At 41.4% G+C, this 1110791-nt stretch overlaps 2 protein-coding genes and 2 long non-coding RNA genes across 4 annotated transcripts in view; 1 reads left to right on the top strand and 3 right to left on the bottom strand.

Moving 5' to 3' along the window:
* Window positions 1-144612: 144612 nt before the first annotated feature.
* Window positions 144613-952012, bottom strand: CACNA2D3 (calcium voltage-gated channel auxiliary subunit alpha2delta 3). Its single transcript, XM_054694676.1, is given in 38 exon segments — window positions 144613-145000; window positions 147380-147462; window positions 147674-147786; window positions 189415-189526; window positions 198172-198227; window positions 199673-199725; window positions 202334-202409; window positions 215391-215461; window positions 218525-218587; window positions 228187-228231; window positions 229330-229391; window positions 295484-295564; window positions 304086-304207; window positions 309234-309329; window positions 312543-312636; window positions 314692-314789; window positions 314941-314986; window positions 319004-319071; window positions 320446-320507; window positions 320763-320834; window positions 328614-328697; window positions 353322-353396; window positions 362476-362556; window positions 363955-364026; window positions 439265-439398; window positions 450442-450520; window positions 540351-540464; window positions 550212-550301; window positions 590580-590654; window positions 601707-601857; window positions 601952-602012; window positions 611121-611252; window positions 656252-656414; window positions 723408-723467; window positions 788629-788745; window positions 951131-951212; window positions 951892-951973; window positions 951976-952012. Coding segments are annotated over 38 exon segments (3255 nt in total). The 3' UTR covers window positions 144613-144907.
* On the top strand, window positions 269349-276378 carry LRTM1 (leucine rich repeats and transmembrane domains 1). The gene is made up of 2 exons (XM_037501532.1): window positions 269349-270075; window positions 275919-276378. Exons 1-2 carry the CDS (start codon window positions 269349-269351, stop codon window positions 276329-276331), a joined length of 1140 nt encoding a protein of 379 aa, XP_037357429.1. The 3' UTR covers window positions 276332-276378.
* A 59513-nt stretch (window positions 952013-1011525) lies between the features above and the next one.
* LOC119261453 (uncharacterized) lies at window positions 1011526-1039402 on the bottom strand. Its single transcript, XR_005129009.2, has 5 exons — window positions 1039362-1039402; window positions 1034607-1034673; window positions 1013905-1014119; window positions 1012342-1012426; window positions 1011526-1011691 (listed from the first exon to the last, which is right to left on the bottom strand). It is a non-coding gene; the product is annotated as an uncharacterized LOC119261453 (long non-coding RNA).
* A 66116-nt stretch (window positions 1039403-1105518) lies between these two features.
* The window catches only part of LOC129145698 (uncharacterized), an 8444-nt gene continuing 3171 nt past the window's right edge, over window positions 1105519-1110791 (bottom strand). The window contains exons 2-3 of the long non-coding RNA XR_008551618.1: window positions 1106825-1107059; window positions 1105519-1106426 (exon numbers count right to left, since the gene is read on the bottom strand). This is a non-coding gene — a long non-coding RNA (uncharacterized LOC129145698). The remainder of the gene's footprint in view (window positions 1106427-1106824; window positions 1107060-1110791) is intronic.

Here is a 1110791-nt window from a genome sequence, read left to right as displayed (position 1 = left end):
GTGTTTGCTGATTTAATGAATGAAAATGAAGAAGCTGCTGTTTTGGAGGTCAACGTTGCTCCCAGGTAGACACTGGCTCTGTTGGATTCAAAAAGCTTGGATAGTTTATTTAGTGATCTGGAACTAGTCTTAGGGGAAATTGTAAGCAATTTAAAGTCTTTTGTAAGATTGGCAATCATAAGGGTGCCTTCCAATGTATTTTGGGTGAAGCTTCAGGGCTTTTACCTGAGAGCCTTCTCAGGTTTAAAAAAAAAAAAAAACCAATGGTTCTCAACAGGGGGTGATTTTGCTCCCTAGGGGACATTAAACCTTGTTTTGCTGGAGGCAGTTTTGATTGTTACACCGCTGATGGAAGGAAGGCTATTATTGGGGTTTGGTAGGTGGGGCTAGGAAAGCTGCCAGGCATCCTACAATGCACAGGACAGCCCCCACCACAAAGCATTATCTAGCCCAAATATCTGTAGTGTAGTTTGAGAAAACCCGCTCTGTACAGATTTCCAAATTTAAAGGGCCACTCAAAGGAAATTATTCCTGAGTCTTTCCTTTGAAAAAGAATTTGAGGATTATCAGCTCAGAGACCCTTTGGACCCAATTCTCTATGCGGCTAGATCACCCCTGAACATTTGAAATACATCTTTGTTGCTGTTTCTGCAGATTTACAAGTCCTGGACTATAAACCCCTCCGTCTACAAAACAGGCACACGGCAAATTATTTCCCAGCCCCAGTGCTGCGAACTGTTTAGATATTGCCAAGTCTTAGGCATTATCACAGTTTAAAACTCTGGAGACTTGTGTGGCCCTCTGCCTGTCCACCTTGCTGCCTTTGACATACGAGGCTGTTGTCCTAGAGCTCGAGGGCATTGAGGCCTCATTCTTGCTAACTTGCAGAGCCTTCCAGGCCCAGCAGGTTAGTTGGATAAGTGCTATTGGAGCTAGAAGGTGACTGCTAACGGGACCTGGTGCTCTCTACAACCATCTCTGGGATGTGTGCTTCAATTTTGCTCTGTCTAAACCACTTCACGACAGAGCAAAACAAGCCTTTCACATTCACTTATTGCTTTTCTGAACAATGACATAGGTCTATGTGACTAAGATGAATTTCTCTGAGTGTGCTTGTGTGTCCATCGCACAGACCTTCCCTGATGCGAACTCATCCTCTGGAGGTACACAAATTTCTGATTACGCCCTGGAGCTGTGTGAGGTGCAGGGTCTTTGAGCAGCTCAGTTGGACACAATGGGCTTTCACAAGGGGACAGGAATCCGCAGATCCAGCCTATGAGCAGCACAAAGCCAGGCAGCCTGTAGGCAGGAACTTGGCTCAGCTAGGGCAGCCCCTTGCCTGCTGGGATGAGCAGAGGGGCAGCCTCTAGTGGTCATTAAGCTCTAGAGCCTTCCAGATGAGGGCATTTTGCCATTGACAATGAAGAGCTTCAAGCCCTCATTAACTCTGTTCTTTCCTTTAGCTTCTTAAATTAATGTCCTTTTCTCCCCTCCCCCCTCCTCTCCCTTTCACTCTGGCTTCTCAACTCCTTTTTCTTGCACTTGCAGTTTTCAGAGATGTCTGCCCTAAGGGGGCCCATGCCTGATCCATTCTAATTCCCAGGAATGAAAGTGCTGTGGATTTAAATCCTAAGTAGTTAGCCTTACAGTAACTTTAAAATAAAAACGCATCCTAGTGAAATAACTGTCAACTAAATAATTTAGTTGTCCCATTGGGGACTTTATTATTAGAGAAAGACACATATATTAATACTATTATCAATAGTTGTAGTAACACAAAGTAACTATCACGAATCAGACCCTAAAGGGGACATTTTATAGAATTATCGTTTTTTTTTTTTTTAAGATTTATTTATTTATACAAGAACTGGGGTATAGTCAGTGGGGTATAGTCAGAGGCGCAGGAGGGTGAGAGAATTCACCAGAGACAGAGTGGGGAGCAGAATAGGCAGACAGACCGAAGACACTGCTGAGGGGAGCAGTGGGCGCGGCAGGAGAGGTCTGCCATCCCATGTGAATTTCTCCCTAGCTGGCCTGGAATTGAACCAGCGCTGTGAAGGCTACAGACAGCTTCACAGCACGGCACTCAACCTGCTGTGCCACCGGGGAAGCCCTAAAAAATGATCTTTAATTGTTATACTACTTTTCAAAGAAGGCCTGGTTATTTCTATTTTAACAGTGAGTCAACTAAGGCCAACACATTGTAATAAGGAAGATCTAAATGTGCATTGCCCTGAAATATCTGGAATGGAACATTTGAATGGTAATAGAAATCTTTATTTAAGAAAAAAAAAGTATTTATTTGAAGCTTTGACAGTGATTGTCATAAAGAAAGATAATTTTTATAATAAAGATTGTAATAGCATAAGCCACATATTTGCATGTCAAAGCTTGCCATATCTCATCTATCTGGATGCTTAGAAAACTACATTTTAGTCCATGTGGGGGAAGGAGAAAAGGAGACATGAGATAAGAAAGAATCATAAAACAAAAGATCTGAAGATTGCAGTAATTGTGATGATGGATGAATTTCTTCCTGTGGAATTTTCCAATATAACCAAGTGATCTTGGGTCCCAGACTCAGGGTTTGCACTTGAAATTGAAGTTGGAGTAGTTGGAAACTTACATGGTCTCTACCAGTTGTTCCTATTGTTATTAATTACCCTTGTTATTCATTATTATTGATTTGCAAATGGGGAGGGTGTTATTTTACTTATTGAACCTCTTCCCTTGTTTAAAAGAAACATAGATTAAAGTTATAACTACCTTTGTAGATTTATTGTAAAGACTAGACATAAAAATTCTTAACATATGCCTGGCATGGAGTAATGTGATGAACACAGCATCCCTTCAGTTTGATTCAGCTGTCTCTTCTGCCTAAGTTAGGATGGGACTGTAAGAGAAATAAAAGAATGGGTGTGTAGGGATGAACAAACTCACAAAAGGGATGCATTCTGGTCCCAGAAATTGGGGAGGACCTCAATAAATAACAGCAATTATTACCAAAGTTTGCCTAACTTACTGAAGAAAAATGTATCTTCTCTTGTCTATATTTCCACGCAGTGGGTTCTTCCTTTTCTTTTGGAAAATGTAAAAGTCATGAAATTCCAACTTAATGCATAGCCATATATTTGAAATCGCCCCTCCAAGCAAATGCAAATCAATTTCAAATATTTGCAAATGCAATTATTCCAGTCATCTGTACACTGTGTGCCTTTCCACACCCATCCTCCTTGCACTCACCTGTCATGCCTCTTTCCATTCCCCAGTCTTGCTGTGGAGGTTTCTGAATATTCAGGTATAAAAGTGCTTTATTGTTGTTTGTTTGGGTGGTGTTTTTCAAATAAAGATGTATGCAGAGGGCAAATATATTTTGGCTCAATTTGTTCAAAATAGAGCAATTACAGATCTGTTCTCTTTGAGATGGAGAGAGTGTCTGCTCCACACCCTCCCCATTTTGATATATTTATGACCGTGTTCTGGAAATCCTGAGATGTTTCCAAGATCCTTAGAATTTTAATGCATATAGTTAAGAACAACTCATCCTTATGGATGAGACAACAGTATTAGTTCTGACCCTTCCAAGAGGACTGTAGAAACAGCCCCGGCCTCGTTGGGGTGGTAGGGGACTGGAGAAGGGTGGATGTCCCTGGCGTGGATCTGGCTGTGTCGGACTCTATGCTTCGATGTGGAGCCAGAGTACGTAAATTGTCACCCACATGTCTCCAAATATTTTGATACTTTGATATATTAACAAATATTTTGATATTGCCCAAATGGTTTAGCTATACAATCAGCCTTACCAAATGCAGAGCACATTTTCCATCACCATGCCTTTGTACTGAGGTTTTCCTCCTCCTGGATTAATGCCCATCCTTCCATTTCTGCCTGGTTCTCTGACTCACCCATCCTACAAAGCCTTCTCCATGAGCTCCTCCCCAATTTCCAGAGCCAGAATTCATCTTGTGTGGTTATTCATTTTTCCTCCCCAACATTCTTCTATCTCTTTCACATTACCATCTTGCCTTGGGCAATATCTTGGACAGAAGAGGTGGGAGAAGTGAACTGAATCAAACTGAATTAGTTTGTGTCCCTCCCCGCAAACATCCCCATGTGTTTTCCGCTTGGCGTTGTTTTATTAGGCAGCAGCACTTCCTGCAAAGTCAAACCAGGGAAGGTTCACTTCCAAAGAAAAGCCAAACCTTTTAGTTTCCAATTTTCTTCCCTTTGGGTGTCAAATGGAAACCAGACACGGTGTAATTATTCAGTTCACTTCTTCAGCAGCCTTAATTTTCATCTTGATTTTGAACTTCAGCTAGAGTCTGTAAAATTTCTTCTTTGAGCAAGACCATTTTCATCTTGGTTCTCAGTGATTAAATGAACTATTGACCATCTGTTCGTTCCTTGAAAGTTAAACTGTCTGGTTTGGGTGACTCTTATTTATTTATGATCCGGCAAATTTTTTAAACCTGATATTTCCTGTGCAAATCTTTATTTTGGATATTTCAATGCTTTTTAACTGAGTGATTGCAGAACTGTTGTTTTAATCTAGGGTAATGCTCATAGAAACTATTTGATAGGACAAATTTTATCTACCAACATTTTTCAGAAATATATTGTGTACAATGCTGAGTATTGAGACAAATACAAAGATAAGTACCATGTTCTAATGAGGGAGACAGAACCCCTGTCCTCAAGTATCTAATCTAGTTCATGGCAAGAAATGCTGGCACATGACTAACTAGAAACATTCTTTTGTTGTTTATATCCAGCTTTGTGTTAGGAATTTATGGCATCTTACAAAGAAACATACAATGCTAGGGGAAAAAAATGACTTGAAAGTGAGTAAGAAAGATCAGGGAATATAGAAAACAAGTCAACAAGAGCCAAGATTAAGACCAATTCACAAAATATACTCATTGGGAACTCTAGGAATATAGGAGACTTCTCTGTTGTGTGCCTGCCACATATAGTAGCTACTCAATAAACAGGATGCAATGGGCATATCTCCCATTTACATAAGTTTTAGTAATATCTCTACTAACTATATCAAAACCACATTTGGAGAATTCAAAATTTTAGGCCACTTTCTCTGGATCAGGCTACACTGAAAAGTTGGAAGCTGAAGATTCTGCTACCCTCTCTGTCAATCTAGAACAAGACAAAGTGTTTTGTTTGAAGACAAGGGATGAGGGAACATGCTTCATAATTTTGTTACACTGGTCTGGTGACTTTGATCTTCCTTGCATTTCTCTTGAATAGTATCAGTACTACATCTTATTTTGACAGGTAAGGTTTTTATCCTGCCTATCATAATTCCAACTGCATGTAGACAGCAAGAAACATATATTCATATGTAAACATTTCTGTTTCTTAAGCACATTCCCTTCCATATAGTGGGCACTTAATAATGACTTTCACATTTTATGTCTTATTGGACATCAACAAGTATTAACTCATTTTGAAAGGGGGCTCTGTTGAACAAATGCTAATGACGGGTTACAAAGTCTCATTTACATAGTGAGAGCTGGTAGGATTCAGAAAGGCAGTGTGAAGAAAAGACATGTCAGTCTGCACACGTGTCTGTATTATACCATCAACCAGAGCTTGTTCTTTCTTACGTGGTTCTAGACTTTAGGTTTACAAATATTGAGTATGAGTAGAGGAAATTGAGGGAGAAGGGTTTCAAGGAAAGGGGATGAGAAGTAAAAGGGAAAGACTAAGTGCCTGGGATATCAGATGCAGTTGTTTTGATAGAGAATATGGCTGGGAGAGAAAAGCTTTCAGTTAATTATGCCTTAAAAAGAATAGGAGAAGCAGGGTAATTTTTAAAATTAATAGTATGGATTAAAAATAGAATCTTTTAAACATATTCTTTGAGACAAGTTAGATATGTTTTCAAAGTCGTTATTAATTCTGGCTTCTATAGCATGTTTGTTTGAGCAACAAGTCATATTAACACTGGATCACATGTGACTAGGGAACTATTCAGTTTACAAAATGTGATATATTTTTACTTCAAGATACACAGTCTTGTTAACACTAGTCACAATTACTTAGTTAACAAGGAAACCATGTAGCCATTAAGAAGTATAACAAAGCATGTTTTTATAACCAATTTTATTTTATATAGTAACCCTAAAACCTTATTTTAATTTTTAAAAGTAACTCTGAAAATTAATGAATTTTATTTGCCAGTTCAAAGAGATATGAGATAGCATTTTCATTTAGCAAATATGCACATATTTTGGAAAGTATCAACATGAAAGAAGTGAATTCTGTAATAAGTTTTTAATAATTGCCATAAAATTATTTTAAATCTATACATTACTAGTGGGCTTATATGTCGAATCAAAGTTTCTGGAAAATAATATGGAAACTTATATCAAGAGCTTAAAAACTATTTGTATGCTTTGGTGGAATAATTATCCTAAAACAATAATTAAAAAATGGAGACAGATTATGGAATATTATATACCCACTAAAATCATGTTTTAATGAGTTATAAAGAATGCAAATATCTCTCTATATAATATGAGTTTACTTTTGTAAAAAGATGCATATTCATACACCCACAAAGAGAAAGTTCTGGAAGGAAATGGTCCAAATGTCGCATTTTATAGAACAGTTAGTATTATAGGTGAGGTATGTTTTCCTGCTTTTAAAAATAAAATTTGTATGGGTGGGTATGGCTTTAATAATGTGACAAAAATAAACATTTGAGGGAAAAATCTAGTTTATAGTTTAAACCATTCTGATTCACTTTGCCTAACAAAGGATTCTGTTAAATTTTCTACCAAAAGAACTTGACATGCAGACCTATCAAATAGATTTGTCACTGTCTCTTCAAAGGAGGAAATTCTGTTTCAAATTCATCCTTACCCCAAAGCAGCTAATTTGATTTTATCAATCATCAGCAAAGCCCTTACATTAAATAATTTATGCATTTTTTAGCTCCATCCCTACAGGGCAAGATTCAGTACTTAATGGAAACCATCACACCATTAGACTGCTAGAGCTCATCTAACATGTTGGCTTTGAGAAGCCTCGAGCCTGAAGTATTGAGCGATCATCTACAGCATATTCATTTGATCTGACAGCATCAGAGAGAAATGCAGAGGTGGAAACCAGACAAGGAAATCAGGATGAGCATGTGTGAACTTTGGATTAGGAGACCCCAATGAAAGATCAAGGGCAGGTGTGCCAAAAGCAGGTGCAAGGATGATTCTTCAATGGGTGTGTGCATGAATGGGATTTTTTTTCATAAAAATTAGCCATCACCCTCCAAGTATCTCTGTTTGCCTATAAGATATTCCTAGATCAGCCATTCTCCTGGGCATCTGCTGTCTGGTAAAGGTCTGGAGTGTCTGTTTCTTATTAGCAATCTAATCATCTTCCGTCTTATCTCAAATCATACCTGTGTTCGCTCCTCTGTGCTGCTTCATTTGCCTTTTATCCTGTGGCTTGGTGTTAGAACTGAATTTAATTTGTTCATCATTCAAGGCCTTTTCATCACCAGATTTCTAGGAAGTTCTGACACTCAGTGTTTATTACCTTGACAAGTAGGTTTGAGGATGAATCGGACGTGGCTGATCAGGTGCCTTGAAAACAAATCTGGCAGTGAGGAAATGTTCCTAGCTTTGCTTCTAGGAAATGTTCCTAGCTTTGCTTCTAGTGACTCGACCAACCAAGTAGCCATTTTACTTTTAGAAATATCACCTCAGTTTTACATCTGCTTGTGAGAATAGTAACAGCAAACACACAGCAGGGACACCTTTAGAAGTACAAAGGCTACGGGGATTCGGGCAATGGCCTGGATTAAGAGAGATTTGTGTGATGCTGGGATAAAATACAGATGTTAGAATAAACTTTTCTACAGAAATGGTAGGGAGGAAAAGTTCCATTCTTAGGTTGCTTACCAAGTCATCTCTTGATTCTTTTACAGTCTGCTTCTCACTCATTCACTTGGAAGAATAAAAGTAAAGGAGGTGAGGATGCAAACTTTCGTTAGAAGATGAATCAGTTCCTGGAGAATGATACATAGCATTGTGATGATTGTTAATGATACATTATACACTTGAAAGTTAAGAGAGTAGATCTGAAATGTTCTCACCACAAAAAAGAAATGGTAATTATGTGATGGGATGGAGGTATCAGTTAACATTACAGTGGTAATCATTTTGCATTTGTAACTCTATCAAATCAACATGATCTATACCTTACACGATGTTATATGTTAATTATAGATCAGTAAAGCAGGAAAATTCTTTAAATGAAGAGGTTCCTGGCCTTTATCTACATAGGAGAGCAGAGTGGGCGGGTCATCATCTCACGAGCTGACAGACCCTTCTCTGATACCCTGTACCAAGTCATGTGTATACAGAATAATCTAAATTTAAAAAAGACACTGACAAGTAGAGGTATAAAAGTGCAGATCATTTTTATTAAAGAAATCCACAAATTTCAGCCTTCTTTAAAGTGTTCTCAAATTGACAGTCCATCCAATGTCGCTTTGGTGTGGCCACTGGGCACAGGACAAGGGCTGGCATCCATTTCGTGGGGCAGTTGCAGATGTTCAGCAACGTTGGTATCCTGTTGCCTTCTCTCCTCCCAGTGTCCAGGGACACCAGCTCAGAGCATGTTTCAGCTTATATCACATCTCATTCATTCATTCATTTGCTTATTTGTTCAGGGTGGGGATGAAGATGAATTCCTGATCTTTCTAAAAAAAATGTTATCTGTGTCTTGAAGTTGGGTCAGGTAAATAAGTGATTGACCCTGTGAGCTAAGCATCCTCTCAGTATTACTCAAACAGATCCAGTCTCTATGGTTATTACCTTGAGTAGCTTTCCCTACTCACTTACCAGTACAGAATCTTTCTCTAGCTTTAGTGAACAACTGAGTTGATGGCAGTTTGTTAAAAATGGTTTGAAGTGGGGGCCAGGGTCCTGAGCCGATAAGATTCCCAGGTGCAGTCTCTTCAATTCACTCCGATCTGTTTTCTTCTGAGATTCTCGTATTCCTTTCTTCAGTGCCTTAATTTTGCTTGTCCCTCAGTGGCATTTTGCTGCCCACACCATGCTCCTAAAACCCCAGGAATAACCCATTGTCTTTCCTCCCATCTGTACAAGACATTTCTTAACACAGACTGGGCCCTGGATTTCCTTTTTATTATCACCCTAGCACTTGAAATGTCTTATGTTAACTATGAAAAAACTAGGATCAGAGAGTTCTGAGTTCAAAATCCAGATCCTCAGTTTTCTAACCATGAGGCATGGGCAAATTATATCACCACTTTCAGCCTCGTCTACAAAGTGGAGGTTAACATTACTACATAGGGTTATGGTGAAATATGAAGGAGTGAGTGTGTGTGAACATGGAAGTATTGGTTGAATGCATAAGTTTAGCACAGTGGAGATTCAATATGTTAAATAGTTATTTTCAGTATTCTCATTGCTTATTCAATAAGCATGTATTCAACTTTACGGTGCTTATTTTTGCTTTCAAGTTGCCTTGAGGGGAATTTTTCACTTTTTTTCCCAGACAGAAGTATCTTTAGCTTACATTAGCATTTCTTTTTACCTAAATGTCTCTCTTTGGAATCGCTGTAAGTTGTTTCCTTCTTTTCTTATAGCTTTTCCTTTAAACAATTTTGCTAATATTTTTACTTTTTTTTCCTTCCAATTCAGCATCTCCCACTTCTTGCACACAGGTGCCGAGAGAGAATAGCAATGTTTAGAAAGCAAGCAGCTCTGATGTATACAAGGTCCACACTTTCCTTTCAGTTAAAGGGGGCTCCTTCTAGGGAGGTGAGTCAGGCACAATTCTGGGAGAGAGACAATTAGTTTCACTTACATTTTAGTTGAATTTTTACTCCCCCAATTCCTATATATTGCCGGCCACATATCTTGTGCTTATGTAATACCCCCTCCCTTTTTTCACCTTTATGTTCTCTATTGATTTAAATTAAGCTTGGTTGGTATTTCTTTCAAAAGAAAACACAAGTTTGCTGGGTTGGGAGGTTTTCCCAAGGCCTCTCTGCTCTAGTAAAACCCTATATATGTAGGTCCTGCAAACCAACATTATTTTTTGCTGTGCAAACACCACGTGCATGTTCTAAGACCTGGGCCCTCTGTGTAAGATCCTTTCACACATGCAAAAACAGCTGACACGTCAGCACTTCCATGGAGTGAAAACAAAAGGATCCTGGTTCAGGAAGGTCAAGGCTATTCTGGGGTGGGGTGGGGAGTATGTGGCTTATCTTTACCTTCATGCTCAGCATGAGCTATACAATGGTGGATATTCCAATTTTATACTGTCTTAGTTAGCTCCTAAAGATGTGCCTCAAATTTTGAATTTCCCCAATGGCACAATATATTACTTTTTTTATTGTTTCATAACAATATTACCACAAATTTAATGATTTAAAACCACACACATTTATGATCTCACAGTTTCTGTGTGTCAGAAGTTCAGGCGTGGCTTAGTTGGATCTGCTGTTTAGAGTTTCACAAGACTTCAAAGTTTTTCCTGGGGCTGTGGTCTTAGCTGGGGCTTGACTGGGTAAGGATCCACTTCTAAGCTCATTTAGGTTGTTGGCAGAATTTAAATGCTTGCTGTTGTAGAACTGAGGGCTTCTTGCTGGCTCTCAGCCAAGGTTATTATCAGTCCCTGGAGGCTGCACACAGTTCCTTGCCATGTGGAATTCTCTAACATGGCCTCTTAACTCTTCAAAGTGAGAGAAGAGAGAGGAAAGAAGAAAAAAAGAGAAGAGAGGGAAGAGAGAAAGAGAGAGATGAAGTGTTTGGTAAGAGAAATGGGAGGCATCTTAGGGAACAAAGGTAGGGCAATTTTCTCTGATACCAGACTCTGAGTTAGGATAAACTTTGAGGATTTAACTGATACTGTCCAACGTGTATATCTGCTTTACAGATTAGCAGATAATACTGTCTGGTTTATAGGACTTTTGTGATAACTAAATCAATAAGGCAGCTCAACGTGCTTTGTAAACCATGTAAATCACCTTATAGATATAAGTTATCGCCATACTTAGAGACCCAAGGGAATAAACTTTATCTTATTTTTTAAAAGATTTTTATATGGGGAAAGGAACATTTAAAATTTTATAAGAATATAACAATTCATCTCATTTTCTTCATAAAGCATTCAAATATTCTAGAGAAAGTTACAGCAACTTAATTATCGCTAATCCCAACTGTTCTCTGCAGAGATGAACATTGTGGTGAGTTGTGTGTATGTGCATGTGTGCATGTTTTAGCTTTCAAAATTGTGTACGTTTGCTTACAGGTTACTATAGACATGCATAAGAAATATTTTTATAGTTAAAATGAAAAACTAAATTAGATAAGTCTCTGCATATTTTCCATGCTTTCTGTATTGAAGTTTTGATAATTAAATTAACATTTAGATTAAATTTTGGTTTCTTTATGGTGACAGGATATTTTGCCCATTAATTTAAAAATTCTTGTGAATATCTGGGGGCGTGTCTATCCTACACATGTCTATCCTAAGGAAATAATCTTTAAAGCAGCAACAATTTATGAATAAAATTATCTACTATAGAAATATGATGATGAAAGATTGGAGCAAGCACATCTATCAAAGAAATACTGCATACCCATGCTTGTTGCAGCATTTTTTTTTTTTTTTTTTGGTGGGACCCTCGCCGGTGGCCGGGATCGAACTGGCGCTTCAGAGGCCGCGGGCAGCCTCACAACCCAGTGCTCAACCACTGTGCCACCAGGGGAGGCCCTGTTGCAGCATTTTTTTAATTAAGATTTATTTATTTATGCATACAAGAACTGGGGTATAGGCCAGAGGTGTGGGGGGTGAGAGGATTCACCAAAGACAGAGTGGGGAGCAGAACAGGTGGATCTACTGAAATACACTGCTGAGGGGAGCAGCGGAAGAGTCAGGAGATGTGTTGCAGCATTATTTTTAATAGTCATGGATAATCTCAATGTCCTTTGATAAATGAATGGACAAAGAAAATGTCTAGATATAAATATACATGTATAAATAGGTGGATGTATAAATATATACATATATACACACATACTACACATAATGAAATATTATTTAACCATAAAAAGAAGGAAATCCTGTTATTTGCATCATGGGTAAATCTGGAGGGCATTATGTTAAGAGAAATAAGTCAGAAATAGAAAATTAAATGCTGTGTGGTAATATTTACATGTGGAATCTTTTCTAAAAATTGTCAATTCCATAGAAATAGAGGATAGAATGATAGCATGGTGCTTGCCAATTACTGGACAGGAGGAGGATATGGAGTGATATAGGTAAAAGAGCACAAATTTTCAGTTGTAATAAGAATTAAGTTCCGAGGATCTAATGCATAGCATAGTGACTATAGTTAATAACAAGTTATTATATACTTAAAAGTTTCTGAGAGTAGGTCTTAAGCAAAACCTTACAAAGTTCCCTATATTAACTTTGTTTGGTGGTGAAGTTAATTATCTTGATCTTGGTAGTCATTCTACATGTAGAAGCTTGGTAATAGAGTCTATAATATGTATGCATATCAAATTATCAATTGTCTACTTTAAATTTATAAGTATATTCACCAATTGTTCCTCAATAATATTTTTTAAAACTCATGTAACAACAGAACTGGAAAATTATAAAATTATCAGATCTGGGCCTCCCTGGTGGTGCAGGCATTTGAGAGCAGCAATGTGAAGCGATCTGCAGCCTCTGAAGCGTGGGTTCAATCCCAGCTGGCTGGGGAGAAACCCACATGGCACGGCAGACCTCTCCTGTCTCGCCTGCTGCTCCCTTTAGCAGTGTATTTCAGTCAGTCTGCCTGTTCTGTTCCCCAATCTGACTCTGGTGAATCCTCTCACCCTCCCACACATCTGGCCTGTGCCCTGGTTCTTGTATAAATAAATAAATCTTTAAAAAAAAAAAAAAAGACTATAGAAAAAAAAAATCAGATCTTTGTAAAGGTCAGTTCCTCTTATTCCCCCACCCCATCCTTTGCTTCCTTCAATTTCTGATATTGGATGATGAGCAGCCCTTACTTTACCTCCAATTCTCTGTCCCACATCACAAGCAGGGGAGAAAATGAAGAAAATAACATGTCATCTTCCCTCCGTTCCCACTTCTAGAGATCTCTCCCTTGTCCTCATCCCTGCAGAATGTTTGCATAGGGTCTGGCATATAAGCCCAGTCTCCCAGTCCCATGTTACAACTTCCTAGTACTAATTCTCTCATGCTGAGGGGGTCCTCTCTGACACAGACACCCCAACCAGAGCAGTTTATCAGAGTACTATGCAAGGTCACAGGTCAGGGTACATGGTGAAGAGAGGTGTATGGTAATGATGTAGAACTGACTTTTATTCCGGAAAATCTGTCTGTTTGTGTTTCTTGGCCTGAGAAGCCCAGTGGGATAATCTTAGTATTTCTACTGGATGTTTCAGAAAGCAGTTGAAAAAACACCTTGATCAGTAAAACTCATCTCCCAAAAGACCTGGACTGCATGAATCACTGCCTGGGTCTTATTGAGCACCTACTATGTGTAAGGCCTTGCCTATAGAATGAGACTCTTGTTCATGGTACACATCCTTCTTGACTTTATTTTCACATCCCAACACATGCCTATTTCTACCACAGTGATAAATATTCAAGTTCTATTTTATAAGATAATAAAAGTTCTCATTTATTGAGCATTTATGTATTCCAACACGGCCAAGTATTTTACCTGTTTAACATACATTATCTCATTTAATCCTGCTTTAAGTCCCTTAAGATATTTGCTTTCATAATCTCCATTTTAGCAGATGCAGAAAATGAGGTGTAGAAAGGTGAAGTAATTTGCCCAGAGGCACACAGGCAGGAAGCGATGATGCTGAGGCCAGATCCAGGATTCTGCCTCCAGTGTATGCCTATAACCACCAGCTGACTCTCCTGCCTCTTAAGTACCTAGCGTAACACTGAAATTATAAGGATCCTACTTAATCTTAGGGATTCTCATCATTTTCCAGATTCTGCTTGACAGACACATTTCTGTTAGAATCCCTATTTACCTTTTTCATGTGGCAACTTGCTCTGCCCAGGTTGCCTCTTCTAGTCCACCTTTCCCCACATGTGGACTCTGCCCCATCTCTCATATCCCTGAAGTGCAGCTAAGAAAGATCATCGATTTAACAAGAGATGACTATAGGCTTTGGAAAACAGAAGGGGATTAAAGTGCACACAGCAGAGCCTCTCCACAGACTTCAAGGGGTACCCCCCTTGCTGACCTCCTTTAAGCTCATTTTGAAGGGTCAGTACATCTCAATTATTGGGAAACCCTTAGCAGGCACCCCTGTTCTAAGCTCCCATTCTGCTAAAACCTATATCAAACAAACCAACTACAAAATCTTCTCCTAAAAGAAAATATAATGTGCATCTATATGTCTATCTCCTTCCCCCACCAAAAAAAGATTTTGCATTATTAAGCAAAACAAACATCCCACATCAGAAAAGAGCTATTTCTTTTTTCAAAACCAAAAATGCACCTTCAACAATCATCCATGCCTCAGCTTTTGCAGTGCCCTGCAAACAAAGAGGAATTTAAGCCTGCTCTCTTTAGACTTATAGGGATCCAGCTTTAAGAAAAGCCACTTTCCCCATTTCCAGCCATAAGCTTTGAAAAAAATTTCAGGGCTCAGTTTCATTCATGTCTGGATGGAACGTTACATTCATGACACTTTTCTCATTTGTAAAAACTGTTCACCACTTGTTCTCTCCTTGTCCCAAGAACTCAGTAGCTATGCTTAGAGAGACCATTCTGAATCTTCCTATGTCCCTCTCCATACTGATAATGAGTTCAGAGTAAGGTCTGGGTTTGTCTTTGCCTGTATTCTTAGTTTTTTTTCCTGAAATTTTCCCCCATCCTTGAGTTATTTCTCCTCCAAATCTTCTCTTCACCAAGGCAGGATGTTCAACTGGGTTTTGGTAACTCAAGAGAAATCTTATTCTTAACAAAAACCATGATGGTTCTTTATATAGGATTTCCAGGAATTGACCAACATTCTTTTGCTAATAAACTTCTTGACCACAACTGGTTCTGTGCAGGTGTGCATTTTTAAACAATGAACTGGCAGTTTCAAAATGGGCTTAAACCAAATCCCACACAAGCAAGCATAGTTTTACACACTGAGATCATTCTGTTGTTTGTCTTCTCTGTTTTGTGTAGCGCAAAAAGGCATTCAGAACCCCAGCCTGGGGTGATTCCATAAATCACCCTCACACAAAAGGACTGCACTTAAAATCACTCTGGTTCCTCTTCATCCTCCACCTTGCTTTCAAGGTAACCAGGGGTGAAAAGGAGGAGAACACAAATCATTATTGATTCATGGATCTGTTTCAAGCCACGTAGGTGGAAAGGCCAGGCTCCTGTCATGGCTACGCATGAAGTCTAATCTTGACTCAGATAGACCGGACCAGGCTATCTGTCCTCAAGGAAAGACACGGTCCATTGAGATGTGCCCCCTGGAAGGTCCATGAATCATCTCAGGCCAAAAGTAATAGAAGTATGCTAAACAGATCTCTTTTTTTCCCCCCTCTTGCCCTCAAATCTAGCCCAATTACTAATTGTTTTTTTTTTTTTAAGATTTATTTATTTATGCATGCAAGAGCCGGGGTTCAGGCCAGAGATACAGGGGGTGAGAGGGTTCACCGGAGACAGCATGGGGAACAGAATAGGCAGACTGACTGAAATACACTGCTGAGGGGAGTTCTCACTGCAGTGGCTGCAGCTGGCTTCACAGTGCTGCAACTTATCCCCTTGTGCCATCAGGGAGGCCCCAGTTACTAATTGTTACACACACACACAAAGGTACAAAAAATCTAGCAATACTTCGCTTGATAGTTCCAACTCCAGTTATCTCTGGGATAAGTTGAAGACCAAGGTAAGTTTAGTCTTGTTATTCATATACAGGTTACTGTATTTATTATCTCCATTATGAATCCAATTTTAATGCCCTTGTCAAACTCCATGGAACCTGTCCCTTTGTCTAATAGCCTGTGAGAGCCCCCATCACAGGGCACCTCATTCCCAATCTTTGCATTATCCTCCCTTGGTGTAGGAGGGACAGAAGTCTTTGGGAATTAGCAGCCTAATAAAAAGAACCTTCAGAGAGAGAGAGAGAGAGAGAGAGAATGAAAAAGATTCTCTCCATCCAATAGCATAACATCTTGGTTTAATGTTACCCATGTAGAGAAACAGGAAAGAAATTAATGGATGAATTTATTATCACAGTTATTATCAAGTAACCACAAGCCCAGGTCTGGTTTCATGACCAGCGCTAAGCTTACACTTGGCAGGCTTTCATCACCAATGGGAAATCTGACAAGCAGGCAGAGAAACCAATAAGATTTTAAAATGTTTTTTGAATTACCCTTTCAATATTCAAAAACCAATTTATCTTAAACATAGCAAATCTTATCTTCTGTGCAATCTTGTATTCATGACTTATTTCCCATACACGTGGTAAATTAGCAAAGCATGCTCTAAATTTGCTGACCTTTAATAAAGATAAATTCTCCAAGGGGATAAGAATGAGCTCTCCTTTTAAAATCCATTCCTGGGTTTCTTCTGGCCTGGAATACAAACTGGGTGCCTCTCACATTTACATGCAGTTGTATGTGAGGGCCCCCTAATCAAGAAAATGAATCAAAGAAGGAAGTCTTATATCTACATAGAGAGATCCTTGAATTAGCATAATGCTATACTGGTTAGAAAAGGAAAACACATTTTCCCTCATTTTCTTCTTTCATTATATACTTTTTTCCCGAGTGAAGTCTGGCTGAAAGATCTCCTTACACATTAAGTGAATCCAGTGGGGAATTAGTCTGGCTGGAATGCTTGCTGGAGTTTTGATAATGAAACCACTGCTGTGACTGCATTCTGTGAATTTTATGTTGAGTCTTCAAACTTACAACAAACTAAGTCACCTAAAGAAATAACTTTAGCGCTAGTAAGTCTCAATAAGCTAAGGGCCCCCGAAAGGACTCAGAGCTTGAAATTTGTAGGATATATTTGCATTAGTTGTTTATTTGGCTTTCGAGTCAATTCTCTGATGTAGATGCCACAGGGATTGTTCTCCATGTTTTACAAGGAAGGAAACTGACTGAAAAAGGGCAAATGGCTCGCTCCAGGCCAACGAGGCCGGTGGTGACAGAATCACAGTTAGAACTTCGGTCTCTCATCACAGATGTTTCAAACACACGGAGGAGGCGTAAGGAATCCAGCAAGCAGGAAAAACCATCTGTCTAACTCATTTTGGCATCCCCAGCTTTTAGTCTGGACTGGGTGCTCAGAAAACAATTGCTAAGTAAATGATTGCAAATTGCAATCATTTGCAAAATGGAGAATAAACCAGTTATGGCAGGGAGGTGCAAGGAGATGCAGCACACGCCTGGTCTCCCCTCAGCCTCTGGTGGTCTAACCCACAGTCTTCCACCTGGCTGGTTTAAGGAAGGTCCAATCACCCTGGTATGAGGAGGACTTTGCATAAGTCACAGGTCTGCGTTTCTAAACTTGCTTCCAGTCAGTCCAGGTCTCACTTCAGGCTTCTGCTCACGTTTGTGTACTGTATGTGAACCCACAGAAACATGGACCAAACTGGAAGCTGTAATTCTCATCAGCAGTTACTTCCATAGCATTTGCATTCAGCCACACAGAAGTGCTAAAACACATTTGCACCTAAGTGACTATAGGTCCATCAGTTAAATGTCAACAGGAAGTATCAGATGGGGATTAAAGCATTACAAACTCTAAGCAAAATATCACTCAGATGTTGTTAGACTCAAGATGGGAGACATTTGCTCTGCCTCATTCTTATTTATTGCTCTATAATATTTAATAGGTGATGCCACACGAAAGCTAAACTCGGAGCAGTAGAATCTGCATTTGACTGGAATTTTCATTATTAATATATTTCATGTGACAGAATGGAAGTTTGAAGTTCTTTACCTGTCGCTGGTTCCATTTTCATTAGTATATTGCTAACCCCATTACCTAAGGGTAATGCTATTAGGTAATGAACCATAAGGTAAAGGTGGGTTGTGTAAATAAAGAAAGGCATGCTGGGATGAACTATTCCTACATTAAAATACAAACTGAAACAATCCATTCCTTTTTTTAACCTCTAGACCATAGTCAAGTGTGTGTGTGTGTGTGTGTGTGTGTGTGTGTGTTTTAAAGCAACTTGTAACAAAGATTATTTTAAATAGGCATGTCCTTGCTCACTAGTCTAAAGCTTTGGCTGTACCACCCATGCATGATCATACTCCAAATTCCAGGCATGAGCTAAGAATATTATAACTCACATACATACCTCTCCCTTGCCCACCATTAGAATTTTAAGTCCTGGGCTAAGACTAGGTTTCTAGTTGAGTACAAATTTCAGAGGGATTTGGAAAAATCCTTTAAATAGATTTTTATTGGTTTTTAAGAACAGGGTTATTTTGTGTTAATAATGGGCATACATTAGGCTTTAGATAATTGCTTTATGTAACTTAGAGTTTTGGCTTTCAGCTAAATAAACACTCTATGTGTTCACAGGTGTATTGTCCTCAAGGGCACTCCGCTTTTAAGGGTGGCAGCTGTTGCCAAGGTGTTGCTGATACAGTTCTGCGTATAATTTATTGGAAACAGGTGCTGGCTCATGATGAAGATAGACAGGAAACTAAAGCAGACAACATGTTTAACCACCATTAAAAAAGTTCAGGTTCATAGAGACAATGTGTCTGAGATGTTTGGGGGATGTTGCCAGCATCCCAGCGCAAGTTTAAAAGCTCCTGCAGATCAGCATAAGGAAGAAATTGTACATGAATTTCAAGCAGCCCAGCCTAATGAGTGCCTGATGCTATACTGCCAGATTTAATTGATTACATGAAAATTTTTAGTTTGTGTAAGGCTAGCAAAAAATTATAAAATACTTTCCTAAGCTAATTGTTAAAAATTACTTTCAAATGAGGTAATAACTGTTAGTTTTCAATTATCTGGACAGAGAATTAGGCTATAATGTGTTTTCTTTATGCTCAGTGTATTTGCTTTGGAGTCTGTCTGTGGATCCTTCCGTGTGAGGAAGAGCCCAGATTGCTATAGAGAGTGTCTATGCACGTTGGGACAGTGCAGCAGGAGAGGGGACCCAGAATCACCAGGCCTGGATGCGTGTTCCCCGCCTTTGCCTCCCGCCCTGCCTGGGAGCTGGCCAGCAGACTCGGGGGTGGTTGCATGTTCCGTGTCTTCTAGCCCCATGGAGTGGAAATGGTCGGGATTCTCCTTGCTCGCTGAACCCGCAGGACCAGACTTTGCCTCTGCCTTACCCCTTGCTTCCCAGTAAAGAGAGAAGACATATCAACTCATGTCCTGCTAGACATTCCCCCGTGAAGAGGCAGTTGTATATTTTCCCAACTAATCTCTAGTCTAATCGGCGTGCCACATGATACACATGTGCAATAAATATGCATACTAAATACAGCTGAAAAAGAAGTTGTTAAGAGTGCGTGCACAGTTTTTCAACCTCAAAAACCTAAATATCTTGGCCATTTACATGTTTAAAAAATACCCACAGGCATTAGACCACATTTCGGACTAATGGCCTGCCAAATTTCATTTTTGGGAAAAGAATCTACATTTGAGTTACAACACACGAGTGTAAAAAGCAACTGAAACAACAAAATTTGGTTAAAAACATTTTTTGACCCCCAGGCTCAGACCCCGTGTGCCAAAAATGTTGACAAAACTTTATACCAACACCAGCGGGCATACACAGTTTAATATCTGCTTTATGTGAAAAATCATTGACAATTTAATGCTTGCATTAATTTGAAAGAATTTTATGCAGTAGGTAGAAACTTTTACATTACCATTCCTAATCTCTACCAGCCGTCTTGTTCCCTTCTCAAAGGGAAAGTGACTGACAGGGCTGAAAAAACCAGATCTGCTGAAGGGCCCGTGCAGCTGCTTTTATCGCCCTTCCAACAGCCCCATCCCAGCCTGCAATGCAGGAATTTGGTTTGCATGCTGCTCGAGCCTTCAGCGGAGGTTTAGCATAGGAAAGCAAATAGCTGATGTAAAAATAAACCTTTTATTTAAAAAAAAAAACTTTATAAGGCCCCTTTATTTAGAGGGAGAGTCACTCAAATAAATACACCGTTAACAAACTTCTATAATGAATAATAATATATACTGTAGCAAGTGATGAAATGGAATCCCACAAAACAAGTGCTGAAATCCGATGATTGATTATCAAACCTATAGGATAAATAAACCTTCTCCAATTAATAGCTGGTCTTGGGGATGAGTTTCTATAGAAATGCCTCACCAGGAAAGCACCAGTCACAGAGGTCCAGGGAGAGTGAAATTCTGAATTGAACAGGCTTGACCTGGAACCCAGGGGTCTTTTCAGTGGACTTATGGGCTTGGAGGTCATGGAGAGATGGGCCCAACTCACTGATGGGGAACGTGCTTTCTTCATCTGAGCTAATGAATTATCTCTGCCATCAGGGACCACGTGTCTAAGTATCACAAGAAGCTATTTTTAATTTATTAAAAAGGGAATTGAGAACCAACCTGGTTTCCTTGCGTGTGTTTCTTGCCAGCAAACCAATGAAAGCACCCATTCAGAGATTTTTATTTTCTAGCTTTGGTTGTCGAGCTTTGCATCCTTATTCTTCTGTCTGAACTGGTGTGGATGGTCTGGTCAAAAGCTTCATATTGATTTTGGAAGGGAACTGACTTTGTGTTTGTAACCAGCCGTGCTCTGATGTCTCGGCAGTAGAGTTATGAGGAATAACGACTGATGTGAAGTCCCAGATGGCTGGCTGCAGGCCTGCAGCTCTCCCTCCACATCATTTAGCAGGGTCTTCATATTGACACAATGGGAGGAGTATCTGTCCAGGGATCCATGAATGCTATTTTGTGACTATGCATTATTTTGATCTTGAAATATGGAAGTTTCCACTGAAACACCAGTATATGCTCGGCTTATATTATGGCCATCAAGGAAAATAAACCTTATGCATCTCTTCTCCATCTGTATGTACATACGTACATACATACATTCTAATGTCCTGTATGCTCAGCTTCTTCTTATAAGGAAAACCCCAACTTAATTCTTTTCTGGGGGTAGGGGGGCAGGGCAAGCTTTTTATCTTTCATTTTGATGCTTTAACATCTTGAAGCCTTGTTGACACTGAAAGGGACTGCCCCTCAGGGTTAGTTAACTTCCAGAGAGAGCACACAACATACTGTGGGACATGCCAACCCACCTGAAACCTGTGCTTCCATTGCCTCTCACATTGGGGCCATTATCTTCCTGCCTAATCACTCTGGAGCCAGGCACCTTCACCCAGGGAAAGCTGCTGCACCCAGAGCCCACCAAAGTTATTGAAACCAGTCAATCCTATACACTTAGCCTGCTTACCCTGCCTTTCCCATTATTTCCCATAAAAACACCAATAAAGATTCTTGCTCATACCCCCGCCCCCTTATTCCATCTGCCTCCTGGCCCACTCCTGTGCTCCCCTATATGGCCTAGTGTGGGGTAGCATGCTCCCTTCTCTGGGGAACTGTGAGTGACCAACTGTTTTTTTCAATAGTTGTTTTCTCCTCTTGGCTTCGTACCAAATAACAACGCAATTTAGGTGGAATAAATAAATATACCTTCCTGTCGCACCTCAAAGCAGTTTTGGCAGAATGGAAGTAGCTCTGAGACGGGAGGTGGAGAAACCTAGCCCTGGCTCAGATGCACACAGATGAGTGGTCTTGGGGCCACCTGGCCTTGCTGAGGTGCACAGCCCACTTGCCTCGGCATGGGCCGCTCCCCTGAGCTGTGTCTTTGTAACGTCACACAGCTTTACATACACGAAAGACCCAAGCATGTGATAGGAACAGATTTGAATCTGGCTTTCCTTTCTCCTCCAAGTTCTATAAACCTTACCCTAAGACCCCCGCCCTCCTTGTGATTGCCACTGAGTGGCGGGGACCACAGCGATGCCAATTTTCAAGCTCTGTGTGAATAATAGAGGGAAGTGATGAAGAGCACAGAAAATGGAGTCAGATTTATTGGGGTGACTGCACCTCTCACTGACTCAGTGGTCATAGAAAAGTCACTATTTTTCTCTGGGCCTCAGTTTTCTGATTTGTTAAAATGTGGATCATCTCCTACGTCATCGGATGGTGTAGAAGATAGAGTGCCACATTTATTTATTTATTTATTTATTTATTTTTATTAAAGATTTATTTATCTATGCATACAAGAGCTGGGGTACAGGCCAGAGATGTGGGGGTAGGGGGTGGTGAGAGGATTCACCAGAGACAGAGTGGGGATCAGAACAGGCAGACTGACTGAAATACACTGCTGAGGGGAGCAGTGGGCGAGACAGGAGAGGTCTGCTGCCCCATGTGTATTGCTCCCTGGCCAGTGGGGGATTGAACTGGTGCTGCAGAGGCTGTAGATTTCTTCATAGATTGTGTCTTAACCCCTTGCACCACTAGGGAGGCCTTAGAGTGATGCATTTAGAAAATAGGGTGTGTTTTGTGAATGTGAAGTGAATAGAAGCAAAGATGGGCTAAATTGGCACTGCAGGTATAAGTCTGGCCAAATTCTGCTGACTGTAAATCTTGAGCCACCCTCTACGGCTCTCGTGCTATGACCAAGGTGCCATCACTCTCGTCAAGTGTCTTCCAGAGAATGGCGCAGCTAGTTTAATCAGGTTGCCTTTGACCTGGACATGATACCTCTCTTAGCTAAATATCAAATAAAAACTCAACTATTACATGTTCATAGACTATTAAACCTAAACAATATTACTGTTATGGGTGAGTTTTTTTTTCCACTGGTACCAAGTCCTGCCAGTTTATGAAATAACCACATAAGAACATCTGAATAGGTTGTAAACAGCTAGTAATTATTTGAACTGATTTCAACTGAGGCTACTCCGAGCCACCAGACTGAAGTGACCTGCCATCAGATTTGAGGCATGTAATTACGAGAAGTGGCTTCTCTGTTACCCACTGCTTAATTTTTTTTTCCCTCAAGAAATTTTCTCCTGGTGGGTATTTTCAAAGTAAGCTGGAAATTAATGAGAAATAGCTTTCTCCAATACTGGAATAATAATTGATAGGTAAATGATTAAGATGTGTAAGTGTTGCTGTGGCAGAAGACATGGACTTCAGGGCCGATCTGACCTGCCTTTGAATTTCAATTCTAGCACTTAAGCACAACATTTGCCTCCTCTGAGCCTTGTGTGCTCATCAACAGAAGGAGTGTGACAAAGTGAGCTTGCAGGGTTGTAAACCCTGGCTGCATTATAGTAACCCTGACTATTAATACTTAGGGAGCGCTTCCCACCAGCCGGGCATATTGTTGGTTCATTTTAACTCAAGCAATAACTCTACGAGGTGATGATGATGATGACGATTTACTATTATTATCACGGTTTATAGATAAAGGCTCTGGGGCACAAAGAGGTAAGGTGATAGTGGAGTCGGGATTTGAACCCAGAAGGCCTGGTCTGGAGCCTGTGTTCTTAATCACACAATTATGTGGACTCCCAGGAATCTCTCTCAGAGGGGTCAATGCACATTTTTTCTTGATTTTAGATTGTTTTGGAGCCTCTGGGCAGAGAAATGACAGGACCCTTGCCATCTCATCCCATTCTTTTTCTCTCAAGACTCAACTGCCCACCCACCCTTAATGCCAGGCCTTTCCATCACCAGTTCCTTTCTCTGAAAATACAACACTCCCTTTGCTTCCAAACTCAGGCTTCTCGAGCGGTGGGTATGGGGGAGTCTGAAAGGCTGAGGAGGGGGCCAGGCTTCCCAGAGAAGGGGCCCAGGGAAACTTGGAAGCAAGGCCAGAATGAGTCAATCAGTCAGCTAGTATTTATTTAGTGCTAGGCAGCTTGGGGGATATAGAGAAATTATAAGACGCCATCCGGTCCCTGGCTGGATTTCTGGCCAGGTTCCTCATGTAAGAACCAGGCCCAGAGCTGCGGCCTGCCCAGCCGTGGAAGTCTGCCACGACTTGGAGATGGGCTGCCCTGCAGAGCAACAGAGAGTGGTGGATAAGAGCAGGGGCTGGGAGCCAAAGGTCCTGGTCCCTCCCCTGCTCCAGTGAAGTCAAGCACCAAGAGCCATCTTGTCACTACGTGAGACCTCAGTTGCCACAAGTGTACAATAACAGTAACAGCAGTACTTGCTGAGTGCAGAGAGGAATTGGTAAGCTGTTGGATGGAGCATGGTTAGCCTAGGGCTGGGACGTAGTCTGCTCAACAAATGTGGGCTCTTAATAGGAGACGTTGGTTGCATTGGCCAGTGAAAGGAGATATGTTCTGGAGTTCCAGGTGTCCTGCCTCAATCCTCGTGACCCCCTTTGACTTCAGCCATCACAGTGGCTGCCCCTCTGTACCAGCATGCCTGAGCTTTCTCTCACAGCCTGCCTTGGGGCTTCTCGGACACAGACGGGTGATGGAGAGGCTCCGGCATGAACGCTCACAGCCCTGGGGGTGGGGGGACTCCTATGGGGACCCTTGACCACAGGGAAGAGAGCTGGTGGATACATATTACCCACCTCCATCCTTCAGGGGACAATAGTGAGGTTGTCTTCTATGTGACTCCTCTGAGGGTTTGGCTAAGTAGGATCAATTCCCACCATGGAGGCCTGCTGGAACATACCTCCGTATTTGCTTCCTCTCTGAATCTACTGTGCTCTCCCTGATTCTCCTCCCCATTTCCTGGGAGCACTCTCCAGAAAGATCCACTGGCCCTGCTTTGGGTGGGAAGGTGGAGGAACCTGGGTGTAAAGACATGGTAGAGTGGAATGGCCAAGATTTGGGTCAGATTTTGATTGGAACCATGGCTCTCCCAGCACTGGCCACATGATAAACATTCCAGTGTCTCTCAGTCTGCGTTTTACCATCAGTAAAATGGGGTTATGTATGGTGCTGGCTTGCATGGTTATTGTGAAGCTTGGCAGAAACAAAACATACAAAATGCTGAACCTGAGCTGGTGCAGAGACCAATAATTCACTTGTGAGTTATTGGGAAGCAATTGGTAGAAAAGTCAGGGGGGAGTGGACAGAAAAGGAAGTAAAGCGAGGATAGTGAGCAAAGTTACAATAATTTTGGCTGAACCCCAGGGGAGTTCTGCGGGCCATGCACACACACTTCTTAGGTTGGGAACACAGGCTGCAGGAATACAAGGAGAGCTGCCCAGAGATGCCAGTGAGGGCCACTGGGAGTAAATGCACCTGTGCAAGAAAATGAAAAAAGGGGAAGAAGTGCAAATGGGATTCAATGAAATATAGTGAGTACTTACCAGGTCAGCCGTAGTATACCTCCCAGGGGTGCTGCCATGATGCTTATATTTTTGTTTTCGAAACAAGTCCTCTGGGGACCTCCCTGGTGGCACAAGGGGTTGAGACGCAGCCTATGAAGTGATGTGCAGCCACTGCAGCATGGGTTCGATTCCTGGCCAGGGAGCAACCCACATGGTGCAGCAGACTCTCCTGTCTTGCCCGCTGCTCCCCTCAGCAGTGTCTTTCAGTCAATCTGCTTATTCTGTTCCCCACTCTGTCTCTGGTGGATCCTCTCACCCCCCACAACTCTGGCCCGTACCCCAGTTCTTGTATGCATAAATAGATAAATCTTTAAAAAAGAAAAAGAAACAAGTCCTCTGGAATAATAGAAATGCCAGGCATTAGAGAATGCAAACCACTGGTTTCCACAGCACCCTCAGGCCTTTCTTCCTGGACCTCATGTTAGCTATAGTTCTCCAGTGATGGCCTCTCCTCTGAAGTGCCTGCCTCCCACCCTTTGCAATTTCACACTCTCAAGATTCTCTCCCAGTATCGGTGGGGACTGGCCTCACGGGGTGCTGCTGAGGAAGAGGGGAAGGCAAGAGGTGCCACAGGTAGGGTGGAGTTAGAGATGCTTGGAGTCTTCCAGGCAGTCGGTTGATGTGAGGAGGTGGTGCTGACAGGTGGCCCTGAGGAAGTCTCGGCCATAGTCTCCACTTGGACAGCTGGGAAGATGGCAGTGACATTCACTGGGGCATGCATGCAGGGGAGAAGCAGGCTTTCAAGTGTCCTTGAAAGACAAGGACACTTTGGGGCCTTTTCTACTTGAAATGCATGAGGGCAGGCAAAGGAAACTCCTTATGCAGATGGCTCTGTGGATCTGCAACTTAGGAAAGGCAGGTGTTTGTAGCAGATGGGAGTTTTAGATATACTTTCGATATGATGGTCGAAGCCGACCCACTGCTCAGCTGTCAGAGCGTGAGGAAACTTTAATTACAAAAATCATGGACATCACAGAAGATGTTTCTAAGCTTGCAAACTGTAGGTCCCATCTGGAAAATCTCAGAAAGGTTGACCATGTGGTGTATTTCACATTATATAACCCTTGCGCAACATCCCTACTCCTGCTCCCAGAAGCTCTACAGAAAAATGTTCAGGACATTTTTACCCCCAAATATCTGGACTCCTTATGGAAAATTTTCTTAAAATGTTCATGTTTATGCCCAATTCAACATGTGAACCTTCTCTTTTGCTTTCCTTTTCAAACATTGTATGGGAATTGGATCTTAGGCTCTGAAGATTTCTTTAGTCCTAGGCCTGCCCTCTGTCAGGTGGTAATCACCCCTTTAAAACTCTGAGATTAGCGCAGTAAAAAAGATTTATGAATATTAATTCTTTTTATAGCAGGTCATAATGTGAGCAGAACAAACAGAGTATGGTTTCATTCCAATGCTTAACTGCAAACAAGGATGAGGTTGCCCGTTGTGGAAAATGTTAGTTGGATATGCTGGTTTGAAAACTAATTTGTTTAGAAGGTTTTGGCTATAACTCACCAGACACCCCAAATTTGTAGAGAGTCTGTTCTGAAGAGCAAGGGTCATGAATTTTATAGATGTTATGTTTTTCATACTCTGCAGCATTATCCAAAGAATTTTTCAAATATATTCTTAAAATGCAAAGCACAGAACACTAAAGTGGTTGCTACTGAGAAGAAAGATGAGTCCTTGACTTACTGGAGCTGTAGATGAAAGCAGTGCTTCCTTGCTGGCTGGTGACTGCTCTACAAGCTGGCAGGTCCACACCTTCACCCCTTCCCTGAAGCAATGCTTTTTTTTTTTTTTTAAAGATTTATTTATTTTTATAGAACAGCTGGGGTATAGGCCAGAGGCATGGGAGGATGAGAGGATTCACCAGAGACAAAGTGGGGCACAGAACAGACAGATGACAGAAATACACTGCTGAGGGGAGCAGCGGGCAAGACAGGAGAGTTCTGTGGTACCATGTGGGATTCTCGCGGTCTGGCTGGGATCGAACCCACACTGTTGAGGCTGTGGACAGCTTCACAGCACAGCACTCAACCCGCTGCACCATCGGCGAGGCCCAGCAATGCTTTTCAAAATCACTCAAGTGTCAAGTTCTGTGGACACTCCTGACCGTCCTCGAGGTATTGACATCCTGGATCCTTTGTTCCTTGACTCTGACATCAGCAAGAAAGTCTTGAGGCAGCATAACCATAATTAAGGGACAGACTCTGCATTCGGCCAAGTTATCAGGTTTCAAGTACTAGCTCTACCCTTCATGCTGTGTGGCTTTAGACAAATTCAATAACCTGTGTCCTCATCTGTAAAGTGTGGACAATAGTACTCAGAAAGAGTGAACAATTCAATATCTATAAACTACAGTTGACCCTCGAACAACATGACAGCAGAAATGAAACCCCCTACTCCACCCATTCCCACATAGTCCAAAATCTGTGTATAGCTTTTAATACCCCCAAAACTTAACTCTGTCATCCCTTGGTATCTGTGGGGGAATTGGCTTCAGGCTCCTCCTCATACCAAAATTTTCAGATGCTCAAGTCCCTTATATTTGGTTCTCTGTATTTGGTGGATTCTTCATCTCGGGATTCAATCAACCAACATACCCCATTGGTTGCTTAGTTGTTAGAGCATGTGACTTAGTCCCAAGATTGTGGTTTTGAGTGCATATTTTATTACCATGTGAGGACCATGAAGAAAGAGGGATGAGGAAGAAGGAGAAGTGATAGGAATTGGGGTGGGGAAGAATTATCTCTATTGCCAGAGCATATGTGAACACAGGCTTAGACACACACACACACGTACACGTACACGTACACACACAAAGGTGATGTGAAGACAAAGGAAGAGATGAAAGTGATGTGGGCACAAACCACAGACCTTTAGCAGTAGCCAGAATGTGGAAGAGGCAAGGTAAAGGTTTTTCCCTTCAGGCTCTGGAGGGAGTATAATCCTGCTGACACCTTCATTTGAGCCCAGTAAGATGGATTTTGGCTTTTTGACATTCAGAACTGTGAGTGGATATATTTCTGTAGTTTTTAGTCACCAAGACTATGGTAGTTTGTTACAGCAGCCATAGGAAATTAGAATCGTAGGTATTCAATAAATATCCATGAAGTGAATAGGGGAATTCAAAGCAGATATTATGTCTACTTAACTGATACATAGACTGAGGTCTTGATGTATCTGGTTGAAATGTGCTGGAAATGTTTACTGAAGGGGAGGCCCAGGACTGTCACTGACCTCTGATTTCTTTCCAGGAATCGAGTGGTTTTCAACCTAAATGAATAGAACAATTAAACTGAGGGGCTGTGTGCTGCCATTTTTAAAAAGTTCCTCAAGTGAATCTATAACATACTGCTAGGATTGAAAACTGCCTAGACCAGGTTCTTTCTAGACATTGGCCAATCCTCATAGGCTTAAATCTGTGGGTGACTTCAAATATTTACAAAGGAGAGGGATCCTGACTCCCCTCAGGCCCACTGGGTAAATGCCAAAATCCCCAGATGTTCCAACGCCTTACTCAGTTCTCTGTCTACTCTGGCTCTGCTCAGCTGAACCTGGGAACATAGAACCTGGGAGGGTTAACTGCACTTATTGAAAAAAGTCCATGTATTAAGTGGACTGGTGCAGTTCAAACCCATGTTGTTCAAGGGTCAACCTTGGGCAAGATATTTATGTAACTTGGACCTGTGCCTGGTACACAGTAACTGCTCAGTTAACAGTCTTAGTGTTTAATAACATTGCAGGGTAAGTCTGACCCTTGCCTGTTAACTTCATCTATGGTGTGCTTTTGAGGGAAAATATTTCATTTTAATACTTGAGTCATTGATTTATCTCTTTAAGGTTGATATTTTGGAGTCTAAATTAAGAAACGCCCTCATCTCCCAAGGTCATAAATATCATCTACATTTTCTTTATTAATTGTATACATATATATATATATATATATATTAGGGTTTGTATTGGAATAACAGTGATAGGTTTCATATTATGTAGGTTCTATGAGTATGTCCTTATAAATCAACTTCTGTATATATCACATGGGTGAAATTATATGATATTTGTTTTTCTCCACCTGACTTATTTCATTTAGCATAATGCTCTCTAGGTACTTGCAAATAGCAGGATTTTGACTTTTTTTTGGTAAATGGTACTATATATAATAAATAGTGTCTATATAATAAATGTAACATATATGTGTATATGTATATGTTTACATACACACATATGTATAATTTATACTACACCCAAAATATCATATCTTCTTATCCAATCATTTACCAATGAACACTTGGATTTTTTCAGACTCTGGCTATTGTGAATAATGTTCTGATTATTGTAGGGGGTGCATATATAGCTTCATAATTCTATACTTCTAACATTCACCTTTAGTTCTTGTTACCTATAGGGTTTATTTTTATATGCTGTGAAATAGCAATTTAATTTTAATTTTCCATGCAGTAAGGCTATATTATCCATACTATTTACCAAATAGTCAGTCCTTTCTCCCACTGCTTTGTGGTGAAATCCCTGTAACAGATCAAGTACCCAGAGGCATCAGGAGTCTGGTGAGAAATGGCTTCCTTGCTCTACTGTCTGCTCTTATTCATGCTGTCTTAATCAGTATTGCTTTTTAATCTATCTAAATAACTGGCAGGAAGAATCTCCATGCCCTTTTCTTTCAAAATATTTTTTACCATCCATGATCCTTTCTTCACCGTATATGTTTTAAAATATATTTCCACAATATTTATGCTTGAAGTTTTACTGGACTGCATTAATTTTTCACTTAATTCAGAGTATATTGATTGATATCATTTCAATGTTCACATAATCCAACCTTGAGCAAGATATTTATGCAGGTCTTTTTTTCATGTCCTAGAATAAAATTTAAAATTTTCCATAAAGATCCTGTACAGCCTTTATTAAATTAGTTAACAGATAAATCATAGTTTTAGTTGCCACTGTAAATTTTCTTAATTTCTTATAGGAATTTGCTTCAGTAGGAGCACACTATGGGTTTTCATAGCTTAATCTCGTTTCTGTTAAACCTACTGAACCCTCTCGCAAAATCATGATTTTCAAGAATTTCTATGTTATGAACATTTTCTCTTGTTCTTTTTAATTCAATATTGTTTATTTTTAATATCTTAATCTTTTAAAATATTTTCAATAGCAGTTGTTATAGTGCTAAGATTTATCCAGTTACCTCACCTAATAGGAAATGTTTATAAAAATTCTTCATAAAAATCATGCTTTTAATGGATTTGGGAAGATAAACTTCACCAGATTAAGGAAATTCGTCTATATTACCAGTTTTATAGGAGGTTTTTCCCCCCTAGAAATAGATGTTGAACTTATCATCCGCTTTCTCATCTTTCTATTGTGACCCTACAATCTCTTAGTCAATTTTGTCCAAGTGAATTATAGTGTGTGTGTTGAACCATCCTTGAATCATCTTGATATGCTTTTGGAATTAAATAAGTAATATTTAAGATTTTCAAACTAAATTCAGAAGTTAATTATACTCACTTTTTGTCTTGAACTCTTCTGGTTTGGCATTAAAATTATATGTACCTTATGAAATGGGGTTCCCCTTATCATCCAGCTTTCCCCCATTGTCAATGTTCAGACCAATACGTACAAGGTAGGAATTGCATATTTCTTTTCCTTATCTGTAAAATCTTGTCATGTTATTGACAACTTTCCTGTTTCTGTGGACTCGCTTTTTTTGTCCTGTTTCTATCACCTTTAAATGGTCACTTAGCTGAGTTATTTCTCAATATTCTTTATTTCGGAATGTGAGCATAGTTATAAACTGCTCCCTGGAGACTGTGTAAGCTACAGCAATAAATGTTGCTATGTACTGCTCTCATTTTTTTTAAGCCATGAGTATTTTGTAATTTCCCTTATTCTCTATTTTACCCAAGGTTTACCTGATAGTAGATTATTTTATTTTATTTTGACTTTTCTTAGTTTACAGACACATGGATTTTTACTTCCAGCTGTCACAAATTTTTTAATTTTAAATTATATTACACTGAAGTCAGAGAACATTGTCTGATAGTGAGCCTTGGGAATATATTGATACTTTCTTTTTCTCTCTAATATATCATGAGTTTTAATGACTGATCAATTTAGCTTAGCCAAAAAAAAAAAAAAAAAAAAAAAGTGTGTGCACTCTATGTTTGGGTACATAGTTTTATAAATTTGGGTTTATAAATTTTTAATTATTTTATTAATATCTACATTCTAGTTTGTTTTTATTGAATTTAGTATAAATGTTCTCAGGGCAATGATTTAAAATCTCCAACATATTTTTACTTCTCTTTCTCATTTCTATCATATGTTACTTTATATATTTACTCTCATGGTCAAGATTACTTCTGGATCCTTTATGTACTTTTTTAATGCAAATGGAAAACTTCTTTATAGCCTATGTTGTTTTTTAATCTTAAATTTCCTTTTGTTTCTTATTTACATGACACATTTTCCTCTGTGCTTATTTTTTTTATTTGCTGTCCTTTTATCTGACATTAGACATTGAAACATTAGATAGCTGGGTTTTCTTTTCTTTTTTTTTTTTTGCTCTAATTCAATTTAAGAGTCTTTGTCTTTTGATCAGTTCATTTAATTTCTTCCATTCATATTTATTATAATGTTGAATATATTAAGAGACATTTTTGCCTTTAAGATTACAGATATTTAACATTCTTTGTTTTTACTTTTAAGATCTTTCCTATTTTTTGTCATATATTTGACGTTACTATTTACTATTTCTATTTTTATTTTTCCACTGATTAGCTCCAAACTTTTTAGGACTCCCACTTTTATTTATTATTTTGATCAATCTTGAAGTTTATAAGTACTTGTATCTCCTTTGCAAGAGGCTAATCCCTCTTCAACTTCTGTAGTCTTCCTCAATTCACACTTTAATATCACCTCTATAGGGAACTGCAACTGAAGAATTTTATTAATTTTAAATTTATAGGGAACAATGTTTCCCATCAGACTCATCTAAGTCCATAGGAATACATATCTTCTTTTCACTTGTCCTTTACAGTTTAATCACATGCTACATCTGGTTAATAAAATTTGTTATGAGAATAACATAAGGAAATTAATAAATTGTTTATAACAGCTTCTAGATTCCAATAAGTATTCTCACAACTGTTTGTTAGTATCAAGGAAGAGCTTACAAGTGCACACAGCTGCCTCAGTTCTCAGATGCTTATTCTTAGTCATTTATCGCTGCGGGCATTCTGGGTGAGACCACCTCTCCACAGTGACTCTTACCCACTTACATTAGGGAATTAAGCAAGCAGATGAAATCCAATTTTGTCAATTGGAAATAGGGAAGCACTCTTATCTTCCTCCACAGAGATGGAGTTCAAGATATAAAGAAGAAATACTTGTTTAATCAACCAAGGAATCAAAAGACTAGTGAAATTAAAAGAAAATGCAACAACAATAATAAAGTGTGGCTTGGTGAAATATTGCTACATATTGTTAGCAATTCATCATTAGAGTGGAGAATCTTCAGATATGCTACATGTGGCTAGAAGAAGTGGGCACACAAACGTGATGGGTCCCCTTCGGGGCCTCACCTGCCCACCACCTGAAGTCATCCTTGCCACAGAGCCCCGTGCCTCATGCTACTTCTTGATTTTTTCACACTCATTTTGTTACCAGTGTGAGACTCATGCCATGCAGGGTTTTTATTGAAATCTTGCTCCTACGCAGCTGGCCCTTTATGAGTCAAAATTCCTGAATTTCCTGCCTCCCCATCAATGATCACACAACACTTCTGGCCTGAAGACAATTGTCTATGAGATCTGGAGGCAGATTTCTCAACAGCACCATGGCGTTGTGGGTCCGTGCTACTGAAAATTAGCTCTGAAGGGCTAGGAGAATCACTGCATATGCATATGTTATTATTCATTATAGCATTTGTTTATAAAAATAGTTCCCCAAAGTGCCCACCTTTGTCACCACTCCATTAATAGAGACTTCCTGATTTAAATGTCTGAAGTGTGATAGTTGATTCCAAAAAAGTATTTTTAACTTAAAATTTATATAATATCACATAATAATTCAATGTACATAAATTATTTATTGACCCAGTATCTGTACGTTCTTATGGAGTCAAACTGAGATATAACTGAAAATTAATTGTGCTGTATCTTGACCTTGTTATCATCAGCATTTGTCTTTATTATTAGAAAACCCTATATATCACATGGCATCTGTAAGAACTAGATGGGAGAAAGGTTGATTTATATGCTCTCCAACAAATCATATTCACATCCTTTCTTGGAGACCCCTGACCTCTGCAAACCCATATGTTATCTGGCCCCTGTCCTCCAAGCATGTAGTCGCTGAGGTGGGGTCCTCACTGGGGTTCATTTTGATTAATGAAGAACTGGCTCAGATTCCACGTGTGACCTGCCTGAGACCGAGCTTCAGGTCATTGAAAATGTTGAGACACAGTGGGGGTGCCGGTGGGGGGTGGAGAGAGGGGATCATTAGTTCCAAAAAGTTTTCCATCTCTAGGGCCAGAACTGTGAATTCAAAATTGGCAGTTTGTGATTTCTTGTGGGTGTGGATTAATGGCGATTGGATTACTCATGAATGCCATTGATTCCTTGTAGTTTGCTGAATTGTTTGAGGGAATAAGGAGTGATTGGAAGCCCAGGTACCTGGGGAGAGTGCTTTGCCATCATTGCCTCCAGAACCCAGAATTTCAGAACCACTGGGCCACCCTAGGGAATGATGGGAGAGGAACTTCAGGGATCTTTGGTCCAGACTCTGGTGACCTGATCAGGGGCATATTTGATAATGTAATAAAGGAGAGGAAAATATAGTGGACACTATATGATCTCACTGCATTTTGGAAGACATGCCAGGCAGCAATTGGGGAAACTTAGAAAAAATAGGGTATGTTAGAGGGACAGAACTGGTTCCTAGAGGTCACACTATTTAGAGTTAGGGTCACAGTTGTTTGAAAGTTAAATATAAACATCACCTCATTTTATTATTCCTGGCTAATGAGGATAGGTATTTTGGTATATGACTATGATTATGATTAATTTTTTAGTACCTACAATATAACTAGAACTTTGTAGGCAATTATTTATAACATTACAAAAGCCTTGTTAACAGGATATTGCTCCCACTTTACTTGTAGGATTGTGGTGGCTCAAATAATTTGAGTAGTTTGCACAACATCATTCACTAGCTGAATGGTAGGTGTGTCTCTGTGTCTCTGCAGGCTGGGCTCATTTTCTCGCTAGCACTGCACTGGATTTCCAACTCCAAAGAGCAGGGAAATCCTGTGAATTAATAGACATGCAACGACTGAATCCCACTGAGATCCAGTGCACTGAGGAATGCTCTTGCGTCAGCTGGCCAGTCCTCCTACCTCATCCTGCAGGGGTCAGAGGAAGAGCACAAGCCAGGACGGCAACTGCGATGTTCTGATGGACAAGTCCACACCAGACCACAGTATCTTCCTTTCTGAAGAGGTGCAGATCAAATCAGTGAGGAAGGCTGCATTGTGTCCACCAGAAGCCTCTGAAAGCCTGCCTTGCGAATAATTCATTGCAGGTATCTCCAGAGCGTGAACTCCTGAGATCGAGGTCATGGTCTCCTTGACAGCAACAGATAACAAACTTGTTTCTCTCTAGTCCTGAGACACTTGAGACCAATGTCCAACTGACCACCCTTCTTCCCGTGACCTGGAAAACAGTCCTCATTGATGGGTAATGGGAATGCCAATTCCAAGGACACTGATTCTAATCTGCTTTGTCAAGTCGACCCAGACACATTTCGAAGAGAGCTGCTTAGAAAATTGATTTCTTCAAACGATTACATAGCAGGCATTTGCCATTCCCTTCAAAGAATGGTGCAATACCAGAGAAGACATTAAAGAATGGGAATCTCCATGTTTATTCTCCTGTTGCAAGCAGTAAAAAATAGAGATTAGGCTGGGGTGACATGCAGTGTGTATCTCCTACATAGAAGTGGCAAAATCCATTTAGCTTGAAATAAACGGTTACCATTTATAATTAAACTTTCAAAGGGTTGTCCACTGATTGAAAAACATTATCCCCTGCTCTTGTTTCCAGCAGTATTTGGAGCTGATTGGCTAATTTATGGGCAATGTGCCTTTGATATTTGAGTCCTTCACTCACTTTAACTTTAAACAGACATGCTGGGAAGAGGAAGTTGAGCTGGTGATGTGCTAATTCTTGTTTGTGATTTACCCCCTGAGGAACTATAAGAAACCTGCAACTTATTGTACTTTAAGAACTGAAACTGGAGAAGGCCACATCTGGTTTTTTGGATGGCCCTCCTCCCCTTTTGAAAAATAAAAGAACAACCAAAAATGCTTAAGCTAGATAGGTTGATTGTAATGGTTAATTTATCAGGCATAAAGATTGGAGACTAAAGTGTTCAGAGAGAATTTAAGGAGTTTTGGATCAATAAGTACATGGAGGAAAATTAAGTGTATTGTGGAATTTCTCAGAAACATTGCGTAAAACTCTTAAAGTGCATTTATGTTTTGCAGTTGAAGCATCACGAGGCTCTGAATTACTCTTGGGCATGCTGTTTGGTACAGTTTTGGTCTCTCATGGGGCCCCAAGGCCCTGAGGGAGAAGCTGGAGTGGGTTGGATTTAAGTTGGAAGTAGTCTGTCTAATAAGGGCTGCATTATATAATTCATGGACCCCCTTCTCCATTAAAATATATTAAAAATTATATTTTTACTACATTGGTATAAAGGCATATTAATATTATATATAAAACCTTTAATAGACTCACTAATCAAAATAAATGTTTTAACAGTTTTTTTTTAAAGAACCAAGATTACTGCAAAAACATTCCTGATGAACAGAAAACGAACATTTTAATAAGGACAGTTTTCTGAAGTCCCCAGCTACAACCTTTGAATCTGAGGGAACATAGATGAGGTCTGGAAGAGAGTTAGGTAGTACAGAGGGGAAAATCTGATTGGGGACCCAGAGCTCTATATCCTAGTCCTGCTCTCTCTAACTCACTCAAAATTGTTGGACTTAATCTAGCCTTTTTCCTACCTCATTGACAAGGAGCATTTCTGAGCAGTGATAAAGGAAAATATACCATTAGCAGAGCAAAAATGTTGATTGTATAGGACAAAAATAGATACATTGATCAAAGAAATAGAAGAGAAATAAGCACAAAATGAACAATGATGTAAAATATATAAATAAATAAATTTAAAAAGAACTTTGAAATACAATAAAATTATATATACTATATATATATATATATATATATATATATATATATATATATATAAAATATGTACATGTCAGTACCTAATCTACTACAAAGCAATATGACTATACAATGCAGAAAGGACAATATCTTCAATAAATTGTACTGGGAAAATTGGAAAGTCACACATAAAGGAATGAAGTTGAATCATTCACTAACTTGAAACACAAAAATAAACTCCAAATGGATAGAGATTTAGCTATAAGACCTACAACAATAAAACATATAAAGAAAATATTGGTGCTGTCTTCCATGACATCAACTAAAAAGATGCTTTTTGTGACTTGACCTCCTACATCAAAGAAATTAAATTAAAATAAACAATAAGGATTACCTCAAATTAAAAAGCTTTTACACAGCTAAAGAACATATAAAAAGATTAAAAAAGCACCATACTGAATGGGAGAAAATATTCACACAATATATAACTAAGATATGAAATAACTGATAATCCAAGATTTATTAAAAAAACACACAATTCAACAACAGAAGAATAACACAATAGGCAGCAAATATGAACAGACAATTCATCAAAGAAGATATCCAGAAGATTAACAGACACATGAACAAATGTTGATCATTTCCAATAAAAGAAATGTGAGTTAAAACCACAATGAGACACCATCTCACTTGTGTGTGTGAGAATGGCACATATTTAAAAGACATCCAACAAGTGCGGGAGGGGGCTGTGGAGAAAAAGGAACCCTATTATACTGTTGATGGGAACTTAAACTGGTTCAGTCATCATGGAAAGCAATCTAGGTTTACTTTAAAAACTGAAAATAGAAGTGCATGACCCAAGAACATGAAGCCATCAACACGAAAAATATGTCCTGCCATGTTCATAGCAGCATTATCTATCATACATAGGACATGGGGGCATGTGTCCAGTGACAGAGGATTAGATCAAGAAGATGATAGGGAGAAATAGCAATAAAGTTATTTTTAATCTCTTTCTCTACCTCTAAAATTGAAATGTGTAAATGGTAAGGTAAGGCAGTGGTGGAGATTGCAAAGAACAAGGGTTTGGAATCAGGTGTGTTTGGGTCTTGGCTCTGCCACTATCCAGTTCTGTGAGACAGAAACTTGTTTGATTCACTTGGAAATTAACGAGCATCTCAGTGCCTCAAAGAGAGTATGAATATTGATTCTCTTTGTCTGGTTGGATTTGGCAAATCCACATGTCCCTATTTTCCCTGCCTATCCCATCCCCATATCCTTTCAACCCTCTCTACTCTCTCTCTCCCCTCCTATCTTTCTTTTCCTTGATTTTTGGTTTGTCTTTCCATAACATTCTATATCAATTCTTGTACTGGCCACCTCAATGTCTTGCCTGCTCTGTTTTTTTTTCTTTTTTTCACTTGCCTTTGAGATATTCCTTTCACTTTAATTAAACTCAAGAGCCTGGAAAATGTATTTAGTCTTGTATTTAAAAAAAAAAAAAAAGTAGACAAATATAATTTCCAGGTTATTTTTTTCTTTTTCAGCCCTGCACTCTTTTTAAGCCCTCAATGATTGTAACCTCTTATTTCACACACTTTTTCCCCTCCGTCGTCAGCCAACTTGGCCTCAAGTCAATTAAACGTTGATTTTTTTTTTTTTTTGATGCCGTGGATAAAGAGCTTGAGCAGAATGAAAAGAATCCAGTGGCAATCAGAATGAATGGCCCCACATTTTAGTCCTCTGAAAATGATTTTTCATGTAAGAGATGCTTTTGACTGTAGTCCAGACCAAAACAAAGCAAGGTCAGAATTTCCTGAGAATCACAAGGTAGTGAAGTCTGGGATTTATCGGGAAAATCCTTCATGATGAGATTTCCAGTTCATATTTCCAGGTGTGGAAAGTGCTTTTCCAGAAATTTAATGAGAGAGCCAACAGGGTAGATGTTTTCCTGATTCGAAAATGTAAATAGATTTGTGGTCTCCCGTCACACGTGGATTTTATTGATTCTACTGTGGCTAGTGACATGGGATTAAGAAGATGTTGAAATGAACTCACCATGCACGAGTCCTAAAGAAAAAAACCATGACTCTTCAGTATGAGTCTTAGTGTGCTTGGCTACAGGATTGTGTCTCTCCTGGGAACTTGAGGGCTTGGCAAAGAAGCTGTTCCAGAAGAAAAGGGGGCAAACCACTTATGAAAATTCCAGCCCTGATCTAGCGCATATGGGAAGATGGCGAGGATATAACAAGAAAGCACATGGAATTGCAAAGGAAATCAGTGGACAGTCTCTGAGCTGCCCCTGCATGCTGGGGATAGCACTCACAGCATCTCATGTCATTGTCTCAAGAAGTCCTGCGGGGAGGTATTCCTTTTTATATACAGTTGGTAGATGGCGATAACAGGACTTGATAGTGACTGCAGGGTTTGAAGTTTTATACATGTATGTGCCTCTTCACCAATTAACACTTTACACATTGAAGGGAAAAAATACTGGAAGTTTTTTTAAGAACATAAAAAAAGCAAGAAAAAATAGAAACTTATAATTCTATATTTTGACTATAATTTGAGTGCAAGTGTCTCCTAAGGGTCAAGAGAAGAATGCTACAGAGCAACACAGATCTCAGTTCAATTTCTGGCTGTGTACTTAGGAGCTCTGTGCACTTGGGTAAGACCGACCACCCTCAAGAAGCTCAGTTTTCTCACTTTGAAAGGAGGCACAGTGACCTCCTTGGTGGCGCAAGGGGTTAAGCACAGAACTATGAAGCTATCGTAGACTCTGCACCAGAAGTTCAATCCCCGGCTGGCCAGGGAGCTACCCACATGGCGCAGCAGACCTCTCCTGTCTCTCCCGCTGCTCCCCTCAGCAGTGTATTTCAGTCAGTCTGCCTGTTGTGTCCCCCACTCTGTCTCCAGTGAATCCTCTCACTCTCTGCACCTCTGGCCTCTACCCGAGTTCTTATATGTATAAATAAAAAAGAAAGAAAGGAGGCACAGATGATACCAGCTCATAGGCATATATCACTATACCTCATGGGGGTCAAGGACACAGAATTCTGGAATGAGACAGTGGCAGGTCTGAATTCCAGATAGCTCACTATTTATGTTCCTGGGCAGTTCATTTAAATTATCAGAAGCAAAAGTTTCTGTTAAATAAAATGCAGGTACCATACAATTGACTGATGGAAAGACCAAATGAAATATGTTAAGTGAGCCCAATTCCGAGCATACAGTAAATGATTAGTAAATGGACACTCACATCATTCTGACTTTAAATATTGTTTGCAAAATATAATAAACCAGAATCCTATCACATAGCTATCATATATACTGGTGTTTAACTGCATTTTTCTATGATTCTGGGCAGAGGTGGGGAGGGGGGTGAAGTGGCAAAAAAAAAAAAAAAAGAGTGGGAAATCACATTTTCTGGACAGATTTGTGATTCTTTTGACCTCAAACAAGATAATCTTCCAAGTCCTCTACTTAGGAACTTAGGACTAAAAACCATTTGTATTAGTTCTCCAGAAAACAAAACCAATGCCAGTATTTAAAAGAAAAATAGTAGCATTTGCTGGAAGCTTCAAGGCTCCTGTGGGATGACGGGAAGGGGAAGGGGACGATCTCTGCCCTGTGCACACCATCCCTCCCTCGTTCTGAGTTCAAAATTTCAGCTGTCACAGGTGAAATTCTTGAAAGTGTCTTAAGAGCATGAAGACAGCATCCCCTCCTGTCACTCTTTACATGGATTATTAAATATAGCACTAATACATATGTTGTGTCTAATTTAAAATTCATCATAGGCTAAAATCAACGTATACAAAAATACTGTCTGGGTGCCAGATTCTTTCAGTGACATTCCCTACCTGCAGGACAAACACAATAAGCATATTTTCTATTTGAATGCCAAACTTGGAGGGGTCACCTTATTAAAAACCCTGCTTTCCCTGTTTATATAAATGTCAGGTGTTTATGAAATATCATAGTTCATAAATATTGTTTCCCCTCAGATGGCCTCTTACTTGGTCAATATCTTCACCACGGGAGCAAGAAAAGCGTCAGAACTTGCCAAAGTACTTTGAGTATGAGAGTAGGGTGTTTGCTTTTGTTGTATTCTAATCAATGTACAAACTGCTGAGAACAATGGAGAGAAGTCAAAGTCATGGACTGACATTTTTGGGAGTTCAGTGTAGAGAAAACTCCTATAGAGGGGCTCTCAACTGGGTGAAAAATGGTTGAAAATGGAACCAAAATTTAACTATTTCTCCAGGAGCCATAACAGGTCTGGAGACGGGTGTCTATACTGAAGAATTCTCAGAATGGGCTGGTTTGATCCTCTCCCCTCCTAGAATGTGTTTCCACTCCCCCATCTCCCCCACCCTCACCCCAATGCATCCCTATAGTAGAGAAGGAATCTTCCATCCTTTCCCAAATTTTGGCCTCAAGAAAGAAATTACATAGGGATTAAGTCATCTAGGCCTGTCTCATTAATAAGCGGTAAATTCATCTGGACCATGTCTAGCAGAGTGGACAGAGATTTGGGGGTACTTTGAATGCCATCCTGGCTCAGTGGTTCTCAGAGTGTGGCCCCTGGACCAGCAGCATCAACGTCATTTGGGAACTCATTAGAAATGCCAATTCTCTGGCCCCAACTCAGACCTGCTAATCAAACACTCTTGCTCGGGCCCCTGTAATCTGTATTCTAATAAGCCCTCCAGTTGATGCTAACATCTGAGAACCACTGGCTTGGTTCAGCAGGTAGTGGTACCCCCAGTGCTTTTCCCAACTTATTCTGTATTCCACTTTATTGAAGTCTTCCTACTTTTTTTGGTCTAGTATTTCATTTAATCTTTCCTGCAATTTTGGTGATTGGCACTAATATCTCTCCTAATTTATAATTAAGGGAACAGACATTCACAGCGGTTAGAGATTACACAGGGCCACTCAGCTAGTAAGTAGGTGAGTCAATGTTTAAACCCACATCTACCACATAACACTCTTCATGTGTATTATAATCTTCAACATGGGACCTCCTAACAGAAATATTTGCCTTTTAAAAAGAAACTTCAAGAATAAAGTAAGACCTAACCCAGGAGGTCAAAATGTAGACATAGAAGAGACTTTAGATTCACCTTCAAACTTCTGTCTACATACTCTATCACAGCGCTCCCCAAAGTGTGCCATGGACCACTAGTTTCACAGATTCTTAACACGCGATTACACAGAAATAGAGTTTCATGGCCAGATGAATTTGGAAAATGCTGGCTTAACATTTTGTTAAGTCTGTTTCTTAGCAACAGGATGTCCCAATGCTGTTAATAAACATGATCAAGTACACAGTGACTCTCCAAGGGTATAGTGTGCTTAGTGCATCTCAATTAATTATAGAAGTATTTTCTCACAGAGTATCTCTTGGACCTAACAGGCCATGGAACAAGATTTTGGAAACCCTGCTCTACAATGTACTTTGGAAGGCAGCATCCAAGCTACTGCCTGCTTGGAAGTTCTTTCTGTTGAGTGGAAACCTCAATAGCTATCTGTCATCACTGGTTATTTTATGGCAAGAACAAAGCAAGTCTAGTCCCCTTTTACTTCCAGGCTTTTTAGAGAGAGAAAGATATGTGCTTTTTTTCCTTCTTAGACATTTCTCCAGGGTTCAGACCTCAGGTCTCTCAGGCATTGCTCAAAAAATCTATTGCCATGCTCTCTAGCCTGGGTGGTTGCAGTCCTCTTGTCTTGTCCCTTTCCTGTTCTGATCTTGTGCCTCCTCTAATCTCCACAACAGGCAAAGCAGCAAATACAAAAGAATCCTCTCTTGTCCCTGTGTAAGATCCTTCAGTAACTCTTCATTGAATTGGAATGAAATCCAACTCCTTAAAATGTTCTCAGTGCCTTGAGGCATCGTCCTTCTCCTTAACTGAAAATGCAAAAATCCCTTTCTTTCATGAAGCTCCAATGATATTTGCCTCTCAGTTCCTCAAATGGTTCTTTCCCACCTCCAAGATTTTGTTATTGCTATCCCTTCTGCCTGGAATATTCTTCCATCACTTGTTGAGAGGCTGTCTCCACTTCTTCTTACATCTCAGTTTAAATGCCACCTCTCACAGGCTTTCCCAGAGAATCAATCTAACTTAAGGGTCCTCTTTTACTCTAGCTCATCACTTTATCCTTTCCCCTCATGGCACACCCACGTGTTCCCTAATTCTATGTTTGTCATTGGTTTAATGCCTATATCCCCTGCTCAAAAGTAAAATTAATTATATATGCAATAAAGGCCACTATGTCTTGCATATGGTAGGTGCACAAACCTTTTTGGGAGCATGTATAGTCATTTATCTTCAAATCCTCTACATCCTCTACCTTGAGCTTCTCAGATGCTGGTTTGCTCTGGCTGGGGTATAAGTTAAATGAAACTATCACCTCCCATTCCCTGGATGTCATACCTCAATTCATCTAACCAAAGACCAAATTAGGTTTTTCAGTGGTTTCCCCTTACCTTGGGCTTACATTAGACTCAGATGAAGTCTCAAACACACCCAGCTTTTCCACAGGTTCTCTCCTACAGCATGACTTACTCAGGTTAAACATGCTACAAAACCCTAGGTGTTAGCTTTGATTCTCCATCTTCATATCTTCACATTTCCATTTATATTTTGAGCACAAAGGCATATTTCAGGTCTATCAGAGTCACTAATAACTTGCACAGAGTGATGTTGAGGAGTGAGGACTAGCTCCTATGACTCTGATACTCAGAGTCCCTCCCCCCACTTGCTTGGCATCATTCTTTATGTGTAGTTCCTCCTTTGGTTGAGGGCTAATGGTGGCATCAGGTACAGCACCACCTGATGAAAAGAGAGCTATTTGGGTTAGCCAATAATGGAATTTGAGCAAAAGAACAAGAGTCCTCCACTTTGGCATTTTATTCCACCCACTTGGAGTCCCCTATTTCCTTACCTTGAGCCTGTCTTGGGCATATATCCTTGTTTCCATGTCTGGACCTCTCTGAGGCAAGTAGATTTCCTCCTTCAGTTTAAAATGTTTTCTACTTTCATCTTCAGTGTTTACTGTAGGGATTGAATTGAGCTGAAGAGGAGGAATATAGTATAATGTTTCATGATTAATGATTAAAATCATGGTCTTTAGATCCAGACAGAATGAGGTTAGAATTCTGCCTTCATCAATCAGGAGATGTAACCTGGAGAAAACTTTTACCTGGGGGATTTTACTTCCTCACTAGCCTCAGGATACTCTCATAAAATGTAGGGTTCAAATGCCCCCATCTGAATTGGGGTGAATATCTGAAGGGCACTGTACTCAGCAAGATGAAAGGAAGCTGGAGCTGTCATTGTTTCTTCTTCTTATTGTTCAGCCTCGTCATGTCTTCTATAGTTGGTTGCTCTCAGAGAGGAATCAGCAAACTTGTTCTATGGAGGTCTAAATAGTAAATATTTTAGGTTTATGGCTATATGGTCTCTGTTGAAATGCAATTCAGTTGAAACAACATCTCTGTTGTAGTGCAAAAGCATCTGAAGACAGCATATAAACAAATGGGCATGACCGTGTTTCTTTTTCTAGAAAGAGAGAGCAGCATGTGTGAAAGCCTGGCTTCATACATCCCTGTGCAGCAACTTCTTCTAATTGTAGAGAGAGCAGCAAAACTTTTCCAAGGGTCCTAAAGGATGAGTAGGGGGCCATTGGCTGATTATCATGTCATGACTCTCAAAGATGAGCTCCTCGTGAAATGCTTATGTTTGTTAAATGGAGATAACAGTGGACTGTTGAGAAGCTTTTAGATTGCAGTTTATTTTGTATTCATTTGCTATTCCTACCCTGGAGTCAGTGTTCACATTCTCACACTGCACCATTCTGATAACTTTATGAAGTCAGAATTATGCTCCCCACGTCATGTGTGAGCAATCTACAGTTCAAGCCACTTAACCCACTGGCTAAGTATACCTGAGCGAAAGCAAGTGAATCCAAGCTAATGCTGACAGCCACAAACAGGACATCTTTTCGGGCAAGACAACGACCTCCTTTGTCATCATCTTCTTACCATCTTTATGTCAGAGAGGAGGGCAAGAGTCCTCAGCTGCGTAGTCCACTCGGGTGGCAAACTAGTCACATCTGACTGCTGAGCCCTTGAATGTGGCCATTAGACTGATGCAACTGATGAATGGAATTGTGGATTTTATTTAATTTTAGTTCATATTAGCTTAAAAACTGATACTCAATTCAGATATTAGAAAGCTTCTAAATATATTTGGGGTAACTTGGGAGTGGGACTCTGCTTTTTCAGACATAAATATTATAAAATCTAAATATGACTGATGAAAATTTAGTGTCTGAACTGGGATATGCTATCTGATTTCAAAGATAAAGTGCAAAAGAAGCCATGTACACTATATTATCAAAAAATTTTAAGTTGCTTCCATGTGGATATTTTTGAACCTACTGGGTTAAATGGAGTTATATTATTCAATTTCATCTTTCTATTAACTAAGATTGCACTTGATTTCAAGTAATTTTTACTTCTTAAAACATGACTACTAGAAAACTTAAAATTATTTCTGTGACTCACAATATAGTTCTCTGTAGCAGAACTGTTGTAGAAAACACGTATCCCTTTTGGGGTGAGGAAAGCTGGCTTTTCTCTACTTCTAGGGGAAGTTAGCTGGTCTGGGACAGATCCTGTTCATGCCTTTGTCTCAAATGACCACCTTGCACAAATCACCATGCTCCCTGGATCCATTTCTAAACAACTGGGTAGAATTCTTTCATAGCCTAGTTTCCAAGAGCCTATCAAAATCTTCAAAATGTTAAAGATATTAATCATTAGAGGTCCTAAGTTTTAGATGTACTGTAGCAAACTGTCTGGAAATGCTACTTTACCAATTTTTAAAGACTTGCTTCAAAAGATAACTAAATTAATAATTATCCTGATTGGATAAAATGTATATGCCTTTATGTGTGTGCGTGTGTGTGTGTGTGTGTGTGTGTATTTATGTATATATATATGCATACATATAGATAAGGTATTATAGGATAGGAAAACTGACTTAAAACTTGTCCCCGTTCACAAAGATCATGAGGATTAAAGCTTAGACTCAGGCCATGGTCTGTCTGGTCCAACTTCCCTGTGACATCAGTGCCTGAAGATTCCCCCCCACCAAGTCCCTTCACAATTCCCTTTCCTTCTTTTAGCCAACTGTGCACCCATGGGCCACAGCTGGATCCATGCTAAAATGGAAGGAATTCCGAGTCTGAATGCCCTGAGATCTGCACAACAAAGTTCAGGGAGCTTCGAGGTGGGAGGTTATGAATTAGCCTCCCAGACCAAAGGGAGTGCCGCCCATTTGTTAATTTGATTTTGTTTAGGTTACTGAGCCATGATTCATCCTTAATTGCATTGTTTCGAATGACTAAATAGTCTAAGTATTAACTGACTGCTAAGTGGTTGCCCAGCCTCAGTCTAAGTAGGACATCGTTAGCTTAGGAGTCATTAAAATCAAAAAGCTGTTGCGCCTCCTCTGGGTATTGGATGATCTGCCCACTGGGTGATGTTCCTGGTGTCAGGACAGCAGAGCTCCAGCACAGGAGACCGCATACTTTCTGGAGCAGAGAAAGAATCCCCTCCTTTGGGATTGAAAATTACCATAGATCGAAGGTTAGAGGACAGTCTCATCTGTTTCAACAGACAGGCCTTCCTGAACGTGGACCTTTGTAATGTGCTGCAGCAGAAATGTTTTGAAATATGATAAGGCAAAGGTAGACTTGCAGGTTAAAAGTACTGTTCTCAGAAAATTTTCTGCTGAGTCTCACATTCCTTATCTATCAAATCGGAATAATAATGTCAGCTCTACCTTTTACCTCACTGTGGATTTGAACAGAGAAAATGAGAGGATCTATAGTCATGGACTTTGGAAATGTTTTTCAAGTAGCTTATCAAAATATAAATGGTTGTTGGTTGAATCAGTCTTTTCCAACACATTTGTGGGTGGCATTAGTCTTTGAACACAGAGCATATCTATGTTTAACTCTGTATCTCATTTTCAGCCCTATATTTATTTTTTCCAGCCCTATATTTAAAGGTAATAATTTCAAAGTATTCTAGCAGCTTGTGCTTGTGAAAGACTTTTAGGAGCTGGGAAAGGACATGAACTTGGGCTCCATTCATGATTAAGTTTCTAGAACGTAAGTGTTGAAAGTGAAAGAAGCTCTCATGAGCTTGACAGTACCAGGTCAATGGGCAAGCTTGTTTTTAACTATCGTTTGAGGCCATGGCACACCCCGTATCCTAGACTGATGCTTCTCACTCTCCAGCATGCAGAAAAACCTGGAGAACTTGTTAAAACACACACACCTGGGCCCAGTGCCCGGAGACTAATTCAGTGGGTCTGGGAAGGGACCAGAAAGTCCATTTCTAACCCAGTCTTAGTGGGTGCTGTTGCTTTTGCTCCACAGATTGTACTGTGGATAGGGCTGGCCTGGATAAATCTTGTATATGGTCACAGCTACTAGGTCCATTCTAACCAGTCTCAGACCCTTTATCTTCTTGGACAGCTGACTAGTGCCCCAAGGAACTTCCGCATCATGGAAATAGCCAAATCCAAATCCTCCCTTTCCATTCATCCTGAGTGAGTGCAATGGCTCCTTGAGTAATCTCTCTGTCTCAGAATGCTCTTACGACCACACATAAATTTACTTAAAAATAAGCACAGGCGCAAACATGCAAGAATCCACTTAACATGAAGACTGACAGATTTCAGAATAATGTTCTTGTACTACAAATACTCCCACCCCAGCATGGATTGTGGAGGGCTTAGAAAGGAAAGCCTGGTGGATATCCACATCTGTGAGCAAGAAAAGGAGAAAGGCTCAGTCACTCTATACCTCCACAAGCCTTCGCCTGCTTATTGTGAAGGGGTGGTGAACAGGGGATCTGTGAAGGGAGCCCTTTGACTCCTCTCATACACTGAGCCCCTGAATCAGGCTGGTGTGCTGCAGACACAGGAACATTCTTTAAAGCAGAACATCTGGATGGGACAAGAAAGGGATCGACCACATGTACTGGTGGCCAGCTCCAGCTGTCTGCTAGGAATGGAGACTTCCCTTTGTGGAGCATTCGAGTCATCTGAGCATGCTGTAAACATGTCTAATTTTGAATTTGAATGCAGGTAAAATGTTCTTAAGTCAACAACACGAAGACCTGCCACTGAGGGAATTTGACAGTAAAAACTGACAGGAAAGAGACATTTTGCAGTAAATTACAGCAGCCTTGGGTACACTGGGCTTGTGGTTGGTGGGGCACTTGGCTGTGGGTTATTTTAATCCAACTAAGTACTAATGTGCATATCTAAGTGCATTCACTCTCTGAATTAGCACAATATCCGAATAGCCTAATATAGTATTAGTCTAATTTAATATGGAAGTATTAACTCACAGAATTCCTTTCAAGACAAGGTATTATTTCTGTAGCAACTTAGTATTTTATTGGTGTGTGATAATGCAAGACCAGTTTGCTTCCCTCCCTAAAGACATGCAAATAAATCTGGGTTTCTTTGCTCCACCTGTGGTTCCAGAGCAGCATTGGTTGAAAATATGCAGAGCATATTATCTTGGGCTCCTGAAGAGCAGACACTGGTGGCTGTGTCAGCATCACCATTAGAGGCTCCTGGTCTGTTTGCATGCCTTTCTCTCTTGCCCAAGGAAAGTCAGATGAGGCAGGTAAGGTCTGTCTCAATTCCCAAATTCTGGGATTGAAAACAGCCATCATATGCCTGCTGTATCCCAAGACCAGAGATGACTTCACCCTTCCAGGCTCCCTGGAATCCCCAATGGAACTGGGTTTACGTCTCATTAAAGTGGAAAAGTACAACCATGACTGAAGAGAAAAATGCCCGTGGCTGGGATAACACCAATGTCAAGGCCCAAGAAAAAGGGTAGAGGTCAGCACAATTTTCCCAGAGCAGCAACTTGCCAACCCACTCCCCCAGAGCAAGGCCTGCTGCCCCCACCTAAATAGAATGTGGGCCTGAGACCCAGAAGGAAGCAGTGCTGGCCTTGAACGTGAGAGCTGGTTCCTACTGCATGCATATCTCCTCCTTCGAGCTGCTGCTGCTGACCTTGGTCAGACCCTTATTAACTCTTACCAGACTTTTGAAGCAGTCTTTCAGCTCCAGTATTTTTCCTCCCAGTCCAGCTTCTGCCCTGCTGCACAACAATCATTCAGTAATACCATTCTAAATATGACATGTCTTTGCTCCAGCGTTTTCTATGGTTCCCCATTGCCTGCAGAACAAACCCAAATCCTTATGATTTTAAAGGCCCGGGTGTGTTTCTAGCCACCCGTTCTACATCTGCGCTTCCTTGAGTCTCATACTATCTTCTGCTGCTTCTGTAAACCGAGAGAGCTCCTATGTACAATGATGTTCCGCATCTCTGGGCTGCTTTTTTTTTTTTTTTTTTCCTACTCATTTTAGTTCATGCCACTGAGAATGCTATGCCTTGTGCTTTTTGGACCACTCTTCAATCTTCAAAGTCAAGTTCAATTTCCCTCTTCCAGAGCATTTTTCCTCTGCCACCCATTTAGAATGAGTTGCTTTAGGGCATTTACATTTGGTGTTCTCTTAAGTTATTTATGTGCCTGCCTGGTCTCCCAATAGATTCTGCAGTCTTCAGGGAAGGGCCCTACCTGGATCATTTCTCAGGGACTAGAACACATAAATACTCAGAGTAAATCTATGGAGGCACAAAATCCTGTACTATTCCCAGAAATTATCCATATAAACCTGTCTATTCTCAGCTTGCACAGATTTTAGTTACTCTCCTGTTCTTCTGGGCATCATCCATTTGAAATATTAAAATTATTAGCACAGTCCCTGGTGGCTGTTTCTAGGTGTTTAGCCATCATCGGGTAGTCAGAATCTCAGAATATGAAAGGAAACGCTTGTTGTGTAGAAGGTAGCTCTGGCTAACTGCTCTCTAGCATCAGAAAGATTTTGTGACATTCTTGTGTTATTATTTACTATCAATATGGTGACCTCTGGCTCTCCCTAAGATATGAGTGCAGTGTGCATTATGGTTAATCCTGAAAACCTGGCTATTACTCAATGAACACTCAGAGAAGCTGCCTCAGTTCAGATCACAACTCTGACAATTCTTTCTAGCTGTGCGAGCTTGTATAATTTATATTCTATGAACATCTCATTTTTTGAATGGGAATGTAACAGTGCCTCATTGAAAGGTTTTTCTGTATGAAACACAGAAGAGGACTTGGTACTTAACTGATGGTTTAAAAAAAGATTAGCTAGGTTGCTTCTGTTATAATTTGCTATGGTTATCACCCTTACTAATATTGCTCCTCACTCTAAACTGCAGTCCATATAATATATGTCTTAACATGAATGACTTATTTTAGCATGGATAGTGATACTCAATTATATCAGAGAAATGATCCCTAAGTCATCTATGCTGGTTTGATAAATAGCATACCATTTTATTTATAGCCTCATACCACTTAGTTATCTATGGTCTGTAGCCTCTTAAATCTTTACATCTTTGAAAAATACATAAATTGTTTCTAAATAAAATATTTGCCCACACAGACTCATAGAAAGTTTGAATTAGAGGGATGGGAGCAACTCACAGTGAGGGTAAGTAATTGCACCTGGACCTGCACACCCTTCTCTGTACCCACGACACACATTGGTAATCAATCTTGGTGCCCTTTCCAATGACCCCAGATGCAACTTTCCAGCCCTTCCAAACTTGTGTTCCACGCAGCAGCGACTAATCAATTACAGTTGACATCCATTTGCTATCCCCTATCTAGCCCTCGGCCTTCATTTTCTAGTTCCTCCCCCCTCTTCTTTATGCCTGGCATTGTACAGAAATTGTACTGGAAGCCCTTGGAGAAAGTCTCATGTTATAAAAGCTGAAGTTTTTGCTGTTCACTAAGAAATCTTTAGTAAGTAGATAGGCTGAAGCTTGTGGACAGAAGGCTTTGAAATTCTCCCATTGAGATCATCTACCTGGCTCTCTTTTAATGCCAAAAAAAAAAAAAAAGAAAACTTAGCTCAAAGCCAGTTAAGCAAATTTTCTGCATTAATTAAAACTAAATAGACAGGTTCAGGGCTCATTTTTAACTTTATGAGATTGACTTGACCCAGAAATGCTGCTTGAGCTATTGAAATGTCCAAGAGTCAGCAGCAGGGAAGTTTTCTTGCTTGATATGGAACTACAATTTTCTAACAGAGAAATGAACCACAGTTAGAAGAATCTTACAAAAATATTTTTATCTTCCCCCCAAAAATTCTGTCTCCATGTTTAGAAAGAGCCCAATGCTACAAAGGAGCCGTAGATGTCTCCCAGGTGTGTTCACCCTTCAAGTCAGGGTCATAGGGAGGGCTCAGCACAATCCAGGCCTCTGGCAGTCTCCATGAAGTCAAGCCCTTCAGGTAACGTGACATGATCAAGGCCAAAAGGGATATTTCCCAAACAGATTTTAAATCACTTCCCAGGATACCAGGAACAGCAGATTCTAGAAAATTGTTTCCCTTTGCTTTGGCGAAGTTAACAATAATGAATCATATTCAGACTGCATTGTGAGGCTAAACGCTGACATTCACATTCATTGGTGCATTCAGAGTCTAAGGAGATTGGATGGGCTGGAGCTGAGACAGTGATTTAGCCCAGAGAAATCCCTGTCCACAGAGAACCTACATCCACTCCATGAATATGTGTGCAAGTGACATGCACGGTCAGGAGTTTTAGAAAAAGACAAAGAAGTATGACTTGTAACATCCTGCAATATTGCTTCCCACAGGGGTTAACACTGGAACTTGTACAGTCTGCCTGGCTCCTTGTTAGCCTCTGCTCATTTCTAAGAGTCACTGCACTTCTGCCCATCTCCAAAGTCACCTCCAATGTTACTTCCTGCCTCCTTAACCCTGCAAGTGAGCTATTTTCATCTCTAGACTCCCCCCATGCTTGCAACCCCCCTGCAATATTCTGATCTCCTTAAAACAGTGACTGTCCTATTGACTGCTGTCACTCCATTGTCAGTATGTTACTGGGATATCCTACTTGCTCGGCAGTAAATAAATACTTGGGTGAATGATTTTAATGAAGCTATTTAGAGAAAACTCTACTTTGGGAAGAAAACAATTGGTGGAATTGAAGACCAAACCATCACTCAATTCCATTTCCCTGTGAAAGAAAAACAAAGAGCATGAGAAAAAGCACAACAACCGACAGAAATACTTTTTTTTATGTAGTTCCTTTGGAACTTTCCAGTATGGATTTTATTCTGCTGCTCTTGGTCAGAATCACCCTTTAATCTTACACATTTTGTCTATTCTTTTGTATCAGGTTGTATATTTTTCAAAGTCAACAACTAGGTATATCACTTCACTCCCAGTATCCTCTGAAATAGAATTACTACATATCTTTTTGCTATAGAGTTCTTGCCCCTCTGCCTCCCTCTCTGAGCAAGGATGTCACTTAAAAAGCAAATAAAAAAACATGAACATTCAATCCTTGGGCCTGATCCCTTAACAACAAGGTGCCAGACAATGGCTTGGTGGTTTTTTAGTTTAGTTTTTTTTTTTTTTTTTTTTTTTTGTTCTCAGCATTAGCATCATGTGAAGACAGAGTGTAGCCTAAAGGTGTACTTAAAATGTCGTCCTGTTCCTGAGCTTCCTCAGACAGGCAATAGAAAATGGCACCCTTGATAATTAATGCCCTTCGAGAAATTCAGCACAGTCTGGCAACTGTAAACAGTCAGTTATTAGTCAGGGAACATGCTTGCAACATGAGCAGGGAAATTCCCATGCATCTTCAGAGGGCAGAAAAGGAAGGTGCAAGATTCTCTGGATGATTTCATTATCATCTCTGCTTGATCGTTCCATGCATAAGCAGGGTTTTCGTCTCCATTATCCCAGCCTTTTCTGCTAGCTTGAATTCCGTTTAATTCATTTGTAAGACAAACTTGGAGTACTGACTGCAACCTATAAAATAAGTTCTTATCTTTGTTTAATTACAAATTCTGCGGAAACAATTTTAACTTTATTGAAGTTGTATAAAGAAAGAATGTAAAGATTATTTACTGTTAAAATACCAATTAAAAATAAGCATCTCTTTAAGAATGTGCCTTTATAGCACAGGAAAAGGTTGGCTTAAAAACGCCCACACTCACAAAACCTTTTAGGAATGATGCTGGAGCACTGAAGAAAGAAAAAGATGAAACTGGTTGAACATAAGATGTGAGTGGTTGAAATATGGTTTAATTTTTTTCCCTTCTAACTTTTTTCCCCTTTGGAAACTGATAAAAAGATTTTATATTTTTTTAAGAAATTGACCTCATTTTTAGTTTATTTTCTAAAAGTAGAGATGTCTTTACATATGTTTGAAAGTATGTCTGTCAAACCTTTGGAGGACTTTTCAGAATGAAAAAACCTACAGTGCATATCTTACCAAATTGTTTGGGGATTTTCCACTTTTATGTGTTTGGGCATTTTTCCCTCTTAAACATCAAAACCTAATAATCGTGGCGGAAGGTTAAATATTTTCCATACTTTGTTTCTGATTTTTTTTTTTCCTTACAAAGAGCATATGGAGGAAAGAAATTTACACACCCAATCTATTACTGATGGTTACCTCTGGGGTTAGAGAGTAGGATCAGGATTGGAGACAGCAAAGGGGGGGTGCTCACTTCTTTTTCCATTTTATTTACAATGGAAATGTACTCATTTGCCACTTGTATAATTTTTATAGCTACTTAGTAAAAAAGAAAACATGATGTTTTGAGAAAAATACTATTTTGGATAATTTAATAGGTTATAATGTTATCCCTGGTTTGAAGTTTGCATATAGGATCCCCACACAAAAAGGGTAAGGAGAAATTACTATTTGCTCTGCTGGTGGCATCCATCCTCTAACGCATTTCTATACAGAAGATAAAATAAAAGAATGAGGGCAGGGGCAGGCAGAATGAAGAATCTGAAGTCCAGAATGGAAAGTTCGTAGAGAAAGTTTTAAGAATTAACACTTTGATTAGTTATATTAAGATCACATTGAATTCATTTATCTTAATGCCAGTATATTTTAACTTAATATCCTGTTTTAAAAAAGAAATGGATATGCCTTTGTGACATCATATCATCAGTCCACTTCTTAGGACTTTCAAATAAAAACTCAACATTTACATGTAACAGTTAAATTTAAAAAAAAAAAAAAAAACCTTGTTTGAATTTCAAATCTCTTAGAAGCTAGGATGAAATGTAATGTGAATTCAATTTGATAATTTGTTGTCTTTCTACCAAAAGACATAAACATTGCTGTGAAAACTTCATCTCTCCTTCCTTTTATTTTTCATCTGATTGTGATGATATTAAATGTTCATTTGAAAAGCAAAGTCCAGTTGCATCCCAGACCCTGGTCTCCAATCACTTAATTCCTGGGATGTGTCATGTCCATAGTGTTTCTCAAGCATGGAATGTGGGGATTGAATGGCATGGATCTTTGTGTTCTTCCAGGATTTAAAACTATGTAGACATAGGGCCTCCCTAGTGGCTCAAGGGGTTAAGCACCGCACTATGAAGCAATCTGCAGCCTCTGCAGCATGAGTTCGATCTCTGGCAGGCCAGAGAGAAACCCACATGGTGCAGCAGACCTCTCCTGTCTTGCCCGCTGCACCCCTCAGCAGTGTATTTCAGTCAGTCTGCCTGTTTTGTTCCCCACTCTGTCTCTGGTGGATCATCTCACCCCCATACCTCTGGCCTGTATGCATAAATAAATAAATCTTAAAAAAACAAAACTGTGTATACATAAAGCAAGCAGCTGGCATGAGTTCTTTGTGTGTATGTGTCAGAGAGAGAGAGTGAGCATATTCATGTGTGTGTGAGTGTGTACATCTGTGTGTGAGTGAGTGAGTGTGTGTTATGAAGAAAGTTGAATTGAATGAGTAGTTTCTGTTCAGAGCAGGACAGTTTCCTTCCCATGAAAGAGCATGCAACTGAGCCCACTTCTGTCAGCACAAGAGAATGGTCAGTTACACTTCCCTGAGGCCCACCTTGGGGGATGACGCAGCCCAGGAAGGTGAGCCCTCAGCAGGTCTGCAATGGGCCCTGGCTACCTGGGGAAGCACGTGCTGACACAGCACCCGGCCTCCCGTGGTCCCCCTGAGTCTGTCAACTTCTGAGTTCTGTCCTTTTTCCATTCTTGGGAGGACACATGATGTCCCTCCAGGTCCTGCAGTCTGGGTTTGATTAAATAATTATGAACAGCCAGCAGCAGATCTATCATTTATGTTCCGAAACATGCCAGCATGTCTTTTGTGGCCGTGCCAACCAATCACACAGCCACTCTCATTATTGTCACCGGGAGCGCAGTGGTTCCACGGCTGTGCTGGTTCCTGGATGCTGGCGATAGACGCTGCCCAGCAGCACGGCCGATGCCAGCATCGCTGCAGAACTCCATAATAAATCCTTTCTATATTTATTCAGTCCACCACTCTGAAACTGAAATTGCCTTTTATGAGCTTATGATCGAGGTTCCCATTTTCCATTTCTAACTCTGGGTGATTATATATTCTAAGGGAAAAGACAGACGTCAAGGCGCGGTGTCTGCACACGCAGCAGGGCACGGGCGGCGGCTGGTGGGGGAAGGTCGGAGGTTCGACGTTTATCCCACACAAAGGAAGCATCTCTTTATCTCTATGGGTAACATGTTTAAAATTTTCCACTTCCTCCACAGCTAACGCTCAAAATAAAGTTGTCAAAATAAAGCAGTAATATTTCATCGTAATAAGTTATCTCCCATAAAAGCACAAAGGGAGGTGGGGGGCACCCCTTAATTGAGTTCAAAGAATATTTAAAGAATATTTTTGTCTCTTGCCTCGATTGAGCCACAGATGATCTTCAAATTGTCTGCATTTGAAGTGTGTTGTGTCAGCCATAACTTGGAAAATAACTGAAATAGCTGAAGGGAAAATCTCCCCTCTTTTATGGTAGGAATGATTTTAGTAATAATAGCTTACATGTTCAAGATTAACTTCCTATTCCACCTTTCCACTAATAATAATACAAGAAGAAGTTCTAGCCATTAAGATATATATATATATATATATATATATATATATATTTAGCAATAAAACACATGATGTTTTGGAAAGAGAAACTGTCTTGCCTACTTCTGTATAAAAATTTTCAGAAAAATATGCATACACATGCTTATGTGTGTTCTCATTTTTTAAAAATGATCAAAGTCACTCAACTATGAAATGAGATAATAAAGATTAGTAAAAAGAAACTATATATATTGATGGAAGAGTACTAGAATCACAAAACTCAATTCATCAGTCACTTATTTTTCATCACTGTCTTTCATTTATTCCTACATTTTCTGAAATGCTGTGGAGTTGGATTAGCATGTAGATGAATTGTGAAGCTTGAAAGAAGACTTAACTTTACACAAAGGTGGAGTGGACTGAGAGTTGTGCGTTTTGTTTTTACTGCTTCCTTTAAAAGGATGATTAAAACATTTCCATTCAATGCACAAAACACACTATTCTATCATCACAGGAAAGACTTCAGAAATTACATTTTATTTGTAACAGGATGGGATTCCAAAGGATAAGTGTCAGCGAAAGATATTTAAAATATTTTTTAAGAATATGTATGCATTTGCCATCACTCTTCAAAATGAAGATGTCCTATTTTCAAAAATATATACATTGAATTATTGTGCTTTTGTTTTTAATATTTGAGATACTTCACTCAGGATTCTAATTCCTAGTGATTTAACATTCACCCCCCTACTACTCAAGAAATGTTTTAATATTTTTGAAAAATAAGTCAGTTATTTATATTTAAAAACAAATCATTTCCAATACATCCAGTTAAAATTATGCTACTATTCTACTGAGGCAAACTCAAGTTGGAGAAAAATTGATAGACATTCCAGTGTGAAATGTGTACTGATATATAAAAGTTTGTTTTTCCCTCCTTGGGAGAAAAAATAGTTAGGAAAAAGGAAAACCTTCGAATAGAGTAGTAGTCAAAAGAGAGAGTAATATGATTCTGTTCTGCCTTTGCTTTAAATGGAAGTATTTGCATTTGTAAGCATAGAAAAAGATGAATTATTAAAAGTATTAAATTACTTAACATAATATGATTACAATATAATAAAAAGTAACAAACATGTTATTGTTAAAATTATTTAAAAATAATAAATATTTCAAAAATATAACTTTTATCTATTGTGAGAAGAACTAGATTCTAAAAGTGCTTCTGAGTAGCGGTGCTTAAAGAGAAATGCAGCAGAGCCAGAAGTGATTTTAGTTAAGAAATTTGGCGTGTGCCCTTGAAGGAGAGAAGTTAACTGGTGACTGGCCACTAGGGGGCCTCCTATTGGTCTAAGGACAAGCAATGAATACTGAACAGCAAAGATGTGCCCCAATATTTTCTAAAATACATATAAAAATAGCTGATAGGGAAGTGACAAAAATCTAATCATCTTTTTTCCCCAGAAACTATGATTAATTTTTGAGACTATGATTAATCTATTGATTAATTTTTCCCCTTCACTAAGCAGGAATATTTTTAATCAACTGCTTTATTTTTGTATGTGTATTTTTTTTAGTTCAAGTAATGTTTCTGTCTGATTTTTATGTAATATTCTTTTGTTTAATAATTTTCCCCAGAACTCAAGTTTAAGACTTTAATAGAGTCCAATCAGTGCTTTGATTTAATTTGGAGGGAGAATCTGAGATGATTAATCTGGGTTACCCTAACTAGATAGGCTTGTTGCTCCTAACACATTTTGGTCTTTTCCCACAATTCCCCACACTGTGTTTGTTCAGGGTCCGCTGGTCATGGTGTAATGTGCATTCCTCAAGCTTTGTTGAGCACTTACTATGTATGTGCTGTGCTTGATGTTGGCTATGGCTAGAAACCCATGTGGTCGGTTGTCCTCACAGAGACAGCAGTAAACATGCAAGTCTTTAAAAAGAGGAAATACAGAGGGTGAAAACAGTGCCTTGAGGAACGATAAAATGGGCTAGGAGGTGAGAGAGACTGGAGGTGCTGGGGGCTGGACATTTCCAAGAGTTTTCATTAGGGGAGTATGATGACTGGCACAGGGGAGGAAGTCAGGCCACTGGAGTCCAGCTGGTAAGGGACATATAATTAGGAGACCAGGTTCTGGTTCTGGTGCTGCCTCCATTGCTTACCAGTTGGGGACACAATCGGACTTTGCTGTTTATCTACAAAGCATGAATGTTAAGTGTGGGCTCCTCCTCGTTCACCAGATTTTAGAAGATCAAATGAAGTGATTTATTTGAGGATGCTTTATGGAAGGACATTCAGAAGTTGTTATATTATAGCTTAAAACAACTAGTGTTTTTTTTTTTAAGATTTATTTATTTATTTATACATGCACTGGGTACAGTCAGAAGCGCGGGAGGGTGAGAGAATTCACCAGAGCCAGAGTAGGGAACAGAACAGGCAGACTGATGAAATACACTGCTGAGGGGAGCAGTGGGCGTGGCAGGAGAGGTCTGCGTGCCATGTGGGACCCTCGCTGGCTGGGATCGAACTGACTCTGCAGAGGCTGCGGGCAGCTTCGCAGCCCAGCACTTAACCGCTGCGCCACCAGGGGAGGCCCCAACTAGTGGTTTTTATTGAGTGAATTCTCAACTGGAGTACTTTGCTGGACAGGAGGCATTCCCATGGGGTGTTGCGTCTCTGTTCCTTACATCCCCACGCAGAAGCCAGGAACAATGAGACCTGCCTCGTGACACTGTAGTGAATATTAAATGAGTTAATTTCATTAAAAACTAGGAGCAGTATTGGATAGGGACTAGATAAATACTGAAGTGCAACCCTTATTATTGTGTTAGAATACATACTCTCCAATGCTATAGACTGGAACAGGCACTAGCTAACATATGTACATTACTTACTTGTTTATAACTACCCAATAATGAGTCCTTCTGGGAGATTTTGTGCCAAGTGGGACACGTATTTAGGTGCTAGAGAAACACAGAGCACAGGGCATGGGGTCACCTGCCAGGGGACTCACAGCCTGGTGGCGGGCATCGAGGAAAAGTTTTGTTTTCCTTCCCTCCAGAGTTTTTGAACATTCTGGCTGTCAGCAGCTGACTATAAATAATTTCTCACTTGCCTGTATAATAACTCACGTGATAAACAGGCTGCAGCACATTCATGGACCCATCTTCTTCCCAGGGACGAGCATCCTATAGTGGACCCTTGATTTCTCTTCTCAAGGAACCTCTATCAGAGGACAGGGTGTGACGTGGGTGGTAGGAGAGGCTGAGTCAGTCTTCATAACAAAACACTGTGTGTGGAAAAGGAGGAAGGGGCCCTACTACTCCAAACCTGGCAGGGGTGTGTGCTAGTGTGCATCCTGGATGAGTCTGCACAACTCTGTGTGTGTGTGTGTGTGTGTGTGTGTGTGTGTGTGTATGTATTGGGGGTGAGGTATGTTCCAGTGTGGTTGCCGGATCTGGAGAAAACAGACGACAAGAAATGGAATTGAAACAACTGTTTCTATTACCACCATCTTCTTTTTCTGTTTTCAAACTACAAGAGTAAAGGAGCTCTATTCTGCTTTAGTACTTTAAACTCATTGTGTCTGTGCAAAACCCTGCTCCTTGAGGACCAAAAACTATGTGATTCGGGCCTCCCCGGTGGCGCAGCGGTTGAGTGCTGGGTTGCTAAGTTGCCCACGGCCTCTGCGGCACTGGTTCGATCCCCGGCTGCTCCCCGGCCACCGGAGGAGGGTCCCACATGGCACGCAGACCTCTCCTGCCGCCCGCTGCTCCCCTCAGCAGTGTACCTCGGTCTTTCTGCCTGCTCTGCTCCCCGCTCTGGCTCTGGTGAATTCTCTCACCCTCCCGCGCTTCTGACTGTACCCAGTGCTTGTATAAATAAATAAATAAATCTTTAAAAAAACAAACAAACAAACAAAAAAAAAAAAACAAACTATGGGGTCTGAGCACTAATTATTTGCCAGAAACCGTATTAGGCCCATTTGTTCTATAGGAGCTGTCAATTCCTGACTTGCCTTGGTCATAGCCCTAGAGCAAATTCTATTTCCTGTCTGGCCTGTTCCCAGGGGGCTCATAGCAGCCAGCAGGGCTGACCAGAGAAGTAGGGACCAAGCCAGGTAGAAGAGAACACAGAAGCCAAAGAGTTTTCCTAGAGGGTCAGGATTCCCTGTTCCATACTGCCCTTCCAGAACACATGGATCCCCTCCCTTCTCAGGGCTCTTCTGTGTGTGTGTGCAAGGAGAGGAGCTGCTTCTGGCAACACTGAGCAGATCGCCTTTGCACTGGAGGTGTCTCTTGGAATTGAAGTGAGCTGGCTCCGTGTGAGCAGATGGGATGTGAAGGATGTCCCTTCGTGGGGAGAGGTTCAGGATTGACAAGGAAGGACAAAAGACAAAGCAAAGCCAACCTGGCTGAACTGTCTGGTCCAGAAAAAAATGGGGGGAGGAAGAGCGAGGGACTCTGGCTGACCTCCAAAGCATGAAGGCATAAGCTCATTTCTCTGGGAGGACTAATCTCCCTGCATGGTGTGTTGTTTTGTTTTGCTTGTCTGTCTGTTTGTTTGTTTGTTTGTTTTTCAAATTTCTCAAAAAGACTTAGAAGACCAGCCCTTCAAGGGCTCTGTAGGTGCATGTGGGTGGCCAGTTGGGAGGGTTAGAGCAAGTTCTTGACCCAAACCATTTGGGAAGTGCCTCCATCAATCCTCTGCTCTGGGGACACTGAGCCTTGATGAGGTAAACAGAAGCAAGATTTGGGGTGGGGGTGGGCAGAGTGGGGTGTCTCAGGTGCACATCATTTTCCAGTCCTGGCCCTCAGAAGCCTCTTTCACATATGGTAAGAACTATACACATGATTATCGCTTCTCGGCCTTTTGGCTAAGATCAAGTGTAGAACTATGCACATGATCCAGCCAAACCTCACAAACACTAATATCAGAGGTTTCCAAAATTCCCTGATGAGAGGAGTCATATGAGGGCTTAGTGAAAGCACTGGTTCCTGGTCCCACCTAGACTTATTAAAGCAAGAATACCAGGGGAGAGTTCTGGAAATATGGATTTTTAACAAGCACCAAAGGTAGTTTTTATCATTGAAGACTGTTTCAGAGACAATCGTGTGGATGTATGTTTCCAGCATTCCAGTCACCCCCTCCTCCTTGTAGGGGAAGAAACCACTGTCTTTCCTGACCAGTGCACTAGCCAGGCCACAAGTGGCTAATATATTTGGGAATAAGAGGTCAGAACTCCTACTCTGAAGTAGGCACATGCAATCTATACTATCGCCCCTACAACAATCAGTGTACCACCAGTCAGTGTCTGTAGCACCAACAATCAGTGTCTATGAGGCTGCAGTTAGTTCAGGCAGAGGAAAACGAACCTGCAGACAAGGCTCTTCCAGAACAGAAGTTTCCAGCCTGACACATTCCTCACCATCTTTCCCACAGTTCTTCCCCGGCCACCTACTTACCACCTTTGGGGTCACTGCCATTTTGAACCCCTGGGGTTAGCATCTTAAATATGAAATCTCAAAGCCTTCAGGTGAGCTCACCACTAGATCTTTTTAGAGTAAGTTTTTGAACAGAACACACCGGCAGTCTGGCAGGGGCTGGGGGTCAAAGAGAAATCTCCTCCACTGTGTCAATGTGGGCTTCCTGCCTAAAGCTCCCTTCAATTGTCAAATGTGGCTACTGGACCATTCTTTGACCATCTAGAAAAGTGTGGTCTTGATTTGGAGATTATCTTACAAGTTTGTTCTGAGACCCTATGAATCTGCTTTTGTATTTTTAATTGAAAAATGTTGTACAGTTTTATTAGTTTTCCATTGTCACATAACCACAAACTTAGCAGTTCAAAACAGCATACTTAACTATCTCACAATTTTGGTGTGTCAGAATTCCAGACATGGCTAGCTGGGTTTTCTACTTCATAGAAGGTTGAGATCAAGGTGTTGGCTGGGGCTATGGGCTCACCCAAGGCTTGACTGGGAAAGAATCTGAATCCTTGCTCAGTTGGGTTGTTGACAGAATGTTGTTTCTTGGGGCAATAGCCCCGGGGACTTGAGTTGCTTGATATTAGTCTGTACTGTTTCCTTTCAAATAAAGGGGACAACTAGTTGTTAGGTGACCTTTTTTCAAACAAGTACAGGTGGGGCAGGGAGAATGAAGTCAGAGAGGGAAGAATGAAGTTGATCTACAGGAAAAAATGGATATTAGAGATACAGAAAAAAATTGCCTGGGTTTCCAATTGCTATCCAGTTTTTAGTTCTCGTTTCTCATTCCTGATGGTTTTTGATTTCCAGAGCTTTTACAATATCTACTCTCCTGAGAGTAAATTCTTTATTTTGCTTAAGCTTGTTCAAGTTGGCTCTTGTTACTTGTCAAGTTGAGGAACCATGACTAAGTTGAAATGTCCAAGTGGGCCTTATTTAGTTTCCACCTATAACTTCTCCATCAACCACTTATCTGCCATCCACTAAGAAGATTTTCTCTCCTCTCTCTCATGGCCCAGCACTGTGCTGGTTGCTGGGGTATAAGAACAAGCATGACTCAAAGCCCCACCCTAACAACTCACAGTGCATGGAAGCACCAGATGCATGTTAGCAGAGCCACAGGTGGACGTGCTGGGGAGCACCCAAAACTGAGCCCAGAAAGAGACTTCCCAGAAATGCTTCCTGGAGGAGGTTGCTATGACCAAGGGTGAAAAGGAATAAGCCCAATGAAGGGAACAGGTGAAAAGATTGGGTCAAATTGTGGGCACAGGATATGTGCAGGGGCAAGAGCATGGCGAAACAGAGAGTCAAGTGTGTGTGAAGAGAGCTTCCATAAAAGTGGCGAAGAAGGTACCATGCCTGTCTGTCCTACAAAACTATTACCTCCTTGAAGTTAGGGACTGTGGGGTTTTTAAAATTATTATTATCGTGAACATGTAGCTTCACATTCAGGAATTTATTAATTAAATTTGTATATCTGGACACTGTGTTTACTTTTTACTTACATAAGTTAAAATTTACCCTTTTTGTGTGTAGGACGTAGGCTCAACAAATGCACATGTGGTGGGTTATGTGCCCACCACACTGTCAAGAAACAGTACAGTTTCACATCTCCAAACAATCCCTTTATGCTGCCATTTTGTAGTCAACCCCTGTCCCCACTCTTTGTCCTTCCTGGTATTTTAGATATTTATATTTTGTTTATACCCACCTATATGCTATAGATAGTATTATCTGTGTTTGGTAGATGAGGCAACAGGCTCAGTGGATTTTTCTCCCTCTTTCCATGGCTTCTTCATTCTGGAGATTCAGGGGTGTGTGTGTGTGTGTGTGTGTGTGTGTGTGTGTGTGTGTGTGTGTGTGTGTGTACTTACCTTCTCTCAGAATCACCCAGTAAAACACTCAGATTTCAGATTTCTCTGGTCCCATGCAGGAAAGGATCAAGTCAATTCAGAAAATCACACTTTACTTCCCAAGACTTGGGTTCTGTGCTGAAAGGCTATGAGAACAGAAAAGCAGCATTATCTCTGGCTCTGCCTTCCCTGGCCTTTTGCTTTGGGGCTAACGGCACACATTTCATGGAGCCAATAAAATGCACCTTCTTCTCAAGAAATGTTACGACAGCTGGCTTCCAGATCCTCCAACTGTTATGTCTTTTTCGGGAAATATCCATTAATTATTTTTAATCATCTCTTGATTTTACCAAGAAGGCTTTTATTTCTACAGGCGGTTCACTGATAAATTGGGGAATGTTTTCGTGTTGTTTCTTTCCTGCGGTGTGGTGTAACTTTCTTTGTCATCGATGCATACGTCAAAGCAGGCTAACCAGAGTATTTCCCCAGCCACAGCATATGGTTGGGTCATGCAAAGGGCCATCGTAAATCCTCCTTGACAATGGCCCAAAATGATATCGTGACCTGGTCCCCTTGGAATCCAGATTTATGAAGATCTGAATGTGAGAACTGAGTGTTAGGAGCTTGGGTTTTTTTAAAAGGTGCCACGTGAATACATCTGTCTCTTTATATGGCTACTTTCCTCCATATGGGGCAAGTGAATGAAAAATATGTACAGAGGTATTTGAAAAATTTTTGAGGTGCCTCATAAGCTTGCCTAGAGCTGGTGGGGGGGGAGGAGAGCAGAGTAAGCACCCAATAAATATTTGTTGAGTGACTGCATGAATGGATGGAAGAATGAAGTGGAAACTGAGTGAGTTATAAAGTCATCTCATTTTTCCAGAAAGCAGCTCCTAGTAGGAAGGCATACTTGGTTGCCTTTCTAACACCATCCTCCCTTGTCTACTTGGGAATGCACACCCAATTATAATTAGGCAGTCTCTCTGTCCTCAACTTCAGGGGTAAATTTTACTTCAAGCCAATCAGGGCTTGGTATTTTTCATGGAGATTTTGATTGATCTGGGAATAGGCATGAGAACTGTTTTGGCCATATCAGATTGGAGGGCATGAGTTTAAGTTCATGGCATGGGGGGAAACTTTTCAGTTTCTTCTGATGGGGAGAGGCAAGGAAGCATGACACGACGTTTGCTACCCTAGAGGCTTTCCTTCCATGCCAATAAGATCATGCCTAGGGTGCTTACTTACCTTATGACATCAAGAGGAACCAGCTTTGGACTGAGGATGGTGCTGTGCAAAACAGTGGGAAGAGTATTTTATCCTTGGTCACATAATTGAGCTCCTGAAACTTTCTGAGGAACAGTCAGGTTTTTGGACCACCTTTTCTTTCCTTCTGACTTAAGTTTGCCTGAGTTGGGATTTCTGTTGTTTTCCCCTTAAAGCAAACCAACCAACAAAAAAGAACTAAATTAAAAGCTCGCAGTTGGGCCTCCCCGGTGGCGCAGCGGTTGAGCGCTGGGTTGCGAAGCTGTCCGCGGCCTCTGAGGCGCGGGTTCTATCCCCGGCTGCTCCCCGGCCACCGGAGGAGGGTCCCACATGGCGCGCAGACCTCTCCTGCCGCCCGCTGCTCCCCTCAGCAGTGTACTTCGGTCCTTCTGCCTGTTGTGCTCCCCGCTCTGGCTCTGGTGAATTCTCTCACCCTCCCGCGCTTCTGACTGTACCCAGTGCATGTATAAACAAAACAAACAAACAAATAAATAAATAAATAAAACATGCCTCTATAAAAAAAAAAAAAATAAAAAAAAAAAAAAAAAAGCTCGCAGTTAAGGATGAGAAAAAAGACTGGACTTGGTTGTTTTGAGAAGTTGTAACATTGCCCCCTGCATGAAAAGCCAACGTGTAAACCCACTTTTGTCTTTATTTTGCAAGTACCCATGACTGGGAAGGGTTAATGTGGTGATGCTGGTTTCTCACCTCCTGTAGGTGAAAGTTACTCATGTGGAAAAGAAGTCCTGGTCATTGTCTAGTTGGGGTCATTAAGCATGTTTCTTTATTTATTTTTAAAGATTTATTTATTTATGCATACAAGAACTGGGGTACAGGCCAGAGATGTAGGGGGAGAGAGGATTCACCAGAGACAGAGTGGGGAACAGAACAGGCAGACTGACGAAATACACTGCTGAGGGGAGCAGCGGGTGAGACAGGAGAGGTCTGCTCCCCATGTGGGTTGCTCCGAGGCCGGTGGGGATCGAACCCGCGCTGCAGAGGCTGTGGACAGCTTCACAGTGCAGCACTCAACCACCTGTGCCACCAGGGAGGCCCTAAGCATGTTTCTTTCCTTCACTGTTTTTTTCCTATGGTTCCTGTGGCGACAGAGAGAAAAAGCTTCCTGACATCATACTCCATTACCCTCTCCTGTTTCTGGCCATTTATACTAGTACATGGGATGCAGAAAAACCTTAGCAAATATCCCCTTTGCAGTTATTATAAGCAAACATGTACACAACGTATACAAGTAAGTAAATGTTAAAAAAAAACAATACTTGCCTAAAAAGACCTTATCCTCCTCCTGGCTGACAGGCCATGGCACTTCAAACAGTGATAGAAAGTCTGAATAAACAGAAATGCAAAACTGTTAGCCATCAAAAAATAGGATATCATTAATGCTTGGGTGAGAGGAAACTGATAGTAACTCTCGACCTCAAACAATGTTTTGGTCCACCACCACCATCTTTAGCCTGGAGGAGGGCATTCGTTTCTGTATCCATCTGCTTCCACCCTGCTTTCCCTCTAATCAGTTCTCCACACTGAAGTCAGAGAGAGCTCATGGAGAAGCAGAACACAATATGTCATTCATCTCCTCTTCCTTCCTTGCCTAGCAGACACTGTTCAGGCTCCTCCTCTCCGCGGCCAGGTCTCCTACCATGCCCCCTCCTATTCTTCTGTTTCTTTCCTTCAGGGGGCTTTCAGACCCCACCCAGCAAAGGCCTTTGCATATTTGCCCCCCCCCCCTCACCCCCACCTGGAACACCCTTTCTCTCCTCTTCAACTCATCAACTCCTAGTCATCCTCATTCTGATCTCAGCTCCACATCCTGTCCTTAGCAAAGTCTTTTGTGACTTCTCTGAATAGGCCAAAACCCATGACAGGGTTCCATAACAGACAACTTTCCTTTGAACTTGTCCTGGCCATAGTTCTACAAGTGTTTGTGCACCATTTGAAACATTAACTCTATCCCCCACTGCCTCTAGGTAGGCAGAGATTTTTATCTGGATTTACTAACCATTGGATTTCCAGAGTAGAGCAAAGGGTCTGGCATGGGATAGGTGCTCAATAAATATTTATTGAAAGAAAGAACAAATCTATAAACATGCAAGCTACATTCACTCTGAGCAGATACAAATCTAACTGGTCAGACTCATTAACTTTACTCCTTTACTCTGAGAGCTGCTATTGTTGTTGTCCCATGGTGTAAGTGAACACACTGCGACTTAGAAAAAATAATGTTCCCAAGGTCACATGCCAAGAAGGTGACAGAGGTAGCCCATGACTTAAGATACTGAACTCTGAACCACCAGCCTCCACCATGCCTCACAGATGAAAGAAAATTCTGAGAATCCAGAGGAGAAAGTTTAATGAGTGAACAAGAATTCAAGTTTGTTTTAAAAGACAAGTTGACTTTTACCAGAGGGGCACTTAGTAGGAGCGTTGGTGCACAGGGGTATTGCTGTCATAAAGGCATCTTTGAGAGGTGAGTAGGTGAGGTAGAAAAAAACAGCCCCTCCTCCCCGCAGATGTAGCTCCTCGCTAGGACACATACCCTGACCACATGAGCACAGGCTCAATGCAGGCCATACTTTTTCCCTTAGCTGGGCCCTTTTTGGCAGTACAGAAACCACACAGCTGTCTGCAGCACCCTCTAGGAGTGAAGGTTGAGAGGCAAAAAGTAAAAGATGTGAAAAAATCCATTTGGTTAGGGTATACACCTTCTGAGGGAAGTGCAAAGGTGTAAGACCTGCACTCACTAATACAGGGTCACTAACCAAACACATGACCCACTTTCTGAGCTCCGGGCCATGTGTTCATGTGCCTGGATCACTCCTATTCATGGGCAGGAGCTACCACACTGAACAGCAATGACTTAGAACATTTCCCGTTGTTTAGAAAGTCCTTTTCCACAGCACAGGTCTAGAAAGCAAATGGAGTCATTGTAAAAATGAGCTAAATTGTTATGCTGCAGGCCATGGGGAGTGATGAAAGGGTTGCCAGGGGGAGAAGTGATGATTTCAGGAGCACTAACAATTGCCGTTCCTCATGGGATTCTAATGTGCTGAGGAATTAAGTACCTCACAACATGACCTCATTTAATCTTCATAAGAGCTCTACAAGGCATATATTATTACTAGCCCCATTCCAGAGGTGAGAAAATGGAGTCCTGTGAGACTAAATAATCCTGAGAATTCTGTGTCTGATTCCAAAAGGCTCTATCTATATCATGCTCTTACTCTGTACCCACATTAACCTGATGATGGAAGTGAATTATTCAACAAAGCAGAGATTGAGGTCACAGCCTTGGAAGTGTTCTAGGCATGAGATGATAACAGCTTCAACTCGGGGGCCATGAGCTTCCTTTGTAAAAACCGTCAGATGGTCCTCATTCTTTGTTCCCAGCCTATAGTTTGCTAGTTTCCCTCCCTTCCTCCCGAACCATTAATCGCAGTGGGCTACATTTTCTTTGGAATCATCTTTGCTTATTCTTTTGCTCCTTCTGTTGGTGTTTCCGGAGAAAATCGTGTTTGCATTAGGTTTTAACCTAATAAATTTTTATCCCTGGGAGGATGTCTCCTGCCTCATCCTGCTGTTAGACCTCCCCCCTAGAGATCCCAGGACACAGCTGGAGAGCTTGTGTGGGCCCCACCATGAGCCAAGCCCAGAAATCCCATCTGGAAATGTACGTGGCAGAAACCTTCTCCTCCCTCAGTTCCCCCTATAAATGGAAATGCACCAATGGATCCTACTTCCTGCTGGGATGTGGGGTCTTTTCGCTGCTTTGGTCTCCTGGTGTTGAAGGTAAATGCTCACGTGGCATGGCTCTATCTTTCTTGCATATTCCAGCAGACCTGTGTTTGTAAATGTCCGGCAATGGAGAGGGATAGGCCTTCCTTTGGCCTTATAAAGAGAACTGGTTTCTAGTATTTGGTTTCCTGGAGTATGGGAAAGCAGATCTCCATTAATACCTCTGAAAGAAGTTTGTGAGAATAATCATTGAGTACTGATCTAACTATGACAGCTGGGGAAACTGAGGCATAGAAAGAAGAAGAGAATTCCACAGTTGTCAGGACTAAAGAACTAGAAAGCAAACCATGACATCCAGGTTGCCTGGTCATGCTTTAACCACAACCCACACTCGCCTATTTAGTTACAACAAACACAAAAGAGATAAACATAGATGTAAGTTAGTCTAAACACTATATTTTAGAAGTTTTTCCTCTGATGTCTAGTCAGTCATCGTGACCTTTATTGGAGAATAAACCAACTTCAACAGCTGTGGACAATTATTTACTGTATGTCAGAGACCAAAGAGCTTGGGTAATGAAGTGCATTCAGCATTAGAGGGAGAGTGACGTGCTTGGTTCTAGAAAACTAGCTTTTAAGTCAGTTCTGAATTCCAAAGATCAGGTATCAAGTTCATGAGAGAAGAGGTGTTAGAAGAGCCGAGGATGTGCTGAGCTGTGGGCTTTGCTTACATAGAAGGAGGGTTACAAAAACGTATTGTCACACCTGGAGCTTCATCAGCCTGCAGTCATCCAGGAAGATACTCCATGCAGATGCTACTGAGGTGATATGTCCCTCACCATCCATAAAAGTGATCTACAGCTGGCTGTGGATTTACCCAACCAGCCTGACTACTCAATAAGAAACATATTTGGATTCCCTCACTCAGGCTGTCGGATTTTACAGCCACCTGATGGTCTCCGGCAGCAGGGCAGCAGTGTGGCCTCTCAGCAAGAAGCTGGTGAAGGAGTCTGGTGGGGGGGGGGGGGCAGGGAGTGGTGGTGGTGGGGTGGTTCAGAAACATTTGGCAGTCAAGAGAGGGACAAAAGCTTTGCATAATTCAGGGGTGAGTTCAAAGCCAATCACATTTACACTCCATGCCAAGAAAGCATTTTAGAACCAGTGAGGTGCCTTTAAGCCAATAAGGTATTATTACCTTTAAGCACATACCTTTTGCCTTTGATAATAAGTGCTGTCTGAAAGCATTTGAAAATACCATCCACGATTTAAAACAGGATGTGTCACCTCTGCACTTTGAACTTCCAAGAGAAAAAGAAGGCTTACTTGATGTTGATGCATTTCATTACAAGCAGACATCCCCCACCCCACTCCTACATCCTCACCTGTGCTGCAGAATAATGGAATCTGGCCACACTGCCTGTGGTAAGAAGAGCAATGAGGCTAATGAATTTCCTCTCCAAGGGCCTCCTACCTAGAGGCCAGCCCACAGTAGAAGGAAAATTGCTGTAAACACTCCCACCCTTTGATTGGGGCCCCACTCCACAATGCCTTACAAAACAAACCCTCAGCCTAAAGGAAGAGAAGTTGAGGACTCTGTGTTCCAGAATTTTAATTAAACAGACCACAAAACCCTCTTGCTCCCAGAAAGAATTCTAAGTCTGATTTTGAGAACAGCATTCCTTAAATTACAAATGACAACAAGCCAGGAAATGTCATCATTATACTGGGTAAAACAGTGGAGGGCAATAGCATAAAAATGATAAAAATGAAAATAGAAATAAACTAAGAACAGAGCTAGATGGCTTAGGTTCAAATACTAGCTCTACTATTTACTAACTGCATGACCTTCACTCCATTATTTAATGTAGGCTGTTGGTGAATCCTTGCAACTTGGAATCATGACTTTGAACCGGAAGTGACCTTGGAGACCATCTTGTTTGATTACTATTCTCTTAGCCTTACCCATGCTGGTACAACAAGAAAATTCTAGAATTCTCTATTCTCACTCCTCTATTTTTGTCAGAGAAAACCATGAAAATTTCCACATGGCAGACAGAGAGAAAAGGCAAGAGGGCTACTGAATTTTTGCCAAACACATTGGCCTAAATTGGAAACTATCTGAGAGTTGCTGATATTTTTGTGGCTGGACTTTAAGACTTAGGAGCACACAAGTTTAACTGATAGCGCAGAAAATGCTTCTTACCTCTTTTCCTCCTTGTGGGATCCAGTCCCCTTGTTTGTGAAATAAGTACTAACATGGTTCATTTCAAAAATTACTAGATGATTTTTTTAAAGATTTATTTATGAATACAAGAACTGGGGTACAGGTCAGAGGTGCAGGGGATGAGAGGATTCACCAGAGACAGAGTGGAGAACGGAACAGGCAGATTGAATGGAATACTCTGCTGAGGGGAGCGGTGGGTGAGACAGGCAAGGTCTGCTTCGTCATGTGGATATCTCCCTGGCAGGCTGGGGATCGAACTTGTGCTGTAGAGGCTGCGGACAGCCTCATAGGTTGCGTCTTAACCCCTTGTGCCACAGGGAGGCCCTTACTAGATGATGTTTACCATGGAATACAAGGTCCTTTTCCAGCTGTCCTCTTTTCTATCCAGTCTCAGCTCTCTGGCCACACTGACCATCTGTTACCTCATGTGCCACACACGCTCATGAGTGGAAGTTTATTCACTATAACCTTCACTTGTTACGTTCTTTCCCCTTTTCTACCTGGTAAATCTCTAGTCATTCTTCAATATCAAGGCCAACATTAACTTGCTGAAAGGATTTCCCAGAGATCTTCATTCATTCTAATAAAAGAAAAGTTGAGTACCTACCAAGTGTTGAGCCCTGGGTTGAGGGCTTTTCATGATTATGGTATATTATTCATGAAACCTCACTGTGATACTGTGACTCCCTCAGATGAGGAAAGCAAGTCTTATCAGAGTTAAACAATGTTCCCAAGGTTCCCAAGCTGTTGATAGAGTCACTTTCAAGTTCAGATCTGTCTCATTCTAGAAGCAAGTTCTTCCTTATCTGTCCATACTGACCCTCCTAATGAACTTTCCTCATGCTTTGGTTACATAGCATTCCCAGTTTCACATTATCTTTTTTTCTCCTCTACTAAATTAAAAGTTAGGTTGTGTAGTAATCTGTTTTATGTCTCTGATATTTAACTCACTGTGGTCCACAACAGATGCTTACCGTGCATTGGTATAAATTCTTGAATGGATAAATGGATACATGGGTCAATGGACAGAGAGAAGGACAGATTCAAAGAAATTTCTTCAAATGGGGTGCCTAGATAGTCAATGCATTTTTTGCATTGATCCTGGGTCTTAGTAATGGCAGGAAACTCAAAGGAAAGCAACGCTGTACTGTGTACATCTATAACCACAGAAGAGAAGCCTAAAAATATTAGACAAAACAGAAAACATCTCAGCCACCACATGGTAGCCCTAAAGAATGAGGGTACATGCTCTCTGTGCTTATTCTTTGTACCTTAAAAAGTAAAACCCTTATGTGAACTTCTCATGACTTGAGTGGCTTGTCTCGCCATATGCCTTCCAAAGAAGTCTCATCTGCAGACTTCAAATAGGTAAATTCACGGTTCCGACAAATTTCAAATGTTTAGACTACATCAGGTTACTTTTTCTAGGGATGCATAAAAAGATATAGAGAAAATGAGAACAGATCTTAGCTTAGGGCAAAAATAGTAAGCCAGTGAACAGACACATAAAGGCAAGTTCAGAGTTGGTGCCTGTGTCTCACTGTTCAAATTGGCTTGCCTGGAGGGTCAGCCTCCTCTCAGTGAGTACGAGCCAGTGTGGTTAGCAGACAGTGCTTTCTGACAATGTAGGCTGAAGCAGGAGAGGCAAACATTGTGTCCCTGTGTAGGAATAGAAGAGAATTGAACATGTTAAATATAATCTCATGGTCTGCCAGCCCTACGAGCTTTGAAGCAGCATCACACTTGGAACCTCTGTGGTGTGGCTGCAGCCAGCGATGAAATAATTGCAGGTTGCTCTGTGATGGGAGAACATCCTAGCATCCTGCCTTGGGAGGCTCTCAATGTAAAAAGGCTGGTCACTCACCTTAGATCAGATGCAGATGGGTGGTTTGGAAGCCTCATTAAACTGAAGCTTTTATCTTTGACCCCAATGAGATAAGTTCAGCCCTAGAGCTACAAAAACTATCACTTAAGCTTAGAAACCACTCTCTCAACAGATTTTGCCTTAGTTCTAAGCATACACTCTTGCTTGGGGTAAATGCCTGAAAGTGTTTTCTACCTTAATTTTATCCAGTTTCATTTTGGAAGAAGCGACTTTTATAAATTAGGTGAACACTCTCTGCATGCTTCCACATCCTGAACATGAGAAATAATAAATACTTGCAGCCATGGGGTGTTAATTAAGCTTGAAATACTCTGCCAAGTTCTTGATATGACCTTGTCTCATTTAACTCTTAAATCAACCCGACAGAGAGGTCTATGTTCAATTGTCTTATGGATGAGGAATACGAGACTCGTCTAGTTGTTCCATAGAAAAGACAAGCCTCATGCAGGCTTCCTTTAACATTCAACTCCACTCTCCAACCACCATGCAGTACACCCAGCTTCTCACATATTTAGTAAATCTCAAGTTTCATGACAACCAGGGCAGTTTTACCTAAGCGTGAACATCATTCAATGTACCCAGAGAAAAATAAATTAATAAAACTTTTTTTCTTGTGAAAAAGACAGATACTGAATTATTTTGGAAGGTGAATGTGACCTTTGCACTGAGTACAGCAGGAATGAATGGAGAGAAGAGTTATGTCCACATGAGAGTGAAAGACTCCTGGGTGGTAGGGGGAACCATCTTATATCAAGGGATGGTGAACCTAGGAGCTGAAGAGTTTTTGTTGCTAGAGGATAAATGTTCTGCTCACTCAGGAACCAAAACCACTTCAGAGACCATTTATTTACTTATTGACAAGCTGTTGCCGAGGTGAAGAGTCCCTGTGTCCCGACTGCCCATGAAGATGTCTTCAGATGGCAGGAAGAGGCTGTTCAAAATGGCTGTCGTAGCCAGAGCAGGGAATGGAGGTTCCGGAAGTGGATGCGTCTCCCTCTGCAGCGCTAATTGAGCCAGGAAGGATACCACTTGCTGACTGGCCAAGACAAACAAAGTCCAGCGCTGATGGGGAGGTGGCCATTGGGGAACAACTGAACCACACAGTGGTTCCTCTTAGAAGATTGTTGCCACAAGAGCAAAACCAGGGCCTGTGGTTTCCTGCTGTCCTCTCTGATATACAACTCCAATGACTCATGACCAATGGCATACCAAGATTTCACATCCCATCTCCGAAGGAACCCAACCTGCACAGAACCATGGCCATTCCCACCGCTTCCTCCTCCCAAGATGACCAGGATGTGAGTGGACATCTTCCACAAGCAGCCCAGCTGGAGTAGGACTGGCCACGCACAGGCACAGAAGGACGGTGTGTGGGGGAGTGTCAGTAATTGTCAGCTCAGCTGAGCCAAGGCCGCTGTGTCTTAACTGACTAGTTGTGTGGGGAGGAAGAAAAGAAATAACATTTATTGATGTCAGACTTATAGAAGGATAGTGCAGTTCGGTGGTTACAAATGGAAGCTGTGAGTGTCAGATTGCATCTGGATTTACCACTTATTAGCTGAGTGATCCTGGGAAGATAGATAGCCCTCGGGACAGCAATAGTCTCATCCAGGAAAAATAGTAGTATCTATTCCATCAGAATATTTTGAAAATGGAGATTATAATGGTAAAGTTTGGTAAATGTTAGTTTTTATCATTGTTATTACTACCACAGAGGATCAAGTCTGGTTGGTGGCAGAACTGAAGAAAAGAAGGAATTATTTCAGAGGGAATTAGTACCTGCTATTGAGAGGGATGCTTTATGAAAGTAGAACACTGGACTCCAGTTACATAAGTTAGAAGAAAGGCTCGACCCCAGTGCAGAGAACATTCTGTGGGCAATTAAGCCTAAAAACACTGTGATTTCCTTTGCATCCCAAGAGTGGTCTGAATGAAGCAAACATCTTACTCACTACCTGGCACTGCAATTATTAATCCAAACCCTAATCTCTCCAAAGACTTCCAGTCACTTCTACCAATATATTGCCAGCTTGACATATGCCAGTTTCTGTGCTAGGCACTGGTGGAGGGTAATAAGTAGACTGGAGGAAAGTGAAATGTGGCTTCTCTTTTTGAGACACCAGTGGGAGGGATGGACTCACCTACACTAGATAGGCCAGTCATTGCTCCAGTGCTGAGACATACCATGTGCAGAGCACATGGGAAGAGGCTGATCCTGAGTGGGGAAGCCGTGCAGCCTTCCTCAAGCTGTGTGCTTTGAGACGAGACTCAAAGGTTGCTGTGTGAGGGAAGAAAACAGTATAAAGGGATCATCTGATACAGAAGCAGTAGACTGGAGGGCTAAGGAGGGATAAACTGGATGATAAACGTTGGAAATGTGGAAAAGACCACGTTTTGTAGAGTTTTGAACTTCAGGTTGAATGACTAGTGTTTCTTATTTATGTTGGGAAGCAGCATCCACTGGGAATATAAAGTGAGACATTGCCACAGAAGTGAGTTTGAGTCTCAGATATCTCTTGTGCATACTATGAACTTGGAAAAGTACTTTGCCTTTGGGTCTACTTTGCCCCACTGTAAATGGGAATCGCAATAGTGGCTGAGCCACACAAGACTGTGATGTGTGCGGGCTGCTCAGCACAGCACCTCAATGCAGTGGATGCTTATAAAAATTAGCTATTGCTGTCATTGTCAGCAATCAAGAAGCAATTATAATAGCTTATAATTGCTTATAATAGCTTATAATTATAATAGCTTATAATAGCTTAGGGAGAAATGATGAAATCTGCGCTAGTGCAGTGGAAGGCAAAAGGAAGGGATATATATATATATATATATATATATATATATATATATATATATGTATACTTTCCACTGTGCTAGCACAGATTTCATCATTTCTCCCTAAGCTATTATAATATATGATATATATGAGATATATGATATACAATATATATGATATAGCTGATATATATTATATATATATATAGTTGTCAGAAAAGTCATGACATATTTTTTTCTGTTTTTCAAGCAAAAATGCATCATGGGGCCTCCCCTGATGGCGCAGCGGTTGAGCAATGGGCTGTGAATCTGCCCGCAGCCTCTGCAGCACTGGTTCGATCCCTGGCCCCTGGTGAGGGTCCCACATGGCGAGACAGACCTCCCCTGCCACATCCACTGCACAGGAGGTCCACAGACCTCCCCTGCCACATCCACATCACTCAGCAGTGTATTTCGTCTGTCTGCCTGTTCTGCTCCCTGCTCTGTCTCTGGTGAATCCTCTCACCCTCTCGCGCCTCTGGCCTGTACCTGAGTTCTTGTATAAAAATAAATAAATCTTAAAAAAAGAGAGAGAGAAAATAAAGGAGGCATAGAATCAGCTATCTTTGTAATGAACGTCAGAAGTTAAAGGAATGTGAAAAGAGTAGAAAGGAGGTTAAAATCTGGCACAAAACACAAGTGGTTTTGGTTGGAAACTATTTGAACAGGTTTTTCAAGTAGAGGAAATACTCACAGGAGAAGAATTGAAGATGCACAAGGAGAAAGGATATTGATGACCTAAGCATAGAAGAGAGAATGTGTGAATTATGGACTCAATATGTGAATTATGGATTTTGGGGAACAAAGCTGGACTATATCTTATGTTGCTTCCACAGCAAGGAAGAAAGGCAGTAAGGGAAAGAAAATGTTTAGATAGTGGATAGAGTTTTGTCTTTACTAGAAAAGAAAGTTTTAATAAACTTCCATTTTAAAAAAGCCACAAAAACATGGAGTAGGATTTTGTTCTCTTAATTCTCTTGAGAGGTAAGGTAGGAGAACAGGAAATTACCACAACAGTTGATTTGAAGTTGGGACCCAGGCTAGTCATAACATCATTAAATCATACAATCTGACTTACAAAATGAGAATGCCCACCATGAGGATAGACTGGGATTTGAATGAGATAATATATGTCTCTGGCCCTATAAAATTGATCTGTAAATAACTGGAGTTATTGTTTTTCATTTACTTTGTTGGTGGAACTGTTTTGAAACTTTGTGCATGAAAAGAAGAGAGCCTGATGTCAGGTGCATGAGCAAAACGGAAAGATTTATGCTCTGCTTTATTTGTGTCTTAGATAGACAGTAGCAGAGGAAAGCAAGGCTTATCTGGAAGTCAGTCCCTGTCCAGTAGTGTGAGAACGTACAACTGTAACACCGGGTCACTTCATGGGCTTTCCATTGAGGAAGGCCCCTTCTGACACAATGTTTTTCCAGTGATGTCTGCAACATGGTTTTGAATGAGTCAAGCTTTGGGGTTCCTACCACTTCCTTTGTTATGTACGTTTGCCATTTCCCAGATTTCATTATTAGGACATTTCCTGAAATTCAACTCAGTGTGTTCCTTTTTTTTTTATTTCAGAAAAAATTTCAGTATCAACTGTCAAATGGGGACCCCAACTGTGAACAGTAGTAAGTTTGAGCGTGCCATCAGAGTTTCTAAATGGGACTCCAAGTCTCCCCGCTGAGACCCAACTCCTCTATTGATTGAGGACTTACAAATCATGCACGGTCTTCCAGACATCACCAAGCTGCCATAGTTGGAAGCAATAGCAACAAGGCCCTAAATTTCTTTTGAGGTTGGCAGCCTGCTAGGATTGTCTATCAAAAACCTCTTGAAACTCCATCACCTTCCAAGACCTCGTTTTTAAGCAGATCAAAGTGCTTTCTTCATGCTGGTGAAAGCCAGAGGTCCAGGTCAAGGTGAATGAGTGTAGGATTCCAAAGGAAGCTGGCAGAACATCAATGGAATGGGTGGGAACTAAATCCTTTCTTTGAAAACTTTTTTCCATTGTTTCCCAGACTTTTGCAGTCTGAAACATCACTGAATGTGCCTCTGCTCCTGCCCTTGGTCTCTACAACCCTTATTCAACTACACATTAGTTCAACCATCTAATGCCTAAAGTCCTCAGGTATTCACACATTCTAAAAGCTAATGGACATACATGTGTACTGAGCTATACATATGATTAAATGCCCATGGTCACCCCCAAATTACCAACCATCTTATCTTATGCCATGAACTCACAATTAAGGTGGTTTTTTTGTAAATTCTTATAGTACTTTGTTGTATCCCCCATGACATTTAATATGTAGTTTTGTCTTTTCCCCCAGACTAAACACTCACTATCAACAGCTCACTATCAAACACTCACTATCTTCCTATTCATCTCTGTGTCCTTTCTCAAGCCTAGCAATTTAAATATTAGATAAATGGGTAGTGATCGCCAGAGGTAGTCTTAATCTTTCATAATATTTTTTTGTTCATATTACCTTATTGTGTGTGTGTGTTTTATAAATTTTATTTTTATATTCCCCATACAATTGCAACCCTTATTTTGACCCCAATCCCTCCCCTCCCCACCCCCCGCCCCCCGTAGAGTGTCTCTGGTTCATAGTTGTTTGTTGATTTTGATTTTCACTTTCTTATAGTTATTCATTTTCCTGGTCCCTTATTTAAGTTTTCTAGATTCCTGCTATGAGTGATACCATCCAGTATTTTTCTTTTTCTTTCTGGCTTATTTCGCTGAGCATGATCCCTTCCAGTGCCATCCATGTTGCTGCAAATTGCATGTGTTTATCTTTTTTGAATGCTGAGTAATTTTCCATGGTGTATTTGTACCACATCTTCTTGATCCAGTCATCTATTTTTGGGCATTTGGGTTGTTTCCAAAGCTTAGCTATTGTAAACAGTGCTGCTATAAACATAGGGGTGCAGGTGCTCTTTGGAATTGATGTTTCTGTGTCCTTTGGGTAAATACCTAGGAGTGGAATTGCTGGATCATTGGAAGCTCTATGTTCAGTAGGTCCAGAAATCTCCACACAGCTCTCCATAGTGGTTGGACCAGTTTGCACTCCCACCAACAGTGCAGGAGTGTTCCTTTTTCTCCACAACCTCACCAACATTTGTTGTTGCTAGTTTTTTTAATATGTGCCATTCTCACTGGTGTAAGATGGTATCTCATGGTAGTTTTGATTTGCATTTCCCTGATTACAAGTGATGTTGAACATTTTTTCATATGCCTGTTGGCCATTTGCATTTCCTCTTCAGAGAAGTTTCTTTTTAGCTCTTCTGCCCATTTTTTGACTGGATTATTTTCTTTGTTGTTGTTGAGTCTCATCAGCTCTTTGCAGATATTTGTGATCAGTCCTTTATCATTAGTGTTATGTGCAAAAATGTTCTCCCAGTCAGTGGGGTTTCTCTTTGTTTTTGTTATTGTCTCTTTTGCTGTGCAGAAGCTCTTTAATTTGATATAGTCCCAGCTGTTTATCTTTGCCTTCACTATCACTGCTTTGGGTGATGTGTCTGTAAAGATGTCTTTGATGTGCATATCTCGTAGTGTTTTGCCTATATTTCCTTCTATGTATTTTATGGTTTCAGGTCTTATGTCTAGTTCTTTAATCCATTTTGAGTTGGTTTTTGTGTGTGGTGTGAGGTAGTAGTCAAGCTTCATTCTTTTGCATGTAGCGACCCAGTTTTCCCAGCACCATTTATTGAACAAACTTTCTTTGCTCCAATGCATATTCTTTGCTCCTTTGTCAAAGATTAGTTGACCATAAATCTGTGGGTTTATTTCTGGATTTTCTATTCAATTCTATTGGTCTATGTGTCTGTTCTTGTTCCAATACCATGCAGTTTTGAAGATTATGGCTTTGTAGCATAGTTTGAAGTCTGGGAGTGTGATGCCTTCATTCCCTTCTTTTTTTTTTCAGGAGAGCTTTGGCTATTCTGTTTTTTGGGTGATTCCATATGAATTTCATCAATAATTGTTCTAATCTTTCATAATTTTAACAAATATCTATCACTATAAGTATTAAGTATTCTATGGGAAATGAATTGTCACTCTTTTTTTTTTTGTTATACAAGAACTGGGGTACAGGCCAGATGTGTGGGAGGGTGAGCGTATTCACCCAGAGATAGAGCGGGGAACAGAACAGGCAGACTGATGAAATACACTGCTGAGGGGAATAGCAGGCAAGACAGGAGAGGTCTGCTCACCATGTGGGTTGCTCCGAGGCCAGTGGAGATCGAACCGGCGCTACAGAGGCTGCAGACAGCTTCACAGCGCTGCGGCTCAACTGCCTGTACCACCAGAGAGGCCCTGAATTGTCACTCTTGATGGACAAATATACATATGTATTTGAGGTCGCTGCCTCCTAATGTAAATCAATACAAAAACCAATTAAACACTGTGAATAAAATAAATATATAATCAATATTATAATCATCAAAAATAACATTTATTAGATACTTTGTCACACATGTACCTGTGCTCAGCCCTTGGTCTTTACCTCTCTGTCTATATTCTCCTTGGTGATCCTACATATGCCACAATCCTCCAACCTCTCCAAAACCAGAGTCCTCCCCAAATTCTAAACTCATATACACTGCCTCTATTTGGATGGCTAATGGAGATCATAAATTCAATGTGTTTAAAACTCATTTCTGATCTCCTGCAAAGTCATTCCACTTTCTGACTTCCCCAACTCAGTGGATGGCTACCTTCCAGTTGCTCGGACCAAAATCCTTGGAGTCATCTAAATTCTGTTCCTTCTCTCACATCCTACATCCAGTGCATAGGAAAGGAAATCCTGCTGATTCTATCTTTGAGATATATAGAGGATTTAGCCATTTCTCATCACTTCCCCAGGCCATTACTACCTTTTCCTTAGGTTAGAGCTTTAGCTTCCTAATTGGGATCCATGCTTCCCCGCTTTGTGCCCTACAGCATAGTCCAATATAACAACCCAAAGCATACATTTTGTCAGATTTTGACCCATTTGGCATCTCTCAATTTCATTCAGAGTGAGTCAGAGTTATCTCGAGGTCTAGCCTGACTAATACTTCCCCATTGCTTTACTGACTCCTGCCACATTATCTCCCTTTCTCATCTGTGAACATATTTGGCAGCCCCTGCCTTGGACACTTTGGTCCTGCAATTACCTCTGCCAGTGGTGCACTCCCTACAGATACTGCGTGGCTAACTCTTCAACCCTTTCAAATTTCAGTGAGATTTTCCCAAACCACCATCTTAATGTCACCACCACTCACCCCCAACACTCCTGCTTGCCCTCACTCTGCTCTAATTCTTGTTATTTTCACAGGGTTTCTCACCTTCTAACATACTATATAAAGTTGCTTATGTTATTTGGTTACCTTCCTTTCCTTTGTATAACATAAGCTACATGAGGGTTCTAGCCTCTTTTATTTGGAAGTGTATAACTCACAGAGTAGACACTTGGTGTTGAATCAGAAGCTGAGAAATAATGGATGGTCTTGGAATCATACACAGGTTCCCTGTGTGAGAGCTCTAAGTAACCTTAACACCCTAAGTGTGGCATATTTTTATAACACTCATGCTCCATGCTCATGGATTGGAAGAATTAACATATGTAAAATATACATCTTACCCAAAGTGATATATGGATTTAATAAAATCCCTATTAAATTTTCAAAGAAATGTTTCAAAGAATAGAGAAAACATTACTGAAATTTGTATAGAACCACAAAAGACTCTGAGTAGCCAAAGTAGTTTTAACAAAAAAGAATGTAGGTATCACATTTTCAGACTTCAAACTATATCACAGGGCTATAGTAATCAAAACAGTATGGTGTTAGAACAAAAACAGACACACAGACCAAGGAAGAGAATTGAGAGTTCAGAAATAATACCAAAGTCGTGTGGACAGTTAATGTATGGTAAAGGAATGAAGAGTATAAAAGTGAGCAAGGAAACTATCTTCAACAAATGGTGCTGGGGAAACTGGACAGCCATATGCAAAAAAATGAAACTGGGCCACTCTCTTCACCATGCTCAAAAATTAACTCAAAATGGATTAAAGATTTGAATGTAAGACTAGAAACCATAAAAATACATAAAAGAAAACACAGGCTAAACACTCCATGACATTGGTTTAAGTGTTGTCTTTGGGAACTTGACTACAACAGCAGAGAAAACAAAACCAAAAATACGCATATGGGATTCTATCACACTAAAAAGCTTCCGTGCAGCAAAAGAAACTATCATTAAAACATAAACCCCTTACTGAATGGGAGAAAGTATTTGCACATCATACATCTGACAAGGGACTATTACCTAAATCTATAAAGAGCTCATTCAGCTCACCAAAAAGGAGACAAAGAACCCAATTGAAAAATGGGCAGAAGAGCTAAATAGACACTTCTCCAAATAAGATATACAGATATACAACAAGCACCTGAAAAAAATGTTCATCAGGGAAGTACAAATCTCACAGTAAGATACTATCTCACTCCTATGACAACAGCCCATATAGAAAACATGCAGAAATAACAATGGTTGGTGAAGGTGTAGAGAAAAAGGAATCTGCAAACACTATCTGGCATTTCCTCAAAATATTAAAAGTAGATATATGATCAAACAGTTCCATACCTAGGTCTCTACCTGAAGAATAAAAAAACACTTATTTGAAGGGGTATGTATGTGTTCATTGCAACACTATTTACAACAGCCAAGTATGGAGACAACCTAAATACTGATGACAGATGAATGGACTGAGTATGTGTGGTACATGTACATGAAGGAATACTATTCAGTTATAAAAAAGATGAATGCTTGCCATTTGGAACAACATGGTTGGACCTAAGAGGGATTATGCTGAGTGAAATAAATCAAAAGGAGAAAGACAAATACTGCATGATTTCACTCATATGTGGAATATAGAGAAACAAAATGAAGGAGCTGTCAAAACAAAACCAAAATAAACCCTAGAGATATGACTGCATAATTGCGGCTACTAAAGGGGGAGTGAGGATGGGACTGTGAACATAGTGGGACAGGGGCCCAGTGGACTCTGGTAGAGGAGTATGGGTGCCTTGATGATAAGTGTGATGTGATAACATACATCTGCAAAGGTGTGATCTTATATGTCTGAATCATACACTGTGTTATAAACAAATGTTACCTCAATAAAAACTAGTAATAAAAATAAAATAGAAAATAATTAAAATTGAAAAAAGTTTCAAATTTACTTGTTTGATTCCCTTTGCTTATTCTTGGGATGGTCAGTCTGTATATATGGAAACAGATTGGTAATTGTTAGGTAATTGTAATTGTCAGTTAGGGAGAAGAACAAGGGAGGAAGATGACTGGCTATAAAAGGGTGGCTCTAGTGATGGAACTGCTTTATCTTGATTGTTGTGGTGGCCATTCAATCACACCTGTGACAAAATTTCAAAGAACTAAATGCCAGCATAGTCAAATGCGTGCATGTCAAACTGGTGAAATTGGGGTCAAATCAGGGTATTTTGTCGATGTCTATTTCCTGTTTGTCGCATTATTTTGTAGTTATGTAAGATGTTATCATTCAGGAAAATTGGATAGAAAGTCCATGAGCTCTCTTTATGAGTATCTCTATGAAAGTATCTCACAATAAAAAGTTAAACAATGACAACAAAGTGCTATTTTTCCATTTGACCAAATGTCCAACTTGGCATGGTGGGGGCTCTAGTCACGTGGGTGGCATGGGCTATCAGAGCCCCTACCATCTGGAAAATCACCAATCACCTTGTCAAGGGAAGGGAATACATCATGTTACTCTCTAGCCCCTAAATTCTTCTACCTAGAAATGACACATCCCTTCCACTTCTGTTTATTTATTTTAAGATTTATTTTTATTTATTTATGCATACAGGAACTGAGGTGTAGGACAGAGGTGGAGGGGGTGAGAGGATTCGCCAGAGACAGAGAAAGTAGCAGAACAGGCAGATCTACTGAAATACACTACTGAGGGAAGCAGCAGGCGTGACAGGAGAGGTCTGTTGCACCATGTGGGTTAGCTTCCAACTCAGTCTGTCATGGTGGTAGTGCTGAGACTTAACCCCTAGGCCACCAGAGAGGTCCTCCACTTCTATTTCATTGGCCAGAGCAAGTCCTTTGATTCTCTAACTCCCAGGAAGTAGGGAAATTCAGTTGCCATTTGTCTGGAAATGTTAGTGATAGTACTATAGTCATAGCCATTCAGATTCTATAGATGGCTAAAATATTAATAAAGCACTTTGCTTTTGCTTCATCATCATGTGACGGATGAAGTAAGTGATTTCTACTTTCAATCAAATGTGGGGAAAACACAAATACGAACATTACTGATCACTGGATTTAACTTGGTATGGTGCCTGAGTTTCACTCTTAAGAAAGTGAAAGCCTTCAGAAAAGGATAATGAAAATGTTAAAATGTAATTTCAGAACATAGAACAATCTCTTCTTGGTCTTTGATCTTCCAAATGTTTGTGAAAAATAACTGCCCATTAAATTTTCTGCAAGTACCTATTGCAAATGAACTTTAGTTGTTCAATCTAAAGGCCTACATCGCCCAATTAAAATGTGCCTCAGGGGCCTTCCTGGTGACCTAGGAGTTAAATCTCAAGCTATCATCTTGATGGCCTGAGTTTGATCCCCGGCCAGGGAACTAACACACATGGCACGACAGACCTTTTCTGTCTCACCTGCTGCTCCCCTCAGCAGTGTATTTCACTGCCTGCTCTGCTCCCCACTCTGCCTCTGGTGAATCCTCTTACCGCCTCCCTTCCCCACACCTCTGGCCTACACCCCAGCTTGTCTATGCAAAAAATAAATAAACAAAATCTTTTAAAAATAAAAAAATAAATATACCTCAGGTGTGTGTAAAAATGTCTACATGTTAAGGGAGGCTGTGTGATGGGTGGGTGTGGGTGCTTCAGAGTAATAAATTTCAAAGGACATTAGTGTGGGACAAATACCAGAGAGGGTAGGAATTTGCTAAGAAAAGAAACATGATGACATTGATCAACAAATAACCAGATTATTCAGAAATGATCAATGGAATGTTGTGGTTGCTAAAAAGTAAATCAGATTTTTTTTTTGGAAATGTATCTAAAATATGGTCTTGAACTTGGACTTAGTCAGAAGACAATTGTATTGATGAGAGTTGCTTAGGAATGGGACAAAAGGAAACCTATCCTTACTGAGCCTCTGTCATGTGTCGTCACCATCTCCGTCAGTCTCGATAACCTGCACTGTGGTCCTGCACCGTTATTAGTGTCTCATTGTGCAAATGCACGAAGAGGTAGAAAAGGGAAGTCGTGTGTCCAGACCTGCCATTTGCACCCAGCTCTGCCTGACTGCAGCGTTCAGTTACCCCCTACTAGACTGTGCTATACCCTTTGTTCATCTGAAGTTCCTTTGGGGCAGGACTATGAGCAAAGTTCCCACGAATGGGTTCCGGCTTCTTTCTCAGCCTGTGTTCAACTGCTTCCTGCTATGGCCCCTGAGCTCCAAAGGTCTCTTGCATGGCTCTGTCTAATCTCTGTGCCTTTGTGAATGCTATTCTAGCTCTTTCTTCTGTATTTCTTTATCCCAAATCTTAGCTGTTCTGCAGTTCCTAGTTTATGTGCTGCCTCTTTCAAGTTTTTCTACATCCTTACTTTAAAATCTTTCAGATGAAAAGCAAGAAAGAAATGGAATGAAGGAATGAAGGAATGGATACATGGACAAATGGTACCTTCCCCTAAAAGTAGTTCTCCATCCCTTCTCTTTCCATAGCATGTACTCTTGTCATAGCCTATTGAGAATTAGTAGTTATTCAGCTTAATTTGGAGAACATAATTGAGTCCTTACTATTGCAGCCACTCTGTGCTGATAGGATGTGGAAAAAAAGCAAAGGGTAAGACCTAGCCCTTTCCTGCCTTCTTTACAACTACGCAGATAACAGAAACTTCCTGTGAAATGAACTCTGATGCACTTGAGTGTGGCTGCCAGACTCTCAGTTCCTTAAAGGAGGAGCAGCATTTGCAAAGTGGGGAACTTGACTTCATATCTTTCCCAGAAGAAGTCTGACTCACATCAATATCCTTCATTAAGAGCAAAGCCCCGTGCGGAAAGACCCCATCCATTCCTGGCCAAGCAAGACCCCCCAGGTTCTCGGAGGGGCACTTCGTGGCTCAGAATTGCAAATAGCCTATTGTGGCTTCAGCTGGCCTGAAACGATAAGGTTAGAAAACCAAACAACATTGTCCTGAGTGTTCATAAAAATGAGCAGAAATTAGAGAAGCTTTAGCATTCTTAAGATTTATCTTTTATTATTATAACCTTGCCCATTTTAAGAGTGGTCCCAGAACATTTAAAAAATTATAATAAAATAAGATGGCAACATAATACTACCATTTAAAATAAAATCATAGATTAATACCAGAAAACTCCAGACTATTCCAGTTAACTTCACATAGGGGAGTCTTTGAAATTAGGTTAAGTGACTCCAGGCTTTTTATTTATAGAAACAGCTTGGATGTTGGTCTGAGAAGTGAAATATCCAGGTTTTCAAATAAACTTGAGTCACAGAGAATTGTAAATAATGAAGAGCCATGTGGATGAAAAACAAATATTTTAAATGTTCTGTCTAATTGATAAGGAAAACATTTCATTAGGTAAAAACCAATAAAAAGATCTAAAGACATATGTAAAAATTATGTATATACAAAATCACAAAACATCTTTCACCATTTTGTAATCTAAGGTGGAAGCAAATGTGAAAGAAAGTTGCCCACAAAGGGGAGTCCCCTGTCCCCAAGAAGAGCCATGGAAATGAATCACAGGGTGCAATCTGGCAGAGCACCCAGCTTGCCTGTAGTTTCCTTTGCTAGAATTAGCAAAAGGTGCCCCCTCTGGGTGGATACAACACATTGAACACACGACTTGGCATCTGAAGAGACTTTCTGCTAAAAAAAACAGTGATGTAAAAAATATATAAACTAAATTAAAAAAACGAAACAGTCAGTGCTTCAACTTCCCAGGGAACACAATCTCACCCAACTACTGAACTTCAGTCCTCCTGCCAGCTTGTCGCAGTAAATTTCACAGCTCACCCTACCTGCTTAGCAGCGTTCTACTTAAATGTCTGAGGAAAAAGCATTCTGTTGCAGTCCCCGTTCTAGTTTTTTAACTAATTGTCACCCCTGAGCTGTTTCTTCTTCTGCAAAGTATGACAGAGATGCCTACTCAGATCTAATCCCATGTGGGCAATAAATGGGCTTACTCCTGGGGGAAGGCTGGCTTAGCTGCCAGTCCTCATGCAGGAACAAAGCTCTCCTTATATGAGTAAGCAATGTGCCACATACAGTCCATGGAATAAAGGGCTTTCTTTTTGCCTCCTAACGTATTTGTATTTGACATTAAAAAAAAAAAAATCTACTTATTGTTTTGAGGTAGCACTGTTCTACAGTCCTTGCCAGCTTTGACAGTACAGGATTCCCCCCTCAGGTGTAGTTACTATAGCTCTCCCACCACTGATGCACCCATATTTATTTATTTTTTTAAAGATTTATTTATTTATGCATACAAGAGCTGGGGTACAGGCCAGAGATGTGGGGGGTGAGAGGATTCACCAGAGACAGAGCGGGGAACAAAACAGGCAGGCTGACTGAAATACACCATAAGGGGGGAAGCGGACGAGTCAGGAGAGGTCTGCTGCACCATGTGGGTTGCTCCCTGGCAGGCTGGGGATCGAACTGCTGCAGAGGCTATGGATAGTTTCATAGTGCTGTGCTTAACCCCTTGTGCCACCAGGGAGGCCCACACCTGTATTTATTTTTATATGTGTCTTCGTTTAGGTTTGTTTCTTCAAGTAAAATATAAAATAAGCCAAAGCACAATCATGATTTCCATGTACTGACTACTTTCCCGCATGCCCAGCCTTGTGTCAATCATTTCTTTTTTTTTAAGATTTATTTTTTTTATTTTATTTTAAGATTTATTTATTTATACAAGCACTGGGTACAGTCAGAAGCATGGGAGGGTGAGAGAATTCACCAGAGCTAGAGTGGGGAGCAGAACAGGCAGACGGACGAAATACACTGCTGAGGGGAGCAGCAGGCGGGGCAGGAGAGGTCTGCGCGCCATGTGGGACCCTAGCCCGTGGCCAGGGATAGAACTGCAGCTCCAGAGGCTGCGGGCAGCTTCACAGCCCAGCGCTCAACCACAGCACCGCTGGGGAGGCCCAAGATTTATTTATTTTTATACAAGAACCCGGGTACAGGCTACAAGTGCGGGACGATGAGAGGATTCACCAGAGACAGAGTAGGGAATAGAACAGGCAGACTGACGAAATACACTGCTGAGTGGAGCAGTGGGCAAGACAGGAGAGGTCTGCCGCGTCATGTGGGATTCTTGCCGGCCAACTGGGATCGAACCCGCACTGCAGAGGCTGCAGACAGCTTCACAGTGCAGCACTCAACCACCTGCGCCACCAGGGAGGCCCAATCTTTATGGCCTCATGTAATCTTCTCAAGGTGGGAATGTGGTTTCCTCCATAGTACAGATGCAAAAACCGAGAGTTAATATTAAATAACAAACAATAACACAGCCAGGGTTTAAGTTCACATCTTTGTACCCTGGAGCTTCTGCTTTCAACAACTATGCTCTTGGTCTGTTCGTTGTGGAAAACTGGAAAAGAGAGAAAGAAGAAAGTACACTTTCTATATTCTGTCCTCTCGCTATAACATGTCTTGCTCATCCTCATGATATTGCTCTAACATTGTAGGATGATTCCTTTCAGTTACAGAGTCAATAGAATACAGAGTAAATTTTTTAAACAGTTGAGGAGGTAGCTATTAATAACTAGCCTCCACTACCAGGGTAGGCAGAAGGCAGAAAGACTAATATTGTCTGCATTGTAATTACTTTCTCTTATCCTCTGCAAGTGCCATTATTATAATTGCTAATACCATGCCTAGAATCATTTATTCTTGTTAATAATTGTAACAATAACCATTTCGCATCTCTACTACTTTGACAAAGGCATGGAGGGAAATATACATTGTTTTTAATTAACTCTCTATTGAGAGCAAGTGAAAGGTACTTAATCATGTTCATGAGTCTGTAAGTACTCTTTCTTATCAGAGACTCCACTTGGGAGGCTCTATAGCTTCTTACAACTGACAGGCTACAAATCATGCCCTGGACTGCATTGCCATTGCCTTTGAGAAATATCACTGGAAACTCATACACATGGTACCTCTAAACACTGGGCTGGTTTTATGGAACCTGCCAAGCATATTTCCTCCTAATTTCAGAAAACCTTCCAAGTATTAGAACATGGACATTCTTCTTGGGTTCAAAATATCTGTTTCCCTAGGTAAAACGCATGTTCTCATAGATACAGAGAACAGATTGGTGGTGACCAGAGGTAGGGCATTGGGGTGAATGAAATGGGTGTAAACTTTCAGTTATAAGATAAATATAACCTGGGGCCTCCCTGTGACATAGGGGTTAAAGTATTAGTGCTATCAAGCTATTACCAGCCACTGGGGCCTGAGATTGATCCTGGCCAGGTTGCTGACCCACATGGCACAGCAGACCTCTCCTGTTTTGCCCGCTGATCCCCTCAGCAGTGTATTTCGGTAGATTCGCCTGTTCTGTTCCCCACTTTTTTTCTGGTGAATCCTCTCACACACACCCTGAACCTCTGGCCTGCGCCCTAGTTCTTCTATGCATAAATAAATAAAATAAATCTTAAAAAATAGATAAATAATATCTGTGCATGTAATGTATGGTGAATTTGGTGACCATAGTTAGCAGTATTATTTTGCATATTTGAGAGTTACTAAGAGATTAAATCTTAAAAGTTGTCTTCATGAGAAAAAGTAAATTTGTTAACTATATGTTAACTAAGCTTAATATGGTAATCATTTTGTAATACATAGATATATCAAATAATGATGCTGTACATTTCAAAACTAATACAAGATTATATGTCAATTATATCTCAATTTAAAACAATAAGCACTATTTCCACCAGAACCAGGATTAGGTTATCGGTGGAGTCCATTATCTTGATATTTTATCATTCCAGCTCTGAGCCGTAATCCATTCCTCTGTACCATGCTTTGGATATATTTCAGGAATAAGAGAGGATTCACATAACAATTGCAATAAACCCAACTTGGTTTATTGAACAAGTAAAGGTTCTGGTTTATTTGCTTCCCTTCTCTACAGTTGAGTGCTCCCTAGGAACACCACCAGGGGTTAGGTATGACTCCATCAGGGAAACATGGCCAGACACATTAAGGTAAGCTCCTATTGTCATCCTTACTTTTTCATCCTTACTTTCAAGGGAAACAGAGTCTCTAATACCGGGCCAACTAGAGTTTTCCAAAGTTTTTTTAAAGAAGGGGAAAGAGGAATGTGTAGAAAGACATGGCTGCCTATGGACCTTACTGAGTAAATTTTGGCCAAGTAGCATAGACATAAATACTATATATTTTTTTTCTGGTTCAAGGGAGAAGGAAACAGTTCTACTTCTCTATTAGAGATGTGCTCGGCCTGACAGCCGAAAAGGAAACATACTTTTGCAGTTTTGCTCAAAAGTGTTTTCATAAGTCCAAATTTCTAGGTGATTACAAGTAATTGGCTTCAATTTATTTCATTCAAATTTATGGAAAAAAATGTCTGTCAAAGGCAATGGAAAATAATTAAGACGTTAGCTCAGTGTTAGATGTTCAGACAGCAAAGACCCGTTAGCTTCCCCGTTGATGTTGAATTACAGCATTGTGACGTTTATAAGAGTGACAGTGAATACAAGGACTGAACAGGCCCTGCCGTATTCCGCACTTCAGACTTCTTGCCGTTCCGCTCTGGCCTTCATCTTCTTCAGTGCTCTGCTGCTATCTCTTGAAAGAACTGATTTTGCTAACTTTGAGGATCCTCCTTAGTAATATATTCAATATGTGCATTTTCTTTGGAAGAAATACAGTAGTCTTGTGAGCGTTTCCTATCTGCTCTTAATTTCCTATACTGTGAATTATGTCATCTAGTTTTTGTGCTGTTGCCAGTGGGGAAAAAGCTGTCTAGATCAGTTTGGGCAGGCAGCTTCTTACCCCTAGGCAACCCAATTAGATCACCCCAAAGTTAACTCACACCCAGGAAGACCAGATGCGTTTCCCTACTCTTCCTTGTTGTTTAAGCATTTAGCCTTAGAAAGACTCTGAATTAAGTCCCTTAACACAAATGCTTCTTTCAAGATCTAATACAAAGGTGGGTTAGTTTTGTACATGTATTACAAAAGCAATATGCTAAGGTACTAAATCTAGGATGAGATAGTTTCAGGTTCCGAGGGTGGATTTTGATCCTAGAAGTAAGATCTTTTGATCCTCAACCTCCTGAATTCGTCAGAGCAGTTTCAGATGAAATGGAAAACTTGAGATTTACAGACTGAAGCCATTAGGTTGGAAGGTAAAGGGCAATTAATGCAATGCCCACACCTACACAGCAAATAAAGAATAAAAAGACCTTCATATCAAATTACTTAAATAACTGTTTCCATTATTTAGTTTGATATCCATGAATGAAATCCCCTTCAAACTCTATCAAATTTCCCATATGTATAAATATAGATTCTTCTCCCTTCTAATGAAGCAATTGCTAGCAACAATTAGAAATTATCCTTGCAGAATTTTTTCACCTAAACTAAATGCTTATGTCTGTATGTTCTATATAATTTTAGTTTACTTATATCAGGTTAGCTTTTTACAAATATTGATAATTTTTGGAGACTTTTTCACTTTAGCTCATTTATATTTTACCTCTTTCACTTTAATCAATGATCAACCTCCCTCTTTCCTAATGCCAGGAGACTCAAACTGACAAATATCCAGTGAAATTCAGATTTTGCTCCTTAGGAGATATACTGAAATCTCTAAACATTTTTGTTTTTAATGAAAGCAGTAACAAAAGAGCTATATATGCACATAATGTCGTTATACTAAAACAATATCATGTCCTGTTCAGTAAAGAATGTTATACCATTTCCAGGCATAATTACTTTTGTGATCCATATAATATGATATGATATGATATGATATGATATGATATAATATGGTATAATATAATATAATATAATATAATTTTTGGAGACTAAGAATCAGAAAAGAGCAAAAGGGAAAAAAAAACAAAAAACAATCACATAGGTCAAACCATCATAAATTAATTATTAACAAAAGACTGTCAGATGAGTAAGTCAAACCCAAGAAACTCTTTCTTAGACAAAAAAAATCAAATACACTGAAGGCAAATTTCCAGAATATCTGATATTCAGAAGAGAAAGAAACAGTTGAGACATGTTGGTAATCTTTTTTTTTCTGCTGTTAAAGAAAATAATAGACCTGAAGACATTTTATCCTAAAACAGTTATGAATGAATCCAAAAATAGCATGAATCCCAAGGAAGGATATTTTATTCTATTCAACCACACATTAGTGTCATTCTTAAAAAAGTTAATGCTTGCTAATTTCTTTTTAAGCCCAATGCTATCACATGTCCCCAAATTTTTTATAATTGCTTTGGCCTGTTTAAGATTTAATCAAAGTGATATATTCAATTAGGTTATTATTCTCTTGAGTTTCTTTTAACCAGAACAGGCCTTCATTGTCACTATTACTTTATTTTCCAAGTCAATTAAATTCGTTAGAGATCAGGCCAATTGTCCTGTATGGATTATAGCATCCATAACTTAGTCACGCCATCCAGAGTAAATTCTAATACACAGGTAAGTAATGTAAATGGTCATGCCTATCCCATTTTCTGAAATTGTTTAGTTGCTTCCTTTCGGTGTTGATGAACTTGTTCCTATAGCTCCTCTGCCTGGCCTCCTGGAGTAGTCTCAGGATCCCTTTAGAGTTGTGTCAGCAACACCGCACTGATAAACAGGCTTGTAAGATGAAGGATGTTGGGCTTCCCTGGTGGCACAAAGGGCTGCACACAGTGGTGTGAAGCTAAAAGCAGTCTCTGCAGCACCAGTTCGATCCCAGGCCAGCAAGGGAGCTACGCACATGGTGCATCAGACCTCTCCCTGACTCACACGCTGCTCCCCTCAGTGGTATACTTCGGCCTATCTGCCTGCTATGTTCCCCTGTCTATGTTCCCTCTGTCTCTGGTGCATCCTCTCACCCCCCACATCTCTGGCCTGTACCCCAGCTCCTGTAATCATAAATAAATAAATCTTAAATTAAAAAAAAAAAAGATGAAGGACGTTGCTCAAGAGCAGGATCCTGGCCTTTTTAGAGACAGAAAAAAGCATGGGTCAAACTGAATACTGGAGTTAGGGCTTTAGGGAGGGCGAGGCTGCTGACATACTCCCAACCCCTACCACCGCTCCAATCTTATTAACAAGGCATTCCACTGATCAGTCCCTGGGATGCAAAGTAGATCAGTTAACGGCCCCCCCAGGCATTCCCGGTCATACCTCATGATGTACAACTCTTGCGTACAAGGATCAAATGTCCTGCTCTTGTCTAACTTGAAAGGAGCCTTGTACACCCACACTTTAGTGCTTTGGTATGCACTACTCATGCGGGATGCTAGGTACTGGCCACTGCCTCCCACCATGGGCACAGCATGTCCGGTGCTCCATTTGCAGATCAGTTCATACCTAAGGTGATGACAGAATAGGTATTCCACCTACAAGCTGTGAGTGTCTATGTATATCTTGCTTGGCATCAGCGTGTTTATAGTTTTCCACCAATGGTTTCCCTAAATATTTTTGTATCCATCCTTAAATGTTCTTTGAATAGGGTTGTCTCACACAGGTTGCAAAATCCTCATACGCTTTTTCATCCAGAGATGGACTAAACCATGAGAGGGATCAAATTCTTTGGAAAACGAACTAATGTGGAAAACCTATAATGACCCCCATTTTCCTTCCACATAGTACTATTCCTCTGAGTATAGTCTGGAGGGGGCATGTTCAAGGTTGTCAGGCCTCACACCTACCCCCACCCCCAGTCTCATGCTTGCGCACACACACACATGCTTAGCCAACAACTGAGTTTATCTTTCAATTATTGACAGAATTACAGCCAGACAGCCAACTTGTAAGAGCGAAAGGTGTCAGAGGCTGCAGGAAGCATGGGGCCCCACCAGCCTCCTCTCGCAGGCATGGTCCGTCACGAGGGCAGTCAATTGCCCATCTCCTGTTGGTTTTATGGGGATCACCCAGCCGAAGAGGAAGGGTAGTAGGAAATTCATTCAGTCCTAAGGTTACAGCAAGGAAGAAGGTCCTAATTTGGGACTCCAGATTGTTCTTATGACAACTAGAAATATTTCTAGTGAAAGGCAAAGAAAACTGGATGGACAGAGACTCTCCTCTCCTTAAGAGACTCCTTGCCCAGCCAATGCCCTTGCCTTCTCCTCCATGACACAGGCCCTTGGCAGAGCTGCTCTGTGCTTTTCCTGTGAATGGAAACTCTGTTAATTAAACACCACTGTGCTTCCGGGAGACATTTTCTAGGCAATTATTGATTCCAATTCAACCTGGTGGAAACGTTCTCCACATTCTTGGGAGAACTCCCTGAGACAGTAACCTTTCCCCCAACGCTCTTTTTTTTTCTTTTTCTTTTACTATTTCTTTAACCTTCCTGGTACAATCCTTTAATATAACCAAAATGAAAATAATTGGATTCTTCAGTGGATTCCAGCATTTTTTCATTTCCAAAGTGGAGACATTTTATCATTTGGGGGACTTTTATCCCCTCTGTAAATTTAGATTGTATACCTATTGGCTGTTATTTTCTCCATTCCCCCGACCCTAAACAGTTACAAATATAGGGATGCAACTCAGTGGGCTTTCATGTGGCTCTTTTCTCTGGAAAACCACTGACTTGGCATCCATTGGCTCAGCATGTTGGGCTAATATTCTGTCTGCTAAGGTAGCATTGTGGTTTAGCAAGGGAAAGGAAAAAAAATACCGGGGAAGTGGAATGCCACGCTATGGTGTAAAAGATTTGTTTTGAAAATCATTAAAGATACATCAAGGTTCAGGAGGTCTTTGATTTCAGACCATGATGGGGGGGGGCAGCTAGCTTGCAAACCCCTTCACATCATAAGTACCATTTGTGGGTCTTTGTACTTAAGCACTCTCTTAGTGCCATGATTTTCAACAGATCCTCAAAAGGGTTCATGATCCAACAAACTAATGTGAATTTGCAGTGCTTGTGAAGACACGTTTAATGGAGAGGAGTTGAAGAACAAAAGAAACCCTACTATATGTCCTACCAGATCACAACCCTTGCTTAGCCCGCTGTCCTGTGTAATGAATTATACCTCCTTTCACGCTCGAGAGTGGACGGGTCCTTTTTTATAACCTCAGCCCCCATGCTAATAGGATTCTTATTTACAAATCAGCAACCCTATCCTTTTCCAGTATTTCTGGTTAAGAGGTCTTTCTAGTACACACAGATCATGTTTTGGAAGTCAGGCTCAAAACCTAGGGCACAGATAGGAATAGGTGAAGAATGTTCTATGGTATTGACCTTCCCAGACACTCCTGTGGGTGGGGGGAAAGTCAGACCTTTCATGGGCCATTAAAGGACAGAGGGAGAACACAGGGAAATGAGGACTTAGGTCAGGCCCCCAATTCCCTAAGAGTAGTGCATTTAATCCTTTGCCACCATATCCAATGCAACCTTGGGGGCGGGAGGGGATTGCAAGAGATTATATAAAAGGTTAGGTATTGTGATACATGTTCTCTGAAAAAGCAAAAAAATTCCAGGTCACTCTCAACCTTTCAATGGTACTAAACCCAAGACATTTGTTCACTCAATTATTCAATGAATATTTCAATGAAACAACTATGATATCTCATTCAATGAAACAACTATGATATGTCTGACACTAAGGATACATTGTGAGCAAGATGTGAGTCCCTGTCCTCCTAGTACTCATGTCTTGGTTCTCTGTGGGGTGTAAAGAGGTATTTTAGAGGTGCTGCCAGATGCCAAGTCCTTAGCACATGGTTGGCATTCAACAAATGGTCATTATGAATGTCATCTGATCTTGATTTAGCAAAGACTGACTCTTTGATCAAACAGGTTAATATTGTTTCTTTTACTTTTACGAGTAGTAAATCATTGATTTTTAATTGCTGATATCATAATTATAAAATGAAAATCATCAGAGAGAGAACTGTAAGGAATTGTTTTTGCAGTTGTTGCAATGTTGCATTTAACAGGTGGGTTTCCACCCTATGAATATTCAGGCACATGAAGTAGGGGATTTCTTTTAAATATTATATATAATATAGCTGATATACATGCATATAATATACATTTATACCCCAAAAGTCAACAATGCACACACACAATAATACAAAAGAAGGAATTATAGATACCCACACATTTTCCAAAGAAATATTAAGAGGCTATATTTTTAGAGAATGTTATAATCACTCCAAAAACTTCACAATTACTATCATCAAATATATTTGGAATTTTATTTTAATTTTGTTCATAGTAACCGGGCTGCTTAATTAACCCTTGCCTTTAAAACCAGAAGTGTCATTTTGAAAAATGAATGGGAAAGACTTTTGAAAGTGTTATTCTCTGTAATTTATCTTTCTCTTTGGAAATAGTCACTTCAATAACAAACCTGATCTGAAATGGGTTGTCTGCACTTGGTGAAAGCAGTTTGGGGGGTCACAGATTTCATAACTCTCTAATCTCTGCAAACTGCACGACCTTTCCCAGTCCAATGTGATAAATCAAATTAATGTCTCCAATTACAGCTCAGGAAAACGAGAGACAATTGGTTCAGAATGAGCTGGCCCCCTTGCAAATCACGACCTTTTTATTTATTGTATATATCATGCTTGCCTTTTAGGCATTTTTATTTGAGGTGTCTGTAATTAATGATATGGTTCATTAGTTGGAAAACAGCTCATGCAGCTCAGAACACAGTAGTTCACAGTACTGTGGGACTTAACTGATTCCACATGGCCCCAAATATTTCCCTAATAAGGCCTTAGTGGGAATATTTTGATGTGTACATAACAAATGACAGATTTCCAACCAAGAGTACACAGTGGAGGTGTGGTATGCTGAACGGTGTTATTTGGGGCTAATACATAATTAATATCATAAGTGGCTTCTATTATGGAGGCTCCATTCCCACCCCCTTAATTCTATCACACTCAGGTAATGGTATGTTAGGATATTGATTCCAATATTTTTGTGCTTGTGTTACTGAGAGTAAGTGAACACCTGCATGGCTGTGTTCAAGTTCATCATATCCTTTGTATTAAATCTATTAAATGCAGCACAACTAGAGAGAAAAAAGCCTAACCAGGTTCCAGGCTGTGAGAGGTTTGCTTTTCTCGGTGGGTCCCAGCTCTGTCTACACAGGAGAAGCATCTGCAGATGGCTGAAGCCCCCTGAGATCATAGCCTATCACAGAGATCCTGATTTAATCTGTCTAAGATGGGGCTGGGTTAAGAGCCTTGGATGTATCTTTTTTTTTAAAAAAAGATTGATTTATTTATACAAGAGCTGGGGTACAGGCCAGAGGCACAGTGGGGGGGGGGGTGAGAGGATTCACCAGAGTCAGAGCGGGTAGCAGAACAGGCAGATGGATAGAGAGCACTGCTGAGGGGAGCAGCAGAAAGGACAGGAGAGGTCTGCCGCCCCATGTGGGTAGCTCCCTGACCAGATGGGAATCTAACTCACACTGCAGAGGCTGCGGACAGCTTCACAGCACTGCGCTCAACCCACTGCACCATAAGGAGGCCCGTCTAGGATGTATCTTGACCCACAAGCCATCTCTTTTAAAGCAGTTGAGTTAAGTCTTGGTGACTTTCCATTGTAAGCCTTTCCTGAATGGCCTAGCCCCCGATATCTCCTGCCTTTACCCCCAACTGCCCTGTCTGTATCCTTCCTGCTGTGCTTCAGTTCGCACAGCTCACATTAGGTCAGGTCTCCACTTATGCTCTTCCTCCTCCTTGTGTGCATTGCGCTCTTCCACCCTCTCTTTGTGAGACTCGCAAAGACTCTGTGAAACTGTTCATTGTGCTGGCCCAGGCCTAAATAACACTTAACAAGGACACGCCTTTGCCAATTTATGCTATGTCATTGAGAGTCTCCTTGCCACCTGTGAATCTCCTCCTCGACACTTGGAGCTCCAGAATTTGCATGAATCTTTGCATAGCGCTATCTCCCTCCCCATATGGTAGACAATTCAGGGTCAGGAACTGGACCTGCCTGGCTCACCGCTCTATTTTCACTGGTCAGTAATTCTTGTGACAACAAGGGGGCATCGCTAGGCATTGATACACTAGTGGAATGAATGGGCGTCTAGATGAATAGCTGTGACATAGGATTCAGGGCAACTTCACACAGGCTGTGGTAAACAGAACAAACTTAGTAATGAATAGAGATAAAACGGCTTAAATGGTGACTCATTTATAAAAATCCTGCTTTTTAAAATAAGATTTACTCCCAGAAAGATGCAACAAAATTCTAAGTTTACAAAATTTATCCAATTTTAACAGTTTTAAGTTTTAAGAAATATTACTATAGTTATTAGAATATCCATATGGACAAAGGTTTAATGAGAATATGTTTTCACGTATTTATCTTTCAAAAACTTCTCCCAAAGCAAGGAATATTAATTTAAAACTACTATTTGAGTAGTTAGTGGTCCCTCTCAGTGATATTTCTGAGCATTTAAACTTTATCCTTAACTTTCTTCCATCCTCCAATGGGAATATAATAATGAAGCCCCAGGGCCTCCCTGGTGGCTGGATTATTTTATTTTATTTTATTTTTTAAGATTTATTTGTTTATTTATTTATACAAGCACTGGGTACAGTCAGAAGTGCAGGAGGGTGAGAGAATTCACCAGAGCGGGGAGCAGAGCAGGCAGAAAGACCGAGGTACACTGCTGAGGGGAGCAGCAGGAGGCAGGAGAGGTCTGCGCACCATGTGGGACCCTCCTCCGGTAGCCAGGGAGCATCCGGGGATTGAACTGGTGCTGCAGAGGCTAAGGGCAGCTTCGCAACCCGGCGCTCAACCGCTGCGCCACCGGGGAGGCCCACCTTCTTCATTTTAGAAAAATAAAATGATTGGTGTTAGCTACTCTGGTGATTTCAAATTTGATCTTTGATTATTACAGCTATTAGGTAATTTCCTTGACCTTCGCAAAGAAGTGTAAAAAGTAACAGATGTAATTACTCTTCTCATTTATATTTAGGGAAACAGATCTTAACAGCCACCCCTTTAGGAAGACCAGCTGCTCTACAGTACCCTTCCTCCATGCTCACCTATGATTTCTGTTCAGATTCCTGGTTTTCCTTACTGGCATAAATCTCTATGTGTACTAAATTTATCAATTTCCTTACTTCTTCATCTATATCCACACTAGACCTGCATTGTCCAATATGGTGGCCATCAGTCCCATATGACTAACAAGCACTTAAAATGTGCCTGGTCCACGTTTTGGATATGCAATTAATGTAAAATGTACACTGAAGTTTGGAGAGCTAGTAACCAAATATACCTAATCAAATGTTCCTTAAATTGATCACGTATTAAAGTGATATTTTGGATATATTGGGTAAATAAAAGTTATGACTAAAGTTAATTTCACTTACGTCTTCCTAGATTTTTAACGTGTCTACTAGAAATTTAAAATTGTGTATGTAGCCAGTATGTATGGCTTAATGAGTATGCTGGTCTAGAAGGCATTCTCTTTGGGCTCAAAGACTAAGTGTGCGTTGTTATACCAGACCTTACACATCAGTCTTGCACACTTGCATACTGGTCTTAAGCATAGGGTAATAGACATTTGATGCCATCCACCTCCAAAACAAAAACCCTGTTGATGAAAGGAGTGAAGCAACAGCTATGTCAAAAGCTTTGTATAAATTCCCATATAAATCTAAATATAAAAGATGCAGATTGTTAATTGAAAACAGTTCATTAAAAAGGTATAAACTATTTATTTTTAAAGTCCCTGTGAGGCTGCATGTATCAGACGATTACCTGTGTGAGGCTGCTTCCTCAGCATCTGCAGTCTCCATGGAACATGCAGAGAAATCAGTTGGAAAACAAATGGTTTTCTGGCTCCTTGGGTACCGAGAGGGCATATTACTGAGAGTAACCAGAGGAAACCGAGAGAGTTGAGACTTTTTCTCTATGCTGCCTACAGTCTTAGAATCTTCATATATTATGCCTGGGTCAGTGTCCTAAACCACCAGCTGGGAACTTAATTCTTTTCCTTATTCTCTGATTTGAGACCTTGGGAAGCCACGGCCCCTGGGTGCCATGTGTTCCTCTTCCATGAAGGACTCTTAACAATATTTGAGCTGGATCCTTGATTGAGTTGCTGTGAAGCGCTAAGGAAATGATAACCTGCACGAGGATGTTCGGAAATAAACAACATTTATAGTCCAACCATAAAAAAGCAGAGAGAATAAAAGCCCCTCCTTTTCTTAATGGTAATTTGAAATCTTATTGCGTATACAGAGGATAGTCAGACATGTTCTTTAAGGGACTCACCCTTGTAATTTATTTTCCTGCATTTCCAAGAAAATGTCTTTGAAGTTAATAAAGAAAATGTACTCACCACAACTGTGATGGCCACACACACACACACACAGACAGATGTGTGTGTGTGTATAGATAGATAGATAGATAGATAGATAGATAGATAGATAGACAGATAGATATAGTCTAGTAAATTTGTAGCTCATTAATATGTATGCACACATGTAAATCATGTATACATATGTATGCAAATGTAAACCCGTACATGAATACATGTGGGTGAATATAAATGTGTTACCCTCCTTTAGCGTAGGTACCTACACCCCAGTAGAACACTGACTATACACTGGCTAGTCACTGTTTTCTAGTCATTTCTTGAACAAATGACAAGTACACTTGGTTCTTCTCAAACTGAGGAGAAATGAGCACCTCTAAACTAGTCATTTCTTCCAGATAGCTGTCTTACCCATTAGGTGTCTCATGTAATATTCACTTTATAGATTTGAAATCTAGATTGCCTCTGACTCTCATTCTTAGCACAGTACATAAGATTATTTCCTCATTTCCCCCCCAGTTTTCCGAAGGACCCGAGACTTGGAGCTGCACAGTGCTCTCCATTCAGTCTTACCCACAGCTTGTGTCCTGGAAATTCCAGGCTGCCTCTTGAGGCATTGTTAGTGTCCATTAACTGCCATGGACCCTGTGTCATTTTTGACCCACTGGCCTAGCTGAGTCACTCATTAATTCTGGGCCTTCTCTTTTAAGAGAACAGTGTTGCCTCCATTGTCCCGTTGGGCTTGGCTTTATAAATTTGTGAGAACGCGAGTTACTCTTAACCTTCAATTGGAGGCTTTCTCTTCGGATGACAGTAATCCTATGATGAATATCTTCCCTTTGCTGAGGGAAGCTGGCTTCTGGCATGCAGCATTTGTCTCTGTTTCAAGGTTTCACACCCCTTTGCAGTAGCCTTTTCCAACTGAATTGGCAATATTCTTATCGTCAATGAAGACAATAGAGATTAATCTTTGGCCCCTTCATGGTCTTTGGTAGATCATTAATCAACTAAGCTTCTGCATTGTGCAGCATCACTGGACCTGACCTACCTATTTCCATGGGGCAGATAAATAATTACTGCCCAGTGGGAGCGGACTCACCCTTCCCCAACTACATGACTCCACATAGCAATAAGCTCTGGGCCTGACTTTAATCCGGGCACTTTCATTCATATGAAATTGTACTTGCTAGCTGATGTAGAACATGCATGCATTGGGGATAAATTAATGAGACACCTTAAGGAGTGTCTGGTCCATGATCTAATCTAGATCTGAATGAGTGTGTGTCTCATCTATGCTCAGGCTTTAAGAACAATTAAATTTAAACCAGTTCTATAATTTCCAATAATAAGAGCAAAAAGAGCTTCTGTTAATGGAAGACTTGTGATTTAGCACAGTAAATAAGTTTTTTTGAGGTTAATAAAGAAATCCTTTTTCCATGGATGGAATACTCATTCTTTTTTTTTTTAAAAAAAAAAAGGTTTTATTTATTTATTTTTGTGTAGAACTACTGGGGTGCAGGTCAGAATTGTGGGGTTGGGACGGGGTGTGAGAGGATTCACTAGAGACAGAGTGGGGAGCAGAGCAGGTAGATTTACTGAAATACACTATGAAGGGGAGCAGTGTGCGAAACAGGAGAAGTTTGCTGCACCGTATGAGGGTTAGCTCCCTGGCCGGGGATCAAACTCAAGCCATTGCATGGGCCGTGGCAGTGATAGAGCTGAGACTAAAACCCTAGGCCATCAGGGAGACCTGAATGCTCATCCCTTAATTTGTGCTTTACAACAGGCTTATCCAGGGCAGGTCCTTCTGTTGAGCCCATTGTACAGATGAGGAAGTGAGAGTCACAAGGAAACAAAGCAATTAGTTCAAGATCACAAAATCAGTAGTGGTCTATTTCACAAGGCATTTACAAGGGAACCTGACCTTCTGTAAATTAGCCTATCTGATTAAGGTAGCCATATTGCTCTTGTACATTCCTGCCCTCCATTCTTTCTGGAACTCCTGCAAATGACTCTTTCTTCTACCTTTAGTCTTTTTTTTTTTTTTAAAGATTTTATTTATTTATTTATTTATTTATTTATACAAGAACCAGGGTACAGGCCAGATGCATGAGAGGGTGAGAGGATTCACGAGACAGAGCGGGGAACAGAACAGGCAGACTGACGAAATACACTGCTGAGGGGAGCAGCAGGCGAGACAGGAGAGGTCTGCCGCACCATGTGGGACCCTTGCCGGCTGGCCGGGATCAAACCAGTGCTGCAGAGGCTGCGGACAGCTTCACAGTGCAGTGCTCAACTGCCTGTGCCACCAGGGGAGGCCCAGCCTCCCTTTAGTCTTGATGACTATAACCTTTCTGAGTCAGAAATACAAAGTCAGCTGACACTCAGCCAATTCTTCACAAAACTTTATCCATTGCATTGGCTGGTGAAGTTATACACCACTTTCTCAGGACTCTGAATTTCATAGAATGTAATGAGCTTTAATCCCCATTTCGAACAGCTTTGATCCAACTGTTCAAATAGAATTAATGTTTAAAAGGGTCTCCAGCTCACAAGTGGGAAAAGTCAAGAAGATGTTTGGGTAGGTTTCTTCAACCCTTTTCCACTAATGAAAGTTTTCACCTGTGATCAGTTTAATATTGTGATTTCTTCTTCTTTTTTCAAAGCAAAACTGATAATAAAATGTTGAAATATCATCCAGACAATAAACTCTGGCTAGTCTTCAAAATCACTCAATAAGTGAAGGAAACAGTTAATGTATTAAACAGAGAGTAGGAAGTGGACATAAATTAACTAAGCCTCTGTATTTTGTTTTAACTTTAAACAATATTATGAAGGTTGTAAGCACCCAGGAAAGAAAACAGCGTGGTGAAGTCCATTCCCCTTCAGCAGCTTTCAGACACCCCGCATGCCGGGCGAACTTAATTAAAGTCCCTCATGTACTTTCACATATGCTGCTTCCACCCTGATTCTGTTGCAAGTTCTGCCCGAGCGGTGGGGCAAGGCATGAGGAAGCATAAATTAAATGGTGAGCCAGCAGCTCTCCACCAGAATGGGGGACCTTGGCCCAGCCACCCCTTTCACCCCTGAGAATCCTGGGGGACACCTTAAGACTCTCCTGCTGCCTGTCTGGGAATTGAAGGTGTAGCTATCCAAAGACAAGAACAGCATGAGGAGTGACGTGCAAACTTGGGAGCCTGGGATCTGGGGGACCGCTTTCAGTAGGTGTCTCGGGGTAAGTGTAGGAACAGAGACATTCATGTCGATGGTTTCTTCTGAAAGTCGGAGATATCATCCTGTAGAAAGACAGTCCTCCCTTGCACAGTGGTCTCAGACAGCCTAAAGCTCGTTTGGAAAACTACTTAGGAACTACTGCTCACTCTTGTTTGGTCATCTGCCATTTACTTTATTATTCTACAAATCATACATGTTCATTGCCAAAACATTAGAAAACTCAAATGAGGAAAAATTATGAATATTACCTGAAATGCTGTCCCCGTTTCAGAGGTCTCAGGGGCTTCAAAATGGGTTCCTCACATCGTTGAGGTAAGAGGTACATGAGTGCTTTCTGAGGGGTATGTGTGCCCAGGTAATTTTAAAAGAATGACTTGTTTCCACAGCTTCACCTATGCTCTTTGCTAAAACTGATCTACTTGAGAATGTCTCTGCCATTGAGACAGGTGTTAGTTTGAGTCCTCCCAGCAGCAGTCATAGAAACAGGGATTCTGCTGCCAGTAGCTAATCTGAAAGATGAACCCAGGAAAGACCTGTAGAGGAGTAAGATGCCTGAAATGGGGAAGGAAAGGCAAACTGTGAGGGCATATTATCAAGCCTTACTCCTGCTGGGGTGTCCTGGGACCCAGTGTCGCGCACACCCTGGGAAAGAGATGGAGCTGAGGGCTGTGTGGATGGCTGAACAGGCTCCAAGCTCCAGAAGAAGTGTTGCGAAGACATGGAGGGCACAGATAGGAGCTGAGCATCAGCAGCTCTCAGAGAAGGCACATTACCCGTTCACCTTTTCCATCTGCCTTTTTTTTTTTTTAAGATTTTATTTATTTATTGTTGTATTTATTGTTGTTGAAGAACTGAGGTGGGGCCTCCCTGGTGGCGTGAGGGGTTAAGCAAAGCACTCTGAAGCAATATGCAGCCTCTGCAGCACGAGTTCAATCCTGGCAGGGAGTTACCCACATGGCGCAGCAGACCTCTCCTGTCTCGCCCACTGCTCCCCTTAGCAGTGTATTTCAGTCAATCTGCCTGTTCTGTTCCCCACTCTGTCTCTGGTGGATCCTCTCACCCCCCCTCCCCCACAACCCTGGCCTGTGCCCCAGCTCTTGTATGCATAAATAAATAAATAAATCTTTTTTTTAAAGAACTGGGGTACAGGCCAGAGATGCGGGATGTTAGAGGATTCACCAGAGACAGAGTGGGGAGCAGAACAGTCAAACTGATTGAAATACACTGCTGAGGGGAGCAGCAAGAGAGGCAGGAGAAGTCTGCTGTGTCATGTAGCTGGGGATCAGACTCCCTGGCTGGGGATCAAACTCAGGCTGCTGCGGAGGGCCAGGGGAGTGAGTGCTGATACGTAATCCCTAGGCCACCAAGGAGGTCCCCACCTGCCCTTTAATGATCACTCTTCTGTTCCATTACAGAAGAAGCGCCTGTCTCTCACCCATCCTGTTTTTACCATGATGCACTGCCAAGTTGTACAGCCTATCAGGTGCTAAACAAAGGGGCAATTTAATGTGATTTAACTTCTTGCCATGAAGCCTTCTTTAATGAATCTACAAGCCTCCCCCATCTATTTCATTAAAGGATGCCAGTAAAATTTGTTTGATGTCTTAAAATATTTTACGAAAATGAACCCTTGATTTATATTTTGATCAATTATGTAAGACATAGTGATAATTCAGTCCAGAGGGTTGTTTATTTATGACTTTAAGGCTGTTACCTTAATTCTAAATTCTAATTTATGTTCATATTTGTGTCACAGAGAATTATGGTAGGTGATCAGTAAGAGAGTTTGAAATAATATTGCACTGTAATTGTATAAAATTCCATAGAAAAGTGAATGGAATGCAATTTCAAGGGAAAATACAGAATTTCTGATTCAAAGGGTTTGTCCATTTATGTTTAAATTGTGGGTTTCAAATCACCCATGTATTTATATTCCATTTCTATTTTAGAATGATAAAGCATTTTTATTATAAAATTATAGTAGTGCTAATGTACTGCAACTAGTTAGAAATCTCCTAACTAAGAATATTTTTCACCATCTGTGTTTCAATTTAGGCTGGTGATTTTGACCCATCCTGTATTTGTGGCATATTTGTAACCTTTGCAAGGTGAATGTCACGCACACGGAACAGCATATACATTGGGAAAGCACAGACAGGTGGCATTACTAAGTGAATCCTCAGGTAACTACTGTTGTGAAACAGGACACTCCAGCCCCCCAGGCCTACCTCATGCCTGGTCCCTTCTCCCGTGGCAGTGGAGACTCAATCTTGATATTTATGGACGTTATTTCTTTGCCCTCTTTTGTGGAGGAGGGCATGCAGATAAGCATGCATTCCTAGGCATTGTAGTTTTGCCTGCCCCCTGTACCACCCATGCTTTATATAAGCAGACCCAGAGAATATATAGATATATATTTTTTAAGATGCTTTTATTTATTTTTATACAAGAGCTGGGGTACAGGCCAGAGGCCTGGGAGACAGAGTAGGGAGCAGAACAGGCAGAAGAACGAAATACACTGCTGAGGGAAGCAGCAGGCACGACAGGAGAGGTCTGCTGCGCCATGGGGGAATCTCCCTGGCCGGCTGGGAATCAAACTCATGCTGCAGAGGCTGCGGACAGCTTCACAGCGCTGTGCTCAACCCTCTGCCCCACCAGGGAGGCCCGAGAGTATATATTCTTTTGGGTCCAGCTTCTTTTACTCAACAGGTTGGTAAAATCATCCATGTTGATTCATCTTCATTGTTATAGCTGATGCATTGTTGTTCTAAGCCAGATATTCCATTTTATAAATAGACCACCTCTTATTCATCTAACCTCAGGACTAGACTTGTGTTCTACCTCGGACCTGAATGAACATTCCAGTGCCTCTCTGTTGTGTAGTTGCTCACAATTCTGTCGAGCATAAGCCCAGAGGAGGGATTATTGGGTCATATTGTAAGTGTATGTTCAGGTTTAGTAATAGAGGGTTCCCATTCTTTCTAACACTTGCTATTATACAACTTAATTTTCACCATTCCAATGCATGTGTCATGATACCTTATCGTGGTTTTAATTTATATTTCCCTATTTATGAGCTGAATACTCTTTCATGTTTATTGACTACTTGGATAGAGTTTTTGATAAAGTAGAGACTCTTACCCACTTTTCTGTTGGGTGATCTTACTTTAAGATGTTTAGATATATTTACAACTTAAACTTTGTCAAGTTTGTTGTTAATATCTTCACCCACTCTCTATGCTATATGGTCATTTTTGCAAAGGAGACTTCTGATGGAGTGTGGAAAGCTGTGGGGTTTTTTATGTCCTGTTTAAGTAACCTTTCCTACCCTAAGGTCTTAAAGATATTCCCCTATATTGTATTCTGGGAGCTTTATTGTTTAACTTATCTCCCCTACTTCTGTAATCCACCAAAAATTGATTTTTGTGCATGGAGTGCTATAGGGGTGATTAATGTGCTGGTTTGTCATGACCAAGTGTAAAGGTCTGTTTCTGAGCTCTCTTTTTCTGCTTCATTATCCTATTTCACTACTTTGGTGCCATTCCCACTCTGTCTTATGAGACACACATTTATTGTTTATAGGGCAAATCTTTCCATTTTGTTCTTCTTCAGCAAGATTATCTTAGCTTAATTTTACCTTTTGTATTTCAACATAAATTTCAAAATCAACTGATTAATTTACACACAAGTGGTTGGTGTCTTGGTCAGGGTTATATTGGCTATACAGATCCTTAGCATTAACCTCTGTAAATATTGAAACTTCTGATCTATAAAACATGCACATCCTCAAGTTATTTAACTTAAAAAATATTTTATGATTTTCCATGTGGATGTCTTGCACATTTAAATTCTTTCCCCCTGGGTAGTTTAAGTTCCTTAATACTATTATAAATGGTGGCATTTTAAGTTATTTTTAAACTGTTAGTGGCTGATAGAAAAACTATGGATTTTTTTTTCATATTATATCTAGAATCTTGACAAATTCATTCTAAGTTTGTTTGTAGATTCCTTTGGTTTCTGCGCATGTACATTTATTTTATCTGGAAGTAATAATGACATTTTTCCTTTCACTGACTATACATTTTAATTATGTATCGTGACACATTGTACTGACCTGGACATGCAAGACATTAAGACCAGAATGATTCTAATGGACACCTTTGTCTCTCTTCCCATCACAGAAGAAAAACTTAACATTTTTCCATGATGACAATATATCTTGGCTGTTTTTGGTAAATATTTTTATTAGACGACAATATCCCATAGTATTTCTAACTTGCTAGCAGTTTTTATTAAACATTTTTTTCTATAATATTGAGATATTCGTACCCCCCCCCCATTTTTTAGATTAATACAATGACTTACATTGATTGGCTTTCAAATGTTAAAATGAACTAGAAGTCCTGGAACACACCCTCATTGGCTATGATGTGTTACCCTTTCCTTAAATCAGGAGCTCTGGTTTGCTTGTGTTTTCTTAGAACTTTTGCATCTGTGTGAATGAGAAAAAATGCCTGTGATTTTCCTTTCTGTAATGTCCCTGTTAGGTGTTGCTACTCAGCTCATTCCGGCCCCATAAAATGAGTTAGAAAGCATTTCCTCTTTCCATCTCTGGAAAAATTTGCATTCCATTTCTCTGTCTCTCTGGACATCAGTCTGGTTATCACATTTGGCTTATATTCTACTTCACTTTTCTACTGTATCAAATATGCTGTTAAACTTTTCGCTTCACTCCCATTTGATTTCATGTCATAGTTTCCGGCAGCCTGCTAAAATTTTCAGTGTTTTTCTTAACAAAACCTCATATTGGAGAATCCCATTACTTGATACTTTCTGGATTTATTTCTATTGTCTGTTATTTCTCTTGGTATCTTTATTCCCTCATCCCCTCGCTATGTCTGATACAAAAAAATCATAACAAGTCACAAGAAAAGCCCGGATTCATGATGTGAAAAAGACTCTACTGATTGATGGAACTGTTGTCACTTTATAAAGGGTAAGGAGACAGGACAGTCATAGGCACTTCTGGATGGATTATTTGCTAATTCCTGAAATGAGTAAGGATTCATTTTAACTGGTTAATTCCCACTCATTTTATTACTAGGTCACATTTCATTATAATACACTTTCAACACCACGTATCCCTCCTTTGTAGCACTTATCACTGATATAAATCTTAGATTTCAATTGGAAACTTCATCAATAATATGCACCTTCAGCACCACCTTTATGCATCAACAGCATTTTATATAAGACACAAAATATAAAAGGGCAGCCACTGGACTGTGTTACCTACTCTGTATCTCTTTTATTTAAATTAGCACATGGCATGTGCTAGACACATAATGAACATCAATAGAGTGAAAAATTTAAAGTGCACATACAGTGGAGCATGTGAGAAAGGTGCCACTTCATATTCCTACTTTTCAGATGACAAAGCTGAGGCCCAGGGATATTCCAGAGCTTGTCAGTATTAGCTCTATAATCTGTCTGATTGTCAAATTGTGCTCTTGGCCACTGTGCTCTGACGCCATGTCAGCACCACATGGGCCATGCATTTGGTAAGAAGAAACTCCTGCCACCCAGATCAGTAATTTTCATATTAAGCTTGTTTGTAGGCTGGAACTGAATCTTGATGGGAGATAAGAGATTTGCGGTGCTTCTGGCCTAAAGACCATTACACAAACCATTCAAAAGCTTCATTTTGCTTCAGTACTTTATTACCTACAAATGCTTTAGTAGGTAATATCAACTGAGAGATAACCCAGATTTATTACCTTTGTGGCACAGGGGAAAGAAAATGGCCAATTTGTCATCTCTTTCTTCTTTCTGACTTACAAATGATTGTGTGTGGCAGAGGGGGATTTATTTTCAGAAATTTCCCTTTCACACCCGTCAGGTCAGCTGTTCAGGGTCATTAATCCAGGCCACCCTATGGCAGGCACAGAGATGGCTGGCTCATTCAGTCTGCTCATAGGCTCAATCAGTGGAGCACAAGGTGAAGATGGCCATGGTGTGGTCTGGTTGGCCAGTCAAGAGTCAACAAGGCAGCTGCCCAGCCATGCTTGACCCTCAGGAGACAAGTTATGAAAAGCAACCTTGACTGAAACAGTCCACTGGTGAGGTTTGGCTTGGGAGTTAAAAGACCAATGTGAGTTGTGGCCATGCCTTTTACCAGTTGGGAGTCCTTGGGGAAAATTACTTAATCCCTCTGAACCTCTATTTTGTCATCTGTAATATGGGAATGGATGATACCTCATCCATCAACTTCTGAGGGCTACTTTTCAGAATCATAAAATATTAAGGTTCGCTGTCTAAAGGAGTGTTGTTTTAGCCTGACCAGCATCAATTCCCTATTCTCCCGGGAACAGTGCCCCATATTTCCTTTGGAGAAATGCTATTCCCTGACACTCAGGCTATGAGTTTCAGGTTGGCTTCCATCCAAGGCTCCAGGGATAACTCATATGATTCTCGCCTGGCCATTGAGGAATTCCCATCACCCTGACCACACTCCAGGGTGATTACTTCATAGACAGTTATGTGATCTAATCATATCAAAGTGAATCCAGGACTTGAACCCAAAAGATGTAGCAGGGCAACTGCCGCCTGCCATCTTGCATCATAGGGAGCCTGGGTATGAAACCATCAGAGGTGACAGGGAAGCTAAAGAGGGACAGCACCATGGACATCATTCAAATTCCTGAGTTAAGCAGCACCTTAAGCTGTCAATTTATTGAAGCCAACAAATGTCCTTTTTCAATTAAGTAATACTGGTTAATCTTCTTTTAAGACAACTCATCATTTCATTCCCTCATTTTACAGATGAGGAAACTGAGGTTCAGAGATGGAAACAGGAACATGGGTCTAAGCTTTTGATGAGATGTCAGCTGCTTCTATCATAATGGGCGTTGTCACTGCCAGACTCTCTCCTCTTCTCTGTACCTTCACCTGTTCCACAGGGAATGGATTAGATGACTTCCTTCTCCCTTTGTTCCACCTAATTAAATCCTCCCAAGTGCCCAAGGCAGCCCCAGTCCCAGTGCTTCCGGCTGTCTTCACTGATTTTGCCTCACACCATGCAGTATTTCCTATGGAGAGTCCTTTTCACACATGCCCAGATCTGGTTACTCTACTCCTTTCTTGGCTTCTTGGTGTCCCAGATTGCCTCAGTTTCCCTGAGGGGTTAAAGGGACCTGAATACTGTTATTCTCAGTTCTTCATGCCCATAATGAGTGCATTTTCTTGATGTGAGATCAAAACATAGTGACCAGTGTTACAGTGATTTTTAGCAAGAAGAGTTGGTTAAAAGTTAATTTGTGAAGAGTGCAAATTCATAGATCTCTTAGGAAGGCATATTCATCCTGGTCTCCTTCCTATTATCACTGACTGACAAAAAAGTTTGCATTGTTTTGGTAAGTAGGGGAAAAGGAAGCCATACAATCTACAGGATCTCAATTTTTTTTTAGAAGTGCTTTATTAAACACTTGGAGAATTAAAGAAGCAGATAAGGATATATGACAAAAAGATAATTGTGTTGACTTCTTGTTTGCAAGATGAGGGGTGATATTTCCTGTTTTTGCATTTCTACATTTTTGAAATTTCTGTAATGAACATAGTACTTTTAAAAATCGGAAATGTAGACATCAAACTGCACATAAAAATTTAAGTAAAGGTTTAATAGCAGGTAAATATGTGTGAATGTAAGTATTTGCATATATATATCCATATGTGCATGTGTATAAATATACATACTATATGGATGTAATACACATGCACATGAACATATACAATTTAAAATTCATTCAAAATATCCTAGCAGTAAAAATTTTACCCTAATTATTTTTGTATGATTTCTTTTATTGATTTAAAAAAAACTGTGCAAATACATAAATAAATATTTTGAAAATATAAGTAGCATACCTTTGTGCTTATTTGAACCAGCACATCTTATGCCTGTATCTGGTAGCTTGCTTCCAATCAGATTTTATACACCATTGGGCTTGCATCAAATTCTGGCATATGGACCACCTGGGTTTCTCCTTCTTACCAGGACTGGTAATTTCTGGCATAAAGAGATATTTGCCTGCTATCTGCTTCATCCTTTCACCAACTGGGTATGGGGCACCATAAACAATGCCATTTGCCAAATGGAAGAAGGTATGGCTTTGGAAAACAGAACCTTTAATCAGACAAAACATCTCTCTTTGCCGGAGTCATTAAACTTACTTCAGAGACAAAGGCCCAAGGCCTTCCATCTGTTCAGTTTGTATAAAGACAGTCAACCGATGCTGAACACTGGGGATACTGAGTGTTTATATTAGAAGTAATGAATTGAAAGCAGGGCATCTAATCCATTCCCTAGCCAGGAGGTACTTGCAACATTTTAAAAGTCTTTTTTAAAGAGTAATAGAACTTTATAAGCATATTATTCCTTTCATCTCTCAGAAAGTATATTCAAGGCATAATTCAGACCTTTGCATTAGGTCATATTAAGTCTAATTTGGTTCTTCAGTTCGACATTGAGCCTGGGGGTCTTCAGGAAGTTGTAAGAGTGAGAGAAGTTAAAGAACCTGACTTTTTAAACAAATGTGCATTTTCGCCATATGATAATGAATGTGTTGAGTGCACTGCCTGGGGGGTCTTGACAAAAACGTGGAAGGGTGAGTCACTTTAGTTACAAAGGGATGCAGGAGAAGAGCACTCCCAGCTGGCACTTCACACGGAATTTCTAGTTTTTAGAAGAGGTCATCTTCCTCCTTTTAAGTTTCCAGATAGTGGTCATGCTGCAAAAGCTGGTTTCTGTGAGTCAGGAGTATATGGCAAGTGACCAATGGTCCCCAAATCCCCAAGTGGCTTGTCCAATTTGGCTCTCAAACAGGGTGACTTTGTGATATTTTTAGTCACATCTGACATCTCAGATGACAATTATGATTCAAGTTTTAATTTTTTTTTCTTTAAAAGAAAGACTTGATGGCACAGAACTCATCAACAAGAATGTCACTTGTGGTACAGAAGGCAGCATGGGTTCTGGCTCTAGACCTGGATTCAAATCCCAGGGCTCCCATTATTTAGCTGTTTGTTCTGGGACAAGTCACTTAGCTTCCTTGAGCTTCAGTTTCTTAGTTTCTAAGGGGAGGGCAATGATAATACGTGCCCAACCTACCTCCCAGAGTGGGAACAAATGAAACCATGAATGTGAAGATTCCTTGAGAACTGTGAAGAATTAAATATTATGAGTAGCAATAATACCAAGTTTTGCCGATTTGCCAGCTTTTTGTGCAGTTAAGTATCAAGTGTCAGAGAATGGAAGAGTAGCTGTCAATGAGTTGCAGAAATGCTCAGCTCTGAGACTGCAACCCAGTGATTGTCTCTGAGTAAACTGTAAGCCCGCGTTCCTCTTATTTGCAGTCATCAGTCTCTTTCCAAAGCAGCAAACTCCTCTGTGTCTTGTTTGATAACCTAGAGTTTTGTAACAATGACTATCGCTCAAGTTCACAAGAACTGGCTGCTCCTCTGGGACAGGGAAATCTTTACGAGAGAGAGTCCACCGGCTGATGGGATCTTCTGAAGGGGACTTGGCCCCCAGCCACCCTCATCGGCCTCTCCTCCCCAGCCTAACTCTGCATCTATTAGCATGAAAAATGGGGAACCGATTGGGCTTATATCATCTGTAAGTTAGCTTAGCTGACTCAAAATCATTTGTCTAGTGCACATATTCCCAAATCCAAGAGAGGGTCGCCACTCCCTTTCCCAGTGAGGTCATCTTCTCTGTCTGCAGCTCTGACATCTAGCTAACCAGGCCTCTCACCACAGATAAAATGGTCTTTCATCCAGGAGTAACAAGCCAACTTTGGGGTTTCCTTCCTTTCTCTCTGTTCTTTTTACTTGCACTTAGGCTGGGTTGATAAGACCCTTAAGCCTCCAGCAGAGGCAGCTCTCTTGGCCCTGAAATGTTCTTCCCCGTGCCGGCCAGGGAACACATTTTCCTTTATAACTCATTTTGAAGCTTTATTTTTCATGTGGCATGGCTCACAGAAAGCTTTTCTTTCATTGATGGGGCTGTTACTCACTCCCAAGGAAAAGCAGAGCATTTGATCAAAAGGAATGGTCAGCTGTACTGAGAAACCCCAATGTGCCTGTGCTACACAGTAAAGCTTACGACAGCGGGACACTGAACTGCTATGCCTATCTCACTGCACCAGGTCCCCCGCTAGAGGGACATTTCTTCATCTTCCAACCATGTGCCAATGTGGGTGAACCCTATGTGGATGTGGGTGTATCATCTCCACAACAACCCTACTCATTGGGCATTAGTCCCACTTTGAAGGTGAAAAATCTGAAGTCCAGAAAAGTGGAGGCACTAGCCTGATGACACACAGGCAAGAATCAAAGCCCGGGAGGCAGTGCCTCCAGCCCACACTTTTTGTACTTTTCTCATGTTGTTAGGTGGTTGTTTCTTTACCCAGGCCACCCCCACTGAGCACTAAATTGGGGTCATACCCTGTAGCCTAATGGTTTAGTGCTGTAAGAAAGAGACCAGGTTCCTGCTGATGTGAGCAAGCAAATCACATGCAGAGCTTCAGGTGTAGGTAAGGACTTCAAAGCCCCTGCAACAAGGTGATTTGCTAGAGAGTAAGAAGGAGCGAGGCAGCTCCTTGGCAACTGTGAGTGGCCAAAGCTGCCTCATGGATCTCACATTAGAAGGTGAGAAGTCAGTGTGCCACCTTCTGGAGAAAAACCCCAGCAAGTGCGGAGGCTCTGTGAGTGGGTCAGGAACAGAAAGAGGGTCTGTGCCGTTCGGGGAGCAGGGTCAAGGGGAAGAGACATTATTTGCAAAGGCCAGCAGCCTGATCATGGTCTTACAGGCCACAATTGGGTGTTTGCTTTTTATTCCAAGAAGGAGGGGACACCATTTCAGGATTTTTGGTTGTAATGAGATCACCCTACTCTTCCTAGAGATAATGGCTCTAGACTGACAACAGTGGACTAGGAAACCAGTAAGGGGTCTGGCATATATCAGTAAGTGACAGTTTAATTAATTAATTAATTTTACCTCTGTGAAATGGTTTTGCTCCAAACATGTAGACGTATATTCTCTATTCTTAGTGTGTGAAACCTCTATCAACTACTCCACTAAACACACAAGTGTATAGTCTCTTGGTGATCATTCTCCTGACACTGAGAGGCAGCAGGGTGGGGATTGTGGCCATGCTGGGGCTGCCCACAGAGAAGGACCAGCATACCAGCCTGTGAGGAGTACTTCCACACGGAGAGGGGCTATGGTGTGGGATGGCAGAGCCTGGGCTGGGGAAGAGAGTGTCCTCAGTCCACATGGAAGGGAAGCCCTACTCGGGGGCTAAAGTCTGAGCAGAATGAGGGGCATTATTGCGCGTTAGCTTGAGGCAGTGTGCCATACCCCAGATGGGGTGAGGCAAGCTTGGACATCAGTACTGCTGCTGACTGACTAGTTACAAAAAGGAAATAGATAAAATCAGTGAATATATTAAGGCTATCTGTTAAAGTGAATTACAAATATAGGAGGAAAAACTATTGATAGTTTTCTTGAAACCATAGACCCTGAGGTAGCGGATTCAAATTGGAAATTTTGAAGGTGTGAACTCACAGGTTTCAATATACAAAGGTGGAATTAAATATAGATGTGTATATGCTTGTGTATACATGTGTGCATTCATACATGTGCCTATATTATATGTGTGTATGTTATGTGTGTTCATTCACTGAGGTGTATGTATGATGTGTATATATGTGTGTATGTTTGTGGATATGGATATATAATCCATGTCTGTGCATATATTTATGTATACAAATGTGTGTTCATAAATATGTGCACATACATTTATATGTACTCATATATTCCCTAGCTCTTAGTCCCTAATTCTGTCCATTGATAACACTTGGTAATAGCAAAATTCCAATGAACCTGACTAGCACTTGGCTTCTTTTCACCATTCCTTCTAAAGGAAAAGGGCTTCTTAGAGATATGACTAACTCCTGTAATGGAGCCAAAAGGACAAGATGAATCTAGAACATCTTACTATGCCACAAAGTGAAAAATTATTCAAAGAATAATGGGGAAGACTAAATAGACACCAAAGATAGCTTGTACAGCCTAGTTGAGGGCAAATCAATTATCTAGATAATGCTTATTTTTATAACCCCTTGAATTTAATAGAAAACAATCTATACTTATAAAAATAAATAAGTAGATCAAAAGGTTGATTAGAAATAAACTGTTTACATAATTTAATGCATCTTCTTGAAAAATATTTATTAATTAGAAATGGGAAAACCATTAAGGCAGATAATATAATCAAGTAATCAACGTGAACATTACTGATAATGAGACAAATTGAAATTGCATGCCACCTGATGGGATGCAGTGAGAATGCAGCATCACTTCCCTGCTGCTCCTGCCCTGACTGCTTCACTGCAACCTGATCCCCAGGAAATACCAGCCAGCTCAAAGGAGGGCACTCTACAATGTTATTGGCCTGTAACCTGCAAAAGTATATGGTCGTGAAAGTCAAGACAAGATTGCGCGCATTTTCCAAACTAAGAAACAACTGAGTTTTTTTTTTTTTAAGAAAATGTACTTTTTTTTTTTAATACAAGAACCGGGGTACAGGACAGATGTGCAGGAGAATGAGAGGATTCACCAGAGACAGAGCGGGGTTGCAGAACAGGCAGAATGACTGAAATACACTGCTGAGGTGAGCAGTGGGCGAGACAGGAGAGGTCTGCCGTGCCATGTGGGTGGCTCTGCAGCCTGCGGGGATCCAACCAGCACTGCAGAGGCTGCGGACAGCTTCACAGCGTTGCGCTCAACAGACTATGCCACTGAGGAGGCCCAAAACAACTGAATCTTATGTGTGATTCTAAAATGGATCTCTTTTTAGTAGACTGAGGAACCTCAAGACAGCTTTCCGTAGTGGTTGGACCAGTATGCATTCTTAGCAGCAATGTAGGAGAGTTCCTTTTTCACCACATCCTCGCCAACATTTGTTGTTGCTTGTTTGTTTTTTTTTTTTTTTTGATATGTGCCATTCTTACTGGTGTAAGGTGGTATCTCAATGTGATTTTAATTTGCATTTTCCAGCAATGTGGTGGATGGAGCTAGAAGGAATTATGCTCAGTGAAATAAACCAGAAGGGAAAAGAAAAATATCGGATAGTTTCACTTACAGCAGGTATATAGGGGAACCAAATAAGACATCAGTGTAAAAAAATAACAACAGTACAAAACACAACAAAAAAAAATGGACAATTATAAACCAGAGACATACTGCAGGGGAGGTGGAGGGAGAGGGATCAGAGGGAGGGAGGGAGGAACACAGGGGACTGAGGTGATGGTGCACGGGTGCATTGGTGAAGGAAACTCTATGGGGACTACACCTGAGGGGGTGGGGGTAAACAAATATTGTTTAAAAATGAACAAATGATGTAAAAAATATATATAAAAAATTTAAAGAAATATAAAATGGATCTCTTTGCCATAAATAACATCACTGGGGTTTGAATGTAAGTTCCTTGGCATAACTTGAATGGGATCTGAGGTTAGATGATAGTGATGTGTCCTTGTAAGTTTTCCTTATCAGTAGGAAAGAGATACCAGAGTGCTAGGGTATCAGTTTGGCTACTGAATCTCAAATGGTTCAGGGAAATGTTCTTGCACCCAAGTTAAAAACTTTTCTGTAGCTTGTGATTGTTTCAAAAATAGTTTTAAAGTGAAGAAAAACATACATATTAAAAATGTGGTTTTATTTTTACAGACCCAGAATTAAGCTGAATCTTAAAAACTCTGATAGATCATAGAGTTTTAACTGTCTTTTCCCTTATTTGTAGATGGTTGTAATTTATTTTTTTGTGGAAGTACTTCAATAGTAACTCCTTACTTTTGATTTTTGCCTTACTCCTTACATGGGATTTACTTTACCTCCAAAGTAAGGTAAAACTTAAAAAGAAATTCCATATGAATTCAGGGTGAGTATTACATGCTACGGATAAAAGCAAAGAAACATATTATCAAATCTTAACATCCAGACTATTATCTCAAGAAAACAGAAAAGAGATTTAAATTTTTCTACACCAATTATTACTAACTCCAGTATTGTGAAATAAAGCCCCTGGAGAAACAGATTCTGATTTGCTAGCTAAGCCAAGTGTTTGCTCTATGAAGGAAGCTAGTCCAGCAAAAGTTGTTCAGAAGAGCCTTTTTTTCTGACATTTTTATCTCAGTATTTTGATAACTATTGTGAAATATACACATTTTATAAATACTTTAAAAATTAAATTGAATTATGTTACATGATTTACAGTCATTGAATGCATACTTTTCATAAAATAGAAGACATATTGAATGCATATCATTAAATGTTTCCTTAAAATAGGGTGGGTCTCCCCTAGGGTAGCCTAAGTCTCAGCCCTTAGCACCATGATGGCCTGAGTTTGATCCCCAGACAGGGAAGTAACCCACATGGCCTAGCCACCTCTCCTGTCCCACCCATTGCTCCCCTCAGCAGTATATTTCAGTAGATCTGCATGTTTTGTTCCCCACTCTGTCTCTGGTGAACCCTCTCATCCCTCACAATTCTGGCCTAAACCCGGTTCTTCTATGCAAAGTAATAACAACAACAATAATAATAATAATAATAATAATAATAATAAAAGAAAATAAATGTTTCCTTAAAATATTATTCAGTGCAGTGATCTCCAGACTGGAGATTTCATGGGTGAGAAGCAATTCAATGATTTAACTTGGAGAGAACTGAAGAAATTTATAATTTTTAATTTTGCCAATGAAGGGCAAAAAATGTAAACACTATCTCTACTCTTGTATAACCTCACAGCAAAGCATTGTCCCTTACATATAAATGTATTTTGTACCTATAATAGTCTCCTTATTTTTCTTCCAAAACTGAGGACTAGTAGACATGTTTTTATTGACCAACCTTGCCTGTCTAAGGAGAGTTTGGAAAGTCCTAGTGTGCTCCAGTTACTTCATTCTGCAGACCCTGGTTCAGGATGGGGCTGGGATTTGCCTCAGGTGAGGTTGCCATTTAAAGAGATACTAGAATTTTGCGCTACGGTCTCCTGAGTCCTCCTCCAGTGAGCTTGTCACTACATTCAGCAATTGGCTTTACACAGGTCTATCAGATTTCCTTAGGTTATAATCAATGGAAAACTAACTTAAATTGGATTACACAATGAAGGAAATTTATTAGCTCGAGTCATGGAAAAATCCAGAGGATAGCTTAAGGCAGGGCTTAATTCAGGCTCTCACTTGTATGATATTGTCATTTGCCACATAGTGACCATTCTGTCCCTTCCAGGCAGGTCACCTATGGTTTTAGAAGTTCCTGTCTTTATACCACCGAGTTCAGAGGAATAGAAACTCTCTCTTAATGGCTTATAACTCTCTCTTATAGGACTTATAAGACTTATTCCTATAAGTCACTTCCTTAGATGGTACCACATACTTCTCTGTAGGTTAGTCATGGGGTTTTGGATGGGAGAGAGTGATGGTTGAAGCTAATCAAGGCTTGCTTCTGGAACTTAGAGTTGACTCAACTCCCCATAAACTACCCAACAGACAGTAGTAAAGAATTGAATTTCCAAGAAAAAAATTAAGGTATTGCTTTCATAGAAAAGGTGAATAAATACTAGGCAAAAGTGCACATTAGTGCAACATAAGAGTACATCACATTAGGTCAGAGAGAGACACTACTCTCAAGGAATTTGTTACATTAAAAAATAAGCATAGACTGTGTCTTCTTGGTTCATGTTTGTGTCTGCAACACCTAGAGCGATATTAGTACATAGAATAACTGATGAAAATGATGGAAAAAATTAGCAAACTAGGAAAATGTAAAATATTTAGTCTAAAAAATGTATTAATAATCTTACAGTCCAAAGATAATCACTCAAAATGTTGATATAATTCCTTCCTTTTTTCTAAGTAAACTTATTCATAGTTAGTAATGTAATATTTACTTAGGTTTTATCTTGCTTTTATTTTTCCACTTAATACCATATCCACGTTCAAGTCATGAAAAATCACTTGAAACTCCACTTTTAACATTCATTTATATGAAGTTAGTGTAACTTATTCAAACAATCCTTGATTAAGAGACATTTAATTTATTTCTAATTTTTCACTATTATAGATGACACAGCAAAGAACATATATGTTAAATATTTGTGTCTCAAAGAAATTGTGAGAAAGGGGGGCGGAGCAACATGGCGGCGAGGAGACGCTGCGAGTAAGATCTCCCATTAAAAAAAGTGAATAGGGAGGAAAAGCGGCAGGTCCCAGTGAGAACTGGGACACGGAAGATAAACGGGTGACGCCAGTGAACTGCCCGAAGAAGAAACTGGCCATAAAAGAGGACTAGAAGGGAGGGAAGCGCAGAACCCTGCTCCCCTCCCCCGCCCACAGAGGCGGCACTCTCCGACCAGCAGAGAGGAGGAAACAACAAACCAAAACGGCCCACAAGAACAAACGACACAGCAAGCGGGACTGTGAGTGGAAAGGAACTATTGCAGCCACCACACCCCGTGAACGGGAGCTGAGGCGAACCCTGCAGGATCCGCCGCGGCGGTGAGCGAACCGCTCCGGGCGCCATTAGAGAAGAACAAAGACCCCGGGAGACACACACACAGCCCGGGCTGCCGGTAAGCCTGCGCGGAAACGCGGCGCGCTCGGTGCGCTTGAAAAGCAAGTGCAGACCTGGATCTCGGCTGCCCAGGTCCCTGCGCCTGCGACCTAGGCTTGCGGGGAGACGACCTAGGCTTGCGGGGAGACGCGCGGAGGTCCTCACTGAGGTGAAGGTCCCTCCCTGAGTGAGCAGGAACCAGGCGCCCAGGCACGGGAGCGGTGCAAAAGGCGCCATTCCCGCGCCACTGAACTGGGCTACAGCCCGCATCCTGGAACTGAGGGCTTTGAACTGAGACCCGGGGCACGAAAATTCGGGGCGTGGTTTCTCCACGACGGTGGGGCACAAGGCAGACACAGTACCCCAAAGCTGTTGAGGTGTACCCTACCATTCCCGCTCTGTTCTCTGTCCCACGGGGTGGGGGGAGGCGAAAAACAGCCCCCCAAGGACAATAGGAGAGATCTCTGGCGCCACCTAGCGACCAGGAAAAAAAAAAGTCACTAACACCCTATAAAACAGGACATTTCTTAAGACTGCTTGAAAGGGCAGAAGTTTCTGGAGGACCCAGTGGCCAGGGAGTTATTCCACGCCAGGCCCCTTCCGACCAGCAGTCTGAGCCCAAGGGAGCAGGCACCCACGTCTGGGGCAGACTGGTGCGCAGAAGAGTGTGCCTGAAACCGGAGGCGCAGGGACTGCATCCCGCTTCGCCATTTGAGAACAGGGACATTTCTTCAGTAAAAACTGCCTAAAACCAGCAGAAAGCTCCCCCAGAAGACAGAGATGGCTCCTGGAAGAGCCAGAGGGGAGCGGAGAAGTTCACCCAAGATGTCAGTCAGTCCGAGCAACACAGTGTCCCAACGCATACGACAAATTAGAAAACAGACAGTAGGGAGTAGAAGAACCACACAACCTAAAATCTCCTCAGGAAGAAGCACACCACAAAAGAAAACCACTCCCCAGATTGCAACGACAGCAACTTGGAAGAACTTCTGAGCCTTCCAGAAAGAGAATTTAAAATTGCCATGATTAAAAAAGTGATAGATCAGAAGAAGGAAATTGAGTCCCTAAAGAGGGAAGTAAGAGAAATGCAGGAGATCAAAGAATTAATGGAGGAACTAAAGAACTCTGGGAAAAGCAATGAAAGCAGAATAGATGAAATGGAAGAACGAATAAGTAATCTTGAAGACACAGAAATAAAAAGAACCAAAACAGAAAAGGAAAGAGAAGTACGAAGGAAAAAGAATGAAGAAAGACTTCGGGAACTATCTGACTCCATGAGAAAGGAAATATAAAGTTATAGGAATTCCAGAAGGAGGAGAGAGATGTAGGAACAGAGAAAATATTCATGGATATAATTGAAGAGAACTTCCCAAATGAGAAGAAGGAGCTGAAAATTGATATACAAGAAGCAAGAAGAACACCAAACTTCCACGACGAAAGGAAAAACACAGCAAGACACATAATAGTAAAGCTCCCAAGAATCCAGGACAAGGAAAAAATAATGAAGCTGACAAGAGGGAAGAAACAGATAACATTCAAAGGAAAACAATCAGGCTGACATAGACTTCTCTGAAGAAACACTACGGGCAAGGAGAGAGATGGAGGGACATAGTCAACAGACTCCAAGAAAACAGATGCCAACCAAGAATACTCTATCCCGCAAAGCTCTCTTTCCTCCATGAAGAAAGAATATGGACCTTCCCAGACAAGAGAAACTCCGGAATTTCATTGCGACTAAACCCCACTCCAAAAAATACTACAAGGAATCCTAAAGCCAGAACCTCAGAGGGACGAATAACAACGAAAGAAGACCAAAAAAAAAAAAAAAAAAGTTATTAAAAGAATAAATAAATAAAATCAAAGGAAAGACAAACATAATGGCAAATACAGATGCTAACATATCAATATTAACTCTAAATGTAAATGGACTAAACTCTTCAATAAAAAGACACAGAGTTGCAGCCTGGATTAAGAAACAAAACCCAACCTTTTGCTGTCTCCAGGAAACACATTTAGCTACAAAAGATAAAAATAGGCTCAAAGTCAAAGGATGGAAAACAATCCTACAAGCAAATGGGCCAAAAAAGAAAGCAGGAACAGCTATACTTATATCAGATAAGACTTCAAACTCAAAAAAATAAAAAGAGACACCAATGGTCACTACATTATGATTAAGGGGACAATACTTCAAGAAGAAATAACACTCATTAACATATACTCACCAAACGAAAGAGCACCAAAATATATCAGACAACTGTTGTCCTCTCTGAAAACAGACATCAGAGAAAACACATATGTAGTGGGAGACTTCAACACACCACTATCAACAATGGATAGATCAACAAGACAAAAAATAAGTAAAGAAACTAAAGCTCTAAATAAGGACCTAGAGCATTTGGCTTAACAGACATCTATAGAACACTAACCCAAAAAAAACGGAGTACACATTTTTCTCAAGCACACACGGATCATTCTCCAGGATCGATCACATACTGGGCACAAGAAAACATCAACAGATACACCAAGATTGAAATCATACCAACCATCTTTTCTGACCACGAAGGCATCAAACTAGAAATAAATCATAAAAAGAAGGCAAGGTACTATCCTACCTCATGGAGATTAAAAGCCACACTATTGGAAGACCACTGGACTAACGAGGAGATCAAAGAAGAATTAAAAAATTCTTTGAATTGAATGACAAGGAGGACACCATATAAAATGTATGGATGCAGCAAAAGCAGTAATAAGAGGAAAATATATAGCAATAGAAGCTCACATCAAAAAACAAGAAAGAACTCAAAGAAACAACCTAATCTCGAAGCTCAAAGATCTAGAAAAAGAACAACAAAAAAACCCCAGAACCAGTAGAAGAAAAGAAATAATAAAAACCAAAGCAGAAATAAATGAATTGAAACTAAAAAAACAATCCAAAAGATCAATGAAACAAGAGCTGGTTCTTTGAAAAAAATAAATAAAATAGACAAACCCCTAGCCAGGCTCACAAAGGAAAAAAGGGAGAAAGCACAAATACACGGATCATAAATGAAAGAGGAGAAATCACAACGGACACAGCAGAAATCAAAAGAATAATCAGTAACTACTATGAACAGTTATATGGAAACAAGTTCAACAATCTAGAGGAGATGGACAAATTCCTACAACTCTACAATCACCCAAAGCTAGATAAAGAAGAAATAGAACACCTAAACAGACCAATTACAAGCAGCGAAATTGAAATGGTAATCAAAAACTCCCCCAAAACAAAAGCCCAGGACCTGATGGATTTACAAATGATTCTACCAAACATTCAGAGACGATTAGTGCCTATCCTTCACAAACTCTTCCAAAAAATGAGAAGGAAGGGACAATACCAAACACGTTCTATGAAGCCAATATTACACTAATACCAAACGAATAAGGACACACAAAAAAGGAAAACTATAGGCCAATCTCCCTAATGAACACTGATGCAAAAATCCTCAATAAAATTTTAGCTATCAGAATCCAACAATGTATCCATAAGATAATTCACCACGACCAAGTTGGAATCATTCCAGGGGCACAAGGATGGTTTAACATCCGAAATCAATCAACGTTATACCAACACATCAACAAAAAAATATAAAAACCATATGATAATATCAATAGATGCTGAGAAAGCTTTCGACAAAGTGCAACACCATTCATGATAAAAGCCCTTGAAATTCTTGGGATACAAGGAACATACCTCAACATCATAAAGGCCATCTATGACAAGCCAACAGCCAGTATCATTCTCAATGGTGAAAAGCTGAAAGCAATTCCATTAAGATCTGGAACAAGACAAGGATGTCCACTCTCACCACTGCTTTTCAATATAATACTGGAAGTCCTAGCCAGAGCAATAAGACAAGAGAAAGACATCCAAGGAATCCAAATTGGAAAAGAAGAAGTCAAACTATCACTATTTGCAGATGATATGATATATACGTAAGAACCCCAAAACTCCACAGAAAAACTAATTCAACTCATCAATCAGTTCAGTAAAGTGGCAGGATACAAAATCAACACGCAAAAGTCAGTAGCCTTCCTATACACAAACAAAATCTGAAGAAGAAGAAAATCAAAAAAACCACCCCTTTATTATCGAAACAAAAAAAATCAAATATTTGGGAATAAATCTAACAAAAGAGGTAAAGGACCTATACAAAGAAAACTATAAAACACTGTTAAAGAAATAGAAGAAGACACAAAGAAATGGAAAGACATCCCCTGCTCATGGATTGGAAGAATAAACATTATTAAAATGGCCATCCTACCAAAAGCAATATACAGATTCAATGCTATTCAATCAAAATCTCAATGGCATTCTTCAAAGAAATAGAACAATTATTGATGAAATTCATAGGATCACCAAAAACCCGAATAGCCAAAGCTCTACTGAAAAAAAAGAAGGAAATGGAGGCATCACACTCCCAGACTTCAAACTATACTACAAAGCCATAATCATCAAACTGCATGGTATTGGAACAAGAACAGACATACAGACCAATGGAATCGAATAGAAAATCCAGAAATAAACCCACAGATTTATGGTCAACTAATCTTTGACAAAGGAGCAAAGACTATGCATTGGAGCAAAGAAAGTTTGTTCAATAAATGGTGCTGGGAAACTGGGTCGCTACATGCAAAAGAATGAAGCTTGACCACTATCACACATACACAAAAATCAACTCAAAATGGATTAAAGAACTAGACATAAGACCTGAAACCATAAAATACATAGAAGGAAATATAGGCGAAACCTACGGGATTTGCACATCAAAGACATCTTTACAGACACATCACCCAAAGCAGTGATAGTGAAGAGAAAGATAAACAGCTGGGACTACATCAAATTAAAGAGCTTCTGCACAGCAAAGAGACAATAACAAAAACAAAGAGAAACCCCACCAACTGGGAGAACATTTTTGCACCAACACTAATGATAAAGGACTGATCACAAAATCTGCAAAGAGCTGATGAGACTCAGCAACAACAAAGAAAATAATCCAGTCAAAAAATGGGCAGAAGAGCTAAAAAGAAACTTCTCTGAAGAGGAAATGCAAATGGCCAACAGACATATGAAAAAATGTTCAACATCACTTGTAATCAGGGAAATGCAAATCAAATACCATGAGATACCATCTCACACCAGTGAGAATGGCACATATTAAAAACTAGCAAACAAATGTTGGCGAGGATTGGAGAAAAAGGAACTCTTGTGCACTGTTGGTGGGAGTGCAAACTGGTCCAACCATTATGGAGCTGTGTGGAGATTTCTGGACCTACTAAACATAGAGCTTCCATATGATCCAGCAATTCCACTCCTAGGTATTTACCCAAAGGACACAGAAACATCAATTCCAAAGAGCACCTGCACTCCTATGTTTATAGCAGCACTGTTTACAATAGCTAAGCTTTGGAACCAACCCAAATGCCCAAAAATAGATGACTGGATCAAGAAGATGTGGTACATATATACCATGGAATATTACTCAGCATTCAAAAAAGATAAACACATGCAATTTGCAGCAACATGGATGGCACTGGAAGGGATCATGCTCAGCGAAATAAGCCAAAAAGAAAAAGAAAAATACCGGATGGTCTCACTCATAGCAGGAATCTAGAAAACTTAATTAAGGGACCAGGAAAATGAATATAAGAAAGTGAAAATCAAAATCACAAAAAACTATGACCAGAGACACTTTTTGGGGGTGGGGCGGGAGGGGAAGGATTGGGGTCAGAATGGGGCGTTTGCAATTGTATGGGGGAATATAATAAAATTAATATTAAAAAAAATAAATAAATAAAATAAAATGGTAAAAAAAAAAAAAAAAAAAAAAAAGAAATTGTGAGAAATATATAGACATTATTTTTTATTATTTATTTATTTATTTATTTTTTAAAGCCAGGTTCATTCATTCTTTTTTTTTTTTTAAAGATTTATTTATTTATTTATACAAGCATTGGGTACAGTCAGAAGTGCGGGAGGGTGAGAGAATTCACCAGAGCCAGAGTGGGGAGCAGAGCAGGCAGAAGGACCGAAGTACACTGCTGAGGGCAGCAGCAGGCGGCAGGAGAGGTCTGTGCGCCACGTGGGACCCTGCTCCGGTGGCCGGGGAGCAGCCGGGGATTGAACTGGCGCTGCGGAGGCTGCGGGCAGCTTTGCAACCTAGCGCTCAACCACTGCGCCACTAGAGAGGCCCTATTTTTTATTTTTGAAGATTCACTTATTCATGCATCAAGTACTGGAGTACAGGCCAGAGGTGTGGTGGGGGGGTGAGAGGATTAACCAGAGACAGAGTGGGAACAGAACAGGCAGAGTGACTGAAATACTGCTGAGGGGAGTAGCGGGCAAGGCAGGAGAGGTCTGCTGTGCCATGTGGGTCACCTCCCTGGCAGGGGATTGAACTTGTGCTGCAGAGGCTGAGGATAGCTTCACAGTGCTGTGCTTAGTCCCTTTGCCACCAGGGAGGCCCCAATATATAGACATTATTGAGAACATTCACAGCCTTTTCCTTCATCCTGCATTCTAAGGCTTTGCTGCCTAGCTAATTGTGCTGAAGAAGATAATAGAGAAAAGAATTGAAAGAAGAGAATGAACCAAATTAATTTTTAATTGAACTTTTGTAAGGATTAACTTTTTCAAAGAAGACAAGTAACTACTCAAGAAAACAGGGAAAGGGTGAAGGATTTATACGATCTGAAGAGATACCAGAGATGTAAAATACATATATATAAATAAATTTAAAAGAAAGGGAAAGTTTTGAGGAGCTGGCTGGGGAAGAAACTTGGTATTTGAGGGATAGATTTGGGTGAGAACTCCAAAGGTGATACATGAGATTTAGAAGGTGGATGCCCAAGAGGAGCTATATTTTATTGCCCACAGCATGGTTCATATCCCTTGTCATCTCACTGAGAAACTTCAAAAAGCAACACGTTAGCACTCAGTCTTTGGAGTTGAACTTCTTTTTCTTTGGGGGATTCTGAATTTGATAGGAACAAGAAAAGCACTACAGCCTCACCTTGTTCACTTAGTTCAGTTAGATATCCTCAGGAAAAGATTTGGAAGTAAAATTAATGATTTAAAAAGTATGTGCTTCTAAAAAATAACCATGATGTCCAGGACTATGGAAATGTGAACTTCCACTAGCAGAAAATCAAAGTGTGTTGTGTGCTCTTTTGATAGACACTCTGAACATTTAAGAAAGCATATGTCCATGGGAATTTCATTCCAGGCATTTTGGTGTGGAGGGTAGATTTTAGTGGCACATGGCAAATTCCAAAGTGGGGCATTGCATGTTTCTTGTAGGTCTCGCCTATCCTGGTTTGGGTCAAGATCAAGTAGAAATTTTGAGACATACACATGGCTTCCATTTGAGCTGAATTTGGACTGCACCGCCTTATACACTTGGATCAACTATTTTTATTTCCTGGGGATATTTTGCATGGTTTTCCTGAGAAGAACCACATAAAAGCAGGATTGGGGAGGTTTGTCCAAGAATGCAGTATGGATATGTTCTACCAACATATCCATACGTATCTACCAGGATTGTTCTTACAGTCCTCCACAGTAAGGATGGAGGAAGAGGTGATGGTGAAAAGTGTTCACCTGCTCTTCCCCAAAGCTCAGAGGCCCTTCCCATGAGCCTGCTGGTGCTGAGGAATACACCATCCTCTGAAACAAAGTCAACCACAGAGACTTACTGGGAGAGTAATTTCACCTTGACCTGTTTTTCTGTCATCTCCATTACCTGACTTTAGGAAACCCTAACATATCCCACCAGACCAATAAGCCCCAAATATCCTCTTGTTTTTTGGAAAAGGCCAAGCAAAACAATGTGTTCCATTTTGCTGCCTAGGACATCTGAGTCATTAAACCTTTTTCTAAAGAAAAACCCCAGCTAGGAATGTATGCCCATTCTAATCGGAAACAGCTTCGCCTCAAGGCTTCCATCTTGAGACAAAATGCTGTGGTGCCCCAGGAGCTTGCAGCCAGGGCTGTCCTTCCTGAGACTGCTTCCGAGCCTTGCTTGCCACTAAGTGCTTCTTGTAAAATATGGTAAATGCGGGGTCTTAGAAATGCTTTCTTTGGGGGAGGGAAGAAGAAAGCATTGTGCAAGATAGATGGCTGAGCACAGATAATGATTGCCATATGTCAAAGGATTTCAAGCCTTTAAAATGGACTTGGGCAGTACTTTGCTAAGTGTTCCCATAAAATGAACGCTTTTATGGGTTTCTGAGGTCTTAGAAATGGAAAACATGGATTCTTGATCTTTCTGTATCTTGTTTAGTTTTACCACTTCTTTGCTCCAAGGACTTGGGGACTATCTTCCTTTGGCACTGAACAGATTCTAATCTGGATCATCCAGTTATGGCCCATGAGTTACAATGAAGCATTTTTCTCATGATATTCCCAATTTGTTTAGCTTTTAAAAAGTAGAGAAAATACCCCTTTAAGTAAACATTACAGCCTTTAGAGCAGCAGATAAAAATTATGAACAATGAGCTTTCCATCTACTTCCCATGTCCCTCTTCCCCTTCCATGGATAAAGGAGGTGATAATTTGATAGTGAGACAGAAATCTTAGGTACCAAGAATATACATAAGGTAATAGCTTCCTTTGTGTCTAATCCAGAATCTGGAAAATTTCCCTGTGACGCCCTTCCCAAATGAATTTCTCAACTGGCTTCTGTATCATAGAAAGAAGAACAGATTCTTTCAAAGGCCCCAACAAAGCAGTTTGATTAAATTTTTCAAATCAGGTAAATTGAGTACTCTGCCTCCAAGCTCTCCCCTATACTCTTTACAGGTTGTGAATTTCAGCTTTCTTCCTAACAAAGACTCAGACTGGCTTTGTATGTATAAAAGAGAGTTCAAACAAATCCTTTTTCTCCTGAAATTTATGTCTTGGTCTCAGAAACAACAATAAAAGAGCACACAAATAATACCTCTTGTAACTTTATTAAGTGTTACGAGGAGGTAAATAGAAGGTTGTGCAAAGGTGTGATGAAAAGGAATGCGTCTTTTGCAGTAGAGTGATCAGAGCTCTCTTCAAAAAGTTGATATTGCCCCAAAATCTGAAAAATGAGTTAGCCATGGGAAAGACATTCTATAAAGAATTGGGCCTCCCCAGTGGCACAGCAGTTGAGCACTGGGCTGCGAAGTTACCCACAGCCTCTGCAGCACTGGTTCGATCCCTGGCCACCAGCGAGGGTCCCACATGGTGCGCAGACCTCTCCTGCCGCCCGCTGCTCCCCTCAGCAGTGTACTTTGGTCCTTCTGCCCGTTCTGCTCCCCGCTCTGGCTCTGGTGAATTCTCTCACCCTCCTGCGCTTCTGACTGTACCCGGTGCTTGTATAAATAAATAAATAAATCTTTAAAAAAAGAATAAAAAGGACAATTCCAGAGGCCAAAAGGGCTTAGCAAGGAATAGAGATGCCAATGTGACTAGAGCAGAGTGGGCACGGGGAAGCAAGAGATGAGGATGGTGCAGAAGGGTGCTGGCAAGACCAGGCTGGGCCTGTTGGCCATGGAAATAAGTGTGGATTTCAACAAACTGGTATTAAAACATTCAAAGTAACCTGAGTCCAGAATGGATCTTTGTGCTTAGGTTTTGGAAAGCCCTATGCCAATAAAAGTAATTTGTATTATGAAAGGTGCCAAAATTATGAGCTTGCCTAAGGATGCAATGGCATAGCACAAAAATGCCATTTCAAACTTAAAACGAGTGTCTCCCCTCACATATCCCTCTATTTGTAACATCAGCTCCTGTGCCAATCCATCCAGTCAACATCTTAGTTGGTCTGTCTCACATTGTCTGTGCAATATAACTATTAGATGACACAAGGCAAATGCAACGCAAATAGGCTGCAAAATGAAATTGCAAACTTTGCAAAGGATGCAAAATTTCTTGGCATTCCTGAAAGTTGAAAAATCAAGTTAGGCATTCCCAAAGCCATGGAACAAGGGGACTGGGCAGAGTCAAACCCAAGAGAAAATCAAGCACATTGAGGATGTAATTAGAGTTTTGAAAGAAAATGCTTTGAATATCAAAGACTCAGGAGAAACTCAGGAAAATTGTGAAAACTTTGAATGCTTTTGAGAGACAGACTTTGTAAAAACATTGCAAACATTCAAGGTAAGTTGAATTTTGCTATTATACAATTTTGTCAGAACTGAAAATAAAATTATATATTTTGTAATATATAAATATTTTCCAAGAGGGCTGTGTTTTAATGTAGTGCTGTGTTTTGATCTACTTTGTTAAATATTAAATAAAATAAGCTTGTTTTCATAATTGTCAGCTTTGTTTTTCAAGTCAAAGCCCTAAGTAACTGTTTTTTTACTGTTTATTTTGAAAATTTAGTCCCTATTTTTGATGGATTCATGTTAAATAGCATTTTTCCAGCACCAATTATCTTCGGATAATGAAGACCTCCTGTGCACACAGCTAGGAATGTGCTGCCTCTGTGTATTAAGATGGCAGCCCTGAGTCACTCACCAATACTCAACTACCTTAGGTTACTTCTTGAAGAGAGAGAGGACAGTCCTGACTCCTTCATCCTGTCCCCTGGACCTTCACCATATGTGAGTGGCTATTTGGGAAAAAGGAAGAAAGTTGAGTCCAAGACCTATTGGCTTCATCCACATGAGTTAATTGGCCAAACTCCAGCCAACAAAGGAAAGAACTTACCCTCAAGGAGAAATATTTCTGCTGAGGAACAGCTTTCAGAAACTACATTTGAAATTTCCCTGTCCCAGAAATTTTCAGATGTCTGGTGAGCAGTGTAAAGACTTCCCAGAAAGAAGACGTACTTTGTTCAGGAATCATAGATGTGATAGAAGTGCTTGAAATTCCTTTCCATGCTGCCTTTGAGGATGTCTGTCTGTGGACACCTCTTCAAGAACTTAGTATGTGGTATTCAAGAGACTTGGGACCCTATCCAGGTTTCTTTGCTTCCTGATCTGTGATCATGGACAATGGACTTATCCACTCACTTATCTCAATTTGGGCATAGCACAAACCCCCAACAGGGAAGTTGTGAGAATTAGGAGGAGAGTGATACAAGTAAGCCCACAATATGCATCAACACAGGTTCTTTAGTGGCAATGCTGCAACAATACCTAGAAAGTTCTACCTGACAATACTACACTCAGATTATGAAAAGTGGAGATATAAAACTACTGCAGTGATTCTTTGGTCACATGAACTTCTCAGCTCACATTACAGATCAAAGAGTGTCTTGTGTATATGAGACAAGGCATTTCAACTTTATTCCATTGGTTTTAAAAGCCTTGGAAAAGTTTTAATTAATGATAAAAATAATTATTATAATAATATTAGCTAACATTTACTGAATGTTTATTAAGACACTGAGTAAAGCACTGTTCATATAATAGTGCACTTAATCTTCACAAAACCCTATGAGTTAGGGACTATTATCTTCCCCATTTATAGATGAGAAATTGAAGACAGAGTTTAAATGGAAGATCCAGAACTTGAACTAATAAGGAGAATGGCTTCAAAACCAGTCTTTATAACCATTAATCTGTAGCGTCTCACAGGAGTATCACCATCGTGTTTGCATATGAAGGACTTTACTGGAGGCAATGATGTGGCTCAGACTGTTAAAAATCCAGAAGAAGCATGTTGAAAACACAATCTTGGTTTTGGTAGTGCATATATAAGGATTTCAAAGGCCCAAATGCAGACAGAAATGAAATATTATTTGGTGTTTTACACAATCTGAGATGAGTGATGAGAAGAAAGAAGATTGAAGAAGAGTTAGTTAATGCCTTGGTTGATCAGTTGGCTAAATAACAAAGATTTACAAAAAATCAGATCTGGGATACAGGAAAAGAGGATACAGTTTCGTTATGGACTCAAGAGGATGAAGTTCTTGGAAACTTCCCCAGAGAAATGTTAAAGTATTTTGTAAGTCAGCTAGATGCCAGGAATTCTAGGGAGGAAGCAACATAGTTTACCATTAGGAAAACAGCAACAATCAAGACAACCCACATAATGTGAGGAAATATTTACAAATTATGTATCCAAGGAGGGACTTGTATCAAGGATATATAAAGTACTGCTACCACTCAACAGTAAAAAGACACATAGCCCTAATTTTTAAAAATGAGCAGAGACTTAAAGTTGACATTCTCCAGAGAAAATACACAAACAATAAGCCCACAAAAGACACGCACATCATTAGCCATTAAGACAATGCAAATCAAAACCACAATAAGCTACAGCTTCACACTCATTTGGATGGTTGTAGTCAAAAGGACAGATAATAACAAGTATTGACAAGTCTATGGAGAAATTGGAATACTCATTGTGCTGGGAGGAATCTGAACTAATACAGCTGCTTTTGTAACAGTATGGCAGTAACTATAATTATTAAATAGTGTCACCATATGATGCAGCAGTCCCGCTCCTAAGTCTCTACCCAATGGAAACGAGAACATATGTCCCCACAAAAACGTCCACACAATGTTCATAGTCAATTTGCTCATAGTAGACAAAATTCAGGGAAAAAGGCCTGAAATGCACATGAATTGATGAATGGATAAATGTGGTCAAGTTATTCAATGGACTAATATTCACAAATAAAAAGGAAAGAACCTTGAAAACCTTATGCTCAATAAAATAATCCAGACACAAAAAAATATATATCACATGATTCCATTTGTATGAAATGTTTAGAATAGGTTGATCCATAGAGACAAAAAGTAGATCAGTAGATGCCTAGGGTTGAGGGCAGAAAGAAGGGAGAGATGGGAAATGACTGCTAGTAGATTTCTTTTGGGGGTGATATATGATTATATATGATTAAAGTAAAAGCTCCAGTTCTCCTAAGTTGCTGGTAACCAGCAAGCAAATGAGTCAAATTAATTTTAAACTGACAATTTCAAATAGTTATAGTCTGTCCTTTAATTCCCATCATGTTGGAGAGCTGTGTTCTTTGAAGGAGTCATGAGTAATGATTGCATAATAGATCCAAGTGTTAAGTTACTGGTAACTGGAAAGGACTCAGCTCAAATTAATTCTAAACCCATAATCTTATGAGTTTACAAACAAAGGTTACACTTTAATTCTGGTGGGTTTAGGAGTTTTCTTCCTCAGGCTTTGTCCTTTCAAGAATAACACCACCTTTCACCTTCCCCACACCAGCTGATTTTCTATCATCAGATCTTAGAATGATTTCATCCTTTCTAAAACCAAAAAGCAGTCCTTGTTCCAAAGTGCAATTCATTAGGAGAGGTTCCATGGCATTTGTCAGGCCTTGTGCCACATGCTTTCACCAAAATGGGTTTCATACACTTCTATGAGCCATGGTCTGTGTTCACTTAAGATGCCTACCATGTGGTTGGGAATTTTTATTTGAGATTTGGAAAGGGAACACTGATTCAGGCAAGGACATCTCTGCTCACGCTCGTGACTGTGGGCAGCATGGATGGGCAGCAAGAGAGCTGGTTCTGGTGTGACTCCTGGGAGGGTCAGGGCTGTCAGAGCATGACCACAGGCTGAGAGCTTTGAGTTTCAGCTGGTGAACACGAGAAAGCCCCTTGAGGTTTTTAAGTTGAAAAGAGGAATAACTCAAGATGGTTGTTAGTAAAGATTATTTTGAGGTTATAAGATCGACAGCATGACTTTGAGTAATGGATGATATTAGTAAGGGCATCTGTCTTTTTACTTGATCTACATGAAAGCTACCCTCCCCGTAATTGTCCTATAAGGAAGTCTTCTATTACCCTTGTTATTCCAGCTTAGTGTGAGAAGACCACATTTCAGATAGTTAAGAAATTGACCCCAGGTGACTCACTTACTCACTCAATTGCAGAACCAGGACTCATTTTTTTTTTAAGATTTATTTATTTATTTATGCATACAAGAGCTGGGGTAGAGGCCAGAAGTGGGAGGGGTGGTGAGAGGATTCACCAGAGACAGAGTCGGGAGCAGAACAGGCAGATCTACTGAAATACACTGCTGAGGGGAGGAGCAGATGAGACAGGAGAGGTCTGCTCCCTGGCCGAGTGTAGGGTAAGGAAAAAATGTCAGGCTTTTCTGCCCTCCCGCCAGAACACTGGAGAGCCCAGATAGAGTGAAGACTTGCTGCGGCTGGAAGGTCTGCCTACCTCCCAGCCCCCCAGTACCCCTGCCTGCTGTGTACCTGGTAAACCCCAATAAAAGCCTGCAAAAAAGCCATTGAGGACCCTGACTTCTCCTTTACCCGGTCTGCATGGGATCCTAGAAAACCTGCACTGTGTCCTTCCTGACCCTACAATTGGCAGAAGTCGGCAGGATGATCCATGCAGATGGTTTGGAGCCCTCCTAAGACCTGGAGGGACTAAGGAGTTGGAACAGACTGTGTGTGCCTGTGACGACGCTGGAGGCGCAATGGCGGCACAGAAGGTGGACACGGTCCAGGAGCTACGGGACGAGACCTCAGCTGGAGGAGGAGACGCCCAAGAGGACCAGCCAACGACCCCTGAGGCAGCAAGAATTGTCGGGAAAAGAGGGCCACGATTCTGAGCTCACCGGTGCTGATGGCAGGGAGAGGCCTAATGGACTTGGACTTATGGACTTGGACTGACAATCCCGCCAGAAGGTGGAGGACCTTGGTAGGTTATGTCTTTTGGGAATCTGGGGGTGGCCAGTGGGATGGCCAAAAGCAGCCTGTGTATGCCCAGCAGCTAGGCGGAGGAGAAAAGCCAACTGAGAAGGCAAAAACTGGTACTGATGTTGAGTTCGGGAAGCCCTGAGCGGCTGTTAAGCAGCCTGCGTATGCTGAAGACCTGTGAGTCTCGTAAAATCACCTGTGGGTGATGCCCTGCTCGTTGTCGAGTGAGGGTGAGGAGCTGAGGAACCCGTCCTTGGGGAACGGTTGGGGATCATGGCTTGGGGTGGAGCCCAAGCTGCATGTAGAGTTTGTATCCAAGGATCCCCGACCCATGTGCTTGTGCAGTGGGTTGGCCTGAGTGCAGGGGTCTGCGAGTCGCATGGGTGGCTATGAAGGCCGAGTGTTGGAGCTACTGCAGACAGAAACCCTGAGGGTTGGCGATTACCCCCAACAGAATAGAATCGCCAATCCCAGAGCTAGTGCATCCTGGGGGTGGATGCGGTGTGTGGCTTGTAGCCGAGACTACAGCCAGAGAAGGCCAGGAAGCCTGACAGCTCCTGGTGTGTTACAGTAGATGCCGTGAGTGGTTCCCCTCCCTCGTATGAGCAGTGCCTTCGGCAGCAGATTTGGTGGCTCATCTGCTGGTACCATTAATTGTCTTTTGCCGCTAGGTTGGGGCCCTGCCTGGACTTATTTGTGTTCTGTTGTATTTTGTTGTTATATTATGATGTATTTGCTTTTGTGGGCCATGGCTGCATTGTTTATGTTTGCTAGGAAAATTGTATATATGAAGACTATATGGCAGAAAACCCTGAGGGGGTGGACTGTAGGGTAAGGAAAAAATGTCAGGCTTTTCTGCTCTCCTGCCATCAGGATGAATGATGGATCTTTGCAGTCCTGAATGCATGCCTGATAGTGGGCATCTGGAGTAGGGTGTGGGCATAGGTAGATGGGATTCACCTGGGCTAAGACTGGGCTTTTAAGGGCGGTGTCGAAGGGACGCCAGCAGAAGCCAAAAGAGAAGCTGAGAAAGCAGCAGCAGAAGCCAAGAGAGAGAGAGAGAAAGCCAGAGAGCCCAGATTGAGTGAAGACTTGCTGGGAGCTGGGAGGCCTGCTAGCCTGCTGTGTACCTGGTAAACCCCAATAAAAGCCTGCAAAAAGCCACTGAGGACTCTGACTTCTCCTTTACCCGGTCTGCATGGGATCCTAGAAAACCTGCACTGTGTCCATTCCTGACCTTACACCGAGGATCGAACTCATGTTGCAGTGCCTGCTGATAGCTTCATAGTGCTGAGAGTTAAACACTTAACACCACCAGGGAGGCCTCTATCTGTCTCTCTTGACTGGTTTATCATAAACCACTTGGAGGCAGGATCCTTACAACCTGGTGTTATTTGGCATAGGATTCTGTGGTGGGATTTTGCCTAACTAGATTCTTGGCAGCCTAACATGGTGGGCTGTGGCAGTAATATGACATGCAAGATGATGCTTGGGGTACACAGCATGACATAGGCTGAGGCAGCAACTGCTATAAGACAGCCACTGCTGGCAGCAGCAATGCGATGCTATACTTTGTTTTATTACATATAATTGTGGGCACAGAAATGATAATAGACTGTACTGAAGTGCATTATGTCAGCGTATACCCATCCACTTACTATTCAAGTAGCAATAATACTAACTAGCTGCACTGAGTTATGTTCTTTATATTTGCAGTTACCTGACTAGAAAGATGTTACGTTATATGAGGGTACTTAGAACGTTTGAAATAGTGCTCATTTGTGTGATTCCAGAGAAAAAAGCATGAGGTCCTCCTTGTCTGCCCAGCTCTGATCCTGACAGCTATTAGTGCTCTTCTAGCAGGCATGTGTATAGGTGGCCACAACAGTCCCAGCTCATCAAATTATGAGGCTTCAAAAACTGACAGCAGTGTATTCTACTCTGACAAATGATGGTGCTGTAGTTTGCAGCGTGGTGTTTGCATTTTTAAATGTTTGAGAAAACACTAAAAAGAAAATACTATTTTGTGAAGATATCTGAAATTCAAATGCCAGTGTCTTTAAAGGCACTGAACTATATGGGGACTATCACCAAGATGAAAATGCATACATTGTGCAAAAATGCAAAATGGGGCCTCCCCGGTGGTGCAGTGGTTGAGCGCTGGGTTGCGAAGATGCCCGCAGCCTCTGCAGCACCGGTTTGATCCCCAGACGCCGGGCGAGGGTCCCACATGGCATGCAGACCTCTCTTGCCACCAGCTGCTCCCCTCAGCAGTGTACTTCGTCAGTCTGCCTGCTCTGCTCTCCCCACTGGCTCTGGTGAATTCTCTCACCCTCCCACGTTTCTGACTATACCCGGTGCTTATATAAATAAATATTTTTTAAAAAATGAAAAATGATGTAAAAATATATAAAATTAAAAAATAATAAAAAATAAAAACTGAAAATATAAAACTATGAGTGATTAAGGATCAGAAGCAGAATTAAGGACGCACAAAGTAAATAATGGTGAAACTGTAAGATAAAAGAAGAATGGGAAATATAATTTTGAAACAATGAAAATGACTGAGAATTAGAAAAATTGTAAGACAAAAATACAATTAAAATACGTGAAACACTACTAATATACAAAAAAAAAGTTTTATTGGAACACAGGTGCTTCTACACTACAACGTCAGGATGAAGGCCTTGCCGCGGACCATGTGACCCACAGGATCTAAAATGTGTCCTCTGGCCCTTTATAGAAGAAACTTGCTGACCCCTGGTTGAAACCATTCTGTATCGCCAGTAATGTGTCTATGAAGAGGAAAAACTGTTTTGAATGTGGTAAAAATGTAGCCATCGATCCTATAACAATATGCTGTTTCCAATTATTGTCAACAAAAACATCACCATAATCCGGGATTGATGATTGTATATTGTCTTTAATGTGTTCAAATGCTGCTGAATGACACTATCCTAAACTGGGAAATATTGTCATCTTGACTTAATACTACCCAAGGCACCTGGGGTCTGCAGTGCAGTGCGGAGGCTGCAGCATCTTAAAGGTCATGGGTTAAGGGTGTGGGGGGCAGGGCCCTCCCTCTCATGGGCTCTAGCGCTGTGAATGATCCGGTTCTGGTGAGAGAATTTCTGGGTGTTCAGGGAAGCCTGTGGAGGTCTGTGTCACAAGAAGGAGCCTGCACTCTGAACCCTTTAAGATGAAACAGCTGGGTTGCTGCTGAAACCAATCTGCAGTTTAGTGCCTTGTGCTATGTAAGGCACTCCTAGTATCAGTGGGGTGAGCGGCCACGGTGCAGGAGCCAGGCTGGGATTCAGCAGCCCCATGGCACCTGTTAATCTGTAAAGACTAAAGCCGTAATGATCATGAAGGATTAGAAGAGGATGTCTCAACTTTAGCAGCATTGAAATATTTGCCTGAAAATTCTTAGTTTGGGGGAAGGGGCTTATTGTGGTCTTTGTAGAATGTTTGACAGCATCCCTGGCCTCTGCTCACTAGATGCCAATAGCACCTCCCTTGCCTCAAATTGTGACAACCCAAAAAATGCCTCCAGGCATTGTTGAATCACCCCTAAGGGAAAAGTCCTCCATGGTTGATAATCACTGCATGAGGAGAAATGATGTCTGCAAGCCCCCGCGTTGGGGGTTGCTACAAGCTGGACGTAATGACAAAGCCACCTTAGAGGAGATGCCCCAGTGGGGGCGGACTCTCCAGCACAGTCCTGATTAGAACACCTTCAAGAAGCTTCAAATTGCAGCCACTGCCAACAGCCCTCACAGGTCTGCTCAAGTATTATGATAGTATTAAATCAATATTATTTAATACTGATAGTGATACTGACATTTTATAATAAAGCTGGGCTCTTCTGTCTCTGATTTTAATATCTTAACTATGCAGTCCTTTTAAGAAAAATAATATTATCCTTTGTAGATCTGGACTGTTCCTAATTTAAACGATAATGCTATATGTGTAGTTTCTTATGCTAAACTGCTTCACACTTTTAATGGTCATTTAATACCAACACCATCACTCCCTTATTTCAGTGACTATGCTGCTTTTTACTGTTCTACCCTCAATCAATATTGCAATTATTTTACTCTAGCTTCATGAATGTTGTACAGAACATACCTATAAAATATTTTATATAATTACATACATAAGATACATATGGATATATGAATGTTTTCTACATTTTAGGAAGAACATTGCTGCCAATGTTGCACTGACCAGCTATAGGTGCCTCCTACATCTCTTACCAATTATATTGAATATCAAGTTCTTTAATTTTAGGAAGTAGCTGTGCTATATAGTGCTATATTATATGGTACCACATTACAACATAGTTTCTTAGTAACAAGTGGCAAAGCACACATTTTAATAAAGCTCTTTGAGAGAAGAACACCTGTGGCTGTGTCAGTGACTATGCATTAACATGACATATGGTGATCTCCCTCACATCTCAGCAAGGGCCAGATGATACAGAATCTCCTATTTCTCCTGGCTCTCTGCTACGATGAAGAGACTCCCACCTAGCACTACACCACAGCAGTATGCATGCCCACCCCTAGGTTGTCAGCACTGCTCTTACTACTGTTACCACTTGCCTACTTGCCTCGATGTTTATAGAGGTCTGCTCTCAGCCAGACATACCTCTCAGAGATATGTATGTAGCATTGAAAAAAAACCAGACAATATCCTTGCCTTCTCCCTGCCTTTATATTCTCCTGCAAAGAGAAAGAAAATAGATCCAATGGCAATAACTACCATGGAGAAATATCAGGCAGGGAAGGAGGTAGGGTGGAAGACATAATAATTATAAACAGAGGATAGGGAAAAACATGCAGCTATTTGGGGAAAGGAATACCCCTGGAAAGGGAATGTCATGTGTAAAGGCCCTGAGGCAGGTACCTGCCTAGCATCTTTGAGGAACAGGAAGTCAGATGGGTTAAGTAGAGGGGAGGGATCATACAAGGAGGTCAGAGAAATGATGGGAAGAGAGGGAGGCTTCTAAGGGACACTGCAGTCCACAGTATAAAGAAAATTCATTTACTGTCTTTTCCAAAAGCATTTAAAAATAACAATGTTTTCATGTTTTTGCTCTGCTGCCTAGCACCTTATTCAAATATGGTCTTTCTAGCACTCCACAGTGTGCTATTTACAATGGTGGTAGTAAGGTTATAATGGCAGCTAGTGGAAAAAAACATGCAGGCGTCCCTCCTACTTAAACAGCAGCTTTGCTATTGCTGGTGTCAGATCATTTTATGCTGTAGCATATCTTACTATTTTCATTTTTCTAAATTGGCCAGGACTAGCTAACATTTTACCAAGAATAACTCTGCTATTTCTTCTCTCTATATATTTATACCATGACCTCCCACATCCAGATAACTTTTATCACTGAAATATGTATCAGGAGGGAGCCAGGGCGGCCCAAGTTTTAAGGAGAATGAAGAAAATTTGAAATATTTCGGGGGAATAGTAGGATAGAAGCTGACTCAGGAAAGAGTATGTTTCTGGCCTGGCTTGATGGCCCAGCTGTGATCAAATACTAAGATTTTTATGGACTGCCTACTTGATGCTCAGCAGCCCAGGTAACCATAGAGGGAATTGTGGCCTACAGATTTGAAACTCGATGAGAGAACTGAAGCCAGGCCAGAGATATGGTGTAGGGTAAGGTAAAAAATCAGGCTTTTCTGCCCTCCTGCCATCAGGATAGATGATGGATCCTTGCGGTCCTGAATGCATGCCTGATGGCGCGCACCTGGAATAGGGTGTGGGCATAGGTAGATGGGATTCACCTGGGCTGAGACTCGGTTTTTAAGGGCGGCGTCATGGGGACGCCAGCAGAAGCAGAAGCTGAGCAGAAACCAAGAACAAAAAAGCCGAGAGAGAAGCAGAGAAGGCCGGAGAGCCCAGATAGAGTGAAGACGTGCTGGGGGCTGGGAGGACTGCCAGCCTCCCAGCCCCCAGCACCCCTGCCTGCTACATACCGGGTAAATCCCAATAAAAGCCTGCAAAAAGCCACTGAGAACTCTGACTCCTCCTTTACCCGTCTGCTGGATCAGGAAACCTGCTCAGTGGTCTTCCTGTCCCTACAATTGGCGTAAGTCGGAAAGATGATCCATGCAGACGGGTATGAAGCCCTCCGAAGACCTGGAGGGACTAAGGAGTAACAGAATGTTTGCCTGTGACGACGCTGGAGGCGTCATGGTGGCACAGGAGATGGACAAGGTCCGGGAGCTGCGGGACAAGACCTCAGCTGGAGGAGACGCCCGAGAGGACCAGCCAGCGACCCCTGAGGCAGCAGAATCATCGGGGAAGAGAGGACCACGATTCGGAGCTCGGCAGTGCTGATGCAGGGAGAGGCCTGATGGACTTGGACTGACAATCCTGCTAGAAGCCGGAGGAGCTTTGGCAAGTTATTGTTGTTTTGGGACCCTGGGGGAGGATTGTTTGTACACCCCAGGTAATGGGAATCTGGGGGTGGCCAGTGGGCCTTGATGGCCAAAAGCAGCCTGTGCATGCCCAGCAGCTAGGTGGAGGAGAAAAGCCAACTGAGAAGGCAAAAAGCTGGTACTGATGCTGAGTTTGGGAAGCCCTGAGCAGGTGTTAAGCACTAACTAGGCTGAGGAAGGCCAGTGAGTCTCCTAGAATCACCTGTGGGTGATGCCCTGCTCATTCTCCAGTGAGGGTGAGGAGCTGAGGAACCCGTCCTTGGGGGACGGGTGGGGAATGTGGCTTGGGGTGGAGCCCAAGACAAAGAGGGGACCCGAGAGAGGCCGCATGTAGAGTTTGGATCCCCGACCCATGTGCTTGTGCAGTGGGTTGGCCTGAGTGCAGGGGTCTGCGAGTCACATGGGTGGCCATGAAGGCCGAGTGTTGGAGCGACTGCAGACAGAAACCCTGAGGGTTGGCGATTACCCCCAACAGAATAGAATCGCCAATCCCAGAGCGAGTGCATCCTGGGGGTGGATGCGGTGTGTGGCTTGTAGCCGAGAAGGCCAGGAAGCCTGACAGCTCCTGGTGTGTTACAGTAGATGCCGTGAGTGGTTCCCCTCCCTCGTATGAGCAGTGCTTTCGGCAGCAGATTTGGTGGCTCATCTGCTGGTACCAATTGTCTTTTGCTGCTAGGTTGGTGTCCTGCCTGGACTTACTTGTTTTCTGTTGTATTTTGTTACGTATTTCATTTGCTTTTGTGGGCCATGGCTGCAGTGTCCTATTGCCAAGAGACATGCATTTATGACTTGTATATAGAGACTGATAAAGACTATATGGCAGAAAACCCTGAGCGGGTAGACTGTAGGGTAAGGTAAAAAATCAGGCTTTTCTGCCCTCCCGCCATCAGGATAGATGATGGATCCTTGCGGTCCTGAATGCATGCCTGAGGGCGGGCACCTGGAGCAGGGTGTGGGCATAGGTAGATGGGATTCACCTGGGCTGAGACTGGGCTTTTAAGGGCGGCGTCACGGGGACGCCAGTAGAAGCAGAAGCCAAGAACGAAGAAGCCGAGAGAGAAGCAGAGAAGAACGGAGAGCCCAGATAGAGTGAAGACGGGCTGGGAGGCCTGCCAGCCTCCCGGCCCCCAGCACCCCTGCTTGCTGTGTACCAGGTAAACCCCCCAAAAAGCCTGCAAAAAGCCACTGAGGACTCTGACTCCTCCTTTACCGGGTCTGCTGGATCAGAAAACCTGCTCAGTGGTCTTCCTGCCACTACCTATGGGCAGAAGGAAATAGCCTGGAGGGAGGAGGACAGGAATAGTAGCAGCAGTTAGGGAGTGGGCTGGCAGGCTTGTACTGGGGAGCAAGGAGTAAAGGCTGGACAGTTTGGGGAGGTGACAATAATGCCAACGGGTGGAACATAATACGATATAGAAGTGCAAGATATTCATTCATTCATTCATTTTTTAAAAAAATGAGCATTTGATTGGTTTGGGACCCAGACCTTGGAGTCAAATAATGTGAGTTCAAATTTCAGCTCTGCCACTTTCCAGCCGTGTGAACTTGGGAAAGTTACATTCCCTCCTCCTTTTGCCTTTGTTTCTTCATCTGTAAAGTGGAGACAAATTGCAGGAGCTACCTAGGTTTGTTGTGAGGATCACAAGGGTAGTAAACAAGTAAGGAATGTCAAATAGTACCAGGTGGGGAGTCAGAGCTCAGAGAACATATGCTGCTAGGTTTTTGATTGCTGCTGGTGGTTTCATTCTATTCCAGACACTGTTCTGGGAGCTGGAGACAAAGCCACAGACAACATTTGGGGAACCCTTGTCCTTGCCCTGGTGGGGCTAAACTACAGTAGGAGAAACTGGAAATAATATCCACATCTGGATGCAAAGCAAAAATGAAAGCAGGGTAGAGAGACTGCTGTTAAAAGGGCTGCTTTGCCAGGGTGTCTCTGAGGAAGCCACATTTGAGCTGAGCCTGAAGGGTAAGAAGGAGCAGTCCTGTGGCGACCACAGCCAGGAATCTGGAACCTGGAAGCAGGCAGGGAGCAGAGAAGAGCGAAAGCCTGGGTTTTGAGACAGAAGGCAGGAGGCCAGAGGAGCCATGAGTGTGGGATGGCATGGTGTAAAAGGCAGGGTGAGACAGAGACACAGAGCCCAGGGATTAGATCCTGTGGGGGCCTATGGGCTAGTGGTTCTCAAACCTGACTTCACATTAGCATTATTTTGGGTCCCGCCCTACATAGTCAAGACTTTTGAAGGCTCCCAGGGGACCCCGACACAGAGGAGGGTTTGGGAACCACCACCATGGACTGTGATGAGTGTCTGTTTAGGGTTCTGATCACAGTGGGCGAGAGTATGAGTGGATTACCTGTTTTAGAGAAGATTGCTCTGGCTCCTGGGTAGAGCAGAGGCTTTCTGGGAGAGGAAGAAAGGAAACCATTGAGGGTGTGAGGACCTAGACCCAAGAAGAGGTGTTGGTGGCTTGAAAGAAGATGCCAGCAGCGAGAAAACGGCATGAAGAGGAGGGCAGGGCTCACCAGACTCGCTGCGCCCAGGGTTGGAGGGGCAAAGTGGAAACAAGGGTGGCTCCAAGCTTTCAGGTTAGAGTCAGTCAGAAGGGAAGCGTACAAGATGTCCATTTTGGACACATTAAGCTGAGAAAGTGATTGGATGTCCTAGCAGATAATTAGTGGCCCCTTGGCTGGAGTCACTGAGGGATTAAGAAGGTTGCATGGACGGGCAGACCCGGCGATGCCCAATGAAGCCAGGAGTCAATGAGCGACTCAACTACACTCTCTTTAGGCCATAATGTACTACACCCAGGCCCTCCACTGCTTAAATAGGGAGGGGATTTATAAATTGTGAGCAGTGAAGAGTGGTGAAGATTATAAATCTTCATGTTACACATTTCTTACCTCATCAGTATAAAATGATATATGACAAGATACCCTAATTTTGCCATTCTTATGAATTATAATGGAGAATGGTAGGTTAGGTAATATTTTTGTGAAAAATTATATTGTACTATAATTGCTTGGAGTAAATATAATGTGTGTTGATGTATGAGGAACTAATGTATTCATTTATTTACTTGGTATAGGGAAGTGAACTTATCAGTGACCAAGATGGTCAAAATACTATTACCCCAATATTACTAAAGTTTCGACAGCTTAGCCTATTACAGAATTGGTATGTCATTGATAAAAGTTTTGACAGCTTATTTGATTGCACATTGATAGCACTGGAGATGTAGTAATTTAAAGGAGTATGGCATTGCAGTATTGTTATTCCTATAAATACTGGCATCATTTTAGTAGAAGGTAGTGTGATAACATCAGTTTTTCTAAACTATCAATAGGATAATGTGGCTTTTAAAAAATGACTTTTGTGTGTCTGTCCTATAGTAATGCCTATAATAATGCCTATAGTAAGGCATTCTTGGTCCTACCTAGGCATCCACATTATTCCACTTTATTTGGTAACCACGAACCAGAGGAATCTGTTTTCTTTGATTCAGGATCCAGCATTTTGAGAATGCTTATAGGTCTGCGTATTTTTTCCAATACTTGAGACCTAATTTCATCTCTTATTTGTGAGGGAGCCAGAGGTCAATGATCAAGCAATGAACTTGAGTTATTTGCAGTCATTGTTCTTCTCTTTCCTTCCAGTCTTCTTGGAATGAATTACTGGGATTTATGACTTTTCAAATTTCTATTCTTAAGTATTTCAACACTTGAATATTATGGAAGTTTGTGTTCTCATTCAAATTGCGATTTCTATTGAAGTTTAGTTCTACAAAACTCAAGGTTCTGTGTAATAAAGTTATAGATGAAATTTTAATTTAGTTCTGTAAATATTGTGATAATGGAGAGTAGAGCATCTAAATAACTTAAATATTTATCTAGAATCTGCTTTGGAGTCAAGTCTCTGCCAATGACCATTCTTTCCTGCTGTCTGCAATGGGTGACTTATTCCTGCACTTTCCAGTCTGTATTAGCAGTAAAGTAATAACAAATCCCAAACAAGGAGATTATGATTTTAATATACTTTATTTAAAAAGTACACAGTTTTAAATTGGTTTCAAGCAGAAGGGACCCTGCCCACTTGCAGCCCCATTTCTGATGACGGATGATTATCATGTAGCAAACTCACATATTTGCATGACTGGCAAAGTAAAAAGATAACTTTTTGTCAACATATTTTTAAGAGTTTATATCACGCACAGTTTAAAATCATGAGATGCTGATGGTTGGACTATATTTCATGTCTCCTATGTCGCACCATATTTTGGTTCACAGTTTATCCATAATTTAGCATGCCAAGAGAACATCTCAGTGTCACCTTGAAAAGAGCATCAACAGAAGAGGGAACAGGATAAGGACCATGGTGGCCTGGAGGCTCGCTGCACCTCCACACTCCCTTGCGTTCTCCTACGGGGAAAGGCAGAGCTGGTTAGAGCACGTGTGAATTGCACATTGGCCTTAAACTTTGATCTTTATTGAGATCCCAGGCCTCCCCCCTCCTCCAATGTATGTAAACAAACCTTTTATAACCTAGATAATATAGAGAAATGGACTTATCTAAACCTCACTGAATTTATCATGAGAACCTCTGGTTTTAGGTGTCAAAGCATAAAATAGCCAAATTTATTCTTTGTACACTATTACACAGAATGTTCAACAGGCAAAGGGCCATTGCTAGAGATGTCTATTGTGATCAGACTATAAAAGCAACATATTGGACTTCTAATTCCCCCTACCCTCCAGAAGGTAAGTAAAAGATCAAATCTAAGGGGCTTAATCATTTCAGAATCTGGACTGTGGAAGATTTTGTGTACGTGTTCCTTTGTATTTGAGGGGAGGTCTTTTTTATAAAAATAAAATCATATTATGTAGTCTTCTCTGCTGCTTGCTTTTTTTCTTTTTTTCTTATATAAGCACTGGGTACAGTCAGAACCCTTCCTATAGAAAGATGTCCAGGAGTGAGGGTATGGCTGGAGGATAATTTGGCCTCTGATGACAAGTTATTTCACTATACATGTATTCTCTGATCCCTTGTGACATGTTCCTTTCATATCACTGTTGTATTTTCACATGTAGCTGTTCAGCTTATCAATTTAAAAGTGATCTTTGAGTTATAAATATGTTCTAAGTTCCATAATTGGTTACTGGGTTTCTTTTTTTTTTAAAAAAAAGATTTATTTATTTATACAAGAACCGGGGTACAGGCCAGAGGCACAGAGGGTGAGAAAATTCACCATAGACAGAGCGGGGAGTAGAACAGTCAGACTGACCGAAAACACTGCTGAGGGGAGCAGCGGGCGTGACAGGAGAGGTCTGCTGTGCCATGTGGGTTGCTCCCTGGCCAGCTGGGAATTGAACCCACGCTGCAGAGCATGCAGACAGCTTCACAGCACTGGGCTCAACCCGCTAAGCCACCGGGGAGGCCCTGTTTCTTAGTTTTTTCCATGGAAAAGTTGTATTTTTTATAGTTATCTAAATCTGACTCATAGTTTTCTGGTCCTTGGGTAGGAAATTCTCTCCAATCCCAAGGATTTCTTGTAAGACTATAATTTTATCATTTGACTAATCTATATTATCCCCTTTGAATTTGAACTTCTGCCATATATAAGACTTTCTGTTCCACTGACCTCAGCTTAGTATGTCTAGAAACTTAATGGAAAAAAAAAAATACTGCTATTTTGAATGTTTGTCACATATCTATTTACCAAAGCAAATTATCTTATTGACACTTGAGGATTTTTACTCTAGTGACTTTAGTTGTCTCAGTATGCAATTTTGGATTTAATTGGTTTTAGCTTTTTGAACTATTATTGATATTTGCATTTTACATAGAGCTTTTATTAGGGATAATTATTGAATTTTATTAAAAACCTTTTCAGCATGTATTTAGATATTGTTGCCACTGCATTAGTGTCTGACTACAGGAGCCAACATTCTTAATAACTTACAAGTTCTTTTTGGTTCTATACTGATTTCAACATCTTTTCTAGGACTTGGATATTTAAATAACTTTCAAATTATTTGCTATTTTCAAGGTGAGATTAACCCTCAGTGGCATTTCCAAGTGTAGATTATCTTTCCAGTCTCCCTGTAACAACCTACACAAGATTTCCATTTTTCAGAATGGAGATGAAGTTAATTTTTAAATCTGTATTAGTTTTCCTAGATTTAGAAATACTTGCTTAGAGCACTGCAGGAGGTATTCTCTTATAATTCACCTATATGTTTTGTAAATTCAGCTTTCTCAATTCTAAGCTTAAATTTTCCTCTGATCATCACTTTTGCTGCCTTTATAGTTGTGACTTTATGTGGGTATGAGGTCATATTTTACCTTCATGAATGTGGCTGTTGGTCTGATATTAATATTGCTGCTTTTGCTTTATGTGAATTTTTTGTACATAAAAGGCTGTTTAAAAGTAAGCAGGGAAAAATAATTTTAACTACAATTTGGAATAAGTAAACCAAGATGGTCAGAGTCACTTCTTGTATAATAATGGAAAGTGATAAAATTACAGCACATCCATATTAGGGAAGCTAGTAAAGAAGCTTTTAAGTATCGTTGGCTATAATGAGAGAAGACTATTAAAGCACAGACTAAATAAGAAGGCACCGAGCGGCGAAAAGTACAGTACCATTAGCCTTTTTGTAGATTCTTCTTTGGTTTGCCCGAAAGGGATTATTTCTCACAAGCAAGCTTTTTAGCTATAGTTACTTGTCTATTGTGAGATTCTGATGAATCTGGTGAATCTGATGGGACAAGAGAACAGGGCGGATTCTCAGACTCACCTCGGGATGAAAGCCGTGACAGGATTCCGGACGCCTTCTGATCTTCTGAGCCTTTAAACGTTCACACTTAAGAGATTCATTATGTTGACTGTAGTTAAGGCACATTTCCAAATGTTACTTTTCCTTACTCTGCATTTCAGAGGTGAAAATTTGGCACTAAACCCCCTTACCAGCTTCTTTCTCTCTCCAACAGCAGAAGGGATATTCTTTTCTCTGCTAACATTCCTCCCCCAGTTTTCCTTACTGTTGACCCCCTTCCTGGGTTTGTGGCTGAACCTGCACACGAAAGGATATACCTGATTTCAATGGGCGCCATGGTGATGGGCGCCACTGACTCACAGAGGCAGCTGCTGTCCACCACCACCATGAACAGGTTGCTGCTTGGGATTTGCTGGATGACAAAGGACCTGTTGGAACAAGAGGCACAGAGAGAGCAAATGGGTCATGCACCATTTCTCTACTAAAAAGCCAAGAGGAAACCCTTTCCCCTGGGGGTAACTATTCTAATAATTGGAAATAAAATTTCAGAGATTGCTGTATTACTAAAATCACCTCCTTCCATTAGGTTTTTCACTTCAAATACTAGGCTTCACTAAGATGATCACCTATAATCTACAGCTCTGGCCACATGCAGCTCAAAAAACTCATCTTGGTAGGATGAGTTATATATGTCAAAAATCACCTCAGTGTCCAAGAAGAGACTAGAATGTCCCCAATCTAATTTCCTTATTCCAGAGCCTAAATATCATCAAAATTTGCATGTGATGTTCATTTATATAGATTTTCTTTCCTCCTTCCCTCAAAGATAAGACTGGAGCTATGTCCTATTGATGGCAAAAGATGAAGCCTACTTTCTAGTCCCTTCTTTGTACCAATCTGCACAGTATCTGCCACAAATAGAAATACAATACCTTGAAAAAAATTAATTCTAGTCATTTCAGAGCACCCCCTCTCCACACACACAAGCTGGTTCTCAGAGTGCAAGTTCTGCTGATACTAAAGCTATGTAGCAGTTCTCACAATCAGGCTCCATCAGTACAATGAATCCAATTGAAGAATGCTTAATGACACCTCCTTCTCACATTACCTGACAGAGGGAAATGATAATGGGATGACACCATGAAAACACTCCTTGAAAAAACAAATACTACTCACTCTTTGGGTGAACATAGTAGAGCCCAACACCCCATATTCTTTCAGAGTCTGGCTAGAGTAGATAAATACTTATCCGCAGTCCTAGAACCTCATTACATAATTTTCATGACATTTAACTAAATTCTATCTAATGAGATGAAATATACTATAACCTAACAAAAACAGTCAATTTCTCCATAAATTTTTGTCTTTATTCATCTCTTTCTCATTCACTGTGTTCTATTCTCTAGAGTGTATCACCACATTTTATGAAAATCACAATGGAGAAGCATCCTTCTGCTTCATGGGAAATGAAAGGAGGAAAGGATGCCCATTTTTCACCCTTTTACCACCACATGGGTTGAATGATGCAATAATGCCCCCACATTACAACACAATTGATTTCCTTTCTTCAAGCTCTCAATTCCCAGTCAACTAACATCCTACAATCATGTTCATTCTTTTCATCCATAGCGGGAAACAATGTGCACATCTGCTCCAAGATGTTTCCCTAATGCCTAAACTACTCTCCACATCTGAGATGCCTGCCCTCTGTCCTTCCCAACTTCTCTACCACTAGCTTGAACAAAAGCTCTGCTTTTTTAAATATCTCACTAAAACTTTTAAAATACTTGCTTTGTAGATAAAAAACTATCTCCCCTTTGTAGCTCTAGGTTCCTTCTCGCCAATGCAAGGACATTGCTTTGGCATTTGACCTCTTTGCAATGGATTATACCTATTAGCATAAAAATATTCTGCCTGCAATGGTTCTCATTAGACAACCAATAATTTCCAGAAAGTCTCAAAGAAAAATGTAAAAACAAGATGACACAACTCTTTGAAGAACAAATAGAAGATTATGGCAAGGGAATTAACCAGATGAATAATAAGGAAGAGACTGGAATGTGAAATAGAAGCTTCAGATGGAGAGAATATCTTCAGATTGAAAAATCCTAATTTTTTTCATTAAAAGGGGCCAATCAAGCATGTGTGAAATTTCAGATTATCAAAGATAAACACTAAAAGCTCCTCTAGAAACAAATTAAAGAGCATGTTAATGATATGGATTTTTCAATTAAGATATGGAAAACAGAAGAATATATTTAAAAAGTTGATGAAATGGAAAAATAAAACATTTCAAAGTAGATAAATGCCTATCCCCAGATGCAGAATGCCATCACATAACTTTTCATGATATTTAACTAAATTCTATTTAATCAGATGAAATACATTATAGCATAACAAAATGGTCCATTTCTCCATTTAAAATAAGTTTTATTGGCCTCCCCAGTGGTGCAGCAGGTTGAACGCAGCACTGTAAGGCTGTCCACAGCCTCTGTAATGTGGGTTTCATTCCCAGCCGGCCAGGGAGATATCCATATGGCATGACAGACCTCTCCTGTCTCACCCACTGCTCCCCTCAGCAGTGTATTTCAGTCAATCTGCCTGTCCTGCTCCCCTCTCTGTCTCTGATGAATCGTCTCACCCTCCCGTGCCTCTGGCCTGTACCCCAGCTCTGGTATAAATAAATAAATCTAAAAAATAAAAAATAAGTTTTATTTTTCTTTATCTCTCATCCACTGAAAATTTTGTTTTAAAATTTAAAGCTAATTGGGCCTCCCTGGTGGCGCAAGTGGTTGAATGCAGCACCGTGAATTGTCTGCAGCCATTGCAGCACGAGTTCGATCCCCTGGCTGGCCAGAGGGCAACGCACCTAACACAGCAGACCTCTCCTGCCTTGCCTACTGCTCCTCTCAGCAGTGTCTTTCAGTCAATCTGCCTGTTCTGTTCCTCACTCTGTCTCTGGTGAATCCTGTCACCCTCCTTAGCACCACCGGCCTGTACCCCAGTTCTTGTATACATAAGTAAATAAATCTTTAAAAAAAAAAACAAAATAAAATTTAAAGATAATTGCTACAAAAAAATCCCCTGTAAAAATGAAAAACCTGATCTAAGATAGCACAATAAGTAAAACACACACACGTACAAAGACTGCTCATATAAAGTCTAAAATGATTGCCAAACACAACAAATGTAAGATGCCTAGAGTCACATACTAAAAGGCACAGACTCTGAGTTTACAAGGACACTAGTATTGTGTTTTCAACAGATAGTCCTAAAACAGAACGACATGGGAAGAAGAAAAGATGTACCAGAAAGATGCTAACAACAAAAGAGAGGAACAGGTTTAGAAATACTATTATACAAGTATTTGAGTGAAAAAAATTAAAATGTAGCAAACATAGAATTCATACTGATAATCTGAATAACTTTTTAATACCGAAAAATAGTAGGATAGTCTAACAAAATATGACATGAACTTTTATGATCATAGCGTACAAATTGATAGAATAGCAAAAGTGACTGATGAATGCACTCTCTGTTAAAATATAGTGAATTCTTCATATCTAACCAAAATAAATTATTAGAGAATTTCAAACACAGCAATCTGCAACACATTCCAAAGAGCAGAAATCATCAATTACGTGTTCTCCTTTTATGGTAGGGCACATTTAGAAATTAATAGCAAAAAAGATATAAACAGAGGAAATTAAAGGTTAAAAAAATTCCATTAATCCTTGAGACCAGCCCAGACTCAAATCTGTGCAGTATGACCTTAAATACTTTTACTGGGGAGAAAAAAAGTTTGCAAATAAATGAACTAAGTTTTCAAGTTGAAAAGCTGGAAAAATAAGAACCTAAACCTTCAGTCGTAGCTCTATATTTGGTCTTCCCTCTGGAACACTGGACAGGGTAGGGATGCGTCTCTCTGAAGCCTCACCCTTAGGCTTCTGCAAGGATGTGACTGATGGAAAAGCAGAGAGGTGACCATTCCCCAAAAAGTTCCCTGTTAGTATATTGGCCATCCCCTGCAGTTTATAAACATGCTGTCACATTTTCTATCTCAGGAAAAACCAAACTTTCCAATGAACTTACCTCCATACTGCTGTGTTTCTTTGTCCTCCTTTATAGCACAACTCTGATAAAGATTTATCCACAATCTCTCTCTAATCCCCTGCCCCCATCTCTCTGTCTCTCTCTGTCTCTCACTTCCCCCAACCCCTGCCCCACTTCTTCACATCTCTCCATCTTTCACAAATCTACTCCAAGAAGGTAGTAGTCCTTAACCCTCCAGAGAATCAGTTCTTGTCAACGGCACAAGGATCTCATCACTTTCTTCTCAAGCTCATTTACCTCCACTTGTTCCTCACTCCCTCACTTGCCTACTTTCTACCCTTCACAATGGACTGTGGTTCCCATGGGGCAGGCCTCTGTCTCTCTGCCCACTGTTATCTGTTACCCCAACACCTAGAGTAGTTCCTGGGATGGAGTGGTTTTCAATAAATTTGTTGAATCGATGACAGAAGAATAAAATGCAAATTAAAGTGTGAAGACCATTGAAAGAACTAAACTCTGGTTCAAGAGAACATTGACAGAAATCAAACCTTAGCAATCCTGATCAGGAAAGAAGGCACAAAGTCACTTTAAACCCAAAGATACAGAGACATTTCAAACATGTAAGTGACTAATAATATATCATTGCAAACAATTTGAAAATTAAAGCAAACCCACCTTTGGGGAAAAAGTATAAAGTATTAATATTTAGTCAAGTTATTAAAAAAACACAAGCAAACCAATTGCCATAAAAATAACGTAAATGCTCATTGAAAATCTACCCCCAACTGAATGCTACCAAATCACCCAAAGAACAGGTATCACTGTGTTCATAGAAAACCCACGGGACCCACTGACCAACTATCTGAACTAATAAAAGAACTCAGCAAACTGACCAGTTACATAAGCAGCATATGAAACCACAGACTTTCCCTGACACCAGCAATAGTGATGAAAAAATATTTATGAAATAAAGAACCATTGATAGTATCAGTAATCACTATGAAATGCCCAAGCATAAATGTTGTAAAAAGACATCTCTTTATGAAGAAATGAACAAACTTTACTGACCATAAAAAGACAAACTAAAAATTAGAGGGAAACACAATGGTTGTGGAAAGGAGCACTTACATTTCAAAGACGTCATTTCTCCTGCAGCTAGCTTTTTCATTCAAAGCAATCACAATCAAAATCCTTATAGGATTTTTGAGGTATCTGAGATGATGATCTAAAGATTCATTGGGAAGGCTAAATATAAAGGATCATCTGGACAATTTTATAAAATTGGATTTTATAAAAAGGGACATGGAGAGGAGGTGCTTGTCCTAAACCATATCAAAACCCATGGATGACTGCAGAAAAAGAAAGACAGATGAGCAACTGATATATTAAAAAGGGTTTGATCTCACTAAAAAGAGAGAAGTACTTGGTATAGTTATTGTGGAAAACAGTACTGGGGTTCTTCAAAAAATGACAAACAGAATTGCCAAGTGATCCAGCCAGCGCCACTTCTGCACATATAATGGAAGGAAATGAAATTGCATTTTGAAGAGATCTGCACCCAGTGTTTATTGCGTGGCCTTATCTACAAATGTGGGGGGAGGGGAGGCCGAGGGAGGGCAACGGAGGGCAGAGAAGACTGACCGGGAATCTTCACCAAGGGAGCCTTGAACTTTATGACTGAATTCTTTTGTCAGGAGAATGTGTTTGTGTGTTCTTAATGGAATGTTATGCTAGGCTCTAAAACTATTGAGAGTCTCATCATACAAAAGAGGAAAAAATAGGAGTCAGAGAGACAAACTTTTACAGCAGCTGTAATTATGCCCATTTTAAAGACTGGGAAACAAGAGCCTAAGTAATTTCCTAGAGTATCAAGGTAGAGCTGAGCTTTAGAGCTAAGCCTCCATGCATGCGAGGCCCCTATACCACCGACACTGACTTCTGCCTTCTGTGGAAAGACTAGCGCTGAAGCTCCTTGAGGGCAGGCCTGATTACTCCATACAGACACTTCATGATAGCAAGTGCAAGATATTGTACCTTTTAACACATGTGCCCTCTTAGTTAAAGCCTACCCAAGTGTTCTCAATGAAACCTCACAGCAAATGCATTTTCCCCCTCCAGCCCACCATTCCTAGCAGATGAAAAGCTCTACATACAGGGATACTGAAGTGGAGGAAAACATCCCCCTACAAAGGATTTGCCAGCGGAAAGATTAACTGCTTTTCCATATTTTAAAGACTTACTGTCTGCTTATTAACATGGTGCTTCGGAGGGGTCTGGGCAATGTTAGCTGTACATTTATGTGTACAACGTGTATTTATGGCCCAGGGTGCAGGGTTGAACTTCATAAAATACACCTCCATCCAGCTGGGCCCAGCAGCCAGACTGACATCATTGTACAGAGGAGCCCTGCCTGGTGGGTTTGCCTGAGGGCCAAAAAAGGCAGGAGGGAAAAGCCTCAACAGAGAACACAGAAGTCATTTCTAAGCAGGGATAGGTCAAAACGCGTGAAATAAATTAGGTCCTCGAGGGAAGAAGGTAGGGAAGAGGGGAGCCATTTTGATGTGTCCACTGCTGGAACTGAAATAATCCAGTCCTCCCTCTTCCATTCACTGCAGGCTGACAAAGTAGAGGAAGAAAAGATGATGTGATTTCAAGACAGCCTCCCGGACAGGGGAGGCAATTTGCCGTGGACCATCACTGAGGGGGCTTTGCTGATCAGATGAGGAAAGCTCTCTGGCTACTCCCTAATGCTGGTCCTGAACAGGGAGGCAGAATGGAGGTGCTCATGGGTGAGGTTTTCAGGGGATCCCAGAATGCACATTTGGAGACCCTGATTGGCTTGCCTTTCATTAATTGCCTACAAAACTGTGGCTTGAAAATTGAGTAGGTAGAATAGAATCCTAAAACATTTTGAAGTCTTTCACTATTTATAGATTTTCACCATTTATACATTTTCCAGATTTTATCCAAAGGTAAAATGAAAGACAATGAGTAAGTCACAGGAAATGTAAATGAACTTGTCATTGCTCCTGTTCTATGTTGTGGTCTTCTCCAGACGGGTTCCTTATAAAACTGTGGATCTCCAACAGGAACCTGCTCTCTTTGAAGGTAGGGGGGATGGTGGCCCTCCCCCAACATGCTCCAAAATGTCTTACACTGACCCAGGCCCATAAATTCTGGAGAGCAAACACTTGGTAAATTCAAACTAGAAATTAAGGATATGTTCTAGCAGAATTCTGCAGTATGGGGGCAATGAAAAGGGAGCCTACTCACACTCAGCCCAAACAAGATAAAAGAGTGAATAGCAGTGACTCACCTGCCCGCACCCAAAATGTCAGGCCCAAGAAATATCACAGGTGAATCACATTAGCATGTCAAGGCACATGTAGCTTTAAATACTTCAAGTGGTTCAGAGCACAGGGAAAGAAGGAAATATTTCAAATTCCTTTTTGAAGGCCCCTGATAGAAACCCTGACCAAGATTATACAAAAACTAAAATTAAGAAAAAAAAAAAAAAAGAAAGCTATGGAATAATCTCTTTATGAATATTCATGCAAAGATCTTAAATGACGTGTAGTAAATAGACTTCACTAGGACACAGAAATAGTCCTACAGCATGTCTCTATGAGGATTAGCCCAGGAATGCAAATGAACAAGCTTCCTGTGTTGTCTTGGCTAGTAGAAACAGAAAAAATGAAACAACTTTTTTTTAAGTACCTGTTTTCAGCCCTATGATATCAGATCCCTGCTTTCTTATCTCTAAATGAATCTGGTGTAGATTCCATAACTTTTGGACTACTTTAGGTTAATAAGATTAGCCTAGTTTGGTTTAATATTCTAATTTCATATCTAGTTCAAAGCTCTACCCTGTCCTTCCTTCAAGCATGCAGGTCCTAGCTTCTTCAGTAGTGTGGGGTGGGGAAAAAGCAGCAAACTTTCTCTACTTAGCCAGGCCAAGGTGCGATTCTCTCGCTACAATTTGTTTCCTTACAACCTAACCTGGCCCCTGGTGCCCTCCGTGTGGTCCAGCATCCAATGTTGGCTTTTGCGAGGTTACCCTGGAATTCTCAGAAAACCTTGAGCTCAGTCAGTGTGGCCCCAATGTGACCACCCACACAGCGCCTGTAGCATCAGCAGTTACCCCACAGCCGCTCGCACCTGGGGTGGACCTCACCTGGCGAGCAGCCCTCTTGCTGGGTTTTAGCAAGATGACAGCTGCCTCCCATATTATCCGCCTGATCCCATATTATCCTTGAGAAACAGGCACATTGACTGGCTCAGTCATAGGCCACTTCTGTGCTACCTTTTGTGTAGCCTCGTCCTCTCCCCCCGCATCTCTTTTTCCTTCCCAGACCCCCTCGGTAACACATTCATATCTCGGCTGCCTAAGAGATACTCAACCACTGCTGGCCTTCCCTTTTGTCAGGCACTCTCCAAACATAGAACAGTCTCCTAGACTATTCCCCCACCACCCAGCTGGCTTCCAGTAGGGAAAAGTACCTTCTTTCCTGAATCTGATCTCTTCCATGTTAGGTTGTAGGGGCAGGACAGGACACGGGGCAGGTTTCCTGATCCAGCAAACTGGGTAGAGGAGGAGTCAGAGTCCTCAGTGGCTTCTGCAGATCTTTTATTGGGATTTACCCAGTACACAGCAGGCAGGGGTGCTGGGGGGCCAGGAGGCTGGCAGTCCTCCCAGCCCCCAGCAAATCCTCACTCTATCTGGGCTCTCTGGCCTCTTGGCTCTCGGCTTCTCTGCTTCTTTCTTGGCTTCTTTCTCGGCTTCTATTCGTTCTCGGCTTCTTGGCTTCTGCTGGCATCCCTTTGATGCTGACCTTAAAAACCCAGTCTTAGCCCAGGTGAATCCCATCTACCTCTGCCCACACCCTACTCCAGGTGCGCGCCATCAGGCATGCATTCAGGACCGCAAGGATCCATCATCTATCCTGATGGCGGGAGGGCAGAAAAGCCTGACGTTTTTCCTTACCCTACATAGGTCCTTTGAGAGTCTTGGCAAGGTAGACTAGAGGTGGAGCAGTTGTTACCCTCAAAGAATCGTGGGAGGTGTGGGAGGAGGGTCTCCGGAGAACTGTCAATTAGTGCAGCTAAAAGGCTGTTCTCTTTAGAGCCTTTGTCCTCACCTCAATCTGGGGCCGCATGGAAACCTCCACTTTGACAACCTGTTCACATCCTCCCAGCAAATGGATTCATGTAAGACACCCAAAGCAGAGGTGAGAGAGAACCGGGACCATGGGACCTGTTCAATTGGTGCCCAAGAGACACTGGACAAAAAGCCTGCCCCTGAAGACAATCCTTAACAGAAATAGGGGCTTGATGGTGAACTAAGTTGAGCATCAAACTGCAGGATAAAACACGTAGAGCTGTCTAATTAGAGTCATAAGACACAAAGGCTCTGGTCAGGGAGACCCTCTGGTATCTGGCGTTGTTCTGAAAATGCTGACCTGGGCAATCACTGGGGAAAGGAACATAATCAAACCTTCACAGATACCTAAAATGTGCCCTGTCCAATCCCAAAAGCTAGTTCCTGTTTCCCCGTATCTCTCCAAGGTGCCACCATCTATTGGGTCACAAAGCCAGAGATTTTGAATCCATTCTCAACACTTTCCTCTTTGAACTTATGCTGACTTGACTGTCTCTTTAATGCCTCTCAAATCCATCCCTCCAGCGTCCGTCCCTCAGGCCAGCTTTGTGGGCAAATGACCTGCACAATCACCCCAGGCCTTACACTCAGAAGGGCTTATCGCCTTGGGGTTTACAGCTCCTCAGGCAAGGTGTCTTGAAATTTCTAATTTTATCTTTTCATTTGTGTTTTATAAGTGAATTCCAAGAGACAACAGCATACAGTGTGGGAAGAGCTGGGAGGTTCTTAGTTGTATGATTTCTACCACCACGCAGCAACCTCATCACTTTCCCGCCCTGGTAGAGGCCTGGATACCACATGGACAGGCTCCCGGCAGGGCAGGGGCTGACAGTGCCACTGCATATTCAGCTGGTGACTTAGCCGGGCTGAATCTCTGACCCAGGTTTCAATATGTCGATACTGAGATGGAAGCTCCTTGGGGTTGGCCAAGACCATAAGTTGGGGATGTGGAACTGAGAAGAGAGGAGATTAAGTCCCTTTCTTCAAACAGGACATGGTCTAATGAAAGGAAAGGCCTGTTGTCATTTAGCCATACATGCTACTGAGTACTGGGGACAGAAACTGGGGTGAGGGGAGTCTATAAAGTTTTGCACTAATCCAGTAAGCATCCCTGTGTCAGAGGGAGCGTGGCAACAAACAGCAAATATAAAATGTCATGACAGGTCAAGAGAGACCGCAGAAGGAAGGAAAGAAGGAAAATATCTTACTTTTGAGTACTGTTAGTATTTTTCCCCCTTTTCTGAACAAGCAGTTCATATTTCTACTTTCACTGACCCTGAAAATCATATAGCTGAGCTTGCCAACCTGTATCACGCTTGGCACACCTTCCAACCAGCTTCCCTGTCATCGCCCACTCTCCAGTGCTGAGGTGTGTAGTCCTTCCAAGTGCACGGTTTATCACTCCATCCTCCTGTTTATCCCCCAGCACCTTCCCAATAATCTGTACCTGAATGATGCAAACAAGACTGCAGGATCCACTTGACTCTCTCTCCAGCCCAGTGCTGGGTTGGCTCTCTCCACAGCACCAAACCCTGCACCACCATCCTTCCCAAGGATCAGATATGCTGACCTACCACCAATCAGTCCTTGAATGTGCCAATCTGCTTCTCCCTTGGTGCTGAGACCCAGAGGAGTCTACTTCTAAGCCTAGGCTGCTTATTGGAATCACCTGCACAGCTTTTTCTTCTGTTGTTGAGCCACTGCCCCACCTGAAACAAATTATTTTCAAATCCCAGAAAGTGGAACCAAGGCTTCCATATATCTGAAGTGCCCTGGATGACTCCAATGTGTTGCCAGTGCTGGGACCTCCTGGTCTAAGGGAGCAGATTCCTCAAACTTAAAATGCTTACAACTGATTCGAGGATCTTGTTGAAATGCAGATTCCATTCAGTGGGCCTAAGGTGGGGCCACTTTCTCACTTGTTCCCAAGCAATGCTGATATAACTCATTCAGGGACCAGCCAGGCTCTAAGTGTTGTGGCCACCTCTTCCTATACCTCTGGGGAACTCCAATTCGTTTAAAAGAATATTGAATGTTGTCTTCTCCATGAAATACTCCCTCATATAGCAGGACATGTCCTCCTTCATTCCCTCAGAACATGTTGCAGGTGCCTGTATCACCCATATTAACTATATACACTTATATATGCATGTGGAATTAAATGCTCACAGTTCTTTAACCACTTTTGGACCACCTTGCCAGAAGTCTGGAAGGCTACACATCCACACTTTCATTACATTTGGAATTGTGTAAAAACTAAAAGCTATGGAGCCTGTAGACAATTCTCTTTCAGTAACCCAGGGAAACATATGAAAGAGCTATCCTCCGGAGTAGCTAAAAATGAGGTTGAATAAACAGAACTTCTGGGTGTCCGAAAGGAGACACGGGTCACAACATAAAACAGCCGTGAACAAAATAAAGTGGAAAACAAGTAATGGTTTCTGAAAATGAGCGCAAATCAAATCCCGAGGGCAGTGCTTCAAAATTCAGTAGAGGGTGGTCAGTGGTCAGAGGCTGCTGCCTCCCAGGTGCCCCTGACAGAACCAGAACCAGCCCGAAGCTCAGTGGTGGCAGGGACAGGTTTCCTCAAGAATCAGTCCAGGGAGCAGCCAGCTACTGCTTTTGTTCCCTCTTTTCCCTGCTTCCTTTTTGCTTCCTCCTTACTTTCTCCCTTTTCCCTCCTTCCCTCTCTAGGTAAGCAGACAAAAAGTCACTTCATTTTTTAACTCAGGTAATTCTGTCTCCTATTAGACTAGTAAGAACAAGGCATGGACTTTTATATTTGTTTTTTACACACCGGCACAAGTCATGAAGCTTATTGAGTAACGATGGGGAAAAAAAGTATAAGATAAAAATATAAAGTAGCACAAGCTCCCTGGCAAATGCGTTGTAAAGAATATGGTACAAGTTTTAAGCAGCCCAGAACTGTTTTTATTATAACAACCCTTCAAGAGCCAAACCCCTTTGTTTCTGGTTGGTCTCAGAGAAAGGGAGGCCCTGCCCTCTGGAGCACTTTGCTATCCAACCTCCCTTCTCTTGGTATCAATATTCAACTCTTTGTTCAAGAACCCACCCTTCCTCCAGGCAGCCCAGGTGCTTCTGAAGAGCTAGCCCTGCCCAGGCATGTTCCCTGGTCCCAAATGGATTGGTTCAATTCTTTACTCCAAAGAAAGCAACTGGTTCTGAGACAGGCGATGGACCTGAATGATTCCAATCAGACCAAACCCAGAGCTCTTATCTCTACTCCCACCACACGAGACCAAGGACACTTTCAGCCTTAGGAGCCTCTGATTGTCATCCTTTGTTCATGAAAGAAATGCTCCTGGAAAATGCAAAAAGAAAACCTACTCTCAGCTCTACCTTTGGGAACGAACTTGAGCCCTACCTGCAGCCTCCTCTCAATGTTTCACTTGATTTAAGCTTGCTTGAGTTGAGAAATCTTTCCTGGTAAGGAAAGGATGCTAGGTGATAGGCATCTAAATTTGTTGTGATGACTGTCAGTTGGCCTGATCAAACTAACGCAGGAGAACTGAGTCCCAGAAACCATCAGTGTGGCTCCCGCGGTGAGACCTCGGAGGGTCTGCCAGAAACCAGACTTGAGCAGGCCTCTCCGGCTCCATTTTGCTAGCGTGGGAACAGCGCCGTGTTTTCACAGTTAAGAGCTGAGATTAAATGGGACAAGCATATTGTCTTTGTTATACTTATTTATTCAAAAATGTATACAATGGACACATTATGGCATTCCATTTGTGACTTGCTGAGGGGAGAGCACACAAAAAGCCCAAATGATGCTTTGTCTGCAAGGCACAGTGTCCCGCGGTGGTATTTATTATATTGCAGACAGAATGAGTCAAAAAGAGCCATAATAATGACTTCCACTCATCCTCAGCCCCACCAAGGATTTGTTGAGATTTATGGAGCCAACCTACAGCTTGAAAACCACTTGGGCAGGAAGTTCTTTGGCATTATCAGCCCAAGGCAGGTGGCAAAGAAAAAGTGTTTTGTGTTTGAACTATGGGAGAGAGTGCCCCAAAGAATAAAAAAGCAAGAGGGACCTAGTTTCTTTTCTCATCCCAGAAGAGAATTTCAAAAGAGATGATTACAAAAGATATTTTTAAAACTTGGCTATTATTTTAGCTTTTCCAGGGTTTCTTTTTTTTGATACTGGGTCTCTAGTAAATCCTCTTAATTATGACATGAACCATTTTCTTCTAATCCCTTAAGAAGAGTAAGGAATTTGTTAAATATTTTCACTGGAACTATTAGTGTCTTTTCTTATAAATAATGAGAATAAGAGCTAACATTTATGGCGTGTTTATCGAGTGCCAAGCACTTTCTTAAGAAGTTCCCCTTTAATCTTCACACCAACTCAGAGAATTATCATCTTTATTTTACAGATGAAAACATTCAAGATTTGGGAGGCTAAACAATTTCTAAAACCTAAAACCCAAAAGTATCAAAACTCTACAAAACCCAGTCTAGGGCCTCCCTGGTGGTGCAGCGGTTGAGCTCTGGGTTGGGAAACTGCCCACAGACTCTGCAGCACCTGTTCGATCCCCAGCCACCAGGCGAGGGTTCCACATGGCGCAGCAGACCTCTCCTGTCTTGCCTGCTGCTTCCCTCAGCGGTGTACTTCGTCACTCTGCCTTTTCTACTCTCCGCTCTGGCTCTGGTGAATTCTCTCACCCTCCCATGCCTCTGACTGCACCCAGTGCTTATATAAATAAATAAATAAATAAACCTTTAAAAAAAAAAAAAAAGAATTTGAATATTAAAAAAAAAAAAACAATCTATTTGACTCCCAACTTTAGCAGTGGCACCAGTTCATCATTGACACCATCACCAACCATCACACTCATCACAACCTACTGTTTAATCAGCACGTACCATAATAGTCAGTGTGTGAAGGTTTTTTTACCTAAAACTGACTCAGTTCACATCAACTCATGAAGCCTTTATGATTATTCCCAAATTAAAAAAGAAGCACCTGAGGCATAGAGGGATTAATTAATTTGGGCCCATCTTGGATTAAGATAGCACAGGTAATAGGTAATAAGTATCAGAGTCATGCTCTGGGTCTAAGTTGTCAAATTTTACAGCCTGCTATCTTATCCATTAAACAACCAAATTGTATGTGGAAAAGTATTTGAACAGTAGAAATGCAACAACTCAGTGATAAGTTGAGAACAGAGATTGAAGGTGACAAAATGACCTTATCTTGAACTCATAATTAAATCTTACAATTTCTACATTTTATATTATCTTCCATAATCTCCATATTGTTAATAGTGCTGCTATAGACATAGGAATGCAGGTTTCCTTTTGATTAGTTTTTTTTTTAATTTTTTTCCTTTTGAATTAGTTTTTTTTTTTTTTCTTCCACATAGTCTTTTCTCACAGGTGTGAGGTGGTATCATATTGTGGTTTTGATTTGCATTTCCCTGATGATAAGGTATGATGAACTTTTTTTATATGCCTGTTGCATGTGTATATCATCTTTGGAGACGTGCCTATTTAGTTCTTCTGCCCATTTTTTGATTGGGCTCTTTGTTTTTGTTGAATTGTATGAGTTCTTTGTAGATCATTGATATCAGTTCCTTGTCAGATATTTGGTATGCAAATATTTTCTCCCATTCAGTAGGATGTCTCTTTGTTTTGGTTACTGCCTCTTTCACTGTACAGAAGATTTTTAGTTTGATGTAATCCCAGTTGTTTATTTTCCTTGCTGTCAGAGATGAGTCCATGAACATGTTTCTGAAGTTTATGTCATGGAGTGTATTGCCTGTATTTTCTTCTATGTATTTTATAGTTTCAGATGTTACATTGAAGTCTTTTATCAATTTTGAATTGATTTTCCTGTAAGGAGTGAGAGAGATAGTGGTCTAGTAATTCTCTGGCATGTGACTGTCCAGTTTTTCCAACACCACTTATTGAAGAGGCTCACCTTGTTACAATATATCTATTTTTCTCCTTTATCATAGATGAGTTGTCCATAAATATGTGGTGTTATTTCTGGACTCTAAGTTCTATTCCATTGGTTTATGTGACTATTTTTGTTCCAGTACAATGCTGTTTTAAATATTATAACTTTATGGTATAGTTTGAACCTCCATTTTCCCCCATTTTAGTCAAGAGAACTTTGGCTACTCAGGTCTTTTTTTGTGGTTCCATATACATTTCAGTAATCTTTGTTTTATTTCTTTGAAGAATGCCATTGGGATTTTTATTGGGATTGCATTGAATCTGTAAATTTTACTGGGATTGCATTGAATCTGCTTGAGGTAGTATGGCCATTTTGATAATGTTGATTCTTTTTTTTTTTTTTAAGATTTATTTATTTATGCATATAAGAGCTGGGATGCAGGACAGAGATGCGGGGTGGGAGGGGTGAGAGGATTCACCAGAGACAGAGTGGGGAACAGAACAGGCAGGCTGACTGAAACACACTGCTGAGGGGAGCAGTGGGCAAGACAGGAGAGGTCTGCTTCGCCATGTGGATTAGCTCCCTGGCCGGGGATCGAACTTGTACTGCACAGGCTGTGGATTGTTTGATAGTGTGGTGTTTAACCCCTTGCACCACCAGGGAGGCCCTATAATGTTGATTCTTTCTATCCATGAACAGGGGATATTTTTCCATTTTTTGTGTAATTTTAAATTTCTTTTAATGTTTTATAGTTTTCCTCGTACAATTCCTTCATTTCCTTTGTTAGTTTTACTTCCAGATATTTAATTTTTGTTGTTATTGTTGCTGAGATTATAATGGGATGACTTTCTTATTTTCTTATTTTTCTAGCTCATTATTTGTATATAGGAAGGTAAATGATTTCTGTGTGCTGATTTTGGATCCTGCTATTTTGTTAAACTGTCTTATTGTCTTAATTAGTATTTCAGGTTCTCTATGTATATTATCATATCACTGGCAAATAATGATAGCTTTACTTCTTCTTTCCCAATGTGGATTCCTTTTGTTGCTCTCTTTTGCCTAATTGTTCTAGCTAGGGCACTTAATACAATGTTGAGTAGTAGTAGTGAGAGTGGATATTCTTATCTTGTACCAGGTCTTAGTGGAAAGGCCTTCAGTTTTTCACTATTGAGAATATTAACTGTGGGTTTGTCATATATAGCTTTTTTTTAAAAATATTTATTTGTTTGTTTGTTTGTTTATACAAGCACTGGGTACAGTCAGAAGTGCTGGAGGGTGAGAGAATTCACCAGAGCCAGAGCGGGTTGCAGAGCAGGCAGAAGGACCGAAGTACACTGCTGAGGGGAGCAGCGGGCGGCAGGAGAGGTCTGCGCGCCATGTGGGACCCTCCTCCAGTAGCTGGGGAGCAGCCGGGGATCGAACCGGTGCTGCAGAGGTTGCGGGCTGCTTTGCAACCCAGCGCTCAAACGCTGCGCCACTGGGGAGGTCCATATATGGCTTTTTATGTTAAGGTATGTTTCACTTATTTTTCCAATTTTTTAAGGGTTTTCATCATGCATGGATGCTGAATCTTAACAAAAACTTTCACATCATCTATTGATATGATTGTATGTTTTTGTCTTTCCTATTTTGTTGATACGGTGAATTGTGTTGATTGATTTTCAGATGTTGAATCATTTTAGATTTTAAATGTTGGTGTTCATACAGATTTTTGTGATGATTGGTAATATACACTAATACAGAAATAAAACCAAAAAATCAGAACTATTTTCCCCAACCACCCAGAGAGAATTAATATGGGATAGAGGGGAGGAATAAAATGAAGAAAGTGGGAAATAAGTTCCCAGTGTGGAATTAATACACTCTACCTTGTCTTGTTACTTCTCTCATTCTTTTCCTTATATCAAAAGTGATTACTAAGGTCTCTTTCTAATCAAACATTCTTAAACACTTGGCTTTCACGTCATTATTTTCTCCTTGTATAAAAAACTCTTAAATTTCTCCAGGCTGACAAAACAGACTTGGATTAGTTGTTAGTATCATTTTCTTGTTCCTTTAATTTCCTCCATTCCCAATTATATTTCTAAAGAGAAACATAATTTTTATGAAAAGGAAAATACTTGTATGGATTATAACAGCTAGAATTAAGAAATATCTGAGTGAGAAATTAACCCAAGGTGACAGAACAGCACTTTTAACTAGCGGAGAATTTTTTTTTCCCTCACCGGCAGCCGGGGAGCGAACCGGCGCTGCAGAGGCTACGGGCAGCGTCGCAGCCCAGCGCTCAACCACTGCGCCACCAGGGGAGGCCCCAGAGATTTTTTCTTTTACACGATCAAGGTAAAAAGCTTCAAGGAATAAATACTATGTCATAAGGCTAGGGGCAAAAATGAAACAGACACACCTGCTAAAACCCAAAACTAAACCAATGAAAGAGCAAGGTAATTTAAATGTATGGTACAATAAAATTTAACAGTCTCCAGAGGATCGTAACAAAATCCAAGGCACCTACAATTCACAATCTATAATATGCTGCACACAAAATTATGACATGTATGAAGAAACAGTGAAATGTGACAAAACCATCAAAAGAAAAATCAGTCACTAAAACCAGACAGATATGTTAGAATTAGTAAATAAGATGATATACATTTACATATTAATAAACCTAAACCCACATAAATTGGGCAAAAAGATTGGGGAATTTCGGTAGACATGTATAAGTTTTATGGAAGAAAGATGCAAATCCTGAAACAGAAAGAATAAAATATCAGAATCTAAAATTCATTGAAAGGTATTAAAATCAGATTGGACCCAATAGAAGAAAATATCAGTGAAGTTGAAGTCAACAGCAAACATCCAAATTGCAGAACAGATACAAAGAAAAAAAAGATTGAAACAACATGATCAGACATTCAGTGAGTAGTGACACAATATCAAATAGTCCCCACAGACATGTGCTTAGAATCCCAGAGCTGAATAAAGAGAAAAAAGGCCAGAAATATGTAGAATATCGACTGACTTAAAATGGGAGACTATTGACTGACTTAAAATGGGAGAGAGGAATTAGTGTATATTACCATAAGACTTACATACTTCACATGAAACAAGTTAATGTTATTTGAAGATAAGCCATGATAAATTAAATATGTATGTTTTAAACCTAGTGCAATCATTAAAAATCTAAAAAAATATTATAAATAAGAAGACAATAATGGAATAGATGGAATCATAAAACATTTAATATAAAGGAAAGTGGAATCAAAAGAGGATAAAAGAAGAGGAACAAACAAAAGAACTAGAAAGATGACAGATTTTAAGACAAACATATCAGTAACCACATTAAAAATAAATGGCCAAAATACTCCAATTTAATGATATATATTGACATACTGGATAAAAATGTGGGATCCAACAAGTTCATGTCTGTAAGAAACCCACTTTAATTATTAACATAGATAAGCTCAAAATAAAAAGATACACGATGAAAATACTGGTCAAAAAAGCTGGAATACCTAAATTAATATTAGACAATATGTATAACAGAGCAAAGAATATTACAAGTATAAATGGAGACATCACAAAATGACAAAGGATCAATTCACCAATAAACCATACAATACAAACTATTTATTTACCTGACAACCGAATGTCAAAATAAATGAAGCAAAATCTAATACACACTAAAAAGAAAAAATACCAAATCAACAATTATAGTTAAAGACTGCAACATTCCTTTCTTGGTAATCAATGGAATAAATAGAATAAGTAGACAGAAACTCAGTAAAAATGTAAAAACCATCTTTACCTAATTGAAATACATAGAACACTCCAATCAACCACAGCACAATATGCATTTTTTTCCCTAAGTGTATATGGAACATTCACCAAATTAGATCATAATGTTATAGGTCAAAAAGCAAATCTTTGCAAATTTAAAGGAATTGACATTATACAAAGAATGTTCCAAACCATAATGAAATTAAACCCCAAAGCAATGACAGAAAGATTTCTGGAAAATCCCCAAATATTTGGAAATTAAATAACATAGCTCTAAAGAACCCTAAGGTCAAGGAGCAAGCTACAGGGGAAATGAGAAAATATTTTGAATTTAATGAAAAATAAAGTACACAACATAAATATTTTTTCACAAACAAATATTTGTGGAGTGCCATTAAAGTAGTACTTCAAGGACAATTTCTAATATTAAATGCTTATATTATAAAAGAAGAACATTTTAAAATCAATATTCTAAGTTTTCATTAAAAGACATTAGGAAAGGAAGAGAAGTCCAAAGGAAGGAGGATAAAGAGAAATACAATTAAGAGAAGAACAATGAAACTAAGAATGAAGAAACAGAGAAATTAATGAACCTAAAATCTTGGTTCTTTAAAATGATCAACAAAACTAACAAACCTCTAGCTTGTTTTTCTATTTCAAGGAAAAAAGAACAAAGGCACAAACTAAAAATGGTAGTAATGAAAGAGAAAACATTAGTTCAGACCCTACAGGTATTAAATGATAGGAGAATTTAAAAATCTACTATGTCCTTACATTTGATAACTTAGATGAGCTAAACAAATTCCTTAAAAGATGCAAACTACCAAATTTACTCAAGAAGAAATAGATAACTTCAATAGTCCTATATTAATTAAGGAAATGGAGTTTGTAGCTAAAAATTTTCCCACAAGTAAATCTCCAAGCCCAGAGGCTTCATTGGAGGGTTCCACTAAACTTTTAAGGAATAAATAATATAGATTATCCACAAAACATACTCAATAAAAAGAAAACAAAGAACTTAATTTATAAAAAATGGGCAAAACATTTGAGCAAACATTTCATTGAATGAGATACATGAATGGCAAGTAGGCACATGAAAAAGAAACCTGAAATCATTCATCAGGGAAATGCTAAACTACAACACAGTATCAATATGCAACTCTTCAAATTGCAAACATTAAGTAAGTATAAATGACAATAACAAGAGGTGTCGAGGAGGAGGAGCAATTGGAATTCCCATACCCTGCTGGCAAGAAGGCAAAATGGTACAGCTGCTTTGTAACATAGTAGCAATTTCTCATACAGTTAAATATACTCTTATCATAGTCCAGCAATAGATTCCAAGGCATTCATTTCAGTGAAATGAATGAATTTACCTACATGTAAATGTTTTTAATGGTTATATTCATAATTACTAAAACTTAAAACTTTCCAGATGACCCTCAACTGGAGAATAAATAAACTTTGATTCATCCATTCAATAGGATAGTATTCAATAATAAAAAGAAACTAACTGCTGATACATGCAATTATATGAAATAATCTCAACTGCATTATGATAAGTAAAAGAAGCCTGTCTCCTAGGCAGTCTTCTGTAGAGGACTACAGTCTGTATGACTCCACTTAAATGACATTCTGGAAAAAATCAAATTATAGGGAACAAAAAAAACCAGATTACCATTAGAAGCTGAGTTTGGAGTAATGGTTTCATTTCCAAAGGGTCACCTCTGGAGAATTTTCTGAAATGATGTAACTACTGTATCTTGATTTTGATGGTAGAGATACATATATAAGTATTAGCCAAAACTAATAGAACTCTTCAAGAAGAATGTAAATTTTATAATATTTAAATTAAAAATGTGAATAAAAAGACAATAAAATATACTATAACCACCACTGCCAAAAACTAATAGCAAAACCATAATGTATGCTATTTCCAAGATGTGCACTTAAATATAAAGTTACAGACAAGTTGAAAGTAAAAACATCTTTTTGAAGATGTTTTGAATGAAGATATAACATTCAAAATACTAAGCAGTAGAAAGCTGGTTTGACTCTATTAATATCAGGCAAAGACAAAAATATCACCAGATTAAGATGGTAATTTCTTGATAGTTTCTTGAAGTTTCTCAAGATAGTTACTCAAGAAGATATAAAAATCCTAACTATATGCACCCAATAACATAATCTTAAAATAATGAAATAAAACTTTACACAATAAAGGGAGAAATACAAATGTTCACAATCACAGTTAGAGATTTTAGCAACTTTCTCTCCATTTAATAAACAATTAGACCATAAATCAGGCTGTAGAGGATTTCAACAATGCTATCAACATCTTGAGCTCATTGACATTTATGAAATACCCCAACCAACAACTGTGAAATACACATTCTTTTTAAGTGCACATGTAATATTCACCAAGATGGCAATATACTCGGTCATAAAATAAGTCAATAAATCTAAAAGAATTTTCACTTGTGCAAAAGTGTTCATTTTTTAGCAATTCCTCTTCTGTGAATCTATCCCTAAGTATTCTGCCAAAAATGTTATTATATATGTGATAAGGTATTCATTGTAAGATCATACGTAATTAAAAAAGGCAAGAAACAACCCAGATGGCAATCAAAAGGATACTGAAGAAACTATTATGTCCACACAATGAAGTATTATGCAAATGTGAAAAAGAATGGTTCCAATATGGCTCCCCAAACTGATTAATAAAGATCTGCAGCATATTTATAATATAAAAAGTAAAGTAGCATACAAAACAGCATGTATGACATACTTCCTTTTATAAAAGAAAGGAAAAAACAGGAATGTTTCTTTCACTCCATATATATAAGTCCAGCAGAAAGCAAAAGAAGAACTAATAAATGATCACCAATTCAGAAAAGGATAAGACAGGGTGGAGAATATCAGTACAGAAGTAAAACTTTCTATTATATTTCATGGTTGAGACCTTGATATCAAGAACACATTCTGTATAAACAAAAGTAATCCTTCTCAAATTAAAAACAAAACCCCTTTTGCATCTCATGTTGTTTTACCCATGCAAAGAAAAGAAGCATCTTTCGGGGCTTTAAAACACAGTATTTTCACACTATTTCATCTTGGGATCTAGCCTAAAATAAAAAAACAAAAAGACCACAAAGAATTCTTAAACAATAATCAGTCATGCCATTGTTAGTAATAATATTGGTATTGCTATTGGAAATTATTTTATGCATATTGTAGCTTAAACAAATGATTAATATGTTAAGTGAAAACTGATATTTTCAGCATAAAAGAAAATAGCTAAAGTGTAAATCAAAACTAATTAAAAGTCATGCACTTTTGAACTAGAATTGAAACTATTAGTTTTAAGCTATGGATTTATTTTCTTTTTCTAAACAAAAATATATTTCTTAGATTTTGCTCCTGAAGAGTCTTAGAGCATTTTGGCAAAGCTGTGGGAATGAATACTTGGGCACAGATTGTGGTCTGTAAGTAAATTCATCCAATAAACAGAACCAAGGCTCTTTGGAAAATGACTGATTCCAGGTACAAGGCAGAAAATGTACAAAATAAGCCTGAAATACCATGTTGTGCAGGATTAAGAGGAAACTATCAAAGACTAATGAGACCTTGTCAAAAGGACACACAGATCAAGTTGAAGGGGTTCCCATGGGCTGAAGGTGAGAAAGTTATATATCAAAAGAATTACATCTGCAAAGGCTTACCACAATTAAGTACATATAAATCCTTGAGTTCATAATAAGTCACTTTAAAAGACATTATTGTTCATTATTAGATGCTGCGAGGGAATCAAGTCATTATTCTGAAAATCGTTAAAATAAAGAGACGGGATAAAGCACTTATCCTGCCTTTTGTGTCTAAATTTCATTGGAGGGGCAAACAAACCATTAATAATTTAGAAAAGACCCTAGAATTACCATTTACCAATTATTTTACAATTTCCTAGAGGAATAATGGGTTTGGGAATTGATCATCTGTGGATCTAAAAGCATCTGGGAGAGACTGATGGGGATTTGATAGAGTCAAGATGACACATGTGACACTGAAGTTCAGTCCCCACAGCACTGAGCGTGATGCCTCCTATATACGGCTTATTAAGAAGTACAAAGTACTGCCTAGAGTCTCATCCAAAACAACTACAATAAAATAAACAAACAAACAATAACAACAGCAAAACTACCAGAATGTAATTAGTTTCTAGTTCTACCTGCAAAACTACCAGAGAATCAGAACTTGGCCAACATGCCAGGAAGTAACTGGTCAATGCAAAATACAGGAGTTCTGTAGGACAAAACTCACAACCAAAGGCACTGTGTGTGGTATATTTGGTCTTACTTCACCCACAAACCAAAAATAAAAACACATTGAAATGACTGGGAAATTTTGAATATAAATAGGGCATTAGATATTATTTAGGAATTTATTAATTTTGTAGGGCATGATAATGGCACTGTGATATAAAAATTTTTAAACACTTTCTATAGGAAATATACTTCAAAATATTTACAGATGAAAAAAATACAATGTCAGGGATTTGCTTTAAAATACTGTAGCGGGCGTGCAGACCTCTCCTGCCGCCCGCTGCTCCCCTCAGCAGTGTACTTCGGTCCTTCTGCCTGTTCTGCTCCCTGCTCTGGCTCTGATGAATTCTCTCATTCTCCCACGCTTCTGACTATACCCAGTGCTTGTAGAAATAAATAAATAAATCTTTAAAAATAAAATAAAATAAAATACTGTAGCGGTCCTCCCTTGGTGGCGCAACGGTTGAGCCCTGGGCTGCGAGGCTGCCCACAGCCTCTGCAGCACCAGTTTGTTCCCCGACTGCTGGTGAGGGTCCCACAAAAATAAATAAATAAAATAAAATAAAATACTGTAGCAAAATTACAATATTACTGCTAATGATGTGATAATAAAAAGAATGTAGATGGGATTAAGTGAGACAATACTGGTGAAATGTTCATCATGTCGAAGAAGTATGTCATTTTATACCTGTGAATGTATGTTAAGATAGGCATATTAACAGATGTGTTTACTATATTTTATATCTGAATATTGTTATGAATATATAGCATTTATTTCATGAATAGATACATATTCATTTATCCATATACAGTATCTTATTGAATGCTAGCAGATGAACATTCAAACATGGAAACACAGCATTTTATGCCATGCCTGTGAATACGTGTTCTTATGTGGATATATACAATAATTCTCAAACCCACTGGACAAATGTGGTCTAAATAAACCCATGCTAAGTCTCTGAAATGGAAACTGGAGTATAAAAATTGGTATGTCCACTTTAATAATTTAAGGAGGTAGATTTAAAAGTTTAAAAGAAAATGAATACATTAAAGGACCTTAGTATGAATTTTACTGATTTTTCTAGGTACTTTTGACCAGATTTTCTAACCTTAACAGAATTTGTTTTTTTGAGGTTTTCATATCTATATGGATAAAAAATAGCTCAACTTTTAGAAGCAACTAGTTTTATCACAATGTTAGTGAGAGGGGAGAGGAGTCCTAGATTTTAGGTAAAATAAATAGTTAGGGGGATATAAATTTTCTCAGAAAGACATACAACTTGATTACAAACTCAAGATCAGTAACCCAACTTAGCAAGGACTTACTACTTTTTCTGTCACCATATATGTATATAGGGAACAAATAATTTCATAAATGAATATATTTGGTAAAATATATTTAATTATATCTAAAAATGGCAGGGTTTTACCTTAAAGTTTTTATTTATTTTTTATTTTTTTTAAGATTTATTTTATTTATTCAAGTGCTGGGGTATAGGCCAGATACATGGGAGGGTGAGAGGATTCACCAGAGCCAGAGCGGGGAGCAGAACAGGCAGATTGACAAAACATACTGCTCAGGAGAGCAGAGGGCGAGACAGGAGAGGTCTGCCATGCCATGTGGGATTCTCGCCAGCTGGCCCGGATCGAACCTGTGTTGCAGAGGCTGCGAACAGCTTCACAGTGAGGCACTCCACTACCTGTGCCACCAGGAAGGCCCATTACCTTACAGTTTTTAATTTAAAAATATGTTAAATCTAGGGGGAAAAGATTGCTTCAGAGGGGGGAAAAGCAACATCGCAGAAGATATTTATAAGAAGAAATTAAACATACACTAAAATGAAAGAGAAAATGTTGTCACAATACACTAAATAGTTCATTTGTCTCATCCTTCAAAAAACACTGTGGTGGTAATCTGGAGAAATCCATTCCTGTTTACTTTCTCCCCTTTCTAAATTGATGGTGATGATTGACTTCCTGCATCCTGGCTTTGGTTTAGAGTCAGGCACACCTTTTCGCAGGGAGGTTTTACCTGCTTTCTCCAAGACCCTAGGACACAAGTTCTGAAATTCCTCCTCCTATAGTTCCAGCGATGTGTGGGTAGATTCTGTGCAGGTTTTTTTGGGGCCCAGGTTCACAAGTCATTCCTTATTTTAACTGTTACTCACTTTCCATAGAGTCATCTTAAACCCCAGGTTAGTCAATTTTCTCTGAGCCCAGTTGTGTTATAACAACTCTGTACACACAATGGAGGTACAAATGCTACAGACAATTTCTGAATCTTGGAGAGAGAGAGGTGCAAATGAAACTTTTGACATGACTTTCTTCTTTATTTTTTCTTAACTTTCTGGATTCTTGCAAACTTACGCCAATTAAGAAAGAGAGAGAATTTAGCTTTTGGCAATGAAGTCCAGGAAAGTACTGTCATGTCCTATTGTAGTATAGCCTAGGAGATCCTCCAGCCACACTGTACGTCAGAATCATTTGGGGAATTGCCAAGAAACAGATTCTCAGACCCACCACCTGGATCTGGGGAATCAGAAGGTCCAGGGTGAGGCCTAGGAACATATATTCACACAAGCATCCCCAGTGATTTTGATGTGCCTTACCATGTGTTTGAGATCTACAACTAAGTATTCTTAAAGACAATAAAAGTACAAAATGACAGTCTAAAAAGTAAAAATAAAAATTCCTTTGTTCATGGTGACTATCATAAAAATAAACATAAGAGATGTTCTAAGATATAGGATGGGAGTGAGAGGTCCTCACAATATGGCCAGCTGGTTAAATATATGGTTAATAGCTAAAGCCAAATGGTTTAATGAAACTGCCCACAGGGCCTCCCTGGTGGCACAGGGGTTAAAGCAGCAGTATCAAGCTATCCCCAGGCACAGAAGCATGAATTCGATCCCAGGCCAGCCAGGGAGCAACCCACATGGCACAGCAGACCTCTCCTGCCTCACCTGCTGCTCCCCTCAGCAGTGTATTTCAGTCAGTCTGCCTGTTCTGTTCCCCACTCTCTTTGGTAAATCTTCTCATCCCCAGCCCCTTACCTCTGGCTTACACCCTAGTTCTCGTATGCATAAATAAATAAATCTTAAAAAAAAAAAAAAAAAGGAAACTGCCCACTGGTACAGGTGACCTCAATTCAGTCTTCACCTTCACCCTATCTAATTTTACTTTTTAAAATTTCAGGAAACAATTGCTGGATTAATGCTGTATCTATACAACAAAGTTAGGTAGAGAATTCAAGCTAGTGGGCATGCAAGGCCTTTCTCCATCATTGGTGCCAACATATCTCACCTCAGCTCATAAAATACTATTTAAATGACTTGCCCTCTTCATATAGTATATGAAGACGTAGCTTGAAAAAATTTTTAGAATTATCACAAATATTCTAATTATGAAACTCTTCTTTTTCTAGTCTGCACAGGTTGTATATTGCCTGTTTATTTTCTATCTTAAAAACCAATTCAGGGCCCGATCAAAGACAGCATCAGAGGAGGTGCCTGACTTCCCTCCACAGAGGACCATTTGAGCAAACCAGGGGAGTACTGCATCCATGGAATCCTATGACTTGGGGTGAAACTGGAACCCTCTTGAGCACCAGCAACAAGGCAGAAAGTGCCAGAGGGACTTTCAGGTGACCCTAATTCACTCGACAAGAACTGGGTGAAGAGAGAAGCCTGGAGGTTGTGGTTGGGGGCAGGAGGCAGCCATATAACTGCTGTGGTGCTACCGCCATGGCCAGTGGCCCCAGGGAGGAGAGAGCTGAGCCATGGGAGGCACAACCCCTTGGCTGAGAAGAAATATGTGCATCAGAGCTGGGGCTTCCCCAGCAGGCCAGGTCCCCAAGGAAGAGAACAAGGCCAGTGTGCTGGCTGTGCTCCCCTCCCTTGCCTCTCAGGGCTGGCGCTCATCTTATGAGCTTCACTGAAAATGTGCCACCATGGAAGTGTCTCAGACTGGAACCTGGGAGAAAAGGGCTGTTGGCTGTGCCACCAACTTCAGCCTGTCTCTCCCAGAGCATTAACACCAGTGCTTGCCAATCTCAAGTCCTTCCCCATCCTGAAAACATATGGCGTTTTCTCAAAAGATTAACAATATAGCTACCATAATATCCAGCAATTCCACTCCTGAGAGAAAGCAAAAGCACTAGTCCAAAGAGATATATTCACTCCTGTGTACAATGCAGTCATTAAAGCCCAGTTATGGAAACCACCTAAGAAACCAAGGACAGACAGGGATATTAGGAACATGCGGGCTCTACATACACACTGGAATACTACTGAGCTATCGAAAACAAAAACAAAAACAAACTCTTACATTTGTGACAATAGGGAGAGAATTCAAGGGGATTCTGCTAAACAAAGTAAGTCAGAAGGAGAAAGAGAGATACTGGATGTTTCTACTTACAGAGAAAAAAAACAAAGGGCCAGACAGAATCAAATCAGTAATAAACCATAGAACTCAGATGGTAGAATTGAGACTACCAAAAGGGGAGGTTGGGGTGGAGGACAGGGTTTGAAGGGGGCCCAGTGGACTCTGGTGGAGGATTTTGGGTGCTCTGGTAGTGGGTGTGGTAATATATACCCGAAGAGGTGTGATACTATGCCTTTGAATCATATACTGTCTGTAAACCAATGTTACATCAAAAAAGAAAAAAAAAAACACATAAAAGAACATACAGCCTTAAAACCTAAAGACATCATGATTCTTCAAAGGCAAAGAAAAATTAATTGAATACTAAATGATGCCATTTTCAATATTATCATGTCACATAATAAATTGTAGCAAAATTTTAATTAATTTCCTTTGTGGCTATCATTGGTAATATTATCAACTATGATCCACTAAGAAACATTATTTGATGAATGTCCTCATGTCTTAGAAACAAAATAAATATTCTCAGAGGAAAAAAAAAAAAGCCTTCAGTTTGAGTTTGAAAGGCATGCATTTGAAGATGAATCCCTAATAAAGAGAAGTGACATAAGAACAGGTAAATAGACCATTCAAAAAATAGTTGGAATCAACAGTATTATCATAATTCATTAAAAAATGACTATAGATAAGCATTCTGGGCGCAACAAACACAGTTCAACTCAAAGAACTGTGTGACCGTATAAACACCGACACTTTATCCTATTGTAATCAGGTTCATGAATCCTAACAATTTTTCATATTGCTCTAATTTCCCTGAATAGTTTTGCTTATAGTCAATCTCACACATCCAAAAAGTGTTTCTGAAGCATATTCTTCTGTGATTTCTCAACAAGCCTGGGTAATATCATTTCAATATTGCTTATTATTAAACTGAAATAATTAACTTGGCGCCCTTCTAGAACCAATCACTTTGCTAAAACTGGATTAAAAAAATGTAAGAAGGATTATAAATAATGGACAGCAAAAGCATCAAATGTATAAACTTGTCTATCACTACTGTGTTATCTTCTTTTCTTATGTTTCAGGCTAAATTACAAATAGGTTTCTCTGATTACCTTAATTTGAAAAAGGAAAGTTTACACCACTAGGTTCCACTCTTACAGTTGGCACCGTATCTTCCTGGAGAAGGAGTGTTTGCAAAATAACATCTACCTGTGCTTTATAAAAGTTATATTTTATCCCCAAATATGGGCATCGGAAAGAGGAATTTCAAAAGTATGAGATTTATATCCATACTTTGTAAATAACTGTTGTAAGATTTATCTTGACAATTAGTGGTTCCCAACTATTTTACTTCTAAGAAATGATATTACAAGAAATAATTATATAGATACAGTTTTCTAAGTAAAGATTATGAATAGCCTAAATGGTGTTCCTTAAAGAAACTTGTAAATTTATATATTATGTGATTTCTTTAATTATGCTGCAGAAATATTTAAGAGGAAGAAAATGTATTTAGAATATTTCCAGTAAAAAAAGGCATGGTATAACATAAAACATTCATACAAGGAAATACACCAAAATTTATCAGTAGTTTTATTTTTGTATAATGAAACTATAGATAATAATCTATCATTATCAAAACAATCATGCATTATCTCTGTAATGAGAAAATATGATGAATTCTTTTAATGTAATACATAGTGGTTGATTTTCCTGCTGTATAAGTTCAATATGAAAGTCTAATACTTTAAAAGTAGAAACTAATAAGTCTAGCAATTTAAGAGGGAAAAAAAGGAGGCAAGACCACAATTAGGGAGTCCACTAAAAATAAATATAAATGGCTTTAAAATATATGAAGTATATTTACCTTTGGTCATAAAAAGCAAAGTTAAGGTAACATTGATTTTTCATCTATCAGTCTGACAAAGGGCAAAACATTTTGATAACAAACTATTGGTAAGATATATAACAATATATATTCTCAGAAGAGGGTAGAAATGCAAATTGGTTTTTAATGTCTCCAGTATGCATTTTTGCAAGAGCTATCTAAATTACAAATACATGTAACTTTTGATCCACCAACTCTTCTAGCAATGTATCATATAGATAAATAAATTACAAAGTATGTGAGGATATTCCTTTCTACTATGTTTCAAACAGCCAACATTTTGGAACAATCCAAAAGTCCAATATGAGTAAAATATAAATAGTCCCCAAAATTTAAAAAGACCAAAGGACAAACCTATATAATGATGTGAAAATCATTTCAGTTACAAATTAAGTAGGGAAAAAAAGGTAAAGTAAAAAAAGTATAGTATGCTATCAATCCTGTAAAAAAAATGAGTATTGAAACATTTACTATACCGGTGTGCTTTTATCTGCATAAACTATGCTAGGGAGCCACACGAGGTGCTGGAAAAAATGACTGTTCTAGAGAAGTTGCAGCGGGTCATGGACCAGTGGAGACAAATCTCATTGCATAAACTGATGCCCTATTTTAATTATTTGCCATGTTTGTGTCTCATACTCGATATAAATATTGATTTATGTGTCTAATCACTTAGAGTTGTTTACCAGGTATGAGTAGAAGCAATGAGATGGGTAGAGAAAGATTCCTGAAAGGGTGGCTGACGACTGGGCTTTGAGTTTCGAATGAGCTGTTCCTTCCCAGTGGGAACTCAGGCAAAATCCTCCCTTTTCTGGACCACCTTCTCTTTTCCTAAGAAAAATCACAATGTTCTCTTTGGCTTTAGGGATTCTGAGCTTCTAGCTGTTTTAAAAAAAAAATTACTTGTTTTCTAATATCACAAAATAATAGGGGTCTCAGCTATTAGAATCACGCACACCCCTTCCCCTATTGCTCACACCTTGCAAGGTCATTTTTTTGGAAACCTTTGTCTTAGCCAACAATTTTCTGACCACTGTTTTATACATAAGACCCTATGTTAAGTGCTAGGAATATAGGCATTAGCATGACATATCCTCATCTACAGTGAATTCAATATAAGTCTTTCCAGCTAATAAACACCAACTAAATACCAGGTGCTGGAGGAAGCTTTTTTATAATTATACCTTATAAGGTTCACATCAACCCAACCCCCTGTAGGCACTATTAGCATCTTCATTTTAAAGAGGAGCAGGTGGTAACTAAGAGTGGTAATTCACTTGCTGGCAAAGGTTTAGGATTAGGAAGTGTGGATAGTGGCAGTGAGAACGCAAACCCAGGTTTCTACAACACCAAAAACCTGAACTACTTTTTAATGATTACTTCGGTTTATTTCACCTGGTTCAGTGGAGCAGGAAAACAAATGAACAGATGCTTGAACAGTAATGCAGTAAGTGCTATGAGAGAACCCCCAGTATGTTGGATGGAGATTTGCAGAGCCTGGCATTCATGAAAGCGTATGGCTCTTGTCAAATTGGATATTTGTAGATTTCTTTCCGTAAGTCAAGTGAATGGTGGAATTGTCAGTTTCCAAAGCAAACTGATGGTGAGATGAACTGAGTCTGACATGTGGCTACATAGGTGACTTGGTGCCATGACAGAGAGGTATTCAACTGGATGCCACAGGAATTCCCTGTCAGGCTTCACAGTCAGGCAGACCTTGACCCAATTCAAATCTAGCACTCAGTAGCCCTGTAACACTGGTCTGGTGACTTAACTCCTCTGAGTCTCAGCTTCCTCCTTGGTGAAATGCAGATGAAATGAAAAAATGGGGAGAAAAATAAATGTGGAAATGGACATGGAGTTATTGAAAAAGGTAAGCATTCAATAAATAGCAATCATGTATGAATTCTCACATAGGCATGGACTTAAACCAAAATAATATCAGACTGCAGGGGCAATTTACTTCAATAGAAATGGAATCATACATGAAATATATAATTTGTTTTCTGAAAGTTAATAGAGCAGTGTTTTGTTTGAGAACCATCTGATATAATGATTCTAGCCTGAGAATTTCTCCCACATCCTTCTGGCTTTGATCATCTATCTGCACCTCTAATTATATGGATCACGGGGTGATTCTGATCCTCATCTTGTACCTTCTCCACCCATTTTTCTTCCAAATGCGCAAAGAAGCTTGGTCATTAGCCAGGGGCTGATGTGTTTGCTAAGGTCCTTGGGTTGCTCTTTCTAGACATGAGAACCATATTGAGATAAATGTCTGCCTCCACCCTACGTTGCCAAGGGATCTTCTTGTCAAAATCATGAGAGATCCTACGAAAGGTGAGAACGGAGGTCACCAGAAGAAAAGGAAGAGAAAGTCCATGTCCCAAGGAAAAGTTCATCATTAAAAAAAATGAACTTCCTACTTGAGTGTATAAAATGTCCCTTGAAAAAGTGGTTTGTATCTAGAAATTTTATGTCTATATTCAATATGCTGCATTTCAAGCAGCATTTCTACTTTGATCCTTTGAGCTCCTTTAATACATCAGATGGGTTTTTAATACCCATAGGAATATATAAACTCTTTCCAAGCTAAATAAATGGAGGGCAAGCTGGAGAGTTAATAAACACACATCTATAGGGTTTTGGCAACTTGCTAAGCCACTTCAGGTGCAGCATTGGGCAGCCCAAGGGAGGAACACAGACTCCTCTTTGAGGTCGAGATGGTGGGCGTCACAGCACAAACAGCCATCAGGATGGAGACAATGCACCGCAGAAATGCAGCCTGCAAACGTCAATAGTGTGGATACAGCTCTGCACTCCTCCATTCCACATGCAAATAAACATTCTAAAAATATTCCTTGGCTCTGCTGGTCTCCTACCCTCCGGCATGGAAGAGGAAAGCCTCACTGTGTTGTGAGCCCAGCCAAACTTACATGTGCTCCCACCCCGGTTTCCCACACAGTAAGAAATGTACAAATGGGAAATTGTTTGTGAGACTAATTCATGTCAGGTAGAGACCTGCCTAGTCATTATAGACATGCGCCCCTCTTATTTTGTATCAGGGACTCAGGAGGGAAAACAGTAATTTACAACATTTCCTGTACTAAAACCTCTGCAAACACTGCTTATCAAGGGCAAGTAAAGATAGCAACACCTACACAACAATGGCCATTCTATCTGCAACCTCAACAGTTGTAATCACCACTGGATCTGGATATAGAGCATTTATTCCCTTTTGGCATCTGAGAAAGAATCAATGAAGCCCTGCCTACAGTAAAGTGCTTCATTGAATTGAGATTCGAAAGAATCGGTAGAAGAATCCCCCAGATATTTTAATCCTGATTATTCTAATGCCTCTGGACCACAAATTTCATCTTCTGGCACTATTTCAACAATTCAAAATAAACTCCCAAGATAAGCATTTATGCCCTCCTCCATCTGCCCCTTTTGAAAAGTTTAAAGCCAACGTGTTTTTTAGCAACCACAAACATCCAGCTATAGGCTGTGCATTGTAAAAGCTACATGGGTTCATTTTATATCCATAATATAAAAAGAGAATAGGCTGAATGAGCGGCATATCTCAATGCTGTAAGACAAATGATTGAAAAACATGTATTCAATGGAGTCATACTTTAAATCTTCTGTCATGGAAAGAAATCATTTTTGGGATCCCAAAGTTGTTCCCACCGCCTTCTGTGATGCAGAATAGGAAGCAAGAACAGACAGGGAGGAGGAAGCTGTTTGCTCTACTGCTACATGGGGGTGACATCAACATTCAAACAGGCAGGAACTATCAATATTTGTCTTGGGTGATCCACAGCTCTGGACATGGACAGCCAAAACAGCACTGATGTAAGTGGGTAAATTACACCAAGGTAAACTTGAAGGGAAAGGAAACTACATGACCCTTAATCTTCAAAGTGAAGAATCTGATCCTAGGTGTTAATCTCACCATAGAGCAGAAAGTTGACTTGCTTGGAAGTGAACTAAACCCACTTGGCCAATGAGTATTTCATGGGAAATTAAATCCCATTTATTACATGTTTTAAACAAGATAGAATACGGTAGTTTGGCAAGATTCTATAGAGCAGGACATACAAAGATATTCCAACAAATTAGTGTATTCTCTCAAATTCAGTGGTTAAAATCTACTACATTTTAACACCTATCAATTATTTTATTCATGACAGTACTGTACTCCCACTGGCAAAGTCTGCATCTAATTTGTGTGACTAAGTATCTGATCACTACTGAGTATGTGTGATCTGAGAATTCAGAATTCCAATTTTTTTTATGAAACATAAGCTCAAGAAGATCCAGGAAGGGGCAAAACTCCAAGATCTACTTTATCTAGGACAATCCCGCTGGAGCAAAAAACCTCACCAACTACTTTTCCTGACTTGAAACTATTTGTTTTACCTCCTGAGCTAAGAAATCCAGAAGAGGGACCGACTGGAGTTCTACCTCCCTGTCAGCATAGGTGGGTTTGGGGATTGTGCTTCATGAAAACATCTCCCATTTCTGAAGCATTTCCTCTGTGCTGGTAACTGTGCTGGGTATGGGAGCTAGAGTTTTTTTTAAACCCATATACAGATGCCATGAGACAGATATGATGTCCCTTGTGGGAAACCCAGAACATTTATACAACTGAGTTAAAATCTTTGTACTAGTAAGTGTAGAAGTCCAGGTAGCAATCCAAGTCTAGCCTTTACTCCAGGATGTCTCCTTGTCCCTTCTGTACAATGGGTCCATTTTACAGGGCATTTCCAGAAAGCCCTCTTGGTGAGGACACCTGCAGGGCTTTCTCTGAGACAGTCTGAAGACTTGCGGTACTATCCCACCCAGAGTGAGACCTCAACAGGAAATTGGAGTAGTTTGTAGGAAAATGGAATCCCTGAACTCTGGTTCTCTGAACTGTAGCCCACGAAACATTTCAACACAGCTTCGAGACCAATTACTTTCTTGCAGTTTAGTGGACAAATGAAAGGCTCATGGGAAGAAGTGATGAGAGAAGAAAAGTGTAGCCATAGCTTTGGGGGCTTCCAGGAAGAAGAGCAAAGCTTGTGTTCATATCCCAAAGTAAAAGTGATGGCAGTATAATTTTTATGAAAAGTGATGAGTGATAATACCAAACAAAAAAAAACAAAAAAAGGACATAAGAAAACAACAACAAAAAAATATCTACATTGCCTTAGAAATTAATATCTTGCCAGCATTGAAATGGGACAAGGTTTTTAGAGCTCTGGCATCATGAATGTGACACATGTTTAATTTATTTTTGTTTCATTATTTCTCCTGACTATAAGTATTTAACTTCACAATTGACTTTTATTTCCATGGAAGCCTTTGTGGATCCCTTTCTCGGCAAACACTGAAGGGCTATCAAGAAGGGAAGAACGTATTGGAAAATAGTAAAATATTATATTCTCTTTAGAATCCAATTTTGTTAAACTTGTTGACAGTCACAAAAGCCCAGAAAATATGGGCACAGTTGTTTTCGATTGCTGTCTAAATAACAGATTAATTTAATAATCAGTGGGATATTGAATGACGAAAATTATTGGTTAAAGCAGCCAAACCACCAACCCTAATGACATTCTTATGTAAATTCGTATTTTCTTTTAGGCTCCTGAATTCTTAATAAACCCTATATTTTTGAAAATCCTTTTTTAAACATTTTATACTGTCCTTCTGCTATACTATATCTGTCTATGATATGGACAGATAAATGTCCACTTTGAGAGTTGCCAATATGAAGGTTTCTATTTAGAGCAATTGAGTCACCTCTTGATGTATTTTCCATATAAAACCATCAAGTGATTCTGGAACTAGGACACAGAAATGGAGTGTTGGGAGCAGCTAGTCTTCAAAGATCGTAGTGACCAAAATGACTTTCACTCTATAGCTAGAACCACCTGACGTAGTTTCCTGATCACTAGCAAAAAAATGTTGAGGCACCAAGGTTATCAGGTTTCTTCTGAGAAAGGAGACTATCAATGAGGATCCAGCAACCTACTGCAGCACAAGGCACATTCCCGTGGGAAGCACATAGTTCTTTGGGCTTGTTGCTCTATGGTTTGTCATTGCTTGTGGAAGAAACTAATCGCTGCCTTGAGAATGGTTTGTAATGGACACAGTTGTGTATGTTCCATTGTGGGAGGCGAGATGTTTTTCTTTGAAAAAGATCTTAGTGCATAATTTCAGAAATACTATAATTTTCACCAAACTCAGTTTCCTACTCACTCATGGCCAAATGCTGTAGAAATGTGTTATTTTTGAATGTCACTGCCCCTGACCTAAAGTTACCTACAAAGCTGGTCAAAAATTAGTAACTGTCTTTGAGAACTAGTCCCATGGAATGCCATTCTTTCTAGAAAAATTTTGACAAATTTAGAAACAACTTAGAGGTAAAGCAGATGTGCAGATTCAATTTTCTGGTTGCCACAAAATGTATTGACCATCATATCGAAAAATCTACTGACCATCAAAAAGGAGATGTGATAAAAGTCAAATAACATTAGTTTCTTCCTTAATGCATTCAAAGAACACAAAACTCATACAAAATGCAAAAAGTTAAATTCACAAATACTTTGATAAATACTCAGATATATGTTCTAATAAATTTTATTTCATAAAATGGAATAGGGCAGAGAAAATTAAATACGTAAAAGATAAGCATAAAAGGGCTCCTTCAAAAACATCCAACGAGATTATTTTGATGTGTCTTTTTTATTGTAATATGAGATCACATCATAATTTTATAACAAAGTCTCACAAAGATTTGGACTAGAAAATAACAGTCATGAATTGATTTTTTGTTCAACTACCTGCCGTAGTCGATTCTCCTGTGGTCAAACTGGTTTCATTATATGCCACTTTGCTTAAAGTCAGTTTCAGCAACCTCTTGATGACATTACCTGAGGACTTAATGTTACTGTCTTCTACAGGATCAAAGAGATAACACAATTTGGACCTTACTCAAGCTTTTTCTCCTCTCCTACCTCTCCTCACTCCCAATTCTGATTTCCAGCTTCCCTGAACATCTAACAATTTGTTGAACAAACCATTTTTACTTGCCTCCATAACGCTCTTCCCTCTGCTGGGTACTTTCTTACCTGCTGAGTCCTGTGTATCCTGGTAGTCTCACAGTAGGTATTATTTCTTCCAGGAGTCTTATCTTCACCATCCTAAGCCTCCCTTCTGTGCTCCTGTGTAACATTTACTCTAATCCTGTCATTAACTATGGCATGTTGACATTGTCTAGTTACTATATTTCAATACTCTCTTGTGCTAGCTCTAGAAAGTTATAGTTAACTATAACATGGGCAATTGAGAAAACACGGAAATCATTCTTTTCTAAACACCTAGAGATGCTGGATAAAAAAGTAGATATATATATATATAATTAAATATAAGTGTCTTATAAGGAAAGATACTGAAAGTCAACTTGTACATCTAAAGCTAATTGGAAAAAACTGATAATCTGGTGCCATCTGAGGTCCTGAACAGGAAAAACAATATTTGAATAAGAAATAAAACCTTAAGTATAAACTTCATATTGCTAGGACAAATGTTCACTATAATTATTTAATGCAAAAACTCCTAAATACAAAAAAAAACCCTCATATGGGCATTCAGCACCAATAGAATGCATGATAAAAGCCCAAGCATCAATGTGTTGTGAAGAGAACCTCAAGCTGTATTCTGCTCCTACAAAAATAATAATTAATAGAAAGATCAGTCCACAGTCAGAAGTGACAAAACACATGAACAAATAATTTACCATGAAAGAAACTAGACACACAATTAACAGAGAATTAAAATTCAAACTACTACACCAATCTTTAAAGGCCCAGATAATTAATATATAAGATCTAAGAATAAGATGCTACATAAAAGACTAAGAATTTTCTCAAAAAGAAAATAAAATAAGAAGAAAGAGAATCATATTAAAAATCCCATTAATTCTTTAAGCAGCACATTAGACACAATCCAAAGGAAATTAGCAAACTCTCAAATAAGTATAAGGAGGTTAGCCAGAGTTAAGTACATAAATACATAGAAATAATTTCAATCTAGACATAGAGAAACTGCAGAGCATTAAAGATGGAAAGTAAATACTTCAAAAATCATCTGAGGGGGGAATAATCTGACTACAAACATGCAAAGCTAAAAGTCAGACAGAATAATATTTTAAAAATACTTCATTTCTGGCACTATGGAATTAAATTAGCATTGCAGAGTCCACATTTAATATGGTGTTTGGACAGGAATGACAGGATCTACGAATTCCAGATGATTTTTGAAGAATATTTTGAAGTACTTTTTAAAAAAGGCATTTTTTTAAATAAGCAATGGTGACTCAACAAATTGGTAAACATGGCATTTCCTATAGGCAGCAATGGACAATAATAAAATATTTGGTGGGTTAAAAACACAGTACAAGTAAGAGGTTAGAAAATATACCGTGAACAAATGGGAAGTGAGCCACATTAAAGAGTTCTGAGCTTTTTTGTTTTGGAAGAGGGAAGAGATCCTGGCCAATTAAAACATGATAGAAGGGCTAGAAGGAATATAGAAACTCAATAAATGCAATAGATGGCAAAAAAGAGCAAGGAAAAAGTATGGGGATTAAAAAGCATGAAAGTGATGGCAGAAATATATCTAAACTTATTGTAAGCACAATAAAATTTGAAAAGAAATTTCAAGTCCGGATATATTCCAAGACAAAATCGTAATGCAAAATGACATAAAAGAAAAAAGCAGAAAGTAGAGACAATGGGTAAAATATCTCTAGGAAACATTACCAAAGAACTACTGACTATACTATTAGTAAATAAGATACACATAAAATTTCCTTGTAAAGAAAGTTGTTACATAGTCATTAAGGAATGACTTATCAGGAAGCTATACCAGTCTTGAACAGGGATGTCCATGGTAATATTCCTTGAAATGATAGAAAGCAAAATGAATTGAAATACATGAGGTAGTTGAAAACCCAAGCCCATTAAAATGTTAATTGACATCTAACATAGACTCCCCAATAAGGAAAGTTTGAAACATAATTAACACTCTTGATGCAATGGATATATATTAATCCTTATAATCAGCTATTAAAGAATGAAACTTGCTTTCAGAAACATGGATAAGTACTAGAATAAAAAGCAAGTCTCCACACATACTAAAAAACATGTGTTATAGATACCACAAGTTCATTTAATTAGACATTAATAATAAAAACGTAGCAAATACATATATTAGGAAATCTTAAAATGCTATTTAAAAATTCAAAGATAAAAAATGGTGAAACATAGACAATTGTAATTTGTATAACAGTGTAATTTCCATGTAATAAATTTATGGAGATAAACTGGAATGTACAGAGAAATTTTACACAGATAAATGAAGAGTTAAGAACCAAACACAAAATAGAAGAAAGCTAACAATGCAGGTAATAGGCCAAAACAGGGCCTCCCTGGTGGCGCAAGGGGTTAAGTCGCAGCACTATGAAGCTGTCCACAGGCAGCCACTGCAGCACGAGTTGGATCCCCGGCCAGGGAGCTACCCACATGGCGCAGCAGACCTTTCCTGCTCCCCTCAGCAGTATATTTCAGTCAGTCTGCCTGTTCTGTTCCCCACTCTGTCTCTGGTGAATCCTCTCACCCCCTGCACCTCTGGCCTGTACCCCGATTCTTGTATGTATAAATAAGTAAATCCTTAAAAAAACAAACCAAAACAAAAGTGAAATAGGAAAAACAAAAAAAACAAATGAGAATCAGACAAGCTAAATCATTGTCCTTTGGAAAGAAAATTATCTCAGCTGGTAAGGAAGGAAGAGAGGGCGGGAAGGGTAAGAGGAGAGAGGGGAGTTAAGAGGAGAGAAGAGGGGAGAAGAGGAGGAAGGAAGAAGAGAAGGGAGGGAGCAATAGAGAGATTGATATAAAGGAAGAAGAGAAGGGAGGGAGCAATAGAGAGATTGATATAAAGCAAAATCACAAGAATGGTAGCATTTTTAATCAAAGGAGCATACTATTAACAAATGCATGCAATAAACATGAGAAGGGAGCTGAAATGTTCTAAAAATATATAATCATCAAGATCATTTCCCAAAAAAGAACAAATTCCAAAGAGATACCTAGCCACTAAAGAAACTAATTCAGTAGTTGGAGAATTACTCACACAAAAAGCAATAAATAAATAAATGAAATCAACAAGCAACATCCCATCAGTCACTAAGAGTTGTATGGGTATATTTTAACAAACCTATAAGAAACAGATCGTTCAATATCATACAAAATACTAAAGATAGTAGACAAAGAGGGAAAACTATCCAAGTAAATTTGTGACTATACAATGACCTCAAGAGCAAAGCCAAATGACAGTATGAGAAAAGGGAAGTTCAGCCCACTCTGCTTGTTGAGTACAGACGCAGATGCCTGACACAATATGAGTGAAGAATCTAGCACTATGGCTTTTGTTTTTTGCTTTTTGTCATCATAACAATGAAGGTTTGTCCTGGGAAAGCAAGTGTATTTTCACATTAGACTATCCAACTAGTATGAGATATTTTTAGTATATATATTTCATGATTTATGATTGTTTTTATATCAACATTCTCAACATATCAATACATTTAAATCATGTTGATAATGGACGGAGAAAAGAATTTTTGATACTATTCAAAATCCATGCAAGTTTCAAACAATACCAACACACACTCTTGAAAAGGTTTTCCTCAACCTAATAAATGTTAACTACCAAAACCTACAGTAATTCTGGGAAATGAATAATAGTTGTTTGCATAGTATTGTTAATATACCTGCCTTTGAATTGCGCACTTACAATAAAAACAGTTACAAAGGTAAATTGGATGTTATTTATACTTTACTATAATTTAAAAACTCTATAGCAAACATCACATTTAATATGGGGTTATCAGAAGAAATTTGCTAACATTCAGAAGAAGACATAGTTATCTATTCTCACAGCTTCTATTCAGCTTCAGCTTCTAGTACAATTAAATAATAGCTAAGTACAGAGATCAGAAAGTAAAATTTTCATAAATGATATTATGTATAAAAGAAGTACAGAAAAATGCCCACACATTATTGGATCTGCTGGAGCATTTAGTATTGTATAGAAGACATTCCATATACAGAAATAGGGATGTACAAGCAATTACCAATTAGAAAATACAGTTTAAAATATATGCCATTTCTGATAATAAGAAAAACTTTACGCTTTCTGGGTATAAATGTAATGTAAAATTGTACAACTGTATTGACAATCATATAAATAAAGGGATACACTTCATTAATAAATGAGATGTTCCCATATCATAAAAGATGCAATGTTAGCGAAAACCCTAGCACAAATCATGGAATTTAATACACTGATTCCAAGATTAATATGAGAGAGTAAAGAGGCAAGCATAGCCAAGATGACTTAGAAGAGTGAAAGAAAGGATATTTATTTTCTTAAATATCAAGTCATATCACAAAGCTATAACAATTAAAGAGACATGGTGTTGACCTAGGTATTGAAAAATCATAATACCTGGAAACATCTGCATACAGATGGGATCTCAGCCCACAAGTGTCAAAATAAATCTAAATTCTATAAACTCAAATAAATCTAATCCAAAAAAAGTGCTGGTTAACAGGCCAACTATGTGTAAAAGGACCAAGTTAGATCTACCTTATGCCACTCACACAAATGGTTTCCAGAGGACTAAAGTCCTAAATCTCAAAGGCCACACTTTAAAGGGCTTGCAGTAAAAGGACCTGAGTATATCATTGTAACATTATGCAGAGGCAAATTTCTTAAACAAGCACAAAATGCACAAATCATCCAAAAAAAAAAAAAAAAAGAGGAAGAAGGAATTAGGCCATATTTAACCTAAAACGAAGAAAATGTCTATGCATCTAGCAACATCAACAAAAAGTGAAGAGATAGAGCAAGAACAGGATGACGCATAAACGAAGCATATAACGACAAAGAAATCATACTGGAAAAAATACCCAAATCAGCGAGGAGAGATCCACCTCCCAGGATAGAGTAGCCCAGCTGGAATAAAGAGGCCAGGAGCCCCAAATAATGAAAAAAAAAAATTGTTACAAGAGCCCCAACCTCATTAGTAATCAGGGAAATGCATACTGAACCACTGAAATTCACTTCCTTCCATTACACCCGATTTCGGGAAACCTAAAGATTTGGTGCCTTCAGTCAAGTCACATAATGACTTTCCTTGGACAGATAACTGAACTTGCCAACTGCCAGTTGGGAAAACATCAATCAGGATTTTCCAAACATCAACAAACTGGACTAAAAATCTCCTATATTTTAGGCTTCATTCTCATGCATTCTGAATACTTCCCAGATTCTAAATGATCTCTCTAGCAAAACCAAGTGATTTTCCTTCCAAGCTGATGGACGTACTCCCCACACCAGAGGACAGCCATGTTTGCACTCTGGTGTAAGTGTGTGCCTACAGTGGCGCGGACATGGGGCGTCCTGCACTGAGCAGAGGGCCAGGGGGCTTACTTGGAGCAGTCTTCACAAGCAATGTTCCCTGAGGTTTCCTTGATGGTGCGCTCAGAGACAAATGCTGGATACTCAGTATCACAAGGCTCCAGGGTCTGTTTCAATTTCTGGGCTGTTGGAATAAGGAAAAAAAAGAGAGAGAGAAAGAGAGAGATAAAGAACACAAGACAGGCTTTATTGTGACTGGCAGTCCACAGTAATGCCGAACGCAGTTCCGCTCCTGCTGCTCTGTGATTTTTCTAGGCACAGCATAAAGCATTATTTTCTAATTAGTCAAGTGATTTCATCTGCCAAGCAACTCTATAAGCTATAATTCCTCACGCAGTTGTGTTGGCTTGATCCGCTATCATTTATGCATCGCAAGAACTCACTTTCTGGGACTACATCAGTCACTGGGTCTCTGACCTCAGACTTACTTGAATTTAGCAACAACACATAAGTATAGCTGAATAAATGTATAAAATGTAAGTTACACCATATTATTTAGGGTGAGACAAAGGTCACGATACAATTGCATGGTTTTATTACAGAAAGAAAATTGAAATATGGAACAGTAAAATATGTAATATCTTTGAGCCACAGCCATGAACCTAATCCTACTATGGAATTCCTTGTCCAGCAACAGAGCACAGAAGAGCTCTGGCATGTACTTGCACACATAGTGGGCATCTGGGAAAGGCTTAGTGGTTGATGAAATAACAGAAGCAAGCTACGACCAATGGGCAAATTTCAAAACCTTCTAAATCTCAATTTTTTCAGTGTGTAAATTGGGGGAAAAACCATTCTTCCGTGAGAGGATGATGTAAGAGAAGAAAACGAAATGGTACATGTTTCATATTTAGTACAGAACCTAGAACATAAAGAGTGATAAGTAAATACCAGCTAATAGTAACAACACAAATGTAAGCATTCTGAAGAAGCCATCATGTTGTTAAAATGATGACAGGAAATTTGGGAGTACAAATCCATGCTCCATTGCTTTTAGCCAGCCCTCAGTATTCTCATCTGTAAAATGGAGATCCTAGTACAAGTGTTCTTGGCAGGAAGTCCATTCGTTAATATTTTCCCAATAAAATGCTTATTAGCTTACAATATCCCAATTTTGTACAAAGTTTTTGGCTGTTTATATAGAAATACAAACATATACATGTATATATGCATGTATTTATATATATTTACACACATCATATATATGTACTATGCAGTGTATAAGTTACTATAGAGCTCATATTTACAACTCCAAAACTCAATAGGAATTTAAGGAAAGATGTGTGCACAATGCTTCAAGTTCCATTCCAAGTAAAATCGGTTGGATGTCAGCCACAGGGGCAACTGTGAGGAATGTCCATGTGGGAGCTTGTGGCCATTAAGTGAACCATTACCTGGTTACTGAATGCAAAAACCACTGTTTGGTAACCACCAGATAATGTTGGTGGTTATATAAGCGTTTATAGCCTACCATGATTGCCATCTCTACCTATAGCTTTTCATTATACATTAATGATTTTGAAGAAATTGATTGGGAATTCATAGCACATTGTAGTTTTTCTTAAAAGAAGTAGACTCTGAATCAGCTTTTTTATGCAGAAAATGTGATTTCTGGAACTGGCCACTGATGTTAAGGGGAGATACCTATACTAACTCACAGGGTTGTGTTGAGGATGGACTAACGCAAGCAGAGATCTTAACAGAGTGTTGCAAACGCACACAGACATTCACACGCTTGCATGTGCACACACAGAGGGCCTTTGTGCAGTGCTGGCTGCTAGTCACTGTTACCACAGTCTTGCCAGCAGTTGGGCTAATTGCAAAGTAAGTAAAGGCACAAACTCTGGGGGGTGTGAATCCTGCCACTGCTATGTGACATCTTGTATGGTGTTAATCCCTCAGCTCCCGGTGGCAGTATCCTCCTCTGCAAAATGGGAATAACAATATTAACTTTATAGGGTTGTTTGAGGGACGGATGAATGAGTGCGTGGATGCTGCTGGCACGTTGCGAGTGCCATTTCTGTTTGTGCTTTCGACACTACAGCTTCTATTGCTTCTGCTATTTCTCTGCATCTTCAGACTCTCTCTGCCTTTTTGATTAGAAACAAACAGATTGTTGCCCCCCCTGACTGCTGACTCCAGTGATAGCTTAGAGCTGGGAGTTTCTACCCTCCCAAAGGACTAGGTCCTGAACACTGCCTGTCCCCCTGTGCTCTCTGGTACCTCACAGAAAGTGGCGATATGCTCGCTGAATAGATGAATGCTCCTCCTGGATGGTTTTTTTTCAGGCAAATAAAACCAACACAGGCAAGCAAGAGTCTTGGTCCCTAACAACAAATTACCTGCCTTTAGGTGGCAGGAAAGGTGGATTAGGTGGCCCGGACTGCACAGTAACAGCACAGAGAAGCACTTGGTAGGGACAATTCTCTTCCCAATTATTTTTCAATGCCTGTGATCTCATCAGGATCATCAGGAACAAACTTTTTTTTTTTTTTTTTTGGATGGTAGGGAATTTTTGACATCTTTCTTTTATTTTCATTTATTCTTCTCTTTTTCACAATAGGAAGCCAAGCATAAAGTTCACAGTATCTGGTTACAATTTGGTGACACTTTATTTTTATGGTTCTTATTTTTACAATTGATTTCTCTATGTGGCAAATGATACTTTCAATTTAGGAGGCTTCTTTTTATATTTAAATGATTTAAATTTCAGAAAGTGAGTCATAAAATGAAAGGTTAAGTAAACAAGACCATAGACTATAAGTGGATATGGCAAAAAAACATGCAGAGGTCATATACTAACCTAACGATGGTGACAGCTGAATTTTTAAAGAAATGACTATGTGCCAGATGCTGTTCTGCTTTACATGTATTAATTTATTTAACAGTAAAAAATGACAAAATAAAAAAAATAAGCTATGAGGTAGGGACAATAGTTATCTTTATTGCAGTTGAATGAATGGAGGAGATGACTGAATAAATTGCCCAAATTCATCCAGGGACTATGTGGCAGAGCCAAAACTTGAACTTGGGCCATCTGGCTCCAGCACATATATATTTAACTGCTCTGTGAAGCGTGGCCAATGAAAGAGAGGAAGAAAGGTCTTTGAGGCAGGCTGAGATAGGTAGCACACGTGATTTAAATAAGCCTGATAATTGCTCCATCTCTAATTGTAATTGTCTGGGCCCAGTTGAAGGAATAAATCCAACACTCTCCATGGCAAGACTTATTCGGCTCTGATAATTTCTGCAGATGAAATTCTTCTCCTTTTGACGATTTTAGGGCACCCCCACTGCTGTGGTGATAAACCATTGAGTGTATTTGCAGCACAACTCCAGATTGGCTGGAATTTGCTTGATGTGCTTTTGGGAAACACATGAATTATCTTATAAAGTCATGGCCACATTTAATCTAAATAAGGTGGTTTAATCATGAAGAGCTTTCTTTTTCTGGAGTTCTACAGAAAACAGTACATGAAAATTCCCATGAGGAACTAGACTGTCAGTGGCCTACTGGTATTGTTCTATCTCATTCATAACTCCATGTCTTTTTTTTTAAAGATTTATTTATTTATGCATATAATAACCGGGGTGTACGCCAGAGTTGGGGGGGTGGGTGAGAGGATTCACCAGAGACAGAGTGAGGAGCAGAACAAGCAGATGTACTGAAATACACTGCTGAGGGGAGCAGTGGATGAGATAGGAGAGGTCTGCTGCGTCATGCCGGTAGCTCACTGACTGGCCAGGGATCAAACTCATGCTGCAGTGGCTGTGGATAGCTTGATAGTGCTGTGCTTAAGCCCTTGTGCCAGCAGGGAGGCCCCTCAAAACTCCATTTCTTACACAGGTGTAGATACACAAGAATCTGGACATTCAACTAGGCTGATTCCTCTTTTTCCAGAAGGGAAAACTGGGGTTCAGAAAGCAGACACAGCCTGTCTGTAGTCCGACAGAGACTCAGCACAAAGATCATTACTTAACGGGCAAAACCACCATCAGCACCTGCCTACTAATCCGATCTAGGTGCTAACTGCATACCAAACAGCATGCCAGTCTCCTTGGGGAGATGAAAATCCTTACCACCAGGCAGCAAGCAGGGCCTGCTTCTCTCCTGTTTTACAAATGAAGACACAAAAGCTCAGAGAAATAAAAATGCTTGCCAAAGTCACACTGCTTCACCTGCCTGGGTGGTCACATCCAGGAGCCCCCATTCTTTGCCATCGCACTGCTCTGTCCCCACCTCCGTGATGCTGTGTATCTCCAGCAGAAGTCACCCTGACCTATCATTCACTCACAACGAAGCACCCAAAGAAGCATCCACACAATTGGATTTCTTTAATTTTTACTTAGCAACCAATGTCCCTGATGAGAATAACGGACTTGGGTTCACAGTAATTATGTGCAGACAATTGAGAATGAATAGAGTTGTCATTTGAAAAGCTTTCTTCTTCTTTTGTCCTTGTGAATGCACCCCCATTCATAACTGGGTGCCAACAAGCTCCATTCTCTTTGTGCAACTTCGCCCAAATGATACCTTTGTGATAATCAAGCAGAAATGGGCTTCCACAGTCCCCTTCATTAAGGAAATGAAGCAGATAAACAGTGTAATTATGGATTCCATTTTTAGCTAAGCAAAGATGTATGTCTCCGTGCAGCATCTTTATCGAGTGGGGGAATGGTAAATTTAGAACAGAGAAAGCTTGCAAGTCAATATTGTCATGGTACTTGAAATTCTTCTCTCCCTTACGGGGTTTAAAATTTACATATACATTTAACCACAAATTCCAGATGATAGCAGCTCTGGTGGGGGAGCTCATTCACCCCATTTGATTCAGTTTCTTCATCTATAAAATAGAAGAAGCCACAGCCCTGCCTAGCAGAAGGAGGTAGGCCTGACACAGACAAGACGTGTACAGCAGCTGGCCAGAGCAGAGGGAAGCTTAGAAGGTGAGGGCATCTCGCCATTATCAGCTCAGGCGGCGGGTTTGGTTTAGGTCTGAGTCCATTTTCTATTGGCTCTCTGAGGTGGCTCAGAGAGGTTTAGTTCCACATTCCAGGAGTCTCCAGCACTCAGCTAAGTTTTAGGGATAATAAGATAATCCACTGCCAATCTAGTGATGCTGGAAATATAAAAGCACCATATAATTGCATATCACATGTCCAGGATGCAATTACTTGACAAGCCTTCCTGTAGGTGGTGCGGAGCCCTCAGTGTGGCAATGGAGAGACATGGTTTGTATCTATTAAGGATCATTTTTGCGAAGTTACCTAAGACAGAACACAGAACTGAAGCATTACATTCTTCTCTTAGCGCAAATGTTGCCCACTATTGGTGCTGGTAGAGTGGACAGCAGGATAAAGAGGATATGAAAATCTAGAATGGGGAACTTCCCAACTTCCTGTAACTGTTACGAGTACAAAGATTGTGTCCTTCTTTAGTCATCATCCCCAGCCCTACAGCCTTCCAGCCACACCAGTTTGCCCATAGTGGCAATTTGACATATGGAGTCAGAGAAGTCTGTGTTGTGAGCAGCTGGGAGCTGCAGGATGTCCAGCAGATTCCCTGCCCTCCACCCAATAGATGTCATAGTGATATAATCCCTGGTTGTGACCACCAAATATGGCTCCAGACACTGCCTTCACCCTAGCTGGTAACTACAATGACCCTGAGCTTGGCAACCACTGGTTTAAGCAAAAATCAAAATGACTGGTACTCAATAGAAACTCCAAAACCGGTTGTCAAATCTGAAAGGGCCTGTCTATGGTGGCAGGTCCTAGGGAAGAAAAGACAGCCAAGGTGAGTATGGGACCCTGGAGATGGAGGGTGGCACACAGAAGGGGGTGGGCATCCCCATATTCACCATCCAAGCCCCTCAATCAGGGGTGAGCAGACACACAGGAGTCAAGAGGAATGCCCGGAAGTAGAGACAATCAGCCTGCTGCCTTCAGCTCTGAGCCCCAGAGCCAGGTGTCTTAGCCAAAAAACCAAAATCAAACCCACCACCACCCAAAAGGTGAGCACCACCCATGCTGTGTGGAGCACTCACTCTGTGGCAGACCTGCACAGGGGCTTCGCACACACGGTTCCATCCGCTCTCACAGCCACCGTAGCCTGTTGTCATCTCTGCTGACAATGGAGGAAACCAAACAAAGCCCAGAGAGGCTAGAAAGTAGTGAGGAATAGCTGCATGACTCCAAGCCTGGGCACGTAATCTCTAGGTGAAACGGCCACCAGCCTGATCAGCTTTGGGGTATAAATAGTTTTGTCCCTGGAAGCAGGTGCTGTAGGGAGAGCAGCCACTCAAGTGGCAGGTCATTCTCTTGGCCTCTATCTGATCTTCCAGCTTCCTTCTCTCTCTTCCTATCAGTAACCTTTTTCACTCCAGACATCAAGATTGTGGAAAAGTCAGTCAAACAAGAAAAGTGAATTGAAAATAAGCAGTGATCGAGTAGTTTCCTTCTTGGCTCTCTTTTTCAAATCATGTGTAGCTTTAAGCAAAAACAGGTTCATGTCATAGGTGATATTGTCTTTGGAGTACATGATAATCTTCTCTGCTTGAAGTGTATTTTGGTCTCTGCTTATTCAATCTCTGATCCTATTTAACTCTACACCCTCCCGCACAATTAGATGCTTTTTAGGGGTATAAAGAGTTTTGTATATTATTATTTTTTGTTTTTTACCTAATTTCATGAACATTTTTATATTGATTTGCAATTCTTCAAAACAGAATCTTGTTGAAAACTTTTCTAGGAATGGGCTGAAATTCATTTTCCACCCTCACTATTATTCATCCTTTATTTTTTTAATTTTTTAAGACTTATTTATTTATGCATACAAGAGCTGGGGTACAGGCCAGAGGTCTGGGAGGTGAGAGGATTCACCAGAGACAGAGTGGGGAACAGAACAGGCAGACTGACCGAAATACACTGCTGAGGGGAGCAGTGGACGAGATACAAGTCTGCTGCGTCATACCGGTAGCTCACTGACTGGCCAGGGATCAAACTCATGCTGCAGTGGCTGTGGATAGCTTGATAGTGCTGTGCTTAACACCCTGTGCCAGCAGGGAGGCCCTTATTCATCCTTTAAAGAGTTAGCAGTATTTCAATCATAAATTCGTTGGTGATGATCGTTCTGTCATAGAAACCTTTGTTTCTATTTCAGCATTTTTTCCTTAAGTCCTGTATTTCTAGGGATTATGGGCACTCACTTTTTCATTCAAAGCTGGTACCCCACCCTGAGGGTCACGAGGATAGTAAGTGCATGGGTGAGAGCATAGCACTTGGGGCCCGGCCCATGGGGATCTCAGCTTCCCCAGATAAGCCAACTCTGAGCACATGCAGGCTCACTGTTACCAGAGCTGGCAGCCAGGCAGACGTTTACCTGTGCAGGAATCTGCTTCCTTGTTATTTCTCAGACTCTAGCAAAAAACTCCCGATTTCCTGAATGCAGGCAAAATGGGCCTGCTTGTACATCACAAAGCTATGACAAGACTGTAATTGTCACAACTGGCAAATGAAAGATTGTTAGGGTAATTTAGTAACAAAGATTGAACACCTACTATGTGCTGAGCACCAGTGAGGTTCTAAGGATTAACAATAATTAAGACAGCTAGCATCAAGAAATTCTAGCTTAGTGTGAAACCAACTGTGTTAATAACAGTTCTGGGACAATGTGTGAGCTGAATGGGACAGAAGCGAGAAGATGTTAATTCTTCCTGGGAAAATGGAAGGATCCTCACTGACTGGGATCTTAGAGAAAGGGAGGGTGGACATCAGTCTGAAATATAGCCAGCAGTGGGGAACTGCTGATATTACTAATGTACCTCTTTTTTAAAAACAGATGATTTTAAAAATGGGAGCAGTCTCCTAGTCCTTGGTATCCCGGGTAAGAAAACAAACACGAATGAATGCACAAAGGAAAGAAAGAGCTGAGTGTATCTGAGAAACAGCAAGTGACTAAGCAGATGGGGGCATCTCCTGCGAGACGGGTCTCATTTAGCAGCACTGGCTTTTTAGAGCATGGGGATGTCACTATTCACCATTGTCATGGTCAACATTGCTGCCACCACTATCGTGAATTAATTACAGCTACCATTTTTTGAGGACAACTATGTCCTAGTCACTTAGTTTAGCATATCACATCATTTATCTTGTCATTAAATAGACACACAAATGATGGGAGATAAATGTTACTTATTTTTCCCTATTTTTGCTTATTATAGCGAAATTGAGCCTTGAAGGGATCAACTAACTTGCCAAAAGCTAACATCAGAGGAAAGACTCAAACCTAAATTGATCTAACTTCACAACTCATGCCTCTAAGAGATTCTACTAATTACTGCTGAAGTTCTGGAAGGCTTTTGAGTGGGAAAGTTATATGATCAGATTTATGTTTCCTGAAGGTGACTGCAAGCTATCAGAATGGTTATACTTTCATTCACTTGGAGAAAGCCAATGTGTCTCCCTCCCTTAGATTCTGCACTTCCCACAAACTTGTGGAAGAACCCACCTGTGTGATGTATGACCTTGAAGCCTTTGCTAAGGAATCAGGCCACAGTGCACATTCAACGTGGGCTGACTGAAGTCTGTGAAATTTCTGTCAGCCTGAACAGCGCTGCACATAATAAAAAGAATGCCTTTTGCTGACCGAGCTGAAAATCATCATTTTGTCCCAGGTAGTTTTACGTGAGCACATCCCTGATGAAAAGCAGCCAGTGAACCCAGGGTTTATCACTCTGAGCTAAGAACTAGAATCCAGTTGTTGCTTACCTTTAGCTGTCATATCTGAGTGCCACCAACTGCACAGGTTAAATTCCACCAGGAACCTAAACAGGTGATGGGAAAGCCCAGTTACTTGGTCATTCACACTCTGCACAGAATAGCAACAATTTGTTTTTAGCATCATTCACCTCATTTGAAAGAATAATAGCACTACATGGAGATATCGGCATGGCTGGTTCAGTTACCATTTAATTTTCACTGAGTTTTATCTTACTGTGAAAGACTAATTTATCATCAGTGCCAGCCAAGCCTTGAAATCAGGTTTACCTAGACAAAAGTTATAGTTTGAGTCCATAGTAAACAGTCAACCTCTATTTGATTCTAACTGCTTTGTTTCAGAAATATGAATAGAATGTTCTCTTCCTAGGCTATGGTCCTCAGTAACTTCAAAATTTATACTATAGCACAAACTCATTCAATCATGTGTATATGTGTGCACACGAGTGTCTACATATAGGTAGCAACAGATGGGATAAAACTTTATGAAATGATGCAACTTCAAAAAACCAAATTTTTCAACTGCCAGTAAAAAACACAAAAGTAATATAAATTCTCTCCAAATGAACAGAGACAGATTGGTCATTTCTTCTGTAGACCCATGGCTACCATCTCCAGTAGCTCACTCTCAGTAAAAATCTCCCTATTAGTTGGTATTGCATTTCCTGTCTCTTATGCATGTGTAGAAATTATTTCCCACTCACTTGGATTTGTAATTTTGTTAAATCAATAGGCTCCATGAAAACAATAAAGAAGACAATGCCTATTCATCAAATTGGCAAGAAATTTGCCTTAAACCCACAGCATTGGAGGCTGAATGAGGAAAATAAGAATGAAACAGTTCAGTGAAGTTTAGACAATCTGGTTTACATGCTCATCCAGGGAATCCCCCCTCCCTTTTGTGTAACATAGTGTTTCTGTAAAGTGTCCAGTATCTCATCTGGAAGGCAAGTCTTTCATCTTTGTGTCATTTCAAGTCTGATGCATCCAGAACCTTCTGAACAGGACCGTAATTTGACAGGATAAACAATTAAATCACACCTAAGAAAAGCCCCGGCCCCTGGCCCATGCCTGCACAGACCCCCAGCCCTGCACATGCCAAGACATCCTAAGTAGCATAGTGGACAGCCCTGGCAATTTGTTCTTTTGACCACAGCCCACCCAGGCTGCATTAAAAACAGCCAGACATCTATGTTAAATTTAACAGTAACCACAATAAATAAATTTGGTTTGTGTATTGCAAGCTGTTAGTCTGCTAAACAATGACATAAGGGAATAAGCAGGAACCAGGAATAACTTAATAAAAGATCACTTTGGGGTCAATGTCCAATGTTCTGAAATGTCCAATGAGGTTATCACATTGGATCTAGCAGTTATCATTATGAATCTAATGGTTACTAAATACATGAAGCACAGTCCCCCAATTTACTCTATAGTGCAAAAAGAAAAGCAATGATCTTTTTTTTTTTTTAATGTAGCAAATTGTACTTACAATACAAGTTCTGTCATTATCCATTTTACTGCAGCAAGGAAAGCATTATAAGGCTGAAAAGAAGAATTCAGTTCATTAAAAACTATGATCACACACAAAATTTGTAGTTTAACTTAAGGCTTTACATAAAGACAATGTTATTCTTCTGGGGAGATTAATATCAGGTTAAAAACCAGTGAGGCTCTAACTAAAATAAGAAAATGGTTGGATACTGTATCCCAAAACTAACATTTTAAAACTTTGAACTCCCCTGTAGTGAGATGTGATTTACAAGTAAAATAAACATGATCTAATACAGGGGTTATCTCTGGGAGGAAAAAGGAAGTTCAGCAAACGATGCTTAAACCTTTACCCTCTAGGGGCTAATATTTTGCAGCCTAATGCTGAGGGCCTGGGATCGCATAACTAATTTCCAATGGTAATTCAGAGGCTGCCTCTCAGAAAGGTGATTCCCTGTTCTCCATCACTGTATGTCATTCATTGAAACAAGCAAAAATTGCATACACTTGATTTTAATGCCGCCCATGAATTATGTTAAATTTAAGCTGCCTTTTCTCACACTTACATATTTGGACTTGAAAAAAATGATAACCATATAAACATGTGATTTTATCCTTGCAGAAAATCCCCTTCACTCTATAAAAGAAGGCATTGACAGCCTAATCTTTATTTCAGAATATTTTAATTAAAAAAAGCAGTTGGATTGTTTACTCTGTGATATTTCCTATGTGGATAATTCAATTTCCTGAATTCTGGAAAATACCACGTCTCCCCCTCAGTCGGTTCTTTGTACCTAGGTATGCCAGATATGCAAGTGCTGGGAGGACTTGGGAGACAGGCAATGACACTGGCAAAGCTGTAGCCCCAGATGGCAGGGCCAGAGAAATCTCTGAACCCCGTGGTTGTGTTTAGGTATCAGTAGAACTGAAATGCCATAGTGGTATGATCCAAACTTTGAACATTTTGATAAAGGCTAGAACTAGGAACAGGGAGGGGAGTTAGCCAATTTTAAATAAAACAAGAACCAATTTATATACTCCTAACCATTGTTGAAACATCACTTTTTCAAGTCAGTAAGGAAATGAAGAGACAACTGCAACCAAAAATACCTACTGGGTTACTCTCAGCCCACCCAGATTGTCGCAGCCTGGACAATCTGATTTGACTGAGTGTATCAACATCATCCCCTGAATCACAGGAACCTCAGGACTAGGGTGAGATAAGTCTGTGATCTATTAACTATTTCCTAAAACTAAATGCAGCCTCTTAGGCCTGTGGTTGTGCCACTGTATTTCTTAGGGCTTGAAAAATAATCATCTTTCTTTCAAAAAGACCCAGGCAGCCCCACGAGGAGACATTCTGCTGTGTCTTCTGGCCTGCTGGGATCAGACATTCTGATGACATTTCAGGCACCTTTGGCAGAGTGGACAGAAGGGAGTAGAGAATGAACAAAGGGATGGGGAGGTTTTGGAGGTAGAGGGAGGGAGGCCCAGGGCAGCTCAGCTGAGATGGGGGAAGGGCACTCAAGCACTATAGGCCAGATATGGGCTGAATTTACGGGTAGACAAAGGGATTTTGTAAATAAAGGATTAAAAATATTAAATGCACAATATCAGTCAGGAGGGTAAAGCTATTGAGCTTTCAGGCCTAATGGTGAAAAAGTAACTTGGGAACATTTTAAGTCTGGAAATATTCATGCTACAGTTAGGGAAGTTTTGTTTGGAAAGACATGTTGATTCACACTATTAAGTTATACTTTTTAATATGTCCAACTCTTAGTTCTTAGCTGCCTATCAAAAATTTCCCAGCTCCAAATCATTTCTTGCCCCTTCAGGTAGGAGAACCATGCTAAATGTTTGATTTTTAAATAATCCTCTTGCAAGATCTTACATCTGCAAATGAAAAAGAGTGTAGTCTTTAAAATCAAATGGCTCTTAAATCTTGTGTTTCAGATTACTTTTAAGTTAATTTTTGGTATTTACAAAATGATAACATGTCAGGGTTTTATATATCTAGGTGTGTATATGTACTTGACACAGTTTGGCATCATATATATATCTCAAAACTATGTCTGCTTTTCCTGTGGTTTTAGGTTATTGGTAACCAAGCTTCTATATCTTGCACACTGCAAATTGTATCATTTTATTGGGAGTACATTATAACAGTTCTGGCAGTCTGAGCCAGTTTCTAATGATACAGTAGTTATATTGATTGATCTTCAATTGTAAAATCATCAATTAAAACAGCTTCAGCTGAAGTGAAGCTGAACCTCAGCAGCAGCATGATTAGGGCAGGGTGTCTATGATCAAAGCGTGGACCTGTTCATAAGCTAACAGCTCTGCTATAAATCCTCAGGATGAGCTGTTGAACAAAACCAAATTCTTGTTTCTATGAGAATGAGAAAATTAGGACAACTTCTCTTTTTTATTTATCAGTAGGGGCCTGCTACACAGATCCATCAAAGATTTTAGACCTGTTTGTCATTCATATAACCACTGCATTTGGGATTAAATGGAAGTGGTTTTTCTTAACCAGTAAAGTCAGGAAATACCTTTAAATGTTCATTGTTTTACAAAGATAAACTTGGTTATTCCAAAGAAATAGCTGCTCACACACAGACAAAAACATCAGGGGTTTTAGGGGTGACTGCTCTGCACTTACGTCCAGGAGGCCACGGGCACCGTCACTGCTCTCCTTGTTGGCTCTGCACATGGCTTGATAGTCATAAAGTGTGATTCTATAGGAAAGAGTGGAAAGGAGCTTCACTAACTGGAAGAACACAGGAACCAAAAGATGCTGTGGGACAGCAAGGTGAATTATCAAACACCATCATCTGGTGCAGCAGTGACCAACACAAGCAAATATAAGCTACCAGGGATGACAAACAAGGAGCATGATGAAAGAGTCATTTTGGTTTGGACGAGGATCATCCGCATGGACCAGGGCCCTCCAAAGGGGGTGGTGTGCTGTTCTGAACTGGACCTTGGAGGGAATTCACTTGGGCCATGACTCCAAGATCTTGGAGCATTGGGAAGAGCCAGTTTGGGTTCAGAAATAGCAGGATCCTCTGTTTCTCTCAAGCTCTGGGAAGCAGGCCCTGACCAAGGCAAGACAGGTACTTTTCCACCCTGGTGGAAACCAGCTGACTCATTGGTTGTAATCCCACCCGTCACCACCATAGTAGTGATTGTGTTGTTGATTTTTTAAAATTTTATTTTATATATTTTTACATGATTTTTCATTTTTACACAATGTATGCATTTTCATCTTGATTATATTCCCAATACAATTCCCACCCCCCTTATTTTGACACTAATCCCTCCTCCCCACCCCTCTCATAGTGTGTCTGGTTTAGAGTTGCTTGTTGATTTTTATTTTTTTTAAAGATTTTATTTATCTATCTATCTATTTATTTATTTATTTATTTATTTATTTATTTATTTATTTATTTATTTATTTATACAAGCACTGGGTACAGTCAGGAGCGCAGGAGGGTGAGAGAATTCACCAGAGCCAGAGCGGGGAACAGAACAGGCAGATGATGAAGTACACTGCTGAGGAGAGCAGTGGGCATGGCAGGAGAGGTCTGCGCGCCATGTGGGCCCCTTGCCAGAGGCTAGGGATCAAACCAATGCTGCAGATGCTGCAGGCAGCTTCGCAGCCCAGTGCTCAACCGCTGCGCCATCAGGTGAGGCCCTAATTTTGATTTTTACTTTATACGATTGTGTTCTTTTAAAAACAGAAGTTTATGACACAAGAAATGCTTTCTCCATTGCTAGTACAAGTATAGCTCTCATCGTAATGGTGACCTTGACTCAGCTGCAAAGATGTTTTATATTATAATTTTCCAGATATTTTAAATCCCCCGTTAACAAATTACAAAGTAAAGGAGAATGACAGTTTCTGGTAGCATCTGAACAGCTTTTAGATGGAGTGAACCAGTTATCACAAAGAAGGCAGACATCCCATCCTTCCCCTAAGCTCCCCTTCCTATTATACCTAACACCGCAGGGAGAGTGACTTGAAGTCCAGGCTGAGTTATACAGCAGCTTCCAGATGACCTGTAAACACTGCAATACCAGAACTTCCACATAACTGAAAGGAACTCTCCCCTCAAGAACTCTTTTACAGTTGCTTGTTGATTTTGGTTTTTACTTTTTTATAATTTGTCTTTTTCCTGGTCCCTTATTGAGGTTTTCTAAATCCCTGCTATGAGTGAGACCATCCGGTATTTTTCTTTTTCTTTCTGGCTTATTTCGCTGAGCATGATCCCTTCCAGCTCCATCCATGTTGCTGCAAGGATCAAAACAAGGGGGGCGGGGGTGGATTGTATGGGGAATATAACCAAGATGAAAAGTACATACATTGTGAAAAAATGAAAAATGATGTAAAAACATATAAAATTAAAAAAATAATAATAGTTAAAATTAAAAAAGAATTCTTTTACAGGAAAACACACTGCTAAATGTGAAGCATTTGTAATGCTGTGCTGGAAATAAATACTAGAATGAGAGTTCCCTGTGGCAGGACTGGTGTGGGGTCTGACTCACGGCTGCCCATAGCACCTGCACTGCACTCAGCACAGAGGAGCATTGGATTTAAAGTGTCAAGTGCATGAATGATCGCCTGGTTGCATGAATCTTAAATAGATGATGACATAGCAGAAATGGAAGAGGTCAAGGGCAAGTGTGATGTGAAGGCTCTTCCTCTGGGCAAGTTAGGAACATCACACTCACAGATTAACAAAGAGCTACCCACAGGCAAGTAGAAACTGGCCACAGGTGACCATCTCAAGATGGAGACCAGCTCCTGACTGCGCCACACGGGCATCCCTGGCACAAGGTCACAGAAGAAACTGCTGGTCACACAACCTCCCAGCAAATGCCTGAAGCTCTTCCTCATCAGAAAGTTTCTTCTCTCCTGTTCACTGGGCTCACAGTTGATGCAAGCCGGAGCTGTATCACCTGAGGCAGAAATGAAGCCTGTGAACCAGCCAAGTGGCTGAGTTGGGAAGCTAAGGGACACACTCTCACAGGAGCGCTTACCACTGACACTAACTCAGCTACTAATCAATTGCCGACCACAGCAGGCCTCTCCAGTCTCTCCCTGACCCACCCTGCCTCAGTCTCCATCCTCATCTGAGGGACCTACAGGCACCTCTGAAAGGACTTTCTAGTATTTGGCAGGAATTACATGAGCCTCCATTCTTGTCCTACTGCTGAACTCTGTCTCCAGATTTGGAACTCAGTCTAGGGCCTGGGTGAGCAGCAGTGTGGCTGAGGGACACACCTGCTCTCTTGCAGATGTGGGTGCAGAGTGGCGTGGCTTTAAAGGCTGACCCTGCCATTTATCCAAGATGGAATCATAAGCAGATTTCTGAGGCTTCATTTCTCATGATAAAATGACTCACAGAGAGGTTCTGAGATTTAGATAACCAGGCATGGGGAAGTTTACTGAAATATACTACATGTCATATCAGCCTTGTTACAATCCTCACGGCAGAAGGAGATCTAAGTTCACAGCCTGTTAGAGTTTGGACTTTTACAAACACACTATACACAAAGGCACACATGACAGAAATGTGATTTAATGGTTAAAATGCTAGCTTTGACACAGTGACACCTGAGCCTCCTATTGCAATGTTACAATGCTTTATCTATCTATCTATTTATTTATTTTCACCCTCTTGCTACCTCTGTTCCCTCATTTATGAAATATAAAATGGTGAGAATAATGGCTACCTTATAGCGTGGTCATGAGGATTACATGAAATTATGTATATGTTGTCTTTAGCACAGTTCCTGGCACAGAGGAAGCATTTAAGAAAAGACATGGCTGCAGCTTCTGTTATAATTGATCAGTATGGTTTTCACTGCCATTATTAATTAATGGGAATGTTTACAGTTATGGGAATTGACTCAGGCTTTATCCAGTTGGCTGTAGGGTGGACAGGATTCCTGGTTTCCTGGTTCATTGGGACTTATGATGCAGAATAAAATGTATACTTGTGGCAGTGCCAGGCATGCTCAGCAGAAATGTTGGGATTACCGAGAGGTGATGCAGGACCTTTTGCTGTGGGCTTCTTCACTGAGGACCACGTACAGCAGATGGTGTCTGCTAGACTCCACTGAGCAACAGAGCAGGTGTTGTTCTCAGCATGCCTTACAGGAGATGCTAACCATCCCCATTTAAAAAAAAAAGATTTATTTATTTATTCCTACAAGAGCTGGGTGGAGGCCAGAGATATGGGGTTGAGAGGATTCACCAGAGACAGAGTAGGGAAAAGAACAGGGGGATCTACTGAAATACACTGTTGAGGGGAGCAGCAGGCGAGATTGGAGAGGTCTGCTGTGCCATGTGCGTAGCTTCCTGGCCAGGGATCGAACTCATGCTGCAGTGGCCGCAGATAGCTTCATAGTGCTGTGTCTTAACCCACTGCACCACAAGGGAGGCCAAACCATGCCCATTTTACAGATGGGCAAACCCAGTCTCAGCGAGCCTAGTTACAATCTCCCAGTTCACACCTCACCAGTGACAGAGCCATTAGATGGGGACTAAGTTGAAGCCACCCCTCTGTGCCTTCATTCCAGTAGCAGGCTGACAGGTCCAACGAAAGGTTTAGACTTCAGACCTGTGCCCCATCCCAGTGTCTTACTGGAATGTCACAGGAAATGCTGCCCAAGATAAGGTCTTACAACCAACATCCAGTATCAAGTTGAGTGGCTGTTGTGGGGTCGCCTGACCAGGCTGGACCAGCTGGCCCCTTGCCATGGTAATCAACCTGGAGGACAGATGACAGGAAGCTCAGGATTCTCCTGGGATCACTTTTAATGGCGCCAGTCCACATGGCGGGGCTAAACTGAACTGTATTGGGGCCACACATGCCAGGGGTCCTGCCTTCCATTTCACAAGGAAGCTTTTCTGAATCAACTGCCATCGAGGAGGCTACAAAACAAGCCTTCCCTGCTTTCTCCACGCTTTGACAGCTTTAAATAGATGTTGCAGAAAGAGAGACTTCCAGATTATTACCCTTTTTGAAGTGATTTTGTTACTGTTTTAAATAACTCCATTTTGTGGCTACCTGTATCCTGTTCTGCTGATTATAGTTAAAGAACATGATAATTGCCTGCTTTCATTCAGCTCTAAAATAAGCCTGGAGCATCGTGCCCAGCCCAAGATTGGGCTGCATGCTGCCTCACTCAGCGGTGGGAATTTGTTCTTAATACAGATAACATGCCTTAATCCCCATGACATCACCACCAGGCCACTTCAACAGTGGGCTGTAACCCCAAGACCTTATCATTAGCATCTCTGTGCTCCCCAGAAGGGTTGCTTTGAAACTTTGACAAAAGGCAGATATGGTTATCTCAAGAAGAAACTCAAAGAAATACAAACAAAGTCTGGGCAGCCCCTCTTGCCCTTGTACCCGAAGAGCCTTTGACTTGCACGATAGACCCAGGACGACAGGACTTGTCTGGGGCCTTTTGCTGCTTCTGCCTTTTTCCCAACTAGATAAAAATCAGACCAAGAAAAATATTTCTTCTAAGAATTAGAAGGCTGAATTTCAAAGGTATAAGTTCAGTTAATTTAGACTTGTTAGTAACTGCGGGGCCAGTGTTTAGTAAACACCTACTATGTGCCCATGAGGCCAAATACTTGATCTGCAATGACTCATTGAATTAGCTTGCTTTGGCTAAACTCTGTGCCTAAAAGTCAATCTCAAGCAGCTCAATGTTTGCAAATATGGCCCTAGCAGCAGGACAGGGAGGCATTTGACTTAGAGGCTTGCTATGGAATATATTTAAGCATTGTGAATGTAAAAGTATGAGATGCAAAGTGACTGACGAGGGTAGCATGTAAAAATATGTATTCTTTGGTGAGCTATAAAATGTGTTCTCTGGGGGCACCTTTCAACCTCCAAGTGATAGGGCGTGGAGCAGGAACACAGGAAACCCTTAAATAGGTTTTCGTCAAGGGAAGCTCTGCTCATTCATCTCAGAAAGCCAGGAGAGCTCAACCTGTTGGTCTGAGCACTAACAGACAATCCAAAAGGTGCCTCCCTTCTCTCCTTTTTGCACTGGTCACCACCTTTTCCCACAGTGATTTCTTAAAGAGATTTCCCGTCCTTTAAGATCAGCATAACCATCTGACACAGCAGAGCTGGCAAGTTTACATGATCCTGTCTCTGCTGCCTTGGAATGTTTTACATGGAAATCAGTGAAACAAATCTAGTTAATGAATACCTATCATTAGCAGAGACTAGACTCATGTGATTGGACTGGCCAGAAGGACAGCACATCAGATACTGGGCCCATCAGGGCCCCAGGAGAGAAAGCCCCACTCATTCTGTAGATTACAGAGTCCATCAGCACCAAATGATTTTCAACAGGTGCTGATAATATAAAAATAAATATTATAAAAAGAAAGTTGCAGATACTTATTATGTCATCACTTCACCCAGGTAATAAAAGAAATAGTAAGAAATAATCACTTCCTCTCAGATAATAGGCATTATCTCTGAGGTCAGGGACAAGGGCAATTTTATAAAAGAGGAAACTGAGGTTCAGAAAGGTGAAGTCACTGTTCCAAGATAATTACTCTGCTAGTAAGTGGAGGGGCTGGAATTCCTACTTAGGTTTTCTAGTCTTTAAAGCTATGCATTTAAACTGCTTCCCAAGCGTAGGTCCCCAGAGGATGTCCTGTACCTTCCATGGCCCATGGGGATAGATCTAAGCAGAAGAATCTGGAAAATGGGGTATAAACTTCCTCTCAGCTCTTAGGCGAACAGTTGAGCATACAGGTTGCTTATCCGCACTTGTGAGCGCATACTTTGACATTTGTTTAGGCAATGAATCTTAACTCTGCTAGTCCTTTAGAATTACCTGGGGATCTTAAAAAATATATATAATATATATGCTGATGCCTGCATATCAGCCTGCTCCCCTAAGATTTCATTATTAGGTTTGGGGACCCAGCATCAGTGTTTTTTTTTTTTAAGGTACCCAAGGAATTCTAATATACAACCAGGGTTGAGAGCCACAAATTTTAGAATTTGATGTGCACTTGCTAGTTATTTCTTTCATGTGTCTCTTCCTCATCCTACTTGACAGTATTGCTATGCAGGAAGGAATGGGAACTTGTACCAACAGCCCATCTTTCCAGGTTCCATGCCAGTCTGGGGTGTGTGATGGGCTGTTTTAAATCCCCTTCAAGGCCCATATATTAGTACTAACCTCCAAGAACCTCCAAATGTGACTGCGTTTGGAGATAGCGCCTTTCAAGAGATGATCAAGTTAAAAAGAGTCACTTGCAGGGGGGGGGCCCTATCTAATCTGGGTGGAGTCTATAACAAGAGGAAACGTGGACACAAAAAGCGACACCTGGGATGAACACACAAAGGAGAAGCCAGGTGAGACCAGTGAAAATTTGGCCAAATGCAAGACATGAGGGAGGCCTCAGGAGAAATCACCCTGCTTACACTTTAATCTTGAACTTCCAGTCTCTAGAACTGTGAGATCATGAATTTCTATCAGAGTCACTCAGCCTGTGCTGTTTGCTATGGTCACCATAGCAAATGAATACAACTCTGTTCTATTCACTACCAGCTAAATAGGGGATGTCTGCAAAACTCAAGAAAGAACAGAATTCCCCATCATTCTGGAGAGCAGCAGTGATTTGATAAATAAGTGTGAGCATGAGGGAGCCAACAAGAGAGTCCTCTGAAATAGAGAAGCTCTGGAAAACTAAATGCTGCCAGTAGCCAAGAGGCCCATGTTTCCACTCAAGCAGAGCACTGCTCTCCAGCCATATCCACTTCTCTCCTGGGGCGCGGGTAACATGGAAGGTGTCCTGTAAGCGCACTGAGCCAGTGACTTGCTTGCCACTCACCTGCCCCTGACATGAAATTACCTCCATTTGTTAAACTGAGGGGGGAAATGGAATCACAATTTATCCCACATAGAAGATTAGATTTCTTCTATCTCTTTGAGTAAGAAATGGAAGGAAATATTTGAATTCTTCTTGGTGAGTGAGCTAATGTAAAACTCACTGAGGTGAGAACTTGAATGCTGGGCTTGTCCCACCAAGGAAGCTCGGGCTCTGCCAAGTTCGTGAAGCTCTGTCTGCCTTTCATGACGGCTGCACCAAAGTCACACCTTCACTGCAACACGCCGGATTCAGTAGGTTGGTAGCTAGGAGTCTCGCTGTCGCTGGTGTCATTCTCATCGGTCAAGCCCCTTAGGTGTCACTGGGTGCTCCTGCTTTGACTGCTGGTGCAGGCCAGCACGTGGACAGATGAGCTATCAGGGGGACTTTAGCCATTTGTGTTACCCAGGACTGTGGGAAAGGCTGGGAGTGACAGGGTTTGAGGGTTTTTGAAGTGGATTTACCGGAAGCCAGCACATGTGCAGCCTGAAGCAAACTGGGGTAAGTTGGATATGGTGGAGCCTATCAGACTCCCAACATCCATTCTCTTCTCCTGTCAAGCAGAACTCCAACTTCTCTGTATGCAGTTTTCCAGGGTCCTTCGTAGCCAGGTGAGGTCATGTGACTAAGCAGATGTATTGTAGGGAGTGGTGTATTGTACCAGCACACATTTTAATACAGAAATTTGATTTGACCTTTTGGATCTCCCTGACTCCTCTCCCTTCCACCTGTCAGTTTAGATTGTAGATATGATGGCTGGAGCTCAGCAACCACCTTGCACTATGAAGCAAACTTGAGTTAAAAAGCCAACTTGAAGGAAGGTAAAGGAAAAAAAGTTGTGGTCATGGGTTCATGATGATAGCCTGAGGTCCCCGAATTAGTATTTTCAGGTGTCCTGCAAAACTCAGGCTTCCTTCACACAAACAGAAGAAAACATCAATATTCTTAAAACTTCTGTTATTTAGGAATTTCCCATTATTTTCTAGTAGGATCCACTACTAATTGACATATGGATTCCAAATTTGATTGAAATACTTTCTTTTGCTATCTCTTAAAGAACAACAAGCAAGAATGCGGGAAAAAAAATCTCTGCAGAAAATACTACAGTCTGCTTCAACTATGGAAAAAGATGAACAGTGATTAAGAGAACATGGTCTGGAATATGAAATCTGAGAGAGATGAGTTCAAATTCCATCTCTGTCACTCACTACTGTGGGTAAACTTGGACAAGTTATTAAAATGCTTGCAGTCTCCACATTCACTTTCTCCTTTGTTACATGGAAATAATGACAGTGGTTATTTCATGGAGTTGTTTTGGGGATTAATTAAAGTCATACATCGAATCTGTTTGGAATAATGCCTTGCTGGAGTTATTATTCAATAAATGAAACATGCTGCTATTCTGTCACACATGAGGGCAGGTATTGTTATTACTGTGATCAGGATTCCTCAAGTAGCCTCTTTTAAAGAGCCATCCATTGGAATCTTCACATCTCTGCATTCCAGAAAGTCTGGTCCAGAAACACAGTTGTCCAAGCCAATATGTCTTCTTGTTCCCTTCAATGCCACCTCTGACAAAGCATACTTCTGTGAGAGTGGTCAGGTCAACAGGAAGCCAAAAAGCCATTACATTCATTGCAAGAGTTGCTGGGTATTAGACTCCGATGGGGCAGTGAGCATTAAAGGAGAACAGTCGTCCAAACATAACAGACTTCTCCCTGACACTCTCTAGACGCCAAGATCAGGGCATTTGCTGAAATGTAATGTGATTACCAGGACAAGGAAAGCTCGCAGGCACCACCACCAAGCCAGCGCAGTTCCATCATGTAGAGACAGGGGTAGAAATGGTCCAAGACTTGAATTCTACCCAAAGTGACACCTTTTAAGAAAGGAACTTTAAGTAGCAGAAGGAGCCACCACAGGAAATTCTACACAAGACTGCCATGCTGATGTGTGTGGGGGAGGTGAGGAGGACATTTACCAGGCCCCATAGGAAAAGTATGAGTGCCTGGGCAGGTGAAAACTCAGCATGTTACACTGAGCACATAAAACAAACAGCCAAGATACAATCAAGAGACAGAAGAACATTGATAGTTGCTAGAGCAACAAAAACAAGTTACTAGCAATCAGTTACTTTCTCTGCAAACCAAAGGCCAGTCCAGTTGGTTTTTCCTTTCTCCAGCATAATTAGATATGCAAAGACAAGGGAAGACACCTTGGCAGAGACCATAGGATGTTTGGTAAAAGCTTGCATTACTCCACTGAACCCTCAGTTGCAGGTATGGGAATGATCCTTTCTGTCCCATTTAGCTGCAGAGAAAACTGAAATTTAGTGAGTTGAAGTTACCAAAAGGCAGGCATCTCCTAAGTGGGCAGCATCTAAACTGATACCTCGGTGCTTTTAACTCAGTATTTCTTGAATAGCTAAAATGAAATAGCTAAAATGAAAAATCTAAGTGAGTCACTACTCAGGGAGGCCACCTAGTTTCATAAGAATGATGATGTATTTGAAGTTTTCTGCTTGAATCACAAAGAGCTGACCAGGCATATGGTATCTTATGGGAAAACACAGGAGGCTGGGAACATGGCATGCACAACTGTCTCTCCACTTCCACTGAAAGAAATCTGGACCATCTTATCTCTCAGGTGGCCTCACATCCTGAAAGTTCTGCTTCATGCATAAGACACTGCTGCCCAACATTTCCCTCCTTCACTTCTCTAGCAGGACTGAAGGAAAACCCAGCACTACACAATACTGATGTACACAAAACCAGGTAAAGAAAAGCAGCCAGAAAATGCTTGCTATGTTCGCACTATAGCGTGTCTGAATCCAGCATTACTATGCAAAGACTCTTAACCTTTCCAGGCCTCATTTCTTCGATTCTATAAAATGGGTACACTTATGCCCAGGAGCAGTTCCATGGGCATGCAGCCTGTGTAGCTGCACGAGAACCCAGCACATCAAAGAGCTTCATGCTTGGCAGAATGTTCTGCTTTTTGCTGACTTGAGATTCCTAATGCTTTTTGAACAAGAGTCCCATACTTTATTTTGCATTGGGCACTGCAGATCACACCACTAGTCCTGTTTCTACCTGTCTCATGGAGCTGTTAGAAAGGACTGCAAGAGATGGGATCTGTCAGGTATAGCACTGGCCCAGTGGGTGGTAGGTCCTGGGGAAGGTAGCCCTGTGATCATTACGTTCACACTGCTGAAGCTACTGCTATGTTATTTGGTCCCTTGATACTATATCATATGTATCTGGCTGGGCAGAGTCAAGTCAAAGACTCAGCAAAACTGACCAAGAGTGACTATTTTGCCTCTTAGATCATTCTACATGGCTGTGGAGCTTTCTCAGAGCTCTCTCAAGTTGTGATTTGTTCACCCACAACAGAGACTTCCCTTTCACATGACACTGAGATGCAGGGATGGGAGGCCAGTTCAGTAGACCCAGCCTGTGCTTTGCCTGGGCTCAGTCATGTCACCAAAGCAGCTTAGTCTCCATGGCTCCTGTACTGGGGGGAAGAAGGGATTGAATTTAACAAGGTTCATGACTTCTGCCTCTTCCTGCCAGTTACTTTCGGCTACATCCTTTCAGTGTTTCTGAAATCCAGACCTTCTCTGAATGAAGAACTGTCAACCTTAAGCTCTGATAATCACTGCATGCTGCAAAGGGCAAGGACACACATTTCAAGGAAGACAGCAGCACTCCAGAGCTGGAGACCCCATCACTAGGCATCTTGGGGAGCCAGGAAGGAGATGTGTGAATGCAAGAGAAGCATTGTCTGGTCCCAAGCAGAAAGCAGAGCCGAGACTGAGCAGAGATCCAACAACAAAAACCACAGTAGCAGCCAGCAATTATTGAGGCTTTAATATTTGCCAGGCACTGTGTAAGAACCGTATGCTTATTATTATCTCATTAACTCTAACAGCGACCCTTGGAAGTAATGATTATCATCTTCATTTTCTTAGATAGGTAACTCAACCTCTTCTAAGTCATGCAGCTAGTAAATGTTTGAGCCTTGGCTGTGAACCCAACCCACCTGTCTCCAAAACCCACACTGTCACTGCTCTTCCCTGGTGAGGGGGCCTTGAAATAGGCCCAGGAGGCCTGTCCACTAATTCCTGAATGACAGCAGTAGCTGTTATATTAAGTCCCACCCCTTCCCATTTCTCAAACATGCTATAGCTATTATGTTGGCAAAAGAAACTTCTAGATTTCTGCTAACCTTCCTTTACCCACATTAAGGGGGAGATTAGGAATGTAAAATTCCACTACAACCTTTCTCTCTCTCCCACCAAACTGTTTGAAAAGATATCTAAGAGGGAGCAGAAAAAAAAAAAAAAAAAAGATTTTGTCAAAGAAGTTGAAAAATATGCCTTCAAATGAGAAACACGTGTGTGATTATTCTTCATTTTGGTCCTCCTTCCCCCACCAAGTTGAAAACAAGCTAACACGACACAAATGCATACGTCCACAGAGAGATAGAGAAAGCTGGGGTGCCCTAAGCTGCAGAACTCCATGAGCTGCCCTGGGAAGCTTTAAGAAGCTGGCAAACCCCACAGCAGACAAACCCAGGCTGGCTCTGAGCAGAACTTTCAAGTGCACAAGGACTCCTGGCAAAAAAGGCAAAAGCACCACGTGAATTTTAATGGGACCTGAACAGGAGTGAGCACTGCTCCACGCAGGCCTGAGGGCCAGCAAGGGTGTTAGGGATTGCAGAAGAGCTGCAGTTATGCCAGATTTTATACCATTTCTTTTCTGCCTCTTTGTGGCATAAACATGCTGTGGAATCTCAAAAATTGGGTCATCATTTTTGAATTCCCTGCTTTCAGCACAGTGCTCAGTTGGTCTTGTTGACTGGCTTAAAAGTCCGATTTCCTGAGCTAACACTTCCTGGCCATTCAGCTGCAGGGGAGTAATAAACTGGGACTGCCTTTCCACCAGCAGCCGGCGTGCAAGGGTTCTCACCGGCGGGCTGAGGTTCGTCCTTGTATTTCCTGCTCTTATACATTTAACAGCATCGAATATGCCCATTAAAGCACCACTTCAAAGGCCACCGTTCTTCCTGGGAGGTAAAAGAAAGGGAGGCAGGTTGCCTTCCATAGGGACATCACTGGCTTCCTGATCTCCTGGGGTGATGGCTTTTCCTATAGGCTTTGGTGTTCCCAGGAGTGGGGCTGGCCTGCCTGGGAGGGACACGAGGAAGCCTCCTGTATGAGCTGCGGGTAAGGATGAGCTCTGTCACCACCCAGCTGAGGGGTACCGGTCACCAGTGGCACGTGGCCCCCTCTGAGTTTACTTCTAGCAGCAGATTTAAACATTACCTCCCTCTGGAGCAGATTTTGAGAACTTTCACTTAGTTTTCTAAAATTATCTTAAGTCTCTAACATCATTTGCCATCCCTGAGTTCCAGATTTCTAGCAAGCTTTCCCAACTTGTCAGTGTGAGACAAGATGCAATTGTCTGTTTTGACCAGGTGAATACGTCTCCTACTTCTTTGTGATCACTTGCTTGAGACTGATAGAATCATGTCCCAGTGCAGGCTCTGACTTCAATATTGGCCTCCCATAAAGTCTACACTGGGTGAACAGGAAACTCATTGTGAGCCACATTTCTAAGACTCTTAACACTCATGCAAGAGGCATCAGATTTCAGCGAGATCTTCTGGAGCATGAACACAAGTAAAAACCAGCCACGGGGTCAAGTCTGGGCTTGCTTTATTTGACCTTGGTTTGTTTTATTTTATTTAGGCAAACTATTTCAGGGGGCACAGGGGACCATAAAATCCTTACCTTTTAAAGGAGCCCATTGTTAACAATTTGTTCATCACAGCTCCCTCGACCTCACCAAAAAAGTCTCCAGTCTGCCGGGAAGAAAAGAAGACCCATGAGGAAGTGTGGATAAATACTGTGCCCAACACCAGAGAAGAAATAAAAATTAGCCCAGTCTGTGTCCTGGAGCTGGTAGGAGCAGAAGGCAGGTTCACAGGACTACTGTTACATAAAAGTGGAAAGGTCTTAACAGCAGATGTGAATGCTTTCACAATACTGGCTGGTGTGTGTGTGTGTGCATGTGCGTGTGCATGTGTGTGTGTGTCATTGTACAACACATGCTCAGTGTTGGGATTGAAACACACATGCACACATGTGTACATACACATTACCCTTGAGTGGAGTAGGCATTAACTTGCACTTAATTCCTTGCAATTAAAACACTACTTCATACAGACAGAAATAAGCTGTGAAAGGGCTTCCTAAGCAGTAATAAAGAGAATTGCTTAAAATTCCTAGATGACCTGGTTAGAGAAATAAAGCAGTTTTCTTCAGCAGTCCTATAACTTTCCTACAGTTGAGAATACGTCCTTTTTCAAAATCACTTTCTGTGGAACCCTCTATTTGTTCATAGGCAGTTATGTTGACAAAGAAAAAGCGGGCCCAGGCCCTCGAGGAAACAGCATGACTAATCAGCCTTCTAACAGCTACCCCTACTCTGGTGCTGTCTGCAGGGCATTTCAGGCCTAGCCGTCCTTCTGCATCACCAGGCTGATGCTTTTTGAAAGTCAAGCTCTTGGTGCAGGATGAGATTTGCACACTCAGTGGGGGTCTAAAGGATGGCCATCCTCCTGCATCCCTAGGGTCTCCTTAGTCACTTCTGTCACCTCTTCGGGCCAGCAGGGGTGGCACACACACACTACAGCAGAACTGAGTGTGGGCAGCAGTCTCCTTGGCCAATACCCTAGAACAAGGCAGTGCAGATCCATAGAGCCCCCCATATCTCCTGTGGGTGAGCTGAGGATTTATAAGTTCTGTATGGGTAGGCGTGTGGACAGCATTGCACTCAGCCCAAATTACATCAATTCCTTAGGTTTTGTATTAGCTAAATCTCAATTCCATTACGAACACCCTCCTGGGTGTTTCAAGCAGAAAGGCAGATGGAGACTTCAACAAATACTCAAGAAAGGGAGGAGAAAAAGGAGGAAACAGCATTGTGCTTATTGAAACTAAGCCCTGCTTTTTCCACTCCAGGGACACTGGAACCTTTGGCAAACTCTGGGTGTGTGCTGCCTGCCACTAAGAGCAAGAAGAACATTTGTAAATGTAAATATGCCAGTGTCAATGGAACCGGTTGTTAGATGAAGAAGAATTATCCTAATTGGGGTGCAGGAAACCAGACAATATCAAACAAGCCCAGGCAGAGCTGACGGCAGCCTCCTGGGGCAGGGCTGCAGGCCTGTTTCACAGAGAGAGAAAACAGAGGGCAGAGCACATATGCAGAAGCCACAGCTTAGGAAGAGCAGCTATTTCAGTGGTTCATTTTGTTGGTGCATATAGATTCAGCATTGGAAGACACCCACTGTACCCTTCCTGCCCCCAGCTCAGGATCCTTCCTATCTCAGCCCTCTTGATAACTTGGTTTATTGTTCCATCCATTCGGAACGTCCTGATGCTTCTCCTCCCATACCTGGGGGCTTAGAATCACAGACCTATGAGCTTCCTGCACCTAGGAGACAGGCTGTATTTCATGGGCTCCTTTATCCTGTTTAAAGTCTAATATCCAGTCATATTGAGCATATGAAGTGATGGTCTGACCACGGTTTGACTCTCAATAGTGCATTTTTTCACCCATTGAAGGTGTATTTAAAATCCCACAACACTGGCATGGATTGGAAAGTGAAGTGAAATTTGACATGGTCTTTGGAACCAGTGTTTATAAATTAACAAGCCATCAAACTCAGACCCTAAGGAGCCACATGTAAGGGCAATTAACTAATTTATTAAGCATTAATGGGCCTGTTGTACTGTTGACTACCAGAGAATTTTAAGTGATTTAAATGGGACTTCATGATAAAATGTTGGTAGCCTCAAATATTAGAGGTGGAATATGCCTTTTATAGTCTGGCATCTTTCTACAGAGCCCACCAGGAGGTCCAGGCAGGTAAAGTTATTTGCCCAAGATCCTAAAACTAATTAAAGAACAGAGCTAGTTCCAGAAATCATCACCTTCACCTCTAAAGTTATTGTATTACACCATACCGCTCAGCTTGTCTGTCGTTTATTTCCTTTAATATGCTAACTTAATTTCTAGTTGCAGAAAAAGCTTTAATGTATAAAATTTTAATGGAGAAACCTGTTTCTCTATTACCATACTACTGATTTTAACTCTTACGCTGATTTCCAAATACAGTGGAGATTCCTGTGCTCAGTCCCATTTCTAGGTTTCTTTCTACCTATCTCCCTCCTACCCCTACAGTACACACAGCTCGATCACATGATAAAAAACTCCAGCAGGGAGGGGGGAAGCAAATACTGTTTAAAAATGAACAACGATGTAAAAAAGAAAAAGAGAAAAACTCCTCCTAGATCTCTGCATCCATGTCCCTGGGCGTTAAGAACCAAAGTGACTTATTAAATTCAGATAACTGATGTTTGAAAAGCAAAAGTAGAAAGAAAAACCATAATGATAATTATGTAGGAACAATGTGTGTGTGTGTGTGTGTGTGTGTGTGTGCATGTAGTAGTACTAGTAGTAGCAGCAGCAGCAGCAGCAAGAAGATGCAATAACAAAAGGAGGAAACTCCTTAAAATTGCCCAAACATTTTAAGGCACCTCCACCCTTGAGGCAAAGAGTTCTATAAATTGAATATTTTATGAGTGAGGGAGCAGACCTTGGAACCTCCCTCCCTCCCCTCTGCCCTTCTCCCTGCCTCCCTCCCACCCTCACTGGGAGGTAAAATCTTCTTGGGGCCTGCTGGAAAGTAGGCTGTGACATTCTTACAGGGATGGAAAAAAGGTTTTACAATCTACTGCTATCACTTACCTCTTAAATATAGGTCATTGTCTCAAAGTTTTAAAACCATAATTTGCTTCCACAACCCAAGCACATTCCGAGGCCTTCCTGTTTGAGTTGGTAGAAGCTTCTCACTCACCTGTGTGTAGTCTTCAGACACCAGAATAAATCCATTATTGTCTATAAGGTAACAGTTCACAGTCTAGAAAATAAAAATACCACAATTTCAACTAGGGAAACTCAGACTGCTTTTACATGAAATGACGTACTTCCAACCTGAGAGAAACTTCTTTTAGGTTGTTTTGGGGAATGGGAAATGCCTTCCAGCTCTGGGAGTAAAGGCCCCGGTGAAGTTAACCCCAGTGTTTACTTTGCAAAACTAACAAACAAAATTCAAACATCCAGCAAGCCTTGAACACTTCAGAGTAGGATAACAAGAACATACATTAAAAAAATACATCAATTACATTTTGTCTTTTTTTTTTCTTCTTCTTTATATGACCTGAATAATATTTCCTAGGAACAAAGTGTTCAGAGAACGCGAGCCTGTATTCTTAGTGGCCGAGGTGCAGGCTGTTTTGAAAGCCAAACGCCAGCACAATGTCATTACTATAATGATGTATTAATGAAAACACCGTGTCAGCTCAGAAGACCATCAGGGGACCAGGTAATATTTTTTAATTTGTTCATAGACTTAGGCAGGGGGGAAGGGGCAGACTTCTGTTAAAGGGGCCCCTCAGGCCTCCTAAAGGTTTTCAAACTGTGTTTTTAATTGGGAGCTGGATTTGGGGGCAGGGCTGTTAGCTTTTGGTAGCTCAGACTTATAAATTGTAGAAAGCAAGGTAAGCCCAAACCTCTGCTTCCCCCACACTACTTTAATCTCAAGTGAATGATTTGCTACAGGCTAAGTTTTAATTACAGTGCTGTGGAGTTTAAACTTAAGGTTTAATTCTGTCCTTGATGTAACTCAGTTTCTATTTATTGCAGCTTTACATACCAACTGCAACATTTAATTTGTAACATATCTTTACCCTGAGCTAAATTCCCCCTAGCTCCAGGCCACCGCAGGACTGGTGTTTTCTGACACATTTACCTATCCTCAGAGTTTGGCTTTAGTCTGGCACAAAAGTACAGCAGTGAGTTGGTCAGTAAGACTCAGCTTTTATTACGAGGCAGTGGTGGAGAATCAGCAGAAGATTTAAAGCCCCGCCAGCACCTTTTAGAAAAGAGGTAGCTGCTTCGGTGAGCAACAGCGCTTTCCTTGGTCATCCTTATTCAGATACTGACGATCTCAACCCTCACGTAGAGAATCAGAAGTCATGATAACTCATTCTGCACCCCTAATTACAAAATTAGTTCCTACTCAAATGTGCCCAGCCAATTAGTACTCCTGCTATTAGACCTATCTCTTTGGTCCATATATCTTTGTCTGCTGCTCTTGTAAACATTGGACAACACAAGACAGGTAGAAGGCAGATAGATCACAAAGTCAACTGAAAAATTTAAGCAAGAGGCATGATTTCCTGAAGCTCCTGAAAGTGATGTTGAAGATCAGCTGTGGTCACAGAGGAGACATTGGCACTTTGTGTCTGTCGGAAGTAACACAAGAGGAAAGAGAAAAATCACCACAGAAAACATGGAAGATGCTTCCAGAAAGAATGATTTCAAATGCACAGGACTAAGAGAAGGTCTTGGGAAAATCAATCAACTCCTCTATAGTCGACCAGCCTGCTAGATCACTCTGAGAAAATCAAATGTGAAGTGACAGATTTTCTACTGTGCTTTTATGATTTTATCAGAAATATTATACTCGCTGTTCTCAAACTCCACTGAAGTTGTTTCTGTGTTTGGCGAATTAGACTACTAGGGCAATTATAGTCTACATTTAATAAAATGAACGCCTTTTAAAGATTTCAACTTTATTTAGAGGAAAAGCTTCAATAAAATGTTTCATTATTTGTTACACGTGTTTGACTCTTTTGCTGCCTTAGTGTCTTGGACATGAGGACCTCTGTGCTTCTCATGGTGACCTGCTCTGGGGAGTGGAGTTCAGAGGAGACTCTCTTGTCGGTGCGTCCACTCTCTTTGCTTGTATGGAAGGAGCAAAGTTGAGAATTCTGGAGGAGTGGGAACGGCTGTTTCAACTTTGAATTTGTAAAACCAAGTTGTAAAAATGGAAGGGTGGCAAGGCAGGGAGAACACCAGTTGGAAACTGTCACACAAAGAAGCTTTTCATAAGACATGTGGTCCAATCTGATGAGAATGAAAATAAAAATAGGAAGAAGGAGGCTGAGGAGGATGGCAGCTATGGGAGGCGTCCTCTCAGGCAATCCTGACTCGTCACTCTGTCAAGTAGCAATTCTCTTCTCAAACAGAGGAGATTTGTGGCCCAGAGATGTCACCTTTCCCAAGGTCACACATCTAAGGGCTGTGTGACTCCAAAGGCACATTCTTTCACTGGCCAACGTCCTCTGCATTCCAGAAGACCACAAGATATAGTCAGGATCTCTGTTCATGGAAGCTTTTTCTTGTTTGAGAAGAGCAATCCCTTAACATCTGTGTAGCTAAGAACAGGTATCACCTGCCACATACTGCCACAGGCCACACAACTAATGGCAGAAGCATCAGCCAGACCAGTCAATACTCTAAGTGTTGTTGTTCCCATGATTAAAAACAAGCAAAAGCAACAAAAATGGTTGATATTTGGGGCCCAGGGTTATTGACCGCTGCAATAGGTTTCTGCCAGCCCCAAGCACACCATTCTTAAGTTAATATCTGAATGCAGAGACTTAAACACAGCTGAAGGGGATTTTCTGTACATACCCACTACTTGCTAAGGAACAAACTATGGGAAAAAAAATGCCCATTACAGGGGGGTCTCCCTGATGGCTCAAGGGGTTAAGTCTCAGCACTATGAAGTGATCCGCAGCCACTGCAGCATGAGTTCGATCCCCGGCCAGGGAGCTAACCACATGGCGCAGCAGACCTCTCCTTTCTCATCCACTGCTCCCCTCAGCCGTGTATTTCAACCATTCTGCCTTTCTGCTCTCTACTCTGTCACTGGTGAATCCTCTCACCCCCAGCACATCTGGCCTGTACCCCAGTTCTTGCATGCATAAATAAGTAAATCTTTTTAAAAAATGCCCATTACAGACCAGAGTGTAAAACACACTTGATGATCCACTCATTTTGGTCAGATTAAGTCTACATTTGACTGTCTGGCCATGGAAAGAGGAACCGGGTGGTGGGTCAAGTTCCTGGAGGAGTAAATGTTCACTTTCTCCAAAGGTGCGTCACACTTTGCTTTAGGACAGTGGACACACCTTCCTGGGCAAGGGCTAAGGGACACTATTTGTTTCTCTATATTGCATAGCTGTTGGCATTTATTTCTTGGACCATGCTTCCCTCTGTCGTTTTTAAAATTCATTTTCTCCCCTTAAAGTAGGATTCCATGACAGGAACTTATTGGCAGAGAAGATCTTATGCTGTGCTCATTCATGGATACGTTTGAATGTCAAAGTTACATGGTTTATGAAAGGGCTTGGTCATTCTATGAAGAAAGAAACAGATACTGTCAACATTGTGATTTATAAATGACTGAGAAAGTCATGGGTCAAAAGCAAGGATGCTGGATCCATGAACTTGGAAGTTATCGTTTAGTTTTAGGTAAATTTAGTCACCACGATAGCATTGTGAACACCCTGCCAACAACCACGGGAGAGCAGGGCACTGGTTACTGTGTGGTCAGGATAGAATTAGCCAGATCCCTCTCTGATCAATTGCTTTCTCTGTGTCTCTTTACAATAAATAACATCCAATCACCTTCTCCATATTCCTCTCCAGTAAAAGGACATAAAGGAGAAATTTTCTAACTTTTCATCACTATGTTACTTTTCCCCAAGTTAAGCCAAACACCCTGTAAGATGTCTGCCCATCACCTTGTCCCAGGGACAGTGTGAAGGGCTTGGAGAAATCACAAGCTCTAATCTTTGAGGGATATTGGAAGTGCCTGCTCTGCAGCCACCTTTGACAAAACATCTGGTGATGAGGTTGTTTAACAAGTGTGGAGATAAGACACAGATAAGGCAAGAGTCGGTGGGGAGTTGATTTTTGAAAATGGGTATCTTTCTTCAACTACTTGAGAACTCACAGAAGTGTGATTTCCAGTCACAAAGGCAAAGCAGGGGAATACCTGAGGTTAAAGCCCAAAACCAGGCCTTAGGATTTGGGCAGTCAAAGAGAGTTAAGGAAATCAAGTGAGGAAGGGATATTTGAGGGGACCAAGTACCAAGCTTGTGTTAACTTGAAGGTGCTATTAGCCCCAAGGCTAATAAGGTACTAGCTTTGGAATGAAGACTTAGACATTTATAATCAGCGTGACATTTTTGACATCATAAGTCTCAATTTTCTTATCTGAAAGATGGCGAGAGCAGCAACTGTTTCTTAAGATTGCTGAGATTAAATGGGAGGGGAAGGAATTGCTAAGCACAGTGTAAAGCATACAGCACATAGTAAGTCCTCAAAGAGCAAGCATGTATGTCTACATAGCAAATGATGGTCACCACTTACTTTACTACAGACCATCTAAGTAATCTAATGCTACAAAGTTGCAGTTTCTCAGTAAGGGAAGTTATTACTAGTTCCTAGCAAGAGGCTGTGCAGGCAGGTGCACTGAAGTCTGTTGCCTTTTGTGTTTGGGGGATGCCTTTTGTACATTTTGATTGGCTAGACTAAGCAATGATTTTGAAACAACCTGGCTAGGGGAGGTAAATGAGGACTGGGTTGTAACATCTTTGGGTGAGGTCTGAGTCCTTGCATCTCAGGACATAAAGGTGCCACTCTCCTTATGACCTCCGGGTCTCAGAATCTGAGCCCTAATATTTCATTGTGGAGGAGATTTGACTCTTCACACCATTTGATGTGCCTTTTCATCATAGGCTACCTATCAAAATACTGTCTTGAAAAATATATCGCAAAGGGGTCACTTTGGAAAGAAGTGTCTGGTAAGAGTTAACCTGTGTTCTTGCCTTCAGTAGCTATCCCACTGACCCTCAAATGCCTACAGGTTGGGCTGGGTGGTTCCAGAATCTAGTGGCACTATATAGCTCTTTCATACTTTAAGAAGGTTCTTCCGATTCTAGAGGAAATGCTTACAAGGCCTTAAAAAATTTAATCATGATTATTAATCTTAATTCCTTTGAAGGAAAAGAGGATGGCTGCTGATATTGACTATGAAAACTCTGATCCCCTCACCGTCCTCTTATTTCCACCAAATGCCTCAATAGAAAAGAAATGTCTTTCACTCTCTTTGCAAAACTCTGGTGTTCATATCAGGAGGTGGGAGCTGCTGGAAAGGTGAAAGAAAATGAAAGGGGTGAGGAGACAAAGGGTCAGACTGGGATGAGAAGCAGGCATAGCCTTCCTTCTTCCCTTCTGTCTGAGCTCCACCCAGGTTTCTGTAGACTACAAATGTTATAGGGTGCATGCCAGTGAAAGGAGGAGAAGCATTGCAGGACAGGAACAGATGCCATTTTCCCCACTCCCATTTATATATGTAGCTAACTGGGACTACAATTCCCAGCATGCTGTGTCTGAATGGGGGGCAGTTGGGAAGGAGCAAGGTGGATATATATAAAAGGAGGTGGAACAAAGGAGGAGGGGGATACATGAAGAAGAGACAGGTGAGTGAGAAACATGTGGGGGAGACATGTAGTCATTGGCAGAGGCAGTAGCAGCCATTATCTTGACTTCATGGTGGATTATATGGGATATTTTGAATTTTGAGTCTCTCTTGTCCTAGCTCTCCAAGAATTGCTTTGCCCCTTTTTTGTGGTTCCCTATCAGATGGTATGTTAGACTTACGACAAGCTTATGGGTCTCAGCTATTCCGCTTTGGGCCAAGCCTGTTTGGCTAAGCATTTGTGCCCACAGAGGGTAGGTAAATTTTGTAATTTTATTGGGAATCTGTTATTTGAAATGCTTTCTCTTTCCCCCACCGATTAAAGATTTTTCACACTAAGTTTCTACTTTCTTTGACTTTTTAAAAAAGATTCATTTATTCATTTATTTATTAATTTATTTATGTATTTATGTATTTATTTGTTTATTTATACAAGAACCTGGGTACAGGACAGATGCGCGGGAGGGTGAGAGGATTCATCAGAGACAGAATGGGGAACAGAACAGGCAGACTGACGAAATACACTGCTGAGGGGAGCTGCAGGCGAGATAGGATAGGTCTGCTGCGCTTTGTGGGACCCTCGCCGGCAGGCTGGGATCAAACTGGTGCTGCAAAGGCTGCGGACAGCTTCACAACACGGCACAGAACTGCCTGCGCCACCAGGGGAGGCCCTGATTTCTTTGACTTTAACCATGTAGATGATTAAACCCTATTAGAACATGCACTCCTTAACAGTTTGGGGGCCTTGGGTACCCCTAGGTCACCTGGTTACACAAAGACCTTTGCCAACTTAGTACCTGCATGTAGGGCTGTCAAACTATTAAGGTCTCATACTGCTTCAGGCATTGTCTTCAATGTCATCTCCTCCATCTTCAGTTGACCTAAATGTTGTCCTCAGAGACCTACCCTGATCACCCCACATGAGTCTCATTCACAGCACTTATTACAGTTGACATCACTTGTGTCATCTCCCCTGCTAACCAATAAGTTCCAGGAGGACAAGCACTGTCTCTGCTTCCCACTGGGTCCCCCCAGTGGTCAGCCAGGTGCAGGCACATAAGAAGGACTCAGTAAGCCTGTCCTAGAGAAACGGTAAGTATGAAGTGTCGCCTCTGAAGTAAACATTGGCCCTGGGTGGAATAGTGATCCCTAAAAGTCTCCAGGCAGACCCACTACCAGGCACTCCCTGTCACATGGCTCAGGCATTGTCTGGGTCAACCGAAAATGTGTCTCTATGAGATGGGGAGACATCTGGCCACATGGACTCCACCCATCAGCCCAGGGCTCACCAGTCAAGACCCAGGGAGTCCACTGATGGGAATGACAGTGGGAGCGGGGTAGATTCAAGGCAAAGCATGTCTGGTAAGTCTTAGGGAGTGGGCCTTCAGTGCAGAGGGGAAGCCAGAAGTACATGAACTTAATGAGCCCCCAGCAGATGTTTTTAATGGGGACCTGATCACTTGAGGGCAGTTGGGAGAGAGAAGGGACGTGGTCTCAAAGGCTTAATTAAAAGTTATGAAGGAGAATGATACATGGAAACAGTCTGCTGAAAAGATAGAAAGAGGCCTCTGTGGGGAGGCAGGGCTGGCTTTCCCATTTAAAGCTATGTAATTGGTTGCCTAAAGCCAAAACTTTGACTCAAAATGGGAACTGAGTGATAGTTTTAAAGTGCAAAATGAGGACATTTGAACATTATATTAAGTGCAGAAATCAGAGCAAATTTGCTTAATTTTCAAAGTAGGTAAACCTTTAAAAATCATTTGAATGGGGGTTTATCCCAGTGGCTGCTCATATCTTGTGCTGAGTCTGCCCAGAGGAAATTGTCAATTGCCTAAAGCAAATGTGCCACTGCTGTCTGAGGTTTTGGATTCAGGTGAACCACAACTGTAGGGGAAGAGAGTCTAAAGACATTTTTGGTTTATGGCTAACATTTACTGAGTACTTATCATTTGCCAGGAGCTATGACATATATTTTTCATATATTAGTTCATTCATCCTCCCCATTACTCTGTGAGGTAGATTTTTCAACCTCCATTGCAACCCCTGAATCATAATGAGGAAACTGAGGCACAGAGGGGTTCTGAAACTTGTCCCAGGTCACATCTTATTACTGTCGTAGTCATGATTTGAAGCTAGTTATTCTAACCTAATAGGCTGCACTTTTAACCACCATGCAATACCACTGTGAAATCAGTCACTGAACAATAAATACACATGGTATGTTTCTAAGTGGGGATCAATTTCCACTTGTTTTTATATGTGAGGATGCACAGAGGCAGTGTGGGTTGTGGGAAGATTACTGCCTTTGGCTTTATTCATCAACTTGTTCAATCAACTACTCATTCATCCATTCATCCAACCAACCAACCAACCGACCAACCAACCAACCAACCAGTAAGCAGTCAGTCAACCAACAACTATCCAAACCATCATCCAACCCATGAGTGAACATTCATCCCTATAGTCACCCAACTAACCAAGTGTCTTCTCTTACGTATGTTGAGATTAGTAATTCCACCTACCATACAAATGAAGGTCTTACCACAGGATCTCACAACACTGATTAGTCAATATTATTATTAATGTTAGTCAATAATATTAGCCAAAATTATTTACTATTAAGACAATAAATATCTCAGAGAGGAGAGGTCTGAGGTCACCTGATTGCCCTCTAAATAGTATCCCCAAACTTAGCAAAAAGGTGTTGTTATAAAATGTCACAGGGTACTCTTTCCTAAGGGAAAATTGTTTTGGATTAGATGGTCAGAAAATTGGGCTTCTGCTGAAAAGCTTATTGATTGGTTTGTATTCTTTGGACTCATACAATGATTAATACTTCTTTCCAAATGGGTCTTTTTTAAAATATATCTGTAGGGACTAAGTATTTTGTCTTTTAAGTCCATCCTAGACTCTTTTATATTCCCGTATTTGCTTTTCCTTTTTTTGAAGACCATTCTAATCTATGTTTTCTGTGTTGACATTATGTTTGATCAGGGTTTCTTTAATCCCTGTGATAATCAGAAAGAGTAAAAATATATGACTATAATTTTGAGTTTATGTATTGACTAATATTTAGTAATGCAGAGAGAGAGAGGCCACAGGAGCCAAAGGGAAAGGCCACTCCCTGGTGGCTTCAAAATAGGAGGGAGAGGGTGTGTGGGATCAAATGTGAAAACACACGCTTGATGGACAGACTTATGGCAGTGGGACATTTTTCCTTTTCTTTTTTTTTGTAAAGATTTATTTATGTATTTATACAAGCACTGGGTACAGTCAGAAGCGTGGGAGGGTGAGAGAATTCACCAGAGCCAGAGCGGGGAAAAGAACAGGCAGACTGACAAAGTACACTGCTGAGGGGAGCAGCGGGCGGCAGGAGAGGTCTGTCGCGCCATGTGGGACCCTCGCCGGTGGCCGGGGATCGAACAGGCGCTGCAGAGGCTGCGGGCAGCTTTGCAGTCCAGCGATCAACCGCTGCGCCACCTGGGGAGGCCCGGGACATTTTTTCTATTGCTCATGTGTGGAGTTAAAATTCCAGAGGGAGAGGGAGAGAGATGGAGGGAGAAAGATGGAGGGTGAAGGGTGGAGGAGAGGAGAGGAGGGAGGGGGAGTTGGAGGAGGAAAGCACTATGATAGAATGAAAAATTCTGAGTTTTCAACTCCTAGATTCCTCGGGTTCATGTACTACACAAAGCAAGACAATTTCTCTGACCCTCAGTTTTCTTATCTGCAAAACAGGACACACAGTCATATCCATTTTACAGGACAATCATTTGTATCCATTTTACTGGGTTGTTAGAAGGATGGAAAGAAATCACACGGGCAAAAATCTTTAAGAATGGTAATGCAAGCTTCAAATACAGGCATTTGTATAATGTCCTCTAAAATGCCCAATTCCAATAGTGCTGTTCATTCAAAGCACATTTCTCCAGCTCTCATTAACTGTCTGATGTGGGGGAAGGGAAGAAAAAAGAGCAAGTGCATGTCCTTGTTCTCTGCCAGGGGAGACTGGGTCCCAGCAGCCTGGCAGCTTGCTTGTGCGGAGGGGTTGCTTCCCTCAGGGAGAAACTGCTATCTGCCACCTCCTCTTGGCCAGGGCAGCAACAAGGCAGGAGGCCTCTTACCTCATCATCGCAGCTGATGGAGCATTTGCCATCCAGAGAGGCGCACTGTGTTGGGGGAGAAGAGGAGAAGCAAATGGAAACGAAACCTGTTACTTGGATGTTGCAGAACCTGGGAGGAGGCCACTCAGCTACAGACAAGCTTGGATCCAAACCCCAATTCCTTCCAAAGGCAGTGCTCCAAGATGAGCCTGGCCTGCCCCTCTGGACCATTCCCAACTCCAAAGAGCAATATAGACAATAGTTATTGGAGCTCTGGTGGAGGGTGAGCAAGGCACGCACACGTGGAGGTGTGACATATTCCCCAAACGATAGATGTTGAATCTAGGGGCAAATCAATAAAACTTAAAAAAAGACAATTGGGGGGGACCTGGCTCTTTTTCATTTTAATTTACATTGTTATTCAATATCACTATATTTTTAATATCTCAAGTCTTTGAGTAACAAGAAATATAAGTATAGCTATTCAATTTTAAATGAATTAATCCACAGGGACTTTTTAAAGACTCCTTTCCGTGTTCTTGGAATAGAGTTTCCTAAAGTATCTTCATGTAAGAAATGATAAACCATTCCAACATTTAGAATTGGGCAGGTAGAAGTAACTTAGTGTCCATTTCTGCTGAATTACTAAACAAATCCCACGGAGATAATTTAGCATGGGGAGCATAAGGCTAGGAAGGAATGTTTCCAGATCCTCCAGGGTTGAGAAGTACAGCAAAGCCCTCTGGCCAAAGATGGCAGATGCAAGCTTAGTGAAATCTAGTTGCGCAAAGGCCTTCAAAAGTATAAACAAAGAGATTCTCAAATAAATAATCAGGCATCACAAGATGAGAACAAAATCACTATGGAAATTTCATAGAAATCCCCAATATGTAAAAGAAAAACTTCTTCTTTGGAAAGTCATTATCTTGATCTCACAATTCAAATCATTTGCAGAAGCAAATTCTCTGCTTTGCCCAGCACATGGTGTGGAAGATGCTGACAGACTTTGATTTTACAGTGAAACAAAAGGTGATGAGAGCAGCCAGCAACCCACTTCACAGACACTCATCAGAAAACTGGAACTTTTAGGCTCCAGGTACCCAAATGTGAACACCTGTATAATAACAGTGTCGCTAATGCTTCAATATGCTGATTATAGCTTACCTGTCTGCTGGCAGTCCAGAACTTCCTTTGGAAAAATTCAAGTTTCATCTGAATGCCTACAGCTGGGACAAATTATAAATAAAACAAGGTATTAGAGATCCCTTTCCGTAATTATTTAAGATTATCATTGAAAAGTATCTATCATGGTAAGAAGCTGATGCAAGCATATCACATAAGAACACTTAAAAAAAACAAATTTATAGAGAAGCAGACAACTAAGACATTCACCTTTCAGGTGAGGGATTCTCAAGGTTATCTGTACTCAGAGAACTTAACCAAGAACACACTGAGCACAAGCACAGGTGGCTCTTAGAAGACATGTTCCTTGTGTGTTTCTGAAATTCATACACTTGAGATCACCCTCCTTCCAACACAAGCTGAAAATAGGAATGGAAGAAAAAAGAAGACTTGGAAGACGACTGATCTTCAGAGTTCCTGTTTCTGTTATTACTGTATGAAATTTTACATCAAAAAGCATCCTGTGCATATGTTTTTGCGGTATGAAAGTTAAAAAATGCTTGTTGTGAAGCTGGTATTGGAGATGAGTAACTTGCTGTGAGGTGACTTAGCTTAACTGCTCCCCCAGTGTCCACATCTCAGTGCTCTCTGCTCCCTACTTACTCTTGTGGAATGATACAAGTCTATGTTTGAATGTGAAAAGCTCCTTAAGTCCAAGGTGAATGATAGTTTTAGTGGAGGAAAATACAGCCACGGGAGAGGCTGAGAGACTGACTTGAAACTCTGTGAAGTGGGATTTGGTGGAACTTCAGAACTATGACATGAAAAGAACATAGTGTGCCCTCCATGAAGCCAAAGCAACAACTTTTAGAACCATTTCAGGAAGTGTTCGAGTGAGAGCACAAAGCTTATCAGATGGTGAGAAAATTGTAGAAGAATCAGAAGGACTCTATACAGGAAACACTGGACTCACCTCTTCACCCCCACCAGCCCCCCATCCCCCAGTATACTTCCACAAACTTCAGTATATACACAACTTCCCCTCTTTGGGCCATATTTGCAGACCACCAGTATTACTATTTATCTTTCTACAGTTTTTCTTTTACTTACGTACCTACAGTACTGTCAACCTAAGTGATAATACCCATCAACAGAAATACACACTGCAAAAAGAAAAAAAAAATCATTCATTGTTCTTAAAATCTCTCATGTCACCATGTCTGACTCTCACTTGGGTAATCACTCCTGTGTCAGGAACTTGGAGATTCACAAAGATCTCGGGCTGTGACTTTCATAACTCTCAAATGCATCTCTATCTCCTAAACAAAGGATTGAAGCAAGCCCTGAGAGAAAAGACTAGCTGAGGGGGCGGGTATCTGAAGACACATCCTCTGTCTTTTGACTGGAAATGTCAGACTCCAGGACAGGAGAGAGCTAAGATGCTGCAGTGTGCAGAGCAGGAAGTCTCTGCAGTGTGCTATTTCAGCACTCTGGGTTCATTCATCTGTGCCCAAGGTATCTCTGCCCCCCTGGGCTATGAGCTCCTCCAGGGCAGGAACCTGTTCTAGCTCCACACTGGATTCTTGCCTGGGTCCAGAAAGGTGCTGAGACCATAGGTGATCCATCTGTAAAAGCTTCCCTTTTAGAAAATTCTTTCAGGTGACGTTATAGTCAGCAGTTACAGGAAAAGATAAAGGAGTAACATCAATATGAATTCTAATCACACCCAAATAAAGGATTCTTCGATGGCAGTTTTCAACACATCAGAACCACCTGGGGAACTTCAAGAAAATATACTCAGGTCTGGGTGCCCTCCCCTACACGCCAAAGCACTCAGCTCAGAATTCCCTGGAGTGGGGACTAGGGCAGAGGTGTGTTTAAAAAGTGCCCATGTGACTGAAGTCTGCAAGGCAGGGTGAGCACAACTAATCTACCGCCTGTAGCACACTGGCCATGGAGGACCCACTGTGACTGGATCAGCCTAGAACCCCAACTGCCATTCCTAACCCCAGAGAAAACTTGAGAAACTACCTGAAGGAAGCTGATTTTGGAGGCTGAGGGCTGTATACACAGTTTTAAATAGATCTTGTCTTCCTAAATATCCAATGGGTCATATCCCTGTTGGGGGTGAGCCAACTCCAGGGAGCTGTGGACCAGGGTACAGACTGTGTCATGCTCAGATGCACAGAAGGTAGAGGCGACAGCCTGCCCTGTGCCTGAGAAGGGGTTTGGAACAAGTATCTCTGGTTCTACAAAAGACAGGCAGGGGGCCTCCCCTGGTGGCGCAGTGATTGAGCGCTGTGTTGCGAGGCTGCCCACAGCCTCTGCAGTGCCAGTTCGATCCCCGGCCACCGGCGAGGGTCCCACAAAAAAATAAATAAATAAATAAATAAAATAAAAAAAAGACAGGCAGGGGTGGCAGAAAACTGACTACAGAGCAGAGAGCCTTACAGTTGTTGTGACACCCTGTCACAATATTAGAGAGGATGGTGGAAACGTGAATTTATCTCTTATCCTCTTCTCTCCCTCAGCTGCTCCCTTCCTGGTGGCTCTCTGGCCAGCCTCCTCAGGATGGCTGTCAGAGAGAAAGACTTCAAGACAACCCAGGATAAAATCAGAGGGTTCTCTGAATGAATCACCCCACGGTGACCTTTCGTGGTATTTCTAATTCTGACAGACATGGCTGCCTGGTCCCCGAACCTTCTACTGAGCTCCTTCATCAGAGACCCAAGTCTTTTCTGAGCATCCCTCCCATTCTCAGAGGGAGCCCCCCATCGTCACTCCCAAATGAAGCTAGCTGTTCCCTCCTGGGTGTTTATCCATCTCACATATTTGCAGCCTGCTATCATCTGCCCCTCTCAGTCTGTACCCCAGCTCCTCAGAGTGCTTTAATCTTTCCCCATGAGTCAGTCCCTCCATCCCATTAATCACGCAGGCCGCTTCTCTCTGATCTCCCTCCAGCAGGCTGCATCCTTTCCCTGGTCCTGATGCCCTAAAGTAGACACTGCTTCCCTCGCTCCTTGCGCACTTCCCTGTCTGGGCCATGAGGGCCATACCAAAGGGCTCCCAGACGGTCCCGACTGCAGTGTGTCTGCTCAGTTCTCACCTGGCTGTATTTTTGCTGGCCACCCTCAGGCCCCCTTCTGCAGCTCTGGCCCCTGGCTGCCATAACACATCTGGGTGCCGGCATTTTTACCTACATGTCAATGTACAAATCTGTAACTAAGAGACTCGCAAGTCCACTGGTGGGTCAACTTCATGACCATTTGTTCAGTGACCCTCTCTAGGCAGGGTACAGAGGGGAATGGGAGCACATGCCCCCTCAGCATCCAGCTGGGGAGTAGCATGTAGTAAAAATGACAACAAGGGCTCAAACAGAGAACAGAGGTTGCATCAGATTTGGCCTAGAGTCTTGTGTAAGGTAAGGCAAGTAGAATGGACTCACAGGTGAAGTAAGAATAGAGGGGAAATGACAATCCACATCCAAAGAAGAGATCCAAACTACACAGGTGAAAGAGAGAACCTTTTAAAGAACCATGTGTCTTCTGAGGCTTAAAAAAAAATGGAGTGAAGGACTTTGATGTGCAGGCTGAGGGCAAAGAGCAGAAGGTCTTGAGTGTTGGGTTAATGCACCCCAAGAGTATCTTGTATATCAGGGGTTGGAGCAAGGGCCAAATTCAGCATCTTTACAAAGAAACTTTTATTGGAACACAGCCACTCTCATTTGTTCACATACTGTCTATGGCACATGGGAGAGCTGAGTAGTTGCAACAGAGATCAAATGGCCATGAAGTCTAACATACTTACTGATTTGGCCCTTTTGTAGTAAACGTTTGCTGACACTTATTTTAGGGTCTAAACAGCTATTTAAGATCTGTAAGCAGAGAAATGCAGGGTTATATCTATATTATAGAAAGCCTACTATGGAAGCCTTGCAGAGGAGGCACTAGAAAAATAGCCTGGACAGTGGAAGATGAGAATGAGATGCATTAGGTAGCCTTGGTTATTTGGTGCATTCAGCTAATCAACTTTTAAATATGAAAATTATCTTTTAAATATGAACATTTATAGACACACAAACACAATAAAAATGCCTTCCCATGAAAAAAATAATAAAAAACTATGAGCATCCTATGAGTAGCTCTATGCAGAAAAACAAATATGAGCTTCCACAAATGGAAACTCAGCTTTCTTTTGCTTGATACCTTTGTTTTTGCTCCACATAGTTCCCCCCCCTTTTCAAGTTCTGTCAGAAAAAAAAAATCATTATTATTTTAGTAAGTTTCACTCTCTTTCCCCATCCCCATATACCCCAACTGGAACCTGAGATATTGGCCACGCCCATCTATTTTGTTCTTTCAACAACATTTCAAGCCATAACAGTATATTCTGACTCAAGTCAATCTTGCTAATTTAATAAGAAAAACAAGGACAGAGAATGCTTTAGTGAAATCTAAGTCCCAAAGAGAATGCAGAAAATAAAAATACCATTACTGGGGGTTAAAATTTTTTAGACAGTCCAGAAAATCATCAACTTCTCCTGGAGTTCTCGGCTCTCCTCTCTTCCATCTAATGAGAAGCGCACCAAGCTCCCTCCCAGGTACCTTCATCACAAGGCTGGAGATGGTGTCCCTTCTCCATAACAGAATCAGAGGCATATTCTCACCTCCCAGGAGCAGTATCCCAGAAAAGAAAATATATCCCTTGGTCTCCTTCCCAACAAACCAATATTGGCATAGGCTCCTAGGACAGTGACCCCAAGGGACCAGGGTGGTCTTGGGAAACCAGCAGATGAGCAAAATTAAGAGTACTGCTATCCTGAGAGCCCCAGAGACTTTTTGCACAAAATATTTAACCATTTGGAACACTGACATTTCTTTTGGTTTCACTTGTTCAGGTCACTGTTCTTATAAGTCACCTCAATACTCCAAGAAGGCCTGAGGGCAGATGTCCAACTCTGTCACACAGATCACAGACCTTGTTTGAAGAGTCTTCCTTCCAGACCTCCCCTTACCCTAACTCTCTAACTTCCTTCTTTTCTACCTTTCTTCCATGTTTATCAGAAACCAATTATGTGTTAGGTGGTGGAGGTACTAAGATAAAGACAGGAGGAACATAGCAGCCAGGGATGGAGACTGAGGCTGGCAATCAAACCTCTGAAGAGAGGGTCCCACTTTAGCACCCACCAGAACTGACGGAGACACGGAGACGAGCACAGGGCATTGTCTAAGCACCAGACATACAGACCATTTGATTCATAGAATCTTTTTTTTTTTTTTTTTTTTTTTTTTTATAAATTTTATTGTTATATTCCCCATACAATTGCCGCCCCCCATTCTGACCCCAATCCCTCCCCTCCCGCCCCCGCCCCCCTAAAAGTGTCTCTGGTTCATAGTTTTTTGTTGATTTTGATTTTCACTTTCTTATAGTTTTTCATTTTCCTGGTCCATTATTTAAGTTTTCTAGATTCCTGCTATGAGTGAGACCATCCGGTATTTTTCTTTTTCTTTTTGGCTTATTTCGCTGAGCATGATCCCTTCCAGCGCCATCCATGTTGCAGCAAATTGCATGTGTTTATCTTTTTTGAATGCTGAGTAATATTCCATGGTATATATGTACCACATCTTCTTGATCCAGTCATCTATTTTTGGGCATTTGGGTTGTTTCCAAAGCTTAGCTATTGTAAACAGTGCTGCTATAAACATAGGGGTGCAGGTGTTCTTTGGAATTGATGTTTCTGTGTCCTTTGGGTAAATACCTAGGAGTGGAATTGCTGGGTCATATGGAAGCTCTATGTTTAGTAGGTTTAAAGATCAGTGCATTCGAATACAGGGACAGGCAGCTGACCTCACATGCTCTTGTCCTGTGCTGTCCAAATTGGCCACTAGCTACATGAAGCTATTTAAAATTGAAATGAAATAAAATCAGTAATTCAGTTCTTTAGCTGTACTTGTCACATATCAAGTGCTCAGTAGTCACACGGGGCTAGTGGCTACTGTACTAGACCTTACAGACTTAGAACACTTCCATCGTTCTATTGGATAGCGATCAGTGATCACAGAGGAGTTACCAGGAGAATGGACTCTAAGCACTGCCTCAGGATCAAAGGGAAAGTTCTCCATAGACCTGTCCATGTTACCCATTCCCTGGAGGTAGAAAAAATGAGGATGATTTAGGTACAGAGGATTTAGATCTGATAAGACTTCTGGTGTGAGAAGATCTGGATTTGCAAGGGGAAGTTGGTAATTAGTTTAAGAGAAACCTAAAGAAATCAATGCAATATGCTCAATGTGGCTACCACCCCCAAGATTTATTTATTTTGCTTTATAAAATTTGAGAATACAAATTACATTTCCAGTGCTATTATATTCAAATGCATTCAAGATGAAATCATGCATGCATCTCATATCAGGTTAATAGACATGCATTCAAGTGTAATCCAAGACTCGCCAAAGAACAATGTTACATGTAAAATTAGAAATAAAATAACTTTTTCATATTGTATTCATTTAGAAATAATTTTCTGTGGGCTTGGCCTCAGCTTGCAACATACCCCTAGGAGCACAAATCCGGTTTGTAAAAGAGTGCTCACCATGCCTGGCACGCAAGCTCACACAAACACCCCTACTTCCATGTGCCCAGTCCTCCAGACGTGCAGTACACCCACATACACACAGAGGGCTCGTCCAGAGACAGACACAGTCTCGCCACCATCAATGGATTACAGCCAGAGAAATTTTTACCAGAAGAACTGGTTGTAAAGCCTGTTTCTATCTGCTGCTGGGTGCCCCGGGGAATGTCACTTCACCTCTCTGTCTCTATAATCACAGTGGCTCCTAGCTCCTGCACAGGACTAGGACATAAGTGATGTACAATAAAATTATGTGTATTAGAACATTCTAAAGGCTAGTGTTGCCAGCATTCATGTTATAATTTGCTTCTGGAGTTTGCTCTTTTATTCTTGTATTTCACCACCAAGGACAGCTTTTATGTCTATATTGTGACTGAGCAGAGAATTCATGCACAATAATCCTTACTGTCCATGGCTCACTTTAGGGTGTAGTATTGGTGGGTAAACACTGTAGAATTTTACTATACCAAAGAAGGAAAAAGAAGATTGTGTGAGCACAAGCAAAATGAAGCGGAAAATGAAAGTTACTGATTCTCTTTCAGCTGGATGATTCTCAGAATGGATTTTTTTTTCCCTTCAGGGTTAATAAAAGGTATGCTCTACCATTCAAACCTTGTCACTCCCCCTCATGGAATTATGATCACTTATGTACACTCAGGTCAGCAGACAGAATCCAGGAGGGTTAGTGTCTCTGATGCTGACACTGTCAGCTCTGTGTGCTCATCAGCCAGGCTACCTGGCTGCAAAGCTTCCCAATTTCCTGGCCGCTGCTGCAGCCGCAGACAGTCCTTCCTTACAGTCAACAGGCTGAGAACCAGACCCCAGCACTGCCCTGAGCTGGTTTGGCCACAGACCAGTGTTTTCTTCTGATAGATTCCAACTCATGGGTAGGAATATGTAGACAACTGTATCTTCATTAGATAAAACTGTAATAGATTAATAATAAAATACCTGCCAAAGATCTCTCACAAATTTCCTTATGTGGGAGTAGAACAGGTTTCTTGAAACCCCAGTTCTACAATAAGTGCTGGTCATATGCTATCTCATCAAGGACACCAGTTCCTTCCTTGTCATGCTTCTTAAGCAGGGTTGTGATTACTGTGACATGGCTGGGCTAAAACCCCTGCCCTGTCCTCAGCCCCCCTTGGCAGAACCCCTGCATTTTCCTTCCTTTGTGCACAAAGGCAGTGATTGCAAATTCTGATAGTAACAAGGCCTGGCACATTTGGATTCCAACTTGCCTTAATTAACGGTCAACTGTGATAGCTGTTAGCCAAGTCACATTTGTTTAAATGTTTTCTTCTGTTTGTTTTCAAAATAGCTAATTGCAAGTAGAACTAACAATGACTCTGATTGTCACTTTTTTGGAATATTTCATGATTAACCAGGGGTTTGGAAGGGGCCACTGTTCTGGAGTGTTGACGAAAAGAACTCTAACCTTCCTTACCTCAAATGCAAGCCCATTCCAGAGGTCCACTAATGTCCAGAATAAGTGACTTACCACATGAATAACAATTTAAAACTGTAATGTGAATTATGACATAACTCATCTGTTAAATATTTCATGTGAAGATTTTAATGAATTGCATGATGGAATGTTGGACAAAACAGACAAACTGAAATCCTGGGACTAATTTGGGCAAAACTGAGAACAGAGTATCCTTGAGAAGATGAGGGGGAAGGAAAGGCAGCTGTACTCACATCCCCCCGGGTGTCAGACTGCAAGTCCAAAGGCTTTCTTAAAAGATTATCAGGGAGGGAGAACGATCAGCAAAAACCTTTGAAAAATACTTAGATCAAAGCAATATTCGTTGAATATAGTCTTGCTAAAGCCTGAACATTAATCTCCAGGGTATGGTATTATTTCAGAAATTAGGGGGAAAAAAACATTCTCACAACAGCAGACACACCTCATACTTTAGCCTACGCCAAGAGAAGAAACACAATGATAAAAGGGGAGGAGGTATTTAAAATATAACCCCCTAACTGATTGCATATTTCACTTCTGAAGTATTCCCTGTGGTATTGGGAGGGTGGGGGCAATCCTTCTTATACATACTTTTAAATAACAAAGAGCTACATGATATATATCTGTGGTGAGAGGGAGGGAGGGGAAACAGGAATCACATTATCACTCGATTGACAATGTGATAGCAGAAGATTTTCTTTGAAGATTCATAGTTGTGGAGGTCTATTTTAATCTGGAACCATGCCCACCCCGTCTGTGACTGGCTTCTGAGAATGTGTGTAGGAAGGTCTGACCCTTTTGCCTACACGTTTTTGTGGTAATTACTCTTTTTTTGATCCTGTCAGAGCTTCTCGGGAGCAGTCACCTTTGGTCAAGTATAACAAATGACAATTATGAATGTTTCCTCCATTTGGGTTCTAATTGCTTGACAGAATCAATGGTGAAAAGAATTAGCAGTGTTGTGGAATGGAATAATAATTTTCTTTTGGCCCCTGAGGTAATCTGGAAGCATTTTTCCAGACTTAACGTGGAGAAACCTATATTCCCTCGGTTTTCGAAGGCCACTGGAGCTGGCATTGAACAGTTTGTCATTTCATTTGATGTTCACAAAACTCATCAAATAATATCTTTTCAATAGTTTTCAAGCCAATACATTTTGTGTGTGTGTGTGTGTGTCAATTCCCATCCTTTCAACCTTTCAGTATAAAACATTTAAGCTTTGGGTTTCATTGTATTTTGATCAGTGATCAGGGGTATAAAGTCAATATCCATTAAGAAAGTTATAAGCTTCCAAATTATAGCTCCCTGGTTAATCATTTCTTATAAGGTCACTACTTAATAAGTTACCAAAGAGATTATAATAAAATCAGGGGTCAGATTTCCAAACATTTCAAAGCCTATAACAGAATTGCCATGTATATTTGCCAAACACCTCTGAGCTGGATGTTTGTGAGTACATTTAATGCAGAGTATTAAATATACCCATGTGGGTACAGAGAAGGAAAGGAACTTGTCCAAGAACACTCAGCTCATTCAAGAGAGCTTGAGTCCATCCCAGAGCTCCTAGACTCAGATCCGCCAGAAGATCGAGATCTGCCGTGAGCTGAAGACTCCCTGTGGCTGGTACAAAGGGAGCAACTCAGTTCAGCTCAGCTGGAGCCTCATGGGAATATGGTCTCAACACTGTGAGTTATTCTGATGCTTCAGGAGAAGCTGAAGATCTAGTTTTGTTCTATAGACAGACAATTCATTGAAAAATTCATAGCACTACAACAGAGCTGGCAGATAAAATAGTTCTGGTTTGCTGAATCTGGCAACCCCACACGAAGGTCACACCACTCATCCAGGCAGTGACCTGTTGCATGCATTAGCCCTGAGAACACTGAGACAGCGTGTATCCTGCAGCTGAATAGCAGGATGGGAAATGTCCAGCAACATGATTTTCATGACTTTACTATTTGTTGCAGAAAATACTTGCCAGAAAGATAAGACTGTAAAGAAGTAAAAATACTTTATAACGTACTTGACATCCTCAAACCAATTTACCTAAACAACAGACCGATAAGGACATGCATGTCTCAACGAAGGAAACTGCTCACTTATATCAAACAACAATTGACTCAAGAGGTTCAGCAATCTTAAAGTAGCCCCCTTCTAATCGGATATGCACACTGAAAGATCCCCCCAGCCTCCATAACCGGAGTGGGTTCTTCCTAACGCCCCCTTTCTAGAAGCCACAAAGACTGTCAGAGTATGTTCCCCTCCCTGCAGTCACTAGGGAATAAAGCTCACTTTGCTTAATTTACAGGCTATATGGTCTTGTCAGCAGTATAACTGCTTTACTTTTCTTCAAAGTACTTTCCAGTATTTGGCATTACATTATATAATGTACTACCTATGGTGTTTCATTCTGACCTGCTAGAAGCATTAATACTTTATGAGCAACTACCACAACACTGTGAACAATCAATAGTACCTCCAGACACACTTCACAGCAGACTAAGGATCAGAGAAGTTAAGTTACAGTTCTGAGATCTCCCTGTAGACAGTGAACATCACCCTTATTTTCACCTTATAGGGTGACAGCAAAGAGGTTTCCATGACTGTGAATCTTGACATGCTCTCCATGATTTTTCTATCAGAAGAAATGTAGAAGTTTAAGAACAAGGCACACATCATTCCCCACTTAAGTCAGAATATGTGAACCAATTATCAGAACATTCAAACTAGTTCTGTCTTTTCTGGATATTGATTGATTTGGTAGGTGACTGGGCTATTTCCTTAAGGTGATGCTGAGAACCCATGGTCTCATCTGGAGGTAAAGTGAGAGAAGTATTCCCTAAAGAGGCAGGATCTGTAGGATGAGTAAGAAGAGTCCATGAGACCTAAGTGACCAAGTGAAGAGGGTGGTGGGGAGACCACTTTAGACCACATGCACATCTCAAGCTGGAAGTGAACTTGGAGAACTGGAGAACTCCAAGATGATCTGTTCTGTCAATGCAAATGGGGAAGCTAAACTTCCCTAGTGTTTAAAAGCCAGGATCTAACAAGGGGGTTTAAACAGAGCCCAGTGATAAATCTGGTCACACATACAATTGCCCTCTTAATGGCGGGTCAAGTAGACTATAGGTCTTTATCCAGATTGTCCATTTCATTTAACATGGGAGGCAAACTACACCAGGAACAGCTAAAGGTAAATCAGTGCTTATGAGTGTGCTCGTGGAGCAAGGCGGCTTGGAGAGGCAAATCCAGCATGCCACTGGGTCTGGATCCCTCTGGCCATCTAGATACTCATTCCAAAGTCAAACACCTGGGTGACAGATGTGTCCTGCTATAGTAGACCTGGCCCAAGGCAGATCCTCCCAGAACAGCTGCACTCAAGGTGATTATGAGCCGAGAGGGAGAAAGGAATGGGGAAGCATTAATGAGAGGCATTTTCAGACAGCATTTTGGAGTAATCAAGTGCTTTTTCTCTCCAACCTCATGGAATCTTAGGAGCTTGGAATATTTGGGAACCAGCTTTGGAGTGAAGGATACCAGTTTTGCCCCATAATTTAATCAGGCAGATGCTGAGGATGGAAAAGGCATCTTCTGTCATTGAGTAATTGCTCCCACACACGTGCTTGGCAACACCTGAGTCTTTAGTGTGGGTTCCTGAATGTGCTTTCAGAATGGGCTGTCCCGGGGAGGGGAGGGTGGGCTGTAGAATAGAGTAGACACTTCTGATTTGGCGGGAAAGTCGGAATCGTTCTCAAAAGGATTCACATACCAGGGCCCTCTCTGTAGACAGAGGCCTCCGTGGTAAACAGGCCTGTCTCAGTGTCCCTCAACTCAGACCTTTATTCATTCCCTAAAGATTCTTTGGTGACCAGTAAGCTTTCAATAAAAATGGAATGAATGAATGAATGAATGAATGTATAAGCAAATGTACAGTATTCCAGGCACTAGAGAGTTAATTAGTAGCTTCACCCGTGGTCTTTGAGGGTAACAGTTTAAAGCACAGTTGTTACTAACATTCTTCTACCCAGAGTTTCCTGGCACCCCCTGGCTCTTCTCCATTCCCTCAGCTGAAGCATCTATGCTTAGGCCTTAGGGAAGAGAGGGCAAAACTTGGAGAACAAAGGAGCAAATTCTGGATTTTTGAGTCTCAAAAACTGAGGCTTCAGGGACTCTCAGGGCTAGAGGGAAGATTTTGGAACTGCCTGGGCCAGTTCCTCTTCTCTCCACCCTGTCTCCAATACCTTGAAAACTGCAAGGAGAGATGATCTGATTGGAGAAGGGAGGAACTATCAGGGCACCCAAGGTACTGGTGGCCCCCTACACCAGGATGTCACTACAGGTATTTGCCTTCCTGCTCTCACCTGGGTCCAAACCCAACATCAGGCGGGGATCCCAGCACAGAGGGAGCAGAGAGAGCAGAGGGAGAGCTCCACAACACACCCTTCTCTCTCAGGTAAGCAGGATGACCTGGAAAGCAGCAAGACACAAGTGCTCACCCTTTTCCAGTCCTGCTACTCCTGGGAACCCGAAGACCTTGCAGAAACCAGACCTGCTATGCTAGCAGGTCTCACAATTGTTTCATTGCCATCTGTGTCAGTTTCCTTATACTTCTGCCCAGGTGGAAAATGTCAAACAAACTTGGGTCTCTCTGTCTGTCTGCTACACAGCAGTGTGCCTTCCAAGTCAATCTCCTCAGCTGCATATCAGAACAGGAGCTGTGCACACCTTAAGTAAGGCCATGACACTAACCTGAGCTAATGCATGTCATGAGCCTAGCACAGTGCCAGGCATGTAAGGAAAGTTCAGTGAATGTCACCTGACACACACAGCAATAGGTAGGTAACTTAAATACGTGTATTACATAAACAACACATATCTTGTTTTATTTTCCTGAGCTCACTCTCCATACAGCTTTTCTTGGATTGATGCACTGCTTAGGAGCTAAGGGTCTTCTATCAGAGGTCCCAAATTCATGTCTTTTGCCTGCCTGGATGCCTTATAAATTCCAATGTCCCTTCAAGTCACTGCGAAGTGCTTCTTCTTTTTCTGTTTGCTCAAAGGCAAGAAAGCTGTACCTGGTGCAATGGCAACTACTCAGAACATTTGCAACCCCACTGAGAGTTTGTAAAATTCAAAGATTTGATAACAAGATTTGAGGATTTACTATCCTCACAGTTAGATATTGTCATCATCACCTCTATTTTACAGTGGAGGACACAGATTTCTAAGTGACCAAGGGAGAGGACTCATGATATGTTTCTAATTTGGAAACTGGGAGGACTCTGGGGGAACTAGGATTTGAACCCTGATTTTTCTGATTTCAAAGTAGAAGTAGAAAAAAAAAATCTAAAGGGGATGAATCAAAACGAATCACCTAAAATTACTTAAAATGAATATTTAATGAACCTATCACTATAGAAAAGACTAACATCTTCTGCCTAATATGACATTGGGAAGATCTACATATTTTCTCAAATATTTTCCTTTATGTTTTATTTTTTCCTCTTTCCAACTTCTGTGAACTGATCAGTTCCCTGGAGGCCAAAAAGACCTAAGATGCTCAGGGCACCTTGCAAAGCTTCAAGGCCCTCCTGCTTGCTGCCTCTCTCTGAAGGAAGAAAATAGGAGGGAGGCTCCTGGGAAACAAAACAGGCCCAAAAGAAACCTGTGCCCATGGGGCCACTGCAGGATACAGTGATCACATCCTTGGTGACATTAAGAAGAGCTGGCCCACAGCACGCAGCTGCAGGAGCTGGTCCCAATAACAGAGAACACAGGGCAGGCTACGGGCTGGAACTCGACTTACATTATCCCACTGACCATTCCCCAGTCTTATTAAGGGAGAGGATGGTCTCTCCATTTGAAACCTAAGATGCAGGCAGTTAAGTGACTTAGCCAGGGCCACACAGTTGCTAGGACTCAGTGGGGCTGGGTTTGGAGCCCACAACTCAGAAGCCTGCTTCCCTTTGCCTGTGGTTCTCAGCAGGCCTGCACCACCCCCTAGGGGGCTGTTGTGGAAGTTTGTAGTTTGACTGTTGCAGAAATGGGAAGACCTACGATGAATTCAGGGGGCAGCCTCCCCACAAAGGAAAATTCCCCTACCTTCACTGCTTCAATTGCTCTGCCTGGTATCTGCCTGGATCTATAGCTTAGAACTGAATTCTGATTTACATCTAATTTCAGAGTATGTCTTGCATATGGACTTTTCTAGAAATGTAATGACAGTCCTGTGAAAGAGAGCGATGAGTGTGCTTTGCCTGCAGTTTGAAGATTTCACAGACTCCCATCACCAAGGAGGCATGGTCTGTGGTCAGGACACCCATGCAGCAACTGTTGCCTTGCATTTATGTGGATTCCTTTGCACGTAAGTGAAGTGCCAGCTCCTGGCTACTCTGTCTCCTGTTGTGGTTGTGCCCAAACATGTACATACTAAAATATCTATTATTCTACTATAAACTGTTCTTCTTTTATTTCCTGATATTATAGTTGGAACAATCTATAGAATGGGGGTAGGGGAAGCATGCAGGGAAATAGGTTGTATTTTCTATATATTTCATTTGGAGGACAACATAAAAAGTGGGCCTTGGAGGGCTAGGACTGACCTGGGCTGACCTGATTTCAGTCTCCCCTCCACAACTGAATCTTGTGATTATTCCCCCTTTTCTCCCCACGCACCCCCCATTTTGTCCATGGTTCCCTTCCCCTCCCCTCGCCTTGCCTTGAAAGCACAGATTTGGCCGGGCCAAACCTCACATGTCGCCGTTGCTTCCTCTGTGCTTCCCTTCCCGTTTATTTTGGCTTCAATCAAGGTGCAAGATATTGGTATCTGAGGCTCAGCTCAGCTGATGGATTTCCCATCTCAGAAGCGAGCAGCAGAGGAACAGCTCTTTTGTGCTTAGAGAGCCAAGGCCCTCGATAAGGCGGCACTTCTCCTTGGGCCTGCTCTACCCGAATCCGAGTCTGGAGCTGGGCAAGTCCCTCTGCTGTCCCTGCATTGCCTTCTATCACCCGGCATCATCTCTGCGTCCCAGGCATGCTGGGGAAGGCCACGGAGCACTGCATGCTGCTTTTTCTTAGACAAAGCGTCTTAATTATAATTATTGTCAGCACTTACGGTACTGCCTTGGGAGATGAAATGGGAAGGAGAGAACGCTCTGCAATTTCACAGTATATAGCCGTTCCCTCGAATGAGGAGTGGGGTTGCAGGGAGTAAAAGAGCAAGAAACAGTGCCCCCGGTAGATTAAAAGGGGCCTTTGTAGTGGCTGCATCTGTACATTAAAATAAATCTCTCCCAGCACTAAAATAACATCTACATTCATTTGGACCAGTGCCACATTCAGCATTTAAGAAATTTGACAAAACATTGCTTGAGCATGTTGAAGTTTGCCAGTTCACAACAAAACAAGAAAGCTACCTTGGCCCCGTGGAAATAGTTCTCCCGGTTCCCTACTTTCACTTATGACTCCCATTTTTCCGGCTGCACTTAAAAGAAAAAGACTGCCCTTTTTTCAGGTGCCAACCACTCAACGTGGCCCTGAAATGGGCAGCAAATTGCCGCTGGAGGTGGTAAACTTCAAGAAGAATCTTTTTCTTTTCCCCTAAAGGAAACTACTAGAGACTATGCATGCCTGATAAAGCCTTTAATAGCTAAAGAAGCATTATTTGGGGTGGCCCTCAGGTAGACTAGACATGAATAATACCTCATAAAAATAATTACTTCGATCCAGAGTACAGTACACCAGATGGGTTTGGCGAGGGCCCTGTTTCGAGGAGAACCACAGGCGAAAAACAATCTGCCATCTAGGATCCAGCAGGCTGTATCTGTCTGCGGCAGAGGCCACAGTCATTTCTGCAGAGTGTGTCCCTGCAAAACTAGTTCTGAATTTTGCTGTGACCTTGATCAACAATGTTCGGAGATATTTCAAGCTGCCTTTTGCTGCCGTGCGATACAATTAGGCCTGAAATAAAAATGCAATCTATTTGTTGAAATTGTGGCTGATGGGCCTGGTTGCCAGTGCTGTCTCTGACTGCCACGAAGATGGCAGATTTGCACACATTTTGAGTGGGGATGGGGAGGTGGACCATTGAATTGAACCTACTTATTACATGAATGAGTTACTGGAGGTCCAAGGGAGTAAGCCGCTTGTTCGAGATGATTCAGAGACAGCCTAGACTGAATCTAACTCCAGCTGGGCTGGAATAACAGACAGTGGTTGCTTTTGCCAGCTGGGCATGCATGCCCCCTTCTATTGGGTAGCAAATCCCCACTCCCCTTACCCACACCCATACCATTTCTTTTAGGGAACTCTCCTGCCTCCAATTTCAGTCCATGTGGTTTGTGTAGGTTCAGTCCCCCACCCTGTGGGCAGAGGAATGCATCTACCCCTCCTCTGCCATAGTGATGGGCGCCGACCTAAGCTTTGCCAATGAGAACCAGCCCTAGGACTTTGAACTGAAACTTCCAGGAAAGAGGAGGCTTCTTTCCATTGAGTCTGCCAAGCTGGTCAGATGAATGCTGGCACTGCACGAAGAGGGTCTGCTTGAGAATAGGGGGGACACAAAGATAAGTAAAATAAGAACCTGAGAACTCTGGAGGCTCCAATTGAGCCCTGGCCCCAACTGCACCTGAAGCTAGATATAATTTTGGGCTTTCTAGTTACCATAAAATGAATTTCTACCAATCCCAACCAATCAAATAATTAATTTACTAATTCTGCTTAAGTCCTTTTGAGTTTTGTTTTCCATACTTGCAGTGGACAGCATCATGACAAATGCAAGTGTAGTCTAGGCTGGGGACTCCCTTTATAGGAGATGGACAATTTCTCTTCACATACACACCTGCACATTGACAGGCAAATACAAACGCTGATGACAGCACTGGCATGGAGGGCAAGTCTGGCTCATGCATGCAGCCCTTCCTGACTTCATGTCAAATATCACCAGTGGATCTTAGTTCTCCTTCCCAAGGAGCCTCCTCACCTATCTAGTCTGCTTCCTGGACAACCATAGCCATTGTTCACAGGTGCCAAGTCAGTATAACCACAATGGTGCTCATGGTAGAAGTTTGGCAGGAAACATGTTAGCTTTTGCCAGCCCAGGTGGACACCCGTAGGTCCTGTAAGTGCTCTCAGTAACCACTGTGGAGAATGAACAGGGCAATACCAATGAAGGGCATGGCTGCCCCTTTCAGCAGTAATCTTCCCATTGATAATTATCAAGGACCTTGCAAGTTTTACTGTGGCAGTTATGAGTTGAGAGAGCGAGAGGTAGACTCAGCTTGATGGGCTCTCAGGCCACCGGAGGTGTGGCTCACACTACACCTAAGCTTTCCCAGTAGAAGTTTTCCTATCTCAACCTCTCCATAAGACAACCAGAGGAAAGTGCAGGTGGGTGAGAATGGGATATCACTCTTTCTATGGGGTTCCAGAAGGGATTAACGATGACCATTCTGCCTCCCAGAGTCTGTGATTTACTGCCCTCTCCCAAGAATAAAGATCCACAAAGTCCCCTTGAAACTATCTCACTAGCTCACTTTTTTTCTCTCGCTCTCATCAACAAAACCTTGAAATCCCCCTTAAATCGTTGCTGCTTAAGCAGGCAACAGCAAAGAGCTACCGATTCCCTGCCTAAGGCTCTCCAGGTAACTCTAATCATCTTAAATGCACTATGGTCATGGCAGATTAATTTTTCACAATGCTTAACTATTTTATCAACAGAGTATTACAATTACAGCTAAAGATCATTCCTACTAGAGCTCTGTGCCTTAAGAGTAATCTTAATTGGGGACTAGATGGTCCCAGGGATTTTTTACAAACCGCATCTGCTTCCAAAGTTGCATTTCTTACCTTTTATGTCCTCCTTTGTTCAAGTGTTTAAGAAAGGACTGGATTCTTTACATTCAGTGAAGAAGAGAAGCGCAACATGCTTTCCCACTGTTGGGGAGAACGCTTGCTCCTTTTAGGTCTGGAACCAGGTCCCATGAAGAAGGTAGGTGGCCCTTGTCATTATCTGATATTCTGGGACAAAGCATTGGTGCAGGTGAACCTGCTGTTTTTCTTTGCTTAATGAAACTTTAAAGTTTTCTTATCCATGGAAAGGATTATTTTTTTTAAAGATTTATTTATTTATTTATATAAGCACTGGGTACAGTCAGAAGCGCTGGAGGGTAAGAGAATTCACCAGCACCAGAGCGGGGAGCAGAACAGGCAGACTGATGAAGTACACTGCTGAGGGGAGCAGAGGGTGCAGCAGGAGAGGTCTGCTCGCCATGTGGGACCCTCGCTGGCAGCCAGGGATCAAACCGGTGCTGCAGAGGCTGCAGGCAGCTTCGTAGCCCAGCGCTCAACCACTGTGCCATGGGGGAGGCACGAAAGGATTATTTATTTTTAAAGATTTATATATTTATGCATACAAGAACTGGGGTACAGGACAGAGATGCAGGGGTGAGAGGATTCACCAGAGACAGAGTAGGGTACAGAACAGGCAGACTGACTGAAATACACTGATGAGGGGAGCAGTGGGCAAGACAGGAGAGGTCTGTTTCACCATATGGGTTGCTCCCTGGCTGGCCAGGGATGGAACTTGTGCTGCAGAGGCTGTGGATTGCTTCCTAGCATGGTGCTTAACCCCTTGCGCCACCAGGGAGGCCCCCATGGAAAGTATTATTACTAAGAAGCTTCATCTTCTTTCCTATTGTCAATGGCTCAATCACACTGGCTCTGTTTTTCACTTTCTTATTCTTTCTATACCTCTCTTCATTCAACAACTACTGACTGAGTGTCTTCTGTGCCAGGGGACAGAATGAAGGACATGACTGGCACAGCCCAGGACTTCTAGGCCTTAGAATCCTTACAGTACACCGATATTTCACACCAGTGACCTCAGTGAGTGATCTGAAGGACATGTACATGAAGAGAAGGGAGTGTGGATGGGGTCACTAAGTCAACTCCTGGCAGCTGTGGGAGAAATGGCTTTAAATATGCAGCCTGCAGTTGGAGGGGAAGCATTCACAGGGAAAAGCAAGATGAAGGGAAGGAACATTTGACCTGAGACCCTGAAGTGGAAGTTTGAGAGGCTTTCAGAACTTGTGCATCAATATGTATTGCTTTTTATTTCTTTAGAGCTCCCCCTTCTATTTATGGTACCTTGGAATTAAGCAAGTGTGATAATGAGGCAGGGTAAAAATTTTTCTGCCTTCTAGAAAGAGATGGAGGAATAGGAGTGGTAAAGAAGGCCTGTGAGGAGCAGGAACTGGAGAAGGGGGTCAGGCCCCTCTTTCCTTCTGATAAAAAGGATGACCCACCACCCTGATGGTACCTTGGCCTCCCCCAGCTTTGTTGCATTGCCCATTGACTGCTCAGGACTAACCATCCATATGTGCAAGCCCTGTTGATCTCTGTCTGATTCCCCACATCTTCAGAGTGCACCAGGACACCTGTCATCTTGAGAAAAGGGGAAAGTGGCTGTAGACATCTAATGGAGTAATGAGGGGGAAGCATTTTATACTGTGCTTGAAGGGAGGGAATGACTGAGCACAAGCTTGAGATTTCACTGGGCTAGTCTAAGACTGAGTGACACTGTTAAGTAATTTGTCCCAGGCCAATGTGCTAATAGATGGAACAGGCTGCTTCCAAGACCCCGTTCTCTGCTACACCTGTAAGACACTGTCCGTGTTCCACAGATGTTCACAGACTCCTGGGAGAAAGAGAGACACATGCCTGAACTTAGTACAGAGAGAGAGGGATCAAATAAGAGATTGCATCTGGGGACAGGGACAAGTGGCCCATCTTGGCCACCTTCAAGGTCAAGCCTCTACTGAATAATGCCCAGAAAATGCCAGTATCCAGATGAAGTAAGGATGAGAAGCTGAACTGGGAGAATGAAAACTTGTATTATCTCGGATGAGATTCCCTGCTGCCCCTAGACTTCTTCTGCCCTGTTCCTGGATGCTGACAACCAGATTTACTTTCTCCTGAGCAAGTCTTAGAGTCATTAATATTTTCCCCACACCCTCATTGGGATCTCCATTGATTCCCCATTTGTGGTGAGATTTGTAATCATCATTTTAGTGCATGCCTTTTAAATAATATTTTAGGTCACACAGGCTTGTCAGAGTCTTCAACATGAAAAATAAGAAACAAACTAACAGAAAAATAAATAATTTAGAGTTAGCAACACAGACAGCAAGAAAAATAACTTTAACTGTAACTGATATTTTCAGGGAAAGCAAAGAAGGTTTTGTGTTTTTGCAATAAGAACAGCCTGCTATAAAAAAAGAACTCTTGGAAATTTAAGTTTAAAGAATCAAAATAAACAAATGAATTTAAGAAGTAGAAATAATTTGGACTAGGAGAAGATCTTTATATACCACATACTGGACAAGGGGTTAACTTCCAAAATACATGAAGAACTCAACTCAACAATAAACAAGCAAAACAACCCAATCAAAAAATGGGCAAGACAGACCTCCCTGGTGGCGCAGGGGTTAAAGTCTCAGCACTATCAAGCCAGCCACTGTGGCATGAGTTCTATATCTGGCCAGGGAGCTGACCCACATGGCACAGCAGACCTCTGATATGTATTTAACCAAAAGAATATAAAATTTCCGGGCCTCCCCTGTGGCACAGTGGGTTGAGTACCGTGCTGTGAAGCTGTCAGCAGCCTCAGCAGTGTGGGTTCGATCCCGGCCGGCTGGCGAGAATCCCACATGATGCGGCAGACCTCTCCTGTCTTGACCACTGCGCCTCTCAGCAGTGTACTTCTTCATCAGTCTGCCTGTTCTGTTCCCTGCTCTATCTCTGGTGAATCCTCTCACCCTCCTGCACCTCTGGCCTGTACCCCAGCTCTTGTATAAAAATAAATAAATCTTTTTAAAAAAAAGAATATGAAATTTCCACTATATGAAACTGCTTTGTTCATAGCAGCATTATTCACAATAACCAAGTCATGGAATTAACCTAAATGCCTAATGACAGACAACCGAATAAAGAAATTGTGGGATATATACTCAATGGAATACTACTCAGTTATTAAAAAGATGAACCATTGCCATTTGGGACAAAATGGATGGCTCTCAGGTGATTGTGCTAAATGAAATAAGTCAGAATGTGAAAAAAAAAGTTATAGGATGTTTTCACTCATTTGTGGAATATAAATAACCAAAAAAAAAAAAAAAACTGGCAAAGCACAGCAAAAAAATTTTTAGACCCTGGAAAAATTACTAATTACCAGAGGGAATGGGGGAGGGAGACAGGGAGACAGGACTGGGGAGCGGAGGTCACAGCACATGCACAGGAGATTCCGTGCAGAGGGAGAGGAGTCAGCACACAGCGAACAGTGGGAGGCTGGATGCACCCAGGTCTCTAGTTATGTAAACAACTGACAAAGAAATTTTTTTTTTATAAAAGAGTTTCAGAACACCAGAGACAAAAACACATTCGGAAAGCTTCTGGACCGTGATTGTGTGAAGCTGGAATTCCAAAGGCATTAGACTTTTTAACAATGCCAGAAATCAAAAGAAAATGGAGGAATGTACTCACAGTTCTGAGGCAAAATGATCTCCAGCCAGAATGCTGTGTCCAGCTAAATGATTATTATGTGTGGGAGAGGAATTAAGACATTTTCACAGCTACAAGGACAGAAGGTTTATCTCCTTTTCTTAGAAAACTACTAGAGAATGTGAGAAAAATGAGGAATTAAGTCAGGAAAAGGCATGTGCCTGAGGGGAGGGCTGAACCAGAGGAATGTGTGAGAGGAAGCCAGGAGTCTGTCCGCCCCACAGGCCCTGAGAGCAAGAGTGGCGGAGCGTCCAGGAGCCGGGGCTCTCCAGAAATACCGCCTATTTAGAGAACGTAATAATAGGTGTTTTTAGATACCTGGTGAAACATGAGGATAAAGTCATGATGGGTAGAAGGAAAAATGAAGCAAATAGAAGAACCTAGAGGTTTCTTCTGTTCCGGGGGTGGGGGGGAAACACAAGGAAACACACAGTGGCATATTATTGAACACAGTAGGGATTACACATGTAGGGTCCTCATAATGCAATCACCATCTATTGAATAATTAGTCACAAACTTTGAAATAGGTACAGGGCTATAGAGGTGGAACAGAGAGACTGCAAGAAAAAAGTTGGTGTAGAAAGTTCACATTTGAAGTACATATTCAAGGAAGTGAATAAGCAATGTCTGAAACTAAATAAAACATAGTCATCTCAACAGGTTAGTGGAAAAGAGTGATGCAAAGAACAGCGGAAAATGTTTCCTCTAGGAAGTGGGGCTGGGGCTGGGAGTGGAGGGGAGCGGCAGGTCAGGTGCGAGCACTTTGTGAACTTTTCTTTGTAAGCTTTTTTTTTTTTTTTTTAGTACTATTTAATTTTTTCAAACTGTTCATCTTGGTTTGTTATAAAACCAAGTTAATTGGAAATAGAAAGTAAAGTCTTAAAGGGATCAAATATTCAGAAGACTCAAGCTCCTGGCTCCAGACTCAGGTGTGAATCTATTCCTCTCTTTACTTATTCTCGGAAGGTGGATGGGAGAATGTGGGGACAAGTCTGTCCCTGCTCTGTGAGTCATGTCATTATCTTTGGGTTCTGACTCTTAGCATGTTTCTGTCCAGAAGGCGAGTTTCACACATGGTGTGACCTTCGGGACCCATGCCCTAAGCCTGGGGAACCTCGGAGTTGCACAAACATACCTGGGCAGGAGTACATTATTCACCTGCCACTGCTCTGTCACTTAAGTCTTTCTACAGATGTTCTGGGATGCCAGGGCTAAGGTACTGATGATCGCCAGCTCTCACTGACAATCACACGGTCAAACTTATTTGAAGTTTGTACATGACTGAGGACATATTTTTGCAAGAAGGAAATTGATCCCACAAATACCACCTGTGATGTTCTCTGGGTGGAACAATTTCCAAATAAATCAAGCTGGCTTGCTGAAAGACAGCTGTCTTTGCCATTCCACCAGGCTGAAGGTTAGCCATGGGGAGCAGTTTCCATTTTTGCTACAGTCTGGACAGGTGCAAATCTAGCAGAGCACGAGGTGGCCAGAGGCCAGTACATGTCCTTAAAGCCACTGTCCATGTCCGAGGGACACTCACCCCAGCCTCTGGCTAGGTGCCCTTTCCTCTAGAGGACAAAGACATTCATGTGAAACTGCATAGTTAGGATTCTATCACAGTCCCATTAGCAGGAAGAAATTATTGCCTTAATAAAATGTAATCTTGTAATGTCCTACAAACCGTTAAACATGATGGGTCATCTGTCAGAAAAGACAATGAAAACAATACGGGGAGCAAGGATGCATATTGAAAAATCCAAATGTCATCAAGACTTTACATATTGCTCACCCACATAATCCCAGCATTTGAAAAACGATGAACAATGAATGGGGGGGGGGAAATCCCGACAGACTAAGCTGGATTCCTAAAGCTCTATCCCTGCGCCAATAAGTAGTTTGAAAATAGTGTCCATCAGGATCCATATGTTTTCTGCATGTGTAAGAATACTCTTACACAGGGGGCTTACTTCATAACTGAGATTCTTTTTCATTTAATTCAGTCATATTAGATTATGGGACTGATTATGATCATATCCACAAATCAGTATTTTAACAGAGTTTCCATGGAAACACTATATGCCCCTGTTTTTTAACTTTTTGGACAAGGCTTTGCCTGTTTAACAACTTGAACAAGTTTGACGAGGACAACATGTTTTGTTTAAGTTACATTAACTGGGGCCAATATTTCCTAATTGCATTACCAGGAGAAACATTCACGGCATTACTCGTACCATGGAAAACCTCCCCAAGTCCAGCGTTCGATTTGCTTTAATCACTGGAGAACAGGAAACATACCAGGATTGCCTCGTCTTATCAAGTTTTAAATGTGTTAACTGGTTTTAAATCTATGAAATAATCTCCCTTATTAAATGACAAAGTTAGTCTTGTTAAGAGGATCAGCATTTATGGCTATATCCATTTATTTCTCAAAATGAAAACATACAGATACCTTTGGCTGCTTGCTGGAGAGGGAAGCCCATCATGCATAATGTGGACCCTTTTACATGCGGGTTTCAGAAAAGTTCCACCGAAAAAAAAAAAAAAAAAAAAACCCAAACCCCACCCCAAAAGATGGTGGAAAAACAATTATATCGAGTCCAGAAGAATGTAAAAGTGATATCCAGGTAATAAGACCATTTCATAAAACAACCTTTCGGGGCTTTTTGCATCTTTTTAGGCATTCACACCCACATGACCAGAGACAGTTACTCCCAAGAGCCCACAGTATGGGAGTAACTCGTAGCAAAGTTTTTGAAAATGCTTCACTATATAAAGACATGGGGGAAGGGGCCTTTACGGACTGAAGTCAGAGTTCACTCTGACAGCATATAAAACATATGGCCCGAAGCTCTGTGAGATGTCTGTGTCTGAAATGCTGGCGGAGCTTAATAAAATATCAACGAGGAATAGTTTAATTTTACAGCATTAGGCACCGAGGCAGTAATTTGAGTGGGGCGAGCTGTATTTTAATACATCAAAGTATACTATACTACAGGGAAGCTGATATATTTTTTAAAAACATACATTCTCTGTTCAGAATTACGTGACTCAAAAACTTTCCTTTCTGAAGGAGGATAAGCAGAAAACAGGCACAGTCTCCTGAGAGCTACCTGTCTTACTTTTTAAACTATGGCCATATCGCAAACGTTAGCTGATCCTTTCCCAGGCAAGTGTGTTTGACTCGGGGTGTGGAGTTGGGGATGAAGCCCAGAAGCCCGCGGGGGTGAGGGGTGCCTGTCCTCGGAAGGCCAGCTGTCTGCTGGGATGGCTGTTAGTTCGCCTCTATCCCCTCTGTCCTCTGCCCTGGCTATCTGCTCACACCTGAGTGCTGGCATTCTTTCCTCTGCAGTGGGATCTAGAATTCCTTAGTGTAAAGGAGTGGCTGTCCCACTTCTGCTTTCTTCCAGGACAAGCTCTCTCTTGAGTCTGGATGTTCTAAAGCAAGTGTGGCCAAGGGGCTTTGTGAGCATTGCTGTCCAAATACTCGCTCGGGTGGAGGGGCAGGAGCAGGTCCATGAAATGCCATGCTTCTTCTGCTACCGGTCTGCAGATCAAAGGGATTTCTCCCCTTCCTGCCCAGCAGTGAAGAGAGAGTGGGCCCACGGGGATGACTTCTGAACAGGAGGGCAGCCATGACAAATATGTCCGAGATCTGACTGATAGCGCTATTCTGGGGATGGACCAGATTAGTGCTAACTCCATGCACAGAGTACCCTGCTTTCCTTACCTCCGGCGCCAGGCCCCTCTCCCCAGCCCGTAGCCACAGCCTACCCAGGCAGCCTCTCCTCTCAGTGGGCCTTGGCCCCGAGAAGCAATGGGCAATGCAGACCAAGCAGGGCAAACTTCTTACTGGGTAGGGATAGGAGGATTATTTCTGTGTTGTCGGAGCTGTTTCTTTTGGAGCCCTTTGTTCTTCCTCCTGATGCAGGGGGGAGGGGCTGGGAAAAATAAATGACCAAAAAAAAAAAGTGTCATTAAAAGCCTCTAAAGACAGGCCAATGTGGGTTCAAGTCCAGCTCCACTGCTTTTACAGACTTCACCTCAACCTATGCAGTGACTCCACCTTACCAAGATTCAGTTTTTTTTTTATCAGTAAAAATATAGAAAGTCATGGAATGGCGGAGGAATTACATGATTGCCTGTAGGCGGAGTGTCCATGTCTGTGACTTTTGGAGTTTTCTGAGTTGTAGACATCTCAACTGGCCTGAGCAGTCAGGGGCTTACTGTGGCAGTCAGTGCAATTGATTTCTAGACAGAGGAGGAACTAAACAAAGAACAAGCTTCTGATTAACAGTGCCCCATCACTCCAAATAGGACAGAAGCAGAGAAAGAAATGGAGGAAATAGATTCAGTGTCTTCTTGGTACCAAGTTGCTGCCTGACATTTGTTACCCTTTTGAATTGACTTGTTCAGATTGGACACTTTATTTACCTAAATCTAGGGACATGCATGGGGACAGCATCAGTGAGATAACCCTTCTGAGACTCATGGCTGATCCACCATCCCAGCAAACCCTTGGCAGTCACAGGGCCTTTAAGGGGGCTGTCCATGTACCCTGACTGGAAGATGCAATGCCGGGGCCATCTCCTGACTTTTTTGATCATATTTCTACCGTAAGCCATGGATTTCCTGTGCAAATGCACAGACAACAACTTAACTCCTTTTTTAATCTGCCCACCCTAAAATTTTGTGCCTCAAATTTTAAGATCATCTTTAAAAATACAAAATTAATTACTACTTCTTGCGAATGCTCACCGCTTATGAGCAATGTACAGGAAAGAAAGTTCTGTTCTACCAACATGGCCTCAGAGCTTCAGCGGGGCTGACTGTTGACTTGTCAGGATATTATTATTATTATTATTATTATTATTATTATTATTATTATTATAAAAATCTACTGTGTTTATGAAGATAAGGAGAAAACATCAAGTTTATATTAAGATGTTGGAGTTAGGAGGTAGGTGGGTTCAGTCAATAGCTTCTTAGGATATGAGCCAAGGTCTCTCTCAGCAAAATGTCACTTTCCTTTGTATTCCATACTGATTAGTCAGATTTACAAATGTCAGGATCAGCAACTAGGATTGTGTTTGCAGTTGGCCATAGTTTTCTGCCTCAAGCATTGGGCTGGAAAGGCCTCCACAGGACCGTGGGGGAGGCAGCCTGGGCGACAAAGCAGGTAACTGTGGCATGCAAGCACTTACTTGCTTGGTCTGCTGGTATCACATTCACACTAACACAAACACAAATGCACAGCAGGGAAAGTTCTGTTCTACCAACATGGCCTCAGAAGCCCAGTGGGGCTGACCGTTGACTCCTCAGGACTCAAGCACCTGTGTCAGGAGGAGGACACCTCCATTCTGCCGCCCCCCAGGCAAGCGCAAAATGGGTTAGCCACGGCGGCAACGTGTAAGTAAAATCTCAGAATTTGCTGAACGAGTACTGAGATTTTGTAAATGTTCCTCTCCTCCTCTTCCAAGGAAGTACAGAGAGGAAGCCAAATACCCTTCTCTAGAGATGGTAGATGGTGGAGCTGCCCAAGGACACCACTGTGCAGCGCCAGCACCCCAAGTACATTACAGGGTCCTAACCCCGAGCAATATTCTTGCAAAGGAATGCATGTGAGAGACAGATAAAGCTTTTCAATATGAACATAATTATAGTGGAAGATGGGGAGGTGGGTGGAGGAGGTCAACAACCAGCTTCTCTTCTCCTGTGTCTGCTTGCCTGAGCTCCCCTTCGCTCTCTATGCAGTAGCCATGCATGTGTCTCAGTAGCTCCCAGGGCACCATGCCATCTCTCTTGCCTCTCAGCCATATCCATGCCATGTTTTTTCCTAGAACGGCTCTTGTCTCTTCCTCTCCTTGCTGTACATTCCAGTCCATCCCTAAGGTTGCAGCCTGACTAGAACATCCCTCGGGATGTTTGCCCCAAGCTCCCAGGACCAAAGTCTCCTGACTGCAGTCTCTTAGAGTATCGTGTACCTCCTCTCTTAGCAATTTTCAGAGTTGCTGCTTGTCATCTATTTGTGTGGTTATCTCCTTGCTGGACTTAGGGGCTCCTTGGAGTGATTTCATGTGTGTAATATCCCCAAATAGAGTTTTCTGTGTAAGGAATACTCAAAAGATGCCATCTTAATAAAGAAATCACACACAACAGAATCTACATCAGACTTTCAGAGAGCTCTCCATCTGAGGCGATAAGATAGGAGTTAAGAATGAGCATCCCCCTAGTACACTCTTCTTTATAGGAGGGAGCAGTTGCCTTCAAAAGACAGTAAAAGCACCAATAAAGAGACATATGCAAGTGTTTCTGAAGTAAACACCTACACTGCCCATTCTCAGGCAGATTTAACCATCTTAGGTCTTCATCGCACACAGCAGCATCGCACAGCTGCATCTCCAAATGCCTTTGTGGTAGGAGCAACTTGGGGCCATGGAGCGAAACATATAAACATCAGCTGTAGAAGTGGAAAGCAGTACACTGAGTTTATTTTCTCCTTGGCCCTCATTAGATTCACAAATGAAATGTTGACAACACATGAAGGAGCCTGCTTGTTGAACACAAATGTTTCCACTCCTATCAACCTCGAAACTCTGATAGTCATGCTTCATGATGAAAGCTAAACAGCCCTGGGGAAATGACTACATGCTCTCTCTAATTACGCCAGGATGGGGAAAAGGGCCGCCTACCAGCCAATAATGGGCTAACTGGAGGAAAGATTGGTCAGGCACCTGTAAAAACAGCACTAGCACATAGTAGGTGATCGAAAGTGGGCTCTTTGGATTAACTGAAAGGATGAGACAGTGCCATTGCTTCAGAATGGGAAATTGCCCATTACACAGCTGGATGGCATCCAGATCAACTCAGGACCTTTATTTTGCTAGCAAAAGTCCCACATGAAGATTATAGTCATGTGGCACCGGCAACCAACCTTCTTTTGTTTGTGGAATTATTTTGATGACAAGCAGAGATATGTGGAACACAAGTTAGACTGTAACTGGTTCTAGGCAAATACAAATACATATGGATGCTTTAAAATATGAAAATATAGTGAACTTTTGCCACACAAGCAAAATGCTCCTTTGCATGTAACTGAGTTGTTTTGTTCCAAACACATTTGCACATCCAAACGGTGCAAGTAGATGTTGCCTTAGTGCCTTATCAATACATGTCATTCAGACACAGTAACAGAGCAGACACTAATATATATTGCTATACGCAAAGGTAATTTTTGCTCAGATTGTTATATACAAAAATTACTTATACCCTTTCCCACAAATCTGTCACTTGGGTTCCTTTGTACACCTGATAGAATTGAGGGTCAGAGAGGTCGAAATCACCTCTTCAAGGTCACAGGGCCTGTAAATGTGGGCGGTGGCTTTTGAACCCATATGGTTTCACTCCAGATTCCATGCCCTTAACAGGGACACCATTCTAAAAGGAAATGGTTGGACAAATGAAAACTGACATATTGAAAAGGATTCCTGCCTGAGACATTGTTTTCCAGGATATTTTCAAGTGACAGATATCAAAAAGCTAACATAGAGCAAATCTTAAAGCAAAGCACAGGTTGATTCTTGCATCACACAAAGCTATAACTTAAAAATATGAAAAACACATTGTCAACTGTTCTAGAAACTGGACTATCATGTTATAATAAAAGCACAAAAGCAAATAAAAATTCACCAAGAAGAACTGTACAAAATGCTCATTTTATGTGTAACATGAGTAAACAATCAAACATGAACATGAATTTGATTCCAATTTATATTCTTGGGGCAGGGACAAATGCAGCCAATCAAAAGATGTAAGTGAAACAACGTGTCAGTGTGAGGCCTTGGCCAGGCTTCCCAAGCTGCCATGTTTCTTGATCCCTTTGTTTCTTTCATTACTTTATATCAACTAACATCTGTCTATGTTTATTCCACCAGCTGCATGAGCTCACTAATTACCTTTAATCATATTTATCTGAAATGCATCTTTATCTTCACATACGTCTTGGTTGCAAGCAAACCAAGTGCTAGAAGGCTGAGGTTGGGAGGACTTGGAATGGGAAGCCTGCAGTTCCTCTAACCCTGACAGCACAATGTGGACCAGTGACAACAACAAAAGCACGTATGCCTGCCTCTGCCTCCATTCAAGTCCCTCAGCAAGGTTCTGGTTCTGTGGCTTGGTTCGGGAGAAGAGTTGGACAGTATCAGCATCAAACAAAATCATGTACCGTCTTCTCTTGGCGGTAACAAGATGACAAGACAGTCAACACTGACAGTGATGCAATACATAGGAGTTTCTGGTGAGCTCTTTGAAGGTCAGGAACCAGCATGATGGGTCGTTCTTAGTTCCCATAGCACCCAGCTCAGACCTGGGCTCCATGGACAAGTGGCCACTGTTTACTCTTAGCTTTAGGGAGATTAGAGGCTCACATTTTCTATCCACCACTCCACTAATTTTATTTCAATCAACTACTCCACTAATTTTATCAGACCTCTCAAGACCAAGTAAAGGGAGTTTAAATTCTACAGAGTCATATGAAGTAAATGAGATGGCATTAGGAAGTTCTTGAACCTGAATTTTGCCAAAAGTCAAGGAAGATTGAGGAGATACAGATGTCCTTCTTTCTGTCTTGCTTTCACACAAGGTGGCCTTGATTCTCCACTGAATGGTTCAAAAGGAAACAGTTATCTTCTGAGTTAGCTAGAACTTTCAGAGAACTAAATTGTATCTTCCTGTCTAAAATAATGGATTATATGGGATAAAAAGACCTTAAGAAAGTCTCTTTGATAAATGGTGCAGACACAATTGAACGGCCATCTGGAAAAGTATGAAACTAGACCATTATCTTACACCATACCCCAAAATTAAAATCAAACCATGAAATACACAGAAGAAAACATAGATGATAAGCTCCTTGACATAATCCTTAAAGAGTTCTTTGGGGATTTGACTCCATCAGCAAGGGAAACAAAAGCAAAAATAAACAAAATGGGACTATACCAAATTAATAAGCTTTTGTATAGTGAAAGAAACCATCATCAAAAAGAAAATGCAATCTACTGAATGCAGAAGATATGTTCACATCATACATATGACAAGGCGTTCATAGCCTATATATAAAAAGAACTCATACAACTCCATGGTAACAAAAACGAAGAACCCAACCCAAAAACGAAAAAAATGAGCAGAGGATCTGAATAGACATTTCTCCAAAGAAGACACATGGATGGCCAATGGGCACATGAAAAGATGTTCATCATCACTATTACCAGGGAAATGCCAATCAAAACCACAATGAGTTATCACCTCACACAAAAGTATAAAAAACAACAAGTGAGGATGTGAGGATGTAGGGAGGAAGGAATCCTTGTACATTGTTGATGGGAATGTAAACTGGTGAAGCCACTATGGGAAACAGTATGAAGGGTCCTCAAAAAATTAGGGCTAGAAATACCACATGATCAGTGATTCCACTCCTGGGTATTTATCTGAAGAGGATGAAAACATTATTCTGAAAAGATATATGCACTCCTTTGTTCACTGTAGCATTGTTTATAACAGCCAAGATATGGAAACAATCTAGATGCCTATCGACGGATGGATGGATGAAGATGTGGTGCAGATACACAACGGGATGCTGCTCAGTTATTCAAAAACAAAGATGAAATCTTGCCATTTCAACAGTGTGGATGGATCTTGAGGATATTATGCTAAGTAAGTCAGATGGAGAAAGACAAATAGCCTATGATTTCACTCATATGTGGAAGATAAAGAAACAAAGCATGTGAATACACAAAACAAAAACAAACTCTTAGACAAGAACAGATTTGTGGTTACCAGAGGGGCAGGGGCCATGGGTGAGTGAATCAAGTAGAAGGGGTCAGTTATAAGATGGTGGATGAAAACTAGACTTTTGTCTAGTGGTACAAACAGATGTCAAAATAGAAAGTTAGGCACCTGAAACATATATCATGATATAAACCAATGTTTCTTCAATAAAAATGAAATAAAAATACAACTTAGGACATAAGATACATACAACTAGATTCTCTGAATGCTGTACCTGGCATGGGAGATGTTGCACAAATCACTTCTCTGTGACTAAATTTTCTCTCATTCATTTATTCAACATTCAACATTTATTTAATAAACATAGTAGGTGATGCCATAAAAACTATGGAAAGAAATAAAAAAAGATCATCTTAAACTTATATATTAGTGTCACCTTTAATGCAAATAAAATGTGGAGGCAGGGCCTCCCTCGTGATGCAAGGGGTTAAGCACAGCACTGTGAAGCTATCCACAGCCTCTGCAGCACGAGTTCGATCCCCAGCCAGGAAGCTAGCACACATGGTCAGCAGACCTCTCCTGTCTCACCCACTGCTCCCCTCAGCAGTATATTTCAGTCTGCCTGTTCTGTTCCACACTCTCTAATGAGTCCTCTCACCCCCGGCAACTCTGTTCTTGTATGCATAAATAAATAAATCTTTTTAAAAAAGAGTGAAAAAAATAAAATGTGGAGGCAGATTCTGCTAATGCTCTCCAACAACAACTCTTTTTCCAAGGCACACACCCAAACTACATTTCTCAGTTTCCCTTGTTGATAATTATTAGGGTTAGTGATTTAATTCTGGCCAAAGAAACGTAAATGGCAGTGATAAGTACCATCTCCAGCCTGGCCCATGTCTGATCCTCATCTTCTTGTCCCATCAGCCAAGTGGTATTGAGGACTCTGAGAACCAAGGTTGAAGAAGCCAGGGTTCTTGAACGACATAATGAAGTTTGCCCCCCCCCCTTCAACCTGAATTAGACTGTGATAAGAGTAACTTATCTAAGATTGTGATAAAATAGAGATTTGGGAGGTTATGTGTTATAGCAGTTACATTGTTTTACCTGATACAAACCATTAGCAAAATCTGACCCATTGTAAGCATGAAAGAAGTGATACACATTTGCCATTTTTAACCATATTCCTAGTGCTCTGGCTATGCTTTACAAGACCAAATTGAAAAGGATAAGAGAAAGAGAAAAGAAAGGAAGGAAGAAAGGGGGGAAGAAAGGAAATAATGGTGAGGTTTTAAAAGTAACTTTATGAATTTCATAACTGGGTGCCATTTGGATCATCCATGATTCCTAGGGGGGATATTTTCCAAATGCCAAATTTCCTCCATAATCAATTAAGTGAAATTTCTGTGTGGATTTGTGGTGCCCAGGGCATCCTCCCTGGGTGCCTCCCCCCACATCAGATACTGTAGCACCTGACTTGGATGGGGGCCCACTGATGGGGAAGAGGGTGGACTTTCCCATGATAGCCCCAAAGCAAACATTAAAATGGAAGAAATGTACCAATGCACTTTAAGGCCCAGTCACATGTGCAGATCACTTGGCAGAGAAAACAGATGTTATCTTTGGGGCTAATCCTCATGGAGTGGAAGGTGAGCTCTGGAGATGCTGTGTTTACACTAAGCAGCCTCCTGTCACTAAAGCAGAAGCCATCTCAAATATTCCAATAAATGAAGTATTAGTCCCTATTACTTGCTACTTATCAAAAGTTATCTCTCCGCTTAAATTACAGATGTTATGCATGTTTGTTGTAGCAAGTTCGATATGCAAAGGTATATAGAGAAAAAGTTGATTTTCCTTTTTTCTTCTTAAATTACTCCTAACCCCCTGGGTAATCAGAATTATCAGTTCGGTAGCTGCCTTTCCCCACTTATTCAGGGTTACGCCAACTAACGCACTAAAAGGCTAATCCTTCCATCTTTGACTTTTTCCCAACATAAATGAGGTTATACAATATACATTCCTATTCATATTGCCTTGTTTAACCTAACAATTCATTATGACTATCCTCCCACGCTTAGCCATAACTTATGCTTTAAAAAAAATTATATTACCTGGGAGAAAAAAATTATTATTTATTTGCTGGATTTCAAGACATCAATTTTAAATGTTGAGTCTTTTTTTTTTTTTTTGGAGGGATGGGGAATGTTCAATATAACACTTTATATTAGTAAATATTCTAAAATAAAATGGGAAAAGCACCTAGGCAATATGCATAAACTAGGAAATTCTGGAAATCTCAGTGTGAAGTAGTATCAGTATTATTCTGAGGGTGGACCAGAAGCAGATACTGTGTAGGAGACAGGACTTTTGAGCAGGGATCTTGGTGCCTGGGGCCCTCAGAGTGGAGGCTTCCCTCTAGGGAGAGGCATGGCTGGCTGACACTGGCATCTGCCCTGGCTACTCTTCATGCACAGTTATCTTGCACTTCTGGGATCTGGGACGAGGGGGGAGGGAGAGAAGGTGCTGCAGGCATTAGAATGCAGAGCACACACGTCCCTTTGTTCTCGGGTCGAGGTCAAATGGAATAGATCACTCAGACTTGCAGCAAAGGTCCTTCCATCTGGGAGCTTTCCACTCCTGGACTCTTCCACTTCTGGGGTGCTCTGCCCATGTTTTTGTCACAAGTCAGAGGCAGCAGGAGCACAATAGAACCAAAGGCCCTTTGGGCAATAAGCCACTGCTCCGAAACCTATCAGCTGTGGGTGTTCTCTGGATATGCCTAGGGAGCAGCCAGCCCAAGAATACATACTGCTCATAGGCTACTTCACTTTCAATTGCTTGCTGCATCCAATCTGTGCTTCCATGTCCTATGAGGTACACTGTCTGCATCTACAGATGGGGAAGCTGAGGTTCAGAGTCTGTGGTCTGTCCAGGAACACAGCCATGTGCCCTTGCCTATAGGTAGCTTCCCAGGTGCTGTCCTGGCCTCCTGCATCAGCTGTGCTGTCTATAGACTCAACATTTTCAGACCTAAGTCCATGAGCTCTGGACCCTCATTGGATCCTGCAGGACAAAGCTAAGTAGTTCTGCTACCCCAAAGAGACACTCAAATTGTTTGACTGTCCAAGTCCCTCTGAAGTCTGTAAGTAATGAACTCTCAAGTCCACTCAAGCATTCTGATCAGAATGACGAGGTTTTAGACACACGAGGGTCTCAAAGATCATCCTTCCTAGTCCCCTCAATTTACAAATGAGAGGACATGGTGGTGGATATGTCAGACTGGACAGTATGAGTTTGGGTGGCTGACAGTTGCGGGAGGTGAGGAGGGCCCAGGTGACAGTGACAGAAATGGCTAGAGAATGGGGTGGGTAGAGCAGGTTTTGAAAGCTGGCCTGTGGGCCAATCCAGTCCTCCACTTGTTTTTGTAAATATATTTTTTTTTTTTTTTTTTATAGAGGCATGTTTTTATTTATTTATTTATTATATTTGTTTGTTTGTTTTGTTTATACATGCACTGGGTATAGTCAGAAGCGCGGGAGGGTGAGAGAATTCACCAGAGCCAGAGCGAGGAGCAGAACAGGCAGAAGGACCGAAGCACACTGCTGAGGGGAGCAGCGGGTGGCAGGAGAGGTCTGCGCACCATGTGGGATCCTCCTCCGGGGCCGGGGAGCAGCCGGGGATCGAACCGGCGCCGAGGAGGCTGTGGGCAGCTTCGCAACCCAGCGCTCAACCGCTGCGCCACCGGGGAGGCCCTGTAAATAGATTTTTAATGGCATTCAGGCAAGCCCCATTATTCAGAGTTTGTTTGTGGCTGGCTTTGTGCTATATCAGAGTTGAGTAGTGACAGTATAGCCTTGGACACCTAAATATGTACTACCTGACCTGTTACCAGGTTTCGGGGTCCTTGGTTCTTGACTATGGTCATGAAAGAACTCAAAGCCACATCTGGGCAAAGCAAAGCAAAGTTCATTTAGAGACAGTACACCCAGGAAGAGATCCAGCCTGGCAGAGTCCATGGAAAAACAATTAAGAGGAAAGGTAGGGTATTCCTGGCTTAAATGGGGTACAGGGGCTGCACACTCCATTCTTTTTGGGGTTTACTACACAGATGCTCTTCTTGGTTTATCAGTTCAGGCAGACTGAAGGGGCATGGCCAAAGGGGGAAAGGGCTGCCCAAAAGCAGGTTGAGATACTCACAATCTATTTTTTTTAAAGTTTTATTTATTTATACAAGAACTGGGGCACAGGTCAGAGGCTTGGGAGGGTGAGAGAATTCACCAGAGACAGAGCGGGGAGCAGAACAGGCAGATGGACCAAAGACAGTGCTGAGGGGAGCAGCGGGCGAGGCAGGCGAGGTCTGCCACGCCATATGGGAATCTCCCTGGCCGGCCGGGAATTGAACCCGCATTGCAGAGGCTGCAGACAGCTTCACAGGGCACTGCTCAACCTACTGCGCCACCGGAGAGTTCCTACAATCTGATTTTTCAGCTTCATTCACAAGGAGCCTCTTCCCTCTGCACACTGTAGTGGTGTGAAAGGCCAGGCTTCCATGTCTTTTGTCAGACCTCCCTCCTGCCTATCAAGTCAAGGTTGCTGTTTGAGAGCCAGCAGCTCGGCAGTCCTGGAAGGCATTCCCACAGGTAATTGAGACACTTACTAAGTAAGACCCTACGTGCCATGCCATGTGTTGCTTTATTTACTAATCCTCAGACCAATCTTACGGAGCAAGCATGACAGTTATCCCCATGGTAGAGAAGACATGAGGCTTCCCCTGGGCAAGCCACTTACTCGGAAACATAGGGCTGGTGAATGGCGAGACTGCGTGCCATCTGATTCCAAAGCCCACACTCGCCTGCTCTTTCGTGCTGCCTGGGACCAGGGGTTCCACGACATGGCGCCTTAAGGAAAGCATGGTTTTATCCTTAGATGCAGTCGCTGTGGGCATGTGGAACATTTTGGTGTGTGGAGGGGCAGCTCCAGGCATTGAAACCCTACCTCAGAAAATGGCAGGGGATTTGCAAAAAGAAACGTTCCAATCCCTGGTGGGAAAGTTCCCAACAGCTTCAATTAGAGAACAGTCACAGTTCATTGACGCCTGATGCTCACAGGGGCGGCTTTAGAGCTTTATATGTGAAAAATGAGGAAGGGGCCAAACTTCAGCATCAGGGAAACGATGAAAGATGGAGAAGTATTTCCAAAGTCACGCACACCGAAAGGTCAATTCAACGGGGGGTGGAGAGGGAGCCGGGGAGAAACAAGGAAGCAGCTGAGAAGTATTTGTGGCACCAGGGAGAAGAGGTTGTGATGTCCACTAAAGGAAACCATGGCTATGAATTTCAGAGCATCAAGACCCTGTCAACACAGCTAATCCCCACGGATGTTGGCTGAATAAGCCTTCGGTGACCAAATGAGCACATTGTGGAAACTGTGTCAGCCTCCAGCAGGCCAATTTGTCCTCATATTACATGCTCTACTGGCTCTGGTGCTAGACCCCTGGACCAAGATGCATGTGCAGCACCCCCAACCCGATGCGGGTTGACACGGCATGGTTAATAAGTCAACAGAATTCAGAAGCCACGGCCGGATTAAGAAGGCAGTTTTATTTTGGTGCCTGGGACTTCAAGCAGATTAAATAATCAAAAAGACTGAGCCATCGGGGTCATGTTTGAATGCTACAGCTGTTCACTGAGGTTTGACAAACATTCTTTCTGTGACTCGTCCTCTGAATGGGGACGGCAGAGATGATCTTGGGAAGGCCGATATGTTAAGAAAGAAGAGGGGGCACAATCAAAAGAGCCTCTTATAGAAAACAATCCCAGCCAGATGGGGACGGAGGAAGGACTGCTTAAATAATTGGTCTCCTGAAAGCAGCGACTGTTTTCTGAATTGAAGAAAAGCACAAGCAGGATTCAGAGAAAGTGAATGAAAAGCTGGGCACCGACCTTGCCATGCCCTCCATTTGCTGCTCTGCGAGTAAGTAAAGGTAGCTGCCGCTTCAGTGCGCAGGCCTGTGGTGATGCCGTCATGAAAGATGAGATGTGATTGTGTGATATATCTCAAAATGGGTATATGTGGGGTCCTATTTTCAAGTTGTTATTCTCAGAAGACTAAACAGATGTAGGAGTGACTCTGGCAGGGGCATTTCTGTCTGTGCCATGTGGGATGCAGGGGTGGGGGTAGGCGCAAATTTACCCAGCCAGGATGGAGATATGCAGTTAGCATATCGCAGGTCATTTTATAGAAACACAGTACTTCAAGCTGGAGCTCATAGATCATTCCCCTTGGGGGTTCGGTAGTGGGAGCAAAGAAAGAATGAACAAACTAGCTAATAGTCTCAGAAAAACAAGTCTTTCATTAATAGATTAGTGGATTCTGTGGAAAATGTATTTTGAGATTTAAGATTTGATTTCCTGCAGCTAATTAATGCTTAAGACACAGTTAAAAGTACAGGGTGTCACCTCATCTCTGATGGTGAGACATTGCGGCTTTTAAAAAAGTCACTTAGGTTGTTTGCAAAATTATAAAAAGGAAAACAGGCTCTGCTCTTACATATTTTGGAAGAGGGAGGGGAATATGATGTTTTCCATCTCTTCAGCTAAATAATCTGAGCAGAATCTCCCTCAGAAGGCTCTCCAACATCTTTCTTATAGTTATAAAGCACTGTTCACAGCCGCAGAGAATTCAAGGGACCCAGGAAAACAGGCTCCAGTGCACTTGACAGTCACACTGTAAATTTCCTTAGTTACAGCCCCAAACAAACAAACAAACACACAAAGAAACTCTTTTAAGAGCTTTCTTTATGACTGAATAACTATCTAGAGTCCGAAACTATTATTTGTGTGGCCTTGTGAATTCCTCTTCCAATTTAACAAAATGTCCTTGACAGATGTTTGCCACATTTGGAAATTCAAGTCTCAGGAAAAAAGAAGGGAGTGAGCTAACTACTCTAGAAAAGGGTTCAGCAGTGTGTAAATATAAACTCAGCATCTTCCCTGTGCCCTGCCGGAGGCTCTTATTGATTCTGGAGACTCTATCCCACATCTCCATAGGGTCAGGGAAGTCTGGGCAGGGATGTTTTTTGCCGCATCATTTGTAACGCAGGGAAACTGCAACAATTCAAATGCCAGCGAGAGAGAGGCTAACCTATCTTGCATGGTCTCCCCTCGGAATATTCTACAGCCCTTCAAAGGAATAAATGGGCTCTCCTCATATCCCTATGGCTACATCAGTTTTGAGTGATTACAGTAGACTGTGAAATAAAACATGCTTATGCTTATATTTAATTACTTTAAAAAAAAACACTAAGAATAGTATGGTATGTATGCATAAATAGTATGGTATGTATGGTATGTATGCTTAACAGTCATTAAGCAGGTAAGAACCGTGAGAGATTCTGGAAGCAGACTGCCTAAGTTAAAATCATCACTCCACTGCTTATTACCTGTGTGACCTTAGGCAAATGGTTTAGCTTCCCTGTGCCTCAGTTTCCTCACTTTTAAAATGGTGATAATAGAACTAGACTTATAAAGCTATAAGGATTTAATAAAGTAACATGAAGGTTAATTAATATGCCCATTGATTAATATGTATATTAAGTATGTGGCACTTAGATTGGTGTCTGGCTCAAATACATGGTTGTTAGAGTTGTTATTATTGTGTTGATTTTAAAAGGCCTAGAGGGATCTTTCAGTAATGGGACAGGGGAGAAGAGTTTGTGGCAGAAAATGTGACTTGGGTGCTACTCAAAGGAGTGCAACTGTACTAGTAATACCTTGTCTTTCTGAGTTAAAAGAACAAAGAGATGAAAGAGACAACAAACTATGAATGATAAACTTAATTTTGTTATAGGCATGTGGGCATTGAAATTTATTATATTATTAATAGGTCTTTTCTATGTTTCTGAAATCTCTCAAAAAAATAGGAGTAGAGATAATCATCACTCATGGGACCACTACACCTGTAACGATGGACCTCAATATGTAGGAATGCTTCACACCTGTTCTACCCAACAGGGTAACCACAAGCACCATATAACTATTTAATTTAAAATGAATTAAAATTAGGGGCAAATGAAAATTCAGTTCCTTTGTGCAACTGTCCCATTTCAGGGTCATTGCAGATCCCATTGCAGCTCTTAAACCTAACCCAGAACTCCTTGCATTCCCTGGAAAGTAGAGTTTTCCATTCCCTCCCGCAACGGAAGGAGCTTGATCTGTCATCAAAACAACCTAAGTCACCTTCCCACATCCCTGGGTGAAACCTGGAGCCACACAGAGATGATGGCTACATTAGTGAACAGCAGATACAGGGCATAGAATATTTTCGCCACCACAGAGAGATCTGTTGGACAGCACTGATCTTAAGCATACTTTAACCCATGCGACTCACTGAACTTAGCATCACACTTCTAAACTTTCAGCCCAGATAATTCTGCCACACCCTACAAAGGGCACATGTCTCCAAAAAGATTTTTTTCACCTTTCTATCTGATATCCTTCAATCTTGTCTTCTACTGAGAAAGCATCTTTTCTAGGGCTTCTGACCATAGTTGGCAGAGTTTGCCTTATTTATTGACACTAGAGATGCACCCAGTTCAGCCGGTTCTACCTACGATGGTGAATAATGGAAACTCTTCTGGGTTGCAGAGAGAGAGGTTGGCTCCAAATCACAATACCAGTGGACCCAACGGGGAACAAATACAAGCATCATGTACAGAGTGACTCTTATCCTGATCTCTTCCTGTTTGTCACAGGGGAAATGCTCCTGCTCGCAAGTGGGATTTTCCTGCTCCAGGTGGCGTGTGGCTGCCCAGAGAGATGCCACTGTCACTTGTCATCCAGGTCTGTGGACTGCAGCCGGCAGGGCCTGGTTGAAATCCCTTCTGACCTGCCTCCTCAGACACAAACGCTGCTCTTACAAGATAACCAGATACACCAACTTCCTGCGTTTGCATTTAGGTCAGTGCCACAGCTCACCACCTTGAACTTGTACAACAACTCCCTCTCACATCTGGCTCCTGGAGTGTTCCATGGACTTCGGCAGCTGCAGGTCTTAAACCTAACCCAGAACTCCTTGCATTCCCTGGAAAGTAGAGTTTTCCATTCCCTCCCACAATTAAAGGAGCTTGATCTGTCATCAAACAACCTAAGTCACCTTCCCACATCCCTGGGAGGACCCTGGAAGAACCTAACTGTATTTGCAGTTCAGCAAAACCAGCTTCAGCAGGTTGATCGAGCCCTCCTAGAATCCATGCCCAGGGTGAGGCTTTTATTTCTCAAGGACAACCTCTGGAAATGCAATTGCCACTTGCTCGGTCTTAAACTCTGGCTGGAGAAATTTATCTATAAAGGTCAGTAATGTCTATTTGGAAACTGCCATCTGTGTCTTACCAGTCTAGGATAGACTGCATCTGTTCTCTGTATTAGAAGGAATGCTGGGGAGTGTGCAGGGACCGGGGTAAGCTTTTTCACATTGATGTCATTTCATGGTATGGCAAGAGGCAAGTGAGTCATTTGGGGGTGTTTAAATTCAGGTTTTTAAATTCATCTACAAATATGATTCATAGAGATAACTTCCCGCCTTTTTAATTAACAAAAAACAACAAGTTATCTATAGACCCTTAAGGAGGAGGGGAATTCAATTGCTACCCAATAGCCTCTGAACTTCAAAGTGGCACCAAGTGCCAATTTTCAGTGAGATGGAAGCAGGGCATGGCTATCTCTCCTGGGGACCTTTCCTACTCTTTGTCTGCTTCTATCCTTTTGACAGCTATCCCTGTCTGTTTTAGCAAATACCACTGTCACTGAAATTGAATGCAATATTTCCTCCTCTCTAAAGTCACATGCTATTTCTTTAATCAGGTATCAAAAACAAAGCAAGAGATCCTAGAATCTGAAAAATGAGGGGCCCTGAAAATCACCCTAGGTTCAGTAAACCAGCCCAACAGCGAAATCTGGCCCGCCTGCTGGTTTTGTAAATAAATTTTCATTGGAACTTACCACGTCCATTTATTATGTCTTGTCTGTGGCTGCTTTTTTGCTATAAGGGTAAAGTTGAAAAGCTGAAACAGACTGTATGGCAAAGCTTAAAATATTTACTATCTGGTCCTTTACAGAAAAGTTTTCCAACCCTTTCTAACTTAATGCCAGCCACTTATCAATGGGAAACAGAGGCCCAGAGAGGCTTAATGATATATCCAAGGTCATAGAGTAGAAGCACAGACAGGACAGATTGGCTTCTGAATCTTGGGCCTGTTTTCTATTTTCTATATCACAGCACTTCTTTCCTCCTGACTTTCAGGCATCATTCATTCCTTCATTTCTATATTTGAGTGCCACTTATGGTTCTAGGCACTGAGCAAAAATCAGTAACAGAAACAATCTCTGCCATCACAGAGGTTACATTCTGATAGTAGAAACAGATTAAACAAGATAACAACTATTCATTCTCCGATAAAAATTAATGCTAGAAGAAGGGGAGAGGGTGGGGGCGAGGGTCTGCTTTAGAGAGGATGGGCAGGGAAGGGCTTCTCCATGAAAGTGACATGGGTGAGCAGAAAGTGAACAATGAGGAGAGAGAATTGGGGGAAAAGACAGCATGTCAAGGGCCTGACCAGGGAGTAAGATACGTTTGACCGAGGGACAAAAAAGAGATAAACAAGTGGCCAGAACAGAGAAAGGGAACCAGAGAGCAAGGATAAGGCAACACAAGTACTCGGGGCCAGGTCATGCCAGAACAGGCAGTGCAGGCTGAGATGCTCAAATTTGATTTTAGGTAAGATGGAAATCTCTGGAAGAATTTCAGTCAGGGGAACAAAATAATCAGATTAAAAGGTCACTCTGGTGACTCCAGGGAGAGCAGAACGAAGGCTGCAGGAGCAGGAGAATGAGGGAGAATGTGATTTTAGTCACCTGGGGAGGGGATGCTAGTGGCCCAAACTGGGTGGTGAGAAGTGATCTACTCGGGGCTGATGTGGAACATCAATCTGACAGAAAGTGCTGGTTGGTCGGAGTTGGACATGAAGAAAATAGAGTTATTGAAGGGAAATGCAATTTTGCTTGGTTTTGCAGGAAGAACCAGATAAATGGTGATGCCAGTAGCTGATAAGGGGCAGACTGGGTGATGAGGGAAGTGGGTGAATACTTGTGGGAGGTGCAGAAGCCAAGGGTTTAATTCTGGGTGTTTCAGGTGTGAGGTACTCACTATAATCCCAGGGGGCGCTATTGAGTTGGTGGAAGTGTGACTGAGCATATAACTCAGGGAGATGTCAGAACTACCAACATGAATTAGGGAGGCAGTGGGACTGGATGGTCTCAGCAATTACATAGAAGGAAGTGGGTCAAAGTACCAGTGAATTCAAATATACAGTATTGAACTCAACAATACAAGAGCAAATAGTATTACCCCCAACCAGCTCATGTTTGAGTTGACCTTCAACTGGAGACATAATATGGCAAGTCTTTCTTACAGAGGTTGCAAGTAAAACTGTTGGCATCTAGAGGTGAGGTAGCAAATGTGTTCCAGACTAAATGGCAAGTGTAAGCCACATCATCACAGAAAGACAGTTTTCATCAAACTAGAACATTTCTTGGGTCTCCCTGATGGCACAAGGGGTTAAGTCTCAGCACTATCAAGCTATCTGCAGCCACTGCAGCACAAGTTCGATCCCCGGGCAGGGAGCTACCCACATGGCACAGCAGACCTCTCCTGTCTCACTCACTGCTCCCCTCAGCAGTGTATTTCAGTCAGTCTGGTGAATCCTGTCTTTGGTGAATCCTCTCACCCCTCCACCTCCGGCCTGTACCCCAGTTCTTGGATGCATAAATAAAATAAATCTTTTTTTTTTTTAAGGAAAAAAAGAACATTTCTTGACAAAACTAGTTCTCATATCAAGACACTAGAATCAACACAGGGCTGGAGCTTCCTCTTGCTGATGAATGCGCCTCACAGGCTCTCGATGTCACCAGGTGGAAGAGTCGAGTCAGGGAGTTCATAGGGCCCTTCTGATCTCACATCCCCAGACACAGCCCACATGCCCGCCCGGCAGAGCTGGTGTACATAGGCAGTAGTGTTTTTCAGGAGAAAGGTAACACTGGCTTGGGATAACAATTCCTCAGTGTCCCAATGTAACTAGAAAAAACTGATGGTTGTGAAATGTGGAGACAATCTACTTGATGTATTGAATAAAGGAAATAAGGGATCTGATATTTGCCAAGACCTAATTTAGAAAAAATCCTTAACATATGAACTCTAAGGTCACACCAAATGGCAATAAAATGCGTGGGGGATCAAGCAGGTGGTTTTGTGGCCTGAAGTGGTGTTCATTGGTTCCGCTGGCCGACTCAGTCAGGTGGCCTCTGTCTGACCACAGAGGGTGGAGACATTTAGCCTTCCTGTGGGAAAATTGTGCTTTGGTGAGGACCTGATAACGTCTCCTCCACAAAACATGCAATTAATTTGGTAACTACTAGTCCTCTCTCTGTTCATATGTAAACAAATCATCTATGCTAATATCTAAGGGTATTAAACATTTACTCTGCTTAGGCATTGTGCTAAATACTTGACATACTTTATCCAACTGCTCCTCAGGGAAATCTTTTGAGGTGAATTTCATTATTATCCCCTTCTCCCACTTTCCAGATGAGAAAGCAAAGGCACAGAATGGTCAAGTAATTTGCTCAGGGTCACACAGCTCAGTAATGGTGAGACTCAAGATTTGAAATCAATTTCTTCTAAGACAGCAGTTAAGAACAACTACTGGCCAATGGGGAGAAATAAGTGCTGGGCAAGCTGGAGCATCTTGTGTTGTCAGCTTCCATGAAGCCAGAGGGAGTGGGATCCTCAGGCAGTCATCAGCAGATTTGCCTCCCGGGTCATGGCTGCAGAGACTGTGGTAGAGAGGTGGGAGGTGAATTCTAACTGAGGATGAGGCTGTACTGGAGGCCATGGAGCCAGGCCCCCACCAGGCCCCAGCCTCTAGCCTGTGTATTTCCTTTGCTCTGGGTCCTGAGGCCATGCTTCTCACCCTAATATTAAGCAGCAGGAAGCTTGGGATAGGAGAAAAATGATGCAGCATTTGGGTGAACCAACCCAGTCTGGGTACAAGTAGGCTGATGGTGATGCCCTTTCCATGGCAGGCAGAATTTCTTCCCCTGGCAGAAGCCTCAGTCCTCGTTGTCTGGGTTGCCTTCTGCTCAAGGCCCCATGCTGCATTTCTGTATTTTTGCCTTAACAACAACCCCACAGGCAGAGATATGATGTGTTTCCATGAGACAGGGGTCTTTAGTCACAGCACAGCCCACTGTCGACTTGGATTCATCCAGAGCAGCCACACTGTACTTTTGGTCTCACACATCTCAGTAAAGGAGACAAATTCCTCCTTCTGTTTTACTGAGATTCTTGCTTCTGGGGATGTATTAAGAAGCCAGCACCAGGAGGGGCCCAAAGAAACTGTGGAAATAGGTGACTCAGTTTCAACTAGTGGCAGGAAAAGGGTGTGGGTTGAACTGAACCATATCCACTAACCCAGGGGTGCCCTTGGAGAATGCAAAATGGTCCCATCTACTAATAGGGTCATGTAGGCCTTGGTTTAGAAGGCTCAGATAGAATGAATCTGAGACTATTTATAAAATGCTCAAGTGCTATCTTGATATAATTTCATAATTCTATGGTATATACAAAGGATCTCCAATCTAACTTGGCTAAGAATAGTGCCAGGATCCACAATTGTCTCGGGGGGTGGTGTTTTCGGCAGCAGGGGTTACCTAAGTTACAGGTCATGGGAGTGGGAGGATCTTGTCAAGGGCTTTATTGAGGATCATGTGTGAACTCCACTGACTTCAGAATGTTCCAAAGAGGAGGACATAGAGGGAGATAGCAAATGTAGTGAGTGAAACTAGGATCAAGGAGGGCTGGTTTGGATTTTGGTGCATCCATCTATTTCTTCTGTGTGTGTGTGTGTGTTTCAAGTTTATTTATTTATGCATAGAAGAACTGGGGTACAGGCCAGAGGTCCAGAGGGTGATAGGATTCACCAGAGACAGAGTGGGGAACAGAAAGGGTGGATTAACTGAAATACATTGCTGAAGGGAGCAGTGGGCGAGACAGGAGAGTTCTGCTGCACCATGTGGGTCACCTCCCTGGCCGGGGATAGAACTCATGCTACAGCAGGTGCAGATAGCTTCATCATGCTGAGACTTAACCCCATGCACCACCAGGGAGGCCCTGACCTGGGAGATTTTGGACAAGAATGACTCATTACAGTGGAGTTGTGAGGACTTATCTAAGAGTTTTGTTAAATGTCAAGTCAGAAGAAAATATGATGCTTGTATGGCAAAACATTTTTTGTTTATTTGCTTGAAGTTAGTGGTCAAACTAAACCAGAATAGATTCTACTATCTCAGTGCTCTTTCTAGAAAAGATTTATTAGGTATTCACTTCCCTCCTGACCCCTCCACCCCAAACAGCAGTCGTCTACATACCTGAAGAAATCAATCACCTTATAGAGAATGGAAACGGGGTCTAATAGCTCATTGGAAAGTTTGGTACTTGAAGTAGTAAATGTTTAGAGGCCTGAGGAGACACATTAATTGTACTTAATCCCACAAACTATAATATCACTTGTCAAATCTTCAGACACACACAACACTCAAAAGACCATTCCACCTCCCCATTTGGCTTCACTGAAGTGTTCATAGACACATAAGGTTTTTGTAATTAGCACATAACATCGCAACAGTGGACACTTGTTGTTGTTGTTGTGTGTGTGTTTTTTTTTTAGTTTAGTTTAGATTTCCAGTGGGAATCAGGCACAATAGATTTATTGTCTGGTGGGGTTCATTAGGGTTGTGAGTGGCAGGAAAGTTGTTGGCAACAGCACCTCAGGTTGGCCTCCAGTGCCCCGTCTCATCAGCTTTTGCATTGTTTCCCCCCCAGCATTTATAAGGTAAAGGTAACCTGACTTCTAATGAATGCTTGGTCATACATAATTGCCAATTTTGTGTGTGGCATTTTTTGCATTGAGCCAATTTAAAAATTCTAAAATCATAAAATATGGTTGTTAAGTTCTTTGACTCCAGAAAAAAAAAATAAGGTGCTTTATAAATTCCATCTGCCTGTGTGTTTGCAGGCTGAGGGTTTGGGAACTCAGTTGTATCTGGCTCTGTTATCATCTGCTGCTTTTGTCTTTTCAAGGGGGAGTAATGGACGGTGTCATCTGCGTGTCACCAGATTCCTGGACGGGAAAGGACCTCCTTCAAATCCCTCACGAGCTGTACCAGCCCTGCCCTTTTGCTTCCCCAAACCTGGAGTCCTCGGGGGGCCTACAACCAGGCTCCTCCCCCCAGGCTGTCCCAGGGCTCCCTGACAGTCACTCGGAATGTCAGCTCAAACCCAAACCGAGGCCGGCCAACCTTCGTCATGCTGTGGCCACTGTTGTCATTACGGGGGTCGTGTGTGGGGTCGTGTGTCTAATGATGCTGGCCTCCACCATTTATGGCTGCACCTATGCAGCCCTTACAGCCCAGGGCCACAGAGGACCCCTGGCTCTACCCAGTGAACCAGCAAAGACAAAAGGGAAAAATCTATTTGACAGTTCACCAGCCTGAGATCTTTCATCTAAAATAGGAATAATCATTTCAGGGCAGAAGAGCATGCCCGAGTACAGCTGAAGTTCACTGTCACTGCCTCATTGTGCTTTCTGCGAGATGAAAAAGAACAAAAACAAAAGATGAGTCTTTAAAAAAATATTCCTGGGAAGAAATTCATGTTGAGACTCTTAAAATACCATAGATGAAATAGAGATACTTGTGCTCTGTGCCTGAGAAGTTATTACAACTTTTCTATGTGGGGGAAGATGCCATGTCTTTCAGGTACTTTTCTTGAATTAAGTTGCTTTTACAGAGCAACAGAAACTCAAACACACGTGCCAGTCAGCATTCCTGGGAGCTTTATGGTCCACTGGAAAACTGCCCGATTTTGAGTGCCTGGGAAGAGACTGGTGATCTTACCCGTGGGGCACTGAATGCCTCTATAATTCAAATTCATGCTAGATCGGTGATACTTTTAGATGTTGTGTATGTTATATATTTAATGGGAGCGTCTGTTGGTTGGGAATTTCGGAGCTTGCCACAAGAGTCAGATTATATTTAATTTTCTAAATCAGAAAACCATTTGGGGCTTTCTAGGCCACAGAGGAAGAGGAGGGTTCCATGTCTGGATAATGGGACTCAGACCCAGAGTCTGGGGAAGTTTTCTGATGCAAAGGTAAATAACATATAAACAAACACAATGAGGATGGGGAGCCGGAATTCAGGGCAGATACTACCAAAAGGCCATATCCACCAGGCGATTGCAGCCTTCCATTTATAACTCTCACAGCAGGAATGAATTTAGGGTGGGCTGAGAGCGAGATAATGGCTTGTGTGGCTCTGTATCTCCATACATAGTGCACAGAGTCACGGGCCTGTACAGCCACACCCACACATAAACATACTCGGAGCAATCAGTTTACCCACTAATGAAACGCAGCCGTGGCAGGGTGGAAGCCAGCAGCTGTTGACCACCACCCAGATTGTCTACTCAACACTCTGGGATAGGAAGTAAGAAGGAAGCCTGAAGAGAGCAGGAATTACCAAGAGACTCGAGATATGCAGCAGCAGCCATCCTGAACATTATTTAGGCGGTGGTTTGAAAAAATCAGGTGTGGCTTGTTTTACTCTGCAGACACGGTCCTGAAGACTTGCATGCAAAGTGAATTTTTGTAAATTGAATCATCATTTTAATGCAGTAGGGGAGCTCGCTATTTAAAGGAACCTTTCATGGAATCTTTCTATAATGGCAATAATTGGCTCCAGATTTACGCATTTATAAATTTGCATTTTCTCATGCTAGGTTTTCTTAAAGTGGAATCTACCTGCTCTCTCTCATGATGAGCCACCACATATTTAGTCACCTATTAGTATTAAAATCATTTTACAGAGAGGAGTTAAAGAGTTGTTAAAAGCAGTGAATAGCAAATACAGGGCAAGCTGTCTCTCCAGAGGCCTTGACAGACATCGCTAATCAATCCCAGCTCTCCTCCCAGCTGAGCCCCCATGAACCACACATGCCTTCTTAAGACAGCACTGTAGGCAACCAGAACTAATCAATTGGAATTGGTTCAAAGGATAAAACACATTTGCCATTCAGGGTACTGGCTCTACATTCACTCCTTTAGGCCATGTAAAAACTGGTTGCGATCCTAAATCAGTAGTCCCTTCCCTAAGCTGGAATGTGAATGGGAGGTCCAGAAATGCAGGGGTGCTTTGTCTCCCTGTCTGATGTGGCCTGTGCCTTTCCCAGCAGTGGAGACCCAGAGGAACCTACCAGAGCCCATCTTGTAAATACACATACGGAGAACCCCAAATCCACACAGAGGCCATCTATAGCTGCCACAGCTCTTCTTTACTTGTGTAGGCCTCTGCATTCCCCCCAACTACCCCCATCCCAGGCTAAAGATCTGCCCCCTTTTTAGAGCAGCAATTTTGCTACATGATTTTTCTGGGGAAAGAAGCTTAAGCTTTGATGGTAATCCCCCTACCCCAACCTGAATATTAAAATAAACTTATATATGCTGAAAAGAAGATTGGAAATTTCACATGCATTTTAAGATCTAAAAGACCCTAGTGAAAGCTGGTTTGTATGGCCTTCATTCCAGGCCCTGGTACCTCCTTTTTAAGATGCCGTATTACTTCAGTGGGCAAGGCTGGTCTCCCATCTAAGGACTAGTTATTTTCTAGGTGAAAAATTCTTTCTTTCCCTTCTCCTGGACTGTGAGTCCTGGCCAAAAAAGCAATGTAAGAGAGGAAATTGAGAAGATCTTTTTATATGTCGTCCCTGTTTCCCCTAACGTTTCCAGAGTTTGCACTGCATACCATGCATGGTGAGAGGTGTTCTCATGAGCATTCGTCATGTCATCCTGGAAACGACCCTGGGAGATAGTTTGAACAGATATTACATAAGCTGGGAATGACTCTGGCCAATAACGCATGCTTCTTCTCACGGCTGTGATTTAAGACTGCAAGTGCACGCTGCTCTGCCAGAGATTTGGTGACACTTCAGGTCAACCCTGACCCCCTGCCCACAGTGATTACATGAGAGAGCTTTCAATACACCGCAGAAAACCCTGAACTTGGCGAGCATCCTCATTCGTCAACACCCATGTCCTATTAGATTTCTAAGTACAGATGATAACTCAGGCAAATGGATTTCTGCTTTATGAGTAGTGTTTAAAGAAATGATTAAAATGATGCATGCATATATTCAGATTCCTATCTTTTGCCTACAGTCACCACAAACAGCAATTGGCAATGAAAATAATTACCCTGAAACATCAACAGCCTCTCAGAACAGAAAAAAATACATAAATCAAATTGTTTAGATGAACAAATGCAGAGTTATCATTTGTTAATACGAGAAATGAAATGTTTTAACTGTAAAAAACATTGCAGATGAAAGACCCAATTTGCAGGGTATTCTGTGAGAACCACAAATTATCTTTCACAACCACTACAGCTCATAAGGGGTAATTTGCAAACGCCTCATAGATTATTTTCAGCTGTTTATTGCTGCTGTCATATTCATAGATTTCCCTATAAAAAATGTCTTTTCCATCATAAGAGCCTGGCTACATTGTGAATAAAATCACGTTTGGTATTGTTTCTGAGAAACCATCTAAAATAATAGTTTTTTCATCATATTTAGTGGAATAGTATGACTGTAAACTGGTGATTTTTGCTTTGCTAGAGGGCAGAAATTCATGGTAGTGGGACCCAACAGATGCTCTAGCTCTCTGAAGTGAGGCATATAAGGGTGTTGAGGTGATGGCGTGAGGAAAAGAGGTTGTGGAGAAAGAAAACTAGTGTTAAACCTGTATCTGAGAAGCTTTTCAAATTAAGGCAAATATCCCTGACCCTTTGGAAAGACTCTTAAGCTTAAGATGATAAAATGCCAATGGTCAGCTGGGGCTTTATTTTTCATAACAAAATCTCAAGTCTGAAAAGTGACTCATGTAATTTCCTCCAGAAGATTCTTGAAAATTAAATCTCATTGCCTGAATTAACCAAGTTAACCCAGAAACAAGAAACTCTTGTCTTAGATCCTAAATGGGGAAGTGGATAAATTTCTAAAATAATTTTTCTGTGACATATTAACATAATTATAAAACAACTGTTAGAAACCTGTAACTTTCTATTGCAAATCAGGAACAGCTATTTCCAGTTTGGCCATGCCCACTGGTGTACCAGCAAATGGTATTCCAACCCTACATGGGCTCACTGGCTTGTGGTTTATATGCACAATATCAGGAGCCATCCTGTTTTTCCTTTTGATGAAAATGATTTATTTTTTAAAGCTCAAATTGGAGTGAGTTCTCAAAGAAACCTCGTCCCATTCAGAGGAGCACTTAATAATGCACCACTCTCCTTTCAGATTCTGGGCTGACTAGTCATATCTCCTTTCCTCCCTAATAACACTGAATAGTCATTTGGACAGAAAGGATGTTATCCAATTACAAAAGCCTATCAAGAAAACCCAGAAAAAGGGGTCTCCCTGGTGGTGCAAGGGGTTAAGACGCAGCACTAGAAACCTATCCTCAGCCACTGCAGCACAAGGTCAATCCCTGGTCAGGGAGGTGACCCACATGGTGCAGCAGACCTCTCTTGACTCACCTGCTGCTCCCCTCAGGAGTGTATTTCAATCAGTCTGCCTATTCTGTTCCCCACTCTGTCTCTGGTGAATCTTTTCACCCCCAACCCCTCTGGCCTGTACCCTAGTTCTTGTATGCATAAATAAATAAATCTTAAAAAAAAAGAAAACCCAGAATATTGGGAGCTGGGATGAGCCTTGAAGAGCCTTTAGTCTAAGGATAGCTGTACCTACCTACCCACTTTAAACACTGCCTGTAGATCAAAGCAAACTTATCCGCTGAGTCCAGCCTCAAAATCTTTTTAAATCTGTGTTCTAGGTACCTAATACTGATCAGCTGAAACTGGCATTTACATATCCTATATTTTGGGTTTCTAAAGATACTTAACTCCTACAATACCTCCAATTAAGACCTTGCTTTTTTAATTCATTAGAGAGAAGATTCTCATATGATAAGAACAGATATACTTTTTATTGCTAATTATTTCCAAAAAATGAACACCAGAACACTTATCTAGGGTAAGTAATCAGAATAGCAGCAGCCGCTGGAGGTGGCATCCCCTTACCAACCTGCAATGTCCCACTAAATGGAAGACATCTAGAAGCTAACGTTTGTCTCAGAGCTGTATATATCAATTAGCTTCCCATCTTACGCTGCCCAAGGAGATCTCTAAAATCAACAGTGTGGGACATTCAAGGAGAAGCCATTTACCCTGTTCATTGGTAAATACTCCATATTTTCATAATGATTAAAATTAAGAAAGCAACCTAATATGGAGCACCCAAAAAAGTACTGGAAGAAAAATAAAGCCAATGATGTTCTGAAGATACAGAAAAAACGGGAAAGATTAATTTTAAAACATATCTTGATACAATTTTTAAAGTTTCTGGTTGTATGTGGTGTACATTATACACCCTCACAATCAATACATTATACATCCTCACATTCCAGTAGCAAAATCATATCCTATGGCTAAGTTCAGTGTTTATGAGGCAAGGAAGTAAACAGTTGCAGTAGGCAGGTGCTTCAAGTGACATGGCAATGAATAAGGACATGGGAAAGTAAATTACTGAAAATCAAAAAATAATGAATCTTCATAGTAAACAAGTAAATACAACTAGATAAGTAAATAAATGATAAATGAATATAATCTACCATAGTCATCATCACAAACACATAAGACATACTGCAACACACTGAATCAGTGATACAAAACACATACTAGAGAATACTCATTCCCAAATACAAAAGAGGAATAAAGGGAGGAAAACAATATAATATGATAGAAATGGAAAAACAATAGTAAAGAAAACAATAGGACACCAAATTTGCAAATAAATAGATTAGAACACATTAAGCAGAAAGAAAATATATGAAAATCCATCTTCCTGAGCTAAAGAAAAACCCAAGTTATATAGATCAAGCAAGGCTTACTATTGTAAAACAGAATAATGAAAAAGCATCAAAAGTTAGTCTAGGGGCCTCCCTGGTGGCACAAGGGGTTAAGCACTGCACTATGAAGCAATCCACAGCCACTGCAGCACAAGTTCAATCCCCAGCCAGCCAGGGAGCAACCCACATGGCGGAGCAGACCTCTCCTGTCTCATCTGCTGCTCCCCTCAGCAGTGTGATTCAGTCAGTCTGCCTGTTTTGCTCCCCACTCTGTCTCTGGTGGATCCTCTCACCCCTGCATCTCTGGCCTGTACCTCAGCTCTTGTATGCATAAATAAATAAATCTTTAAAAAAAAAAGTTAGTCTAGGTTAGTAACTGGCACATACATGTCTCAACCAGTATAAATTAGAGAAAAATAATTAAATGAATCAAATAGCTTCTGGTAAAATTTAAGCAAAAAATTATAATCTGAAAACAACGACAACTAAAATATAAGAATAAACCAAAATAAGGTTACAATACTGAGACATGCAGAAGCTCAGCGAGCATGATACCTATGCATTGCTTCTGAAGAAAAATAACTCAAGATTTTTACTTTAATTGATCCGAGGAATGAATTATAAAAAGAAAGAGGGAAGAAAATGTGGAGGAAGAATGTGAGAATTCAACAATGTGTAATTCATGGCATTAAAGTAGCAGTGTTAAGCACTAAAATCAGTTAAAGCCAGAGCTAAGTCTCAATGGTTTTGTTATTATGGTTACAAACAATGCAAAGTTAATAATTTAGCAAAATTTTCAGCAACTGCTGCATGCCAGGATTTTTTTTTTTTTAAGAATCAGAAATCAAGGAGAGAACAAAAAACACTAAGTGTATGCACTGTTGAACTTAAAATCTAACAGAGGGAGAAGATAAATATAAATTACATCAAGAGTGAAGGGCACAGAACGCTGGAAATATAGAGAGGAAGAGGTTCTATTTTAAATATAGTGATCAGGAAAGATTGCTCTGAGAAAATTTTGAGCAGACATTAGAGGAAACGATGGGGAAAGTGGTGAAGATATCTGGAGATAGATAGTCCCACAGAGGTGTAACCAGGTACACAGGTCCTGAGACAGGAGTAAACTTGATGTATTGAAAGAACAACAAAAAGGCTGCGGTTGACTGGGCCAAATGGGAGTAGAAGGAGGCGAGGTTAGAGGGTAACTAGGAATCAAATCATGTTGGACCTTATAGGTTGTAGCAGGAGGCTTTCACGGTGATTTTCAATGATTCTCACCTCCTAAGATGCATGCTGTATTCAGCTATCTCTCCTTGAAGGTGTGCTGGAGCTAGTGACTTGTTCCTAACAAACAGGATATACAAAAGTGATAGGATAGCATTTCCAAGATTAAGTTACAAAATAGCTCTGGCTAGCATTTTGTTCATCCTCTCTGGCTTATTCTGATGGGGGTCAAATACACTGTGAACTGACCAATGGAGACAGCAAGGAAGTATGGGAAGCCTCTAGCCAACAACAAGGAAATGAATCCTCCTAATGAGATGATGAGAGAATGTGAAGCATTTTGTCTCCCTGTCGAGCCTTCAGAAGAGACCACAGCCCTCAAAAGACACTTTAATTGCAGCCTCAACAGGGACTCTGGCCCAGCACCTTCACTGCAGCCTTTGCGGGATGAGCCACAGGACCCGGCTAAACTTCACCCAGATTCCTGACTCCCAGAAACTATAAGATAGTAAATACTGAATATTGGTAGCTTTAGGCAGTTAAGTCTTGGCATAATTTGTTATGCAGCAACAGGGAACTAATACATGAACCATTGTGGGTATTTTGGCTTTAACTCTAAGTAAATTGGGAAGTCAATAGAGAGTTTTGAGTAGAGGACTGACAAGCCATTACTTATTTTTTAACATGATCATTGTGGTTCTTATATAGAATAGATTGAGTTTGGAGGTGGTTTAGAGCAGGGAAATTAATTGGAAGAGCACTATAACAATCTCGGGGAGAGGTGATGGTGGGCTGGCCCACTGGGATGCAGTGAGGTAACGAGACGTGGTCAGAATCTGTGCATTATTTGAAAGAAGAACAACACATAGATTGGATGTGGGAGTGGACAGAAAGAGTCAAAAATGACCTCAAGATCCTTATCTGAACAGTTAAGAAAATGATATTTTTGAGATAATTAAGAATTCAAATACTGAGGAGGAAATAGGTAATTAGAAATTGTTATTACTAGGTGTGGTAATGCTATTTTTATATTAAGATGCAGAGAAATCCTATCCTTTGGAGATGTACCCCAAAATGTTTATTAATGAAATAATTTGATGACTATGATCTGATTTAAAGCCACATGGGTGAGGTGGAAATGAATTGGCTTGTTCAAGGGTGCAATGGCTGTGGGTTGATACCTACTGGGGTTGGGTGAAGGATGCATGGATTTTCTTTTTATTTTCTGGGTATATTCACTTCTATCCAAAATAAATGTCAAAAAATAGAATGACTCCAAGTTTGTGGATGAATATCTTGATAACTAACATTACCTAGACTAGCATAACTAGGAAAGTAGAATAGAGAGGGGGGATGTGAGTAAAACCAGAACTTCAGTCTGGAATCCATTGAATTTGATAGGTTTATTTGAGAAGGAGTAGAGACACTGGGTAATCAAGAGCTAGACAAGTTATAAGTGGTCTGGATTGGGAATCACCAGCTCACAGATGATATTTAAGCTTTAAGAATGGAGAGAAGGCATAGGAGAGACCGCTGAGGTCCTTTATCATTTACATTCAGGGACTAGAATCAGCAAAGACCCAGGCAGGCTAAGCCCTGGGGTAGTAAACCAAGTAAAGGGATATTTCAGGAAGAATCTAATCAACAGGGCCAAGTACCACTGATGCACTCAGAAAAATGAACATCTAAAGTTTAATTTTGGATTTGATTATATGGATGCTATTGGTAACCCTGATGAGAAATATTTCCCTGTGGATAAAAATGACTGTAGCGGAATGCAGAGACAATGGAAGAGAAGTGGGAAGGGCATAAAAAATTAACATAACAAATGAAATAATTTAAGAACAAAAATAATTGTGGCTTAAAAACATGACCATGTCATAAAAAATCTGGAAGTTGGTGGAAGTCCAGTGAAATGAAAATATATACAATAATCATACACTACATTTCCATTCTGAAAGTTCTTTTTTTTTTTAAAGATTTATTTATTTATTTATACAAGCACTGGGTATAGTCAGAAGCGCAGAAGGGTGAGAGAATTCACCAGAGCCAGAGCGGGGAACAGAACAGGCAGATTGACGAGAAATACACTGCTGAGGGGAGCAGCGGGTGGCAGGAGAGGTCTGCGCGCCATGTGGGACCCTCGCTGGTGGCTGGGGATCGAACCGGCGCTGCAGAGGCTGCAGGCAGCTTTGCAGCCCAGCGCTCAACCACTGTGCCACCAGGGGAGGCCCCATTCTAAAAGTTCTTGTTTAGTTTAAAGACAACTGTACGCCCCTAACCCCTACCCCTACCCCTACATCCACTCCACACTGCCCCCAACCTGAGCCTGGTCACCTGTAATTTGACCTTGAAGTTAGAGTGATATTCAGATACCAATCCTGACATCATGCAGGTCTTCTCAATCAGAAGAGAACCCAGGGGGCTCTTGGTGAGTGAAAACTCTGGGAGGTAGTGGGAATAAAGAACCTTTGATCAGCACTGTCCCTTTCCCACCACGGAGTGGTCAAAGCATTTTCCATGGGTGAAAGTCCACCAACTAACTGTCAATATGTTTAAGTTCCTGCTGCAGACTCTGCTCATGCCCATCCCTTTCTTCCCAGGGAGGGGAAACCATGTCAGCTCATTTATCCTCTGGGGGCCTTCACTTAGCATGAGTCATATATATTCTAGTCTTAACTGAGATCAAAATCCCAACAAGGTCACTTGGAGATTTGCCTGGATAAAGGCAGCTAAATAAATCCCCAAATCTCTCATGAGCAATGCTGAAAAAAAAAAAAAAAAATCCCAGAAACTGTTTTCCACCAAAGCATGTGAGGGCATTTCCAATGCTCGACCAAGCATTATGTTGATTACAGTGTTCAGAGGTTTATAAACTAGGGGAAGATTAAGCAAATCACTGTCTTGACTGACAATGAGAGCATATATTTTTAGAAAGCTTAGCATCTCTGATTGGGATTTCTGTGTAACCTTATGTACAAAAACATTAGGCACAACTGATGGATAACTCCATATATGCAGGTCTCTGTCTTCTTCTACTCACAAAGTATCTCATTTAAATACCCACTTCATTTTTTTTTTGAATAAGTGAGAGAAAAAAGTATTTTTTTTAAACAGACAGTGACATATTTTCATCAAAAGCAGGGCTTGGACAAAGTTTTTCTGTAAAGGAATAGTCAGTATATATTTTTGATATTGTTGTCCATATAGTCATTATCCAGCTGCTGGCTTAATGCCATTTTAGCAGGAAGGGGCATGCTGTATTCAATAAAACATCACTGACAAAAAGAGGAGATAAGATCTTCTATCTAGACAAGTATCTGATGAGGTAGTTAAAACCAGAATATATAAAGAAATCATATCTCAACAACATAAAGGTTAATAATCTAAATATGAGCAAAAAATCTGAATAGACATTTCTTGAACTAAAATATGCAAGTGGCCAATAAACATATACAAAGAAGTTCAGCATAATTAGTCATTAGGGAAATACAAATTACTTCACACCCCCAGGATAGGTAAAATTAAAAAAAAAAAAAAGACAGCTGTAAGTGTTGATGAAGATGTAGAAAAATTAAAACATTGGTGTTGGTAGGATCATAAAATGGTGTAGTCACTTTGGAAAATAGTTTGGCAATTCTTCAGACATGGCGTTAACATATGACCTGACAATGTAACTCGTAGGTCTCTACCCAAAAGAAATGAAAACATCTATCTGCACAAAAACTTGCACATAAGTGTTCACATCACCATTATTAATAGATAAAAAGTGGGTAATACCCAAATGTCTCTTCCCTCAATTGATGAATGAATGAAATGTATATACACATGGAATATTATTTGGCAATCAAAAAGGTTTTGACACATGCTAAAACATGTTTCCAAGGACGACCTAGGAAACACTGAGCTGAGTGAAAGAGGCTGATCACAGAAGGTCACAAATTGTATGATTTTATTTATCTGCAATATTCAGAATAGAAAGTCCACAAAGACAGAAAGTAGATTAGTGGTTTCCTGAGGAGGAGGGAGTGGAATATCAAGAATATGTGTTTGTGAGTTTGGGGGGGATTTGAGGGAGGACGTTGTAATTGTTCTAAAATGAGATTGTGATGATGGTTGTACAACTCCGTCCATATATTAAAGCCCAAGAACCAAATTTTACAACAGAAATGTATCTCAATAAAACTACAAAAATCAAACAAGCAACGGCCTAGAATTGTGGGATGTAGTTTGCCAATTTCTATTCCAAGGCATAGGAGAATTTCCTTTTTATCATAAAACAGGTCAAGATACTATAATGACATTCCCTATGCAACTTTTCATAGAGAATAGCACATGAGAATAAGCATTGTGCAGTGAGTGGTAGTGAGGGTGACACAGTCATTTTTAACAATAATAGCAATAATTTAGCAACAAACCATTATTGAGTGCTTACCTGTAAGCACTGACCGAACACTATATATTTCTCATTTAATTCTCCCACCAGGAACCCCTCAAACCCAGACTGTTTCCATTATTGGTTAAATCCTTCCTTTCTGTGGTGATGAACCAAATCTCCATGTTTAAAAATAAGCTATTTGCAAGCTGATCTAAGTATCACTCAATCTCACTTTACAAATGTGAAAACTAAAGTCAAGAGTGGGAGGGGGAAGGACCCTGCACTCACTCATAAAGTCTTGGTCTGCCTTGTCTTTAATATCCAAATCCCATTGGGACCCCAAAAAGAGGGGTTTCAACTTGCCCATTCAAAACCTGGAAGACAGGTATGAAAAACTGTTACCCCAAAATGTAGATGCTGATTTTCAGGTGTAGGATGTGTTGGAACTTATGACAAGGTTTATAAAGAGACAGTGACTCTTGGAAGTGAGTGTCCTGGAGTGTTAGCAAAGAGGATCCAGTTTCTCAAAACTCTGGGCTATTTTTATTCCTGGAGCAATAATCCTCAATGTGCTGCTGTCACAGCTATTGTGGCGTCCAGAGCAGCTGTTCCTCTGGCCAGCTCCAACTCAAATTCTATTGCGGACTTGAAATACGCCATGATTGGTAGCTACAGAAATGGATTCTTTCTATAAAGTTTGCTGTTGTTAATCCTACTGGCTTAGACCTCCTTTCACCCCTGCATTGCACTCATTTGTCATCTTAAAAAACAAGCACCATACACATGAAAAGCCCAACTTCATAGCTGACATTTAAATTTGCCTTGGGTTTCCCACCTTCTCCCCAGCCATCTGCTGTGCCTTTTATTTTTTTTTAAAGATTTATTTATTTATTTATACAAGAACGGTGGGGAACAGGCCAGATCCGCGGGATGGTGAGAGGATTCACCAGAGACAGAGCGGGGAACAGAACAGGCAGACCAACGAAATACACTGCTGAGGGGAGCAGCGGGCAGGACAGGAGAGGTCTGCTGCACTATGTGGGACCCTGGCCGGCCGGCATTGAACCTGCACTGCAGAGGCTGCGGTCAGTTCACAGTGCTGCGCTCAACCGCCTGTGCCACAAGGGGAGGCCCTGCTGTGCCTTTAGATCCTAGTAAATATCCCCAAACCTGACACATTCAAGTTTCAGAGTGCCCACCTGGAACATGGACACAAAGGTATGCGGGATCTTGTTTAAAGATTCTATGGGAGGGCCTCCCTGGTGGTGCAGGGGTTAGACCCTGTGCTATCAAGCTATCACCAGACACAGCAGCACGAGTTCCATCCCTGACCTGGGAGCTGACCCTCACGGTGCAACAGACCTCTCCTGCTTGGCCCGGTGCTCCCCTCAGCAGTGTATTTCAGTAGATCTGCCTGTTCTGCTCCCCACTCTGTCTCTGGTGATTCCTCACCCACACCCCCCCTACCCGCACCTCTGGCTTACAGCCCAGTTCTTGTATGCATAAATAAATAAATTGTAGAAAAAAAAAAAAAAAAAAAAAAGATTCTATGGGAATTTCATTCCCGCTGCCAGGAATGCTTTTCCCACAGATCTTTGTTGCATCTCACCATTCAGATTGCTGCTCATGTTTTCTCTTTAAGGAGACTTTCCCTGAGCACCTCTCCCCCAAATTTGGAGAGGCAGCACCCGGACACACAGCCTGGCACACACAAGCAAGTACATGAGGCCACTGCCAACCACACTTCATCTATTGTCTCTAGGGCATTTACCACTGCTAGAGTTTCCCTCTCTCCTCCCTTTGTTCTAGCTTTCTTTACTCAGCTCTAACAACGTAGGTTGGTTAGCTGCATTATTCCAGACATTGTAGTGAAATCATAGACTCCAAATATGTGCAATACTACCAAAGGACTGTTGTTAGCAGAATGTTTGCCTATGACATTTTCACTCAACTCTAACGAAGGGTCTCTATTAAATAGTACACTCATATTAAATCACACACACCTGACAAGCACTAATGGTTAATGATGTTAATCAATCTCTTTCCTTATTAGCTAGTTAAAGTGAGAACTGTATGCTAGTGTCAAACATTCCTGTTCATTATCTTGCCCAGAATTATGCAAATGAGGACCACATCACCTGCATTTTCAAACTTTTACCTGTGAATGGGTCAAATATGGTCTATGTTCCTTCTAAAGGAGTAAATTAAGAGATCAGAGCCTCCCCAAAATTTACTCAAAATCAAGGAATGTTACTCTTATACCAGCAAATTTTTGATATGTAAATCATATGTTAAGAAACTGCTTCTATAAGAAACTGTTGCCTCTAATGTCTATAATCTATTTCTTTCTGCTGCTGGTCAGATTGGCTGTTCTAAGCATCAAGTAAGATGTGTGGACCTCAGAAAAGACATCTGCTGATGCATAGATAACCAGTAAGCCACACTGTCACCATTAGGAGGGGACACTAAATGGTTTTTTAATCCCTTAAAATATTAATATTGGTCTGCATCATATTATTATGGTGTCAAAAGCTATTTTGCTTCTGAGAGTTTCAGAGTTTCACTTAAGTACTTCTGTCTGGTCTAAGTACACTTTGAAAGCTTATTAAGTACCTACATATAGCAGGTGAAGAGAAAGTCTTTCTTCCTTGAGCAATTTATTTGGCCAATGTCTTTGACAAATTTACTACATGTCAGCCCTTGTACTTTGCATTAGAAATAAAAAGATAATTATGATGGCCTTTCCCTTGGAGAATTTATAATTTATTTAAGAAATCAAACTGGAACATTTTTAGAAGAAATTTTAGTTTCTGGTATGCTATAATTTACATTTTAATGCAAATGCAAATAATTCAGAGTATATTATCTATTATTTTAAAAATCCAGACTCTGAACTCTTAAAAAAAGTGAGGAGAGGGGCCTCCCTAGTGGTGCAAGGGGTTAAGCACAGCACTGTGAAGCTATCTGCAGCCTCTACAGCACTAGTTCAATTCCTGGCCAGCCAGGGAGCTACCCACATGGTGCAGCAGACCTCTCCTGTCTCGCCTGCTGCTCCTCTCAGCAGTGTATTTCAGTCAGTCCACCTGTTCTGCTCCCCACTCTGTCTCTGGTGAATCCTCTCACCTTCTGCACCTCTGGCCTGTACCCACTTCTTGTGTGCATAAATAAACAGATAAATATTTTACAAAATAAAAAAAAAGTGAGGAAATATATTTTGTATTGTCAGAGGGAGAGTCTAAAAGATGAATAAGGAAATCAGACATACACTTCAAGGAGGGAAGAACTTCCCTGCATAGTTTCACCTTCTGACTTGTCTCAGTTTCTCCTGCTTGTACATTTCTCTTCCCCAGATCATTTCCATCCTACCTATGCTGGTTGGTCTGTAGGAGCTGGTCTCTCCATTGGGAGTAAAGTGGAGAATTAATGCCATGGTGTAGGGTAAGGTAAAAAAGCACCAGGCTTTTCTGCCCTCCCGCCATCAGGATAGATGATGGATCCTTGCGGTCCTGAATGCATGCCTGATGGCGGGCACCTGGAATAGGGTGTGGGCATATGTAGATGGGATTCACCTGGGCTAAGACTGGGCTTTTAAGGGCAGCGTCACAGGGACCCCAGAACAGAACAAGAGGAACAGCAGAGCAAAAGAGAGAGCAAAATAAAAGCAGACACCACCAGAGGAGGCCGGAGAGCCCAGAAAGAGTGAAGACTTGCTGGGGGCTGGGAGGCCTGCCAGGCTCCTGGCCCCATGGCACCCCTTGGTAAATCCTAAAAGAAGTCTGCAAAAGCCACCAAGGGCTCCAGGACTCCTCCTTTACTCCGTCTGCTCGGGTCATAGATATCCTGCTCTGTGCCCTTCCTGCCCTTACACATGGTCTAGATAATTTATGAAACTCAAGTGGATAATAACTAAATAGAGGCAAAACAGGTCTCTACCAGTTCAAGTCAATTTACAGGATTCTCATTGAGAGTCATTGCTGTGTTCCAGATACTGGGTCTCCATTGGGTATGCTGTGGGGTACAAAGATGAAAGAACAAAGTCTTTGACCTGTAGGGGCTTCTAGATAATTATTCAGTTTTTCAATTCACTTGCTCTAAATAGCTACTATTTTGTGAATCTCTGGGCAGAGGGAGGGAATACCTAGCACAGGGCCTGGTTATTATTTATGTATATCTAGACTGCTCTGCAAAAGCAGGAACACAGGAACTATGTATTGAATAAATGGATGAATGGCTATGCTACCAACTTGAAGATAAAAACGCGTACTCTTAACTCCTATCATTTTTATACTTCTTCATATCCAAATATTTTCTTGTTTGTTTTCTCTTTGTATCCCCAAACTAACCCAGAGCAAGGTAACACTATATTAGATAGGCCTTCAGAGACCCAAGCCATATATTTAGCAAGTCACAGAGTGAGTGACAAACCTGTGTGGACCTGAAAGTCCAAGTTCACCTTTCCAACAAGAAAAGTCAAAGGGATTAGGGGCGTGATGCACAGAATATCCCACGGCTTTGGAGAGACTTGGAAGACCAAAAAGACAGTCCTGCCACTTCTTCCCTTGCAGTGGAAAAGCAATTAAGAAAATTCAGCATGCTATTGTCAGCTGGAGAGCTGGCAGGTTCTGCAAGAGAAAGGCTGTAAGCAATGTCACAGGCCAGGAAGATGGATGGGCCCGTTTATGCGCTGCAGCTGACGTATCAATGGAATCCTGCCCAGTCTGACTGCCCTTTCTTCAAAGATGTCATTGACAGATGAGTATCTAAATGTTTTTTATTTTAAAAAGAAAACAAGAAGAAAGAAACAAAGAGAATAAAACAAAACAAAAAGCAAAACAAGAAACTCTTTCTATCCCAAACAGACACATGGAGCCCATGAACATGAGACCAGCAGGTCAGGTCAGGCCTGAAGTGGTGCGGGCCTTTCCAAGTAGTCCTGATAATCATTTGCGAGGTTGTACACCTTTCCTTTCAGATATGATTCAATTTAACACAAGGATTTCATTGAAATTCCAAATTACTGCCAATGGCGGCTTCCCATCAGCTACTGGAGACACACAGGTGGGGCAGAAGCCTGCTCACGCCTTCACCTTCACCTCCCTAGACAAGGATACTCCCTCAGTGAGAAAGGTGGGCTTTCTTTAGATTTATTTATGCATACAAGAACTGGGGTACAGCCAGAGGTGCAGAGGGTGAGAGGATTCACCAGAGACATAGTAGGGAACCAGAGTCGGGAGTAGAACAGGCGGATTGACTGAAATACACTGCTGAGGAGAGTAGCGGGTGCGACAGGAGAGGTCTGCTGTGCCATGTGGGTAGCTCCCTGGGCGGGGATTGAACTCTGCTGTAGTGGCTGCAGATAGCTTCATAGTGCAGGGATTTACCCCTTGTGCCACCAGGGAGGCCCCCAGAAAGGCGGTTTTTAAGAGTGATAAACAACATCTATTTAATTTGAGGAAAACACACAGAAGAAAGTCACTAAGCTAATCACATAGCGGCATGTTGAAGAGGACATGTTTTGGACACAGAAAAGTCCTCTTGGGGCTCCCGACTTCAGGATGCTGCTTCCAAGGCAGCTCTCAAAATCAAGCCTGAGAAATATTATTTTATCAGAAATCTACCAAATATACTTTTTAAAAGAAGGTTCATAATCACCAGTTTAAAAGGTAAGAACTAAATACACTTCCTTGATTAATCTTGCTTCTTCATCCTTCTCTGTAGCTATATTTTGAAAATAGGGACCAGTTGACACACACTGAGTAGCGGTGATCAGGAATATGTCTCCTCCACCCAGCAAGGGTGGGCCAAACCTGCTGTGGGATCTGGCCAGTATGGTAAGTCAAGAGTGAACCAGCAACCATTTGGAAAATTCAGACTTCCCAGACTGCACCCACCGTGTCCGAGCTGAGTCTGCATTTCACCCATGCTTAAAGAGATAATTAGGAAACAAAGCATCTGAAAATATTTTAGCAGTTTGCAAACTTGAGGAAAAGTGACTGGGATGGGCACAGTGGTCTTAAAAGGACCAACAGTCATCCTTCATGAGGCCTGAATGAGAAACCTAAGGAAAAGGTTTTAAAAAGAAATTTCAAACAGATGGACAGGCAACTTTGGTCAGAGCATGTCTTTGACAGCTGCCATATGTGGCTCAGCTCCAGGAAGATAAAACACTTCCAAAACTAGCTGGCCAGGTCAACCTGGAGGTAAGCAAGTCTGACCTCCTCTAAGCAAAAATAAATCTTGCTGAGTTATATGATCCTGACTTCTACTTTCCTTAAGGAACATGAGATGCTAAGTGATAAAATTTGAAGACAGCAGCCGTGAATTCTCAGTGTCCTTATCTCCTCGCTGATTAGTTGCAGGTCTGCCTAGTTCACAATGAGCTATAGGTCAGATACATAAGACTGTCTTCCTGCCATACCCAAGAATCCAGGGATAACCAGGGCAACTGTCCCCAAATCTTTCAATCCCTGCTAATATAACTATGATGTATAGGCTAAGTCAGAAATGAAGTGGGGGGAAAGCCACAGTGTATCCTCAGTGAAAACCACTTGAAACATATCTGCTCTACTTGTATTCCTTCCTACAAGCATGCAGAGTGTGCAAAGCACAGAAGTTGATGTTCAAAGTCACCAGATAGTACAATTTATGGAAAAGAATGACTCCCAGCAGAATGACTCCCTTTGGCAAACCTAGCCAATATCAGGATGGAACACGGAAGGCTCATCCATCCATCAACCAACAGGTCCCAAAATTACTTAACAGAATTAGATGATGTGCAATTGCTTAGCCTCTATCTGAAGAATACAAAAACACTAATTCAAAGGGATATTTGTACTTCTATGGTTATCGAAGCAAATTTATAATAGCCAAGTTATGGAAGAAACCAAAGGGCCCAATGAGAGATGAGGGGAAAGAAGATGTAGTATATAGATACAATGGAGTATTACTCAGTTACAAAAAATAGATGAAATCTTGCATCTGTCACAACATGGATAAAACTGGAATTATGTTACGTAAAATAAGTCAGAAGGAGAAAAACAAATATCAGATCATTTCACTCATATGTGGAATACAAAGAAAAAAACAAAGTTACAGACAAAACTAAATCAAAACAAACCCTTGAAATCTGACTGCCAAATTGAGGCTACCAGAGGCAGAGGGTAGGAGTGGGGGTAAAGGGGGGAGAGGGCCCAATGGACCATGGTGGAGGACCATGGGTGCTTTGGTGGTGGGAGTGGTGTGGTAACATGCATCTGAAGAGGTGTGAATCTGTACCCCTAAATCATAGACAATGTTTTTCATATACAGTGTTGGAAACCAATGTTACCTCAATAAAAATAATACAATGAACAGAATAACAAAAAGAAATAGATGGTGTGGCAGACATGCTTTGAGAGTCCATTTTTGTCAATAGCTGTCCTCAAAGGAGGGCTTTCTGGAGCAGTTTCTGGCCCATTTGGCTAAAAACCACGAGGCAAGTCCCTATCAAGCCCCAGATGAACGCCAACAAGCCTAAGAGATGAGATGTGGGAAAAGCCAGAGATGGGTTTTTTGGCAGCTCAAGACTCAATCATAAAATGCTTTGGCTTTTTCCTGTTCCTGAGCCAATCACTGCACCTATGATGGATCTAACTAATTCTGAGAGGGATCAAGGTGATAGAAATCCTAGGCACTCTAGAGAAGGGCACATTTCAGCTTGTGTGCCTCAAACAAAGCCATTTCCTCGCATGCCCACTGTTATCCTTATGACCAGAAGCGGGAGACGTGTAGCTGTATTTAAATGACCATGCTACCTACTGTCAAGAAATGCCTCCTGCTCATAGCCAGAATTTCTGACTGGTTTGGAGCTCAAGAATAAAGTCTGGGGAAAGATTTCTGTGTTCACATTAAACACAACCAGCTGTCAGAGCCTTGGGTTGGAGGAGATGACAGAAAGCTGAAGACAAAGTAGTTTTAAATTTTGTGTCCTTTCGAAGCCTACTTTCTGGGGAATAAATGTGCAACATAGGAGCCGCTGACTGGCTGGATGAGTGGATGCCACACTTACTTCACAGCCATGGATGGGAACCCATCATTTACCTGCCACCACGGGAGACTTCCGTTCGTCCAGGAGCTGGATGGAGGTGCTCGCTGTCACCACATTGCTTTTGTTGACTGTTCCTGAAAGAAAAACAACCATCATGACAAAATGCAGAAAGCCATAGCATGCCTGTGAAGACAGCAATCAGACTGGCCCACGGTCACCAATTCTGCAAGTTGTGCTGGTGCTCAGCTCCCAGCACCCAGATGTGGACTCTTCCATCAGGTTGTGTAGCCAGTGCTCTCAGTGAATGGAATCAAGGCACCAGGTGGCTGCCACCTGCATGGGGGTGGAGGAGGTATCATCCTCGTCTTCACATTGAAATTATTGGTTCACAAAGAAGGACAATGCTATTTTTTTGTTTTTGTCATTTTTGCAGTTTCTAACTTCAGTATTTACTTGTGTCAGTGATCATATTTCTATCGCCCTTGTAAATATTGCAATGGGAGTGGCACAAGGTAGAGTTTTGAAATTACAACGAATTAAGAAATTGAGAACTCCATATTATTGGTTAAAATCTTCCTGGTCTATAAAATTTAAATTTCAAGCTCAGTTTTCTGAACATAACCATTCTAAATTAGGACAGAGCTAGACTGCAGTCTTTATTTCAAACCTTTATTAATGTGGGTGATAATACGGCATGAATAGCAAGAAGTTTTCAATTATTAACAATGCTTCCAATACCCATGAATAAAGAGATTGAGCACAAATTCTCAATTGCTAGCACAGTGCTACCTTACAGAAGGAGTTTGATAAATGTGAGTTGAATAGAAAACAATAGAATTGAGAAGCAAAGAGAAGGCAGCTATGAATTTGAATATACTTAAAATCAAAGCAATTAAAGACTTTCTTCTGGATCAAGCTGAGCAGTAATAAAACTCAGCTTCTTTTCCAATGGGTACAGGTATTCAATACACGGTAGAAAAAATGAGAGCAAGATCCAGTGCAGCATTTGAACTGGGTGATTTTTAACATTTTCCCTGAATCTAAAGGGAACATGACATCTCTTAAGATGTTATATCACCCATAATTTTACCATGAACAAGGTAAATTTCTTTTTTAACAGAGCAAGCTGACTCAAGGGACGCTCTCTCTCTCTCTCTCTCTCTCTCTCTCTCTCTCACACACACACACATCACTTTTGGTATATTTTGGTGTATACTCTCACCTCCCACAGTTAGCCCTCCTCCCAGTCCAGTTTTAGATACAACCTACTCAGTCACAAAAGGAAAATTTGCTGATTCCAGTCCAGATCTAGAAATTAAGTTATATACTTTTTTAGAGGACTATGAAAATGGAAGTATCATAAAATTGCAAGATAAAAACCACATGATTATTGATAGCTTTGCAGCAGACTGAGAAAGCACCCTGGTATTTTTAGCAATAAAGTGTGATATAAACATAGAAAAGAGACTAGGTCACATGAAAATTTACATTTGAGAGCACACACACACATATGGGCATGAGTACACATAGGCCTTTCAGCAGAGGACAACAAAATCCAAAAATCTCAGATCTGAAAGAAACCCAATTGATAATCTACTCTAAAATTCTACCTACTAAGAAATTTCTATAAAAGCATTTGGTCTTTCCTTAAATGTCTTTATTAATGAAGTACCTTCTTCCTAATAAATCCACTCAACTATTAGACAGTTCTGGCCAACATGCTGTCTACAAATTTCAAAAACACTCTTTCTGAAGGTGTTTTCATTCCTGCGAAAGAGCAAGTGCCAAGACTTGGGGAGGGGGATTTAAGACTAAACACTAAAGGACTTCTGTTAGAACTGACTTAATGATGCTTATAATAGATTAATACACAATGCCTTAACATAAAACATAAACAATGGACTGTCCAGAACAATCCAAGTTTACAGAATTAGGTCTTATTCATTTCTGAGCTTGCTACAATGCACAGTTGTGCAGAACAAGCACAGAAAATGTTGATGTATGAGACCAGAAAGAGTCTAGGACAATTGAAAAATATTTGCAGCTTGTCTTGCTTCTAAAATTGGTTGAAAGAAGACAGAGTCCAGTTCTATTGTGGAGGAAGGTGACCTTATTTTTTTTTTTTTTATAACATAAAACCTTAGCAATGGAAAGATTACTTGGCTACAGGACTTTCATTGGTCACTGCAGTCCTCTGTCAGCAGAGCACAAGTCTATGCAAAGTCTTAATTCCCACACCTGCATGCTGGTTTAAATCAGTTTAGCTTCAATGGGAAATTGTGGGTCTCCAAAAATGATTGGACTGACTGATGTTTCTGGAAAAAGAGATTAGCCTGCATGAACTTCTGTTTAGTAGGGTCATGACAACATTAAACAAAAAATCTACTGAGAAATTTGTGTTCAAGTTCCACACAGTACGAACTATCAGTCCTGCTTCCTGAAATGCTCTTTGCACACTTTGGTTCAGCTAAAGCTTCATTTTATTCGGGGCTTTCACACTAATAGAATAGGCCTTGGCCAGGGCTGGATCAATATTCAGCATTGGTAGCTGAGGCGAACCCTGCAGGATCCGCCGCGGCGGTGAGCGAACGGCTCCGGGAGCCATTAGAGAAGAACAAAGACCCCGGGAGACCCGCACACAGCCCGGGCTGCCGGTAAGCCTGCGCGGAAACGCGGCGCGCTAGGGGAGCTTGAAAAGCAAGTGCAGACCGGGATCGCAGCTGCCCAGGTCCCCACGCCTGCGACCTAGGCTTGCGTGGAGACGCACGGAGGTCCTCACCTAGGTGAAGGTCCCTCCCTGAGTGAGCAGGAACCAGGCGCCCAGGCACGGGAGCTGTGCAAAAGGCGCCATTCCCGCGCCACTGAACTGGGCTACAGCCCGAGTCCTGGAACTGAGGGCTTCGAACTGAGACCCGGGGCACGAAAATTCGGGGCGTGGGTTCTCCACGACGGTGGGGCACAAGGCAGACACAGCACCCCAAAGCTGTTGAGGTGTACCCTACCATTCCCGCTCTGTTCTCTGTCCCACGGGGTGGGGGGAGGCGAAAAACAGCCCCCCAAGGACAATAGGAGAGATCTCTGGCGCCACCTAGCGACCAGGAAAAAAAATTCACTAACACCCTATAAAACAGGACATTTCTTAAGACTGCTTGAAAAGGGCAGAAGGTTTCTGGCGGACCCAGTGGCCAGCCGGGAAGTTATTCCACGCCAGGCCCCTTCCGACCAGCAGTCTGAGCCCACAGAGGGAGCAGGCACCCACGTCCGGGGCAGACCGGGTGCGCAAAAGAGTGTGCCTGAAACCGGAGGCGCAGGGACTGCATCCCGCTTCGCCATTTGAGAACAGGGACATTTCTTCAGTAAAAACTGCCTAAAACCAGCAGAAAGCTCCCCCAGAAGGCAGAGATGGCTCCTGGAAGAGCCAGAGGGGAGCGGAGAAGTTCACCCAAGATGTCAGTCAGTCCGAGCAACACAGTGTCCCAACGCATACGACAAATTAGAAAACAGACAGTAGGGAGTAGAAGAACCACACGCAACCTAAAAACTCCTCAGGAAAGAAGCACACCACAAAAAGAAAACCACTCCCCAGATTGCAACGACAGCAACTTGGAAGAACTTCTGAGCCTTCCAGAAAGAGAATTTAAAATTGCCATGATTAAAAAAGTGATAGATCAGAAGAAGGAAATTGAGTCCCTAAAGAGGGAAGTAAGAGAAATGCAGGAGATCAAAGAATTAATGGAGGAACTAAAGAACTCTGGGAAAAGCAATGAAAGCAGAATAGATGAAATGGAAGAACGAATAAGTAATCTTGAAGACACAGAAATAAAAAGAACCAAAACAGAAAAGGAAAGAGAAGTACGAAGGAAAAAGAATGAAGAAAGACTTCGGGAACTATCTGACTCCATGAGGAAAGGAAATATAAGAGTTATAGGAATTCCAGAAGGAGAGGAGAGAGATGTAGGAACAGAGAAAATATTCATGGATATAATTGAAGAGAACTTCCCAAATGAGAAGAAGGAGCTGAAAATTGATATACAAGAAGCAAGAAGAACACCAAACTTCCACGACGAAAGGAAAAACACAGCAAGACACATAATAGTAAAGCTCCCAAGAATCCAGGACAAGGAAAAAATAATGAAGCTGACAAGAGGGAAGAAACAGATAACATTCAAAGGAAAACCAATCAGGCTGACATCAGACTTCTCTGAAGAAACACTACGGGCAAGGAGAGAGTGGAGGGACATAGTCAACAGACTCCAAGAAAACAGATGCCAACCAAGAATATTCTATCCCGCAAAGCTCTCTTTCCTCCATGAAGAAAGAATATGGACCTTCCCAGACAAAGAGAAACTCCGGAATTTCATTGCGACTAAACCCCCACTCCAAAAAATACTACAAGGAATCCTAAAGCCAGAACCTCAGAGGGACGAATAACAACGAAAGAAGACCAAAAAAAAAAAAAAAAAGTTATTAAAAGAATAAATAAATAAAATCAAAGGAAAGACAAACATAATGGCAAATACAGATGCTAACATATCAATATTAACTCTAAATGTAAATGGACTAAACTCTTCAATAAAAAGACACAGAGTTGCAGCCTGGATTAAGAAACAAAACCCAACCTTTTGCTGTCTCCAGGAAACACATTTAGCTACAAAAGATAAAAATAGGCTCAAAGTCAAAGGATGGAAAACAATCCTACAAGCAAATGGGCCAAAAAAGAAAGCAGGAACAGCTATACTTATATCAGATAAAACAGACTTCAAACTCAAAAAAATAAAAAGAGACCCCAATGGTCACTACATTATGATTAAGGGGACAATACTTCAAGAAGAAATAACACTCATTAACATATACTCACCAAACGAAAGAGCACCAAAATATATCAGACAACTGTTGTCCTCTCTGAAAACAGACATCAGAGAAAACACATATGTAGTGGGAGACTTCAACACACCACTATCAACAATGGATAGATCAACAAGACAAAAAATAAGTAAAGAAACTAAAGCTCTAAATAAGGACCTAGAGCATTTGGGCTTAACAGACATCTATAGAACACTAAACCCAAAAAAAACGGAGTACACATTTTTCTCAAGCGCACACGGATCATTCTCCAGGATCGATCACATACTGGGGCACAAGACAAACATCAACAGATACACCAAGATTGAAATCATACCAACCATCTTTTCTGACCACGAAGGCATCAAACTAGAAATAAATCATAAAAAGAAGGCAAGGAACTATCCTACCTCATGGAGATTAAAAGCCACACTACTGGAAGACCACTGGACTAACGAGGAGATCAAAGAAGAAATTAAAAAATTCTTTGAATTGAATGACAAGGAGGACACCAATATCCTAAATGTATGGGATGCAGCAAAAGCAGTAATAAGAGGAAAATATATAGCAATAGAAGCTCACATCAAAAAACAAGAAAGAACTCAAAGAAACAACCTAATCTCGAAGCTCAAAGATCTAGAAAAAGAACAACAAAAAAACCCCAGAACCAGTAGAAGAAAAGAAATAATAAAAACCAAAGCAGAAATAAAGGAAATTGAAACTAAAAAAACAATCCAAAAGATCAATGAAACCAAGAGCTGGTTCTTTGAAAAAATAAATAAAATAGACAAAACCCTAGCCAGGCTCACAAAGGAAAAAGGGAGAAAGCACAAATACACAGAATCATAAATGAAAGAGGAGAAATCACAACGGACACAGCAGAAATCAAAAGAATAATCAGTAACTACTATGAACAGTTATATGGAAACAAGTTCAACAATCTAGAGGAGATGGACAAATTCCTACAACTCTACAATCACCCAAAGCTAGATAAAGAAGAAATAGAACACCTAAACAGACCAATTACAAGCAGCGAAATTGAAATGGTAATTAAAAACCTCCCCAAAAACAAAAGCCCAGGACCTGATGGATTTACAAATGAATTCTACCAAACATTCAGAGACAAATTAGTGCCTATCCTTCACAAACTCTTCCAAAAAATTGAGAAGGAAGGGACAATACCAAACACGTTCTATGAAGCCAATATTACACTAATACCAAAACCAAATAAGGACAACACAAAAAAGGAAAACTATAGGCCAATCTCCCTAATGAACACTGATGCAAAAATCCTCAATAAAATTTTAGCTATCAGAATCCAACAATGTATCCATAAGATAATTCACCACGACCAAGTTGGATTCATTCCAGGGGCACAAGGATGGTTTAACATCCGAAAATCAATCAACGTTATCCAACACATCAACAAAAAGAAATATAAAAACCATATGATAATATCAATAGATGCTGAGAAAGCTTTCGACAAAGTGCAACACCCATTCATGATAAAAGCCCTTGAAATTCTTGGGATACAAGGAACATACCTCAACATCATAAAGGCCATCTATGACAAGCCAACAGCCAGTATCATTCTCAATGGTGAAAAGCTGAAAGCAATTCCATTAAGATCTGGAACAAGACAAGGATGTCCACTCTCACCACTGCTTTTCAATATAATACTGGAAGTCCTAGCCAGAGCAATAAGACAAGAGAAAGACATCCAAGGAATCCAAATAGGAAAAGAAGAAGTCAAACTATCACTATTTGCAGATGATATGATAATATACATAGAGAACCCCAAAATCTCCACAGAAAAACTAATTCAACTCATCAATCAATTCAGTAAAGTGGCAGGATACAAAATCAACACGCAAAAGTCAGTAGCCTTCCTATACACAAACAATAAATCTGAAGAAGAAGAAATCAAAAAAACCCCTTTTATTATCGAAACAAAAAAAATCAAATATTTGGGAATAAATCTAACAAAAGAGGTAAAGGACCTATACAAAGAAAACTATAAAACACTGTTAAAGAAATAGAAGAAGACACAAAGAAATGGAAAGACATCCCCTGCTCATGGATTGGAAGAATAAACATTATTAAAATGGCCATCCTACCAAAAGCAATATACAGATTCAATGCTATTCCAATCAAAATCTCAATGGCATTCTTCAAAGAAATAGAACAATTATTGATGAAATTCATATGGAATCACCAAAAACCCCGAATAGCCAAAGCTCTACTGAAAAAAAAAGAAGGAAATGGAGGCATCACACTCCCAGACTTCAAACTATACTACAAAGCCATAATCATCAAAACTGCATGGTATTGGAACAAGAACAGACATACAGACCAATGGAATCGAATAGAAAATCCAGAAATAAACCCACAGATTTATGGTCAACTAATCTTTGACAAAGGAGCAAAGACTATGCATTGGAGCAAAGAAAGTTTGTTCAATAAATGGTGCTGGGAAAACTGGGTCGCTACATGCAAAAGAATGAAGCTTGACCACTACCTCACACCATACACAAAAATCAACTCAAAATGGATTAAAGAACTAGACATAAGACCTGAAACCATAAAATACATAGAAGGAAATATAGGCGAAACACTACGGGATTTGCACATCAAAGACATCTTTACAGACACATCACCCAAAGCAGTGATAGTGAAGACAAAGATAAACAGCTGGGACTACATCAAATTAAAGAGCTTCTGCACAGCAAAAGAGACAATAACAAAAACAAAGAGAAACCCCACCAACTGGGAGAACATTTTTGCACCCAACACTAATGATAAAGGACTGATCACAAAAATCTGCAATGAGCTGATGAGACTCAGCAACAACAAAGAAAATAATCCAGTCAAAAAATGGGCAGAAGAGCTAAAAAGAAACTTCTCTGAAGAGGAAATGCAAATGGCCAACAGACATATGAAAAAATGTTCAACATCACTTGTCATCAGGGAAATGCAAATCAAAACTACCATGAGATACCATCTCACACCAGTGAGAATGGCACATATTAAAAAAACTAGCAACAACAAATGTTGGCGAGGATGTGGAGAAAAAGAAACTCTTGTGCACTGTTGGTGGGAGTGCAAACTGGTCCAACCACTATGGAGAGCTGTGTGGAGATTTCTGGACCTACTAAACATAGAGCTTCCATATGATCCAGCAATTCCACTCCTAGGTATTTACCCAAAGGACACAGAAACATCAATTCCAAAGAGCACCTGCACCCCTATGTTTATAGCAGCACTATTTACAATAGCTAAGCTTTGGAAACAACCCAAATGCCCAAAAATAGATGACTGGATCAAGAAGATGTGGTACATATATACCATGGAATATTACTCAGCATTCAAAAAAGATAAACACATGCAATTTGCAGCAACATGGATGGCACTGGAAGGGATCATGCTCAGCGAAATAAGCCAAAAAGAAAAAGAAAAATACCGGATGGTCTCACTCATAGCAGGAATCTAGAAAACTTAAAGAAGGGACCAGGAAAATGAATATAAGAAAGTGAAAATCAAAATCAACAAAAAACTATGAACCAGAGACACTTTTTGGGGGGTGGGGGGCGGGAGGGGAAGGATTGGGGTCAGAATGGGGCGTTTGCAATTGTATGGGGGAATATAAAAATAAAATTTAATATTAAAAAAAAAAAAATATTCAGCATTGGTTCTGAAGGCTAAACACGGCTCCCCTCAGCATCCAGGCAGCTCCCCCATTCTCTACACACATGCCTGAGACAATATGAACAGATAGACAGACAGACAGCACCCACCTCCAAACAGGGCACCCACCTGTGCTGAATGGGATCGAGTAGACGAAGCTCCCTGGAATCTGCTCAGCAGCTCTTCGGTACCAGAGGGGGAAATGGTCTGCATTGAAAATGTTCTCCTTGTCTCCAGCTTTCAGGAAGTCCCTTGAAATGGAGAAATGGAAATAAGTAGAAGAGCTTGTAGAATAGCATGTAGAAGAGCATGGAACACCCAGCAAGGAGAAGACAGATGTGGGTGCTTCCAAGCAGCCTTTGTCAGGTAGGAGAGTGCAGGTTTTTGTTGTTGTTGTTGTTGTTTTGTTTTGCATTTAGTTATATATTTTTAAAAATTATTTATTTATATATATTTTACATCATTGTTCATTTTTTTACAACGTTTGCTTTCTTTTCTCAGGTGTAGTCTCTGTAGAATACCCCCATCAACTCACCCATGCACCATCACTATAGTCCTTGTGCTCCTTCCGCCCTTGTTTTGATCCCTCTCCCTCCCCTTCCCCTGAAGAATGTCTGATTTATAGACGCCTGTTTATTTTTGTTTTATATATTTTTTATTATTATTTTATTCCCTGATCCCTTGTTTGCTTCCCTCATATTCCTCCTATTAGTGAAAACATCTGATTAGATTGCTGGTTTTTAGAACCCCCCTGCCTTTCTCAATGCAGAGGACCTGCAGAGCATTGTGCACCCTGGATTCCCAGAAATGTCTTGTAGGATTCTAGCAACCAAATTCCCAGTGGGTGAAATGACATTTCCTTGTAACTAATGAACCAGTTGTCTTAGTGTCTGAAGAAAGCAACCTTTCCAGAAATCCTATCTAAAGATCAAAGGATATTCAGGAAGATCTGTCTTGCCTTCAGATCCACACCCATGGCCACATATCCTTAGGAGGATCAACTCCTTAAGTAACTGTCACATTTTTTTTAAGAAAAAAATGCAAAGGAGGAAATGTGGGCTTTTCTCCTTTTCCTGCCTCCCTGCCAACTGCCCATAATGCTTCCCTCTTTCTAGAAGGCATCGTGCATTCTCTTCCCCTTCTCTTCCTGTCAGAACCATACTCATTTCAAGGTGAGCTTTGAATATCACCTAGCACAGAGACACCCAGGTGGGCTCTTGTCCTACCTATGATTCCACAGTATTCTTTCCCTTGGTCTTTCTGCACAGTAGTTCTGTCCCCACCCACAGTGCCCCAAGATCTTTCAGGGAAGGAGGCTTTGTTCACAATTTTGCATCCTTCCACAGAGCCTTAAACATATGGGCATCCCAGTAAGTTCTTGCTGTCTTGACATCTCTGAAAAGTTGAATGCACTCTTTAGCACCGGGGTGCCCCCTTGAGGGACTGCCCAACTATCCACATGCTGCAGAGATCTTGCAGGGATGGAGACCAGTGGGGGCAGTGTGTGTGGAAGGAAAGGGCACCAGCTGAGCCAGAAAAGGCACTATTTTCAGTCCAGTCTTTCTCAGTATGGGGTTGGGACACAACAGACCATGGAGAGAAAAATCCACATACAAATCTATATTATTTTAACATGGTTGAATTCATATGCTAAGTTATAACTAGTTGGTTAGTAGAAACTACTAGATCTTGCCTCCTCATTTAGGAAAGTATTCTGTAGTTTCAGTATCTGGTCAACCAGTGATTCCTTGATCTCGTCCAATGATGCAGAGCTCACTCCTTTGAGGGGAAGTTGTGTGACTGGAGGCCACTCTCAATGCTCTTAGACACACTGGACTCTGCCTCCCTGAAACTTACAAGAGCATGCCCTAATTCATCTCTCAGGACAGAGACCTTATTTTTCTTGAAATTCCCAGGGCCTGGAGCTCATCAGCCCTCAGAATGTGCTTAATGACCACAGGATAAATCAAATTTCATATCTAGATAAGAACTCCTCAAGTATTAAAGATGATTTTCTATATTTTTCTAAAGAATGATTCTCAAATATTTCAAATTCCCTCATCACTATGAACCCCTTCAATGAAAAGGCTCCACCGTGTCAGCACCCCTATAATATTCTGTGCCGCTAGAGCTAAACTTAGTAGACCTCAAATGGGTTGACATTGTGGCTGACATGTTTACTGATCTCACAAACAGGAGGACATTCCTGCAATTATAAAAATGTTTTTAATTGGCAAACATGTTCTGCTCATATTCAGAAACTCAACTGTGGAGTCATGAGAGGGACAGAGGTGATGCAGAGAGATCCCTGAGCTGTTCACAAATACTGCGGGGGTTCAGGCTCGACAGGACAGACAAACTGTTTCTACATGGCTGGGTCAGTGGTGATGTTTCCTGATCTGAAAGTGATCAGATTTCATTGAAGTGTGACCTTTCTAAGTATTTTCTTTAGACATGAGGTTCTTCATAAACCTGACTGGGGTGGTTGTGCGAAGAAGCCCCTGAGGCTCAGGGGGACTAAACCTGCCTTCCACATCCACCTGCAGGGTGGGCATGCTGTTTTCACCCATCAGCGCTGGTCCATGAGGCACCTAGAGCCACCAGAAGGAAGGAGGCAGTGGTGCTACAAGGCCCTTGACCCTCTGGGCAGGCGGGACACTAGCCCGGTTGCAAGTGTGAGGTGATCCCCACTTAAGACTGATAGTGACCTTCAGATTTTGGGGATGGTAGGGAGCAGAGCTGGGACTGCGAACATCCAGGCTTGATCTCCCTCTAGCTCTGGTGTTGATGTGAGAGAGTCCAGCTGCTGAGAAATCTTGGGGTTCCCTGCCGACTGCTGAGTACTGACTCAGAAGGAAGCAGAAAGGAGACACCTGATTCTACATAATCCTTCAGAATGTTCTTCAGGAGGAGAGATCCCTCTGGATTATATGAACATCTACTTCTGGCTAACCAGGGCTACTGTGTGTGGTGTGAGACAGGCCTAGGTGACAGGCAGAAGTGGATGACCTTGGGTGAGTTACTTGGGTCAGTCGCTGAGTCTCTGAGTCCCATTTACTCATCTACAAAACAGAAATAATCTTGCATACAACCAGAATTCCATGACACCATATGCAAAAGGGCTAAGAAAATGGTTTGCACAAATCTATGGGATTCTTAAGGCCAACAGTTATTTTCATTCTCTGTGGTTTAAGTGGAAGTTGTGAGGTGGCTTCCTCTTACTTAGGTCTCAGGGAGAGCAGCAACCGTATGATGGAGGCTGATGTTACTGGATGCTGTGTGTGCTGCTGTTATCCCAGAGGCTGCCCTGAAGGCATAGAGTGTATTGCCAATATTAGGGGTGATGCAGGTTACAGAGGGCACAGGTTATACTGACCTACTTGCAAAAGTAGCCAGTAGGGAGAGAAGATGGGGCCTCACGGTATTCAACTGATGATATAGAAGTTAGCCCTGGGGTAGGGACTTGTACTATTTAATCCTCCCCTAAATACTTTGGAATATGCCTTTTATGCCATATTTATATAAAAAAAATCTGGAAACTTTCTAGTCCTGGATAATAGAATATATCCAAATAGTTGGGTTTCAACAAATACCATTTGATCAGAGGGGTTAGTCAGGGAAAAGACCCTAAGACAATATAAGTCAAGGGGTCTATATAGGAATGAACGATAAGTTTCCTGAAGACAATAGAATGATTTCATAATCCAGACATCCAGTAAGTACTCACTCAGGTCACAGTAAAATCATGGAAAACAGAACTACACAATTGTAGGTATTTCTAGGTTACCAAAGTAGGCTTACAGCCACAATTTCTTGAACCTTACAACAAACCAAGGAGACCACCCCTGTTTTCTAGATGCACAGAGTGAAGGTAACAAATGAGGCCAGTGGGTGGATCCTCCAGAAATCTATGTACTGTCATCTTCCAAATCTGTCATAATGACCCCAATGTCAGACTAGCAAGGAACCACGTATTTTGTTAATGTTTGTTTTAATCTCCAAACAATACCACCCTCTCTGAGCATTGGATACTCTGACTCTGTTTCCCTTTGCCTGTCTGGATCCTAACAGGAGGCCATGTATACGTCAGCATTTCTAGTCCTTCCTAGGAATTGCCCTCTGGAAGAATAATTGTTTGGGGGTGAGGGCTAAAGACTTGAAAAAAAATCAAGTAACAAATCTAGTTAACTTCACAATTAACAAATTTCAGGTGCCAAAACAAGTCCTTAGATGGAAATTAAAAGCCATTGCACAAAATATTTAAAAATCTACCCATCTGCCATTTACTCATGTTGATTTTATAAGTTGATTTTTGTTGATTTTATCATAGGATGGGTGTCAGGGCCTTGGGTGCTAGCGAGCACCTTCTGGCTGGGTCCCCTGCTGAGTCAACCCCTCTCAAATGGTGTCCATCTTGTGATTTGGTTGTTATTCTCCCCCTAATACCCTGAAGGTCAGGTGTGTGACGTTCAGTGTCAACCTCTAAACTGACTCACACACATACTTGCAAACTTTCCAAATCTAACTCCACTTGTCCCTGGCCTGACAATGCCTCTTGCTTCTGCAAAAACAGAAGGAGGCTTCTGCATGGGTTCAGAAAAGACTTGCCAGGCTCACGTCTACTCTATTAAACACCATTTTGAAGAGCTAAAGCCCGTGTCTCTGAAGACACGGGCTCAGCAGAGGTATAAAGGCCTCTGGATACTGGGCTCAGTAACACTCTGTCCACTGTCCATGCAGGTCTCTTAGGAAGCACAAGGAGACACAGTCAAACCCAAGTACCACCAGGCTGCCCTCCAGGATGGGGGATCTGCAGGCCCTTAGGCTCAGAGCAGAGGCACAGAGATTTATTAAAACCTACACAAACAAATAAACAATAGACATGAAACCCTGATCCTAGGGCAGGCAGGCATTCCTCAGCAGAGCTGCACAACAGCTGAACACCCTGAAGTCGTCTGTCAGGAGAGGAGCCGTCCTCCCTCTGGCTGTTCCCCAGCAGCTGCACCATCTCTCTAGCTCTGAAATGACTCACCAGAGCAGGAGAGGACCCCAGGATGGGGGAGAGAAGCCAAAAGGCATGAAGAACAAAAGCTGTGGAAGGGCCCACAGGCAGGTGAACCACAGGCCAGGGGTTGCAGACGTGGGAGAGAGGTGATAGGACTGAGAGGAGAAGGTCAGTAGAGGGTGGTGGTGATTTCAAGAAATGAAATAAGCTCCCCTTTGGATTTCCCACTTCAGGAGTTCGCTGGGTCCCTGCAGAGGAGCCCTGGTACTTACTGATTGGTGAGCTGCTCAGCCCCAACAAATAAGTTGATCCTCGAGAGGCCGGTGCGAGTGCCGAGGAAGGCAACCTCCACTCCCTTGTCAGAATTCCTGAAACAGAGCAACAGACAACAGGGGGATTCTTCCAGACAGCGAGCAGATAATGGCTTCTGCATTTTAAGACTCAAGGCATGTCTTACAAAACAGCATTTTGAAATCTGAATTTTTTTAATTGACATTTTTATTATGATATAATTGAAACATAACACTAGTTCCATGTGTACAGTATGATTCAATATGTGTCCATATTACAAGATGAATCAAGTCTAGTTAATATGTCACCACAGTTATACTGTCTTTATTGTAATGAGAAATTTTAAGATCTATTCTTTAGCAACATGCAAATATAATATACAATAGAGTGTTATTAACAGCCACCATGCTGTGCATCATATTCCCAGAACTTATTTTATAACTCAAAGTTTGTACCTTTATTTTTCATGAAACCTGAAATTTTAAAAGAAATTATACAGATGTATACATGACCACGGGGGAACGCTCATGCATACACGCACCAACCCAAGAATGCAAACTTATCCCTTACAGAAGGCTTCATGGTGATTCTAGCAAGAAAAACTAAGAGTTCTCTGACAACACAGAGAGCAGAGGAAACAGATCCCCCAATTTCAAACCCAGCTTTATCTGAAGGTTCAGGATGCAAGTCAGGGACACTAGTCAGAGAACGGGAATAACTTGGAGGAGAGGAAGAAAATCCTTAGATCCAGCTTTTAGCACTGATGCCAGGAGACCATTAGTGGAGTTGGGCATTAGGGAAAACAAGTCACTGAGCTCCTGTATCCAGGCTGCAGTATCCCAGAGCTGGAATTGGCTACTAAATGCTACTCACTTTTGAGAGCATCAGCTTCTCACTTCTACTAAAGCACAGGCTTTATCCTCACCACCAATCTTAAAGAGATAGTGTTGTCAAATTGTCCTGCAGGACGTCATGCATAGAAACCCTAAGCATGGCCTTAACAAAGAAAAACCCACTTGAACAAATGACTAAAAATCATTTTTATTCAACTTTGAGGGCAAACTTTTTGTTTGAGCACTTTCCTCTATATATTTGCAATGCGTACTTCATAAAGAGACTGGTCTTTCCCCATGATTGTGTCATTTTATTCCACAATAAAAATATGAAGAGATAACTGATTCTTAAGTTTGCTTCCATGCCCTGGAAACTAGTAATAATTTGATTTGAAGCATTATCCTTGTCATCTTCAATATAAGATCATTTGGTTATTTGATCTTTGATGGTAGCCAAAATGGCCAATACTGTCTTTAAATATTTAAGGGGCAAATAAAAAACAACACTATGCATTTGTTTCTGTTTGCAGCCTACACTAAATGGAAAGTCAGGCTGTCCAATCAGTTACAGATGTGAACTACAAAGCAAGCTACCATTTTGAAAATTTTTAGCATGTGTTAGGAATGAATCAGCAATCTTTGCACAGCATTTTGAGTTTCATGAGAGCCTAAAAGAAATACTTCCACATCCACAAGAGAATGCAATTCCAGGAAAGGCACTGACTCTTTCCCAACCTCCCAGGGAATAAGATGTATTAGGTAAGCAATCTAGCGATGCCTTCCCGCCCTCTCAAGTACCATGGGAATAGGCACTCTGGAGCTCCAGGTTCATGATTTAAACTGATTACCTTAAGTATCCATTTGGAAGGCTTAAAGTCATTTTAACCTTAAAATGCCTAAAGGAGAACTATGACCACGTCCTGTCCCAAACCTGCACTGCTTTCATCATTTCCTAACCGATATTCATATTGCAAAACTGAGAATGATTTTTGACAGCTCAGCCTCCCTCCCCCACACAATAAGCCCATCATCAGGTCTGGGGGTGGGGTGGGGGGGTGGGGATGGGGTCTTACTTCCAAAGAATGCCACGAGTGTATCTGCTCTCTCTGTGCCCACTGCCACTACCTTGGCCAAAGAGGTAAACCCTGTTGAATGATACAGGAGCTTTTACTATTATCCTTACTCACTATACTCCATTCTCCACATAGCAGGAGACAGACAGGTCTTTTTAAAAATGCAACTATGACAGTATCTTCCTTAGAATCTTTAAATTCCATTCTTAAAACCCTTCAATGATTGTCCAATGTTCTGAGTATAAAGTTCCAAATCCATAACTGAATCACTGGACCACTCTGCAGCCTCATCTCCTGATAGTTTCCATATGACCCTCTATATTTCAACTGTATAGGCCTTCTTTAAATTCCTCAAATACATTAAATACATTGTCACCCCAGGGCATTTGCACATGCTGTTTCATCTCCCTTAAATGTACCCCAAACCTCAAACTAGTTCCTGTTCAGGGAAACCTTCCCTGCCTTCTGTCTCCACTCTAGGACTTGTTATAGCCTACATGTCTTTACTTTTCCCTCAAAGCAGTTATCACAGTTCTTAATAATACAACACTCTCTACAAGTACCTTGATGGCAAGGATTATATTCGTTTGAGTTACCTCCGCTTCACCAACATCTACGCTAGTTCCTAGCCCATAACATGCAAGCAGTCAATATTTGGTAAATGAATGAAAATGAGAACAGCATGAATGACAGATGGAAGACACTATACAAATGGAAAGGTAAAAGAAGAAAGGAACTAATGAAGAATAGGAAAGAAGAGATAACTGCAGAAAGTATGATGTGAAGGTATGAGGAATAGGAATGATTTTTCCTTCATCATCTTTGGTACCTTAAAACAGGAGGAAAAATAAATATGAAATAATGATAATAATAATAAACTGCCAAAGCAGTCCTCCCCTGCTCTAGTCTTTGACAACAACTACCATTGCTTGCTCCCCTCCCCTGCTCCCTCCACTTTAAAAATAAAACCACAGGGTTATATCTGACACCCTAATGAAACAGAGCTCTCACTTCCTCATCCTACTCCCGACCTAACCTGGCCCAGATCCCAAGTTCCCTCCAGACTGCGAAGTAGAGGGAGCCAAGGCAGGCCAGGAAGCAAAATGCTCCTTCCGCCTCCCTCTCTGTCGGAAGTGTCACCCTACCTCGGCAGACCAAATTTCATGTAATGTTAAAACTCAAACAAATTATATGTCAAACCCAGGATCTTGCCATCCAAGCCCGAGCCGCTAATCTGCTCTAGCTCTTGTGGTTTGGAGCTTTGGGGGAAATTAAAGAACTTTAACACCAGGCTCCTAAAACAGTTTAGTTCTTTAAACCATAACCATATTTCGGACGGCTTGTGGGGAAATGGCCATGAAGGGGGACACGTGCAACCACTTACTCAGATTTGTTGAGGGCAAGGCTGGTCCAATACGCCTCAATGGGAGCGCTCACCACGGCATCAAAGAGGACTTCTTGTATCAATTCTTTGTCACCTGGTGGGAGGGACAGATTTGAGAAGGGGGTTCTGGCTGGGCCCCAAGGTGGTTCTGGCTGGGCCCCAACGAGGTGCTCGCCGGGCTCACTTAGCAGGATTTTGAGGCGGCCTTCTCACAGGGTGTGCTGTTTATGTGATAACCTCCCACCAGTCAAAAAGTATGAAGCAGTTCTGACGCCTGAGATGCCAGCAGAGCAGGGAGCCCCCAAGCATCTGGACGGATGATAGGACAACTGAGAGGCGCCGGTGTCTCCTGTTTCAGTTTTCTGCTTTCTCTCCACCCCTAGCTGTTCATGCCATAGGCCTGCATGCCAAATCTGGATTTGAAGACCAGAAGTCACGCTCTTTGCAGAGTTTGCTCTTCTCATCCCCATTTCTGTTCTCTACTAAAATCTGCAATTAATTCTTCAGGGGCCTAATCTCAGTCCATTGTAAGAAGGGGAAGAACCATGGTGACTCAGGAATTCCTGAGACTTTTATTTTGTGATTCTTTCCATTTAAGAGAATGTCTCCTCAAGGACATATCTGTCCCTGTCCAAAGGGTCTCTTGGCAGAGCTCCATGGAAGAGGTCAAGGATTCAGGGGCTACCACGAGTCTAGCAGAGGCATCCTGCAGCCCTCCAGTCACCCTGTGGCAGGGCCACTAACTCCACTGCAGCAGGGTAGTCCTCGCTTTGGGGTGGAGAGTAGAGCTTGGTTGTAAATTCAAAAACAACTCATCGTCAGAAATTAATGGCTAAATTGAGATCTAGTTATATAGTTATATGAAGAAATACTATATAGTAATTCAAACAATCAATCCAAATATCAAAAATATGAGTGTAAACAAATCGTAGTATGAGGCACTGATGCATGTACATCATATATCATATATGTTTTAATATACAAAAAATAAATAAATTTTAATATACAAGATAATGAAAATCGTGGTACTACTATACTGTTTAAGGATGCCTGTATATGTGGTAATAGCAGAAAATGCAAGGGAATAATGAGCAAATATAAGATGGTGAAACTTGGGGGTGGGTTATGGGACTACGCTGGATACTCATAGGCATCAACATTATCTGTAATGTTTTATTTCTTTCAAAGTACCTGAAGCAAATATGGCAAAATTTTAAGACTGGACAAAACTGGATGGTAAATATAAATGCTCTTTATCTATTATCTGTATACTTTTATTCTTTAAATGTCATCACAAAGTCAAAGAAAATCAAAAAATTGTGTTCATATGATAGCCCATCTGATCCTCTTTCTACCAGAGACTATCACAGAAAGTATAGCCATTCTGAAAAGATGCTGCTTAGCAGGATAACCTCCTCACACCTCTCATAAGGCCCCTGTGGTTATCCATGAGCTACCACTATATGTGAGGGACTTTTCACATCACTGAATAAGTGTTGGGGTATGACAGGTGCTATGCTCATTTTTAGTGAATCTCCCCCTACCCAAACGTTCACCACTGGAACAAAGTTGTGCCAGTGTAGGATCTTCTCATGAACATGGGGAGCACCAAGCCTGCCGCTGCTCTCTCTCGGCCCCTCTGCACCAGCTATGGGCCATTTCAGGCTCATTAAGCAATCTCAGGGGGTAAATGGTGGAGGAGAGCAAGCAGAAGAAGGACCACAAGAGACATGTTCACAGTGGAGACCTCACTCTAGAGAGAACCAGGAGATCTACCTCATGGCTTTGGGTGAAGCAAGTCTCATTTTCAAGTCCTGGTTTCTTATTTGCACAATGAGGAAGCTGGATGAGATATATTTACAGTCCCTCCCAAGTTGTCACATTTTCATCCTCTTCAGGGGTTTGACTAAACAGATACATAAGGGGACAAATCCAATGCAGAGGGTTAAAGTGGGACGAGGGACTCTGTGTGACTTGAGTAACCTACATTCTCCTGTTCCTACAGGAAGCACATATTTGGCTGGATTTACTGTGACTGGTAGTCTCTGCCAAAGCAAAGCTTCCCTTGAAAACTGAGGCCAACTATGTCTTTGCTCACTTCTCACCACTGCCACATGCACACATAATACATGTTTAAAAGTACACTCACATTGGAGTAGAGGTTCTTTGCCTTTGAGGTAGAGCTTAATAGCTTCTAACTGAGACAGATGCCGGTGTTCTGGATGTAGATCAGTGTTGCAGTAGGACCTAGGAATGTGACATGGCCCAAAACAAGAATGTGTAAATATTTATAGCATCACCATTCTTTGCTTTGAACCAGGACAACTGGGTAAAGACAACATGAAAACAAAGAGGGCAGCATACAAATACCAATGCTGATGAAAGATTTAACTCTTACCATTCGTCTGCCAAGGACACATCGGGATGTTCTAAGTCATGCAGGCCTAGAGGTCAAGGAGAAGGGGTTAATGAGTAAGTCGCCCCTGTGTCAGGTACTGACACACCCTCTCTCCTCCTGTGCTTCAAATATTCCAGGGTAGGGCCATGGGATAGGTGAAGGGTAGACATCAACCCCAAAGGCATCTACCTGGGAGAAGGGACTCTGAACAAAAGAAAAAAATTCTCTTCCCAGGCAGAACTCTTCCCACTTTCACATTGCTCAGCCATCACTGCCACCTCCCCTGCCTGAGTATCCCAGGACAACCTTAACTCCTTGAAGATAAATGATACACCAGTGAGTCTTGGATGAGGCACTTAGCACGATAGTAGAAGCACTGACTTTGGAGCCCCATGCATTCTGAATTGGGAACTGGGCTGGGCCATTTAATACTTGTGTGACAGAAGCACATTTATTTTTCTAAATATCCTTTTCTTCATGCAAAAATAATAATTCCCTAAGGAGTGGGTGGTTGTAAAGGTGAAAATCACCAGTGAGTGGTATGAAATTGCTAATATTCAACTATTTTTGACCAGAAAAATTTGCTAGTTGTTACAGGAGCTAAGTAAAAACGAATCATCTATATGGAAAGGTAGCCAGGGGATGGGGTATACAGGAAATTGAGACGTTTTCATAGCATACTCCTGACCACCCTAACACTGAGAATTCTTTCCTATGTCTTCTTGTCACTGCATTTCTATGGGCCACCAGCAGATTATACTCCTGAAGGGCAACCTCAAGAACTCCGATGATGCTTATAGCCTGTTTAAGGATATCAGTTTCCCAAATAACCAAGAGTATCTTACTGCACTCAGGACTCCAGGTTTCTCCTCAAATATGAATGTACTAAAAAGGTAATACTAGACCTACCACACAATATACTGGTCTTAGAGGAAGCAAGGAATAAGTTCCATAGAGTATCATCTACAGGATCCAACTGGACATATACCCTAGTTTCCCTTCTCAGGAATGTCTGTTTCAACTCTTTGAGTTCCATTAACTATGGAACGCAGGTAACAATGCCAAACTCACAGACTCCATGAGAAGGTTAAGTGGTACAGTGATTAGTTCCTAGAACAATCCTTCCACCCAATCATCCATTCATCATTCTTTCCTGACTCTCTCCCACCCAATCTTCCTTTTCCTCCATCCCTCTTTCCTTTGCTGCCTCACTCCCTTGTTCCCACCTTCCCTTTCTTCCTTCCATAAATTCACTGAGCATCAACCACATTTCACATCAACCATATATTCTCTAGGCCCTGAGAATACAGCAGAGAACAAAATAAAAATCACTGCCCTTGTAGCATTTACTGTCTAGCAGCAAAAAAAAAAGAGATTAACTAAATAAAATTAATATAGAGAGCATACATAGTTAGTGGTAAGGTCTATGTTAGGAAACCACATAAGTTAATGGCATGGACTAGGAAAGAAATGGTATGGACTATGAAAGAAAGAGAGAATTGAGTAAGGATAGGAGATGCCAAGAGACAGAAAGGACAGAGAGAGTTTTATTGGTAACTACACTCGTAAGACAAGGCTTCACGGAGAAAGTGACTATTAAGCAAAGACCTGAAGAAGGTGAAAGAGAGTCACATAAATAACTGAGAGAAGAGATGTGGTGGATGGATGGATAACAAGTACAAAAGCTCTGAGGGGGCATCTTACCTTCCTGAAATATCAAGCTAGTAAAAGTTATGTCTGCTTTTCTAGTTTTAGAAAGGCCTTGATCTGCAACGCCCCCTCTGGCTGTCTTTCAGAGGAACTACACATGAGACACTGAATGGAAGGGGTTTTTTGGTTGCTTCCTCTTTGAATTACTGGGGAACTGAGGAAACTGAATTATTCTCTACTTTCTCACCATTGATTTTGGCCCTCCTCACAAAAATCACATTTACTGACTACTGAAAATGCCGACAATAATGACATTAACTCTTTTACTGAATACTCTCTATCCACAATATATATCAAAGATATAGACAAAGTGTCAATGAAGTTTAAAAGAGGAATGATTTTGGCAGGCAGAACGAGAGCCCATGCCTTCAACCTCAGAAGCCATTCCTCACTCCTGGAGCAAGGCCTACTTGTTCGCCATCTATGTCATGTCTGACGGTGGCAGAACACGTTGCAAATTCCTAGATTCTGGGGGCCGCATGTTATAGAAATGTGGTGGCCATCCCCAAGGAACTCTCTGTCTCCAAGGACAGAGCAGAAGCTTCCTTACGCCATTGCCTGGATGACAAGTCCTTCTGCTAGTCAGCCCATGAGGACGCAGCTTTCCTGGGGCTGTTACTCAGCAGAGCTGGCAGGACTGTAGGCTCTGCTCTTTACAGCGGCCCAATGCAGAGAGGAAGATGTGACCTCATTTGTGTGGATAACCAGATACTCTCCCCCTTGCTGAGGATTCAGACAAATTTCTTGCATGGTGGTTAAAGTTAGCTCTGAAATTTCTTCTATGCGACCTCTCAGCCTAACAGCTGTGAAACATAGAGGGGGAAGATAGGGGCTAAAGAAATGATTGGAAAGACAATGCCAAAAACTGTCGTGTGAGTGAGGGAGGGTGGGGGGGGGGGAGAGACAGAGAGAGAGAGAGAGAGAGAGAGAGTCAGAGACAGAAAGATGGGAGGAGGAGGGGCAGGGGCTGACAAAGAGAATGGACAAGTGAGAGGCAAGTAATCCATTAAAAAATTTCTCTTCTATTGTTCTGACCATGAACTGTTTCTTCTGCTTGACCTGAGATGACTTTGACATAAATTTTCTGGCTTCCTGGGCAGTGATATTCACAGAGCCACACACAGCCCAGAGAGCTGGAAAATTCTGGAAGTTAAAAAACTGATTTTGGGGAACTGCACATTCCATACAGGATCTTGCCTGAGTCACAAGTTTGCCTGTTTTCTCTTGTGTGTCTCTGGAAGAGAGACCACAGGATTAGCTCTGTGGTGGGCACTCTGATTCTAGAAGCCCAGCACAATGACACCTCTACTTTCCTCTGATTCCTCAAGATCTCACAATCACTCTGAAGACAAAAACCCACACCTGTGAAATAATGCCAGGACAGCAGTAAGCCAGAAGACTGTCTGTGGAACTCGTTATCTCAGGGACCACCAACCTCGTTTTTCCTTCCGCCTAGCATCAGAGTAAGCCACTTCTGGTGATACAACTTCTGGAAGTCCACCATCTTCATCACCACCAGCCCTCACCAATTGAAATCTGACTTGCAACTGACCTTCCTGCTCTTGACCATGCTCCCTGGGAACACCCAGAAGGAGTATTGGTCTGGTCCAGCTCCTTCTCTGAGGAGATGCAAAACCTGACACCCAGCTTGGGCAAGGGACTTACTCAAGGCCTCCGGGGCTGGGGAGCCCTGCAGAGGCCAGTTCCACTCTTCCAGTGAGTTTGTAGGTAATGCCAGTGAGCTACTGAGTTGCTGGGAGATGACAAGGACTACAGAGGTGAGACCAAAATTGTACAGTTTAGAGAGCTATAATAACTGTTATCATTTACTGGGAGTTGACAGGGTGCCTATGACTTATGAAGTCAGACAACATGGGAATCTCAAGGTGCCTCTCGCTCCTCTGTCCTATGCCAATCATTTACATGATCACATTTCCCTTTGGACCCAGGCTGTCGTGAAACACCAGTGAAATTTGTGGCTCAACAGTACAGAACATTAAAACTTGCATATCTCTGTTCTCACTTTCCCCTGGGGTTTGATTTTTCACACAGATTGTATTTTTCCTGGTACTGATTTTTATAGATGAGAAGAATATAATTGGTTCATGACGGGTTGCCTCAACAACTTTGTGCATTGCAGCAGAATATAAATAAGTGAAATTGTAAGGAAAAGCATCACTAGTTGGGACCATTCTGAACGTGTTGGCAAGTAAGCTGACACGGGGCTGAGTCAAATGCCCGGGGACCATGCAGGGGGTTGGACAGACAAGCAAGTTCTTCATTTAACCCAATGGCTGGTTCCAGGGATTCCTTCTCACACTAAAAGGTTGGATGGGCCAAGGCAGCCTCTTACCTTCATCAATGGTTACATTCCCTCGGAAGAAATATTTCCCATGGCCTCTGGAGAGCGCCACACCTAAACTGTGCAGAGAAACAAAGCAGACCTTGAAATCCATGGCATCGACTGGAATAGACTTGTGGGCTAACTCTTTATTTTCCATTTTCACATTTCCATTTCATATTCTGTAAACAATTTTTCCAACAGTTTACTTTCAAAACCCCACTGATTATAGCTGGTGTTGGTTTTGCTTAGGTTCAATCAGCTGCTTCAAAGTAATTTTTGATTGGAAGTGCCAGAAGCAATTGGCTGCTCTCGTGTGTTTTTAAAGGGTGTAGCAAACTGCTCGCCCTTCTAGCAAGCCTCCTCTTGGACACCCTGCTAAAGGCCATGTGCCCTGCTTGCACTACCATCTTCTTGTCCTACATTCAGCCAGAGATGGGTCTTTTCCACCTGTAGAGTTTGGGACTTGGGAAAATGAATCCCTTCTCCAGAGCAAAAGGCAAACTTTCATTCCCACTGTTCCCAAGAGTGCACTGAGGGCTTCATCCTCCCACTGGCGAGATTTAGGCATCTTTCTATTTTTGCCTAAGGTAAGAGACTGTGTTTTCACAGTCTGTTCTGAAAACACAGTCTCTTCATTTGGCAAACCTACTTAGCAGCCATGGGTTTCCTCAATTGCTCTGGTTCCAAATGAAATCCACCCATGACCCCTGGAGGCAGGTGATAACAGAGCTACAATTTATCTCTCAGATCAATCTATAGTTGGTCAGTTCTTTCACTCTTTAGTTCTATGAGGCACTAGCCCCAGTGAAATAATTTTTAACATAGGGTGTTTTTTGTTTTATTTTTTTTGTATTTTTCATAGTAAGTTAAAAGCAGAGGGAGACATTAGAAGGCCACATACACATCTGAAAGCAGGCAAGAAGGCAAAGCCATTGTTCAGGACTGATACAAAGAGAAATAACAGGATTCAAAGGTACACAAGCACAGAGGACAGTTCAGAAAAATTAAAACGGAAGCACAACATGTATGGATGGAGATGCTACCTCCGAGTGTGAAGGATTTTTTTGGTTTTGGTTTTTGGTTTTTTTTTGGTCATGGAAATAAAAGGTGAAATGGAACTCACTAGGCTGCAAGTTAGATGGTTAAGGACCCTGGTAACCCTCTGAACTCGTCTCTCCACCCTTAGTTGGAACCCCCAAAGCTTATTTGCTTGATAATGAGATGCAAAGCCATGACAAACTGTGTGAGTTCTCCTAGGTGAGCCTGAACCATCTTCCCCCTTCTGGAAAACAGAAACAAAAGCAGCCTGGGAAAAGCCTCCTCCTCACTCTTTCCAGCCTTTCGGCAGGGTGCTTGGTTATCTTCACATGATGAGCTCTGAGAGTCAGCAGGTTTTGTACAAACACAACTGATGGTCTGATGGAATGTCCATGTATTATGGTCAGCTCTACCTGAAAGGAGTACCCTTGATGTCTGTATAATAGTAGTCATTTGTCATCACCAAAACCCGTTTCTAGATTGAAAAAAAAAGTCATAGAGAAAAGAAAACATGGTTAGTCTGCTAGGTGAAGGTTCCAGAAATAAATAAAAATAAATGGACACACTATGATCAGGTTAACAGTACTACATGAATCTTGCTTGAGATAAGTAAAGACAAGAGAAAAATGATCTCAGCGAAAGATATTTATTCCAGATAGAGCTTTCAAAGCTAATTTTTCACAGTGGTTTGTTTTAAATTAAGCGGCAAGAATGTTTGAGAAAAATGTACCCCTTTGTCCACTGTCTTCTTCACCTCCATGGAAAACTTCCCAGTCTTTCGATTCACCATGGCGTTTCTTAACTGAAATGACATAAGAAAAGGGGTGTCACTTCTTCCCTGGGTTACCGTGTCATCTGGGCACCTTGCATCCCACAGCCTGGGCACATTCAGTGTTGGCAAAAAGCTGAGGGATGACAGGCGGGTCTTTCTCCCCTCGAAGTTTGGTGCTTTTCCGGGAAGTCTGTCTGTTGTGCTCAGTCCCCTAAAACACAGCTTCTCAGGAATGAGCTTCCAGACTGTTGTGCAAGGGGAGAGAGGCTAGCAACACTGAATAAATGACTTTCAACTTCAAAGTGGGGTGCTGGTGTAACCGCCCGCACAACAGCCATGACAGAAAACCCCCGTGCGATGTTGATGAACCCCGAGTCAGAAAAGGAACCCCCAGCAGCTTGCAACAGCACTCCAGAAGCGAGACATTTCCAAGCACTAGTTTCCTTTCCCAAGTTACAACATCGGTTTCTCACAGAGGAATCATTTTTCAAAACATAATCAAGTTAAAGATGCTCTCCTATACAGTAGTTTTTTGTTTTGTTTTGTTGGTTATTATTGTTTTTTAAAGGCCAATCATTTGGAAGACAGAGATTAACTTCTCATAACATGATTCATCTTCAAACGCTCTCTGAGAATTCCGGGCCAATGAACGGCCTCACTGATGCTGACAGGCAGTGGACAGGGCGACCTTGTGTCTGATTTTCTGAGGTCCCATCAAGGAACAGTGAGCCCCCCTCCCTTCCCCACCCCCGGCTGACCTCCTCTAATTAAGAGTGGCCCTTCCAGGAGTTCAGAGAAGGACAGCAGACGCAGTGATGAAAGATGTGCCGTTGTGGGCACCGACGGGAGATGACGGGAAGGCCATTTAATGGAGTAGGAGCAAATGCTGATTTGCCACAGCCTGTCAGGAAAGGCTTGTGTTTTTTTTTTTTTTTTTTTTTTTGCTTCTTTTCTTTTTTTTTTTTTTTTTTTTTTAAATCCTTTCCCCTCTTTTCTCCTTTGAGGAGCTTGAATAAGATCTGGCGATAGAAAACTGCAATGCTTGCAAGCAACCTAAATTTGATTCGGGGCTGTCTAGATTTGGGTTCACATTCCCATCTTTTGTGAGAGAGAGTAAAAGCATAATTTTTAGCTGGAGGCATGTATAAAATAAAACATATATTTTACTCTAGATATTTTTTAACAACACATAATGGGCATTTCTGGAAATATTTTCCCATTTTAACTTTTGTGGTTTTGGATGGGGAGAGCTGGTCCTAATTAAGTCTACTTTCTAACTTTTAAGAACGGCTCGATTTATCTTTAACGTGGTTTTCATTTTTCCTCTTTCTGGTGCCTGCCTAAAGCCATTTGGGACCTTCCCCTCTCACATTCCCCAGGCAAGTCAGAGATTAGGTAAGTCTCTCCACGCCTGTGTGCCACCCCACCCCCAGCTCCCAGTAGCACAGAACAATGGACTTTGGGGCCTAGGAGGGTCCTAGGCCAAGGTCACTGATGCTTTCTTGAGGAAAATGTTTTGACAGTTATTCAGTCTTCCTTTTCTCTTCAACGACGTGAAATAGGTAACACTGCATGAACACCAACTCATGAGGCAGGATAGCACTGTAATTAAAGAAATGGATGTGGCCAGGACTTTATGATCTTAAACTAATCACTTGCCCCCTGTGCCTCAGTTTCCTTTTCTGAAAAGGGGGACTGATGACAGTGCCCATCTCATAGAGTTGGGGTAACAGAATACATGAGTTATAACTTAGAAGAGTACCTCGTATCTCCTAAGTGTTCCATAAATATTTGATGTCATCATCACCACCATCATCATCATTTTCGTTATCATCCTCCTCACTTTCCTTTAATGTCAGATCCCTTTTAGCAGCTCAAATCAGGATTCAACCTCAAGTTCGCTTGACAGAGATGGCCATATTCTAAACCAGTTTTTGAAACTTGTTTTGACTGATTGTGAGTTGCATAAAAATTATATCTTACTATGATGATGCCCTTTGGTAGATCCTATTTTAATGGATTTTATTGCTCTTAATTGCTGTTCATGAACAAACAAAATGGATTTTGTAACCTTCCCTGACCTGACCTGACCCAATTCCCTGGTTTTTAAAAAACGGCTGCTCTTAACCACCTGTGAATGGGCACAGAGTGAAAAAGAGGCAGCCCAAGGTACAGAGGGTATGCAGGATATCAAGGCTCAAGTTTAACTGATGACACAGAGCACTGTCCTGTGATCTCTCCATGGCTCAATTTCTTCATCTTTCATTGATTCCGCCAAAGGTGTTCCTGAGTGAGGACTCCCAGGCCCCAGAGAGCCTGTCAGGTGCTGTATAAACTGTGCAGACCAGATTCTTATGAAGCTCAGACAACACTTACATATACTGTTTATTGAGCTCTTCCAACACTCCAGACATGGGCTTTATAACCCTCAAAATCATCTTATAAAGTACCATTATTTTTCCTGTTTTATAAATGGGGAAACCGAGGCACAGCATTAAAAAACTTGCTCAAGGTCACATAGATCCTCTGCCCTTTAGCCCATTTTATCACCTCAGCTTCTCAAATTAGAAGAGAGCATTTAAACACATTCAAAGCATTAATATAAAAATGTATAGCACTGATATAAACATAATGTATTATTATTTCTGGATTTTTTTTTTAAATCAAAGAAATCATTTTAAAAATTGACCATGTAACAGCCTGAAGTTTTCATTTCCCAGCTCTCACAAATATGAAGTACTCTGGTCTGGGGCTGATGGGAGAAGGGGGTTTTCTGTCCTATTGTCAGAGTAGGGCCTGGGACTTGGGGCTTTTTCAATAGACTGCCTGGAAAGAATAGAGCATTTTGAGGCTGGAACAGTTTAGAAATATCACTTGTCCACCTGAGGAGACTGAGGCTTGAGAAGGGGAATGACTTGCCCCAAATCCTGTAATAAGTCAGTGTTACCAGCAGTTACTCAAAGCAGAGGAGAGAGTGGTGGGAGGAACCACCCTATTGCTCCCAGCCAGGGCCAGAAGGGGCCGCCAACAGTGCTTCTCAGTGCTGTCCATGTACACCTTGAACTGGCCACTGCCTGGATTTTAACATTGGGCAACTGGGCAAACAATGATGGCCTGGCAGAGGACAACTTCCAACACATTTTGGTGTGTTCATATCTTAGAATATTATGCAGTCATTGAAAAATCACAGATGACTTTTTACATCTAAGTATAAGATGTTCAATTTATTTTTTCCTATCAGATATCATATATTTGCAAATACAATGATGCAATGGACATTAAAGAAGGACTTTACTTTCACCACAATGTAGTTGATAAAACAAGGTCAAATATCTTCAAGTTGAAGATGGGCATGTGGTGAAGATGAACAGGCTCTTTGGTCTCCCTGAAGGTCCCTCCTCCCCAGAAATCTGCACTTCCAGGTAGAATTGCTTCACCAGAGGCCCTGTGAATTCTTCCTCCTGTCTGCACCCTGAAGCTGAAACAGTGAACTGGCCAGACAAAGCACCCCTTTATTAACAACCACATTACAGTTGGCGGCCACACTTTCTGTTCCGCCAAGAGCCTGCAGCTAGCTCCTCCTCCCGTGTTACAGCTCACTAAGGAAGCTTCCCCCCGAGACTCATTGATCACCTTAAATTTTGTGTATAATTATATAATGATAGTTTGTCCTCCTAATGGTGGTTTGCATTATCTACATCAGAAAACAAGCCTCACCTTTCCCGGTGCACAAACAGCCTGCACTTGCAGGGCCCTAATGATATGCAATCTTGGCCAGGCCAACAATTAAAGGGGACAGAGAAGCAGTGAATAAACAAGTCTATGATTCCCAAGCAAGCATTCAACCAGAATGTGAACTATACTTGGGCACAGAGCTCTCTCTCTCTCTCTCTCTCTCTCTCTCTCTCTCTCAACTTTGGTGGGTAGTGCTTGGTGTTTTAGGGACACAGGCTTAAGCAGGAGCCACAGTGACTCTGGAGTGGGTGTAGGAAACAAATTACATGCCTGAAGTCATATGCCCCAGGAGAAGAGGTTTATAGGACTTTGGGAAGAAAGGAGTCAGAGGCAGCTTTCCATCCAGGCCATCCCAGGTAAGAAGAAAGTGAGTTCACTGAGGGCAGCAGAAAAAGGGTACAGGTCACAACAGAAGGGCTTCAGCTGGACTTGAGGCAGAATCTGATGGAGCATTAGCCACCCCACCGTGTGGCAAGCATTTGATTATTGGCCATATGTGAGGCACTTTCCATCTTCTTTGCGCCCCTCAGGAGAGGATAACACCTACATTGTGGGGCACTGAGAGAGTCTTCAAAGACTTTTGGACTCAGGGGCTCTTTCTAAGACATACCAAAATGATGGAGAACTGTGGAGTCAGGTTTGGACTGTGATAGAAATTCCCTGCCTCAGTTTCCTCATCTGTAAAGTGAGGATGGCAGTAACAACTACTCTGTAGGATTGTTGTGAGAAAAATACCATCCATCCATAGAGCATTTTGTTAATGCTAATATAACTTAATGTAACTTCTATTAGCATTTTTTTTGTTTGTACAAATAATTGATTATTGTGGAAAGTTTGGGAATAAAACCACCCTTAACTCCTTCAACCCTCTCTAGGAATTGATAACCCAAGAATATACACTATTTTCCTCTAAGAGGTGATGATTAGAAGATCACCTCCTAAGAGGTGATGATTCAGGCAGTGCTGTGCGTGCCTTTTGGTCCCTTCCTGGCTCATGGGTTCTCATAGCCCTGTCCTACTCATTGTGCTGTTGACATAATGCCTAAAGCATCCTGCAGTCAGAAGGCCCATTCATCTAAATGGTTCCTAATTTCTCTCATTTTTCTTAGTTTAATTTTAGCTAGTCTATTTTGCATGTGTTTTACTAGTACATGCAGCCTCATGTCTTTTTTTTTTTTGGAAACACACAGGACCTGTTATGGATATAGTCCTAAAACTCAGAAGTCTGGCTACTGAAAGATGTTCTCTCCAAAGAAGTTCTCTGCAGCAGGGCAGACGTGCGCTGCTTGTCTCAGTGACTTCTGCTTGTGCTGCATTTACCAGGTCTTGACCTAAAGGCTGCCCTCTGCTACCTTCCTGAAAACCCCCACAATGGGCACATGGGCATGTGGGATCTTATGTAGACTCCTCAAAGATGCTCTGTATAGATTCCAGAATTATCCAATCAATGAGATTCAAATCCCTAGTAGAGAAAGTGATGTGAATGTTCACAATCAAAAGTATTAATTATGAAGGAATTCATTTTTTCAAAAGATATCAAGGCTCCCAAGGTGGTAGGACAAAAGACCCAACTCAAAGACGCAACCAGAGACCAGTTTGTGTAGAAGCAGAGCATTGCATGTGTTGGAGATGTGGGTATTCGGAAGGTGGACATCCAGAAACCAGTAACGTAAATGGGACAGAGGTGAAGAACATATGTGCAGGGCTGGGGATTTGATGTGCTGTCCCTCCGATGAGAAAAAATGAGGCAAGGGAATAAAAGGCATTTTCCAAACCATCATTAGTGAAAGGAGATATTGGCTCACTGCAGATTAACGGAGGCCCAGGTGATGATTAGAGTGAGCTGAGAAATAAATCCCTTCAAGTAACACACGAAAGAGAAGCGAGTGTCAACTCAGCATTAACTAGCCGAGGGCGTGCTTCCGGACCGTGGGACTCTGAAGTCAGAAGGGACATAATCAAGTTTGCCTTCCATATTAATTAAAGTGGAAATGATGAAGGGGTGGAGAACCATGTTGACAACAAGGTTGAAGTCTTCTGGGAAAGAAAACAAAAGGGCCAGTAAAGTCAAAATAAAGTAACAGATTAAGTGAAAATTGAAGTAAAGCAAAAAACCATGGAATGCATCTCTCGAAGATTCATGAGATAATTTAGCAACTGTTAAGTCTATGGGACATTCATTAATGAGAAGGTTGCCTGAGGATTGATGGTGATGAGAATAATACTAATAAGAGCCAGCACTCACTGAATGCTCACCATATCCAAACAATGCAAGCATTTTTTATCTTTCAATAGATTAACATGATTAATATTCACAATACCCCACGAGGTTGGTACTATTAACATTACACTCACTATATTGGGGAAGAAAAAGAACAAAAAACAAAACTGAAGTGCAGAGAGGATAACTGCTTGCCTGAGAAACCACCAGTCGGCAAATAATAGAGGTGGGATCTGAATCCAGTCAGTCTGAGGGCTGAGCTGCGTGTCTCACAGCCGCATAGCCCACTTCCTGGGGTGAGCAGGTTGAAAAGGGGGCTATGTGTGTTGGCTACACCACAATGAAGAAAATTTGCTGTGAATCCTGAAGACAATGCTTAAAGAACAAGATGTAAAACACTACTGGTGATTGAACTGACACAATTTTAAGCCATTGGCATGTCGGCAAAGAGTGGGGGTAACTTTTTATCAAACATAAAGTTATTTGTTTGAACTTGGGTTTTATTTATTTATTCATTTTTTTCTAAAGATTTATTTATTTATGTACACAAGAACTGGGGTGCAGACCAGAGGTGTAGGGGGTGAGAGGATTTACTAGAGAGAGTGGGGAGCAGAACAGGCAGATCCCCTGAAATACACTGCTGAGGGGAGCAGCGGGTGAGACAGGAGAGGTCTGCTGCACCCTGTGGGTCACCTCCCTGGCCTGCTGGGGATTGAACTCATGCTGCAGTGGCTGGCGATAGCCTGATAGCACTGTGTCTTTAACCCCTATGCCACCAGGGAGGCCCTGAACTTGGGTTTTAAAAGACAGGACAGATGAAGAAGGAAATAGGTTAAATTTCTAAAACAGATATGACTTTTGTATTTTATAGGCAAGGAAGAAATGCCTAAAGAGATTTATGCTAGCTGAGACATCCAGGGAGCAGAGGATGTAAAGCAAGAAAAAGCCACAGCAAGAGGACTGTGATATGGGCCATATTTCTGGAAGCATAGAACCAGGCTGAGGATTTCAAATGGTTCCCCTCAACATCCCTTAGGAAAGTAGGACAGTGAGGGATGGAAACAATGCTGACTCAACCGAGGGACTTAAGAAAGGCCTTCAGACAAATCAGGAGGCTGCGGGCAGAGAAATGCGGACTTGGCACAAAGAAACCAGAGAAAAAGTGAAGAGGCAGGATCCAGATGGGAACACCTGGGAAGTTACGATTTAATTAAGGACAGTCCGCCTGGATTCACACAAAGGCAGCCGTGTCTAACAAATCTGATTTATTGAGGAAGTAACAAGAAGACTGACGGGGTTAAATTGTGGGCATAAGGAAAGCTTTTGATACAGTACCAAAGGCTGAATCTGTGTGGGAAATAAGCATGTGAGCTATTGCAGTGTGGCCAGAGAGGAGAAAAAGGCTGGGGCGGCACCAAGCTGGAGGAAAGTGGGTCTGCAAAGCTTGGGGCTGCTCTCTGAAGCCTGTGCTGTCCTGACAGGTAGATCTGGCTGTCCAGAGGATGGGCTGCAAGTGCCCCCGATGAGCATCAGGCGGAGTTTTCTGCGCCTGTCTGGGCTCTCAAGGGCTGAGGTGCCATCAACCGCACTGAGGAGTCTAGACTGATCTGCTGCCGCAAGGACCAGAGCCCACCAGGGGGTGGTTTCAGCAGACCTCACAGGGCACATGGGTGATGGGCTTGTCCAACCAGGGGGAGAGCTATAAGATGCCAAATGTGGTAAAGAGACCCATGGTCTCCATGTCCCCCTGGTGACCAGGTGTCCCTCTGGCGGGCTTCTCAGCCTGCTCCTAGCCCAGTCTTCAGACATGGGCCCAGGGCAGCTCCCGCTTCAGCAAACAACAAATCACTTACCACATCATCTCGGTCTTCCCACTCCACCTCGGAGAGGTCAACGCTACTGTAGTTAGGTTTCCTTCTCTTCTTTCCTTCTTCATACTAGCGGGGGAGAAGGAAAGAACAAGAAAATGGTTCCATGAGATCATCCAGGGCAATTCTTTATCCTCTCAAATTCTGCTTCATGATGGAGACCGTGCGTGGACAGATATCGGTGAGAAGTCCAGCAGGCAGGCATTCCTAGAAGTTTTAATGGTTTTAAAGTCAAGGCCAGATGCCTGCAAACATTTTCTCCGAGCTGGGAAATGTACTGTCAACTCATTGCCTGATGTGAATTTACCTAATGGACTCCTTAGTTCTCTATATGCCAGGTGCTATGCAAATCTCGTGCCTTCCTTGCATGGTATTTGTGTAGTGGCAGAGAACCTTCTCCTCTACTCCAAAGCTCTAGAGTCTCACTGTTCCCTGACCCAGGAAAGGGTTTCTTAAACTGGTTCACCAAGAACCCAGTCATATCCCATCCTCTCTGTTTAACAGCTCTCTCTACCTCACCTCCTGCTCGAACCTAGCTCGTTCTCCTTGGCTAGGAAACAAAAGCACTGAGCTCCACAGTTGGCTTCAACCTCCTGGTAACATGTTGCAGGCACAGAGCCTTTTCCTTGTTATCCCACTGGCCACCACAGAAGCGAGCAGTGCGCGGCTTCTTTACCTGGAGTAGATGTGGGCGCTGGGAATCACTGCCAGATTTAGTGGCCATTAGGGCCTCTCTCTGGAAAAGCTGATGAGTGCATTAATAACCGGGGAAGTGGTTTTAGTTTTTCCCCCTAAATCACTGGTGTTAGTCAGTCAGATAAATTGCCTACTATTTTATCTACTGGACGTTCATGTGTCTGGACTTTCATGTCTCGGGCCTTTAAATGTTGGTTGTTGGGGTGTTTATAATGTAGGAAAGTCTGCCCTCTACTGCAGGCTAAGCATATGCAACCCCCTTTAAAGTTCTAAGATATGACATGGTTAACGGGACTTTGAGAAAATATTTATGTGTGCATAGTTTTATTTTATTTTTTTCCTTTGGTCTCTATAAAACAGTTATCTTTTGATTTAACTGCTCAGACTCTGATATACTGTATCGCCCTAAGTGCCATAAGACCCTAAACCGCAGGTTACCATTTTGGACCCTGTACGGCTGCTCTGGAGACAGGTGCTGAAGGCACACTGGTGATTCCATGATCACCACCAGGGAATCAAACAGGTCTAAACAGGCTTCCCTGGAGTCCAGGGGACAGAGGCCACACAAGGCAGATCTCCATTTGTGGCAGACCAAACGGACCAAGTGTTCTTCCTGCCCTCTTCTCTCCTCTTCAGCTGCTCTCGGGAACTTGCAGACACTCAGAGGCTGCTGGCCTCTCATGGGCGCTGGGCTTGACCACCTTGGTCAACAGTTTCTCTCAGGTTTCCAAATAACACTCATTCACGGTCAGTTTGACGACATCAGATCCACTCCAGATGAAGAGGAAGGGAAGTGTTTCCCCCAGAAGCTGCTCTAAATGATAGCAGATCCGCAGTTGGATGCTATTATGAAAAGTGCCTGCGTGCATGGGTGCTCCGGCCCTCAAGAGAACCAGGCTGGTGCTGAGCAGGCAGCACAGGAACGAGGTCAGTGGGACTGTCACCCAGGTCTCACAGAGAGAAGGTGTAATGAGGGAGGGGTGCACAATGCTAAGACTTGGGTTGGGCCCCTGAGAAGACAGACTCAGATATTCTTGGGGACTTATTACCTGTGCCAATGTTCCCCCAAGTCCCATTTTATTTATTTTTTTAAGATTTATTCATTTATTTATACAAGTACTGGGTACAGTCAGAAGCGCAGGAGGGTGAGAGAATTCACCAGAGCCAGAGCAGGGAGCAGAGCAGGCAGAAGGACCGAAGTACACTGCTGAGGGGAGCAGCGGGCGGCAGGAGAGGTCTGCGCGCCATGTGGGACCCTCCTCCGGTGGCCGGGGAGCGAACCGGCGCTGCAGAGGCTACGGGGATCGAACCAGCGCTGCAGAGGCTATGGGCTGCGCTCAACCGCTGCGCCACCGGGGAGGCCCCCAAGTCCCATTTTAGTAAGTATCATTGCAGAGACACTCACCCCAGAACTTTATGCAGCTTCTGACCTTAATAAGCAGAACTTTCCAAATTTCTCAGGTAACCTAATGCTAGGCCTAAACCATTTTCAGGGGGGCAGGGGAGTTCTTTCTTTAGCCACTTCAAACAGCTTCTTTATTCATTTTTCAACATACATTTATCAGACACCTTGTAAGTGCAAGCTACCAAGTCTAAAGTCAATTAAACAATACTTCATTCTTTTCCAAGTACTTGCTTGCAGTTTATTGCTCTTACTTCTGCTCCATAAGATGAATTTATTGCCCCTCATGTGCATAGGAAAATGGACCCTAAACATTTAAATAACAAAATAAATAAAATCATAGAGCCAGTGTGGGGGAGGACACCCCCACCTATTACAAATCTCTGACCAAACTTTCATATCTAAGCCTCATGCTATGCCAATCACTGTAAGGACTAAAGTGACCCCATGGTCCAGGGCACCTTCATCCTCAGGAAATGTGCCCACCCATATTGGTTAGAAAAAGAGAACACAGTGGTCCCCTCACTTACTGGGCTTGTGACCTTGAGGAAAGCACTCAGCTGCTCCAAGCTCCCTTTTCTCTGCTGCAAAATGTGAAAAATCACTGTACCTTCACAGCAAAGGTCAGTTGAGGGGATTAATTACATAAGTATGTAAAATGGTAAGCATCAGATGGCAGGCACAGAATAAGCCCTCAATATGCAGCTAGTATGACTCCTGAAAGGTGTGACCTTGGTGAAGACATAGGTTTCTCATATATAGTTGGTAATATCTCATTTCCTTGAAATGAAGGAGACCCATTCAGTAACTTTTCAGGTCACTGTGCTACAGATCATGGGCAGGCAGGAGATGTTTGTTAAAGATAATTCTTCTGGTGGTATCTCATACACCCACAGTTCTGTCCTTAATACCAAGTTGGGACCCAAGATTCTCCTGGCAGAAAGATTCATGCATGTGCTAAAGAGTCAAAGTCCTTTTCGATGGCATCTGGTGAAAGTGGGACCCACAGTGATCTAAAGAATCACTATTTAACATTCCTGGATGTATTTCTTCATTAAAAGAAAAATAACTCCTTGAGAAATGCATTGGATTTTTGGTATTCAAGACACTTGATGTGATCAGAAAGTGAGGCAAAGAACATTTCTCAGTGAACTGGACAATAAGCCACCACATTCCATATCACAGCATGTTCCTATAATTTAATTTTATTGAAAGAAACAATCAGGGCTGGGATCCTGCCTTGGAAACTCTGCTTACTGAATGTCCCTCTACAATGCCTGCTTTACCAGATATGTAAAACAGGTCTAAAAACTTCCCATCCGGTCTTTGTTCATGGGTGAACTCCTTTAGATCATGCAATAATATGGCAGCGTGATTGATTTGGGTGAGAAAAGGAAAAGTTAGCAGGCTGTTGCATAGATGAAACAGGTTAAGGGAGGTAATAAACTCCACATGAAGATGCTAAATCTACCCTCATCTTTTCTCCCATTAAGAAAGCATATGAAAGGTTAGAGATCAGACCTTCATTAGGAAGACACCTGCTCACCATTCCTCACATTGCAAGATAGTCGTTTTGGTTTTCTTTCTACAGGGAAGCCCAGGGACCCCACTCTCAGCTAAGAGAGTCCTAGTGAGGGCCAGACCATCCCTAGCTCAGAGTGGGCAGATGACCTGGTCCCGTGAAGGAGGGCCCTCTCTCCAGGACAGAGAGACTGGCTCAGGATTGGGGCCATAACTCATGTCACTCAAATGAGACTCCGTCTAGGATGCTTTTCCAGATTTAGCTGGAAAAGAAGGGCGCTCCATCCACTGGTGTTGCTAAGGTGGTAGCATGTGAATTTGAGCTCCTCATGGCCATCTCTCCCACTACTGCAGAGAGCCTTCCTGAGAATGAAACCAGCAGAGAGCAGAGAACAGCTATGAAAGAGGGCCTGAAAACATGCTGTGCTCACCTTCCTCAAGCTATGCCTGAGGCAATTATACTCCTGGACGCTGCATGGACCAATGCCTTCCCTTCACATTATCCCCCTGCCTTTTCCAAGATTGTTTTAAAGCCGACTTGGGTTTCAGGCATAAGCAGTCAAAGCGTCCCAGTGTGTACAGATCTAGTGCTTTCATTTTTTTTTTACCTTTTAAATGAACTACTTCCAACATATAGTTTGAGTGAAGTGTTCACAAATGTTGGAGTTTGAATTATGATTTAGGAATATGTGCTTTGCAAAACACCTCATTGCTAATCCAGACTGATGACTGCATGCTGGTCTCCTGTACCTGCCATCCCAGCGAGGACAAACGTGAGGCCACAGTGTAAAAGAATGACAGGAAAAGAACTAAAATCTCGCATCTCAGACTCCTAGGTCAGATTTCCCCTCTCCCATGGGATTCGGCCTGGGACAAACCCCAGGTCCCCCATCCCTCTCCCTCTTCCCCTACGTGAGGATCTCGTTACTGGGCTGAGGCATCGTATATGGCATTTGTTAGTGTATCTATAATCTGTAACTTCCTTTGAAAATGTGATTAACGAATTGCAAACGGTTTCCAAAGGTTTATAAACAGATACTTTAAGAGCCACAGGTAGGTTTGTAGTTTTTGGTGCCTGCTTTATGAAAAAAATATGTGCGGGAGAATTTAATAAGGAAAGATATTCTGTGCTATGAAATACTTTGAGGTGGAGTTTCAAATAAAGGCCAGATGTGAACACACAAACCAGCCTGTGGCCTAGGAGGATGGGACAAGGAGGGCACCCATCTGAGGAGCAAGCTGGACCCAAGCAGGGGCATGCCGCAACTGCCAGAACCTTCCAGCCATGCATAATTGTCTACACCTAAGTGCTCTTTTGTGTTGTGCTCACAGACCAACTTTGGAAACCTATGGATGGGCTGAAGTAACGGCCATGTTCACACTGGTTTGGAAAAACCCAAAACGGCTTCTCTTTTTCTGTGTTCTTTTGGAAACACAGAAGATTTCCAGAGGAAATCAGCTACATACACCCAGGCAGCCTCTGTGAAGCATATTTTGTGTGTGCTAATGACTGATAAATTCTGTGCCATTCCAAGCTGCCAACAGGAAGGAAGGACATGGGGGTAGGAGGCCTACAACTAGGAAGGAAGAAACCTTGCCCAAAGCTAATGCCATCTGGAGAGGGGCGTGGCCAAAGCTGGGAGCCAGCCATTGTCTGGGCAGATGTTCCTCTCCTGAAGCAGCCAGACGCTCAGCTTCACCTTCCCTTCACCTTCTCTTCACCTTCACTGCCTCCTCCAAGGCCCTGCATCTCCCCTTGTCTCAGAGGTTAAAGTGGCAGTTTTGGCAGAAGGAAAGGTGGCAAGTCTGCTCCCCTCCACATGCAAGAGAGCAAGATGCTAATTGTGGGTTTACAAGGCTCCTTTCAAGTTAGACAAGAGCAGGACGCTTGATGGCCTTGGGGCAATGGGTAGACATCACAAGGTATGACCAGGAAAATCCAGGGGACCATTGACTGATGTACATTGTGTCCTGGGACTGATCACTGGAACACCATATTAATAAGATTGACGCCATGGGTGGGGGTCAGTATATCATCAGATTCACCCTCTCTAAAGCTCTATATCCATATTCAGTTTGACCTGCCCTTTTCTCTGTCAATAAAAAGGCCAAGATCTTGTTCTTGAGCCCCAAATAGCATCCTACAGCCTGCTGCATGACTCCTGTTTCTTTTCTTTATCACTGCATGTTGCCAACACAATAGCTAATTCCCTCCGGGCACTTCATTCATTTCCTTCTTCCTTCATTTATTCCCTACTGCCTCAATTGTTGACCCTCACATGCAAAATACTGTTGGACACTGAATATTTATCAGGCCCCTGAGTTAGGCCCAGGTAGGCTGGGGGAAAGTGTGGAGAAACTATCAGAGAAGGATAATCTCTAGCCCTCCAGGCACAGTCACAATTCACCATCAGGCCTGTTGGGAGAGTGGCTAAAAGCCAGGGATCCAGAGTAGGCCTAAGATTCTGATCAAGTCTCCTCCTAGGGTTAGTGCAGTTTGCTGAGCCCCATGATGATCTCTGTAAGAAGAAGGTACTGGCCTTCAGCTCACAGGGCAGGGGTAACAAGCAAAGGGTATATATATATAACTAGGGTTGCACCGAGAGCATGGCCTGACTTGAACGGGCTCGTGAGCATGCCCGTTTGGCCGGCTCTCATAGTTGCTCATACCTCTGCTGCTGACTTAGGAGAAGCGGCAGCCTCGCCCCACTCATACCCAGAGAGGATACTCACAGGATAGAAGGCTCTGAAGAGTACTGCTTGGTTTGGTGGCCACTTCTCAAGGTCAAACATGAGGGGCCACAAACAAGGATGTGGCCCCATGGCCTGGGAAGGGCCTATGACAAAGCAGCCATAGTCTCTTCCCCTAGAATTTGCAAGTCAAGGTCTCCAATGATCACATCACACACAAGGGGCTTCGGGGGAGGTGGCCCCAAGGTAAAGATGTTCCCCATCTTGTGTCAGCCACCCCCTCCTGGCTACAGTGGAAACAGTTTGAGTGTTTGCTGGTTTTGTTCCCCCCTCATTATCCATGTAATAATGACTCATTGTAGAAAATTTGGAAAATAATAAAAAGTACAAAAAATAAAAGTAAATGTCGCCTTCACTAGCAGCATGCTGGGACTGCCACCCGAATCCTGCTATCTTTCCCAAAGGGAAGGACTTTGAAGCAGTCACTGTTTTGAGTTTTCTAAGTTCATTGTTTCTCCAACAAGGAATTTATAAAATGTAGCAACCAATCTGTTCTGCTTTCCAAGTGACTGCCTTTAGCTAAAAAAAAAAAAAAAAAAAGCACAAATGTTTTCTGCTGGCCAGCTTCCCTCACCTTCTATCACTCTTCATGACGAGCAAGCACTGTACAGATCTTGCTTGATTCTCACAGGTATCACAACTCCAAGGGAGGGATAATGGCTCAGGAGCTGGAAAGTACAGAGCCCCAGGATGCAGCCATTGGTGACTTATGAATACACAGTGGACTCAAGAGTTGAACTCATGGCTGCCTGGTGTCTGATCCACTGCTCTTCACCCACCACCCTCTGTCCTGCCTCCCTTGAGGAAGCCTCCTCTGTAACTCAGGCCCTCAGCCCAGAAGCTACTACTATGGGACAGCACGTAGCAGGCATATTAATGGGGACAGATCCACTTTGGAAGCCAAATTCCACCAGCCATTCATGGCTATTAACATCTGACTCATCTGGGCTGCCCTGGAACTCACCTTGCCAGCCAAGGATGTGGGAATCAGTCTTGGACTAAGGACAACTGCAGTGTGCCTCACCAGTACCGGGAGCTAGTGTCCCTCCTCAGGCCCTGGAGACAATCCTTTCTTTATACAATGCCCAAGAACCAATATCCTACCCTGGGCCTTAGAGAAGTCTGGTAGCACCTGACGATATCATTGTAGCAAGGAATTCCATCAAAACCCTGCCATCCCCTTTGGGTATGTGACCCCGCAGGAGCCCAGACTTTTCTAGATAAGATACATGATGGGATGACATTGACATTATGCCAAGAGAGGAATTCCAATGAGTCTGTATTTGGAAATGAAATTCATCAAGTTCAAGGGAAGATGAGAAGCCCAGAGACACGGAAGGGAACAGGGCCACAAGGGTGTGTCAGAAAGCAGCCGGAAGGAGGGAGAGAGGCAACAGGACATGTCCAGACGACAAGTCTTTTGCTTTTTCTAAAAGGTACTGTGCTTGTATTAATTAATGTTTTTAAGTGTCTCAGAGATGAAAAGTTGTACGTGCTCTCTTTAGTATGATTACAAAATCCTTTTGATCGCTGTAAAAATAAAACAGCTTTGGTATTTAAAAAAAAAAAAAAACAACAATTAACAGGCCTCTTTGAAAACTCGAATGACCTTTATCTTAATCAGTGTCCCAAGTCATCATGAGTCACGCGCTGTGTGTGGGGAGGAGGTGGCCCAGCCTCACCACCAGGCTTTGTAGGTCAAACTCAGCTTACTGCACCGCAGATGGATTGAAATTCCCATTTTCAAAAAAACAGTCTGTCTTGTAGTACCAATCTAGTCATGAAATGAAAATGTACTGAATGTTTGGGGTGGCAGCAAAGGGATAGGAAGAGGGGGCTCTGGTGGTAGGGAGCAGAGTGGAACTCCAGGCTGCTGACCCAGGGAAATGGGAGGTTCAAAGAAAAGCCCATTGCTCAGCAGAGAGGAAAGACGTGAATAGAAGTTACAGGCAAAATATGGGCCACATGGATAGTTGGGGGGGGGGGCAGGAGGCGCGGACTGTTTCACTGATCAATTACAACACTTAGAGACAAACCCCTCAGTAAGGTGTCCTGGGCAAATTTAGTGCAAGACAGCCCTCAGAAGGAATTTCAAGGGAGTATAGTTTAACAGTGGAGCATTTGACTACAGAAGGAATTTCGTTTCAAGTCAAGTTGCGCTGGGTGCTTGAGAATAAACATGTGCATATTCCAAAGCCAATTTCATATAAAGGCTTCCCATCCACTGAGTCGTTAGGAGACAGCATCGAGAGTCAAGGGAGGGCCTGCAGAGTTGGAGAGTATGTTCTGTGACCTTAGATAAGTAACTTTATTTTTTGCATTTGCAGAACTTTATTGGCATTATTCCTTTGAGCAGTTAACTACATCGGAAGGCCCTGGGCTATTTGGAACTGGTCAGATTGAATGTGGGGTACAATTAGGTACCACAAATTGGCTTCAGTTCTGGAACTGCAAAGACAATGAATTTCTTCCTGCTCTGGTGAGATCGGAAACTGAGTCAACCAGTCCGGGGACAGAGGGGTGAAACTTCCAGTGATGCCTCAGCTAACATTCACAGCCAGTGAGCTCTCTGCTGTTCACCTAGGTCAGAAATGTGGGTGCATCACTGTCAGTCACTCACTGGGCAAGGATGCACAAGCTCTGTGATCAAGACAGAGAGACCTTTCAACCGCAAGATTTTTGAGCTAAATGACACAAAGTGCAGGAAGCTCACAATGAATTGGCAAGTGAAGTAAATAAAGAGATGCAGAAAAAAAGGGGAAAGAATCCTTCCTTCCAAGGCAGCTGCTGCCACCCTTGACTCTGGTTGATGCCTGTTAGTGTTTCAGCCTCCGATTCCTTGACCTTCTGAATGCATCTGTGAGTATGCACACGAGTGTGCAGTTTTAGTTAGGTAGATATTTCACAGGACAGCTTTATTTTGTTTATTTTTCTGCTAAATTTTTAAAAGATATTTGTGAAAGTAAAGATGAAGGGACCCATCTTTGTGGCTAGGTCTTTCATCAAATTTCTCTGATCTTTCCAGATAGAGTACCTCTCCCTTCCTTGGTCTGCACCTCCCTGGGGACACAGGGCTTTAAAGCAAACACATACATGTGATCCTCTTTCCAACCCATCTGCCCACTGGGTTCATGACATAGCAAAATACTTAGTTTTCAATTCTACTAATATATCTAGTAAAATGTTTCTGGATGCATGCTGGTCTGACACGTCCCAAGAGACTGCTGATGTCACCCAGGATTCATAGGAAAACCAAAAGTCCACTGGGAGGCTGACTGAGTCCTCTGGGTTTTATATTTGTTTGTGATCATGGAGACGTGGGCAGGGGTTGGAACAGGCCAAAATAATTGGAAAGAGAGGCCAGTGGGCCAGCAAAGCAACTATAGCTCATCAGACAATCACTGCTATTTTTTCTAGCTTGTATTTCTTGAAATTGAATCACATTCTCTATCCTTTTGCTACCAACTTGGTTGGTGGTCACATTCCCTCTTCCTTTGATGGCATCAAGTGCCTCCTGCCTGAACTCTAACCCTGCAATCCATTCTCCAGGGCCCAGCAAGGGGGAAGTCTCCTGAAACCCAAATAAAATCATATTACTGCTTGTCCTGGAATCCTTGTGCCTGCTGATGCCTGATAGGATGATGCCAACATTCCAGAATGTCTCAAGTCACCACCACTCTGCCTCTCCTCACTGCCTCCCTCCCTCCTGCTGATCACCATACTCCCAGCTAGACTGAGCAGGCTGCTAAAAAGGCCGCTGTCATTCTTGTCTTTGAGCCTCTCTTAGTACACACCAGCCCATATGTTTCCAACACTCTTCACTCCAACTCAGAGACAAGTGGCAACTTAGGACTTGAAGCTTCTCTGTGTTGACCATTCCAAGGCCAGTGCAAGTTCTTCCCATAGCTCCCCAACTTCTGGTAGAGCTCTATTTCCACACTCATCATACTCTACAGAAAATTAGTTGCTTGCTTGCCTGTCTCCTTCACTAGGTTTCAAGCATCTTTGGGAAAGAAACTATTTCTAGTTCAGCATGGAATCTAGCCTCAGAGAGAGCCCTGCCCCATGGAGAGTATGCACTGATGAGCTTCTTATAGATGGACCTGAGATGTGTCCTGGGGAGACACAGGAAGAGGTGACTGCTTGGTGACTGGTCATCACCAACCAGGCCCTGGAATTCCACTGATCAGAGTTTTGCTGCAGACTGGCTTTCAAAGGAATCTTCCCATTAAATATAGATGGAAGTGCCATTTGGATTTGAGCCTGATGAGCATGAGCTTCATTTAAGGGGCATCCAACCCACATTAATATCAAACCTGTTGCAGACTGGGAATCAGATCCATGCCTTTAGCCCTCTCAGTCACTCCCAAATGATCTTCCTGGAATAAAGCTTAGAAATTTACAAATTCCAAAGGAGACTTTCTGGCAATTGGAAGAATTAGAATATTTCAGTTGATTCTAATACCTGGGATAGATTTCTTAAACCCCTATCATTTCTTCATTGCGCAGTGGTAACAAAACTGTGATAGCACTCAACTTCTGAATGTTCTGATAAACCCTCCATCTGATTTTCCTCCTCTTTCATGTTTATCCTTCCCATCCCCAAGATATTAAGCTTACTTCATTGGGCAATCTCTTCTATTTAGGCTCATTTCTGCCAAGTAGGGCCCCTGTCTCAAGTTAAATTTGCCTTGGCTGGCCCTCAGCAGAGGGGTCCTCAGGTTTTTTATTTAATTTGGAGAGTAAGTGTGTGTGTGTGTGTGTGTGTGTGTGTGTGTGTGTGCGTGCGCACACGTACACATGTGTGTTCCTCTTAGATGATGGTCTAGATTTGGGGCTTACGTAGTGAGGCCTCAGCTCTGCCTGGGGTAAATTCTGTGTGCCTTTTACCTATTGTTTTGCAGTCATTAAGTTCAATGGAAGAAGCCATTGTGATGATGGCAATGTCCCCTTGACTTGCTTCTCAGGCAATCTCTGCCCTTGTGGGGAGAGACAGGCATGGAAAGCGTCGGATTCCGGACATGACCCAAGAGCGAGAGCTCCAAATGGAAGCTGGCAGAGCAGCCTGTCACTTGGGATTTCTGGCCCTGCCAGTGGGTATAGGGATGCATTCAACTCCGTGACACCCTTAGCTACAAGGTAAAAAAAAACACACCAACCTTCACAATCCTATCAGGCCACCTATCGGAGTCCCGTGGGGTCTTTGGGGCAAAGGCAGGGGTAGACCTGGTCCCAAGGAGATGCGGAAGGCTGAGAATTTGCAGCAAAAGCCCTGCCTGGTTTAGTCAAACTGTGTTTTTGCCTCAATATTCCTAGTGTATTCGTGTTTCCCTTTGCCTGCAGACATCCACAGAGAATGTAGAACTGATACCTGGGAGGTATGTTCAGAAATATATGTGCCTGTCACAGAGTTATGACAGTCCAGTGAACACACAGTGTTTGGGCTCACTCCTCAGTGAAGTTCAATGGTCAGTTGGGGGTGTGGTGGGGATTAAATTATTGTGCCAAAAAGCCCATGGTCTCAACTTTTTTATTTGCATTCTTTGGGTCTTATCATTTAGGATTATGTAAAAATGACAGCTGCTTATAATTATTTGGAGGTTTGAGCTGCAATAATTAAAAACATCTGCCTTTATCTTACCGCTACCAGACTTAACCCGCGAGGTTGGGTCTACTGAACTTCAAAGAGGGAAGCAAGAAATAAAAGAAAACTCCACACATTACTAACAAATTTCTAGTGATTCATTTAAATGTATAACCAGTTATTCCAACAGCCTTCAAACCTTTAATTATCTTTTAAATATATATAATTTGGGACTGCTAATTAGATAGCAATTTAATGCTCTCATGGGGATTCAGATGCACTGTCTTTCTAAAATGTAAACTCCAGGAGGAATAATCACTGGCATTCATATGATTGAATTCTTCAGTTATTCAAATGAGTGTGGGCATTTACACTGTTGGGATCATCTGAATATTCTGCTGTCAGCCCCAGCTGTAGGTTTTCCAGGGCCCTTCCATAGAGGGAGAGGAAAGATAGGTTTCTCCCTGTTGGAGCCCAGCAGTCTCCCTCTCTGGAGAGAAACAAGCTGGGGCTCCAGGGGAGCCTGACATCACTCAAGCAGCTCAGTCAAGTCTCCTCTTGGATGCAGATGGCTCTGTTTTCCTATTTTAAGGAGGATCAAACTTTCCTGGAATTTACAGTTATGAAAGCTTTAGTGCTGGCTTCCCTGGCATTCTCCATGCCGGTCTGCCTGCTATTGTCTGGGCAGTTAACATTTTAATTAATAACCCTCTCCCCCCAACAGCCTGCCCCAGATGTGGGAGGTGAGGGTTTTACTCTGCCTTGAGCTTCTACTTCCTGTGTATTCCTACCCCCATTGAGATGGTCCCTTAAATTATATAAAGATGTGCATCACATGGAGAAAAGCAATTGATCAATTAGATGACATTGGGCAATGATAGAAGCCAGCTCTCCCATATCAGCCTCAAATAAGGCTAGGGTTTGCATTCCTGAGCCTGGGCTAGTAGCTAGCAGCTGAGGCTCATTTCCCCCACGGAGGGGAAAGGAGGTGCAGACAAATCTATAGGAATTTTTAAGAGATCATTATTCAACACATTGCATGTAATTACATTTTGATGAGCTTTTTATTGCTAATTCATCATCCAAGATGGGGCACTTTAGATATGAAATTAATCTAGTAAAACAAAGGTCAGAGTGTGTCCAGTGAAAAGAAAAGCTTTGTCCTCCTCAAATCCTTTTGCCAAACAGTAAAGCAGCACAGAATCCCACCTCGAAAACCTTAAAGTGCCTACCTTCGGATTATTAAAACATAAATCCCACAACCCCTGGTACTTCTGAGTGTCCATGTGAATTCTCCAAGCAGGCTGGTGTGCTGGGAATATACATGCCAGAGCTGAGGTAGAATGGAAAATGTGCCTGGTGCCCTCATGTTACTGCCAAAGTCTATGTGGGTGAGCACAGGCCTGCATTTGAAGCTCTAGTCTAGAGCAAATCCATTTTTGCAGAGAATGATCAGTCTTCTAGTGTCTTAACTTGAGTTCTTTCTATAGCAGACCCTGAGACCAGGATTTAAGAGCACAGCTGTTACTTGGGCTAGGTTCCCAGGAAATACTCTAGGCACATGGCAAAGCGACGCAGAGGGACACGGGCGGTCAATACAAAGTGCATTATCAAGGATGTCAGCAGTGTGGGTGCCTCGAGCTGAATCCCGCTGGGGGGTTTTGGGTGCCATGTGAAGCATCCACCTGAGAGACATTCCATCTTTGAGGTGGACATGCTCACCAGTCTTTGGTGGAGGGATGCTGATTCCCTGGCACATCTGCCTGCTGCCCACCTGAGAGGAGTGAATGCCAGCGCCAGGGAGGTCTTCACTGGATGCTGACAGCTGCAAGGCAGGCTGGCAAGTGTGGAAATGGCGAGGGCTGAGGGGACAGGGGCTGTACATCAGTAGCAAGTGCTCCACTCAGCAAGTTCCCTCACAGGAATCTATCAGCAGGACCTCGTCCTTCAGAAGTCTATCCTATGTAGACCCACAGATTCCAGTCACAACTCAGTGAACACCCCCACACATCAGGATTTTTGCAGCTACTGTTCCTCAGGCTGAACGAGCTGCCACCACAATCTCTGCTTAGCCATTTCTTCTCCCTCCTTCAGGGCTCAGCTTAAAATGTCGTCCCTAAGAAAGGTTCATCCTGACAACCAGGAAAGGTGCCTCTCCCTACATTTTTGCTTTCTCAGATTCTGGTTCCCTTCAGAGAGCTTATCCTAAATGCAGAATGTGTTTTATTCACGTGTTTATTTATCAGCTTTAAAAGACCCATCCTCTCCATGAGATTGCAAAGACCAAATGAAGGGGGAATTACGTCTGTGTTGCTTTACCACTAGATCCCCATCACCTAATAGAGCGCCTGGCACATGAGACGCTTCCAATAAAAACATGCCAGATGAGGGAAGGTACAGTGGGAGGGAGGAATTGCCAGAGGGAGGGAAGGAAGAGGGAAGGAGGGGAGAGGGTTCCAGCGGCACAAGAATGAACAGTTAGACATGCAGGTGTCCAAAGGCCCCTTTGCTGCTCCCACCCATGCTGGACTGCATCACACGCTCACCGGCTGCAAACCGGTTCCCTGCAGCCTTCTCCGGTCATCCCTTCCTCAGTTAGATCCTTTTATAAATTCTACACTGTCTTAGGATTTCTCCCTGGGCTAAATAATATACTGTGTCAATGGAGGAAAATTTTCCCATAGGTGCATCCCCTCTCCCCACTTAACATTTCATCTCCTCTGCTAGGTATCTTGCCAGGCCATGGACTTAGAAGGATGCACAAAACTCAATTGGATGAATGTCTGCAGGTTGCTTGCAGAGTAGTGAGATGCAGATGTGTCAAGATATTTCTACAGTGCAGCGGGGAGCCCCAACTAACAGGCCCGTATGGGATTTGAGAGAGAACCTTGAAACGTGGGGTAACAGACCGAGCTCCCTGAGAGTAGGACCAGACCCACACCCAGCAGTGGTTCACAGACTTGGGATTTCATGGCTGTGTCGGTGATGGCTCTGACTGGAAGTAATAGATACCAATTCTTAATCACTTGAACAAAAGGGGACTTTATTGGAAGGGTAGTTTCAATTCCAATAACAATGTCAAATTAATTATTGACAGGAATGAATGACTAGGTAAAGGAACCGGTAGAGGGTCTTTCACTTTTCTTAACCTCTCTGTGTATCCTTCCTTCTTCCCTTTTCTTTTCCTTTCTCCCTTCCTTCCTTGGTGCCTCAACCCCTCCTTCCTTCTTTCCTGTCTTCTGAGCAGAGTGAGGACTTCGAGAAAACAAACCTTCCCTCTGCTCTCACCTCTGTATAGTCAGAGCCCCAGCAGGAAGCACAGGGCACAGTGGCGCTGGCTAATTAAGGAGGGGTTAATAAAGAGGCTATTGTAAAGGTGTGGGTGGGGGTAAGAACTGGAAGTGTGGGGACCTCTTCTACCACTTGGCATGAAGGGACCACAAAGGAAACAGCAGCTCCAGGAGGCCAGAAAGAGGGAGGCTAAAGTGCGATGGGGTGCCCCCAGTCCTGAGGACTCTGGCAGGACACAGGCTGGACCCCTCCTCTCTCCACTTCTTGTGGGAGTCCCCCAGTAGCCAAACTCCGCCTACAGTGAGAACAAAGGAGATCCCTTTGTGTCCATACTGAAATGTGGGGGCAGAGAGCAGAGGACAAGGAAACTGGAGGAGCTGGGGGGCCAACATTCATTATGTGAAAGAACCTTTTAATAGGACTTCAGAATAAAGGGAAGTTCTTTCCATTAAACAGGTTTAATTTTATGAAAAAATGGCAATGTCCTCAGTCATCTTTATTTCCACCGGAAAATTGAACTAAATTTACTGACTGACACAGTCCTGGGCCCAGGCATCTGTTTAAACCTCTCTGAGATAAGCACAGGAGGCAGCATGCGTGGGGACTGACAGGGCTCCCAGGGTGCTCAGAGCACAGCCTGGTCCAGGGAGGGGCTGCGCTGTCACTGCTAGTCACCCACCAGCTGAGCCCCATCTATTTCCCGTGTCCAAGCACACACCCAGTCCCAGATCTTGGGGACCAAGTGGCTGTGGAGGTCTTGAGGTCCACACAACAGTAAAGTAGCTCCAACCCAGCAGGAGTCCGGGCATCCCAGTAACCAGGCTCATCCCCAAGCTCTGGGAGCATCAGCGCTTGGCTCAGGGCTGCAATGCAGCCATTCAAGTGTCCAGACCCCAGTCGTGCAGACGGGGCCCTCAACAATTTCATCAAGAGGAAAACATGCAAGTCTCTTGTTTCTCTTTAGCCAAATGATGTATTTCAAAAAGAACAGGCTCGCTACGTGGGGGTCACACAGCCTTGTTTATTTTTTCTCAGAGAACACACTCCTCTGAGCAGATACACTTACTAAACACCCATTAATTCTTTCTTTTAAACTAAACGGGACGGATCACACCAGGCTGTGTCGGAGCTGCCCGAGCTCCGTGTAGAGACCCCGGCGCGGCCGACCTCGCCGGGACCAGCGCTCGGCGGTGCCCGGGCGCCACCTACTGGACACTCTCCTTCAGTTCATCAGCGCGGGAGAGGGAGGGCCAGGAGCAGGCAGAGGGATTCCTGCCTCATGAAAGATGCTAGTTTCCCACCTCATACACCCTGACAGGCTGGAGCCAGCAGAAGGCATCGTTCTGAGGCCAGAGAGAGAAGCAGGGCCTCGTCCAACCTGAGACTAGTAGTTCTGGGGAGTGTGTGAGGTCCCTGCTGAGTGGGAAGAAATGTTCCCCTCAGTGGACTGGGGAGGCAGTTGGTGTGCGCGTCACCTCCTCAGGGAAGCCCTCCTGTTTCTCAGAGCGCACGTCTTTAAGAAAAGCAGATGCTTCATCTGTGAGCCCATAATTCCTCTTGGCCCCTCTGACTGTCAAGGAACCCTCACTTTGTACAGTACCCTGTGGCTGGAGACATCCATCTACCTGCTTCCATCTCTGATGCAGTGCTTTACCCAAGGGCATCTGCAGAGTATTTGCAGACAGGCATGAGGGTAGAAGGAGGATGGAAAGAAAGAGGGACTGACCAATCACATGGGTTCAATTCCTGCCTCTGATGCAACAAGGACTCTATAGATGTTCATTGAGGGAAGGAGTGGTGTGGGTCATTTACTGAGAAAAAAAAAAAAATTGGTGCCTGATCAGGCCATCATCAGCATCATTCAAGCAGTGTCAAAATCAATCAACAAATAAATATTGAGTCCCCTGTTTGTGCTGTAGCAGAGTCCTAGCAATTTACCGAGATGGTAGGGGAGACGGGAACACAGCCACTTCCCAAGTGATCAATGATCCAAGGAGACTAAGGCAGGAGGCGTGAGGAGGGGGAGTATGACACCTTCTCATGGGGAGCAGGGACAGCTCTCTGTGGGGGTGATATCTAGAGGAGACATAGAGGAAAGCACCAAGCCAGTCACAGGTGTGACTAGAACAAGATTCCAGGCAGAGGGACGTGCAGGCAGGATGGTAGGGAACAGGAAGGAGCTTGGTCTGAGGATGGTCGAAGTCCTGAGCACGCTGGAGCACTATGAGCAGCCACACAAGCTCAGGCAAGTCTGGGAGGTCCAGCCAAAGTTGGCCAGGAACTGGGTGTTACTCTAAGTGCCAAGGGAAGCCATGCCACCTGACTGACGTCTCCTCTGATGGCTGAGTGAATAGCTCTGGAGAGGAAGGCATGGGGGTGGAAAAACTGGTACCCACAAAGGAGCTAAAAAGGGACTGATGTCATCCAGGTCAGGTGGCCGTGACCAGGTGGGAGTGGCAGGAAGTGATGCCAGGGGTTGGGGGCACATTTTGAAGCTTGATCCAACAACAGTGGATGGCAGACAGGAGATCCAGGAAAACCACTGGTGGATGGCACACCCACGCCTGTTGAACTGAAATGAACCCTTAGCATTTACATTGAGTAGGCGTGGATAGGAAGAAGACATGAAGGAACATGAATTGAGGTGTTCCAGTCTAAGCTTTATTAAAAGAAGAAATCATTAACTACGTGGGATGAAGCCAGTCCTCACGTATCTGAGGATGTGCATAATGACAGCGAGAGGCATCTGAACTTCCCATTAGAATTAGCCACTGAATCTGCTTACAGGGCCCGTTACTTGGACAAAGTCAGCTGGACTTAGACAAGCTCCTGCATTTTAAGCTCCTCTAGAAACTGGTGTTTGCTATGTAGTCTCTACTTTGGTTTGAATACATATTTAGCTATGTCCATAGGGATGGTCACCTAGCTGCATACGAGAGGACTGTGATATAAGAACATTTACATTAATTAGCATGTTCATGTGTCAACCTGTATAAGCAATGACTCCTCTAAGACCCATGCCGTGCAATGGCTAACGACGTGGAACTGAACGGACCTGCCTGGGTGTCTACAAAACAGCGCATCCACATTCAGAGTGGGGCAGCACAGTCCAGGAGGGACACAACTGGAGGTCAGGCTGTGGATGGCCAGTGGCTGAAGCAATAACCCTGAACTTGAGGAAGAAGGAAGGTTCTTTAACAGGTAAAGAAGATGACACCGTTATCTGCAGAACTGGGCTGGTGAGTGTAACCTGAGTCCTATAGAGCGGCAGATATGGCTTGGGTGTTTGAAATTTCTAAGTAGGTAACTTCACAGCTCAGGCTCCCCTGATGTGGCTGATGAGTCCCACCCACAGACCCGAGCCTACCAGCTGGCTTAGGTGTCTACGTGATTTAGCAGAGAACCCACGTGACTGAAATAGCCAGAGCTCTAGGGCCAAACCAGGGATCCCATCTGCCCTGCCCATCAACTCAACGTGTCACAACTCTGCACCACTCCCTACTGCTATTTGCAGACAGGAGAGGGCACAGCCCGGGAAGGCGCTGCCCAGGCCACAGACGGAGCAGGCCACCCACCACTCCCACCCGGGATGCAGGCTCCGGGTGGAACAGGGACAGGTGATGGGGTTTAAGGAAAGAGGAGGTGCTACCGACCTCTTGAGGGGTCCCACAATTCTGGCTGTACTTAGACCATGCTGTCCCACATGGTGGCCTCAACTACGCATGGCTCTCGGGCACCTGAAACATGGCTGATCTGAATTCAGATGTGTCAGGAATATCAAGTACATACCAGCTTTCCATGATGAGTATGAAAAGAATAGAAACTACATTATTTCTTATCGATTACATGTTGAAACAATGTGATATATTTGGATATATTGGTTAAATAAAATATATTTTTAAACTTAATTTCACCTTTTTTTTTTTTTTTTCACTTTTTTAGATGTGGCTACAACAGAATTTTAAATTACACAGGCAGCTCATGCTTGTGGATTGCATTATATTCTTACTGGACAGCTCTAGTCTAGACACAGACTAACTATAATCGTCCAACGATGATCCTGTTATTCATCTCTGTGGCTGCAGAGACCAGTTCTTTCTCCAGCACCCACCCTTCAGCCACTCCGCCTCCTATCCTGAAGGGCCTACAGGCAGCGTGAATGTACCGCAGGCAAATGAGCCTGCTTAGGGCTCCTGGTTCTGGCACTTTCTAGTCACCTTACCACCTCATTACTTGGTGGCTCGGCTTCCATTTGTAACAGGGGGATGTTTACCTTCCCACAGAGAAGCCTGGCTCCTCTGCCTGGCACTCACAATTATCCACACCCCAATTCCAGGCTTCCTTCTAGATGCATTTTCCACCCAGGGCTAACCTCTCACACACACCTCCCTTGAACCTTGGGTCTTTCCAACTTTAAGCTCCTCCATCCTAAGTGTGGTCTTAAATTAGTTAATAATTGAAAGCTCTAACATGTAAAATACTTAGAATAGTGCCTGTCACATAAAAGGAATCAAAAGACATTTTAAAAATATCAAGACCTACAAAAATGCTCTCACCTACAAGCGTCTACAGCTACTTAGCCACCCTAAGTATAAAATCTTATCCATCCTCATCGATTTTGAGTTCTTTGGAACAGGGTACATCTCTGCAGCCATGCTGAGCAATGTGCTGAGGCTGAGAACATAGTAGACAGAGGATTCCAGCAAACGCTAAAAGAATAAAGAAGGTTTCTTTCTGCCATTCCCACTTCCGTCCTCTCTGCCACTGCCCAGTGTCCTGCCACTGGCAAATTTTCCTCAGAAGAGAAACCCTCCAACATGCTTCCCCATCTCTTGGACTTGCAGACACAGAGCAAACAGCCTTTGGCAGATGCCAAAGCAGACTTCGTGGAAACAAAGGAGTCCTAGGTTTTGCCAGCCCCAGGCTCCTCTGAAGAGCCCCACCATTTGCTGTGGTGCTGGAAGGCAGCCTTCTTTGTGTTCTCTTGGTGGTTTGACCAGTTTGACCAGTTTGACATTTCAGGCCTCTTTGGGGAAGGAAATTAACATCGATGTCCCTTTCTTTTAAACAGAGGGCCAGATGAATCACCAGAGTCTCAACAAAAATCAGATCATGCTAAAGGTGGCACATTCCTAGTCCCATACCCCTCAGTGCCCTGCTGGGCAAAAGAAAAAGAGATCAGGTCAGGATTCTACATATTAAGAAAGATCCATAAAGCTGTCCAAGGCATGGGAGAAATAAAATGCCAGAAAACATAGCTAGCCAGTAACTATGAAATATTTTTAACCCAAATGCTAAAGGGTGGTAAAGAACAAGGAAAAAAAAATTCCAGATGTCTAAGAACTATTCAAAATATATTCCTCCCGGCCTAAGTTGAATCTTTCTTGCTGTGCTGGTACCCTACTCCCCACTCAGAGAATACACATGGGCCCCACCCTTGAGATTCTCCCCCAGTCCACTGGCTGGGAGCTGTATCAGCTGCCCCATCCAACACAGGACCCAGCACACCAGGCACCTGATAAATATTTGTTGCATCCACATCAGATCAGTCTAGCAGAAGTCACAAGCTGGTGGCAAGGGTAGAGAGGCTTGGAGACACTAAGGAGAGCCCTTTTATCAACAGAAAAATATTACTTTAGCCGCTTTGCCAATTAAACCACAGCAAGTCTGCTGAGTAAGTTTCTTATATCTGAGCTGTTTTTGGAGATACTTCCTGATTCACACCCAAATCATACAAGATTAAAGAAAATACTGGATAAAATCAAGCCAAACATTAAGTTCGAGGGCAAGATTTTATTGGACAAATTAGAAAAATATTGGTATTGTGCTTCAGAGAAACCCACTTCTTTCCTCTGGCTGCAGGGGCAGAAAGACCTCAGTGGCAGATGGAGAGAGAATGAGTTATTTTAAGTGAGCTTGCTCCATTCTCTTGCGCTGGCCACAACCCCACTCACACCCACTGTGCTAATCTGGCAGGCTTGGCCAGAATGGAGGGAAATGTCCCATTTATAATAAGGATTCGGTTATATGCCTGGGCGTGGGAGAAGGCAAGTCAGGCCTTAGTGGGATTCCCTGCCTGAGCAAGCCCCAGAAGTTGCTGGTAGCCGGCTGTTCCTCACCATACACAAGGGTTCTGCCTAGGGTGCATTTATTTCTAGTAAGGGCATCAGGTTCCAGGGGAAGCTCACAGCCTCCTCCTCCAGAAGAACCCAAATGAGGGGGCCTCCCTGGTGGCACAAGGGTTTAAGTCTCAGCACTATGAAGCTGTGCACAGCCACTGCAGCATGAGTTCGATCCCTGGCCAGGGAGCTACCCACATGGCACAGCAGACCTCTCCTGAACTCGCACCCTGCTCCCCTCAGCAGTGCATTTCAGTCAGTCTGCCTGTTTGGCACCCCACTCTATCTCTGGTGAATCCTCTCACCACCCCCCCCCACACCTCTGGCCTACACCCCTTGTATGCATAAATCAATAAAAATAAATCTTAAAAAAAAAAAAAAACAAGAAAGTGAAAAATTAAAACAGCACTCTGGAGGATCCCTATATTCATTTCTCTCCTGAGCCCCTAATATGTGCAGGGTGGACTGGCATTGAGGTGGAAAGAGAAAAAGAGCAGAAACAGATGAACAAAACAGAGATGAACAATTACTTGTCCATGCTGGAGCCAGGCTATTCCATCCATGCAGGCTGCTGCTTAGCTATGGCTCTTCTAGTATTATTCCTATGGCTACATAAAAAGAAAAAGGAAAACACCAAAACTTTGGTTTCCTCGCATGGTAGTTAGTGTTCATAGGGAATCTCATAGTAAAGTCACCGTCTACCTGTTTTGTAGACTGGAGTTGGTAAAAAAAAAAATGACAATTTGTGTTTGTGTGTGTGCGCACGTGCACACATGATGACCCTGCTCCATGCTTATCATAATAATCTGATCCAATGGAACAATCAAAAAATGTTCTTTATATTGCCCCACCCATCTACCACCACCATGTCCACCCTGTCTTTACAGCAGTGAAGCACCGATCAACAGGGCTAAGACAACACAAATAGGGTGCAGACATTTCCATCACTGTCCCCAAGGTGTGCTCAGGCCTGCGTTGTCTCACAAGGCTCTCTGCCAGCATTATTCCCTTTACTATGACAACTTGGCTGTGGTAGAGACATGTGGTTGGGACAGGATTACAGGATATTCAGCATGAGCATCTCTGTGTGAGTTACTCAGTCACACAGCAGGGATAAGGCAGCACTGGAATGCAAGGGCAACCTGTGCGCAACTGACGTTCATTTCCTTCACTTCACTGCTGTCTTTTGCCCGGGGTGGGGGAAATGCAAAACTCAAGGTAGATCAACCTCCCTGTGTCAATCACATTTAGATGGCTTAGCATCATTCCAAGTTTCTTCTAAATACCTTATGACCTCAGAGACATGGACAGATGAACATAATAGGTGGCCCATTGTCCTGGTCATTCCTTATGTTTTTTTCATGAATTGATTGCAAATGGTTCATAAGATTTGGGTTCTCACAAGTGCAAGGTGGGGCCTTTTTTTTGCGTCATCCCATTTATGGGAACTTGACTTTGGCTTCCACGTTTGGTAAAACCAGACAGAGTTTCAACAGTGAGAAAACAAACATGATTTGTTATTTGTGAATGTTTGCACTATCAGGAGATGATCCGTGTTGATTGGGTTACTCTGCTTTTCTAAGAGTCTTTCATCTGTGTTCTCAGTGGCTACGGCTCTGGAAAGTACATCAAATGGACTCTTTGTAAACAGATCATTTTCTGCATGGCCAAGAGATAGAAAAGACATTGTGCATTGACTCTGCAAATGGGAGCTATAGTCAGAATGCAGCAGAGAGAGGAAAGATACCTTGTGGCTTCTAACATCTGGTTTTACTTCTTTCCATTTTTAAAGCTGATAAATAGGAAGTTAATTCTTCCACTGGCAGAAGATCCAGGTTTGGTTGTTTCATTGACTCTATCCCTTTCCAGCTTGGAATAACTGGCACCAGGAGCCCACACTCAGCCACACCAAACACGTAGCTCCTACCATCCCAGAGAGAACCCTCACTGGGCAGCTTGGAGGTGGGTAATGTGCTAGGCTTTTTAGACTTAACTGTTTTTAGACTTAAATGTCCTTAAAATTTAGTAGTTTTTTAATCATATTTTTCAATAATTCTGAGTTATATTTGGAAATAGCTAACCAGTTAACTCAATCCTTTTCTGATTAAAAAAAAAAAAAAAGATTGTTGAAATCAAGTATCACCGAAAGTCCCAACCATAAGCATGCATATGGGAACCACATGATGTGGCTATGACTCCATTAATACCAGGGTGATTAGAGCAAAGTTGGATGATGATGGAGCTAGAACATGAACCTTCTAAACAATGATTCAAGTGAGAAGCAAACTAGCCCCACAATGCTTTGCCAATAAACATTTGCATAGCAGGCACTGATGCTATTTTCTAATTTTGATAAAATATAAAAATATGTGTGGAGTGGATGAGCATATGTGACTGTATGTCTGGCTGTGTGTATTTTACTAAAGGAAAAGACTTATATTTTCTTAACTTTCAAAAGTAGTGCTTTTTATCTTATTCTCTACTTTTCTATCTTCCCAAAATTAGCTAAACACACACAAATCCAAAGGTATGTCCTTTTTCAAAACACTGCAAGTAGCTCAGGGAGAGCAAGCCCACTGTCACTGCCCCTCGAGTCCACAGGGGATACTGTCAATAAACCAGGGCTTCCCAGCTGCCCTCCAGAACCTTCAACACAGCGCCCCTGCCAGCCTTCCGAAAGGGATCAGGGTTGGCAATACCATGGCCATCTTGGATCTGGCCGAACCCTACTCACTTTAGAGAGAAGGAAAAAATGCTGAAAGAAATCTATCTGTCAGGTCAGCAAATAAAGCTTAGGCAGGATATAGCTTAGGCAGGAAGAGGAGTCATGGAGAAAATCTCAACTGTTTCATTAAACAAAAAAAGGTACTGTGGAATAGCTTCAAGGCAGGAGGCATAGGGCTTAGGCAATGTAATTGAGGACAAATCCTATTATAATGAATTTCCAGAGATTTTTGGTCTAATTTGTTGAATCAAATATAACTTGCGATAATTGAGTCTCAGGTTGGAGTGTAAGAGACCATTTGTTCTGTAAAGGTACCCATTATGATGGATTTCAAGCTGTCTAGAATTAAAATATCCATGTGTTATCTGTGTGAAATAAGTAATATCTATCTATCATATGTAAATACATATGTAACATGATAGTAAGCATGTTTATCCCACATTATTATTTACTATGTGAGAAAAGAGTAGTTACAAACTATTGAAATAACTTTGAGGAGACAATACCGTGAGCTTTTAAAGTGAAAACTGCATATCACAACAGAACTAAAGAAAACCTATTAAAATCATAAAAGGAGAAACACAGAAATAAGTATTTCTCTTACCAGCGGTCTGAGCTCTGGGTGCGTCAGGATATAGCCATTATTTGTGATTGCAAAGGCATAACCGTGAATCCCTAACTGTAAGAAGAAGTAAGAAAGAAACCTTCATTAGCTTGTTCCCTGGTGAATTCACAAAGCATAAAGCAGCCCGACATTTAGTAATTTACAGCTTGAACTTGGCATTCATAACCCTTATCAGCACAATATTTCATTAAAATGAATGCAAGGCGCTGATCCTTGACATTTGGTAGAAATGAAGACCTGTCACCGGATAAGCTCAGCAAATAGCACAATTTAAAATGTCACATCCTCATGTTGGCATCCAAGGGCCTTCTTTTGATTTATTTAAAACAAAAACAATTACTTTTTTATTTTTTTAAAGAAAGAAAGTAGCTGAAGTTCCTGCAAAGACTCTAACCAAGTGAACAAACTTTTATCGACCTGGTGTCTTCTCTCTCCTGCTATAAGGAGAGAGCAGGCGTCTCAGTCTGATTCCCAACTAGAATTCCTATATCCCACACCTACAGGGCCATCTCAAGCAGGCATCTCCTAGGTAGTCATTTTCCATAATTCTTCAAGGATAAAAGTGTCCCCACCAGGCCATATAGGAGCCTGGAGCCTGCCAACCCCTTTTATATCCTTTCGTCTTTATATTGTGAGACTGCCAAGCTTTTACACGCATGCTTCCATCCACACAAAGCCTGGGTGATTTTCTATGCAGAGCCTCACTTAATTTATGTTTTCGGACTAAATGGGACTATGGGAAATAGTTTGAGAGCAATGAAATGTTTTATTAGCTTTAAAAAGTATGTAATCAAATTTAACACTGCACTTATTTAAATAATAATCCCGGCTTTTGGACAATATTTCTATTACACAGTTGACTGCACCCATTGGCTACAATAAATTTACCTACAAATCATTCATGTATTAAAATGGCCTCTGGCATAAAACCCATACTGATCTCTCTCTGAAGAAAGAAAATGTAACCCACTTTTGCCAGAGAAGTGAAAGGAGAGAAGAAAAAAAGCTCATTTTTTTTCCCGAGGAGTTATTTCATAGTTCTGAGCCCTCGTTGTAACTTTTCTTTAAAAATGTGCTGCCGCTTACATTCTTGAATATGATACTATTAAATGATCCAGACAACAGAGTTTACAAACCAGGAATGACCCTGTCTGCTTGTTAGCTTAACGTCAAGGTGATGTGAAATTAACTTCAGAGAATTTAACACCGGCAATTAAAAGTTTCCCTCGCATTACATAAAGCAAATATGCATGCGGTCGTCAAGGGCAACAGACATTTTCTCCTGCAGTTACCGTGCACAGCAAGTCTTAATAAGATTCTACTTGACTCTAATGATAAAAGTATATTTCATTATGCTCTGAAAGATAAACCAGAGATTTCCTATCCTTTGAGATGTATATTGTCTCTTTCATCTCGTCTCTTGGAAAAATGTCAGACACAGTCAACACTGCATTAATTACCATTATTATGTCCCAGCTTAACACAGAGCGGAGGGGTCAAAAAGGACTCAGAGAGTTTGACTTTTTCCTTTAAAGGCAAAAGTGGTATTCGATTGGAAATTCCAACTCAAAATGAGACCAAAGAGACGATATTTTACAGTCCGCTCATCTATTCAGTTCCTTCTGAAGTACATGCTTCGGTTTCAGTTCTTGGTTTGCTGGTAGAAAGTGATATTCAAAGAAGGTAGAACTCCTTGCACAAGCTCTCTTAATGACCGCTACTTTTCTTGCATAGCATTTATCAAAATAATAATCAATTCTGTGTGAGGTTGATTATAAGTAATCAAGACATCAGTCAAGGCCTTTGATTATTGAATGTCTGTCTCCCCACCAGATCAGAAGTCCTGTGAGGGCCAAGACTGCACCGTGTGTTTAAAAATATATGGAGGGGGTGGATGGAATAAAGAGGGGGAGGGAAAGAAGAGGAAAATGAGGAAGCAGATGGACAAAAATAAAATAGGAAGAAAGAAACTGAATGAGCTTAGATCCTACATCGCTAAGCCAAAGGCTGGCTTCCTTTCCTGGAATGCAGAGGCCAAGCTGACCTGCCCAGCTCAAAACCCCCCAAGCACTGCTAACTGCCATCTCTGCTTCCATATTGCTCATTCATCCCTCACAGTCTAGTCTACTTATGCCTGACTCCACACCCACCAAGGGGCCACCAGAACTCGTTTCTCTACAGTTGCCCATGGTCTCTGAATTGCCAACCCTACAGAAAATTTTCTCTTGTTCTCCTGTTTTATTAGTTGACTGCCCTTTCTCCTTGACACTGTTCCCTCAGCTTTCAGGCCCTATTTTCCAGAGCATCCTCATCCCCCACCTACCCAGCCACCCTAGTTTTTATCTCCATTGCTCTCCTCACCCCCAATAATCTTCCACAACCATCTGGATGCTGTTGATCTCGAGACCAGGCTCCAGCCTTCACCTGTTCCCTCCATGGTATATCCAAGTGTTCAACTCTGTCAGTCAACACTACCTGGATACCTTCTGGCCATCTCATTCCCACCCAGGCCAAGCTGGCACTCTTTCCCTTCATGCTGATCATCACCACACCCACAGAACTCATGAGATTTCTTTCTCTTTCATCCCCACCTACTCCATCAAAATCATCACAGTTTTTCTTCCGGAAAGTACTCATATTCAACTCTGAATCCCCAGGAAGTCATCCTCCAGATTGACCAGAGCCCAAGGCAAGTAGCCCTGTTGCTCCCCTTTGTAAAATTCACCCAAGACCACTGTACCTGTAGGATGGGATCCTTGGGCCTGTCCATTAGGTCTTCCTGGGGTCTGTTCCCTACCTAAGTACCCAGCCCTGCCTCCTTCCATCCACTGTCTTTCAGGGCATGTGGCTGCAACAACAGCCCCCCTGCAGTTTTCTGTCCCACTCAGAGCACCACCCCTCTCCATCTTCCCCTAGTTAATTCTCGCCCATGCTCTCAGATCAGCCTGACTGCCTTCTGTAAAATGTCTCTCCCCACTCTCCCCTTTGCTCCCTCCTTTCCACATTATGTTTCCATAAAACTCTGAGTATTTTCCTATTATTACTTTTACCCTAACACATGAAAATACTACAACTTACTTTCCTGCCTCTTAGTCCTAGTTGGCTCTCCTTCCTTCCTCTGCTTTGTTCTAGATGAGTTACTACCTCTCTCATCAGAATGAGGCTCTGGTTGGAAAAGAGCCATCTCCCCAATTTTTGACTTCCATAGTCCCTGGCAAAATGTCTGGTAAATGGCAGGTGTCTGGCTATGGTGCACATGTACTTAAGACATTTGCCACTTTAATCAAACATTATGCAGTTCATTTCTAAAGCTGAAGCTAAAATAAAGACTAAAAATGAGCCAAAAAGAAGGAACTGATTTGCTATGGCAGCCATATAGACAGTCCTTCTCAAAACTGTACCTGTAAAAGTTTTCCTGATCTTCAGCAATTATCTGCTTAAAATTGTCCTAGGACAACAGTATAGGAAAATAACATCAGCATGTTTTGTCGGTTGGTTGGTGGAATATGGAGGCATATGGACCTAACCTAGTGTAGATGTAAAAAGAGAAAGTCTGAACAAATCTCAGAACATATTCTGTGGGTGAATCTCTCTGAAAACTGAAAGCTTATATATAACATGACAATGTCCAACATTTGGTTTTGGCCACAAATTTATATACTGATGAAATCTCTAATTTTCATTTTAACCAAAATAGAACCAGTCTTCTTGTCCATTCTAATGTGCAGTCCTGTGGAGTAATAGAGAACAGATCAGACACAGGCCTTCCAGCACTTGGCCTGCCAACAGCCCTAGTCCTGAACTTGCTGAACATGCTCTCCTGGAGCCTGGAGCTTCATGGGCCAAGCGCCTGGCGAAGGAGGAGCTTGTATTCCAAGCAGAGACTTTAAGCTAACGAAGTGAACCCAATTATAAAATGGCCCATTATGTTAACAGAGGCTGTGGTGTCTGGAAATTATTGCTGGGGTGTCTGGAATTCTTAATAAAAATTATAAAAAGTCTGATCACTTGTGGGAAAAGCTATGGTGCTGAGGAAAAAGAAAGAATTCTATCTTTTGGAAAACCCCAAGAGCCAACAGCTGACTCATCTTTTACAAGGTGTTAATCAGGAGGGAAAGGGGTGACCTGCACTTTGCTCCCTGAGCTCTCCTGTCCTGCACAGAGAGGGTTCGGTCATGGCTGACCCTGGCTGGGGAGCACACCTTTGACCATGGTTCCTTGTGGGAAATAGGAGGGACATCGTAGATGAATGTATTCCCACTCTGACCCTTGGGAATGTGAAAAATAGAAGTTTCTGTATTTCAGAACCTGCTAGCTAACATTCTGTAGCTGCATTTTTTCTATTGCCTCATCACACTTTGTTTCGGCAGGCTTTCATAACTGGCTGAGTTATGTTGAGAAAGTCAGATCAACTAAAAATGGGGCCAAGTGGTACCCTCTTTCTGGAAATGCCATAAGGTTTTAGTGGGAATAATATATAAAGTAATTTATTGTATCTATTAATATTCTTTTGAATATTATTTCAGCCATCACTATTATTATTGTCATTTTTGTTCCTAATGGTATCAAAATTATACAGACTAAAATCATGGCTTTCCAATTGGCAAGACATTTAAACTTTTTGTGCCTCAGTATCTTCAGCCATAAGTAAGGTGAAGAGCCATGTATGCCTAGTCAGTGAGATAATGCTATTAAGAGTTTGGCACATGTCTGGCAGAAGAAACTTTGAGAAAGACTGAAGTTGTCACCAAAAAAAATTATATTATATTCACACTTTCTTGATTTATGGGCACATATCAAGTAGTGACCTTGCACTTGGGTTCTTTGTATACGTGTTAGCATTTTCTGACATCAAATAAGAGACCTAAGAATTACTTGGAAACATTCTATAAAGGTAGAGTGCTCTTCTTTAAATAGTAGCAGGTAAATCTGGACACCTAGGTCTGGGAATTTCAGTAACAATAAAGTCCACCATCTTTAGAAGCCCAAAGTCATCCCTGAACTCCCTCCCCCACTTAATTTTCAGTCTCTGGGGCTCTACAGTTTCCACATTCAAATACATGGGTTTGGACCAACCAGATGTCCTATCATACATCTGGAAACTTAACTCCCACTGCAAAAGCCTTCATAGATGAAGCTGGTTATCAGGGCCACAGTGTGGTAGTATGAGAAGGGATCTTTGTCATCTCAATAAACCCAAGCAGGATAGTTCTTTTGCTTAAGCGGCCATCTTTTATGAAACTGGACACCTGATTTTAGCTTAGAGATTCATTTCCTCTTTTGATGAAAGAAGTTTTCTAATTTGATCAGCTAAATGATATTAGCATTGTGCAAAAAGTTTCCCCTGGAGAGGGGGAGCAGGTGCTGAGGGCTGGATTGGGGTTCTAGGAAGAACCAAACACTCAAAGGACTCTGAGAAGCCTGGGCCAAAAGGTGGGGTACAGTATGGGCTTATGGATGGCTTAAGATGCTTCTGTTCAAGGCAGAGGAGAGCCCCATGAGAAAAGGCACCCACTGCCCCAGATTGAATTGTCCCTTTTGCTCCTCACTCCCCAGACCACCATCATTTTCCCATGGATCATTTTGCTTTCTGAGGAAAAATGGAGAATATAACAAGATGATTTCTGGTGGCATGTGAGTTTGCCATTAAACTTACTACCCAGAACCACTAGTGAGAGTGAATCCTTTTTAAAATTCCTTTCATCCAGGCCTCCCCTGGTGGCGCAGTGGTTGAACGTTGGGTTGCGAAGATGCCCGCAGCCTCTGCAATGCCAGTTTGATCCCCTGCTGCGGCGAGGCTCCCACATGGCATGCAGACCTCTCCTGCTGCGCCTGCTGCTCCCCTCAGCGGTGTATTTTGTCAGTCTGTCTGTTCTGCTCCTGGCTCTGGCTCTGGTGAATTCTCTCACCCTCCCGTGCTTCTGACTGTACCCAGTGCTTGTATAAATAAATAAATCTTTAAAATAAAATAAAATTCCTTCTATCCTTCCAGTTATATAAAAAAGAAAGGTTCCTTTAGTATATCTTTAACACTTGCATATAATCCTACTTAAAAAAAAGAGAATAGACCTCAAGTTCAGAACCTTAGATTATCAACAAATCACTCAATGTTATTATTTTGTTTGCATGACTTTTAAAATAATTCTCTTCTATAATGGTAAATAACTCTTGCTTTTCTTTTTAAGTGGTAATTGGCATTTCCTATTAAAGCTGATTTAGGTAGAGAGAGTTCTGAATTCATTAACAAAAGGAAGAGTCAGCAAATAATGGCACAGGCGGCATATGAACAGGGCAACAAGTCATGAAGCTCATGTGAATGGCTGAGATCTGTTTTGTGCATGTGGGTCTAGGAATCACAGATCACTGCTTCCTACTGTGTGGCCCTGAGCTCTGCAAAGATAAGCCCTGACAACCGATCTTCCTGACGAGTAGGATATGTGCACATCACTGCATTTATCTGCGGGGATCTGGCAATATGATGTGGGGTCATGTATCATGTACATTGCTCAGGACTTGGCAAGCATTATCTGTTAATATCATACCATGGGGCACCCTGTCTTGAACCACAAGAGGGTGCTTTCTTAAACAACAGTTTCTTGCATCTCTCATTTTGCATCCAACCATCTGAGAGGTGAGCTGACTACTTTGGCTGCAGCTTCTGTTAACTGACTTGTTTGGACAAGTCCGCTACAATGGAGGTGACTGGCTGATCCACTCCCTTGCTCTTATCCCAACACTCTGTCAAAATGTGGGCAAGCACTATCACAAGTGCTTGTTATCAAATTAAGCATCCTGCCTAATGCAAATGACCTCATATCATAAGACTTTTCCCCAGGTCTTTCAAAATTCTTGGAAAATCCTATTTTTAAAGGTGGCAGAGGACTATGTAGTGACCTAGTCAGTTACTCAGGGAACTCATCACTCTGTTGGACTTTCTAGGTTAAGGCAGGTTCAGTGGACATGAAGCCTACAGGTGGTTGAATCTGGGATGGGAAAGGTATCAACAGCTTGAAGCAAGGAGCACCCCAGATGGAAGAGGGCTGTGGGGGCCCAGAGGCCACAGTCACACCAGTTCCCTTGACCACTGTGCTACCATTGTTCCCAGTTAAGGATGATGGCCAAAGCTTTACCAAGGTTACTAGCAGATTCGGTTGTTTTTACCACTGGACAGAAGAGGAACTAAAGGACTTAAGGAGTAAGAATAGACCCAGCTCCTCAACCCTGGAGCAGGGACCCAGGTGTATCTGCCTTGAGAGCTAAGCTCTGGCTGCTGCCTTACTGCTGAAGTCCAGGAAGGCCCACGGCCACTCACAACTGTGGGGACTGAGGTTCAGTGTGTCAGGGCAGGTGGTGGCTAGAAAGCCATCCATCTCAGATTTGTGGCCCATAGGAGTTGATCTCCCTCCAGGTAGTGGCAGAGATGGGCCTCATCAACCTACAGTGGCCCTGAAATGGGATGGGAAGCTGGTCTGCTTGGTGCTAGGGGACACGGGGACAGGGTGCTGTCAGCCTCGTGCAGTCAGGGAAACCTGCTGACCCATGTACTCCTCTTAGGACCCAAGTGGGAAGGTGGGTGGGGGCTGCTACCTCCAGCCCCTTCCATACTTCCAGCTCCCACAGTGAGAAGTTCGAGTCTGTTCCCCTTGGCTGTAGTGGGCTTGAGGGGACTCTCTTCTCCCCAACTATTCATTTGCTTTGCTGTGGAGCCCCCACTAGAAGATGGGCGAAAGTTCTCTGCAAGGGGTTCAAGGACAACCTGAGGTGTCTTTTTAAAGGATGACTCCGGCACAGCACCCCCACCCACCCCCAGCTGGCTAACTGCATGTGCCAAAAAATAGAATAATCCCATCTGAACCTACCATTTCACTTGGGATCATGCAGGTGGGGGTGAGATAAGGTAATTAAGGAAAATATGAGCCAATTTAAATAAAAATGCTGCTCGGTGCCTGTGCAGGGGGTACAAGAGGAGGCAATGCACACTGGGGTGACCAGCGAGAGCTAGCGCATGGACAGCACTGCTCTGAGGGGACTCGAGTGGGAAACCTGCCCTCAGTGGAAAGCTGCCTAGTGTTGTATCTCTTGCTCTGGTTTCATAAAATGCTTAATTTAATTACACAACACACCTCAAAGAGTCAGAGAATGTAAATACCAATAATGTCATCCCCACGGAAGTCAGAATGACTCCTGCCCCCACGTCAACTTATGACCACTTGTGCCCCTGCCACACCCCTAGCTGGTGGTGTATGGAGTGTGTCAGCTTCAGCCTGTGCCCATCTTGTGCCCACTGGTCCCAGGCAGGGCAGATCCTGTCCATACAACACTTGAAGTGGTGCAGAGCGCAGGTGCTTGTTCTCAAGGAGAAGGGGCTAGGCCCGGCCCAGGGTGGCAGGGTGATCGCCCACGAGAGTCCCTCTGTCCCAAACAAAGGAGAACTAAATAAATGGAGGCAGAGGTGCCAGCGATAGGACTAGGAGCACAGGACAAGCTAGAAAAAGCACGGCTCCTCTCCTGGGGCAGGGCTGGCCTCACGTGCAGAGCTGGCATTTCCACCTCCCTCTCGGGGTCCCACATCAAGTGCTCCTTTTCCTGGGCCCACCTGACAGTGCCCCATAGGCTGTTCTAAACTCCCAAAGCAGTGACCTATCAAAACCTGCTCTATCTTCTTTGTTCCAAAGTTTCCCACTCTACCCTCTGAAATGCAACCTGAGTTTAAAACAATTTTACAATTCTCTTAGTGCCATAACATTAGAAGAGGCGTATTAATTTACACCCCATCACCTTCTGGAATCAGAGACCATTTTCTTTGTGCTGCATTGAGATCCTGGTAAGTATTAGATTTTAGAGACTTCAGACAGAGACAGAGGTGCGTAAGAACTGGCTTAGAAGACCATCAGAGACATTAGGCTTACAGAGACTGCAGAGACTGTGAGGACATTCATGGACCCAACAAACCAGGGAAGGCACAGGTAGGTACACTCAGGGGATGCTAGGGGATAACTGTTCTACCAAATAAAAAGTCCTTCAGAAATGAGGAGAAGAACACCTGTGCTGCGGATGTTCCTCATTGTTGCAGTGGGTTGTAAAATTATCTTGGGATATTTGAACTTTGACTATTTATTAAGTGATGCATTACCTTGTATTTGGGGATTGTCTTCAGAAGTTCTTTCACGGGGACATCTGTGCCAACCACACCCAGAAGAATGCCCTTCGATCTCTGTTGAGAACAAGCATTAAACAAGAATAGTGCATTTGGTAGAAGAAATAGGACCTGGTGAGTAGTCACACATCATGGACCATCGTCTGGAGGTTTCTCCAAATGGAAAGATTCCCAAGAAGGACCCTCTTCTAGCCTCACACTCACCCCAAAATACTGCTAGCTCAGAAGGTAGTCAGGTTAAACATTATCTACTATCCTCTGCAACATGCTCCTACAACAGCACCTTAGAAAACCATTTCTCTTGCCTAAAAACCAAAAATTGATGTGAGAAAGCACAAAAGTTTCAGCAGCTAAGGACTGTGATCATTAATCAGTTTGTCTTATGGAAGCTTTCCATAGGAAAGAGTTAGCATGTTAACTACTGTCTCAATTTACACTGCCATCTGGTGCCCAGGAGAGAGACATGAAATAGTCAGAGAAAGATGTCATAATCCTAACACTTTTAGCAGCAAGTTGGGACCAAGGAATAAGGTGAAGAAATAAGCCTCCAGGGTCTGAGTTTCCACTGTAAGTGTAATATGCTGTAACTTTCTGTTATCAGAAAGATCTTCCAGAAGAAAATACAAAGTCAAGTGTACCCAGAACCTCAGGCTGTGATCTTATTTGGAAATAGGGTGTCTGCAGATATAATTAAAGATACCTGGGGAAATCATCCTGTATTTAAGATGGGTCCTATAACCAAATGTCTGTCGTCTTTATAAGAGGAGGGGAGGCCAGAGAGACACAGGAAAAGAAAGCCATGTGGAGATGGAGGCAGAGGTTGGGGTTCTGCTGCCACCAACCAAGGAACATTTGGGGTCACAGGAAAGGCAGGGAAGGATCTTTCTTAGAACCTTGTGTGATAGTAGGTCCTGCTCACACCTTGATTTTGGGCTTTCCAGCTGCTAGAATTATGAGAATAAATTTCTGTTTTTTTAAGCTACTCTATTCGTGGCACTTTGCTATCACAGACCTGGGAAAGTAATTCAAGGCTGGTCACTGCAACTCAAAGAGAGGTCAATAGGATTCATTGTTTCTAAAGTTTTCCTTTCTCTGGTCATTTAACACTTAAATTTTGGAAAAGAGCTGAATACTGTAAAAATGATGCCTGCTTGATTCTTCTCATCTATGTTTGATTTCATGATTCTGAACAGCAGGATTAAAAGTAAAGGAAAATCACATACTTTCTATCTTTTAGATAGATAGACGATAGATAGATGAGTGGGTGGGAGGAGGGATGGATAGATGGATGGATGGACGGATGGATGGGCGGACAAATGCACAGACAGATAGACAGGCAGATAGATAGATGGATAAACAGATACAACAGATGAACGCCACCGAGCCTGTGTCAGAGTGGGTCTGAAAAAAAGAACCCCTCTAGCATAAATCAGGAAGCACAGTCACTGTACTCACAGTTTCGTTTTGCTTACTAAACACCGGCATGGCCACTGTGGTCATCAGGACGGGGCCCTGATCATCCGTAAGCTGTATGGAGAGAGAAAAACCAATTACTTGAGAATAGCCTGGAAAGCACAGTACCACAGGCCATTGCCTTGGACAGCTCCTTCTTTCTGACCAGGGGAGACTAGGAACGGGCCCATGCTCACTCACACCAACCTGTTAGCCCAGGAGGGAGGGCAACGCTCCCCTACACTGGTCTGCAATTGAGGATTCCAGCCCCCAGGTGAGTCACCATCAGCCAGGCTAAGGGATCTGTTAACTGCATTTAGTCATTTTGGTTCAAATAATTCCTTGTGGATCTTAGTGGGTTTTTTTTTTTTTCCTTGTTAGTGTTGTTTATCACCACAGATTGTTTTTACTATTTTATTTTGCAGACCTTTATATTTAATGTGTGCAATAGTAATACTTATCCTTAATCTGAAAATTGAGGCTAAGCACGCAGGAGAGTACAGGTTTTATGAGTTGCCTCTGCTGGAAATGATGGAATCTGGAAGAATTTGTTCTCTGCCAGGTAGCTGAGTAACAGTCCTTTTGGACCTTTACAGATCTCTAAATGCCAGGCCCAGAGGGAAGACAAGCAAACAAACAAAACTTGATGATCTGACCCCTAAGATCACTGCTAAGAAGCAAAACATTTCTCCTGAAAGACCAAGACCTTGAAAGGCTTCTGTAACCCTCTGAATAGCAGAGAAATGCATTGAAACCATCAATGCATTGAAGCATCACACTTGCTTTTCACAAAAAGATAGACACAAAGCCCTACACTTGTCCCAATAACAAAAGTGAAGACAGAGGCTTGGGACAGAGTAGGTTTTGGGTTGAGACAAACCTGCTTCTAATTTTCAGCCTTGATTCTTTATTAACTGCACTCACTAAGCTTCCATGTCTTCATGTGAAATAATGCCAATTATTCCCCAGCATTACTGCCATGAAGATAAAAGGGGGAACTGCCCAGGAGGGCACCTGGCATATGGGAGTCTTGAAGGATGCTATTTCCTTTGCCTGCCTTCAAGGTAACATGACTAATAAGTAGCAGAGTCCAAAGTAAGAGCCAGGCATGTGGCACTGCTGCTAGGTACCAAAATTGGCAAGGTTGGTCCAGTGGGAGACAGGTAGTTTCTTTGCAGCCTAGTCAAGCCTCAAATGATGTGCTCTGTGAATGAGAGCCCATTATTTCTAATTTAGAATGTTTTCTGATGTTAAAGGACTTCTTTGTCACTTTATTATTTTAAATGTTTACATTAGTAATTAGAAAACTGTTTCCTGAGTATTTCTGCCATTTGAATTTGAAAACTAAGGCACCAGCTGTTGAAGACTGGACATGGTTCAAAGGACCCGCCTTTGAACAGGAGAACCCAGCTGGGATGGGATAGGTTGTAGAAGATGACTCATTTACTCAGCTTTCCAGGAAATAGGAATGTAAACCTTCCAAGTTCTCTGCCTAGACTAGGCACTGCAGCTGTACGGTTAGTTGCATAGCCAACTGAGTGGTAAGGGAGAGATGGTGCCAGCTAATTCTAGACAAAAGGTGCAAGGCGTGGAGCTTGTTCCAAGTCCCAGCTTGTTTTAGGGACAAACCTTGGGAAGGGCAAGTTCTATGGAACTTTAGATCCATAGAAAAATCAGGTGTTGTTCCCCCAATCTTATTGGGTAGCTAAGTGTTTAGCTAACCCTAAAAGCTAAGTGTTTGAAGCCTTCATGGACTGGCTGATCTGGCGAGTAAGGGTCACCCATCAGATTCAGTCCCCTTCCGCCAATCTTGTTCTTCCAGAAGATGCTTCAAGTTGTAGGGTCTCACTGCTTGGTATGTGGTGCACAAGACAGTGGTCCTAGAGCACCTGAGTGCACTAGAAAAGCATGATCCCAAATCCTATCCAAAGCTCTTTGAATCTGAATCTTTATTTTAATAATTAGCATACATATTAAAATTTGAGATGCTTGTAACAGGGCAATCCTTTCCATCCCCATCAATAGTCAAGACAGCTACAGAGAAGTTCACAGGTGTTGGGCAAAAATCCCAAAAGGGTTGGTGGGGCCCATGTTTTTGTTAGATTTGTAGTGTATCAAGATAGGGCTATAATCCCCGCTGACAAGCTAGATGAGGCAAGAATCTTAAGGTCCCTCAAAGAGGGAATTTATGGCATGATGGTTACAAATTTGGCGAGGTCATGGTGCCCAGTTGATCAAAGTGTCTAGATGTTCCTGTGAAAGTATGTTTTAGATGTGATTAACATTTATATCAGTGGATTTTGATAAAGCCAATTATCCTCTGTAATGTGGGTGGGCCTCATCCAATTAGTTGAAGACCATAAGAGAAAAACCAGATACCTTAAGGAAGAAAGAATTCTGTTCCCAGACTGCCTTTAGAATCAAAACTGCAGTATCACCTCTTTCTGGAATTCCAATTTGCCAACCTACAGACATTTCAGCCCCCATAATCATATAGGGCAATTCTTAAAAGGAAATCTCTATCTTCGTGTGTGTATATGTGTGTGTATACACACATATAGAGATGTATATGAGCACACACACATATAATGCAAGTATACATATGTGTGTATAAATATATAGCTAGATAATAGCTAGATGAGAGATAGATACATACATACATACATACACACACACATAAATACATACATATCCTATACATGTTGGGTGTTAGAATAAGTAAACAAAAGTGCTTTATCATAACATCAATAACCAAGTAATATTAACTATAAGATGTTGTTGACAGTGACTGTGCCATGAACTAAGTCAACCAGTAGGTAACAACTTAAGGAAACTTGGTTCCAACATCTTGCTTAGAATATTGACAGTAGACGATAGCCACCACGGCCATGCACGGTCATTTCAAAGCAAGAATCAACCCATGGAAAATATCTCTTAGAATGGGGTATCTTCCCATATTCTGACTCCTTTATTAATCTTTAATGCTGCAAAGAAACCACATTTGAGTTGATCTACAATCCTGGGCAACTTCCACTTTGCAACTCAAATCAAAATTTCAAGCAATGCCAGCAAGTATCATGGATGAAATCAAAACATACCATTGACAATAATGAGAAATGAAGCTTTTTTCCTGCAACAGTAAAAATCAGTTATAAATCACTGGTAATTGTCCTGGCACAGACACAAGATCATGGGAAACTAACTTCCAAATATTAAGCCAGAATATAGTATCAACTTTACTGAGGGGCTAATTCCAAATGTAATTACTACATCATTACTTACAAAAAAGTCCCCATAATATTGCAATTGTATTGAAACCACTCATTTGTAACCAGCCCCAGGTAAACAAAGGAAATGCTGAGAGCTTGGCCAGTACTATGCACTCACAAGCTCCTCTCCTAGGGGATGCTGGCCCAGATTTGGAACAGTTTAGACAGAATCTTGACCTGTAGCCTTCCCAATGCAAATCAGCTTATCAGTATGGCCACAGGGCTGGCAGGACTCTGAAAAGACCACTTGCACAACGTTAAGTCGCTCTTCTGCACCCACCAATTCCATCTCTCCTAGTCTCTAGAGGTCTGCGTTCTGTGACTCTTAAATATTTCATGGAGAAGGAACATCAATTTGAAAGTTAATTTGCACTGTAAGCACTTTATGATTTAAAGGCATTCTATACTCCTGCCAATGGCAAATTTTTTTTCCAGACCACCAAGTTATGCTGCCATCCATAGTCAGACACCCTCTGTCCCCCCACACTAGGGGGTCCCTGATTTTCTGTGACCCCCTAACCTGTAGTGTCTGCAGAAGCCAGGGTGCTGCTTATAATTCATATGTGTGGCTTCCAAGAAAAATGCAGACATAGAGTCAACATTAATTTTCCAAAGGGTAGGAGTATGTGTCTGTGTGTGTGGGGGGTCACTATGGTCCATCTGGGCAAAATCCCATTAAGTGAAGTCCTAGTGAGAATCCTACAATGAACTACCATTCAATTACACTTGTCCAGACTTCGAACAGGGTGCTGAAATACTTGGTGTGGGGTTCTGTTGTATAATAAGTGTATATTATTCCATATTCTTCATTTCCTATGCTACTTAATGGAGAGCATTCTGGTATCAAAGGAAATGATGAATAATAATACCAAACATCTGGTTTATAAAACAGAAACTTGCTCAACAGATTGACTGCTTCCTGTCAGCTTCCCAAGTTAATCATGCATGTGGGCTCATATGAATATGCATTTGGACTCATGTGTGAGATGCATGCAGTGATGCCAGGCCTCTACTCCTCCTAACCCTTGATTAGTTTCCCATCAATGACACAGCTCTAAAGTATGGCCCTACATAGGAGAACAGCACCAGACTGTGACCTATCAATTCTGCTCCATTCTTATTATTCTTAACCACTGAGTTCCTTGAAAAGAGTTCCTTGAGCACCAACTGTGTGCCCTGCTCCACATCATGGGCTGGGAGGGCAACTCAGAATAGGACATGGGTCTTATCCCCAAAGAACCCCAAGTCCATCAGAAGAAACAAAAAAAGCTAAAGAACCCAAGGGACAAGAGTGGTGGGGTAGGCACGTACTATCTTCCTCAGAACTAGCCTGAACTAAAATAAAAACTTCCAGACTTACTGATATCTGTCAGGATTTATTGGACAGATTCAGATTTCTGAAAACCAGGCTAACACATCTAGAACAAGTTCTCTGTTTATAGTAATTTCATCCATTTAGTATACACTTTACGATATTTATAAATATAATCTGGGGTGGGGGAAGCCTTTGCAAAAATTGCCCAGCACTTTTCTATTTCTTTTTTGGTAAATACCATTATCTTCCTATAGAGAAATCCCCTTTACCCCTTAGACCCACATGGTTCTCTTGGAAGCTAACCTTTCCCATCCTGAACATGTGATTGGGCATCTAACCCAGGCTGAATCACCCACAGATCCTCACACACCAAACACACACCACACACACATACTCCACATGACACACATACCCCACACACACCACACACACACCACATGACACACCTACCCCCCACACACATATCATACCACAGCACACAGACACCACACAACACATATACCATATTCACACAGCACATACATATACATCACAAACACCACACACACCCTGCCCAGGACACACTGATTGATTTATTAATTAAGCACATGATTCAAGATGAGCTACCTGGGGATTTTTCTTTTTCTACCTGGAGCAAATGGGAGAAAAGTCTACTCTTTTTTGTGCACAGTTATTGTGATGTAAGCCTGACAGCCACGACCCCATTCCACAGAGAAGTGACTGAACAAGTAAAGTCAAACCAGAGAGAAGAGATCTGTGTGTATAAATCTGAATGTGTATATGTGTGTGTGGGGGGCGGGAGAGAAGGTGAGACAGAGCAGTGAGGAAGAGGGATGGTAAGGGAAGACAGCAGTCCTTTAATGCTGTCACCCCTAACGTCAACCTCACTTTTATTACTGGGTTACAGAGGCAGTAAGTTGTCCTTCTTGGTCAAATGCGTATGTGTTGGATTTGGGACTCTTGGTAGAGTCCTACCTTCTATAGGTGCTATAATTGTTGTTATAAATAATATAGCTCTAGATCTTACTGAGGGTCCCAAGTGCCAGGTACACCCCACACAGAGGGAAACATTTTTGAGGCCAGAGAGACCAAAGGGAAAATCATACTGCAAGTGCCCAAACATCCAATGGCAATAAACAGTAGTTTGGAAAAATGATGACACGTTATAACAAACCGACTGTCATTAGGACTTTATGTAAAACCTTCATAATAAATAGAAATTTGGTGGCTTTGGAATAAAAGACTGAGCAAGAAGTCACAGAACCAGAAGCTGCTTTGGGTTGTACTGGGACAGAAATGCAGCAACCTGCAGGGAGAATTGAGGCTACTAGAGGGGAAGGAAGCTTGGGGGTGGGAACAACAGGGAGAAGGGGCCCAGTGTTCTACGGTAAAGAACTGTGGATTCTTTGATGGTGGGAGTGGTGTGATGACATGCATCTGGGGCACTGTGAATCTATTTCCCTGAATCACGTACAGTTTTTTAATCATAAACAGTGTTATAACATTATCTGAATAAAAAATAGGTAGTATTTAAAAAGGAAACTGCAGGGAAAGAAGACAGGAAGGAAATAGGTTGCAGGCATTCCAAGAACCCCAGGAAGCTCCTTTGGATTGGGAACAACTGTGATTTCAGTGCTTCCTGCACAGCCTCCACCTCTGGATGACATCTGGTGCTGTGCCATCTTCCCACCGCCATTCAGAGGAGGTCTCCAGGACCAGTGACAGGACCCTCTATTTCTCTGACAGCTGGATGATGCTGGTGGAGGAGGGAGTACCAAACCCCAGAGAAAGGAGGCCTGGTCCTGAGGAGGCATTTTGGCCAGCTAAGGGCAGCATGCTTGGCGGGCCATTCAGGGGCTGCCAGGTGTTTTTCAGCAGAGCCTCCTGCCAGATCTGCTCAGCCCTGGAGGCTTGGGCTCAAAGAGAAGGTTGTACAAAAATGGGGAACTCAGCTTGGGAAGAGATTGGCTTTGAGCCATAAACAAAGGCCAACTCATTAACTCTCCTCAAATATCATATTCCTTCTCTACTTTGCTCTTCTTATGTTTCTATGTTTTTCTTTTCTTATTAAAGTTGATCAACATATTGACTGTGTTAATAAAGATACCATATAAATGCATAACATAATACATAAATATTATGTATGTGCATAATTTATGAGTACGCAGCCATGTTTCTGCTGTATCTTGTTCCAACACTTAGGATGAGCATTAACTTGTACCCCACGAAAAGACACTGCCACCATCTAGTGGCAGCCAGCATTAATTACAGGCACAAGGTCCTGGGAGATATGCGATTTCCAGAATATAGACCCTACTGTGGTGGAGAATTACGGGTACTCTCGTGGTACCATGTGAAACTGTACCCCTAAAACATATACAGAGCTGTAAATCAATGTTACCTCAATAATAAATAATTCGGCTTAAAAAGATTACATTTTCCCCATTAATCAATGTTACATCAATAAAAAATACTCAATTTAAAAAATAAAATTACTTTTTTCTCCCAGCTCCCTTGAAATGCAACATTTTCCTCTTTGCATGGGTAAATTTTGTCCAGCATGTGTCTGATAGAGCAACTATATTATAACTGGGTGTTTGTATGGTTTTCAACAGATTTCAATAAAATTAACTACTTAAAAACAAATAAAACATTAAATAAAATGTACTTACATTTCAATTTCCCACCCAGTCCAAGAAAAGACAGTCTGTATCAACTATTAGTTTTGTCAATAACCTTTACTTTGGTAGGAGAGGACTAGACTAAGAGGTGGAGAAACACAACTGTACATATCTTTAAATACCAGAAGACATATTTTTCAAAAGAGAACTATTGAATCTTTCAGGTGTGTAGGATCTGAGAATGTGATGGGGGAGTTCAAGAAAGGAGAGGTTCTTTCATACCTGCTTTCTCAAATGCAACACAAACAGAAAGGAAATCAACTCCATGGAGTTCTCTACTTTCTCCATGAGTTAAAGTTTACCAAAAACTTGGGACTTTCCCAAAGCCACATTCTTGGGTGGTATATAATGAGCAGCAGTGGGAACCAAATGGGAGAAGATGGCAACTTTGAACTCTAATTTCCCTTCTCCATAGCAAAGGGAAGACTGACTAGGAGAAAGTCATCAGAATAGGGCCTCCCCGGTGGCGCAGTGGTTGAGCGCTGGGTTGTGAAGCTGCCTGCAGCCTCTGCAGAGCTGGTTCGATTCCTGGCTGCTCCCCGGCCACCGGAGGAGGGTCCCACATGGCGCGCAGACCCCTCCTGCCGCCCGCTGCTCCCCTCAGCAGTGTACTTCATCAGTCTGCATGTTCTGCTCCCTGCTCTGGTGAATTCTCTCACCCTCCCGCGCTTCTGACTGTACCCAGTGCTTGTATAAATAAATAAATATTTAAAAAAAAAAGTCACCAGAATAACATTATACAAATTAGTTGATGAGGACACCAGGGAGACCAACAGAGAAACATAGAACTGGAAGAGATGACAGGAGGAGAGTATGTGGCTATGTAGAGATCCTCCACAGGAAAAGAAATCCCCTGGATCTTCCCTCCTATTCCCATACCGAAAATGTCCTGAGTACCTACTGCTGCCTACTTCTCCTCCCTCAACCACCCCATCCACCATCAAAACATCCCTTAACTTTAGTACCAGGTAGAAGTATCAGGGAATGAATCTAGTTAATATTCTAGATGATCTGTCTTCACTTATGTACTGGGTATATGGAAACACACCCTCCTGTGGAGATACACTCTTCAGAGGAAAACAGATAAAACTGAAACCTGGAAACAATGCTACTGGTGAATTTTATACCTGAAAGGGAAGCACCGTATCAACACTGTCTACTTGGCTGATGTTAACATTATCTTACTCTGGCTATGAGTTTTACTCATATTATTTAGATTTCCACAGTTGTTATTAATAATCACAAAAATTGCCAGTTTTAAATGAGAGGCTTTACAAACTTATGCATATTTTAAAAATTCCTTTACTCAATAACCTAAGAAATCCTTTTTAAATGAGAATGGACTGAAATGGCTTGTTTCAGTGACAGGTACTCAGCCTCTAAAAGATTCTTATATTACCCTTGGTTCTGTGTATATGGGTATGTTGGTCTTAGATTAAGTGTTTTCTTTTTAATTTGTCTCATTTCTGTAAGACTGAAATTTTTAACATTACGAACACCCCCATTAACCACCCAATAGCACAGGCTTACAATGAATATAAATTTCTATAAATAAGTATCCTATTTTTTAAGTCCCTTTTTACATAAAAATGAAAATCACCCTTTAAACTCATCATGGTCACAATTTGACATAAAAATGTTATCAGAAAAAAAGTTTTTATATTCTGAGTTAAACATATTGTATTTGATTGTCAGTATTTTGTGTGTACTTCATAGCAGAGATTTTTTTTAAAGCAGGCATTATTATTCTTATTGGCAGAGACTTTTTTTCAATGAAAGCAAAATGAATTTTCTGTCTTTTATAGTACTATTCAGATGCACTGCTTTCCTTCTAAAATCTAGACAAATTAAGAACACCAACCACTGTTTAGATTCCCATTTTGTACTGGCATTTTTCAACATTATGCAAGAGGCCTGACCCCTAAATAATGAAAGCCATTAACAAAGTAACAGAGGAGAATAATAAGAAGAAATAAATAAGTAAAACCTTCAAGTAATATGTCCTCTTGCTTTGCATTTGATTGTCATGGAAAAGTATAATCATTCCATCCTAGAGAATATTACACAAAGAACATTTTGCTTTTAGCCAAGACATTTCTTGTTAGTGCCTTACTTTTTCTTGTATCTGAGATCCTGAAATCTTTGGGATTTGCTGTATTTTAAGTTGTTTAAATGCAAAAGTAAATAAATGTCCCTGCTTGAACTTTCATCTCATCTTGCATGAACTAATTGTTATATTTTAGTTTCAGTATCTTTAATAGCTTGAAGGCAATTTTGTGAAGATAATGATGGATAATGTTGGAACATCTGTAAGAGAATCTCAAAAAACGATCTTCTTCTAATAATGTTGCTGTTATTCAGAAAAAAATTTTATGTTGTTTCCCTTTCTCCCCAATGTCCCTATGATAAGTCATCAAACAGGAAATATGTTTTATGAGTAAACATCTAGAGAGAGAGGAAGCTATCTTTGAGCTGACTGACACACACACACACACACACACACACACACACACACAGACATGCATGCACGCACACAGACACATGCAGCCATGGCAAGAGAATATTGTAGACTAACACATCTGAAAGCTGTCTTAAAACTTCTTTCTTTGTTGATTAGGGTAAATCTGCTTATTTCAAAAATGCTCCAAAATAATGACAATGAGAATTATCATGGGGCATTGGATTTTGGCCAATATTCCTAATGAGCTATGACACATAACTGACCCCCCATTGCAACTTCACATTTATATTTTCACAAACGTGGTTTAGACACCTCCCAAATAGATGCTTGAAAACACAGCTAACTGTTGGAGCTTCAGGGCCCTAGGAGAAAATTTTCCCCTTGTTTAAAGACCCCCTGAAATGCTGCTTCCTCCATAAAACCTTCCCTAATGAAGTGGAAATGGGAACCAGATGTTCTCAAACTTCACTACAAAGATAATCATATTTACTCTACAACCTAAGATACCATCTAGGACCAAAATTGTGCAAACTGTTAATACAGCAAAGTCACAGAGCACTGGGGCTGGATGAAAAGCTGGGAATTCTGTAGAGTCTGTGAACTCCAAGGGCAGAAGCTGGGAATAATTCCTCCCTTTATCCATAGCATTTAGCATAGAGCCCAGGACATAAGAAACACTCAGCAAATGATCCCTGAATGAATTTATTCCAATCCTGTCCTTTTATTTATTTTATAAATGAGACCCAGAAAAGAAAAAGTCACAGAAAATTGGTACTAGAATCTGGACAAGATTCTGGGGTTCATGCTGCCCCTTTTACGTTTGTAGCCCAACTTATCATGACTCCTTCCCTTCATCTCCCATGTGTTATGCCCACACCAGTGTGGTCAGGATGAGGCTGTAAAGAGGGTGTAAGGAGTTGGCCCTACATGCTGTTGCTGCTGATGAGGGCAGAAGGTTCTTGGTGCTGAGCTAAAGGTAAAGAAGGTAAAGAAAAAGAACTGTTTAAATACAACTTAGTTAAATACTATGACTTCTTGGAAAGCAGCACAGAGAGGAGACATGAGCTACAGAAGCAAACAGACCTGGGTTAACATCCAAGAGAAAGTTTCCGAAATGGACTGAGTCATTTCTATTTATTCATCTTCCCACTCATCTATCCTTTCTTCGATATATCCATATATATAGAATATATATATATATATATATCCATTCAATCATCTACCAATTCATATCTGTTTCCCAACACAGCTCACTGTTATCAAACTGTACTTAAATATTTTACATCTATATAGCTTTGAATTTAACCTCCACACAGACCAAGTGAAGTGTCTATGGCCATCTTACAGGTGCAGAAATTGAGGAGAAAGGAGCAAAGTATCTTTTTCTCTGGTCACAGAAGGCCACAGGGTGGTCTGGTGCTAGAGTTCCTGTCCTTGCCTCACTTTGTCCTATTTTTTTGAGGCCTGATCAATTTGCCTCTTGTTTTTAGGCTGATCAATTTGCCTCTTGTTTTTACATATTCGAACTTCATGCATCTCTATACTTAAGTTTCATAAACAGAATAGAAAATGAGTTCTACTTGATCCCATGATAGAACATCATGGCTTTAGGAAGCAGGTGGAGGAAGAGGTAATTGTAATTGTAAATATTATAGGAGGTTGGGAAGGGTGCATATTGGGGGGGAAATTGTTAGGGGTGAGGGGGCCACTGAAGAAGGGACAGATACTTCAGAAGCACCCAGATTCCAAGTCATCTAATATGTCCCAGGCTTGGACTAAACATGGACAAGTCCAATCCAAGCACTCAGGGCTCATGATTCAGCAAGTGGTTCGATTTCGTGAGTCATTTCTGGAAAAAGAAAATCCATACCATGGCATTAGTCCTTTGCCTGACATTTTTCTACCTCATGAAACTAGGTTGGGTTTTCCAAAACCCTTCCAGTTAATTTGAAGGAATAAACATCTAACTTTCTGTTTTTGAACTTCTTAGTAGTGGTGCTGTGCATGATTGCACAATTGCTCCAGTTTACCCCAAAGGGTCATTTCAGTCGAATCCTTTGGCATGAGATGGCTGCAAGCTCACACAGCACTGCCCCTCCAGTTCTCATGGAACTTGGCTACATTTGGGTTTGTAATGAATATATCTCCATTAATTGGAGGTCTGGCCACTGAGTAACATGACTGGAAAAAGGATCAGGCAGCTGAACTATGACCAGACCAACAAATATGTGACATTAGTAAGAAAAACTAAAGGCAATTGCTTCATGAAAATGAACAATTTTCCAATTTTAATGTGGAGAAACAACAAAAGTGCGCAAATTCTGTCAATGAAAATTAGGATTGTTTGTATCGAAATATTATGCCCAAAAATAAGTAGGGAAAGGAAAAGCTGTCCCAATGAGGATACAGTAAATATATGTTTTCCCTCTTGAGTAACTCATGAGATTTATCTCCTAAATCTACCTCACAGGAATTCCCTTCCTGTGAGGACCTATAAAATGAGATGAAAATCACTGGTGGTGACTGACATTGGTTTGATGCAGTTTTGACTAAGGTTTTTATTTTGACAGAGATTTGGTTTTCAGGTCACCCATTGCTTGTATTGATTTTGATTAGCCCTGTGTTGGAATGGCATCTTCCTACTGTATTGCCTCTATCTTCTGCTCTCCTCTCAACAAGTGGGAACACAGTAATGCAATCAGACTGTGTGGATTTCTAATGCAAATTTCTAATTCTTACTTCATTAAGGTAGTTCATGCATTTGTCTTTTACATGATGTTTTCTAGGGTCCTGACTAATAACATGTAGATTTACATAATGCCTTTTTGGGGAAACAGATCTAGTGCGCCTAGTGATAGATACAGAGGTGCTAACTATGTCAATAAATATATTAGATCTCAAAATGGTGATTCAACTCGTTGAGTTCAAGTTCGAGTTGGTCACTGAAAATTATCTATGGAATTGTATCTTGGGGCAACAAGTCAGAACTTTAGGTTACTGTGCTGTCCTCTTCAGACTGCTCTTAGGCTTAACATGGGTGACACTGACATTAATGCAATGATATCCCAATCCACTGAGATTTTTTTTTTTTTTAAGAAGTACTTGCTCTTTTTTCCTTAGGAGAGATTGTGTGAATCTGGTATTAATCCTTTAAAAAATCATAGAATTCTCCAATGAAAGAATCTAACTTTGAAGGGTTATTTTTATTTTATTTTTTAAATTTTTATTTATTTTTTTATTTAAATTTTATTTTTATATTCCCCATACAATTACAACCCCCTTATTTTTACCCCAAGCCCTCCTTTCCCCACACCCACCCCCAACCCCCATAGGGTGTCTCTTGTTCATAGTTATTTGTTGATTTTGATATATTTTCTTTCTTATAGTTATTCTTTTTCCTGGTCCCTTATTTAAGTTTTCTAGATTCCTGCTATGAGTGAGACCATCGGTATTTTTCTTTTTCTTTCTGGCTTATTTCGCTGAGCATGATTCTTTCCAGCACCATCCATGTTGCTGCAAATTGCATGTTTTTATCTTTTTTGAATGCTGAGTAATATTCCATGGTGTATATGTACCACATCTGCTTGATCCAGTCATCTATTTTGGGCATTTGGGCTGTTTCCAAAGTTTAGCTATTGTAAATAGAGCTGCTATAAACATAGGGGTGCAGGTGCTCTTTGGAATTAATGTTTCTGTGTCCTTTGGGTAAATACCTAGGAGGGGAATCGCTGGATCATATAGAAGCTCTATGTTTAGTAGGTCAAGAAATCTCCACACAGCTCTCCATAGTGGTTGGACCAGTTTGCACTCCCACCAACAGTGCACAAGAGTTCCTTTTTCTCCATAACCTCGCCAACATTTGTTGTTGCTAGTTTTTTTTAATTTGTGACATTCTCACTGGTGTAAGATGGTATCTCATTGTAGTTTTGATTTGCATTTCCCTGATTACAAGTGATGTTGAACATTTTTTCATATGCCTGTTGGCCATTTGCATTTCCTCTTCAGAGAAATTTCTTTTTAGCTCTTTACAGACACATCACCCAAAGCAGTGATAGTGAAGGCAAAGATCAACAGCTGGGACTACATCAAATTAAAGAGCTTCTGCACAGCAAAAGAGACAATAACAAAAACAAAGAGAAACTCCACTGACTGGGAGAAAATTTTTGCACACAACACTAATGATAAAGGACTGATCACAAAAATCTACAAAGAGCTGATGAAACTCAACAAAAACAAAGAAAATAATCCAGTCAAAAAATGGCCACTGGGATTTTTGAATGAACTTTTCTGAATCCCCAGGCTTCCTTCCCATCTAAAAGGAAAAATGGTACGTATTTATTTCTTTAGGGATATAAGAACAATTAGTATAAAAACATTTTTTTTTTAAATTTTGTTGTTTTTATTCAGATGTTTATTTGATTTTCAAAAGAAAAGGTAATTTTATTTTTGTGATGTTATGATTAGAGTATATTGTTATAACACTTCAAGAGAGTTATAATTCATAGCTGTGCTTGATTTTTTAATTACACAGCTAAAAACATTCACATACCTTAAAAAAAATTTTTGGAGGAAGACTGAATTCCCAAAACACTAAATTAATTAAGTCTAAGACCAGAAAAACTAAGCTAATACTGAGCTATTAGAGATTTTAGTATCAATTCTTGGATTTGACTTACAAATATATAGTCCTTTCCAACTATTTTTTTTTTTTTTGGAAGAATTCCTGATAACATCAGTGTTTCAAAACCACTTCTACTTTATTTATATCAAACTCATGTCTAGTAAACCAGGGATAATGTCACCAGCATTATCAGTATTATCATTGCCTCTGACAATCACACCACCTCGAGCCAGGAATTCAGTGTGGAGGGGAACTGGCAAGTGGACTATTCATCCCACTGTGGCAGTAAGAAAATCAGGGATTGGGGTGAAGGTGCCCCTGGCCCAAGGTTACAAGGGTAAGTGCATGGAACTGGGCCTCAACTCTTCCTCCAACCCACACCGAACTTGGTCTTCAGAATGAATGAGCTTTCCAGTTTGCCAAGAGGCTGGAATAGTTCCATCTGTCCCACAGGCAAGCTTTGAAGGTTTGGGCTGTGTAGTCACAACACTCTCCACATATCAACTTGGGCCAATGTCACTCTCATCACCTCCATTTTTCCCACTTATAAGCCAAGGTAGTGCTTTCTTCAAATTACTCTTGCATTGAGGTATGAGTAGCAGGGGCAAAACTTCCATTGGGGGAGTGAAGGAGGGGGTGTTGGTGACTCCCCCAATTTAACCACACATTTATCACTTTATGGATTCCTAAGACTCAAATCAATGTCACTCTAGGTATCTAACATGAACAGTGCCTTTCGCTAAAGATCAAAAAGGATCCCTCTTTCTTGCAGGAAATAAAGATTATTGATAAACAGAGATACTTTTTAGATTTGTCATATGCAAGACACCCCATCATTAATAAACCACCACCCTTTTGATTAGAGCTGCCTGTATCCAGAACTAATGCAATTATAAATTTTTATAACTGAGCTTATGTTTCATATTTTTTATGTATTTATTTCTGGAGAGATCTGGGTTCAGCAAATAATTGTTAGGTTAAGCCTTATTTAACTAAGTTAATGTATTCATAAGTAAATTTGGTTCATTTGTATTTTAAATATAATAAATCACTTATAAAAATAATGTATGCTCATTGTACATGATATGAAAAGGACAGAAATATATCAAGAATAAAGCAAATCAACTATTTTTTATTACCACTAGGGGATTTCACTATTAAACATGTCTATGCCTTTCTTTCCAATGTTGCTTTTTATATCTGCTTGTCTGTTGACACACACACACACCCACTAACCCTCCCACACACATACATAGTAGTAGCATAATGTACATAAAATGCTATATTCTGATTTAAAAAAATAAGAAAAATAGTTTTACATTATTAAATCTCCCAAATTAATAAGCTCCTAATTCAACCATACCAACCAACCAATTTTCGTTTGGTATCCTAATAATCTGTCCTTTGGATCTTCAGTAACTTTTTGCAACAATTTTCCTATTGCTGGGTATTTTGACTCTTATTTTCTTCACTATAAAAACATTGCAAGTCACTGGCCAATTTAGGCCAGATTCCCCAAAAGAGGATTAATGGGGCATAGCATGCAAATTCTCGATATGTACAAGGAATGTTTTCTTCAAAGCTTTTATCAATTTTCATGCTTAAAAGTGTAAAAGGTAAAAAAGCAAAAACCTTTCTTTTTGTCATAGTGCCTTGAATCCCTGTTGTCACCCTGCTTTGTGTCCTCATTATAAAATGGCATATAAGTACAATAGCTCACATATATATGAAAATGGGGTAAAGTCTGAATATTTTTCCATATGCACAAGTAGACACACATTTTGAAGTTCTTTAATATTAACAGATTATTTCTTTTAAATAAGAAATGCAAACAGTATCCAATTTCCAGAGCCTCATTTTCCCCAACTGGGGGGCCCTCACCCACATCAGCCGAAGCCCCTGTGCACAGCTCTGCTGGTCAGGAGGCCATGTCCTCTGAATTTGACAGTCTTGTATTCATCTTTTAATGGTCTTGTGAAAATAAGCAAGAGACATCTCATTTCATTGAAGTTGGGAGGCCAGTAGAGCGTTCTCACGCACAAGCTGGTGCACACTATAGAATCCAGTGGGAAGAGAAGCATCTTGCATCCCTGGCAGGGAGTGAGGCTGCTTTGCTGCCCCAGCACAGGGAGGAGGGAGGGTCTCTCTGCCTAGTAAGGGTTCAACCAAAGAGAGGATGCCATGGCACAGCAAATGAAAAGTCACTATGGGGCCTCCCTGGTGGCACAGGGGTTAAAGACAGCATTATCAATCTATCGCCAGCCACTGAAGCAGTAGTGGGATCCTTGGCCTGGGAGCCAACCCACATGGTGCAGCAGACCTCTCCTGCCTCACACACTGCTTCCCTCAACAGTGTATTTCAGTAGATTTGCCTTTTCTGCTCCCCATTCTTTCTGGTGAATTCTCTCACCCCCACACCTCTGGCCTGTACCTCAGTTCTTATATGCATACATAAATCTTTAAAAAAAAAAATAGAAAGAAAAGTCACTATGTTTCCACCCCTCAGTGTCCTCCAGTGCAGTCCTCATCTATAGCAGCCCCTCTCAACTTCATTAAAGAATATTTTTCTCTTTTGTTGTGGGAAGTGTGCACTTAAGACAGCATGTTCCAAATTGCTTTTTGTTTGCCATTTCTCAATAAACCCATTTTGCTGGTGAAATAATTGACTGCTTATTTGTTTGAGGTCAACAGTTTCTAATACTGAGTCAGACAGGGCCATGGGAAAGGGGTTGGCCAGGACTCACATGGGTATGAAACTTGCAAAGTCCCCCTCTTTCCTCAGCTTGTCTGGACTGCCACAGATAAACACTCATAAAGAACTACAGGGGAGAGAGACCAAAATATTTGGTTCTGTGATCATCATTAGGTTTGAGTAATATGCTGTAACTCAGATTTCCACAGAATCCATCACACTGGCCTTGAAGTGATGGGACATACTCTGGGTTCTATTTCCCAGGCCTTATTCACAAAATAGATGTACTAATTTAAGCTATCACCCACTGTGCTGCCACCATCTTTCAGATTCTAAATATAGTCAGTCTTAACAGTCTCCACTGGGGAATCCATATAAAAGATGCCTATATATGTTCCTATAAAACAATAAATGATGAGCAGGAAAACGGGGTTATCAAAACAAGATATAACAGTTTACATGCAAAGCAAGTAAAGGTAAAAGCAAATGAATCATAAACCAGAACCAAAGGTAAATAGTTACCACCTCTGCAGAGTCCTGCATTTCACTTGCATTGATTTAGCTGGTTCTATAACTGTAATGAAACACTAAAATCACTAGACCTATAGTTCTATGAAAACAGCGATTTTGAAAACTTTCAATTTTCTGTTTTCAATGACAGTTAAATCAACATTTTTGAAATATAAAAGTTAAATGAGGCAAAGAATGATAAATGATGCCCTACAATTGCTAAAATCTGATTACCCAGAGATAAGAGCAGGCCAAACTCTACTTAACACAAATTTGTCCCTAAAGAACAAGACAAATGAGAGAAAGAAGGAAGGAAAGAAAAACTGACTTTAGATAAAGAAATATTTCCAATTATTCCTCCTAAATATAGGATACGCAAGGAAACAAAGAAAATGCAAATGGACCAGGACCCATTTACACTTGGGGGGGTGGAAATTAATGAAACGGCTCCATTTGAGAAAAACAACAAAAAATTGACCTCCATTTAAGAAGTTAATTTATGCACTCCTGAGTCTTCATACAAGTTAAGCAGCACAGAATATCACAGCAGGCGTAGAACAACAGATCTTGAACCCTGCTGTGTTTGTTCAAGAAGGCAAGTTAAGCTATTCCTAACAGAAAACAAAACATGGGGTCGGGCTATTAAACAGGATTGTTTGGCCATACTGTGCAGCCCTGAATGCACCAAGTGCTGTTCCAAACAGGATTAGAGATGTGGTTTTCTTTAACTATGGTTTTGAGAAAAATGCTTATGCCTGCTCCGAATTCTCAAGCTGATATTAACTAATATAGTGCCAGGCAAGACATAGAACACCCCCGGACCCTCAAGAGAGGGTCTACGACAAACTCTGAAGTCCCATGAAAGCAGCACAAAATGAAGAGAAAGGGATACAGGTGTGTGCAAAGTTAACTATATAAATAGCCCAATTTGGAATTCACCGAAGAGTATTTTTGCCTTTAAGTATTCAAGGCCCCACTTGACAGTGATTAAAGGAGTCACACAATGAACAACTGATGTTTAGTTCCTATAGACAGAAGCTACTTAAATGAACATGGAACTTGAGAAAAGGACATGTTTTGCCATGTATGGCAATTGAATATACATTTGCAAAGACTTTGGATAATTCTGCCATGTTATTATAGAATGGGATCTTTCAGTTTTTTTCATAGAAGTTAAGAAGTTACATGAAAGGGGTAAAAGCAAACCTTTCCCACACGTGGATCTCTCTTCACTATTAAATTCAATGATAATCAAATGACTAGAGCAATTGGCTCTATTTCCACCCAAAAGAACAGGTTTGTGATGACTTAAAGGCATCAGACCTGGGTTGCTACATGGTTTTGAACCAAGACTTCAGGACACTGCTTATGTATATAGTAAAAATATTTAATATTGGTCAGGTGTATAACCAGTTAGAACTATTCCAAAAATCTATCAAGGGCTGGAACTTATAGAGTCTAAAAATTATCTCAAAAGTGCATCATAAAGGCCATCTATGACAAGCCAACAGCCAGTATCATTCTCAATGGTGAAAAGCTGAAAGCAATTCCATTAAGATCTGGAACAAGACAAGGATGTCCACTCTCACCACTGCTTTTCAATATAATACTGGAAGTCCTAGCCAGAGCAATAAGACAAGAGAAAGACATCCAAGGAATCCAAATAGGAAAAGAAGAAGTCAAACTATCACTATTTGCAGATGATATGATAATATACATAGAGAACCCCAAAATCTCCACAGAAAAACTAATTCAACTCATCAATCAATTCAGTAAAGTGGCAGGATACAAAATCAACACGCAAAAGTCAGTAGCCTTCCTATACACAAACAATAAATCTGAAGAAGAAGAAATCAAAAAAACCACCCCTTTTATTATCGAAACAAAAAAAATCAAATATTTGGGAATAAATCTAACAAAAGAGGTAAAGGACCTATACAAAGAAAACTATAAAACACTGTTAAAAGAAATAGAAGAAGACACAAAGAAATGGAAAGACATCCCCTGCTCATGGATTGGAAGAATAAACATTATTAAAATGGCCATCCTACCAAAAGCAATATACAGATTCAATGCTATTCCAATCAAAATCTCAATGGCATTCTTCAAAGAAATAGAACAATTATTGATGAAATTCATATGGAATCACCAAAAACCCCGAATAGCCAAAGCTCTACTGAAAAAAAAAGAAGGAAATGGAGGCATCACACTCCCAGACTTCAAACTATACTACAAAGCCATAATCATCAAAACTGCATGGTATTGGAACAAGAACAGACATACAGACCAATGGAATCGAATAGAAAATCCAGAAATAAACCCACAGATTTATGGTCAACTAATCTTTGACAAAGGAGCAAAGACTATGCATTGGAGCAAAGAAAGTTTGTTCAATAAATGGTGCTGGGAAAACTGGGTCGCTACATGCAAAAGAATGAAGCTTGACCACTACCTCACACCATACACAAAAATCAACTCAAAATGGATTAAAGAACTAGACATAAGACCTGAAACCATAAAATACATAGAAGGAAATATAGGCGAAACACTACGGGATTTGCACATCAAAGACATCTTTACAGACACATCACCCAAAGCAGTGATAGTGAAGACAAAGATAAACAGCTGGGACTACATCAAATTAAAGAGCTTCTGCACAGCAAAAGAGACAATAACAAAAACAAAGAGAAACCCCACCAACTGGGAGAACATTTTTGCACCCAACACTAATGATAAAGGACTGATCACAAAAATCTGCAATGAGCTGATGAGACTCAGCAACAACAAAGAAAATAATCCAGTCAAAAAATGGGCAGAAGAGCTAAAAAGAAACTTCTCTGAAGAGGAAATGCAAATGGCCAACAGACATATGAAAAAATGTTCAACATCACTTGTAATCAGGGAAATGCAAATCAAAACTACCATGAGATACCATCTCACACCAGTGAGAATGGCACATATTAAAAAAACTAGCAACAACAAATGTTGGCGAGGATGTGGAGAAAAAGGAACTCTTGTGCACTGTTGGTGGGAGTGCAAACTGGTCCAACCACTATGGAGAGCTGTGTGGAGATTTCTGGACCTACTAAACATAGAGCTTCCATATGATCCAGCAATTCCACTCCTAGGTATTTACCCAAAGGACACAGAAACATCAATTCCAAAGAGCACCTGCACCCCTATGTTTATAGCAGCACTATTTACAATAGCTAAGCTTTGGAAACAACCCAAATGCCCAAAAATAGATGACTGGATCAAGAAGATGTGGTACATATATACCATGGAATATTACTCAGCATTCAAAAAAGATAAACACATGCAATTTGCAGCAACATGGATGGCACTGGAAGGGATCATGCTCAGCGAAATAAGCCAAAAAGAAAAAGAAAAATACCGGATGGTCTCACTCATAGCAGGAATCTAGAAAACTTAAAGAAGGGACCAGGAAAATGAATATAAGAAAGTGAAAATCAAAATCAACAAAAAACTATGAACCAGAGACACTTTTTGGGGGGTGGGGGCGGGAGGGGAAGGATTGGGGTCAGAATGGGGCGTTTGCAATTGTATGGGGGAATATATAAAAAAAAAAAAAAAAAAAAAAAAAAAAAGATCACAGGAAAAAACATTTTTTTTTTTTGCAAAGCATCATTCTAGAAGAGTCATAAAGGGCTGAAAGTTTTGGAAGACCCTCAAAACATTAAAATCCCGAAAACCATAACTTATAGACAACAATCATTAATAACTGCTACACATAAGAGGGACAGCCAAATGGGACATTTCTAGTTGTAGATCAGCCAAGAGATTAAAATAAGCATGTTTGCAGAGATATAAGTATTTAAAATATTTATAGAGAAAACCGTTGCAGATGATACAAAGAGAGATTCCAACAAAAACACAACACAAATGCAGACACCATATGGTCCAATATATGCACTCATGACCTCATATGAAAAGCAGGCCAAAAACATAGCAGCTGGAAATGCCTCTCTTTTACCCCTAGAACAACAAACTCTTGGGTTTGGGTTTCCAGGGGGCTCATTACAATCGGGTCCATGAATGGGTGAAATCTATAGGTAATGTCAAAGACTTTAGGAAGAAATTTCTCAAAAACAGTTGTTTCAAAAGCATCTGCTTTGCAGGGGTTTCGACCCAATCTCCATTTCTTTGTGGTTCCATATAGATGGAGAGGATGCAGCATGGAACATACAGAGTTTCTAGTAAAAAAGGAGGAGAACCACAGAACTCTGGGCTCTTTTGTCATCTCCTGATTATTCATTAGGCTTGAGTCAGAACCACAAAACTCCACAGAGGTCCCGGTCATCACAACACATCCAACCACTCTCCTGAGTTGTACTATAGCATCAGGCCACAAGCCAAGCAAATAGTAATAGGAAATCTGAATTTTGTGATTGTGCAGGCTGTCAGGCTCTGTTCTAGCAAAGAAAGAGAATTCAGTCTTGTGACAAAATGGAAAAGTTAGTCTCTCATCTTTGTTAAACAAGAACCCTTAGGTTTAGATAGGTTAATTAAGTTGCTGCTCATTACAAAGATATGAAGACTGGAATGGAACCCAACCCATTCCTTTGCTGACTAAACAGAAAGAATATATATTTGAGGGGAATTGATACTTGTAAGAACCGTGACCTATTAGCAAAGGCCTCCTTGGTAACATTGGGAGGGGAAGGAAAAGAGCATGAGGGGCAGGGACATTCATGCATCACCAGCTGAGACCACCAGTCCTGAGGGAGGACCTTCAATTTTCAGGGGGCCACTCAACTCCCCTAATCTTCAGTCAGATACCTCCATGGACCTAAATTGCCCAGAAATTACCTTAAGAGTTCCGAGACCAGGTCATGCAGAGCTCTCAGTATTTTTTAAGGCAAGTATCTTTCTCTACTTTCCTAGAAAGAAGGCAATTCCCAGCCATGGTGAGGAATGGGAAGCAGCTCTATTCCTTGATATATGGGGCTGCAGAACAAGTCCCCAGATGATCCAACATCACTGGAGTATCTTCCTCCTTTCTGAAATTTCCATGATCACAATCATGTGCTTTACTTTGCAGGGCATGGAATGTGAGTCATATATGATGACAGAAGGAAAGAGTGCAATGAGCTAAGTGCTATTGAAGAATCATATGGCCCGGCAACATTTGTTCTTACCATATTCTGTATTGGTTTCTTTTGAACTTTGTTTTAAAGTCTTATGAATGATGGCACCTCACATTCATGAGGAATCTTCTACAACAGATTGCTTTTGTACATGGATCAGTGGAAATTTGATAAATAAATTCCATTAAGTTGAGGCTGGTCCAATTTTAAGCACTGAATTTGTTAAGTCTCCTCACATAAAAATTTCAAATGTGGGCAATTAAGAAAGCATGATCTATCAAAGATGCTGAGGCTTCCAGATAATCTAGAATTCTGACCATGTATTTACCCTGGAAGCTGTTGATCTACTCAAATACTTTAACTTTTAATGAAGTGTTCAATCCTTTTGTGGTGGCACTGAAGTGTAATCAAACATTACCACAAGCCAAGTCACACACCAGCATGTCTTGCCTTGTTTAAATATCTCAAATATATATGAGTAATTGTGTAATGATTTCTAGGCCTCTGGTTGCCCATATGTTCTGAACAGACTGTCTTTTGTAGAGCAGTTGTGCTAGCTCTGTCAATGAGAAGGAACCAAATCATCTCTCTCCAAACTGCAGAGCTCAGGAGTTACTACTTAAATTTTAGGTAAGTACTTACACTACCTAAGTAATTTTAGGTAGTGCCCCACCTCAACTCTAAACCTGAAACCAACCCACATCTTGCCCCCGGAAATGGCTGTTTCTTTTGGAAATCTTGCTTATGTTTATGAAAAACACAAGAACAAAGCAGCAGGCATCATGTAACATGTTTTCTGCCATGACTGTCCTGTGGATACAGGACATGCCACGGGGACAACACAGCAAAGCCAGCACTACAATCACATGGACTCTTTCTGGACAGAGAACATTATAGGTGGTGGAACCAAATCATCTCTGACAGGTAATGAGGACCAGTGAAAGGGTCTGGCCATTGTCAAGAACTCTACTTTAATGTTCTCCAGGTTCTATGGGCAATAAAACAAGCAAAGAAGCTGTTGATTTTGCAATTAATGAAACCCAAGGGTAGTTTACAGAGATTTCACTGAATTACCCAGAATCTAAATGTGGTCACGGGGTGTTATAACTATTCATATTATCACTCTCCCTAGGGAAGTATTCCAAGGAAGACCTGGAATGCTGTGTTTGAAGGAATATTCCAAACTTAGTCATGACCTATTATTTGAGAATGCTTAACAAAATTTTTGGCTGTAAATTCACCCCTGAACCACAATAAGGTTCTTTGGTGGGTCTAAGTTGGCAAGAGGAATGTGGGCAGGTGAGGTTGTTGGTCTGCCTGCTCCTGCCCAACTTCAAGCTTCTGAAATTGTAAGAGGAAAACCATTTCACTGGTCATGAACAGTGCTGAATGCACAAGACCATGGAGACATGCAAGACTTGTGAGTTCTGGGGATGACTGGAATGTGATGGAAAAAAGTTTACCTTTTGTGCCTGAGGGAGCTGAAAAATAAGGGGTGGGGAGGAGAAAAAAAAGCAATCATTATATAAGAAGTTAAGATTAACTGTAAAACTTCATTCAACTGTTGTTGGCAAATAGAACAAAATGGGAAGAAAAGAGGAAAATAAAAGTATAGCCAAATCATTTCCCAAAATAAAGTCACAGTGCTGATAATTCAACCTGCTCTCTGAATCTGCAATATCAACAGAGAAGTCATAAATGTGACAGCATGTGTTTTAGGAATGACCATGCCCAGTACATTTGCTAACCCTCCTGCAAGCTGCATCTGAGGTTCTTCTGTCCAGAGGCCCAAAGTACACACTCACACAACAACAATTCCCTGCTGGAGGAGGGCTGTCTGGAGATATTTGGAGCTCTCAAAACTGGAGGGAGTAGAGGGAGCTAGATCTATTGGCTTTTAATGGACAGAGAACAGGGATGCTGCTAAACATCCCACAAGACAGGACAATTCCTGCCACCAAGAATATCCGGCCCATGTGTAATCACGCCAAAGTTGAGAAACTCTGCTATAAAAATAAGACCATTAGTATCATGGTCTGTTTGTGAAGTCAGTTTTTTTCTTGCTTTCTAGCACATTTGCTGTTTTTTTTATTGGTGGTTAAAGAAACATGCTCAAGGATTTGTACATTTGAACTAAAGCTGATAGTCTAAAAACAACAAAAAGGCAATCAGTCAATCCATAAAATAAGACAAAATATAGCTTTCCCAATGGCACAGGAAAGAAATTGAAATTATTTGTGTGTATAGAGGGAAAAAATGAACATTTACAAGACATATTTGTCTATTTTTCTACATTGCGACTATTAGGCTGGAGTTTAATGACACAGTGTTTGTGACTGCCATTATAAGATGGAATGTTCTGAACAGCATTTTTCTAATCTGGAATGGGATCAGTATTATCCACCTATTAAATAGCACATTTAAGCATTATATCATTTTCATGATTTACTTTTCATCATAAAGACTAACATTTATTGAGTTTGAACTTGTCACCAAGCATTCTGCTCAGCCCTTGATTTGAATTAACTTACTAAATCACAGCAACTCAACACTAGATACCCTTATTATCCCTAGTCCATCAATAGATGAAAAATAAATGTTACATAGAGGTTAAATAATTATTCAATGTCCCACAGGTAACAAATTGTCAAGCTAGGTTACCTCACTTTAGAATGCATAAATTTAACTCAACTTATGCCTTAATAAAGGCCACAAACACTTGGAAATTGTGGGTGTAGTCTCTCTAGAGTTTATAACACTGGAAGTTGTGAAAGGTGCAATACAATTAAGGAATTCCTAGGGTCTCATTTGAATTATCTTTTATATATATATATAGTTTTACCCTGGGAAGAATATTCTTTCTTCATATGCACTAAGATCAGGGTTTTCTTGAATCTGTTCTCTGGCCCTGTCTGTGGATGGAGCCCAGAAAAGAGTGGAAGGGAGAAACCCAAATCAACCATATGACTTGAATCTCAGAGATTTCTCCAGAATGTTCTGGAGAATGTCCATAAAGTGAATACCCCACCTGTCTAACACTCATTTTTCAAGCACTTTTATCCCGAAAGGTCTCCCAATTAAAGACAGGAACACAGAGCACTTTTCTGATTTTCTCCTAATAATGGTGGCCTCTATTGAAAAAGGAAGCTCATGAGTTCCTCCAGTTCTTCTCAAGAGTTCAGGAAAAAAAAAAATATCAAGATGAGAAATTGAGCCTAAAATGAGGAATCACTTAAGGAAAAGTCTCTTAAATATTAAACATCTTTTCACACAATGGAAAAGAAACCTTGGAGACATGAACATTAATGAAATGATAAATGTATGTTTCCTTAGGAAAGCATTTGTGTTGAATCACAGCTTATGTCGTATGAAAATGCACAGGGGGCCATGAGAATTACAAATGTTTGATGAACTGTAAAATAAATACCAAAGTTAAGTCCTGCACAAACTGCTGGACTTGACAGGCCTCTTTGAAAGGAGTGCTGCTCTTTCTCGAAGTTTTATCTTGGTGGAGCAGGAAACACCTCTTTTTGACTCACCCATTTAAGCACAGAAGAAGAAATCTTGGGAAGCAAAATGAGAGAGTAGGTCTTTGTGGTGATGTCCTCAGTTTAAGACTGCCCTCAAACTCTCCACAAAACATATATTTTCCTCAAGAAATAACTCATGGGAACAAAGAGCAACTTTCCTATCGGAGCTTTTAAATAACACAAATTACAGCTTGCAATGCCCTAAACAGGTTGGACCTCTGAGGAGGAGCCTCAAAATAGAACATAACAAATTTAGATGGAATTATTGGCAGACACAGAGGATGCTGCTTTGGGAGTAGTCTAGCTGGGCAACACACTGTTCACCCTACATTCACAAATGGTGTGTAGAACCCTAAATAGCAAGCCAAACTGGCTGCACAATGGCCCAGCTGGTCACTAGGTCCACCCTGGCCTTTGACTGGAGGCTTCAGACACATGCCTTCCAGTCTTTAACCAGGAAGCTTGTCTATAAAGAGGCAAGATGAACAGAGGGCTGGGAATGAGCTAGATCTTGGATGACCAACAGGTTTTGTTTCGTGAGCCGAGTCTGAAAGATTAGTAATGGCTGTCTAGAGGGCTGTGTTCAGAATGATTCTGAAGTTTTGTCTGACTTTCATTGCAAAGAATGTTGTAACCAATTAGTAATGTCTGCCTGTGGGCTAAAAAATAAGGAATGACAAACCATATTCCTGGAAATGATGATCCCTAAAGATTTTATTACCCTTTTTCTTTGTAGTTCGGAGTGTATCCATGATTTCTACATTGTTTATTTCTTTAATGTCTTACTGCTTCTAGGTCACAAACTCCCTGAGGGCAGGAGTGTGTCTGCCCTGGATGTGTCTCTGTGAAGTCCTCTAAGCTGTGTAGTGACTGCTGCTCTCCTTGTTAAAGAAGACAACGGATTACTAGAGTATACCGAGGATGGATACAGGGAAAGATAATTGGGGTAACTATATTGAAATGCCACCTGCATACACATCATGTTGATAACCCAAGCTGATGGTTTTCAAAAGAAAAAGAAATTTCTCTGCCAAGAGAACAGATAGGAAACTCTCCTGTTCCCAGTGACTGGCACAGGCTTCTGTACATGTGCAGACTTCCTCGTGGCATAAAACCAGCCCAGAAACTTCCTGTTATCATACAGCCCAAGGTGAAGCAACTTCTCTTTCTCAAAGACTGTCTTCTTCAAAGTCACCTTGTCAGGGATTGTTAGTCAGACTGCCCCTCCCAGTCTTTGCACTTAATACATGAGGGTCAGTCTCACACTTAATACATGAGGGTCTACCTATGCAGCTTCGTCTTCCCTCCTGGCCCAGCATCCCAGAGCGTATGACTCTGTATCAAAGTAAATACATCCTGCAGCCACTTTTGGAAAAGGAGTGGAAGAGAGAGAAGAGACCAGAAGAGACGAGACAAGACGGGGAGGGAAGGGAGGGAGAGGAGAAGAGAGGAGAGGAGAGGAGAGAGTAAAGAAAGAATGCAAGTAGGCTGGAAGGAAGGAAGGAAGGAGGGAGAAGTGTGGCTTGCCCAGTTCTAGGGAAAAGCTGGGTGTGGATGTGTTCATTCACATTCAAACATAGAAAGACTGAGACTGTGTCAATCAAGAGAGAATGAAAGTGATGAAGATGAAGCAACAATAAGAACAGACCGTCACTCTACTGAACTCTCCCAGTGAACGGGCCCATGGCTAAGCACATTACCATCTTGAGCAATTTAGTCCCTACAGTGGACTTCTGGGTTAGATATTATCTCATAATCCATTCACAGATGAGGATATAGATCATTAGAATAGCCTAGTATCTTGCCAGGTCATCCATCCATGAAACTCTTTGAGTTGAGGGTCAAAGTCAAGTCTCTGCAGCTCCACTTCTATTTTAACCATCAGGATCAAGATCTGCTTCTAATGAAGATCAAGGATACCAGCACCAGCTCAAGTTCCTGAAGCACTGGAGACTTCTTAGGCCATTCTTTGTAAGCACCTACATATGAAAGGGGGGATTCTGGTACCACCACCACCCCCCACAGGTAAGTCTGGATGGAGGACAGAATCTAGTCTGCCATGCTTCTCAGTGAGTGGCATGTGATGGATGGTAAAACATGGATAGTTACCACACCCTCTCCTGTCACAGTCCTGGAAGTCTCCTTCATACCCTTCCCTCCTCACTTAGCAAACACCTACTTAGCAAACACCTACTACATTCCCTCCTCACTTAGCAAACACCTACTTCTCTGGTCACTTGTGAACATCTCAGAGAAGCCCTGTGTGCCACCCTGACATCTCCAGCCATAAACCCTCATCACATGCCCTCACAATATCAGATGCCTCCTACTCACTGAACAGCTACTGTCAGTTGTAGTAACTGCCATTCTGCCCTATTTGGTTATAGAAATCCAACTTTTAGCCAGAATCAACCGAATGACTGTATTAGAACTAGATGTGGCTAAATGACTCACTTATCGCCAATGAGATATACACGAATAAGGCTTTTCCAGACAGTGTCCTTGAAAGGACTCTCTGCACCCAGCCGCCAGGAAGGTAGATGTGATGGTTGGAGTTCTGGCAGTCATTCTGAGGTTATTTTAAGGATAAAGACCACACACTAGGATAGTAAGGACAGCAGTGATGATAGGCAATCACAATAGATATGCCACGCTACCTGCCACCATCCTGCATGTTTTACCTATAAGAACTTGTTAAAAATGCACAACTTTATTAAGTAAATTGTGCAGAGGATGACCAATTTTGCAGAGGATGACCACAAAGTAAAATAGCTAGAGCACAGCAAAGAGAAGTTGAGAGAGGACAGTGAGAAGATGTGGAGGGCTGGATCAAGGTGCAGGTGAGGACGTGGCAAGCAGTGGTCTGACCCTAGATCAATTGGTGGATGAGCTGAAAATAGGAGAGGAGAGAGACTAGGGTGCATCCTGACTCAGGCACATGCAAAAATGGAGCAGCCACTTACTGAGAAGACTTGAGAGAAATTTATTTGAGGGAGGAAAAACAGTTTAGCTTTGTCTAAAGTTGGCAGTTTCAGGATGTCTCAGGCTTGAAGGAAAGGACTGGGGCAGGCAGCTTGGTCACTGTCTGCATGTAGGCGAGTCTCCTAGGGAGCGCGTGCAGGTGGGAACACTTGTGTACAGGGACTGAGTCACCGGGTGTTCCACCGGAAGAGGTCTGCATGATGAAGTGAGGCCTGAAAAAGAGCTGTGAGGAGTCACAGGTGAGGCAGGAGAAAATCCGGGCATGCTTTGAGCCCTGATGCTAAATTGCTAAATACAGGTGTTTCCGAGGGGGAGGGGGGAGAGAGAGAGAGAGAGAGAGAGAGAGAGAGAGAGAGAGAGAGAGAGAGAGAGAGAGAGAGAGAGAGAGAGAGACCCCACATCTAGAGGTAGGGAGCGTTCTGTTTTCACTTTCTTCCCTTTCTTCCTTCCTATCTTACAGTTCCAGGCAGAGTGTAAAGGTGACTGTGGGGATATTCCATCGCTCTCGCTCAACACAGTTCCAAAGCTGAGTGGACTCCTTTTCAAAAATAAAACTCTAATTAAAGATCTATTGATCAAAACAACACATTTCACTATGAAATATGTAAAGACCAAATGGGAGACAAAGTATTTTCCTGCCAACAGTGTAAAACACAAAAAGCCTGGTCTACATATGTTTATTCCATTTGTAAAACTGGCCCTTTGCCTCAGGCCTTATGAATGAGTGATAAATCCCTGCTTGCTGCAAAGATTGCTTGTGTTCTTTTTTTCTTCTTGTGCATGTTTGCATTTATAATCCTCCATTCTTCTTCATTAAGCAATGTGGACAAAGATCCCAATTCCTCTATATATCAGAGGAGGTTCTGTTAATTGGCTCAAGCTCCAAATAATTGGGGGTATAGGTTCCATCCTACAACCATCTACTTCTGCCACCCCATGCCAAGTCACCATTGCTGTTCATCCATCTTCTCAGTTTTACCTCTCTCCAGTTTCTTCTCTGTACTGCATCCAGAACAATCTAAAAGTATAAGTCTAGTGCTTTGCCAGTCCTGTTGTCCAAGTCCATCTTGCTCAAAGGCTCCATGTGGTTATTTGCTCTGAATGACTGCTGTTCTGTTCCCCACCATGTCAGTCCCATGACCACCCACCCAACCCTGCCGCCTAGATTTCTACCCATCTGCCAGACATCAGCTATGCTAGTACTTTCTTCTAAAGGAGTCCCCACCTCACGCCCATGTGTCTTTCTATGACATCATATCATTATTCCTAGCTTAGCATTTCTTGTATTCTGTAATCTTTTTGTATACTTTTTTTGGTTTCCTTTCCACATAAGAACTCAAGATCTATCAGGGTCATATTATCTTATTGTTTTATCACAGAAAGAAAGGGAGGAAGGAAGGGAAAATAATTGAGGAAGGAAGGAAGGAGAGAGGAAAAAGGAAAGAGGGAAAAAAGGAGAAAGCAATGTAGATAGAAGAGGGCCTCCCCTGGTGGAGCAGGCGGTTGATCACTGCACTGTGAAGCTGTCCGCAGCCTCTGCAGCACTGGTTCGATCCCGGACTGCCAGCGAGGGTCCCACATGGTGCGGCAGACCTCTCCCGTCTTGCCCGCTGCTCCCCTCAGCAGTGTATTTCGTCAGTCTGCCTGGTCTGTTCCCCGCTCTGTTTCTAGTGAATCCTCTCACCCTCCCACGAATCTGGCCTGTATCCCAGCTCTTGTATAAATAAATAAATAAATCTCTAAAAAAAGAAATGTAGATGGAAGAAAGAGAGGAAGGAAAGAAAGCAGGGATGAAGGGGTGTAGGAAGGAGGGAGGACTCACAGTTTAGTAGACCAAGTTTCAAATTCCACCTCTACCACTTACTAGTCAGGAGGACTTGGGCAACAACATATCATCTCTGAGCTTTTGATTTCTCATCTGTAAGCTTATAGTCAGTAACACTATGTCATGGGATTAATGTAAGGATTAAATAGGATAAATATAAGCTGAGTCCCTACAAAAGGAGGGACTGCTTTATCATGGCTGTTATGCTTATCCCTTGACCTTGAAATGCCCAGAGATTTCGGGGCTGGCCCTACCCTGACAGAGTGTGAGAAGCTGGTAGAAGTACTTACCTAAATAACCAAAAATTACATCCCTTTCCCTTTACCACACCATCCTCTTTCTCTCTCAATTAGACTTTGAGAGGACACACTGCTGGACACAGATCATCACAAGGGGCCTGGCAGCACCGGCACCATGGAAGGCAGGGCAGTGAGAGGGTAGAACTCAGTGGTGTCTTTTGAGCCCCACCTCCACTCATGGGACTTAGCTTCTAGAGACTTCTGATTTAATAGAAGCCATGAGAACATTCTGAGTGAGCTGAGGTTTTCTCATTTCTCTTATAGATACTTGCACCTGGCATCTCTACACATATACCAAGACTGCTTCTGATTCGATTTTACTTGTACAAATCAAGGGATTCATCAAAATATTTCTGTTTGCTCAGTTTGCTTCCAGCTGGATGCTCTAAGCTGCTGGTTTCAAATACTCAGGAGGAATTTTCACAAAAAGTTGTAATGCCATGTGTGAAATTTCCTTATTAACACACAGGGCTCATGTCTCCTCCTGCTCTGACTTTCACTCTACTCCCCAACCCCCAACCCCTGTTATACCATATTCCTTCTTCTGCTCCTTAGATGTGGGCAACCTGTGGCTCATTCTACAGCCCCCTATTGAGGGACCTCCCTTAACATGCCTCATGGCTTCACCAACACCTTGTCATGGTGGTGGTGATGAAGGAGAAAGGGAAAAGTGGTAGAAACAGATAACCCCATAGAAGAAAAGCAGGGCCAAAATATCTATGTTTATATCTATCAATATAACATATATATATATATATATATATATATATACAGACACACACATAACTGACCTTTCTACTTTAAAATTATTCAAGTTCCCATTGCATTTTTTTATTCATAACCTGTAAGTCCTTCAAATTGTTGGGAGAACTCATGGGGAAGATGGTATCTATGTATTCCAAGTTTTCTTGCTTTGATAAGTTCGTATGTTTCCTTGCCTAAATACATATAACTTAACAATGGTTTCTCAACATCTAGTTTGGGGGACAGGTGAAACTTCAAGTTATTTTTCCAACATGAAGTTTAAAAGCAAGAAAAAATATGGACAGAAAGACCCTTCTTCATAGCACACATACCCTTTAAAGTGTTTCTTTTTAAAAGATCACCCAAGTAGTGCATATTCCTTGAAGGAAATAAGATATCAAAGACAGGCAAAAGAAGACATTCAAAGCCACCAAGAATAACAAAGGAAAACATCCTTTGTTGAGCTTTAACATCATATTAAATGACTATTTGAATGCATAATAAATCACTCATTGAATTCCTTGTTGTCATTCCATCTAGGCTGTATTCACCTTGTCACTAACATGAATGACACTGCAATAAACATCCCTGTATTAGAATTGTCACACGCACTCTCAACTTTTTAAGACAAATTATATTGGTCTAAGGACTTACATATTTTGGTACATATACTCTCAGAAATGCTGTCCTAATTTACACAATGACTAGAATTCTCTCTTTCAATGTTCATTTAACCACTTCCAAGCCAACACTCTGTACAGTCATATTTAAAAATTTTCTAGTAATTTTAAAATACAGATTCTGTGGATAAGTTTGTTTCTGTGATCCAAATAAGTTAAAGGCAGGCAGAATATTCAACTACAAAATTTCTGAATGACCAAAGAGTTCACTCACTCTGTTGCAAGTCTCCAGAGGATACTGCACGGCCCACTGAAAACTAGCACCCGGGTTATTAAGTAGAAAAGAAGTGGACTGATAACTAAAAGTCAGATTTTTCAAACTTAACATAGGATGAAAAAATCTGGTGTTTTTATTGCTGCAGTAGAGCCCTGTCTAGATGAAAGGTAAAGCTGCATAAATTATTCACTTGATGGCAGACATTTTTTTGGTACACTGGAAAATGTGGATTATTAATGGGCAGACCAGAACAATTCTCACATTACATATAGCTAACAGTATCGGCTGGGGGAAAGCCCCAGACATTTTGCTTGTTATAATGTTCTGAAAATTCTCACAATAAGAAGTCATTTCTCAACAGGCTTGAACTCTGCATTGTATTGGAAAAATAAGTTTCCAATTAAAATTGTCATTCTTCAGCCTTATGTTGGGTGGTCATCCTGCTGAAAAATCATATCTGGAGTTCTGGCAATGTGGGGGAGCCCAAGGTCCTGCCAGTTCCCTGTGAGAACAGGGTTGGTGGAATCAAAAAGAAAATTTGGCAAAGTCTAGATAAAACTACCACCATGATACATTTGTTTTTCCTGCTTGACAAACCACATTGGTCCACATGGCAGTCCAGGGATCAGTGTAGATTAAGGAGGATCTGATAGGGAAGGAAGCTCTTTTCTGCAAGATTCATTCTGGAAATATCTGAACAGGATGCAAACCCACTCAGACCTTCTCCTGAACTCCCATCCTACCAGTGTCACTTTTCAACATTGTGACTGCTTCCAGTTGGATGCTCTAAGCTGCTGGTTTTAATTAAAACTTAATTTGCAAAAATGTTTCATAATTTATGTATGTCATGTAATTCCTCTGAGACTATCAACTTGGAGCCAACTCAGGGCCATATAAGGAGACAATGAGTGGAGAAGTTTGGGGGAGGAAAGGGATGTCAGAAGAGAAGTACCAACAGGGGCGCCACAGAGGGAGGGACTGATACTTCCTTTCAGCCTCCCATCACCTGGATCTGCAGCTGTCTGGGAGAGACATGGGCCTTGATGTCTAAAACCAGGGAGCCCGTATGGTATGTCACATACTTAGAGAACCAGAAGGGTCAGCAATGAGCAGAATGGTCCTTAAAGTAGGCTTTACCAAGGGAGACAGTGAGTCAAAGGACTTGAAACCCTCCGAAATAGATGAATGGGTTCCCACTCTCTCCACAAAAGGATACGTAAAAATATCTCAGAGGAAAACTAATAAAAACTCAAGAGTTTGCAATGAAACCATTACTTCACTCAACAGATGTCTCCAAGAGAGAAGTCACAGGGATCTGCCAAACTGTTGAACCACAAAGAAATCTGTGTAGCAACTTAACTAGAAATACTGAGCTTCTAAGAAAGATGACTAGAAAGAACCTCCCCTGAATACACATTCTTTGCTAATTGTAAAGTGAATGAATCTTCTGTTTGCAGTAGAAAGAGTATATAGACAATATTTGTCATAGAAAGGGGGCAGAAATGAAGGTAAACATGTGCTCTGTTCACTCACAAAGGATGAGCCACCATGTAAGTATCTGATTTTTGAGTAGTAAACCTGGCTTGGTAATCTACATATCTCACAAAGCTTCTTTCTCTCTCATCTCACCTCTACCTCTATCTCTTACTGGTAAGTCAATGGTTCAATTTGAGCCTTCCATTTCCTGCCTCCAATGAAAAAGGTAATTAATTATCATATAAGAGACTATGTAGCTCTTTCATCCACCAAGCCTGACGGTCATAGAAGTGAATACATTAGAAAGACAGTGAAGGGGAGAGGTATGAGCTGTGGGTGGCAGATAATTCTCTATGTTCTCAATTAGGGAAACTTTGAGGAGATACTTAGCTCTGTGATTCTAGTCTGGGGAAATGTCTATACTTCTAGTCTATAAGAAGTTCTTCTCTACAAAAAATATATGAGCATTTTCTTTTCTTACATATTGTTTTTACTGTGGCCCATCAGTGAATATATTTTATGTTCACCTACACAAAAATAGTACTAAAGTCATGTACATGTTGAATCATATTAGTTCTCTTTATGCTTCTAAGAATTTCTTAAGTCAAGACTAGATCTTATTTATTACCAATGATAATTAGCACATGTTGCATACTTAATCAAATGTAGACCACAGTTTCTGAATACATCCCCATAAAAAATTTTCATGACAAACCCAGAGGTCAAATACAATCTACATTCTAAAGATGGGAAAACTGAGACTGACTTTAAACCCTGGTTTTTGACCCAACAGGATAAACAAGCTAAGTAATCCAATTGGTCCCACAAACTTAGAATAATTTATCAATGGGTAATGAATGAAATACAAGTAAAAATAAAAAAGTTTTCTTGACAGTAGAGTAGAAGAGAACTTTATCTTCCACTTAAGCCTGCTGACACAATGACTACCAAATGATTTCAGATTCAGTTAGTCTTATCTAGAAAGATGGGGGTCTATTAATATGCTGAGACTGCTGATCTCTCAAAACTACACTTTATTCCCTACCTCCCAAATCTAGCATTTGGCAATCCTTAAGCACATTTTGCCAAACACATGTTCCTATAATTTTGAAATTCATATGTACTTACAGTGGAATATTTCTTATGGTCTTGATTACTTTATGGTTAAATCATAAAACAGAATAGCTTATCAAATATCTTTATTTCCTAGTGATTTTTTTGGTCATTTTACAGGACATTTTTTCTTAGTCAAGAAACTCAGATCTTATCAGACACATGAGTCCAAATCTCAAAGAGGCCAATATGCTTCTGAAGTTCACATATAGGAGGTAGAGGAACTGAGCTGCAAAATGCTGCCATTTATATTGAATATATAACTTAAGTATTATGGTCAAGGACTAAAGCAGATAAGACTTGAAAAAAAGGATCCTATCACACAATGACATTGACTTAGTATATCACTATATTTAAATGAAATTATCTCAATGCCACATGCAAACATAGCTGAGAATTTACAAATTCCAACCTGTCATAAAAGAATCGTTTCTAGGGCCTTCCTGGTGGCGCAGAGGTTGAGTGCTAGGCTGCAAAGCTGCCCGCAGCCTCTGCAGCGCCAGTTCAATCCCTGGCCACTGGCAAGGGTCCCACATGGTGCGCAGACCTCTCCTGTCATGCCCGCTGCTCCCCTCAGCAGTGTGCCTCGGTCCTTCTGCCTGTTCTGCTCCCTGCTCTGGCTCTGGTGAATTCTCTCACCCTCCCATGCTTCTGACTGTACCCACTGCTTGTATAAACAAATAAATAAATCTTTTAAAGAAAATAATTCCAGCATTTAAAAAAAAAAAGAATCGTTTCTAAAATCTGGGATTTTCATCAGCAGACTCATAAAGATTGTGCCTAGAATTATAACTAAACTAATCTTACAGTGATAGAGATACCATACCACCTAACTTAAAAATGAAGTATTAAAGAAGCAAAATGATCCATAAGTAAACTGATTGCAGAACAGAAGTCAATGTTCTTTAAAGGTTAATAGCAATATACAGATACTCAACATAATGCTCATGACCACATCATCTTGTCCACCTAATGAAAAAATTACTAGATATAGAAACAGAAAACTGTGACTCATATGAGGGGAAATAATCAATCAGTAGAAATATACCCAGAAACGATGTAATTGGCAAACATGACTTAAAGTCAGCTATTACAAACATAATCAAGGGGTTAAGAAAAATAGATGTATTATAAAGGGAGAAATACAAACTAGAAACAAAGTCAAAAGTAATAACCCCCCCAAAAAATTATGAAAAATAGAGCACTTAAATTTTTTTTTTAAAAGTAACTGGATGGGTTCAACAGCAGAATAGACATTGCAGAAGAAAAGATTAGTATATCTGAAGACATGGAAGTTGTAACCAAAACACAGTAAGAGAGGAAAAAAGAAGGATGAAAAAGTAATTCAGTAACCAGGAAAACAGTAAACAGATAAAAATATGTACAACTAAATTATAGGGCTGTGGGCCTCCCCGGTAGCGCAGAGGTTGAGCGCTGGGTTGCGAAGCTGCCCGCAGCCTCTGCGGCGCCGGTTCGATCCCCGGCTGCTCCCCGGGCACCGGAGGAGGGTCCCACATGGCGCGCAGACCTCTCCTGCCGCCCGCTGCTCCCCTCAGCAGTGTACTTCGGTCCTTCTGCCTGCTCTGCTCCCCTCTCTGGCTCTGGTGGATTCTCTCACCCTCCCGTGCTTCTGACTGTACCCAGTGCATGTGTAAACAAAACAAAACAAACAAACGAGCAAATAAATAAATAAAAAACATGCCTCTATTAAAAAAAAAAAAGTTTAAAAAAAAAAAATAAATTATAGGGCTGTATGGGATTGTGTGGGGGAAAAACAGAAAAAATAAATAATGGCTAAATACCTCAAATCTGATGAAATGTATAAACAAGACGCTTAACAAACCTCAAGCAAGGCAGACAGACACATACACACATACACACACCACACACAAAACACTAAAGCAGGTTATAAAAAAAGTACTAAAAACCAGTCATAACAACAAAATCTTTAAGCAAGCAACAAAAAAAGGCATATATGTGTAGGGAATCAAAAGTAAGAATCATCAGTGAATTCTTATCAAGCAATGTAAGCCAGATGATAATAGAACAACTGCTTTAAAATACTTCAGAAAAAAAAAGTAAACTTAGAATTCTATAGCCAGTGAAAATATACCTTCAAAAGAAAGTGAAATCAAACCATTTCAAACATTTTTTGTTTGAGACCAAAAAAAAAAAAAAAAAAAAAAGCCCTCTGAGAGGGCACTGTCAACAGAGTTACACTTTAGAAAAATTAAAGGAAATTCTTCAGGATGAAGGAAAAGGATTTCAGATGGAAGCTTTAATCTATACAAAACAATAAATAGCATCAGAAATGGAAAATATGTGTGTTGAAAAAAGATTTTTTCCTCATTTTTTAATTACTATTTTAAGCAAAATAAAAACAATGTATTGCACAAGGTTTAAAACATATGAAAGAACAAAACATAATAATAGCACATAGGATGGAAGGGGGCATGGCAGCATATTATTTTAAGTTACTTCCATTATAATGAAGGCAGACTACTAGACATTAAAGATGCAAATTAACATTATAGCAACTGTTCAAAAGATACAGCTATGCAGTACAACTATTAGGCAACAGTGGAGATAAAATGGAATTTGAAACATCCAATCAAAAAGGAAGTCAAAAAAGAAGAAAAATGCATATATCTATTCATAATGATATGGTAGAGTCAAATAAGAAGAGAAACAGATTAGACAGTTATTTATAACAATATGGTGACTTGAAACTGAACAACATAATTACATTTAATGTATATGGAATGTACAATTAAAAAGTAGAGATTGTTAGAAAATATATAATAAACAAAAATAGATGCAGTTTAGAGATAAAAGAATGGAAAACATATTCCAAAAAATAATAGTCATAAGAAAGTTGGGCAGTCCTGATACAGTAGGCCCTGGCATAGTCCAGCATGTCATAGAGAAGGGCCCACAAGCAGCCCTGATGTGGGGGCTCCAGCAGAGCCAATGGCAGGGTCTGGTACTCAGTGTCTGAGGCTCTTCGAGAAGTGAACCATAAGAGAACTGGTTGTAAAAATAGTCCTGTAGATAAGAGTAGAACTTTATTATTCCTTGGACAATGGAGAGCAATGCAGACTTCGATAGGATTTACACTTAAGAGATTCATATATCGTCAATAAGGAGGTGAGTGGAAAGAGGAAACTGGGGGCTATGGTCTACAGCAGGGACACCAGTGGCAGGGCTGCTCAGGTGCCCTGGAGGTGAGGGAGCAGAAGTTGTGTGGTGGCACACACCCTTGAAGTAGGGGAAAAACTGATAGAGGAGCTTGGGTGCTCTACAGGACTGGGGCCTTGGTAAAGACAATAGCAGAGCAGACATCCTCATCTGTATTCCCCATTCCCATGCATTAGGACTGGTGCTTGCCTCATTAGGTGCACTGAAAGCACACAGAATGACAAGACTCTGATCCTGAATGCCTGAGAGGGGGGATATTGGAAGTGCCACAACCCATGCTAACTCATTCACATCAACATCTGGATCCCTTCAAGGTACTCCCTACCCTGCAGATTCAGCAACTACAAAACAGATTTGAATACATACAGAAGTTAGCAAAAGCCAAATGTTCATTCATTCATTCATTTATTCACATACACATTCATTCATACATAGATATATACCAAATAAAATCACAGCACCACATGAGGGAAGAAGGAAATAGTATAAAATCCTAGATTACTGTTAAAGATATTAATAATAACGATAAAATAGGGAGACTTCAAGAAGCAAACTGGGCAGTCAAAAAATATAATGTGGAAATATAGGACCACAAGAAAGTATGATGTCACAAAGTGAGAACAACTATCCGGAATTCAAACACAAAAAGATGGAATTTAAATCTCCCTATCAGTTAGAGAGCTCAGATTGGTATGACAAAGAAACTCAATGAAATAAAAGTAAACTCAGAAAGACAAGTCAAAGTAATATAAAAGAACTCAACATAGCTAAAGAAAGAGAAACAACAAATTTTGAAAAACAAATTAATGAGCTCAAGAGAAAAAAAAAAACACCCAGAAAGTAGAAATTGAAGCTTTAAATAAGAAAATAAAAATCCAGAAGTTAATGAACTCAATAAATGAGACCAAGAACGCTAGAGAAATCTATGGAAGTAGAAAAGGTTAAAAGGAAGGTCAGGGCCTCCCCTGGTGGCACAGGCAGTTGAGTGCAGCGCTGTGAAGCTGTCTGCAGTCTCTGCAGTGCTGGTTCCATCCCAGCCAGCCAGTGAGGGTCCCACATGGTGCAGCAGACCTCTCCTGTCGTGCCCGCTGCTCCCCTCAGCAGTGTATTTCATCAGTCTGCCTGTTCTGTTCCCTGCTTTGTCTCTGATGAATCCTCTCACCCTCCTTCACTTTTGGCCTGTACCCTGGTTCTTGTGTAGAAGAACAAATAAATCTTTAAAAAAAAAAAAAGAAAAGGGAGATCAAATCAGTGACCCTGAAGATAGCAATGCACAAAGCACCCAAGTGAAAGAGAGAGATAAAAGAGGTAAAGAAAATGAAGAAGCAATTTGAGAACTATCTGGCACCATTAAGGAAGCCAACATAAGAATAATGAGTATCCCAGAAGGAGAAGGTTAGATGACAGAGTTTTTTCAAGAAAATAATAAAGGAAAACTTCCCACAGGATTTAAACATACAAGTCCATGAAGCTAAAATAACCCCTAATTACCTAAATGCAGTGAGACCTATAGACAGAGGCCAAAATGAGGACTTTATAAAAGGAGACCAAACATAAAGTAGTAAAACTAGCAAAAATAATGCATAATGCATCTGACAAGGAGCTAATATTGAAATTTACAAAAAAACTTGCACGACACAACAAAAAGAAAACAAATAACCCAAACAAAAAGTGGCAGAACTAAATTGACACTTCTCCAAAGATGATATACAAATGGCCAATAAGTGCATTAAAACATGTTTATCATTAGTTATTATCAACATAATGCAAATTAAAACCACAAAGAAATACCATCTCATTACCATGAGAATGACCCATATCAAAAGCAACAGAAACAACCAATGTTGGCAAAGATGGAAAGAAAAAGGAACCTTCATGCACTCTTGGTAACGTAGACAGGTCCAGGCCCTGTGAAAAACAACATGGAGGTCCCTCAAAATATTTAAAAATAGATCTATCATATGAGCCAGCTATTCCACTCCTTGGTATTTAGCCAAACAACAGAAAAACAATTCAAAGGGATATATGCACCCTGATGTTCACTGCAGTACTATTTACAATAACCAACTCATGGAGACAACCTAAATGTCCAAGAACAGATGAGTGGTTAAAGAAGATGTGTGTGTATGTGTGTGTATATATATATATATGTATGTATATATATGGATATCTCATCATATACATATTTACACACGTACATGCACTGTATATGTATATATATATATATATATACACACACACTAACTATTGACTGCTAGATTTAAGAAATCAATTAAAAATAATAAAACTGTGTTTTATTGACAATAATAAAACACAGTTATAACAATAATAAATAATAAAACACAGTGACAATAATAAAACACAGTTATAACATAACTATGTTATGTGACAAGACTAGATAAAGTGTGGAAGATATGATCCAGAGAGTAATCTAGACCTCCTTGTGAAAGCACTGGCAAATAAATTTAGAAAATTAAAAAAGAAAAAAAAGAAGATGTGGTATATATGTACAATGGAATACTACTCAGCTAGAATAAGAGATGTGTATGTGGTGTGGTAACATATATCTGAAGAGGTATGAACCTATTCCTTAAATCATATATTATTGTAAACCAATATCACCTCACTAATACATATAATAAATATATATATACAAATAATAAATATAATCTATATAACAAAAACCTAAGGAGTAAAAAAGTTGAGATGAATATTAATATTAAACAAATTTGACTTTAGGATAAGAAATATTGTCAGAGATAAAAATATTTCATGATATTAAAATGGTAACTCATCAAGCAGACAAAATCAATGCTCCTAATAGTGGCAAAATGTGTAATTTCAAAAAATTGTGGGATCAAGAAATGAATAAGAAAAATTTAGAATTTTCTTTAATTATTTAAAGTTCTTTCTCAGTAATTGATAAAAATAGATAGGAAATCAGTAAGTATATGAAAGAGTTTGACACCACCAACAACTAATTTCATTTAATTGAAATCTCTAGAACCATATATTCAATGACTGCAGTATACACATTCTTTTCAAATACAAATAAAATATTCAGCAAGAAACTCCGCATCCTGGGTCATAAAACAATTCAATGAAGAAAATTATTGAAATCATAGGCTATATTATCTGAATATAAAGAATAAAATTGTAAATCAGTAACACTAATGTATTTGTAAAATCTGCAGATGTTTGGAAAATTACACACTGCTAAATAGCCCACGAGTCACAAAATCCCCAATTCATAAGTGACATTTTGAAGGTAACGACAACTGAGAACATAAGGTATCAAAGTAGTGAGATGTGGCTAAAGTAGTTCTTAGAAACACATGGTTTAAAATGCTTTCAATAGAAAAGGAGAAAAAATTAATATCAATGGTCATAGTTTATCTTGAGCTAGAAAAACAACCAAATGAAATATAATACATAGAAAATAAAAAGTGAAATAAGAACAAAATTCAATGCAACAGAAAAAGGACAAATAAAAGTGTAAATTGGTGAAACCAAAGCTGGCTCTTCAAAAATATCAATAAAATCAAAACCATGTGGTTAGACTGATCACAAATTGCCTACATTAGAAATGAGAAAGCAAGCAGACCTATAGATTCCAAATACACTGAAAGGATAAGAGAATATTATAATTAATTCATAGCAATAAATTCAGCAACTTAAATTAAATGGACATATTCTTACAAACACAAATGAACAAAACTGTTATATAACATATAAAATCTAAATAGACCTATAGCTGCAAAAGGAAACAAAACTGCAATTAAAAAATTCCCTAAAGCATGCTCCGGGTCCAAATGGTTTCACTAATGAATCCTAACAAACATTTAAGAAAAAACATAGCAATCTTATATACACTTTTTCATAAGATAAAGATGGACATACTCTCTCAACTCATTTCATTAGATGAACACTACCAAAACATGAGAAATTACAGAAAAAATCAAACTGCAGTTCGATATTATTTGTGTACAAAGAAACAAAAATCCATCATAAGAGAATAGCAAACATAACTCAGAAATACATAAAAAGAAAAGAATACCATGACCAAAAAGTGTTGATCATGGGAGCATAAGATTTTTACAATGTCTTTTAATTGGTATTAATTTGCTACATAGGGAAGACTGCACTTTCCAATATAGGCCATAACACTATATCCCAGGCCATGCTCTACTTACAATGCAATGTTGACACGCCTATAAATTATCGAGGTCTACGTCCTGATCTCCTTGAAACTGGGAAGGCCTTTGTGATCACCTTGATCTGTAGGATATGGGGTAAACTGTATCATGTGACTTCCAGGGATAGATTACAAATAGGTCATGCATTTCTGCCTTGTTCTGGAAACCCATTCACCAGGTTGGGTGGAAGTTTGAAGTAGGCATGCAGGGTGACCACATGAAAGACAACGCAGGTTGGCCAATGTATGTGGCCTGATAGCCCATCTGGGGTCCAAGTTAACAGAACTAATACTTGGCATGTGAATCAAGTTTTCTCCAAGAGATACTTGTCCCCAGAAATTAAGTCATAGCTAGGTCCCTGCCTGTCTCAGAGGAGAGGTTAGCCATTCTTCACGGCTAACATCCCCAACATGTCCACATTGCTGCCACAGCATTTGTGAGCATCTGAAAATGGCTGCCTCACACCATTATGTTTTGGGGTGTTCGTCAGACAGCATAATAACTGAAGGTGGACATCAGGATCTCTGTTTTATAAATGAGGATGCTGTACCTCATGAGAGTAATATGACCAAGTTAGTATAGATGGTGAGTGGTAGAGCGGGGTATTGACCCAGCTTTCTCTGCAAAAATCACAACACAACACTGACCTAAAAGAAAGGGGTGCTGAGTGTAGTTGCACCCCATTCACTAGGGTTCTAGCTCAGGGCTATAAAAAGCTTTTGTTTCAACATCACTAAGATTATGATCTGGCCCCCTAACTGCTTCTCTCAGGAAGACACTTCGGTCAGGATTTGGTATGCCTGGGTCATGCAGCCAAAACCACCTTACTATTAAACCTTCAGTAAAGATATATCTCCAATGTCCACATTTGCAAAGCTTGAGTAGCTCAATCAGTCATGAATTCTGGGCATTTATACAAAAGTTGGTTGAAACATGAGCTTTAGGAACTCTTGCCAAACAGCTGCAAGGAGCACAGGAAGCAGAGGAATAAAACCTGTTACAGACTTGGCTCCTACCTCAGTGCAGTACAGGAGATATCAGGGGTGACCCAACAGCTATGTATGATAACAGGAAAAAAATGACTGATTCATTTCCTTCCAAGAAAGATGACAGAACTCAGGATGGTTGAGATAGGCTGGCATTTTCTATTTTTTGTCTTCTCCTCTATTCCCCGTTCCCATTAATCCTTCTTCCCTTTATGCAAAAAATCAGTTTATTCCCTACAGGGCTTCAAGTGCTCTATTACCAGGTTTGGACAGAATCTTCACAGATGCAAAAGTAACCAGATTTGCTGGCACTCATAGGCCCTTAGATCTAGAAGGAAGCAGGAGAAAATAGCTGTCTTTTGCCTGAACATAATTGGGCCCTTTAGGCAACAGCACTTTGATTTGCCAGTGGGGCAAAACCTATCCCCTGCTCTCAGGCCTTCTGGTTAGCCTAGGGCTGACTTCATCCTCTCCCAAATCAAGGGTAGATTTGTAGACCTGCCTGGCCAATCAGAATGCTCCATCCTGTTGATCACTGTGTTTATATCAGGTGGAGATTAGTGCAGGGCTGAACCCATGGGAGTCAGGACCAGGCTTTAGCACCTGGAGCTGCTGGTGGCTGTCTTGCTACTACAACAGAAGAAGGGCCTCAGTTGAGAATAAAGCCATACAGAAGAAAACAGAACCAAGCAAGACATGGCAAGTGGGAGACTCCTTATGGCATTTGACACCTGGATGTCACCTGAGAGATTTATACTATGACACTTCAACTTTATGAATCAAGTTTCTCCTTAATCACACAAGTCAGGCTAAGTTACATTTTTATCACAGCCAAAGAGACTGGATTCACTAATATTTTTTTTTGCAATTATTTATACCAGAGGTTCACGAACTCTGCTCTTATGGAGCCCCAAAATTCTGTATATGGAGTGACAGCGGTCCCCTGACCCCATTTGAATCAGAATGGCTCTCTTTTTGTACATATGATAGATGTTATGATTTCATTTGAATAAAAAAGTTTTGCTAAGTAAGAAGAAGAAAGGAAAGAAAGGGAGTTAGTTACTCAGCTCAGCTGCCTTGAGAGGTCCAGACACCCAAGTGGCTTTCACAAAGCCAGCTTGTGACATTACACCCAGTCCCTGTGGCTCCATCCAGTACACTGTTTTGCCCTAATGCCTATGTCAGCTTTAGATCCTGCTTCTGGAATGGAAGCAGGGCTGTGGTTTCCAGGCACTTGATGCAACATGCCAGGAGGTCCAACTAGAGTCTCTGGATCCGGTACCTGCACACTCTCCAGTGTGACGCTGCACAGACGACCCGATCTGGGCAAACCCGGTGTCCACTTGTCGGAGTGTCTTGTGGGCCATGGGTGTTTCAGGACGTGACCAGTAAGAAAAGACTGCTAAAAACATGGCAGGATTCATTGAAGCGCTTCTTTAACCACAGCGCCACCTAGAGAAGCGGCAGGCAGGCGCAATGTCTTCATATTTTTAAAGCTCTCAGTCTAAGGGAGCTTTGCTTACTTAAAACCATCTTCTTTGACTCAAGCTGTGCTCCTGTGAAAGTCCTGCCTGTTTGCCAGGGAACAAACTCATTTCTGTGCCCAGCGTCTGTCAGAATAAGAAGAACGTCTTTTCAGTAATCTAAAATAGTGGCTTGGTTTTTGAAAAAGCTTTTGAAATCTACCATCTTTCAATTTTTTTTTTTTTAAAGCAAAATCTGGTCACTTTTGAGACAAGTTAATTAAGTCCCATCTGTCTCAATGTGGCTGCCCTCTATTTTGAAGTGGAAAAAAAACAGAGAATCCAAACTGACAATAATGTCCTTTTAATTGAATAAACCAACAGTTTTCTCATTCTAATGAGCATAAACTGTTTACAGAAAAGATTTTATTTAAATTACCCAGAGTGATTACTTTAAATGCACAGTTTGGTTAAAAGCTACAGTCATAAATAATTAATTTTTCTTTTTAAAAGAATTATGCAAATGTAAGCCATGAGGCTAAAAATGGAAAATGTCTAATCATATGTGAATTGAGCTTGCATTTCTCTTCCTTGCTACATCGTCCTCATGTGTCTGTCTTTGCACCTGCTCGGAATACAAACAATGCCTGACCTTACTTATCGTGGTCTAGAGCGGTTCTTACACAGCCTGTGCATTCTTTATATTCCTACTGAACACTGAGTGAGAATAAAAAGCGGGTGACAGCAGCCATAGGGCATGTCCCAAGTAGTGTCGTGTACATGTTGAACGTAAGCAGATTCTCGGTGGAGGCGGAAAACAATGAATTCATGGAGACACGTTTCCCCAGCATATCTCTTGTGCAGGTGTTCTGCTGAGTAAGCAGAGTTCAGAGGAATAAACCCCTCTGTGAGGAACTTCATGGACTATCTCTAACAGAAAGCTAAAGCAAAATAGGCATTGGAGACAGCAAAATCAACAAGTGCCCTCATGCGATGACTGGCTGACAGCACCCTGGATGCCAGCATTCTGACCTTCAGGTTGAGGTTTGCAAGTAAGAAAAACTTGCAATATTACAATCCCTTTCACCTTGCCTGGCACTGCCGAGAAGAGGCACCCCTGCTATAACCCCTTCTAGAGGGCAGGCTGCTGCCACAGGACACGCAGTCATGTCAGTTCAACATGGCAGTGGAAGCTGGAAGGCCTGAGTGACAGTGGTGTGAAGGATGAGCTCTAAGTGCAGAGAGACCACTACCCGAGCCGCTTCCATCCTCGTCTGCAGGAGGGGAAGTACCGAGGCTTTCGATAAGAACAAGACACAAGACAGGTATGGGTCCTGAAGGGCAGGCGGTAAAGGGGACAAAGTGAAACTTGTGAATGTCATTATCAGGCATAAGGAATTTCTTGCTCCTAGAAATTAAGAGCATAGAATTTCATTTGGCCATTAGCTGTGCTGACCAGTGGATTCCACAGGTCATCAGAGACCCTCCCCCCACCCCGCCGCCATCAAGCCTTATTTCTTTATACCCAGAGTTCACCACACACTTACTTCACCAGCATGGTCCCTATGAACATACATGGTTGTATCCCCTGAGCTAGGAGGTAAATCTGGACATCAAGTTGTTGACAGATAGTGGCAGCAGGCATCCCTGCTCGGCACCACAGAACCAGGGCATGAAAGGGAGACAGCAGGTCCCTGAGGAAGACACGATGACAGTTACCCCACAACAGCTCAGTGGGCAGCTCTGTCATTCTCCCCCTTTCATAGATCAGGAAACTAGAAGTGCAGAGGGTTAAGCCAAGAGTTCCAGTGACAGAGAAGGACTTCAAAATCCAGGCCCTCTGGCTCCAGGGCCTGGGCCCTTAACCAGCATACACACCCCTGCTATCTTCTGAAGGTGAAACAATTACTTTATCAGGAAGGGAAGAGAAAAGATTTCTCATCATAATAAGTTTGTTTGACTTTCCACGAAAACATCACATTGCAATTCTTCAGGAGACGAAGGAGGTGAGTCTTAAAAGGCAGTGGCCTAGGTGCTCAGATCTGGCAGCCTGTGTGCCCTCACTCACTCCCCTTGGCCTCGGAAACCCTCAAGCCCAGCTCATGACTCAAACTGGCCTTACTGATTGCAGCCATAATCCATTTTTGGCTTAAAGGAGTTTCAGAGAAAGCTCTAACAGCTCACATAGCTAGAACTAAATAGCAGTTTAATGAGTAATGAGTAAATGAATCAGGCACAGATTAAATTTCCATTCAAATAATCATAGGTTTCTCAATTAAAGGTGGGAGAAAGGATGCTTGGCAAAACAGTCTGATTTTTGGCTACAGACACAGATATTCCCAGGCTTACTGAATATGGTAGCCACACAGATCTGGGGATACTTGGCTTTGGATATGTTTACAAACCTTTTGAGAACTAAGCATAGAATGATAACTTCACAGCATCAGGACTCTCTACTTGGTTATAAATGAGTTCCAGTATCACACCATTCAAGGTCATGTAGAGAGCAGTCATTAGTATCAGGTGTATTCAGACAGAAGGCAAATATCGTAATGCTCACATTGTTAGGGGGAAAGGATGTCCTGAGCTAATCCCATACAGGCTTTGTGGACTCCACCCCCACTCCAGACTAAAGCCATCAGGACATTGGGAAAGACAAATCCCATCACCACCAAAGGGAGGGTGGCTGGGACCGGAGTGTGGAGTTAAGCAGCCAGGTTGGTTATAAAAACCAAACACGTGGGCCTTGGGGGCTCGCTGTTGCTCGCCTCCTGGCTACACGGCTCCTGGCTCGCGGCCAGCTCTCAGAGCGCCATTTTGGGATCCTGATCAGCGGATCAGGTAGGACTCATTTAAAACTTTGTCTCCCACTTTTCTCCCTGAGCTGTACATTTCCTCATTTCCCCTTCCCTTGTAAATAAACCTTTATTAACCTTTCGCGTGTGCCTGCAGTAGAGCATTGATAAGTCCTTTTAAGCACGCGGGTGAGGACCCACAGTCAGGCACCCCGTTTTGTATCGGGGTTGCTCTACAACAACATCACTCACTGGCTTATTTTAAAACGTTTTACATTCTACTGCAAAAAGGACAGTCGCTGTTTTAAACAAATACCTGTAATGGAAATTTGGGGATGTTATTCAACCTTTTCATGTCTCAATTTTATCAGCTGCAAGGAGAGATAACAATAGTACTTATTTTGTAAAACTATTAAATATATACACCTAATAATATATTTACTTTTATGTTTATAAATAATACTCATGTTACATTTCTTAGAGTTGATCTGAAATATAGTTATGTGTCTAGCTCTTTGAGCTGTACTAGGCCAATAGTGAGCATTCAGGGCCTCCCTGGTGGTGCAAGGGGTTAAGCATAGTGCTGTGAAGCTGTCTACAGCCTCTGCAGCACAAATTCTATCCTCTGCCAGCCAGGGAGCAGCCCACATGGCACAGCAGACCTCTCCTGTCTCACCTGCTGCTCCCCTCAGCAGTGTATTTCAATCTGCCTGTTCTGCTCTCCACTCTGTCTCTGGTGAATCCTCTCCTCACCCCCTCACCCCCTGTACCTCTGGCTTGTACCCCAGTTTTTATATGCATAAATAAATATTTAAAAAAATAGTGAGCATTCAGCAAATGTGGCAGCAATTATTATTATTATTATTTTTCAGTTGCTCAGCAGTTCATGCTGCATGGACTCCGGGAGTAGTATGATTTTTTTTTCCACTCCACAAAGCTTATTAAGTAAATCATGCATACAGAGAATTGACAGAGAAGTATATTAGAATTAAATATCTGAGAGTACTTGCTAGGGACAAATTCAGACCCTTAGTTATTACTGAAGGGGAGCAAAATCTGCCACCCCAAATGTCTTTTTTGGCAAAAGGTTTATTTTATAGGAGAGGTCTGAAGACTGGGTGGAAGTTGCTATTGATATTTATCTGTAAACATCTCCTCGAAGGATTTCTTCCAAGAAGACCTAATTTCCTTATCTCTTTTCATTTGGAAAGGCAGAACTTAAATCTGTATTACTTTATTTTCTCAATAAACTGTCTAACTGAATTTCTCTTTTCATCTCCCAAGCTCCCCTGTCTCAGCTAAGCTATTAAAGATGGTGTCTAAAGTCACTGTGGGTAAGTTATTCAGTCATACTGGATCTCACTCATCAGGTGCTATTATTAAACTTTTTGGCTTTTTCTCTTATCAATCTGCTTGATGCTTGATTTGAATTTATCCAATCTAGAAGTTCCCAGAGAGGTACAGGATGATTTTCTTTGCACCCTAACAGCTATCATAGCATGAATATTTTTCATTCACATAGCATAACCACCTTAACTTTGCACTACATATTACAGTTCATGGAAAACTAAAGTGATTTATGTAAGGGCCTATGGCCAATGAAGGACAGAGCAATGACTTGAACTTCACTTTTCACACCCCAAGGTCTGGGATTCTTCTCCTAATGTCCATTCAGTTGTCAAAAGTCTCAGAAATCCCATGGTGTGGTAAGCAGTCATTGATAGCACAGTGTTAAGAGAAGCAAAGGTGAGAGTCATAGTATCCTAACTTTCCCCTTTGTTCTTATCGAGGGATTTTCAAATTATTTTTTGAGACATCTCTGACTGGATCCTCCAACTGACTCCTCCAGTGCTTACTAGGGGAAGACAGTCTCTACAGAGAAGTATCAGGAGAGTTAAGGGTACTAAGGTATCCAGGTACCCTCAGAGAATGCTCCCCTACACTTAAACACTAAATACTTGAGTGGCTGGTGGAAATTTCCTGAACAATCAGTCAAGCAAAGTCTGTATCATTGGTCTGTGTTTCTATTTTTATTCTAATTTCATATTCTTTTAATTACTATGGTGGTATTTTTTGAAATTTGACAATGTGATACCCCTTCATTTTTGTCAAATTCGCTTTGGCTATTCATGGTCTTTTGTGATTCTATATAAAGTTTAATAATGTTTGCTCTATTTTCTTTTTTAAGAAGTCCATTGGGATTTTGATAGGGATTGCAGTAAATCTATAAATTGCTCTGGGTAAAATGGACATACTATGTTAAGTCTACTAATCTATGAGCATGGGATATTTTCCCATTTTCCTATGTCTTCTCTAGTCCAGATTCTTGAGAAAATGAAAAACTCATGGTGATTTAGATTTTTTTTCAGAATCTTAATTGTACTCTAAGCTAATTGATGACAGGAGCTTGGAAGATTTCATGAAGCAATGCATTTGGGCTGATTATTTGGTTTAATCCAGGAGATTCAGATAATATTATTATCTTGTTACCCATAACTAACTAAAATGAGCTACTTTAAAATCCACCTGCTCTGAAACTCAAGGCAATTGTCATTAAATGTGTTGTGCATTTTGTATATTCACTCAAATATGTATGTGCAGGAAACATGCACCTGAAGAGAAAAGCCCTGAAACATGTGGGAGTGATAAAATTTGGTTGTTTTCATTTTCCTTTTTGTTAACTGAAATTAATGAATAAAAATCACAGCATTCTTTCAAATAACAATGGCTTCCATATCCATCTCCATATAGGAAAACATGAAAATCTAATATAATAAAAGATAACAAGTTTAAGTCATATAGTCATGAATTCATCTACTCAACCACACAAAGAACATTCATGTGAGCACTGGCTATGCAGGCCATATGCAAAGACAAATAAGACCCAGGTTCTATGAGGTGTCACTGTATGAGTTCCCAGTTTCAATATCCCATATGCAAAATCACTTGTGTTTTTTTAACCATGCAAGGATCAGACAGAAGTGAAATTGCAGTCTGTTTTATCTGATATAAGTATAGCTGTTCCTGCCTTCTTCTTTGGTCCATTTGCTTGTAGGATTGTTTTCCATCCTTTAACTTTGAGTCTATTTTTATCTTTTGTAGTTAAATGTGTTTCCTAGAGACAGCAACAGGTTGGGTTTTGTTTCTTAATCCAGCCTGCGACTCTGTGTCTTTTCATTGAAGAGTTTAGTCCATTTACATTTAGAGTTAATATTGATATGTTAGCATTGGTATGTTAGTTAATATTGATATGGTAGTATTTGCCATTGTGATTGTCTTTCCTCTGATTTTATTTATTTATTCCTTTAATAACTTTTTTTGGGGGGCCTTCTTTGGTTGTTATTCATCTCTCTGTTGGTTCTGGCTTTAGGACTCCTTGCAGTATTTTTTGGAGTGGGGGTTTAGTTATAATGGAATTAACTGATTATCTGCTGAGTTATAATTGAATGATAAATGTATTCATAAATTTTTGAGTTTTAAACCTATCACAATGAATAATATAGTTCCTTGCTAATAATTTATCCACTAGATATCTAGTAAGCATCAGCTGTGGGTCAAGGGAGAATAGTAGACGTAAGACTTGCTTACTACTGTGAGCTGGAATTCCACAAAGTGCAGAGAAATGAAAGAAAACTAAGATAACCACAGTTTATAACTGGAACATGAAGCTCCAGCAGGACAGGGTCCCAAGAAGAGGCAGTACTTAAAGATATTTGAAAAATGAATGAGTGTTAGGCAGATAGATTCAAGAATACAAGATTCCCCCAAGGGAAGACTACTTAACTTGAAGGGAATAAAAGTATGCCACCCATAATATGCCACTTTGACATAAAGATTGTTTTGAGCTGAGAAATAGCAGACAAAGTAAAAGCTCTCTACCTTCTTCCTCTCTGCCTAAGAGCTGGGATAAAGTTCCCTTTGTGAAAGTGTGCCACCTTCCTCTCTCAAATCCAGAAGAACAAAATGATTCTTGATCATGAGAGACACTCTTACCACCCTGAAGAAGGCAGGAAATTAAGTCTGAATAACAAATTTTACTAAAATAAGGTAAAATAACCCTTATCTTCCATTAATTTGCCCCATATGTTTGTGTTTTCACAATTTATCACCCCTAGACACCCAAACCTTTTCCTTTGTCTTGTCATATCTCCACAAATTTATCACTTTTTGTAAAGACTATAAAGAAGTCCCCTGCACCTCTTCTCTCCTGAGATATAACTGCCTCTTTGAGCCTTTCTTTATAAACTTGTCTCTTGTTAGTCTGTCTTTGCCAGTTCAATTTTCAGGGTCCCTGCTATTGAACTTAAGAGAACCTAAGAGTTCTCTTCCTTCCCAGTGTACCATTAATTTACCCATCCTAAGTGTCTCAGTGTAAGGAGTTTCTCCCATGTATAAAGGAGGCATGTATGTTATTATCCAACTTTTTAAAAATCAGTCTGACTGATGCCTGTTTGATTTATTTTATTTTATTTTTTTAAAAGACTAATTTATTTATTTATACAAGCACTGGGTACAGTCAGAAGTGCGGGAGGGTGAGAGAATTCACCAGAGCCAGAGTGGGGAACAGAACAAGCAGACGGACAAAATACACTGCTGAGGGGAGCAGCGGGTGTGGCAGGAGAGGTCTGCGCACCATTTGGGACCCTCGCCAGCGCTGCAGAGGCTGTGGGCAGCTTTGCAGCCCAGCACTCAACCGCTGCACCACCAGGGAGGCCCCTATTATTTTATTTTATATAATTCTTACATCATTTATCATTTTTTTTTTAAACTTTTTTTTTTTTTTTTTTTTATAGAGGCATGTTTTTATTTATTTATTATTTATTTGTTTGTTTGTTTTTCGTTTATACATGCACTGGGTACAGTCAGAAGCACGGGAGGGTGAGAGAATTCACCAGAGCCAGAGCGGGGAGCAGAGCAGGCAGAAGGACCGAGGTACACTGCTGAGGGGAGCAGCGGGCGGCAGGAGAGGTCTGCTCGCCATGTGGGACCCTCCTCCGGTGGCCGGGGAGCAGCCGGGGATCGAACCGGCGCCGCAGAGGCCGCGGGCAGCTTCGCAACCCAGCGCTCAACCGCTGCGCCACCGGGGAGGCCCCACATCATTTATCATTTTTGCATAATGTATGCATTTTCATTTTGGTTATATTCCCCATACAATTCTCACCCCCCTTTCTCTGACTCTAATCCCTCTTCTCTTCCCTCCGTCCCCCACTGTAGTATGTCTCTGGTCTATAGTTGCTCGTTAATTTTGATTTTTTCTTTCTTATAGTTATTCTTTTTTCTGGTCCTTTATTTAGGTTTTCTAGATTCCTGCTATGAGTGAGACCATCCAGTATTTTTCCTTTTCTTTCTGGCTTATTTTGCTGAGCATGATCCCTTCCAACTCCATCCAAAAAGATAAACTCATGTTTGATTTTTTGTGCTGATACCAACCAAATCTGGTTGACTTACAGCAACTGGATTACAGCTCCAATGTCTTAGCAGTTGTGTTATGGCTTTTGCTTTACAGCTTCAGTGTTGCATGGGAAGTATCACAGCTCAGTACCATAGGAAATGTTTATTTGGGGCTACAAGATTGCAGTCTCGGGAATACAGACTCAAGGAGCACTTAAAGTGAATGGCCCAGAAGCTCTGAGAGGGGCTCATATAGGCAAAAGGGGTGGGGTCAGGTCTGCTCTATGCAAATGAGCTTTTCAGTGAGTGCAGTTTTGATTAGTGGAAAGTTTGCTGAGCAGTGATTGATCCAACCCTGGGCATGGCTGCCAGCGTAGTTTCCTTTTGTTTTTTGATGATGGATGTGTCTGCACATATCCCAACATGCCTGGGTACCTAGTCATGCCTTGGCACTCAACAGTCTCCCAGCTCTGTTTGTTTGTTATCCAGACTTGGATGGCTCTATGTTTGTTTGTTTTTTCCTTTGTTTCTTTGGCTTATCTTTTGCCAGTACAGAAGAACCAAGGAGCATGAGATGATTTCCTCTGTGCACCAACAAAACTTTATATTTGGCAATGATTGGGCACCAGAAGCAGTGAAAGTTCAGCTTTTAAATGCCTGATGATGTCACTGCTTCCTCTCTGTCCCCCTCTAATGCAATCAGTGAGCAAAGATTCAGATGAGAGGCGAAGAATCTGAGACAAACCAACACTCAACAACAGGGCTAGTTGGAAAGCCTCTCCTAAGATCTGAGCCACGGATGGATGAAAGTGCTTAGCTTTCTCAAGACTCAAGGTTCAAACACCCTCTTAGGGCTTACCTTCAGGACACCTTGGCATGTTGATCAATTATCTTTCCATGTGAGAGATACATGATGCAAAATTTAAAGCTTCCTTTGGGTCACCAAAGCTTTGAGGAACATAATTTAGGAGGTCAGGCTCCAGTTTCTTCATAGCTCAAAAAGGCATCATTAGTTGTACAAAAATCAGCAGATGGCAATAAAAATCAGGCTAGTGAGAGAGTGGGAAGGACATTTCTAATACTGTATCAGGCATTTTAAAGACTTTGACACTCTCCAAAGCAGTCTGTTGGGTTTGATCCTCATCAGAACACAGGCATAAGTCGGGTTCTTGCCAAGTATACACTAGAGAGCACAGGCCTCTCACCAAGGCAGGCAACATGAGGTGAATCTCATTTGTTCCTCTAATTATTCCATCTCCTTGGGCATATTCCTTAAATCTGCTCAGCCTCAGCAGCTTCCTCATCTGGAAAATGGAGATAATAGGACCTACCTAACAGAGGTGCAGAGGCACTTAGCACAGGTTTGGGGTGCATTTTAGCTGCTTCATCCTGGTGATTATATTCCAGTTATTCTTACTTCACTGCTCACATGAGGCTGTCCTGCTGCACTGTCAAGTAGGATGTGTACAGAAGACAACTTTTTCTCCTTCCCTTCTATGTTCTTTGACTAGTCTAATCATTTCATTGACGCGAGACCAATTAGTGGCAGACTAACAAATTTTGTACTTACAGGAACCCCAAAGATATATGACCCAAAGACAGGCACGCATTTGAGACTTACATAACACCCTGAGCCAAGCAGCAGTGGGTAGGGAGGAAGATAATTCACAGGAAGACTAGAAGAACAAATATTTAGTAAACAAAAGTTTCCAACCCACAAAGAGAAGTCTTTCCAATATAAAAAGTTCTTTCTGGTAATATGTCTCTTCCTGTTACTGGTTCCCTATCTAGAATTTGTTTAAGCAGTAAGGGAGAGGTAAGAAGCTTTTCCAGAGTCTGCTGGGTCTTGATTTCCTTGAGTTCAAAATTACTTACATGCCAAAATGGTGTGTTTTAGGACAGTATTTTCTGCTTCCCCTGGGATGTTCTGAACACCACCATTTATTTTCCTCCCCCCCCATTCATTTTCATAGCTCAGACTTGCCTTCCAAGCTTCTCAGTTTTCACGTGCTGGATGTAGCATAAGATGAGGAACATGGCAGATGCTGGCACTGTAATGACTTCTTACTTAGCTGTTTCTAAATGATACAGCTGTAAAGACATTTATAACAACTTGGGGCAAAGGCATGAGTAGACTATTCTTTCACTTTCTCAGTCCCAAGCACGGAATGGAGCTTTCAGACCAGACAAGATGGACAGCTCCCCAGAGGAGGGTATATGGCTATGGAAAGTGAAGGCAACTCCAGGAGGCTTTTCTACTGGGAAGGAAAATACAAGCACAGGTCCATTCTTCTCCTTGTCTTTTGAAGGGTGTCAGAATTTGGAAAATCCAAAATAAATAGAATGGAGAATTGATTCTCAACTCTTTATGTATGAAACACTAAGTAACAATAAGTAATAATGTTATTTTGAGTTTCTAGATAATATTGATTAGCATTTATGGAGGATTATGTGTCTGGCAAGGTGTTAAGCAACCATAAATTTCTTTTTTTTAATTTAAATTTTATTTTTTATATTCCCCATACAATTACAACCCCCTTATTTTGACCCCAAGCCCTCCTTTCCCTGCCCCCCGCCCCCCACCCCCCATAGAGTGTCTCTGGTTCATAGCTGTTTGTTGATTTTGATATTTTCTTTCTTATAGTTATTCTTTTTCCTGGTCCCTTATTTAAGTTTTCTAGATTCCTGCTATGAATGAGACCATCCGGTATTTTTCTTTTTCTTTCTGGCTTATTTCGCTGAGCATGAGCCCTTCCAGCGCCATCCATGTTGCTGCAAATTGCATGTGTTTATCTTTTTTGAATGCTGATTTATATTCCATGGTGTATATGTACCACATCTTCTTGATCCAGTCATCTGTTTTTGGGCATTTGGGATGTTTCCAAAGCTTAGCTATTGTAAATAGTGCTGCTATAAACATTGGGGTGCAGGTGCTCTTTGGAATTGATGTTTCTGTGTCCTTTGGGTAAATACCTAGGAGGGGAATTGCTGGATCATATGGAAGCTCTATGTTTAGTAGGTCAAGAAATCTCCACACAGCTCTCCATAGTGGTTGGACCAATTTGCATTCCCACCAACAGTGCAGGAGAGTTCCTTTTTCTCCACAACCTCGCCAACATTTGTTGCTAGTTTGTTTAATATGTGCCATTCTCACTGGTGTAAGATGGTATCTCATTGTAGTTTTGATTTGCATTTCCCTGATTACAAGTGATGTTGAACATTTTTTCATATGCCTGTTGGCCATTTGCATTTCCTCTTCAGAGAAGTTTCTTTTTAGCTCTTCTGCCCATTTTTTGACTGGATTATTTTCTTTGTTGTTGTGGAGTCTCATCAGCTCTTCGTAGATTTTTGTGATCAGTCCTTTATCATTAGTGCAACCATAAATTTCTATCTTATTAAATATTCACAGCTCTACGAGATCAGAGATCAGCACTATTATTATTCCCATTCCACAAAGAAGAAAACTTGATTGCATATAACATTGTTATATGGCATGTAATTTACTCCAGAATATTTCAGCATAGATGTTGTAATGTTAATGTGTATGCTAATTTAATCTACATTTTAGAGATAATCAATTGCTCTAATCAGGAATATATATTCTGGTGCATACTTAAGCAAAAGATAGTATGTATTACAGCTATTTATCTCAGACCAATACCAGAGGTTTTATCAATTACCATAAAGGACATCAAAATGACTTTTTTTGGGTAAATTTGATGTGATCTCTCTATATATGTGTGTTCAGTAGATTGCAAAGGCCTGCCTTGAACCCAATGAGGATTTGGGGTGTTTAGAAGCCTCTATAGGAATAGTGCCCCAGATCTGATTGTTAAACAATCTTGCCTTCAGCTGCTGACTCAGGCTTCTGAAGTCACCTGACTAACTAACTAAGGTTAACTAACCTTCTGTAACCATTCATTCTGAATCAAGGTGCCATCAGGACAGCTACAAGGACAGAAAGCTGGGACTTCTTTGAGTATTCTTAGTACTTGGTTCTTGTGCATGTTGCTAACAAATGTTTGCATGGGTGGTAGAATTTGTCTGGGACTTGTTTTCACCACAGCCTGGTAATAAATAAGATTGTGAAGGAGAGGATTTGTAGTCCTAGCTGCTAAATGTTGGAGGCTACTGATAGCAACCAATCATAATAACTGATTTTAAATGACCTAATTGTCTTGGCTTGTTCACTGCAAAGACCAAATTGTATTTCCTAAAAATGAAAGCTATATGCTCAGCTTAGGACTCATAGTAGGTGCCCAAGAAATACTTAGCTGTATAAACACCATAGGATCAGATATCCCAAGGTTGGCAAACATCTCAAAATTATTTTCCATAGCTGTTAAATAAGAGTGGCATCACTTCCAACATTGCAGTGAGCAGGCTATACACTTTTCCAAGTCCATCTTTGTATGGACTCACCTCAGCTTAATGTATCCTCAGTAGACTACATAATTGTGCACCTGGTTCCAAAAGTGCCCCTAGAACAACAATGGCCTAACAACAGCCCTTTCTGTTGGCTGATGAATACAGAGCCCTGAGGTCCACACACCGTGGGTGCTGCCCATTCAGTCCTAAGTTGGATGATCGTCTCAAGAGAAATGGGGAATTGACAGACTTGATCTAGATTCCATGAAGTCTGGGGAAATCAACAGACCTTAAAAAAATGCACCATTCTGCCAATGTAGCAAAGGGTTGCTGTGAATCTATGCATTGTGGCCAAGACACAGCCCTCAATGCATTTCTGCATTCCCAGCCACCAATTTTCTTTTCCAAGTTTTTCTTGTTTGCATTCAGTTGTACTTGGTTGAAAATCTGTTCTTAATAATATTAATAGTTAAAATTAAGATTATTTTAACCTTTAAATAACTTATGTTTAACAAAACCACAGTATTTTCTAAGTAAAAAGAGCCACACATTATAATAACAAAATAAAGAGAGTCAGTAATCTCACTTTAAAAGGAGAGGTTTTTCAACACAATGCAGTTTTGTTACATATGAATTGTCATGCAGTGATCAATATTCCTTAACTTGAGAATTCCATGCTTTTATATAACAGAAAACTAAATAAGAAGCAGATTGTCAAGTGTTATGATGGCAAACAGCTGCCAAAAAATCTATGATTCTTTCCCTGCTCTTTCCCATAGTATTCTGTTGCAAAAGTTATATTGAAGCACTAATTCATTAAGGATTTCTTAGCATCTTCTTCAGAAAAGACACGACCATCCTGTCATATCAGACTTTCTGGGAATTTTTCTTTCCAGTCTGGCCCAGAGTAATTAAGTTGGCCTGAAGAAGGACAGTAATTAGAAGCAGACAGCATTTATATTTTGATGGCGAGCTGAGCACTAATGCTAAAGAAGCTCCATGGACCTGAATATTTTTCCTGACCTCTCCCAATATCAAGTTTCTTTGGAGTCCACCTAAATTATGATGATGCCCTACCAAAAAAATTGCATTCCACTCTTCATCCATAAACCATATCTTTAGCAAGAAAACCACTGTTAGGAACTTTTCCATCAGACCTAAGTAATGTAGTGTAAACAATGTGCCTTAAGCAATCAACCCTTTTCACAACATATTGCTTTTAACAACATATGTAGAAAGGGAACACTGCAGAAATCTGGTTCATCCCCAAAAGTTCTCTGTTTGTTCCATCTAAAATCAGTGAGTGCCACTGAGTAGTTCAAGTTGGCATTCACAAAAACCAGTTGCTTCAGAGTTGAACTTAACCATTCAGTTAGATTTTCAAAAGGAAAGACATTGCTTTTCTGTTACTATATTCTAAATTCTATCTTGCTACTGCTATCCACTTGCAGCAAATATGCTTTGTTATTTCTTTCCTAACCCTTGGCATTTTACTGGACCTGAAAAGAGAAGTATAGTGGAGAGAGGGAGAAACAAACTCTAGCGAGTAAAAAGATACTGGTGGTGCCACAAAGAACAGATACTTAGCCCATCGAAGTGAACACTGAGAGTGTGGTATTAGGTGTTTTGTGCCTTTTGAGTATCTCCAGGAGGTACTAGGTTGTAGGGCTACAACACAGACTTTGACTCATTATTGGAAATTATTATTGGAAAGACGAACACAAAAAAAAAGAATTTTTTAAAATGGGGAAAAAAATCAAAGCACTTAATTGAAATAATTATAAATGAACATAACATCTATAAAGGAAATTAATAGGGACTGAAATGGAAATATAATCAGACAGAATTGTGACAGTGCCAAAACTTTGAAAAATGTTCTCACATTTTAACATTGGGCAGATTCTGCAGGATTGTGTAATTGTGTGAAAGTACCATCCATTTTTACCTTAATGATGACATAATTGAAATGAAACCACCTTTGCCCTTATCCCAGTTTCTCAAGACGTGCACACAAATTCAGACCACTTAGATGAAGGCGGCAAATGCTTCCTAGGGTTGGTGGTGTTGGGTACCTGAGTGAATTTCAGTCTCATGGCAAAGATGAATCTGCTAATCATACAAAGATGGACTTGGAAAAGTGTATAGCCTGCTCACTGCAATGTGGAAGTGATGCCACTCTTATTTAACAGCTATGGAAAATAATTTTCAGATGTTTGTCAAACTTGGGATATCTGATCCTATGGTGTTTATACAGCTAAGTATTTCTTGGGCACCTACTATGTGCCCAATCTTCTACTGAGGATTTCTCAGTGAACCATTTCCATCACTCTCCTCAAGAGTTTACAGTTCATTAAAAGGAACTCTTCTGCACTGTTGGTGGGAGTGCAAACTGGTCCAACCACTATGGAGAGCTGTGTGGAGATTTCTGGACCTACTAAACATAGAGCTTCCATATGATCCAGCAATTCCACTCCTAGGTATTTACCCAAAGGACACAGAAACATCAATTCCAAAGAACACCTGCACCCCTATGTTTATAGCAGCACTATTTACAATAGCTAAGCTTTGGAAACAGCCCAAATGCCCAAAAATAGATGACTGGATCAAGAAGATGTGGTACATATATACCATGGAATATTACTCAGCATTCAAAAAAGATAAACACATGCAATTTGCAGCAACATGGATGGCGCTGGAAGGGATCATGCTCAGCGAAATAAGCCAAAAAGAAAAAGAAAAATACCGGATGGTCTCACTCATAGCAGGAATCTAGAAAACTTAAATAAGGGACCAGGAAAATGAATAACTATAAGAAAGTGAAAATCAAAATCAACAAAAAACTATGAACCAGAGACACTTTTTTGGGGGGCGGGGGCGGGAGGGGAGGGATTGGGGTCAGAATGGGGGGTTGAAATTGTATGGGGAATATAAAAATAAAATTTATTATAAAAAATAAATTGTTTATATAAATCCAAAAAAATAAAATAAATAAATCTTTTTAAATAAATAAATAAAAATAAAATATTTACAGATTTATTATTAGGGCTTCCATTGGACTCTTGTCTTAATTCTCATAAATGTCAAAAGCAGAATAGTATGGCATAGCATAAAAAAAAGAGTTTATAGTTCATTGGTATGAAAAATAAATATGGACTTTTCAATATAGAACAAGAAGTTTGTCAATGGCACTAAATGCTTTGGAAGCATATAATGAGGGCCTCATTCCAAAAAAAGGGATGTATCCATGGAGGGCAGGGTGGGACACAGTAATGAAAATGAGCATGAAGGATAAGCCAGGGGCTTCCAGGAAGGAAGGGAGGAAGAGACTGCTTTTTGCAGAGAGAACATGTATAATCATTAGGTCTGAGAGAACACCAGGGTTGGTCTGGAGACTCAATTTGTGAGCAGGGTAAGGCTGGATGGTAACACTCAATGTGGAAAGGCAATACTGAAAAAGAAGACTGAGAAGCTAACAGGAGTCAGATTAGCAAGTGATTCAAATGCTTAGAATTTAGGTTCCCTTAGAATTTAGGAGGGTTATGAGGCAGTGGCAACCCTACTTAGATCGTCTTAAGATCCTCTACCTTATTGTTTGACAATTAAAATAGTTCAGCCTTTTGCGGAGGACTTTCAAGCTGTGCATTGAAATGCTTTTCAGAGGCATTTGTTCTTATGATAGTCCTGCCTCTTTCAGATGTGAGGACAGTCCTGGTCCTTTCCACCTGGAATACCAGAGATCTACTGATGAACGAGTAATGCATCTGAATCCTTCACACAACAACAATGTTCCTTACTAGTGGACTAAGTGAGAGAGAACAGATGGAGGGATGAGTATTCTGCTCTTGCTTCATCTGAAGCCACCCTTAATTTGATCAATTCAGAAGAGAAATCAATTACAAGAGTGTTTAATAGTTGTTTCCACCAACTGGCAAAGATATTGATGTTCCAGGTTTCTTGATTAAACATAACAGAAATTGATTTGAAAACATGTTCCTTTTGCTGAAATAAACTACTGTCTTTACTTTTCTTTGTTCGGAACAAGAGAGAAATTTCCCTGAGGAAGAGACACTAAGTATCATGCTTCGTCTCAACATATAATGGTGTGTGCACCAACAGGAGAATAAGGCTGAAGGATACCCCAGTCATGTCATCATGAGGAGATATAAAAGGCCACAAAGGCATGATCTTTTAATGGCAAAAGAGGGGTTCACCAACATTTCTTAATAAATGCAGTTTAAGAGGTCAAGAGTCAGGTGAGATATTCTAATCTATGGCATCTTTGAAATATGGCCTCATTTATATTTGGCACATCAATCTTTATGGAATAAGAGTAAAAGAATTAAATACTTTACATGGAGAAAATTTCTGTGTACAGCAAGCGAAGAGAAACTGGCAGCTGATATCAAACCACAGGCTGGTTCTCTGGGATTATTTTAATTGTTCTTCATGCTGGTAATAAGAGGAATGTGTTCATTTTAGTTTAAACCATGTTAAAGCATGAGAATCAGTTCTGAGAATCTAAGCTGCCCAAATATCTGGGCCGTGAAGGGGAAAAAAGCAGTACAGATTTGGTTGTGGTGGCCAAAATACCTCTTTCAGTTCTCATAAGGCACAAGGCAGCGGGGTTCCTACCACCCACATAGCAGGAAGGTGGATGGTTATAAAACAGTCAAAGATATGGGAGGCAGGGAGAAAACTGGGGGATAACTTATTGAGACAGTTGGGACTAAAAGGAAGCTATGAGTGTGGGGCTCAGAGAATATGAAAGAAGACATACTCCTGATATTAGTATTAGTGGCAAATTGTATATACAGCTTACAAAAACCTTAGATAGAAAGACAGAGTACTAGAAACTACAAATCTTTCAGACTACAGTCATTTCCTCATTTCCTCCATAGCTCTTTCTTAAAATATCTGCTATACACAGTTCTGCTGATGTGTTTCTATCACATAACCTGCATCACATGACACTTCCCAGTCACAGCTGACTGGATAAGGGGTAGACATTTTACCTTGATGGAACCAAGGGCTAGAATACGTCACAGATTTTGCTCAGAACTGAACTCAGATACACAAAGACTGAGTCCATCTCTGCTGGATTATTTGTACTGGGACATCATGTAAAGTAGGACTTGGAGGAGATTAGATTTTACCTATGAATAAGGAAGCCAAGAGAACTGCTCTGCAGAGAATATGAAAAATACAGCAGACAATTGAAGAAAAATACACAAGCAAGAAGCTGTGTGGCTCCCTAAAGAAATTAAAAAGAGAGCTCTTGATGGTGTTTGACTTTTTTGATGGTTCTTGTCAATACTAAGGCTGTCCCTGTCTCCATCCAGTAAATTTGCCCCAATGTGAATGGGTTCTCTGCCGAGTGCCAATGCTCTCTAAGAGGTGATACAAGTACATATCTCTCTGCAGCAATGAAGAGAAACACGTACAAGCACTGTACAATATTAATATTATTATAATAACCTTTCTTATTTTGCTTTCTAATACAACCACAGACACAACCTCTCAGTTACTCCACACAATCTTTCCAACTGGACCCTAATCCAAGACCTTGTTGTGAACCTAGAAGTACAGCAGATAATCCACAGCAGGGAACCACACTTTGCCATTTTCCAAGATTGATTCAACAATACTCAGAATAGCCCCTTGGCTCTTCAGTGCCAAGGAAGAGCAAAAGAAGTGCTTTAGAGACTCCCTCACTGTTCCATACCCCCATCCCTCAGCTTCTGCAGAGTAGGTCTGCTTCTATATGTTTTATGTATTAAAGGGATGTGAAAATGTTTGACCAGATAAGGGGCTCCATTGGCTAAAATCATGGTACTATAATGAATACCACAGTGATGGATCCACTTTCTTAGACATGGGGTAGTTTTGAGTTCTACAAACAAGTTATATTCATGACTCTATTTCTTCTCTTTTCTCTCAGTGTCAGTCTCCTTAGGGTCTGATTTCTTTCCCACTCTGTAAGATTTAGGCCATCAATTAGAAGCTCCATCTCACCTCTCATTATGGAATTGTGAGCTAAATGGACTTGATACAGATGCTGGAAGAAAAAGGGAGAAATTAAAGACCATAAAAGCAATGAAAGATAGTTGATAGTATAGGCCACCACCCTGTGGAGAGAATGTGCCTGGGAATCAAGTCAAAAAGATGCAAGGAACAAGATGACATACCATGGAATTAACCCCTAAATCTACTCATGCCTCAAAAGAGAACTATATAAATATCCTCATTTCAAGATTCAACACATTTCTTTTTTCACCTTTGCTACATTGAGTTGGATGCCTTCACCTGCAAAGACTGCTAAATAATCTATCCTGCTAAACACTTATTCAGGCTTAATAGTCTTACCATTTCTATAAGGCCTCTACTTCTAGAAGTGGTTATCCTTTTATTGTAGATAATTGACAGTCATTATACCATAATAGCAGAAATGACAATAAATCTAAAGATCTAAAAAAAAAAAACACGTGAAATCTATTTCTTTTTTCCATTTTAGCTCTAGGCTTTTCTATCTGTTCACAGTCATCTATATAAGGTGTTAGAACATCTTTGCTAAAAATAATCATTTTATACTGTTGGTTCATAGTTTTATAACACCAACTGAAAGGGGGTGGGAGAACAAGGTTAAGCCTGCTGGGGGAGGTGGGGAAGGACTAATTAATAGAGAAATCTAGGTTCAAATGGGAGAAGAAAATATTTGGATGAATATAAATGGTGCCAGAAATCAAGAATTAACTCATTTTTAACATCACCCTCTTCTGGCAAAAAAAAAAAAAAAATAATTATAATAGTAATCTGTTTCAATGGAAATAAAGTACTGTAATATTTATAGTCTGTGCCAGAGTTATAATGACTGCAGGGCCAGAAGTGAAGTGTCACAGCATGCTCCACATGTTTTTAACACGGTTTCTAAAGGCTCTGGAGGCTATTAAATTTAATGAACCCATCTGCTATGAAATAGAGGTCCCAACATAATCAGTTTCCTTCATGCCATGTAATGCAGATGGCATTCTCTGTTCCACAACCCAGCAGGATGGTTTATGTTTCTCTTTACGTGTCTTTTTGTTTTGACGATTTGAACTTCTTTGATATGCAGCGGTGTCTTGGGAAAATACTGTAAATTCAGTTTCCAAGCCCCAACAACTTCCTTATGATGGCTTCAACCCCCTGAGTAATTGCTTCTAGGCAGTAAGATGCTCTAGCTTAAAGCAATCACCCAAACGACGCTGAAATGGCCTAGGTGCCATTCCTAGATAGGAAACTGAAACAAATGTGCAATTTATCAAATGCAAAGCATTTTTTTCCAAGTTGGACTTAGTGGGGGGTGAGAGGGAAGGATACACGTCCAATTTGCAAATGCAACTAAATTGGTTTGAAAGTTTCTACAAATTGCATACTGAATTTCATTACTAGCAAAGGGGAGGGGCAGGAGGGCTTGGTAATGAATTCTCATTATTTTAAATGGTCACATTCCCACTGTTTCTAAAAGATTTCTTTGCTTCCCTTCTGCGTGTCACTGTGGTCTGTGCAAACTCCCCTGGAGGTTTGATAAGGGATGCTGAGGCTTCCTCAGTTTAATACAGGTTCTACCCCTCACAGCAAGTTGGCATTTGCAAGCGGATTAAGACCCAACTGGAAAGCACAAGTCATTTGCTTACAAAATGGAACAAATTCCATTGTTAATGACTTTCTTTTGCTCTGCACCTAAGAGATAATGACTATGCCCCACTTGTATTCAGATGAGAAGCTCATGAAATTCAGAATACTGGTGTTTGCTGTTTTGTCGATTAATACATGAGATCTTATTAGATTAAACATAATTAATGTTGTTAACATTAATTCATTTATTTGGGCTTCACCAGGAAAGGAAATTGAATAGAACATCCAGGCAGGAAACAGAATATTTAATTAGAATGGTAGTAAAGAGAGGGAGAATGGGCCCCAGCAGGAAAGTTCTGTCAGTCTCAATTCTTGATCAGGCTTGGTTAAATGTAATCCTTGACTCTTATGTGCAAGAATCCAAACTCAGCTTCTGTTCACAAGCTTTTATCTTGAGCTTGTCCAGACCCAGAACTGTATGAGTCAATATGTAATTAATAAAAGGTGAAAATACCATATTTGTGGGTCATTTTAAGCCACTCTTTAAGTATTAAATTAACTACATGATTCTGTTTCTGCAAGATTTTTAGCCATAATAACAGATGAGTCAAGCAAACAGAAATACCTTTTACCTTAACCACCCAGATAATAAAGGAGAAAAAAGACTTATGAGGGGCCTCCCTGGTGGTCTAGAGGTTAAGTCTCAGCACTATCACCTCCACATCTTGAATTTGATCCCAGCCAGGGAGCTAACCCAAATAGCACAGCAGACCTCTCCTGTCTTGCCTGCTGCTCCCCTCAGCAGTGTATTTCAGTAGATCTGCCTGTTCTGCTACCCACTCTGTCTCCGGTGACTCCTCTCACTCTCCACACCACTGGCCTATGCCCCAGCTTTTCTATGAAAAAATAAATAAAATTTTTAGAAGAAAGAAAAAGGACTTATGAGAGCATATTAAGCAAACTTGTAGGATCAAGTGTTCAAAAATACTAGATAATGTCTGGTTAAAATGACATAAATAAGCAGTGTCACAAATCTAGTGATTCCTAGAGGAACAAAAACCACTTTTCAAGTATAATGCCACAAAGAGAATCAGGCTCCTTGAGAAGTGAGTGGCAAGGAGATATGTTATGATGAAGGGCAAGTAAGGCTGTGCTGGGACTCCTGACAGACAGTTTGCAAGAGGAGGCAATCACTGCATTTCCTTCTGAACCTCTATTTCTTTCAGATCACAGCACTTGGACAGAGATTGTTGAAGCAGGCAGGATTCTAAATGGTCCTTGAGATTTCTGACTCCACAATACATACCTCTTACATAAAAAAAAAGAATAGAATACACAGAAATTAAGTTTAATAAGGAAGGTAAGGACTCATACATTAAAAACTAGAAGACTCCACTAAAGGATATAAATAAAACATAAAGATATTCCATGTTTGTGGATGGGGAGAATTAATATAGTCAAAATGATTATTCTACCAAAGCAATATGTGTGCATGTATACATATGTATGTGTGTGTGTGTGTGTGTGTGTGAGTGTGTATTTAAACTTTCAATGATATTCTTCAAGGAAATAGAACAAAAATTATTAAAATTTATATGGAACCAAAAAAGACCCTGAATAGTTAAAGCAATTCTGAGAGGAAAAAAAAAAGAAAAATGTAGGTATTATTCTGCCTGATTTTAGACTATACTATAAAGCAAAAGTAATTTAAACAATATAGCATTAGAACAAAAATAAATATATGGATCAATGGAATAGAATTGAAAATCCAGAAATAAATTTACCCATGTGGCAACACATAATTTATGATAATGATGTCTTAGTCATACAATGGAGAAAGAAGAGTTTCTTTAATAAATGCTTCTGGGGTAACTGGACAGACACATGTAAAGGAATGAAGTTGGATCACTCTCTAATTCCATGCACAGAAATAAATCCAAAATGTATTTAGTGGTTAGAAACAAAAGCTGCAACAGTAAAATACATAGCATAAAACATCAATGATATCAATGCTTAAGATAATTTTACAGACTCAACTGCTATGAAAAAGGAAATAAATCAAAAACAAACAATTGGGATTATCTCAAATTAAAAGACTTTTATATAGCAAATAAAACATAAAAGCAAATTTAAAAGACAACCTACTGAATAACAGAAAATAATCATATATTATACAACTGACAAGGGATTAAAATCCAAGATATTAAAAAAAAAAGTGTTCAATTTAAGAACAACAAAGCCCAGACAACCAACTTAATAAGTTTGCAGCAGATCTGATTAGACTGTTTACCAAAGTGGTTATCCAGAATACCAGCGGATATATGAAAAAAATGTTCAACATCACTTAATGAGGGATATGCAAATCAAAACTACAATGAGATCATCCCATACCTGTGAGAATGGGAGGTATCAAAAAACACCCCAACAATAAATTGTTGGAGAATGAGGAACCCTAGTACATTGGTGGGAATGTAGACTGGTTCAGCCATTGTGGAAAGTGATCTGTACTCACCTTAAAGAATTAAAAATGGAAATACATGTGACCCAGCAATCCCATTTTGGGGCATTTATCTGAAGAATATGAAACCATCAACTCAAAAAAAATTACACATTTCATAACATGTATTGCAGCATTATTTACAATAGCTGGGACATGGAAGCAAGCAAAGAGTTCACTGATAGAGGACTGGATTAAGAATATGTGGAATGCCACACACAACAGAAAACCACTAAGCTATATGGAAAGATGAAATTTCACTATTTACAGCAAAATGAAAGAAATTCAAGGAAATAAGGTGTAGAAAATCAAGTCAGAAAGATAAGGACAAATATTGGATATTTACATATACATGAGAAAAACAAGAACTCACATTATTTGACAAAGCAAAATAATTACAAACTTCGGGACACTCATAAACAAAAGGAGGTTCCTGATGTTAAAAGGGAGGAGGGAGGGAGAAAAAATCAAAGGGGTATAAGGGATGGTGATGGGGAAAATTTATCAGCAATTGAAAATGACTCAGATATTACAAACTTAAAAAATGATAAGTAGTTTATAATTTAAGAAATCTGGATTTATAAATAAATATAAATAAATAAATATAAATATTCTTTTTTTTCTCTATGAGTGAAACAGCAAATTGACATAAAGAAAGCTCTGAGGATTTTTAAAAAATCAACTTTGAGAATAATGGATATAAAATGAGGATCTTGATCAGTTTTCAGAGATAGAGGAATAGGGTCCAGTATCCCAATGTTTTAATCCAATGAGCTGACATGTAACAAAGAATTGAGATGGAAAGGCACAAAAGCTAATATTATATGACATCCCTTCAGTCTGAAAGATCTTATATTTGAAAATCTAGACGAATACTGGTTAGCTCTAGTAGTTGATAAGTAAAGTTCACCTAATCAAATAATGAATATTAGCAATTAATGAGGAGGAAAAGATTAATGAGGAAAGACCACCTGATGGAGAAAAGGATTGAAATATAAGTAGTAAAAGGGAGGTGATGTTCATCAGACTGAGTAGAAGGCAGAACAGATATTCATCTAGTGGGCTAGTGATGCTGAATTCTAAATTCCAGCTCTTCTAATTCAAATTCAATACCCTTAGCTTGTAGTAGCTAAAGTAGATTATAAATATGTTTAAATATCAAAAAATTCCAGAGCTGCCAACTGCACCAAGCCATCAGGATATTAAAACGAGGTCACCAGACCCAGTACCCAGAGTTCCTGGTTTTATGCTCTTTCACTGTTGCATGCTGGGATAATGCTGCTAGGGACTGTCCTGGAGATGGCAAGACAGTCAAGAGCTCACAACTGTTGACATCCCTGCCCCCTTCATCTTCTGGGTGGTTGCAAAGTTGGTGGGCTCATCTTAGGATTTAGACTCTGCAGATGACTTCAGCATATGAATCCTATTTTGACCCCGTATAAATGACAGGAGGCTTTTGTCCTTGCCCTGGCATAGTGAAGGGCCAGATGAGGAGTTTGAAGAGACTACTGCTTGCTGGCCAGAGAGCAGCAGCTGCTGCTTCTCCTCCCCCAGCAGGTCTATGGAAAAGGGAGATAGGAATCCCTGTTGTCCTCATGACACAAAGATGAGAAGGAAACTTCAGAACATTCTACTAGGGCACTCATCAGGGTTATTTGCAAAGATACAACAGAAGTCTGGAAAGCACAGAGACCATACTGGGCTACAATTTTAGGAACAAGCACATTCTAGAGATTTAGTTGTGAACTTTAAAGGATTCTTGAAGAGGTAGAATAAATGAGCTCTGTCATCTTGGCATATCATTGGCATGAGTAAGTGGCAATAATGTGCCACTTAAAGCATTATTTTATTTTGAAATAAGTGAGGATGATTATGGCATAGAATATAAATTTTATGTAAATGTTTAAGATGAAGCACAAGACTTCAAAGATATTTCCTTTGCCTTTGCATATCCAGAGTGGCTCCATATAATCTATTTTGCCTCTGCTGTCAAGACTTCTTTAGTGGACAGTTCTCCCTGTCTCTTAACTGGCCCCATCCATAACCACACACACACATACACACACACACACACATACATATATGTCATTAGCAAATCTAGAACAATTAATTTAAGCAATTAACTGATTTAAAGCAAAATATTGCATATGTACAAATACATTAATGCGTTACATTACTGCTTTATGCTCTTCCTTGTCATGTGACCCCAGTCAGAGCTCTGCATAAGGTGATGTGTCCTCTGAAGGCACACAAGAGCCTCTTGCTTCTTATGGTGACCCTTTGCTCAAGATTTTGTCTGGATTCTCCCACCATATAGATAATATCTTTTCCCTCTCACAACTAGTGTGAAACCTCTGAGGAAGTATTTTGAGACCATGAAAACACCCTGCTCACTATCAAAATTGTCCCCTAGATTTACATCCATCGACCTTTGCTGGAACCAGACTCAACTAACATGGTTGCAAAGTGATGACCGTCCAGCTCTACTACTCCCTCGGTAATTACCAGCAACAATTGCATTGAGTATGCCTTCCTATCCTTCTAGTTATCTATCTAGTTCATTTTTTGGGGGTTTGTTCAGTAAGGACACATGGGTTTTTGTTTGATTCAGACTATAATCCCTTGCAGGCCTTTTTTTAACTTTAATGCTCAAATTGTCCCAAAGTTGATCAGTGACTAGCACAATCCTTCACACAAATCCCTATGTCCTTTTGATATGACTTGCTGTTGTTTTGAGAACTTCTTAAGTTTTGAGGTCAATATTCTAATCATTTTTTGTTTGCATGGGCCTACCTTCCCCAACCCAGCCCTGGAACTAGCTATTTTTTTCTAAGGAGAATTTGTTCCTTTTAGCGGGGAATAGCTTTTAGAAGCTAGGGTCTGGATTCCATATGTGCTCATTGATATGGGAATGCCGTTGTTTCTAGACCTTTTCTATAGACAGAGTTGGGGTTTCATTCTGATATAATTTTTGGGACCCAAAGGATACCATTCCCAATAACCCTCAAGGTTCTCCTCGGGCTAGACAATTAATCAAAACAGCACCAAGAGGGGTTAGCAAAGGAAAAATAATCAGCGTAATAACATTGTTGTAAATGCTCAAGTTATTGGAGCAGAGCAGGGATAGTTGTCCCACCTATGGGGACAATAAGGAGAGAGGAGGAGACTTTGTATGACAGATAAGGGGGGTTAGGGTGACCAAGTCCTTACTATCAGAGAAAGATAAGATTCTTAGCTAGAGAGAACATGTTTACAGAACAACCAACAACTGGATCAGACCCCCAGGCTACATTCTTTTTGGTATCTCTTCTTTAATTAGGGAAGGGCAAAGGACTTAGGCAAGGACAAAAGCTTCTCTTAGCCTCCAGGGCCCACCCTGCTCTTAACACCAAACAATCTGCATTCTTTAAGTATCAGTAATAGATATCCCAAAATTCTCAGGACCTTGATTGACCTCTAGTTCCCATCCAAGGTGACAAAAGGCCTACTCTGGCATATTGAGAAAAGTTGATCTGACCCCAATTCCATTGCTTCAATCCAGTTCCATCCCACAGGTGCTTGCCTGTCCTCGCCCTTTTAAACATTTGCTCAGTCTACCATGCTCATAAAATAGATTCAGAATTGCCATGCTCACATTACTACCTGTTGCTAGAGGAGCAGTGAGGAGCAACCTCCCAGCCAGTGGGTGGCGCTCACAGTCGAAGGCAAGAGGGGGAGCATTCCAGACTTGGGACTCCATCCCCTGACTTGCTGAACAGAGGCTGCTGGGAACTACGGGTGGACTGGCACCCTCAGGTGGGCCTGAGAAGAGTGAACAAAAGTGGGCTGCCCTCCTGGTTTGACTTTTGCTTGCACCCTGGTCTCTGCTCAGTTGCCACTATCTGCTGGTGGGACAGAGGGTATCCCACTTCATACTGGCCAATTAACTCTCTTCTCTTTTTTGGTGTCCCCTGTTCTCACTCCCAGTATATATCATCTTAGGTCTTGCCTTCTATTCTTAAGTGGTCAGCTAAGGACTCAACAACTGGCTCATCCCTTTTTCCCTGGGTTTGCCCTGTAGCAAGATGGTTTTAGCAAAACATGTTTAGAATTTATTTGCAGTTCTGTCCCCCTCTTCTAGAATGAAGGTAGTCAAAGTACCATGTTTAAATTTAATATTCTGTATTACTACTATGTTCAAAATTTAAATTACTCAAAAGTTACTGTTTATTCCTCTCTATAATTTTCCATTCATTTGAAAAGCAGTTGGATTCATTTGATTATGTTTGCATTCAAAATTAGTTTTTCCCCATACTTATGACTTTAATTTTGAAAACAGAGAATATTAACATGATTTCAAAAGTCAATGCAAAAAGGTATATACTCAGAGATGCCCTTTCCTGCCACTACCCTACTCCTCTGCACTCCCTCCCACTTCTTGTAGGTACTCAGTTCTACTGGTATCTGCTTTATCCTTCCTGTGCTTCCTTTTATAAAAATAAGCACATGTCTTATTCCCTCCCATTTCTTACACAAAAGGCTGCTGACTATAGATACTCTTACATTTAGTTCATTTTACTTAGCAATATACCCTGGAAACCATTTCAATAGAATCATCCTTGTTCCTGTTTTTAGCATTAAAACTCCATTATGTGTATGAACACTAGTTCGTCCAATCCTCCTCTTATATTTAGGTGTTCAGGTAAATTTCAATATTTTGAAATTATAACAGAAGTCCTCCTCATCTCAGTTTCATTTTCTGCAGTTTGTTACCTGAGATGAACTGTGGTTGAAAAATATTACATGCCGTAAGATTTATGAGAGAAAGAAAGGGAGAGTGAAATACCACATTCACATATTTATTACATCATACTGTTATGATAGCTCTATTTTATTATGAGTTATTGTTATTAATCTCTTATTATTCTTAATACTATGCTTTATTGATTCATAAATTAAGCTTCATCATAGGCATATATATGTATAGGAAAAAAATACAGTGTATATAAGGTTTGGTACCATTTGTGGTTTCAGGTATCCACTGGCTGTGTTGGAACATATCCCCCAGACTAAGGGGGAGCTAGTCCACTAACAATTATGCAATGAACGAACTTGTGTATGTATTTTGTATTGCTGGAGTAAATCGTCACGATTAATTCCTATGAATGGGATTGCTGGTCAAAGGGTACATGCAATTTCCTTCTATAGAGAGTGCCCCATTCTGTTTTCCCACAAACACTACAGAGTGTCCCTCTTCCCACAGTCTCACCAACAGAGTGTGCTGATAAGTGTAAGTTTTCCTGATAGGGAGAAATGGCAGCTCGCTATAATTTAATTTGCATTTTCTTACTAAGTGAAGTTGTATATATTCATATGTTCAAAAGTCATTTGCATTGTTATTTCCTAAATGTCTGCTCATGTCTTTTGCTCATTTCTTATAGGAATTTTGTTGTTTCCCCCTCAGTTTTTAATATTAGGATTATTAGTTCTTTGTGTGTGTTATATCTATGTTGCAAATACTTTCTCCCATTTTACCATTCGCCTTTGACTTTGCTTACAGTGATTTCTACTTACAAATGTGGGTTTTTATTTTGTCTCGTTTATTTTTATGTAATCAAATTTATTTATCTTTCTTTTTAACCCTTCTGGATTTTGGAATCAGTTTAGAAGGACCTTCCCTGAATCCAGGTCACAGAATTCCCCCAGGTTTTGTTCTAATGTTTATATGCTTTCATTTTTTATAGTTTAAATCTCTTATTCTCTTGGATTTCCTTCCTGGGGATGATCTGAAGAATAGAACTAATTTTATCTTTTTCCAAATGATTATCCAGTTCTCATAAAAGCACTTATTACAAGTCCAAGCTAGTCCTAAAAATCTGAGATGACACCTTGATAGGCTAAATCTCCATACATAGTCAGATTTATTTATTTATTTGTTTGTTTGTTTGTTTGTTTGTTTATTTATTGGGAGGGGGCTTCTATTCTGATCAATGTAGGTGTTGGTACCACAATGTTTAAATTATAGAGACCCACATTTTTTTAAATCAGGTGACAAATAAAATGACTGATCAAACTGGCTGTTTAGGGATGCATAAAACCACTGTGTGCCTTGATGGCCTCAGTCCTGTCTGGCCACATGCCTCCTTATGCTACTTTGCCTGTCCTCCCTGGCCATGTGTCAGGAGCAGAGAGGAGGCCACCGAAGCTGCCTCTGCTGTTTTTAGTGTGGTGCCGACACAAAAGGGGCAGCTTAGTTATTTGGTTTTCGTGACTCAAAAATAAACTGGGACCAGCCTATTAAAATGTTAAAAGCCCAGGGTCTCCCTGGTAACCTGAGTGGGGTTGCAGTGTAACACTGTCATAGTGATGCAGGGTGATTTCTTCTGGGGAAGGAGTACCCTTCCTGACCAGTTCATGTTTCCACAGTCCCTCTGAGCTCTTTCAGGCCCAAGCAGGGCAGGCAGCCATGGTTCCCCTAAGATGCCTTTCCGCACAGCCTGTCCCTGCCCTGCATCTGCCTGCAGCTGCCAGCAGTGCTGCGGGGTAGGGAAGCAAAGCCAGCCCACAGCAGCCACGGAGATCACTCCGGAGGACAGCTGTGTCTAGGTTCCAGTGATTAATGTGATGTTAATCCCAACAAAAACCATGGGCAAGAGGCCCTGAGAGAACATTTACAATCAATAAATGAAAAACACCACTCCCATCAGACTCATTATCACTATGAAAAATCACCCTGAAATTGCACAAGAAACCCAGCGATGGAGCCATTACTTGATGATTGGCAAAGTCCCTCCTTTTGAGCTAATTCAGCATTAGAATCTGTTGCTTGGATTTCAGCTTTAGAATGAGCCCATGGCCAGACTTCAGCAACACTCCCCTGCCTCTAAAAGCACCTCCGAAGCACATTCTCACTTCTCACAGGAAGACGATGCAGCTGCGGCCCCTCCGTTGGCTCCAGTTAACTATCAGAGGTGAACATAGCACTTTCCCAGGTCAAGACTGATTGATAGCCAGGACTGGGCCTCCTGATGGCGAGGAAGACTCTAACCTGCCTCAGATTGCTACTACACTGACAGAATTTGTATACATGGCAAGAAAGAAAAGTAACTGGAGAAGAAATGTGCAAAAAGTGAGTTTTCTGTGCTAGGAAACCAAAGCAAATTGTACAACCAAAAAACGTCATTGAGACCCGTAATTGATGAACATGGACACAACTGCTGTCTCCAGGAATGGACACAAGAAAACTCAAACATCACAGGAGCAGGGGAGACCTTCAGCGCCCCCTGGACCCCCAAGGACTCACCGTGCTGTCAATGTAAGCTTCCGTCCACACTACGTCATGCTCCTGGTCAATGACTTTGGGCCGGCTGAGTACATGGAGGTATTCCATGACGTTCTCCTGCACGTCAGCCAAGGTGGAGATCTGGGTGAAAAACCCTGCAAAACCCAAGAGAGAACTGAGTTTAAAGGCAGGCCAACCAGCAACAAAGTACACAGACATGGCCTCTAGCTAATTTCTTTCTTTTGTAAAATTTATTTTATTTTATTTTAGTCTCCTTGTCCCTTTCCTTCCCTCTTCTCTCAATCTCAGGGCCTTTGGGATGTTTATTAATAGCCACTATTTTTTGAAAGCGTTTTACCTTATTGAATTGTATGCTGTGTAAATGTCTAGTATTTGTTTATATCATTCAGACTTAACTGCTGCACATAATTCAAATTCCCTCCATTTTGCTGAAAATGGCTATATTTCATCTTTTCATATGTGTATAGAATACTCCATGGTATATATGCCACACCTTCTTGGTCCATGCGTCTGTTGATGGACATTTGGCTGCTTCCACGTTCCAGCTACTGTAACTGCCGCTGCTATGAACACTATGGCAAATACAGGGGGTTTTGTTGTTGTTTCATATTCTGCAGCCAGATGCCCAAGAGTGGGATTGCTGGGTTGTATGGTATTTCCATTTCTAGTTTTTTAAGGTAAATCCAGATTGCATTCCATAATGGCTGCAACAGTACATTCCCACCAACAGTGTAATAGGCTTCCTTTTTCTCTTCTTTCTAAAACATTTAAACATCTCATGAGTACCATTATTCACTTTGTGAATAATGTGTTTATATTAGAAAATATAGTCAAGCAAAAGGAATAAAATTGAGATCAACCATAAACCCACCTCCCAGTGGAAACCCCTGTTAGCCCTTTAGTGAATGTCTTCCCAGACTTAAGGGAGTCCTTTTTATAACTTGTGTTTTGTACTTTAGTGAACTGTTTTCTAACCAGAAGACTATAAGCCACAAAACTTAAAAGTCACCATATTTTTTATAACTATATAATAATAATTATGATTAATTCGGGGGTGCTTAATAAAGTCACACGATTTGTTTGATGCTTAATAATCTTTGTCTCATTTATTCTTAGCAGCATGATGGAATGTGGATTACTGTGCCTGCTTTGAAGATAAGATGACTGAGGCAGACTGAACATATGTGTTTGGCATGAAGCTGCAAAGACTGAAGATCAACCCAGGCTTGAGTCTCTTGCTCTGCCTTTTCCTTCTGCAGAATTTTGTGTTTTGTGTGTTGGAGACTGAAACTCTAGCTCCTATGCTCAGGTGGTTACTGGACCAGCCTTCTGAATATGCTAGGTAGGCATGTGTCCTAAGCAATTGAAACTGTTCTAAACATGCTATCATCTTGTAGGTGGGGATGCCATTTTGATCTTGAGTTCAGGGCACCACTATTTCTTCTTCAGCTTGGGGTCCTTTGGCACTGCCGTGAGACAGAAGATGTCAGAAGGAAAAGGACGAAGAGTCAGGTCTCCATCCTTGAGAGGGGATCTTTCACTCAAATATTTATGGAGGCGTTTCATGGTACCTAGCACTGGAGAAGCAGGGATTAACAAGATAAGCAGGACTTCTGCCCTCCTAGGCCTGGGAGGGCTGAACAAACAGACAGTTCAAAAATAGTACAATCAATATTACTCTAAAGCACACAGCAGACACAGTCAATCAATCAGCTACCCCAAGGAAGGGTCAGTGTAGCTGAACCCTGAAGGATGAGCACCTGTTAGCCAGAGGAAGAGGGGTTAAAGAGTGGGTCTAGCAAAGAAACCAGGCCAAGGTCACAGTCAGGTCCTTTCTAGGAAGTACAAGTAGCCCAAAATGGCTAGAATAAGAAATTTGAAGAAAGAGTAGACTTAGGGAGTTAAAAGATCAGAGAAATGAGCAGGGGGACTGTCATATAGGACACTGGAAGGAGTTTCGATTGTATTTTTTTTTAAAGATTTTATTTATTTATTTATACAAGCACTGGGTACAGTCAGAAGCGTGGGAGGATGAGAGAATTCACCAGAGCCAGAGCTGGGAACAGAACAGGCAGACTGACGAAATACACTGCTGAGGAGAGCAGCGGGTACGGCAGGAGAGGTCTGTCACACCATGTGGGACCCTCGCCAGCGGCCGGGTACCGAACCGGTGCTGCAGAGGCTGGGGGCAGCTTTGTGGTCCAGCGCTCAACCACTGCACCACCAGGGGAGGCCCTCTATTGGATCTTAAAGGCAGGTAGTCAAGGAAGGATTTTAAGCAGGGGAATGGACACAGATTCATGTTTCCTCTAAATAAGGACCTTTATAACTAAGCTCATGCCAACTCCTACTTGCCAAACAAATCAAGAGGGTGTGTGTGCCTCTGAAGCCAGATATGTCACAGCACTTGCTATAGTGTTTATAGAATCTTTAGAGTCTAAAACAGGGCTCTGGGTAAGGAAACACCAGCCCTTCTGTTGTCCAGAAAGGGCTGGGACCCTCCCACGGCATTTCCAAACAAAGGCCAGCTGGTTTGAATTTGGTGTGCCAAACCCAAACCAGGTTGGGACCATGTGGCTTCTGGCTTCCTGATGACAGCTCTGCACAGTGCTAATTAACATGCATTGTCACTCCTGCCCACCCCACCCATCCCACAGGAAGTAGGGCTCCACAGGCCTAGACTGTGTCTGTTCTAGCTTGAGAGTCTAGAGCACAGTCCCTGAGCACCTAGGGATTCCCTCCGAGGAGCCAGCTGGGACACTGCTCTTGCAGCCTCCCAGCTGACCCTTCTTGGAGGCATGGTGGGAAAGACAAAGTTTACAGAGCGTTGCTGGATGAAAGGGAACTCCCAGCTACCATCTCTCCATGCACAGTGTTGCAAACCAGTGTTTGAATAAAAAAGAAAATGGTTCATCTCTTCTCTAGCAGGTAAATCTTAGAGTTGGAGGAAGGATCTTAGACACATATTCCACAAACTAAGAGAAGTTGCCACGTTGATAAGAGGAGGAGAGATGTTGATGGTTCTGGACCATCCATCAGGACACACGGGTGAGCAGTTCGAATTTAGAATAATCCCTACTTTGGGTTTTTGTGCCAAAAGTACAGATAAGACAGCGTCTCCTAGCAGGATACTTCTTTTTTCTAGGTTGTCTGTATTTTCATTCTAATCCGCAAAGCCAACAGTAAAAATCCATGATTTGAGTTTCCCAAAATAAAGCCAAGAGAAGAAAGGGGGTGAATCTAAGGTGGATGGGAGAGACAGATCATTAGACTAGAGAGGGAGTGGGAAGGAAAAACAATCTCACATTTGGATGGGGAGTGAGCTGAGAAACCATCCTCACTTCTTGGCCTTGCTTATCATTGTCAGAGTTCTGAAAAGTTACAAAAAACTGGCTTCTCCCCAGAGCTACAGACATAGAGCCAACTCTACACCTGACACCTCCACAGGGATGACTAACAGGATTTGCAGACTGAACTTGTCCAAAGCCAATTCCTGATTTCCCTCGCCAAACCCATCCTTTCCCGGTGGGTCTTCCACATCTCAGCAAATGGCGCCACTGCCCAATTAGGCCAAAAACATAAAAATTACCCTTGATATCTGTCATTTCCTCACTCCACCCTACAGCTAATCCACCAGCATGTTCTTCTGGCCTTACTTCTAAGATATATCTAAACTCCACTTCCCATCTCCCCTACTCTCATCCTGATCTAAGACTCGTTCTCTCTCCCCTAGCACTAGCCTCTCCCCAAGCCCCCTTTTATCTAGGCTCCTCACAGCAGTCAGAGAAATCAACTAAAAGCGTAAAGCAGATTTCCTCCCAAATTAAAACCCTAAAATGGCTTCAATTTAGAGTTAGAATAATCTCTCTGACCCCCAAGACCTTCCCTCAGTTGGCTCCTTGCCTACCAGGACAACCTCATCCCTTTCTGCTCCCTCACCCTCACCCCTTGTTACAGCTCACTGGCTCTTTGCTTCCCCCCACACACCAGGCTTACCATTCTGCCTTGGGCCTTTGCACTTGCTGTACCCTCTGCTTGGCATACCTTCTGTCCAGCTATTTCCTGGCTGGCCCCTTTTTGTCACTTGGGGGTCAGCTGTCTAAACTCATTTTTTCTCACTTCCCCTGGCCCTCACTTTCTTTAGAAGATCCATCCAGGGCTGAATTCTGACTTGCTGACTTATTATGTTGTTGTTGTTTTTTCATAGAATGTTGCAAAATGCTGGTCCTCATCTTGTCTGGAACCAGAACCAGGCTGATAGATCTGTGGGAGTTGCTAGTAGTGCAGGGACAGTCATGGGCTTGCTGTGACTCACTTGCCTGTCTGCACCAGGACGCCATGACAGCCCAACTCTTGTGCTCGTGATATAGGGAGGGGACAGAAACACAGAGTTCACTCACGTGTTCCAGATCAATTTAAATTCAGGTTCATCTGATACTAAAAACCTTTGCCCTTAACCTTTGAAGTCACTGTCTCTTTCCATATTGGTAAAGGGCAGGCCTGGCTCCTCTAAAGACATGGTACCTTCAAGGAGGGCACCCCTGATGGACGGTTGGTGTCTCTGTGGCTGGGAAAGGTTGAGGATGGGGTAGAGAAATATATGTTTGTCCTCAGAGTTTTCTGGCAAATGCTTAATAATCAGCACAAAGGTCTGCTTACAACCCAAGATGTGGTTCTAATTTATATTTGAATATATAGACCAGGAATGCATATGTATGAAAGGTAAGAAAAGCTGAAGTTATGAAGATAATATTAATAATGCACACTGCAAAGCTTAATGCACATTGATCATCCAACTGCAACCCAGGAAAGCTTAAAACTTTTCTGAAAGTCTTTTTTGTTTTTAAATGTTTTCGTATAAGTTTTAGTTAACAAATGTACCTTTTGATGGATAACAGGAAGTCACTGCCGACTGGACTCTGGCTGTTAACCATAGCTGCTTCCCTTGTGTTCCCTCTGCATTCTCTGAATTGGCCACTTTCCTTTCTACCCACTCCCTCCCCTTTTAATTTCTTTTAAATTCTAGCTCTTGAATGTTTATTGTCTTCTTTAATGTGCCTTTTTGGACATCATATATCATGTAAGAAAACAATCAGTAATCATTCAGTAATTACCAGGGAGTAATTAATGCTGAAATTAGCCACCTATTATAAATGGTTGGCTCATTTTTCTATATAACATCAATTTATTTACCTTATTCCCTTGCAGAGCCTTCTGTAAACTCCAGGTTACAACAACTCAGGCCAATAAGCCATGTGAGCTCGTGCTTTGTATTTCTGAATTTTACCACCTTTACTCAGCTATTCTTTAAGAGCCCCTTGTCTGAAAGGTACCTTTGCATGAGATGCCCACCAGCATGTCATTAGTGCCCAGCTTTGCAACTGCTCCTCAGTAGGAGACCCTGGTAATCTCCCTCACAAGGGAAAGTTCTAATTGCATCTTTTTTGAAAAAAAAATTTACTTATTTATACATACAAGAACTGGGGTATAGGCCAGAGGTATGGGGGATGAGAGGATTCACCAGAGACAGAGTGGGGAACCACAGTGGGGAGCAAAACAGGCAGACTGACTGAAATACACTGCTGAGGGGAGCAGTGGGCAGGACAGGAGTGGTCTGCTGCACCATGTGGGTTAGCTCCCTGGCCAGGGATTGAACTCATGCTGCAGTGGCTGAGGATAGCTTCATAGTGTGTGACTTAACCCCTTGTGCAACAAGGGAGGCCCTCATTGCATCTTTGATGTGATGGGCCCTGCTCCCTATTAGTGTTTTCAAAGACCTTTTATTCCTCTTAAATAAGACAAGCTGGAAACAAATCCAGTGTTCAGATTTTTATATTCTCAGGGAAAAGAGGTAGGCAGTGAACTTGACAGTGTGATCTGGTTTCCCTTCCAAAGTTCTTGGGTGACCCTGGCTATATTCAGGATCATCTTCCTCTCCCAACTTATTTCTGTAGAATAACAATTTATGAACCATTTTCTACCTCCACATCTCCCTAGACCTTCACAGAAAACAGCAAGAGATCTATTGTGCCCTGACAACTAAAACATACACATCCAATGAGTGGAAAGAACTGACCCTGGAAAGACCACGAGGTAGCTTGGAGGTCTTGGGGTATATATGGCCACCTGGAGAATGGGGCCTCCCAGTAAAAAGCTGCTGCAATCAGTGGGACCTCAGATTTAGGAAAGAGCCTTTTCTTCTGTGAATAACATAGTTTTTAATTTCAAATTTCATGTTAGAAAAAATAACTGAAAGGCTCACCCTGTGGAGCTGGGAATGCTGGCTTGTTTCAACTCTATCACTCTGTCCCTTCTCCCATCCCCCACCTTGCCTTTCTCCTCTCAGAGTGCTAATGTTCCTACTGTGGAGCTGTCCACAGCCTCTACAGCACGAGTTCAATCCCCGGCCAGCCAGGGAGCAACCCACATGGCTCGGCAGACCTCTCCTGTCTCCCCCGCTGCTCCCCTCAGCAGTGTACTTTGGTCAATCTGCCTGTTGTGTTTCCCGCTCTGTCTCTGGTGAATCCTCTTACCCCCCACACGTTGGGCCTGTGCCCCAGCTTTTATATGCATAAATAAATCTTAAAAAAATTAAAAATAAATAAATAAATAAACTAAGCTTGTAGAAACAGCGTAGAATGGTAGTAGCTGGGCACTGGAGGTGGGGAAATTGAGAGATATTGGTGAAAGGGCATGTAAAAAAACGACACAGAATCTGAATAACTGCTAATTTTTGCTCTTTTCCACCCACTCAGAAGTAGCAAACAAAACTTAATTGATACCTTTCTCTAACCCCACCTGCAACCATTCTGGCCTCATAAATTTGAAGCTATCTTTCAGGGGACATGACACTTGGAAAGGGACAGTGAAGTTAAACTTTTTTCAAGGAAAAAAGGCTGTGGGTATGAACTTCCAAGGATGATGCAGGCCACCAGCTCTCTTCCAAATAGGGAGAGAATGACCATTAACACATCAAAAAGGGACAAGCTGAGCAGACAACCAAGAGAGACTCTCATGTGGCATTCCCATTCAACCTAATGATGACTGATCGGTTGAGAACCCAAACACGGAGACCCTTCTTTATTTGCACAGCTGGAAAACACTCCATTCACCATGAGCTCCGAAGGAGAATCAAGCAATGCTTATTTAAAAATCTCAGCACACTGAACATTAGAGAAGGTCACTGTGGCTTTATGTAATATCTGGGCTCGTGGGCCCCTCTTTTCAGCTTTCCCATTCACTTGTTTATCCAATAGTGTGAACACAGAACTTTAAATTCCACCAGCCATTCTACAGTGGCAATGATTGTTTTAATGTACTTAAAATGGTTTGCTGCTTTGCCTCATTAGGGCTGGTTCCCTCAAGATAGGACCTAGTTAAGCATAAAATGAAACAAACCAATAAACTCCAGGCCTCTCTGGATTTTGCCAGTAGATTGGAGGAGACAGAGAACTCCTGCATGGAATATGGATATCCCCAAACATCCATTTCCAGGGGTCAGCATCTGAGGTCCACTGATGGGAACTGTCTCCACGGCGACCAGACTTCCATGCCAGGAGTGCTGCACCCCGATGGCAGGTCTTCGACCACTGACCTGGGGTTGCCTCATTGTCCCAGACAACTGCTCCTTCTCAGGGGGATCTGGTCAGTCAGCCAAATGGCTTCTTCATGGGCTCCCCTGGGCTTTCCCTGGGTCTGTTCTGGTCCCCAAATGCTAATGCTTCATTTCACTGAGGAACTTGGTTTAGTCAGGTTGAAAGTATGTAAAAGGGGGGCCCCTCTGGACCTCATGTCACTTGAGATGAAAAATGTTTTGCTCCCGCTATACCCTAACAATCTGAGACTATAAACAATGATTTAATAAATGACCATAAGAATACTCGCTCCCCGACATGACATGGTTGAAAACCCCATAACTGACGCAACATGAAGCCAATGTTTACATGGGCACAGATGACTGGAACCTAACATTTTGATGGCAACTGCTACTTTGAAGAGTGGCAAAACATGACATTTTATTCCCAAGGCTCTTTAGAAGGGAAGCAGAATGAGGAAGGTGAAACTTTTGTGAGGTATTGACTCTGGCAGGGAAGGAAACAACTGGATTTGGACGGATGGCAATGAGAATCACTGTGGAATCTGATGGCCTGGCCAGCTAAGCAGCTACTATTACCTCCTTGGATTTTCCAAGTTGCTATACTCAGAACTTATAAATCTAAAGGGCTGTATTCTATAGCCAGGCCCTGAAATACTCTGAGTTCTCTAAATTGTCTTCAAAAGGATGCCTCAAAGATTCTTATAAACAATGACTAAAACTAAATTATGGTGTAATATTAGTTGATTAAGACAAGACTTCAATTTGAGTAATTTTCATCAGCTGGACACAGACAGTGGTGAAAACAATAAGCCATGACTAAATGCACACTGGCTGATGGGAAGAGCTGCAATCTTATGTGGCAGGAATAACAGCAAAATTTTTAAAAATTAAAAAATAGAAAAGAAACTTTTTTAACAAGACCACAGGATAAAGGAAAAAGTGGGGAAAGTAGAGTTCACTCAGGATTTTCAAATGTCAACAAAATTGCAAAACTTATTTCAAGAAAGGCTTCTTTATGTGGAGCAAACCAGGATCCATGCAACTTCCATCTCTTGCCTAAGTTCCTCCTATATTTCCTCTTGAAATGAAGGCAAGTGCATTGCAGAGACAATCAGAATTACTGATACTTTTAGTGAGGCAAGACAGCCAACAGACTAAAATAATTGTAGAATGTGTTCTTTCAGAGCTTCCAGGAAATGTTAAGATCCCTTCCTACAGCTCACCATTATTTAGATGTGGAAAACTGAGACTGGTTTGAACGATTGTTCCAAGCAGAAGCAGATAATTAAAGACAATGTCAGGCGAAGGGAAAGATGGACAGAAGACCCATCCTTTGAGAACTTTCCACACCTATCCACCCACACACATGCTAAGCCCTAGCGGCACACACATCTACTCAAACCCAATCCAGCAGGCTGAGCATCATGGAGGGGGAGAGATACTCGAAGTCAGAATTTAGAGTTGCTGATCAGTCTCCTTTCCAATATCATGCCATGCCCACAGTGTGTTGTGGATAGATGGGTGTGCAGCCTGGGACCTGCTTCTGGCTGTGGACAAGCCATAGTAAAGACAGTGTCTACAGAGGAGAAGAATTCCATGGATTGTAGGAAGAAACCAAGAAGGAAAAGAAAAACAAAACATACCTTCCTAGTTCCTCATGGAATGGGAGCTTCCTGTCTCCTCTGGGTTCTGAGTCACTCCCCTTTCACCAAAACAATCCTCTTTCTAATTTCAGGGAACAACTTTGGTTGCTTGAAACTAAAATTACTTTATCTTAAATCACTAAAACTGGAGCTGAGGCCTACAAATCCCTCACTTAGTCCCCTTACTTCCACTGATGTGCAAACTAAGACTTTTATGAAGGATAGCTCAGAGATGATAGAAAAGTAAGTTGCTAAAACCTATCAAAACTAGTTGACTGTGCAACAAGACCTCCTTTACCAGCATTTATAGTCAATTTACTCATTCTTCATGACTAAAGGTACACGCATGCTGAGTAAAATCTGAGCTGTGCCAGAGTACCCAGGATGAAGTCAGGGTCCAATACTGTTCTCAAGCTGTGGGACACCTCAATGGGGAGATAAGACAGGTCCACACATCAATATAACACCAGAAAAAATTATGGGACTGGGCCTCCCCGGTGGTGCAGCAGTTGAGCACTGGGTTGCGAAGCTGCCCGCAGCCTCTGCAGCACCGGTTCAATCCCCGGCTGCTCCCCGGCCACCAGAGGAGGGTCCCACATGGTGCGCAAACCTCTCCTGCCACCCGCTGCTCCCCTCAGCAGTGTACTTCGGTCCTTCTGCCTGCTCTGCTCCCTGCTCTGGCTCTGGTGAATTCTCTCACCCTCTCGCACTTCTGACTGTACCCAGTGCTTGTATAAATAAATAAATAAATATTTAAAAAAATAATAATAAAATCATACCTTTAAAAAAAAAATGGGACATTTATGTGCCCAGCACTGTCAGCTGTACCTGCACAGTCCCATTTCATACAACATCTGCATGGGCAGAATCATCATCACCTCTGCTCTGACTCAGGACCAGACAGAATTGGTAATCTGCAGAGATGGTTGGTGGATGGTGGAGGTTGGCTTTGAACTCAAAGAACCTAGATTCTACCATCTATCTTCCTTCCATGTTTTGCCTTATTGGTTGTGTAGAACATGAAATTGAGTTCTTCATCAACTGGAAAGCCCAATTATACCCTTCCCTGTGCCTTCTGCAAAGCACTGTCTCTGATGCCCAACAGGGAGTTATTACTCAATTCTACTGTGAATATAGAACAGCCAACAATTATTGAGCACTTACTATGTCCCAGCACTAAACTACCCTGAATATAAACCACTTTATTGATCCTTACATTTAATAGGAGTCAGTGGAAGCACTATTACCACCATCCCCATTTTGAAGATCTGAATATCGAGGCAGTCTAAAGTGAATTAAATCAGTTATGTAGGCTAAGTTATGCTATGAGGACACATTAAACCAGAAATCTCAGTGACCTGACCCAAAGGTTTGTTTACCATGCATACTCTACACCCAGCATAAGTTGGCAGTTGCAGAGGCAGGGTGAGTGGGGTGATATCAGTTTCATGTGGTCACTCAGGAGCCCAAGCTAATGGATACAGTTCCATTTCATGATGATTCTGAAACATACATCTTCGGAGTTCTTAAGAATAGGAGAAGAAAATATGGCCGCCGCTGCGCCAGTCTTTAAACACTTTAGCCAAGAAAAGATCCAGTTTAGTTTTGTTCACAGCCAGAATCAGTCTTGAGGCCCTACCTATGACCAAAGCCTGGGGGTAGCAAGTGAGCCCATGGATATCTGGGGCACAGCAAATGGCTCAGCCTCTGTCATTCTCCTCTGGGTGCTAAGTCATTCTCCTCCAGGTATTAACTTCTCCACTAAATTAGATCTTCAAAATTGATAAATTTATTTGGGAAAAGCTGGTACAAGTTTACAATAATCAGCTAGAGACATCAAGCATACCTTAGACTCACAGCCTTCTTTCCTGACTAACCTGATGTCTCTACACCCAAAGGGAAGGTATTCAGAGGGGACCACAAAGCAGAGCACCTACCTTTGTTGGCACATGCCATCCACTTGAGATTGTCTGCAAAAGCAGCCTCTCGTCCAATGAGGTATGTGAAGATTCGAACCTGAGAGGAAGACAAACACAGGGGTCAGTGGGGTTCACTTTTCACCGTCTTACACAGACCCTGTGCGTGGCTCACCCACATGTGGTTTACCTCTTTAATGCTCCATGCTTCCCATCTGTAGGAACATATTTAAGACATTTGAAGTACAGTCAGCTAGAAATATTCAGAACTGGGGCCTTTGATCTTTTAAGCCATATGGCATTGGTGGTGGTTGTTTTTGGTGTGTAGCTCTTATAGAGGAGAATAACTTGAAATGAGAGATGGGCGGCTTCACAGGCCTGGCTTTGCTTTACACATATGGACAAGCATGAACCAGATCTGGACCAAACCCTCGACCATCTTCCTCATCTACACAGGAAACACAAAGTATGCTCTTCTTGGGAATAGAAATACTACCAAAGGACCTTCAACATTTCCCCCCAATGGTGAGGACAGGCCACAGGCGCTCTCTTGCCATCTGTGGTGTCTGGAGTGATTTTAGGAAGCAGGTAACTGGGACAAGAGGCACAGCCTGGAGCTGTGTGATGGGGACACTCTCTATGCTTCCTCAACTTTTGGCTCCTGAAGAGCAGAGGAAACATGCAAAACCCGAGTCTCTTTTTTTCTATTACTTTCCCAACTCTCTCTCGTGACACCAGGATTCTTTGAATTAAAGCACAACTCACATCTCAAACTAGTCCTTGGGGTTAGATGGAAAAAAAGTTAAGGAATTAAAAGGGTTAAAACCCTTTCATTCAAATTTAAAATGGGGGCCTCCCCGGTGGCGCAGCGGTTGAGCGCTGGGTTGTGAAGCTGCCCGCAGCCTCTGCGGCGCCGGTTCGATCCCGGCTGCTCCCCAGCCACCGGAGGAGGGTCCCACATGGCGCGCAGACCTCTCCTGCCGCCCGCTGCTCCCCTCAGCAGTGTACTTAAGTCCTTCTGCCTGCTCTGCTCCCTGCTCTGGCTCTGGTGAATTCTCTCACCCTCCCGCGCTTCTGACTGTACCCAGTGCATGTATAAACAAAAACAAAAATAAATAAATAAAAAAAAAAAAAACAAAAAAAAAAAAAAAAAAAAAAAAAAAAAAAACAAATTTAAAATGGTATGTGGGTAACACAGCATAGGCTAAACAGAACTCTGCTGGAGGGTCAACTATAGTCTTTGGCCACCTCATGACGGAGTCAAAGGAAGACGTGGTATTAAGTGAATGATGTGTGACATGTGGCACCAAAGGCTTCACCAGCTGGAGTTCCCTCAGCTCATCCAGACTGGGCCAGGCACCCTGCTGCTCCTTCAGCGGTTTTATTACAATTGTTGTTAACTACTGTCGTGTGTGGGTACATCTGTGGTCTCCACTAACCCATCTACTAGACAAGGGGAGAAATGGGTTTCTCTCCCTGACTGTGTACTGATGGAGCAGAGGACTTAGAATGCTACAACTCAACATCTGAACGGATAACAATACATGAATGCTCAGAGGTGACTGTAGAAAATGAAGATCTCACTGTGCATTTCATGTTAACTTGGAATTAATAATTGAAGACTAATTTTTAAGTCAGGATTTATTTCTAATTTAAGGAGATGTTTAAATACACTACATCATGTGTAGCCTACATCTGCCTTCATATGTGTTCAGTAAGACAATCATTTTATTTATCACACCTCCCAAAAGGGGGCTTCCTGGCTGGATGAGCAGGCAGAAAGCAGAAAGATCTTTGCTTTTTTTTTTTTTTTTTCATTCCTCTAGCCTTATGCCCCACTATTTCCACTGGAGTAACATTAGGAGGAAGATTTTTTCTCAATTGGCTTCTCTTGGTCAAACGCGGTCATCATTGCCCCCCACCCCCCCAACACACACACACAGCTGTTTTCCCAATCACTTTTCTTGCCTGGGCAATGTTGGCATTTAGCTAAAAATGTCTGATTTAGGAAGAAACAGAGACCCAGCAAAGGAAAGTGACTAGCTTAGTTTCATCAAGTCCCGAAGTCTTTGGGACTTCACAATAACACTTCGGTCTCCTCTCACCCTCCTGGAATTGATGGTTGTGTCAATACAGAAAAACCCAACTAGCTCCCCCTGCCTACAGTTAACATCCACAGGAGCCAGGACCACCATCCAGTTTCTTGAAACCAGATCCATTCTTTAAAAAAAAAAGTTTGCCTTTCATTTCATACTTAAGTCAATTAAAGAGAAAACACTAGTTTGATAAAAACAGACATTTCCACTAGCCACTAAATCAAGCAGAAAGCAGAAGAGATGACACATAGGAAATAAAGCGACAAGTCTATCTTTGCAGGCAAAGATAAAAAGCCCCATCACAAAGCAGCCCCTTTGTCTTTGAGTAAAGGTAGCTACTCTGTTGTCTAGGTGAAGAACCGCAGGGTAAGATGTGTTCTCTCTTGAAGGCATAATTTAAAACTCCAGCACAGTGCTGTAAACTGCTGGCAAAGCTTCTTCAATTCCTGATTTAAAAAGATGGCAACCCACTTGGAAAACCAGTGAGATTGGGCCAAACTTCAGAACAGACATGATTGCTCAAGCATAATTGTGCTAACAATAAGTACAATAATGAAAACCAGCATCACGACCCCTGAGCCATGGCTGCTGCCCCTCCTCCTACCCCCCCTCCCACCGTGGCTTCCACATTCAGCACCACTTCCAGGTCAGATATGTGCTAAGCAGTTTATAGGCATCATATTTGTTTTGTTGGTCTGAATTTTATTTTATTGCTTATGAAAAAAGTCAGAATCATGTGCAGTATTTTCATTTATGTGTAGTCCTTGCTCCCAGTGGACTGGCCTCCTTATCTGAATAGAAATGATGTAGAAATGACTTGTTGCATCTCTGCCTAGAAAATAAACACAATCAAATGATACTTATTGGGTTCATGCCCTGGGTTTCTCACAATAGTGCCTTTCAACTGGCAATAAAAAAAAGGGATTTTACTCTAAAATAAATATTTTGGAGAATAATTTAACAATATACATAATATTTATATTTGTAATTTTTTCAGATCCAGTAATTTAGTCTCTAGGCATTTATCTTACAGTCAGGATAACAGGTCAAGCAGGTAACAAAGTGATAGCAAGTGATTAAGAGTGTAGAGAACTGTAGAATGACTAGCTTCTAAAATCCTTGTAATTCAGGTTTAGACATTTTCTTTTTAGAAAATAGTCTACCAAAATTTATCCTCCTAACATCTTATTCTCCCTCCTCACCTTAACCTCAGAAATTTCACTTCATTTATTAGTGATCAGTAGTTTTTATAGGTACTTTGCCATGTGAGATTTTCCTGATCATTATGTAAACACCCAATATTTTTCATTCTAAGACAAATAATTTCTCTCAACTCCTTGTAAATGGTAACATTTTCTCTTCCCTTATGGCAGAATAGTATTTCATTGTGCAATATAGCATGTCTTCTTGATCAAATCCTCTATCGAGAGGTCATTAGGTTCTTTCCATGTCCTATCTATTATAAATAATGCTGTTGATATTATAGAACATATAATTCATAGTGCATATAATTTTTGGAGTTGATAGTTTCATGTTCTTCCTTCCGACAGATCCACCAAGTGGGATTGCTGGATCATACAGTATTTCCATTTTTAGTTTTTTAACATAGGTCCACATCACTTTCCAGACGGCTGCACCAGTTTATACTGCCACCAACAGTACATTAGGGTTCCTTTTTCAACACATCCTTTTCAGCATTTGCTGGGGGTCTTTTTAATATGTGCTATTCTCTGGGAATGAGATACCTCATTATGCTTTTTTGACTTACTAAAAGTGATGCTGAACATTTTCCATATATCTGGATATCCACTTTGGTGAATTATCTGTTCAGATCTGCTCACCATTTACTGATTGGGTTTTTAAAATATTTTTTCCTTGTTGTTTTTAAACTGACCGAATTTTTGGTATATTTTGACTATTAACCAATATTAATCCCTTGTCAGTTGTGTAATGTGCGACTATTTTCTTATTCAATAAGATTATTTTTTAACCTACTTATATTTTCTTTTGTTGTCTGAAAGAATTTTAATTTGAGGTAATCCAAGTTTTTTTGTTTTTCTTCTTTTTAATTTCCTTTACCTTGGGTAGAATGTCCAAAATCATCTTTATCATTGATATTATGAGATATATGTTTTCTTCTGTGTATTTTATTGCTTCAGTTATTATCTCTAAGTATGAAATCCATTTTGTATTTTTTTTTTGTGCATGGAATTAGAGAATTACCCAACTTCATTGTTTTTCATGTGGCCTTCCAATTTTCCTGGCATCATGTAAAAGAGACTCTCCTTTGCCTGTGGGATGGCCATGGCTCCTTTTTCATAAATTAAAGTATTGATATATGTGTGGATTTATTTCTGGACTTTCAATTCTGTTCTTTGTTCCATGTGTCTATTTTTATTAAAATATCATACTGTTTTAATTATTGTTGCTTTATTGTATAGCTTAAAGTCAGGCAACAGGATGCCTCCATTTGCTCTTGCTTCCCGCTCAGGATTGCCTTATTTACTTGAGGCCTTTTATGACTCCCTTTATCATAAGCGGCCAAGCAGTTAACAAAGATGACAGGACATGGTAAAGTATGGAGAGTGTAGAGTGAATATCTTCTTAAATCCCTATAATTCAATTTTAGACATTTTCACAAATACACAAAAAATGATAAAATTACATGGATTATTTGTAATGGTCAAAACCTATTAAGTCCTAACGGTCTCTTAATAGCCAAATGGCTAGAAAAACTTACAGTACATTCATATAGTAGAATACTATGCAGGTATGTACTTATACAGAAAAAAATGCATCACAAATTGTTAAGGGGAAAAAAGCAAGTTGTAGGCTATTATGTAGCATAAAATCCTATATTTTAAAGGGCACATAACACTTTTTACTTAAAAAATATCTTTACCATTTGAATGTTTTTTTTTTTACAAAAGAACAAGTATTGCTTTAATAATGAAAGATCACTTTAAGTGAAAAAAAAAAGCAATGAATGACGCTGCTGCTTCCTGAGCTGTTCTGTAAGGACACTTGAAGAATCAACACAGCTAGTGAGCATCAAATACATGAAGGGATGATGTGGACTCTCAGTCCTGCCCTTGCCTCTTCCAGGATGGACTGCCTAGCCCACTGCCCAGTAAGCTGAGTGCAAGACCTCCCTGGGTAGCATGTCAAATTGCTCCTAATTTCCATCACTAACAAATTCTGTAAACTGATAAATTTTATTTCCAACAATTGGAGATTTCTTCCCAAAGAAGCTGCACCCAAACAAACTTTCACAAGTCTGCCTTGAGCCCAGCCACATTCCTGAGGGTGAGGTGCCTTAGCAGAGACAGATCTGGGGTGGGTATGGGCATGGCACACAGGACCGTGGGGAGGATCCAGGGCCTGGCTCAGAGGAGGGCGGCTGTCAGGACACACCAAAGCTCCTCAGAAGCCAGGCCTTTATGTTCATCATCCACAGGCACCAAGGCACCACTTTCATTAACGCAGCACAAAGGCAGGGGGAAAATGTCTGCCTCAATCTATTAGTTCATTTTGATCTCCCATTTAAGTTTGGATGATCTTTAAATGTTCTACAAATCCAATTAAGTTTAATAAAATGTTAGGATGTGGACATTTCAAAGTTCAAAGTCACTTAACTTAATCTACTTAGTATAAACTTTCCCAAATGGAATAAACAAAAAACTCAATCCAGTTTTTCCAAAAAACATGCTTCTTTCTTATGCTTCTTACTCACACAGGGGCAATCCCCACCAGAAACATAGAGGAGTAACATTCCTCTCAACCTTTGGGGAACCAAGGCAGTTTGAGTTTACAGTGATAATGGCTCTAAGCTCTTCTTTCTACTGCGGTCACTAAAACAGGGGAAGGGGATCGAGAACCAGCGGTGCTCTAGCGGGGTCACTGTACAGCCAGAAAACAGGCTGCCGCTGCCTGCATGTCTCGCTTCAGGATGAATGGAGCGTGCCATCATTCATCTGCCACCAGTGACTTCTGAGCACCTACTGTGTGCCTGGGGCACTCCTGGTATGGGGGTTAAGATGAGTAAGCAAAACAAACTCTGTCCTTAAGGAATTTACATTTCACTATTATCTATGAAACAGATTATCAAAGGAACTTTCATATAGAACATCTATTTATTTGTTGGGTTAAATGATTATGCAAAAAATTAAGCGGGATAAGACACTGGAGAGTGATGGAGGCTGCTATTTTAGAAAGGGAGATAGGAATGGCTTATTGGAGCAGGGATCTGGACAAAACAGGGGTGGAGGAAGGGGAGCAAGACACATGGCTATTAGGAAAAAGTGTTCCAGGTGAAGGAGCAGGGATACAAAGTCCTTGAGACAGGGATGCTCCGGATACAGAAGAGACCAGACAGGATGAGGTGGAGTCAGCTGGGGCACATTGTTGGACAGATGACGGGTGCCAAGAAAGTGGGCCTTGGTGGCCACTGTTTGAGGTGGGTTTTTCCTGCAAAATACTGGCAGAAAATAATCAAGTTCGAACCCTTCCAACCTTCATTTTCTGCTTTGATATTAGTTTATTCATAGATATTTCTCTACACCAAAAATTTCAAAAATGAGGAAATAACAGAATTGGGCTTGGACTATATTTTGTGAAGCGACAAATAATGAACACATTGAGTAACATAAAATTGACTTTAAAATGTCAATATTATCAAGAAAACTCTAAAATTGAAATCATGCATGATTTTTGAGTAACCCTGGCCATAATTGAATTGGGTTGTAAGTCAAAGGGACATGAGCAGGTGAGAACACATCTTAATCACTAAGATTGTCATCCAGTTGAGTTAAAATAAAAAACCATGGATGAAGGCACTCACAGGTACTAAATTATTCTTCTAACATTTTATTTATACCTATAATTCATATAAATTGCATTTTTAAAGATAGAAATCCTGGATTTGTATTTAAGTATTACTTTTATTTTTCCCTATAAAAGTAAAGACTGTGTTTTTGGAGGCTCCTAAGTGCCCTATCTCAGTCCTTTCCATTGTATCAGGGAACAAGACATGGGTTATTGTAACTTCAAAGAACAATGCATTGGGTGCAAACACTCAGCCCAGAAGCTATCAACATCTTGGAACAAATTTTCCCTTTCTTGGGGAAAAAGAAGAAAGTGCAGTTGGATGACTCTCTTTGCCAAGTCTGGCTGGTATCTGGCGTTCCTACCTTGTTGGATTGATATAACAAGGTAGTATGTGATCTTGATCCAGCTTAAAATGTGATCTTGATCCAGCTCCTATATTTCTTCTTCTTTTTTCACTACCCACTGGATTGTAAACTTCTTAAAGTTTAGTCTCAACCCTTAAAATAAAACTATGTCTATACTTTAATTGGAAATGGCACAAATGATTTGTTTAATTCCTAGTCCCACTGACCTTTGCTAAGGTCTCATTTGTAGGTATATTTATTTGTTTTTTAAAGTTTTATTTATCAATGTATATAAGAGCTGGGGTACAGGCCAGACATATGGGGGGGTGAGAAGATTCACCAGAGACATAGTGGGGAACAGAACAGGCAGACTGACTGAAATACACTGCTAAGGGGAGCAGCAGGCAAGACAGGAGAGGTCTGCCTCGCCATGTGAGTTGCTCCCTGGCCGGCCGGAGATCGAACTCATGCTGCAGAGGCTGCAGATTGCTTCATAGTGCGGTGCTTAATCCCTGTGCCACCAGGGAGGCCAGTGGTATATTTTTTTAATGTTGGCCTTGGACCACGTATTTCAGACCCACTAAGGGCACTGTTTTCAAAATGTAGATCCCTGGTCTACTTAATTTGAATCGCTGGAGGGTGGGTGCTGGGGTCCTCACCTTTAACATGGGATTCAAGGCCCCTGCGAATTTTGATGCTCAGTGAGAGGTGAGAATTCTTACTACCCTGGGACATTCAGTGGTCTCCTATTTAGTATCTCTGCTAATACCCTTATGTCCCAATGACTGTGGTTCTCAAACTTGGCTGCACTTTGGAACATCTGTAGGAAGATTAAGTTGGACCCTGACTCCAGAGATTCTGATTTCCGTCTTCTTGGATGGGCCCTGGGCATCCAGAATTGTAAGATCATCAGGGAAAAATGAATGGGCAGTTAGGACAAGCTCAAGTATCCATGGTCCTTTCTCCATACTGCAGACAGAATTACCCTTTCACAAAGCTAAGTGTCAGCTTACTCCAGGCTGCTCACTTCTTCCTGTTGGTTCTGTTCTTGCTGCCAAAAAAGCTGCAAGAGTAGAAGTGAATTCAGAGAAGGTTGATGCCAATGGAAACAGTTCTATTGAGCAAGTTGCTTTAATCTAGAAGCCATCATGCTCATAATAAAAGAAGAAACATCCTTATCCGTAAGGATAAGAAAGGCAAATAAGGTAACACTGCTCTGAGCAGCAGTAAAATGGGATAAATTGAATTAAATTACAAAAGTAATAAAATTTCAACAAATGAATATCATAGATCATTATGAAAAATGGACTGTCATTTTTGGGATGCTCAATGAGTCTGTTTAATCTCTTTACTCTCAGATAGAGTGCCTGATACCTCATGTGTGGCATTGAAAATATCCCAATTCAGAATCTTCCAGCTAGGGGGATGGAAGTCCAGTGGTCATATGTTTTGTCAGAGTGAAAGAGATGGTGTTTCTGGGTCACCCAGAGACTGTGACCTGTATTAATATGGTGGAACAGAGGAAATTACATCCTACTTAATGGAGCAGGAAGAAGTCAAGCTGCAAACATCCTCAAAGGTGGGGGACATAATTTATTAGACTATCCAGATCCATTGTCTTCATTCAGATGCACAGCCATGTATTAACTAAGTCTTTTTATTTTCTTTACTTTTATGTCTTTTGTTGCCCTAAAGGGACTCACCCTCACCCAGGTTAATTAATTCCTGGGGCAAGTGCACCTTAGCTATGCAAACCCACCTTAGCTATGCAAACCCTGGATATGCAATCCAGAGCTCATGACCCCACCTTCTTTAATCAGATGCTCACAAGCTAGGCCATGATCCACCTGCCCTAATCACCCCAGGGTCTGGTAACAAACAATAAGACATAGCCTTCCCCCTCCCCCCCCCAGTCTACTGAAAGTATTCAATCCTTACCCTACTTCACCTTTTTTTTCCAATGGAAACCATAACTAAAGGCTTCAGCCTACTAGTTTCTTCTGTCTGTGAGCTCAGTCTTCTTGACTTCATACTTCTCCATGGTGGGAACAACACCTAGCTCAGAAGCTATCAACATACTGGAACAAATCTGTGGTATGGCATGCTTCTTGCTTCTGGGGTCTAGAATAAAATAAACTTCTTCCTTCATCAGAGTCAGACTGTCATTTATATATCTGCATGCCTTATTATATCTGATTAAAACAAACCCTGGAATCTTAAAACAGCCAGTAATCAGGAGAACTGGATTCCAGGTGGGCTCAACTCCACTTTACTAGCTTAGTGAGCTACAAGTTAGTTAAACCCTCTGAGTTGTACTTTCCTACCTATAATAACTGGGTCATCCATCCAATCCCCTCACTGTAATCAATAGCAAATGAGATAATAGATGAAAAGACAGGGCAGAAAAAATGAATTCTACTCAGTCAGGGTTGCAACTGACTTATGTTTTAGACAATTTGCTACAGTAAAACTAAACAAGATAAGCCAAGGAAAGTGAAATCATCTATCCCCTTCACACTGTCCAGGAGTTTAGTTGAAGAGGAAATTGACCTTTCTGGGTGAGGAAGAGGATTTTTTCCTAAGGAAGAGTTTTGACTAACCATCGCTGATATTTTTTACTACCAAGAATAATGGGATTGACAGTTCCTAACATAATTAGATTAACCCTGGAGACTGGAGATGAGGTTTAGAGCTCTAGTATCAGCAGAAGGACTTTTTTATGACATTGCCAACCAACAAGGGTCTGAGTGCTGGCTCTGTGCCTAACATAATGCTGGATTCTATGGATTAAAAAATGAATGAGATGGGGATCCTGACTGTCCTTTCCATCCTTGCCACCTTAAAACTTTTCATTCGAAGGCTCCATCAGAAGTTGACAACAACTTCATTACCCTTTGTGGAGTCGTAAGAGCGGCTGATAATACAGCTGGAACTATGGCTCTTCTTCCTAGAAAAAAAGGCTATACATGCACAATTTACAATATGATTCATGAGCTTTGGAGCATCTCCTCCACTGAAGCTCAGACCAGAATTCCCTAGGAGCCCTTGGGTCTGTCTTACATATTTCTTGGATTCTGCATTATAATATTCTTTTTTTTTCCTAAAGATTTATTTATTTATTTATACAAGCACTGGGTACAGTCAGTAGCGCAGGAGGGTGAGAGAATTCACCAGAGCCAGAGTGGGGAACAGAACAGGCAGACCGACGAAATAAACTGCTGTGGGGAGCAGTGGGCGCGGCAGGAGGTCTGTCACGCCATGTGAGACCCTCGCCAGTGGCCGGGGATCAAACCAGCACTGCAGTGGCTGCGGGCTGCAGCCCAACGCTCAACCGCTGTGCCACCAGGGGAGGCCCCTGCATTATAATATTCTTTAAAACAAATTGTTTTCTTTAGGCAATCAGGATAGGATTTCTGATATGCAGTGCTCACCAAGGTGAAAGAGAGATTCTTTCATGTACATGCTCATTTTCTGATGACGCAGTGAGTACCAAATATTAGCCAACCATCATCAGATTCAAGAAAGTCACACCAGGAGTGATTCTTCAACGTGAAAGAACAGAGTGGAGATGGCAAGAGCTCTGAGACCAAACAGGTATCACCACAAACCTTGAATTTTTTTTTTTATGCACACCACATCGTGGAGTCTTTGAAAGACTGGTTTTCAAGGAGTTGGGATAGATTGGTCTGGACTTTCTTCCACTCAATCATTGTTAAGTCTATAGAATCCAGCATAATGCTTGACACAGAGCCAGCACTCAGACACTTATTGTTGCCTTCTGTAGATATTAGGGCTCTTGGCAAAAACTCATTCAAGCTATGAAGTGCTGGCTATCACTGGGCCTAGAGATGTATGTGTGTGTGTGTGTGTGTGTGTTGTGTGTTGTGTGTGTAGAAGAACTGGGGTGTAGGCCAAAGGTGCAGGGGATGAGAGGATTCACCAGAGACAGAGTGGGGAGCAGAACAGGCAGATTTACTGAAATACACTGTTAAGGGGGGCAGCAGGCAGGACTGGAAAGGTCTGCTGTACCACATGTGGGTCAGCTGGGCCTGGGCTCGAATTCAGGCCATAGTGGTGATAGCACTGAGACTTAACCCCTAGGCCATCAGGAAGGCCCTTACATAGAGACTTATGTGGCTGGGAGGCCCCTCTCTGCTCGTATTGCTTTCTCAGACCTGGAGAGATCAAGTGGTGACACAAATATTTGTTCACAGGTAAGCCATTTCTTCAAAGAAGGCTTACCATATTCAATACTATCAACAATATTCAATACTATCAACAAGAAGATAAACTAACGAGTAAAACTGGTACATTAAGAAAAAAATATCAGAAAAACAATCATTGCACAAACTGAGATGACAATAGCTATACTCAATGACATAATGGGATCCTGTCAGCCCCACCTCTACCCCCCCCCACCCTGGGCTTAGACCCCCCAAATTTCATGGCAGTTAGAATATTCTGAACTCCTAATTGCAAGTAAGATGTTCTGGAAGATGTGGAAATGTGACAAGCTCCTGGTTTCTGGAGGTCTTTGCATACACCTTTCCCATTGTCTCCCCTCCCACTGTCTATGGCTAACGCCCTTTCGTCCATTCTCATCAGTTCATTTGTTTCCTTATAGCCCTTGGTATATTTTTGAGAAATGTAGATTTTTACAAAAAATTGGAGGCTGCGAGGACAAAATAAGGCAACTCTGAACAAATCAGCAGATAGCAGATTCTCAATAAATATCAGTTACTTTTCTCCTTAGCTCCTTTTACAAATTTTGGAGGTCAAAATAAGTTAGCACAGAGCATATTTGAATCTACCAGAGTTAGAGCTCTTTCTTTCATTAACAGCTCTTACTTTACACTTTTCTATTTTTTGGACTGGTCTGCTACTTACCAGCTGAAGTTTTACATTCCTATGCTCAGTTACCTTGGTTTCTTTGTGCACTGAAGCTTAGGGATAAAATAGGAAGAAATGAAGGGTGGCAAAACTCTGGTCTTTGTTACCACATTTTCACCTTCAGGGGGCTAGAAAATGCTATCTTATTTGAGGCCTCCTATGAGTGGATAACCAACTTTATAATGTTTCTTCCTAGGTGCTGCCTCTTGATTCTAGACAGCTGCCATGCAAAGATTGAAGCTGGCTGGATTTTAAATAACTGCCTGCTTCATGTAGTAGCAGGGAAAACAAACCACATCTCAAAATATTGATTCACTGTTTGGATTCCAAGCAACTCTTAGTGGCAGTCTCTCCTTCCCCCTCCCCACCCCATGGCAGTTTGGACAGATGACATCATTGGAAAACAAAGACCACAGCTGGACAGGTTAGCAGAATGCATCGGATATAAGACAGGGTTGAGAGTTGGACATCTAGTTTTAGAATCTAGGTCTTCCTCAAATAAGCTAGAGGCCTTGGATGAATTACTCATCTTTCTAAGACTTATTTTCCTTACTTGGAAGATATTATTGTTAACAGTACTCTCATGGCAGGGCTGCTGTATAATGTAACAAATTAAATGGGTATTTATGTTCATGCTCCATGAGTTTATGTATGTGAGAGGTGTCTTTCTATAAGAGAGGTGCAGTGATATTTCTTGCCAAGACCCTAAAAAGAGCAAATGAAATGGTGAAAGAGCCAGGGATGTAAAGCTCAAAGACATGACTTGGCCCAGAACTCTGGAGCTTGGAGAAAAACTCCTTGTTCCTTAATGTTTCTCCCCATTGAGTTCGTCTCTGCCTCCCTCTAGACTGATGAAACCTTAAGTGCCCAGATTAGGATGTAGGGCCAAGACCCACTTGGCCATGGGCACAAATAATCCTCATGATGTTCTCATCTCACTGGGATGTGGGGCCAAAGCCCCACAGTAAGCAGCAGCATGTGTTTGGGATAAGGGCCCTGCCCCCACCCCTTCCACCCTGGTGACTCTGCACAGTGGCAGGTTATAGGTCAAGGATTTAGGAGTGTGGAATCCTGCCCAAATCATTCTCAAACACATTAAAATCAACAGCTGTTGTGAAGTCTAAGATAGCACAGTTGCTTTCTCCCAAGGTTCCTGTCACTTCTATTTTCCCAACCAATCCTTGTCACTAAGAATTAGTCCTAAATAGTAGTTTCCTTTGTCACCTCACCTACTGCCTTCTGGGACTTACTGTCAGGGAGAACAGTCAAGGACTCATCAAATAGCTGCAAGGATATTGCTGAGGACAGTGCTTATTCCATTTTGCCTGTGACTCTCCAAGAGGCAGACAGGTAGGGACATTGTTCCTGGAATAGCGTGGGGGTGGAGGGGAAGTTGTATGTCAATCAGAATCACCAGTGGGGTTCTGGCAATCTAGTCTTGCTCATTAACATACACCAACCCCTGGCCCTCCACTGTGGGAGTACACCCCCAGCTGCAGACCCTATTGCAGAGAGCCACCGTTTTGGCAATACAAGTAGTAGCCTCAGGTGGATGGGGAAGGAAAGGGAGTGAGAGCTCTGGAGTGATTAGAGGAATCATTATGTTTTTCTTGAGAAACCCTGGGTGAAAATTTATCTCTTGGTCTCCAATGAGTGAGAGTTGAATTTTAAGCCACTGTTTTGTTCTAATCTTACAGCTGGGGAGTCCCGCAGCTGTCCACACTTCCCTCAAGTGGGGGGCTCAAACACCTCTGGCAGGGATTGGTGTTTTCAGCTCTACTTTTATACTTTTATACCCCTTTCCATCCCTATTTGGATGACATTTTCTGTTCTTTGTTTCCCATCCACGCATATTCCTACTTACTCTACCATGCATCAAGTTTCAAGTGAGAACCTGCTAGGTATTAGACACTAGATATTGTTTAATTGTGACACACAATGTGGATGAGAAACCCATATGGTATCTGCCCTGGTGGAAACCGTAAATTTTAGAAACACTTTTTATAGAATAATCAAAGATTAAGGATTAAGAAGATGTGGTAGCCATTCAATGGAATACTATTCAGCTATAAAGAAAAAGAAACTGCCCCCCATTTACAACAAAATGGAAGGAGTTCAAGGGAATTGTGTACAGTGAAGCAACTCAGAAGATAAATACTGGAGGGCCTTCCTGGTGTCCTAGCGGTTAAGTCTCAGTGCTGACACTGCTATGGCCTGGGTTTGATCCCCGACCAGGGAGCTAATCCACATGGCACGGCAGACGTCTCCTGTTTCACCCACTGCTCCCCTTAGCAGTGTATCTCAGTAGATCCACCTGTTCTGCTCCCCACTCTGTTTCTGGTGAATCCTCTTACCCCTCACCCCCGTACCCTTGGCCTACACTCCAGTTCTACTATGCAAAAATAAATACAATCTTTAGAAAAAAAAGACAAATACTGGATATTTATTTATGTGTGAGTAAAACATGGAATCATGGCAGGTGAATCAACAATGTAAAATAGTCACAAAATATCAGATACTCATAAACAAGGATATTGTTGAGGACAGTGTTCATTCAGTTTTGCTGGTGATTCTCCAAGAGGCAGAGAGGTAAGGACAGACAGGTAGGGCGGTGTCTGATGTTAAGAGGAAGAGGGTGGAGGGGAAAGGCATAAGCGATGGTAGTGGGAGAAATACATAATAGAAAACAATTCCTAGCACAATGCAATGAATAGTAGAAGCAGTCCAAGTGTAAGTCAGATATGTTATTATTAGATTCCACAAATATAAACTTAAAAATGAAATCCCTCATTCTACTTACATTTAACAGAAATATAAATAATACTGATTTTCACCCACAGAGAGGTTCAAAAACAATGATAAGTGCCAATTAGGAATCCATAAAATATTACACAGCTCCCTAATATCCCACAAGGAGGAAAAATTAAAATCTCTTGCGGACTAATGACAATCATGATCACAACAAGGAATGGATCACTCATTCCTTTGCAAAGTCTTATACTTTTATAAGAAAGAACGTCAGTACATAGTATGGAGTATTGCACAACTCTAACAATAAAATTCTGAGGTCAAAGATCCGAAAAACATATGTGCTAAAATGAGCAAAGTGAGTAGATAACAGAAAATGCCAATATTCCATTACATTTCCCTATCCATACAGATCTACTGCCCTATCAACTATGTCTGTCTATCATCAGTCACATTTGCTTTATCCATTCACCCACCAATGGATACTTCGGTTGTTTCCACATTTTGTGAAAAGTACAGATACCTTGTCGAGAGAGTGACTTCATTTCCTTCAGAGATAAACCCAGAAGGGGATTGCTCTATCATAATGTAAGTCTATTTTTATTTTTTCAATGAACCTCCATACTGTTTTCTATACTGGCAATTTATATTCCCACCAACAGTGTACAAGGTTTCCCTTTTCTCCAAACCCTTGCCAATTTATCTCTGACCTTTCTGATAATAACCTAAAAGGTATGGGATGATTCTAAACAGTGTGAAAGGCTATACAATGATGGTTTTGATTTGCATTTCCCTGATGATTAGTGATGCTGAGCATCTTTTTATGTTGAGCATCTTTTTATTTGGATATCTTACTTGGAAAAATGTCTCATTAGGTACGTGACCCTTTTTAAATCAAATAATTAGCCTTTTTTTGCTACTGAATTATATGAGTTCTTTATATATTTTGTATATTAATTCCTACTGTGACATACAATTTCAAACATTGCCTCCTACCCCAGTGGTTGCTTATTTGCTTTGTTGGTTGTTTTTCTTACTGTGCAGAAACTTCTAGTTTAATGTAATCCCACTTATTAAGTTTTGCTTTTGTTGTTTGTACTGGAGTCATCGCTAAACATTGCTATGATCAGTGTCAAAGAGTTTTTCCTGTATGTTTCTTATAGTTTTACAGTTCTAGTTCTTGTGTCTAAGTCCTTAATTCATTTCAAGCTCAGTAAGTGGTGTGAGATAGGAATCCAATTTCATTCTTTTGTGGTGGACATCATTTGCCCAGCACCATTTATTTTTCCCTTCAAGTACTGGGCACCCTTGTCAAACATTAGTTGATCATAAATGTGTAGGTATGTATCTGGGCTTTCTATTCTGTTTGTTGGTGTAACTATTGTTATGCAAGTACCATGCCATTTTGATTACTATGGTTTTGCATTAAAGCTTGAAATCAAGAAATGTGGTATCTTCACTTTTTCTCTTCTATCTCAAGATTGTTGTGGCTATTTGGAGTCTTTTGTGGTCCCATATGAATTTTAGGGTTGTTTTCTCTATTTCTATGAAAAATATTCTTGGGATTTTGGTAAGGATTACATTGATTCAGTATATAGTTTTCAATACTATGAACATGTTAACAGTATAAATTCTTCCAATCCATGAGCACATTTGTTTGTGTCTTCTTCAATTTCTTCCATCAATGTCTTACAGTTTACAGTGTAAAATCTTTCGTTTGGGTAAACTTATTCCTAATATTTGTTTACAGGCTGTTTTCTTAATTATTTTTTCAGATAGCTCAATAGTTAATGGATAGGTATGCAAATTATTTTTCTATGAGAGTTTAGTATCTTGTGAATTTACTAAATCAGTTTATTAACACTAAGAGATTTTTGGTGGTGTCCTTAGGGTTCTATACACAAGACCATGTCATCTGCAAATGGAGACCATTTTACAACTTCCTTTACAAATTAAATGTGTTTTACCACTTATTCTTGTCTAAGTACACTGGTTAGTGCTTCCAGTACTGAGTTGACTAGGAATGGTCAGAGTGGGCATCCTGGTCTTATCCTCATTTAATTTCCAGCGTTTGAGTTTGACATTAGCTATGGGCTTATCATTTATGACCTTTCTTGTGTTGAAACACACTGTGTATAAATCCAGTTTGCTGAGATCTTTTATCATGAAACTGTATTGAATATTGTCAAATATTTACTTGAAAAAGTCACCATATTCCTTCTCTTAGCTTTGTGCATTAGGAAGAGAAATATCTGAGACCAAAAGAATACATTCTGATCTCTCTCCTGACTTTTCTTTTTAGGAAGTGAACCCTAGGCATTCCCCACAGTCTTTTTCTTTTTCTCCCAAATATTACATGTAGGAGAAAACAACTGTAAGTTAAGTAGTATTGGTCATGCAAATAAGTTGGCAGAAAAGATACATGACAGATGAGGACTAAAGGTGAGGCCTGTATGAAAACAGACCATCCCTGTCCTCAATGCGCTTTCTGTCCACTAGATAGGAGAAGCTCTAAACCCATAAGAAGAATTTATATTGGATGCAGAGGGGTGGTGGGCAAGAGTACTCTGTGAGGCAACAGATATATCAGTAAAACCAAGGAGAACAATGCGTATTTTAACATAAAAACAGAAACAAACTAGAATAAAGTTGACAGTACTAAGAGCTCCAAATGATATCTCCTCATAATTTTGATTATTCACTTGTTGATTTTCTAGGATCAGTATTTTTTCAACTGGATCAAGGGAAGAGAAAGATAATATTGTGTGCTGGAACTAAGTTGATTTTTCAAACTATGTTTCCCTCAGTTGAGAGCCTGGAGCCTGGTCAAAGCTGATGACTCTGATGGCTATAGGAAATTCTACAATTTTTCATCTTAAACATCACTTTCTGGGAGAGCAAACCTTTCCCAGAAGGAGTAAATTTGAGGATCCAAGACTGCAGTACTGGAGGGAAGGGTCAAAGAAACTGGCATACCATGGAAATTCACTTTTTTAGAGCAATAGGTGACTTCTAAGCATTAAAGGCCAGTGTTAAAAGTGATCCTAATTAATGGCACGGAACAGGGAAATAAACAAGTGATCTGAAACCTTCTTGCTAAATTCTTGTGATTTACATCTCCTCCACCAAAACTCTAGTCTAAGCCACCAACACCCTTCATGGGCCTGAGCTTCTGATCTGAGCTCTTCTATCGCTATCCAGTTCCAGAGAGAGCTTTTTACAATAGGATTCAAACAGTATCCCTCCTTTGCTCAAAATTCTGCAGGGCAGAATTTCTTTATATTTAGAATAACAATCAAAAGCTCTCCCTGCCATGTTTTGACCCCTCCCCTGTTCCATAATCCCAACTCACATCATTGCCAAATTCCCACACCTGTCTAACCCTGAACTGCCATTTTCCCCATTCCTTCAGCACCTGACTTTCTTTACTGTCACAGGGCTTTTTTGCACATGCTGCTCTCTATGCGGAAGCAATTTAGCATGCTATCTCCTTCTTTTAGGGCTTCATCATAAGCCTTTTAACACACATAAGTCCCTCCCTCTCTCCTCATTTTATATAAAATAAGTCCTTTTATTCTTTGTCTCAATTCCTATTGATTTTTTGCATAGTACTTGATGCAATTTAGTTGTAATTAACTCCTGGCTATATTCTGCCCCCCCCCCCACACACACACACATGCTTTGTGATGGAGATACATTGTAGGTTTTATTCATTATTGCTGAACTCCTAGTACCTGAACCATAGCAGATCTCCCCCAAAATATCTTCAGATAAATGAAGGCTATTGTAGGGAATTATAAGTTATGAAAACAGGTATGTGAATAAATCCATCATGCTACATGGAGTAGGACATGCTAAGAGAAACAAAGGAACAAAAAACACTAAGCATTAAAATTACAGATGTTGGACATTGGTCTGTTGCCAGGTGATGTATGGGATGATTGCAATGAGGTGGTCACTGTCATTATTCTCATTTAACAAATGTACTAAATGAGGTCTAGAAAGGGTACAAACCTGACCCACGTCACACAACAATTAAGTGACAGTCATTGACCCTTTTAAGAATTGTGAAACTCCAAAGTTGATTTTCTTAATTGCAGCACTATGACATGAAAACCTAATAATAAGACAAAGGACACAAGCCACCAGATCACAGAAGAAGAAATGTGGTTAACAACAAACCACAACAAAATAAAATATTCAATCTCACTTTTAAACACACACACACACAAAATAAAACTAAAATGAGAGTTTGGGGTACTTTTTTTTGCTATAAAATTGAATATGACTTATTAATGATATAAGAGAATTGGGAAATAGTATTTCTACTGGTGAGACTATAATAGTGTAACCTTTCTGAAAATAACTTGGCCACATCTTCCAAATATTGAAAATGTCTGTAACCTCTGACAAAACAACTCTACTTCTAGGAAATCAACCCAAGGAAGCCATTGTATAGTGAGACCAAGATTTATTCCCAGCACTGTTCATATTAGAGAAAAATTACAACCTAAATGCTTCCACAGATGGAGAATTCTAGTATATTCTAGTATATTCACTCAATAATTTTTCATTATTACAAATAATGGTAATGACATAGAGAGACATGACTAAATGAGCTAAATAGTTTCCAAAATGCCATGTACAGTGTTAATTCAGTCTATAAAAAATAAAAAATACACACACATGTAAAAATAATGAAAACACATATGTAAAAAGTGTCTAGTGCCATACTCATGGGTTTGGATAGCAGGTGATACTTATTTCTTTCCTGTTAACTGCTTTTTTTTTTTCTTTTAAAAATTTTCTACAACAAAAAATTAATTTTTTGTTATAAGAAATGTATATCTCAGAAAAAGACAGAAAGTTCGATTCATTTATATTCAACAGATATTTACAGAGTATCTACAGAGATCTGAGGCTAGGCTCGAGGTAAAGAGTTGACCCAACCCCTAACTCCATGAAGATGACATCCAGGTAGGAAATGCATGGCTTAGGAATAAGAATTATGGAGGTGATATGCTATTAAACAGGTCTCATCACACTATAGGGGGTGGGGAGGAAGGAGTAGGATCAAAACGGGGGGTGGGGGTGGGAATTGTATGGGGACTATAACCAAGATGAAAATGCATACATTGTGCAAAAATGAAAAATGATGTAAAAAAATATATATATAAAAAGCCTGCAAAAAAAAAAAAAACACCAGTTCTCATGAGTATGTTCTGATTAAAATTAGCATCACAGGTCATTAAAAATGGATAGGCCAATAGCTACATGAAGGATAACCCAGAGTTGAGAACAGGCAAACTGATCTACCTGTACGTTTGCAGCTGAAAACTTCTTTCCATGGGTATTCAGCCATCATTTAATTTCCTGTTTCTCTCTTTTGGAATAGGTATGACCTGAAAGAAGTCTTGAGCCCAATGTGACATGTCAATGCCAAGTGTGAATGTGGATGCCAGTGACATTGCATCAGAGCCTCCCAAAGGCCATGTCCTCTGAAGGACCACCATTCACATTTATTGTTCTAAGAGAATCAGGAAATAAAATTTTGACTTCCAAAAGTGTTGGAAGAATCCACCAAATTCTATGACTATAAATGACAGCCCAAGAGGCATTTCTTCCATTAAGAAATCAGAAAAACTGGTCCAGCCACTATGGAGAGCTGTGTGGAGATTTCTTGACCTACTAAAGATAGAACTTCCATATGATCCAGCAATTCCACTCCTAGGTATTTACAAATGACACAGAAACATTAATTCCAAAGGGCACCTGCATCCCTATGTTTATAGCAGCACTATTTACAGTAGCTAAGCTATGGAAACAACCCAAATGCCCAAAAATAGATGACTGGATCAAGAAGATGTGGTATATATACACAATGGAATATTACTCAGCAATCAAAAAGATAAGCACATGCAGTTTGCAGCAACATGGATGGCGCTAGAAGGGATCATACTCAGTGAAATAAGTCAGAAAGAAAAAGAAAAATACCGGATGGTCTCACTCATAGCAGGAATTTAGAAAACTTAAACAAGGGACCAGGAAAAAGACTAATTAATACAAAGTAAAAATCAAAATCAACAAGCAACTATAAACCAGAGACACACTATGGGGCGGGGGCAGGGGGAGGAAAGGGGAGAGGAACGACTAGGGTCAAAATAAGGGGGGGTGCCATTGTATGGGGAATGTAACGAAAATGATAATGCATACATTGTGCAAAAATGAAAAATGATGTAAGAATTATATAAAATAAAATACTAATAAAAAAGAAATCAGAAAAATGAATAAATCCATTTTTAGTAAAGCTTTGCAGCTGACTATGGTTAATGTAGTACATCTTGACTTTCCCCAGAGATGGAGGAACAGAGAAGAAATGTTGGTAAGTTACTTGCCCATCTCCATGCTCTGGCAGGAAAGGACTGGACGCAGTAGCTTAATAGTTACAACTCGAGTTCTGCAAACCCATGCCTGAGGTCAGCCTCCTGCCTCAGCAGATAATGAGTTTGGCAATCTCTGATAGTCTCTTCTGGATACTAATCCTCATCACTGAACTTCTATAACACATGATATAATTTAATACACCTGGCAGACTCACCACCAGTTCATTCTTTTGTTATGTAATAGCCCAAAGTGAAGTCAAGAGTGGTTAATGCTCTGACAACTAGCTATTATCCCCGATAACAGGAGATTTGCAAAGGATTATTGCCGTCAGAAACCATTTTGTAATAACTGGCAACTGGAATCCAATGTAGCAAAGTAAGATGGTCTTTGGGAGTTGTCATTGGTTTTGTGCAGATGTGCAAAGAATCTTCAAGCATTCCCCAAATGAAACAAGTAGAGCAGTGATGGGGTTTCATGGACCAAGGTAAATCACTTCACTAGAAAAGTTAGAGGGGTGCATGCCTCAAAGTTATTCTTTGAAACCATCCAATTTTTATAAGACTCTTCATATCCGCCCCTTCTCGTTGCCTTTTTTTTTTTTATTCTGAAATCCTAAAAGCCTGCTTCCGGATAAGAGACAGAAGTCTTGGGAGTTTCCTCTTGAACCAATTTCACTTGAAAATGTTTTACCCTTGTCTCAGGCCCCAGAGGAAAGGTGAGTGATGTCATTGATTCTGAGGGATTTATTTTTGATATGTACACCCTGACTTAACTGATTCTAAATTTAGAAAGAAACTTTAGTTAGATTATGTCAAGAGCAGAATGACTTACTGTCTTCAGCATGCATGATCTCAGATATCAGCCTATGACAAAGACTTAACACCGTGCTACCCCATTACCACATGGAGGAAGATTTCCTTTCAGGGAGCTGTTTTGTTTGATATGAGTCCTCTCTTAAAAAGAAAGGCCTAGAAATGATATGCATGATATATCTTCTTAGGACAGTACCCCGAAATGCACTTATATCATTGGATCTTAAAATCCAAATTCTGAAACCACCAGGAGGTAGTTATTTTATGTCATCCTATGATAAAAATCATCACATTCTTTGTACTTAATGCAGATTGCATAAATTGCAGCTGTTTGAACCTGGGAAACGTGTACAGTGATGAAATTAAACCGACATCATCTCCTTTATCTTGGCATTCCAGATGACTGGAGGCAATTGCTGCCCTGGCTGTCAGGATGGGATAGTCAGAGCTAAAATTATAATACTGCCTTTAAGTTTATCTTTGATTAAAAATTAAATTCAACTTTCCTTTATCATTTTCCATAACCCAGTCACATGCATGTATTCTCCATCTTAAATCAAGATGGACTAAATATTTAATACCCCGTTCTAATTAGCTACAACTGTTACCTGATTTCTCTCTGTAAATGAATGTGAAAGGACCCGGGAGGCCTAACGTTAACCTTCATCCACTCTCGTTATAGGAGAGAAATTACAGGCTCTAATTAGATGCTTCAAATTGCAAAGAAATAGAATTTTCATAACCAGCTTATTAAAATGCTAAGGCCCTTTTGGGATAGGGCAAATTGCTTCTACTCTGATCTGCTTATCCTGGTACAACACCATACAGAAGACTCATGTTGTCTGCCTTACACAGCTCATATTTCTCCCAAATTAATGAGTACTCAAATTATTCCAGCTGCCCTCTTGGCACAAAGAAAAATTGAAAATCTATGGCTGCCAAGTGACGTGGATAACTCAGCTGCTAAATAAAATGTGCTTAAGGGGACACAGCTGCTGGGGTGCCTATTTACATTAAAATTACTAAATCCATGAATACAGAACAAATGTCCCAAGACAGCTAACCACTGTTCAATACTTGAGTTAACTCTTTTGTTAGTCCAGGGCCCTCAAAGTATTAGTGTCCCATATAGTGGAGCAGATACATGAAGTTTCTATCAAATGGCTTTTTCCCAACAAAAGAGATCTCTAGGATCTCCTTGGTGGTGCAAGGGTTAAGCACCACACTATAAAGCAATCCACAGCCTCTGCAGCACGAGTTCGATCCCCGGCCAGCCAGGGAGAAACCCACATGGTGAGGTAGACCTGTCTCGCCCACTGCTCCCCTCAGCAGTGTGTTTCAGTTAATCTGCCTGTTCTGTTTCCCACTCTGTCTCTGGTGGATCCTCTCACCCCCCACATCGGTAGCCTGTACCCCAGCTCTTATATGCATAAATAAATAAATCTAAAACAACAACAACAAAAGAGATCTCTAAGCATCAAGGTAGGTGAACAGTGGAGATGATTCTGTACAAGCCAATTAAAGTTATTCTTACTAAAATTAAACGCTCATCTTAGACTTGTTACATTTTGATTTTTAAATTCTTCAACAAGTTTCTCTTTTCTGTGGTCTGACTGGCTTCATAATTGTTTTAAGGGTCCAATAAAGTCAGATGACCAAGATATGGAAGTCTTAGGAAAGGATGCCCCAAAGGTCAGCAGCCAATAAATGTACTCAGTTACTTGGTGAGACTTCTTAAGGAGACCCAGGAATAACCAATTCAGATATAGAGAAAGGGACAGTATAAGAGAACAAGAAGAATGGGGGAAATGGTCTAGTATATATATATTTCTTCAGTTAGTAATCATTAATACAAAATTACTAGGACCCTCTGTTAGTATCTCAAAATTCCAGGCACTAAAAGATTTTGTTCAAATGTCTTCAAAATTGCTCATCATTGTAATTATCAATGGTCTACTCTAAATCAAAATTCTCTATTTTTTTTAATTTTTAAAAGATTTATTTATTTATGCATACAAGAACTGGGGTACAGGCCAGAGGTGTAGGGGTGAGAGGATTCACCAGAGACCAGAGTGGGGAACAGAGCAGGCAGACTGACTGATACACACTGCTGAGGGGAGCAGCGGGTGAGTCAGGAGAGGTCTGTTGTGCCATGTGGGTCACCTCCCTGGCCAGGGATCAAACTCGTGCTGCAGTGGCTGCGGATAGTTTCTTTCATAGGTTGTGTCTTAACCCCTTGCACACCAGGGATGCCCAAATCAAAATTCTTACCCCAGGGTTCAAAGGCTGAACTCCTGTCCAGACCCATGTTTCAACCACACACATTCAAGCAACCAAACATCCCTCAAAGTTAGTCTCAGGCCACCAAAGAATGTATCTGCCAGGTCCATCTTCTCTTGAAGGATTTGTAAGTAGATTTTTTTTTTTTTTTAGGGATCACAAGTTATAGCCTGTGTTTTCTGGTTAATTACAAAAACATGTCTGTTTGTCATTCTGAATATTCTGCCCTGTGCACTTTGCATTATCCAAATCATGTAAGATTATAGAGTGATGTCATCAAATAGATCAGGCTCAGGGGAAACAGATGAAGATTCTATAAACACTTTTCACCCTTAAACACATAGTCTAAACAGAATACTTCCTCTCTCTGTAAGAGAAAAATGACAACAAATGAGATTTAAAAAACAGAATGGGGACATGTTAACATCAACCCACAAACATTTGAAGATGATTAAGGAAGCACAGACATAAATGAAGATAAGAGGGAAAATGTTGCTCTCAGAAGGAAAAAAAAAGCCTTGACACTGAAGGAACTCAATACAAAGTCACGTTCAATTACATGGTGATGCTTTTGATCCATGCCAATCCCATACATACTTTTGCTTGTACTGAAGTGTTTGCCTACATACCTGACATAACCTGCTTTTGTGCAGTCCTGCCTCATTTAGTATCTGAGGATGCAGAAAGTTTAACACATAGTGTCCTGACTTCTTAAACCCCAAAATTTTGGAGGTGTGAGCACTGTAGTTATTTCTCCAGATGGGCAGCATACTTCCCCTGAAAATACAGAATTCTCCCAAATCCTTCACTATCACTTTCATCATACCACTGACACTTCTATGGCCACACAAGTCCTAGGTCCAGTGCAAAGTCAACACATACAGTGTGACCGTGAAGAAAGAACAGAGGATATGACCATGAAAAACATTTTTACATTTCATCTACTTTCAACAACTTACAGTATAAACAGAAAATGGTCCTCGAAAACATTACCGTTACATAGGGTCTTAATATATATGAATCAGGTGAACCTGTTAAATGAGAAAGAATCAAGTGTCAATTATCCATGCTGATAAAGGGACTAGTGTCATGGTTAGTAGAAAAATGCCATAAATTCTATGTGTCTTATTTAGAAGGCAGTATGACTTTCATGAAGACATACCTTTCTTAATTACGTAAGAGGACTAGTAGTCTTGGAAAGTAAACAAAAAGTACATACAGGTGTATGTATATGTCTGTATATGCAATCATTTAGTTATAAAACCACACAAAATTATAGGACAGATTTACATGCAATCACTGACAAAAGTCCTCAGATTCTTTTATTTTGCTTTTTGCCAAGTTGACTCTTTTGGGATAATTGCCAACCTAGTTTTGTATGGAAGATCAAATGGGCTGACCATCTTTAAAGCATAGTTCCCTGTCTTTTGATGTAATGGCACCGTTACTTGATCTCTTCACAGTTTCACTTTAGAAAAGCAAGCCAAAAGATGTGTTTAAAGAGAATTTAAATTAATTTCACTTCAGTAATGCAGCAACGCTTGTTGAAAAGTGTGACAACGCAGAGCCAAGAGTCAGACTCACTGTGGTAAGTTAAAAATTCTGTTTCAATCTGATATATTCCCTAAGAGGCAAACCAGTCCAAAATGACCATTTCCATTAGACACTCTTTCATATCTACATGCTCTAGCTAGTCTTTTGAAAATAAAGTCGGTGACCCCAGGAAGCCAGAAGTAAGTCCCAGAAGTTGTCCATAGAAACTAATCTAACTCAACGTTTCATAAACATGACTTCTGTGCATGGTCTTGGTACGCCTAAAGTGGAAATTTCAGTTCCCCCCAAGGATATTTTCTGTCTTCATTACTATGCTCTCAAGACACAGAACAGAAAATTTAAACACAAAGTGTGGAAAGCACTGGTCTATGCCTTTAATACGCCAATAGCATATAGTACGGTTGTTTTTAAGTGAGAACTAGGGCTTCCTAAGCTTTTCTAAGCTGCTATACATAATCAGGTTTTTTTTTTTTTTTTTTTTAAGGCACAAATTAACCCTAGTTGCTTGTCTTTCTCTGTTGACTTATTTCACAAAGCATAATACTCTCAAGGTCTATCCATATCATTTCTAATGGCAAGATTTCATTCCTTTTTACAGGAATCTTTATCCACTCATCTGTTGATTGATACTTTGTGTCAATATCTTGGTTATTGTGAATAATGCTGCAATGTAAGCATTATTTTCTCAAGTATGGACTACTTATAAATATTAATGTTGATAGGACCTTGTATGCTGGGAGGAACTACTTAATACAGCACTGAGATAAAACAATGTTCCTATTGATAATACCTGAAAGGAAGAGATTTGGCATTTCTGTGCTAAGCATTTCCTCAAGAAAACTATATCTACCACCACCTTGTGACCCTGTACCCAATCAAACAGCAACAACAGATTTAACAGAATGAACCAATTTTTACAATGTAATTTTAAAATGTAAACCAGAGATATTCTAACTTCTAGCTATGATAGATTAGATGCTGTCAGGTGACTCCTAACAGTTAAAATATGAATCCTAATAGTTAAAACAATTAAATAAAATATATTGCTGTGTGGAGACAACTGGGGCAACCAGGACTTGAAGGTTCTAGATTCTAGAGTGAAGAAAACTACATATAATCACTACCATTTCCATCATCATTGTATCTGTCAGTGCATGGAGCAGGACATGGAAGCAAAAAAGCAATCAAACAAAAAAACCCCAGCAACCTAGAGTAAGTCCCAGCCTCATTAGGATAGGAAGACAAAAATGGATTCAAAACTATAGAGAAAGTCAAAACATGTGGGAAAAGATCCTAAAAAAGGGAACCCTAGAGAAGTAATTGCATATTCTACAGGTAATGTCTTGTTAAGGCATTTGTTAACCTCTTGGTGATACATGTGTGAGAAAAGACTCTATTAAGACAAGCAAAAGCAGCTACTAACAGATTAAAACATTAAGCAGAAAACTTGACACTTGGAAAATGCTGAGAAATTGAAGTGAATTTAAGGGCTCACCAAATCGAATGGATACAAGTAGAAATGACAGATTTTCTGTTGAAACATCTGACATGGCTATCCCCTAGATGTAGAGGCCAATCACAAGTAAATAAGTTGTAAGTGGTCAAGGAATGCCACCTGAATTCTCTGAATCTGCCATCGAACTATTCCTTTCAAAAAAAAGATAATATCCAAACCTCAACACTAGTGCATATATACTTTTAGGCAGTGATCAAGGGTTGTTAAACATGCCAAGAGAAAACAAATTCAAAAGAAAAAAAAATCATTGATTTACAGGTGATCTTGATATTATAGTTGTCAGGCATGTTCTCTAAAATGCCAATAATTATAATATTAAAGAAAATAGATGAAAAGATGAAATATAAGAAAAATCAAATGGAATTATAACATATGTATTTAATAGAAGATTATTAGATACTCTACAAGAGAAGATCAAGGAACTAGAGAATGGCTATAGAAAAATAGCCAGATTGTACAACAGAGAGGAAAAATACTGGTAAAAAAAGAAAAAGCAAAAAAAAAATTATCTGGTCAAAAGGTTAATACATAATTAAAATTCCAAAGAATTGGAGAAAGGCAATATTTGAAGAAAATGAGCTAGGAATTTTACAAAATTAATAATAACCATCCAACTATAGTTTCAAGAAGATTTATGTACTTTGAGTGGCATAAATTTTTAAAAATACACACTGAGACATAGCATAATAACAATTCTAAAAACTAAAGATAAAAATCTTAAGGTCAGCTAAGAAAGATCGTACTCTAAGGAAGGAAATAAAAATTAAAAAATAAATGGCACAGACAATAGATACACCATGCCAAAAGTTGCTTCTTAAAAACCCAGTAAATTAATCAATCCTTAAAAAGATGGATTAAGGGGAAATAAGTGAAAACACAAGTTATATTAGGAATGGAAAAAGGAAAGCATTAAGGATATTTTCCATAATAAAAAGAAAATGAGGATATTTTATAAATAATGAATTTCAGAAAAGTGAGTATATTTCATGAAAAGCACAGCTTAACTGACAGTGATTCAAGAAGAAAATTTTAAATCAAAATAGCCTTACATTTATTAAAGTGATTGAGTCTATAAAGAAAAATTTTTCCTCAGAGTAAACTGGAGTCTCTTATGACCTCAATACTGAACTCTTCCATACAATTAAGGAAGAAATAACAATCTTACACAAATTCTTCCAGAAAATAGAAAAAAGAAGAAATTGTCCAACTCAACTTGAGGTCAACAAACTCTCATGAAAAACCTGGAAAAGACATTACTAGAAAGGAAATTTTCAGACCAATAACTTTCCTGAACATAGATAGAAAGATCTTAAAATCACAGTAAATCAAATTCAGTGGAACATAAAAACTTAAAGACAAAGTTGGTTTTATGTCATGAATACAAGATTAGTATATAACACTTGAAAATCAAACAATGTGTTTCATAGCAATGAAAAGAGAAAGAAAAAATTATGATGACCTCCAAAGAGAGGAAGCACTTGATAAAATTCAATACTCATTCAACTAAATTCTTACTAAACTAGAATAGAAAAGCATTCCCATAACTTTAACAAAAATAGGTACAACACTAACAATGACATAACATTAATTGTAAAATCATTAAAAGTACTCATACTGAGATCTTGGATGCAATAAGAATTAATCCTTAACGTTGCAACCATATACTGGTAGCCCTAGCCAGCCAACAAGGATAAGAAAATCAATAAAATGCACAAAGACAGAAAAGGAAGAAATAAAAACTGCCAATATTCAAACATACAGTAATTATGTACAAGAAAAATCAGAAAGGACAAATAGATGATAGTAAACAGTGAAGTCGTTGGGCATAGGTCAGTATAAAAAAGTTACTGTTTTCCTATATTAGCAATCCAAAATTTAAAACTGTACCATTTGTAATGGTTAAAAAGCTCCTCAAATACTTGGTAATAAAACTACAAAAAGATGTGCAAGATCTCCAACACAAAGCGTATGAAATATTACAGAAAGAAAATGAGTGGAGGTATGGACCCATGTTTCAGACTAAAAGATTCAATATAGTAAAGACATTTCATTTCTCCCTCTGTTGATTTTATATTTATCTCAATCCCACTCAGAATCCCAAGGGTTATTTTGTAGAAACCAATAGATTGATTTTAAAATTGTATGGAAATGAAAATGACCGACAAGATCAAATATAATTCTGAAGAGCCAAAATAATATAGAGGACTTATACTACCATATATGAAGACTAATCAAGTTTAAGTAATTAAAACAGAGTGGAATTGGCACATACATTGATATATTGAAAAACAGCATAAAATCACAATATCTAGAAAAAAATCCTGATTTTTATAAGTGCTACTCTAATGCAAGGAGGAAAGGGTGGTTTCTTTCATAAATCAGACTGGGTCAACTGATTATCCTTGTGGGGAAAAATAAACATTACTACTAAATGGATTTTAATACTAAACTATAAAAATAAAGCACAATAATAAAGCTTCTAGAAGATAATATGAAGAATACCATCTACCTTCGGGGTAGGACACTATGCTTAAATTGTAGATAAAATAGTATTACCTGTAAAAGAAATTGACACATTGAATCTTATCAAAATTAAAAACTTGTTTATCAAAAGATGGTAATTATATAACAGAGAGAAAGGTGCCAGAGTGTGAAAAAATAGTTGAATATATAACACAGGACAAATACCTAGCATATATAAACTAGCATGATAAATCAATCAATAAAATGGCCAGACTAATAAATTTTTAATGAGCAAAAACTTCAACATTTCCTTAAAGAGGCTCTCCAAATAGCCAACAAAAGTATGAAATGATGATTAGTGTTAGCTATCATAGAAATGAAAATTAGAGTGATACCAACACACACAAATGCACACATGCAAGCACACACACATACACACATGTCCTGGAACAGCTAAAATTAAAAAAATTGATAATACTAAGTGTTGATATAGAGGAACTAGAATTCCAACTGTAGCTTTGAAAAGCAGCTTTGGAAAACTATTAAGCATATCTACTACTGCCTACCACATGCATACCTTTGGAGTCAATTATTTTACTCCTAGTGTATCCCAACAGAAATGCCTGCATAAGTATGCCATAGAAGACATGTGTAGTATAATTACAGAAGCATAATTTGCAATTGTCAAAATTCAAAATAATTTGTGTCCATCTACAGAAGAAGAGATAACTAAAAGATGATACATTTGTATCAGAGTAGAACATGACAATGACAATAACAAACTACTGACACACATAACAATCTGGATGAATCTCACAGACATGACACTGAATCTAAGAAGCCAATCATAGAATAGCATACACCAGATGCTTCAACTTACATAAAGCTCATTGCTGGTGGGAGTGAAATCTGGTCCAACCACTATGGAGAGCTGTGTGGAGATTTCTTGACCTACTAAACATAGAACTTCCATATGATCCAGCAATTCCACTCCTAGGCATTTACCCAAATGACACAGAAACATTAATTCTAAAGGGCACCTGCATCCCTATGTTTATAGCAGCGCTATTTACAATAGCTAAGCTGTGGAAACAACCCAAATGTCCAAAAACAGATGACTGGATCAAGAAGATGTGGTACATATACATGATGGAATATTACTCAGCAATCAAAAAAGATAAGCACATGCAGTTTGCAGCAACATGGATGGAGCTAGAAGGGATCATGCTCAGTGAAATAAGTCAGAAAGAAAAAGAAAAATACTGGATGGTCTCACTCATAGCAGGAATTTAGAAAACCTAAATAAGGGACCAGGAAGAAGACTAATTAATACAAAGTAAAAATCAAAAATCAACAAGCAACTATAAACCAGAGACACTCTATGGGGGGTGGAGAGGAAAGAGGAGAGGGAGGACTAGGGTCAAAATAAGGGGAGATGCAATTGTATGGGGAATATAACCGAAATGATAATGCATATATTGTGCAAAAATGAAAAATGGGATGTAAGAATCATATAAAATAAAATATTAATTTAAAAAATAAATAAAATTAATTAATTAATAAAAAGAACTAAAAAAAAGCTCAGTAGTAGGTAAAACATCCATAGTGATAAAAGTCAGAATAGTAATAATTATGTTTGTGGCACATAATGAATAGGAGACATGACTTGGGAGATTCTGAAGGTTCTGGTATGTTCTGTCTTGATAGCTGCAGTGTTTACATAGGAATGATCACTTGCTAAAAATCCTTAAGATTTAACCCTTAAATGTTTTATAACTTAACACATGCATTTTTTGCATTCATAGATGAAAGGAACACAGAAATATGCCTCTCTTTTTTATACTGCTTATAAGTCTAAAATTATTTCAAAATAAAAGTTTTTTAAAGCTAACCCAGTTTTGTGATGACCCAGTGCTATTGTCATCTTCATGATAATAAACGTAAATGATCCAAGCAAAGGAGCTTGTCTGTTGAGGTAAGACTCTATGGTTTAAGTATTTATGCCAAAAGTATGAACCTACTAGGGAACCTGGAAAAATGGGATTCAATCACAGGAACTCCAGGTAAAACCAATTGACATTGACAATTTCAATATACTTCTCAAGTATGCCCATTTCTTATACTCTTAGAAATCTAAAAAATCTTTAGAGTACATCAAACCTAAGAGTAACTACGAGGTAGAAAAAGGTGAATTCTAAGGCCTGTCCTCTGGGTAAGCCTCCTGTTAGGACAGATGGCTGGAAAAGATGTGTGGTCACATACACAGCATCAGCCCCCTCCATCCCAGAGTTGGTACAACATTTTCCATAAATAAAAGAGCTACAGCTTTGATGACTTTCCTTCTGAACTGTAATCTTGAATAAATTAAAGCCATTGCTAATCACTCACGGATGAACAAAGGCTGTCTACAAACAACAGTGCCCTTATTCCAGGCTCAGTGACATTAAAATATCATCAAGCCTTTCATCATCCTTGTCTTTATCTTAGTTATTCCTGCTGTAGCATAAAAATGGCCCAAGACAAGATATTATTCCTGCTGAGTCCAGGTCCTGCAACATCATTCTTTCCAATCAAAAATGTCCACTGGCCTCCTTATCATAATCCACCTCAACCAACACAAATCCAGCCTCCTCCCCACAAGGAAGATTGAAAAACCATCATCATGTATATAAAACTGAACAATGGTTATGTTCATTTTCCAGACATTTCCATCTCATAATCACATATGATGTAATCTGGGTGGGAAAGGAAAGCAGTTTAATGGAATAAACATTCTAAGACTTAACTACATGACAGTCAGATTTTGAAGATAACAGTCTCCTGCTACTTTGGCAATACACTAGCAGGACAATGGTTGTTTCAACTCCAATTATTTTCAATGAGGTCCTTAGTGCATACAAAACATTCCAGAGCTATCCTCAATCTAGCACTTAGTGCAGGCCCTCTCTCTACCATGTCCTTGGGCTGTGTTAGCTCATCTGTCCCTTGTCTCATGTGTACACACTATTTTTATCCACATCTCACAAACAGGGAAACTAAGGCTTGACATCATCCAATTAGTACTAAGAGAAAAGAAGGAATTCCAATTCCAGAGTCCACTACCTTAACTACACTCTGGGCTCCAGCTCCTATACAGACTAACAAAACTCAATGACACATAGGGAGGTTTTTCATCCTTCTACAGGCCACTTTTCTATAAGGATCATGTAATCTGCTTGTGTCTTCTCCAGTTTGTATCATTTTATTTTTTATTAATAAGATTGGCATTGCAAAAACCACATGTTTTTGGTGGAGAATTACATAATTCCAAAAGGATTTCAGAACTTCTTTGGAAAGAAAAGTGCAGGACTCAAGGAGGAATTCCTTATCTTTAGCTTTTTATCATCACTTCTAGCAGATAGCAAAGTAGCATCAGATTCTTTCTCAAGACAGACCACCAACAGCTTGCCCCTCTGTGAAACAAAGTCATGAAATGGTACACCATAATGGGGTCACAGCTGAATTGGTTATGCATATGCTTTTGTGACTGGTCCTGTTCTTAACTATCAGAGGTGTCATCTCATTTAGTGACCACAAAGTCCCTATGGGGTACTTTGGCAGAGGAATAGAGCCCTCCCTACTTCTCTATAGATGTCTACATTCTAATCTAGGGAAGTCGTGACTGAGTTATACTGCATGACAAAGAAGAATTAAAGTGGCAGATGAGAAAGTGAAAATCAAAATCAACAAAAAACTATGAACCAGAGACACTTTTTGGGGGTGGGGGCCGGGAGGGGAGGGATTGGGGTCAGAATGGGGCATGTGCAGTTGTATGGGGGAATATAAAAATAAAATTTATTATTTAATAAAAAAAATAAAAAATAAATAAAATGAAATTCAAAAAAAAAAAAAGAAAAGAAAATAAATATTTTCAAAAAAAATAAATAAATAAAGTGGCAGATGAAATTCACATTGCTAATCTGCAGACCTTAAAATAGAGAGGTTATCCTGAATTATCCAGTTGGGCCAGTACTAAAGGGTCTTCTGAAGTGGAGATGTTAGGATCAGAGTGCCGCAATATGACACTCAACCAACCATTGTTGGCAGATGGAGAAGGCCATGAGACAAGGAATGGGGCAGCCTCTAGAAAATGAAAAAGCAAAGAAACACATTCTCCCCTAGAGTTTCCAGAAGGGAACAGTCCTGCTGACACTGAATTTAGTCCAATGAGCCCCATGTCAGATTTCTGACTTACAGAATGTAAGATAATAAATTTGAGGGGTTTTTGGCCACCACAATTGTGGTAATTTCTTACAACAAAAATAGAAAACCAACACATGGTTTTTTATTAAGAAATTTCTATTTTACAGATGAAGAAATTGAAATACTGAGAGGTTCAGAATCTTGCCTGTGGTCATGCAACCTGTAAATAAAAGGGTCAGAATCTCAACTAGCCCCAACTCTTACTAAATTATACCTTCACCTCCCCAAAGGCAGCTCTCCTCCTATCAAAATTATTCCTGTCTCTTTCATTAAAACAGAGGTTCAGATAAAGAGATAAAGAGTTTAATATGCAGATAAACAGATAAAGAGATAAACAGATAGAGTTTAATATGTACTGTATAGAAGTGAAATGGAAGGGAGAAGAAGGAAACAGTATCTAGTTTTCAGTATATAAATCTTCACTGCTTGCTTACATTCAGTCTTAAGTATTTTATTCTTTCTGATGCCATTTTCCATGGGATTGTTTCCTTAATTTCTTTTACAGATAGTTTGTTGTTAGTTTAGACTATCCTCATTCTTTGTGCCTCACAGAGAATGCTTCTTTACAAACTGAAGGTTTGTTCCACCTGCATCAAGCCAGTCTATTGGCACTAATTTTCCAGCAGTCTGTGCTCACTTTGTGTCTCTGTGCTGCATTTTTTAGATATAATGCTACTCTATGCCTAATTACTGCAGCATCGTGTAAACATAATTTTAATGTACACTAAGTAACAAATTATGTGATTTTCTTTACTGTGATACTCACTTTACTGCAGTTGTCTGAAGCCTGCATATGGAAATACACTGGATTTTATATGTTGGCTCAGGATTCTGTAACTATAGAATTTTTAAATTAGTTCTAATAGCTGTTAGTGGAGTCTTTAGGGTCTGCCAGCAGAGACAATTTTACTTCTTTCTTTCCCATCTGGAAGGTTTTTCTCTTACCTGAAAATTGCTCTAGTTAGGATTTCCAGGACTGTATGAAATAGAATTGGTAGAACATACATGCTTGTCTTGTTCCTATTCTTAGAAAAAAAAAAACTTTGTTTTTAAACATTGAACATGATGCTCGCTATGGGTTTGTATGACCTGTATTATGTCCCTTGCATACCCAATTTGTTTATCCTGGAAGATTATTTGAATTTTGAGAAATGTCTTTCTTGTGTCTATTGAGGTGATCATATGACTTTTATCCTTTATTCTATTAATGTGGCCTATCATATTAATTGATTTGGTTATTGAACCAACCTTGCATCCCGGGGATAAATCCCACTTGATCATGGTATACAATTGCTTTAATGTACTCTTGAATTCAGTTGGCTAGTATTTTGTTGAGGGTTTTGCATCTATAATCATCAGGGACACTAACCTATAGCCGTCTTTTGTTATGTTTCTATCTGTCTGGTTTTGGTATTACGGTAACACTGCTACATTAATTGAGTTTGCAAATGTACCCTCCTTTTGAATTTATGGGAAGAGTTTGAGAAGGACTGGTGTCAATTCTTTAACTATTTGGTAGAATTCACTGTGAAACTATCTGGTCTTTTTTTTTTTTTTTCTTGATCAGAGGTTTTTGATTACAGATTCAATTTAGTCACTAGTTATAGGTCTGTTCCATCGTTTTACTCATGATTCAGTATTGACAGATTTTATGTTTCTAGAAATTTATTCATTTCTTCTGGGTTATCCAGTTCAATGGCATATAACTGTTCATAGCAAAGTCTCTAAAAACAGGAACAAGACATGAATGTACTTTACACAAATTCTACTCCACTTAGTACTGGAAGTCCTAATTTGAGTAATTGGCAAGAAAAAGAAAAGACTTGCAAATTGAAAAGAAGCAAAATACCCACTTCCACTTCCCAGCTGGTCAAACATGTAGCTCTATAGTACTCTTTTTTAAATATTTTATTTTATATAATTCTTACATCATTTTTCATTTTTGCACAATGTATGCATTTTCATTTTGGTTATATTCCCCATACAATTGTACCCCTCCTTATTTTGACCCTAATCCTTCCTCTCCCCCTCCCTCCCCCAGTTGCTTGTTGGTTTTGATTTAGAAGTTGTGGTACATATACATAATGGAATATTACTCAGCAATCAAAAAAGATAAACACATGCAGTTTGCAACAACATAGATGGAGCTAGAAGGAATTATGCTCAGCAAAATAAGTCAGAAAGAAAAGAGAAAAATACCAGATGGTCTCACTCATAGCAGGAATTTAGAAAACCTACATAAGGGACCAGGAAAAGGCTCTACAGTACTCTTAATCTCTCTTTACTTCTGCTACAATTTTGGAGCCCATATTTTGAAGTTACAGGTACCAATGATGAAAGAATTTGGGAGAGTCACCTTCCCAGAGAACTAGCCAATCTTTGCCATATTAAATTCTAGAGGAAATAAGTCTTTGTTTTTGTTGATTCCTTTAAATGCATTACTTATTGTTATTACCACACAGGCCAGTCTAATCTAAATAATATGCCTCCTATCAAGACATTTACTTTTCCTTCATGTTACCATGACATGCTACAAAATATATCATTCAGAGTTTGCTTGTTTACTTCTTTGTTCCTTAGTAGCCACTGCTCACTTTGTTATCCCTGGACTAAGTGATCATTTAGTGTCCGGTACACAAATCATACACAACAGATATAACAGATACATGCTTGATGCATGAATAAATGGATGTTTAGCATATAAATGAACGTACTCTGATTTCTGTCTGATCAATTTTGTGTAAAAACCAAAGTCATATTTTCTTGATGGAAAATAGTGCCCTCACCAGGTGCTAGTCTTTTTTTTTTTTTTTTTTTAAGATTTTAAGCCGTCTATAAAGGAAGTTTAAAAATGAGGACATGGCGGGGTGTGGGGGAGGGGGGCGCAGAGAAGCGAGTAGGATCAAAACAAGGGTGGTGGGAATTGTATGGGGACTATAACCAAGATGAACATGCATGCATTGTGCAAAAATGAAAATGGATGTAAAAATACATGAAATTAAAAAATATTTAAAAAAATAAAAATGAGGACAGACGGAGTTTCATTTTAGGATTGATGAAGAGATATAAACAATAGCTATTTAAAATTGGTCTCATCTCATTATGCCAAAACTAGTGGAAAATTTAAAGAAAATAACATGTCTTTTCAATTGATGGGGTTATAGAAAAAGAGGAAAACTTAAGACTTAAGATTTAGGTCAAAACCAAGCCAGCTGGTGGAAAATAAATGAGTAACTAAAAGCTTATATAAGCTTGTTAGGATCTCACTACTCTAATGAACTCAGGTGTGGGAGGAAATTCTAGGGTCTTTTGGGATTTGGGCATTTAAATTTTAGTTTAACTTACAAATGTGGATTTAAATGTATTCTTCTCTAAAAGATTTAGTTATCTGTCTCTTTTCCAAATAGCCCCAGTCCTTCACCTCCCACACACTTGGGCCAAGGCTGGGGGCATTTAGTGCTAAGATCCCAGGTTTCATGCATCTCTGCTCAATCAGCACATACCTATTATAAATAACCTAAAGTCCAGTTTGGCAGTAGTCCCAAGGTCTCCAGTCAAAGAGATCTTATTCAATTCCATCCTTTCGAAGAAGTGTTTATTTGGGTTATTTTTCTGTCATTTTGTCTTTGGTAGTTTCAACAGACTAAGCCAAATAGCTAGTGATCTAAACCATAAAACTTATCTCACTGAATTGAAATTTCCTTTTATTAGAACATGTAGGCAAACTCTGTTATCAAATTAGATAACACCTTGGTATATATAACATGATACCATTCAGCTATATCTTATTCTCAGGATTGTATGCCAATGAATTGGAATGGATTATTTAGTTGCAAACTCAGGAAAGTTTCACATGATAGCTTTATATGTTCTTCAGCTGAATTGAGGCAAGGAAAATAAGGCCCCTGTGCTCCTTAAATCATGTCTCCCATGTCTATGACTTCTGGCTCCAGATAAACAATTACCTTTTCCGCCATAACCCTTATCCACTCTTTAACATGGACATAACCTTCTAAACAATGCATATCTGTAGCATGTATGTGGATACAGGTGGATCTGAAGTCACACATCCCAGCCTTGATTATTATAGCTGGGACCTGACTCCAACAGGAAAAGGGGAATGAAAACAGCATTTGGAAGAGCTTTTCTACCAGATGAATGGTTCCTCTGATAGAAAAACAGAACATGCCACTCACTATTCTCCTTCCCCTGCTGAAGTCAGACAAGCAAATAAAAATGTAGGCAGCAATGTGCCCCAGGATATCCCCCTCATTCTAGCCACCCCACGCAGTGGAATTCTGGGATAAGCAGGCCATAGAATTCAACAGTCAGCAAGGATCCTATGGAGAGGTACACCTACTCAAAGAGATTTTCTTGATTTTAGAGATATTAGCCACTCTTAATGCAAGCACTGCAAAGAAAATTCAGATGTAAAAACAGAGTCAGAGTTCTTTTCTGGATGAGGAAACCAATGTCAATCTGAAAGCATCAGTCCCTTTCTCATTCAATTCCTAGGTTGCTCTGTGAATCTTTTTCATAAATTGGCCAGAACTGTAGTTAGCTTTGGCACTGAGGCATGGGATTGATGCCATAATGAGCCAAGGTTGGCCAATTTATCTGACCCTTGTCTATAGGTTAAAAGGCAATGGGAACATCCAATGAATGTAATAAACAAATTTATATAAAACATGCAGGAAACATATATGACAAGCTTTGAATCAAATCTCTCCTCTGACCTTCAGATTGCCAAGAATGTCCCTCTTAGAACTAGACTGGACCATGGCCAATTAGGTCTGAATTCATTACATATGTTTTTGGGGGTGGGACTTTTGCCTGGACTCACCCTGGTAAATTGTTGGGCCTTCATGGAAATGCTCTAACGACAATTTTCAGGAAGTTGCTGGCTTTTTTGCCTTCTTTCACTTGTTACCCTTTAATACACCTTCTATGCATTACTTAGATTAAGGACTTTGTAAAGGAGGCCTTTGTAAAAGAAATAGCTTGGGCAACAGTGCAGCAGAGCATGAAATCCCAATCTGGATGGTTGGCTGCTTCGTAAAATGTGACCAAGAATGGAGAAGCCAAAAACAGAGGTAGGGAACAGAGTGATGGAGCTCACAGTAGCTGATGGAAAGCTTCCCAACCATATCATGACAGTTGGCCTGTGCAGGGCTCTGAATGAAATCCATTATGTTGCCCACAGAGCATGGGATTCTGGCACAGTCAGCGCAAAAATGTTTCCCTCTGTGAGTTTACAAGTTATCAAAGCCTCCCACTGCTCCTCACCCTCAGAGTGAGGGCCTGAAGCTGGAGAGCACCAGTTCCCACAGTGCCCCTGACAATCAGTTACAAGATCATTTTTAAAGGGAACCAAACACATGATACTTCACGAAAAGGTGTAGGCTCCAGAGGTATTATCACTCAAGAGCAACTGGACTCAGTGGCAACTTGCCATGAGTCATGAGTGATCAGTAACTAACTAAAGTACAAGTTCCTAAAGTCTAATAGACAAAATTTTTAATTACTACAGATTTTTAATCATAACAAACATAATGTCACCCCACCCACTTGCATTTTAAAGAAGGTTCCTGAATAAAAGAGAAAGAAGGGACTGATGGCATATGCCAAACATGGCAACACTGTGCATTACTTATTTCATGGCTGAGGACATCACTGAGAACTGTCACTACTTTGAGAAGAAAATTCATCTTTTAGGCTGAAGCACCCAATGCCAATCTTCCTCTGAAATGTCAATCCCGGGAACACAGCTATTGCCATGTCTTACCCAAACTCTACTTCAGCTGATGGAGGAAGGTATCTGCGTTAAAGTTGTATTTACCTGGATATAATGAAATGATGAATCACTGTGTCATCATGGGAATGCTGCTAGTCAACGAAATACTGGATCCGTGGAAGAACTGGATGTAAATGTGGCAATGAGCTTCTAGATGATTTGGCTTTATAGAGGTACAGATTAAAAGGCAATGGGAACATCCAATGAATGTAATAAACAAATTTATATAAAACATGCATGACAAGGAAACATACATGACAAGCTTTGAATCAAATCTCTCCTCTGACCATCAGATTGCCAAGAATGTCCCTATTAGAACTAGATTGGACCATGGCCAATTAGGTCTGAATTCATTACATATGTTTTGGGGGGTGGGACTTTTGCCTGGACTCACCCTAGTAAATTGCAGGGTAGAGCTTAAGACATATGGATGAGTTAGTAATGCCAGGTGTAGTTCTTTTATGATAAATATAAGATGAGAAAAGAGCGTGTGCTCATCATCATCATTTTATTAAGACAAAACTTCAGTATCACTGAAGTCCTTCTTCGGGACAATGCCCATTTGCAGGTTTGAGCAAGACAATGGTCTTAAGGCACTGATCCTCATGCCAAATTGCAACCTCATCAAGTTAGGATCAGCAAAGCATTTGAAGCAACCAGGAGGTTACCTTATTATTTTGGATTATTATAACCCAAACAAGGGTAATTCAGAAGTCTTAGTTTAGAAACACTATATGGGAGACTAGACCTATTGAATTAAATAACTCCACAATCCTGTGCTAAATCACTTAGTAAAAATATTGGTTATCGGTGAGAAGAGAGACTATGGATGTGCTCTCTGAAAACCTTCAGTTCATTGATTTTTCAAACATTTAGTCATCCACTCACTCCAAGCCAACAGAAAAAAGTCACAACAAAAAACTCACAAGGAACAACTGCAGCACTGGCCATGCCTCCAGAGGTGGGGGGACAGAAACCTGAGAAAGGCCAAGGTTTTGTTCTCAAAACTTCTCTGTAGGAGACCTTATAACTCCAGTTCAATGATACAATTCCTAAGACACTGATACAAACAACAAATCTGTCAGTATGAAATGCTAACTCTTCCTGGAAAAGGAAATTATGTGACCCCCCCTCCCCCCAGGGAAAGAGAAAGGATACAAGGACTCATTAAAATGAGGCCAAAGAGTTGAAATAAGCATGGCAAAATGTGACTATTAGTTAATTCTAGATAGTGAGCATGCAGTATATATGAAGTGATTCACAATTTAAAAACAACAATTTTAATCTTCTGGAGACTGAACTAGTTTTAGAAACAGGTAGGACGACCGTATGGATGACGGGGCAAGAGTTGTGTCAGCTGCACTGCCAGGCTCCACAGCAGCCGTGTGCCCAGCAGAGCACAGAGAACACAGGGATCCCACATGGAACGTCAGTTGCTTTCACTTTAATTCATTCTCTACTCTACACAGGGATATTTCCCCTTGAAAAAAAATCTCCCAATTGGTTCAAGGAAATAAAAGTTTCCAGGTTGGGGGTCGGGGGTTGGAGGTTGGAGGGGACTGCCATACACATCAACAACAACTGGATTTGGATCATTTCTTTCTAAAGGTAATGGAGATTTTAAATCGGGCAAAGGGAGTCCCACATCTGGGTCGTAGCCTCACATTAGGTGAGTTACGTTTGTGTCTCTTGGCCTAAACATCTCTTCTGAAAGGGATCTCATGCCAGCACAACTGTGTGCTATTTCTGATCACCAACATCTGGATGACCAGGAAGACTGTTCCCTTCTAAGTCAAAAAGAAAACGACCAGCTCAACAAATTTTTATCAAGACACACATAGCCCACAGAGATCACTGAGCCTGAAGGGAGCAATTGGGGGGGGTGGGGAGAGAAGAGAGAGACCAAAACCCATTTGCCAGGTATCGAAAATTAGGAAAAAACAGAAAGAAATGGAAACTATTTATGGACTGGGGATCCAGATCCCCCCAATAGAAGATCTGAGCTGTCCTTACAAGTCAGTTAAAAATGTTTAAGGAACATACTTGGACTGCAGCATTTCTAATGCGGCTGTCACACTACATTTAATGCAGAAAAGATGTATTTTTAAATGATCCGGTTACTCCAAGGGCTTTGGCTTATAAAAGCCTTTTTTATTGAGATTCTAAATTCCAGTCTGAATAACCTTTCAATTTGTTCCAGTAATTTTTTCCCCTCCTGCATTTGCATTGGCAATACAGCTGGAGTCATTTCAAAGCCTGGGCCCTGAGCACTGAGCCTTTTGTACCAAGTTCCCCCCTTCCGCATAGACTGTGGGTGCCAGATTTGACATTTCTATGAAGCTGTTTGCACAAGAAAACCACTTGCTTTTCAAAGATCAAGATTAAAGTGAGCTTAGGAAAAGAAAGAGAGCATGTCATATTTTTCATCACTCTAGTGATTACCTGGGGGTTGAGGTAGGGGCCTGAACTATGCGTTAAGTCACTTTAAGATTCCTTGAGTAGTTAAAAGTGCTGCAAACAAATGTGGCTCTGTTACTATCTCTGTCTACACTCCAAAGCCCATGGCTCATTATCTAACCATCACTTTCCTCGGGCTTCTACTGTGTGCTCTTGGACACAAACATCTTCCTACCTGGAGTGTGAGTGACACTTGTGACAAGACTTCAGTATGGAAATATGGACAATGTGTAAACCCTACCACTTTTCATGTGACATCTTCTTCCTAAATATGGAGAAAAAAAAAAGAGACCTTTGCAGAGATGGGAAAGTGCAAGGATTCTAGGTAATTCCAGTCAAAACATGGTAGGAAGATAACAGATGACAGATTCTTGTTATATCCCTGCTATATGCCCAGCACCGAGCCATGTGCTTTCAGGAATATTTTTGTCCAAAACAAAACATCTGAATAACAGGCCACTATTCCAATTGTGGGGATCACAGTTATTCTGGAGAAAATTTAATGCCATCTGAGAATCTGGAAACAACTTTTACATTTATTTTGTTGGAGTAATATTAGTCCTAGAAAATTCTTAAAGAGAAATTCTAGCCAAAAAGTGGCTAAAGTGAATCTTATGTAGGTTACTTTGGATAATGCAAACTTCATGGCTCCCTGTCCAATCTAAAACTCTTAAACAACCTTAAATAGAGGCTGAATGTTTATAACACATCGTCACTTCTTTACAGGACATCCTGTGAGCAGGAACTAGCAGTGGGTAGAGAGAGTGCGCGGAGTAAAATGCAGCAGAATTCCTGCAATTCCTTGCAAACAGAATTTAGGAGTCTTGCACATAGTAGGGCTTGTTTTATTTTCATTAACACCATTAGTTTTCAAGACTTTTATGACATAACCAATTTCTCATGTCGTTTGTTTCTGACACGCCTTTGAACATCAGGGGACCAAAAAAGTAGGCTGAGCACATTTTTGTTGGTGGAGATAACAATGTACAGGGACAGAGATGATTTTTATAGTCTGGAAGGAAATTTCAGTTCAGTTGCCTGATTGGTTTCTTTTAGGAATCAGAGGCACTTAAGCACTATGTAAAGAACTTGACTTCTTTCATCCACTATAGCCCAGTTCCTTTTAAATTTAGAACAGAATTCTGCTGACTCTGCCTTTAGAATAATTACTGAAAACGCATAGGTTTTGAGAACTTGCTATGACTTTTAGGGAGGCAATGCGATGGCTAAGGGCAAGAGCCTGGAGTCTAATGGCTTGACATATGGTGCACATTGTTCTACCAAATAGTCCCAAGGCCTTGAAAAAGCAACTTTGCAATGCCATGAAATGGGATGGTTATAGCAACTGCCTCCATGGCTGCCCCAAGAATTACAAGACACAGTCACAGAAAGCTCTCTGTCTGGAGTCCGACACATAGTATGAAGTCAATTAAATTAAATGTAGTATTTTCATAGTATACAACTTACCATCCTATCAAGTTATCCAATGACTCATAAATTACAAAACACTAAGTATATAACCACGTATGATGGAAAAAATAACAGCGTGCTGACTACTATTTATTTGAGGCTGTTGATGAAGCACCCCTGTCTGAGTGAATGTTCTGCAGCATGGAAACAGCATGCATTTGCTCTCCGTGGGTGTCGTGCACTGAACTACTACTGCACAATGAAGATGTGGGTCATGCCAGTGATGAACTAAATTTTGAAATGCATTTAATTCACTTATTATGAATCTAAGTAGTTCTACATGGCGCATGGCCATCCTACGGGACAGCATAGTCATCCTGGAGTGAGGGGAAACAGCCCAAATAGACAAATATCAGTGGGAAAAGTCACACTGGATGAGGTTGCACTGACTTAGTCCTCACCCAGAAAACATTTGAGGGGTCAAGTGGAATTGGGCCACTGAGGCTGAATTGGAGTCAGACTCCTAAGTTCACATGTTGGAGCCTCCACTTACAAGTTGTGTGAACCTGGGTGAAGCTGCCAGTTTTCTGAGCCTTGCAGGTCCCAGACTGTGGTGAGTAGTCCAGACAGATGGTAGCTAGGAGCTGGCCCTAGACAGGAAACCCATCAGTGATAATCTTCGTGTGCTTGGTGACACACAGGCTATAAGCACAGGAGTTAGCAGCACAGATCATGCATCCATGATCTAAACTGTCTAAAAGCACCTTTGCTGTGTGGTGGTACTTACAGGGATAAAGGGAAAGCTAAACTAATATTACCCAGCACACATATAGTACTTTCTGTAACTCATTAATCACATGGCAATCGGGGAGGCAGTCAGCAATGTCCTCTTCATGTTATAAAGCCAAGAAGCTGAAGAACAGATTGGCTAAGTATCTTACCCAAAGGCACACAGCAAAGCAGACTCAAATTCAGTCTGATAAGGACTCAATTCCAAATAGCCTCTGCTGTGAACAATAGTAGATGAAATATGTCCTTAGAGTAACATGCTTCTCATCACAGGAAAAGTTAGACAAACACTAGAAAAAGTAAAAGGTGATACAGATGTTGTCACAGAAGGAGAAGAGGCCAAAGCTTGTGCTGAATTCCAGGCACTCTGGATGTGGACCAAGCAGCTGAGTGAGCAATGAGATTTTTTTTTCCAAAGGAGAGACAGACTTTGGTTCATAAGGACAAGAGAGGGATATGGCCCATGAAAGGAAGAATCACACATTTTCAAGTATCAACCCATTCTCCCTTGCTCCTCAGCATCCTGCCCTACCGCTCCCTCCTTCGGGTCTTATCCTGCTGTTTCTCCCACGCCTGCTGTCACTGCCTGGCTCTATCAACTGCCTGAAGGTGGTGAGGGTAGGGTGGGGGTGGGGGGTTGCTTAAAGCAAATAAACCTTAAAAACTGGAAACCAGGAGCCACCAGCTACCCCTGACCTGTTTGAGTTACCATTTTCTGCCCTTGGGTTTTGGTCTGTCTTGATGCCTTTGTCTTATTTTCATTTTAAGATTTTGGAAAAAGTTCAGGTCTCCTTTCATATTTCTAATGAAGCACACAATCAGCATCCAGTAATTGTTAAATGATAACAACACTTATATCCTTTTTACCTAAACATCTCCTATGGTTTCAATCATCTTCAATTCCAGTCTAAAACCCTGCTGAGCTGCCTGAATTTACGTGGTTGTTAGCAATTGTGTAAGCTTTCACTTTCTCTCCCATACATCCTTGTACTTGTGGAAATGGTTTTATGGTGGGGGAGACATACAGTGTGGCAGAATGAATATATGCAGGCCATTGCCTGTGTATCAATTTATAAAATGTACTATAAGAGCTGAAAAGGGTTAGGCAAATGTATTTATTATTTCTATGCAGTTAACATTTTCCCCTGTCACATTGCATCTCCATCCCCCAACATTCTAATCATGTTTTATTCTGACTCTAAGAATTCTGCTTACTTGAACGTTTTCATCTCTTCAAAGAGGATTGCAAGCAGGAGGCAGAGATTCTGTTTTAATCCTTTGCTTGCTCTCCCGAATGTCAAGTATTTGTGTTCAGCATTTTCAAAATCAATAGGGACCCGAAACATATCAAAATGAGTATCAGATCGTTCAGAGCAGAATATTAAACATGGCTTATGTTTTTCTAAGGCAACTTTTAAAAACAGGACCGGCAACAAAGCAAGTTGAAAGTTTATGAAAACAGACAACTCTAGCTGTATTCTATTTCCCTTTGTCTGGAAGCCAGTACTTTCGAAAGAGTTCAAAGGAAAATAGAATTGTGACTCATCTTCTAAACAAACACTACCATCCCTGTATGTCAATAAGTTAACCTCCCCCACCCCCCAGCTCTGATGTCCAAACTTATTCTCCCCAATTTGCTATTCACATTCCTGAGACAACTCCTTGGTTACAAATCTGCTATTGCCGGTATTTAATTCTACATCCACAGGCAGTTTCCTGGGAACCACCATGAGTAATCAATTGTCACTATGATCTGACAATAACTTGAAAATATTGTTATTTGGGTTGTTTGCAGTTGATTGTTTCAAAGGAAGGTAAGAAAGTGAGCAGCAATGATGACAGCAGAAAGCTCAAAAATGGGACTCTTTCAGTAAACATTATTTTCTATTTGTATAAAGAGTTGCGAAGATAACACATTGTGCATAATTTAAAAAATAAGAATGAATGACAGGCCACAATGAAGATCATCATGCCCACTGGCGAAACGAGACACTGTAAGGAAAAAATAAGTCTGGCTAAGGGGAAAATGAATTAGCTGCTCCAGCTTAAAGATATTTAGCAAATATCCTTCCTTCTTCGCTTCCCCACCCCCTTCTCAGCAGTGGCTTTGGCATCCATTAAAATGGGTGATTTGAATTCATGGAAGGTAGTTAGGAAAGGACTAGAAGTATCTTGCCTACAGCACTCTTGCTCCAACTCCCTCTCTCTGGAATGCATGAAAAATAAGTTAAGTGTGCGCACTGCTCCACTCACTTTCCAGGCCAGAGGATGTGGGGCACCTTGCAGTGAGGGGAAGGGAAGAAACAGGAAAGAGAAGAGGCTGAAAAAGAGTTGTGAACATGCATGACAGTGAGCAAGGTTTTCCAGGAAAACCACTGGGGAGGGACTTTTCTCCACAAATTTGGAATCTTTGCTTGTCCCTTGAAACTGGCAAGATTAGGAAGAGCTGATGCAATGGCTACCGGTGAGACCAGCGTGGAAGAGAAGACTGTTCTTGATCGTCCCTTGTGGAAATTCAACTGAGGTTAAGAGCTGCCTTTGAAGCACAAACTTATTTCTCTTTGAGTCTCAGGGATTCAGGAAGATGCCAAGGGGTCACCTTCCATGGGAGGTGTCTCCTCACTTGTTAAAATAGAACCTACTTGTCTGTGAGCCTTCTTCACCCCACATCCCACAAACCTAAACCCAGTCCAGGTGGTATGCATGAGAAAGGAACTGGCAGTCAACAGAGCTTAAACACTGAGTCACTGTGTGTAAGAATTGTCCTCTAACTTTGTTCAACAACCTGTAAGTGCTGAAAGGAAGGAAGAGCCACATGACTTCAGAACCTGGGATGGATTTAAGGTGATTATGTTAAGTAAGTCAGAAAGGGAAGGACATTGGTGAAGTAAGTCAGAAAGTAAAGTTATCGGTGATTTCACTTTTTTGTGGAAGACAAACAACCGCAGAAAACAAACTGGGGAGCACAGCAAAAATAATACTTAGACTGCGAAAAATACACTAGTTACCAGAGGGAAGGGCATGGGGCGGGTAGGAGGAAGGTGTCGGGGAGGAAGGTGACAGGGCATGTGCTCAGCAATTTTGGTGGAGGGTGAGTGAAACACCTATGGTGGTGTGAAAATGAACTCACAAATTGATAGCTGTGTAAATGACCAACAAATTAATAAAATTTGAGGAAAAAATAGCAGAGACAAAGGGAAAAGCTAAACTTGAATGTTACTTCATGAAAATTGTTTTTATAAACTATTTCATAACATAATGAAGTGGCAATGAAGCGATAGAAAGCAAAGAGTGATGAAAACAAAAAATTATATAGAATGATCCTCATTTTTGTGAAAAATATGCATAGAAAACTACAACAGATTAGCTATGTGTTTTCTCAAAGATACATTTATAGGAAAATTTTATTTTTCTCCTTTTATTTTTCTACCTCGGGCTCTTTCTCAAGGAAGCATCTTTATTTTTTTGATTTGATATAACATTAGTTTACAACACTGTTTAGGCTTCAGGTGTAAAATTTCTCACCTCAACAACTTCATATATCACCTGTCACCAAATATCCAGTCATCATCTTCCACCAACCACTATCAATCCCTCCTTTGCCCTCCTTTCTCTCCCATAACCATTAGTCTGTTATTCTAGTCCAAAGATTATTTTTTTTTGTTTTAATTTTGTTTATTCGTTTGTCTTTTTTAATATTCCACATATAAGTAAAATCATATGGTACATGTCTTTCTTCTTCTGATTTATTTCGCTTAGCATAATCCTCTTAAGGCCCATCCATCTTGTCACAAATGGCAATATTTCATCTTTCTTAAGTCTGAGTAGCATTCCACTGTATTTATATACCTAGGCCTCCATGGTTGGGCACTTGGGTTGTTTCCATATCTTGGCTATTATGAATAGTTTTGCAATGAATATAGGGATGCATATAGTTTTTTAATTATTGTTTTCATATTTTTCATGCTTTTATGTTTTCCATAGTGTCTGCACCCATTTATTCACCACAAACTGTGCACAAGGGATTGTTTTTCTCCACATCCTCTCCAACACTTACTATTTCTTGTTTTTATAATACTCATTCTAACAGGTGTGAGGTGACATTGCATTGTGATTTTGATTTCATCTCCCTAATAAGCCATGTAGAATATCTTTTCATGTATCTGTTGGCCACCTGCATGTCTCTGCTGAAATGCCTTATTTAGATCTTTTACCCATTTACTCTGCTTTCCTAGGACCTTGCAGAAAAGAGACTTTCCTTTCTGCATTGCTGCCTTTGCAATAAATCTGCTTTCCATGTAAGTATGGTTTAGTTTTTGTGCTCTTGATTCCATTCTGTTGATCTGTGTGCCAGTTTTTATTTCAATATGATACTATCTTGATTACTGTTGCTTTGCAGTATAGTTTGCAGCAGGGACCATGATACGGTCATTTTTGTTCCTTTTTTCTAAGGACCATTTCTAGGTCTTTTGAGTCTCCATACATATTTTAGATTTTTAAAATTCTATTTCTGTAAAGAATGCCATCAGGATATTACTAGGGTTTGTATTAGGTATATTTTTATAGGTAAATCGGTCATTTTGACAATATTGATTCTTTCAATCAATGAACACTGAACATCTTTCAATTTCTTTGCATCATCTTCAATTTTTTTCACCAGTCTTTATAGTTTTCAGTGTGCAGGCCCTTTACTTCCTTAGTTAGATTTATGTCATTCTTTTCATCATCTCTCTGCTAGTTCATTGTGCATGGAAATGCAATCCCTTTTTGTATATTAATTTTCAAAGTGGCTCCTTGAATATGTGAATTTTGGCATTTCGATGTGTTGATCACAAAGCATCCTTCAGTTTTCTTGTCTCATTATCTGATCAGTGGCCCAATTGAATCCTTTGGTTTACTGGTCCTGTGTTACTAAATGGCATAAGGTAGAGCAAACAGTCCAAATGAAACATGGAAAATGAGAGTATAGAGAGTTTTCCAAAAAGTTATATGGTTTTCATTCAAGAGACTGTCTTGTATTTATTTTGAGATAATGTCCTGTCTACATTTTAGTGTTAAAATTTATATTCTCCTACAAGATGGGAGATAAAAAATAATGATTATTCTAGTTTTTTTAACATTCTAACCAAGCAAAATAAAAATCTGCCAACTCCATGCCACTGCACATTGCTTTTTATTTGACATTTACGGGTTCATGAAATCCAGATATCTGGTAACTAACTCTCCAATCTTATAAATCCTATTTCAAAAGAGTTAGCAATTTTAGTTATGGGAGTAACACCTAAATGACTTTTTTTTCTTCAGGTCCTTGCTGGATAAATTCTTAGCAGAGGATGATAGATCACTGTGGTAGAGTTGAACAGATTTGGCCAGGCAGAGACATCTGTGGAATAAGAGTAACTCTTTCCAAAAAAGTTCTTAGAAACACGCAAATCTCTCTGCAGAGTGAAAGAAACTGGGAATCAGGCTGCAGCCCACCCTGACTGTTGGTGAGTTGAAACAGGTAACAGGGCTTGTGTTCATCTCTCTTGTTGATGGTTTATATTCAGAGAGCCAAAGTCTGGGAGTTTCTAAGAAATTTCATAGGATCCGGAGTTGAAATGGAAACTCAATACTAACTACTATCTGGAGCCCATGAGCCTGGAGCGCAGCAACCAGGCCTGTGCCTGACACAGCTACTCACACTCCCTGCATCCTCCATGGGCCCAGTGCCTACCAGTTGCAGAGCAAGGACAGGGGGATGTGCGGGGCATTCATGCTCCTGAAATGCACTCCTCACTGGAAAGGCTTGAGTTAAAAGGAATGCTTAGGGGAAGCAGGGAAAATCAAATATGACCACAAAATCAATATGAATTGTTACTAATTTCACTAGTTATCAGCAATTATGATAAATGGTACCATGTAACTTGCGGGCTATTTGCAGAGTCAAAAATTAAAATATAAAGAAAGACTGACAGAGACCTCCACTGCATTCTCACCCAAACAGCAGCTCTGGAAGTTAAAAAAAAAAAAAAAATCTGCTATCATGAATATCTTACTAAGTACAAAGTAAATAAATTAAAAACTGTCCTACAAGATAAAGCAGCAACAACCCCACTCATACAGACCCTCAGGCTGGAACTCTCCATGCCACAGGGGTCTAAAGGAATTCAGCATTTGCTCATTTTCATGTTATAATAAACTAGGACTTTGAGCTAGAGATTAGTATAATTACTTTTCTTTCCAAGCTGTCTGCTGGGAATATACTTTCGGCACCTTTCTCTGGCATTCCGATAAGCTCTTCCAGGCACGGCAATCTAAATATGGCCAGGCTCCACCTCAGACTCCTCTCCTTTTCTCTTCTCACTGAACTGAGTATTGCTGCCATGTGTGACTGGAAACTAATCAAGTGAACCCCTGCAATATGTTCCTTTACTGATTATACATATCACTCTATTTGTATGGCATCCTAGAGCCTTGGGTAAATCACCCAGTAGCCAAGCGTCCAGCTGCTGTCGAATATCGGACAGGACATTCTGGGGAGGGGGCATCAGAGTCAGCCTTCTGTGGATCACACCTTTAGCCAAGAGGGAGGCTTTTTCTGTAGACTGACATTTATTCTGGGTGCTTTAAAGACATGAACAGCTCTGCCATGTGGCTTTCTTTTCTCCCAGCTGTCATGGGGGCTGAGTGCTTTGGATGGTTCTAACCTTGACTCTCCTTTCCTAGGAACTGGAAACCCAACCCATTAGGTTGGGTTTTGTATCTGTATATAAATATTTGTAGAGTAATTTTCAAACAGATAAAAAGATATATAGGGGGGCCTCCAGGGTGGTGCTAGGGGCTAAGCACAGCACTGTGAAGCTATCCGCAGCCTCTGCAGCATGAGTTCGATCTCCGCCGGCCAGAAGCTACCCACATGGTACAACAGACCTCGCCTGTCTCACCTGCTGCTCCCCTCAGCAGTGTATTTCAGTAGATCTGCCTGTTCTGATCCCCACTCTGTCTCTGGTGAATCCTCTCACCCTCTGCACCTCTGGCCTGTATCCCAGGTCTTGTACGCATAAATAAATATTTTTTTAAAAAGATATATAGGAAAAGCTCAAATCACAAACTTTGCTTCCTTAACATTTGTAGGCCAAAGAACACCATCAATAGCACATCCTAAGATGAGAAGGAAAGAGAACTCCTTAGCTGAGTGGGGCTTTGTTGCATTACCCCGGTAGGAACTTTCTCTAAAAGTTTAATTCCTTCTAAGGCTACTTTAAAAATTTCCCCCTCTTATGCTAGAAAAAGCAAAATCAAATAAATCAAAGACACAAAATCTAGTCATCATGCTCTTGTAAATAAATCTATGAAGTTAACATTTTTCTAATTTTCCATATGATTTAAAATGGTTCATATTTGTTTCTCGGTCAGATAAAGTTCTGCTATCAAATCATAGGCTGCCTGAAGGAAAAGGATAACTGGCTGAATTAACTATCCATGAAACAAGGATCATTCAATAGTAACACCACTAGCTGGATAACATACACCATGGTATATGTGGCTAAAACGAGCTGTTGCCACAGCATGATGAAATTCACTTTTATCATCTGGAAGAGCAGTTTGCAAGCATGATAACAATGATTTAGTCAATAAAATGTGCATTAAGCATTTACTATGTGTTGGGCCCTGTTCTGAGCACTTGGGGTTTATCATTGAATATACTACAAAGATCCCCATGGTGATGGGGAGGAGCTAATATTCCTATGATGCTAATATTTGATTATAGAGGCACAAATGCCCCTACCAATAAGTGAAAAAAATGTGCAGCAAGCAAGAAGGGAGAGAGGCACACTTGAGAATTGTCAATATGCGGGTGGGACTGGGAGAAATTAACCTATTTGGGGTCACCATCCAAGTGAGTGGGGCTCAGAAGAGGGGGAAGCAGTACCACACCTGCACCTAGAACACACATGGTCAGAAAACAGGTTGGTGAAAGAAGAACCACCAGGAGGACTGAGCATCCTGGTAGCCAAGGGAAAGAGATCAACTGTGTCAAACACCACTGCTAAGTGAAGCAATAGCAAGGATGCAAGTGGACTGCGAGTTGGAGTTAGTGACTGTTTCTGCTAGTTAATCGCATTAGTCAAGACTTCTGAGTTCTTTTCTGTCAGGAACTATGTTGCATGCTTTATACATATTGCCACATTCAATCTTTACAACCATTCCCAGAGCCTATTTTTACTGTTACCATAAAGCAGCTGAAACTGAGGTCTGGAGAAGTAGTGTTCACAGCGCAGTGGCAGAAAACAGATAGAAATATCTACCTCACTGGAGTCAATGCTGGTGGTCTTCACAGCGGAGCACCCTGCCTGCCTGCCTTCCTCTGCTCTTTCTCCCTTCCTCCCTGCTCTCCCCCTCCCATCCTTCCATGACATTTGTAGAATGATCCAGCAATTCCACTTCTAGGTATTTACCCAAAGGACAAAGAAACATCAATTCCAAAGAGCACCTGCACCCCTATGTTTATAGCAGCACTGTTTACAATAGCTAAGCTTTGGAAACAACCCAAATGCCCAAAAATAGATGACTGGATCAAGAAGATGTGGTACATATACACCATGGAATATTACTCAGCATTCAAAAAAGATAAACACATGCAATTTGCAGCAACATGGATGGCGCTGGAAGGGATCATGCTCAGCGAAATAAGCCAGAAAGAAAAAGAAAAATACCGGATGGTCTCACTCATAGCAGGAATCTAGAAAACTTAAATAAGGGACCAGGAAAATGAATAACAATAAGAAAGTGAAAATCAAAATCAACAAAAAACTATGAACCAGAGACACTCTATGGGGGGTAGGGGGCGGGAGGGGAGGGATTGGGGTCAAAATAAGGGGGTTGCAATTGTATGGGGAATATAAAAATAAAATTTATTATATATATATAAAAAGAAAAGAACACAGAAGGAAAGTGAAAAGGTATCAGATGAAAAATGAGTATGGAGAAGAGGGAGGAAAAAAAGGAAATAAATAGGGGCTCTTTCTTGATACAAATGGCTTCAATTAGGGCTAAATCGAGCAGGTAACTTGAAAGACATAGGATATTTATAATGAATAGCTGACCACTTAATAGAAAGTAGAGTAAGAGCCCCATGCTCCTGGGGACAAAGAGCCATGCTTGCTTTTCATTAAGGGTTCATTCACTAACCCTTTGCTCTTATTTTTAAAGCCAGAGTGATTCTAATGCACAGCAAGAAAATATGAACCATAAGAAGACAGATTTTAGTTAAGACCTACAAGTCAAACCTGTAAAAAAATCATAATTGATCCAATAAATTTTGATCAGTAAGACATTCAATGCATATCATTGAGTAAACACATTCTGATAAAGGCAAGGCAAAAAAAAAAAAAAAAAAAAGGCAGGTTCACAGAGTTTTTCTCTCAGATTAAAAATAATAATCTGCTTGCCAAAATGTTGTGAGAGTGTGGGGTGGTATGGTGTCACACACAGAAGATTCTTGCTCAGTCATAGTTTCCCTGGTGACTGTGTGTATCTAACGCCAGTGTGATTTCTCTGGAGGAGCAGCTTCCAAAGCACCACTGATCCCCTTTGAAAATCAGATTCATCAAGGGATGGGTAATGCTTTAGAAAGACAAGTGCTTTGTCAAAATGATTCCAACAGTAAGTCCTGCAAGCACATGTCTTCCTATTCAGAGTCAAGTCTCCAACAGACAATAAGCATCTAATTATTATTTAATGAAGAAACTGATTCCATGTGATGCCTTTTGGTTGAGATACTCCATTCCAAAGGTTTTGGATATATTAACCACCTAGTTTGAAGATGATCAATTTCCTGTTTTCCTATCTATCTACCAGAATTTTTATTTCCTTAAAAAAAAAAAAAACTTGGAAAATGTTTTCTCAAATAAAAGAAGTCCCACTTGAATATCAAAATAAAGGCATACATCGTTTTATTGCCTTTTGCTTTCTTATGTTTTGCAGACATTGCATTTTTTTTATAAGACCCTCTATTAGCAAAATGACTTGTTGAAGGCTCAGGTGATGATAGGCAATTTTTAGCATAAGGTATTTTTTAATTAAAGTGTATGTACAATGTGTTTTTAGGCACAATGCTATTGCACACTTATTAGGTAACAATACAGGGTAACAAGTTTTATGCCACTGGGAAACAAAAACAATCATGTGACTTTATTATGATATTTGCTTCACTGTCATGCTCTGGAACCAAACCTACAATATCTCCAAGGTGTGCTTGTTTATTGAGTGCTTGGTCTTGGCACTCATAAATGCGCTTACAAAGACCACAGAACAGAGGTTCCAAAATTTCTTCCTTCATAATAACCACAGGCCAAAACATATAAATGTATATAAAAATGTGCATTTATACACATTTATATATAGCGTGTATATAGACACATATATATATATAGTGTGTGTGTGTATATATATATATATATATATATATATATATATTTTCACACTTACTACATTTTATGACCTAAAAAAATTACATTATTCTCAAACAACCACTGACCATATTGGCCAGTCATAATTTCTTAAGCTTTGAAATCAGACTGGATACTAATAAACTCATTTTATTTCCACATGGATTTTCATAAGGTACTTCGTCCATCACAGCAACTGTCAAAAACCCAGTTTCACAAAAAGATGACATCACTGATTTTCTGCCATGCTGTGAGATACCTTCGCACACAATTTGGGAACCCCAACAATATACAAATCTTGATTTTAGCAAGTCTGAAAACAAAGATAAAGTAAATTGGGAAAACATTTTTAATTTAAAACCAGTAATCAGAAATTCCATCTATTCCCTAAATCCAACCCTTACTATTATTTTCACACTTGACTATCTTAAAAGGCAGACAACTTTATATCTGTGTGCACAGTCTGAATTACTAGGTTTGAACCACATGCAGTTTAACAAGTGATAGGGGACTATGAAAAGTTAACCCAGGGGATCCACGACATTTTTCTGTAAATATTCTAGGCTGAGTGGACCCTGTGGTCTCTGCCATATCTATTCAACTTAGCTGCTTAATGTGGAAGCAGCTATAGGCAATATATAAGGGAATGAGCTGGGCTGTGTTCCAATAAAACTTTTTAAGAACAGGAGGCAGGTCAGATTGGGCCCATCGATTAAACTTTTGCAAACCCTAGTCTAGCTAGGTAAGGATAGCTTACACATTGTCCTTTTCCTGATTTAAATTGTATTCTAGCTATGAGAAATAGAACAAAGCAAAAGGCCATATTAAAACGCACTTCTGTAATGACCAAGTCATTCAGCAAGCGCTGGCTGATGATCATGTGGGAGAGGTGCTAGAGTGGTATGCAGACAGCAGGGCTGTGCTTGCCGGCAACATCTCACAGGCTAACAAGTGTACGGTAATATTTACAGCATAAGGCACAGAAAGAGTTTGATGATTCTCACCTGATGAAGTGGAGGGATGACTCTGCTGACATCAACCCAATAATGCCATGAAACACAAAATGCCATGGAACTGAGTTTTGTGCGTTGATTTTGTATCCTGACACTTTACTAAACTGATTGATTAGTTTAATTAGTTCTTCTGTGGAGTTTTTGGGGTTCTCTATGTATATTATCATAATGTCAGCAAATAGTGATAGTTTGACTTCTTCCTTGCCTATTTGGATTCCTTGCACCGACTGGGAGAAAATTTTTGCAACCAACACTAATGATAAAGGACTGATCACAAAAATCTACAAAGAACTGATAAGATTCAACAAAAACAAAGAAAATAATCCAGTCAAAAAATAGGCAGAAGAGCTAAAAAGAAACATCTCCAAAGAGGAAATGCAAATAGCCAGCAGGCATATGAAAAAATGTTCAACATCACTTGCAATCAGGGAAATGCAAATAAAAACTGCAATGAGATACCATCTCACACCAGTGAGAATGGCACAACAACAAATGTTGGCGAGGTTGTGGAGAAAAAGGAACTCTCCTGCACTGCTGGTGGGAGTGCAAATTGGTCCAACCTCTGTGGAAAGCTGTGTGGAGATTCCTCAACCTACTAAAGATAGAGCTACCATATGATCGAGCAATTCCACTCCTAGGTATTTACCCAAAGGACACAGAAACATCAATTCCAAAGAGCACCTGCACCCCATTGTTTATAGCAGCACTGTTTACAATAGCTAAGCTTTGGAAACAGCCCAAATGCCCAAAAATAGATGACTGGATCAAGAAGATGTGGGTAAATATACACCATGGAATATTACTCAGCATTCAAAAAAGATAAACACATGCAATTTGCAGCAACATGGATGGAGCTGGAAGGGATCATGCTCAGAGAAATAAGCCAGAAAGAAAAAGAAAAATACCGGTTGGTCTCACTCATAGCAGGAATCTAGAAAACCTAAATAAGGGACCAGGAAAATGAATAACTATAAGAAAGAAAAAATCAAAATCAACAAACAACTATGAACCAGAGACACACTATGGGGGGTGGAGGGCGGAGAAAGGAGGGGTTGGGGTCAAAATAAGGGGGTTATAATTGTATGGGGAATATAAAAATAAAATTTAAAAAATGCCATGGAACACATAAAGGTCAGAGTTGGCCTTTATAAACAAAGAATCTTCCTGCTATTGTCTAGTGACAGTTATCCACTAACAGCTGGTAGTTATTATGAGTTAGGCACCATGCTAAGCATTATATATGTATCATTTTGGTGTCCCAAAATAGAAGTTATAGTGCAAGGCTAAAGCAAGAGCAGGATTTGAACCCAGGTGTTCTTTCTCTAGAATCTAGCTCTTAATCTTGTACTATATAGCTTCTAGAAAAAGGAAGGAAATATAGGAAATAGAAATAAGAAATCAGAGGGGAAATAATCATATTGACTCATTCCAGGGGTTGGCAAATGATAGCCCATGAGCCAAGTTGGGCCATTACCTGTTTTTTGAAATAAAGGTGTGTTGGATCTCTGCCATGTGCATTTGTTTACCTTTTCTATGAATGTTTTCACGTGGCAACAGTAGAGCCAAGTAGCTGCAATAAAGACCTACAAAGCCTAGAACATTTCCTATGTGGTACTTTGCAGAAAACCCTTGAAGATCCCTGAGTCTGTCACTCAATTCAAGGTGTGTATTTGCTTGCTTGCTTGTTTGCTTTTTTTTTTTTTTTTTTTTCCTCATTTTCAGTGCCAGTCCACAACCTCTCAGCTTCACAGAGTTCCTCCTTCTGCACTTTCAGCTACTGAGACTCGCCCCATAAGCCTTTATTCTCTGGAATCCTGTCATTTCCCACATTTCATCCAGCTGCCAAGACATGTGTGCAGTAGTTGACAGATCCTAAGGTGACATTTAATCAATGCCAGGGCTTTCCAGTCTTGCTGAATTTGAAGGTAAACATACCTCTGCAGATTCCTATACCACAAGCAGGTGGTATGTGTGCATCCAGCAAACAGAAGAGACTGAAGGATGAGGTGACTTTGCAGACCCTCTTAACTGGCTGAGAGTCAGGCCATCCAGCCAATACTCATGATTATCACACTGGACCCACTGGGCTGCTCTTCCATTTCTGTGATCAGCTGAGAATTTCTCAATACAGAAATTTTTTTGAACCTGACAAACATTTAATAATGATTTTCAATTTTGTATGCTGTCTCCTGGGCCTCATAGGAAATGAAGAAGGTAAGAGTATCTCCTGCCATTTTATCAGCTATATGCAATATCTGCTCAAACCACAAAATGCATCAAGGGAAGACATGATGGAACAATCCCCACAAAGCAGTCACTAAGCAAATGTTAATGCTACTGGCAAAGTCCACACACAGGAGAAGAGGAGAAAAACACAGCAGCTGGCAAAGTAGGTGACTTTAGGCAACATGCCTCATCCAGGATGAAGCCAAGTCTCTGTCAGGGCCTAAAATAAAGATGTTTTTTTTCTGTGTCCCAAAAAGACAAATTGAAGTCATGTCCTCTGGTATCTCTAATTATGCCCTTACCTTAGTTGGAAAAAGGCCTTTCTATATATAATCAAGTTAAGGTGAGCTCAGTTGGGATTAAGGTGGCCCCTAATCCAGTATATATTGTCTTTATAGAAGAGGCATATCTGGGCACAGACACATAGAGGAAGATGACCATGTGCAGGCAGAGATGGATATTGGAGTTAAACCACCACAAGTCAAAGAACACCAAGGGCTGCTGGCAGCTACCAGCAGTTGGGAGGAAGGCCCAGAACATATTTTTCTAGAGCCTTCAGAGAAAGCACATCCTGCCAACACCTTGATTTTGGACTTCTACATCCCAAAACTGTGAAAGAAGAAATCTCTGTTGTTTTAGTCCACCCAGTTTGTGGCACTTTATTACAGCAGCCTGGGAAACTAATAGATGTTGATGGTGTGGGTGACTGGCAGAGGAGAGAATGGCAGTGAACATGGAGGGATGATGTTCCATGCACAAGCACCATTAGGAGAGCTGGGTTGGTTATTTGCATCCCCAGCAATTTTTGTGATAAGCATTGGGTTATTTTCATGTGACAACTGAAGAAACTCCTCCTGGAAAGCTAGTCCATGGGGGTAGTTCTGGTGAACAGCAAGGTCTGCGATTTGAGTGCTAGTCATTGCACTCCAAATCCAAACTGGTAGCCACTACTTCATCGCCCATGTCCAAATGCAAAGCTTTTGTCTGTGGGTATGTTATTGTGTTTTCATCTCAGGACCTAGCAAATGGTGCACACAGAGATGCTGACTTCAAGAGTTCTTACCCAGGGGGATCAGAGGGCTCAGAAACTTAGTTGTGGGGAGCCGCTATCTCATGAAGTTATCAATCACCTGACAGCTTTAGGCTAGAGAAGGCAGGTGGCATCTAGGAGATGTATATAGAACTCTGATGCTGAGTGAGCCATTTCAGAAATGACTTTCTAGTCCTCTCTCTTTCCTTTGTATTCCTGTTGGTGAGAACATTTTTAGAGGGAGTGCAAATGAAGAGGATATAATCTACATTGGTTTGTTTACAAGAACTTTTATCTAATTGCCTTTGTAAGATAACCAGGATTCAATTTTAGTTTTTCTTATTTTCACTGCATTGTTGTGTCATACAATTTAATCAACTAAAGCTAAAATAAATACCTCAGATCTAGAGATGTCATCAGAGTTAACCCAGCTGCTCAGAAGGCAGTGGGTGCTGGGGTGGTAAGAACACATTTAGTCTTAGCTTGTTCTCTGCAAGCAGTACACAGCCCAGACAGTTATCTCCGACTCCTCCCCAGGCCTGAAGCTTTAGAGTTACCCTTGATGACCTTAAGAAATGAAGATTAAATCTGCATTTTTAGGTTCCCAGACATTTATGAAAAAAGTGTACTTAAAGATCATTCTGCAAACATTAACAAGATCCAACTTTTGTATTTACAATTCTTTAATTCTGTTCCTTATTGATTTTTTTTTTCCCAGCGTCCTAACAAGACAAAACATAGAAGCACTTTCACTGTACATAATATACTTCTCCATTTTCTTCTCATCTTTGTTGAAATAATTTTCTTTGTTATTGTTATATTATCAGAGTTTTGGGGTGGTGGTGGTGTGTGTGAGGTGTTTTAATGATTTTATAAGCAAAACACAAAGGAGGCGGCACGACATAGTAGAAACATACCAATTTGCAATCAAGCCATCGTGGATTCAAATTCCAAGTCCCATATATTATTTCTATAACCTTGAGCAAGTCACTTATTTTCTCTAAGTTTTCATGAATTAAAAGCCTGATGTATACAGACGTTTAACCATTAATTCACTTTCTTCGGTCCAGCCTACCACTTTCTTCCACATATCATCACGCTTGCCTTGGCTTAATAGTTTCACAATCCTAATTGCCATTGATTTGAGAGACATCGCCAGGAGATGACAAGACACTCATCAGCCTTTCCTTCTCACCTTTGATAATCTTCTATATTAGAATAAGCAAGGAATTTTTCACAAATTCATACAGTAGAAGAAAAATCAAAAGATAATAAACAAACAAAAACAAAGATATATTTCTTTCTAGACAGCCAAGCTCTCACATTCCATGAACCAAGGTGTGGACACCTGCCCTCACCTGCTGCCCCTTGCCCGCATGGCCAGCAGTGTTTGGCACACCGGGACCAAGTGACCACTGCGTGCTTGAGAAGTGGCCAAGCAGAGGAAGGCTTTCTCCTCACTCCACTCTGTTGATCATAATTCCATTTTTAAAACTCAGCCAAATGGCTATGACTCCCCCAAACCTCCCAAGCACTCACAGGTCCTGACTACAGTTTGGAGGTCAATATTCTCCTCTGTAGAAGATGGTGTCATGAGATTGTTCATTGAAGACTACTTCTGCTGGCTCAATTTTTCATGTCCAAAGGGGAAAACCATCAATCATGAACCGTGGTCCTACCACTAAATTCATCAACATCATTTTTCCCTCTTCAAATGTCTTAATTATAGTAGCATATGGAGTCACAGATCAGGGGAAACCTGAGGAAACTAAGACAGAATAGGTTGCCTCAGATGAGACCCAAAGTGGGGGTAAGGGGAAAGTTGAAGAAGCTTAAGCACATTTTACTATCTGAAAACTACATATAAATTCAATAAAAACTCCATTCATCAGCACAGCCTCAGAAACTTGAAAACATATAAACACACCCGAAAAAATTAAAAACATCTGTGCAACCAGCAGAACAAAACCTTAAAATAAAAGGAACGCTGTTGAGCTGGGCAAGATTGTCAGCTTCTCCTTTCTACAATTATGTGAAGGCATATCTTTGGAAGTATCTACACATTTGATCCAGGGACATAGTTGGTGATTTTTTTTCCCCTGGTAATTATTTCTTAGCCTCCAAATGAATTTGGAGGTTACTTTACAATTCAAACCCCCCCACACACCAATCATGCCCCACAGCCCAGCCTTATAAAAGTCATGTTGCATGAGGAAATCATCTTTTGTTCTCTTTCTGCTATTATCAATGTTCATCAAATATACGCTTTAGAATTTCAATTAATGACAGCAAGAAATTTCACTCAGATCTATCACATTGTTTCAAGGTCTTTTATTCCTCTCAGAATAAAAGATTTGATTCTGCATTTTAAATATTTCAAAATTTGTATCAACATGTAAATTTGGCAATTGCCAAAAAGGTACTTTTTAATCCAAAAGAAGCATTTGGATTAGATTTGTCATTCCACTGAAAAATAAATAATTTCTCTTTTGATTCCAATTCACCTTCTCTGTGCTGACTAGGTCTCTCATGTCATTGATCCTGAGCTCACTATAAAGCATATTTTTAAGAAACAGTCTGCATGGACTCCTGAATTGATTTCCTAAGTCAACAACTGGCAGCAGCAAGGGCATTTCTAAACAGAAGTCTTGAAGGATGAGTAGGAGTTTGATATAGAAAAAGGGGTCATTCTTGGCAGAGGAAATGGCATTGACAATGGTATAGAATGACATCTACACAGAGGCATACCACATTTTAGAGGGCCCCAAAGAACTTGACCATAGTGTGGACCTCTTGCTGCTCCAGTTCCCAGGGACTGATGAATGTAGAGAAGCTACTTCTCGTGGATTTGGAGTTCCTGGTCTCTGCCTCAATAGTCCCTGAATCTTTTCCTGTTCCTTAACATCTCATGCTGGCATCTCTCGAGGGAAAAATAAGAAAGACATACTTGGAGAGAACCTAGGAAGACACAACTCTCTTGGAATAACATTCCCTGAAATATGCTGTGGGCAGGCCAATCTTGGCAGTCTTGAAGTCTGATTATTTTGCATTTGTTATATCCATGGGACTCCAAGGACCCCAAGACTTCTCTGTTTCAAGTGTGGAGCCTAAGAGAATCACAGAAGGTTAAGGAAAAGGACTAATGGGACTTCAGAGGAAGGGGACCCCAGGCAGAAGGGATTCAATTTCCTACAGAGCATGAGGGTGTTCTGTATAGAGGATGGCTGACAGTTATGTCTTGAGTCTTTTTTATCCATCTTCTGGACTCTATGTTTTTGGCTGTCCCAACAAAAGGGTCTTTAATCACTACTTGTGCCACTACCCACTAAGATGAAACTTGAATTTTGAATACTTCTGTTTAAAAATCAATTTCCTTGGGATTCCAGTGCAGTGCTTTATTTGAACTGCCCCTGCATATTTTTCCCATTTAATCATAAAGTCAGTGTTTTTGCCTTCAATTCTCAGTAGACTGCAGAAAACAGCATCATTTATATTTTTAAACTGGGGGAAAAAGTAAACTTTCCCAAACACAGAAATGTTAATGCAGTTAATTAACTTGCTCATCTATTTTTCATTTTGTTCTTTTGGGACTTCTGAAATGTCCCTTGATCCCTATTAAATTCTTTCAAATTCTTCAATTTGTAGTCTCCTTTCTTATTCTACATGAGTAGCTAACGTTAAATCATCCAGTCACTGGATCTTGAGGTAGAAGGCACTGAACTCCTGCCATGACAGATCATATCACTCTTAGAAACTTCTAGATAATTCAGAAAACCCAGTCTAAAATTGAAGGCCAACTGACTCTTCTAGGAGTCCCTCATCCATCTACTTCTTAATTTTTTAAAAAATCAGCATTTTCACCCTCTCTTGCTTCATTTCTCTCATCACAAATTTATCACTCAAGATTCTAAAGGTAACACAACTTTCCCTTCTAAATACTGTGGTACGTTGCCTTTTCTCTGTATCTGATGAACAACTATTTTACAATGAAAATTTCTCACATTTTTCTCCCTTCTCCCTTGGCTTATTAATCAAACTCCTATGGCCACTACAACATGTTTCCAGTGAACCAAATCATATGTCTAGAGATTTGATTTTTTCCCACCAAAATAATAAAAAGAGTAGGGCAAAAATTATAACACATCACAATAATAAGATGATTTATGACATATTCCTGCAATGGAAGAATAAAAGAGAAAGTGATTTAACTATGAAAGACAATGCTTCAGATAACACTACTTTGTTTCAAACCATTAATTGAATTTTTAATCTAATCACTCTATACAATCCATAATTAACAAATTGCTTTGAAGTTATGCTTATTTGAAGAGAATTTAAATCCATTTGTATTGAAATAGAGGCCAATTCTTTTTATTAAAGATTACCATTTGTAATCTCAGAAGATGTGAGCTAATTTTTCCTTAATTCAAATGTCATATTAATTTTGTCATGTATAACATTTAGGTGTAAAAAAAGAAAACTTGGAATACATCACCAGGAATATATTCAGGTGTCCCTTTGCTTTTATTTTTCCCTCCTGTAGAACTACTGAAAGTAGGCTTTGCTGTATAAATAAGTCAGCTCAGTTCACTTTCTAGCTGGTATCTGTAAGTAAGGATCCTGGTACCACACACTGTTACTCTCATTCAAAAACATGAAATGTTACAGTGGTTTTTCAGTATAGCACGTAAAGTTATATATTGGGGGGCACACACAATAAAAACACAAGCTTCTCAAGTAAATTGGATAAGTTTGTTCCTGGGACTGTGCTCAAGGGCACATATAAATCAGCTCCTTTCTGACTTTCAAATACCACATATCATTTGAGTTTAAAAAGAAAGATAATAATGCTGTCATTAACTACCACCTTCCTAAATGTGCTGAGCCAAAGCTAAAGCCATATGGATGTCACGCTCCCTACCTGGTGCCAAAAACAATTCCTCTGTCTCAGTTGATTTAGGGGTCAAAGTTAAATGCAAGGGAGGTAGCTTCAAAATTCTTAGCCTTGACCAATCTATCCTCCCTAAAGGAAGCAGTTCAAATCAAGGTTTATTTTTAGTTTTAACTAATCTACTCTACCTTCTCTTTAGCAGGCTTCTCTCACTAACAGAACCTAAGTACTCCTTGGAGAAACTGGACTGGGTCTTTGCTCATTGGCATTCTACCCAGCACAAGAGCCAGGCAATCCTGAAGAGCTGATGAGCTAGATATTAAGATGTAGGAAAAGGTCCCTGGGCTCCATTCTCCTTATTTATATGAACCCTTCAGTCCTGCAAACAACCCAGCATTAGGGCCCAAAGCACACCCTATTCACCACCACACAACAGACGCTGTTGCAGGAGGGACAGAGCAAGTCACTGTGACCAGGTACAGAGTCAGCATCTATCAAGGCCCTTCTAAGACTCAGATACCAAGCCTCCTATCCCAATCCCCCATTTTTTCTCCTTTTTTTTTTTTGGTCAAAAGACATTCTTTCTTTTCCTTCTTTCTTTTATATAAGGAAATATATATTTTATATATTTATTTTATATATATTTTACATCACTCCTCCTTTTTGCACAGAAGAGACCATTTAGTCTTCTTTAATTAGCCTTTTCAGTAAAGAACATCTTCCTTTAAAGATGGAATTTGTGACATAAATTCCAATACCAAGATTATCTCAGAAGCTGCAGAAATTAGTAGGAAGGAGATTGACATTTACTGAGAAGTTGTTATAAGCCAAGCTTCAGGTTGGAGATTTTATATGTTAAGGCACAATTCCCACAACCACCCTGCTTGGTCTGTGTAACCAAAGGTGAAGCATCAGAAGTTCATGAAAATAAGAGATGGGTAGCTGGTGGTCACACTGGGATTCAAAAAACAGCACTTCCAGAAGTATGTTCTAGAGAAGGGCTACCTCTACACAATATCAATGGGGTTCCATGGGGAAAATAGAAAAAGTGACTCAAAGTCTAGAATATAACCATGGTAGTAGGTGGTTAAAGTGGTTAGAGGACACCACCTTTGGGAAGGATGGCTAAGGAATTCTGTAGCCAGGATGTGAGATAATCCATCTATACCAATGTCACCAAGATGACAACAGAAAGATGGTAGAGTCAGTAAGCCCAGTGCAAAGCATTCCCTCATGAGTGACCAGGAGGTCAGGAGATGGCAGCAAGGAGAGGTCTCACCTACAGAAAGCCATTGTCGTTGTCAATACTTTATTATTGTCAGTACTCTTTTACCTTGAAAATATGAATTTTCTGTACTCACTTATCCAATGACTGGCTCACTTTCCTTCACTTGAACCTAAAAATAGTTGATCATCCATTGCTGATGACCTGTCTCTTAACTTCACTTCCTCACCAACCTTAGATCTCAAAACTTACTCCTTTTACATCCATTCTCAATTCTATTAACTCTCCTTCTATTCAAGTTGTTCCCAACCCTAATTAAATGCAACTTTCCACCTTCTCTGTGCCTTTACCCAAGAATCTAAATAGAGCTAGAGAAAAACATGCAACTTTGTTGACCAGTCCCACTATCAATTTATAATCAAAAATCTCAAATGGGTCCTCTCCATTGCTGGGCATCCTACATCTCCCTGGTCAATTCTCTGTCCAACTCTCCTGGGACAACAATTGCATGCATTTCTCTCTTCAAACTTCCATCCTCTTCTCCCTGCTCAACTTAACCTCCAACACGCCCTGTCACTCTTCACTCACTCACTAACTCATGAATGGAAGGAGTCTGCTCTCAATTCTTTTGAATAAATAATGCTTTTACCATCACAGGAAAAAAAAATGGAACACTGAGGGACATCTCTGTTAAGAGCATGTTCTAAGCTTTTGCTTGCTAAGGGAGAACAATATTACCCAAAGCTACTATAAAGTATTATTGGAACCCCAAAAATAGTTTCAAAAATCTTCAGGGAGGACACAAAAGTAAAAGTCATTTATTAATGACAAATGAGCAAGCAACACAAACCTTCAGATCCTTCCAGCACTATTCTGGCCAATTCCACTGCTATTCCTTGCCTGCCATGAAGGACATACATCCTGACTGTGTCTGGCATAAAGTCAGTTGGGCTTTCTTTGCCCCTTAGAGGCTTAGACAGGCTGATGAGAAACTGGAGTCTGAGCCAGAGAGGACAGGGGCAGTGCCATGCAGCCCAGGGAGTGCAAGAGCTGACCAGCTTGGACAGGAAGGTCAAAACTTAGAGAGAAGTGTGTTAGCCAGAGTGAATCATACCCATCAGGATGACCTGCAACTAAAGTGGCGATTTGCGGACCTCCCCTAGTGGCGCGGTGGTTGAGCGCTGGGCTGCGGGGCTGCCCGCAGCCTCTGCAGTTCTGGTTCGATCCCCGGCCACTGGTGACGGTCCCACATGGCACGCAGACCTCTCCTGCCGCGCCTGCTGCTCCCCTCAGTGGTGTGCTTCATCAGTCTGCCTGTTCTGTTCCCCGCTCTGGCTCTGGTGAATTCTCTCACCCTCCCACGCTTCTGACTGTATCCAGTGTTTGCATAAATGAATAGATGAATCTTCAAAAAAATAAATAAAGTGGAGATTTGCAACATAAAGGGTTTATAAGTTTATAAGCTCAACCTTTGAGCTTTCTCAATGTTGTTTCAAACATCTTTTGCATCATCAAAACAGCTTTTAAGGAAGGGTTGCTTTTTTAGATAAGATGTGAAAAATTCATGGTGAGGAAGGGCAGTCATTAAATTATCTGACATTTCAAGATTTTGGAGAGAAAAAGTAGACCATAAGACTTATCCAACTTATCAGAGTCCATTGTGCAACACTAGTTTCATGAGTTGGTATTGTTATTAAACAAATGTGTTCATGATCTGGCAAATTGGGGAAGAATTTCCCCTCTTAGAATTTTAAGCACATTCAAGGCTTGAGTGGTTCTGCAATCAAGAAACCTGCTTACCTTGTTAAATTATGCACAACATCTCCAAAACCCACCCAAAGAACATCTTCCCTCTTGCCCCTAGTATCTAATATTCAGTTGAACAATTCTAAGAAAACTGATCAGGTCCACCCTTCCCATTTTATGGGTTAAAACAAATAGATTCCAAGAGAGATCTATCCCAAATTACACAGCTATTTAGGGCAGCAGTGAAACATTAGAGAGAGAGTAAATTCATAGTATGAAATACTACCCTTGATTCCATTTGCAAAGCCAGGTATCCCTAACTGGCTGTGCTTTCTCACCGAGCCCATGTGCAGAGTCTCAGAATCTTGCTCAACATTGACATCTACGAATAGAAGCTGGCATGTGGAGTAAATATATTTGTCATCTGTAAATTAGCTTCTAGGTCTTTGGACTCTGGGTTCCCAAAGTAACAATGTCATCATCACTACGGTCCTCATCATCCTCATGGATGCCATCTGTTGAGCAGTGTGCTTTCTGCCAGTCACTGAACTATGGGATTGCATGTGTTATCTGCTTTAGTCCTCACAACAATCCTGAGATGGTTAATAATGCCCACCCTATCACAGATAGGAGAGTTGAGGCACAGACACCTCATGAATCTTGCACAAGGTCACTCAGTTTGAAAGTGGTTGAGTTGGCATCTTGGTTACGCTAGGTAGGTCATCTCAAGACATACCCCAGTCCTGATCAACCCACTAATGGGATGCTTATTTAAACCACCAGGGAGAGCAAAGACTAGTCTAACAAACCCTTTTTAATTTTCACTCTGGAAACAACCCACCTAAGATGAGGCCAGAGTCCTTTTCAGCACATTCTAAAGGAGATGAATGTAATATACTAATAAGTTCTGGGATCACACTAGATCTCAGAGGAAGAATAAGGCCTAAGTGGGGTTGGAACTTGCATGTCCCTTGCATGTAGGGTCAGAACGTGGCAGTGGAGGCAGGGCACAGAACTGAGAACCTCTGATTGTTTCCTCAGCTTGGCCTCATCCCAGGACACACAGCATCACATGCTGTTCTCTCTCTAGAGTGTCTTGCCAAGAACTGCAAAGGGTTAAGCTAATGAATAAACTAATGAATAAAAGCACCCCTTGTTCCAAGACAAAGGCCCTAAACTGGCTATGGTTCAGCCAGTTTCAAGTGGAAAAAACCTCTTAAGGAGCAGTTGTATGTGTTCAATATCCTCTACCTAGTGAGGTCTCCTGATAAAGGCTCAGCCCCAAAGCGATGTCTCAGACAGATCAGGTGCCTCATTTAGAGCAGGGATCTTGCTAAAGCAGGTCAGTGAGAGAGAACATTCAGCTTTTACCAGTAGAATTCCTGTGAACGGTAGGCTCTTTTTCCCGTTGGCAGAACACAATCATCTCAGTTAATACATCAATATCCTGTTGGGACTCCATCTAGTCTACCAGCTTTCCCATGGATGCAGGACAGACAGAGGCAGACCCACTGTGGTCCAGGATTGACCTTCTCTCCAAGTCTTGGGGTGCTGAATCTTGGCAACCTATCAATTAGCAAGTAGCACTTGCCTCTGAATCTACATTTCCAGGGCTTTTTGAGCTAGGTGACCTTGTCTCCTCTCCCCTCCATGGACTATTGTGTAATTCTGCTGGGAGAGAGTCCAAAATATGCCCCGTGCCTGTCCCAGAGCATCTGTATTTCTACAGAGAGTCCGTGAACCTCACCTGGCCATCTGCTGGGGAAAATACTGGAAGGAAGGTGTTATGTAAATATGAGAGTAGCTGAGGCTGATGGAAGAACCCTGTTCCTCTTGTCATTTTTGATAAATCACTCACTCCCTCACTTGCTTCTGCTCTGCCTTCTCAGCAGCAAAGTGATTACTGAGGAGGCCCTGGCCAAGTCTTTACAGAATAGAAATGGGTAAGGTAGAATGTGGCCCACTCTCCAAGGGCACCCAGAAGCCTCTCCAGAAATACAAACATGCAGTCCAGGCATCCCCAAAATTCCCCTACAGCCCTGAAAAGGGCATGAGCTCAGGCCAGTTAGGGTGGAAAAGGAGGAAAAAACAAACAACTTATCTGACTTACCTACATGTCACTGTTTCTCCAATGAAATGAGACCCAGTTACCAGGAACAAAGGAAAAGGTCAACATTTGTGTATTTCCAAAATGGGGGTGGGATGACCTTGTGGAAATGCATAAACACCAAAAACAAACTCTTCACTTATTTCCTGCACTATTTTTAATATGATTCATAACCTCCCTTCCCACTTGTTTAGATCTGGTAAATCTTCACTAGACACAGGTTTATTTCCTGGCCAAAGGAATGCATTGCTGTCCATCATCACCTAATTAATAACAGTTGCCATATTGACTTGGCTTTCATCACACATCTCTGCAGGAAGACAGGAAGAGAAGATGAGGCCCCCTCACTCTATGCACCTTATTGAGGTAACAGAACATGAACACCATGCTGAGGTGTGTGTCTGTTTGTACTGCTGGCAAGACAGCAAACAGGTCTGGAAATTAAACATTAAAAATCAGTGAAGACCCAAGGCCCATCACAGGGAGGAAGACAGGACCCCGACAATGCAGCTAATGCCTATAATCACAGTGATGAAGCTCGTAAATGGCTTCATTCCACCTTGTCACTCACAGCTCTAGCTGCCACCGCTCCTTCCTGCTACCTGCAATGACCTTTTGTCATGCTTGAGAAAACAGCTCCCGCTGTGAGTTCTCTCTTACAGAGTGGCCAGATGGGGCGGTTTTGCTCCATTATTTGAGCCTGTGAAGGGAAAATGCCAACAGAAAGATTCATTATGGTCCAGCCCATCTCTGCAAAGCTTCTCTGATTTATTAGGGCATAAATTGCTGGATGGGCTGTAATGAGACATAAATGTTCTAGAAGGCCTATGAACTCCAGGAGGAAACGCCTTGCCATCACACTTCTGTGCACCTAATTTATTAACAGCTTGTGCCGGCACAGCTTGGAAAATCCTGCCAACTCCACAATCTGCAGCAGTCACCTTTGGGGTGGGCAGGGGAGAATGGGAAACTGTGTCCAACTTAGACAAGTGACAGAAAACTTATGAGCATGCTGTACAGAACGATGAAGCCTTGCGGTTTTCTCCATGAACTCCTCAGCAGACATTTGGCGAACCCTGCTGTGTGGGAGAGCAAGGTTTCCCAACGGTGTGATGGGAGGATCAAACTGGACATTCTGTTATTCAAGGTTTCCTTGGCCCTGAATGGACTCAGGGGAAGCTTCAGAAGAGTCCCAGTCACCTCCTACTTTTGCTATCACTTGGAGGATATTTTCTGCAACGTGGCGTTGGCCCCAGTTTATTACAACTCTTCATGAGACAACTAGCATTTTGCTCTCTAAACTTCATCCCTTTGGTTCTAAATATAGAACCAAAAATCAACAACAGACTGGCCCATTTTTATACTTCCTTTTATACAACCATTTTTTCCTTAGATCATAATATGCATGTCCCTTTAATTCAATTTTGGTTGCATTTGCTGAAATATGAAAAGAACATGATTAAGTAGTGAGCTGCCAGGAAAATATATAACATCCTGACTTGAGATTAGGTATTAGGCATTTTATACTTCATGCACTAAAGCAGGGAGATCATCTTTTGTCACCGAAATACTCATTTACAAAATACTTCTCGAGCACATACCATTGCTGGGGATCTGACAGAAACAGACATGGCCCCAACCCAGGAGCAACTACATGATTTGTGGGGCCCAGTGCAAAATGAAATTGGAGGGTGGGGGTTCTGGTTCAAAAGTATTAGGGACTTCAAGATGACAACAGCAGAGCATTAAGCCAAGCGCAGGTCCCTCTGGCATGGCAGGGGCCAGGACCAGGGTCCTGACTCCATGTTGCCATGTGGAGCACAGAGCTTAATGAAGGACCAAACAACAATAAACACTGCTGATAGAAATGCAGGAAATAGGAATTCATCTTCAGAAGGAAAGGAATGTTCTCCCATGTGAGAAAGCATGACAAAAGAATATGACCTAGACCAGGGACACAGGGACAGAATGGTCTGCTGAGTTGAAATCTAAAAGATGTGCACATTGACCAGACACATTCTGCAGGGGAGGAGGAGGGAGAGGGATCAGGACAGGGGTGGGAAGAGCACAAGGGACAAAGGCGATGGTGCACTGGAGAATTGGTAGTGGGAATTTCATGGGGAAATCATACATTCAGGGAAATTATATATTGTATAAAAATGAAGGATGGTGTAATATATATATATATATATATATTTAAAAAATAAAAACAATCAAAAAATAAAATAAAAAACAAATTATAAAAAAATAGATGTGCACTTTGTAGGGTTGTGGGGAAGAGGGACAGGAGACAGAGAGCAAATGCCCTCCAGGGCATTTGGTGCAGAATAAACTCAGCTATAAGCAAAGACTGAGAGAAACTAGATACCAGACCTCAACTGAGCCTCGTGGACAGCAGGAGGATTGTGGTCTTGAAGGAATGTTGACAGCAAGCACACGGGCTCCCTACCCCTATACGGGTCCTCTTCCAGGGTCTTTGTCACCTACACCCAGTGGCTGATGTGACAAACGGACTTACTACCAGAGCAATCTGTGCAGATTTGGTGAAGATATTTACTTTTCTAATACCAGAAGGAAGAGAATGATTTTTGTTTTCAATTTGAAAGACAAAGAATTCCCCTCACTGCAAAGCAAATGCCAAGAGTGAGCTCAGAGTGCTTTTCTGCACCTGAGGTATAAGCCTGTGTAAACGGTGACTGATTTTGTCACTATAATTAAACACAGCAAAAGGCCAAGGATGCTTCCTTGAAGGATGGCAGAGCCCTGCCCACACATGAACTTCATCATCCTGCACCCCCACAGTGTTAGAAACCAGCCATCCCAGAAGCCCTCCCGCTCGCCCACACGGCCCCTTGGACTCGGCCAAGTGGTTCACACTTGATTAGATATTATTGTGTGAGGGAAGAAAGGAAGTTAGGGTCTTTTGCCTTCTGGTCACATGCTAATGATTCAGCATGAAAAAAGGAGAATTCAAGTCATTGTATGTTCAATTGACCACCTTTTAAAATTAAATCTAATTTATTAATAATATGTAAAGCATTATCTCCCAGACTCAGAAAATTTGCTATTTTGATCTTGTGTATTGAGACCTGGTGATATCCCTCCATTTCCTCTGTGGTAATGCCTGCAAAAGGGCTGGCCAGGTCTCCTCTTCATTATTAAATGTAGAAATTGAGTTCAAAACACTCCATAAATTTTACTCTGAATGGCTCCTTCTTAGCTTGGGTTGCATTCACTAATGTGATATGGAACAATCATTTCTCAGTGAAATTTAAGCAGAGCTCGTTCTAATTTTGGTTACCAATGACCTATTTATAAAGAATAAATTTTTATTTTAAATGTTATGTCATTGGAATAAAAAACTGTCTTACCTGGTTTGTCTCAGAAACATTTCTTCTAATTTCCTCCAAATCAATTTCCCCTACATTTTTGCTGTTTCCTTTCAAGACTGTCTATTGAGAAATTAAAGGAATCTTTATTTCCCCTTTTACAAAAAGAAGCTACTAGGAAAGATTATTTTTCCTTATAATTTTCTCTAACAATCAAATACAGAATAATATATCCAAAGGTAGATTTTTTTGAGTTGGTTCTTTTCCTTCTATATCCCTTCTTAACTTAATATTCACCCATCCATTCCAATACCCACGTGCCCATCCATCCATCCAACCATCCATCCCTCTATCCATCCCTCCATCCATGCATCCATTCATCCACCCACCCACCCATTCACTCACTCGTACACCTACCCATCCACTCATCTAACCAAGTCTTTTACCAAGTCCTAATGATACAGATAGTGAAGTTCAGAGTCAAAGAATTCATTCCCTCTGGCTTTGTAATCATTCTCTTCCTATCTGATGCAGTTTTTGTGGTGTTATGAAACTTACTAATGTATCTGAGGGGGAATCTCTACGTTTTGGGGTTAGTATAGCCACTCTATACAAAGCCACTTACACAGCATAGGAATTTATGAAAAGCTTATTTTCTTAGAGGGAATAAAAAGTATATCATAAAATAACTTTGCATTTCATTTCCAAGTTGTATGACTGTAAATAAAGCTTTGTTCGTTAAGCTAGAAGGCAAAACCCGGAGGATGAACTTGGAGCTCAGTACGAAGTGACAGACGGCTTGCCAGAGAGATGAATGCATTTCATTATCTTCAGCTTATTCCATAGGCATAATTGGAACTCCTTTGAGAAGTCAGCTAATTATGTAATATACAACAGAATATGTGAAGATTTCATTTTGGCATTAAGCAGAACCTACGAGCTCTGTTTTAATGTATGATTTCCTATTAGAAAGACCACACAGGACAAGTCATTTCCACAGCAGTAGTTTCTGCTTCGTAACACCAGAGAACATAAAGGTAGAGTAGATAGCTTACCCTTGGGGCATGGCTGGAGAAGAGGCAGCTTAGATTAGCCCGATATATTATTAGATGTGCCCACTGTCTACAGAAACACAGCTGCAGGTACATTCTTTCTGGCTGGGACAATGATAATGTGGGGTATCATCACAGACATCAAATGAAAAACCTTTACTCTCTGGCTCATTTTTTTTCCTTTCTACACACAGTCTGGTCACAGCTTCAGAGGCCTACTATGCCCCTGTCCTCAGCCAGCACCTCCTTCTCCAGCCATTCTCCTTGCTGAGCTTTCCTGACAAGGGGCTTTTGCGACTGTTCTCGCTTCTGGGAGAGAGTGCCAGTCTTTGGGATTTTCTGCTCTGTGTTTTCCATCTAGTGGGGCTCTCACCTCCAAGTTTCCACCCAAGAAATAGCTTTGGCACTTCTCTCTAAAAAGCAAGGTGAGGAAAATGTATTGCCTACACTTTAAACTGCATTCCTCAGAATTTCTCAACTTTGGGTAAAGAAAAGCAAAGATGGAGGAACAAGGATTTTCAACCAGAGGAAAAGGAGGCACAACCAGGCAGTTTCATTTGCAGGTAACTTATAAAAGAAATGTGACTACTGCCCACCACCCCCAAAGCCCAAGTTACTCCTGGATAAATTAACTTCAGATGAAGCCAGCAATCCAGCTGCTATATGACTGCCAAGCAGACAAAAAAAAAAAAAAAAAAAAAAAAAACAAACAAACAAACTGGCTTGACAGGTTTTTGAAAATTTCTAATGACAGAATATTTTGGATGATGGAGACATGGCTTTCCAAGTTCAGAAAGGCAAGGCCATCCCATCAGAATATGAGGAAGCCAGGGAGGGAAGGGGTGGCCAACATGGCGCCAGGGCCACCACTGCCTCAGCACATCGCACGCTCTGGGTGAGAGTCCTGTCCCTTCCCCAGCCAGAAGGGTCCTCACCACCCTTCCCAAGTTAGCACTCCAAAGAGTCACCTCCAATTCCTGGAGCTGGCCCTCAAAATGAAACCTCTCTGCCATCTCAGATTCGGCACAGACAGCTGGAGTTAATGAAAGAGTTAATGTGATTTTCCACTTTTCCCACTTGCTTTGAGGAGTTCTGGTGAGAACTGGCCTGATCAAATCACCTTTAGGGAATGGAAAAATCTAACTCACCACACATGAAGGCAAGCACAGAAAGGAATGCTGGAGATGAACCAAGGACAGGCTGAACACAACTGCACCATCAGGCCGCAAGAAAGGAAAACAGACTCAAGGAGGAGGAAGGTGGCAGCGAGGCAGGCATCTTCCCAACTGCATACGGACCAGCCCTTCTCTCACATGTTCAAATCCCCACTTTGGGGTACTGGGTTCAAGGCCTGGTGTGCACATGGCAAGAAGGGGGCTCAGTCTTATCCTGTTGTGCATCTCACACATATGTCAGCTGGTATTAGTTAGTCTGGCAGTGACCACATTTTGGGGAGAAATCACCCACTGATTTATCACAGAGGGCATAAATCATAAATGCATTTAGTTGTCTTCATCGCTTTTCCTGTCATCCTACCCCTCGGAAGTGAAATTAAGAGGCAGATGTATTATCTGGGATCAATTACAGACTCCATTTGTGTTTAAAGAAAACCAGGGAGGGTTGTGCACAAACCCTCTGTCACAGGTTGATCAAAGTCTAGGCGCCTTGAAAGCTGAGTCACTGTATAGGTAACTGAGAGGCCTGGGATGCTGCAGGAGGGACGACTAACTGACACTCACCCCTCAGGCCCAGATGGGGCTGAAGGAAACAGGAGCTCCTGCACTCCCTAGAAACAAGCCCAGCCCCCTCTTGCCCCCACACACTGAGGCCTGGTCACAGGGCTTCCTGCAATGAGCTGGGCAGGTTGCAGAGGTAACAGGAAAAGAGAGGGTGGTCACTCACCAGTGCACACTTCAAAATGAAGTCAGTGAAAACACTGGCCACAGCAAGAGCAGGCAGGGATCCTCCTAGAAAGGTCTGGAAGACTCCTCTCAAACATTTTGGCATTCTTAGATTCAAGTTCCATCTAGGTCTTTCTGTGATCTTGCCTCATTGATGCTCTTCTGGCTCAAAAATTTTGTCCCATTCCCCTTACCAGTTCTGTGGACAACCAGGTACTGCCACATTTCTTTTTTCATGGTTCTTGCAACACTGGAAAGGAGCTACTGCTAGCAAGGCCATTTTACAGATTAGAGGCCCAAAGGCTGAGTGGCTTGTTTGAGGTCACACAGCTCAAGAGTAAGTTGGATATCCAACTGAGCTTCTCTGTCCTTCAAATCTCAGTTTCTCTATTGAGTTTCCACTGCTAGGTCTCCTCTTCAAAATCAATAATGAGAAAATACTTCTCACTGTTTCCTCTCTCTTCTAGCTGTTCTGGCACATTCCACGAAGGACACCTACCACATGGACCTTAAAAGCACCAGGTTCAGGAGAGAAGCAAGTGCAGCAAGTTTAAGCCATGAAGCAAGATGACATGCTCTCGCTGACCACAGGCAGAGGAAGCAGACAGAGGTAACGTGGTGAGGGCTGTTGCAGGACAGGGCACAGAGGAGGTCACCAGTAGCACCCTAAGGGAGCTCTTGGCTGTTGCTGTCCCAGAGGACTTCTGAAACCCTTCACCTCTCTTAGAGTCAGGCCCTTTGTACCTAACCCTGTTGGGCACTCTGCACAGCATTCTGTCTATCAGGACTAGGGGATACTCACTCTGGATTGTCTTTGATTTGATCAACAAGCCTAGTCTCCCAAGGATCACAAGGAAGTCAACTGAAGGCATGCCAGGTGCTACTCCTGAAGGTTTGAGGCAGTTCCACCCTTCTGGCACCTGGTTGGTGTTCAGCCCAAGGGCACAGAGACTTAAGTTAACCACCCCATCCACCCAGCCACCACTCACCATCCATCCATCCACCCACCTACCCATCATCCACCCACTCACACATACAAGCACGCATCATCTATTCATCTAAATGTACAAACACACACACATGCAGATTAGCAACTACTCAGTGTCAATGTTCTGAGCACTGGATTTGACCAAGAGAGACATTGTATCCATCCTCATGGAATTTATAATGTGCAAAGAGGCAATAATTAAGTAAACCCTAAAGTGAATATCTAATTTTAACTATATATGATGCTCTCATTAAGGAAAATAACAGGTACTATGAAAGCCTATAGTATAAAAAGTAGAGGATGCTTCACTAAAGAAATATACATATATTTTAAATAGAAAATATATATGTACACTCACACACAGCTTTAAACTTTAAGATGTCTGCATGAGCCATATACCTGTTCCTCTGGGAATTTCTGATAGCCCTAAAGAGTCTCCTAGATTGGATTTTTCACACCTCTGGTAAATCTATAGCAGTAACAAGGGAATTCTTAAGTGTTCAGCCTAGAAGAGCCAGAAGTAGAGAAAGCCTCACACCCTGGAATCTGCACTCCCCCCTTTCTCCTGAGATCAGGAGGCCAGTTGTCCATCCCTAACTTAATGACTCTGGCTGGATAATTTGTTTTTGAAGGGGGGTCTAGGATTTTTTAATAAGAAAGCTCATAACAAGCCATTTCTTAAGTCCAGAGGAAGGAAACAGATCCATATTTCAGGAGAGTTTAAGATACTTTTTCTGTGGGGAGAAAACACATCTCAGTAAGGATCTTCTTGGCTCACATAGACATCCTCTCGCTTGGAGTCTGAACTAGAACATTGAACTCCGAAATTCTAAAACCATCACTGTTTGTCCCATGGAGGCACAAAAGCAAACCATGTGAAAGCAAAATTAAAATGATCCAAATCTTAAAAGCCCTAAAGTTTCCTTGGGTTGTGAGGGTCAGATTCATAGAAGTAAGGATTGAGAGTGCCAAAAATTCAGGCTTCATGATTCAAAAGGCACCAAACTCTTGTCCCTAGCCAGGTTAACCCTCTCCAAATCACAGGGCATCTTGGAAATCTTTTCCGGGGCTTGATGTGGGCCCCAGGCGGCTCCATGGCCTCTTAGCTAATCCACCCTGTACATCTCACTCTCCATGTGCTTTTCAGCATGGCTTTCCACATGGGCCGCTTTGCTTTCTAATAAGGCAGGCCAGGCAGCAGGCTTCCCGCTGGACAGTTAACATGCAGCTCATACAAATCTCCCCCAGAGAAGCCTCATTAGTCACCACCATCAGCTGTTTTGTTTTCTAGATAGGAATCCCTGTGGAGTGAAGAGGACAGGACAGAATCTATTATTACATTGTGGAACAGCAAGCAACGAACCAAAGTCAACTTCAATATGGAGATCTGGGAGGCAGCGAAAGGCTCTTGTGGGAGGCCCCGAGCTGAGAGAAGGGCTAAAGTGCTGGGCTGCAGCAACGGAACATATTCACTAAGCCCTATAAATCTCCTCCCTTCACAATTTTTATGGAAATGATTAAGGTAAGGGTAGTGAGGCGGATAACGGGTCGGTGGCCAAAATCATTTGGCACTGAGAGCTTCAGGTTTTATCCCCAGATGTTTGAAGAGGGAATACAAAGGTCAGCCTGTGGAGAATATTGCATTTCCCAAAATTTACTGGAAGGAGCTTCAGTGATGAGGCATAGAGGTGATTTCTTTACCAAAAAAGTTAAAAGCAAAGGGCATCCCTATGATGAAGACCTAGCAATGTGAAAAAAGCATGTAGTACCAGGAGGTGCTAGGCACAGGGTCAGGTTTTGGGGTGGTGGCCCTTCCTGTGGGGCTGTGGGGATCTAGTTCAAAGAGCAAGCCATAGCCCCATGCATGCGGAAGGGACCTTCACAGTCCGAGTGCAGACACCTGGCCTTGATCTAAGTCTACTTGTTCTTCCGCTCTTCCACAGATGTTTCCTGAGCACCTACTGTGCATCCAGCAATGTGTCAAGTGCTAAGCTTTGGGAGAGAACCAAAGAAGAACTGATCTTGTGTCTATGCCAATGATACATAACACAAAGATCACGACACGAATCGTCATTCAACCCTGCATTGGAAGGGTTTCTGAGACATGCAAGGTTCTGGAAATTCCATCACCTGGAAGCCTTTTATCAAGGCCCTGGGCACTCTGCCTCCCCAGAGAGGCTCAGTGGGAAGTCCGAGGCAGACTTCTCTCCTGTCTACCCAGGACCTTGGATGAGCACGGGTGCTGGGGAGCAGGCTGAAGGCAGGGCTTTGGAGTTCAGTTACTAACCTGATTCCAAGTCAGTTTTCTCCCCTCTAAATGGAATGTACTATAAATATCTATACCTTAAAGGTACTACAGGAACCAATAAGATGATGCTTGCAAAGTACTGGGCAAAGCATCAGGCTAGCTTTGGCTCCTTCCTTCCAGAAGGCTCGCTGGGCACAGGCTGTGTGCCTGGCACTGCTGTAGTCCCTTGGTAGCACTGATGGACAAGAGAGACTCAGCACCCTGCTCTCCTGCATTCTGCTTCTCACAATGGGACAGCAAACACAATTTACTTCCTTGTGATGTTAATTCAGTATGTTGCAAGATGAAAGATACTCTCACTGAAGGGAAAGCTGAGGGTTGCTGGAGGTCATTCCGGAGGCACCCTGGAGGTTAGGTAGTCAGGGTAGACGGTGTAGGCAAGCACATGAAGGGAGTGAGAAGTGATGTGGAAGTCCAGGGGCCAGCAACCCAGGCAGAGGGAAGAGGAGGTGCATCAGCAAGCCTGAGAACAGTGGGCTGTGTTGGGGGCATGAGGGTAGGGTAGTGGAGAGGAGGTGGGAGGAGAAGGCACCCATCGGGCCAGACCTTGTGGTCTCTCTTGGGACTTTAGTTTAAATTTGGCAGGCAGCCAGGAGTCAGTGAAGGATTGGAGCTGCTGGGGGGTGTTTCACTGGCACAATCTGCCTGCAATTTCCAAAGTGTCTCTCTGGCTATTGTGCAGAGGACAGGCAATACACACTTCTGAGGAAACAAATCTAAAAATTGGATTTGATGAAAATTTATGAGCAGGTTGGAGGTTGGCAGATGGTAGAATAGCACAGGTGGCTGCAGGCCCGCAAGCTCAGAATGCCCTGCATGCCACACAACTTTCCCCACAACATGGACGTGTTCTGTCCTCTTCATGCTGCTCAGTCCCTGCCCAGCTCCAGCCTACAGATGACATTCAGAAAAACAGGCAACAGCTCACCTGAAAGATGGACTTAGCCTGTGCATGACCATTCCAGGTTCCAGAGGCTGACACCCACCTGTTCACAGTCCTTGTCCTGCACACAGGTTGTTGCAAGGCTTCCCACCAAACTTTTGGGAGCCGGAGGGGTGGGGAGGAGTTTCAGAAAGGGAGTAAATGGGGTAAGAAAATAACAGGAGACTGTTCACAAAAATGAAATGCTTCCAAACCCATGCCACCAGCCACAGACGATTCCAAACCTGTCGTGCCAGGTCTGTACCCTCCTGTCTTCACAGCGGCTCAAGTGGCCCAAAAACTTTGACACCCCCACTGAGGTGGCTCCAGGATCCCATAGACAGTCTCTTCTCCATCACTAACATCCCAACAGTTGCTGCTGGCAAGCACTCATGAGATCCTGTGCTCATCTGCGCCCCCAACAGCCTTAAGAGGGGGGGTTGGTTGTTACCATGCCTATTTCTTAGGTGAGGAAACCACAGCACGAGGAGGTTCATCAATTATCCAAAGTCACCCATCTCAGAAACGGTGAAGACTGGACCCTGCTCAGGCAGTCTGAGCCTTGACCTCCATGCCAGGAAAGGAACAACTAATATAAAGCAACGTGACTTTTCAACACTCCTTTTCCCATTTCACTAAAATAGGTAGTTGCTCCTCTGAATTGAGGAACATTAGCTATTATGTATCTTTAATTAATGATAATAAGTAGTGAAAAGATAGCAGTATATTTTTATAGGTGCCATAAGTTTAGGTAAAAAGGATACTGCATATATATATATATATATATATATATATACACACATATATATATACACATATTTATGAAGCAGTTAAAAGGAAAGGCCTGGAAATGTTTTTAAATGAAGCTGAATACTTTAATCTTTTGAAAAGTCAACCAAGACACCGCATAAGATTAATCCATATTCAAGGATAAAAGAGTACTTTCTATTTCCCATATCTGAAAAAATATCATTGCACCATTTTTGAATTTGTCCAGTATTATTGTGTTTTGACTGTAACAGAGGGATGTTAATAATTCGGGAGGTTAGCAGTCATGGTGATGATGGTGATAATAGCATCTTATACTCCGCCCACTCTGCACCCAGCGCTGGGCTCGGCAGGGCACCTGGTTTAATTCTGATCAACTGCAAGGTGTGTACAATGGACCCCATTTTACGGATGGGGGAAACCCACTTGTCAGCATTCAGACACCACTACCACCCTCTTTCCACTAGGCAGAACTGTTTACTTCATGCCCCCCACCCCCCCAAAAAAGTTCCATTTAATAATAGTCCAGGAGAAATAAAAACCTGGGAAATAAGAACTTGATATGTCATTAGCCTGCGAATAATGCTGAACCTATTCAGCAAGCTTCCAGTTATTGGATATGCCACTTAATAAGCTATTATGCCTCAGCACCAAATCCATCAGGCTTTCTGAGACTGGGCTGGGGCTCTGCAAACTACATTTCTGCTTTGCCAGCTGATTCTGGGGAGGCTCTGCCACAAGGGGCCACAGCTGTAGGGTGCAAAGATGGAGGAAGGAGTCAGGGCTTGCTCCTTGCTTTGGCTTCCTGTTGGCTTCCTGTTGGCTTCTTGTTCCCAGAGCTACAACTCTAGCACACCTGCCTCACTTGGGAGGAGAGTCCGTTCCGCAGCCTTGATGGATCCAGTCCACAGTGCTTCCAGCACTCACAGACTGAATCTCATTGCACCTCCCTCAGACACCCCAGCAACTCTTCGAAAGTCCAGGTCCTGGGTCCACAGGACCCTCCTTTGGGCTCAGAGACCCTCATCTTCCAGCCACTGTGTCCTCCTTAGAGCCCTGGTTCCTGGCCCCGAAGTCATCTGCTACAAGATTCTAAGTCTTACTTATAACCTGTCCTCTTCCTTTCCTCCCCCTCGCCTGTTGCCCCATATCCACACAGGCTGCAGCTTGTCGCCTTGGTTGCTTCCTCCATGGTCCCCTCGTTTTCTCTTTTGCTCGTTCTGGTTAACAGTTCTTAACACTGAATTCTCTCAGTTAAAACAGCTGATGGGTTCTGCCCTGACGGATGCCAGCTTGATCCATGAGTGGCAGGGTCTCAGTGTTTGGACAGTCTTCCCCAAGAGGAGGAGGGCACTACAACCCTCCCAAGCACAAGGTGTGGGCTGAGTGCCACCTACCAAAATGCCACCTCTGCAGGGCTCCACCTGCAGAGAACAAAACCCAGGAAACATTTGGAGCAAGTCCTCTCTACAGCCAACCCCCAGCTGGAGAGCACAGGTGTGTGTGTAGACAGCCTGACATGGTGAAGGATCAGGAGCCCCCCAGCTTCCTAGTTGTGGGCAATGACTTACTTTCCCTGAGTCTGAGTTCCCTCACTGGCAAGATGAGAGTGGCAATAGCAGTGTCTCCATAGGGCAGAGCTGAGAATTCAGTGAATTAAAGCAAGTGCAGTGTTAGACTCTGCTGAGCGTGGGGGTTGGGGAGAACTTCCCCAAAGAGCGGTTATCTAATAGCCTTTTACTGAGGGTGGTGGCACTTACTAGGTCTGCACACTGTCCCCCTCAACCCCCGTTACTTTCGGATTCCGGGTTGGAGGCCCAGGCCCCTACCCAGAGCGCGGGCAGAGAAATAACACTCACGACGGCAGGGAAGGTGCCCAAGCAGCTGTCTTCAGCCCCTGACATGAAGTGATTTTTCAATGGCTGGCAGCAGCCACACATCAGTGGGCCTCAATCCTAACTTGTCTCATCATATTCTTTTTGCCGTACTCACAAGATGTCTAATACCAGCAGAAGTAATTAAAAATAAACCCAGAGACAGCGAACCATTTCAACTCTCCCTTCAGCATCAGGGAAGGCCTGCATGAGCTCTCACCACGGTGACTGAAAATGCCTTTTCCTGTCATACCGTTGACTGACCAGAAGAAATGAATGTTCTTGCGCTTTTCCTAAGACAGCTTTAGAATTTATCACCCTTGAAAAAAACACAGCAACGGCACAAACTCAACCGAAACTTTCAAACCAATAAGTGACTCCAGTCAGGGAGGAAGACAGAGCAAGATGGAAGGGAGAGAGGGAGCAGAGAAGTTAAACCACCCAATTGAGACCCCAAATAAAACAGCAGTAAAAAACAGGTACATCTTGAAGTAGTCACAGGAAGTACCCCCACTTCCACCCACCACCACTGAAATCAGAGCAGCCCAGCCCATACCTCAGAGACAATTCCCCATGCTGTAGTCACACAGCACTTCTGAAAACAATCCACTCACGCCTCTCCCCCCACCAACCTGCTCAAGAGCCTCCCATGGCTCCCCATTACCCTGACCTCACTCCCAATTCCTTGTGTCCATCAAAGGCCTAGGGTGCTGACCCCTGCCTATCCAGCCAGCCTCCCCCAGGCCCTCTGTTCTTGTTGCCCACCAGGCTTCAGAAAAAGAAAATGCTTTGCTAAATCATTAAGAGAAGGGAACAATGTAGTTTAGGGAGAGAAAAGAAAACACAAGAAAATTCCTTCCAAATTGCTAAGACTATTTAAGGGTTGAGTTCTTAGAAGGATAAACCCTGACTCAGCTCAGAAACTCTGCTCCCCAGAGTGGCACATACCCCATGGAAGGATGAGGAGAGAGGGATTCTTGAGTTTTCCAAAGCCACCAGGGCAGAGCTAAGCCTTTCAGTGTCTCTGGGGCCAGTAGGACACAGGTTTCAGCTTTCAAATTATGCCACAGGAGGGAGGCCTGAGGTCAAACCCCTAAGAAAACCCCTTCTTGGAGATATATGTGAGCTTGTGTCAACCAGCTCAAAGCACAGACTTCCAACAATGTTTCCAAAGAGTTCCAAATGTGCTATGTAAACAAGGGCTTCCCTTTCTCCCCAAACTGCTGGTGTCCCGCCCCGCTCCCTGTCCCAGTCCCACCAAACCACCAAGACTATGCAAGAAACTGGACCCTCGTTGTTTCTCCAAGGGCCTCATGGTCACCACCCCCAGTTTGGTTCTGAAGGTCAGTAATAAGAAAGCACAGTGCACCCACCCCTGAAACTGCATCCACCTTTGAAGTTCTTCAGTTCTTTTAGAAGAGGACAATCACTTAGTTTCACCCAGACAGCCTTAAACTGAGGCCACACAGTTTCCCTTCCTCTTGCTCTCTGCCTGCACCCCGAACTCAGATGATCTCAGATTCTGTATCCACCCTACACACACACACACACACGCCAAAGCAATGACCTTACTGACTTTCTTGCTGACAATGTATGAAGTATAGACAGCTCTCCCTGTAACCTATGGTTATTTGGTTTTGCTTTTGCCCTCAAAATGTCCACTCCTGGTGAAGGATACAGCATCAGCATTCCCTGTGCTGGGGCAGTCATTTCAGCACCAGTCTCGTTACAGAATCTGAATCAGTTAAATACTCTCTTGCTGCCTCACTTTCCTTGCTTGCGTAAAGGGGATGATAATAATAGTCCCCCACTCTTGGGCTACTGTGTGAACTTCATGCAACTGAAACATTTACAAGGGTACAGTGCTCAGCATTCAGAAAGAACTAGAAAAGTGCCACGGTTTGGGGAGAGACACCTACACATCGAGAGAAGGATTTGCCATAAAGTTTGCCATCAAGTTTCCCACCCCTTCCACCAGCTATCATGAGGCTAGTCTAGCAGTTTCTTCAAATAGAAAAAGCAATGGTAAGGTAAAGAGAAATCGCCACTATCTTCTTCTGTTGAATCCAGGCAATTCATATAATTCTTCCTTTAGATCAGGAGTTGGAAAACATATTCTAAAAGGGCCAGACAGTAAGTATTTCAGGTTTGGTGGATCCGATGGAGTCTGTCACAACCATTCAACTCTGCAGTCAGCCAGATAACATATAAACAAAGGACATGGATGTGCGGCAATAATACTTTACTGATAGGCAATAACAATTGAATTTAATAAAGTTTTGGGGCAGCTCTCCTGCCCACCTGACTATGCAGGTACCTCTCTTTTTCTTCCTCTTTTTCCTAATAAACCTAGCCTTTTTAAATGTTTGTATATATGTGTGTGTGCATAATACATATATAATTTTTTTATATCTCGTGAAACAGCTTTTCCTTGGATTTTGTTTGTTGAACATTAAAAAATGTAAAAATATGGTCTCCCCGGTGGCGCAGCGGTTGAGCGCTGGGTTGTGAAGCTACCCGCAGCCTCTGCAGTGCTGGTTCGATCCCTGGCTGCTCCCCGGCCACCAGAGGAGGGTCCCACATGGCGCGCAGACCTCTCCTGCCGCCCGCTGCTCCCCTCAGCAGTGTACTTCGGTCCTTCTGCCTGCTCTGCTCCCTGCTCTGGCTCCGGTGAATTCTCTCGCCCTCCCGCGCTTCTGACTGTACCCAGTGCTTGTATAAATAATAAATAAATAAATCTTTTTAAAAAATGTAAAAATAATAGTCACTCACCATTGACTTACCTATCCAGTTATTGCAACTCTGCCTCGTGCATTGGGGAAGGAGTGAAAAAAAACAACTTCATGATTTTTTTTTAGTTCATTTGGAGAAGCAGCTACATAGATGGCAGGGCTGACCATTTTTCTGATTTAAATGTAGGCAGCTTTATTTCTTGAGCAGATCCTACACTGAGTCCCTTTATGGTGAGGGGTTCATATTTTATTCCAAGTGCATAAGAGCTGTCATTAAGTCACTACCGAGGGATATTATGCAAAAGTAAATGGTATCCAATAAATAAATAAATAGCTCCTCATTTCTGCTTTCAGAAATAAAATGCTGGCAAGGGACGCATGCTTGGGCGGTCCTGATGCTGCCATCAGAGCCTCAGAGTTAAATCACCAACACTCCATTCCTCCTTCCAGTTCATTCTAAAGTGTTTTATTAAGCAGTTTCCTTGAACGCGACCCTGGTTAGTAGTCACTTAGAAACAAATGGCACCCATAAGTGCTCCCCTTGCCTCCTCCTCACCTCCTTTGGCCTTTTCCTTCTTGGAACCCAGCTGTCACATAGTCAGGAAGTCTGGGTTAAAATAACTAAGGAGAAAAGATTCACAGGATGATCCTGGAGGGCTAGAGACCCTCTAGGACAGAGATGGTGGGGAGGCTAAAAAGGAGGCCCAAAAACTCCCAGCTGCCTGCAGCTTCACCAGAAACCCCACCTGACATCATGTGGTGCAGCACCCCCACCCAGTAAACCCACAGAATGGCAAGAGAGAATAAATTATTTTATGCTCTAGGTTCGTGGATGTTTTATAGCATTGCTAAAATAAGATTTTCTTTCCTTTCTCCCGTCTCTGTCCTTCTTTTGGTAAGTTTTCTTTTGCTGCATAATAAGGTTGTGCAAATGTGCTTAAATGCAGCACATATATTACGCTATAGTTTCTATGGGCCAGGATGAACTGGGTTTTTTGTTCATGGTCCAAAAGGTTGCAGACAAGATGCTGTGTGGGATGTGTTTTCATCTGGAGGCTGGACTGAGGAAGAGTCTGACAACTAAGCTCATTCAAATAGTTGGGAGAATTCTTTTTATTGTGGTTATATATTCAAGGGACGGGGTTTACACTGGCTGTCATTGGAGGCCATCTTCAGGTCCCAGAGGCTGCTCAGTTCCTCACCTCATAGATGTCTTTAAAAGGTTGGAATCATGAGATTACCCAAAGACTCTATGCCAAGCTTGTCTGCTGGGCTGAGACATGGCACATGGCAATGGAACTGCCCAGAGATAGATAATTTGTCCTCAAACACTTGTCAAACCCATGAAAGTGAGACAGACCCAGAGAAACTATGGTACTGGACACAAGGCTATCCCTCCTTCATGACAGTTCTGAAGGAGTCTGAAGGTTAGGGCTCAGGAAAAGACAAGAGAGTCTCTGGTAGAAGGGCAGACCCAAGAGAAAGGGACAGTCCTCCAGAAGGTGGGTAATACAGTCCTGCCTGGGAGTCAGCAGGTGCCTGTTCATCTAGAGGAGCATCCAAAATTTTACATCTGTGAGCATGTGAAGCACAGGAGTGAAGTGGGCTGGGTGGAAATAACAGAGAACTATCAAGAAGATCATGCTGCTGCCACCAAATGGGGCAGCTATTTCCCACTTCGAAGGGCCAACCATACCCCTTTATGGAGAGAAACCAAAACTTTAAATTTTATGTGCTATCTTCAGATTTTTAAATGACAATCAGTAATTGATAATTTCTCAAACAAAGTGTGGGCAACTAAGACAGTATCTGTGCACTGGGTTTGACTAAGGGGACAGGTCCTTGGAAAGGGACAGAGAAGAGGCAAAATCAACTGAATCACCAAAACCTGGTCTGTGGGCCACTTCTCACAGCAGTAGTTCCCAGATGCCATTCCCCCACAGCAACACCCACTTCATCTGGTATTAGAAATGCATACTCGACGGCCTCACTCAGCCCTACTGAATCAGAAACCCAGGGGTGGGCAAGCAACCTGGGTCCACACCTGCCCGCAGAGGATTCTGATGCTCACTCAAGTCTGAGAGCCACTTGAGCTCTTGTGGGGATCAGATGTCTGATCATCTTTTCTCTCTCCCAAACCCATTGCCCTTTCTACGATCTTGAAGATCTCTAGCTACAGCATGACACAGCCCTTTCCTAAACACCTAATGTTCAAAATAATGGAGAAAGACATACTCTTAGACATTGAGTGTCATCTCTATGACACAGCGCCAAATCACACAAATAACACTGGGGTTTTGCACAAGGTTGTTATCTGCACCTTCACAAGGAAGCTCATAAAGAAGTGTGTATGTGTGTGTGTGTGTGTGTGTGTGTGTGTGAATGCCTTGGAAGTCCCCAGCATGGGCAGGAGGGAATGGAGCCCACAGTTGACTCTCAGTCCTAGAAAAATAACACTCTTGCTACAGGAAAACAACAACAACAACAACTCTACTTCTGCTTGATAATACTTTCTAAGTAAATGAAACTGCTTTGGTGAGGCTGAAACTTCCAAGACCCAGTTTTCAACTAATCCAGAAAGCACCTGGCTTAAAGTCATATTGCTCCTTTAGAATGATATGCTTTTTCATGTCTTGTCTGAAGAGTTAAGACTTAGCAGCCCTCATACCATGCCTCTCCCTGCAAGTGAGGGCAGGATGTTCAATACCAATATTCCTGGCCATCTGCAGCCCATTGGGTATTATCAGCAGGAAGGATTTACCTGATATAGCACATGAGACCCATAAGACAACACATTTGGTGTCCGTGGAAATGCTTCCTAAAAGGCCTTTTCACTTATTTATTTAAGCTGGTCTTAAATAGTGCAAAATACGCTTCCACATGCTGTGAGATACAGTATCCGTGAACATTCTATCTGACCACAAAACGCCCATGGCCCTACTCACATGTTCTAGTGCTGTGGTCACCCTCATAGCACCTGTCCCTCAGTCACTCCTCAGGGATGTGCGTTAGTTCCACCCATGAGCCCAGCCCTGTGCTGTGTGAGCCCAGCTGCAGGAAGGTAGCTGTATCCTGCACAAGCCCCGCATCGAATCACAAGCATTTATTTTTTTAATTTTTTAAAGATTTATTTATTTATTTATACAAGCACTGGGTATAGTCAGAAGTGCGGGAGGGTGAGAGAATTCACCAGAGCCAGAGCGGGGAGCAGAACAAGCAGACTGACGAAGAAGTACACTGCTGAGGGGCGCAGCGGGCGCCACAGGATCGAACCAGCGCTGCAGAGGCTGCGGGCAGCTTTGCAGCCCAGCACTCATCCACTGCGCCACCAGGGAGGCCCATCACAAGCATTTATAAGGAACTCATTCTAGCCTCTACCTACCCCTGAAAGTCATCCCCCAAAATGCTGCCAACATTTAAAACCACCTTGTCTGACAGTGAACCCCTATCTTATTCAAGCCTTGGGTCCTAAAATCAGTGCATTTCACCAGTTTTATTTTGGGCTATCCCTGAGGCAGGTGCCACGGCAGAAGCCCACACTCCCTCAGGCAGCCCAGCCCAGCGAGCTTCACCTTCAGCTCCAGAGTGACAGCTGTTTCTAAGGTTGAGCACTGAGGGGAGGAGCTGGCATTCCACACTGCAGGTATCCTTAAGCCACACTTCATGAGGTGAGATGTCCATTAATAGAGACAGGTAGGGACCAGGAACGGCTAAAGGAAAGTGAACTACACCTCACACTCCCAGCATGTAGGAGGTACATGCTGTCTGGATACAGCTGAGGCAACAGCTGCCACCTGTTGGCTGTTTCTTTTTTACTATGTTTGTAGGGTTAGCTCCGCTCCCAGAAATCAAATATACAAAGTAGGAAAAGCAGGACAGACTTGGCTTAGATGGTCTCAGTTACCTACAGACACAGTCAGAATAATGTTACTGACACACGGTATTGGAAGGTCCCCGAGGGTAATACCCTCTCTAACTGACCTCCTTTACCTGCTAAAATGCCTTCAGTTAGGTGATAACGTGATCACCTACTGCCAAACTGCTGATCGGTACCCACTTGAGGAACTTCTTAAGAACATGGACTGCTGGACTATATTCTCAGCGAGTTTGTATCTGTAGGTGTGGAGTAAGTTACAGGTAGCTATAATTTAAAATATCTTCCCAGGGTATTCAAACTAGTTAATAATTTTAAGAAACTATGGGTTAAGAACTCAAAAGGCAAAAAAAAAAAAAAAAAAAAAAAACTCAAAAGGCACCAAAAATTATAATATCTGTCACATGGAAGCGTCAGATAAATGTCAACTAGGAAAGCAAGGAAATAATTAGAATAGAGAACGGATAAACCTTGACTAGGATGTGGAGCAGCATCGGGCATGGAGAGAAGGTCTCAGTGGCAATGAGGGCCCAGGAAGGAACTACAGCAACACTAAGGAGACAGTGACCTCACCATTCTGCAGATATTGGGCCCACAGGCAGCAAGGGCTGCATAGAAAACAAAACCAGGAGAACGGACCCCAACATGGATGAAGCACAGTTCTTGGTGCATCTTTTCACTGAATATACTCAGTATGTCTTTATGGGTTTTCTTCTCTTCTCCAAAAAAGTATCATTTTGAAAACAAGGAAAGCCATGCCATTCAGTTTTGGGTCAAGAAAAAAAACAAACAAACAAAAAACACAAGGCTGAGAAACCAGAGGGCACTATGCGATTAAGTGCGCATGGGCCACTTACCCGTGGACAGTCTGGAGTTTGCCATTCGACAGCATCACCTCAACTTACCTTTCGATCAGGCCAATTGTATTTTGCAAAGATGGTATCATAGGTGTCCACTGCTCCGTCAGTGATGAGCATGATGGCCTGGCTACAGATACTCCCTTGTCCTGTGTGGTTGAACTGTGGAAAGAAGTGAATTCAAACTGAAACACACATCAGAGGGTTCTGCATATTCAGGAGACTCCAGAGTCATGTGGTTGTGGGGTTGGAAAGCTCCTGAAGAACAAAGGCTTTGTGTGCACCCACCAAAACCAGGCCTACGCAAGAATCGCCTGAATAGCCACATTTGTCCTGACAAAGTAGGTCCAAGTAGGGACACAGAAGAAATTTAAGAACACACATGGAGTCCAGGACATGACCTCTCTCAATTTCAAGCATAGACAGCACTTCTGAACAAAGTGGAGTTGGCACAACATTTTAGGAACACGTTACAAGGGTAGCAGGATATGTACAGGGCAAGTCACATCGTTATCAAAACCTGAATGAATCTGATTGAAAGGGTCTGATGGGTATAGGCTATACTATAATAAGATCCAAGTAGGTTTGGGATACATGGAGCATAAAATCAACAACAAGCCAATTTGGAATAGAAGCCCCTAAACACTTTTAAAAAAGATTGATTTATTTATGCATGCAAGAGCTGGGGTATAGGCCAGAGGTGTGAGAAGATTCATCAGAGACAGAGTGGGGAGCAGAACAGGTGGGTCTACTGAAATACACTGCTGGGGGGAGCAGCAGGCAAGGGAGGAGAGATCTGCTGTGCCATGTGGGTCACCTCCCTGGCTGGGGATAGAACTTGTGCTGCAGTGGTTGCAGACAGCTTCAGAGTGCTGCAACTTAACCCCTTGTACCACAAGGGAGGCCCCAAGACACACTTTTTAGGGTTGTTTAAACTATAGCATGTAACATTATATATTAGTTTATGTACGTTAGCACATTTAGCATGCTGAAGTTTTAAGGTTGTGGCTTGCTGGTGTGCAAAATCCAAAATTTCATAAACTTTAAGTTTTACGCGACATTTTATAAGTTCCCAACCTCTGTGAGTGGGTGACCAGAGGGGTTTCCAGAGCTTCCAGTCCTCCCCTTGAATTAAGAATTAAGAAGGCAGAATTAAGAAGGCAGAATTCTCTGGATGAGTGCTATTAATGCTATAATTCAAAGCAGTATCATGTCCTTTAACAACCCTACAGTTACATGACAATAGCAAGGAATGAGAGACACACAAAAAGTCTTTATACCTTGGTATTGGAAACACCTACCCTTACATCTACAAAGTTTATTCATTTATTCTAAAACTAAGTGCCCAAACAATGCAGGGTATAAAGCATACAAAAAATTCCTTCCTCATGTAGTTTATATTCTATTTGGGGAGACATATAAAAATAAATATGTAAATTATGGCTCATGTTTGATAATGATGATGCTGAGAGGTTAAAGAAAGAAGAAAGGGGGGATAAGAAATGGGGAGGGGCAAGTTTAGGAAAGAGTATTCAGAAAAGACCCCATAAGGTGACATTTAGGAGGTGAGTTTCTGAGGAAGGACATTCCAGGGAGAGCAAACAGCGTGCAGAGGTACAGATGGGGTGATGTACCTGCTGCTGCTGACACTTGGGAAGGATGAAGGCTGCTCTTGGATTTGTTGCTGGCTCCTAGTGAACAGATAGCTAATTAAGCATTCAAGATGAGATTTTAACGCTCAGTCTGTGCACTTAAAATTCTTATGTGCAGCTTCAAGTTGCAGTAACTTGAGAGAAGATTTCAATAGGCAGCAAGGAGGGAAGGACTAATAGATGTATAGGTGGGTGGTTGGGTGTGTGGATGGTTGGGTGTGTGGATGGATGGATGGATGGATGGATGGATGGATGGATGGATGGATGTATAAATGGTTGGATTTGCAGGTGGATGAATGAACAAAATGAGTGAATTGCCTTGGTTATATTGGGATAGAGAAACATCAACTCAAAAACATATATTGGGTACCATATTATAGTGGAATAAACTCAGTCCCATCCCAGCACCACAAGTTGTGTGCCTGACATAAGTGATCCTTCTTGAATGTCCATTTTTGCATTTATAAGATGGGAATAACATCCTTACATGACTGTGAGAACACAAATTGAATGTACATTATGTTAAGCTATAAGTATGAACTTGATCTTTTCTAGCCTCTAAGATTAGTACAGCCATTATCCTCATTACAAGTGGGGAAACAGAGAATTCAGCTGACTTGCCCAAGATACACATCTGCTGTCATCGCCTGGATTTGAACCTAGGCAGTGTAGCTCTGGCACCTACTCCTTGACTCAACATGTTCTACTGCTTCCCAATAATGAGATGAAAGTTCTTGAGCAGGTCACCACCCTGAGAGCGAATGAATGCTCTTTACAATTTCTGTCCTAGATACTTCTTGACTTTAGTCCTGGACCTGACAGCCACCCTGCAACTCAGATGGACGGGTGCCCTTGAACTAAACAGCATACAAAACCCATGATAAACTACTGAAAATTAAAGCCATCACACCACAAAACTTTGCACAAACTACAATTCTACAATCTTTTAAAAAATATTTTTAAAGAAAAACTAAACAGAAAAGTAAAACAAAGCACTGCCACCATCCTGCCTCTGATGAGAGGCAGAAAGCACACAGGTGAATGTAATTCCAGCAATGGTTGGGGCTGGGGGTGTGGGGAGGAAGCCTCTGGCCTCTCTGGCCTCTGATCTTTTGTTTTTACTGATATGACTTACCACTGCAGAAATTCTTGCCCAGGAAGAGAAAAACTGCTTATAAATAACTTTATTGCTTATTCCAGGTTCTTCCTAAAAGTCCCGTCGCTTCTTTCACAGAATTCATAGAATGACAATATATATTCTGAAGGCCTGAGCTCAAGATCTTCCCCTTGCTATGTCCACTAATCTTAAACTGCAATATTAAGATTTTTTTAGTTATTCTTAACCTAGTCTCTTCCCTCTCTTTCAGCAGTAAGGACCCACCTTCAGACAGGTATCATAACCTCAATAAAAATCCTGACTCTGACCTTTCTACTCTGAGGCCGTAGTAAGATTCTTTCATCATAGTGTATTTTCTTCCTTACTGCAGTAAGGTAAAACAGACTTGTAGCCTTGTCTTAGCAACAGGCTGTTCTGGGGATATTTGAGGAAGACTGTATCCAACACAGCCTACACATCATTGACTAAAAGCAGCAGCAGGCTACTGAATAAAAGAGATCTGGGTTTCAGGTCACAGAGACTGCAAAAGGGAAGCCAACTGGGACACCATGGGGTGCTTGTTCATGCAACCACTTGAAAACATCCTGGAAAACTCTGCAAGCAAGAGGCGAGAAAGAGGGAAATGAAGATATCCGAATAATGTAGATTGGAAGAGGGGGCTACGGAGCTGTTTATTTAAAAACATAATTTTCCTCTCTGCCTATGTCACAGTATTCTCTGCAGCAATCTGCAGTTGGAGAATTTTAGAGAATGCAATTAAATTCAAATGCTTTGATGAGTAATATCTCTTCTCTTCATATTTGTCTAGAACTTTTTTTTATTGAATAGCGACAGTGATGAAAGTGTTTTCCATAATAATAACAATGACAAGAGCCTGATGATGAACTACAATTAGCTCAGTGATTCATCAGTTAGCAGTGAAAATTTCAATGCATCCTGACATTTAGAGCATTTGGTTGTGATTAACAGTCTTTGAAATGTCACCGAATTTTATTTAATTGGCTAAGAAAAATTTTTAAAAGGTAATCACTGCAAAGATCACATTCATCGCCAAAAAAGATAATTGCAGTTGTCACATGACAAGGTAGATGTTAAATACTGTAGCAAACTGGCTCTGTGTTCTTAGGAAACCTAATGAATACAGCAGAGATCAATAGCTGGAAGGGTCTTAGAAGTTTATTTGAATGTTCCTTTTAAAGTGGTTCTTACAACAACTGCAAGGCTTTAAGTCATCTGAGCAAATGCTGAAACTGAAATGCAGGTAATTGCAAAACAGAATTAACTCCATTTAGTATAGTAACCCCTGAACCATTCTTTGCTCCAGCCACACCCCAATTTCAATTCTGTGTGTCTGTGTGTGTGAGTGAGAGAGAGAGAGACAGAGACAGAGAGAGACAGAGACAGAGAGAGACAGAGACAGAGACAGAGAGAAAGAGAAAGAGAAAATTTTGTGTTACAGAAGTGGCTTTTTTTTTTTTTTGAAAGTAGAAAAAATGTTAATATTTTTAACTACGATGGTATCTACTTTGACAATGTTTAAGTCAAAATGTCAACCAACATGAAAACTTTTTTTTTTCCTTCAGAGCATGTAAGAAAGAAATGAGAAATACAGTCCTTTAAGTAAAAACAAGAAGCTTGAATTCAGTTATATTAGATTCCATAGGGAATAACAAGAGCCAAGGAAGAAAGGCAAGAAGTTCATGAAACAGAAGAGAATATTCAGATACAAATCTACAGAGTAGAAAATAAGGGGGTTGTAATTGTATGGGGAATATAAAAATAAAATGTAAATAAAAAAATAAATTTAGATGTAGAGATTTTATTCAAAATGAATATTTCTGGTAGAAAAATATTTTATTTTTAAAAATACTGCTAATAAAATACCTAACTCTGGGAGAAAAATGAAGCTGGATTCCAAATTTATACGAATGAACTAACCATCTAAACATCTAATCTATACAGAAGTGGCTTTTTATTTCACATTGGCTTGCAAAGGCAGGCATAATACACAGGAAGAGAATTATATCACTTAAAGGTCATATTGATGAAGTGGAAAATAGCTAGAGTTTCATTTTCATGGGAGATTAACCATCCTTGTGTTTTTCAAAGTACTAGACTATGTGAAAGCCCAATGGCAAGAGATGGGCTAGAAATGTTTCTCTCTATGGGATAAATGTGCACTCAAAAGAATATGGTGCTAACTGTCAATCAATCTCAAGCAGGGACATTTTGTAACATTTATTGTTCTTTCCCTTTAATGCTTTCCCAGATTTACATTCAGCCATCAGATTTTCCGATTGGCCAAACCCCGAAGGGTTTTTACCATGAAGGCAAAGCAGGGAGGTGTGTGGAAGGTTTCTGTGGCTCAGAGATACCTCTCTCACCTGGATTCAAGGGGATTTCTCTGGATCTTCGAGGTGTTGGGAGTATAAACATATGGTCATAGAGTATGCAAAGATAGTATGTCTGAAGGTGTATTCAGTGAGCTCCAACTTTTACAAGACCTTAATGCTGAGCTTACATGATACAGGGTCACAGAGTCCACGAGCTTGAGTACTGGCAGGAACATATTCTGAGAAGCCTGTTCACTGTGCTGCTTGCCAAGAACTCTTATAGGCAGCAGAGGTTGTGAGGCTCCAAAAGGAGGCCAGCATCTCCTCACCTTGACACATCATCCATGGTGGAGTACCTTGGCTGACCAGCATCAACTGGGGCGCAGTGGGAAACACTGCCTTTCAGAGAACACAACTGAGAAGTGGGAGGGGCAGAGAAGGTAGCGGGGAAGGGCAAAGGGAGCAGAAGGTGAACAGAAACAGATATTCCTGAGGACTTGGGCAGGGACTTGCACCAAAATGTCAAAAGGCAGAGCTGCTTCTAGATTCCAAGCAGCCTGGCAAGACGAGGCTGTCCAGGGTCTCCATGGTCCTGGAGGGGCCTCTCCTACCCCACTGCTGAGAGCGAGCCAGGCACCGTTGTCATGCTGAGTTCTCATCCAGCCAGGGTATGAGATATGCAGCCTCCTGTGGCCCCCTAAGAGGCTTAATGCTCCACTGTTGCTCTTAAACTTAACTTTGCACAAGGAGCATGCATTTTCATTTTGTTGTGAGCCTTGCAGATGATGTGGCCAGTGCTGAGTCTATTCCTATCTCAGCCCAGCCTCCCTGACTATGAGACCATGAGTATAGCCACACGGCTAGCACTTCCTAACTCTCGTGTCTTCACCATCTTAGCCAGAGAGATGGAACAACAAAAGTGCACTGCAGCAGCCTCCAACCGCTAGACTTTTGAAATAAAAAGTGAGCAAATGTTCACATTGTGATGAATTCTCTCAATATTACCACCTAGAAAGAACATGCTGAGAAGCAGGGTTTGGCACCTCTACCTGAGAAGGTGCCCACTGAGGTTCCCATGAGAATTTAAAGAGGGAGGTTAGCCCTTTGCTTGGGACAGTTAGATTTCTAAATTAATAATAAGTTGTTAACAAGAATGTGTTATCCCAAATGCTAAGTCTTACATGAATGTGAACGATGTAACAGGTTACCTTGGAGCAAGGGGAGAGGAAATGACCTCGGGTCTATGCCACCTTTTCTCCTTACTCTTCTATCCTTTGCAATCATGACATAATCACCACATGGGCTCAGGCTGAGACCTAAAGGGCCCTCTATGAACTATAGATATGACTGGTAAAAGAGAGTCCAGAAATTGGGGTCTACCCTGAGCTTGAGAGGCCAGTGTGACTGAATAGAAAAGGCTCAAGTTTGGAATCAGGTATAAGTGACCAGCACATAAGACCTGCACGAAGTGGGGTGTATGCTTACCATCTAAGCCCCCCTGCTCACCTGCAAACTCACAACAGCTGCCCCCCCACCTGGAGACTCAGGGAAGTGGGGCCCCTCAGAGCTTCTAGCTGGTTACCCCAGCTCCATTCGCTGCCTCTCTCCAATAAACTGCAGTCCCTGGACTCCCCAACAGCTTTGTCGAGGTCCATTCAAAGGAGAAAAAGGACAAAAGGGAGCAGTCAAGGCACTTGTAGCTCCTTCTCCTTTCTCTCCCTTCTGGGGCATTGCCATTTCATTTTCTTGGCAATGGCTGTGCTCCTCCATGGCACTGGCTTCCATGATTCCAGCTCTTGTGGGGAAGTCCCCTCCACAGCTCTATTCCCATCTGATGACCACAGTGAGGAGGCCCTGAAGGCCTCTCTTCCTTCTGTCGGCCTCCTGCCCGAGAGAGGAGCTATATCCCCTGGTGCAAATAACCATCTGTGGATTGTTCCATTCCCCATTTGGTGTCTCAGCTTTTCCATCCCCTTGTGACTAATTAAACTCCTGCTGTGGGAAGTGCCTAGAGTGGTTTCTATTGTTCTGCTTCTTAACATATTAACTGCTACCTCCCTGGTCCAAGTCATCACGATCTCAACTTTATCCCTGCCCCCCAAATCATTTAATGGCCTCCCTGCTATTGTCCTTGTGCTCCAACAGTTGCTTCTAACACGGCAGTTCACAAACTGCTGCCCAACTCAAGTTGAGTCACGCCGTTCTCTGCTGAGACACTTCAATGGCTTTTTATCCAACACAAAGTAAAGTCAAAGTCCTCACTGAGTCTTTACAGCTGCAGGTGATCTGGCTCCTATGGCCTTGTCCGTGTCACAGGGGCTTCTGGCTGTATATGCTAAACCTCCCTGCTTGGGGGGCTTCGTACTTGCTGTTCTCTTGCTGGAAGCTCCTTTCTGAGGATATCCACACGGCTGCTCCCTCACCTCCATCAGGTCTCTACTCCAACATCACCTCATCAGAGCTCCTTTCCCTGACCACTCTATAAAGCACTCTTCATCCCACCTGGATGATGGCACTCTGATTCTCCATGAGAATATTCTCACTTCATCTGTCTCTCTCCACCAGAACTGGAATCCGAAACTTCTGTAAGTTAGTAACATACAGTAACTGTTTTATGCTTTACAGCCTATATGATCTCTATTACAGCTAATCAACTCTGCCACTGTAGTACATAAGCAACCACAGACAAAATGTAATCAAGGTGGGAATGACCGTACCCTGATAACACACTTAGAAATACCAGGAGGCAGGCTGGCTCTGGCTCATATCCGTGGTTTGATGATGTCTGCACTAGAACATAAGGTCCAATAAAGCAGATATTTTGTCTATTCTGCTCACTGTTGTATTCCCAGTGCCTGATATTAAAAAGCAGTTAAATAAATGATACAGAACCTGACTTAAAGAGAGTCACTATTTTTTCTACACCTCCCCACTCACCCAGAATAAGGAGAACACAGGGGCAAGTTAGACGTATTGTTCTAGTTGGCAAAACTGGACACAAGGGTCAGCTGCACACTCACAATTTCCCAAGATGTTTCACAGGATCTTAACAGGTACTACTTGAGAGGGAAATCTTTGTTCAAAAAGTGTGAGATACCATCTCACACTTGTAAGAATGGCCCATATTAAAAACACTAGACACGGGCCTCCCTGGTGGCGCAGTGGTTGAGCGCTGGGTTGCGAAGCTTCCTGCAGCCTCTGCAGCGCCGGTTCGATCCCTGGCTTCTCCCCGGCCACCAGAGGAGGGTCCCACATGGCGCGCAGACCTCTCCTGCCGCCTGCTGCTCCCCTCAGCAGTGTACTTCGGTCCTTCTGCCTGCTCTGCTCCCTGCTCTGGCTCTGGTGAATTCTCTCACCCTCCCGTGCTTCTGACTGTACCCAGTGCTTGTATGTATGCATGTTTCAATCAATCAATCAATCAATCAATAAATCTTTAAAAAAAAAAAAAAACAAAACACTAGACACAAGTGCTGGCAAGGGTGTGGGGAAGAAGGAACCCTCCTACTGGTAGGAATGTAGACTGCTCCAGCCCCATTGGAAAGCAGTGTGGAGGCTCCTCAAAAGACTGAAAATGGATCTGTCATATAATACAGCAATTCCACTCCTAGGTATTTACCCAAAGGGCATGGAAATATTAATTCAAAAGGGCACCTGCACCCCTATGTTTACAGCAGCACTATTTACAATAGCTAAGCTTTGGAAACAACCCAAATGCCCAAAAATAGATGACTGGCTCAAGAAGATGTGGTATATACACAATGGAATACTACTCAGCAATCAAAAAAAATGAATGCATGCCATATGTGACAACATGAGTGAAGCTGGATGGGATTAAGCCAAAAAGAGAAAGATAAATACAGGACTGTGTCACGTATACATGGAATCTAGAGGAACCAGAAAAAAGGTCAAATACAAATACAAACTATAAAATCATTCCTTGAAAACTGACCACAGATCTGAGGCATCAAAGAGGGAGAGGGGGGCAGAGCACAATGTACCACAGTGGAGGACTAGGGGTGCTTTGGTGGTGGGAGAGCTAGGATGATCGCACCTGAGGGGAGAAATCCTACCCTGTCAAAATGTTAACAAAGATGAAAGACAACGGTACCTCCTTAATAAAAATTAAAATTTATAAAGTATGAGAAACAACAGGCGGGGTTGCTTGCTGCAGTATTTATTGTAGCCTTATACATGCAAAAATCAAAATCAACAGGCAACTATCAACCAGAGACACACTACAGCGGGGGAGAAGGGAGTCGGATTAAAACGGTGTGGGGGGGGGAATTTTACAGGGACAATAACCAAGATGAAAATGCATACACTGTACAAAAATGAAAAATGATATAAAAATACATAAAATAAAAAAACATTAAAAAAAGACCCATGCTGCAGGTCGCAGCTCTCCAGAGCCTGGATAAAAGGGGAGGATGAGGACAGCACTAATTCAACATGCCCACAGCAAAGCGTCCTTCCACTGGACTTTGCACCTGCAGAGTCGGTGAGGCACACAACGGGCATGAGACTACTCTAAGAGGAAACGGAAAGTGTCTCAGGTGGAAAGAATCTGCCTTAGAAGGTGACATCGATCACCCCCTGGCCAGACTTTCCATCAATCCTACCTAGCAGAGGGCTGTCTGACCTTGCTGGCAGGCTGGTCTGGTTCTCCAGAAGACCTGAGGGAACCAGGCTCACCTCCTCTCCCACGCCTGTGGGTGTAGCCAGCTAGCAAGGACGATGGTCCACAACTAAAACCAGCAATCCCATCAACTCTGCCAGGGACAGAAAGGCAAATCAAAGGGGAGCTTACATCGCTGAGAATGTTGAAGGCCTCGTTCAGAGCAATATCCAGCATTCCAATTCCTTTGGCAAAAAGTTTGTCCAGATGCTCCCTGAAGTGCTGAAACAACAAAGCAGAAAATCCATTAGCATCTGTCCTGTTACGTGAAACGCCAGCCTTGAGTGAACAGGGATAAGCGAAGGCAAGGCCAGTGACTCTCAGGCCCAACTGGCCACCATTTGTTTTTCTCCTTCCAAATTCAAAACAAAAACTCATTCAATGTAAAATTTACCTTGTTTATGCTGGTTTTAGGCTTTGATTACACTGTAGGGAAAAAAAATTCTGGAACTGGGGTGACATGTACTTAATTAGGCTAAAATTCCTGCTCTGCTTTCCAGTTTCGTGTTCTGTGACTCTCCTTTGCACACCCCCTACACCCCTCTTTCAGGACTCTGCATGATCCTCTCCTCTGAACCCCTCCCCATCCCCTTGGCTTCTCTGCCATGTGTTCTCCTGCCCACTTTAGGCCCTGTATAGACATCACCCCCTTCTTACCCAGAAAACCTTCCCAGACCACCCTTCTCTGAGACTGGCCCACACTGCCACGCCAAGCTCAGATCCGACCTGTACTAGCGCTCCTGGTGTGCAATTGCCTGATTCAAATCTGGCCCCACTCAAGACTGACACTCCCAAGACAGGGGTGTCTGGTTGCCTCCTCTGTCTCCACAGCAATATTTATTTGACACACGAAAGGTGCTCAGTAGCTGTCTACGGAGAGTGAGGTTTGACCGGAGAACCAGTCAAACCACCCAGCCAGGAAAAGCTTTGTGTTTCTCTTTTCTTCCTGCTCAATGTCCAAGGTCCAGCAAGATGCAAAGCTATGGCAAGCCCTCCATTGAACACTTGGTCAACAAATCCAGGCAGTTAACTGCATCCAAGGAAGAGAGAAGCTCCTGGACTGAGGGCGGGCAGGAGGGAATCAGAATAGATCAGTCTGCATTCACCAAGAACTGTCACCCTTGGGAACCTAACTTGTGAGTGAGTGGAGACCACCAAGGGCTTGTTCTCCACCAGTATCACCTTATGGGAATCCCCACACATCCCTCAGGAGAAGGAAAATGACAACATGCTCTCTGCGGCTTGCACAGAGCCTGGGCTTTAACTGGTCCCAGGTTCAGGAGGCTGTGGCCAGACCTGCCTCGACAAGTTCATTCTATTCTTCTGATGTCATTTCTGTCAACTGTATTCAATTGTGCTTTGGTCACACAAGTTTACACTGTGTTGTTATTTTTTTTTTTTTAACAACACAGCAACCCCATTTAATTTTCTTTTAATCCATGTGTAGAAAGACGCTTCAGGCAACAGTTGCTTTTATTGTTGGACACTTACAGTAAAATGTAACAACATGTCATAGAATTCTCTTCAATTCACTTTTATAACGAGGTCAGTTGTGATTTTGTTTCTCCCTGGTACAAATCTGGTCCACATATTAGCTGGAAAAAATATTTCCTCAGGTTAAGGGTTTCCAAATGATGCTGCACACGAAGGCCTCTCTCTTCATGTCTTTCTCTTTCTTCTCTCCCTCATATCTAACTCCCTTTGCTCCTACCCCATAACCTGAACCAAGTCAGTTTCATCATAGTCTTCCAGGCTGTATTTTAATTGTCATCTCCATTCTCCTCCTGGGTCTTGCCTTCTACACTACCACCTCTGGTAATGTGGCTTCCCCCAAGCACTGTTCTGTCTACTGTGACAGTCATAAGCCACGTGCAACTATTTACATTAAATTGAACTAAAATCACCCTAAATTAAAATTTCAGGTTCTCATCACACCAGTCACATTTCAAGTGCTCGAAAGTCCCACATGCCTGGTGCCTACTGCATCAGACAGTGAAGATGAAACAACATCCTCATCACTGCAGAAGTTCCTATTGGACGGTGCTGATGAGACATGGGACTGCCCTGGTTCTCCCTCCTCACCAATGGGGAGTCAGAGGAAACCCTGAGGCCTGATCTCAGTGGCTCTGTATGATTTTTTGCCTATCCAGCATGCATTCTTTTTCTGATTTTCTTTCTCCCTCAGCATCCCATACTTTATATGATATGGGTGAGGCTAGTATCTCTCTTCTGCCCTCCAAGATCAAAGGGTGGGCCCACTTTTCTTCTAATACTAATTGTGAATTCCATCTCCATCAACCAGTCAGGCATGGCCACATGACCCAACCCCTGGGCTTCAACTGAAATTGTAGGGAGGAAGCCTGCCTCTCTCCACTGTGATTGCAGGGAGGAAACTTGGGCTTCCAGCAACCTTGGGCTTCCACTACCTTGCCACTGCAGAAGAAAAGTTCACATGAATAAAGGCAATGGTCAAGCAGAACAGAGTCCACATGGAGGGGGCAAGAGAAAACCAGCATGGCTTGAGCCACGAGATGCAGGCATGGCTAGGATTCTGGGTAAGTAAACCAATCAATTTGCTTCTTTGCTAGACCTGTGTTAGTTGGATTGGGGCCACTTTATTGAAAAGACCTGTTGATCAAGACTATCACAGTGACCCTGGCTGCTGAGACATTACTCTCCCCACTAAAGCTCCCCCAGCACTGCAGTGATCTTTCTCCTCTCATTGATGCCCCCACCACCCTTTCTTAATCACCATCACCACGTTATGTGGTTTTCACACATGGTTCAAGTGCCTGTACCAGAGAGACATTCAAGACACTCATGGATATAATGGCTATTGCTTTGACTTCCCCTGGCATGGAGCAATTTGTGATTTACTGAAGATGAATCCTAACCACATGCACTCCACAGGAAGTGTCTGGGAGGGATGCAGGGACCAGGCTGACTGTCCTGTATCCACCTCGTCACTATAGACTTCTGTTTTCTAATTCCAGTTGCATCTGCTGGAAAATTCAAAATCACATTATAATCACTGTAGGTAAGCAATTGGTATACAGGCCTCATGGGCTCTGGAGGAAATAAAGCAAAACACTGAACCAGGATTTGGATTTGGGAGACTGAGTCCCAGTCCTGGTTAAACCATTTGCCAGCTATGAGTCCCTGAGACAATTAGCTCTGACTGTCAGGCATCAGTTTTGACCCCTGCAGAGAAGGTGAAGGAGGGAGAGATCTATGCCTCACACAGGCAGGAGCTGGGGTCTGAGATCCCCGGTCCCCCTCTGCCACTCACCCTCTCAGGCAGAGTCACACACTTCTTTCATCTGTGCCTTCAATTCCCTCATTGCAAAGGATATTGGGCAGACTTTTTACAATATTATAGGGGGGGGGAGTCCTCTGAAAGCATCATAATGCTCTCAGACTGTTTTAATTTCATATTTACTAAAAAAATACTTGGAAAAATTCCTACAAAACTTTATACCTCAAATACCTCCATGCCGACTTCCTGGCTTGCAACTTTACAATCAAATACACCTTGAAATGACTTATTTCACCCTTCAAGGGCCAGCTTTTATTAAATGGAGAGAGACACGTGGTTGATTTTACTGACACCAAGACCTGAGCATGTTCCAGCACGAGCTCCAGAGAGCAGAAGGTTCATGATTGCCCAAGCCAGGAAGACACTCCTCAACAGCTGTGTGCCAGAAGGTGGCCAGAATCCATTATTTTTCTAAATTAAAATAAACAATTTATTGGAAATGGTGACAGTTCCATTTTATTATTAAGCTTCAATAAAGGCGGAGGAAGGTGGCTTTTTATCTTTGCCTCAGGCACTCACACAGCATATGCTGCTGCCCAGGAAAAGGCCTCGCTCCAAAGCAATTAGTGCAGCTTAATGCCTGGGGAGACGCGCATGGAAAGCGCCACGGCTGCCTGTGCCTGGACGCCAGCGGGCACAGTGAGGCCACTTATCTCTGCAAAACAGTGACAACATCCAGGCCAGTAGAGGGTCCTGGTGAAATAACTCTCTCCCTCCACTAGCATTTGATTTAGTTAAATCAATACTGATAACTCTCTCTGTGATAATAGCATCATGTTAGTTCCTGTCTATGTAATCATAATAAAAGTTTGAATCTTCCCAATTAGGAGCAGGGGGTTAACATGAAGAGTGGTCACTGGGAAACAAAATCAGCCCCCGGCGAGAGAAGGTCACCGGATGGCAGCAGACCTGAGTTTTGTGTTCATCAGGTGTGACGAGGCGCGCAGCAGCAGCTCAGCCATGGGGAGCCCTCACCTGAGTCCTCTGGGGATGCCAACACCAGCTGAGTACCAGATGCATGCCAGGCACTGAGCACCCTGCATCCGCTACCTCACCTGGCCTTCCTGATACCCTGAGAAGAAAAGTGCTTATGTGCCTGTTCTATGTACATGCGAATAGAGACTCTGAATGGAAGAATACCTGCTCCATGTGGCAGAGTGGGATTGGGGAAGGTGGTTTCAAGTAGGGAACCCCCTATCCTAATCCCCATGAGTGTCCCTCTTGGACACACAAGGCACAGCTCTCAATACCTCTGAAGAACAGCATGTAGGGGGGCACACAGACTGTAGGGCCATGTGCAAAATCCCATTCAAGAGCCTCCCCGGTGGCACAGCGGTTGAGCGCTGGGCTGCAAAGCTGCCTGCAGCCTCTGCAGTGCCGGTTCAATCCCTGGCCACAGGCGAGGGTCCCACATGGCGCGCAGATCTCTCCCGCCGCGCCCGCTGTTCCCCTCATCAGGGTACTTCGGTCCTTCTGCCTGTTCTGCTCCCCACTCTGGCTCTGGTGAATTCTATCATCCTCCCGCGCTTCTGACTGTACCCAGTGCTTGTATAAATAGATAAATAAATCTTAAAAAAAAAAAAAAACTCCCATTCAAGGCTGGATTCATGGGCATGCAGTCTTCATACTTGCATAGGACCCCATGCTCCGAAGGGCACGGGCTGGGCTGCATGCTTTCCTGCCACTGTCTTAACATACTTCCCTTTGGATTTGTGATTTGTCAGTGAAGTCTATCAGAACAAGATCATTGGCACGTGTGAAGGAAGTATGGGAAGTTTATGTGCCTGCTGGTCCTGGCTGCCCTGTCCACACCTGCACTGCAATGCCCCAGGAGCAGAGGATTCTGGTGGACAGCAGACAGCTACTCAACAGGTATTCCTCAAAGGTGCTTGAATTTATTAGGTTGCTTTGCACTGTGGCTATCAGGAGGCAAACTAAAACTAAGATGCTAATGGTTAGAGTACCCTGTGGAGACTCTCCAATGTCAGCTCTATTAGTAGCAGACAGAAGACCCTCCTCAGTTAGGGCATCCTGATAGATGAGCCATGTCCCCATGGCCCTGTCCATCTCATTCTGGTGTCAAATAAGTCTTTACAAATCTCAGTGGTCCCATTGTCACTGAGCTCCACGTCCAGGCTGCATGACTGAGCTCCAAGCCCAATCTGTATGAGCCAGTTGTCTGAGACCCAGAGATGTCCACACCTGTCTTCTCACCAGGTCACAAGATGATTTATTGCAAATAAAGGCTCTTCATTGTGATACAATACCTCCTGGCAATGCTGTACCCCCAACCCTAAACATGGGATCCCAGGATCCTGTTGAATCTGGGAAATCCTCTGACTGAATTTTATAGCATTTTGAGGGCACCTCAGGGACTTAGGGAAGTGTCCAGCTGCTATATTTTACAGGAAAAACTTGTGACATAATTGTTGTGCAAGCATGCATGGGGTAGATTCTCTATTGATTCAGGTAGATGGGTAAAGGAGAGTCCTGGAGCCCTCAGTAGCTTTTTAAGGCCTTACTGCTCTTCCTACATCAATTGTTGTGGGGCAAGCCCACAGACTGGCAAAGCAGGGAGGCCAGGGTCACAGGGCACTAGTTGGCGAATCTGCTTGCTTTTCTCTTTGGGCTCTCTCTGCTGTCAGCTTATGGTTCTGCCTCTCTGTAGTCTCTCATTCTCTCAGCCATTCTGTTGTATGTGTCTCCTATTTCTGAGTGACACTGCCCTTATAGCCTCAGCCTCCAGGCTCACATGTGCCCACTTACACATGCCTACACCATACTCCAGGTGTCATAATCAGGCATGTATGCCCCGTCCCCTCACTACCGAGCACCTTCTACATTCAAGGCCACAGGTGATAGCCACAGAGGCCAATAGTGTAAAAGCCTGACCAATTCACTTACCCTATACATTACAACCTCAAAGACTAGGATCCCGTATGTCACACCATCATTTGATTCCATTTGGGAAAGTAGATAGTGACACGATGTTTCTCAAACATGATAATACAAAGGTCCAAGAGCTATTTGCAATTGGAAAAGTACAGACACCGACACAATCAGGTCTGAATCAGCCCTGCTTCTTAACATGGTCTATAACAAATGGAAGTGTCTGGAGGTAGCAGCTGTTTAATGCTAGTGCCAAATTAGAGACAAGATAGATCTCCTGGATGTGAACAATGAATGCTATTTCATACAGGTAGTTAGATTAGCTACAACCTCACTTCAATTGGCAAAAGCACTAATTACCCCATGTAAGATGATGGTGATGAGCACCAAATGGGTGATTCTCTATACCCAGAGAAACATCTGCAATGAAACAGGCACCTCCACCAAAGCCATGGATGGTGAGGTAAGGCTGAGTGGGGAGCACTCAGTGCCGTACTGTTTTCACTCACTGTCCTCATTAGGCACCTGAGGGAGCCAGCTCTGGGAACCTTCCAGAGATTGAGGAAAGTCACAACCCTAATTCTATATACTTGAACAAAAGCACCTGCTTTGTGCCTCAGCTTGGAGCAATGCATGTGTGTAGATGGCAGGCTCCCCTCTTATCTGACAGTTCTGAAGGTCCACGTTCATCCTTTAAAAACTTTGAAAACCTTCATCTGACTCAAGGCTGCTCCTTGAAGGAAGAATACTTTCATCAGCTGCAGTATGCGAGAACAGACAGAAGTCACAGTTTGAGTTAATTCCAAACATGGTGCCAAGCTCTGTGGAAACTGCAACTCCAAAGATGCGGGTATTTATAGCTGGCACCCAGGGGGAATGCAATGCAGATGTAGCCCATGGGTGCCACGGGCTTGTCTTCATCAAACCACCCTGCAGTGACTTTTTCAGGATTCAATGTTCTTTGCACCCCAAAAGCAAAGCTACAGCCCAGCATGAAAGGTGATGGGTGCTGAGGACACACATTTGGGGTCTCTGTTGGGTCGTGGTACTCCTTGATTCTCCCTGTCCTACACTGACCTTCTCAGTAATGAAAACATTCATTTCTGGGACAGCTTGGCAAACTCATTGGACTCCATAAGACAACTACATTAAAACATTTTCTGAGCAATCACTTTGAAAATTTATGTAGTTTTATAACACTCATTCAATTAAAAAGTATTTGTTTCAATGATCTTTGTATTTTGGCAAATTCATTGCATATGGGTTGTAAACTTAAGTGTCTGAATTTCTTCCATTCTCATTCAAGTCTATGAATAAACAAATACCCTGGATAGCATTGTACATTGTTTTACGAATATATCACCATGCATTTGTCTCTTGCTGATGAAAACTTAGGGTTTTAGTTTTTCAAACATGATGGTAAATATCTTTGAATGCACACTGTAATACCCTCATGCATATGTGCAGTAAATAACAGTATAATAACTTCATAGAAGGGAAATTATTGGGTCCATAATTCTCTATAACATGCCGGGCTACTGTGAGAATGTATAGGAGAATACAGAGTCCGCCTACAGTAAGCAACCGATAATGATTAATTCTTATAATTAGGGTAGAAATGGCATTGCATTTTGAGCCTATAAAAGCATACAATTCAAAATTCTTTTTTTAAAAGATGTATTTATATATATATAAGAGCTGGGGTACAGGTCAGAGGTTTGAGGGGTGAGAGGATTCACCAGAGACAGAGTGGGGAACAGAACAGGCAGAGTGAAATACACTGCTGAGGGGAGAAGCGGGTGAGACAGGAGAGGTCTGCTGTGCCACGTAGCAACCTGGCCAGCTGGGGATCAAACTCATGCTGCAGAGGCTGTGGATTGCTTCATAGTGCTGTGCTTAACCCCTTGCACCACAAGGGAGGCCCTCAATTCAAAATTCTTAAAATGAAAACTGACACCCCCCAACACACACACACACACACACACACACACACACACACACTTCTGTATAGAAATGAAAAGAAAAGCCATTGGCTCCTATCATCCTATCAGTAAGAAGAGTCTAGGGGTGCAGCTGCCTCAATGTAGGAAAGGCCAGGGCCACAGCAGTGCCCTCAGGACTGGGTTTCTCTGTGTCTGTCTCCATGGTTTCACTTCACCCCAACAGGCTCTTGTTTCACTTTACCCCAACAGCTGTCTACCTCACTGGTCTCACACATTCCTGCTTACTCTGTCCAATGGCCAGAGCTAAGGTTGTCAAATATAGGACACCAAATCAACTTTGAATTTCAGATAAACGACAAACAAAATGTTAAAAATGTAGTCATCACTTAGCTGAAACTGAGTTAATTGGATGCCCTGTTTGTTTGTTTGTTTGTTTGTTTGTTTTGTCTAAACCTGGCAACTTTACATCAGCCCAATTTCAACAATATTTCTATCAAAAAAGGCCCCAGAACACCGGTTAGCCCAGCTCAGGTTATATGTCTGGTCTTGAGCCAATCTGGCCAGAGAAGGGGGTCCTTGGCTCACCCAGGTTTGGGTCATGTGTCCACTCCTGAACTTGAGGTTGCAGCAGGAGTACTGGGCAAAGTCCCACCTAAACTTCACTCAGTGGATGTGGTAAAGACAGAAGGCTTTCAATAAGAGAAGGAGGGAGGAGTGTGCTAAGATCCAAGAACCATGGCACCGTCACTGTACTAGCAGCTTGTGGGAGAGGCAGCCCTTGTGGGAGAGAGCTGGCTCAGTCCATGCTCAGGAAAACTGCTGGCATGGCCAGGGTACATGCACACACACATGCATGCACGCTCGCACACGCGCACACACACACACACACACACACACACTTCCACAACGAACAAGAGCTTTACTCTGCAGCATGCAGAAGGGAGAACACATGTACTGAGATGATAAGAAGCAAGTGGTACCTTTTCCCAGGGAAAGTCACACTATGCCTCTACAAAGTTAAAGAAGAGGGTTTCTAGAAAATAGTGCTAATGATGGTGAGTGGGAGGCGTAGCAGAAAGAGAGCACCTGAGACAGAAGAGAAGACAACGCTGCTGACAACTAATATTTACTGGGTGCTTTGTGCACATGATCCTTGGCTTGGGCATCTTGAGTTTGTCTCCTTCAAGTCTCACCAGCATCTCCTGAGATCTGATATTCTCATTACCCTCATTTTAGAAATGAAAAAAAAAAAAAAAAAAAAAAAACAGATTCAGCAGGGTCACTGCACTTGACAAGCTATCACAGCTAATAAATGACAGAACAGGGACTTATTTCCATCCTCTCTCTAAAACATGCATTTTAGAGTTTTATTCCCCCAAAAGGTTTTAATACAGAAGATTTCAAGTATCAACTCAAGGTGAATCCTGTTTTATCAGTGCCCTGATAGTCACTCTGGTATGGGGGCCTCCCCATTGAGCGGGGGCCGGGCCCTGTGACAGAGAAGGCAGCAGATGTGATGGGATATGCTTGCAAGATAAGGGTGCAAATGGCATGGTGCCCTCCTGATCACTATTGGATAATTCTCTATGGGAAGCCAATTACTTTGTTGGGAGCAGTCCAAAGCAAGTGCCCACATTGTGAGATGCTGAAACTTCCAACCAACATCTATCAAAGAACTGAGGTCTCTTGCCAACAGTCACATGAGTGAGCTCAGTAGCTCTTCTACCCTCACTAAGCTCCTGGATGAAGGCAGCTCCCAACACATCCCAAGTATAGCCTTATGAGAGACCCTGAGCCAGGACCATCAGCTAAGACACCCTCTGATTCCTGACCCTCAGAAACTGTGAGATAACAAACGTGTATTGTTTTAAGTGGTTAAATGTTGGGGCAATTTATTCCGTATCAATAGATAATTAATACATATACCTTCATACGGGTTATTTTGAAACACATGCCAGATATCATATCATTCATCCGTGCATATGTCTAATATGTGCCTGAAAGAAAAAGACCTTCAAAAATAAAAACACATTTCACATTGTGTCCATCACAGTCACACAGTTTGAGTCAGGATCCATATAAAGTCCACATGTTGTGACTTTGTGATTGATTGAGGGTCTCTAATGTCTCTCACTTGGGCATTCCTCTTTCTTTATTGTTGAAGAAACCAAGTTGTTTGTCAAGGGGACTGTCCCAGAATCCAAATTCTACTAATTGCATTCCTGGGGTGCCACTTACACATGTTCCTCTATGCCCTATATTTTAGTAAATTGGTGGTTAGATTTAAGGGTTTGATCAGATTCAGGTTTGACTATGTATGTATGTGTGTAGATGCGTAGGCGTGGATGTGTATATGTGTGCATTCACTTTATTCATGGTGTTACTTCACTCAGACAAACGTCTGGCAGTCTCCTTGTGATGTCAGCAGTCACTGATGCTTAATGCTTAGGTCCATTAATTCATTAGGACCAATGTCTTAATTATATTATCTCTCTTCATTTATTAGATAAAAAAAATCTAGAAATTTCGAGAAAGAAGAAATTGTACTATTGTCCTCTCTTGTACTATTTAGGAGTACAAGGAGAGGACATTTGTGTAGGAAGGTTGGGTAAATACTTATTGCTCTTTGTTTACTTGTTTTCAAAACAAATATTGATCCAAAGGTGACCTTTGGGGTTTCTTCCATCTTTTTTAAGTATTATATAAACTTACATTTGTTTATTTGATTGATCTCTTTAGCATCAGCATGGATTATAGATGCATTATATATTTCAATTTTTGTTAATTTTTTTTTGGGGGGGGGAGATTCAATTTATCCCACTTTTGGCCAGTGGGAGCCTAGTCTCTTCAGGTTGCAGCCAGTCCTTATACGGTGGTTGACAGGTTCCTGCTGTCAGAGTGGACAAGATGCTCAGGCTCATCTTATTCATTTCCTGCCCCAACCTAGAATTGGCTGTTTCTCCAGGGAGCCAAGTAGCCTCCCCTCTCCCCTCCGTCCTCATCACCATTCTTAACAATCCACACTTGGCAGCCTCTGCATTCCCCTTAGGTACACACCTAGGGAATGAGACAGAAGCAGGAACTCGAGGGAACAGAAGGGCTGACAGAAGGGGCAGCGAAGGAAAATAGTTGGAGCCGCTCCCGAGGGACAAGAAATGTGGAGCAAATCTCATTCCAATGACATGATGGGCAAAATGACAAGGAAATAAGGTGGGGAAAACTTTGCTAGATACAAGTCAGGAATTTATAAGAATAGGAAACATGATAAGGGAAAGAAAGGTTAGCATTAGGAGACAATTACGACGAGAAAAGCAGGAGGTTTGAGCTTCGACTAAGGCAGTCTCTGAGCCTGGTTGGGACCAATGAAAAGTCAAATTCCATCATCTCAGGACAGGAGGAGCCTCAAGGGCATCCATTTGACCCAATCCCATCTGGGCTGGATGAAGTGAAGCCTGACAGTATCACATCTTCCTTAGCACGCTCATCTTCCCTTTCCCCAAGTACACATTTATCCAAGTATCTGTAGCCTGCGGTTGGCTTGCCGTCATCCATTGAGTCACCAAATATTAGGAATCCCTCAAATGTCACATTTGCACTTGTTCAGTCAAGTAAGAGCAGATCTGGTCTCTGCCAGCAGCATTAACATGCCAACGAAGGGGGACAGATCACCACCAGCAAGCACATAGACTCATGCACAAGCAACGCATGCCAGCAAGGAAAGTAAAATATTCTAAGGGCACTGAGGGAGGCCCAGAAATTAAGTAGGCAAAACAACAGGGCTGGCGCATAAGAGTTGTAGGTGGAGACATGATAGGTGCCAAGTTCCTGCATCAGGAGAAAACATTGCACACAGAAATGAATGATCTGGCCATTAGGACCAGAAGAGAGAGGAGGGAAAAGGCACATGGGGATATCACAGGCCTGGAGTGTGGGGAAGGAACTAGACACATTATTGTGTTCAATAATGTATCAGCTACCATGGTTATTTAAAGATTTAGACAGGTGGGGCTAAGGTTTGGATGACAGGTTGTAGGGTTCATCATATGGGACTTGAAGCACCCCACAAGGACTCCTGGGTCAGCAGCAGGTGGGCTATGAGAGTAAAAAGAAATATGGACCTCACAAAACAGGTGAAGCAGACTTATGGCCATCCACATGATGTAAAATATAACAGCTGCTGTACGCAGAACATGGATGCATGGATTTCCAATCACAAGACAGGAGAGCAACAGAAAGCTGTGTAGACAATATGCATTCTCCCAGGAAAACTAAGATTTAATCACTGTCAAAGTGAATAGGACAGCAGAAGAAATTTCTCCAACAATTGATTTTATGACATGTGAATAAAGGAATCGTTTTTTGCAACTCACTGTCACTGTCAGAGTAAAAATAAACTCTTATTAAATATGCAAGTTGTTCTTCTGAAGGAAATACCTCTTTACAAATGTGCAGCCCACCTGACAGGTAAAATGCAAATTACATACAAGAGGTCTGTGGTTCAAAGTCACAGGTCAACTAAATACCACGTGGGTGCGGTTCTGCTATTTTGAACCACAGACAGGGGTAGTCTCGAGCTGCTTCTTACCTGTGCCCACCTGTGTGAGCCACACACCTCACTCCTCCCAAGGCCTGGACATGGAGACACTCTTTGTTCACAGAGGTTCACCAAGAACCCTCACCTTGCTGCCCAAACCCAGAGAACACTAGGGCTCCTACTCAGCACACACCCACCAGTCTGAAGAAGGCAGGGACTGGCTGTCAGGTCCTGTCTGCTGCTGTGGTCCCCTTATTCCAGCTGCCTCTAATGCCAAGATGCTGTGTGGTAAGGCAGCCACCAGGCACCCTCAAAATAATTAGCTGGCCTGATCCCTTCCTAGCACTGGCTGTCCTCCCCTGTGCCCTGGAGGTTATGTTTCTCTGCCTGGTAGGCAGGAGGTTTCATGCGCTTAATTAACACATCTCAACTCACCTCTAATTGAAATAAAAGGGACTTTTGAGAGAAAATCATTATTTCCATCATGCAGAGAAAAATAGCAAAATATGCTAATCATCTGACATCTGGAGAATGCTCTTCACAAAATCTAATAAAGGCATAAGCAGGAAGAGGTTCATTATTATGAGTTCAAACCCTCCCCGGACCACCCGACTTCACCTTCACAAAGTCTATTTGACTTTTCCTCTGTTGCTACGGGCATTTGGGTTGCTTCGGATTCCAGATGGGCTATGAGTATGAGCCCCATAAAGAAGATTATTAATCACTGATTGACGTGATGGCAATGCAGGGAGAGCCCATGGGAGTATTTCCTGAGTAAATCTGAAGGAGAACCTGGGTCAGAGGTGTCCTGACCAGGATAGATCAAAGAAAAGAGATTAAAAAAAGAAATACTTCTCCAACAGGGGGCGCTCTATGGAAATCACTGAGTTCCACTTCACTCCTAGAGAAGAGCAGAGGAAGTGGGAAGAGACCAAGTCCCCAGAGCCCACTGGGAGGTGAATGGAGCCAAACCTCACCCTTGATGGCAGCCCTGAGACCTGTTACAGCACTGACAGTAAGGTAATAAGCCTAATTTCTTAAACAGATAAACACAAACATTGCATTTGCATTATGTAGGCTGAATTCATTTATTTATAAAAGAAAATGCCATACAACTCAAATGTGGAATTCTGCAGCAGGCACTGAATTTCTTCTCCCTCAACATTCAGCCGAAGTCTGAAAGTTATGTTCAGGGTGTGTTAGCACCATGTATCAGATACTACTTTGTCCAAGTTGACAAAGAGCCTTCTGTGCATTCCATCCCCTTTATGGTAGCAAGTTAGGGCAAATGGGGAGTCATCAGGTACCCTGATGTCCTGTAATGCCATGCTTCCTGTTTTATGGACGCTTCTCTTCTGACCACAAGAATAAACATGTGAAATTAACAAAACGGCCCCTTCCAGTCAGCACTTTAGAAGAAAAATGACTTGACTGCTGAATGATTTCTAGTGTGTCATCGAGAACATTCTGGAGACAAAGACAAAGGGTGATGTGACTAAGGGGAGGGCTGTCTTGTGGGGACAGTCATCAGTAGGTCTGAGTCCTTGGAAGAGGCACCTATGACATGCAGAGAGTCATTTGAAAACTGCATAGCAAAGATCTTGCAAATAACATCCCAAAACAGAGCTACAGTCTGAGAAATGGTCAGCAGTAAGAAATGTCACAGGACTCAAAACCCCAGTTCCACCTCATCCATCCCACATGCGGCACTCCTCGCAGAGTACAGTGTTAGCACATATTTCCCTGCAGCGTGTTTGCATTCACCCTTTGCCAATGTCCAGACATGACGGAGGGAAAACTCAAAGATGACTGCTCCTCTCCTATATGACCTAACTTCTAGTACCTTGGAATGTGGCCTTATTTGGAAAGAGAGCCATTGTAGGTGTAATTATAGAGCCTCGTTGTAGATGAGGCCATTAGAATGGAACCCTAATCCAGTAACATCTGGGGTCTTCCTAAGAGACACAGATGGACACAGAGAGAAGACAGAAGCTGAGAGGTGTAGCTGCAGAGCAAGGTTGGCCAGTCACCCCCAGGAGCCCAAAGAGGCAAGGAAGGGGTCTTCCCTGTAGGCTTCAAGGAAGCATACCCTGCAGACACCGGATTTTAGACGTTTATGCTGCAGAACTGTGAGACAAGTTCTGTAGTTGTAAGCTACCCATTTGTGACACTTTGTTAGGGCAACCCTAGCAAACAACACTACAGCATTTCCCAGCTGTCACCTACAAAACCACCTGGATTAAATGGTGTGTGCCCAGCAAACATTTGGAAATGGCAAAACGAATTACAGTCACCCTGACTTATGTGTGGGAGATATCTTCCAAGACCCCCAGTGGGTGTATGAACCTCTATATACTGGTTTTTTCCCTACACATATATACCTAATTAATTTTAAATTAGGGATAGTAAGAGATTAACATTAATAATCAAGAAGAATAATTGTAACAATAGGCTGTAACAATAGTTATGTGAATGTGGCCTCCCTCTTTTTCAAAATATCTTATTATACATAATATTTTTGGACCAAGGCTGACCGCTGGTAACTGAAACTGCAAAAAGCAAAATCTCACATAAGGGGTGGGGGATGTCATTGTATCTAACTCTTGTGGAGACTCACAACATTGTGAGCATTTTTAAAGGCTCTGGGCTATCCCACAACAAAGAAGCTTATTGAAATTTGTTTAATCTGTCATGTCTAAGCTTTATCATAAAGCCTCCTCCTCCCAGCTCCCCATCAGCACATCTATTAACATCTTGTCATAGAGCTACTATTTTCTCAGAAATATTTTTGAGAAATGCTGGCTTGGCTAATGAAAAAAGAAAAGCATGGTACAGACTTGCTCTTTGTAAGAAGCATGACTGCTGCTAGCTCTCCGTGGCCGCCTGTCACTCAACCTGCAATGAGACTTTTTGGACACTCAGATCCTATCTGAGTTGTCATCTGTGTTTGTGAGGGCTGTGTGATATGTGATTTATAATAAGAAATATATATGTATATATTTGGTCTTCATACATTCTCATTTCTGGCACAGAACTGTTAAAATCCTAAGAATTTCTTATGTAACAGGAGACATAAAGTAAAGGGAGTATCTTTATTCCTAACAAGTCCCTTCAATCACACCTGAGTTTATTTTAGTGACATGACTTTTGGGAAACCCCTTAGGACAGGGGCACGTTGCCAGGGGAACTAGTCGTGATTAGAGGGTTGGAACTTGCCCCATCCCCGACTTCCTGGAAGGGAGCAGCACAGGAGACTGAGTTCAATCCCCAGTGGGCAATGATTCACTCGATTATGCCTGTGTGATGAGTTCTCCAAAAATATACACAAAAGAGGGTTGGAAGAACTTCTGGCTTTGTGACCACATGGGGACTCAGGGAGAATGGGGCTCCTGGGGGTGGGGGGCATGGGAGTTTTGTGCCTTTTCCCACACAGCCTGCCCTAGGCATCTCTCCCATGTGGCTGCTCCTGAGTAATAGCCTTTATTTTTTTTTTTATTGTTAAAGATTTATTTATTTGTTTGTTTGTTTGTTTATACAAGCGTTGGGTACAGTCAGAAGCTCAGGAGGGTGAGAGAATTCAACAGAGCCAGAGAGGAGCAGAGCAGGCAGAAGGACCAAAGCATACTGCTGAGGGGAGCAGCGGGTGGCAGGAGAGGTCTGTGCTCCATGTGAGACCCTCCTCCAGTGGCCGGGGAGCAGCCGGGGATCGAACTGGTGTTGAAGAGGCTGCAGGCAGCTTCACAACCCAGCGCTCAACCGCTGCGCCACCAGGGAGACCCATTATCCTTTATAATCTATCAATGCCTCCTACTCCCTGGCAGCCACTGATGATTCTCTATGATGACAATTTTATCCTGAGCATGCCATATAAGTGGAATCATACAGTATGCCAACTTTTCAGACTTCATTCACCAAAACAATGACCTTAATACCTATCCAAGTTGTTACGTCTCAAGAGGTCTTTCCATTTTATTCCTCTCTCTAAATGCACCGCCATTTGTTTATTCATTTACCTGTTGATAATTTTTTGGGTTGTTCCAGCTCTCGCTGATCACAACAAAAATGGTTATAAATATCTACGTACCGGTTTTTGTATGGACATAGGCTTCCTTTGTCTAGGACACATACCCAGTCATTGAGTACACAAATGTTTAAACTTACAAAAATTGGCAGACTGCTTTCTAGAGCAGCTGCATCATCCTACATGCTCACCAGTGACCAGATATCCAGTTGCTCTGCATCCTCACCAGCACTGGGTATTATTAATATTTCCTTATTAGCCTCTCTTAAAGGAGTACGGTAGTATTATGGGGATTCCAACTCACTTGGGGAATGTCTTTGGGAGATACCTACCACTGTGTTGCAGGAAATTCAAATAAATACAGCCTCCTGCATGGCGCCATTCCACACTGAGAATGGCTGTTCTTCACCCTGATGAGTTTAGGGCACTCAGTGGACACCAGGGACAAACAGATCTATGGGGCGATGAATATACCACTGGAGTACAGAACGGGCTTCTTGCCTTTGCATAGATCTGCCCAGGAATCTCTCCAACATTGTTTAATTTCACTGGCCATAATAAATACCACTTAGTGAAAACTTAAAGCTGAGTTTTTGTTCACTTAATGCTCCTCTGGCTGTCAGTACTACATATGGGAAAGATTTTTAAGTTCACTTCCAGGGCAAACTAAAAATACTCTTTCCAAAAACTCATTGGAGGGAGCAAAGAAGGTCCGAATAGTATTGGAGCAACATGCAGGCAAATGCCCATGGCGAGGACTGTGAGCAAGTACGTGGGTTTTTAAAGGACGCTGAAACCATGCAGCGTGTCATTTTGTACTTCTGTAATCAAAGCTGACTCAAGGAGAGATGGGAGAGGGGGTGAAAATAAAGGTTCAGACCTCATATTCTTCAGTTCCAGGAGCCAGGGGCCAGTCCCCTGTTGGTGCTGCCTGGGGCTGTGTCTGCAGGCCCACAGCGGCACAAGTGCAGGCTGAAAGGGAACCAGAGAAAGCCTCTGTGACTCCCTCTGCAAGTGCTTGAGAATCCAGGAGCTGAATGAGGCTTCCTCTCTGGACTATTCCAACTCCTTCTGCCTGAGAAATGCTACTCTCTTGCATTTCTCCCCAAAGTGTAAGACAAGATGCTCACAGGAAGAATGCCCTAGCTGTCACATGACCGATGAATGGGAAACAGATAAAACAAGGGAGGAAAAGAGCACATCACATGAGCAAGTGAGAATAGCAACTGATTGTAGCTAAATTGGTGAACCCTCTTCTGGTTTTGGCTATTGTTCTGCCTTAAAAATCAAGACAAAGAGGACTAGTTAACCTAGGCTGAATAAACTGACCAGATTCAGATCTTATTTCAGAATTAAAGCACACTTTTACCTGGTAGCAAAGGACTCTCTGTTTTAACCTAAAGGCATCAAGGAAGACAAAGACACCAAAGTAAACGAACAGAATCCATAAATTGCTATCAAATGCCTTCTATCATTTGTTGTTCAGACATGATACATGGTGACCAATTAGTTCTATCTGTGTTGAATGCCAATTCATTTCTCTGACTCTAACAGGCACTAGAATTTGCAATATTGTTCAATTGAAATGCTGGCACAAACTTTTTTGGGATCTTTGAACATATTTATTGAGCATCTATTGTAGATGCTGGGATAATCAGACAAGGTCCTAGCTCATGAAGTGTATGATCTATTTGGTGAGGGCAGGAGAGGGACACAAGTATTAATATATTTAAAAACATAGCATGAGAAGAATTCTGTAGGGTGGATCTGGTGAGAAAAAGTGAATTAGAGATCATGGGATCCCTCAAGATGGGAGGCCAGGAATGTCTCCCTAAATACAAGAGGAATATTCCAGACAGATCAGAGCAAGTTCTAGGGCTGAAAAGACCATATTGCATCTGAACAGCAGCTTACACAACTCCAGTGGAGCCACACACACTGGCACAGGAGGCACTCAGAAGGTGAATACCCAATGAAGCAAGATGGCGAGGATCTTAAAACTTCTTACAACTGTCACAAGATTGTCAACCAGTGCTATGGGTTGAATTGTGTGCCTCAAAAAACATGTTGAAATCCTAATATCCCCCTCCAGAATGGGGTCTTATTTCTAAGAGTTGTTGCAGATGTATTTAAGCTAACAAGAGTCTGTACTGGAATATGGTGGCCCCCAATCCTTATGCTAAAGACTGAAAACTATGGCTCCTCAAATTTTGTACGTTGAAGCCTAATCCAAATTGGTGGTATTGGGAGATGGAGTGTGGGAGGGACTAGGCTATGAGGTGAAGCCTCAGAAGGGAAGTCTGAGAACGCCTCATCCTTTCCTCCACAAGGCAGCATCTCTGAGCCAGGAAGCAGGTTCCCACCAGACACCAGATCTGCAGTACATGTTCTCAGACTTCACAGCTTCCAGAGCCATGAGAAATAAAGGTTTATGTTTTAAGCATCCTTTTCTCTGGTATTTTTGTTACAGCAGCCCAACCAAATTAAGACACCCTATAAGGAGACAGTAAGTGTCACAGGGAGAATACCAGGTAAAGACAGGAGTTACAAGCCAAGGAAGACCAAGATCACCAACAAACCACTGGAAGTTAGAAGAAAGACAGTTTTCCCTACAGGTTTCAGGAGAACATGTCCCTGCTGTTACTTTTATTTTCAGACTTCCAGTCTCTGTAACTGTGACAGAATATGTTCCTGCTGTTTTAAGACACTGAGTTTGTGGTAATTTGTTAGGCAGCCCTAGCAAACTAATATAGCAGAATGGTTCAAGCTGAATGATTTTCAAGGTCTCAGAGAAATTCAAGTCAGTGACCTCTGCCAACAAACCCGCCGGCTTGGATTTCTCTGAGACCTTGAAAACTGTACAACTTGAGACACGTGGTCATACTCTGTATTTTCTAGCTGTAGAAAATTCTGGATTCTAGCTCATGACAGGTCCAAGTCACACGCTGCTCAGGAGCCAGTCTCATGTACACAGTAAGGTTTATCAGCAGGGAGTCAGACCCTAGCCCTCTTCCTTTAGAAAAGCTATGCAAAAACAGCAACTCTTTTAAAGTGAAAATCTGACATACACACTCTAACTTATTAAAAATGATCATTTACCAACAGACCAGGATATTTGGTTGCAAGCAACATAAACTAACTCTGTCTACTTCAGCATCAGAGAGCTAGTGGCACTGATGGGAAGTCTTGGTGGCAGCCTCAGTCCAATACCATGGCTGGAATGTGCACCCCCCCCCTACCGAGTCCTTCCCTATGACTGCTCAGAGTCTGGGCACAAAGTCCCATTGACCTCTTTTGTAAGGGATGTCAGGGGATGTTGATTTATCAGCAATGACCCTGCCAAGGTTTCCCACCAAGGTGCCATTAAAGGGGAGGATGGATGTAGGACACACCAGCACCCACAAATAATGCAACCTGTTCAGGACTGAGGCCCTGGGAAAGACAGTGTGTAGAGGCTGAGGACTCTATCATCTACACACTGATGATGTTGTTTCCTGTGGGGGCTCCTGCTCCCCCAGAGAGCAAAGTTACCATTGCCACAATTTATCGTTAATATAAGAGTAGCTGTACTATGAAAGTACTAAGTCCCTCTTCCCCTGTGTGCTGGACTGGACAGTCAATGACGGGTAAGATCAGAAAAGATTTTTGACGACCTAAGACAGGCGCAGTCCCCAAGGGGATTTTAATGGTTTCCACCTTTTAACTATGGAAAATAACTGGTGGAAAACAAGTCTGGGAAATGCTGAGACACAACCAAGGCATGTTGTTAATCATTAATAGTCTAGGTCTTGTACTGAAGAAATTCAATTATGGTGAGAGAAACTGGTTCTATGACTTCTAGCAAATGTGTAACCAAGTAGAACTATAGGAATAATAAATAGAACTAGAAAAAATAAAAATATGATGTTAAAGATATGACAAAAATGTATAATCATAGTAAGAAATCATAATGTTAAAGAAAGCCTCCACTGGGGGTGTTACGATGAGTTCTTGATTCCTTGATAAATAATAGACAATATGTTATGTTATTCATGTTTCACTGCATTTACGATAAATCTGACATATGATTAACCACATACTGTGAAAATCATATTGAGGTAATGACTTTGGAAATGTATAAAAAGAGAAGGCTGATTCCAATAAAGCGCACTCAGATTTTCACTCTCCCTTGAGTGTGTCTGTGTGTCATTTCTTTCGTCCCTCGCCCTAATTCCTTCGACCACCTTCTGCTCGTTCTCACTCAACCCCTGAGATTGTCTCAATCTCCCGCCACCGCTGGGCTGGTCCGCGGCAGTTTCCTACAGGTAAAAGCTCAGCTAAATAAAATACATGCAAAGTATTTTCTTCTTTTAAACAACCACCACGACTGCACTGTAAATCTTCAATGTCACATTTCTTCTATTCTTCTGTACAATTATTATGAACCTGTCTTTTCTGTGACTCTCTTTTTCAAAAATGAATCTTTGAATCAGTTTTTCCAACATGGCACCTTTCTGAAGACTGTTAACTTTGGATGTAAGGTTCCTCCCCTGTATATCTTAAGCAGGTGGGGGGGGCAACTTGAGGGAGGAGCAGAGGAAGCAAAATTTAGGTTCCTAATCATCATAAACCTATAAAATTGAACCTATAAAACTGATATGTCAAGATCAGGTAGTCTTGGCATCTACCTGGTGGTCCTCACTTCTTCCTGTGTACAAATCCTTATGACAAAAGATCATTTATTTTTTAAAACTTCAAGTTGGTGATATTTTCCCCACCACATGGATGATTACTTCTGTAAACCTTAAGGTGGTCATTAAAGTCATTATTAGTTTATTAAAAATGAATGTCATCATCCTAGTTAATAGTTTCACAATCCACATATAAAAAATTTTTTATCATCTTATAAAATAAAAATGTTCCTTATTCTGACTTCAATTTAAATTTTTAATATCATACCCATTTCTGAAATTCCTTTATAAACCCAAACTAGTTAGAATCATGATAACAGTTGTTTATGTCTTGGAAACTACTTCTCATGTTGGCCCATGAATACCAAAGTCACTTGTGCTAGTGAGATCACAAGCATCATGTATTAATTCATAATTAGGTATGCTCAGAAAAAAATGCACAGCCACAATTTGCATTAGTATAGTTCTGCACATTTAGGAGGTGATCACATGTCTGATCTCTTCAAGGTCTGTGAGTTTTTCTCTATCCCTCAAGAGAACAATGTCCTCATTTTATTAGTTGCCATGCTCTTCTCCTTAATTTTTCCTCCCCTTTTCATTTTTGACTTACATAGAGAGAGAGAAAGTGACATTACATGCTAATCCCCAGCTCTCATCCTTACTTTTCCCAGGAGAATTTTGGGAGGTGCTGAGATCTATCCTGATTAGTCTTCTTCCCCCTGTAACACCCATGTTTCCCAATGTGGACACTTTGGAACAATTCAAAACCCTACATCTCTAACCTTATTTTCTGGAGGGGGATATTAGGAGACCTCACTCAGCCCATCAACATTAACCAGGATAAACTTTGACATTAGTCTGTACATCAGCAGGCAATGCACTGTCTGCATGGGACCCTATACATTCACACAGTATACAGACACTGGGCAGTGCATGTTCACGTAGCACATACAAATGGTCAGCCTCACCCGGGCATGGGCACCCCATATATTATATGGCCTTTGGAATTAGTAAGGTGCTCTTGAATGATACATAATTCTTTCCCTCATTGTCCACATTTCATCCACGAGCAGGTCCTGCCACGTGTATATCTAACATATGCTCTAAACCCAGTCATGTGCGCCACCTCCAATTGTACCATCTGGTCCCAGACACCAGTCTCTTGTCCCTGGACACAAAGAAAGACCCTCTCCTATTTTTGTCTGCTTCCATTCTTACCTGATCCACTACACTCTCCTCATTGTCCTCAAAGGGATTAAAAAATTAAAAAAGCACATATCACACTCCCCTCTAGAAAAGTATTCCAGAAGCTGTTTACAGGGAATGTGAACCAACCCCTCAGAATGGCCAGGATGTGGCCTTCATCCACCTCCAACAAGGCCAGGGGGACAGGATCAACTCTCACACATTCCCCCTCCCATTGACAGCACCTCAGAGAGACTTTCCCTGACTGCTAGTCTTCCCACCAATTCTATTTTAATGCCACCTCATTCTAATTTTACTCTTTTATGAGACCAGCTCTTTAATACCCTGTGTGTTCACGCCACTCAAGGGATGCTTATTATTAACTGTTATGATCCAGGCTGTCCTGGAGCTCACATTCTAACACAAGACTGAGAACGAGCATATTTCATGGTGGTAAGTGCTTTGGAGAAGTATAGCCTAGAGAAAGAAGATAATGAGGCCGAGTTAAACAGAGAGGTCAGGGAAGGTGGCTCTAGGATGCAGCATTGGAGCAGAGACCAGAGTCACTGAAGGAGCCAGTCATGTGACTATCTGGGGTGATCACTCCAAGCAAAGGAACACAGGTGCCAAGACCCTCAGGTGGCAGCAAGTGGGTTCAAGGGAGGTAAAGGAGAGCTGAGGTATAAGAAGTGGCCAGTCATGCGGATGTCACCAGCTCTGTTCTAAGACCCCAAGCCCCTGCAGGCTGTGGAACACAACAGGGGCAGGAACTGGCATGCAATTAAGAAGATACGGTGTCACTCTGTCCTCTGAGTGCAAAGTAGACTGGATGCCTGGCGGAACAAGTGTGGAGGGAGTGGAGGTGGGGAGACCAGTGAGGGGACTGTTGTCACAATTCAGGAGACAGGATGGTGACTCAGCCTTTGGTGGAAAGGGCAGAGGGTGTCAGATGTGGTCATATTCTTGTTCTCTTGAAGGCAAAGGTGACAGGACTTCCCTGCTGTGCCTGGTGAACTAGAGGAACCTGTGGCTTCCACACACAACTCATCAGACACATCCAAAGTCATGGGAAGCCCTGGCATAGGAGGCTCATGCAGTTGTTGAGGAAGAAAAGCCCCCCGTAAGCACAACAGGAAGCTCCTTATATGCAGCAGCTCCTGGAGCCTCAAAGCACACTGCATTGTCTTGATTCTGCAACAGGCTACAACTTCCAAAATTGATCCTGGAGGAAGAGCCGGGCATGCAGCTTCTGAGCGCCCCCATGAAATGATCACGAGGCAATAGCTCCAACCAGGGAGTCCTGATCTGTGCTGCATGAGCCCCTGAGGGCCCAGCTAGCTATTAAACGAGGTCAGTTCAGTTCGACCAAGCCAGAGCTTGTGGCATGTACTTGAGAAAGCTCGAGTCATACGGAAAGTCTTTTAAGCATTATCAATTGAAAAACACCTTTTAAAGCTAAGAACGAGGAAACAACACAAATGGAAATACCTTCTGGTTTGTGCAGCAGACTTGTTTAATGCTGAGGAAACTGCTCTGGAGCTAGCAACGGGACCCACACAATGAGTGAGCAGAGCTCAGCAGGTATAGATGCAAGTGAGCAAGGCTGCAGGATGTTCCCTCCATTACTCCTTCAGGACTTCTACCCAAGAGGGCCATTTTACCTAGCCCCCCCCTTCGCCGCAAAGGGAAGTGACAGGTTACATCAGACACTTAAGGTCACAAAACTTCAAGGTTTGGGTCAGAATGGTTTCTTCCTAGGAAATGCATTCAACCCTAATTCCTGATCCTGAAGCACTTCTGGCAACGAAAGGACTGCAAACCCGAGGTCTGTACCCAGCCTGTACCAGCTGGCTTTCACCACCAGGGCCCTGGGTGAGCAGAGTAGAAGGTTGTCCTCAGGCACAGTGACCTGGCTGAGAGAGAGTGAGGTAGCAGTCCTGGCATCTGGCCCCTCCCCAGGCTCTGGCACATATGGCCAGTGGGCTAATGATCAGATGCCCTGGTATCCAGACCCAGACCTAAGGAGCATGCAGAGTGAAGTCATGCCACATTAAAACCTTGTGATTTCTCAGATCTCATTTTAAGTAGGTTTGGCAAAAGCAACAGGTTTAATCCCTCAGAAGTCACTGAAGTTGGAGGGCAGACCTCGGGCTGCCTTCCCCTTATGAGGGGACAACTCGCCTTTGAAAGCCCATAGTGTTTCCTGCCCAGGACTTTTTTTTTTTTCTTATAAATTAGTTACTATATTTATGCATAGGTTCCTGTGGTTAATTAATACAATTAAGAGTGATATTAAGTGAATCTCCAATGCAAACAAATTGGGAGCACAAGGGCTAATGGGTTACATCTGAGGCCACCCCCTCACCCAACCCCCAATTAACAGGGACTGCAAGTAGCAAAGTCTAAGAGAATTGCTGATCAGGCGGCACTCACATGAAATTGCTAACATTTGACCATTTTTGATCCATAAAAATAGCAATTTAATATGGTTCCTCCTAATAACTTTTTATTATGAGCAAGCTGCCCTGGCTCATATAAAATATGAGATCACAAGGCATGATTTCCTCTCCCACAGAATTGGTGATGACCAAATGAAAGGAAAGAAAAGATGGGGCTCTGGAGACTAAGAAGCGGCAAGCATGAGGGAGTCCTGACTGTGTCCCCTTTAGCTTAATCACATGCTCTCATCAGCTACACACAGAGGAGCATTGCTGTGGCCCCGCTAGCCACTCAGTAGGGGGAGATTTTAAAATGCACAGTGGCCCTCACTTTCTTTTACATCCTCCTATCAGAGGCACCTGCCATATACGATCTTAGTGTAAGACAGGAGTCCTCCAACATTAGATGCTGACCAAAATCCCAGAGCCTCACCACGACAGTCACAGACAGTTATTCTGACAAGTCTCTGGAATGGTCCATGGGGTGGGCCAGAGGCTCTGGTCACTCAGTGACATTTCACTAGGAGATTGTTGCATTGACTTACGGCCAAGGACCTCTGTGTGCATCCACGTGCTGATCTATGCCTGTGCTACTTTCTAAGGTAAAATTCCCATGGTCATAAATTCACAAATAATTAATTTGTGAAATTATGGCCAGTACACATTCTAACTCTTTCCATTAAACATGTCTAAAGTTAGACACCATGGAGAGGGTCTCTCTAGCAGAGATGCTCTGGGAAGTGACTTGTTCTGAAAACCACCCCTTATCCCTTATACATTCTATCTTTCTACATGTTAACTATTTTCAGTGAAAACACTTCTTAAGAAAGCATTAATAATCTTTAATTATTAAGAAAACAATTACTTTGGGCCACCTTTGGTGGCACAGGGGTTAAGTCTCAGTGCTATCATGCTATCATGGCTGTGGCCTGAGTTCAATCTCCAGCCAGGGAGCTACCCACGTGGCACAGCAGACCTCTCCTGCCTTGCCCACTGCTCCCCTCAGCAGTGTACTTCAGTAGATCTGCCTGTTCTGCTTCCCGCTCTGTGTCTGTGAGTCCTCTCATCCCATGCCTCTGGTTTATACCCCAGTTCTATGCATAAATAAATAAAATAAATCTTTTTTTTTAAGAGAAAACAATCACATACATTTGTTAATATGCAGAGCATGTGCAAGATGCTCTTAAGCCGTTGTCCATGAACCCACCTAGAGTATCCGTGCAGCCACAGGAAGGAAGAGGGCTGCTGAACCACTCTGCAGGTGGGAGAGGGCCGCTGCAGGATACACATCCACTTGCTCTCCCCACCCAATCACCTTTCCTTCTAATAACAGAGTTGGTTAAAATTGTGCACCAAGTAAGAGTAAGCAGTCTTGAAGTGGGAGTTCAAGGGGACCCATATAAAGTAACAAGCTTTGCTCCCCACTGCTGTCTAAGTAGTGAATGAATATGAGGGTTTGGGCTAAATGAGGTATGAATGTTTATGACACAGTACATGAGTGTATTTGGGGTCTTAACACATCAGTGCTACCCCCAAAGCTCCACAGTACTTGAGGTTAAGGCAGAGCACCAAGGTAAATGCCTCAGGAGAACAGAGTTTGTGTGCTTGACAAGATACTGAGGCAAAGCACAGCAAGCCACAGATGTTAGCGGGACCCAAGCAGCTGTCATGGGGCAAACTAAGGCATGGCCACTGAAAGCATGAGGACTAGAAGTCAGAGTTACAAAAGGCAGTTTCTATAGTGTTTCCTTGCTGGGAACTGGGGGCATGGCAGGGACACAACCACCAAGTCATTGCCAGGTAGGACAAGGGCAGCATTTTGTTTGAATAGTTTCCTCCTTATCCAAGTGACAGATCCAAGGAGGACTGGGACAATGTGTGCTCACACACACACTCACACACACTTTTCAGCAGAGTGCTGAAAATGTAGAGACATAGAGATGTTCAAGTTAAAGAACTCAATGGTTTTCCACTTGGATAGAGGTAAATGGTGAAGAAACTTTTGGATAATTACTTGCTTTATACTTTAAACAAACAACTGATTAAGTCCTTTCTATAAAAGCTACCTCAAAGACTTATACAGCACCATCCCATCAGAACAATTGGTACTCTTTTAAAACCTATATCTGAACAAGGTTTTTCTCTAAATGGAAAGCCTTTGTGTTGGATTATGTTAGGAATGTATCCCTAGCTGCTCAGGTAGTGAGGGTGGTAGAAGGATAGTAGTTGGAACATGTGGGTGTTAGTGATGTGATTCTGGACTTAATGATTATATGTATTTGTGGGAGTCATTTAAGCTTTTTCATTTCTACCTATATGGTCTCAGCTGACCATATACATCTGGGTCTAGGATTCCAAACTGAGAATAAAAATGATCATGCATGAAGGCCTCCCTGGTGGCGCAGGCGATTGAGCGCTACGCTGTGAAGCTGTCTGTAGCCTCTGCAGCACCGGTTCTACCCCGGCCGGCCGGCGAGGGTCCCACATGGCAAAGCATCTGCTACTGCTGTCTCATCCGCTGCTCCCCTCAGCAGTGTATTTCATCAGTCTGCCTGTTCTGTTCCCCGCTCTGGCTCTGGTGAATCCTCTCCCCTCCCATGCATGTGGCCTATACCCCAGCTCTTGTATAAATAAATCTTTAAAAAAAAATGATCATGCATGAGAAGTAGCTAAGAAGTATTTTCTAAACAGTAAAATACTATGTTATTGATATTATTATTCCCATATCTACCTCCATTTACAACATTCATCCACGCCTCCTTGCCATCAGGCTAAACACATATGAACTGAGAAATTCTGAAATCAGTCTACTCAAGCTGAAAGTGAGTCCAAGGTACACTTACTAGGGATTCAAATTAGGAGAGTGAAGGAATACTAGCCAATCTAGGACAGCTCCTAACCACCAATTCCACATGGTCCTTTCAGAAAAATTTTAACCTGAGTATAATGTAAGTTCTTTATATAATGTAAAAGGAAAAAAACTTATCTAGAAATCAACAGAAAGGACATCATGATATTTATGGGAAAATAACTGGATTTTTACAGACCTACAGAAATATTTTCAAAAAACATTTGTACTAGTCTCAAGTATAGGAAATTAATTAAAAATTCTATTTCTGATTGCAAGCTAATTTTGGGTTTAATGTAAAGACATTTGCTATTCTATGAGTATAATTTTTCAGTTACCCAAGATGAGTAAGCTCTAGAGATCTTCTGTACAAGGTTGTACTCACAGTCAACTACATACCACTGTTTCTTTTTCATGGTAAAACACATAAAACTCTGCCTTATTCTTGTTCATAGCTACATCATGTTAAGCTACAATGGATCTTGAAGAAATCATGTATATTTAATTTTAATTTAATATATCCATTTGTCTCTAAGTTATTTTTAATGTATTTATGACATTTTAAAAGCAATACAATTCTTGCTGCCTTTTATTATTTTGAATTGAATAAAAGAGCTTTGTTCTCTCTGCAAACTTTCTTTTCTTTGGTGTTTGGGCAGGCAACATGTACCAGTGTGCAGAAGAACTACTTTCTGTTTACAGTTCATAACATAACCCTCACTCCCACAATATTGGCAAACTGTATATTGGATGCTCATAAAGCCCTGAGGTGGCTTTATGGAAGGTGGGAAATTTCATAATCCATGGTGTCTCCTTTGAAAAGCTCAACTGGAAGAAAATCCAGGGAAGAATATAGATATCAAGTCCCCCAAATCTAGGGAAAATCCAGCAACTATGCTGCATACTTGTGTTAATTCAGGAGGAACAGTATCTCCTGATCACATAGGAAAAGCTCTAAACTGGCAAGGAAGATGAGAGTCATGGGTTCCTAAGATTGGTTGATTTTGCAACACTTATTTGCAAATGAATCTTAAAGAGAGCCATGAAATTCAGTGGATTTCAGAACATCTTCATTATAAAGCCAGAGAAAAAAAACATATCACTCTCCTTCCTCTCTCCTGCCCTGTTCCCACCAGAGAGGCCACAGGAGGTTCATTTTAAGGTCTGATGAATGGTTCAGAAGGTCTGAAGTGGATTAGAACGAGAGTTAACTCATTTGAATTCTATATTTGAGTTCCAGGCTCATACAATTTGTCATGGTTTCTTTTCCCTCATACAAAAAAAAAAAAAAAAAAAGTCAGTTGTTTGGTACTTAAAGCAAAAAACAAAAATTCTCTCCAGAAAGTAAATAATATCTTTAAAACACAAAGATAAAAACTTAATAGAAGTTCATTATCATTTGTCAATATGTCATGGGCTATTTTAGGCAAAATCACTGGAGATTTGTGAACCAGGACAATTAAATTTGACCAAGGCTAGTATTTTTACTCTAACCATTTCTTCTATTTTAAGACTCATGAAGGTCCTCTCATTCTACTTTCAAAAGAATTTTATCAGACTGTTTTACTTTATATTTTTTAAGATGTATTTATTTATACAAGAACTGGGGTACAGTCAGAGGCACAGGAGGGTAAGAGGATTCACAAGACAGAGAGGGGAGCAGAACAGGCAGATGGACCACAGACACTGCTGAGGAAAGCAGCGGGTGAGACAGGAGAGGTCTGCCGCACTATGTGGGAATCTCCCTGGCCGGCGGGGAATCGAACCTGTGCTGCAGAGGCTATGGACAGCTTCACAGCGCGGCACTCAACCCGCTGCACCACCAGGGAGGTACCAGACTTTTACTTTAAATGAACTAGTTCTGATTTTTTTTTGGAGGGGTCACCTGAATATTGTGAAATCAGTGTTAATTCACTGGGCTGAAGGTACGTAACATAATACTCCTCAATGTCACCTTCCAGAGTCTTTTCATTAGCTGGAAAAAGCATGACAGTGACCACCAGGGAAATAGTCATAAATTGAAAATGTACAGATAGGAAAGTATCTGAGCATTTGGCTGCCACGAGAACTCATCAGGATACACATAGATATTTTAAGTAAAGAATGAAAGATTGCAAAGGATTGGGCACATGCTAGTCAGAATGATTGAATTGATAAGATGGAAAGCAGGCATCAGAGGTCACACTGTCAGTTCTACACAGATTTATACAGAAGGTCATAATTCCCCTACCTCATTTCACAAAGAACATGAGAAAACAGCATCAAAGATGCCATTTTGGGGATTTGGCCTGAGCTAGACAGCCTAGTAAGGATTGCCAACTTTGGAATCAGATAATTTCACCCACAATCTAATTCAGACTGCCCTGATTATATTAAAACATAATGAGTTTCATGCTTTTGTTTTTGATGTTTTATAGATCTTCTATTGAAATTAAAAAAAAAATCAGCCAGAAACTTCTCCCATGGATTCATTAGTTCATTATGCATCTAATGTGCATCCACTTTGTGGTACTGACCTCATGGCCCAATCTTTTCTTCCAGGAAACCAGCCAGTCTGACCAACACAGACCTGCCTCCTAGATATCAAGGCTGATCACTTGGTTGTTCCACCCATTTAAGATCCATGTATGGACACAGCATGGGTACCTGACCAAGTAGAATCAATGAGATGCCACCAAAGACAGTAGAGAGGCAGAAGGTGCAGATTTCAAGTCTTTTCCATTCTAGGACTTTGGAGATATTTGAACTGATGTAAATTCCCAGTTTGTTCTTTATGAATTTGCTACTCTTTGTCACTAGTCATGAAATGGGTCCTGCAGTACAAGGCTAACATTAATTTGACAATAAAAATAAAAATGGAAATTGCTTCAAACTTCTAAAGGAGCTCACCTTTGTTTGAAAATGCCCCAAGGTTCTAATGAAAAATCAGTGCTTTGTATCCTGAGATTTTCTCCAAACAAAAAGGCCAATAAGGTGAGAAATCTGAAATCTCTTGCAATTTGAAACTGAACTACAGCCAGAACTTTTTTTAGATAAAGTAAGTGAACACACTTTCTTTAACAATTCACACTAATTTAATAAAATCCCATTTTAAGATTTCCTTAAATGGAGTTCAGAAAGGTAGCAGCAGAGTGAAGGCACCAGGCTCACCTCCCTCTACATACTCACAACCAAATTACAATGAAAGAAAGTCAATAACCACAAAAAAATAAAGGGACATCATTGCATACATCAGGAACAATGGCAAGGTGGAAGGGCATAGGAAAAACTATAATTGAGAGTATAGAGTGATATCAGGGCAGCACAACCCATGAGGAAGGAGGGGCAATTGGTATAATGAGCACCTCTGCTGGCTCAAGGCACATGCCTACATCAGGGATGTCAAAAATCATGCGCTACCCCAGAGAAGGGGGGTGTATAGAGTTGGTGTACAGGACAAAGGGTGTACCACTGGAGAGCTATTCTATAAAGGGTGCAGAGTAATGATTATTGGCTTAAGCCAGTCTCTTAAACTAAAATAGTTGGAGCCCAAACAGGTGGAAAGCCAGACCAGATCATCTATGTCTCCTAATAGAAGACAGTATTATTTGTAGCCCCGAGGCTGTGATATACCAAACACCTGCCTTACCCCCACTCCAGGTTAAAACCAAGAAAACTGAACACTCACAAACCAGAGCTAAAGCAATGGGATCTTAATTACAGTAGCAAATACCACAGGATTAAGCTCTGTTCTCAAAAGCAAAGAGAAAAATTCCTGTTTTGTAGCCCTGTCTCCACTATAGTCCTCACTTAGTACTACATCTATTGCTGAGGTTGGCATGAGACTATATGAAACACTTTGGCTAAGGAGTTGGGCTTCAAGAAGGGGTCAGGTTGATCCCCTCCATAACCCAAGTGCCAGCAACACCATAGGAAGCTTGAAACCTTGATGCTTGCTGGAGGCAAACTAGTTTCTCCCAGTTTCTCCCAATATCCCCTCTTAATGTCTTCAGTGCCCCAGCCATTTGAGCAAGTATACAAAGGGAGCAATCTGTTAAATAATAGACACCTAAAAAATTGGGGTAAAAATCCTAGGATTATTCCCAGCTTCTTGGGGAAGGGGTATAATTTATTAAATGAGAAAGGAAACTCACTATTGCAATCCATAAAAACCAAAAGTGAAGAGATAGAACATATCCAAAATACTGGAGTCAAAAATACCCCAACTGATGTCTCAATCCAGCAGAACTGTGCAACATGCCTGAGGAGTAATTTAAGGTAACAGTTATGACGATGATTGCCAAATTAAGGAAAACCAATGGGTGATATGAAATAGGAACAAAATAAAGAATTAAAAAAAAAAAAAAAACACGGGGCCAAATTTAAAAAACACAATAGAGGGACTCAACAATAGACAAAATGCAAATAATAGAGATAATTAGTGAGCTCAATTGGCACAATGTCAGTAAGCACAAAAATAGTGCAACAAAGAGAAAAATAATTTTTAAAAATAGCTCTTTGGCATAACCTAACGAAAAATGACAACCATATCATGGGAGTCTGATAAAAGAGAAGAGAAATATAAAGACATTGAAAAGAATTATTTAAAGAAATAGTTTCTGGGCCTCCCTAGTGGCTCAGCGGTTGAGAGCTGGGCTGAGAAGCTGCCCGCAGCCTCTGCAGAGCCGGTTCGATCCCTGGGCCCTTGGCGAGGGTCCCACATGGCGTGCAGACCTCTCCTACTGCCCACTGCTCCCGTCAGCAGTGTACTTTGTCGGTCTGCTTCTTCTGTTCCCCGCTCTGGCTCTGGTGAATTCTCTCACCCTCCTGCGCTTCTGACTGTACCCAGTGCTTGTAGAAATAAATAAATAAATCTTTAAAATAAATAAATAAATAGTTGCTGAGAACCATCTCAATCTGAAAAAGGAATCAGACATCCTGATCCAATAGGCCCATGAATTTCAAACAAAATACCAGACTGACACACTCCAGACACATTATAATGTTGAAAGCCAATAAAGGCAGAATATTAAAAGACACTGATAGAAAGAAGAGTAACCTATAAAGGAAACACCTATTAGACTTTTCAAAGGAAGTAAACTTTTCAAAGAAAACCTTACAGGCAAGAAAGGAATGCCAAAAGATATTTAAATTGCTCAAAGAAAAAAAAGACTTCCAGCCTAGGACACTTTACTCTTCGAGATTATCATTCAAGACAGAAGGAAGGATAAGCAGCTTCACTGAAAATTAAAATTGAGATGGTTCTCAGCGACTAATTCTTTAAATAATTTTTTTTCTATGCCTTTATATTTCTCTTCTCCTTTATCAGACTCCCATGCTGTGGATTTCATTTTTCTTTCAGATATCCCAAAGAACTCTTGATTTTCAGTGAAAGTCATGAAAGAAGTACCAAAGGGTTTATTATAAAGCAACAACAACAAAATATATAGGGAGTGGTAACTGACACCTAAGAAGAGGAGAGTAAATCTGGCCCAACAGAACAAGTTTGAGACCAGACAGTCCGATGGGCTACAAAAGTAGCCCATCATATACTAACCTTCAAGCCAAAATGAATAGAAGCAACATATAAAACAAAAAAATAGAACCTAAATAAAACAAAATGATACAATAAAGACAAAAACAAACTGAAAAAAATTTACGAGATGGCAAAAAAATAACTTTGTCTCAAGAATCATCTTAAATATAAATAGATTGAATGTATCAATTAAAAGGTATAGAGTGGTTGAGTGAATTTCAAAATGAAGTCCAATTTTTTTTATTTATAAGCAATTCATTGTACCAACAAAGACAAGCACAGATTTAGAAGTATAGGCTGGAAGATAATCCTACAAACAAATGGCAATCAAAAAATAAAGTCAGGAACATTTATGCTTATATCAGACAAAATAGATTTTTTAAAAAGGGTAACAAAAATAGAAATGGACATGATCTTATTAAGGGTATAATATAAGAAGAAATAACACTTATAAATGCACCAAATGATGGTGTGCCAAGATAAATAAGACAGTTATTAATAAAACTAAAGAGAGACACTAATAACAAAGCAATAATATTAGGAGGTTTTAATACTCCAGTTACAAGTACTTCACCTCATTCCCACTACTGACCCCTGGTAACCACTAGACTGTTCTCCATTTAATTTTATCATTTCAAGAATGTTATATGCAGTATATATTATTTGGGTATTGTCCTTTTATCATAAAAAATAACTCCTCAAAAAATTCATCCAAGTGATTACATATATCCTTAGTTTTTTTGTTTTCTTTCTTAATTGCTTAGTAGTGTTCATTGGTATGGATGTATCAGAATTTCTTAAACATTCATCTTCTGAAGGCTTTCTGGATTTTTGCCAGTTTTTGGCTATTCTGAATAAGGCTGCTATGAACATTTGTGTACAGGTTTTTGTGTGAACACAAGTTTTCACTTCTTTGAGACAAATGCCCAAGAGTGCAACTGCTGGGTTATATTGTATTTGCATATTTAACATTATAAGGAACTGCCAAGTGTTTTCCAGAGAGGTTGTATCATTTTACGTTCCCATCAGCAATGCATGGTATGAGTGATCCAGGTTCTCCACATCCTTTTCAGCAGTTAGTGCTGTTTATTTTTTTTATCCAAACCATTATGAAAGGGGTGTAGTGATATATAGTTGGAGTTTTAATACACATTTCCCTAGTGACTAATGATGGTAATCTATCTTTTCATGTACTTAGTTGTCATCTATAAACCCTCTTCAGTAAAATGTCTCTTCACTTGTAATGAGAATGGCACATATTAAAAAAACTAGCAACAACAAATGTTGGCGAGGATGTGGAGAAAAAGGAACTCTTCTGCACTGTTGGTGGGAGTGCAAACTGGTCCAACCACTGTGGAGAGCTGTGTGGAGATTTCTGGACCTACTAAACATAGAGCTTCCATATGATCCAGCAATTCCACTCCTAGGTATTTACCCAAAGGACAAAGAAACATCAATTCCAAAGAACACCTGCACCCCTATGTTTATAGCAGCACTGTTTACAATAGCTAAGCTTTGGAAACAACCCAAATGCCCAAAAATAGATGACTGGATCAAGAAGATGTGGTACATATATACCATGGAATATTACTCAGCATTCAAAAAAGATAAACACATGCAATTTGCAGCAACATGGATGGCACTGGAAGGGATCATGCTCAGCGAAATAAGCCAAAAAGAAAAAGAAAAATAAAAAAAAAAAATGTCTCTTCATATCTTTTGCCCATTTCTAATTGGGCTGTTTGTTTTTATTGTTGAGTTTCAGATTTATTTGTATATCCTATATATACTTGTTCTCTATCAAATGTGTGGTTTATATATATCATTCTCCAAGCAATGGATTGGGTAAAGACATTTGCAAAACACAAAACTTTTTTCATTCTTTCTCAGCAGGTTCTTCACATAGCAATGTTTTTCTCTAATTTTAATGAAATCTGTTTCATAAGATTTTCTTCTTATGAGTTGTGCTTTTGTGTCAAGCCCAGGAACTCTTTGCCTGGCCCTAGATACTGAAGAGTTTCCCCTGGGTTTTGTTCAGAGAATGTCATAATTGTTCATTTTATATTTAAGTCTTTGATCCATTTGAGGTAAATTATATTTAAATTGTAAGGTTTGCATCAAAGGTAGAATGTTTTTTGTTTGTTTTTCCTTGCTTATGAATGGATGTTCACCTTTTCATTTGTTGAAAAGGACATCCTTCTTCTACTGAATCATTCTTGAAATTCTTGCACTTTGTCAAAAAAATCTACTGGGCATATTCATGTGAGTATCTGTCTGTACTCCTCTTTATATTCTGTAGATCTCTATGTCTACTCCTCCATCAATACCACACCCTCTTGTTTACTGTAACTACTGTCTTAATACTGGGTAGATTGATTTCTTCTACTTTATTCTTCTTCAAGATAGAATTTGTATTCTCGGCCCTATGAATGTCTATATAAATTTTAGAATATCCTTGTGTATGTCTACAAAATCCTTGCTGGGAATGAAAGGAATTGAATTAACTTTACATATTATTTTGTGGAAAATAGATACATTTGCTATGTTGAAACTTCCACCTATGTATATTATCAGTCTCTGCATTTACTTAGGCCTTCTTTAATATCTTTCATTAGCATTTTGTAATTTTCAGCACAATAAAACCTATACATGTTTTACTAGGTTTATTTAGAACAATTATAAGTGGCATTGCCTTTTAAAATGTTTTCCATATATTCAGTTAAAATACAGAAATATTTTTGTGTGTTGATCTTGTACATGTAACTTTGCTGAATTCATTAGTTCTAGTAAGTTTTTGGATTCTGTCATTTTAGGCAGATTCTTTTTTTTCTACATATATAAGCTAATCATCTGAAAATAGGAATAGTTTGCTTTCTTCCTTTCTGAACTGTATGCCTTTTACTTCTTCTTGTAGCCTTACTACATTAGTTAGAACTTACAACACTATGCTGAGTGTTAAAGACTGAGATTGACTGCATGGATTTAAAAGAAATGATCCAGTCATAGACTGACTACAAGAAATTTACTTGAAATTCAATAACAAAAGTATGTTGAAAGTAAAATGATGGGAAAAGACATACCATGCAAAGATTATTTTTTTAATGGCAGGTGTGGCTTTATTAATGTCAGAGTAAAGGAAATTGTCAAAGATAAATATATACTAAACTAAACTATGGTGTACTATGACACTCCCTTTGATTTTCATGATTTCATATGAGAAATTTGCTATCATACAAATTGGTAATCTAAGTAATTTGTCTGTTCTCTTTGGCTGCTTTCCAAATTTTTCCTATCTAATTACTATTTACTTATGATGTGCCTTGGCATGGATTTACTTGGGTTTATCCCACTTGGAATTTACTTAGCTTCTTGAATATATATGTTTATTTCTTTTACCATATGGATGTTTTCACTATACACATACACGCATATGCATATATAAAGCTGGGGTAAAGCTGTCTCTTGGTCTTTTCAGGGGGAACTAGGGTAAAGCTATCTCTTGCCCTGGGGGACTGCAGTAAAGGTATTTTTTTATGTCTTCAAATTTGTTACTTATCAGGAGTGACTGAAATATAATTTAGTTCCTGAATATCATCATCATCATCACCACCATAGAAATGGTTTTAAGAGAAAACTTATCAGAGAATATTATTGCTTCCTATTTTCAACTAGTAAATAGTTGTTGCTGATAAACAGATAGCTAACAATCTGTTGAGAATGCTAAGGATATTTGATATAATAAAACATTCCTGCTTACAGGTGAGGGGTGGGGCAAAGAAATAGGAAATAACTTATGTTTACTTCTTGATTTCATCTTTAAATATCTATTCAATCCCATACTCTCTCCTCTCCACGGACTTTGAAGATATGAATGTTAGCTCTTTTATTATTGCCCCACATCCCTGAGATTCTGTTCATTTTGTTCTAGTTTATTTCTCACTGTTTTTCAGACTGGGTAATTTCTATTGATCTTCCCTGAAGTTCTCTTATTCCATTTGCTGTCATCTCCACTTCATTATAGTCACGCGTTGCTCACCAACAAAGATCTGAGAAATGCACTGCTAGGCTATTTCATTTTTGTGCACACATCATAGAATGTACTTGCAGAAACCTAGCTGGTACAGCTGACTACACATTTATGGGGGTACCACTACCATACATGCAGTCTGCTGGTGACCAGAACTAAATTAAGTTCACCTGACCATATTGAGCTGATCGAGTGGATGTTTGATTTTTGGTGACTGTAATTTTTAGTTCTATAATTTCCATTTGACTCTTTTTTACAACTTATATTTCTTTGCTGAGATTTATTGTTTTTTTAAACTTGTTTCATGAGAATTCCTAATTGATTGCTTGTTGAAGCATTTCTATAATTTCCACATCTGATCTATGTCAATATTGGCTTTTCTTTGTTGTATTTTTTCATTCATGTTGTGATTTTCCAAGTTCTTGGGATAACAAAAAATTATGAATTGCATTCTGGACATTTTGGGTTGTATATTACATGTCTCTGGATATTATTTAAGCTATTTTCTTACCAGTCTCTCTGTTGAGGTGGAAGCACAAGGTGCAAATAGGTATGAGTGTCATAGAGGATCAACTTCCCGCCAGTCCTGCTGAAAATGTGGAGGATTGGGCTCTGGCTGTTCCACTGTGTGTGGCTGGGGTGGGAAAGATATTGTCACAAATACTCTCAGTTGTTAGATCATTGTTTACCTGGTTTTTAGGTAAACGTTTTATTGTTGTCCATGCTTATTGTTGCTCTAGATAGGTGATTTTTGGGACTCTTTTTAGGCTTTATGACAATCAATCTTCAAAACTAGGAAGTTCACCGCCTTCTTTCCACTTCATAATTTGTTATTCAGAGTTTTTCAATTGTAAGAGAGAAAATCTAATTAGGAAATGGTTGCTTCATTTTGGCAGATTTTTTTTTATCTTATTAGTTAACTAATTAAATTTCTTATTTTTTTCTATTCAAAACTACTCTACTCTTCAATATCCATAAATTCACTTGTTCACTTAGAAAGTTGCCTAAAGAAAGGTCTTGATCATTTTAAACCTCTTTTCTATTAAATTTTGTAAACAACATCCATGAAGGGCTATTTGAGTTTCTTAAAGATATTCAATGTTGTACTGTTGCATTGGGCAACAAGACACTGACAAAGACACAGGAGTCATAGAGCAGGCTACATGATGCAGGATGCTGCTGAGAGCAAGATCCTGGCTGTTTTTATTGATAGAATAATCATACAGCATCAGCTATATGCATTAGGAGGACAAGGATAAAAGAATGGGTGAAACTCAGAAATGACATCTAGGGCTTGGGGGGGACATGATTCTGCTGACCATGTTATCAGCTTGATGACCAAGTATTGTAGTCAAAACTGGACCCCAGGCCCCTGGCCATGGTCCTAATCTTATCAACAAGACATTCCACAGATCAGCATCTGGGGTTCCTTGTCATACATTGGTCCTGGCCCCCGGGCGTTCCTGGTCATACCTCATGATGTATGAGTTGGGAGTAAGTTGATGCATCTGTCCTCAGGCCCCCAGGCATTCCTGGTCAAACCTCTTGATGCATACCCTTCCCAGAGCGAGCAAGCTTTCTGCCCTTGATTGATATGAAAGGCACCTTGTAAGGTTTGACTCATATGACTGTGATTGGACAGTTTGGACCTTTGTATAGGAATGCAGAACTGCAGATAACCATAATGGTGGCTGAACAGGCCGCTGAAGTTTAGCAGACCCACAATGTACTATTGGGAAAGGGGTGGAAATCAGACCCAGGCAATAGCACCAAGGGGACAGTCCCTAGAAAAATGTAGCTGTAGTTTAAGTAATTTCTCTTTTCCTAACTTAGCCTAGAAAATGACCATGAACAAATATTCCTTAAACTGTTCTTTGAAATACAATGGGCTTTTTTCTCCCTCCTAAAAACAAAAAAATAAATCTCATTATGGTGTTTCATCCACTTAAACTGATACTTGTATATTGATTCCTCCTTCAATATATCTTCCTTTTGTTATATAATATTTATGGAGCAGGTAATGCTGAAGCATTGAGGATACAGCAGTGAGAAGATATCATCCTTATCCTTATAATGGGTACCTTCTAATCCAGGAGATGTTACCCCAATGGCTACCTGCAGTATAAACCATGAAAACTGACCTTTTTTATGTAATGCTTGACTCAAGGTCTGTAGTGAGGCATCCAATTCAAAAAAAGTGTTCTCTCTCTCTCTCTCTCTCTCTCTCTCTCACACACACACACACACACACACACACATACACATACAAACGCACACAACCAGCTACAGGACTAGGTAAGAGAGAGCCAGGCTGCCATCCCCCAACAAAAGTTCCTTTGTATTTCACATCCTGGGGATTTGGAGAACTGATCAGTTATTGGAGATGACCCTTAACTTCAATAAAATCTGAAGTCCAGGCATACATCTACAATCTACAATCCACAATCTTTCCCCTTCCCCCGCCCCCAGCAATCTTACTGTGGTTTAGATGTCCTGTGTAATTTGTAATTTCCAGGACTTGTAAGTAACACACATCTATTTTTTTTCAAATTTTCTTGATGGTTATGGCTGAAGAGCATCTTGCAATCTTCACAAGAACCCCAAAACCTGATCCACTAATAATACTGGTTTAAAGGGGGAAATGTTTGGAGAATTCAGGTGAGTCCCCAGGCATTTCTAGCCAATAGCATTATTATCAATAGCCTAAGACAGATACAATATCCTAACTCCATAATTATTAAATCAATTATTTATGTGCAACAAAAGATATAACAAGTGGATTCAACATTTGATGAAACTTCAGCAAGAGTAATATTATTTCAGGGATATCAACCCAGGGGTCAAGTACAACATAGGAAGTCCTTAGCATAAAAGAAAATCAAAGCTATTGTTTCAGGACTATCGAGCATCTGAACCCAGTTCTCTTACTGCCATGATTTTATGTGTGTCTCTTCATAAATGTTCTACAAGCTGGGATTCCTATGGTCTCAATCAAAGGGAAGTACATTTAATGAGTTTCTCAAATCTAGGGCAGAATCATTGTATGTGATCACTATGAGGGGGAAAGAGGTGTCCTACTGCCCTTTGATGTGCCTGCCCAGCAAAGAGCCCTACCTCCTTGTTGGTCCTGTCGGCTTGCACCAATGTTCCATTCAGGCAAGGTTCCACATAGTGAAGCTCCTCATTATACTGCAAGGGAAGAGACAGGCAATAAGAAACAATTAAGCATTCGAAGGATACTAAATCATTTTAAAGATACTCACAGGGAAACAAAATGATGACATGATCATGCTTCATTATTTCACTTAAGGTAACTTTCTCAATTGGTGTCACTATAGAAAATCATGTTTAAGTGTCAAACACAGACTTCCTTGTGAAGACTTCCATACACCAGCCTGTGAGCATGGCAGTGTTCAGGGTATACATGGTTAACTGACTATCCTTTTGGGCTATTTCCAAAGACTGGTGCCATCTGAGCATGGCTATCAGCTCATGGTCCAGGTGGAATCCCAAGAGCATCCCAGAACTGGGTAGATACAACTCAGCTCCTGTCTTTGGCTCCATGGAACCAGGGGAACCACCAGTGGGTCACATGTGAGGGAGGACAGAATGGGGGCAAGGGGAGGCCTTGATGTTCCCTGTTCACTCTGGAAAGCTACTCATATACAATGACACCATCTTCCACACAGGTCACCCAGTCTTCCCATCATTTTTGATCCCAAATAGCCAAAATACATCTCTTTGTTTTTGTCCAAAGCTCACAACTAAGAAGAAGAAATTTGAGTGCTTCTATTCTCATTTCTTTCATTTAGCTCAATTCTCTGCACTGCAGCTAGGATGGGCTTTCCAAACACAAATCTGATCATCTTGCCTTTTGTCAGCAGCACCCCATTGCTCTTCAGATGAATCTTCCTAGGGCTCGGCAGGGCTCTGAACACTAGGCCCTGTTCTAGCATCTTCACTCATTAGCCCTCCCCATAAACTTAGCAGAAGACAGCTCTGATTCCCACCCTGTCCTCTGACATATTCTCTTTTCCGGCAGACCTTTCACCACTGTTTCTTCTGTCTGAGTCCCCACTCTGGCATCTTCCAGTCAACTATTCATCCCCAGAGTCAGTTCTTTCTTAACTCTGCCAGGAAGCAACTTCCTCTGGGTGCAGGTGGGGTCCATTTCCTGTACACCCCCAGATTCTAACTGCCCTGTGCCTGAATCCCTCATCAGTCTGGAGCCCCTGTTATGTCTGTGTCTGATTCTCCATATATCCCATGTGACAAGCATAGTATATGCCGGGAACAATTTGTTCGATGACAGTGACCAAAGGCTCAGTCCAGAACTCCAAGAGGAAAAAATGAGAAACGTCTCTCACAGGGCCAGTTTTTGAACTGTGTCTAACTAAAGAGTTTGGACTTTAAATCTGTAGGCAGTGAAGCCCATTGAGGGCTGCGGGCAGGGGGTGAGTGATATAAAGAGATGATGTTGGGACATTTGCTCTGGACACTCTGCAGGGGCGAACTGGCCTGTGGCTACAATGACAGTGACTAGGATGCGTCAGGTTCCACATGCCCAGATGCCTACTCAGCAAGCAGGAGTAGCAGTGACACTAGTATCAGTAACTAACCATCACTGAGCTCAAACTTCATCTAGGTTTAGGCTAGCCCTCACTCACAAGCTCTCTCAACCTCACGCGATAAGTACTTCCAATCTCTCTCCCGTTACAGATGGGGAAAATGAGGCACAGTCTCTGGGAAGGTAATAAGGGGTAGAGTCCAGATTCAAACCCAGGTGGTCTGATCTCACAATCACTAACCTCAGGACCTCAAAGCCCAACTGCTCTCCACCCCTCAATACTTAATGTTTTCCATCAGTGTGACTTCTGCCCCTCTTCAATTATTTAATCTGTGCTCTGAGTCATACAAAGCATGAGAAAAATTCTTTCCCCATTGTCTTAGAGCTTAGGTCTCCTCTGATAAGCATGGAAAACATACATTTATGCAGTTTTGAAATTAACCATTCACAAATGGGAGTATGACCTCTCATCCAAAAAATGGATGTCATCTCAGGACAGTTGAATTGCACAATTCAACCTGAAGAACTTCTCTGAAGTTCTCATTCCTCATGATACTGACACTAGAAGCTGCAAAAAAACAGCTGCTTTCCCCCTCCCTTGCTGACTTATTTCGTTCAGGGTGACAATATGCCCATTCCTAAGGCCTGAAACAATCCGTCTCTGTCATCACAGCTCTCCAGTTCCCCCCCTGCTGGGTACATGCTTTCCTGGCCTGTCTTGCATTGGAGGGGTGATAAAGAGACCATTCCCAGACAATGAAACAGAAGGGGATGCTTTCTGCGCAGTTAGTTGCAATGAAATTTTTTTCTTGCCCTGAAAGGAAAACTGTTCTATACCCACCGCCTTCCTCCCCACTTAGGACATTATTGCAGAATTGCTAGAAACATGCTGCAGTCATAAGGTGATAAGATTAAGAATAAAAGGCAAAGGTCAAGGGAGACAGAGCCCCAGTGGGTCCTTGATGACACTGTTTAACTATGGTCCAATGCCAGCTGCTCTCCTTACGGCTTCTCCCAGGAGATGACTATACGTCTATGTGCAGAAGCAACCATTATTCAATTGTTGCATAACCTGCACCACCAATGAGACAATTCAGTAAAGAGTCAACACAGAACCTGGCACACTTCCTAAATGATGCAACAACCTCGGTTCTTCTTCCTTTTAGCCCTCCATCTTGAGGTAAATTTAATTCATCTACATTTTGCCTAAAATTGATCAAAGTTGATTATAGGAACTGTGCAGTCTAAGCTGGGAGTCAAAATATTTGGGTTCAAGCCCTGCCTCTGCTATGTAGTCACTGTGTGCCCTTGGGGAAGGCACTAAACCTCTCTGATCCCTGATTCTTACACATAAGAAGGTGCTGATTCATCTTCTGTTTCCTTTCTGGGGGCCCCTATGAGGATCCAACAGGGCAACGGACCTGAAGCTGCTTTGCTGATGCAAAGGCCTGTACATGTGGGGGGCATCATAGGGGGTCTAAAAGTAAAGAAGACCAAGAAGTTCTTGCCCTCATCAGGGAGGAACATGTGCAGTAATCAAAACCATGCTGCCGCCGCTGTGTGTGCCGTGGCCACAGTGGAGGAATCTGCTCTTCTGAATCCCCGCCAGCTTGTTAGTGGCATCATCCAAGCTTGCAGTTGACTAATTTCCCTTGACTGCATCAGGATAAAGCTATGCTGAGCAATCTGGTCTGTATCACCACAGGGAGATGGCTTAGCCGTCTGTGTGAGGGCGCAGTGTGCTTGGGGCAGCTGTGCCGAGGAGGCCCATCGGTGTACCTGCTCCCTACGCCACCCAGGGCCCCACTCCAAGGGTATCCAAGGGCTCCCTGCACAGAGAACTGTCTCTAGGGTCCCAGCAGCACTCCCTCCAGAAACCTTTCTGTTTCTGCATTCCCACAGATGTTCCCAAGATTCCCACTTTGTGAAACCATGGTGCGGGTGGCCATATTAAGTTGCAACTGAAGATCTGGTCATCTAAATGCAATGGCTTTATAAATTACTCTCTTCATCCTTACTTAATGAGGTATCAGTAGTCTAAAGTAGGAAAGGATGCAATGCACATTGTCACTGACCAGATGAGGCTTACTTCTGCCCTTTGCTCTTGCTTCCTACCACTCCCAAGACTGAAACTTAAAGAGGCCCTCAACCTCTCTGCTCCTGATGTGGTTAATCCCTCCTGCAAATTTCTAGGGAAAAAGAGGAGTCTCTTCACAGCTAGGAGAGGACACAGGCAGCCCTAAAGATGATGATCCACTCAGTCCACGAACCACATGGTAAGAAGACAGACAAAGAATATTTATCTCTTAAACAGCTTACAAATTTCCCCATGGTTACCAGGTCTCAATCACTGTTGGTTTTCTTCTCCCATTCTCCTTCCTGGTAAGCCCTCCTATTCTGATTCACACAAGAGTAGAACTGGAGAGATAAAACAACAGAGGCAGACAAGCCTGGAGTCTAGTCTGGCTCTGCCACCCGCTATCTGGGTGACCTTGGCCAACGCATCTCAGTTCTTTGAGCCTAGTGTTTGTGTTGGGCCAATGAGGACTGTAACTGCCCCTCACTCATGACCTCACTCTGAGGATGAAATGAGATAATTCAATAAAAGTCATCACAGGGGGCCTCCCTGGTGGCACAAGGATTTAAGACACAACCTACGAAGGTGTCTGCAACCACTGCAGCATGAGTTCAATCCCTGGCCAGGGAGCTGACCCACATTGCACAGCGGCCTCTCCTGACTCACCCGCTGCTCCCCTCAGCAGTGTATTTCAGTAGATCTGCCTGTTCTGTTCCCCACTCTGTCTCTGGTGAATCCTCTCACCCCCCCAAACCGCTGGCCTGTACCCCAATTCTTATATGCATAAATAAATCTTTAAAAAAAAAGAGTCATTACAGAACCCAGCATGTAAGAAAGAGAAAGAAAGCCTCTGAGGGCACATGCACAAGAAAGATGTTCTTGTGACATCCCCATATGCTGCATGGAGAGGAAGGATAATGGGCGTTCTCTCCACACAGAGCTGCTAAGTAGGAAGGGGTGAAGAGGAAGGCAGTGACCTGATTTTGGAAACAGGGCTCAGCTCACATGCCCCACTGAACTTCCTCCAGAGAGCAGAGTCTGCACTCGTTGGAGAGAAGTGCTGACACTAGGAGGCATAGGCGACTGTCTAAATACCTGAGACATCGGCCGCCAGGGCATGTAGCCACACACTGTCTCACTGCATCCACAATCTGAACCTTCCCAGTGACCCAGCTCTTTAGCAAACCAGGAGCCAAAACTGTGCGACCAGCTTACTGCCAAATCCTTTCCCGGGAAGGCATCTGCCAAGAACCTTTTGTTCCTTTGTTTGCTCAATGAATATTAACCAGGCACCTGCTATGTGCCAGGGACATAAAACACTGGCTAAATTTGCACATGATCACCCATGTGGAGCGATTGTAAACCTCTTTGTCTTACTTTTATTAGTAAAAGGATATGCTGATTACATCTGAAGACAATGTGTGCTTCTCATGATAATAAGCACTTATTTGTGATGTCAGGACTGTCCATCCAAAAACAGAAACAAGCTTGAGACAAACCCACAATCTTCTTCGAAAGTCAGACTACATCCCTCCTCAGTTCTCGTGGGGACTGTCCCTCCCTCTTGCCCAAGCCAGCCGGGGACATATCACCATCTGCCTTTTCCTCCCTTTTGTCCAATCTCTGTAAGCATTCCCACATGTCCCATTTTAAAGACCCAGAAAAATCCTCAGTGGGGATTTGAATGGAGATCTAAAATAGGAAAGGTGACTTTTTAAGCTTCATTAAATGAATGGCCAGAAAATTTTGGAGAAGAATCTAAAAACAAGGAACAAATGTGCTGGATTCGACCAAGGTCCCCTGAAATTCATGCAAGCTTTGCTTTAGTGTAGAATCATATCACATATTGGCTCATATAAAGTGCAACCCAGAGACTGGAGAGTGAAGGGCAGCTCCCTCTGAGTTCTGGATAATCTGAGGACTCTGAACCCTGCTAGATCAGTGAAAGCAAAGGAGCCTCAGGCCTAGTAGGAGAAGATCCCCAGTTATCTAAAAAAAAGAGAGTGAGGAGAAATGAACTAAGAAGGGAGAGATTTAGGGGGATGTAAGTGTAAGTCCTCCACTGCCTCCAGATGAAGCTTCCATTTCTCTTCGTGTCTGGCTAGACTTGTTTTGATGTGGTCAATCCAGTCCCTCTCATTTCATCCTCAACCCCCAGCCACTCTACTGCCCATGTTCACAACCACTCCAATATTTCCAGATGCTGACCTCTTTTCCATCAGTCCAACTAGGTCTGTCTGCACTTCCTCAAGGTGGGAAAGGGGTCACTCCAATCTGCAAATAGCCCTTCCCTCCTCTGCTTCTTGTCCCTCCCTTCATCCTACCTCCCTGCATATGTGGTTAAGGCCCATGTATCTGAAAGTATTCACTTTATCATTATTTCTTCTGAAAAGTCTTCCCTAAGCCCCCAATTGGCTACATGTCCCAGTTCTGCCCACCCCCAGTGTCTTCACTGTTCCCCCCTGAGTGCTTTCACACCCAACTCTTACACATGCAAAGGTTGAAGAAGATAAGTGAGGGAAGACAACCTGTCCTCATTGACAAAGGCAGCTTTGGTACTTAACTCTTTGCACTCAATAGCATTTTCTGAATGGATGAAGAGTAAAGAACAAAGAAACAAGAAGGCAAAGTTGTAGAGAAAATGATCAGTGTGAAAACGGCTAGGAACAAAATCAGAAGAAAAAAACCAAGAGGGAGAAAAAAGATGATTATCTCTAGTCCCTTCAAAAAAAAATATATCAAAAAAGGAAAGGAAGTAAATGGGTATGTTTTACAGAACCCTAATTACCACAGAAACCCCACATAATTAAAATACTGATATGTTTATACAATACAAGAAACTGATACAGAATTGGAACTCCATTAAATATTTTATGGTTTTATTGGTGCACTTTTGATTAAATAACCTTTCGAATGAAAATGTATAGGAATTATGTAATGAAGCAGATGAACCCACAATATTTTCACCAACACAAGGCATCCCAGGGATCTTTTGCATTACAAAAGTTTCTTGTGTAATTTGAAACACGACTGGACATAATTAGCAGTACAGAACAAATAAGCACTGAAAGAAAATACCATCCTCATACTTTTAATACGGAATCGATTACTTTAAAAAGCAAATCCACTGCAAGCAAAGCACTGGAGAAATGGTTCTAAAGAAAATTCTACAAATTAAAACCAGGGCACCAGAAAGTTCTGGGCTGAACCAACAAACGATGTTCTCTATTCCACTCTGCAAAAACTCAGGCTACAGGAGGCATTTAAATTCATTTAACAATATCAGCCCAGTTAATACTGTGTTCATTTAATGCCTGGCTTAGGCTTCTGTAAAATGATTTTTCAAATTTCAGCATTGGATGGAATTAGCACCCTCATTTTTATGATAATATTGTTAATTTAATGCATGGCTTGGAGTGAGGTTTCAAAGTGAATCAGAAAAATATGCCTTTTCTCTTGTCAGAGACATCTCTCTTCATGCACTAGTGGTTTGACCTTAAATTTTAACTTCCACTGCACAAAATCACTCTCAGATTTCAATGATTCCTTTATAATTCAATCATTTAGCTCATCAGTCTTAGATAGACTTTACCGTGCCCTGCCCATGAAAGCTGAAACAATTTATAATAGTATCTTTGCATGTTTATTCTCTGGAAAGACCTGGATCGGAAACATTTCAGTATAATATGTAAGATGCACTTAGCAATGAACTTGATACAAACATACAAAACTGACTGGGATGGCCAAGGAAAGTCTTCCTGCTATTAAATCTTTTTTCTCCTTTACTCATTATGGCAGTGCAAATCAAATTGCAATGAAGAATTAGATTTGTACAAATAAAAATCTACAATGCACAAGGGTTACCAACATTAAAAACAAAGATTGCACTTTTTATTTCCTCTATAAACCAGTGAAATGTCTCTCCTCAGACATCTAACCAGCAAGCAAGAGAAAGCTGGCAGTGTAGTGAAGGGTGAAATGATAATATCCTCTCCCAGAAATGGGATCCAGCCCACAAGAACAATGCACTCAGATTTGCAGGTTATCCTAGATGGAGCTTCAAATATCCCCCTCCCCAGCACTTGCAAGAGCTTGCACTGGGGTCCGTCTCTATACAGAGGCACTAACCACTTCAAAGAAACTGAGGGAAAACCCACACTGTATTACTAGAGCAATTTTGCCAGGATGGAAACTGGAGGTGGTAGTGGGGAAACACAGCAATATGAAACACAATTCAGCAAGGCAAAATTGGTGAACCATACTTAGGGGTGAGAGAGAAAACTCAAGGGAATGCAATGAAGATTTACCAATTACAAATCTCCTGCTGAGAACTCTCAAATGCCAGGGGAATGGGTTGAATGTTTGTGTTCCTCCCCAACAAAAATTCATATATGGAAGCCCTAACCCCAATGTGATGGTATTTGGAGATTGGGGGGGGGGTCTTGAGTTAAGGTTAGATGAGATCATGAGGGTGGGGCATTTATGAAGATCATACCCTTAAAAGGGAAAACTTGAGAGAGCTTCTCCACATGCGCACAGGAGGAAAGGGTGGTGTGAGCACACAGTGAGCAGGTGATTGTCTGCAAGTCAGGAGGGAATCTTCATCTGAAATCAAACCCTGCCAGACCTTGATCTTGGACTTTCCAGCCTCTAGAATTGTGAGAAAATTAAGTTCTGTTGTTTAAGTTACCCAGTCTCTGGGCTTTTGTTATGGCAGACGGTGCCAATACATTTTGTAATTGTGTAGACTTTATTTCTGCTCAGTGGACATTGTAATCATATCTAACTGCACATACCTTTTGGTCTGGAAGCACAACGAACCATACAATACACAGACAAGTCCATTCACACAACCCTCCTGGGCAGAAAAGAGACTGGTAACAGCATAGTATTCAGCAAAGGGGAAATGGTTATGAAATGTATGTCAACTGCAGGTGATGGAATGCCCTTCTGTTCTAATTCATGTGATAACAGTGTGAGTACAGAGGGAGGCCAAAATGGGTGAAAAACACATGAGCATAGAGGCAAGTTGCTGAATATTCTGTAAATTAAGATTCTATTTTTATGGAAATTATGCATTCACATGCACACAAAAATCTGGAAGGATATGGACCAAATGGAAAGATAATGGGGAACATTTCTGTATTGTTTATATTTTTTACACACACTGCCTAGTTAAAAGCAATGTGTAAAAGTTACTGTTAATTCATGGTTTCTTTTATGACCTCGGGCTTTTAATAGAAATTCACTAACATACTTGATTCATTCCCTTACCCATTAGGGAAACACAGTTCATGATTTTAACTAACAAAGCTTCAAATAAAAAAGTTCAGAGTGTCCTCTAGTTGTCAAAATAATTACATAAGTAGTCTTGAAGCCAATCATTTATGTTGAAAACTAGCAAACAGATGTACAGTGAGGGTTAATGGAAACTCTAATGGGTCTCTTTATACAATTTTGGATAAAAAATTTATTTTCCTTAACTGTTCTACAACAACCGGCTTGTCTACTTTTAATTATCTTAATCTTCCTCTCTTCATTATAGAGTTGACACTGTTTGTATATCTTAATGAAGTTATAGAGATTATTTCAATCGATTGGTTTTGTTACCAGAACAATAAATCCTGACTGATAAAGGATTCACAACGTAATTAGTTAGCTCATCTTATTATGTGAATTTCTGGTACTTCTGTAATGAGTAATTAAAGATTAATAAGAAAGATAGTCTCAAATTAGCTGCTTCTTATCTCTAAATGCTTCAGGATGTGGGGGAGGATCAGGCCACATCTGAATATTCATAAGAGTGGTAACTTGAGTAACTTCTTGATTTGGAAGAACTTCTAAGTCTCTAAAGTATCCTTTGAAATAACTGTGCCCACCGGCCCTGTAAGTTTCACAGTAAAAACAGCTTAACTACATCCTCTTTGCTTCTGCTCAGGAAGCAGGACAAGGACAATGGCGAGATGCCCGCTGTGCTATTTTTTCAGACTGTGACCTCCAGCTGGTACAGCCCCCTATGCCTGACTCCACACTGTGAGGCACAAGTGTGGAAGATCCAAGGAGCGATTCCCCATCCGGCACTAGGCACTCTGCACATTCTTAGGATGCCAGGATGCCGCTTGCTAGAACTATTCATTCAATAAAATGTTAAACTCCTGCAATTTACTAGGCACTGAGGATAGTTCAATGAGTGAACAAGACTGACCCCTGCTCTCATGGAATCTATTATTCTCTATTGTCTCCCTTTCTTTAGGGCTTTTTAAATTCTAAAGCTAGAAATCATAGGCCCCTATAGTTGCTCTCTTTTTCTCAGTCTCATCAGAAGCAGGATACCAAGCCAGGCAATCGCCCCCATGAGCCACAGTCAAAGTGGGAGCCACATCCGTGCAGAAGGTGGCCCCGACACAGGGTCAAGTGAGGACACACTCTTTTCAGGGGCAAAGGGAAGCCATGTGAACAACTGCACCCCACTCTTCAAATAGCACCCCTTCTTTCAAATCTGATCATTGATCAGGGGACTCCCGTGCACCAACTTGGTGATCCCTCCAGCGACCCTGTGGGCCAGGTGACCACATCCACTTCACAGCTGGCAGGCTGATGCTCAGAAGCAAGTGTTCTATCCCAAGATGCACAGCTGTATGTGGCAGAAATAGGATTCCAAACTGAGACCCACCCCAAAGGCCAAGCTCTGCCCCCTAGCACGTGCCTCCGCTGCCTGCTACAGGCCACTCCAGGTCCCAGACAGAGCTGATGTGAGCAAACACCAGGTGACCATCACACATAGGTACCTGGTTAAGTTCTCAAATGACTCCAATCTTTGAGAAATGAAAAGGAAGGAAATTTTGATGGTCATACCAGACAATTGGGGAGGTATGAAAAAGAACTGGATATAGAAGCCTGAACCACAGCTTCTTTCCAGGGCACTGGTCCATGCCTTGTCTCAGGCTTGGGTCTCAGACCTCTCACTCTCCAGCAGTGTGAGCTTGGGCAAGATACTGACACACTCTGGACTTCAGCAGCTTCCTCTTATAAAATGTCTAGACAACACCCTACCACCCGGAGTTCCTGTGTGGAATGAAGATAATGCAAACATGAAGCATAAGGCAACTGGCACATAGTAGGTACTTAATAAATGTCACTTTTGTTTCTAAAGCTGAGGTAAAGTGCCCTAAGTGTTTTAAACTACTCTCTCTATATTTTAGTTGTTTTATCTTCATGATTATTATTATTAGCATCATCATAAGGCTAATCTATCTTAATCTCTATGTGAGAATTTCTAATAATTCAAAGAAAATCTTGCTAGATAGAGCTAAGTCCTCAAAGTTCTGAAAAGGCCAGCTTCCCAGGAAAACCAAATCTGGCACTACTTCTCCAAATGACAATGTCTGGGTGCTAAGTTAGGAGAGATGTGCCTCACTGCACCCCCAGGCTCCAAAGCCCCTCTAATATCACAAGTCAAGGAACTCACATGGGACTAACCAGTCCTCACCCAGGGCATTAATGCTGTGTACACAAAGGCAGTACAAACACTACCAGGCTGCTGCTTAAAGAGCAAATGAGCCCAAAGTGCAAGGAAAGCACAAACAGCTGCACTCACAGCAATTATGTTGAAGAAGTCGTCGTCTCCCAGCGTATCCAGAATAGATGAGACTGTTTGCTTTGCTATAGTTAGACGGAGCCCTTTCATGCTGCCGCTGACATCAACCAAAATGACCACGTCTTTTGGAGAAGTTGCTGCCTGGATGTACCTAGGTTGGGGGAAGAGGAAGTAAAAATGAGTCCTGAGCTTCTCTGCAAGTCGTTTCTTTACAAAAATAACTGCGAGGTTTGACCATTTCCTACCATTTTCGGTTCCTGCAGTCAAAGGCAATGACTCCATTCTCATCTGGTTCCCATTTAATCCCTAGAAGAAAAATGGAGTTATGAGAAACCCAGAAACTTCAAATATTTATTCATAGCATTTCAAGGCTGCTCTGCTTTGCTGATTGAAAGGACCGGGTGAAAAATCACATGCGAAGACCAACCCTGGAGTTCATTGCATGCTCCATCACCAGCTCTGGGGAGGTGCTATAGGGCCCTCACCACTACAGCAAACACAGCCTCAGCTCAGCTGATCCCAGACTAGTTCTTGGAGGGTGGTGACATCCTTGTGACGTGCTGTCCATCAAGAAAGGACATGACTCCAGCCCTTCCCTGTGACTAAAGATAAAGCTCGACAAGCTCATTTCTCACTGTCTAGCAAATCACTGGACTTGGTGGCACCATTCATAGATCTCTGGGCAAATGGGGGTTTGGTCCCTGGACAGGGGAGGTAATGTCTCCAGCATGGGTACGTGGAGAGAAAGGAGATAAGAAAGCATTTGAAACGCTTCCATCTCAGAACATATGCAGGTCTCTTTTCTCCTCCCTCCTGCTTTTAACATCAGGAATTTTGGCCTCGCCTTCCACACTGAAATGACATAATATGGTCCTAAGTATGCTGCAAATAAAGTTTGAATTTCAGTTTTTGAAATCTGGGGATTTTTTCCTCACATTTAAAATAGGACCAACCTCCTCAGTCTCGTGGTTTGCAGACTGGTTGGGATATGTCCAAGGATGATGGTTTTTATTTACAAGTTAGTTTTTAAGAATAAAATTTCATTTAAAAAGAAAAACACTGCCTAGAAATTAGAGAAAATGAATATTTTTGACCATCTATGCTACTCGGGGATGGAAGGTTGAAAACATAGGCTTTAGGGTTAAGAAAATCAAAACAGAAAAATTATTTTCACAGGAGAAAATTCAGGCTCAGACTGCAGTATTGAGCTTCTCCTATCCAACTGAGAAAGGCCAGCTTTCTGGATGACACTGGGCTAATAATAGGCATGTGCTTATGATGACTTACTAAGATAACTTATTAAGATAAATTATTACACAGAAAGCCGTGAGATGGCAGTTTGTAGCCTACAAAGTTATTTTGTTCTGTCCTCTTTGTGCCTACATTTCCCATCTGCAGAAGTGCCTACTTTAAAGAACTCCTGGTAACAAATCAGAATGCAGAAGTATGAGAAGTCGCTGCCAAATGAAGGTCATTAGGTAATGAAGATAAAGTAAAACTGACATGATATTGTACACTAAGGAATAAGAATGCAATCTATTGAAAAGTATAGGACACAATGCTAATATGGCTAGGATGCCACAGTCTTGACACATAATGAAATTATATCCATGGTGAGGCTAGGTAATGTTCCCATTTATAATTCCAAAGAGAACTGGTTTCACTCCACTATAAAGAAAAAACTTTAACATGTGGACCCAAGGCAGACATTCAGTGAATGACTCTTGAATTGTGGCGAATGTTTTCAGCATCCTCCGCTCTGCCCCTCTGCCTTCCTCTCCCATCACAGCCCCATCGCTGTGTCTGCCAGTGGGAGGAGAAAACCTGAAATTCCCTTTCACTGTCGCTGGCATTTAGGCCAGGGCCAGGGACAAGGAATTAATGATACTGGATGCTTCTTTTTTTTGGAATTGAGATCATTTCCCTGCAAATGGGCTTAGAGCCCCTCCTGGGCACTGCTGAAACTTAGTGCTTTTTGAAAAGTCAATGTGAAATTCATCTGCTGGGAAGGCCTGTAAAGGATACAACTGCAGAGGGACAGGTCCAGAGCCTCCTGCCGACTGAGCATGTGTTCCTCAAGCTCCAAGCTCTCTACCGCTGATGAACGCATAGCAGTGCTTGAGAAAATGGTCACGGCCCCTCCTCAGGAGGCCTCACAGCTACCAGGCAAGCAGACACTAGAGAAGAGACGGCAAGTAGCAGAGATGTCCTGACATCCCTGAGGCTATTGTAGTGTGTCAAAGGTGAGGCTAATCCCTAACATGAGGGACACAGCTTTAAGCTGAGCGTAGCCTGGTGGGATATTAGTTTTCCAGGGCTCATGTGGCAAAGCCTTACAAACTGGGTGACCTCACAGAAATGTATTCTCTCACATCTCTGGAGGATAAAAAGCCAAAGTCAAGGTGTCAGGAGGGCCTTGCTCCCTCTCAAGGTAACAGCACCAAGGAAGAGTCCTTCCTTAACTCTTCTGAGGCTTCAGTGTCTCCCAGTGATCCTTGGTCTCCTTGATCTGCATCCTTCTCTCTTGCTCCGTCTTCACTTGACTGCCTTTTCTCGGTGTCTCTGTATTCTCTTCAATCATTAGGATCCTGCTATATTGGATTGAGGACCCAAGCTAATCCCAACTTAACTAATAATATCTGCACAGTCTAAGGCTATAGGTAGTCATGAATGAATTGGGGAGGGGCCTGCTTTTCAATTTATTCCATATGGGCAGAATTTGTAAAATAAAATCAAAATAGAGAATACCAGGCAGAGAAAAGATTTACAAAGATGCTGAGGTGAGAAGAGCAGGTCACGGTGGAGGAGCGGATGGTGTGGCATAAGAGAGAATGTCTATGTCTCCAGAAAAGAGTCTTCCTGGCAGCAGGAGCCACCAGGCCAGACCCTTCCCAGTTGGGCATGAGGTGCACCTGTGAGTGTGCACTTCACGATGAAATGAAATGAGTGGATGAAAACAGTGGCCCCATGCAGTTGTAGGCACTGCTATTCTGGTTGTAACCAAAAAGCTCGCACCTTGACTTAAAGTCAGGGCAGATGGGCTCTAGGGAGTCATCTTGCTCAAATCTGACATTTGGGTCAAATTTTTTATTTCACAGTAGGGACTCCAAGGCTCTTAGAGTTCAACAGATTTTCTGAAATTTCCAGTGAGCACTAGAACTTGGTCTTCCAAAGCCCATGCCACCATCGTCTTCCTTAGAGAGGCATTTCCAAAAGGGTGTTTCATGAGAAGTTCTATAGAATGTTAGCTCAAGTTGAGTGAATAAACGTAAAACTGGTTTCTATCCCAGGGGAGCAGTATCTTAAGCAGGTCTTTAAACTGCTTAATGAATCTTGAATCTCTTCACTGGAACAGCAGGAGCAGCATTTCCCAAACTAATTTGACCACTGAGCCCTTCCTCCCCCAAGTATTTCATAACAAAATGTTTTGTTAGATAAATATCAGGTACTTCTGTATGAATTCCCCTAAGACTTACCCATTTCTTGCTATAGAACTTTTTTGTACACAGATATTTTGAAAATGTTCAAGTAACTTCAAATCCCAGGGGGATAATAGCTGGCTCACTTGCAGTCTTTAAGATCCAGGGAATTTCACATAACCAAGAAGCACCCCCATGTGCCACATGATTTCTGGAAGTACCTGTGTGCCTTTTGGGATCCCACCCAGGCAGGATGGAGGGTAATTCTCCAGACAGGAGCCATGATGCTGTTTAGCTGCAGATTTCACTGCCATTGCACCTTTTCTCTCTAGACACCCTGGGCTTCATTATCAGCACCCGTGACTTCCGCCTGGCTTCTTCAATTTTCAGAAGACAATGTCTAGAACATTCTGCCAACTTCCATGATCCACCAATTGAACAGACACTTACTATCCCATTGCCACATGGGATTTCTCTTCTATATTTCCAGACCAAAAAGTTCAGAAAAATGTGGAAAGAAAGGAAAATCAAGATGTAGGAGAAGTCGGCTTATTCCTAAATAGGTAGTTTCTGACCAATTCCTTCCTCAAAAATATTTTTTTTTTTAATTTGGCCCATAAATAAATACCTTCAAAAATAACTTTAGATCTAAAATATCTGGTCTAGAATAAAATGGTAGCCTCTAAATTGAGCTGAATTGTAGACAACTTTGGTGCTTGAGTGTCTTCTGAAACACTGGCTAAGCAGTCCTCAAATAAAACCTGCTTCACTCAATGAAATGCCATCTCCTTCCTTCAGCCAAATGTCTTAATCTTTTGAGAAATCAGATATCATAGACGAGTAGCCACAAGAGAGTGGCTATGAAAATTGTGAGCTATGGTTTTCCCTGATCACATACTGCAGGGGTTCTGTTGAGCTGGTCAAGGAAAAAAACTACATCAACCATATTTCACATATTGCTAAACCTGAACCTCAGGATGAATACAAGCAAGAAAATAAATACACAATGATGTTGTGCACAGAATCTACACTTGATTGATTCCTAGTCCAAACTTGCAGAGAGTTCTTTACTTAGTCATCTGTCTCTCCCTGTGGCTAAAGCTATGAGCCAGCTTTCATCTTTCTCAGGCATAGAAATCATGGCAGAAAGATAAGAAAATCAAATCCCTTAGTGATCATTAAATCTCCCACTAGATCACGTTCTCCAAGATATGCCTCTGCGAGTGTGAGAGTCTGATACTAGGGAAGGGACTGAGCTTCTCATCATCTTCTTATCAGCAGCAGCTTCTTAAGCATTCCTTTAATTAGTGTCCTGCTTTTGATCAGATATTGGTCTGTCTATGACACAGACATTTTTCTCTATATATATTTAAAGGCAGTTACACACTGAGATCTGTCAGTTAGCCAACACATTTTGGATAAAGGTAAGAACTTACCAGAACAAAAAGGATATATCAGCACCAGTGGTCCCACCCAGGTAGAAATTGTGTCCCACATAGAATTATAAAATTGTGGGGGACAAAGCCCCCAGGAACAAAGCTCACCCTGCAGGTATGACTCTCTGCCTCCTAGGAGATGAGCCTACAGAACCCTACTAACTACAACAAAGTGGTCGTGTGGCATCATGAGGTGAATGGCCAACAGATGGGGATCATTCAATGTCCAGCACTTGGTTGGTATTGGGATAGGAGAGGGCACTCAAGAAGACTTGGCAAAAGTGGAGTAATGGAACTATTGATCCATACTTTACTTATGCCAGCTCCATGCTTGGAAGCCAAGTGTCACTGGACTGCGGCCTATGACCAGAACCTTAGAGATGCAGGAGTTCCTTTGTTTCTGGGGAGGGAAGAGAACAGTTCCTACCTGTGTGCTGGGAAACAACAGATCTGGTGGCCTTGATTCATTCACTCAACTGATACAGACTAAGTACCTGCATAAGAATGTGTTATTCTTGGTGCTGGAGACAGTGATAGATAGAACAAATGGCTCTGTCCTCCTGTGGCTGATATCCAAACAAAGGAGATGGGTATTGAAAGTCTGATGACTCAGGACTACAGGCCAGACTTCCTATTTTATAGGGTGAGAACGACCATGAAAACAAAAAAGAGACGTGGTTGAAGTTTTAACACCATCACCAATTCCCTCTTACTTTGCCGGTGTGACCTAGGTTAGTCAATTAGCCTCTATTTCCTCACTTGTAAAATGGGGATTACAGTAACCTCAGCTCATGGGGGTCACGGAAGGACTGAGTTACAAGTACTCAGCACAGTGTTCAATAAATGAGGGTCACTATCATGATCATCAGTACGAATGTGAATAGCCACAGCACTCTCAAAGCCTTCCAAGGATGAAACTAGAATAAACAGTGTTTTGATGATCCCTGGGTAACCAACCCTGCAGAGCTCAAAGGTCCTTTATTTGCATTTAGTTGTTGCTGCTGTTGCTGTATTGTTCAGAAGAGCCTAGCAGAAGTTCTCTGCTCTGTGGCACCTTTGTAATGTGGGCATTGAAAGGTAAAACCAGTATCCTGAACAATGGCTATCAGGCTGCTACAAAAGTCTTTTCCTATAGAGTTAACACTGTTCCACATGGTAGCCACTAGCCACTTGAGGCTATTTAATTTTATATTTACATTTAATTTAACTGAGTTAGATGAAATTCAGATTTTAGTTCTTCAGTCTCACCCAGGCACATTTCAAGTGCTCAATAACCCCATGAGGCCAGTGGCTACCATGTTAGACACAATGGAGACAGAACATGTCCATCAGTGCAGAAAGTTCTTTTGGACAGCACAGTGAGAGTGCCGCCATATGCCCACAGGACATAATTGAATTGGTGGAGGACAATGTAAATTTATGCAGAAATGGACAACATTAGCTCTGTTTCCTACTAGGCTAACACTTACTAAAATTCTCTTTTTGAAAACTCTTTCCTTCTATCTCCAGAAGGTATGGTTGGTACTTCTTCTCCATGATCCCCTAGCACCTTTTATTTCCCCTACCTTAGCATGCCATGACATTCCAGTGACTTGTTCACTTGCCTCTCTCACCATGGTGATCACTGTCCCTTCCTGTGGGAGATCAATTCCAGACAACACTACAGTAACCCTGATTAGCACCCACGGTTTCAGATGGGCTGGCCCTAACAACTGCCCAGTCTTCCTGGTTCAGTATGGGAGCATGTGACCCAGACCAGGCTAATCCTTGGACAACTGTCCAAGTCACTAGGATAGATGGTCTCTTTCTCCCCCAGAAATATAACTAAAGAATCCTCAAGCCCATCACAACATCACCTACTAGTTCCCCATCACAAGATCACCTGCCGGAAACATGATCGAACAGAGGAAGGCAGACATGAGATGGAAGGAATTCAAAATCCAAATGAATTGCTGACTACAGAAATCTAGCTGTGTCCCAAGAGGAAATATTCCCCAAATTTCAAGGTGCATGAGGCAATAAATGTGTTCCTTGGGGCCTCCCCTGGTGGCGCAGGCAGTTGAGCGCCGCGCTGTGAAGCTGTCTGCAGCCTCTGCAGAGCCGGTTCAATCCCGGCCGGCCGGCGAGGGTCCCACATGGCACAGCAGACCTCTCCTGTTGCACCTGCTGCTCCCCTCAGCAGTGTATTTCATCAGTCTGCCTGTTCTGTTCCCTGCTCTGTCTCTGGTGAATCCTCTCACCCTCCCACACATCTGGCCTATACCCCGGTTCCCGTATAAAAATAAATAAAAAAACAAATCTTTAAAAAAATAAAAGTAAATAAATAAATAAATGTGTTCCTTGGTGGAGCAAGTTAGAACTAGGTTTCTGTCACTTGCATCCAAATTCCTGCAGGATGATTTCTCCACAAGAGGGAGCTTCATGAGGTCAGAGACCTTTGGTGTCTAGTTCACCATTTCATCCCAGGCCCTTATGCTGTGCTTGGTACAAAGTAAGTCCTTAGGACACAGGTATTGAGGATAAAGAGCAATGCCTTCTGCTTAAGGACATGCACACTTACCACTGACTTATAATATTATGCCTAGTATGTCTAAATATGATGAAAAGCATCGTGAAAAGGAAAAACATCCTAGCAAAAAACACAAATGGGTCACTCTTGTAATGATCATTCATGTCCAGGGGCAAGAGGCAAGCACCCTGTTCAGAAGCAAGCAGAATGGCCACATGGCACTGATTAGAGCAGCGAGACCCCTGGAGGCCTGAAGCCCATGTCTGTACTGACAAAAAGGATGGAGAAGTTTTACAATGTCCAAATTCTGTCACAAATGAAAGCACTGTAAGCATTTCTGAGTCAACTCTTCTGATTGATAAAACATCTTATACACAAATTAACCTCTTATTATGTAAACTCTTTATGAAGATGGCCTTTTGTCATGGGCTGAATGTTTGTGTCACCCCAAAAGTCACATGTTGAAGCCCTAAGCCCCCCTACTAAATGATGTCATGAAGAGGTGAGAACTTCAGGAAGCAATTAGGTTAAAGCACCCATGTTGGGATGTCACCCTTTATAAGAAGTGGACACGGAGTAGGTGGCCAGCTGCAAGCCAGAAAGAGGAACCTCACCAGGAACAGAATCTATTGGCTCTTTGACCTTGGACTTCACATTCACCAGAATGTTGAGAAATAAAAGCCTGTTGTTTAAGCTACACCACTACAGTATTTTGTTATGGCAGTCCAAACGATTAACATAGCTTTATTTTCAGATTTTCTCATTTCCATAATTTTGAGTACTTCCTGCTGTAGTGAATCAATAAATAACCTGTAATTTCTTCTTCTCTGCCCCACCTTCATCCAAATGCCACATGGTAGATGGTAAGATGTCCATGTGGCTCTTTCCATGGACTAGACCCCGACGGGGCTCTGTTTTCAGCAAGGTCTGTGTTAAATTTATTCTATTGAGTGCATCAAAACAGACTGCAATTTGGTGACACTGGAACTTTAATAGACCACTGTTTATTATAATGTTATCTTTAATAGGATGCTTATTGTTTAAATTCCTGTGAGCTCCAGGAGGAGCCATGCATGCCCTGCTGAGCATGGCTCTTGGGAAATGTTGAATAATATGGCAAGGCAGATACTCGGCAGGCAAGTGTCAGGGGACAGATGCTGTGCACAGGGCAAACAGCTCCTCAAGGCGGAGGCTGGCAGTCTCTGTGCCTCAAAGAGGGAAGACATCAGGTGCCTAGTCTTACTTAATGAAAACATAAAAGACTCCACTTAATTGCTCCAAGATTATGCAGGGCGTTTTTCCTTCTTTTAGGTTGAGCTTGTTAATTTCTACAGCTGTGATATTGGCACAATTGCAGCCTCGAGTCCTGTTTTCACAACTTGTAAGCAAAATTAAAACTTCTCTTTTTAATTAAAATTCAAACCAAGCCAGAATTAAATTCCTATTGCAAAGCCGAGGCCCAGGAAGGCCCTAGAAGGAGCACCTGTTCCCAGAGTGTGACACGCAGACTGATGGTGCCCCGGGTTGTGGAAGCTGATGGTGTGGTCCTGTAGCAACTGACCTCAGGGGTGCTCTGGCCACTTCAGCCTCTTCCTCCAAGGGCAGTCAGTTCAGGGTGGTGCCTTTCAGTAGAACTTATCTCTGGCCAAATACATTGCTGCTTTCCACCATAATAATAGCAACAGTAATAATACTACTACTGGTGATAGCAATTAAAAGCAAACTCTTACCCAGAAAGATGGAAGACACTCTATTGCCTCACTTTTACTGGTAGAGCTCTATGTTACTCTACTGAAAAATTTTCCAGTCACCTACAGATCTAAATGCCCATGTGGGGGGTGTGGGGGGGGGTTTGTATGTGTGTGTGCACATACACACGCCTGCACAGATGCAAATGTCATTCCTATCCTGCACCCTGACAACAGATTTAATAGACTTGAGCTTAATCTTTCATTTTCTCCTAAGGAAAAGGAAAAAAAAAATTAGCCCTAAAGCAAAATATACAAGATCATTAACCTGAACCAGAATTCTCAATACCTGGAATACTCACCTGGATACTGCCTAAAAAAGCCCTTTGCACTTCCAAAGTACTGCCATATGAGAGAAGGGTCACGGTCAAAGTTATCTACAAAAACTTTGTTTAGTGATTCGGACCAATAAACTCCATTGACAATTGCTGGGTCTGAAAGAGAAAGAGAGAAAAGAGGAATGTTACAAAGCTAAGTTAAACAGAACCCCGCTGGCACCCCATAGCTGGCAGATGAGGCCAATCTCACAGGAATCTGTAAAGAAAGTTATAGCTCCTGAAATGTTTAGCTCCTGGGAATTCCACACATTCAGGTTTTTCCATCCTCCTGGAGCTCTCAAAGCCACCCAGGACCTTCTGTGGATATCTGAAAAGCATATCCCTTCATTTGTAACTTTCAATCCTCTTTAACCCATAGATCCTGAGAAAGCAAAAGGAAATCTTCAACATTATTTTTCATAATTTCTGCTCCTTTGTGCCTCTTTGTGCCTTTGAGTCAAAACTCAGCATTAAAAAACAGGAGAAATGATGTTGAACATTTTTTCATATGCCTGTTGGCCATTTGCATTTCTTCTTTGGAGAAGTTTCTTTTTAGCTCTTCTGCCCATTTTTTGACTGGATTATTTACTTTGTTTTTCTTGAGTCTCATCAGCTCTTTGTACATTTTTGTCATCAGTCCTTTATCATTAGTGTTGTGTGCAAAATTTTTTCCCAGTTGGTGGGTGTCTCTTTGTTTTGGTTACTGTCTCTTTTGCTGTGCAGAAGTTCTTTAATTTGATGTAGTCCCAGCTGTTTATCTTTGCCTTCACTATCACTGCTTTGGGTGATGCATCTGTAAAGATGTCTTTGATGTGCAAATCACGTAGTGTTTCACCTGTATTTCCTTCTATATATTTTATGGTTTCAGGTCTTATGTCTAGTTCTTTAATCCATTTTGAGTTGGTTTTTGTGCATGGTGTGAGGTAGTGGTCAAGCTTCATTCTTTTGCATGTAGCGACTCAGTTTTCCCAGCACCATTTATTGAACAAACTTTCTCTGTTCCATTGCATATTCTTTGCTCCTTTGTCAACATCACTTGTAATCAGGGAAATGCAAATCAAAACTACCATGAGATACCATCTTACACCTGTGAGAATGGCACATATTAAACAAACTAGCAACAAATGTTGGCGAGGTTGTGGAGAAAAAGGAACTCTCCTGCACTGCTGGTGGGAGTGCAAACTGGTCCAACCACTATGGAAAGCTGTGTGGAGATTCCTCAATCTGCTAAAGATGGAGCTTCCATATGATCCAGCAATTGCACTCCTAGGTATTTACCCAAAGGACACAGAAACATTAATTCAAAAGGGCACCTGCATGTCTATGTTTATAGCAGCACAATTTACAATAGCTAAGCTATGGAAACAATCCAAACGTCCCAAAATAGATGACTGGATCAAGAAGATGTGGTACATATACACAGTGGAATATTACTCAGCTATTAAAAAAGATAAACTCATGCAATTTGCAGCAACATGGATGGAGCTGGAAGGGATCATGCTCCGTGAAATAAGCCAGAAAGAAAAAGAAAAATACCAGATGATCTCACTCATAGCAGGAATTTAGAAAACCTAAATAAGGGACCAGGAAAAAGACTAATTATAATAAAGTAAAAATCAAAATTAACAAGCAACTATAAACCAGGGACATACTACAGGGGGGAGAGAAGGGAGTAGGATCAAAACAAGGGTGGTGGGAATAGTATGGGGACCACAACCAAGACGAAAATGCATATATTGTGCAAAAATGAAAAAATGATATAAGAAATATATAAAATTTTATTTATTAATAAAAACCAAAAAAAACCCCAAAAAACAAAAAAACAAACCCAGAGAAATGGTTTGTTTTCACTGCAGTCATCTCAGCTGAACAGTTCTCTCCACCTCTGACTTAGGGGTTTGCTTAAAAGGAGAAAGTCAGTAAATTGGAAATAACATAAGTAAATTGTTTCTTTTGATCAGTTACACCTTCTTTTCCATGAGGACAGGAACCACCTTGCTTTGGTCTTGTGCTACAGAGATACCCCTTTGTCTATAAACTCCAAATACTTGTGGCAAGGAGAAGAGATGGAAGAACAAATGAAAGGATCAAAGGAGAGAGGATGGGGGAATAAAACAAAGAGTCTCCAGATTCCAGACAACTGTCCACTTTCTTGCTCAGTAATCTCATAAGCAAATCTCCTTTCCTATCTCTTGGCAGCTCAAATATACCCCTTTGCCTTTTGTTCAGAGATATAAATAAGGCAAAGACAAAGAGAGTGAACAAGTTATTTCTTACATATTGGTCGAAGGGAGTTGGATCCCTGAGGATGCTCTGGGACTGCCCAGTTTTTTTAACTTGTGAACTTGTTTCAACATGGTTTTACATTAAGCAACATTCTAAGATGGGGGATCATTGCAGTGTCAATATGATGATGGTTAGATGACAATTGGATGCACAAGTTAATAACTAGGAAGAAGAGGAAGAGATGAAGACTTTATCAAATCTTTCTTGGGGTGCAGACTCTCTTTCTTTTATTACTTGTACCATGGCCTCTGAGGCAGGTGCATTGCTACCCTCAGCAGCACTGGAAGTTCAGGTTCTTTCCGAAAAGCACCCAACTGTGAGTGCTAAAGTCTCTAGTTTTATTACATCTTATTTGTAAGATAGGGACAATGATACCCACCTTAAAGGAATGTTTGGAATGTTAAACGAATTGACAGAAAAGGAGTAATAGCAAAAGGCATTCACAAAGCCATCAGTGGAACTCTTCCATTGGCCTGGAGTCCAGAATCCTCACCAGAGCTCCCTACGAGACACAACAATCTCAGGTGGCGTCTGTCTTACAGAGATTCCTCAAAATGCAGACAGAAAAAAAAAGACAGATTTGCTCACTCCAATCCTAAAATCACATAGCAAGTCAATGAGCAAAATCACAGCACAAATTTTCACGTAAATTAGGTATACTGGCCAGGCAAGTCAGTATTGGCACCAGTGCAGCCCAACTCTCCTCCACAGCTGCCTGTCCTTTGCTAGCTGGCTGTCCCCAAGATATACATCAAGAGACATTCCAGGCAGAGCCTACAAAATGGCTTCTGACCCAGGAGCCAGACAAGGCATCGTCTTATTGTCTTACCTCCAGCCTGCCTTATTTTTTCAAACGAGTTACCCAGACTCAATAGGCATTGGGATTCTGGGTCTCACCTCAAGGGTAAATGCTCTAACTCTTGCAAAGTATAATAAACTACATCATAGGTTGGAGAGTGAAAATGACCAAATCAACCTTTTGCTGCAGAGTAATTTTAGAGAAAGACTCTATCCTCACAATCCCAGAAAATGGAGTCCTTTATTTTTCCTGTCCATGCTTGACAATAAGTCTTTTGACTCACTTGTTGCCACTTAAATTAATCCACAACAATGAAAATCCAATAAGGAAACTGAAAAATACATGTTTCTTGCCTCCTCCATCACAGGCCTCATGTGTGCCATATAAAAGCCTTCCACAATTAGGAGCAAAAATTCCATTTCACTGGCTCACAGTCTCAACATTTAAGGGGTCAGTTTCCAGTTAGACAATTTTCTCCCTCTTATTTTTTTAGTGTGGTTTATGTGGGGTTAGTAAAAGGCTGCCCATACCTCTAGATGGTTCTAAGATCAATAATTGGGGAATTGTGAGCAAGGGGAATATGGTGGTCTGTGGATCGTTTCACCCACTTCATTTGGACACTAAATTTTGCTCTGAAATTATTCCTCTTAAAGAAAATAGGGCTTTAATTTTCCCAGGGCTTGGAGAACAAGGAAAAGAGAATTACTAAAATCTATGGTTCAGTTAAATGTGGGTTGTGCTACACACACCCATTTGATCAGGTATGGGAAATAATATTTCCTCTGCCTCATAAAATAATCACAGTGTATTGATTTCATAGCAAGCAATTCTAATAGAAAGGTAAATCTTAACTTGTTCATCGTTACAGTCATCTAAGAAATGGGGGGGAGGTTTACAGGAAAATTGTCACATTAAGTAGAATTTTCATCTAGACATTCAGACTAAAAAAACTTCAATTAGAAACAGTGGTCCCAATATCACTGACAGAGCAAAAACAAAGTAGCCCACAGGCTGGGTGCTGCCCACTGCACCCTCCTCTTCAGCCCCTTCCAGCATCTACCAAACAGGAGCTGAGTGTTACATTGGAGTGTGGACAAGCACCCCAGTCTGATGGACCTTAATGGCTGCTGAGCAGATCTATTTTCACATCCTCTTAAGGAGCAGACTTATCTTTCTCCTTGTTTGTGTTTTAAAATGTTTAAAAATCCCACTTACTTCATCTAGGGTTCTTCAAGAGTCTTAGATTAATCTGAGATTTGGTTAATCCAATTAATCACAGATTAGTCTTCCTATGGATAGCAGGTACTGTATTAGCTTCCTGTGGCTGCTATAACAGATTACCACAACCTGGAAGGCTTAACACAACAGAAGTTGATTCAGGAGGCCAGTCCAAGTATGGGTAGGACTGGCTCCTCCTGGAGGCTCTCAGGAAGGGTCTGTTCAACAGATCTCCTAGCTTCTGGTAGCTGCCAGCAATCATTGGTGGTTTTTGGAAAGTAGACACATCACTTCAGTTTCTGCCTCTATCTTCAGTGAGCCTTCCTTTCTGTGTTTCTCTTTTTTCTTTAAGGAAATCAGTCCCTGGATTTAGGGTCCACACTAAATTCAAAAGGATATTATCTTAAAATGTTTAATCTAATCACATCTGCAAACACCCTATTGCTTAGTCAGACCATGCTCATAGGATGTGTGGAGGGTACAAACTGGACATTCCTTCTGGGACCACTGTTCAACTTAATAAGTGCACTTGAAACCTCTTCCTCACCTGTTATTATCCTGCACAATATATCCAATATATCCATATTTTGTGGGTTGTACATATTCTTTTTACAACATGAGTTTAATAAATACAGATTTTTACCCTGTGAAGGATCTCTGAAGGCTTCCTTCCTTTAAATTGTGTGTGTGTGTGTGCATTATTATTCCATGCACTGAACTATTCTTCTTGACCTCTGTCAATGGACTATAATATACCAAATTGAATTAAAATCAGCCCCCTTTTTGTCTAGTATTATGAGTTAGTGCTCAGCCTTCTCTGCTTAATAAAGTGAACTCCATGTAACACAGTGCTCCTTCTGCATCAACTTATTATTGGTCAATAAGAAGTTTGGGAACAGCAGTTTTGCTTCATGCTTCCTCTACCTTCTGAGAGAGTAAATTACCTCTGATGTCAGTCAAAAGTGCATCAGATGTTCAGCTTCTAGTAAAAGAGACTACTAGCAGATGTTTAGAGAGTGAGAGTCCCACACCACCTTTGCAATCAATTTGCTATTTTTAAAAATGGCATCTCACACATCCTTGTTGTCTTTGCAATGTAACATATAATCCAGCCAAAAAATAAATAATCACTTTTGTAGTTTGTTCCTTTTATTTCCATCCAAATCACTGGTATTCCTGTGCTTTGCTCTCAAGCTTGCATTTTGCCACATGGGGGATGCCTTGATGTTACAGAAGGCACACCCCCACCTACACACACTCACACACCTTTCTATTTCAGTTCTGTACCTTTGAATGAAGTACTCCCATTATATTCCAGTCACCAATTCAATCCTCCTGAATCTTACCTGAGATGATCAGCCTGTTGGGATCAAACAAATTAATGGAAATAAAACATTTAGCACAGCAACATGTAAAATGTACCATAAATGCCTACTACTTACTCTGTGTACTAGCAATTAAATAAATGATATCCAAGAAGAGCTCCCAACTCCCAACTCTGTTTGTATAGTGAGTATCACTGAGCAGCACCCCAATAGTCCAGCTACCAAGTCTGGAATTTAAGCTTTGAAGCCTCAAGCTTGCTAATGTAAGCTAATGGCCTAAGGCTCCCAACTCTCCATGGAGGGCAGGTCAGTGTCCTAAAACTTAAGATTTAACCTAAGTCTTTTCTTTCCTTCCTTGAATTAGCAAGTCAAGACACTTTCATTCCTTTGTTCATCAACCAATACTCATTTAGCACCTCCTACACCAAGCATCCTGCAGGGAGCCAGACAGACCAGGAGCATGTTCGGTCTGAGAAGGAGAGACAGGGGACAAGTAAATGAGAATCCTGGACAGAAATGCATGAACACTGAAGGGGGTGGTAGGCCTGAGAGTTACCATGCATACAGAGGTGGAAGGGAGTTATTCTAATTATGAGTAAAGATAGTTGCTATGAGGAGAGACCTGAATGCTGGAAGATGTCAGCTCAGAAACACTTAGATCAGCCAGAGCTTTAGGCAGAGGAAGCAGCAAGCAAGAGGTCCGAGCTGCAAAGAAATGGATGTTACCCCCAAACCATTGTTTGAAGGGAAGACAGTAAATTCATATTAAATTGATTTTTTGAATGTGTTCCTTGTAAAGAAGGTATTTCCTGCCTTGAATAACAGGGAGAAGGATCTTGGGTTTCTGAAAGATCATTGAAGGCATGCATCTCCTGGATATGAAGTGACACCAGGCTTGGGACAGCCAGAGAGACTGACACCATGAAGGAGTTTTCCCCAGTGCTGCATGTTGGACCAGATTCAAGAGGAGAATAGCTGGATAGTTTTCATATCTCCCATTTCAGCAAGTGAATGACATCTTTCCCGTTCATTCTAAATAGATTGTAGATTAAATAATGACTAGTTTTGATACTAATTATCAAGTACTTATATGTATTGGAAAAGAGCCCTTAATGTGCATTGGATTATAAAGTAATTTTATTTGCCAAAATTTACCCTTCCTCTAAACTTAGTGATATGCCAGATATTAAATGCAGGTTGTTTTCATAAAACTGGAGCCAGTTTTTGACAGCCCTGGGGCCCTAGGGCGGAGGACAACTCACGAGCCATGTTGGACCACTCTGGATAAATGTGGGAAGCAGAAGGAATGGTTAACCTGGAGGATGCTCTCCACTGCCAGTCTGCTGCCTCAGCATGCTAGGCTTCAGGGTCATTCCCCAGCGCCATTTCACCTCACAACTATGTTTGTTTTGCTTTAAATATATCAACTTTATATAATCCTTCTCCATTAACATATTTTAAATTTTGTGGGGAGACATGCATTTCCTCCTCCTCACCACTCCTCAGTCTCCTGGAATAAACCATTCCCCAATTTTTGTCAGCAATAAGAAGAAGAAAATTACATGATAGAAATCAAATTCAGATGACACAATAATGATGACAGCAGCAGAGGCTGCCATTTTCTAGAACATTGACAATGTGCCATGCACAAACATCAGGGGCCATGTTTTTTCTAGCCCCATTTTACAGATGTGGAAACTGATTCTCAGAGCATTGAAGTCTATCTCCAGAACACCTTGCCCAAGGTAGAGATGACTGAAAGCTGCCCAAACTAGAGATGACTGAAAGCTGCCCAAGCTGGAAGAAGACTTGAACGGAGGCCTTGAATTCTACTTAGTGCCTGTAAAACAGAACGAAGGGCGCTGGGGAGGTGTGGTCAAGATACCAGGTAACACATGGCCCTGGGCAGGCTGTCTGCCTCCAGCTTAATGAAGTGGGTGGTCCCTGGAGAAGAGGCTCAGATCAGATTTCCTTGGGTGCTGACATGGCATCTTTACCCCTGATGCTCAGAGCATGTGTGGGCTCAAGGGGACATGGTGCATGAAGATGAGGCAAGGCTGGGAGCCAATTCAAAAGTTCCCTAAAGCACCCTCTTCAGTTCTTGGATGTGGAACCACCAGTGAGGGTCTTTCATCACCATCAGCTTTTGGATTTCAGGTCAGCTCACAGAGGGGATATTTACAAGGCATCAAATCTTGGATAAGACACACTAGGATGAGGATAAGCACATCTCAAGGGGTTTCTGACTCTAAAATGACACTCGATAAACTGCAGTTAAACTGGTGTTAGCTAAGTTAAAACACCTTGCTTGATGTGATATTTTCCCCCACTAACTGAAAACTCCCTTAAGGTCTCTAACAAAACTGAAGAATCAGAGCTTCCTTCTTTTCTGAGGTTTTGCTGTAGCTAGAAAAGAAATAAAACTCCTCTTGGACAGGGTCAGAGATGGGGTGGGTGGAGTCACGCCTTTCCCACCAGCAAGTACTAAAACAACATCAGGCTCCCTGGAACTCAGTATTCTGCTGGCAAATGTGTGCTGACTACGATAGCCACCCGAACCTTGCTCCAGAAGCACCAGCAGGACCTGCTACTGGTCATACAGAGAACAAAACCTGCCCCGCCCTCACACACACAAACCTGGTATTCTAGATGTTCTGCTGTGGCCCACACTCCCTTTTCTAGCACTTTTCTCCTTCAGGCCCCACATACCCTCACATGTACATTCTGGGCAGTCTCAACTTTCCCTTCCTTGTCTGTAGTTTCCTTCCTAGCAGCTGTTACTACCACCATTGGACACCTGTCTAAAAGGTATAAACCTCTCATATTTTCTAATATCCAAAAAAAGCATTTAGCACCTATATAGCATGCATTGACTTATTTATCCAGAAAATATTTCCTCGAGGCTTACTGTGTGCCAGGCACTGTGCTAGGTTTGGGATAAAGGAGAACGTGAAACATGGCCTTTAACCCAACAGAGCGTACAGTCCAGCGAGGGAAGCAGAGCACACAATAATTACACAATTAGATGGAAAATTACAGGCTTGATTAGTATAAGAAGGGGCAGCAAGTGATATTAAGGACTATGTTCACGGGGAAATCTTCCTAACAGCGCTGATCAAGCAGGAATCTACACAATGAATATGCATGCAAAGGGGAAGAGGCAGAGTGGTCCCCACAGAGCCAATTACAAATTTAAATACCTGTAATGTAAAAAGAAGGCTGGAGGGTGAGGGGAGACCAGCATGAAGACCCTCACCTGCATCCACCTTCAACTCGGGAGCAAAGAAGGCCACTGGAGAGTTTGAAATGAAAGCAGGCACAAATCTTTGCCATTTGGAGAGCAGTCCAAGTGGGGGTAGGTGGGCAGTGTGAGAGTTTAGAGGTTCCCACAGCCATTCAAGGGACACCCTAGGGTGCCTGCATTAGGGTGGCAGAGAGGCCTCCAGTGGCCACTGGAGACGTGCTCACCTAATGTGTACCTGTCTAGGTTTTCTCTCTGAAGAGAGGTGGTTATGTCAAGCTTCAGGGCTCTCTTCTGTATCACCCCAGCATCCACAAGGGGAGGCCACAGCAGTAGGAAGCTGGCCTACAGCACTCCAGAGCTAGTCCACGGGGTTTTAGCCCCAGGGGAGCTGGCTGAGATCATGCACAAATGGGAAAACCTACTGAGGGCAATGGAGAAAAACTGTCTCCCAAACAACTGGATTGTCTCTGATATGCTGTCTAAGGTTAATTTCTCTGTTTTAACAGAGCTAAGAGAAAACCTTCCCAGCCATCCTTGCAGTGTGTCTCTAATTGATAGGAGTTATTCATAATCAGCATAGAAGAAGGGAATTTTTTTTTTTAATGGTTTGAGAGCTGGGATAGTAATTTATTTATTTATTTACTTACTTACTTGATTTGATTTGATTTTTATATTCCCCATGCAATTGCAACCCCCTTATTTTGACCCCGATCCCACCTTTCCCCGCCCCCCATAGTGTGTTTATGGTTCATAGTTGTTTGTTGATTTTGATTTTTTCTTTCTTATAGTTATTCTTTTCCCTGGTCCCTTATTTAGGTTTTCTAATTCCTGCTATGAGTGAGACCATCCGGTATTTTTCTTTTTCTTTCTGGCTTATTTTGCTGAGCATGAGCCCTTCCAGGTCCATCCATGTTACTGAAAATTGCATGTGTTTATCTTTTTTGATTGCTGAGTAATATTCCATTGTGTATATGTACCATATCTTCTTGATCCAGTCATCTATTTTGGGGCATTTGGGTTGTTTCCAAAGCTTAGCTATTGTAAATCATGCTGCTATAAACATAGGGGTGCAGTTGCTCTTTGGAATTAATGTTTGTGTCCTTTGGGTAAATAACTAGGAGTGGAATTGCTGGATTATATGGAAGCTTAGAAGAAGGTTATTGATAAGAAAAGGAAACCAATCTCTAGGTGCTGGAAACCTTCAGAACAGCTCTCTTCCTTGCTTTGGCCACATAGTGCCAGCAGCCCACCAACCCTCATTTTCTATCAGGCTCACAATTACTAAGAAGGCCATCAGCCCAGATGGCAGTATCACAAAATCATATTTTATTGAGAGCCAGTCCCATCTAGGTTGAAATGAGAGAAGACTTTCTGAGTGGATATCAGGAATCGGGATGTCTAAAGGCTAAGGGAACAGGCAAAGGGAAGACCACAGAGCTAGTCAGGGACTAGACTGGCCTTTCACTGACAGTGTCCAAGGTAAAAGGTGGGGAAGGTATATGGGATAAGGATGGTGGGGCTCCAAGCCTCTGTCCCAAATCCCCTCCCCCTCAAAGTAAAGCCAAATAAACTCTTCCCCATCTGGTCAACAAACACTTATATACCTAGGATAATTAAAGCTTTGCCCTGTGCTCCATGGGATGGATGGGTGGGCACAAGAAAGGAACAATTGGGGAGAAAACTGACATTATTACAAGTCACACACAATAAAAGATAACACCCAGTTGGAGAATATATAGTTGTCATCACTTCCCAAGAACCCATTCCTGATATCCATTCAGAAAGTCTTCTCTCATTTCAACCTTTCAAAAGATAGAAAGAAATTTAAACATTTCTTCCTGCCATCTTCTGGACGGTCCTGGCTCTCAGTAAAATATGATTTTGTGAGCCTGCCATCTGGGCTGATGTTATCAGCTTTTTATTGATATTTAATATAAACACAGCCCTGAGGCTAGCAGGTACCCTGACAGGATCTGAAATATAATTGCCAGGGAACTGTACAAATGTGTGTAGCAATTAAGGAGCTGTCAGGGATATTGCTGTTGTGAAGACAGAGCTGCAGGCTGGACAAAGGCAGGCGGTGCAGAGCAGAGAGGCAGAGGGAGCAGAGACTACAGGAATCATACAGGGGAATAGTCTTGTGATCACTATAGCAGCAGCCCAGAAATCACAAGCAGGATGAGTGGGTTATGGATCTTCAAATAGAAATGGAGTCAAGTGTAACTTTGCGATGTGCTGTCAACATCCAAAGGTCGAGAGCTGACTCTTGTGCTCTAAGATCCATATTGAAGCAACAACATGCACCCTGGAGTCTGACTTTCAAGAAAGGTCTGGGTCAGAGGACACGAGGGTGGGGACATGGAAAGGATTTTTATTCTGCTCTGCTTTTAAGAGCTATCACAGTCATATCAGCCTGCGAAATTGGCTTGTGGGTGAGCAAAATGGGATGCATAGGGATGAAAGTTCTTTTCTGAGTGAGGAAGAAGGGAAGATGAGGGAGCTGGTGGTCAAGGTCCAACACAGGAGATTTTCCTGAGGATCCCCAAAGAATTCCTTCGTGCCATGTTCCAGCTGCAAGTGATACCCACACCTAAGCTGTCATTGACTAGAGGTCACACAGTGGTGGTGGATGTGGCCATAGTGATGGAGGTATGGATGTAATCTCTTCCCTGTAGGAGGGTCTCTTGTCATCCTCTGAGATGCCTGGGAGAAACTAGAAGAAGAGAGGTGAGGAGAGAGTGGAGTATAATGAATGACTTGGGTTTGGGAATCAGAATTACCTGGTCTAGCAATAGAGTCATTCGTGCCTTAATTTGATTCTAAACTCCTACGGGAATAGCACCTCTTTTCAAATGGAATGCTGCTGCTGGAGATGTGAGTCACTACCTCTAGTCACTATCTCAACAACTCACAGAGTGAGTCAATTAAAAGAAAAGCATTAAGTAATCACACAGGTATTGGGCAGGAAAGGGAGAAATCATGAGTGTGGCCCACGAAAGACTGACAGGGCTGGAAAAGGCAGCTCCAGAGGCTCAACACCACCGTACATGTCAGCTCCCACAGAATCCCGCCTAAGCAACTCAGTCATTATCTTTTATTCAATAAGTACCATTGTTTTACATCCTTGCTAATATTTTGACAATATAGGTGTTCTCCCCTCAGGTATGGTCACCATAGCCTTTCCACCACCAAAGCACCCCAGTCCTGCACTGTAGAACATTGTTCTCTTCCTACCTTCATCCCACCTATCCCTTCCCCGCTTAGAGGCCTCAGATCTATGGCCCATTTTCAAGGGTTAGTCTTAAAGGTTTTCTGATCCTTTAGTTTCTCTATATTCACATACAAGTGACACGTTGACGGTATCTAACCCAATTTGTGGGATGACAGGGAGCACACATTCTATGTAGATAAAATTATTTTTTCTTCTGTAATAAAATATAAATGTCCCCTATGACTTCCTGTTCCAAAACTGAAAAACTTGAAGCCATTCAAACTAAAGAATATGAAAATGTAGATGTGGTCATATATCAAAGAGCATTTCTAGCTCCACATCCCTAGGAACATGTAAGGAGGATTCAGAGGAGGGCTGAGAAATTGTAGAAAGATGTCCTAAGAAACAGACAAGTTCTCTGCAAGTAAACTGCAGGGAATATCTTCACCCTCACAGAGGTCTAGGGAGGAAGTCAATTTCATGCTCAGGTGGTTTTCATGGACATGTTATTGAGGACCAGGTTTGTATGGCTAGAATATTATAAGAAACTGCACTTGAAGCCCAATTTCATGTGAAGATCTACAGACTGTAATTCCCCTGGGAGTATACCACTGGAGGTTCAAACTGTGCCCAGTGATAAGCACAATGAGTAATGTCAGTTTCCATTTCTAATAATGTTGGCCAAGGACAATTCACAAGGAGGTTCCAATCATCTTTTTGCCAGATTTCATTCACCCTACAAATTCTTTTGCCAACTATTTCTTTGGCTTGTTGAAGAAGAGCATTTGGGCCAAATTAATCGAGGTCAAATGATTGAGTTCATGAACCTTCAGTTGCTGGTGCACACTAACTCCTGAGTAGCAGGGACCAGGGCTTGAAAACCTCTTGTCACATAACAGCTCATGAAAAATCAAAGGGTGTAGGTTTAATTCTATTATGGTGATTTATAAATAATACAACCATATAAAATACCATCAAAAATGAATGACTTTGGGGAGGTCTTTCTATTAAATTATAGGCACAACTACTGTACAATGGGTCTATTCTAGGCAAATCAGAAAGGATGAACATCCCAGTTATAATTAATCCCATTCCACAAGGAGTGGAACTGACTGACAATGTGTGTGTGTGTGTGTATCTAATGATCTCTAATGTGATCATGATATGTAAGTTGGGTAAAAAATGTAAGATGGTTAAACAAAAAGGATTAGAGCAAGGAATCACTTTTAACACATGAAACACCTTTTAACATGCAGCCAATTACTGCATGTAGAACTATGACCTTTTGATTATTAGGGACATTTTGCTAGCTGTGGACATTCAGCATACTATATATTCAGCATGTGTTCTACTGATGGAAAAAGAAATAGCAAACATTAATTTGCTTAATTACCAGTGCATAGGTGGAAGTTACTTAAGAGAGCTTTTACTACAATTATGTCAATGCATCCTCTACTTCCTTCTTCAAGACAGGAATCTTTCCAATTAAAGAAACCAAACATCTACTCAATATATTAAAAAAAATAATCCATAGAACTAAAACAATGAGGAGCTGGGAGACTGTAAGGGTAGATTTATTTGCTATTGGTTTCTACCTTTGATGCTTTCCTACTGAGTTGACTCCTTCCTCAGATTCTTCTTCTCTACATCCTAGCCCTTGCCCCAGCCTCTCCAGTCTTCCACTTAAGAGGGCTACAAAATTTCTTGGAGCACTTACAGTCACTAATCCCCCCATCACACACACTCTATTCAGGAGCAATAAGTGAGATCTTCAAATGTCTTCCTACTTTTCACTGAGTTTGATCAGAGTAAGCCTGTCCCTGAGCTGCTGAGCACGGGAGGGGGCTAGAAATGCTGACTGATCTACTTAAACCTGTTATGCCTTAAGTCTAAATTCAAGCCCAGGATCCATGGAAGATCAGTTCCTGAAAGAAATTCATGGTGCCACAGCACGAAGAGAAAGGTAAGGTCACTAAACCATAAATATTGCTTCCTACTTTCCAATAAGGTTACGAATGTCCCAAGAGTAACTTCAGAGGTCACAAAATTCATGTCATTCAGAATTTCATTAAGAACTAATTCAGTCAGGGAACTTAAATATGGCATGATCACTCCCCAAGCGAAGCATTTCAGTACTAGTATACAAGTTTGTTGAACATTCTAAAATCACAAAGCAAATAGAAGGAACTTTATCAAGGAAATTTCAGTACAAAATATAGGTATCTTGGAATACAAAGAAAAAATCAAAGAAGAAGGAAGTGTTTCTTGGGAAATAATGCACAAGTCCAGTAGACGAAATGTTACAAATAACAAAGAAATAGGAATTAGGGATAAAACATAGTTAATTAGGATATGGGATCAGTATAAGTTCATACCAGAGGGTCAATCCAACCTATTGAATAACTCGAAGCTACGAAAACAAAACCAACCAAACTGTACTCATTTAACAGGAACTGCATCAAGAGACAAGGAAGCCACCTGCTGCAAAAATGATGTAGGTCAAGAAGGGGCCTTCAGAAATGGAAGTTTATCTCCAGAACGTTCAAGGATAGGACTACCTACAGATTTTAAATGGAATTGTTTAAATAAGAGCACACTCTTGGGTCAAGTTTGAAAATGTTTTCTTAAAAATTTTAGCAGTCTAAATTTTATTATTTTCTATTTGTAGAAACAGACTACTTCAAAAAGATATTCTGGCAATAAGTTGCTAAAACTTTTATATAACAGTGGTGACCTATTTAATCAATTTGATTAAACAGTATGGACTATAATTTAAGATGCTTGTAGTAAAAGCTCCAGTAATATTGCAGAGTCCTATCATTTTTGATGACTAATTTTATTATAGCACTTACTAGAAATAAGATGTCATCTATGCAGCTAGTATCCAGTTCAGCTTTCTTATTTAATCTGTCATGATTTTTTCACCCTTTGATCTGATTATTTTTAAATAACTTGGTAGGTAAATTAAAACATGAAAATTTAAGGTTCACATCATTCCAAAAACATTTACATGATTAGACTATAATGAAGTTTTCATAAGACCTAAAGGCTATGTTATTCTTGGAGTGCCCCAAAGCAAGGAACATCCCTGATTCCAGACAAAAGTTTACAAGGTCAGAATAATGGTTAGTTTGGTCACTTTGAGTTCAGGAGATGGGTGGAATCAATAACAATAACAACAAATGATGCCAAGAGATGATAGCGAGACTTGTTTCAAAACAATAACCAATGATAGAAGGTAGAAATATTTAAGAGAAAGCACATTACTTAAAACATGCATTTAATTTAATTTTAAGTTGTTCAATATCTGTTCTCTAAGACATATTATGTATTTAACCATCTCTGTGGAGATCTTATCTCTTACAATTGAATTAGGGATAAAACATAGTTAATTAGCATATGGGATCTGTATTAATTCATACCAGAGGGTCAATCCAAACTATTGAATAAATCAAAGTGTGTTTAAGAAGAAAAGGAAAGGAAAGAAAAAGAATTAAAAATGGGTTCCTTCCTCTTGAAAGGAGCTGACTGTAGTGCAATAAGGGATGTAAAAAAAATTAATAACTTTTGGGGTTCTTAACTTTCTCCAGACATTGTCTTACAACAAGAAAAAAAAAAGGTCCGAGTGTTTAAAATCTCTCCAAAACTATTTGCAAAAACAATATGGAAATATATAACAGATGCACAAAGGCATCTTGGGATGCATATATTAAGGACCCACAACTGCAAATTCTAAAATCTATTTAATTGTGCCAAAGAGAAACACAAGAAAGACCTTTTGATAAACAAAATGCAGACAGAGTTTCAAAAAAAGAAAAATCTTGAAATCCTGAGCCAAGGATTAGTCCACGGTTGGGTATTTCAGCCCATTACTAGACCACCAAAACAGGCTGTGCTGTCACGCCGGCCACCACTGAGTGCAGCGACAGAGCTCAAGTCTGGGCCCTGTGTGGTGAGAGAGAAGAATAAGGAATGAATTCTGCATGAAGTTTTCGTTTGGGCTTTTTATCTTAGACCAAACATAGAGCTTGCTTTTGCAGGGGGCAGGGGAGGTGGGAGACTGGACATGAACCTCTAAACCTTGTTTTATTCTTGCCCTTAAAAAAATACCTTCTCATTTAGTTGACAAAGGTAGCTTCAAATTTTGAAAAAAATTGAAAACACCCTAAATCCATTGATAACCATTGTTTATATCCTGATGCAAACTGTCTGCTCCCTTCTCCACATATTGTGTTTGCCTCACGATCGTGCTGTATGAGCATCTTTACCAGCGTACCCCCTCGGTGCATTTCTCAGTTTCCTAAGCCACGTGCATCTCTCTCATCTGTAACAGCATTCTAAGTGGAGAGAAGTCAAGAAGTCTGTTTTCATGAGTGACATTTTCATACTTAGAATATTTGGGAGGATATGCTTTAAAGTAAACAAATATAACCTCTTCACAAGTGTAAGGAGAACGGAGTGTTGGTGAGCAGAGAAGCAAAGCTTGTGACTTCACTATAGAAACATACATATAAGCCAGATCACCATGCTTAACATGTCCAAAATAATCTCCCAAAACCTCTCTCGCACATCTTTCTCCTATAAACGAATAGTATCACTGCTTTAAATTTACAAATAGCATTACTGCTTTAAATTTTCATTATGAAATACTTTCAGATTTTAGAATAGTTGCAAACATTGTAAAAAACTGACAACAAATCCCATTTACCCTTTGCCCAGCTTCCCTAAATGTTAACCTCTTACTTAAATACAGTCCATTATCAAAAACATCATACTAATTCTGATAGCAACGTTAGCAGGTGCCTACAGATCTTACTCGAATTCCACCAATAACCCCACCAATGTCCTTCACCAGGGACTAGATTCAATCCAGGATCAGAGGCTACATCAGCACTCCTGTATCTGAAGTCTGCTCTATTTCAAGACAGCTCTTCAATCTTTCTTGTCTTCCATGACCTTGAAGGTTTGCACTCCCTCCATGCATACCTCTTTGAAGGTCACTTGCGAGTCTAGCAGGACTCTGAAGAGCCCTGGCTGGCATGTTAGTTTCCTAGGGTTACCAAAACAAACTACCACTAGCTCAGTGGTTGACAACAACAGAAATCTACTCTCACAGATAATGAGGCCATGTCTGAACTCATGGTATCAATAGGGCTGGTGTCTTCGGGAGACTCGGAGGGAGACCCTCTCACATGCCTATCTCTTAGTTCTGGTGGTCACTGGCAATCCTTGGGTCCCTTGCTTCATACACTCCAAGTTCTACATTACTCCAGCCTCTTCCCTCTCCTTACATGGCCTTCCTCTCTATACATCTCCATGCGCCTCCTTCTCTGCTGATAAGACACCTGTCATTAGATTGAGGGCCCACCCTAAAATTCACGAGGATCTCATCTCTAAATCCTTCCTAATCATATCTGCAAAGACCCTCTTTGTAATCAGGTCACACTCTGAGGTTCCAAGAGGGCGTGAATGGTTGAAGGGAACATTATTCAGCCCACTACAATGGCTTTCAATGTTTTTTTTTTTTTTTTTAAATGTATGCTTTTGCACCATAGGTTATGAGCCCTGGCAGACAATTTCTAACATTATCTTAATATAAGACAATAGCAGAAACAGATTCTTTTACTTCTTAGAATAGCATCACACCAATTCCAAGCCCCTGTGGTATCATGGGGAAGATAATAGCAAATTATACTTAATTTTGTATTTGGTATTTTAGATAAGCTATATTGTAGTTTAGACACTCAGCAGCAGCTCAAGTTCGCTGCTATTCTTATTCCAGGTGAAAACGTACCAGTCATCAGTCCTGACCAGAGAAGAAACGTAAACACATCTCAGGGCATCAGGGTTTGAAGCTGCTTCTGAATTGGATGTTCTTATAAGAGGTCATTATTTCCAAGAACTGCCAGACCGGCACTGCCTCACAGGCCGAGTGAAAAGGACAACTGGGACAATCGCCATGTTCAATAGCCCGGCCGCCACTTGATTAGAGCAGGAGATGAGGTTCGCCTGACAGAATTTGTTCTCTCCAGAAACTCCCTGGGGGAGAGACAGCAGCTTGTCCTTGCCAAGATGATTGCAAATTGAATCGGGGGTGATTTCGCTAGTACACATAGGATTTCCAGGCTCACCTCTTTTTCTCCTTTTGAGTAAAATGAACAGCGGTTCTTCTCTTCCAGAACAGAAGCCGTGCCTGCTCCACAGCAGGTCTCATGCCTGGCCCTGAGATGTCTGGCTGCAAACTGGCTTAACTCTGAGGATTCTCTCAAACACATCTCCCTGGTCTCACCGTTGAACACATGTCTTTCTTTGATTCATTCTTTGTTGATTACTTTTCTTAATCAAGCAGAGGCGACCTCTCACATGCACAATCTGTGAGCTGGCTGCCCCAGGCTCAAGTTCACTGATTTCAAAAAGATAAAACTTAGGCAAGAGAGATAAACATTCCAAGCACGCACACACACTAAACCCATGTTAGCACCATCAAATATGAGTGCCTGCCTGGAAGCTAATTTGGATTGAGATGCCGTTGGTCAAGGAAGGCAAAGCAGAGGAAGGCAAAGAAAGCAAGTCTTCAGATGGAACAGGGTGTACATCACACAAATGCCATAGTAGCAAAAGAAATCATTTAACACACCTACATATCTCACATAGATACACACCCATATAGACACACACACTACATGCACACCCCACACACACTCAAACTACAGCAGAATAGAAAAAATATTGACAGTTATGAAAAAGGAACCATAAACTGTTCACTAGTCTTTAATTGAATAACAGCACAAGAAAAAAGAAAAATGGGCTCAATTTCAAACACGCCTCCCTAAATACTATGACACTGGCCATGTAGACAGCACTTTCCATTTGCCCAACTGATTACTTTTCTCATGTTAGTTCTCTGGATCCTCTACAGAGTAGGTCCTCCCTGCACAATTTGAAATGAGGAGACTGGGCAATAGAGAGCTGAAGTCATTTGCTCATGGCAACACTTTTAAAAAGTAGCAGAACATGAATGCTTTGGACAAGCATTGGGCACTCAAGGTGTGCCAGGAATCTATGTAGAGCATCACATTTGATTCTCAAAACAACTCAAAGGTGCACTAATGCAATCCACATTTTATAGCGATAGAGACTCAGATTAAGCTGCTGAGTGAAGTGCCCAAGGACACTTTACTCACACAGTAGCAGCACCACTAGGTAGGTCTTCCTGACCACACTTTATTGACAGGAAGCAATGCAAAGAGAGAATACATAAATTAGTAGTGTCACGTTTCCAAAAGTTCAAAACTGCAAACAAATTCCTACACATGGAATATGGGCCTTTCAGTTCCTATTGCACAAATAAAGTGCCAACCTTAAGAAAGGTAGGTGTGGGATCCGTACATGTGGGTAGACCTTGAGCAGAACAGATGGAGGAGCTGTGCAGTTTATGCATCCTTGTAGGATGGCCCAGGGGAATGAAAGCGAAGCAACTCAGGATGACGGCAAATTCCTCAGCACACTGGCTACATCTGTGAGGATAAAGCCAGTCTCCCCTGCTGGGAGCAGAAATGAATGCCCAGAAACTTGGCATCCTCTCTCCTTGCTCCCTGAAATCCTCAAATCCCCCTTGCATTGTCAGAGGGCGATTAGAGCTGAGAAAACCAGAGAAAGGCTTCAAAATGGCCCGCACTGTCTTGATGTAAGGGGATGTCTTGATGCAGATTCCGTCGTTGATACTGAGGACTCCTTGAGAGGGAGCTGAGAGGAGAGGGTTGTGGGGAGAGAGATTGACAAAAAATAAGAAAAAGCCCTGCTGAGTGTTCTGGGAATGTACATGTACACGGAGGAATTGAATTCACGGGTGGATAATGTCTTCTTCATCTGACTTGCCTAATCTTGCTCTAAGTCAGGCAACTTAGAGTGCTGGAGGGCAGCCTACATGAGGGCAGTGGCAGCAATGGCAGGTGCCAAATAATCTGAAAGGCTCCTGGAGATGATGTTACTCATCCAAAGCCGCAAGGGCACCTTTCATATCTGCACGAAAAACCCCTCAACGCAAAATCCCTCCCAAACAGTGCGTGCAATTCCTTCTTCCCACTGTGATTATGAAGATTGGGATACACCTCTGAAAAGTGCTGGGCATAGGGCTTGGCCTGGAATGTGATTGCAGCAATTATTCTTTAACTCTGAGGTGGGCTTAAGGAGAGATCTACACATGGTGTGTGAATAACCACCTCATGTTGACTGGCATTGCAGGAGATGAAAGCTGTGGGCAGAGCTGATGTGAGGGGAACAAAGTAGCCAAGAAGGGGCCTGGGAGAGGGCTGTGGAGGAGATCTGGGGAAAATGAACAGGCTGGTGGGGGTGGTTTCACTGTGTGGCACGGGCTATAATCTTCTCTGTGACCAGTCAATCAAGACTCACTCTCTGTGCAGCTCTTATTTGGTTTGTGGGACACTCTGATCTTGGCCTCCAGGCCTGGCCACATGTGACTGGTTACTGCCATTGCCAAGACGTGGGCCGCTCTGTTAGGATCATTAAGAAGGTGTGAGCCCATGAGTCGGGACAGCATGTGTCAGGCAACTGCTCAGGTGCTCAGGGCAAATTTTCAAGAAGCTCCTTTGTAAAAAGTTGCTTCACAAGTACTTGTGCTCTAGACCATGCTTTGAGATTCAAGAGACTGGTAAGATGTGTCAGAGGATGTTTGCAGGATTTGCAGTGTGGTGAGTGTGTTCAACACATCAGCTCACAGCACCGGCCTGTGTAAAATTTCAATTTACACACCTAAGTGTGCTCACTTGTTTATCTCTCACCTCCCTTTGAGACTGGAAACTCCATGAGAGCAGAGAACCACAGTCATTATTTTTCTCATATAAGTGAGGATAGCACCTCGTGTTGCTCAGCTCATAACCACAAACAAGCAGGGCAGAGCCAAGGCCTGCCGGTCCAACAGGGAGAGACTCAAGAGCCACGTTTAGCTTTGAGCAGAGACCAAAGCCACTGTGGTAGCCAGCTCCCTGCAAGTCTTAACCCCATACGAAAGAAAATTAGACCAAATCAAAATGGGCTAGACAGATGATTGCAACCCAAGTTGTGGGACACCCCACTGCTGAGGACCCGAGTTTAGATTGCAGCTAAGTGGCTTTATAGTCTGCAGCAATATTCTGAGGGGACAGGGCAGAGACCTCCTCACCTCATCAGAATCCAGGAGGAGATGGGAACTGTCTCGTGATGGCCTCCAAAGGAAGAGAAGTAGTTCCTTACAAGCCTCTCTCCTCTCTTGTTCCAGGAGTTTCTCAAGGTGTCTGCCCAAAATTCATAGTTTCATTGTTTCAAATCTTTGCTTATGAGTTCTATCTGGATACAAGCAAAGTTAGCAGGGCAACTAGCACTGCTGTTTTCCCAAAAATGCACATAGCATGTAGGAAGTATTCAATAAACATTTGCTAAATAGGTGAGTCCCATGAGGTGGTGCTAATATAGCTGGTTTTTTTTTTTTGTTTTTTTTTTTCAAAGGACCAGGCGGGAATGAGATTTTTCCCCAAGGCCACAGAGTCTGTGAAGGAGAGAAAAAGGATTTATCCATGGTCTCCAGTACCCGGTCTACTTCCTTCCCCATCACCTATACCTCTGCGCTAGAAGCCAGGGTGTGCGTGTCCCAGGAAGTTAACCATGAACATGCACATGACTAGTCCAGAAAGTCTTCAAGCTAGCACCCCTGGGCCTCTCTGTCCTCCCTCCTTCCATCTCTGTTTCCTAGTTTGTAAAATGAAAATAATACTAGGTAGCTAATAAGGTTGAAAACTATTATTACTATCAAGAGTCATAACCATTAATTAACATGTGCCGGTGTCTTGGGGCCATGGCTATTGTCCCCCTCCCTAAAGATTTGGGGAGACAGTTCCATAACATGGGCAAAGGAGGGTAAGTGACTTCTCTAGTTAGCACAGTGCTGGACACCTGTGAACACTCAATGACAGCTGCTCTTGTAATACTGATAACATTAATAATAATCACAACAGCAGAATAGTTTCTAGTTGTTCTATCAGAGTGAGAGAAAAGGGAATGAGAAAAGAGGGAAGGGAATCCTTTTCAGAAATGCCCAGGATGCTCAGCTTGTCCTGTTTTTAGCTACAATCTCTCCCCAGCACATGATGTTCTGTGCTCAGGGGACCTGCTGGCCATGGCACAGGGCCAGTGTGCACACTGACCACCCCACTTAAGCCAGCTCAGAGACAGGCAATAGAGCCATGGAAAGAGCATCGGCATGGGATGGAAAGTCCCCCATGACAACATGCTGGTGTTCCCTGCTGGTCTGCAGCATAGCTGCTTTCTAGAGGAGTTTCAACCAGGGGAGCCTGGAGGAGTCCTCATGGGGTGGGTCCATGCTTCCCTTGACACTGTCCTGCTTGCTCACTGCCTGTCTCAGTCCACTTGCTCATGGAAAGAGGCCCAACCTGACCAAATAATTTCCCAAACATACCCACAAGATCTTTTAAAAATATGTTCACTGTAGAAAATGCAGAAAACACAAAAAGGAATAGAGAAGTAACCCACAATCCAAAGATCCAGGATGTCCATCCACAACACTGGGAAACACCTGCCAGTTCCACCAGGCTCCCAACCCCACTGTACACAGGACACAGCCCAAGTGTGCCACGTGCCAGCACCAGCAGGGCAGGGTCTAGTGGCCTTATCTTTATCATAGGATTAGAGGTAGAGGCTGAAACCTTGATTTTTTTTTTTTTTTTTAAGATTTACTTATTTATTTATTTATGCAAGCACTGGGTACAGTCAGAAGCGCGGGAGGGCGAGAGAATTCACCAGAGCCAGAGCAGGAGAGCAGAGCAGGCAGGAGGACCGAAGTACACCGCCGAGGGGAGCAGCGGGCAGCAGTCTGTGCGCCATGCAGGACCCTCCTCCAGTGGCTGGGGAGCAGCCGGGGATTGAACCAGTGCTGCAGCGGCTGTGGGCAGCTTCGCAACCCAGCGCTCAACCGCTGCGCCACCGGGGAGGCCCAAAACCTTGATGTTTTTAATAACTTTTTTTTTCTATTCTAGGGTAATTGAAGTGGAAAATCTACATTTTCAGTTGGAAACATAAAGCACAACCACAAACATGTACAATTAGCTTTTAGCAGTGAAATCGCCAAGAGATTCTCTGTAAGTCTCAGTGTCTAGTTTTTCAACAAATAACATTTTAATTCCTTTTATTTTGGTCGTGCTACCTGGTGGCCACTTCATCTACTGTTCTCAGACAAGAATGAGCTCAGAGCTGACAGTGACAAATTGACCAGCAGAGGTTCTGGACACATCAGAAATTACTCAGCATCCTGACAGGTGACATGTCTACTGCAAAGCTGCTTTTTTTAGCTGTGCAATGGGGCCTGAGATGAATTGTGGCTTAGGTCAGTTCACTAGCTCAGGAAACAGTTTGCCATCATATATTCTTTCAACAAACATTCAGCAACACAAAATGATACCTTTATAATTACTCAAAATTTGGAGCTATAATTTTCTGTTTCCCCAGTAACAATCATTATCAAGAGTGTCCACCAAGGAAGGAAATAATAGCTTAGCATCTGCAGAAAAGAAAGGATGCAGCAGGGACAGAAAGATGATACAAGAACTCATGCTTTAACCTTGAATCCTCACAAAATTGAAATTGAAACACTAACTGAAAAATATTAAAATATTAACATTGGATTAATGTTAAATATTAACATTAATATTTAATATGTTAAATATTAATTAAAATATTAACATTGTTATAATGAAAACCTTACACTTTAGTAGAAGAATTTTATGATTCTGAATCAAGGAGGCATCAGAATGTGAACATTAGAATACAGATGTGCACTGAGTAGTTGTTTATTCATTTAAATGTTTTTTTAGAACGTATTTAATGTGAGGTATAACGCTAAGGCAGTGATTCTCAAATGTTATCATTTGTATCAGGTCAGAAATGTATCAGAAATGACTGGAGGATTTGTAAAATATGCCCTCACCAACCATAAGGGTACCTGATTCAATAGACTAGGGAAGGACCCAAGAATTTTCATTTTTAAAAAGTTCTCAGATAGGGCCTCCCTGGTGACCTAGGGGTTAAATCTCAGTGCTACCACTGCAACAACCTGAGTTCTATCCCTAGCCAGGGAGGTGACCCACATGGTGCAGCAGACTTCTCCTGTCTCACCCCCTACTACCCTCAGCAGTGTATTTCAGTCTGCCTGTTCTGTTCCCCATTCTGTCACTGGTGAATCCTCTCACCCACCTCCCTGCAACTCTGGTCTGTACCCCAGTTCTTGTATGAAAAAATATATTTAAAAAAAGTTCTCAGATGATACTGATGCTGCTATGTGGAGCCACAATATAAGAGCCACTTTTCCAGGTTATGAAAATACAGCAGTCTTTTTCCTTGGGAGCTCACATTCTTTCTATTGGAGCGACAATAATTAAGAAAAAATAATTTCATTAGTGGTAAATTGGTCATTTCTACCATAAAAATAAAGTCAGAAGAGAATTTGGAATTATGGTGACAGTAGGGATCTTAAAAGCATGGTCCAAAAAGGCATCTCTGAGGAGGCAACATTGAAACAAATGAGGTGAATGAAGAGAGGAAGTCATGGAAGAGAGGAAAGCACTCCAGGCCGAGAGACTAAAGAGACTACTCGTGGGTGTGTACAGGTGCTCCAGCACTGCAAGATTAGTTATTAATTCATTTATTTTAATTTTTTATCATTTATATTTATTTTTTACATTGTTGTTAATTTTTGGACAGTCTCTGATATCCATAGTCCCAACCAGAATGAAGGCAACAATGGGAGGAAATAAATTCCAAGTAGGTTCAAGGATGGAAGATTTTTTTTTTATTGGAAGTTGATGAATAGAGAAGTGATGTGCTCTAATTTATTTTATTTTATTTTATTTCTGGTATAATATCTACTTTTTTATTTTTTATTTTTTACATCATTGTTCATTTTTAAACAATATTTGCTTCCCCCCATTCCCTCAGGTGTAGTCCCCACACAGTTTCCGTCACCAATGCCCCCGTGCCCCTTCACCTCAGTGCCCTGTGCTAGTCCCTCCCTCCCTCTGATCCCTCTCCCTCCTCCTCCCCTGCAGGATGTCTCTGGTTTATAATTGTCTGTTTTTGCCTTGTTGTGTTTTGTACTGTTGTTATTTTTTTACACTGATGTCTTCTTTGGTTCCCCTATATTCCTGCTATAAGGTTTCTAACTTATTGTAAAAGGAACACTTAAGACCATTTTTGAGAACGGAGAAAAGACTGTCCAGAGACAATGATGGAAGCAAGGAGATGGGCTGGGCTGGAGGCATTCAGAGCTGGAGGTTTCGTGGTTACTGGAGGTGTGGAAATGGAGTGTACTCTGCAGGGGATAGTCTGACAGACTACTTGTGGAATGAGATGTGCGTGTAAGGGGAAGAGAGCTCACAGAGGCTACTGTATTTTATTGGGGGAGGGAGAGTAAGTGGAAATAAAACATTTTATTTGGAAACACTATTGCAAACATGCAAGAAAGAAAAGAGCACCAAATACACTCATATACCTCTTCAGATTTTTAAACACTGTTTCAACACTCTATCCCATTAGGTTTTAACATTTGCATACTGTCCCCATAAACACCACACACACACACACACACACACACACACACACACACACACACACACACACACACCCTTTCCAAATCACTTAAGGACAAACCATATATACCATGGTCCTTTCTCCCTACATACCTTAGAACTACAATGTTTCGAGTCTGAGGGTTCACAATATTTATATTTATGTAACATCTTTTTTTTTTGAGTAGTCATGACACTGGAAAACACAAAAATAGAAGAAAACTATCACCATACCATCTATCCAGGGACCTGCAGTATCAGAACACTGCCAGCACATCATAACTCTAGATTGCATGATTCCACCTCTGAGATGTGCCAAGAGCCCCAAGAAGGCCAACAGGATGTGTCGGAGCCCGAAATGATGTTAGATGGCTTTGAAAGTGGACAGAACTCAGACAGACAGGAGGAAGAATGGAGGAGATGCTGGGGGTGGGCAGGCAAGTCTGCAAAGATGGTGAGGAGAAGATGTGGGTGGGGACGAAAGTGACAGGAAGAAGGTCACCCTGTACTGGTAGGAACTTGATAGCCAGGGTAGAAAATTGGGTCAGAGAGGCAGGGTGGGCATGTCAAAGAGAGAAGGCACTGACAGGCAGTCAGGGGCCAAACAGAAAGGGGGCAGTCCTGGGTGTGCTCTCTATAAGCATCCTGCTCACCTTTGGATGGTTTAAGTTTTGATAGGAAAACCGGTATGACTAGTGCAGTGACAATATGGCAAACACATTGACCAAAATTCCATTTCCTGTATTTGTAAATGTTGTAAGTTTCTAAAATTATCTCCTCTGCTTCAAAGTCCTCTTGATGGGGGCACCATCCAAGCAATTCAAGTGACCAGCCAATCCCCCATCCTTTGGACAATGACATCTGACATCCCCAACTCGAACTTCACAGAAATACACTTAACTTTGTTTCTCTTGAACACTGCAGCACAGAAAAGCACAGTCATTTCCACAGCCTAGCTCTCGCTGCCATGCTCAGAGACAAGCTTATGCACTGCAAGTTGATAAATGCAGGCAGTAATCAAAAGTTCTGCTTGCACATAGGAAAAAAATCTTCTAAGGGCACAGAGGCAGCTCAAAACGAGATTGAAATGTGATGAACCACTGCCATTTTTTTGATTAAGTAGGATTTTTCAATTTGCCACTTAAAGGGAACTATGAATATCCTTCTGTCATATACCCCTATCAACTTCGTCCAAGAGGCAGTCGGGCCAAGTGTACCTGCAATTCGAAGCACTAGAATGCCCACCCAAGTTTAACCAACCAGTGTAAAGAGATGACAATCTCCAGCAAGCAGGTATGTAAAAATCCTCTTTGGGAAGGTACAAAATGCAGAAATGAGAATCAAACCAACTGCTGGAGTACGACATTTGTTCCCACAACTTCTGATAATCTATCCTGCCCAGAAGACAAGGCAAAGCAAACAACATCTTGAAAGCCATGTTGGTTGTTAGGCTGCCTCAGAAGGTCCTTAAAGGGCTTTGAAATCAAGTGTACTGAACTCTGTGTTGTTTAAACCAAAAGGTGAGCCATTGCCTCAGTAATATAGCACAGGGGCAATGTTTTCTGGCCAATTCAGCCCACTTGGCTGATGTAGATGGTGCTGGGTGTATGTCCACAGCAGGAGATAGCTATTCTTTTCTCACCTCAGCCAACACAGCACAATATCCCAGATGTCCATTTCCTATAAGATTTCATATTCAGGCAATACTGACAAATCTTTATCTACAATTGAAGATTAAAATAAAAATAAAAATGCAAATTACCTGAATCTGATGAAAGGGGGATATTACTACCAACTTTATAGACATAAAAAGGATTATAAAGGAATACTATGAACAACTATACACCAATAAAATAGGTAACGCAGATGAAATAAACAAATTACTAGAAAAATATAATCTACTAAAACTGACACAAAATGAAATAATGTGAATAGACATATAGCAAATAAAAAAACTGAATTATATTTTTAAAAGATAACTTCAAAAAGAATCTGTGGCTAAGATAACTTCACTGGTGAGTTCTACCAAACACTTAAAGAATAGCAATTCTTCACAAACTCTCCCAAAACAGCAGATGAACAGGAAACACTTCCCAACACATCCTATAAAACCAATAATACCCTGATATCAAAACCAGTCAAAGATATCATAAGAAAAGACTATGAAGACTGATATCTCTTATGAATATGGAATCAAAAACTTAATACATATCCTGCAACATGTTAAAAAAGATAATACAACATGACCCAGTGAGATTTATCCCAGGAATGCAAAGTTGGTTGAATATCTAAAATCCAATTAATATTATGCACCATATCAGTAGGATAAAAACGAAAGTCATTTGATGCTCTCAATATATGCATAAAACTTATGACACTATCTAACACTTCCATGATTAAAAAAAATAAACAATCTATGACAACAGTAGAGCTTTCTTGTTAAAGGGCACCTACAAAAAAAATGAACTACTATCATAATTAACAGTGAACATTGGAGATATCCCTTTAAAATTCTATCCAGGGCAATTATGAAAATAATTAAATAATTGAACAGACAAATAAGTAGTATCCAGATTAGAAAGTATAAAGTAAAATTATTTTTATTTACTGTTGACATGAACTTACTCATACACAGAAAATTTTAAGAACCCACTAAAAACACTATCAAAAATAATAAGCAAGTTAAGCAAACAATAACAATAGATGAGATGTTGCATAATACTACATAAATATAGTTTATTTACAATAGCATCTAAAAACAAACACTTTAGAATAAATTTAACAAAAAAGCATAAATAACCTTTAAAAATATAAGGTTTTGTTGAAAGACATTGTCAATGTAAAATAAATGAAAAATATCTAATGTTAATATATTGTGAGACTTAATATTGTTAAAATGGCAATATATGCCAAAATAATTTAGAGATTGAATGCAATATTTATCAAAATCCCAGCTGGTTTATTTGTAGAAACTGACAAGCTCAATCTGAAATATGTTTACAATTGCAAGAGATCCAAATTAACCAATACGATCTTGAAAAAGAAGAGAGCTGGAGAACTAACACTTGGCAATTTTGAAAATTAATACAAAGCAACAATAATCAAGACTGGCGTAAAGATAGACATATGTATAGATCAAAGGAATAAAACTGAAAGCTCAGAAATAAACATGTGTAGCTATAGTTAATTGATTTTCAACAAGAGCGCCATGATCATTCAATGGGACAAAAAAGAGTCCTTCAATAAACAGTGTAGGGACAACTGGATAGTCATGCAAAAGAATGAAGTTGGGCTCTTCTCATCAGATGCAGAATGAATGCAAAATGTACCAAAGAACTAAATATAACAGCTTATATTTATATAAGAAATTATATAAGAACTATAAAACTCTTAGAAGAAAACAGGACTAAAACTTCATTAACTTTAATTTGTTAATGGACTCTTAGATATGACACCAAAATCATAAGCAACAATAGATCAGTTGGACTTCATCAAAGTTAAAGCCATCTATGCTTCATAGGACACCATCAAGTAAAGGAAAAGACAACTCACAGAATGGGAGAAAATACCTACAAATCAGGGCCTCCCCGGTGGTGCAGCGGTTGAGCGCTGGGTTGTGAAGCTGCCTTCAGCTTCTGCAGCACCGGTTCGATCCCTGGCTGCTCCCCAGCCACCGGAGGAGGACCCCACATGGCGCACAGACCTCTCCTGCCGCCCGCTGCTCCCCTCAGCAGTGTACTTCGGTCCCTCTGCCTGCTCTGCTTCCCGCTCTGGCTCTGGTGAATTCTCTCACCCTCCCAAGTTTCTGACTATACCCAGTGCTTGTATAAATAAATAAATAAATCTTTTAAAAAAAGAAAGAAAATACCTACAAATCATAAATCTGCCGTGATAAGAAAATCATGTGTCTTATATCTATATTATATAAAGAACTCTTGTAGTTCAAAAATAAAGTGATAAATAACCCAATCAAAATGGACAAAGGATATAAATGGACATTTTTAAAAAGAAGATATACAAATGGACAACAGGCATATGAAAAGATACTTGAAATTAGTAGTCATCAGGGAAATGTTCATCAAAATGAGATATTTATCAAATATTAGAATGGTTATACTAAAAAAAAAAAATAAATGTTAGCTAGTATGTGCAGAAATCAGAACCCTTACACATTCCTGATGGGATTAGAAAATGTTGCAGCCACTCTGAGAAACAGTCTGACAGTTCCTCAAATGGTTAATGATAAAGTTACTTTATGATCTAGAAATTACACTCCTAGTGTAATAACCCAAGAGAAATCAAATACATTCACATAAATATGTACTTGTATGTGAACATTTATAGCAATATTATACACAAAAAGTACAAAGTTGAAACAACCTAAATATACATCAACTGATAAATGAGCAAAATGTAGTTTATGTCAACAATGGAATATTATTCAGCCATGAAAACTAATGAGTACTGATAATGCTATATTATGAATGAATCTTGGAATCATTATGCTACCTGAAATGAGTTAATCTTCAAAAAAATACATATTCTAAGATCACCTTTATATAAAATGTCCCAAAAAGGCATATCAGTAGAGACAGAAAGTAGATTAGTGGGTGCCTGGGCCAGAGAGGAATGGGGGAATGGTGGGTGATCCATAAAGGGCACAAGATTTCTTTTTGAAGTGATAAAATTATTTCAAAACTGACAGTAATTATAGCTGCAAATATCTGTAAATATACTAAAAGCCACTGTGAATACACTAAAAACACTTTAATAAGGCAAATTACATAGTATGTGAATTATAGCTCCATGAAGTTGTTTTTAAAAAAGAACTTATCTGAATGATTTTGACCAGTAATAGGACTGAGACGAGAACCACTGCCCCACCTTCTGCTGCACAGTCACCACAGGTTCTCTGTCTACAGAACATATAGTTACTTTTGGTCCCATTGTACTGTCACAACGCTGGTTATGGACAGAGTTGCTTCCAGATTTTGTGAAGTGCCCAAAAGGGCTGACAAGTCAACTATGTGATGCCCCAGCCAGCTCTCCTGCTACTGGGGTAAAACAATGACCCTCTGGCTCTCAGGATGGAAGAGTTGCCTCTTCTTGGTAGTCTATGCATCACCATGCAAGAAAGGCTAGGAAACTGCTACTGCTCCACATCTGATCAATTTCAGTCTTCCAATAAACACACATGGAGGGTTACTGGTACCATTAGGAATTCATGCACTTTTAATTTCAGCTGTTTCAACATCTACCATATTGCATTTCCTCATCTTAGTGTTTTTATTTTTAACTCAGACACATTAAAATGTAATAGATGTGTTCCAACTTGCTTGCTTTGCCTCTTGGCTGGCACTGTCCTGGTTGCCAGGGGTCCTCCCATCACCACCCAAGGCTGGACAAGGCCCCAGTTGACTTAAGCCATTCTGTGCCAGCATACAGTTGTACTTAATGCCAACCAAGTTAAATCACTACCCATTTAAAATCAGATGTTGGTCTCCAACCTTTGTCAACAGAACATTCCTGGATTTCTGTCATTTGAGTTAGTACAAACCACGTCCCTGCAGAGACAGAGTATATCTGTAACAAATGCAGTAACTTGGCCATCCACTATGCAAAAATACATACCACAGGCCTGGAAATGGAAGACAAAGCTCTTTCTGGCACAACCCAAAAATGTATCACGTGTTTCCTATGACCAAGCTATTTATTAAGAAAAGGGGCTGCTTAAAATGGGAAAAACATGTTATCTTTGCTGATGCATTGTCTGATATTGAGTATGACACATATCAACAGTATGACAGGGAGTCTGTTCTGAGCCCCTTCTTAGCCACATACATGGTGGCTGCATCCCTAATGCTCTATTGTGATCCCCTGGGAGACAGGAGCATCTTGGTGGATCTTATGTTGACACCTCTGGGTTCTTCACTCAAAAGGAGAGAACAGCATGAAACTTCTCCAGGAGTTCAGTGCATATAAACCTGAAAGTTGTTATTTAATTCCCTTTCCATTCAGCATAGTAGCCCCAAACTATACTTAAAAACCAGAGCCTTCGGGATGAATGAACATGGTTCAATATGAATCTCACTCAGCCTTTTCCTAGACTGTTCACAAAAGAGAGGGTAGGGCAAGAAGGACAAAGGAAAAGACTGCTTGAACTGGGGTGGGGGGTTGAGTTGGCCCACTTTCAGTACACCTGCCTCAAATTCTCTTTGGAAGGAGAGTATCTGCCAAATAGGTAAAGAATAAAACCCTTATAAGTGGATCCATTTGAGATGCGAGGATATTCTGTGAAGTGAGATCCCCACCGTGCATGAGTGAAGGATGGGGAAGGACACTGAGACAGGCACTGCCCATGGAGAACAGAAATTAAGGTGATAAGAAGAGAGAACCTGCTCTTGAAATCCATGAGTATATTCTAGGAACTCTTTAAGAGCAAACTGAACAAAGAGCCTCGAGAGATACTTTAATGTCTGGTTGATGAAAAAGCAAATCACCACCACCCATTTCTGTGCATGCCTTAAAAGGTCATGTCAAGGTCTGCCCTTTACAGAGAACCTCTCCAACATCTCCCCAGTTCTGGCCCATAACAGGCACCCCAACTGATGCTGAATCTGGCATCCTGATTGACAGCCCCTTATCACCTCATTTGGGCTGCACAGGCACATGGTCCTGCTCTTTTCCTTCCTTTGCTCTTCTTTTGATGGCAGTGAATAAAATACACCAAAGTCCACCCAGAAACACCTTTGAAGGATGACAATGGTTTCACTTCCCCACACACAGCATTTTACCCTGAATCAAGCAGAGCCACATGAAGATGTGTCCACAGGGTCTGTTTCTGAGCTCCCGTGAAAAAACCACAGGTTTGGAGTTAGTGTGAGTTCTAGCATGTAGAGTTATCAGCTTTCAATCTCTCTGAGATATGGATTAATGGATTAATTTAAATTTTAAAAGATAATGTCAAAATGTGTTGCATCTACCGATATATGGAACTAAACAAATATCCACACATGGGGGCATGAAACTGCAGCTGCACTTGTTAAGGTAGAGAACACAGAACTGTTCTATGGCCATGAAGTGAACAATAAAACAAACAAACCACTAAACAAACAAGCAAAAAACCCTGATATCATAAATGTATACAAATAACTCTCTCATCAAAATGGAGCTGCCCACATTGTGCAGAGCATGATGTCTTGAGAATAAGTAAGATAACCTAGCTTTATCAGAACCCACTCGAAATATCTGAGGCATGAGTTTGGACATCACACCATTCACAAGCAGGCATTTTGAAGAACTGGTGGCACTGAGCAGAGTCAGCACCTGAGAGTAGGCATCTGATCACCAAGCTTTACCTGTTCTGTCAGGTATTCTTCAGATAAAAAGACACAACTTCTGGTTCAAGTCCCCTGTGACATCTGTCACTGATGCCAGATTGGATTGAAGAGGGGGCCTGAAACGGGGCACAGATGGGGCATGGCATTGGCTAGTGCACGTCTTTGGCTACTTTAACCCTGGGCATCCATGAGGCACCTCCCTCACCTCTACAGTATTCATTGAGACCTAGGAAGAGCTGCTTCAAAAATCCCCCTTACAGGTACCTGAGACAATGCAAACAAGAGCACAAAATGAGACCCACAGCTGCTTGCCTTGGCTTGAGACTAGAAACCTCCACTTCTAATCTGGTTTGAAGTATGACCCTTGGAAACACTGACTTTTTTTTTCCCAAGTGCAGAGTGCTCTCCATATTTGAGGCAGGGCTTCCCCATGTCTGTGACAACCATCAGTGGGTGATTAGAGTATCATGGAATCACTTTAGAGGGAAACCGTTTCTCTTTTCCCAGGCCAACATCATCTGTATGAAAATAACGACCGCCACCATAAGGACACAATATGACACCACATGCAATCTCCAGCAAAGGCAGTGTCCCTGCAAGAGCAACTCACCCACCAGTCTTCTGCCTCCAACAAAACCACTGTCAATCACAGACACCATGAAGCCCCAAGAACTATCAACTGCAAGTCATTAACAACTGACATGCAGGTGTGTTTCCTTTTATTGGATAGATGTGTAGATGAAAAGACTGGTAGATGAGTAACTTTTGTAAATCAAGTGCTTTGTTCTTTTGTTTTTAATTCCTACAAAAGCAACACATGTTCATGGTAAAACATTCAAACTGAACAGAAGAGTGGAAAGTGGAAAGTAAGTACTTTAATTTCCTGTACATCCCTCCAGAAACATTCTGTATATGCAACCACTTACATAGGACCTACACGCACACGTGCGCACGCACGCGCACACACACACTACACAATTTATTCAACATTTCTTCTTCACCTTGGTCACATACTGGTGTACTTTTGAGCCCTTTCACTGGAGCACACCTGAATTTCTTAGTCCCAGGACACACCCATGTTTTCTGAGATGTTAGTGGCTGCTCCATGATAAAAGGATGTTGTAATCAAGTATGCTTTGGAAAAGCTGATGCATACAATTAAACAGCTTTCTCTATGGTAGAAACTCTTATTCCTTGAGTATCTCACATACACAACAAGCTGCCATGAGTGACAGATTTTTCTTGGCAGATCTTTCTTCCAAAGCATCTTTTCAGGGACAACTTATGAGCACCTTATGCAATGCTCTCTTTCTTCCTGTAATATCCTCGCCTCCACCTATGCCTGTGCAGGGGTAACTTTCTCCTTTAGACGTCAGCGGCCACATCTCAGGGAAGCTCCTGTGACTACAGCCTTGTCCCAGCCCAGCTCACCCCAGCCTAGGTTGAGGGGCATGGGCCATGCTCTCGATGTACCTCAGCACTCTCCTCCAGTCCATTCTCTGGGATTGCCTCAAATGCTCAGGGGTGTAATTCTTTCCCATCTGCCTCCCCACTGGCCTGCATGCTCATGAAAGCATGGGCAGCATCTGCCCACCCATCCATCCCCACACCTCCTCATCCACAAGAACAGTCTGTAGATGTCTATTAAGTCAGCTTGTGACAGTGGTGTCCCCAGAACCCCGCTCTGTAAATGCCACTCCAGTTGCTACAGTGGAAGAATTCACTTCTAAATACATTACAGTGAACTTTCTGGTGAAGCAGAAGGCCTTTGCTGCATTGTGAATCATTGCCTCCTTACTCACACATGTGCCTTGTATGCACTGGTGTGGCAGGTCTGCGGAATTAAATGTGGAACCATCTCGTCTCTGACAGAAATATCTCCAATGTGTGAGCAGTTGGCACCCACTGACATTCCAATTCAGAATTTGCTTTACATTTTTCAAGACTTTCTGCTGCAACATTTACTTGGATCAGGGGAAGAGATTGTGAGCGTTTATGCAAAATAAGATGACTTTCCATTTATTATGGACTTTCACATGCTGAGAAGAAAACAGTAGCATTTGACAAAAACAGAGCCAGGATTGGCCACACACATGAAGTATGCATGTCAACAGGCATGGCAGCCAACGACCCCCTCTGCACAGCTATGGGGGTGGATTTGGTGACACAGGACACGATATATAGAGGCAGTGTAGCCTGGTGTTTCTGAAGGCAAAATTTCAGGGTCACATGCTGGTCAGCACATCAGCTGAGTAGTCCTGACCAAACCTTTACGCCTCAGTTTTCTTATTTGTAAAATAGGACTAATAATTGTCCCTAAGTCACTGAGCTGCAGGTAGGATTGTACTGTATTAAATAATGTATGTGCCTGGAACATACCAACCTCCACATCAATGTTATCTAAAGGAAGAAAACTAACAGAGGGAGACCTCACTGAGCCAATGCACCAGGGAGTGTTTCCAAGGACACTGGGGAAAAGGCATTAAATAGGAGGTCCTGTTAGCTTAGAGCTAGGAAGAGAAGAGTGCAGAAAGTGAAAAGGACGATTTCCTTTATGCCCCTGTGAAGATGAGTAGCACAAACAGCATAGGGCCCCAGACACAGGAGAACAAAGAGCATTACTTGAAGCTGTACAGCATTTAATTAGCAATGACACCAAGGTTCTCAGTCATCCCATGGCCTGAGCAGTAGCACTTGACTACAAAGTGGCTTCCCAGGCCTATGTCCAAGTGTAGGGAGCGAGAGGGGGCCAGGACCAAGTTTTAGAAATCAGGCTGCTCACAAAAAGTGCCCACTGACTTCAGAGCAAGCAACTCTGGCTCTATACTGATGTACAACTCCAGTGATAAAGGGGTTTCTGGGGTGCAGGAGAAAAAAGGTTACCTTGTTGGGGGTCATAGATATTCCCTGGCCAAAAGAAAAACAACACTGTGGGCTTCTAACTTCATTCCTATAACAACAGTGATCAAAGAACTCTTAGAAAGCTACTACCACACACTAGCCACAGTGCTAAAGGCTCAACATATAGTATCATTTAATCCTCACAAACCCCAGAAATAAGTGCTACCATAATGCCCAGTCACAGATGACAACCAGCACAGCCTGAGCCCTTGAGGCCACCAGGTCAACACCCAGGCCACACACTGACATCATGGTCACACTCAAATAGCCCCTATAGCTGCCTACAGCACATGGGGTGGTGGCAAATGAGACAGCACATTTGGGGTCTCAATACAGAGCGTGGCTCTTGGTACATAATCAACAGAGTCATTTATTCAAACATTCAACAACTCAGAGGCTGAACATAAACCTAAGCCCAAGGTTAAGGAGACACCATGGACACCAGCCATCCACTAACACCACAGTTAAGGAAATTAGATACAGACCTTCTCCTACACACACATCTGCGTAGATCTATGTCTGCATCATGTGTGTGCACGCACGTGCACACACACACACACACACTCAGAAGTGTAAAGGGACTGTCAAGAGAACTTGAGCTCAGCCATCATTAAAACTGTGACCTGAAAGACAGAAGTAGCTATTCTGCAACATAAAAACATAATTTCCAAACTAGAAAACAAAAACTAAGAGTACGTCACAATGGCAACTGTGGAGTCAGTTCCATGACATTAACCATGTGTGTGTTGACACTTTGGTCCTACTATGCGCATCCTGGCAGATTCGGGCTCAGAAAGTTCACCTGGTCCCTTTGAAGACTGCTGGCCCAGGAGGGTCTGCTGCACCATGTGGGTCTCCTCCCTGACTGAGGATAGAACTCGTGCTGCAGTGGCTGGAGATACCTTCATAGGAGGTATCTAGGAGGGCTGCGGTGGCCAATCCCTGAGTGTTTCCCTAGAACCAGGCAGTATGCTCAGGCCTGATCTTCTCACTGTGACTCTCGCTTCCAACTTACAGCCACTGACACCATCACTCAGTTAGGGGAGGGAGATCGACTTGAAGCTAGATTCAAGTCCACTCCTAGCGATTCTGGTCAGAATTCCAAGATGAAAACAAAGCACTTAGGACACAAATTAGTTTTGGACATTCTAGAATCAGTCCCTCCCGCCCCCCACCATTCTCTCTTTGTCACACACATATACACACACACACAAAGGAAAAAGAAAAGAAAAAGAAATTTTAAACACAGCTTTTTAAAGGGTTCATGAGTCTTCTTACACATCAAATGACTCTAGAAAACAACATTTTAATGATTTCCGTGTAAACGAATCAGAAACATATGGACTAAATTTTCCTTAAAATATACACATGTAATTAAGGGGAAAAGTGCCTGGCAAAATGCATTTTGCATTTTATCAAACCCAACATTTGAAAAATAGGTTGAGACATCTGACAAATCCCAACCCAGCAAGGCTGACCATCCCACAGGGAACTCAGTCTCCACTTCTAAACAGAGGACCTGCATCTGCCTTGCCAGACCACTGCCCTCTCCCGGGCTTTTTAGAAGCCCCTACTGAGTTGTAACAGACAGATGATTCCTCGGACGGGGCAACTGTGGTTATGGGTTGGGCCCTTTCCCTGGACCTGATTTCATTTCAAAGTTTGGGTCCCCTGTGCAGGTGAGACTTGCAGTCCAGGCTAGTCTGACCTGCTGGGGAAGTCTAGAAAATGAAGTGGTGGTCTAGGTCACGGCCTTGCCTCCTCTGTGGGGCTGCCCACCTCTCGCCACCACCCCCATGACCAGTGCAAGAAGAGAAATTTAGGTAGAACTCCATCACCTTTCTCTTCTCTTTGTGTGAGGTAGAAAGGTTGGTGGTGGTGTTAAGTTGTAATCCTCATTCACTCACCTTGCAACAAGCATTTATTGGACACCTACGATGTGCTAGGTACCAAACTGGAGCTGGGAAATCCTAGGAAAAGAAAACAGATAAGGCCCCTTTCCTCCCCTTGGGGAGCTGCCATTCTCACTGAGCTTGCTCTCTGGGTGCCAGGCCCTCCCCGTAGCCATCTGGTCATGCACCTTCCCATCTCTGCGTTCTGAGCCCTGGACTCCTACTCTCCCTTCTCCTACAGTGCGGGTAAGCCCAGATTTTCACCTCAGTCCTCTTTCTGACAAAGCTATCAACCATATTTTATTTTATTTTTTATTTTTTAAAGATGTATTTATTTATGCATACAAGAACTGGGGTACAGGCCAGAGGGATGGGGGTGAGAGGATTCACCAGAAACAGAGTGGGAAACAGAAAGGCAGATCCACTAAAATACACTGCTGAGGGAGCATCGGGCGAGGCAGGAGAGGTCTGCTGAGCCATGTGGGTCTCCTCCCTGGCTGAGGATAGAACTCGTGCTGCAGTGGCTGGAGATAGCTTCATAGGTTGCATCTTAACCCCTTGCGCCACCAGGGAGGCCCCTGTCAACCATATTTTATTGGCACTGTCCATGATCTTCTGATGGCCTCACAGCCTCTCACCACCCAGACAGCCCCACCAGGCCCCTGGCTACTCTCTGATCCTCATAGAAGAGCAACTGCCGCTGTTGTGGGCCAGTCCACAGCCCCGCTCCACAGCCCCTTGGACACCACCCTGTGCTCTTCTAGTCCAGCCCCGAGCTCCCCCACCTCAATACCTGCACCTTCTGCTGGATATTCTTCACCCCACCACCCCTTGCCTGACAAGCTCCTTCCTATGCTTTTCCTCTCAGGTGGAGTCTTTCTTCAAGTTCCAGGACTAGATCAGTTCCCTCGCTGCATGGCCCTTAGCACAGCACCGATGCTGCCATGGTGATGCCTTTTACCCAATCACTATGTGTTCAGCATCTGCCCTCCCCACTGCTCAGGGACAGGTCTGTCTCGGTCATGAGCATCCTCTAGAGTTTGTTGTGGTCAACATTTGAGTAAGGAGGGAGAGCAGAATATTTTACTGAGGCATATTTTGTTTGTTCTTCCTACCTCTTTTCCCATTGCTTCAAGGATATTTGCAAGGCTGATATGCAGAAGTTACATGAGTCAGCAGCTCTCCCCAATTCATGTGAGAAACTCAACTTATGAAGTTATATGACTGGGTGTCATGGAAGGAATAGGAGAAAGGACCAGAAAGCAACATCTGGAAAAGGGCCTGGGGTCTCCCTGCAGTGAGGTCACAACCTCCACTCCCTGGCCATGCTCAGGGAGAGGTGAAGCTTCAGAAGGGAAGCTGAGGAAGGACCCAAGAGGGTGGACCTCCTGGTCTGGGTTTCTCAGCCTGCACAAAGATCCCCATATATCAAGATGGCCCAGAAATAACTGAGCCCCAGCAACGGGGAATCCTGCAGAACCATGTCCCTATTTTTTCAGAGTTCACACCCACAAAGACATCATTAGAAACATTCCTGGGCCTCCCCGGTGGCGCAGCAGTTGAGCGCTGGGCTGCGAAGCTGCCTGCAGGCTTTGCAGCGCCAGTTCGATCCCCGGCCGCCAGCGAGGGTCCCACGTGGCAAGCAGCCCTCTCCTGCCGCGCCCGCTGCTCCCCTCAGCAGTGTACTTCGGTCCTTCTGCCTGTTCTGCTCCCCGCTCTGGCTCTGGTGAATTCTCTCACCCTCCCATGCTTCTGACTGTACCCAGTGCATGTATAAATATAAATAAATAAATAAATAAATAAATAAATAAATAAATAAATAAATAAATCTTAAAAAAAAAAAAAAAGAAAGAAACACAAGTCCCACCCTGTAAGGACCTTCCAACCCTGTGACCTGCAGTACATCATCTAGCTTTTCAACCTCTAATTTCTTCATCTGGAAAAGAGAGGTGAGAGCACACAGCCTGACCTCCCTTGTGGGGCTACAGAGGAAAGAGAATGAAGCAAAGGTGGTAAAATTGTACAGATGTTTAAACCCATTAACTGATAAAATTAGCATTTTCTTTCTTCCAGCCTAAAACTACTAAAAAGGAAGCTATTATCTTTGCTTCTCTTCAGCTTGGGTTTGAAAAACTCACATGCTACAGGCTCCACCCTCCCCCCACCCCAGTCAAATTACAAAACCATTTGTATTTAATGCTATCTATGAGCACATTTCTAAGCTATCATTGTTTTTATTCTATTTTATTTGCTGCTTCATGGTTATTGCAGAATGACAGGGAGAAGGAAGATGCAAAGCAAATAGAGCAAGGAAGAAGGGGGAAACCTCAGGTTAGTAGTCAGAAACAGAACAACATGATCATAAAGGTGCCCATCCGTGGTCTTCAACCACCACATGAGAAGATATAAGCAGTGACTTAGAGTCTAAACATTATTCTATTTCCAGTTCTTCGGTTTGGAGTACTTTAAAACAAACATCTTTGAGAGCCAAATGACTGCCTTTTCCCTTATAGATGCCCTTGTGAAACACAGCTCACAGACCAGCAGGCCCTGGGTGGGCAAGTGACGAGAGGACATTCATCCTGCCTCTACCGGCTGCGGGGCCTATGACCCACTGTTACTCCCTCTGATTTCAAGTTCCTCCTCCCTGAACCATAATTGCCTGTAAGAATGACAAACTGGTATGGTCACAATAACAGTAGGTTGTGCTGGCATCTGCCAAGAACCAGCTTCTGGCAGAGGCCGCATGCTTCACCTGTGCCCCCCACTGCAACTCCAGGACACGGTCACATGTTCCCTCCAGCAGGAAACAAGAGCCAAAGGCAGCAGGCAAGCTGCAAAGCCACGTGCAGCCCACACAAACATCATCCTGGCAGTGCTCACAGTGACCCCCAGGTCAGGGCTGCCCCATTTTATGGCTAAGGATGCCAAGGATTGGAGGGGAGGAGAAACTTGCCCAAGTTGTGTATTGGGTGTTCAAGAAGCTCCAGGCTTCTTTGAAGCATTTCATCCTCTCCACAACCCTGAAGCAGGTCACGGGATATATCTCCAATTTATGGGAGAGGAAAGTGAAGCACGGACATTTTATGTCACCCATGGAGCCAGGAGGCACACCATGATGTCACTGCACAGGCCCTGGTTGTCCCTCTGGGCCCTGGCTCCCTCCCTCCCCACCATTTCCCAAGACACATTCTCTAGCTTTCTCGAGTCACTCAGTCCTCTGGGTATATTTCTGTCGCTTGCAGACACCATGGCAACACCAGAGTCCTGGGCTCCCAGGCCAGGAGGCAAACTCTGGGTGCCCCCACCTCATCCCACATCTGTGGAAAACCTAATATGTAGAGAGCATGGCACACAGGGAAAAGGGTGGCACCAGGCTGAATCAGCAGGATCCCCTACCCTCAGAGAACTCCAAGTGAGAAGGAAAACATGTCTGCATTGCACTTCTGGAACAAAGTGATGCTAGAACAAAACAATGCTGGAACAAAGGGATAAAGCAAAGTCACTTACATAACAAAAGAGTGAAGGAATTAAAGAAATTGCATTGAGCTAGTTTTTAAGAATGAGCATTTGGATAAGCAGGAAAGGGGGAGGCGGGGAGAATAGGAATGGAGTGAAACAAGATAAAATGGAAAGAGAAAAGTACACTGAACAGAAGGGGAGTCTCAGCTGGGTGGAAAAAGGAAAAATGGGAATTAAGGGGTAAGCTGAGAATACAGTGTGTTTTTTTTTCTTTTACACACACATGTGCAAACACACATACATAGATATATAATCTACATACATATGTCTATCATATGTATAACGTGTGTTGGTGTGTATGTGCATATGTATCTGTGAATATGTAAATTTTACGCCACAGACAGCCTGCCAAGTACTTAAAAGGGAGTTCCAACTTTATCTGAAACCACTGTCAGATCATCAACAGTCTCATCCTGCCCCATGCTTTACTCACAGAGGAAGTCTTCCAAGAAGCCTCGCAGATCGGAAGACTCAGGCTGGGGATGCCCCAGCGGCCACTCAGCAAACATCTGTTGAAGAGGCTTCGGGAAGAAACTACAGCATCAGGCACCTGAGACAGTTCTGGGGCCAGTAAGACAGCTTTCCTGCATGCCACCAACTCTAAAGCCTCAGCCTCCTTCAGGCCCACAGGAGGATATCTTGGGCATAGAGGTAAGTGCCAACTTCACTGAAGAGCCAGGTTGCATGGCCTGGCAAAGGGGATAAAGAGCAAACTACAGGAAACAGGTAGATTTTATCAGCCAGTTTCACTCCCCTCTAGATTCTGCCCTAGAGATCAGCATACAGCAGCGCCTGAACAAGAAACAAACCAGTCTGCTATGTACCCACAGGGTCCTAGCTGCCAGGGGAGGAGGACCCTATACTGGCTTCCTCTGATGGGGGTAAGATTTCTTTTTTTTTTTTTAAATAGAGGCATGTTATTTATTTATTTATTTGTTTGTTTGTTTGTTCTGTTTATACATGTACTGGGTACAGTCAGAAGCGCGGGAGGGTGAGAGAATTCACCAGAGCCAGAGCGGGGAGCAGAGCAGGCAGAAGGACCGAAGTACACTGCTGAGGGGAGCAGTGGGCGGCAGGCGAGGTCTGCGCGCCATGCGGGACCCTCCTCCGGTGGCCGGGGAGCAGCCTGGGATCGAACCGGCGCCACAGAGGCCGCAGTCAGCATCGCAAAGCGCTCAACCGCTCTGATGGGGGTAAGATTTCTAACCTAGGAATGTCACAGCCAGTGACCAAGCTCTGAGCATGTGTTTTGAATACATGTCATCAATAACTAGATCTGGGCTAGAGACTGCCGCTTGAAAAGAAAAAAGACTTTTGGGGGTTGGTTTGAATTAGGTAGAATGGAGACAGGAATTCTCGCCCCACTCCCATTTCCATCCCTCCCCGACTTGGGCAGCTACTCACTGCCTGGCAAAGACAAGATACAAAGCCTGGTTGACCTTGGTCTGCAACCCAGCAGCCCGGTTGGAAGATGACTGAGTGTGGGTTGGGTGGTAGGTAGACCCCAAAGGGCTGCTGAGGATGACTTTAATGTCATCCTTTACCTCCACAGCTTATGTGTCTGACAATCTGTTAGGATTCTGCCTAGCCAGGCTGGCAGCCACAATTCTACAGCATGAGTGATCAATGGCAGTCCTGGTCCCTTATGTGTTCCTCCATTAAAAGGTACAATTATGCCTTTAAAGTTCAAGGTGCAATTAAATCTCTATAATGGTGCTAATGGCTCAGGCAACCTTGAAGCAGCTGCCATATTTTAAAAGATCATTCTGAATTGTTTTATGTCTGAAATTACTCTGTTAAATCTTGTTAATTCTTCATCTTTAGTTGAGAATGTATTTAATGCTGAGGGAATGGCTCTCTTCCGGCCATATGCCCCAGAGGTTCCTTCCTCAGCTGACAAGATGGGCTAAACTCCACCAGATGAAGCTGGGCTCAGCCCTCTAGAGCCTGGTGCCATTTGTCCTCTGAGGAAGAGTCTACAGTGAAGATTAGATCATAAGACACAGCTCATGGCAGTGCAGAGTCTGAGGTAGGTGGTTCAAACTGACATCACCTTCAAAGGGAGAAAGAAAAACAGACAAGTATGTGACTCCCCACCTGAGTGAGTGGACAGACCCACTCCCTGATGCTCCCCTGCTGCTGGCCTCCCATCACTGTGACTTGCAGAGGGCACAGGGTGTCCTGATACCTCATCCCCTGCCTGTTCCCAAGTAAATGTAAGCCACTGAAGGGGTGGCTGCATCTGATTCACCATGGAGTCCTGGAGAGTGGTCAGGACAAAAAATGAATGGGCCCTGCCTCCACTGGATAGTGAGAGCAGGTAACAGGTAAATGAGGAGAGGAGACATTCAGGATCCAGTCACAAAAGTCAGGCATAAGAAAAATGTTTCAGAGACAGTGAGTCAGAAGCTCTTTAATGACTGGCCAAGCTCTCTAGCTTGCTCAACAACGAACTAGAACAATTTAGAAGGACAATTAATGTAAGATATGATTTCCCAACAGTAATGACGGCAGCTAAAAGGCACCGAACACCTTCTGCGAGTGATAATTTTGCTGCACATGCCTCATTTTATATACTGATAACACCAAGGAAGACAGTGCCCTCTCTATATTACAAAAAGGGAAACTGAGGCTCAGGGAGGCACATTTACTTGCTTAGGATCACAAGGCCAAGAAGGGGAAAGGCAGGATTCAAACCCGGAGCCCTTGCTCTTCACCACTGAACTCTTGTCAATGACGCTGACACGGGGTGGAAGGTGGGGTAAAAGAAACTGGTCCCAATATTTTTGTAATCTTGATGGCAGAAAATAGGGCAGGTTCTTACTTTGAAAATGTCTGATTTATTTTTCTGGGAGAATGGCTATTTGTTTAGGAGCTTTCCTAGTACAAAATCTACCTAAAATGGTGAAGATGAGAACATCCTTAACTTAAATCCTTCATAAACATCATCTATTTAGTGATGATACTACCCTATCTCACAGCTACCCCGTGAGGTAGACACGGTTATTATCCACATCCTAGAGATATGGAAATGAAGTTTTAAAGAAATGAGGTTGTGCACCCAAGCTTACCACCAGTAAGAAATGGAATGCCAGCACCATGGCCCTGGCTACTATAATCCCAACTCAAATGGGCAGATGGGAGTTTTGGGGAAAGAGATCTAGAGCCAATGTGAAGACTGGATTTGAGGAACACAAGTCTGAAGGCAGGAAGTCCCAATAAGGTCTGTGCTGCTTTGGACTCTCACAATCCCAAGTTCCCAAGCCCTTAAATATCATTACAAGAAGTGGAGAAAGAAGAGAGATGGATGACATCAGCGGTTGGTGAATAACAGCCGGCAGTTCAAATCCAGTCATCTGTTTCTACAGATTAAAAGTTTCACCGGAACACAGACATCTCTGCTGATTTACATATCATCTCTGGCTGTGTCTGTGCCAGAACAGCAGAGCTGAGTAGTTGCAAGAGAGACTGTATGGCCCACAAAGCCAAAACTTACTATCTGGAACTTCATAGAAAATATTTGTGGACCCCTAGACCAGATGTTAGAGACCTTGATGCAAACACCACCTGGGGAAACAGCAAGCCCAGAATCTCCAAGGCAGAGCAGGCACACAATGCACGTGTTAGTTGAGGCTGACACACCCCACTTGGGATTGCATTCCAAAATACAATATCCAAAAGCGGCACCTCGACACCTCAACTCCCTACACACCACCCTCTAAAAGGAGCAACAATGGTGAGTCTTACCTTTGTTGTACATGTTTGTTGGCACTTGGACATCACTCAGACTGATGTTCACAGGCAAATTATTAAAGTGGTCATTTGGGGCCAAGATGAATTCCTTCCCCAGCTCCAAAAAGTTCCCATCTTTGTCCCTTTCATTTATCAGCACAGCATTGAAGTATTCATACTGAAAGAGAAAGTCAAAAAACAACATGAGGGTTCTGAGCTCAGGCAGCTCTGTCCACAGGCTATGGCTGTCTCTTACACTTGTACACACTGCATTGGTCATGTAATCACTGTAAGTTTTTTTTGTACCGTTTATGACTATTTTTGCACAGGTATCATAGTGTTATACATTTGCCAATGTCGTTAAATAAAAATTAAATATTTTTTTGAAACTGTAAACAGGAAGGAACTTCACAGTACTTTCTTAGGGGAATATAGAAAAAGCAGACGCAAAATATTTTTAATTCTTTAAATTTTGAAGACAGAACTATATCTAATATAGCTTGCATTTAAGTCAGAGGAGACTGGAAATCAGCAAAAAATAACAAGTGAATATATATCAGTTATTCAAACTTTCTACGGAAAAAATAATAAAGCAGAGTAAACAGGAAGAAGCAGTAGAAAGGCCATATTTTTGTGTTTGGTACTTGGGAAAGTTTTCACTGCTATGGTGGACATAGAGACTGAATGAGGGGAGAACATGATTTTGTGGGTATCTGGGAGGAAGCATCCCTGGCAGAGGCAACAGCAAGGACAAAGGTCTTCAGGCAGGAGTGTGCTGGCATGACTTATAAATGCCTATATCATCATTATGGTTAGCTAACATTTATAGAAAACTTACTCTGTGCTAGAAATTATTCTAAGTGTTTTTCATATATTAACTCAATTATCCTAACAACTCTGTAAAGATTTTATGAGTATTCCCAATTCACAAATACGAAAACCAGTATAGAGAACTTACATAACCAGTCAAAGATCACGTAGTTGATACATTGACCCAGAATTCAAACTCTGGCAGTCTGTTGCTGGAGTCTGTGCTTTTATCTACTGTACAGAATTGCAAGATGGGAGATAGAAAGTGTGTTTGGAATCATCTGATCAGGAATTTGAAGCAACCGTTGTTGATATGCTAAGAGCACTAATGTTAAATGTAGAAAACAGATAAGAATAGATGGATAAAAGAAGTAAAGAGATGGATATTTTAAGAAAGAATCCAAATGAAATACTATAAATCAGAAACACCATAGTAGAAATGAAGAATACCTTTGATGGCTCATCAACAGAGACACAGACAAAGAATCAATCAGTGAGCCTGAAAATATGTTAGTAGGAAATTCCCCAACGGAAAAGCAAAGCAAAAGAAATAGAATATTGAAGCACCAATGGGCACTTAGAAAAGTCATGACATATTTAATGGGAATGCTAGGAGAAGAAAGAAAGGAAGGAACACAAGGAATATTCAAAGTAATAATGGTTGAGAATTTTGAAAACAGTGACAAACAACAAACAACAGATCTAAGATGCTCAAAGAACACAAATGCATTAATATAAAAAACTTAGATATAAGTATATCATATTCAAACTGAAAAAATCAAAGATTTGAAATCAGACAGGGGAAACAAAACCTAACCTAGTAAAAACAAGAATAAGTATTACCTCAGACTTCTCTTTGAAAACCAAACAAAAAAGGAGAAAGTGCAATGAAATACGTCAATGATTCAAATAAAAAGCCCACCAACCTACAATTCTGTGTATAGAAAAATTGTCCTCCAAAGATGAAGGATATCAAACTTTACAAATAAAAATTGAAGGAGTTCGTTGTGAGTAGATTTTCCTTGCACAAAAAAAAAAAAAAAGTTAAAACTTTTTTAAAGAGAGGAAAAACAACATAGATTTTTTAAAAAAAAGCCATTCTGATCTACATAAAGATGAGTGGGAATAAATGAAAGTAAAATACAATATCTCTTTTTCTTATCTGACCTGACAGTAATAACAACAAATTATTGGATGATTGTGGTTTATGGATAAATGAAATGAATGACAGCAATGTTATAAGGGGTTGAGGTGGTGAAGAATTGAAATTACTCTATCATAAGGTACATAAATTTCCCATAAAAGTGGACTTGAATTAGTTGTAAATGTGTATTACAAACTATAAGGCAACTACTAAAACAATTTGGAAGGAATTATAATGCATTTGCTAAGAAAGGCAAGAAATTAAGTCATAGAAGGCAGGAAAAAAAGTGGAAGGCAAGGAGGGAGGGAGGGAGGGAAGGGCAAGCAAGGGCAATGGATAGAAGAGTCACAAATAGGGTACACAGCAATCCAACTATATCAATAATTAGTTTAAATGTGAATGGTCAACCAGAGATACACTGGGGGCAGGGGGAAGAAGTAGGATCAAAACAAGGGTGGTGGGAATTGTGTGCGGACTATAATGGAGATGAAAATGCATACATTGTGCAAAAATGAAAAATGATGTAAAAAAGTCTATAAATAAATTTAAAAAATGTGAATGGTCTAAATAAGTTAATTTAAAAACACAGGCCATTAGAGTGGATAGTACAGAAAAAAGCAGCTAAATATGTTGACTTAAGCAACCCTTTTTAAATAAAGAAAAGTTAAAAGTTAAAGGATAGGAAAGACATACCATGTTAATACTAATCTAAAGAAAATCAGAGTAATTATATTAAATTGGGCCTCCCCTGGTGGCGCAGCGGTTGAGCACTGGGCTGCAAAGCTGCCCGTAGCCTCTGCAGCGCTGGTTCGATCCCCGGCCACCGGCAAGGGTCCCACATGGCGAGGGTCCCACATGGTGCACAGACCTCTCCTGCAGTACCCACTGCTCCCTTCAGCAGTGTATTTCTTCATCAGTCTGCATGTTCTGTTCCCCGCTCTGGCTCTGGTGAATTCTCTCACCCTCCCGTGCTTCTGACTGTACCCAGTGCTAGTAGTATAAATAAATAAATCTTTAAAAATAAATAAATGATATTAAATTATATATATATATATAAATATCTCAGACAAAGCAGACTTCAGACAAAGGAAAATTACGAGGGAAATTACATCACATGATAACAAAATGGTTTATTCTCCAAGAAGATATAACAATCTTCAATGTGTATAGACCTAACATCACAGGGTTAAATTATCTAAGGTAAAAACTGACAAAACTACAAGGAGAAATAGATAAATCCACAATTATAGTTAAAGATTTCAACACCCTCTCTCAGTAATTAATAAGTCCAGCAGGCAGAAAACTGGTAAGCATCTATTTAAGCTAAACAGAACCATCAACTGGAACTAATTAACATTTATAGAATATTTCATACAACAAGAAGCAGAATACACATTCTTCTCAAACTCATGAGGAATATTATCACCAAATAGACTATATTCTGGGCCATAAAACACACCTTAACAAATTTAAAAGAATAGAAATTTATAAAGTATGTCTTCTGACCACAACAAAATTAAACTAGAAGTCAATAACTAAAAGACAGCCTGACAAATTCCAAAACATTTGGAAATTAAACAACACACTTTAAAGAAACACATGGGTCAAATAAAAAGTCTCAAGAGAAAAGTTTAACTAAGTGAAAAAATACAACTTATCAAAATTTGTGAGTTGCAACAAAAACAGTGTTTAAAAGGAAAGTTGTAGAATTGAAATCATGCATTTAAAAAATCCTAAAATTAATCTTCTAAGCTTCTAGTTTAGGAAATGAAAGGGAAAAAATGGAAGAGCAAATTAATCCCAAAATAAGCAAAAGAAAAGGATTTTTTTTTTTTTTGCAGTCAGAAATCAATGAAATTGAAAACAGGAAACCCATAGAGAAAATCAATTAGGTTTTTTAAAAAGACTCATTTCAGTGAGAAGATGTAAAGTAAAATCAGCAAAGGAAAAGACACATTGGGTGAAATCCAGAAGAATCCAGATGCAAGCTTCTAGAGTTCTCTCACATTATGATCAGAGGAGATGCACCTAATTATTCTAGCAATGAGATATTGACAACACATTGGAAAGATTGTCTACCCTAGAGGCTGTTTAAGGACTCAGTGTTAAAGATTTTTAACTCAGTGTTAATGACTGGGGATTGGTCATATAGCAACACTATTTATCAACTTAACCTAGTTGATTTTATAAAATTTCATACCTAACTGCAGAGCACACTTTCTTTTACAGATTAAACAGGGCCATCACATGAGTCTCAATAAATTTAAAATAATGAATATCTGCAGAGTATATGCTCTGATAATGATGGACTAAATTTAGAAATCAATATATGATAGTGATATGAAAATAATGAATCTAAGAAAACATAATATCTAGTAAAATCCTAATGATTAGATATTTTTTACATCATTTTTCATTTTGACACAATGTATGCATTTTCATCGTGGCTATAGTCCCCAAACAATTCCCATCCCCCCTTGTTTTGATCCTACTCTCTCCTCCCCCTCGCCCCCATAGTGTCTCTCTGGTTTATAGTTGCTGTTTGATTTTGATTTTTACTTTATTATAATTAGTCTTTTTCCTGGTCCCTTATTTAGGTTTTCTAAATTCCTGCTATGAGTGAAACAAAAATAATAAAAATAAATAAATAAAAGAAAACAAGAAAGGTCAACCATTCTATAAAAAAAAAAAATCTAGTGATTAGAAATTGGCAATATACTCCTTTATTAAAGTAGAAATGACATAAGAAATTGAAAAATATTTCGAAACGAATGACAAGGAAAAAAATCAGTATTTGTGAACCATAATTAACATGGAATTTAGGTAAAAATTTATAGATTTAGAAGTTTATAATAGAAAAGATGAAAATTTTAAGAGGGATAATCGAAGACACTATCTTAGGGAGACAGAGAAAGAAGAAGAAATGCAACTCAAAGTTAGAAGGAATAAAATAACAGAGATAAAAATAGAAGCCTATAAGATAGAAAATAAGTAACAGAGAAAAAAAATCAATGATATCAAAAGTTGGTTCTTTTAAATGATTGATGAAATTGGGCCTCCCTGGTGGCGCAGCATTTGAGCGCTGGGCTACGAAGCTGCCCGCAACCTCTGCAGTGCTGGTTCGATCCCCAGCCACTGGCAAGGATTCCATATGGCGTGACAGACCTCTCCTGCATTGCCCGATGCTCCCCTCCACAGTGTACTTTGGTCCTTCTGCCTGCTCTGCTCCCCGCTCTGGTGAATTCTCTCACCCTCCCGCGCTTCTGACTGTACCCAGTGCTTGTATAAATAAATAAATCTTGTAAATAAATAAATAAATAAACAGATAAATAAATAAATAAATGATTGATGAAATTAAAATCCCAGTTAGATTGATGGAAAAAAATATGAAAAGCACAAATTGCATCTGAGTCATATACAGTGTTGTAAACCTGTGCATTGTCACCTGACTGAAAATCAAATGCAACAAAAAATTATAATAGCTCTAAAAAAATACAAAAACACAAACACAAACTATTATATCAGTTATAAAAGAGGAAGCATTATTATAGACCCTAAGGTAAAAGGAAAATGAAATATTACATTCAACTTTATGCTTATATTTAATAATTTGAGCAAAATATGAAATTTGTTGAGAAACAGAAATTAGCAAAGAATTATAAAACATGACTGGCCCTATGTATACCAAAGAAATTGAGTTCACAATTACTAGTCATGCTAACATAAACAATCCCAAGTGCAAATTCCTTAATTTACAACTTCTATTAAAAACTATTTTATGTAAACTATTTCACAAAATTAGAGGGGATACATCTCAACTTATTTAAGGAAGGCAGTAGAGACCCAGATGACCAAACCAAACAAGAGCATTTAAAACTAAAAGCACATTTTTAATATGTGCCATTCTCACTGGTGTAAGATGGTATCTCATTGTGGTTTTGATTTGCATTTCCCTGATTACAAGTAATGTTGAACATTTTTTTCATATGCCTGTTGGTCATTTGCAGCCACTTGCAGCAACATGGATGGAGCTGGAAGGGATCATGCTCAGTGAAATAAGCTACAAAGAAAAAGAAAAATATTGGATGGTCTCACTTAGAGCAGGAATGTAGAGGATCCAAATAAAGGATCAGGAAAAAAAATAATTATAATAAAGTAAAAATCAAAATAAAATAAATAAAAATAAAAGTACACACCATTATCCCTCATTAACCTAGATGCAAAAATCTCAACAACTTTTGGAATCAAATCCACCTATAATTAAAAGGATAACTCATCACATCTAAGTTGTATTTACACCAGGAATTCAAAATTGGTTTAATATGGAAAAGTTGATCAATACAGTTTGTCACATTAAGAGAATGAAGAAAAAATTATTTGACTAAGCAGATGCAGAACAGTCACTTGAAATAATCCAATCTTTGCATTCATAACAATTCTTAGGAAATTAGAAGAAAGATTAATGTCCTTAACCTAATAAATAAGACACTTACAAAATAACTATAGATAGCATTATATTTATGATGAAGCACTGAATGTTTTTCCGCTAACATCAGAAACAAGACAAGGATGTCTAACCACCTCCATTCCACACAGCACTGGTGGTCCTGTAAAATGCAGTGAGATAGATGGATGATAGATAAAAAGATAGATAGAAATAGACAGACAGACAGATAGATAGATAGATAGATAGATAGATAGATAGATAGATAGATAGATAGACAGATAGACTGAGATGCCATATGTATCAGAAAAGAAAAATAACTGTACTTGCAGACAATATAATTGTCTACATGGAAAACCCTGAGGAATTTACATGATTTATTATAACTACTGCTTTTAGCAAGGTCACAGGATATTAAGTTCTATATAGAAAAATCAATTATATATCAATATATTAACAAAAACAATTAGAAACTGAAATTAAAAGAACAATTATATTTACAATGTTTTAAATACATGAAATACTTAAGCATATTTTTTTTTAATTTGTGCAATATCTGCTTACCAGGAGTGACAATTGAGAAATAAAGACAGTTTAAATAATTGGGCTAAGAACTGGAAAACTCAGTATTAAGATGCTAATCTTCCCAAATTAATCTATAAATATGATGAAATTCCAATAAAAATTTCCACTGGCTTTTTGTAAGAATTACAATTTTATGTAAACATGAAAGAGACTAAGAATATCCGAAACAATTTTAAGAAAGAAAAAGTGTAAGTAGTCACATTTCCTTATTTTAAGTCTGACTATAAACCAATTTAATCAATACAGTGCAGTATTGGCATTAGAACAGACAAATGATCAATGGAACAGAAGAAAGTCCAGAAATAAAGCTACACATACACAAGCAAGTGGTTTTCAATAGAAGCGCCTAGATAAGTGAATGGGGAAAGTATTTGCAACAAATTGAACTGGGACAAAAGATCTTATGAAAATATCCACAACCCCTAACTGACATCATACACGTATTAAATCAAGAAAGATGATAGACTTCAACGTAAAAGCTAAGTCATTAACATATTTTGTTTAAATGATGAAGCCTTATAGCCTTCATGTGAACAATGATTTCTTAGTACATAAAAACCACTTGCCATTTTAAAAATTGATAATTTGAACTTTATAAAAACTTGAAATGTCTTATAATCAAATTTACCATTAATAAAATAAATAAGAAAGCCACTGTTGAAAATGCATTTATAATACACACATCTTTCAAATGGCTTATACACAGAATATAAAAAAAACTATAACTCAACTTAAAATCATCAGTTAAAATATAGGCAAGAGATCTGAACAAATAGATTACAAAGAAGATAGATAGATAGGTAGGTAGGTAGGTAGGTAGGTAGATAGATAGATAGATAGATAGATAGATAGATAGATAGATAGATAGATAGATAGATAGATAGATAGACAGACTGAGATGCCATATCTATCAGAAAAGAAAAAAAAACTGTATTTGCAGACAACATAATTGTCTACATGGAAAACCCTGAGGAATTCACATGGTTTATTTTAACTATATGAATGGCTCATAGCCAAAGCAAAAAATGTTCAACATGATTAGACACAAAGGAGGGTCAAAATAAAGTTTCAACTAGATGTAATTTACACCCACTAGAAGAGTTAAAATAACAGTAAAAACTTCTGACAATACTAAATGCTGACAAGGAGTGACCAGAAATCATATACATTGCTCTTGGAAATATGAAATGTTACAAACATTTTGGAAAATCATTTTGCAGTTTCTTGCAAAGTTAAAAACTTTCTGACTCAGCAATTCCCCTGCTAGGTATTTAATCAAGAGAAATGATAATATATAAGCACAAAAATATTTGTGGGAATATTCATGGTAGCCCTAGTTGCAAGAGCCACAAACTAGAAATAACCCAAGTGTCCATCAATAGATGAAAGGCTACACAAATCGGTGATATATTCATACATTACTTCAACTCAGAAACAAATTATCAATACACTCAAAATATGAATGGGTCTCACACACATTTCAAGTGAAAGAAGATAGACACAAAAGGGACATATGTGTGATCCCATTTATTTGAAGTTCCAAACAGGTAAAATTATTATTCAATAATGACAGCAAGCAAGAGTTGCTTCTGAGAAGGGTGAGGATCCACTAGAAAAGGACCCAAGGAATGCTCTGTCTTGATGGAGCATGGATTTCTCAGGTGTATTCATTCATCAGTACTCATAGAATTGCATGCTAAAAATAGCATTTTATTATATAGAATTTTATGTTTCAACACAAAATTAATCACAAAAGATCTTTGATTTTTAAAATTATTAATTCAAAAACTTTATAAAATAAAACTCAACAAATTCCACCCCAACCATCTTTTAAATTACAACTGTGATATGACACCCAGAAACAAAAGAACTCAAACCTTTCTGCTGAAAATATTAACCAAGGGAGTAACTCAGCCAGTAGAAACACCTTGACCAGCCCATGAACTGCTCACGCCACAGGGGAGACCCCTATCTTCTGCAGGGGTCTGCTTTGCAGAAAATATATCAGCAGGGCTTCCTCCCACAACTCCATGTAAGGTGAGGTCTTTATCTTTCACAGACCCAAATGCTTCACACAGTATTATCACACTTTTAAAAACTCAAGCCTTCAACTCCATTGGTTCATTATAACTGGATGTTAAATTAACAAAACAAAGCCTCGGACTGCTTGGTACATGCCAGTGCAATACTGGTTCCTGCAGAGCTTCTTTGGGGGTGGCTTTGTGACTGCCATTAAACTGAACAATTCCCACATCCCAAATGCAAATGAAGAAAAGATGAAACATAATCAAGATTTTGCTCAATGATGCTCATTATTTACCATGGACAACTGTGTGTTCTACTTCTCCCCAAATTCCATTGGCCTATTCCATATTGATTTTGAAAATGCTGACTTAGTGCAAATAAGAATTATTCCTGTCCTTGGAATTCATTGCTATAATTATGAAGCTCAGTGGCTTTGTCCATATAATCGAGTGAAAGATATGTTTAGTTCAAGTCACTGCAGTATATCTGAATCCCTGTCACCCACAGCGTCAGAGTAAATTATTCTTTTGTGAGTAGATCCAATACTATACTAAGAGTGATGGGAGCATAGAGGAAATTAAGCCAGGGGACAAAATGTTTAGTTTTGTAAGAATCACCAAACTGTCTTCCAAAGTAGCTGTACCATTTTGCCCTCCACCAAGGGATGAGAACTCCAGTTGCTCCACACCCTGTTGGCCTTTGAAGCTGTCAGTGTTCTGGACTTTGACCATTCTTCAAGGGTTGTAGTGCTTCCTGTTTTTATTCACATTGGTGCATCCTTCCACATGCGGTTCTGTATCTTCTTTGGTGAGGTGTCTGTTAAGGTCTTCAGCCAATTTGTTAATGGAGTTGTTAGTTTTCTTGTAACATTTTCTTGTTACAATTTGTTAATGGAGTTGTTAGTTTTCTTGTATATTTCTTGTTACATTTTCTTTTAGTTTTCTTGTATATTTTGGATAACAGTCCTTTATCACATATGTCTTTTATAAATATTTCCTCTGAGTCTGTGGCTCATCTTCTAACTTTCTTGATACTGCCTTTCTCAGAGCAGAAGTTTTTAAATTAGTGAAATCTAGCTTATCAGTTATTCTTTTCACAAATTTTATCTTTGGTGTTACATCTAAAAATGCATCATCAACTCAAAGATCACTTAGGTTTTCTCCTATGTTACCTCTTAGGAGTCTTACATTTTACATTTAGACCTATGATCTGTTTTGAGTTAATTTTTGTGAAAAGTATGTCTGTGTTTAGATTCTTCTTTTTCTTTTCTTTTTTTTTTTTTTTTTTTGCTTTTGGATGGTCAGTTGTTCCAGCACTATCTTTGTCAAAGATAAGTTGACTGTGGTTTTTTTTTTGGGGGGTGAGGGGCAGGGGGTCCTATTTTGTTCCATCAATTTATTTATATCTTCTTTTGCCAATACCACCTTGTCTTGATTACTGTAGCTTTGTTGAAAGTCCTCAAGTCAGGTAGTGTCAGTCCTCCAACTGAGAATGTACTATGCACTGTGAATATCTGGGGGTGGGATGTTGGGTGCTCAAATCCAGTTGATCACATAGGTGTCCTCAGCATTTGGCACAGGAGTCACTGTGCAAGTACCTGTGTGATCATTGTATCACACGGGATTAGTTCTACTCTGCAAAAATTGTGTCGTGTTATCCACTGGTATATCCTCAGCCCCAGTGCTTGTTGGTTGATTAACTGACCAAATGACCAATGTCAGAATCCATTAGATCCTCTCTGTTCTGCCTTCCACAGACCTGTCTTCACAGTCAACACAGGCACCAGGGAAAGTTCTCAGCAGGTTAGGAGGATCATGCTGCAGGCAATGTCTCCTATGCCCTGGGGAAAAGGAAGCCATGGGAGGCCAAGGTCATACTACCACACAGCGTATGTAAATCCATAGTGTGTCCTAAGGAAGAAGTGGTGGGGCTGTAGTTCTGAGCTATCACCGATGGAGGCAGAGCACAAGACAGGAGCTCTGGGATCCTCTCACGACCCTGAAGCTGCCCCAAATTGTGTCTGGGCACCACCAGCTGGAGCCCCTCTCCTTCAATGACATTGTCACAGAACTTGGCAGTTTTCAGTTGGCTAGGGGTGGCGCCAGGGAAAACAATCCATTGCCTCATTCCTCAACCAGTTGTAGAATCCCACAGGTCATTGTCTCAGCTGGATTCCTGCACCATGCTGCCACACTTCAGATTCAACAGGAAATGCCCCTGGCTAGCAGCAAGGTTGCAGCTTGTGTGCACTCCGACAGGTCAGTGGTGGCTGTCTATATGCTGAGAAAGTTTCCGAGGCAGTCTATACACCAGAGAAACATATGCTCTCTTCTAAATGATGGCCCAGCCTCTCCCACGCCACCCACATCCTTGAAAACTCATCATTCCCTCATTTAGGGATTGGCAAACTGTTTCTGTAAAGAGCCAGATAATAAGTATTTTAGGTTTTGTAGCCGAGACAGTCTCTGTCAAAACATTCAATTCTGCTGTTTTAGCAAAAGTAACCAAATGCAATACATAAACAAATGGGTGTGGCTGTGTTCCAATAAAGCTTTATTTGCAAAAACAGGCAGCGGGTAGCATATGGTCTCAGTGTCCTGGGCTGAGCCCTGCCCTTGCTCCTCCTGTCACTTTCCAGGTGAGAGGCACCTAGTCTCAGAAATCAAGGTGACCTGAGGCAGAGCTTCTCAGTACTGACTGGAGAGCTTTTCAACATCCAAATGACTAAACCAAACCTCAGAACAATTACGTCTGAATCCCAAGGCAGTCACTTTTCAGCCTCCCCCAAGGGATTCCAACATACACACTATTTCCAAGGGTGATTTCTGCTTCCTTTTCTCGTGAGGTAAGCTGCATAACAGAACAAGGCACCACCACAGAGGGTCTGCTTCCTGGGTGGGAAGTGTCTGCACCATACATTTTGGCTTTAATTAAATCCTTCCTGGAACATTCTCTAGTTGTTTCGTGTGTGTGTGTGTGTGTGTGTGTGTATGTGTGTGTGTGCTGTCTCACCCGTCTCAATCTCCCCAGGAGGTGGGCCTATGCTTCTCCCCTCATCTCACCAAATTTAGGGACAACTCCAATTCACAAAATCCAACCTGAGAATTAAGCCCAGAACAGTCAGTAAAGCGAGACCCACTCGAGATGTGCACAGGCAGGGCAGGCTGCTCCAGAGAAATGGAATTAGCAAGTGAGCCAGAGACCGGGAAAGAGAATGGAGGCAGATTTATCTCATTTGATTCTAGGACTGGAGAGTCCAAAATCCACGGGGCAAGTTGGCAGACCAGAGGTTCTCCAAGAGCTGGTGTTGCAGTCTTGAGTCCATGTCTCACAGGTAGGCCAGGTAAGTGAGAAACTCAAGCCATTGACCCTGTTGCAGTCCTGAGAAAGAACTGCTTCCTTCTCGGAGAATCTATTTTTGCTCTTTAGGCCTTCAGCTGAATGGACGAGTGGCCTCTTACTGGGGAGGATGATCCGTTTTACTCAAAGTCTACTGATTGCGAACATTAATCTCATGTAAACAATACCTTCACAGCAACACTGAAACTGGAGTTTGACCAAACAAACAATGGGACACAGTTGACACATAAAATTACCACTAATGGAGACTGTCTACTCTCAGTGAACTGTGGCAGCTGGACTCCCAGCATCTCCTCATCTGCTGCCATCCAGCCAGGCAGCAGCCCGTGTGACACTTCAGAATGGTGACTGGAGGGGCCTACCTGGTGGCACAAGGGGTTAAGTCTCAGCACTATGAAGCTATCGGCAGCCACAGCAGCAGGAGTTCTATCCCCAGCCAGGAAGGTGACCCACACGGTGCACCAGACCTCTTCTGTCTCGCCTGCTGCTCCCCTCAACAGTGTATTTCAGTAGATCCCCCTGTTCTGTTCCCCACTCTGTCTCTGGTGAATCCTCCCACCACCCCCACCCCGCACCTCTGGCTTGTACCCCAGTTCTCACATGCATAAATAAATACATCTTTAAAACAGAAAAAAGAAAGAAAGAAAGATGACTGGATTGGGTCACTTCCCAATGGTTTCCTGTTATCTTAGAATAAATCTTTCCCAGGCTACTGCCCACCAGGCCCAGCAGCCCCCTCTAATGACCAGCCCCTCAACTCACTCCAGGCTCACCACCATCTTGCTATGGTTTGAACAAGAAGTCAGTTTGCACTTAGGAACTTTGCCCCATCTCCATGCCTTCCAGGAAGGCTGAACAGTGCCCTGGATTGCCTGAGGCAGCCACTTCCCCTAGTCTTCAGAACAAACTCCACCTTTGGCCTATACTAACTGGTGGATTACTTGCAAGCACTGAGTTCTAATGAGAACACTCATCACCTCCTCATGATGAGGGACCACCCCAAGAACCTATCAGGAACTTGCCATCAGCACCCCCAGTGCAGTGGGCCCAGGCCTCCAGCTCAGGTGGTGCTTGTCCATGTGAGCATTCGTCACCTGGTTCTATCACTGGCTTCAGTCTCTACTCTGCCCCAGTCCTATTGGCCAGTCAACACCCCTCTTTCTCTACCTGATCTTTTTGTGCCTTTATATGTCATCACCTATAAGGTGAACCAACTATGAACTCTCCAAGGCTGCCTGTACCTTTCTCACAGTGACCAGCACAGGAAAGAACTCTAAAAGGGGAGTGTGGTAAAGGGCTCGATCACGCTTGCAAGGTCCAGGGCTCTCCACTCCCCCTAAAGCCTTTCTCCTTTCCAGTCACCTGCCTCCTCTGTTCTCTTTCTCCACTCAGGGAATCCATGTATGATGCTGTTTCTTGATGGGATCCACTCACTGGGATCCTTCAGAGGCTTTGTTTCAGGTGGGGAGCCCCTGTGGGCAGGCAGGCACCTATAGGCATCCATGGATTTCTGGGCGTCTTTCTCTCCTCCACAGCACCTGGAGGTCTCAGTCAGGTAGAGGGATGACGACTGGATAAGACACTCTTTATACCAAACATCTGCATGGTCCCCCACCAGCTGGGAAGTGCCTTCCATGCCCTCCCCAGAAGATAGTTCTAAGCCAGAAGAAGAATCTGTTTGGGCCTCCCAATTCCTAGCCCAGCGCATCCATTCATGAACCAAGAGACCCCTAGGTGTGGCAGCAAAGCTGGGCTCTGGAGCTTAATGCCCAGGCTAGAAACTCTGCCTGATTCCGAAGGACATGCTGATATCCCTATAACTCAATTTCTTCCTCTGTGAAAAGACAACAGTGACATCTACCTCTTCATGTCTTTCTGAGGACTGAATGGGAGAAAATGTATAAAAGCAATGGGCACAGTGCCCAGAGCAGGCTTTTAATATGTTTTGATTCTCGCCTTTTTTCCTTATTTTTTTCCCCTTCCCTGCTCTGGGATGATGGCCAGCTTTTTACAACTTAGATTAAAAAATAAAAATTAGTGGGAATATTAGTTCCAAATGAGCCAAGCAAATACCAAACTCCCAGTGCAAGTGTATCCTATGGGGAAGTGACACATACACCCCCTCTGTGCCCCCTGAGCCCACTCTCAAGGTCTAGTGCTGTCTAGTTCCTACTCAATAATCTCATTTTCTCCTCATATGTGAAAATTGATTTTTTAATGATCTGTTCCAGAATATTTCGAGGTATTAATGTTACATTAACTCATTTATAATTCCCCAAGTGTCAAAGTTCCTTAAAAAAAACAGATAATGAATATCCCTCTCCCAGCCATCTGGAATCTCTGGCCTCTGAGAATACTCAAACACGAGTATTAATGGCCTACTTAACAAGCTACTTATTCAGGCCTTGGACTGCAGCTTTCTGCAGGTCTAGCTGGCCAACTGGCATCTAATTTTACAAGCCTTCGAGTGGAGCATTTTACCATGCTGAGTTCAAATCCCAGCCTGCTGCTTAGCAGCTGCCTCTCAATTACTTCATCTATAAAATGGGTTAACAACACCCTCATTATAGTTGAGTTGTTTGGAGGAATAAATACACAATGGGTCAAAGCATTCAGTTCAGTGCCCAGCTCACTATATTAAGTGGAACTATATAAAAATGTCTTTTTTATAGGTCAAAAATTGTTGTATATCCTTACCTTCTGAGAGTTGTAGTAGCCACTGTTGTGAAGGAGTTGACTGGTAGGCAGAGAACAGAAAGAACCTTTTGAAAAGCACCATCATCTCCCACTTGCCAGTAGTGGGCTTCCCAGTTGGTTCGCAGAACCAACTTGGCCACCTCCCCAACCTAGCTCACCTTACCTCTCTTTCCCTCCATCCAGCCTCACTGCTCCATGATCCATACTACAATGACTGTGCCCGTGCTGATCCTGCTGTCCAGAACATGTTAGCCATCTGCCATGTACTATTATTTTCATTTCTGCTTAGATCCAGGGCAGTTATTCCATCCTGGGGCAGATGCCTCTGACCTCTGACTGAGGAGTGCTCTATTACATGTTCCCGAAGTTTCAAGTATTGCACTTATGTATAGCACTTATCCCAGGGGCCACTGCACTTATTCCAGGTCACTGCACACTTATCTGAGTAGTTATTTGGTTGATATGACCTCCACTCTACAGGGTGAGATATGTGTTCACAGAGGCCATTGCTATTTCTTCTTGTGTCACCGTAATTCCACAACACCTGGCATGTAAGAGGTACTCATGAAGGAGTATGAAAATAATGACTATTGCATCACAGAAGAGCCCTGAAGGTGTCCCCTAGATAGGGCAGAAGCTCAGGGGGACTGAAGGCAGCCATGCTGAGCCAAGTTCTGACCTAGAGAGACAGGAAGGAACTGTTGGGGGAACCACCTAGGATCTGAGAGCCCAGGTGCCTCTAAGGTCCATTTGGCTGACTGCTCCATCTAACATCCTGATGGAGACTTTACAAGGCAGCTGGGAGCCCATCTGTATGTTCACAACCCAACGTGCCTTAGCAAGGAAATGTCAGAGTAATGGGCAGGTCAGTCTGGTTGGGTTTACCCTCAGCTTTTTTATCCATCAAATGTTCTCTGAAGGCCTTCTATGTGCTGCTTCTACCCTGCCTTCCTCTCTCCCCCCAGAAGCCAGAATGATTCTTTAAAATTAATTAAAGCTGTCACTACCTTCTTTAGGCAAAGGTCTCCCACTGGGTAAAATACAACCCAAGGTCATACTTGACCTAGCTCTTTCCTGTTCTCCAACATAGGCAGACACACTATAACTTTGGATCTTCACATAGGCCAAGCTCATTTCCATCTCAGCATTTTTGCATTTAATGTTCAATGTGCAGCAAATGCTATTCCCTGAAATCTTTGTATGGGTGTTTAAGGTCTTAGCATAAATGTCACCTTAGGTCTCTCCTAAACACTCCTGAACAAGTTGAATCTGAACATGTAGGCTACAGGTCCAAACCAGCAAATCAACTTACAAGACCAACCATCTATGTATAATCAACCTCCTTAGTGTCCAGCAACCAGACTTCCTCATTCAGTTAAAAAAAAATCACCTATAAATTTGAATCTTTGAGTAGCAAAATGTGAAAGAACCAGGCTCAACAAGGCTTTGGATTTAGAACATAATGCTTTAGCCATTACAACACCTTCCGACTCTAAGGCAAGTTCCTGTTTTTGGTGTTATGTGTTAGAAATATTAAACTATATTTAAAATTATCTACCTAAGTTATTATGCTTTGAAGGAACTCTTAAATTTCCAACAGACTAAAAAGTTTCTTCACAAAGCCCAATTTAAATAAGAAATAAATCATCCCCTAGTTTCCACATCATAACTTTGCCATCCCCACTTAGAGGAGCTAAGAAGCAATTAAAAGATAGACACTGAATAGGTAACCTCATTATCATGATTATTACTGCAATTTAGAATGTTCTAGCATTTAATATCACAGTGGTCCAGTTGCTCTGGTGATTTACTTCTGCCTTTCTCACCAGATGTTAATTAGGGAGAGACATTTGAGGCCACAGTGTAAACACCACAAATAGAGGTGACGTCCATCTCTGGTTTCCAAGGTAGCAAATTATACTAACGTCTCTCCCATCACTGTGTAGCATATGAAACACAGAATGCTTTTCTGACAAGGAAAAAAATGTGATCATTCAACAAGTGAAGCTGCCACCAGTTTGCTAGTGTAGTGTGAATTTGCTGAATTTCCCAAAGGCTGACTTCATATTTAATTGGGCTAGAAATATCATGGAGCGGACAGAGAGAGAACATATGCTTTCTATACATATCTAGAACATCCAGAGTTTTGAAAAATCTAAAAAAACACTCTTTCCTTTTCTGCACATAGCAAGTTCTATGTATTAAAAAAAAAAAGCCAGTAAAATTTGAAGTTTTGCAATGGGCAATTGTGCCAAGACTACTATAGTGGTTCTTTACTTAGGACCTCAAGGTCTTACTCAAACCCTTTTACCCATCTTACCCCATGAGGAAACTACAATTCAGCATAACTAATTATCTGAAGGTTCCAAAGCTAGAAGGTGAGAGAAATCTACACTGGAAACCCAAGGAAACCAACTCCAGTGCCTATTCCATTTCTCCATTTCTGGGTGCTGTCGACTGCTTTCCAGAATTGCTACTTAATAATAGAGCATGGAAAGCAGTCATCTATGACAACATACCTGAATATCATACATTGGCTTATACTTAGCAAGTGTCCTGAATATGTTTGAGTGAGGGGCCCTATTATATGAGTCATTTTAGATGCATAAATAAGATGTCATGAGTCAAGAAAACAAAAACTAGAACTTAAATGTAATGGCATTCCTTAAGGATTTGTGGCAACTCCTAAGGAATAAGATGGAAGATCGTGAGGCTGTGATCTTTTCCCCACTCAACCTTCCCTGCGTGTTGTTTTTTTTAACTTTATATGACAATATATAAGTGAGATAACAAAATTAAACATCAAAATAAAAAATAAAGCAAGACAATAAATCCATTTAGTATCCTGACACCTCATTTGAGATAATGCTCTGGAGAAAATGGATAAATTCTTCTGTGCTGACAATACGGATTGGGAACTGCTCTGTGCCAAAAGAAAATGACTTCAATTTTGTTTTGTCAATGGAGGTTAACCTTCTATGTAACCTTAACAAGGTCTGTTCCCACCATGAACACCGTGGAGGTTCTGAATCACTGCCACCTAATAAAGTACAAGATGCTGTTTGCTTTAGAGGCCTTAAGGATCAGAAAACAGCATTTTTCAGGCTCCAAGTGTCAGGAGCTTGACCAAAAATATCACTGTGTACATAGCAAAAATTTCTAGACTGAAACCAGCAACAGGATCTTAATGCCATGGATGATGCAAATCTACATAAAACCCCTTTAAGGTTAATATATTCTTCCAATGATTTCCTATCTTTCCTCAATCAAGTTAAAATAGCAAAAGGATTCTTTGAATACCAGACTATTTAACAGGATTCAGCATTCATTTATTCTTTCATTCATTCATTCATTGTATCAATTGACATTTACTAGGCACCTGTCACATGTTGAGGTGGTTAGGATAACAGTGCTTGTTGAGTATCCCTGAAATCATCTACATTCCTTAGTATCCTTTGTAGTTCCTATGCTGCAAGGAACTATAATAGTTTGACCAAAGTTACTGCAAGCAGATGTATATGGGCCATATTCTACCTAAAATATTTCAGAGGGGGACATGGAATACTCCATAGGGTCTTCCCCCTTGTAGCAATTTTAGAAGCAACATATTCCAAATGACAGAACAGAAGGGGTTTGGGTCCCTGAGTCACTCACAGGGGAAAAAAATGCTCCGAAAGATCCTGGATCCACAGAGGCATTTACATAAGCAAGAAATAAATATCTATGTATTAATCCTGTGATAATGCAGGTTTATTTGTTATACTGACTAATGCAATTGGGCACTGGGTTAGCATGTGAAAAGAAAAGAATAAAATAAACCCTTGCCCTAATTTATTCAAATCAAAGAAAACTGAAAATAAACATACAAATTATGGGTATTAGTCTTTTATAAAAATGTTTCCTTAGATTAGTTTAAACCACCTCAATTCACATTCAGATCTCCCTGCTCACTAGTAATGAAGGCATTCTATTTGGTTGAAAGCCTTCCATTAGTTTAAAAGCTCCAATTGTTGAACCATCAACGTCTATAAGAGTGTAATAAAGGACAGAATAACTAAGCGTTATGTAAGCGGAAGCTATAGCCATATTAACATTCATGAGTTTACCCACCAGTTCCTTTTATAGTCATTCAGAAATACAAATACAATAATAAAAATTTCAACTTACAAAGAAGGCAAATGCTTCCCGCTCTGCTCTCCCACTCCAACTAATGAAAACTAAGTCTGGAGTATCAGTGTCTTTTATGACATCTCAATTCTGCTCTAATTATGATGGGAAGAAATACTATTAAATAGCTAGAGCTACCAAATACAGCAAATTCGATTTGTTGGGAACTTAAATACTTATTGATACATATTTCTCCCACTGTTACTTTTAAAAGGGAAAATATACTTACCTGCCAACGTAACCCAGAAACATAAATATCTGGTTGTTCAAAAAGAAAAGCCAACTTTAGAAATTCTCATGTGTATCAGTTTAGCATCACTTAATGAAGATTTTGTATAAGCTAATAGATCCAACTGGAAAACATGGTATATGTTTGTACCCATTAAGATCCATTTATACGAACTCACACAAACATCACTTAACCCCTCAAAGCATAACTTTCCTCTCCTCAGAAAGCTACACATTAATTCAAATTTATTCACTTCATAAGGTCTAGACAAATGGAATTCAGATAAACTCATCTAGAGATAGAGTTGCCTGTAGTTGGGGGCAGAATAAAATGAGAACATCTATTAGCTTTTCAACTGCTCTGGAGAATGAATGCCATGTACAGTTTTTGGACAAAGATGTAAAGACTCGGCTTGCAGGAACAAATAGCTGGGGAAGAACCGAGCACAGTTACCAATCATTTCACATGCTCGGGCTGTTTGAAGTCTTTGATTTCTCCCAGAGAAGCCACGGAAGCCAGGTCACGGAGGAGCCACCCCAGATTCCAGGTCACTGTGGAATATTAGCCACAGGTTTTCCAGAGGGTGGTAATGGAGATCACACAACTTATCCATCTGCTTGAGGTTTCCAAGAAATCCTGCAGGCATCTTCGGAATACATTGAAAACACAGCTCTACTTTGGCTGTGCAAATGAAGCACCAGAGGGGAGTGAAGGTTTGGGGGAAGCTGGTGTTTGTCCCAAAGTTTTGGACGACAAAATACACATGTGACTTCTCATCAAATATCTTTCCTGTTTCATTATCCAAGGATGGACTAGCCAGAGGCCACTCTTTGATATTAGACCTCTGCATCCTCCTTCCTAGAAGGAATGGCAGAAGTGCTTCAGGGACTTGGAATCCAGAAAGCCATCCACAAACAAGTATCTCCAGGCCTTGCTGGTGCTCCATCACAAAGGCAAAAGCCACATATAGGACTCCCACGAACCCTAAGGACCTGCAGACTCTGTTCATCACAGAGAAGAATGAGATCGGACCTGAGCCAGAGGTCTGGATTTGCTGCTCTGGATTGCTTTTTCACCTGGACTAGTCTTCAGCTCTCTGAGCCTCTGTCTCTCCATCTGTCAACAAGGCATTTTCGCCAGATGAGGGGTTCCCTTGCAGCTTCCATATACTTGAGATTCTTGAATTTGCTCCCAGATTCTCAGGCATTTAACTCCATTCATCCCTCATGTATTTAAAAGTATAAGTCCACATTTTCCAACCAAAGTGCACCATATGGAGAAGAAATTAAAGCAACCTTGGAAATCAGGAGGCAGCCTACATTGGTCAGCCACAATCATTCAATTTGAAAGTCCCATGTGTAAACCTAAAATTTCTTGTGCATTTTATATTCTCTAACTTATTTGAGACCTTGCTTTTATAATTTTTCTCATTATATGAACTCATTTCAACAAATCCATGTCTTATAAGACCCCGTGTACTAAACGACTACCAGGAACTAAACAACAATGCTGATGGTAAGCCTAGGTAGTAAAAGCCCTGGTAGAATGCAGGCTCAGTGGCGGCAAATCCACACGGTTTTGTGCCAAGTAATTGTCTCAACAAAAGCATTTTATCTCTAAAACCTCAAGAGGAGGCAAGAGAGATTGAGATTTCAAAGAATGCATTTTCTGGGTCAGCAATCTCGATGAGACTTTTTCAGGAGGACTTGTAATTACAACTTGAGGGTTTAGGAGGACATTAAACTCTATCATCGTCTTAACTTGTGGGAGCTGTGCAGGTACATGGAGTTTGGGGAATGAGGTAACATGTGACTCTTGTATTCTGACAAACAATTGAGAGAAAAAAATCTCTTGGATTTCTATAGAGTTAACTTTAAAAGGATAGGACAGCTTACTAAGCAAAGCCGGATTCCCCAGCTTCTAAAAATGCACATAGCTCAGTACACCATTATTTTCCAGAAACAATCCAAAGTGGGGGAAATATGGAAGAGGTGAAGCTGGCATCACAGCAGAAAACAGGTTCCAAAAAGTTCTAGAACTAAGGTTTCCTAAACTGTAGTCTTTCTTGTGCTGTGATCAGTCTCTGCTGTACTACCTCACCTGTCATGATCATTAACTAATGACTTTTTATTGTATGGTGAAGGATAGAGGTGGACTTTCAGTTGTGAGCTTAATGTAGTCTATATAAATACTATGTTCAATGATGCATGCTGGAGCTTATATAAGGCAACATTACTTCAATAAATAGTAAAAAAATGAAATAAAAATAAACTGTAAGGCCATAAAATATACAAAATAATTAGAATAAAAGTAAATATACTCCTTTTTAAAAGATAACCTTGTATCATCACCATAACTGGGAAACTTGTGTCACATGCAAATACAAACGATAAAGCAAATACAAAAATACAATAAAAACAAGGAGTGGTAATGAACTCTAGCTAACTATAATTAACTACAGATCTTGCTTAGAAGTAATGATACTCAGGAATTAAAAAGATGTTGAAGACATATTAATATTAAACCTAGCTTTGTTCCTGAGGTTCTCAGAGGGATTAATTGAAAATGAATAACTTGATTACTGTTGATCCAATGTCCCTCCCTGTGAAAGCTGCCCCAGACCCCTCTTGAGTACCAGCCACTAAATGGCCATGCAGGAGTGGGCACAATGCAGGAAAGATGGCTCCACAGCACGGGAAAGAGGACCCATGAAGGATTTTCAGCCTCCAAAGTGTCAGATTTTAAATACAACAGTTTCTTGAGACTTTTGGAGGAGAGAAGGATAGAATGCAAGCTAGAAGGCTGAGACAGAAATCAAGCAAGAGGGCCTCCCCGGTGGCGCAGCGGGTTGAGCACCACGCTGTGAAGCTGTCCGCGGCCTCGGTGATGGGGGTTCGATCCTGGGTGGCCGGTGAGAGTCCCACATGGCGCACCAACCAGAACTCTCCTGTCTCACCTGCTGCTCCCCTCAGCAGTGTTTTTCTGTCATCTGCCTGTTCTGTTCCCCACTCTGTTTCTGGAGAATGTTCTCACTCTCCTAAACCTCTGGCCTGTACCCCAGCTCTTGTATAAAAATAAATGAATCTTTAAAAAAAAAAAAAGAAATCAAGCAAGAGACAATGACGGCTTAAAACAAGAGAGTGGTCGCATAGGATAGGGAGAAATTGACAGATGAGAGAGAGAGTGGGAATGAAAAGTTTGAGAAAACTTGGTGACAGATTAATATGGGGAGCCCAGGAGGTGGCAAGTCAAGGGCGATCCTCAGATTTGGTTTGTATAAATGAATGGATAGTGGATTTGTTCTAAGAGAGAGGAAACACAAGAAGATAAGCAGGGTGAGCTGGGAAAGGATGACTGTTTATTTTAAAAACACTGAAATGGAAGACAGTCAGGCATGGAGGACAACCAGGTAGGCCCTAGAATCAGGTTGCAGGGCTTCACATCCCTGCTCGACCATTTACTAGGGGTTATGATGAAGGCCTTGGTCAGCTACTAATCCATTTTGTGTCTCTGTGTCTTCATCTCAAAAAATTGAGGATAGCACGTTCCTCATAGGTACCTATCTAATCACTTTACATATGACCCAGGGCCCTATCAGTATTTACCCAGTTTATGGGCTGCGAAGCTGCCCCAGCCTCTACAGTGCCGGTTCGATCCCCAGCCACCAGCGAGGGTCCCACATGGCATGCAGACCTCTCCTGCCATGCCCGCTGCTCCCCTCAGCGGTGTATTTTGTCAGTCTGCCTGCTCTGTTCCCTGCTCTGGCTCTGGTGAATTCTCTCACCCTCCTGCGCTTCTGACTGTATCCAGTGCTTGTATAAATAAATCTTTAAAAAAAAAAAAAAAGGAAAAAAAGTATTTACCCAGTTTTTCCTGATCAACAACTTTCTGATCAGCAAACATCCCCAGAGTGACCAATACGAGCCAGGTTCTGTATTAGTCTCCACTGACCTTCTAATGCAAGTGGCCTCAGCCTCACCTCTGTGCTCCCTGACAAAGTCATCCAGCCACTGACTGCTGTCCTGTCTACTGCTGTTTCACAACAGACTTGAGAGGGGTGTTCATACTCCTACTTACCATCCACATGGAAAGTAGATATTTTTAAAAGTAAAAAGGAGAGGAATTGTTGAAACTTAAAACATTTGTGCAGCTGTCTTCAAATCTAGGCAAAGGGTTTAGTTATAAACTAAATGCCCTCTTTTTCTTTGGCTTGATTTTCAAAGTAGGATTGAACTGGAGACAGAGTTAGAGGTAATGAATAATAGTTATCTTGATGGGCTCTGGGTCTGAGCAGCTCAGCCCTGACCCCAGGAAAAGCCCAAGGAAAGAGATGAGACTTCCCGAGCATGTTGGCTAATTTTCTTAAAAGGAGATTAGTTCATTTGTTCTAAATGACTGGATTTCAGTACCAAAATCTTGAAGCAAAATAAAGCAAAAAATGCTTTATTCCTGTTTTTTCCTTTGTTGCAACTGAGACTTTCCACATCGTTTGCAATTTTGCTAAGGGAGGCAATTCAATTATTATATTCACCAAAAGAGCACCAACGCTGGCAAGCCTTGGAGGCATTCTGCCCCAGATGCCTCTGACAGAGAATGTTCTTCCTGTCACAAGTCACATTGGGACAGCTGCAGTGACAGGAAGTTGAGGAGTGAAGCTCAGCACTGGGAGAGGTGTCCAACCTTTAGAGTCAGGTGTCACTGGGACAATCGCAAGCCCCTGACTTATGCAGCACTCCTGTCTTGCCCCACTATATGAGGTAATATTTTACTTAGATTTCAGCACTCCCCAGTCTTCCCAGTTTACATTGACTGTGCTCAGAGGGGGTAAAAATTTTGATGCCAACATCTTCAGTGTAAAGTAAGTTTACCCACAAAAATGCAGGTTATACAATAATCTCCAGGCTCTACTAATATCTCCACTTGATTACAGAGGTATCCTGTGGGCCATATTGGCTAATCTCTTAAAGCTTTATGTAAAGGACAGGGAAACTCAGCATTTTGAAAGGATATATGTAATAAACAGTGATCAACCTAGAACTCAACCTCATTTGGGCAAAGAAGTAATTCAATGTGAACTTAAGTAAGTGCATTGAATCCTGGTGACCCAGTAAACCCTCTTTTTTCTGTCTGCTGCTAATAGTTTCATTTTCTCCTTTTCCCTTACTGCTTTATTTCTCCTTTTTTTTTTTTTTCCTGCTTCCATCTTTCATGAATTTCCCTCTATTGCAGGCAACATTTGCTAACTACTTGCATGCCAGGTGCTCTGTTAAATGCTTTTGTGCATGGCTTCACATAATCCTCCAACGATGAGATTCCAACTGAGTCCATTGGGTTACTATAACAAAATTATTTTTCTAAGTGACTTACAAAGAACAGAAATTTCTCACTGTTCTGGAGGCTGGGAAATCTAAAATCAATACACTGGCAGGTTGTATCAGGTGATATCCTGCTTCTGAGGTGACTATCTTATTGCTATAACCTCACCTGGTAGAAGGGGTAAGGAAACATTCTGGATTCTCTTTTACAAGCACACTAATCCCATTTAAGAGGGCTGAATCCTTATGACCTCATCACAATGGGGACTGGGTTTCAACATATGAAATTGGGGGTGGGGGGAGGACAAAAACATCCATTTCATGCACTAATATTACTATTATCGGGCCTCCCCAGTGGCACAGCAGTTGAGCGCTGGGTTGCGAAGCTGCCCGCAGCCTCTGCAGCGCCAGTTCAATCCCCGGCTGCGCCCCGGCCACCGGAGGAGGGTCCCACATGGTGTGCAGACCTCTCCTGCCGCCCGCTGCTCCCCCCAGCAGTGTACTTCAGTCCTTCTGCCTGCTCTGCTCCCCGCTCTGGCTCTGGTGAATTCTCTCACCCTCCCGCACTTCTGACTATACCCAGTGCTTGTATGTATAAATAAATAAATAAATAAATCTTTAAAAAAGTCAAAACTACCACTTTAAATAATAATAATAATAATAATAATAATATTATCATTATTCTGCAGGTGAGGGCACCAGATTTTGCTAGCTAAGATAACTTGACCGAAGTCTCATAACAGATTGTCCAGATATCATACAACCTAAAGCTTAGAGTCCAATATGGCTATTTCCAGAACTAGTACTCCTCAGCCACTGAGCTGCTTTCTCTTCTTCTCCTCCCTCTCTGCTTCTACAAGCCTATGTGGGTTCAGGTAGTACTTGGTATATTTCCAAAGCTCTTCCCAGGTTTACAGTTCACAAGACAGTAGGCAGCTTACAGAATTTGTCAAGGGTGCCTTATGCCAGTTCCCATTTGTTAGACCCCTATTCAGAAGCCATTTGGGGCTTTTCTTTGAACTTATTTTCCTGGAGGCAGACCAACTGAGGCAATTTTCTTTCTATATCATTTTGCCACTCAGAATTCCTATTATTGTTTATTTGCTATCAAGAAAATCCACGCTGAGTTTCTCACATCAAGATAACCCATGAAAAATAGTCACTTTTAACTTAAAAGTTAAAGTCGATTTTTAGTTCTGAGAATTTTATGACGCTTTCAGCAAACAGGCGACAAGCCACGGTATGGCAAAATCTATCCGGACACTCCAACCTTTTCATTTTCGATGATCCTTTTTTCTCAACCCAAGATAACACCACAGAACGATTAAGCACAACTTTTAACACTGGATTACCAATGACGTCCCAACCAACTGTTCCAAAGTTTTATAGGGAACCCACTTTTCTAGTTTTACTTATAATTATAGTGTTGGGCAACTAGTGAAACTCAACATGATTCAGAAGTCACAATGTGAGTCACTTTTTACAACTATTTTGTATCAATTGTACTACCCTTCCTCTTTAAAATTTTCCACGTTTAAATCCATTTTCTTTCAAAAAATAAGTAATTTTTTGCCCAGGATCCCAAAGGAAATAAAGATTATATATGAATAACACTTGTAATGTTAGTGAGTAGTGCCAATACATTGAGAAAGAAAAAACTGGTCCAGATCAGCAAATTTCTCTTCCTCCCAAAATTAAAAAAAGCAACAACATCAACATTATTACTGGTTGGTTGGCTTGTTTTCCCTCTGTTAGGTTGTGGTTTTCTTAGTTATGAAAATGGACAGAGTGACACTGATACCATATTGAAGGAGTTCTGAAATTAGCAGAGATAAAACTCAATTAATTTCATACTTGATAATAGACATATTTTTATTCTTTCCTTAATTCAACACCAAAATAATAATTTTTACACAACACCTATTATGGTAGTCAGAATTCTAAAGATAGACACATTTGAAATTTCTGTCTTCTGATTATCTAAACAATATTAGATAATTATCTAAACTATATTAATCTGGAGGTATTTTGCAAAAGGAATTGAAATCTCAAATCAGTTGACCTTAACATATGAGCAATGGGCCTGACCAGTCAGCTAGCTCTTTGAAAGTAGAGTTTTTTCCAGCTGTTGACAGATGGGGAACTTAGACAGACACAAAGCAGGAGAAGGATTCAGCATGCCCTTGATAAATACAAATGTAGGGACCCACAGGTAAGGGCCAGAGGAAAGCTTCCAGATTACAGTCAACAGCTAGCTGAGTGGTGGGGAACACAGCTTTACCACCCATGGAATGGAATTCTGCCAAAAACCTGAATGTACTGGGAAATGAATTTTCCCCAGAGACTCTAGAAGAGAAACTCAGACAACACCTGATTTCAGCCTTGTGAGCCCCAAAACACCAGCTAAGCCTATCAAAGCTTCTAACACAGAACTGTGAGATCATAAATCGGTCCTGTTTTAATCTGAGAGATCTGCGGCAACTTGTTGTGGAGCAACATAAAAGCAAAACAGCTATTCTGCATGGTGGCAAAGTGCTAGAGGGTTCTAAGCTCAAGTGGACATACTTTGATGGGGTAACTAAGCACTTCCCTTCTCAAGGCCACAAAGCTTGTAGTCTTTTAGGACATTGCTATGAGAAACACCAGGAGCATATGTACAACAGAAAGAGATTTCATTCAGATGACAAATAGCCCTCTAGGAATCTGCAGATTGAAGGGTAATAGAACATCCTGGAAGAGGATCCTTCATTGAACAACCAAGGTTAATCAGCACTGAGCTAAGAATTAACCTTACAGGGATATTTTAAAGATTAAATGAAAATAAGTTAAGAAGCCTTATCATTAATAATAATCAGAAGCCCTAAGGCCAGCTGGCTTAAACAATTGGAAATGTATTATGTGACATAAAAGGAAGTCCCAAATTAGAGCAGGTCAAGGCAGACTCAGTTAACAAGATTTTGAAGACCCAGAATCTTGCCTTCTGCTCTGCCAGTCTTCACTGATTTTGTTCTCCAGTTGGTGGTAAGATGGATAGTTGCTTTGGTCTTGTCCTTCAGAAACAATACTGTCCAGAGAAAGATTAGAATAAAGGGAACATTTTCCAGATGCATCCGAGAAGATTTCCCCTCAAGTTTCATTGTCCAGAATTTGTTCTCATGCCTGAGACTGAACCAATCACATGCAAAGAAAATAGGAATAAGATGCTTTCCCCAAAGGGGAGACACCCCTGAAAAAGCATGGAGGGCCTCCTGGAGGAGGAGTCCTGAATCAAATCAAGTTTCCATTAGGATGGAAAAGAAAGGTAACTATAAGGATACTGGATGGACATCTAACATTGAAGCTCTTAACATAGGGCTGAAACAAAATATGTACTCAAATGTTGGCTGTAATGTCCATTATTTATGCTTTACCTCACTTAATCCCCACAGCGATCCTAAAAAGGAGCTGTCATTACCACCGCCACCTCCATCACTACTAAAGACATCAGAGTGTAGGGGCTAAGAGGGGAATACAATCTTTGCAGACACAAATCACTCCCCAGGGGCACCCCAGGACGTTCTTAGATTGCTCACTTGATCCGATCTTGCAGTTGTAAAATAGTCGGTGCAAAGGTCTACAGTAACAGATGTCTTTGTCCACCCCGATGTTCCAATATTTATTAAAAGTATTATAGTTTAAACTATGAATTGAAGCAAAAGGACTTTCCTTCCTAAAAGGTTTGTGTCTTAAAAAGAGAGTGGTAGATTTTTCTTTTCATTATCAAGTTCAACCAAAATAGATTTTTTTTTTTGTTTAGACTAAAAGAGATATAGTCTTACAACATTTTTAGTCTTGATGTCTGTCCAGTACATATTTTCAATAAGTAATTAAAAAAATAATTTCCAGAGACAGGCACACACACACATATATCTCCATGGGATGGCATGCCACAGCAGACAGGCATGCCGGAGTTGGAAGAGACAAAAAAAAAAAAAAAAGAGAGAGAGAGAGAAAATAAAAAGAAAACAAGTCCAACTGGTTTAAGCAAAGAACAGAAATACAGCTATTTGTAATGGAGTTGCCCAGAAGTTTGTCTGACTCTGAGGCACAGCTGGATATGACAGGTCCTCAAATAATATCACCTGGATTCTATCTCACTCTTTGTCTCTTAGCTCTACTTTCTTTATGCAGGCTTCATTATGGAAGAGGATTTCTCCATGAAGAAATAGCAGGATGGCTCTCACGGGTTAGATTTAAACCTGTCCAACAGAAGAGAGTTTATCTTCCCGAGTAGCTCCAGCCAAGTTCCAGAGCTGGGCTCTGATTACCAATAACAGGGGGAAGTATCCATTCATAAGACAGTCTCTGTGACCAGGAAATTGTCATCATGCTTTGCTTGGCTATACATAGGTCAAAGCAGGTAAAGCCTGTGGTTGAGCTGGGGAGCAGTGGGTCTCCCTGAAAACTCAGGAAGCTATTACTGAAAAAGAAAAAAGCTATTACCCATTCCCAGAGGAATGGGTCATGATGGGTACAAGGCAGGTGAACCACAAATATTGACGACAGGGCCTGACACTCTCAGTATGACAGCTCCCTTCAGTGATAGCACACTCTTAATCATACCATAGTTAGCCTGGGTAGTAACCCCAGATTACAAGCATGAAGTCATACATACCCAATGAGCAAAAGACAAAGGACAGCGGGGCCATATCAAATCCCCTTTGCATCAACTATTAGGAGTAGCTTGAAGGCTTATTTTTATCCTTCTCTTATCAGATAGAATCTGACAAAATTGGGCCTCCCCGGTGGCGCAGCGGTTGAGCGCTGGGTTGCGAAGCTGCCCGCAGCCTCTGCAGCGCCGGTTCGATGCCCGACCGCCAAGCGAGGGTCCCACATGGCGCGCAGACCTCTCCTGCCACACCCGCTGCTCCCTTCAGCAGTGTACTTCGTCACTCTGCCTGTTCTGTTCACCGCTCTGGCTCGGGTGAATTATCTCACCCTCCCGCGCTTGACAGTACCCAATGCTTGTATAAATAAATAAATCTTAAAAAAAAAAAAAAAGAATCCTACAAAATTGTCATTTTTCATAAGTTAAAAATTATCAAATATTAATAATTTCATATGGTTCATTCAAAAATGATGAATTGATTCAGCCCAATTTCCCCAAACCCATCCATATTACTAAATGCTCATGTTTACTGAGATCTTGTACCAGGCCATTAACTCTTTAACTCTAGCCTTAAAAGTCTGATACTAAGCACTTTCATGGATCACCCTTTCAAAAAACAAAAAGCTTATGCAATACTGTAATATTACAAAGCAGATCAATGGTGCAAGAAAATCTTCGAGGGTGAAGGAATGTTCTAGATAATTATTGTAGTGGTGTTAACACAACTGAACATATTTGTCAAAACTCATCAAATTTCACACTTAAAACTGATGGATCTTGCTGGATGTAAATTATATTTTATTTACATAAATAAAAGTTGTGTAAATAAAATATAATAAAATTTATACTCAATAAAGTTGACCCTCTAAAATATTAAATTAAAAAATTATGATGGACTGTTTTTACTAATAAAGAGACTAAAGCTACCACATATAACCATCAGCCAAGAATCAGTGGAGGGTGTGTAGCATGAACATAGCAAAGTTAATGCTGAAGGACCTACTAGTTCAGAGCCTTCACGTACTGATTGGATGGACATTTATCTGTGCTAGCCTGCCCAGGAAGCTTCCCCCTTTACCAGGTAATGGTAGCCTGATTTATATATCTTAGTCCATGTAGTTTGGGAATAGAGACTACACCACCAGATCTAGGAGCAAAGTCCATCTCCCCAGCTATGCAGGGGCAAGAGATATATTTTTCTCTGAATACAAGCAGATGGAAAACCAAGGGACAAGAAACACCATGTGACCATAATTTCCCTGAGAATGAAGACAACACAGAGAATGCCAGGGTCTGAAGGCATTGTCTACACACCTGAAACCTGAACTACCCATGCAAATATCAGCTATGAGAGCTAACTAGGTTCATTTGCCTTAGTCAGTTTGATTTGTATTTTCTACCGTTTGCAATCAAAATAGTCCCACTTGTATAAATGTGGAAACTGAAAGTACTGTGAGTTGAATTATGTCCCCCCAAAATATATGTTGAAATTCTAGCCCCAGATACCTGTGACTGTTGCCTTATTTTGGAAATAGGGTCTTTGAAAAGGTGACACATTCAGGTGAGGTCATACTGGGTGGGTCAGAATAGGTCTGCAACCCAATACCACTTGGGCCTTTATAAGAAGAGAAGGCACAGAGACCAAGGCAGAGGAAAAATGTTCTCAGGAAGACAAAGGCAGAAACTGGACTGATAGCTGCAACCAAGAAATGCCAAGGACAGGCAGCAACCAGAAGCCACAAGAAGCAAGGAAGAATGTTTTTCCAGAGCCTTCAGAGGGAGTATAGTTCTGCCAACATTTGGTCTCAGACTTCTAGCCCCTAAAAACATGAGATACTAAATTTCCATTTTCAAAACCACCAGGAAGAAGTCCTTTTCTTTCTTTTTTAAAAATTTTATTTTATTTTATTTTATTTTATATATTTTTTACATCATTTTTCATTTTTGCACAATGTATGCATTTTCATCTTGGTTATAGTCCCCATACAATTCCCACCCCCCTTGTTTTGATCCTACTCCCTCCTCCTTTCCTCACCCCTGTAGGGTGTCTCTGGTTTATAGTTGTTTGTTGATTTTGACTTTTACTTTATTGCAATTAGTCTTTTTCCTGGTCCCTTGTTTAGGTTTTCTTAATTCCTGCTATGAGTGAGATCATCCGGTATTTTTCTTTTTCTTTCTGGCTTATTTTGCTGAGCATGATCCCTTCCAGCTCCATCCATGTTGCTGCAAATTGCACGAGTTTATCTTTTTGGATAACTGAGTAATATTCCACTGTATATATATACTGCAGACCCAGGAAACTCATGCAGATTTTGGTACTAGGAAATGAAGTGTTGCTGTAGCAAATCCCAAAAAATATGGAGATGACTTTAGAACCAAGAAATGGATTGTATTTTAGCTGGAAGAATTTGAAGGAAAATGATAGAAAAAGCTTAGATTGTTTTAAGGAGACTGTTGGTGGAAACATGAATGTTAAAAGCAGTTCTGGTGAGGGTTCAGGAAGAAGAGAGGAGAGAATCTTAGAGAACATATATACCATCATGAATAGTGTTGCTAGAAATAGGGATATTAAAGGTGCTTCTGGTGAGGCTTTAAAAAGAAATTATGAACATGTTATACAACTGGAGTAAAAGCAATCCTGTTATATAAAGTGGCAGAAAACTTGGCTGAGTTATGTTGGGTGGAAAGCAGAATTTGTAAATGATCAGCATGGAGCTGTTAGACAAAAAGGAAACAGCACATGGTGATGTGGGAAATTTTCAGCCTATCCAGAAACAAAAAAATGAGAAAGCGCACTCCAGAAAGAATACCAAGAATGTGACTGGACAAACTAGCTAGAAAAATTAGGCGTGTGACTCATGGGTTCAATCAACTATCTAAGCAGAATCCAGGAATCAATATAGGAGTATCCAGGAAGTCTCTGGACAACTCTCCTGTCTACTGGCACAATCCCCTTGACATTCATGGATGACTGACAAGGTTTTAAAAGATTTACATCAGCTGAAATACTGTCAGCCTCAGCTGGAAGAGGAAGAAATGAGATGAAGTGAAGCAAGAACAACTCCAAGGGCAGAGCCACAGAGTCAGAGGCCAAAGAAGGTGGGGCTAAGAGGAAGAGGGTTGACCTGAGGTCCAGAGGCTAATGCCTCAAATAACAGCGTATCATGCTCAGGTCTTGAAACCCAACGGCATGTTCCTTGTTGTGCTGCAAATTTACTTGGGACTCAAGACCCCTTTATTCCTTCTAATCTCTCCCACTTAGAATGGTAACACTAGTCCTATGGCCACCCCACCATTGTATTTTCAGAAGTGCGTAATTTCTTTCAAAGCCCCACAGATGCAGAGGAACTTTGTCCAGGATGGTCACACCTGGAGTCTCACCCTTAAGTGATCAAGATGATTGAGAAAATGGGATTTGGGAACTTTTTCAATTGGTAATATTTAGACGAGATTTATGACTTAGATTTGAGATGTTGGAATAGGTTAAGATCTACAAGATGTTGAGATGAAATTGAACTTACTTTGCACATGGAAATGGCGTGAGTGGGGTACAGGGAGGAGTGCAGAGGGCAGGAAGTTGTGTTTTGAATTGTGTCCCTCACAAATAAGCTATAGGCCTAATCCTGGGTACCTGCAGAATCATGAAATAATAAATTCCTGTTGCTTTAAGCCACCATGTGGTACTTTTTTTTTTTTAAGATTTATTTATTTATACAAGCACTGGGTACAGTCAGAAGTGTGGAAGGGTGAGAGAATTCGCCAGAGCCAGAGCGGGGAACACAACAGACAGACAGACGAAGTACACTGCTGAGGGGAGCAGCAGGCATGGCAGGAAAGGTCTGTCATGCCATGTGGGACCCTTGCCCGGCGGCTGGGGATCGAACCGGCGCTGCAGAGGCTGCGGGCAGCTTCGCAGCCCAGCGCTCAACTGCTGTGCCACCAGGGGAGGCCCACCATGTGGTACTTTCTAATAGGAGTTCTAAGAAAACAATACAAATAAAGACTCATCCAGCTCCCCAGGTCAATCAGTGGCAGAACTGAAAACTGTGAACCTGATTTATAGATTGCTTAAGCTTACAAAGGGGGCAGAAACAGAAATTACATAGATAAAAATGTTACCTGTATTTTACAACAATTTCCCCCATAAGCAATTAATTCCATTTATTGCATTTACAAAATGCACAAGATAAAATGCATAAGGGAGTGGACAAATAGTGTAGCTTGTGGGTGTATGTTTATGTAGATACAGGGTGACATAAATTTGGCACTAAAGTTATTATTTTTCTTAATTTAAAATAATCAAGTTTGAAACAAAATTTAAAATACCAAATTAGCACTTATTTCTCACTGAAAATAAGAACACACTATGTTTTTTAAATGGAACGAATTTGACTTGCTTTACATATTCAGCTACACAGAGATACATTTCTATATTTAGCCAATTCTTCAATATTAGCCAATGTTTTCCATCCACACTGCTTATATCAAGAGGCCAGAGCTTACTCTCATGTGCTTTGAACAATCCACTCTATAAGAAGCATTAACTGAATGTGATTAATATCAGAATATGCACTGATTCTGCTCCATGTTATTCCAACCTAGCAAGCAGAACAGAAGGATTCAAAACTACAGTTCAACTATAACATGAAAAAGTGGTTTTCTTTCCTTATTTTTCACTTAAAGTTTGACCGAGTGATACTGACCACTTCTAAAATAAATACATTCAAGAGAAAGTCCCCTGTGGTTCCAAATGCTCATTACTGAATTTACCTTGAGTGAAACTAAGACATGAAGAGATGTCACAAAACAACTAAAGATGAAACAATCTCTGCAGAAATGACATATGGCTGCCCTGACCAACAGACACAACTTGCCTTGCAACTAGAAATCCTGGACACTGTAATGATGAAACAAAACAATGCAGAAGAGACACACCCATCACAAAGATGCTTGTTCTAGAAAACAGAAACCACTGAGTCCACCTGGCCCAGGAATACCCTATAAGTTTGCAGTGGTTCTGAAACAGTGCTATGGAGGTGGTATAGGGGGTCAAAGGACAGTGCCCAAGAGAGGACGGGTCACTGTCTGTGGGTTCTCACTCAAGTGCACCATTGCAAGACCCCTCAGGCTCAGGAAACAACAATAGTGGGGTTTATTTAACAAACAAGAAACAGTTTCTAAGGCCACAAGTAGCTGGCTGTCTCACCCCAGATAGTGTCCACAGTGTCCAGAAGTGCCAAACAAAAGGCCGTTCATCCAAGATGGCACTGTCCCATTGATAACGGTACACAGGCAAGCAGCAGGCCAGGATCCAACTAATAGTGGCAGCTGGAGGTGCTTACAGGTGGGGTCACTGAGATGACACTACAATTGATCCACAGCAACAGTCTGAAGGTTGGGGTGGACAGCACTGGACCCTGGCCAAGACAGCAATGGAGGCAACCATACCAGGAGGCAGTACTGGTTGATCAGAAGTGGTTAACAGCTCTTAAAAGTGCCCCAGACACAGAGTGCTCTCTTTTTCCTTCAGAAGTCAGCTGCTGACCCTCCTTCTTTCTTCAGAGGCCAGGAACAGTATCTAAGCTGGCTCCTGCCCTGCCTCACTTTTCTTTCATGGTTCCCCACCCTACCTGCTTGATTGGGCCTTTTTCAATTCTAGTGACCAACTGGGCCATTTTAGCACCAATCAGCCCATTTGGTGCTGAATAATTAGCTAATGTGCTGATGAACAGGATTGGTACATTTTGCTTGCACCTCATTGGTCCCTTCTATGACCCAGGCACAAAATATAAAAAGGAACACTTCTTTCCCCGTAGCGCATGTGCTGGGGGGGGCCCAGTTTCAATTTGACACACAGTTCAGTGGTGACACAGGAGGTAAAGACAACTCACACAGGTGGAACATGACATGAGGACAGATCACTCATTTTTTCCGATTTTTAGCTCCGTGACACTCTTTCATTTGTAAGTGTGGCATTTCAGCACACACTTATCCTACCTCTTGTTTCAATCTCCAGTTTTCTGGAGGTCAGTTGGGGACCTAGTGGGGAGATAACTTATCAAAGAGGGAAGACAACACATAGGAAGAAGAAATGGAGACTCCACAGAGGGTCACAAATCCTGATGATACTGTTAAAGTGGAAAAGGGTCTGGACCACGGGTCTGGCGGAGGTGGCTACACCTGCCTCCGGAGAGGTTCCTGCTTCAGGTCTCAGCAACCAGTGGGCAGCTAAGAACCAGGCAGGCAATTTAGGTGAAGTTTGTGAGATCAGTCACAGGCAACCACCTCAGATCTGAGTCCTTGTCTTGGGCTTCCAGGGAAGCAGATTCTCCTTTTCACTTGTCTTTGGACCTAAGAAGTGGGGTGGATATTGTGAGCCTCAGCCAGTTTGAGATGGTTGAGGCCAGGAAGAGAGGACTGAATCATGATGACTTGGGAAGCAGGACTCAGGTGTTCTTGGGACATCACCTGGACCCCTGCATTCATCCATGCTTGAAGCCAGATCTCCCCTTAAATCTTTTCATAAGTGTCCTTGTTGTTGCTGCTTTGAGTTTTATGCACAACCGAAACAGATACAATTTTTTTTTTCTATTGTTACATCTAGCATGAGCCAGTTCTTTCTGGAATAATCTCAGAGGTATTATTGAAGGATCTGAATTCATTACAAAGGACTCCGAGGTCAGTATTAGAATTTTCCCTCCCGGAATGACCAGAAATATCACTTAAAATAGCCCAGTGGCTGGTTCACAGTAACATGTGTCATAAGAAAGATTAATCCTCATAGCTCTCTTCCACCACTGCCAAACCATCACTTTCAAAAGAAAAGAGTTGGGCTCTCTGATCCAGATCTGCCCTGATGTGTAACTGTGACTAAATAAGAACCAAGCACTGTCTTCCCTGAGTGTCAGCAGGAGCAGCAGGTGGGTGACCTCCTGTCATCATTCAAAGCCAAGAAGAATCTAAACAAACAAAAGTTCTCTGCGGCTCCCAGGCCACAGGGGCCCGGCCACACCACATGAGATGTTGAGTCTTCACTTCTGTGGTCTGGCTTACAAGCCCCGTGTATACTACATTTGACTGACAGGAAAACAAAACACTGGAAATAGTTCATTTTCTGGAAACTTCCTCTCAAAGACATTTGAGGTTGCACAACTCGAACCAGCACCCCTCCTAAAATAGCCCCTGAAACTACAATGCTCTCCTCAAGACAACTTACTCTCTCGTTTGTTTTTTTTTTTTTCTCATTTGTTTTTTCATACTTCTCCAAATTTAATTATCTTGGCAAAGAATTCTTCATTAATACTTTCAAATGGCATAATAGTTTCTCAGATTTTTTGCCCCTCAAATACATAATTTTTAAGAAAAACAAAAACCTGCAGCTGCCATTCATGTGGCGGTTTTCATCTATTTTGAGTTGGAACAGATTAGCACTCAGAAGAGTTGTGAAACACTGATCAAAGGGAAAGGAGCTTGGGATGTCTGGTGTACAACATTTGAAAACAAGGACAGTCTTGTTGGCTGAAAAAAGCGCCTATTGTGTAATTAACCGAGATGTCAGTGCTCGGCTTAAAACACGTTCTTCAGGGGTGACTTCCTCCCAGAGCCCACCTTGAAGAACCCGGAATGTGGAAGAAGCCTCATCTGTGAGTCAGATCATTCTGAACACTCCATTCCAGGACAGCCCATGCTGGGGGAGCTGAAGGTGCACACGGCACTGTAGGGGACTGGCAGGGACACATGCTGGCCCCAACACACGGCAGGCAGGCTCCCACACGAGGGATGAAGGGGGCATCCTCAGCCTGACTGGTGAGAGGGCTGAGAATCGCTGCCAGAATGCTTCCTGTATCATCCTTGATTTGATCAAAAAGACAGTGAGCCTCTTGAGGAAAGGAAGCCGAGGGACACACACACAACTGAAACTGACAGAAAGTGAAAGTCTACTAACTCTGGGTTGCAATCTTCTGTCCTTTTATTACTTGCCCCTTTCTGAAAGCTTTTAAAGAAAAAAGCAACATTGGGCCACCCCGGTGGCACAGCGGTTGAGCGCTGGGTTGCAAAGCTGCCCGCAGCCTCTACAGTGCCGGTTCGATCCCCGGCCGCCAGGCGAGGGTCCCACATGGCGCGCAGACCTCTCCTGTCACGCCCGCTGCTCCCCTCAGCAGTGTGCTTTGTCAGTCTGCCTGCTCTGCTCTCCGCTCTGGCTCTGGTGAATTCTCTCACCCTCCCACGCTTCTTACTGTACCCAGTGCTTGTATAAATAAATCAATCAATCTTTAAAAAATTATAAAAAAAAAAGCAACAATTCAATATGGAAGATGTGTGGGCCCAGACTCCTGCCTTCTAGTAGTCTTTTCTCTCTCCATCAGAACCCGGGGAACCTCACCTAAATCAGGTCGCTCTCCAGGCCTCTCCCAACCATGCAGAGAAAGGCCTATGCTCTCTGGAATTTCTTTCCATGAAAGTTCTTGACCAAAATGACCAAAATTGGAACTGAAAACCAGAACAGATAAGGTTGTTGATTCTGATCCAATAGGCATGTGAAAGGAAGACAAACAGCAGATTAATCAGGAGACACTGAGGGTATGGAACTTGAAGCATCTTGTAAAATTGCATATTGGCCAAGACATGTTCCAGCAAGACACAAAAATGTCTCTTCTAAGAACACAGGTGGATAAAACCCAGTGGTGAGGTTATTATACAATTAAGTTAACGCTGACCGTTCAAACTTCCATCTGCGGTTCTTCATTGCCAGGGCAGCTGCTATTAACCTAACATTCAGTGCATGCCCATGCCCCACACAATGGGGTGAGCCCTGAGCTATGCTGGAGATGCAATAAAATAAGGTGGCCCCTTCTTTCAGGGAGCTCTGTGCCCATAGGCAAAGACATTGTCAACACATACCCCTGTAAAACAAGGGAGTGGCTAACACCTCTATCCCTTGGTTTTTTGCTGAAATCAGAGGTAAGGAACAAAAACCTTGCAATACAGAAATGAGATATGAAATTCTCCAGCGCCTCCCCACTAGGAGATAATCACCAGCAGTAATGATGTGGACTCTCCACTTTCTCCCCACTCATACATGAGTATGTGTGCACATACACACATAAATGTATCTGTATCTAGAACCAGCTCTCTCTACATATATGCATATATTGATGGCATGCATAGATGTCTGTATCTGTGTCAGCTAGAGGTAGAGATACACAGATATAGACACAGATATATTCTCTGCGTGCACAGATATATTTCTGCAAGTTGCTTTTTTCAATGAGTTAGTATAGCTTGGACCCAGATCCCTAAGAGCGTAAGGTCAAGAATTCTTGAGACTCCAGGCTAAGATCAGTCAGCAGACATGTTTTATTTGGCCCAAATAGTGGAGTCTGCACAATGTTTTAAATTTCAATTCTGTCGTTGCTTTTTTTTTTTTTTTAAAGGGATGATTCTCTTTAAAATATGGATTTCCAGCCCTGACAGCAGTGAACCTACCTTTGCACATGGCAGCAAGGTTGGAGCTGGGCAATAGTGGCCCACCTCAGAGGGGGGGTATGTGACACTTGTTCCAGGCCCTTCCCCTGACTATGTAGCCCTACCCTGAGGCTACAGTCACAACCATTTGTCATCTGACACCACACTGAGGCAACTCCTATATGTTATCTGCCTGGCTGGGGCGGGGGGAAGGGGGGGTCTGGAGTTTGCATCCTCTGACATGCTTAGCTCTGACTCACTGCTGGTAAGCAGACTGACTCTGTTCAAGGGAGAGATAGGAAGGAGGAAAGGATAGTTTCAAAGAAAATGCACAATTTGAGCTGCATGTGGAGAGGACACTCTACCCCAAGAAAGAATATCTACCTCTTAAGCTATAGTAAAGTCATTTCTAATCTGGAAATCCTAAAAGCAGCACTGAGCAATCAGCCAAGTTCTGAGTTAGGGCTCGTTATCTATTATGGTCATGTTATGCAGAAATATATAGCTCTGAGGGTCTAAAATTCAGGCCAACCAGTGACTGAAAATCAACAAAAGCAAGAGCTGCATGCTGCTGGCAGCACTAAGGGGCTCTCTGGGAAGAGAGGTTCAGCAATATGGGGCCCCAACTTGTGTCACTTGATATCCTTGATTTGTTGCAGGAAGAAGTTGCCTATGGCCAAGACAAGACCCAAAAAAATGTGCAAGAAAAGGAACAGACAAAATATCTTTTGTCGTGAGCAAAAGATACTAATTGTGACATCTTAAACATAGAGTGAATCTTTTGAAAGCAACAGGGGACCTAACAGAATCAACAGGACTACAGAACAAGAATTGTAAATGAAGGAAACAAGACCACCATGGATTTCCAAGTGGTGAGAATTATTCAATATCACAGCCAGGAAACCAGCAGAAGAATAGTGTTTAGGACAGTCTGCTCAAATCAAAATCCAGAGAGACACTGGCAGGTCTTTGTGTCAGGGGCTTTTTCTGGGCATCTTGATTAATATTTTCAACCAAGGACATTCAATAGAAAGCATCCAAAAGGAGATGGGAATAGAATAATTATAAGCAGGAAGCGGTATGCCATACTCATTGTCTTTGTGACCCCAAATGTGGCCAGGTCTCCACTCTCTCCTTGCCTTACTGGGATAAGCTGGGCATTACCTGGTGGTTTCAAGTCCACTGCCAACATTGAACAACACAAAGAGGAAGTCTGGGAGTAAAGAGAACTGGTGTACAGAAAACCCAAATCTTCAGTCTGCTTTTCCTAACAAAACAAAACAGCAGCATGTTTTGCAATAGAATCTAAAAAGCAAAGATGAATTTGTGGCCACTTTGATCTGTGACCCGTGACTCGGATCAAAGGAAGAAACCGTGAAAGTCATTTTCCTTCCCAATCTCTTCTATCTGCCCGTTATTAAAGGCAAGATATGGCAAGAGACAGACATGAAGGCTGAACACAATGTGACCGACCCCGTAAGGAAAGAGTGCCAAATCCCCGCCGGCCGGCTGCAGATGGAGGGCAGAGCACGGTGCCAGGCAGTCTGTGGAACCTCTGTCTCTGTTTCTCCCAGTAAACACAGAGTAGACAAGTCAGGTGAGGGCAAGAAAGCATCCCCAATGCAGGAGGTCCCTCTACCTCACATTCTCCTAATTCTTCCTGGCAAAAAAGGCTTAAAGAATGAACAGCAGTAGACCGGGAAACCGTATATGGTGATCCAATGTACTCAAAGCCAGCCTTCCAGTCATGAGTTTTGCAACAAATTTACCACAACCCAAGACACTGCCTAAAGTGAACTGTGCCTCATTTCCAATCCTGCCTCTCTACCACACACAGACACACGAAAACTCATAGTATAAAACTAAACAACCCAGGGAAAAGGCTGACAGCTAGTGGTGTGGGAGATTCCTGGTCTAGTCCAAACTCCCCCAGAGACTGGTTCTGGCATACAAAGTCATGCTTACCCCCTGACTTATGTAATCTCTTTCCCCAAGAAAATAAGAGAACTTTATTCAAGTGATTTTCCTCATCAATAGTTTCCCTTTGCTTCCTTCCCCTATTGCCTTTAATTCAGCATCAACATAGGATATATGTTGCAACTTTAAATATTCCATGCAGCTCTTCCCTTTAGGTAGGTATTAATACCCATTTCAACAGACAAGGCAGACTCAGGGAGATGTGGAGCACATTCAAGTTCCCAAGTAACTAGCAACCAGTGGGATGGTTTCATGATCCACCAAAAGACCCAGTTCTTTCTCCACTCAGTCTCTGACCTTCATGTCATCAGCAACTCTTGAAGAGGCTGCCATGAGTAAGGCAGGAACCTTGCTTCTCAGAGAGCCAGCCCAGCACTGCCCATATAGGAGGACCTAATCTTCTCCGTATGTATTGAATGGACATATAGGAGGTTGAATTAATAAAGGACGGGTTAATGAGTGAATAAATAATTGCTATCATAGGAAATAATTTCATTTGGCTAAATCAACCAAGCAGCATGATTCTTATCCTGCTTCAGATAAAGATTCAATGCTGTCATGTAAACATCAGTCCATTGACAGCACATTTCCTTGCAAGGAATGGAAAAGCTGTCCAACAATGGCTTAAACCAGTAAGAGTTTCATTTTTCTCATGAAGAACAGTGTCTGTAAGCAGAACTTTAAGGGCAGGTGCAGATTTTGAGGAACACCATTGAAGAACCAGTTTCACTCATCTTCCCCTGCCTTAGCCTTTGGCTTTTATCTTGGGAGCAGAATGGATGCTGTATCTCTAGACACAGCAGCTATGTTCCAGAGAGGAAGAATGGAGAAGGGGGAAAAGCCTTCTCTTTATAGATCATATGTCTTTGAGTGATAGAAAAAAATCTCCAGGCATGACTCCCAGCATCCCATAGGTCAGAACTAGGTCATAAAGACATTTCTAGGTTCAAGGGAGGATGAGAGATTAAGGAGAAGGCAAGGAGAAGGAGGCTGAAACAGAATCTGTGAATCATCCTATAGTCTCCACCATGATGGGTTCATTACTTAAATCAATATCAATAATTTAAGCAGATTCTTTGTGGTTTTCTTTGTTCAAGAGCCTGTAAAACCAGGCATAATTAGAGACTTGAAAGTAAAAGTTTTTGTGTTATTACAATGTCAATCAAACATATCATCCTTCATAATTTATTCACCCCATGAGCCCTTGTTGGGTCAAGGATAATTTCGTCAATGAATGATATTTGGCACATAAAAAGCTCTTAGAAAAGTCTACTGAGTTGAGCCAGATCACGTTTGTCTAATAATGGAAAGAAGAAGAAAAAAGCATTTCCTGATGCTCAGTGAAATATATTCGTAAAAAATAGAAAACACCTTTCTTATACTTAAGGAGTTTGCAATCCAGCAAGGGGCTCAGATATATTAGGGCAAACTAAAGAACAGTCACTTGCTAAACTGTGGTAATGAGAAAAGCCAGCTTAAAAGTAGAAAGAAGCAGCAGCAAAGGTTGGGTGGGCTTCCTAGGAGGGTTGGGTTTCCTCTGGGCCATACACCCCCAACACCACTGTCAGCCCCAAGGAAGGCTCAGAGCTGGCTGCTTTTCATTTCTGTCCTCAAGGCAGGTGGAGTATGACCCTTCCTACTCCAGCTGCTAAAGCCCAGGTATGTCCACCTGGGCTGAGCAGGGTTTCTGTAATTGGAGAGGAGGGAGGTCAAGGGCACCTCAGATGACCAAAGCATGGGTACTGGCCCAGTGTTTGGGTAAGAAAAGAGTAGGTGGCTATTCTGCTGGGTGCTGGAATGTTCCACAGGTAGGCAAAGATGAAGCTGGCCAGGCAGGGTCAGAGAGTCATCTGAATGCAAGAGGATGTCTGGATTTGTGGGTATAAAGTATCAGGAAGACCCTAGTTATTAAGTAGGACAGTGAAACATATGAATGTCATGTCACATTGAAGAAATACATCAGACAGTCCTGTGGCAGGGAAGCAGGGAAGAGGGCAGAATAAGGGACTGGGTGAAAACAGTGAGAGCTGCTCCCAGCCTTCCCGGTGTGGAAGGAGGATCGTGTTTCCTATGGTGAGACAAGTGTATATCCCAGAGGTCTAGGGTATTCACAGAGCTTGGCAAGGTCCAGTCTTCTCTGCAACAACCTCCTCTGAGGCACACTGTGTGACACACACCTGTCCCATGGCCATTGCTTTTGAGCCAGGGTGGGTGCATGATAAAAACACAAATAGTTTCTCCCTCCTAGGAATCTGGGGTTGGGACTCAAACACTTTAGTGTGTTAACTACCAGCCCTGGCTTCAGAAAGATACATAAATTCTGGGCTGGGACCCATGCTCCTGACAAAGCAGCGAAACAACCAGGTCTGCAAAGAGGCTAAATGGAAAGCAGCAGAGGCCAGAGGGTTGAAGAGAGACAGCATTGGCTACTTAGAACTCGCCTCTTCCCTGACCCAGGTCCACAGGCGCCTAGCTATTCTGCTGCCCTTGGGTTCCACATGCTAATTCTCTATCCTGATGTAAAAAAAAAAAAAAAAAACTCGGGCCTCTCCTGGTGGCGCAAGTGGTTGAGAACCACGCTGTGAAGCTGTCTGCAGCTTCTGTGGTGCCAGTTTGATCCCGGCTGGCCAGAAAGGGTCCCACATGGCATGGCAGACCTCTCTGTCACACCCGCTGCTCCTCTCAGCAGTGTGTTTCATCAGTCTGCCTGTTCTGTTCCCCGCTCTGTCTCTGGTGAATTCTCTCACCCTCCCACGCATCTGGCCTGTACCCCAGTTCTTGTATAAAAAAATAAATAAATCTTTAAAAAAAAAACCTCAATCTCCTTTATGCAAGCTACCTTGAGTGGGTTTCTTTCATTTGCAAGTACAACAACCCCAGTGGAAAAAAAGACTTTTTTTTTTTTAAGATTTATTTATTTATGGGCATCCCCAGTGGCACAGCGGTTGAGCGCTGGGTTGCCAAGCTGCCCGCAGCCTCTGCAGCACCGGTTCGATCCCCGGCCACCGGGCAAGGGTCCCACATGGCACGCATACCTCTCCTGCCACTAGCTGCTCCCCTCAGCAGTGTACTTGGTCAGTCTGCCTGCTCTGCTCCTCGCTCTGACTCTGGTGAATTCTCTCACTCTCCCATGCTTCTGACTGTACCCAGTGCTTGTATAAATAAATAAATAAATCTTTAAAAAAAAGATTTATTTATTTATGCAAACAAGAGCTGGGGTATAGGCCAGAGATGCGGGGGGTGAGAAGATTCCCCAGAGACAGAGTGGGGAACAGAACAGGCAGACTGAAATACACTGCTGAGGGGAGCAGTGGGCGAGACAGGAGAGGTCTGCTGTGCCATGTGGGTTGCTCCCTGGCCAGCCGGCGATTGAACTCATGGTGCAGAGGCTTTGAATTGCCTCATAGTGAGGTGCTTAACCCCTTGTGCCACCAGGAAGGCCCCGACAAAAGCATTTTAAAATAAGATACGAGATGGGTTGAACAAAGGTGACTTCACACTGCTAGCTGTGATGTCCAGAAGATGGGAGGCAAGCACCTCCAATTGCCACAGGATAGAGGTGGTGGGGCACTGGGGAGATTGAGGAGGCTGCTTTTACAGCAGTTGATTTGAAGCAATAGCAAGGTTTTCACAAATGCCAGTGAGATTATGGATCCAGCCAGCCAATATGACCAAGCCACACCCGGACCAAGGACAGGCCATTGGTACCCCAAGTACCAAGGGGATATTGTGCTAAGTGGTAAGACACACACAATGTATGTTTGTTCACCCATTTTAATATTCAATTCTTAACAAAAGCTACCAGAAAACTAAAATAAAATGTGTATTTTACCAAAATAAAAACTGTAGATTATTTTGGTGTTATATAAAGCTTAGATCAAGTACATCATTTATAAAGATGATCACCAATTTATTAGTGCTTGCCTTAATGATTGTTAAATTGACCCTTTAATGGATAATTAATGCATTTAATGTCTCACAATTATGATTACTTTTATGCAAATTTAGAATGATAATAGCTGACAAACACAATACTCCCTTTATCATAATTTAGCCATCAAAATGCCCTTGCTACAAAAGACAGGTCACCTCAAATGCTTTTAATAATAATCCAATTCAGTCTTTCATTTAAACAAAGAAATGTGCATTAATTAGACTTTGATTTCTTGAAGATCTTTTCCACCTCTGAGGGAGTGGCTCTGAAAATCTGCAGCAAGAGGTCACAATTTTTTAGAAAGGTTTTCAGAACTAAAAACTGCTAAAGTCTTTATTGCCCTTATTTGGGGATGTTTAAAGGTAAATCACACATCCTAAAACATTATGAAACACAAATTAGTAACTAAAATCCCCTATGTGCCAACTTCCAAATTATCTTGCTATTATATTTAGGAAGTAACTCACAAAGAAGTGTGTTTTTTCTTTAAAGCTTCCTTTAGAAGCCAACAGATTTTCCTAATGCACAGAGTGTTATAGAAAGGAGAAATTCTGCTCCCTTCAAAAACCCTCCCCAGAGAATTAACAAACCCTTCTTATCCTCAGAGAAATCCTAGCTACTTGATCATCACTAATTTATTATATTTCTGTTTGTCACTAATATTTTCCTTAATATACCCCTTCAGAACTCAGGTATGTGATGTGTCTCTGCATCTCTATTTAAGCGTCCTCTCCCTATTCTCCCCTATTGAGGATTCAAACTATCTATCTGGCCACTCCTGGGCAACAAGGAACAGTACAGCAACCTGCACACAGTCTCAGTCAGAGACCGTGCCCCCTCCATGCCATGTGGGCATCTCTGGCTTCCACCCACTTAGCTTCTTGACTATATGTTTAAACATCTTAACTGGCCAGACAGGTGCAAGGGGTCATGTCCACCCAAGCTATATGGAATCAAGAAAGCAAAGAATGGAGCAAGTTTCTAGTGGCCCCAGGCAAACAGGACAAAGTGAAGATTTCACGAATGTCCTTGAGGTCTGGGTGGAGTGATCAGCATTGTCTGAACCCCTCGGCTGAAGGCCTACGATAAAAGAACGCATCTTCTGACTGCCTTAAAACTTGCATTTTCTAAATTCCTGCTATGAGTGAGACCATCTGTTTTTTTTTTGTTTTCTTTTCTTTTCTTTCTGGCTTATTTCGCTGAGCATGATCCCTTCCAGCTCCATCCGTGTTGCTGCAAATTGCATGAGTTTATCTTTTTTGATTGCTGAGTTATATTCCATTGTGTATATGTACCACATCTTCTTGATCCAGTCATCTATTTACACACTATGGACGGGGGCAGGAGGAGGGAGTAGAATCAAAAGAAAGGGGATGGGAATTGTATGGGGACTATAATCAACATGAAAATGCATACAATGTACAAAAATGAAAATGATGTAAAAATATATATAAAATTAAAAAAATAATAATGAATAAATAAAACTTTAAAAACTTGCATTTTAAGGAAAATTATCCTCTGTTAAATGGAATCTGTAAGAATATGACTTAGCATATGGGCCAGAATCAGACAAGGAAACAAAACAGGGTCCTAGTATATGATATGTGATTTTCTAATGTATCCAGGATATATTCAATATTATAAGACTCTGATCCTTCTTAATCTTTTCATTTAGCAGTCATCCCCCTTATTAAAGTGTGGCAAGAGGACTGGATGAGTGAGTGTGGAGCTTCCTGTCCACACTATCTGGGTAAAAGTGGCACACTGAGTCACAGTGTCTTACTGCACTCTTGCAGGAAGACAGTTCTGCCCTCCCCTCGGCCCCAGGGACATCTTCCCGGGGAAAGCGTGGCTCCAACTCACATCACCTGCTGACTCTGAGTAGACCTATGAGCTCAGCTTCTGCTGGGCTCCACCACCACTGACAGAGTCAAGGACAGGAGAGACAACATACTATTTTAATGCTGCAGAATATACACAAGCAGCTCAGCTTCCCACTGGGCCTCACTGACACTGGGGCTGGAGACCTCGAATACTCATAGTCCCATACTGGTGCCATCTTGATGCCATTTGCAACCTAACAGGTACTGGTGGGGGAAAGGGCTGGGCAAAACCAGAGTGCCAGCTAGCTGGGCATGGGCAGGGTGTATGGAAGCTCAATTTGCCCCTGAGGTGGGAGAATCTAGAATGCTGATTTTCTCCAACTTGTTCAGTCCTGTTAATGCTGAGCAGGGGTGGAAGTTCAGCTACTCTAGACCCCACTGGCAGTGCTCTGCATCCAGCAAACAGGAAATGAAAGATTAAATCCCCATCTGGCCACACACCACCCAGAGGGAGAAGCTGACACTGCATGATTTAGTCAGGCAGTGAGTGGGAAATTAACTCTTTGTTCAGTTCTGCAGACACCACCAGGTGGGGGAGTTCAAGTACTTCTGTGTTTGATTCTGCTTCTTGGGAGCATGAAGTTTGGAAGATCAGCTCTCTGCTTGGCCCTGCTAAAACCATAGTGGGATGTAGAGGGTTATTTTTTCCAGTGGTAGTTGATTGGTGTAGGGTGAGTACTGCCAACATGATTTTCTTCTGTTTGACCATCGTTTTCCAGGTCCTCTGTGTAAAGGAAACAGGCTTTTTGTACAGTCTCTGCTTGGTGGTGGTCCAGGTGAGAAGCGTCTGGAGTGCTCTGTTCATGACATATGCGATGTAATGAGGAAACGCAGAGGACTCACAGCCATGTGGTTCCTCATGCCAGAAGGTCCTTAGCCCGTCCATCTTCTTCTTTATACCTTTCAAAGTCTTCCTATTCTCATTTTTATATGATTTCTAGAGGTGGTTTTAGTTGTCATATGGAAGACCTAGCTGTAATGAGGCTACTCCATCTTTGCTTGAACTGGGTGGATCAGCAATGTTCACATGTTTTTTAAGGAAGACAGATTCAGGTATTACTCTTACAATTCAAATTTTAATTTTACAAATGTAGAATATTTAGCCAAACTAACACTCGGCAGAAATATAGGACAACTCCACTATTTCCAGAATATATTCATACATTAGGTAATTATTATCTACTATCTTGTAGGCATCAACTAGTTTCTGGAGTTACATCAACAAAGATGATAAGAGACTATCTCCATTCACATAGAACTTACAACTAAAAAGAGAGAGGTATTATACAAGTACATAAATATCACACTGTCACAGCAAAAGTCATTGTCCCATTGAACTGTATTCCTCTATTCCTTCTCACATCCAATGTCAAATTCACTCAACACAGGTCATTTTATTATCCATTTCACAAGTGGATTTGTGTTCATTTTTACTTTGAATCAAAAATCAGCTCCATACTATTCTGATCAAAATGTGTTAAAACCTTTGATTTAAAAAAAAAATTCCACTCAAGCAAATTATTTTGCTTAGTATTTTGACCCAAGCAAAAGGCATGGTGAAAGGCTATGACTTCAAGCAAGACCCAGTAATCCCTGGTCATCGTCTGTGATTAGAACCCCAAAGATATGGTACAGACAGCATGTTAGGGGGACTTCCCAAAGTATCAGCCTTTCCTCCATTCTTATTTTGTATTTTAATTAAAATAAATTGAATCCAGGAAGGCTTTCTTAAAATTAATGCCTGAAGTGATTAAAAAAAAACCATAATAAACAGCAGCAGCAACATGCACATGCCGAAAGTCTGGCATTGCTAATACATTTGCAGTGTTTTGATAAAACCTTAGCAGAATCCTAACCAAGCCTGGGCGGGAAGAAACATGTGAAATGGGTCTGCTGACACTGAATTCTTAGAGAAAGTGATTTCAATGCTTTTATTCCCTTGGAAAAACTCACTAATAATTAGGAGGGGCAACAAACCTGTTTTTACTTCTTCCTTTATACTGAGTTATAATATCGTGTATAATGACAATGCATTCTTGAATTTATTACAGAAATGCATCTGCATTTTTGTTCTGGCTGTATGTGATATCAGCCTATACAACTGTCATTAATCCCCAATAGGAAAAAAAATCCTTATTTATTTTCTGCTAGAAAAAGTAATATAATTTCATTATAAAAATTAGAAGGCACGGGAGGATAATTTTTTTAAATGTCTATAATAGCACTATTCCTGTGATATCTAGCCTTGGAGATGTATATGTATGAACACACATTCATAAAAATGGACCACACAGCACGGAGCATTTTTCAGTTTCCATTTTTTTTGTTTTGTCTGCGAATGTGCATGGCAGATCTTTCCACATTAATGAACACAGACCCTCATCATAGCTTTTATGACTGTCATTTATCTTGCAGATGAAAATTAGGGTTGAACAATCAACTTCATCAATATATTTTATAAGTACATATTTTATCTGTACATTTAAGATAAAGCTTTAAGATTGAGCTTGTTTTAAGGACATAAATTTTTACCATATGTGCGTATACGTATCCTATATATTTAGTGTGCATTACATAAACACATCTGTAATGAACATTAAATATATAGCATGTGTACTAAACATATATACATAATATATTGTACAATACATATTATTTATTGCACAAGAACTAGTTCTTAAGAAAATTTCATTGATAATCAAATAAATACAGAGAAATCCTCCACTGACAGTGTCTTCATAGATGTAAGATATTCACTTGCATCTGAAAATACCGGTCTTGCTAAAGCCATCACTGGTCTGGAAAAAACTCAAGGGTCCAGTTGGTTCTGGGACTTAGTGCTTTGCAGACCCTGACCGCGGCTGGGGGAGCCAGAATACCCAAACCTATGAAGACATCACACCCTGTCTAGGACTAGGCTAGCTTCTGTGTATGTTGACTAGAAAGAGAAGCTTTACTTAAGACATAGAAAAAGGGTTACTAAGTGGTTTAAATTCCAAACTACAACTCTACAAAAGTTTCAAAGAACAGAAGTCAAACCATTCACTGGAGTTATGAATAATATATGCAAAAATTATTCTAAATGACCTTAACAACACAAATGAAGCTGTATCACTGACTCAACCCTAATACTTTTAACAGTTTGATTAAATAGCAGGGAAAATATCAGTCATTTTTCTGAAAGTGAAAAGTAGCAAGCCTGCATCTTGGTAAATCTGCAGAGAATAATTTGAATCAAAAGGGACACCTTGATTCACATATACACGCTTGTTGAAAACTTGCTTAAGGCTTGGAAATGTTTTCACATTTTCCCACAATTTACACAGGAAGTTGTGTAGCAAGAACATAATTAGTATTAAATATGATTAATTCATACTGTGGGGAAACTCAGGAAGTGTTTTGTGTTTTGATACTGCATTGTGGCTTCTTTTTTCCCAGTCTCCATCCACAGTACAGTCGAGTAGACATTTACAGGACATTCACTCCCTGAAATTCTAAACAGAATGTCAGATTATAATCAGGGATCTTGGGCCTTTTTCTTTCAATGACTGGGAAATCTAACTCCCTTGTGATTACATTATTCTTATTTCATGGCTGTTAAATTTTCTGCAATATAATGAAATCCACAGAAGACTTTTAAAATTAACCCAAACGAATGCTTCATTTCAACATTCAAAAATATTCCACAGCAAAAAAAAAAAAAAAAAAAAACACTTCACATTTTAGGGGGCTCTAGGTAGCTGGATACTAATGTAAGATGGGAGCTGAGCAGCAGAGTTTGACAAAACGACAGCGCCTGTCCTTCTGTTCATGGCATACCACCTGAGTACCCCCCAGAGGTGGACTAGTCCCTTTCAGCTCTCCCTGAAGTCTCAGCTCAGCTGAAAAAATAGAAGACCACCCTTAGAGAGGGAAGTATAACATCAGGGTTCTCCTGTGAGAACAGGATCCAGGCCAAGCCCCCAGTCTCATACAGGGTTCGAACACCCTCCCACCCCAATCCAGGTGATACGCTGTTTAAAAACTAGAAGACATCTCTCTTTTTAAAAAAAAATGAAAGGGAAAAAAACCTGCTATTATAAAACTTACAAGAGAACTTTCCATGAGTCTCAGGCTTTTCTGAAAATTAGTTTTATGATTTTTTTTCTTTAGTTGATTAAAGCTAACCTTACTCCCTTTTAACATTCCTTTTTTAAATTTGAGGATCCCATCCCATATTAGCCATGCTCAGGGGTGGGGGGCGGAATGTAGCTCATTAGAAGTGGAAATCTATAGCAGCTGCCAGTCTTTCTGCTTTTGTTGCTGTTGCTCAGCCTAAAACTGACTCTGTAGGAGAAGGGACCAGCTTCACAGCCGCCACATCCAAACACTTCACTGCCTCCTGGAGCATCCCTCAACTTTGTCTCTTCAAGCCAGTATGGCTGAGCAAGATCTGCGCTCCTTGTACTACAACAGGCATCTGATCCCTCCCATTGTCAGGATCAAACCCTCACTGCTAAAGACATTTTTCTTTTCTCAAGGTAAATCGAGCATAGTCCTGTGAAAGGAAAATCAACATCACTGGTGTAGGAAATCTACAGTACTTACGTAAGTTATGTAATACACACTATCCAAATTCATCAAGGAAATTCAGGCTGAGGAGTTTCACAAAGATTCGAAAAACCAACATACACAAAAAGCAAGATGGTTTAAATAAGTCTTATCTTCCTCACTTTGCTTTTTGCTTAATTTACAAAGGTGAACGAGCTCAGTGAAAGTAGGAAGGTGGCTCATTTGGATGAAAAGAAAGGTATTAAAAAGTGAAAGGTTAAAAAAAAAGAAATACTGGGAAATTCCTGATTTTTAACTCTGGCTTCATATTTTTAAGGAATTTTTTTTTTTTAACATCCATAAATGGGCTGGCATTTGCACTGGTGTGAATCATCAGCGACATCTAGTGGATGGAAATGTTATGGTACCTGGCTGCCCCTTAACTTCAAATTAGATCTTGAACCTCAGTGCTTCTCCCTATATATCGACATTTTTCCTTTGCAAAACAAAAAAAAAAAAAAAAAAAAAAATAGGAGACCTTCATTCACTTTAATTTAATAAGTCTGTCCGAGTTTAGTCTGAATAGAAGAGCACGAAGAAACTGTTAAGTTGCTTAGTCAACCTGGCAAGGATCACGCTTACCAGGAAGCTGAGAATATCTAACTGTTGTGCATGCTGAGACCTGGGTTTTATAAAGCTGCATTGTTGCTCAGATTGATTTAATTCAAGTGGAAGAAGAAAGGGCTGCATGGTAAACAAACACTGAGGTAGTAATTACGTGACTATGGCCAATGCTATTTCACCCCTGTCAAGCACATTATGCTTCAGACATTTTTCAAAATGACTTGACATTTTTTCTGCGTGACATGTTTTGGGTTTGATACAGTGAAAACAGCTGGTTGCCTCCTGCTGCCTGGAAAATCCAGCAGTGGAGTAATGTTGAAGACTCTTCGCTTTCCTGCAGGATCTCTTTTTAAAAACTAACGGAGCTCATTGCTGTCTCATGCTGGTAGAGAGGCAGGAGGTATGGTAGGAAAGAACAGTCTTTGCAGCTAAATCTGAGGTCCAGGCCCTGACTCTCTTCCCTACTCCACTCTCCCCCTTCCCCCGGCCCAGGTCTTCAGCTGTCTGATCTTGGGGATGTTATTATCTTGTTGCTGCTCCACTGTGAAGTAGAAAGAACCACTGACCTCCCAGGGCTGTCCTGACGTGGTAAGTAATCAGCCCAGTGGCTGAGGTCAATAACCAGGAGTTATGATTATTAGACAATAAGCTCGGGGCTGGCAGGGAACACGTCTCCCGTGTTTATGACTACAAATTGGATTGCCAGAATAACAAGTAAAAACACAGGGCACTCACTTAAATTTAAATTCCTAATTTAACTGGTGTCCTATATTTTATCTGGCAATCCCACCATTTTCCCAGGGTAGCCCTGGTTTACAACTGTTATCCAAGAGTAATTATATATAGCTCCTCTTTCACTTTTAAAAGTATCTTTATTTGAAGATAACTGCTTTTGGATCCCGTCTCCAAGTCTCACCAAGCAAATGCCATGTATTTAAGAGGGCCTCCAATGAGCATTGTAACTAAATGAATGGCTATTTTCTGGATGGGAGACCCAAGGGAAGCACATGTACCCAAGATGTTTGCTAATTTAAAAACGACTCTTTGTTACACTTTTTTAAAAATCTGTTTTATGAAAAATTTTATTAGTCAGTTGATAATCCCCAAGTGCAAAACTTTCTGACATTCTACAATGCCAAATGACCTGGAAGAGAGCACTTCCAGTTCATTCTGGGCTTACTACAGCATATATGCAACTGAATAAGCTCTGTCCTGACAAGAGAACATCAAGAAAAGGAGTGAGAAAAGGGGAGAAGAAAGGAAGGTGGGACGAGATCGACAGAGGAGGTAAGAGAGAAAAGACAAGGAAAAAAATCAAAAGTAAAAGAAGTCACAAAAGTAGAAACAGTATAAACAGACACATTAAAAGGGAGCGACATAATATATTACCTATGAATCAAAAAGGATTTTCTGATTTAACAGAATGGAAAGAAATCAAAGGATAAGATTTTTGCAAACAGACATCACTGCCAACTATGGTTACAAATGATTTTGTAAAACAGAAAAAAAAAATCAAAGAATGCATTTTTACACAAAAAGAACTATTAGGAATTCAGATTTGACAGTTGACAAATTCAGTTGTTCCTCAGGGGAAGACACAGCATCTACCCCCTATTTGCTGCACATACATTTCACTTCTCAACTGATTCCACTTCTGCACACTAATTGGAGCTGGTATTTATGATGGGTTAATGACAGAGCCAGTCAGGAATACTGAAACACTATCATTAATATCACCAGGAAAGAATAGCCCAGCAGGGATGTGCATCATAATTAATGTCACCTACGAAATTATTTTCAATATTCAAAATATTTAAGGGAAGAATTAGTGGTACATTTAATGTGAGAAACAAAAGCATTGTGTAATTGATTCCAAAATATCCCAACCCATTAAAAGGAGTGGAAAGTCAAATATTATGACAGACACGTAAGTGCAGCTTATCGTGAAGATGGAGGGCTGAAAAAGATCAAAATAATTTTGAGCTATAAAAATTATAGCTCTTTTATGGTACTCTTGAAAAATAAATTTCATTTTTATTTATTTTTATGATGTCCTCTCCTGGCTTTTTTTAAATTGAGGCTAATACTGGTTTACAACACTGTATACAATTCAGAGGTACAGGATCATACCCCTCCTGTGTATGTTCCCACTGCACACCCTCTACCCCCAAGGCGCTGAAGTCCTCACCATGGTCCACTGTGTCCCCTCCCCACTTTGCTCTCCCTCCACCAATAGCCTCGATTCTATAGTCAGATTTCTAAGGCTTGTTATTAGTTTGATTTTATCTGACCCTTTGTCAGATCTAGGATACAGACATTCCCTTTGTCAGATCTAGGATACAGACATTCCCTGGGCCTCTTCTCTTATCTGCTATATGCCAGACTGACATTTGTCTGAAAATTTATCCAGCACACACACTAGATGGTCATTAAATTGAACTGCCCAATTAAGAATATTCAACTGCCATTTAAACCAACCTACTTTCCATGTACCATGAGGTGGCTGATGTCTTCAAGACCTTGAACGTGCTAATTTGAACTGTTTGGATAAAATGTGGGTTCACAAAGAACCCATGTGTCCATCTCTAACCTAAATCCAGGGAGGGGAAACAGGCTCACTAAACCAGGTCTCCTAAAGGCTTTCGTCTCCAGGGCTAACAAGGCAGAGCTAAGAGATGCTCAAAGACTAAGCACTGGCCCCTCCCTCTCTCTTAAAAAAAAAAAAAAGTTAAAAAATTCAGTTTTGATTATCTCACCTAATTTCATTGTAAAAATCTAATAAAGTTGGCAGATAAGACTCATGTCCCCTTTGACCCACTGCAAATGGCAGGTGCCTCCCCAGATGCTACCTACAAAACTTTTCCTTTATCATAACAGACATGTACAAACACTAAATAACAGAAGATTACTTTCCTTTTTAACCTAATTTATATCACATTGTATATATACTTCTACGTCCTGCCTTTGCTTTTTAAAGTTAACACTATTTGTTCTGGACATTGTCTTTGCCATCACCTACAGACATGCTTCATTCCTTTTAGCTACACCTAGATTCACATTTCCTGGATACACCACAGTCTGTTTATCCCACATAGTGAGACTTTTAGGCAGTTTGTAGACTTTCGCTAAATCAAAAAATGCTGCATTCTGGTGCCCATGTGCTAGTGTTTCTGTTAGCAGATTTGAGACATGCAATTGATGGTTCACAGGGTCCATGCATTTTTAGTTTCACAAGCTTCAACAAAATTGGCCTGTGATGTTGCCAATGAAGACCCATTTCCCTGGGTCTTATCAATAGGCGATATCTTCATTATCATCATCAATTTGCCCACTGATGGGTAAAAATAGCGTATTGCTGCTTTAAAATACTTTTTCTTGGCCATTAGTTAGGATTGAGTATTTTTTTTCCATGTATCAATAATTCCACTCCTGTCAAATGATGTTTTGTACAATTTATATGGCTTATTTGCAGTAAATTTATATGGAGGCGTTTTGTTGTGCTATTTTTGCTATCGATAGAGAGTTCTATTTCTATCCTAAACACTCGTCCCTGTCTGTTGTCAGTATTACAAACATTTTCCTGAACATTTCAAAATTGGAAACACTCTCTTTAGACATCCTTAGCACCAAAGACTGGTACAAACCCAGAAAAGTGCACAACTGACATCGCACGTGGGTCTGTAGTACATGAACTCCAATTTGCTCTGAAAATCACCATGAGGGATGATGCACAGGGAGCAGCACAACCCAGGGGGATTTCTGACAGTAATCGTTACCAGGTTCAATTAACTGCTTTACAAAAGCAGGGCTCGTTTCCTCGCTAGCCAGTGAACCCTGACATACAGACGCTACAATTAGAAGTAAAGAATAAATTAAAAGCACAGCTTCCCTGCCACATGGAATAACGAGTACAAGGACAACTCTAATCATATTTTTTAAAGCTATAAATGAGTGATTAAAAACAAAGACAGTGGACAAAACTGGTAGGTAATTCACAATATTCTTAGTAAGACAGCTACTCCCTGCTGCTGGAAACACAGCTAAGGCCATATCTCTCACCCCAATGCCCCTTGAACATCATTTCTTCCATGATCGTCTGCAATTTACCTCCCTAAATATCGCACCACCCTGAAATGGGAAGTGGCCTAGGGCAATATGCTGCTCAGTGGCTTGAATCTTCTCTTCTCATATGTATTCATTAAATCCTTATCGCTAACGTGCCCTGGTTGCCAACCCTCAACATAATATTGTGTAGCAGGAAACAAGTTAACTCTCCCAGAAAAGCAAATACACAAAGGACAGCTACTGTGCACTGTCCCCCCAACCCATCCCTCAAGTCCAGATGAACTTTAGAAGAATATACATCAATAATTTGAACCCTATAAGCTGACCCTCCCAAGGGACCTCTAAGATCCTCCTTCTCAAGAGTGGGTATTACCTACTCTTTTTCCATTGTTAATCTATTAAACTTAAAGATAATAGGAGGAAAGGCAGAAAAAGGAATCCAAGAGACCAAGGCATGTCTGACTCACCATATCAGGCACCTCCAACTGTCACTGGCTCCAAGTGTCACTGCTCACTGCTACGAGTCTCTAGAATCTTTTTCCTTTGCAGGTAGCTCCAAGAATGAATTCATGCATGCATTCTTGAAATAATGGATAAATAATCAAGACCCTTGGTATAGAAATACTGCAGATTACAGATGCTCCTGCACCCTACCAGCAAGCTCACTCATGACCATCTTGCCAAAGGTGCCTCTTGCTTCATATGAGTTAGAAAGGATGACTTCAGAAAATATGGGAACAACAGCATCAAATATCACAGGAGACAGTGCTGTGGCCCAATGAAGCAAGAAAACAGAAACAACACTCGATTCGACTAACTTAACCTGTATCCTTGATAGTCTGCTTTCCAAATGTATTAAAACTTCCAATCAGCCATCAAGCCAGATCCAAAAAAGACGTGGTAAGAAAATATGCATAAACAAAGGCTGCTTTCTGGAAAGCATAATATGTAAGCACTGTTATGGAATCAAAACCATCTTATTTCTTATTCTAGTTCCCCACACACACACTCCTGTGTGACTGTGGTTAGTTTAACTTCTTTGAATGTCAGTTTTATCATTCATGAAGTGGAGGCAGTAATAGGACAGAACCCCACCAAAGTGGTATGAGGATTCAATGTGACAATCATGCTACGTTGCCTGACAGTATAAAGTTTATGGCCAACCCTGAAATTCTGAGTCAAGATCCTATAATGTCTCTCAAATAGTAACCTAAGAAGATGTTAACCTAACTGGGGACATAACTGAGATTCAAGGCAAAACCCACAGTTGGACTTGGGACATGTGAGACCTATAAAGTTGAATTTAGATGGCTCCAAACCAAAGAGAATGTTGAAGACTTTAACCTGATCATTAATGCTGTCTTTGAAAGCTGAATAAATAAAGCCCCAGATGCTAGCCATCTGCCTATGTGGAGAAATTCTAAGAATTTGGTAGTACTCTCAGAAAGTTAAATGGGAGGGTGTCATCCAGAATCACCTGCCCTACAGGTCAATGTCACTTTAAAATCAAAAGGTCTCAGGAAAATCTGGTACATGGAGCCAAAAAGAAACCTAGAATATAATAAATGACTGGTATTTAATAACACAGACAGAATGCTTAAGGCAGCTATGAGAGAAGTTTCCTTTAATGCCATTAATGAAATTGAAAGAGAAATATAAAACATATCTTAGCAGCAGTCTCTTGTTTGTGTTTCTCTTCTGACATATAAATGAACCTGTTGAAAACAACAAAACCAAAATGAACACTAGCTAGCCTAATGCTCCACAACTGGATGATGATTATGAAGGGACATTTCTCCTGATCTTCTCTGCCTACTTAGATAGGGGCTTGTCACTACCTGTCGCACACACCCAGGACAGTACAGGTGTGGCCAAAGGTTGTTTGAGTTCAGGCCCTCCAAGAACATAGAACATCTAACCCTGTGAGCCACCAGGGTCCCAGCGAGGCTTGACATGGTTCAGGTTCTGAGCAGGCATCCCTTCTGCTGCGAGGTGTCTCCCTGTTCTGCTAGCCACACTGTATTTTTTCTCTTTGGCTTATGATGCTTTCAAGCACCTTCCTAATGGACATCTAACTCTTGAAATGATCCTTCATTTTCTTCCTTCAGTCATTCGGTTTTCTTCAAATATTTATTGAGTGCCAGTTGTGCATCTAAATTCTGAATCAATGCTCAAAAACAGATATGGTCCCTGCCTTACAGAACTCATAGTCCTCAAAGGAGGCAGAGCCCAAATAAATAATTAAAAATATAATCAGTTCCTTGGTATTTAGAGAATTGGCCAAAGTAATGATCACCATAATAACAATGGTTGCACCAAACCAGGATTGTGTTCAGCACCAGACAGAGAGTTAAACACTCATGTAGATCAGTGAGTCCACTGGAAGACTAACAGCCTTACACAGAGAGTATCACACTAAGCAGACACAAGGAAAAACACTGACTCCAAAGGGCTAAGATATTTGCTCTGGTCTCACCATTAGCAAGGGGGATAGAAGCCAAGAATCAGATCTGTGTCTTTCTGTCTTCAGAAGACATTCTCTCAACAGCTAATATCTACCTCACCCAGAATGCTAATCAGTAAATATAAGCAAACATAATGACCCTTCTTCCTTCTAATCAAAGAGGCATTCTGGCCAGACAAAAGCTGTTTGTAGCTCATCTTTCCCTTGACCTGGGTTTCAAAAACCATTACTATGAAGCTGTAATTCCTCTTCCTTTTCAGACTTGCTCCTTTTAATCACAACCTCTACATGTCAGCCAGTCTCATGTAGAACAAGATGACAAAAGGTTTTAAACCCTAGATTAAAAAAAAAAAAAAATTCATGGTGGTTGTATGTCCTTAGTCACCTGATACCTTTTAGGAGGAAAAATAAATTATGAATTTATTAATATGCATGACATAATCGCTTCCAAAGTCAAAGAAAAGGTTTTATTTGGCTCAGAATTTAACTATAGAGCAAACTAAGGTTTGGAATAAAATGAATTATTTCAGTTCCAGAGTTAAGTTCTTCAAATCACACACACACACACACACACACACACACACACACACACACTCCTGTCCTTTTATACTATACATATTATATTTATATTATTCATAAGAACTCCTTTCAATCTGTTAAAGTCACTTGTAGGGGGTCTGTGACAGATCCAATCAAATGATCTTTCCTTAAAATTTTCTTGCTTCAGTATTAAAGTATTTAAAGTATTAAATTCATACTATTTGGGGCAAGAAAAGAAAGAGAGGATTTTATTCACAGAGATGATTCCCTAAGGACAATGCTATCTATGTCTGTAGAGGTTGCTGGATTCCGAAAAGAAAAAGCTTATCTCCTGGGGAACAATCATTGTCAGGCTGTCTAGGTGAAAAATCACAATCTCTCAAACTCAAATAATTCTAAATCAGGGAGGAAGAACAACCAGGCCTGTTCCCTCCTTTACCTGAATCAACATAAAGTCTGAAAGTAAACATGACTTTTCCAGGGCCACAGAGCAATTAACACAAGGTTGAAGTTTCTGGCAAATGACACAATACTCCAAGGAACAAAATGGTTTCTTTCCCACCATTAATGACTACCAGCATTTGGATGAGAAAAATTAGCAAAAGGTAAAATTTTAAAGAAATAATTCTTTATAAAATGTTCCAAATATGATGCAAATATGCAAGGATATCAGTAAACTCCAAGTATAACTACAAAGAAAATCATACTTAGTAACATTATCACACTGTATAGTATACTGAAAATCAAAGATAAAGAGAAAATTCTTGAAAGCAACAGAGAAAAAATTACTCACTGTATAGAGAGGAACAAAGATAACAATGATGGCTGACATCTCATCAGAAATATTAAAGATCAGAACAGAATGGTATTATATTTTCAAAGCACTAAAAGAAAAAATAAACTGTCAAGTAAAAATTCTATATCTAACAAAATGATCCCTCAAAAATGAGAATGCTATAAAGATATTTTTAGATAATTGAAAGCTTGAGAGAAGTTGTTGCTACCAGATCTACAATGTAAAAAAAAAAAAATTGCCAAAAGAAGTTCTTCGGAAGAAGAGAAATAAGAATGTAGAAATTCAAATCTTTAAGAAGGAATGAAGAATGCATTAAACGTTGGATGTGTAGGAAAATATATTATTGTTCCTTATCTATTTTTTAGAAGACAACTATTGAAAGCAAAACAAAATAAAAATAGCATATGATTATTGTATTTATACCACAAAGGATGGTGGTAGGTAGAATTATACTGTTGTAAAGGTTTTATGTTTCAAGTGAGGTATTACATCACATATTAACTCCAAAATATTCTGTAAACTTGAGGACACTTACTGTAGTCCTTAGAGTAACAACCACAGAAACATGTTAAAAAGTTAAATAGAACTTTCCTGGAAACTAAGGGTCACTTCTCAATGTGGGGAAGTCCCACATTAGAGAGGCCCTGACATATCCTGAGTTCTGAATAAAAAAGCAACAAGTGGACCTCGGAATAAAATTAAGAGACTAGGAAGTGATAAGCATCATGAGAGAGGAAAAATTAAGAATCATTAGAATTCAGAGGTAAAAACAATTGTTATATGGAAAGCAGATAAAATCATTTTAGCTTTGCATTGTGGGATATTAACCTGCAATAGATTCTCTGTGTTTGGAGAGATTTCTTCCAGCTATGGTAGAGGAGAGCTTACTCTGAATTTTCATCTTGATCAAACCACTCATTGGGGCTCCGCTCAAGGTTCCTGGAAAACCCAATCTAAGCCCCTGGTCAAGCATAACACCATCTCCTTTTCTCTCTTGTTGGTCACAATCAAAATTTTATATTTATGTCATCATGCCTTTAATATCTGTCACTTCCATCTGACAGTGTGTTCTTTTTTTTTTTTTAAGATTTATTTTTATTTGTTTATATAAGCACTGGGTACAGTCAGAAGCATGGGAGGGTGAGAGAATTCACCAGACCCACAGCGGGGAGCAGAACAGGCAGACTGAAGTACACTGCTAAGGGGAGCAGCGGGCAGCAGGAGAGGTCTGCGCGCCCTGACAGTGTGTTCTATAAGAACAAAGACAATATCTGTCGAGCATGTGGCCCTATCCTGGGACAGTGCCTGACAACTGGGGTCACTGGTAACTATTTGTTGAATGAATCCCAGCACACAAGGATGGATGAGACTTTAGAATCACCTCAGTACCACAAGGGTGTCATTTTACAGAGGAACCAAGAGGCCATAGCAACAGAGCTTTGAGCTCTGGAAATGGTCCAGCTGGGACTAGAACTCTAGAATCCAAATTTCCAGACCTTTAGGTCAAAAGTCTCTCTATGGGCTCAAACTGAGGCTCCACCTGTTGCCCCTTCTTCCACTCTCATGTTGGGTCTAGTCCCAAAAGACTAATTAACATAAAGCTCAAAGTCATGACACTAGCCTTACAAAAAGTTATAATGTCCTAGCAATATAAAAAACCAGCAGTGTGCATGCAACAGCTGAGAAATGACTTTGAATTTAAAATGCTTGCACTTATGATTACTCAGACACTATTTACACATCAATCTTGCGAATAAATCTCATGTGATGAATTCTAACTAAGAAATCTCAAATGTAAGATCTTAAAATGCAGAAGACTAACAGGGACCCTCCCTGCCAAGCTGATAAGAAGGGAGGAAAAAATAAGCAGGCTCTCCTAAGTTAGAAAAAGCAAATGGGACTTACTTTAACACAAAGACTGTGAGACTTCCTGTTCTTTTCATTTATATTTCCTATAGATGTAACCCTGTTCTTTCTTGTTTACCACTCAAAATTCAGTTATCTCTATGAAAAACCCCATTTCTAACTCTGGGGCTCAGCTATCTACACTCTACACCCCTCCCACAGCAAGGAGCTCAACAGCTCACTCAGTCCAAGTGGACAGGGAACAGGGGTTGACATGATATATGAAGACATTGAAAACTCTCATGAGGACAGTCATTTCCTCCACTCGGGAAGTACTTCTACTAAACCCATGCTTTGCTCTCCTTCATAACATATAGTTGCTCCCCCAGGGCAACAGCCTCTCTTGCCAGCAGGGAAACGCTGACAGAGAAAAGGACAACTCGGCTCTGATGTTTGCTGCTCCATTGCCCCTCCTAATCCTTTCCAAGAAAGGCTTCCTGCTCCCAGCGGATGGTGTTAGATGTTAGAGCAGATGTAGGGGCTCCAAAGTCACTGCTCTCTCCTTCCCCAGGCCTCCTTCTGCATGACCTTGCCCCCTCCACCACCACCACCACCATAGCAACAGGCCAACGCCAGGAGGTGGAGGAAGGTGCTCCAGCACATATCTTAAGCCCCCTGTCTCAGAAATGTCCTATCACTAGTCTGTATCCCTTCCACTCCAAGCTCCTCACCCTGCTTGGAAATGAGGCCACTGTGTGTGCAAGCTGGGCGGGTGCTGCTGAGTGATGACCAGGAGGCCTATCCAGGGCTCTCATCACATTCATGGATTGTTATCCCTTCGAGTATCTCCAGGCCTTTTAAAAATTATTGTTACTCACAAAACAAAAACAAAAAAATTATTATAGAAAACTTCGTAATGGAAAACGCTTCTGCAGCATACACAATTCAAAACCACAATTCTTTTTTTTTTTTTCCCCCGGCTGTGCACCAGCTCTGGGCAACTGGCACTTATTTGAGACAGCTTTCAAGGAAAATATGTTTGTGGTTCAAAGATAAGCAGGTTTTTAGTAAACTGTCAAAAGGACTTTTTTCTTCTTTGCTGCCAGTGGAAAAACCCAAAAGAAAGAGTAAGGGAGACAAGGCATTCTCTCTGATTTATATACATGTATAGATCTAGTTTTCTGGAAATTCATCAATGGCTACGACAATCAGGGATGATCCCAAAGACCACCCATCACCTTGTCTCCAACTCAGATTAAGTTTTGTCATCAAAATAACGAGGGCGATGTAAATAAAAAAAAAATAAATAAATAACTAGGGCGAAACACTAAAATAATCACATATGATAATAAAGACAGTTTTCAAGCTGTTTTCACTAGCATTATCAAACTCATGTGATTTACATTAAGAACCTATGTTAATAGGTTTATTTCAAAGCATAAACTCAAAAAAGGAAAATGTCCTCTTAAAAGGTCTCTACTTGCATCAATTATAACTGAAACTGCTCTATTGAAGATATGAGGGAATAAAGAATAAAATCAAGAGAAGACCATCTAGAATCTATAGGCCACCACAAGTCTGGCACCAGTGTCTACAAGAAAGCTTTCCAGCCAATGAAGACCAGACAGTTCTCGTTTCCAGGGAGGAGGCCACACTGTTGTTGGGTGCACACATCCTCAGAGCTTGTGCTTTGTCTCTGGCCCCAATATAACTTTTGTTAAGAAGGGGCAATCTGGGCCTCCCTGGTTGCACAGCAAGTTGAGCGCAGCACTATGAAGCTGTCCACAGCCTCTGCAGCACCGGTTCGATCCTGGCCGGACAGGAAGAAATCCACATGGTGCAGCAGACCTCTCCTGCCTCGCCCGCTGCTCCCCTCAGCAGTGTCTTCAGTCCGTCTGCCTGTTCTCCTCCCCGCTCTGTCTCTGGTGAATCCTCTCACCCTCCCGCACACCTGGCCTGAACCCCAATTCTTGTATAAATAAATAAATCTTTAAAAAAAAAAAAGAAGTATCAATCTAACGCCATATTTAAGGACCTTACAGAGGGGTCTGCTGTTGTCAAGGCCATAAGTCCTTGCGGGGAAAGTCAAATCTCTGGAAAGGCTATAAAGAGGCTATTTAAATGGAGAATAAGATCCTGACAATAAAAGAGGCATGACTTTACTTTGGTAAGCCGTGATGACTCTCCCAATGAAAAACAGTCTTCACCTTTAAAGCACATGAATGGTACAAAAACAAGAAGAATCAAAGCTAAAGTGAAAGAGGGGGTATATCTGAAATCTCTTTTCTATTTTGGGAAAAGTGGAATGAAGACTATAACTTGGAGCTCCACAGTTTAGGAAATTTCACCAAAAATTTGCTTCTTATTTTTCTCTAGGCAAAGTCCCCACTCCCCTTCGTTCTTCCTGAACCAGTAGCACAGAGGCCTCCTCAGCATTATTTCACAGGGAGCAGATGGTAGCCTGAAATTTTTTTGATAAAAACGATCCACTGGCAGAGGTTGCAGAGAGGTCAGAGGAACCCAGATTAACAATTGATCAGCTCTAATGGACCGTCAGGGCAATAAACTCAGAGCCTGCACACAGACCTGCTACCCCAGTAATAACAACAGAGCTGACACTCAAGCTGTTAACAGACTTGCACTTAATGGCACCAACACAGCCTTCGCCTAAGCACACATGTATTCCTCAATGCACTTTCACCTTCTCAAAAGCCTCTCTTATACAGGTTTCCACAAAAGTGCACATGGTTTACTCTGACCCAGATTTCACAGAGGTCTAAGGTTTGGATAGTGAGTGACATTGCTATATTGATAGATTATTTCAACATCTAGTCCTGTGTTCAGACCACAGCTGTAGTCTCTGATATTTCTCTGGTACTCATCCAGAACAAATGATGGGGGAGGTGGGGGGGGGGGGACTAAAATCCCCTTCTTTGTTCCCAAGAGAACAAAATTATAACACTCTGAGATTTGTTTTTTCGGCTCCTATTTTTTTTTTTCAAGAGCTCTGATGCTGCATTCATATTTACAGCTCCACATTTGACAAGGGAATCAGTTGTGCTCCACCAGAATCTTATTGTAAGGATTCAACAATAGGAAGTCGGAACACTCGTGAAGATAACAATGCTTCAGACAGAAAAGAATGGTTCTAGGATAGTTGAACTAAACCACAGGCCATTTTCCCTTTACTGAAAGGTGAATTATCCCCCAAATCCATTAAATCATTCCCAACCTTGCCCACCTACCTTTTGTGGACAACTGATTTCAGGATGAAATTGACTATATGAGCCATAAACACCAGATTTTCCAAAAGGGTGACTGCCAGTAATCTTTTTCACTTTCCTGCAAACTCACTTCTTGCTGTTGGACCAATGGATCCAAATGTCTAGCCCATAAAAAACCCAAGAACATGGACACCCTCTTACATAAGCCCAACACAAGGGGCAAAATTGGGAAATTCACCATTGATAGAATGTTAATAATGACTCAGAGTGCATGCTCAGCTGTTTCTGGTAGGATTACATATTGCATGTAGTTGTCATGTGTCTTTCATGTCCTTTCATCAGGAACAGTCCTCAGTGTTTCCTTGTTTTTCTTGACTGCAACTTTTTTATTTAAGTAGCATAGATTTATAACATTATATAGGTTTCAGATGAGCAGCCTTATAAATCAACAACTGCATATACTTCATAACATTTCCCACTGAAAGTCTAGTTTCCACCATACAGTTGGCCTCGTTCACCTGATATAGCCACTCTCCCCTTCTGGTAACTACGGCTGTGTTCTTAAGAGTCTAAGAGTTTATTTCTGTTTTATTTTGCTCATCTATTTGTTTTGCTTATATACCACATTTGAGTGAAATCATATAGTGTTTTTCTTTCTTTGTGTGATTTATTTTACATAGCATAATATTCTCTAGATCCATCCATCCATTTGCTACAAATGCCAGGACTGCACCATTTGCTAAACAGCTGAGTAATATTGTGTGTGTGTGTGTGTGTGTGTGTATCTTCTTTGTCAAAACCTTGACATTTTTGAAGGGTCCAGCCAATTACTTTGTAGAATGTTCCTCAATCAAAATTTCTCTGATGTTTTATCATCATTAGATTCAGGTGACACATTTTGGGCAAGAATTCTACACAGGTGACACTGTTAACTTTCTGGTCATCACATCTTGGGGCACTTGATATCACTTTGTCTCATTATTGATGATAATAACTGTGATTACCCGTTTAAGGTTGTGTTTGCTACATTTTCCCATAATAAGATTGCTATTTTCCCTTTGTGGTTAATAAGTAATTTGTGGGCAGATATTTCAACACTGTCAATGTCCCTTTCTTCATCAAACTTTTCTGTACTAATTTTAGCAGTCATTGAAGACTCTTGCCTGAATCAATTAGCACCATTATTTTCTAACTCCATTTATTCTGTATTTGTTAGTTGGGATTCTACTGTAAGAGCTCTCCCTTTTCATTTATTTATGTATCCGTTTATCAGAGCTTATTTGCTTATTGCCAGAGTAGATTCATTAATTCTTATTTTATTTGACAGTATAACCTAATTTAAGTTGATTTGAGTTCACTTTCTGTCATTTACATCCAAAATATTTCTGAAAAGGTGTCGGAACTCACAAGTTTCCCAAATAATGAAATGCATCATTTTTATTTGTCTTACCATATATTGGTAAATATCCCCTTTATTAAACTGTCCTAAATTACCCTATCTGACTGTGCATTCTTTTACCTCCAGATAAAAAACTAATAGAAATAGGAGTGATAAGACTTACCTCCATGGAACAGAGACATAGCCAAAGGCTATCTTTGATATCACCTGCCTTTATCTGGCATCCTCTGCCTTTACGTTTTCCATATAAATGAGAGGATAGCAAAATAAACACTATTTCTTAATTGTGACCACATGTCACTGAAAGATATATATTCTAGCAAAGCACACACTTTAAGATTCTCTCCTTCTGTTTTGCTGGTAATAAGGAAATACTACAGAACTCAAAATGACAATACAGATAAAGTTTCCTTCTAGAGGGACCCAAGGAACCTTCAAGTATTCTTGAATTCACTTGTCACATTTTACTGTTTCTATATACACAGCAACATCAAAATCTTTCTTAACCTTTCACAGGTATACCATGATCAGATACAAGATCCACTGCAAGAAATTTATCAAGTAGATGTTTAAACCTCATGTCTGTAAATGATTTCATTTTCCAATATAATTAACAGTCAGTTCAGGTTAGATCCACCACAACACTGCTTTCAGTCACTAAAATGTAGCCAGGGGAGTGAGATTTGGACACATTCTGTCATCTATTTTATCAATTTATCATTAAGAGATTTGATAAATGTCAGATTAACTTCCCCCAGAACTGGGGAGGGGAGAGTTCATCAAAATATAGTGCATGCATGTAAGGTAACTGCTATAGTAGAAAATGGTTAAGGACAGACATTATGGCTTGTCAAGAAATACGAACATTTATTTCACTCTGTACCATCCTCTCAAAAGCCTTTCTCTATCAACCACTAAAGCCATATGTTCCCAGTATACCCAGCATTTATCCTTTTGCAGTAAATACACAAAACAAATGAACTCAAACCATAATCAGTTACCTGCAAGTCTGCATCAAATTCATGTTTTAGATGTGCTTCTTCTGCAGCCTCCACAAGACGCTGAAAAGACAGGAAGCAACACAAAGGGTCAGAAGTTTGGTCTTCGGACCTCATCTCAATAATGTGAAAAGACTAACATTTCTCCATTGTCCAAAATGACAAATTTATCATGGTATGTTGATTTAAGTTGGTGCCTGTGTTCCCAGGAAACTGAAAATATTAATACCAGTGTCAATATCTAGTTTTTGTCTTCATCATGCAATCATAATTCTTCTAACAAATAGGTACATAAATGCAAACAGAATCTGGTACATGTACATGTGTGTTATCACCCTTTTAACTGTTATGGTGGAAAAGTTTCATAACAACTCAAATATACTGGCCCTTGAGCTCTGAAATGGACTCCAAAACCTATCTAGAAGAGCACATGCCTTACATATAGACGGTTCTTAGTCAAGATTTATTGAATTGAATTGAGTCCAATTCTAAGTGGGATAACTTTCTTCCCCAATGGTTTGGAAAAGACTACTTATTTTAATTCCCTCAATCATTCAAGGTCAAGACTTCCTGTACCCAGTTCTAGTATGTAATTACCAGGTGACAGCTATTTGAATTTTATGGCACATCAATGCCATTTTGACAATCTGCATCCCAATAAGAAAATCACTAAAATTAAATCAATAAGCAGGACCCATAAATACGCCACTCTTGTTATTCTTCTTAGCCAACTAAATTCAACCAATTCATATTCTTATGAAAACAACTTCATGAAATTCCATTTAAAGACAATTAGTCAACTATCAAAATCATTTTTAATTTAATCTGAATTTGCCAACAATAAATTACTTCCCACCATGAAAATGTAGGCTAGAGGATATTGCAGAAAACTCATTTAGTGAAATAATATTTCACTGAAGTTTCACTGGACTAAAAGCAAAATCTTTGATCCAAGTAAAAATTTAATCATTTCTATTCTTTTCACGTTTGCTCTTGCAGCTTATGCTGCCTTTAACTTGCTTTTCCTTGCCATAGCACAGACCTGAGTTTAATAGGCATTGTGTGAATAATAATGACATTGGTATTAATCTCTAAATGATGGCAAATCAACAGATAAATATTCCATGAATAATTATTAAATAGAACATGGAAATATAAATAAAGAGGCTGAAATATATTTGAGTAATACCTGGTACTGGTATAGAGCACTGAGCCTCTGTCCATAGGACATACAAAGAAAGAGGTAGACCAGCCAGACAGTGCTGCCCACAGACAGGAATCTGAAAGGAGTGGCAGGTCCAAGTGCCCACACTTCCTTCAGGGAGGAGGTTCTCCCTCTCTGGTCAATTAAAGAACAGACGGACACCAGGAGAAGATTACAAAGCCAGAAGATGCCACAGTTGTTCTAATTCTAGCCTAAACGCAACTACAGCTGAGAGATCCTGGGCAAGTACACCCCACCCCACAAGTATATGTAAGGGTGACCCCAGAGCAGCAGTATGGTTCCCACTGGCAGTGTCAGTTTCACCTGGGAAGTTAGGAATTCATATTCTCAGGCCTCACCCTAGTCCTACACATTTTTTGTTTCCATAAAGATATTTCCCCATCGTGCTGTTTACTACAAACCCTTAGGAAATATGACCTTAAAAAAAAAAAAAGAATAGTTATCAAGTGTGAAGCAAGTAAGCACTTTGGAATGAACCCTTGAAAGGCTACACTCTCGTGCAGCAGCCATGGCATTGCCCCACCTGCTCTTGGATGTGGAGGGGGGACACAATTCATTTTATGGGAAGATTCAGGGGGTAAAACCCAAGAACAGGTTCAGCTCTTATGCACAAGAGTAATGACAGATAGTGTATCAATGACTGTGTTTCTTTTGGAAAGAACAAAGCATAGTTGATTTTTCTTTTGAAACACTCATAAAGATAAATGAGTTAAAATAAATGTCATTTAAGAAGAAAATCATGAAACATAAATTTACCTAAAATGGAATCCTGGGGACAGAGTTCCCACTGCTAATAAAGTAAAAATAAATCGAATCATCATTTAACAAAATCAAGACTACTCAGCTTCCAACTCTGATGTTTGCCCATAGTAAATAACAGCCTATAATTTCTCGTTTCTGAACAAAACTCCCTTCCATCTAAGTCAAATTAAGTATGGCTTAAAAGTAAGTTTGATTATCAGTTGTAGGTAAGAAAAATTAATTTGAATTTGCTAATATTTTAGCTGTTATATGAGGAACTTCTGCTGAGCCTGAGGAATACTGCTCCTCTATTGTATCTGTCAGAAAAGCAGTGTGCTTTTAATAATAATAAGTTAATTTTCTCTTGTATGAATTCCCCCTTTGGATCTGCAGATGGGATTACAGAATTGTGAATGTGATTTTTAATTAAAACTGAATATTGAAAATAAAAATGGTTTTATAGACTAGCATTCAAAACTGAGCTTCAAGGTGAGGGAAAACTGCAGTTTTGTGGTGAAAAACCCTCTGCCCTTTTAATGTTATAATATTTCCTTACTCAATGAAAATAATATAGAGAAATATACCTCCTGGCTTTGGAACAAAGCACCTATAATCTAAAAAGTTGTAATTCATGAGTTGATATGCATTTCATTGACTTCATATATTTCTAAATAAATCTTTCATTTTAGCTAAATAAATACAAACAAAAGCTATCTTTATAACTAAAAAGTGCTAAAAGCCATGGATAGTATTTATAGTTGTGGTGAAGACAAAACTGCCACGGGGAACAGCTGGGATATTAAAGCATTTCATTTAAAATCACATCCTGTTTCTTGTTACAATGACCCCACATATAATCTGTACAACATTACAGAATGCAAAGTCTCCCATCTTCTCCCCAAAAACACTTAAATCAAGACCAGGGTTAAAGACATCACAGAGGTCAAACTCTCTGTCATGATCCAGAAGAGGGAAACAGAATATCAAGTCAATGTAAAAATTGGATCAGAAGAAAATTATTTTTTTTGTTCTACTTGTATTTCATTTTTTTGTTGTCCCTGGTCATTTTGGCTTAACAGGAGAAAAGACAGAAGGAAGTGTGCAGTGAAAGGTGGGAGAGGTCATGAAAAATGTGATTACACAATCCAAGGATCTTACTACTGGATGCTGACCAGATTATCAGGATGGGCAAATCATCTGCAAATGAAAAATATTAAGGGGAAGAAAGTGATTATGGGACAAAATTCCTTAAAACAGAACAGAAATATGAAAACTATATGGAGTAGCAAAGAAAAATGCCATTTTTATTTCTCATGTTAAAGCTAAAAAGTTTTGGTTTATAAATGCCATCATCATGGAATAGTAGAATTTAGGGGTGGTTACAAAACACTTAATATGTTTATTAGGTTCATTGAATGCTTGGCAACAATATATTTGATTCTCATAAGAGGCTTTTATTGACATTTTTCTGGAATGAATACATAATTCTTTCTCAAATAAAATTTAAGTTCAACTGAGAGGTTTCAAAGGAAAATCTATAATCATTAACGTGGAGCTGGCTGCACTGATGATTAACTTGCAGCTAGTTGTGGAATTATTGATAATAACAGAATGAGAGATCACTTGAGTCTTCCTTCAAATCAACATGACTTATATCTTGTAGAAAAACAACCAAACAAGGTTATCAAGGAGAAGGAATTATTACCATCCCAACCACATCCAGTGTGACATATTCACCTTCATCTTATACTAGATTCAGTGGCTTTTGTTTTAAGGATTAGAGTTTGAGGGAGTAAGAGTAACCTTTGGCCAATCAGTGAGGTCAGGGGGCAGGTGCTAGGCTAACACCGTGCCACGTGGCAGAGCTTGAACTCTCCATGCTGTCCATCTACAGAGACAAGGACAGAAGAAACTCAGATGTCTAAACTTTCCAACAATCAATCCCAGAAATATGAAAAATCTTTATCCTCATTAAAAGCTATCCGCATATGAAGAGGTGTTTCTGAGAATCTGGACAAAGTGAAATTGATGTGATCGCAAGACTAATTTCAACACACCTCTCTTTTATCAAGGGTCAGCAGCTACCCATTTAAGAACCATTACATTAAAAAAAAAAAAAAGATGGTCACATTTACATTTTCATTCATATTGTGCTCAGGATAAAGTTTTTATCACTCAGTAACAGTTAGATTAATCTTAGCTGCTTTTGTAACTAGAGTAATCAGAAAACTATTTCCCAGAGTGTGGGATTTGTACCATCAGGGAGCCATGGTTTACAGAGGGTAAGGGACACACACAAGGAAAATAGCCATTTCAATATGAAGTGATAAGTGACAAGGAAAGCTGCCAGTAGACCAGAACATTTCCCAGAATTTACATTAAAGGAGAAGAAGCTTTTCTAAAAGAAGGAAAGGCGCTGAAAGGGTATTCCAGACAATGGGAATAAAGCAAACAAAGTTTTGGAGGCAATAAAATGTCCTGGAAGCAATAAAATGTCCTGCCAAGCATTCCAGGTACAGAGGCCTCATCAAAAGATGGCCATCAAGCAAAACACCAAGGCAAAATGAAAAACCTGGAGAGATGGACAAAATTAGCCAAGACGAAATCTAAGACCTTTTCTCTCCCACTTGGACTCATACCTGTGAGCTTAATAATATTTAGTAATCCTTATTGATACAAATATTTTTACTTTTCAATTCCAATAGGAATGGCACATATAAACCATCACCTCTCAAGACGACCATTTCTTCGGAGAAAAACAGCTTTTAAGGAGCCTTCATTATTTCTTTGTCCCTGTAGAAGAAATAAGCTTTGTTGCACACGAATGAACATTTTGTATAAAATGACCTTCTGCCTGAAAACTACAAAGATTGCTTCTGCTTTAAAAACGGCAAACATTTCAAAGTGGATTATAAAAGCTAATCTACAAAGTTTCCAGAGAAAGCAGGTAAAGGAACAATAGAGCAAACACAACTTCTGTGTATGTGGGGAGCGCTCTTCCCACCTCCCTCTCCTCCTTCTCTCCTGCAGACTGCACAAGGCTACCCTAGCCTTTCACAAAATAAGCCTAGAATTCATATCAGGATACAGGGCCATAATCAATAGCAAATTATCTTTGTTTCCACAGGAGATACCTGTTATCAATTTGAGACTGATTAAATTAATACCTGTTATCAACATGAATGACCGATTTCCAAACTAAAGCCATCTCATTCCACAGCTAAGGCTGCATTTACCCAAGGACGTCATTTGCAAAGCTGTTGGAGATACTGAAACAGCCAAACTTGGTTCAAAGGGTTGCACAAGGGCCAAGGCAGCTGGGGAGGAGGTAAGAGGAGAAGACACCTTCTATTTCAGCCCAAGTACTTTTTCCAATTGATTCGGCACTTTACAGAATAGTTTTTCTGCTTATTTTGCTCTCCTGGATATAGTTACAAGGTGACTATCAAAATCAAGGCTATTTAACCATAAGCCTCATAACCAAGGACACTTCAGTTCCAAATATCACTGAACCACTTTTGTGGACAATGTAACTGTCATTTATTTTTCAGATGAAATAGCCCCGATGAAAGGAGACTTGGCATTACATCAATTTGAGGATGAACATTTGTTTTCCACAGTGGAAGTTACCTATTACTGAGGGTTCTGACAGTAGTGAATAAACTTAGGTTGCAGCCCTTAATTATATCCCTTTCAGAGCTTATTCAGGGCATTTGTTATGGCAGAGCATTGTTGAAGGTACTGTCCAACCAGCTAAGGAAGCCAAGAAAGTCAGATGGATGGGATGGGGTGCGGTGGACTGTGGTGGGGTGGGTTGAGGTGAAATGAGATGAGATGAAGTTGGATAAGATACAGCCAGGTTAACAAGGTATTAATCCTGATGAGGAAATCTGTCCTAGAGAGAGTTTCCATTCCTGACTCTAGCAACAAATATTCCTCACTTCTGCTCAATTTAGTTTAAGAAGTACTTGTTAAGAATCTATGAAGTAACCAGAACAGCATCAAAAACTAAGTGGGACACCAAGAAATTGATGACTTAGTCTTGGTCCTCAGGAAGCAGTTGGTCTTCTAAGCATTATGTTCCTGCAGAATAAGAACAAGGCTCAGAGGTCTAGCACCTGGGTTTGAATCTAAGTTATCCTACTCACTAGCATCTTGACTCTAGAAAAATCATAACTCCTCTGAGTCTTGGTTTCCTATCTAATGAACTGAAATAATATCATCTCTGGTCTATACCCCACTGTGTGCATTTGATGAGAATGCACACGCAAAAAATTTTCCTAAAGGATTCCACACAAATGTAAGCTATTAATTATGATGGTACAGGGGAAGAGACAAGATTTTCAGGCATAACACAGCTTGACTGGAACAGGGAAACTTCAGTCTGTGCCTCCCACGGTTGGCCCTCATATGGGGAGAACTTGGAACAGCTCCTCAAGTTCACAGTTACAGGGAGGTTATGTGAAAGTGAATGCTGTTGCCAAGGAAAGGACTCCAAACCTTGTGTTCTCAACACAAGGCTGTGCACCTGCTCCTTAGGCACTGATTTTCAGAATCTACCACTCTCTTTTTCAGCTTCAACTGAAATCACAAAATCTGTGATCAGTGAGGCTGAAAATGGAATGAGGCAAAGGCCTTTATCAAAAGGTTTGACTGATGTCCTCAGAATGGCACAGACACACAGACACAGAAATCAAGCTGTTTGCCAAAGCAAGTTCCTTTGACAGATGGCACCTGTGAGCCATCCGACAGAATGGTGAGTGTGGCAGGTACCTCCCAGCCTCTGCACCCCAACCCCTTCTCCTTGAAAGTTAAAAAAAAAAGAGGAATAATTTCCATGTCCATTCAGGTTTTACTTACTAAGAAAAGATTTTTATATAAATTTGATGCAGGGGAAAAGTAGTTCCAATTCCCTTTTTCTTTTTCCTTCCCAGCCAGCCAAATGTTTACCAGGCAACTTCAACCCCAGTTAAGGATTGGGGGTGGGGTGAACATGTCATGTTGGTCCAGAGAGCAGGTTCTGGGGTGAAACAAGCTTTCAATCCCAGCTCCAAATCTGTCATGAGAGTATTCTGGGTAAAAGTTCTTGGTGCATAGTAAATTTCCATGAATGTTAGCTCTCATTACTGTTGATAACAATGAAAATAACAATGATGATGTTTACATATGTGAGAAATATGCTAAAGGCTTAGGTCATGATGATGACTGAAACACTCATAGTCAGGTTGGGAATAGAATCATGTAATTAGACGATGGATGTGGGCCCTAATAGGAGAACCACACGAGACAATAGCGGCTAACAATAGTTGGATTTCACACTTCCTATTCTATGTACTAAATTGTTCTACCTGCTTTAATCAATCCAGTTAATCCTCCTAACTACCCTATAAAGGAGCATAGCTAGCAGGCCAACTTTACACCTGGGGAAACAAAAGAGCAAAGAGGTTAAAGTGTTATAAAAACTCAAAGCAGGGAGCAAATAACTTGCCAGGGCATGATGTGACAGTCAGCCTGAGTTAGGGTGGACGCAAGTTAACCAGGTGGACAAAAGAAATGACAAGAAGGAACAGCAAAGGCCCTATGATAGGAGTTTTGTGTGTTTGTAGATTTGACACTGGGTAGGAAAGAGAGGGTAAGGAGGGTACCTAAAGGTGGAAAAGAGGGGTTCAGGTGAGCAAGGGTGATGAGTAAGGTTATGGAATACTGTGATCCGTGCACTCAGGTAGGGGGTAAAATTAACTAAAGAGTTCTAATTAGGCATAAAAGGGACTTAAACAGTCCTGAACTTTAAGTCATATTTAAATTAAGAGAATCCACAAGACTTAGAGGTCAACAGGACAGAGACAATGAGGACTAAGGCAGAATAATGGTACTAGCTTGGTGTTCTTTACCACCACCCAGGATTGCCCCACCCCAGGGGTGATATCTAGGAATTGTCAGAGGGTGCTAGAGCCCAGGAGGAACATGTGAGGAAAGAAGAGCAGGCAGATGTTGCAAAATATCACAGTAAGATCAAGTAATGCAAAGATAGAAAATCAGAGATGAAGGGTAGGTGTCGGAGTGTGTCTGTCAATTCTCAGCACCACCTAAGCTGTCCCCTCTTGTAGCAGGGGCTGGAAGTTTATAAATTTTATGTTCCAGATCTCCTTGCCAGCAAGGCTTCAGGTTGAGTCTTGAGAGATCAGCAACGAAAAAAGGGGGAGATGCCAATATTCCCCAGCTGAAGATCTGGGCCACTATGTAGGCATCTGCATATGGCAGATATCTTCTGCTGGTGTCATCCAGATGCCACTCCTGAGAATTACCCTTTGTGCCTGCAGACAGCTGAGGTCATTGCTGGTAGTGCCCTGTGACCATGGCACTTCCTGAATGCATGAACTTGGGCAGAAACTTCCCTGACCCTCACACTCTGGATCTTCCAACTCCAACCATCAAGGGAACTTTCAATTCTCTATATTAAACTCCTGCCTACTTGCAATATCTAAAGGATTTTTTTTTCCTGATAAAACATGACTGGGTGAATCTGAGAGTGACTCTGTAAGGACCACTTCAGAGTGGAGGTAGTGGTAGAGGTGCAGAGAGTAGAAATGAGAGAGGAATGGAAATACGGAAATACAGATCCTGACTCTGGTAGCAAAAAACCTAGGAGAAGGGGCCTCCCCGGTGGCGCAGCGGTTAAGCGCTGGCTTGCGAAGCTGCCCACAGCCTCTGCAGCACTGGTTCGATCCCTGGCTGCTCCCTGGCCACTGGAGAAGGGTCCCACATGGCGCGCAGACCTCTCCTGCCGCCCGCTGCTCCCCTCAGCAGTGTACTTCGGTCCTTCTGCCTGTTCTGCTCCCTGCTCTAGCTCTGGTGAATTCTCTCACCTTCCCATGCTTCTGACTATACCCAGTGCTTGTATAAATAAAATAAATAAATAAATAAATCTTTAAAAAAAAACCTAGGAGGAAAGGAAGGAAAAAAGTGAGAAAGCATGAAAGGTTGTAAGGAGAGAGAGAAGAAAGAAGGGAAGCAGGGAGAAAGAGATTTAGGCCACAGCAGGATGGAAATGCTGGGTGAAGGAGGGCTTTAAGACAAACATATGCTTCCAGTACAAAGGCAGTAATAAGAACTATTCTAGGAAGTTCTCTGAACTTGGGCACAAATCCCTGATTCACAGCACCTTAAACTTGGACAGTCTACCTTATGCCCAAAAGAGATTACAAGTATAGCCACAGAGAAACTGTAACACTGGAAGGAGAAGCTATTTAAGTTTTATGCTTCTTCTGAGCCATAAAACCTGCAGTCACTATAATTTCTTTTTACTGTATCATTTATTTTCTTAGAAAGATCTCTGATATGTGTTATAGGTACTCTTTGTTAAAAAGCAGTAATTTTTTAACGGAAATATTGAAAACAAATGACAATTTTCAAATGTTTGTCATTTCTTTATTTCACAACATACTAGGAACCTTAAAAAAAAATCCAAACAGCCTGGGTCTCTGGACTTTTGAAGGACCCAGGCTGATAGGACCAATCCGGCTTTTAATCCTCTAAGGTAAAATCAACCACATGTACTTACATGTGAAATTTATTCAAATGAAATCAAGAACAAAGAATGGAAAATAAGATTGTTCCCAGAATCTTGGTCCCCAAACATTTTATCCAAGTCCCAGGCCTCAACATCCTCAGAAAAGACCCTCCTCCCACAAAGTAGAAATAAAATCCCAAAGCCAATACTCTGAACCTTGCCAATACTTTGAATAAGATGACTGCTTAACTCACAATGCAGGGCACAAAGGAACCAACCCTGGTGGCAAGATGCTGTTTTTGTGAGCCTTTGAGTCCACAGGGAGCCGAGGAAGCCAAGGGGCTGAGTGCTGAATGAAGCATGTGCCCAAATCTCATTTTCCCTTCTAATTCTCATATGTTCCTCTTGTTTTCAAGGAAAGACATTTTTAGCCTCTGGAAACAAACTTAACATTTTTAAATTTCCAAGGATGAGAAGTTAGCTTAAAGGATAAGCTAGCTTCCCCTTTTTAATGCCCAGGTAATGAACTGAAATGACATATAAGGTTTGATTTTTATTATGGAAAGTTAATCATATACTTGACTCTCAGTTTCAACTCTCTCCTCTATCAACCCTTAATTATAACTTTATTCAAAGTGGCAATGAAACAAGCAGATATAAGAATACATGCTAGAGGCAAAAGATTAAAGAATTTTTTTATGAAGACAAAGCTAACGAAGGACTGAATCTTAAATTCCCCAGATGTCCATGCAATGTGTCATTTGCACCCACACCTGCTCTTCACGCTCACTATTCTGCGTTCCTGCGTCCCTTCACCTCACCTCCAAAGCCCCGCAGCTGGAATTCTTGTCACTTCTACAAATTGGAGTCTTGGTTTCAGAACAACAAGCAACTCTCCATGCCTACTTTTCTGCTACCTACTCCCTTTCTTTTACTGTGAAGTAGACACACAGCGAAGTAATAAGTACAACCATACAAACTTCTATGGTCCTAAAATTCCCTGTAACATTCCAAGGGAGCTGAATGATTTGGAGCAGATTCGAGTCCTAGAGAGATAGAGAAGATGGGGATGAACAGCATTAAGGCCCTTGTGTGGGCCAAGCATTTTACAAATAATTAACCACTTAAGCTTTACAGTAAGCTCTTGAGGAGGCATCATAGCTGACTGCACAGATGATGAACAGTCTCAGCGGGTGAAGGGGCCACCCAGCAAGTGAGTTTCAGGATTAAGAATGGAACTCAGGAGACTTCCACTTGGCTGGACTTACAACATAAAGGCGTGTCTCTGGAGTGACACAGGACAGTGGGACCAAGGTCACCAGCAGCTGCCTCACTGGTCCTCAAGCAAAGACACTAAGTCTAACAAGGAAGTAAACTGAGACAGTTTATGGAATCTGACTATCATGAATAGTATACTTTAAAATCAGACATAAATAGGGGGCAAACGAACTAGACTGGAGAAAATTACCCCTTCTTGTATCTTTTGCATTGTGTCAGAAAGCATGCCTGTCATGTATTTATCTGATAAGAGAAAACTAAACTGATGTTCTGGTCACAACTTCCTTCCTCCCCAAAACATGAATGAAGACCTATCTTTGAAGAAAAAGAAAAGCATCTGAAGGCTGATGACTGTCTAATATCTCTCACTGCTAAGTGAGCCTCTCTTTCAGACCTAGAGACCACTTAGAGAACTTCTGTCTCCATCTCCATGGTGACAGGAGGTAGTCACACAGTCAAGATCAAACAGTTTTTGATATGCTGGGAGAAATGACAGCCTTTGTGGTCTGATGGCAGCTCCTCAGCTGCATCCTTTAGATCAAGTCCCACTTGATCCCATGGAGAGCCACATAGAACCAGCTTGGTAGCAGCAGGACAATGAGAGAAACAGGTTTCAGCAGTCAGAAGGCACCATCCTCACATTGCCTCTTGCCTCCTGAGTAGCAACTGGTGAACCAACAGCCAAAATTGCTAGCTTCACGAGGCTTAGGTTGCGAGAGGCACAGACAGCAAGCAAGGGAACACGTGTGTTAGAACACAGTAGGTAAGGGTACATACCATGAAATTTATAATACAGGTGACATGGTGGAGACTGACAAGGGCATGAATGTCTGGGCTTATTAGGAAAGAAGTCCCTGAAAAAATGAGAGCTGAGTAACAAGGAGTCCAAGGGATATCTAGAAAAAGTGCAAAGGTCCTGAGGTACTGGCTGCAAAAATCAAGAACAGGTCCACAAGAGCGTACATGAGAACCTTGAGATGAAATATGCTACCCTAGTTCAGGATTATTTGGATTTTAGAAGGGTAAAATCATCCTGTATCACATATTGATTACAAATCATTCCAGTGAGACCTGGACTGTACCCCACAGTCAAATATTATTTCTACAGTAATACATAAGATAATTCTCATGAAGTATAACAAATAAATATTATACATATCGTCATGTTAGTTCGGGTCAATATTAAATGAAAAATTTAATTTTCAGGGCCTCCCTGGTGGCACAGGTGGTTGAGCGCTGCACTGTGAAGCTGTCCACAGCCTCTGCAGCGTGGGTTTGATCCTGGCCAGCCGGTAAGAATCCCACATGGCAAAGCAGACCTCTCCTGTCTCGCCCACTGCTCCCCTCAGCAGTGTATTTCTTCAGTCTGCCTGTTCTGTTCCCCACTCTGTCTCCGGTGAATCCTCTCACCCTCCCACACTCCTAGCCTGTACCCCAGTTCTTGTATAAAAATAAATAAATCTTCAAAAAAAATTTAATTCTCAGAGCTTTCTGGATTTCAAAATTATAGTAAGGAACTGTAAACCTACTAAAACTTGAATAAGTTGACAGAAGTTTCTTAATTTTATGTTTGTAGGCCACAAAGTTTTCTCAGCCCTTGACACAGCTACTTCTTGAGCTAGCAAATTATAAATTAAGTCATCAAGGATGGGTCAAATAATGATAATGGGAGGAGAGATCTTATTGGGGTGATAAAAATACACACACAATGTGATTCTCATCAATTACCATATTTTAGTGATTCATGCACAGTGTGGTAAACTGACTAAAGTCACTGAATTGTACACTTAAAATGGGTGAATTTTATTGTATATGAATGAAGTTGTTAGAGAAAATATCAATGGGAGCAACTCAGAAATGTGAGTTAATATACTAGCTTTCAAATGCAGAAACTCACAATAATTTCATCTTATTTTCTCATAGGACTCCTAGTAATGTAAGATGATACAGTCACTTTGGAAACAATGTGGTAGTTCCCTGAAAAGGTTAAACACACTTACCATATGGCCCAACAATTTTACTCCTAGGATTACACTCCAAAAAAAAGTAAACCTATGTCCACACAAAAAAACTTGCACATAATAGTCAAAAAGTGGAAACAACCCAAATGTCTATCAACTGATGAATAATAAATGAAAAGTGGTATATCCATACAAAGGAATAGTATTCAGAAATAAAAAGGAATAAAGTACCAATACGTGCTGTAACACAAATGAACTTTGAAAATGTTGTTATGAAAGTCATCACAAAAGGCAGTATATTTTATGATTCAATATATATGAAATGCCAAAAGAAGACAAATTCATGAAAACAGAAAGTAGATAAATGGAATGCAAGAGCTAGACAGAATGGTAAGATTGAGGGATAATGGCTAAAATACAGTAGGCTTCTTTTGGGGTAGTAAAGATATTCTAAAATCGGTTGTGGTGACGGTTGTGCAATAGAAAGATATTAAAAACTATCGAATTGGTTTAAATAGGTTAACTATTGAATTTTAAAAGGGTAAATTTTATGGTATTTGAATTATATTTCAATAAAACTGTTACCAAAAAAAGCGCTTTGACATATTGGATGGAATTAAATATACATCATCTGATATTTCTCAAATCCTACACTAACTCCTTGGCATCTGTCAACTTAGCAAGTACAACTTGTCTTCATAGAATATGCAGTAACTGCCTATCACCATCAACACAGGCAAATGGCTCATCCTCTAACTGGGCAAGTCTGCAGAGCCTTTATCCTTTAAAGACGAACTTATTTTCTTGGTTCTTAATTAGTATCTTGGGGACCTTTAGTACAATAACCCATTTCAGATTAACAAGCGGTATTACTGTCATTTACAAAAACTGTGACAAGAAACACTAAATAAATATTATCGAGATACAAGTTAAACATATGAAAATGATCTTTAGAAGTGCGTTATACTGTGAGCATTCAACCACTGGAGTCTAAGAATTACAACCCTGATAGTATCTAGCAGAATTCTAGGTCAATCCAAAAGTAACATACAAGCAGTGCTAATTAAAAACTTTGTCACTTCTTCGGAAAGTAAACACCAAGTGGAGGAAAAGATCATAGACTTACTACAACATTTTGGAAGGTTTATAATAATGAATTACTGTTGTTTACAACCCCACTTCATTCCAAAGGGATTTTCCCATTGTTTGTATGCTACATCAAGTGGGGAGTGAGACCTCGATTAGATTAAGAACATCTGAGCATAAGGGGCAGAAACCAATTAGTCAATAAATATTGATTAAACACCTACTCATATACAAAGAACATAGCCAGGGACTGATGGGAACCACAAAATATTTATGATAGTTCTGCCCTCTAGCAATCTGTAGTCACATCTAGCAATAATGAATGACTTCTTTATAATATTTGCCAGATTTCAAGTGAAGGGGCCAGGTAATAAGAGGTGTAAGAGTTGAGCGAAGGAGTAATGGATTGCCACTACAGAGGCCTGGAAGACAAAGGAAATGGACTCTGAATGCTTTTTAAAAGGTGCCTAGGATTTAGGCAAGTTCAGAGGGAAGAAGGTGGATTTCCTGGTTAAGAAAAACCAAGGTGTACTTGGTCTTTGGGCCCAGCACTCTGAGCAGAAAACTAGGCCAAAGAGTCAGCTGGGACCAGCTCAGGTAAGAACCTGGGTTATCAGCATAAGGGATGAACTTCATCCTAAATGAGTTCAAAAAGGCACTAGGGAAGTGAGGAGCAGGAGTTCCCTGGGATGGCGAGAGGACAAAGGAACAGTTGTGAGAAAGCACCAGGGCCAGACTTGTCCCACTGCAGCTTCAACAGCACTGAACTCACAGATGGTTCCTTTGTGACTATGGCACCCCATCACTGTCAAGTCTAATCACATCCATCAACAGAATGAACTGAGTCCTGGTCTATATCACTATTTAAAATAAAGTAAGTTTTATGTCATTAAATTATTTTACAAGGTTTTTTCTTAAAGAATAACACATAGCCCTGAGATACTGTTTTATATATATATATATATATATATATATATATATACACACGCACACACACACATACATATATGAGATTCTTTTTATATGTTAATTAGGTTTTCACTACTTGGGAAGTTTGTAAGCAGACAGAGTAGCATAGCAGCAAAGACAGGTTACAAATGAAGCACACTCATAGATATTAGTTTGCTTTAGGACAAATATGCTGATTATTAAACTGATTATATGACTGCTGTGCCACCATCCCAGACTGGACAGTTTCATTGTTGATTCGGGCAAACAGAAAAGAATCTTGGAGCTCTCGGTAAATCTGAGAGGTCAGGGACTGACACAGCCAGACCAGCAGACAGGGAGGCAGCGGCTGAGCCTCCCAGTCCCCACGATCTTTGCTCTCTCCTCTTTCCACCACCATCTCCTTTTCAGTCTCTTTCAATCTCAGCCTAGGTGTCCATATTTACATATGTGCACACCCCTTGCTCTCTGGCCTCTTAGCTCAGGTCTCCACAATCCATTGGTACAGGTGCCCTGTGCTCATGCTCCCAAGTGCTTTTTGCAATACCATGTTACCACGTACGGACAATGAAACCTGGGAGGAAAGCAAAGCCGTGGTGGCGGCTGTAGAGGCTAGAGGTGGGAGGCAAAAAAGAGTCTGACCAACTCCTTTTTCCTTGCAATCACATATGCTGGTTTTATTAAAGTGTATATGAGCCAGAAGAGATCAGGAACTTACCTGGATTCCCCACCCCATCCTTCTCTCTACTGGTCTGTGTCTCTCTCTTCCTATGTGGGTCTCTCAGATGTTAATTTCAACCAATAGCTATTAAACACAGACTAATAATACACAGAAAAGACTGCACAAAATAGTAAAGGAGACACATGTGCAACCAAAAAACTACTATTTGATATGATAAATGCTATAAGTAACTCAGTGTGGTAACTTTAAATAAGCATTAAAATTACTTAATAAATCAAAACAAGAATACCAATGTGTGTCTATGTACTCTAATAAAACCTCACTCCTTATAACTTTTCCCATTTACTAATACTTCATTGAGACAAACTACTTATGCTGTTTAGTAAATTATAGTTTTCAACATGCAGGTACTCATTGTAAACCATCAATAGTGCACTCAACTTTGCTGATAATGGATATTACATGCAACACCCAGACAACAGAGGGTGAATCACAGGACAGAGACCAATGCCAGAGCTCAAGGAAGCCAGTTCCATAACCCACACAGATGGCAGGTATGTTTTACAGGATCAGGACAAGAAAATAACAACAGAGTCTTACTTCCAAGTCCAAAGAGTCCAAAAGGAGCATAACCCCAGACACTCTGGGAAACACAACAGGAAGGCAAGATCCTGGCCCAATGGAGATAAACATACTAGGAAGTCAAGTTGGCAAGGAAGAGCTCTTCCTTGGGCCCCATGCCAGGGGACAGTGTTTATAGTCCAGGCTCTTTCAACACCCTCTAAACCTGAACTTCTCCTTGGAGTGGAGTTCCCCATTCTTTGATAGGCTGCAATCCCCATGACACCCACAGGCAGGGTCTAAACCAGGGGCATTTGACAGCAGCTTCTTGTGATTAAGTAGGAATGGGCAGAACTAGACACATGAGTCTCCCTTTCTCTGGTTCTCTGGGAGTTCACTCAGGGCCAGAACAACATCCCTGGAGACAATGAGATGAGGATACCCCAAACAAGCGATATATGAGTACAGATGCCCAGCGGGTGAGTGTGGAGCTGACATTCATGGGAGTGGTCTGTTCTTTGGCAATTTAATTAATTTGAAAGAAATATATTCCTTGGTGCATCCACCGAACAAAATTGTGTGCAAAAAGTATGGGTTAGTCCTCCAGTTTAAAAAAAAAAAAATCTCTAAGCAATATGACTGGACAGATGTTGGAGTAGGAAATTATTAGAAAAAGTAAGCTGATACTGAGAATTAGGCTTGGCAGTTTATCAAATATGAACAGGAGAGGATGGATGAACTCTCAGTCAATAAGCATTTTATCACTCTAACAACTTCCACCTGGCAGGTGCCTGGAGTCCCGCCACAGTATTTACTTGCAACACGCATCTGCTTGGTTTCCCCCTTTCTTTGCTTGCTTTGAAAGTGTAGCGTCCTTGTTTGCTGCAACTGCTTGTCTCTTTGGAAACATTGTAGGCTCTTCTAAAAATCTTCCCCACCATTGTAAGATCATTTGGAATAATGAAAAATATATACAGAGTTAAGCAAACAGCTGCTTTTTTCTCATCAAGAGGCATCTAGGAAAAAAAGGAACAGGAAGGCAAATAAAGCAAAGCCGAGTTTCAAATCCAAGAAGCAAGTCTATTGAAAATTTAAGCCAGGGGCTTCCAAGGTGAAATGCAGAGACTCTTCTCAAAGATTTTTCTCCAAGTTTTTCAACTGTATTACGAAGCCTTATTCTACTTTATGGGCAAAGTGCCTGCATCGACAAAAAAGAAAAACTAATCTACTACATATGTAGACCTGGCATATCTCCTGTGGATCCAATTTAAGCCACTAATCTTTGCATCCTAATGGGTTTAAACATTCTGACCAGGGGAAAAGTGTATTTTTCATTTGTTTTCCAAGTTTCAGAGCAAACTATTTTCTATCCCTAGGTTATTAATTTTCAAAAGGAAAGTCTAACTCCACTTTTATTTAAAGAGGCTTCTAGATAAAGAACAGAGTAGTGGGAAAAGTGAGTTCTATGCCACAATCATTGAATACTACATATTATCCATATTAACAATAACCAAGTGTGTCTTTTCCGTATGTGGTCCCTGAAGCTAGAGTCATCTCATCCCTGCCCAGCAAGCTCCCTTTTCCTATTTCAATGCTCTAATGAAATACTCCTTATTCTGTGAACCTTTGTTGAATACGCCAAAGTCCAGTAAATGGCTCCTTATTCTGTGGCCCCAGACCCTTTACCCATGGACATTTCAAATACTGGATGTAAAGGTCAGGAAGACACAGTGCAGGTTTTCTATGATCCAGCAGACTGGGTAAAGGAGGAGAGTCCTCAGTGGTTTTATGCAGGTCTTTTATTGGGATTTACCTGGTACACAGCAGTCACGGGTGCTGGGGGGCCAGAAGGCTGGCAGGCCTCCCAGCCCCCAGCAAGTCTTCACTCTATGTGGACTCTCCGGTGTTCTCTGCTTCTCTCTCTGCCTCTCTTTCGACTTCTGCTAACGTCCCTGTGACGCCACCCTTAAAAAGCCCAGTCTTAGCCCAGGTGAATCCCATCTACCTATGCCCACACCCTACCCCAAGTGCCCACCCTCAGGCATGCATTCAGGACGGCCAGGATCCACCATCTATCCGGCAGGAGGGCAGAAAAGCCTGACATTTTTCCTTACCCTACACTGGAGTATTTGACAAATCTATATTGAGCTGAGAGGTACCCTTCGTCTGTATTGTATAATCAACATCAGCCACAGAACTAATACCTTCCCTCCTGGTATTCTGGATGCCCTGGGCTTGTCCACAGCTGTGAACACTTAGGGCTCACATGAGTTCTATTTGATTCCCGTTCTCCCTCAGTGCTCAACAATGAACGATCTGTTCCAGCTTTCCCTGGCCCAGCCCTCTCCATTTAGGCCCACTTTTGAGAAGGTAGACTGTCTCATCTACCTGGCTTTTTCAGCCTCGGGTGCATAGTAATTACTCACAGAGTAATATGACTGAATGAGTGAATGAATGAAAACAGTGCTCAGTATCAATCAGGTATTTACCACACTTGTTGAATTAATGGCCACCTCCTTAGAACTTCTCTGTTTATCCCTTCTATCAGTCCACATTTTCCACCTTATATTTTAGAGGCTTATAGACAGATCCAACCTCCTGAAATAGAAGCTCTTGAGGTGCAAAACTTGATTGCTTAATACACATAGTGAAGCATACTGAATCCAGAAGTCACCCAACCATCTGTTGACTATTTTGTTAAGGATTACATGGGATTGCAGGATATTTAGGTGACCCCATATCTCTCAAAGCAGGTCACATTCTGCCATGGCAAAGATGCAACATGAGTTGCTCAGGTTTGAGATACACAAGTTTTACTGTCTAATTCCAGACCACAAAACTCAGCCATCGCTGCCAATCATCTCAATTCTCCATTTCTTTGGTATCAGACAGAAATAACATAAAATTTGTCTTCTATTGACTATGGAAAATCCAGGGGAGATGCATGAGAAGGCACATATTAAGAATTCTGAGTTTCTCTGACAAGAGGAGTTCAATATGTTATTAGTCAAATACAATGCTTCGAAAAGCTAAACATCATTATTTACTCGATAGTTATTCACTGATGTCAAAAATGCTGCTTTTCATTTACCTCCTTCCTCATTCCACTTCCTTGCACTTTTTTTAGTTTAGAACAAATGCAGTCTGCAAATTATGATCTATATTGTGATAAACAACTGAAGAGAGTCACTGTAATCAAGTGAAAAATAATCAATATTGGAAAATGCTTAGTCTTACTTCAGAAGTCTAAAATTGTTGTCTAATTGGCTTTTTTCCATTTGCCATCCCTTTTTAGTCGCTATTTTTTTTTAAACTAAAGAAGTAACTTGACCTACATGTGTTAAGAGAAAAAGAAATCACTTAAGTAGTGGCAAATGAGATACAATTATTACAGTTCAATATAAAATCGCTGTCCATCATTTAAACAATTTGATCTGTGGCAGGGACAGGAAATTTCCATAGACATTCTTCAAGACTACAAACATTTTTCAAGCTATCAAATTAAGAGGAACAGAAATAATTAGATGTTGCCCAAGGTCTTTCTATTCTGAAGGGAGAGATTTTTCAGGAAGATAAAATTGTATGTCTCTGTTGTTTTGATATTTGGTCTTAATGAAAATAGGACCATGTTTCAGACAATGATTGAGCTTCAATGTGTCAAAAAGGTCTCCACTAATTATTTTTTAGGAAGCTAATCAACATACCCTACATGTAGAGAATGTTAATGTGTCCTCTAGAGGCGTACACATTGGTTAGTTTAAAGAGTATTTGACAGTGGCTGCCCAGCTCCCATTCACCTTTCCCAGTGCTGGAATGTGACCCAGCTGAGGGTCCAGTCACCACACTCAACTAATTAATATTGTCTCAAGAGTGAACATCTTGGGCCTCCCCTGGTGGCGCAGGCGGTTGAGCACCATGCTGTGAAGCTGTCCACAGCCTCTGCAGCACCAGTTCGATCCCAGCCAGTCGGTGAGAGTCCCACATGGCGCAGCAGACCTCTCCTGCCTCGCCTGCTGCTCCCCTCAGCAGTGTATTTTGTCAGTCTGCCTGTTCTGTTCCCCGCTCTGTCTCTGGTGAATCCTCTCACCCTCTCGCGCATCTGGCCTGTACCCCAGTTCTTGTGTAAATGAATAAATATTTTAAAAAAGAAAAAAAGAGTGAGTATCTACCCAAACTGGGCTCCTCAGACACTCTTCTCTGAGAATTTGGAATCCAAGGTTGGAGATGTACATCAGTCTCCATGGGACACTGGAAGCAAGGATGTGTTGAGAAAAGGGTTATAGCCAGTTAACATTAACAACAGTGCACAGAGACCCAGAAAAAGCCAAGGAACTACAAGAAAAATGAAGGGGGGGACGGCAGAGGAGAAGAGGTGAGAGACTGAGGGAGCTACCTCAGTCTTGTTCACTACCAGAGCCAACCTCTCCCTCTCCATCATATATGCCTCCATCACTTCACCATCAATCCTCATGCTCACCAATGCTTTTTCCCCATGGGTTTTGGTGACTTGCCACCACCAAACCTTGAGACCACCTTACCAACCAACCTTAACCACTTGGCAGGCCAGCAAGACAGTTTCTGTATAAACTCAAAAAACAGTGAAGCTGTAATGTTCATGAGGCTTTTAAATATTCTGATTCAGAAAGCACCCCCAAATCCTTGGAAATTTAGTTGGAGTATTTGTAGGTTTGGCTTAGCAACATATAATAGCAACCGGCCAGGAAAAGTCTTCGAAGATCTCTGGAAGTATTTTAACCCAGGAGGCCAATGTGATAATGTTCCCTTGGTGAATTCTATTCTCAGCTCTAGAGTGAGAGACACTGAGACCACACTTGAGGACAGTAGGATTGACAAACTGCTCTGCACCAGGACTCCTCATGCTGTAAGTGGTAAAAGGCCAGGGTTTTTTTTTTTGTTTGTTTTTGTTTTTTTCAGTATGTTGTGTTTTCTAAACCTTTGGAGTCCAATATTTTAGTAAAATACAAAAATGTAGTATGTACACTGTACTGTATAATAAATAGTTTTGAAAACTTGTTCTTAATTTCTGTAGTTATAGCTAAACCACATGTTTAGATATAGACCAGAGTCCATACTGCAATTATCTCAAGGCTCCATTTGCATGGCTGTTGAGCAATCCCCCAGATGCTTTCTTGAAGACATTTTGATAGCCCAGAGGGAAGAGGATGAAGGTACAGCATCCCTGGCAGCCTGCTTTGCATTACTGACTTCGTGATGCTGGGCCAGGAAGATCATCCCCTGAGAATTTTCCTGCATCTGTACAATAGTGGGTAGGGTGGTAAACAGAATTCTAAGATGGCCCCCAAAACCCCTATTTAGTGGTCAACACTCCCTGCATAATCCCCTCCCCTTGAGTGTGCACAGAACTTATGAATATGATGGAAGAGCCACTCCCTCCATGAAGTTACCTCACATAGAATGTTATATAAACAGAAAGGGGAACTTGACTTTCTGTTGACTTTAAAAAAGTAAGCTGCCCTACTGTGAGAGGGACCTCAGGGGGGGCCTACAGAAGGTAGAACAACTCCTGGTCAACAGCCAATAAGAAAGGAGGGACCTCAGTCCTAGCAACTCAAAGGTTAAGGTCTGGCAACACCCAGAATGAGTCCAGAGGAGAACACGGAGCCCCAGATGAGACCACAGCCCCTGCCAACATTTTGGTCTCAACCTGGAGACACCCTGAGCAGAGAACCCTGCTCTGCTGTGCCTGGACCTCTGACTACAGAGCACCATAATAAATGTGTGCTGCTTTGCTGTACGGCAATAGAAAACAAATACAGACTGCCAGACCCAGTAATTGTGAGGTCCTTGCAAGCATTAGAAATCATTTATGGGGTGCCTCCCTGGTGGCGCAAGGGGTTAAGCACCGCACTATGAAGCAATCTGCAGCCACTGCAGCATGATCCCCGGCTGGCCAGGGAGAAACCCTCATGGTGCAGCAGACCTCTCCTGTCTCTCCCACAGCTCCCCTCAGCAGTGAATTTCAGTCAATCTGCCTGTTCTGCTCCCCACTCTGTCTCTAGCAAATCCTCTCATCCCCCCCACACCTCTTCCCTGTACCCCAGTTCTTGTATGCATAAATAAATAAATCTTAAAAAAGAGAAAGAAATCATTTAAGGGAAGTACCCAGCAAGTCATAACCAGTGAACTCATAGGAGCAGATAAGCCCATGCTGATGATGAGTTTTCAAAACCCATGAAGGACTATTTACATGGTGAATAAAGTAGATGTATGTACAAACACACACAATCACATACATAAAATTCTAACAGACATCTTTAGCTTCCCACAGACAATGATGCTCCCATCATTTTCTTTTTTTTTTTTTTAAAGATCTATTTTATTTATGCATACAAGAGCTGGGGCATAGGCCAGAGGTATGGGAGTGAGAGGATTCACCAGAGACAGAGTGGGGAGCAGAACAGGCACTGCTGAGGGGAGCAGCAGGCAAGACAGGAAAGGTCTGCTGCCCCATGTGGGTTAACTCAGGTGGTGGAGGTGATAGCGCTGAGATTTAACCCCTACGCCACCAGATAGGCCCCTGCCCATCATTTTCAAAAACTAGTTCACCTCTCTTAGATCACTCTCCTGTCTCTCTCTTTTTTTTTCTTTTCTAAGATTTATTTATTTATTTATTTATATAAGCACTGGGTACAGTCAGAAGCGCGGGAGGGTAAGAGAATTCACCAGAGCCAGAGTGGGAAATAGAACAGGCAGACTGACAAAACACACTGCTGAGGGGAGCAGCGGGCTCAGCAGGGGAGGTCTGTTGCACCATGTGGGACCCTCACCCGCAGGCCGGGGATGGAACCGGCGCTGCAGAGGCTGTGGGCAGCCTCGCAGCCCAGCGCTCAACCACTGTGCCACCAGGGGAGGCCTGTCTCTCTTTTTGATAACTGTCATAAGCCTGAGAGGCTGGAAAGACAAATACTACACTACCATTTCCATTTTACCATAGAAAAATCTGAGGCTTAGGTATCACCAAAGTCACAAAAGCCAGTCGGCTTGGGACAAAAACAACCAGAAGCCTAGTATTTCTAAAATAATCTCCAGCACCCTCGTTCTTAAATGCAAAGATATCTTTAGCTGCAGGAAGCTGCCTCAGTTTCAAGAATTAACTCTCACAAACATCATCAATATCATTGATTATAATGCAGATCTCTGTTCATCCTGCGATTATAGGGCATCTGGCTCTCAAATTTAAAAAAAAAAAAAAAAGAGTATTCCCATATTCCAAAATCCCAGATATTGGATCGAGCCTCAAATTCATCCTTTTTAGAGGCTGCCTTTTACAGTAAGAATTAAAAGCCAGGCTGGGGCTGCAAAGACACTCCACAGGTTGACCCCATGGGCCTTGCTTGCCCCCCGCGGCTATTCCAAGTTCCCAGCCAGATGCCATGTTCTCAATCCACTTCGCGGGTTCCACATCAACTTTCACACTTCATTTATGACCACCTACTTTATAAGCTGTGGAATTCTTTGCAGTTACTTAACTTTCCATAAAAACAAATATTCAAATCATGATTGGGTGGTGAACATTTTCACTGGCATGTTTCACAGCTAAGAAATTACATTTTTATGCTTGTGAGCAGCTATGTGAAAATATGGAACTCTTGTAAATGCTTGCTGCCACAAATATAGGGACAAATACTAGCAATTCTTACAGATCTAGGTTTTTTTGTTTGTTTGTTTGCTAATATTCACAGATTGTCAAAGACAAAAATACCACTGAAATAAAACATTTTCCTTTTTTTTGGATAGCTGTAGGGATAAGACAAAATAAAATAAGGTAAGATAAAATAAAGTAAAATAAAACAAAACATGGACTGGGCATTGGGCATTGAGCAGCCCAGGCCTTACCACATAAATCTGTCTTGTGGGACTAATGCACTTGAATGACTCCACTTTACCTTAAGGGGCACCACATATTTTATCTTCATAAGACTTTACATTATAAATGGTATATAAATATATGTACCCCGGGAAATATGTGTAGAAAGTTGCCTCCAAGGGAGAGAGCAGACGACTGCCAGGAATAACAATGTTTAGAGAAAGCGGGCTCAAAGGAGCCAGCAACTGCAGCTGGAGTCCTATGGGGGTGGGACACAGGCCGAGGTCGTGCCCAAGGTAATGAGTGAGAGCTTACAGGGCTCAAATGTGAGGACACATGGCCTCCTGATGCCCCTACAGCCTGGGTCCCACCCCAGAAGTGATAACAGAGCCTACTGGAAATGAGGCACCTCTCCATGCTCTCAGATCTTCAGAGCTGAAAGGAGAGATGATAATCCCAGTCTCTACACTTTCTTCCTTTTTTTAATTTAATTTAATTTATGTATATATTTTACATCATTGTTCATTTTTAAACAATGTTTTCTCCACCCCCCCCCGCCAACCAGGTGTAGTCCCCATAGAATTTCACCGATAGAATACTACGCAGCAATCAAAAAAGATAAACTCATGCCATTCACAGCAATATCGATGGAGCTAGAAGGAATTATGCTCAGTGAAATAAGTCAGAAGGAAAAAGAAAATTATCAGATGGTTTCACTTATAGGAGGAATATAGGGTAACTAAATAAGACATCTACACTACACTTTCATTAGTCATTAAAGTTAGGATGACTCCTACAACTTGGTATTTGGAATTTTGTTTGTATATATATATTTTATTCACCTGTTTGAAGAAAATGGACCTGAAAATCACAGTGCCCTGGCATAACAGCACCTATGCAACCAGCCACCCCGACCATGAATCAACGAGCGATTTTATAAAAGGCCAGATGGTAAATATTGGCTTTGCAGACCATGTGGTCACGGCAATAACTACTCAACTCTGTTCCAGTGCAAAGATAAGATATGAAGGAATGGATGTAGTTGTGTTCCAATAACTTTATTTACAAAAATAGGTGATGGAACAACCAAATTTGGCCATGGGCCATAATTTGCCAATTTCTAACCTCAGTCTCTGAAAACATGCCCAAGACCTTGCCTCACAAATCTGTATTGGCACAGACTTGGGTTCTCATACTGGTGTTCCAATACCTGTCCTTCCTCCCACTCCATCCTCCACCTGCCTCGGGATTATCATCTCTCCTTTCAGCTCTGAAGATCTGAGAGCATGGAGACGTGCCTCATTTCCAGTAGGCTCTGTTATCACTTCTGGGGTGGGACCTAGGCTATAGGGGCATCAGGAGGCCATGTGTCCTCACATTTGAGCCCTGTAAGCTCTCACTCATTACCTTCAGCCTATCCCTCTCCTGTCAAATCTTATGTGCCCCCCATGGCCAAGTCTATACCTTGGATACTATTGAACTGACCCAGGTAATCACAGGGGAGCTACACACCAAAGGTATTATCTTCAATGCCGTGTGTTCCACAAATGCCAGCTTCATCTTTGAGAGTTAAAGTCTCCTTCACCACCTAGCAGCTGAGAGCTGCACACTAGCAGGCAGCACACAGATCCAAAGGAGTAGGAATCATTTCTCAAACATGTTATACCATGGAACCCTTTGTTTACGCATAGTATTGCTTGGAATTTGCATTCCAGGGGCCCTACGGTGGGAAGTACTCCCACAGGATACATTGCTTACCAGGGCATAAATCACCCTTTATAATCTAGCCTCCCGCTGTACAGTTCCATTTTGCACTTGCCAGGACCCTGCCAATATATCCTCTACCCCACTCACTGGAGGTGAGAGCATGCCATCACCAACACCCCAGGGTTTTTTAAATCTGTAAGCTACAACACAACCCAGGCCTAACAAATCCTACACTGTGGGAACCAGCTCAACTTTTAAGCAGCCTCTCCCATAAGTTTATCTCAGGGCCTTCATGTCCAGAGAATAGTTGAAATGATAACTCAATTATCCCATACAGTTTGATTCATTCCTAACCTAATGGTGAACAACAGAATCTGAGAGAAAGTGCTGTTTCCCACTTGAACTTGTGACCTTGGATGACAAATCTGGCTAGACCTGTGATCATTTCCTTCATGTTCCTCTAAGCTGGCATAGTTCATTGAATTTAATAGCTGGTTTCTCTCATAAGACATATATGAACATACTGTCTCATCTCTTCCTCTACCTGTATTATTTACTGGGGACTCCTCAGACAACATGAAGGAACAGAAGGATGTAGAAATGTTCATAGGAAAACATGTTAAAATGCAGGAGAGAAGGAAACTATCCTGAAATATGTCCAACAAATAAACTTAAAATTGTCTGACTTGCTTCCCAGATGTTCTACCTTTTAACTTTCTATAACTGACTATTGATCTTCTGGCAAATTGATAATCAATTTACTGTGTTGTCAATTCATAGACAACTCCACATGCTGAGTACCAGAACAGGAATTACTGAAGGCTGGTGTTGGAAGAACAATACAATCGGTTTTCTCCAGGTAAGGAAACCAGCAACGAGCAGTCCAGCTCTTGGTCCCTGCATCTCCCCGCTGAGGTCTCACATTTCAGGAGATTGTTCAAGGACCATGAGGCACCCCTTTCCTCCTTCCACAGGCCTCTGGCTCTGAGCCTCCTCAGACATTATCGTGCTAATTTTACAGATGATAAAACCAGGGCAAGGAAAAAAATCACTCAACCTGCCCAAGCACTTGCCTGAACACTGAATGTTAATGTTTAAATGTTAAAGTCGGTCCTTCTGAGTACATTACCTTTTACTTAAAAGAAACCACGTACTCTCCTTTACAAAGAAACAACTTAATGAATTCTGGCTGAAGATATAAATAATACTTTTCTGGGCATATGTAATGGCAAAATGAAAACACCATCATCAACCCTCTCCTTGCTGCCCCTTATGTTTCTACAGTATTTTCCTTTTTAAAAAATATATTTTATTTTTAGAGCAGTTTTAGATTTACAGAAATATTAAGGGCAAATTACAGACAACTCCTATATACCACCTCACCCCACCCCCAACACACACATGCCTATACAGCTACAAACACACACACACAATTTCCTCTTTTATTAACATCTTGATTAGCCTGGTTCATGTCATAACTGATGAATCCATACATCATTAACCAAATCATATTATTTGCATGAGGGTTCATTTTTTGTGCTGTCCAGTCTATGGATTGTGATAAATAATACATAATGATATGCATCACAGTATCGCACAAAATATTTTCACTGCTCCGAAAATTCTCTGTACTCCAACTAATGGTCTCTCCCTCAATCCGAATCCCTACCAACCCTGATCATTTTACTATAGCTACAACATAGCTTTTTCCAGAATGCCACATAGCTGGAATCACATAGACTTTTCAAACAGACTCCTTTCTCTTAATGAAATGAAGTTTAAAGTTCCTTTGAGCTTTTTTACAGTTTGACAGCTCATTTCTTTTAGTATTAAATAATATTCCATTGGGTGGATATGCCACAGTTTATCCATTCACCTGTTAAAGAACATTTTGGTTACTTCCAAGTCATGGCAATTATGAACAAAGCTGCTAAAATATCCACATACAGGTTTGTGTGGAGATAGAAATTTCCAACTAACTTGACTCAATACCAAGAAACACAATCGCTGGATTATATGGTTAGAGCACATTAGTTCTGTAAGAAACCACTGATCTGTCTTCCAAAGTGGGTACATCCCAGCACACAAAGGCCCAGCCACGCTCTCCATCACACCTTCCCCACCGCTGGGTGTTGAGCATCTTACATTTTTTATAAAAGATGCAAAGGCAAGTTCTTCACTTTACTAGAGCTTCTATTAAAATCTATATTCCAAGGGGCAAGATTTAATGTTCATTCACGAAGCCCTCCCTACGCACAGGCTAACCGTGCGGCACAACAGACAGTGAGGAGCAGGCACTGGGCTCTGCGCTCTCAGGGCTCGTGGTGTGACACAGCACAGGGAGTCAACACTCATGGCCACATCATATCAACCAAAGCCCAAGGTAAGGGGGTGCCTCATGTGGTTACCCTTCGTGGGGAGCCCTCAATGATGGTGGCGCACAAGCTGGGGGTCTTCAGACATATCTAGGATGTCAAGGGAAAGGATGTGAGTCCCTGCAACTGTGTTTTTGCAAATTGCCAAGTAAAATTTGTTTTTCCAGAAAACCTAAGGAGAAAAAGTGACACAAAAACTAAAATAATGAAGTCATGGTGGAGATTTTTGACTCAAAAGTGTAAATCATCCCTGAATGTGTTTGGACTAGCACTGATGCTTCGTTTCTTTATGAATACCGCAGTTAGGGCCATTGTAGGTTTATATGGTCCATTCTCAATAAATTGTACTAACAAAAAAACTGCTCAATAATTCAGGGGGACGATTCATTAACATTTAATACTGAGCACTCCTTACAGCTAAAAGCTACCATCCCATCTCCCCCTCTTCCCTAAGACTACTCACAGTCTCTGATGTGTTTGTTGCATTTCTGAGCCAACCCACATTATTTACAGAGGGTTTTACAGGGACAGGAACGCAGTGCCTGAGCATGGCTGCCAAGGCAGAACTCACCATGCTGTGTCAAGGTTAGAGCTTGCTGCCAATAAAGATTCATTAGGTACAAAAAACTGAATCAGCAGTGTCTTTGCTGTGACCTAAGAGCTCAGGTTGGCACAGAGATCTGGAAGTTCTCAGCAAAGAGGAAAAGTGAGACTAAACAGCAGTTTTAAATTCATATACAACACAACAAACCGGGGAACCACAGCCCACACAAGCATGGATGACCAAAATGGAAAATGACTTGAAGAAATGCTACTCCACTAGCTCAGTTCAGGTTCTGCCCACAGTTCTCTGTCAGGAATGACAACTAACCTACAATGGATTAACCCTGGCCTTGGAAAGAGCTGTCCAGGTTTCATTCTGGGAGCTGCCCTCCATCTCTAAACATTGGGGCACAGCCACCAAACAGCACATCTGGAGGGGCATCAGAAATTTGTAACAAAATCAAATCAGAAAGATCCATCCAGCCCTCATGGACCTCCAAATACCTACTGACCAAGACTCAGCAATTCCACAGTCTCTGGACTAGACTTCAGAGCAGTCAATGAAAGCAGGAAGTAAACAGTGTGGCTCTATGTGCACTGGGGTGAGGGAGTTTGCAGTCTACCCTGAGTATATAATGTGAAAAAGGCAATGGGCCAGTTGCACTCTTTGCCTTTCTCCCCCATCTGCAGATTCTTCCCAGCAGCATGACTTCATATACCACCTATAGGCCAGTCCTCCCAAATCTCCATCTCCAATCTGAAGTCCTGCCCTGAAAAGCCATTGGCTTTTCAAGAGACATTGTCTAAGAGACATCTTAGATATGTGTCTAAAAAACATCTCAAGCTTAATGTGGCTAGAGAAGAACTGAAGAACTGTACTGCAACGTCTAGGGATAAGCATATGTTTCTCTCTTCACCTCTGCCCACAATCCTCCATGGCCAATCTATGAATAATTTCTGATAATGCTAACACAACGCATACCCTGCATACCCATACTTGTCTCCATCTCAACTGATACAACTACATCCTTGTAGTTTTCATTACCGAGTAGAAGTCCCTTACCTGGCCCATGTTTCTACTCTTGCCCCTTACAGGCTAGTCTCCACACAATAGCTGGAATAACCCCAACGCCAGTCAGATCCCATCTCTTCCTGCCTGAAACTTTTCAGTGATACCCAGTTGCACTTCAAGTAAAATCCATACTCTAAGTCCAAACCTGCAAGGCTGTATATAACGTGACTCCAGTCCGTCTCCTCAACCTCATCCTCTGGCCATACAGATTCCATTGTCACATCTACAGAGAACTGTCCCTGATCCCCCGCTCTAAGGAGACCACCACGCAATCACTTTCTCAAATAATGTGATATTGCTTCTCTGAAGTATACTTATGACCATTATAAACACACACACACACACACACACACACACACACACACACCCTAAAATTTTTATTTACAGCAATATCGCTAGTGCCCAGAAGTATGGCCAGGGCAGAGAAAGTCCTTGATATTTTGTTGAAGGGGTAAAAACTGATAAGCCATTACTCAAGAAACACAATATAGTCACTTTCTTCTCTGGTGTCGTACTTTTTATTCTGTTAAGCTGTTGAGTAAAAGATGCAGCCACTGATTTACATTTATGGATCATGTCCACAGAAGATATATATCATTCCTACTGGAATCCCACTCAAGATCACGGAGAGGCCTGTGAGAACCAAGTAGCCTGAGGGCCTACCAAAAACAGGTCTTAGATCTCACATTCCAGTCACTGAGCAGAATGACAAGTGGAATTAAATTTAATATTTAAACAGTTTTGTTTTGTTTTTTTTTTTTTTCATTTTGGCTGATTTTGCCTGAGTTAAGTTGGCTTTGCTGGGAGGGAAAAGCATTGACAGAAAATCCTGAAAGCACAATAAAGAGACTCAAAAACACTCAAGAGGGGCTCACAGATGGAAACCACTGGAACCCCATTAAACCTGTAGCTCACCACAGCACTGTTTGTCATTTTTTATTATACTTGCTTTTTTTTTTCTTTTTTGGTTTTAGGACTTAAAAAAAAAAAAAAAAAACCTTCATTCTTTATAAGCTTTAAAGTAATGGAAACACTAGTCATTGTTGATTTTTGCCCATGCCTCAAATTCAATTTAAAAAGATATCATCAGGGGGCTAAAAAGCCCTGTGCTGTACTTAAAACAATAGTAAACCGGATCAGGTCTCCATAATTCCCAGTGTGAGTGTGTTTGTGGCGGACTTATAAAGTGCACACCAATGCCAATAACTCTAAGGAGAAAAATTCCTCCACTTCCAAGATAGAATCCAAAGCAAACACTGCACAGCAAGTATGGGTAGGTGTTGAGGGGCTGGAAGGCTGAGATTTATGTGCATAGATGAAAAGGCCCTGAATGTGTATAACTTGGCTAAAGAGATATGATAACTGCCCTTAAATATGTGACAGAGTAAACACTAAAGGGGAAAGAAAACAATGACCAAAACTACACAAAGGAGGTAATTAGGGGTAATGAGAATCTTGAACAAACATGATAAAAAGCCATCCTGGCAGGAAGACCTTCTAGATGGAAGAATACTTTTTAGTCCAGCACTGAGCTCTACCTCAAGGGGCCTTTTCTGGGGCTCCCCCACCTTGCTTGGAGCAAGGCTGCTTGGCATGACTTTCAGACTGGGACAGATGGCAGGAAGCCCAAGTCTGCGGGGAGGTGGCTTGGCCAAGGGCTCCGGCATCTCATCACCCACTGCCCGGCCCTCCCCACAGCCTGCCAGGGGAAGGGGAATGTTTCCAAGGGGTCACTTGAGGTTCCTGAGTTGAGGCTGATGCTTTCATACATTACTCTGGGCACTGCTGGGGGAGAAGCAGAGCCAGATTACTCACCAAAAAAATGCTCTGCCATTTATGCCTCCTTTGTTTAGAGTTGTGGATACCAAACTCAGCTGATAATCAAAACCACCCAGGAAATGGGAGCAGGGTGACAACTTTATAAAAATATCAGACCCTTACCTGCTGAACCGGGGCCACACCTCTGATAGTAGAGAAGGGAGTCAAACCTATTATAGAGACTCTGAGACTCTGCGTTGGCTGGCCACGGGCCATGCTTTCCCCCAAATTTCAAATTTCTGTATTTCTTTTCAAGTCACACATGAATCCTACTGCCCTAATTATCTTGTTGTTTCTGACTCTATCAGTTAGTTAACTGCATGATTTAATTAGAAAACCAGAAAATGACCAGATTTACAGGCCAGAACATAGCAGGACTTACCACCAGAGCTATATCCCAAAACTCTGAGGATGCTGTTTCCTACCTTTGTGAATATTTCCTTACGTAAAGTACCGCTGCTTCCCTATCCGCTCAAATTTGAAAGTGACATATTTGAGAGGTAGATGGTAATTTCTGGAATTGCTGTTGATACATGTCCTTCATGGTGGGCTCCACTGCTGCCTTCAGGGCCAGGAGCTGTCTGATCTGGCTAGGGAGAGCCTTTAAAAACATTAGTAGGTAATAGTTCACAGGTGAATGGGTGGTAGAAATTTTACAGGAACTATAACCAAGATGAAAATGCATACACTGTACAAAAATTAAAAATGATGTAAAAATATATAAAATAATTAAAAATAAATAATTTTTAAAAAATCTTAGTAGGCACTGATTTTTTGTGACCCTACCACATGTTGGCTTATGTGCTGGTGACCCGCAAATTCACAATCAACTTTCCTTAGGTTTATGTCCATGATTGGCACAGAATAATTTATTTGGGCTCAAATCGCTTTAACAAATATTTATTGAAAAAATAAAGAAGTGATAGTAATACTACTACTCAGAGTAGTAATAATAACACAACCACCACCACGACACCACTGTCTTCAATTGTACTGGACTCTGGGACTATTTTCTCACAATGGTGCCCCTGTCATCTCTGCTTATAAATGGCTCATGTAGTGGCTCATGAAAATAAAGTTGCTTGTGCAGTGAGGGGCAAAGGGGCAGAGCCACAATTGGAAGTCAGGTGCTCCTACGATGGTCTGACCCCACTGTGGCATGACCTCCCATTATGCCAAGTGCAAGGGGATTGCAAGAAGAAAGGAGAATACCTTGGCTAGGGGGCCTGTCATCAACTGGGAAATAAGACCAGCACACATGGATCATAAACCAATGCAGGCAGGGTCAGCAAAGCAAAGTGCGACACCAACAGCCATGAGGACCTGGAGAAAGAAGACTGAGCTGCAGGCTTTCAGAAAAGCCAGCCAATGGGAATCAGACTTTGGAGAGGAGACATCCAACATGAGTTAAGATGAGGAGTGATTGAGTCCACTCAATGGGAAGCCAACAGGGAGTTGAGCCAGGGATGCCACAGCTGGGAGAAAAGCTTCCTGGCAGCAGGGCACAGTCTTGAATATGGAGAGGAAGGCAGGCAAAGGGGCTGGTGTGGAGTTAACAAGAATTGTCTCCAAAAAGAAATGTGCTTGGTGGCAAGAGTGAGTCTGCAAGATGACTGACCTGCTCACTGAATTTCTTGCATTGTCACAAAAGGTGGAACCATACAAACTGCAGAGATGAATCACTCTGTAAAGTTATCACATCCAAACTACCTTTAACCAAAGAACATTCATACATGAAGACAAAGCTGAAGAGTTGTACAAAGCAAGGAACGTAAACACATGATGCTTACACAGAACACCATTCCAACAAAATAGAAAATAGCAGCAAACAGCAGCAAGAAGACACCAGTAGTGCTGAACAAGGAAAAAGGAAACTAAGTATTTTGAAATCAAACTCAAGAACTCAAATTCCATAGAAGTCTGAAGATATTTGGCCCAGGAGTAAACAATCTCTGTATGCCTTACTAAATAGACAATCATGTTACACCTTATGGAGGCCAAAAGTCATCAATAACATCACCAAGGAGATATTAAATTATAATATCATTCAGGTAATCAGACTAGTAGAGAATACATTTAAGACACAGGTCTCACAAAATTCACTACATTTCACAAGCCTCAATGCTTCAAGTGTCTGGAAAGCTCAATTCTACAGAACACTTACACCTGGGAAGTCAACAAGAGGATGCACAATGGCCAGGCTGATTATGGAAGCACTGGATCATCCCAAAACTTCTAGATGTTTCTGACTATGCTCCAATAAAGAAAGCACAAAATATTGTGTGAGTTTTTTCAGTTAGTTTAGAAGAACCTAAAATACTCTGCCCACTTGTAGGCAGAGTTCAGCCACTGTACACTCATCTTCACATAGTCAATTATTCTGACTTCCCAATACCCAGCATGCATGTTCCATGAGGAACAACCACATCTAATCTGTTCATATCTGTATCTTGTGGCCTGGCAGGGTGTCTGAAATGTAATAGATGGTTAGTAAAGTCTGGATTAATAAAAAATAAATAGAAGAACGATTAGTTTCAAGCTGATACTACTACACTTATCTGAAACACTCATTTAAACAAATAAAGTTAAACTGCATAACTGGAAACCCACTTGGAGTTTCTAGCAAGAACGTCACTCTTTGAACATCTTTTATAATTTTTTTAAAAAAAGAACAGAGAGTGCAGTCCACTTCCCTTTCAAAGGTCTTTCGCTTTATTCCTCCTTTATCCAATGTGTGAAGGGACAGGAAGGGAACCACGACAGACAGTACCTTGGGGCAGACCAGATAAGTGCCTGTTCATGAGGAGCTAGCGCTAAATGTTTGCCTGGATTCAGCTACTTTGGTTGTATGTTGTCAAAAGATACACCAGTTGCCAAAACAGAAGAGAGTTGTCCAGCACCTTCTGAAGCCAAGGCCTCTGTATCCAGGGACTGTGTCAAAGGAGAGTCACCTCACAGGGCCAGCACTCACAGACACATGGAGACCAGCAGTTCCTCAGAATGATGGGGAAAGAGCAGATAATCCCAATGCACAGATGCAGGAAGGAGGACCGAGGTTGGAAACGGTGCTAAGGATGTAAAGCAGTCATTACTGGACAGAGAGGATCACCCAACCTACAAAAGAAGATATGCTGCAATGAGACCGGTCATCCCCTCACTAAGCCATGCTATGATCGCCATGATGGACACATGGGTGGTGTGGTTTTTCGGGAAACACTATGGACAAAGTAGCTCAAAGCAAATTAAAGGAAAAAGAAGCTCCTTGGTGATTTTAAAGATAAGGAAGCAAATAATAAAGAGTTAGACAGACAAAATTTAAAGAAGCATAGTGAAATGAAGATAAACACAGCAATGCTCTGAAAAGATAAGGAGTGAACAGCTTGGCGAGGAATCAGGGGAGCCATTAAGGGCTGTGGGGAAGAGAAGTGACAGATGGAGCTGGTACTGCTGATGGGCTCCAGGAAGTCTTTGCTCTGGAATTCCTAAAAGGAGCTGCCTCTTAGGAATGGCTCCTAATGAGAGATTCCTAATGAGAAAGTGCAGTGTTCAGAACGAATGTTTGCAGAAGGCCAGGCCCAGACAGATTCAATCCACAGGCGCCTGGGGTGTGAGGATGCTTCATGACATGGTGTTAACTCTTTTCTTCAGTCCTGCAGTGTGACTGTGAGTTGAGAACTATAACTGAAAGAACAGCTCAGAAAGTCAGCACCCTGATCCCTGAAGTCCCATTCTCCCCCCTTGCTCTCCCCTACCCCTGACCTTCCCCATCACCCCAGACCCATTTTTGCTCTCTCTCCCTGGGACAGAGCCACAAGCCTCCTCTTACTGCAGGATGCTAATCAAAAAGCTACAGTCACAATTAGGTGTGTTTCTAACACAAGAATCTCTCTACTAGACAGAAAAGAAAGATGAGCAAATAATTTTAGTCCTATTTGCAATAATCCACAGAATGAGGAAAAAACTTGAGTTATGGGTAACAAAATAGCAGCATTTCTTCTGAAGAAGAGACTCCTGATAATGTGCCTTGAATTTCCATTTAAAAGGAAATAGATGTCTCTGTGAGTTCATACTATCAAGCATTTTCCAAATGAAACATAATATTGTAGATATCAGAGCATTGGCAATAAAATTACCAGAAAATTACCCATTTTGACTTGACTATGAAGATTCTGTCAATTAAAAAATATTTTATCTCACAGTTAAAATGTTTCAGTGAATCATGGACCACAATTCTTTGAGCCACAGCACTATCCAATGAAATAAAAGAGAACTCCCCCAAATGTATCAGATACTCAAACAGAGAATAATCACCAGATTCCAAAAAGAACCATAATTGGCTATGTTGAACTAAAGGGTTAACCCATAGCAGCAACATAGCTTGTGTTAGAGAACTGGGTTACAGTCAAGATGCAGAAGTTTTAATTCCTGGCTGGCATCTTGGGTGTCCTGATCAAGCCTTGTGCTGTGATCAACTCATCACTCCAATAAACCCAAGAGCAGAAGTATCTAGGAAGGGTCTTTCAAAAAACATTAACATCTTTTATGCACACACTGTAGTCATATAAATAAAAGAGCTGCCTTGCTGTATCAGACTTGCTCTAAAAAGCATATAGCCCTAGACAATTACATTTATTAAGTAGCCATTTGCTATGTGTCTACAGTACCAGGCCCCATGAGAAGTCCCTGCTTCCTAGGTCTAGAAGAGGAGGGGTGTCCACAGGCCACGCAGCACATGGGCGGAGGGGGGGTGCTCGGAGGCCTTGTGTACCTGCACAACAAACCCCAAGCCAGGATGCACCAGTTCTACCTGGATGGACAGAGGGGTGTATCTGGCAAGTGGACCCCAAAAGAGTCTTCTCTGAAAAAGGAGGTGGTGATAAAAAAAAATTGAACCAAAACAAGTTATTTCTGATCCTGAAACAATGCAATCTCATTCTTCAAACTTCTAATGTTTAATATAGAAATAAGTAGGTTCTGTATTAAATGTGCTTATTATATACCATTTATCAAAGCTGATAGGAACATGGCAGCAGAAAATCTGAAGCATCACCTTCAGTTACTATCTAAGGGACTTATAAATAAGACAGAATAAAGATTTCCATTTAGGTGGTCACCAAAATGAAAGGGACTGAGTATTGCAATCCTTAGAAGTGCATTTACAGAGCTTCTCTATCAAGTTCCCACCTGCAGGAAATGCCCCAGCAAAAAGCAGGAGCTTTGGAGTTGGCTGATGGGGGTTAGTCCCAGCTTTGCCATTTACAGGCTCAACTGCTGGTCTCTCTGGCTCTTCTCTTGGTGGCGGGGGAGTGGGGGAGGTGGTTGATGGGTGTGACAACATTTGCCTGTGAGTGTGGGTATGAGAAGCCAATATAACCCCTGTGTCTACAGCCTGTGCACAGTGCTCCAAGTGGCCAAGGCTCCATCAGCATCTGTGTGACCTCAGGCATAGGTGATACATCTGACTTCGCCATTTTCCTCCTGACACTGAGGACTTCCAAAGTTACCTGGGGAAAATTAAACCCCATTATAAATGCATGCGAAGAAATTATACACTGAAATGGTTAAAATGGCCAATCCTGCGTTCTGTATATTTAATCACATTTTTTTTTAATTATAGGAAAAGGCAAAACTATGGACATAGTAAAAAGATCACAGGTTGCCAGGAGCACAGCATAAGGAAACTATTCTGGATGATATTGAAAAGGTGAATATATGACTTACACATTTGTTAAAACCCACAGTGTGTCATGGACTAAATGTTTGTGCCTCTGCAAAATTTATATGCCAAGCTCTGTTCCCCAATGTGATAGAACTTGGAGGAGAGGCTTCGGAGTGATTAGTTCATGAGGTGGAGTCCGAAGGAGATGTCAGAGAACTTGCTTTCTCTTTGTCTGCCACGTGAGAATACAATGAGAAGTGGGCAGTCTGCACACCCAAAGAGTGCTTTTTCCAGAACCCGACTATGCTGGCACCCAGATTTCAGACTTCCAGAAATATGAGAAATAAACGTCCATTGTTTATTAGTCTCTTAGGCGCCATGTGTTCTCAGAGCCACCAGAACTGAGCCACAGTACAATAGAGTGAACCTCAAATGTAAGCTGTGAACTTTAGCATCAAATATTCAAATGCACCACACTAGTGCAAGATATTAGTAATAAGAGAAATTTATTAGTATAGGGAGAGAATAGAGGTATTTGGGAACACTGTACTTTCTGTAAACCTAAAACTGCTCTAAGAAATTTAAGTTTATCAATAACAAATATGCCATGTCAAACAAAGGTACCAAGATCCCTAGCACAACCAACAACTAAATATTATGAACAGGAAACAGAAAACCACAGCAAGGGCAGTTTGGTATTCTAAAGGAGAAACGGTTGCATACTACAAGCCCTGATGCAGGCTATCTGGTAGCCTGAATGGATGTTTCTGGAAGCTGTCCATCCTGGTGTGGAGCTGGAACAGACCCTGGGTAAGATATGTGGTACATGTTACTTGGGAGGAATTTCTGCAGCCTGTCATCTCTCTCCACTGCCTGGAGTTTTATGATCATCTCAATAAGGGGAACTTACAAATGGATCTCCGCAAATCAGGCCTGAATTTACAGCATTCTAACTTCAAAGCAAGGTCATCAAACCTCTGATGCTGAGATCTGCCTTCCCCCTCCTCCAAGATGATAACCTTTTTTTTTTTTTTTTCCCAAACCTTCCACCAGCCTCTAGTAAAGGTCTAAAGCAGGAAGGTCACTCTGTCCAGAGATACAGGGCAGCACCCTATAAATCCTAGCCTGGGAGGACAGCTGTCATGATGTGTGTGGGATTTTCCCAGCCCCTATATTTATTTAAATTGAAATAGCTAAAAGAGACACCTGTTGCGGGGGGTAGGGGGAAGCTGTGATTCAAACACTGAACATGCAATTTTGCAAAAACCAAAAAATTAAGTAAAATGAATTTAAAATGGCATTAAGAGACTCAGTAACCAATCACACCCAGACTAAAGTGAAAAGGTCTGGAATCCTCCATAGCCAGATGTAGAGGCCAGTGGGGATGGCACAGGTTTAGGTGCTTTGGAGAGTGGTAGCAGGTATTCACTTAGCCATCTTATTAAGTAACTCTGAACCTCACAGATAAAGCTATTTCTTTTCCAGTTCTCATTCAAGCCTCTTGAGTCAGACAAGGAGAAGGAAAGTCACAGTCAGATGCCCGGCCTGTCAGGTCTGTTCTCTCTGGACTTGTCCTCCCACCACAGGTCTCTGGTTGAAAGCCCACAGGCCATGATAGAGCTAGAATTGAGTAAGGCTGTTTCGGGCTCACACAACTTATCTTCTTTTATGGCCAGCTGGTTTTCCTTCAATACTGATGATTTGAAGACTACTTTTAAAATATATTTAAGGAAAAAGGAAGTTAATGTAAAGAAAAACATCCAGTTAACATTTTTATAGGTGCTACTCAGGTAAGGCAAAAATTATGAAGACAAAACAGGGATAGCAGAGCATGGTTTACTTGACTCCCTTATTTCACAGTTGGGGAAAATGAGAGGAGCAATGTACATATTGATAATATATAAAGATAATATGCATCTGATTTGGGACCCAAACCAGTTCTGAATCTCTGTTTCCATTGAGAGTTTCTTGAGAAATAGAACCTTCCAGTCAGATGGCTCATTACACAGAAAAATATCTTAACAGGGTTAAATGATTGACTGTTACCAAAACACAATTTGCTTTGGTTTGTGGTTCCCAACATGCCAAGGACAATGACAGAAAGCAATGGATACAGTCCACCCCTCCCTCACACCCTCTGTCCTTCATTCAGTCGTTAAACATCTGGGGAGCCAGGTGCTGTGGCAGGGACAGACACAAAGCTGAATAAAGACATACCAGCTCTGTCCTGAAGGAACCCATAATCTAATAAGAGGCGTCATTACAGGAAATGAAATGCTCCCTGCTTAACCACTGGGAGCTGAGCCCAGGGGTTCCCAGGAAGCAGTGGGGCAAGGAAGAACCCACCAAGCAAAACTCAGTGATGCACCTTGATAATATCTATTTACTCACTAATATAAGTAAAATAGAATAGTCAAATTTCTTTTATCTGTGACACAGTAAACCTAGGTGATTTCAACAAGATAAAACCTAAAACTTTCGTTTAAACTGAAGTTTGAATGTATATTCTTATCAGCAAAAATATGAGCAGATGCCTGTATATAGGTACATTCACGTACAAGTTACAGTAATATCACTACTCTGGACCCTATCATCATGCACTATTGCTCTACTGTGTATATTATAAAACATGCAGAAATAGACATTTTAAGAGACATTCTAATATTTGCTTCCTGCACAGCGGAAGAGTATTATATACAACCTCCTTTAGAAACGACTGCGCTGAAAAAAGATTTCTTAAAATGAGATCCCAGAGAACCTGGATCCCGGCAGCTCAAGTCACCTGGCAAAATTGGCTTTCTCCCCCACTGCCTGAGTGGTGGGGCAGGGCGTGCCAGCTTTGTGGTACCACTGGCCCAGCACATACAGCCTCAGGGCTGGCTAGCACGGGACATGCCAAAAACGGCAGCATGAGCAGCCCGCTGTGCTCAGGCAGCCAGTAGCAGTGGTGGCTGGGGTGGTTCCCACCCCTGAGCACCTCTAGCTGCCACTTGAGGTGGACCCTGGTGCACTGCTGACCGGTGTGCAACCAGCACCAGGCCCTCACTGATTGGACAGCACCGTCTTGCATGAGCAGCCTTTGTTTGGAATGACTGGACACTGCGAACACTAACTGGGGTGAAACAGCTGCCACTTGTGACCTTAGAAACTCTTGGTTTCCCCAATCTCTTTGTTAAAGAAACTCCACTATTGTTTCCTGAGCCTGAGTGTTCTTGCAACTGTTAGCACACAGGTGAGAACCCACAGAGTCCTTCCCTACCTTAGCAGTCCTTTGGCACTGTCTACTAGCACTGTTTTGTGCACTGTCTTAAGTATTATTTAAGTGCTGGTTTAGCTCTGTTTTACCAGGACTTTTCCAACTGTTATTTGTCCAGGAAGGGAGCAGAGAAAAGGGGCATCTGCATTTAAGAAGTTTCTCAGATGAGCCTTAAGTTCCCTGAAGGTCCAGAAGCAGTCTCTGAATTAAGTACATTTTCCCAAGAGGAAAAAAAAATGTTTAAAAACTTCTTTAATGTAATAAATCTGCCTCACATACTCACTATCCAAGAAGGAACACCCAGAACAGCAGGGACAGTAAATTTCTTGGATGTGTGCAGGTGTCTGTCCACAGGCAGTTACACAGGGAGAACCTCCCTGGAACCCCAAGGTCCTCCTCAGTTCAGAGAAGGTTTCCTGCCACCTCCAGACAACCAGAGAGCAACGGGCTGGTTGCGCCACTTCAAGTCAGCTCTGGCCCACATCAGATTTCAGGGAGCTCCTCTCCACATTCGCAGCCAATTATCCACCATGTCAACTTCAAACCAGTCCTGGTCAGACACATTAGACAGTGCCTTTGTTGATATTAGTTTTATCTCCCAGAATCCAGGATGTTTTTTCGAAGTCTAAACTGATCAGTGATTTGCTCAATACTGTTCTTATCAATGAGTTGTCATCTGCTCTGCTCATTTGGGAAGAGCAAGAGCCCAAGTTGTGAAGATGAGCTTCACACAGGAAGATGCCCTTCTCCTGAGTCACTGATAGTGCTGTCCTTACCATCCACCTGCTTATTCCACCTCCCACAGCTCTGCCAGCCAGCCTACCTCTTCTCAGAGCCCTCTCCTGGCATGCAGGCCAGCACCAAACATTTCAACAGAATTTTATGTTTTTATTATAATACCCAGTCCCATCACCTCATAGGATGGCTTTGCATGAAGATTTCTATCATGAACTCAAAACTAAGCTTTTCTGATCCTAAAACTGCCTCATTTAAATTTAAATCCCTCTCATGCCTATCATTTACACATAAGCATGGTTCAGTGGCTAAGCTGCCTATGTGCTCTGTTATAAACATTCTAATAAATGTCTGGTGATACAGTAACATGATATGACTACTATATACTTTTGCATATTATTAAAGCAAATATTTCATAGATACTGATGGGCTCAAGTCCAAGCTCATCCACTTGTCAGCTGTGTGATCTTTGGCAAGTAACTTAACAGCTTTGTGAGTCAGTTTCCTCATTTACAAGACAGGGGAATAGTCCTATCTATTCCCTTAACACTGCTGTGAAGATTAAGTAAGTGTATACACGCAATAGGATTAAAACCATGCCTGGGCATTGTAAACACTCAATAAATGTCATTTATTATTCTATTAATTAACAATTGTTGGCTATTAATACTGACTCAGGCACTGTGCTATGACTTAAGACTATAAACAACAGAAAAACAAAATCAAAACAAAAAAGGCATCTTTCTAGGTTGGAAGACAGAGAGAGCTCACTTAGATATACATCATGGAAATGCCATGCCAGGAGCTACAATAGTGTAAGGATTTGAAATGGCCTTAAGTGTCAGCAGATGGATGAACAAAGAAATGGCTCAGTACCTGGTGACTATCCATTGTTGGAAATGCTCCTAATACTTCCAGCCTCTCAGAACTTTGAGCTCCTAGGGAATGGGGTGCTGGTGATGATGACACTGGCTTCCTTTCCCAGACTCTCTATCCCTGTGTCATGTATCAGACAACAGAGTGGACCAGCCTTCAGGTCGGGGAAGGCTGGGTAACACCATTCTGATTTAGAGTCAATATAACATTTCCAAGACCCTTCATCTCTCTATATTGCCTCCCACCAAATCTCCATCAAGTTACTTATCAGGGAGCAGATGGTGCCATAGCTCTGACTCAGTCACAAGGTTAGGGACACATCCTGGGCTCTCTGATGGGGATACTGGATCAGCCACTAGTGTGGTCTTAGTGCTGGGAACCTCAGAGGATAGTGAGAACACATCCTGGAACAAATGAAGCATTCTCATCTGGACCTCTTTAGCAGAAAGGAACAGAAATCTAGCTCTAAATCAAATCTTACAAAACATAGGGAATGTATTAGCTCATATGACTAAAAGGGCCAGAGATGGTCCCTTAATGAAGGTGGAGGGAAGGGCTCTTCAAGAATTCACATTTGAACAAAGATCAGCATGGAGTAAAGAACAAGTCATGAGGCTGTGTAGGGGAAAAGCAGCTGAGGTGAAGAGAGCAGCAGACACAAAGGCTCAGAAGTGGGAGGCAGGGCACTGTGAGTGAGGAGAAAATAGTGAGGAGCGAGATCAAGGAGGTGAGCCAGGCTAGAGCAGCTCAGAACTTGCATATGGGGGTGAGGACTGTGGAGACCTGCACATTAGACAAATTTTGGCCTCGTGCCCACATCTGCCCCATCCAAACCTTGTGAATTGGGGGTCAGAAAGGAGCAGATTTCATGGGAAATCAGGAAATAATGAATGTTGTATAGAAATCAAGGTTGGTGGGAAAGCACAGTGTTCATTACCAGAAACACACACATAAATCCAAAAATCTAACTTCAGTTGGAACAAGCCTTACTTTGCAAATCACTTTATATTTTACAACAATTGCATGGTGATGATTTGAAGGTCTGGGAATCATAGCACTAACACAGATCTCCTTCTACATGATGCAAATCTGAATAAACCAACTGCAGTGCCCCCAAATGGAAAACACACACTCTATCTGACAATCACGACCTGGTGACACGGACATTAATAAGCTACAGTGTTTCTTCCACGGCTTTGTTCTTGTCTGCTTATAATTGCTTTACAACTTCCCTATAAAGGACTGGAAACAACAAATATTCATGTCCGCTTCAATTTGGTCACTGCTTAGTACATGATATAATCATGGCTGGGATTTACACTAGACACTGGAAATAAAACTCTGTGTGTGTGTGTGCACGTGCGTATGCGTGCCTGTGTCTGTCTGATCTCAGCCAGAGGCATCATACAGGAGAAGGTTGGTGAGTTGGGTGAGCTGGGTGCTCACAATGTAGCCCCATGGTACAGGAACCTGAAACAAGCTGTGAGACCAAGGGTCCCCCATGCAGGGAAGGGTTAAGTAGGCCTCTTTTACAGAGATTCAATCAGTCGCAACGCAGTGGTATATCCTGAAAGCAGACTCAGCTCCTGCCGGGTACAGCTTCCAGTTCTGTAAAAGGAGTGAAAAGAAGGGCACAAGCCTTTTCTCAAGGGGCACAGCACAGGCAGACACCAAAGAGAAAAGTGGCAGTGTCTCAACATAGAAACATCTGTCCAAGTTTACAACCCAAAAGAGATGTCTCATGGTGAAATCTTAGGATGATCTCAGTGTTTTGGTTTTTTTTTTTATTTTTAAGTGAGTGGTATAGAAGACATATTTACTTGCAAGTGATAGATACAGAAAATTGCCTTAACTTTTTTAAAAAGGAAATTATTACAATAAAACACCCAGGTGAATGGTCATTGCTTGCTACAATCACAGCCAGATCCAGACTGCCAAACCTTGCCACCATGTAGCACCATGTCTTCACGAGTGAGCCTGCACACACGCCTGTATCAGGGATAGGATCTATCATTGGTGCTCCCCTTTTGGGGCTAGTGAACATTGCTGGTGGTGCCTTCATATTACAGCCTAGCAGCTCAGCCACCCTGCTATAAAGAGAATGCCTTTGTCCTCATCTTTCCAAAAGAAGTCTCTGCAGGGGGTTTCTTTGGGCTGACCCAGGGCAAGTGCCCATCTTGAGAAAAAATGACTGTCAAAGAGAGAGAAAGGATACAAACTCTTCAGACAGATGTTTCACTATCATCCTCATCCCCACACCATCCATGGTCTATAACGAGGAAGGAAGTCAGGGTGCAGCTGCCTCAGCAAGGGGATTGGATACTTGGCAGGCAGAACCCAGCAAGCATCCATGCCAGAAAAAAATACTCAAAGGTGTCCTTTGAGCTCAAATCCACCCCAACATGCATTAACCTGGCTGTTCAGCTCTGATACAGAATCCTGGGGAACCCTAGGCAGTGATATGGAAGACTGAAGTCCACCCCACATAAATGCTTTCACAGACAGGGTTCCAGGGCAGACACTCCTGCCCCACAAACACATGTCCATGTTCTGAATTTTCACTTCATTCCCTTCTTTTTGGAAGGTTCCCCACCTCTGGCCCCTTAAGAGACCACTTAAGCATACACATACTTTTGGGAAGCATCATTATATAGTTCTTTTTAGCCAGTCACTCATCCATTCACCCAAACACATTTGTTTTGGTCTGTGTGGATTGATTAACGTTTGATATGACAGAACATATGCCATGAATTTTAATTCTGAACATTTGTAATAGCAAAACACTATTATTTGTATCTCCAAATGATACCAGAATACTGTGCAAATACATAAAAACTGCACATAAAAACATAATACATAAATAGAAGACAATACACGGTATATAACAAGCAAAATGGCTGACTACTTTTCTCAACATTCTAGGTACAGAATTCTAGGTATAAAATTACTTATTGGTCTCTGTATAAGCTTTGGTAAACATGCTTGTGCCTACTGTCTGTCAGTGCTTTTGCTTCTGTGCTGCTGATACTGGGAGCCCAGAAACTACACTTCCCAGAATCCTCCATAATCCAGATGAGATTCAGCCAACAAGAGGCTCTCCAGGGAGGCACCAGGAGCAGGAGAGGGGGTAGGGTGCACTAGTGCTGCTTCTAGGACAGGGAGGGGCAGGCACAGGGATTCAGCTAGGACCACTGGAAGCTTTGTAGCAGCTTTCAGCATATTCCAGAAAATTCCCGGCGTCAGTGCTGCGGACAGCTGAAATCATGGATGTTGTGTCCACTAGGATCCCCTGTACTCCCTCACTTCCTATAATCTAGAGTTGGCTTTCTCTGATGTTGCCCCTGAGAGCTTCTAAATGTTTTGTGAGCCCTGACTAGCACTCTATATTAAAGCTCTTCCTGTCTGAAATACCTAGAGTAATTTGTGTGTCTTTCCTCATACTTAAAAAACTTTAAAATTCATCAAAAGTGTGTCTGTCCAAAATAATGGACATCTGATAAGAATACATTACATAAGACCCTAAACCCAGAAAGATTTTGAATCAAAATTAGGCTGAATATTTTGCTACCTCTGGTTTCAAATATTTGCATTAAATACATTAGACTTATCTATAAACCTGACCTCTGTGAAACATGTTTATTTTTCAATGATAAAATTATTGCTAAAAATACTATCAATAGTCTGCAATTTATTTTGAAATGCACCAAAAACAAGATTAGTGATGGGAAAAGCAAAGGATGATGGACAGATATGTGATCAAAGCCAAGTATACTTAGCGTTAATGGTAGAAAACAAGTGATTTGGATACAGATGTTCATTGTAAAACTGTTTGAGTTCTTCTTTATATTTGAACATCTTCATAATAAAGTATTGGGGATGGGAAGCACAATTGATGCAAATCTAAAGAATAACATTGTTAGAAATGTAGCTGGGGGGCCCTCCCTGGTGGTGCAGGCAGTTGAGCGCCGTACTGTGAAGCTGTCTGCAGCCTCTGCAGCGCGGGTTTGATCCCGGCCAGCCGGCGAGAATCCCGCATGGTGCAGCAGACCTCTCCTGTCTCGACCACTGCTCCCCTCAGCAGTGTATTTCATCAGTTTGCCTGTTCTGTTCCCCACTTTGTCTCTAGTGGATCCTCCCACCCTCCCGTGCATCTGGCCTGTACCCCTGTTCTTGTATAAAAACAAATAAATATTAAAAAAAAGAAATGTAGCTGGATCACCTTCATTTTGCAACAACAACAAAAAAATTTCCCTTGACTAAAAATTAAAAATAAGTGGAATTAAACTCTTCCCCTTACATCCTCCTTGTGACTAACCGATAACTAGCTTCTCCTGTATTCCAGGGAACTTGGAAATTAATTGTGTCACATCCTTAATAAAATTCTCTGTGACCTGCTGTGTTGATTGGGGCATCAGAAACAAACTTCTGCTGATTGCTGAGAAAACACCCTGCTGGGAATCCAGGCACCTGGACTCCTGTTGCCCAGCCTGTTAGGCACCTCCTCAGACCTGGGAATGTGAAGCCCTGCTCTTCCTCACATTCCACCTCCCTTACATAATCACAGCATGCCTGCTATTTGGGCAGCCCAGCTTTTTAGGGTGGGAGGGGGAGCCTATGCTGCAAACTCCCTTGATGGCCATCTCAAACAAAGTCCTCTGTGTTCAGACATTCTTCACGGTGCAGAGTTTGGCTTTTTGGGCAGGAGCAAAAGACCCAGTTTGGTCATTTACAGAAGCAATATTTTCTAAGTATTTTTTTTAAATATTGTTAACTTGCCTATAACCTAAGTTTTCTAAAATCATTTCTCTTTCAATATTGCCACTTTTCCCTGTCTTTTGTTACCCTCAGGAGTGAGCTAACCATTATGACTCACCACCTTCAGAGAATTCTTTCCTCCAAAATAAAACCCTACAGTATCATTAGGTAACATGCAAACTTCATAATTAATTATTCAATAAATATTTACAGGTCATCACAAATTATACACTTTAAAGTCATGAGAAAATTTGGGTTTGATGATTAAATCTCACTTTACTTTCCACCATGTAATTACCAGGAGTTGGCGGTGTGATTAGTAGTTTCAATTCTACCCACTAGAGTGCATCTTACAGCTCACTCACAAAGAGCAGCATTGTTGCTAATACTTTAAAAGGCTATTCATTAATGAGGATTTATCTAAATTGCTTGGGTTTCCATTATTTTCATAAGCAAAATATTCTGATCTCTACCGCATCAGAAAAATATTCATTCCTCATTCAACAAATACTTTCTGGGTGTCTACTCCTTTTGGGATTTAAACTCTAGTGCAAGAGGAATTAAAGGCCAGAGATGAAAGAGGCAATTTCAGATACTGATGAGTTCCATACGAAAAGACATAAACAAAGTGATGCAGAGGAAATGACAGGGCGATGGAGGAGTGTGTGGTAGCGGGGAAGAGGGGCCACGTGGCTGGGTGGCCAGGGAACACATATGAGAAGGAGAAACTGAGCTGACCCTGAATAGTAGAGGAACCAGTTTCTGGCAAAGCAGATTCCACTCGGAGAGAACTCCACACAAGGACACTAAACAGGCTTGGCACATTCAAGAGCAAGTGGGAGGTCCACGTGGGAACTCGGCAGGAGAGGGGCTGGGAGAAGCCGCCTGGGCCAGGATCTCACAGTGGCCTTGCCAATAGGTTTCAATTTCATTGTAAATGAAATGAGAACTAATGGATGCCAATAAGTTCTCTCGAATAACAAAAGGAACTTCCAGAGTTAACGCAATTGGTTTTATGTACAAATCTAAAGACTGCAAAATAATCCCAAGGTTAGTGAAAATACACAGCAACAGGGATGCCTGGATATCTGTAATGCTGCTAATAATCACCACTGATGTGCCTAGAAAATAGTGCTCAAAGGAGCAATTAGGGGGCACTTGTCCAGACTTGGGACAAATGTCTTAAGGGCCATTCCTTCCTCAGGCCCCCATGAATGAGACAAAATAGCTGTTCTCATTTTATAGCTCAGAATGAAAAATGACCCTCCCTGAGTCACACAGCTGTCAAGAGGCATAATCAGGATTTGAACCTGGCTTCAAGGAGCACCAAAGCTCATCATCTTCACCACTGAATCAAGTGGCCCATAATATACAAGCCTTTGGATGGCATTCTGGGGAACTCCAGAAAGGCAGTGTCTGCAAGCTGGTGCTCTATGGGACAGGTGTTGTTCTGTGGTTCATTTTATCCTAGTGTATCCTAGCTAGGCAGATATAAACACACACACACACACACACACACACACACACACTCAGGCAGGCAGGCAGGGGGTGGGATGGACAAAGGAGAAGTACTGAGAGAAAAAGAGATTGAGAGGAGACAGAAAAAAGAAAAACGTAACTGGAAATTGTCCAGTCAAGTTTCTCATCTTTTCCTGCAGCAATAGCAGCACTACCTGTTTGATTCATTGAAAAAAAAAAAAAAAAAGCACACCCTTTACAGCGGAGCTATAGTTCTAATTTTTTTTTCTGGCCCACAGGAAACAAGTGATGGTGTTTTATTCCTGCACACCCATCACCTAAGCCATAAGAGAAAAACACTGTTCCCAAATGTTTTCTTACTGCAGCACCTTTGTGCTCTGGTGATTGCTGTAATTTAACCTCCATAATAAAACAGAATCATCACTGGATGACAATTTATAGCAGAGTTTCAGAACTGTTTACTTCTCCCATCCTGCTCCATTGTGACTGCGATTTACTGGTGCGGCCTGCCCTCCGGGAGCACTTGCACAGCCCTGCAGCAGCCATTGAGCTGGACAAGGTGCTCACTTAAGTCTCCCAAATGCTTTGGATGCAAGAGCCAGAGCATCCTACTGCCCAGGAAAGGCTCCATGGTTTGATCTACTCGAGTGGACAGCGAAATTAACTGTAAATCATTCTGGATGATTTGGCTGTTCACTGTAGTCCTGCATCTTCCTGGTAAATCATTTTGAAAGCACACACATGAAACCCAAGTGTTATATAATCACCTGCTGTAAGTAGAGAGCATGAAGATGCCATTTGGAATGAGGCCATTTGCCTGGCGGGCTCATGGGGGAAGGAAGGGTCATGGAGAGAAAAATATTGGGGTAATACTGTGAATGACAAAGACATGCAGAGATGAGACAGTAAGACATGGGACTTTGGAGGCATAAAATCAAGTATCTGGAGTGGCAAAAGTGCTGTAGCAATAAATCTTCCTCCTCCTGAAAAGGTCCAGCCAACGTTTCCAAAGGGCTTCACCTACTGCAGGATGACTCAGTTTTTAGTCAATGCAAAGACATAGAACTCAAGCAATGTAGGGTGAGCAGGGTGTTAAAGGGGCACCCATTTTAAGGAAATCCTCAAGCTAAAGTAAATGACAGACATGGGCTTTGGAATCCAATAGATAGTCTTTGTCTGCTCCACGAAGCTTTCCCTCCATGACCCTCAACCAGCTGCAGTTTACTCATATCTAAAATGAGGGTTGTGATAAGACTACCTGTCTCATAAGGTTGTACAAAGTGGGATGCAATGTGTATAAATGCTATCATTCTACCTTTGCACTATTGCAACATCATCATTATTTTTTTTTAAATGGAGGCATGTTTTTTATTTATTATTTTATTTATTTGTTTGTTTGTTTGTTTTGTTTATACATGCACTGGGTACAGTCAGAAGCGCGGGAGGGTGAGAGAATTCACCAGAGCCAGAGCGGGGAGCAGAGCAGGCAGAAGGACCGAAGTACACTGCTGAGGGGAGCAGCGGGCAGCAGGAGAGGTCTGCGCGCCATGTGGGACCCTCCTCTGGTGGCCGGGGAGCAGCCGGGGATTGAACCGGTGCCGCAGAGGCCGCGGGCAGCTTCGCAACCCAGCGCTCAACCACTGAGCCACCGGGGAGGCCCAACATCATCACTATTTGCCTTGTCAACCTACCAGTCTGCATACAGAAGCATATCTACATCTATAGCTCCGTGTGTGTGTGTGTGTGTGTGTGTGTGTGTGTGTGTGTGTGTGTGTGGGTGTGTATGTACCCAGTGATCCAAACTTAAGGAGTACATGTTCTCTGAGGGACCTGGTTATCCACACACAAAGGTAAAGGAAGCAGACTCTTATAGTGAAAGATTTTTATAGAATTGGCATGCAAAAAATAGGGAAAATAAAAAGGATTTCAAGTAATAGTTTTCCAATAAAACTCCAAAACTTACACATCCCCTCATGGGTCAAAGAGGCTTGACCCACAGTGGGGCCACTGAGGCCCAAAAGCTTGCCACAAATATGAAGTACCTTCTGGCAAAGAACTCAAGACATATTAGACATGTCCCAGAGAGCTGAGACAGAAAGAGAGAGTCAAAAGTCAAAATATACCATATCAAGATAACAGCTGCCATGGCCTCCACCAAGGGCCAGGAGTAGCCTCCCCATGTGTCACTCATCCTTCCTCATGTCTCTTCCAAGTATTTCTTACAAGTGTCTCTCATGCCTCTCCTCCATCTCTCTTCCAAGTCCCTATTCACATGTACCCCCCTTCTATTTATTTATCCACCTTGCTCCTTCCCAGCTACTCTCCCCTGGCTGGTTTGTGGCATAATGGGATTTGTAATCCAAGATGGCTGCACGGAGGTGGAGGTAGGAAAGATGGTATCCATTTACTGTGCTGTGATGCTCCTCTCCCTTTTATGGAGAGGCATTCTGTAATGTGTGTGTGTGCCTACCACTCACAGGGAAGGTTGAATTATTCATACTTTGGCATACTGTCATCACTGGTCCATGCAAGGCCACTCTCTTGATCTATATTTTCCCCTTCAGCCCTGACCTATACTCTTAGACCCCAACTCCCACTGTCACCCACTCTAATGAATTTGACAGTTGTCCTTACCTGTGTGTGTGATTATATAAAATTCACATTGCTTGATCTGTCTATGTATATAGATGCCAATATGCAACAAATTTGATTCTATTTCTTATGCATTATTTCACTCAAGACCAACATGGGTTGTTTGTGTACATTAAGTTGATTGCTTCTTATAACACGTCCAGCACATTTGACCCAACCCCTTCTCAAGGGATGGAGTCAAAAGGGTGTCTCTACCATGCCCAAAAGCACACTACAGCTGACCGCTTACCTTTCCTTACTACAGTTCTTTATATTAGCCCACATAACTTACAGACATTTGCTTTAAAGGGTCATTATCTTTTTCTAACAGATTAGAATACACATAGAACTATTACAATCATCTGTGTGAACCCTGGGCTCTTCATGTACCTCATCTTCTGAAGGCTGGTCTCATGTTGCCCACACTGGACACCATTCTATGCTCAGCAAAAGTTTGCTGAGCTCAGGTTATCAATCTGATTTTCTCCTCAAAATGTTCTTGTTTAATCTGCAACTTTGCCTCCCATCAAAGAGCAATAAATCCTCCTCTTCCTCCTGAAAAGGTCCAGTTAACAATCCCAAGAGGGCTTCAACTACCATGGGATGACTGGCCTTAAGAGGACCAGGTGAAGCCTTGGTGCATCACCGTCTGGCCTCTGGGAAAACACCACAATGCTGAGGGGTTCATGTTGGCTGTTCTCTCACAAGGAGTTTGGATGCCCTGGCACCCGTCTCATGGACCCTGGCCACAGACCACTCCTGAGGAAATTGGCCTGTGCAGGGTAAGAGGCTTCACTGCTGGCAGGAGATGGTATAAATGGGGACTCTCCACAATCCACCTGGGACCACCACCCCACTGGAGGGCCAGTGTAGTCTATATCACCTCCATGAAGGGGTAGTGCTGGCCAAGGAGCTATGAAACTTCCTCAAGTGTTACCACTAAGAGTTCTGCCACATCCACACTTCCTTCCAACCATTAGAGCTCTACTAATAGCAATTGGTCACAAGATAGAACTACGTGCCAGGCAATGGGCTAAAACACATTATGTAAATTCTCTCATTTGACCCTCCAATTAAGTGATGAAAATCTCCTAAAGCTGATTGGGATAATGGTTATACAATTTTAAGGATATACTAGAAAACACAGAATTGTTCACTTAATTTTTTTTTGTTTTTTTTATTTTATATGTATTTTCAAATCATTTTTCATTTTTGCACAATGTATGCATTTTCATCTTGGTTATAGTCCCCATACAATTCCCACCCCCCTTGTTTTGATCCTACTCCCTCCTCCCCCCTGCCCTGTAGTGTGGCTCTGGTTTATAGTTGCTTATGATTTTGATTGCAAAATGTACCTCAGGAAAGCTGTTAAAAAAAATTGCAAAGGTAACTGGGTGCTGTGTTTTCAGGGCTGGGTTGATGATTAGATAACTGTTTTTAAATGCTAACAACTGAGTTATTAAGACAAGTTACAGACATGACAAACATCAGAGAGGAGTTGCCAGAATCTAATTTAAAATCATTGACTATGTAAATGTGAAATTTCAAAATATGTAAATGCACCACACCGTGATAAAAAGGAAGGATACACGCGGCTAATTTCTTCCTGTTAATTCTGCTAAAATAACTCTTTTATTGTCCCGTTCCTGCCATGGTGAGCACTTGATGTTGTTAATGAAGGATTAGTGTGTTGTTTTTTTTTTTTCTTGAACAAAGTTTGATGAATTCTTTTTTTCTATAAGGTGTCTGCACAGAGAGATAAGGGCCACATATTCAAATGTAACCACTTTGAGCATTTTTCATCTTCTTCTCCCCACTTCTCCCCATGAGAGATATTGTCTCAGTCATCATTCTTAGATGGGGGCTGGGGGGGCAGTGCCTCTGAGGAGAGACTGTATCATTCTAGTTTCTGTTTCCTGATTCTGTGACTGAGACCAGATTGGTAATTATTTACATGGATCAGGAGTCTGAGATGGAAGAAAATACACAGCAAAACAAATAGGACTTTCTGTGGGGAAGAGCCCAAAACAAGGGTGAAAATTCTAAGATGATAAAGATGGAGAAAAACTCAATAACAGTGTCATCTGTGCCTCTCAAACAGAGAGAGAGAGAGAGAGAGAGAGAGGAGAGGTCAACCCCATGTCCAATTACTATTCCATCCTACCATGTCCTGTGAGTGATCTTCCTCATTGTCCCAGTCAAGTTTTTTTTAAATCCAACTTCACAGGTTTTCACATTTAATGTCAATGAATATGAAAATTTTAAAACAAAATAATATATGCCATGCCTACCTATTTATCTACCTATCAATCAACATATCTACCTATCTATCTACCTGTCTATCTGTCTCTTTATGTACCCATGTATGTCTCTACAGTGACTTGGCAAATGAAAAATGCTCCATGATGTGCTGATGAGGATGAGGATGTGGACTCCAGCTTACTTTCCTTAGGTGGATTATAAAGCTGTGAATGTCTTGCCTATGAGATTTCAAACTTCATATATTCAAAACTTTTGCTTTGCTCCCTGATACAAGTTGTGACCCCAATCTGACTAATACAGAGGTTGCAAACCCAATTGCTCTTCAGGGCAGAGGGGCAACATAAATGACCAGCAGGAGACATGGAAATCAACAAAGTGGGTAGTTTATGCTACTTTTTGCTGTGTGGCAATGAGGGCTCACACACGCAATTGTTTAAGCTGTAAATCTGGGTATTTTTATACCACTTTATATTTTTAAATGTGATTTCATTTTTTGTTCTCAAAGCCCACACAGATCAAGAAAAACCCAGTTATGGCCAGGACTGGTTGGGAGACTACACAGCTTTACAGCTGTGATACAATTGCTTCTCTTTCACTCCCCATCTTGCTTCTACTGAAGCAATTCCTTCAAGTGTGAATCCTTTCTGACTCCACTATGTTTATTCTTGCCAAGGGAGAAGGTTGAACACATGTCCCTATAGACTCAACTCATCTCTGTCACCTCTGGTCTTAGAGGCCACCTCTGAGTTCCTCGTGTGCCAACTCTGTCCCCACATGCTGGTCACAGAGACTACAATGACAGAGCACAGAGTCAGGAGCCCTCAGGAAGTCCTCTCGGACACAGGTTGCCTAGTTCCACAAGACACTTCTAGCAGCTGAGTAGCTGCCTGCAGGCCTTGCTGCCCTCTGGTCTCCTTGGGCGTTGCCTGCAGTTACTTCCAGCACCCTCTGCATCTGGCACCTGTCTGCTCAGCCCTGGTAAAAGCACAAAAGACCAGTGTGTGTGCCTGACACAAAGTTCTTTCAGAGATACCTGCTAGAGGGGAAGGAAGCTTCTCACTGGCTGGGGTGGTGTGTTTCAAAATCCCAATGGGGGTCTGACTTCTGATGTCCACCACAGGCCTCTCCCTGAAGCCCATCAAACAACCAGAGATGTCCCCCAACCACAGGGTGCATAGAACAAGAAGTTCTCAAGGATAGAATTTTCCTCCCCAACGGACACATAAAAAATCAACTGAAAAGCACACAAGGAAAAAAAACTCCACGCTTGCTCCTGATAGTAAAAAGCATGACGTGTTGTCTGTTCAAGCAGCCAGTACAGCCTGGGATATGCAACCAATGTGAGCCCAGCTGATTTTTAACAAAGATTCTGATTACTGGAAAGGGCTGTCATCCCTCCGCTGAATGCCGCGTAAATGAAATGCCAATGAATTCCTAACTACCTTTTCATTCCCCCTCATAACCTAATTTGGAAAACGTAAATAATCTCGCAGTGTTTGTGGGGCCAGCTGCTCCTTACCTCCATATGGGAAACACCAAAAAAAGACAACTGATGCTGCCAACCCGTCCCCAGTGAAACACACTAAATGTGCACTCAAAATATTTCTGAAAACATTTAATTTGTTGCCAGTAATTTATACAATTATAGCCAGTGGTCTTTTATTATTGTTATTATTATTATGGCATTGCTCTGTCAATGGATGGATCTATTGATGATGACACATCAGCGAGTCTTCATAATTTTCTCTCACCCACAAACTCTTCAAATTTCTTTTCGCCTCACCCACGTATAAATTAAGTGGCATTATTTTCTACCTGGTCTGGTGTGCTGAAACAATAACAGAATACTCTGAAAAATCAGGACAGGAAGGAGCACACTGGTGTGACACTGCTGTAGAGCTCGCCCCACCCCAGCCACATCGCTGCAAACAAACTGTCCCAGGTACCTCCCACCTACACGCACCTTGCTCTCCCTACTCCAGCAGGTGAGCCACCCAGAGAGCGCCTCAGGGTGAGCCTGGTATTTCTGCATGGGCTCTGAGGGGCATGAAGGCCTGGAGAGGAGATTGTGTTTGTGACCCCGGAGGTCCCTTGTGAAATCACAGCGCTGACCCCTGCAAAAAGTGCCAGTAGCCTTCAAAATCTTTCAAAACTGGAATAAACGTTTCAGTTTTGGGGAATGAATAGTGGGAAATAAAAATAGTTGATGATAGTGGGAAACATGATTTTAAATGGCATTTCACTTTGAATGAAAGAATTTTTTTCTTTTTTGGGCCTCCCTGGTGATGCAAGGGGTTAAGACTCAGCCTATGAAGCAATCTGCAGCCACTGCAGCACGAGTTCAATGCCCGGCGGCCAGTCAGGGAGCAACCCACATGGCACAACAGACCTCTCCTAACTCACCCGCTGCTCCCCTCAGCAGTGTATTTCAGTCAATCTGCCTGTTCTGTTCCCCACTCTGTCTCTGGTGAACCCTCTCACCCCCCCACACACACACCTCTGGCCTGTACCCCAGTGCTTGTATGCATAAGTTTTTGTATGCGTAAGTTTTTCTCTTTTTTGATCATTGCACAACATAAACCAAATCCAGACCCTATTGTGAAACAGAGAAGGAGAGCGTTTGGTGAGAAGCAAGCAAGGCAGGAACTAACACACAGGAAATGCTTGGGACAATGCCCAGCCCTTTCTCCATGGGCCACATGGTCTCTCCAAGTATGGGGGACTTACCCCAGGACAGGTTCAGGTGCTAAGCTACCTTTCCCTTTCTCCTTCATCATTCAGTTCCCTGGACAAAAGGAAGCCCATGATCATTTTAACTTTAAGTCATCTTGACTCCAAGACAAAGGTCTGTGAGTCAGTCAACAAATGTCTAAATGTGCACTTAATTGTAGATTCCGACATTGTGACAGGTACTGGGGCTACAATGGAGACAAGCTTGGGCAAGAAAGAGACAGCACAGTGCAAACAGTGGAAAGGGGTATTAACAGGCAGTTTATAAGAAAGAAAAGAAGAAATGACTAATGAACATGTAAAAAGGTGGTCCACTTTCCTATCCAGTATTCCTCCATGAGGAGAAACAACCCAAAGTAACCTTGGTTCTCAGTCTCTGTGGCCCAAAAATGAGCCCGCCGGGAGTAGGGTCATTATTCAGGAAGAGCAGCTGCACCAACCTCAACTTCTCTTGTAACTAGTAACTTTCCCCACAGTGAGGGGGTAGGGGTGCTAAGATACCAGGCACCATAATCCCCAGATGCTGAGTTACTCGATTTCCCGAAAACTCCTCCAAACAACTGGCAACCAAATCCGGGCAGCTTGATACTAGTCAGTTTACACCTCCACACCCATCCTGGTTATTCTTATACGATCCAGGAAAGGGGAGGGAAGAGGTAGGGCCATCCAGTATGTCCAGGCAATTAACTGGGCCTGCACGCCTCTCGTAGAAGGATGGGTGACCAGCACCCAGGCCCTCCCTACATGCTCTGTGATCATGTAGTTACCCTCAAACCCTCATGCAGCATAGGAAGGGAGTCAGAGAAAACCTATTACATTGAACAATGAGAGAAGGGGAGGGGAGGGAAGAGGAGAAAAGAGGAGAGGGGAGGGGAAGGGAGGGGAGGGAAGGGGAGGGGAGGGGAGGGGAGGTGAAGAGGGGAGAGACTAAGTCTTATCTGTGACACTAACAAAGACAAAAAGACTAATAACTGTCAATGTCATAGAGGGAAGTGGAGAGACAGTGCTTCCCCAACCGTGCACGTAGAAACACAAGCTAGCAAGGACTGTCCTGAGGTCACCATGGCAAGGGATCCCAAAAGCCTTGATTTTACCTCTAGGGAGACATCCTAATAAATGCATCAAATATATGAACAGAAGTATTTCTTCAAGAGAGTTTATCATATTATTGCTTATGATAGTGAAACACTATAAACAACATCAATGTTCACAAGAGAAAAGTGTCCATATGGAACAGCCAGAAAGCAGACTATTATACAGTCATGAAAAATAATAGGAGGATATATTCACTGGCTTGGAAAGATATCTACCACTTATAAAATAGTTTTAAAAATCAGATTACAAGAAAGAAAAGCGCAATATTTTAGAAGTTTATGTACATTTCACACATATGCACATACACATGTACAAATAGAAGAACATCTGGAAGAACAGAAATGAAGATGTTTAAAAACAAAGATACCAAGAGCTATAAACTGCCTTTTAAAGCCTTTTGGTGCTGCAATCTTTACTTCTCCTTTATCGTTTTCTTCCTATTCTTTTTTCTTTTACAATGAACACATGTTGTATAATCAGTAAAAACAAAAGGCATAACAAGCATGGATGAGGTGACTTACATAGAAAACCCCAAACTAAGTCTTCCATAAACCTCTGAAAATGGAGAGATTTTAGTCTAAACAACCATGAGCTATGGGAGGGTTTGGCACTGTGATTCTCCCCACACAGAACATTTTCCACAGGCCAGCATCACCAGAATAGGCAGGCAAAATGGGATACAGTTCATCAAGCTTATCCAACTTCCAGGATGTGAGACTGATGGAAATGAGGAGCTTGAGGAGACAGGAGGTGACATGGCAGAGAACACAGCTGAGGGTTCACCTTCCTCCTCCCACAGGAAACTTCTCTCTCAAAGAGGCAGACCAATAGCTCAGCCTCAACTTGGGTGGGAGAGCAGCCTTCTGGCCTCCTCTGAGTCGCAGGTTGCTACATTCTGAAGTATGTTAAAGGAAACCCCAACCCCACTGGAGGTGAAGCCCACGAAGACCACACAATTCCATGTGGTTTTGCCCTCAACCATTAACCAAGGAGAGTTCGCTGACCTCATCAAGACTGGTGAACTCAGATTGTTGCTATTTTTTAAGTTTCTTCTGGTTTGAGGTTTCTGTTCTAAATTTTCATGCACACATGTATGGGATTTTGCAATGCAGTTTGCCCCTGCCCTTCCAAAAAAGCAAATAAGCCACAAGATGCAGGGATAAAAATTAAGTGTCCTCCCCTTCATCTGTGATTCAAAACATATTAAGATTTTTCTGAAACAAATGTACTCCTCTTTCAAGAAACTTACGTTTTGAAATTTTGAGACATGATCAGAAATAAACACAAGGAAGAAAACTATTTGAGCCTGTTGCAGTGTTCAACTTCTAAGACCTCGACAGCTCATTTTGAACATAATGGCATAAGAGTCCTTGGATCTAAGCATCATCTCATACAAGGAGAATCAACTCTAACTTAAGAACCTTTCCTTAATTTAGATATTCATAAATAAAATGCTTGGCTTCATTTCCAGCTTATGGATTGCCCTTTGAATGTGTGCCTCAGCTACAATTCTCACAATGCCTGCAAGTATAGATGAGTTTTTAAATTAGAAGTATTCCAGTCCTCATAGATATTAATCCCTTATATAGCAGATATTTTGGGTACACCACATACTTTCCTTGGGTGCATTCCACTTTTCACGCCTCAGAGTATATATTTACATAAAGACATAGATGTGTTTTATAGTCATACATATGTAGACACGTGTCAGTCAAAAAGCAGCCTAGAGAAAGTTGCTTTAATCGTACCCTCAAGCTTTTTGGAAGATTGGCGTAAATCTCTTCTGCAGGGGGAAAAATCCATTTTTCTGAGAAGGTAAATGTTTATTAAATGCAAATACTGATATTCGTTACCTAGGAAAAATGTCTTGCTGCATGTGAATTTCTCGATAAAAAGCTTTCAAGTCCCAGGTTTCTCCAGATAAACCCCTATCGGTGAACTGATGCGTGAATGCACTGAAATTGAATTACTGTACAACAGCAATTACTTTCCACAGTACAGCCATAATGGGAATCAGTTCCACAATGAAACAGCAGGTAGCTATAGGAAGGGGGAAAAAACTTAATATATAATCTAGTCTCCTTTAGCTTTTCCTGAGAAGCAAGGATGTTTATTTTTAAGCAAAACACTCTTTTTCAAGTGCCCAAATTGTCATTTTATCAATGTAAATCAGAAAATAAGTGAAATAGGATTAAGTTTATTTACAGGTATGAGCTTCAGAGTGCTTTTAAAGTTTATTAAATATCACATGCAAGATTTGAAAACAACAGACTCAGTGAACTAAGCTGTGAATTAAGCTGCAACTTGCTTTTTTTTTTCCTCTTCACAGTCCCCAATTAGGTTTGCTCTTTTCAATATAAAATTAATTATTTGGGGCGGGGGGGAATAAATTTGAACAGCAAATAAAGTACTTAATGTTTTGCCTCATATGCTACCAAAATAGATACCACCTACTTCTCTCTCTCGCTCTCTCTCTCTCTCTCACTCTGTGTGTGTGTGTGTGTGTGTGTTGTGTGTGTGAAACATTTTAAGTTTGTGAAGGTTGGAACTCTGTCTAGTCCAGCAGGCAATGCATTAGTGCCTGGCCCTGAAGCCAGTGACATGTGGTAAGATACAATTCCCCCCAGATCAGTGCAATAATCCCAGAGTTGCTTGACACCATCACAGGAAAACCCACTCTGGAGAGTTCACCCTTGGAATATCATGCTGGAGAATACTAACATAAACTGCTAAATTCCCCAAAGTCCTCCTATTATCATTTACCTACTTTTTCCACATTGTGCTGCTCATCTCGGCGACATGGACCATACTCAAATCACAGGATCATTACTTCCCCAGCTGTGCTGGTCTCTCCTGGTAGGATATCCCCTAGAATTGGAGATGCCCTCAGTTACCCGGTTACTTCCTGCAGCCGCTCCTCCAACTGCAGGTTAGCCAGGCCTGCTCACACTCTCCTGGGGCATCGGAAGATCCCTCCAGCTGTTGATGGCCTTTATCACTCTAGTGGAGCCCAGATCTTAAGACAAAGGAAAGGCTGGGCAGCCTGTCCATGTGACCAACACCATGGAAAACACACCCTAAGCCTTTTTCCTCCCCGCAAACCCAGGGAATTTGTCAACACAGCACTCAGAAGAAAAGAGATCCATGTCAAACTCAATTCCCATCAATATTTCAGAGAGATCTGACTTGTGACACAATAGAGAGTTTTCAGGTGTCACTGAGGAGCGGCTCAACCAGGTCCAGACCCTGCAGAGGATGGGTGCATCTTGCTTCCTCTCGTCCATGTCCAGCAAGTGAAATATCTCCCTCGAAACATTAATGAACTGGAAACAAATTAATTCTACTTCCTGACCATTCATAGGGACTAAACCTTGATAAATGGCTCAGCAACATTAACTGAGAGCTTGGTGGCATGAATATGTCTGAACAAAGAAGCAGCCATGGCCTCAGCTGTGACACACAAAGTAAGGAACTGCACTGGGGCGGCATCGGACCCAAGTCGAGTTAAAACAGCCTACATCAAGCCTTGGACAGGATTTGAAAAAAAACTATTTAAAACACCAAAGGTATTCAAAGGGCTACAAAATATTTGTTAAGAAATGTTGCCTTCTGGATGGTGCCATTATGTTAATGGCAATTAGTAAAGCTAAGGTTATTCATAATTTGCTAACCTGGGGGGAAAAAAGTCACCTATAGTCCATTACCAGCCAGACGACAGAGGTTATGTAATGGGCAGGCCACTTTAGGTTTCACATTTACTTCAGACATCTGACAGGGAGAAAATAGGACTTTCTGTGATAGGATAATTGCATGGTGGAGAGTAATTCAAATAGGGGACGCGTATGATAAAATCACTCTGATTCAACTAATCACTGGGAAAAGTGATGGGGGAAATGATGAAATCAAGCCAGAAGGGACAGAAAAAGATCAACATTATTTAACAGCCAGGAGAGGACAGGCATGTTAAAGGACGTGGTTACTGTAGTCATTCTTTTTTTTCTCCAGCCCTAACTGAACCTACTTTCACGGATTAAAGGTATTAGTGCCATTTCTAAATGGCTATTGCTGGTCTCATACATATTTTATACGCATCAATGGAAATTTTACTAATTAGTGTTGTTTGTGAGCCAGCTTTTAGTGTTTATGTTCTTGAGGCCTCCCAGCCATCCACTACTGAGACAGTTACCGGCAGGAAGGTGCCGGGGGAAATCCAGGATGTCCAACCTGCCTCACATTGCTGAGAGTGGAGATGGGGCTTAGGAGACAAGATTGCTAGGCACAGTGCATCACAGTGACAAGCAAATTCTAAAATCCATCCTCTTCCCAGGTCCTGTGAGAAGGCAGTGGCAGCTCGGTGGGTGGCTCAGGACAGGAAGGGCCCCACCGCACAGCGGTGCATTCCAGTGCGACACGTAAGTCATGATTCCACCGCAAGCCCAAGGCAGATTTCGATTTGAGGTCTTTGCTCTCCAAATGCTTCCAAACCCCACAGGCAAATAGCAACCTTTCCTATTTGAGAAGTGAGACATCGTTATGATAGGAAAAATAGTCACACCACCAGCTGCCCTGGCCTCAGCAGAAACCAGCATCCAAGAGACACCTCAGCGGCCACCTCATCTCACTCCAAACATCACATGGTATGTGACTGTTGCCAACAGCACCACACGGCTCACATAGGGTCCAGGCAAACAAGTCGTCCAAACCATCCAGATCCACCCCCTACTTGACAAACAAGTCCGCTTTCCTCTTTAAATGTCACTAGGCCAATAAACCTTGATTTTATTATGGCATCAAGGGTGCTCACAAAGGGACTCATATCTATTTTAGATTACATAAAATACACATTTCAGGGAATCCTGGATGCCTGTACTCTGGGAAGATTTCAATATAAACAGAGCCACTTTTCTTTTCCTTTCCAAAGGAAACACACTAACCATATCATTTCTTTTTTTTTAACCTCACTATTTTTTTTTTTAACCTCACTAATTTAAGGCAAAAAGATTTCAAAATTTGATCCCCTCCTATGGTCACCCAGGAGCTTCCTGAAGTTTCAAGATTCCCTCAATATTAAATGTTCACACACTGGAAGTTCCCTTAAACAAGAGTAACATCAAGCATTTATTGAAAGCTTCTTGTCTGCCAGACACTGTACTGTGCTAGCTACTTCACAGAGACACATGCGGAGACACTGCTATCCTACCACCTGGCTGCAAAAGACACTCTGCTGAGCCTGCCCCATGACCTGGACAGGTGGCCTCCCCTGCCAGGGCTGTGTGCTCCTCTCTAAATCAATGACGGTAACAGTATGGCATTCCCAGAGCCCGTGTGGTCATTGGAGAATGAAATGAGATGGCAGGATTAAAGTTATAATAAAGTAAAAATCAAAATCAACAAGCAACTATAAACCAGAGACACACTACGGAGGGTGGGAGGCCGGGAGGAGGGATTAGGGTCAAAATAAGGGGGGTGGGAATTGCATGGGGAATATAACCAAGATGAAAATGCATACATTGTGCAAAAATGAAAAATGATGTAAAAATATATAAAATAAAATTAAAAGTAAAAAATAAATAAAGTGCAGAGCACAGGGCCTGATGCATAGTGAACTCAATAAACATAAGCCCAGAACACTAAGTCAGGGACTCTTCGCAACCTCTCCAGGCAGGTAAGTGAGGATAAGAGGCCCACTGGTCTTACTTAGCTTTATTCCCTGGGCTATCTTTTTTTTAAAAAAAAAAAAAAGATTTATTTATTTATCCATTCATTCATTTATTTAATTATACAAGTACTGGGCACAGTCAGAAGCGCGGGAGGGTGAGAGAATTCACCAGAGCCAGAGCGGGGAGCAGAGCAGGCAGAAGGACTGAAGTACACTGCTGAGGGGAGCAGCAGGTGGCAGGGGAGGTCTGCGTGCCATGTGGGACCCTCCTCTGGTGGCCGGGGAGCAGCCGGGGATCGAACCGGCGCCGCAGAGGCCGCGGGCAGCTTCGCAACCCAGTGCTCAACCGCTGCGCCACCGGGGAGGCCCTCCCTGGGCTATCTTTCTATCTATCTTTATTCCCTGGGCTTTCTTTCTATCTTCCCTGGGCAGAACCAAGATTTGGAATAGTCCTCCACTTCCAGAGCCCACATCCCACCTGCCGCCTTGGTGACCTGGTCACTGCCTCTCAGCGACCAGGTCCAGGTTCTGGACCTAGGTGGGCCTCCTTACCACATGGCATGCTGCACCTGCCCCCTGAGGCCCCTCTCCTTGGGTTTTCCTTGTCTGTCAACTGCAGAGGCAGAAACTAAAGGTATTAATATCCTTCTCTACTCTAAAATTCTGTGATTCACAAAGAAATGCAAGTCGAGAGCCTCCCTGGTGGCGCAAGGAGTTAAGTCTCAGCACTTTGAAGCTATCAGCAGCCACTGCAGCACGAGTTCAATCGATGGCCAGGGAGCTAACCCACATGGCAAGGTAGACCTCTCCTGTCTCGCCTGCTGCTCCCCTCAGCAGTGTATTTCAGTAGATCTGCCTGTTCTGCTCCCCACTCTGTCTCCGGTGAATTCTCTCATTCCCCCACACCTCTGGCCTGTACACCAGCTCTTATATGCATGCATAAATAAAACTTAAAAAAAAAAGAAATACAAGTCAAAAGAATAGCATTTCCCTCCTTTTACTAGTATTTAAAGCAAAATATAACTTTTTTGTGAGAATTCAAGAAAATGAACATGCATATAACACTCCTGCTGGAGGGAATATAAATTGGCACAAGCTCATCTAGAAAGAAATGTTTTCATACGCATAAAGAGCCTTAAAGATTTGTTGGAGTCTCTGACCTGTCTTCTGTGTTTGGGAATTCATCTTTAGGGAGTTAGGGTACACCCACAGGATGCTGAAGACATGGAAGGGGTAAACAATGGCAACTCTGGGGTCAGAAGGCGGGAATCCATCCCTTACTCCCCAAGTGACCTCAGAGAAGCAACTTTTGCATCTCAGACTCCTCTTTTGTGAAAAGGGGATAATAATAGTAATCTCCATCACAGGGTCATTATAAGAATAGGTGAGTACATGCAAAAGCCTTAGAGAAACCCCTAAAGTGTAGTAAATGCTGAGTTGGTTGATCTATTATTAACATACAAGAAGACTCACTGCAGCATTATTTATATTAAAACTTGTAAACTACTTAAAAATCCAAGTGTACTGGAACAGTTCATTCAATGATGACTTCTATATAGATTGCCATGTTATGAGCCAATACTAACTATGGTGGACTTCAAAATTTTTTCAGGGTTCTGACTGTTAGATCTGAATGGCTACCAGGCTGGCATGTCTGTAAAGAATAATGTTTGCTTCAAGGTAGTGACATAAAGACACACCAGAGGCCACCATGCAGCTCTCAGGACTGGCTGGCTGTCAACATAATCTTCTTGTGGCAGATTAAAGCACCTTTTCCTTCTAAGGCACTTCAGAGTTTCCACCTAGAAGTCCCATGTTGAGACTTTCATTATTAAATACATTAGTCATCAGAGTAGCATCTGCAGCAGCACAATGGTGATTCACTGCACACTGTTTATGTGTCAGGTCTGGGCAAAGTTGCACACAATCATACTTTGTTTCATTTTCACCCTCCCTGGGTGAGTTTTCCCCATTTCACAGATGAGGAAACTGAGGTTCATGAAGCTGTTTTTCTAAGTCCAAGGCTCATTGAGTAACAAAAGCAGGCACTGAGCTTGGGTTAAACTCATGCCCTTACCTACTAAACTACAACCCTCCTTCCCTACATCAGAATAGTCCACAATGGCTTAAGAGACAAGAAAATAGATGGGGTTATAAAATCTAAATCCAAAACAGAAATTTTAGAAAACTGGTTTGGCCAATAAAGTGGAAAAGAAGCAAAAACAGGAAGTAGTCTTTTATAACAAAGTCATTCTGGAGACAGCTATTGAAACTCAACAATTAGCAAATTATATATTAGAAATAAAAAACTCTTCAGGTCACAATTCCTTCCCATAATCCTGTGCCAATATGGTATTAGCAAATTGCTTGCAATGTTCACATGTCCTAAATCTAGAGTATAAAATATCCTGTTTAGGTGGCAACAATAACTAAAGTAGACTCCATCTTGGAAATACAAAAAGATACACCTGTCACTGCAGTTCCATTTGCCCTGCTCTAATGTCAGAGAGCTCTTGGCTGTCAAGACAAACATCATAGTTACAATAACATTCCAATAAAGGGAAAGAGAACTTCTGACTCCATCTGGACTCAGTCACTCTGTGAGATTTTCAATTCCTCATTTTGGGAAGTATTATGTCAGTTGCTTATAGTTGTTTATTTGAACCACAATGTACTTTTGAAAGATTTTGGTAATTAGAGAAAGCATCACAGTCATAGCCATCTTACTTACCCTCACTGCCTCAGACTTTTTGTGGAACATCTCTTCCATGTTCTTTGCCAGCTTTTTCACCAGTTGGAGTCCATCAATTTCCTCTATGGCAACATCTTTCTCATACTCTTTGTATTTCTATAAGGAGGAAGAGCAACATTAAAGGCACAGGACACCACAAAACAGCACACCCACAACTCAGAGAACAGCTACCCCCCAAGAGCAAGTGTGTGTGTGTGTGTGTGTGTGTGTGAGAGAGAGAGAGACAGACAGACAGACAGACAGACAAACAGACAGGCAGAAAATGCTTCATTTCCTAGCTTAGAGCTCCAAGCCCTTGAGACAATAACAACGGGTGTCCTGAAAGGACATCAGAGGTTGAGGACAGAAGCAGTAACTCTATGGAACTGAAACAAAAAGAATTCATCTGATCCTAAGGCTGAATTGAAATCCTTATAACCTGCAGCATCTGGTTATACAGAGTTCTCAGCCCCTAACACTGGCTGGCTGGCAGCGGGGTAAGAAAATGCCTTCAGACTGGGCATTTGACCTAAATCTAAACATCAGGCCCAAGGGCTAAGAGTTTCTCAAAATTAAGGTCATTCTGAAGAAACAGACAAGTGTTATCCTGGACTACCTCAGTCTGGACCAACACAAACAACTGCCACAGACTTCCTAAGACGTTCTGAGCTGCTCTAAGTGGCCCTACAATAGACCATGCTCTAAGTGCCATGCTTCTTCCTCCTCCCTGAAAACATCCATAAAAATCTTCAGCGTTTGTCTCAAGAGCCTCTCTTCTTACATCTCACCTAGAAAACCAGTAATGCTTCGAGCCCTCCTCTCCTCCCCAACAGAATTGTCCTGGTTTTCCCATGATGAGGAGGGAACACCCAACTCCAAGCCCCAACACACGCTGCTCATCTCACATCAAAGCTTATGTGGCCCAGGAGGAGAGGAGAGGGCCTCCTGGCCACCCACCAGCCCACAGAAGACAATCACAGGGATGAAGCTCGTTGCAGAACAATCGTGATGATACCATACAAGGAATGTGCAAGTAAGGAACTGCCGCATCATCCCATGGCCCTGTGAGGATGGCCTCCTCACCCTTGAGAGGTTGACTGGATTGGCCTGAGATGTGGAACTGCAGCCAGCTCAACTCTATCTCAGGCTCACAGCGTCCTCTGGTGTACGAATAAAACTCCAATGACAACCACTGGAAACTTTCCCCAAGTTCAAATGTGAGCCAATATCTTTGGAGCCAAAAATCCTGGGGGTTCTCTGCTGCCTGCCAGATGCGCTCCAAAAGCTAACAACCAAGGCCAGCTTATACCCAAGGCTGGTTCACTACCAAAAGCATAAAGTTCAAGAAGAGAGTAAAACAAAACAAAACTAATATCAGCCTAATATTTACAGAGTCAGTGAAATGAATCTGTCTTAAGTAATTGTGTAACTAAAGATGGTCTGGAGGCTTGGGATAAAGAAAAATGAGTGGATTTCACAATTAGCCTTTACCTGAATCTTCTGGTTTTTATCTCAGACCCCAGTATTCTGTTCAAATCTGTTACTTGCATGGGTGTCTCTCCCAATAGACTTCTAGTAGGAATTCAATTTATCTAACTCTGGCCATCACCCATTTTTCACTGAGATCTTCCTGCTTCTTCTCTTCTTCTGAGTCTCAGACTCTGTGAAAAGGATGCACTGACTTTATGAAGGGTTGTCAGTCTCCCAGGACTACTTGTGGCTAATGAACTCACGAACTAATCTCAACACGAAGCTCTTTGCCAAGCCAAGGATTCCAGATCTGGGACAAAGTTATCAACTGACTGATTCCATTCTTCTTCCAGCCTAAGTCATCCCACCTCAGGTCATGTGACCACAAGTCCTCGTGGCCACTCTGCCAACCCTGTACTGCTTTCTCACCACCCCGGGGAAGTTCCCCCAAAACCAAAAAACACCCTGTTGGAATCAGAACAACAAAATGCCTTATTCCTACCAGGAAATGTTATATTTTGTTGGAATCAAAGGATTTTGAAGAACAGAGAATGTAAATAAGAGATAGTTATTAATCACAAGCCCTTAGCACTTCAAATGTGATAATCTCTATTAAAACCATTACAAATGTACCTACAATACAAAACCAAGCAACTTGACCTCCAGAAACTAGCAACTGTAAGCTAAGACAGTACAACATATTTCCATATAGTCATCCCCAATTATAATAGAATGTAGAAGCAGGCATGTAGGATGTTAAAATAGATTACGGACAGTAATTAATGGCTTTGTGTTGCACATACAAACACACCACTAGGAGGGCATGTGCCAAATGTTCACAGCTGGCTGTGACTTTTTTCCTCTCTTTTTGCTTACCCATATTTTCTAATTTCTATAATAATTATACTATTTTAGAAGTTAGAAAACATAAAAGTTGAAGTTATATATAGAATAGAATATGGGCATCTAGTAAACATCTTCCTTTAGGGGAGTGTGGTCCCAATTAGAATGTATGTAGTTAAGCAGCAGGTCTTCATTGGCAGAACATAAAAAAGTCGGTAAAATCAGTCTTCTGTATATCACAGCCCAGCACGGTGCCGGAAGTGTGCCCTTATCAATTTGTCTAATCACAGCTACCCCAAGAGGTTAGTACTACTCCCATGCTGCAGCTGGAAAAGTGAGGCACCAACAAGTTTAGCTAGTTGTTGGAAGTCAAATGGTTAGAGTGTGCTTAAACCTTACAAGATCCCCTTTTAATTGTTTATGGTCTTTTGAACTTGGGGATAGAAGGTGAAGGACCAACAGTCCAAATATTTGCAAACTTGTTTCAGAGGCCCATTTCCCTGCCCCAAATAACAAAGACTATTTCATTGATTTTGTAGCCAGCAGTGGCTTGACTATGAGTCAAACTTGCCAAGAGAGTCAGATACCAAAAACCAGAGACATGTCTGTGAATGAGGCTGTGGTGGCACCAGCAGGATGCAGCCAGACATGTCAGTTGTGGCGGGAGTCCACCAGGTCCCACCACAGAGCCTCTGAAGGAGAAAACTTGGGGCCTGGCAAACACAGCTCTTGACAAAAATACCCAAAGGGAGAGGAGCAACCCACACTGAAAGCTATCTGAAGCCTGAGTGATAAATTATTCCATGGCTGTGTTTGGGCTCCAAATTGCTTTTGTTCCCCAAGGTGCCAAGTAAGACCTGGAGGCAAAATCCCCCAAACTCCTTCCCCTCAAGAATGTGCCTCCCCACACAGCTGTGCAGGTTGTGCAGGATTGCTCCAAGGACTGCTCTATCCATTACTCTGTTTCACATAAAAGCAGAAACCCTTTAACTGGGAAGAAGAGTCAGGAAAGTATGAGCAGGCCCCTGTAAACCCACAAAAGCAGGCAGAGGGGAGGAGATAGCACGCCAACTGGTTAAAGAGTCAAGCCAGTCTGGATTTGGATCCTATCTGCAGCACTCCATCTAGTTCTTCTATAAACATCTATTTTGTGTCTCCAGGACATGAGGCAGGGTAGCAGACAGCACAAAAGAATGAGTAAAGTGAAACTGAAGAAAGTCCCCAGCCTGAGTCAGGAGTGTTCTGATGATAGAAGGGATAAGGAAGATGCAGTGTGGTGTCAGTACCCACTGGGGTGGGCAAGACAGTGGCTCCCACTTGGCTGGATCCTTCAAGGATACCTAGGTTAGGATGGTGGGAGACACCATAGGGGATGAGTATTCAAGAAGAAGGAGGGGCAGGTATGGGGTCCAGGGGCTCCTTAGGCTCCAGGAACTACCTACTATTCAACTTTCTGGAGAATGGATGGCCAAGGTGGGGAACTTGGCGAGTGATGAGGCCAAAGAGGTGAGCATGGCCTCACCATGCAGACTGGTGAGCAAGGCCAGGAAGTTGAGTGTGTTAAGAGTCTGAACCTTATCCTGATATATTTAAATAAGTGGGTGGGAGTGAGGAGGAGACAATGATCAGAGCCACTGGAGGGTATGAAGACAATAGGGACTCAATGATCAGATGTGTGCTTTTGAAAACTTCAGTGTGCAGGATGGGCAGGAAGGAGGTCAGACTGGAGAGAGGCATGGACTTCAAAGGCTGGAGAAGCCAGGTCTTAGGAGACACTGATGGGGAGAGCCCAGAGGAGTCAGAGGGATGCAAGGTGGGCTTCCTGCGAGATGTTGAGAGACACTGAGAGACATTGAGATGTCTGACTGGCAGACACAGCAGCAGCCCTTGGGGTTGGTTGGTCGTGTTACATCAGAGAAATCATTTAACCTCCAGGGGCTCAGTGTCCTGATCAGAACACCAGGGGTAACAAGATCCAGGATGGTTGATGATGTTGATGTTCTTGACTCTGCCACAGCCTTCCCAATCCTCTGTGCCCCTCTGCTCCACTGGGACAGTAGCCACAGACACCTAAGTGATGTGCCAGTGGCTTCAGCCAAGGCTGGGGATGAGGCAGACCTCAGCCATTCCAAGAGCACATCTCAGTATTCATGACACAGAGGAACTTTTTTTTCCTTATTCCTTCTGTGACAAGATAACATGTGAAGCTTCCATTCCTTCTGTTAGCAGAATCAGCATTTGGCAAGAAACCTTGTGATGAGCCAAGAACATTTATCATTTGAGAAGGGAGACACAGAAATACATTATTTCTGCAGCATCTATTTTGCCAGATCATTTCACACAAACACCAGGCAGAGAAAAGCACTACTTCACTGTCAGAACACTTAATACTGTTCATATATTTGGGTCATTTTTTTCCGTAGTAACTGCATACCTAGAAGTAAGTCACCTGGAACTGCCCCTAGAGGGGGAGCTCTGACTGGGAAACATCTGACCTATTACATTTAATTGGGATAGAAGCCAAACATGGGAGAGGGGCTCTGAATACAGTCAGCATCAGAAAAAAAAAAAAAATTCCTCATTAGAGAACAGATGCAGGGAGCTGGTGCACTTGAACATGGCCTCTTGGCCTCATCAAAAACTGAATTACATCCTTAAAGTCGGCATAATTAAATCACTAAATGAGGGCTGACAGAAGGTCAAGGGGAGAAGATTGTGAAGCAAGCTCCTACCCTTTCCCAGGTGATAATCTCAAGAGTTTGCCTCAACGTCCATGACTTGAGAGAAAATGGTTTGCTTCTCTATCCCTCGCCCAAGCCTCTTGCCTTTCTCTTTAAGTCCCCTGTCCCAGATTAAATCCTCTGACTGCCAAAGCAACCTGGAGACAGTGTCCAGAACCCTTAAAGTTGGCTTGTTACAAGAACGAGGATGATGCCCCAAGTTCCTACCTTGAGGTTCAATTTTTCAGTCCAGTTTTCACCCCTTCAAGCTTCAAGAGAGAAATTCATCAAGCCAATCATTTAAGTAAGGAGCACACAAATGCACAAAATGCACCGAAACTGAAATCACTGCTATTTTCATTCATTCAATAAATATTTACAAGTCATCTTCCATGTGCCAGGCAGGTGGGGGAGGGACAGTTAGCAAATATATGTGCTCCCTCAGGGTATGAGGAGGCTAATTTGGGGGGGGGGTTTAATTAAAAATAAGTCATAAATAAGTTGGAGCAGAGCTGTGTGAAGCATTTCAATCTAAACATGAGTGCTAATGAGTTCATTGCCCTGCAGTGAAAGTCTCCTCCGAGGTCAGCTTGTCTGCAGTGCAGGTACACCATGAGACCACACTTATCCTAGGTTTCCCCTCTCCAAAGTTTCAAGTATCCTCTTTTAACCAAGGTCTGAAAATATTAGATAGCATAAGCTATTTTAAGAGGCCACATTGACCTAACTTTTATTATAGTATATTGTTACTGATTGTTCTATTTTATTATTAATTATTGTTATTAATCTTCTTACTGAGTCAAATTTATAAATTAAACTTTATCATAGGAATGGATGTATAGGAAAAACAAAGTATATAAAGGTTTGGTACCATTTGTGGTTTCAGGCATCCACTGGGAGCCGTGGAATATATCCCCTGCAGATAAGGGGAGTCAACTATATTTCACTTCTGCAAAATCTGGAAGAGTGTTGTTATCTACTGATTGCATAACAGTCCATAAAGCACAGAATATATCTCTCCCTGAGTATGGTGGGTAAATACCAACAACTGTGGGCAATACAACAGTTGTATGAAAACTTGGATAGAAATATGAAGGACACAGTCACCAGGTAGGAAGAAGGTCCCAAGAAAGGAAGTAAAACAATGATGAGCCAAGGTCTCCAGAAAAGGGGGTGGCAATGCAGCATATATATCCTCTGATTCCTGGGAGGTGAAGTCTATGAAGCACCCTAATAATGTAATGAGACAATCATGAGTCTTCACAGGTGGCTAGTAAACAGAGGGAGGACATCTGTGACCCAGGCTTGATAGACAATGGGAACGAGGGAAGTTGGAGAGAAGGAAAGAGGGGGAAAGCTCTAGATTGCACGTAAGCACATCCTGTGTCCTTTCAATGGGCAGAGAGAGATGAATTTCCTATTTTATCTCCAGTCTTGCTCCTAGTGAAGAGCTCATAACAGGATGGCGGTGAGCAGCCTGCTGGCAGCAGCCTGTTCCACTTAGCATGACTGGCCAGGATACCAGTTAGAGGAAGATCAACAATGTACATCCCACCTGCTAGGCAGTGTGGTGTGGTGTGAAGACTGGGGACTCTGCAGCCAGATGTACTCAAGTCAAGTCCTAGCATCACCACATACTAGCTACATGACAGGTAGCCATCCTTCATCAGTAAGGTAGGTGCTACCAGACCTCATCGTTCTTGGAATAATCAAATGAGGCTGAGTGTGTAAAGATCCCAGCAGAATGCTGGGCACAGGTTAAAGAACTCAAAACATGGTGATGGTAATGGCAGAGGTTGTAGTAAGTTCCAACTTCTGTTCTATAAATTCTGGAAAAGGTCAGTGTCTTGCCTCAACAAGAAGAAACTCCTTACAAACATTCTCAACCTACCTGAACACAGATCTGGGCTGTTTTCAAATATACACATTCACAAGGTATTGAGAGACTTTCAATTGTGACGTTTCAGGGATGGCCCCCTTTGGGGAGAAACTGGAGCTAGAAGTCTATAATTGTGTAAAGGGATGACAATTTTTAGATATGTTACTACTAAAGACATTGCAATAAAAACTAATCATGTACAATTTTTGGATCCTCTCCTTATAGGCAGTGTCATTATCTTATTATGACATAAATGTACTTAGTATTCCTCTCAAGTCAGTATTGCACACAGAAGTGTCACTTCAAAATACAACACTCCAAAGCAATTATGTTTCCAAGTAAATATATTTCCAAATCCTTTAAGCCGATGTTAGGAACACTTCTTCTGAGTCATAACAACAGATTTAACTGAATTCATGGAACTCTGGGTCACAGAAGAATATTTTTCCATTTGAAAATGGAAAGGACCATTTTGTACAAGTAATTCTGTCTCACACAGGTATTCCAAGCAAGTGTCTCCGGGGTTTAAAAAAAAAAAAAAAGCATCGACTACGAATGCAGTGTCCTTCCAGATCTAGTTACGTTTACGGAAAATCCTCGAAGGTTGCAGTTTTTCTCTGTCAGAGTCATCAGAACAGAGACAATTTGCATAAGAACAAAAGATCCTGTTTGGAAATGACAGAAGAGAACGGAGGACCAGGCACTGAACTACAATCCAAAGAACAAGAGGGAAGGAGGCAGGGAGCTGCTGTGTCCTGTCTTTTGCAGGGCTATTCAGAATAGCACCTGTAACGGTTTTTGCTCTATGGAGTGAGAAGCATGGAAATGGACAACTGAAGACAATAGAGTTTCCTTAGCATGTTTTTTAGATCTCTCAAGAGTGGAGGGGGGCAGGGAGCCTGGTCTAAATTACTTTTCAAGGTGCCTTCTGGTACTCACCTCAAGGGAGCACTATCACAAGAATGATCAGGTTCCGGGACCCCTATCCTGGAGCCCCTGTTCCAGCTAGCTGTTTGGGATGCTCTAGTAAGCCACAGAGCTCCAGGGAGGCTGCTCTTCAGAGCAGCTGGCTGTGCAATGGGTGGTCTCTGACAGATTTCTACTACTTCCAGATTGCCAGGTCCTGAATTAAAAGATGGATATCTCTCCTCTCCCTGTTTTACTGTCTATACATTTTTTTTAATCTTGGTAAGTCTCATAAGCATGTATTGTTTAATACAGATAACTGGACAAAGGCCACCGATAATTTTTAGCCTGTGGTGATCAAAAGGAGTGTGAATACTGTATTAGATTCTGGTTTTATATAAGGGAAATTAAACCAGCTTTTGACAGAACTGTCCTTGTTCTAGTATGAGGGTTTGACACTGCTTTAAAATGGGGAAATTCATCTCTCCACTGAGCAAAATAGTGGTCTCAATAGTTATTAAAAATAAATACTTCGGTGTTTCCTAGATTACTACATGGGGATCTAAAGCTCTGAAACACCAATATTTTTATTGTTGATACATTCTCGTAACACTAAAGGCCAAAGTAATGATCATAGATCCATGTGTGTTAAAGAAGAAATCTCACTGTATGCACTTATGACTGTGTTTTATGTATACCAACAAATTTAACTACAGCCAAACTGCAAATAATAACACATTTCTTTACCAAGCCAGACTACTTGATACAGATTCTTTTCCGCAGTATATGTTTTTCAAACACATTTTTCTGATGTTCCAACTTGAAAGAATTCATCTTTCCTGTTCCCCGGGGATCAGCAAGGACTAACAATAGCAACAATAATAATAGCAATCTGTTACTAATAATAATAACCAGTAGTTATTGAGCACATACTTTGGGTCAGTTAGATATTAATTCCCCCATTTTACAGATTGTATAGGTTAGGGAAATGAGGCATAGAGACAGTAGGCAATTTATTATGGGTTACACTGCTAGCAAGTGGTTTGTATTAGTCAGAAGACATTAGTTACAATAAAAACATTTCCAAATTTCTGTGCCTCAACACTATAGAGGTTCACTTCTTGATCATGTAACCATCAAATGAGGGGCTCCCTGTAATCAAACAACCTTCTCCATAGTAATTTATGGACAGGACCCTCCTGCCGTGGGTCTCTGCCCTCCTCTCCAGGATTGAGGTCCTCAGATTCAATCAGCATGTAGGGAGAAGGCACACCTGCTTCTTCAATTCCTTAGCCTGCAAGTGGCCTGCATCAACACTGCTCACATACCTCTGACAGTAACTAAATACGCCAACCCAACAGAAGAGAGTCAGAGAAACGGAACTGGTGGCTGGAGAGCCACATCCAGGCCCTAAATCAACAGCATGGAAATGTAAATTGAAATCACCAGGGGTGTCTGCTAGCTGTCTGTGTTGCTGTCACAGAGCCAGGATTCGAACCCCTGCAGCAAGGCCCCAGTGTCCTTGCTTTTTAAACTGCCACACTTGAATTTAAAAGCTTGAAAAACTGTAGCTAGATGAAACCTCAGATTAAAACTTGGCTGGGAACCATCTGCAAGATGGATACTTTAGAGCTGGCACAATCAAGGCACAATCCACAGGAAGGATAATATGACCCAATCACTTGTATGTGTAATTATGGTCAGGCTCAGATGTTAAAGGCCAAGATATTGCAACACAGAAAGAAACACATTATAAACAATTCTGAGACCTTTTGTCTGATTTCCTTAATCCCATCTCAAATAAAACTGCTATTTGAATAACATCAATGACCTTCTCTAACACACAATATTAGTTGCCCAGGCGCCAGGAAAGTTAATTGGCTTAACTAAAGTCTTTTTAATTCTATATCCAAGATGTCCTGGAAATCGAAGGCAATCAATGAATGAGTCTGCAAGATCCATAACAAGCTTAGAGCTAATACTATTTGCAGCTGCTCAAGTGGTTTCTGTACTTACAGAGCCAAAAGCTAGAATAAGTGTTAGGACCTGCATCTGAATCAATCTTTAACTCCATCAACTCCAAACTAAATACCCAGCACCAATTTATAGCACAGCTGGACCCATGCTTTTCCTTGGGGATTGTAGAGAACCATGGTGAGAGCATGTTGAACAGTCATCAACCCTCCCTCCCTCCTCTTGGAAGGAAGAGATGAAGGCTAAGTCTCCCTTCTGTGTTGGAAATCTTCCTTTGTAATAAGGTTGGGTCAATTCTGATACAGAATTCCCTATTGCTTATATCAAAGGCTAAGAAAAATGATTCATCACATTAGTATCCTTCATAAAAATTCCCTTGCCTTACATTTACCCACAGGGGGGCCACAGATGCTCTAGGAATTTCAGCAGGAAACCCCCTCCCATTTTACCCACCAATAGAGCCCCAGAGATGAAGTTCTTTCAGCACTGAGATGCAAAACCATAATCCAAGTCCTCTAGGAATTTAGATGTCACCAGCTTCTATGAGGTGACTTCCTGACATACTTCACCAAGCCCAGCACACCAGGATTTTTATTTAATATCTTAAAAATCAGTATTACAATCTGAAAGAAATTTAGAAATAACTCATTTCAGAGGACGCTAACTCAAATGTCTCCACAACCAGATTGGTCCTATCAGGTGAGAAAACTGAGCCATCCTGGGACCTGAGACAAAAGACACAGCTTCTGTCCCATTCTAAAGGGCAGTCCCGTTCCAGTGTCTGCTGGGCTACGTGAGGTGAAGGGCACCATCTGTTAGGAGAAGCCAGAATCTGTTTTTTAGCTTTCAAGTATACATTCTTTTCAACACTCTGGGGTCCCAATACAAAATATTTCTAAACATCTTCCTCCTATTCATCTTCACACGAGGAGGAAACAGAACATGGACGCACGTCTCTCACAAGGCAGCCATACACCAGACAGTGTGAAGACCACTTCTGGTCATCCACCATTAAGCCTTGTACTAGGCACTGTTATTATGTCCAGTGTAATATAAAGCAGAGGCACCAAGAGGGCAGAAATCAGGCCGGGCCAGTAGTGGATAGACACCTACCTGGTTCACAAGGTCCCAACCAATGAGGACAAAGTCAAGGGCCTCCTCACATCCTTACCATTTGGGGTTTCCTGGTTATGCAGGAGTTCAGAACCTGAGGCCACCTTCCTCTAGAGGTCCCCATGAATGACCAAAAGCACTTGATTCCTCAAGCATTTAGGATTCCCAGGTATGGAAAAGAGATCCTAAAGATGAGGACTCTGGGCAGTTGAAAAAAAAACCCACACATTCTCTAAATAGTTTTTTTTCACAAGATAATTCTAGAGTACTAGGAAATGTTAACTAAGTTCTCTCTCTCTCTCTGTCATGAGTGTATGAGCATACATGCGCACACATGCACAATCACTATGTCACCAATATTTTTTCTCCTAAAGTGTACTTAGGAAATTAATCAACACACCATTCCTTACTCTTATTATCCTGCCATGATATGCCTTTAATTCTATTAACTCTGCCCTCTTGCTACCTTTAAGATGGGGATGGGGCAGACTTGGAGTGGCTGCTCTGGCATTTGGTGAAGCCTAAGGAACCTTCGCAAATGTTATTTTCAGTGCAAAATAAAGATAAAACATAGGAAGGAAACCAATTACATTGAAATTCAGCTTGCAAAATGTTTAAAACATGAATTTGTGATGTAGTCACGCCGCCATTTGGTCATCAGCCTATAAAATAACAAGGACCCCTGGGAAGCCTCTAGCTGCCATCATCACCCATGTCGAGGCTAAGCACTGAGAACAAGGTGGTACCTGTAGCCACTTGGATGTGATATGAAAATATCTGTCATTTCCATCGGTGACAAAGTCACAGGCACTGCTGTGGTCTGTTACCTACCTTGTAAGATAAAGTAATAAATTTCAGTTACAGGTAAGTGAAAAAAAAAGATGCCATATTTTTTATCATCTAAGTTCAAGGCCCCTTGAATTTCCTCCAACACTGTGGACCCAGGTGAAGCACCCCTATGCCCTATCTAAGAACAGCAAGAGGTCCCAGGCAAGGTCCCTGGACGTGTAGGCAGTGACTGGGCACCTACCCCTGCTCACAGGCAGCATCTTTGTAAGTATAGATCACAGTTTCTTATGAATTTCTCTGAGTGCTCTGTTAATACATGCTTTCTCAGATAGACAGGGGAAGGGGAGACAACAAGCTGGAAACAATATTTATCTCAAGCCATGGTTGCAGAGCAGAATTAATGAGAACTATAATTCCCCCTATACACTACTGGGTTATTAGAATTCTTCACAAAGAGTACACATGTATGTATCATTTGCATGATTCAAAGTCCATGAAATGTTGAGTTCAAAGAAATCTACAATCACTGATATAAAAATATAATAAACGCTCATAATGTGCAAAGAACAGTGTGACTAACCCAAGGGTTTACACACGAGACATGGATAAAGCCACCCAGAGGACAAGCTTGGCTTTTGTCCACAGCTACTAGGTGACTATGGCAAATATATTTCACCCAGTGTGCATGCAACTAAGTACTATCATAGAAACCTGCTCGTGAGGTCTCACTAAGTGAAGTACATTGCATTCATAATGCAAACACAGAGTGGAAGGCATGGGGCAGGGCCACAAGAGCCTAGCCATGGCTAAGCTATGGTGGCAGAATTTGGGATGAGTTTTTCTAGTTTTCTAAATTTGTTTTCCAATATTGCTTTCAAATGAGAAAAGTAATATCTAAGATAGAGAAAATATAGAAAGGGAAGAACAGATTCAAAAACAGGCAGCCCCAGTGCCCATGTTTTAACCACTAATAACTCTCCTGAAAGACTTGAAAGTAAAATGAGACGTTTTCTTATTATTAAAGCAATGCTTTCATTGTAGCAAGAATAACCAGGGATGGATATGAGCAAATAGAAGAAAACAAAAAACCCTTAAAACAAAAAACTCTTTCCCCCAAAGAGTTGTCCTTTGCATTATATTCTTACAGATTTTTTTTTCTTAATGTAAGACAAGTATAACTGTTTTTTCATAATCAAAATGAGATCATCCTATACATGCCGATGGGGTATATTTTCAAATTATTTCCAAGAAAGTTTAAGTACAAAATAGACCATCTTTCAGATAACCAAGATAAATAAGGGACCACAGGGACCCCTCAGCCCCCAGGCCCTCACATGAATCCACTGGGACTCTAAGGTGGGGCCTGGTCACATAATAATATATGGACTCCTCATCAAAGAGGGGAGGTAGATTTAGAGCAGTGGGTCTCAAACAGGAATGACTTCATCCCCCGACAACTTCATCCCCCAAGGTCAGTTGGCAGTGTATAGAGAGACACTTTGGGCTTTCAGCATGGAAGGGGGAGCTGCTACTGGTGTTTAGTGGGCACAGGCCAGGGGTGCTGCCAAACATGCTACAAAGCACAGGGCTGTTTCCCACAGTAAAGGATCTGCCAAATATGCTGAAGTGCATAAGTTGCAAAGGCACAGGTCATAGAATCATTTTTAAAACTGAATGTATGTAACCCAAATCCTGGTGACCATCAAGCCCAATCTCCCTCCCGAAACAGAACTGTTCAAGACAGCTCAGCTAGTGGCCCCAGGCTCACCAGGGAGAGGCTCGAGCTGCCCCACTGCTGGGCAGCACTAACAACAGAAAACGTTCTCAACTTCAGCTCGCTCTGCTGCTCTGTAATCTCTGCCCATAGAACCCAGCCATAGTGTCTAGATATACAGACCAGGCCTCACCCTGTCTTGAAATACTTTGAGTGATGGAGTAGACCCACTGGCTGGGTGAGAACATGGACTGTCTGCCTCCATGGGAACCCAACTCCACCACTTATTTTCCATGTGTCCATGGAGAAAGTGTCATATTTTCTGCCTCAGTTTCCTCATATGAAAAATGGAGGTAATAACAATAGCTTCATGGGGCTACTGTGATGATGTGAGCTTGTCTCTATGAAGTGCTTAAAGCAGTGCCTGATACCCTCTGCCACCAATGCCTTTTTTTTTTTTTTTCCCAGACTAAATATATCTCCCTGGGCCATAAGGTGATATGGACTCTAGACCCAAGTCCTCATCCTGCCTAAGCATTCCCATTTGTCCCCCTTCCCCTGCAAACCTGCTGTCTGAATCTTCAGGACTACACTGTTGCACCAATGGGTCTGAGTATAGCAGTGCCAAAAGCAGTTCTGTCTTCTCTGCACCCCACATTCAGTGTCCGATATTGTACCCCAGATACCATGAGCTCTGGGGCAGCCACTGCCCCCCTTCACCTGGTATGGCCAGAGAGCCAGGTCTCTGAGGACTGCCTGGCACACAGTGGGCACACCAGAAAACCAGTGAGTTGCACGGGGAGAAAGAGTCAAGGAAATTTCAGAGAGAGGTAAGTTTTTAGTTCAGGGCCTCTTGGAGGAAACTGCCCTTAGATGGGTTCTTACACAAGAACCAGTGAATGGTGGAAAAAAAGAAGAGTTCCTGGATTCCTGGACCAGAGAATATGAAGTTGTTGATGGAGCTGACAGCAGGTGACTGACTTTTCACCTAAAATCAATCACCTAATCAACCCTTCCAGCAGTTGACAATAGCTGTGCATGTACTGTGAGTGAGGCCTCCTGCTGAGTGTTTCCAAGTATCGCTGCCCTCCCATAACACTTTCCGAGAGAGGTGAGAAGATGGAGGCTCCCAGACCAAGACCCTGGTGTGGGCACCATATCTGAAATTTCAAAGGGTCACCAAAGGACACAGACGCCAGTAAGACACCTCCTAGCTTGGGGCTGTGTGTGGACACACTGTGCGTAGAAGTCAGGTGTGAGTGCACAGCCCCAGGGAGAGACTTTTCACATGTCATTTTTTAGCAGAATGAGAAACTCTTTTGAATTAATTTCTTCTCAGGGAACAAACCCACAAAGCAGGATCCATTTGGAAATCTAGTACAATAAGAAAAAAAAAAAAAAAAAAAAACCAAACATGATTTCAACAAGCTCATAGCATTACCAAGAACAACTATCAAAATAAGTCAACTACTGATTATCCCAATAATATATTTTATACCAGATACTGTGCTAAGTGACTACTTCATAGAGCAAAAACAATATACTCTCTCCCCTCATTGAACATAGAGTCTACTGGAGAAGTGTTAACCAAATAGAAGCATAGAACACATGTGCCAAACTGCTAGGGTTCCAACAAGGGAGACCTAAATTAGACTAAGACAAAAGACATCTAGCGAATCCTCTCACCCTCCCGCGAGTCTGGCCTATACCCCAGGTTCTTAAATAAATAAATAAATAAATAAAGCTTTAAAAAAAAGAAGACATCTAGAGGGATTGAAAGCATGAGGACATGCCCAGATTGCTAGGAGGCCATGGAACAAGGACAGCACCGGAAATGAATGAGATCACACACAGTAACAGAGGGCAGGAGGCAAAAGGAGGTGAGGGGAGAGATGGGTGTCAGCACCCAGCCCCAGAAAATGCCTCCAGGTACCACTGGCTGGAGGAGAGAGTGGGGGGGAGGGCGAAGGACACCTGCATGAAGGGGAGGGAGAGGGTGGGACATCAGTCACCAAGCTGACCCACCCTAAAGCTCACTGGTCCATGGGCACAGTCTCCTCGTCTAACTAGATCTTGGGAAAGACAATCTTGTTTTGAGTTTTTCAAATTACTCACAGGCTATTAGAAGGTCCTGGAAGGTGGGTGAACGTATATGTGGATGAAGTGAGCATGCCCAGCTGCAGTGACGCTGGTGGTGAACAGCCTAGACAAACTAAGCTCAAGGTCAAGGATTAGAAGAGCCACCAAACGGGCCCCTCAGAAGTTTTTTCACGAAAGCTCAGAAATACTCTGACAAGTGCATTCTGCTGAAAAACATCACCTTCCATATACTCAAAAGACATGGAGGGGAATTCTGTCTACAAATAAGTTGTTTTTATGGGCTGATGAGGGTGTGGAGTAGACAGAAACCTTCCTGCCCTTGGCGGGAATGTAGACTAGTCCAGCCTTTATGGAAACGGGCATGGAAGTTCCCAAAACACTAAAAATAGATCTACCACATGGTCCAGCAACCCCATACCTAGGACCTTAACTGAAGAATACAAAATCATTCATTGAGAGGGTTGTATACACTCTCGTGTTGACACACAACTTATAATAGCCAAGTTATGAAACAACCCAAGTGCCCAAGACAGATGCGTGGATAAAGAAGATGTGGTGTATATACACAAAGAAACGCTACTCAGCTATTAAAACAAAAAGATGAAATCTTGTCATCTGGGACAACTTAGATAGAACTGGAGGGAATGATTGTGCTAAGTGAAATAAATCAGAAGAAGAAAGGCAAACACCAGATGACTGCACTTATACGTAGAAGATAAAAAACAAAGTAAAAGAACAAACCAACCAAAGCCTGGAAATCTGACTGCAGAACTGGGGTTACTGGAAAGGGAGGGTGAGAATGGGGAGTACCTGGGGAGGATCCTGATGCACTAGGGTGGGGGGTTGTTGGTGCTTTGGTGGTGGTGTGGGCACTTAGATCTAAACAAGTGTGAATCTATACCCATAGAACATATACAGGGTTATAAACAGGGTTGTAAACCAACGTTCCCTCAATAAAAAAAATTAAATTTTAAAAAGATGTTTATAAAACAGACTCCTGAGCTATACCAACCACTTCCAAATGTCCATTCCTCAGCTCTTGTGGAGATTTAATATCACAGAGGCCGCACATCAATTTTACCACACCTGAGAGATGCTGAAATTGTTCTCAGCAGAGAAATTGTCAGGATGGAAGCCTTAGCTGAAAGATTTTACCAGCGAAAAGAGAATGTGCTGTTCAAGTGCATCGCTTTGGTGTAAATTGAATACAAGACAAAAGGTTTTCAGTAAACCTGACTTGGTGCAGTTAGACTCCGTTGCTAACTTGAACATAAGAGACCAGAAATCAAAAAAAAAAAGTGACAAAGTGAGACAAGAACTATCCAAGTCTTTCCTTTTATTTTCTGCACAGGCTTTTGCAGTTCAATTATAGAAAAGCATTTTCTTTTCTTCCCTTGAATTACATACTCTGTAATGTACATCGAATCTACATAAGAAATCTTAAACAATGGTCAGGTGGGAGACATATGTCTGGGGAGTCATATGACTCCTCTTTTCCAAACATGGGTTGATCCAAAAACAATATAGTTCCAAGGAAATCATCCTTCCTGCTCCTCCCCCAAGTCGGGAATGTGTGTGTCCATGTGTGTCTCTGTGTGTGTCCATGTGTGCATATGTGCACAGTGTTTCATGTGAATACAGAAGGATAAAATGTGGGAATAAAGACAATTAGAAAATGTACAGGAAATGAAGGACTAGCTCCATGGGTCAAATGACCAAGATTTATTTGGAAAACGCTAACAGATGTAGTAGGTTTGCAATTTTAATAATAGTGAATAATTTCCTATTAAAATTAGTATCTGCTAAGTGTTTTCTTTTTCTTTTTCTCTATCTCTGAACATAAATAATTATAACTTACAATAAAGAGAACCATTCGCCCAATGAGCCATTAAAAATAGGAATTGATGACAATGATGTTATTGGTCACACTTGTACCCAGAAAACAGCAGCCTAATCAAACACAGAATAATCAGATATCCATTTCCTATATTAATGGAAAGTGGGGGAAAGAGGCATGAATAAAAGAATAGCAGTAGGGGATTGGGGTTAAGTCAAGGGTCAACGCTCACTGTCACTTTTGTCTCCTACCAACCTCAGTCCCCTCTCCCTTCCCCAGCACAGCCTTTATCTGGAGACAAAAATAAATAAATAAATAAATAAATAATCCTTTGTGAATTAATGAGTTAACTATCCAACCCAACATTCTCTGGAAGGGTCAGATACAGGAATCCAGGCCAGGGCCAATTCAGCGTTCACCATGTGGCAGAGATTGCCCTCGCATTTCCTACATTGAGTCCCTCACCAGGACATTGCACCCAATAAAACCTCCATCGGGTTTACTGCCATGTCAGCTGTCAACAGACAAGATGAGTTCCATGATATTCCTGTGAAGCCAGTGGAGATGCTTTTGTGAAACTCGGGTGAAATACAAGAGGTAAAAAGTGAAATGAGCAATTATCTAATGCAAACCTCTTTCTGAAAGTTTAAGAAAAAAATTATCTTTGCTTCTGGTTCCAAATTATTCTCACTAAATTTTAAACCAATTCCTTTGATTAGAGGGGAAATCCTCTGAAATACTGTAGTAGAAAAACAGTGCACCTGAGACATACAGAGATGAACGTGGGGAGAGAGAGAGGCCTGGCAACCGTTTTATAGAAAATACACCATTCCATGCTCATCAGCCATAAGATTTTTATTGCAGGCATAGCTTCACAGGGTAAAAACCAGCAACAAAACACTTACAGGTTTCAATTACCAAATATTTATCTTCCAAATAAATCTTGTGTCTTCTAACCCTTACAGAAAATCGATTTGTTAATTCACTTCTATTTTATTCCATAATGTCTCCTTTGTTAATCCTCTTTCCCCAGGGGATCCTTTTCAAATCTTGTCACTTATCCTTTACTGAAAATGTTTCCACTTCTGAATTCGAGGTGAATGTACTTAATAAACAAGCCCTGAATTTATCTACCTTTTCTTGCATTCTTTTTGTGTTCCATGATCTTTCCCCTTAATTGAATACTGTTCCATTGTTCCATTTCCTTGTAATCACCATACTTCCATTAATCCATTCAACTTTCATTAAACACAGTGGTGGGCTACATAAGGTCAACCAGAAAAAGAAATAAAAATTGGAACATCAACCAAAAATGGAAAGTGAAAATTAACTTTCAAAATGTGATGTGCACATGGGTTCAAGAAGCATTTGATATAAGGCAAACGCTCTTCTTGCTATCCAGAGTTCTGGACCAAGAGGGTGATGAGTGGCCTGTAGCTTCTTCCTCATCTTTATCATGTTTCAGTTAGGGTGCCAAGCACTGACTTGAAAAAGATAGGGAATAACATATCTGTACGTCAAGAAGTATGAATTTCATGACTTTCAATACAAACCAAGCTTTCCCAAAAGTCAATGACATATCCGAAGCTCCATGTCACAATGCCCCATGTCATGGGGAGACTGCCAGACTTGCAGAGGCTAATGACTGCTCCAAACTTCTCCCCACAAGTGGCAAGTCTGGATCCAGACCCAAAAGGAGGACTTCTAAGCCCCTCCAACCTCTTTCTTTTCCCCAAGGAATCAATCTGAAAGCTGAGTCAACTCCATTTCTGCTTTATGACCCTTCATTTCACGTATCAGAGTTTTAGAAGCAAAGCACTTTTTGCATTGTCCAAAAATTATTGCACGTGTCCCAAGCACATGCCAGGTATAAGTGCCATAAATGATCCAGGGAACAATAAATACCAAGTCAAGAAAAGCAATGCAGGTCTGATGATCTTGCCTTCATTGGATTTGTACCTTTGGCTTTTTCTTTTAAAAGTTCCTTCTCTCGATTTGCCTTCAACCCTCCCTTTCCCCAGACATCTATTCCTCTATCAACACCCCCAATCAATACCTACTGCCTGTAGGAAGTATCCTCATCCCTCAGGGAAAGACTTTGGTTGAGCTTACTAATATTTACTCTTTGGCATAGTGGTTTATCTTCCCAGTGAGAGCCAGATATCACAGCACTTGACATATTTTAATATGTGTACAATTCCCTGATGATTTTGTTAAAATGCAAATTCTGATACAGATATGGGGTGGGACCAGGGATTCTGCATCTCCAACAAGTCCCCAGTGCTAATGATGTTATTTGGTCCATGGACAACAATCTGAGTTGTAAAGGAGAGAGACTGGAATTTATCTCTACCTCCTCTGTGCATGAGGCATCAGAAGAGAGGGATAATAGGAGAGACTCACAGAGGGAATAAACAATAATAATTCCTTCCTAGGTAGGTCAGAAAACTTAGTGCTGCCATTTATCCAGTATCCTTTTTTTTTTTAACATTCAGCATTAATAAGATAGCCTAATTAACAAGATAGCCTAATTCCTGATTTAAGAAGAAGAAACATATGAACTCAAGGCTTCATTCTAACTTCAAAGTGATTTCCCACCATATTCAATAGACTCAAAAGGTGACATCATATTTGGCATGTCAAGGAGCTCAGAAGTTAAAAACAACAGGTGAGAAAACACAACACAACATTCGAGGGGAAAATAAATGAGGATGTCAATGTTCTCTGTAATTCATGGCTCCAACATGCTGACTCTTTTCCCTAAGCATCAACTGGGCTATGAAATAACAAAACTGCATCAGTCCTGAACGCTCCGCTAGGACTCTCCAGGAGGCTAATAATAATAATAACAAGAGTAACCACAGCAGCTGCAGCAGCCCCAAGCTGAACTGAGCATCCCCGTCCCAGGCACCATTCTAAGGGCTTCACATAAAAAAAACAGTTTAATCCCACAACAACTCCATGAAATAGCTACTACTATCACTTGCATTTTAAGAAAGAACAACCTGGGCCTATGAGGGATGCCATGATTTGCCACAAGGTCACAGAGCTGGTTCCTAGCAGGGCAGGATTTGAACCCAGGCTGTCTGGCCCCTAAGCATGTGTTGTGTAAGAGACACAATGCCAAAGTCATTTCAAAGTAAAAGAAAAGGTGAACTGAGAGACAAATTCAAAGACCTGGCCACAAACTCCACAGAAGCAGAGAGGTAGTCCCTGGTGCAGGCACCTTGAAAGGTGCCAAAATAAGTCCACAGTTGCAGGCACAAGCCAGCTCTGCTAAAGTCAGCTCCATTGTGGGGTGTCCACTGATCTCCCATCTTATTTGTGTGCCCCTTACTTTGCATGGAACACATTCTTTTTCTTTTTCTCCACAATACAATTTGTCTCTCTCTCACTTGGCTTTTTAGTTAAAAACAAGAGAGATGAAGCTTGAAACCTAATTAAGGAAATGGCCCGTGTACAAAGAAAACAGCCAGGGATCATTATTCAAACAGCAGCCTCTCTTTTTATTTTTGAGAGAAAGCTAATGACTGCTCTGCAGCCCAGTGGCCTCTATATCATATCGTGTACACATCCCGTTATTAGAGGATAATGCCAGCAATTGGAAAACATGGGGAATAAAAGCATGCACAGATTCCTGTTCTTGCTTAAATGCTGTTTTGATGATTTAAAATAAAGACAAATGTTATCCTGGGAAATGTAGAACTCCCCATGGCCAAACCCATGCATCTTGTGTTAGTAAGATTCCCTCTCCACCAGACCTGGGTCTGCATGATGGGGGCCCGAGGGCAAGAAATGAGAAAGCAACAAGACTGATTGTACCTTGCTGTGAAACTGCTACACCAGAGTGGCTTCAAAGGGGAGAGGAAAGGGAGGGAAAGGAAGAAAGTAAAAAAGCAGTCCTCTGGAAAGCAGTAAAAAAAAAAAATCTGCCCCAGATTTTGCCAAAATCTGTTCACTTCCAAGCATTCCAATCTCGAAGTTCAATTCACTCCCGTGCCTCTCCTTCAATGCTCCAGGCACCTTCCCAATGTCCCTCAGCCTCGCCGTGCCCTTTCATCCCTGCACATGACCCCTGGACACATGCTCTCTCAAGTCAGGACAAGAAGAAGACCCAGCCCAAGGAATCTCCTCTGCCTGAAGCCCTTATCTGTCCTCTTGCCCATCTGGCTCTTGCATTCTAGCCACACTAAACTCCTTCCTCTTCTGTCAAAGCCATTCCTTGAGTCTAAGGAAGTAAGTCCCACAAAGTTCACTATATGTGGGATACTCTATGTGCCCCACACACCCCCATCACCAACCTGTCTTCTGTAAGACAGGGCTAGCCTGGGACACTCCCCTTCACAAAGCCTTCCTTGCACCCCCAGTCCAGATGAAGCCCCCACCGTGCACTCTTGGGGACCCCATTCTTCTACCATAACCCTTGCCACCCCACCCAGGTTTTGGGATATTGTGAAAAAAGCTGAAGCCAAAGACTGTTACAGGTGGTGCCCCCTGGAGGAGGAAGGGGTTGCTGTTAAGGATAGATAGTGCCAGGGAAAATACCAAAAAAAGTTGCATTTTGGGGTGGAGTGAAATATAAGTGACTGCAGACAGGAGCAGAGTTTCATTCAGTCTTCATGATTCAGTGTTTGAAATTCAGCATTTGAAGATATTCAGTGTTCCAGATTCAGCATCTCAGAATTCAGTGTTTGAGATTCAGCATTTTGATTCAGCATTTGGGATTCAGTGTTTTCAGATCTTCAGTGATTTTGGGGTCAGTGATTCTGGCCCCCACCATGTCAATTTTCCAGAAAGCTATTGTGGGCCTCTGAAGATGAAGGCCTTCAGCAGCTAACCTCAGAGAGGAAACGTTTGGAGGCTTTGCAAGTAGCCAAGCAACAGAAACTGGTCCCAGTTTTGCTGCAATTGCAGCCTGGCCGAGAAGGTGAAGACCCAGAGCCAGGCGCCTTGCTGAGCTGCATGGGTGTAGCCATCAGTCATCTCATTTGGCCCTTGCAGCTGCTGTTTTGAGTGTCACTTGTCTGGTGACGTGCTGGGCATCTCGTCAGATCCAGGAGTATCTCTTGTTGTGTCTTCTGTTGTCTTTGTGAGTTGGAATCCAGCCTACAGTCTGGCTGCTGTGTGTCCTCAGTGGCAGGAAGACGCCATCTTAGCTGCTTTTGTTTGGGACTTAAAAACATTGGATACTGCTTCAGGTGAGGTAAACGACCATCTTTGGCCCCAGCAACTCTTTGTTTTTCCCTGGTTTGTTAAATAAACCTCATTGTTGTTGTTCTCTGAGCCTGAGTAGTCTTGTGATTGTGTGCATGGGTGAAGAACTCAGACAGTGACCAGTAAACTATTTGGGCAGTCTCCTCGGCCAGTTTTAGTGCCCCCTGCTTCCCTGTATCATTTTGTATGGAGGTACACATTTTATTCACATACACCTTTATGATCTACTTGTTCAGTGTATCACTATTAATAATGTCAAATATACTCAGTACTGTCTTTTGTTAATGCAGCCATATTATTCCAGGATATTGAAGGGACATTACTTGTTTAACCACGACTTTATTTGGAAAGATCTTTTACTCTGAGAGACAATTCTCCAAAGAACATTCTCCTCTTATTCTGATTTTAGGAAAAATACTGAGGCAGGAATCTAAGGACTATTTTCATTCAGAAGCTCTGCTATTGAGGGAATTTTCTCCCAATCAAGTTGATTTTTATACTTTCTTCTCACACTGAAATTGTTTGTTGAAACAGAGGTGTTCACTGCTTGGAATATTAGATCTAATCATAATTAAAGGACATTTTTAATAAAATTTGTTCCTGAAATAGATTTATTTTGAAATTATTCTAGGTTTATAGAAAACTTGCTAAGGAAGTTGAGTTCACATATCCTTTCATCCAGCTTTCTTTAATGTCCCATTACACTTACTTGTGGAACATTTGCAAAACTAAAAAATTAACATTGGTATAAAACAATGAAGTTTTTTATGAGTTCAAAGAAAAAATGAGGAAAAGTTTTCATGCAGTAGACATCTATGCAAACGATCATCTCAGAGTCGCAGTGGTAGGAAAATAGCAATCTCTTTCTCTGGGAATCTGTATATATCCAGAAACCCCTCTGGTGTCAGAAGTTCAAGAGCTACACTACCATCATCGGTTTCCACAATGTACAAAGGGCATATGACACACCAGTGATTCATCCCAACTTGTAGAACTTTTCACACAAATAACATTTGCTTTCTGATGACTGATTAAATTACATTCTAGAACATCGCTCTAAACATTTATTTTTAAGAGAATGGCACACTGAGTGAGCCACTAACACAATTTCTTGTTCTTGTGATTAATACTTCCTTAAGAAACTACCTGCATTATCACTTACCTCAGGAAATGCAAATTACAACCCCAATGAGATACCACCTATGAGAATGGCCCATATCAAAAAGACCAGAAACAACAAGTATTGGTGAAGATGTGGAAGAAAAGGAACCCTCTCAGATTGTTGGTAGGAATGTAGATTGGTCCACCCCTGTGAAGTACAATATGGAGGTTTCTCAAAAGATTTTATTTTTTTTATTTTTTCAAAGATTTATTTATTTATTTACACAAGAACTGGGGTACAGGTCAGAGGTGCAGGAGGGTAAGAGAATTCACCTGAGACAGAGCAGGGAGCAAAACAGGCAGACGGACTGAAGGCCCTGCTCGGCGGAGCAGCAGTCTGCCACGCCATGTGGGTTTCTCCCTGGCCAGCCGAGAATTGAACCCATGCTGCAGAGGCTGAGGACAGCTTCACAGCGTGGCACTCAACCACTGCGCCACTAGGGAAGCCCTCTCAAAAGATTTTAAATGGATATACTGTATGACCCAGCAATTCCACTCCCAGAATACAAAAACACTAATTTGAAGGGAAATATATACTCCTGTGTTCACCACAACATTATTTACACTAGCCAAACTATGGCAACAACCTAAGTGCCCAAATATAGATGTGTTATATATAGTGGAATACTTCTTATCTATCAAAAAGATGAACTCTTGCTATTTGAGGCAACATGAATGGAGCTGAAGGGGATTGTTAAGGGAAATAAGGCCAAAGAAGAAAATCAAATATCAGATGGTGCCAATTATACATGGAATATAGAGATACCAAATAAAAAGTCAGATAAAGCCAAACGAACAACAAACCCTAGAAAGTTGACTACAAAACTGAGGCTACAAGAGGATTAAGGGAATGAAAAAAGGTGAGAACAAAGTGGGGAGGGAGTACCATGGACCATGGGAATGGACTGTGGGAGCTTTGGTGATGGGTGTGCTATACTAACAACAATAAAAGGGGAGATCCTATCCCTCTAGAACACAGTAACAATGTAAACCAATGTCACCTCAACAAAAATAAATAAGTAATCTAAACTCAAGATATTTACTATTAAACACCTTTTCTGGTATTTAACATTCAAATAAAATAACCCATAAACCCAACCTTCACATTGTATGTGACCAAAAACACTCCCTAACATTCTGGGTCACCAGTGGAGGGAGGGACTGAAAGTCTATCTCTTTCTATCCAGAGGAAGGATTCTGACCTGAGGGGGGTTGGGGGGTCAGGGAAGGATTGACTCCAGAATAGTCAACAGCTGGCATCCTGCAAGGATTACAACCCAGGACTCGGGATAACTGAACTGGCATCGTTCCCATGATGACTCCACCTTCCCTATTAATTCTCTTTGGACAAGGTCTCTTCTCAATGAAATTCTGCAATCTGTATCCTATAATTACAATCGCATTGCTAAATCCTGCTATCTCAAAGCCCAAATCAACCTTTTTTAAGGCAAAATTAACTTAGTGTCACATAAAGCTATACATCCTCATCACCAAACTGCCTCATCACAAGGGAAATTTTCCCTGAAAAATAAAGACCTGTTTTACATTGACCTCACTCCCTATTTAATAACACACTTGAGCCCAGAAGCACAGACAATGCTAACCACAATGGTATGTTTTGTCATCTAGCTAATAATGACCATAATCAACTGCAAAAAAGCCAAAACTGAAAGTTGATGCTTGCCCCGGAGGGCTAATTCCTAGAGAAAGTGATGTCTCTTACTTTGCAAACTACTTCCATTTCATAACATGTATGAAAATTCAGGGTATAGTTACATTTATTTATTTTTGTATTTATATCTTTTACATCACTGTGTATTCCCCGTAAAATTCCCACCACCAGTTCACCTGTGAAACATCACCATAGTCCCTTGTGCTCTTCTCTCCCCTGTTTTGATCCCTTTTCCCCCCTCAAAGAATGTCTCTTATTTATGGTTGCCTGCTAGTTTTGTTTTTATTATTATTGTTATTATTATTGTCATTATTATTTTTTCCTGATCCCTTATTTGGTTCCCCTATATTTCTCCTTTAAGTGAAACCATTCAATATATTTCTTTTTCCTTCTGGCTTATTTAACTGAGCATGATCCCTTCTAGCTCCGTCCATGTTGCTGTGAATGGCATGATTTTAACTTATTTGATTGCTTAATAGTATTCCATTGTTTGTATACACCACATCTTATTGATCCAGTCATCTATTTTTGGACATTTGGGTTCTTTCCATACCTTACCTATTGTGAATAATACTGCAATAAACATAGGGGTGCAGGTATCTTTTTGAATTAATATTTTTTGTGTCCTTTGGGTAGATTCATAAGAGTGGAATTGCTGGGTCATATGGAAGCTCCATTTTTAGTAGTTTGATGACCCTCCACACAGCTTTCCATAGTGGTTAGACCAGTTTGCATTCCCACCAGCAGTGTAGGAGAGTTCCTTTTTCTCTACATCCTCACCAATATTTTTTTCCCTGCTTTTTTAGGTGTGCCATTCTTGCTGGTATAGGTGGTATCTCACTGTGGTTTTGATTTGCATTTCCCTGATTATAAGTAATGTGACTTTTAAGTCATTATACTATAGGTTCATGAATGACCATTGTCCCCTCACAGCCCAGCACACAGATTGTGATTTCAGAATCTAGAGGACAGTGTACCTGTAGGCCAGACATTTCTTTTCCTAGATCATTTCGGATGTCTACTAAGGCACATGACACTAACATGACCATGCCTACGTTTCCCAACTCCTCAGCTCCATGGAATGTCCGCGCCACATGTGTCTACATTGATCCAGCTGCTCTTCACATGGTTTGTTACTTCACTGATGGCTACCACCCAGAGGGGCTATTAGCGTATCAACCCGTCTTCGAAGGTGGCCAACTTGCTTCTGTTTACTTCTTCCCAAAGTCTAATTCTCTGTACCTCTGTTAGTTTATTACAAAACTCATAGTGTTCATTGAAAAATATTATAGGTAATATACATATAAAATCCTATGATAAACCCACCAACCTCCCACCCTCTACCAAAAGGAAATATCTACAACAAAGCAATATTTTGATATGTGTTCATTTTTCCTTTATATTGAACATATGTTTTAACAACTAGTACTGTAGCATATATGCCACTTTGCAAAGTATTTTCTTATATACTTATAGATCTTTATTTCCATGTCAATACATATTTTTGCTGTTACCATTGCTTTTTTTACTTGTACTTTGATTTGCTGAAAACACCTAAGGAATAAATCCTGATTAATATTTTAAATGTTGAGAAAGAGAGCGCACAATGTGAGGTAAGAAAGCCTCCCTCAGGTGCTATTTGGTGAGCAGTGCTAACTCCAGTCAAGAAGACAAGGCAGAAACCCCCTGTCTGGGGGCACAGAAGACCCACTGGCATTGCATGTCCTGCAGGGGGAAATATCCATTCCAAAATGTGGGGCAACTCTATCAAGTCACACTCCCCTCACCTCCTAGTTTGCTACATTAATACAGAGCTTAAGTTTCTCATTCGCAGCTTTAGTCTTATACTTTATGTATATATGCATATATATGTAAGCCATATAGAGTTATATCGGAATTCATTTATACTTATAATTATGAGTATATACATACATATAATTTATTTATTCCTAGCAAGAACATGTGGAGGAAAGGCATCTATAGAACATAACTACACCTACTGGATGTTTGTGTGTTCTGAGGTGACACTGCCATATGCGTTCTGTGGGCACACGTCTGTTTGTGCAGTTCTCACTCAGCAGTTTAAGAGATGAAGAATCACCTCATGACAGGGTTGCAATGCTCATGTGAGCTCTCAGGTTTAGTCCTGCCTTCCCTCCTCAGAGCCCAGCCATCCTCTCTCCTCACAGTCAACATGACCCAGGAAGGGAGAGGAACAAGGTTACCAGCCTCCCTGCAGGACCCACCTGTGTGCTTTGGCTTCTGGATGCACTAGGGGAAAGATTAGTAGTGTGAAGATCAAGACAGAAGTACAGTAATGCTTTCTTGTTTCAGAAGTCATGGCACATCCCTGGGGCTCAGCGCCAGCAGGAGGGGACACTGCTCCTGATGCTGTTTTGTTCTGTCCTGTTCTTCCCAGACCTCACTGAGACTGGCGGGTTACCCATGTGCACCGTCAGACTTCCTGCAGCCCCCCACAGTGCCACCTCTCCCTCTCAACTCCAAGCTATACTGGAGCCACAGACTCATCCAGGACTCATTTGCACATGTCTGAATATGCCCCCACCAGTGTGGATCCTGGAGACAGGAATGCACAAGATACCCAAGACCTTGCCCTCTGGGAGTTTACAGCCTCCTGAAGGAAGAAAATAAGAGAGTGGTGAGGGAATTCCAGGATGTGCAGAGAGTTTCTGGGACTGGAGGGTCACATGGGGCTTCCCTAGGGAAGTGCTGTCTCAGCTGGGACCCCAAGGATAAGCAGCAGTCAGTTAGGTGAGATGAGCAGGAATAAGAAAGAATGCAGAAAAGAGCAGTGATGTGAAGATAACAGGCAAGAGACTGAAGAGCACAAGAGAACAAGTGGTTGGGGAAGGCTGGGATCCTTGAGTGCCATCAGGAGCTGTTGTGATGCAGGCACAGTCCAGACCAGGACTTACAAGATCTTGGCTTCCATGTCACCTCCTCTTGGAGGCCTGCCAGGACTACTTGCCTCTTTTCTCCCTCCCTTAGTACAGTTTTTATGGACTTCACAGCCCTTCCACTCTAGCTACCCTTTACTTGTATTCCTCCTCCCTACTATGTTAAAACTTTCCTGAATGCAAAAATTTCTGTGTATTTCTCCCCACTGACATCAGCAGTGAGCGTGGGTCCCCACAGGCATAGGTGCATAATCAAAACATGTTAAGTGAGCAAACAAATCATCTCTGCTGGTATATTTATGCCTATTTGTTGCATTAAAGAAACCTCTAATGAAATTCTCTACAGGTGAAGCTTTTCTTGGCTTGCCTCTATGACTGAAACCTTCAAGTAGAAAATAGAGATTGAAGAATCTTTGCCACATGTAAAAATGATGCTGGAGGCTGTATCAAAACAACAGCAAAACTAATGACTCAGTCATGGCCTCCTGACCACTCGGGTCCTCAGTCCTCAGTTCAAGGATGCTGATGCTGACAGTTGCAGGCCCAAAAGAGTGGACACCCACAGGTGGAGTGTGGCTCACTCACACTACACTGCCCTTCAGCAGCCAAGACAGCCGAATGGAGAAGAAAGCTCTAGAAACTCAAACCTCCTCTTGGTGTCACATGCAGACAAGGCCTTTCTATGAAAGGCCCCTCGCAAGATGCAAGCTAAGTGCAGTCTCAGCACAACCAAGGTCATCTCCGGGCAGGGCACACTACCAGAGACAGAGAGAGAGACAGTACTTGTCAGGATTCCAATATTTAATAAATACACTGCCCCTGGGGAAATCGCTCGGCTCTACTTGGGTATGCAGAATCATTGTGCATCCTGTTTGGTCCACTCTCGTGCACACAGAGTGAAGGTCAGAGCTACCTTCCCAGAGCATGGCTGAGAGGAGCCACTGAAATCTCTTGTGACGTTTCAATTCCTTAGTCAGAATCCACAGCTCACCCTTGCCTTGGACTTGTGCATTCCACTCGTGTAACTGATAATTAAATGAGTCATCAAAGTGACATAGCCAATCTTTTCATCGCTAGAGACTCACAGGGGAGGGGTGAGGCTTTGGGGGATGAGGAAACAAGTTCATTTATAGCAGTGAATTAGATATCTTCACAGGATCTGTGTACATTAAAGAATGCTAATTTGATTCTGTCAGCTCTGTGGCTGGTCTATTCATACCAGCATGTCCTAGAGGGAGGAAAAGCGCATGAGTTTTTTAAGATGGCAGCAGCACCGTCCTGCAGGGTCACTTATGCATGCTACTCCAGACCGGGGCTTTCAGGCACAGGTCAGAACAGCAGGATGGTGCAGGGTCAGGTAGACTTGTTGGGTGTCTGTCCATAGACACCACTTCCATGTCATGAAGCAGAGCACAAGCAACATAGCCCCCCAAAAGGAACTGTGTCCCAAAGTTAAAAACAGGAGCTGCAGAGAAATAGGCACCATGCCAGATTTGGGCCTGTGGACCCCAGCATATTGACCATGGCCTACAAAAATGATCACAGTGTGTGGACATGAGTGAACAACCTAACTCAAGAAACCCATCCATGGTCTAGAGCTAGTCTAGGTTTAAAGACAGGACAGTTGGGGAGCTAGAGAACAATTTGAATCTTTACTTCAATCTGACAGAAATGCACAGAGGAAAATGTCTTCCATATCCTCTGACCCCAGCTCTCACACCGTCTCTCACACAAGCCCCACCTCCTCTGACCCCAGCTCTCACACCATCTCTCACACAAGCCCCACCTGCAGCTTTTTTCTACCTCTCATCCCCACCTCGATCTCTTCGCTCCCAGTCCCAAAACACCCACACCTGGTCACACAGTCAACATGGACTCTTTTATCCATTGCCTTCCCTTTTTACTTTCCTATCAAACTACAGACTGTTCTTCCTTTCCTCTCAAGCCATTCTCATCTTTTCCCTGTTGGTCATTCCTGCTGAGGACAGAGGTCAGGCAAGGACTCCTCCCTAACACGCATGGGGGTTGGTTGGGTTTGTGAGGACAGAGGATGAGGGGCACATTCCCAAGGGCAGGGTTTCTTAATTAAAATCCTTAATCCTTAGGAGTTTAGGATATCCCAAAAAGAATCACCTCTTGATTTTTACTAACATCTCATTGACATTTAACGTTCTCTTGAATTTTGAATGTAAACAAATGAAAGTAGTATTAGAAAAATCTGAGATTTCATCACCAATCAAAATCAGACATTTTCTTACCATATTTCACTTATTTTAGGTATCTTGAAGGAGCCTAATTAAAGTATTAATTTTCATCACTATTTCAAAATTAAGCCTGTCCCTAGATTATGCTTTACAAGGGATGAACAAAATGCATATATGCTATTCTATTATATATCTATGCATGTTATATTTTGAAATCTGTATTTCACTACAATTGGTATTCCTTGTAACAGTATGCATTTTATTTTATGGACCTGAAAACATTTTTCTAAGGAAAAGTAAGTTTTAGACTGTCAAAGTGATCAATGGAATATAAGAGGTTAAGAATAGCCTGTCTGGGGCCTCCCTGGTGGCGCAAGGGGTTAAGATGCAACCCTATGAAGCTATCTGCAGCCACTGCAACATGAGTTCATTCGATCCCCAGCCAGTGCTGCTACATGGTGCAGCAGACCTCTCCTGCCTCACCCACTGCTCCCCTCAGCAGTGTATTTCAATCAGTCTGCCTGTTCTGCTCCCCACTCTGTTGTGGGTGAATCCTCTCACCCCCCACACCTCTGGCCTGTACCCCAGTTCTTGTATGCATAAATAAATAAATCTTTTTTAAAAATTTTAGTAAAAAAAAATAGAATAGCCTGTCTGGAAGAAGGGCACATAAGCTGAGATCTGAAAGACTGAGAATTACCCTGCAGAGGTAAGATGCTACTAAGGGGGCACATATTCTAAAACCCCTAGGGGGCAGAGCAAGGCAGGTTTCTGAGTACCTACCTCAGGTGCATTATCTAACTAAAGTGTACAGAGTAGCGATATGAAGATTCTCAGACAGGGCTCCACCCATGGTGCCACCCAGTATGGGAGAGACGACAGGCTCATTAATGAGTCTGACTGCAATCAGCAGTTGCCAGGGTGGCCGCCAGTGGTCCCATCCTGCCTCCTAGTAGCCATGCCTTTATGTGATCTCCTTCCCTTAAGTGTGTCTGGACCTGGGGACTTTCTTCTAATGAACAGAATGTGACAAAAGTGATGCCATCCACAGTGAGATTATTGAGAGACTGGCTGCTCTCTTGCTGCCCTCTCTTGCTCTCTCAACTGCTCCCCCCAATAGAAGGCAGCTGCCATCTAGTGAACTGCTCTATAGAGAGGCTCAAATAGCAGAGACCCAAGGGAAGCCTCTAGCCAGCATCCAGCAAGAAACAGGATCCTTGTCCAACAACTACACAAGTGAGCTTGGCAGAAGACCCTTCCCCAATTGAGCCTGCAGATGAGACAACAACCCAACTGGTGTTTGACTGCAGTCTGTGTAAGATCATGAGGAGAAGGACTTGGTGAAGCTAGCTCTGACTCTTGACCTGCAGGAACTGTGAGGTATCAAATGTATGTTGGTTTAAGGCATGGTGTTTTTATGTTTTGGGGTAATCTGGCATACAGGGACCCAAAGCATACAAGGATGAGCAGGAACACCAACATCCTAGGGAAGCATAGAAGATACCATTGCTTTTAACTGGGAGTCACTGTACAGGAAGGTACTCCAGGATACTTGCACTTGAAGTGGGCCTCAAAAATAAGGACATTTCACAGACAAACAAAGAGAGTTTCAGGAGGAGGAGGAAAAGGAGACAAAATCAAAAGAAAATGAATCAAAATGGTGAAAATCAGGTGATCAAATTATGGATTTTTGCTTTCTACCTTATACTTTTCCATATTTCCTAGACATTTCTACATAGATAGATATAAAAGTCCATACTTACGTATTTTCCAGATTTTCTACATAGTATAATATTGCTTAGTACAATACTTTTTTCAAGAACGTGGAAGATTTTACATTGATGTCATTAGAGAAGATTGTTTCCAGTGACTAAATACCACAAACAAAGAACACAGAATGCATAGAAAGTGACTTAATTTATCTGAAGAATTGGCAGTTTAAAGAATACCATGAGAAATAAAGCAGGGAAAGAATGCAGAGAAGCAAGACTGGGACCAGTGGGAGCAAGGATGTGTTTGTATGAGAGAAAAAGACAAGAGAGCTGGACAGAAAGAGAAAAAAAAAAAAATCCCTTTTCAACTTATGCACAGTTGAGAAAGGAAGAGAGGCCCGGCAGCCAAAGGTAACAACATGGATCTAAACCCTTTCTGCCAGCCAATAAACTCAAAACATAGCTGAATGATGTGGAGAAAACAAGCCTGAGAGCTTCACAAATTCCACAAGTTTCCTTACCAAAGATATCCTTGGGTTGGGCATGCAGAATCACAAAAATCTGCTTTCACTTGTCAAATGATATGATTACAATGAGCAAGATAGGATAACAACTGAGCGTGCAGATGAAGCAGAGTAATAGTTTCATGCATTAATCAGGAGAGGCTGGCTCTCCTCACAGCAGCCACAGTAGGCAGGACCCAGGACAAAGTTGTCCAAAGTTTGATGTTTCACTTTCTCAAGTGCAGAGCTCAGGAGAAGCAAAGCCTGTGGAGTAGAGGGTCAGAGGTGGAGGGAGTCATGTCTGCCCACTCACCCTGCTCACTGGTGCCCTGGGGCAAGAGACAACCTGGACTGGAAATGCTGGTGAGTTCTCAGAGGAGTCCCAGAAGTATTCCAAAAAAGGTCTGTGGGAAGGAGCCCTGAGCTCACCACCCCACACTGGCTAAATCAGAGACAGAGAACAGGAACAAAAGAAGTCCCAAAAACAGAAGGCACTTGCATTTTCTGTTCTTAGAGCAATGTAGGAAGCCAGATACAACTGGCACTTACACTTTTTAATAGAACAAGAAATGCATTACTCCCACTCATAGATACTTTGATGTTAAGTAATAATTTGAGAAATAGCAGAATCTTTGAAATCTCAGTGACCATCTTTAACATCACCACCTTTGGCTTTCATTGCAGGTGTTGCAGGTATACCTGCATGGAATGACTTATGATAAAAGTTCAAATAACCACAGATCTTTGACAAGAAGGCTGCTTCTGAACTGGGTCTTAATCAAAATAAAAATGGTATCAAATTCACAGGCATTTAGCTGACTTTCCCAGGATACCAGGAGAATGCTAAGGGCTTAACAACAGTTTGATGTAAAGGAATGAATGAATCCCCCATTGTCAAGAGGGATCAAATGACATGGGTGTGTTGTACAGGTAGGTTGAAGAACTCAGACACACCTAATGTTTCCCCAAGAGAGGTCATAGGAGGAACAGAAAGTTTCTCTCATTAGCTGAGAACAGCTTCAACATAGTGCAGGTGGCAAATCTGCACAAGACTTGCAGGCAGGATGAGAAAATATAGAAAGAATTCAAAATGAGCCACAGTTGTGATCACAACTGGCAATGCTCACCAGCCATCTATGTATCACACACATTCACACACACATACACACACATTTTCCAGTCTCCTTGTGCATGGATGGGATGATGGGTCCAGCCCTGGCCCACAGATATCGGTAGACTGGGTCACTGAATAGCCTCCCAGCTCTCTCTGCCCTGCATGGGTGACTAGAAGCTTCATGTTTAAAAAAAGCTGGAAACAGCTAGTTACTTGATGACAGTATGCATGAAAGAAGCCCTGGATACTTGTCCAGCCCATGGAGAACTTTGTCTGAGCAAGAAAATAATGTATGCATTATCACAAGCTTTGGAGTTTATTTGCTGACATAGCCTCTCCTGAACAAAATCAGCAGCACTGGGAGGAAGAATGTCTCCACAGATGCCATCCCAGACTGGTGACCGCTAAGTGCCTATGCCATGGCTCCATGTGGACTCATGGGACTTGGAACAATGACAAGGAGAGCACAGGGAGTACCACGAATCGACTGGAATTTCATTTCAACAATTTGGCAGAACAGGGCCTCAAACTAGAAATGAAGTTCTACTAGAAGGAAATACAGGATTTTTTTTGCACACTTCAATTTGTGGCTTGAAAAATGAACCCGATTCCCAGATGTCTGTATGACAAGGGAAGCAAGGGCCAACTGGCTCTTCTCTGGCTGTCTACAATTTGGTCAAGGGAGCTGACAAGGTCTCATTTCAGAGAACTGTAGCATTTCTGAATGAAGCAGGACCTCCAAGTGCTGGATGACACACATCTGCCGTGTTGCATCTGCAGTGCCAACTCCAGTGGATTGCTGCTGACTTCCTCGAGATCCATGTCAAAAGGATTCTAGGCCCACATCCAGGTTCAGTGAGGGGGGCCTAGGCTGACTCTGGAGGTCTTCCAGGGGAAAGCAGAATAAGAATGTGGCGGGGAGAGGGGTGGGAATGGGATATATGAGGAAAGATAAAGAAAAAAAAAAGTTGACCCTAAAAGGCCAACTGTCTGTTCCATTTTACAGATGCTGAAATCAAAAATCAAATCCAGGAAATGTGCCAAAAGATCTGCAGACACATGGTCCCAGAACCAAAACTTGAACCCGCTTCTCCCAAGTCCCATTTATTGTCATTCAGGTGTGGCTTAGAAATAACTGCTTCGGGGCCTCCCCGGTGGCGCACTGGGTGAGCACTGGGTGAGCACTGGGTGAGCACTGGGTGAGCACTGGGTTGCGAAGCTGCCCGCAGCCTATGCAAAGCCGGTTTGATCCCCAGCTGCTCCCCAGCCACTGGAGGAGGGTCCCACATGGCGCACAGACCTCTCCTGCGGCCCGCTGCTCCCCTCAGCAGTGTACTTCATCACTCTGCCTGCTCTGCTCCCCGCTCTGGCTCTGGTGAATTCTCTCACCCTCCCGCGCTTCTGACTGTACCCAGTGCTTGTATAAATAAATAAAATAAATAAATCTTTAAAAAAAAAACTACATTAAAAAAAAGAAATAACTGCTTCTAAAATATGCAAATGAGACACAACACTCCTGTTTTTCTCCAGTTTCTCTTGGTAGCTCACTGTTCCTGACATTATATAAAAACAACTCATTAAACTAAATACAATTGATAACTCCATTCTCTTTTTTTATCAGGATTGCTTTAGCTATGTGATATCTTTTGTGGTTCCATTTAGGTTCCAGTAAGGTTATTCTATTTCTTTAAAGAATGGCATTAAAACTCTGATAGGGACTGCACTGAATCTGTATATTGCTTTGGGTAAGATGGTCATTTTAACAATGTTTATTCTTCCAGTCCATGAGTAAGGAATATCTTTCCATTTCTTTGTGTCTTCTTTTTCTTTCAATGTTTTATAGTTTTTGTTGTATAGGTTGTTCACCTTCTTCAAGTTTATTTCCAGGTATTTCATTCCTTCTGACCATTGTAAGTGGGGCTGGATTCTCAATTTCTTTCTCTTCTAATTTGTTATTTGTGTATAGGATAGCAATACAAATTTGTATACTCTTTTGGTAGCCTGCCACTTCACTATACTAACTTATTGTATGTAATAGTTTTATAGTGGCATCTTCAGGGTTTTCGTCTGCAGAAAGGTTTTCTCCTTTCACCTGCAGAAAGGAGGTGTTCTACTATACTACCAAGCTATAGTAATCAAAACAGCATGTTACTGAAATAAAACTAAACACACAGATCAACAGAATAGAATTGAGAGCCCAGAAATAAACCCACACTTATATGGACAGTTAATTTATAATAAAGGAATGAAGAACAATGGAGAAGGGAAAGTCTCTTTGATAAATAGTGTTAGAGAACTGGACAGCCTCATGCAAAAGAATAAAACTAGACCACACTCTCACACCATACACAAAAATTAACTCAAATTGGATCAAAGATTTTCATGTATGACATGAAACCACAAAACATAGACAAAACACTCTAATAATTGGTTCGAGTAATGTCTTTGGGAACTTGACAACAACAGCAAGAAAAGTGAAAGCAAAAACAAGCAATGGGAATACACCAAACCAAAAAGCTTATGCACAGAGAAAGAAACTAACATTAAAATGAAAATATAACCTACCAAATAAGAGAAATATTTGCACACAATATATCTGATAAGAGGATCATATCCAAGATCTACAAAGAACTCAAACAATAGAAGAAAACAAACAACCCAATCAAGAAATGGGCAGAAGATCTAAATAAATAATTTCCCAGGGGCCTCCCTGGGGGTGCAAGGGGGTTAAGCACCCGCACTATGAAGCAATCCACAGCCTCTACAGCACAAGTTCAATCCACAGCCAGCCAGGGAGCAACACACATGGCGAGACAGAACCCTCCTGTCTCACCTGCTGCTCCCCTCAGCAGTGTGTTTCAGTCAGTCTGCCTGTTCTGTTCCCCACTGTCTCTGGTGAATCCTCTCACCCCCGCATCTCAGGCCTGTACCCCAGCTCTTGTATGCATAAATAAATAAATAAATCTTCTTATAAATAAATAAATAAATAAATAAATGCTTTCCGAAAGAATACAAAGAGATGGCCAGCAGGCACACAAAAAACTTTTCATCATGACTTATCATCAGCGAAATACATACCAAAATAACAAGATACTTTCCCACACACCTGGGAGAATGGCCCTTTCAAAAAGTCCAGAAACAAGTGTTGGTGGAGAAAAGGGACATTCATAGCCTATTGGTGGGAATGCAGACCAATCTAGCCTTTAAGGAAAACAGAATGGAGTTTTCTCATAATGTTAAAAATAAATCCGCCATGTGACTCAAATCCACTTGTAGGTATCTACACAAAGAATAAAAAAACACTAATTGGAACGTATATTATATGATACATATACACTCCTAGGTTCATTGCAGCACTATTTACAATAGCCAAGTTGGGGAAACAATCTAAGTGGGTAGATAAAGTAGATGTGCTATATAAACACAATAGAATGCTACTCAGATATTAAAAAAAGATGCCATTTGCAACAACATAGATGGAACTGGAGGGAACTGTGCTAGCGAAGTAAGTCAGAAAGAGAAAGACAAACACCAGATGATCTCACTCGTATGTGGACTATAAAGGAACATAGCAAAGAAACAGACAAAACTAAACCAAACAAACCCGAGAAATCTGACTGGACAATTGGGGAGGATAGCAGTGGGGAACAAAGAGGGAAAGGGCCTCAGTGAAGGGTCCTTAATGAGGATTATGGGTGCCTTGATTCAGCCCGTGACACACTGAATGTAGGACCCCACCTGGACTGCAACCTACAAACTGTGACATAAAAAATGGTTGTTGTTTTTTGGGGTTTTTTTAAAAGATTTATTTATTTGTACAAACACTGGGTAGTCAGAAGTGCAGGAGGGTGAGAGGATTCACCAGAGCCAGAGCAGGGAACAGAACAGACAGACTGAGGAAATACACTGCTGAGGGGAGCAGCGGGCACAACAGGAGAGGTCTGTCGCACCATGTGGGACCCTCGCCGGTGGCCGGGCTCGAACCGGCTCTGCAGAGGCTTCGAGCAGCTTCGCAGCCCAGTGCTCAACTGCTGCGCCACCAGGGGAGGCCCAATAATGGGTGTTTTTTTTAAGCCACCAGGATTATGGTAAACTGTCATGTAGGAAAAGGAAGGCATACAGTTGGTAGCTGATATGTGCCTTCTGTAGCTGGCTGGCAAAGTCATATTTGAGGAGTGAGGGTTGTCAACATCTTGTTGAGTGATGACAGTGGTGGAATGTGACTTAAGTGGAAAATTCAAGGAAAGTATCAAGGTAATGGCAGGACCAGGCCCATTAATTTGTGCAACTCTCACTATGCAGGATTTCTATATATTATATTTAAGTTAAGTAGGGGTTGTATGGTAGCAACAACAAAAACTAAATAACCTCAAAATGAAGGCTAAATAAGACAGAGAAAGGAAATTCTTATCACTTATATTTGCAAATTCAGCACATTGGTAAGTTTGTTAAAGGCTGCTTTAACAATTAAATCTGCTGTACACTCAAGGAGGAGGCTAAATATAGCGAGAGTAAGATAATTTCAAAAACACTTTGAAGTTCAAGATCACAGGGTCTGAATTAAATACTGGCTACCTCGACTTTGCCCACCCTCAAGCTCAACTAGCTACTTCTGGCTCTGGTGTGACAAGCCAAGGAAAGCTTTTATTTGAAAGCTCCCCAGGGCCAAAATCTGACCCATACTAATGGTATTATTACTAAACAATGACAACACAACAGATTGTATGTATCGACATCTTTCCTCATGTGCCAGACACTTCCCTAAGTAGTTAACATAGTTTTTAAGTGCCTTCCATACATCAAATTCATATAACAAATGAAAAATAAAGTCTCAGAGCCACTGCCTCCAAGGTTACACTTCTTGGATGCTTTGCTTTCCATATCCTCTTGAATAATGGTTAGAACACAAAGGCCTGGGTTCATGTCCCACCTTACATATTCATCAGCTGAGTAACCATGGACAAGTTCTTTTTCCTCCCCCAACCTCAGTTTTCACACCTCTAAAATGGCAACAATCATTGTTCCTATTCACAGGTGCACTGTAAGAGCAAAGTGAGAGGAGGCACATATCTCAGTTCAGTAGCCAGGAGGCATTAACAGCTCCCTGGTGGCAGCCAGTGGCCATGAGATCAGCAGAAGTGGAGCAACCCCTGAACATCATTATATGAAGGCCATACCACTCAGAACAGACAAGCATTATTTCTTCTGCATGCATAGCAACTTCTTCCTCATTAAAAATTTGTCATTTGAGCTTTTTCTTTAAATCTCTTTTCCAAATCCCATGCCACAGCTCGGAATATTAATATTTCCCAATTGCCAGAGCCAGCAACTGTTCTGATTTTGAATATAAACACATACCAACCCTAGGTTTCAGACCATTAAGTTCTTTCCTTTTCCTTCTTATTTTATTATTCCTAACTTGAAGCAACCAAAGAGATTTATATCTTAAACATTATAAAAATACCCCCTCCTAAGCACCCCTTGTCTGCAGGCTGAAACCTTTCTCTGCCAGTAGCTTAAGCCCAGATACCATAATGTGAATGAATTGCAAACCCCTAAAAATCGTGTATGTTTAGGATAGGAAAAAAATAACTCAAAGCAGTGGATTGTGGAATAATCACTCAGAATACCCTATCCCATTGCCACCAAACATTATAGATACCTCATCTTCTATATTTCATTTATGATATATTTTCTAAGGTTTAAGAAAAGCTTAAAACAATCAGGGACCGAGCGTTCTTTTCCCTGAACATCAGCCTTCAGTATAAAAAGTACCAAATAATTTCAGACTTACATCCAACATTGGACTAAATTCTGTCTGGTTCAGAAAGGATACCTTTAGTTCTGCTTTTAAAAATAAGGTATCAAGTATCTACTCCATACTAACCATGTTACTGAAACCTGACAGCCACTCATTCCAGTGACTAGCGGAGAGAGCACTCTGCACTTCCAAGAGTCGTACAAACTCCACAAAGCCAAGTATTCAAATTAGATTGAGTAACCCAGAACAGGAGGTCTGGTCTGCCTTCCTCCTTTGCAACCCCAACAAGTTACATAATTAAAGAGTATTTTTAGGGGGGGTATGGGTGGGTATTCAAGGAGGCTGAGCACACATTCCACACCAAAAACAATCACTTAGCAAGACTCTAGCTGTAAAGGGGAGAAATGTTCAATGAGTAAAAGTGAACATGCCAAGACACTTTTTCCAAACTTCTATTATTTGAGTTGTACGGTCACCCTTGGAAAATATGAACACCCCTGAGATACATGTTTCTAAATAAGCTCACATTTTCTTACTGCCTGCTTTGGCCTCATCCTTGAGCCACAAGGACAGTCACATCACCACTGTGCAAGTTACATAGCCTCCCATCCCCATTTCACTTTAACATAAATATAAATCACTGAAATGTAAAGCATCTGTGGTCCAGGCACAGGGTTAAAAGGTGAAGCAAGGGTGATATGTGTAAAGGACCCAGAAAATAAGCTTCTGGCTCTCCCCCTGCTCTTGGCACAAGGGCCTGCTCTGCCTGCTCCTGTTAGCCATTTAAATGTGTTCCAGTTTCTGGCAGTTGGGTCACTGGGTGCTCAGAGCCATCAAAATGACAGTGGGGCAAGCCAGAGACAGACCCATGCTAACAGAGCTCGCAGGAGGCCCTGGCAGGCTGGACGCCTCTGTGTCATCTCCCTGCCCTCTGCCAGTGGTGGCCTTTTCCAAATTGGAATCTGAGACAAGAAAAGAACCCAATTCTGTCAATGTCACACCATCCAACTTAGGATTCTACTCCATAAGCATGGACGAGGCTGCTACTGCCATGACTCATTCATTTGGCCCCCTTCAACTCATGTGGCCAATATCATATTGCACAAAAGGCCTTGGTATGTGCAAGGAGATCCTGATGGCAAATGACCTGGCCATCACAGCCTGTGATGTGCATGAGGAAGACCTGAAAAGCCAGTTTGCAATGACAGAACCCTCTGTTCTCCTCTGTTCTCCACAGCTATAATCGGGGAGACACTTAGCAAAAAGGCAGCATTAACTGTGCAACATTAAACTCCAAAAATAGGCCCTTCCCGGTGGTGCAGCGGTTGAGCGCTGGGTTGCGAAGCTGCCTGCGGCCTCTGCGGCGCCGGTTCGATCCCTGGCTGCTCCCCGGCCACCGGAGGAGGGTCCCACATGGCGCACAGACCTCTCCTGCCGCCCGCTGCTCCCCTCAGCAGTGTACTTCGGTCCTTCTGCCTGCTCTGCTCCCCGCTCTGGCTCTGGTGAATTCTCTCACGCTCCCGCGCTTCTGACTGTACCCAGTGCTTGTATAAACAAAACAAACAAACAAATAAATAAATAAATAAAGCATGCCTCTATAAAAAAAATAAAGAAAAAAAAATAAACTCCAAAAATATATGAATTCAGGAAATGGGTGCTCTTGGCAAAGCTTAGAGGACTTCTTGATGTTCCATCTCCTTTCTCTTAATCTTATTTTCTATTTCAGTTCTCTAGAATGATAGGTAGAAAAATATCAGCAAATTTATTATTGACAGCAGCTAGCAGACTATTCAATTCCAATTATAAGAAGTATTACCAACACCTCATGTTCCAACACCTCTCATGCTAATTTCATACATCATAGAGACGGCTAAAGGATTTTTCACTTCTCTAAGACTCAAGCCAAACTGAATCATTTTTTGGGTTTGGCAACAACCAGAATTTTCCAAGAGTCACTGATTTAAGTCCCAATTCTCTAGACTTAAGAACTTTTTCCACTGCTTTTAAATATGATTATATTTTTTAAATGACCCATATTTTTCTAATTCCTATGTCCTTCATTCATCAAATGCTTTCTCTGAGAGCTATTTGATATCCAAGAAGGCTTTTGAGTATTTTATAAGTCTTTAAAATTTCCCCTTTCTTTGAACTAGGAAGCTGTCTTTTTTGCTAAGAGCAAACTAAACTTGAACCTCAAAAGGCTTTAGGTTAGTCTGAAATTTAAACCTCCTCAAAGTATGAGTGGGTTATAATCCAAGATGAAAAATATGCTTTCTTCTCTTAAATATACTTTTTTACTATTTTCTCCTCATGCACATACCAAAACGAGAAAGATGTTATTGAGAAGGATGAAGCATCTCCTTAAAAATGTGTTCTTTAAGCGGTGAAAAAAGGCATGATAGTTTTTGGTTCAATGGACTAATAAAGAGAAGGCCATAATTTAATGTACCCAGTAGTCCCAAAGCAAATAAATAATTAAAAATTGTGCCCCTCCTCCCAGAAACTGGTATAAATCTACCAAATACACTGAGCCCATTACAAACTACAATACCAGGTACAAACTGGCCAACATCACCTGTGGGTTCCCCATCCACTCATAATCGACACCAAAAAAAAAAAAAAAATCAAGAAAATGAAAACATTGAAACATTAAACCTTCTCTAATCCTAAAATGAAAGATTATTCTAGGTCCAAGTGAAGAGAAAAAGATGAGCAGCCCCCTTCATCTGAGCCTCCAGGCCCAATTAACGCATCTCAGAGTTCAAAGCCAAGTGGCTTTCACTTCCTTCTGCCTTAACTGTTCTCTTGATTTTCAAAGAAGAAAATCACAGGCACTGTGATTATCTTTCATCACCACACAAAACACATTAAATGTAGAACCTTTTCCTTACTTCGTTTTTTCAACACAAGAGCAGAAAAATCAACGCAGAGAAGTGATACCAGGACAGGAAGTAAGAGCTATTTCCCCAAATGCCTGAGCTGCAATCTTTGTAATCAGCCAAGGACACCACCCACCACATCTGGGTGGGCACCAGAGCCCATTATGCTAATTGTGATTGAGTTGAATGAATAGCAAATCTGTCATATTGTGGCTGGGCAGCAAGTGGGGGATAAAACACCGGCATCCAGGACATGCTGCTGTTTCCTTCTGAATGTGCAGACGTAACACAAAAGGCAAGGATGTCATCATTATAGAAAGGCTAGTCTTCTGTCACTATCTCAGTGGATGCATGTTAATAACGCAGTTTTGCCAATGCCATCTAACATGCAAGAAAGTAGGGGAAACAAAATCCAGGGCACAGACCGTTTAACACCAAAGGGGATGAGATTCCCACTCTGCCAAGCACAGACACCATGCGCGCCCCACGCAGGTGGTCCCTCAACACTTACCTGGTGCATTGTGCACTCCATGAAGCTGGCTGTGTGTCGTTGTCTGTCTCTGCAGTGTTGCTGGGGACGTGCACAGAAGCAGAATGCCGAGGGCGCTTAGTGGGTGCTGGATGAACATACGGATTGACAAGCACGCAAACCAGTCACTTGCCCCTCAGTGAGCCAGGTATCTTCCTGTCAAACACTGCTACATAGGTTGCATTTAACATTTCAAGTCCCAGAATCTATAGGTGTTTAAGAAAACCAAGAAATCTCAGACTCTGAGGTTGCACTACCTGGCTCAGTGTATTTCAGTGTATTTCCCCTCAGCAGTGTATTTCAGTCAATCTGCCTGTTCTGCTCCCCACTCTGTCTCTGGTGAATATTCTCACCCGTCACATCTCTGGCCTGTACCCCAGATCTTGTTTGCATAAATAAATAAATCTTAAAAAAAATAAAATTCAGCAACTACATTTCAGGTATCAACATGCACTCACATGAAAATGTACTACAGAGTCAATGCCCAATCATGGGACCCATAGCCTGTGCTGCGGTTGTGTTAGAACAATAGTAGAAGTTAGGTAATGTTCTAATTATAAAGGAAGTGGACTCCTGAATTTGTTTTCTGAAATTATCACTACAATTTTAAGACAAACTTTAAAATTGTATACTTAAGATAAAAACAAAAGTGAAATAAGAAAAGAAAAATCATCTCTGCTAACATCATTAAGAGGCAGCTCTCTGTGCCATTGCTGGAGGAGGAAACTGTAATTACTTGAATAATCACTTCTTCTTGGCTGGATCACAAGAAGACCCTTGCCTGTGCCTGGCAAGGAACCCATCACATTGCTAAGCATACAGTGGGTGCTCAGCATGGATCTTGAATGCAAGTAGATGCATTCAAAAAAACAATCCAAAATCCTTTAAGCAATCTGATAAGGTTATTCATTTTTCAGTATCGATTTTGAAAGCCTAATAAGCACATTTAATTATTTAATTTTCAAGTTCTGAAGAATGACTTCTGATCAGTCAGGGTTATAACCAGCCTGTGAAAATATACTGCACGTATATCCATCGTGAGTCCATCCTGGGAAGAAATGTTTCCCGTCTTCGTTCTACTTACCCTCTCTGGGGAATTCTCTCTGCCAAACGATGAGCCTTTTATTATGACACCCCTCCCCCATCTCAAGTCATGACCTCAGAGACACAATAAATAGCTTCCTGCCTGGACCCACCATGGCCCGAGAGTGCGATATGATATGCAGACATGGTCTACCAAGTCCTGCAGCTCAAGCAAACACGTCAGCAAAATCTACCCATCGCTGCTATAGATTTATGTTGGTCCAGCAATTATACAGGCTGTCATGGGTTCTGGGAACATGCTAAAGTGAAATATAGAAGAATTCCTTAGAGAGCTGCAGCAAAAAATCGAAACTCCTTCCTTCTCCCAACACCCTCTCCTCCTTGACTGAGGTCATAGCCCCCAAGGAGACCCTTACAGGGCTTCAGAGAACCGCCCACTTTAACTGGTGTATTGGGGTGGTCATATGCTAGCACAATGGAGGGATTTGTGCAGTTCCTCTGGGGAAATACAGGACATTTCAAACATTCCAGCATTTGCCCCTGGAAGCACATTTGTATATACTGGACTATGTCCCCAACCTCCCCTCTCCGTAAACCTGGTATAGTGTGTAGTAGAATCTAAGAACCAGTACAGGTAAACAAAAAGACCAACAGATCTTGCTGAAATTAGGCTGCCTGTACTAAACATGAGAAAGACTTCTTTTTTTTCAATCCCTGCAAACAGATGAACATGGCAATATATAACATTCTTCAAGCTATGAGGAAACACAAATATGTTCAGAGGGAGTTCTGGTCATAAAATCCTGTGTCCAGAGCAAGATGAATAAGGGGTTCCACCAAGAACTTCCCCTCTCCCTCCTAATTGGCCCCAAGGCCTTGAGCACCTGCTTCATGCCAAGCCCACTACAAGCCTCAAAAGGTCAGCCGTGAATACAGCAGGCCCACGACCACACTTAAGAATTCCACAGGGAGTAAGAGAGAAAATATATAATCACAAATTTAGTTACTTACCATGGAAGCCAGGCACACAGATTCCGGGAAGGAATCTAAGTTCCCCCCAAAAATGAAAGCAGTTTCCAGATATGAAGAGAAGATGGGTTAGAGTATTGCTGGCACCTCGGGTTTGTGTAAGGATTAAATGAAATCATTAAAGCATCAAGCTTAATGTGGAGTCTCCCACATGAATATCCCCTTTCACTTCCCTATCTGTATCAGAGAAACTGGAAAGAGATGCTAAAATAAGCTGTTTAACCTATTTGAATGAACTCCCTGCTCAGAGGAATTGATAAACTATTCAGCCATTTATTCTTCCTAGAAATACACCTGAGCACCCACTGTGTGCCAGGTACCAAAGGTGAAATGAGGAATAAAACAGGTTCTGCCCCATTCCGCTGGCCCTATATTCTGGTGAAAAGAAAGACAGAACAAGCAGTATATCAGGACTGACAAAGTCATGATGGAGGCAAGGATCATGGTTACCTGATAGGAGATTAGTTAGACAAAGACGTGACATCACCTGATCAGTGCAAGCTCCTCTACAGAAATGAAATAGGAGCTGAGACCTGGATGATGAGTCAGGGAAGCAAAGAAGAGTGGGGGAGGGACTGTGAGAGTTAAGGTCCTGAGCAGAAAGAGGTCGGCTTGTTTAAGGAAGAAAAATGGCAGCATGGCTAAAGCCTCGTTGGGCACTAGGGAGAGTGAGCAGGACACATCAAGGGAATGGACAAACATATGAGGCCACATGAGCCAAGGCAGGAATTTGAGGCACTCAATTCTAGGGGTCTGATCCCAGAGGAAAAAAAGAGATTAATATGAGAGGTTCCAAACCTCAGCACAAATACAATAAATAGAGTTCCCATTAGAAAGCATACAAATTTTTCACAAGCAGGTTTCCATATGACAAATGGTTCAAGTAGCTAAATCATTTATAAACATCTATCCTTACTGGGTTCAATTCTCGGAAGAAGTTAGGGCTAAAGATCTTGGATTCCCAAGAAGGAGGAGGAAAAATATTTATTCCAGACTCTTCTGCCCATATATTACTGAATCTTAGCAAAGCAGCTGGTCCATAAACACAACTGAAAATTCCTGAGTATTGCAAAAGCAGAGTGGCAAGAATGCAGTACTTTGCTTAAACAGCTGCAAATTTTGTCTCTCTTCTCAGAAGTTCCTATTTTGCAGCGACATAAATGTATTGGCAGGCTTCTGTTTTAACTAAATGGACTTTTAATTTTGTATGTTTCTTTACATAAAGGCTTTATGATATATAATTATGATGCTGTCATCGTAAAAATTACTTACGGGGGCTCTTGCAGTCACTCTGAGTGCTTCCAGAGGCAAGGACATGGCCTCAAGCCCTGAGAACAAGCGTCCAGGTTTCAGCTCAATTGTTCTCTCCTGGAGTTCTTTCAACCCCACTGCCAGTAAAAGCACTTCTACCTGGCATTCCATATAACAGAAATGAAATCTCACTGATGGGGCTTAATTAAGCATATTTAAATCTTTTGGTTTTGAGAAGATCTTTCTTCCTGTTAAACATGTATACTAGTTTAAATAAGGCAAAATAAAGAATCAAGAACTCAGTTGTGAATCATATCTACATCTGCTGTGTTTGTTTTTCTCCCCATCATACTTCTCGGCTCTGCCTGACTTTCTTCCTTATAAGTTGGACATTCCAGTGGCCCATTCAGTCCATGTCTCTATACCAGACTCTCCTATCAACTCAGCTGCTGTGGTGGAAAGATGTCTTTTTCACTGGGTCCTTGAGAGAAGTCTGAGAAGGTGTGTTTTAAGTCACAAATTATTTTTTGAGGTAATTTCTGAGTTCAAGAGGATCTGGGGTCTTGGTAGGCAGAGCCTGGGCATCCTTCCTACCTATAGGGCTTTATCATCAAAGGGAACATGGGGGGCCTCCCTAGTGGCACAGGGGGTTGGGACACAGCCTATGGGGCTGACCACAGCCACTGCGGGATGAGTTCAATCCCCAGCCAGGGGGCGGCCCTCATGGCGCAGCAGACCTCTCCTGGCTCGTCCGCTGCTCCCCTCAGCAGCATGCTTCGGTTGATCTGACTGTTCTGTTCCCCGCTCTGTCTCTGGTGAATACTCTCACCCCCCTGCACTTTTGGCCTGTGCCCCAGCTCTTGTATGCATAAAAATAAATAAATCTTTAAAAAAAAAAAAAAGGAACATGGGGGCAATCTCAAAGAAACCCAAAATGGGAGGGAGGAAAGCACAATGATTAGATTAGTCCTTTGGCCGTCTCAGTTTACCGTGCTACAGATGTTAGTTAGCCAGTTACACGCCATGTCTAATACATGCAAGCGAGTTCAGTGGAATTCTCCATCCTAGCCAGAATCATCTGGAGCCTTCCAATTCTCTGAGTTTTGCTTTCCTAGGTTATTTATTATTAATCACTCTTGGTCCCGACAGGTGTTATGAAATTGTTCAATCAATACTTTCAAACACTTACATGACTGAGCAGAAATAAAATCACTTATCTCTAAAACCATCTCCCCAACATTCTCAATTGGGTATTTTATATCGGCTCTTTCCCCTTGCACTGAACGCTGATAGCATAAAACCTCCTCCTTCCACAATGAAAAGGGAAAACTCTGCCACTAGAACAGCTCCATGACCAACCAAGTTTAATGGTGAAGATGGCTTCAAGCCCATGAGCCATGTTGGAGTCAAGCCTACGTACTGTCTCTTGGCCTTTTGTTCTCCAACATCAGAATCTCCACCTTCTACCATCCATCATCCCAAATACTATGCTAGCTTACCCATGTCCTGAGTGTACGGTTATTATCTGAATTCCCAAGCTTCTCATGAGAACAGAAGCTTCAGGAATCCAGGGTGTCCTTTATTAGGGTAACCCAAGAGCCTCAGTAGCATGTGCTCAATAAATACTGGTTGGCTATAGCATTAGATATCTACAGAATCCCTTTGCTTGCAATCACCATACAATCCAACTATGGTAAAAAACTATTAAATTTTAAAATGCATTAGTATGCATAGAAGTACCAGCTTCTGACATCTCTAGAATCTTAGAGAGTCCCACCTCCAGTTGGATATTCATCTAACCAGGTTTCAGAAAGCCCTGAGGCCACAAAGACCCCATGCTTTGATGACCCTCCATTTCTACAGCCCTGCACCAGTGACGAACTTGTGAAGCTGATTTTTCTATAAAAATATTTTACAGTATTTCCCAAGTTACACTGAAACCTTCTTTTGATCCAATGCAATGATCAGTTTATTGATAAGAACTTGGGATGAACAGCAAGTGTGGGGACTATCCCTGCTTTCTAATTTCCTCAGTTGCCCCTGAATTCCTATGTAGAGTGCCCTCGTTTATTCTCCATCTACAGGCCTCTGAAGGCAACTGCATGAGGTTCTCAGCCAAATGATCATGTTTCTTGAATTAGCCCATTGCAACCATAGAAGAACACTGGACCCACTGCCATTTGCCTCGATTTTTTTTCTTTTTTTGCATTCACTGAAACACTGTTAAAGTCTACTTGCTTTCACTTTTCCCAACAGAACCCTTCTTTTTATAAACAGGCTCCTCAGAAGAAATTTACTCTAGCAGCAATCAACCTTTCTAGATGGAAACCATTCTCTCTGACATGACAAGACCCGCTAAAAAACAGCAATGGCAGGAACAGCAGCTGTACAGCACTGCTGACACCTAAAAGAGAAGGAAAAAAATAGCTGGCGGGGAAAACACTAAGTCCATAAACATTGCAGAGAGGCAAGGCTCTCACACTACATATAGCAACCAATTACTCTCTCAAAAGAAGAATGCAGGTCTTACATGAAGTGGAACAATTAATTTCACGGTTGTCATCCTGGCCTCAATAGTAAGTTGATTTGAATCAGATATTTGCGGTACATTACAGCTTGCAGGGGACAGTTCTGGTGCCTCCTGAGCTGACGGACTCCCTTGATGGCTACCATTGTAAAACAATCCATCAATAAGAGTAATTATGGTATTGATCAAAGCGGTTGGCTGCTTCAGATTGGAATCAATTCTCAGGAGTTGCTGTGAACAGAAATGTCTAATGGACTATTCCATCACTAGTCACTGCAGCAACTGAAACAGCTAATATTCTGGAAAGTTCTTAATAATTACTCATTGAATCTGCATTTCTGCTTCAGTGGTCAAAAGTAGACCCTGCTTACTGTAGCCTGAAAGTCAGTCCAACTGGGTAAAGGAAGGAGCAAATGCCAATTTATAAAGTGCCAGCACAGGCCAAAAAAGAGTGTGGCAAAATAATATGGAAAACTACCTATGATATTTTATTGTGTCCAGGTAATCAGAAAAGCATTTTTTTTCCTACAGTTTCTGGGTGAGAAAGTGTCCTGGGAAGAAAAACCACTTATTTTGTAGATGCTGCTTTTAGAGTGCTTCCTAACCAGAGAAGAAAATTCTGCTTTTAGTGTGAGTAACTTTAGTAACAGGGAGTGCAATGTTACTACGTGAAAAATCTCATGGAGGTGTCACCATATTCTAGTTCAGGTGGAAAAATGTGGAATCTCTGGGAAACTATGTAAACTTGGCAAGCCCCGACCAAGGCAAACAAGGCTTAATAAACCTACTTTCTTTCCCCCTCACTCAAACGTTTATTAATTTACAATCAGACTCTGGAAATTCCAGGCAGACCCTACACAGAATAAGACAACCCCAAAAGCCACCACATTCCACTTTCAGATGGTTCCTTAATCACCAGAGTCAGAGACAGGGCAGCTGTTCAGTCTTGAGGACCTCCTTTCCCAGCTCCAGAGGAGGCATTGTTCTTCCCCCACACAGCAGAGAGCACACACCTCCCTACAGACAGGATTACAGCTCCACCAGAAAAGTCATTGAGCACCTCAGGTTTGGGGCCCTTCTTTCAGGGGGTAATACAATGGTGAGTCCCCGCAAAGTCTACTTTTTGTTTATACAGCACTGATATCCTATTTCCAACCATGCTTTTGCATATTCATTAAGTATTTTGTTGCCCACTCCAGCTCTGACACTCCAGTTACAAAGATGTGTAACCTTGGGTAAGATATTTAACCTCTCTGTGCCTACACACATCAATTTCTATTCCTGTAAAGGATGATGAGATGATTAATTCTGAAACTAGAATGTTTAGACAAGCCTTTACTAAAAGACACTGGAGATTGCTTGAGGGTACCAGTATCATCCAAGCACCAGCACAGCTGGCAGTGGAGGTGGGGAAAGGGTTCCTAGCAGTGAAAGCAAAGAAGGGCAAGCATGGGTCAACCAGCACAGAGATCATCAACAGCTCAGGTTTGTTGGGGTAGAGACAGATGGCCAGAGGCAGAGAAGGGCCCAGACTCCAAAGTTTCAGGGTGATACTTCCCTTAGAGGTAAGGGGAAGCTGCACTGGGCTCCTAAGCCAAGGAGCAAGGGGATGAAAACACCATTTTAGAAAAGGAAACCCAGGAATTATTGCAAAGAGATTTGGAATAAAAAAGGAAACTGAGGATGACCATCAATTAGGAGGCTCTGTGATGATTCAGAAGAGGGATGGTGATAAAACACCATATTCTTTTAAAATAAATCTTCTGTAACTGGGACATAATTGCAAAAGCCAGTTGATTGTTACTTGAGTGGGCCTGTCCTGGTGCCACATTTTGTTCTGTTATTTGCAAGCTGTGAGAGTGGCCATGACACTCTTAGAACTCACAGGATCATTATTTGTCCTCTTATATATCAAAACTCTATAAGATGCCTGAGTGAATTTCTGGGTTCAGTTTGGAAACTTTCAAGATAACAATATATTTATTGAAGGGCTCAGACAGCTTTAACACCAGAATGGCTCTTAATTCTCCTTAGCCCTATAAACACTTCCATGAAATCAAACATGACTCCATTTTTTAAAGGGGGAAACTAGGTTTAGACAGTTTTAACCAGAGAGAAAAATGTATGCAATAGAAACCTAATACTCACTCCACAAGGGAAAAGTTACAGATGTTTGTCTTCCCTCAGCAACCAAATATTAATTTCACTGATGGTGATGAGATTGAGGAGGCACACAATAGTCAACTGAGATTGCTCCAGTGCTTTTATCTGCAACTGGCAGTACCTCTGAGCTGGGCCTGGACGATAGGAAGATGTCCTATTAATGCTCTGCATGGAAGATTTGCTGATAAAGCCTCCACACTGCTGATAAGGCCTGTGTTCATCCCAGAAACTGCACAGGCTCCCTTAGAGCACGCCAGCCACTCTGTGTACTGTTCTCCCATATCTTTCTTGTTGACTCCTACGAATTTCTGACAAGGAAGGTTTTCACTTTACTTCAAATAAGTAATGATAATACCAACAATACTAATCACAACCAAATTATGCAGCTCTTATTACAAGTTAAGCTCTATTCTTTGCATTAAGCATTTAATCTTTGCAACAATCCTGTGCATTAGGTATTATTATCATCTCCATTTTCATACAGAAGAACTGAAGCTCAGAGGGGTTCAGGAATTTGTCCAAATCCTTCTCTCTCTCTCTCTCATTAACACACAGGTCCACACATGTAGCCACTGAAAAGCAACCAGAAAATTATACATGGTGGCTACAGCATTGCACTCCTGGGGAGTAAATACATTGGATTGTTCCCCAAAGCAGCAATTGTTTATTGGAAGCTAATGGATGGTTTTCTCAGGCCCTGATGCAAGCTCCCAGAAGGAGAAGCAGATCAGTAGAAAGGAGCAGTGGACTGAGTGATAAAGAAATAACACTTAACCCAGCTTCCCATCGAGAAATGGAAAATGACCCTCCAGAGACTGGACACATCCCTGGCAAACCCAAACCTGTCATTCCTCATGTTTCCTCACAGCAAGTCCCTGGCAAGGTCTGGGGTGCGCTCCCAAGTAATGATGTTCCCATCCCTCTAGAGGGTGCTGATTCTGGTGGTGAACACGCACTGGATAAGAAAATCAAGTCACCCCGTTTTACTTCTTGTTGAAGTCTCCACAAGGCACACACACACTCATGACACTGCCTCCAAACCAAACATATTGACAAGAATAAAGAGAACTACCTGCAACCCCTTACTCTCAAAGAATTAACACATCACAAGGCTCCTTGAGCTGAGCAAGGAAACACTTTAAAACACAGTGTTATGTTCCAAAATGTCACATCAACATGAAGGTGCTCTGAGCAACACTGATTGAGAAGCCGGTCAAACACAGGACTGTTTTGAATCTTAAATATTAAAAGTTCAATATCAGATAGGCATGGAATGATTCAGTGAGAATATTCAATCAAAGTTGTCTAGGACAGCGAGCAAAATCTCAGAAGTGTGAACAGGTTGCTGAGGCCAGGAAATGATGTAAAAACCACGATGTCTAGAAGTGAAGCTCCACAGTTTATCTTGAAACCTATACCTCCACTGACTCTGCTCTCCCTGCTACCCCCACACCTCTCCTCCTCACAACCTCTCATGGAACCGTCCTCATCAACAGCAGATACTAAGATGGCCTGGGTTGGAAAACATCACTCAGATCCCAGCACAAACAGGCAGGCAGGCAGGCAGGTGGCACAGCGAGAGAGAGCATGAGACTGGTGAGAACAGAGAGCAGAGGAAGGCTGTTTCAGCACCAAGGATGGGCAGCCTGCATGAGAGACACCAGAAAGAGGAGAGAAAGAGGAAAAAGTCCTGATAAAGGGTATTCAGAAACTCCTAGAAACAAACAAAAAAAATGTCTGATTTTAAGGGTTTGTGGGGAAGTCCTGATGATGCAGTCGCTGGCCAGTTAAATCTTTGTAAAAACCCTTAAAACACTTCTAAAACAAAGAAAAAGGAGAGTAAAAATAAAATCTAGTGGACACGAAAAAGCCAAGACATCAGCCCACTGGCCTTGAACATAGAAATGACACAATTCTGTGTAAACTGAGCCCAAGCTCCTACCACATTTCTGTACTAGGCAGAGCTGATGATATCCATTAGCAAGTCTATGTATATCCTGAGTATGACTAAGTTATTCTCAAGTCATGGCTGGTGTGAAATATAACACAAGAAGTTCAACCTAAATCTGGGGCTAGTTTTTGGATAACCTCATCCCCCTAGACCATCCTGCAAGGAAAAAGGATTTTCCTGTAAAGATCTGCTTGTCTTTTAGCAAAGAAGGGAATTTTTAAAATAAGATTAGTGTACCAAAAAGGCAGCTCTATAAGAACAGAAATCAGAATGACCGAGATCCAGGCATTTCACATAAACATACCTTGGGATCCCAAGTAAGAAGGATTTCTGGAGAGATTGTTGCATGAATAAAACATTTGAAAAGCTGCTTGTTGACAGTACATAAATACTGGAACCAAGCAGAGTTCAACAGGAGAGTCAGAACAGGAAAACACCAGGGCCTCAAATTTCACAGTATTGTCCTGCCTTCTAGGTGGAATTGTTTTATGACAACATCATTTTGAAATTTATCAAAATAGTCCCTTGGAGCCAGGTCATTTAATACTAATTCTACTCCACAACAGTGCCATGTTCATGTTCCAAAAGAACAATATTCCACTTAGATTCAAGAGAAAAAATAGATTTTATGGGTCAGAGCAGATGCAAGGCAAATATTATTGAGGAAGACGATGAAGTTACTCAGTTTCTGAAGCTGTCTTAAGAGCTAGATGAGCCAGTGTCAGTGTAAAAGAAGACTCCAAGAGCCCTTTTTGACCAAAACAGGTTGACATTTGAGATTTCCACTCCTTCTCACTCACTACAAAGCTACGGTCTGTAGATTCTAAATAAACAGTAGCAGATGGCAGTAATACTGCTTCCACAAAGAATTATGGCTGTGTCACCATATTCCATTCTAAATAATCTATGGTTTCAAATTAAATTGGTTATGCAGATAGGCTTATCTCTTAACTTCAAAATAAAAAAATACCAACATTTACAGAAGAGTTGGAAGTGTTTCAGGGGCTGACTCTTCTACCCCCCAACTCATCAACATGACTTGCCTTAACTCCTTCTTCTTTTGCAGAAGCCTCTTTATTGTTTTCTCTGCTTCCCGCCTGGCCCTCAAACCCATTTCTTTGGTAAGTGAATACTCCTGGTGTCTCTTCCTGGATCAGGGGCCAAGTCATGCCCTCATTTAACCTTAATTACCTCCTTAAAGGCCCTACCTTAAAATGCAATAACTTTGAGGGTTAGGACTTCAACCCATGAATTTGAGGGTGGAGGAAAGGAGACAAACAACTCAGTGCACAACAGCTGTAACAATATCCCCAGTCTCATACAAGGTAATATACAACAAGTTATATAAATATATAATAGCTAAGTAAACTAAGGTTATTATATTTTGTCAGCATTTTAGAGAATCTTTTATCTATCCCCCAAGCATTAGTACATTTATCTAATAGTTTGAGCCCCTACTAAATAGCAGGTACTACCCATATATGGGCCCAGATATAAGCAGTTATCAAATGAGACATCATAGTATGTCCTGGATATTGGTCATTATGGGTCACTATTCTCTAATATGGAAATTTAAATTCTTTTCAATTCAGATATTTGTGTTTGAATTATAGACTGACTAGTGTTAGTTCTATTCCTTGCTTTAGTTTTCCTTTTCAGAGTCTCCTATTAGTCATATGTTAGATCTCCTTTAGCTATCTTGAGCATTTTTCCCTTTCTCTTCAATTTGTTTTTTTCTATTTTTCCTACTCAAAATGTACACAGTTTTTGCTTTTTACTTCTTTTAAGGCATTATATATTATGTTTAATCTTTTTCCAGAAATTTTTTATCTTTTACTTACAATGTGTTCCTAACTCTGTCACCTCATTTCTTAAATTTGTCTATTTTGTTTTATGTGACTCTTTCATTATCTCTTAACAGTTTGATAATGAATATTGATTCATTTCGAGAATAGTGGGTTAAAATTTGCATCTGTTTTGAGGACATGTCTATCTGGTATGTTACATGCAGAGATGTTAAGTCACTCATTTTTATTTTACTTTGTCTTTATCTGGCTTTTACCCCTATACTTTCTGGGGCTTGCATTTGTGTGAAATTATTTTTCCTAAACTTTCAGGATGAAACATCGTTCACAGTACTTTTCTAACTTCAGAGCTCCCTCTTCTGTTGTTTTCATATAGTGTTAAAAAAAAATTGGTTGCTTCTTGTGGTACCCTGACTTTTTCTCTCCCCATGTTCATTTTTATTATAAAAGAGAAAAAATCCTCTAATCATTTGGACAAGAAGAATAAGTGACTTATAGGGGAAAAATGTTATAATCAGACTTAGAAAGTAACAATTTTTGCAAAAAAGAAAGGAGTAATAACATATTTAAGATACTCAAGGAAATCTGAGTCAAGGATCTTTATATACAGCAAAATTATTTTCAAGAATAAAGGATACAGGCAATATGTAGGAACTCCAGGCAATGCAGTGCCCTTTCTGAGAAAAATAGAGAATAATTTTCAGACAAAATGACTAATGAGCAGAGATTAGGATTGGTAATGATGATTAAAAATATAGATGCTCAGAAAATTAAGATTAAGTGAAGGCAAAAAAGGGAGAAGAACATGTGTAATGGCTACATGTTTTCAAAAGGTAAATATGGTGTATTTTTTTAAGATTTATTTATTTATGCATATGAGAATGGGGGTACAGGCCAGAGGTGCAGGGGATGAGAGGATTCACCAGAGACAGAGTGGGGAACAGAGGAGGCAGATCAAATGAAACACACTGTTGAGGAGTTGCATCATGTGGGTTTTGCTCCCTGGCCAGAGATTGAACTCATGCCGCAGTGACTGCGGTCAGCCTCATAGGCTGCGCCACCAGGGAGGCCCCAGTGTGAGTATTTTTTAAAGTGGGAAAAATAAATACAAATAAATGTTTCTAATATTTCAAGTAGTCATATTCATGGCACTAATATTATTCTGAGATATTTTATACATAATATGAGATTAAGCAAATGAGTTTATTATGTGACATTCTAATTTGATCTAATTTTATCAACCCTGTGTCCTTAAACCAAGTTCTTGATGTGAAAGTTAAGACACACAGATGTGATATGTAGAAAATTAAGAGAAAGATTTTATAATCCTGTATTTGAAGTGAAAGTATAAGTACGAAATCATAAAATTTTTTATGTACATTTATTTATAAGTATACATTTATAGATACATTCAAATGCCTATATCAAAGCCAACTTCCAGCCTTACCCACTAAAAAGACCTAGAAACTATGACTAACTAAGTAGCATCAATCACCTATAGCATCAAGATTATGGTCCTGACATACTATTTCTCACTAAAAGAAATGAGAATATCCTGGAGGAATGGCTGCTTGCAGGTCTGCAGCAGGATATATACAAGATATGACTGGGAAGTCTTGTCATACCATGTAGCTAGAAGACTATCAAAGACTCCCAAGGGGCCTCCCCTGGTGGCGCAGCAGTTGAGCGCTGGGCTGTGAAGCTGCCCACAGCCTCTGTGGTGGCAGTTTGATCCCCGGCTGCGGGCGAGGGTCCCACATGGCACGCAGACCTCTCCTGCCACACCCGCTGCTCCCCTCAGCAGTGTATTTTGTCAGTCTGCCTATTCTGTTCCCAGCTCTGGCTCTGGTGAATTTTCTTACCCTCCCGCGCTTCTGACTGTACCCAGTGCTTATATAAATAAATAAATATTTAAAAAAGAAATTAAAAAAAAAAGCTTTATTAAAAAAAAAGAAAGACTCCCAGGGCCATCTCAAATATAGCCAACTTGGAGAAACCCTCCCAGGGCAAATTTGAGGTTCGATGAAGACATTAATTGCAATTGATTACCACCCATAAAAGAGTTTAGATCCATTTATTCATAAATATACAGGGGGGAGGGGATCATTGGTTGCCTTGAAAGGATAACAGAGGAAAGATTCACTTCCTTGAATCTTATGAAAAAAAGGCAAAGAATTAAGGATTTTTTTTGTGCATGACTTTCAAGTATACTGAATGAAAAACCAAAGAAGAGAGGAGAGAAACACTTTTTAACAGGAAACAATCCAGCTGACAAATGGAAAGTGCTACACTCAGAAAATGACTGCTTCACAGTCCTAGTGAGTTAATGATCTAGGCCCCCACTGCCAGAGACGGGGGTGGGGACAGCAGGCACTGTGACCTCGGTGAAAGGACATACTGCCGCTGCCCAGAGCCCACCAAGGAATCAAACCTGAGTCCCCTGCCAAGCCTCTGCTATCCACCGCATCAAAATAAAATGTACTCTAGTGCATAAGACCTTTCATAGAAAATAACTTCAAAAAAATTAGGGTGCTATAGAATGAAAAGAAAGAATATCCTCAAAATATAGTGTCTGCATAAAGCACGCCAAGTTACCCATCCCTTCCTGAGTAAATGCCCATCCAAACAGGGTTGGCACAAAGTAGGGCTGCTGAGCCCCAAAGCTTGCCACAGGCTAAGGCACTTTGTGGTGGAGAAACACAGGAAATGGGCAGAAGGGGCCAGGCAAGTCTGGGACAAAAAGGGAGATTATGAAAATTCAAGTCAAGGTAAATGCTGCCATTGTCAGCCACCCCACAGGTCTCTCACCCACATTTCCGTCTCTCTCAAATGTCTCCTTCCATGTCACCCAAGTTCCTGGCACTGGTCCAAGGTTGAGAAGCATGCACAAGCTTTTCACATGTCTCTCTGCTCTGTGTGCCTCCTCTGGGTTTTCTTCTTGATCTTCTTTCTCCCGCCTCCCTGTCTTTTCTCCCTTCTCCTTCCCTCCTTGCCCAGTTCCAGCTTTCCCGAGAGTGGAGCAGGGAACCCGGAGCCTCCCCTTTCCCTGGGGATTATCCTGCTATAAGTCCCTCAGTCAAACTGCCAAGAGCCCTTGCTCTAAACTGGACATGACTCTCCCAGACCTTGGGCCCACTGTGATCTTTGCAGCCTCTACTCAGAGAACACTGGCCAGAGATGCTTCAAGACAAAAGTGTTATTTTTAAAACTAATGACGCATTTGAGAGTTTGATTCAATAACAATGAATATATACTGATTCATCATTGACAGTTTGCCCATATTCAGTCTCAGCCGACTAATAGCTATTAGAGACTTGAAAGTCAAAGGGGAAATATTCTTTTCCAAGTTCACCCTCTATGCCAGCAGCGTATGGTTCATCAGCTGCACTCCCAGGCCTCTGATTCAGAGCACTTCCCCAACCCCTGCCCATGTCAGCTTTGCTCTTTTGTAGATAGTGGGGCCACTTCCATCAAAAGAAAATGGGAGGAGACTTAGCAGCTGAGCTCTCACTCCAAGGCACTGCACTGCAGCCAGGCTTGCACTCCCTGGTTTACCCAGCTCCTTCCAGAGAAAAGGTACTGTAATCAATTAATCAGTTCTGTCTCAGCAAAAGTTGGAGGAGTACTGTCATCTGACTCTGTAACCCCAAAAGAGGGAGGGCAGCAGCTCAGAGATTTACCCACGTGGTATATCTAAGCCACACATGCCCTGCATTAAAGGGTCTTGGCCACATCCCATTGCTGGTTGACTATCCATTATATGTGCCACACAGGTATATACCATGGATGTGCTAAGCTCCAAGACTTCAGCCAAAAAAAGAGGGGGGGGTGCAATAAGGATGCAGTTCATTACAACTGATATCATAGAGTTTTGAAAGGCCCTGTAGATAATGTTCTCAGTTCAGTCTCTCTATGAATCAGTGAAGAAGGGAGAGCAGGTAACACTATCCTTCTCAGGAGGCTCAGAGAGATTAGTGACTTGCCCCTTGCTAGCTGCTACAAAGTGGCAATGCTGAGTCAGAGCTCAAGAACCTTCAGTTCAGTTATTTAAGTTTGAAGAGTGGAGCCGGTTATGGCAGCTAATTTGGAGGCCCAGTTCCCTGACTTTGAGGTACAGCTTCCCTGAAGGGTGTTCAGTGTGTGTGTGAAAGGAGGGATGTTTTGGTTTTGCTTGTTTGATTGTCTCTCCCTTTTGATTCTAATTAACTAATCTCTTTTAGTCACTACCATCAGACACTTCACTGACCTTAAAGAATGAGCGTAACGTAGAAAATAGCGTCATTTGCGCAGCATTGTAATGACATGCAGTTCCTCGTGGGATATGAACAATCACCAAGTTTTCAGTTTTTGCCCCAACTCACATGTGGTTTCAAGCTGTGGGTCAACATCTTGGTTTTGAGGAGAATAAAGCAATAAATAACTAAGGACAAAAAGTTGAAACCGTGAGAACTTATACTCGAAGACTAAATACTGAATAGAACCAAGAGTTCCCATATGGTTTTTGGCCAGATTCATCTAACATCACCTGCCACTTGCCAAGCAAACATTTAAAGCACCCCTGTTTCAGGTCTTCCCACACCACCCCCAGTCTTCCTGGGTAGTTAACCTAGGGTCTCAGCAGCCTTGGGTTTCCACAAGGACCTGGGATAAGGGGGAAATCACTGCTAGGCTAGAGAATAAAAGAACTGGAGGCAGAGGGCACCTTCTTGCAGAAGATCTGAAAGATCTGGAGAAGATCACACAGTACCTGGTTTATGACATGCAATGGGGTTTAGGCTAACTGGTAAGGCTAACTATCCAATTCTCCCCTATCCCCTCCTCCTCCTGTCCTTAGGAAAAGTACTTTCTACAAAGCACTTCCAAATTTTCACTTTGATAAAATGTGCTTTATTGTCATTTACCTTGAAAACTCCCTCCTTGCCCCAGCAACAACCAAACAAAAGCCAACACTGTTTGCATGCTTATGATGTTATGGGCCCTGTGTTAACACTTTTACATATTTGCTCTCACTGAATCTTCACAGTAACCCTATTGCACAGGTTCTGTAATTATCATATTTTGGATAAAGAAAATCATCTCTATTTAAGATAGAGAAACCTAGGTTTAGGAAACTGAAGTAACTTGCCTAATGGCACAGAGGAAGCAAGCACTAGCACTATCAACCAGTTACCATCACCAATACGCTCAGCACTTGAAGCTGGGCTCATGTGTCCCCAGAAACCAAGCCATTCCCCATCTGCCCACAATGGCGCTTTCTGCATCAGGGGCATCATCCACTCCCTCCCTGCACATGACAGATGCAGGGCCCAGACCAGCCTGCAGCCTCTGGTGTGCAATCTGAGCTGCTCTTCACACAGCACAGTTTGCTCAGACTCTTCTACAGGTCATATCTTCAGCTCAAAGTTGTCCCCAAACCCCTTATGATAAACACACTTTCTGAGACTACAGGCTGTAGAGCCCCTTGGCCGGGGTTTGAAGGCTGGTTCCCCCACTTAGGGACTGTGTGAGCTTAGGCAATGCACATACTTTCCTGTGCTCATTTTTCTCATGTCTAACACAGGTGCTCATGACAGGAATAGTACCACCTCTCAGTAAGCTATGAGGACCAGATAAAGCCCTGCTCATCGAGAGCCCACATTAGGCAGGAAGCCCTGAGTCGTGGTCACTGAGACAACAGCCATGTGCAGTTCAGCTCTGAGATTTTCTGAATATTTATATTTCTTTTAGAAACTAAATGTTTAGCAGCCAGCCCAGGGGGGCTGGGTCTATTTGCCACTGGATTCGAGGGCCACTTTGAGGTCAGCCAAACAAAAGAAGAAGTGGACAAAAGAACAAAATCCAAACTTTATTTTTAGATGGCTCTTTTTTCCCCAGGGAGTTGGATGATAACAACTGGCACTAGGTCCTAAGGTACTTTTTTCCTGCTGGTGATATTTCCAAGTACAACAACAGCTCCAGAGATTCCAAGAGAAAAGCCAGCCTTCAAACTCCTGTGGTCACTCCAAGAATCTCTACAAAACCAGCAGATAAGAGGAATTAAAAGCCCAAAATCAATGCAAAGAATCATATCATGAACAATAAAACAGGTAAGTCAAATTCGTCCCCCTACCACTTCACTTGCTAAAGGGAAATGCATCTCTCAGCTGCTGAGCCACATTCCTTTTACTTCACCTAATTAGCATTCTGAGTGGATGCCACTCACAAGGAAAATCATCCTGCAACTTCTGTCATTCTGATTATGCTGAAGCAGCAGAGGTTTTCAGTAACCGCCTCTGACAAGCATTATTATATCTAGTAATTACCGTTCTCTCGGGTAGGTTGGAACAAAACAGACTTGCTTTTCATTGCTGATCTTTCAACCTAAACTGCTGGGCTTTTGACCTGCAACAACCAACCAACAGGATCTGCCAACAACCTTTATGGCCCCTGTCTAGGCTTGTTTTTACTTAAAAGAAAAAAAATCCACTCAATATGACCATCACCAGTCAATTCTTCTCCCATATCTTGATGGGTTGAATATTCCAAATTTCCTCCAACACAGAGAGCCCCTTTAATCTCTTGGACCACTCCAGATTGGCCTGGCATACATGTCAAAAGGAAATTTGATGTTTAAAAATCAGATATTAAGTGATTTAATGCCACAGTTCTAGACTCTACTCAGTAAACTTTACTCTTGACTCCAAATTGGATTCCACAGGTATTGTTCACAGTGATTCTTTTAACAGCAGATGTTTAGTGAGACTTTATCAAGTGCCTAGTCCAGTGCAAAGTGGTTTTATTATAAAGTGTTAATCTCATTTTATTCATAGGAATTAGACTGGCAGTTATTATGTTGCCTTATATTTTCACTTTCCCTACTTTAATGATAAATAAAGTAAGAACTAGAGACTCAGATAACCTGCCCCAAATTCCACATGAGTTTGACCCAAAGCCCTGGTCTGAACCTACTACATGGTCTCCTGTGCTAGAATTCTGAGCAAGGCTTGGATTTCCTGCTTTTCAGGAGGGTTATGATGCTGAGTCATGGCAACCAGTAAGACATTTGTCCTCTCCAGATCTCTTTTGCATTCAGTGATCTTCCTTCTACTGGCCCAGTCCTTTTGACTTGAACTTCTTATATGGTAAATAGGATCACAACAGATATAATACTTTTCAAATACTTTTCAAAAGTAGTTACTGAAAACCCTGGGTTGCTTCAGTGCTCTTTGATTCTTGCACTGGCGAGAAACATTGGCTTTCCATCTGAATTATAAAATCTCTGAAGGTGAGAAAAATCAGGTTTGTGGCTCTCACCCTTTCCTTGGCATAATGGTCACCCTATAAAAACCTACTGAGTGATTAATTTCCACACTGAACTATAAATAAGTGCATTCCTGTTTTTTGGGTTGAAAGCAAAGCATCTCAACATTTCAACTTTTTCCTTCAAAGAGCCTCCAAACAATCTTGATCACACTCTAAGGTAAATTTCACCCCAGTCCTAGGACATAGCTATTTCAATAATTTCTGTCCAATACTGCTTTACAGGCTGTTTTGTTGTTTTGTTTTTTTTTTTTTAATACAAGAACCAGGGTACAGGCCAGATGCAGGGGAGGGAGAGAGGATTCACCAGAGACAGAGGGGGGAACAGAACAGACAGACTGCAGAAATACACTGCTGAGGGGAGCAGCAGGCATGACAGGAGAGGTCTGCTGTGCCATGTGGGATCCTCGCCGGTCGGCGAGAGGCTGAGAACAGATTCACAGTGCGGCACTCAACCGCCTGCGCCACCAGAGGAGGCCCCAGGCTATTTTTTAGCCAAAAGGCCAGACACCCACTCATGTCAAAATAGTAATATTTTGACAAGCCTTAGAAAGAATGACAGATAATGAATTTATGGACATCATATTCCCAATGTGCTTACATTTTACAACAATAAACACATTTGTTAGCTTATATATTGCAAGTGAAATATTCAAAGAGCTTTAAAGACCTCAAATGAGTTTATATTAGTGCTGTGGCTTACATTCTGGTAAATAACACTTTGTAGGCAAAAGAAAATTAAATTTTTTGAAGCACAGGAAGAAACAGAGTTGATTTAAATTGCTGTATCATGTCCCAGTTGCTCCCATCATGGTATACACTGTCTTAGGAAGGTATCTGCTTCATTTTTGGGGGTCTTCTCAAAAGCTTTTTGCAATATTTCTTTTTGCATGATTTTGATTTAAATTAGGAATGGCCTTTAGTGCTCTTTCTTTTCAGGAAAAGTAGGATATATTTGCTTAATTGTATACTCTTCTCTACCAGAAACTGTGACATATAAAAACTAACATCATGAAAACTGGATGACCTGAGATTTGCTACTTTCTCCCCAATAGTAAGAAGCTCTATAGCCATAGGGGAAAAAATCTTAGCAAGTGCTTTAATCTTTTGAATATTTTTTCCTGTTAAATAAGTCCACATAGTGGGTCCGCCATCAGAAAGCAATTATAAGCTCCAAATTAGATTTTTTGCAAATCATTTGAGGTGATTTGCTTTACCTCTTGGTTCAGCAGCAATTTGCCTCTGCCTCTTTAATATGCACAGGTGACTGACAATTCACTAATGCCAATACAGGAGATTATGTGACTAAAATAAAACCTGAAATTCTAGGTAGAAGTTCAACTATGCCATATAAAAAAGTACAAACAATATATATGAGGGAAGGTTAATAAGGAGGAAAAATTTTTATACTGTATAAATCATGTCACAGATGACCAGTGGATATAAGAAAACACAAGTCTGATGAAAGCAAAGAAATTGGAGAATCATAGGGAATGGTGTTTTCAAGTATGCACCTCCAAAAACTTATCCCTTAGTATCAAGTTCAAGAGCTGCTGCAAGAAGCCAGATTTCACAGGAGTCTGGAAGTAATTTACGTCATACCTATGAGATTCAGAATGCACATCAAGAAAATAAAGGCTCTGACAATTCCTGCAGTAAAGAAACCTGCTTAATTTGCTTTCACTCTGCATTTCCTACACCTACCTACCCATGAAGCCATGTTTTTTTTTGTTTGTTTTTTTTTTACTGAACATCTATTAAACCTGGCTGAACTTGTGTAGCTTTGGGGAAATCCTGTTACAGACAAGAGAAAAAAACTGGAAAATGTAGCCCATGGGGAACTGGGTCAAAGCTGGCATGTACTGTTACAACATGTTGCCATAACACACTCCAATAGCAAAAACACTTGGATTTTTCAATCAGGGCAAAAGATACTGTGGTAATGATTGAGAGGTAGAAAAAAGGGCAATTAAAATGTGGTGGCCATTAATGAAGTCTTGATGGGGCAGCTGGCATTCCTCACCATAAAATGTCACAGTTTCAAAGTTACAGCTGCTTGGGTAAAGATTAATCTTTACCATGAAAATCTGTAAAAATGAAAAGCTTTTGACCTACATATTATTTGCACAAATTAGACAAATCCAAACTGCACAGATACTAGATTTACAGGGAATATAAAATATTAGCAGGGTCATCCCTTTGTAGACAAGGTGGGTTGGGAGTTTACCCTCCTCTCTGAATACTTTTCTGCTCTCCAAGTCTCTGCCCAAATGTTTCAAAGCTCCCATGTGCTGTTTCCTCTACAAGGCAAACCTTGTAAGCCTTTTCACACCAGATGTGTTATTCCTCGTAGGGATATGAGCAACTTGAAAGAAATATGATAATGTTTAACACAAATTATTTAATACAATTAATTCTTCCAGGGGGAAACATAGAGGTTGATAAGAGAGGTTTTGTAAAGGAATAACTTACTCCTACTCTTGAAATCAGATCAAAGTAGCCACTGGCATCACTGACTACCATTAAGCTAAATTGTTAGACCAGGAATATTTTTGCATGCTAAAAACAGTAGTTATCAGCAACAACAGTTGCTATTTAGGGACCAGCTAATGAGGACTAAGTACTAATGCTTTACATGCATTATCACTCTCATTTTGTCCCTGAAACAGCCAATTCTACAGTGTCACTATGATATTCATTTTACTGAGGTGTAAACTGAGGCTCAGAGTATGAAATCATTTGTGCAAAAGTCCTTTGGCAGTGGGCCTCCCTGGTGGTGCAGGTGGTTGAGCGCCGCACTATGAAGCTGTCCTCAGCCTCTGCCGTGCAGGTTCGATCCCGGTCGGCCGGCAAGAATCCCACATGGCAAAGCAGACCTCTCCTGTCTTGCCCGCTGTTCCTCTCAGCAGTGTATTTCAGTAAATCCACCTATTCTGTTCCCCGCTCTGTCTCCGGTGAATCCTCTCACCCTCCCGCACATCTGGCCTGTACCCTGGTTCTTGTATAAAAATAAATAAATCTTTAAAAAAAAAAAAGTCCTTTGGCAGTGTGCCACGGGCTGAATTTGGGTCTAGGACAGTGCGGCTTGTTGGTTCAGCCTGTGTTAAACACTGTATATAGATATATAGACTGTGGTGGAAACTGCTAGGAAGATGGAACGTTGGTGCCAGGTCAGTTGGGTTATTCTCAAATAATGCAAAGCTCACTAGCAATGGCATTGCAGACAAACAACAATGGGGAGAATGAATGAGCTCAAAAATACAATGTTAGAGAATCACAAACAGAACCACACAGAGAAAAAAGAATTTTAAAAAGCTGAAAATAGTGCAGCTTAAACTTAAAAAGAAATAACATCCATAACAGGGGGGACCCAGAGAGAGAAGAGAAAGAAAAAGTAATAGAATACTTATTTAAAGAAATAATTGCTGAAAATCATGTGAATCCGGGAAACAAACCAGACATCATGATCCAAGAGGCCCAAAGAGTTCCACGCAAAATAATGCCAGAGAGACACACACCAACACACATTATAATAAGGTTGTTGAAAGTCAGTGATAAAAACAGATTATTAAAAACATCAAGAGAAAAAAAAGTGTAACCTATAAAACCTATAAGGACACTCAGATTATTAGCAGTCTTTTTAGTAGAACCATTACAAGCAAGAAAGGATTGGGAAAAGACTTTTAAAGTACTTAATACACAGTTGAGGCCACACCTACCATAGCACAGAAGAGAACTTCCAGTGAAACGTGCCTGTCCTTGCATAATGAAGCAATGGACAAGACAGTTGGAGTTGAGCCAATCCATACCCCAGGGGAACAAGCAAGCTCAGGTGTGCCAAGTACAAGAGGCCACACCCAGTGCAACACCTTTGCAGGGGTACCAGTGTTCCTGTAAACTCCCCTCCTACCCCATGCAGTACAAAAGGAACTTCCAATCATGATGTAACTGCCTATCTTCAAAGAATGGAGTATAATTAATATGCACCCCCCCACCAACCATGAAACCTGTAACTTTGGCCTTGGTCTTGACAAAACTATGTATCGCTAACTATGATGCCCGTGCAAACCATTCATTCATCCATTCATCTAGTCATCCAACAAATGTTTATGACACCAATAGTATATGCCATGTACTTTACAACATATTGAAAAGAGACTGGAGAACAAACTGGACAAAAATCTCTTTCTGTTCCAAGATGGCATACTAGCAGCATCTATGAGCACTCTTACAACATGACTACAATTTGTGTGTGTGTGCGTGTGCAGGCATGCGCCTCTTGTTCACAAGGCTGGCCCAGGACAGGGCCTATTTCTCTAGCAAATATTCAGAGTATTTGATGAGACAACCAATATATTAGCTAACACATGGCTTTAGATTTTTCAAGAACTCAGACAATCAACACTTCTACGGGTCCCTTGCATTTACCCTGTAAGGGAGGAAACAACTAACCCTGCCCCCTCTCTTGCACATGGTGGTGGATCTACGGTTCCATAGGGCTAGCTGGCAGTGAAGACCCAAGGTGGGTTTCTAATTCCTGCTTAAGAACTTTTTCTGTGCCCCCAAGGTACAGTGAAGCCCTTATAAACAGCTAGATATATGACAGCTCTGACATGTAAGCCCCCCATTTCCTAGAGATCCAAGTCCTCAACCCCAGAGTATCCTCCCTGGTCGTCTCAATGTGGTGGCACCCTAAAGACATCACATGAAGCCAACAAGGCCTGCCTTATATGTTGGAAGAGTGGATTCTTTTTTGTAAACAGCAGCCTGTGGCCAACATACTCAGGCGGAACCTAAAAATGGAGTCCATCCAAGTCACCATGTGTCCCCATCACCATCTATCATGTTTACCAGAACTGGGTATCTTTTGGCATCAGATTCAATTTACACAATTAAAAAAAGGCTTGAAATTTTTAGATCATTTAATTAATCTTTATGTAGTTTGTCCTATTGAGCAGCAGAGAAAATGTTTACAGCTCAGTTGAATGAATTAGCATTTATAATTCTTCCTTTGCAAAAAGATTTATCTATATCTATATAAAATATGTTGAAATAAAAATGTCAAATTTAGATTCTTTGGCAAGGTAAAAGGAATTTTATAAGACTGTGGAGGTGACATGTGGCCTGAATAATCTCTCATACAAATTTATTGGATTTCTTGAGCTGTAAGTATAACATGCTTAATGAAGCTCAACATTTGCAACCTGTCTCCCAAGGAGTCCAGCAGTGTCTGCCTTAGAATCTCCCGTGTCTAACTATGGCTCAGAAATTATTTACATGCTAAGATGAGCCTTCCATTCATAGATCATAGGATGTGCTCTTCAAAATTATCCATAAAAATTATTTTGCCTTTTCAGAAATTAAATGACTCACAATTTACCAATTTAACATGTACTGGCTTAGGTAAGTCTTACAAAAATTTGGGAAACATTTTCTAGAATATGAGTAGGTAAGTTGGTGTGTCAATCTGTTTGGGTTGCTGCAACAAAATCTACCATAGACTGGGGGGCTTAAACAAGAGATACTAATGTCTCACAGTTTGGGGGGAGTTGATAATACCAGCACATTTCTGTCTGGTCTCCATTTAGAAGAAAACTAATTCCATCACGAGGACCCCACCCTTGTGACCTTATCTAGACATAAATACTTCCCAAAGACCCCACCTCCAAATACTATTACATTGTGGGTGGGCTTCAAAATACAAATGGGGGTGCAGTGAGGGGAGAGGAGACACAGACTTCAGTCCATAGCAATAAGGAACAAGAATTTTAAAGATACTTGGATCTTCTTCTTTTGGGAAGCCCAAACAACAGACCAAAAAATACTGCACTGGCAGGAATGAAGGAAAAAATGAAATCTAGCATATTTTTCCTACACTAAAACAACAGTCCCTTTTAAATTCATGTCAGCTTCTAGGATCAGAAATTGGGAACACTAAAAAGTTTCAAATCCTTTAAACTACAGGCAAAGAAAACAATTACGCCATCTTGTAGGCAGCATGGTCTCTGATTTTTTATTTTTGTTTATTTTTTGCTTAAAATTCAACTTACCTTTGGCAAAGTTTCCTACTTGCATAATACTTTGCCTTGATTGATGCTTCTTCTACCCTGGGTTATTTTGAAGCATCATATGTTGAAGTGGCAAAGAACAGATGACAAAAAGTTACATCAAGATGAGAAAGGAAAGGCGGTCTGTGTAATCTGCAGTCATCTAAATGATTAAATTTTCCCTCTATTGAAATGAGTGCTCTGAACAAGATATGATAAAATGGATCCCAGAACAGTAAATTTGGTGCATTACATGAAAAGTTTGCCAAGGCAACCGATACTCAGGGGGAAAACTGGCATTTTTATAACTGGGTAACTGCCATTTGAGCAAAACAGTATAATAAGGGAAAAAGCAGGAATGAATCTGGCAAGCTCTATAAGGACTTCAGATTTATCAATAACTTTCAAATCCTGCACAGAAATCACTAGCCCTTCAGGCCTTACAGAGATCAGGTAAAAGAGAGTCATCTGTCATGGTAGAAAGGCCCACAAAAGACAGAAAATCAAGTCTCCCCAGACAGGACGCCAGCAGCACTGCTAGCCTCAGGAAGGCCTGCTTCATCCATGATACTTCATCACAGCACAGAGGAAGCGCTGATACACTTGGTGCCACACCAGGTCCTGCAGATGCCCAAGACACACCTGCAGCTGCAACTGACCCCAGGAAAGACCTCAGGGTCTTCCGTAAACACAGACGGGGTTCCCAAGTGGAGGGAACAGCAGCAGAGCATCGTGCCCCACATGCACACACCACGGCATGTCTAAAACCCAAACCCGCAAGCCCAAACGGAAAACCCAAACTCCACTTGGGCCAACACTGGCCATAGTGCTGCATCCCATTCCTCCCCTGCAAGACAGTGACCAGCCGTCTCTCAGCTCAGTCTGTGAGGACATTACCTGGTCACCACAGAGAACACCTTAGTGAAGATGGGCAGGGACATACTGAGAGCAACAGAGGACAGCATAAAGTTTTAGGTAAAATAGGTTACAGGGCCTTGTTCCCAGGGCTCTGACTTCAAGGTCTGAATTTCATGTGTGGAATGAAAGGACCTGAAATAAAAGGCTAGAATCCCCATGAACTGCTAGGGTATAGCTGCTTCCTCAAAGATGAGGCCCACAGTCCCCCACGGAGTCCAGCCAAAGTCAGTAAATACCAGCGCGATCTCGTTAACACCACCTAGTGGTGTCCTGGCCCAGATGACTTGTAGGCATTATATCTCGTTCTCAGTGCAAGCTGAATATTACTCCCATTGTCCAGGCAATAAAATAAAAGGCCAAACTGGTCAGATATCTCCACAAGATCACACCAGGTTAAGGGACACAGCTGGATTTTGAACCCAGGTGTGTTTGGTTTTTCGTTTGTTTGTTTTGAACCCAGGTTTCTGCTACCATGCTACGGAAACCATATGATACTATGACAAGTGTAAGGGGCAGGACTGGACACAGTGCAGGTTTTCTGATCCCATGCAGACCGGGTAAAGGAGGAGTCAGAGTCCTCAGTGGTTTTTTGCAGGTCTTTTATTGGGGTTCACCAGGCATATGGCAGGCAGGGGTGCTGGCAGGCCTGCCAGCCTCCCAGCCCCCAGCAAGTCTTCACTCTATCTGGGCTCTCTGGCATTCGTTCTGCTGCTTCTCGGCTTCTCTTTCAGCTTCTGCTTCGGCTTCTCCTGGCGTCCCCGTGACGCCGCCCTTAAAAGCACAGTCTTAGCCCAGGTGTACCCACTCCAGGTGCCCGCCATCAGGCATGCATTCAGGATCACAGGGTTCCCTCATCTATCCTGATGGCGGGAGGGCAGAAAAGCCTGATTTTTTACCTTACCCTACAACAAGGCTTCTATATTTTACATGAAATGGTACAATATTCACTCTGAGTAGACTGTGACAGGTTAAGTGGTTACTCTCAAAATTACAAAGTGCATTAACAAGTCTACAGATGAACTGATAATAAAAAATTTCTTCTAGAATTATAAATTGTTGAATGTCAATAGCACTGCTTTACAAAAATATTGCCAGTAAAAATCTCACAAATATAAGGAACTAGTCTATGTTAATTTAGTCCTTACTATATCTCAATGGATTTCAATTTAGATTAACTTTCACATAGTTGTCAGTTTTCACACTTCAGACAACCCCAAATAACACTCATTAAAACAAAGTACCAAATTAGAAGCTCAAAACTACAACTCTACCTTGTGGAAAATATTCAATTGTTGATTAATCAACTTTAAATACATACAGAAGAATAAACTGCAGTCAAAATATTCTGGTAATCCAAAATAGAAGCCAAATAACTATGGAACTTAAAGTCACGGCTGTACCGTTCTCAAGTACTTACCCTCTTGTCTCTAACCTTTGAAGTTTCAAGACTCTGTGCTGCATAGAGGTAGGGCGTCATTGATTTTGACTCCTGTATCCCCAGCATCCAGCAAAATGTCTGCCACACGGAAGGTAGGTGTATTTTCAGGAGGAAGGAAACAGTACTCCCCAGGGAGGTTGTGAGCATGAAATGCACTTGATGTGCTTCACCTGGTGCCTAGCACAGAGCAGCCAGGATACATGTTGCTGGCTGAGCGGCAAACTTTCCCGCATCCCCAGCTACCCACTCTCACTCTCTCCACTCTCAGCCCAGACCTCTCTTCTGCAAGTGTTAGCTGGCATGTACAGAGTTGCTGAACTTTGTTCAAGGTTACTCAGCCTGGAAGGTACAGGTACAGGTACAACGAAAAGAGCACTGAATTGTAAATCCAAACACCTGGCCTCAGACCACAGCCTCCAACAAAAGTGCTCTTTGGACACTCTCTGAAGGTGAATGGATTTTCTAGACTCATCATCTGCCATCTCTTTTAAACTACATTAGCATCTGAGCTTTTGTAGTTAGTCATATGTTGGTCAAGCCTCATTTTTAAAAACCTATCAAAAACACCCCCTGTAGGGCCTCCCTGGTGGCGCAGCAGTTGAGCGCGCTGGGTTGCTGCCCGCAGCTTCTGCAGCGCCTTTGGATCCCTGGCTGCCGGGTGAGGGTCCCCCATGGCGCGCAGACCTCTCCTGCAGCCACTGCTCCCCTCAGCAGTGTACTTTGGTCCTTCTGCCTGCTCTGCTCCCCACTCTGGCTCGGTGAATTCTCTCACCCTCCCGCACTTCTGACTGTACCCAGTGCTTGTATAAATAAATAAATAAATCTTTTTTAAAAAAAAGTTTAAAAAAACACACCCCCTGTAAAGAGAATATTAGATAGTAACATTAGATAATAATAATTACATGCAATTAATGAAGTTTTACTGAAAAGCTAGCTGATGAGAGCAATTATGTCCCAAACATTCTTGCAATCTGTGCAATGAAAATACTGGTCCTATCAGAGCCGACTGAATGAAAACAGAGTTGGAAGAAACATTCGCAGCAGTCACGAAGAAGCAACTCTCCACGTTGTGATTTAACAAAAGGGGAAGATGTGATTTGTAAATATTTTAGATAGCCCATGGTATGGAATCTCTTGATCAAAAAGTTGCTTGAAACTCAGAATGGGGCATGTGCAGCTATATGGGGGAATATAAAAATAAAATTTATTATTTAAAAAAAAAAAAAGAATTCAGTAGACCCAAAAAAAAAAAAGAGAATAGCAAACATACTGTTAGGGATTAAAAGGCACAGTTAGCATAATAAAATGCCAAGTGCAAGAAGAGATTGAGATTTTGTTAGAATCTTGAGGAGAATCTCTCAGCAGTAAGGAGAGGTAGCTTTATTAAGAAGAATCCTTCATTAGTTACCACTGCGTTGCCAGCACGCTTCAAGATATGCCTCATTCTGCCAGGCGCTGTGGGTTATTAAGGAGCATGATCACCCAGCTTTCAGCAGGACTGCATATACGTCTATCAAAGGCCAAGCACTAACAGGAATACCGAGGGTCCCTTAACATTGGAAAAAGGAAAACAGGTCCACAGTATTTGTGGAGAGAGGAGGTCATACGCTTAAAGTCAGCAAATATTTAATGTGTCTCTTGTGTAAGAAAAGGTTTGCAATGCCAACTAGGAATGAGCAAAACTCCTCCTGATTTCTTTGAAGGAAGAAAAATCAAGGGCACATGGCTTATTATTCAACTCATAGAGTTCAAAACAGTGTCACTCATGGTCTCCCTATCAAGATTTCCTTAGTGCGGTTCATGTCCATGTCCCCAATTGTGTGATGCCAAGCCACAGAATAACAGAAAGGGACCCAGAAAACAGGACTGTCAGCCTACATGGAAAAAATGGCAGTCAGTGGGGTGCTGGTGACCACCCCACTCTTCAGGGCCAAGAATGGATATGGGGAGGGCCCACCAAATAATCCATCAGTGGTTTAACTGAGCACATTTGAAGGAAACCTAGGACTAATGCATTAACTGTACTGTTTTTGTCAAAAGTAAACCCAGCTAGAAGATGGCAGTACACGGCCTGGACATAAAATCATGGCGGGGCATAAAATGAGGAAACCATTCATTTAGCTTTTATTGAGCACCTACTCCCTGTGGGCTTTGGGGGTGTTTGGGAGCCTAGAAAGGTACCCTGCTTTCCTGGAGCTGCTGTCTGAAGACATGCAAGAACAAAGTAAGCTTTCATCTCAGAATCATTAATTACATCTGCAAAAGGCTTTGTCTAAATAGGTGACTTACAAATTCCAGGGGTGATGACTTGGTATCCCTGGGGGACCATCATTCGATCTCCTTCAGTGTTCACCACTTCCTAGCTCAGGTTCAGGTACAGGGCAGCTGAGATGGGACCAGAAAGAGGGACACAAGTTCCTGGTAGAGATTGTGGGGCCCAGGAGTGCCCTGAGACTGTGCCCACCCCTTGATAATCACTGCCCTGGTTGCTTCCACGTTGTCCCAGAAATAAAGTCCTGCTTTCCTCTCAGACCCTCTGCCGACATCTCCCCTTGTCTTACCCACTCTAACCAGTTGGCCTCCTTTTAGTCCCCAGCAAGGCTGACTCCACCTCCTCCAGTTCAGATGGGATCTCCCCCTCAAAAGTGCCTTCCCAACCCACCCCAGCATCAGTCTCTTGTTTTCCCTTCTTCATGACACTTGTCATTACCTGGAACTATTCACCTCATTCTACTTTGTTCTTGCATGTCTCCAGACAGCAGCTCCAGGAATGCAGAGAACCTTTCTAGGCTTGTTTTCACAGCACCCCCAAAGCCCACAGGGGGCAGGTACTAAAAATAGCTAAACAAATGGTTTCCTCATTTTTTGCCCCACAATGATTTTATGTCCAGGCTGTGTACTGCCATCTTCCAGCTGGGATTACTTTTGACAAAAACAGAATAGTTAATGCATAAGTCCTAGGTTTCCTTCAAATGTGCTCAGTTAAACCACTGATGTTAAAAGGCCTTCTAAGGAGACAATTAGGGTGTGCCACCTTTCAGCTGGAATGCAAGAAACCATTATGTTTTCTTTGAAATGCTTTTTCCTTACCTAATTAGTTTTAAATGTTGCTATTAATCCAGAAGTTTAGTTGTAGGCCAGCTCTCGGGTGCTCACAGCCCACTCTGCTCAGGAGAACAGCTGGACAGCAACCCAGCCTGCGAACTTTAAAGGAAAGCAGGGTGTTTCAATAATTATGCAGATACTAGTTTCTGTTTATTTTTTTTATAGATTTATTTATTTATTTATACAAGCACTGGGTACAGTGAGAAGCGCGGGAGGATGAGAGAATTCACCAGAGCCAGAGCAGAGAACAGAACAGGCGGACCGACGAAATACACTGCTGAGAGTGTTAGGGGGAAGTGATGTCCTGAGTTAATCCCATACAGGATTAACTTTGTGGACTCCACCCCCACTCCAGACTAAAGCCATCAAGACTCTGGGAAAGACAAATCCCATCACCACCAAGGGAAGCTGGAAAAGAGACTGAGGAAGGAAGCAGGATGGAGCAAGGAGACCTGGAGGAGGTGCGTGGAGCCTAGACACACGTGAAGAAACTGCGCTTGTCTTTTGGTCGTGGACTGGGTGACACAGATGTGGGTGAGACCCGTGGGGAGGTGACCATGGCAGCTTTTATCTTGATGTTGATTTTGCTCTTTTCCTTCCGGGCTTGTCCGGTTGTTTGTGACCCTTTGCTGTGGGTCCCCACTGGAAGATGCTTTAGACTTGTGGCAGGCTTTGGGGCCTTGTTCTGGGCCGATCCCATATGGATGGACTTTTACCCACGAGGGGATGGGTAACTTTGGGTGCTTCATTTAGAAACTAGACTCTTTGCCTTACCTGTGTTGTTTCCTAGTTTAATTAAAGTTCCTTCCCATTAAAGTCTCCTATGTTTTGTGTTGATGCAGCGGATGGCAGAACCCATTTAGAATAGGCAGGTTTGCGGGGTTTGGGCTGCCCCTCTCCCTGTCCTATAACAAGAGGAGCAGCGGGCGCGGCAAGAGAGGTCTGAGTGCATGTGGGACCCTCGCCAGTGGCCGGGGATGGAACTGGCTCTGCAGAGGCTGCAGGCAGCTTCACAGTCCAGCGCTCAACTGCTGCACCACCAAGGGAGGCCCTCTGTTTATTATTATATAAGGTGCACATGTATTTGGAATACTCAGCATTATCAAAATATATTTTTTTTAAATCACTGAAATGTGAAGAAATGTCACCATAAGAAAATTGATACTAAAGTGCCTATTAGTTTAGAATACAAAGATCCCATCTTATAAAGCCTCTGCTTCCTCAGTTGTAAAGTCTCCTGCAAAGGACTGGTGTCAGATTTCTTAAACTGTGCTTAGCCCTGTCTTCCCTCCTCTATGGGATTCATCTCCCCAAAAGAAACAGACAGACTGGGCCTCCCTGGTGGTGCAAGAGGTTAAGACGCCACCTATGAAGCTATTCACAGCCACTGCAGCATGAGTTCGATCCCTGGCCAGGGAGCTACCCACATGGCACAGCAGACCTCTTCCGAATCACCCGCTGCTCCCCTCAGCAGTGGATTTCAGTCAGTCTTCCTGTTCTGTTCCCCACTCTGTCTCTGGTGAATCCTCTCACCCCCTGCACCTCTAGCCTGTACCTCAGTTCTTGTATGCATAAATAAATAAATCTTTTAAAAAAAAAATCAGATAGGCTTTTCCCAATATGCCCAGAGCAGGCCTTTTCCAATACGTATCACCTTGGTCTGTGGCATGAAGGTCAAAAGAGGCCTGTGTGCCTCAGGAGAACCACAGCATAAAGAGGCACATTATGTAAAGAGCAATGAAGGTGCTGGAGGCTAAGGAGTGGCTCTTGTCTTTCCCTTAGTTATTTGCCCTTCCCCTCATAGAAAGGATCACTACTTATTCTAATGACCTAAAAGAATATAGATTGGGAGGCAATACCCAGGGGTAGGTTTATCAGTGAATTTGTCCTCTATATCTAAGAAACTCGGCTGTTTCTCTAGAGTATAAATGAAGGCATCCCCTCCTATTCAAGTGAAACCCCCTCCTCTCTCTTTCCTTGATGACCCAGGTACCTGCACACAGAATACATACAAGCTGGGTCATCCCATTTTACTTTAGAATTTATAGTCATGTAAATTCACCACACATATGCTATATTTTGGCTTTTTCTCCTACTAATCTCTGGTATCAATGTGTTTGTTCAGCCAGTCTCAGAAGAAATCAGAGGGGTGGGCATTTGCCCCTGGATCCTGACACCACTAAAATTATAAGCAAGTGCGAATATGGGTGGACACATAAGAACAAGGCACACAGATCTGAAAGAAATCCACAGCCCCCCAAAAATGAGGACTGCCTGATTTTGGGGTCCAGCACAGGACTGTCGAGTTTTAATTTTACAAAGTAAGGATATAAAGAGGGAATATATACACATGCACCAAGCACATACACAGCCATACCCACTGTCTATTATCATGGTCATTATAAAAGAAAGCATATTTTCAATTAAAAAAAAAAAAAGAACAAGCACAGGAAAAAAAAAAGCTTAGCTTTGAATCAGACATATTTACATGGATGATGACCTCCCTGAATTATACTTATTGCTCTTTGGTCAACTGAGAGCAGAGGAGATAAATTTCACACCTATGGGCACTGAACTGTGGGCCTGAGTTTGGAAATTACTTATGAAAGGCAGAATGGCAGATAAAAATTAAAGAATGGCTTCACCTCCCACTCCCACCAATTTTATTCACTTGGAAAAGAAGGAAAGCCTCCCAGACAAGGCATGGCAAACCCTGCGAACAAAGACAAATCTTGGAAAAATCCAAAGGTCAAGTCTACACATGTACCACAAGAATATTTAAAGGGAAGTCAGCTGGGGCAGAACCTTTCTCTCCCCCACCAACCTAAGGTCTCAGTTCTGTGGCTATTTCCCTAAGGAGCTGACAGCAGCTAAGAGATGGACAGGGAGGATGCATCCTGCATGGAAGAGGTCAAGGGAGAGAGATGAGGTCACAGCCACATCTCAGCTGAGGCTGCCTGGCAGAGGCCACATCTGAGGATTCCTCCTCAGGGCTCTGTGTTTTAAGCAGGACTATCTTCTCCTGTCAAGCTTGTTCAAAACATTCCAGCCAAAGGGTGGAGGGTCTAGACCTGGTGCCCCAACACTTGATGTGCTGACACCTGAACGCACCAAATGATGAAAGCTGTGGCAACCAGTTTATCACCTGGCATTTAGGCCTTAGGAGACACAGAAATATCATTGTTGCCATTTTAGTCTAGTGTGTCACCTGGTGTGGGACATGGCTTTATGAGAGCCGCTTCCTCCTGACCATGCTGGAGCAGGCGTTCAAGCCTGGGGTGTCACATGGTCACAATACTGAGAGGTGTCTAGAACAGGAACATCGCCAGGTGCTATGTAGTTTTACCTACAACCTGCAGTAGAAAGCTCTGCTCATCGGTGATGGGAGAAACAGCCAATAAACTCATTCACACTCCAGCTCATCTTCAGTGACAGCCCCATGGTGTTAGCCAGTCCCTGCCCGCCGGCTTCAGATTTTGTCCCTGAGAGACTAGGGAGAATAGACCTCCCACTTGTCTCTCTAGATGGCTATGATGTAACAGTGAATGTTAAAGACCCTCTGTGTGTTTACTAGTCAAAAGAAAGGTCTGGAAAATATTAATGAGGGGCACTTGTAATAGACAAAATATTAATGCCGGATACTTGAGTCATGGTAAGTGGTGGGTCTAATGCACTGATTAACTCAGTCGCACTCATCTAGAATATGAGAATATTAAATGTCAGTTTCAGTCCTGCGAGGAGCATCTTAAGTCTTTCGAGTCATCACAGATGCTCCGTAGGCCCCTTCCCACCAAGGCTTGAACTCTAGGATCTAAGGGATCGCAGCAGATACATTTATCCCAGTGTTTCCACTAGAAATGCCCAGGCCCAGAGCATACCAGCATGGCAGCACTGACTCCGTGGTGGGCCAGTGGTGGAGCAGCAACTCATCCAACTCTGGGGCCCCTTTTCTCCAGGCATTTTATGACTGAATACCTTCAGGCTGCTGGATGCAGGGTTAGTAGTGGGACCGCCAATACAAGAGCAAGTACTGGAGAGGGGGTCAGAACAGGGATATCAAAGCCTGACATTTTCTCTCCTCCATCCCCCCAATCCTGTCCAATCTAAGCAGACACCAAGTAAATAAACCCCCCAGTGGATTCCAATTTTACTTTTATTCTAATGTCTTCTCCCCATGTCTATCTTTCCCATTATTAGAGGAAAACCTGACAGGTGCTATTGGACTTGATCATGAATGGTGTAAAACAGTCCTGCAGTCCCACCTCTAACCCTGCATTCAGCAGCCTGAGGCATCAGGCCACCCCCTAGATTAAGCAAAGGTCATTAGGAATTCTTAATTCAGCTTCTATCCTCCAAGCAGCACAAGAAAACAAGCACCCGCCTGGTGGGGCCAGGGAAGAGAAGGAAAATGCAGTGATCTCTACCAGCAGGCTCTGAAGGAAACACCATTAAAGGATAATGAACTGCAACCCAGGAAAAATTCTGAGGAAGCAATCATCCCTGTATGTTCCCCAGGGGTTGGAGTGGAGCAAGATGGGGAGACTTAAATGGCCCAAACCCAGAGTGGTAAATAGCTGCATTAACATTATAGACATATACTAATTAATACAGCCAGAAAGGGTCTAAAGAAAAGAGGTTTAACTTTTTTCTATTTAAATGATCCCATTAACAACCTTTCAAAAGAGTGAAAAACAAGGTTTTCAGGAAGCTATGACCTGGGCATTTTCCTAAAGGAAGGAAATGTGACCCACTTTCAGTGGCCGAGAGCCAGATATGGAAGCACATGTTCAACTCTGGGCTGCTTCCCCTGCTGAAGGTTGTCTGGAGGCTTCACAAGGAGCAATGGACAGTGGCTATTTTGACCTTGGACCAGGGCACAGGAGGAAAACCCTTAATGCCTCTGGGTTCGTCTCAGGCTGGACAAACAGGCAAATTAACATTAGACAAATGGTAGGAAAAGATAACAAATGTCATTTCATGTGGATGAAGAATTCACATGGTTGTAAATTCTGAAGTTGTAAATTTTGAGCTGTTAAGGAATGGGGTAGGGGCTTGGATCATCAAGGAGAGGGGAAGGGGTCCCCCCTGATGAGGAGGGGATGACTTCTTATGACAAAGCCAGCACATCTAGATGTTTCCATCCCTTAAGACAGCTTTCTCTAATAAAAATAATTTATCTTCCTGCATCTAAGTAATATGCATTATTTAAGGTAACAGTTTCTCCCAAGTTCCACAGGATCTAGGTTGACCTTAGCTCCACACACCACCATGACATGGATTAGAAAAAGCCTGCCCTGGATATCTTGGGAAAAGCCTGTCTGAACAATCTGGGGGTGGTTGATCCTACATCACCAAAGCAGGAGCCCACATTATGCACACGGATGAAAGGCTGTCAGTGCGGAATCATGAATATACCAGAACAAACATTTGAGGAGGGTAACAGAGAGCCCTGAAGGACCTCGGAGCCCAGGCCCAGAATCAACCACACCACACAGCATCTCATTCATCCCAGTAGAATTTCGTGAGGGGGACGCCCTCTTCATCCCCATTGCACAGTCAGGAAACAGAAGTCTGGAGTCTGAAGATGAGCCCTCCATGCCGCCACAGCTGAGTACAGAGCAGACCTTCACTCCAAGCTGCAAGCTAACCCATCTCATGCCTATGGATGAGGGTTTTTCCCATTCCCAAGCCTTAAAAAGTAAAGTTCATCAAGTAGATGCCTTGGCAAATGGAAGGGAGGGAAGTCGACACCCACTACAGTCTTCCTAGGGGGATCCATTCATTGGGTTCTGACGATGATTTTGCTTCATTGTGTGCCTCAGCCTGCGCTTAGTAATAAATTTAAAACCTAAAATGTAAAAAATTAGAAAAAGATGAAATAATTTACATTTTTGTAAATATATTTTTTATAAAATGGTTTGTAAGTATCTTTAAATAACAGGTTTCCTTTCACTAATTAGGCATTAATTCATAGATGACTACTGGGATAAAGAAGCTAATGACAGAGAAAATTAAAACTAAAGAATTGAGTCACTGTCAACTAAGACTGCAATTACAAATACCTAGACAGTAGGAGGAAGGTATTCCGTTGTAAAAAATAAGTGAGCCTGAGTTTTACACATAACTATAAGCAGTGCATGTAGTCAGAGCAGGTAAGTCCAGGTGCTAGTAACCTGCTCTCCTGGGGAAGAGGCAGAGAAGAGAGGAACTGGCAGTCAGTGGGCACAAGGGGATGCAGGAAATTCCTCCTTCTCAAAACCTGCATCCCTTTTTACCTATCAGGTGAGCAAAAGTTTATTAGCACACAGGGTTAATTTAACAAAATCTGACAATTACCCACATATACCGCCTTTATCCCTGTATTTCCACTTCTAGGACTGTATCTTGAAATAAAGGTACCCGGGTGCGAAATGATGTATGTGCAAAGCCTTGATGACAACATGTGTGGGTTACAGTAAAAGATGGGCCTGTAGACGGGACCTGGTTACACTTATACTAACTTATCCATACAACGTCCTGCTGTGCACAATCAGGAAGTGTTTGTGTTCTAAGATGGAAGTGCTTGTGTTCTAATATGGAAAGCCTTCCAAATCTATTCTTAAATGGAAAAAAGCAAAGCTAATAGCAGCATATCTAATATGTTATCACACAAAAAGGGAGAAAACAATATGTATTTGTAGTGGCTTGTGACTACATAAGCAAATACCTAAAAGTATTAATAAATTATGTTCAGTGATTACCTGTTTGGGTAAGGAGTAGAAAATAGAAAATAGAGATGAGATAAAAAAAAATTTTATATTCCTTTTCACGCTTTTTTGATCCTTAAGTCATAATTGTATTATCTATTTTAAACATTAAATAATATGCAATGATTCCCCCATCAGCATATGTCCAGTTCTGCTAACATACACCTCGGGTAGCCAGTTCCCTTTCAGGATGCAGCCCATCAGTCACTGATATACTATGAAGAACTAAAGGAACTCTCTACCTCTGCCTGACTCATAGGTTGGGCACAGGTTGGGAGCCAGGAGAGGAAGCCTGGATGAGTGACACTTCAGGGGGCAGGGCGGCCTGCAAGGAGAGCCCCCATGGGAACAATGGACAGCAGAAGGCCCTGGAGACAAGCATTTATCAAATCCTCCCCCAGGGCTTGCAAAAACTACTATAAATGCCACATTGCCTCACTCCAGGACTTGATGAACTGCGTTTCACCATGTGTTTTCATGCCCATTACCTCATTTACTCTTCTAACAACCAACCCACAGCTCCCAGAGAAGGAAAATGGGTCTCCAGAAATCCAGTGTCCTTATAAAGTTGACAATCCCCTCCAAAAAGAGAACTTTTATCTTTAGGCGAATATAAGGAGTCTTATTTATACCATGCAAAGTGTATAGATTTTTAAACTAGATTTGCTAATTTTCTTACAAGAAACAGCCTTATTACCTAAGAAACAACAGTTATTTGGTTAAGCTTTTGGGGCAATAGTGGGGAGAGAGGGAACAGAGGTGAATAATCTTAAAAGTCACTTCTCAACAATTCTCCTCTGAACCTGCCTGCACTTAATTTTGAGTATATACTATCACTTTTGATAAAGCTTCATTCCTAACTCACTAATATATATAATATATATATTATAATTCTCAGCATCCTAAGTTTACATGAGGGAAAGTCAAGGGCTGACAGACTGGGTCAGAGGTGCCACGTTTGGGCCAGTACATGTCTATCCCCACCACCCCATCTCACTCCCAGTATTACTAGACTTCTTTACCCCTCAACATTTTTCCCATATCACTTGGCACCTGCTAACACACTTTTTAATTTCTTTATTTATTGTCTGCCTTTTCCTCATTAGACTTGAGCCCCGGCAAGCACAGATCTTCTTTTCTGTTCATTGATGCATTCTAAGGGTCTAAGGCAGTGCATAGTAGATGTTCAATAAACACTTGCTAAATACATCTCAAATTCTACAACCAAAAATTCCCATAGCTTAAAAGAAATATACACACAACATTCATCTCTAAAGGGATTTTGATTTTTTTAAACACTGTTCAGCTATTTGATGAACTTATGGAGGCAAGAAGAGCACAGAAAATTTACACAGTAAAATAATAAAAAGATTAAGATCAAAGATGTTTAGAAGGAACAAACATATACTTTAGGTTATCCTCTGGAGGGGTCTATTAAGGTTATGTTCCATTAATTAGTTAGTGTTGTAGAGCAACCCCGATACAAAACGGGGTGCCTGACTGTGGGTCCTCACCCGCGCGAGTTAATCCCATACAGGCTTTGTGGACCCCACCCCCACTCCAGACTAAAGCTATCAAGACAAAGGGAAAGACAAATCCCATCACCACCAAGGGAGGGTGGCTGGGACCTGAGGGTGGAGTTTGGCAGCCAGATTGGATATAAAAACCAAACACATGGGCCTTGGGCTCTCTGGCTCATGATCGCTCGCCTCCTGGCTTCACAGCTCCTGGCTGGCGGCCAACTCTGAGAGCGCCATTTTGGGATTCCTGATCGGCGGATTGGGTAGGACTCATTTAAAACTTTGTCTCCCACTTTTCTCCCAGAGCTGTACATTTCCTCATTCCCCCTTCCCTTGTAAATAAACCTTTTATTAACCTTTCGCGTGTGCCTGCAGTAGAACATTGATAAGTCCTTCAAGCGCACGGGTGAGGACCCACAGTCAGGCACCCCGTTTTGTATTGGGGTTGCTCTACAACACAACTACTTGAGTCCAGGTTTTAAAAATCTTTGTTCTTGGAGCAGATGATATGATGAGAAGCTCTACCATTACTAACTGAGGCTCCTGTCTCTCTTCCATCAGAGTTAAAAGCCTTTCACATTATGCTTTCTTTAAATAAAGTTGTAAAGGAGCACACATTGGAACAGAACACTGAAAATGTAATTTAATGGGTGAACTCCTTCCCGTCTCTTGTGGTACAAAATGGATACAGGAATAATTACTTTTGACCTCTATTTTCATTAGTTATAAGTTCTATGGAATGTTCTCTCATATCCTTTGAGATGCAAACCCAGGAAAAGCTTTTGTGTACAGCAAGGTCACAGGTATAAACAAAGGGACAGGAGGCTTGATAGACACTGACCTTATCTAAAGGGCTTATCTATAGGCTAAAATTATCACCCAATCTTATCTTGTTACATCCTCAGGCATCTCCAATTATTTCAATGCATATCTTGAAATCCTCTAAAAATTGTGAGAGGCCCTGGTTCAAGATGGTAACCCTAACATACAGTGAAATTTCCTCCCCCTCATTCTCTACACCAACTACACTGGGAGATTTGAGGGTAAAAAATTTAATTACCGCCCACAAGCAAGGAGGCTTTAAAATAAGGAAGCAAAATCTGCATCCACTAGAATTGGATATGCTTGTCCAAAACAAAAGAAGCAAAGAGAAGCCTGCTGGAAGGTCCCAAATTTCCATGCATCAAGAGCAGAGACATCGGTGAATGGAGGAGTCTGGGGCCAGCAGGGTCACCCGTAGTGCATCCCTAAAGCCAGATACACACTACCTGGTGAGTGTGGGGATGAAGGGAGGGGAGGTACCATTGAGCCCCCAGTCAGGACTGCAGGTCAGGACTGCAGGCCATCTATCCAGGGCCAAGGCAGAGCCACTCGGGACCCATGCCTCCCACACATCGAGGGCCACTCCAAGCCAGGCAGTGGGCTGACTGAGGAACAAGCTTCTCCTGAGACTAACCAAGATCTCGAAAGACGGTGGGTTAACAAGATTAACCAACTAAGGAAGTTCCTGCATACATTCCTCACACAACCTTTTCAGAAAAAAAAAAAAAAAAAGTAGAGGAAGTGCATCACCCCATAGAGTCATTAACACTGAGTTGTCCCAAATTCAAGAGGGGCGATGAATCACTGGACTCAGCTGACAGAGTACACAGAAGCAGGATTCACACCTAGGCAGTCACTCAGCCAGCTGGACTGTAGATCACTTTTCTAGATAATGGATAGGTGTCATGAGAATAGATGCACCTGGGGGAGCTAATCCAAAGTAATCTTGTAGAAATGCTTCTGCCAAGTTGCGCCCATGATGAAGTTACAGCAAGAAGGGATTTGTCACTTTCGCTCATGCCATCAGCACCCTCCTCACTCTCTAGTGACCACGCTCCATGGCCTGCTCCCCATATGTTGCAGAGCCCACAGAGCCTGGCCCCTGACAATATGGAGGTAACTCAGACAAATGCAAGTTTCTCCTCTCTGCTAGCCTGGAAGACTGCCACCAGGAATCTTACACCAACTTCCATTCATCCAGGAAGGTTTGCAGCAATAAAGAAATGAATTGCTTCAAGTCTCACACACAATATGGAAAAGAGCATTAAAATGAATCCAAGAGAGATTTGAAACACAGTTTTTAAATTGGTTCATGATGCTCTTTTTTTTTTTTTAATAAATGATCAAAATGCAAATAGAGGAAACCACTCAGGATTCAGTAGTATCAGAACGTGGGCAAGCCCACTTGCCACCTGCTAGTTGTGTGACCTTGGCAAGTGGCAATGTCTCTGAACTTCACTTTCCTGGTAAGGAAGATGGGGACATTAGAGCACATCTCAGGAATTAGTGAGATAGTGCAGGTAAACCATGGCTTAATTTGTTGACTTATAGAAGCCCTCAACGCACATTAGCTCTAGTGCAGACACTGCCTAGAGGTTGACCTAAGTTCATTCTTCTTCCTGCACTGAAGATGGGGACATGTGACCAGATGCTGGCCAGTAGATGGAAACAGGGGGATATAGCTCACATTCTGGCCTGGTCCCTACACTGTGTTCTACTACCCTGTTACTAGTCTCCAACACTGACTGTCAGTGCGTCCTGCCAAGGGCTCTAGTGGTCCCTAGGGAGCAGTGGCAAGTCCAGAGGAGAGGATCCCTGGTCCCTACATCCCTCCATAGAAGAAAACTGAACCAAACTGTCTTAAGAAAGAAATCTATACTATGTCAAGCTCCCAAAATTTGGGGGTGATGTGTCTCAGCAACTGGCATTAAATACCTGACTAATTCAGCTATTGCTAGGATCTTCACTTATCAGCAACAACCAAACCCCCATACATAACTGCTATAGTTCAATACAACAGGGTTGCTGTAGAGCTCACTGTGAGTGTTTCTCTCTCAATTCTGGGTAATGACACAATTTTACTGTTTTGTTTTGAAAGCTGATCAATACCCTTCAGTAGAGTAAGCACAAGAGAGAAGAGAACCATCACCATTTGGAAATGCCAATAGTAATGAGATATTTCTCCTGCGACACAGTCACCAGCACTCCCCCAAACAAGGTCTCAACACATTTCATCTTCTCGTTGTAACCTTCTAATATCCTTGAGCTCAACTCAAAAATTTCCCCTCTAACTTCACCTCCTAGCCCACAAAGAGAATTGCCTCTTCCCAGTGTCCACAGCATTCAGCACGTGCCTCAGCCACGACACCCCCCTGTCAGCACCATCATTGTCCTAAGTGCTTATGACTCTTTCTTTACTCCCCAAGTTACCATACGCTTGCAGTAAAACCATTCAAACATGGCAACGCCAAACATGAATTGAGACCACTCCTCTTCCCAATGGCACACCTAGAGGTACCCAGAACTAAGTGAGATGCATCACCTTTAAACCTTTTTACTATAAGTAATTATAGATGATATTTATTTTTATCAAAGTAATACAACCCATAACATAGGATAGTCTGATTAAGCAACAAATACAGGTAGTCCGGTTTCATGTGCATTTCAGCTAAACAATGAATAACATTTTAGAGTAAGTCCATTCCAAATATGGCATGGGTGTACTTGCACTTTAAAAACATTCACTGTTTATCTGAGACTCAAATTAAATTCCACATCCGGTATGTTATCTGGCAGCCCTCACCTAACAATGCTGACTGTTAAACAAAAGAGGACACGGGGACCCCATCCTCCTTACTCCCTCTCTCTCCTGAGCCCACTCTCTGCTTCATTCCAGCCCCAGAGGCAACAACTCTCACCTCTCAGTTTCACTCTAGCATTTGCCTCCATGTTGTTAAATATCAAGAAGTATTGACATAAGCACATTATCAATTATAGACATCATCAGTTGACATTTTGATGTGGTAAACAAAGATTTCACTTGCTCCCCCTCCCTCCACCTTGCAAACACAGTTATTGCAATTCTTATAACAGTGATGTAAACCCTGACACCGTTCATCGCTCACATGCCCCCATCGCAGAACTTGGGTTTGCCTAATAGTGTTAGCTACCTTATATTTTCCTTTGCTGGTTGTTTATGTGCCTCCTACTAATTCTTCTGCTTCAACAAATCTACCAAAAATCTACAAACCTCACTGCCCGACACACCAGATGATCTACCAGTCCTGTTCGCTTTTTTCTTGGAGACCTTACTCTGGCACCACATTCCTCTTGCTGCTCCAGTCAATATGGATTCTCTTGCCTAGTGGTGAGGCTGGGATTTCCTGGGGTCTACGCTAGATTCTCTGTGTCCAAGATCAAATAGCCTCCATTTGGTGAAGAGGTAAAATGAGGAGCCCGTGTTCCAGTTGGTCCTGAGTATCATTACTCTACCCTTGCTCTTGACTGAGAGTTTGTCAGGACACAGAAGTTTGCACAGGGAGTCACAATCGCATATAGAATTTCTGCTAGCTGCCGCTGTTACTGTGGAAAACTTCAAAGCCAGTCCAATTTTGGACTCTTTCTCTGCAAGATTTAGGACTGCCTATCCCTGGTGTTCCCTATCTCCCTACTTCATGACTAGGCGTGGGTCCCCCACCATCCACCATTAGGTGGATATTTTCCATCTGGAAACGCCTGTCCTCAGCTCTGCAAAACTGTCTTCTACATCTGTGATCATTTACTCCCTCTGTTCTAGTCACTATGGCACTGTCATTGGTCAGAGCTCATACCACCTGGATGGTTCTGGCTTACTATTCATTTCTTATCTGATTTTCTGTCTTTGCTATTTTATTCTACTAACAGGGATGTCTGTCATTTTCTCTTCCAAACCATCTCTTGCATATTTTTATTTTGGCTATCACTTTTCACTTCCAACTGTTTATTTTCCGCTTTTCATATATTTTTAGAGTGTTGTGTACTTGATTTTTATCCTCAATATATTTTTTTATCTCGGAGAATACTTGAAGGGCTTTGTTTTGTCTTTAATGTTTTCTTCCATTTCTACATTGTTTCTATTTTCCGGTTGTTTGGCCTCTCTTTTTCACATTAGCAACTTTCCTCAAATGGGATTATCCTTAACTGTCTGTTCACATAGGACTGGTGCTAAAAGTAGATTTAAAACTTTCTGCATGTGTGTCAGTTTCTAGGTTCCCTCTGAGACAGTCATTCTCTTCAGAGAACAATCCTCCCATCACCCACCTGGTGAGCTCACTCACTGCTCCTAACATCCATCCTCCCCTAGGCCTAGCTAGACTGTGCAATTTTCTATTTAGAGATCCTGTGGAGAATAAAGTTTGGGAGGAGAAGGACACTATTAATGATGACAATTAATAGCTATTAATGACCACTGGAACATCAGACTATCAGGACTGTCCTGGGACCTATATCTATTGCCCCCAGATTCCTGGTTGCCTGCCAGGAACTGAAGAATAAACAGAAGTCTCACTTCGTATGTATTGTTTTCTCACAACGAAAATGATTCTATGAAGTAACTGGCTAATTAAATATATGTTTTGATTAGGGCTCTTTCTATTAATCTTAGTAAATAGAACACATGCACTTTTCTCCCCTTCTTGAAATCACACTAAAAGACAGTAAAATAATAAGGCAAGTATACAAACTCACAGGATTGGAGCAGGGGCTACTGCAAACAAGATGCATGCATTTTAAAAGATGGCATGAGGGAGGAGTGGTAATTGGAACTCAGCCTGGATTTCTCCACTCTGATAACTGTCTGTAGACAGAAGGGGACAGCTAATTCTATAGAATCTTGGACAAGTTTAGGACACAGAGGTGTCCTATATTCCAGGAGCAAAAGGTGAGTGCAAGGCTTACTGAGGTAACTGGTTGAAATCCTATTTCCAGGTCCTGTCTCCTATTTCCAGATCATGCTCAGCCCATCCCTTCTTTCCCCTTCTGCATTTAGGGGTTGGGCTCCCTAGGCCTGGGCTTATCAAATAAAACACAGAGTGCCAAATTAAACTTGAATTCAAGTAAGATAATTTTTTAGTAAAGTTACCTCCCCACCCTGGGTCTCAGGACAACCAGCTACAAAACGAGAGACTGGGTCTGAATGGCACTCCCCAGACCTCAGTCATTCATGTGGCAGAGTCATGACAGATGCATCATCCAGATACTTTCTATACTCTGGTTCAGCAAACATGTTTATCTGAAAGGCCAGGTAGTTTTCAACTTTGTAGACCGATAATCTCTGTCACAACTACTCAATTCTATCATTGTTTCAGGAAAGCAGCTGTAAACAATGTAAAAACCAAGTTAGAGAGACAGTATTCCAATAAAACTTTATTTACCAAAATAGCGGAAATAGGCAAGAATTGCCCTCACGCCATAGTTATCTGATCCCTGATAGTGCTATTATCTACCTAATATTTTTTTTATAGTTTTGTGTCTCATTTGTTTTTTTTTTTAATAATAAATTTTATTGTTATATTCCCCATACAATTGCAGCCCCCCCATTCTGACCCCAATCCCTCCCCTCCCGCCCCCGCCCCCAAAAAAGTGTCTCTGGTTCATAGTTTTTTGTTGATTTTGATTTTCACTTTCTTATAGTTATTCATTTTCCTGGTCCCTTATTTAAGTTTTCTAGATTCCTGCTATGAGTGAGACCATCCGGTATTTTTCTTTTTCTTTTTGGCTTATTTCGCTGAGCATGATCCCTTCCAGCGCCATCCATGTTGCTGCAAACTGCATGTGTTTATCTTTTTTGAATGCTGAGTAATATTCCATGGTATATATGTACCACATCTTCTTGATCCAGTCATCTATTTTGGGCATTTGGGTTGTTTCCAAAGCTTAGCTATTGTAAACAGTGCTGCTATAAACATAGGGGTGCAGGTGTTCTTTGGAATTGATGTTTCTGTGTCCTTTGGGTAAATACCTAGGAGTGGAATTGCTGGATCATATGGAAGCTCTATGTTTAGTATCTACCTAATATTTTTATTTGAAAATTGATTCACTTTCTTTATCTAATGTATCATAAATTCAATAGCAGTAACACATGCCAAAACTGAGTATAGTCAGTAAAACAAATGTCCATGGCAAAATTTTTAAAAATAGTATACTGAAAGGGGTAATATAATCATTAATCTAAAGGAAAGGGGAGTCAAGAAGAAGGTAAAGAAGAGACTAAAGATCAAGGCTTAAAAAGGAAGAAGAGAAGGAAAAACCAGCAGGGGGACAGGGATAAGAACTAAAGGATATATTTCATAAAGCCAACGTCTTCTATTCCATAACAAATATACAGAGCCTGGCACTTTGAACCTCCTGGCAGTAGCCACCACCCAGACAAAGAAATCAGTCAAAGAGCAAAGGCTTTAGTGAATGACGCATGCCAACCAGACCCAGGCACTCAGGGTCTAGCTGCAGGGGGGCTGAGCTAAGCCTGGGGCTGGTTGATGCCACGAGGCTAACCCAGAGAGCCAGTCACCTGAAGAGCAAAATCACAGCCTTGAACTGACAGACATGAAACTGGAAACTCCACTGTGCTCCTAAGCCAAGAATCTTCCTTTTAAGCAATTCTATATGCGGTTCTGTGCAGAGCAGGAGAACGAAGTCATTTAAGGTACTAGAAACGGCTAGATTCATTTCATTGTACAAATGTGCTGGAGAGGTGGGCCCCTGGGTTAAATTAGCAAATAGTGTCCCAAAGAAAGGTTGGCTCATCAATTCTCTGCTGGAGGGCACTAGCCAGAGCCCCCAGCTTTTTACAGAAAGGCCATGGGGTACATGAAGTGAAGACACATGAAAATGTCCTTGGAAGGACTAAGCTGGAACACAGGAGCCAGGCTTGCTGGCAGTGGCAGGCTCACCTCTTGTGGCAGAGCCACAAGGAGTCGATTAGGATGGGGGCTCTTTTAGATATTACCTTTGTATTATCAAAGACACACAAAGAAACTCAAGAACTGTAGTTCACCCCCATCCTTATTATGCACAGGTTAGGAACAGAACCAGCCTCTTAGATCTTTTAGGTTAAAAAAGGTAAAGTTTGATAAGAAAGAAGCATCAATTTAGCTTCTGACGTCCCTCTTCTCTTGGAACTTCATACATGCTGTTCTGACTTTCATCGTGAGTGTCCGCAGATGAACACAATACCACTTCAACCATCAAAGCCCAAGCCCAGGATTTCTCTCCTCCTGGAGACATTGCTTCCCAGGTGAATCTCACGCCCAAAGGCTAGAAACTTTTAACTGTAGGCTGGAAATAGTGAGGAAAACGGAAGGAGGAATTTCAGACACAGGCCATCAAAGATGTGCAGAAAAACAAGACAAGAAGGAATGAATAGGAAAAGAATGGGCTCAGTGACCTGCTACTGTTCAGCCTGTTGCCTCCACGCCCCTCCAAGGGACAGCTCCACCCATCAGCCTGCAGTTCAAAGATGCTCACATAGAGACATAGAAAGATATAGAAACAATCTGAAGCTGTAAGATCCTAAACAAGTATAAGCTGTTATCATGATGACATGATGGGAAAAAGCAACACACCCAGCTCAAGGGAGTTCTGGCTGTGAGCTCATCCTCCCCTACTTCCCTCAAGAGATCAGTATAAGATCAGAGGGGGGAAGTAGTAGGGGGGGGGAAATACAAAACACTTTTTTAAGTTTCAATATGGAAAAGTTGCTGAAAGTAAATCCACACTGGTGTCAGGCATTGCATATTTTCCTGGGAACTGAAAAGGGATGAGAACAGGGATGATGGAAACATCTTCCTACAGATGTTCAAATACCCCTGGCCAGGACCAGCAGACTCGAGGCCAAAATATATTTCCTGCCATCCCCAAGTCAGCTTCTCCAGGCCTTTACGCAAGCCCACACAACATATGTCCAGTAACATTTTTCACAGATTCGCTTTTCTGCCTGAAGAGTTCATGGGTGGAGATGAGGAAGCCTGGACTAGAACTGCTTTACAATACTTGGCTCCTTGTAAAATACATATTTAATTGTTTACTAACAAGGACTATGACAGTTTTTATGTAAATATTAGTGGGGAAAAGTGAAACACATTTCACATAGGATCTCATAAATAATGCAAAAGGTTTAATTTACCATAATCACCGCTGGCATTGATATTCAGTCAATAATGGACCAGACACATGAGTTATTTTATATCAAAGCATTTGCAGGGCAGCAGGACTGCATCTATGTTTGGAATTCTGTAAATTCTAATGCCCCTTGAGCCCATGTGCAAAAAACTGCCATCTCTGAAGACATTCACCTAGGCAAAAGCTGGAAATGTCATTATTTTCTATGTGAAATTAAGTAGGAAATTACTGAAAATGCAATTTAAATGAGGAATTTTTCCTGAGACATAAATATTCATAACTTGCAAACTGACAAAGCCCTGCAGATACCATAGGAACCACTTTATAAGAAGAGCTGATTCTTCCAGATTCCATTTGTCAGTGACAAGATAATTTTCATAGCAACAAATTAACATCTCAAAGAGAACTGGGAGGGCTGTGATGTGTGGGCAGGAGGCAAGCTGAGGTCTAGCAAAGGCATTTAGACTCAAGTTTTAATTTAACAACTTTCCTACGAGGATCCACCCATTAGGGAGCCCCCCATGATAACCCACTGCCATCCTACTCCTTCAGAAGCGTTGCTTTGTAGAGCAGTAGTTTTTAATCTAATGAGACCCAGACCTCCTTTTAAAAATTCGTTTTGTAACACATCCTTTATTACCCTAAAATGAAACTCAGATAATATCAACATGTAACATTAAAAAAAATCAATAGTATGATTGACCTATCACATAAGAGAGAATAAAAAGCAAGCTTTTGTTTTGTTTTGTTTTTTTATCTAAATTTTATTTTTATATTCCCCATACAATTACAACCCCCTTATTTTGACCCCAAGCCTTCCTTTCCCTGCCCCCCACCCCCCATAGAGTGTCTCTGGTTCATAGTTGTTTGTTGATTTTGATCTTTTCTTTCTTATAGTTATTCTTTTTCCTGGTCCCTTATATAAGTTTTCTAGATTCCTGCTATGAGTGAGACCATCCAGTATTTTTCTTTTTCTTTCTGGCTTATTTCGCTGAGCATGATCCCTTCCAACTCCATCCATGTTGCTGCAAATTGCATGTGTTTATCTTTTTTGAATGCTGAGTAACATTCCATGGTGTATATGTACCACATCTTCTTGATCCAGTCATCTATTTTGGGCATTTGGGTTGTTTCCAAAGCTTAGCTATTGTAAACAGTGCTGCTATAAACATAGGGGTGCAGGTGCTCTTTGGAATTAATGTTTCTGTGTCCTTTGGGTAAATACCTAGGAGTGGAATTGCTGGATCATATGAAAGCTCTATGCTTAGTAGGGCAAGAAATCTCGACACAGCTCTCCATAGTGGTTGGACCAGTTTGCACTCCCACCAGCAGTGCAGGAAAGTTCCTTTTTCTCCACAACCTCACCAACAATTGTTGTTGCTAGTTTTTTTTAATATGTGCCATTCTCACTGGTGTAAGATGGTATCTCATGGTAGTTTTGATTTGCATTTCCCTGATGACAAGTGATGTTGAACATTTTTTCATATGCCTGTTGGCCATTTGCATTTCCTCTTTTGAGAAGTTTCTTTTTAGCTCTTCTGCCCATTTTCTGACTGGATTATTTTCTTTGTTTTTGTTGAGTCTCATCAGCTCTTTGTAGATTTTTGTGATCAGTCCTTTATCATTCGTGTTGTGCACAAAAATGTTCTCCCAGTTGGTGGGGTTTCTCTTTGTTTTGGTTATTGTCTCTTGCTGTGCAGAAGCTCTTTAATTTGATGTAGTCCCAGCTGTTTATCTTTGCCTTCACTATCACTGCTTTGGGTGATGCGTCTGTAAAGATGTCTTTGATGTGCATATCATGGAGTGTTTCGCCTATATTTCCTTCTATGTATTTTATGATTTCAGGTCTTATGTCTAGTTCTTTAATCCATTTTGAGTTGGTTTTTGTCCATGGTGTGAGGTAGTAGTCAAGCTTCATTCTTTTGCATGTAGCAACCCAGTTTTCCCAGCACCATTTATTGAACAACCTTTCTTTGCTCCAATGCATTTTCTTTGCTCCTTTGTCAAAGATTAGTTGACCATAAATCTGTGGGTTTATTTCTGGATTTTCTATTCAATTCCATTGGTCTGTGTGTCTGTTCTTGTTCCAATACCATGCAGTTTTGATGATTATGGCTTTGTAGTATAGTTTGAAGTCTGGGAGTGTGATGCCTCCATTCCCTTCTTTATTTTTCAGGAGAGTTTTGGATATTTGGGGGTTTTGGTGATTCCATATGAATTTCATCAATAATTGTTCTATTTCTTTAAAGAATGACATTGAAATTTTTACTGGCATAGCATTGAATCTGTATATTGCTTTTGGTAGGAAGCCCATTTTAATAATGTTTTTTCTTCCAATCCATGAGCAGGGAATGTCTTTCCATTTCTTTGTGTCTTCTTCTATTTCTTTTAAAAGTGTTTTATAGTTTTCTTTGTATAAGTCCTTTACCTCTTTTGTTAGATTTATTCCCAAATATTTGATTTTTTTTGTTTCAATAATAAAAGGGATGGTTTTTTTTTAATTTTTTCTTCTTCAGATTTATTGTATAGGAAGGCTACTGATTTTTGCACGTTGATTTTGTATCCTGCCACTTTACTGAACTGATTGATGAGTTGAATTAGTTTTTCTGTGGAGTTTTTGGGGTTCTCTATGTATATTATCATATCATCTGCAAATAGTGATAGTTTGACTTCTTCTTTTCCTATTTGGATTCCTTGTATGTCTTTCTCTTGTCTTATTGCTCTGTCTAGGACTTCCAGGATTATATTGAAAAGCAGTGGTGAGAGTGGACATCCTTGTCTTGTTCCAGATCTTAATGGAAATGCTTTCAGCTTTTCGCCATTGAGAATGATACTGGCTGTTGGCTTGTCATATATGGCCTTTATGATGTTGAGGTATGTTCCTTGTATCCCAAGAATTTCAAGGGCTTTTATCATGAATCGGTGTTGCACTTTGTCGAAAGCTTTCTCGGCATCTATTGATATTATATGGTTTTTGTATTTCTTTTTGTTGATGTGTTGGATAATGTTGATTGATTTTCAGATGTTGAACCATCCAAAAGCAAGTTTTTTATAATAGAGTAACAAGTATTTTGGTAGGTGAATATTTAGGCCCAACTACACTAAAAGATATAGCAAAACAGTCAAATACTTACACCTCTCCATAGAATTGTACAAAAAATCAACAGTTACCAATGCAAATGGACAAAGATATAACTCAATGGCTATTAAGGTTGTTTCAGGATGTGACTCCTCCAAAGCACTGAATACTTCTTGATGATCTACAGTGGTCACGCTTCTAGAAAAATCAGTGTTTATCAACACCACAAAATTTTTTTTTAAATGTGTTTAGATTCTTTATGCTAAAATCACCATGATCAGATTTTCACCTACATGAATGGCCACAAAATACCTGCTGCTCATGAGAGACCAGAGATCATTTCTCCAGCAGCAGAAGGATGTCCAGCACCCAGAGCTACACAACTAAAGCCAACAGTGCCTGCCAATCACTGTGACATTGTGACAACCCAACTCAGAGCTGCGAAAGAAACACCAAGAGAAGGGCCCCCCTCACCCCACCCTGCAGAGCCCTAGACTACCTGCATCATCCCTCTGCTCACTGGCCACAGGCCTCAGGACAATCACTGCCCATCTCAGACAGAACAGTAAATGGCTTAAAATGTGTCCAGGCTTCCAGCAGCATATGATGAGCCTCCAATGAAGTCTACATATTATGGTTTTGCATAATACTGGTGATTTCATCACTGCATTTCCCTGACAGCCTCTTTTAAAGCTAAATCTTTAAAACAGAACCCAGATGAAAGGGAAGCACAGGCAGAGAAGAGAGCTGGTAGTCTAACAAAGACAGGGAGGCAGAAACAAGCCAGAATGATGAGGCATGCTAAAGAACTTGGACTTGGAATTGATCCTTACTGGAACTACCTGGGAGAAAGGCCAGACAGCAGATTCCTGGGCCTAACTGAGACCTGCTGAACTGGATCTCTGGTGGGCAGGAGCCCAGAATGTGCATGTTAGGCAACTTCGTTGGTTGATTCTAATGCCCTCTGAAGTTCAAGAAGAGCTACTGTGAATGTCCAGGTACCACTCAGGACTTGAGCAATGGGGGTGACCAGGTTAGATGTGCTTTGCTGGCAGAGTGACCTGCGGGAGCCTGTGTAAGAAACAGATCAGAGGAGGCTCAATCAGAGATAGCTAAGCCAGGCAGGAGACAGTCCCATCCATGTGGTCACCAAGTGAAGAGGAAGGGAGAGCCAAGAGGAATAGGCCAGAGAAAATGCTGAAGAGATGGGGAGATAGTAAAGAGAACTGCTGTGGGTTTCTGGCTTTGGTAGTAGGGAGATGAACCCACCATCATGTCCCTGCTTCTCAATTGTGATTTTAATGACAACTCTCAGTAGCAGATCCTGACCTTTCAATATCACTGTGAGGTAGAGATACTCATCTCCCTTACAGAGAAGAAACCAAGACACAGAAATGCAATGACTTGTCCATGGCCACGTGTCCATAAGTAGAATTCAAATTTGAACCCAGGTCTCTCAGGCCATGGAGCTGACACTGCTGACAGTAGACTCTATTTCAGTTCAGAAGAACATTCTTCCTATAACAAGTGCTTCTGAGCTGTGGGTCCCTTCCAGGAGTACACAGCCTAGTGGCCATGGGTAGGAGCTCTAGAGACAGGCAGTCTAGTTTAGACTGTCATTGACGGGTCCCAAGACTACAGGCTAGTGACTCAGTATCCCCACTTAGAAAATGGAAATTATCACAGTACCCATCTGACAGAGCTGTTACAAAAGTCAAATGAAATAATGTTTGAAAAATTCTTACAATAGTGCCTAACAATTAGGATTCAAATGCTCGGTATCACTATGTTATATGATAACACCTTCAGGGATAAAAGAGAAACCCTAGTTAATTCCAGAAAAAGTGGAACCAGGAAAAGGCACTAGCTATAACAGACAACTTGCAAAAAGTTGTGCAAAAGTTTTCCTGTCTGCTTTCTCCCATTCACTCAGAGCAGCCCCACAGAGGCCACAGCCATAGCGGCCTAAGACAAGGAGTGCAAGTCCCTCCATCTGGAATGCAACCAGCCTCCCCAACTTACTCTAGTGGGGGAGTGTCACTTTACCCCTCTGAGCCTCATGCCCTCACCTAAAAAATGGTTTCAATAATAATAGCTCTTTCCACAAGGGTTGTTGTGGGGATTGATATGAATAATGTAGCACGGTGCCTGCCAAGGTTATATGCTGAATAAATGTTAATGATAATCATGAGTAGCCTCCTCCTCATAGTCCCAGGAGGAAGGACATTTAAAGGATAGTCTGTGCAGTCCAATAGGGCTACAACTAATATTATTTCACTGCCCATAATTCTTAAATTCCTCCCCCCATCGTGGGTCTCTTGTCTCAATTAGACACGCTCTAAAGGGTAACAGCTCTGCTGGCACCATAATATCTGCTCAACTAAAAGTCGCTTTCCCTCACACCATGGGAATGTACTTCCCACACTTTTAGTCCTACCTGCAGGAACTGTTCCCAGATAACAACCCATAGCTGGCCGGTGTGTACACGGACACACACATGCACACACACATGTATGGGGGGAAGCTCTGGAGAACTGTCTCTCATGCTCATTCCCCATTTCACTAGGAAAGAAACAAATCAAAGGAGAGTCATTTTTCCAACGTCCCACAGCGGTGGCCTTGCTGGCACCTGCAGCTCTGACACTGGAAAGCTCACACTTTCTGTGGGCTCCTGCAGCCTCCTTTAGGGCTCTGGTTACTAAATACTCCAGGAGTCCACTAGACCTTGCTGTGGTGTCCATAGTTTTACCGAAAGATGAATATACTCATCACCCTGGCTCTGCCTCAGTCAGAAGCTGTCATCACATGCGCATGGGGAAACTTACGTGCTGATGCCCTGTTTGCAGAAGGAAAAACAAGCACTGTTTGTAACAGTGAGCATTTCCTCTTTAGCATAAACTCACCACGGTGATATATTTTTGTCAAAACATATCATTTGGGTTAAAAAAGAAAAGTCTTTAAAAGAACTTTCTGGAAGTGGGAAGATGAAGGGCCACCCACTCTTGAATCACTTGGCGCAGCTGACTGACAGGGAATTAAAAAAAAAAAAAAACACTTCTTACCAGGTTTTGTCATTATTGATGGCATAAGACATTCTAAAGAAAACTTGTAGGGAGAGTATGAAAGCACTAGAAGGCATCTGGCAGGTCCCAAAGACATCCAAACCTCCTCCTACACACCCCCCACAATACCAAGACATCCCACAACTACCCACTTCTAAGTTCAGGGTAGAAAGAGCAATTTAGGTACCATTGTATAATCATGTCAACAATGGCAGCAACTAATGTTTGTGTAACCCTGAATTCCCCACCAACCAGATCTGTGTTTTCCATACCCTCTCTCTTGATATTCACAGTAGTCCTGGGGAGCTAAGTATCACTATCCATCATTATCCCCAAATAGCAGGAGCCGGGAGTTACACAGTTGCCCCAACTGCACAACCTTGACATCCAAACCCAGTTCTGCCTAACACCAAAGCTGAGCTCTCCAAAGCCAACTTGCCCAAGGGGCTGAACATGTCACCCCAACACACACACACACACACACACACACACACACACACACGGTACATGCATGAGCAAAGAGCATGTCACCAAGTTCCATGAACTCGGTCAGTTCAATGTGACAGCACAGACAAAATTCAGCACATCTTCCAAGCAGCTCCCCGGATACCAGATTAGCAAGTCCATTTAACAATTTTGGCTGCTCAGCATGGTTATAAAAGCAAAAATACAAAACTGACTAGTATTGTAATGATGATGTTGCTGGTTTTTTTTTTTTAAAGGGCACTAGAACATTAAATATGGCCAGAGGCAGAAAAATGTTCATTTTAAAATCATTAATCTGATGCGATCTCCCATTACAAAAGACATTGAAGATTACACGTCTGTCACCAACACTGTCCCTGCTCACGGTTAGGAGGCGGCTCGAGGTGTACTTCTCCATCAGCGGATGGAAAGGCTGCTGTGTCTACGTCTCAGGGTTATCCTCCATTTCCCCTTAGCAGGAATGTTCTCAAGCTCCATGAGTTCTTCACAACTGTCTTTGATTGGGCTCACTGTGACTAATTAAAACAGACCCAACTCAATAAAGGGAACATTTTCTTCAGTTTCCACCAACATTGATCAAGCAGCAATCCACACCAGACACCACGCACGTTCTGAAATTACCCCCTTGCTTCCTACTGACAGTCTTTTGAAGGTTTTCTTTCCTTTCTTTCTTTTTATTTTTCAGGCACAGATCCCCATTTTATACGTAACGAAACTGAGACCCAAAGAACTTCAGTGTTTTGCTCAAGGTCATGTGACCACCAAGAGACAGAATCAAGATTCAAATTCAGCTCTACAGACCCTAACCCTGCGTTCTGACTGCTTAATGCCTCTGCTGTTGCAACAGATGGCTGGAAAATGGTTCTAGAATAGTTTACTTATAATCCTATATAGTTGTACAAGGAGAGTCAGAAGAGAGAGCTCTGCTTTTCCTGGAAGTAAAATAGTTGACTGCCAGCGGTGTCATTGTGAAAGAGAGGATGAGAAAGCACACCAGGAGGACTACTTTGAGGTTCGAATTCAAAGCTTTTTATAGACAGAAACTCTGATAGTGACATGCTTAAAAATTTAAGCTACAGCTAAAAATCAAAGGTTACAATGATGTGAGGTTTTAAATCTCCAGATTTCGAGAAGGGGGAAAGTGGTGTGTGTGCTGATAGCAGGACAGGGAGGGGCAACAGTCATCTAGAATATAACCTTTTCACTGCTGGCAGTAGGTCCTCAACCTAGTATTCACTCATCATTTTTTCTTCCATATGTTTAAGGAAAGGTTTTAAGAACACTCTTCCTGTTCTGGGTCCCTCACCTTACCTGTCACTAGCCTTCTGTAATAATTCCACCTATAGGAATGAATACTGGGGAAAGTATTTATGAGGGTGGGTCATTACTGTGAAGATTAAAGAGTAGAAAATTATGTGTATCCATTAACCTTGATAATATAAGAATTTAGCATTCCCTTTGTAAACCATCTAAAGTGACATCTAAGGGAGTGGAATTCAGCCTGCCTATAAGTACAGCTGCTGGGACCAGGCCCTTGTCAATGCCTTATGGGGCAAGGAAGGGGTCCAACAGGGCTCTCAAACTCACACAGGTACAGATAACTCCCTCCTGAAGCTGAGTAAGAAGCAGCCATCTTCCCAGTAATCTACCAACCCTATGCTCAGAGAAGCTCAGCAGCCAGCCTGTTCTACCTCATGCCAGACATACCTTTTGCACCACCAGGCAGGGCTGTCACCTCCTTGTTGCCTCCTGGGGTCTAGAGTCTAGATCTCAACAGGTGTGTTGGGGCATTGGAGTGAGGCACAACACTGCTTGGAAGCCACAATGCCACATACTGTCTTGGTGTTTGACTTTGTCTCTGTCCTTAGCTGGCCTTATGGTATAACTGTCTACCACAGTGGACAGTTATGTAACCTTTATTAACAGATAGAACATCTATTAAAATCCATTATGCCCTGGATGAACTCAGAACTCCTCAAGTCCTTTCAAGGTCCTTGCGCTCCAGTTGTTATTCTCTTTCCACACTAGATTATGCACAGGATCAGCTACATAATTTACAGAACCAAGTACAAAATGAAAACATGGAGCCCCTGTTCGAAAATTAAGAATTTCAAGAAACGGGCCTCCCCAGTGGTGCAGCAGGTTGGTGCAGTGGGTTGAGAACCGCGCTGTGAAGCTGTCCGCAGCCTCTGCAGCGCGGGTTCGATTCATGGCCAGCCAGGGAGATTCCCACATGGCGTGGCAGACCTCTCCTGTTTCGCCCGCTGCTCCCCTCAGCAGTGACTTTGGTCCATTTGCCTGTTCTGCTCCCCGCTCTGTTTCTGGTGAATCCTCTCACCCTCCCATGCCTCTGACCTGTACCCCAGTTCTTGTATAAAAATAAATAAATCTTTTTAAAAATTAATTAATTAAAAAAAAAGAATTTCAAGAAAGTGATAGCAGAACATTAACCAAATGTGGGCCCTTCTGAGTGTGAGGTTCTATGTGACTGCACAGGTCAGACACTCATGAATCTGGTCCTGATTATGCCAAACCACAAAGGCTCATAAGCACAATTAACTCTAATGAGTTTGCTTTGAAATACTAATATAAAAAAATTTTAAAGACAGAGTCTTTCCAGAACCAGAACTGGCTACACACACACACACACACACACACACACACAAGATCAAAGAGCTGATTTCACAGAAAGCTTCTTATTCTTTTTAGCTATGACTATGCTAACAAATATGACTCTCCTCTGGGCCTTTGTGGGGAACCAAGTCCACATACAAAAATGCCCCAGTCAACAACCTGGTCAAGAGGGGATGGAAAAGTCAAGATTTAGGATCACAAAATCCAAGAATTCCTTCCCCAAAATTGAGCCTGCATTTCTATCAGAACAAGAGTTACTTAATGTTTCCAATAAACTATGTAGAGCCTTACTGGAGGATCAGACACTGGCCTTCCCTTCTGGTTGAGGCTTGTCATACTGGGAAAGGAGTGGAGAAATTTTCATTGACTTATCAAAGTCAGTCAAAGGCCATATCCATTACCCTGAGTTGCAGGGGAACAAACACCACAAATGGTATCAGAGTGGTCTGCCAAGTGCTAAATGTGTGATGCTCTCTATTCTACAAGATTTGGCAGCTAATATTGCCATTAACACCACTCTAATGATGAACGGAAAAGTGGCTCTTTTGCAAACTTAGGATCTATGAATCTCTCCGAAAAGGGGCCTGTGGTCATTACCTGTGACCCAGAAAAGGCACAGAAATTCCTTATAAATTAAAAAATCAAGAGCAAAACAATAACCTTCACCCAGCTGTGAGACAGAAAGCACAGCAAGCATGACTTCCCATTTGTTTCAACAGCAGGAGAAACCATGTGGCTGATCCTAAGTCCAACTCTTCTATCAGAGGGAAATGTGGGCTGTAAGGGGTAAAAAGTCCCACCTAGGATGCTGGTCAAGAATGACTTTGGTGGGCCTCCCTGGTGGCGCACGGGGTTAAGACGCAGACTATGAATCTATCCGCAGCCCAGGCAGGGAGCTCACCCACATGGCACAGCAGACTCTCCTGTCTCGCCCGCTGCTCCCCTCAACAGTGTATTTTAGTCAATCCACCTGTTTTGTTCCCCACTCTGTCTCTGGTGAATCCTCTCACCCTCCACACTTCTGGCCTGTGTCCCAGTTCTTGCATGCATAAATAAATACACCTTTGGAAAAAAAAAAGAATGGGTTTGGTGCAGTTCCAAGGTCATCATGAACACTCTTTAAAAGACTGTCATTCCTTACCACAGCAAAACCCAGGAATTCTTAATCAGAGGATTTACCAGGTCTTGGACTTGGACGAGATGTGTGTCGCTGTCCTCGGTGCTGAATCATCACGGCTCTCCTTAGCAGCATTGTCCCTTCCACAGTTTTTCTAAGCTCATCTTTTAAACTCCATAAAAGTGAGCATAACAATGGAAAACATGGAATGATCACAACAATGGCCTATGTTCAACAATCTATATAATGAGCTCCATGTAGGTAAGCTCCATGTTGTAGCTCAAATGTTCTTCTGAGTGGTTGGTTGGGGGAAGCCAATGCTCTGTTATTCACCTGATAGTCTTTGTGTGAGATATCTGGTATTCTTCCTCTGTATGTAGTGAAAAACAGGTTAGCTTTAAACATCCAAGTCAATCATGACCTTGCCTAGGAAGTCTTTCCTGACTGCAGAGTCCCGATTCCAGATAGACAACTAGTGATACTAGTGCTTTACACACACTATTATCTCCAGCCATGCATTCAGAGTTTGTGTATATCTTCTTCCTTTATTCATATGTGAGCTCCCTGAAGAAAGTTTTTAATAAAACTAAGAACCCAAATGTGGCATCCAATTACTTCTATCATCAATGTTTTAAAATCTCTGCAGTTTCTGCTTATCCAGTCCATACAAGATCAAAGTGAGAGACAAGCATATGGCATTTAACATTCAACTGAGTAATGAAGCTTTGTTTTCTAAAATTGAAGATAAGAGAAAGGCTACGCAATCACTCCAGATACTGACAGAGATTGAAGGCCAAGATGTCAAGTGACTCTCCCAAGATCACCCCATTCATCAGTAATGGCATCAAGAAAACACGTGTCCCTACCAAGAGTTTGAAAGTTACTATACCCTTCAGTGCTCACAGAGACCACAGCAGAAGGGGGCTGAATTGCTGAGAAATTATTGATTCCCAGCAGTAGACTCTAGGACAGTCACTGTGACCCTTCTAGATGAATGCAGTTCAGACCTTAGGGGATATCAGGCCAGCCTTTCCTCCTTCCTCCCCATCAGGCCAGCTCAGGGTCATGGCCATGCCTGGAGGTCACTGAGGTTTCCCAGTAGGAAGGCAGGTAAAAGAAGGGCTATCTTGGCTTCAAAGATGGACACTTCACCTATTGAAAGAGCATGTGGGTTGGATGTGAATTTTTAAAGGCTCATTCCCTTTTAATTCACCTACTTTATTTTAATATTAACTCAGTTAAATTTTTTTTCCAGAAGGCATAAGGAAGAAGAGATATCATAAATCCAGATACAGCAGAGAGCACATTAAAAATGCAGTTCTATTATCTTAAAACTAGAGATGTAATTAGAGCAGTCATGTAATATGAAGAGAAATTACCAGAAAAAAATAGTTTAAAGGCCTGGGTGAAAAGAGAAAAAGGTCTATATCATTTAATCTCTAATACATGGAGAAAGAAGGAAAAAAATATGACTTCAGATCTTTCAAGTACTTCCCCCCTGCCCCCTAAATTATCATTTTTCACTTGACTTTTCTGTTCCGTATGCATAATTTGCCACAGTGCACAGTAGCCTCATTTCTTCCTTTCTTTGCCTAAGAAGCATATTTCTTGGAAGGATGTAGAATTCATGCCCAGAATCATCCAAATGATCCATGTCTTTGGGGATACTTGAAATTCTTATTGGAAAGAGCATTTCCTCCTGCAGTACTTACTGTTAACTATAAGAGCTCACCAAAACCAAAAACAATGTATCAAGTTATCACAATATCATATTCATTCAACAAGCTCACAGTGAGAGCGTGTGTCATATCAGGTATACTGTACTTTACTTTGGAGATGGGGTACAAAGTCTCTGTGCCAAGAACTTGCAATATGAGGGAGAGAATGAAAGAAATGAATGATGACAACATAGTTGCTTATAGGTAATGATAAAAGAGCTCAGGGAGAGCAAGAGGAGAACAAGGGAGCCAGTCTCAAGATATCTTAAGAGTCCAGGACCCTAGAAAGGACCCTAGGAAGGGTAAGTATGAGCTGTTGAGTCAATATGTACATTATATGGCCCATATCAAAAAGAAAAGACCAGGAACAACAATGTTGCTGAGGGTGTACATAAAAAGAAGCCCTCATACACTGTTAGTGGGACTGTCAATTAGTCCAAACTCTAATGGAAAAAAGTATAGAGACTTCTCAAAACATTTAAAAATAGATTTTCCATTTGATCCAATCATCCTTTTCCTAGATGTCTACTGAAGAATACAAAAACAAACCAAAAATAATATAAAAACATTAATTCAAATATATATATATATATATAATCCTATGTTCACTGCAGCACTATTTACAATAGCCAAGCTATGAAAACAGCCTATGTGCCCAATGACAGATGAGTGGATAAATAAATGCGGTATATATACACAAGGGAATACTATTCAGCTAAAAAAAAAAAAAAGATGAAATCTTGTCATTTGTGACATCATGGATGGAACTAGAGGATTATGCCAAGAAAAATAAGTCAGAGGAGAAAGACAAATACTGGAGGATTTCACTCATATGTGGAATATAAGAACAAAGCAAATGAACAGACAAACAAAACAAAACAAACCCTTGAAATCTGACTGCAGAACTGAGGCTACCAAAAGGATTGTGGAGGGTGAGAGCAAAGAGGGAAGGGCTTAATGAGCTATGGTGGGGGGTTATTGGTGCTTTGGTGGTGGGTGTGGTTTAGTAACATACATTATAGAGGTGTGAACCTATATCCCTAAAACATATATAATTGTTGTAAATCAACATTATCTCAATAATTTTTTTAATGTACATTACAGTCAGAGAGAACAGCATAGCCTGTGCAGCAAAATAACCTGGCGACCAGGGATAGAACCACTGGGAAAACTATAACCCAAAGACCAAATCCAGCCTGCCAGCTGTTTTTATAAATAAAGCTTTGCTGGAACACAACCACGTCCATGCGGACTGTCTCTCCTTTCACACTACAACAGCAGACCCCGGTGTTGCAACAGAGATTTGCTGACCAACAAAGGCCAAAATATTTACTATCTGACTCAAGAAAGAGCATGTTGGTCCTTGTGTAAAGGATTTGGCCTTAAATCTGTAGACTAATATGCTTATGAATAAATATAATTTATCCTTTGGATATGATGTGATCGCTCGTATCTAAAACCCTATTTCTAAAATTGCACTTCTGACAAATTAAATTTGGGGTGCTCAATAAGTTTGGGAAATGCCAACATAAAATCAACAGGTTTATTTCTCAGGACTTTTCAGAACTTTTAATATGTAATGGCCAAGAAAAATTTTAAAAAGAAGAGTTTCCCAAAGTTATTTGTTCAAAAGTCTCTTTTTGTAAAGAACCTCTTTTATGCAAGCAAGTAGCTGGATTCTAACAGAAGTATTTCTTCTTGTATTCTAAAGAAACTACCTATCAGGACACAGCAGACCCTTGAAAACCACTTACAGGGACTACAATTTAAAAACTAAGCATCACAACTTTGTGTTACTGAAATAGGGATTCCATTATTTCACCATCTAAACCAATAATTTGTTAGCTACTACTCAGGCAACAGAATTCCAACATTCATGAACGGAAACTTCAGGACACCAGCACCTCTAGCTCAGGTCTTTGTGGTAATGACATGATGTCAGATGGGGCTTCTCCCCATTTAGGGCTTCTCTGCCTAAGACACCTTAGGAATGTTCTTAGAAACATTAGTAACTTAGGAATATTCTCCTCACTGAGACTGGTAATGGTTGGGGTTCTCACCTCACAGTTTTGCTGACAGAGACAAATACTGCAGCATTCTGTTATTAGCTTCAAAATCTCTGGAATCCCAGTCGCAGAGAAAACCTCCCTCTGTTCTCACCCACATTCACTACTCCGAGTTAAAGGAAAAATAGAAATGAGAGCCGAGAAGGGATAAGAACACTCAGCACGGTTAGGAGAGAAGCTCATCTCTCCAAATCGATTTGTTTTTTCATCCGATATAAACATAACTTGTGTAAAACATAAAATGCTTCACATGTGATGGCTCAGCACATGCAGGAATCAACCATGAGGAAGATGGTATGTGTGTGGTGGTGGGGGGGGGGGGGCGTCGCACTAAGTGGCACAAATGTCCGGCTCTCCTGTTGTCAGTGCTGCCACAACCTGACTTCAAATCAAAATTTGGGAGTCTCCAGGCTGGTGACCTTCAGCAAGTGACAGAGGGTCTTAGACCTCATTACTAGGCCCCTAAAATTGGAGTCAGCACAGAGCCTGGCACACAGTGAGCATCACAGAAATGGTTGGTACACTCAAGTGACGAGTGCATACCCTGGGGACACAGCAAATATCAGGCAGCACCAGCCCTCAAGGGTTTGTCAGGTGTGAGGCAAGTGTGCACAGGACATCTTTTGGGGCTGTGGTTTTCCCGAATCAGCCTGAATCTCTGATCACTCTGTAAGAGCACTTGTTTCCTGCACTCAGAAACGGGCTTCTATGTGTTCTTATGTTCAAGTTAACTATGCCACTTTTGAGCTTGACCTCCACAGCTGAGTCTCATCTTAGAAGGTCATTACAAAATGCGCAGGGACAGATGCCCTGAGAAAAGCAAGCAACTTCCACATTCCCCAAATTGAAAGGAAGTGAGTCTAAGATGAGAGGACTGCTCCCATCCGTCACTGCTGAAGTCTCTCTTGAACAGTCATTTGTTTTGTGGGTCTTCTTAAATAGGCAGGCAAATGTGAACCTAGGAACTGAGAGAACACAATACACTGAGACATGTGTATGTACGTGTGTATGCATGGATGTGTGCATGTATATATATGTATGTGTATATATGTATTTATGCATATAAATCTGTGGCCTTCTCAAAAGAAATGCTTTGCAGAGGCAAAGAACACCGGGCAAACAGCCCCCCGATGCTCCAGCTCCCAAATGAGCAGCCCAATGGCTTTTCCTTTGGGGGATCCAGGCTCCTCTCAGTCAAACAAAGGCAGCAGAGCACCATAACCCAATAATGCACCCCTTTCAACAGACATTCTGTGTTATGTCCAAGAAACAGGCGCAAACTATTATGGAATTGTGGGGTCCTCCTGCATTTCCTTCAGTATATTTATTTTTTGAAAAGAAAACAAAGTTTTCATTTTTTATTCCCGATTCTCTCGAGCCCAACTACCCTTTCTTATCCACTGGTAACTGTGGTGACTTTTATTCCAACTTTGTTGAGGTCAAGCAAATTCCATTTCATGGTGTGAAAAATGTTTGTGGGGGAAATAAGGTCAATATCAGGGAGGAAAAATAGTAAAGCTTTGTCTCTGCTTCTTTCCCATGAGAATATGTAGATTATATCTTTTAAATGGAGATGAATTGTGATTCAAAGAAATGTTGTCATAATGTGCTGTGAAATAAACTCAGAAATAGGCTTTCCATCCAATGCCTGACAGATTAGTTCCTCTGTTAACGAAACTTGTGCCTCAGCTTCTAGTTACTGCTCTGATTGTTATTTTCAAATTACCACTGGAGCTATACGGTGCTCCCAGGATTTATATTCTGTCCTTGCCACGAGAAGCACTTTCTCACATCCCAAAGGAGCCCCCAGTGAGAAAGTGATCTCCAAGGACCCACTTTTCCACTCACCCTGGGAGGCATGCACAAGCACTCAGCCATAGCGGCGAGAAACTCAACCAGAATTAATTGTTAAAGTTATCTAACTCTAGTCGCTCTAAATCAAATAAAGTAGTAACATTCATTTTAGACTTCAGTCTCTGAATTTTCAATGACAGCAGCAAATTTCCCCAAAGTTACCACCAACATTCTCTTCCCTCTGTCCAATAAGAAAGAATATGCATTTATTTATGCCGATGACTAGAGGACTCTACCATCTGATTTTATTTATTACACTATCTCATCGCAGATAGCTGTTGTTACCTCTCCTTTACACTCATAATAAAGGGTGACAAAATTTATCAAAAAACTCATTATTATGTGAGACAAAAAGCTAAAATTGGATTTTCAAAATAAAAATAGCAATCAAGCAAAATCTCATTTAAAGCAAATAGACTTTTCCACTCTGACGGGGTTATTGAATGCTGATGAGTTCTCCTCGGTGAATGCTGGAAAAGGTTGTACTGCTAAGTGGCTTGCCCAAAACACTCTCATTTTTCATCAGTCCTGGCATAGAAAACACAAGTATTTGCATTAAAATTACTTTATAACTTCAGCTTTGGGGCAAAATAAGGTCTAACTTTGATAAATACTGCTGCCTGTAAATACATTTCCAGAAGGGTGTATTTATCGACATTTCAAGCCCACGAGATTATTAAAGGTATCAAAACCAGCTTCCAAATTTAGGTATTTGCTTTAAAGCACCAAAAATAATCATTTCAAAAATAGCTCACGTGTGCTGACAGCTTAGTGTATGCCAGACTCTACCCAGGAAATCCATGCTCTAACTCCTCCAGGGAACTAGGCCGTGGGGGGACTCCCATTGCATCAACACTGGGACGTGAAGGGAAGCAGCTCCACAGCCTGGGTCCACAGACAACCCGCTTCCTCTTCAATCAAACGCACATGGGACTTGTGCTCACAAGAACTATTTCAAGAGTAAATGATGCAGTTTATGGCAAAGCTCTTGAAAAACATTGTGAAGTGCAGGGGATGGATGGGCTCAGATCCTAAATCTGCCCTGCCAGGTGTAAAACCAGAGCAAGTCACATGAGTCCCTGAGCTCAGGAAATGAGGTCTTTTTTTAATTACTTGGTGGAGCTCTAGACTAGGACAGATTTTAATAGGTGCACACATTTTGAAGCCAATAATTTATTTAGAATTGATGAAAAATAATTAGCAAAATCTCCTTTTGTTGGTATGCCTAGCAGTAACTTTTGTTTAAAAAACAGGGGTGATTTCTAACATTTTTTAAAGCCTAATTGTGAACATTATGCTTAATGAGAAGTTAATCATCACATGGTATAACTCATCTTTGGGGAAGCTTATTTACTTTTGCAAACCCTCACAGTAGCTGTTACTGCTAAATGAGAATATCTTGATTAATAGCAGCAACATAATTGATGTCCAATATCTATTCATCACCAAAGCTCAATTTCTTTATAAAGTCCTCCCTTATATAATAAATAAGATTTTCATGTTCTACCTGACAGCTTGATTAACAACCCTACAATCAAATCTTTTTACATTGCAAGTGAAGGGTGAATACTGTAAATGTCAGCTCTTCAGCTGTTTCCACCCAGGCTGGAACCATCTACTGGTCACAGAGAAGAAGGATGATTCCAACCAAAAGTGGCGGGGACCGGGACCCTAACAAGTCTTTGATATTTATAATCACTAAAATTTCTGCAGGAGGGAACTGTGGGGATCAAGAGGAAAACCAGTCTGCCTGAAGACCCAGCTTTCCAGATCTTACTACACATCAGTAATCCACACACTACTGAGGTACTGTCAGAAGATACAAGGTGTTGAATTCCTAGCTCAGGCCAAATAGTTTAATCCTCAGTGCAATATCTCATTCCTTTTTTCTATCTTTCACAATCAAAAAAGGTGCTGGACCTCAGAGGAGAGTTAAAGGACCTTTCCAGGATGAGCTATGTATAACCTCTCACTCCCACCATCCCCTCCTCTCCCAAGAAAGATTGATAGTGCAGACAGGACCGCATGGTACCCATCAGTCACAAACTCAACAATCAGAATGCTAAAGTGTGAGAAACACCATCACCTAAAGTGCCTTCAAACACTGGAATCTGGAGAATCTGGAAAGCAACTCCTCACCAGGTGGCCCTGACCGTTATGATCCAGATTCTGCCCTTCTGTGACCTGGTACCAAAAACCCTGAATTCAAAAGAAGAGAAGTCCACTCAAGCATTTCGATTTCATCCTCGTTTATTTTAAAACTGTTTTCTTCAAAGACAACATTTTTTTTTTTTTCGACAATTTCTGTTAGTGGTATCAATTAGGTCCTGGCCAACTGTTCTGTTTAAGTGCAGACTGATTGGATGTAAGTAAAAGCATATAGCCAATTTCATGACCCCCGTGCCAACAACAGAGACAGCCCTGAGAAATAGCAAGGTAAGGTGTGTGACAACGCCACGCAACCTGGCCCTTTTGTTCCTGTCTGCTTGCTAAGGCAGATGGAGAATCTGAATGCTCCTGCCAGCATGTGGACTCGGGAAAGCTGAACTCCTGACAGACAAAAGCTGGCTTCTCTCCTCCTGCCCACCTTAGAAGACCATAGACTCCAAAATTGCCAGGCAATCAATACCTGATTGTCTCAACTGCTTTAGAGACAGTTCTAAACAGGAGGCAGTGGTAAAGAATCCACGAGAGCTGCAGCCAATTCAAGAAGACAACAGACAAAGAGAAGCATGAAAACAACAGAGCCTCTCATTTTTAGGTCAGTGGCCATTGTCTGAGTGTTAAACCCTGAGTTTGCAGCAAGTATTAGCATCACAGAGGGGTCATGCCCAAACTGATCACACAGTAACCTCCAGAGAAAGGTCTGGACCACAGTCCACATGGCAGTTCACCACTTAATAGAATCCTTTTTACCTTGTCCTCACTAGTTTTGCTTCTATCTCTATGGAAACTGGAGTGGGAATCAGGATTCTGCCCTGAAATGATCGTCAGAAACTATCTCCTAATTCTATTTCCATGGAAACAGATGACAGATCAGTGGAAATAAGGTAATATTTTTAAATAAGGTAATCCTTTTTAAAAATATTCTCCTTACCTCATTTTTCACCAATTTTCCAGAGCTAAAATTTGAGAGTGTGCATTGCTCGTGAGCCGCAAAAGCAGCAACATTCTCGTGAGGTTAAAGATAAATGTTGGGGACAAAGAAGCAAGAATCCAGCCACACAGGAAATCAGTGAAATTAAGAAAACATCGACTTGGCAGCAATAACAAGGGCTTGCAGTAGAATATTCTGCATCATCTCACAGCTTTGTCTCAGGTCCTTCATCAACTTTCGTAATAGCATCATCACTATGTTATGATGGTTTTCATCAAGGAAAGCAAAACTGTTTCCTAAATCTAACTCTCATAGAAGTTTTAAATGCAAAGGATCAAGTGGGGGGACAGGGTTAGTCTGAAGCCAAGAATTCTCCAAAGCTAACTGTCCCATTAAAAAAATGCAACCCTGAGCCTCCATTTTTCAACAGAACTGAAAACACAATCCCAGGTTGGCCAGCAGTCAGTGGGAAAATGTGACTATTCCAGCTACCATTATGAGAAGGAAACTGAGGAAACTGGAGATTGCCTGTCAAATCCTCCTTATCAACACCCACAACAGTGAGCCACGGTTGAAGAACCTATATTTGAAGACTGAAAGTGTAACAAATTTCAAATGGAAATAGACAGGGGTCCCAAGAACTGGCACAGTCAAAGAGATGGCATTTCTTCTCAAGTAGATGGGAAGGGATTCAAGCTGTGAAGCAGAGAAAATGGATTCATCCACTTTCTCGTTATCATGGTAACAGCTCCTGCTTCTGGGGTACTCACTCTATTCTCTGGCAGGCTTGAGCTAAACATTTTATGTGCCTCTGCTAGAAACCCCACCAAGGGAAGTATGACCATGCCCATGTCACTGATCCAAAGGGTCTGAGGATCCAGGTCAACCAACCAGGGAGACAAAACTGCTTGAAAGGCCTCCCTGGCGGCGCAAGTGGTTAAGATGCAAACTATGAAGCTATCCATGCCATTGCAGCAAGAGTTCGACCCCGGTAGGGAGCTACCCACATGGTGCAGCAGACCTCTCCTGACTTGCCCACTGCTCCCCTCAGCAGCGTAGTTCAGTCAGTCTACCTGCTCTGTTCTCCAATCTGTCTCTGGTAAATCCTCTCACACACCCCCATACCTCTGGCCTGTACCCCAGTTCTTGTATGTATAAACAAATAAATCTCTAAAAAAAAAAAAAAACTGTGTTTGGAAACTCCTGACTGAGCCTCCTAAACCCTCACTTGGCCACCTGAAGCAGCCACTGCAAAGAAAGCACAACCTCTAGGGAGCAGGCTATGCCCATACTCACGTAAATGAGTGAAGGTACATTTGCTACCCATAGATCCACAGGATAAATATTTTCTGGATGAACATTAAATTTATATTAGAGAGAAGAAATTTTTAAAAAGGAAAAGGACAGGCAAGAGAAGGAAAGCATACATTTTTCTAGTTTAAGAATATATAGAAGCCAAGGTTTTTTCCTAAACAAACAGCAATGAATCAGAGAAGGCTTTAAATCACCTTGTGATAAAAGAATGCAAAGTAGTTGTGGAAGTGGATATAAATATGTCAAAAGAAAATGTTCTTGTATTTGATAACAGCAAGATGACAATGACATTGCAAAGCTACACAAGCTAATGATACCACAATATATAGACTTGAACCATGTGGGAAACAGATTTTAAGGCTGAATCAAAGAGAACAACTCAGGTGTGTGTGCCATTATGTTTCCAGCATATGCTGCAGTATGAGCATAACTGAATTAAAACATTATAAAATGCACAAATTGGCCACCATCATTATCCCTTCAAAAGAAATCAGAAAATAAGATAATAGCAAGGAATTGCTATGACACAAAGAAGAAAAGCTTCAAGGATGTGAACAGAAATACGTCTGAAAGCAACATTAGTCGCTGCATTCATGGCTGTGGTCCAGGGAAATTATTTCTTCCTTAAACACACAAAAAGAAGATTTGAAACTAAGCAAGCCATGTGGAAAAAAAAAAAGAATATTGGAGTAAGGGAAGCAGAAAAACTAATAATCTGGTTGGATGTGTATAGTTAGGACAAAGGAACCCAACATAACACAACACAGAATGTTAGAGTATATTCACGAACACTTAGAATTAACACTTAGCAAATAGGGCCCCAGGGCCCCCCTTTTCACTTGGAAGACCTTATAAAAGCAAGGAAAAATTAAAAACAACTAAGTTAACATGGCTATCGGGGGAATGGTGTCATCAAACCATTCAAAATATCCTTCCTCTCCTTTCCTAGCAAAAAACTTTGCCCTGTCCTGGAGCCAGGACTCATACCAGGATGCTGGGGTCAAACTCAGTGGAGAGCTTGTTTCAGAATCAAATTCCAAGGACCACCCAGAGATATTCTGACTTTGCAGTGAGTCCAGAGAGAGGCCCAGGAACCTGCATTTTAACAAGCTTGAAGAGAGTTGCAAACCACACTCTGAGAAACTCTATGGACTTAAGAGATGTCTTTAAAATTTTTTAATTTAAAAAAGGCAATTACCATAAAATTAAAGGATGGCTTTCTTTTTTACAGCTGGGAAAGACTCAAGGCCTGAGCTTGCTCAGCTCTTTCCAAATTAAAATTTCCTAGGGTTGGAAAGTGTAAAGGCTGAACAACACCTGTTCAATCTTTTAGGCTTACCTGTGATTTGCAAAGATTAATCATTTCCACTAAAGTTTGCTCAGCCATGCTCTCTAATTATTAGTAAGGTACAACAGTTCTCAGATGGGGGAGATCATCTCTGTTTCCATAACAACTTGGTTCAGCCTTAGGTGCAAAAAAAAAGGGGGGGGGGAATGGCAGAGAGAAGTGAGCAGCCAGCCTACCTCTGTGTGTCAGTCAGAAAAAAATAGCCTCCTTCCACAGTACACTAGCAACCCTCCTGAAAAAGCCTTTAATCCCAAGATTGCATCATTATTAAATTTTCTTGTGATGGGCCATTTTAATACTAATCATTGCCAAAAACATGGATAAGATTAATAATGTCCACCGACTGGGAGAACATTTTTGCACACAACACTAATGATAAAGGACTGATCATAAAAATCTGCAAAGAGCTGATGAGACTCAACAAAAACAAAGAAAATATCCTGTCAAAAAATGGGCAGAAGAGCTAAAAAGAAACTTCTCTGAAGAGGAAATTCAAATGGCCAACAGGCATATAAAAAAATGTTCAACATCACTTGTAATCAGGGAAATGCAAATCAAAACTACCATGAGATACCATCTCACACCAGTGAGAATGGCACATCTTAAAAAAACTAGCAACAACAAATGTTGGCGAGGATGTGGAGAAAAAGGAACTCTCCTGCACTGTTGGTGGGAATGCAAACTGGTCCAACCACTATGGAGAGCTGTGTGGAGATTTCTGGACCTACTAAACATAGAGCTTCCATATGATCCAGCAATTCCACTCCTAGGTATTTACCCAAAGGACACAGAAACATCCATTCCAAAGAACACCTGCACCCCTATGTTTATAGCAGCACTGTTTACAATAGCTAAGCTTTGGAAACAACCCAAATGCCCAAAAATAGATGACTGGATCAAGAAGATGTGGTACATATATACCATGGAATATTACTCGGCATTCAAAAAAGATAAACACATGCAATTTGCAGCAACATGGATGGCGCTGGAAGGGATCATGCTCAGCGAAGTGGGCCAGAAAGAAATAGAAAAATACCGGATGGTCTCACTCATAGCAGGAATCTAGAAAACTTAAATAAGGGAAAACTTAAATAAGGAAAATGAATAACTATAAGAAAGTGAAAATCAAAATCAGCAAACAACTATGAACCAGAGACACTCTATGGGGGGTGGGGGGCGGGGAGGGGAGGGATTGGGGTCAAAATAAGGGGGTTGCAATTGTATGGGGAATATAAAAATAAAATTTATTTTAAAAAAATATAATAATGTAAGGTAATAATGTGCACTTGAGGACAGAAAACCATGCAATTTTCCCACAAAGAACAAAGAGGGGAGAACCCAAACATGTTCACAGGATGTTAAACACAAAAAGAATTCCAAGGTCAAGTGAGTCAGAGAAATCCTAGTTAAACAAACAGCTGTCTCCACTCTCTCTTAGGGTTTTAGTTTATTATTGAGCTTCTTGCCTCCCCCAAAGTGGAGGGGTGGACTTCTTCTCCAGTCCTAAACTTTTTAGCCACCCAGATGTAACTTTTGCACAATCTGAACTGGCCCCCATTTGCTCAGGACCTTCGATGTTAAAACTGAGACAGCCCAGGACAAGGCAGGACAGTTGGTCCCCAACGCACACACGTTGGTCCTGGTACCACACGCCCAGCACCCCAGAGCCTCTCCCCTTGGACACACAACACTTGTGCGGGAGTTGGTTTAGCGTTCCTGTTCCTGGTGAGAGGGCCGGGAACAGATTTCACTTTGTAACCCTGACACCTTCTAAAATCCTAAGCTTGGGAAACATGTCCCATAGGTGTGTCCTGAATAAATGAGTCAATGAATTAGAAAGTAGAGTTCCCTTAAGTAAGACCCACTCCTTCTCTAGTCAACACTACTAGATCAAACCAGATGAATGTGTCATTTTCTTTTTTTTTTTTTAACTTTAAGAAAGTTTTATTCAGCCTTATGTCTTTTTAATTAATAAATTTTATTTTTATATTCTCCATACAATTGCAATCCCCCCATTCTGACCCCAATCCCTCCCCTCCAGCCCCCCACCCCCCAAAAAGTGTCTCTGGTTCATAGTTTTTGTTGATTTTGATTTTCACTTTCTTATAGTTTGAATGTGTCATTTTCATGAGTGAAAACTGATCAGATATCGGGAACTACAGGTTTCATTCTAATTTAGATACTTTTATTCCAGAACCGAGATCTTTAATGTGCATATATAGTATATCTGTCCCCTGTCCCTGTTGTCAGCTTTAAGTACTGAGTCCACAGTAGATATCAAAAGACTCATTTAACCGAGTTTACATCACCAACCTACACTAAATGGGCCATTCAGATTGCAAGACTGCCCTTAAATGTACAAAGCATAAAGCGGGAGTGCTACATATACAGTCCACAGGGAAAATCTCCACAATTCGATCACATCAGGGGAGCATGCAGCGGTGTGGGTGCAGGACCAGGTTTTGCCAACTGCAGGTGAAAGGCTCAGGAGAAAACAGTCTCAGGGACCCAATATGCATGATGTGTTTTCTGCCATATTAAAGAGACACCATTCAATGACGGCTTACACTGGCAGCCAGGAAGAGAAAACAGCATGTTTGAAGGGGACAATGGAGGAGGCAGATTCCTGGGAGAACTGCAGGACAGACTTTGCTAGCATCACTTAGTGAGGGAAAAGGCACGTGGGCACTGGGGATGTCTAATGCACTGGGGGAGATTTTTCTCAAAAAAGAGACCACTCAAGGAAACAAAAGATCTTTTTCTCTGACCATCTAGAGGACACCATTAGTGGTTAGAGAAGAGGAAAGACAGGGCATAGGCATCTTAAATCTCTGATTTAGTGAGGAAGGACACCCAAAGCTAGGGAGGTTAGGGAAGAACAGGAAGGAGAGGAAGATGGGCAAAAAGAGAGAAGGCAGAGGAGTCAGACAGATGCCAAGGATTTCAGCCTGGAATAATCCAATGAAAAGGCACCCCATGGAAGTAACATGCCAACAGTTACAACAGTTACAACACCCAGCAGTCCTTGACCATCTGGCTAAACATCCTGAACTGAACAGCGAGCTCTGTTCCTCAAACTCAGGTGATGGCTTGTAAATTTTAAGCCTTTGAACTGGGAGACCCACCTTCCCTAATCATTTGTGATTCTAAGTGTCAAGACACATCTGAGTTTTTAATTATCCTTCATTTTTGATGATTATTTCTTCAACAGTTTTGGACATAAGGCAATTCACACCTAGCACATAGGGGGGTGTAAACTTTGAGAGTGAGGTGCATAAAGCAGGTCCTCAAATTAGGTCTTTTACTTCAGTGTCATTAGCTGATGAGAAAAAAAGTCTTCTGGGGTCACTGACTGTGTAGAGTTTGCCCTTTTTTCCCATGTCCATATGGGTTTTCTCTAGGTACTCTGGTTTCCTCCCACACCGCAAAGATGTGCAAGTTAGGTTAGAGGCATGTCTCAATTGCCCCAGTCTGATGGGTATGCATGTGTGGTGTGCCATGCGACAAAGGGGTGCCCTGTCCAGGCTGAGTGCCTGCCTTGCACCCTGAGGAGCTAGCTTTGGCCACCGTTGACCCTGAACTGGAAAAAGTGAATTGGGAAATCAATAAAAGAATGAATGATGGATACAAATTACTTTTTAATATTAGAAGTGTTTTGAGTTTTTATTTACAAGTTTAGTGATGTTTTTATGATGAGAAATAAGCCATAGTAACTTTTAACTCTTATTTATACCAAGTGGCCTATGGTAAAGTTGGTTTTTGTGACATATCATTTCTCTTCAAATTGCAGTTTCCAAGAACCTATTGACAAGTGTTAAGTGAGGACTTAATAGGTAGTCAGAGTGACTCCTGCGAGCTAGAGCTCGGAATGCATCCCAGCATGAGCCTCCTCACAGCCAGGGCTCAGCCCTGCCCTCAAGATACTGCAACCACAAAGATGGCAGGACCCACCAAGATGTACCCTCCACCTCACAGAATTCAGTTTAGAAATGACCAAAGCTCTTCCTTGGGCTCCTTCCATAGCAATTCACCACGATCACTTTGGCACAGCAAGCTAATTGGTATCTTATGACAAATAACAAAGTGCATGTTACAACAATTACAGCATGCAGAGAAGTCCTCATCACACAGCTTTACTTAATGAAGTTAGATTCTTCAATGATCACTTTAAATCATTAAGCTATTCCTAAGAAATAGTTATAATCTTAAAGATCAAACAAAAGTCATGTGAAGTAGTTCCACAAACATGCCTAATAATATAGAGAACCCTCAAAGTTCCAGATCATAAGGTCCTTTAGGAACATTTGGTTCACACACCCTCTCCCTTCCCCCAATCACACTGTCAAGTGTACAGTTTTTTCAACAACAAATAAGGTCTCTGATTATTTGATCTAAAGTTTTTACAAAAATCACTCCATCTATAGTTTGTTTATTTTAGTTAAAGCATCTGACTAAACCTAAAGACTGAGCTCTTTTGATATGGCAAAAATAATAAAATCTACTCCTCTTCCCATATGAGTTCAAGTTTGAGAAAAAAACATGGTTTCTTAAATAGAAGTTTTAAAATGTACTTACAAGACTTCATATAAAAAGCTTTTACTGAACAAAATTGATTCTAATAGAAGCAAGACTCACTCACTGATCTGCCTTTGGATCTGCCTGATATTGCTGAACTGAGAGAAAGTAAAGGAAGGAGGGATGGAGGAACATTTCTTGACTCTCCCAGAGCAAAATCCTCAACACAGATGAGGTCCACAGCAGCAATATTCTGAAATTCCAAACTGTGCCTCAGGGTGCCCCCAAATGTGACCACTAAGACTTCTCTGCATAAAGAATGTTTCTGTCATGTACATTGCTTAATTCTTTTTTTTAATATTTTATTTCATATAATTCTTACATCATTTTTCATCTTTGTACAATGTATACATTTTCATTTTGGTTATATTCCCCATACAATTGCACCCCCCCCCTTATTTTGACTCTAGCTCTTCCTCTTCCTGCCTCCCCCATTGCTTAATTCTCAATTGTGCTTTGAATTTTACTCTGTTTTGTATTAGGAATTGGTCAACTATCGCCCCTAATGGGTCTGAAGCAGAAATTTCTATTTGAAGGGTAAACTGCCCTCATCACTGAATAGTTTAGCAAAGTCTGTTCCTGGAATGGCCTATTCCCACCTGCTCTCCCCAGTCTTTCCCTGGATAGCTCATTCTCATTCAGATCTTGGCTGCAATGTCACCTCCCAGAGAGAGGCCTGCTCTTCACCACCTAATATAAAAAATGGTACACACAGACTTCTCTATCACTGTTCTCTGTTTTCCATATTGCACTGCTTCTCCCAGGAGACTGTAAACTCCATGAGGGCAAGCACTTAGCACAGACCAGAACTATGATTATCAAGCTGCAAAATAAATGCTCATGAAAGAGAATCGAGAAAAGAAGCCATGGTCCACTGAGCAAAATGTAAATCAGGTCCTCAGTCCTTTCAATGGATCACGAACCATTACTTTCAGTTACTGGAGTTTAGAAAAAAGCTCTACATCTTAAAAATAAATGCCTTTACTTGCACTAAGCAGGTTGTGCCTTGCCACAGATAGCATGGCCCATCCCCACACAGGCTGCTAGTTTCTTTACAAGCTCAGGCTCAGACACTATTTTTCAGCCTTGATATTTTTACAGAAATTTGAAGAATCCTGTTTTGTTATTTTTGATGTTTTAGCTTTTCAATTTTGTGTTTTTAAGATCAGTGACCCTCAGGGATCCTCTTTCCACAACCCACTAACAACTCACATCCAGGCTCCTATAATTAGAAACATCTCTTTTGCCAGTTCTGAGGCATATTCCTCAGGATATTCCCGAAGGTTCTGAAATGTCCATTTAAATCTTACAGATTGGGACCACCCAAAATGAGAAAGAATTTCAGGTCCATGCATGGAACTTCCTGGCAGGATGGTAGAGTTCAGGATGGAACCCTTGAGGTACAATACTTATGACTTCCGTTTTCCTGGCACTGAAAGTAAAAGTGGGGAGGCCCCTAAGTCTGCCCTAAGTCTGCGCTGCTGAGCCTGTGGACACCATGGAGCCCTGACCCAGGCCATCAGCAGGTGCCTTCCTTTCAGCTTTCATTTGCATCAATCCGTGATCTCATTTGCATAAGCAAACTCCAGAGAGTCAACAATCCCACTCTAGCATGGCCTGGGCCAGGCGCTCCGGCCACAGGAGCACTGGCAGGAGGGCTGAGAAGACAGCAGACCTTGGCAAGTCCACCTGGAATCACATTTGGATTGTAAACAGAATTGAGTCTGGCTTCCTTAAGAGGCTCCTTAGCACCCAAAGTGCCGTGGGACGTGAGCATCCTCACTTTCCAAATTGGGGCTCTCTATTTAAAACTGCAAACAACTCCCACCCCCAGATCACCCTCACGTATTCAGTATCACCTCTTGACTGTTCAGTCATCTGCACATTCTAAAAGACAAACATGCCCATCAGGGAGAAAAATAAAAAGGGCATTTTGCCTGAATTAACAGAACACAACATACTGACCGTTATACAAATGTGAAATAATGTTAGCACAAGTGAATGAAAGGTGCAAACTCACTCATTCCACACGCATTTCTGGAGAACCTAGTGTCCCAGATTCTGTGCAAAAGGCTCCCACTGACCTCATTTTCACCAATTGCTTTCACACTTTCCTGTCTCAAGATCTATTCCTTTAGTCATGATTCAGACAGCACAGTCCTGCATTTCCCTTACTGCAGGGCTCAACCAACATACAAAAGATAGAGAAGGACAGAAAAGAAGAGAAATATAGATAAAAGATAGAGGAGTGAAGGAGAGAGTTTAAGAGCAAAAATGAGAAGAAAGTGGATGGAAGAAGAAGGACCCTGAAAAAAAAAAAAAGGAAGACAATGAGATTGTCATTTATGAAGGAGAAAACTGAAAGCAAATGAGACTCTATAAATTCACTTGCTCCTCCCCTAATAGATACAAGAATTGAACAAATTGCTCAGAATCTAAACAGACCCTTCAAGATCCTCTGCTCCAACCCCACCCCCCCCCCCCACCCCTAGACTGCCTAGTCCCAAGATTGGATAGACATCTCCCAAAACAGTCTCAATCAAATGGTTTCCATTCCAGCTTCTCCCCAGGGAAAGAAGCTCGCACTCCCAGCATGCGGCGCTGTCCATGTTGACTACTCTGGGCCTCCATTCCCCACACTACCCCTAATGAAGATAGTGAACAAGATGAGTTTCAGGCCCCACCACAGGCCTTCCACACTCTCTCATTCTAAACATGGGCTCTATACTTAGTCAAAACCACAGATCTGAATGTGGTTCTCCTGAACCTCACCAAGACTCCGCAGGAACCATCACATTGAATGCAGTAGCTCCCCAGCTTGACTGGCTCTGCATGACTCCTAAGAGTCGTGCTGCTGCATATCATGCAAATGGCCCAGTGGTACAAGGAACCTACTAGAAGATGCCATGTCTTAATGAGAGAACAGCAGAAAACTGTGGATGAATAATCCGAGTTGGCAGTTATCAGGTACAATCAGGCTACTGGTGTACAGCAGCATCTTTACAGGGTTAAGGAAATCATACATTTTTTTTTCAATCTGACAAACCTTTTCTGAAAACATTCTTCTGCAGCCAACCATGTGCCTGGTTTGATGCCATCTACACCTAAAGACCTAGTGGAGAACACAGATTTCTCAATAACTCAAAAGGATGACAGAATAATTCAGTAAGAACACGAGGTGTGAAACAGGAACCAGCACATGCTGTGTAAGTAGAAACGTTCATTCTGAAAAGGGGGTGACCCAAAGACTGACTCAGACTCCTTTTCCCCCAAACAATCTTACTAGAGTTTTTATATTTTAAAGAAAACTATAATCCAGGAAATAGTGTAACTCATGAAATCTTCCCCAAAATGTTAACTTTCATCAGGCTATCTTTGATAGGAGAAATGACCTAAAATATATCATCAGTCAAATGTAAATAAAGATGCCAGAATTTTTCAGACCATTAAATCAGCAATCTTTCTCTCTCCACACTAAAGAGATGCACAGAATATTGTTATGGAAAGTCTCATAAAAACTCATTAAAAATGTTCCAAAGGGTTCATGAAATTATCTGATAAGTGCAACAAACTCTTCAAAGTTCATCTTCTATAAATTAAGCACGATGAGGCAGAGGCATCACTAATAGCTTTTAACTAAGATGCTTGTGATTCAAGGTACCAGGGAAGAAAAGAAAACCTTCCCCCAAATTAGCAAATTCAAATAATTTAATTAGATAAATACCCAGGGATAAAATAAACACAAAAAGGGGCAACAAACCCCCATATCTTGAAATTAATGACACACTCTGCATTCTTTTGCCACATATTCAATGAATAAAGGGATCTGGACAGTAGGGTAATTTTCTTCTTTATTCAAAGGATTTCAAGGTGAGCAGCTAATAACATGCAGTAAGTTACTTGCTCAAGATTAAAGGAATTCTACAAGGAGTGTTCTAATTTAGGTCTGTCAGCCTCAGGAGAATAAATGGGCAAAAGAGTGTGATGGGGGCCTCCCTGGTGGCTCAGGTGGTTTAGCGCAGCACTGTGAAGCTGTCCCCAGCCTCTGCAGTACTGGTTTGATCCCCACCAGCCGCAGAGCAACCCACATGGCGTGGCAGATCTCTCCTGTCTCACCCGCTGCTCCCCTCAGCAGTGTATTTTGTCAGTCTTCCTGTTCTGTTCCCTGCTCTGTCTCTGGTGAATCCTCTCACCCTCCCGCACATCTGGCCTGTACCCCAATTCTTGTATAAATAAAATAAATCTTAAAAAAAAAAAGAGTATGATGGACTCAGACTGCCAATGGCACTCAGAACCACAAAAAGAACCTCGGAACAGCTGGAAGTCCACTGGTCTAACTTCCAGCCTTGGTCTTCCTTCCTGAAACCTAAAGTCAGTCTGAAAGAAAACTCCACCAGCTCTACATAAATCCATGCTGCAAATTACAAGGGTCACAAAACCCTTCTCATCTTAATGGTTCCTGGCAAATAAGGTGACAAGGATTTCAGGAGCTCAGTAGAATGTCCCTGGGAGATTGGCTCCTCTCACAGCAGCGAGCTCAAGGCACCTCTCTCTGTGGCTTCATTTTCTGGATCATACATTCAAGTCACACCACTGGAGGTCAAAGGCATTTTCACCGATTCCATGGTTGCCTCTCCACCATCATGGCAGGAGAGCATCATAGAGCAATTGTCAAAATATGAATATGGGAGAAAGAATGATCCATAGAACAAAATCAGTCTTCTGTTTCCATTTGTTGGACACCCCTTTCCTTCCTCCATTATCTGGGGGTCAAGAAGTTTCCAAGGCAGAGGAAATGATACTGTCCCAGAAATACTAGAGCAGAGTGCCCTGATGAACTGTCCTTGTCCAACTGCCCTAGGGGATCCACACTCTGTCACCCACAGAGCATGTCAGACAGGCTCCAAGTTTAGTCAGTCCAGTGGTACTCAACCAGAGGCAGTACCATCACCAGCTCCTGGGGATATTTAAAAACATTTGAGGGTGGGGGAGTGCTGTTAGGTGTAATAATATGGGGAGGAGGCAACTGACATATAGTGTGGATACATAACCAGGAATTGTCCCTCCTCAAATACCATGAAAGAGTCTATTAAAAAAAATGATCCCCTTCATTCATCATGTTTGACGGAAAAGAAAAATGAGACTCAGAGAAATAGAGCATCTTGCCCTAGTTCAAACCATCTAGTTAAAAAGCAAAGCTGGGATGAAAACTCAGGTTTTCTGGCTGCTTCTCTCTATTTACCACAAGGAAAGGTATAAACAGGGCTAGGAGAGGTGGTGGGTATTGTTTATTGAGTTTTTATCATGGCCCAGGCCCTAGGTCAATTTGTTACACACTTTATTTCACTGAATCTAAGTCACATTCTGGACCAATGTGTGATCTTCCCTGATGGCCCTAATTGACTGATCTACTGCACTGGGTGCTGCCATAACCCCTGGGGTCACACCATCTAGGAACCAGCCACATTATACTGAATTAACTGTTCTCTGGTCTTTTCCCCTCTGGACCATGCAATCCGTACCTGACCCTATGCCCAATGTGTAGATACAGTGATGCACTGACACCTCTTCTCCCTGCAGGTCTCTGCTCACTGTCTCTCTGGGGGCCACAGGACCACAGATCTCTCCTTCCTAGCTTTCACTGCAGTGGCAATGTTACACAAGTTTCTCTGGGAATCTTCAGAAAAAGCAACTTAGTTCACATTGCTTAGATCACCTATTCAAAAACCCCCAATGGCTCTCAGGTAGCGTATGTTGCTTCTTCATAACTGTTCTACCCTCCCTGGGAGGATCATCACTTCCACCCACTGACGTCGGGCCATATGACTTAGTTGCGTGTCAATGAAAAGTAAAAAAAAGTGACAGGCTCACTTTAAAGTTGCAACTTTATGAGTCACCATGGATTCTACTGTTTGTCTTTCCCTCAGCCACCAGGACAGTGCCCCCAGGGAAGGATGATCACTCATTTTGGATCCTAGGATCAGGAACAGAGTGACAGTCAACCCACAAAGGTTGAATAACCATGCAGGTCTGGGTTAATACTTGAAGGATGAACTACAACCACTCTTAAATTTCCCTTGTGATATTCCTTCACAGAACTTACCATAGTGAGTTGTTATTGTAGGTCATTGTAATAGGTCACTGGTTGTTACTGCAGCTTAACCCTACAGAAACTGACTGTAGCATCAAGTCCAAAGTCCTCACCAGAGCCCTACATCAACTGACCTCTGACTTCTCTAGCCTCACATTCAACTATTCTTCTCCTCACTCGTTCTGCTCCAGCTCTTTCTCAAACATGCCAAGAATGCATGTGCCCCGGGTGCCTGCACTTGCTCATCCCTCTGCCAGAATGTACCTAATCTGCCAGGATGTACCTAAAAAGCCCTACGTAAAACATGCCTCCCTCTCACCCCTGTCCTTTTTTGTTTTGTTTTTATATATCACTTATCACTACATGACATTCCATTATATATTTATGTTAACTCTTTCTTGTCAGCTTCTACCACCAGTAGGTCATTGAGTACATCTGTTTTATTTATCTCTGCATCCTCACAGGTTAGGACACAGCTGGCATACTACAGGTGTTTAACAGATATTCATTGATTAACTTAATGCCTGAGCACTCTACCCAGTGGGTTGGAAGCTCCATGAGGGCAGCTCCAAGGAATCTCTAAGACAGACAATTTTCCAAAGGTGGCCACAACAATATTTGGCATCTTACATGTTCTTTTTTTTAATATTTTATTTTATATAGTTCTTACATCATTTTTCATCATTTTTCATTTTTGCACAATGTATGCATTTTCATTTTGGTTATATTCCCCATACAATTGCACCCCCCCCTTATTTTGACCCTAATCCTTCCTCTTCCCACCCCCCGCAGTGTGTCTCTGGTTTATAGTTGCCTGTTGATTTTGATTTTTACTTTGTATTAATTAGTCTTTTTCCTGGTCTCTTATTTAGGTTTTCTAAATTCCTGTTATGAGTGAGACCATCCAGTTTTTTTTCTTTTTCTTTCTGACTTATTTCACTGAGCATGATCCCTTCCAGCTCCATCCATGTTGCTGCAAACTGCATGTGTTTATCTCTTTTGATTGCTGAGTAATATTCCGTTGTGTGTATATGTACCACATCTTCTTGATCCAGTCATCTATTTTTGGGCATTTGGGTTGTTTCCAAATGGATTAAAGAACTAGACATAAAACCTGAAACCATAAAATATATAGAAGGAAATATAGACAAAACACTACATGACATGCACCTCAAAGACATCTTTACAGACACATCCCCCAAAGCAGTGCTAGTGAAGGCAAAGATAAACAGCTGGGACTACATCAAATTAAAGAGCGTCTGCACAGCAAAAGAGATAGCAACAAAAACAAAGAGAAACCCCACCTACTGAGAGAACATTTTTGCACACAACACTAATGATAAATCTACAAAGAGCTGATGAGACTCAACAAAAACAAAGAAAATAATCCAGTCAGAAAATGGGCAGAAGAGCTAAAAAGAAACCTCTCCAAAGAGGAAATGCAAATGGCCAACAGGCATATGAAAAAATGTTCAACATCACTTGTAATCAGAGAAATGCAAATTAGAACTACAATGAGATACCATCTCACACCAGTGAGAACGGCACATATTAAAAAAACTAGCAACAACAATTGTTGGTGAGGTTGTGGAGAAAAAGGAACTTTCCTGCACTGCTGGAGGGAGTGCAAACTGGTCCAACCACTATGGAGAGCTGTGTGGAGATTTCTTGACCTACTAAAGACACAGCTTCCATATGATCCAGCAATTCCACTCCTTGGTATTTACCCAAATGACACAGAAACATTAATTCCAAAGGGCACCTGCACCCCTATGTTTATAGCAGCACTATTTACATGTGCTTTTAAAATCCTTACCTGATCTTGAATTTGGGTGGATCTACCAATTCAACCAGTATGACAGAAATGATGCCAAGCAACTTTACTGACTAGGTCCTAATGTCCCATGCCCATCCTTCTTGTTCTCTTGAACTCAACTATCACATCATGAAGCACTCCAAACCACTCTACACTGAAAGACCATATGGAAAGGCCACATGTAGGGCTCTAGCCCACTGCCCAGCTGAGTGAAGCTGCCTCTAAAAAACTCCAAACCCCAGCTGACAAGTTATCCCCAATCTTCAAGTCTTCCCAAATGAAGTCCCTACAGAAACAAGCATCTCTGCTGTGTTCAAAATTACCATTTCTAGAGTCCATAAATACAACAAAATGGTTGTTTTTCACCAAAGTTTTGGGGTGCATTGTTAACTCAGCAATAGTAACTGAGTCTTGTCTATTCCCAGCATATGACCCAAACCAGCATAAAGTACACACCCCATAAATAATCCAGCATGAAAGCTTGGCTCTAGCCCAGTGACCTTGTCTTCAGAGTGAGGTTAACTTCCATCTTCTGCCTTGTCTCCAGCAAGTCCTGGGGAAGAGCACTGCCTATGACCTGAGCCCTCCGGGACTCCATACACCTCAGACACAACCATGACTGTGAATGTGAACCCAGTTATGAGCCCATGAGCCATTCTATAAAGCCCTTAGTAGCCATTCCCTGAAGAACAATCTTCACTGTTTTAATGTCAGGGAATGACAAGACTCAGAAACCCTAACCTAGTTGACTTTGGTTCAGCCTCTGCTAAATTTCCTAAAGGAGCCTCTTGTCACAGCACACATTGGAAACAGGATGACAACCTAAGACTGATGCTTTTTATATCATGATTTTCTACAGTTGTGAGACTGCTGCCTCAAAAAACAATTATCTCTCATATAATGAAAATGGAAGGAAAGACAGCAAAGTTTGAACTGACTTTGGGCTGAAACTTTGTCATGGGTAGCTCTTTTAATCCATCTTAAGCCTCAATTTTACCAGCATACATGCCATTCAGTTAGTAATTCGAGTGCTAAAGCAGAAGTGGGTGAACTATAAAGCAAAGAGACTTGAGAATCAGTTTCCTTCATTGGCATGGGTCACTCCCAGGGGCCTCGTCTTGTGTTCACAAGCATATGTCTCTGTAAAATTAACAAAAGTGAGACATTTTAATTTCAGTTCATTAAGACTGCTGTCACCTTTGCTCTAATTTGCTCTCTGTTACATTTTTCTTCCCAGCAGTGGTGTAACCACAAACTTGCAGGAGAACAGAGAAGGGGAAGTTGAGTTGGAGATCCATTCATCCGGGGGATAAGAGGGCTATATGTGTATTTCTTTCCATGCAGCGTCATTGCTGATTAGTAAGTAATAATATGGGACTGACACAAAACTCTGCATGTTCTGAAGGGAATAATTTTAACGCTATATGATACTGTCATTCCTGTGATTATCGCTCCTGTAATAGCAGGGTGTCTGCCCTCCAGCACTGCCATCATTGGCTCTTGCCTGCTTCCACGGGCTCGCTTTCCCAGCCCCATCAACCACAGCTGCCCACCTGCACGCCGCCCTCTATCCATGCTGGGCTGTCCTGCTCCACTTCCCTCAACTTTATTCATGAGCTTCCCTCACTGACATGGTCTCGCTCAATCACATTTCTTTCAGGTCCTTTCTAGTTTTACTTACAAAATACTGATCACAATAAAAAAATAGCATAAAACTCAGAAGATGTCTGGAAAATGAGGACACCAATGACAAACTGGTAAAGGGAATCTTCAATTCAAAGAACGTTTAAGATAAGTCACCACACAGAAAATTTGAAATGCTCTGAAGTCTCACGGCTCAAGTGTGAAAGAAACTTGACAATGGCTTCCCCAGACTTGACAAAAAGCCTAAAAATATATATGACAGTATCAGCAACAAGTAGTAAGGTAAAAGAAACTTCGCAAACCATCAATGATAAAAGTCGAGTTTCCATCATCCATTCCAGAGCTGTGGGTCTCACCCAGCACTTTTATAAAAGACAAATGCCTGGGCTCCAGCAATCTCATTTGAATTGGAACATCGTAGATGACAAGAGTCTTAATAATTCCCAAATTATTCTATGGGGCATCCTGCATGGAGAACTACTGCCAAAAAAGAATGCATCATCTTTCTCTCTATAGAAAATGCTAGTACAGGGCCTCCCTGGTGGTGCAAGGGGTTAAGACAGCACTATGAAGCTATCCGCAGCAGCCACTGCATCACAAGTTCAATCCCCGGCCAGGGAGCTGACCCACATGGCGTAACAGACCACTTCTGTCTCGCCCACTGCTCCCTTCAGCAGTGTATTTCAGTCAGTCTGCCTGTTATGCACCCCACTCTGTCTCTGGTGAATCCTCTCACCTGCTGTATCTCTGGACTATACCCTAGTTCTTGTATGCATAAATAAATAAATCTTTTTAAAAAATGCTAGTACAAAATCAGCCTATGAGGAGTAGATCAATGAGCATCCAGCCAAAAACAATAAGGAAAAAAGAGATTATAGAGCATGTCAGACAGACTACTAAAATAATTTAAGAATAATAATTTTGCTTTTTTCTGTATTTTATAATGTTCATGGTACATTTGGCACATAAACAACACTTAACTTTTTAACTAAATAATGTGTTGTGATTCCTATTCATAATTTTGCATTCTTTTTCATAAAGCATCATTCCCAAATTGTGAAGCATGAGTCCTCCCCTGGGAAAAGAGTCATTTTTGTGTTTTTCAAAACAGGTAGGTTTCATTACCCAAGTAGCACAAAAAAACTTAGTAACATATTCAAATTTGTCCCAAGAGGATTAGCTATAAAATCAGCTCTTATCAGCATAAAGCCCATAAGAATCTGACGATTTTTGTCTTCATATCTATCCCAAGAATAGAACATGGAAGCAAGAGTGAGAAATGTGTTAAACTTTTTTTATACCCCTCCTCTGCTAATGTATATAGTACAACTATGCAGAATGTAGTCTTTATAATTTTGAAGTTTAAAAGCTTTTTATTTAAACTGCATCCTTTACTGCACAGTCATTAAGAGGGGCTTTTATGAAGAGTGTGTAATAACATCAAGAATGATAAAATGTTCATGAGAAAGGATATAAAATTGTACACACCAAATGATTGCAACCACTTAAAAAAAATCTACTGTGAGCAAGAAAAAAATCTGGAAGAAAAACAACAACAACACATTATAGTCACGTTTGGATATAGATTTATGGATTGTTTTTTTCCTCTTCTTTCTATGTTTCCCACTTCCCAAATTTTCTTGAATAATCACATACTAATTTAATGACAACGGAATCTGCCAGGATCCCAATAAGAAATAAACGATGCAGGCAAACTAGGATAATTGCAAACGGATTTGCTTCATAAAGATGATTTTAGTTGGAGGTACAGACAGATATTCTACCATCAGAAACACTGCAGTTCCTAACTATGGGGGAGGTGACACTTAGGGGCCCCTTCCTGTAAGTGACACACATCACCTCCACTCATATTCCATGGATCAGAAGCAAGTTTCAGGGCCACACTTCAGGATGAGAAATGCAATTTCAAATGGGCCGAGAGGAAGGACAACTGGAATATTTATGAACATTACTAGTGACCGTCACAGAGGCTCAGGCAGCCTCTTTGGCACGTGTGTGAATGAGTGAGTCTGACTGGAGACTCGAAGCAGCACAAGGTCCTAAGGTGCTGCCTGGGTGTACAAATGAAAATCTCCGACAGGAAGTGTCTTCTCTCCTCCACTTCAAACAACACAGAAGCAAGCACAGTAAGTGACAGATACCATGTGCTCAAACCCTCATAACCAACGACTGAAAAACTCTACAAACCCTGGGAAATCGCATGGCCTCTGATCCCGAGAAGCTGGTTCTGCATTTACACTCTTGTTATTGAAGAGATAAGAGTCTATGTAGGAAAAGTCGGTTTATCCAAAAGAGCAGACTCACACGTGACCACCTGGATGGGCTGGAGGCGGGAAGCACCCCACGCTGCTCTAGAAGCCTGAGTGACCCGTGAACTCCAGAATGTTGTTAAAACACAACATCAATCCTGGAAACATTTTCAGGTTGGTCTGGAATAAAATTTCCACAGATGGTACCTGAAATAAAATTGCTCACAAAAGGAGCTAAATGAACAGGTAGGGGTATCTTTGGGGTTGCACCCAGGGTGACTTCATAGCTGCCACTAGAAAGCACAACCCCTAGAGAGGCCAAATAAAAGGCCACAGAAACAGCGAGCCAGGGGTTCTACTACCAGCCCAGCCCCTGCCAGAGAATCACAAGTAGCCAGACTGCAGGAAGCCAAGACTAGACAACACAGGAGAGGGGACAATCGTCAGCATTATCCAGCACCATGAAGCTGCTATTCTCCTATCTTAGGGGCAATTTTCCTTCCAAAATACTGTAGTTCCTTTTAAAATTATATGCTGCTTCTGTCCCCTCCCCAAAGAACTCCTGAATGTGATGATTACAAGGGCGCTGCTAACTGAAAAGAACCTTTACACAGAAGATGTCTCCCTTCTTCTTTCTGTTCCCACCAAAGTCAATCTTTGTCCCTTATGCCCATCCTCCTTCAATTGAAGAGGAAATCACTCCAGCACAGGAACTGGGAGCCTCTCCTGACTTGCAAAGCATTCAACAACCTTGGTGAACGCTTTAGTTATCTATTGCTATATAACAAGTCACCTCAAAATCTGGTAGGTTAAGACAACAATGATTATTTCTTATCTCCCATGGTTTCTGCGGGGCAGGATCTGGGAAATGGCTCTATTCTCGGGGGGCATCTCTCAAGTGGATGCCATCAGACTTCAGCTGGAGGTGCTGTCACCTGGGATCACAAGAGCTTAGAGGATCCATTCTGAAATTGGCTCACTCACCAGCTAGCAAGTCAGTGCTGGCTGCTGGCCAGGGGCCTCCAGTTGTCTCTAAGTGACCCCTCATGCCATGGTGTCTGGCTCCCCCAGAGCAAAAGATCCAAGAGACTAAGGCAGACCCCAGCCCTGGAAGTCACACACAGCCACTTCTGCCAGAAAGGGCCAGCCCCGATTCAGTTGGGAGAGGACCGTGTAAGAGCATGAAGATCAGAAGGCAAAGGGTCTGACTTCCAGGGTGTCAAAGAGATCTACCATAGGCATTATGGGTATGGCAGATGCAACTGCTGCCCCATCTATATCCACCCAACTTCCAACTTGCACGAGTTCAGAGGATTGCACCTCCCAGAAGCAGCCCTCAAGCACCAGCTGATAGGCTTTAGCGTATAACTGCCTCGCTCCCTCAACTTTGATGCAATAATTCCACAGTGTGTGAACTACACTGGCTGCTCTAGTTTTCCATGAATTACACTCCAGGTGCTCACATGGTGACTGGCTTGATAAAGCACCCTTTATTGACATCCTTCTCATTCTTTTCTCACTTCCCCACTCCCTTACCTATATTTCCTGGGTTCATCTAACAAATTACTAGCAGTCAGACCAGTAACTCAAATCTACTGCTAGAATACAACCCAATGGGGGGACTGAAAGATTCCTATATTTGTGGAGCTTTCTTTTAGCTGACGAGGCATAACATAGGGACATTAATCAGGCTGCACAGCTTCAAAAAACAAGTTATAAACTAAAATTAGTAATTATGTTCCTAAAGAGACTATCACATTTGGTAAACCTCAGTTGGCAAGAGCACATGAAAAACAGATGATTAGTGAAATAACAACAAAATTTATATTTTTTAACTACAGGAAATAAAAGTTCAGTAAAGCATCTATTTTTTTTTTAAGATTTATTTATTTATTTATACAAGCACTGGGTACAGTCAGAAGCGCGGGAGGGTGAGAGAATTCACCAGAGCCAGAGTGGGGAGCAGAGCAGGCAGAAGGACCGAAGTACACTGCTGAGGGGAGCAGCGGACGGCAGGAGAGGTCTGTATGCCATGTGGAACCCTCGGCCGGGGATCGAACCAGCGCTGCAGAGGGTGCGGGCAGCTTCGCAGTCCAGCGCTCAACCGCTGCACCGCCGGGGAGGCCCTGTAAAGTGTCTATTTATAAAACAAATATGATTGATTTTTTTCAGGTATAATCTGTGTTCCAGGAAGCAGTCTGACTCCTGATGACTGGCCTCAACTGTCCCACAGTCTAAGATCTGCTGTCGGGATTGCAGACGTAGGTATTCCTGCAGACTGGCCTTCAGAAATGACCCAATATTAAATAACATTCATCTATATGATGGCTTTATTCTTTATAATTTGCTTTGAATTCTTTTGCTATGGTAGGAAAAAAAAAGAAACTTCAATATTGAATTCAAGATTTTTAAATACTCATGCGATCCTCTTTTTTACCGTGTGAGCCTCTTTATGTTTCCTATTAGTCTGGCCAGTAGATTATGCAGAAGTTACACATCTCCCTTTCAAGCTGAAAAAGACAGAGCCAGGGTGCGTGCTCACCCTCTTCCCCCTTTCCACGGCAGCCAGACAGGGCACAGGTGATGTGATGGTGGAGCCAAGGTGGAGATGGTGCCTCCCTGAGTGGAGACTCAGGACAGACACTGCCCTGCGGTGTCATCCGAACTCAGCAGCCACTGAGTACCAGGTAAAGCCTTGTTAGGGTAAGCCATGAGATTCCAAGGTATACTCATTATTGCAACATTGCCTAGCCCAGCTTGACCAATGAAATCACCTCTCCAAACTCCCTTTCTTGGTGGAGGATCATGAGGGCTTTGGTGGAGGTGTGGTGTGCTAGAGCAGATGTAAGTCACATACAGTGCTGTAAAACTATGTGACCTCAATAAACATAACTACAGTGCCTCCCTACGCAAAATATTGGGAGTATTAGCACTCATTACATATAAGGATTTTTTTTATTGAGGTAATATTGTTTTACATCACTGTGACTCAGAAATATAGGCTCCCACCTCTTCAGGTGTAGGTCACCAGCCACTCCCACCACCAAGGCACCCATGGTCCTCCACCACAGTCCACCGTGCCCCTCCACACTCTGCCATTCACCCTCTCCCACCATTTCTGGCGCCTTACACATAAGTGTTTAGATTAATGCCTTGCACATAATAGATGCTAGAGAAGTACTAGCCATATATTTTTTTCTTCTTTTTAAAGCCTAGTATATAGTAAAACTGTTTGAATTTGAATTAGAGAAAATAATGATTTAGATGGGAAATACAGTTCAAATAAGCTAGTTGGATTAAAGAGGCATTTTGTTCATCTATGGAGATATTTAAATATATAGTTACCCTAGCAATCATATGCTGATACAAATTCCCATACTTAACAGCTAAAAATTTGGGACTAGGTCTAGAATTTGGTATGTCATTGTAGCCTATCACATTACTTAGCCTCTAAAATTAATCTAGTGGATTAGAAGTGCCTTTTTATGAGATGAATAAAATAAAAATATCAGTTCAATGCACATAAAAGGTGAAACAGTTGCTCCACGTAATCACGGTGGTATAGACACACCTCAGTTTGCCATGTGAATATATTTCTCAATGTGGGTCATGTGAAAATCATCAAAAGGTGGACTTAGTCCCCTCTTCATTAGTCATTATATATTTATTTTTTTTATTTAGTACCTGTGCAGCCACTGCCCTCTCCCAACTATATCCCCTGAGGTCACATTTGTCTTGTTCATCATTTGTAAACAGTAGCCCCAGCACAATGCCTAACACGGAGCAGACAAACAATAAATGAATGAATGAATAAATGAGACTGAAGTTATTCCACAAGTCCCATAAGCCTAGAGTTCACACATTTCTCAGTTTTTTTACTCCAAAATAAATGTTTGCAATTCTTCTTTCTTAACTATTTCCTTTCACTAAAGGAGTTAGACAAGCAACAGACATTGACTTGTTACTTGATCACGCGCAGAGATCAGTGCCTATGTATGTCATCCTAACCTTCTCCAGAGGTATGCGCTCCTCTTTTAATGGAGGTAGAAACTGAAGGCCAGAGTAGTGAGTGACCTCACCTGCCCAAGATCACAGAGCTACCCTGTGTCACTACAGCCCGTACTCCCTGCCCTGCACAGTGTACCGGGACTCACTGTGCAGGAACCTGAGTCTTCTCCACCAATAGGAGACCGGGGTCTCCGTGGGCCCTCGGGCCACCTACAGCATGCAGTGAGCTCACGATGAAACTGAGTGTGATGAAGTTCTCAAAACCCTGGATTCCCGGCTCCACCAATTGTGTCATCTGTATGGCCCCACTTAGATAAAGCTCCTTCCTGGGAATCTCTTTGCTTCGCCAGCTGTTCGTGACGCAGGCAGGGCTTGCCTCGGCAATCTGCTCACCATAAATAAGCACCAAGTCACACAACCACAGATTTTTTTCTCACACTTAGATAAAAATTCTTCCAGTATTAAAAAGATCAATCACTGGTGCACTTAAAAATATCTATAGATGTCTCTTTAAAATATTTTTCTCAAATGCTTTTTGTTCTATAAACACTATTAAAAATTAAGCAGGGAAGATGGGGCAGTTGCCTTCTGAGGTTTCATTTTGCCTTTGCCTCTCCCTTCTCTGGGGCCTTGGGCCAATCACATCTTTCTACCTTTGATCACCTCCTACTCTTGGGCACAGTGTCATGATATGGACAAATAACCAATTTCTGAGGAAATATGTATTCCTTTAAAAAAAAAATGAGTCACCTACTACGTGCTAGACTGTGTGAAACTTGGGTTCATATATATTTGGTCAGAGAGGGTTTGGAAAAGAAGCCAAATTCTCTAAAGGATTTTCTGAGTGAGCACCATTTTTAAAGTGCTAACAATAAGAGGATCTGTCCATAGAAATGCAGTTTTTAAAGAAATAGGCACATGCTCAAGGGCCAAAATATCCCGGATGATGCATTCAGCATAAACTCAGAACAATGTCCCTGATGCTGAGAAAAGAAGATTTTGTGTAATGACATTTGTTGCCAAGCATAGAATATTAACCACTACCTATTGGTGGCTGCCATGTGGGGACAGAGGTGAAGCAGAGGATCCCCAACCCCCAGGAGCTCAGTGTCCTAAATAACCAAACCGCAAGTCACACAAATCGATGCTCCAAAGAGCTGGTGAGAGTGATGGAGACGTGTCCTGCAGAATCACGGTGGTATAAACACATTTCTAATTCTAACTCTTTCAAGTTGCTAAGCAAAGATTTCATAGAAGAGGTAACATTAGAGCAGGGCCTGTGAAGATGCCAGGAATAGTAATAGGTTTGAGAGGGTTTGCCAGGAAACAGGATGGTGACAACAAGGAGAGGGGAAAGACTACAGCCTTTTGGGGACACAGGGTTTCTTCCTGGGGAATGATATGGGAGTAAGGAGATAAAGGCAAAGGGATGAAGATGGAATCTAGAAAAGACCAAAACATAGGTGTAGGCAGCTTGTGTCTGACACCCTGACGATGGTTTCAGGAGTGGCCGCAGGAGCAGGTAGCTGATCAACTATCACAGAAGGAAATACACAATATGCGCTGAGGTCAAGCTTGCTCCTGTTTCACGGACTGGCAGTTCTCTCAGCACTACCTCAACAAAACATTTCTTTTAGTGGGGCTCACACTGTCCCTGTTGACCTTGCTCAGGGCAAAGTGGATGTGACAGGGGACAGGACAATTGCCAGGAGAAGGGTCAAGAACTCCAAGGCCCCTGAGAATAGAAAACAAAGTTGGTTGAAGGAACTATTTGTGTTCAGAAATTCACTCACCTATTCCTCCTCCCTTCCCTGGCTTTCTCGCTCCCTCCCTGCCTCCCCTCTTTCTTTCTTTCCTCCCTCCAACCATCCATCCACCCACCTGCCTTTTCATCTATTCATCTATCCATTCTTCCAAAGCAATTACCCATGCACTCATCTATTCTCATCCACCCATTTATTTAATTCATTCACTCATCCATCTACCCACTCATGCGTCTGGACCTTCATCCACCATCTGTTCATTCATTCATCCTTCCTTCCTTTCTCTTTTCATCCACCTGTCTTTCCATCCACACAATCATCCAATCTATTCATGCATCCATCCATTCACTTACCCAATCATCCATCATGTTTTAAGCACTAATTCTGCAGCTACTTCCACAGTCATCTCTTACAATACTCCCCAATTCTAACTGAATTATAATTATCGCTTTGTTTATTCCTTTGCAATATTTTTGTTCTAATATATGACTCATGCCTCTCACAGGGTGATATAACCATAACTCTACCATGTAAGTTATAGTAATTATAATAATAAAAATAATTATTGATGTTGCCATTTGTTGAGATTTGACCATGTTCTAGATTATTCGGTGAACTTTCATAATAGCTTCCAGAATCATCCCCCGCAGTTTAGAGCCCACAGGTACATTATGTTGAAGAAACAAAGTCAGAATGGGGTGCTCAGGCTCATCCAGCCCCTGTCCATGTTCTCAAGAGAGGGAAGGGGGCTGGAGAGGGATAACTGGGTTTCATTCATTCTTATTCACTTCCTGCCCCTGGAATAAAACTAACCCATGTGCCTTTCACTTTCATTATATTTTTGAGAGCCTCAAAGCATTTCCCCAAAGCTTAGATCTTTAGCACCTAAAGTAAAAACTAAAAGGGAGAAACTATAAAATGACAAATGCAGTTCCCAGTAGGCAAGCTACATCTTAAATCTTGGAGTTTTAAGAACTTTATGTCTCTTTTTTATTTCTGCCCAGGAACCATCAGAAATCTTTTTTTTTTTTTTTAACATAGAGAAGCAGACCCTCAAAAATGTTTCCATTCTTTGTGTATGTTTGTATGGATCTCCATATGAGAGGGAGGGGAGAAAAGCAGGGGAGGAAAGGGAGCAGGAGAGGGGGTTTGGATTGGAGAGAGAGAGAGAAAGAAAGAGAGAGAGAGGAGAGAGAGAGAGAAAGAGAGACTGCTACTAAAACAACAAAGTGCAGCATCCACTCAGGAGCCACCCATGAAATCCATCTTCCCCTTTTCTGGACTTCTGGCAAACCCCAGAGCACCAGCATGTACACTAGAATGTCCTGTGGGCACCTGGTACTCAACATGTCTAGAGTCAAGTTTGTCGCCCTCACCTTACATACTGCCTCTCTTCTTCTGTTCCCTGTGTGACTCATGAGACCACCTCATGACTGAAGATCTTGTCCTGGGCCCCAAGTATCAGAGGTCCTCTTCCAGCCCTCCTCCAGCCAGGTCCTTTCAACAGGAAGATTGGTCTGCAACCTCAAAGGGACATGCCTACCCAAAACCAACACTCTACACTTCGCTCCAGATGCCAGTGATCCTGAAATTTCCTGCCAAATGCCTTTCCCAAGGTCGTCCTCCTGAGGACATGTGCAGCCCTGGGTCCAAAGTAGCCAAGAGCTGGCTAGCTGCAGAAAGGGAATATGGAGGTAGCACAGGTATAGACTGGGGATCCACGTGTGTGTAAGAGAGAGAGACAGTCAGACAGTGACACAGAGGGACAGAGAGAAACACCTCTAGCAGTGCCAATAAGAACCAGGCATGGGGGCCTCCCCGGTGGCGCAGTGGTTGAGCGCTGGGTTGCGAAGCTGCCCGCGGCCTCTGTGGCGCCGGTTCGATCCCCGGCTGCTCCCCGGCCACCGGAGGAGGGTCCCACACGGTGTGCAGACCTCTCCTGCCGCCCGCTGCTCCCCTCAGCAGTGTACTTCGGTCCTTCTGCCTGCTCTGCTCCCCACTCTGGCTCTGGTGAATTCTCTCACCCTCCCATGCTTCTGACTGTACCCAGTGCATGTAAAAACAAAACAAACAAACAAATAAAATAAATAAATAAAACATGCCTCTATAAAAAAAAAAAAAAAAAAAAAAGAACCAGGCATGGGTGAGAAGAGAAAGGAGTTGGGCTACAAGCTGCAGGTCTCAATGTTTGCTCCACCCTGAGCCCACACATGGTAGGGATAGACAGCACTCTACCTGTGAAACATCTCCCTGGTGCCCATTCTCCCAGTTCTCATTGCCCAGATAGAAAACCTTCATTACTAGACTCCCTAGCTCCCTGCAGGCTACTCCATCTCTGTCTGTGACCTATACTGCTTGGTACTTGCATTGTCTCAGAGCACAAACCAGGTCAGATCTGCCCTCAGGCTCCACTCAACCCACAGCTAAAATGATTTACTTAGCATGGAAACAAGTTCCCCAGTTCCCTGATCCCTACCTATCTCATCAGCAACATCTTCTTTTTCTTTGTTCCCATATGCAGGACTGAGACCACGGCAGATTCCTTGCCCCTTTCTCAAAACATGGCAGTGCCCTGAGCCAAGGACACAACCTTCATTTGACAAACCCATTCCAGCTGCTAAGTCCTGGTTGGTTTAAAAGTCATTTCCTCGTTGACGTCTCCTATACCCCAAGGGCCCCTGGGAAGACTGAGCTAGATGCCCCTTCTCTCTGGGGCTGCAGCCTGTACTGGGAGGTGTTTCCATTATTTTGAAGCTCAATTCTGTGTCTACCTATCCTATGTGTCTGGGTCTCTGCATCCCGTCCTATGTGTGGCACATGGAGGGTGGGGCGGCAGCAAGAATGGAGGAGCTCCCTGAGGTTGCAAGCCCCTGGGCCCCTCGACAATCATATCTGGAGCATTGTGAAAGCTAGCAGTATCAAAATTGTCCAATCATAGGTACCCCTGAAACCTCTAGAAAAGCTCTCAAGCAGACAATTAGGATAATTAATTAATTAATACATACCCACATGTGCCAGGAGAAACCTGTAACAATGTAGTCCTAACAAAAATCTTACAATTACCCCACTTTATAGATGCAGAAACAGAGGCACAGAGAAGTTATGTAACTTGTCCAAGATCACAGTATATGGAAGAATCAGGAACTGGCCCAGAGTGCCTGGCTCCAGAATCTGTTGTCTTTTCTACTAAGCAATTCTACTGACCATAGCAGAGAAGGATAAAGAAGAATCTGTTTTGGTCCCTGTTTAACCAGAAAGGGGGAAATTCTCCAAGCAAGGGCTGCTATGCTTTCTTTACCTGCTAATCCCACCAAATACTGATTTTTTTAATGAAGTACCTTTTTTGATAGCATAGATTTCTCCCCTCAGGTGTGGTCACTGTAGTTCTCCCACCAAAGCACCCAGAGTCCATCACAATAATCTACTGTGTTCCTCCCCTTCGTTTTTTAAAGGAATAGAGGAGTTAATGGTACCAACAGTTCCTCTATGCGAAGCACTAAAATGATGCCTTAATTACACAAGTTTCTTACTCCTCACAAAGACATCATGACACTGAAGCTGTGGATTTTCCCATTTCACAGATGGAGACACTAAGGCCCTGAGGAACAGAGCCACATGCCAAGGGACAGCGCCAGGAAACAATGCAGGCAGGACTTCAGCTGTACCCTCAGTCCCAACTGGCTCTTACCTTCACATTTATTCTTCATCTTTTTTTGTACCTGTACACTAGTTCCTTTAGAATAGTATGGGGTTTGGATGCAGGCGGACTAATTAGAAATTAAAGTATATTATTAGCATTATTCAGTGGAAAGAGGAAAATTTCACTCTTCCCTAAACCTGCAATGCAGGCAAGAAAAGGCCATGACTAAAGCTGAACTTTGGCTGTGGCTGTCGCCTTGGCTGGGACAGTCCACCCTGGAGCCAGAAGAAGCCAGAGTGGCCAGCAGCTCTGACCAGGGCTACTCGACAGCCCCGCTGCAGCCTCGCGTCTGACTCTTGCTGCCACCCTGCGACGAACTGCAGCAATCGCAGGCGAGAGCTCGGCCATCTGCTCAGCAGGGACAGAGGAGAGCCACAGACACAGATTCACCCAGAGAATCCCCCTGGGCTTGCTAGAGAGACTTGGGGAGGCTCAAAGGACTCCGAAAGAGCTGTGGGCGGTATGTATTCTCACCGCAGGGAAGCAGATCCCTGTCGTAGGTGGGAAAGTCACGTGGCCGCTTGGATCTGGGCACCGAGGAAGACAAGAGTGGGACTAGCAGGAGCTTGGCATTTTTTAAGGGCTCAAGGAAACCCTTGCCTCCTTTGCCAGGGGATGGGCTGAGACTCCAGGGCAGACTCTCCGGTGCACAGCCAGACCCCATCTCTGAGACCTTGGAGATGCCATGACCCCACCGCGTCCTGTCCTGTGAGGGAGTAAGGAGGCCCTCATTGCCCCAGCGAGGGAAACAGGGGGCAGAGAGTGCGCGCATCAGTGGGCCTGCATCTTTTAGGGAATTGATTTTTCCAGCCATACTCTTTTCCTGAACATATTCTGCGGTATGGCTTATTTTTCACAAAAAGATGAGTCAGACTTCAATACTTTGGAACCAGGGGGCGGAACCCAGAATCTTCAAGGTCAGGGAAATATGTTGGGTGTGGAACCAGCACCGAATAGCAAGACATTGAAATTAAGCCTTTGGAGTTGGACACATCTGAATACAAAATTGCCCTTTGGTTCATTCCTGTGCTGGCCAGCTGTCTTCCCTAAGCACAGCCCCTGATCTGTGTGATCTGAACCCCCAGGTCCTAGAGTAAATGGATTGATCAGGAAGTGTGAGTCCTTCTACACAGTGGGGAGCAGTTAAGGACTCTAACATCATATGCTGTTGTCATAATTACTATGTCACCCTCATATTCCTCATGTTCCAGGTTCAAGCTAAGTTACCTCCTTTTCTCCACTTCTCCAGAGTCACTTACTGACTATGGGACCTTGAGCAAGTTACTTGGCTGTCGTGCCTCAGTTACCCCATCTGTAAGAAAGGTAAACTAGGAATACAGCCATCTCAGGGGGGTATGGGGAGGATTAAATTAAACAATGTAAGTTCAGGGAAGAGCACACTGCCGCCATGCCACAGAAAATGCTATCAAGAAACATGATCTGTGATGGAGACTGCTGTCCCCTCTGTAATGTGGGATGGGGGGTGGAAGAGAGGGGGGACACGAAGGAGCAAGTTGCAGTCCCCTGCCAATGGAGAGGAGAGTCAGGCTCCCGATGAGGACTCCTCAAACACCCCCCCACCCCACCCCAGCCCATAACAATTTCTCTACAGAGAATTTGGAGCTCCAGTTTCAATTTCCAAAGGGGTTCCCTGAAGGGCACCCTGCAACATGCAGAAAGTCAGTGGCAGGACTAGGCTCTGGTGTTTTGAACCGATCTGCATTGAAAGGCATCTGGAATTGTTTCCTTTCTTTCTTATATATTTTAGTGATAATTAAATGGGTAAGGAGACACTTTCCTTAAAGAAAGAAAAAAAAAAAAATTCCTTACAGTGTCCAGAATCCCTTTTTTTTTCAAGCCAGCAGAACCAACTTCTGGTTTTGCATCCAGGCTCCAGAAATCCATGTATAAGCATCCAGGTTGCTTTCATTAGCAAAATTCAAACCACCCCCCACCCCCCACCCCACCCCCGGCCTCACAATGTTATGCTCAGTGCAAGAAAACATCTCCATTTACTCTGGGGTTTAGATACCGCTACATAATTGGCAACTTACCTCTTTTATAATTAGTCATTGTTAATTCCTATTATTACTGCTACCCTTAATTTATTTGACTGCTAAAACAACTGCATTTGCGGGATTAAGAAGGCAACTTGCATTTCCCCAGCCAACACTTAGATCATGGTTGATCTTTTTAAAGCCAGTCTTTTAGAGTAGGAGTCAACACCAAATCTCAAACTCTGTTGGGAATCCCATAACAGATACTTAAAATGCCTTTCCATACCCTAAGACCTCTATCTAAGTCACACAGAGCAGCTAAAATAAACATACAATTGATCTCTCAATATTTTAAAGCTCCATTTGTATGAACAGTGGTAGTCTTAAAAACAAATCAAATTCTATAGTCCTAAAGCCAGAAGGTTGGGGGGTCAATAGTAAAAATAAAAGTAACATTTACCATGACTCAGCTCTTACTATGTGTTCAATGCTGTGTGAAACACTTGATATATGTTATTTCATTTATTCTTCATAATAAGCGGGTATTATTTTCTCCTAGCAAACTAAAACTCAGGAAGTTGAATGACTTGCTCATGTCCACACAGCTAATAAGCAGCAGACTGAACTCTGGGGTGCCTGACCCAGAGCCTTGCTCTGAGTCCCCTGTGGACTGTCTCACACATGTAAGGAGAAGTGAAGGACGTGTGGTCCGAGCAGGGCCGTCTGTGAGCAGGCCTGAGCCATGGAACAGAGCTGGATGCAATGGAGGAAACAAAGTAGGCAAGAGAGCACACACATGTGCATATGCAGATGCACACCATGCATACACACACACCCTCCCCCCAGCAAGAATGAAGAGCCCTGGGCCTCCCTGGTGGTGCAGGCGGTTGAGCGCCGCATTGTGAAGCTGCCCACAGCCTCTGCAGCGTGGGTTTGATCCTGGCCGGCCGGCAAGGGTCCCACATGGTGCAGCCAACCTCTCCTGTCTCGCCCGCTGCTCCCCTCAGCAGTGTAGTTCATCAGTCTGCCTATTCTGTTCCCCCTCTGTCTCCGGTGAATCCTCTCACCCTCCCGCACCTCTGGCCTGTGCCCCAGGTCTTGTATAAAAATAAATAAATAAATCTTTAAAAAATATATATATAAATGCACAAATCTTTAAAAAAAAAAAAAAAGGATGAAGAACCCTAACAGAGCACACATTTATATTTGGCTGTGAACACACATTTGTAAGGCTGTGCCCAAGTGGCATAATCAGGAAAGGAACCAACAGAGACAGACAGGGATGTTCATCAAAGCCCTGTTTACACAGAGAACCTGGGCATCCATCCTGATGTCCAGCATTTGGGAAAAGACATGGGCTACTCCACATCCATGCAGCGCAATGTTTTTGTTCAGAAAGTCATTTTGAAGAATATGAAGTGATAAGGGGCCATGTTCCTGAGGTAAGGTTAAGGGGAAAAGAAAACAAAATAACTTATTGTCTCCAGTCTGATTCCAGTTTTAAGCAAGCTGAAAGAAATGCAAATTTTTAATATAGTTATTCTTGAATCATAAGATTAGGAATAATTTGTTCTTGTTGTATCATTACCACTTTGCAATTTTTCAAAGGAGATGGTGAATTTTATTTATCAAAGAAAATTATTTTAATAGTTCTGAATTGACTCTACAATGTATTGCCTGCCTGAAAAGACTCTACAATGTCTTGCCATGATAAAATAGTCAGTACAATATGATCCCATTTATTTAAACTAAATATATACATGTACATACATATATTCAAAGGGGGAAAAGTCCGGAAGAAATATAGCAAAACAGTGATCAGACCAGGACAACAGGATAACTGTTTTCATTTATTTATTTATTTATTTGTATTTCAAAAAAAATTTCCACAACAGGTAATACCTTGTAATTTAAAAAGCTATAGTTTATCAAAGTCATCACTTCTTCCAGATAGCTCTCCTATAGTTAAGCCTGAATACCGCAGTGAAAGGAAAGTCTTGTCCTTGCTGCTCTGGAACCTGGACAGTCACACAAAGAACCCGCATCTGTAACAATAAACTTGACATTTCTGTTGAGGAAACGTCAGCGACATGACCACTTCTTCGGCCACAGGGCTTCTTCAATCCTGAATTCCGATTCCTGTGATGGGAAGAAATCCTGGTGCACAGGAATCTAGTAGAGCCCTGCCTCCACTGGGACCGGGAGGACCAGTGTCCTCTGTTGCTCAGGGCTCCTGCACGTGGGCACGCGCTGCACAGCAAGTGGGGAGGAAGCATGATGCAGTGGGCACCGACAGACAGACGCCGGGGCCAAAATGCCTGAGCTGGGAACTTGCTCCATCACCCCTGAGCCACACGACTTTGGGGAAGCTAATGGACAGCTTCTGTGCCTCAGTTTCTTCATCAGTTAAACGTAATAAAAACGAGTTCATTTGCTCATGGGGTTGTTGAGAGGATTAAATGAGTTCATATGCATTAGGTGTTTTAAATGTGGTCTGGCTCCTGGTTCAATGAGAATAAGTGTGTCGTCGTCATCACAAGGCTTTGCTCAAAGGAGCCACAAGGAAAAACAAGGAAGACACAGACAGAAGGGTCTCGAAAAGCTGTGAAGCTGAGGGGAAAGGCTCCACAGTAGAACAACAGTGATTAGAAAGTAGGGTGAACTACGATGGGTGGCAAGAGGGGGAGACTGGACGGGCACAATAGCAAGATGCAGAAATGTGTGTGGAGGGAAGGAGAGAGGGAAGAGGCATCTAATCAAATTCAAGCTTTTTCTAGAGCTTCTGCCAGGGACTAGCCATGGTCCAAGGCAGCGGTGTTCTGAGCTGCTCTCCACATCTCTCTACACACGAAATGGAGAAAGAATGTGTTATTGATGTATTTTGACATACTGGACTAAAAACTACTACACAAGAAGCAAAGCATTAATAGCCATCATCCCTCAAATTCATACTGTACTATTCAAGGGTTGAATTCAAGGACATTTTAAAGAGGACAGGAAGTGCTCCTCTCCATACTCCACACCCTTTGCTGTTCTTCTCGCCTCTCTTAGCCCAGCAGTCTTGCCACTAAACAGATCAAAGGAAGAGGATACACAGTGAGGCTTCCCAGCCCACTGCAATGGGAATAGAAAGTGTCGGGGTTGAGCTGGGAGGATTAACTCACCACCGCAACACACAAGAGAAATATGCCATGTACATGTGTGGCTCAGTGGGAAACCTTTCCTTTATCACATTGAGAAAAAGCACCTGGAATGGGCATGGGTGATTTCAACATCCTACTGGGAACTTTGTAGTAAATTCAGAGCTTGTTTTTGTTTTTTGTTTTTGTTTTTTTCCCAAAAAAGTGACAGGTTATCACTTCACCCCAAAATGAAAACTGACCAAATAATTACACTTTTGAACAACCATGAGGCTAGAGCTAATATGACTCATCTTTTCCACATAACACCCTAGAAGTACACACACACACACACACACACACACACTTCACCTTCAGATGGCAAAGGGCAGATGGTGTGCCTCCCAGACACTGAGGCAACATAAAGAGAGGCACCAATAAACCTCCTGTAGCTGATGTCATGGTGAGGACAGTGGCCCTGGAAGGAATCTCTATTCTGCCCTTTGTGACCTGGAGATCTCTCTGAGCTTCTGTGTTCTCAGTCTTTAAACTTCATTCATTCCCCACATTCACTCATTCATTTATTCCCCAAATATTTACCAACAGGGACTATTATGCGAACCAAAAATCGAGCAATGAACAAGGCCAAGGTCCTGCTCTAGAAAGCTGACATCCTGTGCGTGAGTCAGGACCACTGACCTCAGTGATGGCTGTGTGACTGGGAGATTCAGGCAAGATGTAAAATAATGGCTACTGCCATTCGCTGGATTCCCACCACTGCCAGCACTCAGTTATTCTGATCTGATTTAATCTTTACAACAGTCCAATGAGACAGGTGTCACTTAAAAAGAGGAAAATATGAACTAAGAAGCTCAGCAACTGCAGAAGGCACACAATTTTACAGTTGGAGCACTGGCCACCTCCAGGGCCATCATCCTAACCTGCAGAAACCAGCCCCAGCAGCAGGCATTCCTGGAATGCCTGTCCTGTGCCAACCTAGGTGCATCTCAGCCTTCCCTCCCTCTCAAGAGATTTCAGCTTTTCTTCCTGGCTGCAGCCAGGAAGAACACAGCACACTTGTTGAATGAATTCTGGCTTTTTTTTTTTTTTTAATTTGGCAGTTTAAAGCAATTAATGTCGTTTAGTCAGGCGTGTTATTAAGTCAACATTCAAGGGAGGGTGGATCAGGGGAAATGAATATATCAGGTTATATAAATACCAATTTACTCACTGTCTAAAATATCACAGAACTTCATCATATGTCAAATATTTTAGTCCCTTTTATTTTTGCCTTTTATATTAAAGATGACTCCATTCCCCAACATAACTCTAAGAATGAATTGGTGGTACAGGACTCCTGGGAAATAACATTAGCAAAAATGCAGAAGAGAATTTACCAAAGTGAGATATCAGTTCTGCCTCTTCTTGGACATTTAGCTAAACCTAGTCTTCTACAAAGCTTGCACTGGTGTGAGCTGCTGCCCTGCTAGATGTCAAGCACATGTAAGCAGGGCCAGTGGCATCTCAACACCTGCCTCTACTCCAGCAGGCGCTGAGGGCAGAGAGAGACAAGGCATCCGATGTTGGCATGATGTGCAGATGCTGGCACAAAATGACAAGAGAAGAGCTGGGACCAAAGGCCACCCATCTCACAGTAGGCAGACTGGGATCTGCCGTCCTCTGGAAGCAGGCTGAGCCCCAGCCCTAAGGGCTCACCAGAGAGCGGGCCCAGTGGCAGTAACCATCCACCCCAGGTCCACCATCAGCAGAGCCCGAGCTCGAACCTGGATGCAGACTCCAAGGCAGGGCCCTGCCCTCGGTAGCCCTCTGGCCTAATCACATCATGTTCAAACAGCCAAAACAAACAATCCAGGAAAGCAAGCTCAGAAAACTCAGCTGCAGTAGTAAGAGGATAAATTCTTTTTTTTTTTTTTTTAAGATTTATTTTTATTTATTTATTTATACAAGCACTGGGTACAGTCAGAAGCGCGGGATGGCGAGAGAATTCACCAGAGCCAGAGCGGAGAGCAGAACAGGCAGACTGACGAAGTACACTGCTGAGGGGAGCAGCGGGCGGCAGGAGAGGTCTGCGCGCCATGTGGGACCCTCACCCGGCAGCCGGGGATCGAACCGGCGCTGCAGAGGCTGTGGGCAGCTTCGCAACCCAGCGCTCAACTGCTGCGCCACCAGGAGGCCCTGGAGGATAAATTCTTGAGAGGAGGTAGGATTACTGAATTAATCCAAAAAAAAAAAAAAAAAAAAACCCCGGAAACAGAACAACAGCTATACCTGCATCACTGCTGTGGGGTCTTCCACCTGGCCCTTCCATTGTTAGCGTCACGATCTTAGGCCCGGTTTCTGCAAATACAACATGTGCGTGGGAAGCTACTCTTGGGTTAGTTGTGAGGATTAAATAAAAGGATCTCTTCATGCCAAACACTAGAGAGGCTTCCCCTCTGGTCAGGTCCTGGACAAGCCAAGGACAAAGCAAGATGATCTCAGCAAGATGATCTAGTCAGAGAAGGAGATGAGAAAACAAATAACTACCCAGCATGAACAGCAACGAAGACCAAAGGCAATAAGCGCTCTAAGAGGCGGCAAATATAACAGAGATGCAAAAACTGTAGATCTGGTAAGTGCCAAGTGAAATATGAGGTGTTTTGAAAACCACTGGTCAAGCCATGCTTCTGAGTTTCCCTCTTTGATTCTCTCCCTTTCTCTCATGTTTCCTCCCCGCTCCTCCCCATCATGCCTCCCACATATTGCCTCTAACTTCCCACACTGCAGCCCAGTAGTAACAGTTGGGATCAACTCAGGTGGCCACTGGCAATAGGCAAGACAAATACAGACACAGAGAGGAGTGCAGACAGCACAGCCAGACAGCCCTGGGTTCAAGAATCAACGCCACCACTTATTACCTGCGTGACCTTGGGTAAGTCGCTTCACCTCTCTGAACTGCTGTGTCTTCACCTATAACTCATGGGATTCGTGAGAAGGTGAAAAGAGATTTATTCAGAGAGCTTAGCATGATGAGAAACACTAGCTATCACCTAGTTGAGTTTGAATAAAACTCAACTAGCCTATGCTTACCCAGGAAACATTTAGAATACCTCTTTTTAAAGCACATTTATTGGGTTGTAAATCAATTTATTGGTCACAGCTGGCCTTCGAAAATGACTAGAATAGGGTAGAATGGTGGAGAACAGAGTCCCGTTGAATAGAATGGGCCAGTCTGTGCTGCAGGGATTAAGGTTAAGTCATGTTTCATGAAACTTGTGTTTCACATGTGAGCGCATGTGTAATGGGTTGCAATGAACCATATATTTCTTACTTTGGGCCATGGGAAATAAAGTTTGAAAACCACCGACTTAGAAAAAAATGCAGTCTGGGGCCCAGCTGAGGGAGCAATTCTTGTAGCAGAGAGATTAGGAGCAGTCGTTCATGGAAGTAGGTGGCTATTTCCATAGAGATGTTCGCCAAACAATTTTCTGCTAAAAGGTTGGTAACCACAGGTCTTGGTAACCTATCTGGTAAGAAGAAAAGTCGTTGGTGACAAGTCAACAAATGTCCCTCCATCTCAAAACTATGCTCAGTGATTTCTAAATAAACTGCTTCAACAATCAGATGTGTTTCCGGGTACTTAAAATGTAAAATGCCTGACTTGTTCCAAATCCGTCATTCCTATTAAAAAGATCATCTCCATTCACGCCATGTACATGGAGGAAGGCTGGACCCAGTACCAGCTTCAGGCATGGTCACAGCCTATGGCCAGGACAGCAAGGGCTTCATGCACACCGATACTTAAGCAAACCACAGAGGGAAGATACATACCTTTCCTCCCAGCTGGAAAAAGAGGGAATGACTGGTCTCTCTCAGAGCCTCCTCAGAAGAGGGATATAAAAAAAAACATTTCTTGAAGCATGGTTCCTGGACCACCAAGATCAAACTCACCAAAAATGACTGTTAGAATGCAGCTTCCTGGGCCCTAGACCAAGCTTACTGAGTCTGAATCTCTTGAGGGTGGAACCTTGGAATAATGCATTTTCATAAGCTCCCCAGGAGATATTTCTGGATGCTAAATTCTGACATCCTCTTGAATTGGGGTTCAGTAGCCAGACAAGGGCAACGAGGTCAGCAGTGGAGACAGCAGGAATGGCATGGACCGAGGCACAGAGGCGTGACAGCCTGATGTGTTTGGGGAATGTGAGCGGTGTGCTGTCACCGAAGCATTCAGGGTGAGGACGCGAAAGGTGGCCACAGAAGCAAAGGGATTTTGGCACCACCGCAGCTCTGCACGCCTCATTGAGTATTCAATGGGTGTTTGTTGAAGCAAGAAGAGAGGGAGGGGGATGGAGGGAGGGAAGAAAACATTTCCAACATTTGGTTGAAAGCAAATGTGTTCTTGTCTGTTAAGACAGTTAAAGATTTTCCAAAACCATGATATCCTACCCAAAATAAAGCATTCGGTCACTTGGACCTTTAATGTGGGAAAGGAGAAGTCTGAGGCCTCCGGTTTCCAGATGGGTTTATCGGCATTGAATAAATGCTTGACTAATTGTTCTGTCCCCCACTCGCTTTACTTTTGTAGATAGTGTTAATAAGGGGAACCTTATCCAATGACACAGTGGGAGTTTCGGACTATCAAAAAAAGATTCATGGGGAGAAAAAATTTGTATAGGTGAAATTCAGGCTTAAATGCCATCTTAAACCAGAGGAAAGGTTTCAAATAAGGCCCTTTGCAAGGTCAAGTACAGCGGGCTTCCTGGGGAGTCTGGCAGGAGAACTCTGAAAGCTGTGGGACAAGGAGCAAGCAGACATGGGGCTAGAGGCTGCCTCTCTGTCCTCTAAGAAGCCTGCCGTGGGATGTGGAGCCTTCCTGCTCTCTGTGACCCAAACACCCTGATCAGAGCATACGCTGGGAGCTAGGGGTGAAAAGGCCAGTGCTCAGAGCCTGGCCCATTCCCAAATCACTGTAAGACTCAGGTATGCTACCAACCACCCCAGGCACCCATCACTGAAGGGGCTGGATCTCAAAACCTGCCCCAGCTAGGAGGTCTTCTTATTCCCTTTCGAGTGGGTAGTCAGAGGGCAGGCAGAAGGTGTGCAACAGATTCTGGTCACTATGGGCCATAGAGCAGACTCCAGGCATGACACAGGGTGAACAAAAATCATCCCAGAAGCCTCACCGACTCCACAGAGTAAAAACGCAGGAAGGTGACTCTGAAAACCTCCAGGCACAATGCTCCATGGGCCTGTACTCAAGGAAGTGGGGACTAGAGTTTGTCTTTTGGCAAAACTGTCCCCATTAAATCCATATAATTTAATTCCCACTTCCAAGCCAGCTGTTCCTCCTCATCTCAGAGAGGCCACACTTGGTGCAGCTCTTAGCACATGCCAGGGGCCAGACCTGGGGTTGAAAGGACAACTGCACCTGCAGGACACAAATGCTAATAACCCAAACTTGTCTATGACAAGGTTTCCTCCTGGGTGTTGGTGCCAGACAAGGTAGGCTCAGCCAGATGTCGCCCCAGTGTGGGCAGAGCTGCTCCAAGGATGCTGCAGGTACATGCAGCAGCAGAAGCAGCAGCTCCCAGTGGTCTGCACTGCACAGACTCAGAAATCCAGCCCCAGGGATATAAAAAACAAACAAGCAAACAAGCAAACAAATATAAAAGGAAAGCACAATAAGAAGGTGAATTAGTGCTCGGCAAATGTGGTGCAACCTCCTGATGCTGCAAGAGCCTCACAGAAGGCCAGGTAATGACCCCATGGGAAGGTGAAAGGAATGGAAATTAAAATTCACATTTCTCCCTAATGTCACTGGGAATGTGGCGTTCGAATGCTTCATGGAATTAGCTGCAGCAGCTTCCTAATTGCCTTTGCCGAGTTGCCTCCCCCAGGTTGACGGTGGCGGTGGCGGCTGCGGCGCGGCCCCATCAGTCTCGCTTGGTGCCCCTCGTGCACCCGCCCGGCACTGCGGTGCTCCTGCCCGGCACTGCGGTGCTCCCATAGCAGCTGCTGGGCTTGGCACTGCAGAGGCGCGGGGACCCGCAGGCCAGCTGGAAAGCTTCTCCAGGAGCCTTCATCATGTTTTCAGGGTGCTGACCACGGTGGGCTGGGATGACCCCCCAGGGAGAAGGAGGGGGTTGCAGGCTGGGAGAAACAAGGATCAGCTGGTTTGACTGTCTGGCAGTCCCTGCTGGCACTAAGAGGGCTGTGGGCGAGGGACCCGCCTGCAGGGCTTTGGAACTGGATGGCTGTTGGGAGAGGCAGCCCCTGACTTTCTGCAGCATCCACGGCTGAAGCTAGGGACTCATGAGACGCCGCACTGGAGAGTGAATGGGTAAAGCACAGAAAGGACCCAGCTCTTGGCCGATGCCCCCCTCGCTGGGGTTTGAGCACCAGGAAAAGGCTGTGCTTTTGTTTTTCTGTAACATACATGTACACACAACCCCTGAAGCCCACTCCAAAAACAGGCCGGTGCTAAGTGCCAAAGGGGTGCCCTCTCCCATCAGAAGGAACAAGCCTGCCTTAGGGGAATATAAGGTCTACCTTACCAGTCTACACACTGGCCCCTCCCCACAGAAAGAGATAAGGAGTCCTCTGGAGTATCACACAGCCCCAGACCTGCCAGGGGCACAGACAGATCTGCTAGACTCATTCCATGCAAAATAAAATCAACCCTAGTGGGCTGTGGCCTTCACACTGTCAATCATGCAGAAAAACAAAACTGTGGTTTCTCCAAGAAAATAAAAGCACCTGCAAACACCCAGGAAAGACAAAGAATGGGGACAGCAAAGTTAAATATACTGGGCATGTCCAGGATGTTGAGTTCTGTGTGCAGACTGTTAACACCCCACATGGGTATGTGGGGTGTCACTATGACCCCATTGTACAGATAAGGAACCTGAGGCCTAAGAAAAGCCAAGTTGGATCTCACAATCAGACCTGCCTTCATCCAAGGTCCCAGAACTCAAGGTGGCTTTTCTACATGATCGTGTGTTACCATAATGGGGGCTACACAAAAGGGGATTTAACCAAATTCAATGAGTATCTCCGAAAGGTTTCTTAAGAATCAGACCTACTGAGTGGGGCTACTGGGAGGGCTGACTCTCAAAGGAAATCAAAAGACAAGACAGCATCCTATTATAATAAGAGAGAGAACTACAGAAAGCTGGAGGGCTACTGATGCTCTCCTAATTTCAGCTCTTGTTCCTTGTGTTATGAAAGCAAAATGACAATGCACCCAAACAAGAATAAGAACTCAGCTGGTGAAAGGATGAAAGGCGAGGAAGAAGTCTCCCCCAACCTGCCTGATGAGCCCACACCAAAGCACAGCCTGAGACCAAAGCACAGAGGAAATGCTGTGTCCTGGGGAACACGAGCTGTTCTCCCTCAGACCTGCCAGGCGCCTGCACAGGATCACATGATGTAGGTCCCAAGCCTACCCCTGACGCATGGGGCTGTGAGGTCTTGGGCTAGCAGCACTCTATCTCCATTTCTGCATCTCTAAAACGGACAAGATGTTAGAACCAACCTCACGAGAGGCTGTGAGGATTTAAATGAGATGAAACAAATAAAGCAGCTGGCACAAAACACAAGTACTTGCATCATCATTATTATTACTTTCTATAAAGTCGTCAGGGGGCTCAGTGATGGGCAGCTTTAGTGGAGGTCCCAAATAATGCCTCCAGATGGCCTGGTTTTAACTCTCCCCCAAGTGGACCAACTGCTGTCTTCAGCAGCCAACATGCTCTGGTATGTGGGAACAGCCCCTGGGGAAATAATAGCAACAATAGCCCACTTTCAAACACTTCCCCTGAGATGCCTATCGCTGAGCATCCCATGGGCACCTTCTCATCTGGACATTTCAACTGCACCCTAGAAGTTCGTGTTGCTGTGCCCACTGGACAGAGGAGGACACTGAGGGCCTGCAACTGACTTGTCAGGGTCACAGGACCCACCAGTGGTAGCACCCGATTCAAACCCGGATCAGCTGATTCAGATTCAGACTCTCACCTCTGCACAGTTCTGTCATCCCAAGACCAACCCCTCCCTTAAAAGTAGATTTTTAAAAAATCAATGATCCTCTGATTTCGTCCTAAGTCCACATATTTTTTGCCTATCATTCACAAGGCATTTATTTCATGCAAAAAAAAAACAAAAAAAAAAACCACCTGAAAATCTTGCTATATAAGGAGGAAATCCTTATGGAGCTATAGCTCCATAATTCTGAAATTCCTGTTCTGGAAAATGTGACTTGTTGGCTTTTTTCAAAAGATTAGTGAGCTGTGAGACCTTTCCTGAGAGGATTACATCTTACTTCAGGGGATCAGACGACTCCTGATGTTCTGAGGAGGCCCTTGGCCGGAGACCCTGAGATTGTAAAGCAGTAGCCAATTTTTATCAACAGAGGGAAACAGCCCATGTCTGCTAACACGCGCACAGGCAGGCATGTGTGCATACGCGCCCTTTCCTGGTTTCAGGTGAGTGGTTCCCCAAAGTGTGCCCTGGTGCCGGCATGCAAAGGCAGAGCATCCCGACAGGGGCACAGGCCAAAACCAACAAGAAAGCACATTCAGACTTCAGCATTACCATCCCAGAAGCCAAAGGACTATTATTTATGTTCTTGGGGCAAAAACCTATGCCTGTTGAGCTGTTTGTACATGATGAGATCATATTGTGTTAACAGAAATTTCACTGATAATGGAGACTGGTGGGAGGCTAAGAGTTAAGCTATATGTTATGACTCGTGGCCAAAGACTTCCTACCGCCAATGGATTTATTACCTCCCACACCTATTGTTCTTTTTACAATATTTTTCTGCCTCTGCCTCAACAAAGCACAATGGAAAAGGCATTATGGATAGTACAGGTACAAAGAGCCAAACGCCTGCCCGGTATTTCTGACTCTCACCTTGCTTTGCAAATTACAGTGCAATGTTATTGCAAGAACAAACCCAAATCCCACAGCTGCCCACCTTGACTGTACAAAGGAAAGGATTAGGAAATTGGGGGAAGCAGGAAAATCCATCTCTTTAGAGACATAACAAATGCTTTTGTTTGCCATTGTGCCCCTGTCACATTAAATGTGTATGACAGACATTGCCTCAATTTTATAGACTAGTCCTGGGATCACAGTGACTAAAATTCCAGCAGTCTCTCTTGCTCGTCATTAATAATGAAGTACAACGCCATAAAGGGAAGTAGCCAGAGAACTAAGGTTCCTCACATGCCACGTATTGTTCTAAAATACTTCATTTGATCCTCCCCCAAGCCCTCTAACACAACTCTTTTCCTATTCCACTTTGTCGCTTGCACAAACCAAGGTCCAGGGAAGTAAAACAAGTGACTTGCAGAGGAAATTGAACGCAAAAGCCGGTGCTCTTTTTAAAAATCCCTTTTCGGTTTTCAGCTATGCATGGCTCTCTGTAATTGAAATCTAGATCCTTCTAAAGTCAGATACTTGGTTCCCTCCTGGGAGTCAAGAGTTAGCAACTGTCAAGAAATAGAGAAGAAAATGCAGGGTCAAGTTTACAGCATGGGAGGGTCTAGTTGTGGGGGAATGCCACAGGCCAATTAAACCTCCCATTCCATCTTAATTGTAGAACACCAAAATCTCAGGAAAATACATCAAAGCATCAAGAGTATACCGCACATGCAGGCCATACTTCGGCCCCTGACACAGCAGATAAAGAGCAGGTTTGGCTTTTTGAGTTAAGCATGAGGGGAATTGCTCCTGGCTTTTGTGGAACAGCTGCATCCCCCTCTCTTGGCTGAGACTGGCTCCTGCTCAGGATTCAGCAAGGCTGTTCTCTTTCTTGGCAGTTCCACCTTCTAGGCTGAGAAGAGGCACAGGCTGCCCGATGACGACACCACCACCTCTCCCCTGCCAGCCAGGACCCCACCGGTCAACCCTGCCCACCCTCCCTTGGAAACCATTCTTGTCCCACCTGGATCACAGCCAATACTGGAGGTTTCCACACCAAGGGAGTTCTTCCCAGGTTTGTGGGGGTTCAAAGTCGGTGTCCACTGCCAAAAAAGCACACTTCTTGAAACTCCACCTGAGGAGGACAGCACCGTTGGGGGAAAGAAAACGGGGAGGGCCTGGCTTTCCAGCCTAGCACCCTGCTCACCCTGCAGCCCACCTGCAGGCCTGCCTGAAGTCTGTGCCGGGAGGCATCATGCCACTCTATGGCACATGCCGTAGGGTCAAAACAAAACCTGCTCATGCCCCAGTCCCAGCACATGTCAAGCTGCCCCCATTCTGCACTGCAAGTCCTCCAGTGAGAGGGGCAACTCCAGCCACCTCCAAGTAGAACTAAGATGATGCCTCACATTATCTACTTTAATGCAAAGAATGAATGACCACTTCATTCCTCTCCAGTCTGATCACATTCTCTTGTTTAACCCGAACTGGTTATAAATTTAGTGGATTTTGACCAGTGAACTTGACCTTGTGGGTCTTAACTTTCATGGACACAAACACTTCGGGTACTTTTCTGTGGTTCAAGTGCAGCCACCAAAAACTCTGGCATACTTTCTTACTGACTTCTTCAAGGCTTTTAGTGTAGATTACAATGGCTTTGTGTATAAACAGTTTGTAAAGATACGCAACTACAATAGCCACCCCTCAAGGCTTCAATGTGTTGGTACCTGTGTTTACACAAAGAGGGGTGGTGAGTGCCTCTCATTCGACATTGTTAAGGAGCTAAGCACAGGACTGCAGATGCTCAGGGCCAAAACACAACAGAAGGTGCCAAGGAAGCTCTAAGGAGGAGGAAGGCAGGATCTGCGGGAAGAGCCAAGGAATGCAGAATGCCCTCCAGTGCGTCCTGTGAGCTGGTGACAGACAGCAGCCCCCACACCACCGCATCCTGCCCTCTGACTGCAGGAAAGACTACCCTGCCCAGCAAGGTAGGGTTCCACCCTGCCACGCCATGCATCCAGTGCTGCTCCCCCAGGAAACCACAGGGAGCAATCTGAGTCCTCCAAGACTAAGCAGGAAAAACACTAACTGGAGGAAATGCCTGGAATGTTGTCCAAGAGGGCAGAGACTCATGAGTGTCCACAGCAGGCTTTGCAATCTTTGCAATACATGTCCACCAAAGGAAAATTTCCTGGTGTGCTGGGCTCTCTGGAGGCTTCCAGTACTCACTCTGTGCAGTGGGGCCGATAGAGTCATCCCTACACTGGGCCCACCACTTAGGTGGCAAGGTGAGCCAAGAAGGTGGCTCTTCATGCCCTGATTCTGCATGTGAGGGGGGTCCTCGGGGCATCTTTCTGATCCTCAGGAAGAAAGGAGCTGACCTAAGGGATAAAAGTGAATGCCAGGGGAGCAGCTATCCACTGTAGCCTTCTCCCGCTCCTAAGGACTTGCTTCCACGCAGTCCGCCCCGTCAGATGCCTGGTGGGATGGCCACCCTACATGCCAGCATCCTACATGCCAGCACCCGGTCCTCACTCACCCTTCGTGCACTTGCTCATTCATCAGCCCCCATGGGTGCAGGGACCCAGCCACACAGAGGCTCAGTGCAGGTTATCTGAACAGCCTGTACTCATATCCTGCAACCAATGTGACCTCAGCAACTCACCGGTAGGAAGCTGTCACGTGTCAGGCACTGTGCTAGGTACTTCGCATATTTTATTTCAGCTAATCTCCATCATAGTCTATAAGGTCGAAAGTACCTTTCACATTTAATGGTGCAGGTTCAAAAATGTGAAACTACAAGGTGAGCCACCTAGGGAATGGCAGATCTGGGACTCAAAACCAAGTCTATGGGATTCAAAACTGCATCCCACAGCTGTTATCTCAGGCTCATCTCATTTCTAAAGTAATTTCCTCATGTAATCCTACAGATGAGCAGACTCGGAAGCCTGGCTGGGTCACCTCAGGGAGGCTGTTACACTTCTGTAAGCCTCAGCTTCTGAATCAATGAAATGGGGTGAATGGTAGTCCTGCCTCATTCGGCTTTTAGGAGTATTTAATGGGAAAAACATATGTAAAGCACTTATCATAGTACCTGAAAGGCAGATACTGCCAAGGGAAGCTACTTGTTTTTACTATTAGACTGAGCGGTTTGCCCAAGGCCACTCAGAAAATGCATACAGAAAATGGAAGATGAAAGATTCCAGTGCTCCTAGGTCAATGACCCTTCCTTTAACAGCCCTGCATCCTCCAAGGTTGTGTGTCTCTGAAAATGCTTCCAGCTCTTGACCTATTATGACAAACAAAGATGGGTAAAGGAAGTCTCCCAGACTGACTGCAGCTGGATTGTTAAACTAGGCTGAGAGGACAAGCTACCCAGCAGGAAAAAGAGAAAGCCAAAATGAGGACGGTCTACCCCGCAGGGTGCTCTGCCCAGGCCCTGGGCTTGATTTAATGTTCTGCTATTATCATCTTGAAATTCCTCATCAGTTTTTAGCAAGGAGTCCCATATTTTCCTTTCAAATGGGGCTCTGCAAATTACATAGTTGCTTCTGGTCTCCAGAGAGCCTCAGTTTCCAGCTGCCTGCACAACGTCAGTTGGTGGACAAATCTGGGAAGATGGACTGAGTCGCTCGGGTGTGTCCTTGCACCCTGATTCGCTCTCAAATCACTCTCTCTAGCAACCCAAGACGACATGAACAGTCTTCCCTGTCATCTGGCACTTTCCATGACAAGCACATCTATTTTTATTGGCACACGTGTGCACACATATACACACACACTCCACACTCACACATACAGTAAGTATGATGACATAGGCAAGCCCTAAATGTTGACTGGCGCTCACTTCACCTAAAATGCATAACCAGAGGTATGTTCTGTGAACCCAAGCCACTGACAGCCCTGCCCAACTTGCCTGTCCAGATCATGTACATGGATAACAGCTCTTTTAACCTTGGGAAGGTGCTGTTTTCCAATACTGGGAGCCAAGCTAAATACTCCGAAGTGCACAAAGTAAAGAAAGAGCCATCTGTTTATTGTCAAAAGATAATGCTCTCCTTTCCAATATGGCCTTGAAGTACCCATTAATAGTTTGGCATCTGGGTTGTTTACTTTTCATCATCTTGATTTGGGGTAACTGGGAAGCTCTGCAACTCATAAATGTAATGCATCTTCTGAATGAATAAATTTGTATGTACATATTTTAATTGAAGTAACATCAGGATCCCCTGACCCAAGTCAGGTACAGCTTATGAATTTAATGCCTTATTTAAACAGCCTCAATAGGATGAATACCTACTGAGTATTGTTCAAAGCGAGTGGAAACTGAAATGTATACTCTTTGTTGAAAATATACTGGACCCTTTTCAAAGTTGTATTTGTCAAATAACTTCCTTCTGAAAAGCAGACATGCTGGGTATGTACACAGAGATCCCCTAAAACACATTGGTTGCACAGATGCTTAATCTGCCCAGGGCGAGTGGTGGCCCAGGTCACAGAGCTGTCTCTGAATCCAGCTTTACATTGCAGAACATACATTTCAGAAACCACCACCTCGGGTGGAGACAGGGGGTCACTGAACACTGCAAAATCAAGGGAAATCAAGTACTCTCCTCTCCCTTGACAATCATTTCTTCCTTGATGGAGAAGTTAACTTTTGTTTAATGGACTGAAGAGGGCTGATGAAGATTCTATCAATGCTGCCAGAAGTCTGACACAAGGAATTTTTCCTCTTGTTGAATGAGACACAGAAGTATCACTGCTAGTCACTGGGGATGAAACATAGGCCACTGTAACACTTGTATAAAAATTACATTAAAAGGGGAGGAATCTCAGATGCTAATTCATAGGCTGGCATTTATAGCATCTATTTAATTTTTTCTCAGTCTCTGCCACAGCACATCTCTAAGTCGAGCCAGAGTGTCCCAGGGAACACACAATCTGCTAAGAGTCTCTGTCTAGAAGATGCTGTTGGTCCCACCTCGAGAGGCTGTTTTAACAAGCACTGTGACTGCAAAAGATGGGGGGACCCCTGAAATAAATGCCACCCACTTCTGACAGAGAGATGCACTAGAATTAAGAGAAAGCCCATCTGTCAGCAACTATGATGGCAAATCTAGATTGATGACAGACCTGAAACAAAGCATCCTTGGGAGAATGTATGCTCTTGAAGTAAACCCAACATACCCAGTCATTTGATGATCAACGTTGGTGGCAGCCCTAGACACCAAGTGAGGACCAATCAAAAACTAAAAAGAGATTAAAATCCCAAACTTGAATTTCCATTAGTATGTGCTTCCAACCGCAAGACACTGAGACACCTGGCAGGGCCACAGGTGCTCAAGGTAATAGCTTCACATTTTTTTGTTTTTGTTGATCCTGGTACATGGTTACGTCTTCATCACAAACTGGAAACATTAACTGTGTTTGCCCATGCTAGACAGATTTTATAATTACTAGGTGGTTTGGTATTCATGTATTTGCTTAAAAACACATTGGTGTTATAATAAATAAAGTATCATATAAAATAAAAGCAGCCTAAGATTACCATAGTAATTGAGCAAAATTAATAGCCTCAGGAATAAATATCTGAAAATTTGCCTCCTACAAGAAAACCAAGCATGTGTTTTCATTTTCTTACTTTTGACTAGTATCTGCAAATCTCCTGAGCAACACAGGTTGCAGCAGTTTCTAATGAGAGAAAAAGGAAAGCATAAGTATATCTGGCAGAAAACAAATTCCAAGAAAAAGAAAAAGAAATGATCCATGGGCTCTGGCAAAATCATAGTAAAATCATACAAAAAGAACTTGATCAGGACATCGACTTCACCAATGCAATCAGTATGCATGGGAAAGATGACTTCTAAATGGTGTACCCTTCTTTGTTAATGTCCTGGGGATTGGTTAATGAGACAAATAAATTACCATTGAAGACTGAAAACTGTCATTTCAGAGTTTTCAAGACTTTTTAAAATTATCTACAGGGGAAAGTCCAGTAAATGAAGTGGTGCCATGAATGAAAGCATCAGCAGCCCAAGTTGAATTCATTAATCTTGCAAGATGACAAATAACTGTGTTTATTCAACGAAAATGTTCGACCAAGTAGTGTGTCCTTCATAAAAGCAATCTGTAGGGTGTCAGGCTTCTTACAGGCAGCACAGCAGCACTACCCTATTCCTGATATGTGAGTACTCCTATTTAATTATTTAAAGTCCATTGATTTCTATCATTGATGAAAAGTCATAATTATCAAAATGACTTAAAGAACCAACCTTTTACTTTGCTGACTCTGTCCTGCAGAGACATCAGGTTTCTATATTAAAGCTGCTGTCTCAATAAGTAGTTGATGACGCAAAAACCTGGTTGTGCATTCCAAGAAGTATGTGTTTGGTAAGTGCTACAGGAGGCATGTCGATTGTTTGCTACCATTAAAGGCACAGACATGCACTACCTGTATTTCCTTTGTGTATCTATCATCACAGTTCTGGAAAACGTAATTGGAACCCAGCATCCCCATGAACATGCATTCCCTGAGTGCAGGACTAAACAGAATGAAAATCCCAGCTCCTATCAAATTCTCCCTCAGGAAGATGAGATGAGGATCACGCCAGTTAATGTATTTTATTGTGGATGTTAGAGATGTGGAGCGCAGGAGTTTAACAGCCTCTATTAGCAGACCTGTGAGAAGGCTCTCACTGAATCCCCAAATTGAAAGGTACTGAAACCATGGCTCCCCAAAAGAACCCACATAAAGTGCAACCTTCAGGAAAAATGAAGCAAGACTGAGGCAACTGAACTCTGGAATGAATATGTCAAAAAGGAAAGTTAATTAAAAGTTGAAGTGATTCGAAACCCCTGCAGTATCTGCCAGCGATGTAAGGACCATAGAGGTGCACAGCATGCCAGTGCTTTCTTTTCATCTGCAACAACTGCAAAAACCACTTGCGATTCACTCCAAGTCCAAAAGATAAGTCCCATGTTCTTCTGTTCTGTACTGAAAACACAACTTCGCTGAAGCTTACTGTGTTTTATAATATAAAAAATACCCTCTTTACACCAGACTAGTAGGTTGCTATTCTTGAGCTCGGCAAAGACAAAAGGAAGGAAAAACAGGGAAATTCTGGCAGTCAGTACCTAATATATCATCCAAAAGTAAAGGAGGGAAAACCATGGCATCAGTCAGAGACACAATTCATGAAATAGTTCCCTTTCTGCAGCCATGACAGAGGTACGTTGTTAAACGTTTGTATTTATGTTGATGAATTCAATGAAAATACTGCTACCTCAAATTACATTACCTAATAAAAACCTGTTACCAAAATGGCAGTTTTCCCAGTCTCCAAACACCTTAAAATAGAGGGCCAATTATTAGCTTATTTATATTCACAGTAACTACTTTGTAAAGTTTTTGCCTTAGTGCAAAAATGACTAACTCCTATACTAAAACTGAACATATTACATCAATTCATAACATGAAGTGTCAATTAGAGACACTATATAGAATGCATAAAATCATATAATGGTGTAGTTTACCTTACTTAACTGAATATCCAGTTTAAATATCCATGCCTAAAAAGGGCAATTATAATTTATTATGCAACACAGCCTTGTCACTATTGAGTCCCCTTAATATAGTATTAATGCATTTTCCAAGCAAGTTTTCCAACTCATTGGAGAGTAACTTAATTGATAAGGATGCAGTGATGTGACTGAAGGGTGTACAGAATTTGTACTTAGGGAAGTAATTCCTCATACAAATGAATAGGCAGAAACGGGAAAATAAGCAAAAGAAGAGCAACTGTCTCATTGCTTTTCCAAATGATGCTGATCACACTTGGAGTACTTCAGATCCCATTCATACTCTGAACTCTCTAAATCTATGGTTTTGCTCACTTTTAAAATACAATCATATTTGGGAGGCAATGTACTGAGAGCCGAAAGACACCTGCAAAAATGCTCCCTAATTGTCTCACATGCACTGCCCGTCATTCACAGAAGTCCTTGCCTTGCAAGTCAAAGGTACTTCAGGGTACTTCAGGAGTCCATGGCAGAGGACTACAACCCAAGTGCAAGAGCAGATACCCCCCTGTGGAACCTAATGCCAAGCAACACCTTACCTTCCCTTAAATCAGATTTACAAAATGCCAGGCAACAGCAAGAAATGACAACAAAGCCATAAACAGCTGGAAATAATTACACAATTGTCAAGCTGCAAACATGACAAAAGCAAAGCCAGGCTTGTGAATTCGATATCAGGAAGGATGCTAATGAGAAGGTAAGAGAAGCATTTTAGTTGTCTCTAATTTGCTATTGCACAGTAGCCAGTAATAGGGATGATGGGGTTTTGTGCAGAATGTGTGTGTGTGAGTGTGTGTGCGGTGCGCGTGTGCGCGCACGCGCGCACACTGAAGCACATACAACTTTAGAGAAAAGGAAAAATCACATTTCATGTGTTCCTACAAAACATGAGATACATAAGCACAACCAAACCAGCATCGACAGGCTCTGAAGAAATTCTTTCAGAGTTGTTAACAACTAAACTATAACATGCAGATGAGAAATATCTCTTTAAAGTTATAGAAAATTTTCTCTTTGTATAAAAGCATAAGGAAAATACAGGGGCAATGCAAGAGCACAGAACTCCTCACATAAAACAGTTGACATGTGGGCAAAATGCCAAGGCAGGGTATAGACTGGTCCAGATTAACAGAATAGCAGGAAATTGGTGGGTGCACCTATGTACATTATCATCTTCCACAAAGACACATCGTCAGAGCCTGGAGTTTCTTATCAGCTGCCCTATAATTTCATGAACTCCTCCAAATAACTGGGTTCAGCAAACAATCTTTCCACAGTTTTAAGGAATATGGTTATTGGCAATTTTTAAAGCCAGAATAACTTCTGTCATTCCTTTGTGGGCTGGAGCTTTATTGTGATATTTGGATTTCATGTGACAAAGTGTTTCATATAATGTCCCCAAAAATGCTACTCTCTGAAGCGGAATGCCATAAATAAAGTACGTACTTGGTTACCAGGCAGCATGCATAACACATATGTTACATTGGCCCAAAAAGCACATTTTAAAATGCTTGAAAGTTAACTTAACAATTTAAGCTGTTTGTACCCATTTTCAGAGAATTATCCCCTAAAGGCCAATCTTATTTTCTATCTCTGAGAGAATACTCGGATTAATCCTGTTCGTTTGCTAACTTGAAATCCTTTTAACCCCTCTAATCTCTCCTCCACAGACCATTTTTTTTCTTTATTTCCTGAAGGGGAGGGTGAAGAACCATATATCTCACAATGTAATTTTAAGCATAATGCTGCCTGTTGGAATTAAAATTGATGCAGCTTCTGATAAAAGCCTAATAATCAATTTTCCATTCTCATTACTCTCCAGAATTATATGGACGCAGACCAATTTCTTAAGTTTGTGGACTACTCTCATAGGTTATTACCCAGCAGTGCAGCTGAGTGGAAAGATAACCACATTCATTCTCCTTATCTGTAATGATGTAATGCATCCCAGCCCTGGGTCTAGATGACTGGGGAATAATGGGGATTGTAGGACTGCAGGGATGACAAACAATAGTACAGCGTCTGTCTCTGATACGCTGAACCCCAGCCTCCAATGCAGGCAAGGGGAAAGACATCACAGGATAGGCACTGATTCTGCCCCTTGGACGAAGTTAGCCTCCGCTCTTACACTGAAGAGCCATGCAAAATCACTCAGCTTCCGAGCCCCAGTCAGGACAGTGCACTGAGTATCCTGATCTTCTTTGTGTTTAGAATCAAGTGTCATCTAAAAATAACTGGTTGGTAGGGAGAAGTCACTGCACAGAACATTGCCAAGAAACAGGGGGAGAAGCGACACCTCTGATAACTGATGCTACTAGGGGTTCACGTTTGTTTGGAAAACTAAATCTGCCTCCATTTTCTGTGCTGGAAAAATCATCCCTTTCTGCCACCACAGAAACCTTACCTTTTGCAGAAGCTGGGAACCAGAGTACTTAGCAGCGATGGATTTTATCTCCCCACCAAAAGCCGAGGCCCAGAGCTTCACCCTGCAGGGGAAAAGGGCACAGAAAAAAATGTAACAACCGTGTCACAGTCCACACGCACGCACACGCACACACAGGGCTGTGCCTAAAGGAGCTGGGCGATACAACATTTTTAAAAAGAAAGAAAAAGCTTCTTGGTAGAAACTGCCAGCACCAAACTGCAGAGCTCAGCGGCAGAGGTGGGGGGGGGGGGCCTGCACGGGGGTCACATAGTTCAGGATGCGCTAAGTCTCCTGGGCGATCTTTTAAAATTACTGGATTCGGTTTGAATAATTGCCTGAGAACTTGACCACCCAAATTGGACACCACCTGGCAAATACTAGTCGGAAGAAATCCACCCATCCCCCCTCCCCCGAAAAGAAGTGAGCTGGCAAGATAGCAAAGAGGGGGATAAATAACCGGCCCGTGGAAGTTAGGTTCGGTAAACAGGCTTCAAAGTTGGTGCTGTCACTTAAGGTGAGCCTCTCCCGGTCTTACTTGCCAACCTGAGGGGGGGGGGAGTGCAAAAGGATCCCACCCCAGCCCGAACGCCCGACGCCCATCCTAGAAGGCAGGTGCTAGGGGCGAGGCCGACGCCCGCGGCAGGTCCTGCCCAGCCGCACCTGCAGGCGCCCAAACTTGGGCGCAGCGGGTCGCGGGCGGTCGGGTCCCCTCCCGGGGCGGCGCAGGACCCGGCACTTACACGGAGAGCGGGATCTGCTGCTCCGAGCGCACCACGTCCCCCAGCGCGGCGTAGAGAAGCGCGGCGGCCAAGAGCGCCGAGGCCCCCGGGACGCGCGGCGCTGCGAGCCCGACCCGGCCATGCTGGGCTCCCTCCGGCGCGCCGGCGGCGGCGACTGGAGCGGTGGCGGGAGCTGCGCGGAGCGGGCGGTGGGCGAGCGCGCTGGGCTGCCTGCTCCGCGCCGCCCCGCCTGCCTCTCGCGCGCCGGGCTCACTTGGGGAGCAGAAAAAGGAGCGGGGTGGGGGGGGTGGAGGGCGGAGAGGAGGCGGGAGGGATGAGAGGTGGAGAGGGAGGCAGGCAAGGGGAGGAGGGAGAGAGATGCGCTTCTCGCAGCGGCGGCCGCCCGGCCCCGCCTCGGCGGCCCCGGGGAGTCCGGCGGGCCGCGGCGGGAGGGCGGGAGGCGCCGCGCGGGCGGGGACTCGCAAACTCCAGTGTCCTTGGCCGCGGCGGAGCGCGCCCTGCCCCGCCCGGCCACTGCGGCCGCCGACTTCTTTACAACTCCGCAGTCCGCCGACGCGGGCGCGACTCGCGGGCTGGTCCCGGGCCGGCCCCGGCCCCAGCGACCGCGGGCGACGGCGCAGGACGGAGGCGAGGGCCGGGCGCGGCGCCTCTCACTTGGCCCGAGGCAGCCCCGGCCCCGCGCCCTGGGCGCCGCCGGGTCGGGGCCGCCGGGGTCGCGGGGCGCGAAGTGCACCCCCGCCGCGCAATTTTCGGGGGAGAAGGGGAGGGTGAAGACACAAAAGTGCGATGGAGGCGCGGGGCGCCGCGGCAGCGGACGGGGTCGCGCGCGGGGCGGGGCGCGCTGGGGCTGACACGGGGGCTCCGGGGTGCCGCGAGGGGTGCCGCGAGGCCGCCCGCAGCTCCTCCGGCCGCAGCACCTGACGGGGACGGCGCGGAGGGCGGCGCTGCGGCCGCGGCGCGGGCGCACGAGCGCGGAGCTCCCGGATCCAGCCCGCAGCGGGGCCGCCCCAGGCGCGCCCAAACCCCGGCCCCGGGCTTCGCAGCTGCCCGCGCTCCGGCGAGCTGAGGCCCGGGGTCCCCGCGCCCGCGGGAACGACACAGCTGTGGTGGGCGAGTAAATGAGGCGCCGCGGCTGACCTGACCTGACTCCCTGGGTTTCGGGATGGAAGATGACGCGGAGCCTGAGGGGTCCCCCGCGCCTCACTCCGACCCCACCTCCTCCGCGGGAGGCGCGTGAGGGCTGCCGGAGGAGGAAGGGGCGACCCCCGGGCGCCCGGAAAAGCGGGCTTCCGCGCGGCCTCCCTCCCCCCGGGCCCGGCTTGCGGAACCGCGGGCCCGCGAGCGAGGTCTGGGTGTGACTGGGAACTTTGTGGAGCCCTCGCGCCGACCGGCAGGCAAGACCGACCCGAGCGAGGCTGAGTCATCCTCGCCCGGCCGAGCGCAACTCGAGTGACCCCGGCGAGCCGCGCGCTCCTGACGTCGCGGGGTCTCCCCGTGCGGCCGCCGCCCGGGTTCGCCCTATGTGTGCGCCTCCGCGGCGAGGCCCTGCGCCCCGGCCCGCCGCCCGCCTCAGCCTCCCGGGCCGCAGGTTTCGGGGAGAGAGCGAGGTGGGCCAGCTTCCGCCCGGCGGCATCGGGGAGGATCAGGCCGGCTCTCCTGCCCAGCTGGTTCTGGAAAAAGTTACCCCGCAGATACTGGGCTTGGCCTCAAAGTTGGCTGCCCGGGGCGAAGGACCACTAAGGGGCCATGGGGGTTTTACTCGGGTGCGGGGAGACTGTGGGCTGCAGCCGGTGGCGCTCCCACCCCAGGGCGTAGTGCTGGGAACCAGCCCCACCGGAGAAGTGCCAGGTGCGCCCCACCCACGGGCAGTGTCTCCAGTCTCCACGGATGACTAACCGGTTATAATGAATTCTCCGCTTCTGTGCACACCTCCCGTCTGTGGAAGCGTGCTAGCAGTTCCAAACCCAGCTGAGCGCCCTGACCCTGGGGCAAGTGGTGGGGGAAGGCCTAGCTGCTCAAGTTGGGGGCTGGAAGAAAATTAATTTTTCTGTGAGACCCTGAGCCTTCTTTCTAAGTGAGTGAGTGAGTGAGTGAGTGAGTGAAAGTCAAGTGTACTGGCTCTTCCTTGTAAGGCTCCGAATCCATTATCTATAAGGTATCTATCTATATAACAGACCTTCATGCATTCCCTCATTCATCCAGTGAATAACTGTCATGCATCTATGTAAGGTGCATTGTGCTAGTAATCCACTAGTGAAAAAAAAGAAAAAAAAGAAAGAAACCTTCCCATCAAGTTTATGCACTACAAAAGGCTTCACTTCAAAAGTTATAATAAATGCATAATTACAAACTTTAGCAAGGCGTCAAGAATTAAGTGTATGAAGAGAAAGTACCTCTAGCAACCATGCTATTTTAGCCCCATTAACTCAGCATAGTCATATTTATTTTTAATTATTTTTTTAAGATTTATTTATTTATGCAAACAAGAACTGGGGTACAGGCCAGAGGTGTGGGGGGTGAGAGGATTCACCAGAGACAGAGTGGGGAACAGAATAGGCAGACTGACTGCAGTACACTGCTGAGGGGAGCAATGGGTGAGTCAGGAGAGGTCTGCTGTGCCATGTGGGTTGCTCCCTGGCAGGCCAGGGATCGAACTCGCATGCAGAGGCTGTGGAGAGCTTCATAAGTTGTGTCTTAACCCCTTGTGCCACCAGCGAGGCCCATGCTTAGTCATATTTAAACACCCATTTGCTGGACTATATTGAAGGCCAGTTGGGCACCAACATCAGGATGACAGTTTATGAAGGCATCCTATGCTGCCAACCTGACACAGGTGAATTTTGTATTTCCTGCCAGCTGGAGAGCAAGAAGAGGAGCCCTGGCACAGAGGTCACTGGTATCTTGAGCATTTGTAACTTACACATGGACCATCTTAAACAGAGCATTGCACACGAGAGATTTAAGGTAGATCCCACTAAGTATCTCTCTCAAAAATGAAAACCTTAAAACTATCGAATATTAATAAATTCAGAACTCAGACTGTTGCAAATATTGGGGTCCTGTCAGTTACTCACAATATCATATTTTCAGAAGCACAAAGATCAGTGCTGAAAGGTATCAGCTTTCTATTTATCTAATCCCATACTCTTAACATAAGAGGACAGTGAGGTCCAGAAGGGTTTAACCAGTTGTCCAAAGACACCCAACCACCCAACCACAAAGATCTTCAGACTTCAAGCAAGAGGGTTCATGCAGCCACACCAAGACAAGGGTAGGAACACCTTCCAAATATGCCAAATGCAGCACCAGGTATTGGATTCCTACTTGACATTTTTTATTTAAAGCTTATATTTCAATACCCAACTCTCAGTTGAATCATTGAATCCAGCCAATAAAACTTTCATTGGCAGACCTGCTGCTCTGTCTCATTGGTTAAGGACGTTGCCCATGTCCTGCAACAATGAGGAGCTGCTGGAGGTGTCTAAACAGACTTAAAATGTGACTAAACAGAGGTCAATGTTTTAAAAATGTTACCCTGGTCCTGGTGTATGACATTGATTCCAGAGGAGACCTTAAAGCAACAGTCCTCTGGGCAGGAGATGGCAGTGGCTGTTTGGAACTTATCTGTTTGTAACAATCACTTGGAGTCCTGCTGGCATTTAACAGATAGGGACAGGACAGTCCCACACAAGGAAGAATTTTCCTGTGTCCATAGGGCTTTCAAATGTCCACAAGACATTCAGACAAAAGAAAAGCCTGCTTACAATCATCCTAATCTAGAACTTAAATGTTCTAGATTTTATGTTCTAGCAAGGTAATGCAAATGAGCTTTTGCAGAGTTTTAATAAGAATGGAATTTTCCAGGAATGCAACTAGTGTGTAAATGTAGGGTAGGGTGTCTTCCATTTTGTTCAGAACCATACCAAGAGGATATTTTAGGTCTGTTTCATCATTTTGAAAAATCTCCAGTGGCAACTGTGCTTACAGAACCAGGGTCACCAACAATGTGTCAGTCTGCATTTGGGGTGTGGCATTCACAGTCTGCACAACAGAGGTAAGCATCTTAAGGAGTTCACTACATTTTGTAATATAATCTTACAGGAGACTTTCATATAGTAAAATATCTCTTATTTTATTATGAATTACTTTTATTTTATTTCACTTTGTCATTACCCAGTAAGGCAACATATTGTTGTTGTTGTTTTTTAATTCTGACTTTGTCTCAGAATTTCTTATCAGTAAAGGGGATGTTGGACCTAACAGGATGAAAATCTCCTCTAGATTTGAAAGCAACAACAGCTTAAAGGTTGTGATGTTACGGTAAGGGCACAAAATGGTTCATGCCAAAGGAGGAAAATGACAACTGCTTTAACCTTTGAACCAGCAATTCCTCTTCGGGGAATTTATCTTACAGTCACAAAATGATGTATATATGTAGTAACTCATTACCACCTTATCTGCAAAAGCAGAGGACTCAAAACAACCCAGGTAGCTCTCAGGGCATGTTGGTCAAAGAAACAGATGTATCCACAAAATGGAATATTATGCAGCTACTTTAAAAATAAGGACACTTCTTACATATGGAGATGGAAAGGGCTTTAGAGTATTTTTTTTTTTTTTCAAAAAAGCAAAGTATATAACAATATATATGGCATGTTCCTTTTTGTAAGAAAGGGGGAAATAATACGTATACTTATATTTGCTTTAAAAAAAAATGGAAGTGACATAAGAAATTGTTAGTAGTTGTTACCTGTTCAGGAGTAAGAGAGAACAGAGGGACAGGATGAGAGTCACATTTCACAATGTTTATCACTTTTAATCATTTTCATTTTTGAGCCTGAGACACCAAGCATTATTTATTTATTTATTTACGAATACCAATGTTCATAGCTCTTACAGCAGTTCAGTTACTAGGGTCTGGGCTAGAGTGGAGGGAGTGGTCTTGGTATTAAATGTGAGAAGCATTTAAAACCCTTGATCCCCGGCAAAGGCGGGCCTCAAACCCTCAGACACCCTGATTGAGTAAATTCAAATTGTAGTGGGAAGTATAGAGGGATGTGTATTTTTAATAAACTCAGAGGATTCTGGTGCCCATGGTCATGGACCACTTTCTGTAAGCACAAACTTCTCTTAGAGACTGATTGCCACCAGGATTTAGGGGTTAAACAAACCTCAGTTCAAGCTGTGGCTCTTCCCCACAATAGCTGTAAGAAGTCAAGCAAGTTACCCAGCCTCTCTGAGCCACGCTTTTCTCAATCCAAAGGGATGGGTTAAAACAGAACCAACTTCACACAGACATAAGGAGAATGAAATGGGGTGATAGAGCAAAGTATTCGACAAACTTCAGTTACTACTTTCTTTGCAAAAACACAGCAAGTATTCCCACACCTGAGCAATAGCTCTGGCTCTCAAGTTGCCTTGGAGTGCCAAGGCCGCTGAGCCCTTTGGATAAAACCCAGCTTCTCACCACACACATGCACGCACGCACGCACGCACGCACGCACACACACACATACACACATTCAGGGAGCCCATCTCTCCATTCCCTGCATATTGCCTGACCCAGGCCTCTATCACTTCCTCCCTGAACTGCCATTGACTCCTAATGAGACATCCCTTCTTCTCTAGCCCCTGCAAATGCATTCCTTCAACCTACAGTAGCCAGACCATCTTTTTAAAAACAAAAATCAAACCATAGGCATTCCCTTACTCAAAATGCTCCAGTGGCATCTGTTTTTACTTAAAATGCAGACTTAGCAAGGCACCAAGGTCCTTGACTCCAGCCTTTCTTTGCATCCCTCTCCCCATTGCTCACAGTTCTCCCCCCAGACTCCCTGGAGTTCTCAGAAAACACAGAGCCTGTTCCCACCTTGGGCCATTGCACGCGCCGCTGTACCCTCTGCCTGAATCACTCTTCTTCCAGATGGCCCTATGGCTGTTTCTCACCATAGTCAAGTCTGCTCAGATGTCTCCTCCATGGGAAGCACGTCCTGATCACGCCAGTTAAAGAGAAACACACACGCTGACACACTCTGTGCATTTACTTTGCCTCATTTTTCTTCTTAGCAGTTATCACTACTAATAGAGTGATTTTTATTATTATTATTATTATTATTATTATTATTATATTATCTCTCTCCCATTGGATGGGACGTGTCTGCTTTTTCATCATCATGACTAATCATGACTTCAGCAAGACCTTCAATCTTGTGAGGACTCAAAAAACATCAAATGAATGGCTAGAAAGGATATCCACTTAAAACTCCTTTCTCCTAAGGTCCTGTTTCCTTCTTCCTCAGGCACTACCTTGCACCTCACCCAAGACACATAACTTTTAAAAAGCACTAGATTTGTCAAGGAGAAAAGCAGGGAAACTGTGTCTCTGAGGAGAAATCCAAGTCACATATTTGAGGGATGATGCTGGTCGGAAGAAGAAGAAGGAAGGAAGATTGATTTCTCCTAAGTTTAAAAACTCAGAAAATGCCACACTGAAAGCTGTTTTTGAAGCGATCAAAGAAATGTAGTTGCCCATAGCACTTGAAGGTTCTGCTTACTGTAGCACAGTGACATAATGCCTAGCCCACAGTGACGCTCGGAGTGCAGAGATGTGCCAAAGAGACACTGACCACAGGTGAGTGTTCAGCAATCAGGAGCTGTCTGGTTACTCTGAAAGACACCCCTTGGAAAAGAGACCCCTGCAGATAGTGTCAGGCTCACTTTACCCAAGCTCCTTCATGGAATAGGCATCATGGCAGTGCCAGCAGAGTTCAAGCAAACTGGCTGACCCTTTGAAAGACTTCTAAGTCTTCCACTGAACTGAAAAAAAGGGGGCCCTAGAGTCCCCAACACAGAAAAAGGAAATGGGTACTTTGTGTCAGATGTGCACCCTCTATCTCAGAGTCATCCCCGATGCTGAGAAGGTTGTCCTGGGTGGTGGTCAGGCTCATCCCAGAGGAAAGGCAAGGATCAGAGGGCCATAGGAGCCCACCCAAACCTCACTATCTGTGCCCCCAGATTCAGAGCCTGTTCCCACATGCTTCCTGCTCAGCAGTGGAGACTGTTTGCAAGGCTATGTTTCTCTCCAGGCTTCCCCTGGCCATCCCCACCCCCAAGCATTCTGTGAATGTTCACAACATTTTATTGAATAACATGATTCTGTGTGTGTGGACATATGTGTGGACATATGAACACACATGTAAATATCTGCACGTATGTTAGAATGTCAGTTGAGAATATACTGTGAGCATGAGAATGAGTATATATGAGTGTGTGGGTATGTAAGTCTGTGTGCGTGACCTTGTATGGGTGTTGGTATGTGTTTTGATCATATGTGTGAGTATATTGAATGTATAAATGTGATCGTGTGCTCATACATAAGTACCCATGTGAACACAGTAACTGTAGCATTGCAGTTATCTTGTTAGCAAAAGGCAATCTGCCCCAGAATATTACAGGTCTAGCAATTAGTTGAGAGCATTGCTTTAAACCAACTTCGACCTTCGTCCTTGGAGAACAGTGCCCTCCCACCCACACATTCACAGCTTCTCAGCAAACCATTCTCTGGGCGAGAGAAGAATGCTCTTTGGATACGAGGAGACTTTAAATGAACACTTGCAAGATACGCAAGGCTACTATTCTGGTTTTGTCTTACATTCAAAACATCAAGACAAATGGAGGGGGAAAAAGCGTTCACACATAACACACTTTCTAATTATCTGAATCTCAAGTCACATGTTTTTAGGGACGCAGACTGCCTTCTGGAGTTGAGGGATGTAAGAAAAATGCCTTTCCAGCTTCAGATTTATTTCAGAATATTCTTCAAAGTTAGAAGGTTTCTAAGTGTCCATCAAATGGGAACTGGTTAAATTAATCCCAGTTTATCATATAATAGGATTTCATAAAACTGTTCAAAGGGGTAAGGCAAGCTTCTGTGAAAAAGGCCCACATGACTGGCTTCCATAATTAGTGAAAGTGTTCAATGGGAAAAACAACAGATTCTGGAACAATATGTATACTATAAATCCATTTCTGTGTTTTAAAAACACACATAGAAGTATGGGTGTAAGCATAGGTATAGATTTATCACAATGTATCCTCTGAATGTGTAATCATGGCACAAAAGGATAAGTCACATGTTAAATTGTTAATACAGGCTACCTCTAGAAAACAGAATTGGGGAAATTGAAGTGAAACACTTCACTTTTTACTTTAACATGTAGGTATGATTTGAATCTTTACAAAAAGTGTGGAGATACTATGTCTAGAGGTAGCTATTACCGATAAAACCATAAAAACAACAAAAATTCCTGAAACACATTTATAATCAGAGAGATTGTTTTGGGTTCTTCTCTCTTAGTTGATCATTTCTTTTATATTATAGAAGCTATATGTAAATATAACTTTATATTTGCAAGCCATACAGAAAAGGAAAAAAATGGAAAAAGGAAAAAAATGGAAAAAGGAAAAAAATGAGAAAAGGAAAGTCTCCCTTGTCTCCAAAGAAAATAATTGTTAATTTCTGGTTTTAGTTATTTTGTGATTATTATTGCAACTTTAAATAGTATATTTATATTACTGCTTTCTAATAGTTCAAATACTTTATTAGTTTACTCATCAACTTAGCCATTTCGCAGTGTCCTCCCATGTGCAGGTTTGGTTCTAAATGCTGAGGCTGTGAGGGCGTGAGGTGTGGGAAGGGGTCTGCACCTCCACAGAGACATTATCCAGTGGACTTAGTGGTCTGCTGTCCCACACTGCCTCACCGAGCACCCTTGGGCACACCACAGGGAAAGGGGACTTTCAAGTGTGTACGCTTGCCCTCCCTTCTCGACACTCTTTCCACATCAATATTTGGCAAATATAAAAGTTCAACATTTTCAAGACTCACTCTGTTTACATTTTATAAGTATTCTTCCAGACTCTGTCTTCAGATTAATTATAAAAATTAAGACCCCAAAGCCACATTTACAATAACAGATTGTTATGTACTTCTTATGATCACTGTCTGTGAAACCACCAGGGTGTCTGGACCCAGCGAACACACAGACTTCCAGTATGAACCTGACCCTGTCAATTCAGCCTTCTTTTCTTCCCCAGAGAAATCAATGAAGATTTTTAAAACACCCACAAACACTATTTTAATCAATATTTGAAGGAATATATAGTTTTCAGACTGAAAGTACAAGGAAAGGCTGTGAAAGGAGCAGGTGATGCAGAAGCTGTGCTGAGGATGGGGGCACAGGACGGCAGAGTGGGAAGGAGCCCAGCATTAGCGGACCTCAGAAATCACAACTGCCATAGAGCCAAGGCCTCTTCCTAAGTGCAGGTACTATATTCTTCATGGCAACAATGATACAGGACTTAAATTGAACAAAAATTGAAGCAGAAGTCCTCCAGGACCCAAGGTGTTTCCTTGAAGCAAAGGAAATAGTACTATAAAAGGAATCACAAAGTCACATTATACTGAATAGTCTGTTATTACAGCAACAGAAAGAGAGAGTGCCTTTTGGTGGTGAAGGAAGACTAAAAGGAGGATTTACTCAGCTTATTCCCTTCCCTCTTGTCCATATACTCATAGTTGAAGCTTCTGCAAATAGTTATTGATTTAGAAAATAAATTAATTCAATGGTCAGTGAAAAGAAAGGTATAATTCAAGAAAAGGAAAGGGGAACTTGAATCTTTTATAGTTATAGGGCATACTATACATCAGAGAAAGCATTCCTCAAGGGTTAGCCCTGAGAAACATCTGGAAAAGAAACTGGGTTTTAATGATCAAGAAAGTACCCTTTGAATAACTAGGCAAAAAATAAAAAATCAACTTACTTATAGGGGGGTAATCAGACTGTCAGATATCTCCAGATCAACATTCAAGGTCAAAAATATAATAGAGCAATTCCTACATGATTCCAAGGGAAAGGTATGGGTCACGTGTTTTATATGTAGCCAAACTGACTTTCTAGTATAAAACATATATATATATATATATATATATATAAACAGTTGTGAACAACGAAAATCTCAGAAAATACAATATATATAAGACTAGGTAATATTAACAGCAGAAATTAATGATTAGAAACATACAATAAAATTACAAAGAAGCACATTTAAAAGAGAAACTATTCAAAACACCAGCCTTACCCCAGCCAAGGTCAAAACCAAAACAATTGAATGATTTCAAGAACTAGAGTCTAAGCACCTAGATCTTAGGAGTAAGCACCCCAGGGTAAGGCTCTGTACTGAAAATGCAGAGATCAACTCCCAGCAAGTGGTTCTGTCTCAACTACAGTCTGCACTCAGACAGCATTTAGTGCTCAAACACAGTCTGCACTTTGAGGCTGGCATGAGACTACATGAGAGATTAGGTCCAGGAGTTGGCCCAGGGGAAGGGATGGCTGTGGCTCCCTCCAAACAACTCTGGAACCCAGAGCATTGTAGGAAAATAGAATTCTAGGAGTTCACTAAAGGCACTCCTTCAGTACCTTGTGACCACAGTTCCTTTCTACCTATTACACCTTGCCTTTATTGGCCCTTTGGCCATTTGGACAGCTGCAAAGGCAGTAGTCTGAGAGTTTACCCCTAATACAACCCATAAAAACTAAAAACATAGACGACTGGATCAAGAAGATGTGGTATATATACACGATGGAATATTACTCAGCAATCAAAAAAGATAAACTCATGCAATTTGCAGCAACATGGATTGAGCTGGAAGGGATCATGCTCAGAGAAATAAGCCAGAAAGAAAAAGAAAAATACCGGATGGTCTCACTCATAGCAGGAGTTTAGAAAACCTAAATAAGAGACCAGGAAAAAGAATAACTATAATAAAGGAAAAACCAAAATCAACAAGCAACTATAAACCAAAGACACACTACGGGGGGAGGGGATGAGGCGGGATTGGGGTCAAAATAAGGGGGGGGTGCAATTGTATGGGGAATATAACCAAGATTAAAATGCATACATTATGCAAAAATGAAAAATGATATAAGAAATATATAAAAAAATAAAAATAAATAAAAACATACAATGAAGAGACAGAACATATCACAAATGCTGGGCAAAGGAAAAAAAACCCAAATGAAGTCACAATTCAGCAAACCTGGAAACAGAATATGCCTGAAGAGAAGCTTAAGGTAACAGTTATATAAAGAATGTTTCCTGAATTAAGTAAAAACAACAGATGATGGAAAACAGGAACAGAATAAGTACAGAGAAAATCAGAGACTATTACAATTAGAACTACTGGATCTAAAAATGCCATAACCAATTAAAAAATACACTATAGGGTCTCAAAAGCAGATAAATGCAAGTATTTAGAATTAGTGAACACATAAATAGAACAACAAAGGAAAGAAAGAATTAGAAAACTGAAAATAGTCTAAGAACCTTTTGGGACAACCTAAGGGAAATGATGTCCATATCATGGGGGTCCCAAAAGGATAAAAGGAAGAGAAAGGCATTGAAAACGTGTTTAAAGAAATAATTGCTGAGAACCATCTCAACCTGGGAAATGAACCAGACAGACATCCTGATCCAAGAGGCCCAAAGAGTACTGAACAAGGTAAAACCAGGGAGACACCCTTCAAGACACATAATCAAGCTGTTAACAGCCAGTAACAGGGATAGAATGTGAAACATTTTAAGAGAAAACAGAGCAAGTTATAAGGAACACCAATTAAACCATCTCCAGATTTTTCAGTAGAAATCTTACAGGCAAGAAGGGACTGGCAAGATATTTAAAGTACTCAAAGAGAAATATTTCCAGCCTGGAATCCTTTACCCTTCCAGACAGAAGGAAGCTTAAGGAGCTTCATTGAAAAGTAAAATCTAAAAGAATGTATCAATTCTAAGCTGTTCATGAAAGTGCTAAAGAGTTTATTATAAAACAACGAACAACAAATGTAGAGGTAACAGACAACTCCACTGTACAACAAGAAGGGGGATGGGCCTCCCTGGTGGTGCAAGGGGTTAAAACGCAACCTCTAAAGCTGTCCCGCAGACACTGCAGCACAAGTTCGATCCCTGGCCAGGGAGCTACCCACATGGCACAGCAGAACTCTCCTGACTCACCCGCTGCTCCCCTCAGCAGTGTGTTTCAGTGGATCTGCCTGTTCTGTTCCCCGCTCTGTCTCTGGTGAATCTTCTCACCCTCCACACCTCTGGCCTGTACCCCAGTCCTTGTATGCATAAATAAACAAATCTTTAAAAAAAAAAAAAGAGGGAGAGAAGGGGAGGGGGAGGAGAATAACTTGGCCCATCACACAGAATTTGAGACCAGATCTGTGCATTTTTTTTTTTAATAAATTTTATTGTTATATTCCCCATACAATTGCAGCCCCCCCATTCTGACCCCAATCCCTCCCCTCCCAAGATCTGTGCATTTTATTCTGTGTAACTTATGCCTCAATTAAAAACACAAAACTTATTGTCATGAGATTTCTTTGTATAATATATTACTGCCCAGCAATAATACTGTTGTTTTCCAGACATGCTGATGGACTAGTTTGCATTATGACAACTGCCTTTTTTGTATTATAACTATTGGTGATTTTATGAAATCTTCGTAAATATGATCCATGGCAATAATAAAGCTGTGAAACATTTAAAAGAGGACAACTGGCAGATGAGGGGAAATATTTGCAACTCAGCTCTCTGACAAAGGGCTAAATCACTCTTCCACATAAGAATTTTAAAAACTTATATTAAAAATATCATGAATTACTAAGGTAAAGATGTTTACTCTAGGAGTAAAGTGCTTTCTTCACAAGTGTGGTGTGGTTTCATTTGCATATCTAGTGGCAGTCTGGGAAAAAGGGAAGGAGGTAAGGAGAAAAAGAAAATATATACCTATACTCAGGAAAAGTACTAGATAGAAATACACCAACATATTAATAATAGGGAGTGAGGTTATGTGGGATTTATTTTATGGATTATTTGTGTTTCCTACAATGACCATATATTACTTTCTGTTCATTTATAGGAAATGCTGCATGCAAATGAAAACTATTTCTGGTGAACCTATTATACTTAACAAGTACTTTAAATAATTCTCATGAAGTTCAATTTAGGAGTTGAAATTTTATTCCTTCAATAGGCAATGCTTTTATTATTCATTTATCCCCACCCACAGAACATGGATGAATTAAGAGAGCTTCATGAACTTTTACTTATAAATACTGCATAATTTTATGTTCCAACAGCACAGAAATTTTTTAAAGCTCATTTAAATCTACCTAACTTATATTTGGAGGTTTCTCCTATAGTTTTCATCAGAGATGATGCCTACACTGGTGTCTTAAAATAGATGTAGAAAAGGAATCCATGACTATTTGTCCTTCAAAAAAAAAAGGAGGGGCCTTTGTATTATATTTCAAACACACATAAAAATAGAGAATTGTTTAGTGAATCTTACATGACTGTAACTAGATTTAATAAATTTTTGCCACATTTGCACCATCTTTAAAAAAGTAAATTTGACATTATGCCATTTCCATCCCTAAATACTTCAGCATGCATTTCTGAAAAATAAGGTCATCTTCTTATATAACCACAAAACTACTATCTTACAAAATAAACTATAATTTCTTAGTATCATCCAATACTTAAACCATATACAAGTTTCCCCCACTTATGCCTTCAATGTATTTTTGCAAATATTTGTTTGAATTAAGATCCACATGACCAAGAGATCCAACTGACCATTTTATTTCTAAAATCTTTTTAAAAACTGACTATTTTATTTCTAAAATCCTTTTAAAATCTAGAACAGCCTCCATCATCACCACCGCTTTTTTTTCTTTTTTTGATGTTACTGACTTAAAGAAACTTGGTCAGTTATTCCACAAAATTTTTCTGGCAATTTAAAGAATAATTTAATAAAACCACCAGAAAATTCATTGCAAAAATCATCTCTAAACACAATATCAGATTCATATTTGAACATCTAAATTTTATTAATTTTAATCTTAAACACCTCAACTATAGTGTGGTGGGTGTGCAGGAGGGGAGGGATAGTTTAAAAATGTCTTAAAACTAGCATACAAGTGGACTGATACAGATTTCCTTATTTTTTGCTATTAAAACCCTAATTTTAGGAAGAAAGCAGTCTTGCTTTCGGAACCTCTAAACCCTGAAGACACATCACAATTTCCCTGCTGGCCTGGAGGAACACAAGCTTAATGTAGCTTGCAGGAAACCGATTTCAGCCAGCTTTACACCCCCAAAAGGAGTTAAAATGTGAAAGAACAGCACTTTCCCTTTTAGAGGCCCATCTTATCACAGACAACAGGGGTAAGAGAAAACATTTTAAGCTAATGATATTTACAGCTAACCAGATCTGGCTGAAGCAATACATTGGACTCCAGTTTGCAAGTCTCATTTCTTATAAGGTTCATTTATCTTAGAATGCTCAACCACAAAAAGTACCCTGCCTTCACATTTCTCTGAATATTAAGCTATACAATGAATTCTTCTTCCAGCTGGTTAACTATCTTTAACCCCCCAGGCTGCTACAGTATTGTGTGTGTTAATTCAACTGCATTACAAATTCTCTGATATTGAAAAACAACAACAAAAGAGACAAATATTAAGCACAATGCAAAGAATGTTGCCAGGGAGGTTTTTATATGATGCATCTCCAAGGAAGTCCTCTAGGTATAGAAGGAAAAATTCTTAAATTGTCCAACATATAATAATTGAACATCCGTTCACTGGGCCATGTACCCATCCCTACAGTGCCCTGGAAGGGGGTGCAGCTTTCCTTGCCAGGTGTAAGTCACATGCTCATCCCTGGGGTCAGAAGTGAAGCCAATTTCATCTAAAACTCGAGCTAAGAGTAGTGGACATGGGCCTCCCCTGGTGGTGCAGACGGTTGAGCACTGCGCTGTGAAGCTGCCACAGCCTCTGCAGCGCTGGTTCAATCCCGGCTGGCTGGCAAGGGTCCCACATGGTGCAGCAGAACTCTCCTGTCACGCCCACTGCTCCCCTCGGCAGTGTATTTCATCAGTCTTCCTGTTTTGTTCCCCGCTCTGTCTCTGGTGAATCCTCTCACCCTCCTGTGCATCCGACCTGTACCCCGATTCTTGTAAAATAAATAAATAAATCTTTAAAAAAAAAAAAAAAAGAGTAGTGGACAGTCTTCCCCAAAGAAATGAGACAGCAACTATCAGCAGAAGGAAGAATGGATCCTGGCAGACAAAACCAACAGATGGGTCTCACAGAACCGGGACTAAATGAAAACATGACTCCACAAACATAACAAAGGGGTGTCATTGGTGTCATTATTCCATTTGGCCCTTGATATTCCTTCACTAACTAGTCCTGAACCTTCCTCCAATGGCATCCCATCCACTTAGGACTCTGAGTCCATCTGGTTTGTTGGCCTATTGGGCAGGCTTCCTAATGCCTCTCCCAGGCAGACTAATCTTATCTTAAACTGAATGCATTTTATAAAGTCCTTAATGGAATGACCTTAATGGAAAGAGTTTTCTGGTCCCAATTCCTGGAAACACATCAGAGTTCAGCTGTCTAGGCTGTTGAGTCCAGTCTTGATGGCAGAAATCATCCATTTCTTGATTTGGTTCTTCTAGCTATTGGGAGACAATATAAGAACCAGTCATTTAATCTTTCAGTAGAGGAAATGAAGACAGAAAAGTGGGTTTTTTAACTTTATTATTTCTGGAGTGGTTTACATTTACAGCAAAATTGAAAGGAAGGTACAGAGATTTCTCACATACTTGCCACTCCCCACATTCTCTGTGTTCTTTTTGATCATTTCTCCCACCCACCCTGAACCCCCGTGAGAGGGTAGTTTCAAATCGTTAAACAGACTTGCCAGTCTAGTAAAAAGAGACCCTTCTCAAGCCTTTCCTGGCCCAGTGTGTTTGCTCGACCCAACCTTGTGGTTGTTTCCTTCTCTTCTCTTCCCTCTCCCTGCAGTAACTCAGAGGCAGAGAAAAAGCTCTGCAAACATGGGCATAAGACAACACCAGTGTTCCTCGCGCCCTCCTGGAACCACTGATCAGGGTCTTCCAGTGCGGGCCACATGTGCACTGAAAGATGCATGGCAAATACTAAAGGATCATAAATTAAAAAATAAAAGGAAAATGAGCAACGTTTGCAAGTGAATTTATGTTTATACAAAATATTTGTGGAAACACGCTTTTCCACTCTGGAGATTCTGCTAATCCATCACCATGACACTAATGTTGCAAGAAGCAGATCCGTCAGGCAGCAGCGACCATTACTTTTTAATAGACCACTCCATTTTCAGCAATCACACTCACAAAACCAGGACATAGCTTTGGATGCTTGTAGGAGATGCAAACCCTAAAACACTTCACAAATGCTCCTCTACATGCACAGAGGGCTTGTTCACAGTAGTCTACATGGCAGAACAGAAAGGGAAATATGAAGGGAATATCTGATACATAGATTCTTCCAGGGTCTGGGAAACATCTGGGTGGTGCCTAAATCCCCAGTGCCAAGTTTGTTTTGTTTGTCATCAAGCTGTTCTCATTTTGCCTGGAAAGGCTCTGCTCAAGGTCTGGTTATATGATCTTTGTCTTTAGATTATATAAGATGTTAAAACACATGATTTGGATCACAGAGTCCAGAATATGATTTGAAAACTGCTTACCAAAGGATACTAAGAAAGAGCTGATTCTTTTTTTTTAGTTTCTGGTGTATTTGTGACTACACCAGGACACCTACATCTGCTCATTTGATGAGTACCTACTAAATGGTGGAACTGTGGTTACTACTGTGGAATACTGTTATTCATAAGCCATGGTTCCTGCTCTCAAATGAGAAAGACACAATTGGCCATGCTAAATATCAGAACCAATTAAGTGCAAAATGAGAAGTGCACTTAAGGATCTATGGATGCATAAATAAGTGATTTATGAAGCATTATGTGAATCCAGAAAAATTTCAGGATGAGGATTGTTTGGACCTTGACTTTGAAGCTTAGCTGGGAGTTATTATTATTATTATTATTATTATTATTATTATTATTTTATTGCCTTATTTCAAAAGCAAAATGTTTGTATTATAATAAATACATATAAGCCAACATCCCATAATCCAACTACTCAAAATTAACTGCCATCAGTTTTCTAATTTATCTTTTCTAAGAATATGCATTTTTCACAAAAATGTGATCATACTTCATGATTTCATTTGTCACCTGCTTAACCCAGGGTATATGTTTTTGCAAGCATATGAATGCACACACCTAATATTACAACAGCTCTCTTACCAGACATAATCAGAAGTACCAGAGAGTTGATCAGTAAAAAAGAAAAAAATCTCAACTAGAGGGAGAAATCATCAGATATAATAAACAACATCTTATTATAACTTACAGCATAGCTGTGTGTCTCAAATCACCACTCTTCTGGGGCAAGGCCAAGACCTTTCTTTGGGTATGAATTACCAAGAGGTGGGCCATGTCAGATCTTCTATATGAACTCCTATTTAAACCATCCTTCTAAATCATTGTGCACAAATTCTGGTTTCAAACTCCTTACCACAAAGGAAAAGTTTTTGAGATACCTGCAGAGCAATGTGAGTGAAAAAACCTGCTGGATCTTCACAAAACCTCTCTGATCTTTTAGTTGCCTCACTCACCCAATTCCATAGCATTGTTTAAAGATGCCCCTGTATCCAGTCATTCCAAAGCATTAAACTTCATCTTCATAGTAAGATGGGATCCCTTATCCCATCTCTTACATCTCCAGTTGACACAATACTTACACATAAGAATGTGTAAGTCTAAAAACCAGCACAACTAGTTGTCAGCAGATCTGGGAGCAGATGACTCAAGCAGCAGCAGAGGACAGGGATATATTTGAGTCACCAGCAGCGAAAGCATTCAGGCCACTGTAGGATTCAGTCAGCAGTTCTTACACATGGAATCTATTGAGGCCGGCAAGTTGGTTAAAAGCAATTTCTGCTATGTCTGACAACCTTCTTCTTATGTCTTTATGTTAGTTTTTTATTGCTGCTATAACAAATTGCCACAATTTAGCAGCGTAAAACAGCACCCACATTTATCCCATAGTTCTATAGGTTAGAAGTCCTAGAGGGGTTCTCCCACTAGACTCTCACAAGGACACAATCAAGGTGTTGGCCAGCTAACTTCCTATCTGGAAGCTCTAGGGAAGAATGTGCCTCCACATTCATTCAGGTTGTTGATCAAATGCATTTCCTTGCAGTAGTAGGTCTGAGGTCCTCATTTCCTTGCTGGTTGTCCCCTAGGCACTATTCTCAACTCCTAAGACTGTCCGTGTTTCTTGTTCTTCCTCCATCCTCAGGCCAGCAATGGTGTGTCAGATTCCCTCCATGCTTCAAATTTGTGACTTTCCATCCTCCTATTGTAAAAGAAGACTGTGCTTTTTAAAGGGTTCATGTGATTGATTAAGTCAGGCCCACGCAAATGCACCTATTCAAGTCAACAGTGCCAAATCATGGGACAGATACCAGATCAAGGGTTGTAAGGACGAGATCAATAGAATCTCAGGCGCCATTTTTCAAATTCCATCTAAAACATCCCTTAAAATGAAGATAAGAGAAAGAAATTTTCAGGTTAAATGAAGACATAAACAAAGACATAAAGGAATGACAGACTATCAGGTAGACAACTTAGTAGTATGCTAACCCTCTCATTCCCATGGTGATCTCTTCAACTCTAATGCCCCAGCTAAAAATGGACAAAAGTAAGTGAGGGAACATGTGGATTCACTTATGCTTAGATGTCTAAAACATATTTCCTTGGGCTGCGTCCTAACTATTAGTTAAGAAAGTTGAATTAAAATCTAAGGAAATATCATCACATTCTTTCCCCAGAGAACAAGAGCAAAGACTTGGAAAGAACATCCATTTGTCTATTTACAAAGAATGATATAATGACTTCCTAAATGCACCCGGTTTATAGTCATCCAAGAAAAAAAAATTAATGAGAACTTCTATTGCTAATTGGTAAAACCAATTAAGGATACACATTTGCGATGTGCCAAAAAGGATTAAAATATTCATATCCTTTGACTTCACCAAGGAATTAATACAAAAGAACTTTTAAAAATTATGCAGTAAAAATATACTCTAGCAATATGTATATATTATAACATATCTCATCTAAATGTTCAGAATGCAAAATGATTAGGTAAATTATGATCTCACTATTCAAAGAAATATGGTGCAAATATTAGCATTTTAATTGTAAAAAGTAAAATGAAACACTGAAAAATACCAAAAAATAATTATATGGCAGCTTACACTTAAAAGTAGAATGCAAAAATTTATCCTGCAGTTAGAACTATGTAAAAATCACTTCAGTGCATAACTGAGTTTTAGAAGGTAACCTGAAAAATGAAAAAATTTTCAATAGAATTGAGAAAGAATTTTTATTTCATTTTGATTTATGTTAACAGTGATATAAATTTTTTGTGCAATGCATAAAAATTATAGTAAACTTTTAAAACAATATATGAACTCCTAAAGACTCTGATTCCAGTGAATGTCACTGCACTCCCACTGATTTTAAAAGGGTAAGAGACAGTGCACCAAACAAACAAAATATAGATTACAGGTCAAAGCCTCTACAAAATGAGCCCTGACTTTGAATTCAATGCCTCAAAGCAGCCCAACAAAACAAAATCACAAATACATTCCCTTCTATTCCTATTTCATTTTATCTCACGGAAATAAACACGTGATATTGGAAATTATATCTTCTGCCATGTGAAGCAATGAGGAATATAAGAATGTAAAGAGAATCGATACAATTCACAATTCCTGGAGAGAGAGAAAAAAAAATTGGTTATTTGTAAGACCGCATTACAACAATGAGAGAGTAAAGCCTTCTAAATCAGACTTGTCATCTAGAGAGTTTTAAGTAAAGAGAGACTTTGGCTTTCACTCATTGTTTGGTAATTCTGCTTTAAAAAATCTCTTAAATGGGCTTCCCCAGTGGCGCAGCAGGTTGAGCACAGCGCTATGAAGCTGTTCCCAGCCTCTGCAGCACAGGTTCAATTCCTGGCCAGCCAGGGAGATTCCCACATGGTGCGGCAGACCTCTCCTGTTGCGCCCACTGCTCCCCTCAGCAGTGCTTTCTGTCTGTCTGCCTGTTCTGCTCCCCTCTCTGTCTCTGGTGAATCCTCTCACCCTCCCGGGCCTCTGGCCTGTACCCCAGTTCTTGCATAAATAAAAAATAAATTTAAAAAATCTCTTAAATGAATTTGTACCCCTAACCTTTACCGGGCACATGATACAGCGAATGGCTGGAAAGTGATTTAAAATGCAAACAAATAGAAAGTCATGCCATTTAGCCAAAAGTTGAATAAGCTGCCCTGTCCCTCCTATTGTACAGATTTCCTTACCTGCAAACACAGTATCATTTGTCTACCGCTTCCACTCTAAGATGAAATTTGTTTCATTCTGTTTTGCTGGGAATTGGCCCTTTCTCATTGGGGCACTTGTACTATGAGGGCCCTGAATCTCAAGTCCAGAAGTCCCTACAGGAGAGGATCTGATGGAGAAAAGATCATGTCCCCACTAAGGTCAGTGATTGATCAAGGAGCTCTGAGCTGCCTCACCTCTGTTGGCTTCTAATTCCCTCTGGTTTGATTTCCATCAAAGAAGCAAACACAGTGAGGAAGTTATTCTATGGCCACATTTAAAATTCCTTTACTAGTCAGCAGCATGCAGAAAGATTCATGTGTTTTCCAGCTCTAGGGGATCTATTGCAAATCCCTTAAATTGTCATATTATCCTCTCATTTGCTTCTATTTTAGCAAAGCAAATGATTAAAAATTAAACTTTCATTTAGAGGCATAATTATTTTAAAGGATGTCAAGGCTTCATGTTAAACAAATTTACCTCAGCAAATGAAATGAGGATTTGGAATTCGATTGGAGAGTTAATGAAATAACTGTAATTTGGTTAGGTGAATCAACCTACATCACCTTATTTATTTAAACAGATTTCTCTCCTTATTCAGTTGTCAGGTATCTAGTTGTGTTTTTTATTCCTTCAGTAAATGTCATGGCTTCACAGAGTAAATCACAGAAACATTTTTGTTTTCAATCAGGAAGAAGATTTTCTACATACATAAAAATGAAAATTAATTCATATGATTTACTTCAGAGTGGGAATATATAAAAAGTAGCAATAATACTAATCTGAATTTCTAATACTTAAAAATACCACATATAGGGGCCTCCTCGGTGGCTCAGGCAGTTGAGCACAGCGCTGTGAAGCTGTCCACAGCCTCTGTAGTGCCGGTTCGATCCCCACCAGCCTCGGAGCAACCCACATGGCGAGCAGACCTCTCCTGTCTCACCCGCTGCTCCCCTCATCAGTGTATTTCGCCAGTCTGCCTGTTCTGTTCCCTGCTCTGTCTCTGGTTAATCCTCTCACCCTCCCCCTGTTCTTGAATAAATAAAAAAAAATCTTAAAAAAAAATACCCCATGCAACTTGAAAATTTGTTCTAAGTAACTGAGATAAACTAGCTTAGGGTCGTAAGTTGAAGAAGTCTAGTGCCATGAAAGCTCTAGTTTGAAAGCTCTAGAATGAACAGACTATCCTGGGCAGCCTTCTCATGTTGCTTCCAATGATCTCTGCCTCTAGTGCACCTTCCCTTGGAGGTGCACTGGACCTAGTGACTTGCTTCTAAGGCACAGAATGTGGCACACATGAAGAGGTGTCACTTCCAAGACTACAAGTCCTTTAAAAAGATTCAAACTTCCATCTTGCTCCTAGTACTTCTCTTGTCTACTCTTCTGCTTGCTCTGATAAAGCAAGTTGTTTTGAGCTGCCCCATGTAAAGGACCACATGCAAGGAACTAGGGTGTTTTCTATTCAATAGCCAGTGAGGAAACCAAGATTTCCATTAGCAGCATGGAAGACAGTGAATCCTCCCAACCACCATGTGAGTGAATTTGGAAAGTAGATCCTTCTGAAGCCAGTCTTGAGATAATCATAGTCCTGATGACTACCTGGATAGGAGCCTATAAGATCGCTCTCTTTTTTTTATTATTATTTTATTTTATATAATTCTTACATCATTTTTCATTTTTGCACAATGTATGCATTTTCATTTTGGTTATATTCCCCATAAAATTCCCATCCCCCTTATTTTGACCCTAATACCTCCTCTCCTCCACCCCGCCCCACAGTAATGTATCTCTGGCCTACAGTTGCTTGTTGATTTTTATTTTTTCTTTATTATATTTAGTCTTTTTCCTTGTCCCTTATTTAGGTTTTTTAAATTCCTGCTATGAGTGAGAACATCTGGTATTTTTCTTTTTCTTTCTGGCTTGTTTTGCTGAGCATGATCCCTTCCAGCTCCATCTATGTTGCTGCAAATTGCATGAGTTAATCTTTTTTGACTGCTGAGTAATATTTCATTGTGTATATGTACCACATCTTCTTGATCCTGTCATCTATTTTGGGGCATTTGGGTTGTTTCCATAGCTTAGCTATTGTAAATAGTGCTGCTATAAACATAGGTGTGCAGGTGCTCTTTGGAATTGATGTTTCTGTGTCCTTTGGGTAAATACCTAGGAGTGGAATTGCTGGAAGCAATTCCAGCAATGGAAGCTCTATCTTTAGTAGGTTAAGGAATCTCCACACAGCTTTCCATAGTGGTTGGACCAGTTTGCACTCCCACCAACAGTGCAGGAGAGTTCCTTTTTCTCCATATCCTTGCCAACATTTGTTGTTGCTAGTTTTTTTAATAATGTGCCATTCTCACTGGTGTAAGATGGTATCTCATTGTAGTTTTGATTTGCATTTCCCTGATTGCAAGTGACACTGAACATTTTTTCATATGTCTGTTGGCCATTTGCATTTCCTCTTTGGAGAAGTTTCTTTTTAGCTCTTCTGCACATTTTTTTGACTGGATTGTTTACTTTGTTTTTGTTGAGTCTCATCAGCTCTTTGTAGATTTTTGTGATCAGTTATCATTCGTGTTGTGGGCAAAAATTTTCTCCCAGTCGGTGGGGTGACACTTTGTTTTGGTTATTGTCTCTTTTGCTATGCAGAAGCTCTTTAATCTGATGTAGTTCCAGCTGTTTATCTTTGCCTTCTCTATCACTGCTTTGGATGATGTGTCTGTAAAGATGTTTTTGAGGTGCATGTCATGTAGTGTTTAGCCTATGTTTCCTTCTATATATTTTATGGTTTCAGGTCTTATGTCTAGTTCTTTAATCCATTTTGAGTTGTTTTTTGTGCATGGTGTGAAGTAGTAGTCAAGCTTCATTCTTTTGCATGTAGCAACCCAGTTTTCCCAGCACCATTTATTGAACAAACTTTCTTTGCTCCATTGCATATTCTTCAAAGAGCATATAAGATCTCTGAGCTGGGCTCAGATTCTGACCTACAGAAACACTGCTATGCCACTAATTTGTGGGGGTAATTTGTTATTATACACAGCAGCGAATAACTTAAATACACTAAGAAATAAAAATGCCTATGGCAGAGCATCTACCCCATCAACATCTGGGAGAGATGCCTGGGCTTTATCTCAGAATTAACTCAGAATTATTTTAGATAATATGGTAGTCTCTGTGGTAAAGTACATGCTAGTCCAGTCAACTGTTTCAGGTACTTGACATGTTTGATGAGTCCAGGAGCTGGTGGGAAAGGAGGCCATAGAGATATGATAGATACCTAATGGAAGTGCCACCTTTGTCTCTTTCACCTTAAGTTTATAGCTGCGACCACATGCCTGCCAGTTCAACAGGCCTAGTAGATTTTACTGAGGTGCAAAGAGTTAAAGGGGTAGTGACAGGTAAGCCTGCCTCTAAATTTATGGGTAAGGATCGAGAGTACAAATGGAAGTCTGTATCTGTGTTTACATATTTAAAAGCTATAACCAAGTTGCATCCACAGCAAGGTGCATGTTCTCACTGAGAGCTGTTCCACTCCTTACCCACATTAACTCTTTTCTCAGGAGACAAAGCAGTATACTCTGTGCTCCTGGCTTAGCCTGTTTTCCTATGAGCTTGAGTGGGGACACAAACATGCTGGGGAAAGGCAGGGTGAGAGCTAGTCTGAGCATTTGAACTAAGCTGGGCCAACTAGAGAAGGAGAACAACCCTATCAAGTTCTCAGGATCCATATCTGGCTGGGAAGTCAGCAACTGAAGGCTGACTTCCTACCAGCTCGTGGACAGAATTCTTCAAAACCTGCTGCAGTCTTTGCTGGAGTAAAGCAGGTTAGATGAGCTCAGTTCATCCCACACAATCCCCATGCAATCATCATCCACAATTAGGAAAAGAAGGCCAACACTAAACGGAAAACCTAAGAGAGGATTTGACTCAGCAGCAACCAGTCACTTAATTATGCCGAGTGCAGTACAGAGATAAACAGTTCACTATGTCTTCCTGGAACTATCAGGTAGATATTATGAAGATCCCAGGCCCTGAGTCTCAAAGCATCATGCACGAGTTTACTTTTACACTTTCTAAAGTAAATGAGTTTTAAAAATCGTAATAGCTAACAAATATCCACTGAACACTTACTGTGTGTCAGGCCTTATGCTCCTGCTTCTCCTGGATGACCTCGCTGACCTCTGGGAAGCTGGCTAGTGTCAAGAAGAGTAGGGACAGAATGTCAGAGGAGGGGCAGCAGTGCTAGGGAAGTCAGCATCATTCACCAGTGTGTGCTCTTAGCTTGTGAATGGATCCCTTTGACCCCCTGCATTTCAGATTAACAAACTGTCTTTCAGTGTCCTGTTCTTAAATGACAGAACCTAAACCCTAAGAGAGGTGACCTACCCTAGGACACACATGCCTCTATCTACCATTCTCTACCTCCTCCACCTACCCCTGCACCAGACAGGATGTCCTTGATGGTAAAACCACCCACGCTCCCTTGATAGCCAACTGGCTGAGAGATTCTAGAAAGTCTGTTTGCCACCATTTGCTCATTTTCCATATCTACCAAATAAGCATGTTGGAATTATGGGTTCATTCATCTTCAACACAAGTATACTTGTCTTTATGCAAATGTATGCTCCCATTTTACAGAATAATTTATTTCACTTTCAAACACCAAAAATGTGTAAATTCTATACAAGATATGAGTTTATACAAAGTTTCCCCACAATGTCCAATGCTTAGCAAACATAAGCTACTAGTCCATAATTCATAATATATTGAAAAGAAAGCATTGACAAAGAGACGAAGTTATTTCCCTAGAGAAAGCGTTAACAGTATAGTTCTGCTTAGCATCTAGTAGGCATTCAATATTGTTTAAAAATGAACAATGATGTAAAAAATAAAAAATAAATAAAAAAATTTAATGACTGGGAAAAATTTAAACTTAGAATTACACAGTAAGACCTATCTAATTAGATTATATACTATACAATCAAAATATATGTTTTCATTAATTTTAATACTTATATAATATTTAACTAATACCACACTCTCTAAACTCTGAGTTTACAGAGCAGGGTCTGAGTCTCTTCTGTGCACTAGGACTTAGAATAGTACCAGGCACATAAAAACCTCAATAAATATATATTCAAATATTTATTCACTGCCCCTATATATCAGGCAGAGTGCCAGGCACTCAAGTCATATGCTAGTCCAATAATTGCCCCATTTTCCTAGAGGACAGAGAGTTTAATGAAAAGAGCACTTGGTTAAGAATTTGGGATCATGGAGTCTAATCACGCTTCTTTCTGCTCTAGCTCTGTGTAGTGGGGCAAGCCACTTAACCTCTCTGAGCCTTAGTTTTCTCATGGATAACATTGTTTAACAGTGTTAATAATGCCCATTTCATAAACTGGTTGTGAGGACAAAAGTGATAATACATAACAATTTGCTTATTTATTATGCTAAGAATTTATTATATGTGTCCATATGAGGTACCCACATCCTTGACCCTGGGCCTCTTTACTCTGACATCAGGGGATGATTTACCCACCCAGGAGAGGCTTGGTAAAAACATGCCTAAGTCACAATTCCACTGCCAGGAATAAAGCGAGAGTTCAGCCACCTGATGCAGAGCAGGTGCTCAGGAGAACTGTGCTCTCTGTCTGTCAGACAAGGCATCAATAGTGGCTTTGCAGTCCTGTGTCTGCATTTTACAGGATGTTGACAGTCCTGAACCTTCATTTAATAAAAGGCAGGGATGGCTACCTAATCTACTACTGCTACCACTACTACTACTACTACTACTACTACTACTACTACTACTACTACACCACACCACACACACACACACACACACACACACACACACACACACACACACACACACACACGCTGCTCCTAAGGAGGCTCACTGCTGCCATCAAGGGGCGCTCTGCTGGACGGGGCTGCAGGCACTATAGCCCAAACAGTGGCAGCTTCTCCACCAGTTGGAAAGTTTTGCCCTGTCGCTGGATGGCATGTGGTGTCTCCGAAGCCAAATCTGAGGAGACTGCAGAAGTTACTGGAGTTGGGAGGTCTCCTGGGGTGAGGGTGGGTTGGGGCTGGATGCTCCTCCCAGGGTCCCTGACAGTGCAGGAAAGGAGTGCCATTAAGAGAAAATAAAGAAAACAGCAGGTCAATTAGCACCTGACTTATGAGGCATGAAGGGTGACAGAAGCCTGGCATGCATCAGCCTCCAGGGGCCACCCCAGGGGACAGGATGACTGGAGGCTGTGTAGGGCCATTCCGCAGCTCTTCACCCATCAGTCCCGGTATGTGCTCAATGCCTCCAATGAATTCCGGCTGCTGCCAGAGTGGAGGTTGGGAAACACCCTCCCTCTGAGCTCCAGGCAGTGCCAGCGCCAGGGATAGGCTCTTTATTTTTCTTCTTTTTTTTTTTTTTCTGAAGAACTGATCGGCCTGGCTCACCGCTTTTCCCCACCTTCTTTTCAATGTTTTTGTCATTGTAGTCTCCTTCACTCCCGCCTCCACCGCTTTCTTAAGTGCATTTAGTCGCAGGAAAAATTGACTGGCAGAAGTCTCTTTGCATTGTACCCAAGACAGTATTTGAACTTCCTAATGGCTCTAGGAGTCCCCACAGGGCCCTGCTTCTAATAAATCAAACTTGGAATGTGAAAGAAAACAATTTTCTGACCTTGCCAATCCTTTTAAAATTGAGACTCAACTACAGGGGCCTTACGTAACTGGTGGACTGTCTGACTCAAAACTGCCTCCAGACCTGGAACCTGGGCCCCTCAACAACCCTGAGCTGAGGGAGCCAGGGGACACGCCAGCATCCTCCAGCTGAGGACCTGCAGAGCGATGCTGCCCTTTAGAACTCTCATTAATTAAACCCATTTTACAGAGAGGAAAGTGAAATTTTGGATGAGTGACTTGCCAGAAGTTCTCTCCTTGGAAGTTGGTAGAGTTCGGACTAAAATCCTGGTGTGCAGGTCTTCAAATGCTCTTATACCTCTTCTCATGCCCCCTGAGAATCTCACTGGGTTAACAGTAAGTTCAGCCACCACAGAAATCAATCAGCTGTAGACAGTGCCGATCATTTGGGGTCGGTGATTGAGTTTACCATTCACCCTTTGCAGACCAGTGGCAGGTAGTTGTGGTTTGCAAGGCCATGTTAACGAACACTGGGTTTCATCTCCTTGACTCTGGTAAAGGCTACAGCATGAGACAGTTGCCTGCAGTCTGACACCGAATTCTGTGCACCTTACATAGAAATGCATCTGTGCCAACTGATATTGGCACAACAGAAACTTTAGCATCACGAAAGCCTATTTCCTTGCTTACATTTTTCTGGTGCAGCTTTTCTCTTTTTCAATGTCCTTGGGCTTAAAGTCCTCATAAAGCATTGTATTCTAAAGTCACAATGACAATGTGCATTTCCTTTTTAAATGTGAGAAATAAGAAAATCCATAATCATAGATTCATACTATAGAGTTAAAAATGAAATATCTGTCCAAGTCTGATTTAGACCAACATCTTCACCAATTCTCCAGCTTTTCCCCTTGAAGAAAATTTTCCATTCTCTTCAGATTTGCCTATTATGTCAGAAAAAAATTTGCTTATTTCTTTAGCTGCATTTTCTTTGTTTTGCCTTCATGATGTGAGTAGAAATTAAATGGACTCATAAAGAAATAATAGATGTCATAGAAGCAGATAAAAAAAGGACTGACAATTTAAGGTGAAAAAAATTAAATTAAGGCCCATAAATTCTAGACTGTGAGGAATAAACCTTTTAGTCCCCTGTGTTAACAAGTATCTATCATGAGCCAGGCTCAGTGCCAGGCCCTGGAGAATAAAATGGACTCAGTCCCAGCCTTCCTGGACTCACAGAGTATTGGGAAAGACAGGCAGAGATCAACAGTTACTAATTATTGATTATTGATTAGCCCACACAGAGAAATATGGGAACATATGGCAGGGGATTAAAACCAACCTGGCATCAGGGGAGGTTCCCCAAGGAAGGAAAAGTCTCAGCTGAGTTGAAAGGGAGCACTCTATGCCATGAAGACGAGAAGGAAGAAGATCCTGATGAGAAGGAAAAACTGAGATGATTCCAGAAGGCCTGAAGGATAGAGATGGGAGAAAGAGTGGTGCCAGATAAGGTTGGAGAGGCCACAGTCTATCACGGAAACGACCTTTGCCACCCGAACCTACCCTAATAGTGTAGACCAGAGAGGCCAAGCTCCATGAGAACAAAAACCAGCCCTGCTTTTCTGCTTGCCACACCTGACATACTCTGCAGCCCAGTGCTAGGATATACTAGTTGTTCACTAAACATCAACAATTTATTTGTTCTTACCAAGAGTCTCATGTGAAATAATCTTCCTATCTCTCTAAGTCCTTTCCCTTCCAACAAAATGTTGCTCCTGTTGCTCCCATTTTCCTCTCTCTGATTTGAAGATCAGGTTCATAAGGTTTCTCTCTACCTTCCATGTTCTTCTGTCATCTTTCTTCCCATTTTGCCACTTAATATACTTAAGAATTTCTTGCAGTGCCAAACAGAAAGGGGAAACTATCCAGCTAGATTAATAAAGGGGAAAAATTCAGGACATTCCTGCCTCCTTAACAAATATCCACTCATTCCAGGGTTGCCAAATGTAGCCAAGGTAGGTGGGTATTTATTTATACAACTGACTGTCAATACGAGGACTTTCTAGTTTGTGCTTTAAGGGACAGGTAATTTATACCCAAGAGAGTGTTCTAACTCATCACCAAACTTCTCTTCACTGAGACGGTGCCAAAGCTTCAGATGGTACACAGAAAACATGTGCCCCAAGTGCCAAACTGGTCTCTCTATACTGAAAAGGTACTTTGGAAACCTCGTTAAAGGCTGATAGATACACAATTTTGAGTCGTCAAAGCTCGTCTCACTACTGGGGCAGGAATTGCTGATAGCCTAGGCTTCGCCACAAAACTGGCACTGTGTACTCTCCAGACACTCATGCATATGCTGCATTTTGTTTTGCTTTGTTTTCAAGTACTTTGGATTCCAGGATATCTTCCTAGAAACCTACTTAATAAGCAAGAGGTCTTGAAGGTTTATTTGAATGTGTTTATTTGAGTTCCTCAGCCTTCTGGGACAGTCACCCTTTGCTTTAACAGCCAACTGAGACAACTTAGATTGTCATTCTACTGTTGGCGACAAGAGCACCAGGACTCAGGTTCTTGTCCCCTCTTGCTCTGAGTTCCTGCTCAGAGCACCTTCACTTCAAGCACAAGCTATGCCACCTCCCTTTCATTCCCCCAGTGCCACCCATTGAGGCTCTGTGTGTGAGGCCAATAGAAAACCCGGAGCCAAAGGAAGATAATTACAGCACAGGGCTGGAGTGGGAGGAGATTCCAACTGAATGCTGGATGTGGACTTGCCACAATTACTATTTTTCCTTCTTTCTCCCATGAAAATTTAATTCTGCACTGTCAGCAAGGAGACCTCGTCTTAATTGATGGCACGCCTTCCACGCAGCCATCTCCGGGGGTGCCAGATGATAACCGAGCCCCCTGGGCTTGTTCCTCACGCTGGGTCTGAAGGTTATCATCTGGCATCCCCAGAGATGGCTCTGTGGAAGGCGTGCCATCAATTAAGAAGAGGCAAAAATAGTCACTGTGGCAAGAGTAAACTAGGCTTCTTTCCTAATGAAGCCCAAGACATAATCACTGATTTTCCCGAATCTCTTTAAGGCAGGAAGGACATGTTTAAGGGTATGTTGAAAAGTCCTGCCTCTTGAGGGACTTGGAACTCCCTGCTCTCTCCAGGCAGCTAATAGGACCTGTGCTTTCCCTCGGGCTGTTTCCAAGCTATGTCAGGAACAGGAATCCTGTGCACTCAGAGGAACACTGCTCGGGTACTAGCAGGACAAGGAGATAATTCTGCTGGAACTCAAGACTGGAAATGAAATTTCTGGCATCTCCCACTGTAGGGCTGGACTCCTAAGGGGGCACCAGCTGTACTGCCCAGGAGAAAAGCTTCCTCGTCAAGGAGCTCTACTGGGGGAAAGAAGAGCCCAAGATGACCTCGGGCCCAACATTGTTGGCAAGGCTACCTATACCTCTCTACTCTTCAGATGGGAAGAAGAGAAAGAAAACTGATGGCATCCAGTATTGGAGAACATAGAGGACTGGAACCTTTTGAGAATAATACCAGAAGTCAGACTGGCAATGTGGGTCACAGAGCATTAAAAACATACCCTTCATTTGACCTAGCAATCCACATTAAGAGTTTTCATCAAAGAAAATGGCTTAAAATGTGCACTATTTTAACTCTAAGGATGCTCACTCATCACAGGCTTTTCATAATGGTGAAAAACTGGAGAGAGTCTAAACATCTGACAACAGAAAGTAGGTTCAATTAATTTTGGTTCATCCTATAACGGAATATTCAGCAGCCATTAATTAACACAATAATGTACAACTCTGTTAGTTGACAAGGCAAAACATGACAATGTTAAAGTGGATTAAGTTGTATGATTGTGTGTGTGTATCTCAGTGGCGCATATTATGAGTTTGTTTCTTCTTTCTACTTTTATCTATTCCATGAAAATTGTAAGCATGAAAAATTATGATCAGGAAAAGATCAATAATAATTCATCAATAATTTTTATTTCTTGAAAAAAGATTTTATCAAGAGGCCCAAGAACATAGACCAATCCTTGGAGGTTCCCATGTAACCTAAAGGAGAGAAATCAGTTGGCTGCTAAACATTCACTGTGACTCCTCCCCAGCATTCAAAGTTGTTTTGTTACAATGTTAACAAAGGAAAAAAAAATTATTCCCAGCCAGGGCCACTGACTCTAGAGTTTATACATTTTCCTCACATCTGCATGGGTTTTTCCTGGGTACCCCAGTTTCCTCCCATGCCCCAGAGATATGCACATGAGGTTCACTGGTGTGTCGCAGTTACCCCAGTCTGGTGAGTGAGAGAGAGAGAGAGAGAGTGTGTGTGTGTGTGTGTGTGTGTGTTTGTGTGTGTGGTGTGCCCCTCAAGAGGGATGTCCGGTCCAAAGTGGGTTCCTGTCTTGCACCCTGAGCTGCAGGGAGAGGATCTGGCCATCTATCACCCTGAAATGGAACAAGCAGGTTGGAAAGTGACTGAGTAGATTAATAAAGTATTGCTCAATATTAGAAGTATTTGGGATCTTTACTTACAAGTTTGCTCATGTTTTTGTGACCAGAAATATGCTGTAGGAACGTCATTCTCCTTTATATCAATTAACCTATAGTCAAACTGGTTTCATTATACTCATTGTTTAAAGTCATAGTTTCCAAGAACCTATCAACAACATTAAATGAAGACTCACTGCATTCTTAAAACAAGAAACCATCCCTCCTGCATCAGACCATACAGTATAAATTATGGGTAGTGGTCTGTGATCCTATCCTCTCTGCCTGGAGGCCTGGCTCTGGGGTTCAGCTGTCCTGTTTCTCAGCATTATACCCTCCACACAGCCATTCATCCCTCAAGGAGTTTCTGGGCACTCATCCTGTTCCAGGCACTGATTTGAGCATCTGGGATTCGGAGAACAGGAAGATGGGGTCCCGAGATTAGAAGAGAAGCACCCCCCAATGGCTCCCTCTAGCATATGATCTATATCTCTTAGGGTATCTTCCCTTCCCACCTTGTTTTACTCTTGTCTTCTGCTTCAGCTCCTCTTTCCATCAGGCCATCTGTCCCTTGAGGGTTGCTTCTAACGCTCCCACAGCACGTAGGAGAGTAAATGGCACAAAGCAGAAGCTCAATAAATATTTATGGAATGAATGACTAGATGAAATTACTACTAGAAAAGCATTATTTCCTTTATTTAGATTTATGTCAATCTGATGTCTGATATCCTGGGTCAGTTAGAATTCTCTTGAGATGTGAGTAAAAGAAAATGCAGTCCCAACCATATTAAGCAAAAAGGGGAATTCATTACCTCCCATAATTTTAAAGTCTATAAGCTCAGCTTTAACTGGATCCAAGACTCAAACAACACAGGACTTGGTCTCCCTCTATTGTTCAGCTTTGTCCTATCCATGTTGGCTCCATTCTCAGATAAGCTCTTCCCTGGGAAACCAAAGTGGCTCCCAACAGCTCTAGGATCTCACAAATTGAAGTCTAATGGGAAAAAAGGGGGGAAAATGCACCTTTTTTGAAATCTAAGCAAAAATCTCCAGCCTGGCTGGATAGGCCTGGCTCACCTGTTTATGTCTACAGTAGCTAATGTACTTATAGTGAGGATGGGGTGGCTGGGTACCCCAAACAGTGTGCTTAACAGAAGAAGGGAGGATGGATTTGGACAATAAAACCAATAGTATTTATTAACGCTTCCCATCCCAACAGAAAGTACATCTTGCCTGTTTCTTGGGTCCAAACCCAACCCATTCCTTTTTAAAAGTAAACATCTTTGTTTTCTCTCCCTGCCTGAGCAGCAGAACTACACCCAAGTCTATGTGGGGAAAATAGAACTGTTTCAGACTAAACCTCCTTACTTTGGCCAACTACTGCCCATGGATTTGAGTTTGCCACTTCCAAGGCAGTGCTTCCTTGTCACCAATCTCATCTGCACATGGAGAGCATCTGGGATGGGATGCAAGGGCTTTAAAAGCAGGTGCATGTACACCTGAAACCTATATATATAATGTTACAAGCCAATGTTACTTAAATACAAATTTAAAAGAACAAACTAACAGTGACTAGTATCATTACTATACTTGCACCTAATCCAAAATTAGTAATGCTAAACTAAAAAGCAAATGTTTGGGAGCACCATCTCCCAATCTGAGTCAGGTGATTGTTCTGAGTAGGACTCTCCCTGTCACTCAGTCACTTCTGCTATGACTTTAGGGCAAGGAAGGGGAGTTGTCTGGCTTTGTATTCAGACAGAGAGCAGGAACCAGCCCTGCCACCCACAACCCAAGGTCAGTAAGCAAGGTAGGCCATCTCTCTGAGTCTCACTTTCCTCATCTGTAAAACGGGAACCTAATTTGTAGGGATGATGGGAGAATAAGGAGGACAAAGTTCCCACTACTAGTAAGCATTTGAATATTCTTAGCTGTAGGTTCCAAATAAGATTGCCAAGGGGCATCTATTACTCACTCATCCCTGTAGCTGCAAACCTAGCTTTATTGCCCACTAACTTGTTTTTCAAATGTTAGCCACTCATTCTAAGTGTTATCAAGGAAAAGAAGTTTGTAAGAATGTTTAAGAAATTCCTCTTAATATTATCGTAATTTAAAAAGGATTTTTTTTAAAAAGTGAGTATGTTCCATGCTCAGACAGCACGTGCAAAGTAAACTTATAAAAGAGACATGCATGTGCAAAGTAAGCTTATAAAAAAGGTACCCCAAAGACACTTAGTGAATAATGAATGTGAATAATGGGGAGCATGTTGGTTATCCAAGCGCCAAAACCTGTCTCTGAAACTTCAAACATTTGTTTTATAAACTGTTGACATTACATGGAAGGAAAGGTCACAGGTGAAATGTAAAGAGATTTTACTATTTGAGATTATGTTGCAAGAACAGCTTCCCTCTAGCACAGGAATATCTAGAGGGCTTAAATGTCACTAACAGTCTCAAAATTACAGCAGTAGATTTGCAGAAAAGGGATGTAAAGGGCCTTTTTCATTAAAAATGTTCTTTGATTTTCACTTGTAGCTTTGGCAGCTTTATTGGCAAGGGAGTGATTGTAAGGGAATATTTCTTAGCTCTCTATATTTTTCTCAATCAAATTAAATCTAACACCAAGTTGCCACTCACCAGGATGGTGAGAAGTACAGTAAATTCAATCCCAGTCATACTTTTGGTTTTCTTCTGGCCCTGCTCTCCCTCCACCGCCTCCATCAGAAGGCTCAGCTCCTATCTGGCCTGAACATTCAGGGAGGGCTTTCTGGCTCACGGTCACCACTGACCTCTGCAGCTCTGAAGGCCAAGTCAGCATAGTCCATGGGAAGCAGAGGCTCTTCTGCATCTCTGGCCAGTCTAGACACAGGCCCTTGGCTGAGGTGGGTGCCTGAGAGGGCTCCAGTCTTCTAGGACCGCATGCAGCCATTCCCCTCTGCAGAACTGTCATCTCCACTGTGCTCCCCACAGGGAGCTGAGCACAGCGCCCATGACATCTTAGGAAGGACTCCTACTGTTAATGAGGACACCATTTTTGTTTTGTTTTGTTTTGTTTTGTTTTTTAAAGATTTATTTATTTTTATACAAGAGCTGGGGTATAGGCGAAAGGCGAGGGAGGGTGAGAGGATTCACCAGAGAAAGAGCGGGGAGCAGAACAGGCAGACGACCTAAATACACTGCTGAGGGGAGGAGCAGGCATGACAGGAGAGGTCTGCCGCACCATGTGGGTAGCTCCCTGGCCGGCCAAGATCGAACCCACACTGCAGAGGCTGCGGACAGCCCCAGAGCAATGTGCTCAACCCACTGCGCCACCAGAGAGGCCCGAGGACACCATTTTTGAAAGGGGAAGAGGGCAAGTTTCCTAGCTGACAGGGTGAAGTAGGCTGGTGCTTATGGTCTGGGGCCCTCCAAAGACAGAAGCCAGACCAAAGCCACCAAGGCCCCACAGATGGGAAACACAGAGGCTCTGGGAGGTGATACTGGACAATCAGTCTGCCTTTAGTTCTATCAACTAGTGATCAAATTCCCTGGCATGACTTATTCAGGATTGGGCTTGAGACATGATCAAGTCAAAGAGATGCAGTGGCTATTCAGAGATAAGTGGGCCCTCCTTCCCTTCCCTGCACTCCCTGCCAGAGTGCAGACCAGGAACCTTGGACAGTCACCTTGCCTGAGAAGGAAGCCAATGCAGAGAAGTGAACTGAGAAACAATAACACTGTTTGAGCCCCTGGATCTAACTGAGCCTGAAACCCACATGCCCCTGGATTTTTCCATTATTATGGCAGGTTGCACTGGGTTTGCCATAACTTACAATGGAAAGCTTTTCAACAATGCGTGTCTTCCCTCCCACATTTAGTTTGTGCCTCCTAATTTTCCTATAAGACCTCTCAGCCCTGCCACACAAAAAAAGAGATCCCCAAGGTCCCTTTGTCTTCCTAAGTCCCACATTCTTGCCTGCAGGTAAACAAGGTCAGGACAAGTCAGCAGCACCTCTGGAGCCTGTCTGCTGACCACTTTTGGGAACTAGTACCATTGGAGACTTGGGAGGCAGCAATGTTCACCACTATCCCACCAATGCAACCCTGGGGACTTCAGCCATCCTGCCAAAGAGGCTTAGACTCAGCACTGCCTTGAGGCTCCTGTTGGGACCAGTTGCATTGAATGGCCCCCTTCCTTAAAGATCCCCTTAGTGGGCCTCCCCAGTGGCGCAGCTGGTTGAGCGCATCATTGTGGGGCTGTCCGCAGCCTCTGCAGCAAGGGTTCGAGTTCCTGCCGGCCAGGGAGATACCTACGTGATGCAGCAGACCTCTCCTGCCTCGCCCGCTGCTCCCCTCAGCAGTGTCTTCTGTTTGTCTGCCTGGTCTGCTCCCTGCTCTGTCTCTGGTGAATTCTCTCACCCTCCTGCGCCTGTGGCCCGTACCCCAGTTTTTGTATAAATAAATAAGTCTTTAAAAAATAAATTACCAAAAATAAAATGAAGTATAAGGCTGATAATTAAAAAAAAAAAAAGATCCCCCTTAGTTACTGGGTATGTATGCTGTGCCCCAGGTCATGGACTTCTCCCTAATGAGGGCAGGCATGTTTATAGTTCAACAACAAAATGCCTGGCACCGGACTAACCCTCACCCTCACAAATACCCAGGATGTTGGTGCTTTATTACTTCACTTTACAGATGAGCTAAAATGACTTACAGAGGAGGGATATTTGTGAGCCATTCTCATCCTTTTCTAATCCATTAAGACTCTACTTGTGCAGCATTACTTTTGCCTTAAAAAATAATATAAACATATAATCTAAAAAATTCAACCAGTATAAGAATTTAGTATAACATGTCTCTCTCCCATTCTTGTCTCCCAGCCACAGTGTTCAAGGGGTGCTTGCAAGGTGCCATACCCTCTGCTAAGCTTTTTATATTCCCCATTTAATCCTCAGAACAATCCTATGTGGCAAGTATTACTAGTCTTAGCTGCAATCTCCAAGTCTATCCCCTACACCTTACCTATTCACTGAAGCCCCTCCTGCTTGGGCCAGGACTTTTCCACTGCAGATCTGTTTGCAAAAGGTACTCCCAAGCCTCAAGGTCACTGGGGTTTGATGGGTTTATTTCAGAAATAAAAGCAAATTGCTTCCCACTGTACCACAAAGATCCCTGGGTATCTCCTGTCATTCACATCTCTTTACCCCAGGCCATGTCTGTGCCCTTCCTCTGCCCACGTCACCCAGCTAGGGGTGACTTACACACAGCAGCATTCTAAAGCTCTACTGTTTATTGCTTGAGGGGAGATACTGGCCTGCAATGGTAACTGGAGTCTTCTTTCAAGGCTGCCTGGAACTTTATCTCCATGCATTCTGACAGCCCAGGTGTGGATATGGGAGAATGCAATAGGCTAGTTAATTAATATTCTCCATGACATTGCAAGTCATTTCATCCTCTCCCTCTGGGTAGAAGGGGCCAGCAGGTGGAATACCCAGCATCCTTCAAGTTATGCATGGCAGGGCAGCAAAGGAGTCTCTGTGCTATGTTCTTGGCAGGAAGTGTGGAATTGTTTCTCCGTGAAGCCCAGTTTGGTTCTCATGCCATCTGCACTTAGCAGCAAGTGGCCCAAATACCGAAGATTTCTCTAGTTTCCTCTAGGACAGTGCCTCAGAGGAATGAGAAGAGAGAAGGAGAGAGAAATGGGATGAGGGAGGGGAGAAGGAAGGGAGAGAGACAGAAGTATCCTGGTTGCTCCATATTAATTAAATTGTAAAGAGTCAAATGGGAAGGCAGTAATGATAATGGGCCTGTGGGTGAATCAAGTGAATTTGCCTCTTAGGAACAGACTGAGAAACCTTTGCTGTGAGGAAATTATATTAATAAAAGGGTTACAAATACAGAACAGCTTCCAGCCTGCAGGTCATGCTGACTTGCTGGAGGAAGTGAACATGACTTACATGTTCTCTGGTAATGTACCTTCTGGAAGCCCACCTTCTCCCAGTGCCCAAGGGCAGTGTTGTGCTAGTAAATGTTTAACAACCAGCTCTCATGAGGGAAACCTTAATTTGTGTCATTTGCTGATTTCTGAAGTGTACATACTCCCACCATGCTTGATTTCAACCACTGAACTTGGAGCTGGAGAGAGGTGCACCCCAGTACACCATGGTGTAGAGGAAATAGGTGTGAATAACCCAGAAAGCATAGATAAGGATAAAATGTAGAAAATAACTAGGAAGTGATGATTTCTGAGTATTTGTTACCTATGTTTATACTGTAAATCTATTTCTTTAATTGCAAGTGTCTATGTAATCTAATGTTTAACAATGGCCTCACAGAATTCCTTGAAATCTGACAATCAGCTCTTTCAAGCCAGTGTGAGGCCTGCACTAACAGCTTAGCAAAGGCGATCATACTTGAGTGGTTCAGATTTCAAGCATGATTTGGATTACCCTGGTGCTGGGGTCTAGTGTAATGATGCACTCAGATGTGTGCTAACCCCTTCCTAGGGACACTGCCTCAGCAGTCACAGGCACATTGGGGTTTCCAGGAGTGGAATGGACACAGGACCTGGTGGAAAACTAGCATGGTTTTGTGAGGACAACCTGAACCCTCATGGCCAGAATCTGGATTCCTAACATTTTTAACACCCCTATTGGAGAGTTCTGCACCAAGATATGTTAGGGTCACCCGTAGAGCCAGCCCACACCGGATGGCCACAGCTCAGGTCATACTCCCTGATCCAAGTAGTTGTGGAACTTTCAGGGCTGGTCCCCAGGGATGCACATAACCCAAGTCTAAGAACCTGAAGCAAAAGGAACCTCTTGGGGTCTTCTTCCTCAGAGCATGATGTGGACATGGCAGGCCCTTGGGGTATTACATACTTCAGCTCATCACACCTGGGAAGAGCTATGGGGATCTTGAAGTGTTCTGGCTACTTGGTTACAGAATGAATTTCTCTAGCACTGAGTAAATAGAGATCCAGTTGCTGTCAGATACACTACACCCTAAACTCAGACCCATGGTGGTAAATGCATCCTTCCCCACTATTGTGCTGTGCTTAGGAGAGAAATGCTCCAACTTCAAGTACAAAGCTAGAGCTGCCACCTTCCATGCTGTCCCCTGCATGGATGGCTGTCACCCACATCTCCTCCCTCCCTGGAGGCCTCCAAACAGATTCCTCTTCACATTCAGGGTATTCTGTTAAAGTTGAAAAAATAAGCAGCAACTAGTGTGCAAACTCTGATCTCAACTATGGGTATGTACTCACATACCTTACTTGGGGCCAGAAGAACTACCAAAACGGAATTTTTTGTGTTTTTTTTTTTTTTTTTAATTTTCTCTCTTGAGCATGTATTAGTTTTACAAACAGTAAAGGGGTTCTTCCTCATTTTCTCTGTGAAGTCTTCTCCTATTGCAGGTAATCTTCTATACTGTATCTTATGTCTCCAGCTATCATGACCCAAATCACAGTGGGTTGGAATTAACCTTGTATTTCTCCCTATTTTTCCCACTAGACACAAGCTCCTCAAGGGCAGGGATGTGTTTTACCCTCAGCACCTGCCCCCACATCTGTGACAAAGAAGCGTTGGATCATGCAAAGCCCAAAATGAAAGCTACTTCAGTTTGACTTTCCAAGAGTTTTTCTGCCCGAATATAAATTACATGATCCTGTCCAAGGACAGACCTCATTCATTTCAACTTCTTCATCTTTGCTCTTTCAGAGGTGAGCTATTTCAGTGAAGCTCAGAGGGGTCCAAGGACGTTCTCAAATCACACAGCAAGTAAGTGGCAGAGTCAAGTAGGAATTCAGATTCTTTAATGTTTTCTCTCTCACCAGCTAAGAGTTTAAAGAAAAAGCACAGGGTGGTAAATGATAGTAAAAGCTGGCATTTACTGAAAACCAAGTTCATGGCTGGGCCGTTCTCGTGCATTGTCTCATTGAAGCGCTACAACAGGTATGCTTAACATTTTCTTTTTACCGATGGGAAGAGAGAGGTCCAGAGAGGTTGGGGGAGTCTCCCAAGGCTTCACGGCTGGTCCAGGCTCATTTCCTGAGTCCAAGCCCCTTTGCCCATAGCAGCTAAGGAAGTGGAAAAGCAAGAGCTGGGAGACACACATGGCTGCCTTCGAGGAAGGTGTGGGACCCCTGGAGACAATGTTAAGATGAGGTTCATGACAGCCCAGAGTCTAATCACAGAGAAAAGCTGAGAGCGCTAATTAAAGCTCTGCTGCATCTCAAGAGCCTTTCTTTTTGGTATCTTTCTCCTCTGCTTCATTATTTTGCGTTTCTTTCCCATTAGCCTCCCTTCCCATCTCCTAACACTGGCAAATATTGCAATCCATCTGCGGCTTCTCCTGATTTCCGTGCAGGGCGGGAGGCTTCTTGTGCAGAGTACCATCCTAGGGGCACCGACTCTTTCCCTTCTGCCTCTGCTTTCTCCTCTCAGCCCACAGCTCTATTATTCCCCTTTCTGCCTGGGCCTTCAATCCTGATCTGAGCATTGTCATGTTGCCCCTTCACCTAGCTAGCTCAGCACCTTCGATGGCAGTGCTCAACCCTTCTTTGTTCTTTTTGCTAAAATGACCTTCTCTTTTCATCCCTCTCTTTGGGGACTCAGGATTTCAACATCCCTTCTCATCTCATCTTCAAATCCTGACCATTTAAGAATCCTTGTCATAGTATTAAAGCCACAACAGAAGCATGTCTAGCCTTTCATAAAGTTACTCCAATTTTACTAAAGTATTATAAGAAATAAAAAATGCCCTCAGAGATATCTCTTTCATGTACACAGGAGACTCTTCCAGGTCCTTACATCTGAGATAGAGCTGACAATTTAGTGAGATAGAGCAATCTCTACCCAATGAGGTAACATGATGTATGACAATTTAGTAAAGTTCCAGGCTGTGTGATTTTCAAAAAGAAACAACTTCTCTGTGCTGTAATTTCCTCATTTTCATAATGGGATGATCATGTCTGCTCTGCGCAGCTGCGTGAGGAGGCAAGACAATACCTGGCACACACTGGGTACTTAAGAAGAGCAGCTTTTATTCCCTAGCACATCACTGGCTTTTGTTGAGGGCACTACTCCTGTTTACGGGGTATCTTCACTTCCACTTGTGCCATATACCCACGGGAGAGCAGCTGTAGAGCATAGACTGTGCTGTAGCAATTGTAAGCAGACGAGGTTTATTTCAGGGTATTAGATGACTTACAGACTCATTAAAAGCTTGGGGGGAAGAGTGAGGAGAGGGGTCCAAACGGGAGGGAAGAGCACAAGGGACTACGCTAATGGTTCACAGGTGATGAGGTGGTGGGAGAACGATGGAGATTTATTCATTTATTGCACAAAAAATGAATAACAATGTAAGGAAAACAATGTTTAAGCATGAAATAAAAACGTTGGGGTTGGGGGGACAACTCTAACTGAAGTTGTGGAAGATAGTAGAATTGGACTACCCAAAAGACTATGGCCTCTTCTAGGACAAGGAAGCAGTACCTAATCCAGAAACTTCCACTAGAACTGTTGACCCCATACCCAAACAACCACTACCAAGTCCAGAGAGGCACCATAGCAGGATGTGTCCTATACTGCTGTCAACACCACCCCGCTGTCTGCTACAATCCACAGCACCGAAATGGGTGCCGAGCCACAGTCTGAATATACGCAAAGCCCATGCTAGCCTTACTCCATCCAGGGAGAATCACATGGAATCCGCTGTTGTCAAAGTCCCCAGTGACCTCCATCTTGATAAATCAATGAGCTCTTCACTGTGCTCATCTTACTTTTCCAGACATGGCCCTGAACATGGCCTGGGGCCTGTCCCCACCCCAAAAATGACTTGCGTGCCCTGGGATGTGCTGCCTTGGTGGCCTAACATCAGTAATGCTACTCCCCCCAGGCGAGATTTCTGATTGACCTGAAAATTCCAGCCCATAAGGTCCCTCACACAAGCCCCCAGGTGGCTCCAGTCTCAGGGAGTTTCCTGTGCTGGGTGGGGGTGGAGAGAGGAGGAGAAAAGTAAGTTCATACTCTGGGACTCTTCCTACCACAGACCAACTACCAGGCCAAGTGTCCCTCCCTGGACATACTCTAAAAACTTTCTAAAAACAAATGGATCTTTAGAAAGTAGAAATGTCAGTGGCTTTCAGAACTAGCAGAAGCTGGTGACCATGTAAGCTAGTTTTCTCATCTTGCAGCAAAGGGCTGTGAGGTCCTAAGATGTAGGAGACTTACCCAAGGTCACACAGGCAAAGCAAGGTGATATTGTTTCTTTGGGAAGGATTCCTTCAGCCAATCAGCAGTGTTGCCAGGAACCAGCTTGTAGGGTAAGGTAAAAGGTATCAGGCTTTTCTGCCCTTCTGCCATCAGGATAGATGAGAGAGCCCTGTGATCCTGGGTGCATGTCTGATGGCGGGCACCTGAAGTGGGTACACCTGCGCTAAAAGACTGATAATATAAGGGTGGTGCAGCAGAGTGCGGTGTGGTGGTAGTGCGGTGTTAATGGCCTTTGGAAAGGATTATTGTAAGTATTAATAATTATTACTAGGGTCTCCCTGGTGGTGCAGCGGTTGAATGCTGGGTTGCGAAGTTGCCCGCAGCCTCTGCCGCGCCGGTTCGATCCCCGGCTGCCGGGTGAGGGTCCCACATGGCGCGCAGACCTCTCTTGCCGCCCGTTGCTCCCCTCAGCAGTGTACTTCGTCAGTCTGCCTGTTCTGCTCTCTGTTCTGGCTCTGGTGAATTCTCTCACCCTCCCACGCTTCTGACTGTACCCAGCACTTGTATAAATAAATAAATAAATCTTAAAAAAAAGAAATATATCAAAAAATATTACCAATAATCATGATCCTATAATTATCACAAGTAGTATCAATTATAATAAAAATTGACAACCCGATAAGTGGAACTCTGTGAAGTCAGCATCCGTCTCTTACCATCCAAGGGGCTCAGTGCATTGTCCACACCTCAACAACAAAATCAGGAACATCCAAGAGTGGCATTATTTTTATCCACAATGTGGATGTAAATGTGTGCCTTTGGTGCTCCCAGCTCACCACTGAGATAATTAACCAGAAGCAATTACAGTGCACTTGGCAAATTGCAGCTTTGCCCTCTTTGCAAGGGACATGTTTTATTTATACTTCCTCCCTTGTGGCTTGCTGATTGATCACATTCCAAGTCCAATATTTAAAGGTGAGCTGCTGACACAAATTTCACCTGGGTTTTTCACAGGGCGCTCACACACTGAGGTCTGGGCAAGATATTTTCTGACATCTTTATGAACACAGCCATCTCCTAAGGATCTGAGTGTGTAGGCCGACCCCAGTGCCCCCACCCCAGGCACATCTGCAGAGTTCCAGTCACTGAGCATCAGACAATTGGTGCAATGCTCTGATCTAGACATCTCCTCTCCTCCACTTAGGCTCTGGTTTCAGAACCACAGTAAGCCAACACAGTTTTAGAATATTGAATTCACAGAAGGTTTTCAAAGCTGGACATTAAAAGTGGAGATCCCAGTTATTCTATTTCTGGGAGTCTGTCTGGAGGACATAACCTGGAATGTGGATTTATGCAGAGATTTGTGTGCAAAAGGATCATTCCCTATCACAGCAAGAGATGGGGGAGTGAAATGTCCTAACAATTAAGGTTAGATGTGGCATGCCAAGACAATGAGATAAGATAATAGGCAGCCATTAAGCTAACACCAACAAAGAGGGTTAACAGATGTAAGAAAATATTGGCCAATGATTTTTCTGTATAAAAATGGATTCTCTTTATATATTTTCACCATGACAATTTTTTGAATATTATTATTGAAAGAAGTCTGATCTTAATTCAGTTATTAATTCAGTTATTAACATTTTAATAAACAATACTCTACACATATAAAGGTTTAAGAATTCAAAACATACAAACTCTTTTGTTTCTTAACACAACATTTGTATTTTTTCATTAAATGAAACCAAAAAAAATGTACTGCTTGTGAGAAACTCCACACCGTGAGTATAGTCTCCTTTTTATCATAATTTTTATCATGGCTATGTATTTTCCTATAGGAAAAGGATACTTACCTTCATCATCAAATGACAGAGTAAGAAAGGAAAAGGGACATGAGGTTAGCTGTTGTCTCCATAAATAATTCTTTAAGATCTGCTACAACAGTGTGGTAAGTTATCCTATAACCACATGGTGTCACAACTTTCCATATTATCTCCTCCCCCTGCCTCCACATTCTGAGTATCTCCTCTAGTGGTGTCAGCTGTAAAATACCATCTCTGTTGCTCTATAAGAAAACACTTGAAATAAACAGGAGTAAACACTGACATATTTCATCTTCATGTACTTGCATTTAACCTCTAGTTAAAATTAGCTTCACTTACTTCATTTTTTTATTCAGAAATAATGTACTGAGCACCTTATACATTTCAGGTACTGTGCTAGGCCCAGAAAATAAAATGATGAAGTAATCTTTGCCCTGAGGAAGTCTAGAATTAATGAGGGGGGAAAATTTTTAGTCAAAAAAGATACTATTAAATAAAGACTAAGTACTAAAAGTGCAATAAAGGAAAAGAATGAAGAACTTGACTTAGTTGTCGGAAGTGGGAGGTGAGTTGACTTCTGAGGAATGAGCAGAGTTAACAAAGAAAAAAGAGAAGAGGAAAGATTAGCTCAGGAAGAGGAAACAGAATGTGCAAAGGCCCTGTGGTAGAGAATATAACCATCTCAATAGAAACTGGAATTAAGAAAGAGATTGAGGACCATGGTGCAAAGTGAAGCTGGAGACATGACAAGGGTAGGAAGGTGTGGCACTAGAAGGGGTCCTTTTGCTGGACAATGTTGGATACCTATTCACCATCCATCCCATCTCTCCCAATAGAATCCCAATTTTGTTTAGGTAATCAACTTCTATACAGTCTATGTGAGGCAGGAGAAGGTTAACACCACCATCACTTCCAGGGAATGAATCTAAGTCAATTCCACAGATCATAGTGTTTGTGTCACTGAATCAAACAATCCCGAAGTATGAATTACCTCTGGTCTTCTTATAATGTGAAATAATAAAGCTCCTTGTTGCCCAAGCCAATCTGAACAAGGTTTTCTGATACTTGCCTTCAAAATTATCTCCTTGGATACATGCTTGTGTGCAAGGACTAGGACTTTTATTCCAAGCAGCACAGTGTTCTGGAATTTTAGTGCAAAGTAATATTTCTAAGAAAAGGGTTTTAGAATAGGACGTGGTTTATTCCTCACCATCACCAGCAAAAATATTTTAATGTTAAATGAAAAAATACAGAAAATAAAATTCCTTATACATGATCCCAACTGTGTTAAACACATACACACACACCTACCTAAGAGAAAGACTGATAAGAAAAACACTTTGTTAAATGAATGCTCCTTCATAGGGAGGTTATTAATAGGCTTTTTATTCTGTTTAGTTTGGCTTATTTTGATTCTTTATGTTCCAAAGTACTTCCTGATTTTTATACAATGAATATCTTCACTTCTATGATTAGATCTCATAGACAATAAGTGTATTTTCCATCTAAATTTATACTACCAATCACCAAAAAAGTCTACTTTTGAAAAAAACAGTGACCAAAAGAACACTAAAAAGTGGCATATTTAACATAGTCTATAGAATAAGAGAAACATTCTAATCCTCAAGTACGATACCTACACAACTAAGGATTTATCATTGGTCATACAATACAATGAATATTTCCGAGCATGAGTATGTCCAATTTTGATTTTAAATCCTCAATTTATAAAATAGTTACTTTTGCTCATTTTAAAGTCCCATTACATAAAAAAGAGACACTTGCAAATTTTGAGACCCTCAGGAGATATCATTTAGCATCTACGGAAAACATAATATTTAATTATCATAGCATGAGGTACTTTTAATGGCACATTCCAACATCACAATTGAAAACTGATTTCTGAGAGGAAAATTAAGTGATACTTCCACTCACATGCCTTGAATACAAACTACATGCATAATTACCCTTGATCCCCTGTGCCACTTGAAAATAAAATGCAGAAGTGAAAAACTAAACGCTCAAGGAGGATTTTTTCCCCTCACTAGCTAATGATTGCCAAATATATATATATATACATATATATATATATATATATATATATAGGGGTACATGAACCATTCAGGGGTACTCGATAAATATATATCTCTAAATAAATATTTAAATAAATATATAGAAATATAAATATATATCTAAATAAATATTTATTTATATATTTATTTATATATTTATTTATCAAGTACCCCTGAATGGTTCATGTACCCCAATAAGGTTTAGGAGCCTTATTTGCTGACTATTATCTACTATAGGATTCAAATTCCAAAGCTAACCTTCCTACTATTAGAATCATTTGAAATAAGTTTTATTGCAGGAAGGAAGGTGGTATCATTTTTATTAATTACCTTTAAACATAAAATAAGAATTTTTTGTTCATTCTTTGCTCAATTATTTACTTTTCCTTTTTTTCCTAAAATAATAAATCAACCTTATTTTGCATAACCCATTTGCTCTATAAGATGGCTAGGACAATTTTAGAGAAATCACAAAGCCAGAGACCAGAAAAAGTACCTTAGAGATGGTATCTCTCTAGGCAGTTCCTGCCTCAGTAATGAATGAGAGGTGATAAAGGAAGAGATGGCAGGGGACACTAAGGCTGTTCACTCACATTCTACTTCTCCTCTCAGTGGTACATAGTAGGTTTACGCTTCTCCTTTGAAATCAGGATGACTGTAGAGCTTTCTATGATCAATCGTACGTCACTTCTAAGCTGAAGTTTAGAGAGAGAAGCATGAATCATCAAACCCCTTCTCTAGTTAGGTAAAATCTCCAATACCCAGAGTCTAAGTGACCACAGTGCATCACTCCCAACCAGCTCTGAAGAAATGCATTTGTGAAGTTAAACAAATGTGTTTTTATGGGGGTGGTTTTTTATTGCAGTATTTTATTGCACCAAACTTACACTGATTGAATAGAGGAGAACAGGAGGAAAAGAGACCTTGTGTTCCTTAAAAGGCCTTGTTTATGATCCTGCTAACACTCTCATTTTCCATTTGGTAAATTATAAGTAAGCTCAATGAACTCCTTATAAAAAGTACAAAATCAACCTCAATATGTTTAAAGGTCAATGTGTTATAATCAAAATCTTTCCATTATGAGTTTAGAGTTAAATCATTTAACTCTAAACTCATACTTACTGGGTTAGTTGGTTAAATTTATGGGTATTTGTGAACTTTCTAAAGGGGAATTATAATTTGGGGTGTTTATGTTGATGAGAAAAAAATATTAATATGAGCAATATATTCTGTATCACTTGGATGGCCAACTTATACAAGGCCATTACAAAACCCAAGTTTGCATTTGGGCTTACATTTATCTTGACAATAAATGGTATTCCTCTGTCAAGGGCCAGGGAGTAAAGAACCAACATATGGACATAATACTGAAAAGCTGTATTTTGCCAAAGGAGCTCACAAAAGCCAAGAATGTCAGCACTTTGTTTTGAACAGTGATTTAGTTCCAGAAAAACTGCATCATTTTCTACATTAATGTTAATTTGAATTTTATTGGCTTTATTATTTGGTTTTAACATTACTTATAAATTTATTTTTGCTTTATTATTTTATAAGAACAGCAAACAGAAGTTATATTAACATTTCTGCAACATGTGTTTAGTAATATTATAATACAAATAATAAAAGTGGCAAGGGGATTTGAGATTGTTTTTCCTTTAAAAGGCCTCAAACACCATTCATTTCAGACAGGCTCAAAGTAGTTCTCTCTTGGAGTAAGCTATTGAATTATTTGAATTTATTTGCTCAGAATTGATCCAAAAACATTATCTGATAAATGATCTGACTCCTAGGTCTCCGTGAATCTCCACACTTTTGAAAGTGGGAACTAGACAAGATACTCCGAAAATCAGGGAAGAATCAGACATTTCAAAACAACGGCATTTGTGGCTCTTTTCAAAAGCAAAACAGAGCTATTACAGCAAAACAGATCTTTCTTTGCACTGACATCAGTGGAATGGGAAGGCTGCTCTCACCCCCTTTATATACACAATTCTTGGTTACCTTGTTAAGAGCAGTAAGTAGTTAAAGTGGCATTTAAGACCTGAGCCATTCTCCTCCACTGAAAACATTGGCCAAAATAGGGTCAAAGCACTATTCCAACCAGACACGATGTAACTTTTTGTCCATTTTGTTTGTTAAATATTTGATTTATTTAATTTTGCTAAGTAATTTAACTAGTAAATACTAGCTCTTGCTCACTAAGACATGTCTCCCCACTACACCTAAAGCTGCCTGTGCCTAAAGCTGTCCCTCAAGAACCAACAGATCTACTAGCTAGTGCTAGAAAAAGGGCCAATGCAGAGCACTCTCTAAATCCTAACCACAGCTGACAGGCAGCACAAATGTGGGATTGTAGGGTAAAGAAAATGTCAGGTTTTCTGCCCTTCCGCCATCAGGATAGATGATGGATTCTTATCCTGAATGCATGCCTGATGGCGGGCACCTGGAATAGGGTGTGGGCATAGGTAGATGGGATTCAGCTGAGCTAAGACTGTGCTTTTAAGGGCGGCGTCACGGGGACGCCAGCAGCAGTAGAAGCTGAAGCAGCAGTAGAAGCCGAAGCCGAAAGAGAAGCCGAGAAGCAGCAGAACAAACGCTAGAGAGCCCAGATAGAGTGAAGATTTGCTGGGGGCTGGGAGGCCTGCCAGCCTCCCGGCCCCCCAGCACCCCTGCCTGCCATATGCCTGGTGAACCCCAATAAAAGACCTGCAAAACTACTGAGGACTCTGACTCCTCCTTTACCCGGTCTGCATGGGATCAGAAAACCTGCACTGTGCCCAGTCCAGCCCTTTACAGGGATCATGCCCAGCCAAGTACTTAAAAATTAGCACACCACTTTCCTGACATAAAATGAAATCAGTGAAGGAGAAGGAAAAGATGATGCTAATGGAGAAGGTAATGAAGGTAATGATGGAATTTCATGGGCTGGAATTTCTGGAATTTCATGCGCTCAAAATCATTTTGTGTCACAAGTCAAGCACCAGGCAACCTAGGGGAGACCTGTACTCTGCCCTCCAAGAGCTTTCAGTCCAGCATGGGAGACAAAGTGGTAAAATACATCAATCACAGAAGTCCATAGAAGTCACAGAACTACTCCTCAGAGCAAAGGTTCTTTGTCTTTGGTCTTTTGGCCTACTTTGAGAATGGGTCCCTTGAGGAAGCTTTGTCTCTTGGTCACAATGATGGCTGATATTCTGTGTCAACTTCACTGGCTTGAAGTGCCCAGATTAAAAATTATTTCTGCGTAAGTTTCCATATGAGGTTAGCATTTGAATTGGTAGACTCAGTCCAATCTGTTGAAGACCTGGGAAGAGGAAAAGTCAGAGGAAGGAGGGATCTGCCCTTTTTATAATGCCTCACTCCATCTCATTTCATCTCATCTCATCTCATCTCATCTCATCTCATCTCATCTTCTCCTGCCCTTGAACTGGGATTTACACCAGCTCCCCTGGTTCTCAAGCCTTCAATCTTAGACTGAGTTTAACTATTTGCTTTCCTGGGCCTTTAAAAAGGCATATCATGGGACTTGTTAGCCTCAGAAACTGCATGAGTCAACAACTCCTCACAATAAATCTCCTTTAATAATAATTTTGTGTGTGTGTGTGTGTGTGTGTATTTCCTATTTGTTCTGATTCTCCAGAGGATCCTAATATCACCCTTAGCCACAGTGTGACTGGTTCATTCATTCATCCTTTCTCTTTCTTTCTTGTGACAGTTAATGATTTGTTGCTGTGCTAGCCCTGTGCCAGTCAAGGGGCACCTGGGTAAAGAAGAAACCTTGGGATTCAGTCTTCATGATATTTACAACAGCGTTGGTTGATTATAACTGGTTCCTACTGTGATCATATTCTTACATGCTCATAAAGCAAGAATCTCACCCATTCCCCACTACACAATCTTTCTTTGGTGCCAGTTTACTATAAAATGGTACCTTTTACCTCTTTGTAGCAGGCAGTAACTGTGCACTCAGCTTTATATTCCACTGCTCAGTGTCACTGTGTTGGGAATTTCCTCATTGTAGAAAAAATTAACTTTGTGCATTTATCAAAATTTGACAGTTCACCTGTTAAGGAAGGTGGCCATGCACACCAGTTAGGAAACACTGTTGTAAAAGTAGAGAAAGGCAAATTTTGTCCATACTCTGAGATTATTCACTGCCACTCAGTATGCTAGATTTGAAGAGCACTTTTGCAAAAACACTTCCCCCACCACCTTAAATCCGTTCAACTCTGTATTTTAAAGGGAAAATGTAATTCATCTGATCCTGATTTGTTTGCACTTAACTCATCACAATGTTGTTTTGAAGAAGCTGATGTGCAAAAAGCCTTTTCATCAGCTTTTTGAAGAGCTCTTCTGTTCAAGGAGAAAAAAGAATCAGATAGTGTTTACCAGAGGTAAACAAACCACAGCCTCAAAAAAAACAAAAATCCAAGTTTTTTTCTAAAGCCTGAACTCAGCAAAGGTCAAGGGGGTTTGAGACTCCCTCACTTGGGAAAGGAGTGAGCTTCAGAATCAACTGCCTGTCCTTCCAGGCAGACACTGGCGAGGCTTCACCCAGTGCGCCAGAGCTGTGCTGTGTTTGCTGCAGCCAATAAACACTCTTAATGATGCTCTCAACAAAAGCCCATATTTTCAGTCTTGTTTTCCTTTCTTTTCATGTTGTTTCACTCCGTGAAAGGATCAAAGCAATGAAGCTACTTTTTCTCCACTCATTCAGACAAGAGTTCTTTGAAGTAAATGCATTTTTTTCATTTGCTTTTTTCCCTTCTCTTCTTAAGGAAGAATCTTTATAATCAGAGACTGACTTTGTAAATTTCCCTGACGCCCATCCCTTAGCAGGTGCACATGTGTCTCAGGAAGCAGAGCCTGCACTGTCTTCTTCTTGGATTTCCACTTCTTGTGTCCCACTTGATGAGAGCCATCAAGTAAAATTTAATGCGCCCACAATGGTTGAGAACATCTAAAGACAAACATCATCCATTCATCATAAACATATGAAAACTACGACACAAGAGTTCAGATGAACAGAAAAATAAATCAGGGAATTTTGAGAAAGCATTTGTAGTTACAGCTTAAGGCTGTCTTGTAAAAAAAAATTATCAAAATAACTCCATTTATGATCATCTCAAAATCAAAATGAAGCTGAAAGCTTGTTACTATGGTTCTTGCTTCCATGGGGAATTCAAAATCCTTATAAAAAATAATGGAATTATGGGGCAGAAGTCAGGTCGAATATGATTTCTTCAGGAACCTTTTAGTGGCATATACTATGTGAATGCCATAAGAATGGGAATTTTTCTAATGGTCAGTAAGTAATAAAAGCAGCTGATGTGAAGTGAGGACTTACTAGTACTATTGCACTAAGGAATCTCCTGCATTATCTCTTTTAATCTTTATACTAACACTATCAAGCAGGTGTTATTATTAACCCCATTTTGCAAAAGAGAAATCTGAGGCTCAGACTACCCAAGGTCCACATGGATTGAAAGTGGCAGAGCAAGAACTCAGCCCCAAATCTACCTGATGCCAAAGCCCAACACTGAACCACTGACTATGTGGCTTATCAGCAACCTGTTACTTATATTCACCTGGAGCTTAGGTCTTGCTATTCAAGAGCTTAAGCCACATTTGTCATGACTGATGAAACTGAAGCAACAATCTAACTGACTTGGTCAAAATTCTTTTCACTATTAGCTAACTCAAAGAAAGATATTATTTTATAGCAATTTCCAGATATTGCCTCCATGCTCTTCTTTGTACAGTGGAGTAGAGACTTGCTTCCCTGTACATTTTCCTCATCAAAACTGAATTAATGTTGCTAAAACTCATCAAACTATACATGAACATTTTATTATATGTAAATTATACCTCCAAAAGTTGTTTCAAAAAATAAAGATTCCAGGATATTCAAGGGGAGGTGCTCCCAATATTTTCAATTTCACCATTTCTTAGATTTCATGTCAAATTGTTGTTAAATGAAACTGAGAAGTTGCCCTTTGCACAATAGTTACACACAGATCAACTTTTATTTTATTTTATTTTATTTTATTTTATTTTATTTTATTTTAAGATTTATTTATGCATACAAGAGCTGGGGTACAGGCCAGAGGTGCAGGGGATGAGAGGATTCACCAGAGACAGAGTGGGGAGCAGAACAGGCAGACTGACTGAAATACACTGCTGAGGGGAGCAGTGGGCAAGACAGGAGAGGACTGCGGTGCCATGTGGGTAGCTCCCTGGCAGGCTGGGGATCGAACTCTTGCTGCAGAGGCTGCGGATAGCTTCATAGTGCTGTGCTTTACCCTTTGCGCCACCAGGGAGGCCCAGATCAACTTTTTTTTTTTTTTTTTAAATAGAGGCATGTTTTTTATTTATTTATTTATTTGTTTGTTTGTTTGTTTGTTTGTTTGTTTTGTTTATACATGCACTGGGTACAGTCAGAAGCGCGGGAGGGTGAGAGAACTCACCAGAGCCAGAGCGGGGAGCAGAGCAGGCAGAAGGACCGAAGTACACTGCTGAGGGGAGCAGCAGGCGGCAGGAGAGGTCTGCGCACCATGTGGGACCCTCCCCCGGTGGCCGGGGAGCAGCTGGGGATCGAACCAGCGCTGCAGAGGCCACGGGCAGCTTCGCAACCCAGCGCTCAACCGCTGCGCCACCGGGGAGGCCCCCAGATCAACTTTTAAATGACTTTAGTGTACACACTCCTTGTGCCAAGTCTGCAGCTATTTGTATCTATACTCTTAATTACACATTTAATTAGATGAAGATCTTCCTCACCAGCAAATGTGCTAGGTGAGTGGAATTTCTTTCACTGTCTTCCTTCCTCTTCTTCTTTTTAGTTTTTCTCCCTTTTACCTGACCTACATTTCCCAGTCTCCCTTGGGATAGCATTGTGACTGAGTTCTGCCCAATAGAATGTGAACAGAAGTGACAGCTAGCACATCCAGAACCAGCCCATGACAACCTACTACAGGCTATGCTCCACCTGTTTTCCCATCTACTATCTGGAAGTGAAGAATTCTGAGAACTTTGGTTGAGACACAAAACAAAATCTGGGTCTCTGAATCAGGGTGAGAAATCACCTACTAATCCAGCACCTTAAGAGAAGTAAAAATGAATTTCTGTTGTGTTAAGCTTCTGAAATATGGGGACTTATTATAAGTAGTGCTACTTTTACCCACAGTCTCTTTCCTACAATATAGTTATTGCAGATTTTCTACATCCCTGTTAGCTCCTTTTGGTAAATACCAAGGAGCATGACTGCTGGATTACATGTTAAAGTATGTTTAGTTTTGTAAGAAGCCACCAAACTGTCTTCCAATGTATTTAGTAACATTTTGCATTTCCATCTGCAATGAAAGTTCTTGTTCCACATCTTATCAGCATTTGGTGTTGTCAGTGTTCTGGATTTGGACCATTCTGATAGGTGTGTGGTGGTCTTCGTTGTTCTAGTTTGCATTTCCTGATAACTGACAGTGTGGAGCATCTTTCCATATGCTTATTTGCCATCTACACATCTTCTTTGGTAGATTTTCTGCTGCTGCTGAAGAGAAGCTAGTCTGCCAGGATAGCCATGTAAAGCCTATAGATGAAGATGTTGCTCCATGAAGAGGATCTGAGGAATTGGGAGAAATGTTTCCTGAAGGACTTCATCTTACTCTCTGGACCAGTACTAATGTGACATCTGCTCTCCTTAGTTCTATAAGGCTATTACTTTCTTACAGTTCAACCAATTTGAATTGACTTTTCAGTCCTAAATTATACAACTTTGCTATCCATTCATTCATTCATTCTGAATTTGGGTGAATAAGGAAGTACACTAATTTATTTGAATTTGAAAATGGACCAAGAGAAATCAATGCTGAAAACACTTATTGAAATGTGCATATTATTTCTGCCTGATAAAGATCGTGTTTTTTTCCTCTCACAATTACTAAAGCTTCTAAACCAAGCTTAACTATAATGGTACAATCATTCCTGCAATGATAATTGAACCTCAACATTCAGAAAGAATTTAAGCTAGGACACTGCTGATTATGAAAGAAGCCCATCAAATAATTTACAGGTATTACCTTTATTTGTACATACTGTACTATCACACATACTCATTATGTAAGTTAGAGTTATAATCATTTGTTCGAACACATCACATTTTCAAATTCTATACAGAAGACAACATGTAGCTCTAACTCAGGTGATGTTATAACCCTGAGATCTTTCACCAACTGCTTTTTGTTTTGGTTGAACTGTAGTTCACTCTCCCCAAGACTTTGGCCTCCATGGTCATCCATTCACTCACTCATTATGAAACTGAGTGGTAAAGATTGACAACTTAGAAAATGCGGGGAATTGATTGCAAAAGGAACATAGAATATTGGGCATGCCATTGAGTCTATAGCATTTTCATTTTGTTTTCATTCAGTTCATCCTCATCTTTACTGCCTATATACATCAATATTCTTATGGTGACAAGGGACAAAAAAAAAAACCCAACCCAAATGACTAAATCAAAAGAGGGAGAGAATTTATTGACTTAAGCAATTTAAATAGCGTGGGGCAGATCAAGTATGATTAACCCACCAACTTAAGCAGTGCCTCCAGGTCATACCAGTCTCACTGTCTCTGTCTCCTCCAGTAATTCTCTCCTCATGCGGGAGCACTCAGCAGCTTGCTCTCCAAGCACAGCTTCAAACTGAGCAGAAAGGAGCCTTCTCCAAAGGCTTGTGACTGGGGCGTCTAGTATTCTGACTGGCCAAACCTATGTTACTTATGTACCTCTGGTCCTTATGGGAAGTGATTCTGTTGCCCAGGAAGTGATTCTTTTCCCAGAAAGGGAAAAGGATAGCTTATTAGGGCAGTAAATGTTAGCTGCTATAATTAACCATCCCAAATATCCATGGCTAAAAGATGCTGTGTTTTTCACTGGCTTCTTGTACCTGCTCCATTCACATTTACTGTGTGCATATCCCCTCTCTCTGGGCCTCCAAGTCTACAAACTGAAAGGGCTTAATTAGGTGCAGGGAGAAGCCTGTGGGCCCTCCTAGGAATATGATTTCATTTCATAAGGAGCCGTTAGCCATCTCAAAAGGGCTTTCTGTTATTTTTTTTCTCCCAGTCCCTGCAAGCAGTGCTTTCCTTGGGCACTTTCCTAGGAGGTGCTTAGGAGAACACCTCTGCTTAGGGCCCTCTCTCCAGCAAAAGTCTCGCTGACCTCAGAAAGTTTAATGCAGAGATGTTCTGGTGGAGTTGCTTCCTTGGCAGCAACCACTGATACAGGAATCCAGACTTCCTCCATCTCGGGAAAGATGGTTTCCACATCACATACTCTCCAAGGTTGTTGTGGAAGGGGCAAAGTGAGCGGAACAAGGCATAAAGGCTGTCCGCTGTCTTAGCCTAGAAATGACACAGCAACCTGTCCTTGCATTCATTGGTGAGAACTTAGTCACATATGCAAGGGGACTTGGAAACACAATTTAGCTGTGTCTTAGAAGAGGAAACATATTTGGTGGCTACGTGGCCAATCTTTGCTACAAAGGAAAACCCAACCCGTATCTAACACATAGCCAGAACTGCCACTGGCTAACCTCTGGGACAAAGATTAAGTCAGGGCCGGCAGGGTCCTGAGAGGTGATCTGGTTCCACCATCTGCTTGGATAGATGGGGGAGTTGAGAAAGGAAGGGCTTTCCCAGACCACGAACGACTGATGTAGTGAACCATTGATTTTATGAAATGTCTCAAAAAAGGATAAAGAGAAATTTTCTCTTTCCCCAGATGCCAGAAACACCTTTCTGTCTTGCTCCCGCCATAGCTACCAATTTGCTAAATCTGGCTCTTATCAAACATAGGATGTTAGAAATGTGATCAGTTTTACAACCAGATGGACCTGAGATCAAACCCTAGTTCCATTTGCTTCTAGATTTGGCAAGCAGTAAAGCCCTCTGCGCCTCAGTTTATTTATCTGTCCGGCTTGAACTAAATGCTCATTATTTCCTATTGCAATAAGAGCAAGAGCTAGAGTTTTCCAGGAGTGACTAATAATCATGTGAGGGTCCCAAGATTATAATATTTTGTGGTGAGGGCGCTCAAACCAAATGCATATCTAACGCAAATTGTACAGACTCTCAGACTGAGAGAAAATATTTTTTTAGAGGTGAATTTACCTTCATGTAGTAAACATTTTACTCCCCGGATAGACTTTGCTGATTCAATCTTTACAGTTCTACAGTTTGGCTAGCTAAGCTAAAACTGGAGAAACAGAGATGGACTAACTCCTCTCCAAAACTAGAAGGATAGCAATCACTTCTTAGGTTAAAGTGACTACATTTGTAGAGGCGGCTGAATTTGCAAGCTCAATTGCTACTTAGCAGGAGGCCCGAACTGAACTTAGCCATTTGAATACATAAGATCCCAACCCACAATTCTTGGGTCCTAACCACCATGCTTAACTAAAGCTTTAAGCAAATAGTCTAATTCCAAGCTTCTGTGTACTTTCAGCAGAACTAAGCTTTTTGCAAAGATAATGCCTTGACTTTGACAATACAGTCCCAGTAGAGCCAGATCAGGAGACTAGCTCAGTTACCAGTACTCAGAATTGTCACCCCACGTCTGCTTACTGCAAGAGCTTTGTCACACCAGGTACCACTGACCCCAGAATTTTTCATACCTTCCTTAACTCATCATAACACATCTGGTTGCATGGCTAATTCCCTCTGACCTTTGCCAACTACTCCACTAGCCAACCAACTTGATAATGTCACTCATGGTTTCTCATGGTAGAATTTCCCAAATAACACATAGTTCTTTAAGCAGAGGTTTCTCTGAGACAAAGTACCTGCCTTGACATAAAAAAAAAAAAAAAAAAAAAAAGTACATCTAAAAGTTCTCACAGAGTAAGTTTGGTTAAGAAGACACTTCTCTATCTTAGACTCTCCATAGGTTTAGCTTTGGCTGAGCATCACATATCATTAACATTGGCCCCAGGTCCTGAGGCGATTGTGATTCCACAAGGAACGTGGCTGCAGATACTGTCTAAATTCCTACCCCATCACATTAAGCTTCTGGGTAGGGGGCATTATAATTTTAATACTTTCATCATTTTGTGCTTTGCTTGCCAGGCTACATAAAAGGTCATTCTAAATTTTTTTAAAATTTTCTTTGAGAAGTTATGGGAGGAAGTCTTCCTTTTATCAGTCCACACTTTTAGAAACATTATGGTTTTGTCTTCCTAATACAGCTTTTTTTAGGAACTTCTTTTTTTTTGCTTCTGTTTCCTTTAGCTGACCTTCTGAGACTCACCCATAAAAGCGTGCCTGAAGTGCAAAAAGTCAGTACTGAAAAGAAACCTGTATTCATTTCACCTTGGTCTAACCTGACACACTCACTTCTGCTGTTGAAAGGTACATAGTGGAATTACAACAACAGAGATTTCTATTCAAGATCCTGTATGGACTATAACCCAAGGCTTACCAAAAAAAATCACATAGGGAACACTTCCCCGAGGCATTTACCACCCTCCTACAGGTCCCACACTGTGGTGATTTGCACCCCAAAATAGATCAACACACATACCTCACTGCTGTCTAATTTCAGTTCCAGTCACACCTGGATCTTACTTGCATTTCATAGACACTTGAATATTGGGAACATTTCTTAGACCTGCTGAAACTTGAAGTAGGCTGGCCAGAGAGAAAGCGTAACATGACAGGATCCAAAGCCACCAGTTCTAAGAACTGACCTCTAAATAGTAAGGGGCCCTTGTTTTGTCCAGGTGAGGAGAAATAGAATCACTATTTGTTGAAACCTCTGCCTCCTTGTGCCAGGAGACAACTCACTAGTGGAGAAGGCTCTGCATGAGGAGTCAGGAGATGATGGACTCTGCCAAGTACCAGATCTGGGGTGACCTTTTCAAACTGCTCTCTAAATTCAGTTTCTCTGCTTGCAAAATGAAGTGGGTGGGGAGGGTGTGTGGCTCAACCTTTTCATTGCTGAGAGGTGGGATAAGAAACTTCTCCTTCCAAGAAATGAGAGGTAAGAGGTGTGGGTCTTCTCTCACGAAGGATATACAGACATCCAGAGTGTTACATGGAATTGATAGCCCAGGAGTATCAGACCAAGAACACCTATGCAAGGTACCCATTTTATATTGCAGCAAATGACAAAAGAAACCATTGATTCTTTTTTCCAAAAATCTGGTGGGCATTCTTTTTTTTTTTTCATTTTCATTTATATATATATATATATATATATATATATATATATATTTTTACATCAGTGTTCATTTTTAAACAATATTTGCTTCCCCCCACCCCCTCAGGTGTAGTCCCCATAAAGCTTCCTTCACCAATGCCCCCGTGCACCATCACCTCAGTCCCTGTGCTCCTCCCTCCCTCCCTCTGATCCCTCTCCCTCCTCCTCCCCTGCAGGATGTCTCTGGTTTATAATTGTCTGTTTCTGATTTGCTGTGTTTTGTACTGTTGTTATTTTTTTACACTGATGTCTTATTTGGTTCCCCTATATTCCTGCTATAAGTGAAACCATCCCATATTTTTCTTTTTCCTTCTGGCTTATTTCACTGAGCATAATTTCTTCCAGTTCTATCCACTTTGTTGCGAATGGCATAAGTTTATCTTTTTTTGATTGCTGAATAATATTTCATTGTGTATACATGCCACATCTTCTTGATCCAGTCATCTATTTTCGGGCATTGGGGCTGTTTTCAGGTTTTACCTATTGTAAATAGTGCTGCAATAAACATAGGGGTACAGGTGTTCTTTTGAAACAAGGTTTTTGTGTCCTTTGGGTAGATCCCTAGGAGTGGAATTGCTGGGTCATATGGTTGCTCCATTTTTAGTAGACTGAGGAACCTCCAGACAGCTTTCCATCGTGTTTTTGACCACTTTGCACTCCTGGTGGTCATTCTTGAGTCTTTTGTTCCTCTATCATTCCTGCCCCATCTTCAATTCTCATCCTCCATGACTTCTTGTCAGAGCTATACAAGTAGACCCGGGGATCTATGTCTCTCTACCTCCCCTGCCTCCACCCCGGCCAAGCTGCTGCAGCATCTCTCACCTGACACCTCTCACTCCCACCTCCTCAAATGCTTCCTACTGGCAGCCAGTGAGGGACCCTTCACACACAGGACCCTCTGCCCATCCTCTTCCCAGGACCTTGCATGATGAGGTGCCAGCCAGAGCCCCCACACAAGCACCTATCACTCCACCATCCAGCCATACCCTTTTGCTTTCTTCCTCTATTGCAACACGTGTCCCCTCCTTAAGATCACTGCTGCCTGGACCACTATGTTCCCAGAGTTTCATGTGACTTTAAGGTCTCAGTTTAAATGTGCCCACCTTGGAGAAGCCATCTGTCCCCACTCACTTCCCCATCTTGTCTTGGTATCTTCATAGCACTTCTTTACTGGAATGATTCTGCAGGTGGGTGGTGTCCTTGCTGACACTGGTCTTCCTCCCTGCCCTCCCCTACCTCTGCCACAAATGTAAGTTCTACCAGAGGAGGGTCCTGGCATGTTTTGTTCAGTTTGTATCTACGCCAGGGTGGCTGCTTATTATACATTTGTTGAATTTATCAAATAAAATAATAGTCAAATCATGCCTTTGACATTATATAATAAAACTAGCAAACTGGCTCCTATTTTTAAAATATTTTCATTGGGCCTCCCCAGTGGTGCAGAAGGTTGAGCGCCCGCTGTAAAGCTGTCCGCAGCCTCTGCACTGTGGGTTCTATCCTAGCTAGCTGGCAAGAATCCCACATGGCGCAGCAGACCTCTCTTGTCTCGCCCGCTGCTCCCCTCAACAGTGTATTTCGGTCGTCTGCCTGTTCTGCTCTCTGCTCTGTCTCTGGTGAATCTTCTCACCCTCCTGCGCCTCTGGCCTGTACCCCAGCTCTTGTATAAAAATAAATAAATCTTTAAAAAAAATTAAAATATTTTCACTGATTCTCACGAAGACATCAGTGAATGCCATTAATTTAGACCCTAGAATTTATTTCTCTAGATTGAATTACTCTAATTCCTCTGAGTCTTCTCACCAGTCTTACTCTCATCCTCTTAATCACTCTCCAGGACCTTCCCGGGAGGCTCTCCAATTTCTCCTCGTCCTCCTGAGAAGCTGAATAACCTTGTTCTTAACAGGATCCACGGTGAAGCTACAGAAGAGGTAGGGCAATAATTCTATGTGGCAGAGAGCTTAAGAATTTGGATTCTCTAAGGAGACTAGCTTCAGATCCAGCCACTTTCTAGCTAGGTGACCTTAGGGGAGTCCCTCTCTCAGTCCTGGTCCCCTCCTCTGTAAAACGGGGTCAAGAAAAATATGTCACAGGGCCATCTATGGTGACATTTCAAAGAGCTTTCCTCTACAAAGTGTTTAGCACAGACCCTGGTGTACACTAATATCTCAGCAAATAATGACTATTATTACTAACAATGAAGCTAAAACTATAGCCACTAGAAATAAACAGGAAAGCATGAAAGGGAACTGAGTATACACAGAAGTCACATTATGTGATTTCCAATTTTATAGGGGGAAAAAAAAAAGATAAGTGAGGGAAAGGGCTATTAATTAAAACTGCATAAAGCAAAGGGGAAAGGGAAGCCTCTCTGCTGCCTGTTACTGGCATGGCACATGTGCGGCAGACATCACTAATTGTAGTGTGTGTGGCGAATGAGCAGCTGAACATGAAATAGCAGCGAGTGGGGGCGGGGGGGACAAAGGTGAAGCTGCTGGAAAGAAATAACACCTCCTTTCATTTGGTGGAAGATGAGCTAATGCAAGGATGTCAACCAGAGATTCACACACCTGCTTTTTCAAATGCAGAGAGCTCCTCAGTCCTTGCAGGAGTGGCAGAGGCTTGGCTGCATTTCCTCCAGGGATCCCAGCACCTCTGTGGAGACACTCCAGAGCCATCCTTGTTAATGGAAGGCCTCAGAAGCCCCATTTGGCAGAAAAAGTCCATGGAGGGCACACATGCACCAAACTCAGAAAGACTATTTAGGGCACACACTTCCATGATGACACAGGATGAACGTGCCCCTCAACTACAAAGTGCATGACTGTCCAAGGCAAACTATATCTCATACAATGATGCTAAAAATAAAAAATGCCTTTCCACTCAAAATTATACCTCACTTAGTGGAAACATCATCTCCAATTAGCATAATTATCTAATGAACACTTGAAAAGAAAAAACTAATTAGTAAAATCATAGGCTCTCTGGGCTGTAAGGAAACTCACAGGTCAGTGTAACTGCCTGCCCTCTCCTCACACCCTCCCCAACCCCCAACTAGTATTCACTTTATCTTGTCCCTCCTGGGTAGTTGCTAATTCTGTTTCACTTCGCCATTAAAGCTTCACCCTCCAATTCCAGATAATTACAGCTAATCCTGAAATCTTCACTCAAGTAAAACTAAAAATTGACTTCTTCATATCTTCTATCAATTGGCACTATATCTGCCAAATTTTGCATATGGAGTATCTTAAACTTTCTTCTGCATATCAAGAAGAAGTATCTTCTCGTATTTGAAATGTATACTTATACCCAAGTGGTGGATGCACTTGGTTGCCCACCCAACAGCCACCCTCATGTCTCCCTCTTGTGAGCTCAGAAAATGCTGATGTGGTTTCATTATGAGATAGACAGCCATTTTTTTCCAGGAAAGATAGCCCTCCCTCAGCTCCAGGGATGAGGTCCAGTCAGTCTTCAAAAGGGTCAAAGGGTCAGCCATAAGACATACGTGATTAATAAGAGGTTAAGGAAACCTGTTAAGAAAATTCTTGAAAAGTGTTTGCTTCCTTATAGAGGCTAATGTGTTTGGGAAGAGCTCCCTGGCTCTGCCTCTTCACACTTCTCCCTGCCTTGAATGTTGCACAATGCATGATGAGAATCACATGCCAAGGAGGCAGAGCACAAACAGAGCAGGACCCTGGGCTTTGATGTTAGCATTAAGTCACCTCTGCTCACCCTGGAGGGGCCTACCTCCAGACATCTCATCCTGTGAGATAATCACATCTTAATCACCTAAGCGATGCTTGTTGAGCTTTCAGTACATTATAATGGAACATGTTTCAACCTCTAACACCTCACCTGAGCTTTGGGTCTAGTGGTCTTTCTACACTGAGATCCATATGGCACCTTGAGTCCTTACCTCAGCCCCACCATCCTAACCTCTCTGCTCAACGCCACTCTTATTTGTCAGGTATGTTGAAGAAACTACAACACAAGCCCCCAGTGAAGGCTGCTCAGAACAGAGCTGTTTCCTTTCCATTCTAATAACCCTCAATTTCACTTTTTTGGCAGTCATCTCACACTGTTTGCTGCGACTCATGAATTTTTCCCAGATGCATGGCCCGAGTGTCCCTTACCTGCTGTCCTCGTGTAACTTGTCGCTTGGATCCAAATGCTAGACTTTGCGTTGGTCTGTGTTATGGCCCAGGTTGCTTGATTTGAGCTGGCATTCCAGGCTGTCAACATTGCTTTGGCTCATTATTCTTTCATCCATTCTATTAGCGCTACTCACAGCCCCATGGCAGCCTGGAAATGTGATCAGCATGCCATCAATGTACTCACCCACACAGCTCTAAAAAAAAAAAAAAAAGAAAGAAAGAAAAATACCCTGAATAAGACAGCAACCAGAGACTAAATGCAAACACAATACTAGCAGTTGGTCTGACAATGATAACAGCTCTACCAGCATCTCCAAAAATAATACCAACTTGATACCCATTTGGATTGAACCTTTTCTGGTGTTAATGTCAGCAGGAGAAGATGGCAGGAGTCACCCCACAGGAGCTAAATGTGCTGAGGAAGGAATGATGAAGGGAGGTCAACATATCCCCTGGGTCATTATTATGGCAGCTATCAGTCTTTGCATTCTGGGTGTCCTACAATTGCAGCATGTTAGGTCATGTGCAACAAAATACAAGTTGAAAAGAAGTCCTGGAGCGGTATGAACCTTTCTCTGAAAAGACTGCACTTTATAGAATGCAGGGATTCGTCCCATAATAATAGAACATAGTTATGCTTTATAAAAGCAAGGCAAAAGTATATAGTTTGCTACCCTAGTAATATATATATATATATATATATATATATATATATATATTTATCCTAGACATAACAAGCAGATCCAGAGTAAGGAGAAGTCCTAGATAAAGAAGATATCTGTGATGTAAAAATGTGAAGAATAGAGGGGAAAAAATAATAAGGAAAAAAAAACTAAGTTCTGGAAAAATAACAAGGACTAACTGCTTTTGCATTTCTTAAATTCTGATTTTTTTATCCTACTGGAGATGAGACCACCACCCATCATTCCTCCACACTGTCATTATTCCTACCATCACGAATAACAGCCCCATCACTGTCACCGTCTCCAGCACCACCAGCTGCATCACTGCCACTGCCATTAATGCCACCACCATCACGGCCCCTCTGACCATAGATAATAACCCCGTCACTGGGGGGACCCTGTTAAGCAAGGCTGGGAAGGCTTCAGTCCACTCACACTGGACACGACTTCACAAAGTCTCTTCCTTTACCACATGACCCTCCCTTTATTTCAGAGCCTTTCTCCCAGCAGGACTTCTAGTTCTACAAGAAGTCAATGGTTAATGGGCCCTTGTTCCTGGAAGGCCTGAGTCATCAGCTGACTGTTGAAGAATGAGGTCTCATTTCTGTCCCCACCCCTGCGGAAACAAGAGAAGAGAGTTGGCTAGCAGCTGGGATCCAGTGCCCCAGGCTGCGAAAATGATCATCTCCTTAGACCTGGTTCTCAGCTCTCTAACAACCTGACACCCTTCCACCCAGGATTATTCTCAGTGATTTGGGAGACTGCAAATGTAGTCCTCATCCATGGAGCGCTGACCCTCTGCAGACATGTTCTGAGCACTTTGCTCGTACTGACCACACAGAGCACAAGGCAGGTAGGCACCGCTATTATTCCTTTTGCACTTGAGGAGGATGACAGCCAGTGAGGCCAGGGAGTTAATGTTCTGAGCTCTACAAACATTGGTCAACAGTCCTGACTGGACCCTGTCCTTAAGGAGCCAGAGTTTCTAGAGTGAGGAGTCAGAAAATGAACATGACAACAAATGAAGTGATTTCAGGATAAAAAAGAGTGGTGGGAAAAAAAAAAAAATGGAGGCGCTAGTCCACCATTCCAAGGTGACATGATAGCTACTGGGTGGCGGGCGCATCTGACTCCCTGGGCAAACCTCTGGAACCCAAGCTGTTCTTCCTCTCTCAGGAGTTTATGGCCTTTGCAGCAAGGTTTCCTGAAGGAATTGAAGTGAAATATTACATACAAGACAAGGCAGAAAAGAAGAATGTACAAAAATGTTTCTTTTCTTTTGAACTTTTAGCAAACATATAACTAATAAGTGGAAGAATGAGAATCATTATATCTACAATTTTCTTAAGCTCATCTGCTTCCTTGGGATTCTATGGGGACTACAGCCAGGGGTGGGAACAAATATTGTTTAAAAATGAACAATGATGTTGGAGGGGGGGGAAAGGCTGTAGTCCGAGCAATCTATGGTGGGATTTCTGATTCAAAGATTATACGAAAACCGGGCCTCCCCGGTGGCGCAGCGGGACGAGTACAGCGCTGTGAAGCTGTCCACAGCCTCTGCAGAGCAGGTTCGATTCCCCGCCAGCCAGGGAGATTCCTACGTCACGGCAAACCTCTCCTGTCACCCGCTGCTCCCCTCAGCAGTGTCTTCTGTCCGTCTGCTTGTTCTGCTCCCCGCTCTGTCTCAGGTGAATCCTCTCACCCTCCCACGCTTCTGGCCTGTACCCCAGCTCTTGTATAAATAAAAAATAAATCTTTAAAAAAAAAAAAGATTATACAAAAACTGCCCTACAAAAAAAGTTAGCCAAAATACAGATTCCTGTTATTAACTGTTAAAGTTTTCCCAGAAAGATTGTTCCTATGCAAACCTCTGCCAGCACTATTGTCAGTAACCAGTGTTAATCATTGATGTAAGTCTTTTGACAATTTGGTGGAAGAGAAATGGTATCCCATTGTTGCCTTCATTTGCATTTCCTTTATTAGTCATCATTTTTTAAAGCCCTTTAAATATTTTTTCTCTGACTCTAAGGGAGAATTTGTAAACTCAACGAGTAGAGCATTCATAAAACAGATAAGAAGCACATATTTCTAACTTAATTACTGCACCATTAAAGTGAGCGCTGCACAATGTCCCCGAAACAGGCTTTTGTCTGAGAGTCAGAGAATTGTGTGTGGTCTCTCTTCTAAGTCAGACAGCTGAGGCCTGAGCAGAGCAGGGCCCTAGAAACATATACCACCTCCATATCCTCACCCAAAGACTCCTCCCCAGCTGAGAGGAGTCCCCATCCTAATTTTTAAAAGTGTAGTACTGTTTTTAAGAAGAAGGAAAGAAAAACAGTTCTCTAGATTTTTTCTATGGCTAATTTAAGTTACAGTAACTCAGCAGTACTTTGAGATTCATTTAAAAATGGCAGTAGTCACCTTGAGACATATTTATTGTGAATTTTCAGCACTACACCAGTGGGGGTACAAAGAAAAATTCTAAAATAACTACTTATAAAGCATAAATGAATTTAATTAGACTGCTAAAAATGAAAAAAAAATTCTAAGTTATAAACCATCATAGACGTGATTAATTACATTTACATTATGCAGAAAGCACAAGAATGAAACCACCCCACGGCTTGTTCCTCCCAGATCCAGAGCTATGTATTGTCGCCAGCAAGACAGCTCTGGTAGAGGCAGACCTAGAGCCCGTGTCTGCAATCAGAGCAGTGAGAGCCTGAAGAGAAAGAGAAAGTCCCCTGAGGCCTCTGCCGCCCCGTGACCACTGAACTGCCCCTCGTTCTTGGGACCTGTCCTGAAACCCCTTCCTGCAGTCACTTTCCAAGTCTTCCCTATTGCCAGACCCCATCTTTTGGCAGTCTTCCCCAGTCCGTCTAGACCCAGGACACACCAGCTTTTTTGTTCTGCCCTGCCCAACTGCATTACAGTAGGTGCCCATAAATAAGTGCCCAAGGAGCAAGTACGCAGCAGTGGCAAAGTCAGCTCTCCCTCAGGGAGACCAGGATGATAGACAAGTCCAGAGGCCATGACACATGCAGTGGAAAAAAGGCAGAGACTGTCAAACAGTGGACAGAGAGGATAATTCAATTTTTTAAATTTTAGAAAGTTGTCCTTAAAAATCAATATTAAAGATGAGAAGCAGAGGGTAGATACATACAGACAAGACACTGAGAGGGGGGTTCACTCTCCTCAGACCTCTTTCCTTTTACGGGTGAAGAAAACTTTTTACTGGAATCTCCCCAGTACCTCCTCCTGTGGCCCTATGAACACTCACAGCATAAGGCAAACTGAGAGAATGAGGACCTACGCCTTTCAGCATCCTTAAGGGGATGTGAGCAAGGAAGAAGGGAACAGGGAAGAATCAACAATGTTTGCCCCACATATTCCCAGTCATCCATCCAACAAATAATTATCAAGTACCTGCTGTATACCAGGTATTATTCTGGATGATGGGCTACAGTGGTGATTTTTTTAAAAAATTTATATTTATTTACATATATAATTTACATCATTGTTCATTTTTGCACAATGTTTGATTTCTCCTCTCATGCATAGTCCCCATAAAATTCCCACTACCAAGTCACCCATGAACCATCATCATAGTCTCTTGTGTAGAACAGTGATTTAGACAGATAAAATGTGATATCATGAAGCTTACATTCTAGTAGGAGAGTCAAAATCATACAGTGTGTTGGATAAAATAATAAAGGAGAGGGCCTCCCCGGAAGTGCAGTGGGTTGAATGCCGCACTGTGAAGCTGTCCACAGCCTCTGCAGTGCGGGTTCGATTCCCGGCCGGCCAGGGAGAAACCATCATGGCGCAGCAGACCTCTCCTGCCGCTCGCTTTTCCCCTCGGCAGTGTCTTCGGTTTGTCTGCCTGTTCTGCTCCCCGCTCTGTCTCTGGTGAATTCTCGCACCCTCCTGTCCCTATGACAGTACCCCAGTTCTTGTACAAATAAATAAAGCTTTAAATAATAATAATAATAATGCTGATAATAAAGGGGAAATGTGGTAAGGAGTTCTAGGTTGGTGAGATTGTAATTCTAAACAGCAACCAGAGAAAGCCTAGAGGTGATCTGACACAAAAGGAGCTCACCAGGGGACTCCTGGGAAAGGAGCTTCCCCAGCAGAGGGAACAGCAGGGGCAAAGGCCCTAAGGCAGCAGTGGGCCCTGCACCTTGAGAAGGTCTAGGGTGGCGGGGTAGATACAATCAGAAAGGAAATTAAGGCTAGGTCACCTTGTAGGGAGCCTCTGCAGGCTCTGAGGGAGCCTCTCAGAGCAAAAAAACTACAGGATTTAAGTTATATTTATTAAAATTGTTTTATTGAGATATAATCCACCCATTTAAAATATGCAATTCAATTATCTGTAGTGTATTGACAGGGTTGTATAAACATCGCCATTATCTAATTTTAGAACATCTTCAACCCTTTGGCCCCAGCAAAAAGCAGTTCCCATTAGCAGTCACTCCCCAATGCCCCTCCCTGCAACTCTAGGCAGCCTCTAATCTACTTTCTGTCTACAGATTTGCCTATTCTGGTGATTTCATATAATTAGAATCATACACATGTGACCTTTTAGAGAAGCTGACTTCTTTCACTTAGAATGTTTTCAAGGTTCACACATGTTGTAGCAAATTTGACTACTCCATTACTTTTTATTGCCAAATAGTATTCCACTGTATGATTATATCATATTTTGTTTATCCATTCACCAGCTCAGGGATGTTTGGGTTGTTTCCACTTTGGGGTTATTTTTATGAATAATGCTGCTATGAACATTCATGTACAAGATTTTGTGTGAACACATTTTCAATTCAGTTCTGAGGAACTACAGAAGTTATCTCAGGTGGCCACACTATTTTATATTCCCACCAGTGGGGGGGAGTATAGATAGATAGAGTTGCAGTATGTCCCCATCTACACCAAAGCTTGTGAAGTAGTAGCACATCGTGGTTTTTATTTGCCTTTCTCTAATGTCTAATGACATTAAGATTCTTTTAATATGCTTACTGGCCATTTGTTTATCTTCTTTGAAGAAATGTCTATTCAAATCCTTACCATTTTTAAATTGGGTTGTCTTTTTAGGGCATGTTTTAAAAGGCTTATTCTAATTGCTGTGTTGAGATAATACACACAAAGTACACAAAGGACTTTCAAAAATGTAAGAAAAATTACTATTTTTTAAAAGATCTTAATTTCTGCTTCGAAGGAGTTAAAAACCACATCTGGCCCTTGCTATCTATCCTTGACTAGTCACGGAATCCTTACCAGGTATAGAGCCCAGAAAACCAGATCCTCTCTGAGCCTCAGTGTCCTAATTTAGCAAATAGAAACACTGGGCCCTCATTAGACATAGTGCCAAGGAAATGAGGAAACTGGGATGCTTAGGCCTTGCACATCAAGCACAAGAGACCAGCTCAAGGTGTCAGGCTTATCCGTAGTAGAGAGAGATGGTTGCATTACCTTGCAATCTAAAAAAGCCTCAGACATTTGGTGATACCATGGGAACCAGATTCTGCCCACTGAGTGCCTGAGATAGAAGGTCCTCTCAAAGTAGAGGTATGGGATGGGTGGCTTGTAGTTTGATCATCTTTTTTTTTCCTCTTTTTCTTTTTTTTTTTTTTTTTTTTTTGCATAGAAGAACTGGGGTGCAGGCTAGAGGCAGTGTGGGTGAGAGGATTCTCTAGAGACAGAGCGGGGAGCAGAACAGGCGGACAGACTGAAATACACTGCTGAGGGGAGCAGTGGATGGGACAGGACAAGTCTGCTGCGCCATGTGGGTCAGCTCCCTGGCTGGGATTAAACTTAGGCCCTGGCAGTGATAGTGCAGAGACTTAGCCTGTAGACCACCAGGGAGGCCCAGTTTGATCATCATTTTTAATTAATATTTTTCTGAAATTAGATAATGAGTCTGGACTCACTGATCCCAGAAGACAATCAAAAATAGGAGGAACTAACAAATACCAAACAGGGCCAGTATGTGAAAAGTGACTATACATATTCATAAGGAAGAAAACTAGAAGGGAACATTGAAGTAGTTAGGGAAAGCTACTGTAACATAGAGATGCAACAATACACGGACCTGAGAAATCAAAGGCTTTTATTTCTCTCACATAACAGTATCAAGGGGAGTAGTCCAGAGGGTCAGCACCTCCCCTTGCATGCATGCCCCTCCACTTCCTGACTTACCCTCACAAGCAGGTTCCGCCCGGGAGGGTGGGGAAAGAGGAAGGAGAACTCACTCCTTCTGACACCTCAGGCTTGTGGTTGGTCCACATCAGCTCTACTCACATTCCACAGGGGAAAATCACATCACCTCTTCATATCTAATTGCCAGGGAGGCCAGGAAATGGGTCCAGGTGGGCAGTCAAGGTCTGGTTATAATTTGATATCTCTGGAAAAAGAATTAGTGGCTTTTGGTGGACAGCCTGGGGTCTCTGCCTCATACACCAAAAGGCTCCCATGGCTATGATGTGGACTTATGGGTATTTTTATTTTCTTCTTTATGTAGGTATCTGAACTTTTCTGAAATTTTCATTTGCCCTCAGATGGTGGAACAAATAACAATCATGATTACAATCTTGGATTATGAAGTCAGACTGTCCAGATCAGTCAACAAGGCAATTCAGCTTTGCTAACTGGGTCCAGTGACTTCTCGATGGTCCAGTGACTTCTCTAAGACCCTCATTTTTAATCCCATGTCATGGGAACAATACAAACACCAGCTTCCTGGGCATCTGATAATTGAAGAAGTGAAGGCCTACAATGTGTGAAGTCCTGACTCTGATGCACAGTAGTATTGGGTATCAATACTACTGATCCCAGTAGTATTGGGATCAATAGTATTGGGTGCCACTAGCGTTACCACAATTATGATGGCAATTATTAGCAGGCCCCAGCTGTTTGAAGCTTCACTCCCCACATGCTACTACAGCCTTCTTTTTATTCTCTCTCCTTCCTCCTCCTCAGTCCTTCAACAAATTCACATATTAATTAAACACTCAAGGCTCCTCTCTCCTGTCTCCCACTGTCTTCATTATCAATCTCTGATTTCTTCTTGACCTCTATACAGATGTCCAAGATCTAGGGAGCATTCATGGATCCCACTTAGAGGCAGTAGTAGTGAGTGACTTTCAGGTGCCTGGGTTATGTCATGTGTGAAATAGCGCTCATGTGGTATCCCTGGATGTTCTGGAGAGGGGCTAACTTGCCACCCAGCCCTTTTCTTATGCCCAAGTTAACAGACTGAACCCACTGTCTATGCTTCATCCCCTTCCCTTTTGCCTTCCCTTTTCTCCCTACTTCAAAACATGTGCAAGCTTGGATGAGCACAAGTTGAGGAACCTTTTAAACAGCTCATTAAAACTATTAAAAGCTGGAAATTGACCTTGGGAGATGACTGCAATAGCTTTATTAGATTGCTTAGGAAAAAAGAAGTTGGAAAGTCTGGCTGTCTTACTACTGATTTCTCAGAGCTCTTCATACAAGCTTCTAAATTTGGATCTCAAGAATTATTGAGCTTCTTCTGGAAAAAAAGAAAACAAAACCTAAAGTCTTGCCAGAGCCCAGAGTAATTCTCCAGCTTTCTCCTAGAGTCCTTGGAGAGGGAAAAGACCAGGTTTTAGATCTGGAGTAGGGAGAAGCATTGTTGTTGACATTTTTGGGAGGCAAGAGGTACATGGAAGGGTTGAGGATTCTCAACTAAATGATCTCTCTCTTTACCATTCTGAAATGAACTTTTGCAGGCATTCAGGGTTGATGGGAAAACACCAAAATCGATCAAATAAAGAAAAGTAAATGATTCAAAACATATTTCAAAGACAAACGTGCAGAAGCAGCTCCTTGTTGTGTTTCCTAACAGGTTTGAGTGGGCTCAGAACCAGTGGAAAGGATCTGGGAGCGAACTGAGAACACACTGACACAAAAGTGCACGTGTGTTTGAAGGGTCTAGTGCTGGCGTGGTCCAGTGCAACATTAAAGTCCAAACCAGGGGTCAGAGGTTGAGTTGGAGGGCCAGTCCTATCCCAAATCGGAGCAAGGCAAGGTACACTTGCCTTCCCCACTCACAAGTTCCAAAGATAACAAGAATGAACACTGGGCCTCCAAGGTCCCATCACTTCACTTCCAGCAGTCGGTGAATCCTACTGGATTAGAGCCTATCCCATTTCCTTGGAATCTATGATGCACCAAGCACTGCCTTAACCATGTCACCTGGTCCTTCCATACTCACTGTTCTTCATCTTCAAGGCTCCCCCATGGCAGAGGGATCATCAACACCATTTTTCAGAAAAGACTGAGATTTAAAGAAAGAAAGCAACTTGCCCAAACCACACAGCTAGGAAGTAACATACCAGAATTTGAACCCACCTCTTTTAAGGCTCAATTCAGTATTTATGCAGTGTGGGGCATGTGTGTGTGTGTGTGTGTGTGTGTGTGTGTGTGTGTGAGAGAGAGAGAGAGAGAGAGAGAGAGAGGGCAAGAGCTTGGTTTGTGTTCCTTCATTTTTCATCACCCAATCACATGCCTCCCTCTACCCCCAGCTCTTAGTAGGCTCACCCTGTGCATCAATCTCCATTTTATCCTCAAAACCCAGTCTGGAGCTGAGGAACAAAGAGGACAGAAGATGAAGAAATTGGAGTCCTGGCCTTCAAGTTCTTAAAGAAAGCAAGAAAGAAACTTTTCTAATATTCAAACTCTGACCAAAATCCATTTTGCAGGTCTCCAAAGGCACTGTGTCTTGGCCCAGGCTTCTTTCTCAGTCTGGGAGAGTCCCTGAGAGGCCTGTAACTCAGTCTCCTCCTCTGAAGAATGGCTTGAATGAGGATCATCACACTCATTGGAGTGTGTTGTACAGCCATCACCAGATATTTTATGTGTATTAAAGTGTGCAACATCATCAGAAGGTGTTGGAAAGCAAGATATGCACTTAGAAGTCTGAATTTGACTGGCTCATGTTTCTGAGTTGGTTCCTCTTTTCTAAAGTCCATTCTTCACATATCTTCTTGAAAAAAATGGGAGAAAAAAAATGTTTTTCTTACATTATAAAAATAAGGACTCCAATTATGCACAGGAACCATTTGCAGTTGTGACCACTTATCTGTCAAAATAGCAAAACTCCAAAAGCTTGACAATATGTTGGTGAAGCCTGGGGAAATGGGTACTGTTATCTACAGCCAGGTGGATGTGAACTACCATAACTCTGTGGAAGGGAATTTGATGTCATCCAACAAAATTATACATGCCTTTATCCTTTGACCCAACAAAGTCACTTCTAGCAATCTAACTTTTGGCAAAAATTCTCAAAAGATATAATAGACCTAACAACCAACTGCAAAGTACAAACCTTATTTGAGTCCACATTTGAGCAAACAAATTCTAAGATAGGCAAATGTGAACACTGATTGAGTATTTCAGAATTCTGAGAACTTATTAATAATTATTGTATTATTATGGTTATGTTTTTCTTAAAGATCCTTATGTGTTTGAAATACTTGCTGAAATACTTATGAATGGAAAACAAGGTCTAGGGTGTGCTTAAAAATAATCCAGGAGGAGGGGATGTGTGGGTGACAAGTACTTGGGGTTTATGACAGTGTCCTATTTTAGCACATGTTTAAAAGTTTCAGCAATTAAATTAAAACATTACAGACAATACTAAAATCCTCCTTGACTCCACCTAATTCTAGGATCCTCCCCTCTCCTCCAGTAGCTTCTGCTTTCAATTTGTTGTGAAGTCTTCCATACATTTTCCTGAGCATTTACATACTATATATACTCTTACATATATGAATGGGAGATAGTATTTTTTAGGACAGCTTTTTTTCAACTTACAGCAATGATATCCTGGTGTATTGTCCTGCCTCATGTTTCTCCTGGCCCTACATCTTTTTTTTTTTTTTTTTTTTTTTTGTCAGTGATTTTGTAGGTTGTTTTTTTTTTTAACTTTATTTTATTTTTATACAAGAACCAGGGTACAGGCCAGATGTGCAGGAGGGTGAGAGGATTCACTAGAGACAGAGCAGGGAACAAAACAGGAAGACTGACAAAATACACTGCTGAGGGGAGCAGCGGGCAAGACAGGAGATGTCTGCTTCACCATGTGGGATTCTCGCTGGTCGGCCGGGATCAAACCCGCACTGTAGAGGCTGTGGACACCTTCACGGTGCAGCGCTCAACTGCCTGCACCACCAGGGAGGCCCTCCTAGCCCTACATCTTAGAGAGCTTTTAGTAGCTTACAGAGGTCTGATTTGTTCTTGCATTGCTGCTCAGTGTAGCATGTACTATGGGTTACCTATTCTCATAACGATGGGCATTTATGTTGTGTCCATTTTTTTGAGATTACAATTATTGCTGCAGTGAATGAACATCCTTGAATGCATTTCCTCACAAAGGAAAGTGTTTCTGTAGGCCAGATAGCAAGGCAGGAATTGTTAAGTCCTTGGTTATTTTCAGCTCTTTGTTAATAGATACTGACTGGGCCTTCCTGGTACCCGTTTTCTGTCACTAAGGTCTCAGAGTCTTGGTTCCTCTTCAGTCAAATGGGATCCTCAACAGATGGGAGGTGGCATTTTATGGTTATTACCAACATACCTATTGCTTCATAATTTTGCCTCCAGCTCTCCTTTTACCTTCTTTATCTTTAGAATTACTGTCTAAGCCCATAGTCCTTACTCCAACAGCCCCCATCCCCCGCCCTCTCTCTTCCCTTGCCATGGACCTTCTTTATCCGCTGTCTCCTCATATGTCACCCGCATTCCCCTGCTCTTGATCCTCCAGCTGCATTGGTCTGTCTCTCTTCAGATGTTCTCTGACCCTCCAAGACTTTTATACAGATGATCCCCTGAGCCTGGGATGCTCCCGTCCTGCTCCATCCAGTGTAACTCTCACTTCCTCAAAGCAGCCGTCCCTGACCTGCTCTGGAGGTGCTGCATTCCTTTCATGACAGTACTTAGAGCGATTTTAAATAATGCATGTGCTTTTTAATTAATCTGATTAATATTTATCTTTCCCATTAGATCTCAAGCACTATGAGAGCAAACATTGAGTGCACCATACACCCTGTATATACCACAGTGCTAAGAACATAACAGATCCTCAATAAATAGTCGCTGAATGAACTTATAAGTGAAGGAACTATGGAATGGAATGCCGATTACATATGGACAACTCCCTTCATTTGCATGTTTGTACTTAATCCCTACTTCTTTCAAATGACAATTCACCCACAAGGTTCAATCAGTGGTAGAAGGAATATAAGTAAGCATTTAATGGGCCTGTTGACCAGCATTCCCTTCAAAATCCTTTTGCAAATCTGTATTTTAACAACCCTTTGCGAAGCATTCCTCTGAGTAGAAGAGATGCCTCACAACTGGCTCTTCATTCCTATAGTGTTTCTCAGCACATGGGTAGTGTTCAGCTGACCCAACATATTTCAGGGTCACACCTCCTTGGCTTTCAGACCTGGTGGTCAGGGTCTGGATCTCAGTCATCTCTTGCTTGCTGGCTTTTCTGAATTAAGTGTTCAACAGAACATCACTCAGTAAGACGGTAAGTAAAGGAGTGATTACAGGGCCTTTAAATGCCAATTCTCTTTTCTAGTGGTAGCATCTCAGCTGAGTACTTAGTCCAAGAGCTAGAACATATCCCAAAGTTTTTCCAAAGAAAAAACTATCCCGGCCCTCATACTTCCTCTACATAGCTTGCTCCGCCTCTGCCTGGCCAGAATGCTAGCCCAGAAGGCCCTTTATTCCCACAGCAAGTTGCAAGCCTGCCACTTGCACCTTGCCTGCCTTTGCCAGCAGGTCAGTTGCTGAAGGTGTTCCATAATTGCTGGGCATTTTCTCCCCAGGCAGGTCTTTCATATTTGGCTGCCAGAACGGTGACTGCCAACTTTTTCTGGGCAAATCCAATAACTTTTGTGCCTGGCATATCTGTTTTCCTCCTCTTAGTTACTTTTTTCCTTTTGAAAAATCTCATTTCATAAATTTTATTGTGAGATTTTTTTTAGTAAGTGTCTTCAAATTCAATTAAGGGGGAATGATCAAGGTAAGTATCCTTAATCAAATTTTACATGTAAAGTCTCTGCTTTCTGATTCTACTCTTTTGGAATCTCAGGCTGGATATGACCTCAGGAAACTTGTGCACCTTGAGAAATTGCACTCTTTAGAGAAATGGTGGACTCGAGGGCTGGGGGACAGAAAGTACAAAATGAGCTTGGAACACTTTGTGCCACAAAGAAAAGTGTTCAAAGAATGATAGGGACATGAAAACCGTAAAGGGGCCAAAGAATGAAATGGACATGTCCAACCCATGAAATAGGCCGAGTCTGAGACAATGTGTACACTGGATGGAGGGGTGGATGGGTGGGTTTGTGGATGGATGGATGGATGGATGGATGGATGGATGGATGGATGGAGGAGAAGGATAAAATGACATGGTAAAATGTAATGCCAGAGAAATCTGGATGAAGTCTATGTAGGACTACTTTCTATTATTCTTTCAACTTTTCTGTAACTGTGAAATTATGTCAGAGTAAAAAGTTAAAGAAAAACCTCTTAGAAAGAGAGATAAAGGCTTCCAGCTAAAGCACTGGCCCTGACAGGTATATATCCTCTTAATCTTTCTAAACGCAAGGAGGAAATTCACCCTTCTACCTCAGAAGCACACACTGTTCTCATAGCACTCACTTTTGGTTAACACCCTTCTATCATTTGAAGCCATCTCCACTCTTCTGAATCAGGTGAAGCCATGCAAAATGCTGTACAATGATCTCTTCTGGCATCATATACCTGCCCCTAAAGGCAGGGCTCACAGTTGGAATTCTACATTAATTTGTGCTATGACTGGTCAAGTCTGTCTCTCCCACTTGACTACAACCTTCAGGAAAGCAGGGTTGTGGCAGACTTTGCTGAATATTGTACCCTCAGTGGAGAGCCCAGTGCAAAATGAAATGTGAGGCCCTCTGTTCAAAAATGATTAAAACTTCAATATGGCAATAGTACAGCATGAAACCAAACTTAAAGTCCTTCTGAGCATGAGACCTACGTGCATGCATGGCTGCACACCCATGAAGCCAGTGCTGGCTAGCATAGCTCACGGTACAGATGAGGGTCCATTACTGTCTGCTACATGAATGGATGAATAAAAGTCTTTGAACACATTTCCAGGCTGAAATAAAACCAAGGTCTCCTGCAGTCCAGTATATATTGATAACTGATGTGGGCCTTCACGAACCAACTCTCAAAAGATTCTGGACTGCAGGGGGTACCAGTTCCCACCAGAAGGCAGGAGCAGTGTTGCATTCCAAGCCTTCTTGAATTCTATCTCCTCCTCCCTCAGCCCTGACTGGACAAGACTGATTTTCCCTGGGCTCTCAGATATTCTGAATCTCCATGTAGGGGCACAGTTCCTCTCACAGTTCCGTACCTCCTAACCGTCCTCTGCATCTCATCTTCTGACTCAGTCCCAGTATAAAGCAGTCTGAGGAATCTGATCCCCTCTGTGCCCCCAGCATTAACAATTCACAGCTATGCCAAACTGGCCACCAGCCTTTTTCACTCATGACCTACATTGTCACTAGTAGCAGGGACTGTGCATTCTGCAGGTTGAGGCGGGGGATGTTACTATGACAACGGCTCCTGGAGCAGCAGGGATGCAAAAATCCTACTTAAAAAAGTTCACTTATCCATATGGCAAATGGACTTCATTAATTGTTTCTAAGTCAAATATCCAAATAAGATGAGTTAACAGCAAAATATTTTCAAAGGGTTAATTCAGATTATGGCACCAGAGCTGTCGAGATATCAGAGAGTGAAGAAAGCATCTAGTTTTTCAATTTTGTTTTTATAAACACAGATACATTACAAATGAACTGTGTGCTTCCTAGCTAACGCGCACTAGCCCATGTGAGAAGGAAACAGACACCTGTGAGCAAGGGCTGGATCTCTCTCTTCTGAAATCCCAGCTTTGGTTGATTCCTATCACATTCTCCTCATGGTCATCTGGGGTTTTAGCTTTCCCTTCCACCATCCAGCAAATGCTGTTTGTGTGGCAGAAAAAGGATGAGGTTGGAATTCCAGCTTTACTATTTATGAACTGTGCGATCTAAAGCAAATTGTTTCTTCTCTGAGCTTCTGTTTCTTCATGGGAGACATGGGTTTATTCATTTCATCCAAATGTTTACAGATGTTTCTTGAACAATGTGCTGAAGTAGTGACTCTTCCCTTGGGTGGCTGTGTAGCCTGAAACCACTGTTAAGAGTTAAAATTGATGTAGAAATTATGATCATTCATGATCTTTATTTCCCTTCCCTGTCCTATACCCCAAGCACAGTTCCACAGCACCAGGCAAGGCATTCCACAACAGCCCAGTCTGGTTGGGCTGCGTAACGGTGTCTGTGTCACCCCTTAGACTATGAGTGGGCCCTGCAAGGACAAGGATCATCTTCAACTCAGTGCCATCTCCCAGAATCTGTCACCAGGTCAGATCCTGGACATTTAAAGTAACTTTTAGGACCAATATAAGTAAATAGGCTTGTGCTTCCTCTCCTGTTCCTCTCATAATCAATTAATTCAAATCATAATCACCCTCCAGGGTTGGCTCTAGAATTCCTGTCTGGCAGCGCTTAACAGGGGCACCTGATTGGGGGCCAGCCAGAGCATATATGATGAGCAGCACTCATTTTAAATAGGTTGCACTGGTGGGACTGTTCGGGGGAGTTTGAAGCTGCATTTGCTTGGATAGCAAATGCAGTCTAGTTTTGCTTGGATTATTTGTATATGGGGTAATTTGAGCAGGGTGTACATGGGGATTATGGAGGACCTTGAGCCCCAAACATCTTGAGAATCCCCAAATCCTCATCACCTCCCAGTCAAGCATCTTTTTATCTGATTCTGTGCATCCCAGAAAGTGACCTGACACATTCCCACTTCCTTTCTCTGAAAGGACATTTTTCTTTCATTTCCTTTGTTAGCTGAATGCCTGGTCCCAGGGGAGCTCTACAGAGAAGAAAAAAAATCAACATAAAACAGGACATTAAAACTCTGTAGATGCGAACCTGCAGCCATGTCACCCTCCCTTAATTTCAGAGTCTCCCTTGCCAACGGGATTTGGAGACAAATGTGGAGCATCACTCTTGTAATCCCTTCCAGACACGATTATGTTCTAGTTACTGCCTACAAGGACCTACTTGGTATTTCTCATCTTACTCTGATTGCATTCAAAACTTGATTAGATTCTATTGATTCTGTCATATAAAAAAATAAAGTCAGCCTGCTTTTCCCCCTGTAGTCTTTCACTTGCTTAATATAAAAATCTCACCTGTGCCTCATAGGTTTAAACCTACATTTCTTTGCTCTGCTCCACTTCCAGTCCTTTCTCTTTCCTTTCTCAAAACTGACATCTCCCCCTCAGTCTTGTGCATGGGTTTTAGCTTTTATTGCTGTTATCTGCTGATCTCTGTTAGGGCTATTTGCTGTCCTAGCTACCAGAGGGGAAAAGAGAAATATATGTCCAATTCTCAGATAGTTTCATTGGCCAAACTGTTTTTCAATGAATTCGTCTATATTTATTGGCTCCACAAGTTATTTCTTCCCATTATAAGCAATTGTACTTATGATGGGAGGAAAGACTGACTATGACCTCAAGCTGGATCAGCCACCCTTAGGGGTCTCTATACCCCCTCTCAATTATGTGGCAAAAGTTCACTCGTCTTTTAAGACCCAATTAAATATCCCTACTGTGTGAAGGATTCCTTGGCTCCCCCAGGCAGCTGAAAGCAGATGAAAAAGAAAAAAGAAAACAAGACGAAGGACCCAAAATGGATCCATGAATGATAATCACACAAAGGTACAGTTATAAAAACTTATAATGGTCAATGACCATGAGTTCTGGTTAACTCACTTTCCCCCCCAAAATTTCAGTTTTTCATATATACATGATGTCATGATGTTTTGTCATATCTGAATATCACTCATGCTCTTATTTACTTATAATTTTTCTTATTATCTAATTGTTTTTTCTACCTTCTTTGCTTTATTAAAGAAACCTTAGTACTAACAGGATTTCTGGCCATAACCACGAGGCAACTTGATTAAAAAAAAAAAATGCAATGAGAAAAAAAAAAAGAGGCACTAAGTTTTAACCTGTTAGGACTCTGAGGTCAGTTCTCTTTTCGTCAAAAAAGGGAAGTTAGAAAATGTAGGTGTTAAGGATATCCCCACACCAAACTGAGAATCATTCCTTAAAATGCTGCAATTGTATGGGGAATATAAAAATAAAATTTATTATTTAAAAAAAATAAAATAAAATTCATTTTCTAGCTGTTAAAAAAAAAATGTCAAGAGGACTGAACATTAAGTGAAAGGAAATGGCTTTCATCACATGATCCATGCTTACAGAAGGCTGCCCCAAAATCATCTCCTGCATCATATGGAACCCCTCCATTCACCCATAGTGCTTATCCCCTACATTCAGAATGAGATAAGAGCTCACAGAACATTGATTCCACACCACTCTCAAATGGTTCCCATATACCATGAGCTTCCTAACCCTTGCTCAAGGTTCAGATCTAAAACCCCAGAGAGTATAAACCCAGCAGTCTGAGAATGCCAGGCCACTCCTGGAACAGCCAAGAGCTAGGCCAGAATTCTGGCCACAAACATACAAAGTTAAAAAACTTTTAATCACAATTCAGCAGCAAAACTATTCTCCTTTTACCCTTCTACTCTTCCTGTTTGACCTTTCTCTTCAAAGTACTCCTGATGAACAGGCCCCTTAAACTAGAGGTGAAAAAAAAAAGACAGCCATGGAGAATCTGTACAAACCAAACGTCATATGATGGGATGTTTTACGGTGTAGACACCAGTTAGCAATAATAATGTCCATTACGAGAGACAAACATGGGGAAAATCCAAACTCCCAGCTATAGAATATTGAGTATAGATTTGCTTAGTAGAAGACTGCAGTCTTCAATGTGCATATAATAAAATGCTATGTGGCCATTTGAAATTATGTTTTAGTTCAGAGTATGGGATTGACGCGTAGAGATAATTTACAGACTCAGTTCAGGCAGTTTTACTATTACAGCTATCTATGTAAAACATGAATAAGGATTAGGATCAGTGCTTCTCAGCTTCCTTGGTCTCCACGTAATATTGTAATAGTTTTTTTCAATTATACAAAAAAAAAGATTCCATGCTCCAGTACATTGGGAAAATTCTAGATTAATCACAACAAAATGAGTTTTTTCCCCTAAATTTCTCAAATCTGTAAATATGCATATATATATATATATATATAAAGAATCTCCAAGAGGGGTGCTAAGACAACCCACTGTTTAAACATACTTAATCATGAGACTGGTGTTGTATGACCACATCTTGGAAAAGACAGATGACAGGATTCAAGTATCAGTGGATCAAAATAGAAGTCTAGAAGGTACATAAAAACAACATGTGAATTAACATGGCTATAAGAAACATGGGTGACTTTTAAGGATTTATTATTATCAGCTTGTGATTTTTATTTATTTATTTATTTATATTTTATTTATTATTATTAGCTTGTGATTTTCCCACAATGAACAGTTCTGTTTATGTAAGCTGCTTTGTTTTTGGTTTCATTTTTTAAAGATGACGAGAGAGGGGCTGGAGATAGGGAAGAGTTCTCACTCTCAAAGCCAGCTGTGCAACTGCCTTGTATACATGCCAGTGTTAATTATTGCTCTTCTAAAGCAATGAGGCAGATTCTCTGGATGACTTTCCCTTGGTTCCCACTGGCCATCATGGAAAACACTCTGTCTTTGACAAAAGCCTAGTCATCACCATCATCCTTATCGTCATCAAAGGCAGTTGGTCACTGATATTCTTCCTTCCACAACAGCCATTTTTTTAACTGAAATAACATAAAATTAACTATTTTAAAGTATACAATTGAGTGCACTTCATTCGTTCATGAAGAATGAATGAAGATGATCACTTCTATCCAGTTCCAACTAACAGATACTTGATGAGAATGTTCAGCAAGTGCCTTGATATATGGCACCTTTTTCCAAAAGAATTGAAGTGGGCTGTGAAAGGAACAGATATCTATTAAGGATAGTAAAGCAGAAAATCAAGGTCAAAAAAGGAGAAAGGTATAAATATACCAACCATGATGTTAATATTAGACCTGTGATTAAACATCAAGAGTATTTGGACTTCCTGGCAACCAAAACAAAACAGGAAACTCAACAATTAAATGGCTATTATCAGAAAGGAGAAACACTGGTATAATTCAAGTGTGCTAAAGTGTCTTTCTAGAACTTAATGCTAAAAGAAACTTTTCTCATAGACTTCTTACATAGAGCATTTATATACATAATAGGCAGTGCCCTTGAGTATAATTTCATAACAAATGCACAAGGAGGGATTTTCTGTGGCTGTTTTTCAATAAATATTTACTAGATGAATTAATAAGTAAATGAATAAATGAATGAATAAGCAATAAATCTCTATCAGCTCAGTTGCAGTCATATCATAGAAATTCCTCATAAATTTATCAGTATGAAAGAACTAAATGTGCAATGAAGATTACAATCGTCTACTAAGCAAATAAAGAAAGTTTGTTGGTTTTTTTTTTGGGGGGGGGGCCTCCCCGGTGGCGCAGCGGTTGAGCGCTGGGCTGCAAAGCTGCATGCGGCCTCTGCAGCGCCGGTTCGATCCCCGGCCGCTGTCAAGGGTCCCACATGGTGCGCAGACCTCTCCTGCCACCCTTGCTGCTCCCCTCAGCAGTGTACTTTGTCGGTCAGCCTGTTCTGTTCCCCACTCTGGCTCTGGTGAATCCTCATACCCTCTCAAGCTTCTGACTATACCCAGTACTTGTATAAATAAATAAATAAATCTTTAAAAAAAAAAAAGGAAGTTCTTTTTAAATAAACCCAAACTGTGTGGAAGATATTAAATATTTTAATCAAATAAAAATATTAGGAGCGTCTGGTTTTATCTCCTGATGGCACTAACACTATAGGAAAACCATGACGCTGCCTAAACCTTTCTAATTTTACGAAAGTATTAGGATGAAGTGAAGTGGATTTGCAAGTATTCCTGGAATAGATCTACTCCCCAAACCGTGGAACCATGAGAGGGAGAATAGTCATGTGGGCACAAAGTTGTATTTTACCCTCCAATCAACTCACTCCATCCCAAACTCCATTCCTCAGTCATTCGTCTCTTAGATTTCAAAAGGGGAAATTTTGTAATAGTTTTATGATTCTTCTAGGCTCTGGTCTCAAGACTATCCTGAAGTCTTAATGTTTAAAAAGAAATATTTCACCTCTTCCTCCAGTCCCCAGAGAAGGAAAACACATTAAAAGTTCCTAGTGAGAGATTCACAGAGGCCCACGGTGGCATCCCTGAGAAATGCCCTGGAAGGTATGTCCAACAGGTCAACAATGGAACTCCCCAGGTAGTCTCAGTCCACTGATTTTAAAAGGTTTCCTTTTCAGTAGTCTGTAATTTGTCCATAATAAGCTAGTTTTATTGATTCATGAAAAGTTGCTTGGTTTTGTTTTGATAAGAATAAGTAGTCAGGTTTCAAGTTAAAAGAACCATGGTGTGGAAGGCTGCTCCCTTAGGGGCTATGCCACTTTGGGAAACTGCTTTACTCTCTCACAAGGATAAGCATTCCTACCTCACAGGTATGCTAGGAGATTAAATGAGATAGTGCAGAGCTTGGTGACTCTTAATATGGCAATTAACATATTAATATCACAAATGGTAGTAGCTATTAACATTTTTTATTTTGACTTCTGTTTGTTTTTAGTTATTAACATTAGTAGTTTTATTTTGTATAGTAACAGAAACATTAACAAAACAATAGTAAAGGGGAGCCTTCCTGGTGGCTTAGGGCTCAGTCTCAGCCACTATCACCAATATGGCCTGAGGGACTGAGTTCTATCCCAAGCCAAGGAGCTAACCCACATATGGCGCACCATACCTCTCTTATCTCACCTGCCTGTTCTGCTCTAACAGTCTCTGATGCATCTTCTCACTCCCTCCACCTCTGGCCCCAGTTCTCCTATGCAAATAAATAAATAAATAAATAAATAAATAAATAAATAAAACAGATCAATGTTTAAAAAAGACAAAACTTACAGGCAACTATATATCTGAGACTTAAATCAAGGAAGGGGGAGGAAAAGGGATAAAAACAGGATTGGGACGCGCACAAGGGACCATGGTTATGGTTCACAAGTGATGTGTTGGTGGGACATATACAGGGACTACACCTGAGGGAACAAATCAAATTCTGTACAAAAGTAAACAATAATGTAAAAAAAAAATTTAAATTAATAAAAGAAAAAAACACAATAGTAAAAAGAAGAAAAGGTTGTTTCTAATCCCAATTCCCCAGCAAATCAAACTATTTTCATTTGCCCAAAATTTCTTCTAGTTCTGCTCCACATGATTCATACAGTCATAATAATATTATAGATGCAGTTTTACATTCTGGTATTTTTCAGTTAATGTATGATAAGAAATTTCTGCTTCAAATGAATCATTAAATGGTGATTTAAAATACCATACATATTCAGGGACAAAAGATGCAGTGACCCTGTCTATAGCATAAGCAGCTAACTTCTCTAACTTAAAATCCCTCAAGAGAATGGATGCTGGCCTTCGAAGTAACTAAATTCGGTATAATAAAACCAATGACACAAGGAGACAAGCAAATCAACGCACTTTGGGTACATTACCTTTTATAAGATACAAAGGTTTCAGTTGCTACAAGGTACAGTGTAACTTGGAATATGATCCAAGGCTGCACTGTCTTTCTGACCTCCAGAATGAAGCCAAGAGCATTAGAGACCTATAGGTCAAGGAAAGTCAATACTGGCCTGCAGGCTGCTGCTCTTCTCTTTACCCCCACCCCATGTGCAGAAATCTGGGCAGGCAGAGGTAGGGGAAGGACAGGGCCACCAAGAGCGAGGAGGGGAGGGGAGCGAGCACTGTCTTAGGAACAACGGAAGTACGCATATTAGGGAGGAACACCAGATTTTGAACAGGAAATAGGAGAAAACCAGGTTGTTAAAATGGTCGATCTGGCAAATGGAAAGTCTGGAATTCTGCTAAGAAGTTTTTGAACACATTTGAGTAGGTACTAGAGTCCCTAAGTTGTTAAATAAGGAAGCAGGTCTTTCCCAACTGCTGAGGTAGAAAGATACAAGAACAAAGTAGTGGAGATAGACAAAGGAGAAAACTCTGACAGGGTTACATAAGAGACGGGACGCTCAAGAGAGGTGGTGGCTGATGGCCAATACCAGGTGCTGGGTTCCAGGCTCTGCATGTTCTATGTACTCACCAAGCCAATTCTTAAAAAAGCCCTCTAACTTAGGAGCTATTATTATAATCCTGGTTTTCCAAATGAAAAATGGAAGTCCTGTACTATTAGGTCACTTGGGCAACTTGCCAAGGTCACAAGTAATCAGGGGCAGCCCCAGCACTGGAAATCCAGGCAGGCTGGCTACAGAGTTCAAGGGCCCACCTCTGCCCTAAACAGTGTATACAAAAGCCTGAGCCCTGTGCTGAGGCCAGATGCCACCACCACATGCCTGGGGGGCATCCCAGGCTATGGTGACAGCGACACACTCAAAGGCACAGAGAGAAACAATGTGCTACTGAGAGAAGGCCAAAGTTCCAAGGAAGAAATAAGCTGATGAAGATGGACAGGTCAAATAAGGACATCACTGATTCTTCAAATCTCTATGACTAGCAGTGTGGAGAGCCTGTGACAAAGGCCCAGAAACTCTGTGTTACTCGTTCCCTATTAACAGTTGTCCTGCACAAGATCTTGGTTTCATACACACTATTGTTTACAGTTGGTAAGGATGATTTTAGTGGAGGAAGCCTCTATTCTGTCTGGTCTTGGTGTCATCATTCCACCCATCTACAGACATTTATTGCGTGTCTCTCTATGAAGAACACTGGCTATGTAGGATTACAGAATTGGCACAGTACCTACAAAAACCCATACCTGAGGCGCACCCCCTTCCACCCAGCATAGAACTAGCTTGGGCCAACGTAGATCAAATCTCTTTGTTCTTTGGGAAAATCTCATGCTACAGAGCTGTGAGTTTGCAGAAGCTGCTTCCTGCTGGAAAAGATCAGGCTTTACTCACTTGTTGCTGATAAAATAACCAGTCAGGGCAAGTAGTTTCACCTTAAGTATAGCTACATAGGAAATACATAATTCAAACTGGTGTTTTTCTTGTTATACATAGAATATTTAGCCCACACATATTTAGGATGTCAGCCTCTTTTCCTGCTAACTCCCTGAGCTAAGGGCCACTAAAGGTGATTCCAACAATAAGCCCTAAAGACAGAGGTGGGGGAAACCAGGGTCCTCGAGTCTCAAGATGCTTCTTTTGAAAGAACTTGAAGACTGTCTCGGTGATAAACTCTAACTAGGCAAGGACAAGAGCTCGGTGGGTTTTCTGAAGGTGGACCATCCTTGGGCACATGGCTTGAAAACCGCTGTGCAGAACTTGTTTCCTTCAATCTTCCCACTGCCCCATGTTGTGAACGTGAGCACCCACCATCAATACTCAAAACGGTTTGTTTCAGCTACAGCCTGGCTCCACAGGAAGTATCACCAGAACTGGAGTGAACTTGCCCTGATTGTGGGGAGGGGGTATTCTGAGAACTGCTGAGCCTCTGTATAAGCAGCAAATGTCCCAGATATAACTCCACACACTGATGAGCAATTATCATGGAAATAGAGGGGCATTTAGAAAAGTAACAGCAGTAGCAGCAGCATAGATTTGTCTAGCACAGGTTTGCAGAAAAGATCTCATCTCTACTCAAGAAAGACTGCTTCTTACGCAATTAAAATGAGTCCTCCATCTGTCTAAAAATCACTTACATAAAGCGCCCCCTTAGCCCCCGCCTCCACAGGTTCTTCATCTGTGGGTCAGGTCAGGCTTTAGGCCAATATATACCAGGCCAATGGTTAATGTGGGCATAGTCACATACAGTGCAAAGCTAAGTGCTAGGGAGAGAAACCCCTTATCAAATAGTTTGCTCTCAACATACATAGGAGCAATCCTTACGTGGGGAGCTTGCTTCCCCCACGTCCATTAGCATATAGTCCCATCTGCAGCCCTGCTGTGAGCAGTTTGGAAGTAGATAAAGTCTGAAAATATTACATATGTATGTCTGTACACACACTCACCCAGAGCACATCCCTGAGCAGAATGGAAGAACTGGTGGCTTTCCTGGAAAGGACTCAAATCCTCCCTCTTCCTACCTACACGCAGACACATGCTCACTTGTCCCTTTAAAAGATGAGGATGCTGAGAAGGTTGTTTCCCAAGATGGACTTGCAGACTCCAGGATAAGGCTGGTGGCCTGTTGCAGCCCACATCCCAGAGGCTCAGGAAGTGGCAACACAAGCAGCAGGGAGGAGTGAGAGGGCATGTGTGTCTTACAGAGAGCAGCAGAGCTCTCCCCAACCTCTCCTGACCTCAGTCTCCCACCACCCCTGTTCCTCCTCCGCACTGGTATCTGTGAGAAGTCACATCGTGAGGGCATGAATAGGGTAGTGAAGCCACCAACTGCCTAGACTTGGGCATCAGGGAGATATGAACTCAATCTGGGCTTTGCACTTACTTGCTTTATGGCCTTCATACCACTTAATCTCTCCAAAGCTCATTTTTCTCATGTATATAAGAACAACAGTGTCTGCCTGTCAGTTTTGTTATGTGGATTAAATGAGATGATGCACATATTAATTGAGATATATGCATAGATTTGTTCGGTATATAAGCACACCCCACAAATGTATGTTCTCACAGCATCTGGCATGCTTGGTTGACTTAACCTGCTTAAATATCACTAACTAAATTGACAGGGTTAATAGCTTATTAGCTGCTATACTGCAATGGACAAAAACAATTTCAGGCACACACTCATTACATATTCACTGAATTCATAATTAATTATAAACCCACACCTATAGTACATGTGATATTTCAACTTAGCTGGGCCAAGGTGCTCAGCTATTAGGTCAAAGATTATTTTAAGTGCTTCTTAGATGAGATTAACATTTAAATCCAGGGACTTTGCTTTGAGTAAAGCAAACTGCATTCCATAATGTGGGTGAGCCACATCCAATCAGTTGAAGGTCTTAACAGAACCAAGACAGACTTCCACTAAGCAAAATCTAACTCTGCCAGCAGATTGCCTTTTAACTTAAACTGCAACTCTTCCCTGTATCTCCTGCCAGCCTACCCACCTCAGTTTTGGACCTGCCAAGCCTCCAGTCAACTGAACCAAATCCTTAAAAACCTCCAGTCAACTGAACCAAATCCTCCCTCACCCTTTTCTCTCTCTTCTACATACATACCTATAGATAAGTAGGTAGGTAGGTAGCTAGTTATACAAACCCTGTTGATGCTATTTCTCCAGAGAACCTTGACTAATACAGTATCTGATCTGTTATTGGAGAAACAGATCTGTCAGGGATAAGCATTTACAAACCTTTACCTGAAACATGGTTAATGCCAGTTTCACAGTGTTTTTGTATGTTTAAATAGCCATGAATCGCACCCATTTAACCATTCAACCAAATTCCCTCACTGCATCGTCACACAGGCTTAATGGCTAGGGATCATATATTGTATTTCAAGAAAAGGGGGGAGCTGGGCTCAGTTAACTTTCCCAGGTCACACAGTGTAGTAAACTAGAAAAATGACCCCAGTTCTTTACCTCTCCCTGTTTCTAACTTTGCAGTATCCATCCACTCCAGATCTGGGTTCAGCCATGTGACATACTTTGACCAATGTGATGTCAGCAAATCTGACATAATCAGAGGTCTGAAAAGTGGTTATGTGACTGGGCCTGTTCTCACTCTTGGTCTGTCTGCCAGGAGAGTATGCCAGGCAAGGCAGCTATAGGATGGGGGACATGCAGTGCAGCATCAAAATACCTCCATAGCCCCCTAGGGCATCCTAGCCCAGTGATCACCTAGCCCCTGATATGTGCATAAGCTCAGTGATCAACAGAGCAGACTAGCTGGCCACCCTGAAGCTTTGTATGCCACAGAGGTAGGAGTTGTTCCATTGCATTATTTTGGTAATAGATAACTGATGCACTGAACTAATGAGTTGTCTGTACAAGCCTTTCTAACTCTACTGTCTGTGCTCTTCCCGATGCATTAGACAATGTTGAATGTTACCTGAAGGCAGATCTCCCAGGCAGGACAAAACTTTTTATGAGTTGAAAAGAAGCGCCTTTACAGTTTAGTTACAAAAAAATAGCCTGCCTACCAGTCAGCAGTCTGCCCAGAATGTAAGTTAAGCACAGGTACCAGGCATAGCCTAGAAAAGCAGAGCAGCAAAACAAAAATGAGAAAATTTTTTTAAACAATTTGATATTTCAAAAAATAGTCATTGAAGTAGTCATCATAACTTTCAGAATTCCTTATGTTACTTTAGGGTTTAGGTTGTTTTGAGTGTGGTTTTTTTTTTTTGTTTTTTTTTAATGAGAATGACATCTTCAGAACCTTTTGTAGGTTCAATGTCTCTAAAGCAGTGTGCCCCCAGCTCCATAGGTGCGGGGGTGGGAGCAGGGTAAGGACTGTATTTAGCCTGAGTGGCCACTGCAGGGCATGTAGGAAGTAGCATATGAAGCAGCTTGGGGGTGGGGGGGAGAACAACCAAGTAAAGGAGCTAGGCTTCTGCAATCTGTTTCCAACTGCTTGTGCCTATGAATCATCTACATCCACACTCCCTCACAACCCGCATGTTACATAAATAATGTACAAAATGAGCAAAATCGAGCCACCACCATGGATGAGCTTGACCTTGGATCGTCATGGAGAACAGGCTGTTTTACAGAGTTGTGGGCACTCTCCGGAAGGGCAAGTTTTGCTGGATTTCTCTGTATCGCTAATAACTTCTAAAATGTCATTCACTTTCAAGGCCCAACCCCTTAGGAAACTATCTTCAATGTCAATTTCTTATCCAATAAAATCTCTGAGAAGGAAAATAAAAGTAGGTTTGCATTTCAAAAGAAAAAGGAACACGGAGAAATCCCAGAGGACTTAGACTGCTGGTGCCATCCGAATTGGGGGTTTAGGGGGAGAAGAATGGTAGGGTTAGGACAGAGATGGCCACTAATTAAACAAGCAAACATTCAAGTACTGGTCTCTTTTGTGAAACTGGGGGACAGAAATCTGTATGTTTCTTCTCTAAACACTCAAAGGCTATATACAAATGTTAGTACAGAGTTGGGGAGACCTGAAGAGCAACCCTCAGAAAGCTTCCCCAGACTCTAACTTGCTCCCAGGAGAGATCATCTGAGGAAGTGAGCAGGAGAAATTACCAATGCCCAGGTTAGTTAGCAGCAGGGGGGAAAAGCAGGAAAGAGGAGGAGGGGGAGAAATTTCTGCTGAGCACTCAGTTTGTGCAAACATTATCTCATTCACTCCTCTTGACAACCTTATGAAATAATTATCATTCTTCCCATTGTATAGATGAGAAAACTCAGAGCACTTAGGTGACTGAGCCAAGACCACGGAGCCAGCCTGGGTCAAAGCTGGGTTTAAAGCCTAGGCTCTTTGCCTTCAATCTCAGGGGCTAAGTCATGGCCCATACTGACTCCTAACAAACAACTCAGTTACACATATTTAAATGTTTCCAATTTTGAGAAATAAATCTAGAGTTGCAAGCACTTTATTTTCTATCAATGCTAAAAAGGGTTTATTCTCAAAATATTTATTTTTGAAGAAAATTTTGTTTAATAGAGTCTCCTGTAGCATGCCTTAAATGAATACCATATGAATTTATTTTGGTAAAGAAGGCCTCCTTCTCCATCTAGAAAATGCTGTAAACGTGTATGGTCATTTATTCATCATTCATTCACTTACTCAAGTAACAGTTATTGGGCACCTACTAAGTTCCAGGCACCCTGCTGATTCCTAGAATTTAGCGCAGTCTGTATACGGGGTTGTTCAAAATGAGGCATACAGAAATCACAATCTATTACTGAGATTTTAGGGATCAAAACAGATTCACAGCACAAGAAAAGTAAAATCTTTTGAGCTGGCATTTTAATGACTGAATGCCATTAAGCAACCAAATGATTATCAGGTCTCTGATCAAGTCATTTATATACATTAAAAAAACTGTGTTCACAACTCAATGCTTTCTCATTTGATTCTACCAGTATAGCACACTCCTAAAATAAAACAAAGAGTCAAACATTTCAGTTTTCCAAACCTGGACCAAAGCCAGTACACTGGGCTTCTGCTGCAGAATAACCAAGACCCTTTCTGTAAACCTATAAATAAATTTCAGCAGATGCTTGGACTCAAAGAGTCCAAGTGGAAAACCAACCCTCTGGTCTGCAGAATCATGTATGCTGTCTTCTTTCTTGACCCTTTTCCAGCTTTAGAAAGCTGTGCTTGGGAAGCTATTAGCGTAGAAAATAGTATTTCTAAAATTATGGGTTACCCCAGAAAACCTTATGAAGATAGATAGCCCCATAGAAAAGTGAGTAAGTAATATGTCCCACTTCTAAGAGGTCTCTTCTACCCTGAGGTTCCCAGGGAAGTTAGAAATGAGAGGTACTAGACAGGCATCTTTCAAAATACTATGATGAGCCAGCTCCTGCTGAGTTGCTCCCTTTCTATCACTGTCAACTCAGAATGCTAAATCACAAACTGTGAATGCCAACCTTACCCTACTACAGGACATCAAGTCATCAGTTTCCAGCCCTGATTTTGCAATATCACCGGGGTGGGGGGCAGGGAGCAAGAGGAGTAGAGGGGGAAAACATATCTGAAGGGTGGCAAATAATTTTCAAAGCAAATTAATTTTAATTCTTTTGATTTGAACAAGGTAAGGAGACAATGACCCTCTTAGGAGGAGTAGGAACACAAAGAGACCAAATAACTGGAGTAGTAAACAACAATGATAATTGGAATCAACTAGATCATATGTTTCTTTCCTTTTTTAAAAAAAAAAAAAGTTTCTTAAGGGCAGGGACTTTTTTCCATCTTGTTCCTAGTGAATCCTCAATTCCTTAATATTTGGGTGCTTAATACCATGCAGTAAATGGATGGATGGATGATAACTGGTCAGGAATATTCACCATGTTCCAGATTCTACGCTATTTTCCCATTTAAATTTTTTTTTAAAAAAATATTTACTTATGCATATAAGAACTGGGGTACAGGCCAGAGGTGTGTGGGGGTTAGAGGATTCACCAGGGACAGAGTGGGGAACAGAACAGGCAGATTGACTGAAATACACTGCTGAGAGTTCAGCAGTGCCATGTGGGTAGCTCCCAAACCAGGGATCGAACTCGTGCTGCAGTGGCTGTGGATAGCTTCATAGGTTGTATCTTAATCCCTTGCACCACCAGAGAGGCCCCCATTTAAGCCTCTTGACCTAATAACCTATATGATTCCCAGTCTGTCGTGTGGGAACTGAGGGAACTAGGATTCAGAAATTATGCTTTATTTCTTCAAGATGATCCATCTGCAGGGCCTCCCTGGTGGCGCAAGGGGTTAAACACAGGACTGTGAAGCTATCTGCAGCCTCTGCAGCATGAATTCAATCCTCAGCTGGCCAGGGAGCAACCCACATGGTGCAGCAGACCTCTCCTGTCTCGCCCGCTGCTCCCCTCAACAGTGTATTTCAGTACATCTGCCTATTCTGCTCCCCACTCTGTCTCTGGTGAATCCTCTCATCCTTGGCACCTCTGCCTTGTATCCCAGTTCTTGAATGCATAAATTAAATAAATCTTTAAAAAAAAATCATCTATCTACAGGGCAGATACAGGTTTGATGGGACCTAAAGCTTATAAAATTTGAAGGTGCCTGTTTTAAGGAAAAGAACAAAATCAAATATATCAAATATATAATTTTAGGTATGTAAGTGGGGAATGAAACTGCAACAATTACAAATATAAATATAAAAGTATTATAAATATCACAAGACCTGGGAAAATGACAGTGATTATTATTATCTCCCTGACATACCTCTATTATATTTTTCTTACATTTGTTGGTTGTATTTTTTTTTTCTGTAAAGAGAACAGAGAGATAATTTTTATTTTCCATAGTTGGCAGTTGACCAAAATTTGCTTTTATTATTGACAGTTGAGGAAATTCCTTTCAGTTTCACAACTTACTATAGACAACAGCAGATGAGTCCTTAGGGCTGTTGTCAAATTTGGGGAAAGCTTTATGAAGTTTCTTTCATATCTGAACCACATTTGAAGTTTCCTTGTCAATGACTAATCTTGAATCAACACCACTGAGTTGGCAATGATCATTAACCTGTTTGCTGTCAGCAGATTTCCTTACTACAGTTACTTATGATTTCATGTTATCTTCTTTCTGTGTCAAATCAGCAGGTAATTTAAATCTTTTCCCAATATGCTCATGTTTTATTTCTCTTTGTTAACTGGATTACCAAAACTCCAAGGGTTTCCTATTATTTTTAGTCAATCTTTCTTTCTTGCAAAATGAATGAATAAAATTTCTGTTAATGAATATTTGAGGTGATCTGAAAAAAATTCTTGTAATAATTTGCTTCTCAGTATCTACTGATTTTATTGCTTATCTTTGTTACTTCTATTTCACCTTTCTAGCTTTACATAAATTTGCTTTTGGTTCTTTAGTCAGTTTAAAGACAACCACAAAAAAGTACCACATACCTATGTCCAAATCAGGAGTCTGTAAACCTCACTTGTTTGATGGACACATTCCAAAATGACTTTGCAAACTGCAATTAAAACAGCCTATTTCCCATTCAACTTCCCTCAGCCATATCCCAAGAATATCTTTGGCCATTCCAATGCCACCCTACACAAGGTACTGAGTGACCAAGAGGAAGTCAAACTAGAAAATCTTAAGTGGTTGACTATGTTGGCCACATGAATTGGGCCCACCTGGAATAGAAGAGATCTGAGAATCAAGCAGTTGCCAGCCTCGGGGTTAAATGGCCTTAGCACAGCTAGTGTGTGGTAGAACCTTAATCCAAAACTGATCTGGCCTCAGACCCTGAGTACCTCATCTCTAATCTATATATTGCCTATCTAAGAAATTAACAAAACAATATACAACTCCAATTAAAGCATCTTCCTGTAGCAATGGTCTTCCATGAAGAGCCAAAGAAATATTCAAGATTCTTTCTGTAAGAATACATATACAGTAAAATTTTCAGAGAACCTTGAGTTCAAAAAGATTAAGCTAAAAACAAACAAACAAACAAACAAACAAACAAACAAACAAACAAACAGGAAAGTCCACAAATTCAGATTCATCACATACCAAAAAAATAGATAAAGGAAATAGCAACCATCATTGTATTCCTTAGGTTCTCACTTGGAGAAACGCAGCTGGGAGGGCTTGCTGGTCAACTGGGGCCCAGATTCAGACCTCCCTTATCCCAGGTAGTTCCTGCCTCTAAGCATTTAGGCCGCGTCACTAAATTTATCCCTTGATCCCTCGAGGGCCATAATCTCCAGCCACTAGTAACAACAAACTGTCTACTCATTGGTGGAATTGGGGACACATCTGTTCCTTTCCAACAAGGAGAGAATGGGGTCCCTACCCTACTCCTTTCAAGGGTATGTGTGTGTGTGTGTGTTTAAATTTTATGATAGCCCTGGGAACCGTAAACAAATACAAGCAGATTTTTAAAAACTGGTTCACAATTGAAACATCCATCTTTTCCTCCTACAAATTATTAAAAATATAAATGGAGTATATTATCCATCTCAGAGTTACCAAAACATGAATTCCATGTGAAAAATTATCATTATAATATTATTTTATAACTCAATTTTAAAAATCATATTCTCAAAATTAGAACACCTACTCATGCCACTGGGGAATTCACTGTTGATAAAGCACAAGCAAGCATGTGTCTGCTTTCAATAAATTCACACTCTAGAAAGGGTATAAAAGCAAGGGCACAAATACCTATCACACCATAGAGGAAGTAGGAATGGTAGGCCTGACACAGAAGTATGGGGTTCTGGTGAAACATATTTCAAAGAGGGAATGCCAGAGGTATTTGAAACAATGTCAATCATCTAAGAATTATACTGAAGTTCAGAGAACTTAAAAAAATCTTGAAATACAGAAAAAAAAGGTGAAAAAGCACCCTCCCTTTTTTCCTTTTCTGTGGGTGAGTTTTACACAAAAATCAATATTGTATTTACTCCGTGTAATTGTGCTTCACTAATCTGAGATCCTGTTCCATCATCCTCTCGATTATCTTATTTTCCTGCCTCATTTGCTTTCTGCTTCCAAACTCTGGCAATATTATCCTACAACATTATCACAAAGTAAATTTTAACTGAATTCGCAGTTTGAAATCATTGATTTTTTTTAAAGTTTAAACAAACAGAAGCAACTGCCAGTTATTTCATAAGGAAACTCTTTCTGGAAGGGAGTGTTAGATTGTTTCACGGAATTCCAGTCTGGAAGTTGAAATGCTAAAGAGTTAGGAATGTGAAATTCTGAAATATGAAAATGAGCAAAAAAGCAGAGGTGTATGGAGAAGAGGATTCTCTTATCATAGAAGGAACTTGAGATGAAACTTTTAGACTGTGAGTGGAAAGAGAACTTTCCCATAAGGCACTTTGCAAAGCTGTTCACTTGTTCTGCAAACATGCTTGGCAGGAATTTGTTCTTAAATACCTTGAACAGGGAAGCTATAAACCAGGGAGCAAAGAATACTATTTTGAGGGATCAAATAAAAGTTTAACTCTGATAAAGAGAGGGCTCTTATCTTGGCAGGGATGCATTTGGCATCAAGGTCTATAATGGGGAAGAAGCAACACATCAGTGAGAGAAACTGGAGTCAGTGGGAACAACAATTAAGTGAACCACAACAGCAACACCAAATGCCAGTATAGAAGGAGGAAACAGCAGTGATAGGCCTGAAGGGGCAGGTGGAAAACTTTAATGACAACTTGAAGATATTTCCAGAGGCCTGGGAAGGAAAGGTCAGGACTTGAAGGTGCTGGATTCCAAAGAGAAGGGTGGATGGGGATTCATAGTCAGAAACTTTAACCATTGCCCCTGAATATTATATTCCTTGTTTGTTCTTGAGGAAGGAAGAGAATTCAAAATAGCCTGAGCTTCCCCAGGCAAAGAATATCAACAGGTCCCTAAATTCACTGACCCTAGCCCTATGTCATATCCTACCTAATTTCTTCTAAAAGGTTCCGAATCACAAACAGCCCTTTGGTGTTTTTCTACTTGAGTCCCTAGTTGATGTCAACTCTTTCAAAGACAAGTGAGGATCAAGACTCATCTTCTGTGGCTGCCAACACCCTCCATGGGTGTTGCTGATGTCCATGTCCCAAGCTGGCTGAAGGCAATCCCAGGTGGCAACTATCTGGTTACCTGGCAGAGCCAGGTAATTCATTTCAGAATTTCACACTCTTAACTTTTTAGCATTTCAACTTCCAGACTGGAATTCCACAAAACATTTACTGGGACTGTTACTGCATCTAAACAGTCCTTGGTGGCACTCTACTGTGCCACTTTGTGCTCTCCTGGGTCTTCTGGGCCCTGGAGTGACACAGCTTGTGCTGCCACAAGCCACAGTCGAAATGAAAACTACAGCTCCACTTGTGCTTGCAGTCTTCTCCAAAGCACTCAGACAAGCTCCAGGCACCTGGTGGGAAGACTCATTCTTGAAAAGTACAACATTCTCTTCTCCTAATCTCCCTTATTCCCATCCCTTTCTGGGTTTATAACTTCCTCTCTGAGCAAGTCTTCTTTGCCCACATAAATTTAATTCCTGCAGAGAGACACAGGCCAGGCAGCTTCCCCACCAACTCATAGCACACACCCTGAATTGTCAGAATTCCAACCACAGGCCCAGCCTGGTACTCAGGCTCCTTAGTTAACAAACATCAATGTGATTCCAGGTACTTTAGTAAGACATGGGGAATAGGAGTACAAGGGAAATGGTTTAGAAAGTCCTTCTCTGCAACAGAAAGTAAATATGAACTCTGGAGTGTTTCCAAAGCTTTATACCCTTTATGTCCCAAGGTAATAGCGGATAGGGATGGGGTACTTAAAGAGTCAAGATGAACTCAACTAACATCATTCCAAAAGGAAGAAAGAGCAAGACCAAATTTTGCCAGAGCCTGCGTAATTTTTTAATTAATTAATTAATATTTTATATCACTGCTCATTTTTGTACAATGTATGCTTTCTCCTCTCAGATGTAGTTCCTGTAAAATTTCCACCACCAATCCATCCGTGCACCATCACCACAGTCCCTTGTGCTCTCCCCTCCCCTGTTTTGATCCCTCTCCTTCCCCCTTCCCTGCAGAATGTCTCTGATTTATAGTTGTCTGCTAATTTTGTTTATTTTTTTTCCTGATCTCTTATATGGTTCCCCTATATTCTGTGTAATTTTTTAAATTCTAAATTTGCTAATACATTTTTGGGTCAAACCACAGGTTCCTAGCATGCACCACAACCCACCCACTTATCACTCAAATGTGCATTATATGAACTTCCTGGAGAGTAAACAAAAGCTCTACATCAGTGAATTCCAGAGATGAAATTATTAAAGCTATTTTGCTTGTAAACTCACAGACTCTGCCAGGTCCAGATGGATAATTGGTAATTGATATTTATGAACAATATTCTCCACAGCTGGAAGAACCTGGCTGGCACATGGTGAGTCACCCACTCCCAGCAGGCCTCACTTCCATGCTCCCTCCATGTCCCTCTTAGCAGTAAGATCCGGGGAATAGCGTCCCTGAATCTTCTGGCTGTTCAACAACCCATTTGCTGGAAGCCAGTGTGGACTCTGAGGCCTGAGCAGCCCACCACATGTTCCCATTCTACTCCAGAGTCCCCAGATTCTGTTACTGCTTGTCAGAGTCTTCATTCACAGGAACACCCTGCACCAGATTCTTTGGTGTTCTCAGAGTTCTGGGATGGAGACTTAGTCTGCTGCCAAGACCTCAGAAATAGCATAGAATGAAAGCTGCCAGCATGCGGCTTAAAAAAGTTCACTCACCTTCCTCAAGAGAAATTAGCTCACAGTAAATGAAGATCATTAATGTTCCTATTCATCTGGCATATTATTCCCCTTGGATAGGAAATGATTCATACAGATGCTGCAAATAACAGCCGTCTGACCTCTGATGCTCAAACTTGTGAGGGGCTTATATACCCATCACCAGTTCTGAAGGGTTTAAAGGTAGGCAGGGTACCTGGAACTGAGGCCCTGGTTTCAGCTCCACCACTAACTACACCATCTACACAAATCCTTTCTTTCTCTGGGCTCCGTTTCTTCAAGTCCAGCCAGAGCATAAACAACATTGCTTCTCTCCCCCACCTGTCCCCCTTCTCCCCCTGCCGCCAAGGATAATAAGATGCTATTCAGTCTAAGAGAGCTGAACAAATTTTGAATTCTGAAAAGGCAAAGGAATGAATCAGACAGATGTGGGGCTCACTGATGGCTCAATGACATGCTAGCTTGTGTGGCCTTAGGTAATCAATCTCCCACATTCCACCCTCACCTTCCATTAACATTTAAGTTAACAACAACAAAAAAATATCAATAGTTTTGTAGTTGATTTTGGAGCAGAGAATGGATGCATAATAGTGGCCTCAGGCAGAAGACCAGGAATAAGGATGGTCAGGGTCTACTCTAAATTTGAAATTTTGACTACCCTAATATTAAAAATATGCTAATTTTATAGTTCAGCTATTCTAATATTTGAAAATATAGACCACCAAACAGAAAAAACAGGAGGTGATTATTTGCATTAAAAAGGGATTCTTAGTACCAAAGAGGATATCAAGCTGGGATATACGTCAACTCTTTTCATTTCTGAGAGGAATGGGGAAACATGAGTTGATGGTCTCCATCACCATGAATTAATTTTGGTGCTGGTTGCTTTCACATTAATTATCTCCTCTAATTCTTTTAACTGCCTGATAAAATGAGGCCCATCCAGGTCACATAACCTGCCTAAAGTTCTGGAAGTAATAAATGCTACCTAGGATTTCAACTCAGGTGGTTTGACTTCCAGACTTGTGTTGTTCCCACAATTCCATACAACTTCCCAAGCAGAGGGAGGTTCAATTTAAATTACTACATATTTAGATGTCTAGTTTGTGAAACACTTCCCTAAAACTAGGCATAATGTAAGTTTAAGGGGGGAAAAAAGTACATTATTCACATACCAGTCCTCAGAAACCAAACCATTGCAGAAGGTTACAATGGCCTGTTGAGAGACACCCTTTGCCTATTTTTCTTTTGGGATAGTCATTTAAAAAATCATTTACAAGGGTTCTTTAGATGTTTAATATTTAACTGATGATTATCTTGTCCTAATATTTTTTCAAGTTGTCACTCTAACTTTATTTACAGTGTTTTTGTCAAGTAAACATGTTATACTTTATACACTCAAATCTCTATTTCCTTTTAGATTTCTTCAAGTGCTAACACTTAAAAAGGCAATTTTTGCAAATTTTCTCAGGGAAAATTTAAAAGTTCTATGTTGGATTTGGAATTAGAGTCTGAGTGCTAAGAACAAGCCATGTTAAATATGAAATTGAGCAAAGAAGTAACGCCCCCCCACCTTGTTCAGAGCCTCAGGCCAACTACTTGAGGGGCCAAAATCCCAGTAAGTTTCAACAATAAAGTGGCCAATTAAAGTGATACTATTATTAATAGATGTTTACAGTGTGGCAGTATTTGATTAAGGCAGGTTTAAAAACAGCAAGTAGAGTATAACCTCATTTTTTTTAATAAAAGATGAAAAATAAATAAAAAGATATTCATGTTTTGGAAAAAAGTCTGAAAAATTAAGTGTAACATTAGTTATCAATAAGTAGTTGGGTTATAGTGATTAATCTGTTTTTGTATTGCAGATTTGGTTCAGAACACTGCAATAAAGCAAATATGCTAATAAAGCCAGTCACAAGAATCTTTTGGTTCCCTAGTGTTATGTTTACACTATACTGTAGTCCATTAAGTGTGCAATCACATTAGTCTTTAAAAATGTGCATACCCTAATTAAAAATACTTTTAAAAAATGCTAATTATCTTCTGCAACTTCAAGAAATCATCATCTTTTTGTTGTTGGAGTATCTTGCCTTGATGTTGATGTTTGCTGACTGATCAAGGTGTTGGCTGATGAAGATTGGGTGACAGTAGCAATTTCTTAAAATAAGGCAATGATGATGTTGGCCACATGGACTGATCCTTCGTATCACAAAAGATCTCTGTAGCACATCATGTTGTTTGATAGCATTTTGCACACAGTAGAACTTCTTTTAAAATTGCACTCAGTTCTCTCAAACCCTGCTACTGCTTTATCAATGAAGTTTATGTAATATTCTAAATTTTTTGTTGTCATGTCAACAATGTTCACCCCGTGTTTACCAGGAGTTGATTCCATCTTAGTAAATCATTTCCTTGGCTCATCCCTAAGAAGCAACTCCTCATGCATTAAAGTTTTATCAAGAGAATGCAGTAATTCAGTCATATCTGCAGGCTTCACTTCTAATTCTAGTCCTCTTGCTGTTTCTACCACATTTAAAGTTACTTCCTCCACTGAAGTCTTAAACCCCTCAAAGTCATTCATGAAGGTTGGAACCAACTTCTTCCAAACTCCTGTGAATGTTGATATTTTAACTTACTTCCACAAATCACAAATGTCCTTAATGACATCTAGGACAATGAATCATTTCCAAAAGGTTTTCAATTTGTCCGTATCCATCAGAGGAATCACTATCTATGTCAGCTTCAGTCTTATGAAATGTGCTTCTTAAATAATACTTGAAAGACAAAATTGTGTGGATGTTGTGTCAGCAGGCATGAAAATGTTAATCTCCTTGTACCTCATCATAGTTACTCCTGGGTAACCAGATACTTTGACATAAGAGGTAATATCATAATTTGAAAGGAATCTTTTTTTTTTTTCCTGAGTAATAGGGTCTCTAGAGTGGGCTTAAAAGATAGATGTCATTACTACACAGATGTGTTCCCATCCAGGCTTTTGTTCCAATTACAGAGCACAGGCATAGTAGTTTAGTATACTTCTTAAGGATCCTAGGACTTGCAGAATGGTAAATGAACACTGGCATCAACTTAATGTCTTCAGTTTCATTAGTCCCTAGGACAAGAGAGTCAGACTGTCTTTTGAAGCTTTGAGCCCAGCACTTATTTCTCCTCTGCAGCTATGGGTGTCCTAGCTGGCATTCTCTTCCAATAGATGGCTGTTTCATCTACACAAAACCTGTTGTTTACTGTAGCTACCTTCATCAGTTTTCTTAACTAGACCTTCTGGATCACTTGCTGAGGCTTCTACATCAGCACTTGCTGCTTCATTTTTCACTTTTATGTTTTGGAGATGGTTTCTTTTCACGAACCATTGTTAGCTTCTAACTTTTCTTTTGCAGCTACCTCACCTCTCCTGGCCTTCAAAGAATGAAGAGTTGGGGACTTGTTCAAGATTAGACTTTGGCTTCTGGGAATGTTGTGCTGCTTTGATTTTCTATCCAGACCACTAAAAGTCTTTCCATATTACCAATAAAGCTGTTTCATTTTCTTATCATTCCTGTGTCCCCTGGACTAGCTTTACTAATTTCCTTTAAGAATTTTTCCTTTGCATTCACACTTGACCAACTAATACAAGAAACCTAGCTTTTCGCCTCTCTCAGCTTTCGACATGCCTTCCTTACAAAGCTTAATCACTTCTGGCTTTCAATTTAAAGTTAGAAATGTGCGACTCTTCCTTTCTCTTGAACATTCAGAGGCCATTGTAGAGTTATTTATTGACGTAATTTCAACATTGTTGGTTCTCAGGGAGTAGGGAGGCTCAAGGAGAGGGACAGAGACATGGAAACAAAAACATGCACAATATTTATCAGTTAAGTTCACTACCTTTTATGGGTGCAGTCTGTGGTGTCCCAAAGCCATTACAATAGTAATATCAAAGATTATTGATCACTATAACAGCTATATTAAAAGTGAAAAAGTTTGAAATACTGTGAGAGCTACCGAAATGTGGCACAGAGCCACAAAGTGAGATGTGCTGTTGGAAAATGGCACCAATAGACTTGTTTAAGGCAGGGTTGCCATAAGGTTTCAAGTTATAGAAAAAACAACATATGCAAAGTACAATAAAGCAAGATAGGCTTATAGAAAGTAGCTAATTAATTTCATATAATGAACATGTATTGTGCGCGTGATCAGTGTAAAACACTAAGTCCCACCTGAAAATACATTTACTTTCAGCTGAACAGAAAGGGGGAAGAAAAGGATTATTTAGCTATTAATCAAGGCAGTGCTTCCACATGGCACATAGAGGACATGCGGTTAGCGAAAGGTGACTTTTAGGGGGTGAATTCACGCGTGGAGATCATTATGGAAACATTGGATAAATTAAAGCTCAACTCCACAAAAGAGGGCATGTAAAGAAGGACCTGAAGAGTTAACTATAAAGGCACATTATGTTTCAGTGGCAATATGTGTCTCAAGGAAAGGAAGGAGCCTACAGAGTTGCTTCCAAATGTTCAAAAGACAAACTTCCACATCTACAGCTGTGCTTCATTAGGGAGCTACAGTCAATACCCATAAGAATTTGGCATAAACTTATTTGAGAAAATTTAATGTGGATTTAATGTGCATTGAAAACAGATTTAATATGTATGGGGAGAGGGGATTGATCATCCACTTTATGGAATACAGAAATGAAACAGTCTAACAGAAGTGTTTAAATGTGGGTCTTTTCTAACATGGTAGGTATCTTCCACTTCTCTCACCATGATACTCAATTTCCTGATATACGAGGCAATGGATGATTCTGCTCAGCTGAAGGCAATTGTCCAAGAGTGCTGTAATTAGCACGTCACCTTGGCAATGCCATAATTAAAGGCCTCCTCAGAGGCTTCTATCGCAAGCCTATTTTCAAGGGTTATGAGTTTCTTCTCTGACATCCCTTCTTTTCCTAAATAGAAGCAATGGAACTGGCATAAAGAACACTTCAGCAGCCCCTCTGTGCTCTGGTCAAATCATTTTCAGTCATGTGAAAATCAACAAGAAAAAAACACTGGGGTTTCAAACAGCTTTATGTTCCCATCTGGCATCCAAAAAAGGCTCATTTAACTTAACACAGCCACATTTTTCAAACACCTGGTTCTTCACTGGCATTCTGTTGAAAAAAAGTTTTTCCAAAACAAGAACAAAACCTCAGTTAGCATTTAACTACTTGTCAGTGTGTGTTTGAGAATATTCACCATCAATGTATGTCAGTTTCTGGTATGAAACTTCAGGACTAGCCACGGTAATAATGTATCACCATTACCACATCCAGCTCCTACACCACACCTCAGGTGCTTACGCTCTGTGCTAAGTACTGGGCTACAGTATTTACATCCAATCTACCAAATGGGTCAGGAATATGACCTCTGTTTTGAGAATGAGAAAATGGCTCTGTGCTAAGTACTGGGCTACAGCATTTACATCCAATCTACCAAATGGGTCAGGCATATGACCTCTGTTTTGAGAATGAGAAAATGGACATTCAGAGATGTTAAATCCCTTATCCAACACACATAGGCAGTAGGAGCCAATCTGAGATTCACACCTATGTCTCCTTGATTCTTATAATTAGGTTAGACTTCTAATTGTGGTAAAATACACATAATACGAAGTTTACCATTTTAAGCATTTTTAACTGTACAATTCAGGGTCTTTGAGTACATTCACAATGTGTAACCATTTGCAAAACTTTTCATTGTTCAAAATAGAAATGCTGTAACCCAATAACTCCCCCAGCCCATGGTAACCTCTATTCTGTCTCTGTGAACTTGCCTATTCTAGGTAGTTCGTGTAAGTGGAATCATATAATATTGACCTTTGTGTATGGCTTTCTTTCACTTAGCATATGTCTTCAAGGTTCATTCATATAACAGCATGTACCAGAAGTTCACACCTTTGATGACAAAGACATTCTACGGCGGGTATATACCACAGTTTGCCTATCCATTCATCCATCAATGGACATTTGGGTGGTTTCCATATTTTAGTCACTGTGAATAATGCTAAAATGAACATTGGTACACAATATCTGTTTGAGCTTCTGTTTTCAATTTTTTAGGGTATATGAATTGTGGAATTTAAGAGCAGAATGGCAGGGTCAGGGTCATATGAGAATTCTATGTTTAACATTTTGAGGAACCCAAATTTTCTCCATATATCAAGTATGCCCTTAAATTTATATAGATATAAATATAGACATATTACATGCATGCACATATACACAGTCTTTCATTATCTCAGAGTAGAAAGAAAATGTCCTTTAAATCAGACAGACCTGGTTTTAAACCCTGGCTGCATCACTTACTAGATCTTGGGCAATTCACTTAACCTCTTTAAATTGCCATTCCTCATTTGTAAAATGGAAATAATAAAATCTATCTTGATGATGTGAATTTGATTTCAAATGGGCAAAATGATTAGCATGGGCCTGGCCAAAAGGCAGGCATATAGGGCATAGATAAAGAGTAACTGTTTTCCTAAGTTTTATGAAATAGAAGAAGCAGTCTGCATTCTTAATGCATAAAACATGAAGTCTTTCAGTCCAGTTTACAGGCCATGAGTAAAAACAAAACCACATAAAGACAAGTCTGGTGACCCTGGATGCCTTGGGGAGACAGAGATCCATAGTCCGACTAGTTCCTGCCCCAGGCAGCAATGAGTGGGATGGACACACTTAACTTGTCATCATTAGCTGTCCCTTGTGCCTTTCTTACAGCCAAGGGACTATGAATCAATCAACATGGTTATTCAATAAAGCTTCCTGACCACATGTGACTCAAAGCACTAAGCAACTGAATCCAATTTACCTGGAATACAAAGAGATGTCACATCTCCCAGGATGAGAAGGAAAGTCCTTTAAATACAGGGATTATTTTTGAATATATCTGTGGCCCAAATTGGTTGGAGTCAGAGAAACCACTGATGTTTTGAGCAATATAAGTGGAATCCCTGAGCCAAGAAGCCTCTTCTCTATCCTCAGTCCTAATCAAAGACCAGGACTGTTTCCAGCTCTGAGTCTGTTGCCCTTGAAGAGATAAATAGCCAGTGTTCAAGAGCAGAGATAACTTGCACCCAGAGGGCACTTCCAGAAATGTGACCTGATGAGGGTGATTAACTCTTCTGATAAATTTTGCTTTGGCTTCATACGCATTTAATGACTTTTTATTCCATTTAATAATAATAAAGTCTGTTTAACACCATCTCTTGTTCCTCAATGTCAATTTTGCAATTTTGATCTTGCTTTGTCAGTTTCCTTTGACCTTCCTAAAAGACTGTTATGGATGGGTCTCCATTTTCTTTTTGGTAAAACATGAAGGCATATTGAGAGATGAAAAATATACTTAGTACATAAAATTGACTACAAATCAAAAGTATTAGTTCTATAGATACAAGTAGAAACGTCCTTAAAGAGTTCCTTTCTCACCTGAAATCTGGAGGGTGTTTTGTTTACATTGGAAACTAATGCACTAATAAGATACTTCAGTTGGTGAATAGCTTCAATAAGCTCCTCTGTATGCAAAATCCCTATTTTGGCTACTCCTTTATCAATGAAGCCAGAACAGGGATGAAGGTATGCTACCAGAAGCTTAGATATCTGTCTTTAGGATAACAAAACATGGTTTCAGTGCATCATGTTTTGTCTTTTCTTCCTTCCCGTAAGTCTAAAGATGTAGGCTGACATTTAGAGCATGGGAATACAATTTCAACCTCCATCTGTAAGCAGAAAATAGTTCATTAAATAAATGTCTGTCGGTAGTACAGCTTGAACATAAAGTCTGGAGTTTTATTTGGTCCTGAAGTTTTCTAAAATGATAATGACCTGGTTCATGAGCACTCTCATTATGTTAATCCAGATTCTTTCAAGAGCCACCAGGATAAAAACTGGGGCTGACAGAATCTATTGGTGGATGTACAGGAGTCCTTGCCCTCACGTATCTGCAATGCATGTTGGTGTGACCGAAATGCTTTGTTCCTAATCTTTTGAGCTGTTCCTTCATTAGACATGTAAAGCTTGCCCTGTCTTAATTTGGCTAGAAACAGCATGCAGATCATTTGTATTTTAGGAAGGGCAACGAGCACTCAGGAATGTGACTGAAATATTATTGCTGGGCTGATTAGAGAAGTTACAAAGCTGCCTGCGTCTGCTATGAACCATTGTGAAATGGTGACTGCTCTCTTGCTGGATGGATTGGGCAGCCAGTGAGCATGAAAAAGAGGGCCAGAGCACTCAGTACACCTCAGTTGTAATCCCCCCCTCCCAAACAGGCTTGTAAGGATTTTAAGAACAATAACAAGCAATTATTATAGGAGAAGGGAGATTTTGAATACTGAAGATTGGTAAAGAGAATTACATTTTTAGGTTCCTTGAACCTAAATTTAAATTCTCTAAATATGGCCAAACCAAACTATTACTTTAGGTATTTTCATTCTTTCATTTACGCAAAAATATTACTTTACTTCAAAAATTATACACATGTAAGATATATCAGGCACAATATTAAGTGCCAAGGATAAAATAATAAGGTCAAGTCCTTACCCATAAAACATTTACAACTTTGTAGATGAGAAAGATAAACAGCCAGCTACAGTGGAGAATCACAAATGCAGTGGAAGAGGTGTGTGCCCAGAGGATGTGATGAGACACAGAAGACGCACTGACCCAGGCTGAGGTCTGAGAGGCAAGGTCAAGGAGTGGAGATCAGGAGAAGCTACCAAAAAAGGGCAAAAGCTGAGCTGAGCTCTCTAGGAAGAGCAATATTGACTCTGGTCTCTGTGGAGAAGACGGCGGCGGGAGAAAGATGTAAGCAAGAACCTGGGCCTATGAGGCACAAGTGAGGGAGCACAGGTGGCCAGAGATGCAGAAAGAGGCCTGACATCTTGCCATGGTGTGGGTTCATCATGAAGGCTCAGGAGATTCAGTAGTAAGATCTGCATTTGAGAGAGAAGACCCAGGCTACACTGAGGAGAATGGCTAAGACCAGTATCTGAGTTTCTGGGCAGCCAAACTAAATGCCACCAACTCATGAAGAAATATTTACATGTCACACCTTAGGAAAGGCCCCAGCCAAATATCTTAGGAGTCTTATTTCAATCTAATGTGCATGGAAATTCAATTTGTCAGTCCATGGACTATCTGTGGTAGAGAAGAGGAAGGCAGAAGGGTTAAGTCTTAGCAGCAGTAGCAATACCAGTTGCCATTTATGCAACAGCAGCCTTGTGCCAAGTACTGCTCCTCAGGCCCTCACCACAGTCACACAGGGAAGGCATTTTTCTCCCCATCAGGTAGATGAAAAAAACTGAACTTCAAGAGAAGTGACTGTCCAAGGTCACACTGCTGGTTAAGTAAATTCAACAGGGCTGAAACCAAGGTCTTTAGAAGCCAGGAGCTACATGTTTAACTAACTGGTTACTCTGCTGAAGGAAAGGGATAGGTGGCAAACAGAGCACAATAGAAAGTAGATACCAGTATTTAGAAAGCAGACACAGGTACTGGGTAAAGATGGCAGGCTGAGCACACCTATCTAATGTTGTTCCTTCCTTTTTTTTAAACTTACTATTAAAAGGCATAAACCTACCAGGAGGGGGATAATCAGGTAAGAGGCAATAGCACATAATTTTAGAGACTAGAAGGGCAGGTTTATTAGCAACCTAGAGAACGCGGATTCCTAAGTCGGCAGAGGAGAAAGCAGAGAACCAAGTCCTTTCATATGGTGAACCCTCACATGAGAACCCTAACCAGAAGGTCCCACATCCAAATTTCCAGTGTGGGAAAGCAGAGAAAATGACAGGGAGAATGAAAGAAGTCATTAAAGAACATTTCCAAAAACTAAAAGGACTAACCAAGTGCCCAGCATAATGGATGAAAATAAAGCCATGTTATGTAAAATGTCAGAATACTGGACTCAGGGGGAAAAACCTTACAAACTTCCAGAAATAAAACCAGGTCACACCCTTTCCTGCCACGCCTGCTGCTCCCCTCAGTAGTGTATTTCGTCAGTCTGCCTGTTCTGTTCCCCACTCTGGCTCTGGTGAATTCTCTCACCCTCCCGCGCTTCTGACTGTACCCAGGGCTTGTATAAATTAAAAAAGAAAAAGAAAACCAGGTCATACAGAAAAATTTCTAGAACCACAATGATCATACACTTTGAAACAATAACACTGTAAGGTGGAAGACAAGAAGTTTTCTGAAGAAAGATGAGTTCCAACCAAGAATTCAATGCTCAGCCAAATAAGCAGTCAAGAGAGTAAAATGAACGTGTTGTTTTTGATATTCAGGGACTCCAAAAATTCATTTTCCATATATCTGGCTCCAGAAAGCTATTGAGGATATACTCCACCCAAAAAAAAAAAAAAAAGAGGCCTGCAGATCCGGGGCAGCGGGGGTGGGGGTGGGGGTGGGGGGGAGGGGTTTGTATGGAGGAACCCCAGACCATGAAACAACTGTATATGTGGCATACAGAAGGCAACAATCCATACTGGCACATCAGTTCTTCAAGGAGACAAAATTGAAAAAACACTCATGTGTTTGGCTATATGAACAGCAGATCTGAACAACATTACACAAAGTATATTTCCTTGGCTGGTGTTGTCCATGAACTGTTCCAGAAAGTTATTTTTAATGTATTTTATAAAAGCATCTATAATCAATCAGAATGTTTTTTAAAGCTGTTCCTGCATCACATATAGTTTGTGAAACACTAATTTAGAAAATGAATTGAATCAGAAATAAATATACAGAAAACTGAAGCAATTTTTTAAAGACAATTACTAACTTGAGAAAAAACAAAACTGCAGGAAAGGAAAAGTAATTATCACTTTCTACATGGCTAAGCTCTTAATAGCATATAAAGTCATAATAATGTAAACACTGAATATTGATCTGAAATTATGACAAGGTAACCCTGAGTGGATGGGAAGTGAGTGTGTATCGTAAGGGTGGGAAGAGGCTAAGTGAAAAGTCAATAGATAAAGCCAAGAAGAAAGATAAACAAGGAGCAATACAATCATGTTATTTATAGAAACGAAAGGAAAATATTTCAAGTCAGCTAAAAAAAATATGGAGAAGGGGGAAAAGGAGCAAGGCAAACTGGACACTACTGTTTTCCTGACCAAATATTAAAGAACTTGTTACTGATTTGAAATATCTGCCTCACAACTCAAGTAAAAGTAAAATATCTGTAGTTCTGGGGCAACCAATTCTGCAAACTCTTCAATAGGTAGTAAGATTACCCAGGCCTACATAAATAATAAAAAGAAAAAGAAAAAAGGTCTAAAGATTATGAAAGATTGTCACATAACACAATATAATAACCAATGCTCATAAGGGAGCTATGTTTCAGATCATCTGTTTAAGAAATGGTTACATGTAAAACACCTTTCAGAAAAGTAACTCTTGGAAATGGTTAAAGAAATAACAAAGATTAAGTACTTGAAAGAGTAAATACTCAGCCAACTCAAAAACATAACTATCCAAACCAATCTTTGCATCAGGGTTCCGGGTGGTATACAGAAATGTGACATTGAATATCAAGGCTATTCTGAATAAAGAGTAAAAGACTAGTAGGTATAGAACTCAATTTCAATAACTTCAAAGAATCCTTGATTATATATACTAAATTCAATAAATAATATTCCATACATATGAAATATTAGCGTATAATATATATTGTGAGAGACACGGGTTCTTAGAGACAAACTAAGTCCTGGAGATCATAAATTAACCCTGTATTGCAAGAATGGAAGCACAAGGTCTCTTGTTTATTTCCTTAAGTGTTGTCCATCTAATTTGTACAAGTTTTTAAAATACAATTAACCTGTCCAAAACATACCAGATTTATAGGTGACATTATACCATTATTCATTTTATTATATTTAGGTATTATTAAGCACTCAACTGCATACGAACCACTGGAATAAATACAGTCTTTGCCCCAGAGACATCATTCAAAGGGGAAAGAAAGAAGGACCACAGCAGCTAAGGAAGGCAGCACCATTTTTATCTGTTTCTTTGGAAGAGATAAGGTGATTTAAAATGCTGAAGAGGGCATGTCTTTGTTCACAGAATCATAAAAGAAGAGAATTTAAGAGTATGAAAGAGAATGGGAGGCCAACTAATCCATGAGTATTGAGGGTAGGAGGAAGAAAGAGTAAGTCCCATGAAAGGGTTTGTAAATGTTTCATGAATGTTCCTAGGGAGAGGGTCCTTGGTATTCATCAAATTATCAGAGAACCTTATCAACATTTGTTTAGTCTCTCTCTTTTGGTAGATGTTGGCATTTTAGTGCTAATAGGATTCTTAACTTCCAGGATACTTTCTTAAGTACAAGAGAAGGGAGGCCTGGAGAGGAGACAGATGTGTCCAACCCGTAACTAGAAAATCAGCATCAGAGCTGGCAATACAACCTGGTTTCCTGGCTCCAAGTGCTGGGTCTCTTTGCCCCATCTCATTGCTCTACCATGCTGCATCTGCCAATATATGAATTACCATGTTTAGCTAATTAAATCAGCCACATATAAGGAATTAATTTCTGATAAATGGTGAAGTGATTTTTATATAAAATATACTTCTACCCAGTCATCCAAGGCAAAAACTTGGACAGCCTCTCTGGCTCCTTCCTCTTCCCCTGCATCTAATCAATATTGACTTTTACCTCTCCTCTGCCCTAAGTAGCTCTGAAATTGTCTCCATCCGCACATTCCGGCCTCCATCACCTGTGCCTCTCACCATGACAGTCTTCTAACCTGATAACTTAGAGAGGTTGCAAGCAGATCTATACAGTGTCATACTACCCCAGATAGAACAACAGAAGCAACAATGTGGATGGCCCTGGAGGAGATGATGCTTAGTGAAATGAGTCAGGTGGAGAAAGACAAACACTGCAAGATTTCATTCATGTGGTAGATAAACAAACAAATGAATGAACAAGCAAAACAAAAGGAAACTTTTAAACTATAAGAATGAAACTGTGGTTGCCAGAATGGGAAAAGGTGGGTAGGCTGGATAAAGGGGTCAACTGTATGATGACAGATGGCAACTAGCCTTCTGGTGGTAAACACAATGTAGTACATACAAATGATGGTGTATAAGGGTGTACACTTGAGACCTATTTAATGTTATAAATCAATGTTACTTCAATAAAAATAAATGTGTGGGGGGCAGCGTGGGTGGAATTCAGAAGCCAATGAGACAGTCAAAAGGTTAATTTAATCCGATCAGGTGATGACAAACTAGCCACCACATAGGTGGTAAGAGCTGAACAAAGTTAAGGAAAATAATGGACAATGGTGAGTTGCAATAAATCCCAGTGGAAGGCATAGCCATGGAAGGCATCCACAGACAATGGAAGATAGAACCTGACTCTGAAAGGGCCAAGAGTGTTCATAGTTTCATTGGCGCAGTCATCCAGGGAACATGTGAGGCCAGGTCCCAGTCTCAGGACTGATAACTAACACTATGGCATCCTAAATGTTTGACCTGGTAAGTTCAGGCTGCCTTAGGCAATAAAATTGTTCCTATTGGGCCTCCCCGGTGGCGCAGCGGTTGAGCGCTGGGTTGCGAAGCTGCCCACAGCCTCTGCAGCGCCGGTTCGATCCCCGGCTGCTCCCCAGCCACCAGAGGAGGGTCCCACATGGCGCGCAGACCTCTCCTGCCGCCCGCTGCTCCCCTCAGCAGTGTACTTCGGTCCTTCTGCCTGCTCTGCTCCCCGCTCTGGCTCTGGTGAATTCTCTCGCCCTCCCGTGCTTCTGACTGTACCCAGTGCTTGTATGTATAAATCAATCAATCAATCAATCAATAAACAAAATCTTTAAAAAAAAAAATAAATAAAATAAAATTGTTCCTATTACTTGAGTAAGTGACAGTACAAACTACGATGGTTTGAAAATAAGTACTTTAAACCTCTAAATTAATACTGTTAATGAGAGGACCAAGTTTTGTAATCTTTAGAACAATCTGTGTATCTCTGTTATTTAAGTATGCAATGGCAAATAGGCACATTGGTGAATCCACAGGACCTATTCAGATTTGGGATTTTTTTAAGTTTTTAGAGGTGTACTCAAACTCAGTCAGGTTGGTAAAGATTTTTGGAATGATTAAAAGAATATGGTTTGCAACAGCTAAGATTTTGATTTATTATATTTGCAAGAAATGCTTCAATGTTCAGTAAGCTATTGCCTGTGAAGGTTGAAAGTATTCCCAATCGTGTATTTGGAGTGCTTAAAAAAAGTCAGACCTATTAAATACATCTATAAATGTAATATAATGTATTTAAAATCATATAATTGGCTAATTGTATAATTAGGGATAATTGTTTAGAGGAATTTAGTAAACATTAATGAAAATGATTGCCCTTATTTACAACTCTAATTTAAATAGCTGCAACTGTAACTGTGAATAGCTCTTCCTGATGATAATGAGAGATTCAATGTATAGACAATAGCCAAACCATATATAAAAATAGAACTCTTATCTACCATCTGCAGCAACCTGTCCAGGAAACCAATCCCTTATCTACAGTCACCTGCACAGGGAGCCAACCTGCTGTATGTCAGACTTACAAGAAGTCAGGCTGCTATCTCTAGTAACAATGCAGCAAGTCAAACAATAACTTCTGGTAACGATTGACCCAATATGGTAAGGAATTGAAAAACCACTAATTTTTGTTCCTGCTTCCAATTTGGACCAACTAGATAAACCAAATATTCAAACACTTACCCCTTAACCAATTACATAAGACACCCCACTTCTAGTTAGCCCACCTACTGCATCCCCCAGCAGAACTGCCACCACTCAGGGCACACTCAAGCCTTCCTGTTTCCACTTTAAAGCTTCCCACTCTTCTGCCTGCCTTTGAGTCTCTGCCAAAAGTGACAGCGGCTGACAAAGTCTGAATCAATAGCCTTTGCTCATTTGTTCTCATTTGGTTGGTCTCCATTTATTCCACAATAAAATGCTCCCTTACACATTGAAAATCAAAACTGACCCAGTTGGTGGTCTGATTCATGCTCAATGCTGTGGCCAGAGCCACCTTTCATGTTTCCCCTCCTCCATGTCCAGGGTCCATCCCAAACTCACACACACAGGTAACCAAGCCTCTCCCAAGCTGCCCTGGCCAACCTCCACCTGTTTCTCTTCTCTTGCCTTCTCTCTAGGCTGTGACTATACCTGTGCCTACAACCCCTCCCCATTCACACTGGCTAACTCCTCCTTGTCCCTTGGATTTGGCGCTAACATCACTTAAATTTAAATTCTTGTGTGCTCCACCCTTTTGGCACTTAACCTTAAGACCATTACAGTGCTGTTGTTTTCCTCTGCCTTGCCCCCTTGACCAGAAGTTCCACAGGGGCAGGAAACCCTATCTGCTTTGCTCACTGTATCCCCAGCTACCCACTCAGTGCCTAGCACATGATAGGCATTCAATAAATGAATGCATCAGTGAGAAGCCAGAGCTTCTACAGATGGCTATGGCCCAGAACATTAAATAATTGCTCTAATGGGCTATACTAATAAGAGGGTTTTTACAAATGCAAAAATCCACACTATTTTCAAAAAGGGAAACTTACATTTAGTGATTTCAACAAACATATTCTGCATGTCCCTGAATGCCAGTCCCTAAATCAGGTGCCAAGGATAGAAAGAAAATAAGACATGAATCCAGCTGTCAATGACCCTGGGGATACTGGAGATATACAGAGGATGATGTGCTCCTTGCCAGCAAGGGACTCGCGCTATAATGGTAATAATGGACATGAAAACAAATGATCACAATGTATACAGCCTGGCAGATCAAATCATAGAAACATGTGCAAGGCTTAGAAGCAGCACACACAATGTTCCCACATAAATCACACTGGTCTACCTTCCTCTCCACCTATTACATTTTCCTGAAAGGTTGTATGCAAATTAAGTGTTTGTAAATCAAATCATTTGAAATGCCTCCAAAGTACCTCTCTGTTTAAAGAAAGGTTGTGGTGAGTCTTTTTTAAAAAATCAATTCCTAATTTAATTCTTTTATAAATTTGACACTTAAATAGAATAGTCTTTTTTTCCCACAGAGAGATCACAATGGTATTAAATTCTAAGAAGCCAGAACGACTATGTGTGGGGGAACACAGTAGAATTTAAGAAGAGGAATTTTCCCTTGGGAACTTCCTTAAACACATTTAAAAATACCCCCATAAAAATACCCCCATTAGAAGAGGCTGGTATGAGGAAAAAGACTAATTAATACAAAGTAAAAATCAAAATCAACAAGCAACTACAAACCAGAGACACACTATGGGACGGGAGGAGGAGCAGGGAGAGGAAGGACTAGGGTCAAAATAAGAGGGGGGGTGTGCAATTATATGGGGAAGATAACCAAAATGAAAATGCATACATTGTGCAAAAATGAAAAATGATGTAAGAATTATATAAAATAAAATATTTTTAAAAAAGAGAGGCTGGTGTGTGTGTGTGCGTGTGTGTGATTGTGTGTGTGTGGAGAGAAGGCGCAATCTGAAGGCTCGATGCCTGCCCTCTTATTGCCATTTCTGGCCTTAACTCCCTCAGTTGACTTGAGTGAAGCTCCTGTCACTCCTGACATTGCCAGTTCTCCCTCCCTCCCCTCCTCCATCCCCGGGCTGCTGTGAATACCCACTTGCCTTAAAGATAGATACCCACCTGTCAACCACAAGTGCCCCAAAAGCAAAAGGGAGTTCTCCCATTATACCTTCTAAGGAGAATTAAATCAAAAAACCTGTTTTTAAAGATAGTGGGTAATCCTTCCTAGGATCTAAATTCTTCCTAGGGTCCAATGACCAGGAAGTAATGGTCTAGTCTCCAGTCTTCTAGCATTTTAGGTCTTGTTAGAACACCTTATAGAAGAGAGAGAATGACTTGTGAAATTGGGATCTGAGGCCCCAGTGTCCCATCTTGATAATCTTATATTGGGAGGAAGTCTGGTACTCCCCAACGCTCCCTTCTAATAAGTCTAAGAACCCCAGTGTAGATGCAGCACAGAGGGGTCAGTATTCGTTGCCTTTGGTGTCACTGCTGAAAACAAAGCCCAGTGGTGCTGGGGGTAGAGTTCAGGACACAGGGGTCAAGGCACTGCTATCCAGCCTGAGGAGTTTAGAAATAGAAACAGAAACATGCTGCTTGAATTATTTTTTTCCAATTTCATAAGTCAATTAGACATCACGTCTATTCATTCTGTCTTTTCTACCCAGACAATCTAACAGGTGATTTGCCTTCTTACTATTACGTGCTCATGCCAACATACACAGAAAAAAAACAACTTGTGAAGAGATACATTAAAGACATAGTTGGCTTATAAAGGAGTGGGGGAGGAGACCCATTCAGCACCCACCTCCTTGGCTGCTGAGGCAGGTGCCAGATGTGCTTTGGAGCTGCCATCCCAGTATAACAGCAGCACATTTTCTCTCTGCCCCATAAAGTACCAATAACAAGTCTTTAATCAGAAGGCGTCATCATCCAAGAGGAGCCTCACGCCTTTATGGACACCTGTGATTACAGAACCTCTCTGCTCACAATGAATGTTTTTCTGTGACGGGAATTGGCGCTTTTTAGAACGCTTGCCTGGCAGCAGCAACATGAAAAACCCTCCTGCTTGCTGGCTCTCTTCCCCAGCACCCAGCAGAGTGTGGGGAGAAGCTTCAAGAGAACCACTGGTCTACATGACCCACTGCCTCCTCCATTCCTGCACTCACTGCTCTCACCCACAGGGCAATCCCTGCATCAAGTGCCAGACGCTGTGCCGGTAGAGGGATGTATCAGCAAGCAATACTGTCACCTTCTTTCCCTTTCCTGAGTTCAGCCTGGAGGAGTTACAATAAAATAAGGCTCTTTAAGAGATTGTATGCCCACTGCAACTCATGCTCCTCCTTCCATATTATAACACTGTCTCTGAACAGCAGCTGCCCCTGGCAACTAGGTCGCAGTGTGTTCATGCCCCAGATAGGAGTGGTATGGACAAAGGACACTTCCCTTGAGTGAGGGGTGGATATGCCTTCCAGCCCCTGCCCGCTTCTGCCCAGTTCAGTGGTGAGGACTCGAGGCCCTAGAGGATGGTAGAGCTACATGTGGGAAAACTTAGGGCCTTGTATCACCCTGGAAAACACTACCTAACAACCAGAACTACCTGCATTGAATGGTTAGATAAGGAAAAAGTAAAATTCTATTGCACCATGTCACTGAAATTCCGGGGTGAGTTTGCACCAGACATTTTCCTAACTAATAAAATGCTACAGTTAGAGCAAGCAAGGGATGTTCTGCAGCACCTAGCAGTGGCACCTCCAGGACCACACTCCCAAAGGATTATTTTCTGGGCTATAAGTTGAAATGTAAGTAGGTGTAGGCCAGCCTAATAGATAATAGTCAAAAGCAGTTTTCTAAGAGGAAGAAACAGCACTTCCTGAGGGAAGAAAAAATATGGGGGTTCAAGGAACTGAAATGTGGGCACTGTGGAGCAGCAGAGGCTGGGCTGGGTGATGGAGCAAGTGGGGAGGGTTGAGGCTATAGAGATCAGCTGAGGCTACAGAGATCACCATGCTGCAAACCTGCAGCTTTATCCTGAGGGGCACAGAAAGCTACAGACAGGTGTTCATTAGGGAAGTGACAAGATGCGATTTACGGTTTAGAAAGATCACAGTGACTATAGAGCGGAGAATGAATTGGAGTATTCTTAGAAGAACACATGTTCATTATTTCCTCTTCCTGCCAAAAATGTTCTAGGACAAAGCTGCTGAAAAACATGAGTGTCTTACTGCTGGAGCCTGGAGGGGTTCCCAAACCCCACTGGGGCCTCAGGAGTTTTTGAGAGGCAGGCGCAGGACTGCTGGGGATGGCATCAGCGATATTTCTTTACAACATGTCAAGATGCCAGATTAACACGCAGGGTCTCAGAGAAAGCCAGCATGAAGGAGGGAAACTGAAATGAAGACCTCAGTTCTCACTGACGTCTACGGGGCCCCAGTCACAGAGGATCCTTGAGGATCCTCAGCACACAGAGAGGACTTACTCTACCCACTGGCTCATCAGACACAAGCACCCACAAAGGCAACACAATAAAGAGCTGAACTGCTCGTGCTGCTGGGAGAGGACTGTGCCATGCTGGAGATGCCTGAGACCCACCATCACCACCCACTCCTCCCCAACCCCTTGCAACATATCATACGTACCCACATGCCTCCATCCTCTGGGGTACCTCTGCTGGGTCTTATGGGTTCTCCTTTTAGAGTTCCAACACAAAAAGGAACTGAATCTCTTCCCCAGACCCTGAAGACCTCTGCCAGTGTCACCCTTTCACTAAAGTACAGGGAAGAACACGCACACACATTCAACTTCTGCAGGGCTCAGGGAGAGGAAACAATGTCTATGGAGGATTGCTCACCCATCCTTTCCTCTCATCTTTTCCTCTGACACTCGATCTTATGCCTTGCTTAAGCCAGAAAAGTATAGAAACTCTGTCCATTGATCCTCTGTAGAGGGTTTTTGCTGAGTTCCGCTGGGGTATGATGTCATAGAGCTGTACTGAAAGATACAAGACATCGTCCTAAGGAATTTGTCCTCTCTTCAGGAAGGATGCTGAAGACCTTGCTTACCAAATTCTACTGCAGTCCTCTTTATAGACTTCTGGTCTAAGTTGCAGAAATTACTGTGCTGCTTCTGACCAAATGACCTGTGATTCCAGAGACTGATCATTTCCTTCCTTGCGAGCCGGTGCAGATAGCCAGGGGAAAATTTGGTGTTCACCCCTCAGAAGGGCTCAGATTGTCCTGGAGCACATTCTGTACTCCCAGATTCTTATTTTTCTACCTTTGATTTCCTTTTCCCTTAATTTCCTCACTTTGCTAGTCTATGTTTCATCTTGTTGTACTGCATATATTTTTGCAATGCAACTGAAATCCTTTTTGGAACAGGTGGGAGTGAAAATAAATAAATAATAGAAGATGAGCTATATTGTGCCATCATTATTCTAAAGTACCTACTAATTACCAAAATATAATACTCCTGGTAATTACGATAGGAAGCAGGGAGGAAAACAATGACAAGTGACTTAGGTTAGCATAGTCAGAAAGAGGTTTAGGGACATTTTCTAATTCTCCTCAAGGCAGAATTCTAGAAAACAGAATAGAATACTGTCTACTGGGATTTGGTAAAAGATAAATGAGTGTTGCAACCAGTCTAGTTGGGTGTCTACTGTGGTGATCTTTGAGTCAGCTCATTGACAGTCTTCAACAGCTTTAAGAGTCAAATTTTTGTCTCTATGTGCTCTAACTGCTGGTTACTCTAAGTAACAACTTTGTTGTATTTTGCATTATTTATTTGGGATTTTTTTCAAAGGAATGAAATACATACATTCCTATACATGTTCACATACATTCATATATATATATCCTCACATATATTCACTTATATAAAATCTATAGCCATGCATTAGTGCAAAGATGTTTCTGTAATGGTACACAGAGCTTTCCTTAGAAACTAGGAACTTTGCTATTCACCATGGCTACACCTGAAATTCAAGACGAACAGGTTATGCACATTATCCACAATCCTAATCTTTTTTTCTAACTAAATAAAGCATCACAAACAAAATCATTTGCTAGCATAGCAACGCCAGCCCTCATCTGCTCCAAAGCCATCCATCAGTCACTCCTCTGAATACTTGCTAAATTTTAGTCATAAACTCTTAGTTCTCCCAATGCCATGTGAAATTCTAGTATAATAGGCGCTTTCCATTTTCCTCTTTTCCCATTATTCTGCATAAGTTTCTCAACAGTTTGACAAGTCTACTTATGAATAAAATAGAAAAGATGCATCTTTATAATTTTGAAAATAAAATATGCCTTTCCAGCTTTCTTTCCTTCCTCCAGAAATGTATGAGGCTGTTCAAAGAGATATTGATAAGATTATTAGAAAATCCAGGAGAAACTTTGTCTTTCCTTTGATTAGTGAACTTGGAAAACAAATAAATATACCTAAATAAGACCTTCTTTACTGTAATGGTTTGAGATTATATTATCTTCTTGTCAATATCCAGGAAATGGCAACCTTTGCCATAACCCTCTTATAGAAGTCTTGGGACATGTATTAGTTTCTTACTAATACATTAATTACTACAATCTTAGTAGCTTAAAACAAGTTTCTTATTTTACACTTCTAGAGGTAAGAAGTCTGAAACGGTTTTCACTGGGTTAAATCAAGCAGGGTGCATTCCTTCCAGAGACTCTAGGGGAGAATCCATTTCTGTGGCTCTTACCAGCTTCTCCAGCAACCCCACATTTCTTTTTTTTTTTTTTTAAGATTTATCTATTTATGCATACAAGAGCTGGGGCACAGGCCAGAAATGTGGGGGGTGAGAGGATTCACCAGAGACAGAGTGGGGAGCAGAACAGGCAGATCGACCGAAGTACACTGTTGAGGGGAGCAGGGGGCGAGACAGGAGAGGTTTGCTATGCCATGTGAGTTGCTCCCTGGCCGGCTGGGGATCAAACTCACACTTGCAGTGACTGCAGACAGCTTCACAGGTTGCATCTCAACCCCTTGCACCACCAGGAAGGCCCTCAACCCCACATTTCTTGGTTTAACCTCCATCTTCAAAGCCAGCAATATCAGATCCAAGTTTTTCTCATGCTGACATCTCTGTAGTTCTGACCTCCTCTTCCACTTTCCTTTTCCACTTTGAAGGATCCTTGTAATTATATTGGGCCCATTCAAATAATCCAGGATAATCTCTTTTTTTTTTTTTTAAAGAGGCATGTTTTATTTATTTGTTTGTTTGTTTGTTTATACATGCACTGGGTACAGTCAGAAGCGCGGGAGGGTGAGAGAATTCACCAGAACCAGAGCGGGGAGCAGAGCAGGCAGAAAGACCAAAGTACACTGCTGAGGGGAGCAGCGGGCGGCAGGAGAGGTCTGCGCACCATGTGGGACCCTCCTCTGGTGGCCGGGGAGCAGCCGGGTATTGAACTGGCGCCGCGGAGGCTGCGGGCAGCTTCGCAACCCAGCGCTCAACCACTGCGCCACTGAGGAGGCCCCCAGGATAATCTCTTTATCTTAAAGCCAGGAGATTAGGTTCTAGGTGCAACCTCAATTCCTCCTTGCCATGAAATACATTCACAGGTTCCAGAGATTAGAACATGGACATCCTTGCGGGTAGGACAGGCATAACTCAGTCAATCACAGCATGTGAATCCTCTGAGAAATCCAAGTATGGTCTCTCATAAGACATTAGTAAATTCATAATTCTGAAATACCAAATACAGATTATCAAAAGTATCAAAAATATTTATTTTTGTGACATAGTCACTTCAACAATCTGGAAGCATTTCCCACCTTTATTTCATCACCATTACAATAAAGAAAATCTCATTTAGGGACATTTCTTTCTTTTTCCAGTTCACTAATCAAAGGAAAGACAAAAGTTCTGGATTTTCTAATAATCTGGTGCAGACCAACAGACAAACATCCCTTTCATCAATGTCTAGATATCCCTTTATTCTAAGCTCATGAAAGGATGGCATGTTAACCTCTTGGATTTGAACATGACCAAGTGAACTACAATCCCTCTATGAGCCTGGAAGTGACATACATCTCCTGTGATGCATTTCATTGGTGGGAGCATGTAATTGTCATTACTCTACTCTCTAGCCCTCCCTTCCCCTGATTCAATGATCACAAAAGAGCAAGTTAACATGGATGTGGCATTGGGGTGACACATCCTATAATGATGTATCAGTGCATGGAGGGGAGTTGCTTCAAAAAGTTGCTCTCATATACAGTAGATTTTGCATGAATGAGAAATAATTTTTGCTTTGTTAAATCAGTGATATTTAGAGTTATGTGTATGGAAGGATAGCAGAGTGTGCTGCCCCAATATATGTCTGTAGGAGTATAGGAAATGCCACCCCAAAATATGACACTTTGACACATTGATTATTTTGATCATTTCAAAATGGTATTTCAAAATGGTATATATAGGGAGAAGTTTTCTCTGATCCCTCCTTATCTGTGTAGGATAGATCCTACAGAAGAAACCCAGTTATCATAAATCCCCTCCCCAAAATTTTCATCAATAATGGAAGATTGACTCTTATTACAGAAGGAAACTAGACGTCAACACCTCACTCAGACAAACTTGGTCACAAGCTATCATAACTCCGATCTAGTTTTCTAAGGGCTGATTTATCTTTCCCAAAAATCATATACTTTCCCCTAACATGCCTATATTCCCCTTCTCTTTCCCTATTAAGACAGTATTTAAAGCTTAATTCTAAGCTATTTCAGAGAGCTACTTATTTTCTTCGGATTTTTCATGAGGTAAACATAAATTAGCTTGCTTTTTTAATATTCATTTGTCTTTTATTACAGAGATCTCAGCTAAGAATTCAGAAGGATAGAAGAAAAATTATTCCTTCAGTTATCATAATACAATATAGCTTAACTTCTTGGTAGATTGCCCATATATGAAGTAGAAATATCCTCTTCGATATCACCAGCAAAAGAAGGGGAATAATAACATGATCATTTAAGGACATTAGTGGCATTACACTCAAGTTGAACTTTATCTGACGTATTTCCTAAATATTCAGGTTCTACCTTTAAAATATTTACAAAAGTCCATCACAACACAGTTAGGAATGAATATTAATTTTTATATTCTTATATTACTAAAAATGAACTTTGGAATTCCATTATGTAACAAGATATTCTTTGCTTAGAATATTATTGATGAGGATCTCATGGTGCAAGAGTAATGCGTCTGACTCCAGAATATTAATGATGAACTTCATCATAATTAATAATCATAATTGATGATGAATCAAAGATTCAGGAGAAAGACCTTCTGGTGAGAGAACTGTGCCAAATGCTTACAAATGTCAAGTAACCACAGGGTTTCAAGGCATTGACAAAAGTCTGTGCTTGAGGTCTAGAAATCCCTTCCATATTAAAGCAGAGTTAAGTTTTTGTTTTCTTTACAGCATTCCTAAGAAGAATTAGAAGCATCTAACACAGGTGCTCTGGGTATACTGATATGTACACAGTAGGAAACTAATAAATATTTGTTGAGTGTTGGAATGATCTTCATGGCACTCCTTCAGAACAACTTTGTTATTGCAAAGACACCACCACCAAAAGGTAAAAATTTTGCCCTTGCTGAATAGCTCCAGTACTGGCCACAAGAGCATCAAAGTACTGATACTGACCAATAGTTTATTCCATTACAATCTAAACTTCTACTCAAGTGAACATGCCTCCTCCTGTTGTCTTTAACCTAAACAATCAAACCAACCATATGGAATATTAATTTCACATGCAAATGAAGCACTAGAAATCATTGATTGTGTGAGCAGTGAGTCATTAATTATTTATCAAACATGAGAATAAGAGACAGTTTAGATCAAAAGTCCTGTTGTAAGGAATTTACCTTAGTAAAAACTTCTTTAATTTTCAAAATAAAAGAGAATGAATTAGCCAATCATTGCATGACCTTCACTGCCTGAGGAATTGAGCTGTCCTGGAAACTACAAATTGGGGTGCCTGCTTCAAGCCTCAGGTTCCAGGGTCCCTTAAGGGGCAATGAAGAAGAGAGGAGAAGCTGGCAGTTTTCTCAGGACACACACAGCATACTGATGACATTTGTATACACACATCTGTTGAGCCACATCTATACCTGTGGCGTGTCTCAAACTCATGAACAGACAAGGCAGGCATATTCACACAGAGGCCAGTTGCCTCTTTACAGAGAAGAAAACTAAAGAAACTTAGTTAAGGGTGGGACCCTAGGGAAAAGGACAAGGCCCTGGTGGTTAGTAAGGAAGCAAAAATAAAAATGGAACCCCTTTTGACCTCCTTGTGCTAAAGTATTGACTTCATACCGTGTCTCATGTTTTTTTTTTTTTTGTTTTTTTTTTTGTTTTGTTTTTTTTTTTGTCATAGCCTGAAGTCTTAAAGAATATGCTTAGAGGAAGGCAGTCATCCCATTGCTCCTCACCAGTTCTGTTTCTGGACCTATCAAAGGATACTGAGAAAGGCACAATAAAAGAGAGACAGACTGAATCCTAGATCCGTGGATATCCAGTCCAAGGGATTGACAGTTGCTGAAAATTCTAGTACAATGACAGCAGAGTGGTTGGGGGAGGGGAGGAGGGGAAGAAAACATTCCATAGCTCCCCAGTGCCATTTACCTTGACCATGCTGCTAGAGCTATATCTATGTTATTTTTATGCCTGTGATTGGTATAGAGCATGAGGGTCAGATTTATTTCCTCTTCCATACTAAATGAACCCAAGTTGCCAAACTATTCAGCAGTAGTGAATAAGCAGGAAAAATCTCCAAAAAAGATGCCCAGCCACAGATCTCTCCATCTGCTACATCACTGGGATGTGGTGATGAATTTTCATGGGGCGGAAAACAACAACTATACTCTGTGCTGGGAAGACAGCAAGGATTGAAGGTCAATGAGAAATCTGTTCCAGAGCAAGAGAAGTTTTGGACACATTCACACATAGCTGATAACATCCTGTCTAAGTGTCATCTATTTCACAGTTAACTTAATTTCCTGTAATGATACTTGTATTTAATGATGAGTATTCAAACTTTGCCTATATTGTGTTGAAACAATGAAGGTAGGTACCCTACAGTGGCAATACCTGATGGAGAGAATTGTAATACTACCACAGTTGAAAGAATAAATTAATATTTTTTAAAAAGGTAAAAATATTTGTTGATAGTAAACTATTTTTATTCATTTATATTAGGTCCAAAAATAATTTGGCTCATTTTTTTGAACTGAACTAACTGCTCTGAATTGCCTAAACTGACTAAATATGTTGTTGGTATTTGATAAATCTCAGAAATTTTGTAGGTTTCCTTCTCTGTAACAGCTGAGTAGAAATGGCTGCCTGGTACTGCGTATTTCAAGTTAATCTGAAGTTACATGGAGGCTTGATGATAAAACACTTGTTAAATGATTAGTGATGTCCATCCTGGATGGGTGGTGCAGAGTTGAGATGGGGATGTAGGATGGGGGAACTGTAGGGCTAGAAGAGGTGGGATTTGTGGGTGCGAAGTACTTGTGCCATATATGGTGTCACATCGTCCTGTTATGTGTATCAAACCAATGATAACACATCTGAGATTCATAATACTGGAGAGAGGGTACTAAAAGACCAACACATTTAAGGGAATCTTTGGTCCTTTGTTAAAAAATAAAACTTTCACAAATTCAAGGGTACTATGAATATTTCTCCATTGAAGTAGAATTTTTTTCAAATGACATAGTTTTCTCAATCATTACATTATTAAGTAAATATGACGAAGTGCACAACAGCCTTCTTCCTGCCATTTATGATAACCATGTGTAAATGCTGCCCAGCTTTTATAATTTCTATAGCTGAATTTTTATAGTGTGTGTAACTTGACCTTTTTTTCCCCAACAAGATAGTGAAGCTGAAGCATTAGGGTGTAGCAAAATTCATAAAAACTGAAAGTCAGAGTCACTCTTTTTTTGAGAAGGCAACACATTTAAAAAGCATCACTTGTAATTATGAAGCTATTATAAAAACATTTTAAGAATGTAGAAGTACATTAAATCTACTCAAGAGAACAGACACAAGAACATGGCCTAATGTCATCTCTCAGAATAAATTTAATATGTCGAAAGTGGCTTCATTTAAAAATAATAAAAATGTCCAAAATTTCTATAAGACATTTTAAAATTAAAAGCCTGTACTCAGGAAATGAACAGATACTTTTTGGGGGCTGCCTTAGTGACTAATACAAATTGTCACATAAGTAATTGAGCTGTGGTGATAGAGCGGTCAAAATGAATTAAAAGACAAAAAGCTTCTTCAAACAGACATAGAACATAAACTATGATGGCCTAGCATGAAATCTTGGATAATTTTGTGTACTTCCAATTCCATATATCAAATTACATTCAATGCAACAAGGGTAAGGAGCATAAACAAAGAAAATGAAAGCCTAGAAAAATGTGAATTTAATCCTGAACTTCTCCAAAACATTAATAACACTGGTGGCTAACATTTTATGAATCATGACCATGTACCAAAGCACTGAGTGAGGTATTTTATATATGTCACTACATTTAACACCCAAAATAATTCTTTTTTTTTTTAAGATTTATTTATTTATTTATACAAGCACTGGGTACAGTCAGGAGCGTGGGAGGGTGAGAGGATTCACCAGAGTCAGAGTGGGGAGCAGAACAGGCAGACTGAGAAAATACACTGCTGAGGGGAGCAGCAGGCTCTACAGGAGAGGTCTGCACGCCATGTGGGACCCTCACAGGTGGCCGGGGATTGAAGCGGTGCTGCAGAGGCTGTGGGCAGCTTTGAAGCCCAGCGCTCAACCACTACGCCACCAAGGGAGGCCCCCTGAAATAATTCTTTAAAGCAAGAATTATCTCAAATTACAGATGAAGAAATCTCTTCAGAGGCTCACTCCAAAATCCTACAATTTCAAAAATTATGTATTCTATTAATATCCAAGAACAGAATCATATAGGTCTGAGCTCTATCTCCACTAGGCTCCATGGTGTCCACTCAAAATGGAAACAAGAAAGTCACTAGCTTGATTCAATGTTAAACTGAATTTGTCTGGGTTCCTACTAGAATCCAGAAAACACCTTGATTCCAATTGCAGAGTCCCTTGTCAATTCATTTGGGCACATGAGTTCTTCTCTCATTTTCATTTTCTCAAAGACAAGTGGAGTAAGGAGGAAACTCTGAGCCCATGAACGGTATCTTGAGTGAACTCCACCCTCTTATGTAGTTATGGACTCCACTCCACATCCATACTAAAGAGAGCTCAGGTGCTAAGGATTACAACTCCCTGCATGCCATAAATCTGACTTCCTGAATGGGGGGTTCCCTGGGAACTGAGGATGGAGTTAAGCAGCCGTACTTGGGCATATAATTGAACACATCAGGTTCAGGCTCTCTTAGTTTTCCAGTTTCAACTTGCACCCAGGAACTTGAGGAGCTAAGAGCAGTAGAGACACTTGGAAGAGACACATGGGTGAGAGAGACAAGTGGGGAGGCCGCTTGTAGTCCTTCGCAAAGATAATGGCAGCTGCTGTCCTGACTTCGAGACAAATTAATTGGTATATTTTGAATTCTGAATCTCTCCTTCAGTCCCAGTTCTTTGGGACCTGTTTCATACCTTCTTAGGGATCCCTTCAGAAGGTACCTTAAACTTGTGGCAAGCTTTTGGGCCTCAGCAACCCTGCTTCAGGCCAACCCTGCTTGGCTGGCAATTTGCCTACAAGGGGACAGGAAATTTGAGGGGGTTATTGGAAAACTATTATAAGAAAAATTCATTTTTCTCTTCTCTCTGTCTGTACACCAATTCTATTAAAGATCTTTCACACTAGGAGACTGCTTCCTTTGTCTTTATGCACATGGATGGCCAGACGCCTTTATTGCATGCACTTCTTAACCATTTACGATTCTTGGATCGTCCTTGGTTGCATGCTAACACAAATAAATATCATTATAAAAACTCAAACTTACCCATCCAAAACTATCAACAGTTTAGCATGTCTCCATCTAGATTGTTTTTCAATATATACACACACTTTTTGTTCTTACCACACTGGAGTCTTATTATAATGAGCTGCAAATTTTTTTTTCAGTTTGTTACATATGTGAATATTTTCCACATCAATATATATATAAATCTACCTTATTCTTTTTGATGATGGTCTAGAATTCCACTGGAATTCCAGAGGGCAGTACAAGGACTTAGAACATCACGGAAAATAAACCTTGGAGACTTTCAACTTACTTATTCAGAAAAAATAGATATTTGAGTTTCTATTTCTAAGGTAAACACAATAAAAATACAAAGAGCTAACTTTGATGGGAAAACATAAGAAACATCCACATGGTGTACAAAACAAAGAGCAAAGGTTAAAGGATAAAACCTAATAAATAGAAAAGATGAAATTTCCCTTGAACTGGGTAATAGCCTAAGAGATGAATAAATCCCACATGTATGTGTTTGCAGTGGGGGGGAAGACTTATATTCATTGAAGAGTCTAGAAGAATACGCATTCAAATGCTAATATTGGTTATCTCTGAGTGCTGGGATTATAGATAGGGTTTTTTGTTGTTCTACTTACTGAACTTCTCAAGTTTTCTTCAGTGAACACAACTTGTTAAAAAAACAATAAAAGTCAAAAATAGAAATGCCTATAAAATACTTAAGACATTTAATTCTTTGAAAAATATACCTAGGGCTCTGCCAAACTCTAAATAATTAACATCTGCCTTGATTAATTTTGCCAGAACCCCAAATTCCCACACTTCAACAAGAGTAAGATCCTTTACTAGAGTTGACACTTTGTACAAGGAAATGGAAAGCCCCAGAAATACCAACTAAATATAGTCAAATAACTTGTTTGTCAGTATTAAACAATTCAATATTTACAAAAATTAGCTAATAAGAAATGGCATTTGTGATCAAGAACTTGTTTCCAAAACATTTTAGGAGTCTAGAAAAATGAATAATTTCAATATGATTCAAACCAACAGGTATTCCAAATGGAATTTCTTCATAAACGGTACTAGATCATTTATATAATCCATAGCTAGCTTGGCTTGCCAAAGGACAAACTTAACTCAGTTTGCACCTTAAACTTACTGCAACTTCAGGCCTCCCTGGTGGCATAGGGGTTAAAGTCTTTGGCTATCAAGCTATCACCAGCCACTGGAGCATAAGTTCAATTCTCCCCTCTCCCCCCTCCTGCCTGCCAGGGAGCTAACCCACATGGCACAACAGACCACTCACTGCTCCCCTCAGCAGTGGATTTCAGTAGATCTGCCTGTTCTGCTCCCCACTCTGCCTCGGGTGAATTCTCTCACTCCCAACCCCCACACCTCTGCCCTATACCCCATTTCTTGTATGCATAAATAAATAAAATAAATCTTAAAAAAAAATTACTGAAGAATTTAGAAAACCTAAATAAGGGATCAGGAAAAAACCTAATTATAGTAAAGTAAAACTCAAAATCAACAAGCAACTATAAACCAGAGCCATACTACAGGTGGGGGAGGAGGGAGTGGGATCAAAACAAGGGTGGGGGGAGGAATTGTATGGGGACTATAACCAAGATGAAAATGCATACATTGTGCAAAAATGAAAAATAATGTAAAAAAATGTATAAAATAAAGTGAGACAGAAAAATTTACTGCAACTTCACGGCTGTGTGTTGCATCATTATATAACAAAAGACTAGAAAACAATCCAAATGATCATCGCCAAGAAACTGGATGATAAGCAATGGTGCATCTATGTAACAGAATACTACGTCACTGAAACAAAGGGGTGGGCATGATCTCTACTGTGATGGCATAGTGACTACAAAAAAAAAAAGGTGCAAGGGAGAGGGGAGAAATATGATAAAATACATGTTAGTTCATATTTAGAATATCTGAAAGATAATATAAAAACTAAAATACTGATTACCTATAGAGGGAAAAAGGGGACATGATAGAAAGAATAGAGAAGAAACTAGCTTTCTCTGTGTACTCTACTGGGTAGTTGTGACTTTGGAACCATGTAAACCTTTTCTATACTTAAACTACTTAAATAAAATGGAAAACATATACTGCATCTGGATTGAAGCTTACTCTGACAAACAAAAATTTTCACTCCAACTAAAATGGAATTTCATAAATATAAATATGAATATTTCTAGTTTTATTATACCTTATTACCTTATGCTGATTTTTTTTGTCTGTTTGACCTGTTAAGTCAATTTCTTTTTTGTACTTGTCTAGACCCTCTAAATCAATGACAAGGTAAATTCTATTTATGAAAAATGAGTTTTCCCATACTAAAACTTTCCCTTATTACAAGAAAGTGAATTTACTCATATCTTGAGCATTGACTTTGCAGAAATATAACTGCCCCTCTGTTCTAAAACTTAACAGAGTCATTGTTGGTTACATTAGCACCACAAATGGACTATGGTGGGTAACTGGCCTGTGTATTATGAATAGTCTCACTGATATTGTGTCAAGTTTAATTCCCAGAGTTCTGAAAGACTAATCAATCAGTATTTATTTTCCCACCATTGTCCCTTATATCCCCTTGACCTTAACTTCCTCCCACCTCACTCTTAACTTCATAAACAGTAGTCAGTATTTGCTAATTTATAATAATTTTACTTGATCAGCTCATCTGTTTTGTTTCCTTAAATTACTTGTGGACATAAATTTGTCCATTATTTGTCTTTATCTTTCAGACTTGCTTCACTTCACATAATCCCCTTGAGTTACATTTAAGGTAAGTATTGAAATATATGTATATATTGCCATTTTGTTATCTGGTTTCTCTGTGTTTTTATAGGTTGCCTTTGTCTTTTTACTTTTGACTCCTTCCTTTTATGTTTTATTTGGATTTCATTTCTATTGTCTTATGTGACACTTCTATAGATTTTTGTTCTAAGATCACCTGAGGCTTATATATGATGGCCTATACTTTGCAACCTCTTGAATAGTTTGATTGTAAACGTGCTCGAATTGTCCACATTTTAATTCTCCTCCTCCTCTATTTTGTATAATTTTGGTGCCTGTTACTTCTAGATGAAATTTGTTATTTTATAACAGTCCTTTTAGTATTCTTTCAAAGCTGGTTGATAATGATGTATACTAAGCCTAATTTTCTGTTACCCATTAGCCTACATAGAAAACCATACTCATGAAGAGGCAGAGAAGTATGGGTTCCAGAACTTATGGTTAAGATTTTAGAAATCATCTAACCTAACCCCATCCATTTATTTAAATAGGTAAAGAAAACAAAAAAAAACTAAGAGGGCAGTCATTAGCCAAGATCATAGGAGCAGTTGATGACAAGACCTTCATTGAAATCTAGACTGGTTGGTTGAGGAACAAATGTATAGAGGAGAAAAAGAAAAGAGAAGGAAGATTGTTTGGGGTGGCACGATTGTTTTCTTGATGTATCTGCATCTTTCAACTCCGGTGCAATTTAAAAATTAGAGTAGAAACACGTAAGAACCTCAAATGTGTAGTATTAACATTTTCAAGTTAAGATATCTGTGCATTTTTTGCATTTCATGTACTTAGAGTGTTCAAGAGAATTTGACCTAAGGGAGCAAGATCATCCTTATATTCTACTTTTAAATGTGTGCTTTGAATTAGATTTGTGGTTTTAAATTCAAAACTCAGTAAATTTATTACAGAACTGAAAATGTTAATAGAAGTAAAGTTTTGCCAAATTTATAAGTTTAATGTATTAGGTTTATAAGTTATTTAATTGTTCAGGAAGGTTTTGTTAAGTCAGATAATTATAGCATTTAAAAAGAAATTGAATATATTAAATGTATAAAAGGAGTTTTATAAATTTGTAAATGGGACCAAATATTAATCAACATCCATTAAAAAAGGATTATTGTAAGTTACTGGACTTATAAACAAAACAATAAGACTTATAATCTAAACTTAAAAGCTTAAGAAATAAAAGGTTTTATTTAAAAACTCAAACTTTAATAATCCCAAAACTAATTTAAAAATCAAAGTTGCCTATGAGTAATCTTGTATATCTAGTAAGTACCACAGAAAACCTTAAGAGTCACACTTAACATGGAGGAGCAGAATATCTCTCCGGTAAGAAATACTGTCATTCAACAGGCATGTATGAAGCACATCCATGTACCAGAGAGATACTATGCTGGGTGCTGGAGATAGTGAAACTCACAGGCTCTTCATAGTGGTGCTAACCCAAAAGTTCTATAACAGCTAACCTGTACAGGTATTAGCCAAGAAACCAAAGCCTAATGCTTAGCATTCTCCATAAAAATAAGGCAGCTACTATTGCAGAGTGCTATTTTTTGAAACAGTAGAACACAATATAGGGGTCAATGCCTGGCTTCTGAATTTCAAAAGTCTCTCAAGTTCAATAAAAGATTTACAAGAATGGTGGTAGGAGACACCTTTCCATTGGAACAACTTTCTCTCCTCTACCCCCAGGCAAAATCAAAATTCCATTGGGTTGGTGGAATGGAACCAGTAGGAAACAGGGAGGGAAATACATATATTTCATAGACACTGATGCATCCCTGAAAAGAAGCCCTATATCCGCCCGTGTGTCTGGACCAAATTCTTGGTGACAAGGAGACAACTCCCCCCAAGACAGATTTGGTCATTTGAGAAAGGGAGACCTACGCCCTTATCCCCAGGGAACCCAGAAAGGCACAGAGTAGGCTAGGCCTGTGTGGTGAGATATGTCTGGGCAGCGAGGTCCTTCACCAAAATGCCGGGGAAGAACAACATGATCCAGGTGGCCCGGAAGGAGCACAAAGAAGAGTCTGGCCAGTATCTTGGCACTGTGCTAAGTATCTTCCATGCCTATCTCATTCCACCCTGACAACAGCCCAGGAGGGAAGCAGTCTCAAATCTGTACTTTATAGACAAAGAAATCAAGGTTCTGCATTAAATGACATGCTCAAGGACACAGATCTACAGTGTGGGAGCCAGTACTTGAATACATTCTCCTAATCCATATGCTCTATTGCTCTCCATGAAAATATATGTAATATCTATAATCTTTCTTACGAGATGGATGAGGTGAAGACCTGTCTTCATGCCTTGTAGCATGCAGAGAATGGCAGCAAGCCAAAGGCAAGAACCCAAGCAGAGAAAAAGATAATTCAGGTCCTGACTCAGCATTGTTCTTGATGACAGTTAAGCTAATGGAAGTTACAAAACACAGCCAAGAAAATTCTTTTTTTCTCTCTCTTTGCTGAATATGATCTAGCTCTTTGGGGGTCATTTAAAGGCCCTGGCACATATTTTTTAACTGTAAGCCCCAAGCTGCCCTTGTGCCCTTCTTATCATCCTATCTTCAGTCTGCCTGGGAGAGGAAAGTAAGGGGTTAACCTTAAAATGAAGATAAACTTTCAAGTATGTTGTTAAGAGGTGGGGGAATGTTCTCTCTTTGAATAGTAGAATGATGGGTAATTCTATTAGCTTCAGGGCCATACAGCTAAGCAGTTAAGATGTAAGTTTCTCAGCCAGATGAACAGGCCTTAAGTCCCCAATATACCACTTCCTAGCTGTGGAACCTTGTGTAAAGTGGCTGAACCCCTCAGACTTTCAAATTTTCATCTGTGAAATAAGATATAAACCTATCTCACAGGGCTGTCATGAGGATTATATCAAATTGTCCCTGAACAGCATATTGCTTGGCACCTGGTAAAAATTCAGTTGTCATATGTGGAGAACACCTCTGCCTCTGCCAGAGGTCATAATCCAGCTTCCTGGTTTCAGGCCTACTTAGAAATCATCTGGCCGGAGCCCTACAGACATGGACGCCCAAGCCCACAAGGGCAAGACTCATTGAACCTAGGGTTCCACCTACTATCCAATCTCTACTTACCCCTTCAGGGACTTTACCACGGAATGTGTGAGGGTCTTCCAGAGGACCTCCCAGTATCATTTCTCAGTCTCCTCAGGTTCTCCCCACTCAGGTAAAAAAATGGTTATAAAGAGCTATTTCAAGGAAATCCAACCAAATCCTGTCAGGCACTCCAAATCTGAAAGGGATACTGTGTTCCACTTAATTTAAGGCACGGGCAACTCAGGCTATAAGGAACTATAGAAACTACTGCATTGTTACTGGAATCATTTCATAATTATATTCTAATGATAAGTATGCTATCAGCTAGATAGGGGATAGATGCAGAAAGACAGAGATTTATCTTGTTTCAAAGCGAAAGTTGATTTTTTTTTTTTTTAAGTTACAAGGGTATTTGACCAGGACTAGTAGAACTCCATGCAACTAATTCCAAAGACCTTGCTTAGCACTCCCTTTTTACTTATGTCGCAGCAGGCAGGGCATTTAAGAAACAATAAGATAAAACTAATGATGACAAGAAGTGTTTAAGAATATAAGTCTGAGCGCATGGAAGCAGACATATCTTGGTTTAAATGCCTTCTTTTCCATCTGCTGTAAAACCTGAAGCAAGTTACCTAATATCTCTGAATCTTAATTTCCTTACCTAAAAGATGAGGATAATACCTAACTCATTAGTTAAATATAAGAATTGTAAAAGAGACACATGTAAGAACCCAAGTACATATTAAAATTGAACAGATAGTCCTTTATTTAGAAAACTATATCCTAATATCAATATGCTATTTCTGTATAAGGCTGATAATTTGCCTCAGAGAAGGTATCTACACAAAACTTGGAACCTGAAATTATCCAGACTTGGATTCATATCCTGTACCTTGCCACCTTGACGTTTCTTCAAATTGTTAACTGGAACTGAATATAGTAATTTAAAGGAGTTAAGCTCTATCCACTTATATGGCACTTACCACAACTACCACCATTCTAAAAATGTAGGCTATTTATTTTTTGTTTCTATTTTTCTAAGAATTATTCATCTAATTGCCTCATACTTTCTTTCCATTTGCACCTGAAGTCATAGCCACACATTTTGTACTTCATAGCAGAGTGCGGTTCCACTGTAACAACTTAATCCACATAAAATTTGGACCCCCAAAATAGGGAAATGTTTACTTAGATAAACCTAAGAAACTGACATGGAAATAACAGAGTCAAACAGTTTCTTCATTTTAAAAGCACCCTGACTTAGTTGAATGCAGTGCAAAGGGTCCATCTGCAGACTAAAATGGAGAGATCACAAAGAAATTCAACAACAAATGACTGCTCAGGTTGCCCAGAAAGAGCCTGTAATATTCTGGGCAGCCCAATTAAGGGTGGGTGAGGAGGGAATTAGTGTTGATTAAGTATCTGCTATGTGTCAAAGGAGACACTTATATTCTTCCACTTATCAGTCTGCAGCCTGTGCACGTCACAGCAACGCCAGGCCCGGTGGGATTGTCTGTTAGGTTGTGCTCTTTTTAAACATTTTGATGAACACTTAATAGGCACTAACTTGCAAGGTTCTCTCAATAATCCTTCATGAAGGATTTATTATCATTTATTAAAAAGAGAACTGAGGCACAGAGAAGTTAAGTAGACCTGCCCTAGGTCACACAACTAATAAATAATAGAGACAGACGCTAAACCCCAGCAGTACATTATGTTGTCTTGTCAGTAGTGGACTGATCCTGGTATGATGGCACACCACCAAAGTGAATCAGCTCCACTGTGAGAATATTGTGTCTTCACCTGCCAAAGTGGTTATTGTGTGTTGAGTGGGTTTTGTTTTGGGGAAAGGGTAGATAGGGGAATCTGGCCATTATTACTATTACTATAATTATTGTTATCTCAATAGGTAATACATACAAGTAGTTTAAAAATCAGGAGGCACAAGAAGTATACAGTAATACAGGAGGAATATAGGGGGACTGAACAAGGGATCAGGGAAAAAAGTAACAATAATAACAATAAAAAGATTAGCAGGCAACCATAAATAAGAGACATCCTGCGAGGGAGGGAGAGGAAAAGGGATTAAAACAGGGAAGAGAAGAACACAAGAGACTATGGTGAAGGTTCACGGATGAACTGGTGGTGGGAATTTTATGGGGTAATACACAATGATGTAAAAGATATAAATACAAAAAATTATAAAAAACAACAACAATAAAAAAAGAAGTATACAGTAAGTCTCCTCTATCCCTGCCTACACAGTCCGTATCTTGCCCTGGAAGCAAACAGTGCTATTAGCTTTTTGGGTATCCTTCCAGAGATTTCTTATGCATATCCAAGCAGATAAATACATATATATACACATGCACACACACACAATAGGTAACCTATTATCCATGCATCTTGACACCATGCTTTTTTCCTGGGCCCTGTATTAGAGACCATTCTGTACATAGAGAGCTTCCTCATTCCTTGTGAGAGCTGCCGAGTATTCCTCTGTGTATTTGTCCTCTATTAGACATTTAGGTTGTTTCCAGTCTGGTGCTGGAGTGCAGCAATGAATGACTTTGTTTTTATAGCATTTTTCATATTTGAAAGTACATCTGATAACTCCCTAGAGATGGGACTACTGGGTTAAATGGTATGTGCATTTGACAGATAATCCCTTCCACCCCTCCAGAGATTATGCAAAATTTTAAATGTGTGATACCCTGCCACTCTTATTTATGAGTGTCTGTACCTGTTTGATTAAAGGATTCCTCAGATTTAAGTGCTTATATGCATGATCTGAGAAGCTGATGCCGATTAAGGTACAACTTGCAACCACAACACATGATCCCAAATTTTAACTTTCATCAAAAGGGTATTTCCCACTGACTGACTATTAAATAAAGGCTCAAATTGAGAATGTGCAGTTTTTATGTCAATAAAACTGCTTTTATCTACTTTACATGTTTGGTGCTGCCCAAGCACCACCTATAGTTGTACAGACAACAATGCAAACAGCAACCCCTAGAGTTGTGCACAACCGTGATAGCAACTCTGGTTCTGCTTAAGACTTCATTTAGGAGAAGTGGATGGGCAGGTGTTCTATTTAGGGTAAAACATATTTGAGATCAACCCTAAATTAGCTACAGATTAGGTTACTTTATAAATGCTACTCAATGCTAATGATGGTGGCTGAATTCCAACTCTCCCTCTGAGAGTATACAAACTCCCAGACATGTTTATAGCAATCTCAGATGACCTAGCTGAAATGAAACTTTAAACCTTGCACCAAAAGGAAAGTCAGAGATCAGCAGCACCTCATGCTTATCGAAGAACAGAACACGGAGGTGATCACTGGCTCATCAGCACTCTGACCTCTGGATGGTAAATTATCCACAGGAAGTTGGATGGTGGTACACAGGGAATTCTGTCTTGGAGATGGAAGGGGTGAGCCTAGTGGAGCTCAGCTTCTTTAGATTTAGATACCATTCACAAGTGTTTATCACTCATCCAGTCAGATATGTGGAATTAGCTGTGCTTTGTGTTTCTACAGAGATATCCGAAATTAGATTTGAGATCAAACTGATACTCACAGGCCTGGCCTACAGAATCTGGATGTTCAGGGAATAGGGAGGATCTTATACACAACCAGTGGGACAGCTTGACAACTGGGGTGTTGGAAATGAGATGCCATAGAGGCTGCCTCATTCACTCCTCCCTTATCTCTGGCATCTTATCTTTGCCTTCACAGAAGAGTGACCAGAAAGGAGGCCCTGGGAGGAGGAAGGATGTTAAAGCACTATGGAAGGAGATGGATCATATCTAATCCCCAGCAGCAGCAAGAGCTCAGCTCTGGTGATAAAGGGATATAGCAATAATCTAACCTCTCAACAAAGAGAATTAATATCCTGAGGACTGAGATCCACTCAGCCATGCAGGGTCATCAGCTGATTTAATCCAGTCAGGTTTTTTTTTCACAGAATAAGTGACTTCAAGTTCTTCTCAGCTTGGATGTCCAAGACTGATAGCATTTTAAGAGAGTGAATGTATGAAATAACTTCCTTTCTGACCCAATTATATGGGATTTTCATATCTTAAGGATATAGTTTATTAAATAAACTAATTATGCCCAATTTGCTACTAACCTAAATGGAATCATTTCTCTAAAGTCTGGACGTCTTCCACATTCTGCCTATAGGTCATTTCTCCTCATTACTGTGTAGTGTGGTGACCTCTAGTGGAGAAAAGAGAGCCTGAAAAAAAATGCAGGAGCCTGAAAAATTAACATTTTGGTGACAAGTTCCATGGAAATTTTGAAAATTAAATCTTGAGGTAGGCAAGGTCACCAGTTTCAATTTAAAAGCTCTTGTGTGTTCCATCCATTGCTGATGATAAATGAACCCTTTTTAATCCTTTGTAACCTGAATATGGCAGAGAGGTAAGAAGTTAATAAACACTGTTCTCTCCAAAATACTTCTGCCACAGAATGACACTTGTTTTTAAGACTGAGAGAAGTCCAACGAAGACTAGTCAAAGACTGGAATGACTGTGTCATGAAAAGCAAGTAGTCCATGGCTTCCAGGGTAGTTTAAGGATGGGTAGACCAGGGAACAACTTATTTAGTTTTGTACTAGAGGAACTGAAAAGATCTCTTTGCTTCCCAAATGTTCCTTCCTTTCTTACATAATTGCCAGGATTTTCGCCACTTTGTGTCTCATTCCTTTAGCATGGGAAAACTTTCTGAAGCCTATAATAATACCAACTAAGTGCAGAAGACTCTGAAATGGGTAAAAATTCAAGCCTTGCTCCATAGTGGGGAGGATAAATAAAGGCTGAAACCAACTATTATTAAAGAAGCTACAAGGGAAATGTATATATTGAATCAAATAGATGGCACCAAGATTTCATTGCATAGTTAGAGCACGCAGCTAAGGTCTACACCCTGACACAAATGGAGCAAAAGTAGTTGAGTATGGGGAGAAGGCTAGAGCCTGGGAAGAGACAGATGGGGAGAGAAATGGGAGGAAAGATAGGAGGAACCCAAGACACTTTGCTAACCCCCAAACTGTTTTTACTCACAACACTTCTGACACCAAATGCAGGGTATCTTTTCCAAAACCACTTCTCTAACTCTCCAACACCAGCTAAGTGTCCTATAATTCAATTCAATTCTAACACTATCTACAGAGTTAGCATCAGATTCCACAAGTTAAAGGCCCAATCCCATGTGGCTGCCCTCTACTTCCATTGTCCCAGGTCATCACTTCTGATAGAGACTGATTGAAAATGTGGTGGTGACACACAAAACCCTAAAATCTAATTAAAATAATAAACCAGCTTAGTAAAGTGGCAGGATACAAAATCAACACGCAAAAATCAGTAGCCTTCCTATATGCAATCAATCAATCAATCTAAAGAAGAAATTAAGAAAACCAAGATATTTAGGAATAACAAAAGACATATACAGAACCCTATACTGAAAACCATGAAACATTCTGAGAAAATTTCAAGACAACCTAAATCAATGGAGACATATGCTATGTTCATGAATTGGATGACTTAATATTATTAGCATGTGAATTCTCCCTAAATTGGTCTATAAATTGAACATAATTTTTCATTCATAATACCAGGTTTTATTTTGGTAGAAACTGACATCCTGATTATAAAAACTTATAATCAAAAACAGAAAAGATGTAGAATATCCAAAACAAATTTTGGAAAAGAAAAACAAAATTAGAAGTTTAAAATGAAATACTAATGAATTGTTACAGGAATGGACTGATAAAGCAAATATAATAGAATCAGTTGACTCCAGGGATAGAGACATGGGTGTTTGTTATAAAATTTGTTCAATTTTTCTGTATATTTGAAAATTTTCATAATAAAATGTTGGGGAAAATGTATATGAATCTTTACTAAAGGTATTTTGGAAGAACCAGCTTATGTCTCACAAGACACAGCAAAACACTCTAGGAATCTTCTGCTCATCTATTTCCTCAAAGTCTGACATCCATCTTATCATTATGAATATGCACTTTTCTCCTGTTAGAGAATGTAAGGAAATATACCTACTTTTTTCAATAAAAAGGGAGATCTCACATACAGATATGATATCAAAGGTAGAGGCAAGCAAAAACAAAAAGACCTAAGGAAAGTGAACTAAGAGCATTCCTTAATAATCACAGGTTGTTTCTGATCCTAGATCAGATCTTGTAAGCTACCTATATCTCAGATGTTATATATGAGATATGATACATATCTGACTTGGTTCTAAGTAACTAGGTTTTTCCAAAAATCAAATTTACCTTCAAAAGATGAGATCATTCCATTCCAGTTCTAAGAAAATCTGAAGTAACATGATTTAAGAAGAAAATTACTATGGAAGAATTTTAAATGCATCATATACAGACACAGCATTGTTAGAATAAGATTAAATGTCACAAGTTAACTATTTTGAAAAGGTCCATATCTAATCGAAAGCATACATTTAAAAAACTTTCTAACTAATTTCATTATTTCATATTCCAGCACAGGACAATAGTGGATGTTCATAAAGATAAGCTAGACATCAATATTAAATTACAAGTAGTGTATTGTTCACCACACACAAAATAAATAATTTTGAAAGACTTTCAATAGAAAGCACAAATCTTTAAAAGTTTTGATGAGTTATTTGAAGAATTTATTATGTGGGAGAGCTCAGTCTACTTCAGAACATCAAGTAACTAAATCTACTTCTGGATACTTTTGACTATTTGTTCCTTCCAGCCTCAGATATGATCTTCAAGCCAAGAATCTAAAATGTCTACTATCTCTACAAATGAATTTCAAGACATCACAGTGTGACCCTCAGTTATTTACAGTCAAGCAGCACCAGAATGACAAAAAGAGACGGCAACTATGTTTATTTCCATTCCAACAGACCATCAAATTGATAGTAAATCCAACCAAAAGACTATCTCCAAATAGAACAATGTAGAATTTGATATTTATAATGTATTTGTAAGGATAATGTACTTGATTGCAATAGCTATAAATGATACCTTCATAGTTAACTCTGACATTCACTCTTTCTTCCTTCCTAGGAGTCTGGTAAGGTTTTTTTGTTTTGTTTGTTTTTGTTTTTAACCATAATTTGGGTTTTTTTAATTAATTAATTTTTTATTATTTACATCATTGTTCATTTTTAAACAACATTTTCTTCACCCCACCCCCTCAGGTGTAGTATCCATACAGTTTCCTTCACCAATGCACCTGTGCACCATCACCTCAGTCTCCTATGTTCCTCCCTCACTCCCTCAGACCCCTCTCCTTTCTCCTCCCCTGCAGTATGTCTTTGATTTGTAATTGTCTGTTTTTTGCTTTGTTGTGTTTCGTAGTGTTGTTATTTTTTTTTACACTGATGTCTTATTTGGTTCCCTATAGTCCTGCTATAAGTGAAACCATCCAATATTTTTCTTTTTCCTTGTAGCTTATTTCACTGAGCATAATTTCTTCTAGCTCCATCCATGTTGCTGTGAATGGCATGAGTTTATCTTTTTTGATTGCTGAATAATATTCCATTGCGTATATATACCACATTTTCTTGATCCAGTCATCTATTTTTGGGCATTTGGGTTGTTTCCAGGTTTTACCTATTGTAAATAGTGCTGCAATAAACATAAGAGTACAGGTGGTCTTTCGAATTCTTTTGGTGTCCTTTGGGTAGATCCCTAGGAGTAGAATTGACAGAGTGGGGAACTGAACAGGCAGTTTGACTGAAGTACACTGCTGAGGGCAGCAGCGGGCAAGTTATAAGAGGTCTGCTGCTCCATGTGGGTTGCTCCCTGGCTGGCCGGGGATCAAACTCGTTCTGCAGAGGCTGCGGATTGCTTCATAGTACAGTGCTTAACCCCTTGCGCCACCAGGGAGGTCCGATGTTGAACATTTTTTCATCTGCCTGTTGGCCATTTGCATTTCCTCTTTGGAGAAATGTCTTTTTAGTTCTTTTGCCCATTTCTTGACTGGATTGTTTATTTTGTTTTTGTTGAGTCATGTGAGTTCTTTGTATATCTTTGTGATCAGTCCCTTATCAGTTGACTGGAGTGCAAAGATTTTTTTCCTAATCAGTGGGGTGCCTCTCTGTTTTGGTTAATGTCTCTTTTGCTGTACAGAAGTTTTTCAGTTTGATGTAACTCCAGGCGTTTATCTTTTCCTTGACTATCTCTGCTTTGAGTGATGAGTCCTTAAAGATGTTATTGCGATGTATGTCTTGTAGTATTTTACCTATATTTTCTTCTATATATTTTATGGTTTCAGGTCTTATGTGCAGTTCTCTTATCCATTTTGAGTTGATTTTTGTGCATGGTGAGAGGCAGTGGTCTAGTTTCATTTTTTTCCATGAGGTGGTCCAGTTTTCCCAGCACCATTTATTGAAGAAACTGTCCGTGTTCCATTGCATGTTCTTTGCTCCTCTGTCAAAGATTAGTTGTCTATATAAGTGTGGTTTTATTTCTGGGCTCTCCATTCAGTTCCATTGTTCTGTGTGTCTGTTTTTGTTCCAATTCCAAACTGTTTTAAGTATTTTGGCTTTGTATTGTAGCTTGAAGCTTGGAAGTGTGATATGTCCTTTCTCCTTTGTTTTCATCAGTAGGGCTTGGCTATTCATGTTTTTTTGTGATTCCATATGAATTTCATCTGTATTGTTCTGGATTCTGATAAGGTTTAAAGGTGAAGACATTTGTAACACACTTAACACAGTGTCTGACATATTAGGTAAATGATCACACAGTGCACCCTACTGTATTTCTACAGATGACAGGGACAGCATTTTAAAAAGTAGTATATAAAAATAAAATTTAAATTAAAAAAATAAATAAAATAAAATCAGACTGTCAATAACTCAGGAAAAAAAAAAGTGGTATATGAATGTCAGAAAGGAAAAAACAAGAAAATCAAGTTTCTGTTCATCAGTCTACTCCCACTTAGCATTTTCCAAAAATAAATCCAAAATGTTTTGAGTTAATTACCCAAGTATTTGGGGGGTTGTTTTCATTTTAGTTTAAGATTTATATTTTTATCTTCAGTGTTATAAAAACCTCACAATACAAAATTCTTATTTTTAAAAAAATCAAACCAAACTAAAGCATGTAGGACAAAATGTGAGAGTATCCTCTCTACCTCCAAATCCTACTCTTTGTCCTCCCATGACATGCCAACCTGATCTCTGTCCATTGAGTCATTCGCCCACATAAGAAACAGCATTCACAGTCCAGTCTCGTCCTGCATATTTCGATATCAGATTTAGTTCTCTTAGTCAGTACATTAAAACATCAAGTCCTCCCACAAGTATAGTTCCCTCTGCAGCTCTGATAATAATCTTATACATTTAAAAGGATTTGACAACAAGCCCACTCACCCCCATTCTCATTAAAACAAAGTATCACTGGGTTAATTTAGGAATGCAGAAGACTCAGATACACTAAAAGATTTTGGAGGCCGAATTCCATCAGAGTACCTGGAAATAGGAGAGCTGAAAATTCACCATCACAAACAACCAAGTAAATCGGCTAATTTCTTCTATGACTATTGTTTATCTTTTCTGCTTCTAGAAAACAGTAAGAGATGGGCCACAATATAATAAAAATGTCATAAGAAATTCCACAAAGCTGGGAAGCCTCTCTCTCCTTGTCTGTTCAAGTTATCACCCAGGTAGTGAAATGTAGGAATATGCTTTCAAAATTATATGATTTCATAGCAAATTTGCCAAAGTAGATGATTAAAATTCAGCAAGTTACACTTCCTGCCATCCTACAGGTGGTTTTGTAGGCAGTCATTATATTTTGTGAGCTGTCCATCCCCTACCTTTTGATATTCTGGAAGGATTGAAGACATCTATTTTCTTTCAAATAGAGCAGTTTTCAATTTAGCTACATTCCCCAACCTACAAATCAATCTGCAAGGCACTGTGAGGAAGATGGCTTTCAGACCTCGGCTATTTTGCAGGTGATTCTGTTGAGAACTACGAAGCACAGATGCTATGAAACCTTTGATGAGAACTACATAGAACATCAAAAGTGAACTTCCCTTTGAGCAAGATAAATGAAAGTGAAAACTTAGCTGACTGCATCACATCACAGGACACTTTTATATAATAGGAAGAAATGAGTCAAGTAAAAAATTTACTTCCTCATTGCATGAAATTATCAATAGGTCTCCACTAAGAAAAGATACATGGCACAGAAGTAATCTGCAAATACTTGTGAATTTAAAATGACAAAATAAAAATATTCACAAAAATATTCCTATTTCTATAGCCTCTATCGCATTTTTAATCTGTTTGTTGGCTTCAAAAAACTCATATAAGTAATGTGTTAGTTTCCTAAGGCTGCCGTAATAGAGTACTACAAATAGTACTACAATTTGGGTGGCTTAAACAGTAGAAACATATTGTCTCTATAGAAGTCACAAATCAGGGTGTGTTGGCACAGTTGTTTCCTTCTGAAGACTGTGCATGAAAGATGTGTTCCATACCTTTCTCCTTGGTTGGCGGATGGCTGAAAGATCATATTCTGAGATCTAGGAGTTAAGATGGGGATATAGGGGGGGTGGGGAGACACAAAATTCAACCCATAACAAGTAATTTTAAAGTTCTAAAACAAACTTTAGTGATATAATTAATGCATTGCAAAATAAAACTTTTCAGATTTTTCTTTTACTGTTTGTCCTTTGGAGTCTATTTATAAACATAATTAGGTTCAGCAAAATTATAGTGTTTTTTTTTAAAGATTTATTTATTTATGCATACAAGAGCTGGGTTACAGGCCAGAGACGAGGGGGTGAGAGAATTCACCAGAGACAGAGTAGGGAACAGAACAGGCAGACTGACTGAAATACACTGCTGAGGGGAGCAGCGGGCGAGACAGCAGAGGTCTGCCTCACCACGTGGGTCTCTCCCTGGCTGGCCGGGGATAGAACTTGTGCTGCAGAGGCTGCAGATTGCTTCATAGTGGGGTGCTTAACCCATTGTGCCACCAGAGAGGCCCCAAAATTATAGCTTTAAGCTAGATTACAGTCTATCAAACAAAATAGACTTTAAATCAAAGTTTACAAGTGATATAGAAAGACATTATATATTAATAAAAGTTTCAATACAGCAAGAATATAAAATACCTATAAACTATGCACCAAATAACAGACCATCAAAATATATACGGCACAAAAACTCACATAATTGAAGGGAAAAATAGACAGTTCTACAATAATGTTTGGAGACTTTAATACCCCTCTTACAATGATGAAGAGAACAACCAGACAGGAGAAAAGAAAGCAAACAGAGGACTTGAGCAACACAATAAAGCAGGTACATCTGACCGACACATACAGAATACACTACCCAACAATAACAGACTACACATTCTTCTCAAATGCATATGGGATCCTTTCTAGGACAGACCACATGTTAGGCACAAATTAAGTCTCAACAGATTTTAAAATACAGATGTCATACAAAGTATCTTCTATAGCAATGGGATGAACTTAGAGATTAATAGGAGGAAACCAGAAAATTAATAAATTTGTGGCAATTCAACAACACACTCTTAATCAGTGAATCAAATCACAAAAGAAATTGGGAAGTACTTAAATATTAATGAAAATAAGAAACACCAAAACTTAAGGAACAAAGTGAAAACATGCTAAGGTGGAAATTTATAGCTCTAAATGAATATATTAAAAACAAGGAAGATTTCAAGTCAACAATTTAACAACACAAAGAACTAGATAAGGAACAACAAATTAAACCCAAGCTAGAAGAAGGTAGGAAATATAGATCAGAAATAAATGAAGTAGAGAATAGAAAAGCAATAGAGAAGATTAATGAAACCCAAAGTTGGCCTTTGAAAAATCATCAAAACAGACAGATCTTTAGCTAGAAAGACTAAGAAAAAAAGAAGACTCAAATTACTAATTTCAGAGATGAAAATAGGCACATTATCATATAGAATCTCAATTCTATAAAAATAAAAAGGATTATAAGACAATACAGATTTTCCTTGATATAGGGGTTACCTCCTGATACATTGATCATATTTGAAAATACCATGGTTTCCATGCTGACTGGGTATAAACATCATGAGATTTATACTGTATGATAAGATCTCACTTAACACTGTCACTAGCTTCTTAGAAATTGCCAATTTAAGTGAAACAATGAATAAGAAGACTAGGTACTAAAATAACATTGTTCTTTCATATAAAGCTGCCCAGGTTTCTTTTTTTCCTCCTCAACATTCCAGCAAAATGATGTGGAATTATTCCTATTATTCAAGGACTTGCTGTATGGACATTTCTACTGACTGTAGAGCTTACAAACCAGTTAAAGTCAAAAAACCCTAAATCCAAATATGGTCAATTGGCAATGGTCTGTACTATGGACAATTATATGCCAACAAATAGAATAAGCTATATGAAATGGACAAAAGCCTAGAAATGTAAAATCTACCAAGACTAATCCATGAAGAAATAGAAAATCTGAATACTTCTATAACTAGTAAGGAGATTGAATCAGTAATCAGAAATCTCCCAATAGGATTACGCTAGGTGAAATAAGTCAAAAAGAAAAAGACAAATTCCAGATGATTTCACGCATATGTGGAATATAAAAAAACAAAGGAAAGCATAAACAAAACAGAACAAATCCTTGAAATCTGACTCTAGAACTGAGGCCACCAGAAGGGGAGAGTAGGGATGGAAGGGAACAAGAGGAAGGCGCATAGTGGTCTATGGAGAGGATTATTGGAGGGTTGGTGGTGGATATAGTGTGATAACATACATTCGTAGAGGTGTGAACCTATACCCCTAAAATATACACAGTGTTGTAACCCAGTGTTATCACAATAAACATAACTAAAACAAACATTGATCTCCCAAAAAAAAGAAAAATCCTTAGCCTGATGATTTCACTGGTAAATTCTACCAAGCATTTAAAGAACTAACTCTTCTCAACTTTTTCCAAAAATTTAAAGCAGGAACACTCCTAATTCATTCTATGAATCCAGCATTATCCTGATAACAAAGCCAGACACAGCACTACAAGAAAACGACAAACCAATATTCCTTATGAACACTGATGCAAAAATGCTGAAACCAAATCCAGCAGCATATTAAATGGATTATACACCATGACCAAGTAGGATTGAGCACAGCACTGTGAAGCTGTCTGCAGCCTCTGCAGTGCGGGTTCAATCCTGGCCAGCCAGTAAGAATCCCACATGGCACAGCAGACCTCTCCTGTCTCGCCCTCTGCTCTCCTCAGCAGTGTATTTCAGTCAGTCTGCCAGTTCTATTCCCCACCCTGTCTCTAGCGAATCCTCTCACACTCCTGCGCATCTGGCCTGTACCCTGGTTCTTGTATAAATAAATTTAAAAAAAAGAAAAGAAAAGGATGCCATTTTCACTTCTATTCAACATAGTACTGGCAGTTCTAGCAAGAATTTAATAATTAGGTAAGAAAAGGAAACAAAAACATCCAAATTAGAAAAGCAGGAATAAAATGATCTTTGTTTACAGATCTTATATTCAGAAAATGATCAGAAAAACCTAAAGTATTCAGGGAAAAAAATGTTCCCATTAATAATTCAACAAACTAACAGGACACAAAATCAATACCAAAAAATTAGTTATATTTCTCTATATTAATAATGCACAATTTGAAAAAGAAATTATACAAACCAACTCTATTTATAATAGCATCAAAAAATATTTAGAGATTAACCAAGGTAGTAAAAGACTTGCACAACAAAAGCTACAAAATACTATCAAAGGAAATAAAGACATAAATGAATGGAAACACATCCCATGTCCACATATCATAAGACTTAATATTGTTAAGATTTCAGCACTATCCACATTGATCTACAGATTCAACATAATCCCTATCAAAATCCCAGTGACTTTTTTTTGCAGAAATAGAAGAACCCATCCTAAAATTAATATGGAGTCAAGGGATCCCTAATACCAAAACAATCTTAAAAACAAACAACAAAACTAAATGACTCCTGCTTTCTAATTCCCAAACTTACTATGAAGCTTCAGCAATCAAAACAGTGTGGTCTGAAATTAAAAAAAAAAAAAAAAGACATATAGACCAATGGACTAGAAAAGAGAGCCCAGAAAAAGCCCTTGACTGTATAGTCAAATGATTTTCAAGGACACCAAGCCCATTCAATGGAAAAGTTTTTTCAAGTGGATATCCACATGCAAAAGAATGAAGTTGGACTTTTACCTAGTACTACATACAAAAAATTATCTGAGAAGGGATCTTACTTTTCCTTTTTAATTTTTTAATTTATTTTTTACATCATTGTTTATTTTTAAACAATATTTGCTTCCCTTCCCCCCTCAGGCATGTAGTCCCCATAGAATTTCTTTCACCAATGCACCTGAGCACCATCAATACAGTCCCCTGTGCTTCGCCCTCCCTCCCTCTGGTCGTTTTCCCTCCCCCTCCCCTGCAGGGTGCTGATAAGTGATCTTAGATCTAAATCTAAAGCCTAAATAATAAAACTCTTAGAAGAAAACATAAGTAAAAAGTTTCATGACAGGGCCTCCCCTGGTGCCCGCAGCCTCTGCAGCACCAGTTCAATCCCCGGCCATGAGCGAGGGTCCCACAAAAAAAAAAAAAAGTTTCATGACATTGGATGTAACAACACTTTCTTTTTGATATGATGCCAAAAACACAAGAAACAAAAACTAGTTTAGACTTCATGAAAAAAAAAATGTGTATGAAAAGACACAATCAACAGTATCCTATGGAATGAGACAATATATCTGCAAAGCATATATTGAATTTGAATAAGGAATTATTATCCAGAATATATAGGGAACGCCTAAAATTCAACAACAAAAGCTCAAACAACCTGATTCAAAAACAGGTAAAGGATTTGAAAAGATATTTCTCTAAAGAAATATAAATAAAAGTACATGAATAAGTCACAAAAAGAAATACTACCTGATTCCATTTTTATATATCTAGAGTAGTCAAAATCATAGGTACAAAGCATAATGGTGGTTGCTAGGGTCTAGCAGGTAGGGAGACTAGAGAGTTTAATGGGTATGTAGTACAGTTTTGTAAGATGAAGCTGGCTGGAGATGGGAAGTGGAAATGAATGCACAAAAACATGAACACACCTAGTATCACTGTACTGTATGTTTTATAATGTTTAAGATAGTACATTTTTATGTTATGTGCATTTTACCACAGTAAAAAATTGAAAAATAAAAAGTGTATACTGTAGCTGTCTAAAAATGGTCTTAGAAGCAAATGGTGCTACCCATACCATGTTGCCATGTTACACAGTATCATGTACTCTTTGTAGTTTTCCAAATATCTCTAGTCTATTGTAAATTGCTTTTTTGCATTTCTGTCATAGAATCTTTATTTTATATGTTTACATCATAATCAGAAAAACAGTCACACATATACCTCATTCTGACATGCTTCTCCAACCTAGTGTTTATATATAATAAATACCCTTCACTGATCATTAGTGATAAGCAACAACACTGAAAATTTCCTTCATTCTAGGCTAACCTGAAAAATAAAACAACACTACAGATCTGCAAGCCCTCTCCCATATCAAATTTATTGCTAGATGTAAAACATCTCACTTCTTTTGAAATCACACGGAATAGGCAAACATCTACAATCTACCAGAGCTGATAAGGAGTCAAAATGTTAAGACTCAATCAATAAAACAAAACAAAACAATAAACACTTTTAAAAGGAGTCAAGATGAAATTCCTCGTGTGGAAAATATTTGGCTTCCTTTTATAATGAAAGTTTTTATAATGTTTAGTTTATACTGTATACTCAATGTTTGATAATATCTGTAATATGTTAATTTTTTAAAACAGAATAATTCAATAATATAAAACTCATCACAATTCAGTGATTTTTAGTATATTCAAAAAGTTGTATAATCACCAACACTAATTTTTATTAAAATGCTATTTTTATCTATAGACTATCAATGAAAGAAATTTATGGCCATATAACAGCCAACTGCAAAGTATTTTAATTCTAATTTTAAAAAAAACTGTTAAAATGATGATAATTATGAGAGGATTTTTGAATATTGGTTAATGATATTAAGGATTTATTGTTAATTCTTATTGGTGGGAAGATGGTATTGAGATTTTTAAGAGCTTTTGTCTTTTGCTGAAATATTTACAGATGAAGCTATATAATGTCTAGAATTAGCTACCAAATCTTGATATTTATGGTTTTATATAACACATACTTGAAAAATATACTTTCGCTCTATTCAGTAACTCTTTAGTTATAAATGTAATTTACCCAATGAAAGTTAAAAATCTTTCAAAAAGCATTGAACTTTTACCAAATTCTGTAAGAAAATGAAGCCAAATCATAGGACAATGTAAAAATAAGTTTTTATGCCAATTTTCATAGAAAGAAGATAATGATAATATAAAAAATAAAAATATGTCTTTTAAAAAAAAATAAATAAATAAAAAATAATAAAAAAAAAATAAAACAACCTAAGGAAATGATGGCAAGTGGGTGGGACAAGACTGGCTGAGATTATAATTAATTATCGAAACTGGGTAATGGGGGCCTCCCTGGTGGTGCAGGGGTTAAGACAAAACCTATGAAGCTATCCTCAGCCACTGCAGCATGAGTTCGATCCCCGGCCAGGGAGCTACCCACATGGCGCAGCAGACCTCTCCTGACTCGCACACTGTTCCCCTCAGCAGTATATTTCAGTCAATCTGCCTGTTCTGTTCCCCACTCTGTCTCTGGTGAATCCTCTCACCACCACCCCCACACCTCTGGCCTGTACCCCAGTTCTTGTATCATAAATAAATCTTTAAAAAAAAGATAAACTGGGCCTCCCCGGTGGCGCAGCGGTTGAGCGCTGGGTTGCGAAGCTGCCTGCAGCCTCTGCAGCCGGTTCGATCCCCGGCTGCTCCCCGGCCACCGGAGGAGGGTCCCACATGGCGCGCGGACCTCTCCTGCCGCCCGCTGCTCCCCTCGGCAGTGTACTTCGGTCCTTCTGCCTGCTCTGCTCCCCGCTCTGGCTCTGGTGGATTCTCTCGCCCTCCTGCGCTTCTGACTGTACCCAGTGCGTGTGTAAGCCAAACAAACAGGCAAATAATAAATAAAATGAATAAGACATGCCTCTAGAAAATTAAAAAAAAAAAAAAAAAAAAAGATAAACTGGGGGCCTCCCCGATGGCGCAGCGGTTGAGCGCTGGGTTGCGAAGCTGCCCGCGACCTCTGCGGCGCCGGTTCGATCCCCGGATGCTCCCCGGCCACCAGAAGAGGGTCCCACATGGCGCGCAGACCCCTCCTGCCGCCCACTGCTCCCCTCAGCAGTGTATTCGGTCCCTCTGCCTGCTCTGCTCCCCGCTCTGGCTCTGGTGAATTCTCTCACCCTCCCACGCTTCTGACTGTACCCAGTGCTTGTATAAATAAATAAATAAATCTTTAAAAAATAAATAAATAAAAAAAAATAAAAAAAGATAAACTGGATAATGGGTACAAAGGGGATCACATTATTCTATTTTACAATCTTTAAAATTTTTCCATAATAAAAGACTTGGACAGTTTTCTTTTTTTTTTTTTTTTTAATTGTTACTTTCTTCCAGCCTAGGCCTGTAAGGAATATTAGTAATTTCTTAAATATCTTAAATATCTTAAAGGAAAGTTTGCAAATAAGCAGTCCTTGGGCTGTATTTTGCCCGTAGGCATATTTTCTTTGTCCAGTACCAGATTTTTTTTTAAAGTATGAATTAGTTACCAATATTTAAATATTTTAAAACAAGGAAATTTCAGATAATCAGTCAGATTTCAATAGTATTTTGAAATAATCAGACGCTCTCGCTACACTGCCACCCCTGCTCACATCCCATAGGGTGACAACTGACAGTAAACAAAAAGTTTGGATCCCCTTTAGAGAGAAAAGACACTATTTGTCACAGTGTCCATGTTCCTGGCACTTACTGGCACCCAAGTGAGTCACTCCTGCCTTATTATGTTTCAAAGGGTAGTTAACAACTGATGACACTGAACAATAATCAAAAAGTTTGAGTTTAATTGATATATACATGCAGTCATACATTTTGTTCTGAAGAACAAAAATTATTTCAGAGGTAACATTTCACTCACTACAAAGCGTTCAGAAGAAAAATGAAAAGATCCTACCCAAGACTTGATGTCAATTAGAACATTTCTAAGGTGACAGTCTACCAGCTAGAATTTTAACAGGTAGACAACAAATCTATGTCAATGATGAAATAACTGTCTCTCACAAAGCTAAAAAAAAAAAGTCAATACAAGTTAATTCCATCAAAATTTTCATTAGGTTTAAGATACATGATCACTTGGAGATCAGACTGAAGGGAAAGGATTTCTGAAAGACAGATACAATCTCAACATGCATCTTTTATTTCTAGCTCCTACAGCTCCTACTGCTCCTGTCAGAATACACTTCACTTGACAAGATATACTTCAACCATCACTTCTCAGGAATCCTTCTCTGATCCTCTCCAGGCAGAGTACACACTCCCTCCTCCACATCCCCCCAACACTTCCAGTGTGACTCTCCAATGGTAAGAACTTGTTCAGTCTTACATTAGTCATTTGTGCTTTTTTCAGTCCCCCTCCTTTTTGTGGGGAATGAAAATTACTTAAAGGCAGGTATTCTGTAGTCAGACTGCCTGGGTTTCAATCCCAGTTCTTCCAGATGTTAGTTCTGGTAGCCTTGATTTCCTCATCTATAAAGTGGAGATGACAACCATACCAACCTTATAGGGTCACTGTAAGGGTTCAATGGAGTAATACAAGTGCATTAGGATGTGAAAATGGAAGTTTTGACTGAGGCACCTGGAAAAATTAGATGCAACATTTTGAAGAACCAGAGCAAGACGCATCTTTGCAAAGTAGCCACCCTAAAACCAGTTTTTTAACTCTTAAATCCTTTCCACATGGAGCAACAAAGGGTTCAAGAGCAGAGAGAGAAGAATCAAGAGGATTTCTTTGAAGACAGTTAGGACGGATGTTTAAAAGATAATTATTAGTAACATCTAAGACACTGTTAAAGGTAGAGAGAAAAAATGGATTATATGAGTTTTATGAGATACCAGAGAAGTTGTGGGACTTGCCCAAGTTTTCATTTAGGAGCACAGGGCAACTAACGATGATCTCTCAGTGCTAATATATTTAACTTGATATATGTAACTTAAATTTTTTATATTTCTTTTTAAGCATTATAGGAACACATGTTCATTGTAGAAAATTTGGGAATAGAAAAACACAAGGAAAAAAGGAGTGGTGGAGGACAAAAATAAAATTATTAATCACAACCCAGAAGTCTTGCTTGTTCAATATTGCTTGTTCAATATTAAATATTGCTTGTACAATATTTATATATATGGAAAATGCTTAAAATAGTACCTGGCACATAGTAAGTGCTAAATAATATTAGTTTTGATTACTGGGCCATTGTCTAGCATGATGACTTGTACACAGGAAAAAATTAATAAGGCTTTGTCAAATGAAGCTGAGTTCATAGCTTAATGATTGGATATTTTAACCAAGATTTAAGAGATAGAACAAAAAGTAAAGTGCCCAGTCCTTTTTTGAAGTACTTTCCTGAAATCTATAGCTCAATTAAAAAGATAGAAAAAAGAATACCCTTAAGTATCTAAGTGTCATTTCCCCCTGGATCATAAAACCAGGAAAGCTCTTATAGAGGCTCACAACAGAGGATCAAAAGAAACCACTTCCTTTGTTAGCCTTAGATTTCAAAAATAATTTCTTTATTCGAAAGTTGAAACACAGCTTATTTGGATGCGAGAGCACAACAAAACAAATTGCCCGTAGTGATATTCCAGAGCATGCCTAGCGAGCACTATGTGGACAGATCTCCCCAAATTTCCTTGGCCCTTGTACAGTCTAGACATAAACCAGGATTTCCACAGCTCTTCCTCTGTTTTACACAGTAGTGCCCTTCTTACATTTTGCTGCATACATACTTAAGGAAATTACTTATTTTCAACATTGATTTCCTGCATGCTATTTCCAGAGCGTGCCTTCCAGCTGGGAAGCAAAAAATCATTGAATGGGAATCTTAATTCCTTCCCCTGAAAATAAGACTCAGTTGCCACATTGTATTTTTTATAGTCTCAAAATTCTATTAAAGGATAACACCAAATACTCATACAGCAATTATTTGGGTTTGCTTTTATTTGTTCGTAAATATATGTGTTTTGAGTTTTTTGTCATCATGTCAAATTTCATACATTTTTTTGATTCACAGACCATTGTTTTCAGAATGGTCAAAATATTGGTAAGATGCTTCTACTGTCTATCAAAAGTCAGTCAGTTACCCAAAGAAGGATTAGTGTCTATAAAGGTCCATAGCCCTATTTGAACCTTTATTTTTAGCAGTAAAATAGGGGTCTCTGAAAAGGCACACATTTAAAATGAAAGTTTTAATTCAGTAACACTGCCAACTGATCATTCATAGAATTTGAACACATAAGTTTTCATTTTGACCAGCAGTCAGAATAATTTTAAGCAAACTAGCAAGGAATTTGAAAGTATATCTACTTTATTTTTGCTAGATTCTATATATACTTAGGGAAAACAAAAAAATGCTGAGTAACTCACTTAAGTGGTATACCCATGTGTACACTTACGTGCACTACAGCAATCAGGTAAAGCAAGCACAACCTTAATAAATAAGATGGCCTTCAAAATGTACTCCAAAAGTGAACAACTACCTAAGTAATTTTGTTATTAATTTCCTGTCATTTCTTCTGGAAAAAGAAAATTTTTAAAAATTGCCTAAACCTTAAAAATGAAACTATAGGTATCTCAGTTCTAATATACGTAAATGTGAAAAAAAAAATTGATACCTATTTCTAAATATAAGAGGAACACACGTTTACTGTAGGAAATTTGGGAACAGAAAAAAACACTATAGCTCCCATCACCCCATTTTAATATATTTCCGTATTTTTTTTTGTATATAGTATGCTATTATATTAAAAATATAGCCAACTCTCCATTGTTATACGGTTTCCAATTTTTCATTCTAAATAACACTGGAATAAATAACCTTGCATGTAAATGTTTGCATATCATTCATTGTTCTTTTAAAATAAAATCTAGAAATGGAAGCGCTGGGTTAAAAATGTGTATTTTCAAGGCTTATGATGGAAAATTTAACTTAGTTGGGTTTCTTTGGAATTTTACATTTCTAAAAACAGTGCCTCCCATTCTGGGTAGCTTCTCCATCCAGGATGGGTTCCTAGTGCCCAGTCTATTAAATCCCAGTATAAATTATTTATGCTGCCATGACTATTATAGCAGTGAGCCTGAGCCACAGCTAACAGTCTTGTAGACATCTACCCCTGTAGCCCCGATACCTGCTCTCCTCCAGTGGCAATCAGCTGACTAGGTACAGGAACTTAAGAGACCAAACAGGTCAGCAAACCAAGGTGACTATATTCATTAACACTTGCTTTTCCACTTTTCTGCACATATGGTCTCCACTTACTTGTGAAATGTCTCAGTATGAACGTGAAAGACTGGGTACCACTAAGGAGTAGCTAAATACATTCAAAATGAAATGAGAAAATAAAATCAAGCAACACTTCTTCAGTTGCCAGATTCCATTTTCAGAGTCTCTGTCTCATATTTCCCATCAAAAATAAGAGATTCATAGCAAAAGAGATGAATTACTAATATCTGTGAAAGATGATTTTCTGAAGTTGAGAAGCTTATTTGACTTTGGGCAATATTAACCAAGCTGCTTGTATTACATAATATTAGTAAGAAGAAATAAAGTGATGAGGCATCATCATGCTAATCAGAAATAAAGTCTCAATGATAATTTGACAAAACATTTTAGATAATCAAATTGAGGATCTGAACCAAGTAAACAGATTTTACTTTGTGAGAGGTGCTCAATCACAAATTTGAATTTAGTTTATATAGGTAAGAACAGTAAGTCATTGACAGGTCAGACTTCCAGTTCTAAATCGTCTGATCAAGATAGGCTGATGCTGGGGAAGGCAATTCAGTATTTAATCTCTTCCCTCCTAAAGAATGCACAGCAGACAGGTAAGACTGGCTACCTATTGTTAAATCATTTTTATCTGACTCTTGTCATCAGTGGGTGTGAAAAGATTAGCTTTACCTTCAGGCAGAAGATTCCTGTATTGGCTATAGGGGCTATAGACTTAAGTCTGTGAAGAAGGTTTTGCTCTATTACCTGCTAGATGTGTTACCTGGCAGGGAGAGGGGCACCCCAGACCCTGCAAACCTGCCTGCTCTAAATAGGTTCTGCCATCCACCACATCAACACAAAACATATGAGACTTTAATGAAAAGGAACTTTAATAAAATTAGTAAACAATACAGGAAAGGCAAATAATATAGTTTTTTAAATCAAGCACCCAAAGTTACTCGTCCCCTCGTGGGCAAAAGTCCACCCAAACGGGATTGGCCCAGAGAAAGGCCCCAAAGCCTGCCACAAGTCTAAAGCATCTTCCAGTGGGGACACACACAAAAGGATCAGAAACTGTTACGGAGCAGCCCCGATATAAAACGGGTTGCCTGGCTGTGGGTCCTCACCCGCGCACTTTAAAAGGGACTTATTAATACTCTACAGGCACACACAAAAGGTTAATAAAAGGTTTATTTACAAGGGAAAAGGAATTGAGAAAATGTACAACTCAGGGAGAAATTGTTATAGGACAGGGAGAGGGTCAGCCCAAACCCTGCAAACCTGCCTATTCTACATGGGTTCTGCCATCCGCCGCATCAACACAAAACACATGAGACTAATGGGAAGGATCTTTAATAAAACTAGGAAACAATACAGGTGAGGCAAAGAGTCTAGTTTCTAAATGAAGCACCCAAAGTTACCCATCCCCTCGTGGGTAAAACTCCATCCATATGGGGTCGGCCCAGAGCAAGGCCCCAAAGCCTGCCACAAGTCTAAAACATCTTCCAGTGGGGACCCACAGAAAAGGGTCACAAACAACCGGACAAGCCCGGAAGGAAAAGAGCAAAATCAACATCCAGATAAAAGCTGCCATTGTCACCTCCCCACGGGTCTCACCCACATCTGTGTCACCCAGTCCATGACCAAAAGACAAGCGCAGTTTCTTCACATGTCTCTAGGCTCCATGCGCCTCCTCCAGGTCTCCTGGCTCCATCTTGCTTCCTTCCTTCCTCAGTCTCTTCTTCTCCTTCTCCTCCTCCTGCTCAGCTCCACCCTCCCTTGGGTGGGGCAGGGAACCTCCCCCTTTCCTGGGACCACCCTGTTACAAAATTAGGGAAATAAAGTCTTTAATGTGTTGTACCCGATCTGCCCACCCGGAAACCCAAAGGCACTCTCAGAGCTGGCCACGCTACAAGCTGGCGGAGAGCCAAAACAGGGAATCGCCCAAAGCCCACATGTCTGGTTTTATACCAAACCTGGCTGCTTAGCCCCACCCTCAGGTTCCAGCCACCTTCCCTTTGGTGGTGATGGGATTTGGAGTTCCCAGTGTCTTTTGGCTTTGGTCTGGAGTAGGGACGGAGTCCACAAAGCCTGTATGGAATTAGCTTTAGGACATCCTTTTCCCCTAACAAAACCACCAGACAAATCTGGGAGGAAAAGAGCAAAATCAAAATCAAGACAAAAACTGCCATTGTCACCTCCCCACGGGTCTCTCACCCACATCTGTATCAATCAGTCCAGGACCAAAAGGCAAGTGCAGTTTCTTCACGTGTTTCTTCTCTTGGTTCCATGTGCCTCCTCCAGGTCTCCTTCTGGCTCTCCATCCTGCTTCCTTCCTTCCTCAGTCTCCTCTACATCTTCTTCTCTCTCTGCTCAGCTAACAGTCTTGTAGACACCTTACCTTTTGGGTGGGGCAGGAAACCTGGAACCTCCCCCTTGCCTGAGGACCACCCTGTTACAGATGGAAGGGGGAAGGCACTTAGGAGGCCCCCAAAATTTATAATATGTTCACAATCAACAGCCTGGTCAACTAGCTGAGACTATAGCAACCTCTCTAACCATATCCTTTCAATCCCAGTTAAGAAACTTTCCAGGGAACAGTCATTACTAGGTCATATGACCGACCCCACCACCCCCCACCCCACCAAGAGACTATAAGATAAACCTTTTTTCCTTGAACCTACTGTTAAAAGAACCAAAAGAATCAAACTGAAGTTTTATTCATCTGTTTATTTGGGCAAAGATTAAAGGTAAAAAAAAAAAAATCAATGTTATCTTGAGACTTATCTAAACAGTATTAAGGAACAGGCCCAAAATGGTGTCCTACAGGTCCCACCAATACTTACAAGCAAACCGTAATGGTAGAACCTGCTGCACCAAAAGTGGAACTCTAAACCCATCATTCCTGAGTATCTTGGTTAACACTACTGAGGTAATCTGCATGATAACACCATCCTTCCCCCATCTTTCCGAGGGAATGTAACTTTGCCTGAAAAAAATCTTCCTCTTCTTTGACAACCTTGTCCTAACCTCTTTTTTTAACTATAAAATCCCTCCATTTTGTACAAGCCCTTTCAACACCTTTTTACTTGAAGATAGGTAGTTGCCTGGTTCCTGAGTAGTTTAACAAGATCAATTAGATCTCTCAATTTATTCAGAGGAATTCTTTTTTTTTTTTTTTTTTAACAATAGTAAGAGAAGATATACTTGCTAGATTTCTCTACTCCCTTTTCAGATATATGACTTTAGAAATACTTTTTCTGTGCTGTAGAATACAACTATGAAAATATTTTAAAATTTCCTTTAATTAGAAAATGTGCTTTTAAGATAGAAGGAAAAAGGCATTTTCCTCCCAAGACCACCCGCCTGTGACTATGCAGGTGCATCTCTTTTTTTCTTTCTCCTTTTCCTAACAAACCTGTCATTTTAATATGTGAAAAAAGAAGAAGGAAACTGACACCCAAACCTCTGGCAGCTTTTTTTATATTTCCTTCCACTTACCACTATTAGAGTTCCCCTTATAATTAACTAGGTTGTTAAACTGGATCATGACTTTGAAAGGTTACAAATTATTTTTGGAATATTTATCTTCCTGTAATGGAACCGCAAAGTTGAATCTAGATATTTTTTAGTTATTTAAAGATAAGCTGTGTAAATTTAACCAGACAGGCTCACTAATGAAACGATAATATAATTTACTTTGTGATATATTACAGAGATTACAGGTGAAAATCCAAACTTTTTAATCAACCATATTCTCCAAGGAAGATAACACTGCAAATTCCTATGCACATTTTCCCATTTTGATGCCGAAAATGATTTCAAATACTTTAAGAAAATGACTTGTAAAACAATATAAATATCAGTTCAGCTAAAGTGCTTATTGGCACACACAACACACAACACAAAAAAGGGACGCCCCTGATTTGCACAGCATGTTCAGTATAAGGCTACCTAACTTAGAAGAAATAATTTTTTTAAAGACTACTGTGAAAAACAATATAAATAAATATATATATATATATAAAGAAAAACAACAACAAAAAGTATAAGGTAAAAAAAAAATGGGACAATTTAAGAGCTAAGATTCCTGAGCCCAAAGGAAAAAAATACAACAGCAATTATCTGTAAGAACAAACACATAAAAGGTTAATAAAGGATATAAATGTCATCTGTTTTCCATGTCCCCTAAAGGCATCTTTATTTATTTATTTATTTATTTATTTATTTATTTATTTATTTATTATATAACCCAGTAGTCCCTGACTGTCTTGTGGTAAACATTACTCTTCTCCACTTTCCGAGTCATGTGCCTCAAATGGGACTGACTCTAGCTGTTGTTGGGGTGCAGGGGAAAATGCCATACCCGTCTGGGGTTCTTCTGGGACTGGACAAGTAATCAACCACAGCGCAACACCGGTTAGCAAAGAAAAAAGAATCAATTTAATAATGTATGAAATTTAGTTTACATAGTTTAAATTTTAAAGAAAAATAGAATCAGGGATATTTATCTGGTGTTCAAGGACCTGGGGCATTGCGGGGAGCACCGAGAAGGTAGGGAAGACCTCACATGACAGACAAAAAAAGAACTGAACTCATCTTTAAAGATGACATTCTCAGAGAGGACATGATACAGACAAACCTACATCTGGATGACATCCCCCAAAGTATATCCTTCTGTACTTTGAACAGTGATTGCTTCTTTGATTAGGGAAGGGCAAAGAGACTGCAAAGGACAAAAGTGTCTAATATGCTTTCTTTAAGTAATAATAATAGACTTCACTAGGCTCACTGGGCCTCAATTGAACTTTAGATCTAATATCAAAGTGACACTGGAAGGGACCTACTCTGGAGCAAAGCCTATCTGATTGATGCAGAGAAGGGAAGATAATTGACCTCAAAATGCCTAGGAAATTTTTATGCTTAGGGAAAGAAAAGAAAAACTAGAAAACTGTTGGATGCTATTTTGCAACTTTGAGAAAATTGATATACATTCAGTTTCTAGAAACCACCTACCATTCTATACTATGAACATCACACTGGATTATCTTATTTCAATACCTCTTATTGTGGAGAGCCAATACACAGCACAGAAGAGCACAAACTCTTCATCCTTAGCTTATTAGCTATATGACCATGGACAAGTCACTTGAATTTTTTATGACTGTTTCTTCATATATAAAGTAGGAATGACAGTAACAACCCTCTTAATAAGGTTGAGGGTTAAATGAACCATGAATGGTAACCAGCACACTGTCTGGCACAAGGAAAGTGCTTTATGTTAGTTATTATTGTTGCTGTTTTGTAAAGATTGCTAAAAAAACAAAATTCACAAAAGTTAGAGCTCTTATTGGCTTTATTAAGCAATTGATAAATCATCAGCACCTCATATTGATACAGCACTGGGTTACACAAAATGGAGGGCATTTGTAGTCAGAAAGAGTGTGAACAAAGATTGTTAGCAAAAGATAGGATTATTTCAGGCAGAGCTACTTTCCTGCAGAGGAAGGGGAGGAGTGTTTTTTCATTCAGATTACCTCACTGGTGCTGATTAGGAAACTCCAGATTGGTTTAGGGTTTCACTTTTGGGAGAGATTTAAACTGCTAGGAGATTAGGTATTAATTGGGGGGCGAGGGGGCTGGCATGAAGGATGCCATTTTATTTGTGATCTTTGTATTTTTAATATATTAAATGAACTAATAAACGAAAAGTGCTTAGAACAGTACCAGACACAGAAAACCCTGTGTAAATGTTACCCATAATTAACAGCATTCATTGCTTCATTCACTCAACAAGTATTTACTAAATGCCTTTTCTCTGTCAGGCTGTCTTCTAGAATAGCAGTGTCAAATAGAACTGTAATGTAAACATAAATGTATTTAATTTTAAATTTCTAGCAGTTACATTAAAAAAGTAAAAAGAGTGTGCTGTTGGGAATATAAATCAGTGCAGCTACTATGGAAAACAGTATGGATGCTCCTCAAAAAATTGAAAATAGAACTACTATATGATCCAGTAATTCCTCTTCTAGATATTCAGCTGAAGAAAACAAAAACATTAACTGGAAAAGACACAACATCAGTGTCCACTGATGGATTAATGAAGAAACTGTCAAACACATGCACACACAGAATACTATTCAACCGTAAAAATGAAATCTTGCCATCTGCAACACATGGATGG

The sequence above is a fragment of the Talpa occidentalis genome, unplaced genomic scaffold (assembly GCF_014898055.3).
Source record: "Talpa occidentalis isolate TD23 unplaced genomic scaffold, MPIMG_talOcc4v2.1 talOcc4.10, whole genome shotgun sequence".
Classification (NCBI taxonomy): Eukaryota; Metazoa; Chordata; class Mammalia; order Eulipotyphla; family Talpidae; genus Talpa; species Talpa occidentalis.
This window is presented reverse-complemented; position numbering and strand designations above follow the sequence as displayed.

Excerpts from the sequence above, each read along its gene's own strand:
- LRTM1 (XM_037501532.1), top strand. The coding sequence starts at position 269,349 with ATGGAAACTCTTCTGGGTTGCAGAGAGAGAGGTTGGCTCCAAATCACA. Across the intron at positions 270,076-275,918 it reads GGAGAAATTTATCTATAAAG|GGGGAGTAATGGACGGTGTC; the intron begins GTCAGTAATGTC and ends TGTCTTTTCAAG.